Source organism: Tenrec ecaudatus, chromosome 1, assembly GCF_050624435.1.
Source record: "Tenrec ecaudatus isolate mTenEca1 chromosome 1, mTenEca1.hap1, whole genome shotgun sequence".
In the NCBI taxonomy this organism is placed as follows: domain Eukaryota; kingdom Metazoa; phylum Chordata; class Mammalia; order Afrosoricida; family Tenrecidae; genus Tenrec; species Tenrec ecaudatus.
The window spans coordinates 56,861,582-58,015,014 of NC_134530.1; the positions used below are offsets into that span (position 1 = coordinate 56,861,582).

The 1,153,433-nt window shown below is 48.0% G+C and overlaps 5 protein-coding genes, 2 non-coding genes and 1 pseudogene across 15 annotated transcripts; 7 read left to right on the plus strand and 1 right to left on the minus strand.

Moving 5' to 3' along the window:
* Positions 1–30,343: 30,343 nt before the first annotated feature.
* Positions 30,344–33,076, plus strand: LOC142422887 (toll-like receptor 12). The gene has a single exon (XM_075528134.1). It carries the CDS (start codon positions 30,344–30,346, stop codon positions 33,074–33,076), a length of 2,733 nt encoding a protein of 910 aa, XP_075384249.1.
* Positions 33,077–38,193: 5,117 nt separating this feature from the next.
* ZSCAN20 (zinc finger and SCAN domain containing 20) lies at positions 38,194–60,949 on the plus strand. 6 transcript variants are annotated; one of them, XM_075553709.1, is made up of 9 exons: positions 38,194–38,322; positions 40,281–40,408; positions 44,120–44,650; positions 49,338–49,521; positions 49,947–50,023; positions 50,274–50,349; positions 54,040–54,729; positions 55,619–56,047; positions 56,792–60,949. In XM_075553709.1, the coding sequence occupies exons 3-9, from the start codon at positions 44,231–44,233 to the stop codon at positions 58,039–58,041; spliced, it is 3,126 nt and encodes a 1,041-aa protein (XP_075409824.1). In that variant the 5' UTR covers positions 38,194–38,322; positions 40,281–40,408; positions 44,120–44,230; the 3' UTR covers positions 58,042–60,949. The 6 variants fall into 6 exon arrangements, with proteins under 6 accessions (XP_075409824.1, XP_075409825.1, XP_075409823.1 ...); XM_075553708.1 differs by having other exon boundaries at positions 38,290–38,326; XM_075553714.1 differs by having other exon boundaries at positions 38,290–38,326; positions 55,622–56,047.
* A 14,890-nt stretch (positions 60,950–75,839) lies between these two features.
* Positions 75,840–857,045, minus strand: CSMD2 (CUB and Sushi multiple domains 2). 4 transcript variants are annotated; one of them, XM_075553737.1, is made up of 71 exons: positions 856,687–857,045; positions 788,516–788,732; positions 716,145–716,257; positions 599,294–599,488; positions 577,858–578,065; positions 490,938–491,050; positions 461,952–462,029; positions 456,881–456,968; positions 456,132–456,256; positions 445,904–446,025; positions 418,714–418,817; positions 417,356–417,468; positions 404,711–404,893; positions 356,044–356,370; positions 349,624–349,818; positions 334,006–334,144; positions 332,853–333,040; positions 332,023–332,211; positions 331,736–331,852; positions 321,544–321,759; positions 319,802–319,990; positions 312,948–313,117; positions 299,116–299,272; positions 295,880–296,071; positions 287,413–287,539; positions 257,917–258,119; positions 250,398–250,589; positions 247,400–247,538; positions 241,864–242,051; positions 231,337–231,531; positions 229,960–230,076; positions 225,008–225,121; positions 217,211–217,306; positions 215,836–216,039; positions 215,242–215,366; positions 213,090–213,186; positions 211,943–212,047; positions 205,746–205,864; positions 205,136–205,205; positions 202,065–202,181; positions 194,709–194,918; positions 188,641–188,829; positions 180,431–180,608; positions 179,037–179,182; positions 161,309–161,389; positions 160,513–160,626; positions 155,397–155,585; positions 152,737–152,883; positions 151,082–151,270; positions 146,790–146,975; positions 145,925–146,119; positions 138,405–138,578; positions 137,435–137,608; positions 125,625–125,798; positions 123,776–123,964; positions 120,086–120,259; positions 116,710–116,892; positions 109,712–109,888; positions 108,198–108,377; positions 107,666–107,839; positions 104,643–104,816; positions 103,814–103,887; positions 102,143–102,254; positions 101,397–101,576; positions 86,985–87,047; positions 85,210–85,371; positions 83,682–83,794; positions 81,697–81,784; positions 79,646–79,784; positions 79,305–79,497; positions 75,840–78,162 (listed from the first exon to the last, which is right to left on the minus strand). In XM_075553737.1, the coding sequence occupies exons 1-70, from the start codon at positions 856,874–856,876 to the stop codon at positions 79,338–79,340; spliced, it is 10,824 nt and encodes a 3,607-aa protein (XP_075409852.1). In that variant the 5' UTR covers positions 856,877–857,045; the 3' UTR covers positions 75,840–78,162; positions 79,305–79,337. The 4 variants fall into 4 exon arrangements, 3 of the variants coding, with proteins under 3 accessions (XP_075409852.1, XP_075409846.1, XP_075409854.1); XM_075553731.1 differs by having other exon boundaries at positions 86,985–87,050; XM_075553739.1 differs by lacking the exons at positions 404,711–404,893; positions 417,356–417,468; positions 418,714–418,817; ... (1 more) ...; positions 456,132–456,256; positions 456,881–456,968 and having other exon boundaries at positions 86,985–87,050.
* LOC142437869 (small nucleolar RNA SNORA48) lies at positions 108,651–108,792 on the plus strand. Its single transcript, XR_012782376.1, has one exon. It is a non-coding gene; the product is annotated as a small nucleolar RNA SNORA48 (small nucleolar RNA).
* LOC142437859 (small nucleolar RNA SNORA48) lies at positions 143,017–143,160 on the plus strand. The gene has a single exon (XR_012782366.1). It is a non-coding gene; the product is annotated as a small nucleolar RNA SNORA48 (small nucleolar RNA).
* Positions 427,375–427,478, plus strand: LOC142437669 (small nucleolar RNA SNORA31; annotated as a pseudogene).
* On the plus strand, positions 517,328–517,900 carry HMGB4 (high mobility group box 4). Its single transcript, XM_075539041.1, has one exon. The coding sequence runs from the start codon at positions 517,328–517,330 to the stop codon at positions 517,898–517,900; it is 573 nt and encodes a 190-aa protein (XP_075395156.1).
* A 19,727-nt stretch (positions 857,046–876,772) lies between the features above and the next one.
* C1H1orf94 (chromosome 1 C1orf94 homolog) lies at positions 876,773–927,854 on the plus strand. Its single transcript, XM_075539052.1, has 7 exons — positions 876,773–877,101; positions 903,354–904,045; positions 907,169–907,429; positions 908,377–908,546; positions 918,639–918,716; positions 922,282–922,478; positions 927,779–927,854. Exons 1-7 carry the CDS (start codon positions 876,773–876,775, stop codon positions 927,852–927,854), a joined length of 1,803 nt encoding a protein of 600 aa, XP_075395167.1.
* Positions 927,855–1,153,433: the final 225,579 nt, after the last annotated feature.

Sequence of the window (1,153,433 nt, forward strand, 5' to 3'; positions counted from 1 at the left end):
AGTATTGTGGGCTCTGTAGTTGTGTGTCCCCTACTTGCATTTAAACATGTGAGTTTTCCTTCAAGACCTTTTCTGGATTTTTCTCAGTTTTTGCAGTTCCTGAGGTGCGCTGATGTACATGGGACTTGCTGATGAGGCTCTTTCATCTGATTTGTTGTCAGATGTCTCCTTTTCATCATCTGCCTGGCTGTCTTTGGCTGGCTCACCACCAGATATTTCTGAGGCCTGCACGACGGTTGTTGGCTCTTCCTGCCTGGCATCTGCTCTGTGTCTCCACCTCCTCCCTGTCCTCAAACGTGAGAGACTCACCGCCACTGCCTTCCCTCGCCCTTCGGCCAGCACGCGCATTTTCCCCAGGACATGCTCCTGCTATTTGCTTTTCGCTTCTTCCTCCTTTTCTCCCTGCTCTCGAGCAAGACATGGGCGTTGCTCTTCTGCCAACATTCGTCGTCTGGGTGTGCTTTTAGTGGTGGGCTCTGATGCATGAGTGATATTTTTGTGGTTCAGAGCTTCACATTTGTTAACGGTTTTAGAAACCATCCTTTTTCTTTAGGATGGTAGTTATTGCATATTTGGTCTATTGAACAGGCATTACTTCATAAGACAGAAGCAATGTGTTTGATGAAGGCGATGGGTTAGCCTGTTAACGGGAGCGTCTATAATGCTGTCTGTTGGATGTCAGGTGCTTCTTGGTAACAAGACTTGAGGCATATTTGTCAAATTCTGATTTCTCAGAAGAGGCTTCCTTGTACTTTCAAAGGGCTTACCACACACATCTCTAGGTGCATTTCCACTTGAGCCTTGGGGCAGATGCCCACACTGGCCTCAGGGGTGCACTTCCATGCTGGCCTTGGGCGCACTTGCCCATTTTAGCCTTGGGGGAGACTTCCACATTCACTTTAGGAGAAGCTTCCACCTGGCCTCTGGGGAGGCTTTCATGATCATCTTGGGGGACACTTTCACGCCAGCTGCAGGGAATGCATCCACACCGGTGGCTAGGCTAGGGGCGTTTCTACTTTCCCTTTGGGAAGGATTTCTGGTCTCTTTCGAAGAAGCATGCTTACTGTGTATTGTGGAGACGGAACAAACTAAAAAATAACTGAAACTCACTGCCACCGGGTCAGTGCTGACTCAGAGCTACCCCCCGTGGGTTTCTGAGACTGTAAGTCAGGGGTGCTCAGACGGTTTCAGCATGGGAGCTACTTATAAAATGATCAAGTCAAAATGATCCACCAACTAAGAAATGCAAGGCATATATTTATTTATTTATTACATTTATTCATAAATGCATTGAGAATTCTGTGTACAATGTATGTTTATGTACCTTGCGTAACCGCATGAGTCCATATTGCCAGCACAACACAACACAATTAACTATGTCTATTTTTTTGTCATGACCTGAGTTGACTCTGATGACCTGCACTGAATGGAATGAGCCAGGGACGACGCACAGTCCGGACAGTAGCTGCTGACAGCCAGCCTCAAGCACAAATGGCCATCAGTCCTGGTGGAACGGCCCTTGGACTTACTGATCTTTCCGTGGGAAAAGGCTGACTCCCATAAATAAGGAGAGCCGGATAATGCAGTCGAGGAGGGAGCGCATGCTCTCGCCTTTGGGTGCTTGCCCTCTGCAAGTTAGTTCCAGAACTGTTCATGCGCTCTGGACTTCAGCTGAATGTCGGCTTGTAGAGTCAAAATCTCCCATTCCACATGAAAGTGATGTTTTTGTTTTCTTACTTGGCCCAGCTCCCCCACTCATTTTAATATCCTTTCTTACATTTAAGAGGGAAAAAAAACAATGCCTAAAAATTGGTGATAACTTAGCTTGTCAGTTTTGCTGCACTTAGTGCAGTTGTTTGCGCATGCGTTTGACACTTAAGATTGCATCTGATTGGCTGCGCTGTGTATCAGTTAAGTGACGGGATTGGTGATAGGCTTACGTCTATTTTTTAATGCCATGCGATCTACCCACACTAGTAGATCGCGATCGACTGTATTGAGCACCCCTGCTGTAACTGTTCACAAGAGTAGAATAGAAAGCCCAGTCTTTCTTCCTTGGAGTTGCTGCTGGTTTTGAACTGCTGACCATGTGGGTCACAGCCCAAGTCGAAACCGCTACACCACCAGGGCTTCTTGTGGAGACAGAATTGGCGTCTTTAATTCATTATTGCTTTGGCTATGCCTGGCTATCTTCAGATGTTGGAGTAAACTGATATTGGTGCCTGGAATGTCTTTTCCCAGGATGGGTGAAGAAGTGGTGCTTATGCTTGTAGCTAACGGTGCTAGTGTTGGGTCGAGGAGACTTAAGACTATAGTATTTGGAAGGTACCAGAGAAGCACACACATTTTCTCGTCCTTTGGTGGCTGTTCCAATTAAGCAGATGAATACATCTTAGCATCGTTGGTCGTCAAAGATGAGTTTCTCTTCTTATCTGGTTGTCTCGTAAGAGGATTTGGAAGACTGGTAGGGGTAGGATACATGTATCTGTTGAAACTAACACTTAGTTATAGTTTTGCACTTGAAATAGAATGTTGCTTGGCAGCTCTGCTTTTCCAAATTGAAGGCGATAGAACCTTCCCATGACCATATTTTTGGACGTAAGGCAACACGTCCTACCCCAAGACGAAAGTGGGCAACACATCCTTCCTCCAATCGAATGCTTGGTTCGTTACAGGTTTATATCTCTCCCTGTGTTCCTCGGGCTTTTGTTTCCTTTGAGCTTCTGCGGATGCTCTTCGCATGTCCTCTTTCTCACTTTGTTCTCCTCCCAGCAGCTTCTCATATTGCAACGCTGACTTTCGTTTTCCTAGTAGCTGTATTTCCTTATCGGTATCTTTTATTAGTGTCTGCTGTGTTCTCCTTTCCTGCATTCTTTCTCCAGCTATTGCTGTTATGTTGCATTTAAGAGCAGCGCCATCAATCACTGTGATCATAGTGCCAACCTGGCCGATGAACACATGTGGCATTTATTCATTGAAGGGCAGAGAGATAAATGACTCGGCGAGCCTCTCCCGTCTGGTCTCTTGCTCTCTGATGGTTGGACTGGTGTACGGCTGCCTTAGCTAGTTCTCTGCCTCAGCTGGCAAGACTCACTTCCTGTGAGACATCCCTGAGGAGAAGCCACATGGACCTACCCTGATGCAGCCCTGGGGGCTGGAGAAGCCGTGTGGAGACCCCTGCCAGCGCTGCGATGCTGACACCGCCACTGGATTCAAAGACTTTCGACCCACTGACCTGTGATCCTCCTGCATCTGGCATCATTGCATGTGTTTTGTGAGTTTGAAGAGGACTTTGTAGATTGATGTCAGACACATGGGATAATGTCGGACTTAGGGGCTGGACTGGGTTGGGATGCTTTCTCAATGTACACTTACCCTTTATATAAAACTCATATAAAATATGAGTGTCTATGGATTTTGTTTCTCTAGTCTACCTAGACTAACACATTATGGTACTGGGAGTGGGGTACTGGAGAAACAAATCATAAAGATGGAGAGTGGATGGTTGTTTGACTTCTGCCTCATGGCAGTGTTTCTTCTTTGGCTAGCCAGAAGTCAGATACGTCCAGGCAGTTTACTGGGTTGTTTTCTGGGAAGTTAAAGTTCTGATTATTATGTTTGGTTGCAGTCTTTGGTTTATTCCTGTGTGAAATGGCAAAAATGAATGTTGTTAATGTATATTTTGAGCTCGGGTAGAAATTACCATTTGAATTTCTCAGAAACTATGCTGCTTAAGGAAAATGGATGACAGAAGGTCAAAATGCCTGACAGAAAGTCTGGATCTGGTTTAATGCTCTGAGAGACCTAATCCATATTTTTTGTAATAATTAAATAGTTTAGATAAGGATTTAGACAAGCTAAATAAGGAGTGAACTTGACTCTTTTAAGAACTGAATTTAGTATCTGAATCTACTTTGTTTATACTGATTTATTCTGCTTATTTTTGAATTAATGATTGATAGAAATGTGTATTGGGAAGTATGAAAATAGAGAGCTTGTAAGCCCACTTGCCTCAAGCCATTACTTGGATCTTTAGATAGGTTTAGGATACACCTGGAAGGAAGGCTTCAAAGAGATTAGCCCCACCCAGAGCTTTGGAGGACTCAGGACATTAGAAGGTGAAGACACACCTAGGGGCTGTTGACAGATTGAAGAAAAAAGAGGAACTCTTTGGATTTGAAATTTGAACTCTAGGGGTCTTTGTCAGAAGCTGGAAAAAAATCTGGAATCATGAAGAAAACTCTTCTCTAGGACTGAACATTAAACAGAGCCTGTGGGCAGGCTTAAATGCTTGCTAGGTGACCACCTGGATCTACTTGTTGAATGGAAGTGGGAGAAATGCAGCAATAAAGAGACGGGTTGAGTCTGGCCACTGACACCTGTGGACGTGGTTTACAGGAAAAAGAGGAAATGATGAGAGCAGGGCGACTGATCTAAAGTTCATGACGTAGCATGAGGGGGCTAGGCTTGTTGAGTGTTGGTGATAAGCCCATGATCTAAAGCACTGTTTCTCAACCTGTGGGTCGTAACCTCTTGGGGGTTGAATGACCCTTTCACAGGGGTCGCCTAATTCATAACAGTAGCAGAATTACAGTAATGAAGTAGCAACAAAAATAATTTTATGGTTGGGGGTCACCACAACATAAGGAACTGTATTCAAGGGTCTCTGCATTAGGAAGGTTGAGAACCACTGGAAGGCAAGGCAACCAAGGGGCACCCTGTGGAGGCTGAGTGAGGCAGCCCACATTGAGTTGACCAGAACTCAACCAGATGAAGAGAAGTTATTTGAGCCTGTGAACTGGTGCATATTGCTGCAGACTTTATGGATGGCCTTTCCTGATTTGACTTTGCTTATCGATGGAGACTCACAGGTTCCAACTGGAATAAAGATTCTTCACATCAAAGAATATGACTGTTTCTTCATAGCACTGGGTTGATGTAAGTGGGCAGTATAGAAATTGGATACCCAAAATTAGGGGGAAAAAGGCAAGAAGTGGTTGGCTTACAAACTTTCATAGGTGGGGGAATATAGTCTTAGAATTATAGGATTAAGGTGTAGGATATTTTTGTTTTGTTCACTTATAAAATATTATGTTTAAATGAGGGTGGCACATTTTTTTAATTGCATGCATTTTACTTTTAATCCTATTAGGTACAGATATGATTTTATTACTGTTTGTTTGAAAATTATAAATGGCTAAAAAATTGTGTACAGGTGCCAACTTGGCAAGGGGTGGATTGTGATAGTCAAGGTTTATTGTGCCAACTTAGCCAATGAACACATGTGGAATTTATTGAAGGGCAGAGAGATAAATGACTCGGTGAGCCTCGCCTGTCTGTTCTCTTGCTCTCTGTTGGTTGGGCCAATATGTGATTGCCTTAGCTAATTCTCTGCCTCAGCTGGCAAGACTCACTTCCTGTGAGACATCCCTGAGGAGAAGCCACATGGACCTACCTTGATGTAGCCCTGGGTGCGGGAGAAGCTGTGTGGAGACTCCTACCAGTGCTGAGATGCTTACATTGCCACTGGATTCAAAGACTTTCTACCCACTGGCCTGTGATTGTCCTGCATTTGGTGTCATTGCATGTGTTTTGTGAGTTTGAGGAGCACTTTGTAGATTGGTGTCAGACATATGGGATAATGTCGGACTTAGGGGCTTGGACTGGACTGGGTTGGGATGCTTCTTAATGTACACTTACCCTTTATATAAAAGTCTCTTATATAAAATATGAGTGTCTATGAATTTTGTTTCTCTAGTCTACTCAACTAACACATCACCATTCGCTCTCGCAGCCCTCGCAGCATTGAGCTCAGCCGGCCACCTGCACAGTTCACCGTCTTCTGTGCTGAGGCTGCTTCCGTGGGTGGTGGCTAGACCACAGGATGAAATAAGAGTTGTTTGGAAAAAACTTGTACATGTATGAATTGGAGCCCCAGTAGCAATATTCTTTACTTACCCTCCTCTATTAAGTAAGTTACCTTTAAACAGAAACACATAAAACAAGGTGGATCAGCTGATGAAAATGTTGCAAGGAAGTCCTTGCAGGAACCTAATGTACATTTTTTCCCAATGGTTCTGAACAATGGTTCAGTATTCACTACTTCAGTGTTCACTGAATTTTATAGAACATCATTACCAGGAATAACAAGAGTCAATTGTAGGCTGATGGAAAGTCATAATGCCATCGACTACAAGAATGGAAAGCACAAAATATGCATTCTGTCATGGGAGATACATTATTATCCCCACTTTACTGACAAGAAGCTGAGGCTTCGAGGGGACAAAGGCCACACAGTTATGCCCTTTTATATCTGCTCTTACAACAGAAAATTTCTCAGATCACTTCTGTTTTCCTGCTATAGTTAAAACTTACTAATAAAAGTGTGTAGACTATCCAGAGTACCTCGTGTCTTGTATAGACTCTATTTTGGAAGCTGACCTCAGGAGCCTGTGAAGGGCTCATTTGTTCTCAGCATAGAGGGAAAGTGTGCACGGGGCTATGACATTTAGAGGTCTGGGGTCGAGTCCAAGCTCTGCCCTCAAGTTTGGCTCAACCTTAGCAATTTGTTTAATCTCTCTGGGTCTCAATCAACTGCACATCGAAGAACTTAGTACCTACGCTCATTTCTATTAAGAAGGTCTTTTTAGTAGTGAGGTACTTTCTAGCTTGAAGATGCTTAGATTGGGCTACACAATTCTCCATGGCACTTTCCATCGCTCATCTGTCCATTGTTGTACTGCAGTGGCTCACGTGTTGCTATTATGCTAGAAGCTATACCGCGGGCATTGCAAATCCCAGTAGGGTCATCCGTGGTGGACAGGTTTCAGTGGAGCTTTCAGATGAAAATAAACTGAAAACCAAACTCACTGCCATCGAGTTGATGTTCACTCACAGTGACCCCATAAGACAGGATAGAATTGCCCATGTGAGTTTCTGAGAATATAATGGTAGAGAAGCCTCACCTTTCCCCGAAGAGTTACTGGTGGTTTCGAACGGCTGACCTTGTGGTTAGCAGCCCAATGCATAACCTCTAGATAGTCGAGGAATAATAAAGAAAACCTTACGAATAGCAGCAGAACTTCATCGGACACAGTGTAAGAAGATGAATCCCTCAGGTTAGAAGGCACTCAAAGTACAACCAGGGAAGAGCTGCCTCCTCAGAGTAGAGTAGACCTCAGGCATGTGTGGTAAAGTAAGAAGACTTTCGACAAGACGCACAGTGGCTGCAACAATGGACTCACACACAACACTTGTGAAGATGGTCACGGACCAGGCAGTGCTTTGTTCTGTTGTACGTCGGAGCACTACGACCAGGAACTGACTGGAAGGCATCTATAACAACCACAGCAGCAACCATGGCAACTTTCAGTCCCTCTTCAGAAACCTTACTCTTTATTTAAAAGCTACCTCGCAAGAAATGATAAACTGTCCATCTTTGTCCCTCCATCCTTCCCTGCATCCACTCCTTGTGCCATGGCCTCTCTGCCAGGTTCTGCTCTGGGCCTCTAAGGTACAGAGATGTGCCAGATACACCCTTTAATCTAGGGGTTTACAGTCTATCGGAGGAGACAAGTAGGGATACAGATAAATATAAGAACTTCAATAATTGTCCTAATTATAAGCCTGGCAGTAGGAGTTAGAATGAAGGTATACAGAGACATTGCCCCAGACTTGGAGGAAGCAGATTGCTGAGGTGCCAATCAGAGAGGAGGAGAGGATCAGGCAGAGGCGGGCAGATGATAGGCAGACGGGGGGTTGATGGGGAGACATACAGGAAGAGGTGGCCAGCCAGGGTAGCTGGATCTGAGGCTGGAGGAGGTGCAAGTTCAGGATTTGGATTGGGATCATTTGCATAGGCCTGTAGGCAGATGAGTGAAGCTATGACAACATATGACATTACGATTTTCATTTTGTGTCATCCCTGGGCATTAGGTTAAAACAAAGAGGGCCCTAATTCTCAGCCAGCCTAACTTCACAGGGTGGCCACCCGTACCCACATTCCTCAGGGAGGGTCCTACAGGGGAGTGACCAAAGGTGGGAGCAACAGTGTGCATGTGTGCTCTGAATAGGAACAAATGCGCAGCACCAATTCCATTTTATGGCCTTGTCTGAGCCTGGAACACGCAGAGAGGCCACCAGGTCATCCCCAGTGCAGCAGGGACATAAATCAAGCCCTACTTCCTGAAGCCCCCGACCAGGGAAGGCCGGCTGGCCTGGCTCTGAACTGGGATCAATTACAGGTCATTCCTCTGCCCGCTGGACCTAACTTCCACAGGATCCTGCAGGCCTGGCCCCCGGAGACCCCGCAGAGAAGCAGCTCTGAGCTTGTGTGTGTGACAAGATGCAGACAGTTCTAGCTTGGAAAGAACACTAGAGAAAGAGCCACTCGCCTAAGGGAAGAGTGTTATTACCCTTCGTCATCATGGCAGTGGAACAAAAATATCTACCTTCGTTGAATTCAGCGGGAAAGGTACCAGACCAAGAGACGTCCCTGCATTTTAACCTCGCCATCACCCCTCAGGGAAAACGATGACGACCGGTTGACAGAGGAGGACATTTAGGCCCATGATGTTGAGTGACAGACCCAAGGCCACTTCGAAAGAGAAGAGACCCCCAAATCTCAGGTCGGCCAGCCTTCAGAGGCTCAAATTGGCAAAGAGACAAGGGGCTTTTATGGTTTTTACAAAACTTTATTGTCCTGCAAATAAATAGTATCAAAACATGTCCTCCAGGTTATGTCCTATGAGGTCGTCACTGTCAAATACAATATTTTTCTTTCACTTGCTTCTACTCATGTCTTCATCACCAGGTCATTGTTTTCCCTCCCGGAAATGCCGCATGCAACAAGGATTGAAGAATTATGAGGAATTCTTAAACGCCACAGAGTAAAGGACTTGACTATCCGGCCACAGCTACACATACAATGTTGAGTTCCACTGGCAGTTGTAGTCCTAGTGGGGTTTCCACGGCCATTCTTCTTGATATTTAGTTGACAGCCTTTATAGATCATCAAACTTAGATGCATCTTGGGGTGCCACGGTCCGACCGTGGGCCCCGTGCCTCTGCCACCGCCACCTGGCTGAGGCTGGATGTTGCGCCCTCCTCGATCCTCCACCACGGGGCAAAGCGAGACAGCTGATTTTCAGAAGTAGATCGCCAGACTTTTCATCCTCCTCTTAGTCTGGAAGTTCTGCTGAAACCTGTCTATCACGCGTGACCTTGTTGGCATTTGAAATACCGGTGACCTAGTTTCCAGCATCCCCTCAACATGATACCACGGTATGACAAGCTGTCGGGCAGGGGGTGGAAAGTCCACAGACATGATCAATAAGTGGCACCGTCTTCACCATCATCATCATCACCACCACCACCATCTGCATCTTGCCTCTTAACTCTGTTCATCACACTTCCCCCCAAGAAGGTGGAAGGGTGTGTGAAAGATCTTTATGCCAGAGAGAGAGGGGCACTAAGAGGGCTTTTTTGATCAGCCTGGAAGTGAAGGGATGGGAGAGTGACTGAAAACTAGACGGGGGCTAGATGATGCAGGCTTGCCTTAGAAAACACAGAAAGGCTTGATTCCAAAACCAGTAGGAGAATTCTAAGCAGGTCGAGGAGTGCTATGGTTGATTTTGTTCCTCGGATGTTTTAAGCAGCCTTACCATGAGGTTGGCAGTTTGTAACTTCCAGCCGCTCTCTGGGAGAGAGATGGTGCGTCCTCTCCCTCCTGAGTTACAGTCTTGAGAATTCACGGGGGCAGTTCTACCCTGTTCTAGACGGTTGCTGTCAGTCGGCAGCAACTTGGTGACAGTGAGGGTTTTGGGTTGTTTTTAAAAAATTTCTCCTGATAATCCCTTGGTTAAAGTGCTTGACTGGTGACCACAAGGTCAGTGGATCAAACCCACCAGCCACTCTGCAAGAGAAAGAGATGGCAGTGTGCTTCTGTAAGGATTCACAGTCTTGGAAACCTTTGTCCGACAGGGTAGCTGTAAGTTGGAATTGGTGGCACTGTGTTTGTTTTGTTTGCTTTTTTAACCTCAGTCCAAAGGAAAAAGACAGTGTTAAAAATACTTTTATTGAATGGATTTTCCCAAGGTGACTACTGTAACCAGACTGGCTTAGAAGAGTCAAGGAAGCACTCTTGTTAGCTGTGCAGTAGTTCCATGTTGGGCTGTTAAACTGCAAAGTCAGCAGTTTGAAACCACCAGACACTCTTCAGGAGAATCAAGGGCTTTCTGCGTCTGTGTAAAGCGTTCTAGCCCTGGAAACTCACAGCGGGCAGTTCAACCCTGCCCTGTAGGTTACTGTGAGTCAGAATCGACTCAGGTAGTGAGTTTTTGGTTTGCTTATTTTAGAGAAAACTGAAGGCAGAGACTGAACCAGAGAAACAATCCTGGATTCAAGATGGCGGTGGGACCTGAGCAGACAGGACACACGGATTATCACTGATGCTGTCTGCCTGCACTTCACACACCTGTTTTCCTACTTGCTGACCTCATCTTTGGGTGCGTGTGTAAATCATGTTTATGTAGTTGTTGGTGTGCATGCACACGTGTGTTTATAAATACATGTTTATGTAGTTGCTAGGTGCCCCGTGTCCATGTGAACGCAGAGCTACCCTACAGATAACAGAATGAAACCCTGCTTGGTCCCCCGCCATGCTCACGATTTTGTGTTTGAGCCCGTTGTTGCAGCCATGGTGTTATTCTGTATTATTGTGCATTTTTTCTTTTCCAATGACCCACCTGAGGGGCTCGTCTTCTTGCACCATGTCGGACCATGTTCCGCTGCTGGCCAGCATGCTCTCAGTGGCTCACCCCTAGAAGCAGGCTTCCCCTCCTCCTCCAGCCCTGCTGCAGCCTGTTCACCGTGGGTGCTCAGGTGCCATCTGAAATGCCTGTGGCAGAGCTTCCAGCAGCATACCAACGTGCATGCCATCACCAGGTGACTGCTGGGGTAAATACATAGGGAACAAAATTTTGCCGCTTCAACAATCTTCACATGGAAAGTCAGTGACATTAAACATGCTCATCAGGTCATCTAACTGTCATTAAACATTCTAATTTTTTCCTTCACCATTTATAGATGCCAAGTGTCTCCTAAGTACTGGGTCTTCTCACTGGGTCTCTCCCCAGTCCAAACTCCGCCTGCTCCCACCCACCTGTCCATCTCTAGTAATAATCACTAATAAACTTTGATCTCTGTGCACTTGACTGCCCATCTTCACTGGTCCTTACCTTCAGTCTCTAGTACTTTGGCTGGCATGTGGTCTATCGCAGCCCCACAGGCACCCTCCCTGTACATTGTGAATGTTCAGTCTCCGGTCCTTTGGAAAGTGGCTCATCATTTCTTAGTTCAAAAGCCAAGAGAGAGAATCTGATTGATGAACCCAAGCTGACCTGAATAAAAGATCTTGAGTGAGGGAGGCATGCATAGCCGGATAAAGTCAGGATTCTGTTAACATTTTAAAAGGAGAATGGGTAGTGACTGACAAGGCAATCAACAGTCAACATTATAAAAAATATTATTTTAGAAGCAACAAAGCCCACATGGAAGAAGCACACCAGCCTGTGCGATCATGAGATGTCGAAGGGATCAGGTATCAGGCATCAAAGAACAAAAAAATCATTTCATTGTGTGCTCACCTTCCCAATACAATTGCCAAAGACAAAATGGGTATATAAGAAAATGTGGTGAAGAAAGCTGATGGTGCCCAGATATCAAAAGATACAGTGTCTGGGGTCTTAAAGGCTTGAAGGTAAACAAGTGGCCATCTAGCAACAAAGCCCACATGGAAGAAGCACACCAGTCTGTGTGATCACGAGGTGTCGAAGGGATCAGGGATCAGAATCAAAGAACAAAAAAATCAAATCATTGTGAATGAGGGGAAGTACAGATTGGGGACCCAAAACCCCTCTGTAGGCAACTGGACATCCCCTTACAGAAGGGTCGCTGGGAGGAGACGAGCCAGTCAGGGTGCAGTGTAACAATGATGAAACATACAACTTTCCTCTAGTTCTTGAATGCTTTTCCCAACCCCTCCGCCCCCCACCCAACTATCATGATCCCAATTCTACAAATGTAGCTAGAGCAGAGGATGTACACTGGTACAGATAGGAACTGGAAACACAGGGCATCCAGGACAGACGATCCCTTCAGGACCAGTGGTGAGAGTGGCAATACCAGGAGGGTGGAGGGAGGGTGGGGTGGAAAGGGGGAACAAGGATCTACATGTGACCTCCTCCCTGGGGGACGGACAACAGAAAAGTGGGTGAATAGAGATATTGGATGGTGTAAGGCATGACAAAATAATAATAATTTATTAATTATCAAGGGTTCATGAGGGAAGGGGGAGCGGGAAGGGAGGGGCAAAATGAGGAGCTGGTACCAAGGGCTCAAGTCGAAAGCAAATGTTTTGAGAATGATGATGGCAACAAATGTACAAACATGCTTGACACAATGGATATATGTATGGATTGTATGAGCCCCCAATAAAATGATAAAAACACAAAACAAAACAAACCACCCGCCCCCCCAAAGAAGAAAAAGTAAAATATAAATAAAAAATTAAAGTAATTATTTTGAGAAATAATTTTTAAATGCAGGGTACTGTAAGGGAGGGCCTACAATTGATTGGGGGTGGGTGGACACTAGGTGCTAAAAGGTCTGCAGATTGCTGCTCGTGACCAGTGAATATTAGAAAACTGGCTAGATGGCTATGAAGGAAAAGTCCCAAGATACAATCGCTTCAGTGGGATCTGAGTTTATTCTCTCACACGGACAGACCAAAGATGAACAGCCCAGGCCTCACAGGGCTGGCTCTGCCTCAAGTGTCACCTGGGATGATGTTATTTTTAAAAACAGTTTCATTGGCATATAATCAGCACATCATACAATCCAATATTTCAATCATATTGAGACGAGCTATACAATCATTACCACCATCCATTTCATAACACTTTCCCCCTCTCTCGTACTCAGTGTTATTAGCTCCCCATTTCCCGCAACCTCCCTGCCGTAGCACCAAGAAACCATTAACACAGTTCCTGTCGCTATCGATTCACCTATCCTGGGTTTCATGTACAGAAAAACATACTACAGCAACAGCAACTATAATCAAACTGAAAATAAAGGAAAACAAGGAAAACCCTCTGATGAAAAGAAAGGAGAAAATCTTAGAAAGTAGAACAGATTTTAAATGGGTCAGAGGAGTGACCAAATGCTAATGTGTTGGGATTTAACCTAACCACGTGTGCGGTGATCCACTGTCCAGTGCACTCCGCGGCGTAGCAAGGCTACCCACAGCCCTGGTTTATGGTTGGAGGGCTTCAGCCATGCACATTTCACTCTTTAACCACAAAACGAAACGTTTAAATGGGCCTAAGGGAGGTCAAATGATAAGATATTGCTTGTCAACCTAGCCTTATCTGCATCATCGGCTTCTCGGGGCTCTCTGTCTGAGAACAAGGCTGTTCACACCCTCGACTTCGGTCAGAGGGGAGTCGCCGAGACTTTAACGACCACTGGACTCTGCAAATGGATGTTGGGTTTCCACTGCCACCCACATCCTTCTGCGAATCAGGTGTTCCCAATTGAATCTGATACATTCCCTCCCTCATCTTTTGATGATGATATTTACAGTCCTTAGATCACACAGGCTGGAATGCTTTTTCCATGTGGACGTCCATGTTAACGCCTCACTTAGATGGCTGCTGGTTTGAAGGCAAGCCTTTAAGACCACAGACACTATTTTTTCTGATAGCTGGGCACCATCTGCTTTCTTCACTACACTTTGTTATAGCACCCATACCTTTAGTGATCTCTTCATGAAGACGAGCATAAAGCAGGGCCGTGTCATAAGAACTCATTGCTCTTAGATTGGGACTTGCACCAAGTGCAGATGCTGCTAGTTTCAATGTGAGACGGCTATCCCCTGCACATCTCCAGGATTATAGCTCCCTGTCTCCTGGATTTAGGAGGTTCTCATTGCAGGGACCCTGGGCCCAAGGGACATACTCCACCCCTGGCTTGCAGTTCTTGGTAGTACTGAGTTGCCTCAATCTCTGATTGCTTTAATGTCTACAAGAGAGCGACTCACACAATCCTGGGGTTTGTGTAGTGCCTCACAGACATCACAGAGGTTAGGATTTACAACAAATAATACGATGACATCAAATCACACAATGGAGGGTAATTACTTAATACTGAGAATCGTGGCCTAAAGACGTTGACACGTATTTTGAGGAGATACACTCAATCCATGACAGATACTGAGGGGCAAAGCAACCTTTGATGGCTCCTGCTGATGGGTGGGGTAGTACTGAGTTAGTCAAATGCGGGCCCAAATGCTAAGGAAACCTTTTTTTGGACTAAAGGCTGAAAGGGCCTGTAGATATCCAGCTTATCCTTTACCACAAAGAGAAGGAGGAGCCATGTTCTCCTGTCCTGCCATCATCCAGGATGCCCAGGGAGCTGCTGACCTGAGGGGCCACGGGAAGGACCCAGGCACCAGCTCGAGCAGAGAAATGGTAGCTGTGTGTGGCAGGCCCAGCAATCGAGCAGAACAGTGGCATTGCTCAGGCTGCCGGGCAGCATGGCACCAGGAATCTGCAGAGGGCAGTTTTGCCTGCCAGGAGTGGCTGTGTCACGTCAGGCTCAGAGTGATGGGTAAGCGCCGCAGAGGAGGTGGGAGATCCTGGAAACAAAGCAGCGGGGCTGCCGTGGGAATGGATCGTCCTTGAGCATCAGGCCCTCAACGCAAACTCACTGCCACTGAGTTGATGTTGACTCATAGCGACCCTCTAGGACAGGGTCCAACTGCCCCAGTGACTCTCCGAGACTGTAACTCGTTATGGGAGCAGAAAGCCTCATCTTTCTCCCGAGGAGTGGCTGGGGGCTTTGAACTGCTGATCTTGCAGGGAGCAGCCCAACGCATAACCACTACACTACCAGGGCTCCTGAAGCATGCCCTGTGGACCAATAAAATCTAGTGGGGATACTTTACATGGGGCAAGAAGCCATTTGATTGCTCAAAATCCCTTGAACAAATGCACTCAGATCATTCCAATTACTTCTCCCCTCTCCCCTCCACCTGAATTTCAGGGTTATCTTTTCCATCACCCCAAATAAGAAATATCTACTACCTGCAGAGTGACTTCCCCTCCTGCCCCCAACCCCCACCTTGTCTCCCCTCCCCACCTCCGTGACCACCAAGGCATGCTGCTCTCTGTATATTTATAATCTATCCCTGTCTCTTTAAAAAACATCATTTTATTGGGCGCTCATAATATTCCTGTCTTTGTATAAGACAGAGCATACAATGTCTGTCCTTTCGTGATTGACTGGTTTTACTCGGCACGATATCCTCCAGGATCATCCACTTTGCAAGCTGCTTTGCGAACTCCTCATTCTTGATGGCTGCACCGGATGATGCTGTGTGTGTGTGCGCGTGGACCATATTTTGTTTACCTGTCCATCTGCCGACATTTGGGTTGTTTAATCTTTTTGCTATTGTGAACAGTGCTACCACGAATACATGTGTGCATATACCTGGTTTACATCTCTTCTATTAGATCTGCAGGCTACAGGGAAGTTTTGAGTCCTGCCTTGTGAAAAAAATAAAAAACAAACAAACACAAAAACTGTGTGAACACAGCCCTTGAACAGAGCGGGGAAGAGGTACCCGGGAATCAAGGTTCTTGGAGTCCAGGGAAGAAAAGCTAGTTCAGCCTGGAGAAACAGTAAGAGAAAAGGCACGGGAAGTTAGGGTGGGGTGGAAACAAGGGATGCACTTGAGAGTCTGATGGCAAATGGGGCTCCGGGCTCAGAATATGACCATGCGCCCCAGGCAGTGCTACTGACTGCTGGAAGGGGTCAGAGCCTGACCTGAGATGCACCCTCTTTGGGAAGTTTTACATTGAAGTCACTAGACAAGTAGTCTGGGACATTTATGGACTAATGTCCAGGTCAGTAGATGGCTTTCTAGTGCACAGGGTACTTACACCGTTTCCTGATGTGCCAGTTCTCTGTTGCTGCACAACGCGCCAGCTCCAAACAGCATTCGTTTTGCTCACAGGTCTGCCATGAGGGCAGGACTTGGCAGGACTCTGCTCCACTTGGCACCGGCTGGGGCAGCTGGAAGCATCTGAAGGCTCATTCACTCACATGTCTGGCAGTCGATGCCACCTGTTGGCTGAGACATTAACGGAGTTTGTGGTGAGGAGCACCTCCAGGTGCTCTCTCTCCTTGTGTCCTGCCCTTTTGGTCACAGTGTGATGGCTGCGTTGCCACGGTGCCCATCCCCAGCAGGAGAGCCAGGCGGAAGATTTTCTCATTTAGCCTTGGAAGTCACACTGAGTCACTTCTGCCACATTCTACTCCTTAGTTCCGAGTCACTGAGACTTGTCTATATTCAAAGGGTGAGGGATTAGACGTCATCTTTTGTTAGGAGGAGTGTCAAACACAAGTGGCCATGTTTTAAAACCATAGCATGCTGGAAAGCAGGTCTTGTTAGCGCCACGGTTCATCAAAACTGGTGGGTGACTGGCCAAGGTGACACAGATACGCAAAGACAGAGCCAGCATACCAGCATACCAACATGCACAGGTGCATGCACACACACGTGTCTCCCACACGCAATACCATTTGAAGTTTCCATTTGGACATACAAAAAGTCACGTCAAACTCAACACTTTAAGAGTCCAACTCCTAAGTTTTCCTCCTAACGTGTCTTCTCCCATAGGCTTGGGATCGCCCTATACTTCTTTTCCCCACATCAAATCCATGAGCCAGTGGTAGCACCCACAGAGCACATCCAGAATCTACCGGGGACGCTCTTCTTAGCTACCTCTGTGGCCCAATATTATCTGGCACCTGAATTATTGCCGCAACTCCTCACCTGTCTCCTCACCTGCTCACCACTCCACAGGGCCCTGGTGGCACAGTGGGCTGGTTGTATTTAGACTGCAAATCTCAAGGTCAGCGGTTGGAATCTACTGGCTGGTCCAAGGAGAAAGATGAGGCTGTCTGCTTCCATGAAGCTCTGTAGCCTCAAAAAACCCCAAAGCACAGCTCCACACTGTCTTACCGGGTGACCCGGAGTGGTAGGCTGGGTTTGAGTTTGGATCCTCAGTCATTCTGCTCTCATCACCACAGACCCACGAGTCCTTTCAATATACAAATCAGACCGTGTCGCTCCCTGTTCAAAACCCTCTCATGAGGCCCATGTCACTGAGAGTAAAGCCAAAGTCCTCATGAGTCCGCAAGGCTGTCCCTGAGCTGCCTGTTGCCCCACAGACCTCTCTGACCTCACCTCCTACTTGTTTACTGGCATGTTCCATGTCAAGCACCCTGATCTCCCGGCTTGTCTTCCAGCAGGCCAGGCACACCCCCACCTCACGGCCTTTGCACTCACTGCTCCCTCGGCTCTGAGAGATGTCCCCCACAACTGTCTTACTTTCTTCAGGCTCCTGCTCAGAAGTCACCTGATCAGAGAACCCTTCCTTGGCCCCACTGTTTAATATTGTAACTGCCACCCCACCCCGCAACCCCTTCATGGATTTATTCAATTTTTTAAACCATAGAAGCCATATTATCTTACACACTATATATTTATTTGTTAAAATGATCTGCTTTCTTCCGTTAGAAGTCAGCTCCACCAGCTGCCCGTTAGTTGGTCACACTGTGGTGTCGTGAGTGTTGCTACGATGTTGGAAGTTGTGCTGTTGGTCTGTCAGACACCAGTAGCTTCTCCACGGTGGTCAAGCTTCAGGAGAGCTTCCAGACCAAGACAGACGAGTGAGGAAGACCTGGCAATCTACTTCCCCAAAGTACTCCCAAAATCCCATGGGTGGACACAATAGACGTTGTCTGATAGAGGGCGAGAGGTGAGCCCCCTTGGTTGAAAGGTGCAATACCACGGCTGCGACAATGGGCTCGTAATTGCCAGTGATCATGAAGCTGGTTCGAGATCAGGCAACGCTTCATTGAGTTGCACTTGGGGTTGCCATGAGTTAGAGCCAACTCCACAGCAACTGACAACCCCACAAGTTCAGGGATTTTAGGTTGTGTCCACTGCTAATTCTTTACGACCTAGCACTGTGCTGGGATGTAACAGGCAATCCTTTGGTGAATACATGAAAACAGCCATTGTGCTTCTGTCAACTTCTCCCTGTTTCTGGAAAACACATTTTTTTCCTCCTTATATTTTAAAAGCTTATATTTTTTACACTTCTAAAAGCTACAGTTTGTGGGTTTTGTTGCTCTGGCAAGATAATTTTTATGACTTTAACATGCTTCTCTTTAATCCCAAGAAATAATTTGATCTTAAATTCTGTTTGTATATTATTATTATTATCATCAAATTATGGTATTTTTTCCCCAAAATAATTTTATTAGGACAGAATCTAGACATCATAACATTCAATAGTTGAGTAATTTCAAGACTGTAGGGTTGTACAATTACTACCACAATCAGCTTCAAAACATTTTCTTTCTTCTGGTTCTCCTTCATATCAGTTTCCCATCACTCCCCCACCTCCCCCGCTGTGCCCCTAGGAACCTTTCATTTAGTTTTTGCTTCTGTAGATTCGCCCATTCTGGATTGCATATACCCCAAAGTATAGAAAAATGCAAACCAGAGAATCAAGAAGGCTACCAACAATAACAAAACACAACAGAGATGAACCCCAGTCTGAAAAAAATCCCAGAAAAATATTAAAAACAGATTAAACTCCAAATATGTCAAAAGTGAGATCAAATGATAAGGTTTTAACCATTTAAGTCAGATTTTTTTCATTTTAATTGACTGTAACCGTTCACTCTCTGTCTGATAACCAGTCATTCCCATCCCTCAATTCTGGTCAGAGGAAAATCACTGGTGACTTATTACACGTGTAGATCCGGCAAAGAAAGGTATTTTGGGTTTCCACTGCCATCACATCCTCCTGCAAACCAGAAGTTCACAGTTTAAGCTCTAATAACATTCGCTCCTTCAGATTTGTATTCTGTTACGGTATTTACAATCCTTGGATTGTGCACGTTGGTGTGTTTCTTCCATGTGGGTTTAGTTGACATCTTACTTAGCTGATTGCTTATTTGAAAACAAGCCTTTAAGATCCCAGATGCTATTCTTTCTGATAGCCAGGCACCAGCTAGTTTCTTCACCACATTTGGCAGTAGCACCTGTATCTTCCATGTTTCCTTCATGAGGGTGCATATTGAGCAGGGCCATGTAGTAAGAACTAATTGTTTTTAGATTGGAGCTAGGATTAAGTGTGGGCTCCAAATCCATTCCTATATCTATGGTTTCTGTATGCTTCTGGTTCACCATTGAGACATCTTTGTTATTTTATGGTACAGAATCTTACTGATCATCTTTCTGGAGCATAAGGCCCTTTGGAGTAGGTTGTGGGCCTGGGTCTGCAGAGGCTCTACAGAAACTTGGACCAATGTGCCCTATCAGGAGCATCGTACCAGTCATACTCTCCCCCTGGGCTTGTAAAAGTATTGTTAATCCCCCCTTACAGAAGGGTCACGGGGAGGAGACGAGCTAGTTTGGGTGCAGGGTAGCAATGATGAAACATACAACTTTCTTCTAGTTCTTAAATGCTTCCTTCCCCCACTATCAAGATCCCAATTCTACTTTACAAATCTGGCTAGATCAGAGGATGGACACTGGTACAGATAGGAACTGGAAACACAGGGAATCCAGGACAGATGATCCCTTCAGGAACAGTGGTGAGAGTGGGGATACAGGGAGGGTGGAGGGAAGGTGGGGTAGAGAGGGGGAACCAATTACAGGGATCTAAATTTAACCTCCTCCCTGGGGGATGGACAACAGTAAAGGGGGTGAAGGGAGGCGCTGGACAGTGTAAGATATGACAAAATAACAATAATTTATAAATTATCAAGGGTTCATGGGGTGGGAGTGCAGGAAGGGAGGGGAGAAATGAGGAGCTGATATCAGGGGCTCAAGTTGAAAGCAAATGTTTTGAGAATGATGAGGGCAATGAATATACAAATGTGCTTGACACAATGGATGTATGTATGGATTGTGATTTATTCATTTTTCTACCCACAGAAATTCACTTGTCTTCTCCAGGACATGTATGCAACCCTGCCCCTCTCTGGACTTGATTTTCCCAGCAGTATCGCTTATCACTCTGGTCAGAGTGCCTGCTGGTTTGGGGTGGGGGGCTCATCACATTTTTGCATAGCACCAGTAAATGGTCCTCTCCCTTCTCTTCTCAACTGCCAGCTTGTTCTACCGCGGTGGCTTATGTGTTGCTGTGATGCTGGAAGCGATGCCACTGCTCTTTCAAATAGCAGCTGGGTCACCCTTGGTGAGCAGGTGTCAGTGGAGTTTCGAGATTAAGACCAGGCTAGGAAGAAAGAATATGCAGTCCACTTCTGAAGGGTTGATCATCAAAAACCTTAGGAATAGCCAGGAAAGACTGTCAGACATGGTGACAGAAGATGCACCTCTCAGGTTGTAAGGCCCTCAAAACTTAACTGGAATGAAATGCCATCTCAAAATAGAGGGAATCACCCTCAATGATGTGGATGGAGCAAATCTTTTAAGACCTTTATTCGATGATGGGGTATGACTCAAAATGGGATGAAATAGATGGAACCATCCATAGTCAGAACATGGCATGTGTGAAGTATGAATATGGGAAGACTGGAAATAATCGGAAATGAAATGGAATGTATGAAGAGTATATCCTAGCATTAGTGAGCTGCCAGGGATTGGCATAGGCCGTTTTGAATCAGACAATCATATAATTTACTGTGCCAAGAGCGACAAACCCAAGAGGGCTAGCAATGCATTTATAATCAGAAAGAATATGTCAAGATGTATCTTGAAGCACAATGTTTTTCTAGGATAGCACAAGAAAGACCAATTAATATGATTTTCACTCAAATTTTGCACATACACTAAATCTAGTGATGATGAAATTGAGGAATTCTACCAAGTCCTTCAGTCTGAAATTTATCAAACATTTAATCACGATGCATTCATAATTACTGGTGAGTAGAACATGAAATTTGGGAACTAAGAGGCAGGATTAGTAGTTGGAAAATATGGAGATCACATGACAGAATTTTGCAAGACCAATGAATTCTTCATTGAAAATACCTTTTATTTCAACAACAGTAATGGTTAATATGCATGTCTATCTTGCCAAATAAAATGCACAGGAATCAAATTGACTACATATATGGGAAGAGACCCTGGAGAAGTTCATTGTCGTTAGTCAAAACAAGGCCGGGGATGACTGTGGAAGAGACTCATCAGTTACTCATTTTCAAGTTAAAGTTGAAGCTGATGAAAGTTGAAAGTCCACAAGAGCCAAAGTAAAACCTTGAATAAATCCCACCTGAATTTAGAGAACAGATTGGATACACGGAACATTAATGACCAAAGACCAAAGTGTTGGATGGCATCAAGAAAATCACACATGAAGAAAGCAAAAGGTCATTAAAAAGACACGAAAGAAGTGAAAAACCAAAATGGATGTCAGAAGAAACTCTGAAACTTGCTCTTCAACGTAAAAACAAAGCAAAACAAAACCCATAACCATCGAGTCAGTTCCAACTCAAAGTGACTCTATGTAGTGTTTCTGAAGTGGTAAATACATATCTCTATATAAAATATATATTATATATTCTTACTTTATTTTAAGATCATTTTATTGGGGGCTCTTACAACTCTTGTTACAATCCATACATCAATTGTATCCGACATATTAGTACATATATTCCATCATTCTTCTCTATACATTTACTTTCCATTGAGCCCATGAAATCAGCTCCTCTTTTTTTCCCTGCCTGCCCCCCCAACCCTCATGGCCCCTTGGTAGATTGTTAATTATTTTCAAATCTCACACCAACCGCTGTCTATCCTTCCCTCTGGTTTCTGTTGTTCTTCCCCCTGGATGGGTGTGTGGTATGTGCCATTCATTGCCACCAGTGCTCTTCTCCTTCCCTACCTCTTTCCCCCTTCCCCCTACCCTTTTGGTATCTTTACTCCCACTCCTGTTCCTGGGTTCCATGTGCTGTGAGTTTTATCTCTTGCCTATACCTATGTACATGCTCCCGTCCAGTCCAGGGTGGATGCGGCACTGGGGTCATGATAGTGGGGGGTGAGGAGGCCTCCAGGGATCAGAGGTATATTGTGTGATCCATCGGTGCTCTACTGCACCCTGAGTGGGATGTTCCATTGTACACAGATGGGGTTTGGGTCTCTGCTCCAACCCCCCTCCATTCTCACCAATGCAGTTTTGTTTGTTTGTTTACTGCTTATTATGAATATTCTGATGCAAGTTGCCTGGTCTGGATGATACTTCATGATCGCATGGGCTGTTGTTTTCATGTGGTCTTGTTGGTTCACTGTTGCATGGCTGCTTGTTTAACTTCAAGTCTTTAAGACCCCAGACACTATATCTTTTAATAGTCGGGCACCATCCTCTGTCTTCAACACATCAGCTTATGCACCCATTTTGTCTCCAGCGATCATGTAGGGGCCGGGGGTAAGCATCACTGAATGCCAATTTGTTAGAACAAGGTATTTTTGTTTTGAGGGAAGGTATGAGCCAAGGCCCATCTGCAGCCTCAGTGTATTGCCTTATAATATATGTACACAAGCCAATACCACTGTTGTTATTGATTAATGTATTTACATAAGTGCACACCTCTGTTAATATCCCTATCTACGCCTTTGCTTCCTAGAGCTTGCCTCTGTTTCCTTTTGCCTCCTCCTGCCCCACCATCACTTTCCCTCTTCTTCCACCTCTTAGTGCTTCTTCTCTACTAGCTTGGTGTTGCTCTAATACTCACAGGATCTCTACCCTCTCCTAGATGTTGGTTTTGATTCCCTAGTTATTCCCTTGTCCATGACACCATCTGGTCACCACACCCTTCTCCCCACCTCCTTCTTCCCCCTATACCTTCCGGGGTCATTGACCCCATTGAGGCTATAAGTATTTATGAGAGCAGAAAGTCTCATCTTTCTCCCATAGAGAAGCAGGTGGGTTTGAACAGCCAATCTTGTAGTTATCAGTCTAATACTTACCTGATAGTACCACCACAACTCTTCTACAGAACTAAGGTGAATGGAAGAAATGACAAAGTAATGATGGAGAAATGATGAAGCTCAGAAAGACAAAGGATTATAATGAAAGTGCAAAGACCTAGAGTTAGAACGCCAAAAGAGAACACATTCAATACTGCGTAAGCTGAAAAAAATTGAAGGAAAAGTTCAAGCTTAGCATCACAATATGGATCGATTCAATGAGCAAAATACATGTCAGAAGGAACAAAAGAAGGTGAAGTGAATCCATACTTGCTGTATGAAAAAGACCATGGAGCCCTGGTGATGACATGGGTTATGTATTGGGCTGCAAACCACAAGGTCAGCAGTTTGAAACCACCAGCTGCTCCATGAGAGAAAGATGAGACTCTCTACTCTTGTAAAGAGTTAGTCTTGGAAACCTATATGGACAATTCTACCCTGTCCTATAGGGTCTGTATACATCAGAAGTGATTCTATGGCAGTTAGTACCAAAGAGAGGGGAGCCCAGATGACATAGTGGGTATGTGTTGGGGTGTTAACTGCAAGGCCAGCAGTTTGAAATGACCAGTGGCTCCACAGGAGAAATGAAGAGTTCTACTCTAGTAAAGAGCTATAGTCTTGGAAACCTGCAAGGGCAGTTCTACCCTGTCTTATAGAGTCACTGCAAGTTGGAATCAACTCAATGTTAGTGAGTTTGGGTGTTTATTTGTTTGTTTGTTTTGGGTACACTTCCCTTGCCACCACCCCCCAAATGGTTGACATGTAATCATTTCAAGAGGTAGCATATGATCAGGAATGAATCATGGAAGAATTCCAAACTGTATTCTAGGCTTTGATGAAAACAAGGCCCTAGGAATTGCAAAAACCCATTGACGTACTTCAGCAAACTGATGCAGTACTGGAAACCCTCACTAATCTATGCCATTTTGGAAAATAGTTACCTGTCCAATGAACTGGAAAAGATCATTGCAAAGAAAGGTAACCCAACAGAATGTGGATTATCAAGCTATATTATTAATATCACATGCATGTAAAATTTGCTGAAAATAATTTTTAAATGGTGGCAGTAGTTGTCCATTGACGGAGTTGTTAAAAATTCAAGTCAGATTCAAAAGAGGGTGTGGAATGATAAATATTCCTGACATCAGCTAGATCTTGGCTGAAAGCAGAGAGTATCATAAAGATGTTTACTTGTGTTTTATTTATTAGGCAAAGGCATTCAAATGTGTGGATTACAACGAACTCTTTGGATAATATTGAAAAGAATGGGAATTCTTAAACACTTCATTTTGCTCACCGAGAACCTGTACATAGACCGAGAGGCAGTTGTTTGAGCAGAACAAGGTCATAGTGCTTGGTTTAAAGTGGGGAAAGGGATTCATTCTTTCATCACATTTATTCCATGTGTATGTGAACCAATCAATCATCTGAGAAGTTGGACTATGTGAAGAAGATGTGGGATCAGGACTGGAGGAAGGCTCAAAGGCACATGAGATGCGAATGACACAACTGTGCTTGCTGAAAGCCGAAAGGACTAGAGGTACTTGCAAATGAAGATCAAAGACCACAGCCTTCAGCGTGGATTACAATTCATTGTAAAGAAATCCCAAATCCCCACAACTAGACCAACAGCCAGCACCGAGATAAGTGGATAAAGGATTGATGTTACCAAAGATTTCATTTTACTTGGATTCATAGTCAGTGCTCATGGGAACATCATGGGAACAGCAGTCAGGAAATCAGAGAACCCTGGGAAAACCTGTACAAGATCTCTTAAATCATTAAAGAGCAGAGATGTCACATTGAGGACTAAGGTGCATCTGCCCCAAGATGTGGTGTTTTAAATCGCCTCATATGCATGTGAAAATTGAACAACGGATAAGGAAGAATGGAGAAGAACCAGCGCATTTCAATTACGGTGCTACCTCGAAAAACATGGAAGGTGCCTCAGAGTGCCTTAAGAACCAACCAATCTGTCTTGGAGGAGCCAGAACCAATCTGTCTTCCAAGGAGCCAGAATGTGCCTTAGAAGTAAGGGTGGTGAGATTTCATTTTATCAGGAAGACCATCTGTCCCGTCCTGCGGGACATCAACAACGTGGATACCTGAAAGAGGGACTGGGAATGAAGATGGGCAAGGGCGCGAGAAATGGAGGCAAGACAGGAATCTGATCAAGCCTTATTTATTGAGTTGAGAGCAGAGGTTTAAATAGCCAGCGAAGGGCGGGCACCATTATGTCACATGTAAAATAAGGTACAGCTGAGGTAGCCAATAGTCGTGCATCTCCAAATAAGGAAGAAATGGCGGGCAACTGATCAAACCGGTAAGTATGCTAATGAAGCATACCTGGCGCCTGGGGGGAGATGCCACCAGTCATGTATTGACCAATGAACATAGCAGCTGCTAGTGAAAGAGCACCAATCCTAGCAAGGGTCAAGGCAGCCGCCCTCTGGCGGGTGAAACAAAGGCAGTAAAACTACCAGGCACAGTTTGTATGGCAGGAAACTGAGAGTAAATTCATAAAGGTCGTACATGGCTTAAATCCAGGGTAGGGGGACACACAGTTCCCTACAACCATCTCCAGAGAGGACCCTGGGCTGGGTAAACTGGCAGGTCAGCAGGACGGGATTGACATGGCGGTTACAAGACTCTTCTCAGACATGACCACAACTGAGTGGGGGACAGAGAGGGAGAGTATTCGATGTCATCATAGATCAGCACACTAAATGTAGGCTTCATTCTAAATAGGACAGATTTAAATAGGATAATAACGCAATCTGGGCTTACCTGGACAGACTCATTCTGAATTCTCTATGGAGTGTGGACTGCTGGGATCTGCATGCAGGTGGATGGACAAGTCAGGAGGCCATTACAGCCATGGGGACAAGAGATGACGGGGACCCGCACTCAAAGTTGAATGTTGGCGGTGCAGAGAAGTGGGACAATTAGGGGGGGTTGATTCTGATTTAGAGTCCATGGGAGCAGCTGCTGGGAGGAGGTGTGAGGGAAAGGGATGAGAAATCGAGACTTACTTCTGTGTTTGTAGATGGAGGTACTGGGTGTTGAAATGAAGCCAACTTGAAGGCAAGCAGAGAATGATTGATTTAACTCTGCAGATGACAAGTGGGCTTGAAACTTGAGAGTGACCGTCTACGGTACAGCTACTGCTCTCTCTCTGTCGGAAGGAAAAAAGGGGGTTGGACATCAAACGTACTTGGAAACAATCTAATGAACCAGCTGACTGTCTGAACACCAGTGTCTCCAACCCTGAGATGAGAAGAACTAGACGGGGTCCTGCTACCTTTATCATCTTTTCTGGAAGGAATCACGTTAGAGGGTCCCAGATAGAACAGAGAAGAACGTAGAACAAAACTCATAGTCATAAAAGAGACAAGATTTATGGGTTGTATGGAGAGTGGCAGAACCCAAGACGATGGCTCTTAGTCTTCCTGTGGAGCTGGGACAGGGTTTCCTCCCATGATTCAATTTTCAGCCAACTGATAGACAGGTGTGTAAGGGGAATGATAAACTAGTGAGGCTCACACCTAATTCCCATCAACCACCATGTGAGATCCAAAGGGTAGCATTAGCCCAGCAGCCACATCCAAACGTTTCAGAAAAGGAGGCACGGAAACAGGAAACACAGGAGGACGTGGGAAAGGTGATGTAACATGAGGAGAAAGTAAGAATTGAGATGGGACAAAATGTGTGCAAATTGTTGGAGGCAAAACTGATGATCTGCTCTGTAAGCCTTCACTCAATGCACAAAAAAGCTAATACCTAAATCAAGAGCAGGGCGGAGGCTAGCCCGGAACATGGGCACTAGAGGGCATTGGCGGGAGAAGAGGAGGCCTATCCACGAGGGCCTGGGACGAGGCCTGCACAGTCAGGGGAGCTGCGCGTGCTGCTCCATTCGGAAGGGAGATTATGTCCATGCTTCCTGATCTTGTCACTTCCCTAAATAACCCCAAATTGTGAATATTGACTGAGTTCTGTGTGGCCATGGCCCCCCAAAAGGGTTAGTGGTGGTGGTGCTGCTGGAGCCTGGTCTGCTGGCAGGGGAGACAGGGTCGTTTAGGCCATTCCTCTTTTCATGAGTGTGTCTCCCCCACCCACCAAGAACCTCCAGAGTGCCGGGACCCTGCCTCTTTAACCTCGGAGCCCCAGTTCCCAGCTCAGACTAGCTGTGGCCTGGCAGCAGGAATAGCAAGGACACGTCACAGCCCTGGGTTCATTGTCTAGGAGACTCCCTGAAGGATGTAATCTGCAGGCCTAAAGCTACCAGGAGAAGTTGGCTCGTAAGAGCTCACCAAGCCTCCATGGGAAGGGAGTCCTGGTGCCCTTTGCTGCTCCCTAGAACGAGAGGATGTTTTGCTTTTCTCCCTCAAACTGTGGAGAAATCTCATCGCCTCCCAGCACAGTTTCCCAACAAGCTGACAACACAGACCGGGCACCATATGGAGAGGACTTTCTGTGAAGGCCCCGAGAAAGGGAGATGCTGGCTTCTCGTTGCCTCTGAGCTCTTGCCAGGGATCCCCAGGGAAAGACCACTAACAACAGTGGGGGTGGGGAGGGGAAGGGGACCTCGAGCAGGCGTGGGAGGTGCGGTGAAGGGGGGGCAAGAATGACTAGCACAGGGAGGGATGGTGCTTCTGCACCCTCCAAATCTGACCTTTGGTCTTAGTTCAGTCTGGTGTTCCCCTGGGGGGTGGGGTGGGGTGACTAGTTGCCATCAGCGGTGAGGACATAGAAGAAGGCGTGGCTGTCCACGAGAGAGCAGGGAGTTGAAGCAGGAGTGAGAGAGGCACTATTGGCAGGCAGGTCTCTGATCTCTTCATCCTTTGGCTTCTCGACTGTTGGCCTTCGGTTGGGTTGTAGCTCAGGGTGACTCAGAACTGTGCTCCATAGGGCTTCCAAGGGTTACGTTTTGGGAAGTTGATTCCTGCATCCAAGGAACCTCTGAATGGAATGGAACTTCCGACCTTTTGCTAGCAGCCAAGCTCATCAATTGTTTGCATCACCCAGGGACTCTGGGGACACGGGACCTACCCTTCCTTTTTCCCAACAAGTTCAGGTTGGGATTGTCTGAGTTGATTTCTGTTTTTTGTTTGCTTGTTTTTAGCATAAAAGACTAAGGCAAGAGAGTAGTCCAGGCCACACTCGGCTTCCTTAGCCTCCTTTGCTTTTCCAGACAGGCCAAGGCTGCTGCCTCCCCAAGGGCGAAAAGGGGATTCTCTTAAAGTACCGTCTGGATATTCCCGGTTGTGTTCCCGTTTGTTCTGTGCATCATTTGAACACTCTCTTCATCCTTTGGCCTTGTTTAGACTCCTCTGTCTGCCCTTTTGATGTTTGGAATAACAGGGAACCGGGATAGCCTTTACTCAAAGTCTATCTGGAAATTACACCCGAAAACACCCAAGCGGCAATGGCAATACCACCAAGGAACTCCCAGTCTGCCTCAGACACTGCCCTGGAAGCCCAAGGGCTGGAAGAGCTAAGACTTTGGCTCCCTTAACGGAGGAAGAAAGTAACCACCTCGGGAAACCTGGGACGAGTACCTCCTCTGGTCGCAGTTCTTCATCGGGGAAATGTGCGGGCACACACACACACACACACACACACACACACACACACACACACACGCTGGGTTGTTTGGATTGAGTTTAAAAAAATGATTCAGCTCTTGGCACTTTTGTGGATTTTCTCCACAAATGTTAGACATTTTTATTCTTAAAAGGAACTCTGAATAGCGAAATGGAGGTGGACTCTCATCAACGAGACTGTTCTGGACCTAAGTTGCTTGGAAAGTGGAACCCGCTGTCATAGCGATCCCAGTGCGCAGGGTAGAACCGACTCTGAGTTTCCGAGACTGCAACTCTGTCTGGGCATAGAAAGCCCCATCTTTCTCCCTGCAAGGCGCTGCTGGCCTCGAACTGCTGACCTGCAGTTAGCAGCCCAATGTGTAACCACTATGCCACCAGGGTCCCTACATCGCCGGCTGCTGCCATCAAGTCGACTCTGCCTCCTAATGACCCCACGTGCGTGACTCGATGGTGCGGGTTTGTTTGGCTTTTCCTTTTTAAAATGTGGAACATGGTCGAGCAGACTAAGAAGCGGACCCCCAGAGGGAAAGGAAAGAGGAAGACATGGGGCTACACATGCCTTGTTCCTCTTTCCAGCTGCCCAGGGCCGTCAGTCCCACTTCCTCCCTGGTACAGCACGAAGGAGTGTGATTCCATGGAGGTCCCAGCACCTTGAAGGAAACAGTTCCCCTGCCATGGTGTCCTAGGCCCCGAGTAGGACTTCCGTGAGTTTCACACCAGGTTGCGAGGAGTTACCATCTTTCAGGTGGCCAGCACACAAGGCCTCTTTTTACACACACCCCTTTTTTGGGGGGGAGTTGGGGCAAGAGTTCACTCTTCATTGACAGTCATGGCTAGTTTTCAGAGAGAAGGTGAAAACAACAGGGACTTGCTTTCTTGACCTTTTTTGAGCTGTTGTGCAGGCTCCTGCCCTGGCATTGACCAATCCGATGGCCTTTCCCTTGACTCTGGATCATAAGGAGTGACATTAAAAAGCAGGCCAGCTCCAGAGTCCCGTGTTTTTGTTCCGTCGTACACGGGGGTCTCTGTGAGTCTGGATTCACTCGGCGGCACTTAGAAATCATGGGAGACAACCTCACTCTGTCACCCGAGTCTCCTGGACAGCAGTCCTGGGCAGCACATACTAGTATCCTTATTTTGCAGATGAGGAGACTGACGTTCGGAGAGGTGAAGGGCTTTGCTCTGGAAAAAGGGTCTGGGTGCCCCAAGCTGCTTGGTGTGGTCACCTGCCCCCTCCAGGCTGCAAGAGCTACATTTTGGTCACCCTCAGACAAGATCCTGGGCCTCAGGGTCCAAGTCGTCCACTCAGAAATGCGGCTTGCTTCCTCACTACCGAGAAGTGAAACTAGTGTCCATCTTCACTAACAGGGCTCGCCTTCCTCTCCCTGACCCAGGGTCCTTGGCTGTAAGTGTGCCCTAGCCTGGTACCACCCCTCCCTTCTTCCGTTCTTTAGCAGTTCTAAAGCTTGGGGGACAGTGCTGTCACCTGACTCTGCTACCCAGATTTTCTCGGCATAGTTGGAGTTGTCCTTGTCACCACTGTGAGTATCCTGTGTGTGTACTTGTGTGTGTGTGTGTGTGTAAGGGGTGGGTGGGGTCTGGGTTGCTCTCCAACAGAGAGTGGGCCTCTGATTCTGCCTCTGTGTGGACCAGGCTTGGAACGGAGATGGGCAAACACTTGCTGCGGCTGCTGTTGCTGCCTGGCCTGCTCCTGTCCCTTCCTCTGACCGCAGCCTGGACTACCACTCTCCACTGCCAGGTGGTCGAAGGCGCCCGGCTGCCTCTGGTGTCCCGGTTCTTCTTGCCCTGCGTGCTGGACTCCAGCCTGTCCTTTCTTGCCACATGCCGTTCAGTGACCAACCTGACCCGGACCTTGGAGGCTGTGCCACGGAACGTGGAGGGGCTCAGTCTTGCTGGTCCCATCTCAGTCCTGCCCCGAGATGCCTTCTCCGACTTGCCTGGGCTCAAGGGCCTGTGCCTGACACTGCAGCACACCCAGCTCCTGCCAGGAGCCCTCCGGGGCTTGGAACAGCTGCAGAGACTCGCTTTCCTTGGCCACCCCAGGTATGCTCTTTCCCTGCCCCCTGATGCCTTTAACCACTTGAGCTCCCTCCAGCACCTTGCCTTCTCGGGCCTTTGCCTGCACGGGAACTTGGGTGTCCGGCTACCTCCCAGTGTACAGCGACTGTCTGTGACGTCCAGCTGCCTGCAGAATGTGGACATGCTGACTGACATCTTCCCAGACCTGGTGCTGAACTCTTCCTCGGGAGAGGGCTGGACCTTGGATACCCTGGACCTGTCATTCAACGTCAAGCTGAACATGTCCAGCCCTGGGGCCCTCCGGGGCCTCCAACTGAGAGCTCTGCGTCTCGATAGAACACAGCTGAAGGCGGCTGCTGTGATGGACCTGGGGCTCCAACGGCTGGACGTCCTATCTGCAGCGCAAACAGGCATGGCTGAGCTGCCTGGCGAGGTAATTGCCCACTTCGGGCTGCAAGAGCTGCATTTCCAAGGTAACGTGATAGGGCGCATAGCTCCCAAGGCTCTGGCTTCCAGCCACAGCCTGGAGAGCTTGGATCTTCAGAGCGGTGGTCTGACTGACCTGCCACCAGCCTTTCTGGATGCCATGCCCAGACTTCAGAGGCTGAACCTGGCAGCCAACCACCTGCAGATTGACATGTTGTGCCGGAACGGGACAGGGGTCGAGTCAGGACTGCGGGTCCTGGACCTGTCTGACAATGGGCTATGGACTGTGCCCCCAGACGCCTTCTCCTGCGTGCCCCACTTGAGCACATTGCTGCTTAAGGAAAACAGGCTGGCTCACCTGGATGGCCATGTGTTCCGGGGCCTGAGCAGACTGGAGACTTTGGACCTGACAGAGAGCCTACAGGCAGCCCCAGGCCAGGGCGGGCAGGCTTCTCTGTCCGAACTAACCAGCCCGGGACTGCTCGACACCACGATGGTGCCGACTTCAATCTGGGACTTCCAGAGCCTAACGAGTCTGTCCAAACTGATACTGTTGCTCCCCTCTGGACGCCCCGGTACTTTGTCTCTGCCGATAGGGCTGGTGAGCTTGGAGCTTCACACAGTGTCAGGCACGAAGCCCTGGAAGCTGGTCCCCCCCATCTTTCCAGCTTTGCAAAGGCTGACCCTAGAACACTGGGGGCTGCAACTGGCAGTCCAAAATGTCTCCAAGATCTTCCCTGCCCTTCGCCAACTGTCCCTGCTCGGCGACAGCCTGGAGACCCTCTGCTCGCAGGACACCTTCAGCTTCTTCCTCTGGCAGCACCCTGGGCTCCAGCAGCTGACGGTGAGGAGGAACGTGCGCAGGCCCCGTCCCTGCTGCATCACGGGCCTGCCAAGCCTGCAGGAACTGATTCTACAGAATCTGCAGTCCTGGCCCCGGCTGCGCCCTGTGCGCCTGGAGGAGCTGGTCGGGGAGCTGCCGATGCTCGAGACGCTGCAGTTGAGCCACACAGGGCTGGAGACGCTGTCGGCGGCTGGCTTCCAGGGCCTGCGCCGACTCCAGGTCTTAGTGCTGGACTGGGATAATGGGCTGGTGCTGGACGGCAGCCTCCAGGAGCACAGTCCCCAGATGCCCCGGTACATGTATTTCTTGAGTGTGACCTTGGCCTGCCAGTGTGCCAATGCCTGGGTGGAACCCTGGATGCAGCACTCCCCCAGAACGTACGTGTACATGTACGAGGAATGGTGCCCATCAGAACCTGGACGCCACCCCAAGGGTCGCCTTTTCCCCTTTCTCCAGAGCCACTGCCCCGAGAGCTTGGGCCTAGAGCTCTTTTTGGGCACCTCGGCCCTGCTGCTTCTACTGATGTTCCTGCCCTTCCTCCAAGAGGCCAGGAACTGGGCCCTCTATCTCCGGGCCTTGTGCCGGGCTGGGCTGAGGGGCCAGAGGACCGAGGGCCAGAGGTTCTTTTATGATGTGTTTGTGTCCCACTGCAGGCGAGATCAGGGCTGGGTGATGCGGGAGCTGGTGCCCCTGCTGGAGGGTTTCTCTCCGGGTGGCTGGGGTCTGCGAGTCTGCCTCCCCGAACGGGATTTTGAGCCAGGCAAGGATGTGGCAGACAATATGGCAGACAGCATGATGGGCAGCCGGGTCACCCTGTGTGTGCTGAGTCGACAGGCCCTGTGCACACCTCGCTGCTGCACCGAGCTTCGCCTGGCCACCTCCCGCCTGCTCGCTGCCGCCTCCCCGCCGGCGCTGCTGCTGATCTTCTTGGAGCCCATTTCCCGCCACCAGCTCCCCGGCTACCACAGACTGGCCTGGCTGCTCCGCCCAGAAGACTACCGCCTGTGGTGCCAGGAGGAAGAAGGGAAGGATAACTTCTGGGCTTGGCTGGGCAGCAGGCTGGGGCAGGGGGCTGGAGGGAGGAGGTAGCTAAAGGGATGACAGCCTGCTGGGGAGCCAGTGGGCATCTGCGGGGGTGGGGTGCGGTGCAGCACGTGCAGGGAGGGAGCGTTGGCTTTGGGAAGGCCAAGTGAAAAGATTTCAGGGAGGGCAGGTAGCTGTGCGCATGGAACGCGCTCAAGCGCTCCAGATGGTCAGTCAATGGACCAAGCCCAGAGAATGCTTGCCTCCATTGGCTGTGGTGGTTCCTCCCCCCCACCTGTTTCTTCTTCTTTTTAAATACTTTTACTGGGGGCTCTTACATCTCTGATCACAATCCATGCATTCATTCATTGTGCCAAGCGCATTTGTACCTATGTTGCCATCATCGCCAAAACATTTTCTTTCTACTTGAGCCCTTGGGATCAGCTCCTCCTTTTCCCCACTTCCCCCAACCTTCCCTCTCTCATGAACTTTTGATAAGTTATAGCTTATTATTTTCATATCGTACATCATTCTCTGTCACCCTTCACCCGCTTTTCTGTTCTTCCTCCCCCTGGGAGGGGGTTATATGCTGATCCTTGTGGTCAATTCCCCCTTTTCCACCCCACCTTCCCCTTATCCTCCTGGTATCTCTATTCTCATTGTTGGCCCCCAGGGATTTATATCTATCCTGAATTCCCTGTGTTGCGGGCTCTTATCTGCCCAGTGTGCGTGTTCTTGTCTAGTCAGATTTGTAAGGTAGAATTGGGGTCATGATAGTTTGGGCGGGGGGAGTGGTACAGAGAGAGAAGCATTAAAGAACTAGAGGAAAGTAGTATGTTTCATCGGTGCTATACTGCACCCTGACTGGCTCGTCTCTTCCCTGTGACCCTTCTGTGAGGGGTGGCTGTGGGTTTCGAATGGGAATCCACACGAGGCGGAAGACTTCAGGTTCGGGGATCACCAGCGTGGAAGCCCAAGGAAACAATCGTGGAAACTCATGGAAAGAGTTGACAGGAAGGAACATGTCTGAGTCGCTCTGAAATGTGTCATGGGGTCCGGGCAAGTTTAACCAGGTCTTCGAGGAGGGTGTGTGTCGAGGGACTCCTTTGTCATCTGGGTTATAAAGGGGTTAATAAGCGAGAGCCCAAAGAACTAAGCAGCTGAGACTGTGCAGACAGTCTGGTCCCTCAATAGAAATACGTTTGCAGCTATCCTCTCCGCTGATCTTTACAGCATCACTGAAAGGGGAAGCCCCCCCCCCCCACCCTCTTGGCACTTAGCACCTCTCCCTTACTGAACTACCAGGAGATAGACGCCATGCTTAATTACCTCCAGGGCTTTGCATGTGCTGCCTCCGCTGGAGCGCGTTTCCCTTGGGGAACGCTCATGTGTGCTTGAAACTGGGGTTCCATCACCATTGTCTCCCGATGTCTTCCCTGACCCCCCAGGCTGGATAGGCTGCTGCCTATGAGCTCCACAAGACTTCCTGCATTTCCTTTCCCCAAAGTCCTGATCCCACCATCCTGTCCCTCTCCTAGGCTTGGGAGCCCTGGGAGCAAGGGGTCCAAAGTAAGGACACACACAACAATCCAGTGGGATCTGGGAAGGAAACGTGCTAGTGTTTTCAATCTCACATTACTCCAGAGCTAGTCTGCTTTTTAGCCAGGTGGCTTTGGCATGTTGCTTACCCTCTCCCTACCTCAATTTCTTCATCTGTATGAGTCTGTTAGGCAGACTAGCACAGGGATGGGAATGTCTGTTAACGCATGCCCAGAGAGCCAAGCACGGGAACAAGGAGCAGGCGCACTGCACATGGTCAGAGGCTCAGGTTTCCCGCCGGTAGGCATGGGTGGGTGCTAAACCTGGATTGACCCACCTGGGCCAGGTGAATACAATTCAGCCAATGGGGTCGATCAGGAGTCGTCCACTAACGCCTTCCCCTGGAATCCTTGAAAAGGCAGGAGCCGAGAGAGCGGGGGAACTTTGCGTGACGCTGAGCAGCCTCCGCCAGGCTGTATGGTTTGGAGGAGTCCTATGGGTGTCGTGTAAAACCTACAACTTCTTCTAACTCTCATAAAACTCACTTGGATCACGAACCAGGCTTCGGCGTGAATTCTTTCTCGTGCGGAGCCAAGGACCGAGGTACAACTCTATCTCTAGAGAGAGCTAACAAGTCTTAGACCTCCCTTCAGAGAGTCTGTGAGAACGAAATGAGTTACTGTGTACCAAGAAGTGAGACTATGGCCTAAGGCACGATACATGTTTAATAAAAGCTAGCGATTGTCATGCATATTTGCAATCTATAAGTCAATAAATACACGTCTATTGGGGGTGTGTGCACAATCATGTTTTCCTCATTGGGTTCCCAGAGCAGAAGTTCCCAAGCCCTGGAAGCTGGGCCGGGTTTGATTCATCTCTGCCGCCCTGCTCAGAAAAGTGTGCACGGAACGGCTGCACATCAAATCCTGGCAGATGCTGAACTAGGAAACTTTGAAGTCTGCTTCAAGCTCTGTCACCCACTTCTACAAAAACACTGGGCAGGGAGCCTGGCCTGTTGGGGACTTGGTTTTGTCTTCTGTAAAATGCAAGGGCAAAGATCAAGGGAAAGCATGGAAGGATGCTCTCCCGGATTTAGGGTGATGGGCGCCCTCTTGTGTCCTAACGGCGTCCTTGGCTCTAAGTGCACCGTGGCCCCGTTCCTCTTCAGGGGAAGAAGCTCCTGGCTCTGCTCTCCCAAGTCACTGCCCTCTGGGCCTGCTCTCCAGTTTCCAGGCACTGGACACGGCCACACTGCGCTCTATCCCTGGGCTTGCTCTGGGACCTCGGCCACCTGCACTGTGGGGCTGATAGAGACCTTTGGAGTCACACACCCAAGGGTTCAAACTCCAGCCCCGGCACCGAGTGGCTATTTCCTGTTGTAAACTATTATTAACCCCAAGGACTCTGAAACTTCAGAATGAAGAAGTGCTCACATGTTGCTATTACATTTATGAAGCAAATTCACACAAGCTATTGGTGTAAATAAATTAGAATGTACTCTGCAGAGGGCCAAGATTTTGAATTCGGTCTTTAGGACCAATGTCCAGAATTCACCTAATTTCAACATCGGTCAATAGGTATCAGATACTTACCATATACTTTACCAAACACGCACTAGTTGCCACCAGTCGATTCAGACCCAAGAGTCTGAGTCTCAATGACCACGTGTGGTCTGACTGAGTCTGAATGACCACGTGTGTGTCAGAGGAGAAACATTCTCCACTGGGATTTCAGTGGCTGTGATCATTCAGAAGAAGATTGCCAGGGGCTTTCTTCCAAGGTGTTTTTGGGTGGATTAGAAGCACCGACCTTTGGGTGAGTAGCTGAGCACTTAACTGTTTACACCACTCCGGACCTTCCAAATAGTACTAACTAATGATCATTCAATTCTTTCTATGTGCAAGACAAACCCAAGCTCTTTACATGTGTGCAGCGCCGTTCTCAGGCAGATGTCATGCTGCTGCTGCTTATCTTGGACGTGGGGACAGAGGGGCAAAGAGGTTCAGTAACTTGCCCAAGGTGACTATGAGTCGGGATCCACTTGATGGCAGTGAGTTTGGTTTGGGGGTCACCACTGTTAAGTGTGTCGAGTTGGCTCCAACCCAGAGGGACCCCATGCACAACAGAAGGAGACACCTCTCTGGTCCTGTGCCATCCTCACAATTGATCTTATATCTCAGCCCATGGTCATCGCCTTCCTCCTCTCTGCTGCCCCTCCATGTGACCAAGCATCTATTAGACCAGGGACTAGTTTCTCCTGATAACGTGGCCAAAGGATGTAAGATGAAGTCTTGCCACCGTTGTCTGTAAAGAGCATCCCGGCTGCACATCTTACAAGACAGATCAGTTTGTTCTGTTGGCAGTTCCATGGTCCTAACTAGTGAGTGGCAAAGGCGATATCTTGCACTGGAAAGTAAAGTTTCAGATCTAAGCAGTATGACTCCAAAGTTTATGCTGCACCTGCATCCTCATTTAATCTCTACAACATTCTACAGTGTAGGTAGGCTCTATTACATGACTTACATTTCACAAATGGGAAAAGTCAAGGACAAGAGAGACACGGTAATTTTTTTCAAGGTCACATACCTAGGAAGGCGTTGGGTTAAGATTCAGATCCATGTCTTGACTACAAAGCGCACATTCCCAGGCCCGTCTTAGCTTGCTCAGACCCTCACGAATTGATTTATCATGGTATGACCCAAGTGCATTTATATTAAGACTGTTCTGTAATGATGACTAGCATTCTTTCAACACCAAGTCCCAAACGTGTACTAACAAATTTACATAATAATAACTAGCACTCCTGGTCCATTATTAGGACTCAGGCACCAGGGTGATTGCTTGAGGCATATCATTTCATTTAAGCCTCCCACGAACCTGGTAACAGAGGTGCTGTTATTAGCCATTTACAAGTGAACAAAGGGAGGTTCAGAATTCCCCCCAAGCCATGTAATTTACAGGTGAGCGTGAAATTGAAATTGAACGACTGTCCAACTCTCATCTGGTCACTAGTCTAGTCACCTCTAGCGATCGACAGTCTTTTCTAAAATTGTATTTCGTTGCTGTTGTGAAGACGACACCCAGCAAAACATACGCCAGAGTTTCTGCATGCACAATGCAGTGACACTGAGGACAGTCTTCAGGTTGTGCCCACCATCCTCGCTCTTTCCGAGTCGTTCCTCCCCAGGGGGCCTACGCGCACACACTTGCTAAGTTTCCTAGGAATCTTTGAGCTGCTGTCCCTTGGACCCCATGTAGACTCTCAAAGGGCACAGGAGAACCCTTTAGGAAGACTTCAGGAGAATTTCCATATGAAAAGTATGGAGCGCTTCACGAATTTGAATGGCATCCTGGCGCAGGGACCACGCTCATCTCTATGTCATTCCATCTTCGTGTAGGCGCCCCTTCTAGTTTGATTACTGCTTCGGCTCAGACAGCACCCAGGACTGCGGCTTCCACTGCGCCCCTTCCATTGGCCCAGCTCCCACTGCTGGAAAGGGCCCGGATCTCAACAGAGCCCGCCCCCAGGCGGCAATCGATTTCGATTTGTTCCGATGTCAGGGGGCCCGTGAGAAAATGCCTCGTCTATTGGCTGATGGCATCGGAAAGGCCGCGCGGGGAGGGGTCTCAGGGACCGGCACGCGCGCGCTGCCTTCTGGGACTCGTAGTCTCGCGCCCTCGCTGCCCGGGGTGGCGCCCGTCGGACTCCGCGTCCCAGCATTCCCCGCGCGAGCCCTGGAGCACTTCCGCCCTGTTGTGAAGTGGGTGTCTCGGTGGGTGAGTCCGGGTGGCGGGGCGGGGGCACCTGGGACTCGGGGTCTGGGCTGGGAGAGTTCGGAGACGGTGGTGGCCCAGGGGTCGGGGGAGGGGGGAGGGGAGGGAGAAAGGCGCCTTCGTGCGTGTGTGTGTGTGTGTGTGTGTGTGTGTGTGTGTGTGTGTGGTGGGGGGCCGGTCCGAGGATGAAGCGGCCGCAGATGGGCAGGGTCACAGAGGGGTCAAGGATGAGGACGGAGATCGAGGGTCCTGGGAATGAGGAGGGTCCACCGGCGAGGGGACCGGGGGCATTTTGGAGGTGGGAGAATGAGAGCGGGGTCTGGGCACCCAGAGGGAGGGAGAGAGGGCCCTGGGAAAAAGTGAAGCCCAGAGGGCCTGAGCTTGAAGCCTGACCTGAAAGAACATTTCCACCTCTGCCGACCCACCTAGAGCCCAACTGCCGAATCTGGGAGCCGCTCACACTTCTGACATGGTTGTTACCTCTGGATCCCAGCGGGTGGGAATGCCCATTGTGCCCCTTTCCTTGTACCTGGTGGAAGGGCATGGCCTCATCATCCACCTCCCGGCTTGCTTCCTCACAGCCCTCCACATCTGCAGCAAAAACTGAGCGAGCGAGCTTCTGTGGATTCTCTGTTGCAAAGTAGGACAGGGTCCTGTAGGATTTCCAGGCTTGCAATCCCCAGGCCTTTCCTAGGAGGCCCCTCAGGGAAGTTCAGGCTCCGAGCCCTTTGGTTAGTAGTCAAGATTAGCCGTCAAGAGCTTAAGGGCACCAGACCTCAGGGCCGCCGCCTCTTCCCATTACCCAAACCAAATCCACTGCCGTTGAGTTGATTCCAACTCAGAGTCACCCTGGAGTCGGTGCTTAAGGACAGGGTAGGACTGCCCCTGTGCGTTTCTGAGACTACATCTTGGTAGAGAATGAGGGAAGGTAGTGTTCTAAGCACAGAGAACCCAATGGTCTTCCCAGGAAATGGTGCGAAAGCTCACAGGCCTAGAGCAGAGCAGGGTACATAAGAGGTAGTAGGTAAGATGAGGATGCAAAGGGCCTCGGGCGGGGGGGGGGGTCTACTTTCTCTCTCCCTCGTATATTTTAGATCTGCTTTTCATTAGTGGCCCCTTTTATTCTTCCCCTCCCCCTAACCTGCACACACATTGCAGCTGGTATGACCTAGTTAACCCTCAAATCTGATCATGCCTTCTGCTGCTTCTCAGGGGTGCTTGATTGGCTCCCATCCCAACAGAACTGAGTTCCAAATCTTAGCTTGACACCCACAACCCCTCAAACACCTTTCTAACCCTCTTGGCATCCTCATCTTCAACGATTACCTCCTGTGTACCCTGTTCTAGGACGATGAAGGTTTTCTCCATTTCCTGGGTAGATCCTTCGATTCTCTCTGATTAGAATACTCGCTGTTCTGATTCTCTACCAAGAGAACCACTCTGCCCATAAGCACCAACTCCAGCGTTTCTTTGTTTAATTTCCTTAGGTAGAGCAAGGCCCTCCTCCTTGCCCTGGATCCCTCTCTCGCTGTATTTGCCATGTTGGGTCATGATTTTCTGTGACCCATTTCTTTCACTAGACGGTGAACATCTCCAGGGCATTGGAGCCATTTCAATTTCCCCAGTGCCCAGCTCCGAGCAGGCATCAGAAAATGTTGGATGAGTGTGGGCACAAGGAGTGTCCAGGGCGAGCTTGACTGTGCCAGGTTTGAGGAGTGCTACTGGAATGCATTCCCAGGGACCTGAGCTTCAGTCTTCTGCCTGAGGCTGGTTCATTGCTTTGGGGAGATTAAGCCAAGGGTGGCAAATTCATGGCATGGGTGCTGCTACTTCTGTGTCTATCAGTGATGCCTAATTGATCACATCAGTATGAAGGGACTCGGCGTCCTCACCAGTATGATTGAAGCCACTTTGATTGATTCAAATTGGCCTGTAAGTAAAACCTTTTTAACTTAAGTCCCAGCTACTTGAACTCAGCCTGGATCAGCAGCCAAATGGACCTGACAGCCCCTGGGAGCTCCCAATTTCATTCTCGTTGGCATCGGCCCTGGGTGGATCTTCTCTTCCGAACCCGCTGTTCCTGAGGTGAGCTGGTCTTGCCAACATCTATCCATCACGACCTCAGGAGCCAGGGTGCTATTCAGCCCTCCCCCTGCCTGTGATGGGGTCCTGACTTTTTGACAGAAGTCACAACCTATCCCTCATGGTTTGGGAGAAGCTGGACCACCTGGCCTCTTCCTGGATATGAATTGACATCACTCAGCTCACCGTGGACAAAGAGGCAGCTTGTCTGAATGAAGCTCACTAGCATCCTTTATTCAGCCCTCATGGGGTTCCAAACAATTTCGAGTTGGTTTCCAGCCTTTAGAATTCCACGGTTGCATCTTCTGGAAAACTTGGAAGGCCTGGAAACACTGGGTTCATGTTTCTGAACAAAAGGTTAAGTGGACGCTTTCTGGTCTTGGTCTGGAATTGGATATTTGTGAGTTTTAGGCCAGTGAAATGCAACACAGCACGGATGATGCTTGCTTGTTCCCAGTGAGATGATGAGCGCAGAGCTCCTCACACCAGGCTGGGCCCTTCCTGGGTACTCAGTTAGCCAGTGCTCTGGGGACGTGCTGATCCTGTGGCAGCCTGGTAGTCCTGGTCGTTTCAGGACTGAGGATTGCTCTTGTCCTTTTTTGTCTGTTCCCTGTGAGCTGCTGCCCTTCTTCCTACCATAGGATGTGGTTTGTATCTAAGAAAAGAGTGAAAAAACTGGTGATGGGGGTGGCCCCTGAGGCTTTGATTTCTACTTGAAACTAACCTTAGGATTGCGAATCTTCCCACCAGATCTTTATCGGAGACCTTGGACCTGGTGAGACAGCAATTGCCTGTTAGTTGTAACACCCTCTTTGTGTAGGAGCACATACTTTTTTGTAGATGATGCTCTCTCACTACTGAACCTTCCATGAAGTTTGGACTCTGTCCTGTCACCACTGGGTCTCTAGCCAGTCCTCCCTCAGTAAAGCACAGTGTGGAGTGGGCGCTCTCCAAGTGCCTGGTGAATGAGTTCTCATGTGAGAGCGTGACACACAAGCTTGGATTATCACATGAGTCACGCAGCTGCTAAAGAAGGGGATCTCATGTGAAGTGAATTCCTTAGCTTCCTATAAATGACTGTCCTGCGTAGCCCAGTAGGCTTTTGTTGCACGACATTTGCCATTTTAACAAAAGTCATCAGGACTGTAAATGTCCCTGCTATTTATCAGACACTGAGTTGGCAGTGGGCATACAAAAATGAGTGAACTAGAGTCTGGGACTTCGTAATACATCTAGTGTGGTTTTCAGATGCTGGGATTGGTAACCACAAAAAACAAAATGAAGCAAAACAAAACAAAAAAACCGAACTCACTGCCGTGGAGTCAATGCTGACTCCTAGTAACTATGGGGTGGGATGGAATTGCCCCTGTGAGGTCATGAGACCAACTCCCTTTGAGAGACTGGGGATTTGAACTGCTGACCTTGGTCATCGCTACCCCATGTGTAACCGCTGTGCCCCTGTGCTCGCGTGGGGTCATACCTGTAGTAGAGGCGTGAACTGCCTGCTACAGGAACACAGAATGGAGAGACAACTGTTGGGAAGCAGGAGCTGGGCCGCGCATGACAAGAGCGTGTCAAGAAACTTCATGGGGGAGCAACTTTTGCAATGACAGCCGAAGGATGAGCGGGAAGACTCTCCCATCGTCTGGGGGCTTCAGCACAAGGCCATCATCTTCACTTCCATTTCTCCACCAGCTTTTGGAAGTCCCTTCCCATATGGACATCTATCGGCCATGGCTTTCAGGTCTCATCAGTCCTGCTTGTTCTCCGGCAGCCTGGCGTCAGAACGCCACCCTCTCGCTATTCACAGTCAGCTGGGTCAGGCAGCTGGTAGCTCCCTTTGGACCTTTTTCATTCATCTTGACTTGTTGGAAATGACACACAGAGAACCAGGGTAAGATAACCCAGCACAGGGTGCTCAGGATCTCCACTCAGCAAGCATGTACTGAGAGCCTCCTGTGACTGGTGCCCTCTGCCTCTAGCAGGACCCACCCAACCGGCCAGCCAAACCCACTGCCATCCAGTCAGTGCGGACCTTGAGGGACCCGACAAGTCAGGGTAGAACTGCCCCTGTGGGATTCTGAGACCAACTCTTCATGAGGGTAGAGAGCCTCTTTTTTCTCCCACAGAGCAACTGGTGGTTTTGAACTGCTAACTTGAGGGTTAGTAGTTCAATGCATTATTCACTACACCACCCAAAGTGGGGGCGTAAGCTATATTCTTTGCCCTCCATGAGGTTATAATCGTGCAAGTGTCAGAACTAAGGTGGAAATAAAGAGGAGAAAGGAGTTCCTTCAGGCGTGAGCAGGAGGGTCATTCCTTTTTAACGCTGTTGTTAGCGGAAATGGGTTTGTTGTAATCTTTGGTTCATGACAGCCAATCCCAATTTCACTGTTGAGTGATTCCCATGCGTGCGAAGCTACCGTGCTAGGTTCTTCAGGAAGGTGGTGATCTAGTGGATATGGTGAGTGTGATAAGATCTGATCACGATTACGGTGGAGGAAACAGGTGCTATGGAAGTTTATAGGCGCCCCAGGGGTGTTGTGTGTGACATATTTGGCTGCTAACCGCAGGTCAGCACGGCTTGAAACCCCAGCTGTTCCCTGGGAGAAAGCGGAGGTTCTCTACTCCAAGACAGGGTTGCCGTCTTGGAACCCCACGCGGGCTGTTCTCCTCTCTCCTTTAGGACTGCTATGGGTTGGAACAGAATCAGTGGCAGCGAGTTTGAGATGGAAGCTTATGACTGAAGACTGAAGCTTATTTTAGGAATCAGGGAGGGCCTCTTGGGAAATGTCTAAATTAGGCTCAGACCTGACTAAGGGAAGAAATGGGGGTCCCTTTCTGGGGGAGATCGTAGCCTGTGGGTCGGTTCAGAGGGCTGTGCACCCTGACGAGTGGGAGCAAGGTAGAGAGTGGGGACTAGAGCCTGGGAAAGATTTTCTGTCCATACTGAGGGCAATGAGAGGCTACTGGAAGTGTTTTGCAGGGAAATGACGGACGTGGTCAGCTTGTGAGCCAGTTTGAACGGTATGTGAAGAAGGAGCCAGGGGCTGGGAGAGAGCAGATAAATGAGTTTGCAGGTTGATCACGCGATGCTTCCCTGGCCTGAGGAGGTGAATGTTTAGAAAAGGTACAAGTTCGTAGGAGAAAATGATGGTGTCAGCTTTTGACCCATTGGATTTCAGGTGTCCGCGGGCCTGTCAGGTGGAAGTGCCCTGTCGCTGGTTGGGCTTGGGGAGTCTGGAGGCATGGAACCAGGCCCTGGCCGGTGTTCTGGGAGTCGTCAGCATAAAGATGGCGGGAAAGCCAAATAGAGGATGGCCCCGGGCACGAAGTGTGAGAGACAGATTTCTGCAAGGAGAGCACGCTGAGAGGGTACGTTAACGTGCGGGAAGAAAGTCCCCCTGGAGAGGATGACATTTGAAACTCAGCTGAGAGAAAGTTCAACTCCAGATGTGTACACAAGGGAGGAAGGCGACCCCAGGCCCAGTCCTGGAGGCTTTGAATGCTAGGCTAAGGCATGAGGCATGTCCAAAGATGGTTTAATTCTGTGCTGTGTGTCTTCAGGGTGTGCAGGCCGCTGGCTTTGGTGGCACATTGTGACTTCACTTGTTACCCCTCTGACGCCATGCACAGAGGTGGGAGGTACGGGAGAGTGGAGTCGGGACTCCTGGCCTCTCTTCCTCACAGTGGTCTTTGTCCTTCTGCCTCCAGATCCCTGGGGACGAACGCCTCTCTCAGGACCCGCCTTGGAAGGTACACGCTACATGCAGGAGGAAGTCAGAAGAGGACAGTCCAGCAGAAGTGAGGCGCCCAGACCACACCATGGCTGTGGCCCTGGAATTCCAGGCCCAGGACTCTCCCCTGCCAGAACCCGAGGGACTCCTGATTGTGAAACTGGAGGAAGACTCCTGGGGATCAGAACCCAAGTCCCAGGAGGAAGACCTCCAGCAGCCTGTCCCTGTCTCGGAAGCATCCCGCCAGCGCTTCAGGCAGTTCCAGTACAGGGATGCAGCTGGACCCCATGAGGCCTTCAGCCAGCTCTGGGAGCTCTGCTGTCGCTGGCTGAGGCCAGAGATCCGCCTCAAGGAGCAGATCCTGGAGCTGCTGGTGCTGGAGCAGTTCCTGACGATCTTACCCAGGGAGGTCCAGAGCTGGGTGCAGGCCCGCCACCCCGAGAGTGGCGAGGAGGCGGTGGCCTTGGTGGAGGATTGGCATCGAGAGGCCCACGCCGCACAGCAGCAGGTGAGGCCACAGTCTGTGCCCCGAGGAGCAGGTTGGGCCGGGCAGCAGAGCTAGGCTAATGTGAGTGTGATAATAATTGCCAAAATCACAATGAAATAATGAAAGAAATAGCTGCTGACCTTTACTGAGCATTTAGTATGTAGCAATCACTGCTCAGAGTTGTTAAGTCCCATCGAGCCTGTTCTGACTCAAGTGACCCTATGGGCAATAGACAAAATATTTTGTGGTCCCGTGCCATCCATTCTCACAGTCACGCTTCTGTTTGATAGCCCTTTGCGGCTGACCCCTACTTTACCAAGCATGATGTCTTTCCCCAGAGACTGGTCCCTCCGGATAGGATGTGCACAGAAGGTGGGATGAAGTCTCGTTGTCCCCCCTTCTAAGGAGCATTCTGGCTGTGCCTGTTCCCGCACACTGCAGTTTGTTTTTCCGGTGGTCCGTGGTAGATCCAGTGTTCTTCTCCAGCACCCTAATTCAAATGCATCAGTTCTTCTGTGCTCTTCGTTATTCACTGCCTAGCTCTCATGTGCAATGAGGCGATTGAAAATGCCAGGGCTTGGTCCAGGTGCACCTTAGTCCTCAGTGTGACATCTCTGCTCTCTACCACTTGTACAGCAGATCTAGCCGATGCAAAGTGCCATCCTTTGATTTCTTGACTGCCGCTTCTGTGGACTTTGTTTTTGGATCTAAGTTAAAGGAAATACTAGACTTTTTCCATCTTTTCTCTGATTATTATTACTATTGTTCAGTTTGGAGGATTTTCCTTTCCTTTCCACTACGTTGTAATCCATACTAAGTCTTTGACCTTTATCAGTAAGTCCTTCCACGTCCTCTAGCTTCCAGCAAGCAAGGTTCTTTTAAGTCTTTGGCATAGTAACTTATTTAATCGCCTCAACAATTCAATGAGCTAGATACCGGTACCTTAATTTTACTGATGCCGAAAGCTGAGGCCGAGAGAAGATGAGTCATTTGCCACGGAGCGTCACATAGTGAGAGGATTTGAACCCACGCAGCCTGACTCTCAGCCAGCACTTACAACCAGGACTCTCAAACAGCATCTAGTGTGTTGTCCATGTAACAGTGTGTTTACAAATGAGATATCTTTGGATTCTGACAGCGGTTAATGTAGATAGACGGAAACCATGTCATTGGCCCCATTTTGCAGATGAAACCAAAGCCTCCCCTCACTCAGACTGAGCCAGAGCTTACCCCCCGATGCTTACCTTCGAAGGCCATCATAGATTTTAAAATCCCTCTGAGTTGGGTGGCGCATCGGAGGTAGGAGCTGATGTTTATTGAACGAGCACTCACTGTGTCAGACAGGGGCCTTGGTGGTTCATTGGGTTAAGCACTGAGCTGCTAAGTCGAAAGGTCGGTAGTTTGAACACATGAGTTGCTCCGAGGGAGAAAGATGAGACCGTTTGCTTCTGTTGAGACTTGCAACCTCAGAAACCGTATGGAGCCGTTCGCCTCTGACTTACAGACAGGGCCACCGTGCATCGGGTCGACTCCATGGCAGTCGGTTTAGTTTGGTTCTTCCCACCAAGGAGTCTCAGGGTGGTGCCTAGGGCTAAGTCCTGGGGTACTCGTCACTACGTTGGCCATCGGACGCTACCCAGAAGCACCTCAGAAGAAAGTCTTGGTGACTTGTTTTAGAACGGTCACGGGCCCGAAATCCCTGGTGGGTATAGTTCTCTTCTGACACATAGGGTCACCAAGAATTGGGATCAAGCTGACAGCAATTGCATTTGTGTTCATGATGCTGAGAGGTCAGTAGCTGATCCAGCAATGGAGCTGAGATCCGGCAAATCAAAGTGCCGTGGATTGGACAGTCATGGTTTACCAGTTTGCCAGAGACCTTTGAAGACGCATTATTTGATTCTGGGGTGAACACACTTCGAATCCTCTTTGGTGTATGCAGAACAGGGCCTGTGTTTGGCTGCCAGCTTCCCGGAGCCCTCATCTCAGCATACTCCCGCTGCCCTCCTCTGGTCAGCTAGCTGCATTCCACTGGGGGAAGCGGTCGGCTCCGGAAGGCATCCTTTGTCAAGGGTAGGGTTTCTGTCTGGGTCGAAGAAATTGACATAGATTTGAGTTTGGAGGAAAATGGTCCGCAGCTTTTCCTTTGGGATCCTTTACAAATTGATGGAGGATCCAGAATGCCTACCACGAGGAGCCTTCACAATGTTGGGGGGAAATTTCTGTTATCTTTTCATCCTGTTTCTCCCTGCCTGTCTACTTACAGGAGTAAGTGTGAGCGAGGTGTACCAGTTTTCATTAGGCCATTCTACCTCCCTTATCCTTTCTTTAAGAAGCAGCTCTTTGTCCTACGTGGCAGTGACGGACCAAACGGAAGGCATGTGGCTTCAGAGCTTAACAGGTGAAGAATTGGAGACCCAGAGATGAGAATTGCCTTAAATCAAGGTCTTAAATGATTCTTCATCTGAAAAAGGAGGGGGTTGGACTAGACCAAAGGTTCTCAAATCATTGCCCTGGTGAGCAGACTCAAGGTTGAACTGCTTCTAAAATTGAGGCAAATAGGTCATGGAGTCTTTATATGTTTCTCCTCTGATTCTCATTTTCAGTTTTTCTGCATGCTCCCAAGTACTCACAGAGGTTTAAACGAATGGATAGGTAGCCAAGGAGCTCGGGTAGAGGGGCATATATGTTGTATGTAGCTCATTATTTCATACGTGCGACACACAACTTATATTTTTTTCTAAGTAAAACTCTAGGTCTTACTAGTGGAGTGGAGTATCTTAATTGTGTCCCCCAGAACGACCACCTAGAAAAGCTCAGGAGGTAGCAGACTAAAGGGGCGGTGTGCCATTTTCCTTAAAGGGGTGCCAGCTTGTGTAACCTGCGGTGTCGTCTAGCAGAAGCTCTCTCCCTGTCAGCTGTACAGGCCTTTGTGGTGGATTCTGGATTCGTCCCTGCCCCTGCTGCTGTTAGGTACTGTCGAGTGAGTGCCAACTCTTAGGGACCCTAGGTTCTACAGAAGAAGGACACATTAGCTGGTCCTGCGCCGTCCTCACAATTGTTCTTACGTGTGAGCCTCCTGTGGCAGCCACTGCCAAGCCAACGATCTTTCTCGTTGCTGCCCCTCTGCTTTAGCAAGTGTGACGCCCAGAGACTGGTCTCTCCTGACATGTCCTGAGTACGTGAGATGACGTCTTGCCACCCTTACCTCTAAGACATTCTGACTGTACCTCTTGCAGGAGCCCTGGTGCCATAGTGGTTAGGGGTTGGGCTGCTAACTGCATGATCAGCAGTTCGAAACCATTTAGCTGCACCAAGGGAGAAAGACAAGGCTTTCCGTTCTCCGTAAGAGTTATCGTCTCCGTTCTGCCCCGCCCTGTAGGGTTGCGATGAGTCAGAATCAACTCAAAGGCAGTGAGTTTGGGTTGTGGTTTTGGGTAATAATCTTGCTATCAGCCAAGGCAATGGGCTTCCTTGAGGCACAGTGATCACCGAGGATATGGGTACTGTAGCAAGTGTGGTGAAGAAGTCAGCTGGGACCCAGCTATCAGAGAGAGTCGATGCTGGGGTCTTACAGTTTTGCTTTAAAACGAGCAGTCATATAAGTGAGGGTTCAGCTAAATCTACATGGAAGGAGGACACCCGCGTATGCGATCCATGAATTGTAAATAATAAAATCCAAACCTGTAGGAGGAAATGCAATTAAAACTTAAATTCTAAACACTTGGTTGTCAGAGGCTACGGATGACATCGAAAGCCCCAAACCCATTGCCGGTGGATGACCACAGTTGTGCTCAGGTCAAAATGTGACACCTTCTCATTCGGTCTCCCTCGATCCAGTGGATAATTGTTCGAATTTTGAATATTTTTTGCTTTGCTTTTTTTATTGAGATTTTTCGCTGTTTCATCCTGTCATTGTTGTTGGGGTCTTTGTTTGTGTTTTGTGTTGATTTCGTAAGTTTTTCTGAATATGAAACCCCGGATAGGTAAACCTCTAGATAACAAAAGCTGGATTAATAGGTTCCAAAGGGACACGGCAGGGAAGTTGGCAGGCGATGGGGCACTCATGACGAGTACGAGGACGAAGCCGTGTCCTGGAAGTGATGGTGGTGATGGTCGCACAACTCTTATGAACGTGTGGGAACTATTGGAATGTATGATATGTGACTTGTATGTCGTTGAAACTGTTAAAAATTAATCAACGGATTGATTTTTATAAATTTAATGAAGATAATTCCTACTAGGCCATTCCATTTTTCGTATTCTCCTGAGTTAGAGTGCTACATTTATTTAACCTTCTGAGTTTAGGATTCAATGCGTCTTTTAAAAAACACATACATGATTTTAAAATTCCAGGCTTAATTCTTTGTCTTATTTTTCATCATATTTACTTGAAATTCGTCTTTACCTTTCAGCAGGGATATTTAGGGTTGACAAAAGCAGACTGCCTCATCTTCCTTCTGCAGAGCTGCTGGTGGGTTCTAACTGCTGACCTCTTGGTTAGTAGCCAACCCCTTAATGACTGCATCACCAATGCAGCTTTACTGGGTGAAGGCAGTCGGATGGCTTTATGGCCATCGTTTTCGTCATCTTCGGGTCTTCAAAGTGCCTGTTAGCGTTGGGACCAAGACTACCCTCAGGATAGCACTCATACCCTACCCAGGTGGGTCTTCCATACTGATGACTGGGACTTTTTGGCTGTCTGTAGGAACTGGAATCATATGCAGAGACCAGGTCCTTAACGGCAGTGCAGGAAACACAGAGCTTCCAGCTGCAGCCGGCAGATCACTGGCCTGACGGACAGACTCAAGAGCAGTGGGTGAAGAATCCAGACTCTGACCTTCCGAAGCATCTCAACGCCAAGACGGTGCCACAGTCCTTGAAAGAGAGCGGTGAGTACCCAGAACCAGAGCAACGCCAGGATGAGGGCCCTCTGTTGAGGGCTGGGTACTCAGGGAGGAAGCATGCACACATTTCAAAGCAAGGTGTAGGGTGCAGATCCCTTTCCAATAGACGGGCGGAGAAGCCAGGCAAGTAAATCAGCCAGGAGAAGAGGAGGAACTGCCAGGGGCCCCACTGTCCTGTAGTCATGGTTCAGGTACAGGCTGGCGCCCTGCAGGGTGGGGATTATGGGAGTTCAAGGCCGGCCTCTCTCTCACATGACTCCGCTGAGGCAGCGTAGGAGAACTCTGCCCTGGCCACAGGGGGCGTAGCCTCAGGTAGATCCGAGCATGACTTCCAGAGAGCTGCACCTGGCGGGGTGGCGGGGCTCCCTGGAAGCCAGAGTTTGCGTCTCAGAGAATTGTTTCCTCCTCAGCTGTTCTCACCCTCCCAGGCCCTGCTCTCCTGAAGATGGGGCCCGTTGGCGATTGGGAGGTGACCCCCGAGTCCCAGGTAAGCTGCTGCTTGTTCTTCCGTGTCTGCCAGCACTCAGCTCCTGTGCTCCCCTCTCTCCCACGGCCTCCCCTCAGCAAAGGGTGCAGGCTGGGAGGCTGCCCCTCCCACGCCCAGTTCTGCTCCCTGGCCTCGGTGCTCTCTGCTGGGCTCTCTCTCCAGGAGCTGGGGGCAGGGGGCAGGCTATTAAAGAGTCAATGGTATTTGAGTCGCTGCGGCTGTCATCGGTGTTCTCTTGTGCATCTCACAGAAAGCAGTGGGTCTGAGGAAGGAGGAGTTCCTCCAGGAGCCCCCGCGAAGAGACTGTGGGACCGGCGTGTCCTCGGGTAAGAGAGCCACTCCCCACCCAGAGAGGGCCTCCTCACTTCCTCATGGCCCTGGGGGCCAATCCCTGCTAAGAGGCTCGTGCCCTCACTTGCCATTGGCATCCCTCTTTTGGCCATGAAGCAAGACAGCTTTATTGGGAAGCTGATCCTGAGGCTGGCAGAGCAGAGAGACAAAAAGAACCTGGCTCTGAGCTATTTTATGTTGTGAGCGCCTGCAGGCGGGGCACTGGATTGATCCAGGGGGCTCGCAAAAGCAGACACCTGCACTTTATCTGGGATTGTGGGCCACAGGACAGCAGGTTTTGTTTTTTGTTTTTCCTTTTAAACAACATTTTATTGGGCCTCATACAACTCTTCTCACAATCCATATAACCATCCATGTGTCCAGTACATTTGCACATTTGTTGCCGTCATCATTCTCAAAACATTTTCTTTCTACTTGAGCCCTTGGTATCAGCTCCTCATTTTCCCCCCTCTCTTCCCGTCCCCCTCCCTCATGAACACTTGATAATTTATAAATTATTATTATTTTGTCATGTCTTACACTGTCCAACGTCTCCGTTCACCCACTTTTCTGTTGTCCATCCCCCAGGGAGGGGGTTATATGTAGATCTTTGTGATTGGTTCCTCCTTCTACCCCACTTTCCTCTTACCCTCTCAGTATTGCCACTCATTATTGGTCCTGAGGGGTTCATCTGCCCTGGATTCCCTGTGTTTCCAGTTCCTATCTGTACCAGTGTGCATCCTCTGGTCTAGCCACATTTGTAAGGTAGAATTGGGATCATGATAATGGGGGAGGAAGCACTAAAGAACTAGAGGTAAGTTGTATGTTTCATCGTTGCTATACTGCACCCTGACTGGCTCGTCTCCTCCCTTTCTGTAAGGGGATGTCCAGTTGCCTACAGATGGGCTTTGGGTCTCCACTGTGCACTCCCCCTCATTCACAATTATTTGATTTTTTTGTTCTTTGATGCCTGATACCTGATCCCTTCAACACCTCGTGATCACACAGGCTGGTGTGCTTCTTTCATGTGGGCTTTGTTGCTAGATGGCCGCTTGTTTATCTTCAAGCCTTAAAACCCCAGTTGCTATAGCTTTTGATAGCCGGGCACCATCAGCTTTCTTTACCACATTTGCTTGTGCACCCACTTTGTCTTCAGCGATCGTGTCGGGAAGGTGAGCATCATGGGTGCCAGTTTAATGGAACAAAGTATTCTTGCATTGAGGGAGTACTTGAGTGGAGGCCCAATGTCCATCTGGTACCTTAGTACTAAATCTGTAAATATATGCACATAGATTTGTTTCCTCATCATCATAAATAAATATATTTACATGCCTGTATTTAGACCTCTATAAATGCCCTTTGCCTCCTAGTTCTTTCCGCTATTTCCTTTTACTTTCCTCTTGTCCCACTGTCATGCTCAGTCTTTATTTGGGTTTCAGTAATTCCTCTCGGTCACCTTGCCCTTGATCAAGCTCAACCAGGCCTCCTACACTTTCCTCACCACCAATTTTGGATCACTTGCCCCTTTGTCCCTGGGTTTGTTAACACCCACTTCCTTTCCACTTGCCTCCCCCACTCCCATGTCTCCCTGAACTGTCAGTCCTGTTGTTTTCTCCTCCAGATTGTTTATCCCAGCCTATCTTATCTTGATAGACCTGCAGAGATAATAATATGCACATAAAACAAAACAGAGCAACAAAAGAAAACAAAACAACAAAAAAAATCCAATGACAAAAAGCCTGTAAACAGTTCAAGGTTTGTTTGTTGACCTTTAGGGGTGTTTTCCCATGAAATCTGATGGGGTGCCATGCCCTGACCCCAAAGTCTATTTTCGGTACTCCCGCGGGACTTTCTTGCTCTGCTCCGCTTGCTGTTCTGTTGCGCACCCTTCGTGTTTCGCCTTAGTGTGGTGGGAGTCTGATCGGGTGCAATTCCCGCACTGTCTCCAGTGTTGTCCCCCGTAGGGCTATGGGTCAGTGAAGGATGTCATGTCTGGTGGTGGGGCGGGCCAGGTGGTCCTCTCTATGCATTGGATGTTCTGAGCAGGGCTTGGTGGGCCAGGTGTGCTCCACTCTCTCTTCCTCCCACTTCATTTGCTTCTATGTGTTCTGATCAGACATGTCCCTCTCCCTGACCTGTAGCGTCAGTGCTGTCCTCTGAAGTGAATTCTTCTGGGGGGGGGGTGGGAGACTGACCATGTAGTTGGGATTGGGGCCAGCCTTTCAGACCTCTCTATTTGTTCCGTTTCATGCCGGTATGTTGCATTCATTTCTTGGAGCACCAGGTTAAAGTCTGGTCCCTCATTCCCTGTGGAGATACAAACAATACCCTCACCTTGGGTGGGTTAGTGTCCTGTTCTCCCGCTACTCATGTCTTATTTCTTCCTCCCCCCCCCCCCCTTTAGTTGGCTACCATATAAATCCCTGGCTTTTGTCTAGCCCCTGCCATATTACCTGGACCTCACCCTGGGAATATTTGTATACAGTAGCTTTTTCCCTGTGCCCCTGTTGCTTTTTTGCTGTTGTTCAGCTTACCTCAGCGGACTCATGTTTAGGACAATTGTACATTTCCAGAGGGCCACTAAGTAAGGTTTTTTTTCTTTTTTTTTTTTTTTTTTTCTGAAAAGGGGCTGGTCAGCCGAATAAGTTTGGGAACCTATGTGCCCCGTCTGGAATGAGAAGATGAGTTTCCTTATTTTTAAAGCCAGTCAGCTATGTTTCAAGGACTGCAGTCGCCAAAGCTCCCCGCAGTCAATAATCGACGGGAAGCAGGTGGAAGGCGGATTGAGAGCTCAAAGAGGGCTGAGAGCATGTCGTCCAACGTTTCCCCACGTTTCCCCCTCCGAGCACGATTTCCCCAGCTGCAGTGTGAGAAAAGGGGTTCCGATGTCCAGTCAGTGGCCAGCAAGCGTCAAGGACCTTACCTTGATCATGAGGGCATCTGTCTTAGTCCCTTGTTTTCTCCCGTCCACGTGCCGCCCCTCACGTTGACCCCAGGCACCACAGAGAAAGAGCTCCTGATTTGTCTTCCCATGTAGGGGCGCCTATAAGAAAGGCGACTGTGCTGGCCCCAGGACTTGGAGTACTTCTTGGGGGTTTAGCCTATCTGTCTCCTGGACTTGACTCCCTAGGGTCAGCCCCTGAGGGATGACTCCTCCGGGACAGCAGCCTGGGGCTGTGACCCTGGACCATGGTGAATGCAGTGAAGGCGTGAATGCTAGCAGCCACCCTGTCGTTCCCCTTCTATTCAGGCACGTTTCATCCCCGGCTGCACAGCCCAACTCTGGATCTTGACTGCCGTTCCATAGACTCGACAGAGCCACGAGTCTGTAGCAGCGGTCACCGAGCTAGTTCAGACTTATGGCAACCCTACAGGATAGAGTAGAACTGCCCCATGGTTCCCAGCACCGCAACACGTTACAGGGCGGCTAGCTTTCTCTTTCTCCCACAGAGGAGCTGCTGGGCTTGAACTCCTGGTGGGTTAGCAGCTCAGTGTAACCCATGGAACCCGGGAGCTTGAGTCGAGAGAATGCTAAAAGGAGTGACTGTCACTGTCACAGACAATTGAAGGAATAACATGGGCATTTCTCCTCTGCCTTTTGAAGGGAGAGGATCAAGCCTCAGGGACAAACACCGCTCGCGAAACGATTCTCCGCAATCACGTCTCTTCTTCCTTTTTTCTTATAGGTGTTCTCAGTTCAAAACCAAATCGCATCTACCAGCGAGAGCAAGCACCAGAATTTTGGGGGACAAGCCTGATAAACTCTGGGCGGAGGAACACGGCAGGCGATTATAGCGTGGGTCGTGAGCAAGCGAGACCAGCTCAGGCTCTGGCCTGGAGGGCCTCAAGGCCCTGGGATGAGCAGTACCAGTGTGCTGTGGAGGACATGAAGGTATCAGGTGTGCACTGGGGCTATGAGGAGACCAAGACTTTCCTGGCAATCTTGAGTGAATCTCCTTTCTCTGAAAAGCTCCGGACTTGTCACCAGAACCGACAGGTGTATCGAGCCATTGCAGAGAGACTAAGGGCGCGGGGCTTCCTGCGGACACTGGAGCAGTGTCGCTACAGGGTGAAAAACCTCCTGCGGAACTACCGGAAAGCCAAGAGCAGCCGCCCGCCGGGGACCTGCCCCTTCTATGAGGAGCTGGAGGCCCTGGTGAGGGCTCGATCAGCCATTAGAGCCACCGAGCGCCCAGGAGGGGCTGTGGCTCTCCCTAGGCTGGGGGATAGTGATGCGGAGGTGGATGAGCAGGAGGAAGGGGGCTGGGAGCCCGAGGAAACAGCCGAAGACTGTAATGGTGATGACCTGGCCATTGATGAATCCGTGCCGGGGCCCAGGATCCCGGGGGGCCCGGCCCTGTGCCAGAGTCGTATTGGTAAGAACATGTGAACAGGGGGGTTTAATCGGATCCGGAGCCCAACTCTCCTGCCAGCCTAACGTTTACTCTCTGGGGTCAGGGCGTAGACTGCAAGCCTGGAATGATGCCACTAGAGGAAGGTGTCCAGTACTTTAGGTCCTCCTCAAATTCTCTTTTCTGCTAGGATAGCTCTGCTCGTACACATGACCCCAGTGAATCTAGCCTTTCCCAAAGTATGTCACCGACGGTGTGGAGATGATCTTGTCTCATCAAAGGCCCATCACCATTGAGTTGATTTCAACTTCCAGCCACTCTGTAGGACAGAGCAGAACTGTGCCACAGGGTCTCCAAGGCTGTCCACTCTGCAGAAGCAAATGAGCCCATTGCTCTCCCTGGGAGTGCCAAGTGAGCATGAACTGTTGGCCTTCTGGTTAACAAGTGCATGCTTAACCGCTGCTCCAGTAGGGTCCCTTTATTGTTCTATGAGTGGCCCTTTAATTTTTCTACTCATGTATTTTTCTTAATACATACTAGAAAAAGAAAAACTACCACATTAACCCATGGATTCACAGAGAGTAAATTTAGGTCTGTAGTTTATTCAGGATCCCAGAACAGTTTCATGGACATGTGAGATGGTGTTTGTATAAGGACAAGACTGAAATTTTTCATTGAATGATTTCCATATTCCCCACGCGCCCTTCTTGTCTTTATACACACACCTCTTTTACATAATACAACCACAATGCTCTCGTTAGATGCTGCAGAGCGGTTCCGACTCACAGCGTTTCTGTGCACGGTTTCTGAATTGCCTGTGTTCTGGACATCGGGTAGGGCAGATGACCCAGTCAGGATGACCTAGGCAAATCCCATTTAAGTCTCACAGCTTTGAACTTTTCACTCCTGACAGCAGGTGTGCACTGGGGCTACGAGGAGACCAAGGCTTTCCTGGCAATTCTCAGCGAGTCTCCGTTCTCTGAAAAGCTTCGCACCTGTCACCAGAACAGCCAGGTGTACCGGGCTATTGCAGAGCGGCTGTGCGCACTGGGCTTCCTGAGGACGCTGGAGCAGTGTCGCTACAGATTCAAAAACCTCCTTCGAAGCTACCGGAAGGCCAAGAGCAGCCACCCGCCAGGGACGTGCCCCTTCTATGAGGAGCTGGATTCGTTGATGAGGGCTCGGACTTCAGTTAGAGCTATCGGGACCTTGAGGGGGGCTGCAGGGTTCCTCAGGTCGGGGCCAAACAGTACCAAGGCTGATGACCAAGGGGCCTGGGACGAGATGGGAGATGAGGATGCCATCAACCCCCTAACCCCATGTCCTCAAACCCTAGACACTGGTAAGCCGCAGTAACTGTCATGCAGTCAATGTGAGGGGTCAGGCTCAGGACCTCTCCTCACCAAACTAGGGAGAGAAAGGGACTGAATAAGAAATCAGTTTGTGCTTTGCTCTGATTATCCAGTCTCTGGTCTACAGTGAGAGAGTAGCCAGTCTGGATTTTATTGAGATGTAGATAGGTAGTTACAGTTTGCTTGTGACACACAACTGTTGATTCGAGGAAGGTATTTATTATTGAATAATAATGAGATACAGGAATTAGTCAGGGAGACTGACTCAGTGCACAGGCCGTGTGGCTCCCTAGTGGGTTCACCATGTCCCAGCCTACAGTCCTCATGTCTCCGGCTTTGTAGGTTACGTGTGCATGCATGTACCCAAACACCGTCAGTTTAGTGCTGGCCATTTCATAAGGACAGGATACAAGTTCAGAGTAAATCCATAAGATATTAGATTGTGACTGTTAGTTGCTGTCTTGTCAATCCTGACGAAGGGTACCCTCACTTGTGCAGGGTAGAACTGCGCTCTAAGATGTTCAGGGCGGGACCTTTTAGGAGCAGATTGCAGGGCCTGTCTTCTAAGGAGCCTTTGGGTACATTTAAAAGGCCAACCTTTCGGCTAGAGATGGAATGCTTAACTGTTTGTGCCACTCAGATTCTTCAAGATATAAAATGCAGATATATCAAACAAAGAAATACCAAGGAATGGGAAAAGGGACACAAAAAAACGTTTCTGTTCCTTCTTTCAGGTTTTGAATTAAGGCATGAGGATGAAGACCAGATTTCAGAGCAAGACATCTTTGAAGATTTGCCTGGAGCATTATCAAAATGTACTGCAGAGGATGCCTACCAAAAGTGTGATTGGGAAGAAGAGAGTGGCAATGAAAACGCAGGTGAAAGACAATGGGGAAGTTCCCTGCAGGAACAGTGGGAGAAATCTTCTTCTGAAGAGGACTTAGAAAAACTTATCGACCATCAAGGTCTCTACTTGACAGAGAAACCCTACAAGTGTGACACATGTGTGAGAAGCTTCAGCCGGAGCGCCCACTTCCTTGCCCACCAGCGGATCCACACAGGTGAGAAACCGTACCAATGCCTTGAATGTGGGAAAAGCTTTAGCGACCGCTCCAACCTCAGTACCCACCAGCGGATCCACACTGGAGAGAAACCTTACAAATGTCCTCAATGTGGGAAAAGCTTTAGCGACCACTCCAATCTCATCACTCACCAGCGGATCCACACTGGAGAAAAGCCCTACAAATGCAGGGAATGTTGGAAAAGCTTCAACCAGAGCTCGAACCTGCTGAAACACCAGAGAATCCACTTTGGAGGAAATCCTGACCACTGTGGTGAGCCCGGGGACAGCTTTGGCCAGAGGTCACCCTTTAGTGCTCACTGGAGGGACTCTAGAGAGACATCTCCCGAACAGTCTCCAAGTGGACACAGTGTCAGTAAGACACTAAGTTCCCCCAACTCGGGGGAAAAGCTGTATCAGTGCTCCGATTGTGGAAGAAGCTTCTCGAAGAGCTCTGCCCTCATTAGTCACCAAAGAATACACACGGGAGAGAAACCATATGAATGTGCCGAATGTGGGAAAAGCTTCAGCAAGAGCTCTACCCTGGCCAACCACCAGCGCACTCACACTGGGGAGAAGCCATACAAGTGTGGAGACTGTGGGAAATGCTTCAGCGAGCGCTCCAAGCTGATCACGCACCAGAGGGTTCACACGGGAGAGAAGCCCTACGAGTGCCGCGAGTGTGGGAAGTTCTTCCGCGACCGTTCTAATCTCATTACGCACCAGAGGATTCACACGGGAGAGAAGCCTTACAAGTGTAGAGAGTGTGGGAAATGCTTTAACCAGAGCTCCAGTCTTATCATTCATCAGAGAATCCACACGGGGGAGAAACCCTACAAGTGCACCGAGTGTGGCAAAGATTTCAACAACAGCTCTCACTTCAGTGCCCATCGGAGAACCCATGTGGGAGGGAAAGCATCATAGGCATCAACCCCCCCCACCCCCCAACACAGGAGAGAGAAATGGATACTTAAACAACTCCCGAGATCTTAAGATAGAAGCTAGAAAGAAACATTCCCAATTTTTGAGTTTGGTGTATATCCAGGAAAGTTACTTTGGAATAACACAAGTAATTTGGATATGAATTAGAGATACTAAGGATTGATCTTTGAATGCAATTTGCTTTTCTCCTATGAAACACTTACACACAAACCTCAGGTAGTCCTTACATTTGCTTTTGTGCCCCTGGGTGGCTCAAAGGACTTTAACTTAACTATTAACTTAAAGATTTGTGGTTTGGATCTACCCTGTGGCACTGGGGAATAAGGACCTGGTGATCTGATTCCATAATGATTACAGCCGAGCAAACCTCTCCTCTGAAACACACGGGGTTGCCAGGGCTTGGGTTTTGAAAGTTTTATCAGTGTTTGAGCCAAACTGGTAAGAGACCCTCCAGAGGTACCTCTGGTCTTGAGCAGAGCTCCCGGACATTGGTGTGCCTTTACACGGCCGAGTGTACACACACCCAATCCGGCAGTAGTGGTTTTCGTTCAGGGCCACTTCCATTTGGGGCTTCTGCTCATGGGGGAACTTTGAGACTGGTGAAGTGGGCCCAGTTGAGTAAAGGGCACACACCACAGTGGCATCACTGTGTGCTTGTACGATAGCACACGAGTCAGGACTTAAGCCTTTGCTGTTTGTCTAGCTCTGTGTTGAGCAGGACATACACCGGCTCATTCAATTCTCACAACCACCCAGGAGATGGGTACCCATTCTTCTTCCTAGAGGAGAAAACTGAGGCACCAAGAAGTTAAATAACTTCCCATTCCCATCGGAAAGTGCCAGAGGCAGGATTCAACTACAGCTGTCTGTCTCGAGAGCCTTTACTGCTACACTGAATTATTCCCTCTCACATTCAGACAGGTATCTCAGGTGCCAGGATCTCAAAGCACTTTATAAACTACATTTCCTGTTAGAATTCCTTTCTGTAGTCTCCTTTTAACAAATGTAGAACTGAGACTTTAAAGATTAAAGGACTTAGGACATCTGCACTTGGCAAAATGTTTTCAAGCGACGCTGAGCAATATCAAACCCTTGATGTGAATTTCTATCTTTGCAATAATACAGGTAGGACATTGGAAGTGCTGGGTGTGCGGAACGTGTGTAGCCATCGTGATGTGTTTTTCCCACCAAGATGCTACTGAGCTACGGTGGCCGTTGCTCTTTTCTCCCTTGGTGGAAGGGGTGCAGACCTACTTGTTGCTCTTGGCTTGGTTGTAGGCGAAACCTTACAGGAACCTGGGCCTCCTTGCCAGTGCTCACTCCTACCTGTAATTTTTTCTCCTGACCCTTTTGTGGGATGGTGGAAACTTTGTTCCTGATCTTTGTGCCAAAACTGAAGTAGAAGGGAGAGTGAAAGGATTCGAGCTGTTCTAACTTCTCAGATCTTTGACAGTTTTGTCCCAAGTCATCTTGCCCCAGGTCTACACAGAGCTTTTTCAGTTTGGCCCTTAAGACCAGGGTCCTACACAAACCAAATAGGGAAGACTAGTAATAGTATAGCTTTCTACTTTGCAGCAGTTTGGTCAACCAGAAAAAAAGGCTTTAAAAAATTTTTTTTTTGGTTGGGGGCTTGTACAACTCTTATCACAATCCATGCGTTCATCCAGGGTGTCCAGCACATTTGTACATTGTTGCCATCATCATTCTCAAAACACGTTCTTTCTACTTGAGCCCTTGCTATCAGCTCCTCATTTTTCCCCTCCCTCCCCCTGCCCCCCTCACAAACCCTTGATAATTTATAAATTTTAATTTTGTCATGTCTTACACTGTCCGACGTCTCCTTTCACTCGTCTGTTGTCTGACACCCAGGGAGGGGTTTATACGTAGAGCCTTGTGATCAGTTTCCCCTTTCTGCCCCACCTTCCCTCCACCCTCCCAGTATCGCCACTCTCACCACTGGTCCTGAGGGGTTCAACTGTCCTGGATGCCCTGTGTTTCCAGTACCTATCTGTTTTTATATCCTTACTTTACATCCTCAGGTCCAGCTGAATTTGTAAGGTAGAATTGGGATCATGATAGTGGGTGGAGAGGCAGCATTAAAGAACTAGAGGAAAGCTGTGTGTTTCATCTTTGCTACACTGTACCCTGACTGGCTCATCTCCTCCCTGGGACCCTTCTGTAAGGGGATGTACAGTTGTCTACAGTCCTCATTCTGTACTCCCTCTCATTCACAGTGATATGATTTTTTGTTCTTTGATGCCTGATACCTGATCCCTTCAACACCTTGTAATCACAGACGCTGGTGTGCTTCTTCCATGCGGACTTTGTTGCTTCTGAGCTAGATGGCTGCTTGTTTATCTTCAAGCCTTTAAGACCCCCGATGCTATCTTTTGGTAGCTGGGCACCATGAGCTTTCTTCACCATTTTAAAAAATGATGATTAAGGACTTGTGTTTCCATAGGATTTCAAGGGAAATTTTCTCTCTCTCGCATCCACCTGTGACACTGGGATGCCAGTGATCTTCAGGGACTTGAGCAGTACCTATGAGATAAAAAGTATGATTTCACTTCAAGGAATAGAACTTCATATGAATCAGATGTGAAGAAAGCAGTGGAGAGATTTGCCACTCCAGTAGACCAAGATCGCTCCCAATCCTCCCTTCGTTTGCTTTAGAACTTTCCTTCCCAAGAACCAGCTCCCTTGGGATCACTATCTGAACGTGCACCAACGCCGTCAGTTACTTCCAGTTTACCTTCCCTGGCTCATTACCTGAGACGGTGAAGTCATGGAGTCATCCCTGGATAAATTCTAGCAAATGTCAGGAGCTGCAACACTAAAATGACACCAAAGGTACCATGTGGGGGGGAGTTGTAGGCACAGTGGGCGGGGTGAAGCATCATCAAGGTGTAAAACGGGGAGTGAGGAGTGAGGCGTGATGGGGGAGCTCAGATCAGAAGACTGTTGGGGGAAGATCTGGTAGGACCTCATCTGCTACAAGTGGAAGGTGGACCCATGGCTCGGCAGTGTGCGCTGTCAGAGTCTCCCTCCAAAAGCTTCAAGGACTTGGGCAGGATGCAGCTAGGATGGCCTGTGGGAGGCTCTTGCATGATCCCAGTTGAGCAGTGAGGGTCCTATCTAGAGCTGGGACTCCTTGCGGGAGAAAGGTGCATTAAAGGGCTTCAGAGACGATGCGGATAGCACAGCAAAGCTAGAATGGCTTGGGTAACTAGACTCTGGACTGCTGAACATTTGGTCTACTGTCCAAATGGATTGAAAAAGCACTCTCATCCCTGGCAATGAAAACACTTGTTCCATCATCCAGGATAAGCTGTAGGTCCCTTGGGCCATTCCAGCACACACATACCTTGTGGAGGGCAAGGTGGCTCCTTTTGGGGAACACTGGGAGAGCATATGCCGTCTTTGAGAATTGGGTCCACACACAGGAGGTGCGGCTGTGGCAGGAAGGCACACGATCAGTGTAGTCTGGGACACTTTGACAGGCCTAAGAGACAGTGGCCGGCTGGACTGAGGGGTAGCCGGGAGGCTAGGACCAGGGTTATCTGAGTGTGCCTGGTAGCTAAAGTGACTGTCAAAGACGATGCAGTTAAGATTGGGCCTAGGATAAAGCCCAGGATGTAGAGGGGAAGCCCTTAAGAGCACGGAGAGCAATCCCTCCCTCACAGCCCTGTTACGTTTGGACACCGCCTCCATGGCAGACATTTTCAGTATGGGAGTCAAGTTCTCTGGAGGTGCTGATCTTCCTCTCACGTGGAAGTGCACTCGGGGCTCATGTTTCCAGTGAGCCGATGCTTTTCTCTATCGTTCCTCTCCCATAGCTCTTAGAGACTCAGCCATGGAAGTGAGGGCAGCAGGGTGCAGGGGAGAGGACCTGTAGGCCCAGGTGTTCACATTGGCTCTTCCTTTGGAAGAATTACACTTGGGTGTCTTTGTGGGGGTGGGGGTGGGGTTAGGGCTGACATCCTCCAGCTGGGGCATTGCTGCTTGAATAAACTGACCTGATTTGACACGTTCTGAGGTTAAGCCGAGTCAGTGCTTGGGAAGTAGACCCACGGTGAGGAACAGACAAGGGTTCTGAGTGTGCGTGGGCCCAAAGCAGAGCCTGGTTATGGGAAATGGAAGCGGTGACTACTGCCCTGTACAGAGGCGAGTGCACCTACCCTACACGATTGCTGTACCCTCCCCCCCCCCAACAATGGCATTGACTTTGACGTGGCAAGGTGCCAGAGGTCCCTGAGTGTACAAAGGTTCCCGATGAGTCCACTCAAAGGTGCCTCTGAATAAAGGCCTGAACCTGTGGAGTGCAATTCTGTTCTGATGTATGGAATCTGATGCATGGACATGGGGGCTGGGGCCAACTTTCTGGGGACAGGCAAAGACACCTAGAGGCTCCACGGAGGTTGGATGGGAGACGTGGGAGTCAAGCAGGTTAATGATGTTTTTTCCCCCTAGCCCTTGGCCCCAGGAACTGAAGTCATGGTCAGGGCTATCTCAGCCTTATTCTCAGAACTCCCTGCCTTCATCAAGGACAGTAACTGGGTCCTCCCATGCGGAAAATGGGAGCAACCACAATCCCTTGGAACCCCTTCCCCCTCACCTCAGCCTGGGTCACCCACTGGGAGACCGCTTTCTGCCTTTATGGTGCAGAAGAGAGTATTTAGTCACTTTGGGGACAGGGAGTAACAACTTTCCATGTCAGGTGCACAGTCTGAAGCAATGCCGTTAGGAGTGGGTGTGGTGTTGTGTTAGGAGCGGGTGTGGTGGGTGTTGTGTCAGGCAGATTCACGTTAACTACTGCCCTGGGTCTTTGCGCCCTGGGTTCTAGCCTAGGCGTTTCTTCATTCATTTGGGATGGTCCTGGCCATTTGCGTGTTTCACCATTGTGCACATGCTGATGACTTTCAAATCTCCCTCCTACACTGCTCTCCTCTGAGTTTCAGGCCTACATGTCCAGCTGCCTGTTGGCCAGGCCCACTTGGATGTCCCCGGGCACCTCAAACTTCCCTCCCCACATTCCTTCATCCACCTTCAACCAGAGCCCCTCTTCATCCAGTCGTTGAGCACATGCACTTGCACTGTCCTCAGTGACTCCCCAACAACTCCCTTTGCACATTCCAGTCAGGCCCCTCATTCCGACTTACTGCAGACTCATGCCTATAACACCCTCCCATCTAAGGGAATCTCCCCATTGAACTGGCCTTATGCAGCTGCTTGGGAAATTGTTTTTTAAATGGAATCAGTAACTGACCTCAGAATTAATCGTGTGGAAGGTTCCCTTACCTCAATTTTGAAGACCTCCTGATCCCATATTCCCTTCAGGCTTCCCTTGACCCCTTACGGTAACTGCAAACGCCAGTCTTACGCCCCTGCCACAGCCTGCTTCCCTAGATTAGTGCTACTGCAGTGGAAGGCCGTGCAAGGCTTGGCAAGGGAGGTGGCATTCACACAGCCTGGAACTTCATCTCTTCACACCCGCTGCCAGATGGTTTCAGAAAGTTCACGGGAAAAGGCAATCGAAAGATAACGGACTTTTTCCGTGAGCTTTTTGAAGCCCCCTTAAGTGATCATTAGTGTGTCTAGCAGCATTCTCCCCTCACTCTGATTTTAGGCAAACCTGGGATTACCGCCAGCACAGATTTTAGGCAGCTAAAGGCATGCTCCTGTATCTCGCTGGTGTTTCCCCCCTGCTGGTGCAGCAGCGTCGATGACTGCTCCTCCTCCTGGCCCTCTGTTATATCTGCCAGGAACTCACAGAGGCCCCGAGGGAGCCTGCGCCCTAGGAACCCCAGCCCAGGATGCTGAGGAAGAGCTCTTGTCCTCAGTGGATCAGTCCCCTCATTTCTCCCAAGGCTGAGAGCTGCTTTGTTCTAAGAGCCACTTGATTAAGTCAAGAGCATCCGAATAGGAAGGGGAAGAGTCCTATTAAATAATTTTGTCTAAACTCACTACAAATAAGAGATTCACACAGCTAATGATTCTCTGATCAAGGAGCTGTTAGGGGCTTTCTTTATGTGCAATGATGATTCCGGCCTTGCCTGTCATATAATAAATACATTTATTTTCACATCTCGAGGAGTGGAAAATCTGCTGTAATCGTGCCACTCACAGAGTGCAGGCTAAAGGAGGTAAGATGAGCAACCGGGCCTGTTCTGAGGCTGCCCCTGGGCCAGCAGCACTACAGATCCCCTGAGCCCAAGGAGGACAGGGGCTGCAGGCAGGTGCTGACCAAGCTGTTGCCACTAAAATCTCCCAAGGTCGCTGGAGCTCAGGAGACCTTTTGGTGCCAAGTGCACACATGGAGGGAAAGGAGCCTTGCTCCCCCCTTCGCGGAGAACACAGCCCGACGTCAATTCTTCGGGAAACGCACAGACCACAGGGTAGCGCCTGCATCTTCAGCAGCAGTGGAGACCAGTCGGAAGCCGTTTCAGGGTGGGCCCTGGAGGTGGCGGTGAGGACCTTCTTCAAAGACGCCGCGCTGCAAACTTCACCCCCAGGGCCAGTGCAGGAGAGGCTGCCTGCCTGCACAGCACCTGATAAGGAAAGAACTCCTTCAGGATCATACATGAGGTTCCCAACCCAAGCCCACTCCTGAAGACTGCCAGAAAGACACGGAGGAAGTGGGCATGGTGGGAGGGTCGGGATCAGAAGCAAGGGCAGGAGCTCCAGAGAAGCCTCAGTCTGGTGCATCCTGGGAGGAAATAGGAAACTCTATTAGGTTCAGAGACCTTTCTCAAACAACCAAATTCTTATGGAAAGTAAACACTTGTGATTGATTTTGGTTCCTTCTTAATGTGAAATTAAAATGATTTGAATTTTGGCCGCCAGAAGGCTTAGCAATTCAAGGTTCAATCTGAAAAACGGAACGGGCCTTTATGATTTCCTATTGGAGCGCCATATCCTGGCTTCATTTCATTTGGCTTTGTTTTTACTTCCCTATTCTTTATTATTATTGGTGGTGAGAGTTGGTAAGTGTTGAAAGGTTGGATGTTCAAATCCAACAGCTGCTCCTTGGGTGAACCTGTAGTAAAGATTTACAACCTTGGAAATGATCCACAGGGTCCCTATGAGTCGAATCACTGTCAGTGAGTGGATTAAACAATCCTTTATTACCTCCCCTCCCCCCATGGTATTCTGTGCGTCTCTTAAAGCTAGTCAGATCCGAGATGAGATGAAGTGGACTGACGCCAAATCATATAAATGTATATGTTAATTATATTTAAATTGCATCTAATGACACATCAATTATATTTATCTATTTTATTTATATGCCAAATATATATTTGAAATAGAAAGATATATATAAATATGGATATATATCTATATATATAACACATATCAATGATCTAGGCAATTGTTTGTTTTATATAAACTATTACAGAAAAAGGAACTTATTTGGGATTCTTCTGGTAACTTCCTGGTTATATCGAAAGCATCCAGGAGGGGGGCAGGGGAAGTCAAGGGTGCACAGTGAGGACCAGGAGGAGGCGTGGGGGCCTCAGATCTCCAGCCCTTTGACAGGACTGACCTTTGCCTCTTCCTACTCTTTCTGACTTCAAATGCTCAGAAGCAAACCCTAGCACTCTACACCCAATAGATCACACAGCCATTGAACCCCACGGAGCACACTGTGAAACAGGTGGAGTGTTTGTGGGTTGGGCTCGACTGGACAGCAACTGCTAATGTTTTCCAGACATCGGTGGATGGATAAAACCTCGGGAGTCGTGGCCTTTCCCCCACAACAAATGTTTCCTTGTCCTGTTGGCTTTCTGTACACACTACTTCCATGTGCCCTATATATATGCAGTTAGGAAATCTACCTGAGAAATCTGGGACCCAGGTAACCTGGAAAAGAAATCCATTCCCAGATGGCTGAAGCTGCTTGATTCTCCTGATTTGCTTCACTACGGACACCCTTCTTACTTGGGGAGGAGAGCTGGGGGTGGGGGTGGGGGGGTGGGAGGGAGGAAGTGGAAGGGGTATTTATAGGAAATTGCTACCCTCCTTCTGGTGGCATTCAGGAGACTATGTGGCTCAACGTTGAAGTTCCCTAATACATGTTCAATCTGTTATTGTTGGATGGGCTATGGGCACCTCTTTGCCATTTAAATCCTATTATTCTTGAATTCTGATCACGAGTCAGTAGACAGAGACCTTTCAGGGTTTGTCATGGCTCTGATCAGAATCCAGGGGAAACCGGTATCTTCCTGTAGGTATCAGAATATCAAGTCTTTGGAGTCCACAGTGGTTGGAATAGCTACTATTCTGCCCATCTTGAGGGCACTGATGAGCTCTGGCAGGAAGCGAGTCATCGTCTCCTTGGAGGAGTAAGCTCTGGGTCTTGTTTGCATGTCTTCATGAAACATTGTTTCTGGCAGACAAAGTGAGTACTGAGCAGACCCACAGGGTTTGCTCCAGAGAGCACCTGGGCCACAGACTACATTCCTGCTCTTGCTGTGAACGATGGTTTGGTCCCAGGTATAGCAGGGCACAGGACTCAGAACTGTGGAGTGGCCCCCCTCTCTTTTCTGAAAGCATACAATCCAGACGGGCAGGAAGTTGACCAAGGCCAGTAATGACGAAGGGCAAACCCCTACCTGTGGCAGATGCTCTTGTGGGCTCGGGCTGGATTCCCCGGGCGAATAGGTTGCTCGGTGCTCCGTGGCCAGAGGTTCTGGGCTGACCCTGGAATCTCACTGGCACGCCTTTCCCTAATAGGCGGTGGGAATTATCTGGTGGCGGGATCAGGCCATCTTTGGGGTTGAGGTTTGAAGAGGAGGAGTTAGGGACCCGACAGGGACAGGGCTCAAGCAGCTTGTGGCAGGCGCAGGGGCAACTAAAGGGCGCAGCGAAGAGAGGACAGGGCGGTGGGTGCGTGGGGAGGGCTGAGAAACAGAGAAGGACAGAGACGGATTCCCGGGACAAGCGGCGGCGGAGGCAGACAGGGTAGGAAGGCAGAAAGGGCAAGTGGTAGGACGAGGGGTTCGTAGTTCCGGACACCTTGTGAGTGAGGAAGGCAGATGACCAAGGGAGATGGGCGGTAAGGCAGGCCGGCCCGAAGAGGCGCGAGCAGGACCGGGAGCAGGTAGAGGGGGAGGAAGAGCAGGATCAATAGGAGGCAGCTTCTTCATGGCGCTCGTCTGAGAAATGGAGAGCGGGCCTCCTAGGCTGAACATTCTGTAACCTTTCCCTGTTCCCGTCTCCTGTGACCCGGACTCCATAGGAACCATAGCAACCCCCCACGTGCGCTCTCCAGCACTCACGTGCCTACGGAGCACGCACAATGTGACGAATCCAAATTAATAGGTCCCAGAACACACACACTGGATTTTGTAGGTTTAGGTGAGCATGAGAAAACGAATGTAAAATCTCCTAATATTTTTATGTTGTTTATCTGTTGAAACGGTGATATTTGGGGATATCTCAGGTTAAATAAAACATCCTAAAAAGTAACTTCACATTTAAAAAATTATTATGTGGCACCTAGAAAAGTTTTAATGGCATATTTGGCATCATTGAAGAGATTATTATATTATTATTAAATTTTAAATCTGTGGCTTGCCTTACATTTCGATTAGAAAGCACTGGTCTAGGACATTTGAGTTAGAAAAAATCCACGAAAGCCTCATTTTACAGATGAGGATGCTCCTGGTCAGTAGGATCCAAGGCTGTTGGTATCTATGGTACACGGCTTCCTCTATAACTGACCACACTCAGGCCTGTACATGAACCCTCTTGGCTTCGTGTGGGAAGCTTAAAAGGTCTTCCTGCTGCCCCTATGAGTTCCTTTTTCTAAAGTGCAGGGCCTTACATGGCCCCAGTAAGTGGCATGGTGGTTGGGCATCTGACTGCTTAACGCAAGGGTGATGGTTTGAGCCCAGTAGGCGCTGTGGGAGACAAGCACTAGCGACCGTTCCTGGAATGAATCACAGCCTAGAATGTGTCACATGGGGTGCTAGGGAGCAGTACTGACAGCACCCTCTGCCGCCGCCCACACGGCCTCTCACTTTTCAGGAAAGGGCATTGAACAATGAGTTATTTGTACCAGATGCAAGCAATAGCAAGCCCGACCCGCTCAGCTGACCCCAATTCAGCAGAGAGCTAAGGCTGGGCACTGGGAACTGGCTCTGCAACAGGAAGAGGGCAGAAGAGGCAAGTGAGAAGCACAGTCTTCGTCTGCGTGCCAGAGCACGGTTGTCAAAACCCTTTTGGGGTTCATCTCGTTGGAAGATGCTCTGCCCGGTTTCCAGATGAGGAAACTGAGGCACAGAAAGGGAATTTGTCCAGAAGCACATGCTTCAATGAGCAGAGAACTAGACGTTTCAATTCCGCTTCCTGACTGCCGGTTCTGTGGTTTCCTGCCCAATGACCAACATCCAGCGGCTAGGATGGTATTCGGTGCTCTCAAGCTGGTTCTGACTCACAGTGACCCTATGCAGAGCAGAAAGAAGCATTGCCTGGTCCCACCCCATTCTTACAATGGTTGTTATGTTTGAATCTGCTCTTGGAGTCACCGTGCCAATCCAGCTTGTCCAGGGCCTTCCTCTCTGTCACTGCCCTTCAGCTTTACCGCACATGATGTCCTTTTCTAGGGACTGTTCTCTCCTGACCACATGCCCCAAGTCCAGGAGACGTCATCCCATCGTCCTTGTGTCTGAGAAGCATCTGGCTGTACTTCTTCCAAGAAAGAAGAAGTGGGCTGGCGTACAGGGAAGGGAATGATCACCAGTGCGCCCTGGGAGCCCTGGTGTCACCGTGGATACGCGTTGGACGGCTAAGCTCTACATCCGCGGTTTACTAGTTTACTGTTTTCCTTTGAAATAAATATTCAAAAACATTTAACCTACCAATGCTTCAATTAATGTAATTTTATTGGTATCTTTTTATTTTGAAATTTAACAGTAGCTGCTGCATTTCCCATCCTAGGCTTATACTCGAGTCAATAAGTTTTCTCAGTTTTTTTGTGGTAAAATTAGGCTCCTCGGCTTATATTTGGGTTGGCTGATACTCGAGTATATAGGTAGGCGTCATTTTTTGCATCTTCTTCATCTCTTGTGTCCACATCTAATCAATCCCCAAGCCATGTGGAATAAACTCCAAGACAGATCTTGAATCCACCAATTCCACCCACCCCCCACGCCCGGCAAGCTCATTTATATTGCCTTCAGCCTCGCTACTATCATCCCCACCTGGTTGCTATAGTTACTATCCCCACTTTGACCCCTAGCCAGCTCCAATCCCCCCACCCCCCACTAAAATTGGTGATTTTCTCCCTATGTAAACCAGGCTGTGTCGCTTGGTTTCCTATTAGACGCACATGGTTTTGTCCTCACACCTGTCACACTCTGTTCCCCTGCTTCGTCATCCTTGATCACTTGGCTCTCTCTCTTTTAAGCCACCCCGCCAAAGGTCAAGCCCTTTCCAACCTTTGCACATGCAGTCCCTACTGCTGGGCATGCTGTTCCATGCGTTTATCACGGGACCAACTCCCATTCATCTGCAGTCCGCAATGTAAATGTCACACACAGACAATCTCTAAGCCCCACTGAAGCCTGACTCGCCCCGTCCTGCCCCACTGGCTTTGCTCACGGAGTTCATCACGGTCTGCTGTGACGTGCATGCTCGTTAGGGCGTCTCTGGTGGACAGTGCTGATGGGCTCCCCTCCTCCTAAAACTCATGGTCGTCAAGTCAACCTAGAGTCGTGACAAACCCACGTGTCACAGAGCAGAACGGCTCCATATGTTTTTCCTTTTCTCCTCGACTGTAAATATAACCCAAGCCACCACCAAGCCCACAGCCACAGAGTCAATCCCCTTGCACAGTGACGCTACCTAGGGTTTCCCAGACTGCAGCTCTTCGCAGAAGCAGCCTCGTCTCTCTCCCAAGCAGTGGCTACTGGGTTTGAACCACCAATCTTGCAGTTAACAGCCCAATGCCTAATTCACACTGCCACTAGGACTTCTTAATGTAAACGCAGACTTTCTTCTTATAATTCCACTTTTGATTGTGATTTGGGTGAAAGTTTATGGAGCTAATTGGCTTTCCAAACAATAGGTTTTTTTGACTGTAAGCTTTACAGAAGCAGCTGGTCAGGCCTATTAACCCGTTTGGTTACTAGACAGGTGCAAACCCAAGGATCCATTCCTCTACTTTAAGTTCTGTTTAGGTAACTGTTCTCCCCATGAGGCTTACATGCCTCAAAACTGCCTTTGAACAAGGCCGATGTTGTTCAAAGTTACTCCATTCTCTTTAGTCCATTCTACATCTTCAAACACACGGAGCTAAGAAAAGCTATATTCCTACGCAACATGGATTGATCCAGGAATGGGGGACCCAATTTGTGGCAGTGAAGTATGAGAAAAGTAGGTTAGAGATGGGGCTAGAGGATTGGTTTCCTCACATCTAAAAGAAGAGCCAAGTGGACAGCCTGCCCCCACCATTTCCCTGAGAAGAATTCACTTCAGAGGACAGCACTGAAGCTACAGCTCAGGGAGAGGGACGTGTCTGATAAGAGCACAGGGGAGCAAATAAAGCGGGAGGGAAAAAGAGTGAAGCACATCCTGGCCCACCAAGCAGCCAAAGCACAGAGCAGCCAAAGCACAGAGAGGACCATTTGGCCGGCCCCACCACAAGACACGACATTCCTCACTGACTCATAGCACTGCGGGAACAACACTGGAGACACAGTGTGGGAATTGTGCCTGATCTGACCACACCACACTGAGGTGAAACACTAAGGGCGTACAACAGAACAGCGAGGGGAGCAGAGCAAGGAAGGCCCCAGGGGACACCAAAAATAGACTTTGGGGCCAGGGCTTGGTGGCCCATCAGACTCGACTGGAAAACACCTTGAACTATTTATAGACTTTTCTTTTTTTGTTGTTGTTGGCTCTTTTTTTAGTGTTGGAGTTAATGTTTTATTTTCTATTGTTGCTTTGTTTCTCTCTGTCTTGTGTTTGCACATATTATTATCTCTGCATGTCTATCTACATAAGATAGGCGGGACAAACAAGCCGGAGATGAAAACAGCGTTATGACAGTTCGGTTGGGGGGGGGCCATGGGAGAGGGGGAATCAGAGGAAAGGATGTGGGTGTTAACAAACCCAGGGACAAGGGAACAACAAGTGACTGAAAATCGATGGTAAGGGGGGTGTAGGTCTGGCAGGGCTTGATCAAAGGCAATGTAACTGAGAGGAATTACTGAAACCCAACTGAAGGCTGAGCATGACAGTGAGACAAGCAGAAAGTAAAAGGAAATAGAGGAAAGAGCTAGGAGGCAAAACACATTTATAGAGGTCTAAATACATGCATATACATATGTAAATATATTTATATATGAGGATGGAGAAATAGATCTATGTGCATATATTTATAGGTTTAGTATTAAGGTAGCAGGTGGACATTGGACCTCCACTCAAGCACTTCCTCAATGCAAGAATACTTTGTTCTATTAACCTGGCATTCCATTATGCTCACCTTCCTGACACGATGGCTGAAGACAAAGTGGGTGCATAAGCAAATGTGGTGAAGAAAGTTGATGGTGCCCAGCTATCAAAAGATACAGTGTCTAGGGTCTTCAAGGCTTGAAGATAAACAAGCAGTCATATAGCTGAGAAGCAACAAAGCCCACATGGAAGAAGCACATCAACCTGTGTGATCACGAGGTGTTGATGGGATCAGGTATCAGGCATCAAAGTCCCAGAACAAGAAATCGTGTCAATGTGAATGGGTGGAAACCCAAAGCCATCTGTAGACAACTGGACATCCCCTTTCAGAAGGGCCGTGGGGAGGAGATGGGTCAGTCAACATTCAGTATAGCACTGATGAAACGTACAGCTTTCCTCTGGTTCTTTAATGCTTCCGCCTCCCCACTATCATGACCCTAATTCTACCTTAAAAATCTGGCTATACCACAGCATGTACATGGGTACAGAGAAGAGCTGGAAACACAGGGAATACAGGACAGATAAACTCCACCAGACCAATATTGAGAGTAGCCATACCAGGAGGGTAAGGGGAAGGTGGGTGGAGAAAAGGGGAACAGATCACAATGATCTACTATAACCCCTTCCCAGGGGGATGAATAACAGATAAGTGGGTAAAAGGAGACATTGGTCAGTGCAAGACATAAAAAATAATAATTCATAAATTATCAAGGGTTTGGGAGGGACAGAGGAGGGAAGATAGGGGGAAAATGAGCTGATACCAAGGACTCAAGTAGAAAGAAAATGTTTTGAAAATGATGATGGAAACAAGTGTACAAATGTGCTTGATACTATGTATGTCTGTATTGTGATGAGCTGTATGAGCCCCCAATAAAATGATTTCTTATACAAAAATGATGGTAGCATATGTATACATATACAACTGATGTATGGATTGTTATAAGATTCCCCCAATAAAATGATCTTAAAAAAAAGAAGAGCCAAAATAGTCCTTTTGAACATCTCTAAGAAATGAAGCCTAGGTATGAAGGTAGCCATCCTTTTCATGGCCGTGAGAGAAGCCTCGAGCTACCGCCATGCACACAGAGCACAACCAAAGGGAGCCCCCAGGAAGTGGAACTGGACATGCTGGCTGCGTCCATCTCGAAGCCTACTCTTGGTGCCCTGTCAATAAATGAATGGATCCATTTTTCTTGGTAAGTAGATTTGAGTCCATGTTTCTTTTTGCTTGTCAATGGGAAATAATATACGATAATTTATTGATATAAAATTCATTTATTACATGTCTGAAGTTCAGTTGCTTTAAAAAAAGTTGTCCATATATCATCACAATCAGTCCTGGTCCTGCCTCCCACCTCCCATATTCCTTATTAGTTCCCCAGTTCCCCTCAGCCTACCCCCCCACATCCCTATCAACAACTGCATCAGGTATTGTCTCTATGCATGCGCTCCTTCCGTGCTCCATAAACTGGGACACCTAACAGACACAATCAAAACCAAAAATAAATAACATAAAGATCAAAATAAGAATAGAGTAAGAAAGAAAGGACCACCTGCAATATTTTCAACAGCCAGAGAGGCCATTTCTATCGCAGAACAAGGGAGAAATATTTAAGCCGAGAGCAAATTCAGGTTGGGTCAAGAGCGAGGTCAGGTGTCCGGCTTATCGTTTTCTACCATTGTTCTACTCACCGTCACCAGTAACATCTGCCTCCAGCAGAGCGGTCCTCGTCCTTGACTGTGACCAGAGGGGACCTGCCCGACTTGTCCAGCTTTTACATCTTGCTTTGTTTCTCATCCGTCTCGCCTCCCTCCTTCTTTGCTTATTTTAGGACAAAATTAAATAAACTTCCTAGATGTCATAATACCTGTCCCCGGGCCCTTTGTCACGTTCCGGGATATGTTTTCCCTTGGGTGAGAGTTTTTGGTTTGGTTTCGTTCCTTGCTGTCGGGTCTCATTTCACTTCTTGTTGCTTGTCCATTGGCTGGCGTTGTTCTTTAATATTTGAAACTGTTGATCCAATTCATGTTGGAGTGTTTAAACAAGCAGACATCTTCTCTTACCTTTTCAGGAAACGTTTTTATTAGCAAAAAAGTTCTGCTCCTCATTTCATTCTTGTAGAAGCCTTGTGTTTGGTTCCTTTTGTTGGCGGGTCGATGATGAGATGCAGGACACAGGATTTCCTAGTCCATCAATAGTAGGTGGTAGTGGGATGAGGGCGCAGTGGTTTGGGTTGATTATTTGATTTTTAGTTCCAGGGCACCCTTTTCTGTAGGTATACACCAGTCTTAGGGCGACAGCCTAGCTTGTCTCGCAGGCACTGCAGTTTGGGAGAGCCCCTTCGTCATGCCCTTAAGCTGAGGAAACCTGTCGTGGCACGATGCTTTAAGTCTTTTCTCACTCGTAGGAGCATCAAGACATTGTCTGCTATTTCGTGGACAGAGATTATACACTTTGGTACATTCTGAATTTAGATTTAATATTTGTCACTTGGCTCCTCCAATCCAACAGGAGCTTGTTGTTTTTTTTTTTCAAAGATTTTAGAAAATAATTTTATTGGGGGCTCATACAACTCTTATCACAATCCATACATACATCAATTGTATAAAGCACATTTGTACATTCGTTACCTCATCATTCTCAAAATATTTGCTCTCCACATAAGGCCCAGGCATCAGCTCCTCATTTTTTCCCTCCCTCCCCGCTCTCAACTCCCTCATGAACCCTTGATAATTTATAAATTATTATTGTGTCTTATCTTACACTGTCCAACGTCTCCCTTCACCCACTTTTCTGTTGTCCATCCCCCAGGGAGGAGGTTATATGTAGATCCCTGGAATCGGTTCCTCCTTTCCAACCCACCCTTCCTCCACCCTCCCAGTATCGCCACTCTCACCACTGGTCCTGAAGGGATTATCTTCCCTGGATTCCCTGTGTTTGCAGTTCCTATCTGTACCAGATGGTCTAGCCAGATTTGTAAGGTAGAATTGGGATCATGATAGTGGGTGGGGAGGAAGCATTTAGGAATTAGAGGAAAGGTGTATGTTTCATCGTTGCTACACTGCACTCTGGCTCATCTCCTCCCTGTGACCCTTCCATAAGGGGATGTCCATTTACCTACAGATGGACTTTGGGTCCCCACTCAGCACTCCCCTTCATTCACAGTGATATTATTTTTTGTTCTTTGATGCCTGATAACTGATCCCTTCGGGACCTTGAGATCACACAGGCTGGTGTTCTTCTTTCATGTGGGCTTTGTTGCTTCTGAGCTAGATGGCCGCTTGCTTACCTTCACGTCCTTAATACCCCAAATGCTATATCTTTTGATAGCCGGGCACCATCAGCTTTCTTCACCACATTAGCTTATGCACCCGCTTTGTCTTCAGCGATCGTGTCGGGAAGGTGGAGCTCATGTTTTATAATACTCTAACTCCCGAACTAAAAGTTCAGTCAAACCTGATGGGAGGGCTGGTTTCACTGGATCAGGAAATAAAGTCAGAAGTTATGTCTTAGACAAGGTGCCTTCCATGACACTGGGCCAGTGTGGCTGCCCCATTGTATGGGGTTGACCAGGACACAGCAGGAGCTTCAGCGCAGTGCAAAAGTGGAGGGTAGTGGGGTTCAGAAGAGTGAAGCGTGTCTGTACCAGTTTTCAACTTAAGAGGAGAAAGGATGAGAGTTCTTACCCATCTTCTTTTTCCCTCCTTACTTCGTGTTTCGTGGCTGCCTGTCCTAGTGGAGCCTCCTTACGTCAGCCTTTTCTACCATGGAAACTCTGTGGACTGGTTCACCTGTCCTTTGGACTCGATCCTTAGAATCTGACCTAAAAAATGCTGAACTCACTGTCACTGCGTCTCGACTCCTACCCACCCTACAGGACACGGGAGGAGTGCCTGGGTGGGGGTGGGGGGTTGAGGCCGTAACTCTTTACAGGAGTCGAAAGCCACATCTTTCTCCCGGGAGCTTTCTCCTGGTGGTTTTGAACGGTTGCCCTGTGGTTAGCAGCCTGATGGGTAGCCAGTGTCCAACGCCCAGTCCTCTGAAGAAGGGCCGCTCCCCTGTCCTGATGGCAGGCTTCTGCCCTGAGCTGACCTGCTCTCTACTGCCATGGGGCTCCATGCGTCCGTCCCACTCGGGTCAGGGTCAGGCCAAGGCAGCTTATGATGACGGGGATTGTTGCACTTCCACTCCTGGCCTTTCACTACAAAATGTATCTCCCTCCCTCCCCTCCCCGCCCCCCCGACACCCCACACCTTAGCCATGAAAGAGTCCATAAAAATGTAAGAAAACCAATGCAAAAATTTATATTTTATTTGAATTCAAAAAATTTAAAATTGCTTTCAAATTCTGGAAAGTACCATAATGCAGGCCCCCAGTCAGGGAGGAAGCCTCATATACAGAGACAGATAAATTAAATGTATATATTGCAGACAAGCCAAGAAGGTGCGTAGATACATATTTACAGCACTGGATGTTTTCTGAAAACCATATTTATACATTTTGTTACATTTACAAAAAAGGCTTCCACTACCGTTTACCTACAATAATGAAAAAAAATGTACACCTCTTTTTTCTCTCTTTTTGGTACTGTACAAACTTTGTATAATAAAATATATCTCTGTACAAAAATTTTTTTGTTTTTGTTTTACTTTTTAGGTTTTTATCATGGGATGGCGGTGGCTAGTATGGTGTGAATGGCGGCTGAGGGGCCTCTGGAGAGTGAGAGAAAAGGCCAGAGGTGGCAGGGGGTGATGCACAGCTGGGTGCTGGGTGCCCCACCAGCAGGTGCTCCTTGGGCACCTCGTGGGATTCACAGGGAGACACGGGGAGTGGGCTGGAGGAGGAATCCACTGGTGGGTCTGGAAGGAGGCTCACAAGGGAGAAGGGAGCAACCAAGGAGCTTGCTGCTTTGTGTCCAGGGAAAGACAGTGATGAGAGTGTGAGTGTGTGTGGCCGGACTGGAGCCTTCCCGTCCAGCCCACAGACAGTGGGACACAGAGGGCGAGTGGACAAGGGTAGGCTCCGGTCATTGCCAGTTCCCATTGAACCTCTTCATTTCAGTCCCTCTCAATCTTTCATTGGTTCAAAACCCAGAATCTGTCTAAGAGTCTGGTGTCCCTGCTAGGCCACCCCAAGCATTTCTGTTTTCTAACTCAGTATGTGACAGGGACATCTGAAGCTGCAGGCCACACCAGGACAGGGTGCTTAAGCCCACAGGGACCTTCCTGGGGACAGAGCAAGAGATGCTCTGGCGGCACTAAGTGTCATCTTTAACTCCTAAGCTCCCCGACTGCACTTGACTAGAATAAATCAAACCCATTTGCAGGGAGTTAGAAAGAATGTTGACTGTCCTTCCTACTTTATTTTTTTAAACTCAGGAGCTACCAGGTCCTTTGCCTGTTGTGGTCATGGGATGCTGGGCGCCGAGGGCCAGGGCCAGTTCCAGAAGACCTGGGGCACTGGGCCCTTGCATTGAGGCTGCCCTGGAAGAGGCCTCACCTCAGGTAAGACACACAGGTTCCCTGCCGGCCTACGAGAGCTCCACTAACTCCTCCCTTGTCTCTGGGGCTGTCTAGACCTGGCTTCTGGCAGCTGGTGTAGTTGACTTTGGGATCAGGTGGACCTGGGTTTTGATCCTGAATCTACATTTACGGCATGGTTTCAGTCTCACTTTCTTATCTGTAAAATGAAAATTGCAATTCCTACCTTGGAGGCTGTTCTAAGGTTAAAAATAAATACACCTAAGTGGTCAGGCAGAGAGAAGACACTCCGTACGTGTGGTCACCGCGGGCTGGAGACTGGCTGGGGCAGACTCTCTCCTGTCCCGCGCCTACCAGCTGCCTCCGGGTTTGGCATCCTTGTCTGGATCACAGACTCACTTCCTCTTCTCACTGCCAATCCTCAGCCAGGCTTGACCTTGAACTCATGGCCAGATTCTGGCCCCCCACCCCCACCCCGCCTACTCATCCTTCCCAGGGCCCAGAATGCAGAATACATTTTTATTTAACTCACTGGGTTTAGAACACCAGAAAAATTATGTTGGAAAAATAAAGACATCGATTTCTTAACTCTTAAGATTTGTGTCTGCCCTTGGGGTCCTCCTTGCTGACATTTGGCAGATGAGACTGTCCACCTGCAGACAGCTGGCTTCTGCATTCTGATAACTGTGGGATGCAGGGCCCTGGAACCTTCACTGCATCCTCGCAGTGGGGACAAGGTGTTGGCTCAGCGCCGAGAGCGTAGCTCCCTCTTCACCCTCCTCTGCAGGGCAGGGGCATCTTGTACACAAATTTCTCTTTTTAATGCTTCTCTGGCTTCTTCTCAAGGAGTCAAATGAAGACGTGTGTGTAAGTGTGTGTGTGTGCACAGGCCTACACACACGCACACAAGTTGAGTTGCTATTGTTAAGTCTGTGAACGTTTGTCTGTCTGCAGCCCCTCTTCCTTTACTGCCCCAGCCAGGGCCCGGTAGGGCCCTGTCCAAGGTGACCGGTACAGATGGTGCCAGGGCCAGACAGAGCCCAGTCCAGGAGGAGCAGGTAGAGGTGGAGACACAGACGAAGATGGGCACTGGGCTCAGGGGAGCTCACCTCCTGCCCCCTGGAGAACTGGGAACAAGCAGATGACGGCAGAGTTTGTAAACTGGGAGAAGCCATGGGCAGGAGAGGAGGGCAGAAGAGGGCAAGGCCAGGCAAAGAAGGAACAAAGGGGTAAAGAATGAAAGAAAGTTAGTGTTTTGACCCTTTTCTGTTGCTTTTTAAATCTTCCCATACTGGGGGCTGTCGGACCACTTGTGAGCCTCCCTGTGTGTTTGTGTCTTGCTCTCGGTCCACATGGGGATGAGCTCCTGCTACTCTCCCAGCTCTCTATCGATCATGCTTCATGGGATCGTTGGCTGAGCCCGGTGAGTCAGAGGGCGGTACCTGGACCCTAACCCAAACCAAACTTGTTGCTGTCAGGTCAGTACAGGCTCATAGCAACCCCCTGTGGGTTCTGAGACTGTATTGTTTTGGGAGTAGAAAGCCACTCAGAGCTGCCGGTGGTTTCGAACTGCCAACCATGAGTGTCGCAGCCCAATGCTTAGCCACTATGCTGCCAGGGCTCTTGTTCTTAGTGACTGTGTGCTCTGGTGCAAGGGGATTCGTATTTGATGCACAGCGCTTTCTCCTGTGCAATGAGAATAATGGACAGTGGTGGTTCGGTGGTAGGATTTTCACCGTCTGCTGAGGACCCCTGGGTTCGAGCCACTACCCATCTGTCGGTGGAGGCCTGGTGGGTGCTATGACATTGGACAGGATCGGCAGTTTCCAGACGGAGACAGTGTAGGAAGAAAGGCCTGGATATCTACTTTGGAAAACCAGCCAATGTCAACCCTGTGGATCTCCATGGTCCTGTCGCAAAGGGGGCCTGGCGGTGGTGTGGGACCAGGCAGCATTTGGCTGGGTGGTGTGTGGGGTGCCTGGGGGCGGGGCCCAGCTGGACAGCAGCTGATAAAAACCCAGAGCAGTGAGGCTAGTAGTCAGGGATGCTGCATTCATTTGGCCTGTCAGGCCCATCAGGGGCTCAGAACAGGGTCTGGCACAGAACGAGATGTCAGCGACTTTTCCTGTCGCCCCCACAGGTCTGGCCCAGGGCGTGGCACACAGCTGTGCTGCCCGCTCTGCTCTGGCTTGGGTGAGGGCGTGTGTCCTGGTGGGTGTCCCCGGGCCGTCACGGGGCGTTTGTGTGGGTGGGGTCTGCCGTGCCCCCCCCTCTGGCTGGGGCCTCCCCTCCCCGCATCTCACCGGCTGGCAGCGGCGGGCAGCCAGGCCTGGTGGCTATACGGCTGTGCACACGGTGCTGACGGTGAACTCCGCCTCGCTGGCCATGATGTCTGTGGGCTGGATGCTGCGGTCGTACATCGGGTTCTCGAACGTGGCCCGGACACCGGTGTTTTCGTGGCCTGCGTAGCCGTTGAACGGCACTTTGGGTCTTCTCCTGGGAGAAGTGACAGCGGGGCTGAGGCGGTCACAGAGCACGGGGTGGGCAGGCCGCCTTCCTTTCCAGAGACTGGGCGCTGCGCTGGCACCTGTCGGTGACGCCCCCCCCCCCCCGCCCTCCCCGCCAAGGTGCCCTCCTGGCGCACCTGTGCTTGTAGAGATAGAGCACAAAGCCCGCGATGATGAGCGCGATGAAAGGCACCAGGATCGCTGCGGCCACCGAGCTGCTGTTGGAGGCAAAGTGACGGCCGATGGACTCGGGGTCGGACTCCAGCAGCCTCAGGTCTGCAACACGCCAGAGGAACAGCTCCAGTCAGAGGGCACCGTCTGAGGCGGCAGGACCTCCAACACGCCCCGCAGAACCTGACTGTGGCCCCAGCCTGGCACGGAACTGCCCCACAGAGTTGGGGGGCAGAGGGGTGCTCCCCAGGGACCCCCCTCAGGCCTGCCCCTGTGTGCAGGCCATGTGCTGGCTGGCCTGTATGGGAAGGCCTCTGCTCACTCCTGGGGAAGGACTCTGGAGAGGAACTGAAATCATGTCTCAGGGTAAACTCTTAAAATGGAGGAGCCCTTTAGAAGTTTCCAGACGTCTTTGGGCCAGAGAAGCATTTTAGTAGAAGAAACCTTTTTAAGGGAGTCAAAATATAAAACCGGTAAGAGTGGAACTGGTTTGGTTGGAGGGTGAGTGGGGAACGGGGAGCTGGAAGCTTCCACCTCTCAGTCTGCCCTCTCCCTGCCTGTCTCCTTCACCCTGAATCTGTGCGCTCAGAACACAATTATACCGGGCTTTCCATGTCAAAGGAGCCCTGGCGGCATAGGGGGTGATGCATTAAGATACCAACCACAAGGTCAGCAGTTCAAAGCCACCAGCTGTTCCACAGGAGAAAGACAAGGCTTTCCAATCTCAGAAATCTATAGGGCAATTCCACCTTGTCCCATTGGATCGCTATGAGTCAGAACTGTCTCAATAGCAGTGAGTTTGCTCATTTTGGTTTCTCTGCTAAAGAGTCCTGAGTGGAATGGGGTTCTACTGTGACACACATGGGTCACCTTGATAGCAACTGGTGGCGGCCCCGGCCAAGAGCCTGACCTAATTGAGGGGGCTGAGGCGCAGAGAGAAGGACGGGCTGGCCTTAGGAGTTAACGAGCCAGGAGAGGAGAGAGAACAAGACCCCTGACTTTCTGAGGTCTTTCCAGTTGGTTAGGCTGTGGGGCTGAAGGGAACGGTCTTCACATATTTAGGGGGCTACCATGTGGAAGGAAAAGAGAAAGACTTCCAACAAGATGGACGGACATGGCGGAGGCAACAATGGCCTCAGACAGCAGATTGGGAGGATGGTGCGGTTCTGGGCAGTGCTGGTTCTGTTGTTCAAGGGGCGCTGTGGGTCAGAATCGACCTAATGGCAACGGACATCGGCAAGGACAGCCGCACTTGTGTGGAAGAGAGAACAGCCTTAGGCCGTGCAGCTCAGAGGGCAGAGCGAGAGCAAATAGCGGGGAGCAGGGCAGGGAGGAGTGGGACTGACAAGGAGGCAGAGTTCTGCTCCCTGTAGGAAAAGGTTTACTGAGGGCCACAGCGAGGAAAATGCAATGGGATGCCTTGACTGAGGGGCTCCAGGACTGCCTCCCGTCTCCTCTTGCATTGCTTCTGAGAAACCAGGCCACCCTCCTGCCCTCAGAGTCACTAAGGCTTTAAGCCAAGAGCAGTCTCCATGGTGAGGATGCTTGGTGTTGGTAACCCACAGGATGCCGGGCAAGATGCCAAGGCAGCAGATGGGCGGGAAGCCTTTATGAGGCTCGGTTCCCATCTGTACAATGGGGCAGCAGTGCTAACCTTTGAGGAGCTTGCTGAGGAGGAAATGGCACCGCAGGTTAAGGTGGCCCTGAGAGCCCCAACCATGAGTTCGTAAGGATGTCTTTCCTCTGGGGATGCCTGAGGGTGACCTGAGGTCAGGTAGTGTGGCAGAGGGCAGATTCTGGAACCTAAGGGTTTTTTAATTGGGGTCTCTACGTGTTTGCTTTTGGAGAAAGATTCTATAGCTTCTATCAGAATTTCAAAGGCATTCCTGGTCCCCCGAAGGGAAGAATCCCTGTCTTAGCTGGTTGAACCCCACTAACCCTCTCCCCTCAACCCCAACATACATAGTTTCTCCCCACACCCATGAGCTCACGCTTCCAAGGGACAAGTGCTAGTTACCAAGTCTTTGAAAGCCGAACTGCCCAAAGCCTTGGCCCTTGACCGAGCCTTGGTAGACGAAGGTGCCTCCGGAGGACTCCGAGGAGACCTGTGATGGTAGGAGCAGAGGTAATAAGATCAGGGCAGTACTCAGGAACACACACACACACACACACACACACACACGCATGCCGCCAGATGGGGGTTGCCACCAACCATCCACCCAGAGTATGACACACAGACAACACTTTCCACACCAAGGCAGGAACAGATGGATGTGCTGGGAGTGGGACTGAGGTACCAGCTCCTTGTGTTAATTAGTAAGAAATGCTCTTTTTTCTACTCGTCAAGTCTCTTGGTTTGCCTGTGCCCAGTTTCTCATTTGTAAGCCAGAAATAATATGCCAAAGGGGTACTCTGAGGATGCAGTGGGTTAATATAAATAAAGCACTTGGAACATGTTAGAGGCCCCAGATCCTTGGCAAGGAGCCCTGGTGGCATTGGGCTGCTGGCCGAAAGTTAGTGGTTCAAATCTACCGGCTGCTCCTCCGGAGAAGAGCGAGGCTGCCTGTTCCCATGGAGATTTCCAGACTGGGAAATTATACATGGGGTCACTATGAGCAGGAATGGGTTTGCTGGCCATGGTGGATTAGTACTTTCTAGGCATTATTAGGGTGGGGAAAGACAGGCTTTCAGGACAACGTGGAACAGATATCATGGTTCAAGTGCGCTTTGGAGAGTTCATCCAGGTCTAATAGCTATTGTCTCCCTGGGTGGTGGCGTAACTAATGCACACATGACAGACACGAGTGCACAAATATCTCGCCTGGGGGCTCCTTGCCTGAGGAGATTTGAGCTGCTGGGGCACTTTCCAATCCAGGGCGCTCGATTCTCAGGGTGGAGCCCCCTGGCTATGGAGCTGACTCCCCACCTACCCTCCTCCAGCATGCGCTGGGTGACTGCCCCACAGCAGTGGCCAGGTGGTGGGCTGTTGCCTCAGGCAGTGCTCCAGTGGCTCCCGGCCCTCCACTCCACTCCTGGTCCCTTTGAGGTCCTCCCCCCAGCCTTGACCCTTGTCCTCTTCTTTCTGGCAGCTAGCGTGGGGGAGGGGTGCGGGGGGGTGTCTGTTGTTCCTGCAGAACTTTTGGACTCTCACTATGACAGCGAGTTCTTGGACAGCCCAGGGGAGCCAGAAGACGTCCTTGAACTCGCAGATAAGCCCTTGGGGAAGGCATGTGCTTTTTTATGTAATGCTAAGTCACTAAAATCACCAGCCTCATGCCAGTCCTCCACCAGCTCTTCCTGTCCACGAGGATGCAACCTGGCTGCTCTCTACTCCTCCTGACCCACCAGGACTTCCCCTTTGGCCCCACCCATTCCTCTCCTGGTCCCAACGGTCCAAATCAGGGCTGCTGAGAGAAGGTGCTCGGTGGAATCCTGCATTCTCAGAGGGCACCAGGCTTCATGCTACTGCCTGTGAATAGAAGGTATGGGCGAAGGAGCATCCTTGGGGACCAGCTCGAGAAGGACCTAGGATGTAGCGAGTCTTTTCTGCAAGAGAAAGCAAGGAGGCTAATCTCTTTGGCCAATATCTCTGTCTCAAACTGGGCTAACTGGTCCACAATCCGAATCCTCAAATGTGGCGAGCTGTTCGGGGTAGTCACTCGGAGTTTGCCACTTTCCACTGTTCCCCCCCAGCTTAACCTTCAACTTATTTGCATGCACTTTTCTATCCTTGGCCCTCAACCCTTTGCTTTCTGCTCTCATTGCAGAACTTGCTCCTCTGGGCTCTGAGTCTCCTATGTTTCCCTGTCCACTCTGTTAAGATGAGAACTCCCTTGCTCCTAGTCCTGGCCCATAGAAAACTGCCTCCCAAGTTTCCCCCTTCATCCTGGGGGTTTCCATGCCTGTATCCCGATCTCTTCCATGGCAGTGATCTCAGGCTCAGGGAGGGGGTGGGGCATGATGAGTTCAAGGACAGACGGAGTAAGAGCTCATTGGACTTACATGCCCATCTAAAGACCAGTGGTCATCTTTGAACTTATTTACAAAGATCTCCACCGGCCCTGTGATCTGGTAGACCTGGAGCAGGAGATGGAAATCTTCTTTCTTGTAAATTCCTAAAAATAAAAAGACAGTTTGGCTATAACTTGGAAAATCTGGGAAATTCAAAGCCTGTTTTGAATTTGAGTGTGTGTGTGAAGGTAATTCCATGTGTGTGGGATGCAAAAGGGTTTCCCCCAGGTTGTATCTTGCATTGTATGCTAGGCTTAGGATGCTGCTTGCTAGAGCATGGTGGGTAGTCAGCTGCTCAGAGGTTATCTCCTTGAGGGTATCAGCCATCTAGAGCAATCAGACCCTATTGTCTGTCCCTCCATGAGTGGGGCCCACTCCCTGCTGACAAGGATAGTGGATTGCTTCCCTGAAGGAGAGCCCAGAGTCAAGGTCAAGCCAGCTCAAGGAGGATCAAGGTTAAGCTGCCATCTTGAATCTAGGATCCGCCCATCTTGTCACATGTGTACCCTTAGTCCCTCCCCTTTCTATTGTGTGTACACCCCTAGCTCATCCCCTTCCTGGCGCGCATGTGCCCATTGGACAGCCCCTTCTTGTTACATATGTGTTTACCTGTAATCAGGGTTCCTTGCATGCCCCCTAAGTATATATAAGCTGTGATTGGAAATATACTCTCTCTCCTCCTCTCTCTTGTGTCACCTCCATGTGAGCCACCAAAAGGGGTTGAGGTAAGCATGCTACCATTAAATGTCTCTGACTCCTATAGTTTACCTTCTCCTATCTTCTATGACTTTACTATAATCTTTACATATTATCACTGTATAAGTGTGCCTTCGGCCCCTTCGGTTGTTAGAGGCTGGTTTCCTCTGACACGTGTGCAGCTGTGTGTGACTGGATGTTGACATAATCCTGCGCTGCGCTCCTGTAAGCAGGCGAGGACAGAGGTGAGTTTGGGTAGGCTGAAAGTGAGTCTGTGTGGGAATGTGCATAAGTGATCATAAGCAACTGGATTCGGGTGATTGTGAACCTTGTGCTGTGGGAAAAGAACAATATGGTGTCGTCTGTTTCACTGCGCACTGCACCCGAGGGTGCAGTATCATTCTGTGAGGGCAGGCCTACGGGGAGTATAGGAGAGTGTTTCTGGCTATGTGCGAAAATAGTGAGTTTGGTTTTGGTTTGGTGGAGAAGCTGAACTGAGAACCACAAAGTCCGTGGCTCAAATGCCCCAGCCAGTTTGTGGGAGAAAGATGCAGCTGCCTGTGCCCTTAAAGAGGGACAGTTTCAGAAACTCCGTACGGGGTTGACAGCAGCTGGAACGGACTTGATCGTAGTGGGTTGGGGGTTGGGCCTTTGTTTATGAGTTCTGTATACATTCACATGATTAGCCCTTTATCACGAAGTCACAACAGACTGCTCCCCTCCCTCCCACCAGATGAGTCTGAGCCTTGCATGACAGGCCACGACAGGTGACCACTCAGCCTTACCAGCCTCTCTGCTTTCACCAACCCGGCTTGCTCCTTACCAGCCAGGTGCAGCTCCACGCCGCTGTGATCTATCATAGTGGCATTGACTTTGCTGTTGGCAACCTGGAAGCCAGTCACTCTGAGCATGGCTGGCTGCTTCTTCCCTTGGTACTCATAGGCTCCTTTCCACAGAGAGTTCTTGGCAAAGACATCTCCAGGAACTAGAGGAATTGGGAACAGATGGGAGACCAGGAAAGGGATTTTAGAAGGGTGAAACCCGCTGTCCCACCCCCACTCCCTCACTGACATGGTTTCTTTCACCCCCAGGTCTAACGTGGGGAGTGTGGTAGAGCTCTCTGGCTATCCTGTGGTCCTCTGGTGTTTCAGAGCGGATGGGTGGAGGGAAAGAGAGCAAGAGTAGATATGAGCAAAGCAGGAAGTTAATAAGCAAGGGAGGGAGGGAGTTAGCAAGAGAAGAGAGAAGGTACAGGTAGAAGGGGGATAAAGAGGGAAGGGAATATAGAGAAATAAAAGATGGAAAAAGGGAAGAAGGAAGCCTAGAGAAAGCTCACATGTCAACACAGTGTGTGGCTAGGAACACGGGTCCACAGTGTCAGCAGTTCTGGAGTCTAATCTTGGCTCCATCACAACACTTGTCTGACCTCGGGAAGGGTCTCAGCTTCCTCACTGTACAGGCCACACCTGCGGTTCTGTGAATGTGGGCAGTCAGACCAACCTCAGCAGGGCGACTGTAGGGGGCAAATGATCTCCTGTTGCAAACCATGTGTCCCAGGTGTTGGGGCACACTGAAGCACCCAGAGAGTGGCAGCTATGACATCGCTATTTGTCTTTATCATAATTGTCTAAGCAAGTATTATGATTTCTGTTTTACTGAAAAAATGCATCAAAGTTCAAGAGGTGAGACTGGTGTTGCCCAAGGACACAGCTAACCAATGACCACAATGAAAACTGAGTTTGTGACTCCAAATGTAGTCCGTCCTTCCGTCCTTCCTTCCTTCCTTCCTTCCTTCCTTCCTTCCTTCCTTCCTTCCTTCCTTCCTTCCTTCCTCCCTCCCTCCCTCCCTTCCTTCCTGTCTAGCATACATGCTGATGTGGCAGAGAAAAAGACATGATTCAAGAGGACAAGGTAGTCTGTGCTGAGAGCATACTTCTCAGGTCACGCCTGCAATTTTGTGTCCAGAGCTGGCCCTCACACGTGGAAAGGCACACGCAAATGCAACACAAAACAAAGTCAGTTGCCGTGGCATTGATGATAACTTGTAAGGACTCCCCTGTGTGCCAGAACAGAACTGTGCTCCACAGAGTTTTTAAGGGCTTGTTTTGGGGGTGTAAATGGCCAGGCCTTTCTCCCGAGGCACCTCTACTTGGACTTCAACCCCCAAAACTTTTGGAAAGCACCCAGCGTTCACCATTTGCACCACTCAGAAACCCAAATACCTGTCTTAAAAATGAAAGCATTTATCCACGGCTCCCTGGGCAGGATTGGTGTTTATGTGTTTGATTCAAGACATAGAGTTTTATGTGTTTGACTCAAGACATAGAGCTCCCGGTGAGGCTGGGCTCTGTAGGACTAATAACTCTGGCATGTGCAGTTCTAGCTTTGAAAGGGCCTCGCTTTCTCTTCTGGATGAGTTTCCTGCTTCTGCCAGGTTCACCTCCTTCTGAAGCCAGACTGGGGTTAGGTGTGGGTGAGGACATCGATCAGGGTCTAAGGTAGCTTCCATGCCCTTTCATTGATACTCAGGTTTCCGAGTAACTGGATGAAGGAAGCCACATGCGTTTCCTGAGCCAAAGGGATCTCTACTGTACATACCTGACGCTTGGCTGAGCGGTGGCTCCCGGGCTGTGTTGATGGGCCGCCCACTGGGCCGGACCTCTGCTGGGGAAAGAGAACAGGAAAAAACAGGTTCAGCCCGGCATCAGACGGTTGGAAAACAACGTCCATGTCTCTGACATCACATCAGTGGGTTCCTTGAGGCCTTTCTTATTGTTCTCTCTCCAACCAGGAGTCTCACTTCCTTTTGCACCAAGGACCCACTGACAGTCGGGTGATGTGCATGGCCACCTTTTCAGAATAAGACAATTCAAAGGACTGTAGCGTAAATCAACTATATTAACTATAGGTAGTGAACTACGAAGGGACATCAAAACATGGATGGCAGAATGGAATTAAAAGATAAAAGTAAAAAAATATAAGCTTTATTTTTCAACACCAGCTTCATGATCAAGACACATTTGTATGTGATGATACCAACCATTTAGTCCATCTTTAAAAAAAACTGAGGGTCCTGAGAATGTAAACATGCCAATCTTTTTTTTTTAACATTATGAATCGAAGAAAAATGGGTGCCCTTTAAAGATTTTTTTTTTAAGACTAAGGAACAAAAAGTCAGAAAGAGCCAAATCAGGTGGACGCCTAATGATTTCCCACGGAATAACACAAGTGTCCTTGTTTGATAAGAGGAACGAGCAGGAACGTAGCCATGGTGGAGAAGGACTCTCTGGCAAAGTTTTCCCAGCCACTTTTCTGCTAAAGCTTTTGCTGCTTTCTCAAAACACTCTCCCAGTAAGCAGTTGCTACTGTTCTTTAGCCTTCCAGAAAGTCAGCAAACCAATAGGCACAAGCATCCCAAAGAACTATTGAGGTGACCGTTGCTCTCGACTGGGCAGTTTTTGCTTTGCCGGACCGCTTCCACTTCTTGGTAGCCATTGGTTTTGATTGAGCTTTGTCCTGCTGGCTAAGTCATGTTTCATCTCCAATGACAACTATTTCAGGAAATCCTTCAGTTTGATAGTGATTAATGCATATATGAAAAAGGAAGAGAGACTCATGACTGAAACGCACTCACAGAACCTCCAGCAACCAGAAACAGTCAACAGAGCAACATCTCCAATAGCAAAATAAAAGAAATAATAAAAATCAGGGCAAGGGCAGAGTTAAGCAAGTGGGAAGACAAGAGCACAATGCAAAAAGTCAGTGCACCCCCAGAAGAATTTACTTTAGAGGATGGCACTGAAGCTGCAGCTCGCGGAGAGGGGAATGTCTGCTCAGAGCACACGGGAGCAAATGAAGGGGGAGGAAGATAGTGGAGCACATCCTGGCCCACCAGTCCTGGAGGACGATATCCCTGCTCTGAAAAGCCAATGCACAGGGTGGGCCATATGGCTGATCCTACTATGAGACACACCGTCCCTCGCTGGCCCAGGGCCCTATGGGAGGCAACACCAGAGACTCAGTATCGGGATTGGCCCAGAGTGACCCCACAACACTGAGGCAAAACACTAAAGGCATGAGCAGAGCAACGGGGTGATCAGAGCAGGGAGCTCCCGAGGGAGGACAAAGGACAGACTCTAGAGCCAGAGTGTGGCAACCCATTGGACCTGACTGGAGGACATATCTAGAGTTCAAAAATCAGACCTTGATCTATTTACAGGTTTTTCTTTAAAAAATTTTTCTTTTAATTAATTATTATTTTATGGGTCATTGGTTTTCTTTTTTGTTATCATCACTTTTTTCTAATTCATTACCTGTCTTGCTATGCCTTGTTTTTTGGTGCATATGATCTCTACAGATCTATCTAGGTAAGATAGGCTGGATGATCAGTCTGGAGGAGAAAACAACAGGACCAATGGTTCCGAGGGGACATAGGAGAGGTGGGAGGCAGGGGTAAGGAGGTGGTATTGAGCAACCCAGGGACAGGGGAGCAACAAGTGATCCAAAATTAGTGGCAAGGAGGGTGTGAGAGGCCTGGCAGGGATTCAGCAATGGCAATGTAACTAGAGAAATTACTGAAACCCAAATGAAGGCTGAGTATGATAGTGGGACAAGAGGAAAGTAAAATGAAATAGAGGAAAGAACTAGGTGACAAAGGATTTATAGAGGTCTAAATACAGGCATGTGTATATGTAAATATATTTATATAGGATGGTGGGGAAATAGATCTACGTGCATATATTTATAGGTTTAGTATTAAGGCAGCAGATTGACATTGGACCTCCACTCAAGTACTTACTCAATGTAAGAACACACTGTCCTATTAAATTGGCATTCCATGATGCACACCTACCCGACACGATCACTGAAGACAAATGTGTGCATAAGCAAATGTGGTGAAGAAAGCTGATGGTGCCTGACTATCAAATGATATAGCATCTGGGGTCTTAAAGGATTGCAGATAAACAAGCGGCCATCTAGCTGAGAAGCAACAAAGCCCATATAGAAGAAGCACACCAGCCCGTGTGACCACCAGGTGTCAAAGGGATCAGGTATCAAGCATCAAAGAACAAAAAATCATATCATTGTAAATGAGGGTGAGTGCAGAGTGGATACTCAAAGCCCATCGGTAGGCAACTGGACACCCCCTTATTGAAGGGTTGTGAGGAGGAGATGAGTCAGTCAGGGTGCAGGGTAGCAATGATGAAACACACAACTTTCCTCTAATTCTTAAATGCTTCCCCTTCCCCCACTATCATGATCCCAACTCTACCTTACAAATCTGGCTAGACCAGAGGATGTACACTGGTACAGATAGCAACTGGAAACACAGGGAATTCAGGACAGATGACTCCTTCAGGACCAGTGGAGGGTGGAGGGAATGTGGGATGGAAAAGGGGAACTGATTACAAGAATCTACATATAACCTCCTCCCTGGGGGATGGACAACAGAGAAGTGGGCGAGGAGAGATGTTAGACAGTGAAAGATGACAAAATAATAATTTATGAATTACGAAGGGCTCACGAGGGACGGGGAGTTGGGAGGGAGAGGGAAATGAGGAGCTGATACCAAGGGCTCAAGCAGAAAGCAAATGTTTTGAGAATGATGATGGCAACAAATGTACAAATGTGCTGGACACAATGGATGTATGTATGGATTGTGATAAGAATTGTATGAGTCCCAATAAAATGATTTAATAAAAAGTCAATGCAACACAAAGCTCGTTCTTTGAAAGGATCAATGGCATCGACAGACCACTGTCAGACCTAACTGAGGGGAGGAAGGAGCACACAGCAGGGAAATCACAATGGACCCCCCAGATCAAAAGGATAATCACAAAGTACTACCAAAGCCTGTATTCTAACAAGTTCAACAATGTGGAAGACATGGAAAAATACTTGGAAAGAGCAATCCCTCCCTAGATTATCCCAGACAGAGGCCAAGAACCTCAACAGACTCGTAGCAGCAGAAGAAATAGATATGATTATCAAGAAACCACCAATGAAAAAGACCAGACGGCTCCACAGGAGAATTCTACCAATCATTCAGGGAGGAGCTGATACCGATCCTTCACAAATTATTCCAGAGCAAAGCAAAAGATGGCAACCTCCCAAAGTCCTTCTATGAAGCCAGTATAACTTTGATACTCAAACAGGGCAAGGGTCCCACCGGAAGAGAGAACTACAGACCGATATCGTTAATGAACACAGATGCAAAAATCCTTAACAAAATATTGGCCACTAGAATATGTAAGCATATAAAACATCATCCATCATGGGATTCATTCCAGGGATGCAGGATGGTTTAACATCCAAAAGTCCATCATGATGTCCCCTCACCGGAGCATACCACGACAGAGGACAATACTGGGGACACAGAGCTGGGGAGTGAGTCCTGTCTGACACCTCCCAAAGGGGGGGAACCTAGAAGGGAACATAACAGATCAGCAAAGGGAGCAAAGTAAAGCCACAAAGACCCCGAGGAGCCCCCAAAATAGACTTCAGGCTAGGAAGGTTAGTTCCCAGAACCCGCCAGGACCAGTGGTGAGGTAGTCATGAAGGTCAGCGGACAGACCTGGAATGATGTATTCATTTTCATATTTTTCTCTTTTTATTCAGTCTTTTGTTTGGTCTCTGTAACGGTTGTTTTTCCAACTTATATATGATATGCATGGGAAGCAAGTCTCAGAAAGGAATGGGACCTACAGTTCTGGAGCGACTTGGGGGGAGGAGGAGACAGGGGAAGCGAGTGATGAGCAAACACACCATAGAGAGGGGGACAACTAGGGAATTAAAATTAACAATGACTAGGCTGCAGCGATCCTGGGGGTGCTGGAGCAACAGCAATTTAGCTGAGAGGAATTACTATGAGGCAGAAGGGCGAGGGTGATGGTGGGGCAGGAGGAAGGTTAAAAGAAACAGGAAAGATTTAGGAAGCAAAGCTATGGACAGAGGTATAAACATAAGTGTGTACATATGTAAATATATTAATTCATAAAAATAGGTATTGGCCTCTGTCCATATATTTATATGGCAAGACATTGAGGAAGTGGGCAGACTTTGAGCCTGTGCTCAAGTCCTCCCTCAATGCAAGAACACTTTGTTCTCACAACCTGGCATTCTGTGATGTTCACCCTCCTAGGATGATTGCTGAAGACAAAATGGGTGCACAACCAAGTGTGGTGAAGAAAGCTGATGGTGCCCGGCTATCAAAAGACATAGTGCCTAGGGTCTAAAGGCTTGAAGGTAAACAAGCAGCCATCTAGCAGAGAAGCAACAAACCCACATGGATGAAGCACACCAGCCTGTGTGATCATGAGGTTTCGAAGGGATCAGGTAACAGGTATCAGAAGACCCAAAGCAAGCAAACAAACAAATATATTGTTGAGAATGAAGAGGGTCAGAGCAGAGACCCCAAGCCCATCTGTAGACAATGGGACATCCCTCACAGAAGGGTCACAGGGAAGGGATGAATCAATTAGGGCACAGTATATTACCGATGAAACACAATATTCCTCTGGTTCTTTGAGGCTTCCTCTCCTCCCACTATCCTGACCCCAGTCCTGCCTTTCAGTTCAGACTAGACTGGAGCATGCACACTAGTACAGAGAAGAGCTCATGACACATGGAATCTAAGTCAGATAAACCCTTCAGGAACAGAAATGGGAGTAGTAATACCAGGAGGGTAGGGGGAAGGTGGGAGGAGGAGGGGAAGAAGGGGGAAACCGATCGCAATGATTGATGCATGATCTCCTCCGCCTCCAAGGGGGATGAACAACAGAAACTGTGGGTGAAGGGAGAAAGTGGTTGATGTAAGATATGAAAAGAATAATAGTTTATGATTTACCAAGGGGGCATGAAGGTGGGAGGGGAGAGGGAGGGAAATAAGAGGAGCTGATATCAAGGACTCGAATAGAAAGTAAATGTTTAGAAAATGATGATGGCAACATATGTACAAATATGCTTGATACAGTTGATGTATGGATTGTTATAAGAGCTGAAAGAACCCCAATAAAATGATCTTTTTTTAAAAAAGAAGTACTTCAGGATTTCGATTCCACGTGTTTAACATTTCCCCCGAATGCTCTGCTCGTGTCTGCAGCTGATCTGGGCACAGCAAGGTGGCACCCATCAAACAGAGTTCGTGTAACTCTCAGTCAGAACTGCGCAACTTGAACCAATCGAGATGTCTGGTGTTGGCTACTGCTGATGCTGCTCTTCATCTGTCCTCTTTATTCACTTTAAAAGCTTTATTGACATGTATTTCACATACCACACACAATCATATTAAATAGAGTCGCACAAGCAGCACCACCAGCAGTCCTAGAACCTTTTCTTCCTCTTGTGCTCACTGCTATTAGCTCCCTACTTGCCTGTGACCTCATATACAGGAACACACACACACACACACACACACACACACACACACACACACACACCCAACAGCAACAATAACAAAATAGACCAGAGAAAAATCTCAACTGAAAAGAGGAAATATTAAAAACTAGACCAAGTTAAAAATAGGTCAAAAGGGAGATCAAGTGATAAGATAGTACATTTTAACCGACTTCTCCATAATTGAATTTACAATGCTCTCTGCTTGATTGCAAGACTAAGACTATTCATATCCCTGCACTATGGTCAGAGGGGATTCACCAGAGGCCTAATGCATGTACTGACCCTGCACGTGCAGCTCCACTATTATCCAACAAACAAAACTCTCAAAACTAAACTCACTGACTCCTAGCACCTCTGTAGGACAGGGTAGAATTGCACCTGCGATTTGTGACTAGACACTGCTTACATTAACAATGGGGGTTGGTGACAGGGCACAATTTTCAATAACATTCTCACAAAAGCAGAACCATACCTACCAGATCAATACATGCCATAGGAAAGCATGGAGGGCATAAAATATGGTGGTTGTGGGACACCATTCAATGGGCACCTTAAAGCAAGGGCTCGGAACCAAAGTCAATGGCTGCCAATTCCATACTGTGGTGGCAGCCATCTGTTTTAGCCTTAAGCCCAACGGTTGGAGGTGAGTTTGAGATAAAGCTGGTTCACAGTGGCGTTTCCACATCAAGTCCTTTTTAGTGTAGTCTATGAAGGATGTTGTGCGCCTTGAAAGGACAGAGTCTCAAGTCCCAGTAGTGTATGGCACAGGGCCTGGGTGACCAAGGGCTGGATAGAAACTAGGTCAAAACTTTCCAACTAGCAATATAGCACAGGCTTATTCTCCCCTTGGGTTCTATGTAAGTATAGTTAAGCATTTTCCCCTAAATAGGTTGCTCCTCCCCATTTACACTACAACAGAGACGTAAACACCTACTAGATGCACATGCTCCCTTCCCCCATCCTAACTTGACTTTCCAGTAAGGTTCGCTTATCACTTTTGTAAGAGTCTGTTGATTTGGATGTCAGATGGTGGCAACTGAATGGTCTTCTCCTTTCCCCCCAATCTTGAAAGACTGATGCCAGCGAAAGTGAGGGCTCCTCTGCCAAAGCAGTTTTTACGATGTCCATACAACTAACTCAACTCAATGCCATCAAGTCGATGCCAACTTATAGCGATCCTCCGGGCAAGGTAAAATTGGCCCCACAAGTTTCCAAGACCGTAATTCTTTGAGGGAGTAGAAAGTCCTGTCTTCTTCTTTAAAAAAAATAATTTTATTGGGGACTCACACAACTCGTATCACAATCCATCCATCCATCCATCCATCCATCCATCCATCCATCCATCCATCCATCCGTCTGTCCGTCCGTCCGTCCACCCGTCCGTCCATCCATCCATCCATTGTATCAAGCACATTTGTACACTTGCTGCCATCATCATTCTCAAAACATTTTCTTTCAACTTGAGCCCTTTGGTATCAGCTCCTCATTTTTTTCCTTCCCTCGCTTCCCTCCCTCCCTCACGAACCCTTGATAATTTACAATTTTTTTTCATGTCTTACACTGACCGATGTCTTCTTTCACCCACTTTTCTGTTGTCCGTCTCACAGGGAGGGGGTTATATATAGATCATTGTGATCAGTCCCCCCCCCTCCCCTTCCCCTCCAGGTATTGCTACTCTCATTATTGGTTCTGAGGGGTTATCTGTCCTGGATTCCCTGTTTCCAGCTCTTATCTGTACCAGTGTACATGCTCTGGTCTAGTCAGATTTGTAAGGTAGAATTTGAATCATGAAGTGGGCAGGGGGGAAGGAAGCATTAAAGAACTAGAGGAAAGTTGTATGTTTCATTGGTGCTATACTGCACCCTGACTGGCTCTTCTCCTCCCCGTGACCCTTCTGTAAGGGGTTGTCCACTTGCCTACAGAAAAAAAAGGAAAGACAGTCCTTTCTCACTGGTGGTTTTGAATTGCTGACCTTGTGGTTAGAAGCTAAAAACATAACTACTACACCACCAGAACTCCTAGTAATATATACATATCAATATAATATATATTTTGTAATATACACAGTGAGGGGTGATATATGGCTCATGGACACTAGGCAGACTTTCTAACTCATTGCTTGAGAGACAGGGTTAAAGTTTACACGACCGGAGTCCAGAAGCCTGCCATGGTGTACATCCTTATAGTAGTGGACTCAAAGATTATTTATCCTTCTGGGATTGACTAACTTCATTCAGTGTAATGGTTTCCAGGTCCATCGATGTCGTGATGTGTTTTTTTGGTTGTGTCACTATTTTTTAGGGATGCATAATATTCCCTTGTGTGAATGCCAGTTTCGTTACCCATTCTACTGGTTTGGTATTTGGGTGTTTCCAGTCTCTTGCTATTGTGACCTGTGCTGCAAGACACATGTGAGAACATACATTTGTTTGCATACTGTCTCTTTCCTCTTCAGGGTACAGACCCACTAGTGGTACTGCTGGATTGTAAGGGATTTCCATTCCCAGTTGTTTTGGGTCGTGTCATGTTACTTTCCATAATGGTTGTATGCGTTCACGGACCCACAGCATTGTATAAAAGTGTTCTGTACTTTTGAATTGAGCTGTCATTGTGGGTGTAAGGTAATATCATAATTCTAATTTGCATCTACAGATGGCTATTGAGCATAAGCATTTTTTTCATGTGTTCGTTAGCCATTTGAGTGTCATTTTTGGTGAACTGTTTGTTCATGTCTTTTGCCCATGTTTTAGTTGGGTCATATATTTTCTTATTGAGGTATTGTAGAGTTCTATAGATTTTGGTAGTTAGATCCTTGCTCATTGTGTCATTGCTAAACACCCTCCCACCCCCACCCCACAATCTGTGGGCTCTCGTTTTGCTCTTTTGATGTGCATAAACGTTTTAATTTTGGAAGCTCCTAGTCATCTGTTTTGTTTCCCACTGTGTGTGCTTCTTTTATTATACTTGGTAGTCTACATATTTCCTGCAATAGGGTCCTTACGTTTGTCCCAGTTTTCTCATTGAAGATCTCTAAAACTTTGGGGCTTACACTGAGGTCTTTAATCCATCTTGAGTTCATTTTTGAGCACGGGGAGTGATATGGGTTCTGTTTCATTCTTCTGCATGTAGAGATCCAACATTTTCCAACACCATTTGATGACAAGGCTGTCTTTATTCCACTTGATAGTTTTTGGTCCTTCATCAAAGATCAGTTGTCTATGGCCTGATGCATTTACTTGTAGGTTTTCTGTCTGTTCTACTGGTCTATGTATCCATCAGTGTATCACTACAAGGTTGTTTTGATTACAGTGGCTATGTAGTATGTGGTGTAGCAGGAGGCAAGGGCTCTGGTCTGGATCTTCTTTTTAAGAAGATTTTTACTTATCCTTTATCTCTTCTCTCTCCATATACAATTGGTGTTTAGTTTTTCCATTTCTTTAAAGATTGAAGTTGGGATTTGTAACAAGATTCCGTTGTTCCTATAGAACGCTTCAGGTGGTACTGACATTTTCACAACAGTAAGTCTGCCTATCCATGAACATAGGATATTCTATTTATGTAAGTTAAAAAAAATTTCTTGTAATAGTGTTCTGTAGTTTCTTTGTACAGGTCTTCTGTTTCTCTGGTTAGGTTTATTTCTAAATATTTTGTCTTTTGTGTGGTTATTGTAAGTAGTGTTGTTTTCTTAATATCTTTTTCAGAACTCTCTTTGCTGGTGTACAGGAACCCAATTGATTTCTTCTTGTTAATCTTTTATCCCATTACTTTGCTGAATCCCTCGACTGTTTCCAAGGGTCTTTCTGTGTTCTTTTTGGGTCTCACCATCCCCCCTAAACAGCACTGATTTTATTTTTTTAAAAAGAGACCCTAATGAGATTAAGAGAATGTATTTCTGAAAGACCTACTCTGTGACCATCTTCATAGAAATAAACAAATGTGTGTATGAATTAGAACTCTAGTTGCGATAATTTTTTACATCTATATTTTATTACTAACAGATTTTTTTCCTTCTGAAAAATTTTTGACTTGTCTCTATAGTTCTAAGCTTTCATAATGATGTGATCTTGATAATTTCACTTTTAATTTCTTGTTCTGGGAAATTATTTAGTGACATTTTCAATATGAAAATTTTACCTTTAATTTCTGGAACGTTTTCCTATACCATTTATTTGATATGTTCTTCCCTTAGTTGATTGTGGAGTCTCTTATCTTTTCATCTGTCTATTTTTTAAAGTGAGGTTCTTCTTTGAATCCCTGCTGGACCAGTCAGTTAAGCACTAGGCTGCTAACTTCAAAGGCAGTGGTTTGAACCCACCCAGCTGCTCTGCAGGAGGACAACGAGGCTCTCTGCTTCCATGAAGACTTCTAGCTTCAGAAACCCTATGCAAAAGGCAGACGCTGTCTTACAGGGTTACTCTGAGTTGGAATTTAATCAATAGCCGTGGGTTTGGTTTGGGTTTTTCCTGAAAGGAAGATATTTTTAATCCATTTTTTTTCCCTGTGAGATCCGCGAGGGTTCTGGCAAAGGAGGCATTTCTGTTTCAGTCTTCGACTTTTATTTGTTTATTTGAAAATAATTTGTATGTCACAAATAATCCAAGTCATTTTCGTTTCAATTTTCCCTCTTGTTATGTCGCATCTGATCAGTATTTGGGTCTGAAGGATAAGGAATCTGGAGAGACGTGGCCCTTCTCTCTCTCTCTCTCTCTAAATATTTATTTATATATATTTATTTCCCCCTTTTGTGTGGAATATAATATACATAAAGAAACACACATTCTGCGCATTGCGTAGCCTATCGCATCCGATCAGTGACAATATCCCGTTAAAACACCCACCCTGCATTCGTTGTGCTTCTTTTTAAGCCCCACCCTCCTTACTTTTCCCCTCCCTCTTTCCCCACCATGATCCTGGCCTCATCTGAGTTCTTGTCCTTTGGGGTGAAAACCTTTTTTTCTTTATAATAATAGAGGGAATATTTGTGAAACCAACTTATTTTGCTGAGAATAATGTTCTCTATTTTGTCCATGTCTTGAGGTGTCTGACAGACTGGTCACTGTTTTTGAAGGATGCATAATATTATGTTGTGAGACGGTATCACTTGGTTTATCCGTTCCTCTACAGATGGGGTGTTTGATTGTTTCCATCTCTTTGCTCTTATAGGGATTTTTGTAGTAAACTTGGGTGTACATACATCTGTTTGTATTTTGTTCTTTATTGCTTTGGGGTATATACCAAGTAGAGAGATTGCAAGATCGTAAGGTATTTGTAGTTGTTTAGGGATGTGCCATATTGACTTCCCACCCACCATGTATGCATGCTCCAATCTCTCCACATCCTCTCCAGCATTGGCTATTTTCTGTTTCTTTGACTTTTGCTGAGTGTTGGTATGAAGTGGTATCTCATTGTTGCTTTATTTTGTATTTCTTTTATAATTAATGAATGTGAATATTTCTTCATATTATTGTTGGCTTGCTTGATTTCATCTTTAATAAGTTGTCTATTATGTCTTGTACCCACTTTTTGGATTGGGTTATTTGTATTTTTCTTATTAAGGTGTTGTAGTTTTCTGTAGAATTTTGATATTAGCTCTTTCTATAGATTATTGAAATCTTTGCTAAATATTTTTCTCCAATCTGTGGGTCCTATTTTTATTCTTTTAATAAAGTTTTGATGTACAAAATTTATATTTTGTACATTTTAGAAGGTCTTAGTATTGTATTTTTAGAAGGTCTTAGTATTCTATTGTGTCTTCTGTAGTGTGGATATTTTTCATTATATTTGGTATTTATGCCTTGTATTAAGGCCCTTTAAATTTGTTTCTATTTCTTTTACTGATGGTCTTTGGTTTTAGGGCTTATATCTGGGTCTTTAGTCTAGCTTAAATTATTTTTGTACATGGTATGAGGTATGCGTTCTGTTTCAGTCTTTTGCATGTGGAGATCCAATTTTTATAGCACATTTATTGAAAAGTATACCTCTGATATATTTAATGTGTGTTAGTTATGTTTTTTTAATCCAAGACCTGTTATCTGTAGGGTTTTGGTTGTATTTCTTGGTTCTCAGTTCTAATCCATAGGTCTACATGTCTATCATTATACCAATACCAAGCTGCTCTGACTTCTGTGGCTATATAATAGGTTTTTAAATTTGGGAGTGAAAAGCTTCCTGCCTTGTTTTTGGATAGTTTTTGCTTATTTTGGGCTTCTTTCCTTTCCATATAAAGTCACTGATTAGTTTATCCACTTATTTGAGGAATTGTGCTGAGATAGGAATTGCATTGACGTTGGTAATATTGACATTTTCACTATATTTACTCTTCCTATACAGGAGCAGGAAACAGTCTTTCATTTGTGTCTTGGTTTCTTAAAGAAATATTTTGTAACTGTCTTTGTATAAGTCTTTTGTTTCTCTGGTAAGATTTATTCCTAGATATTTTATCTTCTGGGTAATTATAAATGGTATTGTTATTTTCATTTCCTTTTTGGTGTCTTAATATGTAAGAATTAAACTGATTTCTATATGTTGATCTTATAGTTTGCTATGTTGCCAAAATTTTCAATTAGTTCCAGCAATTTTCAAATGGAACCTTTGAGATTTTTCTCTAAATAGGATTCTATCATCTGCAAACAAAGAGCGTTTTGTTGATCCTGGTGCATGTGGATGCCTTTAATATCATTTGATGTCTTATATTTTAATCATCATTCAACCAAAAAGTTGAAAATGACATTCCTTGATTATGTATATAAATCTTTAAAATTTTGTTATGGTTTAAATATATGTCTGGAGTGGAAGGAAGTGGCAGCTTAGTTGGCCAGGTAGAGATCCACTTGTATTATTATTGTTGATCTTTTTCTTTAAATTAAATCACATTTTAAACCTTAAAAAATGTACTTAAAAAAAGAGACTTCATATCGCTCCAATAGGTGGACAACAAATATTACTTTCTGAAAAGAAAAGAAATTTATAGCAATTTGTAACAAATAAAGCATGTTATAAACTTCTAGTTCTCATAAAGTCTCTAAACCTGAAGCCGCTCTCTCTTTGTGGAAAGGCAGTATCGCAATGTGGCTAAAGGCGTGGATCCTAAGGTCAGACTGTAAGCGTTTCCATTTGAACGCTGTCCCTCACCGCTCTGTGAGCTTAGGCATCACATTTAACATCCCTGGGCTCCAGTTCCCCAAATATTACATGAAGGTACAAGTAGTCCCTGCCTCATAGGACTGTTGTGAGCATGAGAGTAACTGTATGAAGTTCTTACAATAATGCCTGGCACACAGTGGAAGTTCTTACAATAATGCAGGCACACAGTGAGATGAACCCTTGTAACAAAGGGATCGATGCCATTGTAGCACCAAAGGATCCCTTATCTTTTCTGCACTTGGGCATCATCTTTTCCAGGAAGCCTTCCTTGACTTTCCCGTTTCCTCCCTTAGGCTGAGTCCATGTTCTCCTTCCTCATTCCACGGCCTCTGTGTTTCTCAAGGTACTGCTGTACCTGCTGCCTTGTCTGTCTGTCTGTCTGCTCTGTCAGCAGGGTGGGAGCTCCTTCAGGGCAGGCTTTGTGTCTTTCCCTCCAGCCCCCTCCAAGCTCAGCACAGGTTGGCAGAGTGACAATGCTCAATCAATAGGGAATGAGTGAAGGAAAAGGGCTGGGAGGAGGCCTGGAATACCTTGGTGATTCCCAAATGAGGTGTGGGTGTTGCTGCTTTATCAAGGTTATACTATTTGTGAGATTTTTATCCCCTGCCAGATGAGTACGCATAAGCTTAGATGGTCTGTAACCTCAAGCAGAACAGGGTGTGTGTGTGTGAAACTTGGGATGTCTTCAGTAGGTGCCTCTCTTTAGATTGCTCTGTGCTTGGTCTCTTAGAAGCCCAGCATTTCAGGAAACCAGAACCAGGACCCAGGTCCTGGACACCCTTACCTTAATGGGTTGCTGAAGAGTAGGCCCCAAAAGGATAAGTCCCCGTGCTAATCCCTCACTCAGCTCTCACTGCCATCGGGTCTATTCAGATTGAGAATGACTGTATAGGGCAGAACTGTTTCTTTGGGTTTCCAAGGCGGGAACTCTATAGGAATAGAAAGTCTTGCCTTTCTCCCGAGAAGCAGCTGGAGGTTCTGAATTGCTAACCTTCAGTTAGCAGCCCACTGTATAACTGTTACACCCATGAATTTACCATAGGCAAAGGATCCTTGCAGATAGAATTAAGTTAAAAATGAGACCATTCTGGATTATCTAAGTGGGCTCTCAAGGGCTCTCAACCTAATCACAAGTCCCCGTATCAAAGACACAGAGAGAAGGGACAAACAGAGGAGAAGGCATGCGACATTGGAGGCAGAGATAGGGACGACGTGGCTACAAGCCAATGGGAACACTGAACCCGTAGCTGGATGAGGCAACAAACAGGACTTCCCACCCAGTCTTTGGAAGGCATAGAGGCCTGCTGAACCTTGAGAGACTAAACGTCAGTTGCTCCAATGCTTCACATCTGTATAAATCTATTATGGTAGCTGTAGGAAATGAAAATGCTTCTCTTTTGCCTTTGTTAACCTCCAGCTCAGCTGTCCACATGGCCTCCCACCGTGGGGAAGCCCGAGGGGCTCACTCACCGAGGCAGATGGGTGGCTTGCCTGTCCAGCTGCCATCAGCTTTGCAGGTACGATGCTCAGAGCCACCCTTCAGGGAGAAGCCCTCCTGGCAGGAGTAGATGAGCGTGTAGCCCATGGAGGGCAAGTCCAGGGCTCCAACATTGGCATGGGTTGGCGTCTCTGGCTGCTTGCAGTGGTGGGCTAGATGAGAAGAAAGAGATCCTTGGATCTTGGGAGATCAGAGTCCTCAGTAAGCCTTCTCGGTCATTCCTTTGTTCACTCATGATCAATCCCATTCCTATGCCGCGTGGGCCCCTTTTGTGCCCAGCAGTCCCCTCTCAATTCCCATCCCTGACACCCCCAGCTTTGGTGCCAATCTGAATAGCCGAGATGGAGATAATGGTTTGGTCAGCCAACCCTGGAGGAACCCAAACCTGTAGCCCCTTTCTCCAGGAAAGAAAGAACCACTTTGGTTAAAACCAGAGGCCTGGCCTTGTAGTTGTTATTTTTTGGCCGCTCCTGGAAAGTGTACTCTGCCTAATGCAGGGATTGCCTTCAAGGATCACGAAGGCTGCGCGTGGAAAGGAAATTCAAGGTTCCTCCGTGAGGCTCCCAGGAGTGAGAACTACAGAGACTCACACTGGTGTGCATGAGAAGGTGTAAGCTCCCTAGTGTGGCCAGTATTTAAGCACGTGGTGGGTAACCAGCTGGCAGAGAGAAGGTGCGGCTGAGGGTTTTCCTGGGATGCAGGTGGAGTCTGAACTCACGGATGCAGTCGGGTGGGGTTCCACTCCAAGTCAGGTTGGGGAGGCATGTCCTGGTGGTGGAGCCTTGAAGCAGGTAGCCTTTCTGACAACGGAAGAGCACTGTGCTCCCCACCTGCAGCAAGAACAGGAGGTCTCGTGACCACCCTCCATCCGGCGATGTGCCACAGCCCAGCCGCTGGACTACGGCACTGTCACCTGGCTCGAAGTCTACCCGTGGCCTCTGCCTGTAACAGCCTTCTCGGCATGGTTCCGTCTTAGTTATCTTTCCTCTTAGCTGACATCTTGCCTCTCCCACCAAGCATCATTCCTGTACCAGCTTGCTGCTCTTACAGAGCACACCACAGTCTGCAGCGATGGGCAGCACACCTGAGCCAGAGCCTGGAGACCTTGGCCCTGAGTTCTGGTTTCTCTACTTATTCCTGGAAACTCTCCCCAACTGTCTTTCTGTAACGATCCCTGCCTCCTTTACAATGGGCTGTTGTGACGCGTAAATGGGATGGCAGATTTGAAAGCCGTTTTTAAGATGTGAAGAACCGCACAGAATACAACTGTGAGTGGTGGGTGCCTCTGTCTGTGTGCAAACTCCTTCCAGCCTGGCTGTGGTTGCTGTTGGATGCTGTGGAGTCAGTCCAACTCCAGTGACCTGTGACCTTAGAGAAAACAGGACAAAACGCTGCCCAGTCCTGTATCATCTTCACGGAGAAGATGGCCAGAAGAGGAGACTTGTCTTAATTACAGAGAAGTCGCCCTTGTGTTTGTAAATGTCTGCTGGACTGAGTGCTCAACCTCCCTCAACTTCTGCCTCTGCGCAGGGACTCCCCCCCGCCCTTGCTTTCCACTAGCCCCTCAGTTGACTTTACACGTTTGCAGCCACTTGCTCTAACTCTCCCCTCAAGTCCACTTGGCATCATGCTGCCCCATCGATGTCCTAAACTGTAACTTGGTACTTGGACTCTATTCCTCTCTTGCTCAGAGAAGTACCCCGGAGTTCCTATTTTCAACTGGATCAATGGGGAACTCAAAATTTCCGCTCCCTCTTCTTCCATGCCAACCTGCAGGATCCACAAGCTGCTCCACTTGAAAACCACAGGCCACCCTGATTCCTTCCTTTCTCTCAACGTCCCCAATCCAGTCCACCCATCGCTCCTCTTGGTTCTTCATAGAAAACATATCTCCACGGCCACCTTCTCTCCAGCTCCATTGTCCATGCCCAAACCCAACCTCATCTTCGACCCAAGCCAATGCAACAGGGTCTCATCGACTGCTTCTACCCTTGCCCCTACAATTCAGTCCTTCCTTTGTTCAGAGTGCCCCTCCTCCCAACGCCCATCTTGAGCTGTGTCTGCAGGATGTGTGACCGGGGCCTCGCTGGTATCTCCGGCATGAACTCTGGGTCTGTGGGTAGTACGTGGGCACCCTGGAGAGAGCAGATCCGCCTGTCTCACTGACTCCTCTATCTCCACAAACATCCTACCCCAGCGACCTGGGATGGTGGGAGGAGTTTGTGGAATTGCATGAGCTATGTCTTTCCACACCTGCTGCTCCTCAACGGTGCTCTGTGGAACCTGCTCCCAAGGGACACAGCCCTCCCCCAGCCCCGCCCCTCCATTCCAGCCAGTGCTGTTCTGGCTGAAAGAGGCGGGAGAGGCCGATCACGGCCGACCTCATTACCTGGTAGCCCTGGGAATTGTTCTGGATCCCATACTGCGGCACGCCGGGGTCTGCGCACATGGTCAGCGTCGGGTCTGGATGTGCCAAGACAAGCAACAGAGCACAGGGTCAGTGGACATTTCACCGCCCCAACCCCTCTGAGAAACATTCAGGGAAGAAACCTGGGCTGTCGCCAGACATTTAATCTCTGCAAGCGAATCATTCTCCAGGCTCATTACACCCTTTCTCAAATAACCCCAAACCCACTGCCATCGAGTCGATTCCCACCGAGAGCAAAGCAAAACAGCAAAACCAACCCACTGCCATTGGGCGGACCCCAGCTCCTGGTGACCCCGTGTCTGCAGGGTAGAAATGCGCTCCAAAGGAAGTGGATCAGCCAGCCTCTCTTCTAGTACACCGTGGGTGGGCTCAGACCACTCACCTCTCAGTCAGCAGGCAAGTACTTAACCGTGGTCACCCCATAGCCAGTCAACCAGCTCACCCGTGGGCACCCAGTAGATGCCAACTCAGAGAGAGCCTTGAAGGCAGAGGGGAGGTGCTTCGCCCCCTGTCTGACACTGTCCTGCTCCTGGGAGCAGATGGTCTCATCGTTCTCCTCTTGGCCTGGCTGGCAGGTTTGAACTACCAACCTTGCGGTGAGTAGCCCAGTGCTTAACCCACTGAGCATATGTAGCACATTAACACTGGTTATTTTCTATCCTCCTCTAAGCCTCTGAGGAGCACTTTTTACAGATGAGACCACAGAAGATGGGAAGGGAAGTAGTTCTTTCAGCTCAAACGAAGGTTGCCTGCTGGTCAGGAACCTCTCTCTCCCCAGGCCCCCTCTCACCGATGCAGCTGGGCTGGGTGCCGCTCCAGGTTCCATCTGACTGGCAGAACCTCCGTGGAGATCCCACCAGCACCAGAGGGGGCTGGCAGGAGTAGGAGACGGACGACCTATAGGAGAAGCCCCGGTCCTCTCTCCTGCCTCGGGGTGGGACACCCGGGTCTCCACAGAACACAGCTGGGAAGAGGAAGGGAGAAAGCAGGTTTGAGATGCTGCCCTCTGAGCCCCACCTGTGCCCCATCCAGCCTTTGTCCCACTCTCCTCCAAGCTCTGAAGCAGGGGGTGCAGGGTCCCGAGAGCGTGTATACCTGCCCCACACATTGCTCTGTTTCTGCGCCTCCCCCCAGTGCTCCACAACCATCCTCCCAACCACAGGCTACTGGGGCACAGGAACCGTGATCCCACGATCCCAAACCCAAAGTTTTGTTCCTTTCCATTTTCATGCGTTCCCTGCTAGGCTGTGCTCAGTGGCACACAGTTTGTGCATGGTTGCCAACCCCACAGCGGTGTGCTTGTGCATTCTGCTCTGTTCACTTAATATCAATATTTTACACCTTTATGACACCGTTCTACTTGAGGGCTGTGTGATTTTGCAGTGAGAGGTTGCACCATAGGTTCTTACCCCAGCCAGTACGTGAGTCATTTTCTTCCTTTCTTAAAAAAAATCATTTTATTGGGGGCTCATACAACTCTTATCACAATCCATACTTACATCCACTGTGTCAAGCACATTTGTGCATTTGTTGCCCTCATCATTTTCAAAACATTTGCTTTCTACTTGAGCCCTTAATATCAACTCCTCATTTTTGCCCTCCCTCCCCACCAGCCCCTTTCCCTTTCATTTGAATGATTTTCTTACCCTGTTCTTACCCTGGCATTGCTGTGGGTGGGGTTGGGGTGGGTGTCTTGGCTAACGAAGGCAAAATCTTCCTCCAAACAGTTTGTCAAACACAAGGAACACTGATTATGCTGTGATGTGCATGTGTGTGTGCGTGTGTGCATCTGTGCACATGTGTACTTGTGTGTATACATAGAGACTGCGGCTTATCTGCAAAATCATACAGAGGCTGGGGTTGTGTTCTATACCCCAGAACACAGCAGGCTCATCCCAAGATTGACGCCTCTGGTGGCTGAAGGCTGACTTGGTTAGAAGCTAGCTTATCTGGGAGACAGCAACTCACAGAACGAGAAATACAAATGGATGACAAGGAAGAGAGGGTCAGCTTTTACTTGCTAAAATGTGAAATAGGCTGCCAATTACGATAACGAGCTTTTTATTCCTGTTTTTAAAAAGAGTTGCAGGATTCTCATCAATTGCTGGCGGGGCTGTAAGTTGGGGCGCTCTTCCTAGGAGACAGTCTGGCAATACTAGTCAAGAAGCACGGAGTGCCTGCTCTGTGGCCCAGCACGCTCACCTCGAAGACTTCGTCACAGTAGTAAAGAAACGCCATTTTTGGGGATATTTGATGCAGAACGTCTAATAGGATTAAGTTGGAGACAATATAAATTCCTCCTCAAGAGGAGATTATATAAATCATGGCACCGACAACAATGGAATTCTTTGTCGCCAGTAAACGTGATATACAGATCAGCTGATACTGATACAGGAAGGCATATCATTGGCTGGAAATACAAGTGCCGAAACAGCACCTGCAGCAGAATCGGATAGGATTTATGGAAAAATCATTATGTAAAAGTGCATAATGGTTGATGTGGAAACCTTATTAAAGCTTGACCCTCATTATCATCGAGAAGGGAGAATTTTTGGTAATTTTAGAGAGAAGCATGGATTTTTTTCCTGGTTGACGGTAACTCAACATAACTAAGCAATTCAATAATTTCTCAAGAGGGAAAACAAGATTTCTGGGTCTAGACTAGACACCGAGACTTGCTGTCTTTCCCTGGTGGAGCGTGGGGATGCGGGCCAAACATGTCCTTGCTGCTGCTGATCCTGGATCCTCTGTTTCTGCTGGCCTGGGCCTCTGTTTCTGCTGACCCTGGACCCTCTGTTTCTGCTGACCCTTGACCCTCTGTTTCTGGTGCCCTGGGCCTCTGCAGAACCTCTCCCCAAATGGAAGCCATGTTTCAGCAGTTACATAGAATGGCACGACTATGCAGGCAGCTTTTTGCAGAATTACATCATTATAAACGTGAAAACAACTCAAACCCAAACAGCCCCACTGCTTGCCTAATGTAGGGGCACAGGTGAAATCTTGCAGAGTCCACTATGAGTCAGACCAAGAACAAACGACCAGAGCCTGCCACTCTGGGACCTCAGTGGGAACAAGCCCTGGAATTGGCTCGAGGCTCTTCTGGGCACAGCTGGGACCAGACACTCACAGGGCCCTCAGAAGTCCTTTCTTTGAAGACACGTGCGTTCCCAGTGCTGGGCACTGCGAGACCTCTGGGTAATGTCTCCTTCAGTTAAGCATCCTCCCTTATCTCCGACTCTGTATCCTGCCACTTGAGGCTGCAGACAGTCTGTGGGTATCCAGGGCTCGGCTGGGATATTCTTAATTCCTTTAGCCTCCCTCCCTCCTTTACTAGGCTCTTTTCTGGGAGCTTATTACTGTGCTTTGGGTGAATGTTTTCAGAGAGTTGGTTTTCCAGTGGACCGTTCATGTACGTGTTGCCCGGTGACACCGATGGCAGTCCCCGCAATAGAAATCTGAGTGTTTCTCCTTCCCTTCATCCTTCTCGCCTCTCTCTTCTTGCCGTTGGAGCTGGATCGGCGGGCGGACACTGCCCACTGGATCTCCTACGGTCGATTGTTCTAGTAAGTGTACCCCTTCCTGGTGTTACTGAGCACTTTCCAGGCTTGTCTTCTCATTTAGCTGAAAGCTGAACCTGGAAGAGTGACCAGGGGTCATGTTCTCAGTGGGGTGGGATGGTGGTGGTGTTGGTGTGGGGGGCTGCTGTCAAACTCCCTCTCTGGTTTGGGGGAGGGGACTTCGACAGGGGAGTTCTGAGAAGGGCAGTGAGGGAGGTCAGATGATCTGTACGAAGCATCCTTGTTAGCAACTTACGGAAACACTGAGGCAGCTCCCCGGTCCAGGACCCGTTTCCCTCGCAGGTGAGCACCGTGGGGAGGGAGAGCTGGTAGCCCTCCAGGCAGGTGTACGTCACGCTGGAGCCCCACGTGAAGTCGGACCCCACCACCTTCCCGTTGGGGATGAGCTGGGGCGGCTTGCACGTGATAGCTGTGGGGGAGACCAGAGGAGGCTGAGTCCTGGAGGCATCCTGGGGGCACCGGGTCTTAGTCTTTGGAATGGACATCACTGGCTTCCCCGAATTTGCTGGGAGCCTGAGCTAGGCCAGAAGAACCAGAAAGAGCTCTCTCTTTATACCTTACATCATTCTCCCCACTGTGGGGAGCCAGCCCTCTCCCTTTGCATAGCCCACCCTTCAATGCGCAAGGCCCAGGCCTCACCTTGAAGAAGGTTAGGGCCCCGTCCTCAAAGTACACACCCTGGATAGGATCTGAGGGGTTCACTCATAATTCCCTACTTTTTAGGTATTCAAGGCTCAGTTCACCTGCATACTTGGCCTCCCTCTCACCTCGGCAGACTGGCTTGGTCCCGTTCCACGTCCGGTCCTTGGTGCAGCTCAGCACAGACACCCTATGGGATTCCATCATGTGACCAGGGACACACTGGTATGTCACTGTTTTGTTGTACCTGAAGTCATTGCCCAGTCGGAGGCCGTTGGCTGGAATCCCAGGGTCACCACAATTTATGACTAGGATTAGAGAGAGATGGCATTGTTCAGTCCCAGACCAGATGCCCTGACTCCTCCGTAGTCCGGTGCCAGCCCTCTCGCTCCCTCTACAAGTTCAAGGGGGAAAACTCTCTGATCAGGGCTGTGCTGCTTCTTTCCAGGCTCTGCTCATTCTCTGTGGCCAGGTCTCAAGCATCACCATTAGCGACCCAGTCTGTGAAGACCACGCTTAATCAAAATCCAGCCTGCTACGAGGAAGTACCAAGAAAGTTCAGCTGCTAAACGAGGATGGGTTACCCCTGGCTACGGGCAGAGACACCTGATTGGTGGTGGTGCTCTTATATCAGTCAGGGGCAGAGCAGACTGGAAGCCCTTTGTTCATCCTAGCTTGATGCCTAGATCGTGGCCAGAGCTGTTTCATGCCTAGGGCACATTAAAAAACAAACAACAACAACAACAAAAAAACACGAGGATGGGGACCAAAGACGAGGGGGGTTTCCCAGGTGGAAGAGCTAAAGATGTGCTAATGGGCCCCAGTGGGCAATTTGGCTTCCCAAGAGGTACATCTTACATCTGTTCCACCCAGGACGTTTCTGTAGGCCAAGCAGCCTAAGCAGGCTCCACAATGTACAGCATGCAAAGGGATGCCCGTGGCATCACATGAGGGTGAGGCTTGGCAAACTCTGCCTTCGGAACAAAAGTGACCTTTAAATGGGATTTTAGATGGACCTTGCTGTCACAGATTGGGGTTTTGAAAAGGAGGTGTCAGATCCCTTCACTTTATCACTTCTCCCCATTTGGACCCTGCAGTGCCTCACTTTCCAGGGAAAAGGGCCAGAGGCTGCCCTGGAAACTGTGAGACTACACCAAGCATGGGGGCCAGGCCGAGATGGGAATGGGCTTAAGGGAAGAATGAATCTACCAAGATGGTGGCTCGTGGCCGTTGTGAGCGCTGGGCAGCTGCCCGAAACAAGAACAGCAAAGCCTAAGGGACTATAGAGCCTACGAAATAGCTCACATGGACCTCTCTCTCTCTCTCTCTCTTGTGTGTGTGTGTGTGTGTGTGTGTGTGTGTGTGTGTGTGAGCTTCAGTCATCTCATCTATACAGTGGGACTCATAGCAGCTACTTCATGAGGCTGTGGTGAGAATCTAAAGAGACAATGCAGACGAAAGAAGGCCCGTAGCTCAGTGCTGCCACACAGCCTGTGCCCACTTACGGTTGCCCTTCAAGGTCCAATCCCACCACGCAGCCAGTGTTCCCAGGCTCCCACGGGCAACCTTCTTATTCTACACGAAGGAGCTGATTGTCTGGGTCACACTTTGGCCATGTAGTCCAGAGGGCCCAGGCTCTCACCTATGCATTCAGGGTCGCTGCCTGTCCAGGTGCCGTTGACTGAGCAGTGTCGGCTGAGCAGGCCGGTGGCGTAGTAGCCTTCCCGACACTCATAGACGATGGAGCTGGAGAAAACCAGGCTGTCACTGAACACGACTCGGGCATTGCTCGGAGTCCCCGGGTTCCCACAAGAGATCACTAGGAAGCCAAAGAAGACAGTGTTCATCAGAACCATGGCGCTGTCACCCGGGGGTCTGAGAGTGGTCTGGAGCGGAGACAACATGCTACGGAAGGACACTACGGGTCGAAACACTGCTCATGGTACTTTCGTGCCTGATCACTTCTCCCTGGGATGGAAAGGAGAGACTAGTATGATTTTTTTTTAAGTTCCTAAAAAATCATGACTATATTTTTAACAGTCACGTGAATATTTTTAAAATGGCAATTCCTTAAGATCACCAAATACGCAGTGTTTAAAATCTCCAGTTGCTTTATTTCCATCCCCTGCCCATGCCCCACTGATTTGTTTGAGTCAGAACCCTAATTAGGCCCACCCATGTTTGACCTGAACATCTAAGTCTTGAATCAAGAAAGCATCTTTCCTTCTCTCCTAATTTATTTGCTGCAGAGACCCGTGGGGTTTCCCACTTTCTGGATTTTGCTAACAGCGGGGGTTTGTCCCGTGGGGTTTCCCACTTTCTGGATTTTGCTAACAGCGGGGGTTTGTCTCGTGGGGTTTCCCACTTTCTGGATTTTGCTAACAGCACCCAAGAGGTCTTGTTTCACATGTTCCTCGTCCCCCATAGTTCCTTAGTGGGGTTGCTATTGTGGCCACGGTAGATTAGAGATGCTTTCCTGTCTGTGTTAGTGCAGCGGTTCTCAACCTTTCTCGTGCGTGACCCTCAAATACAGTTCCTCATGTGGTGGTGACCCCCAACCATAACATTGTTTTTGTTTCTACTTCATCACTGTCATGTTGCTACTGTTATGAATTGCCATGTAAATATCAGATATGTGGGATGTATTTTCACTGTTACAAATGGAACATAATTAGAGCATAGTGATTAAAGCATTCACCAAAGCATTTACGCAGTAATAACAATTTATGAAGCGTCGTTTTACCTCCACTACTGCTGCTTTCAACACAGTAGCTGCTTTTAACAGAGTAGCTGCTTTCAACCCAGCAGCTGCTTTCTACACAGTAGCTGCTCTCTACACGTGTGACTGGTCCACATAAGTACATTATGGTGCCAACCCCGCCACATACACCTGTATCTGTACGGGGTGTGTGTGATGGGGTTGGCACACTGCTGTCACCACTCTGGGTCCTCGTATGTGACCGTATCTGTATGTGGGCGGACCTGCCTGAAGATGGATAGAGGAGCGGTGTCTTGGTTCCTAAGACCATCGGAAATATGTGTTTTCTGATGGTCTTAGGCGACCCCTGTGTAAAGGTTGTTCGAGCCCCAAAGGGGTCGCAATCCACAGGTTGAGGACTGCTGAGTTATTGCATGATGCCAGAAGGCACATCCGGTCTGGCTGTTCCTTTATTCGCAGCATTGAGACAGACTGATGGGTTCAGATCGGCCTGGTTAATCCAGTATTACACAGCCACCCACTTTGACTAGACGCATTACTTAATTAGGGGGTTGCAAAATGGTGATTATTGAATATTATCAGGCCTTCTGGGTTAGCTGGAGCTCTTTAGTAAGGAAGTTTCCCTCATTAACTAGCTACTTAGAGTTCATATAGGAAGTCAGTGTAATGCTGGCTTCTTTTTAAAAAATCTTAAATGTCAGAATAATGAGTTGATTCCCTCGCATGCTCCATTTAAGCTTATGAAGAATCGTTAGGAACTCATGGATTTAAACATATCGACTGTGCTCCCCTTCACTGCCTGTATTACTCAGATTAATGCTTACATTGTTTTATCAAGAGGCTCTTGAAAGGTTGGCTCTTGAGTTCTACGTGCCTTTGGTTGCCTCTTTACTTTTAGGGTGACAAGATAGTCCATGTTCACCTTGTACATATCCTACCTCGGATCTGGAACCTGCTGTTTCTTCCAAGAATTCGAGCTCTTTTAATGGAGAAGGGATTTCGAGACCACAGCCCTGGGGCTACTGAACTGGTCATTGAGGCTAACCTTTTTCAGTAGGCAGAGACAGAAAAATGACTTTTAAAATTGGCAAAACACTATGAATTTATATCGATAATACCAATCCAAATTGAGGATTAAGGATTTTAGCGTAATTTCTTTTTATAATCCCTCTCTTTAAACATTTAATCTCTGTAATCATGATGAAAATCTTGATTCTTAATGAGATTTAATTACTTTTGCTTGCATTATCCATGGATATCATATTATATGTATGCTCACGTGCGTTATGTATTCCTATGCGTACTTATGTGTATGTCGAGGTTAGGTGGGGCAAAGGTTTGTGGTTTTCAATTGGCAGCTAACCCAAAGGCTGGCGGTTCAGACCTACCCAGCAGCTTGGTGGAAACAAGGCCTCGTAAGTGTCTTCTGAGAAGATCCAGCCAGGAAAACCCTTCAGGGCAGCTCTGCCATCGAAAGGAGCGACAACACGAACACGCATAGTGTCCACGCACAGTAGCTTCAGCAGAGCAACCCCACTACTGTTACTAACAACACGATTGGTGAAAACAGCTTATAGTTTTTTTGCAATCCTCTTTGTCTTTAGCATATATACTAGAGTCAAATTACTGAGTTTAAACGTCACTTAAAATAATTCTCTGGCCCGGCTATCAAAAGAGATAGTGTCTGGGGTCTTAAAGGCTTGAAGGTGAACAAGCGGCCATCTCGCTCAGAAGCAAATAAGCCCACATGGAAGAAGCACACCGGCCAGTGCGATCACGAGGTGCCCAAGGGACCAGATATAAGGCATCATGCAAAAAAAAAAGATATAAGTGTGTGTATGTATGTGTATGTATGTGTATATGTATATGTATATATATATATTATATTAAATGAAGGGGGAAGTGCAGAATGGAGACCCAAGGCCCAAGTGTCGGCCAATGGAGATCCCTTCATAGAGGGGTTTAGGAGAGGAGATGGGTTAATTAGGGTGTGAGGTAGTATCGATGAAGAACACAGCTTTCCCCCAGATCCTGGATGCTTCCTCCCCCCAACTACCATGATCCGAATTCTACCTTGCAGGGCTGGATAGGACAGAGGCTGTACACTGGTACATATGAGGGTTGGAGGTACAGGGAATCCAGGGTGGATGATACCTTCAGGACCAAGGGTGTGAGGGACGATGCTGGGAGAGTGGAGGGTGAGTGGGTTGGAAAGGGGGAACTGATTACAAGGATCCACATGTGACCTCTTCCCTGGGAGAGGGACAGCAGAGAAGGGGGGAAGGGAGACCCCGGATAGGGCAAGATATGACAAAATAACGAGGTATAAATTACCAAGGGCATATGAGGGAGGGGGGAAAGGGGAGGGAGGGGGGGGGAAGAGGACCTGATGCAAGGGGCTTAAGTGGAGAGCAAATGCCTTGAGAATGATTGGGGCAGGGAATGTATGGATGTGCTTTATACAATTGATGTATGTATATGTATGGATTGTGGTAAGAGTTGTTTGAGTCCCTAATAAAATGTAAAAGAAGAAAAGAGAAAAAAATGATTAGGGCAAAGACTGTACAGATGTGCTTTATACAATTGATGTATGTATATGCATGAACTGTGAAAAGAATTGTATCAGCCCCAATAAATTGTTAAAATTAAAAAAAAAATTCTCTGGTTTGGTAAACGGTCAACTTGATACATGGTTACGGTTTTTTCCATTTTGATTTTTAGTCTGGAGATTGCCTGCTTTTCATCTCTGATTTTCTCATTTTGTAACTATGTGTGGCATTAACCTGGTTCCAAGTCAAATCTGCAACATGATTCCTACATGTTCAGCACAGCATATAGTCCCTGTCATGCATCCGTCCGTCCATCCGTCCATCCATCCATCCAACAAACTGTATCCCTACCCTTGAGGAGCTTGTCTCTTCTAAGAGACTTACATAAGTAGATCAATTAAAGTAATTAAAATGTGAGAACTTGAAGTATTATACTTGAAGGAAAACAATACACCGAGAAGAGACCAGTTTATTGGGCTGGAGGCGAGAAGTGAACTCTGAGCAGAGCCTTGGAGGCCGGTAGGACCTTGCCAAGTTAGGACCTGGGTGGATACTCATTTTCTCTCTCCCTCCGTCCCCTCCATCCAATTGTCATAGTATGCATTTTAAAATATACTGAAAATCTCCCTTGCTGATAATTCTACCACCACAAGTTTTCTTCCTCTATTTAAACCATGTTTCAGAAACCAATTTGGCAAATATTGTTCCCAGGAAAGGCCAGACTTTGGGCCAATGAGTCAGAGGACACTGCTCCATCCATGTCATTTCCCGGGCAGGTGTCTCTGCTCCATGGGACGACCCAGAGGCAGAGGCACACAGTTGTAAGTAATGGCAGGGAGGGCAGGGAAGGCTTGGGTGCAATGGGAAGGAATGGTCACCGCATAGTTTCTACTAACCTTGGCAGGTCCCATCTCCAGCTGGGAGGGATCATTCAGTAAGATACAATGAATACGAATACTCCAGGCCTTGAGAGTCCCCTCCTGAGGGCAGAGTTACTCCTAATGCTGCCACTCTCTTTTACTCCCTCCTTTCCCACTCAGTCCATCCCTCACTGTCCTCCACTCAGTTTACTAATTCGTTGACCTGCTCCTGGGACCCAGCTCTCGATTTCCCACTACCCACCTGTCAAACTCTCTTTTCCCTGAAAGGATTTTAGATGTCAGGGAGTTTTTCTTCTAATATAACCTTCCACACAACTGGAGGGAAACGTTACTCCAGGTTGGAGGGAAGCCAAGGTTCTAGGGTGGGTTGGTAGTTATATAATTTCATGTCAACTTGATAAATAAATGTAGGGGTGGAGTCCAGCTTGTCAAGTAGCCCGATGGTGCCTCCTTGCAGGCATGGCCTTCTCATACAGAGGGTCCTGGGAACCTCACCTCTCTCTTTCTCTGATTCCCCTCCTGTTGATGAGCCACTTTGAGCCACGCTGATGATAGCCAGAGCCCTAGAGGTGCGCCCACCGCTGTTGGATCTATAAGACTTTGCACCCACCGGCCTGGGATCCTCCTGCATTCTGAATCATTGCGTGTGGCTGTGCGAGTCCGAAGAGGGCTTTATGGACTAGTATCGGATTTATGGAGTAGTATCGGATGTATGGACTTGATCTGGACTGGGCTGGGATGTTGGCTTGCTAAATAATTACTTCTTGATATAAAGCTTTCTCTTATTCATGTGAGTGTCCCTGGATTTGTTTCTCTAGTCAACCCAGCCTAACACAGGTGGGATTGGGGGTGTTGGTGAGGAGAATGGCATGTGGTGGCACAAACCTGCTTTTTTTTTTTTTTTAAGATCCTCTTCCATGACAATGAATAATTGGATCCTGAAGGTAGAGTTTCGATAGTTGGGTTAATTGTCAAAGGTGTGCAATCAATGCTAACTACGCATGATGATGTGTTTAGACAGGGGTACCTCTTCAGGGCTTGCCACTGGCGTTATTTTGGGTAGAAGCTTGTGCCACTCTCCTGATTTCAAACAACCTGCTCCCTTCTAACCACAGCTGGCCTTTTTTTTTTTTTTTGCACGGGGTTTTAAATTGTCCTAAAAATGTAGGTAGCACTACGTTTACAAATTCAGTTCAATGAAACCATGACTATATCGATCATATGGTGTAACCATCACCAACACCCACTGCCGCACCCCCTATTCCCATAAACAGAAACTCAGTGCTCACTGAACAGAAACCTCTCCTTCTGGTGTGTGTGTGGGGGGGGGGGAGGGGGTCCTCTGGTGCTCTTTGATCCCAGTGGGACCTATCATTTATCCATCCTACCACTTTGTCACTGACTCTCATTCCAGTTATAAGCCTGTTTCTGCTTCAGATCTCACCATCTATTATACTCACTGCTTTGCCTGTACCTCTCCTCACTTGGCATTTTCTACTGACCTCTCACTCACTGCCGTTGCATCAATGCTGACTCATGGCAACCCCATAGGATGGGGCAGAGGGGCCCCTGTGAGTTTCTGAGACTGACTGCTTAGAGGCCCCATTTTCTGGTGGTTTTGAACTGCTGATCTTACAAATCACAGTCCAACTCATAACCACTATGCCACGAGGGTTCCCAGTTGATATCTTTGGTGCTTGAACCAAAGAGACAGAGGATGTCACTAAGGGTTACGACTGCTCACCTCCCATGAGTCCTCAGTGCTGCCTGGAAAGTCCGCATGGCCCTAGTAGGTCCACGCTCCCGCCTCACTGGATGACTCTTTCATGTCTTCTTTCCCTCCAACAGCTCCTCATTGGCCCTACTGTCAGCGGTGAAACTTGCTCCCTAGCTAGGAGGTTGGTACAGGCTGGTTTAGAGGAAGACATGTAGAACTGGGTAGCAGCTCTAAAACGCTGGACTTTGGGGAGAGGGTTTTGAAAAAACTCACTTTTGTGTGTGTGTGTGAAATATTAAGTGTCTTCAGAAAACATCATTATGGGTCTATATTTTATATCTTAAAGTGTTTTCCAGAAATTGGATTTCCCTTTCTTTTGGTACTTTGCATGTACCTTTAAAACACCGTATCCCCCCCCACCCCATTTTAAACTGTAAGCTCCAAGAGGGCAAGAGATACATGTCCCTGGTCACCACGGTAGACCTAATACATGCCATAGACTTTGGCATATAGTTAGCTCCTGAATAAAACAATAGGAGGCACGAATAAATCAATGGACTACATTGCATCCTTTCCTGATTGTTTTCTCATTTCGTTGAGGGTGGGGGTTACGAATGAAAACACGCATGAGCTATCTGTTTGCATCCACTAGACACCAGCCCAAGGGCTCAGAGGGGGCACAGATGGTATCTGTGAGTGTGAGGGTAGGTAGGCACTGGGGAAGAGCACCTGGGGACAGGCAAGGGGAAAAGCAGAAGGCGTCACATACATTACCTCCACACTCAGGCTGGGCGCCGCTCCATGACCCATTGGCTTGACACGTCCGCTCTGATGACCCCCGGAGTGTGTGGCCAGCTTCACAGCTGAAGCGCATCAGACTGCCTGGAGCAAAGCTATCCCCCAAACGGATGCCATGGCTGGGGATCCCAGGGTCACCGCACACACCCAGGCTGGTGCCTGTGGGCCAGAAGCAATTATACTCTGTTACTTTTAGCATAGAGGACAAGGGGGTGGAGGACAGGGAGAGAGGAAGAGGCTGGCTTGTTGTTGAGGGGAAGCCATGAGTACAGAAAACTCTGAGCTTGGCCTAGGTTAGCTGGACAGGCTCTTGCCTCATTCCTCAGTTGTCAGAGAGTACAAAGGGCCTAGGTCAAGGATGAGTCCCTGGGAACCGCATGGCAAAGAGAAATGGAAGGCAGAAGGAAGGTCCTGAAGGGAAAATCATGCCCTCATCTTGAGCCTGGGCCCATTGGGAATTTCAGTAGCCAAAGGACTGCCTCTCTTTTACCTGTCCCTACCCAACTGGCCATCCACATCTGCTGACTCCACTGTACCCTCTCCATCCCCAGTGCCACTGTCTTAGCTTAGAGGTGCAATGGCTCTTCTTAAACTCTCCCTCTAATCCACCTGTACCTTGCCCTCAAAATTTAACCATGAACAACCAACAACTACCAGTTATTATTTCTTTCCTGCTGGAACATATCCCTGGGCTTCCTACAGCACGAAGTCCCCGCTCCTTCGCAGAGCTTCCTCTTCTCTGCAGTCCATCTTGGATTATTGTGATCTTTGAAACTTAGTTAACTCCTTACCCTCAAATTGCCGATGCACATATGCTCTAGATCAAGCATCGCGGACCCTCACACTTCACTCTTGCTTTCTTCCTGGCTCTTGCTCCATGCTAGCAGTTATCTGCCTTCTGACACTGCACACCCCCCGCCCAGACAGTGCAAAGGAGCAGGAAGCAAAGGAGGGCAGAGAACGGGAGCAAAGTCCAGGATCTAGTGCTTACAGAGTCCAACACTTTTTGAAACACAAAGACGCATAGGTGGGCATCAAACTCGGCCATGCAAACGTGAAGGAGAAAGGGGAAGATTCGGACTACATGGCTGCTGCATGCGAAGACAAGACTTCCAGCCACTGTGCAGTCTATCTCCTCATGGATCTACATGTGTGACCATCAACGTGGCAACATCTAAGTGACCACGTTTAGTTTGCTGGGGTCAGTGAATGCCCAACTCATGCATTCGTCACCACTTGCCATTGATGAGTCTTCCACCCTCTAACTTCGAATCTGTTCCTTTTCTAGTTTAGACTCTGAGGATACCCCGTAAGTACTGCTCCCCATTCTTCTCTACCATCAAAGCTAGGGGATCGTCCAACCTTGACATATATGAAGAGAGGACTGGTCTCGTTGGATGTACTGTGTGCAACAGTCAGCATTGTGCTCTGTTGAAGGACACCCTGATGGTGAGTAGCCCCACTCCCACACTGACCCGCAGACCTCCGCGGAGCCAGCACTACCGTAAAGTCAGCACACAGGTGGAGCTCTCTAATTCTGGGGCTTGTTCTGGCCCAATGACACAAGGCTCCCCATAAAGTAATCTGGGCAGAGGAAACAGATGGCAACTACAGATAAACCTCTTTACTGAAGAGTTGTATCAGCAAGCTAGCGATACCAGAGAGGTGAACTTCTTGAAATGTCAGAAATCTCTGCGCATTCTTGATGGCCCAGAGGCTTAGGATTCAAGGACTCACTGATTGTACAGGGCCGGGTTCAGACACCTGACCACAGTACCCTTGAATGTGTATTTTCTTTTTTTTTTTCCTTTGCCCTAATCATTTTCTTTTTTTACATTTTATTAGGGGCTCATACAACTCTTATCACAATCCATACATATACATACATCAATTGTATAAAGCACATCCATACATTCCCTGCCCCAATCATTCTCAAAGCATTTGCTCTCCACTTAAGCCCCTTGCATCAGGTCCTCTTTTTTTCCCCCTCCCTCCCCACTCCCTCCTCCCTCATGTGCCCTTGGTAATTTATACATCGTTATTTTGTCATATCTTGCCCTATCCGGAGTCTCCCTTCCCCCCCTTCTCTGCCGTCCCTCTCCCAGGGAGGAGGTCACATGTGGATCCTTGTAATCAGTTCCCCCTTTCCAAGAATGTGTATTTTCTAGGACTTGCAAAAGAGTAAGTTTCAGGAAGGGAGGCAGCATGTCAATTTTATTCACTAGTGTATACCTGGAATGACTTCCGAATCTCCAATTCCTTTAAGTACTCATTTTCGTATCTAAGGCATTTAGGGTCATTTAATCCTTGACCCAAGCACATATAGAATCTCTTCTCACCCTGATCTCATAGGTCTCCAGAGAAAAGACGTTACTGGTTGAGACAGAAGAGACCTTGCAGGAACTCTCTACACTTGCTCTGTGGATAACTCAGGAGTGTGTATGCCCCCTGCTCGTGCAAGATATTTCCACTAAAAGGCCAAACAGAAAAATGCCAGGAGTCCTGCTAGCCAGGACACACACACACACACACACACACACACACACACACACACACTATAGATAAATTCCTGATTTGAATACGATGAACATGTAGGGTCATTTCCGACACTTGTTATTTTGATAATACTGGTCAGGATCCTCATAGGGATTAGTAGTAAACACAAACAAAGAAACAAATGGTAAATCTGGGGATGGCTTCAAGGCTGCGGGGAAGAAGACGTCCACTGGGCAACAAGATCAGCTGCGTGGGTGGGAGCAGGTGGGAGGCGATAAGCAAAGGAAACGTAGGGGTTTGGGAGGAAAGAAAGACCTGTATGGCAGGGGACTCTGGGGTGGGGGGAGCTACTCGTGATGAGAACAAGGATGAAGACAATGTTCTAGAACGGACTGTGTTGATGACTGAACAAGTCTTCCTGATGGGCCTGGCCCATTGAATTGCATGATACGCGAATGATATGCCAACAAAACTGTTGGGGGAGAAAGAAAGGCACAAGTTCAGGTCTGGTTGTTACAGCAGGAAGACCGAATTTCATAAACGCAGGGAATCAAGGGTCTGGACCGGACTCCAGACGTATGTTGACTTCACAGAATTGTGTCACTCCTAGCTTTACAAACTTTTGACTATGCTCTTGCCCAGTGGTGACCAAAGGAGTAAGTGGGGCTCAGACTGTGATGGGCTGGAGTCTTGGAACCTCTTAAAAAAACCTGGGATCTCTGCCTATGAGTCAAAGGCCTGACTCCCTCCCACCCTTCAATTCCACAGCGTGGAGGTTCGTCCACCTCCCACCCTCACAAGCTACCAGAGTACTGCTTCCCGCCCCTCTCCCCCTGTCCCTCTCCATGCATTGTACCTGAACAGTGGGGGAGGGAACCAGTCCAGTGTCCGTCGAGCCCACACATGCGGGTCGCATTTCCCACCAGTGTTCGTTTGCCATTGCAACTGTAACGCACAACAGCCCCCACGGTGTAGCTGTCTCCAGACATCTGTGCGTGGGGCGGGGAGCCTGGATGGCCACAGGACACCACTGTGGGAAAAAGCAAAACATGCCCACAAGTCCATACAGGGGTGGAGCGCCCCAAACCCTCCGAGTCCCATGGGAAGAGGAAAAAGACTCCCAAATTGATTCCTGGACCCTCAGGCACGCTAGCTGGGTTTCAGTATGGCGCAGAATCATAGTCCTGGGTAATCCATTTTCTTGATCCTTGAACACTGGAATCAGCTTGCCTTCCTCTGGAAGCAGCAACTGATCTTCATGGACAGGGACACCCTGGGGATATGTAAATTCACTGCCATGCAACTCATAGTGACCCTAGAGGACAGGTGGTTTCTGAGGGTGTGACCCTTTACAGGTGTAGAAAGGCCCCACTTTCTTTCACGGGGATATGCAAATCCTCTACACATTTCCAGTCTTCACCACAGGCACCGGGGCTCCATTCTCTAAAGCAATGTGATGTTGATCATGACACATCAGTGAAAATGGCTTAACTGAGTGTCACCTGGGGCCCAGGGCACCGCAACCATTGTCAAGTCCCTGACAGTCTGATGCTTTTGAAGTATTTCCAGCAAATCTGAGCAGAATTTTCCACATTGTTTACTATTAACGAATGACTAAGGGGTGGGGTTCTAATGTTAGAATATGCCTTTTTTTAGAATCTTGTTGAAGTTCATATAGGTAACATGAAGCTCGTTTGCATGTGAACTGTCTTGGCAAAGTCTGCTCCAGCAGGAAGAGTATGCTGCCTCTTGGTTTATGCATCTCTGGGACAGGTGTAGTGCGGTGCTCTCTGTAACTGCTTTGGTTCAGTACCTCAGTCAATATTCAATGAGAAAAAGAAGAGGCCATTGACTTTTTGGACTATGGATTCTCTGCAACTGTTGAGCATTAGTGATTTTGTTTGCTGAGATAATGGTCTGCTTTTAGACACCAGCCTCTTCCTGAGGCAGTGCCGCCTCCCCGGTTCTCACAGATGAAGGTAAGTCAAATACATGATCAAAATCTAAACATAATAAAACCCAAGACATAAATCATCACAAGGGAGAATCAGCAGAAATAACAATAGCAGAATTAGACTCAGAAAGACATTATACTGGGATGATCAGATACGGAATACATAGAAAATACATTTAGTATGTAAAGACCTGGAAGGAACAGATTGACAGAGAAATAAAATACAATAAAGATAATTAAGCAGATGTGAACAACAAACATAACTCAAATATAAAATAAAATAATTGAAAATATTGGTTAAACATCAGTTTAGATATAGCCCAAACAACCAGTGAACACAATAAGATGGACTTGAGGAAATTTATTAGATATGAAACATATGCAGGTGCAGGGTGAATGATATGAGAAGGCTGAAGCTGGAATTTCAGAAACAGTGAAGGGAGAGAATGTGGGAGAGGGGATGTTTACAGAGATAACAGCTGAGGTTTTTCCCAGAGGTCAGTAAAGAATCCAGAAAGGCTAACAAAATTCAAGATGGATAAGCAAAAAACAAAAAAACTCAATCTAAAGACAGTATCATGAAAATTCAGAATCCTGGTGAGGAAGGGATCATTTGAAGGTTATACTAGATGAAAGGTACAACACTGATAATGAACGCATACTTCTCATTAATAATTGAAGCCAGGGTATAGTGCCAGGAGAAAATAGTGTCGATGGAGACTTTTTTATTCAGCTAGATTTTCATCTAAGAACTAAGGTAAATGCAAAATACCAAGGACAGAGAAAAACTATTTTCAAAGGAGCGTAAGACTGACAGCTGACTTCTCAATAGCAATAAAAGCAGCCAGAGGATAGAAGAGTGACTTCTTAACTGGGCTGGAAGGAAAGAAACACCAACGTAGATTTCCAACTCACCCCAAAAAAATCCTTAAAAAGGCATTTTCAGATAAACAAATATCTGAGCACATTTCCATCAGTAGATCTTCACTAAATAAACTTCTGAAACACGTCCTTTAAGAAATGTGATCCTATTAGGAGGGTTGAGGATATAAGAATGAAAGAGAGCAAAGAAGGAGGAAAATATGTTGATAAAAAGGGTTACATTAAAGATGCCAGAAATCCAAGAAACAATCATATAAAATCTAAGAAGAAAATAGACAGAGTTGAAAGTGTTCTACACTTCTTCTGGTACCTAGGAGGAAGTGAAGGATGATGGTTAGCTATAGACTGTAATCAGTTAAGTGCTCCTTTTAGGATCTCTGATGTAACCAACCCAAAAGGGGGAGAACAGGTATGTCCTTTACTAACTAGACTAGGAGAAACAAATAGAATTATAATTAACCCAAATGAAGATAAGAAAGGGGAAAATGTAACTAAGGATAGATAGCAGAAACAGAAAACACAATATAAGATGAGTAAATTTCAACCCCAATATGTCAAGAATTTGACACGTCCAAGCTGTGTCTGAAGGGAAAAGATTTATCAATCAAATATTTTACAGATAATTAAAATTAAATTGGTGTAAATTTGAACTGGGTAATTTGTCAATCAAGAATTTTATTTCCAGCAAAACTACCCTTAAACAAATTAAGGAAATCAAAAGAGATGAACAAAACCGAGAGAACGTATTGCTTGCAGAAATACTAAAGAGAATCCTTTAGGCTGAAATGAAAGGACGCAAATGCACATGAATAAATAAGAAGTATTAGTAAAGGTAATTGCACAGGCAAATATAAAAGTCAGTATACATGTAGCTTTTGTTCATAACTCTTGTTTTTCCCTCCTGTTTTAAAAGACAATAGTTAGAAATCTGTGCTGATGGTATGAACTTATTTGTATAGTCAAATGCTCCTTGGCAGTGAGCTCCTTGGACACATTAACAGGAGGGGCCAGTCTCTGGAGAAGGACGTCATGCTTGTTCACGCAGAGAGTGACTGAAAAGGAGGCAGACCCTCAGCAAGACAGACCACACAGTGGCCGCAGCACTGGGCTCACCATCAGGAGTGACTGCGAATGTGCCGTGGGAGGGGCAGGATCTCGTTCTGCTGTACACAGTGTAGCAGTGAGTCAGAACCACCTGGCTGACCCCAACAACACGGTGTTGCCTGACAACAGAGCAGCGAAGTCACAACTCCGTAACAGGAGAACATTTGGAAAATTCACCAGCATATGGAAATTAAATCTGCCCTAAATAACCAGTGGATAAAATGAAGACATCACAAGGGGAATTAGAAAATATCGTGAGGTGAATGAAAATGAAAACACAACCTACATGTTCCGAGGAAACTTAGTGCTGCAAATGTAAACGTCAAAACAGAAGCCCTAAAATCCACCCCCTAATCGTACACATTAAGGAATTGGAAAGGGAGAGCAAAATAAAGCCATGGAAGCACAAGAGAGGAAGCAATAAAGATCAGAGAGGGGTAAATAAATGAAACAGAGACTAGAAAAACAACAGGAAAGAAATCGATGATATCAAACTCCGTTCTCTGAAAAGATCACAGAACCAATGAAGGTGAAAAAAAGAGAGAGAGAGAAGATTCAAAGGACTAAAACCAGGAGTGAAAATGAGGACAAATAAAAAATACTTACAGAGACACTGGGGGCGGGGCCGGTCCCATGTGCCATCGCCCTGGCAGCTGAGCACGGGGGTGCCCAGAAGGTAGAAGCCGTGGTTGCACTGGTAAGCCACCGTGGTGCCAAAGCTGAACCTGTGTGGGCCGCTGGCACGGACTTGGCGAGTGCTGTTCTCCTGGTGCCCGGGATCTGTACAGTTGATGACTGCAAGGGAAGAGTCGGTGAGAGGCAGGAACCCGGCCAACTTTCTCACGCTTCGAAATGATCCTTCGGAAGCCCAAAGTGGCACGCAACACCTGCAGACTAACACCACACTAAGCACAGCGGCCCTTGCCTCGTAGATGAGAGGGTCCTCAGGGTCCTACCATTTCTCCTCTCCCTCCCTCCTTCTCCTGGACTTGTTGTCCTCTTCTTCCCCGGGGTACCTTGTGTGGGCCTCTACTGCAGATGTTACCAGCCTGGATTACGATCTATCAGAATACCCGAGTTCCTTGAGGGCAGGTCTCGGGAGCCCCAACGCCTGGCTCAACCCACAGCAAAACTCCTTAATTGCAAAACGGATTCATTTGAGTTGATTCGACTAGGGGTTGGGCTCTTTGGGACGCAGTTCTAATTACTTTTCTCAATATTTTATGAAGAGATTGGCACCCTAGGGGAGAAAATTGACTTTTAAAATTTAAACTTGATGCTCTAATATTAAAGTACCCCAAACAAAAACCAAGTCCACTGCCATCAAATTAGAATCAGCCCGTATATGGTTTACAAGACTGTACATCTCTATGAGGACAGACAGTCTGATATTTCTCATCTTTCAACCACCAGCATAATGGTCAACAGCGCAAGTATTGACCCCTTGCACCACCCAGGACAGGAATATTATTCTAGGGCTAGAATTGTTATGAGTCAGGATTGAGTCCATGGCAGAGTTGGGTTTGGTTTTCACTGTGGCTGGAAGGAGTCCTAGTGGCACAGTGATTAAAGCGCTTGGCTGCTAACAAAAGATCAGTAGCTTGACCCTACAGGCTTCTCTGTGGGTCAAAGATGTGGCAGTTTGCTTCCATAAAGAACTTGAGAACTCTCTGCGGTGCTTCTACTCTGTCCTCCATGATGGCTGTGGGTTGGCAGTGGATTTTGTTGCGGTCGATTGTGATTAATTTTCAACATCATTAGGAAACCTTGGTCCTGACTATCTCACAACACTGTGATGAAGGTCCACCGTCTCTGGGGCTCTAGGCCTTCAGAGTTATGAACGCTTGAATGATCTCTAACCAGGACTGGGCACACTGGCGTCCAGTCCAGACCTAACACTCTGAATGTCCTTTACTCTGCCAGACCATTACCGCCGAGGGGGAGGCAGCCCGTTCATACTTGAGAGCTACAAAGAAGCATTAACAACATTGGCAACTCGTTCCTCAATTGTTCCCAGGAGGCCTGGCGAGGCTCTTCCTAGGCTGTCTCTGGAGTCTCTGGTTTCCCTTCCATGTCTCTCTGCCTCCCCTCCCCCCACCCTTTTATTGTTCATTCTAATTCTTTGGCTTATTTTTTTCCATTAAGCACAGGGCTCTATATGGTAATGATGAGTTACTTACTCTATGAAATGCAGACAAAGCTCTTTTCTGCTTCTACTTTGAAAGATGAAACTAAGCATTCCATTCCTCTTTGTAATAATGATGGAATTTTTTTGCAAGGCTATCTGGCTATGGGGTTGAAGAAGTTCCCCCTTAATGACCTTGTCTGCCCCGAGTCTTCTCTATCTGAGTCACAAGGATGCCAACGAATTCATTGGCTTTGGCTCTTTGGTTATAGAATGACAAATAGCGGAGAGGCTAGGGGTGGAGTGGGAGAGGAGGAAGGAATGACTCACTTCTGCAGGTGGGCAGCATGTCGTTCCACTGACCGCTGGCCAGGCATTGGGACCTAGTGGCCCCCTCAGCCGTGTACCCAGGGTTGCAAACAAACTTGACCACATCATTGAGGTTAAACTGATTGCCTTGAGTGAGGCCATTGACAGGGTTACCTGGGTGTCCACACGTGATTGCTGTAACCAAAACAGAAAACAGGTAAGCCCTTCCATGATTCCACCCATCAAAATGGCCAACCCCTTCTCATCTGGCATTTCTCATGCACATCAGGGAAGTTCAACTCCAAGTCTAATTTCAGTTTCGTCTGACGCAATAACTTTTTTTTCTAGGTATTAACAAGAGGGTCTCATCTGGAAGCTCTGCTGAAACTTGTTCACTTGGGTGACCCTGCTGGCATTTGAAAAGCCAGTGACACAGCTCCCAGAATTACAGCAACACACCAACCACTACAGAACAACAGACAGAATAGGAACCGATTATGAAGATGGAGCAGGGTGTTCACTTCTGAGGAATTAGCCACTGGAAACCCATGGACAGAATCAAAATATTGTCACATACTGAAACCTCCTGAAAATACAGAGAACATTGTTGGAGATAGTGCCCAAAGATGAGACCCCCAGGTGAGAGAGCACTTAAAATATAACTGAGAAGGAGCCGCCTGCTCAAAATAGAGCACCACAATAATGAGGAGAGAGTGGCATGACTTTGGGACCTTCGATTGCTGATGGGGCACAACTCACAATGAGAAGAAATGGCTGTAAACATCAATGAATAATTGCAACCTTGAATGTATGAAGAATGAATCTAGGAAAATGAGAAGTTGTGAACATGGAATGCATAAAAATTGACATTCTAGGAGTTAGTGATCAGAAATGGATTACTGGCCATTTGGAATCAGAAAATCTTATGGTTTACTATACTGGGAATGAAAGAATCAAGAGGAATGGCATTCCATTCACTATTAAAAAGGACATTTCAAGGTCTATCTTGAAGTGCCATGCTATCGGTGACAGGATTATATCTGCATTAAAAGAATCCAATCAATATAATTATGATTCAAATTTATGCACCAACCATCAAAGCTAGTGATGAAGAAGTGGAAGAATTCTACCAAAGTGTACGGTCTGAAATAGGTCAAACATACAATCAAGATACATGGGACAAAGAGGGAAAGAAAACAGTAATTGGAAAACATGACCTTGGTGATAGAAACGAAGCCTGAGACCACACGACAACATTTTCAAGACCAACGACGTCTTCACCACAAATACTTAAAAAAAAACCAAAATACGAGAACTTTACACATGAACATCTCCAGATGGAACATACAGAAATCAAATGCACTACGTCTTTAGGAAACAGTTCAAGGGCTGGTTATGGAACAGACCATCAGTATGTAAGTTCAGGTTGAAGCTGACAAAAATTAAAACAAGCCCACTGAACCAAAATATGCTCTTGGTCTATCCCACCCGAATTTCAAGGATATCTGAAGAGTGGGTTTGATGCATTGAACTCTAATGACAGTAGAACTGGTGAGTTGCGGACGACGTCAAGAACATCATACACGAAGGTATCCAAAGGTCATTAAATATATAGGAAAGACATAAAAGATCAGCATGCATATCAGAAGAGATCCTGAAGCTTGCTCTATTCATAGAGTAACCAAGGCACACCGAAGAAGTGATGAAGTTAAAGAGCTGACCAGAAATTTCCAAAGGGCAGCTTAAGAAGACAAAGTAAAATATTATAATGAAATTTGCGAAGATTTAGAGTTGGAAAACCAAAAAGCAAGAACATGCTCAGCATATCTTAAACAGAGAACTTAGGAAAATAATTCATGCCTCAAGTTGCAACACTGAAAGATTCTATGGTCAAAATATTGAGTGATGCAGGAAGCATTAAAAGGTGATGGAGACAATGCACAGAGCTACGATACCAAAAAGAACTAGTGAACATTCAACCATTTCAGGAGGATGAGCCAAAAGCAATGCTAAAATGGTTGAACAAGAAGTAATGGTATTGAAGGAAGAAGTTCAGCTGCACAGAAGTATTAGCCCAAAACAAGACTCCAGGAATTGATATGTTATTGTTCAATACCAACTGAAATGTTTCAACAAGCAGGTGGAGCTCTGGAAGCACTTACTTGTCTATGTCATAAAATTTGGAAAACAGCTACTTGGTCAGCTGCCTGGAAGAGATCCATAGTTGTTCCCATTCTAAAGAAGAGTGACCCAGTAGAATACTTAAATTATAGAACAATATCATTTGATAGGACGTGCAAGTAAGATTTTGCCAAAGATACTAAAACAATGGTTGTGGCAATCCATTGACAAGGAGCTACCCGGGGTTCAGGCTGGATTCAGAAGAGGATGTGGAACAAGGGATGCCATTGCTGATGTCAGATGGCTCTTGGCTGAAATCAGAAGATAACAGGACAATGTTCACTAACTAGTGTTTTATTGACGATGCGAAGGCATTCGATTGTGTGGATCATGACAAACTATAGATAACCTTTGAGAAGAATGGGAACCCTGGAATGTTGCGTTGTGCTCAGGGGTAACCTATACCTGAAAAACCAAAGGCAATTATGTGAACAGAACAAGGGATACCACATGGTTTAAAATCAGGAAAGGTGTGCATCAGGGTTATATCCTCCCCCACCGCCATAATTTTTCAATCTTCAGGCTGAGCAAATAATCAGATACACTGGATTATATGAAGAAGAACAAAGCATCAGGATTGGAGGAAGGTTTATTAACAACCTGTGATATGCAGATGACACTACCTTGCTTGCTGAAAGTGAGGAGGACTTGAAGCACTTGCTGACGGAGATCAAGGATTGTGGCCTTCAGTATAGCTTACGACTCAATGTCAAGAAAACCAAGATTCTCATAATTAAACCAGCAGGTAACATCATAGTAAGTGGAGAAGGGACAGGCGTTGTGAAGGATTTCATCTCGCTTGGATCCACAGTCAATGCTCATGAATGCAGCAGTCAAGAGCTCAGACAATGCATTGCACTGGGTACATTTGCAGCACAAGGTCTCTGTAAAGTGTTGAAAAGCCAGGGTTTTACTTTGAGACTCAGGTGCTCCTGATGCAAGCCAGGATATTTTTTCACTCATCTCACGTGCACGTGACAATGTTGGACACTGACTAAGAAAGACCCAAGAAGAACTGAACATTTTAATTATGGTTCTGGTGAATAATACTGTCGTACCACAGGCTGCCAAAAGAACAAACAAGTCTATTTTGGAAGAAGTACAGTCAGAATACTCCTTAGAGGAAAGGAGGGTGAGACTTCGTCTCCTGTACTTTGGACGTCTCATGTACCTAGGATATATGCTGGGCAAAGTAGAGGGACAGGGAAGAGTGGAATACTTTGGACAATATGTATTGACGTCGTGGCTGCACTGATGAGCTCAAGCTTAAGAACAATTGTGAGGATGGGGCGGGGTTGTGTTCTGTTGTATATAGGGTTGCTATGAGTCTGAACCACGGGACCTAACAACAACAACAACAACATAATGAAGACCTTGCATCCACCAAGCAATTCAAGAGATAGAGTTCGCTGGCTTCCCAAGGGTCTTGGTAGGCCTGGGTTATATAGTTCTCTCAGGTTTGGGTGGACAGTCCTGACTTATTTCCTCGGTGCTGATTCCCTTGGCCTCCCACCTCTGTTCATAATTGTTAGGTTTACTGATGACCACCGTCATGTGACCTAGACCAGCTTCCAGTCTTGAGAGAGCCGCCGTCAATACAAACGAGGCTTTGTTGGCTGCAGAGAATTGCACCACTTGACTAGAGCAGCAGCCCAGGAACAGTACAGGAAACCAGACCGACTTCTAGCCCTTGCGTCCATCCTTGCGAAGGGAGCTTCTTTAGTGTAAGGCTTGGCCTCTCTCTGCCCAGGAAAATGTGGAGTGCCCGAGTCGAACAGTTTGGGAAGAATAAGCTGGTGTGCCTGGCTCAGCAATGTCTTCTGCCTTTGGCACTTAGCTGTCCTCAGAGAGCACATGTTCTCTACAGTGCCACTAGAGGCAGGCTCTCCCCAATGGCGCAGGCTTACCTGACACAGCACCTTGCTACTTTATTGGGTGGGGGAATTTGTCCCCCTTTCTGGGGTTCATTTAATGGGTTCAGTGTTTCTCCCATTTCAAGCTACATTTTCCAACATGGCTTTTATCATATCTAGCGATCTGTTGAGAATAGAGGTAGAAATGATAGCAGAGGCATCTTCAGAAAACAAGGTAAAACTGTAAAATAACTGTGGGACGGCAAAGGAAGATGAATGGGCACATGTAGAAGAGTCAGAAAGTTTTGAGTCTGGTTAAAACTGGGAGGCCTGAATTTGTATGTGATGGAACCCTGGTAGTATAGTGGGCTATGTGGTGCTGCTAACCTCCAGGTCAGCAGTTTGAAACCACCAGCTGCAGAAAGATGAAGCTATCTACTCCCATAGAGAGTAACAAGGGCCATTATATTGAGTTCTAGAAGGTTACTATGAGTCAGAATTAACTTGATAGCAGTAAGCCAGGTAACACAGTGCCTAGAACAGAGCAAATAGTTATGTAAAGATTTATCCCTTTCACTATCATTTCCCTCCAAAAATGATTCTCCAAAACCTGTGCTTCCAAAGAGAATGGGACAGACAATTATCTGACGGGTAGCATCATCCCCACCCCTCACCACCACCACCATCACCACCACCACCACCACCACAGCAACAACACAACCAACAAACTACTTAACATCTATACCAGACACTGGTTTAAACATCTAGATGTATTAAGCTGGTTAATAGTCACAGTAGCCTTTGCGTTATCTGGTTTTTATAGATTATGAAACGAAGACCTAGAAAGTTGGAACTAAGCTTGTCAAAAGTCATAAATACAATATGCAGCTCACAAAGCTAGGATGTGAACCTAGGCAATTGAGGTTCAAGACCTGCGTACTTAACGACTTTGGCATATAGCCTTTCAGTAGAGATCAGATACAGAACTGCATGTCTTCAAGGTGAGGCAGACGTTGCCACTTAGTGTGGACCCCTACTCCTGACTCAGTAAAACCCACCCCTTTCACCTTGATGACCAGTTTCTAGAGACTTTTGAAATATTTTATTTGGGCACTCTTGGAAGAGCAGCTGAAAATAGCTGGGTCTGGCTTCACACAAATCTAACACTTAAGTTATTAAGATGAATTTTCATGAATTACTAATTTTAAAAATTAAGATAAATACATAGTAGCAATTTTTTGTTCCATTTTAACAATCATGCATTGCTTATTGAGTAAGTTTGATTGCTTTATGGCCCTGTCTCACATAGTAGAAGCCAAAATAAGAAGAAAAATTAAAAACAACAACCTGTACTTTTATAAGTTGACTTCTGGGAACTTTTAAAAGTGAATAATTTTTCAAATTACTCCCGGGCAGTTGAGGATAATGGGAGTCACTCACACTGAAAATGCAAGCTGAATAAAAAGAACAATGGAACTAGAGAGAACCCATATGTGCAGAATAACTGAAAAATAGAGAAAGCTACATAATTCAACTACTCTTTAAGTAGAAAACGAAACATTAAATTCAGACAGAACTATCTCTTAGGTGCCGGTTGTAAGTCTTCTTGCAAAGCAAGAATAGGGTAAACAGTCTTTATGAAGGAGGCGAGGAACACGCGAAGGACTGTAGCGTATGCAAAACAATTCTCAGTAAGAGGCAGTCCACTCTGAATGTAAATATACTGAAAAGGAATTCTGCTGTGTTCATGAACTAACTACTGAAAATGAACTTAAGAAGTTTGTATGATTCTCCTCCATATCCTCTGGAGGAAAAATTTTAAAGGAAGAAAGAAACAGGGAGGAAGGGATGAGATGCCAGTTTGTGATTGAGAAGTAAAGGGAAAAGAAAGCAAAGAAAGGTGGGGGGCTGGTGACAAACTACAGGGACCTGCAAGACAAAAGAGAAACAAGCAGGAAAAACCCAGAGAACTGGAGGATGAATAACTTTTTCCTGTTACACGCACACAGGCCTTCTATTAATACAAAAGAATACAAAGAAAAAACACTGACTTCGGTACATGAACTGAAAATGGTGCTCTTCTAAATAAGACTAAATATATAAAATGAACAGAGCATATCTGCCTAAATTGATAGAAAGCTTCAAAAGGAAGAAAACAGAAAAATAATAAAGACATCTCAGCTGGTGGAAACCCCACCAAACCAAACAAAATACAGGAATCAGAAGAAAATGATAATGATGCTTTAAGTGGAATTAGATATTCTCTAGTACGCATTAAGTAAGAACACCTTAAAATTAGAAACCGAAAAACAGAAATAGATAATTGATTAAATATGAGAAAAGAATCTAAAAAAAGACAACTATTTCTGAAATAAATATTCAATTACAAGTGGCCCAAGGGAAAACAAGGGTAACTTAATAAAGGGTATTATAGAAAGTCAGCAATTAGGAGAATTAAATTTAGATAAAGGAACAAAAATGATTAGAGGGAAAGAGACTGAAAAAGAAAGTAGGCAAAGGAAATCGAACATACTCTTATAATTGGTGTAGATGAAGAAGAAAAACAAAATAATGGAACAGAACCCGTATTTAAAATTATAATTCAAGAAAATGTTCCAGCAATAAAAGAAGAGCTGAGTATACATCTTCAAAGGCACTCAGCATCCCTGGCAACATTGACTTGACATGGTCAACTCTGAAGCATTATTCTAGTAAAATTATTAGGTTTAAGGAAAATGAAACAAAAAAAACCCCACAAAAAACAAACATCAAAGTCTCCAGGAAAAAAAAGACAATATGACCAAATAACTAATAAGGATAATAGATTTTAACTAATATTAGAATGCTTAAGATTAACACGAGTAGCATGCCAAATAAAAGGAAAATAGAGAAGCATTTTTAATAAAGAAAAAATCGAGACCAATGGTTTTATATTTAGCTTGATCACTTAGGTTTTAATATATGGGGAAATAGTTTTTTAAACATGCAAGAATTGTGGAATATTGTGCAAGTGAGGTTTCCTGATGAATCTACTAGAGTTGAGATTTACCTAAGTAAGAGATAACTGGGAAAACATCAGTATTGGTTGAGCTTTTAATATATTTAATAGTATATCTGGGAGTAAAATACAGTGTGTGACAAAATAATATATACAAGGTCTAAAAGTTTTATGAAAGAGCATAAAAGTTTATGTTCTGATCAAATAGAAAGTATGTAAAAAAAATGAGGAAGACAAAGGAAAATAGAATAAACATATTATTATTATATAGTTAATAGGTAGAAGTCATTAAAATTGATCAACCATTAAAAAAAGGTTACAAACAGTCTATTGGCATGCAAATATCATTAGTGCACAGGTACATAGAAATTCTCTTAGTACTCAAGTACAAAAAGATACAATTTTTCTAATTGCCAAATGAACTGGGAAAAAACCCACAATTATTACACAAAACATGACAAATTTGAAATGAAACCTATTGGTTAAATGAAGGTATGTGAATGGGCTAAATCCACCCATTATTAGAAAACATTTCAAATTGGCTTATAAAATAAGACCCAACTCTATGCTGTAAAGAGGCCTGGCTTACCATGATTTAGAAATGAATAGATGGGCAAATGTATACTAGGTAAACAGAAAAGGGAAAGAGCAATCCTGATGTCAGAAAAAGCAGAATTGAAACAAACAGAAATGCTAAGGATTTTTTTTAAAGGCTACAAATCACAATTTGTGAACCCAAATTACCTCCATGTAGTCCAAACTAAAGAAGATGAGAGAAAATTTTTGCACACATTTCTCACAATAAAACAGGTTAACTAAACAAAAATTAAAAATAGAAAAGCTATAAACACAACAAGGTAGAAGTTTTGTGTAACCAAACCAAAACAAAATTATAATTTTACTGTTATTGATTTTGTCTCAAAGATGCCATATAGGACAAAGCAGCAAAGTTAAAAATCTTTACAGGAACATAAAGCTTTATCTTTCTTCCAAGGTGATTTCAAACTGCTATTTTTATGATTTGCAGCCTAAAGCTAACCTAATGTAAATAATAATATTTATATATACCATGGTGTTTATGTAAACTACCAGGGATATCCATCAAGATATGTGTGTATGCATACGTGTATGTATATATGTGTGTATCTATATGTGCATATATATATGTGTGTGTGTATGTATGTGTGTGTGTGTATGTATGTGTACATATAGGGTGTGTGGACACCCTAGGTCCCTTTCTTCTCAACTGCACATACAACATTCCTAAGAATTTATAATGTTAGGACACAGAGAAAGTAGCAGTAGAATCTATAACATGGAGCTATATGCAATTCAATAAAATAAGAACTGAAAGATCATAAAAAATTAAAGGCCCTATTACCTGAACATTTATTTAAAGAAGATTCTATTTAAAAAATTCCTGCGGAGCAGTGGACTGTTAGCCACCAGCCTTCACTTTGTAGAGATTTGTGGCAACACTCTCTCTACAAGCCACTGTGAGTTGGAATAGACTTGATGGTGAGCACAATATGACCAAGACAAATGAAGACATTGGGAGGAGCACAGAGTTAAAGGCAGCAAAGGAAAATACCATCACCCACATTCTCCTGCGATCGCAGTAATAATAACAACGGGTGAGTGGCTACACAGGTAGACATGCACACTGGATAGATATAGGAAAGGGAACAGTGTGTGCGTGTGTGTAGTTTTTTTTCAGATGTCTTTGAATTGGTTAGTGTATAGTGACCGTATATACAACAGAACTAAACACTGCCTGGTCCTGCGCCATCCTCACGATGGTTACGTTTGAACCCATTGTTGCAGCTACTGTGTCAATCTAGCTTGTTGAGAGACTTCTCCTTTTTGCTGCCACTCTGCTTTACCAAGCAGGACAGGACTCTCCTGACAACATGTCCAGAGAATGTGACACAAGTTTTGCTATCATTTCTAAGGTGCATCTGTCTTCTTCCAAAATAGACTTGTTTGTTTTTCTGGCAGTTCATGGTGCTTTTTAATATTCTTTACTAGAGTGATAATTCAAATGTATAAATTCTTTGGTCTTCCTTATTTAATGTCCAACTTCCACAGGCATATCAGTCAATAGAAAATACCACAGCTTGGGTCAAGTGCACCTTAGTCCTTGTGTTAGTCCAGGTTAACTAGAAAAACAAATCTGGGGACACTCATGTATGTGTAAGAAAGAGTTTTATATCAAGAAGTGATTGTGTATCAAGAAAACACCCAGCCCAGTCCAACTCAAGTCTTAAGTCCAATACTAGTCCATCAGTCCCTCTTCAGACTCATGAAGCCACATGCAAGGATGCAGAACACGGGAAGATCACAGGCCGGTGGGTGCAAAGCTTTGTGGATCCAATGACAGTGGATGTACCTCCAGGGCTATGACAGGACCTACCATGGTCCACCAGCAAGAAGGTGAAGGCAGAGAGAGATAGGGGGAGGTTCCCAGAGCCCTTCTTATGGAAAGCCACACCCACAAGGAGCCACCATCAGGCTGTGACCTGATTGACAGACTAGACTCCACTCCTACACTTTTATACATCAAGTTGACATGGAATTATGTACCTACCACCATCCTCAAAGTAACATCCTTACTTTTCAACACTTTATCGAGGCCTTGTGCAGCAGTCTTACTCAGTGTAGTCCATTGTTTGATGTCTTGACTGCTGTGTCCATGGCCACTGTTGGGGATCTAAGCAAGACAAAATCCTTGACAACTTCAACCTCTCTCCACTTATCATGATGTCGCCTAATGGTATTGCTGTGAAGACTTTTGTTTCCTTGACATTGAGTTGTCATCCACACTGAAGGCTGCAATCCTTAATCTTCATCAGAAAGTGCTTCAAGTCCTCATTTTCAGTCAGCAAGGCTGTGCCATCCAAATGCTGAAGATTGTTAATAAGCCTTATTCCTTTGATGATACTCTATTCTTCCTCGGGCAGTCAACTTCTGTGATTATTTGCTCAGTGTGTTAGACCGGGTTGACTAGAGAAACAAATCCAGGGACACTCATATGTGTGTAAGAGAGAGCTTTATATCAAAGAGAAATTGTATATTGAGAAAACATCCCAGTCAAGTATAGATCAAGTCCATAATTACGATACTAGCCCATATGTCTGATACTAGTCCATAAATTCCTCTTTAGATTCACACAACACATGTGATGATGCTGGATGCAGGAAGATCACAGGCCGGTGGGTAGAAAGTATTGTGGATCCAGTGTCAGGAAGCATCTCCATTCTGGCACAGGTATCTCCATGGCTCTTCCAGTTCTCTACGTGCCTCAACAGCAGGAAAGGGAAGGCAGAGAGAGAGTGGGTCTGACTTCCAGTGAGTTATTTATCTCCGTACCTCCAAATGAGTTCATCAAGCTGAAACCTGATTGACAAGCTAAACTCCACCCCATTCGCTCTTAATACCCTTCAGTTGAAAGGAGATTATGTCACCGCCACACATGGGTCTCTCGACCCATGGACCAGTTCTGTATGAGCACAACCAAGTGTTCTGGAATTCTCACTCTTCTCCAGGCTTTTCACAGTTTGTTATCTATCTGCTTAGAGAAGGGTGTATCTAAATAGGCACTGCAAACATGTTCATGTACAGAGAGCCTGCAGGAATCAAAGTTATAAAAACGTCTTGACCATAACCAATCACCTTGGCAGAATGAGTCAATGAGCTTGGGAGATCAGGACCATCATTTCGGGGGATATTTAGGTCAATTGGCACAGGACAATGGTCTACGTTTTGCTTTGGTGAGTAGCTACTTGGGTCTTAAAAGCTTCTGTGTAAGCGGTCGGTCATCCAAGATCCCTGTCTGGACCAAAGAAGAACGAAGAACACCAAACACGCACGGTAACAGTCAGTCCAGAGGTCGAAGGGACCATGCTAACAACAGCCCCCACTACCTTGAGACCAGAAGGACGAGATGGGGCCTGGCCGCCCCAGCAACCTCTCGGATCAGACCACATAGAAGGCCTTGGACAGAGAAGGAGAAAAAAAACAGAAGGAATTTCAAAATCATAAAAAATGATGAGACTACTGGTCTGATGGAGACTATTGATACCTCCAGACCCATGGCCCTTAAATACCCTTCAGGCCTGAAACTGAACCCACCCCTACGGATCACCTTTCAGGCAAACTGTCGATAGGACCTAAAAGGGCAAAAATACCCATTGACCGAAAGAGACCCAAAGAGCAACATTAGCCCAGAAACGCAGCTCAGAGGCAGGAATGGGGAGAAGAATGACAAATGGAAATGGGGAGTCCCAGGAGGAAGTGGGAAGGAAGGCTGTTACAACGAGGGGATCGCAACAAAATGTCAGGACACAAAAATGCATAGATTAATGAATGGAAAATTAAGTTTCTCTGTCAACTTCCATCCATACCACAATAAAACAAGCATACCAAAAAACTTCCAAGAAAGGGAAAAATGTATAACTAGGGGAATCTCTAAAAAATATTAAAACATTACGTATTAGACCTGTTTCATAGGAAATTTCGGTCACAAACGCACTAATAAAAGTCATTTGAAATGAAAGAATGGGAAGAAACACTGAATTTTGAGCTCAGAAGCTAGAAAAAGAAGAAAACATCCCACCACAAGGAAGAAAACAATCAAGATGAAGGTAGTAGTTGATTGGGGAGAGGAATGAAAAGCGATAGCTATAAAGACCACATCTTTGAAAAACAGACCAGATAGACAAAACCTTATCAAGGACAGAGGGGGACTATAGGTGCCGAATCTAAGCTCCATGACTAGGGAGAGTGGACAACATACTTACGCACACAGAAAGGGGTCTTGCCCGACCAGTGATGATCCTGCTGGCAGATGCGCACAGACATGCCGATCAGGCGGAAGCCGGCGTTGCACTGATACACCACGCTGCCCCGGTAGTTGTAATTCTCCCCGTTGATGTGCCCGTTCACGATAGGCTCAGGGGTTCCACAGTGTCCAGCTTTGGTGCAGGAGGGAGGGAGATAGACACAAAGAGAAGCACGCGAAACATGAGGTGGAGTTGGGCCAGGGTGGAGGGACACAGGGATGGTGGACGGCAGGGCCCCAGTAGAAATCACCCGAGATGCTGAGGAGTTGCAATGGGGCTTCCACACTAAGATGGACTAGGAAGAAAGGCGAGATGATTGACTTCCCAAGATCAGCCTGGGTCACAAGAGCCTGATCACAAGGGCCGTGCAGGATCGGGGTTTTAGCTCCATTGTGCTTGCGACTACCATGGGTTGGAGCTAACTTGATAGCAGCAAAGAACAACAACACAGCCCCCCCCCACCTCCATCTTCCCCTAAGAGTAACCGCTCAGGAGTGACTTCACAGCCCCCCCCCCCCATCTTCCCCTAAGAGTAACCATTCAGAAGTGACTTCAGGTATTCCAGAGATGACAGAAATTGTGTATGGCAATTCCAAATCCCACTGGTGGATCCAACTGACAATATGTGTCCTGGGCCAGCCCTCTCCAGGCTTGAGCTTTTGTGTCAGTACACGCAGGAGAGAACTGACCACTTAGGTCTCCGATTCAGGGATCATGGCACTTTTTCATCAACCAACATTTATCGAGCATTTACTGCATGGTGTGGGTTGGGTGGGTGGTGGTGGTGGGGCACTTCTATCTGCATCAGGAAGTCAAAGCTTAGGTAAACTGATACTGTTCAAAGACTGGGTCTTAAGATTTGGGGGAAAAAGTTCTATTCGGTTCCGAGAAGGAAAATAGGCACTACAAGCCTGGGGAGGGTACTTACCAAGGCAGCGGACTTCAGAGCCGCTCCAGAGTCCATTGGCCATGCACTCTCGCACCCTGGAGCCCACCAGCGTGTAGGCGGAATTGCAGGAGAAGATGGCCGTTGCTCCATAGTCGGACAAGGTTCCGATGCGGTGCCCACTGGGGGGGATGGGGAGCTCTCCGCAGGAGATGACTAAAAAGATCACAAGGTGTTAGTGCGCTAGTCCTGAGAGGATGGACGCATGTGCTGCCTGATTAGGCAGAATAGTGACAAAAATAAGATCTGGTAAGTTTTATTTCACTGCAACCCACTAACTGGAGAAGGGATGGTGACACTGGCCGCGTGATGTTCCACGGGGGCAGGGATGCTCAGGTGTTTCCAGACACACCAAAGAGGCTCTTTAAATGCCAACTTCCATTTGAGACTCATGACTAACAATCTCTAGAGATATGACCCAGGAATGTTTATTTTTAAAAAAACTCTTCAGGGGATCCATTGTGTACCCTGGCTAGAAATCATTTTCAAGTGCTCAGAGCAGACACTCGTAATCAGTTTCAATTTTGTTGTTCTGTCCTGCTGAGCCCTGCAGCAAGCTCACATTCCTTCTCAACACCACAGCAGACAGACAGCCAGTAGCTGGCATATTCGATAAGGCCTAATTGCCAGAGTTGTATTAAAATATGACATGCTTCATTGAATGGTGCTGTTACACACTCATGACTTCTTTTACTCTGCTGTATAAATGATTATATGCTGCTATTTATGGTTGCATGTGCAATTGGTTATACGCCACTGGAGCCTTACACCAGAATGCATTACTAGTGGGATATAGATGTGGACAAGACCAGTCTTTCTCCAACTCAGCCTCAAATTTCCCATCTATCATTGCCAAGCTATTGCCTTCTACCCAATTCAAAGAATTTCCTTCCTCTATGCAATCAGCGATTTTGGCCTTCTGTATGGCTTGCAACTCAATGTAAAGAAGACCCAAATCCTCACCCTGTACCAATAGGGCACATCATGATAAATGGTGAAAATAGTGAAGTTGTTAATAGTTTCATCCTGCTTGGATCAAGGCCTATGGAAGCAGCAGTCGAGATATTAAATGACAGCTGGCCTTGGGTAAATCTATCTGCTGCACGAGACCTCTTCCCAGTGCTGAAAAGTAAGGCCTCAGCCAAGCCATGATATTTCCAATTGCTTTAGATGCATGTGAAAGTTGGACATCGAGTAAGAAAGACTGAAGAGAAATAGATGCACGGACAGTCAAAAGAACAAACAGATCGCTCTTGGAAGAAGCACAGCCAGAATTCTCCTTAGAGGCAAGGATGGGCAGACTTCTCACATGCTTTGGACATGTTATCAGGAGAGACCCATCCCTGAAGAAGGACATCACGCTTGGTAAGGTGAAGGCCTAAAGGGGAGAAGGCCCTGGAGGAGAGATCTGGACCCTGTGGCTTCAGCAAGGGGCTCAAACATAAGAAAAGCAGCCAAGTGGTGACAAATATACTGAGCGCCTACGAACAGCATCAGAACATTGTCAGACACTGTCCTGGAAGATGAGACCCTCAGGTGGGAAGGCTCTCAAAACATGCCTGAGGAAGAGCTGCCTTCTCAGAGTAGAAGTTGACCACAATGACCTGGAGGCAGTAAAGCTTTTAGGACCTTTATTTGCTGATAAGGCATGACTCAAAATGAGAAGAAACAGCTGAAAACATCTATTAATAAGGAATGTATGAAGTGTGAATATAGGACAATTGGAAGTGGTCAAAATGAAATGGAACACAGAAAGATCGACTTCCTAGGGATTCGTGAGCTGAAAAGGACAGGTACGGACCATTTTTAATCAATCATATGGTTTAGTATGTTGGGAAGGACAAACTCAAGAGGAAAGGTGTCCCATTCATTTTTAAAAAGAACATTTCAAGATCTATTTTGAAGTACAATGCGGTCTGTGAGAGGATCATATCTGTATGCATACAAAGGAATCCAGTTAATACAACTATTATTCAAATTTAGGCACCAATCATTAAAGTTAGTGATGAAGAAACTGAACAGTTCCACCAACTTAGTCCATCAGGAATTGATCAAATATCCAATGAAGATGCATTAATAATTATTGATGATTGGAATACAAAAGTGGAAACAAAGAGGAAGGAACAGTAGTTGGAAAATATGGCTTTGGTGGTAAAAACAAAGCTGGATAAAATTTTGCAAAGATCAATAACTTCTTCATTGTAAATGCCATTTTCAACAACTGTATATGTGGATTTTGCCAGACAGAGTACACAGATATCAAACTGAGTATACCTGTGGGAAGCGAAGGTGTGTAGACACTCACTATCAGCAGCCCAAAGAGCCAATGGCTGACTATGGAACTGACCAGCAATTGCTCATATGTAAGTTCAAGTTGCAGAAAATGAAAACAAGTCCATGATAGCCAAAATCCAACTTTGACTATATGCATCCCACCTGAATTTCTAGAAGATCTCAAAAATATATGTAATGGATTGAACACCAATGACAGGAGACCTGACGAGCTGTGGGATGACATCAATAGAACATCATCCATGAAGAAATCAAAAGGTCTTCAAAAAGGCAGGAAAGAAAGAAAAGACCAAAGTGGATATCAGAAGAAACTCTGAAACTTGCTTTTGAACATATAATAGCTAAAGCAAATAATAAAATAATAAAGAATAGAGCTGAACATAACATTTCAAATGGCAACTGGAGAAGACAAAGCATTCCGTTCTCTAACATGGAGTGAGAAAACCAAAAAACAAAACAAAACAGACTGCCAAGCTAACAGTAAATATTCAAGCCTTGAGTTGAAATATTAAAAGATTCTATGGATAAAATGATGCAAGAAGTATCAAAGGAAGATGGAAAGAATACACATCATGACTGTTAGAAAAAGAACTGGCTGACGGACAACTATTCCAAGAGGGAACATATGATCAAGAACTGATGGAACTAAAGGAAGCGTCCAAACTGCACTGAAGGCTTTTGCCAAAAGCAAGGCTCCAGGAACTGACAGGACACCAACGGAACTGCTTCAGCAAGCTGGTGAGGCACTGGAAGCACTTAGGCATGTATGCCAAGACATTTGGCCAACCCACGGCAAGAGATCCACTTTTGACCTGTTCCAAAGACAGACAACCCACAAGAATGTGGAAATTATAAAACCATATCATAAGTATTACATGCAAGTAGAGTTTTCCTGAATATAGATACTTAAAAACAAACAAACAGTTGCAGCAGTACTTTGGCAGGTTGCTGCCAGAAACTCAGGATGGGTCCAGAAGAGGGCATGGAATGAGGGAACTCAGTGCTGCTGTCCCGTGGATTTTGGCTTACAGATCCAGAAATATGCTTGCTGTGTTTTATTGATTATGCAAAGGCATTCAACTATGTGAATCAAGGTAACATTGATAAGAATGGGAATTTGACAACACTTTATTGTGCTCATGCAGAACCTGGACACGGATCAAAAAGCAGTTGTTTCAACAGAAAAGGGAATACCGTGGCTTATGTCTCTGTTACTGTTGGGTTGATTGCCTATATAAGCAGGCAGAAGAGAAAGCTGTGGGACCGATGGTTCTGCAGGGACTCGTGGGGAGGAAGAGGTGGTGGAAGGGAGCATTGAGCAAACAATGCCATAGACAGGGAAACAACGAGAGAATTAAAATCAACAATGAGGAGGACATAGAGATCCTGGGGTTATAGGAGCAACAGCAATTTAGCTGAGAGGAATTACAGAGAGGCAGAAGAAAGGTGAAGGTGATGGTGGGACAGGAAGAAGGTAAAAGGAAACAGGAAAGATCTAGGAAGCAAAGCTATGGATAGAGGTATAAACATAGGTGTGTATATAATTCATAAAATAGAGATATTGACCTATGTCCATATACTTATATGGAATTATGTTGCGGTAGTAGACGGACTTTGGGCCCCTGCTCAAGCCCTCCCTCAACACAAGAACACTTTGTTCTAGCAACATTCTGTGAGGCTCACCCTCCTGGGATGATAGCTGAAGACAAAATGGGTGCATAAGCAAAAGTGGTGAAGAAAGCTGATGATGCTGAGATACTAAAAGATATAGTGTCTGGGGTCTTAAAGGCTTGAAGGTAAACAAGTGGTCATCTAGCAGAGAAGCAACAGGTCCACAAGGAAGAAGCACACCAGACATCAGAAGACCCAAAACAAACTAAAAAACACATTGTTGGGAACAAGGGGCCCCAAACCCATCTGCAGACAATGGAACTTCGCTCATGGAAGGGCCACAGGAAGGGATGAGTATACCTCTGATGAATCACACAATCTTCTTCTGGATCCTTGAGGCTTCCTCACCCCCACCATCACGACCCAGTCCTGTCTTTCACTGTGGGCTAGACCAGAGCATGTACACTGGTGCAGATAAGAAATTATGACACATGGAATCCAGGCTAGATAAACCCCTCAGGAACAGAAATGGGAGTAGCGATATCAGGAGGGCAGGAGGAAGGTAGGAAGAAGGGGAGGAAGGGAACCAATCGCAATGATCGACACATAACCACCTGGCCCCCGGGGAAGGAACAAAAGAAACCATGGGGGAAGGGAGACAGCAGTTGGTGCAAGATATGAAAATAATAATATCCCCTGGCTATGGGCAAAGAGACACCTGATTGGTGTTGGTGCTCTTATATCAGTCAGGGGCAGAGCAGACTGGCAGCCCTTTGTTCATCCTAGCTTGATGCCTAGATCGTGGCCAGAGCTGTTTCATGCCTAGGGCACATTAAAAAAAAGAAAAAAAAGAAAATAATAATAATTTATAATTTATCAAGGGGTCACGAGGGTGGGGGTTTGAGGGAGGGAAAAAAGAGGAGCTGATACCAAGGACATAAATAGAAAGAAAATGTTTAGAAAATAATGTGGTAGCATATGTACAAATATGCTTGATACAATAGATGTATGGAATGTTATAAGAGCTGTAAGTAATGGCTTAGAAATGAATGAAGGCAACATATGTACAAATATGTCTGATGCAATCAATGTATGGATTCTAACATGAGTTGTAAGAGTCTCCAATAAAACGATCTTTTAATAAAAATAAAATAGAGTTATAAGATTCCCAATAAAATGATCTTTAAAAAAAGGTTTGTCAACCCCCGCACTAGGTCATCAAATTATCTCAATTATGCTAACTTCTCCACATATGCTAAAGATATTTTCAGTGATCACTTAAATAATTATAATAAATACTACATGGAATTAAACAAACAAACAAAAATATCCAATAAAATCAGAAAAGGTGTATCTCAGGATTCTATCCTTCTCCATACTTATTCAATCTGTTTATGAGCAAATAATTCAAGAACCTGGACTTCTATGAAGAATGAGGCAACACAATTGCAAGAAGGCTCATCTCATGGATTGCAACTTAATGTAAAGAAAATAAAAATCCTAACAACTTTACCAAAAGATAAGATCATGATAAATGCAGGAAAAATTGAAGATGCCAAGGGTTTCATCTTGCTTGGATCCATTATCAATGTTCTTAGAAATAACAGTCAAGAGCTCAAATGATGCATTGCACTGGGTAAATAAGCTTCATAAGACCTCTTTCTAGTGTTGAAGAGGATGTCACGTTGAGAACTAAGGTGTGCCTGACTCAAACTATGGAATTTTCAATTGCCTCTGTGCATGTGAAGTTTGGACAATTAAGAAGGAAGATCAAAGAAGAATTGATACAAAGCCCACATGGAAGAAGCACACCAGCCGATGAGATCACGAGGTGTCAAAGGGATCAGGTATAAGGCATCATCAGAACAAAAAATCTTACCATAGTGAATGAGGAGGGTAGTGCGGAGTGGAGACCCAAAGCCCATTTGTAGGCCACTGGACATCCCCTTACAGAAGGGTTCGGGGAGGAGACGAGCCAGTCAGGGTGCGAAGTAGCAATGATGAAAAATACAACTTTCCTCGAGTTCCTAAATGCTTCCTCCCCACTCCCCCACCACCATCATGGTCCCAATTCTACCTTAGAAATCTGGCTAGACCAGAGGATGTACACTGATACAGATAGGAATGGGAAACACAGGGAATCCAGGGAGGATGATCCCTTCAGGATCAGGGGTGTGAGTGGCGATACTGGAAGGGTAGAGGGAGGGTGGGTTGGAAAGAGGGAACCTATTACAAGCATTTACATGTGACCTCCTCCCTGGGGGACAGACAACAGAATAGTGGGTGAAGGGAGACATCAGACAGGGCAAGATATGACAAAATAATAATTTATAAATTATCAAAGATCCATGAAGGAGTGGGGAGTGGGTAGGGAGGGAAAAAATGAGGAGCTGATGCCAGAGGCTTAAGGGGAGAGCAAATGTTTTGAGAATGATGAGGGCAATGAATGTGCAAATGTGCTTTACACAATGGATGTATGTATGGATTGTGATAAGAGTTGTATGAGCCCCTAATAAAATGATTAAAAAACACTAAAAAAACCCCAGAAGAATTGATAGACTTGGATTATGGTGCTGGTTAAGACTACTGAAAGTATCATGGACTGCCAGAAGAATAAGCCTGTTTTGGAAGAAGTACAGCCAGAATGCTCCTTAGAAAGAGGATAGTGAGACTTCGTGTCACATATCTGTCATGATATCAGGAGAGGCCAGTCCCCGGAGGGGCAGTGAAAAGATGGACGGACACAGTGGCTGCTACAATGGGCTTAAGCAACAATTTTGAGGATGGTGGTGGGCCAGGCAATGTTTCATTCTTTCGTGCATCAAGTCGATATGAGTCAGAACTGACTGGCCGCACCTACCAACAGCAGCCTGCCACCCCTACTGATTAATATTATTATGAGGATTGGAGTGGAACGGATGGTACTGGGCACATGATAGGAGCCCCATGAATGTTAACTAAACGAATTACTATATGCTTTCCTCGAGAAGGCAGCTTTTCATAAGACAAGCAAGATGCCATGGGGTCCTTCTTTAAGGAGCAGACGTGTTCAGCTCTGGGGTGGTTACATAATGTCATGTCAAGTTGAAGATCTAAGGAAGTGGAGGGGTGGTATTCAACCTGTCAGTCAGGTCACAGCCGGATGGTGCCTCCTTGCAGGTGTGGTCTTTTCATAAGGGGGACCTTGGGAACCACCCTTGTCTCTCTGCCTTGACCTTCCTGCTTGCTGGCCTGCTTGCTGCCGGAGCCCTCTGATTTTGCACATATCGGCCTGTGAGTTCCCTGCATTCTGCAACATTGCGCGTGGCTGTGGTGAGTCTGAAGAGGGACGTTGGGATTACTATCGGACTTACGGACTTGAGTTGGACTGGCTGAGCTGTTTTCTTGATAAGGCTCTTTCTTACACTGATACGAGTGTTACTGAATTTGTTTCTCTAGTCAACCTGCCCGAACACAAACTCCTAATTCTAAGCATCCAAAAGGGATACACTGCATCCAGGTGGCAGACTTCTCCCTGGTTCACTTCACCCCACGTGTGAGACAGTCCCAGGGGCGGAGGCTCTGTGTCTAACTTGGCCAGCCTCCCCTCCTGGGCTTACTTTGACAAGTGGGGAGAGAGTCCCCCAGGCTCCATTTGCCGTCAGCCTGGCAGCGGATGACTCTTTGGCCAGTGTAGTAGTAGCCAGGGTCGCAGATGAGCATGAGCTGGGCTTGGAAGCGGTACTGGGTCTCAACGATGAGCCGCCATCGGCCATGTTCCACACTGATGCTACTGATGTCAGGGCAAGTCACAGCTGGGGAAACAGGGCAGGAGGGAGCATGCATGAATTAATAATGCAAGAACCTGAGACATGGCACAAGCCCAGAGCTGGGGACTGGGAGACCCCAATGCAGCCGTGAGGATGTCAACACCCTTCAGTGCCCAGGTCGACTGAACGACGTGGGCGAGGTGGGAGGCTGGCACACGGGGTGAGCCCGCAGCACAGACTGATTGTTGGGTTGCTGTGAGACTGAAGGGTCTGTCTGGCTATATCTTCCTCTTTTGAGAGAGAAGACAGAAATTCAATTAAATGCAAAATCACCAGTTTTAAAATGTTGTGGCGCAATTAATCATTTTCTTTAAAAGCAAAGAATAGGTACCCCCAAACCCCATATCTTTGGAATGGATACGATCCATTGGCTTATGAGATTTCTTGGTCTTAAAAGTCGTGTGATTAAGGGACACTGATGCAAATGTTCTGAATTATAGGTTTCTTACTCTAAAAGAGGACAGACCGGGACATTCCTAAATTCTATGACGGTTTATGGAAGCGTCTCAGGGCATAGCAGTCAGGGGACACCACTCACGCACCTTCTCGCCTTGAAACCTGAAGCCTCTATGCGTACGTTTTCCTCATTATGGAATCTGTACAGGCATCTCATTAGCTTCTCCCCAGCCCCATCCCCCACCACCCAAGGTCTCACCGACACACTGCGGGGGGATGTTGTTGTTGCTCCACAGGCCTGTCTCCAGACACTCCGCTGTCACCTCAGCTCCTGCCTGAAGGTGGAAGCCTTCGCCACAGCTGTACATGGCCTTGGTCCCCACAGTGTACTCCTTCCCAAACACCATTCCATTCTTAGGAGCCTCGGGAACTCCACAGGAAAGAGCTAGCAAAAGGGAAAACATATGAGGATTTCTGGTTCAAGATGGTGGTCTGAGAACTTTTTCTTTTTCTTTCCTCACCTCCAAGGCCTCAATAAAACAAGTAAAAGTGGAAAGCCTCGTAATCAGTTCCCCCTTTCCAACCCACTAACCCACAAGGATCCACATGTGACCTCCTCCCTGGGAGAGGGACGGCAGAGAAGGGGGGGAAGGGAGACCCCGGATAGGGCAAGATATGACAAAATAACGATGTATAAATAACCAAGGGCACATGAGGGAGGGGGGAGAGGGAAGGGAGGGGAAAAAAAGAGGACCTGATGCAAAGGGCTTAAGTGGAGAGCAAATGGTTTGAGAATGATTGGGGCGAGGAATGTATGGATGTGCTTTATACAATTGATGTATGTATATGTATGGATTGTGATAAGAATTGTATGAGCCCCTAATAAAATATAAAAAAGTAAATAAAATAAAAGAAGAAAAACAAACAAAAAACGAAAAAGAAAAGGGGGAAAGCCTCATAATAAAAATGAAAATGATGAGGGATCTCTCAGTAGATCTCTCGGAGATTCAAAAGTGTTTTTGGAAAATAAGAAGCAGATAGAAGCGTGTTGATAGATCCAACGAAGCCAAGGTATTTCAGCCCCAAAGACCTGGGTGGGTGAGATCATAGAGGGAGACCAGTTACCCACTATCTCTTCTCAAAACACAGGTGTAGAGGCAGTAGGCATCTTCTCTCCAAACAAAAGACAGAGGGCCATTCTTTCCCATTTAAGGGAGGGGAAACCCTGGAGAGAATTATAGCTGGGAAACTTTTAACATTCTAGGACTTAGGGGCTCACAATCTAAAGGCTATCTCTTACTTGCTTAATTCAGCCACATACTCAACTCAACTTCTTCTTCATGGGAGAAACGTAGTAGGAAAACATCTTAGAAAACAACAACAAAATTAATACTTAGAAAGGATGCTTGTCTCCAGGAGCTATTATGGATGAAGAGAGATTACTTGGAGACAAAATATCAACTTCTTATGTCCCTCATTTACCCTCTTGACCTGCAAATGAGCTAGATCTCAGACCACTCCTAAGAGCCACCATAAGCCTGGGCAGAGAAAAGACCTATCAACATTGGCTCACAATGATGCCTGGTGCCACCACCAGGTCAAGATTCAAGAAAAGGCCCAGAGTTAGGGCTCTATTGCAATGTGACCGGTTGCTGGCGAAAATATAAATGAGCACAGAGTTTTAGGAGGATCATTTGGCTACCTCACCAAGCAGCATAAAGGTTGCATACGTTATTGTGGTAGTTACATAATCTCATGTCAACTTGAGGGTATTAAGAGTGAAGAGGCAGAGTCTAGCCTGTCAATCAGGCCACAGTCTGATGATGCCTCTTTGTGGGCATGGCTCACTCATGAGGATTCTGGGAACTTCCTCTCTTTCTCTGCCTTGGTCTTCCTGTTGACAAACCACAAGGAGATTTGCTGAGATCTTCAAGAGCACTCTCTCTCTGCTTCACCTTCCTGTTGGAGAGCCACACTTGGAGAGCTGGAGGGGCCATGTAGAGACTTGAGACAGCACTGAGCTGCTTCCACTGCCATTGGATCCACAAGACTTTGCACCCACCAGCCTGCGCTCTTCCTGCATTCTGCATCATTGCAGGTGCCCTTATGAGCCTAGAGAAGGATTTTTGGACTAGAGTTGAACTTATGGACTAAAATGGAACTTTTGGATTGGTCTGGGACATTTTCTTAATGTACAATTGCTCTCTGATATAAAGCTCTTCCTTACACATATGTGACTATCTCTGGATTTGTTTCTCTAGTAAACCCGGCCTAACACGGCTATTCAAACAAAGCAGACTTGGAGGAGGTACAACCAGAGTGCTTCTTAGAAGCAAGGGAGTGAGGCTTCATCTTGATCACTTTGGACATATGGTCAAGGGGAACCAGGTGCTGGAGGACATCCTTGGTAGAGCGGCTCCACGTGAAGGAAGGAGGCCCTGATTGAGATCGAGCGACGCCGTGGCTGCCACAATGGCTCAACAGCAATGCTTTGGGGTACGGCAGCGTTTTGTTCTGTTTTGTTTAAGGTTGTTATTTTTTGTCAACAGAGAGAATATGTTTCAACGGTCTCATTTGGGAACATATTTTAAGGAAGCCAATATGCATATTTATCAAGATGAAATTATAAGGCTTTATAATTAATTAGCATCATTGTCTATGGTAGCAATAAACGAAGAGGTCAATATTTGAATGAGTGTCATCTCCTTCATGATTTGCAAACACTGAAACTGATGATGAGGCACTATGCTTAACTACATGAGAGAGCTGAAAAAGCATGAACCAAACATCAAAGACTGAAGGGAATGTTAACAGTGGGGATGCCAGGGGATGGATTACAGGTCATTTTCATTTGTTTTATTTTACACGATTAGAGCCGTTTCAGATTTCTGGTCTGAATGTGCCTTTAACCAGCTGTCACCAAGTTGGGTCTGATTCATGAAGACGCTCCAGGTGGATTCAGACCTACACCTCCCAGTTTGTGTGTTGATCTTACAGCCTGCTATGTTGCCAAATTGCTTAATTAGTTCCAGCATTTAAAAAATAAATAGAGTGTTTGGGGTTTCTATACAGAAAATCACATCATCTGCAAATAGAGTTTGCTTCTTTCTCGGCCAATTTGGATGCCTTTAATACCTTTCAGATGCCGAGTAGCTCTGGGCAAGACTTCCAGGACTGTATGCAATACGAGTTGTTTCCGTTCTTTATATGTTCTGCTCTCTTTTTGATTGGAGGTTTTTTCTGTTTTGTCACTGTTTTTTTTTTAAATTTATTTTTTATTGTTAGCTTCTTGCTGCTGTTTTTCTGTACAGGAAATCCAGGATAGGTAAATCCGTAGACACAGTCACTGGGTTAGTAATTACCTTGGGCCATGGCAGGGAAAGTTGGTGTGAGAAAATGTTGTGAAATTGACTGTGGTGATTGCACAATTCTTCTTCATATGATTGGACCATTAAGTTACCTGATATGTGATTATAGGCCAATAAAACTATATATAAATGGTAGTAATGAAGGGCCACCTGATCTAGTTCCCATTCGAGGGGGAATAATTTCAATTTCGTTCCCTTGAGTGAAATGCTGGGTTATGATTTAGCAGATGTGGCCTTTATTACGTGGATAAATTTCCTTTCTAGTCCTACTTTATTGAGTGTTTTTATCAAGAACTGATGTCGAATTTTATTGAGTTCCTTTTCTGCAAAGATTGATATAATCATATGATAAAATATGATCAATGCAACCATATTACTTTTGTTTGATCTATTTAATTGCACCATTCAGGGACTCGAAACGCCTATTGCTTTAAAGGAAATACCCATCAGTTCCAGAAGGTAAAGTGGGCAAACCGCCTGGCATAGAGCAGAAGCTTGGTCACTGCTGACTGTCACTATGGTGCCTGCGGTCTCAGGTCAGCCCCAAACACTCACTGTCCTCAAGTGGACGCAGACTCATAGTGACCCCTGTGGGTTGTAGAGGCTGCCACTGGTAGAAAGACCAACTCATCACTACTACACCACCAGGGCCCCTCAGCTCTGGCTCCTTTGGCTCACCTCCTGGCACCTGGTACTCATCTAGCCCAGACTGCTTTGCATGGATTGTGATCTCTCAGCAGTCTGTGCTTGGGCACACACTCTTGCTACTAGACTATTTTCCTTGCCAGTCTCTGGCACAAGGTTCCCACATTACATGAGTCAAAGCCCATGCCATCTCTCTCTGGGAGCCTTTCCTGGCTACCCAGAAGGAGCCAAGTCCGTGTGGAGCACTGAGCTCCCATACTCTGTTCACAGCATACTCCAGTGACAGGACTTCTTAGTCTGCTGTTATGTGTTTATCTGCCTACATAGATCTCTCTCACACACTGCTCTGCGATCATGCTTGATGTGTGTGTACAAACCCAGGGCTTGAGATATTATGTATCCTCACCAAAGGTTGCTGAGAGAATGAGCCAAGAATCAACTAGAGAACCCACTTTTGGAAGTGACTGCTGCCGGGACAAGCTCAAGTTGTAAGCAGGAGCCATAGGCTCCCAGCCACCTCTGCCCACGTGCCACTCACCTTGACAGAGAGGAATGGCCTCGCTCCACAGGTAGTAGCCCTGGGGGTGTCGGGTACAAATGGCCATGCTGTGTCCCACCAACCGGTAGCCGGCATTGCAGCCGAAGTGGATGGAGCCTCCAGGTTGGGTGCTGGTCTGACCGAGGATGAAGCCGTGGAGCGGAGCCCTGGGCAGGCTGCAGTAAGGGGCTGAACAAAAAGACGAGGCTCAGGAACCACATTCACATTAGAAGACAGACTTGGGCTCTCACTCACACCCCACCTTCTCACTCTCCCTAGAAAATCAGTCAATGCCCATTGGAAAGGTGTAAGTGGGGGTGTAAAAAAGCAGCCCATCAGGTTAGTAAAGACCAAGGAAAAGAAAAGAAAAAAATAGCTACAGCAAGTCTGGGGTCCCCTTTGTGGTTTGAAGGCAGAGTAGTTGTCCAGCTAATAAGTTCAGGCGCTCAAATCCATGCAGCTCCCAACAGATGAGAGACACAGATACCTTAGGGACCATCAATGCCAAAGTTTCTTCTTTCTTGTGAGGAAACTGAGGCCCAAAGAGTTTCAGAGATCTGCCAAATCATCATACCCCTTGTTAGGGGCAGAGCTGGCTACTGCACTTGGGGCACTTGGTCTTGATGTGACCCTGCCTTCTGTGTGCACAGGAGGAAAGGAGTTTGGACCAATTCTGAGCTGGTGACGATTCCATCATTCCCAGCTCACCTGGTTTGCTCTTCCCTGGAAGTTTGTGCCAAGGTTCTTTAGGATCTTCAAGTAGGTGACCCAAGAGAAGAGATGAACTGGAGCAAGCATTTGGACCTGTCTTCCAACCACTGTTCTTTTATAATCTGTCCAACACGAGTTTGGCAGGTCAAAGGCAGCCAGGGAAAAGAATCCTGAGCAGGATTGCTAGTGGTACACTTCAGTCTCTCCCCAGGCTCCTGAACAATTGGTTTCTGCCTTCAAGCTTGTTTTCAGTTCACCGGGCCCACCTCCTCCGAAGGGCACACCAAGCCACATTTCAAGGGCACACCAAGCCATGTTTCAATTCTCTATCTAACTACAGACAGCAATTCCCAGGACGAGTGTTCACATAAATTTGGTGGTCTCCATCTCATTTCATTCACCAGTGATAGTTTTCTGCTTTTTATATAGATGGCTGTCCCAGCCAGCTGTCGGGCTGACCTGGCCTTTGGTCTGACCTTGCCCTTGAGCTATGACTTGCAGAGCAGAAGGGACGCTCACGGACTTACAACAGAGTCCCCATCCTTTGCTGCCTAGGTAACCTTTTTCAGCTGGAGATCCATGTCTTAGGGTTTGTCAGTTTTAAAGAACATTTGTGAACATGTCAGCAGAGTTAAGGCTAGCTTCATGTTTAGGCATTAGCAAACCATATCTATAAACTTATCTAAAACACACATATCAGAAGTATGAGAAGCAGGAGCGAGGGCGGAGGTTAAAGGGGAAAGAGAATAAGAAAGGGGGAGGGAGGAAGATGCTAAAGTCCATTGGTACCACTTTGGGAGAGAGATGGAGAGTAGGAGGAAGGATGCCCAGCCCCCATGGAGGACCGCTGCCGTTCAAGCAGGAGCTGGTCCAGGGCACGCGTGGAGAGCTGCACAATGACCAGGGGCAGCAGCTCTTCCCACGAATCCTTGCCCTTTACTCACCCGAATACCGAATCTTAAAGCCCTTCCGATTGTAGGCGTGGTCCGATGACCAGCGCAGGTACACAGTGTTGCTGGAGCTGGTGACCACCAGGGGTGCTGAGTAATTCCCACTGAGGGCTTTCAGCAGAGGACTTTGCCCTGATGGACCTGGGGCGAGAGGGACACAGGATCTCAGACCGTCATAGCTGTCAACGATGTTAAGATTAAACCAGCAGTTGTCAACCCCAACTCATTGCAAAGTCAAGAACTGTAGGTTTTCAACGGCTGCAATGAGGCAGTGAATTGTCAAGATTTTCTTAGGAGAGCTCTCCGGGTAAACTCCGACCGACAACCTTTCATTAATGGCTGACTACGTCAACTGTACTGACATCTCTCTCTAGCGTCACCTTAGTCCTTATGGATGGATGCTCCCTGCGACGAGCTGATGGAGGAGGAAAACACCTGAGCACGGCTCATAGGAGGGTTGTTTTGTGGATGCAAGTCATAAAAGACCTCCTGTTGCACTGTAGTCTCACCTTGGCCGGAAGGGAGTGGGGGCTGAAACCCTCCCAAGAGGCAAAGCTTTGGACAGTGCATTTGGTCATTCTGTTTGAATGGAGGGAAAATATGGACTGGTGTGGAACACTCTCCCAGGCCCCAACAGCAATGGGAAATAGATGAAAGATTGGTCAGAGGCGGCCTGGGAAAGAAGAGACTGAAAGCCCAGGGCAAGAAGATCTGATGAAGAGTCATCTAAGTGAGCAGCAGGCTGAAATTCTTGGTACTGCACGTGCATGCCCGCCCTCCCACCGGAGAGCTTCCACTGCAGGCGAGGCTTTAAACAGCCACGTAGACACTCTGCTTCAGCAGGCTAGGTGTCAGCCAACCTCAGCCACTGGCCACCCCAAAGCCTTCACAGGGGCAGGCGAAGGCTCTGCGTGCGCGTGTGCCAGGTCTCAGTGGTGGCTGATGCTTGCCATGCACACTGCGAGTGCTCCGCCTTCCAGCGAGTTTGGGATAACGGTTCCCAGCCCTGTCCTTTCAGTCTTTCGTCAGAGCAGACCTTCCCCTTGAGGCCTGTCCTGGCCGTTCTATTGCACCCTGCTGCCCCCCACTCCGCCCATGGCTGATTCTCTTTATGCTGTTCTACTGCACTCTGGTAGTATCTCTCACCATCTTACATACGATCATCTCAGCACTTACTTACCCTTATTGTTTAGCATCTGCCTCACGTTGCCATAATGCAAGCATTCCATATTCCATGAAATCAAGACTGTAATATTGATTGATGTGTTCTAACCAGTTCAAGGATCTGGGCATCTGGGACACAAACCAACCCTTTGTGATCCAGTAGATTCTGACTCATGGCGGCGCCATGTATTACAGAGAGCAGAACTGCTCCACAGGGTCTTAGTGACAGAAATCTTTATGGAAGTAGATTGACCTGCTGCGTGGGCTTGGATTGTCAACCTTTAGGCCAGTGGATGAGTGTACACCATTGGTGCCCTCCAGGGACCTTCTGACAGGCACTCAGTAAAAGTTCACGGAATGAATGAGTGAAGCCCAGCCTTGCTACTTCTCAGTTATGAAGCCTTGTGAGATAGTTAGTTTATTGTGCCAACCTGGCTGATAAACACATGTGGGGTTAATTGAAAGGCAAAGAGATAAACGGTTTGACGAGCCTCATCTTTCTAGTTCTCTGGTCTCTTGCTTTGTGATGGTCACACCAGGGTGTAGCTGCCTTAGCCAGTCCCTTGCTTCAGCTGGCAAGGCTCACTTCCTGCAAGACATCGGAGGAGAAGTCACATGGACCTACCCTGATGCAGCCCTGGGTGCTGGAGCAGCCGTGTGGAGACCTCTGCCAGTGCTGAGATGCTTACACGCTCACTGATTCGGCTTTCCTCCTGCAGTCGGCGTCATAGTGTGTGTTTTGTGAGATGGAGGAGGACTTTGAGGATTGGTGTCAGACATATGGGCTAATGTTGGACTTGTGGGCTTGAGCAGCACTGGGTTGGGATGTTTTCTTGATGTGAACTTACTCTTTTTATAAAACTCTCTCTTATACATATGGGTTTCTGTAGATTTGTTTCTATAATGGACCCAGACTAGCACACCTTGGTAAGTGAGTTCCTTACCAACCTGGAGCCAAGGTGCCACTGCATAGACATCCCTCAGTGTATTGTGTTTTGCATTACAACGACTCACATAGTTTGTGTCTCATATGAACTAGAGGTTTGTGGCAGCCACGCAATAAGCAAGGCTCTTGGTACCATTCCGCGTTTCATGTCTCTGTGTCACATCATTTAAAGCTTTTATAGAATTGCACACTTAATGGATTCATAGCCTAACATCACTTCTATACGCACTGGGACCTGGAGCAAAGTGTGCCATGTGCTCTGTTGTGAAGGTCTGGGATGGAACCCACATACCCACCAGGCAGGCCTGTGGAGGGGACACCGTGTTGAAGGGTGCCTGCCAGCAAAGTGCCTGCTCTTTGGCAATGTGCTCAGGGCATGTCCGTCCCAGTGCACTTCCCGGAGGGCTGCTGGTGATGACTGTGCCGGATCACTTCTGACCAGGGAGAGCCTCTGGAACCCCGCCCCCGAAGAGGATTGGGACCTAGTCAAGGTGGGGAGGTGTGTTTCCCCTCTCTGCCCCAGGGGAACCCTGCAGGTGCTCACCATCAAAGATCTCAAACTCATCGTATTCCTTCTCGCTGAGGAAGTACTCCACCGTGAGGGAGATGTTATACTCGGGCTCCACTCTCACCAGCCAAGAGCAGGTCTGGAACTGTGGGTAGCTTCCAGGGTAGCTCTGACTCAGGATCACGCCCGTGGAGTCTGTCAGGAGCTCATTCGTCGGGCAGTGAACTTGGAGAAAGAAAAAGAGATATCAGGGACATGAGTTGGACATGGAAGTGAAACGATACATTTGCTCTTGCCTGGTTCAGAAGACAACTATTGAAAAATCCCCAATGTTTGAAGCAAGACCCCCACACCCATCATGATACCCTTCCATGCAATGAGGAGATTCTGGTTTTATGCCTCCATGACTATAAGGCCAGAACCCGGGCCAGGCCCGCTGGAACCGCAGTCCAGCTTAGACTGGGGCTTTGGTACTCCATGGTGGGCATGTGGGTATATACCGGAAACCTTAAAGTAGCTCCAAATCCAACTGCATTAATCTCTACAATGGGTTTAGTTTGCACTAAGGTAGTTCAACCATGGAGGATGTTAAGCACAGGAAATTAACTAACACAAACTCTATGGTGGTGCAAGACCACCTGAGACCCTAACAAAGAACTGCTGCAACTAATGTTGTTGTAGGTGCTGTCGAGTTGGGTCCAACTCATAGCAACCCGACGTACAAAAGAACGAAACACCGGCTCGTCTTCGCCACCCGCACGATCGTCCTTACGTTTGAGCCCATTGTTGCAGCTGCTGTGTGTCAATGGTCTCATGGAAGGCCTTCCTCTTTCTCACTGTCCCTCCACTTTACCAACACGGATCAAGAGGCAGAAAAGAACAAGGGAGTCCCGCATGGTTTGAAACCAGGAAAGGTGTGCGGCAGGACTGGAGCTTCTCACCATACTTACTCCAGCTGTGTGCTAAGCAAGCCATCCGAGAAGCTAGATTATAGGAAAAAGAATGTGGCATCAGGATTGGAGGAAGGCTTATTAACAAACAGAAATATGCAGATGACACAACGTTGTTTGCTGACAGTGAGGAGGACTTGAAGCACTTGCTGATGAAGATCCAGGATTACAGCCTTCAGTGTGGATTGTAACTCAATGTCCTTACAGCTGGACCGATAGGCAACCTCATGATACTGGGAACAGGATGGAAGCTGTTAAGGATCTTGTGTAGAATGGGTCAACAATCAGTGCTCATGGAAGCAGCAGTTGAGGGACCCAGGGACGCACTGCATTGAGTAATCTTGCTGCACACGGCCTCTTTAGAGCATTGAAAAGAAGGATGTTCCTTTGAGGACTGAGGTGCGCCTGAAACAAACCATGGTATTTTCACACACCTCATATTCAAGTGAAAGTTGGACATTGAATAAGGAAGGCCGTATTAGAACTGATGCATTTGAATTTTGGGTGCTAGCGAAGAATATTCGAAGCACCATGGACTGCTTAAAGGACAAAGACATCTGTCTTGGAAGACCTATGGGCAGAACTCTCCTTAGAGGCAAGGATGGCGAGACTTTGTCCCACGTCCTTTGGACATGTTGTGCGACTGATACCTGGAGAAGGGCGCTAGGCTGCGTAAAGCGGTTGGGCAGTGACACCGAGTGGCTGCAACAGTGGCCTCAGACGCAGGAATAATTGTGAGGATGGCGCAGGCCCATACAGTGTTCCTCTGTGCCCATGGTCACTCTGGGTCAGACCAGACTCGATGGCGCCTAACAAAGCAGCAAGACCATGTGACCAAGCCTGACGTCCTTCTCCAGGAGCTGGTCTCTCTTTAGAATCTGCCCAAAGTACATGATGCAGGTGGGTGAAGGGAGATGTCAGACAGTGCAAGATATGACAAAATAATAATTTATAAATTATAAAGGGTTCTTGAGGGATGAGGTAGTGAGGAGGGGGGAAATGAGGAGCTGATGCCAAGGTCTGCAGTTTCAATATGGATTATGACTCAGCGGAAAGAAGACAAAATCCTCGCAATTGGACCAATAGATAACATCATGCTAAATGAAAGGAGATTTAAGTTGTCAAGGCTTTAATTTTGCTTAGTTTTGCAATCAAGGCTTATGGGAGCAGGAGTCATGAAATCGAAGGATGTATTGCATTGGGCAAATCCTTGCACAAGACCTATTTAAAGTGCTGCAGAGTAAGGACGTCCCTTTGAGGCCTAGGGTATACCTGGCCTTGTATACATGTGGAAGTTGAATAATGAGTAAGGAAGCCTGAAGAATAATCGGTGCATTTAATTATGGTGTGGTGAAGAACACGGAATAAATTGTGAATGGTCAGAAGAAACAAATCTGTTTTGGAAGAAGTTCAGCCAGAATGCTCTTTAGGAGAAAGGATAGCAAGATTTTGACTTATGTTATCAGTAGAGACCAGTCCCTAGAAAAGAAAATGATGTTGATAAATTAGAAGGTCACTGAAAAAGATCATTTAACAAAATGGACTGACACATGGTTTCAACAAGGGGCTCAAACATAACAATTAAGAGGACGGTCCAGGACTGGGCAGTGTTCCCTTCTGTTGTACCTAGGGTTGCCATGAGTAGAAACTGACTCGCTGTTTCTACAAGCAACAACAACAACAAGTTAAAGAAGCTGATTACAAAAGACCACATATTGTATGGTTTCCTTTTAGGCAATGATCAGAATAGGCAAATCTATAAAACTAAAATTACTCATTGTGTAGGAGTGGGAGGATAAAAAGGTTGGCAGAAAGGAAGACCTACTGCTAATTTCTTCCTGGGGTGATGGAAATTGGCTCCGAGGTTGATGGTGATGGAGGTGGCCCAATTCTGTGGTTACAACAAAACGCACCGAATGGCACACTTACACGGGTGAATTGCATGGAATGGGAATTCCATCACCACGAAACGATTATTGAAGGAAAAGAACATCACACCGGAGAAGCCAGAAGAACAATGAGGCTGAGAAAGTAAAGCTCAGACGATGGGATCCAAAGCAGAGGCAGGAAGGTGGAGGTGAGACACCAAGGCTCAGGGAATCGAGGGTTCTGGAGCAGCAGGAGGCGAATGCGTGCTTACTCTGGGTATGGTGGTTTGGTGTATGGGCTTTTCCAGTGAAGCCAGCAGATACAGAATTTCTCCATCTAGAGGTGCTCACGGTCCCTTTCTTTCTAATGAATAGTCCTTATTTTGGATTCTCCATTGTTTTCCAAAAGGCAAGGGAGACCCACCAGTTCCACTTAAAGACAAAGGAGAGATCACCAGTTCCACAGTCCACTGACTCTTGTGGTCCCATGTGTGTTAGAGCAGACTTTGATCCATATGGTTTTCTGAGGCTGTTTTTTTTTTTGTTAAACAGATATAGTCCACTTTGGGGTGGACTGGAACCTCCCACCTTTTGGTGAGCAGCCAAGTGTGCGACCTGGGACACCTCCCATGGACCCCTGTCTCGGCATGCTGTTGATGCTGCCTACCATCCAGTTGATTCCACCGCACGGCCACCACATGTCAGAGAATACAACTGTTCTGGGCATTTTCTTGCCTGCAGTGTTTATATTGTGTTTGAACAATATCCTATTAAGCCCTCTCTTTTTCCCTTTCCCCTCCCATTCTGTCCATCTCCCTGATCCCACCCCTGCCCCTGGCCTCCTCATAGTCAGCAAAGTCTTATTGATTGGTGTGTAAACCACATTTGGTCTTCTTTGTTTTTCCTTACAACAAGGGTGATATTAAATATTTATCTTTGTAAGACTGAGTTTTTTGCTAAGCGTAATGTTCTCTAGTTTTGTCCCTGCCTTTCAGTACTTAAGAGCACAATCACTGTTTTTTATGGATGCATAAAATTCCATACCAGAGCTTGTTTATCCCTTCTTCTAGCTAGGGTTGGGGTGCTTGGTAGTCTCCGTTTTTAGTGTTGTGGAAATTGCTGCAGTAGACATAGGTGTATATATGTCTGCTCTTGGTATGTTCTTAATTCCTTTAGGTATGTGCTCAGCAGAGAGACTGCGGATCATAAGGTACTTAGATTTGCGTTTGTCTAAGGAAATGCCATCCTGATTTCCACCGCGTGTGCACAGTGCTATAGTCCCACCAGCACTGTCACAACACCCCTCCCTCTACATCCCCCCAGCACTTGTTATTTTCTGCTCTATTGAAGCTTGCCAAAAGTGTCAGTGTGATGTGATGTCTTGTTGGTTTAATTTGTATTCCTCTTATCGCGAACAATCTTGAACATTCCTCCTAGAGTTGTTGGCTGCCTGCATGTCGCCGTTGGTAGATGGTCTACTCATGTCTTGTGCCCATTTGGTGGATTGGATTACTTGTGTTTTTCTTGTTAAGATGTTGTCATTTCCTGTAGGTTCTGGAGGTTAGTCCGTATCTGATGTATTATTATGAGTATCCTCCACCCCCAGCCTGTGGTTTCCCTGTTGACTCTTAGTGATGTCTTTTGAGGGGCATAGTGCTATCCTTTCAGCAGATTCTCTCCTGCACGCCTCATGGAAGCAGGTCGCCAGGCCTATCTCCTGTGGGTCACCATGACAGTGAGCTTGTTACTTTTGGTTTGGGTGGCATAGTTAAAAAAAAAAGTGTTTTACATTACTAGCGCATGGCCTTCTCATCGTAATCCCAGGACATACGTACTGTGATGGTTCTTAGTTGAGGCACCGGCAATGAAGACAGGTGTCTCATGAGTGGAGAACGCTGCTCTTGATCTTCGTTAGGCCAACGTGGTGACCTACATCCCCCTTTGCAAAGGCAGTACCCAGGGATGGAGGGCCTCGAGTCTGCCCAGTCCTCCCCCGGAGTTGAAGCATGTCTGTGCTCCAGCAGGGACGGCTGGTGTGTGAGCCCATTCATCCCTGAGGCCGCGCGCCTCTCTCTGAGTGTCAGGATGACAGTCGCAGGGAATTCCCAGGTTAGGAAAAGGGAGGCCATGAATTAAAAGTGGCCACTGTGACCAATTCACGGCACCAGACCTAAGAACAGTTCTCTCATTCCTTCATCAAGCACTTCACACGGGAGCTGGCACTTGATGGGGTGGGGACTAATCTAAGAACCGGCTATATTAAGAGGGGGACAAACAAGGGCTCCAAGGGTGAAACCCCCCAGGTCTAGCAAGAGCACAACCCAGAGCAATTACCTTCACAGAGCGGAGGTGGCCCTTCAAACTGCAGGTAAGTTCCAAGCTTGCAAGTCAGGATTTCACTCCCGACCAAGGTGAAACCCGGGAGGCAGCGATAGCGCACGATGTCACCTGTCAAGAAGAGAGCAGCTCTAGTGCTGGAGGCCCCGCCCAGCCAGGTAAGCATAAGCCTGTCACACCTAAAACCCCACGTGAAATGGTTCACTACAGATCATGCAAGTACAAGTAGGTGGGTGTTTGCCTTGTTTACTGGGTAACCTGCTTCTGAGCTTGGGATTTTCTGAAGAAGACCGAAGGGACTGACGGGACACAAGCACATTCCCGGGCAAGATTATGAGTGGCAAGTAGTATTGTCTTGCGAAGTGCAATAAGTAGCTGAACCCCAATCAAATTCCTGAAACAATTGCTGTTCCCCTTCCACAGCTAGCCTGGGTCTGCACCCAAGTATATTTTCCACACTGTTTGCGTAGACTTATTTCTCAGAACATATTGACTTGGGTCCCAAAAGAAAGCCACTTTTCTAGATATTGCCCAAAGGAAGAGTATATTTTGGGTGCAGACTTAGTTGACAGACTATCAGCTGTCTTGCCTTGGGCTAGTTACTTCTCTCGGCGGCTGGGAGAGAGAGGTGAGCCCACTGGTTCATCTCCACCTCTGCCCATCCCTTCCCGTGAGCCCTGAGTTTCCAGGGCTGGCTGGTCTGGGGGTGCTCCCTATGTTGAGGTTCTTGGATTACCATGAGTCGGAATCCGCTTGATGGCAACTGTCTCCCCACCTCCGCGCACCCCCATACCTATGTTGAATTCTTCATTCTCTGTGACAACTTCCGCGTTAGGCAGGATCGTTGGAGGAGGACACTTGGTGAGTGGATAAGCTGCAAGGGTCCAGAAACAAATTAGTGTAAGGGCATCGTTTGTCTAAGAAGGGCACTTCTCATGTTATGTCTTCATGTTCTTGTCCCTCATTCACTCACACGACAAATATCCATGGGTGTGAAGTGTACTTTCTTCTTGTTATTTTATTTTTATTATCAATGAATGCACATTGCATTCAATCTGAGGGGGGGGGGTGAAGCCAAGTATCGCTCTGCTGCTGTGCCGTCACCTCTCTCTTGTCATCCATGTGCAATGCAGGAAGCCCAGGTTGAAACCCACCATAAAGGAAGGAGAGTCTCCGAAGCAGACAGTGACAGTCATTCGCATGCCAGGGAGGGAAAGGTGCATTTGCAGTGCACCCACCGTGAGCCAGGCACTTCCACACCTGTCACCTACCTCCCAGTCCCACCACCTCCCTTCGAGCTGCCCTGCTTCTCTTTAGAAGGAAGCCAGTGTTCCCACAGGAAGGGAGTGCTACAGCCAGGATCTGAATCCAGGTCTGGCTGCTCCCAACCACACGTTGTTTCCCCTGCACAGATGCCAACTCGTGGGTGGGCTTTATGTGATAGCCCCCGCCGGGCAGCTTGTTTGCCTTCGGGCCTTGGCCAACCACATCCCGCTTCAGCGGTTTTCGGACCTGGAATCTATTCCTCTGGACAGAGGCCGGATGGCACTTGGATGTGGGCTGGTGGTGCCAGCAGAGGTCAGTGTGGGCTCAGCACTTGGCCTTCATTCGTCACCTGGCACAGAGGTGAGCGGCACAAAGGTGAGCTGGTGCCACAGTGGCTGCTGCTGTCATGCTTACTATTTCCCAAAGTAGCCTAACCTCCACCATGCGGATCCTCGTCATCTACTGTTGTACTGTAAGAACTTTCCTACTTCATTAAATATGAATGACAGGCTTCCATTATATGGCTTTGTAGAAATTCATCTTATAGGTTGTTGCTAAGCACTTGACTTTTAAAAGCAAATTAAAGCAAAACGGATGACTAGCCTTACTGAAGTAAGAGGTCTTCCAAAAGTTCATGGGAAAGTTCCATTGTCCTTTTATTCCATTGCTCTGTGAACTTTGAAGGCCCCTCCCTCATACGCGTATCCTAGGACCTTCTCTCGCTTTCTCCCCCTTTGGTTTGTTTTCTGTTAGACTAGAAATTATTAAAGGTTATGACCTTTTAACAGCACAGGCATCTCTTGCTGAACACCAGTGATTCATTCTCAGAAACCTGATGTTCTGTATAAAGATGCTCACTGGAGCCTATTTCCCATTTCTTTAAATGAAAAAAAAAAAGAGAGAGAATGCATTGAACGTCAACCCCCAACAGTCAAAGTCAGGGCCACCAGAACAATTCCGAGTCCTAGAACCCTACCTAGCCTAGTCTCGGAGGCTCTAAGTCCTTCTTCATTCATCCCCAAAGCCCCGAAGTAAGAAAAGCACTATGCATGGTCCTTCTTAAATATATAGGGTCACTGTATACTGCTGCCAATACATACATGTGCTGCACACGCACACACATGTACATACGAGCATCGTGACTATGTTGCTGTTGTTGGGTAACGGTCATTACTTTCAACTCAAGCAACCTTGTGTACAAGGGGCTGACACGCGGCCCCAGCCTGTGCGGTCCCCCACTTCTCTCCCTCTCAGCTCCTGGCTGCAGCCACTGTCGGCCCATCTTTTTGGGGCGTCTTTCTCTTTTGTGCTGACTCTTGACCAAGCACGGTGCCCTTCTCCAGGGGAACGGCCCCTTCTGGGACATGTCCCGGTACCGGAGGTGAAGTCCACCCCGTCTGTCACTTTGTTGTGCCTCAGTGGCTTGGGTGTGCGTCTTCAAATGCCGTCAGGGTCATCTCTGGTGGACAGGCTTCAGGGGCCCCTCAAACAGACTAGGAGGAAAGGCCTGGTGATACACGTCAGATTAGGTAGCCAGGGAAAACCCTTGGATCACAACGGAACGTTATCTGAAACAGGGCTGAAGATGCGTCTCTCTGGTTGGAAGGCACCTGACACACACAGTAGCAGCAGCGAGGCACGTGGGCGGATCATGGTGGATCATGAAGACAGCCCACGAGCAGGCAGTGTTTAATTGAGCAGTACATGGGGTTGCCCCGAGAGGACACTCAACCACAAGCATAAACCAGTGCTGTGTGTGCGCAGGTGCACGCGCACTTCACATGTGAACACTGCGCACACTAGGTTATCACGCAGACTTTTCCAGCCAAGATATTGTCCACACCAGGCAACCACAAGCATGAGCGCCAGGATGGAAATCTGCTTGGCACAGGCACGAGGCGGTGGGGGGTGGGGGTGGGGGGACGGCACGGCGTGGTGCTAGTGGGCAGCTTCGGAGATGTACAAGCCCATTGTGGGCATTGCCGTTGGCTCACATGGTCATGTGGGATTCTGGCAGCACCGGTAATTGGAGGTAGAACGCAGCATGAGACTCTTTTCTACATGTAGTTTTTATTTACAAAGCTGTACAATGTCCTGGGGGATTTAGCTTTTAAAACGTTTCTACAGAAGTGTTAGCTGAAAAATGTTGCGCTGAGAAATGAAGTGTGGCTATAAAGTCCAAGAGGTCCTCTTGGTGCCAACAGCCAGGTTTAACCGTGCCTTCACACACGCCACGGCGCTCACGCCTGAACTTGATAAACATAAAACAAGCCTGTTGTGGACGAGTTGACTCACAGGGACCCTGCAGGACAGAACCGTTTCTCCCCAGGGGCTTTCCACGGCTGTAAAGCTTTCTGGGAGCAGAGTGGCTGCTGATGGGCACTTTAACGACCGAGCCACTGTTTTGCTGTCCAGGAAAATGGTCCCGATCCATACAGAGAGACTGGCAGTGTCTCAGCAGGTGTGACCAGTCTTTTGTGCTCCAACTCGCTAAGTGGTGAGCTATGAAGGGGTCGAAGCGTCAGCTGCTGAGGATCCAGACTAAACAAAACAGGCTCAGTCCTTACACTTGGGGTATGAGAGGCAAGCCCCTTTAAACATTGAACAGTTTTGTTGACATCTAATTTACATAGCATGCCATTCAGTGGTTTGGGCATATTAAAAAGAGTTGTCCAATCATCACGGCAATCGATTTTAGATCAGTTTCTTCTTTCTTGTGCTCATTGTTATTAGCTCCCATCCCCCCCCCGCCCCCCGCCCAACTTCCCCCTAAGAAACTCTTCATCCATTTACTCTATCTATAGATTCACCTAGCCTGGATTTCCTACAAAGAAAAGCATACAAAAACAAACAAAACCGAACAACTTAACAAAGTAAAACAGAAAAACTTGACAGAAAATATTAAAAGCACAAAATTAAAATGGGTGAAAAAAGAGAACAAATGACAAGGTGTTAAATTTTTACCCAACTATCTGCACGAATCCACTTCCGAATGTGCTCTGTCTGATAGTACGGCTATCACACCCCCGGTCAAGGGTCAGAGGGATTCCCTGGGGGCTGCGTCCACACGGGGACCCTGCAAATGGAGCTTGGGCTCCCACGTCACCCATCACCTTCTGCAAACTGGGCGCTCCGAATTCAAGGTCTAAGATGGTTTTGGTTTTGGATGTTGTTGTTATCATCCTTGGACCACACAGGCTGGCATGCTTCTTCTGTGTGCACTGAGGTGACGCTTGTTTTAGGACGTCTTTAAGAGCCTAGACTCCATCCTTTCTGACAGCTGGGCACCGTCTGACTTAGTCACCGCACTTTCCCACAGCACTGACATCTGCACTGGTCTCTTCCTGAAAGCAAGCGTCAAGTAGGGCCATGTCACCAGGACTGCGTAGTTGGTCTTAGCTTAGTTGTCAGGAAGTGTGAGCGCAAAATCCATTCGGATACCTATGGTTTTTATCTATGTTTCCCTGGTTCACTTTCGAGATACTATCCTTTCGATGGTCATTCCTTGTAATGTCTGTCAACTCGATAAGCAAGTAAGATGGATTTATTTGTTTGCTTTTGATTGAGATCTGATAATCCATTAGCTTAAACAGGAGCCTAGTGGTGCATCAGGTGAAGCACGTGGTTGTTAGAGAAAAGGTTGGCAGTTGGAACCCACCGAGGGTTCTTTGTGAGAAAGGCGAGGCCTTCCTGTCCCATGATGATCTACCGTCTTGGGTGGTTAGCATTTGGATCGACTCGGCAGCAGGTTTTTGTAGGCTAAACATTTCTCATATGTCAATAGATTACTTGCATTTCTTTTTTTTTAAACTCAACTCTTATAAAAAACAGAATACTTGTCCTTTTGTGTCCTTCGGTTCTGGTTGCATAGTGGTTACTCACTGGGCTGCTAACCGCAAGGTCAGGAGTTCAAAACCACCAGCTGCTCCGCAGGAGAAAGAGGAGGCTTTCAATTTCTGTAAAGAGTTCCAGGCTTGGAAACTCACAGGAGCAGTTCTACCCTGTCCGGTAGGGTCACTGTGAATCGGCAGTGAGTTTTGTGTCCTTCAACATTTTTTTTTTTAAAACAAATTTGAAGATCACTTTGCTTGGTTTTTCTTGGTGGTGTGTGTGTAGGGTGAGTTATGAAGCTACTTTATCTTTGTAATTTACTTTTGGACATTTTGTTGTGATTTTGGTAGAGTTTGCAGTGCAGACCTGTTGCTATTAGATAACTTATGGTTTTGTTTGGTGACTGCTTGGAGCCACCACAATGTAACAACACACCTCCCGTTCCTCGCTGGGCTCCCGGTCTCTCTCTGTCCTGCTTCTGTCCTGCCTCTTCCCCACTTTGGAGCTTCATTTTGGGGCCAGTGCTGCCCTACTGACCTCATCTCACTCTTCGTTCTGAGGAGTACATTCTAACTTGAGTTATTGGTCACTTTATAGACCTGCCTATTACTTGGCTGAAAGTTGATCCCCAAGAGTGGGTTCAGTTCCAGGCACAAAGGATGTGTAAGGGCTACAGCCTTGAGACGCCCTCCCCCCCACCCAGTCTCTATCAGACTGACTTTTTTAAATGGATTTTGTTCTACAATTTCACCCCCAACTCTGTCCAGGGCTATCTTCTTCTTCGTCTTTTAAAAACTCATTTTATTGGGGGCTCTTACAGCTCTTATCACAATTCATGCATGCATTCATTGTGTCAAGCACATTTGTACATATGTTGCCATCATCATTTTGAAAACAGTTTCTTGATACCAGCTTGAGCCCTTGATATCAGCTCATTTTCCCCTTCCCCACCTTCTCTCCCAAATCCTTGATAATTTATAAAATATTTTTTTGCATGTCTTACACTGACCATTGTCTTCCTCCACCCACCTTTCTGTTGTCTGTCCCCCTGGGAGGGGGTTATGTGTAGATCATTGTGATCGGTTGCCACTTTCTCCCCCCACCTTCCCCTTACCTTTCGGATACGGCTACTCTCATTATTGGTCCCAAGGTGTTTATTTATCCTGGATTCCCTGTGTTTCCAGCTTTAATCTGTAACAGTATACATGCTCTGGTCTAGCCAGATTTATAAAGTAGAATTGAGGTCATGATATGGGGGGAAAGAAGCATTAAAGAATGTAGAGGAAAGTTGTATGTTTCATCGGTGCTATACTGCAGCCTGACTGGCTTGTTTCTTCGTTGTGACCCTTCTGTAAGGGGATGTCCAATTATCTACAGATCAGCTTTGAGTCTCTACTCTGCGCCCCCGCCCCCCAATTACATTGATAGATTTTTTTGTTCTGGGTCTTTGATGCCTGATACTCGATCCCATCTACCTACACCTCATGATCACATAGGCTGGTGAACTTCTTCCATGTGGGTTTTGTTGCTTCTTAGTAGATGGCTGCTTGTTTATTTTTAAGCCTTTAGGAACCTTAATGCTATATCTTTTGATAGCCGGGCACCATCAACTTTCTTTACCACATTTACTTAGGCACCCATTTTGTCTTCAGCGATCATGTAGTGAGTACTTGAGTAGAGGCCCAATGTCTGTGTGTTACCTTAATACTTAAGACATAAATATATTTATCGATCTATTTCCTTATTTTTTATATATAAATATATTTACATTTGTACATGCCCATATTAAGACGTCCATAAACAGGACTTTCTATGGTGATCCTGATCAGCGTGGTTAATTGTGGTAGCTTGGCACCATCTAGTTCTTTTGGTTTCAGGGTAGTGGAGGCATGTGTTTCCTGTGAACCACTGTCTGGTTATGACTAAGTTTTCCTAACTTTGCCTCCTGTGTGGTCTACTATATCCATGGAAATACTTGCAGCACATACAAGTATAGATGGAGTAATATCTTCTGCCACAACAATATATATTTCTGGTTCTGCTCCATTTTCCTTCCCATATGTGTTCAGCTTCCCTGTCTGCCTCTGCCTCTCCTTGCAGACTCTGTTATTACTGCGATAGCAGGGCTGTGCCTCCTGTCCGTCACTCTTGGGCAACCCCGGGTTCTTTCTTTGCTTTGGTCATGCTGTGCTGGCCTCCCCTTATTGCATATCGCATTTCTCTTCGCCCAAGTCAACCTGCGTCTACTCTCTAGGCAGAGCCTTGTGGGTGTAGTGATTCTGTGCTGCGCTGCTAACCTCAAGGTCAGTAATTGGAAACCACCAGCCGATCTGAGGGAAAAAGAGGAGGATTTCTACTCCCATAGTGAATTACAGTCTTGGAAATCCACAGGGGCCATGTGACTCTTTCTTATATGGCCACCACAAGGTTGCTATGAGCCATCATTGACTCAATGGCCGTGAGAGATAGACACTCCAGTTATCAGTTTTCCTATCCCGCTCATGCCTGGTAACTATCAAAGAATGCTTCTTTCTGTGTGTACAGATGTTCTTAATAGTGGTCTCGGACAATATTTTTCTGTTCGTGACTGCCTCAGTTCCACTTGGCATAATGTCCTCCAGGTTGTTTTGTGGATTCTCCAAGAGGGAGGTGTTTGAGGTGCTTTATGGACCCCCCGTGATTCTTTACCGCACATAGCACAGTATTTCATGGTGTGTGTGGATAATAGTTTATTTGCCTCTTGCCCATGGGGGTACTTACACTCTTCTATCTTTTTGTTATTGTGGATAATGTGTTGGTGAACATGAGTGTGCATATATACCTTATTTCTTTAGGAGATAGACCTAGCAGTGGGGTTAACTGGATCCTCTGGCTTTTCTGTTTCCGACTTTTAAAGAAAGGGGCATGCTGGTTTCCACAGTGGTTATACTATTTTACAGTCCCACTGGCAGAGTGTTTTCAAATATTCCAGACTGACCTTTTCCTGTTATATATATTTTCATAGTTTATGGCACATCGTTATTTGTAGAAACATTCCATTTTTTATGTAGTCACACTAGTGATGCTTTCGTTTTAGTGTTATATATAAACCGTCTCAGCCTCACTGTAACCTTTACAACTCCCAAGAAATACTTAATTATTCTTTAACATTCCCCTAAAAAGAAATATACTAAATTTACCCGAATATAATTTACACTACCTAAATATAGATCAAGCATTTTATATCTTGTGGTTATTATTTTGATTAGGATGATTTACCATTGCACTGTTTACTACAGTTATTTCTTTAAACATTCCAAAATTCTGCTCAATAAGATTTGGGATAGTGAAAAGCAACAAAACGAAGTTCCCCAAAGCCCAGAGCCTAGGCACAGTCATGGCTAAGATTTCGGTGTAGGCTCTATTGTCTGCCAGCACACACCTGTACTACATTGATGGTATCACCTGGTATCTGACAGGCTTCCTCTGAAGAATTTCTTTGCATTTTGTCCCAAACACCATAGCTCCCTTTGGGGATGAGGCACAGCTGGTGTGGCAGTGAGCTACCATGTCAACTGGACACTCCTGGCTCAGAGTGGAGTTCAGCGGTTAATCGAGTGGCAGCAGCCTTGCATACAAAAGATGGAAGCAGTGTCTGGTGCTGGTACCACCCCCCAGTGAGTGACATTAGTCAATCACAAGATAACAAATATCGCATAAGGCCATTAAAATAAAAGTCAACAAGGTTTTACACCAAAACCCATACTTTGATGGTTGTGGCCCGGGGAAGGAAAGGAGAGGAGGCACTGGCTAAAGGGTAGAGAAGTGTGAACTTGGGGGAGTAAGAAGGCAATGTAAAGTAAGAGGGTCATTTTTGCTTAGTGCTATCAAGTTGGTTCCGACCCATAGAAACTCTGTGCACAACAGAATGGAACGCTGAGATTTTTCAACAAAACAAAGAGCTGCAAGGTTGGAAAGACTCACAAGTCTATGCCTAGAAATCCAGAAGCTACCTGGCTGACCAGCTGGAAGAGATCCAAATATGTGCCCATTCCAAAGAAAGTTGATCCAATAGAATGTGGGAATTATCAAATGCCATCAGTAATACTACAGAGAAGTCAAACTTTGCAGAAGACAATTCAAGGACTATGGTACATTGATAGGGAACTACCAGAAAGTCAAGTTGATATCAGATGGATCTTGGCTGAAAGTAGAAAATACCAGAAAGATGTTTATCTGTGCTTCATTGACTATTCGAAGATATTTGCTTATGCAAATCATAACAAATCATGGATCACCCTGCAAAGCGTAGGAATACCAGAATGTCTAAGTGTGTTTACGTGCATCCTACACACAACCCAAGAACATTTGAACACACGAGGGGATGCCACAGGAGTTTATAATACAAGAAAGGCATGCGTCGAGGTTGTATCTTTTTGCCATCCTTTTTCAGGCAATCTGAATGTTGTGCAAATAATATGAGAAGGTGGACAAAGGGATTTCAAAATATAAGGACTAAGTGGTGCCAGGATTAGAGAAAAACCTTTAGATATTTCAAGGACACAACCTTGCTACTGCTACTACACTTGATCTTAGACAAAGGGCCGAGGAGTGATGACACAACCTTGCTACTGGAAGTAAAGAGGTCTTGACACACTGCTGAAGGTCAAAGATGATGCCTTCCGTGTGGATTACGAGAACCCCAGGCCGCCGAGCAGGCACGAGCAACATCACAATACATGCAGACACGTTGCCCGGTCAAGGATTTCATTCCGGTGGGTTCACAATCAATGCCGGTGGGAGCTGAAAGCATGGAATCCAACCACAGATTGAACAGGGGCGAATCTGCTGCACACGACCTCTTTCAAAGGTGAAAAAATGTCATTTTGAGGACTATGTGCCTGACCCAATCCATGGCATTTTCAATCCCCGTTCTGCATGTGAAGAAAGTTGGATAATGAATAAAGAAGGCCACCAAACAATCGATGTGCTTGACTTAGGATGTCGGCAAAGATAAAGACAGACCATCTTGGGACCGCCAGCAGAACAAACAGATCTGTCTTGGATGGAGCGCACTCAGAATGCTCTTTGGAAGTGAGGATCGTGAGACTTCCTTTCCCGTGCTCTGAATATGTTGTCAGGAGGGACTGGTCTCTGGAGAAGGACATCACCCTTGTTAAAGGGTTAATCAAAGAGAGGAAGGCATTTCAATGAGATGAACTGGCTGCGGCAATGGGCTCAGACCGAGCAACGATGTGCAGGATCGGGTAGGGCTTCATTCTGATGGCTATAGGGCGGCTATGAATCCGAGCCGACTCCATAGCACCTGAACATCGTTCAGGAGAAGACAGTGTGGCTCACCTGCTTAGTTCAGCTTCCCAGAGGACTCAGGGTTCTCTGATTGGAGTTGAGTGGGCAAGTCCAGCTGATAATCACACCTTACACTGCTTTCCCTTGCTTTGTTCCTTGTAGCTCTCTTTCAAGAACATCGAGGAGAGCAGCCACCAGGATATTAGGGCATTATTGGTTGCTTTGGATTTGACCCCCAGATCATGGTAACCACATGCCTTATAGCATGTTAAAACAATTTACTAATAATAGCACATGGAAAACAACTTAAATGCCCGCCAGTGGAACAAATGGATAAATACACTGTAGTCCATACTATGGACTACATACAGCCTTAAAGAATAATAGTGAACTTGACAACCACCTTCGAACATGGGAGAAGCTGGAGGACCTGATGCCGAGTGATATGGTTGTTGGTAGGTGTCACAGAGTCTGGTCCCTATAGCGACCCCATGTACAATAGAAGAAAACACTGTCTGATCCTGCACCGCCCCACCAATGGATGAAACTAGTCCATCACAAAAGAACAAATATTACACAAGACCAAAAATATAGAAAGTCAAAGCGTTTTTACACTGGGAAAAAAACTTTGATAGGAGGGGAAGGAGAGGCTGTCACTGGCTCGAGGGAGACAAGTGTTGACTTGGGTGAAGAGGCAATGTACACCAAGAGCGCTGCTGTTGCTAGGTGCTCCCAAGTTGGTTCTGACCCATAGCGACCCTGTGCACAACAGAAAGAAACATTCCTGGTCCCATGCCATCCTCGCTATTGTTCCTGTGCCTGAGTCCACTGTGTCCATCCATCTTCTTGAGGGCCTTCCTCTTTTCTGATGCCCATTCACTTCTACTTTACCAAGCATAAAGTCCCTCTCCAGGGACTGGTCTCTCCTGACAGCATGTCCAAAGGATGTGAGACAAAGTCTTGCCATCCCTGCCTCTAAGGAGCACGCTGGCTGTACTCCTTCCACGAATGGCTTGTTTGTCTTTTGGGAAGTCCATGGTACTTTCGATATTCTTTGCCAGAACTATTATTCAAACACATTGATTACAGGAAGAGGGAGGTTGGCAAAAAAAAAAGGCTATGAGATTGCCCATGACTTCAAGAAGGTAGAGGACAAGGGACGGAAGGGCTTTCAAAATTCAGGAAGCTGTTCCGTGTGTCGCAGCCATTCTCTTTCTGTACCTAATATTTTTCTATGTCTCGGTCCACAAGGACAATAGAAAATAGCCAACCGCTGCACTTGAATTTATATATTTTTTCTTCTGCTTGGAGGGCAGTCCAGACAGACACAGAATCCCTTCGGTTCCCAAGAAAAACACCTGAGGACTCCTGCAGACCTGTGGTCTGAGCGACCGTGGGTGGGGCCATGGGGAGGGGTGTCAGGAGGCACAAAGAGCTGCCCTGTATCCATGGGAGGGAAGGCGACCAGTATGAACTATTGAGGCACCCCAAAGGTTTTGGCTGCCATGAATCATATTGTATTAAGGTCTTTTGATATGTAGTCTCAAGCTGTCCAAGATCAAGTGCCAGTTTGCTTCCCAGTAGGATTATAAATTAAAAACACTGACATGCTATATGACAGCATGTCTCAACATAAAATAATTCACTTTCAAGGCTGTTTGTGTTTCCCACCCTCCTCTTTTCTTTGCTTGTCATTTCGGTTTGTGCTCACCCACTGATGAAGCATTGTCCACGCTTCTTCTCTTTCTAAACTGTCCTGCACCTCCCTGCTTCCATTCTGGCAAAGAAGCTGTAGTTAGATTTCTATTTAGACTACTCTAAATATCGTATTTGCTCGTTTTAATAGAGAATTGGGCTTCATTAGATGTGAATTTACCATAAGAGTGAGATGATTTTATTTTGTGGCTCTATCTCTTCTATGCTTTCTGTATCTGTGTTCCTCACTTTTTTCCTACCTCATATGCACGCACATGTGAATTTGGTCTTGCTTGCTATTTTTCCACTCACGATTTGAAAGTATTGCGTTCTTGTTTTAATTCATGAAGGGCTCACATGTACGCAGCACCTTCAGATCTCTCATTACTAAAGTCAGAGTAGAATAATAGCTATTAACTCCATCCCCTGGAAATACGAGCCCCTGCCCCATTTCTTATACTTCTTTCATTCACTTGGCTATTTTCAAGTATAAAATTATTAGTTTAATATTTTAGGAATTAATGTTGCATTTGCAATCTACTTTGAACCTATATTCTCAATTACTATGTAGGCAAATCTCTGCTGATCTAGTGTAATGGTTAGGTTTTGTGTCAACTTTAAACATCTGGGAAGGTAACCTACCAATCAGGTCATAGTCTAAGAGTATTTCCTTGGGTGTGAGACCCATTTGAGAGAAGCTAGAGAGCAATTTATTTGGCCCTTGGCCTTCTTGCTTGACTGGGTCTTGTGTTTATGTCTGGAGCTGTCAACGTCAGCACCCTGCTGTATTCCTGCCAATCTTGGAGTCAAGCAGCCCTGTACCCAACAGCCTGTGGTCTCCCAGCTTCCTGCTTTGAGTAGAACCTGACCCTTCAACTTGAGTTGGACTGGGCTGGGCCACTTTCTTGATATAAAAGATATGTCTGTTTGTGATATGCACGGGAGTGTCGCTGGTTCTGTTTTTCTGTAAAACTCAGCCTAATACAGCTGGTATCAAGACTTCCTTCTCTTATCTGTTATAGCACTCTTCTATGTTGACTTGATGGTGCAGCTCCCATTGGGTGGAATTCCTCCTTGATTCAAACTATGACTGTGGGCTGTTCTAAATGCGAAGCCCTTAAACACGTGTGAACGGCTGTTTCTTGCCTACACATGTGAAGCCATCAGCCTCTTCACCCCTGAAATAGCTATGGAAAAACTTCACTTACTTTTGGAACTTAGTACCCCAAATACATTAGTCTGAGCACGGGTTGATTTGGACTCTTGTAGATAACCTTCTATGCTTGACTTCTAGTAGATTCCTCCTTCACTTCATCCTTTTAAAGAGCCCTGGTGGTACAGTGTTTAAAGTGCTTGGCTGATGACCAAAAGACTACCAGTTTGAACCCCAGGTCTCTCTGTGGGAGGAAGACGTGGCAGTCTGCTTCCACGAGGAAGACAGAACCTTGGGGGGGGCAGTTGTACTCTGCCTGATAGGACATTATAAGTCAAACTAGACTTAACTACAGTGAATCATATATAGCCTTATGATTTAAAATACTTTTCAGACTGTTTGGCTTTCCCCTGGAATAGGGTCAGCCAGCTCTTCCACTCCGTGTTGTTTGTTTTCAGTTGCCATCAAGCCAGCTCTGATCATAAAACCTTATGAAGAACAGAAACGAAACAAGGCCTGGCCCGGCACCAAGTCCATGACTACTGGTAGGCCTGAGCTCACTGCCGTGGCGACTGTGCGAATCCATCCCACCGAGGGCTTCTCTTGCTTTTACTGACCTTCTTTGCGAACCATGATGTCTTTTCTAGAAATCGGTCCTTTCTTATAGTGTCCAAAGCAAGCTAGTGTCAAAAGAGAATCTAAGGAGCATTCCCGTCATGTTCCTAAGACTGTCCCACCTTCTTTCCGCTGGCAGTCCCTGGGATCGCCTGTCCTCGCACCCCACCACCACGCAAACGCATCGATTCGTCTCTGCCTTCCTTTTTTGTTGTCCGGTTTTCACTTCATATGAGGCAACTACAAGGATCATGGCATTTTCTCTATACACATGGCTTATTTTACATACTCCGGCTTTAGAGGGCGGTTATGCTCTCTGTTCCAGTCATGTAGTTCTCCTCTCCTAAGTGCTTCATGGACTCCTGGTCCCTGTGTCATCTTCAACCATCTTCTCTGTTATCCTTTTCCAGTCTGCGGCTTGGCTTCTTCCCACTGAGCTCGTCAGCGGTGTCCTCCAGGTCTCCACTGCTCCTCATTCACATGCAGATTTCTAGCTTTACATGGCCTTTCTTTCCCACCATTTCCCCCTGACCTGGCTCTCCTTGTAAGTGCATCTAATTTGAAAGGACCACAATGTAGAGAAAAGTTGGGAGGGGAGCTCGAAGACCTTTGTCTTTCAAGGGCTCATTTCCGAGTAAGTTGTCACGGGGCTGCCTCCTAAGCCCGGGATGTTGCATCACCCACTCCTCTCAGATCAGCCCGTTCTCCCACACGAAACACCACGTGACCCTGAAAATCAGAAACTGAACACTGACACTAGGGGGCTTCAAATGTTCATGAAAAACACAAGGAATGAAAGGATAATGGGATGTCCTCAGGAACTCTTCGACCCCTCATACCTTGCAATGGTCACATTTTGTTTAAGTCGCATCACTTGGCACCACAAAGTCCTCCCTAAGATGCGGCTCAGAGTCACACAGTGCACTTCGTTGTCACGGCTCCTTCAACTCCTCTGGTCTGGGCCAGGTCCTCAGGCGTCTTCCCTTGACCTTCATACCTTCCATCCTTTTGAAGGTTACAGGCCAGCTATTTCTCTCTTTTTATCCTTTTATTGGGGGCTCCTACAGGTCTTATCACAACCCATACATACATCAGGCCAGCTATTGCATAGTGCACATGGCTAAAGCACTCAGCTGGCAATTGAAAGTCGATTCCACTCAGGTCCCTTGAAAGAAAGGCCTAGAGATAACACTTCAAAAAAAAAATCAGCCTGAACTCTGTGGAACACAGCTGCATTCTGACATTCAGGGGGTGGTCAGCAGGACCAGGAGTCAGAATCGACTTGGTGGCGACTGGTGGTATTATTTCACAGCATGTCCGCAGTACAGCAGGTCTCTCGTTATACAGTGAGACCTTGGAGAGCGGGACTGTAAGGGGACAACCTGGCTTTTCCAGCTCTCACAAGTTTCCTGCCTTTGACGTGGTGCGGTCGTATCATTTTTCCCATAGCTCGTCATTAGCGGAAGGTGTTTGGGTTTTCCTTCTCTGGCAGGGCTCTGCCTTACATAGGTGTATGGCCTTTCTGGCCCTGGGTTTGTAGCTCACCACAATGGTTGCAATCTTGCAAATGGGTTGGTCAGTTTACTATGCAAATAAGGTACATAAAACTCTTGTGGGGCAGTGGTTGATGACTGGGGAAATTAGGTAACTGTGGCCTATGCACAGGGAATTGGTCAGTTCGTGGTATTGGTGGGAGGAAGCAGGTTTATAAAAGGGCTCATTCCACAGAGGTCTAGAGGAGCCTGGAGCAGATCAGGCCCTTTGGGCCTGGGGTTCTTGAGCTGAGAACTTTTCAGACACAGAGACAAAGATAGAGGTGCTATTGAAGCTGTGTGAAGCAGGGCATATCTGACCTCTGGCTTCCCTATTGCTGTAAGGCAGGTGCCAGACATGCCTCCACCTTCCATCTTCCTTTGCTGATTCTAACATCAATCATTCCTCCCACAACACTCTACTTTTCTGTTGAGTTTGCTAATTCCTTGCAATGACCACTCAGAACTCACACCGACGAGACTCACAGTTATAGAGGTTGATTAAGAAAGTCAACAGGTTACCACGAGTCAGGAGCCGCAAGCAGAAGGATGCAGTCATCGGCAGTGCATCTCCTCAGCCAGCAGCCAAGTCGTCTTGTCATCAGCCTCTCAGCCACCTGGTTCCTTAGCCTCTCCCTCCTTGGACCAAGAAGCTGGCCCACCGCTCTGCCTTGTAGTATTGGTGCTGCTCCTGTGCTCTGTCTCATGGCCTCTTTGCCTCTGCCTCTGCCCCTGGCCTGGCTCCTGTGCTCTGTCTCAAGGCCTCTTTGCCTCTGCCCTGGCCTGGCTCCTGTGCTCTGTCCCACGGTCTTCAGAGGACGGCCTCTGGTGCCTTTGGTGAAAGCTTCTACCACTTTAGACCGAGATCTCAAACGGGCTCCACGGGTGGCCCTCCTTCCAATGATCCGGGCATTCTCTGCGCTCCTGCCTTTGGGATGGCTCTTGTTCACCGAGGAATTGGCTCTGATGCAGGTGTGCTTTTTGTCTTTCGGCAGACCACACCCCAAGGATGCACAGGGAGGTGGCCTGGTTCTTCCCCTTTACTACGGTGGGACGGAATCCCACCTTCATCCCGCTCATTAGCATAGTGGAGAATTCCTCCACAATGGGATTATAGCCAAAGGCATAGAAGCCAGAATTTAAGATAAGTCACATACGGGATTATGACTGGAAGGGCCATCCTAACTGACGACAACTCAGGTGGCGAAAGAGACAGAAAGCGAAAAGCGTGACTTCCACAATAGCTACATGGATCAGGAGCTTGACCACCGAAGACGGTGAGACACAGTGCCAACCACCGCACATGCCAGCGGCAGTGTCCGCACAGTGGGAACCAGGCAACCATGGATGCGCTCACCCACAGTGAGTGACAGCTAGCTGAGTGCCTTTGGGCGGAAACTTCTTGGCACAGTGAGGAATCTCTGGGTACTTCTTGGAGGCACTAAAGAGACGTTGCCTTGCCTGAGCACGGCAGAGGCCAAGAGAAGTCCCAGTGGCTCGCAGAGCAAAAGAAGGACCACCCGCCCGTGGACATGGACGAGAAGACGCTGAGGGCTCTGCTAGTTGGAAGCTGTCCGGATAGAAGAGGTAGCTCCTGATTGTAGCATGTGACTTCTCCTTTCTCCCCAAGAGAAAGGGGCTTGATTTATATCCCTGGGAAGTCTGGAATGAAAAACTGAGCATACTGGGCTCTGCCTCTTGCTCTTTGGGAAAAGATGCTTTGCAGGAACCGGGGTCTGGCCATTCTTCCAGGCCTGGGGCCAGCTTCGTAAGGGCGGACTCTGATCTTGAGTGGGCGGTCATCCTCTGATTCAAGCAGAGTGAGTGCGGCTTAGCAGACCTACTTAGTCACCTACCCAAGGCATAGCCTCTGATGTAGTTTCCCAACAGGAATAAAATCATTGTGTTGTTTCTCTTGTGTCTGATTCCTAGGCCTTGCCTTCAATTGCTTCTGAGCTTAGGGGAGGAAAACTGGTGAAAATGGAGTTTATTGGTACCCTCAGACCCCAACATCCAGCCTCATGGCCTGCACACTCATTGTCATGTATGCTGTTGTTGCTAGGCGTCATTGAGTCAGTTCCTACCCAAAGTCGTGTGCATGCTCCTAAGGAAACAGAAGCACAGTCCTGAGGGCGGAGATGTGGCCACACATGACACTGGAGCAACTGTAGCTAGGCTTCCAAAGGCCACCTGCAGGCGAGAGCCACGCTGAGTCAGCACTGTTGTCATTAGTTGCTGCTGAGCGGGCTCCACGCGTGGTGACTTTATGAGTAGCAGAGCAGAGCACTGCCCAGCCCTGTGCTGCCCTCAAGATCCCTGGCATGCACGAACCCTTTGTGGTGCCAATCAGCTCGTGGAGGGTTCCCCTTGCTCCCGTTGATCCTCTACTTTACCCAAGTGGGCGACCTTTTCTCGCGATTGGTCTTTTCTCATGACAGACGCAGAGTAATCACAAGAAAGTCTTGCCATCTCTTCTTACTATGACCATCCCAGCTGGGTCTGTTAGCCAAGAGGCTTAACCCCTGGGCTCGGGCACGCAGAGAACTGCCTACGAATGTTCTGATTGAGTGTCCGCCATAACAAACACGAGGAAATGATACCCAGATTCTTAGGTTCTTAGAAAACAGGCTGTTGATCTGCCAAACCTAACTTGGACAACTCTGCTCTGCCTCCTACTCGTAATTCCCAAGCCCTCGCTCGTACACAACACACCAGTCTTCCTTGTAAGGTCAGTAGTTGGGCCGGGAGTCCCTTGGAGTGGGGGCACCCTAGAAGGTGCTAAGAGTCAAGCTGGGCCAAGGTAAGTATTAGCCACTCCACCTGTGAACGGATTTGAACAAGCAGGATGACTCTGCTCACCCAGGTGCCTGTGAGCTTGGACTTGGCATCACATAGTCAGCTGGTGTGGCTTTCTTCCTTGGTCAGACAGAAGTAGAAACACTTAGCCGTAGGGAGCCCTGCGCTGGGAGCTTTCACATACCCTCAGGCATTTCACTCTCATGTATCTGAGGCGACTGAATCCCACAGAGGTGTGACAGCTAGTTCAAAGTCACATCCCAATGAATGACAGGGCCACCAGTCTAGCCCAGACCTGACTTGAGAGCCTGGTCCTGCCCACCAAACCAAGCTTCCATACTGACCAGAGAAGGCTACGGCGAAGATCGCCCCCATGGCTGCGGCATGGTGGAACTTGAGCAGGACCTGGTTGGATGAGCTGTATACTGTTTTCCTGACCAGGTTCCGGGTGAAGACTCCAAGCTGTGGAGCTGTCTGCTCTGGCCCGTCCCTGCACGTGGGAAAGAAGATCCTGCTAAGTTCCAAGTCATCCTGGATGTCTGTTCCCCGCAGTGACGCTGTCCACCTGGTGTAGGTACCCTTTGGCACACCCAACACTGCCTTCCTGAATCCTAAACACCACCTTCTAACCTCTCCCCATCGTCTCTGTAAGAGCTGACAGAGTACGTGAAGCTTGCACCGATTCTCCGTTCGCCTGATTCCTCACCTTCCCAGCCTTGTCTTCATGTTATTCAGTCCTGGGAATCTAGGGAAGAAAATCCCACAATCTCCTGCTCATTCCTAAAGTGGCAGTACCATCCCCCCAAAAGGAATTTCAAAACTTTATTTCTGTCCAACGATCCAGTGGCTTGGGAAAAATGGCATAGAAAAATGTACTTATCAATTAATAATGTGTTATATTCCCATTTTTAAAATGAACTCAATCTTTTTTGGTAACTCAGAGCTGAGCTGTCCAATTTAGTAACCAATAGTCACTGGGAGCTGTTTACATTTAAATTAATTCAAATTCAGAAACATTTAAAACAAGCTTCTGTCACTCCAGTCCTATTCAAGTGTTTGAAAGCCACCTGTGGCTGGTGGCCACCACACTGGACATCACAGGTAGGAAACCTTTTCATCGTTGTAGAAAGTACTGTTGGGCAGCGCTGGCATACAGCTTCATATCCCATGAGATGACCAATGGCTTATTACCGAGCTCTACCCGGAATGGGTAGCTAAGCCAGATTAAACACAGAGTTTTAGTTTAAAACCAAACCCACTGATGTCGAGGTGATACTTATTCAGAGCAACTCTTTAGGACATAGCAGAACTGGGCTCCCAAGGCTGTAAAGCTTCCAGGGAGCAGACAGCCTCCTCTCTGTTCCAAGGAGTGGCTGGTAGATTTGACCTTGGGGTTACCAGCCCAATGTATGTCCGACTATGTCACCAGAGTTCCTGAATTTTAATTTAGACTCTGGAAATGCCAACTTGGTCTTCATATCTGGCCCTCCTCCTGTTCACCTGCGGCTAGCATTTTAGTCAGCTCCCAGCAGGACCCAGACCCCAGGCGCAGGCCACTAGACTCTCGTTTTAAGGAGTGACATGGCTCATCCACCAGATCTTTTCGACATCCAGGAGGCGGACAGTCATTTTAGAGGCACGGAGCTCTTGGTTTATTGAGCAAATTGATGGATAATGCAGTTCAGAACCCAACTAATGCTCCTTTCGGATTGGCTCTTGATCTGGCACCTGGTCCTACCAGATGGTGATGAAGTCCCCGGAAGGCTCTGTCTGTAGAAGGCTGAGGTTGAGGTGGATGCCATGACCGATGGACACGGTGATCAGCCAGACACAGTCCTGGGAGCTGGTGTATGGACTGGGGAACCCCGGGGAGTACACGGTGCCATTGGAAGAGGTGATGTCCCCGCCACAGGGGACTGCCAGAGAAAGAACAGAAAAACACAGATGAATGCTGGAGGTCACCCGAGGATTCAGATGACTTCTCAGTGAAGTCCCCTAGCCCAGCACAAGGAATGCAGCTCATGGAGCTGGGCGAGATGAGGGAATGGAGAGCAGGTTGAGAATGGCTTGTCTGGCTCTGTCCATCAGTCCCAACGTCCCATCTGGCTCTTTGGTGTTCAATGCTGTTATTTCTATGGGTCTGCCTCAACTCCCAACCTCTCCCTCTTTCCTTCTAATGGAAGAGACCAGCAATAACAAGGGGACACTGGTGCCTTCCCCCCACTTCCCTAAGAAGGCAGTGGGGACTAAGGCAGGGAAAGATCTGCGGTACTTTGAGAACTAAGCAATTCTTTATAAAATATGCTTTTTAAAAGTTAATCATTTTATTGGGGGGCTCTTACAAATCTTATAATAAGCAATCATTCAATTGTATTAAGCACACTTGTACGTAAGTGGCCTGCCACATTTCCAAAACATTTCCTTTCTACTTGAGCCCTTGGTATCAGCTCCTGTTTTTTCCCGTCCCTCCCACCCTTGTGAATCCTTGATCAGTTAGTTATATATTGTTATTATTATTTCGTATCTTATATGGTCCATTGTCTCCCATCACCCACATTTCTGTTATTTATCCCCTTTGTTGGGGGAGGACTATATATCCAAGCTTGTGATGGATTCCCCCTTTCTTCTCCTTCCCTCTCCCTGACCATCCCTCTACCCTCATGATATTGCCACTCCCACTACTGTTCCTGAGGGGTTTCTCTGTCCTGAATTCCATGTATCGAGTGCTCTTATCTGTACCAATGCGTGTTCTCCATTCTACCAGATTTGTAAGGTAGAACTGGGTCACGGTAGTCGGGGGAGGAAGCATTCAGGAACTAGAGGAATGATGTGTCTCATCGGTGCTCTACTGCATCCTGGTTGAAATCCTTCCTTGTAACCCTTTGGGCATGCAGGGGGTGGGGTGATGTCCACTTGTTTACAGATAGGCTTTGGGTCTCCACTCTAACCTCGCCTCTTTCACATAAATATGATTATTTGTTTTGGATCTTCTGATTCTGATCTCATCGATACCTCATGATCACATAGGCTAGTGTGCTTCTTCCATGTGAACTTATTTGCATCCCTGCTAGATGGCTGCTTGTTTAACTTCAAGCCTTTTAGACCCCAGACACTATATCTTTTGATAGTTGGACACCATCCACTTTCTTCACCACATTTGCTTATGCATCTATTTTGTCTGTGGTGATCATGTCGCCAAGGTGAGTATCAAAGAGTGCCAGGTTATTAGAGTAAAATGTTCTCCTGTTAAGGGAGGCCTTGAGTAGAGGCCCAAAGTCTGTCTGATATCTTCATAATTAACATATAAATATATGTGTATTGGCCTCTATCCCTTTCATTATAAATTAATATATTTACATATCTACACATCTATAGCAGTACCTCTATAAATAGCTTTTGACTCCTACTTCTTTCCTCTATTTCCTCACCTTTCTCCTGTCCCACAATCAGGCTAACCCTCTATTCAGCTCTCAGTAATTTCTCTCATATACACTGCACTTGATTAAACCCTACCTGGCATATACACTCTCCTCGCCATCAATTTTAGATCTCTTGTTGTTCCCTTATGCCTGAGTTTGTTGGATCTGTACTCCCCTTCCGGCCCCTTCCTCTCCCATGTCCCCCCGCCCACCCCAGGACCACCAGTCCTATTGTTTTCTCCTTGGGATTGTTTGTTCTGCCTATCTTAAATAGATAGACATAGGGCAGAAGAAAACAAAACAAACAAACAAAAACCCAATAGATGGTTCTAGGTTGTTCTGCTCACCCTTAAGAGTGTTTTCCAGTCGGGCCTGAAATATGCTTCTTAAAAAGAGCAGTGCTTTAGATCTTGACTTAGAGTTGTTGGGTGGCTATTGTTAGTGGTCAGAGGGTTGGCTCTGAGTCAGGGCGACCTGACATGAAAGAGGATGAAATGTTGTTTGGCTCTGTGCCACCTTCCAGAGCTATAGCAGACAATGTTCTACTGTGCTCTGAGTGGCCTTCACTGGCTAATATTTGGAAGTAGATTCCTAGGCCTTCCCTCCTGGTCTGTCTGCACGCTTTCTGAAGCCTGTCGGCCACAGTGACTTCGCTTGCCTTTGAAGCAGCAGCTTCCAGCGTCGCAGCAACAGCCAAGCCCCCACAGTATGACACACTGATAGATGGGAGGTGATGTGGCTGTGACAGAGTCATTGAACTGTGAGCAAAGTGACATCTGTCGCTTGTGGTTGAGACATTAGGACCTGGCATGTTTCCGCCGGCAATGTACTGGATTATCAACACGCTTTTTCTAACCATGGCCTCTGTTACTCCCACCAAACGGCCGCCATGTTCATCATGGATCTGGGTAAGAAGATGGGGAAGAGGTTGATTAGATTATGATTCAGCTATGCGTGATTGTTAACAGTGCATTGTGACTGCTATTCTTCTGGGTATAAAATGATCTCATGTCTTCTCATGCAGGCCTACATACTTAGACCACGCGGCAGTTTTTCTAACAGAACGAGGGAATCCTGCCTGGCTTAAAGTCAGGAAAGGTGTGTGTCGGGGTTGCTTCCTTTCATCATATTTGTTCAATCTGTGTGCTGAGCAAATACACCAAGAAACTGCACACCTGGAGAAGAATGTGGCATCTGGGAGGAGGGAGCTTCATTGGTAACCTGCGAGGAAGGCTCGTGCGCAGTGGTGACATGCAGGTGCCGTCACTGCTTGCTGAGCGTGAAGAAGACTGAGAGCCCTTGCTGATGAAGATCACAGATGACAGCTGTCGGCATGGGTTCCACCTCTTCACACAGAACACAGAGATCCTTGCAATCACAGTAAGAAGCCTGGAAATCAGCAGCATCATGAAAAATGGAGGAGACATTGTGAAGGATCCCATTTTCTGGTCTCCCTAGCCAACATCAATGGAAGCAGCAACCAAGACATCTTGTACCGAGCCAACCTGCTGCACGAGACCTCTTTAAAGTGTTAAAAAGTGAAGATGTCACCGTGCGGACTACGGTGACCCTGACCTAAGCCATGGTATTTGTGCAAGTTGGACCATGAATACGTAAGAATGAAGAACAATTGATGCTTTTAATTACGACGCTGGCAAAGAACTATTGACTATGCCACGGGCTGCCACAAGACAACACAAATCTGCGTTTGAAGCAGTCTAGCCAGAATGCTTGCTAGAAGCGAAGATGGATGGCTTGGTCTCGTGTAATCTGAACATGTCATGTCAGGAGGGACAAATCCCAGTCATGCTTAGTAAGGCAGAAGGCTCACCACAAAGAGGAAGAGCCTCCATGAGAAAGAACGGCACAGCAATTGCAACAACTGAATCAAACACAGCAAGGTTGTCCCAGGACCATGTAGTGTTTCGTTCTGTTGTATAATGGGGCCGCTGTGAGTTGGAGCCAACTTGATGGTATGTATCTAATAACAACCTGACATCATCTCCAGAAGAATTAAAATGAGAAAAAGGTACAAAGAGGTTTCGTGTGCAAGATACCCTTTCCTACAGCATAGCTTATGAGAGAAGAGACAGTTGTTGAAGAGAAAAGTGGGATCCAGGTGGAGGTTTTGCAAGAGACTCTTCAGTATGCTTTCAATTCCGACTGGCGAAATTCAAAAGCCAAAGAGGAGGTTGGGGAAGATTAAAAAGCAAGGAGGGATTTGAAAGACAGGCAAGAAGAAGGAGATTCGCGCCCGCACAGCTCGGGGAGAGGACATGTGTGGGTAGGACCAGTGATGCGATTCAGGGATTCGAACAGGTTCAACAGACCGTTTTCCTCCCCTTGCACTTGTTACTGCAGGAAACAATCCTACAACACCAAGAGAAAGAGTGACAAACACCAGAGGGCGACATGCTGTCCTTCGCTTCAGCTTTGCGTTATGCCCCAATTCACCTGAGATATTAGGAGGGAATGATGCCATTCCTAAAAGTGTTCAAAGAGTAGAAATATTGTTTGAACAATTGCTGTCGGTTCAGGTGAAGCAGAAAGGGGCTTTTCAAAGATGCACATAGTAGGTTCAGAGGAAAGAGCCACCTGTTTCTAACCTCTAAAGCAGCGGGATCCCACTCACACAGTGGGAAGATGGTTAAAGGTAAATCACACAGCCGGCGACTCTCGCATCTAAGCAGAGAATGTTGCAGGCGAGGATGCTGATCCAGAAGCGGTAAGAAAATATCTCAAATAACAGTTGTATTTTGTTGTCAGGTATTCTTTGATATTTTTTCATTAATATTTAAAAACTCTTGTAACATAATCTAGTTTTTTGTACTTCCTTTAGTTTTATTTATGTATTGTTGTTGTTTTTAATCATTTTATTGGGAGCTCATACAATTCTTATCACAATCCATGCATACATCAATTGTAGAAGGCACATTTGTACATTCATCACCCTCATGACTCTCAAAATATTTGCTCTCTACATAAGCCTGGATTCCCTGTGTTTCCAGTTCCTATCTGTACCAGTGTACATCCTCTGGTTTAGCCAGATTTGTAAGATATAATTGGGATCATGATAGTGGGGGCAAGAAGAAGCATTTAGGAACTAGAGTAAAGTTGTATATTTCATCATTGCTACACTGCACCTTGACTGGCTCAGGTCTCCACTCCACACTTCCCCTCATTCACAATTATGTGATTTTTTTTGTTTTGATGATGCCTGATACCTGATCCCTGGGTTTGTTAACACCACTTCCTTTCCCAAGGAGAACAGAGCAACAAAGTTCCCAGGGAATACCAAACATAGAGTTTGGGGCCAGGGCTTGGCGCCCCATCAGACTCGACTGGAAAATACTCCTAAAGGTCAACAAACAGTCCTTGAACTAACCACAAGCTTTTCTTTTTTGTTGTTGTGTTTTTTATTTGTTTTGTTTTGCCATTGGCTTTTTGTTGTTCTTGTTGTTTTCTTTTCTTTTCTTGCTTGGTTTTGCTCTGTTTTGTTTTGTGCATGTTATTATCTCCGCAGGTCTGTCTAAATAAGGTAGGCTGAATGAACAATCTGGAGGAGAAAACAATGGGACCGGTAGTTCCACGGGGGCATAGTATTTTTTAATTTAAGTATTAACTGTAGGAAATGATAAACTACCTTTTGGTATATTCCTTTTTATACTTAAAGTGGTCATTAGGGCAGCGAACTAAGGCCGTGAGGACGATGTTCCTGAGTAGAGCAGCCAGTCCACAGAGAGAACAACATGGCTGGCCCCACTATGAGACATGATGCCCCTCAGTGGCTAAGGGCGATACAGGGGACAGCACCGGAGACACAGTGTGGGAATTGCACCTGACCTGATCCCACCACACTGAGGCAAAGCACTGGGGGAGTGCAGCGGAACAGCAAGGGAATGGAGTGGCAAGGTCCCCAGGGAATGCTGAAAGTGGACTTTGGGGCCAGGGCGTGGTGCCCCAACAGACTGGACTGGAAAACGCTCCTAAGGGCCAGCAAACGATCCTTGAACGAACTACAAGCCTTTCTTTTGTGAAGTGTTTTGTTTTGTTCTTTGTCAGTGGTTTGTTTTTGTTGTTGTCTGGTTGTATATTGTTGCTTTTTTTCCTCTGTCTTGTTTTCGTGCATGTTAGTGTCTCCACAGGTCTGTCTGAATAGGACAGGCTGGATGAACTATCTGGAGGAAAAACAATGGGACAGACAGTTCCGGGGGAACAGACAGGGCAGCGAACTGGTTGCTACATTATTTGAGTCCCACCACTGGGGAGGATCCAGAATGGAAGGTCAGACAAGAAGAGGGAGGATGTCCTTTCCCTTAGGACTGGAGAGAGGAAGAGGAAGCTGACAGGACAGGAAGCGGGAGGAGTTAGAGTGAGATTTCAGAAGAGCAGAAGAGTCATTCTGAAAGCCTGTGTGGCTAAGGCTCTGTCGTTCCACTTTCCAACTTTGTCTGTTCGCCCAGCCTCCGCAGGAGCGCTCCCTGATGTCACCTCCTGCCTCTCCCGCCTCTGGTATTCCAGGGAGCTTTGGCCGCCTGTGCTGACTTCAAAACTCTCATGTCTCCGCATGCAAAGCTCTGTTCTCACTAGACCCAGACAATGGTATTCAGGACAGCAAGCCAGGGTCACAGAGCAAATTGCGATTATAAAGCAGGAAGTGGCTGGCAGGAATGATGCGAAGGCAGTGATGTCTCCCAGAAGGCCTGCCCTCTGGTTGCAGTTCACTGATGTCCCTGCACTGCCCATCACCGTGCTGGGCACAGAGCAAGTGCTTTCTCCAGGTGTAATATTTGGTGGCGTTAGGTATCAATATGGATACAAATCTGCTCCACACAAGTCCCAAGACCTGGAGCTGCAGTTCTCTGCCTCTGGGTCTGGCTTAGGAGTCTTGAAGATGTGCCACTGTCCTCCTTGGCAGGACCTGAGACTCCAGTCGTGGCGGGCTCAGATCACGTGTCCCTGGGCCTGTCAGTCATCCTCTCTTACTGTTGTTCCGCAGGAGGAGGAGTCTGTGACCGGCCAGGTCTCTCCTTTACTCCATGGACACACACTTGACATGGCCATCCTTCAGGCTGCCCGGGGGACGGGGGGGAGGCGGGGGGGGGCCCAAGTCTGGACTGCCCTGGGAGAGGATCCTTGGCCCATGTTTCCCTGGATGCACTGAAGGGGGTGGCAGGACGCTGCCTGCTCTTGTGGCTGCCCCAGGGGTGTTGACCGGGAAAGTGTTAGGGATTACCTCCCCCTCCCATGGATTCCTGGTTTGGGGACCATGGCAATAGGTGCACCCTCTCATGCTCTTTTCTGAGAGTTGCTTTTGACATGGCCGTCTACTTGTGGGTGCCTAGTGGCAGGTCCTTGTCATTGTCACCCTTTCGTACATGGCCTGTTGGAGGGAGGACTCAGCATCACTTTCTTAAGCGACACAGCCATGCCTTTTGGTGGCCCTAGGGGAGCCCCTGAGGCCACTGTGGGTGATTTGAACCTTTTGGAAGAGACCAGCAAACAACATGCCACACAGCTTGGCTAACCAACAGCTTCAGAGAAATCAACTCGCTATGGATGGGGACAGTACTGGGAACCTGAAAGCCTAATCTGGCGTTAAGATTTCTAGAAATGAAGGTTTTATAAGCCAACCCCTGGAAAGCTCCACTTTGTAAACAAGGTTTATTTTTCCCAAGGATCTTTGATGCTTAGAGTTCACTGTCTGGGAGCTAGTGACTGCGCTGGGTGCTTTATGCAAGCCACCGATTAGATCCGTCCAGCGTGGTCAGTAGAGACAAGGAGTCCGTTTTACTGCCGCAGACACTGCAGCTCAAAGAGGTGAAGTCTCTCTGCCAGGGTCACATAGCCAGGGTGTGGTGGCTCAGAGACGGAGCCCAGGGCGATCAGATCCCAGGACCTGGGCATTTCCTTCCTCTTTCCAATCACATACCAGCTTCCTTTCCGTGGACAATCCCCAAAGGAAAGAAAAGCACAAAGCAAGGGGACTGAGGCGGGCATCCCGGAGGAATGCGCTTCCATCCTGTTCTGATGAAGGACAAAGACCCAGGAACGTGCCACTTCTAGTTATCGGAGGTGAGCAACTCACCTCTCTCCAGGCATGTCAGGCGGAGGCCATGCGGGGGAGAGTGGAGAGGGAAGCACCATGTTTTTCTGGAAAGAGCCTTCATTCTCTCCTTCCTTTGGAAAGGCGCCATGATGAACACGTTCACCCCAAAGTTTCCCTTCCAACTGGGAACAGCTAGTCCATCAGGCTAGATCTTCCCAAGCACTTGATATGTCTTCCTCTTGGCTGTGGCTCTCTAGGGATGGGGCCAACTCTCACCTAAATCCTTCCTAACCCTCCTCTAGGACATTCCCCAGGACAGTCGCCCCTGACTAGCCTGAGTCCTGTTTATGAAAGAATGGGATGCATAAGCTCGACCAGAACTTCCAGCATGGCCAACCCCATGGAGCTGAAAAGTGGACTGCTTTGGATCAGTCTCCCTGACCTCCGGGAAGGATCACCAGGGATGAGGGAGGGACATACCTTCACACTTGGGCAGGGGGTGGTCCCAGTTCCGGTTAGTGCCATGTTGACATGTGAGGACAGGATGGCCAACCAGTTGATATCCTGGGAGACACTCGAAGGTCACTGATTGTCCAACGTTGTAGCCAGCCCCCCTCACAATGCCATTGGCAAAGGGCTCTGGGTCTGGGCATTCTTGAAGCTCATAGGCTGGAAGCAAGGAGGGGAGAAGGTCACTTTATTCTCTCTGGACATTTTTTCTACAACCAAAATATAGGCGCAGCAGAAAGCTCTTACAGTGGTGAAACAGCAAGAGTGGGACTCAGATTTTTGTTATTGACTAACTGTTGGTTCTGGATAAACTGTTGGTTCTGGATTAATGTCTCTATGTCTCTATTTTCTTATATATGAAATGACTATTCTGGGGATTATCTATCTATCTATCTATCTATCTATCTATCTATCTATCTATCTATCATCTATCTATTTTTGTATAGTTCTGGGACAAGGCAGGAGCTTAATAACTGATATCTATTATTATATATGCAGGAGCCCTTGGGTGGCACCAATGATTAAGTGCTTGGCTACTAGCCAGAAGGTTGGCTGTTTGAGCTGACACAGATGTGCCTTGGAAGACAGGCTTATTTAACTCATTCTGAAAGGCTAAATCTCTGAAAGTCCCACGGAGCAGCTCCACTGTGCACATGTGGGCATCCCATGGATTGGAATTGATCTCATTCTGAAAGGTTAAATCCCCGAAAGTCCCACGGAGCAGCTCCACTGTGCACATGTGGGCATTCCATGGACTGGAATTGATGGGGCCCAGCAACATTACTCTGTCCCAGTCCAGAGGTGGTACAATCTGCTTCCGTTATGATTCTATTAAGGTTATAGCCAAGAAACCCTATGGAGCAATCCTATTCTGTAACACAGGAGGTCGCTATGAGCTAGAACCAACTTAACAGTGATGGCGGGTTTATTGATCTCTCCGTGGGCAAAGGAGGTTCGAAGAACCCATTATTACATCAAACCACTCTGCTGAGCATGGGGCCAGGCTCCCACTGAGGGTCTTTCCTGTGGCTTATCTCATTTGACCACCTCCACCATGACTCCCGTCACAAGCAGAAAGAGGTGGCGTGAGGATTTAGTCTTTCTGAGTCTTAGAAAATAGGACCTAGCAAGAAGGAAGCAGCTTCAATGGAAGCAAGCCAAACCTGTGGGAAGGAGACTTTTTCAGGGAGATTAAAAATACCAAGGTCACTGCCATGGAGTCAATGCTGACTTATTGTGACCTCCGTGGGTTTCTGAGCCTGTAACTGTTGACGGGAATAGTATCCCCAAGTCTCTCTCCCTCAGAGCTACTGGTGGTGTGGAACTGCTGGCCAGGTGGACTGCAGCCCAACACGGAACCACTGTGCTGCCAGGGCTCCGGAGACAAGTGAGGCTGCAATGAATGGGAGACTGTCATGCAAGTCAAGGTCCTCAAATTGAGAGGAAAGCTGCTTCCGTGGGGATGAGTGATTCACAAGAGGACGCTTTGAGCATGTTGATTAATTGGGCCCACAGGTCAAAGATGAGCCTTCTTGGCTATCACTGGGGACACCGTAGGCAGGAAATTAGCTGTGGGAACTGAAGGAATTTTCCTACAGTGGGAATTCTCAGTGGGAATAGTAGCGTTCAAGCAAGTCCTCCATGGCAGTGGATGGTTTGTGGCTGTCTTATGCATATTTCTACTCCGCATTGTACAGAGCCACTGCAGGGGGAGCACTGGGTCAGAAACGGAAATCATCAATGTAAATTGGGCCATCAAAAGGCTAGAAGCCATCGTGGGAGTGGGGGGACGTGTCAGCTCACTAAGAGATGGCAGTCGCAAGGGCCTGGGAGATTTCAGAGAGGAATGTTTTAGTAGAAGCAGGTAACACAGGGCAAGTGGGGTGGGACGGGCCTTCATGCGAACGAGGAGCCCTGGGAGGACCGTGTGGATCCGTAGACGGAGGCACTGCAGAGAGAGTGTCTGTGTGTGGAAAGGCAGGCGCAGCCTTAATGAGAGCAGCTGGGTCTCCCAGGAATTGTCTCGAGGGGAAGGAGCTGGGCTTTTCAAAAAGAAAGCCACTCCGGCAAGAGTACCCAGTTCTTTTCATCATGAGGGAAATCTCGGGACCCGTTCCACTGGAAGAAGCTTCAAAGGTAGACGCTGGGCTGATGGGGCAGAGAGAAATCCTCAGAGAAGGATTCTTTAACTTGCCCAAAGAAGGACACCTTGGTCGTAGTGGAAACTGATGATGCCTAATCGTTTAGAGCAGTTCAAGTGCATAGTCCTTTTGTTAAGTCCGTTGTGCATGAACACGGTCCTCTTAAGAAGGTCTGGTGAAATCAGCCATGTCCATCAGACTGCAAGGCCTTGGCAGGGGCAGCTAAAGCTGTCATTAAAGATCCTGTGAGGGGATTTGCTGGAAGGAGGGAAAAAGAAAACCACCCTAAGCAGTTCCCATGTTCTATCGGAGGACGCTTGGGAAAAGAGTCCGGAGTTGGGTCTCTTCCAAAGAAAGCCGAGTAAACACAAGGAGCTTGAGCCTGTCCGGCAGGAAGCACCCCGGTGGGAACAGGCGGCTCTTTTACAAAGCCAGGCCTCTCCCCAAAGACCAAGTCGGAGGTAAGCAGCCGGAGCTCCTTTCCTTAGGGACCTTTCTGGAGGCCCAGGGAAGATGTCGCTGGAAAGGACGAGCCTTTTGGTCAGGTAGGATCGTCTGGCCTCCCACACACGGGGAGCCCTCAGTGGAAGCATGGGGCCTCCAACGCGGTGAATATTTGGAACCAGAGGCTGGGAAGAGGAGGACGGAAGCCAAGGTCGGGGCTGGGGAGGAGCAGCCGACTTGACACCATGGGGCCCTCCCCCAAAGTCATGAGAACTGGTGGTGGGTGTATGGCAGTCCCCTAAAACATAGGTTCACCTGGAACCTGTGCGTGTGACGTTATTTGTGGGGGTGGGGGGTGGGGAATCCTCCCCTCCCCATTCTAGCCTGCCCACCACACACACACACACACACACACACACACACACACACACACACACACGGAAAATCCCGAGAAGCAGCACTGGGCTACTGGCTCGTGCAAAGGAAGCCTCAATGTCAGGCACAGACCCCTCCCGTTCACCAAGAATGTTGGTCTGCTGCTTCTCAGAGGGCTCTCTGGGCCCCTGGTGCAGAGGAAGCCTCCGGAGTAAGATATCCCCAAACTGAAGAGAGGGTCTGAGGTCCAGTCAGGGTTCCCTGGGGGGTAGCGAGTGCTCTTCCACAGGACACGAGATGACGGAGCATCCGAGTCGCCACAGAAAGACACCTTCAGAGAGCCGAGTGGGCTTCGGCCACGCAGGGTCTTCCCTGGAGCGCGGCCTTGCTGGGAAGAGCTGTGACCACCGCCGGGGTTGAAGGGAGGTGTATTCCACGCAGTGGACGGTGGGCAGCTGCTTCTGTCAGGATGGCGAGGAAAAGCTTCCAGCAGACTACTTGGGTCTACCAGGCAGCACCCTGATGGGGAGGAGGTGTGTCTGCCCCAGAGCTACCCACTCACCAAACGATAGGCCCCGAGGCCCCTGGGAGAGACTCACTCCTTTCACAGGCCCTACACTTCCAGTCGGGGTGTGGGTCTCGCAGGTCAGCCCACGCACACACCGAGCCTCTCCAACTAGGCAAGGTGTGTCTGGGGACAGGTACAACCACGCCTTGGAAGCTTTATTAAGTGAGGGCCCAACTCCTCCTACGGAGGCTTCCCCTGGGTGGCAACCACTCGCCCTGCAGACTCCCCTAAGATGCCCGGGCCCTCTGCGAAGGCGCGGTCCCCGGTGCAACAGGTCCGACTGCACCCAGTCAATCTGGAGTTCCTTTAATGCCAAGTCGTCCCTCCTCCCCCGAAAGAAACTCTCAGCCATGTTCTTCCCAGAATAAAAAAGAAGAACATCATGCATAGAGCGGCACTCTTTGGACGGGAAACACAATAAAATATTTATGGAACATGACATACTTTTCACAGGTACATGTAACCCATGTATGTCAGCGCAGGGACAAAGGCCCGAGTGATCACGCCAAATAAGCGGGTGATGGGTTGGGCCGCCAACCATGAGGTCAGCAGTTGGAAACCAGCAGCCACTCCCCAGGAGAAGAGGAGGTTTTCTGCTCCGGTGCAGAGCTACAGCCTCGCCCATCCCCAGGAGCTCTCCTCTCTCCTCCAGCGTCACCGGGAGTTGGCATCCACTGAGGGCAGTGAGTTGGGTCTGAGCATCCTGGGTTCAAGGGTTGTAGACAAGGAGAGCTTTACCCTTACCTGTAACGCTTTTGATTCCTTTATTTTTTAACAAGGGGCACCTAGTTGTGAATTGTTTCTGTCATTAAAAATTAAACATTAAGAAGAAAATGGTAACTATCATTTTCAGTGTCCAACTTTGGGTAGGGACATCCTAAGATAGCTCTACCAGTGTCTGCATAGGAAACGGCAAATGCTGTCTGTCTTCATTATTTGTGGGCTTCATATTTGCAAAGTTTGCCTACCCACTAAAATCACCTTGAAACCCCCAAATCAATTCTTGTGGTCCTCTGGAGCCAAGTGCGCGCCGAGTGGCGGAGCACTGGAATTGTGCGTTGAAGTTGGACAGGGCAACTCTTTGTGCCCTCCACAGCTGTCATGTGGTAATGGTGGATTCATGTCACAGCTTGTACATGCTCGCATTTTTCGGAAGCGTGTGTAGTCTTCCTAAGCGCGAGAAGGCCGTGATGTGCATTGCACCCAAAAGATGCCCCCTAGCTAAGTTCCTGCAAGCATGAGTTACAGTACTGCTGCCGCCATCAGTTGAAGGCTATTGAATCGACTTACATTTCATAAGATGGGTTTAATCAGAAACACACATAAAACAAGCTTCTGTAATGGTCGGCTGACAGGATTATTGTGACCAGAGGCTCCTGCGAACCTAACCCTTCATTCCCTTAAGAGCAGCGGGATTCGTGAGCTAAAACAACAACAAAACCCCAAACTGGCTGCCCCCCAGTCCAGGCTGACTCATAGTGACCCCGCAGGACAGGGTAGTGCTGTGCCTGTGGGTTTCCGAGATGGTAACTCCTGACAGGAATAGAGAGACCCCTCTTTCTTCCCCGCGTTGGCTGGTGGTTTTGAACTGCTAACCTCGTGGTGAGTAGTCCACTTTATAGAACGGGACTGCTGCAAGTAACAAAAATCAACTATGCATGCCAGCTGGCGTGTGGTCAATAGCGCTGAGTGGGGTGGGCTAGCATGGGGGTGGGGTGGAATTGTGGGAAAAGGCCAGTGCTGTGTAATGTGCTCTCACATCTGTAACATGTAATGCTGTTCTTACACTATGTAATCCTATATTGTGAAATATTTATATGCTGGTGCTGTGGGGGGGGGGCGGCTATAACTATGGGGGATGCTCCTATTATGCTGGGAAGAGGTTGGAGCAGATAGCCACGCTGGGGAAGCATCAGAGAGAGAAGCCGGGCCTGTCCAGGATGGTCGTGAGCGGCTGCACAGGTTGTGTAAAATCCCTCCAACCACAGGACAGCCTGGATCAGGAAGTGCACCAGACGGAGTAGGGGCTAACACAGATTTCTCCTCTGGGCGGTTGGGTCTCATGCAGGAAACCCCCCAGGACCAGTCCATGAGCTGGCCGCAGTGGGCCCAGCGCGCACGGTTACTGGGATCCTCCAGCCTAGGAAATGCCGTCGGTGTCATTGGGCCTGACACCAGAGGGAGGACCTAGAGGGAGTCATTAAGCCTCTAAGGCCTGAAAGGAGGTGCTGACCAGACATTCAGGGGGTGCCCGAGGGGGAACAGATAAGCCACTTGCACAGGAAAGGCTGTTCGTCGACAGGCATGTGCAGAGGGTGAGGCCTGCCTCCCTGGAAAAGGTGGTGGGAGAACGTATGCTTGTCATGCTGGGTAATGGAGGGATCGGCTCACAAAAGGGAAGCCTCACCAAACAGATCTGTCCCCTGACCCCTCTGGAGGGCTCCCTTGCTCTCTCCTGGAAGGTTGGGGAGGTGGGTGGCTATGAGTAAGAAAGAGATGTTTCTCCTTACCCTGGTATTCCAGCTTGAATCCTGGCCGGTTCTGGGAGTGGTCGCTGTGGAAATACACGGTGGTCTCGTGGGAAGTGGAGAGCAGGGAGCTGGGAAGCTCGCTTCCACTGAATCTCCCCATCATGCGGCTGGTCTCGTAGGGCCCGTTCCGGATTTCTATGAAGTCATGATTAGGCTCGGTGGAGAAGTTCACGAACTGGATGTGGGCTCCTAGGGTTGAGACAAGAGCAATGGAGTCTCTAGAGCAACACAGTCCTGCCTGGAATGTCCCGCCAGGAGAGAGCGTCCAGCAAGCGCCCCTGATGCTGAGTGCCCACCTGCCCTTCCCACTCGCCTCCCTCCCGCTGCCTCAGGGCTCCCAGGACACACAGTGTCTTCAGGCAGGAAGGACCAGGTTGAAACCCACATTACTCATTCAACAGGAAAGGTGTCAGTCCTTTCAGAGCTCCATCCCAAACGCATTTATCTTATTGAAAACAAAGTTCAGGGCCAACACGGATTTACTCTGAGATTCCTATTTCTCCTATCAGTATAAAGACAGCTTGGCTAAAATAAACATCTTTAAAAACGACACCACCTGCCATCCATCACAAAACATGACCTTTAGTAGAAGAATTTTCCCGAACACTTGAAACCATACCGAAATGGCAGCCTTAGAAAAATACCTGGCCTCTTCTGTGCCACTTCGAGGCAAAGTGAATTCCTTGGAATATTGGTTTGCTGACAGTTTTCAGCAAAATTAGACGCCTGTTAAAATGATATCGAGGAGCATCTATCACCTGAGCAGAGGAACGTGTTCATAACGTATTGTCAATGGTGCAAATCAGCATGCAAAGGGGGCATTATGATATCACTGTTATATTAAAAACTGGGAGGATGCTCTGATATGCTGCAGGGTCACTGTGTGGCAGAATCGACTTGGGCCAGTGGGTTTCCTTTTCTTAATAAGAGAGTATCCACCGAGCACGTGTCCTGCGCCAGGGCTGTGTCAGGCACCGCACAGGACGAACTAGCCCACTGGTTCTCAACCTTCCTCAGGATGAGGCTCCTCATGTGGTGGTGACCCCCAACCATAAAATCACTTCATTGCTACTTCACCACTGTAATTTTACTACTGTTATGAATCTTCATGTAAATATCTGATATGCAGGATGTATTTCCATTGTTACAAATTGAACATGCTTAAAGCATAGTGATTAATCACAAAAACAATATGTAGTCCTATATTGTGAAATATTTATTTCTAATGACAAATAAATGAAATTTTGTCTTGAAGCATCGTGTAGTATGGGTAACAGTCTTCACACCGGGTACTTATATGTGGGCGTATCTGCATGTGGACGGACCCGCCTCAAGATGGACAGAAAAGTGGTGTCTCAGTTCCTAAGATCATCAAAAATATGTGTTTTCCAATGGACTTAGGCAATGGTTCTCAACCTGTGGGTCATAACCCCTTTGGGGGTCGAATGACCCTTTCACAGGGGTCACCCAATTCATCACAGTAGCAAAAGGACAGTGATGAAGTAGCAATGAAAATCATTTTATGGCTGGGCGGGGGGTCACCACCACATGAGGAACTATAATAAAGGGTTGTGGCCTGAGGAAGGTTGAGAACCCCTGGACTTAGGTGACCCCAGTGAAAGGGTCATTCGAACCTCAAATGGGTCACGACCCACAGGTTGAGAACCGCGGAACCAGATTAAGCGTTCCTTGTCTTCAAGAGGGTCACACAGTCTAGCACTGGAGATCTGAGCGGTGAGGGGTGATTTCTGCTGGGCGGGATTCTACGTGGATTTTAATTTTAAATCGACACATCCCTACCTCCTATGTGTTTAGGATGAACACATATGTAACCTCTGTTCATCTGTTCTTAGGTCTCCTGCTAGCGCGCCATGGCCCGTTCCCTGTTCTTCTCGAGTGCTGCCCCCGCCCCCCAATTCAAATGCTTTGGTTCTCCTTCGGTCTTCCCTAGTGAACATCCAACTCTCCCATGCATATGAGACAACTGAAAGCACATGGCCTGGGGCAGGCCCACCTTACTTCTCAAAACAACATCCTTGCTGTTCAACGCTTTAAAGAGGGCTGTGCAGCGGGTTTATCTCATGCAACCCGTCTTTTGCATCTGTGTGTTTCGAAGAACCGAAGAGAATAAAGATGTGGTGGAATGTTGAAGACCCTTCACGTCCCACCCTGTCCCAGCGTCTCCTTCCGTCCTGGCAGCGGTTGCTATCACGAATTTGGAAGATCCCCTGAGGTGTGACCTTCATATGGTTATGCGTTTAGATTCTCAAATAAATATTTTTGCCTGTTTGTTTCAATTTTTTGTTTTGTTTGTATCATTTCAAATAGTTGCAGTACGGTATATACCATTTTGCAAACTTCTCTTATACTCAAGGTGGTATTTTCTTGTGGTTGTACAAGGATATAGTTCATCCATTTTAACTGAACAGTAATTCCATCTTATGACCCATCCAACGACGATTTGTCCATTCCCCTACGAATGCACACGAAGACTGTTTCCGCATGACAGATAGGTTTTCAGGGAACACCCCTGCACATGTCATTCAGAGCAGAGATTGCCATCGCTCCAGCTATGCTTCTTTGCCATAACAGCGAGCATGGGGTGCCTGGACAGCAAAGAAGCCAGACAAGTCCATGGCCATCAGTTCAACTCCGACTCACCGCCGCCCTATAGGCAGATTAGAAATGCTCCTTAAGACTAAATATTGACAAGAGTAGACAGCCTCATCTTTCTCTCGCAATCTAAGGGACGCTTTTAAGAGTAAAGAATTTCTGAATTGAGCTAAGAGTAAAGAACGGTGCTGTGGTCACCCTGTCAACATGTCCGTGCAGTGACTCTTTATAAAAACACATCCATGACTGCATCGATCTGATCCCACCACACCAAGGCGAAACACTAAGGGCGTGCAACAGAACGGCAAGGGGAGCAGAGCAACGAAGTCCCCGGGGAATACCAAAAATAGACTTTGGGGCTAGGGCTTGGCACCCTATCAGACTCGACCGGAAAACACTCCCAAAGGTCAACAAACAGTCCTTGAATTATTTACAGGCTTTTTTTGGGTTGTTGTTTTGTTGTCTTTTGTTGCTTTGTTTTGCTCTACCTTGTTTTTGTGTATATTAATATCTCTGCAGGTCTATCTGGATAAGAGAGGCAGGATAAACAATCTGGAGGAGAAAACGAGGGGACTGATCGTTCTTGGGTGGGGTATGGGAGTGGGGGAGGTGGGAAAGGGAAGTGGGTGTTAACAACTCCAGGGACAAGGAAACAAGTGATCCAAAATCAATGGCAAGGAGGGTGTAGGAGGCTTGGTAGGACTTGATCAAGGGCAATGTAACTGAGAGGAATTACTGAAACCCAAATGAAGGCTGAACATGATAGTGGGACAAGAGGAAGGTAAAAGGAAATAGAGGAAAGAACTAGGAGGCAAAGGACATTTATAGAGATTTAAATACAGGCATGTGCATGTGTAAATATATAGATGATGATGGAAAAATAGATCAATGTGCATATATTTATAGGTTTAGTATTAAGGTAGCAGATGGGCATTGGGCCTCTACTCAAGTACTCCCTCAATGCAAGAACACTTTGTTCTATGAAACTGGCATTCCATGATGCTCACCTTCCCAAGAAGATTGCTGAAGACAAAGTGGATGCATAAGCAAATGTGGTGAAGAAAGCTGATGGTGCCCAGCTATCAAAGGATATAGTGTCTGGGGTCTTAAAGGCTTGAAGGTAAACAAGCGGCCATCTATCTGAGAAGCAACAAAACCCACATGGAAGAAGCACACTATCCTGTGTGATCATGAGGTGTCAAAAGGATCAGGTATCAGGCATCAAAGAACAAAAAATCATATCATTGTGAATAAGGGGGAGTGTGGGGTGGAGCCCCAAAGCCTATCTGTAGGCAACTGGATACCCCTTTATGGAAGGGTTGCAGGAAGGAGACAAGCCAGTCAGGGTGCAGTATAGCACCGATGAAACATACAACTTTCCTCTCGCTCTTTAATGCTTTCTTCCCCCCACTATCATGATCCAAATTCTACCTTACAAATCTTGCTAGACCAGAGGATGTACACAGGTACAGATAAGAGCTGGAAACACAGGGAGTCCAGGACAGATAAACCCCTCAGGACCAAGAATGAGAGTAGCAATACCAGGAGAGGAAGAGAAAGGTGGGGGTAGAAAGGGGGAACTGATCACAAAGATCTACATATAACCCCCTCCCTGGGGGATGGACAACAGAAAGGTGGGTGAGGGGAGACATCCGACAGTGTAAGACATGAAAAAAATAATAACAATTTATAAATTATTAAGGGTTCATGAGGGAGGGGGGAACGGGGAGGGAGGGGAAAAATGAGGAGCTGATACCAAGGGCTCAAGTAGAAAGAAAATGATTTGAGAATGATGATGGCAACAAATGTACAAATGTGCTTGACACAATGGATGGATGGATGGATTGTGATAAGAGCTGTACAAGCCCCCAATAAAATGATTAAAAAACAAACAAACAAACAAACACATTCATGGCCAAAGCATCTGCCAGTTCGTAGTAACTCTACAGGACAGAGGAGAATTGCCCCACAGGGTTTCTGAAGAGGCACTGGAGAGCAAGCGTTAGGCTGCAAACCACGGGTGGGCCGTTGAAACCCACCAGCTGCTGTGCAGAAGGCCGGGCTGGCTGGCGGCTCCAGTCGGGATCTCCAAGGCCACTGAAATCCTATACGGGGTCACGCGGACTTGGAATATTTTTTGGAGGGTGGAGGGGGATTGAAACCTTTACGGAAGCAGACTGCCGCATCTTTCTCCCACAGAGCAATTGATGGGTTTGAATGACAAATCTCTGGGGTATCAGGGGATCCCTTAACCACTGGGCTTCTTAGTGTCTCCTTAGGCATACTGAGAGTAGATGCCATATTAGGAACCTTGTTGGAATCGAACGCTCTCCTGGAATCCTGGCCTCCTGATGCCGGGCCCAGTGGGATGCGTGGTTCCTGGGGGTTGGAGACACACTCAGGGCGTAGAGCTCTGACAGCTGAGTGCCAGGCTTTATGAAGGCCAGTGCCCTCATTTACCCTCCTGGGTTTTTTCCCCGTTCCCCCTCTCGACCAGCCTAGCTGCTTCTGCTCCAGCTCGCCAGCAGAACCGAGGGACTCCGAGCTCCCCTGTCCTCGGTGCCTCAAATGCAGACTTTGCCAAAGCTGCCAGCGTGGTCACCACTTTGCACGCTCATCATTTGCTCCCGCGGCTTCCAGAGGCAGGGAGTACAAATAAGACTCCATGCTTTGGCGGGGCCATCTTCTTTCCTCTCCTCAGGCCAGATGGAGAGAAGGTGGGTTATAACCACTTCTCCAGGAAGCCCCTTCTCTAATCAAAGGACCCACTCCAGGCTCAATTATAAGGCACAAAAGGACCATTGCCACCCCCCACCCCCACCACCACGTCCCAGGCTCTTACAGGGGAGCTAGCTCCCTGACCGGGTCAAGAGCAATTCCTCTTGGAATACTTCTTTTCTAGGAGTAAGATGACTTACGTGCACAGCCCATTGGCTTGATGTCAACACCAGTCCTGGATTACAGCCAAGAAGATATTTAGGATGGAATTACAGTCCCCATGCATAATCCATGAATCACCAGTGATTAAATTTTGTGCCCAGATCAATGTCTTTCCTCCCGCTTCTCCATCGCCCCTTCCCGTGCCTGGCAGACTCAATCACCACCCAATAAAACCTCTCCCCATATCTAAGCCAGCTAGCATGTGCTTATGAAGAACCCAAACTCGATTTCATATTGACCTTGGCTCAATTTGATTAGGATGATAAATCGGATATTGGAGTTAAAAGCACACTTGAAGGCCAGTCTCTGTAAAAAGACATTCTTTTTTTCTTCCTTTTTAATCATTGCCTACTAATTCCTCCCTCCATATTCTTGGATTTTAACTCAGTACTCAAACAAGAATCATGGTAATCCTAAAACAACCCCCTACCCACTTCCACTTTAGTTTTTTCCTAATGAAGTGATATTTATGTTTTCAATCCTCTTCACATATCAAACAATGTGGGGGGAGGTCAGATGCTCAGACATCCTCCCTGAAGGCAGTCGCTGCCAGACTGCTGTGTCACCCCACCACAGGGGTGGGCCTGCTCCCTGCTGCTGGGGACAGTGGATTACTTCTCCCTGAGGCCTGCCACCACTAGCTTGGTTCCTGTGGGTGGAGTTCACACCCTCCGATAATGGTCTCTATCAGTTGAGCCAGGGATCAAGTCAAAAGGGCTCTGTGACATCCAAAGTTAGGGTGCCATCCTAAATCTAGGATCCGCCCATCTTGCCACATGTGTACCCCAATTCCTCCTCTTCCTATTGCGTGGATACCCCTAGATCACGCCCTCCCATTACTGTATTACCTATAGCACAGCCCCTTCCTGTGACGTAGGTCCTCACCTGCAATTAGGGGGCTTGCATGTCCACAGAGAATATAAAAGCCTGGGCTAACATTAAAGACGCTCTCTCCCTCCACGTGAACCATCTAGCAGGGCAGAGGTGAGAATGCTACCATGAATCGTGTCTGACTCCATTTATTTCAATACTTCTCTTCTATCTCTCATGCTCTCTGTAACTTTACTATGATCTTACTTATTATCGCTGTACAATTGCACCTACCGGACCCGTAATGATGTGTCAGGGCTGGTTTCCCCTGGCAATACAATGTAACGGCCCAATCACATTAAGAACAGTTGCACAATCATCACCACAATCAATTTCAGAACATCTTCTTTCTCCTTCTCCTGTTGTCCGCTCCCCCACTCCTCCTCCAGCTCCCCTGCCATGCCCCTAGGTAACTGTCCTTGGAGATCTACCTATCCTGGATTGCATATACAGAACATCCTACAAAACAAGGACAAGGTGCAACAAAAACAACAACCATGGCAAAACAAAATAGAGGCAAACCCTCAATCAGAGAGAAAGTGGAAAATAATATTTAAAGCAGAAACAGACCAAAGAATAGCCTTCCCAGCAGACTGAGAGCGCTATAAAGCTGAGGACGGCCGAGGTAGCCAGGTCAGAAGGTAACATCTTATCATGTGCTTTCCCCTTTTGACCCCTTTTGAAGTTATTTCAGCTTTTCCATATTTTCTACTACTCTTAATTGATTTTCACACTTGCCTAAGAGTTAGACGGGCAGCATGGTGAGCCTCCTTTTGCAGATGAGGAGGTGGAGAGGCAGACCGCTCAACGGTCCTTGCTGAGGTTATGCTGACAGATTGTGGCAGCTGGTTTAATTCCAACCCCGGCATCTGGGTGAGAACCCCCAAGTCCCAAGGGTTTGGGGAGACTTACCAAAGCCCACGGGCAGTGCTATTTTCCAGGAGCAGTCCATGTTGCTGGGGTAGTTGCCGGGGAAACCTGGGCTCAGGATGACGCCCTCCATCTCTTCCACTCCTCCCCCACACTGCGCTGTGGCGATGCAGAGACACAGCGTCAGGACATCATCAGTGAGCAGACAGGGCCATGCCGACTTTGTGACGAGCAGCAGGTTGTGTGTGTGCGTGTGTGTGAGAACATAGAGTCGTACTTCATTTGAACGCTTTTGTTGCATGCACATTCTTTGATTACCTTCTTCCAGTTAGGCAAGCATTCTTTCCACACTCCTCACTGCCCCTACACGCTCATCTAACTTTCCTGAGCTGCTGCTGTGAACTTGATCTCGCGTGGACGACTCTTTGGAAGAGCACAGAGCTCACGCCAGGCCTATACTAATCATCGAAACCATTTTTTCGGTTCAACTAAGAACTTTAGGGTAGAGGTCCCCCCACTCCCCCACTTATTTGGCCTACTGCCTTCTTTTCAGAAAGAAAAAAAATAATCGACAGAACTTCCCAGGCAGCTGCAACTTTTATCCTGTAGCCCATGATCCAGGATAACGTGGAGGTCGGCATCTGCTTGTGCAGCCCCCCTCGTGGCTCCGGTGTCCCTCAGAGGGCAGTATCGCTCACTCTGGGAAACGGTGTTAGGGCATAGCTGGGGCTTCAGGGTTGAAGTTTAAAGGTCATCTCAGGACTCCAGAAGGCCTGGGTTCCACTGAGAATTTGTAATGCTGTTCAAAACGTCTTCTTTTGACCATGATGTTGCTGACTGATCAAAGTGCTCAGTAATGGCAGCGGGGCACTATCCAATTCTTTTGGCTGCATGGCGAAGGAGGCAGTGGTTTGTACAGGTAATCAGGCATGCGATCAGTTTCTTCCTCCAATTCCTATCTCTGCTGCTTCCTCTGTAGCAACAGTTTTAGCCTTTTCTGGGTCACAACCCGCTTCAAGAATCCAAAGGGATGCATGGCTTTCCCTCCCTAGAAAACTGCGCACGCAGACACAAGTGAGCAGCAAATTTCAGGATGCGAAGCACATGCTTGGACATCCGGGGCCCATGAACTCTAGCTGTGGACTCGTGACCGGGAGGGTGCCCCCGTCAGTGCTCAACCAGCTTGTCCAAGTGGAATAAAAAGCTACAGAGGGGAGGACTCGTGGGCACTGAAGGCTTCCTCTGGTCCAGAGCCTGTGTGACATATATTCTGTGGGATGGGTGGTCATTGCTGTGTACCCCTCAGAACTCTGACATGGCTCATGTGTGGCTTCTTGGACCTCAGGACCTCAGGACAATGTGATCTGAGGCTGGGTAACCCCAGGGGCTGAGGACCTCAGACCCCAAGGGAAGTGACTTCAGAGACACTGAGTATATAGAGACCAGTTCTCCTGCCGCCTGGCCAGAAGACTTCTTTCCCTCACACCCTTCAAGGAAAGGGTGTGAGCGGCAAGGAGCTGGTGAGTCAGGAAAGGCCAGGAAAGGGACCACAGGCAGTGGCCCGGCAAGCCCCTCCGGGGAGAGGGCCACCCAGGCAAGCTAGCCTGTGCCTAAGGGGAACAGGGAGGGGACAAGGCTCAGCACCCAGCTGCGTGGGTCACAATCTCAAAGCCTCCACTTCCTGTGTGAACTTGGGCAAATTCCAAACCCCTCCAAGGCTTAGTTTTCCCATCCACCAGCGCACCTACCTCCTGGCCGTCTTGTGCTGTGCTCAGAGAGCTGTGTAAGAAAGGAATGCGCTTCCCTAAGAGCAGGGTCTGCGTACATGGGAAGCCAGCAATGGCCCACTGTGGCTGCTGTGAGGTGAGTGGCTTCCTTGGAGAGGCCTTCGTGATACATATTCGGGGGAAGTGCCTGGGCGACCGGGCCATCCCTGACCTGCGTGGCTGTGGGCACACCCTGCCCCAGGTGAACTCACAGGTGGGGAATGCCATCTCACCACGTGATGCTCCCGTCTCATTTCCACTTCAAAGGTCAACACCAGGATGCACTTCACAACGAGGCACCAGGCCCACTCGGGTTTCCCTTTGTGAGGCTGCCCCTTTCTTTTTAATCCTTAGACTCACTGCTTTCCTGTTTGCAAAACGGAGACTGACACTGACACGCCCCGCCCGAAGAGATGTTGTGAAGAAACAATTAGCACAGCACATCCCACATAGTCATCTTCTGCCATCAAGCTGATTCCAACACTCAGCAACAGAGTCGAATGCCTTTCTCCCATGGGAGGGTCTGAACTGCTGCCCTCTCAGTCAGCAGCCCGGCGCTCTGTGCACTGCACCACGGTTCCTTTCCTGCATGGGGGAGCTCATTACCTGCTTGTTTCTCCCTCTCTCACCTGAGGGAGAAGAGCCTGTCTTCCTTATAGCACCACTGCAGAGCACAAGGTAAGAAGCCAAGCCACGCTACGTCCCTGTATCACCTGTGTTGTGGCTGTGGTTGTGGTTGTGGTTGGCTGCCTGGCTCCGGGCAGCCCCCTGTACAAAGAACAAAAGCCCCACGATGGGGTGGAGCTCATGGCGGTGATGCAGTTTCCTGGGCTGACGTTCAGATACAGATGGCCAGGTCGTTCTTCCTAGTGCACCTGGTGTCTTAGCCTGGCAGCTGCACGGAACCGTGTTCACCCTAGCAACATGCTAGCCCCCACCCACAGACAGGTGTGACTGGACAGGTCTATTGGCTGGGAGGCGAGCCTGGTTGCCCCATGAAAGCCAAGCATTCTATCCCCTTTTTCCCTTGTAGCGGCTAACCTCTCTGTAGCAGTGGATCATGGAGGAGGGAGTCCAAAGTGGGTCTGAGTGTCATTGGGGTTCGGGCTGATGATCAGACTCTGAATGGGCATCAATAGCATCCACCTATGGGCAGCCTCCCGCCTTTGCTCACGTGCTGGGCGGAGGCTTCTAAACAAGTCAGCCTTGAGCGAGCATTAAAGACGATGAAAACATCCATCTGAAACGACTGATCTTGAACAGCCCTGGAAACCCAGACTCTCTTCCGATTGTACCCCCCCCCCCCTCATCAATAGACTCCATTGCCCCGGGGCAGCGCTCGCTCACCGATGCAGAGTGGCGGAGGGTAGTTCCATCGCCGCACGGTCCCAGGCATGCAGGAGATGTGGGCGTGGCCCTGCGGGGGATCAGGACTGGTGATGGGCGAGCTGCCACACATGTGCAGCTCAGAACAGGGCGCTGCTCCTGGGCCCACACCCAGGACAAACATACACAGAGAGAAAAAGTCCCAAGCCAGGCTGTCTGGCTGTGGGATGGGGTGTCAGGCAGAGGGAGTGAGATTGGGGCGGGGGGAAGGAGGGTTATTAACAGCCATTACTACAGAGTTCTCATTACTGCGGCCTTCCTTGTGAGACTCCTTTAATTACTAAATTCCCTTGTGGCCTTCAAAGGAAAATTAAAATTTCCAAAAGTCTAATCAACCCCAACTTTGCAGGAACACGTTGGAATCTGGCTTGCGCCAAATTGCTCAAGTCAGCAAAGTTTGTCTGCTTTCCTGAACAGCTTCAGGAGGGGAAACAGCCCCCCTGGGAGCTCCCGGGGTGGAGACGCTACTCCTCTTCTTGGGTGAGTGCGCTCAGCTCATGCAGAGCCGGCTGGGCCACCAATCCCATCGCAGGGGACACCGCTCCCTGACCTGGGGTGCTAAGGGCAGTACCTGGAGGGCATATCCCGGCTCGCACTGGAAGGAGACCACATCATTCACCAAGTAGCGTTCGCCAGACTTCACCCCGTTACTGGGCACCGCAGGTTCGGGGCAGCTGCTGAGCCCTACAGCTAGACAAGACAGACAGACAGATAGAGGGGGCTGGTCAAGCCCAGCAGGCCAGTGCTAGCCCAGCAGATGAGGGGCTGTGCTGGGAGGGAGACGGGAGCCTCCCGGCTGGGCTTCGCTCCCCTCATTTTCTCTCCTCTCTGACTTCTGGCTGGGGCTTCCCAGTCACCTCCCGCACTGAGAGGGAATCAGAATGAGTATGTGTGACAGGGGCTCAACAGACCAGTTTCTTGGGGACCTTGCCACTCTGCCCAGCTGTGAGGGTGGGGCACAACTTTACCACAAAGGCCATTTCCAAGCCCTTGGCGCAGTGGATGGACTTTGGAGCAGAGACAGAAGTTAAGGGTCTTCCCAGTTCTGCTCTAAGGCCCACGGCCTCTCTTCTGGCTCCTCCCACATCTTCTCTCTCCAACTTCAAACTTCCCTCCATTTCCCTGGCTCTAAGAAGACAACCAAGCGGCCATCTAGCCCAGAAGCAACAAAGCCCACATGGAAGCAACACACCAACATTTGTGATCATAAAGGGCTGAGGGGACCAGGTTTCAAACAACAAAGGCAGGGGGGAAAAATCACATCACCGTGAATGAGGGGGGATGCGTGATGGGGACCCAATGCCCATCTGTAGACAGCTGACATCCCTTGCAGAGGGGTAGTGGGGAGGAGATGAGTCACTCAGGGTTCGGTGTAGCAACAATGAAACTCAAAACCTTCCTCTAGTTCTTGAACGCTTCCTCCCGCCCAAATTTTCATGATCCCAATTCTGCCTTGCGGACCTGGTTAGACCAGAGGATGCACAGCGGTGCAGTAGGGATCTGGAAACACAGGGAATCTAGGACGGATGAACCCCTCAGGACCAGCAGTGAGAGTGGCGACACCGGGAGGGAAGGGGGTGTAGAAAGGGGGAACCGATCTTGGGGATCTATGTGTAACCTCCTCTCTGGGGGATGGGCAACGGGAAGGTGGGCGAGGGGAGACACCGGGCAGTGTAAGATAAGATAAAATAATACTTTATAAACTATGAAGGGTTAATGGGGGAGGGGGGACCGGGGAGGGAGGGGGATGGGGGAAAAAAAGGAAAACGAGCTGATTCCAGGAACCCAAGTGGAAGGTGAATTTTGAGAATGATGAGGGCAACGGATGTATAATGATTTATTTAAAAAAAAAAAAAAGAAGACAATTCCCACAGGCTAAGAAACTGGGAGAGAAGGAAATGTTGAAGGAAGGAGAGAAGTGATCAGATGCGGCTTCTCAGTGATGCTCGGGGCCCGAAATTGTCCCCTTCCCAGGACAGCCTGCGCTGAGATGAGTTTGCAGTAGATAAGACTGGCCACTGTTCTTCCTCCTGCTGTGCTTCAAGGCCAGGCAGCCCCTGTCTGGCAGCAGTCCCTGGTGACCCCTCACGCCTCGTCTCCTATGGTCATTGTGGGCTGGACCTTGCTCGCCACGGGACCCTGTTTTCAACCTCGCTTGGATTCCGACTCTAAGCCACTGTTGCTTCTGGCTGTCCAGCACGCACAGGACACTGGCGCTTCTTAAAGGAGGGATTGTAAGCCTTTGCTCTTGATCTTGGGGTAGACCTGCCCAAGGGCTTGAAGCGGCTCCCATCACCATCATTCTTATCCCGACACCCTGGTGCTGCCATGATTTACGGTGGCCTTTCAAGATCCCCTCCAAGCGCTTTGAAGTACCTTGCTTTCATCTCTGGGCTTTTCAGAGTGGACTTGCCTCCATTTAACCTTAGTATAGACCTTATTATATCGATTGCATGGGGCTATGATAGGGTCTCTGTCCGTACCCTCTGTCCCTCCACCCCACGTGGCTGGAGTCCCACTCCCTGAGTCCTTCCCTGTGTATCACTAGACCCCTGGGAAGCAGGGCTTAGCATCCCATTTAACAGGTGGGGATCTAGGATGAGACCATGCCCAGAGACTGTCCAGCTGCAGGTGTGATTCATGCCTGGCTGGAGACCAAGCTCTGAGGCCCCAGTAAGCTCATGCCCCTCGACTGACGGCTGAAATCCTCTTTCTCCCTCACCGCCGGCTCAGTGTCCCTCCCTGCTGACTCCCGGCAGCACACAGACTGTGGCCTCTCCTCATGGGTCAGCTTCATCCTTCTCGGAGCATCAGAAGCCCATCTGCAGGGGCTGATGCTTCAGGTACACTCACTAAATCTCTGTGGACACGGAGCGCACAGCTTTCGGGATCTGGGCTAGAAGAACGGTGATGAGGCGGAGTTATGAAAGAGTTGCCTGCCCAATGGTCAGTGTAAAACATGAAAAAATAACAACGAGTTATAAATTATCAAGGGTTTGGGGCAGGGAGGGGAAAATGAGGAGCTGATCCCAAGGGCTCAAGTAGAAAGAACATGTTTTGAAAATGCTGATGGCAACAAATGTGCTTGACACCATAGATGGACGGATGGATGGTGATAAGAGCTGTATGAGCCCCCTATAATGTTGATTAAAAAAACAAACAAAGACAGAGCTGTCTGCCAAACCCCAAAGTAGGCTTCTTCCACCAGGTGTCAGAGAGGATGCATGGATTAACAGACACGATGCCTGGGCCTATCCTGGGTACCTGCATGGCCTAGAGTGTAGACGAGTGTGGCTTTAGACCTCTTGGGGGCTTTGTGGGGTGGGGTTTTCCCAAGGCTCCCGTGAGAAATGAATGAGTATCAACGACATGCAAGGAGCCAGGATTGGGACGGACTGGTCACCCTAATTCTCCAACCCTCAGCTCCCATTTCTTGCCCAGCAGCCGGTGGATTATCACTTCGCACTCAGAATAGAGATTTGGATAACCGGATAGGCTGTGCTTTTCTTTTGAGGGAAAATTTACATATAATGAAATACACACAGCTGTAAGTATACATTTACCAGGCTTTGACGAAGCAAGTGCTTGTTACAATGCGAATGCCCACAAAAAAAATGAAGAATGCTTCCTTGTTCCAGAAAGTTCTCTCCTGCCTTTCCCAGTGATCGACTGTCTGGCATGTGCTTTTGAAGAAAATGTGATGCTTGTCAATGAAGGCTTTGGGGGTCCTAAACCTGAAATTCTCAGCAGCTGCGTCAAAAGACCCCAACCAAGGGCGAGGCTGAAGCTAACCGCCAAAGTGAACCTGCAGGTCTTCATCGTGGTGCCCTGTTGGCTGCTGGTCCCCGTCCTGTCTGCAAGCAGGCTCTGAGCCACTCAGTTCAGTGAGGCGACCCCAGCGAGGTGACTCAAGACCCACTGAGGGGTGAAGAAAGAGTACGAGGAGGACAGGTGGTGACGGACAGACAGTGGGAAAGAGAGAGGCAGAGAAGAGAGGGAGAGTGGGGCAAGCGCAGAGGAGAGAGTCTGGAAGAGAAATGGCCGGGGGAGAGAGGTGAAGACTGAGAGTGGGAGAAAAGAGCTAGACAGAAAAGCCCAGGCTACATCTCCGTCCTCTGCACAGCCTGAGTCGTAGGTAAGCGATGCTTATAACAAGGGGGTGGTGGTGGTGGTGATTATTATTATTTTTATCATATGCAATGTATTACTTTGGGAAGCATGGTGTTCCATTCCCATTTCAATTAAATAAACATTCCAAATGAGTCACAGCAGTAGAGGACTTTTCAGTCCCCTTCAAAACCAGGCGCTTGGACAATAACAAGTCATTCTCTATTGTCTGTGCCCTCTTTGTGGATTATCTGTACAAGAACATGGCCACCGAGTTCTTGGCTCCCTGGAATGCCTGCTTCCAAATATGAACATGAGCTCTATCTTCCTCTAGCACAATAAGCTTGAGCCTGATAAACTTCCCCGGGGCACGGGGAGCTTTGTTGTGGCTTTAGGCTCTGTGGAGTTGATCCCGCGTGCTCAGTCCTGTGCCCTTCGCACAATGGCTGTTCTGTTGGGGCACAAGGTTTGCAGTCACTAGGTTTACCCATCAGCCACTGAGAAAGCAGCCAGTTTCTTTGGACAAGGAACGCTGGGAGGGGTGGGGGGCTGGGGGCAGTGTTGGGACTGAGGAGATGAGTAGAATGGTGAAGGGATTCAGGAAGAAAGTGCCCTCCTTAGAAGAAGAAAGAAAGAGCAGAGAAAACCCTACTGAACAGTTGAGGGTTTACATTTGAATACTTGATATGGAAATACAATGAGAGGGGTGGGTGATAGAGGTCATTCCAGGAGAAACTTTGCCACCCACGTGAGAGCAGCCCCCACTCTGTGGGCAGGTGGATTGCAGAGGTTCTTGGCTGGTCTTCTACCTCACAGCGCCCTTTGCTTCAAGCCGTCTCTGGACTTGCCTGCCAGGACACCCTTCAGTCGACGTGTTCCCTGAGATCCAGCTAATCCTCCTCCACCCATCCGGGAAAGCTGGTTTGCAAGCCCAGACAGGCGTCTGCGTAACCTTCCGTGCTGACCCTGACCCTACCGGGCTTCGAGCATCAATCAAAGCTTCTACATGCTCAGGACCACGATGCCAAAGAGGGTCATGCCAACCATTTAAGCACCGCCGGTGAGTTGACTCTGACTCGTGGCAGCCGCATGAGTGTCAGAGTGGACCTGCGCTCCGTAGGGGTTTCCCGGGATGATTTTTGGGAAGTAGAAAGTCAGGCCTTTCTTCTGAGGCACCCCTGGGTGAGCTTGAACCTCCATCCATTTGGTTAACAGCCGAGTGCAAAAGCCACGGACCCTACTCAGAGCCTCCTATGCTTTTTACTCATCATTCCAGCCCTAAGTCAGAATTGCCTCTGAACATCTTACCACAGTCAGCTCTGCTCTCTGTACTGCCTCAGCACATCACGCTGCAACACAATCACTGCTGCCGGGACCCGTCTTCCCTCACAAGCTAGTCAGTCTTTCTTGAGCTAGACTTCTCAGACCTGGCATAAGCATGGTCTCTGAAAGGCAGCTTGTCATGACATCCAAGAAGCCATGGTGGTGTAGTGGGTTACACATGGGCTGCTAACCACAAGGTCAGCAGTTTGAAACCAACAGCTGCTCCATGGGAGGAAGACATGACTTTCTGTTCCTGTAAAGACTGACAGTTTCAGAAACCTCGGGGCTCATTCTACCCCGTCCCATGAGTTGTTATGAGGGTTAGAATTGATTTGATGGCAGTGAGTTCTGAGTTTGCATGACTTCTGCCTCGCTGACCCTTCCCTCCTCTGAACCATTGCTGTATCATTTAGAGCAGTGGTTCTCAACCTTCCTCATGCCGCCACCCTTTCATGTAGTTCCTCATGTTGTGTTGACACCCAATCATAAAATGATTTTCGTTGCTACGCCATCACTGTCATTTTGCTACTTTTATGAATCGGGCAGCCCCTGTGAAAGGGTTGGCTGATCCCCAAAGGGGTCTCGACCCACAGGTTGAGAACCGCTGGTCTAGAGCCATCTATGACAGTGCCCATAATGCTGGTTTAACAATTGAGGCACTTTTCTATCTATATGGCTGTCGCTACGCACTGGATGCAGAGAGGAAGTAACTCTCTTGATCATACTCAGACCTAAAAAAGCCTACCAGAGACCTAGCACATAGGAGTTTCTCAAGAACCAGTCTCTCCAAGGAGAAGAAAGAGAGCAGCAGCCCCAGGATGTCCTTTGTAGAACCTCTTGTCCCCCAGCCACCTCTTCCTTTGTTGACCCCAGAGGACACACACGGTAAGGTTTCAGGACACTGGAGATCAGAATCTTAAGGCTTTGAGCCTGTTAGGAGGATTTGGGGCCAACATGGAGCGAACCTTCCATGCAGAGGTGAAGCCTCCAGGGCCGCTGCAATACAGAGGGAACTGAGGGTTTTAGGGCTGGATGGGGGGAGCAGCTCCATTTTCCGATGTTAGGGACCGGGTCCCTGCCCATTCCTGGCGTACCCACATAGCAAACTAGCACATGGGTTCTGGGGCAGGAGAGCCCTAGAGGGAACCCCTTTAAGCTGTGCCATTTTGAGGGGGGGACAGAAGTTCTCTGAGCTTCAGTGTCCTCCCCAGGCCTGGAGTAAGGCTTCGGTGGGATGGAGACGACCAAGCCCTAGTATCCTCCCTCCTCACAGGGGTGCCTGGTAGCTGCTACATGCCGCCCTGGACCCCACCAACCGCCGAGACCCCGAGAGCTTACTCTTATACTCCAGGTGGAAGCCAGCGGCGGACACGCTGATGTCGGAGTAGAAGTGCAGGTAGAGCTGGTTAGAGGTGCTGTTCAGAAGGGCGGGCACGGTCGTCCCTAGGACAAGGAAAGCAGTGGTCGTTTGGGCTCTGTCTCCCCTGCTTTTGCTACCAGCTGGCATTTTGTTCTCATGGCCAGACCCCCAGGTGACCCCAATTTTCCAACTCACTGAGTGACAAATTAGTACCCCTCAGAGGGCTGGGTCTGCCTCGAGAGGGAGGTGAGGGTCTAATCCCATCCTCCAGGCTGAGCAGCGGCAGAGCCAGATGCCGGCAGGAGAGCAAGCTCCTGGAATGCCCTGTCTACTCAGGAGAGGGTCTGCATTATGGTGGGCAGCGTATGCCGTGTCCTGGGCCACATGGAGAACTGGGACCCAAACAGATTCAGACAGTGGTCTCGGCCAATGGGCAAAACCACCACCCGAATGTGAAATGCTGCACCTTCTTGGGAAAGTAGCCGGTAGCTGTTAAAAACGTTAAGCTTAGAGTTACCAGAGTCCCAGCAATGTTCCTCTTAGGTAGTCATCCAGGATAACTGCCAACATGACTCCACACCACCCTTGTTCATGAGGACTCATACCACTAGTGGTTGTAACAGGTCAAACAGCCCCTTCTACCCATCATCCAATTCAGCCAATGATAAAACAAAATGTGGTGTATCCCCACAATGGAATATTATTCGGCCATCAAAAAGAAATCAGATACGTGCTTCGACATGAGGAAGCCTTGAAAACGTCAGGCCAAGTCAAAGAAGATGGACACACAGGCCACATGTTCTCTGATTCCATTTGTGTAAAAAGCCCAGAACAAGGGAATCCATGGAGATGGACAGGAGATTGGAAGCTAACTGGCGGGAAAGTAGAATGGGGAATGATTGCTAACAGGCACCTGGCTTTTTTTGTCGGAGGGTGATGACAATATTCTAGTATTATGTAGTAGGGATGGGGGATACAACTCTGAGTATGCTACAGAAAGACACCAGCTTGCATACTCAACACAAAGGATGTGTTGGTGGTAGGCGAATGATATCTCCATCATGACAACTTCCTGACAATCCCCCACTGCCCCCCCCCAAAGAGGGCCCTGGGACCCCGCCTTACCCGAGAAACTGCCCAGCATGGTGACGGTGTTGTCGGCGCCATCAAACACCTCCAGGGAGTCCCAGTTCTGCTCTGTGACGAAGCTGATGACTTGAATCTGTGAAGGCAGACGGAACACACTGCTCATTGGGCAGCTTGAGTCCATCCCTCCCCGCCCATCTGTACGTCCCTTGCTCTAATTGATTCAATGACGGAGCGCCTACTCTGGGCCAGCAGTGAGACAGAGGTCCTTCCCCGAAAATCTCTCATGAAGGAGAGAAATAAGAAATGGGCTTACAAGTGGAGGCAACACCCCCTACCAAACCCTGCTGGTGAATGGATCCCAGCTCATGCAGGGCTGCGATCTTCTCAGAAGCACACTGCCATAGCTTCTCCCCAGAGGGGGGCTGCTGGGCTCAAATCCCCAACCTTTTGGTTTGCATCAAAGGCCTTCACCACTGCACCACCAGGAATCCTGTGACTTTGCAAGGGGAATAAGAGATGCTAGGAAGAGGGGCTACTTCAGTCCAACTGGCCTTCTCCTCATCTCTCCAGTATCCCATGGTCTTTACTCTCCTGCCTCGATCACATCCGACATTCTACAGTCACGCATCAGCAACGCTCTGCTGGCCGGAGCCGAGTCCCTGCCTGCTGGCTCTCTGTTGGTCTTGACTTTCATGCCACAGTACTAATTCTGGGACCTCCCCCCACGTGGCCCATACCACTGCCCCCTTTATGCCCCAGTCTGCTTTCAGGGCTCAGGTGTGCTAACCTAGGCAACCAACCCAAGCGGTGCACCTCTGGGGTCTTCCTCACTGGTTTGCTTCTCGGTCTTACTTGCGAACTCTACTGTGAATAGTGTCCCCCTACCTCCCACTCTCCAAATTTGAACTCCACGCAGAGCCTCAGAATTTGACCTTATTTAAAAAGAAGATCTTTGACGGCACAATTTGTTAAACTGGGGTCCTACTGGATTTGGGTGGGCCCTCAACCCAGTGACTACTTGTCACTCCCCTTACAGAGGGGTCAGGAGAAGGAGACAAGCCAGTCCAGGTGCAGGATAGCACTGACGAAACATACAACTTTCTTCTAGTTCTTTAATGTTTCCTCCCTGCCACTATCATGATCCTAGTTCTACCTAACAAATCTGGCTAGACCAGAGCATGTACACAGGTACAGATAAGAGCTGGGAACACAGGGAATCCAGGACAGATGAACCCCTCAGGACCAATAATGAGAGTAGCTATACCTGGAGGGTAGGGGGGAGGTGGGGGGAGACAGGGAGACTGATCACAATGATGGACATATAACCGCCCCTCCCCCCAGGGGATGAACAACAGAAAAGTGGGTGAAGGGAGACGGGGTGATGTGGGATATGAAAATAATAACAATTTATGAATTATCAAGGATTCATGGGAGAGGGAGGGTGGAGAATGGAGGGGTAAAAACGAGGAGCTGACACCAAGCACTCAACTAGAAAGAAAATGTTTTGAGAATGATGATGCGGCCTATGTACCTCTGACACAGTGGATGGATGGATTATGATAAGAGCTGTCAGAGCCCCCAATAAAATGATTTAAAAAAATCTTTTAAATTTTAAAATGAAAATATTTTAAATAAAAGCTATATGGGGGAAAAAAAGGAGCCAATGGGAAGATGAACAGGGAGAAGGGCACATGACGATGGAGGCAGAGACTGGAGGAAGGGATGCTGGGAATTGCTGGCAGCCTCAGAAGCTGGAAGGGGAGAAAGGGTCCGAGAGACTGTGGCCTTGCTGACACCATGGTTGTGGCCCTCTGGCCCGCAGCCTGGCGAGAGCCTCGATTCCGCTGTTGGAAGCCGCTCAGTTTGTGGTAATTTGTTGTGGCCGTTGTGGGAAACCGATACAAACTGTGAGCCCATTTGAAAACCATTTCAGGTGAATCCTTCCCAATCCTTGCATTCCGGCTCCCAGTCCCAGTACACCTTTTCCTATTCGCTGCCAGCCTTGCCCCTTTTCTCAGGCCACCGGCAGCCCACCAGCTGTAACATGTCTCTGGGCGTGGACCCCATCTTCACACTTGAGTCGAGCCTCCTGAGTCCTAGGGCTGTAGAACCATACCTCCCTTCCCTGACTGCCCCTATCCCTGGCTTGACAAGGGCCAGCCCGTGTGGTTGGCCATCTTGCTCCTACCTGGATGCCGGCACCTTCCGGGACCACGATCTTCCACACACAATTGAGGCTGTTCAAGTAGGGCTCCGGGAAGCCGGGAGACAGGATGGTGCCCCTGCGCTCTGTCAGGTTGCCTCCGCATGGCACTGGGGTGGACAGGCAGCTCAGTCAGAGGCTCCTCCCAGTTGCCTCCCAGGTATCCCCAAGCACCTCTCCATGTGACCCCTCCCTCAGGGGCTCCCAGCCTCCATTACTGTCTCCTGCTTGTGTTGGCTTAGCCCTGAGGTCCCTAAGCTGGCCTTCACCTTTTGTTTATAGTCTCTTCTCTTACTTCTCCTGCAAACAATACTCCTTCTAGGACCCAGACCCCCAGGTCTTCATATCAGACCCTTCCTGCAGCCTCAAGCCCCTCTTCTCTTTCCTTCTGCCAGGCCTTCTACACTTAACCCACTGGATTAGCAACTTGGCCCTAGAGAGTGGCTCCTCCTACCCAGTTACGCTGGTGGGATGGTGCCGCTGTGTAACTTGGAACATCTGTGGGTCTTGCTATCACCATTCCCTAGGAGCAAATGACTGCTGCTTCCCCATCTCTGTCCCGGTAGTCCGGGCACTCACCCACACACATTGGGGCTGAGACATTCCACTGGGCCAAGGCCCCGGGAACGGGGAGGCACTGGATTTCTGGGGATCCTTGCAGGACATAGCCGGAGCTGCATTCAAAGCGGACCACGGCGCCCACGGAGAAGTCACTGCCCAGCCTCTTGCCATAGCGGGGTTCTGGCACGGAGCTGCACTGCGTGGCACTGGTCCGAGGCACCGCTGCAGGGGACAAAGGCGCTGAGGGACGGGCCTCTTCCCCCTAGGAATTGGCTGAGGATGTACACCCAGTGGGACTGGAGCTGAGACAGTCTGGAGATGCTCTGAGCTTATCCATCCTCTTAGGGCAGGGGTAGTGAGGCTGGCTAGACTATGCCCCTTTCACTGGGAATTGCTCGACACGCAATGCTGCTCCCACAGGTTTGGAAACCATGGGGGATTGTGGGAGTATGCTCCACCCTGACCAGAGAGGCCTGATTGTGCTCTCTAAGGATGCAGGTTTCCACATGCCCTGCATGGCCGGTGCCTTTTCCTCTGTCTTGGGTCTCCAGAGCCCTGCTCGCCACAATCTGAAACTTCTCTCTCTGCTCACACAACACCAGACTACCTTCCTTCACCTGCTCCTCCGTGACATATCCTCTGGGGTGGGGCGGGGCCCGCACAAGCAAGGCCAGCTTATCCTGGGAAGAATTGGGTGAACAGGCCATGGGCCGAAACTGGGCCTCAGAAAGGTGGACAGTGTCCTGGAAAAGGAGAGCTTCCAACCTCGGGGAGGCCAGGAGGCTCCGAGCGCTGGCCTTTCAAGGCCAGTAAGAAAGGGGACACATATACATGGAGTCCCTGCCTAGTGCCAGCTACTTAGTGAGTCTCTTTGAATCCAAGAAATGGTCCGTTGAGTTAAGCACTACTATTATCCCCATTTTTAAACATGAACAAACTGGGACTCTGAGAAACGGAGTAGCTGGCCCCCAGCAGGAAAGGGCGGAAGTGTATTCAAATCCCTGCCCACCTCGTCTCAAATTCTGTGTTTCCTTCATGCTTCTGCTGTGCCCTGAAGACGGAACCAAGCTCCCTGGGAGAGAGTCTACACAAGGTGCCCGGCTGGTCTCCCCGGTGTCAGTGGAGTATCACAGACTGAGCAAGGAGATTGGTGCCCCAGGTCGGATTTTTGCCCTCCTTCAACATAGATTTTGGCCCAAGAAATGTCTGTTGAATCAATCAACATGCAACCTTCACTTGAATTCCAGGGAACTGTTTCCCAGTCCAGTAATTGGCCTTCACACACTCTGAGATTGAGGCTTAGGACAGGCAGTCTACGTCCACTTTCTGTCGGCCAATAAATCCTTGGGTATGGGAACTGCCTTTTCTTCTCCCAGGCCCCTGCCCTACCTACCTTGGTAGACAAAGTGAAAACCTCTGGCTGGTGACTGGCCTTTGGCACTGAACTTAATGAGAACTTGATTGGAGGTGGCCAAAGGCAGAGATTCTCCTGCCGAGATAAGAGGCAAGAAGGAGAGGAGAGAGTTAGTCCAGCAGAAAACAAACACAGAAATCCTTGCCAGGAAGGATGGCTGCCGATGCCCTTCCGCAGCCCAGGCCGTCCTGAAACACAAGCTCCCATTTTTATCACACCTTAAAGTGCCCAGTGGGCTTTCACGGTCAATCTTATCTTGACCTATACTCAATATGAGGCTGGCAGGACAGAGTCCACATCCACTTAATAGATCAAGAAAGAAAGGTTCCCCATAGATTAAATGACTGCCCGGAAGGCTTTGAAAGAGGTGTTGACCTACGGGGATGGGGAGAACGGCTGTTATCAAACGGTTTACTTGGAACACCGATATTGACCAGAAGAAGCAAGTGTACCGGTTTCTGGGAAGGAGGGGAGGTGATTATCTGGGAGTAACTGGCAGTATCCAGCTCCCCAGCGGCATGATCGCAAACCAGAGTGATGGTACCACTGGTCGCTCATTTTAGGACATGCCTGAGAGTGAAAGGGCCTGCTGTTAATTAGGACGCTAGGATAAACCAAGTGTATGTGGGGATTGTCCCCAGCAAACCAGATGGTATCGTCACCAATTAACACTGAAATTAGGGAAAACTTGCATGGGCACCGAAAGCTAAGTGAGGTTGCTGGTCTTTATAGTAGAAGATAAAGGTATAATTTCTGCTTGATAAGATACAGATGGAACAAGAGTCAAGACAGCACCAACTGGACCTGCAGCTGTGAAGTGCAGCTGGCTTGCAATTACTGCCCCATAGGGGCCCTGGAGGACATGGGATGGTGGGCACTGGCATGGGGTGATGAGGAGCCAGCCTTCTCCTGCAGTTAAGGCCCATCTGGCTCCTGCAGTGCTTCTAGAAAGCTGGTGTGGTGCTATCGGTCCTGAGGAGTGGGAAGCTTTGTGCACAGCACACTTGGATTGAGATCTAGCCCAGAAGGCTGAACTTGACAAAGAATCACTGCCCCAGCTAACTTCCGGCAGTCAAAGCAAATGGAAATGCAACTCACAAAGCCTCTCTCCATTATCATCTCCACCTGGAGCTCATTTTCTAAGTCCCAGTGGATAAGAGCAGAACAAGAGTTGGGCTGCTAACCACAAGGTCAGCCGTTCGAAACCATCAGTGGCTCCGCAGGACAAAGATGAGGCATTCTACTCCTGTAAAAAGGTTACCCATCTTGGGGACTGCAGGGACAGTTTCTCCCTGTCTTACAGGGTCGCTATGAGTCGGCATCGACTCCATCGCAGTGAGTTTGTCACCCGACCTGACATAACTGAAGAAGGACCTCAGAACACACTTACAGAAGCCAGGTCAATGTCCCGTCCAAGACACACATAGGCTGTAACACCCCATTGAAAGCAGACAGTAGAATCACACATGCATGTGAAATCTGGGTAATATAAAACAAATACCGAAGTTGAGCCGACGCATTCAAAGGTGGTGTTGGCAGAGAATAGTCAATATACCGTGGACTGCCAGAAGAACAAAGATTTGTAACTAGAATACTCTGAAAAGTGAAGATGGCAGGACTTTGGCTTACACACGTTGAAAGTGTCAGCAAGGAAGACCAATCAGTACTTAAGGATAAGTCATTCTTGACAGGATCAGCACAAGGAGAGGAACCCTCCGTGAGATGAACCGATACAGTAGCCAAATGAGTGGACTCCAGCACACCGCAGACAGAGCTTCTTTCTGTGATACATTAGGTTGTCTTCCTGGGTTGGAGACAACTCAATGGCAACTAGCAACAAGATCACTAAGATTCCAAAGTTTAAGGAAAGAGGTGACTCTGGGAAGTCAGAGCAAAGATTTTATTTCATTTTTTTGAAACCCCAACAAAGGGCAGACAAAAACCCCAGGAGATTTCAATTGTGTTTCGCATAAGTTTACTTGCAGCCCTGCATCTCTCAGACCAGAGGAGGAAGACACACATGGGGAAGGAAATGAGATCTACAGCCGCAGCAAAGTGCTGAGAAGTATGAGTGCATAACGGCAGAGTGGAGATGATTCTGAGCAAATTGAACAGCAGAGATTAAATTCAGGGAGGTTCCCCACCACCTCAGGATCCACAGGAAAAAGAAATTAAAATAATGAAAGACACAACAAGAGGTATGGAAGAGAAACCCTCTCACCACCACTCCCAAAGAACAGCAAACGGCATCCAATATATGCATATCGGGAATTCCAGAAAGCAGAAACAGGAAAAAAAAATCAAGGGAGGAAAAACAATTTAAGAAAGAAGATAATCTCCCTAAGCTTAAGAAAGATGTAGGGAGCCGACTGAGGTAGCCAGATGTAAGGAATGAAAAGAGATCTCCGTTAAAATACACACTAGTGAACATTTTAATGTCAAGAATAAAGAAAAAAATGAAAGTCTAGGTTATTTACAAGGACAAAGAATCAGAGTGGACTCCAACTTGTCTGAAATAGTAAATGATGGAACAGAAGGGAACAAGTGTTCCAGACTTTTGAAAGAAAGGGTTTGTGACCCATAATTTGATTTGCAATCAATTTGTCATTTATATGATATGTCAAAAGACAGGCATTCTCATATATGCAAGGTGACAGAAAGTACTGCAGTCATAAATCCTGCTGACAAAAATGAACTGAAATAGAGAAATGAAGAATTGGCAGGGATACATGTGATTTGGAAAGTATAGTTAAAACCAAATAGCTCTGTGAACAAAGTGGCAAAACTAAATGGGAATTTAAAATTTGTTCTCAGGATAGAGCTTCATATTGCTACAAAAAGTAATACTAGTACTAATATATAATGATACAAAAGCCTGACTATATCAACAAATGCTCCTTAGCTTTGAGGATGTCATGACTCTAGCTGCCTTGGACATGTCACTAGGAAACACCAGTCACTAACGAAGGACATTAATTTTGGCAAAGGGTCACTCAGCACAAAGAGAGAAATTCCCAATGAGATGGTTGGATAGCCTCAAATTCCTAATGAACATGGAGATGGTCTAAGAGTGGGCAATATGTCATTCTCCCAGAGGAGGCCATGCAACAATGTACTGCTACTAGAGTCACAGTTCCTACAGGCATGAGTCTATTCTAAACAAGATGTGTTTAAACATATCCCTGTAAACAGAGGGTGTCTGCAGACAGATTCTTTCCAAATCCACGTGTCTCAGTCCTATTGCGGGCCTTCTAAAAAAGGTCCAATCAAAAAGGTGGCTTTTGAAGGTATCTGCGGGGCCACTAGACACAAGTCAGAGAGGTCAGCTCAGGATCCCATGGCAACTGTTGGGGGATTCCAAAGGGACAAGCTCGATAGCTACTTCTCAAAAGACACAGGGCACCCGAAGGCTTATCAGGAATCAGATTTTAGGAAATTGCCTACTCATCGAGCGTAGCAAGAACTGTCTTATAATAATTTTGTTGGGAAAATTTGGGTCTCTGCTATTGCCCCTTCAGGCTTCTTATTATTCTCTAAACCTCAAGAGCCATTGAAAAGGAACATGATCTGAGTCCCTCAGAGATGATAAAACTACCATTTTGACTCAGATGTTTTCAGGGAAAGAGCACAAAAGAGTACCGGAGTGTTTGAGGAAGTATTAGAGTACTGGAGTATTTGAGGAAGGATTAGGGAAGGAAGTATCGCCTTCAGACATGGACAGACCCAAGTTGAGGGACAACAGCTTCACGTTCTGCTATTTTTGTTTACATGTTTCTGACTTTGTAACAATAAGTTGGACTTAGCTCCTCTGTGTGTGTGCGTACGTCAGATATCTGTATTTCTGTAACTGTGTGTGTACTTAGCCGTGCATCTGTCTGTATCTAGGAAAAGAGTCTATAAAAGGGTTCCATCCCAAGGGTTGGTGGTATGGAAACATTATCTGGTTGAGAATCACTGGCATATAGGATTTGAGTAATAAAATTGAATAAGACAGCTCTAAGAGTTGTTAGGACACACACTAGTCCTAACAACTACTCTTGCAAGCAAATTTTTTTACAACATAATTTTATGTATGAGAAAACTGAAGCGCAGAGAGTTAAGCAGCACTCCCCAATGCCACTTGGCTAGCAGGTGGGAGAGCCAAAATGAGCATCCAGATAGTGCCGCTCCAAGGCCTGGCTATATCCCCTCTTACTATGTGGCCTCTCAAGCAACATGGAACATACGTTCTTCTTAAATAGTTAGGGAATTACATAAACAAATGTATTTGGTGACTGAGAGGACTTCACTTAATCCCCAAGGTAGACGTGGTGCATGCCACGTTCCCTAACCACTGGCAATGGAAATAATCAAAAAAATTTTAATTACAACAGCAATAAAATCCACCATTTGCCAAAGGAGCAGGGTGTGGGGTGTTGGGGAGGGGGTGGGTGTTGGGTAAGGAAAGGACATTTTTAAATGACTCCTGGGCAAAAGAAGGAAACATTGCTAGCATGGACTACTTAGGAAGTAAGGATGATGAAAACAGTATATATATATATATATATATATATATATATATATATATATATATATATATATATATATATATATATATATATATATATATATAAAATGATTTCTGAAGTCCACATTATGCTGAATGCTGCCTATATCACTGAACCCATGCTCTTTTACTATACAGGGAATAATGGACATCCCCACACGACTCAAGGAGTTAGAATAAGAACAAAACAAACTAAATGAAAGCAGACGAGAAATTATAAAGATAAAACCAGGGGCTAATTAATAAGAAGACTACCGTGAGTGCCACAGATTAAGATGAGTAGAGTGTGGTAAAGGCAAGAGATACAGCCACTAAAATAAAGGAGATTAAACACTATCATTAGCACAGCGTACGATAAAGCTGAAGTGCTGAATAATAAAATATTTAAAAGTATTTTTTTGCTAAAATATAAGATACCAACATTGGTATTAAGGAAATATGCCAGAAGAGGTCAATAACAATAGGAGAAAATAAGAGAACCAAAACAGGGAAGATGCAGTCACGAGACACTGATTTGCCGGTGATCCTGCCGGGAGGACCCCGGGGGAACCCGTGAGCAGACTTCAAAAATGGACAGACGAAAACAGCAGTCTCTTAGTATTTGGCACGAGCAAAGGCCAGTTCGAAAACATAGTGCGGGGAAAAGAAGTCTCATTTACAGTAGCAATAGAAACACACAAAAAAATCACCATGAATTATTTAGGAATAAATTTAACAGAAAATAAATATGAGTACTGCTTAAAAAAGGTTGACCTCGAGGAGATGAGCTGACCCAGTGGCTGTGCCAATGTGTTCAAGCATAACAACTGCTTGACAAGCAGTGTCTCTTTCTGTTGTAGAGAGGGTCGGGACTGGCTTGATGACACTTAGCAACAACTGCCTACAGGACGCAGGGGACACTGTGAGAAGGCTTACACAAGACTAATAAACGGAGAGAAGACAGACCATGCTTCTGAATGTCAGGAAGAGGTCATATAAAGAGGTGCATGCTCTCCAAATTAATCTGTCAGTTTAATGGAGTGTCAATCAAAATTCCAGTGCAAACTTGTTTTTTTTAACTTGATAATGCAATTCCAAGTTTTGTTTTGGTGGTAAAAGTAAGCAAGAGTGCTCACTAAAAAAATTCAAACCCAAGAATTACAATGTAGAAAAAGATATAATATTTCAATAATTAAGGCTTTTTTATATTACTATGAAGATTAATGGATAGAAAGTCTCTAAGCAGATCCTTAATTTATGCAGTGTTGGCATTTGGAATCAGTGGCAAGCTCCGCTGATAACTGATTAGCTCTGCTTGAAAGAGTAGACATCCACTCCCCCTTTATTGATATTATCTCATTTTCTGACATTTTGCATCGAGGACCACAGTAAAAAACGATCTGACCATGTTAAGCACTAGCATTGTATGACTGGCAGGAAGGAACAGCCAGGTGTGAGGTGAGCATGACACTGCTGGGATGATTATGTGCCAATGTGGATGGGCCGCCGATGCTCAGTATTTTGGCAATTATATCAAACCAAACCAGACTCTCTGCCATTGAGTCGATGTTGACTCATAGCAACCACCTGTGAGTTTCTGAGACTAACTGGTTAGCAGAGCAAAAAGTCTGGTCTTTCTCATGTAGAGCTGGAACTGGTTTTGAATTGCCGACCGTGCGGATTGCAGTGCAGTGCATAAGCACTATGCTATGGAGCGCCTAGTTTGACAGTTATGTAATGATGTAATTTGGAAGGTATTTAATGACATTTTGTGATCTGATGTGATCATCCTCCATTTTCCCATAACGCTGATTATGCTCTCAAGGCCCGTTCTTTGGAACCTATCGATATCAATAAGGGAGGAGTGAGTGCAGTGATATTTTGTAAATCAAATGATAAACAAAAATAAGTTCCAAAGTTACTCCAGCCAAGCGATGCTGCTAAAAAGAAGTGAAAGAGAACACAGATGAATATTTATTTGATCAACATAAATGCAAAGGAAAAGCCTATTAAAATATTGATAGATCTGACTTCATAAAAAATTTAACACTTCTGACACAAAGCCTCACATTTTGATGTTAACCCCCTGGGTTGGGCATTAAAACACTCCCTGAAGAAAACTGAACGGAAATGACAACCGGTTTTCCCCAACATTTTATAGCATATAAAATGGATAAGATGCTTTTATAGCATATAATATATACCGGTTTAAATAAAATAACTGGTAGTAGAAAAATCAACATAAACTCACAGATTCTTAAACCAAAAAACGCATGGCCCAGAAAGTGCCATTACCCAAAGATTAACCTAATTAGTAGCACAAAGGGAAAATTAGAAAACGAGATGTATTTTGTTACTTTCAGACTGAGGAAGTTTTTTTTTGTTTTTTTTTTAAGCACCTAGTTTTGTGAGAAGTCGTTCTGGTGGCAGAGAGGGCTATGCCTTGGGCTGCTGACAGTTCAAAACCGCCAGCTAGCTCCTCGGGAGGAAGGTGTAGCTTTCTGCTCGAGCGAGGATGTCCAGTCTCTGAAACCCACAGGGGCAGGTCTACTCCATGCTTTTGGGTCTCTAGGAGTCATAATTGGCAGTGGGTGAGTGTTCTGAGAATAAAACATGACCTATTACCCAGGGTTGGTGAACAAGGCGGCAAGATCTTTCTAGAAGGAAATCTGGCAATCTGTGTAAAAGGCTTTAAAATACACTTGGAAATTTTACTTCTGGAAATGTATTCTAAGGTAGCAGCCAGAGGTGTATATGAGGACACACGGGTACTACATCATATTACTATTCAGAAGAGTTTAAAAGGAAAAACAAGGTAAATGTTCAATATAAGGGAATTAATTAGGGCTATTTAAAATAGCTTTATAACAGACTATGATTTGGCATTTAAAAAATCCTATTAGAGGAGAAAAAGCAATGGCTGAGAAATGCTGGCAGTGGCTATTTCAATAAGAGATGCATATTGTTTTGTTCAAGAAGGTCTGGGCAAGATTAACTAGGTATAAGAGTGGCAGGTGGCACCAGAAATCTTATGGCTGTGATTGGTTTTTATTTTAATTCTCTATGTGATTCTTTTTTGCATAGAGGAAACCATTCCCTAGGGGATCCTGCCTGGAGACACCATTGTCTCCAGGCAGGCAAACGGACAGGCGTCACATGATTTTGCGGTGGTGTGGACCCCGTTGGGGGATAGTTTCAGAAGCCATTCTCCGTTCCCCCAGGCCCACCCTCAGCCCTCCCAGCCCAGGTACCTGTGTGGGAGCCCGAGAGGGAGCTGAGCAGCCTGGAGTGCTGGCTGGCACCGTCGTGCACCTCCACCACGTCGTTGAGGGCGGTGTGGAAGAAGGCGAACTGGCCAAAGACCACTGTGGACGAGACGAGGGGTGGAGAGAGCTCGGGGATCACACAGATCCGCAGGGTGTGTGTGCTGGGGGGCCCAGGCCGCTCGTGCCCCCCACCCAAAGCCAACCCCACCCCCAAACCCAATCCTGTGATTTGGAGTAGAACTTCATTCCATACATTTTTCTTTTCCGCTTTTCAGAGCCTTGTCTGTGATCCTGCATAGCCCACTGTTGGAGACCATCAGCAGCTCCACGGGAGACACCCACAGGGGTTGGCTCTGCGTCTAGCGGGAGCTCCACCAGCTGCAGTTTCACCCAGCGTCCCCAGGTGGTGCAGCTTGCTATTCCACGGCTATCCTGCGCTTCCACCCAGGTTTGTTCTGCTCGGATGCTCTGCTGAGAAGTGTCCTTCCACCCCAGATACACTGAATCAGAATCTACATTTTAATACGATCTTTAACTGCAGGTGCCTGGTGGAGTAGAGGGTTAATGGCATGTTGCTAATTGCCAGATTGGCGGTTCAAACCCACCTCCCACTCCTGGGAGAACGATGATGCTGTTTCTAGAAAGACTTCCAACCTCTGGGGTAGTTCTACCCAGGTGTATTGGGTTTCTATGAGATAGAGTGAAGCAGTTTGAAACCACCAGCTGTACCAAGAGAGTAAGGCACACGGCTTTCTACTCCATAACGAGTTACAGCCTCAGGAACTATGGGGCAGCCCTACCAGGGCGCCAGGAGTCAGCACTGACTTGATGGCAGTGAGTTTGATTTTTTGGTTTTTATACTTAAGAATCATCGGAGGGTCTGTAAGAATCACTCAAAACAAACCCAGACCATCAAGCTGGTTCAGCTTCATAGCGACCCAGTTGGGTTTCCAAGGCTATCCATCTTCAGTTGGCCTCATCCGCCTTTCATGGACAGGCTGGAGGGTTTGAGCCTTTTGGTTAGCAGTCAGTCCAATCCTTACCCCAAATTGTCATCAAAGGTCTTGTTAAAATGTAGATGCTAGCTCAGTATATCTGGGTAGGAAGTGCATTTCTCAGTAGAGTGCCGAACCTGAACCAGGTGAGCGCTTGGGACCTACCTAGTGATTCCATAGGAGAGGCGCCTGATGATCTGTTTCCATTAAGATTCCAGCCCAGAAAACCCCCTGGAGGGAGCCCTTGTGCTCCGAAGCATGCGGGTCGTCATGGTTGGAATCCACTCCACAGTAAAGAGTTTGGTTTCAGTGTTTTGGAATGTTAGGGAAGCAGACTGCCAGGACGTCCCCCCCTTGGAGCTGCTGGTGGAACTACCAATCACACCCACTTGTGGAGAGCGGTTGGTTCAGGCCACCCAAACCAGGAGGAAGAACACCTGGGAGGAAGTTGTTGGTTTGGGTATAAACTACTTGTTTTCTAAGAGCTGATGGCTTTGTGGTGTAGACTGCTGACTTTCCATTGGCCACCCTCCTAGGGGCAGAGATGTGGGGAGCTGGGAGGGGCCAGGCTGTCACTCTCTCACATGAGGTGGAGGTGGCACCAACTTAGCCCGATTCGTCCCCTGGAGAGCAGCCCCAGCAGCTCCTCAAAGACATTGGTGTGCTATCAAGTACACCCCTATTTCTCTTTGTCCTTTCGGGACCCAGAACTGCCCGACTTTTCCTTCAAATATTGAGCCCACTAGAGCAGCCCCTGAACACAAGACCCCTCACAGTTAGCGGGATGAGGTGCAGCTGTCTGGGAACAAACATCTCCACCTCTTTCCCTCTGCCCATCTGGAGGGAAGCACCCACTGTGTATAAGTACCCCACCTGCTGTGCCTCACCTCCTGCCACCACTACCCCTGATGAGACCCATATTTTATGAAACTGAGGCTCAACGAGATTGAGATTCAAAGAGCTCCCCAGAGCCACCCAGTTAGCTCCAGGAAGTGAGAGTGAAAGGGCAGCAGGCTTCACTCGGTTCCAGTCCCTACTGGATAAGGCTGACGGATCCTGGCATTTGAGGGCTACTCAGGCCACCAGCTATGAAACCTAGGGGATTTCCCTAGTACGATAGGTGGGTCCACCAATGACACCTTTTTTGACCCTGCCTGGTCCCAGCTCAGGAGCCCTGGTGGCGGGGCGGCTCGTCATGGGCTGCTAACCCGTGAGTCAGTATTTGAATGCAACAGTTGCTCCATAGGAGAGAGATGAGGTTTTCGGCCCCAGAAGAATCTACAGCGTCAGCAAGTCCACGGGGACAGTTCTATTCGGTCCTACAGGGATGATAGAAGTTGGAACCAACTTGATGGCAATGGGTTTACATTTTGGGGACCTAGTTTGGATTTGGGGGACACTAGTTCATTCTGCCTGCACTGGTCTCCCCTTTAGACTGGTGCACCTGAAGACCGGGAGAAGAGTAGACCTTTCTTTACAATGGCTTGAATCCCTGAGCATGTAGGAAGTAGGGTGTGTGTGTGTGTGTGTGTGTGTGTGTGTGTGTGTGTGTGTGTGTGTGTGTGTGTGTGTGTGGTGTCGGTGTGTTTCAGAGCAGGGACAGAGAGGGACTCAGGCCCTGGGCTCGGTCGCAGTGATGGGAGTCAGGAAGGAGTAACAGAGTCTCAGCTCTCTACTCATGGCAGGCAAGCAGGAGGGGGAGGAGCAAACGGGCACTGCCTCAGGGCTCGTGGCAGGTGCTCTCCACATCCTCCTCTGCAGTGCAAGGCAGACAGCCAGGGCTCCTGCTGTCACACAGTGGACATTCTAGTCAGGAGGGCACTGTCGCTTTGTCCATTTGATTCAGGCTCCTGGTAACCACACTGCCCCACAGGGCTTCCAGATTGTGACCTTTCAGAACCAGGATCCCAAGGCCTCTCTTCCTAGGGGAGCCCTGGTGGCGCAGTGGAGGACACCTGCGATGATAATGGCAAGCTCAGCAGTTCGCACAGCGACTCTGCAGGAGCTGGACAAGGATGTAAAGAGATACAGCCTGGGGCACCTAAAGGAGCCATTAGAGTCTGCCCCGTAAGGTTCCTATGAGTTGGAATCAGCTTTTTTTTTTTTAATCTAACGCAGGGTTTTAACCTAACGCAGGGCTGCTAACCACAGTGTCAGTGGTTCAAATCCACTAGCCACATCATGGGACAAAGCCAAGGCTTTCTGCTTCTGTAAAGATTTACAGCGTCTTCTTCAGAAATCCCATTGAGTTGCTGTGAGTTGGAATCATTCATGGCACTCCCTCCCTCCCTTTCTGCCATCGAGTGAAGGCTGACTCGTAGCGACCTCCTGTGGGTTTCCGAGACTGTCACTGTTTACGGGGTAGGAAGCCCAGTCTTTCACCTCCAGAGCTGGTGGTGGTTTTGAACTGCTGACCATGCAGATCACAGCTCAGAGCAAGACCATTATCCCACCAGGGCTCCACTCGTGGTAGTTTTTGGTTAATCTACCACTCCAATCACTACAGGGCACTTGCCCTTCATGCCCTGAATGACCCGGATCTAGGAACTGACTGAAAGGAAAACAATCAGAGATGGACACAAGGAATTAACCTTTTGAATTGGTCTTCTGGGGTGTCACTGGGTGGGCCTGCACCTCCAACGTTTAAGCTTGGAGTCAACCACTTAACTGTCTGCCCAGCCAGGGACTTCTGCTAGGAAGAGGGAGTCAGAGAACATTTGAACAAATAGATAGGAGAGTGCAAAGTTCTAGGAGGCATTAAACCTAGGGGATGAAGCGGTAGGGCATGGCAGGCCCTCTTAGGTAGGGGATCACATCTATGTTATTTCTAGCGAATCTGCAACCAGTAGGCCACTCCAGCCCTTCTCTACATGGTTAAGATATTTGATACCCTTTGCCCCACTCAACGTTCAATCTCAATTCACTGCCACTGAGAAAGTGCCTACTCATAGCGACCCTGCAGGACAGGGTAGAGCTGCTCCCTGTGGGTTTCTGAGACTGTCACTTTAGAGGAGTAGAGAGCCCCATCTTTCTCCCACAGAGCAGCTGGTGGTTTCAAACTGCCGACCCTGAAGATCACAGCCCATTACATAACCACAAGCTTGGTAAAGTGGAGGGGCATCGAAAAAGAGGAAGGCCCTCAGAGAGGTGGATGGACACAGTGGCTGCAGCGTTGGGCTCAGGCCTGGGGCCCTCGTGAGGACGGCGCAGGGCTGTGGGGTATTTCCTTCTCTGTGCTATGGCTGGAACCGACTGGCTGGCACCTAACAACACCCATGGCCCCACCCAATAGAAACCCAGTTCAGAAAGGGCCATTATTCGACCTCCAAGGGAGAGAGCCATGTAGGAAAGACAGAGCCATCACCTGGTAGCCCTTCAGAAATTTCCAGAATGCCCCCAGGCTTGGAATGATTCTGTTGCCACCCCAGAGACTAGCCTGGTTTCTTTCTGTCTGAATCTCTTGCAACCTGGAGATTGCAGATCACTGGCCTGCCCCTTCCTTTGTGCTTGCCCATGTTTCCCCAGAGAAGCCGGGTCAGGTGTAGCACCTGCAGGGATATGGCTCTGAATCTGGGGACTGTACCCCCACCTTCATTTCAAGCCCTGGATCCACCTCATCCCTTTCCTCCTTTCTGGCCACCGGCTTCTGGGGACCCGTGGACCTGTCTCTGCAGCACTTCCATTCGCACTCGGCTGTGCTACGTAGTTCCCTGGAACGCCTGATCCGCCCTCTGCTTCGGCTCATTCCTCATCAACCCCTTTGCCTTAGCTGCAGGTGGCCTCGCTCCCGTCTCAGGCGAGCACTCACACATCCAGCGGGAGACAATGTTCTGTCGATTCCCAGGATGGGAGAGGTCTGAGGAAGTGCCCCTTTTGGAGTGAGGAAGGGGAGTTAGTAAATATATCAACAAACAAACATATAGAAGAAAACAACGACCATACCATAGTCCTTGGGCACGGTGACAAAATATAGGCAGGTCTGTCCGCTAGTATAATTCTGGGGGTAATTGGGGGACAAGACCACTCCATCCGAGCTTACATATTGTCCCCCACAGGGGGCTGAAAGAGGAAACAGAGGGTTAGGTGACCTCCTGGCTGTCCACCCGCCATTCTGCTCTGCACCTGAGCTTCTGGTCCTGGTGTGGCTGCAATCAGGGAGCCACTAACACGGAGGAGGGGAGTTCCATGGACACAGCTCTGCTCTGTCCATGGTCCTGCACCCCTGATCTGGGAGGTGGCCTGAAACTACTCTGTCATCGAGGCTCCTCTTGGGCACCTATCAGTCCTTCTTGCCCTCGACTCATGCTGGCAGTGGTCCCTGGAGGCACAGCCTTAGCGACCACATTAGGAACGCCTCACGAGTGGGGTCTAGATAGGGCATGCTGGTGCAGGACAGACGTTTATGTTTGGGTGGCCAGTGTCTTCATGAGTCGGGAACTGAGACTTCCTAAACCAGCCCCTCTGGAAGGGGCCAGCCCACGTAACCCAGCCATCCTCTTTCTCAGCTCATGGTGCCCACGGTTTACAAGAGATAGAGCTCTGAGCCAGCCCCTCATCTAGGCATTGGGTTCCTGTGGAAGTTACATAATCTGTTGTCAACTTGAGACTTAAGAGCGAGGGGGTGGGGCTTAGCCTGCCAATCAGGTCACAGCTTGAAGACCTCATTTGGAGCCGCTAAGGCGATAAATAGCTCGCTGGAGGCTGGACACTCACTTCCTGCGGGACATTCCTGTTGACAAGACACATGGATCGAGAGCACTGGAGCTGGAAGAGCCACATGGAGGCCCATGCCAGCGCCAAGTCGCTTACACCGCTACTGGATCCACAAGACCACCTACCCACTGGCCTGTGATCTTCCTGCATTCGGCATCATTGCATGTGTTTCGTGCCTCTGAAGAGGACTTTATAGATTGGTATCGGGCATATGGGCTAATATAGGACTTATGGACTTGATCTGGACTGGGCTGGGATGTTTTCTCAATATTCAATTGCTCTTATGTATAAACCTTTCTTATACACATATGATTTTCCCTGGATTTCTTTCTCTAGTCTACCTTGACTGACACACAGTTACCTTGGAGATGTGTGCTTTGAGGTGAGGGTGGGGACAGTCCGTGGTCTGGGACAGATAACCCATTGGTCTGGGACAGATAACCCATTGGTAGGGACTGGTGCCCCCAGTCTCACCCAAAGCGTCCTTAAGCTTACCAGGTCCTGCGCTTGCAGGCCCCCTCCCCCCCGGGGGACCCTGTCTTGCTTCCCCCTTCCCGCTCAGACATGCCCACTTCCACAGCCTCCCTCCCCATCCCCGTCCAGCACCTGTGCAGACTGGCCGGGGATTGTTCCACACCGGCTTCCCATCGGACCCCAGGATGCAGCTCAGGGTGGAGGCGCCCTCAACTTCGTAGCCCCCGTGGCAGTAGTAGGTGATGGAGGAGCCCAGCTTCAGGTCAGACCCCACTCGTGTGCCGTTCTTGATGGAGCCGGGATCGAAGCACGACTCCCGGGGATTTTCTGGAAGGGAGAGCACACACGGGCAGGTGAGTGGTCCATTTCCGGGGAAGGCCCTGCCCTCAGCCACGGAGCCCATGGGGTCAGCACTGTTGGCTGGACGTCACTTTGCAGAGTGAGCGTTGCCATTGTCTCGCACATTCTTTGTTCTTTTTCATTACAAACCCTATTACTACCTGCTCTCCGTAATAGGTGAAGTGCACCAGACAGTGGTGGCATTCAGCTGCTTCACGCTGGTTCGGAAGAACTGATTCTAATTTTTCGCTTAGTTCGGCGAGCTATTGTTAACATGAAACTTGTCCTCAGAGTTCTCCTCCACCCACAGGTGTAACAATAAGATGGATTTACGCTTGCAACAGTTACTAATTTCATAAAGCTCATTGTTCTTTTGATGAAATACGACATTTTTGTTCCTTTCATTTGCTAGTTCAGTAAAGCAACGTACTCTATCAAGAGAAAAAGTGCCAAGTGACCAGAGGGTGACATGCTGTCACTCTTTCAGCTTTGTGTTATGCCCCAAACTCCCATGAGATTAGGAGCGAATGATGCACTTCCTAAAAGTGTCCAAAGGGCTAAAAATATCCTTAGCACCATTTCTGTCAGTTCAGCAGAAGGAAAAACGCGTTTTTCAAAGATGAACATAGTATGTTTAGAGGCGAAAAGTCACCTGTTTCCAACCTATGGAACACAGCGAGTATTGTCTAATGGGTCTACCCCTAAAGCAACGGGCTCCCACTCCCACCATGGAAAGATGGTTAAGGTAAGTCACACCGCCGATGACGCTTGGATCAAAGCCAAGCACATGACAAGTCAATCAAAAAGCAGTATGGAGACATCTTAAATAACAGTCGTATTGGGTTTTTGTCAGGTATTATTTAAGATTTTTCATTAACATTTTAAACTCTTCTAACACAATCTAGCTTTGTGTCCCTTTCTTATTGTTCCCATTTAAGCATTAATGGTATGAAATAATAAACTGCCTTTGGGTGTGATCATTTTTTTTTATATTGAAAACAGTCATCAGGGCAGCTAACCAGTTCTTAAATGATTTGAATCCCACTACCTACTGAAGCCCAAGGAAAGGTGATCATTGCCTCTCTCTCTCTTTCTCTCTCTCTCGTGTCCTTGAGGCAAACACGTCAATAGTTAGGTGTCCGCGGCTCTCATGGCTTATATTTTAATGGGGTAGGCATCTCCCCACATTCTTGCCTTGACCCACAGAGGAGGGTTTTCTGCTAAACCTCTGGGCTTGCTCCTCCCCAAGCAAGGCACCCTCTGCTCTGATTGGTGGGAGCTGACTGCCCAAAGGTCGTACGATAAAGACCAGGAACCCTGGTGTCGTAATGGGTTATGCATCGGGATGCTAAGCGCAAGGCCAGCAGTTTGAAGCCACCAGCCACTCCTTGGGAGGAAAATGAGGCTTTCTGCTTTGGTAAAGCATTTCGGTTTCAGAAACCCAACAGGGGCAGTTCAACTCTGCCCTGTAAGGTTGCTATGCGTCGGGATCAACTGGATGGCAGTGGGTTGAGTTGATGCCACAAGTCAAAGGAGCCTTGGTGGTGCCATGGTTAAGCCCGAGTCTGTGAACTAAAAATCGGAGGTTCAAATGCCCAGCTACTCCACAGTAGAACGATATGGCAGTCTACTCCCGTGGGCAGTTGTACTCTGTTTTATAGGGTTACTATATTTTGGATTCAACTTGATGGCAATGGATACACGGATACAGGGGTGTCTGATCCACCCTTTTGCCTGTCTTTGACCTCACACTGGGCCTAGCCAGCTTCCTTGGTGCTCTGTGTCCAGGTGTTAGGATGGGCAGAAAGCTACATTTGAGATGGCTGTTTCGCTTCTGCCTGTGACCAGACAGCTGACTGGGACAGTCCACCTGCATCTGCTCCAGAGGCCCAGCATCTCCGTACCTTGCAGGCACGTCCGAGTGTGTGGGAGAAGCCGGGGTCTCCAATATCGTTTCCTAGAGTTCTTGCCGTTTAGTAAAAACAGTTGCGTTCTTCTATTTGGTTATTGATCCTCATATGCGAGGGCAAGCCGCACAAGGACTAAGGAGGACCGTAGAATTGGCTCTTTTATTTTGGAAGAATATGGAATAGCTCACAGACTGCCAGGAGAAGAGCAACTCTGTCTTGGAAGGATTACAGCTAGAATGCTCCTTTGAGGAAAGGATGGCGAGACATCTTTGGACCTATTGTCAGGAGGAACCAGTTCCTGGAGGCATGCCGTCCTTGGTAAAGCAGAGGGTGAGGGGAAAAGAGGAAGGCCCTCAATGGCATGGATTGACACCGTGGCTGCAGCCATGGGCAGAACCGTAAGAGTGATGGAGGATGGTGCAGATCCAGGCAGCATCCGCTGCTGGACACGAGGTTTCTGAGTGAGACCCGACTTGACAGCAGCTCCTACCAACAATTCTCAATCAGGTACACAGTGAGCCAGAGAGATGGCAGCTTGAGCCCCTGCAGAGAAGACTGTCCTTGACATGGTCCCCGGTGACTGGGAATACCAAATGGAGCCCAGACTCACTGGAAAAGAGACGTCACAGCATCGCTCATACTTGGATGGGAATCTTGAACTACTCAGCTCTTGTGTTGCGTGTTGACATTCACCTCCATCCACTGTGCCTTTGCTCAGTCTTTTTTGTGCTAAGGTGACTTCAGGTCATCAGGGCTGGGCAGGGCCAGGACACAGCCAGGGCCAGCCAGGGCCAGGGAAATGCAGCTGAACAGCAGTTTCAGTTGAGTCTTGGAGGCTGCGCTGTGGGGAGGGAGCAGCAGAGAGGACCAGAGATGGGGATGCAGGCGAGGGGCTGGTAGCCCTTGCGGGTGGGCTCTGAATGCTGGGCCCAGCTGAGACAGAAAGAGCAGAAGTGGCTGAGACTGGGCCTCAGGGAACTGTCCTTGTCACCTGGGCCATGTGGTCAGGAGAGAGGAGTCCCTGGAAAAGGACATCATGCTTGTAAAGGAGAGGGGCCCTGGGAAAGAGGGAGAACTTCGGCAAGTGTGAAGATGACCCAGGCCTGGGCGGCGTTTAGTTCTCTTGTGCTGGACATAGCTCTGCTATGAGTCAGAGTGGGCTCAGTGGCGTCTAACCAGAACAAAGGAGGTGGAGCCGTGGCGGCATAACAGGTTACAAGTTAGGCTGCTAACTGCAAGGTCGGCAGTTCGAAATGACCAGCAGCTCCAGGGGAGAAAGATGAGGCTTTGCACTCCCATAAAGAGTTACAGCCTTGGAACCCCGCAGGGGCAGTTCTACTCTGTCCTGTTGGGCTGCTAGGAGTCGGAATTCGTTCCATGGCAGTGAGTCATGCTTACGGGTGTTGCTCAAAGCTAGTTGACGGCAGCTTCGGTTGCCTGATGGGGTGAGGTGCTGAGAGTCTACATGCTCCTGCCAAGCCTACCTGTTCTGCCTTTCAGCCCTTCCATCTCAGCAGATAGGCTGGCCTGCCTTTTTCTTTAAGTCTCTGTCCATAGCTAAGGGTAGAGTAGTTCTGGGTATAAAACAAAACCCAAAAATAAAACCCCTAAGCTCACTGCCCTAGAGTCGATGCCAAATCAGCCATCCTACAGGGCAGGGTAGAACTGTCCCCATGAGTTTCTGAAACTGAATGGTTACAGCAGTGGTTCTCCACCTTCCTCACATCGCGACCCTTTCATACAAGTCCTTGTGTGGTGGTGACCCCCCAACCATAAGATTATTTTTGTTGCTACTTCATCACTGTCATTTTGCTACTGTGATGAATTGGGTGACCCCTGTGAAAAGGTTGTTTGACTCCCAAAGGGGTTGCGGCCCCCAGGTTGAGAACCGCTGGTTTACAGGCATGGAAAGCCCTGTCTTTCTCCCTCAGAGAGACTGGTGTTTTCAAACTGCAGACTTTGCAGCTCTGAGCCCAGTGTGTAACCACTATGCCACCAGGCTTCCTCTGAAGCAACAACCTCAAATCCATTGCCATGAATTCGATTCTGACTCATAGAGACCCTAGAGGACAGAGTAGAACTGCCCCCCCAGGGTTTCCAGGACGAGATCTTTGTGAGAGCACACAGACTCTTCTGCAGGGCAGCCCATGAGCTCAAACTGCTGACAAACGACCATGCCCCTGGCACACAGCCCCTGAGCACTTCCCTTGTGAGCCTTGTGATGAGTCACGGTGATGCCATGTCAGGTCCCTCCTCCACTGAGCCTAGTGGGTAGGGTCAGAACAGTACTGGCTTTCAGGCTCTCCACAGAGGAGCCCCAGAGAGACAGGGGTCTGCCACATGCTTTACAGCTCACCTGTTGAGATAGTTAAGGTTTATTGTGCCAATCTGGCCGATAAACACAGGTGAGGTTAATGGAAGGGCAGAGGGGTAATTGGCTCTGTGAGCCTCGCCTTTCCAGTTCTCGGGTCTCTTGCTTTTTGATGGTTGGACCACGGTGCAGCTGCCTTAGCCAGTTCCCTGCTTCAGCTGGCAAGGCTCACTTCCTGCAAGACATCCCCAAGGAGAAGCCACATGGACCTACCCTGATGCAGTCCTGCGTGCTGGAGCAGCCGAGTGGAGACCCCTGCCAGCACTGAGATGCTTACACATTCATTGATATGGCTTTCCTCCTGCAGTCGGCATCACTGCATGTGTTTTGTGATATGGAGGAAGACTTTGTAGATTGGTGTTGGACATATGGGCTAATGTTGGACTTGTAGACTTGGTCAGCACTGGGTTGGGATGTTTTCTTGCTGTACACTTAGCCTTTATATAAAACTCTCTCATACGTTTGAGTTTCTGTGGATTTGTTTCTCTAATGTACCCAGACTAACAAACCTGTCTTTCAAAAAATTTCCCAGTGGGCCAAATCTTATTTGAAGTTGAAGGAAATCAAGCCAATTGGAACCAATGTCACATTGCCTGTGAGAAGCAGATTTAGCAGAGACATCCACCATCCACTCCCTCCTTCATCTTTAAATGAAGGAACCCTGGCTTCTTCCAGAGCATCGAGGTACCAGCTCAGATCTACGTGGCTCCATCTCCCAAGCACCTAGGCCTGGCCCGGGAGATGAGAACATAATCCGGTCAGGTCTGCTGGAAACATTCTGGTGGAGTCCCCTCTCCCGCAGAACCTGAGCTGCAATCATGATGTCCTGCTCCCGACCCTCACCTGTGCAGCTTCCTCCCCTGTCATCTGCTTGCCTGCTCTGCTCCTGCTTCACAGATTGGCCTCTGGGCCTGCACCGGGGCCCCCTCCTGCACAGCCCCCTCTCTCATTTCTGCCAGGACTTTACTCAACATCTCCTGCTCAGTGACACCTTCAATGATCAGCTGTTTAAAATGTCAATTGTAGTAATTACATAATAGAGGGGTGGAGTCTAGCCTGTCCATTAGGTTGCAGCTTGATGGCCTCATTTGGAGGCGCCATAGAGATAAAGAGCTCACTGGAGGCCCAATACATACAGACTCTCTGCTTCATCTTCCTGCAGACAGGACACATGGAGCTATGCTAGAGCCCTGGAGCTGGAGGAGCCACGTGGAGATGCCTGCCAGCGTTGAGATGTTTCCATTGTCACTGGATCCACAAGACTTTCCACCCACTGGCCTGTGATCTTCCTGCATTTGGTGTCATTGCATGTGTTTCGTGAGTCTGAAGAGGACTTTATAGATTGGTATCAGATATATGGGCTAATGTCAGTCTATGGACTTGGTGTGAATCAGGCTAGGATGTTTTCTCAATATACAGTTGCTCTTTTATATAAAACTTTTTCTTATACCCATATGAGTGTCTCTGAATTTGTTTCTCTAGTCAACTGAACTGATCCACACCTTTCTCCTCAACTTTCTTTTTCTCCACTGGGGTCAATGCTATCTCATGTGTTACAATTGACCATTTTGGTCTGCTCTAAAATCATGGTCTACAAACACACCCTCCACTGGTCATTGGCCTCGCTGATGGGACAAAAGGAACCCGAGTCCCAAGTGGAACAGGGTTTTTCACACATGGGGAGAAAGGTTAGGATCTGCAACACATCTTTTAGGGGAATACAAAAGATCACAGGGTAATTGGCTAAGTGCATGCCTTTCCAGGTAGGTTCCGGATGCCTGGATGACAGAGACCATCATCCACTCTTCATATCACGCTAGCATCTGACACGGATTGGCACCAAAGCCGGGCCTACTTGGCACACAATAGAGGCTTAATAAACAGCTGCTGAGTTAATTGGCTGGCTGAACACACTCAGGCTTGAAAACGCAACAGCTACATCAGCGACTGCAGTGACAGAATTCATTCTCTATTTACTCTTACTTGCGCGCCCGAGTAAGAAAAGCGGGATGGTCCCCAGCACGGCAGCATTAATAAGAATGACAAGGACAATGACAGCTCTTACATGGGATACCGCTTTATAATTTCCCAAGCACTTTCCAATCTGCCATGTCATTTGTGTCTCATCCAAGCCTCTGGGATCAGGCTGGGCCAGGTACACTCCTGTTCAGGTTATGGATGAGGATGTGGTGAGCAGATAGGCTAAATGTGTTTTCCCAGCCACCTAGCCATTAAGAGAGAGAATTAAGACCAGAAGCGGGTCTTTTGGCTGCCAAACCAGAGCTCAGGTGTGAATGATCAAATGAAATGGCTACAACATGGTGACAATAATCAATATGAGCCAAGCCTTTCTAAATGGGAAGCATAAAAGAATGGGCTTCTCGTTAGTCCTAAGGGATGGGGCCCCTTTCCAAACATGGTTAGTCAGAACAACCCAAAAACCCAATTGCAAGCCACAACCACAGACTTCTGATGGGCAAGGAGCTAGTTGTAAAGGTTGGATTAGAGCGATCCACTGAAATATGTGCAAGCCTTCCAAAGGATGGTATAAGTCGCTGTACACAGCTAGCAAATGATGCCCAAGATCTCTTGTTGCAAATGAGGGGGTTCGGGTTACAGATTATTGTATGCGGCACGATCTTGTTCCTGTACAACAAGAGTCAGAGAAAGACGGCTGGCCGGTCACATCCCGCTGTGTCTGCTGCTGTCAACCGAGTAGAGCTCCAGCAGTGGGGTGAGCATTGTGCCAGAGACTGGCTGGCTGGCTAAGCCCGAGATCTCTACTACAGAGCTCCCTACCAGGAGTTCCTTGTAGTGCAAGCACTTGACTCTCAGCTGCCTGGTCTTCCTGGTACATAGTTGCTATTTCCTTTACTGAGGCCGATGCCCACATTTTTCTTCCTTGGCATTTGGAGGCGAGTTTGAACCACCAACCTGTCAGTTAGTAGTCAACTCCCGACTGATCGTATAGCCCAGCTGTTGGTGAGGTGGTTCTGAAGTCATGTGGCCCCACGTGCCTACAGGGTACAATGGATCCTTAAGGTCTTCTTGACTCTCTAATCCTGATGGCAGCAGATTCCCACCAGACTTTTCCTCCTGTGGCACCCACTCACCAAACCCACCATCATGGAAACAATGTTGACTCAGTGATCCCAGGTGCTCCAAGGCTGTACATCTTTACAGGAGCACGTAGCCTCATCTTTCTCTTGCAGAGCAGCTGGTGGGTTTGAACTAGTGCTCACCTGACAGCACCACGACCAGGGCTCTTATGATTCCATTAACTCAAACAACCAAGCACCTCACTGCCATCAAGTTGATTCTGGCCCATATCAACCTGATAGGACACGGTAGAACGGACTGTCTCTGCATTTCAGAGACTCCTTACAGCAGTAGAAAACCTCCTTTTTCTCTTGAAGAGTGGCTGGTACTTCCACATGGCTGACCTGATGGTCAGCAGCACAATACTTAACCACTACACTGCCAGAGCTCCTTGACAGTCCCTTAACAACAACAACAACAACAACAACAACAACAACAACAACAACAACAACAATGAAACCCAAACTCCCTGCCGTCGACGTGGACCCATGAGAGGGGTGTCAACGGCCAACCTTGAGGTTGACTCTCAAAACCATTCACTGCCATTAGGTGAATGCTGACTCACAGTGGTCCCCTGGGGGTTCCTGAGACTGTAACTGTTTACGGGAGCAGAAAGCTGTTTATGGGGTTGTTTGTAATAAGAAAAATGAGATGACGCCACAGCAGCAGGGATAAGCGGTGTGATGGGGGTCTTCGGCAGAAGTGAAGTCGTGCCTTCTGTTAGAATTCCACAATGTGTGGCCGTGTTTGCTTGGATACTGGCAAGGTGAAGAAAGTTTGGGTCCAGGGCAGTTAAGCATGACAGGGGCCTGGAGGAAGAGAGGGTGGCAATATGTCCACCCCCCAGACGGGCTCCTTGAGCAAATAAATGCCCTCTGCCTTGTCCACCGACTCCCCGACTAATAGCAGGCAATCGGTAGTTAGTAGTATTGCAATGCGTTGATGGATAGAAAGCACTCAGAGAGTGCTGGGACGGAGCAGGCACTGAGCAAGCACTGGGTATTTTATGATCAGTATTATGTGTGGTCTCATGTGAGGGAGCCCAGGGTTGCCAGGAATATTTAATTAAAGGATGCTGGAAAGGTTGTGGAGGTCCTACATTGTGCACAAGCCGGAGGGATTTTAATTTTACCTGGCGATGCGGTCTCACTTGTATACATAGGTTGATGGGGCCTGGGTGGACTTGGGTTAAAGTCTCAATAATAGAGACGAGCAGCTCATGAGCATCTGCAAAAGGGATAGTGCACACGGGATAGGACAGTAATGCATGCACGATCTTTCGGTCTTAACGACCCATCCACAACATGACTGTCATGAGCGTCGCTGGGGAGATGGAGGTGTGGGCGCCAAGACCGAATAACTTGCCAAGCTCACAAATCAAGTATGAAATGGGCACCAGCATGGGGTCATGGGGAAGATGAATAAATGGGTCAAAACAGGGGCTGGCAGAGTGGAAGCGAGTGGAGTGCGGGAGCCTGGAACCCCTGACGATCATAGTCCTGGTTGAACGTTACGGAAGGCTTGGCATGTGCCAGGCACCGAGCCAAGAACTTTACTGCAGGGACTGACCCATTGATCTTCACCTGCTTATATGAGCTCGCTCCCTGCCATGGCGTCCACACCGACTCACAGGGACACTAGAGGACAGGGCACAAATGCCCCTGTGGGCTTCCGAGACGAAAACTCTTGACTGGACTAGAAAGTCCTGTTTTTCTTCTTCGGAACCGCTGGTGACCCCAAACTGCCAACCTTACGGTTAGCAGCCGAACTCAAAACCACTACCCCACTGGGGTTCCGAGCTTGATGACAGGACAGAGAGTTGCTTTCTCATCTTCTCAATGAAGACATGGAGGTTACGCAGCTTTCCCAAGTCCACACAACGGCCTCTTGGTGAGCACGGACTTGGCCATGTCAGAAGGACCATCCCCGCGGGACAGAGGTCTGTTTCATACAGGAAGTGTCTCGGGGCATGGCAAGCCAGTTCCTTTGTACACCCACTGCCCGTGGGTGCTCCCACCCAGCAGCAGGAGAGATGCGTCATCGTGATAGAGATGAACAGAGGGACTCTATGGCCTTCTTAAAAACAAAACAAAAGGCAGCATCTGTTCTTGATTGCTACACTATTCCGTCTGCTTTACTTGGTTCAAGAGGGCCCTGGGTGAGAGTGCATGGAAGGACACAAAGCTCCAGAGTATGGCTGCGGGGTCAGGGGCCAGCAGGGTGGGGTCCTTGGGGCTGAAATTCAGGATTTTGAGTCTATGTGCTGAACGCACTGTCCACAGGGGCGCTGAAGCCAGCCAGCATGGTGGGAGGCTTTGGGGAAGATGGAGTCCGGCATGAGACCCCACAGTGAGTGCGGGAGAGAGACAAGGAAGGTGTTAGCTGATAGGGGGTGGGGAGGTGCCCCGATGGCACGATGGTTAAGCCCCCAACTTAGAACCACAAAGTTTCGGTCCAAACCTACCTGGAGACTCCGTAGGAAAAAGAAACAAAAGAAGGCAAAACCTGACAGTCTGCTTCTGTGACATTTACAGGCTAGAAAACCAACCCTAAGGGGCCAGTTCTCCTCTATCATGTGGGATTGTAGGAGTCAAAATCCACTCAACAGCCTTTAAAACCATCGATGGAGAGTGAGCTTAGGAGAGTGATGTGGAGTCGAAAGAATGAGCCTCCGAGGAGAGAGGAAGAAGAGGAGGAGGAACAAGGAAAAGGATTCAGAAAATGAACATGGATCCTCTTAACTGTCCGAGATGGGGCATAGGCCGGGGACAGGTGCACCTTCTGGAGGGTCCCAGGGCAGGGAGGGCCTCTGGGGCACTGGAGCGGCCTCCCCCGAGGTCCTGCCTATCCATCTCTCCTCTGTGCACTGCTTGGCCTTCTGCTCCCTCTGCCAAGTGTAGGCGACCCTGCCCTCAGTCAGGTCTCACAGCCGGCCCTTACCTGTGTAGTCAATGACGAAGCCAGCGTTGCTCACGGAGGCGTCGCTGCGGAAGGCGAGGAAGAGGCTGTTGCCGCTGCTCTCGATGCGGCCTGGGAGCTGGGAGCCATAGAAGCTTCCTATGAGGGGGCTGAGGGAGTCCCGTCCATCGTAGACATGGAGGAAGTCATAGCCAGGCTCCAGGTTAAAGCTGGGAACAAACACACCCCACCCACCCAACCAAGGTCAAAGAAAGGCTCCTGATGGGGCCTTGGCCACCACCGCAGGGTGAGGCCTCCCAAAGATCACAAGTCCTCCACCCCCAAAAACTAGCTGGTGGGGAGAAAGAATGAAGCCCCTGTGAGCACCCCCATCTGATGACAAAATGGGTCCGGAAGGCTCAGGGAGGGAGACGGCCGAGTCCAGAGTGAGTTTCCAGAAGCTGGGGTAGAAAGCTTGTGACTCCTTTTATGGAAGGGACAGGGCGTTGTCCACTCTAGTTAGCCAAGGCAGGTCCAGATCCTAGGACTCTTAACTGCTTCTATTGTTCTTCTCATTGTGCGGGACGAGCCAGAGCCATCAACCAAGCCATTGCCAGGCGGGAAACGTCTTTGACCATGGGGACCCCCACGTCTTCCTCCTCCCCAAGCCCGTTTCCCAGCAACCCCCAGGATCTGCTACTGGCCATCTCCGGGGACCCAGTCTCAGAGCTGGGTCTCTTTCCTAGTTCGCCTGACCCAGGCATGGAAAAAACCCTCAAACATTCAAATGGTCTTGGTTTAACAAATCGACAGCAGAGATTTTAAGTAGAATGTATCTCATTAGAGTGGCTAGAATACAAACGATGAGAGTTACCAAGGACTGGAGCCACTGAATTCTCGTACACTGTTGGTGGGAGTGGGAATTGGTATAAACATTTTGGAAAATTGTTTGGAAATAGCTGCTAAGTCTGAACATATGCTGGCCCCATAACACAAGGATTCTACTCTAACGCATAGATCCACCAAAGGCAACGGATTCCATCCAAGTGTGTGAAAAGGAAAACATCAGAATCCAAGTGAATCCGTTTGCAAAGACTAGATTTTGGATGCAACTCATTTGTACCCTAGTCATGGGCTGAGGTATTTATTCCATCTGGTTGGATTGAGAAAGGAGGCCAAGAAACATGGTGGGGTGACAGGATACAACACCTGGAAGACAAAGTGAGTAGGGCTGGTGGAGACAGGATGGGGGTAGAAGGCCTGGGAGTCAGGGCCAGATATACACTGGCTTCCTCCTTTCAGAAGCGCACCCTCTCACACTGGTACTAGCTGTGAGGTCACTCCTAGCCTTGTTCGAAGTTAGGGTCTTCTTGTACCATAATTCAACACACCACCTGCTCCTTCCGAGTCACCACGGAAGGTCAAGTTAATCTGGGCCACAGATTATGACACCTAACCACGTAAAGCCTCCTCCTTTCTTCTCTCGGTCATCAAGTTTTACCCAAGCCCCCACATGTGCCACGCACTAATCCAGCTACCCAGGATAGAGCGATGCAGCAGACAGGAGCCCCGCCTTCAAGAAGTTGTTTTAAAATCAAAGTATAATCTACACACCCACTATGAAATGATCCAAGCTCTTAAGTCTACCACTCCACCAGTTTGGCATCTGCATTTCAAGATCTTGATAAGACAGCTCAGAACTTTCCCAGGGGCTCCTTCCTAGCGGCTCTTCTCTAGCCTCCAAAGCCTTCTATGGTCTGTTTTCCATCATCATGTGTTAGATTTGCTGATTCTAAATTGCCATATATGTAGTAGCAGACATGGCACAATTTAAAAAAGTGTCTGCAGCATAATGTTTTTGAGATTTGTCCACTGAAAGATTCCATAGGCAGCAGATGGAATGATGCAAGACACTTCAAACGGAGATGGACAGAATACACAGTCACTGTACCAGAAAGAACTAGCTGACACCCACCATGTCAGGAGGTAGACCATGAGCAAGAACCAATGGTGCTGAAGGAAGACGTTCAAGCTGCAATGAAAGCATTAGCCAAAAGCAAGGCTCCAGGAATTCATGGCATAACCTCTGCAGTGTTTCAATAGGCTGATGAAGCACCAGAAAAACATGCTTACTCAATGTCCCACTTTCACACATATATGAGGCGATTGAAAATACCCTGGTTTGGTTCAATCTCACCTTACTCCTCACAGTAACAGCCCTGCTTTTCAACATTTTAAATAAGTCTTGTTCAGCAGCTTAAAACAAAACAAAACATTCCGGGAAATTTAGAAGACAACTACCTTGCCAATTGAGTGGAAGAGATTCATATTTGTACCCATTCCAAAGAAAGGCGACCCACAGAATGTGGAGAATTATCAAACAATACCATTGATATCACTTGTAAGTAAACCTTTGCTGAAGAGCTCCTCACAATGGTTGCAACCGTCCATTGATAAGGAGCGACCAGGGGTTCAGGCCTGATTCAGGAGAGGATGTGGAATAAAGGATCTCACTGCTGCTGTCAAGTGGGTCTTGGCTCAAAGCAGAGAACACAAGAAAGATGTTTCACTGATTATGACGAGACATGTGACTCTGGATGGTCTCGAGAGGAATGGGGATTCCAGAAGACTTCGTCATACTCCTGTAGAACCTGCATGTGGATCAAGAGGCAGTTTTGTTTAAAATCAGGAAAGGTGTGCATTCGGGTTGTATCATCTCATCATACTTTTCAATCTGCATGTTGAGCAAATCACCAGAGAAGCTGGATTATCTGATGCACTTGGTCTTAGGATTGGAGGAAGGCTTATCGATAACTTGCAATATGCAGATGACACACCTTTGCTTGCTGAAAGCGAGGAGGATTTGAAGCCGGATGAAGATCAAAGGCTACAACTTTTGTTATGGATCACAACTGAAGGCAAAGGAAATAAAAATCCTCACAACTGGAACAAAAGGTAACACCATGATAAGCAGAGGACGGATTGAAGTTCTCAAGGAGTTCGTCTCGATGGATCCATAATCAATGCTCATGGAAGTAGCAACCAGGAGATCAAAAGAGGCATTGCCTTGGGTACAGCTGCAGCAAAAGACCTCTTTAAAGTGTTGAAAAGCACAGATGTTCCTTTGAGGCCTAAAGTGTGCCTGCCAAGCTACAGTATTACCCATTTCCTCATACATCTGCGAGAGCTGGACATCGCATATGGAAGACTGAAGAAGAATCGATGCGTTTGAATGGTGGCGCTGGAGAAGAATCCTGAAGGTCCCATGGACTGCCAGAAGAGCAAACAGATGTGTCTTGGAAAAAGCGTGGCCAGAGTGCTCCTTCGAGACCAGGATGGTGAGGCCTCGTTTCAGGGATTATGGACAAGTCAGGAGAGACCAGTCCCTGGGAAAGTGGAGGGACAGCAACACGGAGGAAGGCCCTCCACGAGATGAATGAACACGGTGGCCGCAACAATGGACTCAGACCGAAGAACACGCTTGAGAATGGTGCAGGACCGGGCAGTGCTTCATTCAGTTGTGCATTGTTTGCCACGAGTCAGAACTGACTCAACCGCAACAACAACAATATAGTTCATTCCTTTTTAAAAACTGTGCAGGACTGTTGTCGGATGCTGGACTGGGAAATAAGGTGGTTATTTTAGCTTCTCAAGTTATTTTAGATGATAAGATCATGCTGTCAGCTTAAGAACAGATTAGCATAGAAGGCAAGTTAGGGGCAAAGAAACCAGTTAGGAGGCTGTGACATTAATTTAGATGGGAAAGGATAAGGGCTGGAACTCAAATGAGTAGCTGGGCCGATGGAGACGAGGGGGGCATCTGAGGGTGCCAGGGCAATAGAAGTCCCATGCTTTGGTGACTAGTTAGCTGAGGCAGGACCAGTGGGAGATGGCGCCCCTCTCCAATATTCACATAAGAGCTTGTCTTGGGGGATGGGGGGCAGGGAGTAACATGTGTCCTTTTGCACATGTTGTATTTGGGGTTCCTGTAGGCAGCAGGAGGAGACGCCCAATTGCTGGACATGGGGTCCTGCAGCTCAGAAGAAAGAGTGGGTGGGAGGCAGGGTGGAATCCTTGCTTACAGGAGGAAGTGGAAATCATAGGCTAGGATGTTTGTCCCAGAAGGATGTGTGGATGTGAAGAGGAGAGGTCAGTGATTGCGTCTGGCTCAGGAAGAGCAGCGAGGAACGGCAGATATGCCGTCCCAAAAGAAGGTGGAGAAGCAGGGGAGAGAACCCTGAACAAATCAACCAACCAACAATCAAGGAAAAACAGAGTACGAGGGTGGAGCAAGTGGCAGATGAGGATAATGCACGGGAAAGCTCCTGTTGTCTGGCAGTGCTTAACTGAGGAGCTTCCTGTGGAACGGTGGAGGCAGATCCACTTTCCAATGATCTGAGAGTGAACCAGAGGTGAGGAAGTAGAGAAAAGCAGGAACAATTCTTTTGAAGGGCTGTCCTACCAAAGGAATAAAAGAGAGATGTCCGTAGATAGAAGGTGGTGTATAAGAGAGGACTCTGAGGCTTCTTCCGTGCTGGGGAGCACAATGGAAGCAGGACTTCAGACCAAATTTATTCAGTCACGACCAATGAAGCAGAACCATAACTTTACACTGGACTGGAATTTACAGAATATAGGTGCCTGAAAAAAATATATAGGTGCCTGGGAGGGTCACCGAAGAGCCCTGGCTGCATAGTGGTCTCACTTCGAGGGAGAAAGATGGGCTTTCTACTCCCATAAAGAGGTACAGTCTCTGAACCCCCCAGGGGCTGTTCCTACCCTGTCCTATGAGTTGGAATCAACCTGATGGTTCTGAGGTTTTTGTTTTTCTTGTTCAGTCTGGGATGATAACCAGACAGAGTTTCAGCCTGATTTCCGGAATGGAAACTCGGAAGGGGCAGAGTAAGCCTTTCAACTGCCAGGACCATGGAGAGTGACACGCATTCAAAGCAGCACCATGGGCTGCCGCCTTTGAGCAGGACATTGCTATTTCAGACTCTGCTGATGAAGAAATTCTGTTGATAGGCAAGGTGCATGTCATTCCGTTTTCTAAGAGGAAGGTTAAGTTTCTAGCAGGATGTCAATCTATAATATTCCTAGTTATTGCTCCAGGTACCCATATCTTGCAACTTCTGGTCTGTCCAGGTTTTGCTCTTTCCACCATGACTGGATTGGGAAGAACCAGTTGTGAGTCCTGTGTAGGAGAAGCCAGCAGAAAGTGGAGAAGAGACTGAGCCAGAGGAGGAAGAAGCAGAAGGAGCCAGCAGGAAGAAGGAGGCTGCCTTTTGAATATTAATATCACCAGATGTAAAAAAAAACACTTCATGAATTATTATAGAGGATGCAATAAAACCATATATGGGAAGTCACCAAGCATACTGCTTAGCACATTTATTGAGCACAAAGGCTCAATAAATATTACCTTCGCTGTCAGAGTTTTTACTTCCTGCTGTATTGGGAACTCTGCTCACAGGAGACGCTCCCATACATACTTACCTACAGACCCACGTCCTGAACCCCCTATCCGGACTGAACCCTATCACCTCCCCCCTTGGGGCTGGGGGAGGAAGGTACATACATGTTAAATACCAGGGCGATGACGTAATCTGGGGACACAGTCACTTTCCAGTCACACTCCTTGCCCGGCGGGTAGGGCTCTGGGTAATTTGGTGACAGAATGACTCCAGATGGTCCCATCAGGTCTCCTCCACAGGGAGCTGAGGAGAGAGGAAGATGGGAGTAAGATTGTCCCCTTCAGACCGTTCACATTGTAATCAGTATTGGCTGATAAGACATGATGGGAAGGGTCTTGAGTTTGAAAGACCTAAGTTACAACTTGGCTCTGTGACCTCAGGGAATATACTTAATCTTTCTACCTCTCAGGATCCTAGCCTCTACAGTGGGAAGGAGATAGCAGTGGCTTCTTTACAGGCAGTTGTAATGGGAGCTATTTGTGCCAGCATTTGGCATAGGGTACGTAGTAAGGGCATGAGTGTGCTCAGCTGTGTTCTAGACCTCCGCCTCCTTCAGCTTCCAGGAGAGCTTGGGATGTGGGAGGTACTGAGAAAGGACTCTTGTGCTCTCGATCATGCCCAGCCACCAGATGCTGCCGGCCTCCTACACTGGCCGCACTCTTGGCACCTGTCTGGGGCTGTGGCACCTCCCCATTTTCCAAAAGGTTTCACCCAAGACTTTGTTTGTCTCTCAAGTGTTTGGCGTGCTCACAGATTCCCAGTTGGTCCACAGCACTCTCCCTCTATTGAGAGGGCAGGCCTTTTAAGCAGGGGGCTGTGCTGAAATGACACAGTAAGCTATCTGCCCTGATTCCAGCACTTCCTGGCCAACTCCTCCAGATCCTGAGCCAGGTTCTCCCCTAAACAACTGGGGCTGCGGCTCTAAGGCATAAAGGGATTGCTAGAGCAGAATCCTGGAAGGTGGTGGGGCCATTAGCAGGTAGACGTGACTGAGACAGACACAGGTATAAGCCATGGGTTCCCCGGGAGATTGGCAGTGGAGTTGACAAATGGTGTACCCGTGGCAATGCTTTTGGTTTTAAGATCAGACATGTAATTTATATACATTATCGCATTCATGTATTTATGTCTCATAACAACCCAAACATGAAGATAGAGGAGGCCAGTGAGGCTCAGAGTGTTGACCCCGAGACTCAACACCCGTGATTTGCCCGTCCCTCATTGCCTCAGAACGGCTGAGAGAAAAGAGCCATTTAGCCATCAGAGTTCTTGCTGTGGGCCAGCCTTATCCGGGGTGTCCACTTGCATAACCTCATTTAACTTATTTGAAGCTCTTTGAAATTAATCCACGTCCTCATCTTGCAGGGGCCCTGGTGGCCTAGTGGTTATGCATTGAGTTGCTAGCAGCTAGGTTGGCAGTTCAGACCGACCAGCCACTCCATGGGAAAAAGACGAGGCTCTCTGCTCGAGTAATGGTTTCCAGCCTGGGAGCGCCCCAGGGGAAGTTCTGCTCTGTCCTACAGGCTGCTAAGAGTCAGAGCTGACTGGATGACAGAGAGCCGCTTCTTTTGCTTTGCCACATCCTCATTTTACAGTGGAGGAAAGCGGTGCTTAGAGAATGAGAGTGTTTTCCCCAAATCAGAGCTGGGTCGTGGTGGACCCAGATCCAGACCCTCAGACCCACCTACCCACAGCAGTCTGAATGCAGTCATTCATTTCCTGCCTCCCTCCAGAAACAGCCCTAGGACCCCTGTCCTGCCCAGGCCCCCCCCCCCCCCCCGTGCAGGCTCGTGGGGGCTGCCCAGCACCGGTCAGGCCTCTGAGGTCTGACATTGACATGAGACCCTACACCCTGCTCCTCAGTGGTGAGTAGGAGACACATTGTGTGTAGGGTAAGGTGAGGGCATGGGCGGCAGGCAGTGGAGACCATTCTGGCTCATGGAGACCCTGTGTGCTTCAGAGTGGAGCTGTGACATCTCACATAGAACAGGAGCGACATGCACGCATGGTCTGGCCGGAGAGAAAGATGTGCATGAAAGGCTTCCTCCCCCGCTTTCTTCCTTGTTCCCTCTGCCTCCTCCCAGGTATATGGGGCGCATTATCACTGAGTTCCTCCTGATAAAGCTGTATTACCTTGGAAGAGCCTCTGAGCTGCCGCTTCTCCGTCTGTCAAATGGGAATACATTGAGACTAAGGGCAGGTCTAGAGAACCAAGCTCAAGTGGCTGATAATGACCTTGCCCAAAGGAAGAGCCTCTAGGGCAGCGGTTCTCGACCTGTGGGTCGTGACCGCCTTTGGGGGTTGAACGACCCTTTCACAGGGGTCTCCTGATTCATAACAGCAGCAAAATGACAGTTATGAAGTAGTAACAAAAATCATGTTATGGTTGGGGGTCACCACCACATGAGGAACTGTATGAAAGGGGCGAGGCATTGAGAACCACTGCTCTAGGGCTTCAGGAGACAGCAAAGTCATTGCAGAATCTGTCACCCATCCCTGGAGCTCCGGGGAGTTCATACGCTCAGCTGCTAACTGAAGGGTTGGAGGTTGGAGTCCACCCAGAGACAGAAGAAAGGTGGGGTGAACTACCATGTTTTCCCCACAACTAATGCCCACGTGCCTGCAGTGAACAAAGGGCTCAGTGTAGGGAATGGGATGATCAGGGAGGTCTTGCATGTGGAAGGAAAAAGCCATTTAACCCACATGCTCAAAATATGCATAAAATAGGAATATTCTAAATTGCCAGCCCCTGAAGACTGGCTGGAGTGGGCATAGTTATACTCTGACGCACAGGAGATGGCCACTGGGTGCAGTGGGCTCCTACTGCTTCAGGTGACCCACTCTCTTCTTTCCTCCTAGGCAGGCTGCCCTGGGAGAAGAGGGAACAGGCCGGGTTGTCTTAGAAATGGCCAGGAGTGTTTGCGTGTGTGTGTGTGTGTGTGTGTGTGTGTGTGTGTGTGAACAAGGATCAGCTCTGGGGCATCTGCCACTGGCAGTTATTCCCGGCCCTGCCTAAGAAGTAGCTGCACCCTCGCAGGCGGGGCCTAGAGCCGGGCGCAGCAGGATCCCGAGGGAAGAGCCTGTCCTGTAGCTGCTCTGTACCGGAGCACGTTGGCGGGCTGGGCTGCCAGAAGAATCGATTCTCTATCTTCACACAGCTGATCTCCGCGCTCCCCTGCAGCGCATAGCCGGGGTCACACTGGAACACCGTGGAGTCCCCGGCTTCCCAACTGTCGCCGCTCCGGCTCCCATTCTGCGGGACCCCGGGGTCATTGCAGGACGTTGCCGTGGACACTAGAGAAAAGAAACAGATGAGAAAGTGAGACTGCCCAGGTGTGTTGACATGAGAACGCAAGCCGGTTAGGCAGACACAGCTTGATGCTTCTGTAGGACGTGGCGAGCTCCATCAGAAGGGGGTGGGGGATGACGGGCTGATTACGTAGAGACTCTGTGTGTATCGGTCAGGAGAGTTTGCAGAGTGCTGAGTGTGAGTTGTGGGACGGCAGGGAGTTGCTAAAGTTGCGGGGAGACCAGGCTCTCTTGCACACCAACCAACCAAGAGCCCATTGCATGGAAACCCCACTCCAAGATAAGCCAGTGTTTGTAGCAAGTGGCAAAAGTAGGGTCCAAGACCAAGAGCAATGATGGAGAAGTACTTAAAATTCAAAAACCCAGGAGTGTGGGATATGCTGTTACAGTCAGACCTCACCTCGGGTGAGTATTTCAAAAGGCTGGAAGATGGAAGGAAGGAAGGAAGGAGGAAGGAAGGAAGGAAGGAAGGAAGGAAGGAAGGAAGGAAGGAAGGAAGGAAGGGAGGGAATGGATACAGAGACGCAGCCAGTGGAACCCCAGAGAAGGGGTTGAGGTAGCCATCCCTCCTACAGCAGCCTCCACAGCCTAGAGCTGACAGTGGGGCTTGGCTGCTAACCACAAGGTCAGCATTTCGAAACGACGAACGGCTCTGGGGGAAAGATACGGCTTTCTATTCCAGGAAAGAGTTACAGCCTCGGAACCACAGCGGTAGTTCCAGCCACAATCGGACTGGACTCGACCCAATGACAGCGGGGAGGCGGGATGCAGTAGGTCTGGAGGCCACGGTGTAAGTCATGCTCATTTGCTCAGAGGGTGGGTTTTGGATTTATTGTGGGGCAGAATATGTAATTCACATTAGTCCTTTGGTGATAACGTGAAGACCTCAAGTGATTTTGTGCTGGTTCCCCTCCAGACCCCGGGACTATGTGCTCACGCCCCTGTGCTGCTGGGAGGCATCAGGCCCAGGAAATGGCACACACATACCACGGTGTATAAGATCAAGGACTGGGTGGGCGAGGCTGTAATTATAGTAGCTAATGCCTTAATAGCCGATAACACCTTTACACGGTCGATTAGAACCTGTAGCCCACCACTGAATCTGGCTCGCTGCTTGTTTTTGTAAATAAAGTTTTATTGAAATGTAGCCAGTCTCACTCATTCACCTCTTCTCTAAGACAGCATTCACACTGTGACGGAAAAGCTGAGTCATCACATGTACAGCCCCTAAACCTTGAAGCATGTACAATCTTTTGTGTTTACAGAAAAAAAAACTCGCCAAATTGTTATTAATGGCATTCTATCTTAAGCTCCCTTCTTTCAGTAGCAGATTTTTAAAAACATATTCTTGGCTTTTACCCAGTTTTGATCATTAACACAAGAACTACCTGCCACCACTAGTTGCTAATCATATTTGTAAAATATTCGTCCAATGTACCAAGCTCGGTCCCCCTTCAGGGACTTTGAACCCACAATGGCATGACTGTAGGTCTCTCTAGATGAGCCCCAGGTTGTCCACCAGTTCTCAGTTCCCAGATCACTTGCTCAGCCAAGCTCGGGCTCATCCCTGATCCATCGTCTATCATGTTATCCTGTGCTGGTCTCTTCACACAGCGCCATCTGGGATGACTTTGCTAATGTGTCTGCATCTTGATGCTACATCCCTTGTACACCTTCATGGGATTCAGGACCTTGGCTGCCTAGCCTCTCAGGGCCTGCAGCAATACCCAGCATGCATCACTGCTCAATACGTATTTCTGGAATGAATGAATGAATGAATAGAGAAATCATCACTATCGGACATTGGCTGAACTGATTCATAAAGTCAAATAGGGAACAATCTACTTTTCTCCTAATGAACAACACCCACTGCAGCCACCCGCTTAGTTGTTTATCTTAAACCTTACAAGGTGCTCGACACACAGAAATGATTCCTTCGAAGAAAAATAGCTCACGGTTCTGGCCGAAAGCGTATTTATAGGGCTGGTCACCGAAGTGCGATGATGAAGAGGTTGAATTTGGGAATCAGACACAGGGGTTTGATTCAGGCTGAGCTACTTATTAACTGGACGGCCTTCCCAAGAAGCCTCTGTGGGTCTTTGAGCCCGCATCTGTAGCACAGATTAATCGCGGGACTCAGACCTTACGGTTTGTGTGACTATTTCTAAGAGGGATGTAGCAGCGAGCTTAGCATGGCACTCGCTCAATAGATGGGGGTGATTGTACTTCTCTCCCTTCCCCTCCCCTTCCCGGCACTCATGTTCTCTCCTTACCGCTCCTGAATTTGAGCTGCTTGGCAAAGCCCCTGAAGACAGATGGGCCCACGTGGTACAGACAGGATGTTAGATGTTTCACAGTCATGTTTACTTAATAAGCCAAGCCTGTACTAATCGTCCCTGGCATTTCCAGCAATCCCCCGTCAAACACACACTATAGAGTTCACACAGGGTGAGCACTCTGGCCTCCCTAGAGCAGTTCTGGTATTTGCTAACTGACGGCAGCAACAGGGAACGTGACCTTTCCCAAATCTCCGTGATGCCCAGAACACTGGGTTGGCCCATCACGGCCTTCAGGAGCCTGGACTTGGAAGTCTGACCTGCCCCTGTTCTGCAGACCTGAGACCTGCTCAGGGCCATCTGCCCCAAGAGACACAAGGGTTAGAGAAAACCATCCGCTCAGCTGTTCCTTCCTACGGCGCCCATTTGCACAGGGAGGTGAGTGACCGTGTAGGCATGCGCTCGCCGTGGGCACGCTCAGGCAGTAAGGTGAGGCTTGGACCTCGCCACAGGACGACAAAGGAGGTGACTAGCCCCAGGTAAAGGCAGACCGTCTGGGAGTGGAGGTTTGTATATTCTGAATGGGGGGATGAGCAGGGAGGACATAGCCTCTGAGAAGACTCTCGAAGGATGAATGGCTTCCGTGAGAGGAGCAGGGCACTGGAAACCCATCGAGTAGAGGCAAACAGTGCGATAGTGGCCGGATGCCCGGCCCACATGTGGTGCTAGGGTACAGCCAAGGTGGGTCTGAAGATGCCAATCTGCAGGCCTTATGTCAGTCCAACTGTGAATGGGTTCCACCACCCTCTCCCCTTTCTTTTTTTAAAAATCCATGCCCACTTTCTTGGGCACATTCACAGAAAAATACACGTCTAGCTTTAATAATTGAAACCATTCCTTCCCCCTGAGAGAGACACTGTGCTTCCCTCCTTATTGCTGAGAGAGTCTTCCTCTGCTCACCCCAGAGACGCCCAAAGTTTGTTCCCTGAAACGCGGGTCTCTGGAGATGGCCTTGGAAAGCAGGCAGCCATGGCCCAGTGTATTTGCTGATGGTGGCACAGGAGACAGCCTCTGAGTCCCTGTGTGTTACACGTCAGGAGGCCGGGGAGTCCCACCTTGCTAGCTCTGCCTCAACCCCTGCCCATCAGGACCTGACTGCGCAGACTGCTGCTTCCTTGCAGTACCTGCGCCCACCGAGCCAATTCTGACTCATCGCCGCCCCGATAGGTTTTTGAGATGGTCAGTCTTGGCAGGGCCTGGCAGCCTCTCCTCACCACGGACTGGAGCTGCCAATCTTACAGTTAGTAGCCAGACGCCTAACCCTCAGCACCACCAAGTCTTCTTTTCCTACAGTGAACATTTCGGTTAGTATTCCACAGAACTCCTAAACAAACAGACTTTGGGAAATGCTCATTTAACTCCAGTCCCGTCGGTGCCCTGGTGGGACCCTAAGCTCTCTGGGAGTTCAATGACATTCCATGACTCTCTCCATGAGCGAATACCAAAAAACCCAAACCAGACTCATGGCTGATGAGTCAGTGCCAGCCCACGGCGACTCCACGTGTTACAGCAGAACCGCTCCTTTGGGATATTTTTGGGCATAAGTAGATCACCAGGCCTTTCTTCCACAGCACCGCTGGGCGGGTTTAAACGACGGCCAAGTTTGGGTTTAGAAGCTGAAGGCAAACCATTTGTACCACCCCTGGATCCCATGAAGGAGTCCGACGCCTGGGTCTTAAGTAAGAAGAGGCCCAATGAGCTTTGCCAAGTGACAGTCCCTGCTGATGAGAAGCCTGCATGGATCATAAACAGGACAGAGAGCCACCATCAAGAACACAGGTTTGGAGCGGTGGCCTCACGAGGGTTGGTTGTCACTCAGTGTGTCACCTGTTAGCATCAATCACTCCTCACCTCCACGGACGTGGTCCTCTGCCAGACCACACAGAACCCTTCGTAGTGTCTGTTAGCAGTACAACCCTAGCAGAGCAAGTGACAAATAGTTCTAACTGGCCTCCATGTATCAGATTAGTACCAACACATCGTTTCATACACTCTTGCGCATCAGGTGACAACATTGTCAGTTACATTATCAGTGACTGGGTGGGGACCGCTTTTCCTTTTAGGGGAGAAAGACGGGGCTTTCTGCTCCCATAAAGAGTTAAGAGTCTTGGAAACTCACAGGGGCAATTCCTACTCTGTCCTGTAGGATCATTGTGAGTCGGCATTGACTCACTCGATGGCAGTTTGGGGATGATTTTTCCCTTTTATGACAGCATTCTTCAGAAAGTCATTTCAACATTGCCAGTCAAACACCTGGAAATCTGACCAACACAGCAGCAAGGAGCATGTGATAGTTACATAATCTGGTCTCAAGTTGCGAAGGGGTGGAGCCTAGTCTGTCAATCAATTCTCAGCTTGATGACCTCATTTGGAGGCGCCATGGAGATAAATAGCTCACTGGAGGCCAGATACACACAGACTCTCTGCTTTCTCTTCCTGCTGACAAGACACACAGAGCTACGCGAGAGCCCTGGAGCTGGAGGAGCCATATGGAGACCCTTGCCAGCGTTGAGATGCTTCCACTGCCACTGGATCCACAAGACTTTCCACCCACTTGCCTGTGATCTTCCTTTATTCGGCATCATTGCACATGTTTTGAGTCTGAAGAGGGATTTATAGATTGGTATCAGACATAATGGCTAATATTGGATTTAGGGACTTGATCTAGACTGGGCTGGGATGTTTTCTCAACATACATTGACTCTGATATAAAGTTCTCTCTTATACACATAGAGTGTTACTGGATTTGTTTCTCTGGTCCACCCGCACTAACACAGAGCACCACAGTGTGTGCAGACAAAACCACATGACCAGGAGTGGCACTGTCCTGGGCTCATCAGCATTTTAGCCTTGCAGGGGCATCGAGGCAGGTAAGATGGGCTTCCACAAGATGGGTTTGTTGTTAGAACTGACTACACAGATTAAAAAATAAAGAAGCAAGGGATATTTTTGGATTCATGGTACAAAAAGGTTACAGGCAGTCAATTTTGGTCACACCCCACCCCCTTCGCTCTGACAGTATTACTGTCCTGGAGACATTGATCCATCACCCCTGACCCCACCCCCACACTCTTCTCCAAAGAACAGACACACATAGAGGTGCCGGAGAAGGACTTGCCACCTCGTTACAGGTGGGACCCAACTAGGACAGCATGTGTTCACCGAACAGGCTCGGCCGACTCTTACGGCTGTCGTTAAGTTGAATACCTCCTTTAAAAAATGGTTTGATGATCAGGATCTTTATAAACTTGGCAGTAGACCCAGTCAATACAAAACAGAACATCTTTGAAGGAGCCTCTGATATGGACAACAAGGGCACATTCTGTGTTGCAACTCAATGGTCAAGATAAGACCCACGCAACGGTAAACTGGAAAGGATGGTCGCTAGCGTGAACATGCTGTAAGTCGGGGACGAGCATTCTAGCCTCCTGGTGACAGAGAAAGCTGTCAACCCCTCGCCTTGCTGTACCCCCCAGTGAAAGTGGGGAGGCAAAGCCAGGGCACAGGTGCCCACCGCCTTGCTCTGGAATGCCCCTGGCAGCCTCCCCGATGGCAGAGTCAGGAGATGGGGATGAAGACAGCTGCTGTGTAATAAACATGAGCATAAACCGAGCCACTTGTTCAGAGTGATGAGAGGTAGGAGAGGCGACTCGTCCCGGGGAGGGGGCAGGGCCAGTTATCTGGGACTTGGCTGCTCCAGCCCTGGCCCTGCTTGGTCTCTCTTAGTCATGCTCCTCCATATTTGGCTCCTGCGGTACGTATTTCATGGATTTTGGATGACTGTGTTTGGCTTCCTGTCCTCCCTGAGACCTGTACAATGTCACAGCACATCATGTCACATCAGCTGTGAGTCCCTGGTGCCTGGGCTTCCCCTATATGCCTCCATGCTCCTATTTCAGCCACACGAACCACCGGCCATTCTGGAACCCAGTTTCCTGCTTCCACACACCATGTGGCAAATTTCCCCTTTCCCTCTCATCCCGTTAACTGGGGTCCAGGAAGACTCTCAAGCCTGGTTCAGTGGCAGCTTTTCCAGTGGTGGTGGTGACATGATCTGGTGTCCATTTGGAACTTTAGAGGATTAAGAGTGAAGGGGTGGAGTCTATTCTGTCAGTTGGGTCATAGCCAAGGAGGCCTCTGTGTGGGCATGGTCTTCTTCTGAGAATCCTTGGAAATGTCGTTTTTCCTCCTTGGAGGCGGAAGACTTCTCTCTCTCTTCTCACTCCCCAACAGACACTCTACTGAAAAGACAGATGTCACCACACTGATAGACCCCGTGCCCTGGGAACTGGAGGAGCCACATGGAGACCCCTGCCAACGAACTGAGATGCTTCTACCATCAGTGGATCCCAAACACTTTGCACTCACGGACCTGTGATCGTCCTGCATCCGGCATCACTGCATGTACTTTGTGAGTCTGAAGAGGACATTATAGATTGGCATTGAACACATCAGCTGATATTGGACTTGTGGACTTGATCTGGACTGGGCTGGGATGTTTTCTTAATGTTTAATTAGCCTTTATATGAAACTCTCTCTTCTACACCTTTGAGTTTTTATGGATTCGTTTCTCTAGTCTACATGGACCAACACACCAGTCAAAGCTGACTGCTCCCTCCTTGACTTACTTCCTTTTCTTGAGTATCTTCTGCTCAGCCTTCCAGTCTGCCCTTGGGTGCCATCTTTTGCTGGCACACTTTCCTTGCTGCTCCACTTGGCCCACTATACGCTTCCTCTCTAGCCTCTCTCCCTCCATTCAACTTGTACGTGGATCTGTGTTCCTGTGCCTCCCTCCCTCCCTGATAGATAGCCTAATGGGTCCTTCCCACATACCAGGCACATAGCAGATGCTCAATAAACAGCTCACCATGATTGGAGAAACTGAAGAATGGGAGGGTGCAGAGGGAGAAAGAAGGGAGAGTGGCATCAGGGGGGACAGTGGATGGTCAAGAGGTTAGTCAGAGGCAAGTACAGACCTGAGAACTGGACAGCAAAGCCCTGCTTGCTGGTGAAGAAGTCGGTGTTGAACTGCAGGACCACTGAGCTGAAGGTGCTGTGCAGGTCTTTGGGCAGGGCGGGCCCGCTCAGCTCCTTCAGCAGAACGCCGCTCTCCACCGGCCCGTCCCAGATGCGCAGCACGTCGTGGACCTCCTCCGTGTCGAAGACCAGGAAGTGGAGCCTGAGCGAGACAAGAGGGTGGCTGGTCACTCTGGGGACTCCCACCTGGGAGGCTTTGAATCCCTGGAAAGACTTATAGGAGGGAGAGGGCAGTCTCAGGTGGCAGCTCCATGATCCCACCTGAGAGCTCCTCTCCTTGGGGCCACCAGCTGGGAGGACCAGGGTGGCTTTTGTACATTTGGTGCATTATGATGAGTCCTATGCTGCCCCTGCCAGACCCCAAACCTCCCCTCCGCCCAACACGGACCCCAGACCCCACTCCTGAGTGCACAGCCAGCTAGTTTATAGATTGGTGATGGTGGAGTGGAGAAGGCAGGGGCCTGAGTTGGACAAAGGATGTAGGTTACAAAACAGGCACTAGAGGGGGAACTGTGGGGTCTCTGAGAAGCTGGCTAAGCATTATTGGGGAGCCGGGACCAGTTCAGAGAATCTCTGCACACCCCACCCACTTCCCCCTGAGTGAGAACCCCACCAGAGACCACTCTCAGCATCAGAGTTCAGGAGTAAGTCCGCTTCCCCCCCCCCCCCAGGACAATAAGGCCTTGCTGCCTCTGCTGCTCTCCCCCTTCCTTGCTTCCTCCCCTCCCACTCTCTTTTAAACTCCTTTTTAAATTTTTAGACTTAGAGAGAAGCTGTAAAGATGCCATTGAGAATTCCTGCAGGGCCCTCCCCGTCTCCCTGATTGCCAACATCTTACATTTCCATGGCACATTTGTCACGGCTAACAGACCAACATCGATCCATTTCTGTGAACTCAACTCCAGACTGCGTTTGAATTTCACCAGTTTTTCCACTGGCATCGCTTTCTGCTAGAGGACTTGACTCATTTATCATGATCTATTTTTTAAAATGTCTTTTGGAATTATGAAACCAAGATGTGCACAGGGCAGAATGGAAGACGTCTCTCTCACACAACTCATTTGTTCCCCAGCGTTCTTCACTCAAGAGTAGGCTATCCCTGAGAACCCTCTCCCTCCCCAGGCACAGACATAGACATCCCCACCCCCGAATGAGGACACACAAAAAAACAAACCCCACACCAAGAAACAAACCCCACACCAAGAAACAAACCCCACTGCCACGGAGTCAATTCTCACTCTCAGAGACTCTACAGGACAGAGCAGAACTGCCCCGTAGGGTTTCTGAGGCTGTAAATCTTTACAGGAGCAGATAACCTTATCTTTCTCCATCAGAGAGACTGGTGGGTTTCAACTGCTGACTCTGCAGTTAGCAGCCCAGTGTGTAAACCACCACGCCACCAGGGCTCTATGGGCTGGAACTGATTTGATGAGCAGGACTATACTGTGCATAGCTTTGCATGTTTTTTCTTTACCTCATTCGTGCTATAGGCAGCCTGGCGGGAGAGTGGGTTATGCACTGGGGTGCTAACTTCAAAGTTATCAGTTTGAAACCACCAGCTGCTCCACAAGGGAAATACGAGGCTCTCTATTCTCCTTGGAAAGCCACAGGGCACAGTTCTACCCTGTCCTATAGCATCCTTAGGAGTGGAAATTAACTTGATGGCAGTGAGTTTGGTTCTTTGGGAATGCATGTTACAGACATAGCCATCTGTAAACCAACGATCAAGAGGACGGGACAGGGCCGGGCAACATCTGTGTTCTGTTAGGCATAAAGGTGCCATGAGTTGAGGGGGACTCAATGGCAATCAACAACATCGTCAAAAAGATGGCAGAAAAATCACTTTTAAAACTTTAAACTCCATTTCCTCACAAACTTTCTGAGGGCCTGATGGATTTCACTTTCTCCTGGGGCATAGACAATATTCTATTTCACATCAGACTATGATGTGTACACCTATCACTGTGTAGTTTTGCACAATTTCCTTAGTATTCATTTGATTTTAATAGTATTTTGAAGGAGTAGGGAAGAAGAATAGCCATATATATTTTAAAATTTGCCCTCTCAAATGATTGAAGTAATTCATATTCTCACTAAATAGTATTGCTATGACAATTCTCTTAAAATCCACCTCAACAACATGACAATTTGCACTATTGAAAAATATGTTCAGTATTGAAATACTTGTCCATCTGCTGGATTGTAGGTTTTCAAACTTATTTGGCCTTTCCAGGAAAAAAAAATTTCAGTGCCCCCTCCCCACTGACCATTATAGCCTATAGTCCTGGATAAAGTGTAGGTATCTGTTTTTGCAGCACCCCACCCCCTGGGGGCACTCTGGCGCACTCCAGAGGGGCAGGATTGCCCACTTTGGAAAACACTGCTAGGCCTGAATGGAATCTCCCTGGAGTCTTGAAGTCAGATAATGTAGTAAGATTGGGTATTTGTGCATGCATTTATTGGTGATTTGTGTCTCTTCCTCCTCTACTTACCTGGGGTTCTTTATCCTCATGGTAGTTATACCTTAGAGTTTCCATTTATCTCATGTGTTTTGATTCTTCTCTCATATATTTGTTGCTAATATTTTCTCCTCGTGTCCGGTGCCTCATCTTCCTTTAAATTTCATTTACAGTGTTTGGTAAAAAAGTGATTCATTTTCATGTAATCAAAAATGCCAATCTTTTCCTGGGTGTTAGGTCTCCCTTGGGAAAGCCCTCTTCCTCCTAAAACTGATTAAGAAATGAACCATTCTCCTTGTACAGGTGTGTGTGCGTGTGTGTCTTCTAAAACACACCGCGTCACCTAGGAAGTACTCGTGCCAATAACGTTGACTGTCAGCCGAGGGGACTGCTTAGATTTGATGTCCAGTTGGTGAGACATTTAGAGGAGAGGCATCAGGAGGACTCCACCAGAGGAAGCCATCATTTGGGACAGCCTACAAAATGCACATCTCATTTCCTTAGCGTCTGTGTGGTGCTCTGAAGGATCTATTCACAATGACTTGTTTTTACACTCTTCCATCAAATGGCCATGGGTTGCACTTAAGAGACTTGTTTCTATGACTAGGGTACAATTGAAGTGATGGAATTGGAATTTCTGAGATTAGGTTATGGCAAGACTGCAGAGTGCATTTTGGATCTCTCTGTCTCTCAGGTTGTGATGGGGGGGAGGGGAGGGGTAGAGCCAGAGTTTCAAGGAACACATATGAAAAGCTAAGGTGTGCCTGCACTGAAGCACTGTGCTTTCCATCCCCTTACATGCACGTGAAAGTTGGATAATGCATAAGGAAGAGCGAAGGAGGATAGATGCAACTGAATTGTGCTGCCAAGGAATATTAGAAGCGTCATGAACTTCGAGAAGAACAAACAATCAGTCTTGAAAGATGCACTGTGAGAAGGCTCCTTCGAAGTGAGGATGGCAAGGTTGTGCCGCATGAAGCGTTGGACTTGTTATCAGGAGAGACCAAGCTCTGGAGAAGGATTATGGTTCTTGGTAGCGTGAAAAGACAGAGAAAAAGAGGAAGTTCCCCAACAGGAAGAACTGACACAGTGGTCGCAGCGAGGGGCTCAATCATAGCAACAATTGGAGGATAGCACAGGGCCAGGCCACATTGCCCTCTCCTGAAACCAACTTGACGGTCCTAAGCACAAGAGCCACCTGGAAAGCCCCATGTGGCTAGGAACAATCGAGGCTGCCTGAGAAGCGCGGTCTGCCTGCCAACAACTACCGAAGTGCAGGTGGAAGGTTAGCTTCTGCCCCAGTCAAGTCACCGGATGACCACAGCCCGGGCTGACACGGTGGCTGCGAAGTCATCAGCTCCTGAGTCAGACCACCCAGACGAACCCTTCGCAGACTCCTGACCTGCTGCAGCTGTGAGATACTAAGCACGCGTTCCCGTCTGAGGAACATCCTGGGTGGTTATGGAAGTCCATCTGCAGGTCTCATTGTGGAACGAGTCTCTGGGGACTGTCCACAGACCATAGTCTAGGAACGTGAGCAGCCTTAGTTAGGGGACAAAGGGCACCGTGGAGCTGCTGTAACGCCTTCGGTCTCCCTTGTAACCTGTGTAGAATTTCTTCTGGGTCTTCAATATCTTCTGCTTTGTTTGGGATCGGGGTTTGGTTTTTCTCTGCTGTATTCAGTGACTGTTGCTGGGTCCTTTCCCGCCTTTGTGTTCATTTTGCAGGTTTTTTCTGTACAGTGAAGTCAGGGTGGATGGATTTAGGGAGACAGGAACAGGGGTAATAATTACCTGGGGACACAGAAGGAGGGTTGGGGGCGTGGGGAGTGAGCAGCGATGGGGACATGAAAGGAGAAATTGTCCTGGAGTGACCATGGTCATGACTGAATAACCTTCTCGATATGATCGAACGATTGAGTTGTGTGCTATGTTAACTCTATCTCAACAAAACGTTAAAAAGCAAACGTGCTGTTTCAATTCATCAAGTTTGAGGGCCATTTGTTACACCACAGGATATAACAAATACAGTCAACGTTTCAGAAGAAAAAGCTTCAGCTTATAGGCGACTAAAGAAACCGCCACCAGAGTCTAAGGGGATCCAAGCAAATGCAGTGCATGAAACCCAGTTTGCAACAAGAGAAACCTTTTGAATACGGGCTGGAAAAGAGGTTATGCTCGGGATTATTTCTCAGTTGCATTGCGATCATCCTGTTGTGGTTCTGTAACAGAATCTGCATGCTTTTCGGAAATGCAAGCCGAGATATTATGGTGAGGTGATACGATCTCTGTAACTAGCTTTCAAATGGTCCAGTGGAAGGGGATCTAGCTTGTTTTTCCAAATGGGGATCCAATTGTGCAAACACCTGTGCGGAGGAGCCTCGTTCCTACTTCGTCTGCTAGACACCTGCTGGCCTTCTCCTTAGCATGTCTGTACAGGTTGTGCTTATTTTCCACCGCCTGCCTGTCTGTTTCTGGTACTGCAGTGGCTTGCCTGTTGCTGTGATCCTGGAAACTATGCCACAGGTATTTTAAAAGCCAGCAGAGCCACTCATGGTGGACAGGTTTCGCTTGGACGTCCAGGCTAGGAAGAAGGGCTGGTGACTGCCTCTGAAAAGAGAACAGTGACAGCCACAAGAGGGTGCTATCGGGTGTAGCGCACAAGGCCAAGCCCGCTAGATTGGAAGGCGCTGCAAACACTCTGGTTCAACAGGGGGCTTGAGAAATCCAAAGCGAGATGGAGAAGATGGCGCAAGACTGGGCAATATTTCCTTCTCCTGTGCACGGACTTGGCCATGACTTACAGTTGGAAATGGTCAGTGGCAACTGACGACCACAACATAGTTATTTTGTTTGTTTGCTATCCGTCTCCCCAAGGAGCATATCATTTTCCAGAGGGCGGGGCTACATCTTGCTCACTAGTGTGGCCCCAGGGCCGGGATGCGCTGGCTCATTAGGCTGTGCTCTCTCATGCCTGTGGAAAGAAGACACCCCAGTCACTGGGCAATGCAGGCTCTTCTCCGAGCAGCTTGGAAATGTCACCTTGGTCGTAACCCCTCTCCTCGCTGTTCGTGGCTCTTGCCCTCCTTGGTCCTTTCTGCTCTCCACTCTGCATCAGGAGCAGCTCTGACCTGCACTGGGTAACCCACAGTCACACATTTTCAGATTATCATGGGGCACCTTCCCTTTCACATCTTCCCCCGGCCTTTCTTCGGTCATTTCCAAAATGTACTCTTCTAGACGATCTCGATTATTATCCAGTTCAAAACAAACACACAAATCAAAACACCCCAACATGATCTTGATCCACACTGCACGTCTCTTGATTAATTCCATTACACGTGGGTTACTTTTTTGAATTGCGGTTGTTTGCTGTGGTGCTGGAAGCTGTGACACTGAGGTTTCAAGTACCAGCAGAGCCATCCCTGGAAGATAGGTTTCCGTGGGACTTCCAGAGTAAGGCAGAGTCAGAAGGGACTGGCAATCTACTTCTACAATTTAGCAACCGAAACCCCATGGACCTCAAAGAACATTGTCCGACTCACTAGCTTTGGAGATGTCATTAAAAAAACCCAAACTCACTGCTGACATGGAGTCACAGTGACCCTACAGGACAGAGTAGAACTGCCCCTGTGGGTTTCGGAGACTCTTAGCGCTTTCCAGGAGTAGAAAAACGCCTGTCTTTACCCCCACCCCTACCCTATATGTCATGAGAAGGGATCATCTTTCCCAAAGTGGGTGATACCACCCCTGGGGGATACTGGAACTGCCCAGGGGGCTGTAAAAGCAGAGACCTGTGTCAGATGGATCTTGGCTCACAGCATAGACTGTGTGGACCATAATAAGCTCTGGGTCACCTTGAGAAGAATGGGGATTCCCGGACACTTCATGGTGCTCATGTGGACCTTGTATGTGGGTCAAGAGGCAGGTGTGGGAACAGAACAAGGGGATTCTGTGTGTCTTAAAATCAAGAAAGGGAAAACACGGGATACTACATGGTTTGAAATCAGCAAAGTTGTGCATCAGGTTTGTATCCTATCACCATATTTATTCAACCTGTACCCTGAGTAAATCACCAGAGTAGCTGCATTGTAGAAAGAAGGACATAGCGTAACGATGGGAAGAGGACTTATTAACACCTGTGGCATGCAGATGACACAAGCTTGCTTGCTGAAAGTGAGGAGGACTTGGTGCATTTGCTGATGAAGATCAAGGATCTTTAGTATGGATTGAGACTCAATATAAGGAAGACCCAAATCCTCACAAGTGGACCAATCAAAAACGTTCTGATAAATGGAAGAAATGGTTGAAGTTGCCAAGGATTTTGTCTTACTTGGATTCACAATCAACACTCGTGGAAGCAGTAATCAGGAGCTCAAAAGAGAATTGCATTAGGTAAATCTGCTGCACAAGACCTCTTTAGAGTGTGGAAATGTAAGGGTGTTACTTTGAGAACTATGGTGAACCAAGCCACAATAGTTTCCATTGCCACATCTGCACATGAAAGTTGGACACTGAATAAGGAAGAGTGAAGAAGAATCGATGCATTTGAATTGTGGTGCTGGAGAAGGACACAAAAGTCCCATGGACTGCTCACAGGTCAAACCAATCTCTCTTGGAAGAAGTGTGGCCAGAGTGTTCCTTAGAGGCCAGGATGGAGAAATTTAGTCTCATGTATTTTGGACGTGTTGTCAGGAGAGAACAGAGCCTGGAGAAGGACATCATGTTTGGTAAAGTGGAGGGGTGGTGACAAAGAGAGAGGCCTTCAACGAGATGGATCCACACAGTGGCTGCGACACTGGCCTTGGGCATGGGACTTGTGAGGACGGTGCAGGACCGTGCTAGAGGTTGACATCCCATTTGGTGAAACACAGCACCAAAGAGGACCCTTGGTGAGATGACTTGGCATAAAAGTCACAGTAGTAGACTCAAGCATCCTGTGACAGTGAGGATGGAGCAGGGCCGAAGGCTTTGTTCCGTGGTCTGTAAGGTCAGCATGAGTCAGTCAAGTCAGTTTGATGGGAGATTTCTATCTCTAGTCATTAATTTGGGGAGGATTGACATATTTACATTACTTATTTTGTCAACCGGGAATGCTGTAGACATCTCAATTTATTTTGGTCTAATTTGTGTGCTTGATGATGTTTTTTTGGTTTTCTTCATTGCGCACTTCTGGTGCTCTATACGTTATGACTGTGAATGACACTCAAGGGTCGTTTATTTCTGGCTATTATTGTTGGGTATGGACATTTATATTATATTCAGTCATCATTTAGTTCTAGGAAAATCCAATGGAAGCAATTCAATTTCTATTTCCCGGACATACGTGGAGATTGCTCGGGGTCAGAAGCTGGTGTGATTTTTCTCAGAGGCTGTATCCTAAATTCCCCTGGGAGGTCTTCCCTCCCAGGACCTGGGATGAAGTGAAGACAGATGGACCTCTTCCTCTTCAGGGCATTCAACAGGGAACAGGTTGGCAAGTTGGAGGCCCATATTTGTTTGCCAAGAAGGAGAAGGAGCTCTCCAGGAGGCAGAGCTAATAAGCACCCTTTCTGTTGTACTGAGCCAGGCCACCCTTCCCTATCTGTTTCTGTAGGCACTGTGAAACAAGACAGCTGGCGTTGGAAGCCAACCAAGTGGGGAGTAAGCTATGTGGCACTACTTTCTATAGGAGCGCTTGGGAGAGAGGTTCATGCGAGCCAGGCGTGTCAGGGAAGAAAGGAGGACATGTGACTTGAGGTTTGGGGAGCATGAAAGGGAGATATGACTGAGAGGCAGAGAGGAACTAAAAGTGTCTTTGAGAAGAAGGCAACTCCCACACCTGAGCTCAGCTGGTGTTAGGATGTCACAGGGAACAAAGCTGATTGCCAGAGGGAACATTACTCACTCAACTCACTCGCTGCCATCCAGTTAATTCTGATTTAAGGTGATCCGATAGGGCAGGGTTGAACTGCCCCTATGGATTTCAGAGAATGTAACTCTTTACATGAATAGAAAGTCCTGTGTCTCTCCTGAAGGCAGCTGGTGGTTTTGAACTGCTGACCTCATGGTTAGCAGCCCAACATGTAACCACCACACCAACAGGACTTCCTAAAGGGAAGATTAGGGCCTCACAATTAGGTGGGGGAAGTGTGGGCTTTATCTTCTTAAGTAGAAACCCAAGCTGGAGGAAGTCATTTCTTGGGATAAACAATCCCATGTCATTGAATGAATGATCGAGTGAATGAACCGATGCATACACGAATGAAATCCCAGGAGAACTAGTCTTACAGGAAGTTGAAAAAGAGAGAATGGGGAGTAAGTTGAAATGAAAGATATGTGGTTATATAGCAAGCAGTGAGTAAAAGGTACTTTCATATTTTCTCAGTTGATGCTCATTAGCATTTTGGTAGATGGTATCTTGGTAGATAGCATCATTCATTCCTACCTTTTAAAATCGAGACCCCTGGGGTTCTGGGAGGTTAAGTAACTTACCCAAGGTCAAGGGATGGCTAACAAGTGGGCTGGAGTTATCATGATGTAATTACAGTCCAGGTTAGATTTCAGAGCTGCTCATACCTCCAGGAGGGTCAGGCTGAGGCCAGGAGTGCTCATGTGCTGGAGAGGACCCGTCAGTAATCAACTGTTTACATATTATCCATCCCCAAACCCAAAGGCCTATTTGCAAGGTCGTGTATTAAAAACGTCCGTTGACTACAGCCAGCTCAGTTGATGTGATAACAAGACATAGTCAAAGGTTTGGCATTGATGAGGTCAAAAGACATGGCAGGAGGAGAGGGGATGGTGCTGACATACTTTAGATGCAGAAATAATACAACTTGACAAAATTACAGTGACGTTCCCAACCTCTTCCTGCATTCATTAATAACAAAGCAAAACACAACACAACACTGCCTATGTAGTCTTCACACATAGGCGGTGTTGAAACAAGTGACTGGAGGAAGTGGTTTGGAACTGTTAGCCTAGAGGGTTATGAGTTGGGATGGTAAATACAAGGTCAGCAGTTTGAAACCACCAGTCGTTCTTTGGGAGTAAGATGAGGCTCTCTACTCCTGCATAGTTACAGTCTCAGAACCCCCAGGAGCAGTTCTACCCTGTCCTAGAGGGTTGCCACGAGTCAGAATCAACTCACTGACAGTGAGTTCTTAGTGAGTATATAGTCTTGAGTGTAGAACACAACTCAATGTACAGAAAACCCCAAACCCTCACAACTGGACCAACAGACAACACGATGATAATTGGAAAAAATGCTAGAAGTTGTCAAGGATTTCATTCTGTTTGGGCTCAGAGCCAATGCACATGGAAGCAATAATCAAGAAAGCACGTGGTGTGTTGTATTGGCCAACTCTGCTGCCCAAGACCTCGTTAAAATGTTCAAGAGTAAGAATGGCGCAGCGAGGACTAATGTGCGCCTGACCCAGGCCAGGGGCTCTTCAATCCCCTTCATGCATGTGAAAGATGGACAATGAATAAGGAAGATGGAAGAAGAATTAATGCATATGAACTGGGGTGCTGTTGAAAGTACTAGGCTGGCAGATGAACAGGAAAACCTGCCTTGAAGAAAGTCTATCCAGAATGTTCCTTAGAAGTGAGGATGGTGAGGTTGTGTCTCATACTTCGGCTATGTTGTCATAGAAATCAGTTCCCGCAAAAGGACATGCTTCTTGGTAAAGTGGAGGGCCATAGAAAAAGACAAAGGCAGTCAAGGAGCCGGCCTGACACGGTGGCTGCAACAATGGACTCACGCATAACAGCCACTGTTCCCTATGAGGTTGATCCACATGTGTTGGGTGAAAATGATAGACAAGCCATTTTCGGGGCACCTGCATGTTGCGACCACTGTACATGTAACAAGGAGTCCTGGTGGTGTAGTGGTTATATGTAGGGTTGCTGTCCGCAAGGTCAGCAGTTTGAAACCACCAGCGGCTCCTCCAGAAAAAGATGAGGATTTCCAATTCTGTAAAGAGAGTTTCAGTCTCAGAAACTCGTGGGGGCGGTTCTTCCCTGTCCTCTAAGCTTTCTGTGAGTTGAAATCAACTCGATGGCGGTCAGTTTGTAGGAGCATAGGTAAAATAGAAAACCAAGCCTGTTGTCATTGAGTCGATTCTGACTCCTGGTGACTCCGTGTGCATGAGAGCAGAAGCGTGCTCCCTGGGGTTTCTCGTGGCTGCCCTTTCAGAAGTCGATTGCCAGGCCTTTCTTCCAAGGTGTCTCCCAGAGAACTCAACCCACCAACCTTTTGGATAGCAGTTGACCTCTACATGTACAAATTCATTACAAGACGATTGTTGTGGCAAGTGCAATGAAGGAAGGAAACAGGACGGTGCTAATGCAGAGTCACCACTTAGGACAGAGCGCCATGGGAGACATTCAACCAAGGAAGGGGCATTCAAGCAAGGTGAGAGACCGAAAGGGGGGCAGCCATGAGAGGAGTAGGCAGGTAAGGGATGGGAGGGAGCTTCCCATGGAGAAGGGGAAGTTGGTATCCTAATCTATAGGCTAAAGGGAGCCCTTGAAGAGTCTGAAGCTGAGGACTGATTGGGCTCTTGTTTGTATTTCAAGACCACAATTGGGTTCTTGGGCGAGAATGGATTCGTAAAAGCAAGAATGGATGCAGGTTTAGACAAACCAGTGGAGTAATGGGCTACCTGAACATCACTGAGACCAGAAGAGCTAGCAAATACCAGCTACCTTTACCATCTGCTTGGATGGGGATCACATTGGTGGTCTTGAAAGAGTGGGAGGGAAATGTGGACCAAAACTCATAAATCATAGAAGAGACCAGGCTTGTTGGTTGGATAGAGACAGGTGTAGCCCTCAAGAACACGTCTCTGCGTGACCCTTCAGATCTAGAAATGAATTCACTCCCATGCCTCCATTTTTAGCCAAACAGTAGACAGGTCTATATGGTGAACGACACCAGGGAGACGTCATTTTTTAGAATGATGTATCCATTGAGATCAAAAGGACCAAGTTCCGAGGGGTTAGGAATGAAGGAGGCATGAAAATAAAAAGTACAGGGAGGAAGTGGAATGAGTGATGTCATATTGTGAGGACTGAAATCAATGACATGAACCCAAACCCGTGGAAAACCGATGTGCTCCCCAAACCTTCACCCAATTCCCAATAAGAAATTAGAAAAATCCTGCAGAAGGCTAGTGGTGCTTTATTGTGAGTCCCTGTTGCTAGATGTTAAAGCGTTGGCTCGCCCAACGAACTGCCTTTGTTAAGACCGTGATTGAATCCTTCTCTCTTTGTGTAGAAGTCAAAATCCATCGACGCTAGTTCACATTGACGCTAGTTCACATTGACGCTAGTTCACATCGACGCTAGTTCGAGGTTCTGATCATTCTAGACCAAAGCGGGCATCTGGGTTTGCTTGAGCAGCTCCTCTGCAGATGGGGTTGGTTTTCTTTCTTAATGCTGAGCATTTTGAAGACCTGCCTGCACGGAGGGAGCCCTGCTGGCGAGTGCTCACAGAGCTTGGGTGCTAACTGGAAGGGGGATGGGCTGAAGAGACCAACTGCCCCTAGAGAGAAAGGTGGGGCTGTCAGTCCCAATAATGGTGGCAGCCATGGAACCCCATGGGGCCAGGTCAGCTCCGTCCTGTAGAGTCACTCTGAGCCAGTCAGCTCCGGGGAAGGGGGTTTCCTTAGGTTTAGGGGGTGGGGTGGGGGAGGTACTGAATGAAGGGCCAGCTGTCCCTTCCTATTAATGCACAGCTTGTCCGGGGGCTTGTTGGTTTATGTGGGCTGCAGTCACGGTACAGGCAGACTCCAGCAAAGGGGGGGTAATGCTTGTTGCATGTCAAGCTCTCCCCCGAGAGCTTTGGGAACGTGGCAGGCACTATCTTTGCCCTGGGGGAGTGTGTTGCTTATTGAGGCAGATGCACCCAACACAGTAATGTATGTAATGAGTGCTAAGAGAGTGGGACAAGGTGTTAGCAAAATAATTGGAGGAGAAAGAACTAAACATTCATAGAAAAATTTCTCCCATGCCAAGTACTTTAGGTATATTGTCTAATATGCTCATAAAGCGCCTGCAATCTAGAGGCTGTTTGCAGCGTTTTGCTAATGAGAGAACTGCATTGCCAAGGAGCTAACATGGCAACTCGCCTGGAGGTCCGACAGCTGGGAAGGGGCAGAGCCAACACTCAAGTCGTGTGTGTGTCTGGTACCCAAGAACCTTCTTTCACACTGTCTTCTTCTGGGGCCCCTGGGTGGTAAATAGTGACTGTGTTTGTTCTGGAGGACTGTAAATGTGCCTGTTGGTGTGGGCTGTTGGTGAATGTACTCAGCTGGCGACACTTCCCAGGAAATAACGTGAGATCTACTCTGGAAAAGAAGGCAACAAAGAACCCCACGGAGGGAGCGCAGTTCCACGCGGACGCACATGGGGTGGCCACGGGTTGAGGTACACTTGAAGCATCTGGTTTGGTTTCTTCCTAGTTGACAGAGTGGCAGGAAGTGCCAGGGAGGAGGTGTCTGACGCAGATTGGAAGACAGAAAACACATCCTCGGGGAAGCCCATCGCCAGAGAGGGAGCAGCATGTGCAGAGACATGGAAAGGTGAACGGGTCTTCCCAAACCCAGTCTGGAGTCCACCTTTTCCGCCACGGCCAAGGTACCAAGAAGTGAACCACACATCTGACGCTACCGAATAAAGCCACGTGTCTAGGGGCACATTAAGTCCCTCAAGAGTGGCCCCTGTCTCCTTCTGTTCTCCGCACCCGTCACCACTTCTTTCTTACTCTCTGCTGCCCCACCTTTTGCTGGCAGGTCCCTCCCTCTGCCCACATCCTAACCCCTGAACCTGGCTCCCTGGTACTGGTTGATAGCCTACATTTGGGGGGCGGAGCTTTTCCACAGGCTTCTTTTCACCAGGCTGCTCCCCAAGTCTGGTGAGGTGCTCTTTCTCCAGCAGCAGAGGCATCCATTGATACACAGCACCTGTCTAACGGATAGGTCCTCCACCTAGGGACCTCTGATACCAGGCCAGACCCATACTAAGCCCTCGGTGAAAATTTTTGGGTTGGACGGTTAAATGAATGGTTGATGGCTCACCAACTTTCAGGAGCTGCCCCACAGTACATCCAGACGTACCCACCATTCTTGCTAAGTGGGTACCTCTTAGGCACTCAGCCAACTTAGGTACTAAAGAAGCTACTCTCTATCTTAAGGTTCTCATGTCTCTTTCACTGCTGTCTGTGGCACCCTGTCCCTACCAGAGAGACAGGACCTAGGCTCACAAGCCTTTGACCAGAGCTGGCTGCCTAGTCTAGACCATGTCGAAGTCCAGCCCCATTGGTTCTTTGAGCATGTTCTGAAATGTACACATGGACTCAATCAATCAGTATCTGCAAGCTCTGGTGGACCAGGCAAGAACAAAGCCTGCTTTGACCATGGGGACCTCTGGATTGTGGGGCTATCTGTACTCAAGTTCAAGATCTCCACATACCTGTTGCCAACGTGTTTCCATTCATATTCACCTCCCACCACAGTCCCCCAATATTAGGTCCTGAGGAGAGGGTGGTCTCACCCCTTATTTCTTCCCATCAGCCCACTGCTGGGATCTCAATGTGCTTTGCTTTCTAGACAGCACAGTTCATGGCCCTCAGCCTCAGTGCCTGGAGGGGATCTCCCACAAGAGTCTAAGAGAGCATCACATGCTCATGTGGGAGCCGGGGTTTTCTTACTCATGTGCTGTCCACGTGGCAGCACACCTTGGGGTGGTACCAGCCTGTCTGCGGGGTCTAGATTCTCAACTTTCTCAGTCTCAGGAGACCCTGGAGCCCAGGGAATGCAGTGGTTGTGTGTTTGGCTGTGATCCACAAGGTTAGCAGTTCAAAACCACTAGCTGCTCTGTCGGAAAAGAGGAGGCTTTCCTCCACCGCCAGCAGTTACAGTCTCAGCAACCCAGGAGCTGTTCTACTCGGTCCTGTAAGGGGCCCCATAAAGTCAGCATTGACTCACTGGCAGTGCGTTTGGTTTGGTTTCTTGGAAGGAGGCCCTAGAGGCAGCACTGGTGGCACTATGGGCACCGGGCTGTGAACAGTAAGGAGAAGGATGAGGCTGTCTGCTCCTGTACAGACTTACAGCCTCGGAACCCCCTCCAGGAGCTTGCTCTCAGTTGGCATCACGGAGGGAAGGAAAGGCTGGAAGCAACGGGCATTTGGGAAACCCTGCCCCCCTCACCATTTATATTTGCATGTGCTGCACACGGGAGCGTGGAAAACTGTGTGCAGAGCAGAAGAGGGAAAAAAATCAACCCCAAACCCACGGAGTCTTGATACGCCAATTTCCCTTGCCTTGTGCCCAGGGCCCTGGCATTGGAGGAGCGTTTCCAGTGCCTCCAGCAGCCCTCGCTGCTGAGAGAACACAGAGGCTCCTCCAGGAGCCCGGCCACCACAGGGGAGCCGGCCTGTGAAGGAACAGCTGCACAGGGGACAGAAATCACGCCTGCCCTCAGATGAGAAGGCAGCCTAAATTATCCTCCGTGACACTGCGAATGACAACAAGGAAATGATACTTGTTTTATCAAGTGCCCCCCTCTGAGCCGCCCGGGCTGCAAACCAACAATTAAACCATGATCATAATGGCAGACAATAATAATTAAAGCATCACGCTGTCCAAAGAGCAAAACCGAGGCAACAGCACTGAGCCCGGAGCAAGCGCTGCTGTCTGGAGTGAAACCGAGGAGCTTCTTGCTTGGGAGCAGCTGACACTCTGTAGATCAAAGGACTCTGGGGATTTTCAAAATTGTAAGACTGCGGGGCAAGCTGCACAACGGGTGAGGGTGCTCCCCGGTGTTCTGGGAGGTCAGTGGAGGGAGGGGTGTCCAGCAAGTGCGCTCCACTCTGGCTAGCATGGATGACCTTGGGTCAGTCACCTACCTCTCCTTCATCACCCCATGCTAACCGAAGGCTGTGCTACTCCCTCTCAGTAATAGAATCGGCTCCAGATCCCGTGAGGGCAGATGTATGTTCATCAAGGTGGTCAAAAGCAGAGTCAGAAGATTGTTTGCACTGGCTGGTTTTTTGGAAGTAGATCACCAGCCCCTTCTTCCCATTCTGCACAATAGTCTGGAAGCTCTATGGAAACAGATGCAGCATCAAAGTAGCGTGCACACTCCCAGGGGCAGACAGGGGGTGGCTGTGCGGGAGATGCACTGGCTGGGAATCAAACCAGGCTCTCCTGCACGGAAGGTGAGAACTCTTCCCCGGAAAAACCCCTGCCCACTACAGAGTCTGCATCCCAAAATGCAAAGAAATGCTGACCGCGGGGCCAAAGACCTAGGAGCAAATACTAGTTGAAACAGAGCAGTTGCCCATGTTGTTTAATCTTGCAGGGCCTCGGTTGACTCGTCTGCAGAAGCAGCATCCTCTGACTCCATCACTACAAGGATTATCGTAAACGAACCCACATATAAAGCACCTACTGATGAGCCAGACACATAGTAGGGAGTCAACAAATGGTCAGAGAACTTTAAAAAAATCCATTTCATTCTATCTCCCCCATGCCATACAAGAGAGCGGCTAAAGCTTCTTGCACTTATTTGTTTCCCGCGGCTATGGCCGCATGTCTTCCCCCCAGGGCTTTGGCACATTGAGAGTCGCCGTGACGCCCAGAATTATTGTGGACTATGCATTTTATCATCTGCCGTACAACATTATGCTAAGGTGACTCATAGCCTGGCGAAATAGGCACACGGCAGCCGAAAACAGTATACCCTGGCTTGTTGTGCATTCTTTTCAAAAATCGGGACTTTTTAAAACCGCCGCGGGATTTGGGAAAAGTTGTTAAAATCGGGACTGTCCCCCCCAAAGTGGGACGTCTGGTCACCTTACATTATGCTCAACTGCAAAACACACTGCCATTAAGCGGATTCCTACTGACTATGAAGTCAGTGACCTTGTAGAACAGGGTGGCGCTGCCCCCGTGAGTTTCCTAGACTGCAACTTTTTACAGGAGAATTGCGCTGTCATTCTCCCAAGGAGCAGCTGGTAGGATGGACAGCGGACTTTGCGGGCAGCAGCCCAACGTGTGACCACCGTGCCACCAAGGTGCCTTTGTACTATGGTCAAACCCAAACCAACAGACATGCCTATGACAATGATAAGCAATCATGGCTGGGAATTCAGATCACGATGGGGGGGCAGGGGGGGCAGGTATGTCTTGGAGCAGGTGGCTGCATCCTCTGTTGGTGGGCAAACTGGGTGGAATAACCTCCCATCAGGAAAAGAACACTTCACAATGCTTCTCTGGGACCCAAGGCAGAGAATACGCCCGGTGCTTTGTTCCTAATTGGACACCTTTGACCTCATTTCTCTCCAGCCCTTGGTGACCTAGGCTGTGTGCTATAGACGACGGAGGCTTTAGACACTGTCGTTTCAAGGTCACAGCGTCCTTCATAGGCCACACCGGAAGGATTCCATGTGGAAACCCCACTAAGCAAACTAAGCTTTATCTCAAACTCATCTGTGGCAGATGAAGGGACTGACACTCCTTTGGATTTAAGGCTAAAACACCTAGTGTGAGAAGCAGGTGACTGTTATCCATGGTCATGGAATTGGTGGCCATTGCGCTTTGGTGTAGGTCTCTCGCTTTGAGGATGCCCAACGAATGGTGGCCCTGGACAACCGTATACAAGGCTCTCCGTGCTTTCTTATAACATGCATTCATCTGGTAGGCATGGTTGTGCCTTTGTGAATGTGTGTTATGGAAAGTTTTGCCCTATCACCAAACCCCATTGTTTGTGGAACTAGTGACCAGTCATTTAAGTGTTTAATCTGTACAAGTAAATAATTCATACGTTGTGGCCTGCAAAGCTGGCTCATATGTGTATACTTTTCTTTTGTTGACAGTGTTTTAGATTAATGTCACTGACCACAGAGTCACCTTATGCCCCAGGGGGATGAGCTATACTGTTCTCCATCACAACACGATGAGGATGTCTCTAAAGTGAGCCAGAGACATGTGCAAGCCAGAGCTCTATGAATGCATTTGGGGTTAGCACTTCATTCTAGCCCCAATCTAAGAACAATTTGCTGTACGATGTGACCCTTACAAGAGACTTGGCCTGGAGGAGAGGTCAGTGAAGGCGTGGGTACTACAGCAGTGTCGTGTAGAAAGCAGATGGTGCCCGGCTAGTCGAGGCTGCTCTTAAAACAAGCAGCCATCTAGCATTAACTAAGTCCACATAGGATAAAAAAGAAGCACACTAGCCTTCGTGAGCCAGGGATTGCAAATAACGAAATGAAAGCGGAAGCCCCCAATCCATCTGCAGTGCCCACACATGGATGAAGCCTCCGGTGAATCCCCTCCGACTACAGTCCAGGGATGAGGGTAGCCATGCTGTCAGACCGAGAACTTGCAAAGTCAATTATGGTAGACGTAGTTCAGTCAAAAATGGTCACACCTTATCATTTGATCTCCCTTTGGACCCATTTTAAAGTTGTTTCAGTTTTTAATATTTTCTGCTTTCTTTTCCATTGAGGGATTTGCTCTGTTTTGTCATTGTTGTTGGTGCTTTTGTTTGTTTCCTGTTGGTGTTTTATCTGGTTTTCTGTACGTGAAATCCAGGATAGACAGATCTAAAGACGCAGTAACTGGATTAGTAATCCCCTAGAGGGATGGCAGGGGAGGCTGGCGGGAAATGGGGGAGCTAGCAATGAGTATGAGAAGAAAATGTTCTGAAATTGATTGTGGTGATGACTGCACAACTTAATAGTATTCAATGATTAAATTGTATGAGATGTGAGTTATATATAAATGAAATGAAAAAATCCCCATGGCTTTTCTGGAATTTTAAAAATTTTATCTATTTTTTTTTCAGTAAAACCATGGCCTCAGAATTTTATGTATGTATGTTCTTTTGGTACTCCCTCGTCACACCATGTGTGCGTGCGTGTGATTGTGTGTGTGTGTGTGTGTGTGTGTGTGTACGGTGCAGGCCCAGGCACTGTTTTTCTGTGATACATGGGGTCACTAGGGGTTGGAGCAGATTTGAATGCACCTAGCAACAACTTCCTTTGTGTTTTTAATATTTTGATGTTCTTTTGTTCTATTCTGAGAACCTGTGTTTTGTAATGTGACCTTTACCTCTTGGACCCCAGCTCTAGGCTCCTCACAGCTGCTTCCCTGCCCACAGGTGGCCCAGCAGTGCTGATCCACAGGTAGCAGATGTGCACCTTCATCCCAGCCCTCTCTTTGAGATTACCCACCCCTCCCAAGAATGCACACATGGTGCATGCGCACACGCGCGCACACACACACACACACCCCTCTGCTTGCTTCTTTTGTGGATTTTTTGATCAGCATCTGATTCTTACCCTTTGCTTACCAACTTGACCTTGGTTCTTGTTCATCCTTCAACCCGGTCTTGAACTGTCACTTTCCTTTGCCCTGGGCCCTTCTACTCCCTGCTGATGCCGGCACTTAGCCTACTTCAGGGCTATCTCTTCTCAGTGCCCCTTCCATGTCTTCTACCACAGTGATGGCCAGACACAAGTGGGTTTATTCCCATCCTCAGAAGGGATGTTCTTGCTCTTTGTGGCAGAAACGGAGCTATCTGCTCACCAGCGTTGGTTTCCGATGCTGTCTAGTCACAAACCAGAGGAGCTGGAAACTGTTAAGGTCACGGGGACAAGGAAGGAAGACTTAGCTCCTAAATTTCTTGTTCTCATCTTTGCAATTTTCTTTGTGCCCTCCACAGCGGTCCAGATGTGGAGGGTATAGTACGTAGACATCTCGCTACCCCTGCCCACATGTGGACACCCAGGACCCTGGTTTTGAATTGCTGACATTGCAGATCTCAGGTGAACACATCACCACTATGTCGTCGGGGATCCTAGCAACTGGCATGGCTTCCCTCAGTTATCGGATCACTGGCAGTAGCAGTCCCAAGATAAACCTTGTCTTCAGTGGTCACCAAGCCTACTGTGCTTTCCCCTAAACATTGCTAGGGTCACTATGAGTCAGGAATCAACCCAATAGCAGTGAAGTCTTTTAAAAATTATTTTTTCCCTGAAACATCTCAGCAAGCTAAAAATTGTATGTCTGTATTAGTTTCTTGTGGATGACCTCACCAATCACCCCAAGACTGATAGTTTCAGACAACAGAGATTTATTCTCTCCCAGCGCTCGAGGTCAGAAGTGTGAAATCAGTATCAGAGGGCCAAGGCATCAGGGTCCTGCACCCTCCAGAGGCTGCAGGGCAGTTCTTAGTGTCTCCCAGCTTCTAGGCAGCATCCCTTGGCTTGGGGCCACATCACCCCAGTGTCTGCCTCTGGCCTCACCCGGCCTTCTCCTCTGTGTGTGAAGACTCTTCCTCTCTCGCCCTCTGCATGGGAGGCCACGTCAAGACCCCAGGAGCCTCTCTCCATCTCCTTAACTTCATCATCTCTGGGAAGATCCTTTTCCCAAGGAAAGTGACATTTGCAGGTTACAGGGATTAGACGCTGTTAGCATGGGGGCGTTCTGCAGCCCACTGTTACAATGTCTTTGCAGATTCGTCAGGAAGCTTGGGCACGGCAATTTTCTGTGGCTTTTGTGCCTGTCTGCAAATCATCTCCAGTTACTTTTGTAAGTGAATTCACCCTGAACGACGAAGAGGGTGATGGGCACAGATCCCTAAGACCAAGAAGACACGGAGTCACAGCTAACAAACGTAGCTATGACTATACACACACAACCCCCTGCACTGTCTACGAAACCATTAATCTACAAGTGGAGACACAAGCGAGGGGCAAGATGAACAGGTCTGAGTAGGATTACATGCAAGAAAGAAAGAAATCAGCATTCTTAGGGCTTCCCCATGCCCCTGACGTGGGCCTTCAGTGCTATGGGAACCAAACCCCACCGTGGCGTCTGGTCCATGCTGACTGTGTGTGCTTTGCCAGTTGATTCTTGGAGCGGGGACCTTTTTCATCAAGTTGTATTTGATGCCTCTCAATTCACAGAGGAAGTTTTAGAAGCGGCCGGTCCACTCTTCCAGCTGCGTGCCCCCTCCTTCTCAGGAGAGCCGTCTGATCCTCTGCGCTTTATTATCCCGCCGGCTCATGGCTCGTCCCCATCCAGGCTGTGACGCTTGCTGATTCCTTTTTATCAAGAGGAGAGACCTGACCAAAGGAATGGCCAGAGAGGACCACCCCTCTTGGGACATCGGGCTGCACTTCCATCTGCTGGGCAACTCACAGCCCATCACTCTGTGTTGGAATTGATCCCAGAGCAGTGGCTTTTGGGGTTTTCATCCTTCCAGCAATGCCCAGGCTGTTCTCTGAGTTGTCTAAGCCTTACATCTGACAAAGGAAGGCACCCTGCCGTGTCGGGGTTGACCTGCTCAGCTCCTCCAGAGGGTCGACTCTTGCAGTACAATGCCACGGACCTTTTCTATGTACTGTCACCACTCAAACGGAATCTCCTGGAGGCTGCGAAACCTGGGGCCGGGATTCCACCAGGAGCTTGGACAGAAGCTTCACGCTGGTGCCTGCTGCGTCCTCTGGGCCAGCTGCCCTGCTTGCTGCGGAAAGGAAGGGATGCTCACCACAGTGGGGGAGCTGCTGCCCTATGGATGGGCTAACCCTGCTGTGGGGGAATCTGGGCTTCGCGCACAGTTGGCTGCTCTGTCTCGCCCAGCCTCCTCCTGGGAAGACAAGCTCTAGCGGGCAGGGATTCGGATTCATCCCCGCCGTGCCCCTCTCTGCCCGCCCTGTGATCCCGCCGCTCTGTGACCCACAGCCAAGGAGGAAGTGTGCAGCCTTGCCCTCAGGATTCATCATGGAGCTGCGTCCCTGCAGTTACGACATCAACACACTCCAGCTGTTAGCCAAATACGACTTTTGTGGCTAAATGGTGTTCGGAGCAGCCAGCCGTGTCCCACTCAGAAGAGGACCTTCTCCATCCTCCACGGATCCTGGGCCTCTTTAAGGAAAAGTGTACTTTGGAAGGCCTGTCTTTTCCTCCTTCTCCTTCCCCTTCCAAGTAACCCGGGCAGCCCAATCGCCACCAAATCTGCCCATGAAAAAGCAACCCCGTTCTCCTGAGCTGCAGGCAGTGACCACTGCCTCTCCCTGTTCCAGAGTGTTCTCTGCCTCTGCTGCCCATGTGGCCATCATCACCTCGCTCTGGCCAATGAGCCCCTGGCATTCACATCTGCCTCTCCTTCACAGGCCTGGAAGACCCCAACTTTGCCTGTCTGGTGAACTCCTGATCCTCCACCTGCCACCGCACAGGTTTTTCCAGTGTGTTCATACACATGTCAACAGTGGCCCTTATCACATGATATCAGAGCCGACTAATTGATTCGAGAGGAGCTCGAAACCACCAGCAGCTCCTCGGGAGAAAGACAGGGCCTTCTACTTCCGTACAATAGTTATAGTCTCAGAAACCCGCAGGGGGTCGCTAGGAGTCACTATCAACGAACTGGCACTGAGAATAGGCTAGCAGACTCTAAGTGACTGGGGAACCCCTTTCCAACCCCTGCTTCCCATGTGTCTCCTACCTATCTCGATCTCATTAGGTCATGAGAGCAAAGTACAATTGATCTTCCTCTTTCCCTCAGCAGGGTAGGCAAGTATAACTAAGGTGATCCAGGAGGATGTCTCTGGGGAGGATGGATCTTCCCTATAAACACATATTGCCTCACTGGGAGAAAGCTCCATGCTGTTTCCTCTTCCTTCTTCTCTTAGCCTGGAATGCAGGCACAGTGCCTGGAGCAGCAGCAGCCTCTTCTGTACCATGAGGAGAAAATGCCAAGGATGACAGAGCAAGGAAAGAAGTGACTGGCCTCTTGAGAAGTTGACCAGGTCTGGATAGTACCTCAGACTTCTTGTTCTGGGAGCAAGACAACCTACGATCCTTTGAAGCCAGTGTGAGCCACTTCGTGGTGCTTCTATTGCAACAGATGTGGAGCTCTGGTGGCATAATGGCTATGCGTTGGGCTGCTAACCACAAGGTCTGCAGTTCGAAACCAGCAGGTCACCTCCATGGAGACATACTGGGCTTTCTACTCCAGGAAAGAGTTACAATCCTGAAACTCACAGGGGGTGGTTCTATCCTGTCCTAAAGGGTTGCTATGAGTTGCACCAACTTGATGGCAGTGAAATGATTATAATAGATATAATTTATATCTATAAGACCTTCAAGGGCAAGAGCTAAATCTTATTTATCTTTATATCCTCAGGGCCTGGCAGAATGCCTGGCACTGAATAAAGAAAGATCCAAGTTTTTGAATGGAACTAAATTGCATTACTGTCTTCAAAATATTCCAGTGGTTCCTCTTTATATTGAGAAATTCATTCCAAACTCTCATCTTGGCATTCAGGGTTCTCCCAAGATGCTCCCCCCCATTGACCCACACAGCATCATCTCCCCACTGTGTAGTCTGCAGCCACGTCAAACGAGGGGTCCTCTTTTCTGGAGAGATTCAAAGCGACCCCGGAGGACAGAGTACAGCGACCCAACTTTATGGGGCTGGAAAGCCTCATTTTTCTCCCTTGGAGCGCCTGGTGATTTTGAACTGCCGATGTTGCAATCAGTAGTCCAATGTATAACCCACTATGCCACCAGAGCTTCTTTGTAGAAAGAGAGAGAGAAAGACCCTCTCTTCCCGATGCTCACGTCTTTGCTTCCCCCGCCTATGTTGAAGATTCACTTTATCTTTGTCGCCTCCTCTTACTGGAACTGGCTTACACTTACATCATCCACCATATCTTGGAGATGCCTGATTAGCTGACCATTTCCACACTAGAACTCGAGTCCCTGGAAAGCAAATTGGCCTCAGTCTGATGTTAAGTCTCCCACTCTACAGCCCTTACCTGGTCTTGGACACTGAGAAGGCCCGTGATACGCCTTTCATTTGGGGAAAGGCGGCAGCCTGAGAGAATAAGCTCAAAGCCCACACCACTGGGCTAATGGGGAGACCTCCGGCACTCCCCCTGTCTCATCCATCCAATGGGGAGGGGGAAATGCCCAAGGATCTGGACGCTGTAGAGAGTTGATAAACGATAGGTAGAGAGAGAGGCAGGGTCCCAGGCTTTGGTCACTGACCGCTGTAGTCACTCATGGTTTCTCTTGGGTCCTTGAGGTCCTTCTGAGAAGTGACTATCCTTGTCCAGCTTGTTGAAGGGAAGGCCAGAAGGTGGGTCCCTCTTGTCACCATCAATGCGTGGTTGTGGCTGGGCAGGTGGGGAGAGGCACCTGCAAGTCTTCTGTCTTGTTGGCGACCCTGTATTCTCCTCCACTAGCCAACCAAGGAGAGTTGCCTGGTCCCTGCTCCCCCCACAGCAGAGCGCCCCACCTGGGACACTTAAGAGTGACCCACAATCTCTTATACTTAGGGGATGCCCCACTGCAAAAATTGTAAACAAAACAAAACAAACGACAAAACTACCCATAACTTCTGCCCAGTTCCTGGTGGAGGGGCATCTCATCATGTGGGGATTATGGGCCAGACACTATTCGAAGTGCTTCATACAGGTTAACAAGCCTTGCAGATGGAGAAACCGAGGCACAGATGACAATAGGGGTGGGTGGCCTGATACCAGAGGAGTCCAGCTCTTAGCTGTGATTGGGCACTAAGTAATCAAATTCCTGGACAACCATAGAATGAGCTCTTCCAAAGGGATCCAGCTGAATAATCAGACCAAACGGCCCATCGCACACAATGCATGGGATGCAGGGAGAGACAGGAGACACTGTAAAGCACAGCTCAGGTCCTTTCTGGGGAGATGGAGGATGATAACATGTTGGTAGAAAACAAAAGTGATTGGTCGGGCGCCATCTCCAAGGGAACATGCCGTGCCTTGGTAATAAACACAAACACAGAGTCGCCCCCCCACCCCTGCCGCCTGCAGAGATAGTAGGTCACAGGATAAAGATGCTGAAAATGGAATGAAGGAAAAGAGCGAGCTCCCTGATGAAACAGAAACAGGGTGGAGAATTCCCAAATCTTTAGAAGGAAAACAAAGATAATTTGAACAAATCAACTACCAATAGGAAGCGTTTACAATAAAAGAAGGAACCACAGAGGTATAATGCATTTTACCAGAAAGAGGGCATAGCCTATCTGATGCACTGGAAACACAGGGCCCCGAGCCCATCTCCTGGTCAGCATGTGTCCGTATTGTCCACTGACCGCCAGTCAGTTCTGACTCCTAGCGCCCCTCTATAGGGTTTCTCAGACAGGATTTTCAGTGACCCTATACAACATCGGTTCTCAACCTGTGGGTCGCGACCTCTTTGGGGGGTCCAATGACCCTCTCACAGGTGTCGCCTAAGACCATCGGAAAACACACATTTCTGGTGGTCTTAGGAACCCAGACATTGGCTTTTTACGTATACTGTTGCAAAATGTAGCAATGTGGTTTACTGTTGTTGTATTAAGACTGTTACCCATGCTACACCATGCTTCAAGACAAAATTCCATTTATTTGTTATTAGAAGTAAATATTTCACAATATAGAATTACATATTGCTTTTGTGATTCATCACTATGATTTAGTTAAGCTCAATTTTAACAATGAATATACATCCTGCATATCAGATATTTACATGACAATTCATAGTAGTAGCAAAATGACAGTGATGAAGGAGCAATGAAAATAATGTGATGGTTGGAGTCACCACCACATGAGGAACTAGATGAAAGGGTCGCAGCATGAGGAAGGTTGAGAAGCACTGACGTGGAGAGTTTCTCAGACTGGATTTGTGAGAGGGTGTGCCTCTCGGGCAGAGTGGCTGAGGGGGTCAGTCCCTGACTTTGTGCTTACCCCCCAGCACCAGGACTCTAGACACACAGTCGAGAAAGTCAAAAAGGAACATGCAAAAAACTAAAAGAAAAAGATTCTGCCTCCACTCCGCCCGCCAAAAAAAAAAAAATCATTTAATAAGTCTCCAAAAAAGAAAAGAAAAGAAAATATTAACTTTCTTGGGTTGAAAAGAGCTTGAAACAACAGCGATGTCTATTAGGAATGGAACAAGTGGAATATATGAATCAAATTCCCCAGAGGAAACAGAAAGGAAACCCCGCAGCCAGGACAGAGATGTCCTTTGGCTTCAAGGACTGCCGCAGGGTGGGGAGTCAGGACTTCCATGGACTGCCAGTGGAGAGGCATCAAAATGTTCCTTCTAAGCATGTGTCTCAAGGAATGATTGGGAAGACCGCTCCAAGATTCATGTTCAGTGGAGTGAAAAAATGGAAAATATTCACTTTATCAATAAAGGTATCATGAAGTAAATTTTGTTAGTGCATATCACCGAATTTCCAGCAGGCTTCAACCAGGATGAGGTAGATCTATATGTACTGACTTAATAAGATGGTGATAAACAGTGAAGTGGTGAGACCCCCAGCAAGTGACCGAGCCACGCACAGTGATGATCTTTGTTGAAGAAACTATGGGCAGTGCGTTTGCTTTCTGCAGGCGCGGGCCTGTAAAGCAGCTCAAAGGATATGGAGAACCATCACAATAAATCACGGGGACTTTTGATTTCAAATGTATACATTTCTACACCATTTAGATTTTTAATGAAAAAAAAAATCAGAACAAAACAAGAGTATCTAAATAGGGTTGAGTACACAGCATGGACTGACAACATGATCTTCAGAATGAGTGCAGGTGGAACAAGTGGGGTGGGATCAGCTGGCAGCCTCACCGTTCGTGGCTTAGTGGTGAACCACTGGGTGCTGACCACCAAGTGCTCTGCGGGAGAAAGGTGAGGCTCTCTGCTCCTTTGAGGAGTTCGTGTGGTGACTCACAGGCGCAATTCTACCCCATCCTATAGGGCAGCTATGAATTGGCATCAGCTCGCTGGCAGTGAGCTTATTTATTTATTTTTGAGTAGCTTCCTAAGGAGGTGCAGTGGCATAGTGGTTACCCGCTGGGCTGTGAACCCAAAGGCCAGGAGTTCAAAACCACCAGCTGCTCCATGGCAGAAAGTCAAGGCTTTCGACTCCCCGTAAAGAGTTACGGTCTCAGTCCCCCAATCCCCACAGGGGCAAGTCCACTCTGTTCGATCGGTAGGGATGCGTCAGAATCACCTCGGTGGCACGGAGTCTGTGTCCATTTTGCTTAGTGGCTTCTTGGATGAGAAGTGCTGCTTCTGTAAAGACTTGTGTTTGTCAAGGGCTGCGAGGAGGGTCCAGCTCATAAGAACCCAGTGTGAGGGAATAGAAGGTTACCCAGTCCTGTGCCACTTCTCAGTAGGTATATTTGAGCCCGTTGTGGCAGCCACCAGGCCGACCCATGTCGCTGAGAGCCTTTCTCTTTTGTGCTGCCCCCCACGTTCCCAAGAGCTGTGCCACAGGGTGGCGCAGGGTGTCGTCTGGATGGGAGCGGGATGCCAGGTCTTTCTCCTGGGGAGTCACTGGGTGGGTTTGAACCTCCAACCTTTGGGCTAGAAGCCGAGTACTTAACCACTAGGCCTTTAGAGCCATTCTATTCTGTATGAATCTGTTTGCCATGAGTCAGGGATCAACCTGATGGCAGCTAACAACATTATGTACAAGGTTTATCCTGTGTGTGCCCATACTTACATATAAGCTGTATGTAAATATATTTACATAGAAATATATATTACTATTATGATATAGAACATCCTAGAATGATATTCCCAGTTTCCAAGCTAAGCCTGTGAATAAGGACTCAAATACAAAAAGGACTTTGTGTTCATCTCCTTTCAGGCGAATGATGAAGTCCCTAAAATCCCTGCTGGTTATTCAAGTGGGGTGTGCGATGGGGGGCAGGAAAAGGACAAGAGGAGAGGGGAGGGGAAGGGAGTAGAAATGGAAATGAGTTGCTCTCAGTGGCTACTACGTGCCTCTGGCTGGGATGAAGACCTGGGAGGGGACTGGAGCCTCCCCTAGCATTTCACCTTTGATGTTTCCATGGTTCCAAGAAGTATTCTAGGATTTCAGGCTGACAACACCCATCTTCTCCTAGCTACTTCCCATCTTAGGGCGCGCGTGCACACACACACACACACACACACACACACACACACACACACTTACTCACTCTGGCTGAATCCTTCCCAACTCACCATCCTGTGACTTACGTCTTGCCATGTTACTGTCAATTCCCATTGCCATAGAATCAATTGGAACTCAGAGACACCTTCCTTATAGGCAAAGAAGAAGAACTATTCATATGGCCTCCAAGGCTGTAGTCTGGACCAAGGCAGATTACCACATTCCCCCTCCCCCTCCCCACCCCCGACACACATGAAGTGACTGGTGGGTTTGAACTTGAACCACTGTGCCTCTGGGCTTCCTTCTAGGTTGCGGTAGGAAGGGCATTTCCTTGATTTGACTGGATCATCTCTTCCCGAGGCTGGGACGTGATCCTTGTGCCTCCCCGGAGCCCCTCCATGCTCATGAGTGACGGCAGTCCCTGCTCTGACTACAAAGCCCTTGGCCTGTGTCTAGTGGCCTCCCTCAGTCAGCTGCTGCACATTCTGCTCAGGTCTCCTCCAGCCCCAGTCCTAGTCCCAGTTCCCAGAGCCGAGCCATTGGTTTCAAAGGCATGCTGATGCCGCTGTGGCTGGAGAAGACCCCGCCCCAGCACGCAGGTCTAAGGATCAGTGTGTCCCATGCACTCTCAGTTGGCTCAGTACACAGAGAGAAACATAAAAAGGAAAATGGCACAAACATGGAGCATGCATGGCATACAGATCTACACAGCGTGGATGGGGCTGTTTGTTACTCTGACCCTCTGGCTTTTCTGCAAACGTTTCTTACTGTAGCATGCACTCGGCATGAAGAAAGAGGGAAGGATGACAGAGGCCTGCTGGTGTGACCTCCTAAATGTCTCCTCGTCAGATGCCTACTTTTCTCCACTGCTGAGTTTGGAATTTATCACCCCCAAGCCAGACTCTAGAAACAGCTTCACTACTGGGCTCCCAGACCTTCTCGACCCCAGAATCTGCCCAAACTCGGCTCCTTTACCCACGACCTCCACACTCTGGTTACGGCCCACGTCACCAGCTGCATTGCCCATGCCTTCCCCACCTACCGATCCACAGAGATGTTCTAGTCACAGACAACCCTCCTTAGCTCCCTGAGCCTGAGCACACGACCTCACTTCCTGTGGAAGAAGGCCCACCCTCTCCCCCCATGGCTGCCTAGCAACCTCCTCTCTGTGGCTTAGGATTCCTCTCTGTTGTTACCCTTTCCAGAACAAGGCCCCTCATCCGCTCCTGGCCTGCCTTCTCACGCCCCTTGCTCTTGTGCTCTGTGCAAAGGTCTAGCATCCATGTGCGTCTCCCTTCACATGAACATCGACTGACATTCACAGCTTTGCTTGACCAGGAGGTAGCTCTACACGGGAGAGTGACTCAATGATGCTCCAGGGTAGGGAAACAAGAAAGCCTTCTTCTGACTTGTCGATGTGTCTACTTGAGTAAAATAGTCAATTATGGTCTTGATTACTCATTGTTCCTCCCATGCTTACTGTGGTACTCTGGCTCCATTCATCAGGTACCAGAATTGTACTTCAGAGAAATTACCGCAGCAACCACAATGAAACATTTACCACATCCCAAGTACCACGTGGAACAGCATCTTCTTCAAGAGCACTGTAACTTTCCTGCAGAGCCAGTATCAGAACCTATCATTTACTAAAGAAGAAGGTAAGTTTCAGGGAGGTTAAGGAACTTGCCCAAAGTCCCGCAAATAGAAAATGACAGAGCTGTAGTTCAAACTGGGGTCAAAGCCTGTGTCCTCAGCTACCTTGCTCTATGTGGGTCATCTTTGTCGATGGGTTTCATGAACTTGGACCCAGCCCCATGAGGCAGAGCCTGTCCTCACCAAGTTTCTAGAAGACCCAGTACAGACCTAGGCCATAGAAACCACTGTTGACCATACAAAGGCCTCCAGGTGAGATGGGCAGGTCCTGGCTCCAGGTGGGTGGCCAGGGGGACAGTGTTGGTGATGGCTCCCCTGAACAACTGGCCTTGGTTCCTTTGCCAGCCCTGACACTTACCCAATGGTGCAGCCGGCATCAGCCTCGATGGTCCAGATGCAGTTGAGGTTGTGCTCGTAGGGCGCTGGATACCCAGGTGACAGCACCTGTCCCGATGCCTCTCCTTTCACTGTCCCTCCACATTCAGCTGAAAGAAAGCCCAGAAGAGTGAGCTTCTTGGGGTGGACTGAGATGTCATCCTGCGGGCCCCTGAGTTCTTCTCGTTTATCCCAGGTAATTGAACACAGCCAATAAAAAGGTCTATAGTGTCTAAAGAACACCTGCAGGTCAGCAACAAATAGTCCGTCTTTTTTTTAAGGGTAAGGGAATTGAACAGCTATTTCTCCAAGGAGAGTATGAAAACACCCAATCATACATACACAGGATGATCGGTATCTTAGTCACTAGGGAAATGCAATGAAAATCAAAGCCATAATCTGAAACAAGTTCACGCCTACTAGGATAGGTATTGTATTAATACACACACAAAGGAAAATGTCAATGAAACACTCACACACTGTTGATGGAAATGTGTAATAGTACAGCTTCTGTGGCAGTTCTTCAAAATGTGCATCATAAAGTTGAGTTACCACGTGACCCAGCAACTTGGTTGTGAGGAACGTACACAAAAAGCTGTACAATGCGCATGGCGGCATAATTCGTAATAAATAAAAAGTTGAACTAACCCCAAAGTCCATTCACTCTTGAACAGAAAAACCGAAGGTATATTCACACAGTGGAATGTTACTCAGTTGTAAAAAGGGGTGAGAGTATGGATATATGTGACGACATGTGGACGCTTGACAGCATGTCATGCGAAAGGAGCCAGGCACAAAGGGACACATATTTTATGATCCCACCTATGTGAGACGTCCATAGTCAGCAAATGTCCAGAGACAGAAAAGAGCGAGTAGTAGCTGGCAGGGCCAAGGAGCGGGAGGAAGAGGGGTAGAGGGTAGACTGCTAATGGGTATGGGGTTCTTTTCTGTGGGGGACAGAACAGTGAAAACAGATGGCAGAACTGACGAATATCCAAAGAAGCCATTGAACTGCATACTTCAGACTTGGATGGCATGTGGCCTTTATCTCACTCAGCTGTTTTTAAAAGTCTCCGTGTCCTCTGTGTATCAAGTGCTCCGAGTGAGGCGTCTTCATGGCACAGAGGAAGTCGCCCATTTTCCTTGTCAATGGGCAGGGAGGGCCAGGGAGGACCTTGGTGATGTGGATTGAGTTGGGTCCCCCAGATTTCGGGTCTCCTTGGCATGGCCACGATTCTCTCATGGTTTGGAAGTTATGTGATCATGTAGTCAGTCACCCACGTGGTAAAGGCTTGAGATGGATTCGAGTGGGGAGCATCTTGAGTCGTGTTATTTAAGTGCCAGCGTACTGAAGCAACCACTTTCACGTTTCATCTTATGAGAGAGAAAAGGAAAGAGAAGCGAGCAGAGAGAGGGACCCACCTAACAACCGCCAAGCACGAAAAGCTGGGGGGACAGGGCATGCATTGGAACGAGGGTCCACGGGCTGAGAACCTCCTAGACCCAGGGGAAATGGATGTCAAGGGATGCCGGGCCCCTAAATGTTGAGGGAGACAAAGATCTATCCCCCGAGTCATCAGAGAGAGAACCATCCCTTAGAGATGGTGTCCTGAAGTTAGATTTCTAGACTGCTGGATGGTGAGAGAACGCATTTGTGTTTGTTAAAACCACGCAGTTGTATACCTTTGTTGTAGCAGCACTGCAAGACTAAGACACCTGGTTCTAAGTGAATCATGAAGGAAGAGCAAGCACCTACCAGTTTGGTTAGGCGGCGGGAGTATGACATCACCACAGACCTTCTTCTCCTTCCTCCTCCACATCTGAGTCAACCCACTCGCGAATTTCTGACCCCCCCTCCCACCTCGCACTGCTTAGAGCAGCGGTTCTCAACCTTCCTAAAGCCTCCACCCTTTAATACAGTTCCTCGTGTCGTGGTGAACCCCCCAACCATAAAATTCTTTTCTTTTCTATAAAATTATTTCGTTGCTACTTTATAACTATAATTTTGCTACTGCTATGAATCGGGTGACCCCTGTGAAAGGGTTGTGGGAACCCCAAAGGGGACGAGACCCACAGGTTGAGAACTGCTGGCTTAGAGTCTTCTCTCAGTCCCTCATCATTTCTGAACTGACACAGGTGAGTCTTGTCCACCCTCAGCAATGCCATCAACGGGCCATCTCCAAGATGCATGTTAGACCATATCACTGCTCTCTGGAAACCATCATTCTTGGAACGAATATCAAATCCTGCAGTACAGCCCATCAAGCTCCACAGGGGCTCTCTTTGGTACCTGTGCTCCCCACCCCCTTCACTGCCTCCCTTGTTCCAGCCAAGTCTCATGAACTTTGTGAACTCAGGCAGATGGACCTCTTTGTGCCTCTACTCGAACAACAACAAAAAATCACTCTATGAAAGTTTTTGTGGACCCCTTCACCCCAGGTAGAATCGCTCATGCTGTCCTTGCCATCTTCATGATAACGAGAAGAGCTTTTTAAAATTCACAGTGTCCATAACGTCATTAAATCCTGTCTGTCTCCTCCATAAAACTATCAGCTCCTTGGCAGCAGGGACCTAGTCTTACTCACATTCGAACGTCAAAGACTTCGTATCATATATGGCACCTCATAGATGATTAATAAGTGCTTATTGAACAAATGGATGGATGGGTGATCAAATGAATGAAGCTATTGCCTTCTAGACACATTACAAGGAGAGGCTACCTGAATGAAGAGGAGGAGATTTGCTACAGAGCTATCAAGGAATAATTGATGAAGCAAGATCCTAGAATAAGTAGGAGACGGTGAGATCCAGATCATAGATGGAAGATTGACTTTTCCCTGTTGCTATAAAGACCCATCAAGCCTGTCAAGGCAGCATAACTGAGTATGGAGAGGTGGAGAATTTCTACAGAGCTATTAAGGAATAATTGATTATGAAAATTCTAGAATAAGTAGGAGAATGTGAGATCAAGATCACAGAAGACTGACTTTTACCCGTATCATGGGCTCCATGTCTTCCACCCCAGAAGGGCAGAGGGGGGCGGGTCCTCTGCCACAGGCTGCTCAGGAGACCAGCTATTTTTCCCCAAAGGCTTACTGGCTGTGTGTGCACTCCTCCATGGTGCCTTTGAGAAGGAGGGCACCAATCTGATGGAAAGATCCCAGGCAGGATGGGCTGATTCCCGTGAGCAGGGTGTGAGTGAGAGGGAGAACCATAAGCCTTGGCTGGGAAGTCTGTCTGGCAGAGGAGGCAGTAGCTGGAAACCTGGCATGCCGTTCCTAGGCTGTGGCTGGTGCTTCCTCTCAAATGCCAGATCGAGAAACACCTCCAACGTCCCAGCAGGTCTTGAGGTAGTAGTACTGGGGCCACTTCCTCATGGACACGGCTGTTTCTTGGCCACGGGATCCCTGGATCTGAGGAATGGCAGGTGGACAGGGAGGGGGCAAAGGGCAGGGCTTTGGGGTCACCAGCAGCAGGACCCTTCTTCCCATGCCAGAGGGCTGCTTTCTTTGTCTGCAGAGTTCACTCGGCCATCTGGTCACTGAAGAAAGCACCTGAGTATTTTAAGTCATCATGGCTATTTCCGATAGACCCTAATGAAGCCCATCATATGTAAAATGTAAAATATGCCGTGTGTAAAAATCCCCAACACACAGCTTCATGCCCCGAACAGCAGCGGAGCATGAGCGAGTCTCATTGGGCAGACCTCGAAGACTCGAAGGATAGACCCTCACTCTGCTTGAGTGCAGACCAGGAACCACCAAGTCAGCGTTCTAACTTGCCCGCTTTGGTGAGAGAAAGATGAGGCTGTCTGCTTCCAGAAAGACTTAAAACCTTGCAAACCCCAAAGGGTAATCTACTCTGTCTTCTTAGGGGCGCTGTGAGCTGGGTTCCAACCCATAGCAGTGAGTTTGGTTTTCTCAGTCTGCAAAACGGATCCTCTCCAGTTCAGTCCACGTGGGTATGTTTGATGATCAAGCAACTTTACAGTCTTTTCTGCAAAGCAAACCACTCCTTTGTTGTGTTCGTCATCACATAGCCTGCATATTTTGCTAGCTTTTTGCATTATACTCTTGTCTGTCTGAGTATGTGTTACCCCTACTAGCTCAGTATCTGCTCTTCTCTGCGTCCATGGAGCCCAGCCCGTGAATCAAAGGACACAGGAGGAGTGATGGTAGAGGAAAGGGTAGGGGCACGCTGGTAGATTGCCTTGAGCTCAAGCACAAAGAAGAAGGAGGAGCCTAAAGGGCACCATTCTGGTCTGCCTACTTCCAGGATTAAAATCCTTGTCTGTCAACCTTTGCTGTGTAACAGTCTTGAGGATCCTGTTGAAATGTCTTTGTCTTGGGCGTCAGAACCAGTTTCAGTCATTAGCATTTCCCGCCATGCTGGTCTGTATCCTGGCACGTGCTGAATTAGAATTTTCCCCTTTCATACCACTCTCTACTCTCTTGGTGAATTCTGACTCATTTTTCCCGGTCGCAGCTGAAAGGTCATCTTTGGAAATTGTTCTCTGCATTCCCCAACACTTTGTGCAAAACCCTTTTGTGGTGATTCTCTAACACTGCAATTTTTTGTTCAGATGTGAATTCCCCTTGCTAGAGTAAGGGTGAGTTTCACCAAGAGCAGGGAATCTGTTTTATCCTTTTTGTTTTTATTTTTTTAATGTCTCTACATGTAACACCCACCACCCATCACATCTGCCAGTCTGTCTGATTGTGGTAGTTACATGCTGCAGTTATGCTAGAAAATACGCCAGCAGGGTCGCACATGGTTTCAGCGGAGCTTCCAGAATAAGACAGAGTAGGAAGAAGGACCGGTGAAAATAGCAACTTCTGAAAATATTGGCCAGTAAAAGACTTAGCATCTACACATCGTCAGATACCAAAGGCCCAATGGATGGAGGCAGAAGATTGTCAGAGATCGTGTCAGAGGACCGGCTGTGCTCCTTTGGTCTGAAGGCACTTGAGACGTGACTGAGGGGGAGCTGCTTCCTCAAAGTAGAGTCAACGATGTGACATAGCTGGACTAGTGCCTATGGCAGGAAAGTTTTCAGGCTCTTCATTTGCCGATGGAGGCACAACTCAAAATGAGAAGAAACAGGTGTAACATCTATCAATAGAACTTGGAATGTACAAAGTATGAATCTAGGAAAATTGGAAGTTGTCAGAAATGAGATGGAACACATAAAGATCGATATCCTAGACTTGCATGAGCTGAAATGGACTGGTGTTGGCCATTTAAAATCAGAAAACCAGATGGTTTACCATGGCAGTAATGACCCAATCAAGAGGAATGGCGTGGTATTCATTGCTAAAAAGGACACTGCGAGATCTATCTTGAAGTGCAATGCTATCTGTGATAGAATTATCTCTATCCACTTTCAAGGAAATCCAATCAATACAACTGTTACTCAAATTTATGTACCAACTGTCAAAGCTAGTAATGAAGAAACTGAAGAGTTCTACCAATGTCTTCAGTCAGACATGCATTGACCATGAAATTAAGATTCATTGACAATTACTGGCAGTTTGGGGGGAAAAAAGGAAACAAAGAGGAAGGAAGAATAGTAGGAAAATATGGTCTTGGTGATAGAAAAAGGCAGAGGCCAAATGAAAGACTTTTGTAAGACTTGTTCATAGAAAATACCTTTTTTTTCCTGACAAGACATACATATGGAATAAACAGGAATCTATATCTGTGGAATTGACTATATCTGTCAGAGAGATGACGGAGAAGCTCAGTATCAACAGCTGAAGCCAGACCAGGGGCTTATTGTGGCACAGATCATCCATTGTTCATATAAAGATCAAGTTAAAGATGAAGAAAATTACCACAAGTCCACGTAAGACAAAATATGATCTTGAGTCTATTCTGCCTGAATTTCGAGAACATCTTAAGAACAGATTTGAAGCCCTGAACACTAGTGACTAAAGACCTGATAAGCTGTGTGAACATAACAAGTAATTGCTGCAGAGCCTCAAACCAGGAAAGGTGTGTGTCAGGGCTGTATCCTCTCAACATGCTTATTTAATGTTAACGATGAGCAGATAACTAGAGAAGCTAGATTATATGAAGAAGAATGCTGTATCAAGATTGGAAGAAGGCTTATAACAACCTTCGATATGCAAATGACACCACCTTGCTCCCTAGAAGTGAGGAGGACTTGAAGCACTTGCTGATGAAGATGAAGGATTGCAGCCTTCAGTGTGGGTTATAAGTCAATGTAAAGGAATCCAAAGACCCTAAAACTGGACCAGTAGGTAACATCACGATCAATGGAGAAAAGATGGAAATTGTCAAGGTTTTCGTCTTGCTTGGATCCACAATTATTGCTAATGGAAGCAGCCATCAAGAGATCCAAAGACGCATGTCATTAGGCCAATCTGCTGCCCTAGTCCTCTTTAGAGTAAGAGAACTCTATGCCAAGAAATTTGGAAGACAGACACCTGACCAACAAACTGGAAAAGATCCATAGTTGTGTCCATTCCAAAGAAGGAGGAAATTTTCAAACAATGCATTAATATCACATGCAAGTCATGGTTTGCTGGAGGTCGTTAAAAAATAGTTGCAGCAGTACATTAACAGGGAACTACCAGAAAGTCAAGGCGAATTCAGAAGCTGGTGTAGAACAAGGTGTTATTGCCAGTGTCCAATGGGTCTTGGCTGAAAGAAGAGAACACCTGAAAGCTGTTTACTTGTGTTTCATTGACTCTACCACGGCATTGGACTGTGTGGATAATAACAATTATGGATATCACTGCAAAATGGGAATTGTCAAAAACTACATTGTGCTCGTGTAACCTGTACACCGACCAAGAGGCGGTTGTTTGTACAGCATAAGGGGAGACTACATGGTTTCACATCAGGAAAGTTATGTGTCAAGTTTGTATTCTTTTACCTATATGTGTTACATCTGTACACCGAGCAAAATATCTGAACTACAGCCTTCACTATGATTCCGTTTCAATAGAAATAAAACAAGCAATCCTCACCACTGCACCAATAAGCATCACGTGACAGTCAAAATGTTGACATTGCCCAGGAGTTTATTTCACTTTACTTAGATCCACAATCCAGGCCCCTGGACGCAGCAGTCAAGAAATCACATCACATATTGCACCGGACACAGCTGCTTCGGAAGACCACTCAAAAGTATTTAAAAGCAAGAAGGTCCCTGGAGGACGAAGCCATGGCGCTTTCAATCACCTCCTGTGCACGTGAGAGCCGGACAACGGGTGAGGAGGACCGAGAACTGATGCATGTGAACGATCGTGTAGGGAAAGAAGGACTGCATTATGGATTGCCGACAGAGCAACAGCAAGTCTGTTTGGGCAGAAGGGCAGCCAGCGTGCTCCTTAGAAGCGAGGATGGTGAGATTGGTGTCACGTTGGGCAATATCTCAGGCGGCATCAATCTCGGTGGACGGGATGCCTGGTGACGCGGGGAATCAGGGTAAAGGAAGAAGACCCGCAAGAAGATAGCCTGGCACAGTGACTGCGCCAACGGGCTCAAACACAGAGACGGCTGTGAGGACGGCCCTGGGCAGGGCAGGGCTTCATTAGGAGGTGCCTTGTGCCATTATTAATCGGAATGGACTCAATGCCACCTACCGACAATGAAACAAACCCCAAAACACATTCACACCCAAAGTGAAATATGCACGGGTGCGTGACAGGCACATAGATATTTTTCCAACACATATTTCCATCTTAAACAATTAGCTGGTGCCGAGCAGACAGACACACTGAGGTGCTGGTGCTCGAAGAAGCAGGTGGGGAGAGGGCAAGCCCCACTGCTCAGGCTGGACCGGTGGGGCACAGCGGTGTGGTGGGAATCCTGGTCTACAAGGAGTGTAAAGCATGGAGCGAGGCTGAGGTGGGGAGATGAAGAGTTCAGACGATCTTAATGACATGCTTCTCCGGCTTCATACTTCCTCCTAAGGCTAGCCCTCTCTTCCTCACAACCTCTATTAACACTGGATGGGCCTTAGGCTTCAGAAGATGCTAGGTAATTATCTTACTCTTCTTCCACCTTCCCCGAAGAAAGGAAGCATTTTAGCTATAAGGAAAGTGAGACCCAGAGCGGGTTGAAGACTTGGTTAAGTCCTGGTGGTGAGGCACTTCTGGAATGCAGGCAAATGCTGGCCTCTCGCTCACAAGCCCTCCAACCTTTTCTCCACCCCAGTGCTCCAGTTCTGAGGCTGTGCTTCGGCTCCGGTTCACTTGCTAAATGTGTGACAATGGCAACGGCTCTGGCTGTGTGATGTCATGATGTCGTACAATGATGCAATGCAGGAGGTGAGGACACAGACAAGGGGGGGCGGGGCGGGCAGGGAGGGGATGGTTCCTGCAGGTCTCAAAGCCTGGGACAGAACATGATGAGGAAATCTGTAGCCAGACAACGCAGAGCTCGGGGCAGGGGAGCTTGATGAACAATGGGCTTCCTACCGACACAGATGGGGAGAGGCCGGTCCCATGTCCTCCGCTCGCCACTCAGACACCGCAGCTCCTCACTACCCCGCAGGGTGTATCCAGGGTCACAGCTGAAGGACACAGAGCTCCCTGCAAAATGACCTCCATCATGGACCTTGTAGCCAAACTGAGGAGTTCCTGGGTCTTCACATTTGATGAGTTCAAAACCTGGTGGAGAAAAGAAGTAGTCGGTGTGATAGGTTTTTGTGTGTCAATGTGGCACCTGGAAGAAGATGTGGGTGGGGTTTAGCCTGTCAAACAAGCTTCAGCTTGATGACTGAGATAAATGGTCCTTCTCGCCCTCTTTGCCTACACCTTCCTGCTGGCCAGCCACTCTGAGACCTGCCGAGCTCCAGAGATGTGGTCACCATCGTGGGATCCATAGGACTTTGTCCCCATGGGCCTGTGATAGTCTTGCATTCTGCATCATTGCTTGTGACTGCATGAGTCTGAAGAGGGACTTAAGGACTGGTATCAAACTTGTGGACTTGAATTGGACTGGGCTGGGAGGTTTTCCTGATATATAAAGCTTCTTGATTATGTTAGTCTGGGCAGACTAGAGAAACAAATTCATAAACATGCATATGTATAAAAGAGTTTTATATAAAGGGTAATCGTACATTAAGAAAAAATCCCAACCCAGTATAGTCCAAGGTCCTAAGTCCGATATTAGCCAATATGTCTGATACCAATCTATAAAGTCCTCTTCAGACTCAGGAAACACATGCAATGAAGTCAAATGCAGGACAATCACAAGCCAGTGGGTAGAAAGTCTTTGGATCCAGTGGTGTTGTAAGCCTCTCAGCACTGGCAGGGGTCTCTATGTGGCTTCTCCAGCTTCCGAGGTCTGGTTGCATCAGGGTAGGTCCATGTGGCATCTCCAGCTCAGGGCTCTAGTGTAGTTCCATGTGTCTTGTCAGCTGCAATGTCTCCCAGGGAATGGTAGAGAGAGAGGTGTCTCCCGCCTCCAAGGAGGAAAATCAGAATTTCCCAGAATCCTCAGGAGAAGGCCATGCCCACACAGAGGCCTCATTGGCTATGATCTGATTGACAAGCTAGACTCCACCCCTACATGCTTAATCCTTAACTTGATAATGAGATAACTACCACATTGATATGAAGCTCTCTTACACCATATGAGAATGCCAGTGGATTTGTTTCTCGAGTCAGCGAACACAGTGAGCAAAGCACACCTGTCAGACAGAAACTGTGTCTCCTGTCTTCCCTGGAGCCCACACGTGCTCAACAGGAAGACACCTGGCTGGATCTTCTGGTTCTGACCCGGTCACGACTTGGGAATCCCTCCACATCCCAGTACTCAGGGAGGAGATCTTAAGGCGCTTTCATTTGCCTGGTGCTATATGCAAATGATTCCAGTTCCTCTTTCCAGGGCAGCTTCAACTGTTGGCAGCCACAGGGCTAGGTTGGGACTTCTACTCCCTGTGCTTGATTCGTAAGCAGGAGCGCCCCCTTCCCCCACCATTTGGCTCATCGAGACATCAAGACAAACACGAGTTATCGCTTCCGTTATCCGCAGGAGTCTCATACGTAGTTTGTAATTACTTGCATTTCACAACTGTGAATATTGCCCAGGGAAGGTTAAATAAATTGTTCCGAAGTCACACAATTGTCTCATGATAGCTGCGGGGTGCCATTCGGCTCTGCTTAATCCTGTTCCACTGCACCGTCTGCAGCTAACAGAAGATCCCTGACTAAGCCGGACAGCTGAGAGCCCCGGCAGGGGGAGCCTGATACACTTTATTGAGACCAGCTTTATTGAGATATAAACACACACCATGCAATTCCCTCATCTAAAGTGTGCCACTCAGTGTGTATGCGTGTGTGTGTGTGTTTAAAGTATTCACAGAGTTTTGTAGTCCCCACTGTGATCAGTTTTAGAACCTTTTCCTCAGCCCCAATGGAGGTCCCACACCTATTAGGGGTTACTCCACATTTCCTCCCTCACATTCCCTACTCTCCCAGCCCTGGAAGAGCAGGCTACATTTCTCTGGACCGCCTATGTAGAACAGTTCGTGGAAGTGGAAACAGATAATATGTGGTCCTTTGTGACCGGCTTCTTGTCTTTAGCAATAATGATTTCAAAATCCATCTTAGTTGAAGCGCGTAATTGGCCCTTCACTTTTTAATTGCCAAGTGATATTCCGCTGTGCCTGTCCATCGGTTGATGAATACTCATTGGATTTTAAAGAGCTTTCTAGAAGAGCACATTCCTTCCTATCTTGCGGTGGTTCCTCAGTGGAATTCCCATCGTCCCTGCCGGGGGACCTGTTTGATTCTGACCATTGCACCTCAACAGCAGCCACCACCCCTCTGTCCGTGGTGGATTGCGTGTTGCTGTGATGTTGAACGGTTTCAGTGGACCCTCTAGAGTAGGAAGCAAGGCCTGAGATCTACTTGTCATGGGTTGTTCCCCCTGCCTGAGAGCCAACTTGATGGCATCGACCAACAACCAGTCAGGAGAGGCTCTTCGGGGGCTGGAGCCCACCAGGCGCCCCACGCATAAGAGTCATGGTGATCTGGTTCTCTAGAGAGAACAGCCCTGGGAACCTCACGGGACAGCTCTACTCTATCCGATAGGCCCCGGTGAATTGGGTTGGAATTGACTCCGTGACAATAGGTAACCAAGGCCATAATTCCACATCGGTGTTTACGTTCTGAGAATTTGGTGGGAGCTCGCGATTATTGTGTGCGTGCATGAGTCAGGAAGCCCGTGCTGAAGGAGCACTGGTGGCGCGATGGGTTAAGTGTCTGTCTGCCAAGGTGGACGGCTCGCCTTTCTCCAGTGGCTCCAAGGGGGAGATGCATGATGACTTATTCCTGTGAGGACTACAATCAAGAAAACCTGAGGGGACAGTTCAGCTTTGTCACACGGGGTCACTACGAGTTGGACTCAACCGATAGCATCCAGCAGCAAAGTTTGGCTGCTTTAAGTTAAACGAAACAGTGAGTATAAGCGAACAAACGGCTGATGTGGCCCTCCCTTTGGCTAACCACGTGTTCAGACCCTGAATGGCAGCTCACCCAGACTCTAGACACAGAGTCTAGGGGAAAACAGCCAGCTAAGCCAACACCGGCTAGAGAACATCACACCCACTCGTGCGATGGACAGCGTCGCAGAGCCCGGCCTCCCTCTACTCATGGGCTAGGGAAGGTCCGACTTCACTGTGCACTCAGATGCAAGAAAGACTTACTGGAAAAATGCAGTTCGAAGCCCCTGCTGGTGTTCTCCGCATCGGTGATGAAGTCAAGCCACAGGCTGCTGGATGTGCTGTTCAGGGTCCTTCCCATCATCTCAGAGTGGCTGAATGCGCCCAGCAAACGGGCGGAGTTGTTGTTGCCATCGTAGACCTGGCAACAGGAGAGACAAGCAACCCAGTGGTGTCAACACAGCCTTCTTTCAAACAAGTTCTTACCCCACAGCCGGCCTGCTCAACCTTGAGCACCACTAAGAACTCCCAGGGAGGCAGTGAGACATGACATGCGAGGAAGACGGCAGAGTAGAGTTAGCAAAGGAGCAAGTCGCCAGCTCTTTTTCTGTCCACTGGGTGCTGGTGGTGCACCCATCCTGTGTCAGCGCGAACCCAGTCTCTAGGAATTGGTTGCTGGCTTAACCTGCCCAGCGGAGGGCTGGTCTTGCTTCTTCCACTCCCATATGGCCCTGGCTTACCCGTCAGCAGTCTGGGGAGGCCAACGCGGGGCTGGCTGAGTCCCTAAGCCATCTGCTTCTACAGGCAGGCAGGCTCCAAACAGCAGGCATCTTGACATTGCTAAGCCATCGATACTGTCCTTCCAGGGGATGATGCAGCTACCCTCCCGCCAGGCACCACCTTAGTGCACTGGAGCAGCGGCTTCAGGCACACCCACTCTGCGGGACGTGGCCCATGAGATCCCGGCAGGACGGAGAGAGACTAGTTCCACATGGTCCCTTTCCCTCCCCCAAACTCCTTCCCCCTTTCATCCTAAAATGAGGACTCCAGTTAGAGCCTGCTGGGCATGCCAGGGGTGGAATTGTGCAGGCATCTGGCTTTGTGGAATCCCATCTGTCCCTTGAACTTGCGTGTCTCCGCAAAGACAGCAATCATCAGGATAATGAACTGGCTCCCTAAGTTGCAGGGATGCGGCCCCTTTCCAGATAATTGTACAAACAACAACAGAAGTTGTGATGGAGGGAAAGACCCCCTGGTGCTTTGGTAAATATCAAAGATGGGATCTCTGGGTGGGTGATGAATATTTGTACATGGCACACAATGTGGTGGCAGCTGCCAGCAAAGTGGAACAATATTTCCATCCGACTATTTATGAAGCAACGCTTTCTAAAAGGAGCCATTCTTCAGGCTAACGGTGCTATATATTACAGAGAGTTGTTCAGGCTCCTGGGAGCCTCAAGTTGGTTTCTAGCTCTTATCCACAATTGTTTCATATTGTTGATAGACTGGGGCTTGCGGGGCAGTTCTGGGGTCCAACAAATATTGTGATGGCACCACTTTAGGGTTCAGTGCACCACTGCATCGAAATTGTTGTAAATATATTTTACCCGTTAAATCCTACATTGGAATGAATGAACCAAGGCATTAATCATCTGTGGCTGCTAGTATTGCAATTAAGAGGACAAGCAGCTATCATGTGCTTCTTGGTAGAAGACACACCGCCCGCTCCCCTACCCCCTAACAGCAAACAGCCAAATCGTGAATCAGATCAAGTCTCTAGAAACAACTTCCACTGTCCAGAGCACAGAGGATCATCGAGAATGATACTTGGAGTGTGTAATCATCAGAATTGAGCATGTGGGCAAACCCACTGGGCAAATGGCCTGGCTTCTTCTGCAAATCCATTACCAGGGACGAGAAGAGATGGAGGAGAACCACAGCTAAGAGAAAATTAGTCCAGCGTGTGGACTGTATTTGGATCCCGACACAAACAAGCTCTACATTTAAAGAACATTATGGCATTTATGAGATAATTGGAAATTGGAACACCAACTTAATAAAGGATGGTCTTAAAAATTATTGTTAATTAATAAAGAGTTTAATGGGAACAGGATTTTTCTTTAATTTCAAAGCATAGCTCATTTTGATTCACTAAGAACACAACTGCCTCATTACAATAAAATCTTTATTGGAGAAAACTTACCAAACCCAGAAAGCAAACAGAAATGAAACCCCTGCAGCAGGAATGAGAGTTTAGTGATTGTCTCCCTAGCCTTTGTTCTGGGGTGTGCTTTCTTTCATCTCATATTTCCTTACCAACTAAAATATGAAAACAGGAGCCAACTACAGATATTGTATGACAACCTGCTTGTTTACTTATTGCAATGTGTATGTTTTTTTCCAGGGTGCATGTAAATAGCTTCAGGGATTACCATCATGCTATTAAACCAATGCCAATCAGTGCCACACAGTGACTGGCACCTCATAGGCGCTCAATAAATGCGTCATAAGTACATGAGCCAATGTTTTCTCCTTCATCTGTCTGCATCTATTTGGGTACATGTTATAAGAATCCTCCTTTTCTCCCTATTTGGTTAACTTTTTGTTGAAACGCTCTTTGTAAATATTCTGGCCATCTGTCACTGACTTTCAATCCATCTCTGCCATACATTGTTGTTCAGTTCGGACTCCGAATGGCCCGGGGTTCAACAGAGCACGCTGCTGCTCACTCCTGAGCCGTTCTCACAACTGTGGACTCGTGTGTGCTTATGGCTGTCGACATGGAGCCACTTCCTCTCCTTGAGGGTCTTCCTTGTTTTTGCCGACCCTCTACTTTGCCAACCATGATGTCTTGCTCCAGAGACTGGTCCCTCCTGGGAACAAGTCCAAAGTCTTGCCATTGTCACTTTCAAGGCATAGTTAGCTGTCCTTATTCCAAAATACATTGTTTCCCCCCTTCTGGCCGTCATAAGCATAATGTAATATACTTTTCAATACCATGAGCCAAGTACTTCACCTTTCCTCAGACCCTCCTTATTCACATGCATAGGAGGCGACTGGAAATGCCATGGTGGAGAGGCATTTTATAACACTTCAAAGAAGTGTTTTTACACCAGATTTGACCCCTGGAATTTATTGTTTGATTCGCCCTTTGGCTGTTACATGGATAATTCGGTGTATCTGGTTTGCTTTGCCAACTGTCTAGTCCATTCCATTAAGCTGTTTGTTTATTCCTGAGCCCAAACCACATAGTTTTAGTTTCTGTAACTTTATGATCTCTCTAAATATTTGGGAGGGCAAACCTTCCCTCATTAGTCTTCATTTGTTATTGTGCTAAAACGATACATAACAAAAATAGAGAGGAATTTAGCAATTTCTACAAGAACAATTCAGTGACATTGATTTTGTACAAGTCATGCAACCATTCTTTCTACCTGCTTTCATATATTAGACTTTTAATGATTCTATTATTCTCTCACAATCATTTAGATAAATTTGAGAAGGATTTATCCAAATAATAATTTTTAAAAATCTTTGCGCAACGTCGATTGGGTAACAGTAAATCCATAGACGGAGAAACAAACCTACAAAAGCACACATCCATGTCAGAGCAAGCCTTCATCCACGTCAGAGCAAGCCTTCATCCATGTCAGAGCAAGCCTTCCTTTGCAGATACAAGGATACGTTCCGAAAGCACCATTCCTGGGATTCCGGCTTGCTCATGCACGGGGGTTATTCCAGATCATATGGGTTTACGTGGGCCTCTGTGGTCAGGGGGTGGCTGGCTGCAGACAAGCTCTCAGGAACATGCCTGTCTGCATCTCGTTAAGAAGATTTTTAAAAATGGCAAACTTTTTGTGCCATGGGAAACATGATTCTGAAACATATGATTCTGGGGTGAGTGATAAAATCAAAAATTGAAAACAGAACTCAAAGTGGATAGCTCCCCAACTGCAGCTTTGCAATGACTTTACAGGAATTCTGCTGCTCATAAAACAATTTTTTTAAAAAAGATGGATCCCTATTTTCAGAATGGTCAGGAAGACCTCAAAGATGAGCCAACAGAGGGAAGACCATCAACATGGATGAGTGGAATCAGCCCCTCGAGTTACCATGGCCAGGCCAGCAACGGGAGCTGGGCCCTCACGTGGTTTGGCCTTTCCACTGTAAGCAGCTAGTTTGGCCTCGGCAAGCTTTCGGCTCCATGGATGCTGAACACCTTGCTGGAAGATCGGCTAGCTCAAACAGCAGCTCATTCCATCAGTCTTTTACGCAAAGTCAACCCTATGCTGGTGGGTTCTGGAAGGAAGCATAAAGAGCCTTGGATTTACGAGTATGACACCGGGAGCAGCTCCAATCGGAACTGTGCCTTCTGAGGGGCTCTGCTGGACCAGTGAAAGTCACAGCTGAGAGGTCAACTTTTTGAGTGGACTCTCAAGGGGGTAATCTTCATAGACTTTCGTGAAGGAAACAGGGTGATCCTGGGGGCTTACTATGAAGAGGTTTAAAGAAAGCTGAAAACGACATCAGGGAAGGAAAAAACCGAGGGAGATCCTGCTAAGGAATTTGCTCCCCCATCGGGACAGTATATCTCCTTATTCTTCAAGGGGAGCAGGGACTCTCCTGCAAGAATTTCACTACTGCACCCACCTCAGAGCGTTCAGAATCCCCCTTCCTCCCAGATTCAAAGAACAGTTAAAAGGAACATCATCTGAGTCCTAGGGTGTCAAAGCTGTCACTTTGAGGGGGTGTGAATCAGAGAGTGCAGGATTCTTTGGGGAAGGGCTAGAGGGATGGAAACATCACCGTCAGAAGTGTGCAAACCCAGATGGAGGACATGTCAAGAAACAATCGTTTCCCATTTGGGTATTTTTGTTTAATAAAGGTTTCTATGACTCCCTAGCAATACATATTTTAAAATTTTATTTAACCTTACATGGTATCTGGGTTCATTTCATCAAGCAATCTCTGTGCATCTCATTAAAATTCTGTATTTATTTCAGAGTATTTTTATACTTTTGATTCCTTTTGGGAATGAGACTTTTGTGTGCATTGATATCTTGGTGGGGTATTGCTTATCTTGAAGAAAACTGCACTGATGGTCCACTTAATCATTGTATAGCAGTTAAAACCAGGCCCAGACACATATTGATCTCATGTCTGTTAGAATAGAATTTTCCACCATAGAGTTTTCAATAGCTGATGTTTTTTTAAAGCAGTTCACCAGGCCTTTGCTCTGGGTGGATTCCAACCATTTGGTTAACCCTTTGAACCACGCAGAGACTATTCACAGGAGACAGGGATGTGTTCCTGAGGAATCCAGGAGAAGCTATGCACATCCACTACGTCAAATAAGACAGCCAGACAAGATGGCTAGTTTCAAAATGATTATGTAAATGGATACATTTTAGACAGCACACAAACAGCGTGGTATGGACAATCTTGACTTGCGTCCCTCCATGTCCTAGGATTTCCCTTTAGGGCATCCATCTAGAAGAGAGATGGATGTTGCTTGAAGGGAAGGCCCCTCTTCACCTTTGTTAGTCATTGCCTGGTTCCTATCTTACTAGCAACGGATGAAGGCATCCAGGCAGTGCCATAAGGAAGCTCTCGGCTACTTAAAGGTTGGAGGGTCAAATCCACCCAGTGGCTCTCTAGGAGAAAGTCCTGGAACGAGAAAACCAGATAGGTCCGTTCTGCTCGGTCACAGGGGCAGCAGTGAGTTGGCATCGGCTCGACAGCTAGCAGCAGCAGCAGCAGCAGGGTACAAGAGAGTTCATAGCCTGTCAACATCTGCCATTCTCAGGACACTGGTCTGCTCATCTCAAGGTCAACAGTTCAATACCAGCAGGTGCTTTGTGGAGAAAAGTGGGGGCTTTCTACTCCCATAAAGAGTTACACTTTTTGAGCCCTAGGTATCAGCTCCTCTTTTTTCCCCCTCCCTCCCCTGCCTTCCCACTCTCAAGGAACCCTGATAAATTATAAATTATTATTATTTTCATATCTTATATAACCCACTGTCTCCCTGTTGTTCATTCCCCTGGTTGGGTGGGGACGCGTGGTTATATACCAATTGCATTCAGTTCCCCATTTCTTCCCCTTCTCTTCCCACCGTCCCCCTACCCTTGTGGTATCACTACTCCCATGACTGTTCCTGAGGGTTTTATCTGTCCTGGATTCCGTGTGTTGAGTGTGTACATGCTCTGGTCTAGCAGGATCTGTAAGATAGAACTGGGGTCACGATAGTCGTGGGAGGAAGCATTAACGAACTATGCTGCACCCTGGCTGGCTCCTTCTTTCCTTGTGACCCTTTGGACTCAAACAAAAAGAAAGTATTTTGAAAACGATGATGGGGACATATGTACAAACGTGCTTGATGCAATTGCTGTATGGATTGTTAGAGCTGTAAGAGTCCCAAGTAAAACTACTCATTAAACTTTTTAAACAAAGGAGTTACACATTCTGAAACTCACAGAGGTAGTTCTACCCTGCCCTGTAGGATTGCTATGAGTCCACATCGACTCAATGGCAGTGACTTTGCTTTGTTTGTTTCCGTATAAATCTTCCAGGACAAAGGTGCACCTGAACCAAAGCATGGTGCCTTCAATGGCCTCATATGCACGTGGGAAAGCTGGCTGTGACCAAAGGAAAATCAGTGCATTTGAGTTACAGTGCTGGTGAGAAGTACGGAAAGTACCCAGGGCTGTCTAAAGAACAATCAAATTGGTCTTGGAAGAGGTACAGCCAGAACGCTCCTTAGAGGCAAGGGTGGTCCAGTCGCTGGAGAAGGACATCATGCTTGGTAAAGTAGTTGGGCAGCAAAAGTGAGGAAGGCCCTTGACCAGATGGTGGACACAGTGGCTGCATGGACGGGCTCAAGCATCAGGACAACTGTGAGGATGGCCCAGGGCCCGCGGAACCGACCAACGGCATGTGGCAACATCGTCTTCTCATTTTATGCATGCCATTGGGCATCTTGTTTTAATTCACCTTTTCTTGATTAACTCTCAGGTGGAGCATCTTTCTGTAGGTTTACCCACAATTCTGCTTCCCTTTTCCATGCTTTGCTTTTTCTTGTTCCTTCTCCTTCATGAACTTGAAGCCTCACTCCCATTATCCCTTTGTACCCTCTGGGAATTGATTTCAGGATCCAGGATGCATATGAAAGTTTGGGTGTGTTCAAGTCTCATATAGAAATGGTATCGGACTTGCTTTGACCCTATACACACTCTTCTTAGTCTTGAAGTCATCGCTAGATCACTGGTGGCATAGTGGGTTACGGACTGGACTGCTCACCACAAAGTCTGCTATCTGAAACGGCCAGCCACTCCGCAGGAGAACGCTGGGGCGTCCTCCTCCTGAACAGAGTTGCTGGCGCAGAAATGCACAGGGGCTGTCCGTCCTATACGCTCCTCTGTGGCCGCTGTACGTTGGAATTGCCTGGATGGCAGTGAGTTTGTGTCGAGAATACAACGCGAACACGACGCAAACCGCTCTGGATATACCTTCTGAGACTGCGGGATGGTTCTGACGATTTGATTGCTTATTTTCCCTCGTGATCTGAAGTGTTCTGAGTATTTTTGATTGTGGTTGTTTGGATCTGAGAATGTGCAGGCTACAGATTGGAGTGCTGTCTGTACATTCATTTTAGTTTTATATCTTTTAAAACAAACGTTTCTAATTTTCTGCAGCCAAGGCCCTGCATATTTTTTGTTAGTTATTCCTAGGTGTCCGATAGCTTTTGTTTTTAATATGAATGAGTTTTCCCTCCTCCAATTACATGTTTTAAGTGGTATAGAAATGCCAGACGCCTTGCTTATTGATCCTAATGGGTCTGACAGTTGACTAGGTGATTCTTAAATACTTTTTTGATAAAAGTACATGATTTTACTTAAGAGACCATTTTCGATATTTCTTTTCCATTTTCATGCTTTCTTCCACCCCCATCCCTTTCGATGGAATGGTAATGGCTCGGATCTTCAGTACAATGTTGAAAACTATTTGTGATAACAGGGCAAGCTCGTCTTGTTCTTGGCTTTACTGGGACCCCTTACGACGGTTTGCTGGTTAGCGTACAATGTTTGATGCAGGCCTTCGGTAGTAACCTCTCTCTAGTCAGAATAGGAAAGTTAGCTTCTGTTATGGTTATTCGAGTTATTTTTAAAAATCAATAATGGATATTGAGTTCCCTCGGTGATGTTGGTAGGAAGAGGTGTATTTCTGTTTATAAGATTTCAGGTTGAGCCATGTGAAATTGCCGACACTCCACCAGTGTGGGACTATAGAAGAGGGAATTTCATCTGGTCTGGGTAATAGCCAACACAAGGAGCTTTTCTAACGTGCGCTCCTCGTATTTCTGGAACAAATTCCATCGGTGGTTTTTGTTTTCACACACAACTGGATTCCGTCCGATACTTTACTTAGAAACTTTAGATCTATTGTGGTGAGATTGACTTAGAGAGTTCCTGTTCTTAGACTCCCCCCTTATTCATTTTGATTTCAATATTTCCACTTGCCTCATTTAGAAAGTTAACTAGGCTATGGATCCTATTTTTCTCTTTTTTGTAGTGGTTGAATTATTATAAGGATTAATCGCATCTATAAGCCTTGTTAGAGTTTAATTACAAAACATAGTCTGGATCTGGGGCCTTTGGCAAGATTATGAGATCATTTAATTTATGAATGGGCATTATTCTAGTCAGGGTTTCTAGCTCTTTGTAATTTTAAAAAGATTGTTTTCCATAATAATTCCTATTTCAAGTAATTGATCCAAAGGAAATTAATGGCCCACTTGAACTCCAGCGTCATGACCCTGAGACCAGAAGAACTAGATGGTGCTCAGCTACTATCATCTACCACTCTGATCTGGACCACAGAAGGTCCTAGATACAATGGAAGGAAAATGCAGAGAAAAATTCAAAAGCATAAAAAGTCTGGTCTGATAGAGACTGGTGGAACCCCTAAGACCGGCCCTAGACACCTTTCTTACCTGGAACTGAACCCACCCCCTGGGATCACCTTCAAGCCCAGCAGGTCCAAGAAGTGACCCATAATCCACCTTGCGAGAGACCCGAAGGGCAGCATTTGCCCCAAATCAAAGTTCAGCATACAGGCAGGGGCAGGCGAGAAGACGGAATGGGGGTGATGACCATGAGGAGGGAGTCAGCTGTTGAAGGGAAAACCGATGTTCTCTGCACACTTTTACCCAAATGACCATAAAAAGTTAAAGAAGCAAGTTTCTGATTCTTGTCTCACAGCTGCTAGCAGATGTTTTATTTTTATCCCAGCTCTCGCGTATGACTCGCTCTCCTCTTTGTAATATCACCCATGCATGACTCCTCTTTTTTTTTATCCATCCTGCCAGATTAATCTAGCCAATCGGTTCTTTTTCAAAGAACCAGCTCTTGGCTTCACTGACAGCAGCTCCTGCTGTATGTGTGTGTGTGTGTGTGTGTGTACGGTATGTATGTGATGGATGTATGTGTGTACGGTATGTATGTGATGGATGGATGTGTGTTTGTATGTATGTGATGGATGTGTGTGTGTTTGTATGTATGTGATGGATGATGTGTGTTTGTATGTATGTGGTGGATGGATGTGTGTTTGTATGTATGTGATGGATGTGTGTTTGTATGTATGTATGTGCGTATGCACTTGGAGACACTTCTGCATCGTTTCTTAAAATTGTGGGAGAGAGAACAAAACATTCGACATTTCCACATTTTTGCGTACAATTCAGTGACATTAATGATGTCCATCCTATTGTGTAACCATCATCACTATCCATCTCCAGCCAGGAGCCCGGGCCTGTAGCAGGTCATGCGTCATGAGTCCGGCCACTACACACAAGGGCAGCGGTTGAATTAAGGATGAAGCTTTCTCCTCCTGAAAGGCATTCCAGTCTCAGGGACCCATGGGGGCAGTTCTAGCCTGTCCTAGAGGGCCACTCTGGGCTGGAATGAGCTCAATGGCCGTGGGAGAGAGACAGACAGAGACACAGAGAGAACTATCACCAATGTTTCCATTTCCCTTAACAGAAGTTCAAGGTACGCTCAGCCAGGATTCCTCATTACCTCCTTCTTCCTCTGCCTGCCTGCTTTTATCCTTAAAAGTATCTTCATCCCACCTACTTTGGATCTACTCTGCTGTATTAGTCAAGCTACCTGACTTCTTATTTATTTTTAACCTGGGTGATCTGCCAGAGATTAACCAAGGTATATTAAAATTTTCCATGGTGACTGCAATGTTATTAAATTAAAAATGATTTCCCATAGCCTTTGTTTAATTTATTCAAGCTATGTTGTTTAGCATGTAAAGTTTTACTGTGGAGTGATTCCACATTTTAATATAAAAGAACCATCTTTTCCCTTTCTCCTTCTGAGACGTGGGAGAAAGCCTCAAATTCACCATATAATAAACTGATTTCACTTTCCCGTGGTTTACCATCTTCCCTTCATCGCCTCCATTCCATTTTTTAATTGGGTGATCATGTTTTTCATCGCTATTCAATCTCTCTTCATCTCAGATTGCTCTGTTTTCATTATTGCCTACTTTTTGTACCATAAATATAATATTCTCTCAGATCCTGTAAAGAATACAAATTAGGAGCCTTAAGGATTATTTTTCTTTGTTGCTTACAGGAGGATAATTAGCTACGATCCCTCTGACAGGTCCCCTTCTTTTGGGCTGCGCAATGTCTTCCCATATCCGGCTACTTTTCTTATTGGCACACACTTACTGTGGGGGAGTCAAAACACCCAGGGGTCTGTCAGGGATCTGGGAGAGCAGATCCAGAAGATGCCACAGCAGGAGAGCCTGGCCTTGGTGCTAAATTGTGTGTGTGTGTGTGTGTGATCATACAATCTCTTCTCCAATGAGCATCACGTCTCCTGTTAGGCACAAGCCAGAGCAGGGCCCTGCTTGATGTGACTGGCCAACAAAAATCACATGAGAGGCAGAATGCCACGTTACCAATCATGGTTCCAGAAGGGCTAGTAGGATAACAGTCCAGGTGTGTCCTCGACCATCCTTGCTGCTGCTCAGCGTGAGTGGTTGGGTGGTACCGGGATACAAGTTGCTGAGGGAGTGGGTGACTAAAGAAATTTGCAGTTGCCAAGTGTAAGGCACAACCACGGGGTCACATATGCCTGGAAACAGGCAAGTTTCGTGGATCGTAAATCCAGGACTGTGCACAAGGTTGACGCGTTTGAACGGTGGCGTTGTGGAGAATACTGAAGATACCAGGAGCCTCCAGAAGAATGACGTGCTCGGTTTGAGAAGAGTACACTCAGCACGTTCCCCTGAAGTAGGACTGGCCAGACTGAGATGAGCTTCCTGGAGACACATCATCAAGGAAGCAACAACACTAGAAAAGGCCGCCATGTCTGATCAAGTTCAGAGTCCGTGAACATGAGGAAAACCCTGAGGGACATGGTTTGACATAGAGTCTCAGCCACGGTCTTACACCTGCCAATGACCACGAGGACAGCACAGGTTTCCATCAGTTAGATAGAGAACGGGTTGGACCCAGTTCTAAGACGATGAACAACAACATAGGTTTGGACGGTTAATCAGATGCAAGACATACTGTATCTTGGGGGATGAGTAAGGAGCAGAGGAAGTGGCTGGCCTCCCAGGTCAGGAGTTCAGAGGGACATTTAGCTTCTTTGGGCGAGCAGGCACGTCCTGAGGTCAGGAATGTGCCAGCGTTCTGGCAGGTGGGTCCATTACACTGGGCCAGGAGAAAATGGATTTGGAGGTGACGGATGCTTCAGATTTCCTTTGCACATATTCCTGTCAGGGGAGACAAGCGTGTCTGGTTCAAAAAACAGAGCTGCTGCAGCAGACTGTAACTGTGCAGAAGCCTTGACCCCCGTTTAGCAAACTCTAGCTATGGGGTTCTTTAAGTTCTGAAACTGGTCTGGTACCTGTTTGCATCTTGGAGCACTGTGTCCTTTGGAGAAGAACTAAGAAAAGGAAGGGGATACGTGGCCCACCCTGATCTCCCCCTGGGCTGTCCTCTCACTCGGACCTGGTTCTATAGAATGGGCCCATGAATCGCCTTTCAGCCAGGTCGGGAGTCACAGCCCAACTTTCTAAGGACCATACTAAAGAGGAGATGCTTTGGGCATAGACGGTGGAGGATGCTTTGGGCATAGAAGTAGGAGGATGCTTTGGGCATAGACGGTGGAGGATGCTTTGGGCATAGAAGGTGGAGGATGCTTTGGGCATAGAAGGCTGAGCCCAACATAAGAAAGCTTGAGCCCTCTCCTGTTGGGTTACAGGGCTGGTTGTGCAGGTGGTGGCTACAGAGACCAAGCCTGAAGTCTTCCTAAGCTGATATCAAAGAGTTCAAGAAGAAAGAAAATATTTTCATATGGATTGTGGTAGCGATTGTACAATACTGCCGGATGCGGTGGAATTATGGGATGTTGTGATATCTGTGAGAACTCCCAATAAAATGATAAATCAAAAAAATTAAAAATAAACGGCTTACCCACCAACAACAAAAGAAACAAAGGAATTCAGCATGCTCTCCCAGAAGCCCTGCAGGATTACCTGGAGGTCTGCATCCACCCTGAACCCTTCCTGACCTCTGACTTGGGGTTTGCACACCAGGCCCCTCCCTGCTTGGGAAAGTCTACTGCCTAGTCATAGTCGAGGATTCAGCACCTGGACAGCGTCGTGAGGCACGCACACCTGTTGTCTACCTCTGCTTTCACTTTAAGCACGCTACGAAGGACGCTGGGGGATTGGCCGCCCTCTGTGTGATGCCCAGCGGTCTGGGAGCTATTTCTACTGGCTGGTCCTGTCCTATCAGTCACATTCCCAGGACTGCTGCTCCTATCCCCTTCGAAGCCGGAAAAGGATAAACGCTCAGATGCCCTTCTCTGCAGGGCGAACAGCAGCCTCCATCCCAGAAGGGCTCCGCATGGCCCAGCTTGTTGCTTCCCCTCCGCACCACTGCGGAGTAAGTCCCTCCGGGCTGGTTGTGCCCTCGCGGCAGAGCTTCTCCAGGAATAAACCGATACTTAGAAAATGCAAAAGAGGCTTCTTGGCCTGGGATGGAAATGGTCCTACTCTGTATGCGATCTTCTTTATGATCCATTTTAATAAGGCTGCTTTTTAATAAAGTCTCCAAAGCCAAGTCTTTGATTATTATTGGAGAAACCCGGTTAGCCACACCGAGAGAACAAATTAAAAAAATGTAAGACTCATAACTGCTCAGTGTCTTCATAACTCCTCCATTGTCATCTGAAAATCCAGGTCATAGTAGATCTTGGACCTCTTTTCTTTAAAGCTCCTGTCAAATGCAAGCCATCATCTCTGCACACTGAGTCTGCTGCAATCGTTTACTCTTCTTTCTAAACATGTGCTCCAGCCACGCACAAGCACACACAGATTAAACACACAGAGACACATATGTGATAAACAGACCCCCAAACCCAAATAAATACACCGACACAGGTCTACATGCACGTGAAAATACACTCAGAAATGTGTCCGTATAGAAAAATACAAACTTAAAAACACCAAACTTAGAGTCACGGAGTCGATTTTGACTCGTAGCGACTCTAGAACGGAGGCGAGTGGCCTCTGTGGGTTTTCAAGACTAACTCTTTACAGGAGTAGAGAGAGAGCCTCCTCCTTCTCCTGCAGAGCAGCTGGTGGTTTCGGGCTGCTGACCGTATGGCTAGTAACCCAACATGCCAGCAGGGCTCCATGCATAGCTGCATATATGTGTAGGTACATGTGTGCGCACACACACACACATTTTATTAGCGCTTCCTTATCCATGTTGACAGTCAAGGTTTACTACGGGAAACCTGATCTGATGGCCACCCCAACTGAATTTAGAGTTCTGTCTTACAATGTGGTCCATGCAGACTCGACGACACACACACAGTTGAATGCAGGCGCCCCTTGAGGAAACATAAACCCTACTGGTAGACACTCACAGATCCCTCTCTTCCAGGTCTCAGACGAGTGAGGACAGAGGCCTGTCCCGAGATAGCCCATGCAGCATTAACTGGTGCGGGTTGACCATGTGGCTTCACACTGTAACACGCATGCCCTGTGAAATCGATCAACGTTACCTTGAGGACGTCTCCTCCGGCGAGTTCAAACGCCGTGGCTTTCAGCTGAATGCCCTTCCCCGGCTGGGTCTGGATGGAGTAGATGCATTCGTGGTTGTTACTGTAGTTCACAGGGAAGTTGGGGGACAGCAAAGTACCCTGAGTGCCCGTGACTGAGCTCCCGCACTCGGCTGGAAAGAGAATCACAATGATCCCGGATTAACCCTTGGGCACCACATGTGGGAACCAGAACTCCCAGCTCGGACGGGCCTTACAGACAAGGCAACTCATTAGCCCGTCTACCTGCCAGAATGTCTGTGGAGCTGCTCGTCTGGCTGCCTGTCTTTAAGACCGTTGCTCAAGTTGCTTCCAAAAAAAAAAAAATACATCCACCCACCTGCGTTTCTACCTGGTTTTGAATCCATCTCTCTCTGGTTGCCTGTCTATCTTACAGAAACAGAAAGGAATCTGCCAGCGCCCCCTCCCCAACCCCCACCTCCATCCCGCCCCTTACTTTCACAAAGCAGCCGTTTCCCACACCTGTTCGTATGGTATCATAGCAACTGACATGACTGGGGAGGATGCGAGAGGAGGAGGGGGCAGCCGAGTACAGAGAGCTGAAGTCTTTTCAGTATCAGAGGAGAGAAATGAAACGGAGGGCAGTATCGAACAATAACCACGAGTATCTTCTGAGCCTTTACAGGCAAAACATTCCCCAAGGATCTCTTCAGTCATGTGTCACAATAGGCAGCCCACAAGCCAGGTCTAACGATCATCTGTTTTCAGGATGAACATCATGAGGCTCAGCATTTAGATCAAGTCTCGCGATTCACCGAGAGGCAGGGCTGAGATCTCAAGCTTTGAGGTCCTGGCATGCGGAGCCAAGGATTCTTGCTAATGGCCATGGACTCGGCCCCTGACTCACAGTGACTTTCTGCACAACTGGGTTAGACAGGATAGTCCGTAAGGTTCTCATTGGCCGCTGTTCAGAAGTAGTTCCTGAGCCTGTCTTCCTAGTCCGAGTCTGCAGCAGTCTCAGAGTGACACGCGAGCCCCCACTGGTGAATGGTTTGTGGCTCCACATGACGTGCAGGGGCTGGGGATCTCGCCCAGGTCTCCCACATGGAAGCCAAGAACCTCCTTGTGCCCTCTCCAGCTCCCCCTGCCCCCCAGGGTTGGGAGAATGGTTTCGCATAGAGGTCGTGAAGCCTTGTTTTATTCAGTAGGCAATGAACTCATTCTCGTACCCCCCAGATCTTTCTTCTCCTGTAGAATTAGGCCTCCTTTTCCCATTGCTCCCAATAGAATGTCTACAGACCTTTATTGATAGCACTGACCATATTTGACTTATTTGTTAACATTTTAGCTCCTTCACTGTTCTGTGGGTCCTTTGGGATCTGGTCATGTCTCTGGATTCCCAGCACCCTCTCAGTTCCTGGCATGAGCAGGTGTCTGCAGATGAGTGGGGACGCAGCTCGGTGATAGAAAACGAGCCTGCAGCTGGAGCTCCAGGACCGGGAACCCTTGTGAAGCCTCTCCTTGCGTTCTAAAAGCACCCCGGGCTCCTCAGCTTCCCTGCGCCTGCCACGTTGCATCTTCCTTGCTTGGTGATTGCTTGTATCCCCTACACAAGCTGTGAGATATTTGAGGGCTGGGGACATGCTTTATTCATCGGTGACTCTCCAAGGCATAGGCCAGATTGTCTGTCAAATAAATATTTGCCAAGTGAATGAATGAACCAATATGGAGTGCACTGACCTCAGAAGATGCACAATCCTAAAAATAATTAGGTTCTGAGAGGATTTAAATACCAGGCCAGATGGCAAGTCCATTATTTGTTCTGGGCATATGGGGAGTCTGGAGCATATCTTGAATCTTTGAGGTAGATGGTAGGAACTCAGCTTTCTCCAAACCCTTCCTCTGTGTCCTCATTCTGCTTGGAAGGACAATGGCGTCATCCCAAGGACATGGCTTTGACCACACCTTCAACCCTAATGACCCTCCATCCAGAGAGTATTTGAAGACAGTGGTCATGTCCCACCACTGAATCTCTTTTATTTTAGGATGTGCCTGAGTTCTTTCCTGATCAGGATCAGCTTCTGTTGTCTAAGCTACTGTTTGTCTTGGGGAAGCACTATCTAGTCCTGTGGTACTTTAAACTCAGCCTGCTTGCAAAGAGACCAAATATTCATGATGAATGTGCTCGACTGGGTTTGGAAACTAAAGAGACAGTGGTGTACAGGCACCCAAGGACAGTCTCCATTGATGATTTAGGGTAGGTAGGTGTCTTGGTATATAAATTTGGGGTGGAGGGCGCTAAGCGGGTTTTTGTGTGGGAGTGAGGTATGGGTAAGAGTGGGGCACAGTTAAGACACTTATTCCTCAGCTCCATCTCCTGGGAAACCCATGAAGGGTCTCTCCATCACCCCTGGGAGAAACATGCAGGGCAGCAAAATGAACATGGGGTTTGAAGCCACAAAGATTCTTCATCTGCCACTACCTGGACAAATAGCACCCTCCTAAGACAACAGATATTAAATGAATGAGACATATGTGTTAAGTAAGTGGTCCACTGATTGAACCTTAGCAAGTATTATTTATTCCTATTCTCTCTCCCCACCTGGAACCCTGACTGCCCCTGCTCTTAGCCTGGCAGGACGCTCATACGGTCCTGGGGAGGCATGGGCGAGCTGCCCAAGGTTCACAGCACCACCATCTCCCCCAACGCTTCTTATCTCCTGACTGGCTTCTGACCAGGTTGGCTTCGCTTAAACATGGGCTTTGGCATATCGGGGGCCCTTCATGGCCCTGGATTCCTGAATGGTAGCTATAGGCTCCTTCTCTCTCCTGGGTGGCAGGCTGATCACCTGTCTTCCCTGTGTGGCCAACACATTTACGAGGAGGGAAGCAGGGTGGGCCCTTCAGCTGTGGTCAGTCAGTTGTGGCCTGAGCATCCTGGAGTGGACAGGAGGCTAGAAGGACATGGTGTTTGTTTCTGAGTTTCCAAAGTCACCGGGCAGGAAGCAGATGATACCCAAAATCCAAACACAAGTAGATGGAAACACATCAATGTTCCCGAGAAATCAGCGGGCAGAGGCAGGACAGTGTGCCAGTGACTTAGGCATTGGTGACTTATGCTGCTCCTGTCCCGGAAGGTCTCACAAAGGTCAGGAGCTGTAGCTTATCCATCGGTCTGGGGTTCCCGGGCAGAAGGGTCAGTCTTCTCCATCACACAGAAGATCTCAAGGACAGGGTCATGTCCCCTGCTGCAGACTGAGATCTTCTGGGGCCAGGGCCTATCTTTTCCCCATCAAACCCAGTGGTCCCCGTGGCCCGAGGCTGTGTCACCCCCCTGCTCCCCATCACACCGTGAATTAGAGCTCGGAACTGTTCATCTCCTTGTCGGTTGGGAATTCCCCTGGTAACGCTGTGTGGGCTAATTCATTCCATTTACACCTACAGCACATGAGGCAACTGGGAGCATCCCCTGGGTGGGCATTCCCGCGGTACCTCTAGCAGCGCCTCTGCGGCAGAGCTGGCGGTAATTAGAGGTGATTGTAATTGCCAGGCATTATTAATAACGTGAAACAGAAGACAAATGTAATAATGAAAATATTGTGAGGTGTCATGAACAAACAGTAATTGGAATAAGTTAAAGAATGAGCTGATGAAATATGATCAACGAAGCAAGAGCTGAAGGAACGTGCATGTCTGTGGTCCAGGCGCATTCCAGTCCAGAAACATCGCCCCCAGACCCACGTCTCTGAGGACATTTTCCCAAAGGAGAGCTGCTGGCAGTGGATGTCTCAAGAGAGCCATGGCAAACCCTTAACCTTGGGCCAAAGGACCTTTCATGCAGCCACTGGTTAAAAAAAAAAGCATTAACAAAGAATGGACCAGAATCATGAGTAACACTCTGTAAAGATCATAAAATAACCTAACTCCAGGCTGAGGTCCTCAGCACAGTCAATCCAAGGAAAGGGTTGATGGGACACATAGCGTGTGGGAGCCCGTGGGGACTCTGTCTGAGGGACTAAAGAGGGCGAAGCCTTTCAAGTGCCGACCCAAGTGAGTTCTTTCTTCATGTCGTTCAAGCAGCTCACTTTTGGCTCTAATTTAGGAACTGAATCTTCAAGGAAGAGTTGTGTGTGCAAATGTGCGCGAGGGAGCGTATGTGAAGTGAATCTGTGTGTGTGTGTGAGTATTCGTGGATGTTTATGTGAATGTGTGCAAGTGTGGGTAGAAGATTGGTGTGTGTGTGTGTGAGAGAGAGAGGTAGTGTATGTGTGACTGTGGGTCTATGTGAGTGAATATATGAATGTGAGTGAGTGTGCCTGTGAGTATACATGTGAATGTGTACGGGTGTGAGTGTAGGAACTTGACATGTGTATGTGAACGTGAGAAAGAGCATACTTGTGGGTGTGCATCACACATGCACCAGGTCAGGTGGGGGTGGGGGGTACTTCGGGGACTGCCATACAGGAGAACGGAAACACTGTGTTGTTAGGTGTCATCGGGTCGGTTCGGACCCACAGTAGCCCTATGCACAGCAGAACAGAACACTGCACGGTCCTGCTCCATCCTCACAAACAACTGTTCCTGCGTCTGAGCCCAGGGTGGCAGCCAGTGTCGCTCCATGCCCTCGAGGGCCTACCTCATCCTCACTGTCCCCCGCTGTACCAAGCATGAGGGCCTTCTCCAGGGACTGGTCTCTCCTGACGGCCCGAAGTAGGTAAGATGAAGTCTCGCCATCCTTGTCTCTCCGAAGCACTCTGGCTTTACTTCTTCCCAGACAGATTGGTGTGTCCTCTTAGCAGTCCCTGGCACTTCCCATATTCTTCCCACAAGTTAAATGCATGGATTTTTCTAGGGTTTTCTTTATTCAGTGTCCAACTTTCACATGCATGTGAGGCAAGGGGAAATATCATGGCTTGGGATGCACGCTGGGATTATTTGATTAGTTATTAGCAGAATTCTATATCTCTTTGACTTAATTTTTCCACAACTGTGAGATTATAAAATACTATGGACAAAATCCTCAAGCCTTATGTCAATTAGATCAACCGGCGTGGGATGTTCACAAAGGCGGGAGCTGGGCTGAGTGCGGGGGCTGCTATAGGAGCTGGTCGTTAACGGTGGCATTGGAGATGCATCACACCAGCTGTCGGCACTGTCCCCCAGCCCCTGAGGAGCCCAGGGCTCCATGGAGTTGTCCCAGGCCCTGCTGACCAGTGGGGTCCTCTGAGTCGCCAGTCTCTGTGAGCCCGTGTAGTGCTGCTCCTGTTTGCTATACCAGGGGTTTGTGTCATGTTGACCTCGAAGTGCACGTGTGAGGCTCACAGCGAACCTGGAAACAGCTCCACTAAGGCATCTTGTGTTTGCTCAAGCTCTCTGCTAAGCATAGTGAGCAAGTAGAGGCTTTCGCCCTACAGACAAGGGACAGTCAGTAATCTTCCCTGGGGAAACAGCCTACTCACGCTGCAGGCCTAGAGCTCTGGATGGCCTTCCTTAGGCTCTGGCAAGGATGCATGAGGACTTGGGCTCCAATCTGACACCAGACCTCCCTAGTCTCGTCCTCTAGGGGGTCCTCAGACACGCTGGGCACTCTTCCAGAAGAAGACGAGCTCTTCAGGACCCGTCTCTCTCCTCCAAGAAAGCCCAGTGGCGGTCGTCTGAAATTCCTTCAGATCATCAGAGACCTCCCTAGACCTTTCTATACAGGTGAGAAGCTCCATTCCAGCACTCTCCAAGTCCAACATCCTTTCCTCTGTAACCTTGACCTTCACCTTCACCAGGCATATTACATATCTAAGTGTACATAGCTCTACCCTCCAGGGCTTTGAGCCTAGTCGTTCCAGTTCAACCCACTGCTGCATGCCACCTCAGACAAATGGAGTCAACATCTGCAGTTTAACAAAATCCTCACATGAGAATCACCTGGGAATCTTGTTCAACTATAGGTTCTACCAGACTGTGAGTTGAAGAACTGGTCTGCTACATCCACTTCTATATCCATAGCACCCAAAGCAGGCCCTGGGACATAAAAGGCACTCTAGACTTGAACTCAACTACATTCCCACATTTCCCAAGCTGGGGATTTCTAGGTTTTCTCCAACGGGTAGTACTCATATAAACCAGCAGACTGGGACTCTCCATGTGCAAAGATCATATTTCTTTCTTATAGGCCTGCCCAGTTTTCATCCATTTATCTCTGCCAAAGGAACTCATAACCTTGTCATGACCCATGGGACATAAGGTGCCCGCCTGAATTTTTTGCCTCAGGAGTTTAGCGGGAATCTCCTATCCCACTTTTAGTGGATGCTGCCATTTGCTGAGGGCCTGTATAACTGCACCAATCTGGAGAAATGGTCCTGTTAACACCAACCCCATGCCCAGAGACCCCTTGGGGGTATCAGAATTGTATTGAAATTCTAAACCCCAAATTAGATTTAATTCCAAATGCTTTTCATTACTGAAAACACATGGTTTTACCAACCAGATCAAATTGAAAGCAGAAAATAATTTGGTCCTGAAATGGCTAAATCTATGTGTTTTGAGTGGGGAAATGAGATTACTGAAGTCAACTTCACCTGAATGCCTACCTTTCAAAAAGACCCACCCTGTAAGGTCTGTGGAGTCTATGGGAAAATGCCACAAGGCTGGGAATGCCATCCTGGTTTTATGGAAAGGAGGCTGCAGCAGAAGGAGGTTAAGTGACCTGCCTGAGGCTGCCCACAGGTGAGCGTGTGGCAGTGAGTCCCCCAGTCCAGGCCCGTGGGCCCCTCGGCCTGGGCGCTCTCCACGTCACCACAGAGACGGACTAAAGCTGTGCCCACCCCATTAGTGAAGCAAAATGAAAGCACGTGACCACCTACCAACACACCTTGGCAGAGGCGAGCTCCACAGGCGCCGTCTGCCCCCCAGGCACGTGATGCGGGCGGTGCCCTCCAGCCGGTACCCGGGGAAGCAGGAGAAGGTCAAGGTGTCACCCACGCCAAACTGCAAGCCCTTCCGAATGCTGTAGGCTGGGACCTCCGGCTCCTCACAGGGCTCCAAGTCGTACTCTGGACAGACAGCCAAAGAGGGAGGGTCAACGCGGTATGCGGGAGACCCGAGAGAGGCACAAAGACACACAGAGGCATGGAGAGAGAGAGAGAGTCTGAGGGGAACAGAAGAAGAGGGGTCAGGAGCCTTTGAACCCATAAGTAGTGGGTTGGGGCCACTGTGCGTCCAGATGCACATTTCACATGATGTGAACCTTTCCTTCTCAGTATTGTCAACTCCATTTGAACCCCAAGCTGAAGAGCACTTTGGACTCTGCTGAACCCCATAAGTCTGGCCATTGCTGTCCAACAAGGTCATAGCTGACCGAGTCCAGGACAACTTTCCTTGAGAAAGAAAAATCCAAGTGTGTCACTCAAGCTGTTCTCCATCATGCAGTCACTTGGGAGGACGGGGGGCAGCTGAATGGAGTGGCATTTATGGTCCACTCACAAACTGGTGAACTCAGTGAATGTGGAGGTGACCACCTCTTTACTTTGAAGGGCCCCTTTGTCGTATGGAGACAGTGCCCAAGGGCACCATGTGGGATGGACAAGGAGACTCTCTCCCTCTACCAAGGGATGTGGTACACTGGCTGGATAGATCCCATCAGCCAAGCCAGACTGGCAGTCAGCGCAGGCAAGTGGCAGGGGCTTCTGCTGCTGAAGGTCCAGAAGAGGGCCCAGTTCCTAAAGGCCAGGTGCCTCTTGCCCATCCCAAGAAGAATCCATAGGATATCTACAGTGAGCTGAGATGGCGGGAACTTTGGTACCATAGGACACAAGTGGCCAGGAACCTTGGTGAAACTCCCTGAAAGCACACAAGAAAGTGTCCTTGCCAGAACTCTTAAACTCAGAGATTAATATCTACTACCAGGCAATCACTCTACTGTAGATGGATTGACCAAGGCGGCTGAACAGGTGGAGCGGAAGCGTAGGGAGCAGTGAGTCTAAGACGGAGGTAGAATAAGTTGGCGAGAGACAGCAAGAATTACCAACGCGAAGATGTGATCGATGTTACAGAACTCTCTGAAGGCACGTAGAAATGATTGAAATGCCGTGTCTTTGGCTATGTATACTTTTATTATATATAATTATATTAATATATATTTACGTATTATAAACATATATTTATAAATTAAGTGATAATTTATAAATTAATATATAATTCATATGAAAAAGACTCCCAGTGAGGCCAGAACACCCCAGGTATACTAATTTCATACTCTTTTCTTCTTGTTCTACTTGCAGGGCTGTGAAACGAGGGAAGTGGAAGCAATGGAAGAATTTGGACGACTAGGGCATGGGGTCTCTTTAGGGAGTTGTTTCTCATTCCACCAGCTAGGTCGGCCATTCAGCGTAAATCCTCAACAAAGCTGGGGGCTCCTTCTCTGCCCATTGGCGGGAAGTTCCTCCTCCTGCCGAATGCAAACATCTTGGGCTTCGCCACAGAGGCCACTGCCCCCAGAGCCCGTAGAGCAGATCGCTGACGAGCTGGTGGGAAGGCCGATGTAGGCAGCAGGGGGAAAGGCAGATTACCTGCGACCTCTTCCCCACAGGGATGCTCACCGTCTTACCTGAGAAGGTGATGTTGAAGCCTTCATAAGACATGGAGAAATCGGAAACGAAGCGGACCTGGGCGGTGAAGTTGCCGTAGAGCCCAGCGCTGATGGGAGCCGGCAGCCGAGAGCCCGTCAGCTGTTTCAGGGGCTGGGCGAAGCTGCCGTTCTCCGTGATGAGGAGGTAGTCGTGGCCACTTTCCAGGTGGAAGGTGTGGAAAGTAAAGAACACACCTGCCAAGAGACCAGGAGGACCACCGTCATGCGCTGGTACGTAGGCTGGCCACCCCCAGGGATGAACCGGAGCACGCCCACCCACACGTGCAGTTGAGGGGGAAAGGACGCGGCACGGTTATGTGGGTGGCCGTGTTTGAAAGGGCCCTTTAGGGTTAGTTCTGTGAGAACGCATCCAAGAGCTTGGTGAGTTCAAGCAAAGTGTGTGTGTGTGTGTGTGTGTGTGTGTGTGTTGAGTTCTGGAAATGTGCCAGGCCCTGGGTTACATGCAAGGAGTGAGACAAGACGCTAGACAAATCGCTACAATACAGAGTGACACAGCTATCAGGGGCTGTCCCCTACGTTATTTTAGTTAACATTGTTAGAAAAGCATCCCCCTTACGAAATGCGGTCAGCTTAAGGTACTTTACTTAATGCAGTCTCTATGGAGTTTTTATAAATTGCTCACAGAAAAACAGGTTGGATTCAGCTATCCCCTAGAGGGGCCAAAGAGCTCTGAGAACCTTCTCTTGTTTAACGGACTGTTAGGAATCCAAAGAGGAGCCTGGTGGTGGAGTGGTGGCATGTTGGGCTGCTAACCACAAGACTGGCAGTTTGAAACCACCCGCCGCTCCAAGGGAGAAAGGTGAGGCTTTCCACTTCCATACAGAGGCACGGTCTCGGAAACCCACCGGGGCAGGTCGACTCTGTCCTATGGGGTCACTCTGAGTGAAGTATCAAACTCCATGGCAGTGAGTTTTTGGAGGCTCCTTATATGGGACACAGAGTACAAGGGAAACTGTCACGAACGCACGACTTATGGCAGGTAAATACATCACAGTTGCAGGTGGGACTACAGAATCAAGAATGGGAGCATGACGGGGACACATATGCTAGGCTGGACTGAAGAACTTACATGGTTGGCTCAGGGTTCTCTGACACATGGCCATGCGACCCTTGTGCTCCACTGTCCATTAAAGCTACATGCAAACTTAATGCTGAGACCTTGAACTCCAATACATTCCCAATCCCATACCAATCATGGGGATGGCACAAGGCTCAACAGTGTTTCATTCTATTGAGCCCAAGTTGATGGCATCTAACACAGAGGGAGCTCTGGAAATCATCATTACACAGGTGATATTAGAAGCTGCAAGCAAGGAGAAGAGGGTCCAGCTGGACAAGGAAGAGTGAGAATCAATGTCTGGAGAGGAAAGACCTCCCGGAAGAGATGGGAGAGGCAGAGCTTCAGAGGAACAATCAGAGTAAGAAGGACAGAGTTCCACCACCGAGGAAGGGCCCAGAGAATGATATAAACAGGCCAACACTGAGGAACATTTTGAACCCTAGATATTTGTGCATCACCGTCTGACGTGTTTTACTGCTCCAATAGTGAAGCCCCATCAACTGGAAGAGATGATATGAGACCCCTTTATTCTCATCAATAGGTCTGCACCAGGGGTGTGACGATTGCTGTTGCTAGGCGTCATCCCATAGCGACCACCCCATCTCATCGCCGGGCTGACTTGCTTTAGTTCTATGGCATGAAAGGCAGAGTTGTATCACTGGCTGTTACGACTATAGCATTTGCAGTTTCCAAAAACTCAATACAAACAACGACAAAAACTCACTGCCATGGAGTTGGTTCCGATCCATAGAGGGCCTACCCATAACGACCTTATGCTCAGCAGAAGGAAACACGGCCCTGTGCGATGCCAGCCTCGCAGTTGTTCTCACACTCGAGCCCGTTGTTGCAGCCACAGTGTCAATCCATCTTCTCAAGGACCTTCCTCTCCTTCTCTGCCCTTCAACTCCACCAAGCATGATGTCATTCTCCAGGGACAGGTCTCTTCTAGAACATGCCCCCAAAGTATTCAAGATGAAGTCTCGCCATCCTCGTCTCTAAGAAGCACCCTGGCTGCACTGCTTCCCAGACAGATCGGTTTGTCCTTTTAGCAGTCCACATTCTCCATTATTCTCATTACCCTCCAGCACCGCAATTCACACGCATCGATTCTTGTGCAGTCTTCCTTATTCAGTGTCAAACTTTCACATGTGTATGAGACAATGACAAATACCATGAGTGGCTATTACCATCTGCATTTTACACGTGAGGAAATGGAGGCACAAGGAGAGGAAGTCACTTGCCAAAGGACTCGTCCAAGTGACAGAGTAGGTGGCAGACTGGGATCGTGAACTGACTGCAGAGGCAAAGAACCCTCACGGCGCTGTGGACGAATTGCAAGGTTGGTTGTTCAAACCCATTGGCTGCTCTATGGGAGGAAAGTGCGGCTATCTGTTCCTGCAAAGATTTCGTCTCAGAAACATTACGGAGCAGCTCGATCTGTCCCATAGGACCACTAGCAATCGGAGCCAACTCTATGGCAGTGAGGCTTTGTTGTTTGTATTGATTTTTTTGGAGACTGCAAATGCTGTGCTCCTAAGAGCTAGCTCTACAAACAGCCTGGTGATGAGACACGCCAGGTGCTGAGGACAGTTAGGGAGGGGCAGGATCTTAATACCCCAAGTGAATTGTGTAGAGTGTGGCTTCCCTTCCACAGGGGAGTGAGCCAATGAGATTATGGGCTATGACTGGTGCCGGTGGCAGGTACTGATTAGGCCAGGAGTGCTGGGAACACCTGCTGCTCCAAGGGTCTCCACGGACCTGCAGTCAAGGGAGCCCCTGGGAGCTGGTAGAAATGCAGACACTCAGCCTCCAGTGCATACTGAATCAGAACTGCATGTTAACAAGACCCCCAAATGATTTGTAGGCACAGGGAAGTTTGCAAACCACTCCTCTGGATAATTACTGACACACTTTTGATGAATGGTGGTTGGAACCAACCAAGCCCTTCGTGTTAAAACCATTGGAAGGTTGGATCCAGGCCCTTCCAGATGAAAATATCCATCTATCTATCTATCTATCTATCTATCTATCTATCTATCTATCTATCTATCTATCTATCTATCTATCATATATCTATCTTCTATTTATCTATTTTTAAACCACCCAACTTTCAGCATCAACTAAATGCCAAGCCTTATGCTGGGTGCAAGGGGCGGCAGATGCATCCACAGCGAGAATTCGGAGTGGGTAACTCTACTCGGAGGGCTGGACATGTGTCACAGAAGCCAGAATCCTAGAAACGAGTGGTGTGGGAGTGTGTTCAGGGAGCCACAGTGGGGTACGTGCATGTCTTGCCCAAGCACTGGGTGGAGTAAGGTCTTTCCTCCTGGCTGGATGCCATTTGGGCGAAGAGCAGGCCAGGCCCCAGCAAAAGGCGGAAATAGAGTTGAGTAATTGCTAGTGTTCCGCATGCTCCTCTTCTGGCATGCAAATGCAGCCCCCACAGAGGAGCAAACCCTGGGCTGGGTTTGTAAACCCTGGGCTGGATGAGTAAACAGTTGAGATGAAACTCCTGGGCTTTCCCAGCTGTGCTGGTTGCTCGGGGCTCTTCTGGCCAATGTGAGAAAATGAAGACATTTCCACAGCTCTAGAGACATCCCGTGTTCTGATTGGAAGAAAGATTTGGAGTGACAGGTGAACACATTGGAGGGAAGCACGCAGACTCCTGACAAGGGCATCGACATCAGCCCAGGGCAGAAAGAGTGGGTGATGGACAAGGCCTGGGCTTTTGCAGCCAGATCTATAAGACGAAGAGTCTCCACTAAAGTTGCCTCCTCCCTTCCCCGGTCCCCCACCCAAACACCAATAATAACAGTGAATGGGTAAATCGGCTGCAAAAGACCTCTCCCCAGTTTTCAAAAGCAAAGCTGCCACATGGATGACTCAATGTGCCTGATGTGTGCCAGATCATTTTTATTTGCCTCCCACGCATGTCAAAGCCGGACAACGAACACAAGAATGCGGAGTGAATGCAATCCATGATGGTCTCAGGGAAGAATACGGAATCTTCCAAGGACTTCCATCAGAATGAACAGCACATCCATTGTAGAAGAAATACAACCAGAATGCTCCCTAGAGGCAAGGCCGGGGATCTTGTCTTGCTTACTTTGGGCACATCATCAAGAAAGGCCAGGTGTTCGAGAAGGACATCATGATTGGTAGCGGGCAACCCTCAGTGAAAGGGGCTGACGCATCACCCACAACAAGGGACTCCAACGGACAAGCGGTCAGGAAGATGGCCAGGACTGGACAGTACGTTGTTCTGTCACGCTCCTATGTAAGGTCACTATGAATTGGGGCCACTCCATGGCAAGCAACAGTGACTACCTACTTCACAAGTGAGGCAGTGCATGCAAAACACACAGCACAGAGCCCGGAACCTTCCCATGCATGAAGCTCACACGGACCCTACAAGACAGAGGGGAAGACCGCCGTGGAGTTTCTGAGACCATACAGTTTTTACAGGAGCAGACTGCCTCCTCTTTCTCCTACGGTGTGGTGGAGCGGGGGGCTAGTGGGTCTGAACTACTGACTTTGTGGCTAGGAGCCTGTTGGCTATCCCATAGTGTCACTCGGGCACCCAGTAGGTTTATAAAGGTTGGTGCCCTTGTTGCTTAGTGCATTGTACAGTCTTGAGGGCTGAAAGGTGCCTCAGCACCCTTGAAAGACAATGTCTCCAGACTCCTCGCGGCAAGTTGAAAAATTCTGGATTGTGCAATATTTCTGAATTTCATCAAGTTTTGAGTTTCCCCAGCTGAGCTTCTGCCTGTTCCGAGGCAATCAGAGTCCACCTCCCAGGAGCTATGCCACCCCAAGATGCCCTGGGGGGCCAAATTGAGGAATGCCTTCTGAAGACAAGTCTGCACGCCATGGGATTCTGTCCTGAACACGGGCTGCTTCCCAAGTCCCATATGTGCCGGGAACGGGCCACAGCTGGGGACACTGCAGGACACCAGACAGACTTGTCTCTGCAAGAAAGATGTGACTCTATGGTGGGAGCGAAATGGGTCGAGTCTGGGGCTGGGAAGACACGGGATTCTTTGCGGGGACATGGAGAGCCGGCCTTGACCTGGGGAAGGGGACAGGGATGGTGAGCTGAGCAGGCCCAGCAGAGGTGATGAATTCAGGGGGTTCTGAAGGACACGAGGGCGACTGAGCAGGGGAGAGGGGCTGCGGGGAGAGAGGAAGTGTTTCAGGAGACAGGCCCGGTATGCTGAGCCAAGGTACAGAGATGAAGTGAAGCCCATGGCATTCTAGAAAAACAAAGGAGCTCTGGGTTTAGAAGGCTCAGAATGAGGTCGAGAAGAGCTATCACAGACTATGGGGCTGTGCGGCTGTTTTAGAGCTTGGGGCTCAATGGTAAGGGCTGTGTGAAGTCATTAAACGGTTCTAAGAAAGGCTGGTCGTACATTCACGCCTCGCCTTGTCTTATACTTGCTGTCTGTAGTGCTGGCTGGCTAATTCCTGTTCAGTGGTAAGGTCTGGGCTCAAGCCTCCAGTCCAGGTCACCTCCCTAGCCCCTGATCTTTCTTCCCTGGCTTCCTTCCCTCCATCCCAGCACTGGCCAGGAGAGACGGAGAGGTCTGTTTAGGCGGCGTGTCTCCATCATGGGTGGCACACACAGGCAAGCACTCAGCTGCTAACAGAAAGATTGGCGGTGCGAATCCACCCAGAGACGCCTCAGCGAAAGGCCGGGTGACCAAAATACCACAGCCACTACAAAGGACAGCTCCACTCAGAAACACCAAATTGCCACGGACTGAAACGAACTTGACGACAGCTGTGTTTTCTCTAACTTTTCATTGTGAATTGAGAGGTCTATAGAGCAGATCATCAGCGCTCCATTGGATAGGCCCTGCACATTTTGTTCCATTTCATTCACTGCAACGCCTTCGATGGGACGTCATTTACTCCACTTCCTCCCTGGGCTTCCTGTTCCAAGTCCTCCATCACCAGTCCCTATCCAGCCAGGCATTTCTACCACCGGATACCAGCAAAGCTTCCTGAGGGCAGGAAGTGGCTTCCCCAGCTGTTTTCCTGGTGCCCGGAGATGTGTAAAAGGTGCTCCGGCCATGCTGTTAGGTAAGCATTGGGCTGCTAACCTCAGGACTGGTGGTTTAAATCCAACAGCGGCTCCTTGGGAGAAAGGTGAGCTTTCCTGCTCCCTGAAGATTTACAGGGCTCCTAGGCTGGCTATGAGCCCTGGTGGTGGAGTGGTGACACCCTAGGCCGCTAACCGCAATGTCAACAGTTCAAAACAACCAGAAAGACCGGGCTTTCTACTGCCATAAAGAGCTGCAGGCTGGGAAACCCACAGAGGCAGTTCTACTCTGACCTACAGGGTCACGGGGAGTCATCATCGACTCCAGGCCAGTGCAGGGTGTGAGCTGGAACCGCCTTGAAGGCAGAGAGTTTGGTTTTATGGTTTTTAGAGCAGATAAGCATTTGTGAAGTATCCATGGGAGTGTATTGATTTCTAGGCAAAAGCACATGTAGAACATATAGAGAAACCTAATGGAAAATCATGTACACATACACATACATGCTACATACATGAACATGATTTGCCATGGGGCTGACTCTGACTCATGGTGACTCCAGGCATGTGGAGTACAACTGGGCTCTACACGGCTTTGTTTTTCTTTTAAAAAATCATTTTATTAGGGGCTCACACAACTCTCATCACAATTCATCCATCCATCCATTCATCCATCCATCCATCCATCCATCCATCCATCCATCCATCCATCCATCCATCCATTCATCCATCCATCCATTGTGTCCAGCACATTTGTACATTTGTTGCCATCACCATTCTCAAACATTTTCTTTCTACTTGAGCCCTTGGTATCAGCTCATGTTTCTCCCTCTCCCTCCTCCCCCTTCCCTCCCTCACAAACCCTCAATAATTTATAAATTATTATTATTTTGTCATGTCTTACACTGTCCGATGTCTCCCTTCACCCACTTTTCTGTTGTCTGTCCCCCAGGGAGGGGGTTATATGTAGATCACTGTGATGGGTTTCCCCTTTCTCCCCCACCTCCCCCTTACCCTCCTGATATTGTGACTCTCATTGTTGGTCCTGAGGAGTTTAGCTGTCCTGAATTCCCTGTGTTTCCTGCTCTTATCTGTACCAGTGTACATCCTCTGTTCTAACCGGATTTATTAGGTAGAATTGGGGTCATAATAGTGTGTGTGTGTGTTTATTTGTGTGTGGAAGCATTAAAGAACTAGAGGAAAGTTGTATGTTTTATCATTGCTACAATGCACTCTTCGTGGCTTGTCTCCTCCCCAAAACCCTTCTGTAAGGAGATTTCCAGTTGCCTACAGATGGGCTTTGGGGCTCCACTGCACTCCCCATCATTCACAATGATATGACTTTTTGTTCTTTGATGCCTGATACCTGAGCCCATAGACACCTTGTGATCACACAGGCTAGTGTGTTTCTTCCAGGTGGGCTTTGTTGCTTCTGAGCTAGATGGCTGCTTGTTTATCTTCAACTTTTAAGACCCCAAGCACTATATCTTTTGATAGCCGGGCACCATTAGCTTTCTTCATCACATTTGCTTATGCACCCACTTTGTCTTCAACGATCATGTTGGGAAGGTGAGCATCATAGGAGGCCAGTTAAATAGAACAAAGTGCTCTTGCATTGAGGGAGTACTTGAGTAGAGGCCTAATGTTCACCTGCTACTTTAATACTAAACCTATAAATATATGCTCATAGATCTATTTCCTCCTTGTCACATATAAATATATTTACATATGTACATGCGTCTACAGGACTTCCAATGGCTTTTTCCACCCACCTCTTTGGAAATGATGGCCAGGTCTTTCTTCTGTGTCTACTCGGGAAGGATTCATACCACTAACCTGTTGTTAATCTCATAGCGACCCTCTGTAGGCTTCCAAAACTGGAAGAGAAAACCCAGTCTTCTCTTGAGGAGCTGCTGGTGGTTTCAAACTGCTGACCATTCAGATCCCAGCCCAACACATAGCCACTACACCACCAGGACTCCTACAAGACTATGTAAGTACATTCCTTTATAAAGTTCTTCCCACCCCTACTTCTCGATTCCCTGTAACCGCTTCTGTGGCCCCTTTAAATATTTGTACCATATAGTGACGCAAGCCTTCCTGATTGAGGGACAGTTGAATAGTTCCTAATTTTTTTTCAATAAAATAAACCGTACTTCAGGAGGCATCCTTGTAGCTAAATCTTGATGTCTAATTGGTTTTCCTCAGATAAGTCCTAAGAAGAGGAGCTGCCATGTTCTGAAACAGACAGTTTTGAAATTCCTGGCTCTGATTATCTGATGACCCTGTGGAAAGAGTGAACCGTGCCACACAATGCCAGCCATGTTTCACTTGACCTTCGCTGACCTTCGCTGACCTGGGAAGAAAGAACAATGGCATTTCACCATGGGCGGAATTCTCCTTTCCTTTATTATGAGGAGTTTCCATTTGTATTGTCTCTACTGTGACATGCTCCTGTGGAGCCTGGGTCATTTCACACGCTGTGCGATCAGGCATCTTTGTCTTACTGGATTTGAAGAGCCCCGGATATATCAGGATAGTAAACCTTAGTCAATTACACATGCTGCAAATATGTGTGCGTTTGTTCTCTGACTGGGTATTTCGATAGGCTTTGGGGGAGGGGACCATAAATCCACTCCATGCTTTAATAAATCAGCTCTAGTGCTGTTTGTTGTTTGGATTCTGCTTTGGATATTCCTCCTGACAGGCTCTTCCGATCCTCGTGAGGTCCACCGGTCCTGCTTGTCTGGAGCTGGCATTTATGTGGTTAAGTGGACGAGGGATGGATGCGATTGGTTCTCCACTCTTTCCAGATGGTTAAGCCGGCTGCTTTAGCACCATTTATTAAATGATCCATCCTCTCGTCAACAGATCAGAAATGACACTTTAATCGTATACTAAATTACAGATTCACAGGCACGGGTGTGTGCGCGTGCACACACACACACACACAGCATACAAGCACAAGAGTCTAATTTTGGCCCTTTACGCACCTCCTCCCAGTTTGTATGCTCACTCCTGCTTGTACCACACCTAAAATTATTGGACAACATTTCAATATCTGGAAGGGCTACTTTTTCTGAATGCATTTAAAAAATTTTTTCTTGGCTCTTCTCCAAGCTAATTCTATGAGATCCGAGGTTCTTCACTAAGGCATGTGTCCAAAGGACCAGTGACGCCTTCTAAAAGCACACGAGCTAGGTCTTCACCGGGAACACACACAAGCAGGCGCTCTGGGCTAGGCTCTAGGCATGAGTATATTTTCCCACGTGCTGTGCGGGTGGAATGGGGTGGGAGGGGGCCTGAGCTAGGAGCCAAGAAGGAATCCGTGTCTGTGGGTTATTTTTTCACACGCAGCTGCAGTGCCTGTCCCGTAGGTGGCATTCAATAAATATGTGTTACATGAAAGACCATATTCATTAGTGCTTATTTATAACCCAAACCTTTATCTTGAACGTGGACTCCTAGAAACCACTTGTCTGTGGTGAGCGGCGACAATGGCTGAGCCTAGTGAGGGGTAGGGCCACCCGCGATGTAAGGAGCAGCGGCCTCACACCACAGGGCTCCTTGTAGGGGAGAAGGGGTGACGGTGTTCAGTACATGAGGGGGCTTCAGAAAGGGTGTGGGAAAACTCCATTATCTTTCTATTCAAATTTTCCAGGACACGTTGAGGCCTCTTGTACTTTGAATAGGTTGTCAGGAGAGACCAGCCCCCAGAGAAGGGCATCGTGTTTGGAAGACCTTCGAAGCAATGGACAGACACAGGGACTGCAACCACAGACTCAAACGTGGCCACGGTTGAAAGGAGGGTGCTGGGTTGGGCAGTGTCCATGTGCTTCCTATGAGCCGGAACCGGCTCGAGGGCACCGGGGACTCTCCAAGATTCATCAGTTCTGGGGTTCAAAGGCATGGAAGCTATTGGGAATTTTCCCATGGGTGGAAGAATTTCGATTGGGCTCAGAGATCACATTGCAGCGGCTTTGACATGAGCAACATGGGGCCCTGACCGGGTCACATCCTCAAACTGGTGTGGGGCCCAGACACTCACTCACCCTTGCCGTGCGACGTCTCAATGACCCAGGTGCAGTTCAGGTTGTTGGGGTAGAAGTCAGGGAAGCCAGGTGATAAGATGGTTCCACTGGAGCCTTGAATGAAGCCCCCACAGAGCGCTGGGGAGGAGTGAAGAGAGCAGTGAGGGCCAGGGCACCCCACCCCTCCTCTACAGATCCCTGCCTCCCCTCCTCCCCTCCTCCCTTCTTGCGAGTGGAGGAGGTAGGCGAGCTAGTGCCCCTTCCCGCTCCTGGCCTTTCTCCTCAGCGCCCTTGCTGGCCCGCCTCACCTTCACAGCTGGGCAGGGCCCGGCTCCACTGGAAGTTGGGTTCACACTCCAGGGGCTCCCCATCGCTTAGCGTGTAGCCCGAGTCGCAACTGAAGGTCACCAGAGCGCCGACGTAGAAGTCATTCCCGTGGCGCTGCCCGTTGACGGGGATCCCCGGATCCAGGCAGTGGTCTGACTGCAGCGTGATGGCTGGAGAGGAGAGCCCCAGTGGAACAGAGGGACCCGGCTGACTCACCAAGGCCACGGAGGCATGTGTCCCTGAGTGACCTAAAGGCTGGAGCTGCCGAACGCTACCCACTCATCAAGGGTGTTTCTGGGCTTAGCTGAGAGGGTGCTTAGAGACCTCTCTGCCAGGTGCTCCAGTGGAGGGATTTGAACGTGCAAGGAAATGGCCTTCGGTGCTTGTCTGCCAAGCATTACAGGGACTCCGCCTCTTCAAGTCTTAACACTGAGGGTGAAGTTGGGGCGTTATGATGGGACACTGGGCAAGTGAGCAGGGAGATGCCATTTCATTTCAACTCCATGCTCCATCCGACACTCTCTCCCCCAGGGTCCACATGGTGGCAGGCAACCAGGTGTCCACAGAAGAGCCCACCCAGTGTGCACCAGAGCACAGGCCCACGGGCCACCAGCCACCATTGTTCCCCAGAGGCTGACAGTGACTGTGACACTCCCTCCCCTGAGCTCAGAGGGGTCCCAGGACAAAAGTGCACCCCCAGAAGCGTGGCTGTACAGGGAATAGCAGGGGATGGCGCCGAGTTGGGGACATCCTGGAGGAGTCACCCTGGGCCAGCCCCGCTGCCTGCCTCTTTGGACCCTCTGAGGCTCACTCTCATAGCGGAGCTGGAAGCCGACGTCGGAGTGACTCTTGTCGGTCGAGAAGAGGAGGTAGAGGTAGTTGCTGGTGCTGATGAGGAACTGAGGGACCTGGGTCCCATGGTAAACCCCGATCAGGGGCGCCGAGTAGCTCCGCCCATCTCGCACCTCCAGGGTGTCATAGTTGACCTCGGTTTTAAATCTGCCAAAAGATGCAAGAGAAGACTCCTTGAGGCAATCAGCGCTGACGACTTTGCAGAGACCCAGTGGACCCGCCTGCCCCAGGGCTTCGGAAGAGCACCTTCATTGTGGTGGGCTGGGGGATGTTTGTTACTCGGCATGGATCGATGAACTAGCAAGGCAGCAGGGCCTTTTCTGCTTTAGCTAGTCCCCTTCTCTTTCTGCCCTCGAGCACCCTGCCTCGTCCATCCTTGGATGCAGAGGCACAGTGACTACTAACGAGCCTCCTGGTGTTGGAATGTTCTAGCCCAGGGCCAAATCTCTTGTCTATGTTTTTTTGTTCGGAATGACCTCTGAGCCAAGAATGGTGCCCCCTGCCACCCTCCCCCACTTTTAAAGGTTTAGGGGGAAAAATGAATTTTTAGCAGAGATTCTAAAGTGGTCAACACAATAGCATTTACTATGTGGTAAATACTAGTATTTATATTTGCACACATGATACCAGCTGTTACTGTAAGCCATGAATGCTCTGTCCTGACGCAGTGTATGCACATGTCTGGGGTCTGCAGTCACCATCCAGTGAGCAAAACCAGGGGAGGGGTGCAAGAAGTGGGCATCTGAGCAGGGTTTGGACAAGGGGTCAGAGAAGCTGCCATCCCAATGAAGCATTTCATGGTTACACTTCTTACATGGTAAAGCCATGTTTCTAACATGGAAAGGCACTCATGCTGCCTCCTTGGCTCTGACACACCGCAGGCTGCCAAGCCCACTCCTCATGACTCCAAAGCCCACTACCAACACAGAACCAACCCCCACCTGGCAAAGCCAGTGAGCTCCCTCCCTACCCGGGGCGGTCCGCAAGAGTGTGCTCTGAGCTTGCTGACACGTCAGTGCTGTCTCTGGCCCACAGCCCACATTGATTCCCTCCCGTGCCGTGACACTGCTTAGAAACCAGCGCCTGGCTCCTGAGGCCATAGTTGGAAGTACCTGTCGAAGGTGATTTTGATGGGGTAGCCTGGCTGGGCTTCGATCACCCAGGCACAGCTCAGAGCATCCTTGTAGAAGCCGGGCCAGCCGGGAGAGAGGACGGTGCCACTGGGAGAGGTCAGGTGACCGCCACAGGGAGCTGGGGGGGGAGGGGGGGAGAGAAGCAACTTTCTTGGAGGTTGTCAAATCAACACACACACACACAGAGCCTCTTGATAAAACGTGCCAGTCAGCAAAAACTGGTTTTATGGAGTGTGACATGAACTGTAATGTGTCCATTTTGTCAACTGGGGCCTCGGGGCAGCTGCCCAGTTTCATCACCTGGCGTATTCTTGTGGGCCAGAGAAGAGACATGAAAAAGCCTTCATCGTTTGAGAAGGCCTGCAGCCACAGCTCACACGTGGGTCCCTTTGGCTTCTTCTTTGCTCCTGACTCAATTGTCAGGCTGCCAGCAGAGGCATAAACCCGGCCCATCCAGGCACCGAAATCACCCACGGAGTGGTCAGAACCATGACGCTCAGCCTCTCTGCGCCACGAAGATGGGGTGACACATGGGTGAGTCAGAGCCCTTTGTGTTTGTCCTTCGGTGATCGCCTCACTTCTCCCAGTCTCATGACCCCGAGGCTCCTCCTTGCCTGTGTCAGGCCCTCATGTCTATTTATGGTCACACTGCATGCATCGGTCTGCTCCCATAAGGAGCTTCGGTCTCGGCAGCCCCGTGGAGAGTCGCATTCATTGGAATGACGGGAGGGCAGCGGGTTTTCTGGTTGAGTGTGTCTATCCGCAGTTTGCCGACCCATTTACCTGGGATGGGTATTTGGGCTGTTTTCTACCTGCATGGTCGGTGAATGGCACCCCACTGAACACCCGAGTACATGTGTCTGTCTGTGCTGCGGCTCTGACGTCTCTTGGGAGTGGACTTAGGAGTGGAATCCCATATGCTCCATGTTGCATCTTTTGACGGGCCACCAGAGGTTCTACCTATCACTTTGTATTTTGACCAGCAACAGATGCGGGACGAAGCGTATTTCTGTCTCACACACCTGGGTATCCCCAGCCTGAGCCATAGTATGTGGCACTTGGGTGTCTCTCTAATTCCTGACGTGAATGAGTGAAGGGATGAATGAATGTGCGTCATGGCAGGTAACGCCACTGGATGGCATAGGCGTACCTCAGGGCTGGCTCTGATCTTGCAAAACCTGTCCCGTCAGACCCCGGGCATCTCTTTGCCCCTCTCTAGCTTTCACATTCTTACCGATGTCCTTCCTGTTACTCCCACCTCTTCCTGCAGCCAAATCTCCCTTGTGGAGATCCACACTGTTCCAGCACTCCTCCTTCACTGTGTCACCCATTTAGACATTACGCAGAGCCACACGGCTGCCTTGGCTCATCAGATGAGGGCACGCCCACCCACCTTGGAACTTCAGGAGCCAGTGTCCCGCCTGCAGTTGCCTTTTCCTGCTCTGAGACTGTGGAAGGAAGGGTCAGAGGGAAGTCCCACCAGCCTGGCCTCCCAGTGGTGTTATAGACTGGAGCACTTGAAGTTCATGCTCCGCACGTGGCTCCAGTAGCCTGCTTGATATATAAACCCCGCCTTTAAGCGAGTCAGAGTTTGGGTGATGCGTGATAATAGACTCACCTAGCCCCTGGGGAGCCCTGGCGGCACTTTCAGGTACGCTGTGGACTGCAACTCACTCATTTACTGAGACACAGAGGAGGCTACCTGCTTCCGGAATGATCTGCCCCCGAAACACTGTGTAGGGTACTATGAGCCAGAATTGACCCAATGGTAGTTTTTAAAAATGAAATCATTTTATTGGGGGCTCACACAGCTCTACCCCAATCCATACATCCATCCATGTGTCAAGCACATTTGTACATATGTTGCCACCATCATTTTCAAACATTTTCTTTCTACTTGAACCCTTGATATCAGCTCCTCATTTTTTCTTTCCCTTCCTCCCCCACCCTCCCTCCCTCATGAACCCTTGATAATTTATACATTATTGTCATTTTTTCATGTTCTACACTGACCGATCTTCACCCACTTTTCTGTTGTCGTCCCCCTGGGAGGGGGTTATATGTAGATCCTTGTGATTGGTTCTCCCTTTCTCCCCTACCTTCCCTTTTAACCAAACCCGTGAGGCAATGTTGGCTCAGTGCCTTCCATGCAGGAGAGCTGGGCTCAGGTCCAGGCCTCTGCGCCTCATGATGACGCACCATGTGTGTGTCAGGGGAGAGTTGTGTGTTACTACGATGCGGAGCAGGTTTCAGCAGAGCTTCAAGACCCAGGATTCCCAAGAAAGGCCATGCGATCTACTTCTGAACATCAGCCAGTAAAACGCTGTGGACCACCACAGTCTGATCCCTGATCAGTCACAGGGATCATGCAGCCTGGACCCCATTTAGTTCTGTTGTGCATGGGTTGGCCATGCATGAGACAGAGGCAGTTCTCCAGAACCACACACACTCTTATGAAGTTCCTTGTGATTTCGCTTTTACTGAGGAGAAATCTAGGGCCCTGTTGATGAAGAGATTAGGTGAAAACACAGAATCAGCAAAACTTAGAACTGAGACTCCCCAGAGACCTCTGCACGCACACAGTAGGAGTGCTGACAGTCATGAGCCCAGGTGGACTGAGAGCTGACTATGTGCTAGGGTTCCACGTGGACGGTCCTGGGGACACTTGCAACAATCAGAAGCAGATGTTATTAATATCCTCATTTTACAGGTGGAGTTTATTACCCCATTTCCAGTAATGGAGGCTTGGAGAAACCAGGTAATTACACTGCACTCACATCACACACGGAGAGAGTAAATTGCATATGGTTATTGTCACTTTCTGGGTAACCCCAGTTTTTAAAACCTATCACTGAAACCAGGGAAAGAGGGTTACTCTAAAGTCTCTAATGGACATGCAAGCCCTTGGAGGGGCAAGGAGCATCCAGCCCACTGCTGTTCCCCCAGGAACCAATTTCAGCAGTGGCTGGGGCATCTTTCTCAGCTTCAATTCAGCCCTGGTGGCCCAGCCTCTCTGCTGGGCTGTGAGCTCCCCATTTAATTCCCAGGAAGACAAAGGTGATATCGCCACTAGCCTGTTTAGGTGGCTCTCTATTCAAGCTATACATCAACAAAATGATCTGTAACATGTCGGGTGCCAGCTGGGGGGGGGGTGCTGGGAATATAATTACTTTAGTGATTGTTAATTGTTTTCTTTTTCTGCTTTCCTGCGACTATGTTGGCTATTTAGTTTTTTCCTCTTGTTTCTGTGGTTACCAAATAGCCTCTCTATTCACCCAGTCCTCAACATTCTCTACTGTTCATTTTCATACTCAAGGGGTTCATTGCTTGGCAAGGAGCCCTGGCGGCATATGGGGTTAAGGGCATGGCTGCAAACAGAAAAGTCTGTGGTTTGAGCCCCCCAGATATTGTTATGCTGGCAAGCAGACCTGGGGGCTGCTCCTTGGGAGGAGGTCTGCTCTCACAGGGGGCTGTGTGCCCTGAATGGGAGCTCACTTGGTGACACCGGGCAGTTACCTGGCAGAGATTACAAGAGAAATCCCTAAATGCAATATTGCTTGGACATTTGGAAAGATGCTCAGCCTCATTCTTAGTAAGAGAAAGGTATATGAAAACACGATTTCTCATCTATCAAATCGGTACCAACCCAAGTTTGATGACACACAAGGCTACAGGGAAGCAAGCATTCTCGTGCTAAGGTAGCAGAAATGCAACAGGGCACCTCCCTATGGAGATGGGATTCGACAGTATCTAGTAAAACTCACTCTGACCCAGCAATTCTACTTCTGAGATCCTATCCCGATGATACACTGGCAAAATGAGCAAGAAACACACACACACACACACACACACACTCATACACATGTAATTTGTTCATAGGTGTCATGAGTAGGTTTTGTCCCCTAGTGGCCACATGATCAACAGACTGAAATACTGCCCGACCACACACTACCCTCTCAGTCATTGCTGTGTTCACGTCCATTGTTGTAGCCACTGGGTCAGTCCGCTTGCTGAGGGTCTGGCTCTTTTTCATTGACCTGTGACTACATCAAGAATAGCTCCCAGCATCACGACTACATGCAAGCCATCACAGTATGACAAGATGATAGATAGTGTGTACATAGACATACACACACACACACACACACACACACACACACACCTCTACTTCTCACAACCTCTCTTTTATTTTTTATCCTACATGGGTCTTCTAACCTATCTTACTGGTTATGCAGTAGTTTACACTTACAACCTCAGTGAAGAGCCGAGTGTGTGGCTTTTCCGCATATTCACAATGTGCCGCTGGCAGTAAGCAGTGAGGAGGGAGCAGTGGTTAGGGCCATGTGTCAATTAGGCTGCATCACGATTCTCATAGTGCACCGGCAGTGGTGTGGTTATGTCATCTGGCAGTTACATAATTTTGTGATATGATGTGACCAACCTTCCTTTTGCATGGCAGTCTGGTCTTTGAGATGCAATCACATCAGTATTTCTACACAGGGCAGGATTCTTTGCAAAGTCAAAAGAACGGAAACAGCTTAAATGTTCAGCTAAAGCAGACTGAACAAACTAGGGTGATCTACAACATGGAGTCTTTATGCAGCCAAAAGTTGAACCAATAAAAGCCAAACCATGATAAATGGAGAAGACATCGACACTGTCAAGAATTTCATTTTATGTGGGTTCACAATCGATCCCCATGGTGCAGCCATCAAGAAGTCAGATAACGTATTGCCTGGAGCAAATCTGTCGCGAAGACCTCTGGAAGTGTTCAAAAGCAGAGAGGTCACTTTGACCCCGACATGGTGCCTTCCAGTGCCTCGTGTGCATGGGCGAGCTGCACAGGAAATAGAAGGCCGGGGCACCGAGAAGTCTGAATCATGGTGAAGAACACTAAATGCACAGTGACTTGGGTCAGGCACACTTTCGTCCTCAGAGTGACCACTTTCCTTTTCAACAATTTCCTGTCAGAAGAACTAACAAATCGGTTTTCGAAGAAGTACAGTCCGAGTGCTCTTTACAAGCAAGGAGGGTGAGACTTTGTCTCGCCTACTTTGGACATGTTACCAGGAGGCACCTGTCCCTGGAGATCATTGTGTGTGCTAAAGGAGCGGCTCAGTGAACGAGAGGGATTGACATAGTGGCTGCACCAATGGGCTCAAGCATAGCAATGACCGAGAGGATGGCGTAGGATGGGGCAACATTTCAGTCTGTTGTACACAGGGTTGCTATGAGTTGCAACCTAGTCAGTGATACCCGAAAACAATGATTGTGAGGATGGCCAGAACTGGGCAGAGTTACATTCTGTTGCACACAGGGTCGCTATGTGTTGGACCCACCCGACGGGACCTAAAGGCAACAACAAAGAAGAATGAGGAATAGCTAGATATATAGTGTTTTGAAGTGATCTCTAAAATACATGATTAAGTGAAAAGAATCCAGCAGAGACTAGCAGACATAGCCTGATTTCACTTATCTAGGAAGGGGATGGGATACATACACCAGCCTGTCCCGAGTCACTGAAGACAACTCAGAAGCATAAGCAAATGTGGTGAAGAATGCTGATGGTGCCCGGCTATCAAAAGATACAGAGTCTGGGGTCTTAACGGCTTGAAGATAAACAAGCGGCCATCTAACTGAGAAACAACAAAGCCCACATGGAAGAAGCACACCAGCCTGTGAGATCATGAGATGTCAAAGCGATCAGGCATCTAAGACCAAAAAATCATAGTGGTGTGAATGATGGGCAAGGCAGAGTGGGGACCCAGGGCCTATCTGTGGGCAACTGGACATCCCCTTGCAAGAGGGTTGCAGGGAGAAGAAGAGCCAGTCGAGGCGAAGTGTAGCAAAGATGAAACATACAACTTTACTCTAGTTCTTGAATGCTTCCTCCCCTCTACTATCGTAATCCCAATTCTACCTTACCAATCGGCTGGACTGGGGGATGTACACTGGTACAGATAGGAACTGGAAACACAGGGAATCCAGGACAGATGAACCCCTCAGGACCAGTGGTGAGAGTGGTGATACCGGGAGGGTGAAGGGAAGGTGAGGGAGAAAGGGGGGAACCGATTACAAGGATCTACATATAACCTCCTCCCTGGGGGATGGACAGTGGAGAAGTGGGTGAAAGGAGACATCAGATGATGTAAGATATGACAAAGTAATAATAATTTTTAAATTATCAAAGGTTCATGTGGGAGGGAGAACGGGGAGGGAGGGGAATAATGAGGAGCTGATACCAGGGGTTCAAGTAGAAAGCAAATGTTTTGAGAATGATGATGGCAACAAATGTATAAAAGTGCTTGACACAATGGATGTATGTGTGGATTGTGATGAGAGTTGTATAAGCCCCCAATAAAATGATTTAATTAAAAAAAAGAAAATGCAAAGCAATGAAAGAGTCAACTCAAATCCAAATGTTTACATATGGGTAGAGTGGAGAGAAACTAGACTTCTCAGAATAGACCTTCTTTGACAGATTTCACTTTGGAACTTTGTGAACACCTGATATACTTAGAAAAAAAGATGAAATCTGATGAGCAAGGCAAGTAAAAGTGAATTGAAATAAGTGAGCATCTTGATGTATCCACTGGTGACAAAATCACATGCAAAGCCACTTGTCAAAGCGACTTTAAAGCATAGGAATTTAATAGCCCACCTTGAATAGGGACATAAAGACAAAAACAGGTAAAAAAGAAGAAAAGAAATGAAACCAAAGCCTCATTTTTGGTAAAACATTGTTAATGGGAGTAATCTCTGGGACCTGAGAGTCACCTGGACTGCCTTGGTTTTCTGAGTCTTGCAGGACAAAATGCGGTCCCACTACCTTTCTCTTGTACCTTTTAGTGGAAGATGTTTGGGGGTGCTTTCTGACAGCCTCCCCCTTGCACAGGTTACAGCTTTCACAGACTTTCCTGCATTAGGTCTTCTGAGAGTCATGGCTGGGCATCTTCAGGGCCCACAAAAGTGAACTTACGTTGGTGACATTGGGCACTGGGACTTTCAGCCTGACTGACGTGAGGCATAGATATGGCATAGAGAAAATTAAGTTTCAAAAAAAGTGATCTTCAGGTGGAAATAATATGAACCCAGGGTGTATTTGAAGGAGCCTTAGTGGCGCTGTTAGGTAAGTATTGAACTGTTAACCACAAGGCCAGTGGTTCAAATCCACCAGCCCACTCCTTGAGAGAAAGATGAGGCTGCGTATTTCCTGAGAGATTCACAAGCCCGGGAACCTTCAAGAGGTTCACTGTGGGTTGGAACTGGCTCCATGGCTTGGGGTTGGGTTTGGTGAATGGCATTTTATCTTTAGAGAAACCATTCTAGCTCTGTTCAGTGAAAAGGCTTAGAAACAGGGGCCACTTTGGTCAGAGTAAGCACTTCCAGCACCCAGATCTAAACAATCGTTTCTGCTAATAGGAACCAGAGCTTCTTGGGGGAAATAGCTGATTCTAGGTCAGGGCCAAAAAAATGTACTAGATGAGGGTGGGCCTTGAGTCCAATTAGATCGCAAGGAAGCTGTCAAGATGACGGGGCGCAGGAGCAAACTTCAACAGCATCCTACAGGCCAACGAGGCAGTTTGAGGCCCATCAGAATAATAACTGCAATAAATTGAAATGCGCAGAATACCTTCAAGTCCACTGGGCTGTAGTGACATTTTAAAACGTTCAGCTTTGAAAGACAGGAGGTCACCAACTCTTCAGTAAGAAAAACCTGGTAATAAGGGGAAATAAATGACGTTTTCCCCTTGCCTTGTATGAACTGTGCCGAAAGGCAGTGGGTGACAGTAAGTTTTCTTCATAGAGGCATTCCAGCTTATGACTGAAGGCAAAGGAAAACAATGTGACCGCTTCTGTGATTTGGGGCCATAATCATCAATGGCTCCCAGCATGCTCCAAATAGAGACAACATAAAGCAAACACCATGACACACGAAAACATGGAAAGTATCACGGGCTGCCAAAAGAACAAACCAAATCTGTCTTGGAAAAGCACAGCCAGAAGGCTCCTTCGAAGCAAGAATGGCGAGGCTTCCCCGTATGTACTTTGGGCACGCTGTCAGGAGACACCAGTCTCTGGAGAGGCCATCAGACTGGCTAAAGCAGAGGGGCCGTGAAACGGAGAAAGGCCCTTGATGAGATGGACCCGCACAGCGACTGCCACGTGGGCTCTCACAGAAGAACAATTATGAGGATGACACAGGATGACACAGGATGACACAGGATGACAAAGGATGACACAGGATGGGATAGGTTTTCCTCGGTTGTACATCAGGTGGCGCTGTGAGTCAGAACCGAGTCCACTGCACCGAATAACAACTGACAGACATCATGAGCTTCATCTTTTAACGTGTGTGTATGTGTGTGAGTTGTACATGTCCACATAGTCACAGTGCATGTCCACAGAGCAGATCACCAGTTTCATGTTCAACAGTTCATGTGTATTTTGTTTCAACTCATCCAACGGGATTCCCTCAACGCAGCCATCGTCGATTCCACTTCTTCCCCTGTTTCCGTTCCTAGTTCTCCTTCTCTAAGAACTCTTGAACTTTATCCTTGGGTCAAAACTGCCCATTTCATTGTTAGTTGTGATGTAATACATGTGTCATATCATTCCACAGTTTAATCACGTCAATCACAACTGTACAATTGCTACAACAATCAGCTTCCAGTCATTCGCTTTCTGGAAGGACTCCTTAACATCGTCTCCCTTTTATCCTGCCGCCGCCATTGAACCCCACGCCCCTGGAAACCCTGAGTCTACTTGCTGTCCCTATAGGTTCAACAATCCTGGGTTTCATATACCGGAAAATGGGAAAACATATAACACAACTTCAAGAGGGTGTCCGTGAATGACATAACAGCTCTGAGATACACCCCAACATGAACATACAAAAAATCAAGCAAACAGTACAAACCAAACACAAAGACAATTTTGGAAACCAGGTCTGGTCCTGCCCGCATCATAGGGGATCTACGGCCAAAGTTCTTTAGCTGCTCAAGTCAGATTTGTGCCTTTGATATTCTGCACTTAGCTCATCCAAGAACTATGTTTTGTAACCACTTTCCTCATGCTGGGCTATCAGATAAAACCGTCTCTGGGGTCTTAAAGGCTTGTCTCCAAACAAGCAGCCATCTAAGTGAGATGTCAGCTGGGTCCACCTGGAAGAAGCACACCAACATCAGTGACCGAAGGACTGTAGACCCGGCAGTCGGAGGAGAATTAGAATCGGAGCCTGAATGAGGAGAATCCAGTGTGCAGAGGCGATGGATGACAGTGTGAGCCCAAGATGCATTTGTGGGCCTACCTAGGAAACAAGCCTCGGGTGAACTCCCTCTACCCACAAAAGCTGCCCTTTTGATGCTAAATGGCTGATTGTTCTAATGCAGAGGTGAGTCCAGGTCCCACCTGCAAGGTTACCATGGCCACTCTCTCTCAGACCAACAAGCCCCATCTCTTCTAAGATTTCATCATGTGTTTAGGCTGATGGCGGCATTGAGCCCACCAATGAAGTATTCCTGCCAGAAATGGAACGGAATCTGACTCTCTCCCGAGCTTCCAACCACATGAAGGAAACACTGTACAAGATAACGAGGTCTGTGTTAAACGGCCTCTCAGGGAAGCAAGTAGCAGAATTCCGACTTCAAGAGGCTCCTCAGCGCAGACGGCCCAGCAGCTCTGACTAAACAATCACAAGGGGCAGGCGTAGGAGCTGTTGCCTAAAGCAGACTTGAGAGCTTGATCAGCCACTTGCCATGCATGGCACTAACTAGGCTGGAGTTGAAAAAAGACCACAAATAAGAATAATAAAAGCTTAAGAAAATCATGAAAATTCTATTTCATTAAGTAATTATTCCTAATTTTTTAGATAATAAAAGCCTGGTTATATTTTAAAGAGCTCTTTTATCTGTTATAAATACAGACTAAAATGTGTATAGATGAAATAATCCATCTGCTACTTGTTTCAAAATAATCGCAGAGCAAGTGGGGATGGATAGGTAAGGATGATGCTGAGGCAACACAGCCAGTCATTTATAATTCATCAAACTGGATGACAGGTGTATCAGAGCTCATTAGATTTTTCTTTGTTTTTGTATAGGTTTAACATTTTCCATTAAAAAAAGGTTGGAGAGAACAAAAATTATGAAAGAAAGAAAAAAGCAGAGCTCCCTCCATGAATAGAGGAAGAAATTTGGCAAGAAGACCAGAGAAGAACCCTGAGCCAATCCAGTGCCTGGGACATAGAGCAGGTGGTCCATAAATATTCTATTAAAGGAATGACCTATTCATTGGAAGTTGGAGTTACTCGGCTTCTCACAAGGAGCTCGCGTTCTCTGCGAGGGTCTAGCTACCTCTTTTGACTTGTGGTGTTCAAATTATGCCAAGACTGGTGATGGTGATACCCAACTCACTGCCATCGAGTCGATTCTGACTCAGAGAAATCCTAGACGACAGAGACAACTGCCCTTGGGGGTTTGTGAGACTGGAAACCCTTTAAAGGAATGGAAAGCCTCATCTTTCTCCCTTGGAGCAGCTGGTGAGTCTGAATTGCTCAGGATTACAGTCCCACTGCAGCCCACTAAGTCACCAAGGCTCCTTAGGAAAAATAACACGAAGACCTAATTAAAACCCATTGAGCTCAACTGTGTGCCAGGCATTGAATTTCACCTGTACGCTCTCTTTGCCTGCACATCAATCTGTGTAGCAACCTATCAAGTGGGTCCTGGTATTCTCCTGATCTTATAGTTGACGAATCAGGTCTGGAGAAGGAAGTTAGGTTATTGGATTTAAATCTGAGATGTCTGGGCCCCGTATCTAACCACTGCAGGTGGGTGTGAAAGTGCCTCTTCTGATTATTGCTTCCTCAGTGGGCTTGGGCTGCCGTCAAAGGGTTTCAGACTACTAGCTGTCCTGCGCAAGTGACCATAGACGTGAAAACTCTTTCTCTAACTTCGAATCCTGTGGGGTGGGCTCCTATCTACTTCATCCCTGCCTCCCTGCTGTGTACCTCCATCACTCCCCTCCTCACCTCCTCCCCCTCCCACCCGCTCCCTGCCCACCTGTCTTCCATCACCTGGTAGGAGGAAAAGAGGAGAGTCCTCATCTGGTGGCTAGAAGAGGTGGCTCTGGAGTCAGATTACTTAGATTTGGATCCCAACTCCGCCACTCACTGAGCTGTGTCACCTAGAGTTTGGTAGCCACAGTACCTACCTGCTAGGGTTGTCATGGGGATGGATCCAGGCCAACGCATGCCTAAATCAAACACATCACCTGTACTTAGCACATAATGAGCGCTCAGTTTTTACTAGCTGAGTAATCTCGGGCAAGTCAAGCCAATTCTCTGGTTCTCAGTTTTCTCAATTTATAGAACACAATATCATTTCACAGGAGTGACATGAAAATTAGATGAGATGTCAGGAAGTCAATAACCAACTTTAACTATCTTCCTTGGAAGTCTGAGGACCGGCTTCCTTTCTTTTCCTAGGACTGCCCTCGCCCTCGACTATAACAGTAAAGCATTTGCTTTATGGACAGACGGAAGGGTGGGGGAGGGAAAGGGATGTCCTCACTCCAAATTGTTCAGCTAGTTTCTTCTGTGGGGTGAGGTTTGGCAGTGAATCTTTCCCCTTTGAACCCAATCACACGTGTGTCTTGGGATTTATTTCCACCTACCCTGCCTTCCTTTAAAACTTAAATATATAAAAATGCACACACTCACTGGAGAACTCAACTCCCATCCACTGTGTGCGCTGCCTGTGAGCCGCCTGCGGCCTAAGAGCCCGGCCTGCTGGTCTTCGTCTCTTCATAGGGAGTTTAATTACCTTCACTGTCGTAACTGGTACGTTTGTCTTCCTGCTGTCCTTTTGCTTTACGCTGTCAGTTTCTGATGTCTCCATGAGGCGTCCCGCCGCCTTTGTCGTTTGTAATAGGCAATATGCTTTCTTTGTTTTAATTTTCTACTGGGACGCAGAAAGTGGATGCGCGGCTTCTCATTCTATCTGTGGACGCTCTTAAGTCCTTCTTCGGCCTGTTTGCAATTCTAACCTCGCGAGTGATGTTACTCAGGAAGCGTGCCGTCAACAGTGCAGCCAGGGCCTGCGTGCGCATCCCGGCTCCAGCACTTGCACGTGGGGAGAACCTTGACCGAGTGACTTGCCCTCTCCGAGCTCCAGTTGGGCTGGCTCCTATCATGAATTCCTTGGCCGAGTGCAAGGCTACAATGAGGGAGCACTTATAAAATGCTATCTTGCTGCGCTATGCTCTTCTATAAAGGAGACGATCAAGAGGTGAATGTTGGGGAGACAAGACCTGGCACCCCTAAGAAGCTGCCTGCACTACCTGGAAACCTTTCTCAGGAAGTTTCTGGTTTTAACTTGTGGATCCTCTAGGTCCTCTGTACTCCAGACTGGTCGTTGTTGGCTGCTGTTGAGTGGATCAGACTGTTGGGATCCATAAGGTTTTCATTGGCTGCTTCTTCAGAAGTAGATCTCCAGGTCTTTCTGCCTCCTCCAAAAAAACCCAAACTCACTTCCATCAGGTGACGCTGACTATCGGACGGAGCCAAGCTGCCCCCGTGGGGTTCTGAGGCTTGCTCAGTTGGAATTGACTCGTTGGTGATGAGTTGAGTGAGCCTCAAGTAATGAAAATTATTTCTGAAAAGGCAAACTTAAATCGAACTGGTATCAATTAAACGTCTTTCTTCCCTGCCTGTCGTCATCCGGAAGCTCTGTTGGACCCTGTTCGGCATCACAGTGACATGCACACGGCTCACCATAGATGGTGGCTGGGCATGAGGCACACTGGCTGGGAATGGCACCTGGGGCCCCGGCACCTTCCCAGAAGGTGAGAATTCTCCCACTGCTCCGCCACCTTGAGATTCGGGGTTGGCAGACATAGCCTCTGGGCTGGCTCAGGCCCGTTCATTGGTGTGTGGTCTTTTATGGTGCGATGGCTTAGCTGAGTAGAGACCTTACAGTGGCAGCACTGGAAATACCTGTCCTTTTAGAAGAAAGGACGGTGACCCCAGCTCTACAGCCCCCACATCATCACCCGTCTTCCTAGATTTAGGAGTTGCAGCCCTTTCCTCCGTGTCTCCTGACAACCTCCCATGCTAAGTGGCTCTGAGCATATATGAAAGAGTGTTCTTGACAAGACCATTAGCATCTGCATTTAATTGCCCACAAGGTGGGGACACTTCATCGAAAACAAAACTAGAAAACACGGAGAAGACAAAGATGCTGATGACTAAGCGTGCAGCTTTAAGGTTTGGACATGAGGGTGCGGGGGAGGGTTGGGCAGAGAGGGGCAGGCTTCCCAGGGCCCCTGGGTGCTACAAACAGGCTTGGCTGCTAATCCAAAGCTTGGAGGTTTGAGTCCGCCCAGAAGTACCTCAAAAGAAAGGCTTGGCCATCTTCTTGCAGACAGTCATGGGGAACTCCGTGGTGTACAGCCTGCTGTGACCCCGTGGGGGATGGGGGTGGGACCCCTCCGAGTCAGAACTGACTCCACTGGAACTGCTCCCTCCTCCCCACTCTGCCTTCAGTGGCACCTGGCTCTCATTTCCCCTGGGAGGTGCTGCTCCCTGAGAACCAGGAGGGCAGCAAATGCCTGTCAGTCTGTGGACACACCGTGTGCCAAGCCAGAGTCTCAAACAAGCTGCCCCTTATTTCCGGTAGTCCACTGCCCCCAGACCTACTGTGCTTCCCCTTCTAGGGGCAGAGTGAACACCACAATTTTAATTTCCAACTAGGACATTTCATTTCATTCCATTTCGCCCATATGAGGAACTCGTGACAGCTGCTCTCAGATCCACGGTGAGAGATGGGCTCCTCTCCCGCTCACTCTCACACGGCCACGGGGTGGGGGGTGGGGGTTTCCCTGCGACTGATGACCTAGGCAGGTGCTGATCCTGGAGGGCAGGAAGTGGAGATACAATGATCCCGGATGGCAGGGTCGTCTCCAACAGGACTGAGCCTCTGTAGATCTAGTTCAGGTGAAATCATGCTCGCAGCCAGTCCTCAAGGAGCATGACTCCCAGGCTCAGCCCTGTGAAGAAAGCACCGACCTGTAACCTGAATTCTCCAGACGGGGAAGCTGAGGCCCGGAGAGGTCAAGTCCCTGGCCCAGGGTGACTCAGCTGGTGAATCACACGGTAGGGATAGCTGTGGTCAGGCCCTGCCCCACTGTGCTTCGTTTGGGGGAGGCTCTAACCTAGCTCCTGCGGCAGCAAGGGCCTTGAGCCTAGTAACAGTTGGGAGGATGGCATAGAACCGGGAAGAGCGCATCCTTCTGTTGTACGCAGGGTCGCTGTGAGTCGGAATGACTCGATGGCACCCACAATGCCTCGCTCATTCATTCATCCATGATCCATCACCTGGTGTTTACCAAACAGTGTCACCGGTGCCAACGCATGTGCTAGATTTGGGGATCCGAGAGCCCAGACAACTCCCTGACGTCAGCGAGAGCACAGCCAACGTTCGCAGGGACTTCAGGCTGGGACTGCCCTTTCCACACACATCTCAATATTATTAGTCATGCCCTCATTTTCCTGCCCCGAGAGGGACAGAGCGACCTTCCAGGTAAGAGCACTCTGATTCCAGGTGAGAGCACTCTGATCCAAAATCCCATGTGGCCCCTTTGCTGCTGAGGGCTGTCTCCAGGGCCCACACGTCTTCTTTCCCATCTCCCTACCAGCCCTGGGGCCACGCTCTCTCCAAGGCGTGCCTGCTGCCTTCCTCATCGGTTCCCCCATCCTTCCCACCTGCTGGGGTTGGGAGAGGGGAGTTGGGAGGGTCTTGTAGGTGTCATGACATGAGATGAGGAGAAGGTGTTGTTGGGTCCCCAGAGAAGAGAAGCCCAGCCTCTGCACTGAACGTGACCCCAGGACAGAGTCTCTGCCCAGTGGGCTCGAGGGGTGTCAACCGGAGGCCCATCACTCACAAGTACTGATGGAGCAGCTCGATGCCCAGCATTATTTGGGTCCAAGGTCATGACAGCATCCCTGCCCTCAGGAAGCTTAAATGTGGCTTAAAAACGCCTGCCGTTTGCTTTGACCCATGGCTGCTGGGGGAACCTGCGCCGGAACCATGCTGTGTGGCCAGGCTGACTGTGGCTGTGACATCATGTGCCTCCTGCCTGCGTGAAGCTGCGTTGATTCTGCTCTGCCCTCCCCCTCCCGGAGACTGATGTGAGGCTATCAGGCAGCATTTAACAGGGGCACGAGGGGGAGGGGGGGCTCTGCTGGAGACTTCTCAGGGCATGGAGGTGGAAAATTAGCATGTGGGAAAGGGAAGAGTGACAGGCAGCCCCAAAGACCAGAGAATGCTGTCACTGCTGCTGGGCTGCTGGGGCGCTCTTGGGCAGGAGCTGGAAGCAAGCCTCTGGAGGCGATGCTCCGGAAGGGTTCTCAGCATGGAATAAGAGGTGCTCTTGATGCCTGACATTCCAGAACAAGGGCTTCTCCAGGTTTACTCTCCGGTTACAACCCAAATCCTCTGCAGAGGGGTCCTGCCAAGGCAGGAGGGTGTTGGCCCCCCTGGATGTGGGTTGCAGAAGAATGATCCAGACAGAGCGCCCAGTCCCGCGGCCTCCTACCTTCACATCGCAGCACGGCACTGTTCCACACCACACTGCCCTCCTTCAAGATGCAGGTGATGGTCTCTGAGCCCTGGGTCCCCAGGAAGCCTTCGTCGCAGAGGAAAGAGATGGAGCTGCCCAGCTGAAGGCTGTCGCCAAACCGTTTGCCATTCACCGGAACGCCGGGATCTGGACACTCGTTGTGCCGGAATGCTGTAGGGGGATAGCAACAGGTCAAGGGCAGGATTAGACAGAGCGGGTGTGGGGACCCTCGAAGCAAACATATTTCAGTGTGCTGGCCACAGCTCCACCTCCACTTCCCCAAGAAGCTGCCATTCTGGAGGGAAAGCTAGAGACTTGATGACTGGGACCCTGGGGTCATGGCAAATAGGTCATATTGGGCAGAAAGACCCAACGCCTCTGCCAACGAGCTGGTTTCACTCTCGGCATGCCCCACACCCACGTGTGTCAAGAGCAGAACTGTACTCCACGGGTTTTCAGGATGAGAAGCCTTGTCCCCCAAGCATCTCTGTGAGACTCAAGCCTCCATCTTTTCTCTGGCATCCGAGTCCGCTGACTGTCTGTGCTCCCCAAGGGCTCCCAGGCAGCAGGTGGGTGCTTGCTAAACTGCATCTTTTGCTTTCCTGAGCACCTCCTGCCATGCCAGTCTAATGAGCATCTATAGACCATGCAGTGAGCTAAGCGACTCTCTTGTTAACTTATTTCCACCACACTCATGACCCTACGAAATAGATATTAGTACTCCGCTTTACAAATGAGGAAATTGAGGCCTGATGTGACTAAGAAGCAGATTGGTCTAACCAATGTCAAATCCATCCCACGCTTCCCTGACTTCAGACAGTGAAGGGGCCACTTCTGTTGCAGGAGAGCTGGACTCCAAATCCCATGAGACAATAGATGCTAAGAATCATACAGCAGGGACCCTGGAATTAACCCAGTCTGAAGCCACCACTTTCCTTTCCTTATCTCTTGTCAGGGCTGCCCCTCACTCTGTTTGGGCAATGGATGGGTCAAGACGCAGAGGGTTTAAATAGCTTTGCCTCCTATTAGCTACATGGGTCTGGGCAGCTTCTGCAACCTTGCCCAGCCTGAGTTTCCTGGAGATCAGGCAAGTGTTGTATCATTTGAGCTGGGAATAAAATAGAGATGGGTAGGACTAGGAGAGTGGTGAGCATCGGGCGTGCCCTAAGTAGCCATTGGGTAAGGGCTTCTGTCTTCTTCCCTTCCCCACATGCAAAGATACTCCATACTGCTGTGAGAGTGGGCTGTGCGTCAACCTGGCTGCACCGGGATTCGCAGTGGTTTTGCAGTTGAAGCCTCGTAACCCCCCACCATATGGTCTAGCACAATGTGCTGCACCCCATGCAGTTATACGATTAGGATGGAGTAGAACCTCCTTCCTCCTATCAGAGTCCAAAAACAATGGAAAGAGGTTTCCTCATGGGTGTGGCTCACTCACTATATAAACAGTCATGGTGGAACGCTTGCTTGCTTTTTGGTGGCCTGGACCCCGTATCTGGCTCATGGACCTTTGGTCCTTTGGACTTGAAGCCCGGCCTTGCCATATTGCCTGGTGATCCTGAGAGTCATCCGAGGCATGCCATCTGAACCGCTGAACTTAGGTTCATTTGCCCTTCCTGTCACAAGCCTATTGGAGCCCTGGTGGTCTAGTGGTTATGAGTTGGACTGTGATCTGCAAGGTTGGCAGCTCAAAACCACCAGCTGCTCCTCAAGAGAAAGACAGGGCTTTCTACTCCTGAAAACAGTTACGGTCTCACGAACGCAAAAAGGACGGCTCTACCCAGTTCTATTGGAACACTATGAGTTGGCATTGACTCTATGCAGTGAGTTTGGCTTTTTGTTGTTTTTGTTTTGTCGCAAGCCTGACCAGTTGATCTTGGATTCATCTGCCTCTGCAGTCTGTGGTGTTCTTCCTGATTCTGGGTTCACCAGCCCACATCCACGTGTGTGTGTGTGTGTGTGTGTGTGTGTGTGTGTGTGTGTCTGGTTTGCCTAGCCTAATATGCCCACTGAGCACATGCCTAGCCTTCCTGATGATAATCTCCTTTTAAAATCTTAAAAAATCATTTTATTGGAGAAATCTTAGAGCTCTCATAACAATCCATCCATCAATTGTATAGGTCATTTTTACATATGTTGCCATCATCATTTTCTAAACATTTTCTTTCTGAGTCCTTGGGATTAGATCCTCTTTTTTTTCTCTCCCTCCCCCACCTTCCCACCCTTGTGAAACCCTTGATAACTTATAAGTTATTATTATTTTCATATCTTACACTGACCACTGTCTCCCTTTGCCCATGTTTCTATTGTTCGTCCCCTTTGGGGAGGGTGTTATACTTCGATCATTGTGATAAGTTCCCCCTTTCTCTCCCCACCTTACTCCTACCCTCTTGGTATCACTACTCCTGTTCTGATTTCTGTTCCCGAGGGGTTGATCTGTCCTGGATTCCATGTATCAAGAGCTCTTGTCTGTACACAACATACATTGTAAATCCGGTCTAGCCAGATTTGTAAGGCAGAGTTAGGGTCATGATATTGAGGGTGAGGAAGCCTCAAGGAACAGAGGAACAGTGTGTTCCCCTGGATTCACAGTATACTGTACTGCACCCTGACCTACTCGTCCCTTCCCTGTGACCCTTCTGTGAGGGGATGTCCAGTTGTCTACAGATGGGTTTTGGGTCTCCACTCTGACCTCCCTCATTGCCACCAATGATTGTTTGTTTCTAATCTTCTGGTGCCTGTTACCTGTTCCCATTGACACCTCATGATTACACATGCTGGCGTGCTTCTGCCATGTGGGCTTGTTAAAAATTTTTAAGTGTGAATGGAGTGAAGCAGATTAATATTCGACAAGTCATACACAGTTTTGTTTCATCTCGTTCATTGCAATCCCTCAATGTAACATGATCTATCCCATTTCCTTTGCATGCTTACTGTCCCCATTCCTCCTTTATTGCTCAACCTTCTGAACTTTATCTTTGGGTAAAGGCTGCCCTTGTGATCTTAAATGGCTGATTACTCTAAGGTGTCCATACCTCCCTGTTGTGGTCCCTCTCATAGACCTGTCTATTGCCAAATGGGTGAGTTCAGTTCCAGACCTGTAAGGCAATTAAGGGACACAGTCTTGGGTGTTCCATCAGTGTCTGCTAGACCAATAAATGGCTCTAATCTTTATAGAAGGAGTTTGATTACCAGTCCATTTCTCTCTGCATTGTTGGGTGGGTGGGATCAGACCTTCAACCTTTTAGTCAGCAGCTGAATACCAACTGTGTGTACCACCCATTCCAGGACCAGGGTGGTCTTGGGTGTGCGCCTGCTGTTTTCAAGTTGGTGGCTCTCAAGTTGGGGCCAGGTCCCCTGGCTGCATAAGCTCATGCCACATCAAAGAACACAATTTACAAGTCTTTGAAATCCCCCAGTGATGGAAACACTTGCACAGTCAGAAACAGCAGTAGCCCTGGAGGGTGCTGCTGGCAAGAAGCCTGCTAACCTGGTGATCCTGCCTACTGAACACAAGCTAGGGGAGCCTCTGGGATGAAGATGATTGGGAGCAAAACTGCAGAGCAGTGACTGAATCCCCGGCACCCCTCACCCAGGAGAGCAGCGTCTAGACTGCCCAGACCTCTGTCTCTCAGCCTCTTTTCAACAGGAATTGTGGCTCCGAGGTTACCTTGACATTTAGAAATAAGGGATGGCAAGAAAAAGCCAAGCGTTTGTCTGTCCCCAAAGTTCATCAGACATTCACCCACGTATGTGCACGTGCACCCAAACACAGATGCGCAATAGGGTTATGGAGTGATTTTAAACGCCTGACAGCAAACGCTCTTAAATATTGCTCATTTCTACCTAGATACCAGTTCAAGCTTTGGTGTTCTGGTCTATAAACAGGGATGCTTTAGTTTGTGGAGCTTTGAGGTAACTGGTGCAAACTATAAAGTGCTCAGCACCGAGTATGGCTCACAGCAGGTGCTCAGTCAATGGCAGCTATTGTCGCCATTCAGTGTCCCTGGGCCATACCAACAGTCGACACACTCGGCTACTGAGTGGGAGAGCAGAGGGCCAAACCTACCCAGAGGCACCTTCAAAGACAGGCTGATAGGCCAGTCATTGGGAAACCCAAGGGGCACAGATCGAGGTGGACACACACAAGGTCACCTTAAGTTGCAGTCACCATGATGGCAACTGGTTTGCTACCTTTATCATCCAAATATTCCAAGAAGTGTCTCTTTAAAGCTGGACCCCATCCTAGGACTGCTGGACTCTTCTCTCTAAGGGGCTGGGGCCCCAGGACCCACAGTTTTAACAGACCCCTGCAGTACTTCTCATGCAGACGATGGGACAGTGGCCCATGGACATGTGTTGGGGCACTAGAGTCACTCACTTGCATCGAGTTTCTTGGGACTGATAGTGACCCCAGAGATTAGAACTACTCCTGTGAGCTTCCAAGGCTGTCAATCTTCTGGGAACAGACAGCCTCGTCTTTCTCCCCTTGAGTGGCTGGTGGAGTTCAACTGCTGACCAATGCGTAACCCATTATAGCACCAGGGCTCAGGGAACTACCGTTGTCTCCCCCATAAGACACTGGTCTCCTCTGACACGTCCACATGGTGATCATCTAGGCGCTGCTTGAAGCCACCCAGGGCCTAGGCTCTCAGCTCCCAGGCTGCTTTCTCCATAGCTACAGGGCACCCACTCGCCATCTTTGATGACACAGCGGTTAAGCACTCAGCTACGAACTGAAAGGTGGGCAGTTCACACCCACCAGCCACTCGGTGGGAGAAAGAGGTGATAGTTTGCTTCCCAAAAGATTTAAGTCTGGGGAACCCTTTCAAGAAGTACTACTGTGCCCTTGAAGGTCACTGTGGGGAAGAATGGCCTAGAAAGCAGTGGGTTTGAAATTGTGGTTGTTTACGCCGACCTAAAACTCTGGTGGCTTATAAAGAGCATCATTAATCATGCCTGCACCTCTAAAACACCCTAGCATAAGGCTAATCTTTATAACCCCCCATCTATTGATTCGATGGAAGATGTACAGCCAGAATGCTCCGCAGAGGCAAGCTCGCCAAGACTTTGTTTCACCCACTCTGGACGTGTCGTCTGGGAGACCAGTCCTCGGCGGAGGACGTCGTGCTTGGTAAAGTAGTGGGGCAGTGAAAAAGGGGACGACCCGTGAGAAGATGGAGTGACACAGCGCTGCATCAGTGGTGAGAGTGGCAGAGGCCCGGGCAGTGTTTGCTCTGCTGGACACAGAGTCGCCGTCATCGGAACAGACTCGGTGGCACCTAATAACACCACCATGGATCCAATCGTTGAGCCGTGAACGCATAGAAAACACCTTATATCTGCTTAAGCGATTACGCTCATTCACCAAATTCGCAAGAGTCACCTCTGAGCGGTAGGCGTTTGAGGGGTTAATTTGTTCTTTAACCTGGTGCGTGTGTGTGTGTGCGTGTGTGTATTTTCATATTGGACTCGAGGAGTCAACATTTTCAGCAGAGCTTCTGGATGAAGACAAGACTAACAAGAAAGGCTTGGGAAGTTACTGCCCCCAAAACAGCCGCTGGGAACTCTGTGGAGCACAACTGTCCGATCCACAGTGACCCACGGGGACGGCAGAGGACCGAGCAGTGTCTCACTCGACTGTGCACGCATCACAGTTAGTGGTGCTGGTTCAAGAGCAGTTGGCATCCGCAGCAATATCGCACTAGCAGCCCACCTTCATCCTCACCGGCCAAGTTCACGGGGTCTGTGGCTTATTATGGTCTCATAACCACTTCTTACCTCCCTGCTGTTTGCATTCTCTGAGCCTCTTTATGAATCCTACCTCCATTTCACCCCATCACATACCACACACACACACACACACACACACACACACACACACGACAATCACAGTGGGGCTTGAGGCCGCTTCTAGAAAAGGGGATACAGGTTGAAACTGGAGGTGCAATGAGCAGACTGTGGCCAGGAGGGGCTTGGAGAAAATACTCTGAGAGTTGACCCACAGACAAACACTGCTTCTGATTTGCCTGCAGAGCATGGGAACCCAGAAGCCCACCGTGTGTAGGTGGTCAGGGATTTGGGGGAGCACAACAGCGAGGGGCTCGGAAGCTACAGAGATGTCCGAGACCTTCTTTCCTTTGGCCCCTCCCTGGTTCTGGCAGGCTCGTCTACGAGAAGTGTGCGAGGGAAGGCCGAGGGGCAGGCTCCCAGTACAGTACCTGTCACACCTGTGGAAGACAAGCGCTTCCCAAATAAAGAAAAGGGAACCTGGCCCAATAGCTTTCATGAGCCTGAGCCCTGAGCACCTGGACTGCCCCCGCCCCTCTCCCGACCCAACAACCATCCTGGAGCCCCATATGTGGCGGATCAGCTGGGGACAGAGGGAGGACTCACTGGTGAAGGTGATATTGAAGCCCCGCTTCCCTGTGGAGTGGTCAGTCTGGAACTCGAGACGGGCCACGTGGCCGCTGCTGGTGATGGAGGAGGGGAGCTGGTTTCCTGAGAAGGTGCCTAGCACTGGGGCCTCGGCAGTGGCCCCGTCCTTGATGACCAGGAAATCAAACTGTGGCTCCACGTCGATGTCATTGAAGGCCAGGTGGATGCGGCTCTCGGATCGGGCCAGGATGAGCCAGACACAGTGTAGGTGGTTGCCGTAATCCTCTGGGTAATTGGGGGACAGGACGATCCCAGAGGGGCTCGTGAAGTTGAAGAAGCAAGAGACTGCAAGAGAAGAGCAGCGGAGGTCAGCTGGTGTCCCCACACTCTGTCGGGGTCACTGATGGCCAGCAGGGGAGCAGTTCTTTTAGTCTCGAGAGCACGGGTGTAACAAGGTTGGGATGGACTAGCTGGGCTCTGAGCTTTCGGCAGGAAACATGCTGGCGCCATGCTGGGCTTAGCATCGGGGACAGTCCCTGTGGCAAAAGGCAGGCACGATGGACCTTGTCTTCCCTTGGTCCCCTTGGCCTCGTGCAGTGCCTACATGCTCTGTGGCCCTGTGCTGGGACAAGCCATCAATTGAGCGTGAGTGTAGAGCCACAGCCTATAGCCCCTCCCAGCATGGTTTGCAACAGCAGAAAAGGGCATTGCTCAATTCAGAGGACAGTCTCGGGAGTTTCCATCTCTGTATGCAGAGTATTATGCACATACCGCTACCACCACCACCACCGCTGCCACCTCCACCATCACCATTGCCACCGCCACCAAGCTACAACCACCACCACCGCATCATTGCCATCGTCACCACTGCCACCAGCAACACCAACACTGCTACCGCTGCACTACCACCGGCATCACCCTGCTACAGCATGACCACAGCCCTCACCACCACCGCCACGATCGTCAGCACCTCCGCCAGTGACCCCACCAACACTCTTACACACAGTCATTGGGTCCGTTTTGACTCATAGCTCTCCCACAAGGCAGAGTAGAGCTGCTCCTTTGGATTTTCCAAACTGTACAACTCTATAGGACTGGCAGACAACCTAACCATGGTAGTATTATTTCAATCCACTTCTTTCCTGGTGGGGAAACAATATGCATGCCAGAGGAGTTTGGACAACTCCAAGCTAGAAAGCTATGCTAAGGGGACTCTAGTCCAGCCCCACCACCTTTCCATGACCAAAGTTTCAAAGCTTTGCAAGATCTCATCTTGTCCCACTTCCTGTCCCCTCTCCTGCCCTTCACCCTAAGGATTGCCGCCTCAGAAATCCCCTTCGTTTGCATTCTTTTGCATTATTTGCATAATTAAAGAAAGGACCCACAATAGAGGCCAGATGTGAAAAGTGATCTAAATTAACATCTACAGAAAAAACAAACAACAAACACTAAACTGGAATTAAAAAGGAAAATAATACAAAGGAAAAACAATGGAACAAATATGACAAAGGGTCAATATCAGTGTTGAATTAAAAGCTTTAATAATTCTATAAGACTACCACCAAGACCTGCATGGTTAAATGAGCAAAGAGGGATTCACCAGGGGGCTGATCTAGGGGATAATGAATTACTATGAGGACACAGTCCACTTCACTAGAGAAAAGTGAAGAAAAAACCCTGTAAAACTCAATACCCATGAGACACCCTCCCTTGAACTGGTATGTTCATTCGTGGCTGCCCACAGGGTAAAGCTGATATAACTCTTTGGGAGAGAGAATGCAAATTACCAACAGTCATGAGACCATTCAAATGCTCTAACTCATTAATCTCTAGAAATTAATTCAAAAGAAAAAAGGCCATATGGTGGTGATGTTTATAGTGATGTAATTTTATTGCCGAAAAAAATTGTGAACAACTCATATGTCTGCCTGATAATGTGGAGTAAATTATAGTATTTACTGTAATGTAGTTTAAAAGTAATCATTAAAGTGATAAATATGACCCTGCAGAAAGAGTAATATTAAAAATCATTTAAAGTAAAAATAGTAGATCATAAAATTATATGTACACTTTTGATTATAGCTATTAAATGTTTATTTATTTATATATGGATAAAAACTGGACATGAGCCAAGAAACAAAAGTTGTGTTAAGGGGTAGCGGGTTTTATTGCAAGATGATAAAAGGTAGTTAATTTTTTGGCATGCAAAACTAATATAGGTTCATTGTTAAAAAAATGGAATGAATGTGTAAAGTGAAAACTGCTATGGGCAAACACTTAAATCCCTTTATAAAATCTATGTTGGTGATTGGTGTTAATAATGCTGATACTTAAGGAAGACTTCATCCCTCATCGGTGGTGGCCTGCATTGTGCTCTGATGCTGGAAGCCATGCCACTGTTATTGCAAGTACCAGCAGGGTCACCAATGGCTAACAAGGTTTAGCAGAGCTTCCAGACTAATGCAGACTAGGTACAGGGATCTGATGACCCACTTCTTAAAGTGAACATGCCCAGGGAAGACCTAATGAACTCCAGCGGAACACTGTGAGATAAGTGCTGATGCTGAGCCCACCCAGTTGGAAGACGCTCATGGAAGGACTGGCTCCTCCAAGCAGAAGCCTGGATGGATGGAATCAAGCTTCCAGGACCTTCATTTCCTGGTGTGGCATGACTCAAAATGAGAAGTAACATTTGTCAGTGCCCATTCATAATTAGAACGTGCAAAGTGTGAGCTAGACATTGGAAGTAGTCAAAAATAGAACGGACCACAAGAAGGGAAAACGGTTTGGAAACTGATCGCGGTAGCAGTTGTGCCACACTTCTTGACAGTATTGAACTATTGTCTGGTATAATGCCCAGATTATGCCCTAAGAAAGTGGTTGGAAAAATAAATAAAATTAAAAGTCCAATAAACAAAATGGAAGGCATACAGATTGATATCCTAAGCACTATTGATCTGAAATGGAAAGTGCTGGCTATTTTTCATCTGACAAGCATATGCTCCACTGTCCCTAGAATGCCAAATTGAAGAGGAATGGCATCACGGTCACTGTCAAAAGCAGGATTTCAAGCTTGATCTGGAAGCACAAAACGGCCAGTGACACGATAATAGCTGAGTGCCTACCAGGCACCCTGTTAGTACAACTGTTATTCAAAGATTCATGCCACGAACTAATGCCAAAGAAGTTGAAGATATTTACCAAATTCCGCCATCTGAAGTTGATCAAATGCTCAATCAAGATGCATTAAATAATTACTAGGACTTTGAGTGAGAAAGTTGGAACAAAAAAAAGGGAAGATCTGTAGTTGGAAACTAGGATCTTGGCAAAATAAACGAGGATGGAGATCACATAATAGAACTTTTCAATAATAACTTATTCATTGCAAATGTCTCTTTCCAATAACATAAAAAGCCACTAACTATATGATGGGGCTTCAGAAATGCTGTGGGGAAAATTGAATTAAAATCTGTTCCATGAGCTTTTAGGGCTGGCTCATACATGTGATCTCACTGTCCGGACCACCCAGGAACCAGACCCACTACATCACTGGAAGAGCCAATGGACATACTCTGCAGAGCAAGGCAAGGACCGACTGGAACAGCCCATCAGAGGTCCATATGCAAACTTAAGTTGAAGCTAAAGAAAATTAAAGTACATTCCTGCAAACCAGGCTGTACGATCTTGAATATATCCCGCCTAAATCTAGAGGCCATCTCAAGAATAGATTTGACATATTGAAAACTAATCACGGAAGATCCGATATATTGGGGCATAACAAGAAGGCAATCATATATGAAGAGACCAAGTGGTCATTAAAAGGACAGAAGGAAAGAAAATCATAAAATGAATGTCAGAAGAGACGCTACAACTTGCTCTTGAATGTAAAGTAACTCAAACTAATGGAAGGATGTTGAAGTAACATTGCTGAACAGATAGGGAATCCAGGACAGATGAGCCCCTCAGGACCAGTGGTGAGAGTGGCAATACCAGGAGGGTGGAGGGAAGGTGGGGTTCAAAGGGGGAACCAATCACAAGGATCTACATATAACCCCCTCCCTGGGGGATGGACAACAGAAAAGTGGGTGAAGGGGATGTCAGACAGTGTAAGATATGACAAAATAATAATAATTTATAAATTATCGAGGGTTCATGAAGGAGGGGGTGGGGAGGGAGGGGAAAATGAGGAGCTGATACCAAGGGTTCAAGTAGCAAGCAGATATTTCGAGAATGAGGATGGCACCAAATGTACAAATGTGCTTGACAAAGGATTGCGATAAGAGTTGTATAAGCCCCCAATAAAATGACTTTAAAAATAGCTGAACAGAAGATTTCATAGTGTGGCATGAGTTAATCAAGCGAAATGCACAGACCTGCAGCGATTAAATAAAATGGGAAGAACATGCCCAGCATAGTTCGTGCTGAAAGACCTGAAGAAAAGTAGCATCCTCCTGTTGTACTGGTTGCATGGGCAAAATATGAAGTGATGCAGAGAGCATCACAGAAGATGGTAGGAGCTACTGTATCAAAAAGAACTGGTTGATGCTCAGTCATTTCGGGAGGCAGCATATGATCAAGAGCTGATGGTGCTGAAGAAAGAAGTCCAACCTGCAATGAAGTCATTCGTGTAAAAGAAAGGTCCAAGAACTGAAGTAACAGTGGAGATATTTGAGCAAGTGGATACAATGCTGGAAGCGATAACTCATTTATGCCAAAAGTTTTGGAAGACACTTGATCAATTGATTGTAAGTAATCCATATTTTTACTTATTCCAAAGAAATGTGATCCAATGGGATGTGGACATTACTGAACAATATCATTAATACCCATCACTTGTCTGTTAGGCTGTCATATTAGGGTGTCCTTCATGGTACCTTGATGCAGGAATATATGTCACAGATATTTCACATACCAGCAGGGTCACCCTAGGTCAACAGGTTTCAGCAGAGCTTCCGGACTAAGAACAGACAAAGAAGGAATGGACTGTCCACTTCTGAGTGATTAGCCATTGGGAGATTTATGAACAGCAGTGGAACATTGAGAGATATGTGCTGAAAGATGAAAGCATGTGAAATATGATTCAGGTAGAGCTACCTGCTCAAAGTAGGGCTGACTATAATGATATGGATAGAGTAATGCTTTGGGGGACCTTCATTTTTTGATGGGCATGACTCAAAATGAGAAAAAACAGTTGCAAATATCTATAAGTATAACAGATTTTGGAATGTACAAAGTATAAATCTAGGAAAACTGGAAGTCATCAAAAATGAAATGGAATGCATAAAGATAAATATACTAGGCAGTAGTGACCTGAAACTGACCAGTTTGGCCATTTTGAATCAGACAGCCATATGGTTTATTCTCCCAAGAATGACAAATTCCAGAGGAATGGGGTCACATTCATTAGCGAACAGAATATTTCAAGATCTTGAAGTATAACGCTGTCTGTGATAGGATAGTGTGCTCGTCTGGGCACATTAGAGAAACAAATCCACAGAAACTCATGCATAAGAGGGAGTTTTATATAAAGGGCAAGTGCACATCAAGAAAACATCCCAACCCAGTGCTGCCCAAGCACACAAGCCCAACATTAGCCCATATAGCTGACACCAATCCACAAAGTCCTCCTCCATCTCACAAAACACACACAATGATGCTGACCTCAGGAGGAAATTCGAGTCAGTGAACGTGTAAACATCCCACACTGGCAGGGGTCTCCACATGGCTGCTCCAGCACCCAGGGCTGCATCTGGGTAGGTCCATGCTGCTTCTCCTTGGGGATGTCTTACAGGAAGTGCCAGCTGAAGCAGGGAACTGGCTAAAGCAGCTGTACCCTGGTCCGACCATCAGAAAGCAAGAGACCCGAGAACTAGAAAAGCAAGGCCCACCAAGCCATTTATCTCTCTGCCCTCCAATTAACCCCACGTGTGTTTATTGGCCAGGTTGGCACAATAAATTTTAACCAACTCAGATAGCTAGCTATACACATTTTAAAAAAGCTAGTTAAAACAACAATTATTCCAATGTATGCATCAGCCACTGAAGTTAGTGATGAAGAAATTAAGAGAACTTAAGACTGAACTTAAGACTGAACTTCTTCAGTCTTAAATTGATCAAATATGCAATCAAAATGCATTAATAATCATCAGTGAATGGAATGTGAAAGCTGGAAACAAAGAGGAGGTAACAGTAAGAAAAATATGGCTTTGGTGATAGAACTAAGCTGTAGATCACATGATAGAATTTTACAAGACCAACAACTCCCTTACTGCAAATACCATTTTTCAACAACATACATATTGATGATGCATGTGAATTTCACCAAATGGAATACATAAGCATAAAACCGACTACATGTATGGTATAAGACAATAGAAACACGCATTATGAGCAGTTAAAAAGAGGCCAGGGGGCTGACTGTGGAACAGACCCTCAATTGCTCATGTGTAATTTCAGACTGAAGCTTAAGAAAATTAAAACAAGTTGGTGAGAATCAAAATATGACCTTGAATATATTCTACCTGGGTTTAGAGAACATTTTATGAACAGATTTGACTACTTCAACCATACGGACAGAAGGTCTTTCAAATTGTGGGTGACATCAAGATTACCACGAAGAAAACAAAAAGTCATTAGAAAGACGGGAAAGAAATAAAAGGTCAAATTGGATGTCAGAAGAAACTGAGACTTGTTCTTGAACTTGGAGTAGCTAAAGCAAATGCAAGAAATGCTGGAGTAAAAGAGCTAAACAGACGTTTTCCAAGGGCAACTAGGGAAGACAAAGACAAGTATGCTAATAAAGTATGCAAAGACCTGAAGTTAGAAAACTACAAAGGATGAATACTGTCAGCACACAGGAAACTGAAAGAATGGGACAAAAAATTCAATCCTTGAGTTGAAATACTGAAAAATTCTCCTGCAAAAATATTGAACCATGCAGGAAACATCAGAGAGAGAGAGAGAGAGAGAGAGAGAGAGAGAGAGAGAGAGAGAGAGAGAGAGATGGAAGGAATGCACAGATTCACTGTAACCAAAAAGAAGTGGTCAACATTCGACCATTTAAAGAGGAAGCATATCATCAAGGACCAATGGCCCTGAAGCAAGAAGTCCAAGCTGCACTGACAGCATTAACCAAAACCAAGTCTCCAGCAGTCGGCAGAATACCAACAGCAATGTTTAAACAAGCTGATGAAACAATGGAAACACTCATCTATGCCAAGAAATTTGAAAGAGAACTCACAGGCCGACTCCGAAGGGATTTGTATTTGTACCCATTTCACAGAACAGTGACCCAAGAGAAGGCAGAAATTATTTAACAATATCTTTAATGTCACACACAAGTGAAATTTTGCTGAAGATCATTAAGCCGTGGGTGTAGCACTGAATATACAAGGAGTTGCCAGAAATTCAAGCTGGATTCAGAAGAGGATACGAGAAAAAGAATAGTTTTGCTGATATTGATAGATCTTGGTTGAAAGCAGAGAATTACCAGAAAAAAATGTACTTTTTGTGTTTTATTGACTATGAAAAGGCATTCAACTGTGTGGATCATAACAAATTAAGCCTAGCATTGAAAAGAATGGGAATCCCAGAACATTTGACGGTGTCCATGTGAAACCTGTACGTGGTCCAAACGCTATTCATTCCAATAGAACAAGGTACTTTGTTGTGTTTCAAAATTAACCCATGGGGCAGTTCTACCATGTCCTGTAGAGTTGCTATGAGTTGGAAACGACTTGATGGAAATGAGTTGTTTTTCAGTTTTTAACAACATTATCAATATCAAACAGAAATAAAACTTTGCTGAAGATAATGCAAAAATGGTAACAGCAGTACACTGGAAAGGAACGATAAAAAATCCACATATTCAGAAGAGAAATGGACTGAGAGATATCACAGCTGATGTTAGATGAATCTTGGCTGAAAGCAGAGAATTCCAGAAAGATGCTTGGTTGTGTTCTATTGACCGTGCAAAGGCATTTGGCTGCGTGGATGATAACAAATTAAGGAGAGCCTTGAGAAGAATGTGAATTCCAGAAGACTTAATTGCGTTCATGCAGAACATCTATGTAGTCCTCGAAGCAGAAGAAGAGCTTAAAATCAGGAAACATCTGTGTCAGGGCTGCATCCCTTCACCACACCCAGTCATTCTGCACTCTGAGCTAATAATCTGATACCTAGACTCTGTGACGAGAGTGTGGCATTAAGATCGGAGGAAGACTCATTAACAGCCTGCAATATACAGATAGCAAATCTTGAAGCACCTACTGATGAAGATCAAAGAATATGGGTTACACCTTCACATAAAGAAAACACTATCCCTCACCACTGGGTCATAAGCAAGAACATGATGAACAAAACAAAACAAACAGCTTGAAACTATCAAAGATTTCATTTCCTGTGTCAGTCACAGAACACCTTACATTGGCCAATATTCTACAGATGACCTCTTAAAGGAGTTAAAGACAAAATTGTCACTTTGAGGACAAAGTGTGCCTGATCCAAGTTGGAGGGTTTTTTTGTGACTCAAATTAATTTATTACTAAAATATTTGTGATCATAATTTGATTTTTTTAATCCAAGTCGGTTTTAATTGTAATTTTCAATTATCTACAATACACGTGAAAGCTGGGCAGTAGATAAGAAAGACTGAAGAAGCATTGACACATTTGATTTGTTGGTGAGGAATACTGAATATACACCATGGACTTCCAGAACAACAACAACAACAACAACAACAACAACAACAACAACAACAACAAATCTGTCTTGAAAGAAGAACAGCTAGCATGCTCCTTTCAAGCAAATGTGGTGAAACATCAGCTCACGCACTGGGGCATGCTGTGAAGAGGAGCCAGTCCCTGACGAAGGACTTTATGTTTAGTAAAGGAAAGGGTCATTGAGAAACAGGAAGACGCTCACCTAGATGGATCGACACTGTGGCTACAATAGGCGTAAACATAGGAGGAGTGGTGTGGGTAGCAAAGGATTGGGCAGTGTTTCTTTCTGTTGCACATAAGGGTTGCTATGAGTCTGAATTTGATTGACATCGCCCACAAGAACAATATAACACCCTCCGGCTGTTGGCCCCGTTTAAGGATGACCGCACCTTCCCACATGGATTAAGACTCAGTCAGATCCCGCCCACTATAGTCAGGGATGTGAGCAGTTTTTCTATCAAATAGGGAGCATTGCAAAGTCTGTATGGCAGAGGCAGTTAGGTTAAAATGTAACATTTGCTCCTTCCATCCCCGCCCCCCCCCCACTGCCTTGTAAAAAGTCATTTTATTGGGGGCTTTTACAGTTCTTATAACACTCTATACATCAACTATATCGAGCATCTTTGTACATATGTTGCCATCAGCATTTTCTAAACATTTACTTTCTATTCGAGCCCTTCCTATCAGCTCCTCTCCCCCCATTTCCCCTTTTGACTCATTTTAAGGTTTTTAATATTTTCTGCCTTCTTTTTGATGATGGTTTTCTTCTGTTTTGCTTTTTCACCGTTGTGGCTTCATTCTGTTTCCTGCTTTTGTTTTGAATGATTTTCTGTTCATGATAAATGGAGAAAAGGTTGAGGCTGTCAAGGATTTTGTCTTGCTTGGATCCATGCTCTATGCTCCTAGAAGTAGAAGTCAAGAGATCAAAAGACGTATCGCATGAGGGAAATCTGCGGCACAGGAAGTCTTTAGAGTGTTGAAGAGCAAGGATGTGACTTTGAAGACTAAGGCGCACCTGACCAAGGCCATGGTGGTCTCCATTGCTTCATAAGCATGTGAGAGTTGTTCATTGAATAAGGAAGAGTGAAACATTAGAATATCGAAAGTACCATGGACTTCTAAAAGGACAAACAAATCTGTCTTGGAAGAAATAAGACCAGTGTGTTCCTTAGAGGTAAGGATGGTAGGTAGATTTATTGTGCCAACCTGGCCAATAGGAACATGTGGGATTAATCAGGTCACAGTGTGATTGGAGGGCGATGAGATAAATGGCTCGGCATGGCCTGCCCGCCTCTCTTTCTTGCTCTCTGGTGATGGGACCAGCATGTGGCTGCTTTAGCTAGTTCTCTGCCTCAATTTGTGAACTACACTACCTGTGGGACAGCCAACCCCTGGATCATGCCATGTCACTGGAGCTTGAGGCTCCTTCGAGAACTGCTTTGCCATGCTGCTGGTATGTATATTGCTTGAGATTGAGGCTGGTGAATCCTGTCGTCTTGCATTGTTTGAGTTCGATGTCCCATCTGGACCTGCTTTGCTAAGCTTCTGAGCTGCTGCCTAATGGTGACCAGCCCTGCTGTTTGCTGCCTGTGGGTGGGCTTTGCATGCATTGCCAGAGGGAAGACTCAGCTGTCTGCTTCCTTGACCTTGGACCCAGAAGCCTTGTGAGTTGAATGACTTCCAGTATATTAACTGTTCCACGGAAGTGAGTTGAACTGAGACCTTTGTACTGCTGTGTGGACTAATTATCTATTATATTACTTCATGCTATAACCCCCCCATATATATATATATATATATATATATATATATATATATATATATATATATATATATATATCCTGGTTTTGTTTCTCTAGAGAACCCTGCTTAACACAGATGGCGAGACTTTATCTTACAAATATTTTGCACATGTTGTCAGGAGAGACCAGTCCTTGGAGAAGGACATCGTGTTTGGTAGACTGGAAGGGCAGTGAGAAGGAGGAAGGCCTTTGTTGAGCTGGGTTGACACAGCGGCTGCGTCGGTGGGCTCAGGCATAGGAAAGATTGTGAAGATGGCACAGGAATGTTGGCCATAGGGTCACTACTGGTCGGAGCTGACTGATCGGCACTTAACACAGCGACAAGAACAACAACATGATTTTATGTATACAAAATCTAAAATAGGCAAATCTATAGAGGTAGTAACTGGCAGGGGAATGGCAGAGGAGTTTGGGAAATGGAGAGGCACAATAATGTATGAGAAAAAAGAAACTTTGTAAATTGATGGTGGTGATGATTGCACACCTTTTCCTAATATGATTGAACTTCTGAATTGTATAATATGTGAAAAAATTATGTACTAAGTACTGCTTGGAAGGAAAAAAGGTTTTAAGAAAAAGAAAGACAAGGGCACTGAGATTCACAGACGTTATGTAACTTACCAGGGTCACACTAATAGTCATTGGTGGAACCAAACTTAAATCTAAGAAATAAGACTCCAGGGACCAAGCCTGTAGCTACTTTCCAACACTATGTTCCCAGTGGGAGAGCAATACCCATCTTTGACAGGATGGCATCCTCACTGAAGTAGGAGTGCCTGAGCTGGACTTGGAGACTCATACGATGACACCCCACCGCCAGCTTTGTGGGAGTCCAGTGAGAATGTGATACAAACAACGAGGAACCATAATTCAATGTCAACTACCTAGAAAGTAGACAAAGGCAAATCATTGCACGCGTCTACAAGTAGAACAACATGCTAAGACAGACTGAAGACAAAGGTAAACCTTACAATCCCAGAGGAACAATGACGGGGCAGTGGGGGCATCATGAATATGCAAGTAAGTAATCTGTTGGAGAGAAGAATTTTATTCACATCACCTAAGTCCCCACAGAGTCATCCCTCATGGATGCCATCAAGTGGGAGCTCATGTGCCCATCATCTTTCCCAGTGTGGCCGTATGTCCTGCTCTGGGGGCCCATTTTAGGATTTGAACTGCTCCATGCAGCAGTTCTAATGAACACCCTCTAAAATGACCTAGCCACCTATTTTGCTGCTGTGTCTCCCCCCACTTCCCCCCACTGCTCTCTCTCCATGAGTCTGTTTCATTCACTTTTGAATTCTTCAAGACTCCCATGATGTCCGGCACATTGCTGGTGTTCAAGCAATTTTTGTTGAATAAACTGATTCCACTCAGATATCCTGAACACATGTGCTTCACACCCCTGTCCAGGGTCAACCTCCAACCAACAGAGTTAAGCAAAGTCTGTAAAAATAAGTGGATACCGTGTGAGCGCTAGACACAAGGGGAAAATACCATGTCATAGTTTTCAACGCATTTATCTTAGAAAAGTACAGATGCTCCTGTAAGTAATTTAAAACCAAAGGGGGTATTTTCTAGCTAAGTTATTATACAGCAAAAACAAAAGAAAAAGAAAATCGCTTTCAAATATACAAGTCCTCAGAAAACCTACTATTCACATAACATTTCTAAAACTCCACTTGAAGGACGTCTTATTCAACCAAGATGAATCAAAAATGAAGACCTCAAGCTTGGAAAAGTTGTGGCTAATAAATATATATATTTAAAAGACTGGCAGCAAGCGTAAAAAGCAATGTAGCAATAAATCTAAATAATTGCTATCAGCATAGTTATAAAATTGGAATACAAGCATAATAAATATTCTTTAGGAGAGGGAATGTAAGCTCTCATCCCCATCCATACTCAAGGGTAAACATTTGAAGGTTATTCTGGTACAAAGAGTAAAGTTGGAGCAAGGAGATACTGCCAATGCCCGCATTTTGTGAGAATTTCTGGTTTATAGTATTTGTGGTTAATTAGGGAAACATAAGTTAGAGGATGTTTTTATAGATGTTAAGTGTAATTACTAATAGGATATAAAATAGCTTATCTTCACAATTACCAAAGGGGAAAAGGCAAAGTAGTTAATTTAGACAAAAATTTAATTCAAAGGCAACAGCAAGAGAGACAGCAAGGGTAAGATGCCAAAAGAAAGATGTCATTTATGACAATAAATTGATACAGGTTAATCCAGGGAGCAATGCTACCCCAAAGGCTGGTTGGTTCACACCCACCCAGCAGCTTCTTGGGAGAAAAGTCGGGTGATCTGCTTCCACGAAGATTAGCGCCAAGAAAATCCTTTGGGGGAGCTCTACTGTGTGACATGGGGTCATTATCAGGTGGAATAGACTGAATGACTCAACGCAATAGTCAAACATAGCCCTCGTTTTGGACAAGACTCCCAGCTAAAACCGAGTGACTCGGGGTAGTTGGGATTAAAAGAGTGGATACAGATAGAGCAGCTTCACAGTAGGAGCGGGTTAGAATTTATCAACAGCCACATCCCAAAGATCCTAATTTAATGGGTGGAGGGCCAGGGCATCAGAGGTTTTAAAAGTTCCCCAGGCGATCCTAACATGCAGCCTGGGTTTGAGAAGCACTGGGGAAGACAAATGTGGGCAACAACAAGAAATGGAAGTTTAATATTAATATCAGTCTCTAGGACAATACAGTTATACCAGATTCTTAGATACTTCTTTTCTCAGGCCAAGAATCTTTTGGAGAGCTGCTAAGAAAGATTTGAGAGGAAGAGCTGAGGGTGATAGGCTGACAGTTCTAGAACCAGAACGTGGCCCTACAAACTGTCTTCTATCCCTGGAGACAATTCATTCCTGCTGCCACACAGGAAGGAAGCAGCAATCTGCCATGTCCTTCAAAGCTCTATTCTTTTTCTCTTTGGGAAATCACATATGCTACCGTGCATTGTTGCTATCAGAGAACAAAAATAGTCTGTTTCTAAGTGCCCCAGAGGAGGAGCATCTTCATCATCAACATCAACATCAACAACAACTTGTGACTGGATCTCATTACTCAACAATCCAGATGTACAGCAGGAAACCTGGTGACTTTCCCTCTTAGAAATAATTACCAGGTCATGCTAATGAATTTGACCTTGGATTACCTTTAGGTTCCAGAGCTCTTATTTGGCTTAGACTTTTGAAAAATAATCAAGGTGGGAAACCCACGGACAAGCAGCTGAGTAATTACTAGGTATGGAAACCAATTCTCATTCACTGCCATCAAGTTGATTCCAACCCGTCGTGACCCGATAGGACAGAGTAGATCTGCCAAACCCATGAGTTTCCAAGAGTGGAACTATTTATGGGAGTAGAAGGTCATTTCTCCTGTGGAGTGGCTGCTGGTTTCAAACTGCTGACCTTGCAGTTAGCAGCCCAACACATAGAAATTATGCCACCAGGGCTCCTAATACCAGATTACTATATAATATTGTTGAATATTATCACTAATGGAAAAGAGACTTGAAGAAACAACAACAAACACAACCTTTTGGTCAACACTCATACTTGCAGTTGTCACTGCCGGCCGTACAACTGCTAAAATGCTCACTGAATTTCACGTGGGGCCTGACAAAAGCAAAGGTGTCCTCACTGATGCTGACGGAGTCCTAAAATAAAATCGAAAGTGGTGATTCGGGGAAAGAAAAAGAAAAATAGGAGAGTAGGCACCTTCCAATATCAAGACACGACAATTATGAAGCATTATGCCCCAAAGCACTGAATCAAACAGAGAAACAGTTTTCAAAATCACATCAGCACCTGGAGTTAAAGAGGTAAATAAAGATATGGGAGCTGAACAGTATTATAAACGCGTGCGTTACAAATCTCTTAGCCTTCAAATAAGCGATGCCACCTTGCTGCTGTGTGGCCATCGGAGAGTGCACAAATGGACCTTGTGTCAGGCTGCCCAAGGCTGTCCACAAATTCCTCCCAAAGCAAAAACTCTTGAGCCACATGCACGTGTACAGTGAGAATGCTGGAAATCAATAACAAAAGAATGAAGAAAATCCCTAACCACCTGAAAATTCAGAGCATCCTTCCTAAATAAACCTGAGCTCCAAGAAGCCAACGCTGCCAACAGAGAATACTTACAATGATGGTGATGATACTAGGTGAGAGCAAGACTAGGAGAAAATTGTAAAAGAATTTAAAAAAGAAATACATGCGAAGAACAATTGTACTCCAGGCACTGAGAAAGAGACCAAGAGAAGACAGTACAAGCAGAAACAAATGGTTTAGAAAGTCCAATGACTGGTTTTCAAAAGACCAATAAAAGAGAACATTCTAGTAGGTCTACTCAAGCAATAAAAAGGGTGAAAACAAAAAAAAATTAATAAAAAACAAACAAAAAGGGTGAAAACACACATATGTAACTGGTTGTCAGTGCATCGATTCTGAGCCGCAGCGAGCCTACACGACAGAGATCTGCCCCGTAGGGTTTTCTAGGCTGTGATCTTTATGAACGCAGACTGCCACAGCTTTCTCCCGGGGAGAGGTTAGTGGACTGAACTGCTGACCTTTCAGTCAGTAGTTGAGCACTTAACCACTGTACCACCAGGGTTCATTTGAACACGGGACACTAATATGGAAAGGAGGTAAGCCAATCATAGAAACAGAATTTAAACAAAGTGATACACTTGAAAATCTTGGTAGCATAGAGAATGCCCAAGGAAATTCTGAATTCCCAGCCGTAGCATGAAGGTAAAACCTAGACGAAACTGAAAAATTCTTACGAACGAGGTGATTTCATAGGCAGAACATTGAGAATTTCAATAGCTCTCTCATAGTCAAATTGCTGAATCGGTATATAAATACTCCAATCAAGACAATATTTATACGATACGCAGAACCACATGCACGTACTTATACCCCACCACATCTACAGAACGGTGTTAAAAAATTGTTATGTGTAGAGTGCTAGCAATTTTAATTCAGCGCCCAAACTCTGAGACCAGACATGATCTATAGAATGGAAAGAACAAAACTTCACTGATGGGCAGGAAATAAAAGTTTAAAATGGATTGTTGAACCATGTTCCTGGATGAAAAGAGTCCATATCAGATATGACAAAATAACAATCTATAAATTATCAAGGGCTCATGAGGGAGGGGAGAGCGGGGAGGGAGGGGGAAAATAAGAGGACCTGATGCAAAGGGCTTAAGTGGAGAGCAAATGCTTTGAAAATGATTGGGGCAGGGAATGTATGGATGTGCTTTATACAATTGATGTATGTGTATGTACGGATTGTGATAAGAGTTGTATGAGCCCCTAATAAAATGCAAAAAAAAGCTCATATCGTTCAGATGATAATTATCCTCAAACAGTGTATAGATTTTATTCAATTCCCAGGAAAATCCACAACCATACACATTGCCCCCCCCCCCCCCCGAAACTTAAAACAATTGTTAAGCCTCATCTGTTAGAAAGAGATGTAAGCAGACAGACTCGCCCTGCAGAGATGAGTCTTAGTAGCTTATGAAATGCTAGCTGGTGCAGCAACAGGCCCATATGTTTCAAATCATTCAACGCTCTGAGGTGTGTCCTACTGTCAGTTCCACTGTACAGATACAATGGGATTTCAGTCATCTGTCTTTGGTCACATCGGCTGTAAGTGATGAAGCTGACACATGAAGTCAGGCTGATTCCAGTGCGCAAGCTCTCCACAATGACATCCCCCAGCCGCCATAATCTAGTCTGTGATATGGTGTGCATTACTGCAGAGCCCCGTGGGCATCGTTGTTACACAGTAGGCTGCAGTTTGATACCAAACGTTCCCCTGCAGGAGAAAGACAGGGCTTCCCATTCCAATAGAGAGTTAGAGTCCCAGAAACTCACAGGGACTGTTCTACCCTGTCCTCTAGGGCCCTATGTGTCAGAGTCCGGTCCACTTCACGGGAGTGAGTTTGTTGTTGTTTTGTTGTTGTTAGGTTCTGTCGGGGTGGTGCCAACTCATTGCCGCCCTATGTACAGAAGAATGAAACAACCCGGCTCTGGTGACATCTCAGCATCGTTCATTTCTTTGAGCCCAAGGTCGCTGCTGCTGTTTCAATCTATCTTGTTGGGGGTCTCATTTTCACGGCCCCTCAACTTCACCAAGAAGGATGTACTTTTCCAGAGGCTGGTCTCTCCTGCTAACACAGCCAAAGTCTGGGAGACAAAGTCCCACCATCCTAGCCTCTCAGGAGCATTCTGGCTATACCCCCACGGCAGATCTGTGGGTTCTTTTCTAAGTCTATGATCCTTACAATATTCTTTGTCAGCACGATAATTCAAATGCATCGATTCTTCTTTGATCTTCCCTATTTCACGCCCAGCTTTCACGGGCTCATGAGGCAAATGAAAAGACCATGGGTCAGGTGCACCACAGTCCTCAACAAACTGAAACTATTGCAGTTGTCAGGATTTCACTTTACTTGGATCTAAAAGCAATGCCCACAGAAGCAGCAGTCAAGATATCAAACAAGGTATTGCTTTGGGAAAATCTGCCGCCAAAGACCTCTTTTAAGTGTTAAAAAGCAAAGATAACCCTTTGAGAACTCATGTATATCTTGTCCATGTCATGGTCTTTTCAATTGTATGGGAATGTTGGGTAATAAATATGGAAGATAAGAGAATTGAAACCTTTGAATAATAATGTTGACAAAGCATATTGGAAGAGCACAAAATTTGTCTTAGAAGAAGTACAGCCAGATGCTGCCTAGAAAGAGGACCATGAGAATTCATCTCAGTTACTTTGGCAAGTTATCAGGAGGGACCCATCCCTGGGGAAGCACGTCATGCTAGGGAAACTAGAAGGTTAGCGAAAAAGAGGAAGACCTTGAACTACACAGATTGATAAAATGGCTATAAAAATGAATGAAATATAACAATGATTATGAAGAAGGTGCACGACTAGGAGGTGTTTTGTTCTGTTACACATGTCATGAGTTGGAATCTACTTCATGACATCTAACAATAGCAAGTCTAATATAATATACACATAGATACCTATTAGAGTATATAGAATTATTGCAGATATTATAATGTTGCAAAAATAAAATCTAGCTTCAAAATATTGATCAATGAAACCAAATAAAAAGTCCAGAAATAGAGGGATGCAAGGATTTAGGAAGGGGCCTTTCAAATAAGCAAGGAGAAGGTTGCTAAATCAATAAATTATGCTAAAGCAATTGGATAAAAGTTGTGGAAAAATTAGATCTACACCATAGTTGTATTATAAGACCATATAAGTAATACATTTTAGAGGCAGTGAATTAGCTAATGTGGCTCTTCGGGCCAGAGTCTCTAACTCCCACCAAACGACACTTCCTTAAGAAGGTGGGGGAAGATACTGAGAGGATTCTCCTGTGAGTAATTGAGACTAGGATTCCCCTGGATTGTCAGCCTGATGGCTGTAAAAAAGAGCCCTCTAAGAAGCAAGAAGAGGGATCTGATTACTAGCAATAGCCAGGAGAAGTGTGTTCTCTGGACCCAAGATCCCTGCACATGGAACCTCCTGGATCCAGATGACACCTGTATCATCACAAGAGCAGCAGTAGTACCAGGAGCCAGAGCATAAAATAGAGCGGTGGACTTCCCCACCCATAGAGCACGTCAGCTGGGTGCTTTGGGACAGGAAGCCGGCTTGCAGAGTGAGGTGCCTCTGGGCTGAGGCTTACTGGAGTGGGGGGCCTCTGCGCCCTTAATTCAGGGAGTTTGCTGACTCAGGGAGCTTGAGCTGAACGTCTTTGGGTTGAGGCTGGCAGCAGAGTGGCACATCCCTTTGGGCATTTATTAGCAGACCTGAAACTGTGCAACCTGTCCAGGTAAACAACTACCCTACGTATTTCTCACTGGCATCAACATTCTTAATAAATCCTATTCATCATGGATTTTGTCTGCGAGTTTCTGTGTAGAAATTGACATCAAAACTCAGAGCGATCAAGTAGAGAAGTAAAATAGAGAACGCTGAAATTAAGATAACTCATACATGTATAATATCAATGGTGGGAAAGGACGTTTTTTAGCATCACACCGATATTAGAAATCTAAAAGAAAATCCAAACCAAATCATGTTAACTACATCAATGGAAGACATATGGATTTCAAAAATCACCATAAATAAACACTACATAATAAAGACTAACCAGAGGAAACATTTAGCAAGTTACAACAGTTAAATATTGTATCATGATTCTCATATGAAATATTATGATTCAATTTTTTAAAAAGGTATACACCCAAAACTGAAATATTGGCCAAGGAAAGTAAGATGCAATTAAGAAGAGAATAAATAAAGCCGGCCAATAAAGATGTGGAAACTGCAAAACCTTATGGGAAAACAAAGATTTAAAACAAGACGAGACCTTCCTGAATTAATTGGGTGAGCATCGAGTTGGCCAGGAGAAAGCAAGGCCCAAACAAAGAGCATGGGATTCTGCAAGTGCATGGAGAGAGGCTGGCAGGGCGCACGGAGCGAAAGCAACTAAAACCAAATACCCAGCTCACTGCCATCCAGTGGACGCCTCTCATAATGACCATGTAGGACAGGGTCCTACTGCCCTGAGGGTGTAGTTGGAGGAAGGAGGAAAAACGGGAAAGCTCTGTCATAAACCACCATCCATCCATCCATCCATCCATCCATCCATCCATCCATCCATCCATCCATCAGTTTGTGCTACAGTGGTGTCCTGTGTGTGGTACTTAAAATAGCTTTATGCTTTCTAGGGTGGAAGGGTTGATCGGTTTCAGCAGAGCTTCCAAGCAGACAGACCAGAGAGAAAGGGCTCATGATCTGCTTCTGATATAATCAGCCACTGACAAATGTATGGGCCATAATAGAATATTGGCTGACAGTGCTGGATGGGAAGCTCCTTCCTTTAGAAAACCCAAAACCAAACTCACTGCCATTGGGTCTGTTCTGACTTAGCCACCCTAGAGGACAGGGTAGAACTGCGCCTGTGAGTTTCTGAGACTGTAACTCTTTATGGGAGTAGGAAGCCTCATCTTTCTCCTGAAGAGTGGCAGGCGGTTTTGAACTGCTGACTTTGTGGATCAAAGCCCAATGCATAACCACTACGCCACCAGGGCTTCCCTTGGGTTAAAAGACACTGGAAATTCCTAGGGATGACAACAGTGGACTGGCCTGACCATACCGAAAAGATGGTGAAGATGGTGTAGGATTGGTCAACATTCTGTTCTCTTGTCTATGGGGTCCTCGTGAGTCGGAGCCCGGTCAATGGCAACAGAATCATAGGAGACAAAGGCAGGGCATTGAAGAAGGCAGGGCGTGTTATCCCTGAGTGCTCGGTCGGCAAGCTCTAAGATGAGCCACTGAGTTCCGCCTGTAGAGAGCTGCTGGGGACGTTGGTGAGCGCAGTTCCACGGGCGTGGAGGGCGCAGAATCAGAATGCAGTGGAGTGAGGCTTGACCAGGGGTGCAGGGGGGCGCAGTGACCATTGACAGCTGTGAGAGAAGCTTGAATGTGAACGACAGTAATGGCGAACTTGGAAAGCGACGTACGTGTGAAGAAGGATTTCCTTTTTCTTAAGATAAAAGAGATCTGAGAACACTGAAAGGTTTGTGGGAAGAATCTCAGTGCAGGAGAGGCAGAAGGAGCAGAAATTACCCAAGGCATAAGGTTCCAAAGAAGGTGGGTGGTCAGAGGAGAGGCTAGAGCAAAATTATTCAAATGAATGTTTTTTTTCTCTCAATCCACTGGTCATGAAATGCATGCGGTAGGTTTTGAGCTGATGTAAACATAATAATAAAAATTAAAGGAAGTCGGAGCTCTCTCTCTCACACACACACACACACACACACACACCATTCACTGCAGCAACAGTCTGTCTCAGGGGTGGCAACTGTCAAAAGGTGGATGCAACCCAACTGTCTGTCAACAGATGCGTGGATAGTGAACGCGATGGGGTGCACTCCTGATGGAGCACTATTCCGCCACAAAGAGCCATGAAGTTCTGATGCGTTTTCAACATGGGTGAGCTTTGAAAACACACAGCTGCGTGTAATCTGTTAGACAGAGAAGGATACATGCGGCATGACTCCACGTATACAACATGACTACAGCAGGCAAAGGCGTGGAGACAAAGGTAGACTAGAGATTATCAGAGGCTGGATGAAAGGGTTAATTGATCCCAGGGGCTTGGTTAAGGGGAGGATGGGAAGGTATTGCCTAAGGGTTTGTTTGGAGTGATGAGAACTTTGAGACATAATCATGATTGTCTTAAATATGATGAACGTAATTCATGTTACTGAAGTGTACACTTAAAATGGGTTTTGCTAAATTGCACACACACACACACACACGTATCTAACCAAGGTAAATTTTTTAAAAAGAAGAAGAACTGAAGCTGTCTGAATGCATCACAGGTTGTAAAGGTAAGTGGTGTTTTTGAAACATGTTACAATGGTGTGTGTATGCATACGCACCGAGTTACAATTTAAAACGCATTTCTTACTAGGAGGTTAAAAGTATTTGAAAGCTCCTGATCTTAAGCATAAATGGAGATGCATTAAAAGGTTTAAGGTTTTTTTCTTTCTATATCGGGATGGGGCCGGTTCTGTAGTTGAGTGCCTGCAGTATCAGGACATTTCGGGCATGGCCTGGTAGCTGGGAGGCAAGGGCATTGCCTGAGAGCAAGGTGAAGAGCCAGGCTGTTCCTAGGACTGGAGGGAGTGGAGAATGCTTACAATGAGGAGGGAACAGGCTGGCTTGGGAAGCGCAGATGGATTTCATAGGAGCATTACCAGCTTGATTGAGATTGGTGGCCATGAATTTACAGCGGCACCAGGATGCCCGCTTGGGCGATTTTCTCTAGCAAAGCTCACTCAAGCAGAAGCAGCCCAATCAGATTGTTCTTGTGTGTCTCCAGGCCAGTAAACTGAGGCAGCGCTGCTGATTAATGTGATTGCTGAGCTGGAAGCAAAGTCTTTACAAGGCCACCCCGACCTTGGGTTTCTTTAACCTCTTTCTGTTCAGAAAGTCCAATCTATGCTAATTTTCATCTCAGTTATTTTAGCATTATCTCTGCCTCTGGAGCTTGGTGAAAGCTATCATCTCACTTGTTTGGGCCCAGGGAGATTACACAAGACACTGAAGGGCACCCCCTCTCCCCTCACCCCCCCCTCCGGTGAAACTGGTTAGGCAGTGCTCAGCCTTATCATCATAAAAGATTCCATTAACAGTAGACCTTACTCTCTCTGCGAATACTGAGTGTGTCTTCTACAAACTCACACAGTCCAAAAAGAGTGCCAAGGCTCAGTGGGTGGTGCTGGCTCCTGTTTCCCCGAGCACACAGTCACCCTGTTGCTATGGGTGAACTCTGACTCCCGGCAACCCAGGGGTCTCTGAGCAAGAGTGCAGGATTGTCTGTTTCGCAGAATGGGCACTTCCGGGTGGACCCAAACTGCCCACCTTTTGCTTAGCAGTGGAACACAGTAACTGCACCACCCAGGGACTCCAGACACATGGTAACCCCCACACCAAACCCACCACTATCAGGCGGTTCCTCACCCCTCTATAGGTTTCTGAGACAGCACATCCCCCTTGCAGTGACTGGTGGTTTTGAACTGCTGACCTTGTGGTTCAAATGATACATTCGCCTAAATTTGTATTTGATGCAATTTGACTCAAAAGCCACGGCTCAAGTTTTTGTGTTTCTTTTTTCCTGACCAATCCCACCACCCCTCTCTGGGAGGCGGGGTTTGGGCACCGGCATATCAGTTGGATGAGCAAGGCAAGGAGCAGAGCGGACACCCCCTCATTCCTGCCACACTTTCATTCTTGGTGTTCCATGGCATCTCAAGACAGCCATTCTAGCTCTTGCTCAGACTGCCTCTGCACACTCTTATAGAAGCTTTCCTCTTCCACCGAATTTTCACAGGTTCCACCTTAAAGGATTTTATTTCACGGCCCTCGTCTCAGATTATACATTCCACGTAAGACATCCAACTCCACACACAAATCTTAAGTGTATCCCTCCAGGGCAGACCTCCCTTCTGAGCTCTGCACATACGTGACCAACGGTCTCTACAGCATCTCCGCTAGCATGAGTATTGATTGAGCACCTGCGTGTGCTAGGGCGGGCAGAAACCATGACAGAGAAGAAAATCCTTAGCACACGTGAAGCTAATATTCTAATAGGATTATTGAGAAAATATAAGTGGGCCATGGGAAAGAGAAAGAGAGGCCCCAATGGCCCATTCTCAGCAGTGGCATGTTGGTGAAGAGGCAGCTAACCTTCAGGATCTCACTCCACGCAGTAGGGGCTGTCACTGTGCTGAGGTGGGACCGGGCCGGGCACGCGTGAGGGGCAGAAAGTGGGTGTGGCAGACACACGAGGAGCAATAAAGCAAGGAACAGGAGTTGGACAGGACGGCAAGGACCAGCTCGCAGAGGGTCTTCCAGAACACAAGACTAACTTCGGATTTCATCACTGCCCCAAACTGAGCTCCTGGCTTTTTCCTCCACGCTTAGTTCTCCCAGAGATAGACCCAAGCATCCCCAAACGACTCAGCCCTGCCTTCATCCAGTGATGGGTTTCCCCTCTGCCCTCTTCTCAGGCTTCACCCTCTTCTCTTTTTTTTAATGCCAGGGACTCCCAAAGGAACACTCGCCCAGCCCCTCCTGTCATGCTGCACATTTGGAAGGAAGCTGTCTGACGCACATCTCTCCTGGAGATCCCACTGGTGCCTTGAATGACCATCCACAATCGAGCTCTTTATCTTTTCCCTGAGCCTCCTTCACTCCGTAACTTCACGACTTGACCACAACCAGTTGCTTGCACACAATATATCCGTTCCGTTTTGCTCACTCCCGTACCCAACAGTAACGAGGCTTTGTTGATTCCATCTCTGCCGCATCTCTTGCCCTTATCCCATCCTCATCAGGCCCCTGTAAAGTTAAGGCCCTTCCCTAGAGGGCTACAATATCCCACCCAGTCTCCTGGCTTCAGATCTCCTGCCTCTGCAATCCATTCTTCATATTGCCACCAGAGTGAATTCTGTCAGTCGTGCATGCTCTTATATCCGTGCTTGGAACTCCATAAACTTCTCCAAGCGACACAAAAGACCCTCGATGACCCAAGTCCCCTCAACACTCTTTTATCTTCACTTTCCATCTCCCACTGCACCGCACTTTCCAGTCTATCAATTAACTCGCAGACCTACATACATGCCAGGTCTGTTCTTTTACTGAGACTTTTCTTTCTTTCTAGAAGGCTCTCTCCTCTGTCCACCTGGAAAACTCCATTGGGAATTGTTTATGCAGAGCGGTCTGGGTCCCCTCCCACCCTTCACCTTTCAGTGCTGTAGTCCCGGAGTCCATAAATCAGACTCACACTGCTGGGGCCTCAGCCACCTTCGCGTGACTGCTCCATCCCCACCAGCTTGAGGCTTTTAGAAGGAATCTTGTTGCTAATAGAGAGAGAGGCAGGGCCAATCACCCAGAGCTACATAGGTCTGCTCAGGGATCACTCTGAGCATCCAGTTCACTCAGCGGAGGTCCGATCCCTCAATTGGCTTAAAGTCAATATTGGCTCATGGTTAGGGTCACCACTCAACATAGTTCCCAAACTGGGATAGTTGAGCATGAAGGCGGCACTAATCATAATGGCACTAGGACGACTCATGGAAACCAAATTGACCCAAACAAAAAGGGGGGGGGATGATTGCCATACTCATGGCCCTCCTCCCACGAAAGTGTCCTGAGCCCTAGTGGAATTGCTTCTGCTTAAAGGTTCTCATTCACATCCCAGTTCCTTTGGGGCCTGGATTCCGAAAGCAAAGTCCACTGGTGGGTATAATTGCTCTGTTCTGATGTCCAATGGCTTGTCCCTGTTCTCTGTACGCGCTCGGTGTTGGATAGATTCTTGGTATGAATCACCTGACTGCTTCTCACCTTAATGTCACTTCCTGTCCATTTGGGAATTACCTGCTACCTGGGATTACTCTGGAGCCGTGCTTGCTCTTTCTTTTCTAGAGGAGTCAATGTCAACACAAGGCAATTCCGTCTCTCTCGTTGAGTCATAGGAGAGCTGTGTTCCACGAGTTTTCAGTGGCTGACTTTTCAGAAGTAGACCTCCAGGTCATTCTTCCAAGGCACCTCTGGGTGCACTGAAACCAACCTCTAGTGGTTGGAGCACTACCCAGGGATCCCTGATCCTTACCTGACTCCAGAATAATGCCATTGAGATGCTCAGGAAATGTACTTGAGGCCAAGTTCAGAACTAGGGTCTCACCTACTCCTCAGCTGTTGCCTAAGGATATGTCACGAGCTCACAGAACAAGTTCTGACACTGTAAGCAACACAACATAAAATGTCCTATTCTGTGATCCTAGAAAGAAGCTGAGTCTGTGCTTAGGGCTCAGCTTTTACCTGGAAATTGATAATACATTATTTGGGAAATATATGGAGCCAAACCTAGCCACCCCAAAGCTGACGCAGGGAAAAGCAAAACCTTCCGAACAGTTTGCCGATGCATGTCATCTTTCACTTACTAACTCTGCATCCTTGATGGGGTGAGGGGGGGTGGGGGCTGCTTTGCTTCCTTGAAACTATTTATCTAGGTATAAAAATTGGGTTGATAACTTCTAAATCATAGCTGTCTTATGAAGATTTAATGTGATACAGCTTGCAAAGGCATTTGGGGGCAGCACAGTACATGGGTGCATGGGCGGAATTAACTCAAGTTCGATTGACTTTGAAGCAAGAGGCCCATCCCAGTTCTGCCGCTGATGCTGCGTCTGCACTCATGTGGCTGCTCAGTGTGCGCCTTAATCACAACCAGTCTACGGAGGCACCCAGATAGGGGTCTCCCATCTCTCCCCAGAACACCCTGCTCCCTTAACCAAGCAGCACTCTAGACCAGTAAGTTTGATTTCTGGGTCCTCAGCCTCTCTTCCCCTTCAAGTACAAATATGCTACTCCTAATCCAAGTGATTGCTATAATCCCTCCTTTGCAGGAGGGCATCATCACACAGGTGGCTAACAAGTTGATTTGGTGTGTTCCTCTGCAAGTAGATCATGAAAGGAGACAGAGCATTAGCGCAAAATGAATGCCAACACCGAATAGCGCTGGGCCTGAGTGTTGGATATTCTGTTAGTCTGGAGACTCATTGTGGGGTCCTGGAAAGCTGTGCCTGTCAGGAGAATAGTGGGTGCTCTGACCACTCAATCTTTCTTTTGAGTGGCAGGAGCTCCTGAAAAGTGCTTCTCTTTCCTATGAGAGCACATGGTTGCTCATGCCCAGCACTCAAGATCCCAGAATGAGTCTTCCAGATTCCTGTCATGGGCACAGGGGCAGACCCCAGTCAGTCTGTGATCGACAGGAGATATCATCAGTTCCTCTTAGTAACCTGGTCAGACAGACACAGGTATTAACTGGAGATAAAGCATCTTGGCAGAATGTTACCCCAAGAAGCCAGCCATCTCAGATTTTTCAGATCACAGAAATGAGAAAAAAACAGTTGGGAGGATCTGTAAAACCAGACGTTCTTTCTTTGAACAATTTAAATAAAAGTGAAAACAACTTTTAGCTGGATTGACCACAAAGGATGAGGCAGGATGCAAAGAATCCAGATAAAAAATAAAAGAGGGTCCATTGTAACTGCCCGATAGACCTACGGAGAATGGTGACAGAAAGTGATGAAGAATGGTACCACCACAAACTGAGTCCCCAAGATGAATTCTGAGGACACAGCCTACGCACACTGATCAATATGAAATAAAAAGTCTCAATTGACCCATGACATACGATGAAATTGAATCAGTGACCAAAAGCCCCTAATGAAAGTTCTGATGCCTTTCACATGCTAGGAAAGAATGGGCACCAATAGTGCTGAAATGTCCCAGACTACAGAGACCGGAAGAAGACTCGCTTATGCATCCCATAAAGCAGACGCAGCCCTAGGACCCAAATCAGACAGGTGCTGACCAAGAAAAGAAAGCACAGCCAATATCTGTTACGGATATAAATGCGAAACACCCACCAACACACCAATGAACAGAAACGAGCTGCATATTAAAGTGTCATGTGTCACGGCCAAGTAGGATTCAGTCCAGGAACACAGGGATGGTCCACATTAGGAAAGCAATCAATAGTCTACCCTATCCATAGGAGCCATGAAACGCTCCACACAAGTACCTCTAGGAATGTGGAAAAATATACTTGATAAAATCCCAAACCTGTTCTTGATGAAAACCTTAAAGAAGATTGGACGAGAAGGGGAATTCCTTGATATGATTCAGGACATATACGAAAACCCAGCCACCTATACTGTACTTAATGGAGAAAGACAGAACCTTCCCCTTGAAATCTGGAACCAAACAAGGGGGCCCACCCTTAACACCACTGTGCAATATTGTATCGGAAGTCTTAGGCAGAGAAATAAGACAAGAAAAAAGTATTGCCACATAGGGAAAGAAAAAGTAAAGTTATCTGCATTTGCAGATTACACCATGCTCTATATAGAAATTTCAACAACAACCCCCCCCCAAAAAAAAACAAACAAGAAACCTTCTAGAGTTAACAGAGAAACTTAACAAAGTCGAAGGCTACAGGTCATCAAGGAAAAATCAGTTGGGCCAGATACTCTCCTCAGAAACAGTAATGGGAGTAGTGATTCCCTGAGGGTGCGGGGAGGGAGGGAGGGGGTGCAGGGGAACTGATAGTGGTGATGGGTGCATACCCCTCCCCCCCTTGAGGAGGACGAATAGCAGAAATGTGGGTGAAGGGATACAGCGGTCAGTGTAAGATATGAAAAAATAGTAATGGTATATAATTCAGTAAGGGTTCATGAAGGTGGTAGGGTAGGGTAGGGTAGGGTAGGGAGGGAAAACAAAGGGCTCAAGTAGAAAGATAAAGTTTGGAAACATAGCCACAAGTTTGTTTGATATAATTGACTTCTGGATTGTTATAATATCTGTAAGAGCTGCATGAGCCCCTGCTATAATGATATAAAAATATCTGTAAGGGCCCCCAATAAAAATATTTCATATTAAAATAAGAAGAAAAATCACTTGTGTTTCTGTACACCAGTAACAAATCTGAAATGGAACTTAGAGCAACAACTCCATTTATAGTCAGATCGAAGAGAATAAAACATGCAAAAATGCACACAACCATGGTAGCGACACAGCACAAACTATGAACCACTGCTGAAGGAGGTTCAAGAAAGTTTAAGTAAGTGGAGAGATGTTCCATGTCCACAGATTGGAAGGCTTAATACCATGAAGATGTTGAAACCACCCCGAGAAATCTATAGGTTCAATGCAGTCCTGATCAAAAGTCCAACAGTCTTCTTTACAGAAACAGAAAAAAGCAACCCTGAATAATATAAAATGGCAAATAGCTAAAGCCACATAGGAAGAAAAGAAGTGCACACTCCTGATTTTAAAACCCACTATACAGCCACAGTAACCACAATAGCCTGTTACTGATACAACAACAGAAACACAGGGCAAACGAATAGAACCGAGAATCCAGGAATATAGACACATCCAGGAATAAAGACACATCTATGGTCAACTGATTTTTGACAAGGGGGTTACGTCCATTCCATGGGGAGAGAAGAGTCTCTTCAAGACGAGCCAGTCAGGGTGCAGTGCAGCACCAATGAAACATACAACTTTCCTCTAGTACTTTAGTACATCCTCCCCTCCGGCCCCACTATCATGACCCCTGTTGTACCTTACAAATCTGGCTAGATCAGATCATGCACACAGGTACAGATAAGAGCTAGAAACACAGGGAATCCAGGACAGATAAACCGCTCAGGACCAATACTGAGAAGACCAATATTGAGAGGGTAAAGGGAAGGTGAGGGTGGGGGAAAAGGGGGGAACCGATATCTGTAAGATCCCCCACTATAAAGATTTAATATTAAAAAAAGAAGAAAAATCACTTTTGTTTCTATACACCAGTAATAAATCTGAAATGGAACTTCGAGAAACAACTCCATTTACAGTAAGATCGAAGAGAATAAAGTACCTGGAAATGCATACAACCACGGTAGTTACACAACACAAATTATATGATCTACATATAACCCCTCCCATGGGGCCAGACAACAGAAAAGTGGGTGAACGGAGACATCGGTCAGTTTAAAGACATGAAAAAATAATAATAATTCATAGATTATCAAGGGTTCATGAGAGAGGGAGGGTGGGGAAGGGAGGGAAACAATGAGGAGCTGATACCAAGGGCTGAAGTAGAAAGAAAATGTTTTGAAAACGATGATGGCAACAAATGTACAAATGTGTTTGGCAAAATGGATGGATGGATTGTGATAAGAGCTGTATGAGCCCCCAATGCAGTGATTTTAAAAAATCACCCCCCCTCAAAAGAAGAGTCTCTTCAATAAATGACCCTGGAAAAACTGGATTTCCACATGCAGAAACATGAAGCAGGAAACATGCCTCAAACCAGACCGATAAGCGAACTTCAGATGGATTAGGGGCATAAATGTACAAACTCATAAAGTCCTTGGAAGAACAAGGAGGATCAACACTGTCAGGACCACTGTTTAACAGGATTACAAATATAATAAGACAACAGACGGCAAAAGACAGACTATATAGATGAGGCCTCATGAAAATTAAAAGCTCTGTTCATCAAAAGACTTCACCAGAAAAATGAAAACACAAATGGTCACCTGGGAAATTATCTTCAGAAACCACACAGCCGACAAGAACCTAACGACCCAATATATAAAACGTAACCACCAAAAGACCAATAATCCGATCATAAAACGGATAAAGGACTCGAACAGCCATTTCACCAAAGAGGACAATCGAACGGCTACTGAACACATGAAAGGATGCTCAGTGTCATTGTGGTCAGCAGTGAAGGTGACAAGGAGATACCATGTCACCGCTCTAGGGAGCCCTGGTGGTGGAGTTTGTGAGCCATTGGTCAGCAATCTGACCCCACCCTCGCTCTGAGGGAGAAAGTGGAGGCTTTGTGCCAATCTCAGAAACCCGGGAGGGTAGTTTGACAGCCCATTAGGGCTGCTTTGAGTCGACATGGACGCATTTGCCCTGGGTTCGGGGATGATGGAGATGACAAAAAGAAATCTAACAGAAAATACCAAATCCTAGAGAGGATGTGGGGAAACTGGAACCCCTACCCAGTGCTGGTAGGATTGCAAAAAGGAACAGTCCTTGTGGAAACCAGTCCCCCAAACACTAAAATTACAACTTACCCTATACCTGGCGATTCCAGGTGTAGACTCAAGAGACTCGAACACAGAGACTCCGTGACTTGTACAGCAGTGTTCGCTGCAGCATTAGTCACCACGGCGAACGTGGCACACACTTACAGTGGGGTTTACTCAGCCACCACACGAGTGGTGTGGCGTGTGTCAGGGATGAAGGCAGAAGATAACACGCCGAATTAAGTCAGTCAATCGCGACCGGGAAAATACAAACGGACCTCATTTGTATAAGACGGTAAGAGAATGAACAAGTATAGAGATCAAAGTTTATTAGCGGTTGCCATGGACGAGAAGGGATAGGGGTGGGATGAACGGTGATTAAAGAGCACCCTGAGCGGCTTGCTGTGCCTCATAATGGACTTGAAGGCACCGAGTCAAAACAAATGAAGGGTAATTATGTAACAGCCGTGAAGAAGTTGTACACCTGTAAAGAGTTGAATTGGCAAAAGTGTGCAATAGATGTGTTTACAAAGCTGACCCCCAACAGGAGTAACACATTATATACAACTCGTTATATAAACCCGTGAGCTTGAGTACCTTCGTTTGGAAGTTTAGGGTCATGGTTTCACGGAGCTTCCCAGTTCAGAGGACTACTAGCGTGTCTAGTGCTTCTGTGAGACGTCCTAGTTCATTGCATAGTTAGTTAACAGCTTTGCAAGTAGCCGTCCAAGGCACAGAATTTGTTTTCTATTCACCTGAACACCAGATACAGAAGGAGAGGCAGAAACAGAGAGAGGATATGGAATGTGTGGGAAACGGTCAGTGCCCGGCTACCAATGTGAACCATTTTGAGGAAATGTTCTATAGAAGGATTCTAATCAAACAGGGGGAAACGCAGGAAAGAATTCCACATTTTCATGGAGTGCAGACTCCGGGTGACATTTTCCTGAGATAATCCGAACGCTTAAGCTGAAAATACCCGCCCTGAAATCATAAAAATAATAGTTTAGCTTAACTAGTGAAAATTTCCGTCTTGAGCTCTTTTTGACACTAGCTATATGGGATCAAATTGCTAACAGCAACTTGAGAGATTAGATAAGCACCTCGGGGCAGTGAGTGTATATTGAGGCAGGACTCAGCCAAGGCGCCTAAGCATGGTCGCACCATCAACATCTCTGAAGAGGAAATGTGGAATGTAGTCTGTTCTGCTGTGTATTTTCGCAACAAGAACAACCAAAACAAACCAAGCAAGGAATTCAAGGCGTTATCAGTCACTCCAAAGGTCCTGGGTGTACAAGATCAGATGCCTGGGCCTTGGGAGTCCTCAGAGACTGTCCTTGCCCCAAGGTCACCGCATTCTGCCAGAGAGCTCCACCATCTCTTCCAGGGCTGTCTCAGCAGCGCATCTTCCCCAGGAGTCCAGACGCAGCCCTCAGTTTGGGACACTCCAAACCCAGTCATGGCTTCGACCACCTCCACCCCCCACAGAAGACTGGAACAGAACACTAGGTGGTCATTCCCCATGGTCATAACAATATCTGTTTAGATTTCCCTCTGAGGGACCTCCTGCTCCAGATGAGTCCACAGCTCACAGAACCATCTTCAAGGCAGTAGGGGAGCTTTGAGCGAGCCTCCCGGCTGGCACATGATGAGCATTAAGCAGGTAGCTCAAGGGCAGCAGCTTGGTTCTTGAGCCCAATCCAGAGTGCCCCAGAAGACTCCCTTTATACCCAGGGACTGAAAGGAAGGGCCTATAGGCCCAGGAGAGGAAACTCAAATATCTCCTAGAAGCCAAGCCCTTTGAAAAGGCAAGAGAACCTCCCTGAGAACTCCAGGCCTGAGGACACCCGGACACGCAGGGCTGACCGCCAAGGACTTGCCGACGCGACTTTTGTCAAGGCATTCAAAGGTGAGGCAGGGGCACTGGTAGAACTTCAAGCCCACCTTCCTGAGCCAGCCCCTGTGGCTGCACAGACCCTGGCTGGGGGAACTCTGTGTGTGCCTCAGAGGCATTCCATTGGGCATCCCGGAGCACGTGGAGAAGGCATGAGGCATGGTGTGCGGACAGGCCATGAGAACACACTTGGTATGCGGCGACCTGGAACGCTTTAGAGAAGACAGAACCAATTGACTCTCAACCTAGAAGTGCAAGCTGCCATGACTGGGAGAGGTATCCTGCTCACGGCCCCAACAGAGGATCCGTTCCCTATGAGATTGGAGGGCTGTGAACCCCTCCAAGGAGCTCTCTCTAGATCTGCAGAGACTGTATGCTTAGTGACAGGCCCTGCTGGTGGTGCCCACATGCTCTAGAGGTGTTGAAGGAAAGAAGGTAGGACCAGCCAAGAAAACTCAGCCACAAGAAATATGCCACCCAGACAAGTAGATACTAAGAGGACTTTTTTTGTTCTGATTTGGAGCCTGTCACTAGATGTTTGGGGCAAGTTCAACATGTCCTTTAAGCAGAAACTTGACTCTGTAGTCACTGCCAAATTGGTAGGAAGAAAGGTAAAAAAGCAAAACAGTAGTTGGGGGCAGCTGCTCTTCTTCCCCGTCCCCTGCATTCTAGGCATCTCGAGACCTGAGAAGAGTAAGGTCTTGGGACATCTCACCAAAGCTCTCAGGCTGTTGTCCGATCTTCAGACAACCAGAAAATATACCAGCCACTCGAATCTGAAAGTCTTGCTGGCAACCTACCCACGGTCAAAGGTCCGGAATGATCCCTGAGCAGCTGGTTTGTCATTTTCTTAGACCTGGGTGCCCAATTCCTAACGCCTGCGGTAGTGCTCCTGGGAAGGGAGACCTGATACCAGAACCCCAGACCGTTCGTGCCCCTTGCGGGAACTAGCACCTCCTCCGTTCTTGCCTAGCCCTCCCCCCTGCAACTCCAGATCCCATAGAAGATCACACTGGAGTGAGCTCGTCATCTGGAACCACCGCGCCGCTGCTGTCTGGGCAAACTTCACAGCAGAGGGCCGTGCCGTGCTTGCCTTCGGACCACTCCCTAGAACTACGCAGTGCCCTTGCTCAGGTAAATCCCTACGATTTGGCCCATTTTTTTAATTTAATTTTTTTATAGTTTCCATTCTACCTATTTAGCGGTGGCCACAATATGCCTAAGACCAGGACTGTTAGCTCTAGGAATGTGGTGTTTGGACTGGGCCCACAACTAAGCTGTATTTTCAGTTTGGTTTAGCTCCGGAGAGATTTCTACTTGAATTGAGCTAGATTTTTCATGTGCTACGATCCTTCAAGATATCTTCTGAGAATCTGACGGTTAGAATGAATTTTTATTTCCCTGTATACTGGGGGTGTCTTTTAAGTACATCAATTACAGGCAGACCTCAGGTTAACAAATAAGCTCTGTTCCTAAATCTGCCTGAGTCAAATCTGTACACAAGCCGGAACATTTAGGCACAATTTGTATCTAATATCACTTAATCAAATATTTGTCTTAATATATAGTGTACCTTTCGATTCATAACAGCATTAAAGAGACGCTTCCAGACCACACAAACATCTTTAACATTACAATACAGTAGCAATAATGTTTTGCTGCAGATCACAAAGCAGCACCTATTAGGAAACATTGTATTCATCTGGAATTTTTAATATAACTGACTTGGGGCAAAGTCGGTATGAATAAGTCCGTCAGCTATTCCTAACCCCCAACTGCCTGTCAAAAAGAATTGTCTTTCCCATGGAGAGCAACTTTCATGTGAGAATCATCCCTGGTGCATATGCCTCCTCCACATTTTTCTACTTTCAAATGAAGTGAAAGGCCATCCCAGCACCAAGCTAGAATGGTAGAGTACTGACTGGATCATGGACATCATCCCAGTCCTTATTGAGACGTCAACATGGAGGTCAATATTTCATGGGGCACAGGCAGTCCCCACCAGCCCAACAACCCAGGCATGAAAGCCCCAGCCGGCGCAGGCTCATAGCAACACCGTAGGAGCCCAGCATACTAACCACAAGCGTCCCAGCCCCACGCTGCCAAGGGCTGCCATCTGGTCAGAGACAGGACCCTTCAGGAGTAACATACAACTCTTCACAAGCAACTGGTGCACAGTAGGAGCTCAGTAAATGATGGGGTGCCCTTTCAGATGCTGTACGTTGTTGAGTCAGCTCTGACTCGTAGTGCTCTTATATATGATAACTTTACACACACACGCACGCACGCACACACACACACACACACACACACACACATTTCAAGCCCACTATTCTTGAGATGATTCTGACCCATAGTGACCTTAGAGGACACAGTAGAGGTGTTGCCTCAGAGGGTTTCCAAAGGAGCAGATCTTTACAGAAGTAGACTGCCTGCTTTTCCTCCCTTGCGGTGGCCTGTAGGATCAACTAGCCCTGTGCTTAACCTGCTGCACCAATGTGAACACCAGAGGGAATTCAAAAAGTCTGTGGAAAATGGAATCAAAAGAGAATGAAAAATGTCCATGAGCTTTTGGAAACGCTTTCTCGCACATATATAGAATAATTCAGCCAGCCATGCTGTCTTCCTGATGATGTTGGAGCCCATTGGCGTGGTGACTGTGTAACCCGAGGCTTATTTCCACGGGCCCTCTACCTTACCAACCATGACGTCCAGCCTCTCTCTGGTCTGTTACTTTGTTGCGACACCAGGATTTCCGATACCAGGAGGCTCATCATGGTGGATGAGGGGCTTCCAGACTAAGACCAGGAGGAAGACCTGACTACATACTCCTGAAAATTGGCTCCTGAAAGCCCACTGGACCAGAACCGAACACTGAACCATGCTGAATTGGAAGACGTGTCCTCTCAGGAGGTGTCTGTATTGCCATGTTCCACCAGGACCGAGCAGAACTGGTCCATGGGGAGTCCACAGCTGAAATCTTTATGGACACAGATGACTGACTCTTTTCTCCCACGGAACAAGTGGTGGGTTCAAACAGCAGACCTTTTGGTTAGCAGCTGAGTATTTTAGGCACTCACCAATCAGGACGAGCATTGAACTCATCTGGGGAGGCTTTAGAACTACTTTCCTTGGACCCCATCCCAGACTCATTGAGCCAGATATCATGGGGATAAGGCCAAAATTCTGGATTTTCCAAAGACCTGTGAGTGATTCTAATGATCAGCTGTATTTAAGTACACTTCAGACTGGCTAAGGCCGCTGAATTTGAACTACAGTGTTGTCAATTTTTTAATATACTATAGGCTGCCAGAAGGAGGAACAAGTCTGTCCTGGAAGAGCGGAGGCCCGACTGTGGGTGTCAAACTTCATCAGATGTGGTTTGGACGCTTTGTCAGGTGAGACCAGTCACTGGAGGAGGACAGTAAAGCCAAAGAAAGGAATGGCCGCCATGAGATGGGTTGGCGTAGCGGCTGCCACACCCACTCACACGATTGTGAGGTTCACGCGGGGCTGGGCAATGCTTCGTTCTGTTGCATACAGGGCCATCATGGGTGGGAAGGACGAGTGAGGAACGGACGCATTTGAGCTATCCTGCGGGCAAAGGAAGGTAAGAGTCCTCTGGACTGCCCAAAGCCATACGGATCCGCCTTGGAAGAAACGCAGCTGCAAGGCTCCTAGGAAGCGACAAGGGCGAGGGAGACTCCGTCTCCTGGACTTTGGACCTGCTATCAGGAGAGACCAGCCCCTGGAAAAGGACATCATGCTTGGTGAAAGCGGAAAGGTAGGAGAAAGAGGACGACTGCCGATGAGATGGAGTGATTCAGCGGCTGCAACAATGGCCTCAAACGTAAGCACATCCGTGCGCAGGGCCAAGAAGCAGGCGGTGTTTGATCCTGTGGAACAAAGGGTCACGGGGAGTCGGAGCTGCCTCGGTGGCACCTAACACCGAGTGGGAACTGATGGGACAGCAGCGGATGACAAAGGCCGCTGAAGGCACTTGCTCTGAGAACTGACCGCCTATGTCTGATGTGAACCTGCCCAGGACACACGAGAACGTATTCTTGGGGCTCAGGTCTTATAAGTGGAAGCTGAGACCAACCTAGCTTTGTTCAACAGCCCAGTGGAACGTCCCTCCTCCTAAACCAAGAGGTGTGGTGCAATGTGGTTTCACAGAGTAGAAACCTCAGGGGCTTTTGGGGAGCCGTGCACACCCTTCTGCTCGTTGCGTTACGCCTCTCCACCCTGTGTGCCCACATCCAGGGACAGACCCTCTCTCTGGCTCCCGGTTTCCTCTCTCGTCCCTGCTGGGTGTAACGCCCTCTGAAACGGCAGCTTCTGTGCAGGACATGAACACTCTTACGTATAGACCTTATTCTAGACCGTATTCTTCTGGGTGAGAATCTGCGTCAGCTCAGAGGCCTCTTCCCTGCCAGGGCAGCTGCCTAATTACAACTAAGCTAACAAGTCATATATGTGTCCCGCATTGGCCAGAAGGACAAATATTGGTGCTACTTCTTCCCTGGCCATTCTGGGAGGAAATCTAGTGCCTTCCATGGGAGCCGATTCTTCCCCTGGGGTCAGCCCTGCCAGCCCTGGCCTCATGGGGTCCCCCAAGCTCCCCAGTTCTGACTGCAGTGCAGATGTGGCTGTGCAGCAGCAGACAGACACTTCCCCACCCCGGTCAGCAACGCAGACTTCCCGACCAAGGAAATGACCCCTTGGGCACACCGAGGACCTTTTCCAGAGCTGGCCACCTGGCCCTGTATAGCAGCAGCTAAATGAGGCCACGGGCTTCAGTGTCCGGGCTGTGAGGCAGAGTAAAGGAGCAGAGGCGTCCTCGAAGTACTCAGGCTGCTTTTCAGTCTCCAGTGATTGGTCGGAAAGCCCAATCCATACCAAAGCAACGCCCAGGAAGGACAGTGGATTCCCTGCCCCTCCCCTCCTGGGCCAACCTGCAGTTCCACGAGCGATTTAAGGAAGCTTAGACGAGTGAGGAGGGCCGGTGGCCCAGTGACATGAGGTCAGCTGTTTGAAACCACCAGCTGCTCTGTGGACCAAAGAGGAGGTTTTCTGCTCCTGTAAAGAGTTGCAGTCTCAGAACCCCAAGGGGGCAGTTCGACCCTGTCCTGGCAGTCAGACGTGGCAGGAGGCAGAAGGAGCTCACGCTGCCCTGTTCACTGTCCTGGGCCCTTGGGCGTCAGGTGTTCCCAGGAGTATTATCTCTTCCCCCGAGCTTTGCATTGTGGAGCCGGAGAACATTGAAAGGACCATGGACCGTTAAAAGGACAAACGGATCTGTCTTGGAAGAAGCACAGCCAGAGAGCTCCTCAGAGCCACGGGTGGCTAGATTTTGCCTCACTTACTTCGGATCTGTTGTCAGGAGAGACCAGTCCCTGGAGAAGGACGTCATGCTTGGTAAAGTGGAGGAGCAGCCACGATGGGCTCAGGCACAGGAACAGCTGTCCAGTCCTGTGTCATCGCGCAGGACTGGCCGGGGCTTCGTGCTGCTGTGCACAGGGTCACTGTGGGTTGGAGCTGACTCAATGGCACCAACGACAACAATAACCCCGCGTCTTGGGCTGATCACCACGAAGCCAGAAGTTCAACACCACCAGCCACTTCACAGGAGAAAGACAGGGCTTCCTACACCCATCTTCCAAGACTCGCAGTCTTGGAAACTCACAGGGGGCGTTCTCTCGGGTCACTATGAGTTGGCATCGCCTCGACGACGACGACAGGGAGTCTGAGTGAGTGGGACAGAGCCTGACGCTTTCCAGACCTCCATTCGAGCGCCTCGCAGTTGAAAAAGACCGTCTCCGAGGCTCTCGGTATGAGGGTTCGATTTTCTGGGCCCAAAGAAAGGGTGCTTGAAATGGCCTCTGGCCCTGGGAAGTCTGGGAATACGTGTTTACAGAGAATCACAGGTTCTGGCCACGGAGAGAAGAGCCAGCCATGGCCGATCCTTCACCTGCACACAGGGCACCTGGGCAGGGGTGTCTTCAAAAGCCTCCATCTAGCTAAAAATAGAGGCGGCCAGAGAAATAGGTGACCTAGCAGACGAAAACCTCAAAGGTGCTATCGTCAGAAAAATGAACAGAGAGGGACAAAAAGAAAGACATGCCATGCTTCTAGACGGGGAGGCTAAGGGTTAGGGGGCGGGAAAGACCCATTTACCTCAAGTTAATTTATGGTTTCACAGGCTTACTCAAGCACACCCCCCAGTAGGCATTTAAATATATAAATGCACACACACATATGTGTGTGTATATATATGTATGTATTCTGACAAAACAATTCTAAAATTAATCGTGAACAACAAACAGATGAGAATAACAACGAATGTTCTCTAAGGGAAATTAATTAAAGGAGGAAGGAGTTGTTTTCCAGCTCTGTCAGATATTAGAGCATAACACAAAACAACAATTAAAATTTTTCAATACTGGGGCAACTTTAGAAATAAAGCAGCAAGAACAAAGTGGTGACTTAAGAAACAGAACTCACCACCTCTGAGGATTCGCCATGCGCTGAAACAATTCACACCCCCCCCCCCCAAATCAAGCGGGACGTGAACCACTTAATAAACTGTATTGGAAAACTGCAGCCTGGTTTGGGCAACATTGTACATTCATCCAAATAAACTCCAGATGGATTAACGAATTACATTAACAACAACAACAAACATCAAATTACTGACAAATAACCAAAAATAGAATGAGCTGCTTCCCAGACCCGTGGCAGCATGACAACTTTGTCAGCTAGGAAAAGAAATCACAAGTATTGAGAAATTTATTTATATAGAAATGCAAAACAGTGTTCCGGTGCAGATAGCCAGATAATACAAGAGAAGCGAGGGATGGAGGAAACAAGCATACCGGATACCACCAAGGGCTTCTCTCCACAAGACGGGAAGTGCTGCTTCGAACTGAAAAGGGAAATGCAAACACCCTAGTATCCACACAGACCCCTGTGTGGCACAAAGACCTGCACTCAACTACGAGACCGAAAAGGTGGTGGTTTGTAGCGATCCAGTGGTGCTGGGAAGGCATGATCTACAGACTGATTCGCATGGCCACTGAGTCGATGCTGACTCACAGCAACGCTGTAGGACAGGGTAGAACGGTCCCTGGGAGCTTCTGAGACTGGACATCTGATGGGAGTAGAAAGCCTCAACGTCCCCCCCTGGAGTGGTGTTGGTTTCAAACAAATGACCTTGCGGTTAGCCGCTCAATGCATAGCCCACCAGGCCATCAGGCCTCCATCTACAAGATCATGTCCTCCCCAAAGTTCCGTGCAACAGTCCCACTCTGTCACTACTGCAAGTAGTCATCGACTCAAGGGCAACAGGTTTGGGTTTTGATTTGAAGACAAACCTACAGGTTGGTGGGTCGAACCCCGCCAGCATCAGCACCATGAAAGAAAGTCCTGGGGCCCCACTTTACTAAAGATTTTGGCTGAGAAAACCCCAGGGAGCTCAGTTCTTCCCTGTAACACATGGGCTCACCAGGAGTCACATGTCAATAGAGAGTCACTGGGCAAGGGCTGCAATGAACATGTGCTCCCCATTGATGTTACGCAGGGCTGGGTCCGGCCAGGCTGCAGAAGGGATCGGACTGAGGGTCCATTCCATGTCCTGGCCTGGAAATTCTGACACCCCTCTGTCACCTCTCATATGGCTTGCCTACACTAGGGACATGCCTCTGGCCAGTGGGCACCTGGGAATCTGCTCCCATGAACCTATTTGGCAGCAACTCACTGTTTAGAAACCACCACACAGCCAAGTGCCCAAATGGTGGTGTGCCCGTGTGCATGAATGTCCCTCCTGACCAACCCTTGGCGACAGATGCCCATGTCTTTTGGCTCCTCTGCCTTTCAGGCCTTCCTGCTCCCATGGACAGTCCACTTAGTGGGGCAGAATCCACGGCTGCCACTTCGATGTCTCTCTTTCCGGTCTGGCTCCAGCCTGGTTCTTCTCTCTTGTGGACTTCCCTATTCTCACAGAGAAGACGTCAGGTCTGCAGTCAGTGAGGACAGGAGCTGCTGTTCCTTTGCTCAGCACCTACAGTGGTGGCGGCCTCATTGTAGGTGCTTCAGAAATAGATGCTGAATAAAAGAATGACTCACGATCCTACACGTACTGGTATCCTTGATGGTTTTGAAGCTTTCAATCTCAAGGCACCACTGTCACTTAGGTCATCATGTCTACAGCCACATGAGAAAGGGTTTCCGGATTTCAAGGACTAGGTCAGATTCATGGCCAGATTCAAAGCACTTAGCATAATATCTGTGGGCTCAGCACTTCCTCAGTGATAGAATTCTTGCCTTCCATGCAGGAGACCTGGACTCAATGCATAGCCAATGCACCTCATGCAAAGCCACCACCTTGCTTCCAGTGGGGCTTGCATATTGCTACGATGTGAAGCAACGGGTCTCAGCAAACTTCAGAAAAACAGCACGAATTAAGGAATACTGTGAGCCCGCATACACTCAATGGGTGCCAACAGTCAGATCTGTGGCTGGTGATAGGGATGGCGCAAGACCAGGCAGCCATGTGCCAGGGACCAGTCCATCAGCAGCGAAAGCCCCGCCACCATCTGAACATCTAGGGCTTTGCCGTGGTCAGTGGGGTGTACTTCAGGGATGGAGACCAAGTGTACCTGTTAAATAAGCAATTTGAAAAGACCCCACAAATGCTGGGGGAGGTTTCATGGCCCTAATAAAAGCTCTCCGTGAGATGGAAAAACATGAAAGCAAAGGAACAGAAAGAGAGCCGTGCCCGGTCTCCGGATGGGAAGACTGCGCATGCTGTGCATACTACTCTTAATCTTAGGGCTTTGGCCGTTGGCCTTCTGAGCCACACTGCAGTGTGGGGAGCCACGTGATAGGTAGCACGCAACAAGAGTTATGAAGCTGTTCAGAGCGTGCCCCAACAATCTCATAAGAAGGGAAAAAAACCCATATACGTGAGGATGTTCATTATGGTGTGACATCGTCTATTCACAAGACAGAACATCCTGCAGACAGATGACAAGCGCCACCGCTATACAAGACATGCAGCAACAGGTTAGGGCCAACAACATCATGCGGACTTTAAAAACTGTGCAGCGTGGTCTCTTCCTTTTGATTAAGCGCCCGTGTAATCGTGCGCACACGAGTAAGAGTCCATGTGTTGTTGTAGATGAATGTGCTGAGCCAGTTTTTGACGCACAGGACCCACATGACAGAGTACAAATGTAAAGACCGGGGTCTTTGCAGGAGGAGCTGGTCGCCAGGTGCTGGCCTGACCTGTCAGCATGTGTTTTAGGAGCTGGGTGCTTAACTGCTGCACCACCAGGGCTCCTTAGGAATCAATGTAGGAAGATCAAATGCGGAAATGATTTTGGTTTTAAGGGAGTAAGGTTAAGCATATTTCGGTTGTTCAAAAGGCCTGTGTGGAGTATTGGCCCTGAATTCTGGATACTTCTTGGGAAATTATAGCGCCTTGTGTAGGTCAAGACACCACGAGACCACCTTTGACCCTTAGCAGGACGTCCTTCTCAGGGTCCTTCGGTTTAGACTTTGATGTCCAACCAGAAATACTCACAACCCATAATACATCTCACTTTCTACACTGCTGCTGTTGTTGCTAGGTGCCGACGAGTCGGTAGTGGCCCGTGTGCAACACGAGGAAACAGTGCTCAGCCAGGCGCCATCCTCACAGTTGTTCTGGTTGCGCCCATCATTGTAGCCACTGGGTCGATCCATCTTGTTGGATGTCTTCCTCTTTGCTTTGCTGCTCCTCGACTGTACCAAGCATGATGTCCTTCTCTAGACTCTGGCCTCTCCTAACAACGTGTCCAAAGTACTTGAGACAAAGTCTCACCATCAATCCCTCTAAGGAACATTCTGGCTGTACTTCTTCCAAGATATATCTGTTTGTTTTACATAGTAGGTTCCCCAAATAAGGGAAAGATGGATGGATAAATGGATGAATGAAAGAAATGAGAAGAAATTCAAGATTAGGAAAAGATTCTAACACGAGTGGAGTTCCAGGGCGGGTCATGGATCTACCCGCCGCAGTTCTGTTTAATTCCTCTCAAACTTTGTGACTCTGGGCATAACTCAGCCAATGGTTTGCTTCTTTACTCTGGCCTAATTGCTTCATTCTAAGAATTCATTTTCTCTGTTGCTGCAGATGTGCTCTTAAATTCTAGAAATCTTGTGCAGGAGAGAGTGCACAACTTGGGGCAGGAACTTGGTTTGATGCTCTGTCAGTTAATAACTCAAGTTACAGCCATTCATTTAATACAGAATAACTTTCAAATGATCAGAAACTAGGGATAACATTTTGAAGAATGAGAACTCCAGAACACTGAATTGTGCTCATGAAGAACCTGTACCTAGACTAAGAGGCAGTCATTGACATTTCCTTACGGACGGGTGTAATGGAGGAGACAAGCCGGTCAGGGTGCGGTGTAGCAATGATGAACCATACAACTTTCCTCTAGTTCCTAAATGCTTCCTCCCCCACCCCCACTATCATGATCCCAATTCTACCTTCAAAAACTGGCTAGACCAGAGGATGTACACTGGTACAGATAGGAACTGGAAACACAGGGACTCCAGGAAGGATGATCCCTTCAGGACCAATGGTGAGAGTGGCGATACCGGGAGGGTGGAAGGAGCGTGGGGTGGAAAGGGGTAAGCGATTACAAGGATCTACATGTGACCTCCTCCCTGGGGAATGGACAACAGAAAAGTGGGTGAAGGGAGACGTTGGACAGTGCAAGATATGACAAAATAACAATTTATAAATTATCAAGGGTTCTTGAGGTAGTGGGGAGTGGGGAAGGAGGGGGGGAAACGAGGAGCTGAAGCCAGGGGCTTAAGTGGAGAGCAAATGTTTTGAGAATGATGAGGGCACTGAATGTACCATGTGCTTTACACAATTGATATATGTATGGATTGTGATAAGAGTTGTATGAGCCCCTAATAAAATGATAAAAACAAAGAGATAGTCATTGGAATAAAAGAAGGGGTCACCATGGGGTATAAATTATGAAAGGTGTGTGTCAGGGTTGCACACTTACGTCATACTTTTTCAGCTCTGTATACAGATCATCGAGGGACTAGATGACATGAAGGAAATGCATAAGGGTTAGAAGAAGATATATTAATAATCCGTGATATGCAGCTGACACAACCTTGCTTGTGTAAAGCTAAGTGGATTTGAGGCACTTTCTGATGAAGATGAAAGATTTAGTATGGATTAGATTTCCACATAAAGAAAACAATAATTCTAGCAATTCATTTACTTGGATCCACAATCAATGCCCATTGTCAGGAGTACCGTAGAAATCAAAGAACTCATATTGGCAAATTGGCTACCAGATACCTCTTTAAAGGGTTAAAGAGCAAAGACGTCACTTTAAGAGCTGAAATGCACTTGATCCATGCCAAGGTAATTTTTCAATTGCTTCACATGCATGTCAACAAATCAGGAGGAATGGGAAGTAATAGATGTATCCGCATATCGTTGAATAACAAACAAATTTGTCTTGGAAAGAGTACAGCCTGAGTGCTCTTTAGAAGTGAGACTGGATGGGGAGAACTGGCTTCATGTACTTTGGACCTGGTATCAGGATGGACCAGTCCCTGGAGAAGGACCTGCTTAGTAAAGCTGAGGGTCAGTGAAAAGACAGAGGTGCTCAGGGGGTTGGGTTGACACCGTGGCCGCCACAATGGGCTCGAACATAACAGTTGTGAGGATGTGCGGGGCTGGCAGTGCTTTGTTCTGTCATACAGAGATCACTGAGAGGTGGGGCACTCATCAGCTGCCTAATAAATAACAGCTGGCTGGTCTAGGGAAGAAGCCCGGGCAGTGCAGTAGCTCAGTGCTTCGCTGCTAAACAGAAGGTCAGCAGATGGATCCCATTGGCTGCCCGTGGGAGAGGGATGTGACAGTCTGCTGTGGTGAACATTAAAGGTACTGGAAGCCCCACTGAGCACTTTGACTGTGCTATTGGGCCATGATGAGTCTGAATTAACTTGGTGGCATAGAGTGTTTTAAATTTTTTTTGAAGGTTATCCCAAACCAGCGCTTCTCAATCTGAGATGACCTTGTCCCCAGGGGTTTGGCAGTGTCTGGAGATAGTGACTCTTCTCCTGTTGCTACTGGCATCCAGTGAGCAGAGGCCTGGCACGCTGCTAAACATCCCACCACACACAAGACCGTCTTGTACAACAAAGAATTCTCTGGTCTCAAATATCAGTCGTGCCAAGGTGGAAACGTACAGGTAGACTGCTCCTTGGAAACAAGGACAGTGAGACTTTGTCTTACAGACTTGGGATGGAGAAGGGACTTGGGAAAGTGGTAAAATGCTTGGTAAAGTGGAAGGGCAGGAAGAATTTCAACAAGATGGATTGCCACCGTGAGTGAAACACCGGGCACAGACATGAGAGCAATTGTGAAGATGGAGCAGGACCAGGCGGTGTTGTCTTCTGTTGTACAGAGGGCTGCCCTGAGTCGGAGCCAACTCGATGGCACCTAACAAGAGCAAGGGTGGTGAATTGGATCTGGCATAATGGCACTTGGGAGAAACCCGCTTCCTGGTGGCCCTATGATGAAACCCACTCCTCTGTTTAGAAGTGTGTGTGCGTGTGTGTGCGTGTGTGTGTGTTATGTGTATGCCACAGTAGCGTGTGTCTGAGCATAGAATGGGGCGGAGAGACAAGAAGATCCTAGCACAGGGCCATTTTCCTTAGCGTCCCTGTAAGACCTTCCTTTCACTTTCCAATTCTTCAAGGAGCAGCGAGCTCAAGCCCTTGACCCTCTGAGAGATATTCTCTGGGCACCCCTTCTCCCTCCCAGGATCTCCAAGAGTCTGAGGATTTGAAACATACATTGTAGAGATCCCAGTAGGTCCTGCCTTCCCGTTTCACACATAGCGGCATTAGGAGCCAGGCAATTAGGGTTCACACTTTCCTGCCGTGCCTTACAAAATGGTGAAGGAGAGAGCCTATTTGTGCAGTCTTGCAATCTTTCTGGTGAAGGTTGTTTTGAAACTTCTTTTGAAAGTGGCTGCTAATGGACTGATAATTGCTTTCCTGGCTTCCTCGTGAAGTGTGAAGCATTCTGCTCGCCTGTCAACAAAGCATCAAGTATTGTGCAAACCTTCATCAGCGCTATTTGTATCTCCCTTCCCAGTGTATCTCTTGGGAAGGGAAACTGGGCAGGGTTGCCAGAGAAAGGTTCCCTAATCCTTTGGAAGGAAGTGAGTACAATAGGCAGAAGTCCTGGAAAGGTGAACAAGCCATGCAATCTGGCCTAACACTCCTCCCCAGGACAGCCCGGGGAGTCGTGGTCACAGAGAGAATCCAATGCATGGCGTCTGGAAGCCAGTCCCTAAGGCTGTTGAATGGATGGGGTGGAGTGAGACTTATAACTAATTGGAGCAGTGGTCCCTGGTGATGTGGACTGACCAAGGACTAGGAAAGACCAGGAGGAAAGAGACTGGTCCCACCTTCCCTTTGCCAATGCTTTCCATGGCGAGAAACACCCCTTCGTGAAAACCTAAATGGAATGAGATCGTCTGCTGAGCACTGACCCCTGGGAGGGAGCTCAAAAGCCAGTGAGAGGAAACCGAAGGCCCTGCTGGCTACCGGAGACGTTGTGTGACAGGGAGGAGAGCGAGCATTTGCGCAGCCTGCTGATCAGGAGGCTGCTTAGAATAAAACATGTCAGAAAAGAAGAATACTCGGCGGTGAGCGTCTCTAGATAATTGTCAAAAGCAGACTGGGTTATCAAAAGGATTTCCCCAAGTCCCTTTTACATCCTAAGAAGCAAAGAACATTCTTGTCTGCTAAATCTTGTATGAATATTGATTGTGACTAATGTGTGGTGTGGGTGGACCCAAATGGTAACAACGAGGGGCTCAAACGTAGTAACGAGTGCGAGGAAGACCCCAGACTGGGAAACGTGCCGTTCTGTTGTACCTAAGGTCACCATGACTTGGGGGTAACCTGGCGGCATCCAGCAACAACAACAACAACCACATCGCCTAGCAAAAGGATACTTGGGCTGCCTTTTGCGAGAGGGGCTTTTGAATGTACCTTTGCAACCACTTTATAAGGCAAAGAGACCGACTTCCCTGTTTCATGTCTTTACAGATGTTTACAGATGTTGAACCCTTTCCGCTGATCACACATCATGATCGATGAGACTTGATGGAGAGTCAGGAGCAGAACATCCTAAATCAAAGTAGGTCCTGCTCCAGAATGACCGGCGTCAGGAGGTGGACTCCAAGCATTTGTGGTGGACAACGTGGGCATGATTCCTGCTATGGAACCGCCAGGTATGTGAAGGGCTCATTCACTCAGCTGCCAGTCTGAGAGGTTGGGGGTTTGAGTCCACCCAGACGAGCCTGGGAAGAACGGCTTGGCAATCAGCTGCACACAACACAGCGGAGCACAGTTCTGTTTGGGCACACAAGGGCCGCCGCGACTCGAAGCTGACTCCACAGCAGTTCACTTTTGTTTTTAAATTTTGTTTGTTTGTTCATGTCATAGTTACTTTTTCTTTCCTTTCTGAATATGGGGCTAGAAGTTACCAAAGTTCTGAGGCCAGCATGGAGGGATGTCTTACAGGGAAGATCAAGAAGATGAAGCCCAGAGACAGGAAAGAGTCAAATGTAGGCTCCAGAATTCAAATCCAAAGTTCTTTCAGGCCAAGAAGCCCTCTCCTAGCATCATCTCTCCCTATTCCTACAGGTTAGAGGACGAGGTCCCTGAAGACAAATCCAGGACTTCAGGAAGCATCAGTTTAGGGACAGACACACAGTAGAGCACTGACAGATGGTGACTTTCACGACATGCACCTCAACACTGAGGTGGTGCAAAGGGCCCCTCTCCCTTGGTCCCCTTCCCTTGAAACCAGCATTCCTGAGACCCCAGGCACATCTGAGTGGCCGCAGTGCCTTGACAATGTCATCCCTCGACAGCCCATAATCGCCAGGAAGAAGAAATGCCATGAAGATCCCCCAGAGGACCTGTCTCTCAGTCCTCATCCTCAAACCCAGGCTTCCTTGTTTGAAAACGCAGAGCGCATGGAGCCACACTTGCCGGGCCGCTCTGCTCCCTCTCCCACCCGGCGGCTTGCTGTGGGCGCCCAGCTCTCTGGGGCCCCAGAGCAGCCCTCACAAGTCTTCCACCTGAGTGAAGATCCTCAAATGATTTTCTAAACCACTCCTTAAAGTCAAGGTGTCAGGGAAAGTCTTAGAGCGTTCAAATCATACCCCCTGCCGCTAACATTTCCCAAGCATGGCTACCCCTCTCTCCTGGTTGGTGGGGGCTGGAGATTGTCCCTGGATGGAATGGTTCAATGGTAAAGAAGTCTTGCTTTTCATGTGGGAGACCCAGGTTCGATTCCCGACCAGTGCATCTCATACCCAGCCACCATCTGTCTGTGAGTGTATTGTAAGCTGGTTTTAGGAGAGCTTCTGGACTCAGCCAGACTAGAAAGAGAAGTCTAACTATCTACTCCCAAATTATCATTGAAAACTCCATGGGCCACAACAACCTGGCCATGCTGCTCATGATGGCAGCTAATAAGACACAAAGTGACTGACTCTGTTTCCCACATCGTTCCTCCCAGTTCTCTGCCTGGCGCTGCGCCGGGTTCTCCCGTCTTATCCTGGAAGGATGTAGTTCAGAAAGGAAGCTCCATCCTCCGTCTGTGTCTTTACATTCTGAAGCCCTGCCTCCACCCTGGCCAAACCCTGCCTAGCCAGACTCCTATGCCCCACTCCTGCCTGAACTTGGTCTCTGCAACTCTCAGCCCCCTTGTAGCTGAAAGTCCCGAGGGGCCCCTGTGACTGTTCCCGTCTCTCTAGGTCCCCAAGTGCCCAGTGGATTCCAAAGCTGACACCAGGGCCCCAGATTCTAACCACATCGGTGAGTGGCGACTGTCGGAACGCATGTCATTTTATTCTCTTCAGAAAGGGCGATTTGCTAAACGTGTATTTGATCTTTAAACCTCTGTGAGGATTTTTACATTAATGAACTCAAGTCATCAAAAATGCTTAGTCAGACCAAACAAAGTCATTTCTTATGGTTTGAAAAATATTATCACTGTGGTATGACCCAACTCCCCAACTCACACGCCAACTCTTAGATATTGATGGTCCATGATTGGATTGTCTGGATACTCACTTCCCCAGTCTTGAGAGGCCACAGTCCTCTTATGTGTGGAACTCAGAGGCCCACAGAAGCCCTTCGATGCGGGTGGAGGATCAAGGCTGAGACCGGCCCGGAGAAAAGCGGAGCCCGCGAGGTGAAGAAGTGGGGCGGTGAGTGCTGGGAGTGGAAGACGTGACACCTCCGAGAAGACGGAGCCTGTGATTCCCCAACAGTGACCGTGCCTGGTCTTCCCTTAGCTAGACACAATTCCCTCACCCTTGCCGATCCGCCGTGACCCAAGACTTCAGATATGATTTGTACAAGAAAGTATGGCCAAGGCATTCGAGAGGTTATGAGTTATCTCCCTATAACAGAGTGCTCAACTCTAACCCTTTCCCCCAGAGAGTCACACTGCAAAGATGACTTGATTCCCTCATTGCTCTCAAAGCCCCACCCAACAGGAAGGGATGTTAGAAATTTCATTACATTCTGTCAAGGCCATGACTTCCCACAGCACTCCGATGCTGATACAGACTCTACAACCTTATGCCCGTGTGGTCTTTTCCACCTGGCTCGCAGGATGCTATCCCCAGCAATGTCAGAGAGGAGGAGGCAATCCCCGTGTCTCAGCTTAGTCGGCCAAATGCCCCAGTGGCCTCCACCTTGCTCTCAGGGATCACGAAAGGAGGGTAAGATGACATCGAAGAAGGTCCATGAATGCCTCGACCAATCACTCTCAGCGCTGCAGTGTGTGTTATAACCAGAACTGCCCCCACGGAATAAAAGAAACCAACCAAAATGAAGCTGTAAGGTCTCAGGGGTGGGGTGGTCCCCAGACTTGCTGGGAAGTGGGGTCCCCTGACTCTCTGTGGGGCCCTCAGGGCGGCCGTCTCCTCGCTCACTTACACACGCAGCCTGGCTTCTTAGCAGACCACTGGTTATTCTTTTGGCACGTGATTGCCTTCTGCCCCACTAGCTCAAAGGCAGGCTGGCACTCAAACTTGAGTGTGTCACCATGGTGGAACCGAGCGCCTTCTCTCCGACCATAGGCAGGGACACCAGGGTCACCGCAACTGCCCTGCTCGATCTCTGAAAGACAAGAAAACAGAGACAAAAGGTGACTGGGTATCGCTCTGGGAGCAGGGGGTTGACCCTACCTGTTCTGCTGCACCTCTGCCCTGAATCCACGCCAGGGTGGCCGAGGAGGAGTGTTCAATTCCACTATTGGAGATTCACCACAAGAAGCCCTGCCATCTCCCGCTTAAACGCAATAGGATGGATGGGCCTCCCAGGTATCGAGTATCCGGTCTTCTGTGTTCACACAAGTAATCTAGATGCTTGGCTATTTTCACTCGGGGAAGGTGATTACCTGTCACAGCAGGTAACACGTCCAATGTTTGGAGACTTCTTTGCTGAACTTGACTCTGCCTCTAGGTTACAATCACCACTGGCTCAATCTTAAAATGCAGACAGCTTATTCCTGAGCGGCAAGGCAGGCGACGCAGAGAGGGCAGCTGATCTTTGCTGCCTGCCTTTCCCACAACCCGAGATTAAGCGAGAATCAGACTCACCGCCTTCTGATAAGGAAGTACTGCCATGAAGATATTTTATAATTCGGTTTGAGCTGAGAGCAGGTGAAACACAACAAATGACCCCTAAGTGTGCTTTTCAAATTCATTTAGTTCAACAGTTGCAAGTCAGACATGGAGTGGGTTCCGAGGGAGCTATGGGGGCCTGGGTTTTGTGAGCCTTGCCCGTCACCGTCTCATAGATGTCAACGAGGATCCCCCAGGAGAGGAGCCTGCTTGGCCAAGTCTCTGGAGGCTCCTTTGGGTCAGCCAGCAAGTGATGGCCCCCATTAGGCCTGTCCTGAGTGCTATGATAGAGGAAGAGAGGATGATGGAAGGAAGGAGACAGAGAGGACGATGGGAAGAGAAGGCAGGGGAGGAGGGGAGGAGGAGGAGGAGGAGGAGGAGGAGGAGGAGGAGGAGGAGGAGGAGGAGCTATGTTCCCAAGGAGGGGTGTCTTGCAGGAAAGATGGGGCTAAAAAGCAAAGTGGCAGATGGTGGGCGAGGGCTCTGAGAGTCCTGTGACTAGGGTGATATCTTCCCAGGATTCTTGGTCCAAAAGAGATGCTGCTTTTCATGGGATGCTGGGAGCCAGGTCACGGAAATTGTGACGCTAGCAGGGGTGATTCTGCATAGGCAGAAGCTCCGTTCTGCTGGGCTTCCAGGCGATCTAAGCTGCTGTTTGTCCCCCGGGCGCTGCCTCGTATGGGCTCTTGTTTGTGGCGTTCATGTTACCAGGACCTCTAGCTCTGTTTTACGACCTAGTGGGTAAGGCATTCCATGCCTGGGATTGTGTGTGGGTGTCATGTAGATCAAGCCTCTTGGGTCCTGCAGTGCAGGGAGGCCGGGGAGGAGGAGGACTGTGTGACCAAATCAACAGGCTCCAGGCCTGAGGAATCCCAAGTGCAGGTCAGTTCTCCAGCTTCTTATCTCATAGACCTCCTTGTCCTCAGAAAGCACATCTGAACCCTCCGCAAAGGCAGCTTCCCTCCTGCTCCGGGACGAGTGGGGAGGGATAGACCAAGCCCACACATTTCCAGGACCGCCCAGTCTTGGGAAGAGGTCTCTTTGCTCCAGGCCCCAGTTTCAGGACACCCGAAGGTGACCTGGGATGCAGCTGCAGGACCCTCCTGCCTCCAGGGTGCCCCCAAGCAGGTTCTCTCTAGGTGTGGGGATTGCTAACTCAGGGGAGTCAGGCATTTCGAGCTGTGCTTCCAGTCACCCATAATCTGAAGCCAGAGCTGGAGCCTGTTGCCGAGGATCCTTCCCACAGGGCCCGGCTTTAAGGGTTGTTAGTGAGGGCGCAGGGAGTCCTTGGGCGGTGCCGCCAGCCGTGTGCTTGGCTCCTAGCTGAAAAACTGAAGGTCCGAGGCCACGCAGAAGTGCCTTGCAAGAAAGTCCTGGCGAGCTGCTTCTGAAAACTGAGCCACTGACAGCTCAGACAGACACACAGGGGCCACGGGAGCAGGCGGCAACCTGGCAAACTGTGTGTTGTCAGGAAGCTGCTCATTGTGCAAGTTCGGCCTTGCACACGTGCCCACACCCACTCAAGTGCTCCTTCCTTCAGGGACACAACTAAGACTTGTGCAGTGAGTCCCTGGGCCAGAGCTGGGTGGGGTCTCTGTTCTCAAGGAATGAGAGGTTCTCAAGGCCGGCTTACTGACAAGGAAGCGGGAATATACGGCACAGGGTACCAACTCAAATGGGAAGCACCAACTCAAATGTCAGGCATGGCAGGGTGGGTGGGTCAGGAGAGTAAGGGTCTCCCCTCGAGTATACAACGGGCCACCAAAAAACCCCAAATTCAGCCACCAAGAAACATCAGAGGTTAGTGCAATATTTATTTTCGAAAAGAAAAATGAATGTCCCAAAAGAAAATGTCTACAATGAAGCACATGCCAAGATTTTAAATGAAGTCTGCGGTGGCAGGCTTTGGCATGACCACCTGGGTGTAAGTGGATCACCAGGCGTTTTTTCTGAGGTGTCTCTGGGTGGACTTGAATCTTCGCCCCTTGGGTTAGCATCAGATTGCATTTTCAACTCCAGGGGTGGAAAAGAAAGGCTCAATTGTTAGCCAAGGGACAGAAGGAAGTAAGCATAGCCCGAGGGCAATAGAGAGGCCAAGGGCAGCATGGGGAATGGGAGTGGGGGGAGGTCCAGAGTGGGAGTATTGAAGGACGGAGGTCCCTGAGCAAGACCTGTGCAGGTGACATCCCAGAGGTGCTGAACAACCAGATCTGCGGTGGCCATAGAATAATGGGCTAAAAAGAACTGAGATGACCAGGGCACTAGGAGGCAAGATGATAGTGAGACATGACTTAGCGATGACGATACTAATGGGTGAGGGAGGGTAGGGTGTGACAGAGCTTGAGCTGACAGGGACTCAAAAGAGATGAAGTGCACCCGGAGGCAGTAAGGCACAATCCCTCAGCTGTGAACCTAAGGAGGGATGGCGAAATGAGCTACCAGCCCTCGATGGGACCACCTCAGTGGTGACCTCAAAGGGAAAGTCGGACTTTGGGGAGCATTTGTGTTCAAGGCATAGGAGGTTTGCTGACCAAAGAACCACGGGTTATGGAGAGGAAGAGGGGTGAGAGGTAGGAGGGGCTTGTCCCTTGGACATCCCTTTTCCTGGTCTGGGTCTTTGGGGCCTTCTCCCCAAGCCCAGGGTAGCCCTCTTCCCCACCAGCTGCGAGCAAAGGGACTAAGCCCCCAATCCTTCTGCAGAGAATTCCTTGTGCTCTATTATCCAGCCTCAAAGATGCTTGAACTTGGGCCTCTTGGTCATGTGCTGACCAAATCCCGGCCCAGGATTGCAAAGAGACAAAGAAAATTTTGTCTTGGAGCAAGTCATGCATGTAATATCCTATTATTGAGGTTAATATAGTTCTATTTTATAAGTTTTCTTTCTCTCTTTTTCCCCTGTGCAAAGGAAGCGAGGGAACACAAGCTTCAAAGACGTCTCCAGTCCCATCATGACTGAAGGCTGCCAGGCTCACGCGCTCCATGACTGAAGGCTGCCAGGCTCACCGCATGGTCTTCTCCCAGGCTTTTCCATTTCTGTTAAGAAATTCGAACCCTCTCTTATGACGATGTCTTTACCAAAAGAGCCACATCACGTGACTCCATAAGTTCGCTGACTGACTGATGCACTCCACGTGGAGGGAGGCCTGCTGCCTCCGGGACAGGACAGGTGGGACTTCCTTCCTTTGTCCACACCTGTCTTTGCCCCTCCAGCCTGAGCTGCAACTCACTCTCCGCTCCCAGCTCGGAAGCCAAGCGTCCACAGTACAGACCTCCCCTCCTCCAAGACACTTTTCCCTGAGGACGCATCTTCGATCCCTCCCTCCCCCTTCCTTGCTCTCCTCACACCCTCGTCTTTCCCTTCACAGCACGGGCAGTCTTCTGCAGATGCTCATCTAGTCATTTCCAGAGATGATTTACTGATTGCTCTCCCGGACACTGGGCAGTGAGCAGTGGGAAGAACGGGCCAACACTCTCTCATCCATGGCGCTCACAGCCGGCTTGGGGGCAGGAAGAGGCTGACCTACCAACTCAGCCCCTTCCCTCCTAGCTGGCTGCCAGGTCTCCTCCTGGTTTCTTTCCTCCCCACCCATGAGGGTGCGTCTTAGGAGGGCAGAGATTATGTATGATTGACTGTGGTGCAGCCAAGAGACACGGGCTGTAACAAGGGCTCCGGCCCGGGACCGTCTGTGAGGATGGTGCAGGCCCACGCAGTGCTTCATTCCGGGGTGCACAGGGTCACGATGGGTCTGAGTGGATACAAGGGAGCCTGACAACAACAAACACCCCCAGAGCTTAGCACTGAGCCTGGAACGGAAGGGACGCTCTCTTTGTCCGACGCACAAGCCCAGCTCCTACCTGTCGCATGGAAACTGTGGACCGCCAATGACCTCTGCACAAAAACAAGGGGAAGGTCAAGGATGAGGGCAGCGGAAGTGGACAGACCTGACCATGCAACCCGTGGGAAATGAGAGGAAAGAGCGCCTGTCTTGGGCTGGGAGAGGGGGGAAAGCTTCCTGGAGGCTGTGGCAGGCCCGAGCCCGAAACCTGGAAATCAGTCTGGGTTCTGCCCTTTGCCTTCCTGCCCAGTTCTCACTCCCCGCCACATGTTGGCTAATTCTCCTTTGCCCACTCTGCTCTTCCTCCCTTCCTGCCCTGCCTTAGCTCAGCTCCTGCCCCAAATGTCTCACCTGGCGGATTGCAACAGCTTCCTGGTGGCCCTGCTGTCTCTGCCCTCCATTCCCTGCTCTGCAACGCTGCCTTACTTCGCCATCCTGCAAATCTACTCATGATGCGCTCCTCTTTGTTGATTCCCTGATGCCTTCCCATAATTCACTGTTTAACGCAATTCACCTTAACTCTTTGGCCTGCTGGGGCCCACCCCAATCTCCACCCTCATCTTTGAGCCTCCCTTCCTTGAGCTTTACCTGCTACAAAACTGGGTGACCGTTAGTGAACCAGCATTGTGCAACCATGTAGACCAAGAGAATGGCTTCGCCACTCCAGGCCCAAGGGAATTCCAGGTACCATCCCAGACCTGTTGGGAAGCATATTAAGGGATTCCATCCCAGCGCCTAGTCAGTACCCAGGGAACTTTCACGCCACATGCCAACACCCTGGCCTTGCCTAAATCTCACACTCGCTGCACTTCCTGCCGCGGGGTGATGGCAAGGAGACTAGAGGGCAGGAAACAGCACCCCTGGGCATCAGTGCCTCTCTCTGCACATGGCTTCTGTGAAAGGGATGGATGGCGTTCTTCATCCCCCACTCCTTCCTGCAGAGCACTTCGTGTCAGGGACAGAAGGAGGCTGGGAACAAAGGTGAGTGCGGACAAGTGGAGCATGGAGGTTGCCGTCACGCTGTCTGCATTAGCAAGCTCTGCAACTTAGCATTTGCAAGAGCCTATGTCTTTCGAGGGCAAATCGCATCTACAAGTTATTTCTGGCCCCGCTTTCATGCCGCAGCACCCTCCGTCGCAGGCACCCTCACACCCGGGAGCCAGAGCAGACGTGCGTGGAGAGTAGCTCCCGCGGTGGGTTTCTGAGCAGAGGCAGATGCTGCCTGCCTTCAGCTGAACTCTGGGTCTCGGTGCCCAGGAAAGTGTTCATGGCGCCATTGAAGCGTCATGAGTACCTTAGAGGCGCTGCTCTTGTCCTGACTCTGGTTGGAACGCTTGAGCCTCCCAGCTGAGGAGAACCAAACAAGCAGAACGAGAGGCGTTCTGAGAAGACAGACAGGAGGAGGCTAAAAATGGCCAGAGGCCATGCTAGGTAGACCATCGGGGGAAAGTAGTGTCCACAGTAAATAAGGATACTGGCCTGCTGCCTGGGGTCTGCTTTCAAAGTTCTCTCCATTACCCACAGCCCCGCCCTGCCCAGCCCCGCCCCGTCACTGCAGGAGTCTCACTAAGGCCTCTTACTAGAGTTTAGCTCCGGACCAAGGGGCTATGGGCACTGCCTACAGAGGCTGTCTTGCCCATCTTCTCCTTACTTGGTTTCTCTGAAACGTCTCCACACATTTATTTCTATGGAAGGTCTCCCCTCCGTTCTACCCACCCAGAAGCTTTCTGAGCTCGTCTACGGTCTCCCGCTCAGGGATATCGGGAAACCCTCCTTTTCATTCTCCAAGCAAAAGGCAGTTTCCAGGCCCAGTTCTGCCAGGAAGCCTGTCTTGATGTGCCCAAGGAAGATTGGCTGTCCCTTCTTGACATTTCCCCACTTTCCAGCACTGACTACTGCGGTGAAGACAGACAGTGAATGAGGGGAGGCAGCTGTTTCCTCCCGGGCCTTGCAGCTTCAATGTCCTGGCCGGTGTGTGCAACATGTACCATTTTGGCAAGTAAAGAGATGGCCGGATTTCTGAAATGAGCCTGTTGGACCATGGGACATCCTTTCTGCCTAATCTCTCCCTTCCTACTCCTCCATGTCTTCAGAGTCAGGCTCTTTGCCCTTTCCTCTCTTGGGCCAGCCTTTCCAGCTGAGGCTTTAGGTGGCCAGAATCCAGGCAAAGACTCAGGAAGCAGGGGGACGCCCAAATTTGATGCTAAAACTTGTTAGCAAGTTGTGTGTAATTTTATAATGTTTCTGGTAAATGCTAATTGCCTGCTCCTTAAATATTTCTTGTTCTACTGAGAAGCAAAGCAATTGCAACTCTGAATGTATTTCCCGCAGCTGGCCACCCCAGGGAGAGGGGCTGAGTTCTCAGGCTCTGCGTGCTCACATATTAAGAGAGTCTAAGCTCCCTTCCCCACGTTCCGCTGGGTTGGGCTGGAATTCTGCCAAGCAGGAGAACGGGAAGAAAGTCTTAGCAATAAGTCCCTCAACTTGCAGCCTCTTGCCCCTCATAGGAATCATACTTTTGGTGGTGGTGGTGGTGGTGATAATGGAAGAAGAGGTGGTAATTGAGGTAGTGGTGATGGAGGTGGTGGTGGTGGTGGTGGAGGTGGTGGTGGTGGAGGTGGTGGTGGTGGTGATGGTGGTGATGGTCGTGGTGGTGGTGGTGGTGGTGGAGGTGGTGGTGGTGGTGATGGTGGTGATGGTCGTGGTGGTGGTGGTGGTGGTGGAGGTGGTGGTGGTGGTGATGGTGGTGATGGTCGTGGTGGTGGTGGTGGTGGTGGAGGTGGTGGTGGTAGTGGAGGTGGTGGTGGTGGTAGTGGAGGTGGTGGTGGAGGTGATGGTGGTGGTGGTGGAGGTGGTGGTGGTGGAGGTGGTAGTAGTGGTGGTGGTGGTGGAGGTGGTGGTGGTGGTGGTGGTGGTGGAGGTGGTAGTAGTGGTGGTGGTGGTGGTGGTGGTGGTGGAGGTGGTGGTGGTGGAGGTGGTGGTGGTGGTGGTGGTGGTGGTGGTGGAGGTGGTAGTAGTGGTGGTGGTGGTGGTGGTGGAGGTGGTGGTGGTGGAGGTGGTGGTGGTGGTGTTGGAGGTGGTGGTGATGGTGGTGGAGGTGGTAGTAGTGGTGGTGGTGGTGATGGTGGAGGTGGTGGTGGTGGTGTTGGAGGTGGTGGTGATGGTGGTGGAGGTGGTAGTAGTGGTGGTGGTGGTGGTGGTGGAGGTGGTGGTGGTGGTGTTGGAGGTGGTGGTGATGGTGGTGGAGGTGGTAGTAGTGGTGGTGGTGGTGATGGTGGAGGTGGTGGTGGTGGTGGAGATGGTGGTGGTGGTGATAGTGGTGGAGGTGGTGGTGGTGGAGGTGGTGGTGGTGGAGGTGGTGGTGGTGGTGGTGGAGGTGGTGGTGGTGGTGGTGGAGGTGGTAGTAGTGGTGGTGGTGGTGGTGGTGGTGGTGGAGGTGGTGGTGGTGGAGGTGGTGGTGGTGGTGGTGGAGGTGGTAGTAGTGGTGGTGGTGGTGGAGGTGGTGGTGGTGGGGTGGTGGTGGTGGTGGTGTGGTGGTGGTGTGGTGGTGGGTGGTAGTGGTGGTGGTGGTGATGGTGGGTGGTGGTGGTGGTGGTGATGGTGGTGGTGGTGGTGTGGTGGAGGTGGTGGTGGTGGTGTGGTGGTGGTGGTGGTGGAGGTGGTGGTGGTGGAGGTGGTGGTGGTGGAGGTGGTGGTGGAGGTGGAGGTGGTGTGGGTGGTGGTGGTGGTGGTGGAGGTGGTAGTGGTGGTGGTGGTGGTGGTGGTGGAGGTGGTGGTGGTGATGGTGGTAGTGGAGGTGGTGGTGGTGGTAGAGGTGGTGGTGGTGATGGTGGAGGTAGTGTTGGTGATGGTGGTGGTGGTGGTGGAGGTGGTGGAGGTGTTGGTGGTGGTGTTGGTGGTGGAGGTGGTGGTGATGGTGGTGGTGGTGGTGGTGGAGGTGGTGGTGGTGATGGTGGTGATGCGGTCAGGTCTGTTGGGGGTGGAGTAGAAGTGCTATACCGGAGAGGCCTCTGCCCTTGAATGTCTGGTGTCCTCCTATGGAACCCCTGAGCCCAGCAACACTTTCATCCTGAGCCAAGCCCTCCATCCTTAAAGGGCTTCCCAGGAGGTCTGCGAGGGGCCAGAGGTAACTCGGGAGCTTTGCGCAGTGGCTTCAGGACTAGGGATGCCGAAAAACAGGGCAACTTTTAAATGAACCATTATCAACCGTCAGGTCCTGTGCCGTGTGCTCCACTACACTGATCCCCTGTGCGTAATAAAAACCCGGAGAGTGTTAGTGATACAGTTGAGTCTCTTCGTTATCATGATACCAATGAAGGCGCAACAAGGTGAGGTTCATATTGATGAGCTGAGGCTCAGAGACGAGGGAAAAATGGCTGCGGACCACACAGGCAGGCAATGGCACAGTCCAGTCAAAACATGGGCTGGTGGGGCGTCAGACAGTATGTGGGGTCTTTGGGGGCAGTGCTTCCCAAAGGAGCTGATACCGCCCCCCTGGGAATGATCCTGAGGGGCTGCAAAAGCAGATGCCTGCACTTTATCTGGTGCCGTAGTGGTGGGGTTACTATGCATTGGGATGCCACCCACAAGGTCGGCAGTTTGACACCATCAGCCTGTCCTCAGGAGAAAGGCGAGGTTTTCCACTCCCTTAAAGTGGTACATTCTCAGCAATCCACAGGGGCAGTCCCGACAGGACGCTATGAGTCAGAATCTACTTGATGACAGTGAGTGTGCGTACATCTTACCCTGGATCTGGGGTGAGAGTACAAATGGTTTAAATTGCTGGAGGGGGTGACTGTGTTGGGTGGTTTTTCTTCTGAAAACGAGGCACCAGGTAGGGTCAATGAGTTTGGGAATCTATGCTCCTGAGGACCAGGAGGTGGTAAAAGGGGTGACGAGGAATTGAGCAGGGGCCAAGGAAGGGTGTCTACTTGTGCCTGTGTCAGAAGTCCTCAGGACCATGTGCTGCAAGCTTCTCTGAGCCCTTCTTCTGTGCTGGGCACTCGGCTGGAGGACGGTGAGATTAAGAACATGCAGCCTCTTCCTGGGATGGACTCCTAGGGCCCAGAGCTGGGTTGGGAATGCTATCCTGGAGAGCCGTGGGATTACTTATGCTGTTTCCTGAGGGCCAGCACAGGGTGGCATTGCAGCTTCTTCTTTAAAGAAGAGGGAATTGGGGACCAGGTCCGGGTCCTAAAACCATCATGCTTGCATTTGATTGGAGGAATGCTTTGGCTTCTACAAAGTTTCTATAAGGAGGTGAAATCTTATAAGTTTGGTGGGTGGGTAAGGAGGTACCGAAATAGTAAGGAAAACACAGGACATGGAGACAGAAAAGAGAAGGCCTGGTCAGGTGGCATTACCTGATTGACTCTAGATGGAACAGAAGCCACCATATGGTGTGAGCAATGAATGACAGGGAACAGAGTTCTGCAAGCTAATGTTTAGCTTCAGTCTCCCTACCTCCCCTACTCCCACCCCCATCCCTGAAAGAAGGCTTCTAAGGCCTGAAAGAGAAGGAGTGGAGGGGGGTCAGAGTGCTCCTGACTGGGCAGCCCCTACTGTGCCTGGGTGGTCCCTGTGGGCAGCCCAGTGCTCCAGGTGGCATGGAATGTCAGGACCAGGAAGCTTCCCCCACAGCGGAAGCTCTCAGCAGACATTAGACAAGGGCAAGTCCTCTTCCCGGAGGACAGTCCTTCAAATGTTTGGACACAGCTCTCAAGTCTCCCCCGAGTCTGTCTTTCTCCTGGGCAATCATTGAATGTGGGGGGGGGGGTTAACCTTTCTCTTGGGGCTGAACCCATGTCCTTCTATCTGTGTCTCCACATCTAAGCTCCATTCTCTGATGCCTAACTCCAGAGTAGCTGCTAGTGCCTAAACTCTTGAGCAGTAAGACAGGACATTAGATTAATTTCCATTTACCTTCTGTTAATTTCATCAACAGCTCTGCTACTCAGAATCGTTCCCTGTATTCCTTCTGTTGGTCAACTAGCATTTTCTCTTTTACGATCATGATATTTATGTCTTATCCCCAAACCAATCCACTCCAAACGCATTGCCAATGGAATGATCTTTGGTGATCTTTGGTGATCGGTGGAGAGCATTCACCATCTGCACTGCCCGCGGAATCGTGTCTGGGTACTACCAGCTGTCATTGAGGCGTCTCTGTTTCATAAAGACCCTTTAAAACTCCCTACCATTGAGTTGATGCTGACCCATAGCAACCCAACAGGACAGGGCACCTGCCCCTGTGAGCTGCCAGGACTGTGACTCTGTATGGGAGTAGAGAGTCTCATGTTTCTTCCACAGAGCAGCTGGTGGTTTCACACGGCTGATCTTGACATTAGCAGCTCAGGGCGTAACCACTCCGCCACCAGGGCTCCTTATTTAGACTCTAATAAAACTGCCCCACGGGGTTTCCAATACCATCACTCTTTGCAGAATTAGGCTGCCTTATGTTCCTCCCGCAGAGTGGCTGGCAGGTTCGAACCCCCTCACGCTCAGTGGTCAGCATGATGCTTAAGCCACTCCCACCAGGGTTCCTCTGGCAACAACCTAAGCATCTGAAAGACCTCGCTCCTTTTCCTGATGAAACCTTTCGCGATCTTGTCCCGCAGCTCCCCTGGCTCTGTCTGCAGTCACCATCTTGCTTTCGTCCTGTACCTGCATCCTCCCTCCTTTGCCCCCTCCTGGGAGTGCAGGCCCCTTGAGATGAGGGTGCAGAGCTCATGCACCCACTCCCCGAGGGCTGGTACAGAGGCCTGGCCTCAGCAGGAGCTCAGCAAATATTTGGGGGGTGGGGAGAAATGAGCAGGCACCTCCTTCTATTTTAGTGGCCATCAGTGTTAGCACTCATTAGCCAAGAGGAAGTGTGCAAGAAGATGGGTGGGTAAGGTGACGGAGAGGGGGGGCCGGGAGGGGGGCCCAGAGGTGGTTGTGTTCTGAATGCCTGTTCCCACAAAGAGCTGAAGGCCACTCTCATCTGCATCCTCCTCTGGCTACCCACCATGGTGTGTGCCTTGCTGTCATCCACACTGGGCTATGGCTACAGTCCAGGAAAGAGGGTCGGTGGGAAACGATTGCCCCCCACCAGCTAACAGGTGTTACTATTTATTTATTCCCCACCCCCTAACCTCCTAACAAGTTTTAAAAATAAGGACGGTTCAGAATTTTTAAAGGGCTTTTTAATGGTCTAAGGACCCTCCCCCCCCTTGCAGGAGCCCTGGTGGCATGGAGGTTCCTTGTCGGGCTAACTGCAAATAGCAGGCTGAACCCTCCAGAAGAACTTGGGGAGAACGATGAGGCTGTCTGCTCCCGTAGAGAGGAAAAGTCTCAGAAACCCACCCGCAGGGATACTGTGCTCTGTTCTACAGGGTGACTGCCTCAGAGTCTATCTGGTGATGGTAAGTCTTGCTTAAGAAGAGTCTCTGTGGGGCCACAGCATGCTGGGCTGCGAACCAGAGGCTGAAGTCTGAGTCCACCTGCAGGTGCCTCAGAAGAAAGGCGTGGTGATCTAATTCCAAAAGACAGCTGGTGGAAACCTTAGGGGCCCTTGCTCTGCCCTGGCCTTGTGGGGCTGCTTGTCAGACTGGGCTCCGCGCTGTGCTGGTATGAAAGGGAGATCTGGAGCAGGCATGACTAGGGGCTGGAGCTGATGTCTGTGTTGGTGCCGCGAGTCCAGCCTTGTAAGTGAATGGCTCAAAAGGAGCCCTGGTGGTGGAGGAGGCTCCTGGAGGGGCTGCTAACTGCAAGGTCAGCAGTTCGAAAGCGCCAGCCACTCTGCAGGAGAAAGATGAGGCTGCCTGCTCGCGTGAAGCGTTACCGTCTCGGAAACTCACAGGGGCAGTTTCACCCTGTCCTATCGGGTCGCCAGGGGTCAGCATTGACTCAATGGCAGTGAGTTTTGTGTTGTTTAATGTAATCCTCAAAGCAACCGGGGGACCCATTGAAACAAGAAGGAAGATGGGCCTCACAGAAGCCCAGGAATTTGCCCAAGGAGGGGGAAGCCAGTACATAAGGGCACGGCCAGGATTTGAACCCAAAGCTTCCGACTCCAAACCCAGAGCCCCTGTCCCTGCCTCCCCAGGCAAGACGTTGTCCTTCTCACCAAGGGCAGTTACCTTCGTAAGAAGCCTTGAACCCCAAGGAGCTGCCACTGCTGTCCGTCTGGAAGAGAAGCCACATTTGATGGTTGGTGCTGACAATCAGATCTGGGACCGACGTACCTGTCAGACTGTCAGGGCAGAGAGATTTAGAGGGGTGCACCCCGCCAAGTCACCCACAAAGACTGCCCACGCAGCTACACCTAGAGGAAAGCCAAGGTCTCTGGAGGGCAGGGGGCTCCTGGCCCCCCTGTGTTTCTGGAACAAGCAGCATGTGCGCCACTCGCTCGGAGGCTCGGTTCCTCGCCTGAGCCTCCCCACCTTACAAACCCCTGGCTTCCGGAGAGAGATGTGCACCCTCATTTGCTCAGGGCATACGATGTTACTGCTGCGTGCCACGCTGTGACTGGCTCACAGCGACCTCAGAGGACAGAGCAGAGCTGCTCTGCGGGGTTTCAAGGCTGCTGCTGTCTTCCTGGGAGCAGAACATCATCAAGGGCGTTCCTACCGCAGAGCGGCTGGGGCGCTCAAAGCACCCAACTTTCTGTGAGCAGCCGGGGATTTGAACCCTTTCACTCCCACCAGGCCTCCTCAGGGGCAGGGATGGCAGGATGCGAATGTTATCTTGGGAGTGCCTACACGCCCCAAGACTCCCCATCTCCTCCATGACCTGTACAGCAGGGCAGACCTGGGCGGAAGCGCACCCTCTAGTGGGATGCGTGGGTATTGCTTAAAGAGGACATGGCCCTTCCTTCCAGGTGAGAAGCCAAGCTGCCTGTGCAGACACCTGCTCTACCCACAGGGACAGTTCTACTCTGTCCGATAGGGTCACTCCGAGTCAAATTTGACGCGACGGCAGTGAGTCCGAAGAGTTATCTGAGGACTAGATTGTGTCACACTAACATCTCTGCCTCCAGCTCGGAAAATGTGCCCAGCGTCTGTGAGACGTCAAGTCTTGCAGGGCGCTTACCAAACACGTCCACTGTGTGTGTGGAGTCAGGCTGTGCGGGGACCATGCTGCCCTGAGGGAAGGCTGTGGCTGGCGGGAGTGGAAACTGCACAGAAGCAGACGGCAGCTCCAGCTCCCTCGGGAATGCTCCCCTTGCCTGAGTCTGTTCCCCAACAGTCTATTCCCCCAGTGTCTGCTCAGGTTTTGCATTTCTGGGGAGAAGTGGGCCCGGCTCTCTACTTCCCTTGGTTAGGGCAGGAAGAGAGGCGGAGGGATTGGCCCAGAAGTCCACTGTGCTGCGAACCTACCTTTGCACCAGGGAAATCTGGGGGGGCCAGGCAAGCCCACTCCCACCGCCCGCAGCCTAGGGGTGAGCGCCATCCCACCCCCCATGCCACCCCCCGACTGCAGGCACCACTTCACTTACATGTAGAGAACGGTTTTCTGGTCCCCATCCTGCCCACCATCCCCGACCGTCAGGGTGTCATAGCCCCTCTCCAAGTCGAACTCCTCAAAAGCAAGCTTGATCACCTGGGGAGGGAGCACAGGGTTAGGGCCCAGGCGGGGGCTGTGAGGAGAGGCTCTCCTCGAGGTGTCAGAAGAACAGAGGATGACACCCAAAGCCTGGAGGCTGCTCAGAACGTTCCAGGCTCTGGGTCCCAAAGGCTGGGATCCCCGGGGACAGCACCCTCCGAGACAGGCCGGTCCTCCCATGCCACCGCCGTGAGTTTGGGGATTTCCTTGCAGGCCCGGCCACATTAGGGGGCCTCTCGTTTTCCAAAGACGCTGGTGGCACATCTGGCCACTTCTGAGCGCTGCCATGGCAACGACGGGCACATCTGTCTGACTGCAAGACGATTAGACTCTTTCTTCACGCTCGAATGCCCGGAAGTCCCTGTGGGCTGGGTGGCAGCTTTTCAGGCCACATGTGGAATGTCAGCTCTCTGGGCCCAAGGGACCTGCAGAAGTTCCTCTTGCCTCTCTTCTGACTTGCCTCCTCAGTCCTCCTTGTTTGTTTATTTGGCGAACAGATGAAAGTTCCAGAGAGGAGATGTCAACGAGATTCCTCCTTGTAACTTATTTCAGTCCTGCTTTCCACTCACCGTATGCCAGGCTAAGAGGTGGGCCTTCATCCGCAGCCAAGATATGCTTCCTAGCCCCAGTGGGCAGGGGGCCAGCCACGTGAGCAGGTGACCCTGACCACAGCCAGAGCTTCGAGGCGATCCTTACTCGTGGCAGAGTAGACCGTATTGCAGGGTAGAACTGTATTGCAGGACATTGCTTATATTGAAATACATGTATTTCAGGGTAGAACTGTGCTTCACAGCGTTTTCAAGGTTATGAACTTTTGGAGGTAGGCTGCCAGGGTTGTGTTCTGGGGTGCCTCTTGAGAGGTTCAAATTGCCCATCTTTTAGTTCCTAATTGAATGCTTAACCTTTTGTGCTACCAGGAGGGAAACCCATCAGAGAGGGAACCTACGAATGGGGACTGAGTGAGTACAGAGGAGATGTCTAACAAGCCAAGGTTCAATGAGTGGGGGGAGGCCAGTCCGAAGTGTGGAGATGGAGGGCATTCTGGCAGGCTCAGGAGACTCCGTCAGGCCAAGGAAAGGCGCTGGGAGAGGGAGGGAGACTTTCCTGGAAGGAATCAGCAGACCAAGGTTTGTGCGGCGGCCAGGAGGACATGTCCCAGAATCACACGTTGTAGAAGGTCTGTCAGGGGCAGCTGTACAAACGGTGGTGGAGTGCACCTGATAGCTGCCTTCACCAGGGAGACCATTGTGATTGGGCATTCAGGGCAAGGAGATGACTCAGGAAGATGCAGATCTTGAGGTGTCCAAAGGGTTTTGTGACCTCCCCGTGGAGGAGCTGGGGTGCATCTTGAGGGAGGAGCAGTAGGGGGGTGAGGTGAAGATGGCAGGTGGGTGCGGCTGCTGGCATGCACAGTGAGATGGCTGGAGTGAGACCACACTTAGCGAGCATAGTTACAAGGGCTTGTGGCGTTTAGAGGGTCCTTTCCCAAGAAGCAGCAATAGGGTGAGGTGAGGACCCCGATCTAGTGGTACTGAGGGGTTTGTGATGGGACAGATGGGGGTGAGCAGTGGCCTCACTCATGGTATCATATCCATCCTCTACCAAAAGGTTTTGTTTTGGGGGGGGCATCGTTAGTACTGCCACAGTGTGCAACTGGCCAACATCGCCATTCTCACAAGCTCACTTGCAGATGGTCAGCCTTATGATTTGCTGTTCAAGAAAGGGCCAGGTTTATTAAAATGCAGTGGTAATAAATAACAAAAGAGGGATTCCGTTTACATCAGAACCCAAATACACCCGGGTCAGCTCATCGGAACCTGACTTGGATTCTGTCTGGTCTGGTGTAGGAGGTCCATGGCGGGGAGGTGATACCATGAGTTACCAAGTCTGGTAATGCCACCGGGGGTGCTGGAGAAGGAGAGACCTCAGATGACTGTAGGTTTCTGACGTGGCAATCAGGTAACCGTGCAGTGGGGCCATTCATGAAGAAAGGACGCATATGGGCACCCACTCCCATTGCCTACTCTGGGTCTCTTTCTGACCGTTTCAATCTGATTACAACCTGGTCAGGCTGTTCATTCCCCAGGTGGAAGTTGTATCTGCTCCTTTGTTATCTTTTTCAACAGTAAGGACTATTGCGTTTCTGTCGATAGGCTCTCCTAGATGTGGCTGACACTTTCTGAAGATTCTTTCTGTCCACACCGCCCAGCCTGGCACCAGGTGAGCCTCACCCAAGGTGCTCCAGAGTCCCCGGAAGAAAAGTCTGCTGCCGTCATTCATAGACCTGCACGCACTGCTGCAGGGTTCTCTGCAGCCAACTTGGAAGTCACTGAGAGCAGTCGTTAAATAAAAACCTTGTGAGCACATCCTTGGGTTATAGGCAGGTGATTGCTGGTGGCTGGGAGAAAGAGGAAATGAAGGCCAGGCTGAGGCTGAAAGATGAACTTGAGCCCAGCAAGCAGATACCAAGGGGGTAGCACAGGGGTAGCAATTAGGCCGAGGGAAGAGCAGGTAGCAGGCAGAAAGCATCCATGGCATGACTTGTCTAGAGACTTCTTGGCACAAATGGCTAAGTGGTCGACGACTAACCAAAGTGTCTGCAGTTTGGACCCACCAAGAGGTGGCTCAGAAGAAAGACCTGGGGAGCTGTTTCTGAAAGGTCACAGCTCTGGAAACCTGGGGCGGGGGGGACGGGGCGGTCACAGGTCGGCTCTGAAACACATGATGCTGCTGGAGTTGGAATTCATCCAAAGGAAGCAACTGCTTTTGGTGTTTGCTTCAGTGAGAGAAAAGTGAAAGGTGGAAAATTGAGAGAAGTGGACAAAGCCAGGTTATGAAGGATTTGAGGCTTTGTCCTGAAGGCAAAAGGGAAATACAGAAAGAAATTTAAGCAAAGGAATGACATCACGTTTGTGATCTCGAAGGTACACCACTGAGAGTGGGTTGAAAACCAAGTGCTCAATGACAGGACTCTACTGATATTCCAAGGGTTCTTCGTGGTGCAGTGATTACACAATTGCCTGCCAATTGAAAGGTTAGAGGTTTGAATCCATGCAACACTCTGTAGGAAAAAGGACCAGCAGTCTCCTCTGTAAACAATGCACTCTAGACAACACCACAGGAGAGTTCTACTTGTCACATGGGGTCACCATGAGTCAGACTCGATGGCACGCACCACCAACAAGCACAAATGGAGAGGAAGGAAGGTGACTGGGATGGATTAGAACCAGGAGATGCAGCACACTGTCAATAGTGAGTAGGGAGTCTTCTGGTAAAGACAGAGACCTAGGCAGATATGCTACACTTCTCCAACAAAGAAGTGGGGAAAAAAATCAATATATAGGGAAAACCTGGAGCCCTGAGTCTCTGAGGAAATAAAAATAAGTGAACCAACAGTGAAAATTAAAGGGTAGAAACCACACAGAGAGATCAAGAGGAACGGTGAGTTCTCATCTGTCCAACCATGAGCAAAGAAACCATTCCCACAGTGCAGAACAATCTCTGAAGCACATGACTAAGAGAGAGGTAGGCCACACCCTTGTTCCCACAACTGGAGGGTGAATGAAGGGATGGATACTCAGGGCCCAATCTAGTCCCAGAGGACCGTTGCACCGCTCCTGTCACATCCCTGAGAGAGAGGCAGAACTGACAAGACTGCCACACAGCATGGGAGGGAGGCTAATCAAAGGGAAGCGGAGTCACACCACATTCCCCAAAGTACCCTGGGGGTCAGAGGGCACACAGGCCCAGACATTCTCATGCAGGTTCAGGTAGAAGGTGTGCCCTACTACTCTGCCTACATACAGTTCCTTGGACAGCGCTAACTCTCAGCAATGGCCTAGGGCAAAAGGAGCTCTTCAACAGTAGGGTTGGCTAGGGAATTTTTGGGGTGTGTGTCTACCCATTCCCATCTTCTTGCTTTTGTCTTGATAAACAACTCCTACTTCACAGGTCAGAACAATGCTCCTGGCAATGACAATAGTCAGCCTCCAGACAGGGGTCTACTTGGCCCTAAACGGGACAGTACCGGAGACACAATGTGGGATGTGTGACTCAGCTGCACCCACCACACTAAGGCAAAACACTGGGGGCGTGCAATGGAGGGGTGGGGGAAGCAGAGCAAGGAGGACACGAGGGAGTATAAAGGATGGACTTTGGGGCCAGGACATGGCACCCCATCAGATTCATTTGGAAAACACTCCTAAAGGTAAAAAAAACAGACCCTAAACTACTAACAAGCTTTATTTCCCCCCTTTATTCTGTCTTTGTGTTTTATATATATATATATTTTTTTCCCTCTTCTTTTAAATTTTGTATGTCAGTGGCTTTTTTTTTGGTAGCTTGTCGGTGTTGCTGCCATCATCGCCATATTCTTATGTGGCACTTTGGTGCTGTCAAAGTCATCCCCAATTTTATGTACATATTGATATATCTGCAGGTCCACCTAGATAAGATAGGCTACACAAACAATATTAGAAGAAAATAATGGGACCAACGGTCCCAGAGGGACATGAAAGTGTGGGAGGTAGGGGAAGGGAGGAGGTGTTGGCCAACCCAGGGACAAGGGAACAATGAGTGGTTCAAAGCCAGTGGAGGGAGGGGATGGGAGGACTGGTAGGGAGTGACCAAGGGCAAAGTAACTGAGAAGAATTACTGAAACCAGAATGAAGGCTGAACATGGTAGTAGGAGAGGAGGAAAGCATAAGGAAATAGAGGAAAGGAGTAGGAGGCAAATGGCATACAGAGAAGCCTAAATACAGACATGTACATATGTAAATATATTTATGATTATGGGGGAAATAGGCCTATGTGCATATATTTATAGGTTCAGTAGTAGGGTAGCAGGTGGACATTGGGCCTCCTTGTGCACATTCCCTCAACGCAAGAGCACCTTGCTCAGCTAAATGGTCATTTCATGATACCCACCCTCCCAACATGATAGCTGAAGACAGACATGTGCATAAGCAAACGTGGTGAAGAAAGCTGATGGTGCCCAGCTATCAAAAGATACAGCGTCTGGGGTCTTAAAGGCTTGAAGGCAAACAAGCGGCCATCTAGCTCGAAGCAACAACGCCCACAGAGGAGAAGCACACAAGCCTATGTGAACACGAGATGTTGAAAGGATCAGGTAGCAGACACCAAAGAACAAAATCCACCATTGTGTGATTCACCTTCCCCACATAAACGCTGAAGACGAATGTGTGCATAAGTAAGCGTGGTGAAGAAGGCTGATGGTGCCCGGCTATGGCGAGATATAGCATCTGGGTCTTAAAGGCTTGAAAGTAAACAAACGGCCATCTGGCCCAGAAGCAACAAAGCCCACATGGAAGCAGCACACCAACATGTGTGATCATGAAGGGCTGAGAGGACCAGGTTTCAAGCAACCAAGGTGGGGAAAAAATCATATCATCGTGAATGAGGGGAGTGCATGATGGGAACCCAATTCCCATCTGTAGACAACTGGACATCCCTTGCAGAGGGGTAGTGGGGAGGAGATGGGCCACTCAGGGTTCAGTGTAGCAACAATGAAACTCAAAACCTTCCTCTAGTTCTTAAATCTTCCTCCCCACCAACGGTGAGAGTGGCGATACTGGGAGAGAAGAGAGGGTAGAAAGGGGGAACCGATTATGGGGATCTATATATAACCTCCTCTCTGGGGTATGGGAAATGGAAAAGCAGGTGAAGGGAGACACCTGGTAGTGTAAGATAAGATAAAATAATAATTTATAAATTATTAAGGGTTCATGAGGGAGGGGGATCAGGGAGGGAGGGAAGGGGAGGAAAAAGCGGAAAATGAGGAGCTGATTCCAGCAACCCAGGCAGAAGGCAAATTTTGGGAATGATGAGGGCAACGAATGTATAGGTGTGCTTTACCCAATTGATATATGTATGGATTGTGATCAGTTATCAGGCACCAAAGAACAAAAAATTATATCATTGGCTGCACACCTCCATGATACGATCGCAGAGGACAAACGGGTGCATAAGCAAATGTGACGAAGAAAGCTGATGGTGCCTGGCTATCAAAAGAGATAGTGTCTGGGGTTGTAAAGGCTTGAAGGTGAACAAGCGGCCATCTAGCTCAGAAGCAACAAAGCCCACATGGAAGACGCACACTAGCCTGTGTGATCACGAGGTGTCAAAGGAATCAGTTATCAGGCATCATCAAAAAAAAAATCTTACCATAATGAAAGAAGGGGGAAGTGCACAGTGGAGACTCAAAGTCCATTTATCGGCCACTGGAGATCCCCTCACAGAGGGGTTTAGGGGAGGAGATGAGTCAGTCAGGGTGCGACGTAGCACCGATGAAGAACACAGCTTTCCTCCAGTTCCTAAATGCTTCCTCCCCCCTCCCCCCACTACCATGATCCGAATTCTACCTGCAAGTCTGGATAGAGCAGAGGTTGTACACTGGTGCATATGGGAGCTGGAGGCACAGGGAATCCAGGGTGGATGATACCTTCAGGACCAAGGGTGTGAGGGGCGATGCTGGGAGAGTAGAGGGTGAGTGGGTTGGAAAGGGGGAACTGATTACAAGGATCTACATGTGACCTCCTCCCTGGGGGACGGACAACAGAAAAGGGGGTGAAGGGAGACGCCAGACAGGGCAAGATATGACAAAATAATAATTTATAAATTATCAAGGGTTCATAAGGGAGGGGGCAGCGGGGAGGGAGGGGAAAAAGGAGGACCTGATGCCAAGGGCTTAAGAGGAGAGCAAATGCTTGGAGAATGATTGGGGCAGGGAATGTACAGATGTGCTTTACACAATTGATATATGTATATGTATGGATTGTGATAACAGTTGTATGAGCCCCTAATAAAATGTTAAAAAAAAGAGTTGTATGAGCCCCAATAAAATGATTTAAAAAAAAGAAAACCAAAGAAATAAAATGAATATGTATTACACACCAAAACAAATGGAAAGGGATCTAGATGAAAAAGCAGTGGCTAGTTCTGGTGTTGGTGCTCTCCTCCTTTCCCCTTCTCCCTTTGCTCCTGTGGCTCAGATAAAGCACAGAAAGACGTGGGACAACCGGGGCGAAGTGATTCGCACTCCACACAACTGTCTGTTGACCAGAAATGTCACTAACTCTCACCTGTACACATTTGAGGGTGCACTCCTACTGTGAACACCTTGGACAGATCTTGACAGGTACAGGCTTGGAACTGAGAAGGGGAAAGCAGTTGTTGGTAATAGATTGTGTGTGTGTGTGTGTGTGTGTGTGTTGTTTACTTGGTCTTGATATTCAGGTGTCATGTGTTTTTGTTTTATTCTCTATTGCTCCACTTAATGAATCCACTGTCTCCACATGGACCAGCTGTCCCTGCACCTTCAACAATTACAGTTAATGGGCAAGGACCTCCACACATTCCATTACTACCTGATCAAAAATTGAAGAAAAAAATAAAACTACCCCCCCACAATGTCTTAGAGACAACAAACTATTGCACTTTGAAAAGCAAGATGGAATAGCCCAAACAAGTAACCAGTGTACAGAGCCCAGGGCCCCTCCTGAGGAAGAGAGGACATTGGAATGACCAGAAAGGAATCCAGAAGAATGATTCTCAGAGACTTTCAATGGATGCAGAAAAACATCGAGAAAGTTATGGAAAAACACCTAAAGAACTCAGTGAAACTTTACAAGAGCCACCTGACAAACCAAACAAATTATAACTAGAAAAATAACAAATAGAAATTAAGAAAATGAATGTTAGGATATTAGGATTTGATAACATTTTGAAAGAGTAAAGCTGTAGAAACGAAGGAATGAAAGGCCAAATTAGTGAGCTTGAAGACAAGTATTGCAATACCAACCTATGAAAAGAACAATCAATAAATAGAGCAAAACATCCAAGAAAGTCTAAGAACTATGTGTGATACAGCAGAAACCATACAAACAAGAAAGCAATGGAGTGACATATAAAACAATAGAAAACAAACTAGCTAAGAATCTTATATCCACCAAAGTTTTCTCTCACATAAGAGAGACAAATAAGGCCATTTCCAGATAATGAGGGATTATGTGGACAGGATCATGTAATAAAAGGAATATGCAGAAACAAGACCAAGATTACAAAACTAAGGGGAATTCTTTGGATAGAGAATTAACAACAGCAGACATCAACCCAAGATCAACACACAAGACACCATCACCCAGAAATCAACTCGATTAAAGCATTGTCAACATAAAAGTAACTTAGGCTGAAAATAGGGAGCCAGAGGTATTTTGCAATGAAGACAATAACCAAGTAATTGCAGGAATAGTGTAGACACAAAACATCATACAGAGAGGACATCAATTAGTTCTCAAGAGAAAATGGACTTTTAAACTTGGCAAGAAAATCATAAAAAACAAAGCAACCTCAAAGAAATGAAAAAATCTTGTCAACATAAAAAAGTGGAAAATCACAAAGATCTAGTTAAAAATAATAGTAACAGCAAAGGATAAAAAGGTTAAGAACAAACAGTGAACTCAGTATGAAGAACGAAATCAACAATACCACTAAAACAAAACAAAATATGCACACACAGAGCAAGATGACAGCAATACTGCGCACACTGATAGACCTTGGACAATTTACCAGGGCACAAAAAAACCCTTGGCTTTCTGTCTGTCTTGGTGGTGGGTCCAGATTGAATGAGGAAATACATAAATAGGGGGAAATGGCAGTAATAAATTCATGCATATCAATATGCCACTGAATATAAATGGATTAAACACACCAGTCAAGACACAGGGAGTAGGAGAATAGATAAGAAAATGGGATTCATTAGTATAATACTTATAATAAGCATACCTTAAAAGGAAAAAATAGACTCAAGAATCAAAGGTTGGGGAAAATACATCAAGTTAATGGCAATCACAAAAAGCAGGCATGACAATATTAATCTCAGGTTAAACAAGACTTCAAGACAAAATCCATCAGGAGAGACAAAGAAAGGCATCATATTATGTGTAAAGGGGTAATTGAACAAGATGACACAAATATAATAAATGTCTATGCGCCCAATGAAAGACTCTCAAAGCATATTAATCAAACTCGTATAGTTGAAGCAAGAAATTGATGATACTATACTAATAGTACGAGCCTTCAATACACCCAAGGAGTCTGCATGGCATAATGGTTGTGCACTGCACTGCTAACTGCGAGGTGAGCAGTTCGAAACCATCAGCAGCATTGTGGGAGAAAGATGAGGTGTTCTGCTCCCAAACAGAGTTATAGTCTGGGAAATACCCAGGGGCTCTCCTGCTCTGCTCTATAGGGCTGCCAGGAGTCATAACGGACTGGCTGGTAGTGAGACTGAGGCAATCAACCATTCTCAATGAAGGGCAGACATGGACAAAAAGAGTAAAGACAAAAGAAATAAACAACACAATCTATCAACTTAGCCTCTTAGACACAGGCAGAATACTACACCCAGCAACTGTGCAATATACTTATTTTCTAATGCACATAGTATATTCTTCAGAATGAATCGCATGTTAGGCCACTAAGCAAACCTGAACAAATTTTAAAGCATCAAGATATTAAAGACTATTTCCTCAGATCACAATACTATGAAATTATAACTCAACAATAGGAAGGTCAAGGGGGAATCAAAAACATGGAAGTTGAACAACATGGAAGTTGTTTGAAAACTACTAGGCAAATAAGAAATAAGGAAGGAACATTTTAAATTCCTTGAAACAGATGAAGATGAAAATACAACACATCTCAACCTTTGGGATACAGAAAAATGCAGTACTCAGCGGGTAATTTATAGCTATAAACACATACACGGAAAAAGAAGAACCAATTTAACACCTTAACCCAACATCCTCAACAATGACAACAAGGCCAGAGAACAAGGGCAGCAAAATAAACCTCCAGCAAACAGAAAAGAAAAGGAAAAAGAATAGAGTAGTAATAAATGAATCAGAGAACAGAACAACAGGAAAGTCAACAAGACAAAGAATCGGTTCTTTTGAAAAATCAACAAGACAAAGAATCGGTTCTTTTGAAAGAATTAACACAATTGAGAGCCTACTGGCCAACTCAGCGAAGTAAAAAATGCAGAATCATGAATAACAGAAAGGGGCAGCATCACAAAAGAACAAAGTGAAATAAAAAGAATAACACAATCCTAGGAAAGACTGTACTCCAAACAGTCTTTGTACATTCAACTCCAAATTTGAAAACCTAGAAGAAATAGATAAATTCCTCAAATACACTACCTACCGCAATTAAAACAGACTGATAGCAAACCTCAACAGAACCACAATTAAAGAAGAAACAGACAAGCAGGTCATTAAAAAACTCCTTCCACCACCTCTCCCCTACCCAAAAAATAAAAAGTCTAGAATCAGAGGACTTTATGGGGAATTCTACCAAGAATTCAGAGATGAGCTGTCCTTCTAATTAAACAATTCCAGACTATAGAAAAGAGTAGAAAACTTGTGAATGCATTTCATCAAGTATAACTCTGATACCAAAATAGACCAACAGATTATGCAAAAATTCTCACCAAAATCTTAGCCAGTAGAATTCAGCATATATATATCAATATCAATATCATAATGTCCAAACACATTATGATCAAGTGGGACGCATATCGGTATAAAATAAATCAAGGAAAAGAACTGGATGATCAGATCAATTGATGGAGAAAATGCATTTGACAAAATCCATCACCCATTCCTGATAACAGCACTCAATAACACTGGAATAGACCGGAATTTCCTCAGCATACTAAAGGCCTCATGAGCAAAACCAGTGACCATCCCTTTACTCAGTGAGAAGAAACTGAAAGCATCCCCCTGAAAAGGGAACAAAACGAGGATGCCCTTTTATCACTGCTCTTATTCCATCCTGTGCTGGAGTCCTTAGCTAGAACCATGAGATAACCAAAAGAAACCAAAGGCATCCGATTTGGTGAAGAAAAAGTAAAGTTCTCTCTACTTGCAGATGCTACATAGAAAACACCAAAGACTTAAAAAGAATATTGATGGAAATAATTGAAAGATTCAGTAATGTGGCAGGGAACAAGATCAAAATACAAAAAAATGAATTATATTAATATACTAAGGAAGAGAGCCCTGAAAAGGAAACCAAGAAAACAAGACCATTTCTATTCATCACAGAAGATGAGATACACCTAACCAGAGAAATAAAAAACTTGCACTAAGAAAACTACAAAGCACTGCTACAAGAAGCCAAAAGAGATGTACATAAATGGAAGAATGTCCCATGTTCATGGATAGAAAGATCGAACACTGTGAAAGCATCAGGAGTACCCAAAGTTACCTGTAAATATAATTCAAGTTCAATCCTAATTAAACAGCACCATTCTTTAAAGAAATGGAAAACCAGTCACCAACTACACGGAAAGAAAAGAGGCACAGGATAAGCAACGCGCTATTTAAGAAGAACAAAATAGGATGCCTCTCACTTCACGACCTAAAAATCCACCACACACCAAGCTAGTCAAAACTGCCCAATACTAGTACAATGGTAGACATAAAGCAACGGGACAGAATAAAGAACCGAGAAAGATATCCGTTCACCTACATGCGGCTGCTTTTTGACAAAGGGTTGAAGGACATTAATTGAATGGAGCTGAGATTAGCCTTTCAACAAGTGGTACTGGTAAAACCGGATTTCCATTTGAGGAATAATGAAACGGGGCCCATCATTTCCTACATATACACAAATAAATTCATGATGAATTAGACTCAATGCAAGCCCCAGCACTATAAAGATCGTCAATGAAAAAAAAATAAAGACAAACTTACCAGCCTTAATCCACAGCATAAATACACTGCCAGGCATAACTAAATACGTACATACAGGAGACTGCTATCTCCTAAAAGTGAGACATGTGTGTGCATCAGAAGACTTCATTAATAGAGTGAGAAGATAACCCACAGACTGTAGGGGAAAATCTGGCGATGCTATGCTCGACACGGCATGAATCTCTAAATCTTAGAGATGTTTGATCACATAATTTGATAATCTCTTAGGAGAATTCTTCACCACAACTGATAACTACCGTGAGTCAGGGTCTGTTCTAGGTACTTGACATGCACCAGCTCATGTAAGACTCCCAACAACATTTCACTCCGTGATTACCTCCATGCTAGATAGGAGAAAGTCGAGGCTCAGAGGGGTTAAGGAACTTGCCTAAGATCACAGTGAAGTAGTTAGATCTGGGATTCACCCCAGCCAGGCTGGAGTCAGAAGCAACATTCTTCGCCCCTATGCTCTCCCAGCTCATCATGTTCCAGCGAGGCATCAGGTTGGTGAGAAAAGGACCATGACTTATCATCTCAAACCTTCCAAGCTCTTGACCTGGATCCCACCAGGTTCTCAGCCAATGTGAATTAGACTGAGGTAGAACCAGGCTCAGCCTGGATGCAATCCTCCCCACCACCAGTGCCTTCCTGGGGCAGGAGACACCAGCTCACTCCACCACCTGGTTCATTTACAGTTTGACTTGCATAGAGTCTTCCCTCCATATCACCTTTTTCTTCTTGTCAAGTGTGTTTCCTTATTCCCTAGGATCAAGGAGATGCTTCCTGCCTAGCACCTTCCTCTCACTTCATTCCAGGGCTCAGTTGGTGTGCTAAGAGTTTCATTGATCTGCTCTTGCACTACACCATGACTCCCGGTGTCAAGGTTCACTGCCTCTCTTCCTCTACAGCCGCTCTGCAGGTCAGCACATGCCTGGGCTCAGATGTTTATGGGAGAACATTTTCCATATCCTACCTGCCAAAGGACCTAGACTGTCCCCAGAACTTACTTTCCAGACTCATTAGGAAGATCTTGGATACCTCATGGCAGTTATCATCTAACACAGAGGTGGTCAAACCATTTTTAAAGGGCTGGAAGGTAAATATTTTAGGATTTTTTGGCAACTATTCAAAAAGGAGCTATGAAGGTGTAGAGGATTCTGAGTCTGGCTGCTAATGGCCAGGTTAGCAGTTCAAAACCACCAGCCTGATCTTTTCCCCTATTTGTGACCAGTACCACTGAATCAGTTCCAGGTCATGACAACCTTGTATATGTCCGAGCAGAACTATATTCCATAGGAATTTTCAGTGATTGACTTTTCAGATATAGATAGGCAGGCTTTTCTTCGGAAGTACCTAGCTCATTTACTGTCTGCACCACCAAGGACTCCACTTTCAGGGTTCGGTTGACATCAAGTCAATTCTGACTCATGATGATCCCATATCCTTCCAAGCAGTTTTTTGCCCAGAGAACTTTCAGTGGTTGATTTTTCATGAATAGATTACCAGGCATTTCTTCTTAGGTACCTGGGTAGACTTGAACCTGCAACCTTTCATGCTAGCCACTGGTCCCAACCAGGGTCTCCCTTCTGTGTATAGTTCACAGTATTTCCTTGACCGGGTTCATCCCTTCCGCTCTCCTGCCAGGTCCAGTCTGAGCCTGAGCCTCTCTCTACCTTCTTGTGTTCCTTCAGCTCTCACAGTCTGATGCATGGACTTGCCATTCAGAGTCCACTAGTCAGCCATGTGAGCTCACGCGTGGGCAGCAGCTAGCCCGGTACTGGGCACATAGCAGGTGTGCAGTCATTCTGTCTGTGGTGCTGGTTCGTATCTTCACTCATCTAGGGGCTTAAATGGGTGTCTGCATGGTGCACAAATGCCTCTTTGATCATGCTTATTTCATGTGCTACCATCCCTCCTGTCTCAGATAGGTGCTTTGTGAGCGCAGGTGATCTGCATGTCAGTTAATGAGTCATTATGAGCTCCTGGCTCTAAACAGGCGCCCAAGCAGAGGAGGGGGGAAAAAGGCAAGCATCAGTGCATGGGTACTGGGGCCTGTAAGGCCAAGTACGGTGCAGTCAACTCGGGGAACGAGCTCCCACTTCAGGGTCAGATGCTGTCACATGTGGTTTACATCAGTGGCTGCCATCACCAGCGATGCGAGTCATTTATGGCGCTGGTTCTTCCCTTCAAAGCAATGTTTGTCCATTACAGACTGTAATTATGTGCTCTACAAATGAAGAGCGTTGAGCTGCTAACCATAAGGTCAGCGGTTCAAACCCACCAGCCACTCTGTGGGAGAGAGCAGAGGCGACATGCTCTGATAGACAGTCTCATAAATCTTATATAGGGTCACGCTGAGCCGGAATCAACTCGGTGACAGTGGGTACAGTGGGAGCGAGTACTTCATAGGGGTGGAGCATGAGCTAGTGTCTCCTGCCCCAGGAAGGAGTTGGTGGTGGGGAGGATTTCATCCAGGTTGAGCCTGGTTCTGCCTCAGTCTGCTTTACACTGGCTGAGGACCTTTTGGGATCCAGGTAAAGAGCTGCCTTTTTCTCACCAACCTGACGCCTCGCTGGAACATGGTGAGATGGGAGAGCATAGGGGCGAAGTGCATGGTGGTCTCTGAAGCCAGCCTGGCTGGGGTGAATCCCAGATCTAACCACTTCACTGTGTGATCTTAGGCAAGTTCCTTAACCTCTCTGAGCCTCGACTTTCTCCTTTCTAGCACAGAGTGTAATGCTGTTGGGAGTCTTACATGAGCTGGTGCATGTCCAGTGCCTAGAACAGACCCTGGCACGTGGTAGGTCTCAGGAGTTGTGGTGCAGGATTCTCACAAGAGCTGATTATCAAATTATGTGATCAGATGTCTCAAAGAATCTTCTGGACCAGGAGGCAACAAACTGCAGCCAACGGGTCAAATCCAGCCCACTGCTTGTTTTTGTAGACAAGTTTGGCAGGAACCCCACCATGCCCATTCATTTACCTGCACGCTGTCTGAGGCTGCTCTTGAACTCCCACTGGAGAGTTGAGTACTTGCTTCCAGCCAAACCCAAGCTCACTGCCATTGAGTGGATTCTGACTGCCCCTGTGGGCTTCTGGGACTGTGGGTCTCAAGGGGAATAAAGAACACGCCATCGGCACTTCACTGGGCAGATTCTGGGAGTGAAGAAGGTTTGGAGTGGAGGCGTGTAAATGATCAGAAGGGCCTTTTGGGGAAGCGTGAAGGATGAGTTGCAGGCTGAGGGGCCTGCCCGGAGCCAGGACAATGAGGGAGAACACCAGAAGGCCACAAAGATGCCGGGGCAACCGCCAGATCACGCCTGGACGCTGCTTCTGGAGACCTGATGGGGATTTTGCTTATTCCATTTTATTATGCTTGTGTGGCGTTTTCGGCATTTCACAGTCACTGGCAAGCTAACTGCTATAGGTGCCAAGGGAAGACTTTCACCACCAAAGGTGAGTTTTCCAACTTCTTTCTGACCCGCAGGATAAAATTCCGCCATGGGCTTCTGTGCCCAGTCCTTGCCTCTGACAGGCTAAGTAGAGGCCCCCAAGCAAGGCTCTGCTCCATTCCCACCCTCTTCTTCCTCAGAGTCCTATTGTGAGCACCCCAGGGCCAGCCTTGGCCCGCACAGCCTGGATGTGATTCTGCAGAGCCCGGATGGTGATTCCTGCCTGGGTCTTGCTGGAGGGCTCAAGGCAGGAGTGGAAAAATCAGCTCCTGGAGTTGGGAGGATGAAGAACTGAACCCTCAGGAGTTCCAGGCGAGAAGCTTCCAGCTTTGAGGAGGGCTTTTGAGGAAATCGAGAAATAAGCATAAAAGTTGAAGCTGAGATATTTCAGAGGTCCTGGAAGTCTGGAGGGGATCCCCGGTGGGGTCGTGGGTTATACAGGGGACTGCAGGCCACAAGATCGCAGTTCGGAACCATCGGCCACTCTCTTCGGGAGAAAGAGGAAACTTTCTATTCCTGTGGACATTTACCGCCTGGGAAACCCACAGGAGCAGTGCTGCTCTGTCCTCCAGGGTCCCTAGGGGTTGGAATCCACTGGATCGCATTGAGTTTTCCGGATTTTTTTTAAGACTCTGAAGTACTGGGGACACTGTAGGGCAGGCCGTGGACTGCTGACCTCAGAGATCTTGTATAGGTTATTGTGAATCACACTTGACTCAATAGCAGTGAGTATTTAATTTTTTTAATTACTTTTTAAAAATCTCTGGTCATGGTAGGCGAGATACATATGACTGTCGCCTTCAGAGACCTTATAGAGACAGATGACACTTGAGGAAAAAGTCAATGTGATACCTACTGGGACACATGCTGCCTTTGTCTTCAGATATAGAACAAGGTGACCAGGCGGTAACAGTTCTAGGGGTGATTCAAGAAATGGTATGCAGGAGATACAAATCTAAAAGGAAGCAGGGGCCCCGGGGATGTAGTGGGTTACGAGTTGACAGCCAACTTCAAGGCCAGTCGTTTGCAACCACCAACTACTCTTCGGGAGAAAGGAGGCTTTCTACGCTACTGAGTTCCAGTCTCGGAATCCCACAAGGACGGTTCTGTCCTGGTCGCCATGAGTGGGAATCAACTCAGTGTCAGCGAGTTTGGTTTGGTTGGCTTTAAGAAGGGATAGAATCAGGTGTTTGACTTAGAGAAGGCTGGCTACCAAGGGACGACAGCCCCCTGGAGCTGCCCATCCTTGGGTGGTGCTGGACTACTAGTCTAAGGAGGGGTGGTCCATGCCCAGCTCTAGAATAAAGGCCTGGGATCTGCCTCCACTTTGTAAGTGCCACCAAGTCCGTTCAGACTCCGAGTGACTGACTCATCATGAGACATTGCTGGGTTTGGCCCCATCCTTACAATCGTGACATTTAAGCCTTTGGTTCAGCCCCTGTGTCAGTCCATTTCACTGATGGGTGTTGATTGTGGCGCTAAGTAGAATTAAATCCTTGACAGCTTCAATATTTTATTCCTTAATCATAAGGCTGGATAAAATATTGAAGTTGTCAAGGAGCCCCGGTGGCACAGTGGTTATGTGTTGTGCTGCTAACTGCAAGGTCAGTGGTTCAAAACCAGTAGCCGCTCCTTGGAGAAAGATGGGGCTTTCTACTCCTGCTAAGAGTTACAGTCTTGGGAACGCACAGGCAGAGTTCTACCTTGTCCCATAGGGTCGCTTTGAGTCAGGATTGACTTGATGGCAGTGAGTTTGGCCTTCGGTCATGCTGTTGCTTCTTGTTGCAGTGTGAGGATTGTGTTGTCTGTCCATGGGGGGTGAAATCCATGCTAAAGGCTGTCATCTTTAATTTACATCCATATGTGCCTCAAGCCCTCTTGGCTTTCCACCAGCAAGATGGTGTCATCTGTGATTTGAAGGTGTTGTGAATGAATCTTCCTCCAATCCCGACGCCACGTTCTTCTTCAAATAGTCTCAGATTGTCAGTAGAGCATACAGACGGAATCCATCCAGGATTTGCCCCTGTTGTCCCCTCTCCTCATTTGGAACCACACAGTAGCCTTTGACTCTGCCTGAACGGATGCCTCTGGGTGTATGGACCAGTGTCCCGGGAGCACATTGAAGTCTTCTGGAATTCCCATTCTGTGCAATGCCACGCAGACTTGGATCCACGCGTCAGAGGAGAGCTCAGGAATCGCCGCAGAGCCGGGCTGCTCAGCAACACAGTGGGTTGCCAGGAGCTGCACTTGACTTTGTCAGCTGGTTTGTTGTGTTGCTGCTGCTTCAGCTTGGTTTGGAGCTGCTCAGTCCGGAGGAGGGCGGCTGGGGCTCCATGGGGAAGCTTCTCTGCTGGCCAGCTCCTCGCACAGAGGCCGGGACAGAGAGGCCGGTTGTAAATGTTTGCTGAATGAATAAATGAATGAACAAATGGACTGACTAAATGCACTCGTGACATTTGCACTAGCCGGCGGACACCTGCTGGGAGACTTATTTCTCAATTCTTCAGGCTGACATGGGCAAGAGTGACATTGATGATCCCCCAGGAGCGAATAATCAAAATGCTGTTATCTTTGGGCCTGAAGTTCATAAAATGAGCTTTCCCTCTCCTCCCTCTCCCCTCCCTCCACCTTCCCCCCTGCCGTCCGCATGAATATCCTCTCTCTCTTTTCCCCACATTTCCTTCCTCTCTAGCAAAGGTGAATTAATTCTCCAGATCAAATCCAGCGAGGCTCGTGTGCACACAGGGTGGGGTGTTCTGAATTTGCAGAAGAAAGGCAGATGTGTGCAGGCAGGGGGCTGGGGCACAGGCTGGGCTTGGATGGGAGCCCCCAAATCTCTGCAGTCACCTCTGTGAGGGAGAGGGCCAGGGGCAGCCCTGCAGCTCCAGCCTGTGCCCGGAGCCCCAGGGGAGCTGTATCCCCCTTGACAGCTCCTGACACAGAGAAGGATGTACTCCGTCAGGAACACAGGCAAACGTTTGCAGAGCCCTCTGGGGCCCAGCTCCGTGCTCACGGCAGAACACCATCCCTGCTTTCAGGGCACCGGTGATCGATGGAGGAAAGAGAGTCCCCACACGGTACAGGGTGATCCACAATCTCCAGCCAATGGCTCTGAGGAAGAGCTGTAGGAGCAGAGAAAGGGGCAATACCCAGTGCCACTTGGAAGGCCTCTGGGAGGAGGGGGCATCTGGACTGGTCTGGGCATGTGGGTGTGCACAGAGGTCTCGAAGGACCAGGAGTCTCTATGAAGCTTAAAGGGCCAAGAGCTCAGTGTGGCGGGGGCTAGATGGTCTGAGGGGAGTTGTGAGGGGCGGTCCTTTTTATGTGTCATTGGGAAGTTCAGTTCTATAACCCTGGCTAGCCAGAACCAGCAAGGGTCGGCTTCAAAATGACAAGTTCCAAGCAGCCATCTCAGACCTACTGAACTAACCATCTAGAGAAAGTGCCTGGAAGTCTATGCTGTCAAAGTCTCCCTAAGTGATCTAGGGACTGATCATGTTTGGGGGGATCAGCCAATCCAAAAGCCCAGGTGGGGCTCACTCCCCGGGAGACATTGCAGTTGACAAGACACATGGAGCTATGCTAGAGCTCTGAGCTGGAGGAGCCACATGGAGACACCTGCTGGTGTTGAGATGCTTCCACTGCCACTGGATCCAAAAGACTTCCCACCCAGTGGCCTGTTATCTTCCTGCATTCAGCATCATTGCATGTGTTTTGTGAGTCTAAAGAGGACTTTGTAGATTGGAATCGGACATATAGGTTAATATCGGACTTATGGACTTGATCTGGGCTGGGCTGGGCTGTTTTCTTAATGTACAAGTACTCTTTATATAAAGTTCTTTCTTGTACACATATGCGTGTCTATGAATTTGTTTCTCTAGTCTACCCAGAGAGTAGAGACCTTTCAGTCCTAGAGACCTTTCAGTCCCCACCCAACAAGACCATTTTGAGCACAGTTACCATCAACAGGGACGTCTCCACAGCAGTAGTTCGTTCCCTCCCTTCCTCCCTCCCTCCCAGAGGTCACACCTGCTATGTTTCTTCCAGGGAATACCTCTGTCATCTGCTCGGTTAGAAGGACACTCCCCTTCAACCTTGAACCTTCTTGTACTCTTCTCATTTTCCAAGACTCACTGTCTATTTCTAGGTGTACAAACCCACCCATATATTGAGGAGGTAATGAATACCCAAACTTCTCCCTTGGACCCTGGTTTATGCAGAGTTTCCAATTAGTGTGTTTAATCCACTGGGTACCTCACAGTCACCTCCAATGTAGACCATGTCCCTCTTGACCCTTTCAAAGCAGGTCCCCCACCTTGGACCTTTTTGAAATCTCCCATTTGTCCATGCCAGACAGCAGTGAATCCTGTCTTTCATTGAGTGCCCACTACCTGCCAGGTGCTGTGTTGGGTACTGACTGGGGATGTGACATTGATGAGATTCCTCAACCAGCCACCAGCACCAAGTCCCAGTCTATCCTCTCAGCCTCTCAGAGCTGCCCCCTTCCACATATTTCCGAAGCCTAGGGGTATGACTGACGTTTTGTGCTCCGGGTACCAGCTACTGTCGCCTGAATACTTCTGCTCTGTGCAGTGTCCCCTTCCAACCACTCAAACATACCGGAAAGTTTCTAGTTTCTCTGGTTTAGAACACAGAGTGACCTTCATCTTTCTCAGGATTGCCAATCCTATCATCTCCCATCTACTCAGAGACTCGGTTGTATTGGGCAGATGGGTACAGCTATTTAGGCATATGGGTGTCAGAACCAGAAAGACTGGCTTTAAATCCCAGCTTTGCCCCTTACTGGCTCAATATAATGACTTAATTGCCTCACCTTGAACTTACTCAGGATTCAGTTTCTTCATCTATCAAATGGGTCTATTAAAATCCAATGTAGTATGGTATTAAGACAAATAAAATATGCAGAGGACTGATTTCTGTGCTTGGCTTACACTGCAAGATATTGCTCTATCATCCATCTGCCACTTGGTCACACTGTGGTGGCTTCTGGGCTGCTATAGTGCTGGACATGATGCCGCCAGTATTTCACCTGCCAGCAAAGTGACCTCTGGTGAACAGCTTTCAGTGGTGCTTGCAGACTGAGCTTAGGAAGAAGCGCCTGGGGTCTACTTCCCAAAGCTAGCCAGTGAGAGTCCCGTGGGTCACAACAGAACACACACTGACCGGCTCTTTGCACCGGCTATTCCATCACGTGGGGTCAGTGGCTAGAGGAGGAGCTCATGTGTGGTAAATGAGAAGGCCAGCAAGGATGAGGGCCGGGCACCGGGCACCAGGAAGGACTCAGACACACTGGGGATTATGAGGATGACGGAGGACCAAGCAATGTTCCATTCTGGCTGGGTATAACAAAAAGCTTCCCATGAGTTGGAAGCTGACTCGTAGCAGCTGTCTATCTCTGTATCAATCTCTATATCCATGATGTAGCTATTGTGATCATCAACTAGTTAATCCTTCTACTCTTAAACATGTCTGGTTCAGGATCAAACCAAACAAGATCCGGGTCCTGTTCACCTTTGCATTCTCATCTTGATGGAGGCGTGCTGAGTTACTTTCAGTCCAAGGAGCTGCTACAGACCTTTGTACAGGTGTTCACTTTGAGATTTCTAATGACCCTGCTCATCTCTGATGACCCTGTCTAAATGTCACTTCCCCGGAGAAACTTCCCTGACCTTTCAGTGAGTGGCTCCTTCCTTGGTTTCCCCCCAGTGCTCTGGACATGTCTCCCTGAGCAGGTATCTGTGCTCTTGTTTGGTTTATATTGCTGTTATCTGTTTGTTTACATGCCTGCCTTCTAGTCATGAGCAAAATTCTCAAGGATCATGCCTCCAGGCAAGGAATGATAATCTCCTAGCGCCAAGGCTGTGCTTTTTGCTAAAGGAGTGCGTTGAAGGTAACTGAATAGATATCCTTGGACACGGCTGCAGCTCACTTGTGGGTTGGTTCATAACCCGTCAGGAACACAGCATCGGGTTTGTCCTGCCACCTGTCAGAAGGCAGGTTCCATTCCTCACTTTCAGTTTTTGAGTTCCCATACTTACTGCCCTGAATGCTCTTGGCTCTCTTCCTGTTTGGAGTGAGGACGGAGCCCTCTTGAGCCTTTCTGTCCCCTCGGCACTACTTAAAGTCCATCACGAACCCATGAAGATGTGCGACCATGGGTCACCCACAGCCTGATTCAGAAGGTGTGCTCTTTAGAGGTCTTGACTTCAAAACCCCAAACTGGTGCCATTCTAAGGGCACATTGGCGAGTGGCATAGATGGGGTCACTGACCTCCATGTGCCAGCAAAGGGGGACAATCAAATACTTTCTCAGAAACGTCTTGAGCCTCACCTAGACTTCCCTTTATAGCTCACCTTCAGGTTCCAAAAGGAAGAGAACTAAGCATCTGTAATCATGCCCAGGAAAGAAACTTTGAGTTAACAACTGAATGATAGGAAGCCCTTCTCCATCCTCAAGCTCTGTGGCTAAAGTATCTGCTCTCATTGACTAGATTCATCATCAGATGGTTTGATTAAAATGTCACTCTTTCTTTGCAAAATGCTTTTCCGAGGAAATCTATTTCCTATATATCTGGCACTGTGGTGCCCTAGGTACTGTAAACAAACAATTTCAAAATGCTAGATTTAAAAAATATTCTACGAGTTAGAAAAACACAGTAAGGAACACTCAGAGTCCCAAGCACTCTGACTGTGGTGCTTGGTGGTCGAAAGCCTTTACTCGGAGGATTCAGTGTGAAGAGCTCTCGGTGGGTGTTACCTATAGGCACCAGGCAGAAGGAAATGCCCATCCTCTCTGGAAGAACTCGCTTCCTCCCAGGCCTCAGAGAATTCCTACAAAGCTTATGATTTTAAGCATACAGCCAAAAGCACAACACAAAGAAGCCCTGGGAGCAAAGAACAAAAAGCAACAGACAAACGAATCAAACCATCAAAGATTTCAGTCTTTGCAGAAATAATATAAAATGGTATATTATTTAGTATATTTAAAGAAGTCAAGAAGAATCTAAACATACACAGGCAGTGGAAACTGTAATACATGACCAAGAACATTTGAAAAAGAACCAACTAGGACGTCATAAAATGAATATTTATCTCCATATGTCGATGGAAATAAAAATAAGCTTCACTGAGTTAATTTAACAGAGATTTGATGCATTGAACAGAGGAGTCGTGACTATGAGAGAGAGAGAAGTATGAGTGACATTAAGAGATGTGGACTTTAGAATGAGGAAGATTAACATGTCTTTGTCAGGCTTCCAGACCTAGAAATGAGGGGAAATCTCCTCCAGTTGAAAAGGTAATGGCTAAACGTTACCTTGAATTGATAGAAGGCACAATTTATACATCCAGAAAGCTCAGGGGATCTTAAGTAGGCCAAATATAGACATACCTACACCTGGGCGCAAGTCACTGAGACCGCAGAACACCAAAGACAAGGGAAAGAACATGAAAGCACCCAGGAGGTGATCACACAAGGAAACGGAAGCAAGCTGGCAGCAACAGCAGAAAGTGGGGACTGGCACAACAATATCTCCATATGCAGAGAGAAAATTGCTATCAATCAAGAATTGAACATCCGGAGAAGAATCAAGGACAGTGGTCCTTCGAGAACAAGGGTGACTAAAGACACTTTAACACAAACAAACACCCAAAGAAGTTGGCCATCAACCCAAAATGCATTTCTAAGGAATAAAGAACTGTGGTCTCAGAAAGAAGGGGTTAGATGCAAGAAGGAGTGGTGAATAAAGACATGGCCAATGACTGAGTAAATCTAAATGGACGTTCATTTTATGAAGCCTGATGCCTTTGAGGAAAGCAATGTTAAAGGAAATATCATTTTGTGTGAGTTGGACAGGGAAATTACTGTAATAGTATTCTAAATACCCTGACTTTTCAGGAGAAACATAAAATTATTATTTAATGCTAGATATCACTAAGTATGCATATTTACATTTCTAGGGTATTTTAGAAAACAGAGAATAGAAATGACATGTATATTTTCAATGGTCAAAATATTCCAGTTAAGAGATGGATTGTCAGACTAAAATTTTAAAAAATCTAGCCACATACAGAATTTATATCAATCATTACAAAGCAGAAAGTTTGAAGGCATCAAAATGAAAAAAAACAAACAAAGAAGATGTATTAGAAAAAGACCAGAAGAAAGCTGAGATAGTAGATGCAGGATAAAAAAAAAGCTTTAAAGTTAAAACAACAACAACAGCACTAGAGATAGATAGTCATTGCATATGAATCTAAAGAGAGATTCAACTCTCGGCTCATATTGTTCTAGTAGGACCATCACAAAATACATAAAACAAAAATGGGCAGTAAGGGGTAATTGACGCACACACCATCATAGTGGAACATTTCTTATTCCTCTTTCTTCAGAGGATTTAAACCAAGAATATAGATTTTAAAAATCCATGAAAATATAAAAGGTAGAAACACAATCAACAAGCTTTATTTAGTTGATATACTGGAACATAACTGGAAAAGACGCCTTTTTTTTTTTTTATCTTCCAAGCACACACAGGATAAGTATGCAAAACGACAGTGCCTGCTCCATGAAACACATCTCAACAAATTCAGATGATTCAAAACCAGGTCAGGATCATGGACCACAAACTTGTGAGTCCTTTGAGAAAAGTCCTTTGTTTGGAAATTAGGAAATGCTTTAAAAATAATTACTAATGGAAAGATGAAAGTAAATGAGAAAATACTGGTAACTAAATTGTGGCAGAAATGCTACATACAAAAACCTATGAGAATGCAGGCAACTGAGTCCTTCGAAGGACATTTACAGCCATAAGTACGTAAGTCAAAACAAACCCATTGCCATTAAGTAGATTCTGACTCATAGCAACCGGGGCAGAGAGCCTCATCTTTCTCTCATGGGTTTGAACTGCCAACCACGGGGTCAGCAATCCAGTGCTTACTGAAGAGCAACATTAGGGCTCCGGGTGCTTAAAAAAGACAGAATAACAATTAACCCAAACCAAATTTATTTGCTGCCAACTAGATGATTCAGATTCATGGGACCCTGGGGCATGGAGGATTATTCTTTGGGCTACTAATCACAAGGTCGGAAGTTGGAAGCCACCAGCTGCCCTGTGCGAGAAAGATGGCGCTTTATAATCTTGTAAAGATTTACAGTCTCATAAACCCTCAGGAGGGGGTTTTAACCTACGTATCAAAATAAAGATGCTAGGAAATGACTAGCAGACTATATCTGCATACTAGATGGAAAGACATACAGAAATTGATGAAACAGAAAAATACTAGAGGCAATTTTATGTGAAACATCTTGCAATGTTGATATAAAGAATAAGTCAAAAAGAGAATAGAAATATAGCAACAGCAGGGATTAAAATATAAGAAGTGGTAGTATGGACAAAAAAGTTGAACACTAAGTTAAATAGATGCACAAAACTGAAAAAGATAGCCTAAACAATTCTTTAGCCGTTAAAAGTATTAAATTTATAGTTTTAAAATCTCCCAACAAAGGAAACATCAGATCCAGATAGTTTTACCAGGAAGTTCCACCAATCTTTCAAGACATACTCCCTTAAACTCACTGCCTCTGAGTCGATTCTAACTCATAATGACTCTAGAGCACAGAGTAGAATTGCCCCGTGAGTTGTGAAGACTAAATCTTTATGGGAGTAGAAAGCCTCATCTTTCCCCAGAAGAACAGCTGGTGGTTTCGAACTTCTGACCTTGCAGTTAGCAGCCCAATGCAAAACTCAGATACCACCAGGGCTCCTCTCCTCACCCACCCCACCCCCAAGGTGTAAGTTGCCCCAATTTTCTACTAATAGGAAAGAAACACTCTTTAGATTATCTATGTGCCTAGCAGTATCTTGACACAATTTGGCCTGGGGGTTATGAACATACAAAACTGTAGACCAATTTCATTAGTAAAATAAATGTAAATTACTAAACAAAATATTAGCAAAGCATGCATCTCACTGCTATCAAGTCAATGCTGACACATAACAACCCCTGTGGGTTTCTCAGACTGTCACTGTTTACAAGAGTAGAAAACCTAGTTTTTATCCCAAGGAGCTGCTGGTGGCCTTGAACTGCTAATCATAAACATCCCAGCCCAAGGCTTAACCATCACACCACCAGGGCTCCGTAGCATATATAGGCATGCATAAACAAATAGCAAATGACCAAGTTGAGTTTATCCCAGGAATGCAAGGCTGTTTTAACATCTTTAAAAACCCATCAGTGTAATTCACCGAGTTAATAGAAAAAAAAGGAGAAAAAGTATAGGCTGCATGAAGAGATGTAGAAGGTAATAAAATTAAATATCCATTTATGATCATAGCTCTTAGGAAACTGGTTTTATAAAAGGACTTTCTCAACCTAAAAAGGAGTATGTGCAAACTAAAAAAGAAACACAATCCGTAGTATTATACTTAATGATGAAACAATAAGAAGTCTCTTGAACATCAAACACAATGAGTTAGAATTGCAATCAATACCTGTGTCACCAATAAGATCCATTCCTGAGTGTCTTCAATCAAATTTGTAGGTTAAGTCGGGTCATGTGCATAAGCTTCTTGTTCAGCCTTAATTTAGTGCAAGAAAAAGCTTGAAGCTTTTTCAATAACTTAAAAGTGGTCGATGCAGCCAGTGAAGATGAAGAATTTGTTATGTGTAAGGGGTTAGGTCAATCATTTCGATGTGGGCAAATATACATCACTTTAAAGGGCAAGTAGGAGTTATCTTTGAGTCTTACAAATTCATAGCCAGGAAAATGCTTGCAGACAGAAGGTTGTAGCCAGAACACTGAGGCGAGATGCAAGGACAGGTCTGAGAACTGGAGAGGAGGGAATAAAACCAACGCTTTTGGCACTGGATGACCGCTTATGTAGAAAATCCCAAAGAATCTGCAGAGAATTATTACAAAGTGCTGTTCCATACACAGAGAAAAGTATTAAAAATCAGTTGCATTTGAAATAACAGAAGCAGTAGAAAGTGCGACTTAAAAAAGATACGATTCTTAATAGCACCCTGTTGGTGTTGAGTTGATGGATTCCAACCCACGGCAACATAGCAGATGAGAGATCTAGGAGGAGTGACATTGAAAAATGTACCCGATCTTTCATGTTTAAAGACACGAAAACAGCCCTAACTCTCTGCAGAGATATACCACATCCATGGACTGGACGGCTCAAGAGCATGCAGTTATTGATTCTTCTATAACAGATGTCATTCTAGATAAAATTACAATGACAACTCTAGCCGATGATCTTGTGAGTCTGGACGAGAGCGATCGAAAGGGCATGCCCCAGAATGAAACAGAAGCATCTGCACAGTCCGCGCGGGAAATGAGCATCAGGTACCTAGGGCCATGCAGGCTCAACCCAGTGACGCGGAGGAGGAGCAAGCGCAACGCGATTACATTTTACATGAAGGCAGAGCTCTAAAGAACACGGTGTTCAGAGTTAGACCCTGAAGTGCCAACGATGAAAAAGTACAAGGAAATAGCGAACCCCAAATGGAAACAGATGCGTACCTCTGAGGGGACAGGGACTGAAATGGGATTGGGGAGAGAAGCCCATCCCGAAAGGAACTTGGTGATGGTTATTTTTGAAGTTGGGAGGGGAGAGAGCGACACGGGGTGGGGGGTGGGGGGGTTGCAGTATTGATCTTCTTCCTGTTGTCGGCTTCATCCATATGCTTTTCATTTGCTTCATTCTTTAATTTCGGGAAATCCATGCCTTCAGAAGGATCGGCAGCAACACTACCATAAGGAAGCCCTGGGCTTCGGGTCCTGGTGGACGGCCCCCAGGCCACCCTCCCTCCCCCGGGGCCTTACCTTGGCGGGGTTGAGCGCGGTGATGACCCACACGCAGTGTGCACTGTTGTCGTACTGAATGGGGAAGTTGGGGGAGGTGATGATGCCCGAGGGGCCTCGAAGGTGGGCGTCACACATGCGGGCTGCGGAAAGGAGATGGAAGAGAAGCCTTTAATCCACACTTGGTCCAGCTGCCCTCCCCACGCCCCTCCCAGAGCCCTAAAGTGCCTGTCTGTCCAGTCCCACCCCGGGCGAAACCTTCTGATCCAAGGGAAGTCAGTGACCCTGGAACAATGGGGCAGGGCCGGCCACTGTGCTCTGTCCAATTGTGCTGTTGGCAATGGTGAACTTCCACAGGCAGCCTCAGCAACCTGGCTTCAATCGCGTCCCTGCCCCCACTGTGGCCAGCAGCTCATTTCCACCCATGTTGACCGGACGTTGGGTGCGCAGAAGCAGCCCCGGGCAGCCACGCACCAGCTCAGGACTAGCTCCCTAGCACCATTCATCTCACTTACACTTCAGTTTTCCAATAACAGCTAAGCCCTGCTGACCCCAAATCCGTTTAGCAAGGCCTCTCAACCCTCTTCTGGCCCCGTGAGCCCCTGATTCCACCCTGAGCAACCTCTCAGTAGACGGTGGGATGTCCTTGCTAGGACCACCCCATGAGGTCTTGGGAAATCTGTGTCTAGAACTGAGCCCACTGTGGACCCCCTGAGTGATTCCAAGTGCTCCTCAACCCTTCCCCACTCTCAGCTCATGCGTGGAACCGCTTTTGACGGGAAGCAGGAAGACTCAAGGTGAATTAGAAGAAGTGCTCTACTCAAGGAGGTATAAAGTGTTATCAATCATAGCTTAATCTAATTAAGCGCTTTAAAATAGCTTCTAACCTAATTAGATTAAGTAGTGATTGATAACAGTTAAGGTACGGCGTCGTAGATCGTACCTAGGTGTTTGCTTTCTCCACAGACATGTTCTTGAGTTCTCGCACCTCATCCCTCACTGCTGGCGCGCGGCTCGTTTAATAAATAGTTCCGAGAGCCCGCCCTGTCGCTGCTCACATGGCAATTTATCCTAATTGTAGGCAAAGTGCTCAACAGGAAGGAAATAGCAAGCAAACCCGAGAAGCCTAAGTACATAAAATGCAAGTGGTGTCAAACTTGGTTTCCTCTGACGGGAAAAATGTCCCGGAGCTCCCCTCCGAGGGTGGACAGGGCCGTGATCAACCTTGCCCAGGAAGGGTCTGGGAAGCAGGCTCCCGAGCTCCCAGAGATAATTCATCTCTTCTCATCTCAGCAGTTATCGAGAGCTTATTGGAGGCCAGACCGAGTGTGGGAAGAAGACAGTCTCTGGGGTGCCATTCCTCCTCCGTGAGGGCCGTGGGCAGGTGGAGAAAATCGGAGGGAAGCTTACACGAAGGCAGAGCAATCGCAGTCGGCGCCGTTTGCGAGAGGCCGCTGGGGCAGATTGCACGTTCTTCTCTGGATTCTCCTGGACTTGCCTTCATGAGAAAGGTTCTGCTGACCGCTCAGCCTGGCGCCCAGAGAATCTGCTTCTCCTTTGGCCTGACCCTAAGTCTCAGTTGAGTCAAGAGAAGCACGCGTGGGCCCTCTCTCGTGTCCACTCCCCTCGTGTGCATCTGATCGCTCTTTTGTTCTGAGTTGAGAAACACCTAGATTCGGAGATGGCACCTGCAATACCTGGGTCTGGAGTGCACTCGAAGGGTGAAAAGGGCATACATGGGCTTTGGGGTTTACCAGCTGACCCTTTGGGTTTGAGCCCAATATCTGTCGTCTAAGCCTGGGTGCATTCTGCTGCTGCTCTTCCTCGGTGGCTGGGGCTGACCATGCCCCCTCATCGGCTCCTGGTGAGCTTGGCATTCTGTCAGACAGTGGAAGTGAACCCCCAGCCCGGTGGGTACTTCGGGCACAGTCAACCAACATGCAGCAAAGGGAAACCCGACCTCCGGGCCAAGCATTGCACGAGTCTCAGGATTCCACTTCTGTCCCTCTTCTCTGTTTCTGAGATCTCTTCCCATGGGCCTGCCTTTGGTTTTTCGCCCTGACCGTACCTGAGACTGTCAGTCGGCGTTGCCACACAAGATTGGAACAGGCTAATGCCAACCAAGGTCATGGCCCCTCCCACTCTTGGGAAGGGGGCCTGTGGCTCCCGAACTCTGGCCCAGTAGAGTTCCCTTACAAACCCTCCTTCAAGACCACCTTGCACCTCTTTTGTAAGGTCAGCTATGCTGCCCAGAGGCTTCCGATTTAGACTTCATTTATCCTGTGCTCATTTCCAAGAATCAGTCTTTGCAGTCTGTTGAAACATGTGGAAGGTAATTAGGGAAAACAGGTCAGGAAGGCATTTGCCATTTTAAGGGTCGACTGAGATTTAATTAAAATGCTGTCATCGGCAGGTAGGCAGCATGGAGCACTTCTGTTGGGTGAGACTGCAGCGCCAGCTCTGTTTTCCCTCCACTCCCTGGTCAACATCCGGGGGCCTGTAAACAGACAGACTTCCCCAAGCAGCCAAATCTTGGGGTCTCACCAGCAGATGGAGAGCTCCTCACTGCCACCCACACAGACTGGCCAAATGGTCAGCGCTCAGACGCGTCTGGATAATGAACAAACACATCTCTACATTGCCGGAGCTGCCTTTGCCCATCGGCTGCTCTTTTTCTGTAGCTTTAGGGGAATACATCTTGAAGATTGTCTATGACTGAGTTCCACAGCCACCTCCACGCTTCATCTGAGCATCATGATCTCATATAACGGGGGACCAGGTCCCAGGAGCCCTGTGGGAAATCTCCCCGGACCTACAGACAGTGCTGGGCCCCAAACAACAACTTGGCACCAAAGAAGGGACCTGGTTCAGATACAGGTTCTCCTTGTCCCTCTCTTCTCACTAATCGTAGTCCACGGGTCCTTCATGCTGCCTCCCCTGGCTTCTCCTGCCCCTGGCCTCCCTCTCTGCCCGATCCAGTCTGCTGGAACTACCTCTCCACCATCAATTCTAAGGCAAATAGCCCTATAATGCCCCTGCCCCACCACCTGCTATTGGGTCTCTGCAGCATCTTTCTGGACTACCTGTTCCAACTTCTGTTTAATTTAAGCCCACCTTCCCGCTGCTCCCCACAGCATCCTGGGTAGCACTCTCTAGTGGAATTCTCTCCCCTCCTGTGTGTCTTCCCACAGACCGTGGCTGCGCTTTGGGAAGGGTACTTCTCTGATCTTGAAGAGACCTCCACTCCATTGATAGCAAGTAACGTTTCTCTCTGCCTAGCAACCCTCTCCTGTCTTCCCTCCTGTCCTTCTCCTGCCATTCGCCTTATGATCCCTTTCTGGCCGATCGGCCCCCACCCTGGTCCCTCCAATCTATGCCCCTTTCCCTTTGACTCAGAGCCTGGGAAATATCAATTGTGAATGAACCTCTCTATGTACATTCTCCACATCTGCCCCCATAGCGTTGAATTTTTCTGGAGACGGTCACATGAGTAGGAAGAATGAGGTCACTATGAATTCAGGATGACCCACCTGTTGCCCACTCACCTTCCTATTTCACTCTATTAAGTTCACGGACTCAGTTTGCTCAGAGACTTTGTCATGGCTGCTGGACACCCCTCTGGCCCTTCATCCTGTGCTTCTTCCCCCTCTGCTCTCAGTGCATGACCTTGTCTCGCTCTCCATGGGAGAAACAGAAGCCATTTGGCTGACATATACACTCTCTCATCTCCCAGCTCTGTAACCCCAGCTGCTTATTCCCACCTTCTTTCTGTTTGCTTCCGTTGCAACGAGGCCAGCCCCTCCTCATGAGATCTGGTACCCCTCAAGCTGCCACTCCAAGCTGAGCCATATCCACAGACACACCAGAGACCGCTATCCTAGGAACTCGGGGAACCGATCTCTGAGAGCATCCAGTTCTTCGCACCATCACCCCAGCTCCTCAGTGAAGTGACCTCAGTCTCGATGCACCTGCAGTTCTCCAGGGTCGACCACTCCTGTCCGCTGACTGCAAAGCCCTGTCACTCCTCTTTCCCTACTCAGGACAGACCACTCACCAATGCCTGCAGCTCCACTCGGAAGAAGGAAGTGCCTGCCTGTGACCACGCCCACGTCCCTTCTTCCTCTGGTATCGGGGCTACTAGAACCGCCATCTGGCCACATTCATGGCTCTGACCAGCATGGAATCTTCAGGCCAAGGCAGTCCTTGCATTAGTCTCTGTTCAGTCCCCTCACCAAACCCGGGAAGAGGCCACACCAACCATTCGGCCCTCGGGGAGCCACTTAACCTCAGCATTTTCTGTCCAGTCAGACTGCACACGACCTCTCTGGGGTACCTGACCTTCCTGAACCTTCTCAGTGAGACTCGCACTCAGTGCCTTCCAGATTCCACGTGGTCTTCTTTCCAATCTTCTCTCCATCCTCCTCAGCTTCCTGCTCAGCTGAAAACCCCTTAAAAGCAGTTGCTTAAGTCTGAGCCAAAGGCATACGGGCTTTCTGTTGCACACCGCCTGCAACTTCTCTGTGACTTAATGCTCATATCAAAGTAAAAAGCTACTCCAAAATGGGGAGGGAGAAGTTCTTCTCGCCACAGAGCCAACTAATTTATAGTCTGCAGGGACTGTCCAGGTTCAATTTTAAAACCGTAGTAGGATTGAGCCTTAGAAGTCATGGTTTGAATCCCGGCTTAAGTGATTAGCTTTGTCAAGTAGCTGACCACTCTAAGCTTCAACTAAACATGCAATATGGTTATTGCTGCTGTCCTCATAAAGGAAGAATGAAAAATGGCGAGTACAGTGTGATATACAATATAAATAGCTTAGTAAATGGGAGCTTTATCATTAGCACACAGGTAAGGGGCTCAGGGGCCTTCTCGGGGCTGGAGAAATGCACAATGTATTCTCGTGTAGCTATGTGGCACCTAGGACGAACAGAGGCGAGGAGGGGAGGGAGAAGAGGAAAAGAGAATCCTGGATAACACCGTGTGGTAGTTACATAGTCTGGTGTCAACCTGAGCCTATTAAGAGTGAAGGGGAGGAGTTTAGGTCAGACCCACACTTTCTGCTTTGTTTTCCTACCGATAAGACACATGGAGCTATGCTGATGGAACCAGAGCCCCATAACTGGAGGAGCCACACGGAGACCACACCAGCACTGAGATGCTTCAACCGCCACTGAGATGGACCCACAAGACCTTCCACCCACTGGCCTGTGATCTTCCTGCATTCGACATCATTGCATGTGCTGCGTGAGTCTGAAGAGTAATTTATAGACTAATATGGGACATATGGGCTAATATCAGACTTATGGACTTGATCTGGGCTGGGATATTTTCTTAATATTCAATTACTCTTTATATAAAGCTCTTTCATATATATATATATGAATTTGTTTCTCTAGGCAACCCACACTGTGTTTCAGACATAGGCCCAGGAAGTTTGACTTAGTAAAAGCCACCATCAAGTCCATTCTTACGCATGTGTGTCAGAGTTGACCTGCACGCTATGAATTTTCAACAGTAATGATCTCTTAGAAATAGATAACCAGGCCTTTCTTCTGAGGCACTTCCGAGTGGCTTCAAACCACCAGCCTTTGGATGAATAGCGGAGCACTTCATAATGTGAGCCACCAGGGACCTTGAGGAGGGTCCACCACCTGCAACTGTCCTATAATCATGATCACACTTAATGTCACCTGGCCTGTGTATCCTTTCTCACACTACACCCCAATTTTACAGATGAGGAAGAAGGCCCCAAACCTGTCCACAATGTGCCCTGTGCCCTGTGGTTCGCTAATAGTAAATTTGGAATTTGAACATGGGTTCCCAAGTCTAGTGATCTATCCACGGAAAAGACTTATATTCTAGACAGGAGAGAGAGAGAGAGAGAGAGAGAGAGAGAGAGAGATCTATACATTTGCATATAAAAGTATATATAGTATATGCATGACACATACATATATAAAAGCTCAGGAGATAGTGGCTGAACCACAAAGGGAAAATAGTTTGTGTTTTGCTGTTAATTTTCTTTTAGTCAATTACTCTCTGCAGTTCAGCTGGCGATGGGTCACGGTTCCTGTCCTCACTCAACACCAACTTTCGGTTGTTGTTAAAAACAACAACAGCCTCAAAAAAAACTAGGTGTCTGGCTGTCCCTTTGGTCCCTTCTCCAGGCCAGTGGTTTGCCAGCGGCATTCCAAGGAACCCGGAGGTGCCTCAGGTGGCTGAGGGCTGCTGCGTGCGGGGAGGAGCGGGGCAACTTCACGTTCCTGGCCTTGGCTTCAGTCACAAACCCAAACTCCACCCTCACTGCCAAAGAGCGAATCCTGATTCAAAGATTCCGACTGCTCTATGAGACAGACTAGAACTGGCCCCCTTTTGGTTTCTCTGACTTTAAATCGGGAGCAGACAGCCAAGCTCCCCTTAACTCTGCTTTATTTGTCAGATTGTTAAAACACACACACACACACACACACCTTCTCTTTCAATATTGAACTTGGTATGTGAAATAATCCCACTATGCCCTAGACTGTCTGGCCTTGCCTTTCCCTGTGAGCTGAAAAGAATTAGCAGAGCCATGGTCCTCAATCTATTTGGGTTGATAAAATGTCCAAGGAGTCAAAATTAGAAGCTTATTTTTTTCAGGTGGGAGGGAAAGAAAAGAAAGGCCCATGCATATCTAATTTCAAATTCCAAAATGAGGGCGCAGCCTATATTGTTCACTCATTTCAATCATGAATTCATTCAGTTGGTCCTCAAACATTTGTTGAGCGCCTATTATTTGCCCGGCCCCGTGTTTTAGTAGAATTAATTGTGTGGAAAATGAATATTTAAAATCAAATCATATTTTAAATGCATTAGATGAAATATCATACCACAGTGTACGATAGCAAGCCTTTTCATAGCTCCTGTTCACCTGTTTCTTAATAGATCAAGTTTGGAATTAAAGCTTTTTATCTTTCTCTTCCCCACCCCCTCCTTTATAGCAGGACTCACACACGTTCCTAAAAAACATAACTCTAAAGACAAAAGGAATTGAAACAGAAACCTTCGAAGCTGCCAAAACAAAAGGGCCCTGGAGGCCGAAATGTACACCAGCAATTGGTTTTCAGGGAAGCCTAGGGCAGCTCAGAAGCCCCCGAAGGCTCAGCGCCCTCTCTTTCTCCCCCGCAATGGCTTCTGGGAGAGCAGAACAGAGGCCACAGAGGCAGGCAGGCTAACCTGTGCCGAGCACCCACTGTCCACTAGAGATAGTGCCTGCCACCTGCTATCACTCGACTTGTCTGAATTTCACCATCTCTTGGCGGGGGAGTTTTGTTTTCTCCGTTTCACAGATGAGGGAGGGCCATGTGGCTTAAAAGACATGAAGGCCACCACCGAGGGCCACCAAGATAACAGGTGGCAGACTTGTCACTTAGATTAGAGTCTCTGTGACTCCCAAACTGCCGTTGGATGATGATTGTACCAGACAGCGAGGGAACGGGTTCCTAAAAGAGCCTGCAGGACTAGAGGTGACTAGTTTGCTTCGGGGCTCGGGCGGGCAACACTCCAGCGGTGCTCAGTAATTCCAGTGAGGCGCGAGCTCAGAAGCCTTGCAGACACTGGCCTCACCTTGGAACCAGGACTGTAAAGGCCATTGCCACTTCTAGCCCTTGCAGTAATGCCCTGAAGAAGGTTATATGATCACCTCCTTTTCACAGGGGGGAAAGAAATTCAGAGGACTGAGGATTCTAATCTTCAAACATCCAGGTACAAATGATGGTGCTTAGATTTAAACCCAGTTCTGCCTGGCTCTGCTTTCCATGGCTAACCCCCCTCACCCCCACCCCCACCCTCACCCCCCACCGCTTCATGGTGGCAGATGATGTAGTGGTTATGCACTGGGCTGATGAACCACAAGGTTGGCAGTTTGAAGCCACTAGCTGCTCCAAGAGAGAAAGATGGGCTTTCTACTCAAATAAGGAGTTACAGTCCCTGAAGCCAGCAGAGGCATGTCTACCCTGTCCTATAGGGTCTCCATGAGTCGGCGTCGACTCAGTGCGGTGAGTTTGGTTTTTCATGGTTTGGGTTTGATAGTGGCAAGGAGTTCACATATCGGCTGCTACCTCAAACTAACGAGAGGCGTGAGCTCACCCAGAGGGGCCTCAGAAGAAAGCCGCGGCGACCTTAATTCCGGAAAATCAGTCACTGAAAACCTTAGGATGCCCAGTGACACCCATGAGGTTGCCAGGAGGCAGAATCCAACTGAGAGCAACTGGTTCTGTGTTCAAGAAGGCAGAGGATTGAATGGGCTAACGGGGATGGCAAAGCTGGGCTTGGTGCTTAGAGCCACAGTCAGCTGAGGATCGAGAGCCCGTGACTCAAAATCCGGAGCGGGGGTTTGAACGCGACACTGCATGTGTCTGGGGGAAAAGATGAACTTTAGGACACAGCTATAGACTTCTTCCCAGCCATGAGCACATCCATGGACACAGCCACCCCCACCGAGGGCAGCCTTTCCTCCTGTGAGACAGTCTTGGAGAGAGGTCCCGTCTCACTGCGACTGGACCACGTGGTTATGCCGCCTCCTTCAATAGAATTCTGAGGTCAGAGGCTGGCCAGGCAGCTTTTCTTGGTCCTTGGACTTGGTAATTCCCTGCCTCTCCAAAGAGCTGGTGTTTGGGAGCGGCCCGGTAATCAGCCATCCAACCGCTCTTTCTTGGGCACCTACCATGTGGCCGGCCCAGTTCGAGGCAGTCACCAAAACACACTCGGTCATACTGCCCTATGGAACTCAGATTCTTGCATGCAGATGTTTGCTTTTGTGTCGAGTACTTCCAAATCATGAAGTGTTTCCACACCCACAACCTGACCTTCATATTAAGCACAAAACAGGGAGGGTGGTGTGCTTATCTACCTCTCTAGGAAAGGAAACAGGCCGAGGGAAAAAGCAGTAATTTGTCCAGTTGTTCATGGCTCGTGGAGCAATGCTGAGCATTGATTCCAAAATTCTTCTTTTGTTTGACTGTTTTTTTAAGTGGTAGCTATGCAAATCTTTGAAATAATACAGCTAAAGTCAGTGGAAAAACACAAAGCGCATTTTTAAAGGTCATAGTGCCACCTTAGAGTCTAGTGAGGATTCATATAGGTAAAGCTTATTGGACAGATATTTTCATGACTCCTCTCCAGGTCACTTATCAATATGTGAAAAAAAGGAGGTGGGTCTCACCTCAAACTGGGTTCTTTTCTCAGTGGGCCAATGCTTTAGGTTCCTTTTCCTGGACCTGTCTTATGCTACCCGGATTTCATTTCAGTGACCAGGCCTGGGGAGAGGCAAGCATTGCCCTTCCTAGACCAGAAAGACCCAGAATGTAGCCCTGTGGTGGTCCATGGGGCTTCTCTCCCAAAGGGTCACTCCAAAGGGCCACCGTTGGCTTTGTTGAAAAACTCCAGCATTTTTGCTTCCCCTTGAACTCAGAAACTCTGGCTCCTGCACCTGTTTGCCTATTTGTAAGCCGTGAAAGAGGAGTGCACAGGAAATCAAAGGCTGTTTAACAGCCTGCTGGTCAAGGACTCTTTTAGTCCTTGACCTGGAGGAAAAGGTCAAAGGTTTCTCTGCCCTGTCCCAGTGAAGGAAAACACTTGGGGATGGATGTTTGAAGATATTTGGGGAAGGGGAGGCTAAGCCTACACAGCCTTGGTCCGTGTGATCCTGAGAATGTGTGTTGTAGGGCCATGAGAATACCATGCTCAGGTGTGGGATGGAGGAATCCCACAGAAACCTACTTGAGCCATGGTCCATGTCATCATTGAGCAGCGTGAGTAAAGCATTCTTCCAGCAGAAGTGACAAGTTGGCTGATGGCAGTCTCTGAGTCAAAAAACAAGGGCATCGAGGTAGCTACTTTGGAATGTGTGTGTTACGATAGAGTGATTCAGGGTGAGGGCAAACTCCCTTCCTCTCCAGGTAGTCTTGGATACCTTTGTGCAATGAGCTAGGGGCCTGCCTCTCTTGTTAAGATGGAGAGGTCCGAGCAGGGACCATGTCTGCCTTCCCCACTTCTGTGTCTCCTGGTTGTAGGAGGCTTTGAGGGGAAGTGCTAAACAAACATGTCAGTGAGTCATGAAATGCAGGGACCCGAGGCCCACGGTCATTCACCAAGGAACAGGGGGTAAGCTGGGTCCAGTCTGGACGAGAGGCTAGGCATCATGGTGCAGGGTTCTGTCCACCATGCTCAGCCCCACTTGGTCAACCTCCCTTCCCTGGGCCACCCTCACCTCGGCAGACCGGCCTATGGTCACTCCAGGCTGCAAACATGTCGCTCACTTTCATACAGGTGATTCGCTTGGACCCTTGCAGGTCATAGCCCTCGTTGCAGGTGAACTGGACGCTGGACCCTAACCTGGGAGATAAGACAGGGGGGTGAGCATAACCCCTGGGCTTTGCCAACGCCCCAGTGCTGAGTCCCTTCTGGCGCCATGAAGAAGTACCCCCTTGGCCTTCATTTCTTCTGCCCCTTAAGCTCTGCCCCACTGTTGGAGCACGTACATTCTCCATCCGACACATCTGCTCTTCGTCTTCCTGTTTTGGACAACTCAGTGCTTTTAGGATTGAGTTAAAAGGTGACTTTGTGAGCCAAACAGCAATCCTCTGAGATGGGCAGCAATTAGGGCAGCTCAGAGTGGGTGGATGATGCCCATAAACTTTAATGAACATGGAGGATTGTGGGAAGATGGCTTGAAAGGCAGAAACTGCGACACGTACCACCTCAGGGCCCCAGGGTCCCCTAGATTACCAGAGATGTGGGCTTCCTGCTTTTGTCGAATCGAGAGGGCTGCCCTGTGTAGCCTGCGTCTGCCAGGCAACACGGGCAGTATACAGACCCTCTCCTGAAGGCAGAGGCACTGTCCCCAAAGGCCATGGTTTACATTCTCGATGCCCCTTTCAGGAAGGCCAGGCTCTGCCTTCTCCCAGCCGGGCCACCCCCACCCTGCATGCAATCAGAAGGTTTCCAAAGAGAACTTACCTGAAATCCGAGCCTAGTCTTTTGCCCCTTTCGGGTATGCCAGGGTCTGGACACATATTATGCCCTTGAGACACACCAACCTGAGTTACTACAAGGCAAAAAAACAGCACATACAGAGATGGAGAGTCACAGGTCGGCACCAGCTAGGGCCGTGTCACAGGGCGGGAGTGGACAGGAGACAGAAGCAGGGCCTGCTCCACGGGGGCTGCGGGGGCGGTTGGGCTGGGGTTTCCTGAGTGTGCAACGTGGGGCCGCTTTTGACAATGTTCTTGGCAAGCCAAGTCCAAGTGAAATTCACGGAGAGCACCTGGACTCCGAGGCAGGCACCCCATACCCGCAAACTCCCCGGTGCCCTCGCCCCCCACCAGCCGCCTTGCCCAACCTCCCAGTGGCCTCCCCACCCTACGCTTCAGATCTGGAGATGGTGACTCGAGATGAGATGAGCCCCACCCCCAACCTTCAGCCCCGAATGGAGAAATGACTCAAAGAAAGTTAAACAAAAGGTGACGTGTGATCAGAAACGGTAAAGAATGCAAGAGGACGCTGCAGTCTGAGGTTCAAGGCCGGAGAGTTCGCACACACATGGACATTGCTGAGAAACCTCTGCCCCGGAGCAGTTTCTCAACCCGAGTCCACAGCAACCGGGGCACTGCCCGCCTGATGCTACTGGCCCAAGGAGGTGGTGGTGCCTTGGGCAGGTGGAGCAAACCTCGGGACACTTGCCAACACCGGGGTCCCGTTTACCAAACCCTTAAGCACAGTCGGCTTTCGCTGAAGGAGAAGCTGTGTCAGGGAGCGGCAGAGGCAGATTCTTTTCTCTGGTCCACAGGCCCCAAGGGGAGGCCTCCCACCCACGGCTGTTCATTGTTCGCGGGAGGCTCATCCGATGGGGCCAAAGCCCACACACACCTTTGAATTTTTGGCTTTTGGGGGTGAGCAGAGGCCGGGAATGAGAAGACGTCTTGGTAAGAAAAGTCCTGCCAGTCTCAGGATCCCAACGGCAAGCTCTGGGCAAAGGAAGAAAGCTGATCCCGAGCAATGTCCCCCACTCCCCGAGTCTGTCCCTTTTGCACCCAATTCAATGTCCTGAGATACAAGCAAACACTCCACCACCCACTCCTAAGTGTGCAGCAATTAGCAACTGAGCGCCTATAGTGCACAAGGCCCTGAGACCACACATGTCAAAGGCAACGAGAGATGGCCACTGTCCTCAAGTTGCTCCTCCCAGGTGACCGTGATGGGGGAGAGGTGTGTCAAATGAATGATGCAACCACAGGGCTGTCCAGACGAAGAGCAGGTCTTGAATACCTGGGAAGAGGACATTGAATGTGGCCCTTGGAAAACACTAGGATTCCGATACATGGGAATCAGAAAGAGGCGATTTATGCAGGGAAGCAGTTTGGGGGGGGGGATGCGCTGGGAAATATGGTCACAGAACTTGGGGTTGTTGTGCTCTCTGGTAGAAGAGGAGGGAGGGGGGTGCATGATAGGCAAAAGGGGGAGGTGAGGTGTCAGAGGTGAGACACCTCAGGGGTTCAAGTCTGACCCTGAAGAAGCTCAGGACACTTGGAGGACACTCAGAAGACACTGGGGAGCTCTGAGCAGGAGAGAGATGTGGTAAGAACTAGAGGGCTAAGAAGAGACAAGTTGGGAAGGTTTGTGATGGTCCAGGCAAAGGCTACGAGTCTGGTAGCGGGGACAGACATCGTCAGCATGGTAAAGAGAATCCAGGGTTCATGGAAGACTTGGGCAATGAGCAGAGGGAAGAGGGATTTCTTGGGCCTGAGGGCTAGGAGGATGCAGGAAAATGGGAAGTTCCATTTGAGACTCGCTGAGTGTGAAGCTCACTGCTGGGCATAAACCGTGTTCAATCTCCCTGTAGCCCAGGGCAGCGCTGACCAAGGGACTCTTAGGGATTTGGGTGGACCACATGTTCCAGCCGGATGCCAGGTGTCCTCTTGGTTGTCTAGCCATGAGCTGGAGGCCTCCTCTTGGACAGCCCCCCTTTCTCTAACCTTCCAATCTGCCAGGTTACAGCCACTCATACCACTGGACACTTGTCCCCTACCCCCATGCCATTCTTCGCCAAACCTCTACCATGAAGGATAGTACACCTAGTTAACAAAGCCCCTGTTCCCATCAGTCCAAAGCCCGTCCCACCCAGGAAATAAGGTGGAAGTGCTATCCCAAAGCAGAGCAAGCTCACATCCTGCCTCCTTGGAGCCTTTGTGGTTTCCAAAGAATGTGAAGGGAGTTCTCCCAGGGAGGACCTGGGTCCTCAGGGACATGGAGAGCCGGGTAGGAGGAGAGAGGAGGCTCCCCTCTAAGGAGGTAAGGACAACAGCCCTGGGCTGTGGGTTGGTGGCTGCAAAGCCAGTGCCGCTTACATTTCCGTGGCGATCCACCTCCCTGCCGGCTTCAAAGCTAAGCTCGCCCCCTCTTTAGGCCCCGCTGATTCAAACCTGTGCAGTACCACACCCATCCCAACAAGTCAGGCGACCACCCCACGGGAACCAGACAGCCTCTGGGGGCACACTGAGAATCCAGAGCAAGCCCTTGGCCCGAACAAAAGGTTCGGTATTACCACCACCCAGTAAGCAGATAGAGCAAACGGCTGACGAATGAGGCTAGGCTGGGCTGGAATGGAGAGACCATGGCAAAGCCCACCCACTGAGCACAGGCCAACCCTCAGAGCAGTCCCAGCTGCCTGCCTGTCATCAGCCAGACCACATCGAGGCTCCACCAGCATGCAAGGATTATCAACTCTGGCGGTGACGCAGCTCACACCCTGAGTGCCCTGTTCCCTGTGGACGTCTGAGCAGGTGACGAATGACATCACTCCCCCACCCCTACCCCCCATGCATGCCCTGTGGGCCATCAAAGGCTCCCTAGGAAGCGAGCAAATGTAAACCTCATTGAATAATTTATTGTATAAATTACAGCTGCAAGAGGTTTTCCCCTTCCCTCCCTGCATGCCAGCCTTCACCTTCTAACTCAAAGCCAGCTGCTTGTGTGTACAGCATTCAGATGGCATTGGCTGGAGAGGGAGGAGAAGGGAGAGGGCGAGCCTTACCCCAGTCCCATCAGAGCCCCTGTGGAGAAGGAGGGGCCCACACCTGCTCAGAAAGGCAGTGACTTCAACCCAAAGGCACAGGCACGCAAAGCTTGAGACACCTGTCCACAGGACACTTGGCCAGAATGCTAAAGGCGAGACACCTGCAGACACGCGGCCCACCTGCCTCTGAGCCTCTGGAAGAGCACACACATTCCTTCCCGGGGAATGTTCCACACAGAAGCCCAGCGCCTCGTTGGTAGAGAAAGGTTGTTTTCCCAGAGGGTTCTCATATCATGTCCTTAGGATCGGGTCTCTTCATCTTTCTGGGGGGAGGGGGTGTGTTTGGACATCTCTGAGTTGCTCATGAAAACCCTGGTCCCCCATCTCCAGAAAAATGCACCCACACTTCACAAATCACAGGCCAACAATGTCCACAGGAGAGCCCACAGCTCCCCTACAAAGAAGGGAGGGTGGGGTATCATGTACAGGTGTAGGAGCAATGGGGATCAATTGCTGAGGACACAATTGGGATAAATCCCAGCCTCCCACCTAAGGGCTGTCTCCTCAACATCGGCTGTGGCGTCAGGGCAGCTCCGAACCAAAGGCATGTCTGTCGGGTTCCTCTGGTCTCTGTGATCACAGACAGAAGGGAACGCGGAAACCCAGGGTGCCGACCACGCCAGCCTTCCTTCAGATCCCTGACCTCACGCTCAGTTCTGGCCTCCTGCTCCGTTGCTCAGGCAGCCCAGAAGCAGGGCCTCCTGGTTGCCCTTCAGCCATCCGGGCCCCTCAGGAGGGCATGAGACCCCCCATTGGTCCCAGCTACTCCCCACTGCCAGTGGGTGCTCCATCTCTAATGTGAGCCATGAGAGACCAGCCGGAAGTCCTCACATCCAGTCTCGGTCGGGGCTCTGGAGACCGAACGACCTCCTTGCCAACCCAAGTCCCTTCATACACATCTGCCAGAGCTCTGGGACCATGGGTGGCTGCCCCCCACCTCTGCTCCCTGGGGTTCTGTCATTTCAGGGGGAGAGCAGACGAGAGGAGAGGTAGGGGGAAAGGAGCAAGTTGGTAACAGCGAGAGGAAGGAGGAGGCGGAAGCAGCAAGGGCATTGAGGGTGAAGAAGAAGGAAGGGGAGAAGAGAGCATGAAATGAGTGGGGGAGAAAAGGGGGAGGGGAGAGAGAGAGAGAGAGGAAGAGAAGGGCAAGGGGAGGCCAGTCATTTGGGGGACCAAAGAAACTTCCCTACACATTCCCTCCTAAATGGAAGCAAAGGTTGTCTTCATGAAAACCGCCTTGGCTTCCGGATACAGCCCCCTGTCTGGGAGACCCAGAACCTCCCCAAGCCCCTGCCTGCACTCAGAGGCCCCTCAGCACAGGCTACCCCAGGTACTCCTAGGGTGACATCCCCATTCTCCCTGCACACTAAGCCCCTTCCAGTCTTCCAAACTCTGGCGGCAGAATGTGTTCCCACAGAGGCAAGTGTCCCCCTGCCCAGGCTGGGAGCACCCAGCCCCGTCCCATCACTGTTAGGCTTCTCCGCCTTGCCCGGACAGGGTCAGGGAGTCTGGGGGAAATGGCTAGGCCCCAGAGGGGTGATACCCTCCCTGCACTTCCCAGTCAGGCCTTGGGGGCTGCAGCCCCCCCCCCACCGCCCAGATCACAAGCCCTCACCCCCATCACAGCCCCAGGGTACTGTCTCCTGGAGGAGGTGCCGACTGTCTGAGCAGGTGAAAGTGATTCAAAAGGAAAAATAAAGAGAGAAATGCCGAGTGATGACGCCCTGGACTGAGGGAGAGGAGGAGCGAGGGAGATGGGAGGAGGCGGCGGGGATGGACAGGTCCCAGGGCAGCGCACAGCGCTGGCCAGCATGTCCACGCGCAGAGCCCAGGGTGGAGGGCAGCAGGCGGAAGGGCAATCGTCACAGCGATGTCTGGCCTCCCCGTGGCCACAGCACCAGCGGGGCTGGCCTGGAGCGAAAGGCCCAGCAGGCAGACAGGCGGGCAGACACTTACACACAGATGTCTTCTGGTTGTTATCTTTGCTGGGCATCAGCTTCACGCCTCGGGATTTCAACTCGATTTGCTTCTTGACTAGAGAGGAGGTAAGAGAGAAAGGAAGTTTTAACGTCTGGTGTGTGAGCAGGGGTTGGGGAGCCCAAGAGGACCCCCTCTCTTGGTTTGGGGCACTCCATGGAGCTCCCCTGGGCAGGGACACGCCAAGGGTGGCGTCCACATACTTCCAGCAGGGTGTCAGACCTGGACGACTGTCAGGCTGGCCCACTGGGGGGTAGGCTGACCTCCCATTTGGTTTCTTTGAGAGGATCTGGGACACATCCTAGCCCCTCAAGTGGTCTCTCATGTCTGTGACTTCACCAAAAATACTGAATTCCATGTTTCCCTCAGCAAACATCTCTTGAGTATCAGCTCTGATCCCTGCAGGTCCCCCTGGAAACTAGCTGCTTATGAGTTGGTTCAGATTCAACCTGGTAGCAATTAGATGCGTGTCGGGGTATAATTGGGCCCGTATGCTGTCCACGGGCTGTGTTTCTCAGAAGTAGATCAGCCCACCTTTCTTCTGAGGCACCTCTGGGTGCATTCCAACCTCTACCCCTCCGTTAATCACGGAAGCCCCGGTGGCTCAGCCAACTCAACTGCATTCAATCAATGCCATCGAGTCGATGCTGACTCAGAACGACCCCTGTGTTTCTGAGACTGTAACACTTTACAGGAATAGAAAGTGTCATCTTTCTTTTTTGGATAGCTGGGGGTTTCGAACTGCTGGCTTTGAGGTTAGCAGCCCAATGTGCAGCCCAGTTCAATTCCTAAAATAGTCTTGGCCAGCAGTAGTAGATTGGATTTGGCCTCTGCTTTCACCCCTCCTTGTATCTTTGCAGCCCCTTCCATTAAAGGGATGGGGTGTATTGCCTCATGCCTTGGCTTTGACTTTGACCACAGTGCCTGCTGGACCATTGGTAGTCTGGAGGGCTCCACAGGTCCCAAGGTGTGACACGCAGCTGCAGGTGAGGCCTGCTTTCTTGCATCTCTGCTCTCATTTTTAAGAAGGCATGGCTCTTCTCAGAAGAATCAGACATAATATTGCAGAGCCAGTTGGCCTCCCTGAGCCCACCCTACATCCACACCTTAAACAGACCTGTGCACAGGTCATGCCAACTGATCTTCAACAAACGGGCACATGGCCAAGTCCGGGGTGGTTTTCCTATAACACCCGTGTGGCAGTCGTTCAATGACAGGCCTGGGCTCATCCGAACTCTGGCCTCCGCTAGTGCATGACGTCTGGCATAATGATTGAACTCTCCACATCTGAGCTGCCTTCCAGGAGCTCCCAGATGGTCAGCACACCATGCTCAGCTTGTCCCGCGCCTTCCCTGGTGGCTGCTAGGCGCTCTCCCAGTGAGGACGTTCTTTTCAACCCCCCACTCAACGCTGAGCATCACCGCTGCCTGGCGACGCCTACTGTCTCACCTGCCGAGCACAGGCGATCGCTGCTACAGGAGCACAGCCCAGGTCCCACCAGAGCTCCCAGCGTGCACCAGCCGTGGGTGCCGCCATGCTGTGTCAGAAGCCCGAGGCCGTGCTCCTTTCCTGTGACGGCAGCTCACAGTCTGGCGGGGGAAATGCGACTCACACTCCGAAAATAGAGCCGTGCCGACTAACCGGGGACAAAGAAGGATCTGAAGTGCAGGAGGGAGGGAGGGAGGAGGGAGGGAGGAGGGAGGAGGGAGGGAGGAGGGAGGAGGGAGGGAGGGAGGGAGGGAGGAGGGAGGGAGGAAGGAGGGAGGGAGGAGGAGGGAGGGAGGGAGGGAGGGAGGGTTGGCCTTTATTGGCACGCACTTTACTCTGCACTGCTGTGAGTTCTTTAATCAGTAAATATACACCGACGAAGTAGCTATTATTGGCCTCTTGTGCAGATGGGAAAAGGGAGTCCCAGAGAATCACTTGCCCCGAGTCATATAGCTAATTGCGATAAAGCCAGCAGCCGGGAGTGCGCACCGCTACGTACCAAGCTCTTTCCAGGCCCCCATCACGCCGAGCCACCTCTCTCTAGAATCCAGACGTCTAGCCAGCTGCCTCCTGTGTATCACATTTGGGTGTGTCAATAGATACCTTAAAATGAACAAGTCTGAGAGCTGCCTAAAGCAGCCTCCCAGTCACTGCTTAAGCTGTTTACTGGTTCACACATGATCTGATAGCATGTATTGGCGGTCTGGTTTATTGTCTGTCTTTCCAGGGGCGCAGGGGCCTCGGCTGTCCTGTTCATGGCGGTAGCCCCAGCACCCAGGAAGTACCTCACAGGTGGGCACTGTGGTTGCTTGTTGCCAGGGAGCCGGTGCCGACTCCTCGGGGCCTCAGGTAGAAGGGAACGAAAGGCTGCCTGCTCCTGTACGGGCTCGGGATGTACGGTATGTCGGAATTCATCGTCTTCGCCGTGGGGTCCAAGTGTCTCCTTGAGGTCTGTCCGGTTGCATTGTGAGTACTGCCCACCCGAGGGGCGCACCTTCCAACATTAGGCCGCACAACATTTTCCTGCTATCCCTGAGGTTTTCAAGTTGATCTTCAGGCTTTTCTCCCTAGCCGCTCAGTCTGGACGCTCTACTAAAACCTGGCCACCCCTGGTGACGCTGACAGAGGGTGGGGGGAGATACGAGCTTCTAGCTCCATAGAAAGCCCCAAACTGCCACAGTACGTCAGGGCACAGTGTACAGACAGGGCACTGCCCATTAAGTATTTGCCTAATGAAGGAACTGTGGAGACCAATTCAAGCTTAATCAAGATAGTAAAGCCAGGCTGTGTAATCCTATATGTGGAGGGGAGGTGGGTCTTTCACGTCTGTATATGTGTTCAGGAATCACTTGCATGGATGTGCAGAGGCTGAGCCTGTGACCAGCAAGGGACCCCGAGTCCTTGGAGGCTGGCGCTTGGTCTAGGTGGAGTGTCTTTTGGGTTGACGCTCCCTAGTGCATCAGACCTCTACCAAACAGTACAGGAAGAGCATTGGAACCAGAATTGCATCATTCCAGAGGTCATTTCTCTGTACCTGAGTCCCCCAAACTAGCTGCTGGTGAGCCAGTTCCAGCCCATGGTGGCCACATGAGTGACAAAGTATGACTGTTCCATAGGGTCTCCAGTAGCTGGTTTGGGGGAAGTAGATTATTAGGGCTTTCTTCCTCTAGATCAGCAGTTCGCAACCTGTGGGTCACGACCCCGTGGGGTGGGGTGTCAAACAACCTTTTCACAGTGATCACCCGATTCATAACAGTATCAAAATTACAGTGATGAAGTAGCAATGAAAATACTTTTATGGTTGGGGGTCACCACAACACGAGGAACTGTATGAAAGGGTCGCGGCATTAGGAAGGTTGAAAATCACTGCTCTAGATGGACTTTTTGGTTAGCAGCCAAGTATGCTTACTGCTTGAGCCACCCAGGGGCACCTCCATGCTGTCTAACTACCCCCTTGGCTCCCCAAGGTATCTTTTGGCCTCCAAGGGCTTCATCTTACCTCTGGTTATGTGCCTGGGCACACCCGTCTGACCCCAGCTCCCCCGTAACATCTTCCAGCTAACCCCCTTCCTGCTGACTCGCCCCTGTTTAGGCTGATCCCCAGCGGTAGTAACAGTCACAAGTTCAACGTCCTCTGTGTCAGGCCCAAGGCTGAGTGCCTTACAAGTTCTCTGCTAAAATCAGCATCCTTGACTCCTCGCTTCCACCCATGCAGGATCCAGCACCAAGTCCTTCCAAATATATCCCCAATCTAGTTACTGCTCACAACCTGCAGGCCTGTCCCCCTGGCCCAAGCCTCTGTCACCTCTCTCCCCTTGTCTCCTGGGTCTCTGTCTCCATATTCTCAACCCAGGAGCCAGAAGGACCCCGTTACAAGGGAAGTCAGCCCATACTACGTCTGGGATCAAAACTCTGCAGCAAGAACCCGTGTCTCCTGGAGTAAAAGCAGGACGTGTTCTACCAGGAACCCCGCCTTCTGCCCTCCCACAGTGTCTGTGGGCCTTTATCACTCATGGTGGGCACAGAGATCTCCCTAGAGCTCTTCCAGTGTCTGCGGCTGCTTCCTGCACCAGGCTCATCCTATCGTTCTCCTGTTTCCTTCCAGTGGGGATGCAAATCCCACTGCGACTGGAGGCCTTCTCTGACCACATCATGGAACACAGAATCTCCAGCCCCAGCCCTCTTGCCGGCTTTCTGACACACGAGAGCACTTACCGTGTGACTGCCTATTGTGGCTCCAGGTTGAAATGTGAGCGCCAGGAAGGCCAGGATTGTTGCATGCTTTGTTTCCTGCTGCACCTTCGGTCCTTGCAGACCCAAAGGGCTTTGGGTGGCTGGTTTGGGGGAAGTAGACTGACTGGTCTTTCTTCAAGATGCCTCTGGGTGGACTCAAATCTCCACTTTGCTAGCTAGCACCCCCGGGATCGCCTATCTTACCTACTTGGTGCTCAAAAACCCAGCTCAATGTCATTGGGTCCTTTCTGACTGGCGGTGACCCTATAGGTCAGGACAGAACTGCCCCTGTGGGTTTCCAAGATCACAACTTGTCATGGGAGTAGGATGACTTGTTTTCCTCTTGCAGAGCTGCTGGCTCCCATGAATGGAGAGTGGATGAATGCATGGATAGATGACTGAATGAATAGGTGGATGAATGAGTGAATGGATAGATGGACGAATGAATAGATGGGTTGGTGGACTTTGTGGTTAGCAGTCCGGTGCATAACATAACCAATATGCAACCAGGATTTGGGGTGGGGGGGGCTAACATTTATTTACATGACTTGCTGTAGGTTGTGCACATAAAGCAGCTGTGGCCTCAGCTGAACCCCAAGTTTCTTGTGAACAGCCCCAAAGCAATCATAAGGTCACCATCCCCAGGATCACCACCCCCAGGATCACCACCCCCAGCGTGTTCCCTGTAACCCCAAGTCAGGCCCTGGAAACACTTACTCTGTACAGGAGATAACATGCCATTCCCAAGCCTAAACACACAGCAGCTCAAGGGAGAGGTCCTCCAATTCCTCTCCACCTACATGAACAAGCTCCCCAAAGGTCTGTCCCCTGTCTAAGCTGCATGCCTGATAAAATCCAGCTACATCACAGAGCCACAGCTTCCCAACATGCATCCAAGCCCCTTTTATAAATGTGCATTACTCTCCGTGTGTATCCAGCAGGAAAATTTCCAATGAACACTAACGTGGACCTATTAGCAAACAGAGGGCGTTCGTAGGGAAACATACATTATTCAAGCCTGGCTAATACGGTGTGGCAGGGGGAAAGAATCCCTTCACTTCAAATGTCCCCAGGAGAATAGGCATGGGCCCCTCTCCGGGACAGCTCGCTCTGAGTAAGCATGGCTCTGGGTGTCCACGACAATGGGGCAGCCCATTGGACAGGGGTCGGGGAAGGCGAAGGCAAAATGTGCTTGTTTCTGGTCCTGCCATCCACATGAGAAAGAGATGGAAGGGAGGCGCCAGTCCGCCCGAAGTCATCCTCAGGGCACATGCTGCTTGGGCTTTCCTGGAGCCACTGCTAAGATGTCCAACTCTGTCGCTGCAGAAGGCTGCATAAAGGAAGTCGTCCGGCCCCTCTCCGTCCCCCTTAGTGCCCCAGAACTTCTTCCAACTTCTGTGTCCGTCTTCTCTCTTCCTTCCTCCCCCAGGAATGTGGTGGTCCCATGCCCAGGGGTCACCAAGCCTCTGGTGAGATTGGATGATGCCATCATGTCTCCCAAGCGGTCACTGACTTCGGTTCTTCCTCTTCTACAGCCCTCTCTTGACCGGAGCAGAAGGCACTAGCCGTTCCGTGTCAGGATTGTCATCTTCCTGGGCCCAATTCCCTGTCAATGCTCCTCATGCAAAGCCCCGGCCTGTCTGTCAGTGGTTGCTATGAGCCTGAGCAGGCTTCAGCAGGACTTCCAGACTAAGATCTACTTTCAAAAAAATCAGTCAATAAAACCCTATAGATCACAGAACTGGGCAGCAGTTTGGTCCATTACGTATAGGGTTGCAGCGAGTTGGGAGACCACCTGACAGCAGCGACCACTGACTACTCACCAGAGGACGGAGTTGGTTAAGGTAATAAGACTTGTCATCATCAATTAACAAGGAGGTCTCCAAAGGGAGCCAAAGGCAGATGCAAAAAACAAACAAACATAGATCCAGGAATGGATTTGGGCTTGCACTAAACCCTAGCTCTAATTTAAGAACAAGCGGTTCTTATATCATGGTCCTGCTTGATTCATGCCCTCAAGAAGGAAACACAGAAGAGATAGGTACTATATCAAAGTGCGGCGAAGGCATTAGATAGTTCCCAGCTAGCAGATGAATTAGTGTCTGGGATCTTAAAAGCTTGTTTCCAAACAAGCAACCATCTAAGTGAGATGCCAACTAAGTCCAAATGGAAGAAGCACACCATCATCAGTGACCAAAGAATTATGAATCATATAATCCAATGCTGCGGGAGCACATAGAATCGGAGCCTAAATGGTAAGATTCTGGTTTGCAGAAGGCTATGGATGCCAGTGGGAGCCTGAGGTACATTTGTGAGATCGACGTAGGAAATAAGCCTCCGATGACTTCCCCCTGTCCATAACAGAGGGATGGGAAGAAACTGGTGACAAAACAGAGTGCATTGGAGAGATGACTAGAGGAGATCAAAATGATAAATTGACTTGAACAGTTAAAACCTTGTTAGTTGATTCCCCACTCTGGTGCACGTTAGGCCTGACCTTATTTTCAAGATTTTCTGGTTTTGTTTTTTTCCCTATGATGTTTGTTTTTTATCTACGATGTATTTTGTCATTGGGGGTAACTCCTTTGAATTTCGGTTATGCTTTTCGGGGTTATTTTTGGTGTATGAAACCTATGATGGATGAACCTATAGAGACAGCAAGCAGAATAAGGGTTCCTGGGGGGTACAGTGGGGGAGGGGGTAATGGGGAGCTGGTGTCAAGTGGTTCAGTAAGGAAGAGAATGTTCTGAAACTGATTGTGGTGGCAATTATACAGTACTGCTTGATGTGATTCAAGGACGCAATGATATATCTATATTCGATCCCAATAAGATGGTTAAAAAAACACATAAGAACAGAATGAGAAAAAATCGTGAAGCTAGGTGTAGGGGGTCCCTAGTTTACATGCAAATGCTTTGAGCATTCTTGCCTTGAGTTGGGTCTGAGAAGCTGCAGTGTCTACGCCCATGTTGCCCATGAGCATCATCCTGGGTAGACTTGTCTTTGTTCTGATCACATTAGCCTGGGAAATGCAGATGCCAGAGAAAGCTCCTCACACCAACAACACAATTCTAATGGGGTGGAGATGTACAAATAGTCTCACTTGGCCTGGGCTCTGGGGAGGTGGACCCTACAGTTGGTGACATCACTGGGGTGCTGATCAGAGGAACCAGAGAGTAGCCCTGCCCTGAGTGAGGGGTGAGCTCTAGACAACCTCCACATCACCAGGCACCTTCACATCAAGAAACAACTTCCATGTGCTGGTAGGTTTGAGCAGGGAACTAGTCACACCCTGAATTCTATGTCGTTAATGTGTCTTTTGAAGACTCTATAAACAGGCACGTGGTGTGTGATCATGGAATATGGGAGCAGCACCATGTGGAAAGCGGCCATGAAATGAGCCCCCTGAAGGACTAGCTCAGTGGTCAGGTAGGCAGAGGTGCAAAGGGCCAGAGAACAAGAGCAGGTCTTCCTTTATCTCCACAGGTCCATTTATCTTGAGCGATCCAGCCGGAAACAAAGGGCAAACCAACGCCGGAGGGGAGAGGGAAGAGGCGAAGAAACTAGAGAATTCCTAGAACATACTCATTCCTGTTGTTTGTGCATTCATTGATTTATGTCGCATCCCCTTGCGTGTCACAGCATGATGAAGGTGGTCTCTCAGATTAAGTGGACCCTGGACTGACTCTATGGTTCTGGCGGCACTCAAAAGCCCATACCCCCGATGCACAGGCCGCACCTGCGGGTCTACAACAGTTGTACCCACAGGTACACAGTTGTGGACACGGGTCCATAGGGCTTCTCTTACAGAAAAGAGAGTGCGCGTGCAAGTCCGTGCATTTGCTGTGTGTGTGGGCGGGGGTGGGGGTGGGGGCGGGGAACGTCAGGAGGCCCAAGAGCAGAGGCCTGGCTTGAACTGGTTGATGGAAATCTTACTAGGTACATTCATCTCCTGCAAATGATAATGACTACAGGAGACTGCCAGGCTGCTCCGCTCATCCTTTATATTCTGGTTAATTACAAGACATTTCCCCGCTGTTGTAAAGGTTAGTGGGACACATGGTACACATTTAGCGGGGAGAATCCAGCAATACAAATGCCTCTCTAGTCTGCAGCGTGAGTTATTGGGCTGAACTAGTGGGAGACAAGGACCTGTTAGGGGAGGAAGTGCGGAAGGCAGCCCTCCCTTGGACCAAGGGATCTGGGAATCAAGGAGTAGATGAAGTCTGCAGCCTCTCCCTGTCCTTGGGTTCAGGCTTCCCTACGGGCCCTGACCACTCGCCTAGCCCTACTGCTCGGGCCATCTTGCTGTCTGAGCCCCCTCTTCCTCTCCCCCCAACTAGCACTCCTTCATCAAGTCCTGTTTGTACAACGTAAAAAGCTTCTCCAGTGTCGTAAGCCACTTGTTCCCCAAGCCCAGATTATTTTTGCTTGAATTACTGGCCACTGATTCCGGGCCTCAAATCTATCTCTAATAATGTTTTTGCCGAGGGTGATCCTCTGCAGACGGAAATGCATCCTCCTTGTTTTCCCTGCAGACAAAAGAGTGGAGTGTTCACTCCGCCCCCCTCGACCCCCTCTCTGCCTCGGCCGTGTTGCTGAGGGCCTGCCTGGCTGCTTCCTTGAAGACTTGCTTCCATGAGCCACAGACGTTGGCCAGACGAGGCCAGCGTCTGCAGCACCGATGATGCCCTGCCTCCTTCAGGTTTGTGCCAAAGACAGAGGGTTTGATGCAGATGCTGCAGCCAGATGCTTCAAAATGCCAACCTTCTGGAAGGTTTTCTTTTCCTAGTGCCGCTGTAACCGAAGTGCCCCAAGTGGGTGCCTTTGGAGCACAGGCATCTGTTTTCTCACAGGCCGGGAGGCTGGGCGTGTGGATCCGGGGACGGTTCTTGGGGAAGGCGCTCTCTGTTGACTCTTGGGGAAGAATCTAGTCCATTGGCATGTTTTGGTTCCTTGGTGATCTCCCCTAGTGGTCCTCTCTCGTCTCTGTCTTTGCTTCTTTCACTATCTCTGAACAGCAGTGCTTTGAATCACTCAGGTGACTAGGTTCAGCTTGGGTGAAAGGTGAGGTAATATATCATAAGAGGGAGGTCATAAAAATTATGGAGGCAAAAGAAAACATTGACAGGAGCCAACAGGGCTACAGAGGGAATTCCCTTACATGAACAATTCTGTAAGAATAGTAAGAACAGCCATCTATGAGTGGATACCTAGATAGACATTGGAGCCGAACAGATGTGGGAAAGACAACTGAATTATGCCCAGTGAAAAAAATATACACACACACATATGACAGAGGATCTTTCTACGTATGTCTTTATGCTTGCTGCAAATATATTCATGAATAGAGTGTGCAGTGGGCATAATTACAAAACCTCCTGAACCATCACCAAACACCTTGATGGAGTCTGTTGCTGGGCCTGCTTTGCTACCATCTGCTTTGGTGAGTAGCAACTGGGGCCTTAGAAGCTTGAGAATGACAGCTCTTGGTTTCTTCCCATTTGGAACAAAGGAGAGTGAGGACAATCTAAGATGCAGGAACACGGTGTGTCCAGTGAACTGATGGACCACAGGAACCTCAGCCAACATGATCCTGAAGCCAGAAGAACTAGAGAGTGCCCAGCTAACACTACCCACTCTTCTGAAAGGGGTCCAATTAATGTGAAAGGGATCATATTAGAAGGTCCCGTACTGATCAGGAGAAAAACGTGGAACCAAAGTTACAATAGCAAAGAATATCAGGCTCATACTTGGATAGAGGCTAGTAGAACCCCTGAGACTCAGGACCTTAGTCACCCTTCAAGCCTGGAACTGAACTCACCCCATGCCTTAGTTTTCAGGCAAACAAAAGAAAGGTCTGTATTGTGAACAAAATTAACCATAGGAATAATAATCAAGTTTACAGAATTCTTCAAAAGTTGGATGTAAATGGTGTTAGAATTTGGCCTGAGATGGTGGCTCAACTGTCCTCTACAGTGAAGAACCAGGAAGCCAAGGGAAACAGACACATGTGATAAGTCTGGAGCCCGGAGCATCACATGGAAGGATAAAGCACTATATCAAACAGCAGTTGAATGGAGACACTGAACAAAAACAGGAACAGAGGTGAGCTGGGGAGCAGAGGAGCTCTCTTCTTGCAGCTGGCTGGCCATCTAGCCGGCAGCAATCCTGGTAAAGAGCACAGAAAGGCAACTGTGGGCAATTCCCAATAGGAGGCAGAGAAATGATAGACACAGCTGGGGCAAAGCAAAGTGAGCGAGAGATGAACTAGATCTAAGGAGGGACTCTGCAGGAAGGAGGGCGAGGACTCCAGGGATCCGGGAGTCCAGACAGCAGGGAAGGCGTAAAGAACAGGATGAATAACGAAGGGTGGTCCCTGACCATAAAGTTGGGTGATACACACCAAGTAATAGATCCATAAAGTGTCAGCAAGAGCTCTCCCACTCCACCAGGCACTGAGAAGCCCCTCCTCTGGTCACCGGTTACCTGCCCCAGTCTTCCACTAAGCTCCTCCCTCGCCATTGTGTTCACCCAGTGAGTGTTAGTGAGCATCATCAGCCCACTGGTTGCCTGCCATATCTATCCTGCTTACGTGAAGAGTACCATCCTATCACTGAACTGATGATAAGTGGACTGTACTTCCCCGGTGGCCTTCAACTGCCTCTCCTGCCAAGTGATTGCCCAGCCAATCTGCAACAGGTGGGGAGACTTCTTTACCACCAGACCAGCAATCAACATGGCACGCCCACTCCACCCACTCTGAGCTAACAAAACACAGTAGATAATCCAAATAAAATAAACAAACATCAACCATGAATACATAAGTAACCTTTATGCCCAGAGTCATGAATACATAAGTAACCTTTATGCCCAGAGACAACAGAAGATAATAAATCATATGAAACAAAACAAGCCCAAACAAACAAACTCCCAAAACAAAACAGGATAAGATGGCTCAAATCCTGAAACAAACAAAGGGAAAGAAAATCTTCCTGAGGAAGAAATAATAATAAACGTATTTAAAAAGCAACTCTGAAGACTTCTATTCAGAATCCTCATAAAGATCAAGGAAGACACAGGAAAAAGACCTAAAAGAGTTCAAGAAAACAATACAATAACAAAATTAGAAAGTACAAAAATGACAACTACAAGTTCAGAAGATTAATGACAAAATATCCGAAATAGATAACTCAATCAAAGGACAAAAATTATACGTGAATCAATAAAAGGAGTCCATGAAACTCCCTTGCTATCAATCTGAGGAACAATCAGAACAAAATTAATGAAGAGAAGTGAAGAAAGCCTAAAAGCCAGGCTAGGGCACCATCCCAGGGAATGATTGACACATACTATGAATTCTAGAAGAGGGAGGAGGGGCAGTGAAGAGAGGTGTTTTGCTTGTTTTTTGAGGGGAAGACATTCATTGAAAACTTCCCAAATATCATGAAAAAGAAGAAGGTTACCACCTAAATTCAATGAACCTCATACAGAATTGAAAACTCTCCCCTGCTGAAAATCACAGACATATAATAATTAAGCTTTCCATAACCCAAGGCAAAGAACATATTCGGGAAGCAACTTTTGAAAATAAAATATGTTTTACAAAGAGGTACCAATAAGACCGAATGCTGGTTTCTCATGAGAGAGCAATAAGCAAGAGGGCAATGGGATCACATACATAAAATCCTAAAGGAAAGAACTGCCAGCCAAGAATAAGACATGACTAGCAAAATTAACTTTAAAAAAAGGTGATGAAAGTAAGACATTCTCAGGTGAGAAGAAAGTAAGGGAAGCTGTACAAAGCAGACCGACCTTACAAGAAATACTAAGTGGGGTCCTTTGGCGAGCGAACTAATGACATCAGTCAATAACCTAAGATAACGATACCCGCCCCCTCCCCCCCCATCACCTGCATACCAGCCCTGGTCCAGACTTCACAAAAGCAAATCACAGAGAACTAAGAGAGTTGAGCTGCACACAAAGCTGCACTTTCAAACAAAAAATGGGGAGGGGTGAATGATGTAATTATAGAACTTCCATATACAGGAAGCCAACACATGATGAGATAGTTAAAGTGTATTATGCCAACCTGGCCGATAAATGCATGTGGGGTTAATTGAAGGGCAGAGAGATAAATGGCTGGTGAGCCTCTCTTCGAGTTCTTGGGTCTCTTGCTTTCTGATGGTCGGACCAGGATGAAGCTGCCTTAGCTAGTTCCCTGCTTCAGCTGGCAAGGCTCACTTCCTACAAGACATCCCTGAGGAGAAGTCACATGGACCCACCCTGGTGCAGCCCTGGGCACTGGAGCAGCCGTGTGGAGACCCCTGTCAGCACTGAGATGATTACACACATGTTCACTGATTCGGCTTTCCTCCTGCAGTCAGCATCATTGCATCTGTTTTGTGAGATGGAGGAGGACTTTGTGGATTGGTGCCAGACTTATGAGCTAATGTTGGACTTGTGGGCTTGGGCAGCACTGGGTTGGGATGTTTTCTTGATGTGTGTTTACTCTTTATGTAAAACTCTCTCTTATACACTTGAGTTTCTGTGGATTTGTTTCTCTAATGTACCCAGACTAACACACATGAGTTCAACATAAGACTATTTTAATTTTAGGAAGGTTAAGGTAAACTTCAGGGTAACCACAAAGAAAAGTAATAAATCTACTCACAAAAATAAAGAAGAATAACATTTAAAAACATAGTAAATACAAAAACAATAACAATGATTGACAGGGAAATTAAAAACATATAAAGAAAGAACTCAACACAGAAAATGAAAAGGAACAAAGAAACCATTAATACTATAAACACACAACAAATAACAAAATGACAGCAATGATTCCATACCTATTGTTAATCACTCTAATGTAGACACACTAAATGCACCAGTCAAGAGAGAGACTGTCAGAATAGATGGGGAAAAAGCAGGGCCCATCAGTGTGCTGCCTACAAGAGACACACCTTAGACACAAAGACACAAACAAGCTTAAAATCAAAGATGGAAAATATATCAAGTAAACAGTACCTAACAGAGATCAAGAGTAGCAATAATAAGTTTGGATACAATGGGCTCTCATCCGAGATTCAAAGAAGGGAATTATACAATAATTAAAAGTGCCAATCCACTATGAAGACATAATAATAATTATTATTATAATACATATATACACACCCAAAGACAAAGACCCAAAATACACAGAACAAACTCTAACTGAATTTGAAAGTGAAATAGATAGTTCTAGAGCAACAGCAGGAGATTTCCACTCCCCACCTTGGACAATGGACTGGACAACTAGATACTCAACAACAATATAAAAATCTAAATAGCACAAGCAACCTACTTGGCCTCCTAGACCTACAGAGAACACGCTATGCAACAACAGGATTCTTCTACAAGTACATAGATCAGTCTCTAGAATAGCCCATGTTATAACCATGTTCTAGGACATAAGACAAATCTCCATAAATAGTTTAGAAAATCACCATGTGCACAATACAAAGCATCTCCTTTGACTTTAACATCACAAACTAGAAATTAATAACAAAAAGATGAAGGGGAAAAAGTTAACTACCTGGACACTGAGGACACTGAATAACACATTACTTAAAAACCACTGGATCACAGAAGAAGTTAAAATGAAAGAATCGACAATACTGGCAGACAGTGGTAGCCCCAAACCCATCTGCAGAATACCTAGTCAGACTGAGCTGCTGATAGATCCGTTCTAGTCAAAGGCAAGAGTCCCGAACAGTCTTCCTGTCAGGCAGGGATCCTTGTGATCTTGACTATGCAAGACTGAACTTGGTATCTGACCAGTTGATCTCCGGTAGACGCAACCTGAATTTGTTCTGGGTGCAAGTATCTCTTAGATGTTCCGTGACAGAAATGTCTTCCCCGGCTTCTTGAATGTTGATAGGGGTCTTCTTCCGCTCACGCATTATTTGTACTTTATCTTTATACCAATGTGATCTTATCCTTAGTGCCTTAGTGTGATTTGTTGTTCATTGTCTTCTGTTGGGTTTTCCAGCTGTGAATCACAGGGGGAGTGGATGTACAATGACAATACCTGATACATGGTGCTGTAGGGGATGCAGCGGTGGGCAATCGGGAGGGAAAGGGCATTTGGGGGTTAAATCATGAACGCAGAAGCAGGAGAACTGGTCGGGACGCACAACTCCCTTTAAAGGCGATCCAACCATAGGGGGGTGGGCTGTCCTCTATGATAGATGTGTTGATTGCGCAATTCATGATTGAATGATTGAACTATTCAATTGTATGATATGTACATATGTACCAATAAAACTTTAAAAAAATACTGGAGGGTGATTTCTTTCAGTAGGTCAATAAAATGGGCATATCACTAGCCAAATTGATGAAGAGAAAACTAGGGGGAGAGAAGATATAAATAATCAAAATAAGGAATGAATTGAACAACGTTACATCAGAACTGAGATAGAAAAGTATAACAAAATATGAAAAATTATACTTAAAAATTTTTGAAAACCTGGAAAAAATGGGTATATTTCTGGAAACATCCTATTTACCTAAATTAACATAAATAGAAGCATGAAGCCTAAACAGATCCATAACAGAAGAAATTAAAGATTCCATTTTTAAAAAAATCTCCCAGCTGAAAGAAATATAGCCTGACACTCATTGCTTCACAAAGTTTTATCATACATTCAGAGAAGTGTCGACATTAACTGTGTCATACTACCCCAGAATGCAGAAAAGGAAGGAGCAGAGAAGAAAAGAAAAAGGTAGCGTACTGTCTAATTCAGTCCATGAAGCCCATCACCTTGTACCAAAGTCAGCTAAAGATACCACAAGAAACAAAGGCAGGCAGGCAATTAGAGGCCAATAGCTCTCATAATAATACGCAAAAATTCTCAAGAAAATTCTAGCCAGTATAGAATACAACAGCATATCAGGAAGGTAGTCATGATCCTATGGGATTCATACCAAGGACACAAGGGTGCTTCGACATTAGAAAATCAGTGTAATTCATCATCTAAATAAAACAAAGGAAAATAATCACACGGGAAATGCAATTAACGTAGGAAAATCATTTGATACAATCCAGTAATCTTTCCTGTCAAGAACTCTCAGCAAACCAGGAATGGAAGAGAGATCCCTGGGCACACGTAGGACATAGTCACAGCCCCCAGCTGCCCTGGTGGTGCAGTGAGCAAGTGCTTGACTGCTAATCGAATGCTTGGCCTGTCCAACCCACTAGCTACTCCATGGAGTCTGCTCCTGGCACGATGCTTCCTGTATGGGGAAGCTCCACTCTTTCCTACGGGGCTGCTAGGACAGGAACCGGCTTGGCAGCAGTGAGTTTGAGGTTTTCTGGTGTATCAAACCAAGAGCCAACACGCTTCCCAACCGAGAGAGATTGCTGAAGGCAGCGACAAGACGAGGATGCCCACTGTCACCACTGTAGTTCAGCATCGCATTGGAAGGCCTAACCAAAGCAATAGAGCAAAGGACGGGGGAGGGATGTCATGCAATTGGTAAGGAAGAAGACATAGCCCCACGTACGTCTCTGCACTACGCCTACACCCAGATGGCATGATGCCAGACACAGACCGTCTCAGCCATTTCACAAGGAAGTTACGGTAACAAAAGGAGGGTTCAGCAGATGTGGCAGAGTCACACCAGGGTCTAAAAATAGGTTGGGTTTTTCCACCGCTGGTAAAGAGAACTCCAAAAAAGGAGATCAAGGAAACCATACCTTTTATAACAGTACAACAGACAGCATGCACGGGAACGAATCTAAGCAGGGAGGTAAAGGACATAAACAAGGAGAAGTACACACTACTACCACAGCAAGAAGCCAAAAGGGACCTACAGAGCGGAAAATATTCCAGGCTCATGACTTGGAACATTATGCACCTGTCAACACTGCCTAAAGTAATCTATAGACATAATGCACTCTTGATTCAAAAGAATAACGGTGAGTTCACAACAAAACGATATACTATGAATGAATCTGCAGGACATATGCTGAAGGAGGTCAGTCAGTCACATAAGGGCAGCTACTATGTTGTTGTAAGCACTCTCCGTTATAAACCGCTGGGGGATTCAGCCAGTTCATAGTGGTTCGGCAAAACTGAGGCCTCATTTTTTTGTTGAGTTCGGAGAACCGGTTGTTAAAATGGTGCCTGTAATCAGGATACTCTCTACGGTGTGTGGCAATCACAAATGTACACCCCTTCCTCTTTTTTAATGTTTATCTGTGCCATAGCAGGTGTAAGCACTCAATGTCCATACCATCCATGGATAAAGCATGTCTTCCCACTTGAGCCCCTGAAATCAGCTCCCCATTTCTTGCCCCTCTTTTCTCCCCCCACTCTCCCCTAACCTCCTGGTGTCTCCACTCCCATTGTTGGCCCCGAGGGGTTTGTGTCTCCTTTGTGTCACGCCCCGGATTTCCACCAGATCGTTGAGTGAATGATGCAATTCCTGCGAGTGTTCAAAGAGCTCACAATATTTCAGAACAATTGCTGTAAGTTCAGCAGAAGCTAAAGGGGTTTTCCAAAACAAACAACGAAAACCCGTGTCAGTTGACCCCTCCCACACACCTGGGCCTGACATGGTTGTCAGCATCTCCTGTGCTGTTGTTTTGTCTTTTTCTTCATACTGGGGTTTAGCTCTGGTGTATTTTGTCATTGGGGGTAGCTCACTTGAATTTTCGTTACGTGTTTTTCTGTTTTACGGGATGTGAGACCCAGGACGGATGGACCTACAGTGACAGCACATACAGGAAGGGTTCCTGTGGGGACAGTGGGGGTGGGGGTGGGGGGAGCTGACATCAAGGTCAAGAGGAAGAGAACGTTCTGAACGTGATTGTGATAGCAATTATATAATATTATTTGATGTGATTGAACTATGAAATGATATACTATCTGTACTACCTCCCAATAAAAAGGTTTGGTAAAAATTTTAAAAAATGACAAAAGGGAGTTTTTCAAAGATGAACACAGTATGTTCAGGGAAGTGGAGTCAGCTCTTGCTAACCTGTCAGCCACAATGACTATTTCCAAATTGTCTCATCGCTAGAGGCATGGGCTCCCACGCCGACAGAGAAAGGAGGCTGAGGATAAACCACCCAGCCGACGACACTTGGCTCAAAGTGAAAAATATTGTAAGTGAGGATGCCAGTCAAGAAGCATTATGGAAATACCTTAAATTTCTATCATTTTTATCAGGTATTGTTTAAGATTTTTCATTAATACTCCTTTAAAACTCGTATAACATCATCTAGTTTTGGGTACCTCTTTTATTGTTGTGATTTAGGTATTGACTGTATGACATAAGGAACTATCTTTCGGTCTGTTGGGGCACTAGCGCAGTGAGCGAGTTGTTGAATTATTTGAATCCCAGCACTGCTTCTGACCCATAGCAACCCTATGCGTAATGAGGGAGACCTGCCCCGTCCCACACCAGCCTCACCCTCGTGCCCATGCCTGATCCCATTCTATCGTGATAAAGAAACCCCAGTGTCATCAGTCGATGCTGACTCATGGAGACCCTAGAGGACAGGGCAGAACTTCCCTTGTGATTTTCCAAGACTGCAACTGTTCACAGGAGAAGAAAGGCCTGACTTTCTCCCAAGCAGTAGCCGGTGATTTTGAACTGCTGACCTTGCAGGAGCTCGGGATCTTCTTATTCTATCTTAATGCGATTCCACTTTTATAGAGTGAAGAATACATTGATACTCAGAATGCAGTGTTGGTGATGGTTACCAGAGATGGGAGGGCAATGGAAAGAGGGGGATCTGCTAGGCGATAGGCACATAGCAATTCTGGTGAAAGGAAACACACAATGTGACTAAGGTAAATGACAACACTGAGAATAAAGGACAGCTATGGTAAATGCTTAGGAGCCCTGGTGGTGTAGTGGCTACGTTTTGGGTTGCGATTCACAAGGTTAGCAGTTTGAAACTGCCAACAGCTCCTCAGGATAAAGATGGGGCTTTCTACATCCCAAGCAGTTAAACAGTAATATGTGGGTTCTTAACCGTTTGTAAACAGCCTATAAGACATAACTGATGGTCTCTTCCAATGTGGAGCAAAGGAGATGGAAGGAAACAAGAGATTCAAGGAAGAAATTAGTCCAAAGGATCAAGGACCCACAGGACCCACAGTCACTTCCAGTCTGAGACCAGAACAAAGTGGTGCCCCTTCCTGATTACACTGATCAAGAGCACGACAGCAAGTCCTGGTCAGAATGGGGGACAGGTGGGACAAAAATTCTCATTAATAAAAAAGAAAGGGCAGAGATACTGATCTGATCGAGACTGGAGGAAGCCCTGGTCTATCTCCATCAGGAAAGCCTTTCACATGGACCTGAAGCCACTCCCGGACGTCACCTCTCAGCCACGTAATAGAGGGACCTGTGAAACAGGCAATCCACCCCTGCGGAACGTACTCTTTAGGGCAATCAACTACACGAAACCTAAAGGACGACCTTTGACCCGAAGCAGAAGTGAGAGGACAAGGAAAGGCAGGGCAGCAGGATGGAAGGCAAGGTCGAGACGGAAGCGTGCCAATACATGTGGGGGTGGCAACCCCGGTCCTGAAGCAATTGGTATGGGGATTGCTGAATGCCAAACCAGTTCACCGTGTCCAGTTTTACCTAAAGCACAACAGAACTTTTTTTTTTTAAGTTGGTGATGGACCATGCTCAGAGTTTTTTCCCCAATGTGGTGTGAAAAAGAATCCCTGACCCCACTCAGGTGGCCAAGAAGTACTTAGTTGGATACTGCTTGTGCGGCCACGGGGAGCCTTCGACAAGTACCTTGGCATTGCATTTGGGAAGGAAAGGGGGCGGGCGCATGTTTCCTTCCTAGAACAGCGCTTTGTCATTATGAGGGGATTGCCCAGTGGTCTTCACTTAATGATTTCAGAAGATCATCTGGAGGACACGGCTGGAGAAAAAGATCTAAGGGAATCACTGTAGCTCCCAGCTCACGGGTCCATTGCTTTTGCAATACTGTCGTCTCTACCTGGAAGTTCCTTCCCCCTTTCTGCTCGGTGACCTTTTTACTGGTTCAGGCCTCTCTGTGGTTGTCTCTCTGTTTCTTGGGCAGAAGCCCCTGTTCTCTCAAGACTTCATTTACGACTCTGCCAAAGTACTTGTCAGACTGCAACATCATGTCCTGTTTACCTAGCCGTTTGCCCCGGAGCTCTCCCAGGGCATGGATGATGTCTGCTGCCACCGTCTCTGAGGACTCAGGTGCCCCGAAGACGACCCAAGCCACGATCTTTTCAATCATCTCCAGTGAGTTCTCTGCAAGGTGGATGGTGAAAGAGCAGAAGTGGCACATTCAAGGGGTGGTGGTGGTGACGAATATTGAAGAATGACCAAGTCAGTCTGGGAGGGAGTACAAACAGGATGCTCCCTAGAAGTTAGGGTGGCGGGTCTTTGCCTTGTTGACTTGACTTAGTGGGAAAGATCAAAGGCCAGGAAAGCATAGCCCGTGATGGGTGAAAGAACCTCGTAGCGTGTTTGGTAAAGTAGGAGGTCAGAGGAAGCACAAGGTACCCTCTGTGAGATGGTTTCAGACACTAGGCTGCACAACGGGCTCAAACATAGCAGCAAGCACCGAGACGGCACAGGCCTGGCCAAGGATTGGTTTTTATTATATATAAGACTCTCATGAGTCACACTTGACCAAGAAGAACTTAGTATCTCGGTCTGCATCCACAATGGACAAAAGGCCAAGCTCATAATGGTGCCCAATACCTGTGTGATGGCTGAACAAAGGAATGACAATTGCTGGCAAAATCTATGCTTTCAGTTCATATCTGGGCACAAGGTATGGGTTACCCTAGAAAACGTGTAGGTGAGGTGGAGGTTCATGCACTGACAATGGGCTCCCTCTTGGTTAACTCAAAACCTTGGTTTGTGGCACTTGGCCCAGACGTTTGGAAGGAGACCCCTGGGGGCCTGGTAGCTGAGAGCGAGGCTGGAAAGAGCTCGGGGAGCTCAGCAGGCCCACAGGAAGAGGACGGAGGAGTCAGACCTTGGGATGCCAGAGGCACCTCCTCGCCCAGTCTGAGGCTGCAGATAAGTCACAGCAAGAAGGCAGCACGTTCTAGTGGAAAACAGAAGCTTCCGCTTGTTACTATAAAAAGCCGCAAGCATCCTGGGAAATGCAAATTGTTTTCAAATGGAAAAGTTTATTCTGCAGACAATTGGGGCTCGGCACAGGACATCTAGAAGGCAGGGGGGACAATGCACTTCATTGTGGAAGACAAGCAGTCCTGGATTGGGGCAAGACCCCTTCTCAACTGTGCCTTTAAGAAGGTGCAGGTGCATTGGAGTAGGGACATTGGGGTTCTTGGTTAGTCTTACTGAACAGGAAGGCTGGGTTTGGAAACCATCAGGCTAGCAGTTTGAACCCACCCGTCTCTCAGAGGAAGAAAGACGAGGCTGCGGGCTCCCATAAAGAGTTACAGCTTCAGAGATCCAAGGGGTAGTTCCATGCTGCCCCTGGGTGCCTATGAGTCAGATTGACTCAATGGCTTCAGTGCAAGAAAGATGCTATGGGGGTGCGATCAGGTAAGCGCTGGACTACTAACCACAGGGTCAGTGGTTCAAATCCACTAGCCACTCTGAGGGAGAAAAATGTGACTATCTGATGCCATAACATTTGTTGTTGTTGTTAGGACGCATAGTGGACCTATGAACAAAAGGATGAGACCCCGCCCAGTCCAGAGTCATCCTCACGTTGTTGGCAGTCGCTGTGTCAACCCACCTAGTTGAGGGCCTGCCTCTGTTTCGCTGCCCCTCCACTTTGACAGGCCCCCGAAACCCCAGACCCGTCTCCATGAGTGGGATGACCTGCATGGCGGCAGGTGGGAAGCTCGTACAAGAACAGGCTTGGACTCTTGTAACAGCTGCGAGTGGCGGTCATTGTGATGAAAACTGGTTACAAGGAGAAGTTTGGTTCAGTGGTTTCCAAGTGAGGGAAAAGGGACATCGCATTAAAGGGCAAGCAGGAGTGGTCTGGGAACCAGAGGTTGGCCACCCAGGGATGGCCTGTACCTTCTGTCTCTGAGTGTTCAAGTATGAAGAGGATCAGAGTGTAGGGGGAAGCCGTACAGATGGAGGGGAGGAGACAGGCACCGGAGAGGGATTTCTTGACCAGAAAGGCGGCAAGAGGACTAGGGTCTGACATCAGGGATCATGAGGTCAGGGTGGGAGGGAAAGCGCTTGCACCCCAGGAGCAGCCGGAGCGCCAACTCATTTTCTCTCCCTGCACGGAGGTCTCCCTGTTCAACAGAGTCCAGACTAGAAGGTGCAGAAAGGGGGGAGACGATTCCATTTATTTTGTACCTCTCTTATGGCACAGAGTCTACTGATGAATTTTCATCAGTCTTTATAGGGTTAATAAAGAGACCTGGGGATGCTGCGAGTTGGGCACTGGGCTGCTAACCTCAAGGTCAGTGGTTCAAATCCACAGGCTGCTACTTCGGCAGTGGAAGATGCAGCTGACTGTTTGGCCCCTCTAAGGATTTCTAGTCTCAGGAGCCCTATAAGTGGATGTTTGCATCAAAATGGACTCAATGGAAACGGGTTTGGGTTTTTGGTTTGGATGAGGTTGGGGTTCTGGCCTCATTGCCTGACCTTTCTTCCAAAGTGCCTCTCGGTGGGTTTGAACTGCTGGTCTTTCGGTTCGGGAGGAAGCCCTTGATCATCTGCGCCACTGAGTGCCCCAGACCCTGCTCTAACTGACTTTTCAGACCCAGCAGTTTCCTGCTTTCTTGCCCTTGTTCCATGGAGTGCTTCTCTGCGGTGCGCAGGCGGCGGCTTTGGGAGGCCCACATTAAAGCAAATTCCCTCCCTTTTTGGTTTTCCGGAAGCCCCTTGAGCGAAATTAATTGCTCATTTATCTCTAGCCCCAGAACTCTTCATCAGGCCTCAATTATCGCTCTCATCGCGCGGTGCGGCGTTAGATTGATGTGCGTTCCTTTCTTCACACTGCTCTCCTTGAAATCAGAGAGCGGCCTCATGGCGTTCATCTTTTTATGCTGTCACGTGGTGCCTGGGACAGAAAACGCCGGTGAAGTTCACGCGCACGCCTGCCTTCCCACGGTCGGTCCTCTAGATGCCAGGCCAGGCTGGAACCCGGGTCCCTGGCCACTGACTCCTCTCTGATCAGCCTGGACAACAAATGTAATTGTAATGGGCTACCTTGTAATTAAAAAAATTTTTTTTAAACCATATATTTATATTTCTTTGCTTCTCCAGGGATGTGGGTGGAGGGTGGCAGAGTGCGGCCATCAACGCAATTCAGAGTTGGGGCTTGTTAATACCCTCATCACGGAACTCCTGATGTCCTCAGGAACACCTGATCCCTGGTGCCCAGAGCCATGTTTCCAGCACCTCTCCCTGGCAGCACTGTGCCCCCGGACTGCTAGAAAGGCAGGGGCCAGGGGAAAAGCAAGGTGGCTTTCAGGGGCACAGACCAGGCTACAGGAGGGCTTCCAGAAACCACACCGCTGGCTTCCTAGTGGCCGGCTTCCAGTTGGGTTGGGCCCTGGGAAACACAACTGGAGATTGGGGTGGGGGTGGGCGAGAGAGAAGGCCGAGTGTGAGCTCAGCACCGAATCCTCCTCGCTGTGCTGTGCACTGGCATTGGGCAGACGCTGCCATGGTGGCAGCTCACATGACACCCCCTCCCCATTCCCTCAAATGTAGCAGTGGGGGAGGCCTCTCTACCAGTCTGTCTCCGACTTGCAATTTCTTGTGGTTCCTTAAGTGGTGGAGATGGTTAACATGCTCGGCTGCTAACCGCAATGTCGCAAGTTGGGAGTCCACTCAGAAGTGCCTTGGAAGAAAGGTCTGGCGATCTTCTTCTGAAAAAGCAGTCATTGAAAACCCTGTGGAGCACAGGTCCACCCTGACGCACCTGGAGTCGCCCTAATGTAGACTCACCCTTGACAGCCGTCTTTCCCTCTCTGTAATGGGCCCTTCCTCCTCTTCAGCTAATGCTAGGCAGTAGGCCTCCTGTCTCCTGCTGGCCACGGTGGACACCTATCCCTATGCTCTTTGGGGATGTGTTTATAAGCAGGAACACTTGGGCTGATCTTGGTGGTTCCAAAGCTTTTCTTCCTTGAGAGCATTGGCTCTCCAGGTGATCTGTATCCCCCAGGGGACATTTGGAAGTGTCCACAGACACTTTTGAGAGTCACAACTCTGTGTGTGTGTTTGTTGGGTCGGGGTGCCACTGGCATCTTGGAGGTAGGAGGATCCAGGACGCTGTTAGATATCCTACAGTGCAGTGGACAGGCCCACCCCTCCACCCCCCAACAGACAAGTATCCATCCCAGAATGTGACAATATTCAGTACTGCCAAGGCTGAGAAACCTTCCTTCATAGCCACCCATGTGTCTCTACATAATCGTTGGCCACCCAGCAGGTTAAATCCAAACAACAACTGATGAGACCCGAGTGAGTGTGTGATGTCTCGGAGCCTCTCTCTCCTCGTCTGTAAAATGCAGCTAAGACAAGTGCCCACCACACACAAGTGCTGCTAGAATCAAGTGAAATAATGTCAGGTACCTGGAGCTCCAAAACTCACTGCTATGGCGTGGAGGCTGACTCATGGTGACCTGTAGGCCAGGGGAGAATCGCCCCTGTGAGTTTCTGAGACACTAACTAGTAAGGGGAGTAGAAAGCCCCATCTTCTTCCCTGGGAGCGACTGGTTGTTTTGAACTGCCGACCTTGCCGATTGCATCCCATTGAGTAACCACTGTGGCACCAGGGCTCCCCTTTGAGGTTGGCCCTAAACCACCTCATGTGCAAGAATCCACTCTGGGCGGTGATAAGGTTGAGAGTGGGTACAGTAGGCTCTGCTTCCCAGAAAACCACGACTTGCATAAGGCTTTTCCCACTGCGGTTGGCCGTCCCCTGTTACACGCTTATGTAATCAGCTCAGAGGATGTGGCGAACATTCGAAATTGCAAAAGAAAATTCTCGGGGCACACAGCACTTAGTAAGGTCGTCACTGGGGGACACTTTCCTTTTAGTTCTTTAGTGTATCTGGGGCAGCGATGTAAATTGTGCTTTCTACTGTGAAGTGACCGACACACCTCCTGCCTGTCTGTAGAGGCCTGCATGTTGCTAAGGCGCTGAAAGGGTTCAGTGGGGGTTCCAGGTTAAGATGAACTCGACAGAAAGGTCTGTCAGTCTGTTTCTGAGCAGGAGCCAGTGAAAACCCTGTAGGTCACCACAGAGCATTGTCAGATCCACAAATGATCGTGGGGATGCTGCAGGCCCAGGTGGCATTTCATTCGACGACACAGGTGTTCTCTGTAAGGCAGGTACTGACTAGACAACAGATAAGAACTACACGGACGGGGTGAGATTTAGAAAGCAAAGTGTAAGCTGCAGGCCATCGAAATGACAGGTCCACAGAAGAGCTTTCATGTGACAGCAGCTTTGTTACAATTGTCACAAATTGAAAGCAACCAAAATACCATTCACTAGGTGACCGAGGAAACAAACCATGGTACATCCACCCCGTGGAGAATTACTAAATGCTGGAAACAATTATTCCAGTGTAAGAATGGGCCACACAAACATGTTCTGTACAACTCTGAGACCAGCTGAACTAGATGGTGCCCGACTCCCACTACCAACTGCTCTGAAAGGGATCCCATTAGAACGTCCTAGATAGTCCGGGAGGAAAACATGGAACAGAATTCAAATTAAGTTTTTTTTAAATATTCAAAATACAGTCTTATTGGTCATAGTCAGTAGTAGAACTCCTGAGGTTACAGCCTTTAGTCACCCCTCAGGTCTGGAATTGAGCTCATCCCTGTGGCAATAGACGGGTCTATGAGAGGAACAAGAACACTAAAGACGTATGTAAACCTTAGAATCATCAGCCATATGAGCGAAAGAGCTGCATGTTCCTCCCTGAGGACCGAACTCAGGAGGATTAGGAAAAGGAGGAGTGGGAACAGGAAGAGTGGGAAATCAGTGGGATGAGTGCTGTGTCGTTGTGGAGATGGCAATCCATGGCATGAAGCAACATGTGCATGGGCTGTTGAATGGAAAACTGCTCTCTTCGTAAACCTTCACCCCATCCATAATAAAAAAGCTTCTTTTAAAAAAGAGAAGAAACAGGCTTCCTGGTCTTGCAAAGATGTAAATGCAAATTTATGTGCATGCGACTACTTAAAAAAAAGAAGGCAGTCTGGAAAGCTATGTGCTATGTGCCTTCAACTATGTGACCATCTGGAAAAGGAAAGGCTGTGGAGACAGCAAAAAGGTCAGTGGCTCCCAGGGACTGGAGGAAAGGCAGGAAGGCGAGCCCAGGGCCCTGCAAGGGCAGTGACAGTATCTGCCATAATACCATCATGGTGGATCCCGGCTGGTCTGTATTTGTCAAAACCCACAGGACATAAAGCCCACAGAGGGAAGCCTGAGGTACACTCTGGACTTCAGTCCATCACACTGTACCAGCAAGGGCTCCCCAATTGGAACAAATGGAAGATGCCCACAGGAGGGAGAAAGGATGCATGAGAACTCTTTCCAAACAATTTTGTTGGAGATGAAAAGGTGCTCTAAAAAATAAAGCACACCGAGAAGAAAGCTAGGGGTTGAGTTAAAAAGAGGAGAGGAAAGACCCTGGAGGGAGCTGTGAGGAGAGGCCCTGTGTGGTCATTACATCATCCGGTGTCAACTTGAGACTATTAAGAGTGAAGGGGTGGAGTATAGCCTGCCAATCAGATCACAGCTTGATGACCGCATTCGGAGGTGCTACAGAGATAAATAGCTCACTGGAGGCCAGCCCCACACTCTCTGCTTTGTCTTCCTGACGATAAGCCACATGGAGCTCCGCTGATGGAGCCAGAGCCCTGGAGCTGGAGGAGCTACATGGAGACCCATTCTAGTGCTGAGATGCTTCCGCCACCATGGGATCCACTAGACTTTCTACCCACTGGCCTGTGATATTCCTGCATTTTGCATCATTGCATGTGGTGTGTGGTCTGCAGAGGAATTTAAAGACTGGAATCTGACGTATTAGCTAATATTGGACTTGTGAACTTGATCTGGACTGGGATGTTTTCTTAACATACAATTACTTTTTCTATACAGCTCTTTCTTATACACATATGAGTGTCTCTAGATTTGTTTCTCAAGTCTACCCAGACTAACACATCCTGTGATTCGAGTTTCTCCATGTATAGGCTGTAGGACTCAGGCAGCTTCCACACCCTCTCAACCACAGCTCCCACCACCTGGATTACTGATGGACTGACAACACCTCTGTCACCAACTGCACTGCTGGGAGTATCAGACGGAGCAGGGCATGCACCGTGCCCAGCACAGAGCCTGGCACACAGGAGGTGGGTGGCGGAAAGATGGCTCATTTGCTTTCTTGCTCTGCATTGCCCGGCCTCAAAGGTTAACCTGCTGCCGTGAGAAACGGGCCTTGAACTGCCTGAAATCTTAGGAACGCCAGGCACTAACTTCAGCAAGTAGAACACCCACCTCTGCTTTTCTATACGGGAAAACACAGCACACACACTCAGGCAGGGGCCCCGTTGACAGGAAGGCCCAAGCTCAGCGGCTAGAAAAATTGTCTCCCAGGAAGCTCTCGGTAGAGTCTATTCAGGGCCAACCAAGTTGGCTTCTTGTTTATTTTCTGAATGTTCCAAACATGCTCTGTTACCCAAAACCAAGCAGATGTGGCCATTCATGAAAGGCTCCAATCAAAGAGGTGATGATTCCACCTCTGGAGCTGCTTTGGTCCCGGTCCCCAGCCAGCAACCTTGCGGGAGGACACTGCCCCTTGGGTGGACAGAGCACTGTGCTGACTCGGCTGGGCCAGCAGGCCCTTAGCCTTGGCCCCTGGGGGCCTGGAGCGGAGGGGCAAGCTCTCCTGTGGAAACTCCGACTGCTCTCCTCTTTCAGTCCCATGCTCCCCCTTCAGCACACCATCGAGCAGGGTTTGGCTTCACTTTCCACACTCATTTCAGGCCCGCAGGTCCCTGGATGCTGCACTGGGTTGAGACCCGCGCTGAAGCACCTCAGGAGACAGGCCTGGCAATCTGCTTCCACGAAGCTTACAGAACAAGCAGACAGAAGCAGAGCAAAGGGAATCCGTACAGCAGTAACACACAGGTCAGACCACAGTAACACACAGGCCATGGGTCAGACCTATTCCAAGGCAACAGGCTATGCTCTGAGTTTGGCTTTATCTTACCCAGGGCCCCGGGCAGCGCCTTCTGTAAGGGAAAGTGGGCAAGACACACACAGGCTTGAGTTGGTTACAGCCCACTTTCATTGCTGAGAGATGAAGGCGACAGGCTCAATGAGCAGGTATGCGGCCAACCCTAAATGTTTCTCTCTCTGCATGTTGTAGACTTTGCACAAAGCCCGAATTGAGAAAGCACGGCGTCATCTGCTCCCGGACATCCACTGGGGCTGAGGACTTCGACCACGGGGGGAAGCTCCCCATCCAGGGCAGTGGTTGTCGGCGGCCATCCACTTGACCCTGACTTACGATGCCCCCCTGCACCAAGGAACAAGATGCCGCTGGGTGCAGCACCAGCCCCGTGGTCAATGGCAGATGGGACACTTGCGATCAGAGGGTTTGCTTTCTGAACCTGGCTTTGTTTGTAAACACCGCTGGAACCTGTTCAGCATCAAAGCGGCACGCAGACGTCCAGGGGCCACGGGGTGATGGCTGCACAGGAGGTACACCGGCAGGATTTAAACCCAGGTTTCCCATATGGAAGTCAAGAACTGTACAACTGAACACCTGATGCTGCCCCTCTCCTGGATGACCCACCCTTTTGATTGGCAGCTCTTGAAGCTAGGAAATTCTCCATTATTGGGGCAGAAATCTGCTCGCCTGCCGTTTCTGCCCTCCTTTCTCTTGTCGTTAAATGTCTCTTTACAGATTTGGCCATCTTAGGTGCCAAACTCATTACCATGGAGTCAGAGTGACCCCATAGGACAGAGTACCTCATAGGGCTTCCAAACTGGTCATCTGATAGGCAGAGCAGCCTATCAGAAAGGCTGGTGGGTTCGAACCACACACCTGCTTAGCAGCTGAACCCTTTAACCATGCCTCCCAGGGTCATTTGGCCATTGCTGCTAACAAGTTGATGGTCTAGAGGCAGTGAAAACCTGTCAAGCTCGGGGCTGGCTAGCAAAGTAAGAACATGGGCTCTGGACTCTCCCGGTGCAAGTTCACATGATTCGGGGCTATTGGCTGACTGTCTCTGGACCTCAGCTTGCTCACCGTGAAGAGGGGTTGGTGATTGTATCTGGTGTCTCTGGGTGGCACCGGTGATTTAGGTCTTGGCTGCTAACTGAAAGGCTGGTTCTTCTCAGTCACCCAGAGATGTCTGGGAAGATAGGACTGGTGATTTACCCCTCTGACCCACGTGGGGTGGCCGTGAGTTGTAGCTGACTGGATGGGCTGTTTGGTTTGGGGCAGTCTTTACCCCGAGGGGCAATGGTGAGGAGTAAGGGAGATGGTGTCAGAGGCCTCCAGCAGCCAAGATGCAGTGTCCTGATGAGCCGGCCACACCATCAGACAAACATCACAGGCCACTAGGTAGATCCAGACCTAGAGGTCTGCAAATAGGAACTGAACTGCAGAGGCAAGGGCTCCCCAAAGCCATGGGGAGGACAGATGGAGCCCATCCAAAGGTCACTGCCCCACCCACCTAGTGTGACAGTGGGCCCCAGGCCTTGCTCACCTTGGTACTGGGCACTGAAGCCCCGCTGCCGATGGTTGCCGTCCGAGGTGAAGTGCAGCCTAAGCCAGTTCTTGCTGCTGATGACCGGGGCCGGGAGGCTGGCTCCAGTGAACCTGCGGGGACAGGAAGCAGGACCAAGTCAGCGCCACAGCTGGGTAGACTGGGGCCCAGGCATGCCAGCCATGTCAGCTGGGGTGGGCGGGGGCAGTGGGGGACTCCACCCAGCATAAGTAGCCTGAGCAGTTTGAGGAGCTCACCCCACTCTCAGGTTTCCCTGAGGTGCTGAGGGGAGGGACAGGTCCTTCCAGCCTAGAGCAGAATTCTAGATGCCCCCCCACCCCCACCGCCACCACCAGCAGCCCAGCCCCCCAGCAGATGTCCAGCCCAGCCCTCCCAGGAGAGGTAGTGCAGTCTCTAGCAAGCCTCTCACGCCCCCCCCGAAGAAGTCAGGAGAAGGGACCAAGGCAGATATGGCAGGCCTCAAGTGGTCCCTCACGGGTGTAGGACCCCATTCTTGGGCCACTCATCTGGCTGTCCCTGCCCTCCTCTGGCTCTTCGTCCTGCCCCTGCAGCTCCCAGCACCCCCACCCCCCACCCCGCTGTCCACACAGCAGTTCCTCCTCCTCTGCAGTCCATCCTGCCCCTCCTTGTGTGGGCTCCAGCCTGTCCAGGACTTCCATCACCCCTCTGCTCAGTGGGTGGGCAGCCCTGGCAGCATTGGCCTCTGCTGCTCCAGCGCTCTGTCCATCATCCTATTCTCTCACCACCTGTCCAAGCAGACTCTTCTTCCTACCCTGGCCTGCCACCCAAACCCACCATCATGGCGCGGCCCCTGCCTCTTGACTGACTGCCATCCTCGCCAGCTTTCAGGCCAGCCAGGCTGCTGGGGACACCAGCACTTTCAATGACTCCTCACCCAGGGCCTACACAGACTGGCTTCCAATCTTTGCTGCTTGGAAACACACTCAGTCTTGGCCCTTACTACCTCACTGGATGTCCCACCCGCCACACCCAGAAGACTCCTCCCACTTTCTCTTCTCTGGACCACCCACGGAAAATAGCCAGTGCCTGTCCTCTCCATCTCCCTCCCTCCAGATAAAACCACCTGCAAACACCTCTCATGACTTCCTGTTTGCAACCAGATGAAGTTCACATTCAAGGCCGCTCCTCATTCATTCCTTTCTGCGCCCCTCCCACCCCCACGTTGCTCTCTTCAGCAGCCATGCCTGCTCGTTTTTTCCTGAGTCTGTCCTTCCTTACCTGTTCCTCCCCCGCCCCCCCTCCCCCCACCCCCAACTCCATCTACATCCACCTGGAGACAGCAGGGAGATCCCTCCAGGTCAGAGCCTCAGAAAAACTACTCCTCCCTCCTTGGCTTTGAAGACACGGGATCTGGTTGCAGACCCAGCTTTGACACCCAGCTTTGACACTTGCGACAGTGTGACCCTGGGCCACTTCCTTAACCTTTCTGGAATGAGAGGACTGGCAGCCCGAAGAGCTGCTGGTGGGGAGAAAGGAGAGGCCTTCTGGCCTAGTAGTTGACACCTATTAGTCATTTCCCTCTCCCCTCCTGGGAGATTGCATGCAGGGCTCCAGGTGACAGCCCCCTGAGCGCCATGGAGTGTCGGAGAGGGTCAGGCTCTGGGGCAGCTCTCAGTGGCCTTGCCTATACACCGGGGAGAGTAGACAGTCCTGCTCCAACACGTTGTCAGAATAACTCGAAAAGACCTTCGCACACCCTGCTCATCCAGGAGTCACATGAGCCAGACGGTGGAAGCAGCCGTAACGTCCACCAACAGATGAATGGACGAACCAAACACGGTGCAGACACTGGCCCCCAACTCAGCGCCCGCCAGGCATGCCGCTGCAAGGATAAAGCTTGACACATCAGGCCCAGAGACAGAGGCCGATGGCAACAGGAGGAGCACGGCAAGATTGCACTTAAATGGAAGACACCCACACAGAAGGCAAGTGCTGGTGGGCGTGGGTATTCCACAGAGCACCCTGGGTTTCCGCTCGTGGTGGCTGGCTCGCCCACGATAGAAGGGCGGGATGGTTGTACAACACGAAGAACATCGTTGCTGCCACTGAATAATCTACACAGGTGACAAGTGTTGACCTGGAGGCATTGTCTTATTTACACACACACACACACACACACACACACACACACACACACACACACACACAAATGTCAGTTTGCCATCAAGTCAATTCTGGCTCACAGCCACCCGAAAGGGCAGAGAACTCTTTCCTGGGTTTTCCGAGACTTTAAATCATTATGAGATCAGAAAGCCCCATCTTTCTCCAGAGGAACTGCTGGTGGGTTTGAACTGCTGGATTCAAACTACTGACCTACTCCATGGTTAATAGCCCAACATGCAATTATTTTTTTTAAAAAAATTAAGAGAGGGCAGAGTTTATTAGTGGTTATGGGGCCAGGAGGAGGATACAAGAGGTTGTTTTTCTTCCTGCCTTGTTGTTTCTTAGAGTTTTGGTCTGTTGTGTCCACAATAGCCATGCGATGGTCCTGCGCCATCTCAGCATTATTGCGATGTTTGTGCCCGTTAGGGCGGCCACTGTGTCGATCTTTATCTTTGGAGATCTTTAACTTTTTCTTCTTTTATTAAATCCGTTTTGGGGGGCTCTTACAGCTCTTATAACAATCCATCCATCCATTGTATCAAGCACATTTGTATGTAGGTTGCCACATCATTTTTTGTGGGACACAAAAACATTTCTCCCAGGTCGTCTCCCCCAAATGTATGTTAGACTTAGGACACTGCTTGCAGCTAATGGTAAATCATTGTCAAGTCACCTCCCTGAAGGCAGTCAGCTGCCAGACTACTGTCTGGTCCCAGCACAGGTAGGCCCCCACTCCCTGCTGTTAAGGACAATGGGCTACTTCTCCCTAAAGGCTTACAGTCATTGGTTTGGTTCCTGTAGGTTTACACCCTATTGGTAATGGTTTCTATAGTGAGCCAGAGTACAGGTCAAAACTGCTCATGACATCCAGTTAGGCTGCCATCCTGAATCTAGGATCCACCCTTCTTGTCACATGTGTACCCCAATCTCTCCCCTTCCTATTGCATGTATATCCCTAAATTTCCCCCTCTCGTTTCTGTATAACCTATAGAGCAACCCCTTCCTGTGACATATGTCTTTACCTGTAATTAGTGGGCTTGCACACCCCACCCCCCAGAATATATAAACCGTAGTTAGCAATGAAGATTCCCCTTGGCCTCTCTTTGGATCTTCCCTTCTGGGAGAGCCCCAGTCCTCGCTCTCCTGCTCCCTTTCCCTTGTCCCTCCCTCCCCCTCTCTCCTGTCCTCCAGTCTCCCATCTCCACATGGACCACCAATCTGGTCTGAGGTGAGCATGCTACCATGAAATGTGTCTGACTCCATTATTTCAACCTCTTCTATCTCTTATGCTCTCTATGACTTTATTATAATCTTTATATATCTCAATCTTACAATTGCACCTATTGAACCCATGAGTAGTTGTGGGGGGCTGGCCCTTCCCCCCACAATTTTCAAAATTTTCCTTTCTACTTGAACGCTTGGTAGCAGCTCCTTTTTCCCTCCACTTCCCCCCACCCTGCCACCCTCGTGAATCTTTGAGAAATTATCAATTATTGTTATTTTCATATCTTACACCATCCACTGTCTCCCATCACCTACATTTCTGTTGTTTGTCCCCCTTGGCATGTGTGTGTGTGGGGGGTTGTGCTCAGTTCCCCCTTCTCTGCCCACCTTCTCCCTACCCAACATGTAATTCATTACACACACACACAAATCTGGAAAGTGTTATTTTATTCACTCCAGCATCTAACACAACACTTGGTATAAAACAGGTGTTCCACGGTCCCACTGGGTAGTACAGGTGGCTTGTGCACTCGTGGGTAATTGGGGACATTGACTAAAGGGGCTCTACAAACACGAAGGCAGGCTGGGGAAATCTCTTGGGACAGTGCAGTGCTGTGGAGCTGCTGACAGCCAGCTTGTTACCACTCCAGGCATGCATGAGCGTGGGGTGGGGATGGTTCCCCCCAAACAAGAAAGGACAGGCAGTAGGGGACAACCCAGACCTCTCCTGCTCCTTCCCGTCCTCCAGCTGCCCATCCCCCAGGTGCTGCTCCTGGCTAGCAGGGCAAGGAGGTTTAGGAGGTAGCTACCCCACAGCTGGAGTCTCTCTAGGCAGGGGGCAAGACTGAGGGTGGGGTGAGGATCTGGAAGGGCAGATGGAAGCGAGCCTTCACAGGAGGTCTTCCTCAGGATGTGCTGAGGGAAAGACCTGACCAAGGCGCCTCCCACCTGCAAGAAGTTCTTCCTATCATGGAAATGCTGACTCCAGGCTTACAGTCCGTATTGCTATGGGCAGAGCTATTAAAGAAACCAATTACTGCATTTCACCAAATCCCATTTAAAATAGTTTATTACTGTCTGAGTCATTTAAGATTTCTAAGGAGCCCCAAACAGCATTGTGGGTGTCCCCTTGCCTCTCCCAGGCCAAATTCAATTCTACCTGGATGACAAAGCGCGGGGCTATTTACATAAGGCAAGTAGAAATTGGGAGAATTTGCCTGAATAATTCAGAACCAAAGGCTCTTACTGCAAGATGGAAGGCACGGAGTAGAACTAAAGTCACTCCCCGAGGCCACCTCTCAGCCAAATAATCGACTGGCCTATAAAATAAACAGCCATGCCTCCAGGAATGAGCTCCTCAGAACAATCAACTCCATGAGACCACACGGGCAGCATTTACCCCCAACCAGGGTCGAGAAGACAGGAAAGGACTGGCAGATGCCACTGTGGGAAAAGGGAGAGCGGGGTTTGCAGTCCAGGTCAGGGAGCAATTTGGGGCATGAATTATTGATTGAGAAACGAACTTGTTATGTCAACATTCATCAAAAACACAATAACCTGTTCAAAAATAATAAATGAAATGATGTGCAAAACAAAGAAAAATGGAAGACAGAGGGGGTGAGGGCCAGACATTCCTGGTCTCCATGATCCACACATGGAGGTCACTGTGTAACTGAAAGTCAGAGGATCAACCCAGCCTGTTGGGTCTGAGCAGGGTCGATGGCTTTGACCCCTCGGCCCCCAGCTCTCCTTCTCTTACCTCTTTGTCCCCTCCAGGTACGCTACTCAGTTCGAGTTCCTAAGGCCCAGCCTCTCCGGATTAGTCTTGTTCATACATCTTTCATCTTTTCTTAAAAAACAAAACAAATTGTGGCTAAAACGCACACACACACTCACACACGCATGGGGTGGGGGGATTTAAAAAGCTCACAGCAAACCAGAAAATATGGTGGAATTTTCCCACAAACTTGGCGAAGCTCACTTACGTGTGTGCGTGTTTATGTGAGTGCGTGTTTTGTGTTGCGGTAAGTGTGTCCCAACGCCTAGCGACCCTGTGCACAGCAGAAGGAAACACTGCCTGGCCCTGTGCCCTCCTCACAGATTGTAGCCACTGTGTCAATCCATCTTGCCAAGGGTCTGTCTCTTTGCCGCTCCTCTACTTGACCAAGCACGAAGTCCTTCTCCAGGGACTGGTCTCTCCCGATAACATGTCCAACGGACATGAGACGAAGCGTTACCATTCTTGCTTCCAAGGAGCATTCTGGCTGTACTGTTTCCCAAGCAGGTGTGTGTGCTTCTGGCAGTCCATGCGATAGCTAATATTCTTCACCACCACTCAAAATCAAGGTATCCATTCTCTGCTCTTCCACAAAGGATAAGTCAAACGTACTGGTACTAGGATTCCAGGTCATGCATGCCCGGCTGTATTCCAAAGAAAACATGCTCACATATGTTTCTGCACTCTATAGATGGCTGATCATACGTTCTCTCAGTGAGGCACAACCAATAGGCATCCGGAGGACCCATTCCAGACAGGTCAACTCAGAAGGTTATGGTGGCTGTTCATTGAGGATTCAAAGGGATCATCTCGATAGATTTTCTCTCAAGGACACAGGACAGTCATATGAGCTAATCATAAAAAAAAAGTTTTAAGAAATTAGAAACCTGCCTTGGTGAGAAAACCAGGAACATTGCAGCGAGGAAATTTTCATCTCGTCCAGCAATGCATCTGCTCCTTCGTCCATGGGAACTTGGTTGGGAGATTTTAGCCCATCTCGTTTACAGCCCCGTTCTTGCCCCTTCAGACTTCTTCATGTTCCCCACACGCAAGCAGCATTGAAAAGGGAACACAATTTGAGTTCCCCGAGGATGCCCACATTACTATTTTGACATGATATAAACCTAAGAGTGCTGGAATCGTCAGGAAAGATGGAAATACTGCCTCCTAGGTGGAGGTTATGACAAGAAACAATAACTCACAATTTTATATTTTTGTTTAGTACAGGTTTCCATGATTCTGTAGCAATACTTCTGGTCTCAGGAGTGTGTGTGTGTATGTATAACTTGTCATTTCAAATGGTGTTCTCTTTTTTAAATTCAAGAAGCATTTAGTTGGCAAACGGCGGACAGTGTAATAGGTGTTACAAATGAAAGAGATGAGCAGAGAAATAATGCCGGCCTTTCTCTGTCCACGTCTGAGGTCTCTCTCTGGTTGCCTCTGCTGTTAGATGCCAGCGAGTTGGTTTAATTCACGGCAACCCATGTATCATAGAATGCCATTCTGTGTCCTGTCCACCATCTAAACCAAACCCCAAACTCACTGCCATCGAGTCGATGCTGACTCACAGTGACCCTATAAGACCAGGTAGAACTTCCCCTGTGAATTTCTAAGACTGTGACACTTGGCAGGAGTAGAAAGCTTGGCCTGTCTCCTGAGGGGCAGCTGGTGGTTTTGAACAGCGACCTTATGGTTTGCAGCCCAATGCAAAACCACTGCACTACCAGGTCCCCTTGCCCTCCATGTAGGAGACAGTGTTGCCATTCGTCTAACCCCCCCCCTTGAAGTATTCATAACTCTTAGGTTTACATCATAGGCATATATTGTCCTGGGGGTACAGTGGTTAAATCACCCAGATAATACCCGGATGTTTGGCTGTGTTTAAACGTACCAGATGTTCCCTGGGAGAAAGACATGAGAGCTTGTTTCCATCAGACCACAGCGTTGGAAATCCCATGGGCACTTCTGTTCTACTGGGGTACAGCTATGAGTCATAGTCAACTTGGTGGCAGTTCAAGAGATCTAGTCTGTATGTGTATATAGTTATGTATGCATATATATCATTGAACATCTTTCGCTTGTATAATTCAGTGTCATCAATGACATTAATCATGCTGTGCAGCCATGATACGTATCTGTCACCAAACTTCTTATTACCATACACAGAAACTCAGTGCTCCCTAAATAGGGACTCTCAGTCCCCGGTGCATCCCCACCTCTCGGTAACCACTGTAAACTCTGGCCTCTCCTATATCTGTGAGTGAGGTCCGCCATATCTGTACTTTGTGACGGACTGACTTCACTCAGCATGCAGATCCCAGGTCCATCCTTTATTACCATCAGCTCACCTGCTTCCAATCATGTTCGCAGTGACCTTAATTATACTCACCATGTTTTACAACCATCACCATGATTTTAATGCCAAATGGTTTCATCAACCCTCAGGGCCCCTTAAAGCAATACCTTTCCTTATCACCCTCCCAGGAGGCTTGGTGGGGTGGTGGCTGAGCAAAGCATGACACTGAGCAGCGCTGCGTGGTTCTGCTTAGATGACCAGGGCACAGGGAGACTCGGGAGCTCTGGGGGCCCAGGGACGAAGCTGCTAACTAAAGGCTTGCCATTCCAGAGCCACTCGCTGGCTTCCAAGGATAAAGGCCAGGTGACTGGCTTCCAAAGAGATCAAAGCTAAGAAAACCCTGGGGTCCTATGACTCCCAAATGGACTCCACTCAACTCAACAACATAGAAAACAAACCTACAGTGAGAGAAAGGGGGTCAGTGGCTGCAGCGCGGGAGGTAAGTGGTAGGCTTGGGGACTACTGGGAGGAGATAGAAAGGGACCTTTCAGGGTGATAGAAATGCCATTTAATTTGAGTGGGATGTGGAGTATAAACATTTATCAAAGTTTGAAAGAACTATGCCTTGGAGCTGGGTACATTAAATTACAGAAAATGATGCTGGAATAAATCCAAACCATTTATCCTCCATTGGACTCCCATTCACGAGGACCCGATTTGAGTCTGTCTAGAACTGCACTTGCTCCATAGGGTTCTTGATGGCTGCTTTTCCTGGGCCAGGGGGGCACCAGGTCTTTCTTCTGAGGTGCCTCTGGGTCAACTTGAATTTCCGATTTTTCATTTGGTGAGCAGCCCAGAGCACCAGCTCCCCAGGGACTTTGGTCCCTTAGTTTTCAGTTGCCGTCCTGCTGAAGGGAGCCCCGAGGGGTGAGTAGGGTAGACACCAGGCTGCTCGACCTAGTGGCGAACTCAGGTGCTGTGGAGTGGACCTGAGTGCGTCTATGGGACGGTCGCTGCGCTGACCTTCAGAAGCAGGTCTGCAGGCCTTTCTTCTGAGGTGTCTTGGGGTCAGTGTGAACTGCCAGCCTGCCAGTTAGAGGTCTGCACCCCCAGGGACTCCCAACATGATCATGGTTAATAAAACCCAACCCAACCCAACCCTCGGGGGTACCTGTCATCAAGGCGAAAGAACTATTCCGGCCTAAAAGCTTTCAAGGAGTGAATGTTCTTCTCCTTCCTCCCTCTCCTCCTCTCTAAGCTCCAGCCATACTTGATGCCCGCCCCCTCCAGGCCTCCACCAGGCTCACCCCCTCACTTCCTCCAAGGCTGGTATCCAATGGCACTTTCTCTGCTCACAGGAATGGCCTTCTTGGTCTAACCTCTGCCAACCTTCTCTCTCTCTCTCTCTCTCGCTCTTGCTCTCGCTCTCTCTCTCTCTCCACGCACACACATCCAGGCAAGAGAATTCACTGCTCTTTGATGCCTCTTCCCATGACACCACCCGGTTGCACAGACAGGTTAAGAGGCTCGCTTAAGGTCACACAGCTATGACTTGGCAGAGGCAGGAGTGGCGCCAAGGCCGCCCCCCTCAGAGCCTCTGCACTCAGCAATAGGGAGCACTAGCCTAGAACTGAAGTGATACACCCTTGCACACGCAGGATGTGCAGGAAGGGAGGCAGCAGGGGAACAAGCGGAGCCAGTCCTGGGGTCCATCCTGTGTGCTCCCCCCCACCAGGACCTGCCTGCATTCTGTTCCCTCTTAGAATCGTAATTAAAGGAGAACAGCTCAAAGAGAGCTTTTCCCCTCAAACCTTTCTGTCCACATTAACTCCGCTACGGGGCGCCTGGGGAATTCCGAGTTCGCCCAGAAAATTGTAGTTGCAGTACAACATAAAATGTATTTAAGCAATTACGCTCAATTTTTTTCTTTTTGGTAAATTGACTTCCGTTAAATGGGGCTTCATTAATGGAACATGGCTTGGGTTTTTTTTTGTTGTTGTTTTTTTTAATCACTCCGGTTAATGCATGTACTTGATTGTGGAAAAAGTGGTTTTGAGTTCCCCTGCAGAAAGCTGGAAGCCCTTCTCCTGCTAATAGGGGCGCTTGGAGCGGGCCACATTCTTAAGGTGGAATGTCTGGATGAGCAAGCTTCACACAACTTAGTAAGGCAACAGGATGTCAGGGTGCTGAGCCCGAGCGGCAACCCCACAAGATGATGACAAGTGACAGTTTGCAAGGAATTACTAATTGCAAGCTGAGGGAAAGGAGGGTTAGACTCTCTTGACTTAAACTCCAGCTTCGTCCCTGAAAATGAATATCCTCGTGAGGAAATTCAACCAAGCAGTCATCCACCCATTCACCAAGCATGTCATTGTGTACAAGGTCGTCTGCTTGCTGGTGGGAGCCGCTTCCACTGTGCTTCTGTACATGGGGGGAATCGCTGCGGCCAGTCAGCTGGGAGATTCGAGGGCAATGCCCCTTCCCCTGTGCAAGCCCCAATCCCCCCCCCCCCAATCACAGTACCAACACAATCACAGTACCACTGGCCCTGAGTCAATCCCAACTCATAGTGATCCAGCATAGGGTTTCAGAGACTGTCAATCTGTACAGGAGCAGACAGCCTTATCTTTCTCCTATGGAGAGTCTGGTGGGTTTGAACTGCTTACCTTGTGGGTAGCAAATGCAATGCCTAACCCACAGTGCCACAGGGGTCCTTCCTACGGGGTGTTACCTCTTGTCTAATCCATGGCCATGGCCTGGATCTGACCCAGCATTGACATGGCTCTGGGTCCCGGTGCCCAGCACAAACCAAGGTTCCATCCCCCAGGCTGACCCAGGCCAGTGTGGGATATAGGAGGTATTCGCCACCCTGTCTCCCACCCCAAAGGCCTCTTGCATTCCCCCTTCATCTGTACCCCTTCCTGGTAATCCTTCTGTCAACAAATTAGTCAAGGGCGGGCATAGAGTATCATGAACTTTGCTGGAGACCAACCCTTGCCCTCTGACCCACAATGCCCTTTCACCCCTGAAGCAAACCTACATGGATTCAGCCCTGAAGCACAGGCTCATCACGATGTTTCCCATTGGAGCTAGTGGAGGCATTCCTTGAGGCGTCCTGTTACATTAAGATAAAGTCCTTTCCCAAGAAGCCCCACCGGTATGTATTTTCCAGCCACTGGGCAAACGCCTGGGATCAACGCAAGTCTATTTTGGACCTGGGATGCTGGAGCCTCCCCGGTATCCAGACTGCTCTTTGAAAAGAAGTCTGACCCCTGCAGGCTCTGGTTCCCAGCAGCACCTCTCTGTGCCAGGGCCAGATGTGTGGGGAGCTTTGAGAGATCCCAGTCAGCCCAGAAAGAGTCAGTTCCCACCTACCTACGATGGGTTTAGGGTCGGCTACTCTGCTCTGAACAAAGCAAAGCGTTCTCCTAGGTACTCCTGCTCTTCAGTGCCCTGCCTCCTGTCACCCCACCACCCTCAAAGGCCCTCAGCCCAACGTCACCCTCAACCCTCGCTCTACTGGGCCCACACGCCTCAGGGTGGACAAGTCTTCTCCACGTTGTGACCTCATCATCTCTCATCTGGACCTAAAACACCCAAGTTCTAATTTCCCGGCTGCTCTGACCCATCTTCTGCAGCCTGTGGGGTGAGTTGATCAAATCCTTGCCTTGCTGACCCAGGGTGAAGGCCAGGCTTCATAGTGCAGGATGTAAAGTCTTCCCGCTCTATTTTCCCTTGAGCCTCAGCTACACAGAGAGGCCTGTATGTCTGGGAACATGCAAGATATGGTTATGTCTCCCTTTCCCTGCACTGTTCCCACTAACCTCTCCCATTGGCCCATCACCTCCTCTGAGACACTGTCACTCACCCCACATTGCAGACTGAATGTCACCCTCCCCTATCCTCTCCCTCTCCATGCCCCATGAGAGCGGTGACTCCCTCAGGGCCACGAGTGCCCCTACTTTGTACCAGGCACACCAAACTGTAATCACCTTTTGACTTGACCTCTTCTAGACATGCTCTCCGTGACAGCAAGCAGGGCTCCTCTTTGGTCTGGTGGCCCCGGCAACACAGCACAGTGCCTGGGACACAGAACGGATTCATCCCTGGAAGAGGGTTGGCTCTGGCTCACTACCTATTTCCGTAAATAAAGTTCTATTGGGGGATAGGCATGCTATCATATTGTCTGTGGCCGTGAGATAAGGACAGTGAAGGCTTTGTGTTAACTTGGCTGTATTCTCCGCGGTTTGGCAGTTAAGACCTAGGACTCTCCCGTGGTGAGAACTCCTGGAAGGGGTGGCTTGCTGTCAATGTAAGTAGATGCTGTGGAAAGGCTTGTTTGCTCTTTGCTGGGTCTGCCTCCTGCATCTGGCTCACCTATCTCCAGTTCTTCGAACTTGAGCCAACAGCCTGCCTCCCAGTCCTGAGCGCCATCTGATCTGCTGGCCTGGGATTCACACAGCTCTACCTGCCGATGATCTTGAGTTCATCAGCCTCTGCAGCTACCCGCGTCACAAGACGCCCCCAGCCTGACGTCTCATCCATGGACTTGGAACTTGCCCAGTTGTACAACTGCGTGAGCCACTTCCGGGATAGACATCTCTCTGTATGTGTACACGTACACGTTTTTCTCAAGAGAACCAGCAGAGTCCTAGGTTATGACATGCAAGTAAAAAATATTCAGGATAGGGCTTGACAAAAAGTTTAATGATGCCGATCATCCAAAGCTCTTAGCTGGTAGAGTTGGCTGCTGAACAGAAAAATTAAGGTTGGAGGGGGGATGAAACCACGGGGGAAGGGAGACAGCGATCAGTGTAAGATATGAAAATAAGAATAATTTATAATTTAGCAAGGGATCACGAGGGTGGGAGGGGGAGAAAGGTTAAAAAGAGGAGCTGTTAGCAAGAGCTCAAATAGAATGTAAATGTTTAGAAAATAACGATGGCAACACATGTACAAATTTGCTTGATAAAATTGATGTATGGATTGTTATAAGAACTGTAAGAGCTCCAATAAAATTATATATATTATATATAATATGTATATAAATATATATATATATATCTTGCAGTTAAAAGCCCCCAGAATTATCGAGTATCCACTCTGAGATAGTTAAATTTTACTGTGTCAATCTGGCCAATAAACACATGTGGGATTAATTGAAGGGCATAGAAATAAATGGCTCTGTGAGCCTCACCTTTCTAGTTCTCGGGTCTCTTGCTTTGTGATGGTCGGATCAGGGTGCAGTTGCCTTAGCCAGTTCCCTGCTTAAGCTGGCAAGGCTCACTTCCTGCAAGACATCCCTGAGGAGAAGCCACATGGACCTACCCTGATGCAGCCCTGGGTGCTGGAGCAGCTGTGTGGAGACCCCTGCCAGTCCTGAGATGCTTACATGTTCTGATTTGGCTTTCCTCCTACAATCGACGTCAATGTGTGTATTTTGTGAGATTGAGGAGGACTTTGTGGATTGGTGTCGGACATATGGGCTAATGTTGGACTTGTGGGCTGTGGCAGCACTGGGTTGGGATGTATTCTTATTATGCACTTACCCTTCATATAAAACTTTCTCTTACACATATGTGTTTCTGTGGATTTGTTTCTCTAATGGACCCAGACTAAGACACGCTCTCATATGACTATAATATCTTTTAGCAAATGCTTATAAACATAATACTGGCGGCCTTTTCTCCTCCTCTGATACAACCTGGAGATGCTGTGCTTTGCGTTGAACTTGACTGACCGGGAGGGAGGGGCCACACCTGCCACATGAAGGAGGATCATATGACAAGTTGAAAGAACATTGGAAGAGTCAACTACCTTGTACCTTGAAATAAATCATTTGGAATACTGAGCAAAAAAAAAAAATTAAGGTCAAAGCAAACCCACAGCAGGGGTACTCCAGGCCACCCTGGCCCGGGACGACCCTCTGCTTTGCAGAGATGAACTCCCTCCGTGGACTTTTGTGACTCGATGGCGGTGAGTTTGCTTTGGGTTTGCCTCTTCCAGAAGCAGCTCGGCCGGTCTTTCTCCTGCGGCTCTAACTGCCGCCTCGCAGTGGGCTGCTGAGCACTCACGAAGAATAAAAGGATGCTTCAGCATTTCATTGTCATATAAAGCACTAAAAGGTACATCTGTGTGCCAATTTTTTAATGGACCAATGGGTCCATTCTCTGCATTTCTATCTTAAGGACGCTCTGCGGCTCTCTACCTCTAATTTGGGTTCAGTTCATCCTGGCCCATGAGGTGCTAGGCACCAGGAATGCAGCACTGAGCCAGGCCGGTCCAGTCCCTGGCTCCAGGGAACTTATGCAATGGGTGCTGTTGTCTCACGAACACCTAATATTTAGGAAGCAATTCCTGTTTCGAGACTTTCTTTCATGGAGCCATTCCAAAGCATTCAATTTAGTTTCCATAGACACAACTACATTTCCTTTCACACTCATATTTCATCAGTTTATGTGATGTTTAATTTAAATCACATAATTACAATAACAAGAATGACTGGCACAGAAGAGAGTTGGCAACAAACCCGACCGGTTCTCAGAGAATGCAAAACCCAGCTGGTGGGGGCAGAAGGGCATGGTGGCGAGGGTGGGCAGGGGAAGGGGGATGGTGGCAGCAGGAGTTCAGGGAGCTGTGAGCATCGGGCTGGAAGATCCAGAGGCCGGGGTGGGATGGGGCAGCTGATCCAGGGAGTAGTTCTGGTGGAGAAGGGTTAAGAGCACTGTCTTTATGCATGCTTAGTGAGCGAACGAACCGATGAACAAGTGAGTGGGTGAGTGAGTGGGTGAGTGAGTGGGTGAGTGAGTGAATGGATGGCAGTCCTTTGCTTCCATCGGTGGGCATCTTTTCTGAGGACATCCCTTGCTGCTGTCAGCTCATCTTACAAGTTTGGACTTCAGAGGTCTTCTAGGTCAAATGCCCACACCATCTAGAAACCCCACAGCAGTGCTTAGTGTCGAAACACTCAAGCTCTCCCAACTTCCCCCTGTGCCCACCTTGCTCCACTCTTCCAGCTCCATCCTTCAGGTCTCAGCCTAAGCCATTGGTTCTGCAGAGTTGTCCACTTGCTGCTCAGTCTAGTTTGTACTCCCCCACAACCCTGCCCCACCTGTGGCCCCCTGACTCCCTCAGTCCAGGCTAACAAGGGCCGTGCCTGTCTGTGACCACTGACTCTGCCCCCGGGGGAGAAGCACCGGTTCAATGGACTCCGCAGCCAACTGCACCAGAGGGACCCTCCTGTGCTGAGCATTCCCCGCAGGCCCAGCCCCATGCCCCATGCTTTCCACGTAGAGTCGCGGAAGCACTAGGCAAGAGTGTGGGTCAGAATCCTCACACCCCACTGACCAGGGTGGGGCTCTAGCAGCACCTGTCCCTCCCTGAGACTCAGTTTCCCCATCTGGGGCAGAGGACACCAACAGCAGAGCCATACAACCACCTCTTAGGTTGCTATGGGGACAATGTGAGACCCTCTAGGCCCGCGGTTCTCAACCTGTGGGTGGTGACCCCTTTGGGGGTCGAATGACCCTTTCACAGGGGTCACCTGATTCATAACAGTAGCAAAATGACAGTGATGGGGTAGCAACAAAAATGAATTTACGCTTGGGGGGTCGCCACCACCCGTGGAGCTGTATGAAAGGGTCTCGGCATTCAGAAGGCGGAGAAGCACCAATAGAGGCACTTTGTAAGGAAGGCCAGGCGAAGGACTTCTGAACAATCAGCCTTGAAAGCACTAGGGAGCCCAGACTGCTACTTTACAGGGTCATCAGGGGACAGGGTTGACCCCAGGGCAACTGGCACTGGGGAAGTCACTACAGACCAGTCTCCCTTCGTCCCTCAGTACACAGCTCCTAAAAGAGGCAGCCCCGTGTGTCACGTGATTGGACAAGGGTGGCCACCTGACCCAAGGATCCCGTAGATCCGCTGGCGGGACTGCTGGCGGGAAGTCACTTGGTGGGGAGAAGAGCTGAGGAAAATAATGTCCCGGGAGAACTTCTTCCATCTGCCTCCCCCCATGTTCCCTCTTGCTACTTTTACATCTGTCCTCCTCTGGCCGGGACAGAGTGCACCCACAGTCTCTGCCTGGTCCAGCTGCCGACCCTTGAGATGGGAGTATCCAACCCCAGCCTGAGTCCCTGTGGCAGGTTATAGGGGAGAGGCAGGTGACACCCTGAAACCTGGCAGCCCCCATGCCCCGAGCCATTCCATCCTAACCACAGGGCTTGGTCAGGAACAAGGGCACAAGTCTTTAGGGCCTGGTGACCCCAACCCGTTACCACTGAGTCCATTCCAGCTCATAGTGATCCGTAGAGGGTCTTCTGAGAGTGTATCTCTTGGGGGGAGGAGCTGGCAGCCTCACTTTTCTCTTATGGAGCAGCTGGGGGGTTCGAATTGCCAACCTGGAGACTATCAGCCCAAGTGTCCCTTACACAGCATCACCAGACCTTGTTTGGGCGACCCTAGCACTCATGTACCCTGGGACCCTTCCTGGCTTAGGTCTCTGCCACCCATCTAGCTCTCTTCTGTGCTGTCCTCCAGCAGGACTAAGGGAGGCAGACAGAGCTGCATTCGAATCCTGAATCCCATGGTCAGAACCTTTCTCTGCACACCCAGCTTCCCAGCCCCACCAGGACAAACTGCCACCTAGGCTACCTACGAGGTGGGATTCCGCCCTTGTGTATAGGAAGTCTAGGACCACACCTGACACATTGCAAGTGCCTCACCAATGGGAGATCGCTTCTTCCCTTGCTTACGACCGGGAAGTGACTGGACGGAACTTCGATAGTGTCTTCCAGATCACAGACCAGGCACGGACCAAACAATCGCAGGGCAGTCCGGTGTAGGTCTTCTGGGGGAAAGGAGGACTCCTGCATCTGTGCTGGTGACAGGAGAGGCCAGGGTAAAAGGTCAGGTGCTCGGTGGTCCTCAGAGTAGACCTGGGCCACTTGGCCATCACCTGCCCTTCTCTCCTTTGGATATGCTGCGCCTGGCCTACTGTGCGCTCAGCCTTGCCCGTCATCAGCTTGCCGCTGGCAGTCAGGACTCAGAGAAGGGCCTGTCCCCTTCCCGGAAGGCAGCAATGTATGCCTTGCTGGGCCTCTGGGGACTCCATTTGGACCACACTCTCAGCCCGAGGAAATGTTTGCAGATGGCTTATTGAAGAGCCTCCTTCGCTGTGTTGGCCTGCCACTTGCTTGCCATTCTGGTTTGAGCATCGTCCGTGCCCCGCCTCCCCCTCACCTCGCCCTAGCCCTAGTGCTGCCTGAGCGTTCAGCAGCTCTGAAACCCCGCTGCATGAGAAAGCTCCCTCCCTGTGCTGGAGACTGGCTGGGCCAAGCATCCCGGATGCTAAGGTGACTGGTAGAATTCCTGCCTTCCAAGTGGGAGACCCAGGTTCCATTCCTGCCCATGCACTTCATGTCCTACCACCACCTGTCTGCCGGTCAAGGCTTGTGAGCGGCTATGATGCAAAACAGGTTTCGCTGGAGCTTTCTGACCAAAGTGGACTAGGAAGAAAGGCCTGGTTATCTGCTTTTTGGGACAAATCCGCCAATGCAAACCCCATGGTGCCGCGCCCTGTCCTGTTGTGGGGTCACAATGAGATGAGCAGCTCCCAATGGCAGCAGCAGCAGCCGTCTGCGAGACAGAGGCAGATGGAGCTGGGCCTTGACCCAGCCACTGGCCCGGTGACCTTGGTAGAGGTCACCTGGCCTCTCTGAGCCTTGTCCCACAGTGTGCTTCCCAGGGCAGTGGTGAGGACAAAATGTCACAGTCCTATAGTATTGGACAGAAGTAGGAGTGGTAGCTCCTGGCCACACCGTGGCTTCCATACAGCCAAGGAAATCCAGGATCAAGGGACAAACATGTCCCCAGAAAGAAACCATGGGGAGTAGGGATCAGTGCCCTTGGAAGGAGTCTGCCTCAGTCTCCACATGGGGTTCAAAGGAGACCAACGGCTGCAGCCTGAGAGTTCTTAAGAACCAGTTGCTGTCTAGCTAACTGCCCGTGCGAGAGGCAGACTGGGGCCTGTAGGTTTTCAACAGCTGTGGTCTTTCAGGAATAGCGGCTCTCATGACCCCCTTTTAAGGCCGGGGGGACTCGCACCTCCAGCATCTTGGTTAGCAGCAGCACATGTCACCTGTTGGCACTCATTCTCAACTTAGGAAGTTGAAGCGAGAGATGGCATAGAAAAGGTCTCAGCACAGAGCTGGGCACATAGCAGGTGCTCAACAAGCCTTGGCTCTTCATATTGGGGTCCACTCTGGACCAGTGCTGAGCATACAGCGACTCCACAGAGAGGGGAGCAACACAGAGGGAGAGCGTGGAAAGGGGTCCCTGGTAAATGGGGAAGAGAAGCATTCCTCTTTCCTAATGTCACTTACCCCAATCTCATTCTAGATCAGTGCCTTCATACGTGTGAGACTGGGGCAGACACTCAGCTCAAACCAGTCTGGAATACGGACTAAATGTAGCCAACCTTGGGGAAGAGCAAGGCTGTAGCTGGCTTCCCAGGGACAACAAGAATGCGGAAAGCACATGTGTCCAGGATGTCCCTCTCTCTGTGATCCGCTGTGTCTTCTCTCTGCCGGTTTCATTGGCATTGACTCTGATTGTAAATGGTGGCCACTGCTTTTCCCTGCCCTTGCTAAGTCACATCCACCCATCGCTGGCCATCAACTGCTCTGGCCACAAAGTAACTGTTTACCTAGCTCTGCTTTTATGAGCACGGGAGTGAGTGAATAAACTCAAAGGACATCGGAGTGAATTCATGGGTAAGCAAATGAGTGAATTAGTGACTTAATGAGTCCGCAAGTGAGTGAGGTGTGTCAGGTTGAGTAGATAACATTCCCTCCCCACCAATTGATCTCATAAGCTCTGAAGCCGAACGTTTCCACCCCTGAGAGTGGTGAAGAATAGACTGACAGACCACCAGCAGGCAGAGAAAGATAGTCACATGCGTTCCCTGCTGCTGCTATGACAAATGGTCACAAGCTTGGTGGACTAAACAACACGCATGTATGGCCTGGCACTTCTGCAGGTCGGAAGTCTTGAATGGGGATTGCTAGACCGGAAGCCAGGTGTCGGCAAGGTCGCCCTCCCCGGAAGCTCTAGACGAGATGCCTGGCCTTTTCCAGCTCCTAGTTGCTGCCTTCATTCCGTGACTTGTGGCCCTTTGCTTCACCTCCATGGCCAGTAGTGTGGCTCCTTTCAGATCTCTGACTCTGAGCGCTGGCCCTGCTGTCATAGCTCTTTCTGTGATGCTGACTCCTGTGCCATGCTGCCCTCATAGAAGGACCCTGGTGATGACACCAGGCCCAAGCAGACAAGCCAGAGCAATCGCCCACCTCCAACCCCTCAACTTAAAAGCCTCCACAAAGTCCCTTTGCCACTCGCAGGCTTTGGGGATGGACATGTGGGTGGCTGGAGGTGGGGTTGCCTTGCTCAGAGAGGAAGTGGGACCGTTGATTCTGAAGCCAGCAGTCAAGTTGGGTGCACTGACCCAACATGCCAGGTCCAGGCAGTCTCGGGGCTGTTTGAGGGCTGTCCTAAGTCCATTTGGACATCAGTCACAGACCTTTTCCCCTTTTGTTGGCTCAGTTGTTTTCATTATCACTGCCCATTCTTACCAGTGCCTTAATACATCCCGTCTTTGAACACCTGTGAGCTCACTTTCAGCAAAGGACATGCTGCCCCATGGTGTGTAGTACAGATTAGGAGCGACAAAAGACGGACAACACAAAGCACAACCAGACCAGTCACCGTTAGTCCACTCTAACTCAAATCCGTCCACGCTCAGGGGCTACCTGAACTTGATGCTGCCGTGGTTCTTCTTGTGCTATGAGGACTTTTAAAGGCGTCTCAGACTCCCCCAAGCCCCCTTCATCCCTCCAACTCAACTCCTGGCCATGGAGTTGGCACGGACCCAGAGTGACGCGGTAGAATGGAGCCCCGCGGGGTTTCCAAGGTTGAAATCTTTATGGAAGCAGACTGCCACTCTTTTCTCCCACAGCGCAGCTGGGGAGTGCCAACTGTCCACCATGTGGCTGCTCCACCAGAAAGCCCTCAGGTGATCGCAGGTGCCTCGGTTTGAGCATCACGGTGACCGAAGAGCCAAGCACCGGCTGTGTTCCGCCCTGACGTGCAAAGTCTGGCCCGAGAGTCTCGGCGCTGGGTGAAGGCTCTAAGACAAACTGTCTCTCAGCCCTGGTGCCCATCAGTCTCACCTGGGGAGGCTGTACAATAGAGCTGCAACGCAGCGCACCACGTTCACCTGTGCACTCGGCCGACTCCCCTAAAGCTAGCGCCTTACCTAACCACGGCCCTCTGGCCCCAGTAGGAAATACACATTGAGGCAGCGCTCTGCCAACGACAGGCCTGGATTTAGATCCCACCACTTGTTCCCGAATCTGACTAGGGAAAAGTATGGGCAGAGTGCTCCTTAGAGGCAAGGATGGCAAGACTGTGTCCTACAGCCTTTGGGCATGTCGTCAGGAGAGACCAGTCCCTGGAGAAGGGCATGCTTGGTAAAGTGGAGGCAGTGGAAAAGGAAGGCTCCCGTGAGAGGATGGACACCGCGCTGCAACACCAGGCGCCAGCGTAGGGAACCACTGCGAGGGTGGAACAGCACCGGGCGCCGTTTCCTTCTGGTGTGCAAAGGAGAACGGGTTGGAACCGACTCGACAGAAAACAACAACAACAACCTGCTCCCATGAATGCCCTGTCTCTATCCTGGATCCAGTCAGCTTGCCGTTCTCCCTGTTGCTGTTCGGTGTGGGGTGGATGTCCACCCATGGCGACCCCTGTGTGAGAGTAGAACTGCCCCATTGAGCTTCTGAAGCAGAATTCTTTCAGGGGGCAGGTCTCCAGGGCTTCTCTCCCGTGAGGCTGCTTGTGGGCTTGAACCACTGGCCTTTTGGTGGCAGCCCAAGCACTTCCCCCCCGCACTCCAGGGAGCCTTCCTGCCTCCTTCCTCCCCTCCCATCTGTGCATTGGTGAGGCTCTCTGGTTGGCTGTTTTAAGGGTTTAATACTTCTGGTGAGTATTGGTCAACCATTCTGTAGCCTGTCCTTTCATTTGGACTTGCCTAAAGTTTTCTCACAATTGAAGTGGGCTGGTGGATTTGGGCGAAGCACAGTCTTAAGATACCCTCCTGAGCACATCATCCAAAGGGCTATGTGATAGCAACAAGATGGGTTATGATGGTGTCCACCTGTCACCGGCCTGCAAAGTGGCACCTGCCCCTGACAGGACTCAGCACGTTAGAGATGAGGCGCCCCTCCCAGCCCACGTGGCAGAGGAAGGGAAGTTCCAGGTAGATTTATTCCTTTATTTCAGTTAATCCTCACAAATCTGTGATTAGCTCATGGCCTGTTAGAGATGAGCTTCCACCAGGCTGGGCCTGTCCAACGTTACCCACCTGGTAGACAGCAGAGCTCGGATTTGAACTCAAGCCTGTGGGTTTGAGCCAAGCCACCGGCAAACAATAAAAGAGGTGCATGCAATCTCAGAGGTGGGGGGTTCTTAACAGTACTTTTCAAATCAACCTCCTCCCGGGTCATGGCCCATTAGTGGGACAGGTCAGCTTGAAAGTTGGGTTTTTTTTTTTAAGAGAATAAAATGCATGTCACACGTGTAGGAAGAGTTAAATATTGTTTCATAAAACATCTTGGCTTCAGTCGCCTCCCTTTGCTTAGTTTTTTATAGTTTTACAATGGGGATAAAAAGTCCTACCCCCTGCCCACATCAAAGGGCTGTTATGATGATTAGCTGAGCATACCGGTATATATAGTTTATCTGTAATATAACATAAAGCATACATAGTCATATGCATATTACAAAAACCAAACTCAGTGCCATCGAGTTGTGCCAACTCAGCTACCCAAGAAGACAGGGTAGAACTGCCCCTGTGAGTTTCTGAGACTGTTGACGGGAGTAGAAAGCCGTCTTTCTCCCGAGGATACGCTGGTGATTTTGAACTACTAACCTTGTGGATTGCAACCCAACGGGGGATATATATATATATATATATTCACGCGTGCACACACACTTGAGAGAGCTTCAAAAATTTATGGAAAATGGAGTTAAACGATAATGTGAATTTCCACAAACCTTTGGAAATCTCCGTGTGTGTGTATAGGCAGAAGCCAGACCGACAAGTATATTGAAAATTCTATAAAGATTAGTTATCATCATGAGTATTTATTATTATGGTTCTGAACTATATGTGGGCGTGCCGACTCATGTCATCAAGTTTATTTCTTTCTTTAGACAGCAAGTAAAAAGTCCTGATCTGATCACTCTAGATCCAGGTAACAAACTTACAACCCCTATATTGAATCCGGCCGACTGCTTGTTTTTGTAAATAAAGTTTGCCTGGAAGACAAGCAGGCTCATTCATTTACATATTGCACATGGTGATCTTGACTGACAACAGTAGAGTTGTGACAAAAATTAGGGCTCACAAAGCCTAACTATTTGCTAATGGACACTGCTGGCCAGCGGCTGGCCCCTCATCCATGTGAACTTACACTGCAAAGCAGGCACATTATGTGGTATGTGCCTGCTGGGCACCCAGGTCTCCAGCCTGGTTACCGGCCTTCTCCTTCGAGCTGATGCCCACACTTGCTTTATACTGCCACCTCCATGGCTGCCCAAGATGGGAAGCTAGAAACCTGGTGCATCCAGCAGGTCCCAGCAGGAAACAGATGGCCCGCTCAAATGAGAATGATTCAAGGAGTGTTTAATAAAGAGACTACTTACAAGGGTGAGAAGGAAACAAAGAAACCACTGTGATCAAGTCCATTATGAGTCATAGTGACCCTCTGGATAGAGCAGACCTGCCCCTGCATATTTCAGAGGCAATGACTTTTTAGGGAAGTTGAAAGCCTCATCTTGCTGCCTTGGAGCAGCAGGTGGGTTGGAACTGCTAACCTTGTGGTTGGTAGCCCAAAGTGAAACCCACTGAGCTCCCAGGGTTCCCAAGGTGAGGGCAGGATGTGGGAACGTCACAAGAGGCAGAGCTATTGCCACCGTACGCAGGAGGGACCAGGGAGAGGGAGCGGTTAGGGAACCTGGAAGGAGAGACCTTTAGAGAGAGCACCTGTGAGTGGAGCAGAGACCTCCAGTCGGGGGACAGAGAGATCAAAGTGACCCCACAGAGAAGGAACCAGAAGAACACATGCTTGTTGCTCACCCTCTTCCTCCCTGAATCTCCTGTTGGGGAGTCAACTTGAAATGGAAGCCAAAGAGCAGAGGACCCACTGATGTGGTGCCTGGGGGAAGTCCTGTGGGGCAGAGAGGGGGCGGAGAAGGCTGGAAAAGGGATCCAGAGGAGAAACCTCAGGTGGCCTCCTAGAACACATAACAAATCTCAAAAACTCACTGTCATCGAGCTGATACCGACTCCTAACGACCATATAGATCGGGGTAGAACCACCTCTGGGGAGGGGGGGTTTCCAAGACTGGAACTTTTATGGGAGTAGAAAGCCCTGTTTTTCACCTGAGGAGCAGCGGCTAGAGGTTTAGAACTGCTGACTTTGTGGCTGGCAGCGCAAGAAGTAACCACTATGCCACTAGGGCATACTTAATACTGCTTTTGAAAGCCAGATTTCTTTATTTGCCCTGAATCCCTAAGGAAACAGTTTGTACCTGCTAACTGAAAGGTTGTCGCTTCCAGTCCCCCCAGAGGTGCCTTGGAAGAAAGGCCTGGCGTCCTACTCCTGCAAAAAAGCCCACAGAGCACAGCTCCACTCTGACACACACAGGGTCACACACCACGTGTCAGAAGTGACCGCATGGCAACGGTCCGCCTGTCCTTTACAACTGACCGTGGGTTGCAGTCAACTTGGCAATGGTTGTGTTTTATCATAATCATTTTGGTTTTTTAACCAAGGAGTTAGGGGGAAAGGGCCTCCTGTGTCAACTTCCTGAGAATAGCCAACGAGAAGCCTTTAGATCCTAAGAGAACTGTGTCCGCCTCCCTGGCCCCATCCGGTCTCAGGAGGAGGACATCCTGCTGGGTGGGATGGAGGGCCATCTAGGGGGTGGGGCGCACCACGGGAAGATCACAACAGCTGGAGTAAAGGGCTGGTGACTGGAAGGAGAGGAGAGAAAGAAGCGATGGGTCACTCTGACCTCAGAGCTGTCATGAGTAGAAGTCCCCTCACAGACAGCTAACACCACCATCAGATGTGGTGTTCCCCCCTCTGCCATCCCTCGTGGCCAGGAGTCTGGCCAGGGCATCAAAAGATTCATCTAGAGTTTACTTTTTACCCCGGCCTCTTCCTGCATCAGTTAGCTTCCAGAGGGTCACTGTGGAGTCCATCTCCTGAGATTGGATCAGTGTGGGAGGGTTGGAGACTGTGGGCATGTGAGCCGAGACACACCAGCTACTGGGTTTCTTGGGAGCCTGGACAGAATCCCATCAACCTACCTGTGTGGACTTTGGACAAACTAGACCTCATATCCCATCCCATGTACGGCAGGTGCTGTGTGCCCCTTCTTCTCTGTACCCCGGCTATAGTGTAAAAGCAGGTGGAAGACCTGGAGTTGGGGAAGCTGCCTAGACTGAGGCATGTCCCCTGATCATTCAGTTCCCACTGGCCAAGCCCCAGGTCTTAGTCACTTGCCCAGACAAGTTCCCTCAACGGGTACCGGATAGCTCCTGTAGTTATTGGTTGTCATCGAATCGACTGAATGCACAGTGCACCCATGTGTGACCACCACCACTTGGCCTGGCACCCGCTCACAGTCCCTGGCATGTCTGAGCATCATTGTGACCACTGTGCCTGTGAAGATGTTGTGACTTTTTACCTCACAGGGGTGGGGGCTGATCTTGCAGTACTCCATGGGGACCGCCTTCTATAAGGACAGGATCCACGGGTCTTCATGAGTTAATTTGCTGTGATCCATGGGTCTTCATGAGTTAATTTGCTTTAGTAGGTCACGAGCTCGCTCTTCCCAGTGTATTGTTGGTGGTGTTCGGTGACACCGAGTCCGTTCCAAGCCTTGGCGCCCCTCTGTGTGCATAGCAGCAGGAAACGTGGCCTGGTCCTGCGCCATCTCCTCCATTGTTGACATGCTTGGGCCCTTGTTGCAGCTTTGTGTCTGTCCATTTCCACGAGGGCCTTCCTCTCTTTCACTGCTCCTCTGCCTACTAAGAATGATGGCCTTTCCCAATTGATTCCCAATTGAGACTCCTCCCCCCCTCCCCACCCCCTTTCTAAGGTACATTCTGGCTGTACGGGCTTAAAAGCAGAGTCGCTTATGCTTCTGGTCATCCACTGAACCCAACGCAGTGACAGAGCTGCGGCTTGTCAGCTGGAAGTCACAGGCTCAGCTGCAGGAAAGGGAAGGCGAAGGGAGTCCAACCACCTGGCAGAACGGCGCCAAGAATTCAGGGCCAAAGACTCACCGAGTCTCATCTTTTCTTGACAGACGATGGGAGTTGAGGTTAATCTTGGAAGGAACTTGGTAAAAAATCAGGAGGTGAAACAGCCTTGGGCAAGTTTCCTGGTCAGACCCAGATGCTGGGCTGCCCATCTGGCCCCAAGGAAACCTCAGGCCCCAAAGAAACCATTCTGTGTAGAAAAGATGAAGCCAGAGACATCCATCAGAATCCTGACTCCCATCTGCAAGGGGCCGGGGGCCCCTCAAGAAGTTACTATTTGAGGGTCTCGCATTGATGACACTCTGTGTTCTAGTCCTGTAAATCCGGAGCTATCCTTCACCGTCTAGTTGAACTTGACCCTGCATTGTATAAGCAAGTCCCTAGCACAAGGTCCAAAGTTTCGTCCTCTCACCTTTCCCATCCAGTGGGCAGGCCCTGAGACCCTTGGCAACTGCTTTTGCCAGAAGCCAGCTGGGTGGAATGGAGCTGCTAGTCTCTAAGTGAGAACCCCAGCAACAGGGGCCCCTGAGGTGGGAGCTAGGAGGCCTCCTGAAGAGCGGGGAGCCCTAGCCCCTTGTGGGTATAAGTATAATTAGAAAAATCTTGGTTCTCTCCCTCATCTCCCCACCCCCAATTTCTTCGCAGAAATGAAGAGTTCAGACTCATAGCCCAAGTGCTCAGGTTTTAAATTAGACAACTCTGTCCTGACAGGAACCAAGTCACAGCTGTCATACCTGATTATTTTTAGAGTTACTACTAAACCCTTTGTATGTTACGAGCTGCCACTGTTCAAGGCAAACAGAAGGGCTTCACTTTTTATCCTGACAGCTCGGGAGCCATCCACCCAGCCACTGCCACGAGTTCATTAGTTCCAGCCTGTCTTGGGAAGGGTCGGTGACGTCCTGACAACCTCACCATGGGGGAAGGCGGACCCCACGGCTCACAAGTACACCTGAGGGACTCAAAGCCCTCGCTGACTGGGTGGGTACTGCGTGTTTCGTGTGCTTGGTTGCTAAGCCCCCAAGGTTGGGCGTTCAAGGCCACTCCGAGGCACCTTGGGAAAAAGACTCGGCCATCTAGTTCCCTGCTAAGACCAGCTGTGGACGCCCCCACCCACCTGGAAGCCTCATTCTACTCGACTCTAACTCACAGGGGTTGCCATGAGTTGGGGGTTAACTTGGCAGCAATTGGTCTGCTGCAGTTGAGCAAAACCCACTGCTTCCAGGAAGCCAAAAAGCCATCTTTTCAGGGGAAGGAGCATTTCCAGAGCCTCTTTCACGAGCTGCAAAACAAGACCCTCCCTTGTCTAACACGTAGGAGTGCTTGGGTGCAAACACCCATGGGCACTGGCTGGGATTGGCCAGGCTCTGGGTGATGTCACAGTCCACTCTTTGACCCAACAATACCACCACCACTGAAAAGGCCCACCTCCAACCGCAGCTCTCGCAGAGCAAAATATTCACCACAAGCAAAGGGCCTTCTAGATTGCCCCTGGAGCGTGGGGACAGAAGTGTTCTGCTGTCCAAGTTCCCTGAATCCAGGGGGCAAGAAAATGATCGATGACCATGGGAAAAGAAGTCCAGCTACGGCCTAAGGTGAATGTCTCATCGTACATCCACTTTTTGCTGAATTACAGGAACAAGTTCAAGGAGCAGCAGCCAAACGCCTACCTTGGCTTTAAAGAGTTCTCTAGGAAGTGTTCCGAAAAATGGAGGTCCATTTCAAAGCATGAGAAAGCCAAATATGAAGCTCTGGCCAAGCTGGACAAAGCCCGGTACCAGGAAGAGATGATGAACTACGTGGGCAAGAGGAGGAAGCGGAGAAAGCGTGACCCCCAGGCACCCAGGCGGCCCCCGTCATCCTTCATCCTCTTCTGCCAGGAGCACTACGCGCAGCTGAAGAGGGAGAACCCCAGCTGGTCAGTGGTGCAGGTGGCCAAGGCCACAGGGAAGATGTGGTCCACCACGACAGACGTGGAAAAGAAGCCCTACGAGCAGAGGGCGGCGGTCCTGAGAGCCAAGTACCAGGAGGAGCTAGCGGTCTACCGCCGGCAGCGTAGCCTCGCCAGGAAGAAGGGCCTCCAGTCGACCAACAACCGGCGCAGGGGCAAGGCCACGTCCCGCAGAAGCTAAAGATCCGATTTGAAAAAGGAAAATAAAATGCCATTCACCAATATTGCTTATCTCTTATGAATGTTTGTGAAGGGCCCTGGGCTCCCGTGGCAGCTGGAGAGCAGCCAGCGCTGCTGGTGTGGGGGGAAGGAAGCGGCCTGGTGAGAGGAGAGACTGGGGTGGAGGTGCTGACCCTGGGGACGGGCAGGCTTTGAGAAAAGGGACAGCAGTGTGGAGGAGTGGGTGGCTGCTTGGGCAGGGAGCGGGAGTTGGCATCTTCAGATTCTAAGTGGTTATCCAGGTTGGAGGGTCCTACATGAGGGCCGGAGGGGTGGGGGTGCGGGTGGCAGTAGTGGGTAGACTGTCAGGACCAGAAGAGTCCTGAAGGGCTGAGTGCTCAGACTATGAAGACATACTGAAGCAGGAACTCGTTCCAGAGGGGGCACCAAGCTGGCAGACATTCATTGCGGAGTTGGAAGACAGGACGCTCATAGGGGTCGAGGGCCAGGTCTCTAGTAAAATGCAGATACCAAGAGTGAGTCCAGACAGGGCTCTGTTGGGGTTCCTTCTGTTGGTTAGGATAAATCTGATGAGTGTCATTGGGCCTGACGCATGCCTAATCCTCTTAAGACCACCCAGGGTGGTGAGAATCTACTTCTGTCACGACTTAATTACACCAGTGTACTTACTTACACCGACTCCCTTTTGTGGCCAGGCTGATGGAAGGCTGGCAACCCCACTGCCACAGTGTCTGGGACCAAGGTCAGGCCAATCCAAGCAAACCTCTGTCCTTTTTCCATCACGGAGAGATGGAGACTGAGGCCCCAGTGCACGTCCCCTAAGCTGCTAAGCATCTGAGGAGTCCTGGGCATGGTGCTATGGCTTACACACTGGACTGCTAACTGTAAGGTTCGAACTGTCCACCTGGCAGTTAGCAGCCCAATGTAGATGAGACGCTAGTAACAACCCATTTGCTCCTAAGATCTGAGAGCCAAGAACCAGGAAGAGCTAGAGGGCCACCGTAGGCAGCACAGCCACGCCAGGAAGAAAGCCCTCTTGATGACCATGAACCTGTACAGGGCCAAGGCCATGTCCCGCAGAAGCTAAGAATCCAATTTGACCCCTATTAGCATTCTGTCTTCCAACTCCCCAATGTCTGCCAGTTTGTTTCCACCTCTGGGATGGTTTCCTGCTTCTGGAGCTCTGAGCTCCAGACCTTCTGACCCCGAAGCCCAGTACTGCCAACACTCCTCAACAGAGAGCTGGACCTAGTGCCAGGCTTTAGTACGAAGCAGGGCCACTATGATTCAGAAGTGACTGGTGGCCCTGGGTTTCGGATTCGCAAGAGGTATTGAAGTAGTTTATTGTGCCAACCTGGCCTATAAACACATGTGGGGTTAATTGAAGGGTGGAGGGATGAATGACTTGGTGAGTCTACCCTTTCTAGTTCTCAAGTCTCTTGCTTTGTGATGGTTGGACTGGGGTGCAATTGCCTTAGCCAGTTCCCTGCTTCAGCTGGCAAGGCTCACTTCCTGCAAGAGATTGCCAAAGAGAAGCCACATGGACCTACCCTGATGCAGCCCTGGGTGCTGGAGCAGCTGTGGCCGTGCTGAGATGCTTACATGTTCACTGATTTGGCGTCATAGTGTGTGTTTTGTGAGATGGAGGAGGGTTTTGTGGATTGGTGTCAGACATATGGGTTCATGTTGGACTTGTGGGCTTGGGCAGTACTGGTTTGGGATGTTTTCTTGATGCGCACTTAACCTTTATACAAAACTCTCTCTTCTACATGGGTTTCTGTGGATTTGTTTCTCTAAAGTACCCAGACTAACACAGGTATCCTTCCATGACTCTGGCTTTTTCATCAAAGAGGAGCTAAGACATTTCATTTTTTTTCACTAAGATGGTTAGAGTTAGGTTTTCGGCCACTTGCAAATGAGTCATAACTGATAAGAAATTTGACACAAATGGGAATGTGCTGTGTCTGCGGTAACTGGATATTTGTTCCAGGCAATATCCTGTGTCTCCTACCAATCAATACAGATTGAAATGGAGCATCTGGAAATGGCTTTTTTGACAAGGCTCCATCAGGAATCCTGCATCTGAATGTAGCATTGCCTCTGCCTCCAGGTACCCTTCCATCCATCCATCCAGCCAGCCAGCCAGCCAGCCATCCAGCCATCCACGCCACAGCCTTCCCACCTGCCATCTCTAATCGCATGCAGGGGTGGAGGGCTGCCTACTTGGAACCTACATATTAAAGTCAAAATGCATTTTACAAGTCTTTTTAGAACTGGGTGAGCCATTCATGAAGGAGCTTCAAAAAATGTTGGTAGGAAAATGGGATTGAGAAAGAATAGGATTTTCTTTCTCTCCCACAGATGTGCTGAATGTCCCTGTGGAGTGGGGCGATTTACCTGCGCAGGGTCTAGAACCAGGTAGGTCTGGGTTTGACCCTCAGCACTGGCAGACTGAGTGCTTTCAGGGACATCGTGTTTACAAACTGAGCTACGAGGGGAAAGGTCAGCAGTTGGAAACCACCAGATGCTCCTCAGGAGAAAGACGAGGCTGTCTAATCCTGTAAAGGATTTCAGTCTTGGAACCTCAAGGGGCAGTTCTACCCTGACCCATAGGGTCACTATGAGTCAGAAAGAACTCGATGGCATTGAGTTTTGGTTAAAGTTTATGGGTGAGACCCAGTACACCTCTTTCACACAGCCTTGCGGGCTATTAGGAGGCCTGATGACCTACTTCTGAAAATCAGAGAATTACAAGGTCTGGTCTGACACCGATTGTGGGGATGGCATAGAACCAGGCCACACTTCATTCTGACGAGCGTGATGGGGTCCCTGCAGCCAGCAGTAACCACCAAGGACAACTACTAACGAATCAGTTCGGCTTATAAAAACAGAAGTCAGGTGCCTTGAGGCGCAGATGATGAGCCAGGTGAGTTTTTAGCCAACGATCAGATATTTCACGTAGAATGCTGAGGATCCTTCTGAGGTGCCCGAGCGTGGCAAACCTGGGACACTGGGCCATGAGAGATTGGTCAGTTGGAGGATGCCCAGTTCTCACCTTACCCCTGCCCCTCAGCTGAACCAGGTCCTATTTGATCTTAGAAATGCAAGGCTAGTGCAGGATATCCTTTCTGCACCGTGCTGGGCCAGGGAGGGGCCTGGTGGCCGAGGTGCGCAGTTTGGAACCACCCCGGGAGAAATATGAGGCTTTCTACCCCTGTAGAGATTTACAGCCTAGGAAGCCCACGAGGGCAGTCCTGCTCGGTCCTAGAGGCTCGCTATGAGTCGGAATCAACATTAGCATTGATGTAGCCCCCATAGTCAAAGAGACACTTGGAACGATACAAACCCTGGCTGAGTTATAGCAAAACACCAAACCAAACTCACTGCCACTCAAAGTGGCCCTTTCGAACAGGCTAGAACGGGGCAGAATTGGGGTAGAGATAGAAAGCCCGGTCTTCCTCTCTGGGGCGTGGTTAATGGTTGCAAACTGCTGTCCGTGAGGGTTATAGCCTAAGGAGTAGCCGCTCGCCCCCCTCCTTTCACCACCCCCCCCAGGGCTCCATTCTGACCTCCAGCAACCCTAGACCCCAGAACAAAACACTACCTGGTTCTGCGTCAGCCTCACAATCGTCTGTTCCCCAATCCCCACCCCAGTGTCTCCCACTTGGAATGGGAATACCTATCTGATATGAATCCAGTCGCTAGGAATCAGCATCAACTCAGTGGGTGGGAGTTTGTTTGGGTTTTATACCTGTCCTAGCAGGTAACTTGCAGCCTAGGTGTCACAGGTACACAGATGAAATGAAACTTTGCCTCAGGATGGATCATCCATATGGATGGATCATATCATACTGATAGTTGGCATTGGAGTGTATTAAGACAGGGGAAGGGTGTGGTAGATTCGACAGGTGGGAAGGGCATGGCTTTTAAAATCTTTTTTTGGGTGGGGGTGGAGGTGTGTCATAGGGTACACTGGTATAGATCCCATTGTGTTTCCCTGAAACATAGGTCCAAGCCACTGGTATCTACGAACTTGACCTTGTGTGAAAAATAGAATCTTAGAAGATGTGGTCAGTTGTCAGTTAAACGAGTTCTCTACAGACCAGGGTGGGCCCCAACCCCAGAGAGCGGTGTCCTACTAAGAAGGTGACCAGACACGGGCGGAAGGACAATGTACAACAATGGGGGCAAATATTAGAAAGCCAAGGATTGACGACAGTTGCCAGGAGCTCAGGAGAAGCTGTCTGTCAGAAGGAATCAACAAAGCTAACACGAGATTTGACCCTCTGAGCCTCCAGACCCAGGAGCCCTGGTGGTGTAGTGGGCACGAGTTGGGCTATAACTCTACGGTTAGCAGTTCTAAACCACCCACCCCATTCATGGGAGAAGGATGAGGCTTTCTACTCCCATAAAGACTTACACCCTCAGAACCCCCCGGGGGCAATTCTACTCTGTCCTAGAGGGTTGCTATGAGTCGGAATCAACTTGACGGCAGTGCATGTTTTGATGAGCAAGTTTGGAGTATTTGGTCCCAGCAGCTCTAGGGAACGCATCCAGGACTGAGCTTGGGCTGAGTCCCCAGCACCACAGGGCACTGTCATCACAATGACACTGAAGGACACACAAAGGGCTGGGCAGGGCCAAGACCCACCCCCAAACGAGCCAATGCTGGAGTCTTCGTGGAGGAAGCAGCCTTACCCTACTTGGCAGCCTGGTACTCATGTTGGCACAATGCCCACCCCCTGGTCCCCACAGCTGTCGTGCCAACTTGGCTCTGCTTCCCCTCCGGCCCTACCTCCACCCTCTCCGGAGACGCCCTCATTTTCTGCTTCATTGAGAAAACAGAGAGAGCATCCAACTAAGTGCTCTTGGCTTTCTTCTCTTTTCAAAACCCAACCCACACCCATCCTTTCCTTCTGGTCTTGGGTCTCATAGAGCGGGGGCGCAGCGCCCTCCTCGTCTCGCCACCCCCTCCCCTCTTCCTGCCTCCCTTAAACCCCTGTCCCCTTAAACTCCTGTCCCTCACTGGGACAACATTGCCCCTCCGGCTCCACCCTCATGCATGTTAACTTGGTGCCAACTGCAGTGATGGCCACCTGCACATCCAGCCCGAGCACCAGGCTTCTCGCGGCAGTAAGGATGCTGTCTACCTAGCGAGTGGTTTTCATGAGTAAAGGAGGGGAGGGGTGCAAACGTGGGTGGCCAGTCCTTGGCACACTTAGGTACTTGTAGGAAACAGACTCAGGGTGGCCCTCTGTGATTCCTGTCCTAGGGCGTTCACACCTTGATAGAACGCTCACCCCATGGAGTTCATTCCACCTCAGAGACCCTATAGGACAGAGTCAAACTGCCCTGGGGGGTTTCTGAGTCCCTAACTCTTTGCAGGAGTAGAAAGCTTCGAACTGCTGACCTTGTGCTTAGCAGCCCAGTATGCAACCTACTGTGCTACCAGCAGTCCTACCCTGACCTAAGCCCGTCCCATTAAAAGTGAGGAGGGCCTATGATTTGCTTCTAAGGAACAGAATATAGCCAAGATGATGAATGGTGTTAGGTTCTAAAACCCCTTCTTGCTACCAGCTTTGTTCCAGAAACGACCCTTGCTTGTTGAAATAAACAGCTATGTTTGGGGCGATGAGCAAAAGCCAGCAAAACGCATTGGCATTCTAAGACCTAGAACCCACTAACTGCTGCCAACCATGTTGGGAGCAGGGAAGTGAATCCTTGCCCGGCCACCTTCCAGGTGGGTGCACAGCCCAGCCTGCCACACCTTGACTGCGGCCCCTGAGATCCCAGGCAGTAGACTCAACTAAGCTGAGCCTGAATTCCTGGCCCACAGAGACCCTGAGCTAAAAACTATTGAAGCCATAAGGTTTGCTGTAAGCCACTAGTCTGCTGGTCTCCCTGCGGTGGCTTGGGAGTTACCGTGATGCTGAAGTTCATGCCACTGGCATTTCAAACACCGGCGGGGGTTGAGGCGACGAGGTTCCAGTGAAGCTTCCCGACTAAGACAGACTAGGAAGAAAACCCCAAGTTCAAAAATTAGCTCAGGAACGTCGTATGGATCGCAGCAGAATACTGTCCAACATGAGTGCTGGAAGGATGGATGGTACCGCAAACACGCAGTCGTCTCAACAGGGATCTTGAGCATCGCAACTCTCGAGTGGTTTAGTTTTGTTGAGCCTGTTGTACTTGGGGTTGTGTCTCTAGTGCACGAGGCTGCCATGAGCCCGAGCGGATGCCACAGCTAACAAAGACAAAAGTGGGGGTGGGGGGGGGGCAGGGATTTGTTACAGGACAATAGAGAAGCAACAGGTAATGATCTCCTTGCTCAGCAAATGCCCGTTTCCTGGCAGTGCAGAAGAGCCGGTGTGCAGGCTCATTTCTTCCTGCAGACTTCCTACCCGACCCATCTCACTGCCTTCCGCCTGCCTTCTTTGCAGCTGGAGCCATGGGCTTGTGGTTGGCAAGGGCTCCTCTGTGCCACGCTGCTTTCCTGCAGAAGGGCCTCCGCACAGCCACCCCCTCCAGCCCTCGTGCCCTCCCCTCCTGGTTTCCTGTGTGATGAATTACATGGATGTGGGTGGCCAAGTCAGAGTTTTGACAACAGTTTGCAGCCTCCCCTGCTGAAAATGAACTTCATTAACATTCCTTTATGAAAAAGACAACAGGAGGGTGTGAATCTGCCTGCTTCTAATGACTGTAAGGTAATGGCAGGGAAGGAGGAAGAGCGGTGGAGGAGCAGAAGGCGGGGCGGGGGGGGGGGACTGGAACCAGGAGTATGAGGAAGAGGAAAATCAGATACAGTATTTGGTGTGGTGCCAGCATATTGGGTCCCCTGGGCAGGGCTCAGGGCCCTCTCACTGGAGCGAGGGCACCAGTGTCTTTGGCCTGGATGATTGAATCGCTCCACTCTCATCTTTTACTCCTGCAGCCTTCCCTGTGCCCATTTAGCCATCCATCCATCCATCCATCCATCCATCCATCCATCTATCCATCCATCCATCCATCCATCCATCCATCCATCCACCTATCCTTTCAATGATGCGTGCTTACGCAACTATGAAACAGCAACATACCAACTGTCCCAGAAAACCACCTGGCTATTTCTTCAGAGGCGCTGCTGAACGGATCAAGCCGTCAACCCATGCGTAGCTGTTGGACACTTAACTGCTTGTGCCATCCTGGGGATGTGTGCTAAGGATATAGCCTGGACAGTCACCTCCTACATTCCAGTGATGGGGAGTCAGACAGTAAGCAGGTCAACAAATAAAAACACCCAGGCATTTCCCAATGGCGTCGAATGTGCTGGAGAAAATAAACCGGGGGAATGAGCTGCACTAAGGAGCCCTGGTGCTGTAGCGCTTACCCACTGGGCTAACCAGAAGGCCAGCACTTCGAAACCACCAGCTGCTCCATGGGGGAAAGAAGAGGCTTTCTATGGCTCTTGTAAAGAGTTACAGTCTTAGAGACCCACCGGGGCCATCTTAGCCAGTCTGATGGGGTCGCTGTGAATTGGAATCAGCTGTGTGGCAGTGAGTTGGGTTTCTTTAGGGGGGAATAAGATGCACAATGACAAGTGAGGTACCAGGCCCATCCCATGAGATGGTCAGAGAAGGTCTGAGCAGATGGCATTTGGGACGAAATGTGAATGACAAGGAGGAATGAGTAGCTGCTCAGCAGGTGCAAAGGCCCTGTGGTAGGACTGAGCTTGGGCTATGAGATGTGGTGAGCAAGTGGAACGAGGCGGAACATGGAGGTCTATCTGTAGGCTTTGGGAAGCTGAGACAAATCACAGGGTAGCGGGGAACCCTCGAAGGTTGACTGTAGTGGGGAGCCACTAGCCTCTAACCTTGGTGTCTAGTTACTGGAAATTCTGGAGTCTTCTGATACCATCAAGTGTCAGCAAGGCAATGCCACCTCCTTCAAGGTCAACAAGAGAAAGCATCAAGACTAGAAAACAGTACACACAGGACCTTTTCATCAGCACCTCTCCTTGGTCTTCCTTGGCATGGCTGTAAGCTAATGTGGATGTAGAAACAACCCTCCTCCACCCCCCGCAGGTTGATTTTCCCAAATACTGAAAGACCAGGATGGGAGGAGTGGGGGCTGGAGGAGGGGTCAGGAGGAGCGGGGGCTGGAGGAGGGGGCAGGAGGAGCGGGGGCTGGAGGAGGGGGCAGGAGGAGCGGGGGCTGGAGGAGGGGGCTGGAGGAGGGGGGGCTGGTAGCAGGCTGTTGGAGAGAATACTCTTTCCTAGGTCAGTTTCCACCAGGAGCAACAACGTGTACAGGCGCGCAGACCAAGGAACCAACCAGCCCACTGCCTTGACATTGATACTGAACTCACAGCACCCCTACAGGACAGAGCACTACTACCCCATGGGCTTTTCAAGGCTGTGTGTGACCTTTATGGAAGCCAGCTGCTACCTCTCTCCCCCGCGGAGCTTCTGGCAGGTTCAAACCATCTACCTTTGGGTTAGCAGGTGAGCGTTTAACCACAGCGCCACCGGAGCTCCAGGGTTCTCCAGTTGGCCTGTGCGCAGAGCCCCTGGCAGCCTTATTAACATCGAGATGGCTGGGTTCTGCCCCCACCGTTGTACATTTCAGAACTCCCCAGAGAGGAACCTAAACTTTGCCCTTCTCTTAAGTCCCGAGGTGACGCCACTGCTGAACGAGGGAGGAGAGTGGCAGAGGAAGTGTTTTCCTTGTTATCCCAGCTCGATCTCTCTCTCTCTCCTCTCTCTCTCCCTCTCCCTCTCCCTCTCCCTCTCCCTCCCTCTGCATGCAGAGTATATGCCGCTAACCCTCAGGTCAGCAGTTCTAGGGAGAAAGACAGCTTTCTACTCCCGTAAAGAGTTACAGTCTGGGAAACTCCCAGGGCAGTTCTACCCTGTCCTATGAGTCAGTATCGACTCGATGGCAGTGAGTTTAGTTTTGGTTTGGGGAAGGTTGACATGCGGATCCCGCGATGTCTTCCCCCAGGTGTCAATTGACTCTGAACTTGAGATGGGAAGGAACATATTTATTTATTGGGTTTCCTTCAAATCTCAACGGGGAAATTGAGCTCAGTTATGAAAGTATCGTTTCTCACAGCTGTGTTGGGATTGTGGAGTCAATTTGGGACTGCACTAAAACATCAATTATCTGGGATTAAAAAGAGCCATTGTCTGGGCCTTCAAGACGGGTGGGTCAGGTCCCCTAGAATAGGGTCTGCCAGAGTCACTTGCAGGTTTATTAAAATGCATACCCTCAGGGCGAGATCACAAAGCCCATGGTGCCCTGTCTTGTCACAGCCCCACAAGCCACAGCTCCCCTAGAGGTGTGCCATTGAATTGCGGGGCGGGGTGTCTGTGACACCATGGTGGAGGGAATCTGGTGGGTGAGAAGTTCTCTCCCTATAAATGGAGGCATCCGCCGACTTGGTCTCTTAAGAAAGCTTTAAAGGTGGCAATAACAACGCCCAAAAAGGCAGATTGAAGGAAGAGAAACAGCTTAGCCAAAGCCCCAAAGAGGGCGTGTGATCCTGGGGCTGGTCCGTCTTGGGCTGGATGGCCAATGACACACTGCATTCTCCTGTGGCCCTCCTTGTCACAGCTGCCCCTCCCCCATGCTCCCTTCTCTAGTTCTCTCTCTGCACTGGCAGGCCATGTTTTTAAGACTCCTCCCCTTCAAGATGGTTGCCCTTCACCTACTCGGGTCAGACATGCCCGTCATAAGCAGGCAGTGCCCACCTTGCCAGCGGGGTTGGTCCACACACACCCTGTGGGAGGTGGCTGCAGACACCAGAGCCCCGCCTCCTGGTATTCACACCTGTGCCATCCTCTCCCTTGGGTGTGAACGGGATTGACTTCCACTCGGGCAAAGGTGATGGGCGTCACTTGGGATATCCTGCTATGAAAGCCTGTGGCGCCTCGCTGCCTCTTCTCTCCTGCTTGCTCAAAGCAAACTGGCATGTTGAAGGCTTCCCTGTGGACAGAGCCACATGGCAAGGGGCTAGCAGTGGTCTCTGGCCAATAGCCAGCGGCACTACAGCCCTAGGTTCAACAGCCTCCACAGACGGATTCCTGCCAACTACGATGTGAGCGAGTTCGAAAGTAGGGCCTTTGCACGGATCGCTGGCCTGGTCGATGCCCTGAAAGGAGCCATGTGAGACACTCTGTGTCAGAGATGCCAGCTATGCTGTGCACCCAGGACCCAACACACAGACCAGCTGAGGTCATAAATGCTACTTTAAGCCCCCGAGCTTGGGGTGATTGGTTACACAACATCAGATACCCAATACATGGGCCCTAAGCAGTGTTGAACGGCACAGGTGGTTACTAACTGAGAGGGTAGGAGTTCAAATCGCACCTAGCGGTGACTTGGAATCCGTTTCCGAAAGGCCACAGCCGTGGCAATCCTAGCCAGTCTACTCTGTACACAGGCAGGTAGCCAGGAATCAGAACTGATTGGATGGATGGTAACAAGCAACAGAGGTGCTGCCTGCTATGCAGTCTCTGCCCCAGAAGCACTGGACTCTCCCCTCCTTGAGGCCTCTGCACATCCCACTTGGGAGGTCTGTCCTCTGAGAGCCTCTAATCCAGCCCTCTGTGTCCCCACCCACCGCCATCTCCCTGTGACTTTCCTTGCCACTACAACCTGCCTCTCAGCTGCTGCAGGGACCTCACTTTATTAATTCCCAACAAAACCCACGGACGTCAAGTCCATTCTGACTCATGGCCACCCTACATATAGGGTTTCGGAGGTTGTGAATCTGCGTGGATTTGCCTCATCTTTCTCCAGCAGAGTGGCCAGTGGGGTCAAACCATCGAACATTCTGTCCAACCTTGATGCTTACCCAAGAACGCCAACAGGGCTCCTTGTGATGTCCCTGAAGTCCAATGCAGAGCTTGATGTGGGGTCAAATAATACTAGCCAACTTTTACTGCGTGTTTGTTACACACCTGTTGGGACAAATTCGCTGCCTATAACAATGTGCACATCAGCATCTTATTTAAAGATCAGTGGCAGGGAGGTGCAGATGACTACTAACTATTGGTGGCGGCAACCCACCCAGAGGGGCTTTGAAAGACAAGTCCAGCCATTTGCTTCTGAAAGGTCATAGCTGGACTCCTAACCGATCTTATTTCATACAGCCACCTGATGAAGCCAGCTGTCAACTCCCCCTATTTTTCAGACGTAGGAACCTGGTGGTGCCAGGGGCTTAGGCATCAACTGGAATGGTTGACAGTTCAAAACACTCCCCCTGCCCGCCCCCCTGAGCTGCCCCATGGGAGAAAGACAGCAATCTGCTCTTGTGAAGACGCACAGCCTTAGAGACCCTCTAGGGCAGCTCCCTGCTGCCCTACAGGGTTTCTACATGTCCGAGTCTACTCAACATTAGGAGTTGACTGTACAGTGGCAATACCAGGTTAGGGACCATGAACGAGGGGAAGCATGGCCGGTCTTGCTGCCTGATCGTGGTTGAGGGCCAGCTCCTCTTTGCAAAGGTGGTGGAGCTGGCCCCCAAAGTGCCCCCCTGGATGCCCAGATACCCTCTGCCCAACTAGTGAAGCAGTGGGTATTTTCAGGGAACTACCTGGGTCCATTCCTTGGCACCTCCATGGAAGGACTTGGCTGGCACCCAGAGAATTGAGCAGGCAGTGGTAACCACGCCTCCGGCTCTGTGCTCACAGCTGTGCCTGTGGCCCGCAGGCAGACTAAGGCTTCTCCCCTCACACCCTATCATTACCAGCCACAACCATTCAGCGATACCCGTGCTGAGTGAACAGATGTGGCTCTGGATTTTAAATGCATTATCTGCAATTAGCACCGACGGGCATGGAAGCACTGTATCCCTGGGGCTGCCCCTTGCTGATACAGCTGTGAGCACATTTTCGCTGAGGACTCTGGCGAGGCCCCTCTGGCTCATGCAGCTCTGGCAAGTGGGTGAGGGAACTTCCATTGGCAGGGTGGGAGTCTTGATGCCAGGGGGTGGGACACAGGCTGCTGAAGCCCGATGCTCACTCCACTGCTGCTCAGCCATGCTTCCAATCTTCCCCGCTGCAGCCATTCTGCAGAGTTATCGATATCCCTTGACCAGTGGTCCTCAGGGAGACCCCAAATGCAAAGCAGGGCAGAGGTCCCCAAAATCACAAGTGGCAGAGGTCTGGTGTGTGGCATGAAGGCCAATGGAAGAAAAATGCTGCAGTACCCTGGGCAAACAAGTGGGCGTCCTCGTGGATCTTGGGAGGGAGGGTGAGAGCTGTCTCAAGGGGAAGAACGCTGGTTTTCTCTTTCCCTGCCACAAATAAAGCAGTAATAGCTAGTCCTAAGTGAGCACGTCCTTCTCCTGAGGCCCTTCCAGGCATCATGACCTTGCATTCTGGAAGGCAGCATCCCTGATCCTTGACCACAACCAAAGACCATCAGGGCTCTGCCAGTTATTGAACAAAGTTCGGTTTATCGGGTCACGGCAATGAGGGAGAATGCATGCCCCAGAGCCCTAAAGAGAACATCCTGTAAGACTTGTGCTTGCATCGGGTGGTCCGGGGAAGAGTTCCAGGGAAAGGAGGTTTGCTGGGGATTGGACGCTGCCAGGAAGTGGGTGTAATTGTAGGATGGTTGTTCCTGCCGAGTTCACTCTGCTCCATGGTGGCACCATGTACAACACAACTGAATGCCAATTACTACTCCTGTACCCTCTTTACAGGTGCTGCTGCTGCCGAGTCTACTGCTGCAGCCAGTGGGCATGCTCAGTGCCTTCCAACCTGTGTGGAGTTGCGGTGGCATCGGGTCCATTTTAACTCGGAGCGCTCCCAAAGGACAGAGTAGACTGCCCTGTGGGGTTTTTTAGGCTGCAATTTGCAGAGGGATCGACTGCCACATCTTCTCTCTTCCTGTAAGAGTTATCGTCTCAGAAATCCACAGGGCAGGTTTACCCTGTCCTATAGGGTGGAATCCACCCAAGGGCAATGAGTCGTTTGGTTTCTCTCTCCTGCAGAGGCCCATGGATTTGAACCACTGGTCTTCTGGTTAGCAGTTGAGTGCTTAACCACTGAGCCAGTAGGATGCCCTTCCTTCCATTGGGCGCAATTCATTTTCCAACACGATGACAGACAATGTTCTAGTGTGGTGCTTAGGAGTTTCAATGGTTAATTTTTAGAAGTAGATCTTCAGGGAAGTAAATCTCCTCTCAAACCTCTCCATCCTGGGCATCCCTATTGGTAGTTAAAATACCAGTGGCAAGCTTCTAGTCCCCCACAGCCACACACAAGCCGCCACGGTGAATCAGACTGGTGGTGGTGGAAGTGTATGACTACATTCTTCATGCAGCTCGTGCAAAGGGGGGAGGAGTGAAGTCAGGATGAAGTGGTACTCGACAAAGAGTCAACAGTCACTGATATTAGCCAAGGAGCAGAGGGAAAGTGGATGCTTGGTCACTGTGTGTCTTGGATAATGGTCTGAGTTCAGGCATGATAATGATCTTGGTTTGTCTTCATCCATCACGTCACAAAGCAGCCTTGTCTGGTGGTGATGTTCTGTGGAAATTTTTTTATGTTCAACAGGAAAACACCATAGCCCAGCTGTGAATATCAGGCTCCCATAAAGATTGCAGCCCAGGAACCCCATGAAGAAGTTATACTGTGTCCCATAGAATAGCTATGCATCATCATTGACCCCCAAAGCAGATTCAGCAGCAGTGTAATGGGAGGAATCCCTGGGCGGTGCAAGCAGTTAAGATGAATTGCTGCTAACTGATGCTGGCGCTCCAGTGGCTTAGGGGGTACGTGCTGGGCTACCCAACCACAAGGTCGGCAGTTCTTAAACGATCAGCTGCTCCTTGCAGGCAGGGCTTTCTACACCTGTAAAGAGCTACAGCCTGGGAAACTCACAAGGTCACGATGAGTCAGAATTGGCCCCAGGGTATTGAGTGTGCTTTGTTTTGGTTAACTACAAGGTTGGCACTTGGAGTTCACCTGGAGGAGCATTGGGGAAAAGGCCTGGCAATGTACTTCAAAAAAAAAATCCGTCATTGAAAACTCTGGGGGCCCATTCTTCTCTGACACCCGGACGGCCGCCATGAGCTGGAACTGAATGGATGGAAAGGGTACTAACAGGTCCCTTCAGAGGAGGGCTGGCCCGAGGGGCCAATCAGAAAGAATACAGAATTCAGAGTCATCGCTATTGGCCCTAGAAATCACCCTCTGCTACTCACTATCACTGTGCTGCGGGCAATTTATTCAGCATTAGAGATGCAGTTTCTTCTTCTGTATAATGGGGTCCCAAGGACAGTTTCCCAGGTTTCCTGTGAACATAAACTAAGAAGGCTTTGCATAAAGCAAGCATGCAGCACCTAGAAACAATACCGCTTTGAGCATTTACCAGGAATGCTGTTCCAAGACCCTCGCTTGTACTCAGCCCTCCATTGCGATCCAGATTTGCAGGTGAGAGGATAAATGGCACAGAGGTTGAGCAGCCTGTCAGAGGTCACATAGCTTTCTGCAGCAGAACCGGCATCCAAGCTCCAGCATTCTGGTTCCAGCATCCTCACGAGATGGCCCTTCCTGGAAAAGGTTCATCTCTGCTCCTTCCCTCCCCATTGCCCCCACCCCCTTGCTGCTCTAAGCCCTGAGCTTCCAGAAGCTACTCGTCTTGTGACGGTGATTTAGTGCCCTGGAGCTCCCTGGGCCCAGGCTTTCTCTTTGTGGATGGGTCTGAGCCACTTGCTTGGCCCCAGCTCAGAGAGCAGCATTTCCTATGAGAAGGTCAAAGCTTTCTTGGCCCGACAGAGACTATAGATTCAGGTCCCACTGATCGATAGATCAAATAAAACTGAGGGGGGCCTTGGTGATAGCTCAGTGCCCTGCAGTAAGTACTGAAGTTGGGGGTGGGAGGTGGAAACGCGAAGCTGTGGGGACAAGCCAATGGGGGCGGTGCTACAGCACAGGTCCCCTTTAGCAGGAGGCACCAGGCTGCCCGAGAGGAAGTGGACAGGGCTTGGCTAGGCATGGCACAAGGCAGCTCCAAGCGGCTGCACTGCCTCTCCCTAACCTGTTGAGCGGATTCAGCCGTGAATCACAGTGTGGGAGGTGAGGAGGCCAGGCCTCCTGGGCCTGTGGCTCAGCCCCAGGGACCGTCGTGCTGCTGGTTCCTCTGCAGGCCGGGTACCACTGTCACTTCGGGGAGATGACTCTCTGGAAGTCACATCAGTATTCTCTCTGCCGCTTGAGGCAACCCAAGCCCCTCATCTCCAACTTTCTCCGAGGCTCAGCTGTTCTTCATTAGATCTCTAAATCCCAGGGCATTAGGACACTGAGCAAGGGGGACAGTTAGCTGCTGAGGGGATTCAACATAATCAGAATAATCCCCGGTATTTACAGCACTTCCTCTTGCAGACTGCGAACCCCAGATAGACAACATGGCACGGCTGATGTTGACACACACAGAAATGACTCCTAAGTTCCCTCCACCCAGTGACAGGGCCTTCATCTGAATGCTCTGCCTCGGCTCAAGAAGGTGGAACCAACGAGGCATTCTGTCCATTTCCGTAGGAGGGAGTCCAGAGAGAGGTTAAACCAATGGACAAGATCTGCCTCAGGCTCTGCCCTTCCCCTCCGGCCACCATGGTGAGAGGGGCTCCCGCATGCTGTCTGCTGGGAGGCCTGCCCCCTCCCTGCTGTGGCTGACTCAGGGAGAAGTAGACCCCACTGGATGAGGACCCAAGCCAATCAGTGTGTGTTGAGGGGCGGGGGGGATCAGGGACTAGACCTAGAAGGTCAGGCAGACTCAGTGGCCAGGTGAGACTCTGGGTGCTGAGTGTTTGGGTGGTGCAAAGGATTACGTGCTTGGCTGCTAGTGGAAAGGTTAGTGGTTCAAAGCCACAGAAGCGCCTTAGAGATCGACTTAAAAAGGAAAAATGGAAAGCCTCTGCCCCACAGTACTACTCAGACACACCACACGTGGGGCCTCCAGAAGTCTTAATGGCTCGCTGGTGTTGATGAAGCAGAGAAGAGGAGGAGGAGACTGGGGGAGGTGGTGGTGGCGGGTGGCTCTCTACCCGGTATGGTGCAGCCAGGCGTTCAACCAAAAGCCCGGTCCACTGCCATCAAGTCAGTGCTGATCCCCAGCAAGCCCCCTGTGGGTGCCTGAGACTGCAACTTGTTTCCGGGAGTAGAAAAACCAATCTTTCTGCCAGGGAACTGTTGGTGTTTTTGAACTGCCGACCGTGTGCATCACAGCCCGACGTTCAGCCTTTATACCGCCAGGGTTCCTCATCACGAAATCTTCTGAATTCCTTAGCAGCCAGGAGCCCATGCGCCGCACGGCTGCTAGTATCTGAAGGCGGGGCCCTGGAAGCACGTGAACCCCGCCCTGCCTTTCCCTGACACCAAGGCCTGCCCTTCAGCTGCAGAGGATGACAAGGCCAGGGCCCCATGAACTCCGGGCCCACCAAACAGGAGCAGCCACATGGACCCCCCCCCCCCCCAGCGGGCAGGGAAGACTGGTTCCAGAGAACCCACTGACCTTTATCAGAAGCCAACTCGGGCCTCCCCTGAGCTGTCCAGGAGTGGGGCACGGCCGTCCCTGACCTCCCTGGCTGAAGGGGGAGGCCTGAGCAAGTGTCTTCAAAAGAAGCCTTTGCTGGGATACACCACAGCCATCTGCTCCCCACATTGATCTGACAGCAGCAGGGGGGCTGCAGCAGCAGGCACAGAGGCCCTGGGAGCACAAGCCCATGAACAGCCCTCCCTCATTGATCCGTTTACCTGCCTGGTGGCCTGCCAGTCTTTACAGCGTGTCATGTCTGAGAGACACCCGGGGAAGGTCAGAGGCGCAAGGGCACCTGAGGAGGGGCCCCAGGATCGCCTGCGATTTTCACTGGAGGGAAAAGCAAGCCCCAAGGGCACGTCGGAGAGGTGATCTTTCCAGTTTCGATGCAGGGAGACCAGGTAGCTCTCTTGTTTATGAGGTAGCCAGGGGCTGGCCAAGCGGGGCCCTTATTGCCTCTGTGGGCCTCCCAGGGGGACGCAAGCAGTGAGAACATTCATCCACACGAGGGCTGTAGGTCCTGAATCATAAGCTCTTGGACTAAAAGAACAAGTGCATCTACCCCCTGAGGTAGCAATGTATTGACTGGCATCTAGAGTCCTGGCCCCAGCTCTAGGCAACACAAATGCCCACAGTCACCGCTTTCCTGCAACCCGAGGCCCCAGAAGGAGGGTGGGAGATAGAGGCTTCTGGGATATCACCTGGTGGCTCAGCTACCACCAGGTCCCAAGTTCACTTGCTCTAGTGGTACAGGGTTGCCTGCAGGCATCCATCTCAGCTTTCCAGTGGACTCTGCAAATGTTCTGCTGCCCACCCCTCCCCAGGCCCCTGCCACCTTTGTAGTTATCCACATTCCCCCACCCAGGGGGGCCCATCTGCCTGACAGCTCTGTTTGGGTCTCTGGTCTCCACACTTACTCCCTCATGGCTGGAAGCCTGGCAGGTCTCTTTCTGTGTGTCTTGTCCTCTTCTTCCGAGGGTCAGGATTAAGCCCCCCTGACCCACTTCTACCAGCCTACAAATTGCCCAATCTAAAGTTTACACAAGTGCCCGAGTCACGTGCTTACCCCATGCCCTGTGAATTTTCCTTCTCAAAAATTGCATCTTAGACGAGCATATAAGTCACCTTGGATCAGTGCCATGGGTGATCTATCTCCAACCTCTGCTGTAACCTGTGTCACCATCATTATAAGCATTGGCTTTAGAATAGCTAGAGCTGGCTCTGAATAGCCATTGCACTAACTGGTAGTGTGAATTTGCTAAGTTACCTAAACCCCTTCTCCGGTTTCCTGTTTCTTCATGGGTAGCATGGGGATATTAATTGGATTCCGCATGACTGTTGTAGAATAAAGGAAATAGTGCATCTAGAGGACCTGGCTCATCACTAATATGTAGCTTTGGTTGAGAGCGTACATGAAGCTCTGTGTTATGTACTTTTGAGCAACCATTCCCTTATTTAATCCTCACAATAATCTTGTGGGATCCTCTTATCTCCGACGTTTAAATGACAAATCCAGGGCTAGAAAGGTGAGGGAACTTACCCAAGGTCACCAGCTGGTCAGCAGTTGAGCCAGCACCGATGGTGACCTCGTGGAAACCAACGATTATGATTGGTCTCACTTTATGTCATAGCACAGGGCCCAGGACACAGTGACCCCGAACTCACTGCCATAGAATCGATTCTGCTTCGCAGCAATGCGGCAGGACAGAGTAGAGCTGCTCCGCATGTTTCTGAGACTGTAACTTTTTATGAGAGGAGAAAGCCTCATCTTTCTCCCTCAGAGTGGCTGCTGGTTTTGAACTGTTAATCTCACCATTAGCAGACTAATGTGTACCCTACTAAACCACAGGTACTCAAAATAATATGTGTGGGATGAATGCACGGTTCCTAAGTCAGTCAATCTTTGCATAGCTGGGGTGAGAGCTCAGTTCTAACCAACTCATTGTCCCTCCTCCTTGATGGCGTTCATATTTGCATTATTTCTGCCAACCCTTGTGCTATTTCCCCTACCACGGCAACTCTCAATGCATTCAAACCTCGAATCCACACGGATAGATCATTTCCATGTATCAGAAAGTGCTCACACATTCAGCACTTTGGACAGAGCCCGGCTGTGCTTTCATGTCTGTTTGTTTTGGGTGCTTTTGCGCTGATGCTGTGTAGTCAGCACCAGATTTGCATTTTAAAAATATTTACATTAAATGTGTGACCCGCAGATGAGAAAATTCCACACTCCTCACTTCTAACTCAGTGATTCGGGCGCTCTCCTCTCTTTTACAGTCTCCGCAATGAGGAAAGCTCGCCATCATGGTTTTGAGTCCTACAGAAACATTACTGAAGCAGGATTTATTTCAAAAGCATCCCTCTCAAACCGTGACCGCGTTGTTTAGAAGGGAAGCGAAGCTCATTCTGGTGGAATTCTTATTCTCAAATAAAGTCCAAATGTTGCAGAAGAGCCTCTTAATGCCTACAGGTGAGCAACTTCTTCAATCTGATTCAAATCAACAGACGATTTATAAACCATTTCCAGCATCTCTAGTCCTGTACTTGAAACTGCAGATGAGACAACAAAGATGCAATCTTTCCCCCACTCACAGGGAGACGAGGAGACAGCGAATTACTGGATGGGTACTCTAGCTCCTCATACGGAGGCAGCCATGTATTAATGATGTTTGGGACATGCTAGACACCGTGCTGAGCTCTGAAAGGCAAACAAAGCATTCTTCCTGCCCTCAAGGATGTCTGCCTCCGAGCAGAGATAGGTGTAGGCATCACGCACACAAGTCAGCGTGTTACGTGTGATGATAGAAAGGGGTACCAGAGCTTGCCAACTGGAACTTGCTCCAGGGTTGGGTGGAATTCTATCACCCTTTGTCTATTCCACACACTCCTCTTCATGCTGCAAGGACCCAATAAGCTGTTCTCTCTTCTATGGACCCTTCCCCTGACTTCAAGATGGAGTTAGTCTTCCTTCCTGGGCTCCCATTCCACCTTGAGGAAAGGGAATGTGAGGGTGACGGGCAGGAACTAAGTGACAGGTATGTCAGCTCTGGGGGAGCAGCAGCAGGAGAGCATGCAGGAGGGTGCAGGCGGACAGTGGGACTGGTTCTTGAACAACTCCGCAAGTGTCCTTCCAGGTAGAGAATGACACAGGAGGACAAAGGCATGGCTGTGTGAATGGTCATGGTGTGCTCCTGGAAGAATCAGCACCTTGGGGTGGCTGAAGCGAGATGCTGGGAGCTGGTAGCCATGCAGGGGAAGTGGGAGAAGATGAGTGGGAGAAGAGTGGATCAGAAAGTAAAGTTCTCTACCAGAACAATGATGCTTCTGAAGGAGACCAGGCGTACTGGTCAGATGGAGACTCGGGGGAGTGGGGTTCTCAGATCTGGAGCTGTGTTCATCCCCAGGATAGAATAATCAGCCATTTCCGGGCAAAGGGGCAGCATTTCCCCCACAGACAAGGTGCGCAGAGGGTTAGGAAAGGAGGGGGAGGAGAGGAAGCAGGAAACACGGAGGAAGTGGGGTAAGTGAGGGTACACAGAGAGTATTGGCACACAATGCTTACGAACTGTTGAAAGTAAAACCTCTGATCTGGTTGGTAAACCTTCACTGAATTCATAATGAAAACCTTTTTTAATAACAAAATTAAAGTATAAGCTTCATCCATCATGCGGTGGGGAACTATTAAAATATTGTTATTATTTTTGCTGTTTTCTTCTTAATCAAGAAAGTCATATATGCTACTTATAAAATGTTTAGAACATAGAGAAACAGATCACACATTCTCATCACCTTCAGAGGTAAAGGTACTATATGGATATTTTTCCGGTCCTTTCTTTTTATGCTTATGTGTGCCCATGGCTGCTTTATGTCTTCATTTTTCACTTAGGGGCACGCATTGGTCGCGCCTCCATGTCTTTGGGTATGTTAACTGCTATATGTTTTATCAGCCACGTGCCCCATGGTTTATTTAACCCTTACATTTGGGCGTCGGGTTTTTTTTTTTTTCCCCACTATTGTGAAGAACACCGCAGTGAACATCTTGGCACATACATGTCAATCGGCACCACCTTCTCGTTTATCTCCTTGGGATGGAGTCCTAAAAACGGCCTGTGTTACATTTTAATCGCTCCTGTCAAACTCCTTTCCCAAAAGGCTGTGCCCATTTGCAGTCCCACCCACAGTGCACAAGGCTCAAAGAAGCTAAATGGCTCAGCTAAGATGAAAGCGCCCGGGAACCCACCTGGGCGCTGATAGCCACAAGCTTGTGGCGGAGCTTTGGTGAGTAGATGAGGCATTGGATGGACAGAGTTCATTGAGTTTGGGGGACTGGAGGGGAAAAAAAAAAACCCGGAGAAGACAGGCAGCCTAATCAGACAGCCTCAAAGGCCTAGCTATTCAATGACCACTTATTTCATAGGCTTCCACGACGACCGATGTCACAATGCCTGCCTCCCCAGAGCGTGCGGTCAAAAGAGGAATGGGGAGGGTGTACCGTCTCTTCGTGGGACACGGATGTGGCAGTCTGCCTCTCAGTTGATTTCAACTCACAGTAACCCTATCGGATGACATAGACCTGCCGCCAAAGGGTTTCCAAGACTCGAACCTCGATGGAAGCAGACTGCCGCATCTTTCTCCACTGAGGTGGGTGGTGGGCTCAAACCACTGGCCTTTGGGTTGACAGCCGAGCGCTTTAGCCGCTGAGGCTAATCCCCCAAATGCAAACCCAATGCTCTCCAGCAGACTGTGAGCAAGGCTAATGGGGACTGAATGAAATACGAATACGGGGGCTGATGGTGGGAGATGGTTAGATCTTGGGTCCCTTTACTATAGTCTCCAGTAGTCTTCTCAAAAGTGGCCTCTGGTCAGTTTCCTCACTGAATCCTAGAGCAGGTATTAAAAATATAGGCATCTATGTCCTATTTTGAACTGAGAAGCTCTGGTGGTGCTCCGGGTTAGGCGTTGGGCTGCTAACCGCAGGCCCACGGATCAAACCTGCTGGCTGCTCCGTGGGAGGAAGGTGAGGCTGCTGCAAAGATTTATCGGGTCGGGGGCCCTAAGGAGCAGCTGTACCCTGTCCTTTCAGCTCTCTGAATTAAAATCAACTTAGTGGCAGTGGATTTGGTTTGCTTTATTTACAATCTGGGTGGCCACGTGGCAAAATGCTCAACCACTAACCCCCAAAATTGGTGTTTTGAGACCACCCAAAAGCACCATGGAAGCTGGGCTTCAAAGTCTACTTCTGAAAGGTCCCAGCCTGGGAAACCCTTTGGAGTAGTTCTGTTCTGCACAAGTGGAGCCGCCGTCGATAAGTGGACAGGGGTCCATGGGTCACCTAGGGAGACTAGTGTTGGGGCGCACTTCAGGCCAGGCGAGAGCTGAACGGCCAGATGTGATTGTCCCTGGCTCTCCTCACTCACAAAGCCTGGGCTCAGTGGACACCAGAATGCCCTGACCTATGTCCGACAGACCAGCTTCTACTGGTCTCCAACTACGTCCACACACTCTAATTCCCTCAGCACGCCCTTGGGTCTCCTCCCCCACCCCTTTCCCTCTCTCCCCTGTCCCTGGATGCCAGATCTCTCCTTGCACCCAGTTTTATGTTGATGGCTCTGAAATATCTCCTTACAACTCACACGCATCCCCAAATCTCAATCCCAGCAGCCACCTGGCTGAGTGGGCACCTGGCACCTCACGTGCCATCACCCCTCCTCCTTGTCCCTATCTGGTGCTCCAGCCTTCTACCAGCTACTCAAACCGAGAGCGAGAAGCTTTCTTTGCTGTGCCTCCTCCTCGCCTCCCCACCCCCACCCTCCAGTCTCCTGGATCAGTAACCAAGTTATGCTGTTTTTATGTCCTGGGAGTTCCTTAAATCCACCCTGCACTCTGTCTACCCTGATGCCATCTCAGTGCAGGCCCTGTCATCACTCCCTAGGCTCTGCTACAAGGAGCGCTTCGGTCTGCCTGCGGTCTCAGCCCTCCCGTCTGTTCCCCAACAGCAGCCAGAGTGGTCTTGCAGCAAAGCGAAGCGGAATGTGTCACTTCCCTCCACTATCTAGACTGTCCTTAGAATTCAATCTGATCTGGTGTCCACCGACCATTTCCATTTCCTCCACCCGCCAGCCACTTGCTCAGACATTACAAAGCAAGCCAACAAACATACCAGACAATCCTAACGCATAATGATTTGATAGAACAGCTTAGACCTGCTCTTGGCGGTCCCTGAGACTTTAAATCTTGACAAGAGCAGATAGCCCATCTTTCTGGGAGGGGAGGCTGATGGATTCAAACCACGGGCACTTGCGGTGATCAGCTCCGTGGGTAACGGGCTGCACAGCCCCCGGGGACTCAAAGAGTTGCTGCCCTCCGCGCCCAAGCCCGTGGCTGCTGGTGCTTTGCATCAGTCTGGTCATCTTGGTTTCCACTTCCCGTTTTCAACTTGGCAGTTGCCCTCTGAGGCCGAGACAGACGGGAGAAATCTCGGCTCCCACAGGTCCAGGAACTCGCCCAAGTTCGTGGTATGCCCGATTCTTCAAGCCAGAGTGCCTGACTTCCTAGCCTACCGGGAAGCCCATCAAGATGGCATAGAGCTCAGCCCAGCTCCAGTGGTCTGCACGGAAAACATTGGCCTGCCTGAACGGAACCCCTTTAAGATACACTATCCTCCCCGACCGAAGCGCTTAGCCTGGCTTATGGAGGAGCCAATGTTATCTACCGCAAGATGATTAGGACAACAATGAACTTAAATCCCTGCCACTGCTGGAGAAGATCTGCCTCTGAATTCAATTTGGTTCAATTCAATCCAATTTAATTCAGTGCCGTTATCAAGTGCCCACTGCACCCCGCCGAGGCTGGCTGTGCAAGGACCGAGAGGAAGGCAGACGCCCCCTGGGGAAAGCATGACGAACCCAGGCAGGGCACCTAGTGAGGCACCAGGAATTGGGGTCAGGGGACCAGGGCCCAAGGCAGCAGCCTGTGGCCAGCTCTGGGACAGGAGGAGGAAGAGAACCTGCCACGTTCATGTGCTGATGGTCAGCTTTGTAATTTTACCAATTACACCTGAGAAGTCTATGCTCGTGTTTCTTACAGAGCATGTACGTAGGATACGATTCTCAACGCAATTAAGAATTACATTAGTTGGTGTAATTGTGCTTCTCTGGTATAATCCATGTGAAAAAAATGGTAATTGATGGGGAGGGCGGTGGGGGGAGAGCATAGTTCTCTGTGACAGAGAACCCGGGTTTATGTCCTGGCTCTACTTCTTCCTAGCCGAGTCACATTGGACAGATTATTCAACTCTCTGAACCTCAGTTTCTTCATCGGTAAAGGGGGAATGACCTAACCTGCCTCATTCCCGTTGGCATTGACCTGATTCTGACTCACAGTGTGGCCCTGGGTGTGTGCAGTAGAACTGCACCCCACAGGGTTTTCAATGGTTGGTTTTTGGAAGTAGATTGCCAGGCCTTTCTCCCGCGGTTTGTCTGGGTGGGTTTGATCCTCCAACCTTTATAGCCAGGCGCTACCCAGGTACACCAACATCTATCCCAGAGGGTTGTTGAACAGGCTGAAGGGAGATTTTTCTTATAAAGTGCTTGGTCCATAGCTAAGTGTCCAGAAAGAGTGCATAGTATACTCACTAATGTAATCTTATTCTGGACTGCTTAGACAGAAACAGATCATAATTAGAACTCCAATGCCTAGCATGGTCGCTGGCACTTAATAAATGTCTCTGGAGCAGAGGATTGTCTGAGTGGAATGCACAATTTAAGAGTGCGAGCCTGCTGGAGGGCCCTGAATGCTAAGAGTTTGGACTAAGCTGCGTGGATGAGGGAGAGCCACCAGAAGGCTTTCAGTGGGGGATTGGGCTCAGCCAGATATGGGCATTTAAAAAACTGTATTGGGCCAGGGTTGAGGGTGGGTGGGCAGGAGAAATCCCTGAGACTGAGGGGAGGATGCTTCGGAGCACGGGGTCTGAGAATACCCAAGCATGTGCTTTAGGGAAAGAGACACACCAGAAAGCTGTTTAGGAAATAGAACAGGCAGAACTTAGCAACCAAGAACTGGGAGCAGACAGAAGCAGCCCTGCTCTGTGCCGTGTCTGCGAAGGAGAGAATCTAGTTAATGAGTCAGGGCACAAACTGATGGCCATTCTGGAAGGCTCCATGGGCGATGGTGCTCTCCCTACTTTCCTGCCCCAGAACAGGCAGAGAGAGGGTTCTGAGCTTCAGGATGCTTATGAGTGGCCTGTCCACACAGCTAGGCCTGGTGCACAGGCCCATGGGAAATCCTTTCCGTGCTTACAGCCAGGACCAGTGGCTATCAGCCAGCCGTTAGAGAGGGTTCTCCTGTTGGCAGTCAGACCTCAGTTAAGGGACAGAAGTCATTCCTAATTGCAGTATGTTTTTCAGGGGACATCCACCATGGTTAGAAATGGACCTCTGAAAATGGTCCCAATAAAGAGATGCCCACTCCCATTTGTCACGACGGAGTCCTGGTGGTGTAGTGGGCTACACATCGGGCTGTTAACTACAAGGTCAGCAGTTTGAAACCACCAGCAGCTTCCTGTGAGAAAGATGGGGCTTTCTACTCCCATAAAAATCTACAGTTTCACAAACCCACAGGGGCAGCTCTCCCTGGTCCTATTGGGTTGCTAAGTTTCGGAATTCCCTCGATGGCAGTGGATTTGTTTGAATTTTGACTCCCACCTGTGCGTGGCTCCTTGGTGCCACATAACACGAAGGATTCATTCTTATTCACCCTTGGGTCAGCTGCAAGAAGAATTAGCCTCACGGATGACAGAGAGAGGACACTGAGTCTCAGGGAGTTTTTAATCATTTCCACGGGTCGGTTTGCTTCTTGGTGCCGGACTGGCCCAGGTTGTCAGTGTGGGACCAGGGTTAAAACCCAACCCTCTCACTCCTAAACCCAGTCTCCTTCCTCGCTGGTATTGCCTCATAATCTTTGGTTTTTAAATGGCCCATTTCTTCAGACACTCCCATGCTGCCAGTGGCAGTGTAAAATGATCGAATGCTTTCAGAAAGCAATTTGGCAATAAGAATCAAGAGTCTTAAAGAATATTCATTCTGGGAATCTCTCCTAAAGAAATCATCATAAATTCAGGGGAAAGGCGGGGGAGCTCCACACGCAAAAATGTTCTTTGCGGCAAAATATTTATGGCCGTGAGCACCCCGAGATGATCCATATGTCCACACAAAGAGGGACGACGGGCAAGTGACGTGTGATGGAGCTGCTCGGCGGGCTGTTCTGAGGCAGAGGGTGCCTCGCAAGGGCCCCACTCTCAAGTGCAAGTGCTCTGGTGCAAGTCTGCAGTAGCTTTCTCCAGTGGTGGCCCTGTGGAGCTGCTTGGAGTCACCGGATGGAACCCCGAAAGAGGCAGATGGGGGCACTCTCAGACCATCAATCAATCTTCACCACTCATCCAAATAACTGCTCCCGACATCCTGATGCAAGAAGAGCAATGCAGTCTTTCACCTGGACAACAGATGGCTACTCAATTCAAACGTGCAAATGCGCACATCTTTGGGAATTCTGCTCTATGGATCGGTAATGCACACCCTTTGGTACACCCAATGACAGCTTTTAACTCTTAGGAAGAAATTCAGGAGAAGCCAAATTGGTCACATTTTTCTTTAGTACCATTGTGCAGGCACTGGCCAGGCAAGCAGGAGCCCTAGTGCTGTCATGGTTACCCGCTGGGCTGTTGTCTGCATGGTCTGCAGTTTGAAACCACCTGTAGCTCAGCGGGAGAAACACTGGGCTTTCCACTCCCATAAAGAGTCACGGTCTTGGAAACCCACAGAGGGTCGCTGTGAGTCACCACTGGCTTGATGGCAGTCAGTGAGTTAGCCATGTAAGGCCACACACACACACACACACACACACACACACACACACACACAAGCGCACACACACCACCGCCACCACCAAAAACATATTGAAAAGGAAGAAACACAATAACATTACTCACAGTTCATATGATTGTCTAATGTAGAAGACCTGGGACAATCAACTTTGAAACCGTTAGAGTTGATGAGAGAGTTCAGTGAAATGGCTGGGTACAAAAGAATTGTGCAAAAATCAATAGTTTTCTTATTCATCAGCAATAAACCATTAGAATATGCTATAGCAAAATGATCCTATGCACAGCAATAATAAAATGTCCAGGAAATAAACCTAACAGAAAATTTACTAGGCTTCCACGAAAATCAGAAAGTCCAATTAAAGAACATAAAGACCTGAATAAATGGTCCTGAATTGCATGATCCAAAAATGTGGAGGGTAAACAGGTTGGCTTTCTCCAAATTTTCTCCAAAGCTAGCAAATCACCAATCAAAACCACAGTAAAATGTCATTGGGGAGAAATTTGTAAAATGTATTCTGGAATTCACCTGGAAAAGAGAACACACAAGAATTCAAATTTTAAAAAATGTTTCAAAAACCAATAATGAGGGAGGACACTTTTGCTCCCAATAGGAAATAAAAAGTACTCCAAAGCTATGGTGATTGAAACCATGCGGAATTCTACAAAAGCCGGCTAATGTATCAATGAAATGGAAGAGGAAGTCCAGCCACAGAGCCATGAATCGATGCGAACTGAGTTTAGGGTAAAAGGGCCATTTCAGCCCAGGAAGCACGGGTTTGGGAGCAATCGTGATGCAGACAGATTAAGGAGATGGCTGGGAGAGAGAAGCCTCTGAGAGCTCTGGAAGAAATCGAGTTTATCTTTATAATCTCCAAGTAGGGAGGTTTCCTCCACAAGACTCAAAACCCAGAAGTCACAAAAGAGACACAAGAAAGGGCTTGGAGCTCCTAAGAATTGCAAAGTGCAACCGACAAATGGGGAAGGATATGAGTAAGCAACCTAGAAAGTAAGCTCAAAATGACCCTAAGTACATAAATACATTATCCACGATATTACTATTTGGACCAATGAAAGCCAAAACAAAAGTGGGATGCTACTTCTTCACCCACTGAGAGGGATGGCGAATGCTTTCACTCGGGAAGGGCACAGGTTGATGGATACCCTACACTGGCACCTCTGGGGTTTTTTTGCAGTACACATTGGCAGGATCTAGCAAAATTTTAAAACAGCATACAAGTAGTCCCAGAAATTCCAATTTAAGAAATCTATGCTATGAATGTTCTAGTGCAGGCATCAACATATTTGCTCAAAGGTTAACTGTATGCACTGTGAATCAAACAGTATCAGGCACCTGTTAAAATAAATAACAGAGTTGATACATGGGCAGCACAGGAAGATTAAGAGAATGAAAATAAGCTGTAGAATAAGGTTTATTTGTGCACAGGCTAGGTCTACAAAACCATCGAACCAGAAAACCGAATGCACTGACCGTGCGTGGATGCCTGCTCCTAGCCACTGGTGGATTCAAACTGTTGACCTTGGAGCTAGCAACCCATAACCCACTACACCGCCAGGGACCCGTACTGCATGCCAGTTTGTGAATAATGATTTCTTCCGAGGGGAGAATTGGAGCTGGTGTTTGCAAGCAGAAGACTTCAGTGTGTTAGTCTGCACCCTTTGGTATAGTTTGAATTTTTCATAACGAGCATGGATGGCTTTTTAAGTAACCAAGAAAAGTATATGTACATATTCTGAACACAGTTAAAAACAACAACAAAAACCCTGAAAGGAAACGCATCACAATGTTCATGCATTAAGATAAGGCTTTGTTGTTGTCTTTTTACCCCCTAGTTTTTCTCTATTTTCTAAATTGTCTATAAGGAACATGCCTTATGTTTATAATGAAAATACAAGCAAACAGTGTCTTTCTTTTTAAAGTTCAGCTTCCTTTTAGCCGAAACACAATTCAGAAAAAGACTTGACCTTTCCCTGCTTTCTGCGGAGGCTGAAGGGAGGATGTTGGAAGCAGCACACGGGGGCTGGGCATCCCTGAGCCCCAGGAGCTGATTGTGGAGTGTGAGCGAGAGATGAATGATCCACAAGAGCAAACTGCTCTGATGAGAGCAGTCATATTGCTCCTATTCATATCAACGTTCAAGGTGATTAGTCGGATACATGAGCCCTGGCAGTGTAGTGGGTTACACGTTGGGCGGTGGCGAGCCATAAGGTCAGCAGTTTGAAAGCACCAGCCACTCTGCTGGGGAGAGAGGACGCTTTCTACTCCTGTAAAGAGTTACAGTCTCGGGAACCCACAGGGCCGTCTGCCCTGTCCCGGAGGGTCACTACGAGTCCGCATTGGCTGGACGGCAGTGAGTTGAGGCTTTTTCATTCTGAGTAGGATGCTCTGAGCAGAACAGCAGAGCTACCACCGAGTTGGGCCTGACTCACGGTGACCCTGTACGCAAGGGCAATCCAACTCCATTCCCTCGACTGGGGGGGCATCGGGCCTCACGACCCACTTGGTTTGGGGGGCTGGTTTTGGGAAGCAGCTTGTCGGGCCTTCCTCCGGAAACCCGCTCAGCATGAACCACTTGATTCCAATTCTCCCCTCCTGCTGCCAGTCGGCCTTTCCCCCAGATAGACTGACTCAGAACCTCCGGTTTAACAAGCTCCCCGGGGGATTCTTATGTACACAGAGGACGGGAGACACGAAGGGATGAGGAGGTGCCACCCAAGGGAGCTGTACCCCCACGCTAAGAAGAGTAAGTGGGTCAGGAAATGCGTTTGAACCCTGAGCTGAATCCTACAGCTTGGCTTGGTGGCTCCAGAAAGCGAGGAAGTCAGAGTGGGGACGTGTTTAAATAAAGCCCCAGGTGGGCGTCCCTGCTCAATTATGCATGAGCGCTTGGTGGCTCTGCCTCAGTGCCTACAGCTGGGGGAAGAAGGACAGCTTCACTCGATGCACTGCCAGGAGGAAGCGGCCAAGAACTTGCCCCAAATGTTTGCACAGTGACGGCAGCAGCCTCGACTCTCCTGCATCTCCATGAATAGCTGGGGTGTGTGCGCACCCTAAACTCACGGAACGGTTCCGTTCAGCGACTAAGGATCTGGCTTAATGCCCAGATCTCAATCTCCAAATCTCAGTGGCTAACAGCCCAGCTGTAGGACGCTTAGCCTTTCCTCAGAAGCCTTAGGATCCTTCCGGGTGCTCGCTGAAGTTGGCCTCTTTCTGCTGGACACTCAGGAGAGCCAAAGACCCCTGGTATCTGGTCTGCAACTCAGCCTGACCTTGGAGGTTTGCAGGGGCTGGAGTGCGGCTTCAGGGTCACCCCAACCAAACCCCAAGCCCACTGCTTTCAAGTCAATGTCAACTCCCAGGGACCCTGTGGGACAGAGTGCAGCCACCACTTGGGGTTTCTGAGGCTGTGCATCTGTACGAGAGCACAAAGACTCAGCTATCTACCTCAGACCAGCTGGTGGGTTCAAACTGCTGACCTTGTGGTTAGCTGCCCAACTCACCACCTACTTCGCCACCAGGACGCCTTTAAAGGGCCACCACAATGGGAGGACCAGTAGCTGTCCAGTCCGTCCTGACTCATGGTGACGGGGTGTGCAGCTCCGCGGGGCCTGTGGGAGGCACATGGCCTCTCTTATTTCTGAGAAGCCTGGGTGGGTCCCAACTGGGAACTCTGGGTGGGTTCCAACGGCCGAGCTTCCTGGCGACAGTCAAGTACATATGTACGGAGGCATTTTTGCCCCACAGGGACTGCTCAGAGTGATGGGACTGTCTGGGTAGTGGGTCCCTGCTGTCCTGTGTGGTTCCCTGAAGCCTCTCTTCCTAGGGCGAGTCCCTCCCGGCCGATGTGTCCAGGAACGGAGTCTCACCCAGGCCCTGAGAACCACAGTCCTTGGGCACATGTAGGCTTATGATAGCTGTTGCTGGCGCCCCACCTAATGCCCTTGACCTTTCAGAGAGGGCTGGCTCGCTATATCTCCATGGGTAGGTAATTCCAAGACCTAAGGCCTGTAGACTGGGTGCCCCTGTGGGATTACATCCCAGGCTTGCACTGTGATGGTTGATATGGTAACACGACCTTTGTTGGCTGCCTGCCCTGCCCTGCCCTCTGTCATTTGCTCCTTCCTACTGGCAACCCATGTGAGCCAGTGTAGAACCAGGATCGTAAGACTTCCAATGGCCTGCATTTTCAGATGCAGACTGCCAGGCCCTTATTCAGAGGCTCCTCAGGGCAAATCTGAAGGGACAGCCTCAGGGTTGGCAGCTGCTTGTGTTGGCCCTTTGTACCACTCAATGACTTTACTGGTGTTCCCTGCACCCATGACGTGCATTTGAATTCTTGCCCGACAGCTTTTGGGGAAACCTCAAACTTGGAAAATCCCTGGGGGGTCGTGAGCCTGTTTGGAAGTGTTCCCGCATCAGGCACACGATGAACAAAGAACCCCTCGAGCTTTGTGGGGCCTCCAGGTCTGCGCTCCTCTTGGACTCTCCTCAGGTTCTCAAATCTTCTTCTCCCGGGAAGTTCTAGGCTCTTCGGTGGGGAAGAGGTGCACCCCAGCCTCAATAATGTGAGGCCTCCACTTCCTAGTCAGCAGAATGGACGAGAGTTCCAGAAAGAATTAGAATACTCGCTACTTTCTAGACTGTTACCTGTATGCCAGACACTGCTCACTAACGTGAATTTCACAAGAACCCTGTAGGACACAGCGGCCCTACAGGACAGGGCAGTACTATCCCTGTGGGGTTCAGAGACTATCTCTTGATGGGAGTAGACAGCCTTGTCTTTTTCCCTCTCAAGCATCCAATTCTTCGTTCTGATAGTTCTATTTAACAATGAAAGAAATGGTGGCTCACTCCGTTTCACTAACTTGTCCAAACCCTGGAGCTGGAATCGAGTCCACAAGGGGAACGGCCTCTCACAAAGACCAGGATCGGAGGACGGGGCAGGAACCCTGGTGGTGTGTGTACATGGGTACGGGTGGAGCATCATATCAACCCTACAGGACAAGGTGGAACTGCCCCTTGGGCTTCTGAGACTCTCACTCTTTATGAGAGTAGAATGTCCCCTCTTTCTCCCGTGGAGTGGCTGGTGGTTTCAAACCTCAGACATCACAGTTATCAGCCTAAAGCATAGCCTACCACACCACAAGGGCTCCCCGATGGGATCGCTGTGAGTCAGAACTGACTCGAAGGCCGTGAGCTTGAGTCTGGGGTGGCACAAGCAAACTGCTAAGTGCTCAAATGCTACCGGAAAGAGCAGGGGTTTTGAACCCAACCCAGAGGCCTGGCACACCTTGACTGATACCCCCATGAGTGCTTTTGACACCCCCAGCAGTGTCACCCCCACTCCCCAGAACTCCTGAAGGCTGGAAGCCATGCACCCCCACTCCACAAACCACGCTGGGTTTCTCTTGTTAAGTCACAGGATGAAACACTTTACATATTAATCAGGTTAGGAATCTGAGAGCACATATCAAGGGATTGAAATATGTAGATTTTGATGATGAATTCACGCTCATCAGAAAACCAATGAATCATCCTAACTTCATTATCAGGAATTATTTGATGGGGGAATTGGCAGGGGGTGGGGAGGGAGGGGGGACAGAGGGAGAGGCTTTCTTGGTTCTCAGCCCAGGCTGCATTCTCTTCCACCAACACATTTCAGCAGGAAGAAGGTGTTTGCATGCTGTGGACGCTGCACATGGACCAGCCCAGAGGCCCCAGTGAGCCCAGGCACTGACCAGTGAAACCAGTCCCTACAGTCACTGCAAGCCATCTCTCTGTGAGAGCCATTCCTTCTACAGCTGGCTTAAGATGGCTCCGGGCAAAGTCACTCCGGTGACACTAACCATGTCATCTGCCTGCAACTCAATTTCCTCATCTGGGAAAAAGAGAGAGAGTAATTGAACAGCTGGGCTTCTGGCACCAGGCAGAGAAGCTGGAGACCCCAAGGTCCAGGCTACTGTGTAGTAGGTGGGGTCCCCGAATGGTGCAAACGGTTTGGCTGCTAAGTGAAAGGGCCGTGGCTTGAGCCCACCCAACAGTGCCTCAGAAGAAAGGCCTGGCGGTCTGCTTCTGAAGATGCAGTCACTGGAAACCCTTCAGCACAGCCGCCACTCTCGTCTGACACCCTGCAGCAACTGCCTTGTGGGTGTGTGCCAGAGGCTCTTGCAGTGCTGGTCTCCAGCTGAGAAAGAGGTATGAGCCCTGCCCTCAGAGAGCACCCACGTGAGGCATCTGTGGGTGCATGGGAAGACGGACAGCAGAGAAACCGAGCCACTGGAAAACTCGACAGAGAAGAGCAAGGCTGAGGAAAGAGGGCTAGACAGTGGCATTGGAAAGAGGTGGTCATCAGGGAAGGTCTTCTTGGGAAGGTGACCTAAGAGATGAGGGTGTAAGTTGTGTGGATATTGGCATTGCAGGTGTAGGAACACAACTAGATGGTGTGGCACAGTGACTCTCAGGCTCTCTGTATCTTAGAATTGCCCTGAACCTGAACAATTAAAAGGACCCACCCCCGGGGTGGGTGGGGAGAAAGGGGGGTTCTTTCATCCTCTCCCTGCAGGGACCTCCCTGGGCTTCCTTGGGGGCAAAGAATGGCTTGATTCCAAGGGCGTGCTCTCCCTGGGCAGGTGGTTTCCACCCACGCATAGCGCTCATCAAAAGCCTTCCAGAGATTATGAAGAAGAGACGCCTCCCCCCACTTTGTAGATGAGCAAACTGAGGTTCAGAGATGCCAACTTCCCTGAAAATGGTCTCAACCAAGAGCCTTGGTTCCAAGCCACGTGTTCCACGGCCACCTCTCAGTCCTGAATGCCCACGCCTACCCTGGGAAGTAGGGATCATTCCCCAGCAGAGCAGAACTGCGACATAGAAACACATCCCCAGGCCTTTCTTTCCAGCATCTCTGGGTGGCTTTGAACCACTGACCTCTCAGTTTACAGCTGAACACTCAACTGTAGGCGGGAGGCGCAGGCTGATCCCAAACCCATCCTGGAGCTCATGTGAGCAGGAGCTGATGTGATGGTAAAGGACCACCACCAGCACCCTGGATTTGGAGCGGAGGCTCAGAGAGGGTACGCAACTTCCCCAAGGTTGCCGCAACAGCACGCACGACGGTGGGGCCAGCCCATGTCATCTGTCTGGTCTCCTGAAAGAACTCTTTGCCAGTCATCCTAACCAAACATCCCACTCCCCAAATACCCATCGGGGGCTGTATTTCTTGCGAAAGGCAGAGTGTGGAATCGTTACCAGACTCTGAAGAGATAAAGCATTGCAAATTGAATGAGAAAATCTATTTTCCCATCCTGATGAAGACATAATTGACACTGCGAGAGTGAATTGTTTTAAGGGAGAAACACAGCCTCCTGGTCTCTCTCTTCTCGGTTTGCTTTTGTTTTGCTTCTTCTGAATGTGGACTCGAGCTTTAGAAAAACAGGAACAGCTGACGATCACAGATAAAAATGTCCCTTCGACTAATTGGATTGTTAATAAAAACCAAACCACTGCCTTTGAGCAGACGGTGACTCATCTCCACCCCCAGGACAGGCTGCCCGGCTGCCCCCCAGGCTTCCCAAGGCTGCCAGTCTCTGTGGACGCAGACTGCCACCCCTTGCCCCCTCAGAGCAGGGAACTCCCTCCCGTGAGTTCCAGCTGCTGATCCTTTGGCGTTAGCAGCGGAGTGCTTTAGTCGCTGCACCACTAGGGCTCCTTGCTCTTTCATCAGGAATCCTAATTAATTCCCCCGATTAGAGAACGTGGACCCCAGTGCTATCCCAGGCCTGGTGCTGATGGGCCTGATACGGAATAATGAATCTTTCCAGTTGGCCTGAGAGTCGCCAGAGACTTGTCAACTTCCCTGTGAAGGTAATTACTTGCTAAGGCAGCAGGGGCAAGTGGAGCAGAGAAGGGACTTGGGGAAGGAGGGTAATTACAAGCAGAGTGGGGAGAGGGGAGAGAATTGGGGGGGGGCGAACTTTGGGAGGTGCCTTACTGAGCCAGGATTGGGAGGAAACTGGCAAGGTGAAGAGAGTGGTGGGAGGAGCGCCAAGGACTGCGCTGCCCGCCCCACCCCCCCAAGCCATCCCTGGCTCCCTGGCTCCGGGAGTCTGGGGGGACACTTGCCCTCATATAGAAAACATGACCTGATGGAGCCTGGCAGGTGCTGGCCCTTGTGAGCCCTAGACAGGCAACAAACCAGGCTCAGGAGCAGATGCCCGGAGGAGTTACCCTACCTGAGCAGCTGCCCACCCACATCTGCCCTAGCAGAGGAGCTCCGCCCCCTGCCCACCCCCCCAGCCTGGCACTCCCAGTCCCCCACGCCTCCCAGTGGCCACTCCCTAACCCAGCCAGTAGCAGTCTGCCTGGAGAGCAGCACCGCATGAGCAGCCTTCCTGTTTGCCCCTCCTCTTGGCCGGCAGGGGCAGCTGGGCTGTCAGTGCCCACAGCGCTTTGCAGAGTGAAGGCGGCCCTCCGTGAATAGGGTTATCTGAATAACGCAGGCCAGGGCCCAGCAATGAGAAGGACGTGGCTGAGCGACACCGGCCATTTGTCTGCAGTGACAGGGCTCTCCTGCCTGCCACTTGCCCAGAGAGCTCATGGGGGGTGGGAGTAGGAGGGTGAGGGGGGTGCTTCTAGGGAGCTGACAGCAAATGGCACAAAGGCCTCAGAGCCTGCAGCCCGAGAAGTCTGCTCAGAGCACTCAGCTAGCCCCAAGGACAAAGGGAGCCCAGAGCACAGGCAGGGGGTGGCCTGGGAAAGAAAAGTCCAGTCTCAGTCTCCAAGATCCAGAGGGACAGAAAGAGCAGAGGGCCCTGGTTTTAAGCTTCGAATCCCTAGCACCGTGACCTTGGATGTGTGACCTGAGACCTGATTGCTTATACATGCTGAAAGAAGCACAGGGAAAAGTCGGTGTTGCCACCTGGCCTGTAGTTGTTGCACCACAAATGGTATTTGTCTTTTCTTCTCCCCCTGCTCCCCCCACCCCTTCACTGCAGAAGGAGAGAAAGCCCCTTTAGGGGGCAGATCTCGGTGGAGGGGAATTGGTGAAGTTAGGAAGTTGATGTGTACCCCAGCTCCATCTTCCCAGCAGATGGGGATCATGAGGAGAGCTACCACTTGCCCTGTGAAACTGGGCCACTGAAGTAGAGGAAGCTGGGCAGCCTGCTCAGAGGGAAGAGTCAAAGCCATGTTGCCCTCTTGATTTTTTCCATCTACCCTTCAGGGAACTGTCCAAGGGCCCTGGAATCTTAGAGCTGTCTGGTCACAGGGACTTGACAAGCCCCTGCCGTGTCCCCAAGCTGCATCCCTGTCTCATCAGCTACAAAGACCAAGTCCTGTAGGACCTTGCAGCCTTTGGGGTGAGCTGTGGGCAGAGCCCATGCTGGGGGGCACGTGGGGGGGCAGGAGGGGCCGGCAGATGGTGGGGACAGGCCTTCCAGGCTTCTGCCACACAAGGTCACAGCAAGGGCACAGTGCAAGGTTTAAAAGCTGGACCTATTCATCTGTTTCCCTGCCAAATATTTTCCGTAATTCTGTGGAAGGCCCTGGGAGGATAAGTAAGGTAACTGAGGTCACACGATTAATTGGCAGCAGAGGGGTATTTAAGCCTAACACTGACTCCTGAAGCCATGTGCTTTCCCATACTCTACACTCCGAGGCTCAGGGGTGAGCTGGGGAGTCCCAGGATACTGGAGGGGAGATTCTGAAACACAGCCCCTCTCTCAGGGCTAGCATTGCTAAGGGGAGAGCAGGCCAAATCCTCACTACCCTCCCACCCCAGAGCCGCAGACACATGAGTTAAAGCGCTATGGGTTGGAGAAATCAGCCTCCAAGTAAAAGATGGAGCCTGCTGGGGACTGGGCTGCCAGCAGTCGGTACCCTATGTTTGAGGGGGCAGCCCAGGTGCACCGGCCACAAGCAGCACTTCCTGTACCCTTCCTAGGACTAGAAAAACAGATTCAGTAGAAAAAGTGGGGGGAGGCCGAAGCTTCAGGCAGAAGTCATATGACCCCTGGCCCCAGTGTGGGAAGCAGCCAGAAAGTTGTAAAGGCCCTTATGTCAAGGAGCCCTGGTGCCCCCTGGGCTGGGAATGGCACTGCTGACCACATGGCCAGTGGTGCCCCTTGGGAGAAAGATAAGGTTGTCTGCTCCTGGAAAGGTTTACCATCTCTGCCGTCCTATAGGTCTACTCTGTCCTATAGGGTCTTTGTGAGTCAAAAATCTACTCTTTGTGAGTGGGTGGGTTGTTTTGTTGTGTTTTAAGAGGACTACTTGGCAGATTTCTTAGCCCCTTTGGAGTCTTGGCTTTTCCATCTAAAAGAATGGGATGAAGATACACGTTCACACGTGTTGTGTTGATGGAACCAGACAATGCACACGAAGGCCTGAGCCCGATGGTGGCACATGGTAGCTCTTAGGAGATAGCATGCCTCGGAGCATATGAAAGGCAGGAGGGAGGACCCGCTGGGTGGATCATCAGAGGCTAGGAGACACCAGGTGGACTAGACTTGAATAACAAAAGACACCCTAAGTAGTTAGCCTGCGATCTGTAGTGAGAGGAGAATTGGAAGAGGCCATGGGAGAGGAGAGTCTTCGGTGAAGGAGAAGCCAAGTCTCATTGCCTCAGTTTCTTCATCCGAAAGATGGGTGTGGCAATTCCTCACGTGCAGATGGCCAGAAGCGTCAATGATATGAGCCTGTGAGGATATTCAGCACAGCACCCAACTGGCTGATAGAGACAATCAACAATGATCGATCTGCTTATTGATCTGGACATCTGTCTTGGTGCCCAATGGGCATCAGCTCTGAAAACAGGCCAGGTGAGGCAGGTGCAGTGTGTTTTTCTTCCTGGTGGTGGTGGTGGTGGTGGTGGTGGTGGAGGATGGGGCTGAGACTCTGGGATCTCCAAGGCTAGAGTCATTCGCTAAATTTTCAGCCATTATTTGTACTTGTCTGTGCCTGGGCTCTGACAGAGCACTGGGGCTCAGAGATGATGGGGCTAGTCTGGTGCTGCCTCAGTGTCCGTATTGGGAGAAAGATGCTAACCAAGTCCATTGGTCTGTGCCAGGGCCACAGGAGCCTGGGTGGAAGACAAGTGAGATGGAGCAGAGATGCTACCAGGGCTGAAGGTCTCAGAGAAGAAGACATCCTTTGGGCAGGCCCACCCTGGGCAAAGAGTCTCTGGGAAGTGCCGACTGTTAATGCACTCAGTTGCTAACCAAATGGTTGGAGGTTCGGGTCCACTCAGAGGAGCCTCAGACAAAAGGCTTGGTGATATACTTCTTACAAACCAGCCTTTGAAAACCAGAGGGAGCCCATGCTTACGCTGGAACACAGGGGGGATAAGTCACGCTGGATCAGGGTCAACGGGGCATTGGCTGGCGGTACAGTTGATAGACAAACCATGTACTTGAGTGGTAGACTTCCACAGCTCCTGGATGTGTTGAGCTCCCAGTTCAGCACCCCAACCCAGAGCTGTCGCAGAAGCTGGCACACACACAGTCGGCAGGCACAAGCTAATTATTGAAACAAGTCGGCAGAAGCCACGAGGACTTAGGGCGCTGCACTGTGTGCAGCAGACATGCCTGCCTACCCTTGTGCATGAGCTGTAACCAGCCACGCAAATGACATATACCTGGCGAACGCCCATGCCAGGGAATTCAATAACAAATTCATCCTTAAGAAGACAGGTCTTTTCAAAATGGGCAGAACCCACCTCCCTCCATATCGCTGTTCGTCAAAGGGGTCTGCTTAAGCCCAGCGTGACCCTCGAGCTTCATTTTGCTTTGGAATACCAGGAGAATGGTGAACAATACCAAATCGGGGCCGCACTCTAAGAAGTTTGGGGTTGAGCGGTCTGCAGTGGGCCCGAGAATCTGCATTCTAAGAAATCTTTCAGGTGAGTCGGACGCAGGGAGGGGGTGGCAGGTGCATCGTCATCTGAGACACGTGGGTGACATTTTAGAGGGTATTTTTTGAAGCTGGGATATAATTGATATGAACCATATCTGACCACTTATTCGCCCCTTAGACAGAGAGGCACAAATCAGGCACCCTTTTACTTCCAGGGGAGCCATTGATGAGGCTCTTTGATATTTCTTTCCCCAAAGAGAACACAGCACCGGGAGGCCAGGAGTTCTCAGTCCGGGCTGCGTCCGTCCTGTGGTCCCACTGAGAACTTGAAAAAATACTGACCCCTGGGTCCCACCTCTGGGCATTCTGACTCCAGCTGCATGTCTACTTGTCATCCCACTGACTACTAGCACCCCTCTCTCCAGTCTTTCTTGGGCCTGCGTTTGAGGTCAACAGTCCCTTCTCCCTCTGAGTCTCCCCTTGGTTGTATCTCCGATGACCAGAGGGGGCGCTGGCGTTGAAAAATGAAGCTGCCACGTGCAGGGAGGGCCTTAAGGAGGAGCCCTTTGTCTCTGCGTTCACTCGCTGGCAGTGAAAAGCCCGGTCCTCACCCTCTGATGGACTCTTCTCCTGTCTCCCTGGGGCTTGTAAGCAGGTAGCCATGAACACCCCACAAACTCCGGGAGGGACAGGTTGTTGGTGATCTACCCCAACCCCGGGCAGTGTGAGCCGTTGCCTGCCAGTCTTTAAGGGCCCCTCCTCCCTCTTCTCCCCAATCACCCACTTGCCAGGCTCCTGCGCCCCTGCTCAGACGCTCAGAGGAAACACAGGCAGCGCTGAAAGTGATGTGCTGTAATCATTGACACCAAGTGCCAGACAGGTATTTATTTGCTTAACAAACTGGCTAATTTTAACCTCTGCCTCCTAGACGAAAACTCTTTTGAAGGGGGGAAAAAAGTGATATTTAACACATTTCTATTTCTGTGCTACAGTCTTTCTCTGAGGTTGCAAGCGTCAGCCTAATTGATTTCTTAGTCAAAAGGAGGAAGGGGGGTGGGGTGGGGAAGAAGAGACAAAAAGGCAAATCACAACAACTAAGAAACCTTACCTCACTGACATTACAATCAAACCTCTCCAGATCTAGCCACCGCTGAGCTGGAGTTACTTATTTTTTTTTTTAAGACTGGCCAAGTGACTTGCATAATTTAAGCTCCTTCCTAGCACTGATCAGGCTGCTCTGGCCCCGGCCAAGCTGCTTGTTGATTAATTATTAATCAGGCTGAGTTTAGGATGAGGAATCAGCGAGAGTCAGCGCTAATTTGCAAATGTCCCCAAGGAAGGTTATTACCTAAAATACTTGGTGGAGAGGATCCACCTTAACCTTTACAATTAGCCACACATTGGTTGCTGATGGACAGACAGAAGGACAGAAGCGGGTCTCTTCTGCAAATCCACCCTGGGCACCCACTATGTGCCAAGCATGGCACAGGGCAAAGCTTTCCGTGGGGTTTCACCGGCGGCGACAATCTCAGGTAGAGAGAGGTGCCATGATGTAAATAGATCAGGTACTGTAAATAGATCAGGGGTTGCTTTCGATGGCCCGTGGTTCTGCCAAGTCGGCACTGACACATGGTGACCAAGTCGGCACTGACTCACGGTGACCTTGGGCAACATGGCACTAAACAGTGCCTGGTCCTGTGCCATCCTCACGATTGTGCGTAGGTCTGAGCCCAGTGTGGCAGTCAACTGTGTCCATCCCCCTCTAGGAGGGGTTCACCTTGTTTTCACTGACCCTCCACTTCACTGGACAGGAGGGGCTCTTTCTAGAGCTGGAGCGTTCCTGATGAGGAGTCCGCAGTAAGAAAGATGAAGTCTCACCACCCTTGCTTCTAAGGTGCATTCCGATTACATGGGAAAAGGAAAGTCTTTCTAAGAAGGGCAATGGAAATAGAAATATAGAAATATGCATCTCAGGAGGAAGAGAGAGTGGAGCACATCCTAGCCTACCAAGCCTTGAGGACGATATTCCCGCTCAGAGCAGCCAATCCACAGAGAAGACCACATGGTCGGCCCCACTATGAGACACTACATCCCTCACTGACCCATAGCCCTACAGGGAACAACACTGGAGACACAGTGTGGGAATTCCACCCGATCTGATCCCACCACACAAAGGCAAAACACTAAGGGCATACAACAGAACAGCAAGGGGAACAGAACAATGAAGTCCCCAGGGAATACCAAAAATAGACTTTGGGGCCAGGGCTTGGCCCCACATGACTCGACTGGAAAATGCTCCTAAAGGCCAACAAATAGTCCTTGAACTAACTACAAACTTTTATTTTTGGTTGTGTTTTGTTTTTGTCATTGGTTTTTTGTTGTTGTTTTGTTTTGTTGCTTGGTTTTGCTCTGTCTTGTTTTTGTGCATGTTATTATCTCCACAGGTCAGTCTAAATATGATAGGCTGGATGAACAATCTGGAGGAGAAAACAACAGGACCGACAGTTCCAGAGGGACATGGGAGAGGGGAAGGTCAGGGAGAGGAGGTGGTGTCCACACACCCAGCGACAAGGAAACAGTCAGTCATCCAAATCGGTGGTGAGGAGGGTGTAGGAGGCCTGGTAGGGTGTGACCAAGGGTAATGTAACCTAGAGGAATTACTGTAGCCCAAATGAAGGTTGATCATGATAGTGGGACAAGAGGAAAATGAAAGGAAATAAAGGAAAGAGCTAGGAGGCAAAGGGCATTTATAGAGGTCTAAATAAAGGCATGTACATATGTAAATATATTTATATATGAGGATGGGGAAATAGATTTATGTGCAGATATTTATAAGTTTAGCATTAAGGTAGCCGATAGAGATTTGGCCTCCACTCAAGTACTCCCTCAATGCAAGAATACTTTGTTCTATTAAACTGGCATTCTATGATGCTTACCTTCCCGACACAATCGCTGAAAACAAATGGGTGCATAAGCAAATGTGGTGAAGAGAGCTGATGGTGCCCGGCTATTAAAAGATATAGTGTCTGGGCCTTAAAGGCTTGAAGGTAAACAAGTGGCCATCTAGCTCAGAAGCAACAAAGCCCACATGGAAGAAGCACACCAGCCTGTATGATCACAAGGTGTCAAAGGGATCAGTTATCAGGCATCAAAGAACAAAAAATCATATTGTGAATGAGGGGGAGTGTGGAGTGGGGACCCAAAGTTCATCTGTAGGCAACTGGACATTCCCTTAAAGAAGGGTTGCAGGGAGGAGACAAGCCAATCCAGGTATAGCGTAGCAACGATGAAACATACAATTTTCCTCTAGTTCCTAAATCCTTCCTCCCCACCCACTATCATGATCCCAATTCTATGTACAAATCTGGGTAGACCAGAGGATGTACACTGGTACAGATAGGAACTTGAAACAGGGAATCCAGGATGATGATTCCTTCAGGATCAGTGGGGAGAGTGGCAATCCAGGAGGGTGGGGTAAAAAAGGGGTACTGATTATAGCAATCTACATATAACCTCCTCCATGGGGGATGGACAACAGAAAAGTGGGCGAAGGGAGACGTCGGACAGTGTAAGATATGACAAAATAATAAATTATCAAGGGTTCATGATGGAGGGGGTTGTGGGGAGGGAGGGGGAAATGAGGAACTGATGCGAAGGGTTTAAGTGGAGAGCAAATGTTTTGAGAATGATGAGGATAGCAATTGTACAAATGTGCTTTATGCAAGTGATGTATGTATGGATTGTGATAAGATTTCTATGAGCCCCCCAATAAAATGATTTTATAAAAAAGAAATATGCATTTCAAATAAGCCAGGTGTTTTTAACTTTGAAGGCACAAGATTGGAAGACTTTGAGGCTAGAGGATTCTATGCCCTGGGACAGCTAACATGGGTCCTAGGGAGACATGCTTAACCTGTGTGCAGGGTGGAATGACGGTGAGTGCAGTGGGCACAGTGCGTGGGGCCTGAGTGGGAGGAAGATATGTCAAAGGGCTAGGTAGTAGCCATGGAAAGTATTAGTCTAAGTGTGAAGGGAAGTTACTGGTGGATCTCACGGAGGGGGGTGGGCATGAGCAGACACTCTAGTTGCTGTGTGGAAAGTGGGTTGTAGAAAGGCAGAGGTAGAATGAAGGAGTCCAGGCCATTGAGTAGCCCTGAGATGCACTGGTTTACAATGGGCAGAGGCCACTTCCTCTGGGGAGTAGACAGATGTGGGAAGTAGTGGAGAACGCTGGGTAGATGGGCTGTAAGGATGGTTTTGGACATGGTCGTGTATAGGTTTCCAGTAGACATCAAGGAGCCCTGGGTAGCCCAGGGGCTAGGCTTGAGCTGCTAACAAGGAGAGGAGTTCAAAACCACCAGCTCCCTCCAAGAAAGAAAGATGAGGTTTTCCTACTTCCTTAAAGAGTTATAGCCTCAGAAATCCACAGGGGCAGTTCTACCCTGTCCTATAGGGTCATTATAAGTCAGAATCAACTAGATAGCAGTGATTTTTTGTTACGCATCCTCCCAAACGTGCTGCAAAGACCAAAGATTGAATCGCTACCTTGGCTGGAAATGATTGCAATCTAGAGGCACATTGATGGAACTGAGAGTCAGGCTGTGATTGGCTGAGATGACTTGGGATAGAGGGTCAACAGAGAAGAGGAGGGTCCTGTCATTAAAGTGTAAAAGTTGAACAGAGGCTGAACAATGTCATGGACACTGAAGGACACTGCAAAGGAATGAACAAAGAAGGTAGCCCTGGGTATCATGTTGGCCGAGAGAAGAAACAGTTCAAAGATGACCAGCGCCACATACTGCCAAGAGGTCAAGTCAGGTGACAAACAACACCGGCAACAAGAAGGTCTTGGGCATCTTAACAGGTTGTCCTAGTGGCAAGGCAGGGAATCAAGGAAAAGAGGACCCGTCTCAGCAAAGATTGTGTCTTGGTCAAAAGAATGAACAACTCAGTTTTAGAAGAAACAAAGCCAGCAAGTTCTTTAGAAGAGAAGATGGCGAGACGTTGACTCGCCAACTTTGGACTTGACATTAGAAAAGGCTAAGAGCTACAGAAAGACATCGTGTTTGGAAGAAGAAGGCCAATGGGATCCTGCACAAGATGGACAAACACAACAACAGTGACCTCAAGCCCACCAACTACTGCGAGGATAGTGCAGAGCCAGCCAACAGGTTGTTCTGTTCCACAGGAGGTTGTCAGGGCTTCAAACCTACTCAGAACCCACTAATCACCACCACCACCACCACCACACCTCAGCACTAGGTGGTAATCAAGAAATTAGAGGGGGATTGAATTGGAGCTGGAAGGGTTTGGGAGTTGCTATTGGTTTTGTTTTGACTTATATAGTCGCTATTAAAACATATTCCTATGCTCTTGAAAATAGTCAGTAGAAAGAGGAAAGTCAAGGCATGAGAGAGAGGCATGAGTTTCATCAGGAGGTCTTTAGAGGAGAAGAGGTTTGGACACAAGAGGAAGTGATGGTCTTTGGTGAGGGCATGGGCTTGTGTCCACTGAAACCTGGTTGCTGAGATGCTAACTACCAAGCATTTCATCTGCTCATCCACATTTCTGAACTCCCTTGCAATGAGATGGGACCACGTAGCAAATTCTGGACAATAGACTGTCAGGTGGAAAGGACAGAGTCAGGGCAATGAAAAGCCCAAGCTGGATTCAACAGCCCCTGACCTTGCATGGCAATCAAAGAGGCCACATATTCTAGATTATGCAACTATTAGAGGGGAGGACTTCTTTGAGCCTGGAGGTCTATCTGACTGACTATGGCTCGGCGCCACTACTAGGAAAGACATGTAGCATGAACAAGAAGCAGACCTTTGGTTGTATTACACCACCGAGTTTCAGGGTTAATGAAGTTCAATGTCCAAGGTTGGGCGAGATGAAGCTGGCGCAGTAGGCAAGGGTTAGATGATGAAGGGCTCTGAGTGCCTATCAAGGATTTGGATTTTATTCTGTAGGACAATGGAAGATGATGGAAAGCTTCTGCCTGGGGCTTAGCCTGCCAGATCTGCCTTTTAATTAAACCATTCTGGTAGCAGGAGGGAGAATGAATTGGAGAGACACAAGATACCAGGAGATCAGTAAGGAGGTTATTACAACCCACAAAGAGGAAAAGATGAAGCTCTGAAGTAGGGGCCTGATAGCAAGGATGGAAAGACATGTTCTAGAAGGTGCACTGGGACAAGCTAGCAATTAATTCAATGTGACCAGTGAATGGGAGAGAGATTCAACAGGGATAATTCCTAAATATTTGGAGTGAATAGTCAGAAAACTGAGGAAAGAAACTGCAGTCAGGGCTCCCTTTACGCAACCCTGCTTGCTACGCCCATTGTATCCAGCTAATCTGGGAAAACCTCAGTTTCTCGTCCGGGTCCATCTAGACCCCAGCTGCTCCATCTCATCTTTCTCTCTCATCTCCATTAGCCTGGGTTAGCTCGGCAGTGCTAGCCCCTTCTCTGTATCTTCAGTCTGATTTGTTTGCATGAGGCTCGTGACTTGCAGGGGACAGGCCTCTCTTGAAGCTAGCAAACAAAGCATAAAATCACACAGGGCATGGTCCACGAGGGGCCTTAGTGCCGAACTTCAGAACCCCAGGGGACATGCCTACCTCATGGAGAACAGATGTTGGCTTTCTGGACTCAGAAAGATCCACTTGGACCGTTATCTACCACCGCCATCTATTGGCTTCACTACATGACCATGATCATGCATCCTGAGGCTTATTCAGCACCAGGCCCCCAGGGGATTGCTCTACGTCTGGCCAACCCGACTCATTGGTCCCAGATATGGCCAGGCTCTCAGGAATCAGGGCCAAAGATCAAATTATTTACTGCAAGGGGATTCCACCCCTTGCAGAAATTAACTCTGTTAATCCCAGGGGTCAATTAGGAATGTAGTTGGAACATGTACATTAGAGACGTTGGTAGGGCATTACGGTGCATTGCTGTGAATGGCTATATTGCTCAATGCTCAGGGTACAGGGAGCCAGCTGGGGGAGCCGTAAGCCAATGGGCACTGTCCGAAGCCATGAGAGCAGAGAAGATGGCCTGGAGAGAATATACAGCAAGACAGCAGCAGAGCCTTGAGGACAGCACGGATTCAGAGGAAAGGATTGGACAGGCCTCTGAAGAGTGGGAGAGACCAGCACCCTGGATGTAAAAAGAAAGGGATTGTTCCCAAAGGAGAAAATACCAACAATGTAAACAATGTAACCTGCTGAGAATCCTGAAAGACGAGACTGGCAAAATACCTTCTGGGCTTGGCAATTGGAAGTGGTGGTGTTGGGAAAGGGGGAGGGCTCTCTGCTGATGCTCTTGGTGTGACTGGTTTCAGGGAAAGGCTGGGAAATGGGCGATGAGTGAGTCCGAGGTCATCTGTAGAGGCCACTCTTCCAACAGGTTTGGATGAGAAATCTCCAGAGATGCTAGAGTACCACCCCCTCCGTGAAACCTCCCCTTTCTGTTTAAACCAGCCCGGGCTCCTCCCTTCCCAGATGCCTGGAGTCCCTGCGTTCAGCTGCAATCATTTTGCCATCTCATCAAATGCCAGTGTTCTGGGTGAAACCTGCTTCCTCAGGGAGTCTGTGGGCATCACGCACCGGTCAGTGGATAACAAGAGGCTGGCACTGAAAGGGCGGGCTCAGGATTAGAACCAACGATTGAGGTTAGAACTGGGAAACCAGAGAGCTCTGTAGAGCAAGGATGGAGCACACCCTGTGAGAAAGGAAGGGTGGGCGATGTCCAGAGCGAGTAGAACAAAGATCCACACCCAAGCATGGAGACCGAGTCTGGGAGAAGGCCCTGGAGCACAGTGAATGGGCCGACGCCATCCTAAAGACCGTCTTGTCCAGGTGAGGTGCCCCTACAAGGGCCCCTTCCATCTGTCCTGGAAGCCTCAGGCAGGTGGCAGCTCCGTGAGAGAGGTCGAGGACAGCAGCTTGTGGTCTGGTGTCTTTGAGGGGCCGGCACGGGTCCCTGCACAGATGAGGCACTCAGTTCAGCCCTGTGCATAAAGTCAGACCCCTGGGGCAGCCCAGCTGCCCTGCCACAGTTTTCCACACACAGAACTTTGCCAAATCGCGAGCTTGCACAGTCACTGGCTCCCTTCCTACGCCTCCCAGCTGTGGCTTTTGTTTTCTTCCTGAGAGCATGATTTTTCCCATGGAAGTAAGGAAGTGTCCAGGATAACTTCTGCTGGGAGTGTGGGAGCCTTGGCCCTGGCCTCTCCAGTTGTGTCTGTGCCAGCCACACGCAGGACACTCACCCTTTCCTACTGCTCGGCTGTGGAGCTTGCTATGTTCTTTCCAACACTGAGGGCTACGGGAGATGCGATTTTAAAGGGCTGGTTATTTATGGCCTGGCTCCTGATGGCTACAACAGATGCAATTTCATGAGCTCCATCAGACGAACAAGGTCTCTTGGTGTGGCTGAAAGTGGTGGGATGCGGCAGGGAAGAAGGTGGGAGCAAAGACAACGCAAACCCAAAATGAAGACTTGCCTTGGCTAGAACGGGACCGATTCTCATACCAACCCAGGATGCTCCTGAACCATGTAACTTCTCAGCTATTCCTGTGAACCTCTGCCAGCTTGAGACCCCGGGCTCTGCCTTGCTCCTGCCATTCAAGCCAGCAGAAGCCCCAGCGGGGACTAAGCTTAGGTCACATCTGAAGATGAAGTTCAAGGGCAACAAGGGTGCTATGATGATGATAAGCTTTTACCCATGCAATTCCCTGCATCTGCAATGGGATCGCCAAGTTCTTCTCATGGGGAACCCTTCCTAATGGTCAGGGCGCAGTTAAAATGCCCTCCTTAGGCAGCTGTGTCTTAACCGGATTCCCACTGCTGCTATTCTCCATCCGGTTCATTCTCTTCAGAGCTGTCTTCACAGTTGTGTTTTACGTTTGCTGTGTGGTCATCTCATTAATGTCAGTCTGACCGAGTAGGCTGTGATGTTTCAGAAAGGTAGCAATCTTGCTTGTCTGCTTTGACATTTCCAGTGTTAGGCCCAATGTTGGACAACAGGAGGGCCCAAGTAATTTCTTTGAATGGATGGATTACGATGGGAAGATGTGAGTAATAAAGATGGAGATGTCGTGGTCCAAGTCGATACTCACTCTCATGAAGGGATCACTGAAAATATGGGAACTATAGTAAAATGTAGCGAGGAAATTAGATGGTGCCCTGCTCTCAGGAAGATTAGCGTCTGGGGTCTTAAAATCTTGTCTTCAAACATGCAGCCATCCAAGTGAGGCATCACTAAATTCACAGGGAAGAAGCATGTCAACCTGTGTGATCCAAGGATTATAAATTATAAAATCCAAACCTGGAGGAGGGAATGATATCCGAGCTTAAGTTGTGAACACCCAGTTTGCGGAAGACTATGGTTGACAGTGGAAGCCCAAGATCTATTTGCAGGGTCCTCATATGGATTAAGCCTCTTTTAAATCCCTTCTGACTGTAGCTCAAAGACATGTTGTCAGGCAGCGAGCATTATACAGTTGATTATGGTAGATGTAGTTAGGTTAAAATGTAACACCTTGAATGCAACATGCCCGTGGAGTAGGGAACCAGTGGAGAGGTCTGGGGGGCTGGCCCCAGTACCAAATACTAAGTGGATGCCTGCCCCTCCCACCAGAAGAATTTAAGTCAAAGGATGGCACTGAATCTGCAGCTCCAGGAGAGGGAAGTATCTGATCAGAGCACATAGGAACAGATGAAGGGGGAGTAGGAGAGAGTGGAGCATATTACTACCCACCAGGCCTTGAGGACAAAGACCCCAATTAGAGCAGCCAGTCCAGAGAGGACCACATGGCCAGCCCCACTATGAGACATAGCGCCCCTCACTGACCCATGGTCCTGGGGTGGACAACCCCAGAGACACAGTGTGGGAATTCCACCTGACCTGATCCCGCCACACCGAGGCAAAGCACTGGGGGAGTGCAGTGGAGCAGCAAGGGAATGGAGCAGCGAGGTCCACAGGGAATGCTGAAGGTGGGCTTTGGGGCCAGGGAGTGGTGCCCCACACCTAAAGTCCAGCAAACGATCCTTGAACTAAGTACAAGCTTTTCTTTCTTGTTGTGTTTTATTTTGTTCTTTGTCAGTGGTTTGTTCTTGTTGTTGTTTTATTATATATTGTTGCTTGGTTTTGCTGTGTCTTGTTTTTGTGCATGTTATTATCTCTGCAGGTCTGTCCAAATAAGATTGGCTGGATGAACAATCTGGAGGCGAAAACAACGGGACCTACAGTTCCAGGGGGACATGGGATAGCGGGAGGTGGGGGGAAAGGACGTGGTGTTAACAAACTCAGGGACAAGGAAACAACAAGTGATCCAAATTGGTGGTGAGGTAGGTGTGGGAAGCCTGGTAGGGCGTGATCAAGGGTAATGTAACAAAGAGGAATTGCGAAACCCAGGTGGGGACGAAGCATGATAGTGGGACAGGAGGAAAGTCAAGGGAAATAGAGGAAAGAGCTAGGAGGCAAAGGGCATTTATAGAGGTCTAGATAAAGACATGCACATATGCAAATATATTTATATATGAGGATGGGGAAATAGATCTATGTGCCTATATTTATAGGATATTTATAGGTTTAGTATTAAGGTAGCAGAAGGACATTGGGCCTCCACTCAAATACTCCCTCAACGCAAGAGTACTTTCTTCTATTAAATTGGCATTCTATGATGCTCACCCTCCCGACACAACCGCTGAAGACAAAACGGGTGAATAAGCAAATGTGGTAAAGAAAGCCGATGGTGCCCGGCTACCAAAAGATATAGCCTCTGGGGTCTTAAAGGCTTGAAGGTAAACAAGTGGCCATTCAGCTCAGAAGCAACAAAGCCCACATGGAAGAACACACCAGCCTGTGTGATCACGAGCTGCCGAAGGGATCAGTTATCAGGCATCAAAGAAAAAAACATCATATCATTGGGTGCACACCTCCATGATAAGACCGCTGAGGACAAATGGGTGCATAAGCAAATGTGGCAAAGAAAGCTGATGGTGCCCGGCTATCAAAAGGTATAGTGTCTGGGGTCTTAAAGGTTTGAAGATAAACAAGCGGCCACCTGGCTCAAAGCAACAAAGTCCACATGGAAGAAGCACACCAGCCTGTGTGATCACGAGGTGTAGAAGTGATCAGGTATCAGGCATCAAAGAACAAAAAAATCTTATCATAGTGAATGAAGGGGGCAGTGCAAAGTGGAGACCCAAGCCCATTTGTCGGCCACTGGAGATCCCCTTGAAGAGGGGTTTAGGGGAGGAAATGAATCAGTCAAGGTGCGATGTAGCACTGATGAAAAATATAACTTTCCTCTAGTTCCTAAACGCTTCCTCCCCCCACCCCCATTGTCATGATAAAAATTCTACCTTGTAAGTCTGGATAGACCAGAGGATGTACACTGGTACAGATAGGAACTGGAAACACAGGGAGTCCAGGGCAGATGATCCCTTCAGGACCAGTGGTGTGAGTGGCGATACTGGGAGAGTGGAGGGAGAGTGGGTTGGAAAGAGGGAACCGATTATAAGGATCTACATATGACCTCATCCCTGGGAGACAGACAACAGAAAAGTGGGTGAAGGGAGACGTCAGACAGGGCAAGATTTGACAAAATAATAATTTATAAATTATCAAGGACTCACGAAGGAGGAGGGAATGGGGAGGGAGGGGAAAAATGAGGACCTGATGCCAAGGGCTTAGGTGGAGAGCAAATGTTTTGAGAATAATAAGGGCAATGAATATACAGATGTGCTTTACACACTTGATGTATGTATGGATTGTGATAAGAGTTGTATGAGCCCCTAATAAAATGATTTTTTAAAAATGTAACACCTTATCATTTGATCTCTTTTTTTGACCCATTTAAAAATTGTTCCAGTTTTTAATATTTTCTACTCTTTTAATGAGATTTTTCTTTGTTTTGTCATTGTTGTTGTTTTGCTTTTCCTTATTTTTTCTTTGTATGTTCTCTGTATATGAAATCCAGAACCGGTAAACCTATAGACAGTAGCTGGATTAATAACTACCTAGGCGGATGACGGGGGTCATGGAGATGGGAAGCTCACAATGACAAGAAAGAAGAAACTGACCTACAATTGAAATGATTGTTGCAAGGCTTGATCTATTGTATGATTTGTAAATTACCTGCCAATGAAAGTATGGGAAAAAATCCTTCCAATACTGAATTTAAAAAGAAGTCCTTGGATACTGAGATCAACCCATGATGACTCCATGTGCTACCAAGGAGACTTACCGTATATACTCAAATATAAGCCGACCCGAGTATAAGTCGAGGTACCTAATTATTACCTGGGAAACCAGAAAAACTGATTGACTCCAGTATAAGCCTAGGGTGGGGGATGCAGGATGTGAATTAACACAGAGGCCAGAGGGGAGAGACGGAGAGCAGCCACAGACACATCCTTACCAGTTCAGCTGCTGGCTTAAGTGAATCACTATGGGTGCTTCCGCGAATTGGAGCCGTCCACATCATAGGACGGCTCTGATTGGTTAGATGGGAGTAAACAAACATTCAAAGCCCTGCATGTCAGCGGGGCTTTGAATGAACAGCGGAGGAACGGCAATCACCCGCGAGATGGTACAACTCGCTGGGGTACCACTCACCCGTGTATAAGCCAAACCCCAGTTTTTCAGCACATTTTTGTGCTGAAAATGGCTTATACACAAGTATATATGGAATTTCATATCTGTTATCTTATCTGTGATGGTTCCACAAGTAGATTGTCAGGTCTCCAGCCTTCAGTGCCTGTGAACTCACCTGCCTGGGAAATGGCTTCCACTACTAAGTGTTTTTTTAAATCATTGTTATTGCAACTGTATTTAAATGGTGTACATTGAACACACTAACTGCTCCCATCACGTCGACCCTGGCTCACGGTGACACCCTGGTGCACAGACCTGGGTTGCACGGCGTTTCATGACTGTGACCCTTCAGAACAGAACACCAGCGTTTTCTTTCAAGTTGCCTCTGGATAAATTCAAAATGCCAACCTTTAGTTAGTAGTCATGCAAATTGGCCATTTGATGTGTACACAGTTCATGCGCTTTTAGCTTTTTAAAAATGAAACTGGAAAAAAGTAGACACAACAAAAGCAAAGCAGCACCTATTCACACTGACATCTTTCATGGTAGGTAGTGAGTGAGTCGTGCTGAAACAAAGTCATTTATGTCAGCATGAAGGGGCAGAAGCTGTAGTTTCACATCAGAGTCTGTATTTGAGTTTTAAAAATTAATGTAGGCAAATATTATTCACATTCTTTTGGGCGGGGGTAGTGAACCTACTAAGTTTGTTTATTAGTTCAAGGTAGCCTTGTTTATAATCTCCACTCTGGGCAGTGTCAGATCTGTAAAACTGTTTCCTTGAACTGAAAATAAAGTTAATATTCCAGTATTCTTAAAAAAAAAAAGATGGAGGTGTCAAAGGCAACCGTGATGATGATGAAGGAGACACTGAAGAGGGTGCTGATGCTGGTGCTGATGCTGAGGATGACTTCTCTGTGTCCTGCTAGAGTGTTTACTTGAACTTCAAACTCTCCGGGGTGGACGAGCCGTTTCATCTACTCCCTCCTGGCAGTCTCATCTCCGGGATCATGTGAAAGCAGCCTAGGGCCACGGAGTCCCTGGACCCAGCCTCTCCTCCTCCCTGCCAGGGCTTTCATTCTCCGGCTGCCCTCACTGTGAACAGCGCCAGCCTCCCTGCACCCCGACTCTGCTCCCTCCCATGTATTCCTCTGGCCAGTGGCTTGATCCAGGTGTGCCTGATGCCAGCCCCTGGACTTGCCAGTGACAGAAGCCAGCACGGTCCCTCTTTACCTAAAGCCAGCTGGGGAGTGGACTTCTATTTCTTGAGCCAAAAGAATCCGGACTATTGAATCTCTCCATTCAGTCCCTGTGGGGAAGTCTTCATACCTTTTAGAAACGGACATCACACATGATACTGTAAGCATTTGATTTTATTCTGCCTCCCGGCCCTGCTGAGGAGCCCCAGGGGCCAGCCTGGTGTGTGGCTTTTGCATAAACATCTGTTGAGTGAATAAGTAATTCCTTAGGAGGGGGGGTGGACAGTGTCTTTGTCTAACTCTCATGTAGGAAGGTGCCTCGTTGATGGAAGGCATTCAGTAAATGATTCTCAAAAATAAATGGGCTGGGGTGGGGTGGGGGAGAGTTTGAGAGAACACAAATGAGCTAACCCAATGGTTTGATCAAGTATATGTGAATGAATAAATGAGTAGTTATTATTAACAAATCCCCATTGGCACACTATTCTCGGTCTAATTATATTTGAATCTAATGGCTCCTGAATGAAATATCTAGTTAGAAGTCACGGAGATCAAATGGCTCTATTTGGCTCTAGTTCCATGTGTAAAACGCCTAATAATTAAGACAAGATCTTTCTAAAGGAGAAAGGGGAGGGGAGCAACATTGTGTAACTGGGTATCTGTCAAGGGGGTGGACGCTTTTGTCTCCCCGTGGCTGACAAACACAAAAGCAAGCAAACAAATGAAGGGGAATGAACAGAAGCCGCCACAAGGCCTTACGTGGCCTGATGAGGTGCGGTGCCCTGAGGACAATGACCATGGGGACTCAATAGGTTTGTCTGGATCCAGAGGGCTCGAGTGAGTTCACTTTCCAGGGAAGTTCTCTTCCCAAGCGGAATCTCTGGGTTGCCCAGACAAAAGGTCAAGCGCTGCATTGCTAACTGAAAGGCTGACCCTTCCAGTCCAGAGGCACCTTGGGGAAAAAAGGCTCCCATCGGCTAATAGCCATTAAAGGCTCCATCAAATGCAGTCCTACTTCACAACACATGGAGTCAACACCATCGCGACAGGTTTGGGCTCTGGTTTTCTCTTTGGGGAAATAGCTCGAGTCCCCCCAGCATCTCTGCATGGGGAGGTGGGGCCCGGGGAAGGCAGGCAGGGAGCCCAGTTTGTCTTGCCCTCATCTGCAGCCTCAGAGGTGGTGGGCAGGGCTGGGGTGATATCCCAGGGATGAGACTCCTCCTGGAAGAACTCCTGGGGCCCTGTCCTCTCAGAGATCAGGTGAGCCTCTTGGTCATGTGGAGAGGCAGCAGTCCTAGGTAATGTGGCCCTGGCTCCTCGTGTCAATGCACCCCGCCCTTCAAGGTCTGTCTCAAAGACAGCTGCCTCCTCAGCACTTAGCCTGCAGGCGTAAGACAAGGTCCTTCTCAGAACCCTGGGCTGTGCTGGCCCTGTTCCTACTTGAAACACCGGATTGGAGGCCAGTTGGTCACATCCAGGTTCAGGGGACTTGGTTGGGGAGGGGGACACAGAGGACGGGCAGGTATAGCTCACAGGTTACACTGCAACAAGAAGGACATGCAGTGATGGGAGGCCAATAGGGGAGTCATGGACAGAGGGGACAGCCAGGAAGTGGGGCGTCTCCACAGAAACCCTCCTTATAGATACAGAGCCAGGTAGGACCTTTCAGCGGCCCCTCCCACAAGCCAGTCCTGCAGTCAACATTCCATCGACACCCCTCCCCCTAAAACAGTTTTTCTCAACCTTCCTCATGCCATGACCCTTTCGTATAGTTCCTCGTGTGGTGGTGACCCCCCACCCCCAAACATAAAATTATTGTCATTGCTACTTCATCACTGTCATTTTGCTACTGTTATGAATTGGGCAACCCCTGTGAAAGGGTCGTTTGATCCCCAAAGGGGTCGAGGCCCACAGGTTGAGAACCACTGTCCTAGAACAAGAGCAGCCCCACCTTCCCTCCCTCCTACTGAAAGAAGCCACCAGGAGAAGAGGCAGGAGGGAATGAGAGGAAAGCCCAGCGGGACCTGCCAGCTTCCTCCACCAGAGACAGCAGGGGCACCAGGAGCGGGGAGAGATTCTGGGCTAGTTGCCTCTTAGTGGCCTTCAGTCCCCTCTTGTTTATCCTGGGCTGCCCATCGCATCCGGCTCAGAGAAGACTTTCAACAGACTCACTGATGTGGCGTCCGTCTCCTCCTCCTCTAGTCTGGGCCAGTCGGGCAGCCAGATGGTGTCTTTCTGCCTGATGAGATGCCCCTAGACTGGCAGTCTTGGGAGATGGACTCACCATCTAGGGACCCCCAAGAATGTGGCCCACAAGGCTTTTGGGAGCTCACTAGAGTCATGCTCTAGCAAGAGGCTTGTTGCTGGAGAAGCCTCATCTTTGCCTCAGGGGGCTCCCCTCACTCAGCATGACACCTCCATCCATTACATCTGGGGCTCCGGATCCCTGCACAAGAGGGCTTCCTGAGCCCCAGCCCTCTGGCCAGGCCCTGAGGGCACTAGGGAAGGCGTGGGATTCCACATGGGCCCGCCCACCTGACTGGGTCTGAGCAGTGCAGAAAACCCTCTTTGTCCCATCCAAGACTGGTCAGTGAGAGAAAACCGGGGCCCATTTGAGGTTAGTAGTAGAGAGAAAGTGTGAATATGGATCTTGAGAAGGGGAGGGGGACAGTTGGCATGGCAGTGTGTGTATGTATGTGTGTGTGTGTTTATGCGTATGTATATTGTGAACCAGTTGTGGGCAACTCATTGGTCTGTGTATGTGTGTGAGAGAGAGAAAGATTTGGCAATGTATGTGTGTGTGTGGTGAAGTTATGGTACATTGATATACGGATTTAGGTATGACTCATTGGCGTGTGTATGTATGAGAGAAAGATTTGGCAATGTGTGTGTGTGTGTGTGTGCGTGTGTGTGTATGTTGAAGTCGTGGTGCATTGATACATGGATTTAGGTAGGACTCATTGGTGTGTGTATGTATGTATGTGTGAGAGAAAGATTTGGCAATGTGTGTGTGTGTGTGCGTGCATGGGAGAGAGTGAGAAAGGTGAACGAGTGCTGTGTGCATACATGGACCTGCGTGTGCAGTAAGCTAGTGCTGTGTAGAGAGGTGGGTGTGTGTGCGGAAGAGGAAGGGTGACAGGGAAGTAAACCCTCCATGAGACGGGCTGGCATACTCGTCACGGCAATGGCTCACACACATGGACGGTCATGAGGACAGCATGGGAGCAGGCAGCATTCTCTTCTGGTCTCCATCAGGTCGCCGAGAGTCAGAGCCAACCTGACAGGCAGGCACAATGACTCTGTGTGTGTGTGTGTGTGTGTGTGTGTGTCTGGCTTGACAGTGCATGTATGTTGGTGACCTGGTGGGGTGTGTGGGGGGTGGGTAGTCTGGGAACCATATCATAGCTGGGTGGATTAGCATCCTCAGTCGGTTCAAACCCAGCTTTTGCCCGTGGTCAATCACTAAAAAAGCAATTACCTTTAAGGAGAGTCAGTCTAAAAGACTGGGAAGTCTCTCGACTCGTGGGAGTTCCAGGGTTCAGAGATCACCATAGCAACAACCTTCTGGGTCAAACCGAGTATTGTCCGATTCCCGAAGGCCCCAGTCACGGACCAGTGAAACAGGAAAATTGAGGACCCCGATAGCTAAATGCATCTATGGAACCAAATTCTAAAGTTAGGGGACACTCTGCTAGCTACCTTAGCCCCCCGCACTCACTCCCTCTCATTATGCCAACTGATTAAATCCTGCTATAGTTTGGGTTTTAAATGGTCTTCTGTTTTCGAAAATAAGGTCCTAAGGAATTGACAGGTTGGTTATTTAATATTCTGACTTGACACGATTAAAAAAAAAAAGACAAACGCTTTGTTTCCCTCAGCCATTTGCTCTGTTATTTTCCCACCCAGCCTGCGGGCAGGCCCAGTGTGGACACGCAGTACCTACGGCACCCATGGGAGTGGGGCCTCTGGAGGAGAGGTGCTGGCCTGGGTGTTATTTAGGTCTCTTTCTCTCTCAAAGGAGCCGTCTTCTCAGGAGGTGAGGACCTGCCTACTTGTTCAAATCCATCTTCTGTAACTGGATCTGTCGTCCTTCTGTGCCTTGGCGCGAAACTCGGGAGATCGCCCTAAAACCTGGAGGTGGGCTAATAAAGGCCGTGTAGTCACAAACCAGCCACATCCCATTTTCACAGGGATCCAGGGATCCGTCAAGGCGGGGGCCATGGAGAGTGCTGACTCTCTGCACCCAGACGCCCTGAGCCCGGCGCTTGTTTATCCGTAATTGCTATGCAAGTATCAATTAGAACAACAAATGCATCCTGCCTGCCAGCAGTGACACCAGCCCTGTAAATAATTATAATTTAATCTTATAGCAAAGAGTTCTGAGCGGCTCCCTGAACGATTTCCTCGGCTTAATTCCTTCCCTACTGAGGGACTTAAGGGGAAAATGAATACTCTTTCAGGTCGGGTTCTGTCCAGACGCTAGGGCAAGGCGCGGGCGCCCAGCTGGGGGAGGGCAAGGTAGTGGGAGACCAGTTGACCCACGGATAAACGAGTGTGTCCAAGAGGCTGTGGGACGGGAAGGAAGCCAGGGAGTTGGCCAGGGTATCCATCATGGCATTTGTTTAGAGCTGGGAAAACATGCACAGCCCCTGAGAAGGGACTTGGTGAAGTGAAACCAATTGAAATGAACCGCATCAATTCTGACGTACCACGGCCCCTGGTGTGCCAGAACAGCTATGTGCCATATGGTTTGCAATGGATGGAGTGAGTGTGTGTGTGTGTGTGTGTGTGTGTGTGTTGGGGAGGGTGCGGGGGGGGGAGTGAGACTCATCTGGGTGGACTTGAACTTCCAACTGCAGAGTTAGCACCTGAGCATATTAACCAACTTGTACCATCCAGGAACTCCTGGTGAAAAGAACAATGCCACCTTGCTACAAATGCATGGTACACGGCCACGACAAACCATGCTGGGCATGGGGTGGGGGTGAATAACCTGGGGGTGAGACCCAGCTCTGCTGCTCGTGGCACTCAGGCAAGCCACGTGACCTCAAGCAAGAACTGTAACCTGTCTGGGCTTCATCTGTAAAACAGACAAAATGAGAGCAAGCAACCAAATCCATCGCCACGGAGCCAATTCTGACACATAGGAACCGAGTAGCATGGCTCTCCTGCCACCGTCTTTGTGGAAGCAGCAGGCCGCCTCATCTGTGGCCCCACTCGCATTCCGGCCAGCAGCCAAGCGCCTTGCCCACTGTGCCACCAGGGCTCCCTGGGGAAAACAACAGTACCTACTTTATAGAGCTATTATGAAGAGGAAATGAAATTATAGTTGTAACGAGCTTAGAACTGGCCTGGCACATGTTAGTAGTAAATGCTCAATAAGTGATCCTATTTATCACCTCTATTATATTTTGTAGGCTTCCATAATGATATCAGAAAATCTTTCATGGTGGGTGCGTAATGATGAATTTGAGATTGAGCACTAAAAGGGGAAAAACACACCCCGAAACCCATGGAAACAGCCAAAAGATGGATGGTTGCCAGATGTCCGAAGGGCTGGCATTGGGGGAAGTTGGGACGGAATAAACAAGTAGAACCTGGGAGTTTTAAGGGACAGAGATTTCTCTGTATGACACTTTAATGACAGAGAAACAACCTTATGCATTTGTCAAAACCAAACAGGGAAAGGGAAGCCTAATGGAAACCATGGGCTTTGATGGAGAATCAAATCAATATCAATATCCATTCATCAATGGCAACTAGGGTACCCCTCTGACACAAGTCACGAATAAGAGCGGGACTAGTGTGTGTGTGTGGGGGGGTGTGGTGCGGTGCAGGGCAGGGTGGACAGGGAGACTCTCTGTATTTCCTGCCTCATTTCTCTGTAAACCCAAAACTGCTCTCTAAAGCAAGTCTATTAGAAAATAATTACAGATATATTAAGATCCTAATTTTGTCATATTAAAATATGTAAAAATAGCCAGCTAGCTTGATCTAAGCAAAGCAAAAAAAGCCAGAGGAGTGTATCCACATTTTAATAATCTTTCCCCCAACCTCTCTATACCCTTGTACATTCCCCATGTTTTCTATAACAAATACAGCGATTGCTCTGACCAGGAGGAAACAGAACCACACGCACATAGCACAGGTGTTTTACAGAGGCAAGGGGGTCATCAGGCTCAGACTGGAAGGTGGTGGGGTTCTGGTCCATCTTGATCTTCCACCCATCTTCCAGCCTCAAAAGCCCAGCCATTGCTCCTAGATTATCAACCTCCAAGGAGCCATCGAAGGAGAGGAGCTGGCCAGTGTTCCTCTCAACAATTACTGTCCAAGGCAGTAAATGATCAGGTCAAGTTCACGTGACATGCCTACGACACCTTGCTGTTCAGACACCTGGTCACTGCACCCAGAAACTTGAGTTTCTCTGATCATAAGAGCCTGTAATTGGGATAAAGTTCATTCCCCATATTGGTCCCCTTGAGTGGTCCCATTGGTTTCTACCATGAGCTTGTCCAAGTGTCTCATCCAATAAGCTCAATGAACCCTGGCTTCGTGGATGAGGTCTTTCTGGCATGCTCTACTGTGAGGCTGGATGCTCTGCCACGAGTAGTTCCAATTCTAAGAAGGGCGCTGCTGGTGGGCAGGTGTCAGTGGAGCTTCCAGACTAAGTCATACTAGGGGAGAAGGTCTGGGATCTGCTTCTGGAAATCAGGTAATGAAAATGCCACACATCCTAGAGTGGAAAGCACTGAAAATGCACACAGACGCGAGCGGACAATGATCGCGAGGATGATGCAGGATGGGGCGAAAGGTTGTTCTGCCAGAGCTGACTCAACAGTGACTAACAAACGACCACCATATGACCCAATGCAAAAAGCCATTCAATAAATGTACCCTATGCCCCTCCCATTGGTGTTCTTCCTCTCCCCACCTCGCCCAGTGCCCGCCCTTTTGGACTCTTGCAGCCGCCGGCCTGACCTCAGTGACACTGCTGCCTTTGCCTCCCCTGCAGCCAGCAGAGGCTACCAGGCAGATGTCCCATCCTCCTCTCAGCACACCTGGAAACATGCCCTCCTATTGGCTACTGGCGTGCTGATGGAGGTCACCATGGCTCCCTCATCCCAGCAACGCAACCCAACAGAGCACAAGGGGACATTCTAAAAGCCACACCACCACTGGCCAGGCTTGTCCCTAGAGCAGAAAACGGCCATGTCCTTTAGCCAGTCTCACCTAGGACATGCCTAGTGGTTGCATGTCTGGCGAACAGCAGGCAGCACAGGTAAGGTTCCAATCACCCATCTCCTCCTGAGGGCTCAGTAATGAGAGTCTCCACAGCAGGTGGACAACACTGTAGAAAAGCCCCCCCCCTTCTTAGCAAAGTCACCATGATAGGGAGGAGGTCCAATCTTCCCGTCACAATCCAAAACAGACTGCCTCTCCAGTGATTCAGGACCCTGGGAACCGGGGGATCAATCTCGTGATCGGTTCCATTCCCCGTGTTGAAGGCGATGACTATGTGTTCCAGAGATGGGACTATATTTCAGATCATTTCACGGAAGCCTGAGACCATTGCACATCCCGAGATCAGAACCTTTTTAGTCTTAACGCAAGTTACTCAACCACAGCCCATCATGAAATTCTTCAGCAAGGCCGTGCTTCAAATCAAAATACCTGTGAAAATGTACCTGGCTCTAACAGCCCGCAGCGCTCTCTCAGTAGGTTCAGATGAGAACACTCCAGCCTCGGGTGTGAGGCAGAGCCGCAGAGGCCCTTTGGCTGTGAGCTCAGGCAGTATGGAGACAGGGAGGATCCCTCTCAAGTCCTTGGAGACCAGGAGAGAGAGCCGGGAAGGGGTGAAGTGTGGCACTTACCAGAGGGAGGAGCCTTCAGTCCCTGTGACTTCCAGAAAATCATAACCGTCCTCCAGCTGAAAGTCATTAAAGACCAGGGCGATGGTGTCTCCCAGCTCCGCCAGGATGGTCCATGTGCAGTCGGCGTTGTTGTGGTACTCCGAGGGGAAGTGGGGGCTGGAGATGATGCCACTCTGGCCCCGCAGGGTCCCGCCACAGGCATCGTCCGCTGGGGAAACAGGGGAAAGACGCTCAGGTGAATAGTCCTGCTGCCAGGCCTGGGCACACACTCTGGCCTTCACCCATGGGAACTAGACTAGAGAGGATCCTGGAACAGACCCTCTGGGGCCAGATCTTGGTCTGAAGATAACACAGTCTAACAAGAACATTTTTTCTTCTCGGTGTCTTGGTTTTTAGGCCTGTTTCTGGGAGTATTGGAGATCCTAATTCAGAAAATTGCATTGGCTAGATCCCATCAGCCCTAGTTTCTTATATATGGGATCCATTATATCTTCAGCCATGAGATTATGCTATTTACAATTCTATTGTGCTAGTTTTAAATTTGTGAAGAGTTAAGACCCACATATTACAGGATAAGATTTAAAAAAAGACATATTTGGAAAAGAATGCTATATTAAGGCACTTCCAGGGGAAGCGTATATGAACCCATGGTGGCTAGTTGGTTACACACTGAGCTGCCAAACACAAGGCCAGTGGTTCAAACCCACCAGTCATTCTAGAGCCTCTAAAATATTTATAGGTTTGGAAACCCAAAGGGGCAGCTCTTCTCTGTCCAACAGGATTACCAAGAGGCTCAATTAAATGGCTTTTCTTTTGGGTCTGGGAGGCTGTGCAATATAGTACACACAGAGACTACAAGTCGGATCTGCAAAGCCAGAACACAGCCCGAGAAGAGTGGAACATGGAAAAGGAAACTGAAAGGCAGGAGGACACAGAGAGTGTCGAATATATAAGACTTCATAGCAATTTTTGTAAATATTTTGAAGATCTAAATTTTTCTTCTTCAAATTATGCAGTAAGCATTTTAAAACCAACTTTACAATATAGACATCAATGGATAATTCATGTTTAAAGGAGAGGTTGATGCCAAGTTTCTTATAAGACAAATTCTAACTTTTAGGAGTTTCTGTGTACAGGTGGAGAAGTTGTATCTACAGCAGTGAAGCTGCATTATGACAATGACTGGAACAGTCTAATTTTAATACAGGAGTTTGAACTCTGACCCGTTTTGAGCTTCAGAACATTTGCATCTCGACTGATTATGCCACACTCACTAGTAGTCAGTTGATTACAACTCATAGTAACACTCTAGGCCAGAGTGAAATTTCTGTGGGTCCTGAGGCTGTCCGTCTTGATGGGAGTGTGGTTGATGAGCTCAGATAGCTGGCTTGGTGGTTAGTAGTCAAACACGTAACCCATGACACCATGAGGGCTCCTGGTGTATTGTACAGAAGCTCTTACTTCTGCCCCCCCCCCTTTGAAAATAACAAAATGGAACTGCCTGTTATCCAATTCCTAAGAAAAGTGAAGTGATATTTGGGAAAATTCCAAGTTCATGTACTTTGCACTGTTCAAGATTAGATCTTTGGATCCAAGGACACCATATCACTTGACCTAAATATTTAGTGCAACACAGACTACTTGAATTAAAGCCAGCATCCGCTTCCTCGAGCTCAGACTAGCTAGCACTGTGTTAAAATATCCTGAATGTTTTATGGGCAAGCAGAATGAAGAGCATTGTATGACATGTGCTGGATCTCAAAAGCCAGAGCTGATAGGAGGAAACTGGTACCATGTTTTGAATCAGCAGGTCAAGTAAACCCACAGAGAAGTCTAACATGTGAGCCACTAACGTGTGTGTCAGACAGTGTCACCATGTTGAACACCTACCGAATCCCTGGGTGTTGCACTTAGGCAACACAGTTGGTGCCAACCAAAGGGTGGAGTTTCAAGTCCACCCAGAGGGCCTCGGAAGAAAGTCCTGATGAACTATATCCAAGAAAAACCAGCCCCTGAAAGCTCTATGGAGCACAGCTCCACTCTGGCATGCATCGGGTTGCAGGAGTGAGAGTTAGCTCAACCGCAAAAGTGGTTTTTGTTAGATTGTTCCATTGACTTACCACGTGCCAAGCCCTGTTGGGAGAACTTGAGATAATACTGTGAACAGATGAGGAAAAGCGGCGAAGGGGAGGTTAAGTGACCGGAGCTAGGTCAGGAAGCTAACGAGTGGCAGAGCTGGGGTTAGAGCTCTGCCCCAGATGGAAGGAGAACTCAGCTGGCACCTTTATTGCCACTGTCACGACGACAGTGAACGGGCACTTCCTGCCCACAAGATCTTTCTAAACCTCAGACGTGCTTAAGCACCAAGCCAATGCAATTCCCTGGGCAAAACCCACAGGGCATTCCCAGAGCCGACCACTGCACTCCTTCCTCCTGCCCACTGTCCTACACCTGAGAAACTCTAATGCTATATGTCGTGGGCCCACCCGTCTTGGGTGCACACTGCACCCTCTGCCAAGGGTGCCCTTTATCCATCGGCACCCATCTCATGTGTCAAGACTCAACTCCAAAGCCATTGTCTTAGTCAGGTTGGATTCCCCCTAGTTCTCTCCCCTACATTCTGGCAGCAGTCTGTCTGTCCCTCTTCACTCCTGGTCCTTAGTGGCACGTTGGAGCATGCTGCACACACGCCTGTCTTCCTGCTCCAGGCTCTGAGTTCCACAGCACAGGAAAGCCCAAGGGCAGGGACCATGGTTTTCATGTCCCACAGCCCAGCCTCGAACAGACTTGCTGCTACACACAGCCTAAGCCCCAGTTGACATTTGACATTGAGGGGGAAAGAGGAAAGAGGAAAGAAAGAAAAGAAAAGAAAAGAAAGAAAGAAAGAAAGAAAGAAAGAAAGAAAGAAAGAAAGAAGAAAGAAAGAAAGAAAGAAAGAAAGAAAGAAAGAAATGCTCTTGCATGAACCAGTTAGAAGCACTAGCTTTGAAATTCTCAAATGGTGGACCTCAGTGGGAAGCCTCTCCTGCTACTGACGAACTGGGTGACCTAGGGGAAGCTATCTGAGCTTTCTAAGCTCACCCTTCGGAAGTCTCTGGTCAAGGGAGTCCTGATTGTAAGAGGGTTACTCGCTGGGCTGCCAAGTGAAAGGCTGACAGCAGAACACCCACCCCGCTGGCTCTTCGGGGTAAGAGTTGGCAGTCTGTTTCCTTAAAGATGCCAGCCGTGAAGACCCATGGGGGCGACTCTACTGTGTCACAGGAGGTCACTTGCTACCAGGCAGAGTCAACGTGGTGGCACCGGCAACAATGATCATGACAATTGTAACAATAATTATAGTAAATGAGAGCTGTAAACCACACTTCAGTAGTCTGCCCATTTCATTTCCTCCTGCGTACAACCCCCCAAGAAGCATCACCCCATTTTACAGGAGAGAAAACCGGGCAGGAGAGATTCAGGCAGCCACCTGCCTAAGGGAACATAGCTCACGGTGAGGAGAAGACCTGGCATTCCAAGCCCAACAGCCTGGTTCTAGGTTCTATGCTTGGACCCAGTACACGCTTCTGCCTCCCAGGAGTACAATTTGCATCGCGCTGCGTGGGTCGGTCAGTTTGGGAAGGCTGTGCAGAGGAGGCGCCATCAAGGCTGGGCTGTGCAGGATGGGTGGGAGTTCGCTAGCTCGAGAAGAGAGGAAGGGCACAGAGAGCGGTCCGCCCGTCGCAAGCAAAGAGGAGTGCGAGTGAATGGCGTGTGTGGGACAAATGGCGCGCTGTAACGGAAGCAACCAGAATGGGCACAGAGGAAACGGGGACGGAGACCCCCAGAGGAGAGAAGAAAGCAGCCAACAAGATTTGGAAACAGCAGCGTATTGGAAAGACGATGGGTTCTAGCATCAAAAAGGCCTAGATTTGAATTCAGGTCTTACAACTTCCCATCCGCCTGGCTGGGACGAAGTTACTTCTCTAAGCCCGTTTCCGTCCCTGTAAACTGATGCGTTGGGATAACTCAGCCATTTAATTCCTGCGGTGGCTCCTAGCAGCAACGAAGCCCAGTGAAGGCGAAGTTCTCCTTTCTCTTCCATTTCATCTTGTTTATTTTCCTTTGTGACCCTTTCTGGTCATTCCTCTTGGTTTGTTTTCCTCTCCCACCCTGCCTGTTTCCCTCCCTGTCCCTCTCCACTCCCCCCACCTAGGCCTGCCACCGCCTTCAAAGTCTGCTTTGTTTGCCCGTGAAACCCATCTTTCCTTATTTCCTCTCTCTAATAAGGTGTCATGAAGTATAGAGCTCCACGAGATGGAGCAACTTTGCTGAGCACAAAATCTTCCAAACCTGTCCGTGCCGAGAGGTGTTAGATAGTTTCATTATTGCTTTTTAGAGATGCATAATATTTCATTGTGTGTCGGTACCCGAATTCATCTATCCATTCATCCACAGACAGACAGGCTTTTGGCTGCTCCCGTCTCTGCGATCAGAGGAAGCACGACAGTAAACATGGGTGCGCGCATGTCCCTCCACTGCCTCCCGCAGATGAAAGGTCGTGAAGGAATGTGACTAAAACTGGCATCCGGCAAAGATCACTCTGGCGGAGGCACAAAGGAGGTCGGAGTCAAGGGAAGCAGGAAGGATGCTCTGGGTACAATCTGCAGTCACCAAGTCCAGGTGAGCCAGACCAGGACCAAGCTAAGGCTGTGGGGAGTGAGGGGTGGGGGGCTTGTGAGATATTTAGGACATAAAATCTATAGGGTTGACACTTGGGAGGGATAATTCCATGTTGGGGGGCATAGGCCTTTGGTTGGATGAAAAGTTTCATTTATTGAGATAGGTAACCCACGAGAGGTGCTCCTGGTGAATGGAGGGCAACCAGGAGCTGTGTTTGTGGGTTACCAGAGCTGGGTGTGTCTGTGGAACATCCAAGTGGAGAGATCATGTTGGCAGCTGGATTTCCAGGAGCGATCCGAGCTGGAGCTAATGCTGAACTTACTTAAGAGCCCTGAATTCTTCTTGCTAATGTCATCCTGCAGAGTCAACGTCTATTTCAAGAGAAGGACGAAGCTACTTCTGAATGCCAACCTCTATGGGCATCTCTGCAGGCACAGAGATGGAAGGGCTTCCTTCACCCAGGTAGGTACTCATGAGGGTTTCCGTCCCACACCCACCGAATGCCAAGTGCTAGGCTGGCATCAAGGCCATGAAATGGAAGCTTGATTCCTCTCTGCCTTCAAGCGCTCCTCAGAGAGGTCGGGGGGGCGGACCAGCAACCACAACCTGGGGAGGTGGTCCGGGATGCAGAGACAGTGCACAGGCAGTTAGGGAACGCTTCGGCGAGGTGCCATCCGCCACTGACACGAACTGAGTACTTGCTTTGTGCCAGGAATGGCTCTAGTGCAGGAGGCTCAGCTGTGACTCAAGCAAAACTGTCTGCCCTCACGGAGCCGTCATGGAGCTGTCATGGAGCCGTCACAGAGCCGTCATGGAGCCGTCATGGAGCTGTCATGGAGCCATCATGGAGCCATCATGGAGCCGTCATGGAGCCATCATGGAGCTGTCATGGAGCCGTCATGCTCTTTGAGAGAGGACAGACGAGTCGAGGTTAACTCGTGAATGCTCTGGTATGTCAGCTGGCCCTACTATGGTGGCTTATGTGTTGCTGGGAGCAATGCCACAGGGACTTCTAATACCAGCAGGGTCAGCCGTGGTGAACCGGATTCTGCAGAGCATCCAGATTGAGAAAGGCTATGAAGAGAGACTTGGAGGTCTGCTTCTGAAAATTAGCCAATAAAACCCCTACGGATCCCAACGGAATATTGTCCTACACAGTGCTGGAAGACAGCGTGAGCCCCCTTGGGAGAAGGCATTCAAACGACACAGGGGCTGCCACCATTGTCCTGAACAGAGCAGTGACCAGGAAGGCAGAGCAGGGCCAGGCAACGTGCTGTCGTGGATGCAGTCACCATGAACCGGCAAGGACCACTCCACAACTCACAAGCCGGCCCGCGTCGTGGTGGGTGGTGTGGAAGGGCAGTGCGGCCCCTGTGCGGTGGGTGTTGAAATGTCAGAAAGGGTGGTAGGGAAGGCCTCACTGTGGAGAGCTGAGCAAGGACCTGGGGAGGTGAGGAGGGAACTACACACATACCTGGAAAAAGTGCATTCTGGGGCGATGGAAGAAGTGCATTCTGGGGCGGTGGAAGAAGTGCATTCTGGGGCGGTGGAAGAAGTGCATTCTGGGGCGGTGGAAGAAGTGCATTCTGGGGTGATGGAAGAAGTGCATTCTGGGGCGGTGGAAGAAGTGCATTCTGGGGTGATGGAAGAAGTGCATTCTGGGGCGGTGGAGTGGCTAACGCAGAGGAGAGGTACAAGGGCCTGTGGTGAGTGAGAAATGGAGAAATGTTGATGGGCCTGGCACTCTCCCTGGGGTGGGTGGGGGTGTGAAGCAAGCTCCCTGGATGGCACAGGTGGCGTGCACTCCATTACCGATCTAAGAGTTGATGGTTCAAACCCAGCAGTGACTGTTGGAGAGAAAAGTCAGGTGATCACCTTCCGTAAAGATTGCAGCTTAGAGAACTCAACGGCGCCATTCTACTCTATGCCACATGAGGTCGCCCTGAGTGTGAACCAACTGAATATTTGTTGTTTGGAGAAAAGAGGGGTAAGGAGCCAATGGTGGGGGCTGAGTCAAGGAGGGGTATGCGGTGAACTAAGGGGTGAGCTGACAGGACCCCATGTGGAAGGACATCTTACTTGGCATAGTAGAGCATCAGTGAAAGGGAGGCAGAGCGTCAACGAGATGGACAGACACAGGGCTGCAACAATGGACTCAAACATAACAGTTGTCAGGACTGCTGTGTGTAAGGTCTCTCTCTACGCGATACAACAGGCACGCAGCACCAACCACCACTACCACCGCCACCATCAGAGCTCCCTGTTTTCATCACAGAGTGGGGGGGTGGGTAAGGGTAGCTTTGGGGGCCTTGTAGACAGGACTGCCATAGCCCTGGAGAGAGATGGGCCAGGGGAGGTGGAGTCCAAGTCTTGCTGGGCATTGAAAGCTGGGCCGACAGCAGCCTGCAAGGAGGACAGACTTCCTGGTGGACCGTGTCCTGGGCGGTTTCCCTGGCAGAGAAAAGCAAGAGCAACATGGCTGTCTTTGGGGAGGGGGGTATCTGTTTGGGGGCTTGAAAGTCGCTCAGGATTGTCTTTAGTGTCAAGGGGAAGACCTACAATGCCATAGTTCATGGTCGGGAGTCAGGAGTGGCCCGTGGAAGCCTTGAACGCCAGAAAGAAGCTGAAATTCTAACCCCTTTCCCCCTCTCCTCTCCACCCCCACCCCTGCCACCCGGGTGGGGAGCAGGGTGGGGGAGGGAATGTGTGGGGATTTGCTGTGCTTGGCTGTTCATTGTTCGTATCAAGTTGCACGGTAGTTCCACCCTGGGTGTCGGCCTAGCAGGAGGTGATGAAGTGTGGCATGTGATGTGAGGCTGGTCTGCATTCTGCTATAAATAATGGCATAAATAATGGTCTGCATTCTGGTATAAATAATGGCAGCGTCAACGTTGCCAGGGAGATGAGGTACAGGAGCCAGTCAGCAAGCCGGAGATCTGTCACTCTCAGTTTCCAGCAAGCCCTGGGATTTCTGGTCCCCCCGAGTCCTGCCAGTGGCCCGGGGTGTACCCCATGGCCTCAGTGGCTCGGTTTCAACTGCACTGGACCTAGGGGAAGCGTGGTGAAAGAAGAAGCACTTAGCCTAACCCTTGACAAGGAGCAGAAACACCGAGCAGGGCTCAGGCAGGGGAAAGAGCGGTCAGGGTAGAGATCTGGATGACGTGATGGGCATGAGGAGGGGCCGGCTGGCCCCAGAAAGCACGAGAGAAGTTAAAGCACTCCAAACGATGCCATCCAGGCAAATCCGACTCACAGCGACCACACAGGGCTGAGGAGAACTGCCCTGTGGGTTTCCGAGACTGTGAATATTTACAGGAGCAGCCAGCCTTCTGGCTCCTGTGTAAAGAGGTGTTGGCTTCAAACAGCTGACCCTGCAGTTAGCCGTCCACTGCGTAAGCCACTAAGCCAGCAGTTCTCAGCCTTCCTCAGGTCGCGCCCCTTTCATGCAGTTCCTCATGCTGTGGTGACCCCCCAACCATGAACTTATTTTAGTTGTTACTTCATCACTGTCATTTTGCTACCGTGATGAATCGGGTGACCCCTGTGAAAGGGTCGTTCTAGCCCCAAAGGTTGAACCCACAGGTTGAGCACTGCTGCACGAGGCCGTCAGGGCTCTGATGGCACGAGTTAAGGAAGTCAAAATGCAAAGAGAAAGTGGTGATTAGCCATGAAAGGCCTAACGGTCTTGCTAAGAGGCCTGGGCTTTAGTTCTAATGGTGAGAGAGAGAGAGAGAGAGAGAGAGAGAGAGAGAGAGAGAGAGAGAGAGAGAGAGAGAGAGAGAGAAGGCATGTGCTGGGGCACGTCAGGGGCAATGTTCTCTTTGAGAAGGTTGTTTAGAGCGTAGAGTGAACACCCAGATGTACTCTAGAACCATGCCTCCGGACAAGGACCAGAGGGCAGGTGGAGACGCGAGACGGGGAGGTCGGCGAAAGATGGCTACAATAGCCTACAAGGAAGCCAGGCACCCTGGTGATGGCCAGGGTAAATGTGGGACTGCTGACCAGTGGCCACTGCACAGGAGAACGATGAAGGCTGCTGCCAAGCTCAGACCCCCCGGGGCAGGTCTCCCCTGCTCTTCAGGGTGGCTGTAGGTGGCATCCACACGCTGGCAGTGATGGCTGACCCTGAAGCCAGGCAGCAGCGTTGGAAGGAAGAGCATGGAGGGGTGCAGAGCGGGGTGAGGGGAGACCAGAGGACGGCGGCGTCGTCTCATGGAGCATGGGCAGGGAAGGAGAGCTGGGAGAGCAGGACCAACAGAGAAGGGGCAGGACCAGCTGGAACCAGACAAAGGACTCTAAAGGAAGAACAATGCCCCCCATGCTGAGGGGGGTCCCCAATGCTCAGGATTGTACTCTGTCCCTCCAAATATGTGTCAGCGTCCTAACCCCTCCCCCTGTGGGTGTAATAATCTCTTTGGGCAATGGGGCTCTCTGTTATGTTAATGAGCCCATTATCAGTGCAGGGACTGTCCAAAGCCTAATCACTCCGAGTTCCAAAACGAGGAGATTAGACACAGGAGTAAGCACAAATGGACGAAGATAAATGCCAAGTGAAGGTCACCAGGGAGCCCAGGAATGCTGCCGCGAAGACAGAAGCTGGAAGAAGCAAAGAGCAAGAGAGACGGGTTCGCGGGGAAAGACACTGTGCTTGGGAAAACAAACGGGGCCGTGAGAAGGAGCCGGGCTCCAGCCACGATGGAGTGGCCTAGAGGCTGCATCCAGGGCCTCGAACATAAGAACCACCGGGCGGTGTGTCCTTCATCTATACCTGGAATCACAATGCGCCGGAAGCCCCTGGATGACACCTAACAACCATGACAACCACAACGAAAGACCGCGGGCCCCTGAGAAGGCAGCAGGCCACGGGCCAGTTGCTCCAGACAGAAGGCTGCAGGAGGAGATCAGGAGTCAGCAGGATGCAGAAGGGAGCTGGTTTCCAGGAGGGGAGAAAGTCCACGGATAGAAACAGAGGAGCCAGGGAGAAGGCTGAGGATGAGCGCTGGGAACAGGGGCCTCCGGTGGACCGGGGAGCCCGAGAGCAGCTGCCCGGCATGGGAGGGCGTGGCTTTGGAAGCACTGAGGCTCTGTTGACCACATAAGGGAAGCAGACTCTGAGCGGATAAGATGGAGAGCAGGCACCAGCCACTCTGTAGAGAAGGCTCTACCAGGCCCTTGGTCTACACTGGCTGGTTTAATCTGCCTTGACCAGGTAAGTGGACAACGGTCCACTGTGGAACGCTAGGGGAAAAGCAGGTCTTGGAGAAATGTGAAGGGAGTTGGCCTTCTGCCAAATTCCTGTCTCAGGAACCCGGCTGGATGCATACCCTAAACTTTCATCCCATTCCACCTGACCAGCCTTGCCCTGGGGTCTTCCTCCCTCACCCTCATCCCCCGGCCAATCACCACAACCTGCCAGTCCTCCCCGGGGCCCTTCTTCACACAGTGATATCAGAAGCACACACTAGGTTAGGCCACTCCCCTGTGTGACCACTTCCACTCAGAAGAAACGAAGCTCTCATGCTTGCCAGGGACCTCACCGGGCCTCACCCACATCGCTCTCTCCCTCCCCACTCCCCGGAACTACTCTGGCCACTTGGGGCCCTTCCACGCATCAAGTGTCTTCTGCTTGAAGACCTTGGAAAATGCTGCTTCCTCTTTCTAGAACCTTCTTCTCTACCTCCTTAGCCTTCAGGCCCCAGTCTAGGCTTTGTTGCAGTGGTTCTCAACCTGCCTGGTGCAGCGACCCTTTCATACAGTTCCTCAGGTTGTGGTGACACCCCTCCCCCGCCCCCGCAACCATAAAAAATTATTTTCGTTGCTACTTCATCACTGTCAGTTTGCTTCTGTGATGAATCAGGTGACCCTTATGAAAGGGTCGCTTGACCTCCAAGGGCATTGCAACCCACAGGTTGAGAACCGCTGCTTTGTTGCTTCAGGGGCTTTCCCAGAAACAGAATGTGCCTTGCTATCCATCGTGCATTTTACTCTCCCTGTTTGATACTTAGCACCATCTTCATTCATCAAAGATGTCATTACTGACTCAATGTTTAGACAGGAAACTCCACGAGGGCCCCATCTACTCTGTCCCCAGCCTCTCTGGCACATTCCCGAGTTCACCTCAGGCACTCATTCAACATCTGCTGAACAAGTAATCAAACCAGGAGGCTGAGTGCAGAGCAGTACAGTAGCTTTTCCAAGGTCACATAGTCAATGTCAGGGTCAGTGTTCCAGTTGTGTCTCTTCGACACCGGGATTCTGGTCTCCTCTTCTATCACCTCACATCTCCCTGCTGGCTGGGGCGCTGAGCAGGCTCTCCAGCTTGAATCAGTGAGTTCAGGGTAGGTGGGTCCTTCGGGAGGGCTGAAGTGCCTTCTGGCCAGAGCTGCAGGGAGGTGGGATGTGGTCTCCTCTGAGGATGGCCCTCAGGCCACCGTAGCCTCTTCCTTGCCTCCTCTGGCCACCCTGCTCTTCCACTATCCTGTTTTGATCGAAGATGCAGTAAAAACTGTTTGGAGATTTTTTTCACACTTTAAATAAGGCATCATATTTCACGGTTACAACTTTGAAGTCATAAGATATAACCTTCAGCTGACACTGCAGTCCTAAAATATGGATTTACACTCACACCTTCTCCGGCAATGTGCATTTGAAGGCATGTACATTCCAAGGTGCAGGTGTGTTATGCTGATAGTTGGCTTACCAACTTTATGACTTTATTTATGATCGACTTTAAGCACTACTGAAATTCCTTCAATTAACTATAATTTTAAAGAACTGCCTCTCAGGCCCCTGTTAACAGCCTATGCCAGACCCTGCCTCCTCACAGACCAAACCCAGTGCACAATTGTGGGTGCTTGGTACCTTTAGGGTGCTCAGCATTGGGTCCCCAACACCATCCCATCTCCCGAGAAATGAAATTCCCAATTGACCTTAGAAGAGAGGCCGGCATCTTACATATCAAGGGCAAGACAAGAGTTAGGACGTGAGTTCCCAAATTATGCGATGCCCACCTTTTCCAGAACCATGGGATTCATCTCTGCACTGGGACCTCAATTTAACCTGCTCAAGCTTGCCATGCCTTTCCTGAGGGGATTGCTCTCTGCCCCTTCATCCTTGGCTTTGGAAGGCATGCGTGTGGGGTGGGGGTCAGGGGGCATGGCGCTAGGGGGGGGGGCAATTGGTTAAGATGCTTGACTGGTAACTTTTTAAGGAGCTTGAAGGCTTGATTTCACCCAGGAGGACCTTGAAACAAAGACCCGATAACCTCCTTCCAAAATATCTGCCCCTGAAAACAGTTCTACTCTGACTAGAGCTGGAACCCATTTGGGCTGGAATGGACTCGGCGACAATGGCTTTATTTCTGTATTTGAGCCTTCGGCTTTTTCAAGATGCTTACTTCCCAAAACACAAACTGGCCCGAGAACCTTGCCACTGCCCCTGTCCTGAGATTCCTTCCATAGGTTCTGCTATCCAAGGTAACGCTCCAAGGAGATGCATGCAGACAGGTGGTAGTCAATTCGATAGTTACTCGGTGTTGCACTTGGACTAGGCATCAGGCCTTGTACCGAAAGCTTAGCTGGCCAGCAGCTGGAGGAAGAAAGCGATCTTCTTATACAGATGAGGAAACAGAGGCTGGACAAGTCTCTAAAACTTGCACGTGTTTTAATGTCTGACCCAGGACCACAGCTAACCCCATTTTCCTGCCTCCCTCACCTCAGTGGCTGTCATGCAGCTCCTAACCGGGGGCAGACACAGCTCCAGGAAGCACCAGGCCCCTGAGAAGGGACTCCTGGACGTGAAGAGCCCCTCCCCCCCGCCCCTTGTTCCCAGTATCCTCAGTCTGAAGGGCCTGCAGCAGAGACTTGGTGCTGCTTCCAAAGGGTGGACCCAGCTACCCCGAGGAGCTCGGTCTTGGGTTTAGCTCTCTTTGGCAGGGACTAAAAGTGGTTCCTGGAAGCCCTCCCCCCCAACTGCCCTAAACAAGCATCTCTGCACAAAATGACCTCAGGCGCTTCCCAGGCTGGCCTCCCTCCTAAAGAGCTCAAGCACACAAGTGAAAGAGAAAGGCTGAGGGGAGCCCCAGAGTCTGGCAGCCCCTGTTTGAAGAACCCCTTCCTGAGTGTGTATGGGGGGACGGAGGTGGGGTGGGGTATGTGGGGAGCAGGGCTGTACTTCCAAGGGCCCAGCTCACAGATCCTTGGCCTCCAGGTTGCAGGCCCTCCATAAGTCACAGGGGCTCACCAGTCTCCCTGTCAGGATCCGGGGACCACAGCCCCCGCCTGGGGTCCATGCTGCTATGTAAGGTCATGGCTGGGAGGCAGCGGGGTCTAGAACTGAATCCTGGCTCCGACCCCTTCTAGCTGTGTCCTCACAGCACCGTAAGTAAGTACCGCAGCCTCTCAGGGCTTCACTTATGGAAAGAGAGAATCCTAGGGCCAATGTGGAGGTTTTGAGACAGGACAGGGTCTAGCAGCAGGCTGCTGCTGTGCTTCGCTGCTCTTGAGCCGGTCCCCGGCTCCCAACAACCCCATTCGCAATTGAACTCCATGCTGCCTGGCCCTGCACCATCCCTGCGGCCAGTGAGCGGCGAGACAGCCGTGTTATCGGGGATTTTCACTGACTAGTTTTCAGATCTTCCTAGTTTTTCTTAGCTGAAACCCATTCAGTTTCATGACAGCATATAAGCCTCCCCCGACAGGTTCACTGGCAGGGAATGGAACCTGGGTCTCCTACATGGCAGGCTAGAAGTCTACCACTGAATCTCTGATGACTCGGGCACGTAGTTCAAATTGCTTTAAGAAGCCATCCAGCGGAGTCCAGCAGAACTGTGCTTCGCAGGGTTTCCCAGGGCTGGCTTTGAGATTGCCCTTCCTTAGCCTACCCACTGTGATCTGTCAACTGACTGGGCACCCCTGGAGGACAGAGGAGAGATGCCCCCTAGGGTTCCCGAAGCTGTAAATCTTCTGGAGAGCAGATGGTCACATCTTCTTTTAGGGGAGCATCGAGGGAGATTGCATCACTGGGCTTGCAGTTAGGAACCCACACGTAACACAAGGCACCATCAGCCTTCTTTAGGGCACCGCTTACCCTCCCCCCACTTGAGCTTCCCCATCTCGGTCAGTGACAGCCCGACCCACCCAGCACTCCAGAGGGAGCCTAGCTCATTCCATCAGCACCACCCCCTTCTCTATTGGCAAGGCCCTCAAACCACAGCTCTTCCCGACCCCTGTCCTTCCCAGCTCTGCCATGAAGCCTCCTCTCCAGCCTCGATGCCTGGAATGGCCTCCCGAATGGACTGTCTGCCGGGTCCCCTGTCCAGCGACAGTCTTCTTGTCCTTCTAGCATCTGGAGTCATCTTTCTAGACCCCTAGGTCTGATGACACCGCTTCTGCTCATAACTCACCTATGGCTCCCTCCTGAACTTAGAGGTCACATCTCCCTCTCCCCTGCCCTCTGCTCCTGCCCCTCACTCACCTGGGCCTGCTTCCTAACCCTTGTTCCTGCTTCAAGACCTTGCCAGGAATGCCCTTCCTGGGTCCTCCTCTACCAGATTCCTCTTGTCACTCAGAGCTACATTCAAATGCGTCTCCTGACGCCCCAGTCAGGGGCAGCCTTCCTAGTCACTGCCCTTGTCCCTAGATGTCCTCAAGTCCACTGATAGCAACCCGCTGTCCAACAGAATGCAGTACTACCTGCGCCTGTGCCAGCCTCATGACCGCTCTTATGTCTGAGCCCATTGTTGCAGCGACTGTGTGGACCCGTCTTGTCAGGGGCCGTTCTCCTTTCCACTGCCCCTCTACTTTACCAGGCAGGATGTTTTTTCTAGGGCTGGTTTCTCCTGACCATGTACCCAAAGTATGTGAGACCAAGTCTCACCATCCTGGCCTCTACAGAGCACTCTGGCTGTACTTCTTCCAGGACAGAATTGTCTGTATTTTGGGGCGTCCGTGCCACTGTCAGGGTTCTTTGTTAGCACCATACCTCATTTACATAGATTCTTCTTCGGCCTTCCTTATTCAATGCCCAACTGTCACATGCCTAAGAGGAGACTGAAAATCCCATGGCTCGGGACAGGGGCACCTTCGTCCTCAAAGTTACAACTTTGATTTTCAAGATTTTAAAGTGCTCTTGTGCAAAAGATGGACCTAACACAATGTAGCATTTGATCTCTTGATGGCTGCTTCCAGGAGCATTGATTATGGATTTAAGCAAGATGAAAGAAATCCTTGACAACATCCATCTCTTCTCTATTCACCAGGGTGTGATCTATCGGTCCAGCTGTCAGGAGTTTGTTTTCTTTACACTACATTGGAAGCCATCCTGCAGGCTGCCGTCCTTGAGCTGCGCCACCAAGTGCTTAGTCCTCCTCCCTTTCAGCAACGCCAAGTTACTCAGAAAAACCAAAAACCAAACCAAAACAAAACCCAGTCAATCAGACAGACAGACAAACAAACAAAAACTCACTGCCAGCAAGTCGACTCAACTCGCGGTGATCCTATAGGGCAGAGTAGAACTGCCTCTGTGGGTTTCTGTACTGTCAGTTTTGCGCAAGTGGAAAGTCTCATGTAGCTCCCTAGGGTCCTCTGGATGACAGCTAGCTGCCCAACGTGTAGCCCACGGGCTCCCCAGACTACTCCTGAGGCTCCACCATACTGTACCTATGCCAGCTAGAAATGCCATCTGCTTGGGCTGTGTCGATTCTGCTTCCCACGGTTAGACAATCAGCTTCCGGGGTCAGGGGGTTGGATCTGACCTGATGAGCCCCGGGAGGCTCTGTTCCTAGAACAAGCTCCGCTCCATAATGGGGCGCCATAAATAATCACTGGATCGGACTGGCTGGCAGGCGCACAGTGGGCACACAGGAGAAAATTGCTGGGTCGGCAGCCAACGCTGCAAGGCTGCTAGGTTTATCTTCAGTTAGAAATCCAGAGAGGTTCTGCAACACGTTGGCAGTCACACAGCGATGAGCCGGCACATCGGATTGGACTTCAGGTTCTTTTTCTCTGTCCACTACCACTGCTTTGGTTTCACAGACTGTAGTTGCCAGATCAGGTGACCTGCAAACTGGCTCTTGTGGGCCAAGCTTCTGCAGACCACATGCCCATTCCCACTGGCTCGGTGGGCGCCTGCAGTGTTTGGCCCGAACCTCAGAGGCTGGGTGTCCTTTCTCAGGCCGGGTTTCACACTCCGTCCTTCCCCATGAGGGCTCCTTTCATCCAGGGCCAATGCGCCTCTCAAGTCAGAGGCCAGTGATTGCGGTCCACATGGTCTTGTTATTTTCATCCAAGAGGTTTTCACACAGCTCAGCCCCCTTGGGACACCTCTGCCTTTGAACCGGAGCCCTGAGTGACACATCCAAGAGAAGGTGTGGGGCCTGCCCCTCCTTTCCGCCAGCCGGACCACAGCTTGAGAGGCCAGGCTTCTTGAGAGGCCAGGCTTCCAGGTCAGCTGACTTGACCCCCAGACCTCAGCTAATCCCTGCCTCCTCATCAGCGCAGCCTGACTCCACCTTCCAGTGCTGGCCTTTCCTGGACAATGCAGAAAGAAGCACGCAGCTCTAGCCTAGGTTGGAGAGCTCTGTGCCACTCTGTGGTGCTGCCCAGCTGGGGAAAACCCGGGCCAGGAATTTCCCTGCAGGGTGTGTAAGCTTGCAGGATCCCAGTCCTTAATTAGAACCTTCCAGCTGCCGGCTCGTTCAGCAAATATCTACGGACCACTGCCCAGTGGATGAGGACTATCCACTCCCAGATGCCACCCCAGAGACCATTACACAGAGGAGGGGAGGCCAAAAGGCTTTTCATCTTTCCTGAGGACGAACCATTCCCTCTGGCGTGCCCACCAGTCCTGGCATGGAGCAGGTGCCTGGTCGGCACCCTCTATTCCTGGTCAGCCAGGCCTGCAAAGCGAGGGCAGTTAGGAAAATCACGCTCCCAGTCACTGACAGTCTTGAGGAAGCTTCTAGGAAACCCTGAAACTCATGGCAGATTAGAACAGGGAAGCGGCTCTGAATCCCAGGGCACGGGGATTGAGGGACACCGGGCTCAGGGCTGGGAAACATTTCGGTTCTCTTCCAGCCTTTGATCTGGACCACCTTGCAGCCCCCTCTGGTGGCGGGGGTCCCTGGGCCAGAAGCCTTTCTGCAAGCAAGCTTGGACAGCCAGAGCTGCAGCCCTGCTGTGTTCTGGGAAGGAGCATTCTCTGGCATGGCTAATTAGGAGGCGATTCAGAAAAGACTCAGAGAGGCAGGCTTTCAGGAAGGTTGGCCTGGGGCTCTTTCCCGAAGCGCTTTTGTTTCCCACCCTCAGGAATCAGGAGAAAGACCCACTGGTGGGCTTCCAGGCCACGGGCCATCGTGTGACTTGGCTGCAAACGGAAATACACCCAGTCATGCCACAGAAAAAGGACCTGGTAACCCACTTCCCCAAACCGTCAGCCATGAAAACCCCAGAGCACACGGCTCTGTCTGACACACGCGGAGTCAGCCAGAGTCAGAAGGTACCTGACTCTAAAGCAACTAGTTTGAGTGTTTCACAAACTGGGCTCCAACAGCTAAGAGTAGATGAAGGGGGCTAGGAGGAGGGGGCGGGGTGACTGGAGGGAGGTCGTCCATGGATGACACTGCAGAAAGCCAAACAGGGACCATAGAAAGGACAGGAGTGCAGAGCGGGGAACCAGGGCATAGGAAGGTTTTCCAGGACCTGGTGACCTAAGGCATGGGAGGACAGGGCAAGAGGGGTATGGGAGAGCCACTGATGTGCCTGGGCCGCTCTGGAGGATGGTGACTGACTGTCCTCCACATCAGCACTGCGATGACAGAAACACCGCCAACCAAATGGCTTCAACCAGCAGATGGATTCTTTCACCGCCGGGAGCTAGGACTCGTAATTCGCTAGGGGAGGCTTTCTCATGTCATTGGTTCTGGGGGAGGTCCTTGTCTCCTGCCCACCTCTTTGGGCCCCATGTTCCTTGGAGAGCTCCACATGCCTTGGCATCACTCTGCCGCTGGGTCTGGGAGGTGGGCAGCAGCAAGCCCTTGGGTCTTGCGGATACTCTTGCTCCCAGGACTCTTCTTTCTGGTCAGCACTGAGGTCCTGCACTCTCTGCTTGCTCGGCTCCCTGTGTATCTCTTATAATATATAAGACGAAGCAGGCCCCACACAGGGGACTCCCCTTACATCAGACCAGGGCTTCCACCATTGTCAGGGTGCTGCACCTTACTGTTGGCCCCCTGACAACTGATTGGTCCTCAGGTCAAATCATGGGAACTCATGGCATCACCGCCCATTCACACCACTGCCTAACTGCCAAGTGCCTGAGAATCCTGGCCCAGACGGGTTGACAGATATTTGGGGAAGTGGGGGGCAGGGCACAATTGGATTCACTCCAGTCGCTGGGGAAAACAGAGGTCTGGGTTTAAATCTGTTCCATTCTCACAATATCCAGGGGATTGGTGGTGGTCTTGTTCATGCCTGTTGAGTTGGACCTCAACTCATGGTGCCTCATGTACAACGGGCTCAGATCAGTGGATCGACAGGGTGTCCTTGGCTGGATTTCCGGAAGTAGATCATCAAGTCGTTCCTCCTCGTTGGCCTAGCTGCATGGTCCCACCCAGTCATTTAGTGGGCGTTACAAAGGTTATGGGTAGAACACTCATGGATTCATTCTACGCATAAGGCTTTCTGCTAAGTGTTTTGCTGTTAGGTATCACTGCTCCTCTGCTTCACCAAGCATGGCGTCCTCCAAAGAAGGGATGGGCTGTCCACTTTGGAGGATTTACCCACGGGACAGCTTATGGAGAGCTAATCGATTAGCATGCATCAATTTGGGCCTCATTTCCACGATGTACGAGTTGTTCTGCTCCTATTTCCATTTACAGATGAGAATGTGAGGTGCAGAGAAGTTGAGTAACTGGTCCAAAGTCACTCAGCCCAAAGGGGTGCATTTGAGTCCAGGTGACAGGTGTCTAGATCCCATGTGCTGAAGGCTGCAGCTGTAGGAATAGGAATAGTAATAGTGACAGGAAAAGTAAAGTGATAATAAATCTGGTTGGCTTGGTCATTCCTAATGCCAGTCACCTGAAGAGAGGACATCCTGAGTTAGAAATGAAGGGTCTTAGGAAGGTAGGAAGGGAGACATCAGTTCTCTTGGGTGTCACCACATGACTAAGGCGGGAATTGCTGGGTGGGGCATGATAAAGAAATGTGGAGACACTTGTTGGTTGGCTGTGGCTTGCTGTTAAAGAGGAAATCAGAGAAGGAGGGATGCTATGATCAATTAATGATGTCTGCCAGGGGAGTAGGTGGAAGAGTAAGAGAAGGAGTGCCCATCTCTCCCATCCCCAGTGCAGACAGTGAAAAGAGAGATGTGCACATGTGGGCAGATGCGGGAGGAAGGAGCTGCTTACCCCAGCAGCTTGCATTTCGATAGTAATTGCAGCAATGTTCCTTCAAAGAGGAAGGTAAAACCTAAAATCAGTTGCTCGCTTCTTGTTCTAGCCATTTTTCAACTCCTCAAACTGATCTTTCAGGACCTATGTCTGGTGTACTGGGCCCCATGGAACTTAGAGCTAAGCGTTTCAGGAAGAACGGAAGGGTCAGTTGTGAGAAAGGCTGTTGAGAGGTCAAGGGATGTAAGGGCCAGAACAACTCCCATCTCATTTGGCAACAGGATGCAATCTACTGGGGCGAAGGTCCGTCTGAGGGGAGTGCTTGCGCATCAGAGAGAGGAGGCAGGACAGGGATGCGCTTTTGAGACACTAGACTTGGCAGTTCAAGCCCGCTGGCCCCTCGGTGGGAGAAAGATGAGGCTGTCTGCTCCTGCACGGATTCCCAGCCTCAGAACTCTCAAGGAGCCATCCTCCTCTGTCCTGAAGGAATGCTGACGGGAATCCTCACGACAGCAGTGGGGGTGGGGGATGGGCTTGGGCAGTGTCGTGGGAACATTCTACACTGTGATATTCTCTCTTTGAAAAGGTGGTTAGAGAGCTGTCTACTCTACATGCATGAGAATCTCAATTATGTACATATTTATAATACATGCATTGGTGCAGCATGATTTGGAAAAAGACAGAAAGGAAAATGCATGAAAACAGTCATTAACATGGGCATTTCTTCTTTAATTTTGCTATGTTTTCTATGCTTTTAAAAGAAGATGGTGTATTCGTTTTTATCATCAGCGAGGGGCCATTAGATACTATATTTTAGCCATAAGCTTGGATATTATGAATGATGGATCCCTGGGCGGGTTGAGTCCATCAGAGGTGACCTGGAAGAAAGGCCTGGTGATCTACTTTTGAAAGAGCAGCCAGTGAAACCCCGATGGAGCAGAGACCCCTCTGACACGCATGCCTTGGTGATGTCAGTGTGCCCTCAAAGCAACTGGATTTTATTGTTAACAGACAAGCACAGTGTCACCAACTCTTTTCCAACTCATAGTGACACTGTCTAGGGTTTCAGAGGCAATGACGCTTGACTGAGGCACACAACCTCATCTTTCTCCCTCGGAGCAGCTGGTGGGCTTGAACCATTGACCTCACTGTTAGCCTGATAACACCACCATCAGGCAATAGGCTGGAAGTGAGACAACCAGCTGTCCCAGTGTAGCCCACGAGGCTGAGGTGTTTCCCGGGATGTGGGAGCCTCAAAAGGAAGACTGAGAAGGTCCCAGACAAACTGGATGAGTTAGTTATCCCAGTGTGAAGCAGAGGAGACGTAGCGTGGAAGGAAGACGGTGTATCTTGGGGTGCAGGTATTGGGTATCGAGGCCTTGTGTCTCTTTGGAGGCTCCAGAAAGAGACTGTTGGGTGTGGAGACATGGGGTTTTCGGGGAAGAAGAAATCAGTTGGGGCGAGATCCGAGCATAAGAGGAGCGGTGATCTGTGACGGGCAGGAGGTGAGGTGGCAGGAGGCGATGCGGCAAGTTTCTTGATGCAGGTGGAGAAGGGGGTGTGCATCTGAGGGAGTGCACCCATGAGGGCAGAAAGTCTGTTGACACCAAGAAGCCCCTAAAAGACCTGAGATCCTAAGACTCCCACCGTGGGCAGGGCTCCATCCTGCAAAAAGATGTGGTACAGTCCCGTGAATGGGTCCTCATTGGGAAAAGGTTACCAGTTCCCATGAGGTCACACTGGGGCGGGGCGGCTCCACATCCACGCTGAAAGGCATCTTTATAAAAGGGGCCAGGAGATCCAGGGAGGCAGCCTGAGGGAGGACAGCCATTGGGAAGGTCAAGGCAGTGTCTGGTGTGCAGTTGTCACAGCCAAGGGACACCAGCCCTGGTGGCCACCCCCAGGAGTCAGGAGAAAGGCCAGGAACAGGATCGGGGGCACCCCCAGGAGCCAGGAGAGGGATACCCCCAGGAGCCAGGAGAGAGGCCAGGAGCAGGGTCAACCCAGCCGACACCCTGAGGTGGGACTGCAGCTCATACCGTCACTCTGGGACAGAGTAAAATGCCCTGTAACGTTTCCACACCTATATAATCTTTCAAGAAGCAACCTGCCTCCTCTCCCTCCCACAGAGCAGCTGGGAAGGTTTCCACTTGCTGACCTGGAGGTGACACAATGGAGGGCTTAGCCATGGCAGTACTAGGGTGCCTTCTGAACTTCTCTCAAACCAAAAGCCACACTCATCGCCATCAAGTCGGTGCTGATGCCCAGGGACCTTGTAGGGTGTAAGCTGTCACATCCCCAGAGAGGGCTGCACCCGGCACTTGGGAACCACATTTTAGCATGCCCTCCCTGCTTCTGCCCACTCCCACAACCCCCTCTCCAGCCACCTACCTCTGCAGGAGGGCAGGGGAAAGTCCCACGTGGCACTGTTCTCGAAGCCGGCGTGGCATGTGAGCACGGCATGGCCCTCCAGGAAGAAGCCGGGGTTGCAGCTGTAGCGGACCTTGTCGCCCAGGTTGAAGGTGGAGCCCTGCTGGATGCCGTTGGGGAGCCTCCCTGGGTTCCCACACGTGTGGCTGGGCAGAACTGTGGAGGAAGTGGGAGCAGAGAGAGGGGAGCCTGTGAGCCGGGATCAAGCTGACACCCTGTTTCCTGGCAGCCCCTCCTGAGCAAGCCTGGCCGTTGGGTCTCACGTCTGTAAATCTGAGCTGGCCACTGCCACCTGGTCACCTCTCAGGCCTGCCAGTTCTTCAAGGTGGAGGTGTTCGCTTTCAAGAGGTGACAGGCGGAGGCGGAGGCACAGGCGACATTGCAAACGGGCACCCGGATTACCAGTTCTCTCTAATGGAGCCCAAAATGTGAATTTTTCCTGCCCTGTCCACTTGTTAGGAGATTCAAGGGAGCCGCTATAATCTCTTGAACCCAGTGGCCCTGGTCAGCAAGCCTCAGGGCAGGTCCACAGGCTGGGCATGGCATAGAGAGGGGGCTTATTACATCTCAGATCTTGTCTTTCAAGTGGGGTGTGCAGGGCAGACAGAGGGTCCGTGGGCCCAGCAGGCTCCGGGCAGCAGTAGGGGCTGTTTGAGCCTGGAATGGGCGGCATCTGGGAAGACCAGAGGCCGAGATCTGATCAGCCTGACCTCTTTAAAGGGGGACATTAGGAGTGGAGGAACATCATGTACAGGGTACAATCCTAGCCAAGACAATCAGAGCCGCGATGAGCCAGCGCACACTCCTTATCTAGAGGAAATGGTCTTTGGTAGGACGAGAGAGCATCCTGACCTGCCAATTACAGGGTGGGAGGGGACAGCTCCTTAGTGCCTGTGAGCCGCCTGTTCTACTGCACCCAGCTCCCCCTGCCCTCTGCCTCTCCCCCCAGAATGGCAAGTGCCTGTCCTCTGCAGACCAGGCCTCCCCACTTCCTGGACATCCTCAGTTGGTGAAGAAGAAGGGTCCCTGCCACACTCAGATTTCTGTCCTAGCGCCTGCCCACTCACTCATCCAGTGGGGTGGGGAGTGGGGGGAGTGCAGCCTCTGAGCAGCATCCCTGCCTGAGTGCTTACTACCTGTGGGGCCTCTGGCAAGTCTCTCCACTCCACCTCTCCGCGGCTCTTTCCACATTGTAAGGAGGGCCAAAGCGGCACCCTCCTCACAGGGCCGCCATAAGAATTACCGGAGTGAAGGTATGGAAGGGCGCCCTGGCAGTGTGGCGAGTTACAAATTGAACTGCTAACCACAGAGCCATTGGTTCGAATCTACTACCTGATCTATGGGAGAAAGATGAAGCTTTCGGCTCTTATAGAGATTTATACTCTTAAACGCCCCCAAGGGCAGTTCTAACCTGTCCTAGTATCATCAGGATGAGTTGGAATGGACTCAAGGACAGTGGGATTGCTTTGTTTTGAATGAAGTAGAAAGCACTGATAACAACCTGGCGTATAGAAAGTGTGACACTCTCGGGGGAAGGGCTCCATTCACTGGAAGGCTAGGTGTTATGCTGGGATATGCTAATGGAAAGGTTGGTGGTTCAACCCCACCCACCTAATGTAGGAAAGCAACCTGGCGATCCTCTTCCATAAAGATTTCCCACTCCTGTTGCCTTGGTTTTGACGCATGGAGACCCTACAGGATAGAGAAGAACTTCCCCATGGGGTTTCTGAGACTGCGAATCTTTATGGGGAGCTCTTGTGGCATATTAGGTTGTGTGTTGGCTTGCTAACCACAAGGTCAGCAGTTCAAAACCACTTGCCACTCACAGAGAGATAGATAAGGCTTTCTACTCTCATAAAGATTTATAACTTCAGAAACCCACAAGGGTCACTATGAGTTGGAATCTACTTGCTTGGCAGGTAGCCTCATCTCTGTCCTGGGAAGCAGTTCATGGGTTCAAACCACTGACCTTGTGGTTATTGGCCCAATGGCCAACCACTGGGATACATAGAGAGTACAGCCTAGAAAACTCGATGGGGTAGTTCCACTCTGTCTCATGGAGTCACCATGATTGGTAATTGCCAGGGCTTCTAACCCCGTCTGAGAAGTTAGGCGTGGCTTCCTGGAGGAGGTAACATTCATGCTGAACACTAAGGGATGAGTATGTATTAGCAAAGGCAAAAAGAGTGTCCACAGAAGGAGCAGCATGTGCAAAGGCACTGAGGCCAGAGAAAGGCTAAGAGCCCAGGGATCCTAGATTGAAGATGGGGAGACGCAGACAGGCAGGTCTGGGCTCTAGAGGGTGCCCCAGGCCCTTGCAGCAGCCATTTCTGTCCCATGTCTGCTTTCCAGGACCACCTCCCGCAGCTGGCATGATTCTAGGACCCTGACCGAGGTTTCCCTGCCCTTCCTGCCCACTCCTTCCCTTCAAGGGGACAACTCAGCACTAAGGGCAAGGGCTGGCTTTGGAACCAGCCTGGTCTGTGTCTGAAATCAGGCATGGTCCTTGGTCACTGCCTTGTTCTGGTTGACCTGGAGCCATGTGACTGCTCTGCGCCCTTGGTTCCTTATCTGGGGAAGGCATGGGAATAAATACATCCAGTGAAGGGTGCGGCTGGCAGCGGCCTGCTCTGGGTCACAGGTCGCCCTGGGGTGCTTGGAGTCGAAGGCCGGGCCTGGCACTTGCAGGCAGACGTTGGCCTGTTCACTCCTAGGTTGTCTGAGGAATGATTTATTCGCGTATTAATTCCTTCCTGGGCCTACTCTTCTGGGTACTGGAAATACAGTGGGGACCAAGAGTCTATCTTAAGAACCAAGGAGCGCTTCCCTGCCCCTTCTTTACTCCTGACAAGTGAGCCCCCCCAGAAGAATTACCCCCCTGATCCCTTTGCACCTGCCCAGCAGGCGCCTCCCACTGTCCCCTGAAGTTGGGTGGCAGTGATTTTGCCTGTGTTTGTGAGGGTTGGGGTGGGAGGAGGGGGTGGGCCAGGTAAACATTTGGGGAAGAAAGCAAGTGAAGGGGAGGGGAGGGAGTCCACCAGGGGGAAGGGGCGGAGAACTGGTGTAGAACTAACCTTTCACTTTCCGCAAAGCGACGCCAAGACCCAATTTAATTAAATTACTAATGTCAAATTTTTAATGAACCTGCTTTGGGCTTTCTTCCCTTTGAATTAATGACTGGAACGACACGATCAACAAAAGTCACTCTCAAATGCTCCCTGTTCTTAATGTAGGGAGCTGCTTCTCAGTGGACCACCCGGCCCTACCAGGCCACCTGGAGCACCTGGGTGGGATTACAGCGACTCATTTCCAAGATGCCTCCCTCTCTTTGTGCCTCAAAGTGGTGTTGTGGACAGAACAAGGGCAAGCTTCCAGCTTCCAGAGGCCTTGGTTCAAATCCCCCCTGGTCGCTTCCCTCTGCAGGATCTTGAACCAGAAGCTTTACCTCCCTGGGTAGCAATTCCTTCATCGGATTCAAAGAGGACTTTTTATTCCCTCTCTCTACCATGTGGGGCCTCTGTAGGAATCCTGGCAGCACAGTGGGTTAGGCGTTGGGGGTGCTAGCTGCAAGGTCAGCAGTTCGAAAGCACCAGCCACTGAGTGAGAACTGACTCCCTGGAAGTGTGCTTTTGTGTGTTTGGGTTACGGGACTGCTGGGTAGTGTAAACACTTAACATGCTTGGCCGCTAACCAAAATGCTGGAGGTTCAAGTCTACCCTTGGGAGAAAAGCCCAGGGATCTGTTTTCCCAAAATCAGCCCCTGAAATCCCATGACACATATGAGGTCCCATGGGTTTAGATTCGACTCATTGGTCAGAGTGTGTGTGTGTGTTTGGTTTGGTAATACTCATTGTTGAGTGTCTTGTAGGTTTTAGGTCCTGGGCTAAACGTTTATTTTGCTTAATCTTCAAAACATTCTTATGAAAGACATGCAAAAAAAGGGGGTGGGCCACAACCACTATCATCAGCTTGATTCCCATGCACTATGACCCCACTCAGGGGGCCCGGAAGGTTTTCTTGACTTTCATCTTTATGGAAGCTGTTTGCCAACCCTTTCTTCTGTGGCACATTGGGTGTGCTTACACTGATAAACTTTGGGTTGAAAAATTCCACCACCACCCCTCAAAAACAGACAAGCAAAAACCAAACAAACCCACGGCCACTGAGTTGATTCTGAATGGTAGGAAATCAATACAGGGTTTCGGAGCCTTGATAGGGTTTACAGGAGCAGACAGCCTCAACTCTCCTTTGCAGTAGCTCCTGGGTTTGGACCTCTGACCTTGAAGTTCGCAGTCCAATGCTTCTTGCACCTCCAGGTCAGCAGTTGAGTACAAACCGCTTGTGACATTTGTGGGGTACCTAGCATCCCCCATTTTGCAGCTGAAATACTGAGGCATAGAGGATTTAAGTAACTTTCTCAAGATCACCCAGCTAGAGAACACAGACCTAGGCAGTGACTCCTTTGCAGGCTCTCAGTTGATCTGCGAGACTGCTTCTACTTCTGGCCGAGGCCGAGGGCCCAGATCATTGGTGCGTTCCCTTGGCCACAGGAGGCTAGGTGGAGCCTCAATTGTCTAGGTTTAGTAGGATTGGGGGTTTTCTTTCTTCTGCTTTTTAATATGTTCCCTCCAGTTGGATTTGCCAATCCTGTACTTTTTAACAATGTCAAAGGCAGCATTTAAAGTGTCGTCTTTTGTGTTGCATCTGATGCACAATGTACTGGGCAGGAGGAGGAGATGGGAGATAAGCCACAGAGCTAAACCTTTCAAGGCAAATGCCTCCTTTGATTCTTCCTCTCTGCCGGTGGATTCTGTGGCACCGATAGGATACTGTGCCTGCTTTCCTGTCTATAAAGCTTCCCTTTGATTGCTTACAGAATGAAGGGTGGGATATTTACATCCAATGTGGCCCGGAACAATATTATTAAAGCTTTGCCTGACATTGAACAATTCCATTGTAGATTAGCTGTGGGGAATTTTGTCCCTTCTACAAGGCTCAGCTCTTGCCAATCAACATGATATTCTCAGTGATTGTATGACAATGACTCTCGTCTGTGGTTGGAAAGCGGCAAATGCTACATCCTGTCTGCCCTTATGTTTAATCTGAGACCAGTGCCTGTGGGAGGAGGATCAGCTGACAGTGCTCCCAGGACAAGCACCTCCCAGAAGGTTTGGTTTCTTATCTTCCATCAGTACCTTGCTTCATGTCCTTGGACATATGCCCCTTGCAAGATAGGGTGGCTGGGAAGAGGGGCTCAGAGGCAGGGCTCGGGTTCCCCACATCCTCTGGCACCCAAAGAGCAGATGATATTGTGTGTGTGATACTACTGTGTGTGTATGGGGGTGGGGATGTTTGTGTTGGGCGGGCATGGCAGTGGTCAGGGTGGTGCAGTGGTTAAAGCACTTGGTTGCTAACTCAAAGGTTGGCTGTTCAAACCCACTGGACACTCCATAGGAGAAAAATGTGGTAGTGTTCATCAGTAAAAATTTACCCCCATGGGAATCCTAGGGGACAGTTGTATTCTGTCCTATAGAGTCCCCATGAGTCAGAGTCAACTCGACATCAGTGGGTGTGGGGGTTGGTCTGTTCTGAGTGGGAGTCCTTGGTGGAGCAAGGGGTTAAGCTCTGGACTGCCAGGTGAAAGGTTGCCAGGCTCAAACCCTCTGAACGCATCCTCAAAAAATAAGAAAGGTCTGATGGTCTGCTTCCCAAAGGGCACAACCTTAAAAACCCTATAGCCCAGCGCACTTAGGGATGCCATGGCTCAGAGTCAACTTGGCATCAACCAGCAACAACAAGAGCAACAGCAGTAGCTGACTCTTGTGTGCCCACTCCGTTATAGGCACTTCTTCTGTACAGCTCCGTACTGCGAGCTGTCTGGCCCTTTCGGGCAGTGTTTATTACACAACTACTGCACACCATCCCCAATATAAATGCTCGGCTTCTCTCCCCCTCCCCCTCCTAGGGTCCTCAACTAATGCTATTCTAAGTCTCAAGTTCCTGTAGCACATCTTGCTCTTTTCCCAAATTCCGTATCTGTCACCATCCTTCAGGGCCACACGTCAACGTCCCCTCCTTTATGAGATGTTCCTTGATATCTTTGGTATCTGACAAAAATCACAGAACCCTGCAGAAGCCACCTTGGTGGACAACAAATTCCGGCATAATGTGGTTGGTGACTGGCTGTCAAAATCCTAGACTACATGGCCCGCTACCTCCGCAAGCTCACACTGGGCACCGCATTAACCTTGTAATCTTACAATCCCACGCTGTGGCTATTGACTGGATTTGGGGTCCTCGCGGGATTGAGTCAGGGCTTCCCTTTCACTGCAATTTCTGCACTTGCCATACAGCATTGGAATTAATTTATTCATTAAGCTCGAACACCTGGATTCAACTCCAAAGCTGAGCCTGCGTGCAATCCTGAGATCCATACACAAGGGGTCTTGCAAAAGTGCATGGGAAATTCATGCTTATGAAAAAAATCAATGCATGAGCTTGCCATATCCCCCCAAGCCCCACCCAAATAAACTCATACTACTTTGTTATAAGATGTCAGAGCAGATCAAGTTTGAGGCACTAAATAGGCTAAGGTATCCATTTGAAATGAGCCCCTATCAGAGCAATATAAATTCTGCTACGTGGAGTAAGAACCAACATCAAATTTATAATGATGCTTCAATGGATGACTGGCGAAATTGTTGATGCTGATGAAAAGTTTATGGGAACCAGGTCCCAATGAAATCCACAGTTTGCAATTAGAAAACTCATTTTGAGATAAGACTAGGTGATGTTGAAGCTAAAACCAGGAGACCATCTACATCAATTTGTGATGGGGAAAAAAGGAATCTAATTGAAGCAGACCTATGATTAACAACAGAAACAAAACAAACAAACAAAAAACCAACAACAACCAAACACTCGCAACATCTCAATTGGTTCAGCTCACATAATTGCGACTTAAAAAGTAAAGCTGTGCAAGCTATGGGCTCAATGGATGCCCAAACTACTGCGCCCAGGTGAGCTGCAGACAAGAGCAGAGCTTTCAATGGAAATTTTCAACAATGGGATCTATCTAGATCCTGAAGCATTTCTTGGAAGAACTGCAAAAGGAGATGAGACATGGCTTTGTCAGCATGCTTCGAACGACAATGCTAAAGCAAAGCGATGGCTACAAAGAGCAGCCCTGTTAAAGCTAAAGTAGCAAAGATCAAGATCAAGAGCACAGGTCACGGCAACAGGTGTTTGGAGATGCTCATGGCATTTATTTTGATTGCTGACTCTCTGAAAGAATAAAGAACAATAACATCATCCTATTATGTTTTCAGAAAGTTAGCCAAAGCTAATTTTGGCTCCTTCTGATGGATTTTTTGTTTCTTGGTCTTAAAAAATATCTTTAAAGGTACCCCATTTCTTCAGCTAATAGTGCAAGAGAGACTGAATTGACAGCCAAATTCCCAGGGCCCTCAGTGTTTTAGGGATGGACTCAATGGCTGCTATCATCCCTGACAAAGTGTCTTGATCTTGATGGAGTCGATGTTGAGAAATAAAATATAATCATTTGTTTTTTTATCTTGTCATTCCATTTTCCCATACACTTTTGAAACCATCTCTCAAAGCAGCTTCACCAGTTTCAGGGAAAAATGAAATGAAAATATGACAGAGTTTTCCCATACACCTCTGGAAGCTCTTCCTGCATATGTGTTTGTGTGTCCATGCACTTGCATATATATCTATATGTATATATATACATACAGAGAGACATATGTACACCAGTATGCATGGTAAAACCTGACAAAGCCATAAGTTGTGTAAGAGAAGGAAAACTCAAATATTTTCCATTGAAACAAGTGATGAAAAAGTGCCCCCTATTCAAGGTCAAAAAGCTGTCAAGACTCAAACACCAAAGGCGACCCCCCTGCAGTCCAGTTCTCACAGGTTTCACTATACGCATTTAGAGTAAAACAGATTTATCCTGTGTAATAAGACACACATATGCATAAGTGCACATATCAACTCATATACATACATGCATTTGCAAATACATGTGTATCTCTATGTACTCAAACCAAACTACCATTGAGTGTATTCTGATCCATAGTACTCCTACAGGACAGGGTAGAACTGCCTCTGTGGGTCTCCAAGACGGGGGTAGAAAACCTCCTCTTTCTCGCATGGTTTTGAACAGCTGACCTGGCAGCCCCCAATGCCAAAGCCCAGTAGACCCTCGGGGCACCTATCTATGTGGACACACACACGTGTATATCTATTGTTGTTATTAGATGTTTTTGAGTCAGCACTGACCCGTAAGTATCTTAAATACAAAAGAAGGAACATCGCCAGGTCCCAAGCCATCCTCACAATCCTATCCTCTCACTGCTATGGAAAATACTACACGTACGGACATATTTCCAGGAACAGCACCGTGGCTAAGCAATGGGTTGCTAACCGAGAGGCTGGTGATTAGAACCAACCATGCTCCCTCTGGGAGCAAGATGTGGCCATCTAGTGCTGTGAAGTTTAAAGCCAGGGAAACCCTATGGGGCAATTCTACTCTGTCCTATCATGCTACCAAGAGTTAGCATGAACTCCATGGCAGTGGATTAGGTTTTTGTGATGGGTACATTTGTGTGTGTATTTCATCAACTACATCCCAACCGGGCACTCATCAAAGGCAATGCTGGCTCTATGAAAAAGACATGTGCCCTGCCTTTTGAGGAGTCCAGAGATAAAACTCAAGGGAGCTTCAAAAAGTCCATGGAAAAGTGAAATAGAAAGATAATGGAGTTATCTTTCTTTATCCAACGAACTTTTTGAAGCCTCGTTGTATATACAGTCATGTGCCACACAATGTCTGTCTGAGCAACATCTGAATGCATATACTGTGGTCCCAACCCCCTTGAAGCCTATCATAATAAAACTCAAGGCATACACTACAATGGTCTGTAATAACGCATGGGCGCTACTGTGTGACATGCATCAAAGCATTATCATTGCTATTGCTGCATCATAAAATTCAATACATTTTGGCATGGTGGAAGGGTGGCTTTAGATTTTTGATGCATAGAAAGTTATGCTCTGCACTAAGACATGCATTTGGCAGATGTTGAGTAGGAGCCATACCTAACTGTTCCAACTTACGTACAAATTTATCTTGAAGACAGGCATAGAAAGAGAAGTCGCTCACAACCCACCGACTACCTGTCTATAGCAGTTTTCACAATGCCCCAATAACATGATGTCCTGTTTCATGAGTTGCATCATGCAGTTTAGTGTCGTATGGCTGTATTTATTTATTAGGGGGCTTCAACACACACACATTCAGAGAGAGAGAGAGAGAGAGAGAGAGAGAGAGAGAGAGAGAGAGAGAGAGAGAGAGAGAGAGAATAAGAAGGAGACATCAACTAGTGCCTACGTCAGCAAACTTATTCTGGGAAGGCCCAGAGAATAAATATTTTTGGCCTGGAAGGCCATAAGATCTCCGTTGTGAGAACTCAACTTTCCACGGCCATGGAACAGCAGTCATCACAAGCCATCTGCACATAGATGGGAGGGGCTACATATCCCAATAAAACGTTGCGTCTAAAATCAGGCAGCCAGCCCACAAGCACAGCTTGCTGACTTGAATCTAGTTCTGTATTGATCTCAGGTGTATGATTTATATCTCAAGACCCTCCAATCTACTGACAGTCGAGAAACAGAACTGAGAAAAGGTGGTGACAGGGCACTGAAACAAACAGAGGCTTCAGACCCTGAGAGGTCAAGGTTACCGCCTGGGAAAGGCCAGAGCATTGAGGTTCAAAGGCTCTTTCCTCTGTGCCCTGTCTCTGGCACATTCCAGTGTGTCTCCACAGAAACCGCAGGAAAGGCACTGTGGCCTGCCTGAGGCCCTGAAATGAGGAGCCTTGGACTGGCCTGAAGCCCCCTCTTCCCCCATGATGCACCCAAGCTCAATCCCACCTGTTCCCTTCTCTGCTCTCCCTGCCCCCACCACACTCTGGTGCAGTGGCTATCAATCAGGTCTAGACAGGAGGGAGGAGGCCTGGAAAGCCAGTGCTCCCTGTGGGGAAACAGCAAAACACTGTCAACGCTAACCTCAAAATCCCAACCCATCACTGCTGCCTAGTCAGTTCTGACTCGCAGTAACTCTATATAGGGTTTCTGATGCTGTTGATTCTTACGGGAATAGACAGCCTTGCCTTTCTCTTAAGGAGCAGCTTGTGGGTTTGAACCACCAACCTTGAGGTTAGTGGTCCAACATTTACCCAATCCAACACTCACCCAAAGTACATGCTTGTCACCAGGACCTAACATGTAATTTGGGACAAAACCTAGAAATTGTGTTCCATACAACACTGGCTTCAGAATGAATTTCCAAAAAGAAACAGTCAGAGGGGTTAGGTAATTTTGAGAAATGATGCAGAATCCTCTCCAGAGGAAGAAACAAGTTGAGCTAGAGCAGGGTCGGCACACTGCACACTGAGAGTCCTGGGCAGCTCTTTCCACACAAACATACGGCTCTGATGTAAACTCGAAACGGAAAATAAAACTTTCATCATTTCATTTTCGGGGAATGGTGATTTCATTTGTTTGTAAAACTACACTTACGGTTCTCGAACCATTCTCCAATTATTGCGGGGGGCAGGGATGGCTCGACCCCCGAGCTAGAGGTTCTGGAGAAGGGGCATCTGTGGAAGGTCACTTAATCCAGGATTTCCAAACACGTGGCCACAACACTTCCTTTTATTCTTAGCAACACCCATTACCACCTGGACCATCCTGCCTAGCACGCATGGGGATTGCTGGACCCGACCAGGGCAGCAAACCAGAGGATGACCCTCAACAAGCTGGACTGACACACTGGCTGCAGCAGTGGGCTCGGACACAGCAGTGGCTGCGAGCATGGGGGAGGGCAGGCCGGTGCTTTGCTCTGTGGCAGGCAGCGTCTCAATGAGTGGAAACCAACTCGGCTAGACGTCACCTAACACCACCAACCACCACCTCAGCACACAGGGCCACTGTTTTCATTTAGAACTTGAGTGTTTTGCTTTCCTGACTCATCACCATACTAAAACAAACGATATTCATGTGGGTTGACATTTATGTAGTCCTCTCCAGAATAGCATGAGTTACAGTTGGGTTTGTTTTTTTTAAAACAAAAACATTTACAAATATGATTCCCTCTTTGGCATGTCCAAGGCAGGATTATCTGGGAGACTAGGAGGTTGCAAAGGGTCCAAATGCATGGTTAGAGAGTGTTGGGACACTGAAAGGTTGGAATTTCGAGTCTACCCAGCAGTGCCTCAGAAGAAAGGCCTGGCCATCTAATTCTGAGAAATTAGCCCTTGACAGCCCTGAATGGCACGTTTCTCTTCTGACACACCTGGGGAAGCCTGGCCTTGGAAGTGACTTGGCAGCAACTGGTTTGGGGGGACAGCCTGCCATTTCCCGGGCTTCGCTCACCAGTGAGTGACCGGTAGAATCAACACTGACCACAGAAGTAAACTTGTCATTTCCAGTTGAGCTCAGCGGGTCACAGAAGGGCAATGGGGAAGGTTCTTCCTTCCTTTTCACCTGACAATTTGGGCTGCAAACTAAGTGAGCATTCTCTTTGGCTGGGTCAGAATGACCCTCAGGCCCACAGGCGGGGGTGGCTTGGGGCCAATGACTCCTAGAGGTTTGGGGCCTGGGCTAGAGAGGTTTGGTCCACGCCCTGCCCAGCTGCAGGCCAGGATGCCTCACCTTCCCCTGAAGTCCTGAACCACTCCTAACAAAAGAGTTTGAAGAGGCGGCAGCTCTGATGCCAGCCCAGCAGGTGAGTCCTGCCAGTAGGCTAGGAATCTTCAGCTTGGGATAGTGTCCCCTCCCAGGGAGGCCATCCTATCCCTTGTGGGTCTACTTTTTCCTTTTCTCTCTCAGGTGGGAGCCCTATCCAGGCCCTCTCCAGGCTCTGCAGCCCCGTGCCAAGCATGGGTCTTTATCCCCTAGGTCCTGACTACCAGCTCCCCAGGGGATGCCCAGGGCGGTGCCCCAGTTGCCAACTCCAATCTTCAGACAGTGGAGCTGCAGAGCCCAGATCGCCTCTGCCTGGGACCTGTCCAGGGTCCTGAAGCCCAGACTACCGCACAGGGGGAAGCCCCATCCCTTCCTAACTTGCTCTCCCTGGAAGGACCTGGACATCCAGAGACTTCCCCTGGCCTCTCTCTTCCTAAGAAGAGGGTGAGGGGCCCAGAGAAGGGGAAAAGTGCAGCTCCCAGCCGCCTTCTCCACCGTTTCCTATGCTGTCTGTCAAGGACGGTGACGCAGGGAGGGCAGAAGACGAGGATTAAATCTATGAAGATGCATGGGTCTGGGAAGGAACTGCCGAGCATCCACCCTGCTGCTGAGCTCACCAGCAGCACTATCCAGCACGGGCCACTGCTAGGGGCTCACCTTACACTTCATCCTCACTCTCTCTGACCTCCTGACAGCACTCTGAGGTGGGCCCTCCAGGGATCCCATAGGACAGGGCAGAACTGTCCCCTTGAGTCTCCATGACTGTAACTCTTTACAGGAGTACAAGCCTGGCTTTGTCGACAGAGTGGCTGGTGGTTTGGAACTAATGGCCTTGTTGTTCTCAGCCCAACACATACCCACAATGCCACAGCCCCCTTGTAAGACGGGAAAGCCGAGGTACAGAGGTGAGTGCTCACATCCACATGGCTAGGAACTGGGCGAGCCGGGCAGGCCCCGTCGGCTTGACCTTGGCCCCTTCCTTCCCCCTCACCAGGGTACAGTGAGAAGTGGAGGAGAGAGCTGGTGAGGTACAAGACTCTCCTCCTTCTTGATGTGAAGTATGCTTCAAGATTCTCTTTCCCACGGGTTCCCTCCACCAAGGCCCATGACAGCACCTGTGGACTAGTTTGTACCCCAAGAAAGGAGACTGGGGGAGAAGAAATGGCCCCACCTCTTCTTGTCCATCAGTGCACTTCTGTTCTTCTCAGAGCCCGGCTCCTCCAAATGCTCCCTGGGGCTGCTGGGCAGCGGGCGGTGGTGATGACCCGTTTCAACCCACAGGGTCACGGAGTGGGAGGAAGAGGCGGCTCTACCTGGAGAAATCCTTTATTTCTAAGACCCTTAATCTCTTACACACAAACCCTGGCTTACTGGTGTCCCTATTCTCTCTCTCTCTCTCTCTCTCTCTCTCTCTCTCTCTCTCTCTCTCTCTCTCTCTCTCTCTCTCTCTCTCTCTCTCTCTCACACACACACACACACACAGTCTCACCCCCATCAGCATGCCCACACAAACTCAGAGTGCATCTTTACAGTACACAGCCCTTGCGTTCACGTGTACAGCACATTAGCCTCCCACACAGACACATAAAAACCCATGTTCGTGCATAAAATTAATGATCTGTCGATTGCAGAGGGCTAGTGGGGCTTGGGATGGGATGTCCCTAGGGTGAGAGCTGCAGGATTCAGGGTGATGAAAAGGGTCTCCAGTGACCGTGGTGGCTGTGTGCCTGTAAGTATGCTACAGAGCACCCTTTGAGGCCAGGGCACAGAGCCCCACTTTGACTTGGTAAGCAGCAGTGGGGGAGGGGTGCTTACAGCAGCTTTGGACTCAGTCCATGCTGTCTGCTGGGCGGTGAGGGGCTCTCAGAGCCAGGAAGGCACAGAGAGACATGGTTTGGGAAACGTCTCTGGTGTCCCAGACTTGCACTTGAATTCCTGCCTCCCTCTAGTCATGGGTGGTTGTTAGGTGCTCCTGTGTCAGCTGCAACTCCTGGCAACCCTGTGGGCCACAGAACAGAATGTCACCTGGCTCTGTACCACCTCCTCAATCATCGGGGGTCCTGCGTCCATCGAGCCTATCATATATGTTCATGTGCCTGCTAGCCGAGGAGGCTCACCTACCAGCCCTCTGTCAGACTACATTCTGCTGTGATCTGCTGGGCTTTCCCTGGCCCATCATCACAAAGAGATAGCCAGGCCTTTCTTGCTAGTCTGTTTAATTCTGGACACTCCAGCCCGGAAGCTACACTGAAACCCACAAACCCCCACAATGAGATACGCTGACCAAGGCAGGTAGAAAAGCTGGGGTCTGGCAGTTGGGACACTGTTGGCAGCAGGGCATTTGGAGCCAAGGTGGTACAAGCAGTCTGCTATCAGATGCCTACTGAAAGGCTGGCAGCTGTGTGGAAGGACAGCCTGGGGAGCGGCCCAGTAACCCATGCCACCCCCCAAGGGCAGTGTCCCTCTGTAAGATACTGGCCACCAGGAGTCGGAATTGACTCAATGGCAGCATGCAGTGTTGCAGAGCATGGACTCTGGTTCAAATCCCAACTTATGACTTCATGAGTTAGTGCATCTCCCCACACCCCAGTGTCTTTGCTTATAAAATGGGGTAATCCCAGTGCCCACCACAGTGAGGTCCAAGTGCTTCCCTCAGGCCTGACACCTCGTTAGGCCCTGTACCATTCTGCTGGGCACAGGGTGGTGGCTTTGAGCCAGAACTGAGTGGACACACCTAACAACGACAACAGCCAGGGGTAATGTGCGGTGGCGGCCCCTATCAAGGAATGTAGAGCCCCTGCGGGTCTCGGCCGTGCTGTGGGCAGGACCTTCTTTCCCAGAAGGCAAGATCTCCCCTGAGGCCAGGTCTGGCTCCCTCTGCTTGGCTGCACGTGGAGGGCCTGCCAGTCCCTACCTGTCGCAGAGCAGCCAGGCTAACAAGGGCCGTGCCTGTCTGTGACCGCTGACTCTGCCCCCGGGGGAGAAGCACCGGTTCAATGGACTCCGCAGCCAACAACACCAGAGGGACCCTCCTGTGCTGGGCACTCCCCGCAGGCCCAGCCCCATGCCCCATGCTTTCCACGTAGAGAGAGTAGCGGAAGCACTAGGTAAGAGTGTGGGTCAGAATCCTCACACCCCACTGACCAGGGTGGGGCTCTAGCAGCACCTGCCCCTCCCTGAGACTCGGTTTCCCCATCTGGGGCAGAGGACACCAACAGCAGAGCCATACAACCACCTCTTAGGTTGCTATGGGGACAACGTGAGATCCTGTAGGCCAGAACTTCTCAACCAGTGGGTTGCGCCCCCTTTGGGGGCTGAACGACCCTTTCACAGGGACCGCCTGATTCATGGCAGTAGCAAAATAACAGTGATAAAGTAGCAACGAAAATAATTTTATGGTTGTGGGGGTCACCACCACATGAGGACCTGTATTCAAGGGTCGAAGCATGAGGAAGGTTGAGAACCACTGATCTAGGCAAAGCTCTAGGCATGAAAACAAAACACAAAACAAACTCATTGCTGACTCACGGCGACTTCCCGTGGGTTTACAGAAGTAGAAAGTCCAGTGTTTCTCCCACGGAGCTGCTGGTGGTTTCGAACTGCCGGCCATGAACATCATAGCTCAATGCATAACCAGTACACCCCAGGGCTCCTGAAGCATGACTCAAAAGAAATGCCAGTATTACCGCAGCCAAGGCGTTCCTGAATCTGTGAAATGGGTATGATGTTAATCCTGGTTGTCTACTTGAGGAAATTAAGGTATAAACAGGAACTAATTACCTGAGGCCACAAAGCCAGGACTCCAGCCATTGTACCTGACCACCCTTCACAGCAGATTGATAAAGGGTTTTTATTGTTCCCTTCCATTGATCAGTCCACCATACTGGTGAGGTCATTCCACTTTGTCCTCTAGAGTCATTGTGGCAGTTACGTCATCTCCTGTCAACTTGAGTGGAGGGGTGGAGCCTAGCCTGTCAATCAAGTCATAACCAAGGACACCTCTGTGTGGGCATGGCCTTCTCCTAAGGATTCTGGGAAGTCCCTGTACTCCTCCCTGGAGACGGGACGCAGTCTATCTCTGCTTCACATTGCTGTTGACAAGTCACATGGAGCCATGCTGATGGTAACCAGAGACCTGGAGCTGGAAGAGCCACGTGGAGACCCATGCCAGTGCTAAGATGCATCCACCACCACTGGATCCACAAGACTTTCCACCCACTGGCCTGTGATCTTCCTGCATTTGGTATCATTGCATGCCTGCAAGAGTCTAAAGAGGAATTTATGGACTAGTATCGACATATGGGCAAATATGGGATTTATGGACTTGATCCAGACTGGGCTGGGATGTTTTCTCAATATACAATTGCTCTCTTTTAAACATATATGAGTGTCAATGAATTTGCTTCTCTACTCCACCTGGACTAACAGTCGCTATGAGTCCGACTTGACTCTATGGCAGTGAAGTTGTTTGTTTGTTTTTAATATGATACCGGAAGCACAGCCACATGTATTTAAAATACTAATAGGCTCACCCAGGTTGAATAGGTTTCCATGGAGCTGCCGAGGAGCTAAGGAAGATGAGGAAGAAAAGCCTGGCTATCTACTGCCCACTTCACAAGTAATCACAACACATGACCCGAGGCTCCGGACTGGGGAGGGGAGGAGTGAGAGGGGGCACTGTGCAGGGGCAAGCATGCCCTGTGAGGTAAGGGTGCTCCGGTGGAGGCCTATCAGGTGACGCTGGCTTGCATCAGGCCATGGTCACACACAGCACGGGGTACAGGAGGTGGCAAAGGTGGCTGCTCCCACCCCGCAGCCCGCTCCTGCTCCTGCCTCACTGGGCACCCCCAATTCCAAGTGGGACGTGCTAGCAGAAGTGCACTGTCCACACTGCACCCTCCTCCCTCAGCCTCATTTCCAATTCCAGAATTACTTATCATCAAGGAGCTGTGCCGGAGATGGAATGTGAATTAGGAGCCCAGCTTGATTTTGCTGTCTCTCCTTTTCCCTGGGAGGTGCTGCCTGAGTGGGGCGGGGAGGGAGCATGCCAGGCCTCGTTGGGACTTGTTGCCAAGCAAGTGTGGTGTCAGCTTCCACGCGGGAGGCTGAGTGCGGAGCATCCCGGGCCTTTGCAGAAGATGCTCATTCCAGGAACTCATGGCGTGGTGCCCCTCCAAGTGGGCCTATAAAGTAGGACACCGGAGAGCCGGTGCTGTTGCCCCTTCCTAATTGGCCTCTTCATTTACCCTGGACCGCAAGTACCAAGGCACCCAGAGAGGGGGACAGGCAGCGCGCGCATTCTCTTTCCTCCGCTGATTGGCAGGGGGTCTGGCGCCCGGCTCTTGGGCTCAGTCTGCTCATCCGAAGCTTGGAATAACAGCAGTTCCCACAGTGCAGGGCGAGGGTGAGGTCTAACTAAATGAGACATGTGAAGGGTGTGGCAGCTGATGCTGGCACCGCCATCATCATCATCACCATCACCCTCATCTCGAAGGAGCTCCGAATAGGTCAACGCTATTAGGTAGAATGAATCACTGGGGTTCCCTCTGCTTTTTATCACCCCCACCCCATTCAAACGCTCCATCTTGGGCTCCCAAACCAGTCACAGCTGGAGGACGGTGTCCTCCCCGTGTGCTGGACGAGAAGGAGGACAGAGTTGCCCTTGGGCTGCTGCCCTGGGTGAGCCGCCCATTCCGGTGACACAGTGGCTTAAATGTAGCAGAGCTGAAGTGTGTCAGGCTGCACCCAAACGCCAGCTTAACGTCTTTCCGGATAAATGATCTTGACATTGGCGATCCCCCCTGCCCCGGCCAGTTTATTCCATGTAGGAAACAATACACCTCCACTTTCCTGTGAGGGTGGGGCCTGTTTCTCAGTCCCAAACCACCAGACAACTGTAGAATCTTCACTTCTCCCTGCCCTTCAGCCAGCCCATCACCCAGCCCCGCTGACCCTGTCTGAATGCACGTCCTTCTGTCCAGCTCCAAGGCTACCTCTGACCCTGGCGCCCGGCATCCCTCACCTAGTGACTGTATGGGTTCCTGCCTGGATGCTTCCGTCTGACTCCTGCCCCATCCTCCAGAACACCAGGGAGAACGTTTAAAACGCAAGTTGGAGCACACCTCTTCCCTGCTTGACACCTCCCCCCCCACTGCTTCTCACCCCCTTCAAGGAAAATTCCCCATGCCTTACCCAGATCTACCAAGGTTACATGGCTGAGCTCTGCTCTCACCTGGCCAGGCTCCGGTTACACTGGCCTTTCTATGCCTCAAACTTGCCAAATCAGCTACTACCTCAGGGCCTTTGCCCCAGCTGCATCCCCCGTTCCCTCTGGCCTGAGGCAGAGGTGGTTCCACGGTCCACTTCTGGCCTTCCACGCTGAAGACGCGGGCTCGGCTCCTAGCCAATGCACCTCACATGTAGCTACCTCCCATCTGTCCATGGAGGCTTGTGTGTTCTGGTGATGCTTTCTACAGGTCTCAGCAGAGCTTCTGGACTGAGGCAGGCTAGGGAGGAAGCCCACGGTGTTCTATGGCTGAAAACTCCATGGATCATGGGAATGGCTCCACCCGAGGCAGCGTTCTGTTCTGGGCCATGAGCTGGGCCCCACCACAGCTGGTTACAACCACACGCTGGCCCCGTGTTTCGCCGAAGGCGCCTGCTGAAATACCACCTCCACAGAGAGGCCTCCCCTGGACGACACCCTCGCTGCGACGCAGCTCTCTGCATAGCGTTTGCACACTTCGGCTTCTCCATCGATGTGTCTCTACCACTAGCACGTCAGCCCCATCAGAGCAGGGACGCTGGCTAGCCCACTCGCTGGGGTAGAGCCAGAAGCTGGCGCAGGATGCTGCTCAGTAAGTGTTTGCCGAGTGAGATGACAAATGAGCAATTAGCCATAATGTATACAAAGCACTTCGCATGGGGTCTGGCAAAAAGTCACACTGATGGCAGGTACGATGATCATTGTTGTCGTCATGAGGCCTCTGGACCTCCTGCCTCATGGATCTGCAAGACCGACGGGGCTAGCTTTAAGATGGGGGGTGAGGTCCCTCCGTGTCCATAGCTTTGTATCATGAGAGGGCCTACAGTGCAGGGAAGGAAGAACTCGGTGAGCAGATTGGGGCCTTCCCCAAGTCGGTGTGTCCTGGGGTAGTGCCCGTGAACTCTGTACTCTCCTGGGTGGGCAGAGGTGCCAAGATGGCTGGTAGAGAAGGCCCAGGCAGGGCAGGCAGGAGGGGCGGCCCAGTGGGAGGAGAGAGGGGCGCACTGGAATGGACCTTCTCAGAGCCATGGTAAGTGAAGATGGGGCAATCCCCCTGGAAGGACACGGGCCAGGATGGTGTTCCTGCTAGTGGGTCCAGTCCCTTCTCCTGCCCTGTGCAGGCTGCTGACCTGTTAACTCGGCTACAGCGTGGGCAAGTGTTGGTGTTGCTGTATCCGCTTGCAGATGCCAACCGGAAAAAAAAAATCAAACCGCTTTTTAAGTGATGCTTCATGCAGGGTCTCCATGGCAACGCTTCGTGAAACAGCGATGGGGACTTTGGCGGGCTCCCCTCTCCCCTCCTGCTCTCCCTCCCAACCACAGGGATCCGCACCCCTACAACGTGAGCTCTCCTGAAGCACTCCGACTTCCCTGCCTTTGGAGCCCCAGGCCTGGCCTTGCCCCTTCTTGGCTGTGTGACTGTGGGCTTGCTGCTTACCCTCTCTGTGTCAGTTTTCTCATTTGTAACATAAGGACGTGAGGAATGATCTCACCGGGGTTATTTTGCGAATTAGAGTCAGAGTACGTAAAGACCTTTAGTGGTTAGTGGTGGGCAGGTGTGGTGAAATGAAATATCTTCTTTTCAATTGCTTTTATCTACACCCCTGTTTATTGCATCAAATCCACAACAGCCAAAAACACGAACACAATTATAGAGGACTAGATAAGCAACCCTTGGCACACCCACACCATGAAATGCCACGCACCCACAACCAACCATAGCAACTCTCTTCCACACCACAAAGTATGGACAAGCCTAGAGAGCACCAGGCACGGCAAACTTGGCCAATCTTCCAAAGATAATTATTCCATACCACCATGCAAAGACAAAGAAATGTGGTGTCTACACCAATCGGCAAGGTTCTGAGGACTACATGGAGGCCAGGGGTGGGCCAGAACAGGGAGAGGGGAGGTATGAGAGAAAGGCCCCAAGTATGAACAAACAAACAGTGAAAACAAACAATCTGGTCTCTACTTGTCAGGAGCAAAATGGAAAGAAAGGGAACAGCGACTCGGAGAAGAGACTAGTCTACAGGAGTGCTAGCAAGTCACAGCCTCATCTCCTGGCAAACTAGACACCGGATGGGGCACAGCCAGCTCCAATGACCGTTCTCATCAGAACCGCAGTAGACCGGTTCTGGTAGAATGTGAGGGACACGTGGAACCGATTCAGAGGAATTTCCTCGTATGGCTCTTCTATCCACATCTCTGTAACTATCACCAATGAAGGGGCGGGCTTATGCAGCCAAGGTGTGTGAAACACTAAGAGAGGGGATGGGTTGGTGTTAGCTGCCATTTGCCTGACGATAAGGATGCGTTATCTTGGGAGCAGGCCCAGAGAGGACCATCTGAGGACCATCAAGGAAGAAGAGCCACCAGCGGAGCAAGGTCGAGATCCTGTCTGAAGGAGCAGAGGCTGAGGCCAGTGGCCAGGCAAGGACGGGACAGAGGAACCGCGCGCCGCCGAGACCCTGAGATTGTGAAGCAGAGGAACAGGCTTAGCAGAAGCCAAGGGACTATGTGTGTGCCTGTGAGTCTAAGGACTGGAGCTGGATGGAGACTTGGCCACTAGCTAGGAGAGGTGTCATTGTGGAGCAATGACTATAGCCTTACTGTTCTCGGGGTCTGTCTTGTGGTCACTTGTTAGCTTCCCTCGTGAACCGCCTTAATCCTGAGTATTGCCTGTGTGGCCATTGTTCTGTGTGGCCTTTGGAATGGTTTCTCAAACTCCACGGAGAAGCAGAGTGGCCTGGGGAGACTGGTCAGGGTCAGAATGGGGCAGGGAAGCCTGGAGGGTGGAGGTGGGTCTGGTCCCTGCCTGGTGGCCACAGGCTTTGGGCTTGTTAGGGGTTGGATTCGCCGTCTACTTGTGTAACCAGAGGAGGTCCGATGCGGCCATGTGTTATTTACTTAGCAGGATTCAAAAACAGTCCCCAAGGGTCTCAGCCCCCAGTGTCCACACTGTGGACAGTCCCCTTTCCTAGGATGGGGGCAAAACCAAACCCCAAAGGAATTGCCACCGCATCATTTCCAACTCCCAACAGCCCTAGGCGGGCATTCTGAGACTGACTAGAAGACCATCTCTTCTCCTCTCTCCCTTGCAGAGGCTGGTGGGATAAACCACAGGGTCCCTCGGAAGAGGTTCCTGGATAAGACGGCGCCTACTCCCATGATCAGGCTCAGTTAAAGGATAGAGGTGAAAGGAAATTGCAGGTACAATGAAGGTGCCTCAGCAGTTGACTAGGGAGCCCTGGTGGCACAGTGGTTATGAGTTGGGCTGCTAACTTCATAGTCAGCAGTTCAAAACCACCAGCTGCTCCTTGGGAGGAAAAAGAAACCTTCTAACCCCGTAGAGAGCTAGGGTCTCAGAACCAACAGGGGCAGATCTCTTATGCCCTCTAGGGACATCATGAGCCAGAATTGACATGCTGGCAGCGAGCTGTTTTTTGCTTGTTTGCTTTGGTTTGGTTTTGGGGGTTTGAAGCAGTTGGCTCTAAGTTAACCAAAAGGGAGACTGTGCTGAGGGGACCTGATGAAATCGAGGAGCTTTCAAGTGGATTGGGTAGCTCAGAGCCTTGAGGCATCACTGACCCTCGGGATTGCTGGGATGAAGTCAGCTGCCAGGGGTCCACAGCTGTAAGGAAATGAATTGTGCCAACAATCACATGAGGTGAGAGAGGGCCTCGAGCCCCGGATAAACCCCAGTCCTGGTCAACACCTTTGTACAGCCTGTAAGCCCCTGAGCAGAGGGCCCGTGTAAGGCATGCCCAGACTCTTGAGCTTTAAGTCAGTAAGTGGTTAAGCCTTTGTTGGGAAGCATTGTGAAGCAGATCAGCTAGGGTTTCCCTCTTGCTGCTTTACTCCCTGGGTGGTAAATGCTTAATGCGATCGGCTGCGAACTGAAAGGCTGCAGGTTTGAGTCTACCCAGAGGTGCCCTGGAAGAAAGAACTGACAACCTACTTCAAAAAAACAAAACAAAAAACAAACCCATCCCTGGAACAGGCTATGAACATGCTCTGACACTCCTGAAATCATCATGACTTGGAGTGATTGGACTTTGCTATGACACCTCCCTGTCAGGCACCAGAGGAGCCCTGGTGCTGTAGTGGGTGATGCATTGGTTTTCTAGCCACAAAGGTCAGCAGTTTGAAACCACCAGCCACTCTTCAAGAGGAAGAGGATGCTTTCTACTCCCATAGAGAGTGACAGTCTTGGAAATCCATGTCTCGTTAGGTCGCCATGATTTCAAATGGACTCCATGGCGGTGAGTTTGGGTTTGGGTCAGCTATTAACCCAAAGGTGGGTGGTTTGCACCCAGTAAGAGGTACCTGAGAAGGATGACCAGTGGCCTGCTTTTGACAGGTGACAATCATGAAAACCCTGTGAGGCGTAGGTCTGCTTGGCCACCCCTGAGTCGCCAGGAGTCAGAATCAACTGGACAGCAAGTGTTTTTGCTGTGTGTGTGTTTTTGGTAGTGCACTGGCCCTGGCCCCTGCCCACATAGCTCCCACAGGCCCTCCCAGGCTCTGCTCCAACCACCCACTTATCTCTGGCTCCCATGGCCCTCTAATGCCCATGCCCAATTTCCAGGCTGACCTGGGCAGCTGGGATGGGAGCCGAGAGTCACCTCGGTGTCACACGAAATGGTGTCCAGAAATAGTGTCCTGTTGTTCTGGATGAGGAACAAACAAAAGGACCTGCTCTGACTGCTACGGCTGCCTCTCTGTGTTTATACTCAGCGGGGTTGGGAAATGCCAATGACAAGGTGTGTGGGGACGCGTGGGCCACCGCTGGCTAAATTGCCAATGTGAGCGAGTACAAGCCAGGAGATCCGGGAAGGCAGGAGGCTGCATGTGCCGCAGCCTTGCTGATTGTCCAACACCAAGAGACCAAGACTTGCTCAAGGACAAGCAAAGCATTGTCACAGGGTCCCATCCAATTGACAACAGAGCCCAAGCTCCTCACTGTAGACTCTGAGGTGGCCCTCAGGACTTGGATCCCTGCTTCCAGCTTTATCCCCAAGTCATACCTCTATGTGATCCCCTCCGCCTCCCCCATAACCAGGACTGTCTGCTTTGCATAACACAAGCCCTGCTGTGCCATAAGACCCCTCCCCCCCACCCCAACCCCGCCCAGTCAGAGCAAGTCAGAATGGTTGGCTGCTAAATTCATCTCCACAAAGGAATTGGGATTTGGACTATACATGCGTTGTCTCTGGTTCTGGAGGCAGGAATCACTGGGTCCCTGTGAGAGAGCCCAGCTTGCTCTGAAGAGCCTACCTGTGTCTCTCAACCTGTGGCAGCTCCCGGTGGTCCCCGGCTGCCTTTTCCCATGGAGTCTTTCTGTCTCTCTGCGTTTCTCCTGTTATACGATGTGCCAGTCGTGTCTGATGAGGGCCGCCCTGCTCCCTTGGGACCTCCAGGAACCCTCACTGACAACATCTTCAAAGTCCGTATTCCAGACAAGGACACGTGCCCACATACTGGTCTCTCCCAAATCGCATGGAGGAGGACATAATCCCCCCATCACCACCCCACACACTAGACTCCTATCCTACCACACCGGCTTTTGAGAAGGTCCTCAAGGAGCCAAGCTCCCGTCCACCTTGCGGTCTTTGAAAGACTGCAAAGCTCCCCCTGTCGGCCTCCTGCAGCCTCTGCTCAGGGGGCGGCTCCTACAAGAAGCCACCCCAGACTGCCCCATCCGAAGGAATCCAGCTCCCTGCTCTCTTCCTCCAGCCTCACAGAGGCCCGTCAGAAAGGCCTCCACACTGGAAGGCCACCTCCAGAGGAGCGGGCTGGTTTCTCTGCATTTTTTTGTGTGTGGCCTCTTTAAAACAGAAACCAAGGAAAAAGAAGAGTTGATACCAAGGGTCTCCAACATAAAGAAAATGTCTAGAAAATGAAGATGGCAACATATGCACCAATGTGCTTGATACAAATGAAGGATGAATTGTTCTAAGACCTGTAAGAGCCCACAATAAAATGACTAAAACATTAAAATTAAATAAAACAGAAGCCAAGCGGCTGTGTGGCAGAGCAGAACAGTGCTCACAGGGCTTTCAGCAGCTGCGTGCTCAGAAGTCGTGTGCTAGGCCTTTCTTTGGCATCGCTCCTGGTAGACTCACCCCTTTCGGCTCTTCGTGCCCTGGACCCCATGACTGATCCAGACCTACAAGCCTGTTTGTAAAGCAAGCCTTGCCCCTGCAGCAGCTTGGTATTTCCCCCCTCCAGCCCCCTGTACCCCTGCCCCCTTTGAATGGATGATGGACATCTTATCTTCTACCCTGGCTTTAAGTTCCTTCCTAGATCCTGGTCCCCACTGGACAGAAACTCTTGGGGGCTCACCAGGTCTTACCCCCTGCCCCACCATCATAGAGGCCCTGCCTCGGCCCACGGCTTCACTTCCTGGGGCTCCCCTGCTCCCTGAGCCCCTCTCTCCCAGCTTGTGTCCCCTGCCACACCTCAGCGTGGAATCAGCACAGGACGAATTCCCCATGTGGGAATCCTCGCCCTCCTCCTCTGGGTGGGAAACTGCCTTTCCCTTGTCAGGGGTCAGTGGAATCTCCCACCGGCTCTCCCTCCGTGAGTCAACACCCCAAGTCCACGGCGCCGGCTTCTCACACAGGCATGACCAGACGGCTGGCTTGGTGTGTGGAGGCTCTGGAAGCAGCTTCTTCCTGATTATCCTTAATTGAGTGGATGGCTCCCTAGCACAGCCTGTACCAGGCCTGGGGGACACGGGCCTGGAGCAGACAGAGGCCCTCCTCTGAGGGGTCTCATGGGTGACACAGCAGGGTCAGCCAATGAGCACAGTGCAGCCAGTCGGTGCCAGGGGGCGGGCAGCAGGCCTCCACTCTGAGGGCCTGATGTGTCTCCCCCACCCGGCTCCCCCCTTTCTGAGCCCGCTCTCAGGCCCTCCTCTGCCAGCCAAGGGAGCTCCCTGGAGGAGGGCTGTTGTGCTGCTGTTCTTTCTTACTGGCCGCACAAGCCTATCTTTGGAAGGTGCCCACAGATGGGGCACATCGGGTTTGAAGGCAACTCTGGAATTAAAGCGTTCTTGGATGACAGTGCTCATGGAGGTGGATCTGGGGCAGACCCCTCCCCCTGCATCTTCCTGGTCTCAGGGTTGTCCCCACTCCACCCTGGCCCCTCCGAGTTTCTGGCTGGATTCCCTCCCTGCTCTCGTGGTCCTCGTTCATGCCAGAGCTGGAATAAATGCAGTGGCACAGGGCCTCCTCCCCGGCTCTGCCAATTGATTAGCTGGGGTCCTAGGTTCAAGGACAGCACCTCTAGTACCACTTCCTGGCTTAAAGACCCACTCCCTGAGGGGGTTCCTCTGCTTCTCACCCCAGCTATGAACGAAGGGAGTCTGGGGCCTTGTGGTGGATGTGCTGGGTACTGGTTTCCCTCCCTTACATCAGGGCCCATTTGGCTCCAGAGACTACCCCTCCCCCCAGGCCCACCACCAATGCCCCATCAAGTGTAGACAGCTAGAGCCATGTTTACGGGGAATGGTGCTGCTCGGCTTGCAGTGTGTCTGGCTCCATTTAGAAGGCCCCAACATCCACTCACCGCGAACCTGACCCTGCCTCATGACCCTACCCGTCTCAGACAGACTCCAACGGTCCACCACGGGCTTTTCAAGGAGTGATATTCTTTTTCAGCAGTGGATTGCCAGACCTTTCTTCCAAAGTGTCGCTAGGTGGACTTGAACCTCCAACCTTGAGGAAATGAGCAGCCTGGAGGGAGCTAGGCAAGTGTGCTAACCATTTTTCACTACCCTTGGGCCCCCCATGTGCGCCAATGTCTCTGAGATGGCCGGGCCGGGAGAGGCTCACAAGATGTGGTGTGGTTCTCGAGCCGGTTTTGGAGTCCGAGAAACCTGGACTTCGCATTAGTTGCGTGACTTTGGGCAACACACTGCGTTTCTCTGGTCCTAAAGGGCCTCATGCATGAATGGGCACCATGCATCCAGGGGGCTGGTGGAAGACGGAATGCAATGCGATTTCCTCCCGTCCCGTGTGCACGAGAGTGGATGTGCGCTCCGGCGGCCTTGCACTGCCTGCATTCTCAGAGGTGGATCGCCAGGCTTTTTTTTCTGAGGTGCCTGGGCGTGGACTCAACCCTCCAACCTGACACACTAGCCATTTGGATGTGGGGGGGTTGCAGCAAGTTATGCATCCTCTCGATGCTCCCATTTGTATGGCTGTGAAATGGGGTCCCCCTCATAGTGTCTGCCCCATGGGGTTACTGTGAAGAATCACGTGGAATATACCAGAGGGGCCTTCGCAAAGCTTGTGAGAAAATTCCACTATCTTTTCCTTCCATGTTTCCACGAATGTTCTGAAGCTCCTCATAGTAAACCGGCTCTGGCTCATAGTAAGCACCTGACAAATATTCGCAATTATCTTTTAGGCGCCGCAGTCCTAATTCCTTCTATAAATTGCCCGGGCGGGACACGTTGGGCTCTCAGGAGAAGGCTGCGAGACGGACTTGCAGCCCCATGGGAGCAGGGCAAAGGCAGAGGCTCTAGAATCCCCTAGAGGCTGGTGTCCTGGGTTCCCGGGGAACCGCCTGTCCTCCCCTCCCCTAGCCCCCAGCAACATAAACGCCTGCTTTTCTTTCCCTGATTTCTGAGCAGGCACCTGCTGGTGGGTATCCTGACAATTCAGACGCATGGCGACTCCGTAGGTGTCAGAGGAGAACTGGGCTCCACGGGGTTTCCGCCAGCCTCTTCTTCTAAGGCGCCTCTGGCTGCACAGGCTTCCGGGCCCCAGGTGGTGAGGGCAGAGAGGAGCACTGCGAGCCCCAGTGTCCACACCAGGCCCATGTGGGTTTACAGCCTTGCTCTGCCCCTAACCAAGGAGTCCTGGGGCTCTGGTTTAGGCATTAGGCTGCTCACCACAAGGTCAGCAGTTCAAACCCATCAGCGTCTCCGTGGGAGAAAGATGAGGCCGTGTACTGCTGTAAGGAGCTCAAGTCTCGGGCTTTGAATTGACGTTGCCTTGATGGCGGCGCATGGAGCCTTCACTCGCTGGACCGCCGGGGGGTGAAGTCACCAGACCAATTGTGCTGTTTCCTCATTTATGCAGCAGCCATCGTCCACAGAGGACCCATGGCGAATGTGCACGAGAGGTACTGAGCGCTACACGTTCACTCGCCTCCACACCTCAGCGCTTCAGAGGCACAGGGCTGCCTGGTCCAGACACCAGCACCACCATGTCCCTCTGGGCCCTTCAACTCGGCAAGCTGCCTCCCCCAAAGCCTGCAGGAGTCTGAGTCCAGTTCATCCAGGGTGGAGGAAGGCATCACCTCACTCATCTGTGCCCCTTGACCACGGAGCCGAAGAGGCTCTGCTTCCCACAAAAGGGCCTCCTGGCACAAGGTCTGATCCTCTGTCTGGTGTGCCTGTCCTCTGTCTGGTGTACCTTCTGGCTTTGAAACAAGAGCTCGGGGAGCATAGTAGGTTCCATGTTGGGCTGCTACGTGCACAGTCAGCAGTTTGAAACCATCAGTCACTTGACAAGACATGTTGACACAGCGACTGCAACAAGGGACTCCCAGATTAGGCATGATGGTGAGGCCGGCACGGGACCGGCAGTGCTCTCTCCTGACGTACAGAGGGTCACGGTGAGTCGGAACCAACTCGATAGCACCGAACAACAACCACCTAGTTTCAAAGCCAAACCAGAAGACCAGACTCACTGCCATTGAGTCCATTTTGACTCCGTGTGACCCTATAGGACAGGGTAGAACTGCCCCTGTAGGATTTTGAGAGTAATTCTTTATGGGCCTTCCTCTTTTTTGCCGCCCTTCTACTTGACTGAGCATGATCTTCTGTGTCCGAAGACAAACACACTTGGGGCTGAGTGCATAAACATCCAAGCTGCAGGAGTGAGTTCAGGTGCTCAGGGAAGGGTCCTCGTGGGTGTGGGTCAGTAATCCTTCTCAAGGTCAGGGCCTTGTCAAAGGATGGGGAGGGGCGGGGTGGTGGTAGAGTATACACTGGCAGCTGTGCGGTTCCATGAAGTCAAGACTTCTATTTCTGGTCAATGCACCTCATGTAGTAGCAGAGCCCCCATACTAGCGTGAGCTAGGAAGAGAGGCAGAGCGGTCTACTTGCAGTAATTAGTCAATGAAAACCCCTGGATCATAACTGCCCAATCGCACCCAATCACAGAGTGGGCACAGGACCAGGTGGCATGGGGTTGGGCCGCCATGCGTCAGAGCTGACAGCCCGGGAGCTAGCAACAGCAGCCCAGCGAAGGATGTCCACAGCATAAAGTGCTTGAGAGCCGTGGCTCCCGCCTGCGGGCATTCTCACCTACTGTCTCAGCCACTCTGGACACCCAGGCACACCTACCCATTCACCCGTGCGTCCAGTCTACCGCTGGCAGGGCTGCCTACCTTGTGTGAAATGATGAACTATTTAGTGCCCAGAGGGATGAGGGGTCCCTTCTGAGAGCAGAGCTGGGGGTGAACATGCAAGCCATATGCTGGGGCACCTGGCCGGGGTGGCACGGCCTCGCCATGACCTGCGGGGTGACATCATAAATGTCAGGCCAGATCACCCCTGCCCTCGGGGAGTTCACAGTCTTCTGTGGGCAATAGGGGCAGAGGAGGGAGAAGTCAAAGGTCAGTAGGACACAGAGCGGTCAGTCTAATAAGAATGATAAACGGCAGGATCGTTCTTTTTAAAGAACTCTCCAACCGATTTCCCAAGGAGTCACCGGGGAGTGCGAAGGGTTGACGCTTTGGGCTACTGACTGTAAGGCTGGAGGCTCCAGTGCGCATGCAGCTCTGCTCCTCCGCTTCAGCAGAGCCAGCCACAGACCACGCTGAAGAGCAAGGCCGCGCCGACCCACCCCAGGACGCCCCTGGCAACTCTGCATTGTGCTCAGGGTGAAAGTTGGCAGAGCAAGTTTAGTTTCCATTCAAGAATTCCGACGCAGTCTGCCCTGTGACAGGATGGTTTCTGTAACGCAACCGCCTCTTCCAACACCCTCTCTGCCCTTCTTCCTGCCCAGGGGCAAATGCTCCCTGAGCTCTCTTTCCGCTCTCAGGGGTCCAGAGTTCCCTGGGGGTGTCGTGCTAAGACTCACTTTCTTCCCACTCTCAGGGACCCTACAGGGCAAAGGAAAACTATTCCATAGGGTTTCTGAGGCTAAGAAATCATTTTAGGAATAGACAGCCTCATCTTTCTGTTTCAGAGATGCTTATTGGTTTGAACCGACAACCTTGTAGTTACCAGTCCAATGTTTAATCCACTGTGCTACCAGGGCTCCTTTTGTTTACCTTAAGTCGAGCAGGGATGGGGAACATCTGTTCCACAGGGCATATGACCCCAAACCAAACTCATTGCCATTGAGCCGACTCTGACTGAGAGTGACGCCGTAGAACAGTGAGTCTCCAAGACTGCACGTATTTATGGGAATAGAAAGCCTCGTCGTTGTTCCGCGGAGCACCTGGTGGTTTTGAACCTGTGGTTAGCAGCCCAATGCATAACCACTATGGCACCAGGGCTCCTGAGCGGGCAATCTGAGAGCAGGGAAATGATCAGTATTAGCTAGTATCCCATGCCTCACCAAAGAGAAGCCGTTCCAGCCAGCACCTAGGGGTGAGTTAATTAAATATTTGACCAGAATGGCCTGGTAAGGATGCTATGAATGTCCAAAATGGCCATTGGCAGAAAAAAGGCTCCCTACCCATGCCTTATAAACTTATCTGATATTTACTATTAGGTTGGCTTCAATTTAGGGCAATCTTATAAAGAAGCCTTGAGGGTGCCATTGGGTTAGCTAACCATAAGGTCAGGGATTCAAACCCCCCATCTGCTCTGTGGTAGAAAGCTAAGGTTGTCTCTTTCCAGTTAAGATTGATAGCCTAAGAACCCTATAGAGCAGTAGTTCTCAACCTGTGGGTCGCGACCCCTTGGGGAGTCGAATTACCCTTTCATAGGGTCGCCTGATTCATCACAGTAGCAAGACGACAGTGATGAAATAGCAACGAAAATAATTTGATGGTTGGGGAGGGGCGGTCACCACAACACGAGGAACTGTATGAAAGGGTCACGGCCTGAGGAAGGTGGAGAACCATTGTGATAGAGGATGACTATGAGTTACAATCGACTTGATCGCGGGGTTTATTTTGGTGGGGTTTGCATACGAGGAGACTGCAAACGCTCCTAGAAAAACCCCACCTGCCTGTTTCTCCACGCCCTGTTGGGAGTTCCCTCGTAAGACACACAAAACGTTGCTCAGTCCACGCTCCGCTGGCCTTGGTGTGTTTGAGGTCCTTGTTGCCCCCAAGCTCCCTCTTCTAGCTGCCTCTAGACCTTCCCACGCCCCTTTCGAGAGGCCCCACCTCCAGGTAGGAAGGAGGTGTCCACAAGTGCCTAGAGATCTACTGTGCAGTCAGTGATGGGAGCCACTGCTGGAAGTTGGTGTGACAGCCAGCAGTGTGTCCTAGGGCAGGGGTTCTCCACCTTTCTCAGGCCGTGACCCTTTCAGACAGGTCCTCATGTGGTGCTGACCCCCCCAACCATAAAATCATTTTCATTGCTACTTCATCACTGTCATTTTGCTAATGTGATAAATTGAGCGACTCCTGTGAAAGGGTCTTTTGACCCCAAAAAGGGTCTCGACCCACAGGTTGAGAACCGCTCCTGTAGACGCTTCTGGGGATGGCTCTTCTTGTCCCAGGAGGCAAGAGAGATTGCAGGCATGGCTTCCCAAGACAAAATGATGCGAACTGCGAATTTTATCAGACAGAAGGCCTCCCAGGCTCCTTGAACTTCCCAGGCCCCTGGTCCCCAGAGTCTGGCCTCTGCTCCCCCCACCACACCCCACCCAGCCTCAACTTCAGAATCCACAAGTTCCCTGCAGGGAAGCCTTCCAGGCCCAGCTTGGTCCCACCTGCACATCCCCAGCAGCGATGGGGACGTTTTCTGCCCTTTGATGAATATCCTTATAGGTCCAGTCTACGCTGAGCAGCACAGTTCCTAACTGCTAATTACAGCGGCTGACGCTGGAACCCCACATGTGGGGAGGCCGGCATGCAGTCGGGAATGGGGGGGCACAGGCTTTGTCCTTTGAGGAAGCAAACCATTCTCGCTGCCTACGAGCTATCTCCCCTCCTAAGGGGGTTCGATCTCAGGCTTGCTCAGTGACTCCTACGAAGCAATAACCTTTTTAATTTTACTGGGAAAAATCAGTTCCCCCAAGAGAGCCAACCATTGGGGGAAGTAGTGAAAGTGCACAGTAGGTGAGGGAGTTTGGGGAAGTAATGGCTTCCGGCTAGAAAACAGAAGCTGTGGGTGAATTCAGGAGTGGATGTTGGATTGGATGGTGGTTCTGATTTGCCAGTGTTTGGAAACAAGAAAAAGATGATTTATAAAATCATTTCAGCAAGTGCTTTAGCCAGGGCAGAAATTGCTCATTGAGTGGGAATGAATACTCGGATGGCAGCTGAAAAGGCAGGGGAGAGGCCTGTGAGTCTATGGTCAGGAAGCCCTCCCCGCTCGCTCCCTGTGGAAATGTGTTTGGGAAACAGATCCACACAGCGCCAGGTGGTAGAGGCCGGCGCGTGGCCGCCGGGCTGACCTTTCAGCACAGCGTTTCCCCTTGCTTCGAGGGAGGAGTTAATAGGGCGTGGCATTATTGTGCATCAGGAGCCCTTTGGGGGTTTAGAAGCTTTACATAAAAACTCCCCTGGAAGGGGCGGCCAGTGGAGGGGAGGAGGCAGCCTGCAGTGGGGAGGACTCTTGTTTAGTGGAGGATTGATTTTAATATTTTATAAATGGCTTTGGCCTCATTATTTATGGGATCATTAAAGGTCTAAAGAGATGGCGGAAACAGGCTGTTTTCAAGAACCTACTTAACTGATTTTTTAATTGGGGAAACACACTACAGAGGTAGCTAAGAATTAGAGAATGTCAAGTTGTCAGGAGACCGCCTACTTGAACTTCAAAGGTCGACACACTCAGGCCCACACACGCATGCCAATGCCAAGTGGCCCGACCGTCAAGCACGCAGCTGCTGACCGCAAGGTTTGGGGTTTGAGCTTGCCCAACTGCTCTCCAGGAAGTGGACCTGCTGGTCTGTAGCCCCGAAGGACACAGCCCAGGAAATCCTGGGTGCAGCTCGACTCCGCCACGTGGGTTCTGTGGGAGTCGAAATTGACTTGGCACTGCCCAAGGACAGCAGCACAGAGACCTCACCCTGGTACACACCCCAGTGAGACTGGGCGCATGTGTGCACTTGTGAACCCACGTGCGGACATGTACTCCAGTGGGAGTGACATGGAATCTTGTGTAGGGCCTCTGGCTGTACTTAACTGCGAAAGCGACCTCCCCAACACACACACACACACACACACACACACACACACACCTACATCACATAAATATTGACTTTTCTTGCCCCAGAAACTCCACCTTCTCCTTCCTCTCCTCCACAGGTGGAATCCTGGCCTAAGGTCCTTCAGAGTCGCTAAGCAGGTGCCCCAGAGGTACAGTGAGGAAAACGAGGCCCTGGGTTCTCAGAGTGGGGTGTCTCAGTGCAACAGGTCAATGGGGCAGTGGGTCTTGAAGACGACCTCAGCCACCTCTGTGCTTCACCCGGGGGCACGTTCGCTGGCAGACCTCTGGTCTGCAGAGCAGGACTTCCACGGTGCAGGACACACCTGGAGACAGAGGTGGAGGTGCTGGTTTGGAGGGCACCCTCTGAAGTCACGGGGACTCCCGGACCCTTTCCCCAGGTCTGAGCCCAGAGAGGAGGGGACCTTAATGGGCGAGCAGTGTGAGGTGACACAGCCTGGCCACAGCCCACGTCGACTTTTCCAAAGCCTGATGACGCTTTCCAGCTCAGCGTTTAACCTCTTCTGCCCTAGGCCGACACCGGAAAGCGGAGCAGGCAGAGTGAGCAAGTGACGCTGCCCTGTCTCTCCCTTCCACAGCCAGCACATGACAGAGCGGGCGAGGAAGAGGAGGGAGCAGAAGCGTTGGGTTCAAGGCCCAATCAGGCAACTGGTCAGCAACGTCACCTGATGGCTGGGAGCGTTGGCATCCTCATTTCCACTGCTCCAACATAATGGTGAGTCCCTTTGGATGTGTGGTGACTCAGTTGCCACACACTCAACTCTACCTCCGGGCAACCTCACTGTATCGGCTGGGGACTGTGCTCCAGTGTTTGCACGACTGTGACCCTTGGGAAGGAGATTCCCAGGCTGTCTTCCAGTGCAGGAGCCCTGCGAGTGTAGCGGTTACGCATTGGGCTGTGAATAGAAAGGTCAGCTATTTGAAACCACCAGCTGCTCCTAGGAGGCAGGCCGGGCTTTCTACCCCTGAGTTACAGTCTCAGAAACACACAGGGCCAGTTCTATAGGGTTGCTGCCCTATAGGGTTGCTAAGAGTCAGCACTGACTCGATGGCAGTGAGCTTGGGATTTTTGCTATCAAAAAGTGTGCATGTACATAAATATATATATATATCAATCCCAATTAAACGTGACACTATAGAGCGTTTCCAAAAACTTTACAAGAGCAGGTAGCCTCATCTTTCTCCCAAGGAGCAGCTGGTGGGTTCGAACTACTAATTCCAGTTAGGAGCCCAATGCTTACCCAACAGAGCCATAAGGGCCCCTAACCATCTGAGTCACCCAGGGACCCTGGTTTGTTGAGGGGTGGGAGTTACCTCCCTTCCATGCGGTGAGGGCATTTCTGACTTCTTGGTCCCCTTCCCTTGCTTGTTCCTTCTCCAGAGCGGAAAACCCAAGAACCAAACTCGCTGTTGAGTTGACTCCAACTCATTGTGACCCTCTAAGACAGAGGAGAACTGCCTTTGTGGGTTTCTGAGGCTGCAACCTCTATGGGAGCCGACAACTTCATCTTTCTCCCAAGGCCCACTGGTGCTTTCTAACCGCTGGCCTGGGGCTTATCAGCCCAACGAGAGCCCACTGGGCTGCCAGGGCTCCTTTCCAGAGGAGAGTGACAGTGGAACCGATTGTGGAGACCCCGACACATACTGGCCATGTTTTACCAGAAGCAGGGCCACCGCGTTGAACAATAACAGGGCCTGCCTCTTGCAATTTGCTCCAACTGAACCTGCCTCCTAGAAGCACACCAATCTCTCCTTCTGTTCCAGTTGTCCCACGTATGGACAGGTAGGTAAATCCGGACAGCCTTCCCCACGGCCTTGGCTGCCATCTCCCTGGGGAGATGAAAGAAGGCCCATCTTGCTCTCTGATCCAGCCGATCAAGGCCCTACACTCTAAGGAGCATGTCTAGAAATCAATAAAGCTGGCTCTTTGATGCCCCTTTGGCTACTTATCTTTACATCTCTTCTCTCTTCGACTTGGAACTGAAGAAAGGGGGGCAGTGTTTCTCCCGACCGTCCATTATTTGCCTGCACAGGTTTTCAGAAACTCCAGGTGGCAGATGGACCTTCAGGTGAACCCTGGCGAGTGCCTGTCTTCTGGTGTCAAGTCCCCTTGAGTATGAGCAGGTCCTGGAACTTGTTTCTAAGCAACACAACAGGGCAAAGGTGATGGGGTCTGATTCCCAGACCTAAGTTATGTATGATGGGACCTACCAGGTGGGACATACCAGAGGTTCTCCAAAGAGGCTTGGTGAAATGAGTGGCCATTTTGGGAAGGCCCTGGGACATGGACCTGATGATAACCTCCAGACTGTGGACGTCACCTCCACTGAACATTCAGGGACTTTGGTTGCCAGGGAAGAACTGCTACCAGCAACCTGAATGGGTTTGGAAACGGTTCTTCTTCAGGTGAGCCTCCGGATGAGAATGCAGCCCAGTTAGCACTTGCCTGCGGCCTTTCAAGCCCTTGAGCAGAGAGTCCTCACGGTAGCCATCCATACCCAGAGCCACAGAAATGATGAGATAACGGACGCCCGTGGTGTTCAGACACATGGGAGTCAGGGAGATCACAGGACCGAGAATGTGATGAGGGCAGGGCACAGCAGAGGCTCAGGCCCAGGGAATGCTCGCATTAGAGGTGACGGTTCCTGACTGAGACGTGCTTTCTGAGTAAGCTACACTCCTGAGTCCAAGGACTTGGTGAAAGACCATAGATGAAATAGCTCGCATTAGTTCCTGTTGAAAGCATAATACTTTGAATATACTGGACTAAATAAAATGTCTTATTAAATTTAATCCACCTGTTTCCTTTGACTCTTTGCCTGTGGCTACTAAAAACAAATAAATAAAATAAAATGAAGTTACAGGTGTAGCTTTCCTGCCTGGCCTACTTTATGTTTCTCCTGGATAGAACTGACCAATAAAATGACAGATTCATAGACAGGCAAAGAAAAAATAGGGTTTTGAATCATTTACTGAGCACTGGCTAGTGCCAAGCTCGGTGCTGGTGAACATTAGCTCCTCTGGACTTGACCTTTGTCTCATGGCCACTGCTTCTCACTGCCATCTAGTGAACTCTGAGTCCCAGTGGCTCTATAGGACAGAGTAGAACTGTCTCTGCAGGTTTCCAGGACAGTCCCTCTTCACAGGAGCCTCATCTCTGTCCCACGGCGCGGCTGACTTTGTGGTTAGTAGCCATTACACCAGGGCTCTGTCCGTGGAGTTGCCATTGGTTATGAGTTCCAGTTTACAAAGAGGAAAGTTGAAGTTCTGGGAAACTAAATGACATTCCCACAATCACACTGAGAATGCTTGAAAAAGCAGAAATTCAGTCTGGTCCACACACCCGTGCTCATAAGGACTGTGCTCTGTGGCCTCATTATATGACTGGATGGATAGATGGATGAATGGTAGGTGGATATATGGATGGGTGAGTAGATGGATGGAAGGATGGATGGATGAATGGATGGATGGATGGATGGATGGATGGATGGATGGATGGATGGATGAATGTGTGGCTGGATAAATAAGTGACTGGATAGATGGGTGCGTGGGTGGATAAGTAGATGGACAGGTGAATGGATGAATGACTTTGTCAATGCATGTATGAATGTATATATGCATGTATGTGAGGATAAATGATTGAGTACGTTTCAGGTAGTTGTAGGAAGTGGAACAATTTCAGCTTATGACCGGGACCTCTAGGCTAGATTGGACTGGGATGGTGGTGCAGATAACACCCTCAGACTCCACTCCTTGGGGACATTCCATGTCTCACCTCCCCTGGAAGAGGCTGCTGCACAGCTCCCATGAGGACTCCTGATCTGAAGTCATGGATCTCCCCACCTTTCTTGATCTCCCCAGACCTCTGTCTCTGGGAAGTGAATCCAGCTTTCTAGAATTTCAAGGTGGGTGGGTGAACCTGGCCATAAGCAGGGAGCCTATGCCCACATCAGAGTATACAGGGGTGAGCTGTTCCACAGAGGTGGCTCTGATTCACCCCTTTCACTCCTCCAGGCAGGGAAGGGCAGGTGCACACGTTGGGGAGCAGCCTTTACAGTCAGCAGGCTTTCCCAGAGGGAGGAAGCTCCCTCTGCATCACGTGCTCAGCACGCAGGGATTGAGCTTACGTGGGTAGAGGGCTAGGCCTCTTGAAGGGGACCCATTTGTGCCCACTCGGCTTCCATCAGTCTCCCTGAGGCTCGGTGTGGGGAAGCAACTCGGCTGGCCACTTAGCTGGTGAGTGGCGAATTCTGGATTCTAATTGAGAGTGGTTTCACTCCAGTACACATGCTCAGTGTCCCACAGCACGTGCTGCCTGCCTCGAGAACCAGCCATCTGCACCACGGATTAATTCTCTAAGCCTCAGTTTCCTCATCAGTAAAATCAGGGGGCGAACGTGGGCTGCTGGGAGGATTAATGAAGATAACGTGGGTAAGGGCTTAGCACAGTGCCTGGCACAGCACAAACACTCCGTCAATGAGCGCAGTGATCGTTATCAGAATCGGTATCGTTATGGTGGCTCTGTGGCGGCTGCGGGCACCATGTGCAAGCAGCTGACAGTTCAGAGGAGCTCCTTCAAGGCTCTGGCACAGCCAAGGACACCTGGGAGAACCTGACTCTAGATTAGCACGCAGGAGATGAACACCAGCCTCTGTCCTCCCTGGACGCCCTGCCAGGCCACTATGCTCACGGCGACCTCCAGCGTGCCTGGGTCCTGCACAAGTGGCCTGCCTGCATGGTGAGCCAGTTAGGACACCTCGCTCAGGGAGCCGGGCCCTCCAGCCTCACGGACCCAGTGCTGCTCATAGACAGAGCGGCGGCTGCAGTCTCTGGACGCCACCAGCCAGGCCTGGGCCTTTTTCCTGGTCTCAACCACTCTGGCTTCTGGGCTGACACCACTTTGGTGCAGATCCCAGAGACACACTTCAGGGGATAGGGATAAACAGGCAGTTTTCCCCACAGAGAGAGCCCAGTGACCAGGAGCCTGGGGACCTGGGGGAGCCCACTGGGATCCCTGCAAGTACTGAGCAGCTTCCCTGTCACCTCTCTTGAGGGGCGTGAGTGACAGTGTCCCCACAGCCTCCAGCCTCCGGTATGACCTCACCCTCAGTGTGGCTCCTTAAGGGCCCTTGGAACCGCCACGCTCCTGAGAAATCCTGCTCTGAGAGGATGTCCTCACAGGCATGTGCCCAAGGGCTTGTTTCTGCAGAAACTGGGTGGACTTGGCAGGAGAGAAGAAGCCCAGCAGGTCAAACAATAGCTTGGGAGCCTTTCAGGCCCAAAGGCGAGTACTTATCTTTATATCCCTGACCGTCCCTAGGGCAGCTGGCCCCATAGGAGCCCATGGGACTCAGGAAGTAACAGCCTTGCTAAAGTCGCTGACAGCCACCCTCCTGGTTTGTCAGCCCATCAGGGGAAAGTCACCTTGGTCAGGAGGAAGTGGCTGGGGGAGCGGGCAGTGAGTGGCTTAGAAAGGGAGCCCTGGCGGACTCCCGGCGGGCACAGGAGGCAGTGAGTGCTGATGGCTTTTGAGAATGGAGATTGGGGGCCTAGCCTCCCGTCACCCCTGGATAAGCCAGGTCCCAGGGATAGGTCTTACAGGACAGCCGTGATTGATGCACAGTGCTGGGAGTGGTCAGAACAGGACTCTATTTGGGGCTGATGCTTATGTCATCAATTCGTTGATACACTACCATACGGCGATGATAAGCTAAATAATGCCCCTTTGAGCTCCTACCCTCCCACCCCACACACCAATCTCAGAGGGTGGATAAAAGACTGTCAATGTGATGGGGATCTGGAGATGGAGAGGCTGCCCTGGATTGTGCAGTCACAAGCGTGCTTACAAGAAGGAAGCAGGAGAGGAGGCCTGGTAGCGCCGTGGCTAAGTGCCAGACTGATAACAGAAAGGTGGCAGGTTCAAACACACCAGCAGCTCCACGGAAGAAAGACTTGGCGATCAGTGCCCGCCTAAGAGCGTCTATAGGGGCAATTCTTTATGTCTGCACTGTGACGCGGGTCACGGTGAGTTGAAAGTTGCCCTGGTGGCACTTGACAAGAAGGGGAAAGCATGATGGGATGCAGCAGCAGCAGAAGTGGCAAGGGAAGCAGCCATCGGAGCGACCCAATGACAGGGCCACCCATAACGGAATGCAGGTGGCCTCTCAAAGCTGAAAAGGGCCAGGAGTCACTCACCCTCCCATCCTGGAGCCTGCAGGAAGAATGACACCAAACCTCCGTGGCGGACAAAGCCTGGGCTCACAGCCACCGGACCTCTAAGAGAATCAACGTGCGTGGCAGTTGTTCCCCAACAATCATTGTCCATTATCCATCCCTCCGTCCTGGGCAGCTGGTTGAATCAGACAAGGGGCCTGCCCTCTGCACCTGCAAGGCTGCTGTGGGGCAGTGGAAGTGGCAGCTGGTGTGATGGGCACAGAGAAACAGCCAAGTTCTCTGCCCCAGTCCTCCTGGCCTGCATTAGGGGTTGGTGGGGGGTCCTCTGAGGAAAGGCTGTAGGATCTGACCCAGGGAGGCCCTGAGCCCCATGGTGGCTGCACAGGCACTCAGGATCCAGGGATGACAGGTCACCTGTAGGCAGGTGGGGAGAGGAGGGGCACTTGGTCCTTGGCAGGAGCCATCTAGACAAGCTGAGAGCAGCCAGGAGGTCAGAGGCAGGAGTCGCCTTGGCTCCCGCCGCCCCCGCCTCCCCGGGGCCCAGCCCTGTGAGGAGCCCTAAAGCTGGCAGAGCTGAGCATTGAGCTGTAAACCCCCATCATTCATTTGCCTACCTTAAGGGCAGCTTGTAAGTCTTTCTTTGTGTGTGTTTTCATCACGAAGTAATCTTTACAACCAGGGAGAATGTCCAATAACATTTCTCTCCCTCGGCAAACATCCCCCGTATATCAAAGGCTCAAATGCACAACGTGGAGGTGTGGAGGGACAGGTGTTGGCGATATCTTTGCAGCAGGTGCCAGGAGCCAACTCTGGTCACGTGGGTCCGCACCAATCAGCTGGGACCCCAGACATGGACAGCCAAGCCCGCAGACAAGTCCAGGCCCCATAAGCTCTTTCCCTTTCCACTAAGCCCTCTCCAAGTCGGGCACTGGCCTGGGCAGTTAGGGGCACTGGCACGAGCAAGCCAGGCTGTCCCCAGAAGGCTCCCTTTACTGTGTGCTGGTATAAATGCTGTGCATGTTTTCCTTCGTTCAAACACCTCATGGTGTCTGACCATCCCGTTTACAGAGGAGAAATCGCGAGCAGGGACATGTACCTGCAGGTCAGCCGCAGAGCGGCTTTGCTTGAGTGTTTTCTCCGGGCCCTCAGCAGGCCAAGGTCAGGGGCAGATGGCTGCTCTTTCCCGGGCAGGCTCAGCAGGGAGAAACCCCCAGGGAAGCGCCGGTGGGTGTAGGAGCGTGAAGTCTAGGGCCAGAGGGACCACGGAGGCCTTCTCAGAACCCGGAGGGAACAGGGAGCGGGGAGGGGCAGAATATGAAGAAGGAGGGGGAGAGACACATTTACGGAGGCTTTAAGAGGTGGATGTTGTTGTTGATTCCATTTCTGAGATGGGCCGTGTAAATATATACAATATGCTTGTTTAGAAACTGAACACAAACCAAAAAGATCCTTACTCCCCCATTCCACAGATGGAGATGCCGAGTCCAGAGAGCCGAAGGGGCTTCTTCAAGAAGGGATCTTCTAGGGCGCGAGCCCCCTGACCCTCCCAACTCACCACACCTCCACACCTGGTAGGTTTGACCTCTGTCGGTACTCCTGATATGAGGCGGGAGGCCCGAAGTCCGTGGAGCAAGCAGTCACAGTGAGCCGGACATTTCGCCAGGCCCTCTGTGTGCCGTATCCCAGGGCCCCTGGAGGGAGGAGAGGCTGATGGGACTCAGCTCAGCTGACTCCGAATCCAGGTGCTTCCTGTAGCACTCAACACAAAGGGGACTGGCAGGAGCAGGGGTCACTGGACCCCTCTCTCTCCAAGGCCCCTCTCCAGCCCTCCAGGGCCTGGCTGCCAAATGCAGGAGGTTCAGGCCCGGCCTCCTCTGCAAGGGAGAGTGGACCCAAGAACACCTTCATGGCCACTGGGACCCACTGCTCTCTGTCTGCACCCAGGACCGCTGGCAGTTTTGGAGACGCGGGTCCCAGCATCACCGGGGCATCAGCAAGTGTGGCCTTGGTGCGTTCGCCTGTGTGCGCCCTCTCCGTCCTCCTCACTGGAGCATAACAGGCCTTGTCGTGCTGGCTGCTCGCCGTCCCTTATGCCGAGGACGGTGCCAGACGCACAGTGATCACACAATCTGTGCTTTCTGCCCAGATGGGTGGTGGAGCCCTTGGGCTCTTAGGGAGCTTGCCGGCTCACCAGACGGTCTGAGATGTGAGTCCACCCGGAGGGACTGCAGAAGGGAGGCCTACATCTGAAAACTCCGCCCTTAAAATCCCAGTGGGGCATAGTTCTCCTTGGACACCCAGAGCATCATCGTGAGTGGGACTTAACTTGGTGCCAACCCTCTCACACCACACGTATGTATGTCTCATGTGCAAGAGTACACACACACACACACACACACACACACACACACACACACACACACACACCAGACATTTCACAGGCCCCGTGGGCCCATGCAGTGCCTGACCCTCTAGAATTCTGCCCCGCTAGGACCCAGGGACAATGACACAGGTGCCATTTGAAGGGCACCCCTGTAAGTCCCATCCCTAGAGGGCCAAAGCCACCAGGAAGCCAGGCTGGCCCTCTGGGTTTCCCCCCACCCTCATGCTCCACCTTGGCCCCGGGGAGCTCTCTCTGTGCTCGGTCTGGCCCTGCCTTGGGAACTCTGAGGTACACCTGAGCTCTGCTTCCTTCCCCCGAGGAGAGGGTCAGCGGGCGAGCAGCGAGTCCCGCTCCCCATGCCGCCCCCTCTAAGCATGGCTAATGAGCCCGCTTGGCCTCCTGCGCTCACCCTGACAGCTCTTCAAATGTCACTCAAGATCCCTCCTGATACCCCGATGCAGAGGGCACCGCATTTTAAATGAAATAAGGTCTCTTCACACATTCCATTGCTCTACTCTCTCAAAGGCAACTTGCTGACAATTCTGGGGCCCTTTGATGCCCAGCCAAGGGGCCCTGGAGGCTGACTCACCTCACGGAGCAGAGTGCACAGCTGCTGAGTGAAGAGGAAGCCTGGGTATGAACGGCCTGGGGCTTTGGTCAGTGGTGGGAGGCCCAGGGTCAAAGCTGACCTGCCAAGACCAACTGGTGCCTGGCAGCGGGCGTGACTGAGAAGAGGTGAATATGGATCTAAAGGGAGGCTAGAGGGAGAGGCGGGTTGGAGAATGGGGCTCAGGACGCAGGGGACCCCCGTCTAAAGTGTGACCTCAGCCCCGCACTCCAGTTCCTGACCTCGTTTTCACTTTGGCTCCAACAGTGAGCCTGTGGTGCCCACCCCAGCACCCTCCATCACCGACCCCTTCCTTGATGGGTTTACACCGTGGCTCTGCGGTCATGGACACTGGGGAACTTTGAACCTCTCTGACTGATTCCCTCGTTGGTCAGATGTAGAGTTCCCCGCATGCTTCTTGGCTTACAGAAGTGACCGTCGTGCCTTGGCTTGGCGCTCCCCTTTACTATCTCCCAAGTATCTGTTCAGAGCTTTCCCAGGGAAGTAACGGATGATGGGGTGGGTGAGAGGGGACTCACTACCTCGCCAACACCGAGTCAATTCTGAGTACCAGAGATAACGTCGGTCAGAGTAGGGCTGCCCCTGTGGGATTCCAAGAGTGTCACTCTTTCTGGGAGTAGATAGCTGCATCTTTCTCCTGACGAGCATCTGGTGGTCTCAAACTGCTGACCTTGCAGTTAGCAGTCCAACTTGCAACCCACAGAAAGAAATTAGATCATGGACTATGCTATTCTTTAAGGGAGAAGACATGGGGGTAGGAAGAGAGGCAGGGAGCTAGGGAAAGAGAGTTAGGAAGTTAGGAAAAGGATGGAAGGAAGGGAAAGAGGGAGTAAAGGAGGAAGTGAAGAAACGCCTCTCCCAAGAGGAAGAGGTAATGGAAGACATGCCCAGCAGCATCTGTGATTAAAGGCCCCCAGACCAGGAAAACGGAATGGCGTCCAGTGAGCCCAGCTGCGGGTCATAACCCCGATCGAAGGGGGGACGTGCAGAACAGACTTTCAAATTGTCATGGAATCCAGGCCTTCTAACGTCATCAAGGCTGCATGAACCCCTGAATCTGTTGCCCTGAGATAACTTTTAAACATTACCCGCCCCCTGCCCACAAAACACCTGAAGTCATATTTAAACCAAACAATAGGTCAACTTATTTAGGAAAGCTTGTCTTTAGCATTGTGTTCTTTTAAGATCTCCCTACAGGAGATTAAAGTGACACCAGGAATTCAATGCATTAGAAGGCTCAGTGGCTGGGGCTCGGAGGGCAGAGGGGGGCATGCCGGGAATGAAGGCTGAGAGCGGAGCATGCAAGCAGCTCGTGGGACTGTTAACCCACCTCTGACTTCCAGTGTTCACTCTAAGCCCTAGCCTTTGTGGGCTTGGCCTTGAGCCTACCGACCCATCCTGGGTGTGGGGGAGGCATTCCAGCGAAGTAGGGGTGGTTTGGGGAGCTCTAGCCATCAGCTGAAGACCTGACAGCTGTCCCAGCCTTAGGATGTGGCTAGTGAGAGCGTGCCAGGAGGCCAGCCCTGCAGGCTGGGGTTTGGAGAAGACCTTTAGCCCCAAAGAGGAGCCAGAAGATGAATCATGGAGTCAAGATACAAAGACAGATGGAGTTGGAAGGCTGTGTTGAAAAATGGGGAGGCCTGGCCCCCTCCTTCCTCCTTAGACCCTAGACAGCCACAGAGCATTAGGCTTGGGTCTGCATAGCAAATCTGGGAGGCCCCGAGCCAGGCTACACTGGACCTGGTTGGGGCTGAGGGACTGCAGGCCCAGGCAGCTAGGTTGGGATGGGAGAGCCTTTCCCCACAGACCAGGGCTTGTGTTTGAGAGTCCCAACCAAGATGGCCTCCGTATCACCTTCCTAAACTTTACACCTTTTTTCTTTTAGCCTTCTATGGTGACTTGGGTGACGGCTTCCAGAGCAGGTCATTGGTTTGACATTCAACAGTGCATCCACTTCTTGTTGAACTCACTGCCATCTGCTCAGGGGACCATCCCTTATCCCACCAACTCATTGCTTCCCGTTTCCATGTCCTCCTTCTTTTCTGACCCTCTGAATTCTGTCCTGGGACAAGGCTGTCCTTCTGATCGCAGATGCTGGATGATTCCAAGGGGTGTGTATCTCCCTAGTGTTATCGATCCTTTTATAGATCGGCGTGTTCACTTGTTAGTTGGTTTCTGAAGACATAACAGACATTATTAACCAGTTGCCATCAGTGGCGCCTGACTCATGGCCAGTCTGCATGTGTCCAATGTCACTGCCACCAAGGCCGTTCTGATTCAGAGAGACCCGACAGAGGCTTTCTGAGGCTGCCAGTGTTGACAGGAGCAGACAGCCTCATGTGTCTCGGGAGGAGAGGCAGGTGTGTTGGAACCGCCAACCTGGCAGCTAGCCATCTAATGCCTAAACCACAGCACCTGGCCCAAGCTCCTTAAGTGGCTGAGGGCTCAGAAGTGGATCCCCAAGTCTTTCTTTTGAGGCACCTGTGGGACTCATCCCCCAACCTTTCACTTCGCAGCCACTCAGGGGCTCCCCACTCCCTTCTCTCTCTCCTTCCCGGCTGCGCCGTCAGCATCCTTAGTGTTACTAATAACACACGCTAGCATTTATTAATTTATTTTCACGTTACCATTTAGTGCACGCTTATGCTTATCGTATGCCAGGTTCTGGGCTAAGCGCTTTGCAAGAGTATCTCATTAATCCCGTGAAGAACCCCATATTACAGAAGAGGAATGGAAAGCACAGAGCATCCCATCACTGCTCAGCATCACAGAGTAAGCACTGGGGCTGGGATTCACAGCAGCCCTCGCCAGCTTTCCCCCGCCCCCCCACCCCCGTCTTCATGGCTCCAGGACCATACCCCTATCTAGAAGCTTCCAGACTGCATACCATGGCTATTGCTCCGTGCGTCTTTCTGCGTGCGCCCCAGTCTCCGGCTGGTTTGCTCTGTCCCTCTGGGTTCTTCGGAGGTTCCCCTCAATAGTTGGGCTCTCTGCCCCCTACAGGGGAAAGCCTGCAGTTGGCTGTGCTTAGCAGGAACCTGGCCTCTCCCAGCTGCCTGTCCCCTCTGTCTTGTTGGCTCCCAGGCAGGTCAGACGAGGGGGGCTGTGAGCGCAGAGCTCCTGCAGGCTTTTTCCCTCACAGGTTTCTTTGGCATTTTTTTGAATTAATGGGACAAAGATAAAGGAGGCATTTCAGTTACCATCCATTGCCCCACCATTGCTGTCTAGCTAGGCCAAGGACCTGCTGAGAAACAGTCCTGCCCGCCCCCTCCACCCCCCCCACCCCTCCCGCTGTTACTCAGGCTTCCGTATCCAAGGGAACAGCAGCATCAGCTCTTGTAGGCCTGCTGGCCAGCAGAGACCAGGAAGCCTGATGTTGCTGAGCGAGAAGGCTGCTGGAGGCAGGGCCCCTTCCTGGCTCCAAGTGGAGCTGCCAGCCAGCACCCAAGGGCGCTGGGAAAACACAGAGGGAGGGCGAGGGCAGGAATCCTGGTGTGGGCTTGGGTGTGCACAGTTGGTGGTGCGAAGAGTGGGGTGTTCGACCACTAGCTGAAAGGCTGATGATAAAAGCCATTCGGAGGCGCCTTCCAGACAGGCCCGGTGTTCTGCGTCTGCAAGGTCCCCTGTACATGTTCTCGGTGAGACCCGTGAAGTCACTAGAAGTCCGAATCAAAAGCAAGAACAGTGCACTTTTGTGAGTCCGGGCACCTGGCCATGGGTGTGTCCAGGTGTCTTACACTGGGGTGCAGGGTCTCAGAGTAGGGGCTCTAGAATCCACCTGCCTGGACCCAAAGCCCAACTCTGTCATTGACTCTTTCTGTGACCCCGAGCAAGTTTCTTAAGTTCCCTGAGCTCCCGCTGAGGGCATTACTTGATACCTATGCTTTAGAACCGTTCGTTGCTATTGCTGTTTGCGGTCGGTCCCGTTTGTGGAGCCTTGGTGGTAAAGTGGTTGTACTTGGGGCTACGATCCGCATGGTCGAGGGTTCGAAATCAGCAATTATTCCCATCAAGAGTCACAGTGTCGGAAACTCCCAGGGGGATGCTGTGAGGCAGTGTTGACTCAAGGCAGTGAGCATAGTTTTCAGAGTTTGAGTAGGTTTCTGGGCCTGCATGGATGTGGGTTCTGTTTCTGGTTCTTGGATTTACAAGATTTTGGGGGGCAATTTGGTGGAAGGAGCCAGTGACCTGGCACCAGGGGAGAGTCTTCTTTGTGGGTCCTTTCCTGGCCAAGGGAGCAGGCGGCAGTGGCCAGACTCCTTGACACCAGTCTGAGTGCCGGGACCCTTGGCAAGAACATGGTTGGTTCTGGAGTGAAAGCACAGGGAGCTGATGGCGAAATGAGACACCGATGCAGACTGTCAATGTGCACAGTCCTTGGGAGACATCTCAGAGGACATGTCCCTCTAACAAAAGCTGGACCCTGAGGCTGAGGGCTACTGGGTGGCATGCGAGCATGTGTGGGGGGAGGAGGCCGTCAATGGTGGCAGGGGCACCCTATTTTGCCCTCACAGGGTTTACTAACATGGCCATGGAGCAGTGACACAGCTCAGGCAGGGACCCAGGTTTCTGATTCTCCAGAGAGACACAGATGGTTTGCTCTCCCATATCCTGAGTCCTAAGCAAAATAGAAGAGTGCATACCAGGGCTGGGTACCCAGTGGGCCCTTGGTACACAGTAGGCACACGTTGTGCCAGTAGAGGCAGCTTCTTCTTTGCATTTGTCCATGACCTCCCTCAAAGGGCCCCACGCCACCCTCCCTCGGGCCCTGCCCCCTTCCAGGGGTGAAACCACTTTTCACCTTGAAGTCCATCAGGAGCCTGGAGGCCATCTGGACTCTCCCTCTTTCCAAGAGTACCCATCCTGGGACTAATGTCAAGGAACCTGGCCACCGTGGCCCCCTCCCTTGGCCAAGTAAGGGTTCACAAGGAAGCTCTCCTCCAGGGCCAGTTCACTAGCTCTTTCTACCATGTATGTAAATCCTCATACTGAGAGCGTTGATGTGCAGCCTTAGCCACTGCTCCATCCATCTCAGGCTTCCCAGCACCTAGGACCGTATGCCAGGCTCTGGGCTAGGCCCGAAGGAGACCGTGGGGATCCCTGCTCTCTAGACACTTACCATCTAAGAAGGGAGATAACACCCGTCAGAGACTCTCACACACACGGGTACATGGAAGGATGGCAGGCATGGTGCTCATGGAGGGGTGGGCAGTGGGAGGGAAGGTGAATGAGAAGACTGGGCTCTAGTCTTCTGCACGTCACTATCAGAGTGGAGTTCCAAGATGGCATGGGGGGCTTCCAGATGGAGGGGGAAGCAGAGCCCCACTGAAGAGCTGAGCAAAAGTGGTGGCTGGAACACTTGAGGAAGGAAAAGTCATCACTGAGGGGCTCAGATTGGGGACCAGGTGTGTCTGGGACTCAGGACACTACAGGGGCTGGGATGCTACGTTGGTGGGTGGGGCCCAGGGATAGTGTGAGTGAGCAGGTGGGAGCATGCCTCGCCTCCCCAGGCATCTGCAGTCCCCACTCCAGTTGTTTGTCATCTGTACTCCCAGCTGTTTGCCTTTCAACACTCCGGCTGTGTGTGGGCACCCCCCGGGAGCGTGCCATCACCACCCCAGCTGTTCACTGTCACCTCCCTCAGATCTCTGCTGTCACCACCCCAGCTGTCACTGTCACCTCCCCAGTTGTTTGCAGCTTCTACCCTCAGCTTTTCAGAGCACCTGTCCAACTATTTGCAGGCATAGCCTGTTTAATGGGCAATTTCCACCCTGCTCTGGGCATCAGGTAAGGCTTGCTCAAGATGGGTCCTAACAATAGCAGTCACTGCTCCTGGCTAGTGATGGCATGCCTTATTGGATGGTGGGCAGCCTCCCATCGGACCCTCACAGTGGCCCGTCGATTTGGTTGTCAAATATTGATGGAGTGCCTCCTATCCATCAGCCACTGAGCCAAGCGCTGGGTGTCCAGTGAAAACTAGAACTAGACACGTCCCTGCCCTCATGCAGCCTTCAGTCTCATGAAGGAGACCAGGGCTAATACAGTCACGGCGCTAATATGTATGCGCATAGCCAGAGACAGTGCCGGGAAGGAGAGCAGCGCCGTGGGGACCGGCTGCAGAGACGTCTGGGCTGAATGGGAAATCCGGGGGCACACTGGGGGCATCACACCAGAGCTGAGACCTAAAGAAGGCATGTGTGGATCGGGGCGGGGACGGTGGCAGTGAGGGTGCAGGATGAGACGAGCCACCAAGCAGAGGGTACAGATGCTCTGAGGAGCGGCCAGGTGGCAGGATCAGAAACCATGTAGGCAGAGCGTGAGGACGGGCCATGGAGACCAATTGGAAAGATCTGGTTAGACTGCCCATTGGTCCGTAGATTTCTGTAAGCATGAACCACCGGTGGGGTGGGGGTGGGGGCGTGCAGAGTAAAAACCATGACTCCATTGAAGAGGCTGTTCTAAGCATGCAGGGGAGAGATGCTGTGCTTTGGACAAGGATTGAATGGGAAGTGGAGTAATGCGACAGTTATCAGGGGGGCAAATCAGACAGGACTTGGTGAGGAGACAGGGAGGTGGTCAAGATGTCCAGGCTACAGATATGAACTACTAGGTGAAATGTTCCACCCCCCAAGATGAAGGCACTAGAAGGGGGCCGGGGAAGAGGGAGGGTGGGTGGAACTGCCTGGTGCTGAGAAAGAGACGGGAGCAATAGGACTGCAGAGGGGTCTGGTACCTATGCCTTGACCTCTGGAAGGAGACTCTTGGGTGTCAGTCCCGGCTCTACCATCTTCTAGTTGTTTTCTATTGAGGAAGTCATTTAGCGCTCTTCTCCGTGCCTCAGTTTCCTCCTTAGCAAGATGGAGGGGAGGAGAGGGACTATCCAGAAGTTGACTCAGCTATGAGAACTTTCAACTACAACGATACCTATTGCTGATGGTGCCTAAACCCAGACTCTAGCTCCACACAGCACATTCCGTATTTGTTGATAGCAGAATGAATGATGAGCCGTGCAGAACTGGCTGGTATCCCTGGCCAGGAGAACACATGTAGGAAGGCCAGGGGCAGAATGACCCACTCAAGGCTCGGGACCTAATGTAGCTCTGGCGGACTGAATGGCGCTTAGAAACAAAACACCCCCTAGCAGAAAGTCTTTTCCTGACTCCCTGTGACCACACCGGGTAGAGTCGAGCTCTCCCCTGCATGCGTGAATCAGGAAGTCTGAAGGCGAATTGGCATTTGAACAGATATGGAAGATACGGAAAGTACCATGGGCTGCAAAAAGGACAACCAAATGTGTCTTGGAAGACGTACAGCCAGCATGCTCCCTAGAGGCCAGGACAGAGAGACTTTCTCTGACGTACTTGGCCATGCTCTCGGGAGAAGCAGTGCTCAGACAAGGACCTCCTGCTTGGGCAAGTAGAGGCTCGTGAGAACGCGGACGATCTGCGAGGAGAGGGGCCCAGGCAGCGGCTACAACAATGGGTTCAGGCAGTTGAACAGTTGTGAGACTGGCACAGCCCCGGGCAGAGTTTCCGTCTGTTGGGCATTGGGTAAGGTACCCGATTTTCACATTGGTAAAGCGGGACACCATTGATAAAACTCACATCCTGGCGAAACAGCCACATGGCAGCCGAAAACCATATACCCTAGCTTGTCGTGCATTCTTTCCAAAAATCGGGTCTTTTCTAAAACGCCACGGGACATGGGACAATTTGTTAAGAATCGGGACTGTCCCGCCAAAAGCGGGACGTCTGGTCACCTTAGCATAGGGTTGCTATGGGTCAGAACAGACTCACCAGCACCTAATATCAACCACAACGGGACTGTTCCCTAGGGTTTCCAAGACTTTCTGTCTGCATGGGAGCAGAAAGCCTCATCTTTCTTCCACAGAGCAGCTAATGGATTTGACTATGACCTCACTGTGCCACTGTGGCCCCCGGGGCACATTGAGGGACTGGCAAAAACTCAGGCTGGACAGCAAGGTAGGGCCCAGGTCACAAAGGTATTTTTAGTTCTGCTGTGGCATTGGGACAGGATCCCGTGAGTCCCAGGAGGCCAGAGGAAGAATTGGCAGAGCCTGGAAGCCATCGGAAGGGGGACTGTAAGAGGCGCACACTGGAGGCAGGGGCCCAGTGAGGCTTCTGTAGCAATCCAGGTAAGGGTTGTCATGGGGGCTGGCGTGGGTGTTTTTTGTATCATATTAATATTTCTGAATGCCTAGGGGGTGTCAAGACATTATAGAGGACCTCATTCTCCAGATGTAGCTAAACCAGTTGAACTGGTCACCTGCCTGTCACCCTCCTCGGGACCTCTCCCTGCTTGAAGACACTTGTTCCCAGGGGCAGGATCTGGCCAGGTCAGGGAGAGATGGAAAGGACTTCAGAAGTAAAGGAAGGGACTAGGAGGCAAAGGGCATTTATAGAGGTCTCAATACAGGCATGTACATATGTAAAAATATTTACATATGAGGATGGGGAAATAGATCTAGGTGCATATATTTACAGGCTGAGTTCAGGTGGCAGATGGACATTTGTCCTCCACTCAAGTACCCCCTCAATGCAAGAACTCTTTGTTCTATCAAACTGAGAAGCGACAAAGCCCACATGGGAGAAGCACACCAGCCTGTGTGATCACGAGGTGTCGATGGGATCAGGTAACAGGCATCAAAGAACAAAAAGTCATATAATTGTGAATGAGGGGGAGTGTGGAATGGAATGGAGACCCAAAGCCCATCTGTAGACAACTGGACATCTCCTTACAGAAGGATCGCAGGGAGGAGATGAGCCAATCGGGGTGCAGTATAGCAACTATGAGATATACAACTTTCCTCGGGTTCTTTAATGTTCTCCCCCCCGTCCTCCCCACACTATCATGATCCAAATTTTACCTTACAAATCCAGTGTACAGTGCATGTACACTGGTACAGATAAGAACTGGAAACACAGGTAATCCAGGACAGATAAACCCCTCAGGACCAATAATGAGAGTAGAAACACCAGGAGGGGAAGGGGAAGGTGGGGTAGAAAGGGGGAACCAAGGATGAAGGAGACTTTAGACAGTGTAAGACATGACAAAATAATAATAATTTATCAAAGGTTCATGAGGGAGAGGCAGCGGGGAGGGAGGGGAAAAATGAGGAGCTGATACCAAGGACTCAAGTAGAAAGCAAATGTTTTGCAAATGATGATGGCAACAAATGTACAAATGTGTTTGACACAATGTATGTATGGATTGTGATAAGAGTTGTAGGAGCCCCCAATAAAATGATTAAAAAAAAAAAAGAATTGCCTTCAGCTCCTTGGTGACAGGTAACGGGACAATGATGTGGACTCCTCCCAGGAGTCTGTCCACAGCTGCCTCCCCTTAGATGCAGGCCTGGCTCCGCCTGAGTGCCCTCAAGCTAACCCACCCCTCCCTGCAGCGAAGGACTGTCTCCATGGTCAAGGCCACAGTGAGAGAAGTATGATGTTGTGAGTCACAGGAGTGCTGAGTCACAGAGGTGTTGGTTGAGTCACAGGTGTGCTGAGTCACAGCTGTATTTCCCCCCACTAGGCTGAGCGGACACGGGTGGTCACCCAGCCCCCTACCCCAGGGGTCAGGCCCTACAGAGTGCCCTTAGAAAGGGAAGTGGTGTCACCAGAAAGCTGCTCTCTGTTCTGTGGTTGGCAGCCCTCTCCGTGCTGCTGGTGGCAGGTGGTGATCCTTAGCGCCTCCCAACCCGGGGTGGGAAGGAAAACGCGGATCGCTGGGGCACCCCAAAGCAGAACCTTGTGAGGCAAGGTTCGCAAGCCCCAGGGTGATTCTGATGGAGACCAGGGCAGAGCTTCTCCAGCAGCACAGGGACCACCTCTAAATCTTACCTGGGTGGAATCTGAGTCACCCAGCCTGGGGTAGAGGGGATGGCGCAAGACTGCATTTCTAGCCATCACCCGGGTGATGCCCCACCCCACCTGGGAGGGCCCCACGACTCTGCCTTGATAGCCAGCTGGGCTCACGTTTTGGAAGAGTCCTGAGACTGGTGCTGGGCCGGGCTGGGGTTCTCACATTATGCACCGAATCGCCACAGGTAGGAGCCGGATGGCATCTAACAACAACAGTGGACACTACCAAGTGCTGCCAGGCCTGCTGGTCCCAGGACGACTGGTTGAGCAGCCTGGGGCCAGAGTCACACCCTCAGTTTTCCCGGGATGCTTCCTTCTTTCCAAAGAAACGCACGCCATTCAAGAAAAACCTTGCACCGAGAAACCCTGACATGGAAAACAGATGGCATATTTAATATAAAAGTCTCAGACACATACAAATGTGTAATGTCTGCTTATTACGAACCCTATCAATGGGAACCTTGCACACAGCCCTGACATGGAAAACAGATGACACATTCAATGTGAAAGTATTGGGGGCATACAAATGCGTAATGTTTGCTGCGTATGAAGCCTGTCGATGGCAACAAAGCAGTGCCGATGAAGACAGGACTCTGGGGGATGGGGGAAGTTAAACGGGGTTCAGCACCTAAGTGCTCAGCTGCTGACAAAGGTAGGTGGTTGGGATCCACCAGTATCTCTGAAAAGACCTAGAAGTTGGCGCCCATCAAGGTCACAGCCTTGGGAACCCTATGTGTGGGCCCTTCTGCTGCATCCTACGGGGACATGAGGAGGCTGGACCAACTAGATGCTGTCAGTTTGGTTTGTTGGCTTAGGGTTTGCCTTTAGGAGGCTGTAGGATGAAGCGTTCAAGTATGAGTCGGAAGGGTACAGGTTCAGTCCCGCCCAGAGGCACCTTGGGGGACAGACCTGGAGATTTGTTTTTGAAGATCAAAGCCTTAGAAACCCTGTCGGGCATTTTTACTGTGTCCTATAGGGCCACACGGTGTCAGAGTCGCCCCGACGGCACACACCGACGCAGAGTGCCAGCACTATCTTATACGGGTCTCGGTGTCCCCAACGACAAAGGGACATAGCAGGAGTCGTGCTGGCACAGTGGGTACGATTGGGCTAAGTGTCAGGTCAGCACTTTGAAACCACCACCGTTCCTCAGGAACAAAGATGAGGCTGTCTACTCCCATAAAGAGCGAGTCTTGGATTAGACCAGAACATGCGTACTGCCCCCCGTAAGAGCCCGCAACACAGGGAACCCAGGATAGATAACCCCCCACCCAGGGCCAAGAAGGGGAGTAGAGATACCAGAGGTATAAAGAAAGAAAGGGGGTACCAACCACAAGGATCAACATATAACCCCCTCCCAGGGAGACGAACAACAGAAAAGTGGGTGAAGGGTGACAGAGGATGATGTAAGCTATGAAAATAATAATCTATAATTTATCAAGAGCTCATGAGTGAGGGAGGGCGGAGGAGGGAGCGGGAAATGAGGAGCTAATACCAAGGGCTCAAGTAGAAAGAAAATGCTTTGAGAATGATGATGGCAACACATGTACAAGTGTGCTTGACACCATGGAAGGATGTATGGATGGTGATAAGAGATGTAAGAGCCCCCAAGAAAAGTATTTAATACAATTTGTTTTAAAAGAGTGATTCTCAGAACCCCGCCGGAACCATTCTGCCCTGACCTATCAGGGCGCTAGGAGTCAGCATCGACTCAAAGGCAGTGAGTTTGGTTTTGGAAAGGCATTAGCTCCCAAGCCACCGTGTCCAGGTTTCACCCGACCGGCTGAGGTAGGGAAGAGGCCGTCCAGGAGGAACCAGTTCTGTGGGTGGAGTCCCACTGCCTCACTCTCTCCGCAGGACACAGACTCGGCCTCCCTTCCTGATCTACTGCCCAGTCTTGTGTGCAGTAGCCGGGGCCAGACCTTCTCGGGGAAGGGAGCAATCACTAGTGCACATCTAAGCCGCAGTGCCAGGCAAGTCACTTGGAAGTCTGGCAGCTGGGGAGGACAGGGGGACAGTGGTGAGAGGGGCCTTCAGAGCTCAGAGGAGAGGGGGAAGGCGTCCATCTGCTGGGAAGCTCTGAGGTTGGCCGGAGGGAGCAGGGGTGGAGAAGGGCATGCCGGTGGAGCTGAAGGATGTGACTGTGAATTCAGACTGTGACACTCACGCACTGTGTGACTAGGTGAGGTGATTACCTCTCTGGACTTTAGATCAAAAGAGCCACGAGTCAAGTGCGGAGTCATGGGACTGCCAGCACAACAGAAGGGGACCATCCCCAGCCCTGCACCATCCCTGTGCTCAGGTGCGGATCGGACTTGTGCTCCATAGAGGTTCTAGTGGTTGACATTCAGGAGGAGATTACCAGGTCTTTCTTCCTAGTGTGCTGGTCTGGGAGCTCTGCTGAGCCCTGTTCAGCATTTTAGCAACAGGCAGACCTCCACTGAGACAGGCGGGGGTGGGGGGCAGGGGGTGCTGTACAAGAAGTGACTTGGCCGGGAATCAAACCCATGTCTATGGCAGGGAAGGAGCGATCTCCAGCATCGAAGCGTCCCATCTTTGGTGGGAATAAGTGGAATAACATAGGCGACGGTCCTTTCTGCCAGGCAGATCTAGCTCCGTTTGCCAGACTGGAGGTCACGGCCTTCACGGCACTGCCCAGCCTGTTCCTGCTGAGACAAACCTGGGGTTATTTTCAAGCATCCAGTCCACACAGAAGGATGCCCGGCGCCTCTCTGACCCCCACCTTGAGAGGAACCCAGAGGTTTCACCCACTCAATCAGAGCTCCTGACAGAGACCTTCTGCACTGCTGCGTCCCTGAGCCACCGCTTGCCCTTCACTCAGCACCCTGGGCAGTGACGCTGCATGAAGGGGGCAGTGATCACAACCGAGGAGCTCCTTAAAGCCACACGGTGTCTCCTTTCCCTTGGCACTCTCTGAGTTTGTTGGCGCAGTGCTGGCACCAGCCAGCATTTATAGATGGACCACAGCCCCTCCCTTCTCTCTGGTGTCCACTAACCCTTCTAGATGGGGGCCCCTCATGACGCCCCAGTTTCCTGGAACCCCTTTCAGCCAAGTCCCTCCTCCCATCCTCTCCTCCGCCTGGGTGGCACAAATGCTTGCTGCTCAAGGACTGACTTAAAGATGGGCGGCTGGCACCAGCGGCAGCACCGCAGAAGAGAAGTCTGAGGCTGCATCTCCAAAGACTGCAGCCGAGACACCGTCCCATGGGCCGCTCTGCTCCCCAACACACGAGGTCGCTGTGAGGCAGAAGGAACTCCACAGCAGTCGATTGAGTTTGGGGGGAATCTTCTGGTCTCCCAATCCATGTCCTTCCTCACCCCCCACAGCCTTCTTAAGCATTCCCTCTGCCGGAAGTCTTCCCTCCCAGAGAAGACGGCGGGGCTGGGAGGACATATAGCCCAGTCTGAAAAGGGGTATATCGGCGGCATACCGATTTAACAGTTGAGCAAACTGAGGCTTGGGGTAGTGGCATCTTGTGCTTGGTCATAAAGCAGGTGAGCAGGCCAGGCTTCCCACCCCGGTCGGCCTGCTCCCAGTGTCCTTCCCAGGCTGGCAGCCTTCCTGCTTCCCCGCTGGGCCATGACTCAGCCAGCTCCTTAGCCCTGGCTCCTGTCAGAAGGCCTGGCCTTCCTGAGCACTTTTTTTTTTTGCTAATAGCCTCCAGACCTTCCAAGTGCGCTCTTTGGCTTCCACCCCCAGACAGCGCTCGATACTTACCCCCCTCTCCAAATGGGGCTCCTGGAGCTTAAGGCAGGGCACTGGCCTCGGAGAGCATGCCTCTATCAGCCCTGACTCAAGGCTCTTCTTGCCCAGGCTCTGAGACCAACTCAGAGGAGGGACGGTAGGCCCAGGAACATGCCACACATTGTCACAGGATGTCGCAGGGCGGTGTGCAGGCTCGTCCCTGGTGAGCAGGCTGCATCATTGGGGCAGGAAGGCTTCCTGGAGGAGGTGGATGGATCTGGCTCCCAAGTGGGAGAAAATAGGAAAGCCCTGCTCTATTGCTCATCACACACAGAACACCTGCAGGTGGGCTCCGGGGTTATCTGGCCACACACAGGCTGAGCTGAGCGGGGATGGGCACTCAACCAGCTGCCCAGAGGCACGGAATTGGTCAGGGAGTCAATGAGCTCGAAGGTCTCCTTGTCGGCGTGGGAGAATCTAGCATGTGGACTCTAGAGACAGCCAGACCTGGGTTCAAGTTCTGGTTCTTCCACTTCCTGTTTCCACAGTCTTGGTTACGGACCTGCCAGATGCTCAATCTCCTTATCTGTAATCATAATCCCTACTTTGTAGATGTGCTGAGAATGAAAAGGTATAACGTTTATTGATCACACAGTACTTTGTTAGCAGCCCTAGAATCTCGGGGACCTTTTACAGGGTCACTATATGTCCCAATCATACCAGAAGTGAGCATGGGTTTTTGGGGGGTGATCTGGGGGGGAGCGTGGAGTCATTCCTGACTCATGGTACCCCCAGTCACAGTGGAACAACAGGCTGCCTGCCCAGTTCTGCACATCCTATGGTCAGTTATGGTGACTTGTTTTCACTGGCTGATTTCATCATAGCCCAGCTTGGTCTGGAAGCTCTGCTGAAACGTGTTCCCCACTCCAGCCACACACTAGCCTCCCTGGCAGACGGTGGTGGCTGCCCATGCCACTGTTCCAAATGCTCTACCGCCCAAACCAGACTCACTGTCATCGAGTCGATGCTGACTCACAGCGATCCTAAAGGACAGGGCAAACTGCCCCTGCGAGTGTCCAAGACCAGTTTTTTATGGGAGTAGAAAGTCCTGGTGGTTTCTAACTGCTGTCCTTCCGGTCTGCAGGTCAGCTTAGAACCACGACTCCACCAGGCCTCCTCCTGAAAGGCCATACATACGCCAAACAATGGAAGCCCCACAGTCAGTAGCCACACCTAATAAGTGCTCCCAGCTTCACCCCATTTTGTAGACAAAGCAGTATAGGCACAAGGAAGGAAGTGACTTGCTCAAAGCCCCTCTGTGTCTAAGTGGCAGAACTGAGACTTGAACCCAGGAAGTCAAGCTTCTGAGCCCACAACCGAAACCACTAGACTGTCCAGGCACATTTGCAGGGTGCTGAACACAAAACCAGATGGAGACTAAAATGACTTAAACTCCCTACCATCGAAGCCAACTCAGAGCGCCCTGGAGGACAGGGCAGCACTGCTCCTGTGGGTTTCTGAAGCAGCTCTCGTTACAGGGCAGAAAGCCACATCTATCTCCTGCCAAGCAGCTGGTGGTTCCAAACCGCTGACCTTGCAGGTAGCAGCCCAATGTGTATACCACTGCACCACCAGGGCTCCTCGGACAGAGACTACGTATGTGTTTAGACACTTCCCAGGCACCTCGTCCTTCTCCACCATGAGCTCTCTGTGGAGGGCTACAAGGCTAGACGTCCAGACTCTTCCAGAGAATGAAGACCAGGACATTCAACCAGAGCCTGCAGGCCCTTCCCTCTCAGCATGTCCCCCAATAAGCTCATCTCTTCCATTCCCTTTCTTCTGTGGCCCCCAAAGGAATCTATGCCCCCTCCCCACTTTGCACAAGTAAGAAACCTGGCCCCACTGAAGACCCTCCCCACCACCATATACCATCCCCACTGTCTGAACTGGCACTGCATCTTGGCCTGGCCCCACTCATCCTCCATGCCATGCACTTGTGCCAGGAAAACCCAAGAGCTGTAAACCGAGACTGGCCATGCCTCTAGGAAAGACCCAGAGCACAAGCACACATACGAGTCTTTTTGCTCTGGCTCTGCTGAAGGCGCCTCTCCCATCCTCTCCGCTGTTTGGTTCGTCTCGGTCTCCCCACTTAGTAAACGGCCTTCTATTGAAGGAATGGAGGAAGAAGTGAAGTCCGCTATGGCCATTCCCAACACACTGAGAAGTGAAGCAGGGCTATAGGACCTAAGAGCTATGGCACACAGGTCAGCACCACGACAATGGGCCCTGAGGGGTTCTGAGAAACAAGACTGAGCATGGGTGTGGTAGTTACACAATGTCATGTCACCTTGATAAATAAGAATGAAGGGGTGGAGACTAGCCTGTCAATCTGATCACAGCCACCTTCCGGATGTGGCCTTCACATGAGGATTCTGGGACTTCTTTTCTTCCTGCCTAAGGCAGGACATCCTCTCTTTGTTTCACATTCCTGTTGACAAGCCACCTGGAGCCACGCTGATGGCAGCCAGATGGCTGAGATGCTTCCACCGCCACTGGATCCACAAGACTTTTCACCCACTGGCCTGTGATCTTTCTGCATTCGGCATCATTGCATGTGCTGCGTGTGTCTGAAGAGGAATTCATGGGCTAATATCGAACTTATGGACTTGATCTGGACTGGGCTGGAATGCTTTCTTAATCTACAATTACTCTTTGATATAAAGCTCTTTCCTATACATATCTGAGTGTCTCTAGATTTGTATCTCTAGTCTACCCAAATTAACACAGTGATGCTCTCTCTTTAAATGCCCTCTGCAGAGCTGAAGCCTGCCTCCCCTCATCCTTCAGGTCTCTGCCATCACCTTCTTTGAAGGATGCCCCTGCTCTCACCATAGCATACCCTGCACTCTTTCTTCACCTTGGTTTAACATTCTCCTTTTTATTCACTGATCGACTGGTATTATCACACTAGACAACAGCTCCCAGGAGAACAGGGCCTTATTACAATAAGCAAATACTTGATGGAGAAATTGTTGGAAGCAATGAAAAGATGAGGTAACATGAAAGGATACAAGACTAACAGACAAGAGTCCATCAGATTCCTGTGTACTAATGAGGAGAGTTCTGAAATGAAATCCGTAAAACAATGCGATTTACGGCACACACACAAAACGAAATACTTAGGAATAAATCCAAACAGAGATAGAAAAGACTTGAACAAAGAAAACCACAGAACACAAGGAAACAAGAGACCAACGTAAGTGGAAGGACAGCCATGCTCATAGACAGGCAGCTTAAATATTATGAACATGTCAATACCACACACAGCAACCCACAAGAACAACACAATTCCAATCCAGATCCAACTTTGTTCTTTAAAGAAATCGAAGCAGTAATTATTAGCTCCATGTGGACAGGGAAGAGGCCCAGGATAACCAAGAACTTCTTAAGGAGAACAAAGTAGGAGGCCCCTCCCTTTAATACTTCAAATCTATTTAAAAGCCACAGTAGTTAAACCAACCTGGTATTGGAATCATGATAGATACATAAACCAATGGAACAGAATAGGAAACCCAGAAATAAATTCAACTACCTACAAACAACCGATCTTCAACAAAAGGGCCAAGAAATATCAAATGAGATAAACATAGCCTTTCAAAAAATACATGGTGCTGGCATAATCAGATAGCTATCTGCAGAAGAATGAAACAGAACCCATACCTTGCCCCATGGGCAAAAGGGAAGTCAAGGTGGACCTAAGACCCACATGTAAACACAGGGACAACAAAAGTCACCTGTGAGAAAATGGGAACAACATGGTACATGGCAAAATAGATGACTGAGACCTACTGAAAAGAAGACAGCTATTTGCATCAAAAAAACTTCATCAAAAGAGTAAAGAGAGAACACGTGGGTGGAGAAATTTTTTGACAATGACACATGGACAAGGGACTAATCTCTGAAACTGCAAACTTTCAATGAGAAAAAGATGACGAATCCAGTTAAACAGTGGACAAAGGACATGAGCAGTTCGCCGAAGAGGGGGAGCCGAATGGCCCAAAAGCATATGAAGAAATGCTCACATCTGGGAAATGTAAATCAAAGCCACGATGAGATAGCACCTTACACCAAGAGTGACAGCCAAGCTACAAACAAACAGAATAACAAAGGCTGCAGGTCCCTGCAGAGAGACAGACTGAGCCCTCACCCACTGCCGGTAGGGAAGCTGCCGCACGTCACCACTGTGGAAAGTGATAGGGAATCGAAATTCCACGTGTCTGGCAATCCTGCTGCTGAGCACAGATCCCCGAGAAGCAAATAAGACTCACACGTAATACGAACGAGATCTGCACGCCCGTGCTCACTGCAGCACTGGGCACAATAGCAAGTAGGGAGAAACACCTCAACCCCCATCCGTGGGAGAATATAAGTGCAATACTAAATACACATCCCTGAAACCAGTGACGGAGCCATGGGGTGCCTCACGGCACGGATGACCTGAAGAACATTATGCTGAGTAAAATCAGCCAATCACAAAAAGGCAAATATCATGTGAGACCACTGTTAGAGGGAGACAAAATGGTAAACACTTTCATCCCCAAGGGAACCGACATTGGAGTTTGCCAAGGCGTGTGTGTGTGTGTGTGTGTGTGTGTGTGTGTGTGTGTGTGTGTGTAAACAATGGGCTAGACTCTTGACAGGTGTTCACTTGGGTGACATGGAAGTCCACACAATAAGTCAGGGAGTAGGCGAGGAGGTAAATTATTGGGAGGTTTGATGAGTACTTTAAACTGTTGACTACAAAGCTGAGGATCTGAAATGCAAACCCTCATTGAATTTACAAGTTTTAACAAAGAAGACATCCTTCAATAAGACCCACTGACACAGTGGCTTAACAATGAGCCCAAGCCCAGGAACAAGTGTGAAACTGGCACAGGGTCAGGGAGTGCTTTGTTTCGCTAGACAGAGCGTCACTGTGATGCTTGACAACCAACTTGACATGCCTAACAACAACGAGAACAAACTATAGACTTGTGTATTTGCATATAGGGGCTTCAAATAGGGCATGGGAAATCACGCTACTTATTAATTCCATTTTCCATAAACTTTTTGAAGCCCCTTCCTGTGTGTGGTATGCATGTGTGTGTGTGTGTGTGTGTGTGTGTGTGTGTGTGTGTGTGTGTGTGTTTTCAGGATACAAATCCTTTGGTCATATACACATGTGAACACATACACGTGTCACACAATAGAGCACATCTTATACTAGTATACTGTAGGATTCCATGTATGTGAATCTCTAGGAAAGGCAACTGTCTGAAGTGACCAGAAGCCGGTCAGTTGTCTGGTAGCTGGGTGACCCTGGAGGAGAATGGGTGATAAGGTCCACACCTCAGAACTTTGGGGGTAATGGGAATGTTTAATATCTTGATTGTGGCAGTCGTTAAGTGGATGCATAAGCTTGTCAAAACTCATCAAAATGTATACTTAAAATTGGTGTGTTTTATTATATGTTAATTATAGCTCATTAAAAGTGATTAAAAAATACACTTAGAATAGGCATCAAAAAGAATTATCCAAAATAAGATGTGTAGTAATCAGAGGACCTAAGATCCTACACGGGCTGTGAACTCACTCCTGGAAATGGAGTCAGACCTAATTACATAGTTATTTAATTTAAATTAATGTGGATTCACTCCATTTAAGGCAATGAGAATCCTGCAGGAAACACACATTTCTCTCTCCACATGGGGAGCCGGCTGAGAGCAAGCCTATCTCCCCACACCCTTTGTGGATCCTGCCTCTTCTCTCTGCCAGCATGGTGAAGCGCTAGGAAGAGTGTTGGTCTTCCCAAGTTGAGGACACATGTGGAAAATCAAGGGCTGTCCTACCAGACACCCCTTGATCAGAGTCCCACCTCTATCAAGTCACACGATGCCCACAGACCTTAATTCCCTAAAGCCAGCACATTTAGAAGTTGCCAGATAATATGCAGCACATCCAGGCAAATAGCACTTTCGGATAAACAACAGATGCCTTTGAGTCTCAGTCAGCCCTGAGTGGGGCATGCTGCTCCTGTCAGTAGTTACTCTGCAGTGGATGCCAACTCTTGGCAATGCCATGTGTGCAGAGTAGAACTGCTTTGTGGGGTTCCCACGGCTGGAAGTTTTAGGGACCCTCATTATCAGGATTGTCTTTCAAGGCCCTTCTGGACGAATTCAAACCCACCCCCCTTTAGGCTAGTTCCATGCTTCACTTTTTCACCATCGAAGGCGCCCAGGTGGCACTGGGTAAGGGCTAGACCGCTGGGACGAGCCCCAATGGCACTGTGGGAGATATGTGAGGCTGTCTGCTCCCACAGAGACTCACAGACTCAGTGTCCCCAGGGTCAGGATGGACTCAATGGCAGTGGCTTTGTTGTTTGGGGGTGTCAGCAAACACTGATCAGAAGTGACCCTGGACAAATCATTTAAGATGTCTCCTCTGACTCAGTTTCCTCATCTCAAAAATGGGCCACAAAAGAAAGTTCAGAAGCAAGCTACAGCCTGAGAGACAAAAAAGCAATGTCTAAAAAGAAATTTATAAAGCAATATCTAACTCACATTAAGACACCCAGCAAGTTAATTACAAAGATAAATTCTCCAACCCAACATAAAAAAGTGGGGGGAGGAGTTACTGGGCAAAAAATATACAAATGGAAGACAACTTTATGAAAAGAGGCTCAGCCTCATGAATAATCAGGAAAATGCAAATCAAGGTAAGTGAAGTAACATTAAATGACCATCAGATTGATGGAAACAAAAAAGACTGATACACTGAGCAAAGACTGATCAACAGGCTAATGGGCGGTGCAGGAGTTGTTGATGGGTCTGTACGTTATCAGGCCATTTGGGGGAGGACGCCTTGACATTGTTGACCATGAGAGCTCACATACTTTTGAGCCCCGCAAGGTTCTTCTAGCTTTCCAGCTCTCAGAAACTTTCACCTGGCTGTTCGCACCAAGCTGTCTGGACAATGGCATGGGTGGGCACCCCGTCTGTGACCGAGGTAACTAAGCAAGTTGACTGCCCAGAGACCCACTGGTCCATTAGTGGGATCCATCCTGGCACATACGTCTACAGAGAGAAGGGATGTTAACACAGAGCTCTCGGGGTTCAGAGGACAAAGCCGGTGTTCGAACAGAGCACACTGGCCTCCCATTCGCGCAGGGAGACCCGCAGCCAGGTCTGCACGTGGTGTCTGTGTGCGTACAGGCACGGCTCGTTCTCTTTTGCTTCCCAAGTGTTGCTCTACTTTATTATCTTTTTATTTTTAACAAATTGGAGGTGTGTGGTAACCCTGCGGTGGACAAGTCTGCGGGTGTCATTTTCCCAGCAGTAGGAGCTCGCTGTGTGTCCCTGTGCCACGTGTTGGTGAGCCTTACCCTGTTCCCAATGTCCTCACCATGCTAGTCCACACTCAAGCATCTCCCAGGCTGGCACTTGCTTCTTCACGTTGTTGGGTGGCCCATTTCCACATGAAGACAATGAGTCGGAGGGCAGTATCTTGATTTTCCCAGGGTCGCTTCTCCCCAGAAGCGTGTCCTGACTCCCAATAGATCGTATACGTCAAACAGGAAAGACTCAACAGTCTTTCGACAGCAAGGCCACGTGTCTTCTGACAGCTTAGCTTTTACGTGCACTGGAAACCAAAAGGGTGCGTGGAGCTTGCTTCATTGCGACTCTCTCTTTATCGCAGTCGTCTGGAACTGTGCCGTAGGATCTTTGAGGTCTGCCTGTAATATCTGCCTTTACTAGCTGTCTGTCTGTCTCTTCTCTAACTGTCTCTCTAGATGATGTGGCAAAGTGGAGAAGAAGACCAAGAAGCGTACACAGGGACATCTTAAAAACTGTGAGCCCTGGACCCCTCTGAAAGGTGAAAGGTAGGGAGGGGTCTAGAGAAGGGGCCAGCAGGGCTCAACGGTGGAAACTTCTGTGCCGTATGAAAACGGGATCGCAAATTATAAGTGCTGGCTTTTAGCGTTTAGAAACTGGGCTTACAAATTGTTGTTGTTGCTCCATGCCATCGAGGCAGTTCCGACCCATAGCGACCCCATGCACAACAGCTGGACACGTGGCCCGGTCCCACACCATCCTCACAGCCGGTCCTATGCCTGAGCCCATTGTGCGGCCTCTGTTGCAGCCACTGTGTCAGTCCAGGGTGATAAGATCGCATTGGCTCCCGCACCTTGCCTTGCTCCATCTCAAGTTTCCCTATAAGATCACAGTCTTCTTCCCCGCCCCCTCTTGCCCAGGGAGGACCCATCTCCCGTGTGTCCTCTGTCCATTCTGTTTCTCCTGGACCATTCTCTCTGAGTAAGCCCACCCTGCGCCTCTCTCCCTGACAGGACACCCTCACGCCTTCCCCTCCTAAAAACCCTTCTTTTCTTTCCTTTGAAAATATTGCATTTTACCTGAACACTGTAATCCTAAAAAGCAGCAGGGACGGAAGAAGAAACCCCCTCACCCTTTTGTGTGCTGGGAAACAGTTCACTCCTAATAAACAGCCTTCCTCCTGTGGCTCAGGGACATAGTCCAGACCCAGACCATCCGAACGCCCATCCGAACGCCATCATAAATCATGAGCTGACCTGAGGGCTCCCCTGACCAGCCAGAGCAAAATGCATAAGAACCAAGCTGGTGAAACTCCTGTCTCCCACAAGTCTTTGACCTGTGGTTCACATGGGCCAACACCCCTCCCTGCCTTCTTTACGGAGCCCTCCCAGGGCCTAGGCTAGTCTCCATGGAGCACACTCTCTGAAGTAAGATCCACCCACGCCACCCTTTAATCCCACCACCCTCCACCTGCCTCCTTCTAGCCGTGCCTACTCCTGAGACCTTGCCAACCTATGGTCAGAACGTTCTCCCCATTACAACAGCCGCCCTCCCTGATTGAAATAGTCTCTTTTGCCTCTCATAATAAGTCTTTGGAATAAAGCTTCTCCCAATCTAAGTCTGGGCTTCCTTTTTTCATTCATCGGCTTCTAGTTCCGCCAGCCACTGTCTCGCTTAGCTCCTGCCGTTACTGAAAGACCATTCATCCCCTTACTATGGCTCTCGAGATTCATACGCTCGTGTTATTGTTTTTGTTCCGCCTTCACCACCTACGGAAGTTCTTCTCTAGCCGTTCACCTCCCGGTTGCCCGGTCAGCTACCATTTCAACATCTTCACATTCCTGGTCCCTCTTGGCAATATTTAACACTGCCCAACACTACCTGTTCTTCAAGACACAACTCAAAGGCTACTCTTCCCTGACATACGCCCCTCTCACATGAACTAAAAAAAACAACCCCCCCCACTGATATAGAGTGGATCCCGATGCTTCTTTCTCTCAAACTCACAGCCACGGAGCTGATCCTGACTCACAGCTGCTCCACAGGGCAGCCCAGGACCGCCCCTGGCGTGTCCCCAGGCTGTGAAGTCATTATGAAAGCCTCTGGTCTCTTTTTCCTCCTGAGGAGCAGGTGGTAGTTCTGAACTGCTAGTCTCATGGTTAGCAGCCCAATGTGTAGCCACTACACCACCAGGACTCCACTTCCTGCACAGCTCACCCCCCCCCACCCCGGGTATTGATTAAGTGTGTCGCAGGAGGTTATTCTGTAAAGCAGGCATTTGCTGATGAACGAAGGGGGCCCTCCAGCTCCAGGAAGGGTGAGCTAGTGAAGGAAACAGTTGGAGGCCAACACATCTACCAGGAAACCCTCAAACTACCCCGGGGGGAGGGGGGTCAATCATAAAACTACAACAAAGGCAGGGAGAATGCAGGGTTTATGAAAGTTAGAAGTGGGGCCTCTTGGGGAGGTAGAAAAATAAACACAGTGATTGAATGATCCCAGTGGGTGTGTCTTGGGTTATGGGAGTGGAGGGGGGGCCAGGAGGACAGAGGGAGGAAGACAGAGGGGTCGGCGGGGGCCCTCTGAGCTTGCTCCCCTCAAGAGCCTCTCTCTCCCTCCAGAGACAAGCCCGGTGCTCGCTGCCTCCACTGAGCTCACTGTCACACTGTCACACGCGTGTGCGCCCTCAGGGGTGGGTTTCACAGTTGGCCTTTCCACGGGTCCTTGTGACTCCGGGGTTTAAGGTTTGTCTTCTCTCCTCTCATCTGGGAGCTCCAAAGAGGTCACGATGGCATCTGCTTTTGCTTTGCGTTTTTTGTCCCCTCCAGAGCCCCATCCTGTGCCCGACACATAGTGGGTATTTTGTAAACATTCATCCAAAGGAAGGTGACAGCCTTGGCTAGTGCCATCGGCCGGCTCCCACCAGCAGGACCTTCTTTCTCACAGCACTGCACCATGCCTGCTCCGGTGCCACCTTCACGGTCTTGAATGCCCCTCAGGCCATTGGTGGTCCTGTTGTGGTGGAAGGTCCTTTGTCCTAAGTTCATACCTCTCCCCCCATTCTGGAACCCCCGCCCTGAAGACTGATGGGTTTTGGGAATCAGACTGCCTGGTCCATCTACCAAGCAATTGATTTTTCAATGCTAAGAAATTATCTCCTATGCCCCCATCAGTCCTGGACACACCAGGCCCCTCTAGGTAGATGTACTTTGATGGTTTTCCTCAAGAGAAATAATTCTGAGACAGTGTAGGTGTTCACGGTGACTCCAGGTTGACTTTAGACACGCTTCTACTTGGCCTACTCTGTGATCTTGGTGTCTCACACCATCATCAGGCTCTTGCTGCATGTCACTGAGGGGTCTCCTGCAGGCAAGGTGAAAGTTCTACCTTGGCACCCCCACTGGGGTGCTCAGGAATTACAAGTCCACATCAGCTGTCTCACAAATACCCACTTCTAGTGTATTCTTGAGCAGTGATTTTGCACACCCAATTCCCAGCGCTCGCAGGGCCATAAGAATATATTGTTTCTCTGTTTTCTTTTTCACCAGGGAAGGCAATGGGCTCATTGTAAACAAGAAAACAACACGTCAAAATCCCCAAAGCCCCATCTGCTGTGCAGTTTGGTTTTTCTGTCCCCGCACACCCGACAGGTGACTCCCAACCGTGTGCGAGTGTGCATGCCTCAGGGCTGGCACCTGCCTCAGGAAGGTCTGCTGGATAGGAAACACAATTGGCTAATATTGACGACTAGCCAATGGGATGAAAAGATGCACGATGTATATAAAACCAGCTATAAATTAATGCCAAATCATTAAGAATTCCTACAAATTACTGAGAAAGAAAGGGAAATAAAATAAAAAACTCAAGAAAATTATAGGCAAAGGGGTGTGGAGAGAAGATTCACAGGAAAGCGAGTGTCCATGGTTACTAACCACAGGAAGATGTCCCACCTCACTGGTAATCTAGGCAGTCAGCAATCACTGTTCAAGTTGGCTGTGCTGATACCTCTCTCACAGCTCCAGGGTCAGGGCACACACTGTCTGCAAAACTAAGCCCCCAAATCAAGACAAACTAAACTCAGTGCCACTGAGTCAATTCTGACTCACAGGGACCCTCTAGGACAGGATAGAACTTCCCCTGTGCGTTTCTGAGGCTGCATATCTTTATGTGAACATAAAGCCTCATGTTTCTACTGCAGAGTGGCTGGTGGATTTGGACCACCAACCTAATGCATAACTCACTACACCACCAGGGCTCCTTGGATTAAGCATAGAAGAGTGGGCATGTGATGAAGGACAGCGAGAAGCCAAATTGTGTCAAGCTTTCAGTTCCTCTTCTGGCTTCTGGCTTTTCCACAAAAACCTCTCTGCCCACAGATCCTGGCACAGGTGTGGAGGTTCTGCATGTATCAGCTGTCAGGGCACCACATGCGGGCAACGAACAGAATGTCTTGGCAGCAGGTCTTACACATCCTGGGGCTACTGCGATCTGGGCAGACAAGAGGGCTGAGCCTCACTAGAAGGGAAACCAGGAGCCTGCAAAGACCGGAAGGAAAGGGTTGCTCATACAAGGAGTTGTCCCAGGCAGGTGACGGGAGTCCCCAAGGTGAGTATGCCTTTCTTGCAAGATCAAAATTTGCAATATCCCGGAGTCCATTCTCCAAGGTAACAGAAAGCTGGAGCTTTCAGCATCAGGAAGAAGAGGGAGAGAGAAGGGATGAAGGGTGGAAAGAAATGAGGAGGGAAAGAAGGAAGGAATGGAGAGAAGGAGCGCAAGGAAGAATGGAAAGAAAACTGAGGGAGCGGAGAGGGGAGACGAGTGGAGGGGAGGAAGGGAGATGAGAAAGGACAGGTGATGGGAGAAGGGGAGAGCAAAACAGAAGGAAGGGTCGGAGGAAGGAAGACAGGGAGGGAGGGGGGATAAGTAATAGCCAAGATTTCTTGACATGTGGCTAGAACAATGAGCCCCACACATCCCAACTGTGAGTCTCCTAGGACTTAGGAGCAGCAGTTCGTTCCGTGGCAAGCATCAGGCTCGCGATCAGTCGACACAGGTTTGAGGGCACTCGGCTGCAACAACACTTAGGGTAGTGGTTATCCCCCTTCCTCATGCAGATCCTCATGTGGTGGTGACCCCCAACAATGATGTTATTTCTGTTGCTACTTTATCGCTAGTGTTATGAATCGGGTAACCCCTGTGAAAGGGTCTTCGACCCACAAAGGGGACACAACCCACAGGTTGAGAACCACTGACAGAGCATCCAGCACAGCACCACTGGTTACAACAACGGGCTCTGACACACCCCCTCCCCCTGGTTGTGGAGATGACGCGGGCCTGTGGAACGCCTCCTTCCGTTACACACACACACCAGGTGCTTAGCGTGAGTGCCAACTCCATGGCAAGTAACCACAGCAGCAGCGTTGTACTTGAGGGTGGCACCATTCGCACCTGCAGAAGCTCAGGTTCTGAGCACCGGGGTCACTTTCCCAAGGTCATGCAGTCGGTCATCCTCAGTGCCAGCGCATCAGCCGACACCATAACTTGGGAGCCGGGCCGTGTGCAGGGCTCAGCCCAGGAGCCAAGGGCGGACTGAAAGCCTCAGCTTGCTCGTCCTGCTCTCAGGCCGGGCCATGGGGCCCTTGGAAGTGAGCAGGCTGGCCCCAAAAGCGATCCCTTGGCCTGCTGGCAAGACAGGCAACCTTGAGTGGGTTTGGGCCCCGCTGAATGACAGGATGAGAGAGGCCAGGTCCTGACCTGCTGCCCAGAAATGCATCCCAGCCCAGATAAGGTCCCTGCGGGGTGCTGCATGTCCGCAGTACAGCATTATCATTCGCCTCTTTCTGTGTCTGGGCTGATTAATCTAATTTGCACATGTGAACGAGAAGCTGCTCTGATCCATTTAATATGTTGGGACCGCATCCCAGCTCATTTGCATGGTGGCTCTGGCCAACAGGGGTAGCTCCTGTCCCCTGCCTTCCTCCCCTCCCTCTGCCCCGCCCTCCCACCAGGCAAATTCTTGCTGAGCAGGCAAATGGTGATCCGTGCTGTTGCTTTTAAGTCTTAAAACCCATTAGGAGTGTATTAGCAGACATGCTGAGAGCTCATTTGAGTAATAAAAATCTTGTGTGTGTGTGTGTGTGTGTGTGTGTGTGCAGTGAATAAAACAGAAGCAGGAAGGAAGGAAGAGGAGCGCCATGTAGGGCAGAGCTATGAGGCAGCTTCCCGGTCTCAGCAAGGATGGCAGGCGGGGTCTGTGGCATTACAGGTGGTGCTCCTGGCGATAGGACTGAGGCTCCAGAGGAGGCTTCTTTTCTGGAAGCTCCCATCCACTCAATAGAGTGGAGGAAGGGATTCTGCCTCCAAGGTACAGTCTGGGAACCCTGAGAATGCCCCCCTTTGCCCCCCACCCACCGCCCCACCTGTACAGCTGCCATAGCCTTGCCTGGCTCAAGCACCAGGCTGCTTGGCGTGTGTCAGCTGAAGTGTGCAGCTCTGCTGACTCCCAGCTCAGCCAGGCCTCTGATCCAGCTCCCTGCTTTGCGCTGTGGCTGCCTCGGGTAGCCCAGCAGAGAGAGCTCAGCAGTGTGTCTGCCACACGCAGGACCAGCTCTGTAATCAGTGCCCTGAGCAACATGAAAGCGCAGGTTCCTTGCTCACACGTTATGCAGCCTGCGCACGGCCCAGAGCGGTTCTGCACAGATAAGGGGCGCACCGGGAGCCCTCTCCTTCTCTTGGATCCCAGAAGCAAAGAGCTGAACCTGGAATGGGCGCCCTGTGCCTGTGAAGCCGGCCCTGCACACAGCTCACATACGCAATGGTGTGTCCTTTGCAAGCGAAGGTCCCCTAAGCGTGGACCTGCGGCATCAGTAAGTCCGATGTTCCGGGTTGCATAAACAGCCTAGGCTCCTGGAACCCGCCTTCAAGGGGGATGTTGAGGAAGAGAGATGGAATATCCTCCCCAGGCATGTTCTGACTTCCCGACACCCCTGCCTCTGCTTCAAGCTGCCTCCAGATGTTCCAGCTCCCCCTAATGACCCATTAAGGCCCCATAAGCCAAGCCTTATCTAAGTCCTTTAGTGTGAATCCAAGAGAAAATCTGCAAAGAAATCCTCTTACTGCTAATCCCTCTGAGAACAGGGGCCAGATCTCCAAGAACAAGGTGCTGGGGAGGCAGTACCACTGGTGATGGCTAGCAGTGGGAGGGGCTTTCCCAGGATGAGCAGGGGAGCCAGGGGGAGAAGGGCTCTCAAGGCAGATGTGTGTGCTCTGGTCTCCTGGGAAGAGACCCTTGACCTGGGGAAAACCCTTGACCTCGCTGAGACTTTCCCCCACGTGTTTAAGATGTACATGTGGACAGGGTGTGGGCTCCTGGGCAAATTTGCATGTCCAAAGATAGGCATTAATAACCCTCAAAAAAACAAAACAAAATAAATAAAAACCAAACAACAACCCAAACCAGATTCCCCCAAGTCAATTCTGACTCATGTGTCCCGTAGATTTTTAATGGGGAGGATTTCAGAAACAGATCATCAGGCGCCTCTGAGGGGCTTTGAACCTCCAGTCTTTCAGTTAGGAGTCAGCCATGGAAAACCCTATGGGACACGACTGTGGATAACGTCTCCCGAGCGGCACTGTGACACTCTTCACGGGGGCGGCGGGGAGCACACTGGTCCTTCAGGGAGACTGTCAGTGAGAGAACTGTAGCTACTTTCACACCGTGGCTTTGGGGCTGCCAGGAAGCCAGGATGGCACCAGAGGCCTGGTTATCAGGATGTCGAATCAAAGCGTTTGCCCTCGTCATTCTTGGCATCCACTGACACACCAATGGCAAGGAAACGGTCCGAGGGAGGAACAACTCTACCTTCCGGGAAACAAGGAAATGGTCCCCAGCACAAACCAGGAAGGAGTTCAATGTGGCGGGGAGGGAAGCCTAGGTACCCATGCTCAGCCCTTCAGCACAATTTTAAGTGTTATTGACTTAAAATCCACGTTTCGTACAAATCAATAGTTCAAACACACGAGAAAGAGTCGCGCAATGCTGACCACAATTTCAGGGGTCTCTGGATGTTCTCATTCCTATTTTCTGCAGCGGGGGAGGGACCGCTGGCTGTACCTTAGACAGCTAGCTTTTTAAAAAAAATCATTTTATTGAGGGCTCGTACAATTCTTACACAATCTATAAAGACATCCATTGGGTCAAGAACATATGCACATTTGATGGCCAGCTTTTAAGACTCAAAGAACAAGAACAACAAAAAAGATCTGCCAGGAGCACATCCAGAGAATAGCTAGTCTTCTGCCAGCTTCCGAGACAGGAAGGAAAACAAGCCTGCCAGAGACCCATTCCATTCCCAGTTTGCTCAGCAGCTGGCGATTGGAAGATACTCTGTGACAGCGTTAAAAAAAAAAAAAGACCCAAAGACACATAGGAAGGACAGGTCGGATGAGAGGGCTCTTGAATCACCAAATCGGATTGGAAATGTGAACTTGCGCCAGTTTCTGGGGAATTCCGAGTTCTGCACACCATCCTACAGCAAATATTTGGTCAGTTCAAAATCAGGGGTGATTAGGGAGCAACTGGTAGTAGACATGCAAGTAGAAATCACAAAATAAATGAAATAAAAATAAAGACATGATGCATCACAAAAGTGATGGACAATATATACCTCAGGAAAAATTTTCAAAGGAAACAAAAATAAACTCAGAAAAAAATGGTTTTCCAGTCTCCAAAAAAAGATCATGGTTGGGGGCTGGGAGCGGATAGAGGTATTCCAAAGGTGAGCAAGAGCTGAGCAGGCGGAGCAGGGAAGAGAGCGGAAGATCCCCCTGAAGGCGTTTTGTTCTTTCTTACTTTCTTCTTCTTCTTTTATTTTATTTTAAGAAAAAGACTAAATTACATATGTCCAAAAACCCAAACCAGGAACCTGGCATGCAGATTTGAGGAAATTAAATAAACAAATGGTTATGATCAAATACAGAAGCTCACAGATCTTGAATATTGACAAAGAGATCTAATATGCCCATAGAGAAAAAATTGTGCAAAAATATAATCAATGGAAACTTCCTCCCATTCAAGCTGAATCTGATAAAGGAAAGGCACAGGAAGTCTCACAAAGTTCTCTGTACAGCACTCATCTTTGAGACACATCCTGATGGAAGCGACCCAAACCCAAGGAGAATGAATGAGTCCTGTGGGGTGTCCAGGCAGAACGCACAATCTGAACACGAGAGACCTAAGTCTGGGTGGCCTTAAACCAAGGCCATTTGATTTCTGATGGGAAGAACAGCTTAGAAATAGATCGTCAATGAAGTTGTCATTTAAGTATTTAGATAACAGGCAGCCAGGCTTGCCCATGTAGGAATCCAGGGAATACAATTACCCTGACCCCTTCTTGTAAAAAGTATTTGACAGTAGACGTCAGCAAACCAATCAATCATTCAAACCACAGAACTCTGCGATGTAAAATATGCGCCAAGAATATTAATGGTGAGGCTCAAAGCCTCTATATAGGGAGGTAAAAGAACACAGCTGTGAAGATGATCCTACCGGACAAAATATAAATGTTGTAGAGCTTGCCTGGGTTAAAAAATAAAAATCTATCATTTTTTTTCTGAGCCAGAAAAAGGGTGGGGGTGGCGGGTTGAGGAAAAATTGAGAAGCCGTATATGTGCATTAAACTGCTCATCTCTCAAGGCTCATAAATATTTTAAGGTTAATTAATATTGTGGACAAATAAAAGGAACAATCATAACTGTAGCGTCTTAGTGTATTCTTTACTCTTTGTCCTTAGCTCTAGAGGTATATTTTAGGAACTGATGTCTATATATCTGAAGTCTAATAATTCCCTCCATTTCTCTTCAATTTTCCCCCCATCTTTTATATTCCAGTGCATTTTTTTTTTTTTTTTTGGAAAGTGAAAATCACATGGTGAGCATGCAGCAGTCCCATTTTTTCCTAAAATTCTTTCTGGATCTGTCATTAGCTTATCATCTCCCTAGGTAGCCAGATGTCTAGGTTGAGGCTCTCAAAATGTTACCAATGCTTTATTTTGAGGACTGCTGTTTGATGTGATTATAAACATCTTGAATATTTTCCCGTATTGCTAGAATGTTTACAACAGACCTGAATCATGAAAAAATGAATAAAAGTATTATTCCTTTTGCAATGCTGAGGAGGTGCCTCCGTGCCAAGAGGCTCTCGCCTATGGTAGTGGCAGGCAGGTGACCTGGGTTCAGCAGGCGGCTCTCCCTCTCTCCCCATGAACCGTCTGTGTGTGCCTCAGTTGCCTTCCCTGTAAAAGGGGGCAGTAGTAGTTCGCAGTGCCTGCCTCGGAGAACTGCTGTGAGGATTCAGTGAAATCCTGATCACGGGCTGCTGGACAATATTAAGAGCTTAATAAATGCTATGTTCCGAGTGGCCGCAGAGGCCCACCGCATGCTAATTAGGAGCGATTTGTGTGCTCCCTTGGATTCTTCACATACATTTTGAATTTCCCCATGTTCCTGGGGGAACCGTTGCTGATAGCTGCCTTTAAGTCTTCAACTGTTATTCGGCAGAGCTGTTATTCAACAAATAATTAACGAAGGACCTAATCGCAGGCGTGCGGATGGCGAGGCCACTCTGAATTGTGAGAAGGAGAGCCACAGGGAAAATGCCCGTGCTGGATCTGTTAACGGCCAGGAGGAAGCTGGAGACTGAAAAAGCACATCTTACAGGCGGTTCGGACACAGTGTGTGGCGCAGGATGGCAGTGGATAAAGCGCCACATGTGTCTAACGCTGGGCCTTGGTCAGCAGTGGACACGTGAGGAAGCTGGGGACAGATGTGGCTGGGGCCAGTGGGAAGGGAAGTGGGGAGCGGTCGGGGCGGCTCAGCCCTCACCAGCCCATAGAACCTGTCTCGCACGAACCTCCCCTCTGGGTCCTGGCCCCTGAGCAAGAGAAGGAAGGAGACCACAGCCAGTTGCCATAGAGTTAATTTCGACTCTGTGACTCCAGGTGGGTCAAAGTAGCACTGTGCCCCATGGGGGCTATCATGGGTGACTTGTCAGCCACAGATCACCAGACCTTTCTTCTGAGATGCCTCCAAGTGGCTTCAGATGGGCAGCTTTGGGGTTAGTCTCAGAGTACTGAACCACCCACACTACCCAGAGACAACTCCAAAGGTCGAAGAGTTGGAAAGCAGGAGGACAGGCGCTCCCTGGAGGCCTCTTCATGTCCACAGCCCGGCCCCCTTTGCCCACTTCCCCCCTCCCACCTGCTCCCCAGGTACTCAGGAACTACAGAATTATCCTAATCACCTAGCCTAGATTTGTGGGAATTACATCTCCCCTGCCCCTTGAGGTCTTTACAGAAGAATTGGATTTAATCTCTGAGAACAAGTGCTCTTGCTTCTTAGTGGAAAACAGAAGCTTTTGATTGCCAGGAGATAAGATCCCTCTGTGGTAACAGAGTTCTGTGCCTTTCTGTCATTGCTTTCTACCAGGTGACTCATAAATAGTCCCCATTACACAAACACAGCCTGCATCCATCACGCCCAGACTGCACACACTTAGGGGTGATCCCTGATGGGTGATAATAATACACACCATTTATTGATTGGGTGCCAGGTGCCAGGCACTGGGCTAAGCATCCCTATACATTATCTTCATGGGAGGATGTGGTCTCACCTCTCCCTCTTCTTTTGTCTGGCAGAGGGTAGGCTCATAAGCCTCTCCAACAAGTTTGCTCCCTCTCTGTAGGCACCTGTGAGCCCAGAGGCAGCCCCAACCTGTGAGGGACTTTCCTGCATCCTCCAGGCACGGGGACAGAGCTACACTCCGCCACTTCCTCGCCTTGTCCTCTGCTATCCTGAGAGTATATTCCGGACTCGTCTTCCCTTGGCTCCAAGTGGTAGAAGCCAAGGTTCAGGTTGAGCCTTGGGTGGAAGAGCTTGGGATAGACCCTGCACGTGAACTAAGAGTGAACGGCTATGGTTTTATTTTCCCAGCATGTCTAAGGAAAACTGCTCTGCCTCCATCTCATATAGACTGTGTAGACTGCCAATCACCTCACAATGCCACCCCTGCCTTCTAGTCTCACGCACTCACCAATGAGGCTCCGGATCCCTCTTGGCACTGTGGTCTTGGGAAGCTGTTAATAGCCCAAACATGGCCAATGGCCATTTTCCCGTGCCTTTGGATACATCGATGTTGGGAGAAACAGAACTTCTCTCTTTGTTTAGGACCAGAAAGCCTTCAGCTCCGAGGGGCCTACGCGTTACCAGTAAAAAGAGTCTGAGAAGAAGCAGGGCGTAACTGGAAGAGGAACAAAGTCCCGGTGACACCAACTCCAGCGATTCCTGAAGTCATTCACTCTTTGCACTTCCCTGAAAGCTAAGCCAATACCTTCCTTTTCCTGCTCAGCTTTCTGTGAGTTGGCTTTCTCTCATGTACCACTACAAGGATCGTGGAAGTAGGTTAGTTAAAGACATTTCCTTTGGAATCCTGCCAGCTCAATAGAGCATGAAGCCACAGCTCTATCTAGTAATCAAGGGTTTCTTCGCCAGTTTCATTCTTTGGGAATATACTGTGTTTTCTTGATTCAAGCATGCCATCAGTAATGACATGCACCATCAATTTAATTAGAGGTGTGGGGGGTGGGGAGGAGAGAGTGAGTGAGAGAGGGAGAGACACAGCATGGATTATATTTGTAGATTACAAGATTCACCTTGATCAGAGATGGGTAAAACCACTGGCTCCACCACCCATCTATCAGCTGTACTGTGTTGTGTCTTGCCTGTTATTATAATGCGAGAAGCAAAGCTATCAGTAGAAGTACCACAAGGGTTATGAGCAGTATGCAGGTTTGGGCAGGGCTTCCCGACTGAAACAGACTAGGAAGAAAGGTCCCAGTCATCTACCCCTGAACATGAACCAATGGGCTAAACAGAATGTTATCTAAGATAGTGCTGGGAGATGAGCCTCTGGGTTGGACATCACTCAAATACAGCGTGGATACAACAGTGAACTTGAGCACAGCAACCATCGTGAGGATGGCGCAGGACCAGACAGCATCTCATTCTGCTGTGCACAGTGTCCCTGTTAGTGGGTGCCAACTCAACTGAAATGAAGAAAAACAAGGAACTATTGCACGAAGTAAGGAAGGCAGGAAGCACCTGGAGCTTCCCTGTGGGACATCCGAGGAAGGGACCATCTAAAGTAAAAATTAGGTTAGGTGCCATTGGGTCAGTTCTGACCCATAGTGTCTGAAGTAGTGCCAAGGCATTGCTATGGTTTGACTCCAAATCATTCCCATCTCTATTTCCATTCCGTTCCATTCGTTCCAGCCATTTCCCAATTTGAGGGCTTGATGTTGTCCTGAGAGAGGGTCTTCTGTCTAACTCTGGGCTCACCAATTCTCAGCTTCCTCACTTCCGACCAGACAGTATTTCGGCCACAATGCTTCCTGGGTTAGGTTGGGCTGCACAACCCACGCCCTGCAACTCTTGGTCATCTACCAATTACCCCTGAACACAGGGCGCACGGGAAATGTGCGGCAGAACACAATCTCCTCCCACTTCCTATCAATGGCTCTTCCTCGTGACATGGCAAACCCATGAACTGACTGAGTCCCCAATGAAATAAGAACCTGTCAGTAGGGAAACTACTTAGATTGGAGTTGGAGAAATCTTTCCAGAGAAATGGGGAGATCTATCTAGATAAGAGCACATTCAGTCAGGGGACCCTCTTTGCTTTGGCCAAAATGTAGAAAGAGGGTGACACATGGACCACCTGGGCTGCGACCGGTCAGGAGCTCATGTTGGGCATTTAGTGGGGTCACCTCCACACTTGAATTAGAAACGGTAGTGAGGGCATTGGAGAGACGACTATAGAACATTGAAGGGATAAACCCGACTTAAACAGGTAAAGCCTTGTCAGCTGATCCCCCCTCTGATGCTCGCTGACCTGGTCTGGTTTTCCATATTTTCTGTATTTTTGTTTTGTTTGTTCACATTGGGGTTTATCTCAGAGGTGTTATGTCATTGGGGGTCACCCTCTTGAAGCTGTGTTATAGGGTTTTTTTGGACTATGAAACCTAGGATTGGTGAACCTACAGGGAGAGTAAGTAGAACCAGGGTTTGGGGTGGGGGGAGGACAGTGGTGGGGGTGTGGGGTTTAAGGGAGTCAATGTCAAGGCGTCCAGGAAGGAACAGAATGTTTTGAAATTGATTGTGGTAGCAATTATACAAACTGCTTGACATAACTGAACTTTGGAATGCTATATGTATGAACTCCCAATTAATAATAAACTTAAATAAATAATAAAAGCTCAAAGAAAGAAAGACAGAAATAGTAGTTAGGACAAAGGAGAGGACTTGGTCAGAAAGGGGGACTTTAATTCTCCAAAAATCTCATTTTCCAGGGAGCTGCCCACGTCTCCTGTCTATGGCTGAGTCTTACCGGCTCTCCCTCGGCCCGGTTCTGGTGTGGACCTGATTTAGGCAGGTGAGGTGCGGGTCAGGTCAGCAGCTGGAACCACTAGACACTAAGAGAAAGAAGGATGGATGTGCCTGTTCCTGTAAAGACGTACAGCTTCCAAAACCCCATACGGGGTCACCGTGCGTTGGAACCCACTTGATGGTAGTTGGTTTGGAAGACAGGAAGGTCATGAGAGGTGAATTCCGCATTAAGCATATGACCTTAAGCCCAATGTTGGAAGACATGACAAGCCACTAAACTAGATCCTCCCTTACCTGACCAGCTTGGCCTAGTGTATATGACTGGGTCCCTGCTTCAGGTTCCCTAATTCGTGCTATAACCTCATAGGACCAAAACTCTAAGTCTACCTGGGACCTTGATTCTGTGCTGAGCTCAGGCCATTGCTCTCCCAGAGATGTCTCGCCAGAGCTTTGGAGAGGCCTATGCAGAGCAGTCCCAGTACAAGCACCAAACTGAACAGCATTATGATGCTCTTCTCTCTGCCTGCAGTACCTTGTGTGATATCTGAGATCAGAGATGATCATCTATGCCCATCCAGACATCACTAACAGATCTCCACACTCTTCACAGTGAATCTAGATGTGACTTCAGCCTGGGCTCCAGGCAGCCACAGCCAACTGATTGACAGTGGCATATAAGCTGAAACCCCCCTGCCCCCCTGCCACATCTGCGTAGCAGCACATATGTGGTGTCAACATCTGCACGATGCCGAAAGCTATGCCACTGGTATTTCTAAATATCAGCAGGGCCATTCATGGTGGACAAGTTTCAGTAGAGCTTCTAGACTATAGCGTCTCATACTTATCTGGCCTACTACCACCCTTTTCAGGAAAGAAAAGAAAAGAATATACATGCATATAGATTCCTCAGGGTCCCCTTGGTGATGAAAAACGTTGGTGCTGTAGCCTATCATCCCAGATAAAGTGTAGCTCTCTGCTTTGCAGCCTCCCTGGGTCCTTGCAGTGGCCTCAAGGGGAGCACCACCCACTTTGGGAAACACTGGTCTAGAACAGAATTCTCAACCTTCCTCATGCCGTGACCCTTTAATACAGTTCCTCATGTGGTGGTGACCCCCCCCCCCCCAACCATAAAATTATTTTTGTTGCTACTTCATCACTGTCACTTTGCTACTGTAATGAATGTGTGACCCCTATGAAAGGGTTGTTCGACCCCCACAGGGATCATGTGTGACCGGCGGGTTGGGAGCCACTGGTCTGGATTAAGGCAGATGAGGAAGAAGAGTTAGCCATCTACTATAAAACATTAGCCGCTGCAAACCTTATGGACTGCAAAGAGAAGGAGAAGGAGTCCCCGGCATTGGACTTGAGCATGCAGGGTGGTAACCAGCAGGCTAGGCAGCACTCCGCTCTGTTGTCCATGAGATCCCTGTGTGGGTCAGGGCTGGCTCAAGGGGAACAAACAACCCCAGGGTCAAAGCCCAGCACTGTTTCCAAGGGGCAGGCTGGAAGACTGGCTTGTCTCTGCTTGCAGCCCTTTCGCTCTGTTTTTCAGAGCTCTGATGCCACTGAGAAGCGCTTCCAGTTGCCTTCACCTCCTAGGCCTGTTGTGCATGAACTGCGACCATGACGACCATGACGTGGGTGGCTTGAAACAATAGGAATTTATTGTCTTCAAGTTCTGGAAGGTGGAATTCCTGAACCAAGACGTGGGAAGGCCCATGCTTCTCTGAAGGCTCTAAGGAGAGGGGTGCTCTTTGCGTCTTCTAGCATCTGGTGTTGCTGGCAACCTTGGTGGGGGTGGGGGGTGGTTGGAGTGGGGGTAGGGTGATTGGGGGGGGTTGGCGGGGAGGTGGCACGCCTGGTTTTAGATGTACCTCTCCCATCTTTGTCTCGATCCTCACATGGCCACCTTCCCTCTGCATCTGTGTCTCTTCTTTCATAAGGACACCAGTCATATAGGATTAGGACTTAGCCCTACTCCAACATGCCCTCACATTAACTTGATAACCTCTTTGAAGACCCTGCTCCCAATCAAGGTCACAGTCACAGGTTCTGGGTGGGGGTCGGATTGCAACATGATTTTAGGGAGCATAATTCAATCCTTAACACTTGGGGAGGCCTCAACGCAGCGTCTTAGGAATGTCCCATTCATGCAGGGGGCTCACACTCAGGGCCAGTTGGAGAGAGGCAGGCAGAGCCTGAGCCAGGGAACAGGAGGTTACTGGGAAAGAGGATTTCTGCTGAGAGGCTCCTACAGCTGCTGGGACCCAGACAGGCCCTCCAGACAGGACACTTCTGACCCCTATTGATGTACCATCTTTTAGCCATCAAATTGGTGAGCCATTGTTTAAAAATGTCACTAGCCAGTGTTGAGGAGGGTATGAGGAAATTGAAATGCATTGCTGGTAAGAGCATAAATCTTCCTGGGAAACAATTTGAAACTACCTATCAAACATCTTTAGAATGGCCATGCCCTTATGGATTTATTGTTAAGTAAATAATCAGATGCACCCAATGATTTATGTTGAGGGATTTTTCATTGCAGCATTATCTAGCAGAGTGGAGGAGTGGAAACAATCTCAATTTTAAATATAGGGAATTAGTTCAATAATGATAGTCATTATAGTTCCAATCTTGGGCTCACACAAACACACACACACACACACACACATCTGGAAGGATAAATACCAACATGTTAATTGTAGTTCTACATAGCTGGTCAGATTATAGTTAATTGCAATATTCTTTCTCGTGCTTTTGTGCATTCCCACAATTTTCTGCCATGAGCATGTGCAGCTTTTAGCATGTGTAAAAGCGAGATGTGTGGTCTGGAGAAACGAGGAGCCCGTCCAAGTTTGGCTGTCAAGCTGCAGTTTGGGTATAAATTGTTGGACTCTTAGAAAACTCCTGGAGCTCTCACTTAAGCCAGCAAATGATGATGCTTTATAAGGCACGCAGAACCAAATCGGGACTCTGAAATTCGCTGGCAGTTCTCTGCACTCATCAGCCAGTGGTGATGGCTGCAAGTGGGCACAGGTGAGCCACGGCTGTTCTCAGCACTTGACGTTTTACCCCCACCCCCCATCTTCCCATGCCTTCCCTCATTTAACCTTCCCAAGTCCCATGTGAGGAAGGAGCAGGCAGGTATCCGGATGAACCCCATCTTTCCATAGGAGCCCTGGTGGGGCTGTGGGGTGCAGGGCTCTGCAGGAGGAAGACGAGGCTGCCTGCTCCTGTAAAGACTTAGAAGAGCACAGAAACTGCGCAGGGGCATTAGGAGTTGGAATCACTCAATGGCAGCGAGTGGGGCTTCTTTGGGCTTTCCAGAGGAAGGGTCCCAGGTAGGGTCCCCTAAAGCCCTGGGTGCTGAAAGCAGTGAAGGCTCTCAGCCAGTGACCAACAGGCTGGAGGTTTGAGTGCCTCAGAAGAAAGGGCTGGTCATCTGCTTTTCAAAAATCAGCTCCAGCAAATGGGACGGAGCACAGCTCTACTCTGACACACACGGGGCCACCGTGAGTCAATTAATTTGATGGCAACTCATTGACTAGTTTGGGGCTTTCATTTTTCAAGTTGTTTATAGTGAATTAGTTGGGGGGGGTCACAGATCCGGTCATCTTTTTTCCATTCCACATCTTACAAAACTTAACAACCCCCCCCCAATGGCTTGGCCTGTTTCCCTCTCCCACATTTTTATCGCTATCTCCTTCTTATAGGAGATTATCTTTCCTCCAGGTTACCACCTGTCTGCCCTCTATGCCAGGACATTTGGAAGACAGCTACTTGGTCCTCTGACTGGAATCCATCCATAGTGTTACTCATTCCAGAGAAAGGGGAGCCAACAGTTCAGATTATAGAATGTCATTGATATCACACACAAGCAAAATTTTGCTGAAGATCATTCAACAATGGTTACAGCGATACGCTGACAGGAAGCTGCCCGAAGTTCAGGGCAGATTCAGAAGAGATCCTGGAACAAGGAATATCATTGCTGATGTCAGATGGAGCTTGGCTGAAAGTAGAGAACACCAGAAAATGTTCACTTGTGCTTCAGTGACTGTGATAACGCACATAACTGTGTAGATCATGAAAACTACATGGATAGCCCTGAGAAGAATGGGAATCCCAGAACATTGCATTGCATTCATGTGGGACCACTACAGGCATGAAGAAGCAGTTGTGCAAACAGAACAAGGGTATGCTGAATAGTTTCAAATCAACCAAGGTGTGTGTCAGAGTTGCATCCTCTCGCCCTATTGATTCAATCTGTATGGTACACAAATAACCAGAGAAACTGGATTATATGGAGAAGAATGTTGCATCAGAATCAGAGGAAGGCCCATGAAGAACTGGCAATATGAAGATGATACAATCTTTTTAAAAAATTATTTTATTAGGGGCTCATACAACTCTTATCACAATCCATACATCCATCAATCATGTAAAGCACATTTGTACATTCATTGCCCTCATCATTCTCAAGGCATTTGCTCTCTATTTAAGCCTCTGGCATCAGCTCCTTATTTTTCCCCTTCCTCCCCACACCCCTCCCTCATGAACATTGTCAATTTATAAATTATTCTTTTGTCATATCTTGTACTGTCTGATGTCTCCCTTCACCCACTTTTCTGTTGTCCGTTCCCCAGGGATCCTTGTAATCGGATCCCTATTTCCAACCACTCTCCCTCTACCCTCCCAGTATTGCCACTCACACCCCTGGTCCTGAAGGGATCATCCGCCCTGGATTCCCAGTGCTTCCACACACAGATGATACAATCTTGCCCGGTGAAAGTGAGGAGGACTTGAAGCACTTACTGATGAAAATCAAAGATTATAGCTTTCGGTATGGATTACAACTCAGTGGAAAGAAAACCCAAATATAAGTGGATTCCTGCCCCTCCCCCGTAAAGAATTTGTTCCAAAGGACGACATTGACTCTGCAGCTCCGGGAGATGAACATATCTGATCCGAGCACACGGGAGCAGATGAAGGGGCAGGAGGAGAGAGTGGAGCACAGCCTGGCCCACCAGGCCATGATGATGATGTTCCTGAGTAGAGCAGCCAGTCCACAGAGAGAACAACATGGCTGGCCCCACTATGAGAAATGATGCCAATCAGTGACTAAGGGCGATACAGGGGACTGCACCGGAGACACAGTGTGGGAATTGCACATGACCTGATCCCACCACACCGAGGCAAATCACTGGGGGAGTGCAGTGGAACAGCAAGGGAATGGAGTGGCAAGGTCCTCAGGGAATGCTGAAAGTGGACTTTGGTGCCAGGGCATGGTGCCCCAACAGACTGGACTGGAAAACGCTCCTAAGGGCCAGCAAACGATCCCTGAACTAACTACAAGCTTTTGTCTTGTGAACTGTTTTGTTCTGTTCTTTGTCAGTGGTTTGTTTTTGTTGTTTTGTTGCCTGGTTGTATACTGTTGCTTTGTTTCCCTCTGTCTTGTTTTCGTGCATGTTAGTGTCTCCACAGGTCTGTCTGAATAGGACAGGCTGGATGAACTATCTGGATGAAAAACAACGGGACCGACAGTTCCGGGGGCACTTGGGGTGGAGGGGTAGGGGGATAAGGAAGTGGTGTTAACAAACACAGGGACAAGGGAAAAACATGGGACCCCAAATGGTAGAGAGGGGGAGTGGCAGGCCGGGTGGGAAATGATCAAAGGTAAGGTTGCTTAGAGAAGAGGTATACTCTTGCCCAGGTGGCGACGAAGCATGGTATTAGGGCAGGAGGAAAGTCAAGGGAGATGGAGGAAAGAGCTAGGAGTCAAAGGGCATTTATGGAGGTCTAGACAAAGACATGTACATGCAAATATATATGGGAGGATGGGGAAATAGATCTATGTGTCTATATTTATAGGTTAGGTATTAAGGTGGCGGAAGGACCTTGGGCCTCTACTCAAACACTCCCTCAATGCATGAATACCTTCTTTTATTAAATTGGAACTCTATGATGCTCACTCTCCCGACACAACGGCTGGAGCCAAAGTGGGTGAACAAGTAAATGTGGTGAAGAAAGCTGATGGTGCCCGGCTATCAAAAGAGATAGTTACTGGGGTCTTAAAGGCTTGAAGATAAACAAGCGGCCATCTAGCTCAGAAGCAACAAAATCCACATGGAAGAACACACCAGCCAGTGCGATCACAAGGTGCCAAGGGACCAGGTATAAGGCATCATGCAAAAAAAAAAGATATAAGTGTGTGTATGTATGTGTATATGTGTGTATATGTATATGTATATATATACACCATATTAAATGAAGGGGGAAGTGCAGAGTGGAGACCCAAGGCCCAAGTGTCGGCCAATGGAGATCCCCTCATAGAGGGGTTTAGGAGAGGAGATGGGTTAATTAGGGTGCGAGGTAGTACCAATGAAGAACACAGCTTTCCCCCAGATCCTGGATGCTTCCTCCCCCCAACTACTATGATCCAAATTCTACCTTGCAGGGCTGGATAGGGCAGAGGCTGTACACTGGTACATATGAGGGCTGGAGGTACAGGGAATCCAGGGTGGATGATACCTTAAGGACCAAGGATGTGAGGGACGATGCTGGGAGAGTGGAGGGTGAGTGGGTTGGAAAGGGGGAACTGATTACAAGGATCCACATGTGACCTCTTCCCTGGGAGAGGGACAGCAGAGAAGGGGGGGAAGGGAGACTCCGGATAGGGCAAGATATGACAAAATAACGATGTATAAATTACCAAGGGCACATGAGGGAGGGGGAAAAGGGGAGTGAGGGGTAAAAAAAAGAGGACCTGATGCAAGGGGCTTAAGTGGAGAGCAAATGCTTTGAGAATGATTGGGGCAGGGAATGTATGGATGTGCTTTATACAATTGATGTATGTATATGTATGGATTGTAATAAGAGTTGTATGAGTCCCTAATAAAATGTAAAAAAAGTAAAGAGGAGAAAAAAATGATTAGGGCAAAGAATGTACAGATGTGCTTTATACAATTGATGTATATATGTATGAACTGTGATAAGAATTGTATGAGCCCCAATAAATTGTTAAAAAAAAAAAGGGAAAAAAAAAAAGAAAACCCAAATATTCCCAACTAGACGGATGGGTCTCATCATGATAAATAGAGAGCAACAGGAAAGACTGAAGTTGTCAAGGCCTTTGTATTGCTTGGCTCCACAATCACTGCTGAGAGGAGCCGCCATCGAGAGATGGCACAATGCTCTGAACTGGGTGAAGCTGCCGCCCAAGGCCTCTTGAAGGTGCCGAAAAGCAGGACGTTACTCTGCGCACTAAGGTGCACCTGGCCACAGCCACGGTAGTCTCCGTTGTCTCATATGCATGTGAGAGTTGGATAGTGAATAAGGAAGACTGAAGCGAATGAAATTCAAATGACGTATGGTGCTGGCAAAGAATATTGAAAGTACCATGAACTGGGAAAAAAACCCCACAAATATGTCTTAGAAGAAGTATGGCCAGAATGCTCTTTAGAGGCACTTTGGACATGTTGTCAGGAGAGACTAGTCCCTGGAGAAGGTCATCATGCTTGGGAGCCGAGGAAAGGGGCTCAATTTTCAATCTGACTGTGAGGATGGCACAGGACCAGGCAGGATGTCACCACCTGTACTCAGGCTGTTATGAGCAGGAACCAACTTGAGGGCAACTAGTTCCGATGAGTCGGAATTGACCTGATGGCAGTGAGTTTGGTTTTTCTGTTTCAATTCATGCATTTGTTTAGTGTCTGCTCCCCAACTGGACTCTAAGTTCCACAAGGACAGAGTCTGTGCGACTCACAATGGTACGTACCCCTAGGGCCCGTGTCAGCCCACAGTGGGTGTACAAGACGAAGGGACATTGGAAGCCTCGTTGGTACTAAGGATAAGTGGGTGTGAGCTCCCTCCACCTTTCCACTTGCCCTGCCAGGACAAACACACCACACTGCACTTCACCCCCCTCTTAACAATCCTTAACCCAGAGTCTTCAGAGCCAATCCCTCTCCATCAGGATTTTGTCCAACATTCTCTCCTCTCTCCAACAAGGTAAAAACAGAACCTCACTGGAGCGCACATGTCCCTTTGCCATGATAATGTATCAGCAGCGTGGTCCAGACAAGCGGTTCTCAACCTGTGGGTCTCGACCCCTTTGGGGGTCGAATGACCCTTTCACAGGGGTCTCCTGATGCACAACAGTAGCAAAATGACAGTGATGAAGTTGCAATGAAAGTAATTTTGTGGTTGGGGGTCACCACCCCATGAGGCACTGTATGAAAGGGTCGCAGGAAGGTTGCGAAGCATGCTCTAGGTACCCTTCCATGTTCCTCACTTCTAGTTCCTGCCTCAGCCCCCTGGCTCAGGGCAGGGAGGGGGAAGGCTCAGGGCTCACTCTGCTCACCCATAGGCCGAGTGTGCCCACATCTGAATTACGTGGAAATCTAGCACTCCGCATCCTGCCCTGGAGACGCATAACCACTGCAGGCAAGCCCTTCTCCCAGTGATTCTTAAACCCTTGGAGTCTGAGCTCCATATTCACTGCTCTCTCAAGACCTAGTCAGCCTTGCCCTCTGCCCTCCCTCGGAGTCTCCCAGGGCTCCATGTACTGCTCACTGCACTCCTCCCGTCCCTCCCCGGGTGATGGTGTAGCCTTCCCTTATGAAAGGAATCGTGTCTACTAAAGCATGTCTTATAATCCTGACCTCCATATTATAACTGAACAGCTACGTGCTTGATTGCTAACAGAAAGTTCAGAGTTCCAACTCGTCCAGGGGACCCACCGCAGTCCCATCAAGACTGGCCTAGACAACCCCTCTGGAGGCAGTTCTACTGGACCATCTGAGGTTGATCGAGTCCATTCAGCCTGATGGCACCCAAGGACAAACAATACTTGTGGATATAATCGAACTTGAGGCCATTAGCTCACACAAGCCTGGTCTCCTTGATGGACTTGAGGGTTTGGTCTTACTTTAAATGTTTTCTTGTGAGTTAGAGGAAGGTTACAGGGTAGATTATGAGTTTTACATTCAATAATCTATGCGTACTTTTTTGAAAATTATCCATTTCAACCCCCCACTGTACCATAGCTTATCCCACTTTGGCTCTGTGATCCCTGATCCCATTCCCCCTTCTGTGCTAACTCTCGATCCTTGGAGAAATGCAGCCCCTTTGAACAGTTGTTTATTCTAACGCAGGGCAGAGCTCAGCTCCTAACCTAAAAGGAAAAGGGCCATAGTCCTGGGACCACAGTCCCACGGGTCTCTATCTGACCAGCACACCTGTCTCCTTTATGGTTGTCAGTCCTGGTGCAGTTTTCTCCCACTGTACTCAGGACCGTCTAATGTGATCCTCTTCAGGCCGTTGGTAGTGGTGGCTAGACACCATCCAGTACTTCTGATCTCAGCGTGATGGAGACAGATGTTTGAGTGGTCCATTGGTCCACTGGACTCATTGTTTCCAGGTATCTTTTGGTTTCCATCAGCCATACTTCCTCCAGATAGAGAGAGATCGATCATGTTAGCACATTAGTGGTTGCTCGGGAACTTTTAAGATCACAGTAGCTACTGAACAAAGTAGGATACAGAAACTGGTTTTGTGAAATAGGTTATGCCACTCGACTTTGGCATACCTCAAAAGCAGGGTCCTGAGCCCCTCGAGACCCAGCAATTCGTCCTCTGAAGGAAGGTGCTTGGTGATGCCTAAGCAGCTTTCATAACTTTGCCCCTATACGCTCCATCACATTCATAGATACATTTCAAACAGAGGCAGACACACACACACACACACAATATCCTCTGTCAAACCTTTGTACACACTCATGGGGGTAGTCCACCCCCTCATACACACACACACCTGTTCAGCCTGCATGTCAGTGCCGGCATTGATCCGTAGATGATAGTTATCGCAGGATTGTGTATATAACAGCATTTACCTCTGTTGCCTTTGGGTAAGGATTGTTGTTTGTTTCATTCACTGCTGGAAGCTCTGAAATTCAAAAAGTGCCTGGAACATAGTAGGCACTCCACAAACATTTGTTCCCTGAATGAAAGACTGTCCTTCAACAACACAATAGCCGCCAGCGCTCAGGGACCAGAGGACTCGGTTGCCATTCTCCAAACGTGCCTGTATGTCGCACCACACAGGACCCACCAGGGCTTTCCTGGTCTCTCCACCTGCGGAGTGTCCCAAGGTCTCACTGCATTTCCCACCCCTTAGCTGCCAGGAAGGAGCCCACGGCCAAGGGCAGCATGCAGAACAGGGTGTCCAGCTAAGCCAGCTGAGCGCTCCTCAACACCCCAGGGCTCCACGAAAGGAGCCCAGTGCAGCTCAGCTTTCCGGGAACCTGTGGCCCGAGTTGCTTTGAAAACCGGCTTCGCAGATTCCCTTTCAAGTATTATCACTCGCTGCCGTGCCCGCTCTGGAGTTTTCAATCCACAGTTCCCCGGGCAATAGGTGCCCACCAGGCAGAATGAGCTGCAGCTCCCTGTGCTGCGGGTGATCCTGTGTCTGTGCTGCCACCCGCTCCACGGCGGCCCCCACAGCACACCCCACCTGCCCTGCCCGCTCTGCTTAGGAGGGCCACGTCTCTGCTCTGGCTTCTCTCAGGGCTGCTCCAGAGACCTGCACGCCAACCTCCACTGAGCCAACACTGCCTGAGCTCCTGCTGGGCACCCACACCCCACCACATAGACCAGGTGAGCCTGCAGCGACCAGCGCTCCTTTGCCAAGACCAACATTCACCTGGCCCATACCTCCAGCTCCCGGCTCCCAGCTGATCTGCCTTTCCTGAGCCTCACAAAGAAGCTGAGCCAAAAAGAGCCACTTGCAAGAACCTGGACTTAACATGATTGTTTCCCAGATACATGCCCTGGGGGAAAGGGTGATGGGCTTTCTCTGAAGACCACAGGCCAGTGTGGGTTTGGGGAGGACAGAGGATCTCTCTTTGCGATCTCTACTCCTCCTTGAGGTCATTGTGGCGTGATGCCCTGTCCATCTACCTGTCCTCCTGGTTGTCCTCATGGTCCCACTCTGGGCTTCTTGGATGCTCAGGTCAAACCACGGAGTCACCCTGACTTTTCTCTCATGCACTACACCGAACCTGCTAGCCAGTCCTGTGAACTTCACCTTCAAAGTCAACCTAGAACATGGTCATTTCTCACCCTTCCCACTGCCACTACTTGCTCTGGACCATGATCCCATTACCTGCGTCTCTGCAGTACGCTCCTGGTCTGTCTCCATGCCCACTGCCCTTCATGCTTCCAGAAACTTCTCAACCAGCAATGCTTGAAAAGTTAGTAAAATCCGGCCTTCCTATGCTCAGAACCCTCCAATGGCCCCCAGCCCAATCAGAATATAAGCCCAAGTCCTTTCCATCATCTAAAGGCCATGCATGACCTGGTCCCTTCTCTCCCTGACTTTAGCATCTGCTCCACTCCCCCTTTGTTCACCACCGCGGCTGCACTGGTGTCTGTTCAGTCCTTCAAGTGTGTCCAACATCCATCAGGGGAATGGGGCAAGAAGAATCTGCCCCAGTAGATGGTAGCGTGGAATCCAAAATCCAGCTAGTGAGCTCGTCACCTTGGACCTAAGTAAGTGGCCATCGTGCCCCATTACCTGGACACTGTAGGCATTATCATGGCTCACAGCAGTTGTTCCATGTGGCGTCTGTTTCCCCAATGACATCAGGTTTGCCCCAAGCCCACACTAAGTCTTTCTCTTTTGCATTTTCCAAGGCCCTGTTCAGAGTAGCTATTCAAGCATGTGGATGGATGGATGGATGGATGGATGGATGGATGGATGGATGGATGACTGGTTAGCTGGATTAAAAAGAAGGGTATGTTTTCATAACCTTTACAATATTTGCGACATTTTCTCCCGTGTGTGCGTGGCTGGTCAGTTAGAAAACCAAAAAAAAAAAACACTTGGTGTCCAAAGGAGCTTCCATCAGAACACACCCATCAGGGTGCTGTGCTTCCTCTAAAGAAGGCCCCCGCTATTCTCCAAGGCAGCTGGGTGCACAACCCAGGAAACAACTCCCCATGGCTTGGGAAGGAGGGAGCCCTTTACCCATAGCCTTGTAGATAGGTTTGCCAGGGAAGAAAGGGGCTCTGACTGCACTCCACCCTCCATCTGAGCTAGATAAGGAAGTTGCGGAGAGGAATCTCATGTGGTCCCAAGTCAAGGAGGGGCTTTGGAGGAGCAAGCAAGCTCATCCCCACCGGACATGGCTGAGTCGGTACTGCTGTTCTCTCAGTGTGCTATGGCAACAACTCATTGTCCAGATCAGGAAACTGGCCCTCGGATGACTGAGCGGGCTCAGATAACTCAACAGTGAGAAGAAGCTGGGAGCTACGTGGTTGTCAAAGAGAAGTTGTCCCACCCTCTCTGCAGTTGCCCGCTCTCCTTCTGCCTCTAGGGGGTGGGCAGGGGGGGAGGAAATCTAACTTTAGATGAAAGGTGGGCAAGGGACACTGTGAGCACTGGGCCTGGGGAAAGGAGCCCTGGTGGCGTAGTGTGTTATATGTTGGGCTATTAACTGCAAGGTCAGAGGTTCAAAGCCACCAGCTCCTTCATAGGAGAAAGGTGAAGCATTCTGCTCTCCTAAAGATTGAAACCCACAGGGTCAGTTCTACCTGTCACTCACTGTAAGTTGAAACCGACTTGATGGCACTGAAGTTAGTTCGGTGCCTAGAGAAAGGTCATTAATATCCAGGTGAAACTGCTTTACCTGAGGTCCTGAGCAACTTCGTGGTTCATGCAGGGCTGCAGCAGTTCCTGAAGATGCTGGGACTGGGCTGGCTGATGGAGAATGGCCACCTGTCGGCATCCCTGCAGTCACAGTATTAACAGACTTCGTGGGCTGGCCTAGGCCAACCCTGCAGATTAGAAGACACTCTGGAATCAAAGTGAATGGACCTCCTGCATTGGTGAGTTCCAGATTTGAAGTTGTAAGTTACAGAATTAGCAGTTCTTGGATTTTGGAAAGCATCTAGAACAGGGGTCCTCAAACTTTTTAAACAGGAGGCCAGTTCACTGTCCCTCAAACCGTTGGAGAGCCAGACTATAGTTTATAAAAAACTATGAACAAATTCCTATGCACATTGGATGAGGTGGCTGCTAAGCAGGACAGTCAGCTGCGGCAAAATCACCCAGTGGGCCGGATAAATATCCTCAGTGGGCTGCATGTGGCCCGCGGGCCACAGTGTGGGGACCCCTAATCTAGAGCAACTTTCTATCCAGTTCAGTTGATCTTCTACATCCTCAACAGGAAAGGGCTGTGGGTGCTGGCGGTAGGGTTAAGGCATGCGGCAGGTGACCTAGGGGATCAAGCTCAAGTGTCCAACCACCTGCAGGGCAGATCTCTGAAGTTTCTACTATGTCATTTGTCATGCTTTAAAAATATATTCTCATTTAACTCACATAGATATATTATACAATATACCATGTACTACATGTTGTTGTTAGGTGCCACCAAGCCAGGTCTGGCCCATAGCAACCCTGTGCACACTGACCGAAACACTGCCCGGCCCTGCGTCCTCCTCACAGCTGCTCTTATGTGCGAGACCACAGTTTCAGCAGCCACTGTGTCAGTCCAGCTGGGGAGGGGATTCCTCTTTTTTTACCCCTCTACTTACGAAACATGAGCTACATGTACTATGTACAGACACACCAGCTGTTCCTCGGGAGAAAGACGAGGTTTTCTAGTCCCACAAAGAGTTAGAGTCTCAGAAACCCACAGGGGCTGTGCTACCCTGCCCTACAGGGCTGCCATGCGCCTCAAATGTCTTGATGGCAGTGAGTTGGGGCTTCTCTATACTATATACATATATAGCTGTATATGCACATATGTGTGTCAGTGGAAGTCAGAAATGATTTGATGGCAGTGGCTTTACACACACACACACATACACACGGGGGCTCCAAAAGTTCATGGACAAAATATATTGTATATACTCGTGTATAAACCGAGTTTTTCAGTACAAAAAATGTGCTGAAAAGCTGGGGATCAGCTTATACACGGGTCAGGTATAGCATCTTGCTGCACCCTCCCCCCACCGACGTACTGGAACGAGCGCCTGTTATCTCGCGGGTGATTGTCGTTCCTCCGCTGTTCATTCAGAGCCCCGCTGACACTGCAGGGCTTTGAATGTTTGTTTACTCACATCTAACCAATCAGAGCCGTCCTATGACGTGTATCTTTGAATAAGCCTTTTAAAGACCGTGTGTGAAGGATGTGGCATGAATGGATGTCATCTGGTCAAGCCCGACTAACAAAAGGAGGACATTTCATGAAGCCTGACATAGAGGTAATAGCAAAGTAGGTTCGAGATGTATGGGAAGACATTCCAGAAGACATGGTGTGACGTGCCTTCCAGAAATGTAGTATTAGTAATGCTGTGGATGGCAGTGAAGACTGCGCTTTGTATGAAAATGACAGCAGTGATGGTGATGACGGCGATCTCAGTGAGGACAGCGTCTATGATGACCTCACACCAGCTGAAGCTCTGCATTGGGATACGGATGATAATGAGGAATCCAGTTTTGAAGGATTTAAACTCTACATTTTCGCTGGGTTGCTGATTGAGCTCAGGGAATAGTACTCTTAAGGTATCATTGTTGATACCTTCTTGTTTTTGTTGAACTTATTTTCCACTTACTGTGCTGGTTTACTAATATTAAATGACTTTTGTCCTTTTATTTATGTTTCTTATTTAAAATAAATATTTAAATACATTACCCCACTGATGTCCCAATTTTTAGTAATTTTATTTTCATTTGTTTTGATTATGGAAACTCACTAATAGCTTCTGCATTTTCCACCCTAGGCTTATACTTAAGTAAATCAGTTTTTCTGGTTTCCCAGGTAATAATTAGGTACCTCGGCTTATACTTGGGTCGACTTATATTCGAGTATATACGGTAGTTAAAAGTTAATGGTAATATCTCTTTTATGAATGACAAATTTCCCCCACTAGCTTTCTGAAGGCCCTGACATATAACTGCCTGAATACTGCCAACCCCAGTAACACTGGGGGAGGATTTGCTTCCACTACACTGGCTCCCTCCTCAGCAGGCGGGACAGGGATGCTGATTCCCCAAGGTGCTGAGGAACCCAAGGGCCAGCTTAGCTAGGCAGCATCCTTCCTTCTTGACCACAGCTAGCCTGCAGGTTCCGGCAAAATCCATGGCACCATTGATCTGTCCAACACTGGACATGATTTCACTGATTCTGCACTACCCTCCCAAAATTCCATAGCTAAAAACTAGGGTGACATTTCTGATCCCAGCGCACCGTCATTGAATGAGCAGAGTCCTTTTCTTTCTCCATGTAAAATAATGCACAATTTGTCCAGAAGTGTGTGCGTCACTTGCCTCCCGACCGAGGAACATTTGCCACAGCATAGCAAGATACCACCAAGGGAATCTTAATTTTTTTTAATTAAAAGATCATTTTATTGGGGGGAATCTTACAACTCTTGTTACAATCCATACATCCACTGAATTAGGCATGTTTGTACATATTTTGCCCTCATTCTCTTCTAGACATTTACTTTCTATTAAGCCCTTGGTATCGGCTCCTCTTTTCCCCTCCCTTCCCCCACTCATAACCCCTTGATAGATTATAAATTATTATTATTTTTATATCCAACACCAACTGCTGCCTTCCTTACCCTATGATTTCTGTTGTTTACCCCCTGGACAGGGGTGTATGGTTATGTATCAATCATTGCGTTTGGTTCCTGAGGTAGGTAGTTTATTGTGCCAACCTGGCCAATAAACACGTGTGGGGCTAATTGATGGGCGGAGGGATAAATGACTCAGTGAGCCTCGCCTTTCTAGTTCTTGGGTCTCTTGATTTCTGATGGTTGGATCAGGGTACAGCTGCCTTACCCAGTTCCCTGTTTCAACTGGCAAGGCTCACTTCCTGCAAGACATCCCCAAGGAGAAGCCACGTGGACTTACATTGATGCAGCCCTGGGTGCTGGAGCAGCTGTGTGGAGACCCCTGCCAGCACTGAGATGCTTACACATTCACTGACTCAGCTTTCCTCCTGCAGTCGGTGCCATAGTGTGTGTTTTGTGAGATGGAGGAGGACTTTGTGGACTGGTGTTGGACATATGAGTTAATGTTGGACTTGTGGGCTTGGGCAGCACTGGTTGGGAGTTTTCTTGATGTACACTTAACCTTTATGTAAAACTCTTATTCATGAGTTTCTGTTGATTTGTTTCTCTGATGTACCCAGACTAACACAGTTCCCCTTTTCTCCCATCCTCAACACTGCCCCCCAACCTCATTTCTCCCTATCCTTCTGGTATTGCTATTGCCATGTCTGTTCCTGGATGGGATTTTAATTTTGGTAAAGCCTAACACACCCATACACACGCCAGTTTGGGAAATGTGCCGCCAGAACTCTTAGCAGAGCTTGAACAATCAGAACTTCACATGATCCCCTCTAGCGATTGGGCGCTCCTTACCTCCCAAGACACCCTGCCCTATCTTAGAGGAATTAAAGTACAGTTAAAGGGATGTACACTTTCTTCCCGGTCCTCCATGGAAACTGGCCCCCTCGAACATCTACCCACTGAAGGGTGCTCTGTGTTCTCTGGAGAAAGCCTGTCTTTCCTCTGGCTTCCGTGAGATGAACCTTCAGGACAAGGCACGTCCACTACGGTCACTCAACTGCTCCTGGGGCAATCATTACTTCTCTCGTTCACTTCTCCCACATCTCGGATCTGCGCTTTTCACTCCAATTCTTCATTATGTGCACTTCTTCTCTCCCAATGTGCCCACCCCCTGAGATCTGGAGTACACGTTTCTATTAATAGAGCCACATGATACTGGGGTTTGCCTTGACTTCACAGCTAAACGAGGTAGTCTTCCCAGAAGCCCGGACTTTGAGGCTGGACAGTTGGTTTTAGTTTTGCTCTTTGGTTTTAGATTTCCTCCTGTTAGTTAATTATCACACACACACATCACTAGCACTGACTCCAAAACTCACCCACAATGGCACTGTCCTCCTGACTGACTGTTTACCTCCATCCAGTTCCTGTCTTTACAAGAGCTACTTTACATCGTCGTAATAAATACAGGGAAACAACTTCCCATCCTGCTTCCCCCCCCACACCCCGCAAAAATATCGTACACATCTTTCTGTATTACTAAATAGCGCTATTATAATTTTAAATGGCTGCGTAAATCCATTAGGGAGAACTACTATAATTTTCCCATCCATTCCCCTATTGTTGGACACTTTTACAGTTTCCATTTTTTCATCATTATAAATAATGCTGACATCAACACTTTCATGCATATAACTTTCTTCCTCTGTTGAATTATTTCCGTAGGATTATATTCCCAGGAGAGGAATTACTGGGTCAAATGACACGAGCATTTTATGACTCTTGATACCCGTTGTCAAATTGGATTCCCGAGGGACTAATTTACGCCGTCACCACCAGCCATGTGAGTGGGCCTGCTTCCTAGCACCCCCTCCGAGCGCTCCCTGTCTTCCTCGGGTTCTTAGGACTGATTTAACCGGGAGACCAGCTGTTGCCTTGTTTGAATTTACAGCACTTCCATATAACTAGCGAGGACAAACCATTTTCCTGTGGGTTCACTTGCTACCGATTCCTGGAGTGTGAACTCCTGCTTCCCTGTCTTATCACGTAGTAGGCACTCATTATAGATGCCAGACGTCCTGTCCACAAGTCCGTTCTGACTCGTGGTGACCCCCAGTGGTACAGAGTGGAACTGCTCCACAGGGTTTCCTGGGCTCTGGTGGCCCTAACGGTTAAGTACTTAGCTGACGGCTTGAACCCAGCCAGCAGGACCGGCTTCTGTAAAGACTTTCTCTCAGGAGTTAAAACAAAACAAACGCACCAGCATCGAGTCAATGCTGACTCATAGCGACCCCTGTAGGTTTCCAAGACGGTCACTGTTTACCGGAGTAGAAAGCCTCAGAGCTGCTGGTGGTTTCGAACTGCCCACCATTCAGGGATCACAGCCCAACGTGCAACCACACCACCATCAGGGCTCCTTCCCACTAAGAGTCACATAGAGAAAATCTGACGGGGAGGCTCCCCTGTGGCACAGGGCCACTGTGGGTGATGAGGGGCTGGAGGCCGCCTGAGAAGAAGAGCCATCTTTACGGAAGCAGCCCGCCAGCAATCTCCTCTGGGCTGTGGGTGCGTGGGCTTGGATTCGTGACCAGGCGGGAACTGTGCTTCACCGGGAAGCAGGGCCAGCGGCTCATTAGGGAACCCGCGGGTGAACCTCTTGCCGATGTGTTTGGTGTCTGGTGAACTGCTGTTCAGCAGTGAGGTGCTTTTTTTTTAGATGTTGTTTGACTGCACATTTGAATAGAGTCAGATTAGTGTCTGCTTTCCCTTTGTCCGATTCGACAGTGAGTCCCAGCCGTCTGGAATTAGTTTATTCACTTGTGTAGGTTTGAAGTCAAAGGGACTGGGCTCACTCCTCTTGCTATCTTCCCAGTGGTGTGACCTCAGGGAAGCTCCCCTCTTGCCCCTCCCCTGCCCCCCGCCCCCCTGCTCCCTGTGCTACTAATAGTGACCACCTCATAAGGCTGTTGTTGCGATTAGGTGTCGACACAGCTAAGGCACCGAGAAGAGTCCCTGGCACCTGGCAGGAGCTCAGGAAACAGCTTTCATCACCATCCCTACAATCCTCACGCCCTCCGACTTGTTTGCTTTTCCTCCCCGTTCCAAAGGCTCTGCAAATTTTCCAAGCGTGATCTCTAGTGTGTCCCCCTATCGCATCTAACGAGAAGACCCGGCACTTGATCATTCATCTATTCATGGGAATCTCGGGGTGAGCTTGTTCAATCAGTTAGAGTCACACCGTGAATGTCTGTGGAATAGGCAAGAATGTCATAAATATTTTTGCAAAAGTGATGGCGGAAGGCACTTGTGCTCTTCCCCTCACAGGGAATGCAGAGATGGGTGGGGGCCTAGGATTGGTCTCCCTCATCCTGGTACTGCCTTGGAACTGGGAAAGTCCAGGCAGCCCCACACCCCAACCGGTCCTCTCACTTCTGCTCTGCCCTTGCCCTGCCTAAAGCACACAGCTCACCGAGTCCCTGCCCTGCCCAACGGCCTCCAGGGACGGTACCCTCTGAGGGTGAAGTCCTGTCTCATTCGGGTGGCCCTGCATCGCGGCCCCGCATCTCCACCGGCCCTGGCCCTCCTGGTAGCGCAGCTCCTCCACGGCCCTTCTCACCTGCTCCTCGTCCGGGCCCAGCATTGCTTCCAGCAGCTCTCCTCTCTGTGCTCTGTCTTGCTCCCGGCCTTCGATTGTACTCAGTCGTGTGTTCAACAAATCGGGAGGAGACACGCGCCATGTGAGTCCCAAGTGTCTAAGGTGAGTAAGCACTTGGCCACTGATTGGAAGGTTGAAGGTTCAGATCCACCCGCAATACCTGGCAGTCTGCTGCCACAAGATCACCATTACTGAACACCGGAATGAGCACGGCTCTCCTCTGGCGGGTCACTGCGAGTCAGAGTCAGCCTGTCAGTAACTGGTTCACCCGTGAAGGGCCCTGTTTGTGAGGCTGAGAATTCTGCAGAGAATAGCATCAGCAGTGCAAAAAGGACAAAGTCCGGGAAGTTTGTGTTTTGGTAGGAGAGGCAGACAATAAACAAATGCACACATCAGGTATGATGGGAATTGATGAGGGGGCAATGTCATCAGTGGGCTTGCCGATAAGGGGATGTCAGAGCAGGGTCCAGGAAGGAGCAGAGGAGAGAGCTTTGGGCCCAGCGGGGGAGGGCAGTGTGGGTCCCGGGAACAGAATGTACAAGGCCCTGAGGTCTGGTGTACTTGGTTTGCAGCTCCACATCACAGACTTGTTCTGCTGCTTTCATGCATTACCCAGCCCAGCCTGCTGGGCTCCTAAAAGCTGGCTGAATACAGGCCTCGGGGCGGAGCAGAGGCAAGGAGGGCTACAGAGTGAGAAAAGAAGCCATTGTCCATCAGACGGGCCAGCACTGGACACTGCAGCCTTCTGGATGTCTGGTCCACTTGACTCTCTTTCTGTGGAGTTGGGAAGGGAGATTCGGTCCTGAAGAATTGTGTGGGAGGCGAAGCTGTTAACCACCATGTCAGCAGTTCAAAACCACCAGCCGCTCTGCAGAAGAAAGATGAGGCTTTCTGCTCCTCCTGTGGAGAGTTTGTTTCAGAAACCCACACGGGCACTTCTGCCTTGTCAATCGGGCTGTCGTGAGTCAGACTGGACCGAGGGCAGGGAGTTTACTTTGAGAGGCAGCACACTGCGGCAAGAGTGGGAGCCTTGGAAACAGACTGGTTTCCGACCTGTGGGTGACCCTTGTCTGCTGTATCACCTCGGACTAGGGTGCTAACCTCTGTGGGTCGCAATTCCTCATCTGTGAAAAGCAGATCCTAAGGCCTTGCTTCAAGAATGTCAGTGGTGGAAGTCTTGTCTGCCAACGTGTTCAGGTTCCAGTCCCAGCTCTTGCACCTCAAACACAGCCACTGTCCATCTGTGATCAGCCGGGCACATGCATCTTGCTAAGCTGATTTCGGTGGAGCTTCCACATGGAGATGGACTAGGAAGAAAGGCCAGGCGATCTACTTTCTGACCCACCGTGGCCCAATCCACAACCATACTGGGAAAGATGCGGGACTGGGCAGCACATGGGGTCGCCATGAGTCAAGGGCAGATAAGCAATGACAACAAGGTCATGACCACGCAGCAGTGATGTGCTGGGGTCCGCTGACTCCACTGAGGGCTGAGCTTTTGTTTCCCACCCTCCTGCCTGCCAGGGTCCAAGAATGGAGAAAAGCTTCCTGTGTTTTCCTGGGACGGAAAGAGGGAAGGATGGAGATGGCACCTAACCTCCATCAGGTCCCGAGTCAGAATCTCCCGTCGAATGAGCCTCAAGTGCTCTCCTCCCCCGCTGATGAAGCGCAAGGTCAATGGGCTCAGCCCTCCATTAGCCACACGAATGAAGCAAGGGCTGGGGAGAACTGCCCCCGACAATGGCTAATCACCCCTAAATTATGGGTTAATGAAAAGAGGGAGGTTGGGATACTCCGTGTGCTCTTTCCATACGGAACCATCCTCTTCCCATCAATGCCTGATGCAGGGGTTGGAAGCTAAGGAAGGGGTGGCAGAAAGGCATGCCTGCCTGGTCCCTGGGAACCAGGACTGAGCCATGAGAGGAGGCTCTGATGGGGTCACCTGACCCAGGTCCCTCCCCAGAGGAAGAGGACCTGGCCCACTACAGTCAAGCCGAGGCAGTGGCTGAAGGCTGGCTTGCTCACCTAACCCAATGGGAGCAGTCTCATTTAGGGTCTGAAGTAGGGTCTGATGTATTGCATGGTAGTCTCCTGGCGGTGGGTTGGGTGCTGGGCTGCTAACTGCAAGGTCTGAAGTTCAAACTCACCCACCCGGCACTCCTTGGGAGAAAGAAGAAGCTGCCTGCTCCGGGACAGACTCACTGAAATGTACAGACGGTGGCAGAGTTTGATGACAGTGGTTTCTTACTTTTCTTTTGTTTTTAACTACTGTGGATGTAAGGTCCTTTGGGAATAGGCATTTCTTTGTTGTGTTAATGAGTCCGGGTCAGTGTAGGGTGTACATTAAGCCAAGGGACCAAGCACAATGAAGAAATACCGATGCCCCTTAGGAATCACTAAAGGAACACAAGAGAACTGGGAAAGACAAGCGGGCAGAGGGGGCTTCCCTTAGAGTTGGCGCCTGGATTCACATGTCAGCCTTCCTGACTGCAGTCTCTGATGACTGAAGCCTCTGACAGTTGAAAGCCCTTCGCTTGAGCTCCTTTTGTGAGAGTAGCAATCAGACACGAAGACAGGGTCCTTCCTATCCAGTGGTGTTCCTGGGAGCTTCGGAAATCTCCAGAAGTGGCCACTTTGGGAGGTGGGGTGGGGGTCAGCTGGCAGTGTCCCTGAGGGAGCCACCTATAGGTCCATGGGCTGCCTGCTTTGGGTACAGCTCGAGGAGGGAGGGTCAAGGCTGGCACCCCAGCTGCCTCCCACCCACCCCCCACTCCCCACCAAAGGGGCACTTATTAGCGGAAGACCTGCGCTAATAGGTGTTAAATAGAGTTCAGTGCAGAAAATTGCGAAGTGATGAGAGTTAGAGAGGAGAGAATAAATTAAGAGGTGGTCCTGTGGGCAGAGAGCCTCCACCTGAATGCTGAGGAGGCCTCGCTGTCAGAGAGCTGGGAGGTTGCACAAACCGAAGGCGTGAGGAGCTGACCCAGAGCAACAGAGCACCCATTTCAGGGTTCGAGGGAGCACTGCCTTCATGGCGCTCTCTCTCTGAGCTCAGGTTGTTTTTGCAATGGAGAAAGAACCCCGATGGGGCAGTGGTTACGCACCGGGCTGAGAGCTGCCGGCGGTTGGCAACCCACAGTTGTTTCGAGGGAGAAAGATGGGGCTCTCTCCTCCCACAACAGTGACTGTCTTGAAAACCCCAAAGGGGCAGTTTACCTCATCCTATAGGGTCACTATAAGCTAAAGTTGATTAGATGGCCATGAGTTTGGGGGGTGAGTTGTCAGCTTACACAGGGTGGCATGTCACCACTTAGCTGGCAGCATTCTTCCCTTTTCTTAGGATTACATAAAATCAAACTGCTGCTTCTGGGACAGGGTGTAGATGGTTGGCATCTTCACTAAAAAGAAAGAGGCAAAAAACAAAACAAGCTTGCTAATGTCAAGGTGATTCCAACTCATAATGACCCTAAGGGACAGAGTAAAATTGCCCCTTTGGGTTTCTAAGGCGGTAGATCTTTACTGGAGAAGAAGCCTTTTCTTTGTCCTACAGAGCAGCTGATGGCTTAGAACTGCTGACCCTGAGGTTAGCAGCCCAATGCATAAGCCACTATGCCACCAGAGCTCCCAGAGGGCATCCTGAGCACATCACTTTCCTTGTTTGGATCTTTTACATTGGGTCAGATGAACACGTGTCCCCTCATTCACTTAGTCCATCCATATTTACTGAGCATTTATTATGTGTCAGGCCCCTGGATTAAAGCACAACTGTGAATTGTAAACTTAATGGTTCATGACGTCTATTTTGTGAGTGCATATTCCACGACATTAGGAACATGGGATGGTCATTATTTTCCTTCTTCCCCGCAAGAATCCCACAGATTAGGGAGCTAGGAGTAGGAATCGATTCACTCAGTAGCAGGGGGTTTGATCATTCACAGGAGGTGAGGTTAGGGAAGTCAGGCTACTACCTGGTTGTCTAGGGTCTTGGTTCCTTCTCCAGCACTGAGCCTATGGCCCCTTGGTGCCCTAGGGCTTGTTCTGATGGTCAGGGAGCATACAGGGGCATGGAGATGGCAGGCAGGGAACCAGGACCTGCAGGGGGAATTCAAATGATGGGAGAAGACGTGTGGGGAGCTCAAGGAGGATACAATGGGGGCTGCACCCCACGGGTGGCCTCCCTGGTGTCGTTCAAGCAGACACTGGAAGAATACATAACTATAGTATGAGGAAAGGTGGCAAAGGTGGGGAGGGCAGGAGACAATTTGGGCTGAGGCCCTGAGAAGTCCAGCCTGGCTGACACCCAGGATGGAGGGGTTGGGTGGGGCCTGTGTTCAGCCTTTACATGGCCAGGTAAGGAGTTTGGACTCCGTCCTGGAAGCGATTAGAACAATTTAAGTGAGGCTACATGTGCATCAGATCCTTATTCACAAAGCCACTCATGTTTCTCGGAATCTTTTGTTGGGTAATCAACTACTTTTTGTCTCCTAAGAGATTAAAATCAGGTCTGCCGTGTACAGGTATTCATGGCGGGCACTTAAAAAGGGGGCTCCCAGGTAGAGTGACACAGAAAACAGGTGGCCCACCTAAAAGCTGCTCCTGTTTCCATTCACTAGACCATATGCCTAGTTTGAATCACCAGGTGCTTCCCGAGAGAAAGATGAGGCTTCCTACTCCCATAAAGAGCCACAGTCTTGGAAACCCACATGGGGTAGCGCCACCCTGTCCTATCAGGATGCCAGGAGTCAGAATCGACTCGACGGCAGTGGAAGTGAGGAGCCATATGCATATAGGGCCGTGTCCCCTCGGAGGGTCAAGGTGAGAAAAGACAAGCACAGTCATGATGGCAGTGACCCTACTATGTGCAGGCCCTGAACGGAGGGGTCATGGTGACAGAACCGCAAAGTTGGTGATCATTCTTGTCACTGGAGAGTCATAATGTTTGTCCAAGGTTTTGGCAAGGCAATGTATTTTGTTTGTGTTACTACAAAACACATCATTCCCTATATTCATAGCTCCTTTTTACTTAGGACCTGCTGTCTTGGTGCTTTCAATACCTTTCCACTAATCCTCATAAACACCTTTAAAGATAGAGGGAAGGACCCCCTTCCACATAGGGGGACAAAGATAGGTCACACAGGGGTACATGGCCTTGGCCTCCACAGATCCAGCCAGGCCCAAGGGTAATCTTCTCCAAGACAGCTGCTTATAAGTTCCCCAGCTCATGGTGACCCCAATGCACACTGCACAATAAAAGGGACCACTGCCCGGTCCAGTGCTGTCCTCACAATCAGTTAAGAATAAGTTCCAAACAAGCAACCATCTATGTGAGATGTCACCTAAGTCCACATAGAAGCAGCCAACATTGGTGACAAAACTATTGTAAATCATATAACCCAAAACTGAAGGAGGGAATACTTTCAGAGCCTAAACTGTGAGATTCTGGTTTGCGGAAGGCTATGGGTGACAGCGGGAGCCCGAGGTACATTTGTGAGCTCTACATAGGAAATAAGCCTCCAGCGATTTCCCTCTGTCCATAATAGAGAGATGGGAAGAAACTGATCATCAAACAGAGTGCATTGGAAAGATGGCTATAGGAGATGAAAATGATAAGCCTGACTTGAACAGTTATAACCTTGTCAGTCGATCCCCTTCTGGTGCACATTGGGCCTGATCTGGATTTCAACATTTTCTGTTTGTTCATATTGAATTTTGTTATAGGTTCTTCATAATATGAAACCCAGGATTGATGGAGCAAGGAGAATAAGGGTTTCTGGGGGTACTCATTTGGGGGGGTGGTATAAAAGGGAGCTGCTTTCAAGGAGATCAGGAAGTAAGAGAATGTTTTGAAACGGACTGTGGTTGAAATTGTGCCATACTGCTTGCCACGATTGACCTATGAAGCGATACCATATCTGCATTAGCTCCCAACAAAGTGGTTTGGGGAACAAACAACAACAAAAGAATCAGACCCTCGGTATTGATAGGGTTTTCCCTAGCCGGATTTCAGAAATAAAAACATCAGACCTTTCGTCCTAGAAGCTGTGCTGACACCAGTCCAGCATCACGGCACGCCCACTCATGGACACAAAGTCTGGCGGGCTGCAGAGGAGGTGCACTGGCCGGCGAACAAGCCCGGGCTCTTGCCCAGAAGCTGAGGACCACTAGCGCCCCGTTCCCCATGTTGTAGAAGAAGTCTCAGCTCTTCAATACCGGCTCTGTGGTTAGTATTGGGCCACTAACCCAAAGGGCAGCAGTTCAAGCTCACTAGCCAGGGAGGAGCAGGAGGAGGCTGTGTATTCCCCTAACAATTTAGACTCTGGGATCCGATGTAGGGTCTTTCTGGCTGGAAGACAGTGAGTTTGGTTGTGTGGTAGATGATGGTGGTGTAGTTGTTTTGGACAGCGGATCCTAAGCCAGGCATTTCCCTTGTATTAATTCTTTTAAGCCCCATTACAACTCATTGAAGTGGGCATTACAGCTTCCATTTCACTGAAAAACTATCCCAAGGAAGTTGGAAGGTTTTCCCGCCCGCCCTTGCGGCTAGCACGCAAGAAAGCCCTCGTTTGAGCCCAGATCTTTCTGACTCACTGCTCCCCACCTCTTTAAATCTCAGAGCTCCTTTAAGGTATGAGCCATTTCTTCCTAATCCTTGTACTCTCCTTCAACGTCTCTCACGGGACCTGGCACCGAGTAAACAGTCAACATTTGCAGGATGGAAGAACAGATGGAGCAAAGGGGGGACAGACAGGGAGAGAGGAAGTAAGTGATGCACACCTCACGTAGGTCATCCGGCTGCCCAAAAACTCACCTTCTACTCCCCTCTCTGTTTCTTCTGATCCCCTGACCCGAGAAAGGTTGGGAGCTCGGGTGGGATGCCATGTCACCCTCGAGCCACATTAATGTTCTCCCCCCAAGGGGGTGTGCCATCGCTGTGCATGATGAGCTGTTTGCGGACTCGTTGAGGATGTGATAGGGCATTCATCCTAATTCCCTACTTTTTGAGAAGTGTAGCCCAATTTGTCCCAAATGTCACATCTCTGGGTATTAATTTGCTGCTCCACCATGCTGATTAAAGCGAATGTTCGCCAACTCCCGTGGCACAGCCATCGGAAATGGAGAGATCTCACTCAGGAAGCACGCACAGCCCCTCCTGGGCATGGGAAACGGACGCTCAGCGCCCCCCACCCCAGAAGGTGCCGTGGCCGGCTGGCGGTTCTGGCCTGAAGTGGTCTGAGTGGTGCAAATTGCATATTCAGTGTACAGATTATCAAATAGCTTCCATTAGCCCAATTTTGAGATGTCTGCATAATGTCCCAGAATTGGGGAACTCTTTCAGAATGAGGAAATTGTCTGAGAGGCTGAGGCTGGGAGAGGAGCCCAGTGGGTCTAATTGCAGGACGGCGTAAAAGCGGGAAGGGCCCCTTTCTCCAACCCCTCTCTGCACCCTGTGGGGCAGAATCACCTCTCCCCCAGCCGCGCAGGCTGCTTTATCCAGAAGCTGGCCCCTAACCTGCTCTTTCTGGTAGAGCAGCAAGAGGGAGCCTCCATTTCCGCCTGTCTGTCCCTCACAGAAAAGGAGTCTTGCTGGTGGTATCAGGTGAGCTAACTGCAAGGTCAATGGTTCAAACCCACCAACCAATCCTCAGGAGAAAGATGAGACTACTGGCTCAGGTACGGATTGACGAGCTCGGGAACCCCAGTCAGGGTGGCTCTGTTTGGGGATTCACGCAGGAGCAATGAGTTGGTTGGTTGGTTGGTTGGTTGTTTGGTCGGTCGGTCGGTTCGTCTCTCTCAGATGTGTCTGTCTGAGCCTGCGTCACTGGGCTGTGATCCTTAGGCCAAAAGATGAGGTGCTGCCTCTTCCATGATAACAAAAGCCCACAGAGGCGCTTCTTCAGAAGTGACGCTGAACCGCACCTTCCTTCGTCCTCCCTTGTTCATTTCCCCTTCGGGAGGCGAATGGGTGTGGTGGAGGGTACAGACTGTGACTGTGAAATGAGGCTCGAAGGGAAAATCCAAGATGTGTGTGCCAGGTTTATGCACACAGTAGGCCCGCCAGTAAGAGTAGCTCAGCGGCGCAAAGAAGGAGCCTTTCTTGCTAGGAGAGTCCTTTCCGTTTGCCATTCAGGAGGACCAGGCTCTGTCATCGTCAGTCAGCTGGTGCCAATATATCAGAAATTCCACACGTGGGTGGCTGAAGGACAGAGCCTCATCTGCACACCGTTTCTGGGGCCGGAAGCCTGGCGTGCTGCCAACTGCCAGCTCTGCCAGTTGAGACCATCCGCTACTCGGCAGGAGGGAAGAGGAAGTGTCCTACCCTGGAAAGCGTGACAGTCTTGGAAACCCACACAGGGACGGTTCTACCTTGTCCTGTAGGATCCTTATGAGTTGGAATCAACTCGATGGCAGTTGAGTTTGGGTTGTTTGTTTTTTTGTTTGGCCCTAGGGGAGGTCTGTCTGTCTGTCTGTCTGTCTGTCTGTCTGTCTCTCTCTCCATCTTTCTCTCCCCCACCACCTCCCACATCCCCTCTGGGGGTGGTGGGGGACCCTCGTCTCTGTACTCTAGAGAACATTCCTCATAACCAGAGACCCCCATTCCCAAGTAGTCCAGCACACATGACAGGGCCTCCAAAACGCCATGTTTCATAATCTTCAATGTACACCTTTCCACTAGCTTGCTGACGTCCCCTCATGTTTGGGGGCACACAATTCCGTTCCTAGCAGCATTCATCAACAAGTTTCAGGGCATCTGAATCCCACGCACGTACATGGACAATCACATAGGGTTGTGTATGTGAAGCGGGACAGCTTTCATCGACTTCCCAGCTCACCTCGTGGCTTCTTACGAAGCCCCTTCACTTCCGGTGGGAGAGAGGAAAAGTGCACTGTCATCAAGCACATTCTAACTCACAGTGACCCTGTGGGCAGAGTAGAACTTCTCCTGTCTCAGCTTCTCAGGCTGTAAGCCTTCACAGGAGGAGAAAGCCTGTTCTTCCCCCTAAGGAGCACCTTGTGGGGTTAAACCCCTGAGGTTGCAGCCCAATGCATACCCCACCCACCCCAACCCCCCGGGAATCCTAGGAAGAGAAGAGGCTCAGGAAAGGAGCAAGTGTGTGGCCTGGGTTTCATTGGCTCCAATCTCCCTGGTGGTGACAGCTAGAGAGCACCTCCCTGTCTGATGGGCCCGGGGACAGGGTGAACGCTCTGCTCCTAGCCCAAAGAAGTCACTGTCTTGTTGTAAGAACAGACACACAGTGAACACTTGAGTTGGGGAGTTTATGCCAACTCTTGAGACAAAGGCTGAGACGGGGCTGGAATATTGACTGAATCTTGACCTATGGAGCTGATAGAACTTTTCTTCCAGCTCCTGAAATAATCCGGGTTCAGTAAAGCCAGGATGAGGGTGACTCAATTAGCTGACATTTCTAGAGCACTGACCATTTGCCAGGTCCTGTACGAAGGCTATCATAGGACTCATGTGTTCGTTTACCTTCACAACTGCTAGTAAGTATGATTCTTAACCTGATTGTGCACGTCTCAGGGCCGAGGCTCAGGGAAAGGAAGCTACTTGCCCAAGGCCACGCAGAAAGTGTGTGGCCAAGAATGAATTGTATTCCAGATGTTGGAACGCAGCACCTGAGATTTTAATCACGGTGCTATGTCTTGGACTCTTCCCTTGGGGTTTCCAGAGAGTTTGCAAGTATAAGAGTCCCTCACTGGAGGCACCCCCAGGGATCTCCAGACCTACAATGAAAGCAGCTCTTGGAGGTCACCTTTCAGCCAAACAATGAACCAAGTCCTAAAGTAAACAATGTCACCCATGCATAAGCTGTCCCTTTAACAATTGACCAGAGAGTCTGCATTTACCCAAAAGCAGAGTCGAGAGGGCAAGGCGGGGACTGGAAGCCACACTGATGCAAACAGGACCAGGAAGGATGGAATGGAAACAGTGGGAATGTTGACACATTATGGAAACAAGAACCGCTGTTGGGAAACAATTTCTATCAAAATGGTTAAGCAGGAGCTTCATTCACATTACAATCTTCGGCCTAGGAGACAATAATATATCTTTCCAAACAAAGAAAGGCCTCTCACCCTGGCTTCCACGTGGAGGCAAGGATTGGAATAGAATCGTCCTCATGTTTACCAAGCTTTCTGTGTTTGCAGAGAGAGCCACCAAGACAGCAGTTAGACTGAGTGCCGCAGAGACATGCTGCTCTCACATCTAGACGGGTCAGGCTAAGAGACCGGGACCCAGCGCTCCGAAAAGCTTTCTGTCACGGAAGTGTCGCGGTGACTGCTCAAGATTAATGCTGCGAAACTGCAAAGGTGCCACCAGGATTAGGCATCAGAAACCTGCAGGGACACTGGCCTAATTAACAATTCTAATCTGCGTATACTGTTGTTCATATTCGCATTGATCTGGAATCCACAAAAACACCCCCACAGAATCTCCGGGAGGTCTCTGTGGTGAGGGGGTGGGAAGTCTAGAGGCTGTGGTAGCAGAATGAATGTCTCCACAGCAGCAAGTCTAGAAGGCCCAGAAAGAGACACTTCAGGGGCAATTTGGGGATGTAACACACAAGCTTACATACTTTCAGGGCAAGACAGACTGGCACACACACACGCGCGCACACACAGCCTTAGAGCTAGAAGCAGAAAGAGAGTCACAGGAACAAAGATAAACAACTAGATTCTCGAGGGATTTAATAGGAAGATTTAACACGAAAACTTGCAGCACCTGAGATGAAACTTTCAATGATGATTTACCTGATCTTGGCCCGGAGAAGGGCACTAGCTAAACCTAACGCCAAAGGCAGGCCAAGCCAAATTCACCGCCATTCGAGTCCATGCTGACTCACAGTGCCCCCTGTGGGTTTCTGAGACTTTCTCCGAAGGCGTTTTGAACTGCTAACCATGCAGATTGCAGCCCAAATTGTAACCACCAACTATGCTCCTGGGGCTAAGAGGGAATAAAGAACAATTTAACATTTTAAATTTCCAACCTAAAAGATAAAACCCCATCATGTTCATCATGTTAGTATCCAGAAACCACGTACAGGAATGTTCTGAATCATACTAACATCCCAGAGGGAAAATGGGCAAGGAGACAGGTCATTTTCAAAGGGAAGACAAACGGCTAATACGTGAGGACAGGTGCTCAGTCTGACTGGCAACGAAAGAGATGCCAATCAGAACAGCAATTGATATTTCACTTTTCACCCATTTTAATCAAGAAAATTAATTTCCAACTCACTACCATGCAATGCAGGGAATGTGTGTGTGTGTGGGGGGGGGGCAACGGGACACTGTGGACAACAAGTGGAAATGTACCTGACTGTAACCTTTCTAAGGACACCTTGGAACTCCGTACCAGCACATCAAGGTCACACATTCTTTGACTCAGCAATTGCACTTCCAAGAATTTATTCTAAGGAGATAATTGGATGAGCGTATGAATTATATGCACAAGAATTGTCTTCATCTGAATGTCCTCAGAAGGTGATTGGCTGAATATCTGTGGTGTGTTCAGGCCCCGGTTATTTAACGGATCAGCTCCTGGGGACATCGAGGTGGAGAAGATCTTGGTTCAAACCACCATGGCTCCTTCAATGACAGCCACTAGAAAAGACGGAGCAGGGCTGCCTTCCTCGTCGGTCAGATTGAAAAATGCACGCGTAGTCCCAAGTGCACAGGGTCCACTGTTTGTGTGCCTGTGTGCATATGTGTCGGCACATGTCTAAAGGAACACTAACTGAATGAGCAAACGGACAGCTAAGCAGGCGCCCCGGCTGGGCAGAAGAGGCTGGGGACAGATCGGTGAGCGAGAAGGAGGCGAGCAGGGTGAGAGCTGCTGGGTGGCAGCTTCAGGCTGGGTGCTAAGAATGGGGTTGTCAGATGAAACCGTTCAAAATAAAGGCTCCCAATTCAATTCAAGTTGCAAATAAATAATGTTATGGCTTGAATTGTGAACACTGAAAAAAACATGCACCTGTGGATCTCTTCCCATTGGGGACTCAGCTTCCCTTGTCATGGGAGTGAGACTAAGAGCTGGAAGTGTCACTTCTGGACTATGAAAGAAGAGAGTCCGCACAGGTGGAAACATACACAACATGAAGACCACGGAGGCCAGCGAGGCCTTGAGCAAGGAATGGTCAGAGAGGGACACTGAGGCATGGACAGAGCAAGAGCCAGCATTCGGGTTCTTGCAGCAACTTGAACGGTGAGAAAGTGAACTTTTGTTTGTGAAAACCATTCGCTTGTGGTATTTCTATGATACCAACACCAGGAAACTCTGATAAAGTCATCATTTGTTGGGGTGAGTGTATCCTAAATATTGCATAGGCCCTGCTTACCTGGAATTAAAATTAACCGTGTGTCTTGTACATTCACTGGAAATCCTAGATGAAAAAGTCTGGGAAATATTTCTTATTATCTCCTCCAGATGACTCAGAGCAGTTTAGAGGGCTGCTGACACCCAGCAAATTAGAAAACATTGAAGAAAAGGAAAAACCTCTAGAAACATACTCATACTAACATGCCAAAGGGACTTAAGTATAAACGTTGAACCGCTCTAAAAGAAGAAACCGAGAGGGGACTAGAACTATGCACTCATATCGATATGTTAAGAATTAAGGTTGCAGATGGACATTGGGCCTCAACTCAAGCACAATCTTAACACAAGAACACTTTGTTCTAATAATCCAGTATTCTGTGATGCTCACCTTCCTGATACAATCACTGAAGACAAAATGAGTGAATAAGCAAATGTGGTGAAGAAAGCTGATGGTGCCCAGCTATCAAAATCTATGGCGTCTGGGGTCTTAAAGTCTTGTAGACAAACACGCATCCATCTAGCTGTGAAGCAACAAAGCTCCCATGGAAGAAGCACACCAGCCTGTGTGATCATGTGGTGTCGATGGGATCAGGTATCAAATATCTAAGATCCAGAATAAAACCATACTTAAGGTGAATTGAGGGGTGGGGTATGGAGTGGAGACCCAAAGCCCATCTGTAGACAATTGGACATCCCCTCACAGAAGGGTCATAGGGAAGAGATGAGCCAGTCGGGGTGCAGTATAGCACCGACGAAACACACAACTTTCCTCTAGCTCGTTGGTGCTTCCTATCCCGCACTATCATGACCTCAATTCCGCCTTACAAGTCGGATTAGACCAGAGCATGCACAGTGCTACAGACAAGAGCCCACAACACAGGGAATCCAGGATAGGTAAACTCCTCATGGTCAACAAGGAAGCAGAGATGCCAGGTGGATTAGGGGAGGGTGGGGAAAGCAGGGGGGAATCAATCACAGGACAGATTTAGAACCCTCTCCCAGCGGGGGAAACCAATAACGGAAAAGTGGCTGAGGGGCTCTGAAGGATGATGCAAGATATGGAAAAATTAATCTATAACTTATCAAGGATTTGTGAGGGAGGGCAGACAGGAGAGGGAGGGGAAAGAAATGGGGAGCTGATATCAGGGGCTCAAATGGGAAGAGAATGCTGTGAAAATGATGGTTGCAGCATATGTGCAAATGTGCTTGACACACTGGAGGAATGTATGGACTGTGATAAGAGATGTAAGAGTCCCTAATAAAAATATTTTTTTAAAAAAGGAAGAAGAAGAAACTGGTCATGTCATAAATAAGTCTTAACAAAAAAAGGATAAGACCAGATGTTTTTACTAATGAATTCTACAAAATATTCACAGAAGAGTTAAACCAATTCTACTCACACTATTCCACAGTATAGAAAAAGATGGAATCTTTCCCAAATCACTTTATGAAGTGAACATAACCCTAACACACAAACTAGGTAAAGCAATCGCTAAAAAAAGATAAGACCAATATTCCTCGTAATATAGACGTAAAATTCCTCAACAAAATCATAGCCAATAGAATCTAATCATATATCAGAGAGACTTATAATACATTTGCAGAACAATGAAACAGGGCCTGTATCAGCCTCCATATACATAAATGAACTCAACATGGGTCAAAGACCTAAATGTAAAACCTAGAACTATACAGAGCATCAATGAAAAAATAGGGACCAATTTACCAGCCCAAACCCACTATCACAGAGTCGAGTTCAGCTCATAAGGACTCTGTTTAAAGTTTCTGAAGGCTGTAAATCTTTATGGAAGCAAATTGTCTCTTCTTTCTCCCGGTTGCTGATGAGTTTGATCAACCACCCTCGACAGCACCACCAGGACTCTCTACAGACAAACTGAGGGGCCCTTATATTTGGTACTGACACACGACCAAACATAACTGATCACACAAACGGCAGAAGACAAATTAAACGATGGGAATCACGTAATAATTAGACAATATGTAGCTAAAGAGTAAAAAGGCCACCCAGATTGGGGAAAAACACCTTTTGATATATTGGATGAAAGTCTAATCTCTGAAATACACAGAAAGCCTAATATCTCAGCAAGACAGCGATCCAATTAAAAGCCAGACAACGGACATGAGCGGGCACTTCACCAAGGAAGACATTCTGCTGGCCAAGGAAGACATTCTGCTGGCAAACCAAAACAACAGCGAGATAGCATCTCACACCAACATCAATAGCAAATTACAAAAGAAAGAAAGAAAACAGTAAACGCTGACAGCGACTCAGAAGGACTGAAACCCCCAAGCAGTGCCAGTCGGTGCAATGACTGTGGAAAACGGCATGGCGTTTCCTCAGACAGTGTGGAGAGAAGTACCCTGAGCCTCGGCAGTCTTTCTACTTGAGATTTATCCCAGAGCGCTAAGAGCTGCAATACGAACAGACATCTGCACACCCCCGGTCCTCACAGCGCTTTCCCAACAGCTAGAGAATGGAACCCCCCCGAGTGTCCATCAGAGAGGGAATAAGCTCACTGCGGTACATGGGCCCAATGGAGTGGAAATGCAGTGTTCAAGGATACGAAGGAAAGTGTGAAGCACCTCATAACACGGCGAACCTGGAGGGCAGGAGGCTGAGTTGGTGATCACTGTTGTGAAAAGCCAAAGACAAGGTTACACACACACACACACACACACACACACAAAATTGAATGGAAGTCCAAACGCCAAGGTCCATCCAAGCAGTATTCATAATAGGCCAAAAAAGAACCAACTCAAGTGTCCATCAACCCAGAAACAGATAAACAAATCGCAGTATATCCATACAATGGAATATTATTATTCAGCTGTAATGAGAAATAATGTTCTGATACACGCTCAAACATGGACAAACCCTGAAAATATTATGCAAACGATCTAAAACCCAAATACAAACTCACTGCCGATAAGTGGATACCGATGCACAGGGACACTAGATCACAGCAGACCTGCCCCTTCAGGTTGCTGAGGCTGTAACTATTTAGGGGAGACAAAGGACTGGTGACATTGAACACTAACTTTGTGTTTCACAGCCCGATAGGTAGCCCACTACATCACTGAGTCTCCTTGAACTCATGAAGTAGAGCAGGCAGATGCTTCGACAGCAAGGACTTGTGTGGTGCCGGCAGGGAACACACTCAATGGCAACTGAAAGACCGGAGGTCAGCAACCTTTTAGAGCACAACTCTATTCTGACGTCCAAGTGCTCGCCAGGAGCCGGACAACAGCCACTGAACTGGCTTTCCCGAGACCGAAGCTTATTCGGGATGACCAGGAGCAAGAGGGACACGGAGAGATGGGGTCATTGCTTTGGGAGCACTTGGCTGACACTCAAAGAGATAAAACATTTTGGGAAATGGATAGAGGTGATGATTGTGCAACAACGTGAGTGCAACGGGGAAAAGATGCTGAAATGGCAAATGTGTTGTGATACGGATACTTTCCCCAGCATAGCAACCACCCCCACAGCAAAATGTATAAAGCAAAACATAAAAACCCTTCCTGGGCATCAGGTAGCTCTATGCTGAACACCACAGTCCCCGGAGTCTGACTCTCCATCTGCCAGATGGAGATAACAGCGCCTACCACGGGGGTGTTGTGGGGATTAAGTGAGCAAATGTATGTCAAGTGCCTGGCACATAGTCAGTGCTTAATACAAGTTGATCCCTGCCCTCCTGTCCACCTGCCGCCGCTCACGCTCCTGCCCCCGGGGATTACAACTCAAGCATCTCCTGCCATCTCCGGGTTTGACGACGGGTCTTTCTGATCTTCTGGCGGCAGCTGTGAGCTGACACCCTTCACCTGACAGCACCTTTCTCCCAAATCCCTACTAGCAGTTCAGTTCCTTATCTGCACTGTTCACACTCTGGAGGAGGCTGCAGGAGGATCAAAGTTGCTTTGATAGCAAACATTCAAGAGCTTCAGGAAGCCGGGTCCTGATGCCATTGTGGAGTGAGATAGGGACCTCTAGACTAGAGGATGTCAGGGAGCCGTCCTGACTGGATTCAGCCAGGGCTGGCAGGGAGGCTTTCTCCTCTGGAGCCTGTCTGTCTGTCTGTCTGTCTGCTTGTTGACCAGTGCACGTGCCGAAGGTGAACTCCTGAACTCCGTAGTGAAAGTAACGAGTTGGCCTCTGTCTCTAAGAGCCAGCTCTTCAGAGTTCTTGGCATGGCTAGATCCCATCCCACTTCGGTGAGGCTCTGAACACTTAAAAATATGCCAAGGTCACAGAGTTAGGAATGTGCAGGCCCCCAAAGCCAGTGTTGTTCAGTAAGTAAATCCCTAAATATAGGATTCTCCAGCCTCATGATGCACAGTCCTGTGACTGAGAGGGCCGCAAATGTTCAGATTGCTTGGGTATATTCATAGCAGGAGCTGTCCTCCATGGGCTACTCCCACCTTACCAACCCTGGTCCTTCCACTCCGGGCACTCCAAAAATGGATGTAACTCACTTTTCCAGATGCACAAATTATCCCCTAATCAAGTCCCAGGCCAAATCAAGAAGGCCTGGTGACAGCCTGGGTTCACCCACGTCTGTCTCCCTTGTTAGCACAGACATCTGTGACCCATTTTGCTGTGCAGTCCAAAGACAGCCAGCCACATATATACCGCAACATTTATAGAAACCTGCATGGACTCACTCAGCTACAAAGCTACCTGTCTACAGTGGTCCAGGTTTGTCTTCGTGAACAAAACCCAGGCCTGCCAACGATGCAGAGGGCTTGGCAGGGCGAACTATACAAAGTCAGATCATGCTGGGCTTGTCTTTCTGGGCACCCATGACTTACAGACCTAACACCATTGTATGGCTGGGTCTGTCAGGTCTTCCTTCTGCCCATGTAAAAAATGCTGAAAATTATTCTGTTGAGTCTGCCTCACTTGTGGGAACCAGGTAAGAAACAGGGCTCATCAGCCTTCAGTGAATTTTGAAGCCAAAAAGTTGACAGTCTGAACCCACCCACAAGCACCTTAGAAGATAGACTTACAAAAGGCCACGCACGGCCTTGAGCACCCTATGGGACAGTCTTACTCAGTACGCGGGGGCAGCTAAGAGACAGGACGCAACTCAACAGTAGCTGAGATCAACGTGCTTCTGAGGCAGACTCCCAAGTGCATCTCCCAGCTGCTGTCGGCCAATGCCACTCGACAGAAACGTCTGCCATGATAGTAAAGTTCTGTGTCTCCACCCTCTGACATGGCAGCCTTGAGTTACATGTGGTGTGAGAAGCTCTGGTGGCAATAATGAGTTACCTGCTGGGCTGCAAACCACAAGGTCAGCAGTTTGAAACCATCATCTGTGTCTTGGGATGAAGGCGAGGCTTTCCACTCCTGTAAAAAGTCTTGGAAACCCACTGGGGCAGTTCTACCTGGTTGTGTAGGGTCACAATGAGCCCAAATGGACCTGAGGGCAGTGTAAGTGATTTGTGCAGGTGACATACATGACCCTTAGTCCATGTGACTGAGGAGCTCAGTTCTGAATTTTGCTTAATTTTAATTCATTCAAATATGAATAGTCACCTGTGGTGAACGGCTGTTGTATTTGGATGGTACTTATTTTTTGTCACTTAGGGGCTGGCAAACCTTTTCAGTAAAGGGTCTTATAAGCAAACAGGTTTTGCAGGTCATATGACCTCCACAGTTCATGAGGCAGACAATTGGGTATGAAGGTATTTCTTTTTTTTAACAATTTATTGGGGCTCATACAACTCTTATCACAGTTCATACATATACATACATCAATTGTATAAAGCACATCCATACATTCCCTGCCCCAATCATTCTCAAAGCATTTGCTCTCCACTTAAGCCCCTTGCATCAGGTCCTCTTTTTTTTTTCCCCTCTCCCTCCCCTCTCCCCCCTCCCTCATGTGCCCTTGGTAATTTATACATCGTTATTTTGTCATATCTTGCCCTATCAGGAGTCTCCCTTCCCCCCCTTCTCTGCTGTCCCTCTCCCAGGGAAGAGGTCACATGTGGATCCTTATAATCAGTTCCCCCTTTCCAACCCACTCACCCTCCACTCTCCCAGCATCGTCCCTCACACCCTTGGTCCTGAAGGTATCATCCACCCTGGATTCCCTGTGCCTCCAGCCCTCATATGTACCAGTGTACAGCCTCTGCCCTATCCAGCCCTGCAAGGTAGAATTTGGATCATGGTAGTTGCGGGGAGGAAGCATCCAGGATCTGGGGAAAAGCCGTGTTCCTCATCGGTACCACCTCGCACCCTAATTAACCCACCTCCTCTCCTAAACCCCTCTATGAGGGGATCTCCATTGGCCGACACTTGGGCCTTGGGTCTCCACTCTGCACTTCCCCCTTCATTTAATATGGTATATATATATATATATATATATATATATACATATATATACATATATATATACACACACACATATACACCTACATACACACGCATATATATACATACACACACATATATCTCTTTTTTTTGCATGATGCCTTGGGTATGAAGGTATTTCAATGACACTTTATTTACAGAACAAGGGCTTGGCTGGATTTCGCCAGAGGTACTGTTTGCTAAACCCTCCTGGGGTGGAAGTCGGGGGTGGGCTAAACCCTCATGGACAGAATTTTGTCTATAACTTGAGGTGTTTCACCAACCACTTAATGCTCAAAAGTATACTCCTGCCCATTAATAGCAGGTTACAAACACCACTTTAAAAGGATTCTACAAATGTACCTTCCCTCTTCCTGAATAGAGAAGTACTGGACATTTTTTTCCCCACAGGTGCAACAAAGGAGCCAGGGATCAAGGCAATATTTCTTTCCCTAAGCTCATGAAAGGTTGAGTCTCAAACAGAGATCTGTAGGCTTGCTGACTGAGGACCCTGAGTCTCTGCGGGAAGCCCCTTACTGACTCAGCCCACCCTCCCTCCACCTAAGGCCCACAGATCATGCAAGGAGCTCAAGACCAGAGAGACTTTAACAAGCTCTGCAAGGTGACTGCAATTCAACCAGAGAATTCAGCTGGGTCCCAGACCAGGGTAGAGATGTAGGCAGGATGGCCAAAGTCCCAGACTTGCCATTAGGAGGAGCTGATCATTCGGTCAACCTGCAGAGGCCTTCAAGAAAGGTAGCTCTTTGTCCCGAGCTCCCCTTAAAGGCAGCGGGTCATGCCAGAAGGCCTCCGTTCAAGGATGGGAAGTTTCCTCTGGAGCCTTCCGGGACCCTCCCTTGGGGATGACTAGGCTCACCTCAGGCGCCCTCATGTGGTCATGCTGACGCACTGAGCTGCCTTTCCGCATCTCTTGGCCACCCGCAGGGGCTTTTGCCCTGGAAGTAGGACCTGCTGGCCTTTCAGGAGGTCGGGCTGAACAAGAAAAAGGTTGTTTCTATTTCTGGTTTCCTCTGGCTTCATTCAGGAAATCATCATTTCCTCTTTAAATTCCTGAACGAAAGCTAGAGAAAGCAAGCTTTCTAGTTACTGGCATGCTTTGCAAGGGTGTTATGTCATTACTGTTATTAATTATCATTAACAATCTTAAATATGCCTATTAATGATCTCAACACACACGCACAAAGCAATGCAGGTCTTAGCCAAGAGCAGCATAATTACCTATTAATGATATGTAAATTTCCCAGGGAAATGACAGAGATCTAGAAGTACCACCTTCTGAACTAACATGGTAAAGTTAATAATAATAATAGCGTGTAATCTGAAGATATTAAATGTTCATTTGAATGCTAACATCATATTTAAGCAGGCTGAGAGAAGTGGAAATTATTTGCAGAGTTCAAACCAAGAAACCCTAATCCATGTTATTAAACAAAAAATGGATCCTTCTTCTTTGAGTGACATAAAACTGACTCTTTGCAGGTGCTGTGTTGAGCTGAAACATGTTTTTGGACTCTTACTTTGTGTCTTTTACTTAGGGCTGATATCTCTTATTTGGCCCCAAACAAGCTGAGGTACCTTATACAATTAAACCCGATAGGACAAAGAATTTGAAAAAATAAAAACACAACAAAACCCAGTTAAAAGGCCTGAAAAGTAGATATTAGCAGGCCCTCGGGATAAACCAACACCACTGAGCTCTGAATTCAATTCTCAGTTGCCTGGAGCCAGAGAGCGCGAGATTCAGGCAACTGAGTTCCCGGTAGGAGAGGCACAAGCTCAGAGGATGGCCCAGTGCTGAGAGAGGCTAATCCTGTATTCCAGCTCGGCCAGAGATCACCTACCTTCATAGTTGGCATGGAAGCCCTGGGCACTGACTGCATAGTCGCTGAGGAGGCGCAGAGAGAGGGTGGTGGCCGCGCTCACGATGGTGGCTGGCAGCTGAAAGCCGGTGAGCCTGAAAGAGAAAGAAGTGGGTTTCAGGAGTTGCATCCCCTTGGGAAGCTTCTTACCGGTTACATACGCACTTTTGAGCGGTTGTTGGGTAAACAATCCGGTATTTGTGGAGTCCAGGCTGGATGCTGCCCTGGGAGCAAGGAGGGATCTGTTTGAGACCTCTCTGAGGCACATGGAGCGTGTTCAAAGACAAGGTGATCTGCAGGCATGGGTGATGGAGACCAGCAGCAGAAATCCCTCATGGCTTGGCCAGACCCACCCCTGGAGGGATGCCTCCCATCTATCCTCAGTCTCCTCTCCTGGTTTCTTCTCCGGCCGCATCGCTTTCTGGCTGAAATCTTTAGAGGCTCTGGGTAGAAGTCTCTCAGATTTATGTCTCATAATTGCCAATCAACAATATTTATTCATGTACTGAGGAAAATACATCCAACGCTAAACAGAAGGTTGTTTTCCTACCACAAACTTTATTCTTCCAAAGGAATGTTTACAGCGTTTAGAGAAATGAGACGTGCTCGTTATTTTAAAAAGAGGAAGAAAGCCAACACAATACAATCTAGAAAGGAAGAACCCCTCCTGAGGGTCGGCACACAAAGGGAAGGATAGACCAACAGAGGGGTCACGGTCAAGGAGGAGAATCTTCTACAAATGGGATCATGCAACACGTGCTTTGAACATGAAAACGTTTAAATTTATTTATCTATTTCCTGGAGGTGAAGTGGAGCTAAAGAAATGGGGTAGGGATAGGAGGTCACACAGAAAGAATTGATGAGGCTGGGAGAGCTATGTCTTGAACACAAGAGAGTCATTTTTCAAAGCCTCTCCCGGCATTAAAAAAAGATGAAATAATGAAGCTTTCGCTGAACTCTTGAGGGATGCGTTTTCAGAAAGAATGTATTACTGCTGAGCCCCCACGCATGGGAGTCCCCGCGGGAGAACTCCCACAGAGAGAACTCGGGCACACAGAGAGAGTAAGGTACTCAGTCTGCTGTCCACCTTTGTCCTTTATCCCCTATCTGTGGCTCAGTCCAACTCCCAGCCCAGTGGGACCAGGGTGGGGAGGGATTTAAGGTTTCCTTTTGCCCCTGTATGCAGATGCCTTGGTGTATCTGTGGCGTTCCTGAAAATCCCTAGGATGTCCAGTGGAGAACATGGGCATTGCACGCAGGCAAGTTCAATCAGATATCTGTGAAAGCCCACTTTGGAAGGCCCTCGGCTACAGGAAGCTCTTGGCCTTGCCATCGTCTAAGATTAACGAGCTTGGGATAACTCAAGGGATGAACTCCAGAAAACAAGAAGGGATAGTAATCAAATGGCAAAGTGAGTGGTCAAATCACTCTCAACATCATCTTCTTGGGAGATCAAGACACCCGACAGACACTCATCACGTTACCCCATGCGATTACTCTCTCATACACACACTGGTCACCCGGGTCAAAGATGTCTGTGAAATCATGAAACCATGCACAGCTGACGGAAATAAATAATTGCTTCACCATCTAAGGTTAGGAAAGGCCTTTCCAGGTATGACAAGCTTAGAAGGCTAAGTTGACTTCTACCTAGCCATCATTCAGGTATGGTGGGCTACCTGGTCGGCTGCGAACCGCAAGGTCAGCCATTTGAAATCACCAGATATTCCATGGGCGAAAGATGAGGCTTCCTATTCCCCTACTGATTTACAGTCTCCATAACCCACAGGGGCTGTTTTACTCTGTCCAATGGGCCCGGTGCCATGAGTTGGACTCCTGGGCAGTGAGATGAATTCAGCTAAGCCATTGGTTTTTCTGGGGAGCTGTCCATTGCCTAGAATGCTGATAGGTACTCCACCTATGCACTAGTGACACAGGTGACCGAGTGGTCAGTTGTCACATACATGTAATTAAGCCGATAAAAGGTAAACTGGATGTCCAGCATTTTATAACATCACATAGAACGGATTTCCTTTTAGAGAAAGTGTTGGCACCACAGAAATATAAAGAAAGCTGAGCAACAGATAGAGAAGACAGACAGAGCCCAGAGGGCATATCTTTGAGATGCTCAGTCCAGCCAGGACTGAAACTAGACCTATCTCTGCAATGCCCAGTTGTAGGAGTCAACACTTGTCCTTTCTTTGTCAGTTCTTTCTTTGCTTAAGCTAGTCTTATTTTTAAAAGCCCTCATGGCACACTGGATTAGGTGTTGGGCCACAAACCAAAGGTTGGTGGTTCAAACCCCCCAGCCATTCTGCTGGAGAAAGACTTTAAAGATTTACTGTCTCAGAAAACCTAAGGACCAGTTCTCCTCTGTCCCATGGGGTCCTATGACTCAGAATCAACTTGATGACAGTGGGTTTAGGATGATCTGGATTTCTGTCTCTTGAAATTGACCTTGCAATGGCTACAATATGAAACCCCGTAGGGCGTAAAGGAAACTGTAGACAGATTTGACTGTATGTAAATTCAGCGCATATACATGCCAAAATAGACTGTGAAAAGGAAGAAATTGCTAACTGGGAAGCGTATGTGAACGTACATGACAGGGTTTAATAGTCATAGTCTACAAAGAACAGGTAGACACCAGTAAGGAAAAAAGATAATTAGCTTAAAGGGAAGAGGACCAAGGATGTGGCCAGAGGATTCGGGTAAGAAATATGAATTGTTTTCCAAAGCTGTCAAGGGCCAAGCGATGCAGATCTACCCACGCACTACTGTTGAGTGTGTCAATGGTTATGTTTTGAAAGACAATTTGGCAATCACTCTGAAGCAGGGAAAACGCTCTCCCCCAAAGTTCCATGTGCCCCTTTCCTAGTGCAGGATTGTGGCTGGAAAGCAGTTGCCATCGTTGCGGTTGTCATTGGGTACCGCCCAGTTGGTTCTGACTCAAAGAGCCCCTGTGGACAACAGCAAAGCATGGTCCAGTCCTGCTTTTCAAAATCGTTGTTTGAACCCAAGGTTACGGCCACGGGTTCAATCCAGCTCCCCATGGTCTTCCTCCTTACAGTGACTGGTATCTCCTGATAACTTGTCCAAAGTATGTGAGATTAAGAGTCACGCCATGCTGAGACTTCTGAGGAGCATCCTGGTTGTATGTCTTCCAAGACAGATTTGTTTGTCCTTCTGGCAATCCGCGGTGCTTTCAATATCCGTCTCCAGCCCCACAATTCAAATGCAGAGATTCTGCTTCAGTCTCCTTTATTCAAAATCCAGCTTTCACATTTATAGGAGGCAATTGAACAAGGCCATGGTTTGGGGTCAAGTGCACCTTAGTCTTCAAAGTGACACCCTCGCCCTTCTTTAATGCTCGAATGAGGTCTTACGCAGCAGATGCCCGAATGCAATATGTCCTTTGAGCTCCTGACTGCTGCTTCCATTAGCCTGGATGGTGGATCTAAGTAGATACAGTTCTTCATGACTTCAGTCTTTCTCCATCATGATGTTGCATACTGGCTTTCGGTTCTCGAGACGGAATGGCAATCTATCCTGGAGGATGCAGCTTTGATCTTCAATAGTCAGTGCTTAAAGCTCTCTTCACTTTCAGCAAAGTGGTCATCTAATCATGAACTACATACCTCAGAGACCCTTGAATTTAGGTCAAACTTCTAACTAATTCTGGCTAACGAACCAAGGAAACAGTTACAGTAGAACCCCAGACCTCGATGAGAATCCTTTCTAGAAAGAGAGCCAAGATGGGATCCCGTTGAGTTCCAAATCAACTTTTCCCATAAGAAATAACTGAACATGGATTAATTTGTTCTTGACTCCCAAGGTTTTTACCCTAATGCTGCCTTTTTATACAAATCAGTACACAGAAATTTCAAAGTAAATAAGTGCAGAGTTCAATAATATGATTTAAGTAAAAAATGCAACATTTTAAAAGTTTTTTAACAACTACAGTACGAAGTACAGTTTGAAGCCCATACCTTCAGACTGATGAAGATCTGGATCTGTGGACAGGAATGTGGAGAGGGGGGATAGAGAGTCATTGTTTGGAAGGGAATCCCCTTCCATAAATCAACTGGTAGCTGCTTTTCAGGAGTTCCCCCACCCTGCTTCTTTGCTTTTTGCACTACCACCTGGCTGGCTTTCTCAAAAAAAACAAAACAAAAAAAAGTCTAATGTGGTCTGCTGTTGGTATTTCCTTAAAGGTTTTCTAAAAGGGATTGCTAAATTATCATCAACAATATAGATAACATGGTTAACCAGTTCCTTATCATGATGATTCTATTCACACAAAAACCTCTTTCCTAGGACCCATATTTTTTTATCTAAAAATAGTACAAAAAGCCACAAAAACTGAGAAAATTATAGCAAAATGCTTGGAACACAGCTGCAAACGATTTAAACAACTTGTACTAACAACGCTGAGTGACCAAAACACGAACTGCTTTTGTTTACAAAAATCACATGCCTCGGGTTGGATTCCGGTGTTTTGTTCAAGCTCCGATGCAAAATTTTCTCAACCTTTTGCATCGAAATCCGATTATGTCGGGTACTGATGTGGTCGAGGACCAGGGTTCCACCGTAAGTGCAAATATACGTGTCACTTCTGGGCTCGCGTTCAAAGGACCTCCTCTCCGCACTCCAACCTGCTCTTGTCCCACTTGGCTGGGTGGAATCTAGAAGACTCCCAGTGTTCTTAGGAACCCATATGCTTCATGTGCCAGTGCCTACAAGAGGGAAGTATACTAGGTCTCTGAATGGTCACCTGGAGAAGAGTTGCCTAGCCCATAGAAACCCACAGTAGACGGCTACACGACTGAAAAACAAACTTACGTGGCAGTGAACCACTATTGTTTTTGAGGTTTGTGATATAGATCCAAATAAGTAACATCACGAAAAATGAGCAAATGATTGAAGGAATCAAAGATTTTCTCTTGCTTGGATTCACAATCAATACTCATAGAACCAGCAGTCAAGAAATCAAAGGACACATTGCATTGGGTAAATCTGCTGCACAAGACCTCTTAAAGGTATTGAAAAGCACGGGTGTTATTTTGAGGACTAAAGAGTGGCTGACCCAAACCATGGTATTTTCAATGACCTGGTGTACATGGGAAAGTTGGACACGGACTAAGGAAGGCTGAAGAAGAATGGGTGCATTTGAATGATGTGCTGGAGAGGAACACTGCACCATGAAGTAGCATGGACTTCCCATGTCTTAGAAGTAGCCAGAATGATCCTGAGAAGCAAGGATGGTGAGACTCTGCACACCTTGTCAGGAGAGACCAGTCCCTGGAGAAAGACATCCTGCCTGGTAAAGCACAGAGGGATCAAAGACGGACTGACACAGCGGCTACAGCAATGGGCTCAAACATCAAAACCATTATCAGGATGGTGCAGGACTTGGCAGTATTTCATTCTGTCGTACAGAGGATATATATATATTCTAAAAGAAAGCTTCTTGGAAATTCTGAATGAAAAGATAATGAAAATTTCCATGAACTTTGAAAGGGTACACACACACACACACACAGAGATACATTCACACATTCACATACACAGAGAAGGGTAAGTCAAGCAGTATTGTTAGCAGGAGTCTGGTTCATACATGCACAGATTTATTCCAAACAAAACATGTTTCAACATGTCTCTGCCATCAGTAGATTGCTTCATGCAAGTGTCTCAGTAATACATTTGTTTTAATCTCTTTAGCATACCTTCCCCAAACAAAACAGAACCGTGGGTCTGAGGAGCTCGGCTGGACCATTTAAAATCAATTCAGAAAAACCAGCTCAGAATGTTACAGTGACTATGTTTTATAAGGGTGGGGGTGGGGGGCAGATCCCAAAGAAGCAATCTTAATAGATTTTACTGAAAGACCCAAGACAACCACAAGGACTTATTTGGAAGAAGTTTTCAGAAAACTGAAACTGAGAAAGCAGAAGGGAAGATTGCATCAATGAATCCCCCCCCCCCTCGCCCGCACATCCCTCTCCTCATCTGCAAGGGTAGCAAAGAATATCCGATAGGAATTTCATTGGAAAACCTTGCCCATCGACCCTACTGCCTGATCTTGCCCCTTGAAACTTCTTTTTGTTCCCCACACTCAAAGAACATTTCCAAAAAAACATGATTAGGATCCTTCAAGGATTTCACCCAAACTGCTGTTTTGACAGGGTGGGAATCTCAAGTGTGAGATTCTCTGAGGAAGTTGAGAGAGATGGAAACACCACCCACAGCCCTGTGTAGACCGGATGGAAGCTATTTTGAAAAACAATAGCTTCATTGATCTTTTGGTTGAATCAAAGTTTATCTTCTTTAGTAGCAATGCCTTTAGACTTAGCCTCATATAGTTACATGAGCCTCACATAGATAGTTATACATATTCTACATAATGGATATCACTAGAATATGATTATATTCAATCCATACTAAAAAAATATGTTCTCTTTGATCCAGAAACTTCCGCTTTTAGACTATGTACATCTTCACTTGTAATATTGCTTGCAATATTATTTCCAAAAAATGGAAATAATATAAATGTCCATCAATAGAAGATTAGATAAATGATAATACCTGTGCATGCAATATGACCATTTTTTCATCTTAAGGATAAGGATATGAGCTGGTGTGAAAAATAGACCAAACAGTGCTGAGAAATGGAAACAAATATGAGTAATATGAAGCCATGTTGTCAACACACACACACACACACACGTTTAGTGCTGTGTTGTATTCACCGGCACTGTGGCGAGTGCTTTCCCTGCATCATACCGTTTACCCCTCCCTATAGCCCTAGCAAATGGAGCCCTGGAGGCTCTTTCAGGTAGGTGTGGTACTGCTAACTGGAAGGTATCTGGGGGCCAGGGCTGCCATCTGAAGGAACTGCAAGCAGGGCTGGGTTTCATGCAAATCAGGTGAAAACGGCCTCATGCCTCACTCCATCCCTCACATACCCACCACTAGACTGTTAACCACAGGTCAGCAGTTCAAAACCACCAGGTGCTCTGTAGGAGAAAGCTGAGGCTTTCTACTCTCATACAGAGGTACATCCTAGGAAACTCATAAGGGCAGTTCATTCCTGCCTTAGCTGGCCTCAGCTGCTTCCTGGCTCATCAAGACATCAGGAAGCAGTCCCAGCAGCCTCCAGTTCTCCCTACCCCCAGTCTCAGCTCTTCTTAAGGGCTCAAATCCAGTTCTTGGAACCAATGATATTCCAACCCCTCAACCACTTCTTTCTCTGAAGTTAACACCCTCTCTCTTCTCCTGATTATAAAACAAAACCTCACACATGAGTAAAGAAGGCCACAGACACCCGTCTGAGCTCTCAGGGGGCGGCCATTGCAGGGCCAGTGACTGGCCATAATGACCTGCTCCCAAGACTGTCCAAAGCAGCACACTCTAAACCGGTGTCTGTGTTCAGGCAGGATTTGGGCCTCAGATGCCTAATCTCCTTTTTTAAATTATAAATCCTATGAATATATGATTGAGTATTACACTCTCTGGAAGCCTTCCTCATGCATCCCATGACTTGAAACATTTTTAGATGTCTCATTAATGTGTCTATAGTGATTGTATATGGAAGTGTATATTTTTCCTTCAGTGACAAGAGAATGAAATGCTGCCCTGTCCTCTGCCCTACTCACAATTGTGGTCATGTTTGAGCCCATTGTTGAAATGGTGCTATCTTGAATTTATTTGGATTATATAATTCATTCAGTCGCTTTGAGCTGATATCGACTTGATGGCAGTGAGTGTGAGTATTAAATTTTATTAAATAATCTTTTTATCATGAGGGAGACCTGATGGTATAGGGGGTTATATATTGGGCACAAGGTCAGCAGGTCAAAATCACCAACTGCTCCTTGGTAGAAAGATGAAGTTTCTTACTCACTAAAGAGTTACAGTCTCTGAAACCCACAGGGTCAGTTCTACCCTGTCCCATAGAATTGCCCAGTCAGAATTGACTTGCTGGCAATGAGTCTGGAGTTTTTCTTAAATTAACATTAATATAATATGAATGTCAACATTAGAATTAATGTTTTCACTTTTTAAAATGTGACTACCAAAACATTTAAAATTACATATATGAGAAATACTTTTAAAAGAGAAAATATAAGTAAAACGATATATGGAAGCTATCCTATATCAATAATTAAATTGAAGACACATAGCATAACACCCCAATTAAAAGGTAGTCACTGGCTGACTTAATATAAATGCATGTCCCAAACATATACTACCTACTGGAGATTCCATTCAGATATAATGATATAGGTAAGTTGAATGTGAAAGGAAGGTGAAAGACACACCAGGCAAATATCAATCACAAGAAAGCAAAAATGGTTACAGCAATCTTGATAAAGTAAACGTGAGAGAAAAGAAAATCATCAGGAACAAGAGGGACATTACATAGTGATAAATGGATCACTTCACCAAGAACACACAGCAATCCCAAATGTTAATGCGCCAAACAACAGAGCTGCAAACTGTGAGGCAAAACTAATGGAACTGGAAGGAGAAGCGAGAAGCAGATACACCTATAATTATAGCTGGAGTCAACATCCTTCTCTCAACAAGGGAGAGCACAAGTAGGCAGAAAATCAGCAAGGATATTGAAGAACTAGACAACACAATCAAACAACAGGAACCAATCGACATTCTTCCCCAAACAGCGCAGAATGCACATTCTTTTCAGTGCCCGTGGAACAAATGTCAAGATGGATCATACCCTGAGCTGAAAGCACAGAGAGTGTGTTTTCAAATCACAATGGAACTGAGTTAGTCATTAACAGAAACAGCTGCAATGTGAAACCAAACAAAATTTTCTAAATAACCCAAATATAATGATACCTTTAGCTGAATGGAAACGAAAATAAAAAAATTTTAAATGTGGAACAACTGGAAACACAGGGAATCCAGGACAGATGATCCATTCAGGACCAGCGGTGAGAGTGGCGATACTGGGAGAGTCCAGGGAGGGAGGGGTGGAAAGGGGGAACCAATTACAGGGATCTACATATAACCTCCTCCCTGGGGGGTCAAACAACAGAAAAGTGGATGAAGGGAGATGTCGGACAGTGTACTATATGACAAAATAATAATTTATAAATTATCAAGGGTTCGTGAGGGAGGGGGGAGCAGGGAAGGAGGGGGAAAATGAGTTGCTGATGCCAGGGGCTTAAGTGGAGCACAAATGTTTTGAGAATGATGAGGGTAATGAATGTACAAATGTGCTTTATACAATTGATGTATGTATGGATTGTTATAAGAGTTGTATGAGCCCCCAATAAAATTATTTTTAAAAAAGAAAAAATGTGGAACACAGTTAAAGCAGCGCTGAAAGGAAAAGTTATTGCTCTGTGGGCCAACATTAGAAAAGAGGGGAAAGACCCAAATTATTCTTTCAAAGATAAAAAGACTCAAATGACTAATTTAACATCCCACTTAAGTAACTGGAAAGATATAAGAAAAATAAAACCAAAGCAGGTCGAAGGAAGGAAATTATAAATATAAGAACAGAAATTAATAAAATTGAAAACCAAATAAAGCAATGAAACACAAAGTTGGTTCTTTGCAGAAATTAATAAAATTGGCAAACCTCTAACAAAACTAACAGAAGAAAACAACAATACACATGGGAATGTCAAGTATGGAATAGGCAATATCACTATAGATCCTTCTGACATCAAAAGAAAAATTAGAGGAAAGACTACAAACAAATCTATATATGTGATCTGGACAAATTAATTTATATAAATCAATTCCCTAAAAGCATAAAATATCATAGCCTTCTCAATATGAAATCAATAATTTGAATATATATGTGTACATATATCCAACTGGAAGAGATTGTATTAGTGCCTATACCAAATAAAGATGACCCAAGAAAATGTGGAACAAACTGTTGAGAAATATCGAATACATTCGTAAGTAAAATTTTGCTGCATATAACTCAAAATTGGTGCAGCCGTACATTAACAGGGAGTCGCCAGAAATTCAAGCTGTTTCAGAAGAGGAGGTGACATGAGGGATGTCCCAGCTGCTGTCAGATGGGTCTAGGCTCCAAGCACAGAACACCAGAAAGATGTTCACTGGTACGTCCTTGACTGTGGAAAGGCACCCGACTGTGGATCATAACAAACTAGGGATAACATGGAGAAGAAGGGGAATTCCAGAACATTCAAATATGCTCAGACGGAAACTGCATATGGGTCAAGAGACAGTCATTTGAACAAAACAAAGGAATATTGTATTATTAAAATCAGGAAAGGTGTATGTCGGGTGGTATCTTTTCATCATGTTTACTAATCTATATGCTGAGCAAATAATCCAGGAAGATGGATTATATAAAGAAGAATGTGGCATCAGGATTGGAGGAAGACGTATTAATAATCTTCGCTATGCAAGTGATACAATCTCTCTCGCTGAAAGGGAAGAGAATTTTAAACCCTTGGTGCTGAAAATCAAAGACTATAGTCTTCGATATGGATTACACCTTAACACAAAGAAAACAAAATTCTTCAAAACTATGCCAGTGAATAATATAATAAATGGGGAAAAGATTGAAATTGTCAAGGATTTCATTTCACTTGGATCCACCAACAGTGCTCATGGAAGCAGTAGTCTCAAACCAAGTGACATATTGCACTGGGGAAATCAGCTACCCAGACTCTTTAAAGTGTCAAAGAGTAAAGACTTTGAAGACTACAGGGCCCTGGACCCAGGCTGTGCTGTTTTCCATCAATCCATAGGCCTGTGAAAACTGAGCAATGAATAAGGAGTGAGGACACTGCCGAAGAATTGATGTATTTGAAGGATGGTGTTGGCTAAAGTATGGACAGTGCCGTGGACTGCCAGAAGAACAAATACACCTGTCTCGGAAGAAGGACCATCGGGATGCTCCTGAGAAGTGAGGATGGGGAGACTTTGCCTCACATTCTTTGAACACATATTGGAGGAAGCGGTCGCTGGAAAAGACTTCCTTGCTTGGTGAAGGAGAGGATCAGAGAAAAAGAAGACAACGCTCAATGAGAGGACTCAACACAAGGGCCACGGCAATGGGCTCAAACAAAACAACACCCCTGAGGGCGGCTCGTGAGGGTTGCTATGGGTCAGAACGGACTCGATAGCACCCAATATCAACAGCAACATATACCCAGTAAGGAGATTTCATTTGTGATTTTAAAATTCTGAACAATAACCAGGTCATATGATTTCATTGTATGAGCCTGTGTTCCCCTGGCACCTAAACCAGACAGACATTACAAAAATAAAAATAAAACTGTAGCCTCCATTAATACCGATGTAATAAACTTGAACAACCACAAAAACACAACCTCACCCCCCACTGAATCAATGCTGACTCATAGTGATGCCCTGTGGGTTTCTGAGAATGTAACTGTTTACAATCTCTCTCTCTCTCTCAGCTGCTGGTGGTTTTGAACCGCAAACCATGTGGTTTGCAGCCCAACGCATAACCACTATACTATTGGTGCTTCCTTTGCTATCAAAACTTATGAACAAGTCAAGTGTCTTCTATGAATGCAATGCTGGTTCAATAGTTGAAAATCAAGCACTTCACCGACCATATTAAACTCACTATCTTTGAGTTGATTCCAATTCATAGTGATTCAAGAGCACAAAGTAGAACTCCCCGCCCCCACCCGCCCCGAGGGTTATTTACCCCACTACACCACCAGGGTTAACAGATTTAAAAAAGAAAACACATGATTATATCACTTAATGCATTAAAAAAATCCCTGAACAAAATTTAACACCCGTTCATGATAAAAACACTTAAAAAGTTAACCTGAAAAAGCACCTACAGATAACCCTACCCAAATGAAAATAAAGAAATAAACCCACTGCCACTGAATCAATTCTTGCTCAGACTAACCCTGCATAAGGTTTCCCAGGCTGTAAATTTTATGAGAACAGAAAAGCTCATCTTTCTCCCTCAGAGCTACTGGTGAATTTGAACCACCAACCTTGCAGTGAGCCGTCCAATGCTTGCCAAACAACCTCCAGCCAACATCATATCATATTTAATGGTGAAAGAGTGACTGTTTGTTCTCCCAAAACACTAAGAATAAGAAAAGGATCCAACAGTCTGATTAGAAAATCAGCAATAGACAGGAAGACAATTTCACCAAAGAGCACATAAAAAGATGTTCCACATCACTAACAATTAGCCGAACACAAGTGAAAACTGTGATGCGATAGCACTGCACACCTTTTGTTGTTACTGTCGGACACACTCGAGCCGGGTCCATTCCAACAAACAGACCCTCTGTGAACACAGCTGTCCCTACAGGTTTTCTCAGCTGCAATCTATGGACACAGACGGTCAGGTCTTCCTCCCACGGAGCCTCTGGGCGGGTTCAAACCACCAATCTTTTGGTTAGCAGCCAAATGCTTAATTTGGCTCTTTCTATGCCCTTTCGAGCAACTAAAATAAAAACAATGGCAACAGCAAATACTGGCAAGGTAGTCGAGAAACGGGATCTCTCCTATATTGCTGGTACAAATGTAAAATGTCGCAGGAGCGTTGGGGGACAAAGTGACAATAAAAAGGACAAAAACACATGCACTGATACAACTCAGCCATCCCTCTTCTTCTCATGAGCTGCCCCAGAAAATTAAAATGTGCGTCCAGAGAAAAACAAACACTTGTCATTCCATTTGTAATCGCTACAAACTAGAGAGAACCAGATGCCGTATTAATAGTGGTCCCTCCATACCATAGAGAATATTACTCATTACTCAGAAACAGAACACCGGCACATGCAACAAGTTGGATGGATCTCAAAGGGCATGAAGAGGAGCTGAAATAAGGCACTCTCAAAAGGTCACATACTGCATGATTCCATTTATGTAACATCCTTGAAATGACAAAAATTATAGAGCTGGAAAATGGATTACTGGTTCCAGAAGTTAGGGATATTGAGGGAAGGAGGAGGGGAGTGTGACTATTAACAGAGGTCTTTGTGGTGATGTATCTCGATTGTGCTGATGGTTACATGAGACTACATGTGGGATAAAATGACATAGACATATATGCACACATCGTGTCCGCATGGCTTTCATAGTGCACTATCGTCATGCAAGATGTAACCATTGGGGGAACCAGATGAAGGGTCCAGAAGACCTCCCTGTGCTGTCTTTGTAACCTCTACAACTAATTCACAATAAAGTTTTCTCTTTTTTAAAAAAATCATTTTTTTTGCACCAGCCTGTGCGATCATGAGGTGTCGAAGGGATCAGGTATCAGACATCATCAGAACAAAAAATCATATCATGGTGAATAAGGGGGAGTGTGGGGTGGAGACCCAAAGCCCATGTGTAGGCCACTGGACATCCACTTACAGAAGGGTGTCGGGGAGGAGATGAGCCAAGCCAGTCAGGGTGCAATGTAGCAACAATGAAACATGCAACTTTCCTCTAGTTCCTGAATGCTTCATCCCCACCCACACTATCATGATCCCGATTCTACCTTACAAATCTGACTAGACCAGAGAATGTACACTGGTACAGATAAGAACAGGAAACAGGGAGTCCAGAGCAAATGATCCCTTCAGGACCAGTGGTGTGAGTGGTGATACCTGGAGGGTGGAGGGAGGGTGGGGTGGAAAGGGGGAACCGATTACAAGGATCTACATATAACCTCCTCCCTGGGGGACAGAAGACAGAAAAGAGGGTGAAGGGAGACGTCAGCCAGGGCAAGATATAAAAAATAATAATAATTTATAAATTATCAAGGGTTCATGAGGGAGGGGCAGCGGGAAGGGAGGGGAAAAATGCGGAGTTGATGCCAGGGTCTTAAGTGGTGAGCAAATATTTTGAGAATGATGAAGGCAATGAATGTACAAATGTGCTTTACACAATTGATGTATGTATGGATTGTGATAAAAGTTGTACGAGCCCCTAATAAACTGATTTTGTTTAAAAAGAGGACGTAGGGTAGAGGCAAGTCTGATGTTACAGCAATTGGCCTTGGGCTGGTATGGAGTTGGCCTCTCTTTCTCCCTGGTACAGCCAGACGTCAGAGTTGGCCACCACGCCTTTGTTCAATACCTAATAAAATACATAATATCTCAAAAAATCATTTTACTGGGGGCTCATACCACTCTTATCACAATCCATGCATACATGCATTACATCAAGCACATTTGTACATGTGTTTCCCTCATCATTCTTAAAACATTTGCTCTCTACTTGAGCCCTTGGTATCTGCTCCTCATTTTTCCCCTCTTTCCCTGTTCCCCCCTCCCTCATGAACCCTTGATGATTTATAAATTATTATTATTGTGTCATATCTTACATTGTCCAATGTCTCACTTCACCCACTTTTCTGTTGTCCATTCCACAGAAAGGAGGTTATAAGCAGATCCTTGTAATTGGTTCCCCCTTTCTACCCCACCCTCCCTCCACTCTCCTGATATCACCACTAATAAAGTGTTCTTTTAATTACACATTTATCTCGCAGAATACGTCTACTGACCAGCACCTTAGTCCTCCATTAGATCTGGCCTAAGCTCAGTCTACCTGGACTCAGCTAGAGCACCTACCTCATCTTGATTGGATTCTTCCTGTGTCTCCTCCTGATTATTCCTGCCCCACTACCACTTCCTTTACTGCTGCTCTGCCTGGGTCCTTGCTGGAAATAGACTTGCTGTCGATGCAGAACCCCGTGTCTTGGGCCCTAGCTGCCTGTTGCTTGGCTTCCTGCTGCCCCACCGATGCACCAGATCTCCGGTCTTGCAGCCTCAGACCATCATGGATGCTGATGCCAGACTCTTTTCCCCTTTGTGCACTGAGGATTTAAATATCAAATTGTATTTTGAAACTCATTGTGATAGCAATTGTACAATACTGCTTACTGCGGCTGAAGTATGGAGTGATATGTGTGTTAGCTCCCAATAAAATGGTTTTGAAAACAATAGAATATCAAATTGTCTCCACTGGAACCAGGGCTGCGTCTAGATCTGATTCCCAGGGCCCGTCCTAGTCGGTGCTGGCTGCCTCCTCACCTAAAGGGCCCAATTCACAGAGGGTGGGGCTGGCTCTTTACCATGCCGTCCAGCATTATGCCTTTGGGCCTCTCCCCAGACAATCGGTCTAAAGAGAGCTTCTCAGACAGCATGCACTTCACAGAGCAATCTCAGACCTCACCAGGGCCTCTCCTGGGAAGCTGGCTCCGAGCATGGCATTCTTCCCACCATGTGGAAATTGTGGAGTTTATTACCCAACTTCATTCCAGAATATTTCTGAGCTGCCATTAAGGATTCCAAGACCTTAATTTCTCGGTACTCTATTGACACAAGCTGTGAATAGCTAATGTACACTGTCAACAAACAATTACAGTTTTATCACTTGCAATATATGGAATTGCCGCTTACTAGGCATTTTCTCTAATCAGATCTTTACCACGGCGCTGCTGTTTCCCAGGCTTGGTAAATAACCTCCAAGGAGTGTTCCCCAAAAGGCATTGATGTTAAGGCATTGGATTAGGAACCATCTGGCTCTTGAATGGCCACTCCCCCTGCCCCACATCCTGCTCGCTCAGTACTTACATCTTAACATCAGATTTCCACAGTTGATGACCTCCAGCCAAGAGGTCTCACCAAGAGCTGCCTGCGAGAAAGAGAATCACCTCGGATGTCCTATTTTTTTCATTTGCAAAGGCAAGCTACCTTATAGAAAAGATTGAAGTGTTCTTCAAGATGTGATCCACATGATCAGCAGTTCAAAACCCCCAGCAGCTCCACGTGCGAAAGACCTGGAGCTACTCCCAGAAACAGTTACAGTCTCAGAAAGCCACGGGGAGTTGTTTTGGGTTAGCATGGACGCGGTGGCAGTGAGCTTGGTTTATACTTCAAAAAGAGAGTTAGATGTTACGGCCGTTCGGTGCCATCTAGTCGGTTCCGACCCTTCGCAACCCTATGCACAACCGAGTGGATCACTGCATGGTCCTGCAGCACACTGGTTCCCACGCCTAAGCCCACTGGTGCAGCCACCGTGTCAGTGCGTCTCGTTGAGGACCTTCCTCTTTTCCGCTGCTTGCCCGCTTTACCAAGTCTGATGTCCTTCTCCAGGGACCCCTTCTCTCCTGACAGCTTCAAAGCATGTAGCACGGAGTTTTGCCATCCCTGCCTCTAAGGAGCACCCGGAACTTACTTCTTCCGAGGCAGACCTGTTTGTCCTTTTACCAGTCCCTACCACGTCTCGTACTCTTCTCCAGCACCACAGTTCAAAGGCATCAGTTCTTCTTGGGTTGTCCTTTTGTCCAACCTTCACATGCATCCGAGGCGATGGAAAATGCCACAGCTTGGGCCGGGTGCACCGCTGTCTTTGCTCTTCAATACTCGAAAGAGGTCTTCTTCATGCGTCGTTGTCTGTTCATGGCCTGGAATCTCTGCTGAAACATGCTCGCTTTGGGTGACCCTGCTGGCATTTGAAATGCCAATGACACAGCTTCCAGCATCACAGAAACACACAAGCCCAGACAGTATGACAAACTCACAGACAAGTGGTATCCCCACTTCAGAGAAAGAAGCCACTGAAAATCCTATGTATAGCTTAGAAGCATTTCTTCATCCTGACAGCCTAAATAGAGGAAGCAGAACCTTGTTGGAGACATTACCAGCAGATGGGTCCCTATGGCCTGAGGACACTCGAAACGTGACCGAAGAGGAGGTGTCTTCTTGAAGGGGAGTCAACCATGGTGAAGTGAGTGAGGGAAAGCCTGGGGGAGTGGAGCCTTCAGGATCTTCATTTTCCAGTGGGGCAGGACTCAAGGCAAAGAGAAACATCTGCAAAATCTTCTAATGATTGGAACTTGGCATGTGTGAAGTATCAACTTAGGAAAATTGGAAGTGGTCAAAAATGAAATGGAACACAAGAAGATCTACATCGTAGGCATTATTGAGCTGACATGGGTGATATTAGCCGTTTTGAATCACAAAACCATATGATTTATGATGCTGGGAATAACACAATCAAGAGGAATGGGGTGGTATTCATTGTCAGAAAGAATCTTGCTAACTCCACCATGAAGTACAATGCTATCTGTGACCGATCCACCTTCCAGGAAATCTAATCAATAGGACTATTATTCAACTTTATGCACCAACCACAAAAGCTAGAGATGAAGAAATTGAAGAAATCTACCAACAACGTCAGTCAGAAATTGGTCAAACATGCAATCAAGATGCATTGACAGTTATGGGGTGATTGGAATGAAAAAGTTTGAAACAGGGGAACATAGAAAAGATGGTGGTACATAGAAAACAGAAAAATTGAGGATACAAATGAAGGTGTATACCCCATGATCGAATTTGTCAAATCCAACAAGTTCTCCGTAGCAGATACCCTTTTTCAACAACACAAAAGACTATCTGCATGTAATCCTGCAGATGGACTACACAGATATCAAAGTGACCACACCTGCGGGAAGACAAGATAGAGAAGCTCAGTATTAGCAGCTAAACCAGACCAGGGGCTGACTGTGAAACAGACCATCAATTGCTCATATGTCAGTTCAGGACAAAGCTGAAGAAAATTGAAGCAAGTCCACATGAGACAAAATATGACCTTAAGTCTATTTTGAGATCATCTCAAGAACAGATTTGACGCATTGAACATGAATGACAAAAGACCTGATGAGCTGTGGGAAGACTTCAAGAATGTCCTTCACAAAGAAAGCACAAGGCCATTACAAAGACATGAAACAAAGATCAAAGTGGATGTCAGAAGCCACTCTGAAACTTGCAATTAATCATAGAGTAGCTGAAGGAAGTGGAAGAAAGGACAAAATCAAGGAGTGAGATGGAAATTTTCAAAGGAGAGCTTGAGAACACAAAGGCAAATACTGTAATGAAATGTGCGAGGACGCGCATCAGAAAACCAAAAGGGAATACCATGCTCAATATATCTGAAACCAAAAGAACTGAAGAAACATTCAAGCCTCAAACTGCAATTTTGAAAGATTGTACAAGCAAAATACTGAAAGATGCAGGAAGCACCAAGAGAAAATGGTAAGAAAACACAGAGTCACTGCACCAGAAAGAACTAGTGGACAGTCCACCACGTCAGGAGGTAGCATATGAGCAAGGACCAATGATGCTAAAGAAAGAAAGTCAAGCGTCACTGAATGCAGTAGCCAAAAACAAGGTCCCATCAATTGAAAGCTTCAGAAGCACTGGAAGCACTCGCTTGTCTACGCCAGACAATTTGGAAGAGAGCTACCTGGCCAACTGATCAGAGGAGATCCATATTGTGACCATTAGAAAAAAAGGTTACCAACCAGAATGCTCAAATTATGGAATGATATCATTGATGTCACACAAGTAAAATTTTACTTAGGATCACCCAACAACGAACAGTGCAACAACACATTGACAGATTCAAAAGAAGACACAGAACAAGGGATATCATTGCTGATGTCAGAAGGATTTTGGCTCAAAGCAGAGAATACCAGAAAGATGTCTACTTGTGTTTCGTTGACTATTCAAAGACATTAGACTGTGTGGACCATTATAAACTGTGAATAACCCTGAGACGAATGAGAATTCCAGAACATTCTATTTTGCTCATTCAGAACTTGTCCATGGATCTCGGGGCAGTTGTGTGAACAGAACAAGGGAGTATCTCATGGTTTAAAATTGGGAAAGGTGTGTGACAAGGTTGTATCCGCTCACCATATTTGTTCAATCTATATGCTGAGCAAATCATCAGAGAAGCTGTTTTATATAAGGAAGAATGCAACATCAAGATTGGAGGAAAGCTTATTAACAACCTGCAGTGTGCAGATGACACAGCCTCGCTCACTGAAAGTGAGGAGGACTTGAAGCACTTGCTGATGAAGATCAAGGATTGTAACCTTCAGTATGGATTGCAACTCAATGTAAAGAAGAATAATGTTCTCACAACTGGACCAATAGATATGGAGATAGGGACCAATGATAACTGGAGAAAAGACTGACGTTGTCAAGGATCTTGTCATACTTGTAACCACAATCAATGGTCACGGAAGCAGCTGTCAAGAGATCAAATGACGTATCACATGAGGGGAATCTGCTGCACAGAACTCTTTAGAGTATCGAGGAGCAGAGATGTTACTTTGAGGACTAAGATGCACCTGACCCAAGCCATGGTATTCTCCACTGCATCATACACACGTGAAAGTTAGACATTGAAAAAGGAAGACTGTAGAAGAATCTATGTATATGAATGGTAGTGCTGGAGAAGAATATTGATAGTACCTGCTAAATGGACAAAACAGATCTGTCTTGAAAGAGGTAAAGACTTCATCTTACACCTTTTGGACATATTGTGAGGAGAGACCAGTCCCTGGAGAATGGACAAAACAGATCTGTCTTGAAAGAGGTAAAGACTTCATCTTACATCTTTTGGACATATTGTGAGGAGAGACCAGTCCCTGGAGAAGGACATCATACTTGGCCAAGTGAAACAGTGACAATAAGGAGGAAGGCTGTGGAGATGGACTGACACGGTGGCTGCATCAATGGGCTAAGGCATAGGAACAATTGTGAGGATGGTGCAGGGTGCTATGGGTTGAAACAGACTTAATGGCACCCAACAACAACACAGAGGTCTTGTGCAGCAAGGTTACCTAATGCAACACGTCCTTTGATCTCCTGACTATTGCTACAATGACCATTGATTGTAGAGCCCAGCAAGACAGACACAATCCGTGACAACTTCAATCCTTTCTCCATTTATCATGATGCTGTCCAGTTGTGAGGATTTGGGTCTTCTTTACATTGAATTACAATCAATACTGAAGGCTGCAATCCTTTATCTCCATCAGCAAGTACCTCAAGTCCTCCTGACTTTCAGCAAGCAAGGTTGTGCCATCTGTACACCACAGGTACTTTGAAAGACTTCCTCCAGTCCTCAGGTCACATTCTTCTTCATATAAGCTCCTTTCTCTGATGGCTGAGATAAACCGTTAAACCATTAGATCAACTGGGAAAACGGATGGCATGACAGGCAAGAGGTTCCTCTTGTGTGGCTTATCCTCCCTGCTGATGCTAAAATGGGCAGAGGTTAATTTCTGGAAACAGGTAGTGTCACCTGGGAAATTACAATCACAGATAAAAATACTACTTAGCTTTAACTTTGTTAAGACTCGCCGCTAGATTCTCGTGCCTCTTGCCCCTCAAGTCTCCCTCAGCCTGGGGTGGACCACGGAAGTTTTGCCTCTACCAGTCACGGGATTGATGAGAAAACTATAATGAAACTCTGTTCTCAATGAACTCTGATCTGGAACCTCAAAATCCATGAGTCTAACGTGTATAAACATTCATTCCTGCTGGACGCAAGCGTAGAGACTAGGAAGGCGGTCAAAGACTAGGGATTCCTTACAATGTCTCCAAGGTGAGGATGTCTCTCCAGGAAATTGCTTCAGATTGTGTCCTAGGCTCGTGGTGAGACTCCATGCACAATGGAGCAAGACGCTGCCCAGCTCGGCTCCAGCCCTATGATTAGTTGAGACCACAATGTGTGTTAGCCAGAAGGTGTTTGTGAGCTGACTTCACAAGTGCAGGGCCAGGCTTGTCTTCTCATCTGCTTTCTCCTGGAAGCTCTTCTAAAATCCGTTCAGCATCAGAAAAGCGCACACACCTTCACGGACAGATAGCTGCATAGGAGGCACACTGGCCAGGAATCAAACCAGCGATTCCCACATGAGAGTTGAGAATTCTACCACTGAGCCACCAGGTCCTCACAACCACATTCTTCTGGAAAGAAAGAATGCTGGGTTATCCTTCAAAGTACAGTCTGGAAGATGTCAGTGGGCATTCATTGGTCAGGCAGAATTGGGAAAATCTGGATTCAACATAGTTAAGCTGAGATTTTTATTTATTGATTTTAATCATTTTATTGGGGCTCCTACACCTTGCCTAACAACCTATCCATCCAATGTGTCAAGCACATTGGTACATATGTTGCCATCATCCTTTTCAACACATTATCTTTCTATTTGAGCCCTTGGTTTCAGCTCCTTATTTCTCCCCTGCCTTCCCTACCCTCCCACCCTCATGAACCCCTGATAAATTATAAATTATTTTCATATCTTTCACCATCTGCTGTGTCCCACGTTTTTGTTGTTTGTCACCCTGGGGCGGGGGTGTACATCCATCATTGTGATCAGTTCCTCTTTTCTCCCCGCCACCTTTCCCCTACGCTCATGGTATCCCTACTTCCATCATTGTTCCTGAGGGGGTTATCTGTCTTGGATTCCACATGTCAAGAACTCTTACCTGTATCAGTGTAAATACTCTAGTCTAGCTGGAATTGTAAAGAGAATTGGGGTCATGATGGGGGGGGAGGAAGCATTAAAGAACTAGAGGAATGTTGAATGTTTGATCAGTGATATACTGTACCCTTGTGTGGCAGTTACATTCTCTCCTGTCAAGTTGAGCAAAGGGGTGGAGTCTAGCCTATCAATCAGGTCTTAGATTGATGACCTCATTTGGAGGTTCCACAGAGCTAAATAGCCAACAGGAGGCTAGACCCAGTCTCTTGGCTTTCCCTTTCCTGCTGTTGAGACACTCAAGGAACTGGAGGAGATATGTGGAGACCCACGCCAGCACCGAGATGCTTCCACTGCCACTGGATCTACAAGACCTTCCACTCATTGGCCCGTGATCTTTCTGCATTTGGCATCATTGAATGTACTAAACATATGGGCTAAGATTGGACTTATCGACTTGATCTGGACTGGGCTGGGAAGTTTTCTCAATATACAATTGCTCTTTTACATCAAGCTTTTTCTTATACACATATACATGTCTAGGAATTTATTTCTCTAGTCAATCTGGATCAACACAACTGACTAGCTCTTCCTTTCCTAGTAGCCCTTCTGTGAGGGGATGTCCAATTGTCTACCGAAGAGTTTTGGGTCTCCACTCCACCCACTTTCATTTGCTTTGATATGAATTTTTGTTTTGGGTCTTCTGATGTCTGATACCTGATCGTGTCAACACCTCGTGATCACCCAGGCTGGTGTGCCTCTTCCATGTGGACTTTGTTGCTTCTTAGCTAGATGGCCACTTGTTTAACTTCAAACCTTTAAGACCTCAGATGCTATATCTTTTAATAGCAGGCACCATCAACTTTCTTCACCACAGTTGCTTATGCACACATTTTGTCTTCAGCATTCTTGTTGGGAAGGTGAACATCACAGAATGTCAGGTTAGTAGATCAAAGTGTTCTTGCATTGAAGGAGTACTTGAATAGAGGCCCAGTGTCCATCTTAATACGTATAATATATGCACATAGATCTATGTCCCTATTTTTATATATAAATATATTTACACCTCTATAAATGTCCTTTGTAACAATCAACCAAAGTGTTTCTGCAGTGTCTAATAAGTTAATATTCAATGTAAATAGCCAAGGCAGGAAGAGATTATATAATGGCTTCCAAGCTCATTTGATAGGACACTGTTTTATTCATAAAGCACTGGCTATCTCGAGGTTCTACGTTAACACACTGAGAAATGGCAGGTCCAGAGAAGTGGCTTCACTAGCCATGACGGAGGCCATGGACATTCCCAGCCTCGTGGTTGTGGTTAGGTTCATCGAGAATCAGCGTCAACGCATAGTGATCCTGTGTACGACAGAATGAAACACAACCTGGTCCTGTACCAGCATCACAACTGTCATGTCTGAGTCCACTGTTGCAGCCACGGTGTCACTTCATCTCTTTGAAAAGCTTCCTCTTTTTCATTTTTCCCTCCACCAAGCATGATACTGCTCTCCAGAGACTGGTCTCTCCTGATGGCATGCCCCAAGCCCCAGCCGTGGGAGTCCAACAGCATTAAAAGACGAGGCTAAGAGTGATGCCATGCCCTAAGATCTGGAGATGCCTGTTACAACCCCCATTTCTAAGGGTGATTCATGTATGTCTCTCTCCTTCAAGAGCTCAACTAATATAGAATTATCCACAAATAAATAGTAATATAGAAAATTGGGCCTTTATTGAATGGTTCTCATTTAAAGCTTTTAGCACATCAAACAGTGATATATAAAAAAAAGCACGCCAATTGACCTTGGGAATAAAAGAGTAAATGTAAGCAACATTCGTCACCCTGACAGACTTGGCAAATAGAGTTTTGATGTGCCAGCAGCCCCACTCCAGACAGCAGCCACTAGTTAGATACATAAACCATTAAGCTGAAAACAGAACTGTCATCACAGGCATCATCTAGTAATTTGCAGGTAATTGATGGACATTAGTCATAATCACACAACATACACACACACACACACACTCTTGCAGGCACATGTTCCCTCTGGTTATTGCCATTTGCATATTATCAAGAGCTTCTAAAAATGGGACACTTTCTGGGAAAAGTGGTTTTACTGTGCCTTTATGCGTTAATGCAGACACTTGCTGCAAAACCAACGTCAAGTCCAAGGACCTCCTCTCCAATGTTCAGGCTGGCGCCGAAAGCACTCCCTGGCTGCCGGGGGATACAGTTGTAGGAAGTCAGGGCCCACATCCTGAGTGTGGTTGAGTGAGAGCCATGAGGCTCTAGGAGGCGTCTAGACTTCAGAAGCAAGGTCTGAAATCGTGGGGTCCACCTGCTGAGGTCTATAAATAGAGATGCAGCATTGTGCTTTGAGAATGCAAATCCTGCCAGCACTCCCACTCTACCAACATCCAAGTGATTTCCCAAGAGCACTGCGGCTTCTGGAGTAGCGGCAGGAAGTGCTACAGGGGTGTCTGTGTATGTATCCCCACCGTGTTCAAACCATGGTCCACAGGACACTATCCAGTGAGCTGTCCGTGTATATTCCTGCGGGAGCAAACGGACAAATGATTCAGGGGAAACGCTGCATATAAAGTCGTGCTAGCACCCCCAAACTGTGCACACTGGGGCCCTAGGGTGCCACCGTGAATTTACAGGGACAACGCCGAAGATTGGAAAGTTTGAAGACGACACCATGATACTCAACATCTTTGGGCCACACAAACCGTGCTCTCAAGGTCAGTCACAGTTTCAGTGCCCAGCAGTCGCCTCTGGATGATCATATCTTTGGAAAGCTGAAGATTTGGGGTTGGTGTGATATAAAGCAGGGCCACGGGAACGTCACTGCTCTAGTTTATTGTGCCAGCCTAGCCGATAAACACAAGTAGGATTAACTGAGGGGCAGAGGGATAAATGGCTTGGTGAGCCTCACCTCGGTTGTTCTGTGCCTCAGTTTAAAGGGGTACACTACCTGTGGGATGCCTAGTCTGTGGACTGTGTCACTGTAAGTTGAGATTCCTTTAAGTCCACACGATTGCAATGTTCGTCTCTGGAGCTGGGGACTGACAGTTGATGACATTTGGGACCTGCCTTGCTGTTTGCTGCCTGGGTATATATAGCCCAGCTCTCTCTACAGAAGGGGACTGGCAACTGGTAGCTCTCAAGCCTTGAAGGACTGCTAGTGTCTCACTGCTTTATAATTTAACTGTTAATTTCTTGTGTTATCTATCTGTATAAAATTTAACGGTTTATTTCTTGAATTATGTATCTATCTTTATAAATATATTTATATATAATTACTAGCAATCTGGTTTGTCTCTCTAGAGAACCCTGTCCAATACAGTCACCATGGAACAGAATTTGAGGGCATGATCCTCGTGTCATCCCAAGGCCTAAGACACTGCAGAGCCTACCAAACACACACATCCCACCCTGAAGTAAGTACAGGTATTTCAGGAAAATTCAAAAACAAAATGATCCCATGTAACTTCATTATTGTTTCAAGTGACTACAACACTGTTAGGATGGACGTATAAAAACCCGCTCAGTTGGTTTTTCTGTTTCGTTTTGCTTGTTTTAACCTAACGACTTAGTAAACAGAGTCCTGAGTATGTATTTTACCCTAGAGGCATGGTAAAAACAAAAATGACTTGAGAGACTAAAAACCCCAAACCAAACCACCTGCCATGGTGTCAATTCTGACTACAACCAAAATCTTGTGGCTGGAATCCCAGCTCACAGAGACCCTAAAGGCCGGAGTCACCAGGTCCCAGAGGGGTGCAAAGGGCCCCAGGGTTACCAAAGCCGACTGGTGGATTTGAGCTACCGGCCTTTCAGTTAGCCGCCCATTGCTTAATCACTGCACCACAAGGGCTCCTTCAGATTTGACTAAATGTTCTTCATCGAAGACCTGTTGGGAAGCTTAGCATCGATGGGACTCTCGTGGTGTCAGGATGCTGCCATGAGGCCGACAGTACAGAGCCACCAGCCACTCTGCAGAAGAAGACAGGCTTTAAAAAGCTTCGGTCTTGGAAATTGTGTGAGTCTGAGTAGACTAGCAACACACAAGTGGATAAGAAAGAGATTTATATACAAGAACAACTGAACATGGAGAAAACATCCCAGCTCAGTCCAGATCAAATCCATAAGTCCAATATTACCCCATATGTCTGATACCAATCTATAAAGTCCTCTTCAGACTCACAAAACACATGCAATGACACCGAATGCAGAAGATCACAGGCCAGTGGGCAGAAAGTACCAGATTTCCCAGAATTCTCAGAAGGCCATGCCCACAGAGGTCTCATTGGCTATCTTCAGATTGACAGCCTAAACTCCACCCCTACACTCTTAATCCTTAAACTGACACCAGATTAGGTGACCACCATAGAAATCCACCGAGGCAGTTCCCTGTGAGTCACAGTCAACTCAATGGCAGTGAGTTTTTAAAGTAGTATTGGTAATATTAAAGGCTCAGAGACAGCTTGCAACAAGAGAAATAGCACATGTAGTTGAAGCCAGAGCCTCACTATCGCTGTCCCTATAGGGTCAGTACGAGTCAGAGTCACCTCCATGGTGGTGACTATGGACGTTTCCTTGGGGTTCAGTTCACCCATGAACAGGAATCTTCATGACATCAGCCGGTGATTTCTCAACAGAGGTTGCCAATAATTTCCTCTATGCTCTCACTGATTTAGAAGCGAATCCAGGGGTCAACTTGTTCCCATTGGTAATATTTCAAGCAGGATTCTTCAACTTTCGCACAGATCACAATCATTTAAATATATAATGAAGTTCAAGTATCCCTCGTCAGTCGTTCACCTCACAAAGATGTCTTGCACGCCCTACGGCACCATGTGCTGTGCTTGACGGTGAGGACAGAGATGCATAAAATACGGGCTCTGCCTTCACCCAGCTCCCCAGCAAGAGGAAACGTGCACTGGGATTGGTCTGAATCCAGCCCCTTCTCCTCACCTCTATCACAGCATCCTGGTCCAAGCCAGCTCCACCTTGTGCGTTGACTGCCCTTACTGAAATAAGCCTACCTCATCCCTCTACTTTCAACTCTTAACCTCAGAAGGCCAGAGATCATATGAATCAGATGATGTCACTTTGGATGGCTAGCCAATCAAAAGGTCTGGGGAGGTTGCAAAAAGATAGGAGGCCACTTCAAGTCAAGGGTGCAATGCCAACAGAGCTCGTTGCTCACCTCAGCTTCCCGTGGAACGTATGGAAATTTTCTCCACCCAACTACAGGAGAACAAACAGATACCCCCAGCTGTTCTTCCTCCCTGTGTTTGCCATCACTGCTCAAGTACCAGTCTCCCCAAGAGAGGGGAGTTTGGTGTGTGTGTGTGTGTGTGTGTGTGTGTGTGTGTGTGTGTGTGTGTGTGTGTGTGGCGGCTGCTGGGCCTTGCAGAGATGCAAACTTTATTCACTTGCACCAAACTAAAACCAAACTCACTGCCACCAAGTTGATGCCAACGCCTCGTGACTCTAAAAGACAGAGTGTGCAGGGCAGAGTAGCACTGCTCCTGCCAGTTTCTGAAACTATCACTCTGGACAGAAGTCGAAAGTCCTTTCTCCCTCACAACACTTCTGAAAGCTTCCAGTAGGAGGAAGGGAACAATTTGTGGGGTTGGGGTAGGGCTGGGGCTGGAGCCACTATTCTAGAAGCCGACCACCTCTGTAGCTACCTACCCTTTTAACCCCTGCCGTTGAGTGGATTGTGGCTCAGAGTGACCTGTAGGACAGAGTAGAACAGCCCCATAGGCTTTCCACAGCTATGGGTCTTTCTAGGGGCAGAATGTCTATCGTGTTGCCCTGGAGTAATGGATAGATTTGAACAACTGACTTTCAACCAGTAGCCCAATGCTTCATCCATGGTGCTACCAGGAACCTTTCTTCATTATCTGAAGCCAACCCCACTGTCGCGGAGTACATTCTGATCCATAATGACCATATATAGAATTCCCAGGGCTGGAAATCTTTATGGGGCAGGGCAGCCTCAACTTTCTCTCACAGAGCAGCTCGTGGGTTTGAACCACCACCCTTGCAGTGAGTTAGCAGTCCAAGGTTACTCAAAGTACTCCTAGGGATTCTCCATTGTATCTATTTCTGCTCCAACCCCCCACCTGGGAATGTGAGCTATCATCCAGCCCAGCAAGGTTATCCTGGCAGCTTGGAGGCACCACTTGGGGGGCGGCGCAAGGGAACAGGAAACAGGCCCATCCCAGCACTTTGGGCCAGCCGATGATGAGGCTTTCTTTCTGGAAGGCCTTCCTTTCTCTGGTCCTCATGTAGCAGACAGCCACACGCCCTATAATTGACCAAATACCTGGGAGTGGTGTGTCCTCCCCTCGGAGAGTCTCCAACACCTCATCTTGACAGCTGCTGAGGCCACCTGGGAAGGCAGCAGATGGAGCCTCAGAGGGCTCTCGGAAGGCTCAGGATGTGGACAATGTCTTCAAGTGTGTCTAGAGAGAACGGGGCGGCCCGACCTAGAGGTTGCACGTGTCCCTGCTGGTCACCAGAGCTAGGCTGAGCATCGAGCCTGTCTGAAAGCCTGAGGGCCCAGAGGAAAGACATCACTGCCAGGCTTTGGCCGGCAGGACCCGGGTCCAAGGTCATCACAGTGATCTTCCTTATTATCAGCTGTTGCACATCCAAGACCCGAAGACACTGGGCATGAGTGGAAGGAGATCGGGTCCCTTCCTTGTGAACTGGATGGAAATGCTTCTTGGACTCTGTGGGAAGGAAGGGCCAGTCCTCAGGACCCCCAGGGCACAAGGCTCACTGTTCTAACCCCATGACTGTGTTACAGATTGAATTGTGTCCCCCCAAAATACGAGGTCCCTCAGAAAGTCTGTGGGAAAATGGAATTAAAAGGTCATGGCAAATGGCCACGGGCTGTGTGCGGATGCAAATCCACCAGGGAATAGGATTTTCCTTGTTCCGTTAGGAGGGCAGAGCAGCGCTGCACACGTCTGAAACCTGTCGGTGATTGAGGTATGAAATGAGCAGACAGAGCATGGAGCGAAGCAGGCAGACCCTCGGAAAAGACAGACACTCTGGGGATAGCACCAGAGCCGCATCTGAGCGCTTACGAGCACCAGCTACTAGAGCTGAAATAGGCAAGGAAAGGCCCCAGCCCACCCCACCCACCTCTCCCCACTCAGCCACACGACGGACCATGAGCAAAGAAAGCCCTGTCTTTAAAATCACCTGTCGGTGGTGTTTCTGTCACAGCCACACAAAGAAACAAAGGCAGCAGGGAGTTCATGCAAAATGGAAACTCTTGACCCATAGCCTCCGGGAGGAACTGGGGATCCCCTCTGAGCAAGAAGAGTGCAGGGGACCCCGAGGCCTTGCGGGGATGTAGGGTAAGGATGAGCGGAACCCGAAGCTCTGTCATGTGAAGCACAGGTTGAGTCATGGAGGTGGTGGTGGTGGTGGTGGTGGTGGTGATGGTGGTGGTGGTGGTGGAGATGGTGGAGGTGGTGGTGGTGGTGGTAATGGTGGTGGTGGTGGTGGTGGTGGTGGTGGTGGTGGTGATGGTGGTGGTGATGGTGGAGGTGGTGGTGGTGGTGGTGGTGGTGGTGATGGTGGAGGTGGTGGTGGTGGTGGTAATGGTGGTGGTGGTGGTGGTGGTGGTGGTGATGGTGGTGGTGGTGGTGGAGGTGGTGGTGGTGGTGGTGGTGATGGTGGTGGTGATGGTGGAGGTGGTGGTGGTGGTGGTGGTGGTGGTGATGGTGGAGGTGGTGGTGGTGGTGGTGGTGGTGGTGGAGTTGGTGGTGGAGGTGGTGGCGGTGGTGGCGGTGATGGTGGTGGAGATGGTGGAGGTGGTGGTGGTGATGGTGGTGGTGGTGGAGGTGATGGTGGAGGTGGTGGTGGTGGTGGAGGTGGTGGTGGTGGTGGTGGTGGTGGTTTTGGAGGTGGTGGTGGTGATGGTGGTGGTGGTGGAGGTGGTGGTGGTGGTGGAGGTGGTGGTGGTGGTGATGGTGGTGGTGATGGTGGAGGTGGTGGTGGTGATAGTGGTGGTGGAGTTGGTGGTGGTGGTGGTGATGGTGGTGGTGATGGTGGAGGTGGTGGTGGTGGTGGTGGTGGTGATGGTGGTGGTGATGGTGGAGGTGGTGGTGGTGGTGGTGGTGGTGATGGTGGAGGTGGTGGTGGTGGTGGTGGTGGTGGAGTTGGTGGTGGAGGTGGTGGCGGTGGTGGCGGTGATGGTGGTGGAGATGGTGGAGGTGGTGGTGGTGATGGTGGTGGTGGTGGAGGTGGTGGTGGAGGTGGTGGTGGTGGTGGAGGTGGTGGTGGTGGTGGTGGTGGAGGTGGTGGTGGTGGTGGTGGTGGTGGTGGTGGTGGTTTTGGAGGTGGTGGTGGTGATGGTGGTGGTGGTGGAGGTGGTGGTGGTGGAGGTGGTGGTGGTGGTGATGGTGGTGGTGATGGTGGAGGTGGTGGTGGTGATGGTGGTGGTGGAGTTGGTGGTGGAGGTGGTGGCGGTGGTGGCGGTAATGGTGGTGGAGATGGTGGAGGTGGTGGTGGTGGTGGTGGAGGTGGTGATGGTAGTGGCAGTGGTGGTGGTGCTGATGGTGGTGCTGATGGTGGTGATGGTGGTGGTGGTGGTGGTGATGGTGGTGGTGGTGGTTGGTGGTGGAGGTGGCGGTGGCGGCGATTAGCAGGGGCTTCTCTGAGTCATCCCCTTCCAGCAACAAGGAGGCTTTACTGAAGTGCAGCAGCACACACAGCAGGAGATGAAGGGGCCAGATGGTCACCTGAGACATTGTGCAAGTAATTCCAACAGTAGTACTCAGCCTTGGCTCTGCTTGCAGGGCTGTTCAGGACCGCCGTGTTTCACAACCACAGCGTACCTTGCACGTCACAGCAGACAGCTCTCCTCAGGAACGGTGGGGTCTTATCCCTGAGTCCTGCCTCTCTGTCTGGGCCCTAGGGATTGTCGGGTGAATTCTGGAACTGGGTCTGATCCCCTGGTCTGATGTCTTTGGTGCCACCTTCACACCCTTCTCTCAGTACCCTACTTCTGTGACTGGCTTGTTGATCATCTCTCTTTCTCTGCGGGGAGGTAAGCTCTATTAAGAGCAAGAACTTTGTCCATATCGGTTGCTCTTTCGCCTTCGGTGCCTAGCACAGCACTTGGCACACATTAGATTCCTACTGAATTGGGTGAAATTGAATGAATGAATGAATGAATGAGGAACGGGTCTTGCCAGAGCAGCTAGAAGGCTGAGGTCAATGGCAGCAGAGACTTTAGAGAGTACTCCAGAAAGGCTTGGGCAGGACAGTAATTTGGCAATCACAAGCACACAGAGCGGTCTTTGCCAGGAAGTATCAGTCGGTGGTTGGATTGAAAATTGGCTTGCAGTGAGCTAAGCCACGCACGGTGACATTGACCTTAGACAGCGCTCTCTGGAGAAGTGGCTTTGAAAGGAAGAGAGGCAATGGCGAGCTGCTTTTAAGCAAAGGCCTTATTTGCTCCCTAATCAGAGCACACTCACAGCTACATTTTCTCTCCTGTCCATCCCTCCCCGTGGCTTCTCGGGGGGCACCCGTCATTAATCATCTCTCATTACTTTATTTTTTAATAGAATAAGCAAGTCCATGGGCGTTTGTTTCCGTCTGATTTTCAATCTCTTGGCAGCATAACAATTGATACCTTAAGTGACCTCATTAATCAGCGGGGACAATTAGGACCATGGACGTGGAGGACAAATTTGCGGTGTAGCTCATCCAGGAACGATGGAAAGGTCACCACTCTCTCTGAACCAACTCGGGACACATGCATGGGTGGCTGGCTCATTAGCCCACCTTCGCGCGTCCCTCCAGGCTGAGCAAGGACACGAGATCTCCAAGGGACGTTAACAGTTAGTGGTGCGTGGAGGTTCAGTGGGGGTTAATTTTTATTGCGAGGGTCCAACACCCCTATAACTCTCTCTTGCCTCCCTATCCCCCCACCCTTGTGTAAAGAGGCCTACGTTGCTCTCTAGATTTCTGAACAGGCAAATGAAAATACAACTTTGGTCGCTGAACTTCTTAAAATGCAGTCCGAAAGGGAGCAATTCCAAAACCTGCCTTTCAATCTGGTGGAGCGTGTTGTCATCAGCCCCACCGAGAAAGGTGGGCCAGGCATGTCACATGAAGACCACCTCTCCACGGGGCCAACGGCTCTACCGTGCTACCTAGAAAGGGGGGCCTGTGACAGAGCTCGGCCCGCAGGCCTGCCCTCCCACTGAGCTGTGATTGTAACTATTTTGCTTTTCAATGTTTTAAGAATCTACTTATTTTTTCAATAGCTTAAGGCACCCTCGAGACACAGTATGCTATGCATTGTGCCACGAACCTTGAAGCTAGGGGTTCAAAAGGACCAGGTGTTTGCTCCGTGGGAGTACAAGAGGAGTTCTGCTTCTGCCAAGAGGTCCCATCTCAGAAAGCACAGGCGCAGTTCCACTCTGTCCTACAGGGTTGTGGTGAGCCCGAACTGACTCGATGCCAATGAATTTGGCTTTTTTATAGACCTGCAGAACTGGCTGCAGAGCTGGATCCGACAGTTCCCCTGGACCCTTCACCTGGCTTCCTCCTCATGTAACCATGGTTCTAGAAAACGAAGGAAACGCGAAGACATTAAGATCGGTATTTCCTTATGAATTACAGGCCTTATTTTTATGTCCCCAATGTTCCCACAAATACCCATTTTTTTGTTTGTTTTTTTTCCTGTTTCAAGAGCCAATCCAACATATATTGCATCTAAATCCCTCATTTTTAGGATCTTGTTTAAGGACATAGGAGCCCTGGTGGTGTAGCGGTTACATGTTGGATTGCTAACTGCAAGATCAGCAGTTCGAAACCACCAGCAGCTCTGCAGGAGAAAGACGAGACTTTCTAGTCCTGTAGAGTTAGTCTTGGAAATGCACAGGGACAGCTCTACCCAGTCCTACAGGGTCGCTGTGGGTCGACGTCGACATGAGGGCAGTGAGGTTGGCTTGGGTTTGGGTGTACAAGGACATAGATGGCCAAGCTATGAGTGGTATAAAGGAAGCAGGGAGACCTTGGCTGGCTGCACTCAAGTTTCCTGGAGGGGCCTTGCCTCAACAGCAGATAAAAGTAAAATTCTCTCCTTGGGCCCTAGACCTCAGCTACAAAGTTGCTTCCAAACAGCCCACTGTCCCAATCATCTTGGAGCTCACGGTAGACATTACTAGGGCCACATGATGCCAAGAAAGTCCATGGGACATTGGGGTACCTTCCCAGGATGAGTTAGCTTCCAGAGGGGGAGGGTTGAAAGGTGTATAATTGTGTGGGTGGCCCTGCTGGCCTACCCCTGCCTCAGTGTCCTGATAGCCCCATCCAGTAAGTCTTGCCAATAGCAAATGAAGATGATGGCAATGAATTTGTCAGAAAGCAGAAAATAGCTCCCCATTCTTGCCCAGTGCCTGAGTCGTCCCTAAGGGTGACCGGGCATGAAATGGTCACCCTGTGAATTGGCCCTAAATACTTTTCATAGTAATCATCTTCCAGAAACAATAGGATAGAGAGTGATATAATGATCAGCTGTGTACCCACCACTCATTAAATCAGGGCAGCACAGCAGGGCCAGTCAGAACCTCTAAGGAGCTCTCCCTCCGCCTGGCATTGTGATGAGTCCTTTCATAATTTGGCTGCTTACCCTTGCCTCGTCAGCCATTGCCAGTCCCACTGAAACAATAACAGTAATTATTTTGTTTTAATTCTTTAAAAATAAAACAAACAAACAAAGTAGAAAGCCACCCCACACTGCAGACCATGGCAGCACCACGTCTTGTCTCTGTGGCCCCTGTATATTGTCCCCTGTGTCAGGAGCCTGGTGGTGGTAGGTACAGCCCTTCTTACAGTCTCGGAAGCCCTCAGGGGCGGCGCTCTTCTGTCCTGTAGGGTCTCCATGAGTCAGAATGGTCTCGAAAGCGGTGTGTTTGGTGATTTTTGGAGTTCCCTCTGTCTGTACTATTTCTCCATCCCACTGGTCCTCTGCTTCCTGGCACTCCAATTTCTTCTGTAAGGTTTTATTTGACCCCAGAATCAAAGAAGATGGACTACAGACGTAATTGGCCCCCTGAAGCTGGAAGAACTGGATGGTACCCGGCGACCATTATCTGATGTTTGTTTCAAGGCATCTTGAACCAAAACCAAAACCAGAAGGCAACTTTAGAGCCAACAACAGTGCAGCTCGATTAGTAAGGAAGGCCTGCTGTGAGCATGGTGCTCTCGTACAAGCCGAGATGAGATTGCATCTATGAAGCTAAATTGACCACAGCAGAGCTACAGTATCGATGACAAGCCAAAGGGAGCCATGAATCCAAGGTGAAGGTGCTAAAGCTGAGCAGAAATAGCAAGATTGCTCAGACAAACGAGGAACAGTTAGAAACTGTTAAACGGCTGTACGTCTTGGGTCTGTATGGTTTGACCAAAAAGGAACTAACTATAAAAACAAAAAAGACGTAATTCAATGTCCCTTTCTTACAACGCCATTCCTGATCCCCCCCGGTACACTCTCCTCTAAACTCTCTTTGCTCTGGACACATCACACCCAACTGCACTGCTCTATTCCCTTGCCAAAGTTGGGGTCCATACTTGGTTCCCCCCTGGATCCTGAGTATCAAGTACGAGGTCTGGAATGGTAGGCCTACCACTCAGTAGAATTCAGGAAAACATCTCTAAAACCAGAGTGCTGGGGGTTGAATCCTGAATCTGCTTCTTACAGTATAGCTGGTCATCTTGGGCAAGCGACTGGACATCTCCATGGCGCATTTTCCTCTTTGTTAAATGGAGGATTAGCAATCATATCCGTCTCATGGGGTGGTTGAGACACCTCAATGGGTTAATACAAAGCACAGAAACTAAGCACAGAAAAGTGCTGAAAAAGTGCTGGCCACAGAGTAAACGCCCAACAAACAAACAAACAAACAAATTCTCTACCACGGAGTCGATTCTGACTCCGAATCACCCCTGATGGGCAGAGTAGAAGTGCCTCTTTAGATTCCCAAGGTTGTAATCTTTTTTTTTTTGGCAGAAGAATTCACATTTATTGGTTCAAATACAGTACCTAACATTTGCTAAACATGCATTTCACACTAATTGGTCCAATTTCCACAGGTAGTCAATTCACAGGACAAGGTCCATCCCTGGACATCTGACAGGATTGGAGGTAGCAGAGGGCCTGGGTATCCTGCAGAGCCCACCAACTATCTTTGGGTCATGCTGAGCTGATGGAGCCAGGCTGGCAGGCAGCCCCCAAGGTTGTAATCTTTACGGAGCAGAAAGCCTCGTCGTTCTCTAGGAAGCAGCTGCTGGCTTCATGTCGCTGACTTTGTGGTCAGCAGCCACAGACACACCCCACTGTGGCACCGGGCTCTTTTACATGGTCAGAGCTGTTATTGTAGAGATTTCTTTCAGAGTGTTTGACACCTAGTAACCATAAGCCCCAGAGTCCTAGGTTGGTGCAAACAGTTAACCCATTCAACTGCTAACCGAAAAGTTGGAGGTTCAAGTCTATCCAGAGGCATCTCAGAAGAAAGGCCTGACTATGTACGGCCTTAAAGTCAGCATTAAAACCACAGGCTTGCAGGTGAACAAGCGGCCATCGAGCCCAGAAGCAACAAAGCCCACCTGGAAGAAGCACACCAGCCTGTGCGATCATGAGGTGTCAAAGGGATCAGGTATCAGGCATCAAAGAACAAAAATCATAACACTGTGAATGGTGGGGAGTGGAGACTCAAGGCCCATCTGGACACCCCTTTACTGAAGGGTTGTGGGGAGGAGATGAGCCAGTCAGGGTGCAGGGTACCAATGATGAAGCATACAACTTTCCTCTAGTTCTTAAATGCTTCCTCCCCCCACTATCATGATCCCAATTCTAGGTTACAAATCTGGCTAGACCGGAGGATGTACACTGGTACAGAGAGAAACTGGAAACGCAGGGAATCCAGGACAGATGACCCCTTCAGGACCAGTGGTGAGAGTGGCAATACCTGGAGGGTGGAGGGAGGTGGGGTGAAAAGGGGGAACTGATTACAAGAATCTACATATAACCTCCTCCCTGGGGGATGAACACCAGAAAAGTGGGTGAAGGGAGAGATTGGTCTGTGTAAGATATGATAAAGTAATAATAATTTATGAATTGTGAAGGTTCATGAGGGAGGAGGAGTGGGGAGGAAGGGGAAAAATGAGGAGCTGATATCAAGGGCTCAAGTAGAAAGCAAAGGTTTTGAGAATGATGACGGCAACAAATGTACTAATGTGCTTGACACAACGGAGGTATGTAAGGATTGTGCTAAGAATTGTATGATTTAAAAAAATAATCAAAACTCCCATTTGAATATAAAAATAAATAAATAAAACCACCTAGCCTAGAACTCAGTGCTCTTCAGAGAGGTCTGGATCACATGTGTCAGTTTTGTGGGGTTTTGTTGTTGTTGTTGTTTTGCTTTTAATCTAGTCACCAAGGGAAGGCATTGGTGGTGGTTCTATGTTAGAATTTTCATGCCTTCGATTTCTCCGCAATGCACTTCCTGCACAGCCACCACCCATCTGTCAGCGGAGGCTCGGGTGTTGCTATGAGGCTGTGCCGGTTTCAATGAGGTGTCCAAACGAAGACAGATCAGGAAGAGAGGTCAGGTGCTCTGTCTCCCTATGATCACAATGGCCTGGTCCCCAGCAGCTCTGGGTGGTGGCACAGGACAGGGTAGTGGTTTGTTCCATGGTGCATGGGCTCACCAGGAGACTCCATGACACGTTCCGGCACCAGGGTCATTTTTCCATAAGAGCAGCACCTGGGTTAAGGCTTTAGGTGCAAGTGGGTTTATCTGAGAGGTGGTCCCAGGAAGCCTACAAAAGGTGCAGGGAAGGGGAGGTGGCCAGCAAGGGAGTTCTAGGTAAGATTAGCAGTTCAAACCCACCAGCCAGCCCACAGGAGAAAGAGGCACCAGTCTGCTTCTGTGACAATGACAGCCTTGGAGACCCTCTGGGCTGCTGTACCGTGTCTTATAGCCTGGCCCTGAGTCAGAATCCAGCAGGTTTGGACTGTACACACGTAAGGTGCCACTGGGAGTCAATGGGGGGACACTGGACATAGGTTGGAGCATATCTCTCAGAGTTATCCTATTGGGGAGAAAGGGGGCTGAGGTGTCCCCCCAACTTCCTTCCCTCATTGGTCACTAGCTGCTTCTGAGGACATGACCTCCCCCAAAGGAGTTATAGGCAGGGCACCCATAAGGTCTCCTCTGTATTCCCACTGGATGCTTGAGTGGCTGGCCTGGCATGGAGAATAGGACACAAATGCCCCATAAGACATCAGGCTGTGCCCTGGTTGTGTGGCTTTCTGCTCTCCCAGGACCCCTCTACTGCCCCAGCCTTGAGCTGGCCCCCTGTTCCACTAGCCTCAGATCCCAACTTCCCAAAAGCAAGCACTGCAGAGATGTGACCACATTGAAAACTGATTCCAGTAAAGCAGCCACACGGATGGGGTTCAGGTGCCGTCCAGTGGATTCCCACTCATAGTGCCCCGCTCTGTGCCCCAGAATGCAGCCCCACCCCGCCCCCTCCTCACAATCATGCTCACGTTGGAGCCCATTGTCACGGCCACCGGCTGCCTCCTTCTTGCCCAGGGTCTTCCTCTTTCTCGCTGCCCCTCCACTTTTCCACAAGCACGATGGAGCCATGCCATTCTCCGCTCCAGGCTGATGGCTGGCAGCAAACCTCCCTTCTCCCGACTCCTAGACCTCTAAACCAATCATTCTTCTTCACCGGTCCAATCCTGACTCCACCCCCCGCCACTTTTATTTCTGTGACTATCGTAGCATAAAGCTCCTGGCAAGAGCCATGCCTGGCACAAGGGCAGGACACCAGGGTAACACGTAGTGCCCATACCAATGATCTGACACCTAGACCCCACTCCACCCAGAGGGCCACTTAAGGGACTGGACCAGAGAGAGGTGGGAGAAACACCCCTGCACCCCCCACCCCCCACTGTCTACTTCCTCCCTTCTCTACCTCCTCTGCCTCTTAGCTGCCTGCTACTCATTCCCCCTGCCCTGGCCTGCCCTGGCCTGGCCTGCCCTGGCCTGGCCTGCTTGTCCACGTCCTGATAAGTAGACTGGAGATGAAGCTGTGGGCTCTGTTCTGCTCGCCCGGATGCCGCTTGCCTTAGATTTCCCTGCGAGGACTGCAGAGATCGTAAAATCAACAATTCACCTGGTCTCGATGCCTTATTTACTTACTCGGCCATAAATAATCAGGGCTATTTGCATATTACTACTTGGCTTTTTATAGCGCAACACATCTGAGTGCTGGCAAGCATGCCCGCTGGGGGCCGGGGCACGCAGGTGTGCCACGGGCACTGGGCTGCCTATGATGCCGCCCAGGGATGCCATTCTAGGCCCAGAGGGTGCCAGTGCCTCCCCACTTTAACCCGGAGTAGCTGGAGAGGGAACAGCAGTGGGACGGGAGTGGGGGAGGAGGTGAGGGCAGGTAGAGCCACCTAGTCAGGACAGAAGTGGGCAAGCTGTAGCGGGGGCAGGTGACAAAGTCAAGATGTCTGATTTCAGTGTGGTCCTGGTGCTGGGAGAGTCCAAGAAACCCCATCCCCCTGTAAGGTCGTCACCATCATCCAGGAATTGGTCAGCACAGGGAGCCCACAGACCTCGAGGCTCTGTGTGCCCCGCTCCCCCCCAGTCCTCACCTGGCCATGGGGCTTGGCGACAGCAGCTACGTGGGGATCTCTGTGTGAGGATTCAGTGAGTTCATACCGGAGAGGCATTTAGCAGGATGTCTGGTGTAGAGCAAGGCTGGATATGACTGTGACAATGGTATAAAAACAAACCCTCCCCGTTCCTGTAGCTAGCCGGCAAAATTTATGATGAAAAATAAGCCAGGCCTACTCTAAGGAAGGAGGAGAAATTGCCTGTCAGGTCACAGGCTTCAAGCGTGCGGCCCCAGAATGGAAATATGGAAGGCCCCTCACAGGCAAAACCACGCCGAAGCCTGACTCAAGCGACCCGTGTCCCTGAGCAGCACCGCTCCCTCAAGCTCTCTTAGTAGTGAGCTTGATGGAAGCTGATCAATGGGCCTTTCTTTAGCAGTGGGTTCGAACCCCCAAACTGCATGCACTGTACCCCCCCCCACCCCCCGCAAAGGACCTTCTCTGCCATGGGAAAGAGACTCTGTACCTGAGAGGCAAGAGATCAGAGTCACAGCGTGCTTTCCTGCCTGTGCATGCTGCCGAGGTGGGGGGTAGGGGGAAGGGGGGCTACCATGCTTGGTAGAGAGGGGGGTCTATGAACAAGAAGTGGACCCTCCTCAAGACGGGTGGACACAGTGGCTGCAACAATTCGCTCAAGCACAACAAATGTGAGGCGGGTGCGGGTAGAGTGTTTCATTCTGCTACCTGGAACTGACTCAAAGGCATTTAAAGACAACACGTATTTACCGGCTAAGGTTTAGCAGCTGTATAGACAGATCCGAACTTGTCCCCCTCCTGAGTGAGTTCCGGTCTGAATGTTGCCTCTTAGACACTGTCAGGAAATGGACAGGGTCCGCGAACGCCAGCCCTTTGTCTACCTCCATCTTCTATGCAAGGTCACATGCCCCAGCCACCTCCCCAACCGTAGGCTGGTGTCCTGGCACCATCCCCCTTCTTCCCCTCCTGACCCGCGGGGGCGGAACTCACCTGGGGAGAGCCTGTATGAAGAAAGGCCCTTGGTTTCACGAACTGCTCTCGCTGTCTTCAAAGTCCCCAGAGTTGTCGTGAAGGCACGGGACATTCGCCTGTGTGCCGCCACCGCACAGAACATGCAGCTGCTCCTACGCCCTGGGGGCTACGTCAACTCTCAGCTGGCAGAGGTCTGTTCCCTCTCGCCTGAGGCCCTCTCCGTGATGTCCCCACTCGCTTGCCCATGCAGAACTAAGAAACAGAGCTCCCAGAACCCGCCTCTAATGCCAGGAGCCCCAGGGACACGGGAGGACCCTGATCCAGGAGCTACGTGGCCAGTCACGTATGAAGACCGTTCCCTCCTGTCACAGAGTAAATGGAGTGCCCCTAACACGTACAGACCTTTCACAAGACCCACTCCTTGTCTGCCAGTTTGTCGCACTGTGGCAGCTTGTATGTTCTTGTGATCCTGGAAGCTGTGTCACTGGTATTTCAAATACCAGCAGGGTCACCCAAACGAAGGACAGACAATGAAGGACTAGACTCCCCTCCTCAGAGGAATCGGTTGCTGGAAACCCCATGGATAGCGTCGAAGCATAGTCAGTTACTGAAAACCTAACGAACAGAAGCACAACCTGGTCAGATACTGTGCTAGGACACGAGCTCCTCGGGTCGGAAGCCCCGCCCTCCAAACATGCCCGAGGAAGAGCTGCCTTCCCAAAGCAGAGTCAGCCAGAGTGACTCAGGGGAGTACAGCCTTTGGGAGCAAATCTGTGAGGATTTTCAGTTGCTCTTGGGCACGGCTCAAAATGAGATGAAATAGCTTCACACATCAATTGATAACCATAACTTGGAATATACGAGGTGTGAATCTGGGAAAACCGGAGGTCAACCAAAAAATGAAATGAAACACATAAAGGTGGATATTCTAGGTGTTCGTGAACTGAAACGGAACTCATGTGCTTTACTAAGCCAAGAGGGACACCATCAAGAGGAGTGGTGAAGCATTCATCATCACAGAGGACATGTCTACAAGCGTGCGTCACAAAATGGATGGATGGATGGAGGGTGATAAGAGCTGTATGAGCCCCCAATAAAGTTATTTTAAAAAAATAAAAAGAAAGAATGTTTCAAGATCTCTCTGGAGATACCATGCTGTCTGTGATAGGATAATGTCTACTCTCATACAAGACAAGACAATCCAAGCAATGTAACACCAAGCAATGTAGCACCAACCAGCAGCTATTGATGCAGAAATTGAGGAAGTATAGCAAAGTCTTCATTCTGGAATTGATCAAACATGTAATCAAGATGCATGGAGAATTGCTGGCACTTGGAATGCAAAGATTGGAAACAAAGAGGTAGGAATGACTGTTGGAAAACATGGCCTTTTTGATAGAAACAAAGATGGAGATCACATGATAGTATTTTGCAAGACCAGTAACGTGTTCATAGCAAATACCTTTTCTCAACAACACAAAGGGCAACTACAAGGACGTCTCCAGATGAAATGCACAGAAATCAAATGGACTGCGACTGTGGAAATAGACAATGGAAACGCTCAATAGCCCAGCTAAAATCAGGCAGGGGGCAAACTGGGGAACAGACCATCAATTGCTCATTCGTAAGTTCAGGGTAAAACTGAAGAAAATTAAAACAGGTTCCTCAGAGCCAAAATATGACCTTGACTTTATCCCACCCAAATTTCAAGAACAGCTCAAGAACAGATTTGACACATTGAACACTAGTGACAGATGACCCCAAGAGCATCATATATGAAGAACACAACGGTCGTTAAAAAAGACGGGAGGGAAAGAAAAGACTGAAGTGGATGTTGGAAGAGATTTTGAAACTTGCTCTTGCCATAAAGTAGCTAAGGCAAATGGAAGAAATGGTGAAGTTGGAGAGCTGCACAGGAAATTTCAAAAAGCACCTCTAGAAGACAAAGTAAAAGAGTAGAATGAATATTTTATAATTTCTAATTAAGTTGCAAAAATCTAGAGTTAGAAAACCAAAAAGGAAGAACATGCGCTGCATATTTGAAACAGAAAGAGCGCAAGAAGAAGATTGAAGGCAGGCTTCAGTGGGATATTTAAAGATCCGATATTCAAAATATTGAATATTGCAGGAAACATCAAAAGCAGATAAAAACAAAGCTCCAGGAATTGATGGAATCTCAATTGAAGTGTTTCGACAAGCCGATGAGGTACTGGAAACACTCACTCATCTACGCCAGGACATTTGGAAGAAAGACAGCTACGTGGCCAACCTACTGGAACAGATTCGCATTTGTGCCCATTCAAAAGAAAGGTGATCCAATGGAATGCATGAAGTATCACACATTAGCATTGATATCTTAGGTAAGTAAAATTTTACTGAAGATCATCCAACAACAACGGTTACAGCAGTACATTGACAGGGAGCTGCCAGAAGTTCCAGGTGGATTCAAAAGAGGCTGTGAATCAGCCTCTTGGATGAAAGTAGAGAATACCAGTAATATGGTTGCTTGTGTTTTATTGACTACTCAGAGGTAATTGGCTATGTGGATCATAACAAACTATGGCTAGTCTTGAGAAGAACGGTAATCCAAGAACACTTCATTGTGCTCATGGGAAACCTATACATGGCTCAAGAGGCAGCTGTGGGAGCAGAACAAGGGAATACATCATAGGTTAAAATCAGGAAAGGTGTACATCATGATTGTGTCCTCTCATTGTACTTATTCTCTCTGTACGCTGAACAAATCATCAGGGGAGCTGGGTTCTATGAAGAGGAGTGACGCATCGGGATTTGGGAGAAAGCTTGTCAACAATCCGCTGTATGCCGATGGAGGAGTTTTCTCTGCTGAAAATGAGGAAGACTTGATGCACCTGCTGACAAGACCAAGGATTGCAGGCTTTGATGTGGATTACAACTCAATACCAAGAAGACCAAAACCCACACAACGGGACCAACAGGTAACAACATATGGGGAGAAAAGATTGAAGGGGTCAAGGATTTCAACTTGTTTGCATCCACAATTAATGCTCATGGGAGCAGCAGTCAAGCGATCAACGGACATGTCATGTTGGGTAAATCTGCAGCCCAAGACCAAGTCTTTGTAGTGTCAGAAAGCAAGGATGTTACTTTGAGGACTAAGGTGAGCCCGAACCCACGTCGTGGTATTTTCCCATGGCCTCATTTGCATGTGAAAGTTGGACCCTGCATAAGAAAGACCGATGACAAATGGATGCATTTGAGCTATGATGTCGACTAAGAGCATTGAAAGTATCATAGATTGCCAAAAGAACAAACATCTGTCTTGGAGGAAGTACAAGCAGAATACTCCTGAAAGACAAGGATGGTAAGACGTCATCCCATGTACTCTGGACATGTTATCAGGAGAAACCAGTCCCTGGAGAAGGATATCATGCTTGGTAACATGGAAGGGCGGCGAAAAAGAGGGAGACCCTTGCTGAGCTAGATGGATACGGTGGCTACAGCCATGGGCTCAAACATAAGAACAAGTGTGCGGAGGGCGCAGGACAAGTGATACTTGGTCCTGTTGTACATTGGGTTACTGTGAGTCAGAACTGACTCGATGGCATGTAACACTAACCACAATCACAAAGGCAAGGCAATGGAAACCACCAGTATACCCACTGGTGGATGAGTGGATGAATGAACTTGGTACACATAGACAGTGGAATTCTCCAACTCACTCTCACTGTCATGGAGTCGCTGCTGACTCAGAGCCACTGCACAGGACGGCAGAGAACTGCCTCTGCTGTTTCCAGAGACGGTGAGTCTTTATGGGCATAGAAACTCCAACTTTCTCCGGCGGAGTGGCTAGTGGTTTCGAAGTGCTAATCTTGGGGTTAGCAGTTCAGCGCGTCACCACTACACCTCTGGGATTCCGAATGGAGTGCTATGCATCGTTAAAGAGTAATGAGACAGAAACATGTCGTGACAAGGATGGATTGGGAGGACATCATGCAGAGTGCAGCTCGTCAGACATTAAAAGGCAGCCATTGCAGGAGGTCACAATTATAAAAATAGTCAGCCTAAAGTTTCAGACCAAAATAAATAGTCTTTGGTGATTACCAAGATTGGGAGGGGGAGGAAGGGAAAAGGAAGTAGCCGGCGAGACAATGAACAGGTATTTCCTTGGGTGAGAGGGAAGTTAATATTGTGCAAGGAGATGGGCAAACATTTAAAAAGAATGGGGCGAGAATAGGCAAGTCACTGGGAGGTTTGATAAATTGCTTATGTTGTCGAGTGATGCTTAAGTTGCAAAAATGATGACCTGAGAGATAACCTCCGCCAATTCAAAATAAATGTGTTTCAAGAGTTTTTAAAAGCAAATATGTGCTGAAACCCTAACCCTTGGACTGAAATCTAATGGAATCTAGTGTAATCCCTTTCCACAGTACAATCTAAGGTAAGGCAATCAGTCAGCTGAGGCGGTGCCGGTATGAAGCGGGTATTAGGCCAATCGCTTCCCGGTTCTTTGTACAAAGAACAGCAGTCCCACAGCAAGCACAGCCGGAAAAGAACTGGGAACCAAGGAAAACCTAGGGCTACCACTGAGGCCAAGACTTGGGTTTGGACATTTAGCCTCCAGAAATGTGAGAAAATGCATTCTGCCCCCTAAAGCCACCCGGCAGCACTGGGGATCACAACACCCTGCATCCCACCTGGTCAATGCTCCGCCACTCTCCTGCCTCCAGGACAACCCAGTTATTCCACGGCCAGCCTTCCCCCTGCCCTCCCAGCCGGCTGCTCATCCTCCAGGCCAGCCAGGACTGAGCGATGGCTTCCTGAGGCCTTGTGGCCTCGCTGCAAAGGTTCACCCCCACAAAACACGCCTTGACTAGCAACTCCTCCCAGTCATTGCTTCTATGGTACCCCCTTCCTGGAATGTCCTCCATTGCCCTGTCTTCCCAGCCAAGTCTGATCGATTCTTCGAAGCCCAGTGAGGGTTCTTCCAGGAAGCTTTTGCCTGTGCCAATCACTCAGCGGACATCGCCTGCCCTGCCTCCCTTCCCCACTCGGGAGACCGGCGTGGCAGGCAGAGTTCCTGCTTATCCCTGAGTACCCTGATGGAACAGCCCTGTCCTGCAAGACTGGAGCTGGGGACTCGGGATTGAGGGAAGCCATGGCTGGATTCCACCACTGGGTTAAATCCATTGCTGTGGGAAAAAAGCAAATCCGAAGATGAGCTATCCCATGTAATCTAATTGTGGTATAGTCAAAGGAGACGCGTGGGTGTGCGTGTGCGTGTGCGTGTACGCAGGTTCTCAGTGGTTGTCTCCGGGCTGCAGCATTACAACTGAGTTTAAAAAATCCTTCTCAAATAGTAGTCTGCATTTTCCAAGCTATCTATACTTATAACAGATTTATATAGTCTGAAATATGTATATATACATACATACATCCCACTCCCGGGCATCCTGGAATCCCCTCCCGTCTGGACCCACTGGGCGAAGCTCTCAGGCAACAAATGCAGGATTTGTGTGAGTCGTGGGCGTCCCTGTTTCTATTTTCCTCCTCTCTCTTCCACTCTGTGTTTTGGCAGAATCTAATTTTAAACTCTCCAGATGCCATATTTTTGATCTTTTCGATGGATTCTTTGTTGAAATGGAGTCACGGAAATGCCATCTCTCTCTTTAGTGGAAAAGCATTCTTTTTGAAGACCTCTGAAGGCTCAGAAGCAGGGGCTGTCCAGTCCCGGAGTGAACTGACCTCACCCTCAGGTCCTCCAGCACTCCCCTGTCCCTGCTGTGCAGTGCACAAAGGGACCACCCCCTTGCATTCCCACAGGCCAGGACGGTCGGTCGTTTTCTGCCTTGACTGGGGAGAGAGCAATCTGCAGAGATCTACTACCTGTAGGTGCAGGTGGAGTCTTGGGACAGAGGGAAACGTGTATTCCCTAAACCCTGCAGAAGTGGTTCATAACCAGGGGCAGTTTCCTAGAGGAATGGGGCAGGGTGCCGGTACAGGCATCTAGTGGGTAGAGGCTGAACCCCCCACACCTCAAAAAAAACCCATTCAGTGACATCATGTCCATCCTGATTCACAATGACCCCATAGGAGAGTGTAGAACTGCCCGCCATGGGTTTCCAAGACCATAACTCTTTATAGGAGTAGAAAGACTCATCTTTGTCCTGAGAAGTGGCTAGTGGCTTTGAACTGATGACATCATGGTCACCAGCCCATGTGACCCACTATGCCACCAAGTCTCCTATGGTCAAGGGTGCTGCTAAATATCCTACAAGGCAAGGAAAGAAGACTCTCCAGCCCCAAATGCCAGCAGTGTTGAAGTGGGAAAACCCTGCCCACAGTGTGCCAGGCTCCATGCCAGGCCCGTGCATATGTATCATCTCATTTTGACAGTACTTGTCTGTCATCCTGGGGTGGTTTGTGTGTCGCTGGGATGCCAGAAGCTATGTCACTGGTATTTCCAATGCCAGCATGTTCCCTCAAAGGGTTGTAGCGGAGCTTCCGGACGAAGAACAGACGGCGAAGAAGCAATCGGCGGCCCACTTTGGAGGAAGCAGCCGCAGAAAACGTCATGTATAGGCATGGAAGCCTCAGGTTGACAGCTGACCCATTGTGGAATTATCCAGATGTCCATCCAGCTGCCTCCTTTCAGGGGACAGAGCCCCAGCCTCTCCTCTGCATCAAGGGTCACTACTCCCTGCCTCGTGTCCTCTCGACCTCGAGAGGGGACACTCGAGAGATCCAGCTGCCTGGATTCAAATCCCAGCACCACCAAGTAAGGAATCAATCACTTCATGCCTCAGTTTCCTCCTCAGCAACGTGAGGACAACTATGTAAGTCTTGAGCTTATCCATGGAGGCCTGGTGCCATAGCAGCTAAGCACTGGGCTGTGACGCGCAAGGCCGGCCGTCGGAATCCAGCAGCAGCTCCACAGGTGAGAGACAGGGTTTCCTCCTCCCACAAAGAGTTCCTGCCCCATTGGGGTCATTATGAGGCCACATTGACTCGATGGCATTGAGTGTGGAGTCTGTGCTTGCTTGTCTGCTTTTGATCTCAATGCTTAGAGCTGTGCCTTGTACAGTATCCAGTAAAGAGCAGTATTCATATTATTGATGAGGGAGACGACTTCCTGGACAGCATCACTCACTGCAGCACCAGCAGCAACACACATACACTCACACACAGGCTTCCGTACACACACACACACACACACACACACACACACTCACACACAGGCTCCGTACACACACACACACACTCACACACAGGCTTCCGTACACACACACACTCACACACAGGCTGCCGTACACACACACACACACACACACAGGCTTCTGTACACACACACACACTCACACACAGGCTTCCATACACACACATACACACCACACACTCACACACAGGCTTCCGTACACACACACACACACACACACACACACAGGCTTCTGTACACACACACACACTCACACACAGGCTTCTGTACACACACACACTCACACACAGGCTTCCGTACACACACACACACACACACACTCACACACAGGCTTCCATATACACACACACACTCACGCACAGGCTTCCGTACACACACACACACACACACACTCACACACAGGCTCCGTGTACACACACACACACACACTCACACACAGACTTCCGTACACACACACACTCACACAAACACACAGACTTCCGTACACACACACACACTCACACAAACACACTTTCCTTCTGACTCCCACAAGGCCTCTTTGCAGACTTACCATGCACAAGAAATGAAGGTTTTATTCTTACTTTCCATAGGAGGACGGTATTGACTCTGTGAGGTGAGACGAAGTCACTCGTTTCAAGCTCTTACCTGCGCACCTGTGCACAGGACTCCCACGGCGAGGTCCAGTGTTGGGACACAACCCCTCTAGTAGGGAGTCATGTAGGAAAGAAGTGACTCTTGGAATCCTTAATTTTCTGACCTTGATGAATATTAAATCAGTGAGAGGACACTACCATGGCCTTTGACCTCTCCAGGACGCAGGTGCTGACCAGAGCTGGGAACAAGGCTGAGCAAGAACCCAACAGGCCCTCTGAGGCTCTGCAGTGGCATTCTGAGGCTGCAACATTTGGACTGAGTCTAAAAATAAGACCTTATGCTTTCAGCTATTTTTATTACCAAGTAATGAGTGTCACTGGCATCCGTTGGGGGTGTCCAGGACACACATGCCTCATGACAAAAGAGAGGCTTGTACCTTCTGGCACTGTCACTTTAATGGGGATGCTTAAAATGGCCAACCAGGAAGTCCCACGGTGGCCACGTTTCAGGACATATATTCAAGCTGGCAGTGCTGAAGACCAGGGAAGGTGGAAGACAGAAAAGGGAGTAGGGAGGGCAGGCGCCCCAGGGAAGGTCCATGGGCACGAGAGCCGAGAGCCTGTCTCTGAGGGAAGGACACCCTGGCAAAGAAGGAAGGATGGCCAAGGGCGGCCTCCAGATCCCTTCTCCTAGACTCTGCTATGTCCTGCCCTGCCCATTGGTATCCAGGGTGCCTCCCGCCTCCACCCCAACCTTTGCTTTCTACTGGGCCCTAACACCCTGAGTCTGACAACACAGCCGACAGTCCCCAGAGAAGCAAAGTGATGAAACTGATTCAAAACTCAACGCCCAGACCCTTACCTGCAAGAGACAGAGGCAGAAAAAGCAATCCAATACCGCAGAGCAGGCTCTAACTCACAGGAAGTAGCATTGCTCCATAAGGTTTTCAAAGCTGTGACCTCCTGGACGCAGATCACCAGACCTTTCTTCTGTGGTACCTCTGGGTGGGTTGGAACAACCAACATTTTGTCTTCCCTAAGGCTTCCCCGTGCCTCCCTCTAGTTGTTCTTTCTACTGAGAGTGGCTTCTAGTTTCCCTGGAAGAAAGTTTCCTCTGCTCTCCAGTGCCCAGCACTGCTATGGGCCCACCCTTCTTTCTCTAGTTCTGTCTGTCTGCTCGCAGCCATGGGGCAGACGCTCCTGGCTGGGCACAGATCCCAGGACATCAAGCAGACGCAAGCTGGGATCAAGCACCCATGGGACTGGGGAGTAAACCATCCAGATACCATCTTCCAAAAGATTCACCTCTCTTCTTTGGGTTTGGATGTTCCCAGGAACCAAGGGCGCCAGGTACCCGTCCCTCTAATGGGCCAGCTCCAGAGTATAAGGAGCACTGCCTTTGGAATCACAGACCAGGCTGAGAGGCCCTCTTTGATGGTCACTGGGGGCTGGAGTTTGGAGCAAGGCCTGGAATCACTTAAACTGTTTTCTTAACTACGCCATGGCAGTACCAATCCCTGCCTTCCGGCACTGCTGTGAGGATCCCCTGAGCTAGTTCATGAGTTTACTGCAGCACTGTGACTGAACACAGTGACTACTCAAGGAAGTGGAACACCCAACCCAAATCGCTACCATTGAGTCAATTCCCACTCCTGGCAGACCTATCACACAGAACAGGACTGCTCACTATGGTTTCTGAGACTCAGTCTTTGGGGGAGCAGATAAGTTCAATTTTCCCCCTTAGAGAAATTGGAGAATTGAGCCAGTTTCTACTCCTGATTACCCCATGAGTATCAGTAAGTCAATCACCAGGAGCTTTTCCCAAGGTGCCTCAGGCGGTCTTGAATCCCACACCAAGCACATTAATGTGTGCATCACCCAGGACACACATATGTGCACACAGACATAGGCCTAAAAGTGTTCCATATGCATGAAGAGGCATCAAAAAGTTCTTGGAAAACGTCCACTATCTTTCAATTTCATTGTTTGAAGAGCCCCTCTCCCCCATGATATGCATATAGACATATGTATCACACATACATGTTTGTTACTTTTTATTACTTTGAACTCTTGTCCAAAGCCTGCTTTTGCTGCATCCTTATTGGAATCGACTCGGTGGCAGGGGGCTGAGCTATGAGTTACCCACTCCCTTCCTTACTCCTGCCTGCGCTCCCACCTTCAGTACTGACCGCTCCTTGGCACCCCGAACCACTACGTCAGCAGAGGGAATGAAACAAATCAGGGAGTGCAGTGTGGGGAGAGCGTGAACCCAGGTTTGGTGGTAGCTAACAGGGCAGTATTATTAGGGTATGCACAGAACCTGAAAAGTCAAGGTCTGGGGGATGTCAAGGTCCCAGGGAACAGGACGTCTGCTCATGGCTGCAGGGAGAGTAGCCTAGTGAGGCCAGGTGGAGTCCTGCCTTGGCCCAGGAGGCAGGGGCCGGCAGGGCACGGATCAGCCAGGTGGTACTGCAGCACAGCAGACACCGCTGTGTCCAGCCACCTGGGTCTGGGGTCCAGGACACACGCTAACCCCACTCAGGCTGGGGGAGGACAGGCTGGCAGTGTGCAGAATAGCACCATTTGCAACCATGCCGAAATAGGAACACCTCATGGATTCCTGGAAATGAGAAAGAAACAAAAGTCTCTCGGTGGGGGCACGGGGAGTGATCAATGCCATGGGCGGTCCCACTATGCCCGAAGAGATGCCTGGAGAAACTCACACCTCCTCCTCCATCCAACAGCGAAGGCCAATGGGGAAGAGTGAGCACGCCCACCTGCGCCGGGCTGGAAGTGGCAGCCAAAGCAGGCTGGTGCTCGGAAACGACTCCAGAAACGAGCCTGCTCCCTCAGGCATGGCTCCTGCCCATGACTCACAGCTGGAATAGTGATTAGAGGCGGGGGGAAAGATGGAGAAGGCTGTGTTGACTCAAGCTCAGTGCTTGATCAGAATGGAACACACATCATTAGCTATGAAAGTGGGATTGGGACAACAGCATTATTTGCGAATGATAAACAGTCATAGGCACAGATATAAACATGTACAGGAGAGATGTAAATCTGAACAATGAATGCCAAGTTCTACCGCTACTAAAACACAGTTCTGAAGTTCGGGGGTGGGGGGTGGGGGATACGTTATGTGCAGGCAAGTCTGCAGCCTGTTGGGCTTGGTCTTTTCTAGCTTGAACAGCCATCGGGCATTGTCCTCACCATCCCCTATAGCATATGACCGAGGACGGAACTCAAGTGCTCTGAGCGGGTCCAAGAGTTCACGAGAAAAACGTGTACCCTGCTCAGCTGGCCACGCAGGACGATGATGGTTTCACACACTGGCAAGAAGATCTTAGATTCCTACGGTCGCTGTAACAAAGTAACACAAAGAAAGGGGTGGACCGTTGGAACGGATGTACATCTATTTCCTCCCAGTTCTAACGCCTGGAAATCCAAGTCAGGGGATCCACCACATTGGTTCCTTCTGAGGGCTCTACGGGAGGAACTGCCCCCGTCCTTTCCCCGGGCTTCTGGTAGTTCTTGGCAATCCTTGGCATTCCTTGACTTGGAAATAGACCTTCACACGGTCTCTTCTCCCTGATGTCTGTTCTCCACTTTAGTAAGACACCACTAAGAAAGGATTATGACCCGCTCTACCCCCACTGAGACCACATGTTAACCTAAAGTATAACACCTTCAAAGAAAGACTGGACTTTCAACCAAGCTCCCGTTGGGTGTTCTGGGTTAGTACTTCAATGGATCTTCTGGAGGGATAGGACTCAATCCCTAACGGTTTCATCCAGCTTTCAGGAATGTGACAGCTCTTTGGAGTGACCTCTTCTACCCTGTGGCACTGTGGGTTAGGTTACTAATCACAAGACCAATGCTCAAACCCACCAGCTGCTCTGGGGGAGAAAGATGAGGTTTTCTGCTCCCATCGAGATTGACAGTCTTGGGAAACTATACAGGGCAGCTCTACGTGGGACTAAGGTGCGCCTGACTCAAACCATGGCCTCAATGGCCTCCTGTGACGTGAGAGTTGGGCCGTGAATCAGGAAGACTGGTGCATTTGAATGATGGTACCGGCCAGGAATATTGAAAGCATCGTGGGCTGTCAAAAGAAGAAGCACACCTGTATTGGAAGAAGTACTGGCAGAATGCTCCTTAGAGGCACGAGATTTCGTCTTATATACTTTGGGCCTGTGGAGAAGGACATCATGCTCGGTAAAGGACAGGGGCAGTGACAAAGAGGAAGCCCTTTGACAAGATGGATGGACACAGTGGCTGCATCAATGGGCTCACACATAAGAACAATGGCGGGGATGGTGCAGGACCGGGCAGGGTTTCTGTCATGTTGCCCCTAGAGGGAGGCCAAGAGTTGGAGCGCACTTGAGGACACCCAACAACAACTACAATTCTGAATCGACTTGATGGCAGTGGATTTGGGGTTGTACTGTCCTAGTGCAAAAACTTACAAAAGGTCCTAAATACATGTGGCATTCATTCATTTATCTGTTCACTGGAAAAAGACGGGTTGGTACCCCCTATGTACCACGCAGGGCCCCAGTGCTTTGTTTGGAGGCTGTGGGCTCAAGGGATCTCAGAGCCTTGCTCATGGTGGGGGTCTCAACAAGGCAAGAGAGCTCAAAAGGAAGGGACAGAGAGACACAGCAAGGACCCCTATGTCGGGTGCTTGAGTCACCTGCTGCAGCTCATGCCAGTATCTCAACAGCTCTCTCGTCTCGCAGATGAGAGAAAAGAAATCCAATGGTCACAGGGCTAGCAAATGGGAGCCACAGGACGGAGGCCCAGGATGGCCTGACTTCAAAACTCCTGAGTTCCCTGCAATCCCAGCGAGACGAGGAGAGGCTCTCTTCCTCTCCCGACCCTCCAGGAGGCCCCAGCAATTTGCCAAGGCCATTATAAGGCACTCCCAAATGATGGGCTTTAATTATTTCATGAAAGAAAGAAAAAAATAACGGAACTCCTCCCATCTCGGGCTGCGTGATTGCATTTGGAGAAAGCAGCAAGGAGGGGCATTTTTCTACGAAGCACACTTGCCCTGGAGGTGGTTTAGACAAAAGTGTGATTTAGACATTTTATTTTCCATTTGACCAGTGAACAAACATTCCTGCAATTTAAACCTTTTCAAAATCACTCTGACAGCCGAGTGAGTCTCTTGGAGTTGACTCTCTGTCTGTTTCTGATCACCGACAGACACTGAAAAGCCCCAACTCCTCCTCCCTTGCCCCCCCTTCATAATTACTCCAGGCAATCAGCACCAACTGATCAATCAAACAAAGAAAATTGCAGGTTTGAAGCTTTAATTAAATCTATCCGGCACTATCTAATTAAAGAAAATCTTTACTCTTCTCCATACTCCAAAATAGAAGGAGCCCACTCCTTTTGGGTTCTACAAATAATTTGCCACACTGGGGCCTTCGCCCTGCTTAGGCTGGAGGAAGAGCAGAGCAGAGAACAGACACAGGGATCCAGTTCTTTCCCCTTTGTCCCCTTTCAGGTAAATTCCAATGTGGGGGCCAGATGGGGCGTCCCACCCAGTGATGCCTTTTAGGATGCATCACTCCTCATGTAAGCTGCCAGCCCTTGGGGGCCTTTCCCCGCCCACCCCTGGACCAGCAGACTCTGTGGCTGGGGCACAGACTCCAAGTGAGGGTAAACCACTAAAGGTTAAGCTACCCCAGGAGCATCGTCCGTATTGATTAGGCCCTCTGGACCCTGTGTTTGGGCTCTTTGTATTCACCCCACTGGGCAGAGGGTGGTGCACATGCCTGTTTTCAGGACACATGGGAAATGCTGGCTATACAGTTTCCTGTGCTACAGCCCTTAAATGAGCGCACACTCTGTGCCCTGTTCCCATCCTCAGGATAAAGGAGGGAGCCAGAAGCCCATCCTCGTGGACTTACGATCGAGGCTGCAGAGCCAGGCCACCAGCATGCAAAGGACGCATGAAATATGGCACATGCAATGGTGATACATGCTATCGAAGTCGGCAATGCGGGTACGGATGGTCAGAGGCAGGTGAAAACTAAGACAAGAAGGGAGCTTTTGAAGAAGCCAAAGGAGGGGAAGGAACGAGCTCGAAGGATGCCTAGGACGGCACAAGTCCAGGCAGGTAGTACAGGACTTGCAAAGACCCTGCGCAGGAGGAGGCCTGGGACTTTGGAGGGACTGTGAGAAGGCCCAGGTGGAGTTCTGCCAGATGGACTACAGACAGCAGACCACATAGGGACTTGGTGAGCATGCGCAGGTCTCGGCCATTTGCTCTGAGAAGGGTTCCCGTGGAAGAATTTTGAGCAGAAAGAATGTCAGGATCTCACTCGTGTTTCAAAGGTTCCTTTGTGAAAGTAGAGGAGCTTTGAGTAGGTGAAGTATATGGGATATTTTAGGGTGGTGGGGGGGAGAATTTCTTTTTTATATAATTCTGGAAGGTGGACAAATCACACTGTGCATGTATCCAAACCGACAGAAGTTTGCATCACTAAGGATAAATCTTAATTTTGCAAGTTTCATAACCTTATTAAAGAAATCTTAAAATCTCAGAAATGGATGCAGACTATGAAAAATTAATATAAGTATATTTTGGATGTAGGAAATAACCTCGCAGAAGAAAGTGAGGGGAATTGCTGACCTGAGACGCATCAGAAGCAAGTGGAATCAGTAAGAGTAAGTAAAGGAACTGCAGGTAACTACTGGACTCCAGTTGATAAAGTCATCTTCCATGTCAGTATGGGTCGACAATTTCTTAACAATTATGTGTGTACATTGAGATCAAACAATTAAGTAAGTGGATGACTGACAGTGGAAGTGAGCTTTCTTCTCAATGTTGGATGATGAAGTTGACAAGCAAGAGGAAGCAACTGGAATTGCCCATGTGGTATCAGATTAGCATTGAAGATGTCGGTATGAAGCCGGTTTTAATTTTAAAAAGCTAAAAATAAATATATAGATATGGAGATGGAGATATGCAGATGGAGATGGAGATGGAGATAGAGATAGAGATGTATCTACAGGAGCCCTGTAGATACCAGTCCTGCTGCTGAGGTAGGTTAAGTATTGGACTGCTAACCCCAATTTTGGCAGTTCAAACCCACCACCAGCTGCTGTGTGGAAGAACGGAGGCTGTCTGCTCCTGCAAAGATTTCCAGCCTCAGAAATCCTGCATAGCATTGCTGGGAAATGCAATCAAGGCCACGGCAATGGCTTTCATGTTGGGTGTTGACACAGATGTTAAAGCACTAAGCTGCTAACCAAAGAGCGGCTGGTCTGAAGTCCCAGCTGCGCCCGGGAGAAGGATGTGCAGTCTGCTCCTGTAAAGTTTACAGCTTGGAAACCAGGTGGGGCCATCCTTCTTTGTGAGTAGGGTCTCTGTGAGCAAGGGTCTCTGTGAGTCAGAATCAGCTGGACAGGACTACGTCATTGTGTGCTTTTGCTTGGGTTCCTGTACAGAGGAATGGGATCTATATCATTGTGTGCCAGCTGAGGGCACACACGCATGATAGCACGCCAAGACAAACTAGCCTACATGTTACCCCGATCTAGGTTTCTAATATCACTGCCAAACAAAGGAATCAGGCTTGTCGCGGGAATGGCTGATTCTAAGACTGGAGTATGGAATATGGACGACGAGGAGGCTGGAACATCTTACAGTGACAAGACTTGCAGCCCAAAAGGCTTTCGTCGATGGAGGGACCACAGAAGCCGACTGGTAGAGTGCTCAGTGGCCAAAGCTGGCACAATCTGAGCAACAAAATAAAGAAAAAAAGCATTGAACCACAACTCAAGAGTATTAAATAAATAGCCATGAATTCATACTGCTACAAAGACACTGATTAAATGAGCGCATGAACGAGGGAGACGAACAGGCTTCTCCTATGGAAAAAGCCCATGCGATACATGTAGACGCTTGGCCCTCAAGGAGGGGAGGCCCGAGTCCTCATTCCCTTTGGGTGAGCCGCACACGGGGACTTCCTTTCAACGAGGCAGGGCGGGGTGGGATAGGAACCTTACAGGGGCAAAACGCAAGACATAAGGAGTACTTCAGCCAGGTGAGTATTGTCCGCATCCACAGTGCGAAGTCAATGGGGTGTCAGTGGCACATGCCCTCTGTGTTATTCCACCGCAAACCCAAACCCACAAAAGCATGAGGTAAGTCTCAACTGAGGGGCATTCCACAAAATATATGACCGACACTCCTCCAAACTGCCGGGGTCTCAAAAACAAGAAAGGTCCGAGATGAACATCGTCAAGAGAAGTCCAAAGAGACATGATGACTACATGCAATGTGACGCCTGGGAGGCGAACCTGGAACAGAAAAGGAACAGAAGGTAGATGCTAAGGGCGTCTAAAGAATGCACTGGCTTGAGTTACGGCTAAGAGTCCTCGTGGCGTGACGGGTTACTTACAGGGCTGCTTACCATAAAGGAGACCAGGCATTCCACGGGAGAACGACGAGGTGCTCTGTAACAATTCAGTCTCAGAAACCCACGAGGGCAGTTCTACTCTGTCCTGGGGGGTCACTAAGAGTCAGGGTCAACCCCGTTGTGGTGAGGACGTCTTTTAGTTGGAGTCAATGGTGACATTCATCATGACAAATACGCCATCAGGATGGTCATGGTGGGGAAAGCTACCTGTTTGGATCATGGGATCTCTGGGCTTTGGGGAAACTAACATGGACTGAGGACGTACCCGTTGTCTAGCGTAGTCTAAGAATTGCATTCCTTGTAGGGTAGTTGAGCCTCTACAGCTTCCCTACAAGATAGTGCTTACCACTATTGTCATTGAGTTGCCCCCCAAAAACTAGCAACCCCGCACACCCAGCCCTCTGTCGGCCCCATGATTGACTGAAGCTGCGCTACGTGGTCCATACGGTTGTTTTTGGCTAATCTCGGTAGTCCCAGACTTTTCTTCTGAATCCACCCTTACTGAGCCTGAAAGCTCTGCTGAAACTGACTCAGCATCATGGTAACGTGCAAGCCTTTACTAACAGGGTAGTGGCACACTGGCTGTGAACGGCCAGGAACAGCACCCAGGTTCAACTATCAGCCACCAATGCTCCACTGCGCAAGGTAGGTATTACTATACATATTGTGGAAACTAAAGCTCAGAGAGAAGTGACTTTCTCAAAATCATGCAGAACATGGACTGGAAAGCAGGCGAGCTGAGTGTAAAGCCCCCATCCTGGCCAATACACCATCTTGTGTGTCCAGCAAAGGCTGCAGGAGGTGGAACAGGGGTTACGGAATACAAGAACCATACCTTGTAGCAAAAGGGAGGGGTGCAAGATAATTGCTTTAAAAAAACCATGCCTTATGAGTTGATGGCCTAATGTTTAAGCTCAAAAGGCTGATCCCTCCAGGACTTCCATCCTCTCAAAAACAAATAAAATCCAGAGCAGGTTCTGAAACGCTAATGGGACTCTGCTGTTTAGAGTTCTCACCTACCTCTAGGTTCTAAAGTAAATTCCTAAGTGGCAAGCCTCACAGTTTGCACTCGTTTGTGCTGGCTGCTATGATAGATTAAATCCTGTATTCTCCAAGGCCTAATACAATAAAAGTTTATTTCTCACTTATGTAAAATCTGATCCAATCGGCAGCAGTCCCGGGGAGGGGCTGGGTTCTGCTCAGGGCACTCAAGCTTCTTATAGCCTGTGTCTCTGGGGTAAGAAAGAGAAAGAGGACCCCCGCGGAAGTTTTCTGGGCCACATCTGGAAATAATGAACACCACATCTGCCCATATATTATTGGCCCTGAGTCATATGACCCCCACCTAAATGCAAGGGAAGCTGGGAAATATGTCTGACTGGGCAACTACTTAGTATCTGTGAAAATGGCACGGCATCAGAACTTCTCTGACTTACGGCAGAGAGAGGAGATTCAGCCCAAAGCTGAGTTCCATGAGGTGGAAGTCTGACTTTCCTTCACTCTCCAACCTTTTTTTTAAAAACCAATTCTAATAATACCAGATGTCACTCCCTAGCACACTCTACTTCTCTGGTGGGTTTGGTTATCCTTTGTAATAGCAGCACACAACTCATCGACCATATTCATCATTTGGAGCTTTTTTTTTTTCAGGGAATTCAAAATCAAGATCAACTTGAAGGAAACAGGGTAACCGAAACAATTCAGGATACAATTCTTTGATGAGGACAACTTCTTCCCAATCATGTCCACAGGAAAATCTATTTACCGGCCCTGCTGGCCCAGCCTCTGCCATGCTTGGGCAAATGGTATAGCACGTTAGCTCACCAACAAGTGTTCAAAGGCACTGCACTCAAAGACCACACTACCAGGAAGCCTTGGGACCAAAGGCAATCAACTCTCTTGCTCCTCGGGCCGGCACGCTCACTGTAGTCACCTTGATCCAAGGCCTGGGAACCCCCAGCCATCTCATGCTGCTCTCCTGGTTCTGCGGCTGCTGGATGTTGCTACGGTTGCCTCTGCTTCTGACCATCTCCTGCTGTCTCCAGTGCCACAGATCTCTCTGGCTCCTGGGTCTAGGAGGTTCTCAGCATGGAAACCCTGGGCCCAAGAGGTAGTTACATTTTGCTACTAGCTCTTCTAGATGGTAATAAGAGCCCCCAAAGTCTACTGGGATTGTACAACTGGCTAACCTCTTAAAAGGATTCAATGTATCTTATTTGCATGTCTCCCTCCTGCCAGAGGCTTATGCACCTTATTCGAACTAGCAAAACTGTTCCATGTCCTTAGCAGGCCACAAAAAGCTTATTTCCACAGGCCCATCCAATCATTTCATGGGAGCTACACAGCCATATACACAGTAATATACAGTCATATACACAGTAATATAAATAATTCACTGCACCATATGATGGGCATTTATATATTAAGGAAGAGGTGGGAGAATGATGGTGGAGAGTTATCTTTCTATTCAACATCATGAATATGCCACTGGAAAATAAACCCTCTTGGTAAAGATAAATGCTGGGATTGTTGGGTGAGCCGGAGGCACCAGAATAGGGCAGAAGCAATCAAAGATTGGTGTATTTTATAGACTTCTAAAAGTTGTCTCTGGCAAGACTCAATCACAGTTTCAGAATTGGGAGAAACACTGTATTCCTCTGGACTAAGATCCTTATTTTATAAGAAAGATATCTTAGACCGGGTTCCATGGAAAAGCAAAACCTATAATACTTGTGTGTGTATGTAATTTATATCAAGAAAATGGCTTACATGGAACGCAAAAGCAAGTGTGTTCAAGTCTAGGGAAGTTCCAAGTCCATAGGTCAGATGTTAAGCTGTAGGTTTCCCCTGACCACATTCTTGTGGGGCTGACAAACCCCAGACTGGCAGAAAGAGCACAGGCTAGTGGGTGCGGAATCAAATAAATCCAAGGTTGATAGATCAGATGACAGGCCTCTGGTAACTCCCGGGATAGATAGGCAATAGGGCAGGCTCAAGTCCAACAGATATCAATGAATCAAATGCAAGATCCGACAAAAAGCCAGGCAAACGTGTTCAGTGTCCTTATATTGGAAGGAAGCCACACCCCCGGGTAAATGTGCTTGTAAGCACATCAGGGCTGTGAGCTGGGTTAGGGAGCTGCCTGCCACCCTAATTTCATCCCATTACAGAGGCTTACTATATATATACGTCTATAAGCCGAGTTTTTCAGAACATTTTTAATGCAGTTTTTGTGGTAAAATTAGGTGTCTCGGTTGATGGTCAAGTAGGCTTATACTCAAGTATATACGATTTATTGATTATATTATCTTAGGCTTGGTTTGATTATATTGTGTTAGATCAAGACATAGAGATTACTAGGCATCAACTTCCAAACCACTGAGAATCCTAGCCCAGCCAAGTTGACACAGCAGGAAAATGTAGTAAGCCCATCGAAGAAATAGGTTTTAACAAAGATCACAAGCAAATCAGCGGATGGATTTGGGTTTACTATAATTCCAAGGCAACAAGAACTAGGTATTTTGGAGACCTTTAGTTGGGCATCAATTCTGCCAACAGAGAAACAGAGTCAAGTCTGAAGTACCTACATATGCTTAACTCTATCTACATATGCTTAACTCTATCTTATCAAGATCCCTGGCACAGTGAAGCCTGTTGTCCAGAAAGTTCAAGGTGGCAACATACTTCAGGGAATAGGAGTTGAGAACAAACATGGGGACTCTGTCCTGCCTCTGCGGCAGCCCTTTGGGCTGTCACGTTCAAGGAGAGGGCAGCTGAGAAGCTGGGGGCAGTCCGCTCCATTCTAGGGTGATACCAAACCTTTGGCCACCGCCTCACTGCACTGAGGACAGACCAATGTGGGGACGGGCGACAGGAGCACAGCCTTTTGGCCCAAGCCTCAAGTTCCACGGGGCCTTACATTTTGGCTGCTATGAAATAACAAATTTGGCAATGATCAAGTTGAGACTTTGCCACAAAGACGGATTTTGACCTTGAAGCCTCAGGCCTAACAGGCAATGGAGAGATTGCGCAGGACCTCCGACACTGCTGTCCACCTGGCTTTGTAAATCACCTGCTGCCAGCCCCTCCTCCACCAGGCCCCTCCCAAGCTCACCCTTTGGCATTAAGTGACAGAGCACATGGTTACCCTGTGGGTCACTGCAGGGGGGCTTCCCACGTGAGAAGGTCTCTTATTTCCCCGACTCATCGCCAACCCATCCCCATGCTAAACATGGGGGACAAGCAGAGCTACAGGGCTGCGGCACTCAGCTGCAGAGTGGCTTTGATCTCTCTCTGAACGCCAATTTCTTTAGCTCTAAGATCATGAGTAATAGCTCCTTCTCGAAGATTGTAAAGATTAACGGAGATCAACAACACAAAGCATTCGGCACAAACAGGCCAGCGTTTATTCCACCCTCTGGTTCTCCTCCAAGTCCATCCAACTCATCACGGGTCATAATCATTCATGAGGATAAACAGAAAAACTTTTCCCAAAGTCTTACATTGTCCCTTGGCCCAGTATTGCTCCTAGAGGTTCTCGGTCCACCCATAGGGTGAGCGATATCACTGGGGACTTCAGCAGGTTCCTTCTTCCCCCTACTTACCTGCTGACGGACCATGACCCAGGCCAACTACAGTAACCTTTGAAAGACAGGGCAACTCCATCCAGCAAGACCCAGCAGGTTTGACCTCTACAGTCCACGTTAGCTGACTCCTTCCTAATCGTAGATAACTTCCCTGATTAAATACATAGACCCTTCCAGCAAGTTTGTCTCCGGGTGGCACATTTGCCAGCATTTAGGGTGAATCAAACATATTTACTTTTCAGATGTTTGGGGTTTGATAAAATCCATAATGCCTTTGGCCTCCAGCCCTTTTCCTATTAATTATTAAACCCTTGTGTGTTTCGAGGGTAATTGAATCCATGTTTCTAATTAGTTTACACTTAATTCATCAGAGCAATTTTTAAAGGGCTGATGGATGTCCCAATAAGCCTCATGAGCAGTTTAATGAATCTTTATTTAAAAAGAAATTGGACCCACACCAAATTGTTAACAGCGGTGATCTCCAGGGAACTGGGCTGGGATGAGGGCCTGGGAAGGAGGAACTTGTATTTTTTCACTCTGGACATTGCTACACTGGTTGACTCTTTTTTCAAAAAACAGCCAGTACTTATTACTCTGACAATTTTAAAGAAACTGTTTTTTAACAGGAAATGGAATTAATGCAATGGAACTCAAAGCACTAAGAAGGCATCTTAATAGAAAACCAAAACAAAACTAAAAGCTTAATTTCTTCCCCTGCAAGACCTATGGTCCACCCCCCCCCCCTCAGCCACTTACCAGCTAAGAGACCAAAGATGCTTACGTGATCTCTGTCATGAGAATGAGCACTACCCCCTTCTATGGGTTGAACTGTGTCCACCCCCCCCCCAGAAAAAAAAAGAATATGTTGAAGTCCTAACATCAGGTACCTCTAAATAAGATGTTGCTAAGAAATAGAGACTTTGAAGATGTTATCAGTTGACCTAAGGTCCTACTGGAGGTTGTAGTCTTCTCATAGAAGAAGAAAGGCGACACAAAGACCGATGCAGCAACAGCAGCGATAGCAAGATGATTCTTAGAACTCAAGGAACATCTAAGGCTGCCGGAAGGTGAAAGATACAGGAAAAAACACCTGTACCTGGCTAGTACATTGTAAGACAATATATGTCCGTCTTTACAAGCAGCTACTTGGTGGTATTATATGGCAGCCCCGGGAAACAAACCCACCACCGGTCTGTGAGAGCTTCATTGCGGTGTGTTTCCAGACTGTCCAAAGCTAGGCTACTAGTATCTCAAACACCAGCAGGGTCCCCGCTGGGGAACAGGTTTCGGTGGCGTTTTCATACTCACACAGACTAGGAAGAAAGGCCTGGTGATCTACTCCGGAGAATTAGCCAGCGAAATCCCTGAGAGTCAGAGAAAACGTTGTTGGATGCGGTGCTGGAATGCTTGGTAAAAAGGGGGAGCATGAAAAGAAGTAGGCCCCTGAAAGAGATGACCGACACAGTGGGTCCACACCTGGCAGCATCGTGACGTTGGCGTTACACCAGGCAGCGTTCTGTTGTGCTGTACGTGGGGCTGCTATGAGCTGGAATTGACTTGATAACACCTAACATCAACAACAGAGTGCCGGAAGGTGAGCACCCCAATTAGGTCAGCCATTCTTTTTGGTCCGGTGACTGTGTATTCCTTCCATCTTCTTTTGACGATGCTTCCTACGCCATTCAGTCGTTTGACCACAAAATCCTTCAATATTTCAATTCAGGGCTTGGATTTCTCCCTGCAGCTTTTTCAGCTAGAATTACGCTGAGCATGCTCTTTTCATCTTCCAGCTCCAGGTCTTTGCACTTTTCATGATAACGTTTGACTTTGTCTTCTTGAGCTGCCCTTTCAGTTTAATTTTTCCCTTTATTTGAGCTATTCTACTTTCAGGAGCAAGTTTCAAAATCTCTTCTAAGGCACGCTTTCGTCTTTCCTTCCTGCCTTTTTAGTGACCTTGTGCTTTTTTTTTTTTTTTCAAGTTTGATGCTCTTGATGTCATTCCACCCCTCTGGCTGGCCCTCAGTCATTAATGTTCCCTATATCAAATCTATTCTTAAGGCGGTCTCAATACTCAAGGAGGAATATTTAAAGTCCTATGTGAGCTCTCGTGGACTTATTTTGATTTTCTTTCATCTCAACTTGTCCCTAGACATGTCCTGACTCATGGTATTGAACTTCTCCATCATCTCTTTCCACAAAGGTGGTTGACTCGGTTCCTAATCTTCTATCTCCAAGCCTATATTTTCGGAGTACTAATCCTGCTCCTTTGTTTCCAACTTTTGCATTCCAATCACCAGTTTTTATCAATACATTTGATTACCTGCTTGATCAGCTCCAGACTGCAGAAGTCAATATAAAAAAAAATCTGTAATTGCTCCATCTTTGGCAGGAGCGTTGAGAGTGTGCTTTTGAAGACTAGTCACATTGACTCGTGTTCCTCATAGACGTTTCAACACCATCCTCTCACTGACAGTGTTTCAATTCAAGACGGATCATGAAATATCCTTTTGGCAATTAGTTTGAGGACATTACTCACAGACTGGCCAAATGCCAGTCCATTTCAGCTCACTCATGCCAGGGATAGACATCTTTATAAGATGCACTTCCTTTTAGAGGACTTCCAATTACCTAGCATCATAGTTTATACATTCCATGTTCTGATTAGTAATGGACGTGCCGTTGTTTCTTCTCATTTTGAGTCCTGCCCCGTCAGCAAATATAGGTCCTGAAGGCTTTACTTCCCCATGTCATTAATGTCAACTCTGCTTGGAGGTGGCAGCTCTCCTCCAGTCATGTTCCGAGTGCCTTCCAGCTTCCACCGCTTGTCTTCTGGTACTGTATCCAACCAACAACGTTACACTGCTCTTCCTAAGGTTTACACTAGGCAACTTCTAGGCTCACAGATCAGCATTTACCAAGACACTTCCCAGGGCAAGGTCAAAGTCTCAGACGCAGCACTGAGCTTCATGGAAGAGTGTGAGTTCTTTGAAGGCAGAGGCGATGTATTGAACCCTGTATCCCAACATCTGACATTTTGGTGGGAATTCACTAAAACGTTGAGCAAATGGCAACGGATTCATGAATGAGTCCCTCGCGGTGGCTGGCACATAATAGCTGCTCAGGAGCATCATTTCTGGAGTGCTGGGTGGTGCGCAGTGAAGTGTGTGGCTGATCATCCCAAGCTACAGCTTAGCGGAGTCCTGACACACAGGTCTGAAATGGGGCGCACCTGACAGTTGACTCTAGACAATCAAAATGAGAAACCTGACTTGAGCAGTTATAACACCCTGTCAGGTGACTCCCCCCTCTGATGCCCATTGGGCTGGATCTGGTCTGCGACATTTTCTGTAGGCTTTTGTTTGTTTGTATGGGGGTTTCTCTCAGATATGCTATGTCACTGGGAGGAGGGTCACTCTCTTGAATGTTTATCATATGTTTTTCAGGACATGAAACCCAGGATTGATGAATCTATAGGGACAGCAAGTAGAATAAGGGTTTCTGGGGGTCACAGGGGGTGAAGGTGGGGTGAGGGGAGCTGATGTCAAGCAGTCCAAGAAGAAGACAATGGTTTGAAACCGGGTGTGGTAGCAATGGCGCCATACTGCTTGATGTGCTTGACCTATGGGGTGATATGAGAGCTGTATTAGCTACCCATCAAAAGACTGGGGGGGATAGCGATAGGGAGAGAAAGTAACATCTAGAATTCTGCCTCTGGCAGGTCACCACCCTGAAACCCCTCGGGAGAGCACTTCTACTCTGCAGCACATGGGGCCCTCAGGAGCAGAAATCGATTCAACAGCACAACTGGTAGCGGGGTGAACATCATTTCTTCTCTTTTCTCTCCCACTCTGCGCACCCTTACCCTCTCCCTCTTCCTCTCCTCCAATTCTACAGGAGGCGCTGCCCTGTCATCCACAAGGCTCCTTTCAGCAGCCCCCTCTGGGCACAGGGTACGTTCTCACGGCCCTCCGCAGAGTGCACCCTCCAAAACAACCCGACTGATTTTGTGAAAGACATTTGAAAGAATGCAGCAGGCAGGTCCTCCGAAGCCCTCTGCTGTGATACATATTCATAAGAAGGCAGTAAATCTGGCAAATTTGTGGACTTTTACTACTTCCAAACAGGTGTCTAACGCCAGTTGAGTGAAATCTGCAGCCAGCGCCAAATGACTGAAACTACATCCCACCTTAGGCTGATGGCAGCATGTGAATTGCCAGTAACTGAGGGAACGAGAAGCAGAGCTTCCCATAACTTGAGCCTGAATGTCTAAATTAAGGGGTGCTTAGCTGTGCTTAACTGGAGCAGTCATCACCAGCTCCCGATAAACCCACCAGGATGCAGGAATGCAGTTTATTAGCAGCGCCTCTATAGATTATGCGTGCTCGTGCTCCATTAGAAAACTTCATTCCACATTACACGGTGATGCAGTCGGATGCTTGCCAGCGCAGAGAGGCCATCTAATTGTGCAAAAGCAGAGACGTGGGGGTTGTTTCAGTAATTCGTAATTCATCTGGGCAGGGCTGACACTGCATTATCTGAAGGCGCATTGTTCTTTTCGTGCTAATTTCCCAACTCCTACAGGCTCTCTGGCCTTCAGGACCAGCTCCGACTCCCGTTTCCCACCCTGATCCATTATGAGACGAATCTGATCAGCTTCTATTGTAAATTTAATTTCAAGCAGCCAGACACTGCCTTCTGGCACCCTGGGACGCGGCTGCTTGTGAATGGCTCTAGATGAAATGTGAGATGCTTTCAAGGAGATGGCTATGAACTCCAGGAGGAGAAATGGAGTCTGGGAGACGAATGGCATCTGCATATAGAACAAGCTGCGCGCACGACGCTGATCGGCATCTCTTCACGCACGATGCCGGGGCAGCAGCCACACCAAGCAACACACACACAGACGGGATGCCCCGTTTGGCAGAGGAGGGAACTGAGCCTCAGATGAGCTGACTTCTTGCCCAAGGTCACTGGCATGCCTAATGCTAACGGCCTTTAACTCCTCATCTCTTGATCTGAGCATTTCTCAACCTTGGCACTATTGACATTTGGAGCCAGACGAGCCTTTGTTGTCGGGGACCGACTTGTGCACGGCAGATTGTCTGGCAGTCTCCCTGGCCTATATCCACAAGTCGTCAACAGCCTCCCTCCCTGCCCGAGCCGTGACAACCAAAAATCAGGTTTTAGGAAATGGCAGCAGGGAGCACTGAGGTGACAGCAGGCCGAGGGAAGCCTGCCACCAGCATTAAGGTTGTCTATCCCCATGGGTGTGAGGCATGGAGTGAGGACTCTCATGGGATCGATAATGCCACCAACAACCTCAGCCTAGAACTTTTTCCAAGGCTGTCATTTCTCCACACCTGCAGCTGCAATGCCCTGATCTAAAAAGTCTGGTAGTTGGCCCTGGAAGAAGTGTCAGGGGAGGTAGAAAACATACTCTAGAAGGGTCTGAGCTACGTGGTCCTAAGAACAGAAGCACAGGGAAGACAGCGGGCAAGGTCACGGACCACTCACTGAGAGTTGTGCTCAGATGGTCACACGCAACACGTCTGTAACATGAGGCCATGTCACCTCCGTTTTATAGACGAGGCTCACAGAAATCAAACCTCGTGTGAGTCCACAACAGGAGCACAGGTAGAACCTGACTATGTCGAAATAATCTAGGTCTGTCCTCCAAATATCCTCCTGTCTCCTAGGAAAATACTGTCAGAAAAAGAGATCCTCCCTGTTCCACCAGACAAACAGAGAAAACCATCAGTGCAGCCTGGGCGTGAGAACAATTCTGCTCGAGACCGGAGCTCATGGTCTGCCTTTGGTTCTGATTCCAAGTCACATGTGTTGGAATCATTCCCCCGACCTGTTCTTGTTCTTAATGCTCATCCCATAGCCCCTGTAGCTCTGCCATCAACTCTGAGGGCCACTTTCTCCCCATAAACCCAAACAAGCCCATCACCATTGAGTCCATTCCAGCTCATAGAAACCATGTGGGATGGAACACAGCTTCCCAAGGGGTTTCCAAAGTCGCGAGTATTCTTGTAAACAGACGGCCGCCTCTTTCCCTTTGGAGCTGCTACTGGATTCAGACAGCTGGCCTTGTGGTTAGCAGTCACTGCTTAACTACCGCACCATAAGCCTCTTATATCCCTTGCCTGTTTTCTAAGAGGCTTGTCTTTTTGTTGTTGGGTGTTGGGGTTGTCTACACATTTTAGAGTAGACCCTTGTCATATATAATGATGCCAAAAATTTCCCCCCAGCTTATAGGTTTTCTTTTTATTCTTTTGGTCAAGTCTTGTGACTCTACCCATCAGCATTAAATTTTTTTAGGGAGTACATGTGTTTAGTTGATCTTCTACTGTGTGCATTTTTGTTGTGTTTGGCACTCTATTTAACCCATAGGTTAGAGTACCCGGGTTTGTCGCTATTTTTTTCTTCCATGGACTTTATATTTTCAGTTTAGAAACTTAGGTCTTGGGCCTATTTTGAGTTTGTTTTGTACATGGTGTGAGGCATGACTCCATTTCATTCTTCTGTAAATAGATTTTCAGTTTTTCCAGCACCTTTTGTTAGAAAGACTATCTCTTCACCTTAGCAGGATAGATTCATTTCTGGGTAATCAGTCCTGTTACACTGGTCAATGTGTCTACCATTGTAACTGTACCTGTAATGTAAGAGCTTAGACCTTTGTTAGATGTGCCGTGTAGTAGATTAAGGTCAGGAAGGGTGAGAACAACTTCTTCAACAATGCTTTAGCTATCTGGTACCTCTTTCCTCTCCATACAAAGTGGGAGAAGAGTTTGTGTATTTTGATAAAGACTGCTGTTGGAATTTGAATTAAGATTGCATCATATCTGTAAATCATTATAGGTCCTATGGACATTTTCACAATGATCAGTCTTTCTATCCATGAGCATATATATTGTTTCAATGATGTAATCTCTTTTGGTTTCTTGTAGTAATGTTTTGTAGTTTTCCTTGTATCTTTCTTTTCCATCCATACTTTGATTTAATTCTAGGTATTTTATCCTTCTAGGGGCTATTATAAATTGTATTATCTGCCTGGCTTCCTGTTTGGGGTTTTCTTTGTTAGTGTAGATAAATCCAAAAGAGTTTTGTATGTGGATCTTGTATGCTGCTACCTCACTAAAGTCTTCGATTCGTTTCAGTAACTTTCTTGTGGTGTATCCAAGATTCTTGCTTTATTGTCCTAGGACATTTGCTCTATTGCACAAGAACCACCATTACAAGATTAAATAAGAGTGGCCACATAAGTTTTAGGATCCAAAATGTGCTTCCCCTTAAGATTGAAACAAGGCACAGATGCCCACTCTTAGAACTCTTATTCCGTGTTGAACTGATGGCTCTATCTAGTGCAACCTCGAAAAGAAGAAAACTATACAAGGCGTCAACATTGACAGGAAGAGGTAATATTGGGTTTATTCACAGGTGACATGATCCTGTATGCAGGAAACTTAAGAGACTCATCCTTTCACCCCTCAAAAGCAAAACAGAAACACATAAAAATAATGAACTAATTCATCGGGGCAAGAGGATACGATATTAATATGCAAAAACTCATTATGTGCCTACACCTCAGCAATGGACAACCTAAAAACAAAATAAAAAATAATAATTCTAGTCAAATAACACTGAAAAATAAAAACTTTTATCAGAGAAATTTCAAGCTCACCAGGGCATGCAAACACAAGTAGACCCTCTAAAGTCCCATGAAAATGAGCACCTTTAAAAAGAGGGGCTATGATGTCAGTTTGGAAAACTTGGGGGTGGGTTGGGAGACATCTACATGTCACAAACACCAAGGAGTTTGAGATATGCTTGCCAGTAAAACAAAATTAAGAACAAAAGCTAGCTCGGGAAGATGTTGGCAAAGAAATGTAGGTTAAAATGTTTTCTGAAAAAGTAGCTTTACCCTGGCGGCACAGTGATTAAGAGTCTGGGTGTTAACTGAAAGGTCAGTAATTCAGACCCCACTTGCTGTGCAGGAGAAAGATGAAACGCCGGCTGTCCTGAAGATCTACAGCCTTGGAAACCACAGGGACCACTCCACCCAGTTCTATGGGGTCACCATGAGTTGGAATCGATTCATTGGCATTGAATTTTTCTTAAATTTCAGAAAAAGTGAAGAAACCAAACTTGAAGAAAAAGGAAGTAATGATAAGGGCAATTAAAATTGGACCCCAACATATTATAGAAGAGCAACTATCACAAAAATGTGCATGGACTAAACTATAAAGAATGAAGATTCTCAGGGTTTTAAAAAAATCATTATATACTATAGTAAGAACTCTAACTATAAAAGTGACATGGAAATTTTAAAATAGAGTAATTGGTAAGGATGCACCCAATAAATAAAACAAAGGGTGCAATATGATTATAACAAAGAATGATTTAAGGCAAAAAGAACATTTAGGTAAAAAACAATTGCTATATTGAGCCGACACAAAAAAAATCATTCTGAAGATCTAATGCTTAAAAATATTTACATACTGGAGTATGGCATTAAAATATGCCAAATAAAAACTTAGAAACAGAAGGAGAAACTAACTTTAGTGGAAATGTGATGTTAGCATATTGCTAATCCTTAACAACTGTCAATTAAGCAATAAGTAAGAAATTAGGGTAGTTGGATAATATTAATAAGTACAAGTGGCTTTAATCACACAGTGATAGACCATTTTCATACACATACAAATAGTCTTCTAGGAAAGGGGAGGGGGAGCAATACAGAAATAATCCAAAATAGAAATCATAATCTGATTATAATGCAATAAAACTAGAAAACAAGTTTTGAATTATGAATAAGTACTACTTGAAAAGATGAGGGCAAAACCCTGGAGTCAAAGAAGGAAAAAAAAATTGCAATTAGAGACTTTATAAAATAACAACTATCCATCAAAATTTATGGGACATGTTCAATGCTGTACTTAGGGGAAATGCTTCTTGATGTTTCCATTATCAAACAAGAAATAATGAAGCTAATGCAATTCACAAAGTCAGCAAAAGAGCAACATCATCCTAAGGTAAGTGGGAGAAGAGAAGGAATAAAGATAGAAGCAGAAATCAATACGTTAAATAACAGAGTAAAAGCAAAATTGATAACCTTAAGAGTTGGCACTTAAAAAAAAAAGACCAATAAAACAGACAAACTCCTCGCAAGACTAATGACTTTTCACTTGAGTGAAAAGAAGGGAATATCAAATGCACAGTATTAGCTCTGAGAAAGGAGATAAAATCTCAGTTACTGAGAAGAGAGAAACGTTGCATGGTAAACTATGCAGAATTCTTGGCTAATAAGCATACAATAACAATCCCAATAAAAATGAATGATTTTCTAGACCTTTGTACATTAGAGAAACTGATTCATGAATAATTGAAATATGTTTCAAATCTGCATAGACTAATAACATGCAAAAACATTGAAAGCATTTGCAAATACCCGAGGATCCCCACTGAACACCCATTGCCATTCCAACACAAAGGAATGCCATTCCAACACCTTCAAGGAGACTTCTTCCAATTTGGACTATTCTGTACAGCCATTCTCCTTTCTAGTGTTTCCCAAATGTGAGCTCCTTTAGTCCCAGGCGTTCTAAGAAGCAGAAAGCTTCTTCCAGCCTTCAGTGTCACATCCTCTAACCCTTGGTTGATTGGGTGTTGAAAGACTTAGAGTTGGCCAGGCCAATGGGGTACTTGGTTAAGGTGTGTTCCTCTGGAGGCAAACTCTACAACTCGGGACTCCCCAGGAGACCAAAACACAAGTTCTTCTCTGTGTCCTGGAAGACCCTTTTGCTATCTCTTGGATTATCTCTGCATTGCTTGCTCCTAAGCAGGGCCCGCCCATTGGTGGTCAACCAAGATTTCTGGCATTTGGCTTTTCTGGTGCTGAGATAAAGATGAGAACGTCTTCGCTTCTTAAAGCTACCATAACAAAGTACCACAGCGTGGATGAACAGAGTTTCCTGTCTTACAATATATGTCCAACTTGGCGTTGGATCTGGGGTGGAATACCTTGTCAGCAGATCCTAGTGATCCTTGACTCATTGGTGTTCTTGGGCCTGTGGACAGATCTTTACAGGTCTCTTTCCCCTGTGTGGGTCTCCATAGTGAACCATAATTTTCACATACACAACAGACAGCATTGCTGGAGCTCAATAAGAGCTCTCTAACAACCTTCTTCAGTCTCATGGGTTTAAGCACTGCCTGCTCCCAGTCTTCTCCTGATCCTATATCTCTAGCCCCCATGGCTTTGTACTCTAAACTCACATCTTCTAGTAAATATTCAACAGCTCCACCTGGATAGCTAAATGTTGGCTTTAGTTGGCATAAAGTCAGTTCCAACTCAAGGCAACCTCATGCGTGCATAGTGGAAATGTCCCATGGGGTTTTCAAGGCTGTATCCTTTTAGAAGCATATTGTTAGGTCTGCCTTCCAAGGTGTCTCTGGGTGGATCCTTTTGGATACAAGTTAAGCCATTAGTCATTCTGATCACCCGGGGACCCTTGGATATCTAATACCAAAATCCCACAGCCACCAAGTAAATACCAACACATTGCAATCCCATACAAGGTTTCTGACCCTGTAAATTCTTGGGGACGCAGCCAGCCTCATCTTTCTCTCACAGAGCAGTGGGTGAGTTAGAATGGCCAACCTCATGATTGCCAGTCCAATGGCTCACCCACAAGGCCACCAGGGCTTCTTGGATATTCAATTAGGCACCTCAATTTTATAGAGCTATGCTGAAGCCTTCATCTCTCCCAATACATGCTCTTCCAGCCATCGTTTCTGTCTCAGGAAACAGCTACTTCTTCCTATGGCTTGTTGGGACCAAAGATACCAATATCATCGTACATCCCATATGCAATTGACAGTACCCCCACCCGGTCAGCTCTGAGTTTGGGTGTTGCCCAGAGGTGACATCTCCCACCACCTCCCTGACTCCCATTAGAGGCCAAGCTTCTTTCATCTTTTTCCCTGCGCTGGATCCTAACAGGATCCAACAGGTCAGCTGCCGTCCTCACCTCTGTCACCACTTTCTCTCACAGCCAAAGGTCAGTTGGAACAGGTTCCTCCTTGGCTCTGAACCCTCCAGGTGCAAACCCCCCTATTTCACACGGAGCAAAAGCTGATGTCCTTACATGATCTCTACGGTGCTTCCGGACCAACTGCTTCCTGGCCCCTCGAGAGTGTCACCCTGTGCCACAGATCTCAGCTCTAACATCTCCTCCTTAGAAAGAGGCAATCCTGTAAACATTAGGACCTACATTTCATGCTTTTACCTGGCTGTTTGTTCTGCATCTGACATATTATGCACATGATACAATTCCATGTCAGTAACTTCCATGAGGGTCAGCGACAGGTTCCTTGCTGGATCCAATGGACTCTTGGTGAATATAATAATAAAGGGCGAAGGAAGAGTTGGTGGAATGAAGGAAGATGACTGCTGTCCACTCATCAAAGTCTTACTGAGCACATATTGTGTACCCTGCTGGATAAGCCTAGTCCTGTCATATAGTCCTCTGGAGCTCTTGGTGGGGCCCCAGCTGGCCTCCCAGGCTAACCTCTTTATGGCTTGGAGGGGAGAGAAAAGGACTACAGGCTGGCCTGTGAAAGCTATCCCTGGCCCTGCTCCTGGGCAGAGGCCCAGTGCTCAGACAGTCTTAAACAAAGCCTTGAGGTTAAGCACCAAGCGGGAACCATTCATTAGTGAACCACATCATTACAGAAGTGCAATTAGCACTTCTGACTCCCCAGGGTTTGGCTGGTAAGCCTTAACCCTTTGGTTTCCTGGGGAGGGGAAGCCTGGCTGGCAGGACAGAGGCAAGGCCTTTGATGGGAGCAGCAGGTCTGGTCAATGCAGGGTGGAGCTCTGTGGCTGTGCTTCTTGAACTGTCTGCGCTCTCTGTAGCAGGGGAGTAGCCTGCCCCCGCTGCACATAAACCCCACCACTTGGAGGCAGCTCCTCCAGCAGGAACAAAATCTGACCATTTCAGTTGGGCTTGAGGTGGCAACAACTCTCCCAGATCTTCCGTTCTACAAGCACAGCAGAGGCCACGCAATTCTAAGGCAAATTCCAACAAAGAAAGGACAGTTCTCAAATACAAGACAGAAGACATATTCACTGTTCATCAGTTTCCCATAGCATCCACATGCCTGCTGGGCCCATAGGGAGAAAGTAAATGTTCCTGAGTCTACACATATACAAGACAATACAAGATGTCTACAAAATGTATATATAAATACAATAGGTATACACACACAACACACATACACACTTACACATGTAAAACCAGTGTCAACTAAATGACTCTGATTTCCCTCTAACCTTCATATCTGTTTCACGGAGTCTTCCCAAATGTCCTATTCACTGATTCCACCCACTAGATACTTTTAAGCAGGACAAAGGACATTTTCAGGAAATCAGAAGGGTTTCAGGGGTCTCGTGTTGATAGTCAGAATGCTTATAACCAAGCACGTCCTCCCCTCCAAGAGCTGGGCTCAAGGGCTCAGCTGTTTCCTCTGATGAGGCTGGGCAGGATGCTACCTTGTTCGCAGGTTCTCCGGCTGTGGCAGGCCATCAAACACCGACAGGACATCAAAGTCCTCTTCCAGGGCGAAGGACTGGAACACAAGCTGGATCCTGTGCTGGGCCTCCGCGGTGATGATCCACGTGCAGTTGGCGTAATTGGGATAGCCATACGGGAACCCAGGGCTCTCCACAGTCCCGTTGGGACCTTGCAGTTGGAAGGTGCAGTTCTGGCCTGGATAAGAGGGAGGAAATGTAGTTCAGTGAAGCCAGCATTCCCAGAAGCTTCTAGAGCAGCAGTTCTCAAGCTGTGGGTCGCGACCCCTTTGGGGATTGAACGACCCTTTCACAGGGGTCTCCTGATTCATAACAGAAGCAAAATGACAGTGCTAAAGTAGCAACCAAAATAAGTTTATGATTGGGGGATCACCACCACATGAGGAACTGTATGAAAGGGTCGCAGCGTGAGGAAGGTTGAGGACCACTGGAATCTAGGGGAACCAGAGTCATTTGTTAGCCAATCATTAACCCACTTCTCCAAGTGCTTCCAAATCGGCCAGACCTGTTTCTCAAAAAAGAGGGAAGATGGGTGGCTAATATAACTGGAAGTCTGCTGCGGGTCAAATACCTTCCAGGTGATAAAAATAGGCATTTTTTTTCAATTCAAGGATCAGGACAATTATGTGAGATAAGGAACTAGGGTTCAAGAGAGTTTGAAAGGCGGACTCAACTCAGAACCTCTCCATAACAAAGCTGAACTCCAGGCAAGTCGTCACAGCCTTCTCCAGCTCGGCAGCCTCTGGCCTGGCCTGTCCAGCCCTGCTCTCAGCAGACGTCCTCTCCTCCCACTTGCCATCGAAAAAAGCGGCTTAACGATGGACATTCTCTTGTCCTCTCAACTCCTCATTACCTCCTACAGAGGAACTGCCTTTCCTAGATGGAAACCATGGCCCAGGGCCTGTGGGTTGAATGGTGTCCCCCCAAAGTTAGGTTGAAGTCTGACACCCCAGGACCTACAATGTGGCCTTGTTTCAAAGCAGGCCTTTGAAGGCATTGCTAGTTAATATGAGGCCACAGGGGTAGAAAAAGCAAAATCAATTCATTGCCATCTATTCCATTCTCCTATGAGACAGAGCTTCTGAGACTGAAAATCTTTACAGAAGCCACTGCCACCTCTTTCTCTGGCAGAGTCCCTCATGGACCCACACCAGTTAGCAGTTTAATGCCACCAGGGTTCCTTCCTACCCACGAAGACTGGTCTTAGAGAAAGAAGAAGGCCCAGAGCAGAGATGGCTGTATGAAGGCAGACACTGGAGTAGAGGCTCTCTACATGCCCAGCAAGGGTTTCTGGGAAGCACTAGAAACCAGGAAGAGGCAGGGAAACCTTTGCCCCTAACAACCTTCAGAGAAAGTGTGGTCCGTCCAATGCCTTGGTTTTCAATGTCTGTCCTCCAGACAGAGAGACCATCAATCGACGGTGTTTCAAGCGACCAGTTAGTACTTTGCTGTGGCAGCCACAGGAAAAGAACGTGTGCATCACAGGCCCTGTCTTTCCTACTTGCCAAGCTCCTTCGGCTAGTCCTGGCTTATTCCTCTCTCCAAGGGAAACTTCCCAGTGACTTTTCAATGCATTCAATACTCCATAGCTAAGAGAGAGAAAAAAAAATGCCTCACTTCTTCACTTTGCTTCGTCCATCTACAGCCTTCTCTCTCTCCTCCCCTTCATGCCAAATTTCTAGAAAACAAAATCTGTCTCTACTTGCTGTCTCCATTTCCTGTCTCTCAACCCCTCTTGTTCTGCCTTCAGGCTCTATCCTTCCACCCAAACACACCAGCCAAGGTCGAGAATGGTCTGCCGTCTGCCTTTGACTGGCTTCTCTGGAGCATCTAACTCAGCTGGAAACACTTCCACTTCCTCCTGGAAACACTTTCACTTCCTCCTGGAAACACTCCCCCAGGGCTGAAGCACCAGGAGTGCACGCCACCTGGGGCCTGGTGAAAGCCAAGGCTCTGATTGACCACATCCGGGTGGGGCAGGTGGGGCTGTGGTTCCTTCCAGGTGATGTGAGCCTGATGATCAGGCCATCCGTGGAGGAGCAAGGCTCTGTGTCTCCCTCCCTCTGTCCTCCTTGGCTGCTCTTTCTTGGTCTTTTCAGGCTCGATATTGAGGTGGGGCTTCTCATCTAGTCTAGATGATCTCCCCATTTGTGCCCTGATGACCAGGCCCTGGCTTTATATTCCAGACCAGACCACCCCTCTGAGCTCCAGACCTGTGCTTCCAATAGACCTTGAGCTTGCTGCGTTGCCCCAGTCCATCTGGGCTCGCCCTTTGTGCTCCTCCCTCAGTGACTGGAACAGTGCCTCCTCTTTCGCTAAACGGTACCCCATCTTAGAAGCCACCACCAACATCCTCTCCCTCAACCCCTTCAAGGTAATCTATCACCCCCGTTTGTTTCTGTCTCCGAGCCCCAGCCCCTACCAATCTCTGAACTTGCCCCACATTCCTTCTGGGTAGCGCTGGCCAACTCACCCTTCACACTGATGCTAGGAAGAGATTTTTTTTCTCAAAACAGAAATCTGATCACATTATTTCACCTGCTCCCACTCCCATCCGCCCCCAACCTTCAACAGCTCCTCATCACTCTTCAATCAGGAAAAAGTACTTAATGCCCGGCCCTTAGTGACTTCCCCACCTCACGCCCTCCCAGCCACACCCTGCTCTTCTCGGTCACTTATATTTTCCTTTCTCCTTCCACAGCCACAGGACCTTGGCATATTCTGTTCTCTGCCTAGAACATTCTCCCCTACCACACTCATCTTTTAGATCTCAAGCAAGAGTCTCTCCTTGGTGAAGTTAAGCCCCCTATTATATGTTCCCATGACACCATAACCCAGTGGTTCTCAACCTTCCTAATGCCTCAACCCGTTCATATAGTTCCTCATGTTGTGGTGATCCCCCACCCAACCATAAAATAATTTCCTTGCTATTTTATAACTGTCATTTTGCTACTGTTAGAAATCGGGCGAGTCCTGTGAAAGGGTCGTTCGATCCCCAAAGGGGTCATGACCCACAGGTTGAGAACCACTGCCATAACCCTTCCTTGTCAGTAGTTAGCATAGAGGGGCTTGTCTATGTCCATCGATCTCACCATGCTACAGACTCCACAAGAGCAGAGACCATCTTTGAATCTCTGCCTTGAATTCAGTACCAGATACACGGTAGGTTCTTAGTAACTCAGTATGGTCTTGGGATTTATTCGGTGTTTGGCTGGACATTCTTGTAACTGCTTTGCCCATGTTAGCTTGTTTAATCTTCAGAATAGCCCTGATAAGGTAGAGAATGCTATTACCATCTTCATTTTTATAGATGAAAAACTAAGGCAAAGAGAAATTAAGGAACCAAGCCAAAGTCATACCATTACCCAGGGGAAGAACTCAAACATCAGCCATCTAACTTCAAATCAACTTCCACTCTCTTAGCCAGTCTGCTGATAAAATGATTCAACAATACATTTTTAAAGCCCTTTTAACTGACAAAAGAACAGTTAATCTCCAACAATATTAAGAAATCACTCCACACAACGTATTCCATTAAAAAAAAAGGAGGAGGGGGGGAAGTTAAGGTTCTCTGAATAAATGTTAAAAGGACATTTAATAAAATTAGACATGTAACCCTGAATAGAATAAACATTTGGACCAGGAGAGTGACTATTTCCGTACCTGATAAAGCAGCCATTTTAGAACAAGAGCCAACGTTCTACTTATGGTGAAACACCTGATTAAGATCAGTAACAAGATAGAGATACCAATATCACCGCTGGGGCTTAACGCTTCATGGGAGAGTGGAGGCAGGCACAAGAAAGAGAAATGCGAAAAGAGGAAGCAGAAACGTGGTTTGCAGATGATATATCCCTTACTGAGAAAACCCAGGAGAACCCATTATAAAGCTGTTCGAACTAATAAGAAATTTCCGTGAAATAGCCAGATGCCAAAAACAAATCTAAAAATCAGTAGCATTCCTATGCACCAGCAACTAATTAAAATGTAAAGAAAAAGGTGTCGTTTATAATAACTATATCCTACATAGAACGCATGGAAGCAAACTCCATAAGCAATGTGCAGTCGTCGTGTAAACGCAATATGTTCAGAAGGACTAAACACTGCAATAGTTATAAAACCATAGCCCTCTCTGGGATGAAGAGGCAAACTATTGTAAGGATGTATCTTCTCCCCTTAACTGATGCATTGTAGGGCAATTCTAAGCAAAAGTCCAATAGCCTCTGAAATGTAGTAGATGACACCAAATTAGTCAGTGCATTTTGACCCAATTGCAGTCAGGGTTACAAAGGAGGACTCTCATAAAGATCCAGACCCTCACCAAACACCTATGACTAGTAGAACATGAAACGGTCCTTGTACTCAAAGAGAACGTACTCCTGCACACGATCCTCACTGTTGCCGTTAGCTGCTGTGGAGCCGGCCTCCCACTCACGGACACCGTGTTTTACAGACTAAAACTGCTGCCCAGAGTTTTCTTGACCTAAATCTGTACACAAAGTTAGTTCCCAGGCTCCTTTCCTCTAAGGAACTCCCAGGTCTGATTGGGAACCACTGGCATTGCCAGGCTTCCTTCGATGGGCATAAAATGGGAAATATACAAAAGGTTACATTAAGAAATGGAAAAAAATTGGTGCAGGGTCGATGAATTAATTGTAAGGAAAAGAATTGGCTTATCCCCTCAACTCCCACCACATGCTATAATAAATTCCTGCTAAAAGGGGGGCATTTGCGATACAAAAAATGAAGCAATTGGATAATTAGAAGAAAATATAGGCAGTTTTCTGACTTTGATTTCTAAACATAAGCTCTCGGGGCAATGTCATTGCTGTCCAGTCAGTTCTGATGAACAGTCACACTGTGCGCACCAGAACGAGCCACTGCCCGGCCCTGCGCCATCCTCACCATTGGTCCCACATTGGAGCCCATTGCCAGGGCCTTCTTTTTCACTGCCCCTCGACTTTCCCAAGCAAGGTAACCTCCTCCAGGAATTGGTCTCGACTGATAAGATGTGGTGTAGTGGTTGCATGTTGGGCTGCTAACCAGAGGTCAGAAGTTTGAATCCACACCTAGAGTTTCAAAACCCCATGCGGGTAGCTCTACCCTGTCCTAGAGGGTCACTATGAGTCAGAGTTGACTTGATGGCAGTGAGTTTTCTACAGAAGATACTAGAAGATTAAGAGTTTTATGTGTATATACATATGACAATATCAAAGACAACAAATGGAAAGACAGGTAGTATCCTTATTATAGGAAGAACTGCAACTAATCAATAAGAGAAATACACTAGGATTGAAAATCTGGAAAGAGAGTAAACAACAAAGAGTTCATAAAGAAGACATAAGGGACCCCCAAACTGAAAAAGATTCTAAATGAATTCCTGTTGACAACTTTTAAAATTGGTCCAGACATACATTTCTGAATGAGGACCCTCTCTGACACAGGCGCGACATATCCTTGACTCATGCCCCTAAAGCCCACCTAGAGACGTCTCCGAACCATGTCCTTCTTCATTTATCCAACCATTCATCCTTGCCTCCAGGCTAGACCCTGGGCTAGCCCACCAGCAAACTCAAACTCAATGCTCACTGCAGAAGCGTCTATTTCAACTTATGGTGATTCTATAGGACAAGGTAGAAGTGTACCTTTGGGTTTCTGAGACTTTGAAATCTTTACTGGAATGGACAGCCTCATTTTTCTCCCTCAGAGTGTCTGGTGGATTTGAAACACTGACCTTGTGGCTAGGCAACTCAGTGTGCAGTGTACTCTGCCACCAGGTCTCCACTCACAAGCAAGACATAAGTAAATAATTCATGTGGCAAGGATTATGCTAAAGGAGTGCATTCTGAAGTACAGATAAGGAAACAAGCAACCATCCCGGGTGCCACATCTTAAGGGTTCCCTTATTCCTATCTCACACAACCAAATCCCAACATCCCACTCGGAGCATCCCAGGCTGCTGCTTCAGCCCAGACCTGCTTGGGGTCAGGACTTAAGGTAGCTGTGCTAGTTACATAATCTGGTGTCAATCTGGGACTTGAGAGGATTAAGAGTGAAGGGGTGGAGTCTAGTCTGTCAATCGGGTCATAGCCAATGAGGCCTCTGTGTGGGCATGGTCTTCTGAGAATTCTGGGAAATCTGGTTTTTCCTTCTTGGGGTCAGGAGAGACGCTGCTCACTCCCTTGGAGATGCTCTACTGACAAGACACGTGGCAGTACACTGGTAGACCCCGTGCCCTGGGCACTGGAGAAACATAAATGGAGACCCCTGTCAGCACTGAGATGCTTACAACGCCACTGGATCCAAAGACTGTCCACCCACTGGCCTGCGCTTGTCCTGCATTTGGCGTCATTGCAAGTGTTTCATGAAGCTGAAGAGGACTTTATAGATTGGTATTGGACAAATGGGCTAATATCAGACTTATGAGCTTAGACTGGATTGGGTTGGGATGCTATCTTCATGTAAAATTACCCTTTATGTAAAACTGTCTTATACACATATGAGTTTCTATGGATCTGCTTCTCTAGTCTACCCAGACTAACACAGGAGTGATAACCGAAAACCTAAAACCCTTTTACATCAGCGGTTCACAACCTGTGGCTTATGACACCTTTGGGGGGTCAAACTACCCTTTCACAGGAGTTGTCTGATTCATAACAGTAGCAAAATTGCAGTTATGAAGTAGCAAAGAAAATCATTTTATGGTTGGGGTCATAATAACATGAGGAACTGTGTTAAAGGGCCGCGGCATTAGGCAGGTTGAGAAGCACTGCTTTACATGGATGGAGATAAGACAGCATGGCAGAGTGGGCCACAGAGGTTAGCTCACATAATCGGAGGAGAACAGAGGGATGTTCCACACACGAAGAGGTGACCCAAGGCTCTGAACACTGCAGAGGCGAAGATGAGGGTATTGGATGAGGTCACACGGTTTGATGTCTAAAGGGTCCCTCTGGAAGTAAGAACAATGAGAATGGAGCTCCATCCTATTCCCTGCTGCATCCCCAGGGCCTGGAACTCAATACAACTTTGCTGAACAGATTGATGGTTTTCAGCAAATGCAGGAGGGCAGGTGGTGAGGTGGACAGAAGCCAGATTATAATAAGGAAAGGCAAAGTTGGCTTTGTGACAGTGGAGGTCACTGTAACTTAAACATTTGTGCTGCTTGTCAAAAAGTTGGAAAAGACAGGCAAGAATATATATATATATATGTATAAAATCAATTTATTGGGGGCTCATACATTCCTCATCATAATCCATATATACATCCATTGTGTCAAGCATATTTGTACATTTGTTGCCATCATCATTCTCAAAACATTTGCTCTCTACTTGAGCCCTTGGTATCTGCTCCTCATTTCCCCCTCCCTCCCTGCTCCTCCCTCCCTCCCTCTTGGACCCATGATCATTTATAAATTATTATTATTTTGTCATGTCTTACACTGTCTGACATCTCCCTTCACCCACTTTTCTGTTGTCTATCCTCCAGGAAAGGGGCTATATGTAGACCTTGTAATCGGTTCCCTTTCTACCCCACCTGCCTCTACTGTCCCAGTATCACCACTCTCACCACTGTTCCTGAAGGGATCATCCATCTGGATTCCCTGTGTTTCCAGTTCCAATCTGTACCTCTGGTCTAGCCAGAATGTAAGGTAGAACTGAGATAATGATAGTGGCAGGGAGGAAGCATTTAAGAACTAGAGGAAAGTTGTATGTTTCATAGTTGCTACACTGCACCCTGACTGGTCTCCTCCCTGTGATCCTTCTGTAAGGTGATATCCAGTTGTCAACACGTGGGCTTTGGGTCCCCACTCTACACTGTCCCTCATTCTCAATGATATGTTTTTTTTGTTATTTGATACTTTTTACCTGATCCCTTCAACACCTCATGATCACACAGGCTGGTGTGCTTCTTCCATGTGGGTTTTGTTGCTTCTGATCATGGCCACTTGTTAACCTTCAAGCCTTTACGACCCCAGATGGCATATCTTTTGATAGCCGGGCACCATCAGCTTTCTTCACCACTTTTGCTTATGCACCTGCTTTGTATTCAGCAATCGTGTCGGGAAGGTGAGCATCATGGAATGCCAGTTTGATAGAACAAAGTGTTCTTGCATTGAGGGAGTACTTGAATGGAGGTCCAATGTCCATCTGTGACCTCAATATTAAACCTATAAATATATGAAGAATATATTTTAAGGAGTTCATTATCATCTCATTTCCCAGAAGAAATTGCTGTGAATAGTGGGCCTGCGTTTTCTAGATTTTTCCATGTATATTTTGAATTTCCGAGGTAAACTGTGTAAGTTTATATACTGTTATGTGTTCTTTTCTCAGTAAATTCTTCCACTTTAATTACAAATGACAGAGTGTCCCTGTCATACTCATAGGTGTACATGTATATAACACAAATGCATATGAAGAATTATTTATCTTCAGCCATTTATCCCACTCAGAGTTAACAGCCAGGCATAGGTCTCTCCCTATCTTCCTTCCCCCTTACGTGGATACCTAAAGCACACGACAAGTTTCCATTTTGTTTTTAAAAATAGGAGCATGCATTAGCTCGTTTCTCTGCAACTTGCTTTCTCATTTAACAATACCTTGAGGATTACTTCCAGGTCAGTAGATACAGCTCTAACTTATTATTTTTTATATAAGCATGCCATATTCTGCGGCGTAGATGCGTCTCACTCAGTTCAACCACTCCCCCGTTGACCGAGGCTCAAGTCATTCCCTGCCTTTCTTTTGGAACAATTCAGTAAACATTGTAGCACACACGTTTCCCCAAGATAGTGAATCTGTTCCTAAACAGCATTTTAAATGGATACACAGCATTCTGATAGGCAGTCATACCAGAATGTATTCAACCATTCTCCTATTGTCAGACATCTCAATTGTTTCTGGATTTTTCTGTTATACATAAGGCCTGGGCTTTGAGTGAAATCTGGTGGCAGGCAGCTGGTCGGTGCCATGGAAAACACCTTGCCATGGCCAGAGTCCCAGAACGAATGTTCGCTTATGCGGTAACTGTGTCCAGCTTGGGTTTCTGGGGGTGAATTGTTCATATTAGGCTGGCCGACCTCTGTGGCAGGCACTGTCGGGACGGTTAGAAGGGGCTGAAAGCCTAACTGGATTGGAAGTCTCCTGGAAACCTAGTGTGTGTCGGTGAGCTTAGGAAATTGTAACCCAGAGCAACCACTGCAGATTGAAATGCTGATCGAATGGGAGCCCTTGCCAGAAGGACTGAGTAGGCTTTCGTGCCTGAGAAATGCTGATGGCTGCCAATAAAAAGGTTGCCTATTCTTTCTTTGCTTGTGGGCGGCCTGGCATAAAGTTACATCGAGGCCCGGAAAGAGTTCCAGTCTCAGAAACCCGCAGGGGCAGTTCTACTCTGTTCTGCAGGATCAGAAGTGACTCGGGGGCCAGGAGTTTGGTTTTGATTTTGAGTTCTCTACTTCTAGCGGCCCCCATGTTGCCCTGTAGCTAGAAAGGATGCTATTAACTGCCATCCGGACGGCCACTAGGGGCTGATTTCTCAGTGCACAGGATGGTGTGTCTTCTTTCCTTCAGGTCTTTGGTCTCTGGCCATGACCCCTGTCAGTCTCAGGAATCATCCGTGAGAGCTAGACCCTTCACAGTTTTTGTTCATTTGTTTGCTTGGGGTGGATTTTCCAAGGGCAGATTTCCAAAAGCGTAACTGTCTCTGCAGGATCACCACGGCACCCTTTACCTACTCTGGAGTCACGTCTGACCAGGTCTGTTCTAAGACATCTTTTGCCAACATTGAGCATTACCTCATTAAGAAGTTTTTGCAAACAAAGAACATGATTTTATTTAGCATCTCTTTAGGACTCAGAGTCATCATTTATTTTTAACTCTTCCTGATACTTTTCATTTCCTCTCTTGTGAATTAGCTGATAAAATCTGTGCCCCATTTTTCACCGTGGTGATTATTTTCTTACTGTGGTAAAAATATATGACATAGTTTCCACATGTACAATTTAGTGACATTGATGGCATTTTAATTTTTTTCTTATCCATTTTTTACCTTGGGGCTATGAATCCTCATGTATCACATATGTTCCACCCACTTTTTGCAGTTGTTTTCATTTTATTTTAGGCACTATGTTTGGCATATCGATTCTCCCAAATTTTAGGCACTTAACTATTCAATTAGTCCTTACTGCTTCTTTTCTTATCAATTTGTACTTTTCACAGCATTAGAATTTCAACCCTTTCTCATATTCATTGTAAATATCATTTTCTACCTGGTTGTGTGCTTTTTTGGCTTTGTTTTGTTCAGATATTTCATTTAGATTAAAATGTCCAATTTTATAGGCAGTCATTTATCTTTTCCTTGATAATATTTTTCCTTTATTTATGTTTAGAAAGACCTCTTTTTACAAAAATTGGTCGGCTTCTCAGTTCACTCACATAAAAGTCAAAGCCCAAGCCATGCCCTCAAAGGCCCTACATGAGCAAGCACTGGCTGCCTCCTGGCTTTTTCCTCATCCTGTCTCCTAGCCCCTGGGATCCAGCCATGCCACGTCCTCGCTGATCCACAAGCCTACCACACGTCTGCCTCTGGGTCCATATATTGGCTCATCCTCGGGCCCCCAAACTTCTTCCCCAATAACAGTGCAACCCACCCTCTCACTTTCTTCAAGTCTCAAACCAAATATCACCTACTCCAAGAAGCCCTTCTTGACCACTCTAAATAAAACAGAGCTCTTCTCCTACAAACCAGGCACTCTAATTCTTGTTTTATTTTTATCCGTAGCATTTAGCACCCTCTGGCATACGTTTTCTTGTTTCTCTCTCCCCTTATCAGAACAACAAAAACCTTAACAACAACAAAAACCATATTGTCATAGAGTCGATTCTGACTCATGGAGACCCATGTGTTACAGACTAGAACTGCTCCATGGGGTTTTCTTGACTGTAACCTTGATGGGAGCAGCTTCCTTTCCCCTGAGTCAGTGCATGGGCTCGAACTGCCAGTCCCAAGGCAGCACTCCATGAGAACAAGGGCATTAAAATTCATCTTCTGCTCTATCTCCAGCATCCAATATATGCCTGGTACATAGTAAATGCCCAAAGAATAGTTACTGGTTGGTTTAGAGGGATGGAGGGATGGATGGATGGATGCATGGATGCATGGATGGATGGATGCATGGATGCATGGATGGATGGGTGGATGGTTGGATGGGTGGATGGATGATACCCAAGACTTCCCATTGGCAATGTGAAGTCTTCTTCCTTTGCTTGCTCCTCATTCACTATGAATACTGTTGCCCTTATCAAGGGCACTATCATAATGTCTCTGCCCTTACATTCTATGAACCTTTCGTCATGTTTATCTCCAGCATCTAGCTCACTGCTTCCCATGGAATACAGTTACTACCTGCTATTTGAATGGATGGATGATGAAATAATTGTGTCTTTTTATACCATTCAGACTTAATACCCATCAACTTCATTTGTCTGCTATTTCTCATTTATTTGGGGAGGGGTTTAGTGAAAGGTTAAGTGGCCTGGATTATGAAGGCAAAAAAAACTTGGGTTCAAATTTCCAGTCCTATCAGCAATTTATTGAAGCTCTTTAAACTTTAGTTATAGCATCTTTAAAATGAGCAGCCACTGCTAGGCTGGTTATACAGATGGACGGGGTACTGTCTGCTGAAGCCTCGCCTCAGTGCCTGGCACCATGTGAGTGATCAGCACAATACCAGCTCATCTTTCAGTAAGATTTGTACTTTTCTTCACACAGGTCCCAGTCACATCTTGTTAAGGCTAGTCCCTGGCATTTTATGCACTTTTTATTGCGCTAGTGAATGGTATTTTTCCCATTATTATTTTTTCCCTACTGGTTATTACAGATACAGAGAAATCCTATTGATTTTTATATATTCATCTTACATCCAACTGGGTTCCTGAATGCTCATGAATGCTAAAGATTCTGAGCTTTATTCCCTCAGGTGTTTTAGGTACACAATCATGTTGTCTACAAATAATGATAATTTTTGAAGCGATAAGTGATTCGAGAGGTTTGGCAGGAAAATTCAATTCAATTCTGTAAATATTTACTGACTGATAAGGTCAATTTTAGACAAATTTTAGTGGAAATGACAGGGGGACAGTCAGACAAAGATGACCAGAAGGCAATTAGAGCTGTAGACTGGTATTTGGGAAGCAGCCTGGGCTGGAGATATTAATTTGCTGACGTCATGCAATTAATTACACCACCCCAAGAGGGAACTCAGAGGAGCATGCAGATGTTGGAGAAATCACCATGCCTGAGGATGGCGCTTCACTGGCCTCTGGGGACCTTGGCCAGTTCTGTCAGGGCACCTTCTCTGGGCAGATGGCAAGAGCAAAGGTCAAACAGACTTTTGTCCCTCACAGCCAGCACCCTTAATCTGCTTGCAGGAGGCCTCTGCCAGAAGGGTGCTAGTAACAAGCTTCATCCTATCTCCTCTCCCCAGCACACCTGCAAACACCCCAGAGCCTTTTAGGCTTTTACAGTGCTTGGGTAAGGAGCTCGGGTGGTACAGTGGGCTATTCTTTGAGCTACTAGCCACAAGGTCAGTGTATCAAACCCACCCGTCACTCTGCCAAAGAAAGATGAGGTTGTCTGAGCCCATAAAGATTTTTAAAAGTCTCAGAAACCCAAGTGGACAGTTCTACTCTGTCCTCCAAGGTTATGGTGAATCAGAATCTACTCGATGGCTGTGAGTTTGGCTTTGGGTTTTCGGTTCTTGGCTTGGGGTACTCTTCCCTTGCCTCCTCTACTTATTGATGTTGCTCTTGGTTGCCCTTAAGTCAACCCCAACTCTGGTGACCCCATGTATCCAGAGTACAACTGTTCCCTGGGGCTGGGGAGACTGAAGCCATTGGAAGCTGATCGCCAAGCTGTTTTCCGAGGGGTGTCTGAATGGGTTTGGATCACTGACCATTCCACTAGTAGTAGTCCAATGCTTAGCCCAAGGCACTGCCTTCCCTACCTAGCAAACTTTACTCACTATTTTAGATTCTACTCCTACAGCACCTCCTCTGAGGAGACTTCCCTGATTTCCCAGGCAGTTTCTCTCTCACTGCAACAGCATCCATCTACCTCGCCCACCCCTAGCGCTTTTCCCGTTTATGTGATTCCCTAAAAAGCCAAGTTGGCCAGACACTCTTGATGAAAAATCCTTCAAGGGTTTCCCCCAGGTCCTCTGGATAAAGCACTAAAATCCTGAATGCGGTGCTCCAGACCCCGTTCACGTATTGCCATGTTCCCCCTTAAGCAGCACCCCAGCCGAGCCAGGCACCGCTCCTGAAAACCCTCTCTGTCATCGAGTCGATACCACCAACTCAGGGCAGTCCGTCGATACCAACTCCCTTGTGAGTTTCCAAGACGGTAACTCTGTAAGGAAGTAGAAAACCCAGTGTTCCTCTCAAGCAGAGGCTGGTGTTTTGAAATGCTGACCTTGAGGTTAGCAGCCCAACAGGTCACCGCTCCACCACTGGAGCTCCCTGGGTCTCTTTAACGGCCTGTTCTCTTCTGCTCTTAAAGAGCAGAAGCATCCTTCCTCCACCTCTGAGCCTGGCTACCCCCTACTCATGTTTTAAGGCCCAGCTTAAAGTACCCTTCTCCCAGGAAACGTCAGTGACCATGGCACTAAGTTGTACTACCTGCAGCTCAACACACGCACAAGCACATACTCTGTTGCCTATTCCTACAGAGCCCTGCCCTCCCAGCAGCCACCACAGCCCTGCAGCATCTCCACAGCATTCCCCGGGATTGGTGGTGTCTGTATTCCTCATCCCTCATGTGGATTTCCCAAGGGTGGAGACCCTGTTCTGCCCTATTCACTCCATTCCCCAGCACCCAACACATCGCAGGGCACACAGCAGGGGTCTAGAAGTCACTGGTGTATCAGTTGCACCTTGCATGTTGAATTTCCCAGAAAGCCAGACCCAGCGCTCCTTCCGAGTCCACTCCTCATCATCCTCATGCTGTGGCTACACCTAGTCTGTTTCCATGCACACTACCTACCGGATGGCAGAATTCTCTCCATTGTTTCTAAGGAGACCATCCGTCGCTATCATTGCAGTCCCAGCAATGTCCATGCATGTGGGAAAGTCTAGCCCAGGGCCTCTCAACCTCAGTGCCACTGACATTTCAGGCGGGATACTCCTTTGTTGGGGGTTATTCCTAACACTGTGCAATGGCTGACAGTCTCCCTAGATTCTCTCTACCCACTAGACTCTAGTGACTAGACGTTGGCTCTCCCCCACCCCCAACCCCACCAAACCAAGTTGCAACTTCCCAAATGTGTCCTGGCCTTGTCAGATGTCTGCTGGGGAGCAGAATGGCTACCCAGTTGGGATCTAATTCGTAGTCGTCTTGAAGTTCTTGATGAAAGCTAAATATATTCTCTCCAGAAAACAAAATGCATGAGGATATAAAACCAAACCCATGGCTCTCAAGCGGATGCTGACTTACAACAACTCTGGAGGTCAGAGTAAAGTGCCCCGCAGGACTCCCCAGGCTGTGCATGCTGACAGAAGTAGGCTGCTGTGTCTGCTCCTGCGAGGGGTGGGTGGGTTCCAATGGTGACCTTTCACCTTTCACCACTGCACCAACCAAATCATGGGCTCGTTTCAGGGATTCATGAGCTAAGGAGATCCTTCGTGGATCTCTAGACACAAAATTCCTAACCTTTGCTGTGTCACACCCCGGGCTTCAGACAACATGGCGAAGCTTACAGATGATTCTCCAAGAATGTCTTTACATACATAGAACAAAATGCATCAAATTGCAAAGGGAAACAAGGATGCTGAAATACAGTTATCAAAAGCTGCTGTAAATCTGCCCTCTAGCAATGCACGCCAAACTCCTGGGTGAGTCGACTATCCACAAGATCCAGCAGTGGCCCAACACACACTTTAGCATGACCCATGCATACCATTTCGAAATGGTCGCACCAACTACAATGCTCTATAAAAATCTCTGTGACCTTCTCAGCAGAAGACCACCGTGCTTCGTTTGCTATATTCTCAATGGACAGACCTGGCAAGTTTCACTAGAAGATTAGTGTGAAGGCAGATGCCGGGCTCTCCATCCAAGTCAGGCACCCCCTGAATTCTCTCAAGAAACCACCGAAGGTCCAAGCCAAGTTGAATCTTTCACTCAGCAGATCCGAGGAGGGATGTGTAGTGTCCTGATAAGACCCAGGCGATGCATGTGGCTGGCGGCTACTGAGGGCATGGGGAGCCACGGAGGGGACACTGTAGCATAGGATACACTGTGGGCTGTGCCCTTGAGGACTTCAGAGTAAATTACCACGTACATCTAGATATGGCCAAGCTCATGAATTGTGCCTTGGATTGGGAGTGCCTGGGTGATGCGCGTGATTAACCCACTCAGTCGGTAGCCAAAAGGTTGGAAGTTCAAGTCGACCTGGAGGTTCCTTGAAGAAAAGTCCTGGTAAAATATATTGTTTAAAAAATTCATTGATTCAAAGGCAACTGGTCTAGTGGTGGTGCCCCCTTGACGATTGGTTCCGTGGTTCTGGAAGCTCGCAGTGTTGGGATTCAACGGGGCAGGAAGGAGTACAGGCAAGCAAATGCAGGAAGCTGGGTGGCTTCGGGCCGCTCAGAGAAGGCCTTGCTAGCATCCTCTCCATCGTCCTTCACAGTCTTAAAATAGCTACACACACACAACCAATGTGCAGGTGAAGAAACGGAAGTGCCTCAGGTCGTAGAACATACTGAGATCCCTCAGATGTCTGTGGAGGAGCAAACCTTCAAGCCTAGACTAGTCCCAGACTCCAGCTGTCTGCCTCCACCACCGCTCCCTCTGCCGGGCAGCAGGGACCCCACACACCACCTAGGGGCTTGCTCTCAGCGCTCTGCTCCTGGCTCCACTCTGCATGCAGTGGCATGGGTTAAAGCCCACAATTAATTAAAAGGAGCTTAGCACAGCTGCCTAGCCTCAGGGCCATGGAAACAAAACAAGGCCTCCTTCCCCCTCCCAAGCGGGGACACAGCAGCACACAGGCACAGAACAATGCTCTGAAGGGGTGCGGCCACAAGCCTGTGCCCACAACACATGCAGCCACTCAGTGGGAATAATCCCTCACACCTCAGCCTCCTGATTCTAACCCCAGGGTCTCCGATTCTCCTGGACATGTGTAACACAGAGTCACCACCATGGACCAAATGCGGTTTTCCCTGCCTGGTGACACAGATGCAGTTCATGTTTCATCATCTCGAGCCAACAGCCAGGGGGTCTTTATGATGGGGGATCCTGGGCCGGCACAGGCATCTCGGCATTGCTGGTGGCCGAGATGCTCACCCGGGGACCTGGACCACACACAGGTGTGTCTGCCCATCAGCGCCTCTGCCAGGCTGCTCCTGCTCCCAGGGGCATCTTCCAGAGAGGGCAGGAAGGCGTTCCTGAGTTGTCCCCAGCCAGAAGATGCCTGTGCTGCAGCTTGCGTTCAGGGACAGCGGCTCTGCACGGCGCCTGAACAGGGCTCGGCAAATGTGAGATTCACTCGCTTACTGAAATATAGGTGTGTGTGTATACACATATATTTAAGTGAGTGCATATGCTTAAATACACACATCTGTATATATGTATGTGTGTGTATATATATCACATATGTGTGTATGTGTATTTGAGAACCCACTGTATCACAGGCATTATCCCTGCCCTTGGTGCCAACCATTATCTTGGGTGCTTGCAGTGCGAACTCCCCTTACCCTCATTGTCCTATTGTTGCTGCTGCTGTGGCCGGGCGCTGTCCAGTGGAGTTCATGCATAGCAAGCTCAGGACAGCGTGGCACTGCCCCATGGGTTGTCTAGGACGCAGTCTTCATGAAAGCAGATCGCCAGGCCGTTCTCCCATGTCAACCTGTCGGTTTCATTGTTTAGCCACTAGGGACGCTCACAGCTGCATGTGAGCCTCACCGCTGCTTTTGTGGGTTCTATTTTACAGATGATGAAACTGTGGCCCAGAAAGGTTTAGGAAACTGCTCAAAGTCAGAGAACTGTAAATGGTGAACATAAAATTCAGCCCCAGGTAATCTGATGCTAACTTCTGTCTTGTCTCTATCTTGGGTGGATGCATGGATGGATGGTGGGTGGTCAGATGCTTAATTCATCAAGTTTGACAAGCCATGCCTGCTTCTAGAACACTCACATAAGTCATAAGACTCTACTTTGGGGGACGGGGGGTTCTTTTCTCGAGTGTCAATCACCTGGGCTTGAACTCCACGGGGTCGACCCTGCTGTGGTGCAGGCAAGAATGGCATCAGAAAGGAGCCCTTATGAGGCCTGTGCCCATTGCATGTCCCGAGAGCAAGAAGAAAAGTTAACTCTGGGAGGAGGAGTGAACTGTCCATGGTCCTTAATCAGTACACCCCACCCACACATAGGGGCACCTGCACCTGTCCAACCTCTCCCAGGATTTCTGGGCCAGGTGAGAAACAGAAAAGAGCTAAGTGAAGAACCAGAGAGGGAAAGAAGGAAAGAGGCTGATCGGGTGGGGGTGGGGGTGGGTGCAGAGAGTGTTAGCCCTTCAGCCAGTGTTCTGAGGACCAAGACCCCCTCTTCTAGCATTGGGATACATGGGAGGAGAGGCCACGTTAGCAGCGCTTTGCCATAAGGAAATTTGGACAAAAGATAGTGAAATGGGCTCTCCAGTATGTACTCCTGAGATATTCCTGGTCCAAACGCCTCACTAGCCAATGAGGAGGAGGACAGGTAGGAGGTAAGCTTCCCCACAGCACACGACACGACATCACACAGCTGGAGCCATGCTGTCACCAGCTGCCAGGTGCGGTCTTCTCCTCTGTTGGCCGTCGACCTTCTCGTTCCCCAGTGGCTTTAGCACGAGCATCTGCCGAGAATCCAAAGGGGTCTCTCATGGGAACATTCCAAGTCGCCACAGAACACGCGTAGTACAGACCTTTCTGTCACCTTTTCATGCCCCAATTATTTCCTCTTTGGAAGTTTAGTTGGTGACATGCGTTTCCATTAATGGAAGGTATGTTGACTCAAGAAGCAATTCTGAGATTTTGTTATAAAACATGAATTTTCACACATATTACGTGGGGTACATATGTCCCCCTGGATTCAGGGGTAGGAAAGGCTTGGTGGAACCAATGTCCCTTGGGACTCTAGTTGTCGTTGTCAGGTGCCATTGTTAGTGCGTTCCCGCTCATGGCGGCCCTGACCCTGTGTACAACAGCATGAGACCCTGCCCGGTCCTGCACCCGCTTCACAAGTCTTAGATTCAAGCCCCTCGCTGAAGCGATGGCGTCGATCTAGCTCTTCGAGGGTCTTATTCTTTTTCACTGCCCCTCCACTCTACTCAGCATGGCGTGATGTTCCAGGGACTGGTCTCTCCTGACAACATGTCCAAACTATGCGATATAAAGTCTCATCATCCTTGCCTCCAAGGAGCACTCTGGCTGTACTTCTTCTAAGATGGATCTGCTTTTCCTGGTGACAGCCAACAGTACTTCCATTCTTCTTAGCCAGACTATAATGCAAATGCATCCATTCTTCTTTGGTCTTCTTTATCCAATGTCCAACTTTCACATGCACATGAGGTCATGAAAATACCGTAGTTTGGCTCAGGCACATCTTGGTCCTCAACTTTTCAATGCTCTGAAGAGGTCGTGTGCAGCAGATTTATCCTCGGCAGCATTTCATTCGACCTCTGTACTGCTGCTTCCATGAGTGTTGGTCGTGAAGCCAAGCCAGATGAAATCCCCGACAACGTCTGCCCTTTCTCCATTTCTCACAATGTTGCCAATTGGTGTAGTTGTGTGGATTTTTTGTTTTATGTTGTCATCCATGAAGCTGTTTTCTTTACATTGTAATCCAGACTGAAGGCTACAAGCCTTCATCTTCCTCAGCAAGTTCTTCCCTTTCAGCAGCAAGGTTGTGCCGGCTGCAATATGGAAGGTTGTTGATAAGTCTTCCTCCAGTCCTGGTGCCTCGTTCTTGTTCGTCTGGTCTAGCTCCTCTGGACTGTAAGGTAGGATGCTATGAGCCATAATTGGTGGTCTGAAAGCTGTGGGAAAACTGCGTGGGGCTCATGTGTCCCTTTGGACTCAAGAAGTGGGATGGATGGGATACATATGTCACTCCAGGCTCACACCATCTTCTAGACCCTTTAGAGACACACACAATTCAGGATCCCTGAAAATGTATTATTTGCGTGAGTATGGACTCACTGCAACAAAGGCAACTCCCCCCTACTCCCCAAAAAGACACAAGAACCTGGAAAATTACTTATAGGGCTACCTCCCTATTTAGAAGGGGGAACAGGGGTGGTTTCCAAAATCACATATCAAGGATGCGTTACTGTATACATATACACAGGTTGCAATACACTGTAAAGCTTTACTTTGTTTGCTCCTGACACATGCATGTCCTGTCAGAAGGAAAGCAGCCCCCCAGCCCCCGGTTAACCCCGAAGGAAGAAGAAGGTGAGCGCTAGCTGTCCCACAGGTGATGAAAGAGTTCAATGACGGCATCGAAGGTCATCAGCAATTTCACTTTGCTCTTTCTCGCTGTCAGCAGATGTGTTGCTCTCCCTAGATGGGAAAGAAAAGGGCTTTGTGTTTTGATGCCCCTGACGGCAAAGTGGAATTTTAGATGAGCTGTGTTGGTGATCTAAAAATTGCTTCTATCAAAGGGGAGAGCACCTGCAGGTCCCCTCTGCTCATGCCAATGATCCATGGAGTCAGATCAGCCCAGACAAGGAGCCCTTCCCAAGCCAGCAAAGATTCAGTCAGTCACTCAAGTCTCACTGAGACCTACCACGCACCAGGCCCAGGACTGACCTGGTACCCACCCTCAGGAAGCTTCCTTTCTCTTGTGCACCACACTGATCTCTTGTGATGGGCTGGCTGAACGTGTCACTGAATAGATATGTTTAAGTCTTAAGTCCAGTGAATGTGACCATATTTGGAAAGAAGATCCTTGCAGATGTTATTAAGTGAAAACCAGGTCCTTACAGTGGACACCGGTGCAACATGAGCAAATGCAAGAAGAGCACCACTAGGCGATGTTGGAGGCAGAGACTGGAGGGATGGGTCCACAAGCCAAGGATGCTCAGCAACCCTAGCAGCTAAGAGCAAGGCATGGAGCAGAGTCTTTTCTGGAGCTTTCAGAAAGAGCTCGGCCCTACCGACCTCTGGAGTTCGTATCACTGTGAATGAGGAGGAGTGCGGAGTGGAGACCCAAAGCCCATCTGTAGGTCACTGGACATCCCCTTATGGAAGGGTCACGGGGAAGAGATGAGCAAGTCAGGGTGCGGTGTAGCAAAGATGAAGCATACAACTTTCCTCTAGTTCCTAAATGCTTCCTCCCCCCCACCCACTATCATGATCCCAATTCTACCTTACAAATATGGCTAGACCAGAAGATGTACACTGGTACAGATAGGAACTGGAAACACAGGGAATCCAGGACAGATGAACCCTTCAGGACCACTGGTGAGAGTGGCGATACTGGGAGGATAGGGTTGAAAGGGGGAACCGATTACAAGGATCTACATGTAACCTCCTCCCTGGGGGACAGACAACAGAAGAGTGGGTCAAGGGAGATGTCAGACAGTGTAAGATATGACAAAATAATAATAATTTATAAATTATCAAGGGTTCATGAGGGAGGGGGCAGGAGGGAGGGAGGGGTAAAAATGAGAAGCTGATGTCAGGGGCTTAAGTGGAGAGCAAATGTTTTGAGAATGATGAGGGCAATGAATATTCAAATGTGCTTTACACCATTGATGTATGTATGGATTGTGATAAGAGTTGTATGAGCCCCCAATAAAATTATTTTTAAAAAGAAGAAGGAGCATAAATTTCAATTGTTTTAAGTCACCTAATGGGCAGTCTTTTGTTAACACTGCCTTGAGAAACAAATACACCTCCTTCCTGTCCCTCCAGCCTAGCCTATCATGGTAGCTCCCTCTCCTCCCCCAGGACCTTTGCATTTACTCTTTCTTCTTCTTGCAAATATTGTTCCCCAAGATGAACTGAGCTTGACCTTGATCACCTCTACAAAATCACAGCACCCCCCCACTTCCATCTCCGGTACTTCCAAGTCTCCTTGACGGCTCCACACCTTTCTCTTTTCCATAACACGCACCGCTCTCAGCAACTTATATCATTTACTTAGACACAGTGCTTATTGCTAGCTGTCTATTTCCTCAGCGAGAAGGTTAGCTCCACAAAGGCAAGGTCTTTGGCTTGTTTGCTGATGCATCCAAGTTCCTTGAACTCGACCCACAGTTGGATCAAAGAACAAATTATAGCCCAGGAAGTTCCTGAGGCGCATGTGCACATAACTCCCTGAAGCCCCATGGGGGCTCTGGCTGAGAGCAGTTTGGGGTGGACGTGTTCCACAATTCCAGCCCAGGGCAGAACTAGAGATCGGCAGGGGTGTCTTGACTGCCATGTGTCCACCTTTCCCCCTCCAAGTCCTGGATATTGAGAGCAGGGAGCACTATCTGTCTCTTCTCCTCTTCCTTTAGTTCCCAGCTCAGGGCAACAAGAACAGCACAAGTCAGCAGGAGGCGGAAGACGTTCCAGCCCCCTTTACGGAATACTGACTGGGCGGCCCACACAAAGCTAAGCTCCTCATTCCCAGAACCTCGTTCAAGTCTCACAACATCCCAAAGAGCATGATTCTTGACCCTGCTTAAGGAATGGGGTTTAGGTTAGATGACTCACCAAGTTCACGCTCCGAGGATAACAAACGATCACGCTGAGATTCAGGCACAAGTTGGCCTGACTCCCAGGTGGTAACCTACGTGTTCTACCACTACAACCTCTGGGTTGGGGTAGAAGAGGTGAAAGGCAGGAGGGGAGGGGAGGTCTAGAGGCAGAGAGGACAGTTAACAGGGGGAAGGCAAAGAAGCTGAGGGGCGGAGAGGGAGGGAGGAAAGGAAGGGGAGAAACAGAGGGATGTGCCAGATGTTGCCTGGCTCGATGCAGCGAGGCAGCATGGCAATCTAAAGGAGCCCGCCTGCGACAGAACGGTTCCTCTCAGTCGACCATGATTCCACGAGCCCCAGCCCCATCCCCAGGGGAAAGGCAGAGCTGGCACGTCATAGATGGCCTGGATGAGACTTTAATTAATTCTCTCAAATTATCTCTGTTTTAATAAAATTTCATTTATGCGTTCTCTCTCCCCCTCCTTCTTTCCCCTGCCCTCCCTCCCACCCGCCTCTCCCTCTTCCCCTCCTCTCTTCTCTTTAAGCTTGAATGAACTCAAGGAAAAAATATATATCTGAGTGGGCGGATAGATCATCTAAAAATTGTGTCAGGGAGTAGTGGAGAAATGAACTTCCTCTTAAAATCTCTCTAAAAGGGAAGACATCAGCTTCATCCGTGCCCCTCACCCATCCAGGTGCAAAGTGAGATGAACAGCTAAGCACGACACCACCTGCCCCAGGCACCCCAGACTTCCACCCAGCAGCCACTTCTATGACCTCGTCCCCCAGACTGGCCGTAGTCGATCTTCCTTCCAGGACAGATCTACCAGACTCATCTCCCAGCCACACCAGCTACAGACCCACCCAATCACTGCTCTGGCAGCCTCCTCCCTCCCAAGGGAGACCACCACAGCATCTCAGGCCCTGGGGTCACTCAGAGGGACTCCCCAGAGGGGTGCTCTGCAGAGTAGAATGGGTGAGGGTCCGGGACCCAGCCACTGTTTCCCCTCCTCCCGCAGGCACCCCAAGAGAGTGGGCGGGGATTCTCAAGGTCAACTTCTAGGCGGCTTGGCACAACATCTCTCCTGATGATCTTGAGGACATGCCCTTGGCCAGCCAGAGCTGGTCAGTCCACGGTGGGCTGCGAGGGACAGGCTTTGCTTTGTTTATCATTGGGACAATGTCCAGGTTGAATTGGGTGCTTAAAAGTGCTGAATTAAACGGGTCTGACCGATGAGGGCACCTGGAAAGAGGGCCGCTTAAAAGTGACCTCTAGCCTTTGGCTGGCCCCAGTGTTGAGGACCTCTGGCAAGAATTACACCGGCTCGGGGCAGAGGAGTGGAGAGCAATCGATCCAAGTCACGGGCACTTATACGAGCCTCCGACATGGCTGGCACAGTCCTGTCCTGACATGCTTATGACAGAGGGCAGCTTACAGGCAGTGTATAACCGAGGAGGGCAGGGACCTGACAGAAAGCAGAACACAAGGGCCATGGGCATGGAAGAGGCCATGACACTGGGCTTCACCCCTGCCTGCTGTAAGCTACAGTTCCGACCACCCACCTCTTGGCTGGTGTAGGCTGAGAAATCTGCACTTCCCTGCCTGCCCCCTTCCCCCCATCCCCGGGGTTCCTCAGACCCTCCTGGTGACACACCCCAACAGAATTCACAGAGTCTCAAAGTCCCTGAGGAGTCCTGGAGGCCCAATGAGTAAGCACTGTGCTGCCGACCCCTGTCAGCTGTTCAAGTCTCTCCAAGCGTTCTACAGGAGAAAGACGTGGCAGGCTGCTTCTGTCAAGGTCACGGACTTAGAAACCCTCCGGGTGGTCCTGCTCTGTCATATAGGGTCACCAGCAGCCAACGGCAATGGGCTTGCTTTCTGTGAGCCCATCTTCCAGCATTCCCCGAGAGGGCGTGTGGGTCCAGTGTGCGCACGCTGAGAGGAACAAGCATTGCCACACCAAGAAGAGCTGCAAAGGTGGGGGCCTGGGGTCCCCGACAGGTCCCCAATGCAATGTCCTCTCCCAACATATTTGTCCCCAAAAGGGCTCAGAGCACATGTTCCCTGACTGCGTGGACATTTTGTAGGATGCGCCAGAGGGGACAAAGGCAATGCACGTAGGTTCCAGCACTATGTGCTCCACAGTCACCTGTTGGGAGATGACATGGTGTAGGAAGGCCATGGTGGTTCCCTGGTGGCATTCTCGCCCTCCAAGTTCAATTCCCGACCAATGCCCCTCACCAGCAGCACCATCTCTCAGCGGAGGCCGCTAGGTGTGAGGTGGCCTTCGTGGTGAACAGGCTGCAGCAGAGCTTCCTGACTAAGACAGACTTGAAAGACAGACCTGGTGACCACTTCCAAAAACCAGCCAGTGGAAAAGCCCTCTGGCTCACACTGGTCTCAGCTCCACCCCTTCATGCGGGTGGCCCAGGGCCGGGCGTGGTTTCGTTCTATGAACTCAATAGCAGCTGAGAACAGTGATGCCTTTCTCAGAAGTAAGGTCCAGGGACTCTGCTGGATGACAATGGGGAAGGGTGCCTGGAGGAGGTGCCATTCAGCGGGACTTGAAAATCCAGGAAATATGTATATACAGAGAGCAAAGAGAGGAGTACAGTAGGATACGCCTCTGTGGCTCATTTTTCTTCCTAATAAGAGAGCAAAAATGAACATGGCCACTCACCCATGAGTTCAAGGAGGCCTTCCCACCCACCCTTCCTGGCTTCATGTTCCTTCAGATGGCTCCTCCTATCACCATCCAAGATAATTTAGTATCGATCTGTTCGTTGTCTGTTCTCCCCACCTGAAGGCAAGCTCCCCAAAGGTGAGAAATGGTGGTGCTTCTTCCTTGGCTATTCCTGAGCTTAGAAGACTATGTGGCCTATCAATAGCTCGATGAATGCATGGATGAGTTTGCCCTGAGTTAGGAAGTACTCACGGCCTTGGAGTTAATTCCGACTCTCAATGAAGGATGCGAGAAGGCAGAGCAGAACTGGTTTGATAGACGGCAGATCTTTATGGGAGCAGACAGCCTTATGGTTCCTGCCGAGCGACTGGTGGGTTCGAGTCACCAAGCTTAGGACTAGCAGTTGAGTGTTTAACCTAATGCCCTACCAGGGTCCCAAGGTAGAATGTAGGGAGAAAACAGAGAGGGGGTCTTCTGTATCCCACCCATGATCAGGAGTCAAGGTCTTCTTCAGAAAACTCCTGGACTCCAGGCAGTTGGGAGGGGTGCAGGTGTCTAAAAATTCCCTTAGAGAAAGTGTGGTCTGATGCCCTAGGCAGCCTCACCTTTGAATCTCAGTTGGACTGAGTCAGACACGCCCTCCTGCATGCCTTGGTCGCATGCTGTCTGCCAGACACTGCTTTCGATACCCACCTCAGTTAATACTCGCAGAAGGGCTGGGAGCATTCACAATGAACAGACAAACAGGCCAGGGCACGGAGGCTAAGTTAGTTGCCCAAACTCATGCAACCAGGAAGGAGTAGATTGAAGACATGGGTCCAGAGCCCCTGGGCTGAATGACTATGTATGTGTGTGTGTATGTGTGTATGCAACCTCTTATACATTTCACCCCAGGCCACTTGGTTTCTGTTCTCGGTTTTACAGCTGGAAAACCAGCTTCTCCAAGCTAAATCATTTTCATTTTCCAAAAGTGGGATTTAAACCCAAGGCAGTCTCAAAAGGCAGAAGAGGAAATGTTATTCATGGAGTCACGCCTTCCCTCACAGATATATCAGGAAAGACAGGCCTGGGTTATAGATCGATCAAGGACGCAAAAATAAGCAGTCATTTCCTCTGTGAGCCACCCTGCAGGCTCCAGGGTAGGCCCGGAAGGAAGCGAGGCTCAGGAGGGCAGGGCAGGGCTTCAAGCTGGTCCTCGAGAGATTTTGCACCTGTAGGTAGAAGACTGGGGGAGCTCCTGGGGGACTATTTATAATCTAGGTGCTGCCTCTACCCCAGCTCATACCCCCGTTGCACACTCACTGCCCTCTCCCATCTGCCCTCTCCCTGACTGGCTCAGAACCCCAAGTTTGACAGCCTGGGGAAAAACCAGAGGGGACCCTGTGCTCCCTGTCTGGATCGATGCAAGTCTGGCTTCCCAGCTTATCATCCTGAGGTCCCAGAGAAAAACCAAACGGTAACTGTCAGGGACACGACAGATCTGTCAAAAGCAGACACAAGCAGCCACGTAAATTGTGAAACGGAAGTCACAGTTCTATTTGTTCTGCGACAGTGAACATCTCACATTTTCCCCTTTTGTCAAAATGGAAAATAAAAACAAAGGCAGATCTGGGGCAGGGTGGTGGGATGGGGCACGGCCAGTGCTCCCTGTCCTGTGTGAACCCACCACCACCAGGTCCCAGTCTCCAGCCAGAGCCCCTGTCCTGCCCACTGCCTCACCTGCCTCTGCCAAGATTCCTTAAACACTCGGCCAACCCCAATAGATGGTGGTGGTGGTGGGGTGTATCCTCAGGAGTGCTTGTACCACAGTCCCTGCCCTTGAAGAAAGTACAGTCTAGTGGGCACAAGAAAATGCTATATACAGCAAATGAAATTAGATGGCAGGGCCAGGCCAGATGGAACAAAGCAAGGGGACAACTCTTGCTTTGGGGACAACAATTTATCGCTCAAGGGGAGTGGTGAATCCCACCCCGTTGGGACCAGGGGTGAGCATCTTAGGAGAGGACATGTTTGTATTGGGCCTTGGAAGGGGCCTAAAACTGTGTCTGGAGTCAAAGGGAGGGAGCTCCAGGCATAAAGAGATCCCGTGGAGACAGGGTCCATCCAGACTCACGGCAAGTCCTCATGCTAAGGGAACAGAACTGCCCCACCGGGTTTTTCTGGAGGCCATCGTGATGGAGGGAGAAGGGTTGAACTCTTGTCAGTTGGTACCCCCTTTGAAGCACAGTCGGCCTGATTTCGGTTTGATCAGTTCCTGGATTTTGTGTTGCTTTTTGTTTGTTCATATTGGGGCTTATCTCAGCTGTGTTATGTCGCTGAGGGTCGCCCTCTTGTTTTGCAGAACATAGACCCCAGAATTGATAAACCTATAGAGACAGCATGTAGAATAAGGGTTTCCGGGTGGAGTGAGGTGCTTACAACAGTGGGAGAGGTGTGTAAAAGGGAGCTGATGTCAGGGAGTTCAGGAAGAAAAAGAAGGCTTTGAAACTGACTGTGGTAGTGATTGTACAATTGTACAATACTCTGGATGCTATTGATCAATTGGGTGATATTATATGTATATTAACTCCCAATAAAAAGAGGCTTTTCATTCCATAAAGCGTTTCATCTCAGAAATGCACAGGAACAGTTCTGCCCTGTCCTATAGGGTCACTAGAACCCAAAGGCAGTGAGTTTGAGAATCACCCTGGAGAATCACCAGGTCTTTCTTCCACAGCACCGCCTTCATGTTAGTCGTGGAGCACAGACTCAGGAGAAGGGACATGGAAATGCAGAGGGGATAGAGCAGAGCAAAGACAGGGATGCAGGCTCGAGAGATACTTTGGAAGTCCCGGCTCCATTCTGTGAGACACTTGGGCTGGGGAGATGGATCCCTGCTGGGGAAGCTTGTGGATACCAGCAAGCATCAGGACCGCAGTTTCCGAGAGCAGAGGTGGCTCTCTGCGTGCTCCTGGGCAAACACATGCAGCCTGTGCATGGAGGGCATGTGGACACCTCCCATCTGCCCCAACGGTGAGCATGCATGTGTGTGCACGCCTGTGTGCACGCAGATTGCTAGCACAGCTAACAAAAGCCCTGCAGCACCACTGCCGCTCACCAAAATAGCATCGAGCAATTTAGGTCAGGAAGTAAGGTCTCTGTTATTATTACTAGTTACTGGCGAAGTTATTTAATAAGAATGTCACATCCAATTGAGACTATGGCGCGGACTGTCAGCAGGAGGAATGTAATTACACTAACTAGAGGGGCCCCAGGCACTGCCGTTTGCACACCTCCACCCAGCGCACAGATAGACTATCTCCCCGCCCGCTGCTGCCTGCCGGGCACCTCCGTAGGTGGGGACACTGGACCAGACCCCAGGACCTAGGCTGGCCTCCTGCAGGCTCGAGTGCTCCAAGAGCCATCTCCAGGCTCCATGGTGGACTGAGTCTCGGGTCCCAGCCCCTTCTCCCACCCCATGTACATTCTGGTCTCACTGCAGAGACAGGACAGGCCGAGGGTCCCTGCTCCCCTGCACAGCCCTCTGCCTCTTCTTCCTCCATTCCAGCCAGCCCAGATGCCCTGCCTTTCTACCCCCACCTCCCACCTGGGATTAAGGTCCAGTCCCCATGCCCCTCCAGAGTAACTGACTTGGAAACAGGCCCTGCCCTCCTTCCCTCCCCTGTTCCTTGACTGCAGTTGGCGGCACCACCTCCGACATCCACTGCTTGTGTTCAAACCATCGCCACAGGGTCTGTCTATCAGAGAACCCAACCCCTGACCCGCCGTCGAGCAGATTCCGACTCAGGGGAATTCCTTGTAGACTGCGCTCCTTCAGGTTTTTGCTCAGTGGCTGATTGTTCGCAAACAGGAAGCCAGGGCTTTCTCCCAAAGCGCCCGTGGGTGTACTTGAACCTCCAACCTTTTGATTAGCAGTCAAGTGCGGTAACTTTTTGCACTCCCCAAGGACCCCCCAAGCCACTCTGTAATGTGTGCTCCACTCCCAAGAGGATACAGTCAAGCTGTTCTTTTGCAAAGGCTCCCCTATCGGGTCCGATCTGCCCACTGCTTATGTGTCTCCAGTTGTTGGCTGCATGGATCCTGCACTGGGGCCTGCAGAAGCGGAGCACAGACTCCTGGGGTCTGCAGTCAAGGTTACCTGAGAGCTGGGCTGCCACAGCATTCCCAGTTGTGTTGGTCTAACATGCAGTCGCTGCCCTAGCTCTGCGCCCCTGCTTGAATTCAAAGCTTGTGTCCTTGGCGCCCCTGCAAGCCCACTCCCATGCCATGGGGGTTGGAATACCTGGAGAGGGGAGGGAGGGAGGGAGGGGAGGAGGGAGGGAACTGGGAGGTCATATTCTACCGCAGTCCAGGGGAAGGGCAGGGGGCAAGTTGATGGCAGGGAGGGTGCATCACATTGAGGGAAGCAGGCTGCTCTCTTGGTTAGGTAGAAGGAAAGCCCCCCTTTCTCAGTGGGGAGGGGCAGTGAATAAAGGAGTCTGGGAGAGATTAAGAAAGGGCTGTGGGGAGGGAGAAGGGACACGGAGACAAGGACATGCCAAGACAGACAGGTAGAAAGACAAAGGCAAAGAAAAGCAGGGATGGGAGTGGGGGGGGAAATCAACAGTGAGAAAGACAGGCAGCTAGTTAAAGACAGGACGACAGATGCTGAGGACACTGCAAGAATGGGAACAGGAGAGAGAGAGAGGACAGAAAAAGGAAACAGAGAGACAAAGGAGAGCAAGTGAGCTCATAGAAAGAAAACAACTCAGGGGCAGACACAGGCCAGGGCAAGAGGAAGCACTCAGAGAGGCAGAGCAGAAGCGGGCATCCCCGCCAAAGGCTCTGGCCTCCAGACACAGGGCACACTGGGCCCTCGAGGTAGCTGGGTGGAAACAGAGACCAGAGCGATGGAGGGGCTGAGCTCTGAAGGAAAGAGGAGGGACCAGGCAGTCTTCAGAGAGGAGACCAGAGTCCACAGAGGGTCCTGGGGCCTTACCGCCTCTTTTGTTCTACTTAGTTCCCATGTCAGGAGAAACATGCTGGGGGAAGAAAACTAATACCAGAGTGGGGTCAGGAGAGGCGAACTGGATCCCAGAGCTCCGCTAGTTCTTGAAAGGTTAGTGGTTGGAATTCACCAGTGGCACTGAGGAAGAAAGGCCTGCAGATCTGCTTCCACAAATATGACACCCAAGAAAGACCGATAGAGCACTTTGACCCCAGAGTGCATGGGATGACCAGGTGACTGAAAGGACCCGGTGGCGATGGATTCGGATTCAGGGGATTATTGTTCCTCTGGGTTAGAAATTGGCCACATTCTCACTCCCTCTCTCTACCTCCTGGGCCTTTGGATGTCCCTCCACCCAGACCCGGTAGCAGTGGCCTAGAGCTGCCCCTCGCCTGGGCTGTGGTTCCCAACCCATTCCTTTTGGGAAGTGGCATCACCCTTAGCCATCTGGGCACACCTGCCTGTGGCTCCCCATTTCCCTCTGCTCACCATCAGGGCCATGTCTCCTCCTCCCACGCTCTCGCTGGGCAGTCTGCCTGTCCAAGGACTCCCCTGCCCTGTGCTCAATGCTGACAGCTCAGATGCACTTGCTCCACAAGAAGCAGAGCCCAGACTAGACTGCCGGTCCCTGCCTGTCCAGGGGGCCACACCGGGAAGCCCTGCGGCCTCTCCTCAGAGCCCCCCTTCTAGAGGGGCCAGGGTGGCCAACCAGAGGCAGTAAACCTCGCAGCAGGGGTCCTCAAACTTTTTAAACAGGGGGCCGGTTCACTGTCCCTTAGACCTGTTGGAGGACCGGACTATAGCAAAAAAAAGACTATGAACACATTCCTATGCACACTGCACATATCTCATTTTGAAGTAAAAAAAAACAAATGGGACACAAACACCCAGCGGGCCAGATAAATGTTCTCAGCTGGCCGCATGTGGCCCACGGCTGTACTTTGAGGACGCCTGCCTCACAGCCTTGGTTCCAGTGGCAACTTGCTGTTGAAATATGGGGAAAGGAGGAACCGATTACGAGGATCTACGTATAACCCCTCCCTCAGGGACGGACAACAGAAAAGTGTGTAAAGGTAGATGTCAGACAGTGTAAGACATGACAAAATAATAATAATTCATAAATTATCAAGGGTTCATGAGGAAAGGAGGTTAGGGGGAGGGGAAAATAGGGGGCTGATACCAAGGGCTCAAGTAGAAAGCAAATGTTTTAAGAATGATGAGGGAAACAGATGTAAAATTGTGCTTGACACAATGGATATATTATGGATTGTGATAAGAGCTGTATGAGCCCCCAATAAAATTATTTTTTTAAAGAGAAATAAATGAAATGCATACAGATCCTTAAAAAGAGGAGAGAGAAAAAACAAACAAAAAAAGGAGAGAGAAAAGAAAGTGAAATATGGGGAAGTCACATCTCCACAGCCTGCCCCCAAAGGCCTGTCCCAGAGCCATGATGCCAGGATGCTCAGGTACACAGGAGAACCCCTCCCTCTTTCCTCGGTGCTGGCTCTGAGCCATCAGGTGTCAAGAGGCAGCAGCGGCTCCTGGGATGGACAAGTCGTGACAGGTCAAGGAGGCCTCAAAGTCAAGAGGAAGCACAGGCCCCTCCTTCTGGGCACAGGAGCAGGCCCAGGCTGCCCTGAAGGACCCATGCCGTCAGGATCTGGGCAGCTGGGGGCCTGACCGGCATGATTGCCAAGCACAGACTCCTATCCTGGGTCATCAGAAAGCTACCTAGAGACAGAAGAAGCCAGCCCTGGGGTGGAAGATGTGAGGTGAATGACTGCAGTCCACACAGAGCCTGGAGTGTGGGCTAGGAGGAGTCGGCCCTTGAATTCAGTCTGTTCAGAAAGCTGGGAATGGGATGACGGGTAGTTCCATCTCTGGGATGAGCGAGGAGCAGGAACCAGGCAGAGCTAGATGCCCAACTTCCGGCACATAGAATTCGCAGGCACACTCGGCTCCATATGCATCCCAAGCCTGTATGTATATACCTCTCTCTTAAACACACACACACACAGTTTTACCAGGCACACACAGCCTTTGATATCACCCCACACAAGCCCACTGGTGACTCCACCATCCAGGAGGGAGAGTTCAGTGGCCTCTCCCTCCCCTAGGGCCCTGCCTTCTAGAAGCATTTATACAGAAGCTCTAAGTGTAGAGTTGAGCGCATTCCAGGTGGAAATGTGTGCGTGCGTGTGTGCGCGCGCACAGGGACCTACAAACACAGGTTAGAATGCATGTAAGGATGAAGGGGTTGAGAAAGAAGCTGTGGTCCTGAGGGAGTGAGGAAGTGAGGGCCCAACCAGCACAGTCGCAATGTGAGAGTGAAGTTCATGAGGCCACTTGGCCAGGCCGTGGTTCTCAGTGGTGCAGGAGGTACTATGCACTCATCCCCACTTCGTGCGTGATCTGCTGAGAGCAGCCAATGGGGTTGAAAGGGAGGCGGGGTGTGGCCACCATCCAATCGAGATGGATGTTCCGGCCAAGCTTGCAGTCTCTTGATTCTGCATCCAGTCTGCCATCAACTGATCTCCACTTCTTGGAACAGGAGTCCACAGCCAACCACCTGACTTGCAAGTGAGGGTCTGTCCGTCCCTGAAACTGCATGAGTCAGGAGAAGCCTCCAGTCTGATGCCTAACCCTGAGCTTTGGGACTTATCAGTCTACACAACCACGTGAGCGATTTCATTGAAATCGATCTCTCGCAACATTTACTTGTATCTATACATTCTCCTGGCTTTGTTTCTCTAGTGATCCCAGCCTAAGGTACCCCTTCCAGTGCCACAGCCTCAGGCAGATTCCAGGGCACCCTCAGGCTGGCCTGCTTCCTGTGCCTGGCACACCCCAAGAGCCCAGCCCTGCCATGCTGGCTGTGTGTGCTTAGGTGCCCTGCCCTGCTTACCCTCTCTGAACCTCAGTTTATCCCTCATCTGGAAATCTGGAAGGAGGGGTGGATTAATAATACAAACCCTGACAGGCATGCTGTGAATACTAAATGAGATTAGTATTTTATATATATATATATAATACTAATCTATATATACTAATACTATATATATATATATTACATGTCAAATGCCAGGAACCCGATAAGCCTTCATGATCACTTGTTATCTCTCCCCTTACCTATCCCATTCCTGTGCCTCTCATCCAAACTACTAATTAGAATGTATTCAAAGCTAGGTGTCCCGCTTGCTCTCATCCCTCAAAGCAAAAACAAGGCACCTTGCTGCCCCGGAGTCGATTCAGACTCATAACAACCCTGTAGGACAGGGTAGGTCTGCCCCTGTGGGTTTCTGAGACTTTCACTCCTTATGGAAGTAGAAAGCCTCTTCTTTCTCCTGAGGAGCAGCTGGTGGTATTGAACTGTTGACCCTGTGGTTAGCAGCCCAATGTGTAACCACGACATGCCATCAGGCCCTCAGTCCCAGTGGTGGAAAGCTCTCCATCTTCTTTCTCGTGCAGTTTATATTCCAGTGGGAGAGGCAGACAATAGCCAAGTAAACAATAGGCACACAGGATTAGTAGGATAACTAAATTTGTGGCCTAGGAGACTGCCTCCAATTCCAGAGGTCCAACTCTGAGCAGGCCACATTGAAGCAAAGACCTGAGGATTTGGTAAGAGGGAGTCATGTAAAGATCTAGGAAGAGAGCATTCCAGGCAGGGAAAACCAGAGGCCTAAACACCTAGAGATAGGAGCAATCTGGCTATCACGTTAATCACAAGGTCAACAAGCCCAGGGAGTGGAGGGTGTGGGGTGGCAGTTGTCACCCACTTTACTCCATTGCCTTCTTCTTCCCAGTGAAACTCAAGTACTTGCTGCCATCTAGAAGGACTGCCCCTGGGGATTTCTGAGGCTGTAACTCTTGATGGGAGTAGAAAGCCTTGTCTTCCTCCAGCGGAATGGCTGGTGGTTTCAAACTGCCGACGCTGCAGTCAGCAGCCCACCCCGTCACCACTATGCCACCAGGACTCCAGGGGTTCAAATACTGCCTTCTTTGTAACTGCCCCCCGCCCTCTCCCAGCTCCACCAGGCCGTTACTGCTCCCTCCTCTCTGCTCATGCATTCCGTCACCCACAGTGAGCACCCACAAAGTGTCAGGCACTGCGCTAGCTCCTGGGGCAGAAGAATGGATAAGACGTGGTCCCTGCCCAATGCGGTCTTTCATTCACACCTCTCTTCCTCTTTACAGGCTCACTCATCTCCATAGATCGATGTCCACTAGACTGTCTATTCTTCCAAAGCCAGAAGGTGGCCAGTTAATGGTGCTGTCCTAGCAGCCAGCAAAGGACCCTGAGCATGGGGCTGGCGGTCTTAGTAATGGGAGAGGGGGGCCTTTCAGAGTCATCATGGCTCCTTCCATTCAGCCAGCCCAGACTGGCTGACACAAACACCGTCTGCGGGGCCAGGGGCTGGGATGAACTCCCCCCTGTATCTGGTCCTTCTTCCCAGGGCTGAGTCCTGCAGGCCAGTGGAAGAAGGAGTGGGAGCAGGCAAGCCCAGCATCTCCAGCAGCCAGACCAGCAGTAGGGGTCAGGGAGGGGGCGTTAATTTGTTTGTGATGCTGCCTCATGCTTGCAACCCCCATCCTGCTCCCAGTGCCCCCATCGCTTTAAGCATCTGTTTGCCTGGAGTCAGCCTACACACTCTGCCCCCCAAACGCCAACTCCCTTCTTTACCTCGAACCAGCACAGTCATAGTCTACAGAAGGGGAAATATCAAATGGGAGTTTCTCTTCTCTCTTCTAGGCCCAAGGGATGAAGAGCCTGCAAAGATCCCTCTGGGCTAATTCAGAAATTGGAAAACTTCACCTTTTCATTTTCAATTAAGTAATTACTACATTGCCGTAGTAGCATTTGATGCCCTGTTTTAGATTGGAAAGGGGGGGTGGGAGCCCATGCATTAAAGCCTTTCACTGTTAACTTCTGTGTCATCTAGAAATGAGAAAGACCATTCTCCACGTGTGACACCGCACCCCCAACGTCAGACACTGAGCATTTGATCACATAAAAATAAACAAGTTGTGTAGGCAAAAAGAAAAAGAAAACAGTTGCAGAGTCTAAAGAGAAGCTTCAGTCTAAGAAAACGATTCACCATTCAACAACGATGGCAGCATGAATGCCATGCATATGCAAAGAGTTCTTACAAATCAGTAAGAAAAAATGTGAATTGTGTGATAAAAAATGAGCAAACTACATAAACAGATGAGTTTGCACCAAGAGAAAGAGATGACTAACATATACAGATACCCAATTTCACTTAGAGTTAAAGACATGCAACGATTAACAAGTTTTTAAACATTATTTGGAAAGGGACTCTTGGACCAGCAGCAGCATCACTTGGGAAGGTACCGTATATACTCAAGTATAAGCCGAGTTTTTCAGCACATTTTTTATGCGGAAAAAGCCCCCCAGTTTTTGGTAGTAAAATTAGGTGCTTTGTCTAATTTTATATATGGTAATAGCTTGTTGATTCCAACTTATTCCAACCCAGTTCAACTGAACTAAACACCACTCAGTCCTGGGCCATCCTCATAGCTGTTCTTAAGTTTGAGCCCAGCATTGCCGCCCTGAGTCAATCCATCGTGTTGAGGACCTTCCGAGGCCCCTCTACTTTACCAAGCATCGTGTCCTTCTCCAGGAACCGGCCGCTCCTAACAGTATGTCTAAAGTGCGTGAAGACTGAGTCTCGCCATCCTTGCCTCCAAGGAGCATTCTGACTGTACTTCTTCTAAGACCGATCTTTCCATAGTCTTCTCCAGCACCAAAATGTACGTGCGTCGATTCTTCTTGGCCCTCCTTATTCAATGTGCAACTTTTAAATGCGTTTGAAGCCATTGAAAACACCATGGCTTGGCTCGGTGCGCCTTAGTCCTCAAAGGGACCTCCTTACTTTTCAGCACTTCAAAGACATTTTGTGAAGCAGGTTTACCCAATGTGATTTGTCCTTTGATCTCGTGAATGCCACTTCCACAGGGAGTGGTGTGGGACGTGAACAGAAATGCAGATTCTCAGACCTACTCCATCCTGCATCCTCCCCCAAATGTCCTCACTCAGATATGCTTGGCGTGGGGCCCAAGTTATCTTAACAAGTCCTCCTGGTGATTTCGACGCACACTCCGATTTGAGACACATGGGTGGAGAGACACCCAGGCATTGCTAATACTATTGGCAGTATACAAAGCAAACGAGGTGGCACGTGCGTCAAATGCATACATTCACCTGGGAGGCGGTACATTCTTTCCCGCGTTGAGTTCAACCCTGGCGTGTTACAGCCCTCTGTTAGTGTGCTGTAGTATTAGCAGGGTTATCCCCGAACTAGCGAGAGCCTAAGTAATAAAGAACGCATTGACTAAGTAAGAAAAAATGTGTTGACTTTATGTCATACTACGCAGATGCCCTGGTGGCGCTCTCAGGTCGCAGTGAGACTGGTCATTGCAAGGTCAGCAGCTCAAACCCAGCCACTGCTCTAGTGGGGGAAGTTGAAGCTATCTGCTCCAGGGAAGATTTGCAGGCTCAGAACCCCTAGTTGGCGTGAGGATGAGTTGGAATCGACTCGACGGCAGTGGGTTTGGGTTTTTAGATGCAGCCATTAAGCAAAATGGAATGAGTGTGCAGATCGATAAAGCGATCTTGACCTTTAGATGACAGAAGGGCGTTACAGAATGCTAGAGAGGATGTGTAAGCACCTTGGAAGGATGGCTTGGTGCTCTATCCAGCTACCAGATGCGGAAGTCCTGCAAAGCACAGTTCTACTCTACACACCGCGGCTCGCCGTGAGTAAGAGTCCACAGGACGGCAAGAGGGAAACCGAGTACTCCCATTTGTGGGAGCTCTCATCCCACCCCGCTCTTGCTCTCTGCTTTTAAAGCTGCTGGACCTGGGCCCAAGGGATGCTGAACAGAGATCACACTGAACAAATGGAGTCGGGGCTCCGCACCAGGGAAGTCTTTTAGAAATTCCGCCTGGGGCCTGTATTACTTGTACAGGCACCAAGAAGCAGCTCCAACTAATTCGCTGAAGGGGGAGAGAAGGAGCGAGCAAGAGAGGGAAGGAAAATGAGGTCATTTGGGTAACTGCACCCGGAGACTACCCGGGCCCCGACTGGGAACCTCCCCGACCTGGGCCCTACTTCTTCTGTCACACAGGTTGCTGAGGATAAGAGGAAACAGAAACTCGTCCCCCTGGCTCTGGTATCTTGTAAGACAAATCACTTGTTTAACTAGGGAGAAGCCTCCCCACCCAGGGGAAGGGCCCCTAGAGGCCACTCCATCTTTCTTCCTGCTGGCCATGCCACCCAAGTGAGTGTGCCCTGGGCTTTCCGGGAGTGTGTCTCATTTCTCTCCCGGCGAGTAGGAGCAGATGGTGTCCACTGCACAGTGCGTGTACATGTGAACCCCAGTGTGGGCATATCCCATATTTGCATGTCACAATCAATGAAGACTGTGTTTGCACTTAGAGAAGACACAGTCTGTTGTCAGGGGCCCATCCAAACATCGCCTGTGGGGGTGTGTCAGGCCCAACTTACCAAGCGTTTGCATGAAGGATACCACAGAGATTGAAGAAAGAAGGGCGTAAAGGCGTTCAGGCTCCTAGCCCCAGGCAGCCCCTCTAAAAAGGTGACATATTTTATTCCTCATGTCAGCCTTTATCACCACTTTTGGCCAGTCAGCTCCCATGCAGGTTTAATGGAGCAATACATTAAGAAAACACAGATCCATCTATTATCCCATCACCCTGCCACCCACTCACCCGAGCCCTTTCCTTTATCCATTCATCTGGCCGAGCACCTGTAAGTCTACTGGAGCCATCAAGGTTCTGCAGAGAAATGGGCCCCATGAGACATGTAGGGTTTGGTGTGGTTACAATGCCTGGGGGATCAGGCAAGTCCAACAGCTGCTGAGCAATCCTGCAGGCTGGAAACTCAAACCAAGAAAACCCAGGCCCAGTGCCACCGAGTTGATTGCAACTCAGAGAAGGGCAGAGCAGAACTGCTCCACAGGGCTTCCAGGTTGCAAATCTTCTCCGAAGTGGAAGGCCTCACCAGTTGCCTGCTGAGGAGCCTGTGGGTGGAACTGCCAACTGTCAGATGAGCAGTCCAAGGCTCAACCCATGAAACCAGAAGGGCTCCTGGCTGGAAACTAAGGCAGGAGTTGATGCGATAGTCTTAAGGAAGAAGCAGTTCTCCAGGAAACCTCAGTTTTCACTCCTAAAGCTTTTGGCCGCTTAGATGAGGCCCATCCATATTGGCAACGGCAAATCTCCTTTATTAGAAGACAACTGAGGTGGCGCTCCTCAGAGGGGGTAAAAAACCTGCAGCACCGGGTCATCCCAGGTCTTACGGTGGTCAAGCATTAACCACAGCCAACCCTGCTGAGCTTCTGAAAATTAATACATTAAGAAGAAAGGCAACTGAGAGCAGATGTCAATGACATCTCCAGAATACCTTACAGCATCACCAGGGAGCTCTAAGTTACCCTAGGGATAAGCAACATCAAGGGACTAGAACTTACCCACGCTGGCACAGAGTCTCACGTCTACCCACCCGGAATCTCCTCAGTGCTCCTTCCACCCAGCATTTCATTCATCTATCCTGTTTCATCCGCATAATCCATCAAGCCAATTTCCCGAGCTATCCAGTCATCTTTCCATGTAGTCACCTTTCCCCTGCATCTATCCAATGTATCCCACCCATCCTTCAACTTTCCCAGTCCATCAATCCACCCCACCCATGCTTTCATCCAGCGTCCATGCACCAGCCCATCCACACATGCACCATCCAGCCACCCACCATCCCTTCCTCTATCCACCCCAAATCCTTTTCATCCCTATTGATTTATCCATCCCACGCTCTCATCCATCCTTCTATCACCTACTATCCATCCATCCACTCATTCGCTCATCTTCTCATCAATTGCACTTCTTCATCCCACCCTGTAGTTTATATCTCTGGAGGTGAGCAGAGTGAGATAAGCAGGTCTAAGAACTCTACCAAAGGGGGTGGTGGTGGGGATATGAATTGAAACCCTATTACTTTCCCCAGGCCAGCTAAGTCCTTCTTCACCCTGGAAGTATCTGAGTACTCTCAGCAGCAAGTCCCATCTCTTCTCTCGGCTCATGCCCAGATGTTCCCACTTGTCCACCATCAGCTGTAACTTCTAGGAACCAAAAGGAGCAAAGGCCACCAGTCACAAGATATGTCTGCAACCTCTAGGAGTCATCCTGGGCCCAGATACCCATATGTTCCTTTCCCTCCACCACCAACTGTGAACTCTAGCTTTGAGTAAAGGCCCAGCCATAATGCTTGTACTTCTAACCAGTCAACCCCCTGGCTAGGTCTGGTTCAATCTGACCTAAAGTCAAGTAGAGCCCAGTGCTGCTCAACAAGGCTTCACCTAAAGATGGTGACTATCAGTTGGAAGAGCAAGCATCTACTACAAGCATTACTTAGTAAATGATCACGTAGTAAGCATCTACCACGTGGCAGAGAGACCACACGCTCAGTGCTTGTATCTGACATCTAATTTCATCTTCATTGCAATTTGAGTTAGACAAGGAGGCTCAGAGAGGTTAAGTAACGTGTCTAAAATCACACAGTGGGAGAAAGGCAAATCCAGATTTGACTCCAAAGCTTCAACTCGCCCCACTGTCACAAAGGGCCCCTCAGAGGGCAATTTTCCAGATAACTCAAGAAGGTCAAATGCCGAATGATTTGAAAGAAACAGCCCCATCTCCCTCCCTGCTTTTCTCACGAAGAAACAATGGTCATGTGAATCTCAAGTTATTCTGCTTAACTGGGTGCCTTCTTCTGTTTCTCATGAAGGAGAATGGCTTTCTATGTCTTACTTCATTAAGAGCAGCGTCCCTTGGATGATCCTGCTGCAGGCCCCTCCACACGCTGGTTCCCCAGGATGAAACCAGGGTCTGGGGCAAAAACTGCACAATTTCCCCAGGGAGAGGCACTGGAGCGGCCACGGCTCACTCTGCTCCCAAGTCCATCAGTAAGGTGGGCCATCTCCCGTCCATGGAAATACACAGACTCTAATCTTGGCTGCATCTCTTACTGCTAGTGGACTGTGGCCAATTTACCTCGTCTCTCATCCGCAGTTTTTCCAACCTGGAAACTGGTGATGCTAACGGTACTCCTGGCTATAGAGCTGTCATGAGGCTTTCATTCATTTGCATTTAGGATGTTTCTATTTTTCCCTTCTATGATAAATAATGTCATAAATCAAGGAGCCCTGGTGTCAGAGTGGACTGCTAACTGCAAGGTCAGCGGTTTGAAGCCACCTGCCACTCTGCAGAAGAAGGAAGAGGCTATCTATTCCTGTCAAGAGTTACCATCTCAAAAACCCAGCGGGTAGCTCTACTCCATCCTAGAGGCTCCCTGTCAGTCGGGATCAACTCAATGGTGGTGAATTTGGTTTTGAGTTTTTACAATAAATAAAAATTTTGTATCTTATACATAAATGATCGAGTGCACCTCTGGTCATTTCTCTAGGCGAAATTCTTTGAAGTGAAATACTGAGTCCAAAGAGCTGACTATTTTTAAAGCAGTTGATAAGGTATTGCGCCAAGTTGCCTTCCAGAAAGTTTGTAACAATTTACATTCCCACAGGCAGTTTATGAAAGTGCCCATCACACTTGCCAACATAAAGTGGGTCTTCCTGGATAAAGTTTGTATTATTTTCTATGTACACTGCCATATATAATTTCTACTGGAATGCCTCGGTCTTATTAAGCATATTGAGTTTTATGCAATTTCCCTTTTTCCTTTCCCTCACTCCCCACCCCCAGCCCCCACCCCCCACCTTTCCTCACTACCCAGCAGCCAACACAAGCTCCTAGATAACCCACATTAGCAATCCGGTTTGCATCTTTCCCTGTGTGCATTCGTGCTCATAAGGCCGCGTACAAACGCAAACTTACATACCCCATGTACACATTTACATACATAGTAGGGGGCTGGCGTTGTTTATCTTTCTAAAATTGGATCATATTATACACACCGCTTGGCATCTTGCTTTTCTCACTCAATAATAATGACGTTTCAATTAAATGAAGTCATGTCTACCGAGTACTTAGCACAGCGACTGGCGTGCTGAGTATGTGTTATTTATTGTTGTTGTCGCCGCCGTTGTTGTTGGTATAAATTCAAAAGAGAACGGCATTCCTCCTCGAGTTGTGAGGTCTCACGGGGAAGGTGCCTGCCTCCCCCAGCTCTTTAAGGAGGGCACAGGATAAAGCAAGGTCACCACGGAAACGCAGGTCACCCCCACCTCCTCTGAGTCACTTTCCACATAACTGAGGATGTATCATTTGCTGGGGAAGGAGCCCTGGGGATAAGTGGGTTAAACACTGGACAGCTAACCACAAGGTCAATGGTTCAAATCCACCCGAGCTTCTGAGCTGCTCAGAAGACTCGGAAGATAAAGCTGTCTGCTTCTGTAAGGATTTTCAGTCTTGAGGAACAATCAGAAGCAGTTCGACTCTGTCCTCTAGGGTCACTGTGAGATGGAATCCACTCAACGTGGGGCATCCTTGGCCCAGGAGCTCTGTGAGGAGTCCCCGGATGCTGATGCTGCGAACACTCAGCCCTACCCCTGCTAAGTGAAAAACCGAGGCCTGGGGTCCTCTCTGAGGCATCTTAGGAGAAAGGCCAGGCCAACGGCTTCAGAAAGATCCCCCACTGCAAACCTGATGGCCACAGCTCTCCTCTGACACCCAGAGTGCCACTGTGAGTCAGCTGACTCAGAGGGGATGGGCTGTGGTCCAGAGATATAGTGGCACATAATGTCAGGCACAGCCTCTGCCCTCCTGAGGCTTCGCTTACAGCATGGTGGGAGAGATCAGTAATAATCAATGAATGACACCACTCAAAGAATAATTACCAAGTGCGTTAAGTGATCAAGGAAATGGACCAGGAGCCCAGGTGGATTAACAGTGGTGAGGGAGCTGGAAGAGTGAGCACACTACAGTCAGAGAGACCCCAAGTGCTAAGGCCCAGAAGCAGGAGGGAGCATGGCCTTGGCGAGATTGAAGTTGGAGTGCCGCATCTCTGAGGAAAGGCAGAGTAGGGCACCCACCCGCCGCCATTGAGTCAATTCCAACCAATAGCAACCCTATCAGGAGGCGTCGGACGGCTCCCTTGGGTTTCTAAGGCTGCATCTCTTTACAGGCGTGGAAAGCATCATCTCTCTCCCGTGGGGTGGCTGATGGGTGTAAACCACAGACCCATGGTTTAATGCCTACCCCACTGCTCCCCGCAGGGCTCCTCCTCACAGGCTAGGGCCCCATACATGTCTGCAGGCACACGTGTGGCCTTGTCAGGAACTTCAAGAGCAAGTCTTCTACGAATGCTGCTGAGTTCTGGGATGTAGCAGGCCCAGGGCCAGGCCAGGGAGGTGCTTCATGGAGCTCACAGGCTGCACTGCATGAAGTGCACTCTGGGAGTTAGTGGTCACTGCTCTCATTTTAAGGATGGAAAGACTGAAGCTGCAAAACATCAAGTCCCTTGCCTCCACCAGGACCTAGCTGGATTAGGATTTCAGCCAAGGTCTCTCTGACACTCAAATTTGTGCTGTTGACCAAACACCAGCACAGTCGGCCAAGGTCCTAGAGGCGCTGCCGGGTAATCGATGGACTACTAATCTCAAGGTCATTGGTTCAAACTTCCAGCAGCTCCAAAGAATGATGAGGCTGTCGGTAGCTGTACGGATGTACAGCCGAGGGAACCCTGAACACAGGGTCGCTATGATGCAGAACCCAATCGATGGCAGTGGGTTTGGTCCTAAGTGTGGATCCCCCCACCCTGCACCTGTCCGCTTGTCTCGTGTGTTGCTATGGTGGGGCAAGCTCCGCCAGCAGAGTTTCATTTTCCAGCAGGATCTCCCATGGTGAACAGCTTTCAGTTGAGCTTCCAGACTTACACAGATTAGGAAGAAAGGGCCAGGGGGCCTATTTCCAAAAATGAGTCAGTGATAGCCCCATAGATGGCAGCAGAAGACGGTCGGATCCTGTACCCAGAAGACAAGTTCCCTGAGTGGATGGCACCAGGATCCTGCCTGGTGCAATTCTGGAAGGCAAATCCCTTGGGAAGGGCCCCTAATCCACCTTGGCTCGGACAATGGATTCAAGCTTGCCAACAGTCATGAAGATGGCACAGGGACATCAGGTCATAAGTCTGAGTCGACATGATGTCCAACAACAGTGCTAAAATAATAGTCCCCTTCAATGGTGTATGACATGTTTTCCCTGCAGGGCTGGGAAAGCAGCTCAGTCAGTCAGGCTCAGAATCTTTGCTCTCAGACACTTCACAATGCGTCGCCGGACCTCCTCCCCCTCTTCCAATACCCAACTCTCTCACCACACTCATTCCCTGCCACCCCAACACAATGCACACAAGATATACCCCAACCACACTGCCTTCATCTGGTCAAGAAAATACCAAGTTTTCCACTCCCTGGAATACCACTTTCCTTTCCAGAAAATTGCCTGCTGCACCTCGAAGTCTCCCTTCAAATGTCATCTCATTCAACAATCACACACACACACACACACACACACACACACGGTATTGTGCCATCTCTGAGTTCCCACAGGTCTTGGTCCTGTCTTCTACTCATTCATTCATCATCCAATAGGAGTCCATTGAGCCCCTATGTGCGGTGCATATAGCAGAGAACAAAACAAGGCAAGTTCCTTGATCTCACGAACTTATTTGGGGTGGGAGGCAGTCAGCAGGGAAACTTCCTAGACAACGTGCCGGGCAGGTACAAGGGGCTAGGAAGAAGCCCAGCCCGGAGGTAAGTGCATGGAGAAACCTAACAGGAGTCGCTGAAAGAGGGCATCCCTGTGAACAAGGCGCGCTGCGGGGAGGCCGTTTTGAACAAGAATCGATGGGCGCAGTGATGAGAGCCGTCTGCTCTCGGGTGATGGAAGGTCACCAGGAATCTGAGCCTTTGTGGGACAGGGAGCCCAAGGTCCTCCCTTGAGAGGCCCTGGGAGTGTCTGAGGAACAGCCGCTGACTCCGGCAGATTAAGTCCAAGAGGAAGCCAGGGGTAAGACCATGGACGTGACCTTGATTTATTTCCGAACGAGGTGGAAGCCATTGGAGGGCTGCGTTGGCGAATGTGTTTCACAGATGTCGGGTGGGAGGCAAACGGCGGGATCAAAGAAGCAAGAATGGAAGCAGGGGAAACACTGAGGGGCTGCCCGCTCCCCCAGTCCCGGCCACACACGGGGCTGGCTCAAGCTCTCAGGGTGGGTGGCGGCGAGGGCGGGGCAAGGCAGCTGGCTGCCTGGTGCTTTTGAAGCAGAGCTGACAGCATTTGCTGAAGGTGGACATGTGGGGGGAGGACCCGCGAGAGCAAGGAGGGCCGTGGGCTTTCAGAGCTCCACGCTGGGCGTGAGCACTTCACAGAGGAAGGGGCACCTGCCCGTCCTCCCTGAAACAGACCAGGCTGTGAATGGTCACCCAGTGTGCGAATCATGCAGAGTCCCAAGCGGCATCTCTGCGTCTTTCTCTCCTGTCATGGCCTTCCGGGAAAAGAAAGGGGGCTCCTGTCTCCAACCCCCTTCCCCATGCCACTCCACCCCCGCCCCTGCCACACATACACACTGAGTCTCTAAAGATTTTCTTATCCTTCTGCATCTGACATCTGTGAGCTAATGGTGTGCACACCCCATGGAGAGGGATCCGGGGCCCCTCAGTCTCATCTGGGGCAGACACCCAGGCCCTCCCTCCCCATACAAGCCCAGTAAAACGCAGCCTTTCCAAGGCCCAGGTAAGCTCGCCAGTAGCTCTTCTCCAGGCAGGCTGGCATGATTGTGCCTTTGATGCTAATGAAGAAACCAGGGCCAGAAGTGGCAGGGATATTTGCAGGACAGAAGGAGTAGGGCCCCTCTCCATTTTCTGATATAAAAAAATCACGTCAAAAAAAAAAAAAAAGGAAAGGAAAAACCCAATAGCCACCAAGGCAACTCTGTATGTGCAGACAGAACTGCTCTGTGGGGTTTTCAATGACCGTGACCTTTCCAAGATGATCAGCATGCCTTTGCTCTCAGTTGCCTCTGGGCCCACACCACCGGGCTCTCCTTAGGAATGTGGACTTGGGAGCTTGCAGCCCTAGGTTCTCAACTCAGATCCCCGTGTGACCTCTAGTCATGCCTTGAGGTTACCGGGCTTCAGTTTCTCCATCTGCCAAATTGGGAGCATAATGCCGTCGATCGTACAGAGCTGTTGGTCAAACTTATAGAAGGTGGTGTCTATAGATAAATAGCTTGGCACGGGGGCACCGAGTAGGAACTCCATGCATGAAGACCATATTATCCCTGCTATTGACCTAGCACTGGTGCTGTGATTTGAACCCGGGCTGGATTCTGTCTAGGGACCCTGTGCTGTGGCAGTCCGGACACACCAACACCATCTAGAGACGCTCTCGTAGGCGCTCAGCTACGGTGGAGAGAGTCTATCTCCATCCCCTAATGGCTGTGTGATCTTTGGATGAGCCAGTTCGCTCTCCCACACCTCAGTCTCTCTGCCTGTAAAATGGGAATCACTGTAGTACCTACTTCAGGAAGAACAGTTGAATATGAGCATGCATGTCGAGCACACTGCATAATATGGTGAGGGGCCCAAGGCACGCAGAATCAGAATAGGACAGGCATCCCACAGGTTCCACCATCCCAAGGCCACCCCCACAGGAGCAGCCTCCCGGTCACTCATGTCTGAGCCAGCCATCCCTGCGTCCCTGCTGACTGAGGGTGAGCCCATGACTGGCACAGTACAGCTGTGCTCCACAGGTGTTCAACAGTTGCTGTGTCAGAAGTCAATCTGCCTTTCTTCTACACTCAAACCGCCAACCTCTGGTTAGTGGCCAAGTGCTTAACTGTGCATGCCACTCAGGGCTCCTTACCACAAGATCAGGTAACAAAGCCACTGTTTGTGTTTCTCCATCTTTTCCCAGACTAACCCACCTGGACCTGGAGGTCATCTTGGTTTGAACATGACTGACTTCAGGAAATCATGCTTGATGCCATCCGCTGTCCCCTGCCCCCTGGTCTTAGACCCTATCCCTACATCCCGTCCCTGGCTTCCTCCTCTTCTTCAGTGCGCCTCAAACCCCTGTCCCTGCTCCATGCCAAACTCCAGGGTGATACTAATCACTAACAACCAAACCAAGCCCATGGCTGTGGAATCTATTCCAATTCACAGCTACCTTGTAGGACAGCATCGAACTGCCTCATAGGGGGTCCGAACCATTGGTCCTTTGGTTAGCGGCCCAGTGCTTAGCTACTGTGCCACCAGAATTCTTAGAGACTGACCACACTGCATTTAAATGAGGTGGTCTCCCCCTTCATACCCCAGGGGTGATATATTAGAAATAATGAATACTAGGGGGGAAGGGACACATATCTGTCAGCAACTCCATATCCCAGAGACCAGCCTAGTGCCTGGAACAATGTGGAAGCTCCAGACAACTTGGGGAGTCGGGGCGTGGAGGCATGTCAGGATGGAAGCGCTGAAGAAAGGAGGGGTGGGAGGAGGGAGAGAGGGGAGGAATGGCTTGGCAGGCTGCTGCCGCCTGCTAGTAACTTGCTCTGTCACCCCCAGCCTGCTCCGCTGGGCTCCGATCTATTATTCCATTCCATTTGGGCCCTTCATCTGCAAAGCAAATGGATGGAACCAGGGCCTGATCTGACATCAGTTCCCATCAAGGAGTTAACCAAGGAGACGCAGGGCTGACTCCAGCCCTGCTGCCTGTTAAACACTGCTTCCATCACCTCACGACTCCGCTGGATGAAGCCCATTCCCCATTTCCTTGTCCAGGGGAGGATCCAGGAGGGGAAATGAGCAATTTATTTTCTTAGCTAAGTGTGTCCTGGAGATCAGTGGGGCCAGCCATCAGCACCTCAGTCAGCAACTCCTCCCAGCCTGGAGAAGGGCTTGGAGCAACCTCTAAGGCTTCTGGCTTGCCTTGTGGGGCCCAACATGGGTGGGGCTCTCCTGTGCCTCCCAGCTCCTGCCTTTTCCCCAAAGTGGCTCTGAGTGGGTTCGAACTGACAACCTTTAGATTAGTAACCAAGCGCAAACTGTTTCTGCCACCCGGGGACCCAGTCGGTGGTTTCTATAGAAACCAATTGCTACTGTGTCTATTCTGAGGATGCATGGTCTCCTGTGTGAGTCAGAGAAAGGCCAAGTGATGCAAGACCTTCAAGGGTGTACCCTAGGCAGCAGATCACCAGCACTTTCTTCCTAGTCTTCAGATTAGCAGTGGGACACACACTGTGCCTCCAGGGATCAGATATTCCCACAAAGGGGAGGGCACAGGGCCCGTGGGCAGCTCTCTGTGTTTGTCCAGGCTCTCCCTGCTCCATCACTCTCTCTCCATTGCAGGGGGAGAGGAAGGGCTTGAGGAAATGGCGAGATTGGAGAAAATAGCAAATTCAGCTCAGCCTCAGGCTGCTTCTGCCTCCATAAATGTGCCCAGCAGAGTCGCGCATGTGATGAAAGCCTGGGGCTGTCCCTTTGTGCAAGTGACCGGGAGGGTAAGGTTTTTAAGTCAAGAGGGGTGTATTTCCCAGCCAATTTAGCCGCATATCCAAAGCCACGCTCTCCAATCAACTTTATTGGTAAAACCTTTTTATCTTTCCATTTGACTCCTTTTGTGTTTTTCACTCAGTTGGTTCCACATTTGAGAGGGACAAAGATGTGGTGGTTAGGGTGCAGAGGAGGAACCGCACGAGAAGGGTGGGTGGAGAGCAAGAATTGAACAAGATCCATATTCCCTCCCTGGGGTCCCCAGACCCTACGAGTCTCAAAGGCAGCAAAGGGAGTTTGTGAGCCATGTGTAATATTTTAGAGAGGGTAACAGAAACGGCATTTATCCATGATCAAAATGCGCAGGCTGAAGACAAGCCAAGTGTCTGCTGTGGGCTGGAATGATTCCCAATCAGTGAGGTCACGCCTCCCTCTACCCATTCCGATTGGTGGGAGCGCACCCTGGCCCTCCAGGGACCCCAGTCGCTTGACAATTAAGAGATGCCCACTTGCTCCACCCCTCTGCTTAACTGCATGAGAACCAGTGCCCCCTTGGCAAGGCTGCCCACTGCCTTTGAATGGGGAAATTGGGGCAATGAATAGGGAGAGTTTAAGAATGAGATCCCAAGAAGGTACTTTTTCCCAGAGCCAAGGAAGGAAGGCGACCCAAGTTGGGAAAGAGCACGTGGCACTGCCTTGACTCAGGCAGCGGATGAAGGATAAAGAAAGGAGTGGGAAGAAGAGCCACAGTTTGGTGACGGGGCAGGAACAGACAGAAGTGGGGATGTGTGTCTTCGGCATGCTGCCTCCTCCTCACTCCTGGCTGGTCTGCGGGGGGGGGGGGTGTGGGGGGTGGGGGGTGGGGGGGTGGGGAGAGAGTCCCGCAAGGCAGATCCACTCTAAGCTGGACTCCCATGACCCTTGTTCCAGAGCCTCACCATCTCCCTGGAACCATTCCTGCTCGGGGAGCACACAAGCAGTTCCCTATGCCTTTAGGAACACAGATGGGAAAGGAACTCATGTCCATCTGAATAAACATAGCCTGGTGGCAATCGTAAGGTTGGGCTGCTAACCACCAGGTGTAGCTCAACCCCCCCCCCACCCCATTGATCCTCAGGAGCATGATAGACTTTGTCCTCCCTAGAGAGGTGTGGTTCCAGAACCCGCAAGGGCAGTTCTACCCTGTCATATAAGGTCACAGTGAGTTCAGAATCGACTCGAGGTCAGGAGTTTGGTTTTAGGCTTGGGTGGAGATAGTGCCTGGAAGGCCGGGGTTCTTGGGAGGAACTCAGAGAATGGGAATGTGCCCCTAATATCATGACAGGGTTGGGTTGTATTGAGGGAGAGAGAGAGACTCTGCTTCCGGGGCAGTCACAGTGGGCAGAGGGGCCATCCTTTCCCCCATGGAAGGACTGCTGGGAAGGTAGTTGGCCTCGTCCTCTACAGCCTGTTCAGTCACCTCATGTGCATTGGAAAGCTGGACGGTAAAAAAGGCAAATAGAGAGCAAAGTGGTGCATTAGCATTGTGATGCTGGGGAACATTGACTTTGTAAAAGACTGGCAGAAGATGGAACAAATCCATCTTGTAGGAAGTATGGCCAGAAGGCTTCCTAGAGGTGAGGCTGGTGAGACTTGGGCACACTTATTTCGGGCACACTGTTCAGAAAGACCAATTGATACAAAAGGATGCCATACTTGGTCAAGCGGAGGATGGGTGACAATGGGAGAACCCCTCCTCCGTGAGATGGGTTGACATGGAGGCTCAGACATACGAGCAACTGTGAGGATGGCCCAGGACCAGACAATGTTGGTTCTGTTCAACAAGGTCACCGTGGCTCAACTAGCAACAGGGTCACTGAACTAACTGATCTACAAGGCCTGTCCTTCAGATACGCCTGTCCTGCCTGGGGGTGGGGAGAATGAGTCCAAGGTCATTCTCGCTCCTGAAGCTGGTCAGGAACAGGGGCTCTGAGAGTGCCCTTCTGGCCCCATCACAACCCTAATTCTGCATATGTCCCTGAGGGCACAGCATCCTAGATTTTGATCCACATGGTAAATTGGGAAGTACCACTGAGCCTCAAGCACAAGCCATGTTTTCTAACATGATGCACCAAAAAAAGCTGTGATTGTAGGCATTAGACACACGATCAAGCCACCCACCCACTGCCTTCAAGGTGGTTTTAACTCAGAATCACCTTATATATTGTTAGTCCAGGATGACTGGAGAAACAAATTCAGAGACACTCATATGTGTATAAGAAATAGCTTCATATAAAAAGTAATTGTACATTAAGAAGACCTCCCAAATCAGTACAAATCAAGCTCGCAAGTCTGATATTAGCCCATATGCCCGATACCAATCTATAAAGTCCTCTTCAGACTCACAAAACACATACATGATGCTGAATGCAAGAAGATCACAGGCAGTGGTTAGAAAGTCTTGTGGATCCAGTGGTGTTGTAAGCATCTCTGCACTGACACGGTTTCCACGTGGCTCCTCCAGCTCAGGGCACTAGCGTAGCTCCATGTGTCTTGTCAGCTGCAATGTCTCCCAGGGAGTGATCATATATCTCACCTCCAGCGAGTTATTTATCTCCTTGGTGCCTCCAAATGAGGTCATCAAGTTGCAACCTGATTGAAAGGCTAGACTCCACCCCTTCACTCATAAGTCTCAAATTGACAACAGATTATGTAACTAGCACATAAAAGGTTTCCCAGACTTGGTAAATCTCTATGGGAATAGATCATCAACTTTCTCCCAAGGAGCTGCCAATGGATTTGAACCACTAACCATGTGTTGAGCAGCTCAGTGTTTAACAGATAGCCCTACCAGGGCTCTGGTGGTACATGAGCAGCAACTGATAAAAGAATCAGAACATGTGTCTACTGCTCTCTGCCCTCCTCCTTAGCTACTGTTGAGTCAATTCCAACCACAGCAACCCCAAGTGACGAGTAAGTTCCCTAGGCTGTAAATCTACAGAAGGATCCCTGCTGGGTAGAGGGTGAGCCCATACCTCAGGGAGTCACTCCACTGGAGAGAGATGTGGGAGTATGTTTCCATAAAGTTCTACAGCCTAAGAAACCCTGTGAAGCAGTTCCACTCTGCCCTTTCCAGTTTCTCAGAGTTGTCGTCAACTCAGCGGCAGTGAGTTGGGTTTGGGTAAGAGGTTTAGGGAAGCAGAAGGCCATCTCCCTCTCACAGAGCCACTGGGCCAGAACCTTCAAGCTTTTGGTGACCAGTCAAGTGCTTCACCATTGCACCATGAGGCTCATTCGTTGTTCTTACACCCCATCAATTGGAACGCCAGAAAGGACGGGTGTCCGTGGCCTATCAGTTTACACACCTGCTCAGGTTCATTCTGATCCCAAGAGCTTCAGCTTCTTTGTCACTTCTTCAGTGGACACCAACTATTGAACTTCCCTTCCTTTCCCTCCCGGAGATAGGATAGCCACTTCCCTGATCTGACTCATGCATGATGACCATCGATTGGAGGTAAGCGAGGAAGGATGGGGAGAGAGCAGCTGGATAGCAAATGCAGTGGCGAGAGTGTGTTGTGACACAAACTTCCAGGAGAAATGGGATTAGGTCTGGGTCAAGGTAGCACTGGGGAGGCTTCAGAGAAAATGGGAATGGGGGAGAGCTGGCTTGAGAATTATCTGAGAGAACCCACACAATTTGGTTAGCAGTTGATGAAAGGGGTGTGGGTGAGTATCGAATTCCAGTTGATTCCCAAGGGTCTGGCTCAGACAGGGCATGGTTGGGGAGTCAATGTGTGGAAGTGGGTGGGACACAAAAGCCCGGGGAAGTAATTATTGCTAGAGGAAATAAACCCAAGTCATCCAGATGACAAGAGAAATGACAAGCTCTGTTTGTGCCATGCTGAGGGCCACCCAGGTGAGTAAGTGAGTCTGGAGTTCAGGAGCAAGGTCTTGGTCGAAGACCTAAATTGGAGGATTATCAGCATTTGGACAGGTGAGTGTAAACCACCAGAGTGAGTGAAATGTAAAATAAAAAGCCAGAGGGCTAAGGCCAACGCCCTGGAAATGCCCACGCAGAAGAAAATGCCAAGGAGGGGAGAATGATGAGCAGTGTCAGATGCTGCAGAAGGGAAGGCAAGTGGGAAGGACAGATGGGAGGTCAAGAGGCAGGCAGTGGCCAGGCTGTGAAAGGCCTGGAAGCCAAGAGAGACGCTGGGTGGTGGTAAATAGGAAGTCGTGTGGTGCCCTGGCTGGAGCACTTCCCCTGGAGTGGGGAGAGTGGAGGGTGGAAGCCAGATGACAGGCGCTGAGAAATGAATTGGCAGACACTCTCTCAGAAAGCATGGCTGGGATGAAAAGGAGGGAGGCGGGGTGACAGCCAAAAGGGGGTGCAGAGTCAAGGCAGGTCTATTGTTGGGTGTATTTTTAAGATGAAGATGGAGCATGTTTTATGGGCTAAAGAGAAGGCAGCAGAGGGAATGGAGGCATTTGTGAGATGGAGAGCAGACTTGCCAAGTGTGGCAGTGAGAGTCCTGGCAAAGTTGGGGCACAGTGTCCCCAGCATGTCCCTACACAAAGACCACAGCAAAGCAGAGCAGCTATTTCCTTACATGTCAATTCCTTTTTTTCCTGCAGAGTAAGAGACAAGGTTGTTCAGGACAGCGAGTGGCTTAGGTTGTACCAGAGATGAGAATGGTCCCAAGATAGAACCTACAATCCAGAGTGGCTCCCAGCCAGGGGCAGAATACTCCAGGGGCTGAGCTGAATGACAGGGGCCAGCAATGAGTTGAATCCAGACAAAGAGAGTAGCAAGGTTAGGTCGGATGGACGTGTGGGCTCAAAAGCTGAGACATGCCGGCGTCAGGTAGGTCACGGTGTGCACCTACCGACCCGACCCTCTCGTCATCTTTCCTCTTACCCTTTTCTCTCTAATCTGCTCACTCTCGCTCAGGTGTCCATGGCTAGCGTCTTCCTTAACATGTAGTGTTTTTAAGGGCTTTCAATACAAAGAGAACAGCAGTCATCAAATGATCCTGAAATACAGGCTGGTACCTGGGCAGCTGCCTTATTGCTCTATATAGAAAATCCCTCCCACCCTGTGGCCCAAGGCTCTGCCCTCTCCTTCGTGTTGGCACACTGGCCAGCATTTGGTGCCACAACACAAAAGGAAAGCTCACTCTGCCTTTGGCGGTCCGGAAAGCAGCCTCCAGGGGGTTCCGCTGGGTCCCACTCAATGAGCAGTCACTCATTTCCTCGCCAAGTATTTACTGAGCATCTACCATGTTCCGGGCACTGCTCCTGAGGCCGGGAACACAATGGTGAGCAGACCAGACAGAAGCCCTCCCCCCACCCCACCCCCCGCATATCAGGATGGCCTGGCTTCATCAGGACCAAAGGGTGGGAGAGCTGTGAGCCAGCCACTTTACAAGGATGGCACGAGGTCAGGGTTTTCACCCAATCTTATTCATAGTGCAGTGGGGACCCAGAATGAGCTCGGGCCAAAATCCACCCCCAGGATGGCCTTACTCCAGTTTGGGCACAGAGAATGCATAGTCTGGGGCTTCCCAGACCCTCACTGGCACAGAACTCATGGGAGATTTCCTTAAGATGCAGGTCTGGTTTGAGGGGCCAGGTGGCCTCGAGGAGACTGCATATCTAACATGTATCCAGGCGAGGCCTTGGACCACTGACTGGAAACCAAGGACCTGCTGCTGGTGCTGCTAAGCGTCTTCAGTTTGGCCCGATGACTGATGACCCCCAGTGTACAGGGTTGAGGGAATTGCTCCCCTGGGGTTTTCAAGCTGTGAACTTTCCGAAGCCAATCGCCAGGCTGGGATCTGGGTGGGTACCAACCATCACCCTTATGCTCGGTGGTCCGGGGATTGCTAACCTCATTTGGTTTAGAAATCCCCTTTCTTTCCCCAGTGGATCAATTTAAGAGTCCCATGCCAATTTTGGAAACCCAAGAAACACATGGCTGAATGAACGATGAATGCCATCCCTGGGCCTCCCAGAGTCATTTCTTGCCAGCTTGCTTCTTGCCTTAGCATTCCTACTTGTGTCACTAGACTCTGGCCTTGGTTTCCCTGCTGAGCTCCCAGGCTTCTGACTGGGACAGCTGACTCTTCTAGCCCTTCCACTGGACTAAAGCCCTCTGCCCTGCCCGGCCAGTTCCCTCCTCTCGGGGCTGGCTCCTGCCCAGCCTGAAGGAACAAGAGCGGGATCAGGGCTCCTGGGTGACAAGCACCTTCTGGAACTTCCCCCCAAAGCCCACTCCTACCCAGCGAGGTTGTCGGCTGGCTGAGCCTCTGTCCTGAAATGCCAGCTGTCTCCCACCAACCAGCCGGCGGAAAGCTGTGTTGCAGCGATGGATGTCTACTCTCTAGCAAGTATTAAATCCAGTACAATAGGAAGTATTGCTGCAGTGGAGGAAGCTGAGGATCCGGATTTCTTATCTAATGAATCCTGGGGCGGTGGGAGGACTTGGTGATTCAGAAGCTCTGAGTTGGTTGTGGTGCCTCCCCTCACCAGCAGGCCTTTGGTCTGGAGAGGTAAGCAGTTCTGGGGGTTAGGGTGCCCAGTCTCCTCCTCGGGCTGCCTCATCTGATTAGTACAATCCTAGATGGCCACAGACTCCAGGGACAGGTCCTGGCTTCTGTCCCAGCTCAGGGGCAGACAGTAAAGGGGGATGGGTAGCAAAGGGGCTGTACTGTGACTGGCAGCCTCCCCCTGCCACCCCACCCACCCGTGCAGGCTAGCAAAGGGAAGCAGAAATCTCCTCTGAAACCACCCAAGATCCAAATGTATCCCCAGTGACTTCTCAGGCATGGTCAGACGCACGGCATCAGTGGGCAAGCAGAGTGGGAGAGTGGCTGAAGGCTGATCCCACGGGAGACTTGACATGCAGGAGGGGGTCCTCCAAGGAGAGCGGGAGGAGAGGGGGAGCCAAGAAGGAAAAGGGAAGAAGCCGAGTGTGGGAGCAGAGCGGGAAAGTAAGGAGGCAGAGTGGGGACCTTGTCGGAAGACAAACAAAACCTGTATGAGGCAGAAGGAGGTGCTAGATTGAGATCTGCTCTTGAGATGAAGGCTCCCTGGCGATGCCATGGGTTAAGCACTGGGCTGCTACTCCAGAGGTTGAGCTTACCAGCTGTACCTCAGGAGAGGAGAGGAGAGGAGAGGAGAGGAGAGAAGAGAGGAGAGGAAAGGAGGCAGGCAGTCTGCTCGCATAAAGACACACAGTCTCATAACGCCCATGGGGCACTTTCACACTGCCCTACAGGGTGGCTAAGGGTTGGAACTTTCTCCACCATAGTGGGTTTGGCATGGGTTGGGTTTCCCACAGGATTTTTCTCTCTCACTGACATGGAGTCAATGCCAACTCACAGTGACCTTACAGGTCAGGGTAAACCTGTTCCTGGGGGTTTCTGAGATGGTATCTCTTTATGGGAGGAGCAAAACCTCATCTTCCTTCAGCGGGGCCACTGGGGTGTGTGTGGGCATTGAATGACTGACCTTGCAGCTAGTAGACCAACTTGTAACACACTGGGCCCCCACCAGGGCTCATCCATGGGATGGAGGGTTGAAAGGGCTTCCTGAGTCATACCGCCGCAGATAGATGCGCTATTTTTATTTTCTTCTTTGGTAAAAGTTTGGGGTATTCCCACTGCGGCAGGACTGTACTCACAGAGAGCTGTGTGCTCACCCGCACCCACCACGGACGGGGTGTGTTTCATGCACTGTTGCCCCACTGCTGCATCACGGTGAGCCCTCCCTGAGCAGACGGGGAGCAGAGTACAGGAACGATGCCCTGTAGCCCACTCTGGCTCACGGGGCGGCCCTTGTGACACAGAGTACAATGCAGCTGCATGGGGTCTTCTTGCCTGTCGTCTTTAAGGAAGCAGACCACCAGGCCTTTGTCTCACGGTGCCATAGGGCGGGTTTGAACCACCAAACTTCTGGGTGGTCTCTGGGTGCAAACCATTTGTGCTTCCTGCACCCTCCTCTGGCACGAGGAAGGCCCGCACCAAAGAGCTTCTGAAAGACTTCTCGAAGTGTCTTCTCTGTATAGTCCGTCATTTGATCCTAACTAGATTCTTCGGGACGGGAGACTTCCTGCAGGATTTGGGAGCCTGGGGTGAAGAGGAAGGTTCTGGGGCTCCTCAAAGTACTCAATGCAGAGAGGCAGCCCCACAAAGGGTTAGACCCACCTGGTTCTGGGAGCCCGCTTCCTCCTCAGCTCATCACCCCCACAATATGCATCCCACAAGCCATGCGGATCTTTCTGCCCCAGTAGGGATGCCATACACAACATAGATGAATGACAGATTGGGAGAGATGACGTCTCCCAGTCAGCTGCCAGTAACCTGCAGCCTAGAAATCCAACAAAGGGCACTGTGTGGAAGGTCAAAGGAACGGTCGCAAACGATGCCAATAATGTTAAAACTCTGATGGGAAATCCAATTAGAAAATGGGCACATGACACGAGAAGATCATTCATAACCAGAGAAGATCCACAGCTACTAATCATGTAAGAGACGTTCAGACTCCCTGGTAAACTGAGGAATAGAGCAGTGGAACAGCGAGAGGGCAGTGTAAACACACAAGAATGGCGGCAATTAGAAAGTCGGGTCACAGTAAGTACTGGTGAGGACATGGGAAGGCACGTTCCTGCAGGGTTTGGGTAGAAATGGGTGCCCTAGCACGGACATTCTGGAAAGCAGCAAGGCGGAACATGGAAACAGCTTAATAGCGCAGGGATCCCTGTCGTCCGTGGATACGGCCTAGAGTTCTTTTCACAGGAAGGTACGTATAAGGGTGTTCTTCAGGACCGTGGTGTGTGGTCAGGAGGAGATGCAGAGAGGCCAGGGTCTGCCCTCAGGAAAATGGCCACATGGTGAACGCCACTCACCCTTCAATGGAGTTCAGTTAGAAACTCCGAACAGTCACCAGCAGCATGATTGTTTTAAGGACCTTAAAAGACCACATTGAGTTCGTAAAGAAGAAACCAGATACAATGTATGCTTCTATACCACTTATGTAAATTAAAATAGATACACACACCAACACTGCATATTTCATAAGGATCCATGCATGCTTGAAGACATATATCAACTACATGAGCGTGCTGGGTACCTGTGGGGGAAAGGGCAACAGTGCCCTCAATAAATGGGGATGAAAGGAGGCAAACATTAAAACAGGAGAGGCGCTTTGCATGCGCGGGCCATCATAAAGCCTTACAAACTGATGGCAGGATTCACTCGTGTGAAGCACCTGACCTTGGGAAGGAAGGAAGGAAGGAAGGAAGGAAGGAGAAAGAAGCAACGTCTAGCTGTGCACACCACGTGGCTCAGATAAACCATCCCTGCAACGTTCTCCTGTTTCCAGGTTTCTTGGAACAAAACATAGTTCTCGAATGCAAGGAATTGTCATCTTGTATTGTTATAAAGGTCCCTCAGTTAAGCAAACTCCCTGCCATTGAGTTGGTACCAACTCATAGGGTCCCTATAAGACAGGATAAAATTGTCCTTGTTGGTTTCCAAGACTGTAGCTCTTGATGCGAATAGAAAGACCTGGTTTTCTCTCATGGAGCAGTTGGTGTTTTCGAACCACTGACCTTATGGTGAAACAACCCAACGTATAACCACTACTCATCAGCGCTCCTGCAGGGTAGCTATGAGTCGACATCAACTAGACGGCAGTCAATAAAACGTTTCGCGCAGATGATAAATACATCAAGCAGCCACGTGAGAGGATGGCAATTGGCGTCCACCCAGAGGTGCCTCGGAAGAAAGGCTTGGTGATCTACTTCCCAAATGGCAGCCATTGAAAACCCTCTGAAGGCACAGCTCTATTCTGACACGCACAGGGGCCCCATGAAACAGAACGGACTTGCCAGTCCTGGTGGTCATTACAGAGACTCCCAAAAGAGTGTGTCCCCTGCAAGGATGCATGTGAGCAGGTGGAGCACCAGCAGTCACCTCTCCCAGATGGGACTCAGGGCGCCGCCTCGGAAGGGGGGGGAGGGGGGTTGAGAGGGAAGGTGGCTATGGCCAGGATGTCTAGTGGGAGAGGATGGGATTTCAGGATTTCTTGCTTCCTCCGTTTCCTGCTCTCAGGAGCAAGCTCACAGGTCACGGGTGGATTGAGCTGCAAGTTCAAGGAATCAATTTGCGTTTACCCTGGACCTTCCATCACTGGAAAGTCCAAGCAGAGGCTGAGACAAGTCACCTTTGCAGTCCTGCTTTAAAATGAAGAGATTTTAAAAATGGGTTGAAAAAGGTGGAATTTTCCATGAACATTTTGAAGCACCTCCTCCCTGTAGTTCAGACTCTTTGTTTCTGCTACTGATTAAAAAGCTGGCAGCTCAGGTTGCAGTGAAGTGGACTTACTTGTTATGGTTCTTCTATGGAACCCCTACCCAGTGAGTGGGTGGGAACATGCAAATCAGGTGCAGAGGATTCTACAGTGGGGATTGGTCGGTTTTGCCATTCTGCTGTGCATAAAGTGAACCTTTTCAGAAGCAGGATGAGAGAGAATCTCACCATCTCCAAGAATGAACAGCCGCGAGCGAGAGCAGAGTACTTCTGAGATCCTTTCACCAAGAAGTGGAGGCATGAGACAGTGGTGGGTTTCCCAGCGCATGGAGCAAGGAGAGCCTAGTGCCCTGGAGTTGGCTTGCAGAGTGGAGGACCCTTTGGGCATTTATCAGTGCTGAAGGAGCTTTGTGACACTTGCCTGAGCAGGACAGAGGCCAAGGGGCCATGTGTGAGAGAGGCAGAGGACCAGAGAGAGATGTGCCTGCTAGTCTGGCTGAGCAGAGGCACGGCTGCGGACAAAAGCATTGTATCTTTCATGTTTTCTGACCTCGATTTGCTGTGAGCAGTTAACTTTCCTAATGAGCCCCCATAATTGCGTCTTGTCTGTGAATTGTGTGTGGTCACTACAGCGAATTATGAAAGCCAGCAGAAAATGAAGGTGTCTCGGTGGCAACTGATGACACGTCGGGCTGCTAACTGCAAGGTCGGCGGTTCGAAACCATGAACTGCTCTAATGGAGAAAAACAGGGCTTTCTTACTTCTACAAAAGTTACTCTCAAAAAGAAAGAAAGATTCTACTGCAGGGCTGTTATGCGTGGGCATCGGCGAGAGGGCAGTGAGCTTGGGTTGGGGGTTTGGCGGCAGAGTGGGTGACATTTTGGGCTCCTAACCCAAAGCAGCTCGAAGCCCCCAGCACTGCTGGGAGAACAATGAGGTTTCCCGCTCTGTACAAGATTAGCAGCCTCAGGAACCCAAGGGGGCAGCTCGGCTCTCTGCGATAAGGTTGCTAAAAGTCGGGATGGAGCCCATGGTGTGAAATGCTGGGTCTGAAAAGGGAAGTTGGGTGCCACACCAGCAATATTTGTCAGAAGAGGATACATAAGATTGGGAGGTGGAGGCATGTCTGGCTTCTGTCTCATAGAAACCGTCCTCGGATGGGTGTAGAATTGAGACTCTCCTTCCTCTCCGTGTAGCCAGAGCCGTTTCCACCCTGGCATTACTTAGACGAAGTGGGTATCATTGTCCCCTCCCCTCCAAAAAAAGAAAGCAAACACTGGATCACATTGAGTCGATTTCTACTTATGGAAACGGCATGTATGTCAGAGTGGAACATTCCCAGTGATGGATTTTTCAGAAATCAAATAATAAGCCTTTCTTCTGAGTCAACGCGGGGTGAACTCATACTACCACTGTCAGTTAGCAGCCAAGTACTTAACCCTTTGTGTCACCCAGCGACTCCACTCCCATTTTACAGAGGGGGAAATGGAGGCCCAGGAAGATGAAATGATAGACTCCCAGCCAGGGGCAGGGGCAAGGCAGAAAGATACTTGTCCTGGCTCTCAAGCCTCACAACCAGGTTCTGCCATGAGCCTGCCCTTCTAGGGCAGAACCCACGCCAAGGGCTAGGAGGGCAGAACCACGCAGGACCCTGGGCAAAGGGAATGCCATCATTTGAAGTCAATGCGTCCATGTTCCTCAAACCAAACCCACGGCCCCCAAGTCAGTTCAGACATACGGTGATCCTACAGGGCAGGGTAGAATTGCCCCTTAGGGCTTCTGAAGTGGTAGGATCCTTATTATGAAAGCAGATCGGATCGTCTCATCTTTTCCCCACAGAGTGGCCAGTGGGTGCAGACCACCAAGCTTTCTGTTTGTAGCCCAGGGCTTACGGTGCTGTGGCTTGAGGGAGGGCTGTGTGCACACGTTAGGAACTGGTTAACCTGGCCTGAAAAGAAAGCATGACACCATCACCTCCTTCTCATTGTCAAGAAAGTGCCAGACACCGAAACGAAACACCTAGACCAGCAGTTCTCAGCCTGTGGGTCGAGACCCCTTTGGGGGTCGAACGAACGACCCTTTCACCGGGTCGCCCAATTCATAACAGTAGCAAAATGACAGTGATGAAGTAGCAACGAAAATAATTTTATGGTAAGGGGTCACCGCCACCTGAGGAACTGTATTAAAGGGCCGCGGCATGAGGAAGGTGGAGAACCACTGACCTAGACTCTGAGCCCACCTGTGTCTTTCATGTCACCTCTGACACAAGGACAAGGGTCAGCCTGTGCTCAGGAAAACTCAGCACGGGGCCAGGGAAAGCCAGGAGTCTGACCGCAACCTGCAGACCACCGTCCCGAGGCCTGAGTCGACTCTCCCATGCTTACTGCTCTCGGAGGGACCCATCAATCACTGCACAAAATGTCCCCGCAACCTCTGCCAGTGCACTTGTACCTTGAAAAGCTCACATTCCCAAGTCTCTGCTTTCTCCCTTTAATGTGAGAACAGTCACACTCGCTTACTTTCGATCAATAAATAGATGTAGCTTCTTAATATGGGACTTAGTCCGGTTTCTATTTGAAAACCTAGAAGATGGACACATAATTTTTTGAGGTTTCTGGATAATAATTGCACTTAATTGAGTATAAATTAGACGCTGGCAGAGAGGAAAGCTATTTGTGCCGCAATATGATCTCTTATTTTCTGCCCTGGACCACACAGGAGAGCTTCGAATAAATTTCTAAGACTTAACTTGGTGCTCTCAGTAATTTAACTATCCATACATTATTTTTAGCATCACGAAAATTCCTTGTAATGATGGCTTTCAAAGATAGGACTGGCGTCCCCTTAGAGACTGATTCAATTTAAATTTTTCCAGCAATCCAGCGGGGAAGGGATAGGGAGGTAGGAAACAAAAGGAGGGGACTCAGTTAGAAGCCCCCCTGAAATGTCCCAATGTTTGCTTTCTGTGGATCCCACCGGACCACTGGCTCTAGGATGGAGACAGCACTCCTTCTCTGTGCTGGCCTTGACCTGAGCTGCTTTGGTGTTCCTGGCAGGTGTCTGACATATTTGTCTGGCAGGGCCCTGATGGTGGCCACACAGGAACACCCCAACTTCTCCTCCAGCATTTTAAGATCCATGCGCTGAAATAAGGGCGGATGGGGACTTCCTATATTCTGGAACTTTCTCAGTTCAGGCAAGTAAGGAAGTTATCAGAGCGCAAGGTGTTCAGGAGAAGAGGATGCGATGATCAAATAAAGTGGGTGGAGTCGTTTCCGGCACTTCTCTTCATTTCCTGTGCCCTCACGGTATTCATTGGTTTGGCTGCATAGCTGTACCATGTCTGCCAGCACCCATCCCAACTCACCCATCACAAACCACCCCCATACATCCCGATACAACCCGACCTCCATCCCTACCTCACTTTGTCTCCAGTCTACCAAATACATATGGTCTCAATCAACTCTGGCCCAACCTCACCCATTCAATCAACGCAAGCTTTGAGAGTCAATCCTAATCCATTCCAACCCATACTCACTCTGTCTCAGCCAATCTCGTTCCATCCCCAGAATACCCCAGAGTCCCATGCTTTCAACCCCATCCTAAGCCACACCCATCCTACTCCATTCGATCCTATATCATCTCACTATCCCTCTCAATCCCTTCTGAGCCCACTCTCTGGTCCATTCTCATTTGTGATTGTACATTGGAGCATGATTATTCTCCATGTTACCTGAAGCTACCTGAGACGCCCAAAGGCTCCAACCTCTCACTAAGCTAAGTGTATACTTGGATGGGTGGGGGGACACAGTCTCATCTTTAAAGGAAGGGTGTGAAGAACAGTCCAGGGTGTTAGGCTCCCAAGAGTCCAAGGAGACAATAAATGAGCTTCTTTTGCCCCCTTGACTGACAAGAGGCAGGAAAGAGTTCTAAGAACCAAACATCTTTTTAGGTTGAGAAATACCCACATTTCCCAGCCCATCCAGCCTTTGGTTTCTGAGAACTGGAGAGAGTCAATTCCCATTTAAAGTCAGTGATTTATGAGACAAGGTCTTATGTGAGGCTGAGGATAATCCTCCATTTTCCAATTGAACAGCTAATCACAAGGTCAGAAGTTCAAACCCACCAGCTGCTCTACAGGAGGCCAATGAGGTTATCTCTTCTCAAAGATTTACAGCCTCATAAACCCTATGTAGGTCTCAGGGTCAGCTCCTTGGCAGTGGGTAGGTTTTATCCCACCCAAGAAGAGAAACCCAGGCAGGGTAGTGTCAGTGGCACTCCCCAACATCTAGAGGGAGCTAGAGGGTACTCCTCTGTCCCCTTCTTCAAAGCAGAGCACTGAAATGGATGTTGAGTTGGATGAGTTGGACAGCTTTTAAGGATTGCCAGGGAAGAGAGACTGTATCTTGGAGAGGCAGAGAGTTTAGATGATTTCTCTAAGAGGGTGGTGCCGAAAGCAAGTAGCAGTAGTAGTAGTAGTAGTAGTAGTAGTAGTAGTAGTAGTAGTAGTAGTAGTAGTAGTAGTAATAGTGATTGATGCAAATTGCAATCCAGCCAATTCAACAAGACCATGTCTTCTCTTCTAGCCCAGCACAAACAGCTCTTACAGCCCTTACAGCCATGGGGGGAAGCGAACCCCTCCGGCTTCCTCCGGTAGCTTTGGGAACATGACTGGCCATGCTCCTATACACAATCACAAATGGGAATTTTGGAAAAGCATCTAGCACATATTCAGTGTTGACAATGAGCCCCACAGTGATAAGGGCCCTCCATGAGGTAAGAGGATGGGCCCTCTGCCTTCTTTTCCAATTTGTTCTATGACCTTGGTCAGATTGCTTGATTTCCGAACTTGAAACTTGACGGTCATGTCCAGAAAGCATTTAGCCATCCCTCTGTAAGGAGAGCTGGTACTGTAATGCAGCCAGATCTGGTTCCCACTTGGGGATGCTTCTTCAGCCCTTTCCACTCCTCCCAGCCCCCGACTGCCTGCGGAATATTCAAGAAAGCAGTGAAGGAAAGGGCATCTTGAACTCCAGATAACTGGGCTCCAATTCTCTCAACAGGTGCTTACTGGATGTCTATTTGGGCAAAAGTATCCCGGTGGCATTGAGCCCCAAGGTCAGCAGTTAAAACTCACCAGCCACTCCTATGAAGAAAGATGAGGCTCTCTAGTCACGGAGAGAGTTGACGTCTTGGAAAATCACAGGGGCAGTTTGAGTCTGTCCTTATATGGTCACTATGAGTCAGAATCAACTCGATGGCAGTGAGTTTGAGGTTTTGAGTCTAAGTATGGTTTGAGTCTGACTATGTGCTACAAGTTGGGCTACAATGCCGCCAGAGTTCACGGTCCTTTACAGAAAGATGTGATGTAAATCCTAACCTCTATGCCTGTAATTATAATTCCATTGGAAAACCAATTGTCTTACTCTTGCTAATGAGGCGGGATCAGTGTAGGGTGTGTTTTGAGTCAATCTCTGAGAAGATGTGGAGGGAGCAGACTAGGGTTGCAGAGTTGAGGGGAGGGAGCAGACAGAGGGCCACACAACCATCCCAAGGAGCCAGGAACAGCAGCTAAGGGGCCTTCCCCAGGAACCAACAGACACTGAGGGCCTTCGCCCAGAGCCAGCACCTGTACTTAGACGTTCACTCTCCTAAACAGTGAGAAAGTCAAGTACATTTGGGGTATCTCTATTGTAGAAACCTTGGACATTCAAGACAGCACCTCGTTAAATGAGAAATACCAATGAAGTCATCCTGAGCTTTACAAGAGGGTAGCAGGTGGCGTTGTGAGATGCCACAGTGGAGCTCAGTCGAGATGGACCCTCGGAGCTAAAGGAACAAAAGGCCAGTGGAACTGGTGGAAATGAAGGGATGAGGACAGCCTGAGAGATGGAAGACAGGTCTCAAGTCCAGGCCTCAAGTTCCAAATCCTGCAGCCCATTGGGAAGAACCAGGTGGAGGGAGGAAGGTGGTCTAGGATGTGACACCAATGGCCCTCTGGGAAATAGCATATCAGCATGATTTTGTAGGCAGTAGTGTAAGGGATTTGTAGTCAGGCAGACATGGGTTCAAACCCTGACTTGGCCATTCACTTGTTTTGTGGATAAGTCGCATGCTCTGTGTGAACCTATTTCTTGGACTTTACGGTAGGAGTAATAATATCGACAACTCGAATGGGCTGTGGTGAAGATTGAGTTAATGTTTGTGCGTTCCTGGAGCAGGGCCAGGCACAAGGTGAATGCTCAGGAAACATTAGCTATTCCTGCTACTCCCTTGGGTGCGCAAACAGCTTTCTGGCCATGGTAGGCGAGTGAGGACATGGTGAGAGTGCGTGCGTGCGTGCGTGTGTGTGTGTGCGTGCACGCACTCGGTCCCCAGGGCGCCTGCTTAGCTCCAGCTTCCATTGAATGGGCATATTTGCAGCAGTAGGGCTTGTACTGGGCCTATTACATGCCTGGTTTCTAATCTTTCCCACAATTCAGGAATTATCTGTCCCTGCGCCTTGGAGAGGTCTGAGATCAGCAAGGTCTCCAGATAAGGAAGATCTGAGGTGGCTGAGCAATGAGCTCTCCTCGACCCTGCTGGCGACCCAATGACAATGAAACCGGCAGGCCAGGCGCATGGGATCCAGGGGGTGCTGCTGAAGCTACCAGGTGGATCGCTGGGCAAACCCAAACTTCTCAGGGTTCCAGACCCCACACTTTGGTTTCCAGGGCCCTAATTGAACAAAGCTACATACTTAACACACAAAATACGGTCAGCTTTAAAATAAAAAAGAAGCTACAAACCCACAGCCCAATTGCAAATGGAAATTCAAATCAAACACAGGCAACAGTTAAATGCCCTCTCCGTGGGGTCGGGAAATGCCACAGGCGCACTCTTGCACTGGTTCTAGAACCTAGGGCTGGTTCTCCCAGATCCGATCCGTAGCATTTAGTTCTGAGAACAAAGTAACTGGAGAGCCAGTAGCTGTGTGATCCTATTACCTTTGCATATCTGGCTCCTTGGGGCCCTGCAACTCCTGATCTCCCCTTGTCAGTCCCCAGAAAACCCTCTGTGGGGAAAAATGATCCTCTATTGTGATAACCATTTCAGATGCATGAGTTCTACAGCAGGCCCTGAGCTGGGTGCGAGGACTTGTCCCTGCCTTCAGGAAGCTCACAGTTTAAGCTGGGACGCTGACAAATACACACCCTTCATACCATTACCATGTACAGTACGCTAAAATGCTGGGTGCCTTCAGCGCACTGATCTGTAAGCGCTTGGATAATGAGCTGAGAAGGGGGACTTTAAAAAAAAAAGAATCTGTATTGTGCTGAAGCAACAACATGGTTGGCAGGAGAAAAAAATCAGGATTTTGTTGACATTCCTTATATGTATTTTATGATTTAATGGTGCTCTAATGTGGAATTATTTACTAAGGAGATGGCTGGCATCACAGCCTCTTCAGCGCTCAGAGTTCCATAATCCACACAGAGAAGAGTAGACTCGATCTGGGGACTGTCCAACGGGGCCTAGTCAAGACAGAACCTGGTGACCACCTAAGAAAGGCAGCAACCCCGCGCCAGGTGTGCCTGAGCTGGCGGGAACTGGGTTTGGGTATCCATAGGGCATACTGGGGACTCAGGAGAGGAGCTAAGGAGTTTGCTTTGGAAGAGAAACACCCAAGTGAAGATGTCCAAGAGTCAACTAGACACATCGACAGGCTAGTCCCATCACTTCCGAGGGCTAGGAAGCCCGTCGACCTCAAACAGGCCAAATGTATGGCAGGAGAGAGATATTAGGGAGTTACGGTCTTCTAGTGGAAGGAGTGGACATGCGTGAGCTCACCTGGGGAGTGGTGTAGGGGGAGAGGGGAACGTACCAGAAATAGAACTCTGTGATCCCATATTGAAAGGAGGGGAAGAAAGCTACCTACTATTAGGAAAAGAAGCACTCAAGACTTAGGGCAGAAATCAATAAAGCTGATACCTGCCCTAGAAACCCAGGGCTGGGAATGTACAAAGTGCCCCAAGCCACAGTGAGCAAAGGAAGAGAAGGGCAGTACAATGGATTTGACCATTTGGGTGATCAATGGTGGTCTTTTCTAGAAAGTTTCGGGGGAGACCTGAGGTCAGCAGCTGAATTACAGGGAATGAGTGGCAGCAGGGCAGTGGATTGAAGACGTCCCTTTGGAGGGAAGCTGATTGTAAAAGAGCAAGAAGATGGGAGATCAAGTTGAAAATGGCAACTCGAAAGGTTAGATGGGAAGCTTAGTGGAGGAGTTTGAGACAGTGGCGATGGCAGGGCTGCACAACTTGAAGAATGTTGTCTGTGCCATTGACCTGTCAATGCCAACGTTGCTATGGCAAAGGGAGAGAGATGACATGGGATAGGATAGTGGCGAAAAGAGATCAGTGGGGCAAAAAGCATCCGCTGACTTGGTTTCTGCTTACAGGCCTAGGGAGACAATGGAATACAGGAGTGATGTGTTGCCTGACAGAAGGGAAGGGCAGGAACCTGCTTCTAAAGGGGTGGTGTGAAGTAGAAGATTTGGGGGAGCACAGAGGTAAATTAAAAAGGCTCCCCTTTTCAGATCTTTATATTCATTTCATCCAGTCATCACTGGGCCAAAAGGGCTGCTCAGTCTGGAACATCTTTGAAAGTCAACAAGATGAAGAAGGTACAAAATGAATGTGCTTCCCCCCTTCTAATGTGCCAGATCCAGGCAATCATCTGTCACCAAGTCCACTCCCAAATCTCTTGAGGCCTGCAAGGCCAAGTGGCACATTGCGAAATGCGGGAAACTTTTAAAAGAAACGCATTAGAAGCCAGAGTCCGCCTGCCAGAGAGCAACTCCAGCAAGCACTGCCACCACCCCACCCCGCCTAGCCCCGCCCCCCACTTCTCTAAGGACCTAAGCGCTGGCAGCAAATGGATCTCTACAGGGCAGAGTTCCAGCACAGCCAAGCAGTTTGCAAGCTCCGGTTCTGGTGAATTGGCCTTTTCCTTTCCCCTGGAGGCCTGAACTCTGGGGGGTGGGGGGCGGGTCAGGGAGAAATCTATCCAAGAAAAAAAAAGAGTTTAGTCAGACCCAGGAAGTTCAGGGTTGGTTAAACCAGAGCAGGCGGGGGTAGGGAGGGGGAGGGTTGGGGGTGGGTGGGTTGACTTACCAGGCCAAACCTCAGAGAGGCCTAAAGGCCCGTAGAGAAGGCCCCCCCGCTACTGCCCCTATGTCAAGTCTGGGTGACCAGCAGCATTGATTGGTGTATACAGCTTCCAGTTGGGTGTAGGTTTGAGCGAGGCCGTGCTCCCAGGCGCGTGCACCACGGGCGCCCCTCTCTGGGTGTCGGCGGCTATGACTCTTAGCAGAACCAGAGAAAGTCTACTCAAGTCCAGGGGGAGGCTGGGCCGGCTCAGGGCGCCCTCCCTCCAGAGAGCGCAGGCATAGTGCGACTGGGGGGGCGGGAGACACTGTGGGTGGTGCCTTCACCAGGTGCTGGGGTCCAGAGTGAGCCTGGCAGGCGCCATTCATCAACTCTGCCAGGGGACGGGACCACTCTCCAAGAAGGGGTCTCTGGGTGTTGGGGTGACTGAGGCAAAGCCCTCAGAGGTTCCATTGGTGGTTAAAACAGACAAAACAAAACTGGCGCGCCGCCTGCGGGGCCCAAGGGTGGAAGCTTTGGCAGCAGGTGTTTTTGGGCTTCTCCCCCAGTGGGGTTGAGCCTGCGGACTAACAGAAAAGGCTCTGCCGTCCCCCACCCCCCACCCCCAGGCGCCACCCTTTTGAGCCAGTCCCCACCGGGGCGCGAGGAACTTTCTAGGCTGTAGCCGAAGCTGAGCCTCGGAGGCATGCGTGGAGTAAAGTGGGAGAGAGACAGCCGAGGCGAGTAGCCCCCACGGGGAACCAGGCTCCCTCCCAGGGCCGCCGGCTTTCCGCTGTCAGCGAGCTGCAGCCAGACGCCCCGAAGTTCGGGGCCTCATCGCACCCGCCGGGCCTGCCCCCTTCTCGCCTCGGTCGCCCCGAGCGGGTCCTGCCGCCCGCGCCGCCAATGCCGCAGCCCGGGCGCTGGGCTGCTGCAGGGCGCGGGAAAGGGCACTTTGGCGCGGAGTGGAAACCGAGGGGGACGTGGCGGCGCGGTGCCGGGCGGCGACACTCCCTCCCCCGCCCCGGGCGCAACCCCCGCCCTCGCCTCGCTGTCAGTCAACACCCTCCAGCCGGCACCAGAGCCCTTCTGCAAAACGTGCGCGGGACCCCAGCCCTGGGCTCTTGCCCACCTGCCGCCCCCCCCCAAAAAAAAACCCGGCGCGACGACGAGGAGGAGGACAATTGGGGAGGGGGTGGCGGCCGCAGACTGCGGGCGGCTCCGGGGGGGGGTTCCATTCGAGAGAAAATGGGCGGGGGCGGGGAGGACCCGCAGCCGCGGACATGGGGAAGGGGCGCGCCCTGTCTCAGCCCCCAGACGGGTGTGCCAGCCAGAGACTGGGGGATGGAGGGAGGGGGGGCTCCGGGAAAGTTTATCGGGGAAAAGCCTGGCACCTTGGGGGCTGGCTGGCTGAAGCAACTGAAGCCACGGTCGGGCTGCCCCGCCACCCCGGGAGGGGATGCGTGTCTCCCCGGCCCCCACGCCGCCCGGAGCCGGCCAAGTTGTGGCAGGGGGCTGGGGGCAGCGGTGAGGATGGAGGTGGGGACGCGGCGGAAGGTGGGATGGCGGGTTGGTGGTAGAGAAGGAAAGCGGAAAGCGAGGGTGGGCGATTGGGCGAGTGCGGGTTAAGGTGGGGCGGCGGCGGAGGAGGGGGAGCACGGAGCCCTGGTCGAGTATGGGTGGGCTCGCGGGCTCGGGGCTCGGGGCTCGGGGCTCGGGTGGGGCGCGCGGCGGCCGCGGCTTCTCGGCGCAGCCGGACTTACCCGCGGCGGCCGAGGCGCCGAACAGCCCCCAGCCGAGCAGCAGCAGCAGCGGCGGCGGCGTTGGTGGCGGCGGCCGGCGGCCCCAGCGGCGCCCGGCGCCCGGCACGAGCGCCGAAAGCCCGGCTTCGCCGCGAGCCCTCCCCGCGGGGCGGCCGCAGCGCCCCTGCTCCCATCCCCGCGAGCGCGGCATGGCGCGGCCGGCAGCGCCGAGGGAGAGGCTCCGCTCGCCGCCGAGGAGAAAGGAGGTCAGGAGAGCTCGGGAGCGTTTTTTCTGCTCGGAAAAAAATCCCGGTACGCGGGAGCCCTGAGCTTCTGCGGCTGGAATGAACCAAGTGTCCGCCCGGCCGGGGAGAGGCGCGCTGCGCTCTCGGAAATGACTCGCTCCAATCCCGCTTCGCGGGGTTCGCGCCGGGGGGCGGGGGGGAATTATCCCCGGATTAATCACTCCGGAGCCGCTTCTCCGCCGCTCGAAAGGCTGGGGGTGGAGGCGCAGCGGAGGGAAAATATTGGGTGGGGGGGGAGCTCTTCAGCACCACCTCCACCTCCAAATAAACCACAAATTACATCTAACGGGTTGTTTATTCCTGTTTGTTTTACAATTGACCAGTTTCTTTTAAGTTCAATCCTCTCATTTCCATTTATAAGATCGCCCATTAATATATCTCCCAGACACACACACACACCCACGCACGCACACACACAGATACAGAAACACACTCTGACACACCACACAGACAAGCACACACGCCGCTTCCACATTTGGAAATGGGAATACTGTCTGGGCGAAGGTAATCAAAAAAGGACGCGGCTCTCAAGTCGCCGCTCTTGGCTTTGAACTTGCCATCTGGGACTGGGGGAGTGCAACGCTGTAGGAGCCTCATTAGCGAGCGCTTTCTACCCCAGGAGATGGGCTTGTATGCGCAGACCGAGGAAGGCTTCAGAATGGGGGTGGGGGTGGGGGTTGCCAGTTGACTCAGTGTGGACCTACCCCACACCTCACCTGGAACCTCTGGATGGAAAGAGGGCATGTCTGCGGGCGGCGGGGGGCCAAGAGGTGGAAAGACCGTGTAAGAGTTACTTGTACAAGGTATCCTTAAAATTAACCGGGGCGGGCCTCTCCTGGCCAGGCCCTAAACCAGGCGAGTTTCCCCCCCCCCGCCCCCGTGGACAGAGTCGCCCATCACCGGTCGCCGCTGCCTTCAGGCCCCAAGGACTCGGCCTCTGTCCCAACCCCATCCCCCACTCCAACTCGACCGTCGTCTTGGTCTGGTCTCTCCTGAGCTCCTCCGTCAGTCACGATGGCTCCTTCGCCTTCTACGCCAAACTCTCCGAGAGAGCCAAGCAGCGACGCTGGGGGGCTGGGGAAGATAGGGTTTAGGGGAAGAAGCGGAGTGGGGTGGGCACAAGGCCTGGGGAGGCGGCCCTGGCTGGCGGGCCCTAGGGAGAGTCACTTGCCACGGGCACCCCCACCCCTTTTCCAGAGGCACCCTGGAGAGGCCGCACTTGGGGTTTAGGAAGCCGCGCCGCTTGGCTAAACCCGAGCTCTGGCATTTGCGTGGCGGGCGGTGGAAGAAGCCTGGGAATTTCGGAGAAGGAGGTGGAGAGGGGCGATGGGCCGGCTGGCGGGGACAGGGTCTAGGGGATATGTGTGTGTCTTTGCTCCCCAACAAAACTTGCTCCCCTAGAGTCTTGCACTCATAGCCTATTGGATGTCCCCCGCCCCCCAGCCCCAAGTTGTTCCGGTTTCCCGGCATGAGCTCATCCCGCAGCTGGGGAGCTCGCCAGTGCCCCAAGAAGGCGAGCCTCCTGAGAATCGCTGGCCCCATCCCCCCGCCCCCCAACGCACTTGCTTTCCCGCCCCTCCCAGGACGCGGGCTCGCAGGGTGCCAAGAACCAACCCAGGCAGCCAGGGCTCCTCAGTGAAAGGCCCGCTTTATGCCCCGGGGCAGTGGGGAGGGGGCTTTTCCCTCCTCATTGTCCAGACTCAGACTCTGAAGGCGAAGACTCAGCCAGCCACGACTGGCGCTGGCCTTCCCACCGGCCCTGCAGAGGAGAGGGGACTGGCAGTGTGCTGAGTACGTGGCCCGCCCTCTGGGGGGGTTGTGGGGCCTGGCCCTCCCGTGGGTGGGCTCCTGGCCCTGAGCTTTGGGCTGGCCCCTCTCCTGGGGGCGGGGCTTCCTGGGGAGAAAGGCACAGGCCCAGCCTGCTGGGCAGCCCACAGCTGAGCAGAACCGGGCCTGAGCTGCAGCAGGACTTTTTAATTTTTTTTGGGGGGGGGGCGCTCCAAACTCATGGGGTTTCTCCACTTCCTCTTTCTTCCGGAACTTTGTTCTGTGGCTGCCACCAGCAGATGCAGCTTCCCCCTAAACTCTGGCAAAAAAAACCATTTGTCATCCTTCTTGCTAGGGGCTGTGAAGGACAGGGGCTCCCTTTTTATCCCTGTAAATGCCCCAGTTACTCACATCCTCTACCCCAGGTCCCTTCCTCTGATCTATTTGGGTCCACATGCATTTACAGATTGCCCCCTAAGCTCTGTGCAGAGGCTGTGCACAGGCATGTGTGGTGTGTGGTCCCAGCAGGGAAGGAAGAAGGCCAGAGTTGGGAACACACACAAAGCTCACACAAGTCAGCCAGCATCAGCACCACCACAGAGACAGACCAAGAAAGGAAGCTCCCCTTGGACTGGGCATAAAGGGGGTGAGGGCTGGGAAGCGAACTTAATGAGGAGAGTAGGATCTTGGCTGAACCCTGAAGCCTAAATAAAAACTTAGACGGGATGGAGATTCATTTACTCAACAAATATGTAGTGACCATCACTACATGCCAGCCCCTGCCTAAATGGGGAAAGAGGGGCAGGAATTACCAAAAAAAAAAAAAAAAAGCTTCTAAGTGGATTCTAACTATGCAGAGCTGAACTGCTCCACAGCGCTCTGTTGGCTATCATCTTTCAGTTCAATAGATCTTCCTTCTACAGTGCTGCTGGGTGGGCTTCAGCTGCCAGTCTTTAGGCTCCCAGCTAAGCTCAAACCACCCGAGCCACCCAGGCTGCATCCTAAACAAATAGATGTGAAACTACGAAGTAAACGCACTGTGAAATGAAATGATATGCGATTGAATAAGGGGGCCCGCTTTGAAAGAACAATCAGGGAAGGCTTCTCTAGGGCGGTGGCCCTAAAAGTAGGATCAGAAAGTAAGTAAGGCTGCAACATAAAGAAAGAGTCAGAGACTGAGGACCAAGATCCTAAAGGATGGGAGTCAAAAGAAGAAGAATGGGATTGGATAAAAGGGAGCAAGGAGGGGCAGGAGAGAAGGAAGGGGAGGTAGGCGTGGTTAGATCACCTAGGATCTCCTAGGGAGCATTAGGGAGCTTGGATTTTACTCTTAAGGGCAGTAGAGAATAGGAGGGGAGTTTTCGGGTCCAGAGAAGAAGGAACGCAAATGCAGGACAGTGTACATTTAAAGGAATACCTCTTAAGACCATGCAGAGCACAGCTGTTTGCACAGGAACTACTCTGGGAAGGTGGGCAGGTCTGAATACCAGAGCTCTGCGTTCATTTCTTGGGAATGGGATGCAAGTGACATGAGCTAGGATGTCCTCTGTTTTCCTGATAGGGAACAGATAGAAAGGAAAAGGGCAAGAGAAAGGAGATCGCTTGAGAGACTACTGCCCTGTTCCAAGCTAGGGGAGATGAGGATGAAGACAGAGAAGGTGATGCTGGAAATGTTTGCAGAATAAGGTAGAGACCTCGAAGAAAGAGATGACAGCTGCCTTCTCCCTGCTTGCCTAGAGGAATATGACTATCAGCTTAGCCCCAGAGCTGGCACTCTGCCTGTCCCTTCTAGTCGCTGGATGAGCAACAGGCAGTCATGGATCCTGGTGTTACAACATCACATTGCAAAAGAGCCCAATGCAGTATAGTGACTCACCAAGATAAGCTTAATATCCAGATAAGATCAGAGTTCATTCTAGAAAGAAAACAAGGCCTCAGTGCTCCAAGAGAACTTGGCCTGATTCAAGCTGGGCCTGTAGACTTGATGTCCTGAAATGTTCACTCTGGCCCGAAAAGAAAAGAAAAGAGCCTTCTGACGCCAAGAGGAAGGGAGAGTGCAAATGGAATGTGCTGGCCATCTGAGGCTGAAATGAACAGCAGCTGAGGGAGGCAGAGGGCCAAGTCAGACAGCAGAGGAGGGCCAGAGAGCAGGGCTCCAAGGAAAAGCTTGGGGATGGGGTGAGGGGGTTCAATCATGAGTGTGATTAGACGGAAGCGAGTGTTTCCCAAGGGTGAGGCCGTCACTGTCGAGATGACAGTGATCCGCCTCCGCAGGAAAGGTGACAGAGGAGGGGTCCGTGGTGGAGAAGGCTAGAACCAAGTGTCAAGGTTATTTGCTTCTTCCAAACCAGGAGGGAGAAGTGAGAATGGGCGCCACAGCCTTGGCGGCACTTCTAGGGATCCAAATGCTGGGGCCACCAAATTCTGATATTTCTCGCAGGAAATTTTCCATTTGAGAAATAAGGAAATTGTCAGTGAGAAATCAGTGTTTTCCTTTGCTTGTCAGAGACTCTAATTCACGGGGGAGGGGCGGTACCAGACCATCCACTCTAGGGGAAATGTCTCCAATCAGCTGTGCCGTCACGTCTTCAGTCTGCTCAGGCATCACCTTCCCCAGAGAACCTTCTCCCACAACCAGCAGCAACAGCTGGGCTAGGTGGACCTTTCCCTAAAAACATCTAGGGAGAATCCAGGCTCCTCCTTCCGTAGTATAGAGCAGTGGTTCTCAGCACGTTCGGGATGATTTGGGAGACATTTAGGAATGTCTCCACCATTTTTGGTCAGTCTGTTAGACTACGGTCACTTATATGTTGCTATCATGCAGGATGTCATGTCCCTGGGAGTCTGGATTGAGCAGTCGTTAAGCATTCAGAGGCTAACTGAATGCTTATTGGTTATCTGAACCCACTGGCAGCACTGTGGGGGAAAGATGTGGCTGTCTGTTTCCATCATGTCACTCTGAGCCTAGCTGATTGAAGGAACTGCATGGAGAGAGAATGGCCTGGTTCAGCCCCTCCCCCGTGGGCTATGGCAGTGCCAATTGGTACTGTGGTGTCACTTGTATTTCAAAAGCCAACAGGGTCACTCATGATGGATGGGTGTCAGCAGAATTTCCAGACTAAGAAAGACTAGGAGGAAGAGAGGCCTGGTGATCTCCATATGCAAATTAGTCGGTGAAAACTGTAAGGATCACAACAGATCATTGTCCAACTTGCTTGCTTTGGACATGGCAATGGAACTGAGTCTCGGATGGATGCATCCTGTTGAGTAAGGTAGAGGGTCATCGAAGGGGATAGGGGCAACAGGCTGCTGACAAGCATGCCAGCAGTATTGAAGATGACAAAGGACTGGACAAACTTTCATTTGTTGGATGGATAAGGCCATCATATATCAACTTGGCAACACTTTTGGTTGTGCCAGCCAGAGGGTGCTGTTGGCACCTAGGGGGTAAAGGGCTGACTATCTTAAATGCACAGGACCACTCCTTATAGCAAAGAGTTCTTCCAACCCCAACAACAACACTAAGGTTGAGATACCCATCATTGGAAGTGGCTGACTAGCCAGGAGTCCACTTCCCAGCTGTTTTGCAGTTAGGTGGTCATGAGATGGTGCTGCGGCCCAATGAGTGTGAGCGGAACTGATGTGTGTCCCTTTGAGGCTTCAGCCCATAAAACCTTCTCGCCTTTAGCCCTCTCTATGCTGGCTGTATGCAGAGCATTCCACTCAAAAGACAAAACCCAAGCTCACTGCCATGGAGTCAATACTGACTCATAGGGACCCCCGTGGGTTTCTGAGACTTAACTGTATACGGGAGTAGAAAGCCCAGCCTTTCTTCTGAGAAGCTGCTGGAGGTTTCAAACTGCCAACCACTCAGACTGCAGCCCAAGGCAGAACCACTACACCACCAGAGCATTCCACAGGACAGAAGAAACCCAGGGTCTCCAGATGGCCCTGTGGAAGAAGGTCACCCACCAAGCACTACTATGAGCATAGGAGGGAGGGTTGATCTTGATCAGTACTGTACCCCTGAAATGCTGCCAATTCTCAAGCAGCTTACAGTGGTACCCTGATAGGTCTTCTCATTTCTTCTAGTACATCCTGTACAGTTGTCCGCTTACCCCTTCCTCGCTCATTTGTTTGTTCATGCCACAAGCAGGTATCTGTGCTAGGTGCTAAGGAAGCAATGAAAAAAAAATTAAGTGGCCCCAGTGGTCCTTGCCCCCCAGGTGGTTAATAGTTTATGGAGAACAAAGCTAAACAGCAAAACCTGGTTATAGGGCTCTGGGACAGATGCAGGGTGTGATGGAGAGAAGCGCAAGGGCGCCAACCTGGGGAGAAAGGTGGGGAGGGGAGAAGTGGCACTTTCCAGGAAATAGGCATGGTGTGGTTCAGGATGGGGCAGAGCTTGGCCTAACCCAAGCCATCTGGGTCCCCCAGAGGAAGGGAAAGGGGAAGGGCGCCTGGCATCTCTTCTGTCCATCTCCCTGCACCTTGGATTCATTGCCTGCCAGCAACACCTTGGATTCATTACCTGTTTGGTTTTGAATTAATCTGAGGCCTTTGCCTGGTCAGAAAACTTCATCTATTGTCACACTTGAATTGTGGTGCACGCAAAGGAAATGGAAAGTACCACAGACTGCCAAAAGGACAAACAAATCTGTCTGGGAAGAAGTACAGTTGGAGTGCTCTTTAGAAACAGGGATGGCGTGGAAGCTTGGTGTCACATACTTTAGACATGTGGTCAGGAGAGCCCAGTCCCTGGAGAAGAACAACAGGCTTGGTAAAGTAGAGAGATGAGAAAGAGGAAGGCTCTCAATGAGGTGGTTTGGCACAGTGGCTGCAAGAGTGGGCTCAAACAGGACTGGTGGTGTTTCGCTCTGTGTGCATAGGGTCGCTATGGGTCGCTGTAGCACCTAACAACATTGTCAAATGTTTCCCTATCCTCACATTCAGTTACATATGGGGTCACAACCCACAGTTTAGACACTTTACCTTAGTGGACTGGGAACTTCTTTTTTTTTAAATCATTTTATTAGGGACTCATACAAATCATCACAATCCATACATAAATCAATTGTGCAAAGCACATTTGTACATTCATTGTCCTCATCATTCTCAAAACATTTGCTCTCCACTTAAGCCCCTGGCATCAGCTCCTCATTTTCCCCCTCCCTTCTCACTACCCTCTCCCTCATGAACCCTTGATAATTTATAAATTATTATTTTGTCATATCTTGTACTGTCCGACATCTCCCTTCACCCATTTTTCTGATGTCTGTCCCCCAGGGAGGAAGTTATATATAGATCCTTGTAATTGGTTCCCCCTTTCCACTCCACCCTCCCAGTATCGCCACTCTCACCACTGATCCTGAAGAGATCATCCGCCCTGGATTCCCTGTGTTTCCCGTTCCTATCTGTACCAGTGTACATCCTTTGGTCTAGCCAGATTTGTAAGGTAGAATTGGGATCATGATAGTGGGTGAGGAGGAAGCATTTAGGAACTAGAGGAAAGTTGTATGTTTCATCATTGCTACACTGCACCCTGACAGGCTCATCTCCTCCTTGTGACTCTTCCGTAAGGGAATGTCCAGTTGCCTACAGAAGGGCTTTGGGTCTCTACCCCGCACTACCCCTCATTCACAATGATATGATTATTTTGTTCTGATGATGCCTGATACCTGGTCCCTTCGACACCTTGTGATCGCACAGGCTGGTGTGCTTCATCCAGGTGGACTTTCTTGCTTCTGAGCTAGATGGCCACTTGTTTACCTTCAAGCCTTTAATCTTTGATAGCCGAGCACCATCAGCTTTCTTCACCACATTTGCTTATGCACCCATTTGTCTTCAGCAATTGCATCAGGGAGGTGAGCATACAATGATATGATTTTTTGTTATTTGATGCCTGATAACTGATCCCTTTGGCACCTTGTGAGCATGCAGGTTGCTGTGCTTCTTCCATGTGGGTTTTGTTGTTTCTGAACTAGATGGCCACCTGTTTACCTTCAAGTCTTTAAGACCCTAGATGTTATATCTTTTGATAGCTGGGCACCATTAGCTTTCTTCACCACATTTGCTTATGCACCTGCTTTGTCTTCATCAATTGTGTCAGGAAGGTGAGCATCATGGCATGCCAGTTTAATAGAACCAAGTATTCTTGCATTGAGGGAGTACTTGAGTGGAGGCCCAATATACATCTGCTACCTCAATACTAAACTTATAAATATATGCACATAGATATATTTTCCCATCATCATATATAAATATATTTACATATGTACATGCCTGTATTTAGACCTCTATAAATGCCCCTTACCTCTTAGCTCTTTCCTCTACTTCCTTGAACTTTCCTCTTGAGAGGACTGGGAACTTCTAAAGAAGAGACAGGAAGCTCTCTTGTCCTGGACTCCCCACTAGCTGCGCCTTGTCTGGCATTCTTTCCTCTCAGTGCCTCCAAGATCTTTCTGCCTCCCCCTCCAGCCATCCTACTCAGAACTGAACTTGCCAGCTACCAGCCCTCGACCATGCTGCCTCCTCCTAGGTGAGTTTTGAATCTCAGGAGATGGTGTCGGCACTCACCTGGTTCTGGAGTCAGAAACTGGGGAGGTCACCCTGGACTTCTGAACCTAGGCAGCCGCCCAGTCCTTTCATTTCTACATCCTGAACACCCTCCGATTCTAACCAAGGCCTTGTCTCTCTCTGCAAGGTGCATAGCAGTGGTCACATGACCAGTGCTGCCTCTGCTCTTGCCCCTATTCAAGGCTGCTTCATCCCTGCCGCTGCTTACCTCTCTAAAACAGCTACTTGACTTTACAGCTCCCCTCCATTCCCAGGACTTCCTAAGCTCCCTTGAGACACCCCCCCCCACATCAGAGACTCCATTATCTGATCCAGCTTGACCCCTCTAGTTTCCTGTACCCATCTCAGCCCCTACTCCCCAGCCATTCTGAGATCCAGCATTCCAGAAATAAGCTGTTCTTGCTCTTCTCTCCCTTTCTTCCATGCTCCCTTCCTACCTCCTACCTCTGTCCCTCCCTCCCCTCTGGGTTCTTGTGCAAGCTTTGCCCTCAGCCTGGACCACTCTCCTGTTTTGGTCATTCTCCGGTTTGTCCTTCAAAACTCACTCCAGGTTATTACAAGCCACCTTCACCAGTGCTTGCAGCATGGGGCGGGGGTGGAGGACATTGTGTTGCTATTAACTGGGTGGGTGGGTGCCTGGGTAAGTGTTAGAGTGGCTGGCTGGATGGATGGTATTGATGGATGGCTGGGTGATGGATGGATGCTTGGGCAGGTGCTCTGTAATGTTTGTGGAATGGACCCAAAGGTATCTATCCTCGGCTTCATTATCCAAGTTCCTTAAAGAAATGCCTTCTCTGAGTTATGATTTAATGTTACTCTCTCGGTCTTCAGAGAACCCTGATGTGAGAAACTGACCAACTTAACGGCATTTCTGTCTTTTATGAAAACAGAATTAAATCTATTGCCCACTCTGTCACTCAGTGTCCTTTATACAAGGACTCATGATAAATTCATGCTTGGGGTTATTTCCAGGAAACATTTTGTCTCTGCAGATGAAGATGTGTGTTTTCTGCTGTCAGAAAGGGAAAACCCTGCCATCTGATGTATTTGCATTTTGGCTGTAGCTGATAAATAGGGATACCCAGCTCTATTACCATTTACCTCCACGTGAGCTGGCCACTCCGGGTGCCTGGACACACCGCGGCGCACTGGGGGCAGCCACAGCTGCCTGCACTGGTCTGTGCCACCATCTGGATTTTCCCATCTGAAAGCAGCCTCATGCTCTTTCAGCTCTGAAGCAGGTGCACCTTGGTGACCCATGTGCCAGTATGGAAGTTAAGGAGAAAGGCCAGAACACCATCCTTCTAGTTGCCAGGGGTGTTGTTCCAGGTGTACTACAGACACAAATTCACAGACACTCATATGTGTATGAGAAAGAGATTTATATACAAGAGCAATTAAATATTGAGAAAACATCCCAGCCCAGTCCAGATCAAGTCCATAAGTCCGATATTAGCCCGTATGTTTGAAACCAATCTATAAAGTCATCTTCAGACTCGCGAGACACATACAATGATGCTGAATTCAGGAAGATCACAGGCCAGTGGGTGGAAAGTCTTGTGGATCCAGTGGCAGTGGAAGCATCTCAGCGCTGGCAGGGGTCTCCACCATGGCTCCCTCAGCTCCAGGGCTCTAGCATAGCTCCATGTGTCTTCTCAGTAGGATTGTCTCTCAGGGTGTGTATGTGTGTCCCACCCCCAGCGACCTTCCTCTGAGCTATTTGACTCATTAGGAGCTACTGATCTGGAACCAGTGCCTCTTTGATTCTTATGAGGGCCTACAAAAAGAGTTTGGGCCCTGGACTTTTTATTATTACCTCCAAAAGACCATGAAGAAATCCACAACATGGAACCCAGTAAATATTTAATTACATGCAAAATGTAACATTATGTCAACTTCATTAACTGCTGAATTTAGTCGTCATAAAAATTTCATTACATTTGATAACAATTTGTAGGTTGGATTTTTCTCACTGCACAAGATTTTCCAAACAGGCACTAAGCTTGGTGAGAAATCATATCTGGTCGTAAATTAAGTGAATTACTGATGACCAAAATTTTTCAAATGCAAAATGTGAAAAAAAATCCTTTCAATTTTCTTTTATTGCTCAAAAGTTATGTTTATGATGATAGGTGGATGTGCTTAAAATACAGGAGAGGAGCGAAGGATCGTAAGCAAGCTTAGGGACTGTGAAGAGCTTCCTGAGTTCTTCCGCTTGGCCAGGGTTGGATCAGATCTGGAAGCCAGGTGAGCACAGAAATTAACTGGAGAATCCATAGGTCGAGTTGCCTCTTCCTGGGAGTTTCCTGGAGCGAAATAAGAAAGCAAGAAGTCCAGATCTGTAAATCACAATAGCACACATGATTGAGTCTGTAGTGTGTGCTAAGCTCACTCTGCTAAGTATCTGCCATGTATTGTATCAGTTATGACTATGAGGTCAGGATGTTTAATACCTCCGGTTCATAGATAAGAAAACTCATGCATAGGCTAAACAGCCTCTCTGTAGGATTATCTGGTAAGAAAACCCGACTGTGAGTGTGTTGATTCCAACCCTCAGGGAGCATTTCCAAGGTGAAAAATAGTCGACAGACGAAATGATATCCACGCGCATCACTTGAAGCTCTAAGAAGGCAGGGGCCAAGCCATGCTCACTATCCTCCACAGTCCGTCTTCAGCACACAAAGCAGTGCACGACAGGTCATGACTAGGTGTTGAACAGAGTCTGGAATAAGCATTTAGGGGACCCCTGCTGGCTAGCAGTGTGATGAAATGAATTCCTCAGGTGGCCTTTTGTCTTGACTCTTTTGAGAAATAACTTGAGACGTGTTTCCCCTGAGCCTTGTGGCATGACCTTTGCCCTCATTTTCTACTCTAGAGGGAGGGTCCGTCACTTGTTTGGCATTTCCTGAGTCATCTGCCTGTCAAAGCTTGAGGTCATACTTTTTGTCTGATCCTGGGCGACCACCTGCCTTGTGAATGGTATGCTCCTTGGTCAACAAACTATGCAAATCCCGTGAGTTTGGAGCCCAGTAGTGCCTAATATGCAAATAATGTGTCTACTACTCAGGGAACCAGGGGTCAGTCCCTGACCCCACTGGCAATACTGTACTTTGACCCTGTCGAGGAATGTGTTGTATATGTAAACAGCCAGTCCTATAGAGGTGTTCAGAGATGCAAAAAGAGCAAGAAAAAACATAGTAAGAAAGAGAGAGAAAGCAGAGGCAAGGAGTCAAGGGACCTTCTAAAAGAGAAGTAATATAACTTAAAGACTATAACCTTAAAGACAGTGATGGGCCCAGAAGGCGCCCAGTGGCAGAGCTGAGAGGATCATGTCTTTGGAGGGTTGGGGGTGGGGAGTGGGGAAGGGGGTTGGGGGAGGGGAGGCCTGTATGACTAAGGGAAGCTGAGAGGGCTATCCTACATTGAAGAAGGGAGGCTTGACCTACGTGCTTCCTGATTCCAACCCCGAGTTGTAGCTCATTCCTTCATAAACCCATCTAACTGCAAGCATGGCCTCCTAGTTCTGTGTGGTCACGGCAAAGCATTTTGAAAACGTGAGTAGCAGTAGAGTGTGCACTGGGAGAGGCAGGTGATGTCAGATTGGAGAGGAGATTCTCTGATCTCCACCTCACAGGGTGCAGCCTTGTATCGATGGCGATTTGTATTATGCCCCCCTAAAGTCAGACAGGTGGCAGTGCTGTTATTCCTACACCTGGCCTCTTTATACAGCCAGGCAATGATGAAATGCTTACCCTCCGGACTGGACAGCCAGGCAATGATGAAATGCTTACTCTCCGCACTGGATTGTGCCTTGTGCAATGCTGACTCAGGGTCGGTGCTTGCAGTGAATGAATGCATGATGTCACCTCCTGAAAAAAGGGGTACATCCTAATCCCTGGCTCCTAAAAATGTGGCCTTATTTTTGAAAAGGGGTCTTGGTAGATGAGGTTAAGAATCTTGAGAGTAACTCATCCTGGATCATCTGGGTTGGCACTAAATCAAGTGTTCCTATAAGGTAGAGGAAGATTTGAGATCAAGGATGGAAACTTAAAATCAAAACTCACTGCCATTGAGTGGATACCAATGTATAGCAACTCTATTAGATAGCCTAGAACTCCCCCTGTGGGTTTCTGAGACTGTAAATCTTTACTCAAGTAGAAAGCCTCATCTTTCTTCTGTGGAGCAGCTGATGGCTTCAAACTGCTGATCTTGTGGTTTGTGGTACAACACATAAGCACCAGGGTGAAGGTATCCACAAATTAAGAATGCCAGGAGCTGCCAGAAGCTGGACCATGAGAGGAAGGGTTCTTCCCCAGAGCCTTTGGAAGGAGCATGGCTCTCTAGGATCTTGATTTGGGACTCTGGCCTCCAGAGCGGTGAGAAGATACATTTCTCTTGTGTTAAGTCCCTACTTCCATGGTAATTCATTATAGCAGCTGCAGGAAGCCCATACAGTGATCAAAAGGAACAGTATCTTAGATGATCATTTGAGTCCATTCTTCCAACACCAAGCAATTTTCCCAGTACAACCCAAAGTCCAACTGCAGTGCCCTCTCTCTCTACCCATAACACGAAGGCATGATTCAGACACACACATCTCAATGGAATCAACAAGCAACGTAGAGCACTTTAACGTGCTAGGTAGGTGTTGTTCCAGGACTTTCCACGTGTTGCGTAATCACTTAGTAGTAGACAATCTACAACAGTTCTATAAGACAGCTAGTCTTTATTTTCATCTCTATTTTCCAGATGATGAAATTGAGACCCATCACAAGGTGACTTACGTGTTAAGCACTGGCCGATGAAGATCAAGGACAAAGCAGTACCTTCAGCATAGATCACAACCCAATGTAAAGAAAACCACAAGTGGATCAAGAGGTAACTTCATGATAACTGGAGGATAGTTTGAATGTCTCAAGGATTCATCTGGCTTGGATCCACAACCAATACTCCTGGAAGAAGCAGACAAGAGATCAAAGGACACGCTGCATTGGGTAAATCTTCTATACAGCCCCTGTTAACGTGTTGAAGAACAAGGCTGTCATTTTGAGGACAAATGTAGACTTGACCCAAATCATGGTATTTTAATTTTTTCCTATGGAAGGAAAACTTGCCGTAGTATTTTTAATCACCTCGTATGCATGTGGAAGCTGGGCATTGAATAAGGAAGACCAAAGACAAATGGATGCATTTGAATTATGGTGCTGGTGGAGACCTGAAAGCACCAGGGGCTGTAAGAATACACAAATTTGTCTTGAGAGAAGTACAGCTGGAAGGCTCCTTAAAAGCAAAGACAGCAGGACGTCATCTCATCTAAGTTGAACATGTCGTCAGGAGAGACCAGCAGAAGGACAGCGAAAGAGGAAAGCCCTTGGCAGGATGGGCTCAGACATCAGGACAATCAGGAGGACGGTGCAGGATCAGGCAGTGTTGTGTTTTCTGTGTGTGGAGGATCGCCATGCGTCTGAATCCAGTCGAACGTCCCTGACCACACGGACACTTTGTCTAAGCTCACATTGTCCTGCCCTGCCAGCACGCGTGAACTCAGAAGTTGAATTCAGTCAGTCTGCTTGGAGAATCTGCTTGGGGAAGCTGGAAGTGTTCTCTGTATTGTACAATATGGGACAGCTTTTAGCCACACACTTGAAGTGGAGCCAGTGCAATGGAGGAATAGGATATATTGTTTTTTTGTTTGTTTGTTTGTTTTTTAAATGTTTTATTAGGGGCTCATACAACTCTTATCACAATCCATACATGCATCAATTGTGTAGAGCACATCTGTACATTCATTGCCCTCATCATTCTCAAAACATTTGCTCTCCACTTAAGCCCTTGGCATCAGGTCCTCATTTTTCCCCTCCCTCCTACTAGCCCCTCCCTCATGAGCCCTTGATAATTTATGAATTATTATTTTGTCATATCTTACCCTGTCCGACGTCTCCCTTCACCCCGTTTTCTGATGTCATGCTTTAACTGTATTTTGTTTAGTTATCTGATGCACATCACTCTAAGCACATCACTTAAGGTCTTTGCTTAAGGTTGCAGAAACTTCTAGAAACCAAGACTGCCCAGGAGGCAGAGGAATCGGTCAGGGAGCAGCAGTGCAGGATCGTCTCATCTACCAGAAGGAAATGTTGCACGACCACCCCGCGAGGCCAACTGAATCACTGCTGAAATAGGCGCCATCGTCTCATAAAGTCCCCCTCCCCCTCCCCTCAAGCTCGGCTATCATCAGCCATAGCCTGGGCTTGAACTCTGCTGGAGTAGTGGTTATGAGTTGGGTTGAGATCCACAAGGTCTGAAGTTCAACAACAGGCGCTCTTTAGGAGAAAGACCAACTTTCTAGCTCTGTAGTGTTACAATCTTGTCAAAGCACAGGGGCAGTCCTACCCTGTCCCAGGCATTGGGTTGTCACTCGTCAAGAATTTACTCCATGGCCCTGAGCTTTTGTTTCGAGCCTGAGCTCGTGGAAGTTGTTGCTGTTAAGTTGGGTGACATCCTGTCAGTTCCGACTCAGAGCGCCCCTTTCTATGTACAACAGAATCGCCACCCAGCCTCCGCGCCAGCCGCACATTGTTCTTATGTTGGAGTCCACGTTGCAGCCACTGTATCGGTCCATCGTAGCAAGGGTCTGCTTCTTTTTCACTGTACCGTGTATGATGCCTTCTCTAGAGACCATCCTCTCCGATAACCTGCACAAAGCACATGCCAGGAAGGCTGGCCATCCTCGCCTTGAAGGAGCACTCTGGCTGGACTTCTTTCAAGACCCATTTGTTTGTGCGTCTGGAAGTTCAGGGAACCTTGGTGCTGTGAACCATGTCAACCCTACCAGACTCTCCAAGGGAGAAGTATGCGGCTACATACCTCCATCAAGAGAGAGAGTCTTGGAAATCCATAGGGACCATTCTTCTCTCACCAACAGGGTCACTATGAGTTGGGATCAATTTGGTGGCAGGGAGTTTTGGTTTTCTGGCAGTCTATGGCACTTTCAACATCCTTCAAAGGCGTCCATTCCTCTTTCGGCTTCCCATTCATTGTTCCGCTTTCACATGCGGAAGAGGTGCCTGAAAAATGCCATGCTGTGGTGGGTGAGGTACACCTTTGTCCTCCAAGTGACATCTTGCTCTTCAACACTTCCATGAAATCATGTGCAGTGTGGTCCGTCATTCATTGGAGTCCCTGACTGCTGCTTCCTTGAGAACTGATTGTGGATCCAAGCAGATTAAATCCTTTCCTGGGCTTGAGTCTTTTCTCCGTGTGTCCTGATGATGTCTGAGGGCCCAAGCAATGAGGATCTGGGTTTTCTTTTCATTGAGTTGTGATCCATACTGAAGGCTGTAGTCTTTGACTTTCATCATTACTTCCTCAAGTCCTCTTTGCTTTCAGCAAGCAAGATAGTGTCATTTGCATATTTTCAATTGTTAATAATCCTCCCTCCAATCGTGGGCTGAGTTCTTTTTCATATAGTCCAGCTTCTTGTATTATTTGCCTAGCATACAGAAGGAACAACTGTAGTGAAAGTAAAGAAAGTTTGTGGTTGATGTGTGTTTATCAGCAATCTTGCAGGAGTTTCCTCAGGAATAGAAGCAAGAACAATGGCCATGACATACTAAGCTTTGGCTACTTAGGCAGCACTGACCAAGGCATTCTGTTTTCAGATAATCAGCATGAGTAGTGACTCCGGAGCATCCCTTCCAGGAAGACCCCACCTTCCCAACCTCCAACCTGGCTGCTGCTACAATTTCCTTGTCTTCCCTCATAAAAAGTGGAACCCAACGCCCTTCCCATCTTTTCTGTGAGACTCCTCTCACCGTCTCCATTTCTCGCTGTGAGAAATAAACCGCTTGCTTCTCACAGATTCATTCTGTGTCTTTCTTGGATCATTTAGAGCAGTGGATCTCATCTGTGGGTCGTGACCCCTTTGGGTGATGAACGACCCTTTCACAGGGGTCACCCAATTCATAACAGTAGCAAAATGACAGTAATGAAGTAGCAACGAAAATAATTTTATGGAAAACCCAAATAACAACACACACACACAAATAATTTTATGGTTCGGGGGTCACCACCACACGAGGAACTGCATGAAAGAGTCACGGCATTGGGAAGGTGGAGAACCAGTGCTTTAGAGTCTCAAACCCATGGCATCCAGTAACAAAGCTTCTACTGTCAGTTTTAAGACACATTTGCATATTTCTACCCCCACCCAGCTCCTTTTTGCCCAGACCCTGCTGCCCAGTCTCCTGCTTCGGCTGGGGGGAGGAAGAGCAGGCAGAGGGAGTGCACTGCAGGCGAACTTTCCAGAAACCTGTGGCCTGTCGGCTCAGTGTGGAAGGCGCTCTGCTCTAAGCACAGGTGTTAGCCAACCAAATGCCAAGCAGGACAAACATGGAGTGACATTTTCAGAACTATTAATATTTCATCAGAAATGATCACTTTTCCTTTAAATACACTATCGTAAAAGGTTTTCTACATTCTTAACTATAATTTTATTCAGTCTAGGTCTTCGGAATTTTCCCCAAAGGAACACATCTTCAAATTTATAATGAAAATCAAATGGGGAATGAAGCTCGGATATCAAAATTCAGAGTCAATATTCCCAGGAACTCAGCCCCTCTGTAAAGAGCACGGGCGTTGTATGGGCCACCTATGGTATGCCCGGCCCTTTACGTACCCACACCCCAGCCAAACCACTGCCCTCAAGTCATAGAGGCCATGTAGAGACCTATGGGTAGGGCAGGACTGCCCCAGGAGATTTCAAACTCTTCACACACAGCAGGTTTCCACGCCTCCTTCTCCCACATTTCCACTGGTGAATTCGAACCACTGCTTTTTCGGTCAGCAGCCCAGCACTTTAACCACTGTGCCACCAGGATGACTCCTACTTTACACACGATCTCCCTCACTTGTTCATTTCCATCACAGCCCTTTGTTGATCTGGTAAAAGCAAACAAACACACGACCAAACTAGCTGCCTTAATGTCGGTTCTGACTCGTGGTGACCTCACGCATTTCAAAGTGACATGCTTTTCCCATTTCAGAAACAGCCGGAGTTTCCTCAGGCACCTCACCGGGCGCACTTGACTCCTTTCTGGAGTAGTAGTTGTTGTCTGTTGCTATCTCGCTGCCATCGAGTCAGTGCTGACGCACAGCGACCCCCTGTGGGTTTTTGAGACTGTAACTGTTCACAGGAATAGAAAGCCGAAGCGACTGGCGGTTTCAAACTGTCAGCCACGCAGTTTGCCGCACAAGGCACGACCACTACACGTCACCGGGGCTGCATTTGCTATCATCACCCTGGGTTCACAGAGATGGCATGGGTTACAACTCCATCAGGCTTCTGTGGCTATAATCTTTATAATCTGCACGGCCCCAAGTCTTTCTTCCCTGGACCCACGGAGTGGGCCCGAGCCTTTTGAGTTGTAGGTTGTCCGTTAAGAGTGAACTGCTTGTGCCACCTGGCAGTCAGACTCTCCACCCGTTGTGCCACCCAGAGACCTCTACCCCACCGCCTCGAGACAGAGTTTGCAAGCCCAAATCCTCCTTATGGAAGCAGGTTGCTAGATAGTTTTCCACTAGTGGGTTCGAACCACAGTCTTTTCAGTGGGATCTGTAATGAATGCTTCTTTCTGACTTCACTGGCTTGTGGTCTGTCTCCTTGCCTGCAATATAAGCGCCACAAGCGCAGGGGCGGTGTTTTTGCTTATTCTCATGCCTCCACAGTGCCCAGGAAGGCACCCAGAAAGGGCTCAGTCAACAGCTGGAATCTGAATGGACGAGGACCAGGGATGTTAAACAAGTGTTTCAGGGGATCACGGCTGGGAAGTGGCTGTGCAGAATTCAGCCCAGTGAATTCGACCCTCCACGGGTTGCCAGACCCCTCAGCTCTCTCCTGCTTGCCTCTAGGAGGAAGCTTTGGAGGGGCAATCCTGGATGACTGAGCCCAGAGATGCTCTGCCTGAGTTTGCTCAGCTGCAAGTTCAAGGTCCTTTAAAAAGAGAAGGCTAACTGGGTGGCCCAGGTTGGAGTGTCCTTGCTTGAATCCCTGCTGATTCTCTGGTCTTGGGCATGCCCCTTTGTGACCGGGCCACCCTTCCTGTTCACGCCAGTGGTTCTCAACCTGTGGGTCTTACGACCCCTTTTGGGGTCAAACGACCCTTTTACAGGGGTCGCCCGATTCTTAACAGTAGCAAAATGACTGATGAAGTAGCAACGACAATAATTTTATGGTTGGAGGGGTGGGGGTTCACCACCACGTGAGGAACTGCATTAAGGGGTCCTGGCATTGGGAAGGTTGAGAACACCGAAGGCGGATGAATAACGATACTAACCACGTGAGCGCAGAAACTAGCGCTCCGCCCAGGGCAAGTCACAGCGCCTCTAGAAAACAACGACCAGTACCAGGGAAAGATGGCTGACCCAGGGGCAGGGCCCCTGAGGCCGTCACCAGACTCCCCGGGGGGAAGAGCGCCCAGGTGACCTCTGGGGCGAGACCCTCTCCTGGAGCCCATCCAGAGGCCACCACCTGGGGGTCTCGGACACCACAACCCGGTGGCCCCGCGCACAGAGGGAGCCGTTGCGTTTGAAACCCACAGAAAGAATTCCAGCGCAGGCGGGCAGCCCTGGGAGCCACTGGCAGGCGAACAAGCCTCAGTCACCTAGCCTGGCCTGTCCCACCAGGACAGCGCCTTTCAAAGCGTAGGGACCCTTCTCGGTGCCCATCCGCGGGACCCGGTGGGTGTGGGGGGCACGCAGGACACCGGGGGCTGCAGTAGGGGGCACAGCGTCCCGGATTTACCCCTAAACGTTCCCTTCTGGTGCGGCCACAGCGAAGCAGCTAGAAAGGGGGGTAGAAGGAGGTTAGTGGCAAGAGCAAGAGAGGGGTCTTCAGAGTGGGGGAGGGGGTGGTTTCAGGCGGACAGGACGGTTGGCTTTCAGAGAGCGCAGGGCTCCCTGGGAAGGTGGTGCTGCGACTCTTGGGGGCCGCCTGACCCAAAGGTGTCTATACAGAGCCAGTCTCCTAATGTGTCTCGGCTGACTTAGCGGGAGAGAATGGGCTGAACCCCAGGGGTCACAGGTGGCAGGGTGTGTCCCAAGGGGCTAGTGCCAGGCACTGTGGGGAGAGCCAACCCCTCCCAAGCCCCCCTCCCCCCCCCCAGCTGTTCCCAGATGTCATTCGGCTCGCCCAGGCGCCTGGTTCCTGAGCTCCGGGGGATTCCAAGGTTACTAAGCTACTGGTTTTTGTTGACTTTTAAATATTTTCTTCTAAGGGAGACAGGGAGAGGGGCAAAGGTCAGGTAAGGGCAAGTAATAGCAAGTCACAAGAAGCCGTCCCTGTCTGCTCTGCACCACTCACCCCCAAATCCAGGGCCTGTGAACCCAGTCACCTTTCCGGAACAACAGCCAGACCCAACTGACTCACCTCTGCCGGATCGCGGCCTCATCTTCCCTTCTTGTGAATGACGGCCGGTGGTGGGTGCTCCCCCTGTCTTGGAACCCTGGGTGCACATAGGGGCTGCAGGAGAGAGGGGAGCAGCATGGCCAGTGGGAATGGGCTCCCTTCATCCTTGGCCCTGGTGGCCAAGCGCCCCTCCGCCCTGGGCCCATTCCCCAGATACATCTGGATCCACCACGACACACCCCAAGACAGCTTAGACAAGACTTGCCATGAAATCTGGAAAAGGGTTCAGGGCCTTCCGGAGGCCTTGCAGCCTAGGACCTGGAGGGAGCAGCTCTCTGTCCCGGTGGCCGGGACTCCCAGGGACCATGAGCTCAGCATTCTGGAAGAGTAAGTGCCTCCTTGCTTGGTGGGTATTCAGGGGCGGAGGGAGGAGATGAGGTCTGGGTTGCTGGGGAAATGATCTGGTCAGTGTCGGTTACATCCTAAAGCTGTGTACTTTTCCTCCTGAATCCTGGTCCTTTGTCCAACCTTTAATGAAAAGCTGGCTCTGGGTGAAGGATCAGGGCAGGGCAGTGTTCCAGGCTGCCTCTTTTTACCATCCACCAAGGGGCTGTGTTTCCTCCTAAAGGTAGAGCTAGACCAGATTTGGCTCTGAGGTCCTTGAGATGCCATCTCTGCCAAGGCTGAAGGCTAGATGGCCTTCCTCAGAGCCACGCAGAAGATCCTTCCTTCCCGATACCCACAAAGGCTGGGCATTCTCACAGACAGGGCTGGTGCTTTTAAACCACATCTGGAATTCCCTAATACAGGGAGCAGCTGTCCCATTCAGCCTCCACAGAAGCCGCTGCAAAAGCTCACATCAAAATATTTACTGGGAAGGCATTGACATACTCAGAGGACATAATAGAAAATTAAAGTGCTGGAAGATGGCTGTAAATAGCCAGTTTCCAGGATGGGAAATCCTGTGTCTGGGAAATACGGAGCTAAGTGTTTCTCTACCAGGGCAAAGTTGGGCAGATACTGTCGGGGCGAAATGGAAATTCACAAGGAGAGGGAGGAGCCAAGAGGAAGCCGGGTCCTCATTAAGGAAAGAAAATAAATCCAGTGTGATTTGTAGTGCCACCGTTGAGCACTTCATCAATGTTTTGCATCTTCAAAGTGGGCTGCAAGCATTAATTAATCCTCCTGGAGTCTCTATGAGGCAGGTATTAGTGTCCCCATTTTACAGATGGATTAAGTGTTAATAATTAAGTGCTAATTACGACTAAGCGATAATTAAGTGTTGCCTATTCCAACGCTTGCTCTAGCTCAGCTCAGAGATGCTGTGGAATGGGGGGGGGGCTGCAGGCAATTATCAGGTGCCTCTGGGTTCAGGGATTTCTAAGCAAGACCTACAAGAAAGGGAAGTGTAATTGCAACACCATCTACACTGTCTGCTGCGTACACCTGCTTGCTGCAGAGGACGGTGAAGAGCACTTTGGCTGCGATTGCCCCTCCTGCCCTGCTCTCAGCATGACATGGCTCTGATGGCAATGGTCCTCCCGTGACACTGAGCCCCTCTCCCTTACCAAAGCCACCTCCTCAGGAACCAAGAGTCAGCCGTCACTTCCCATAGATGGCGCGCTCTCTGCCAGGTCACACAGCATTAGTAGGACTCAGACTCTGTTTCCAGTCTGTACTGGCGGAAGATTGAAGCAGTTCACCTTTGGCCAGTTGCTTAACTTCACTTGGCCTCGATTTTCTCACCCGCAAATTGACGATGATGTGCCCCTGCCTTGTCCACCTCAGTTGATAATAAGTATCAAATGTGAGGGGCGACAGGAAAACACAAGAGGTGTTTCACAAGGGCAGGATGCTCTTACCCTTTAACGTTTCAGATTTGGTAGTGGCTGTTGGCTTCTATCTGGGGCCTTCAACCGGTGTGCCATAGACCCTAAGATGTGTCAGGGCCATCCCAGAGTCAAGTGCCTGGTTGCTGAGCCCCAGTTCTGCTTTGATGTGCTTTGCTTGCTGGGGTCCAGAGTAAAAATACATTGACGAAAGGGTTCTTCTGCTGAGAAGGCAGTTAGGGAACCACAAGCTTAAATGAATAAATGATAATAATCATGTGTTTGTTTATCAACCAAGTAGAACATAATGAACTATTCTTGGAATAAAGGCAATGTGAAGGGGAAGTCAGAGAACTCCGGTTTCAGATGGCATTTCAGCAATGGGGGGCCCTTGGGGATTTGGGACGAGTCAAGTTCTCTGAGCTTGGGTTTTCTAATCTGTTAAATGGAGCTGATGAGTATTCATTTCTTAGGGCTTTGGGGAAGGTGGTGTTGGTGGTGGATGGGAGATGATTAAATGGGACATTTAAAAAAATTCCTAGTGGCAATTAGGCTTTATAAATCTCTAGTAGGACGATGATGTAATCGCCTTAAATCCACAATTACTATGAGAATGTTGCTGCTATTGCCAGGTGAAATCAAGTCCATTTCCACTCACAGCAACCCTAGGCAGAAATGCCACCCAGTTCTGCACACACCTCCCCATGCATCCTGCGGTGCTGGAACCCATTGCTGCTGTCCCCGTGCCAGTCCATCTCAGTGAGGTCCCTCCTCCTTACTTGTGAGCCTCGGTTTTTACCAAGTATGCTATCTCTTATCTGGTCTAAGGCCCATGTAACGAAATCTTGCCATCCTCAATACCAAGGAGCAAACTGGCGGCACTTCTTCTGAGACAGATTTGCTCATCCTTCTGGCCATCCCTGATGTGACCAATATCCTTTGGAAGTATCGCCAATGCATTGTCCAGCTTTCACATGCATTACGAAGCAGTTGACGATGATAGGACTTAGATCAGGCATGCTTAGTTCCCAAAGTGTTATTTTTACTCTGCAACACTTGAGAGAGGGCTTTCTTTGGCAGCAGATTTGCCCACTGCAATTATTCGATATCTTAACTGCGGGCTTCCTTGGGTACTGATTGTTAAACCAAGCAAAATGAAATCCTTAATAATTTCTGTATTTTTCCATTTATTGTGATGATGTTTTTAAAATCATTTTATTAGGGGCTCATACAACTCTTATCACAATCCATACATATATCAATTGTGTAAAGCACATTTGTACATTCATTGCCCTCATCATTCTCAAAACATTTACTCTCCACTTAAGCCCCTGGCATCAGGTCCTCATTTTTTCCACTCCCTCCTCAGTCCCCCATCTCTCATGAACCCTTGATAATTTATTATTTTGTCATATCTAGCCCTGTCCAAAATCTCCGTTCACCCACTTTTCTGCTGTCTGTCCCCAGGGAGGAGGTCACATGTAGATCCTTAAAATCGGTTCCCCCTTTCCAGCCCACCCTCCCTCCACCCTCCCAGTAGCGCCATTCACACCACTGGTCCTGAGGGGATCATCTGCCCTGGATTCCCTGTATTTCCAATTCCTATCTGCACTAGTGTCCATCCTCTGGTCTAGCCAGACTCACAAGGTAGAATTGAGATCATGATAGTGGGGGGGGGGGGGCGGGGGCGGGGAGGAAGCATTTAGGAACTAGAGGAAAGTTGTATGTTTCATTCTTGCTACATCGCACCCTGTCTGGCTTGTCTCCTCCCCAAGACCCTTCTGAAAGGGGATCTCCAGTGGCCTACAAATTACAAATGGTCTTTGGGTCTCACTTAGGCACATTTTTGTTTTCTTTATATATTGAAAGTCTTAGTTTTTGGTCTTCATCATTTAAAAAAATCATTTTACTGGGGGCTCATACAGCTCTTCACAATCCATACATCCATTGTGTCAAGCACATTTGTACATTTGTTGCCCTCATCATTTTCAAACATTTTCTTTCTACTTGAGCCCTTGATATCAGCTCCTCATTTTTTCTCCCTCACGCCCTCCCTCCCTCACAAATCCTTGATAATTTATAAATTATTATTTTTTTCATGTCTTACGCTGACTAATGTCTCCCTTCACCCACTTATCTGTTGTCCGTCCCCCAGGGCCGGTCGATCATTGTGATTGGTTTCCGCTTTCTTCCCCCACCTTCCTTCCTGGCATCGCTACTCTCATTATTGGTCCTGAGGGGCTTATCTGTCCTGGATTCCCTATGTTTCCAGCTCTTATGTGTACCCATGTACACGCTCTGCTCTAGCCATATTTGTGAGGCAGAATTGGGTTTGTAAGATCATGATAGTGTGTGTGTTGGGGGGTGGGGAAGTATTAAAGAACTAGAGGAAAGCTATATGTTTCATCGGTGCTATACTGCAGCCTGAATGGCTCGTCTCTTCTTTGTGACTCTTCTGTAGGGGGATGGCCAATGGTCTACAGATGGGATTTGGGTCTCCACTGTGCACTCCCCCTCATTCACATTGAAATTATTTTTTGTTCTGGGTCTGTGATGCCTGATACCCGATCCCACTGACACCTCAGGAGCTGGTGTGCTTCTTCCATGTGGGCTTTGTTGCTTCTCAGCTAGATGGCCACTTGTTTGTCTTCAAGCCTTTAAGACCCCAGATGCTATATCTTCTAATAGCCAGGCATCATCAGTTTTCTTCACCGCATTCGCTATGCACCCATTTTGTCTTCAGCAATCATGTTGGGAAGGTGAGCATCATGGAATGGCAGGTTATTAGAACAAAGTGTTCTTGGGTTGAGGGAGTACTTGAGTAGAGGCCCAATGTCCATCTGCTACTTTGATACTTAACATATTAATATATGTACATAGATCTATTTCCCTATTGTTATACATAAATAAATGTATTTACATATGTACATGCTTGTATTTAGACCTCTACAAATGCCTTTTGCCTCTTAGTCCTTTTCTCTGTTTCCTTTTACTTTCCTCTTGTCCCTCTATCATCTTTGGCCTTCATTCGGGTTTCAGTAATTCCTCTTGGTTACATTGCCCTTGATCAAGCCCTCCCAGGCCTCCCACACCCTCCTAAGATCTTCATAATTAAATGCTTCAAATCTTCTGCACTTTCAGCATGCATGTTTGCATTATCTGCATATCGCAGACTGTTAATGAGTTTTCCTCCAAGCCCGATTCCTTTTTCCTCTTCAGGTAGTCCAGCTTCTCCGACTATTTGCTTAGTTGACAGACTTAATAAATCTGGCGAAGGGACACGAACCTGACACATAGCTTTTCTGTGTTAAAACCAGGAAGCATTCCTTTGTATAAATGGTCTAAGTATAGGTTCCACCCCATCACAATGACTTGTTCTGGACTTCCCAATCTGCACAGTGTCATCCATAATTTGTTCGATATGCATGTTCAGACGCCTCTGCATAGTCAACAAGACAGAGGTGACACTTTTTGGTATTATCTGCTTGCAGCCAAAATCCATCTCACATCAGAAATGCTATGATATTCTTTCTCTGCATCCTCTTTTGAATCCACTTTGCAGTTTCTGGCAGTTCTGTGAATTTCTGTAATTGTTTTTTTTAATTAGCCTTTGAAAATGTTTACTTGTATGAAATATCAATTTTTTTTATAATTCATGCACCACACTGATCACCTCTCCTTGGAATTGTCATGGATATGAATCTCTTCCAGTCAGGTGACTCGGCATAGTGAGTGAACATCTAGTACTGCATCCATTTGTTGAAACATCTCACTTGGAATTCTGTACATTCCTGCCACCTTGTCTTACACCAATGCCTTCAATTCAGCATAGATTTCTTCCTTCAGTACCATGGATTAAAAAATTTTTTTTTATCATAGGCTACATCCTGAAATAGTTGAAATAAATTCTTTTGGTCCCATGGCTCTATGCATTATTTCAACCATCTTTAGTGCGTCCTCTGTCATTCACTCTTAGTGGACAGAATTCTTCAATAGTCCAACCTGAGGCTTGCATTTTCCTTCAGTGTGAGTAATGCCAAACACGGATCTTTCCTTGCGATTTTCTACCTCCACGTCTTCACACATGTCATTATAATGCGTGTCAAGCTGCCCTTTGGACATTTGTGTTTAGCTCTTCTACTTTATCATTTCTTCCTTTCACGAGAGCAATTCTCTGTTTAAGAGGACGTCTCAGAGTCTCTTCTGGCATTTCTTTCTGTCTTTCCTGTCTTGTCTTCTCAGTGACCTCTGCTTCCTTCATTGATCCCTTGGTCTTCAGTCATTACTGTTCATTGTGCTCAACCTACTCTTGCGATGGTCTCCAAATTCAGCTGCGATGTCTTTAAAGGTGTATGTCGGGTCTCCCAGACTTCTTTTCATTGTCTTCAGTTTCACCCTGAAGTTGCATATGAACAATTGACGGTCTGTTCTAACGTCAGTCCTTGCCCTTGTTCTAACTGAACATTCTCTTTTCCCACAGAGATAGTTTGTGTATTCCATCCAACGAGATCCATGTGTATAGTTGCTATTCATGTTGTTGAAAAGTTGTATTTGCAATTAACTCATCACTGGTCTAACAGAATTCTACCCTGTGGTCTAGGTGCAAGACCGTATTTTCCAACTCTGGAACATTCTTTGAGTCTGACTTCCACATTCTCCTCATCATTAATAATAAACACATTTTCATTGCATGATTGATCAATTTTGATTGAAGAAGTTGATAAAAACATTCATTCCTTGATAGATATTTACTATAACTTGAATATTAACTGGTCTTCCTTGTAGGTGCATGGCTATTACCTTATCACAGAAAGCATTGTATTTCAAGATAGATCTTGGAATGTTCTTTTTAACGATGAATATGATACTTTTTTCCCTCTTGAATTTGTCATTTGCAGTATAGTAGAGCATATTATTATCTCATTCAAAATGTCCACTACCAGTCTATTTCAGCTCCCTAATGCTTAGGATATCAATCTTTGTATGTTTCATTTAATTTTTGACAACTTCTAATTTTAATATCCATACTTTTTACATTCCGTGTTATTAATGGATGTGTGCAGTTATTTCTTCTGGTGTACAGTCACCATGTCATCCGAGGAAGGTTTGGAGTAAACTGTACTCCATCCGTATCATTAAGGCTGACTCCACTCCAAGGAGGCAGCTCTTCTTCAGGTATGTTTGGAAGGCCTTGTAACCTAAGGGGTTCACATTTCAGAACAATATCTACTTATAATGTTTTCAATAGCCTCCTCCCCCGCCCCCGAATTAGACTCTCACATTCTTCTTTCCAGTCGATCTTAGATCAGAAGGTCAACTTAAACCCGTGGTTGACAACTGTCGACCACGGGTGAACCTGCTGGTATTTAAGATGCCAGCAGCACAGCCTCCTGCCTCACGGCAACACACAGGCCACCACAGTGCAGCAAACTGGCAGACAAGTGGTAGAGTGCAAGGTATATTTTATTTTGGAATTCTCCCCCTGTCTAGTTTACATCATGCAAAATTTCAAAAACATAAAAACAAAAGAGAATAGGGAATGTTCATATATCTGTTACTGACTTTGAATGGTTTTCAAATTGGTGGCATTCATTCGATTGTCTTTCCCCTACTGGTGGTACTTGGCTGCTAACCAGAGGGGTGGCCTTCAATCCCTCTCCTTCGAGAAAATGACCCGGTGATCTGCTTCTGTGAAGATTGGATCTAGGTGGATGGACGATTGGATTTGTTCAAATGAGGTCCTTGTGAGTCTGAATCAATGTAACGGTACCCAACAGCAATAAAAACAAAAGTAAATCATTACAAAGTAGTTTCATTGTGCTATAATTAACACACCAGCCAGTTCAATAGCTCTGTGATAATAGGAAGAATTGTGCAGTCATAATCACTATCAACTTTGGAACACTCTCTTCCTTCTGTGCCCACTGGTGTTGCCTCTCCACTCCCCACCCATCCTTTCCATTACTCAGGGACTGTCTTCCTAAAGCCTCCCATAGTCACTTCTCTAAGCAGAAAAACAGGCCAAAATGAGAGCAACAGCAGAAAAGGACCCGTCAACAATGACCACATAAAACAGACAAAGACCTCAAACTAAGGAAAAGCAGAGGATTTTATAATTTTCGAATAATGTGAAAATGGGTCCAAAGGGAGATATAATGACAAAGTCTATATTCCAGTCTCAGTACAGCTGCTAAGAACCACTTGACAGTTCTCTCTGTCTGATCTTAGGCCAGCTCACATTCCTAATTAGCAGACAGTGGGGATTCCCTGGGGACTCAACCATGTAGGGGCCCGGCAAGTGGATCTTGGGCTGAAACTATTCTTCATAGCGTTCCACAAACCCAGAGGTGTTGAGACTCTAGGCACTGGTACCAGTCCCTCCTCTGGGTTTGAATCTCATTGTTTACAATCCTTGGATCCTACAGTCTGGTGTGCTTCTTCTGTGTGCACTTTGCTGAATCACCAATTAGATGGCGACTTGTTTTGAGACAATCCTTTAAGACCCCAAACACATTTTTTTTCTTCTGATAACCAGGAACTCTCTTTTAAATCCCCGCCCTCCCCCCCCTTTAACTGATGAGGTAAAATTAAGATTTGGACAGGTTCATTTGCCTCAACCTCCATGGATAGGAAGTGGTAGAGCTTTGGATTCAGACTCAGGTTCACTTTAGCCATTATCTTACAACATTGTCTATCTTTTCCTAGAAACCTATGTATTTTTTGGATAGTCAAAATTTTGGAAGATCCATTTTTGGATGATCCCACAAAAATAACCTTTGAAATCCAATGAGCTATCCGTGAGATTACTAGGACACCTTCAGACCCCGACAACACGTCTCCCATAATTTCCCACGACTTAATTTGTAGTGATGTTTCCTGGCAGTGGAGCCACTAGACAGCTCAGACACAGCTGGAGATATGCAGATGGCACAGCCTTGCTTGCTGAAAGCAAAGAGGAGTTGAGGCAACTATTGATGGGAAACAAAGACTAAGGTCTCCAGTGTGGCTTAAACCTCAAGGCAGTGAAAACAAAAATACTTATAACGGAACCAATGAGCAACACAATGGTAAATCAAGAAAACATGGAAGTTGTGAAGGACGTTTCTTATGCTTGATTTCACAATCCGAGCCCGTGGAAGTGGTAGTCAAGAAAGCAGAAGAAAGACCTCTTTCAAGTGTTAAACAGCCAAGATGTCACTCTGAAGACTAAGGTGTGCCTGACACAAGTCATGGTATTTTCAGTCACCTCAGATGGACAAGGAAGAAGATTACTGCAGAAGAACTGATGCTTTGAATTATGGTGTTGGTGACAGCCCTCAAAGTACCACGGGCTTCCAGGAGAACAGCCAAGTCTGTCTTGGAGGGAGTACAGCCAGAATTGTTCATGCAAGCAAGGGCGGAAAGACTTTATTTCGGGGCTCTTTGGTGTTAGGGCTGCTCACATTCCTAGTCTGCGGACAGTGAGGATTCACTGAGGACTCAACCACGTTGGGATCCTGCAAGTGGATCTTGGGCTGACACTATTTTCCATAGCATTCTACTAACTAGGTGTTGAGAATTTAGGCCCTAGTACCATTTCCTCCTCTGGGTTTGGTTCTTACTTTAGACGTATCATTAGGAGGGACCAGCTCCTCACAAAAAGACATCATGCATGGGAAAGTAGAGGATCAGGAAACCAACAAACACAAAAAGCAGATTCTGGCTTGCTATAGTGGGCTAACATACCAACAGTGGTGAGGATGGTAGTGCTCGTTTTTGTTTTACGTAAGGTTGCTTAATGTCAGTGTGACTCTTAGTGACACCGAGTGTCCTGAGCTCCCTATAAAGTTTGAAAGGGACTTAGAGGCCCTACTCTACAGCATGAACCCCTTCTCCAATATCTTGCCAACTGGTTCACTTAGACGGGGGCTTGATGACTTTACAAGACACCTCATTCTCTTGTTGTGAACCTTGGGTGTCAAAATAGGATTATGATTGTCTTCTTGTAGCTGATATCTGAATCTATCCATTGAATTCGTCTTCATTTGTCTGAATTCTGCCTCTTCTGCTTCCGTACCAAATTTGCCCTTTCTCGCCTCAGTAACTCTTTAGATAGTGAAGGCTCGAACAGGAGTCTCCCTCCTCTATTTGCTCCTTCCTCTAAGTTCACTGAGCTCCCCTCCCGTTCCATCTTGGTCACTTCCCTGCACACACTGCTGGTTCTTGTTGCAGTGAGGCTCCCAGAGCCCAGTTCAGTCATCCAGATACGAGTGGAGAGTAGAGTTGGGTTCTTCTGCCCTCATATGTTTTCTATTCCTGTTACGGATCTTTAAGACCACATTCACTTCTCTTCCCAGGCTTACATGAACTTGTGTAGACTTATTTTAAGTGCATTCATTCATTCAACATTTACTGAGCATCTATGGTTTGTTTATCTGGAACTCTGCTGGGAGAAAGGTGGAGAACCAGTAAATAAGTATGCCAATTTCAGAACACAAAAAGGACCAGTATTCTAGTTCCAGGAAACATATGATAAATACATCAAAATGAATAATTTTATTGGTTAATCTCATGTAAAGATGAAGGCTAATATGGAAACAAAGTAAAGCAATAGAGAGTGTGCCCTTTGATGGGGTGGCCAGGAACAGTCTCATTCGCAAGGGATGACCTGAGCTTGGACCTGAATGCTAACAGCAAGCTAGTCAGGTGAAGATGCGCAGAGCCCTCGAGGTGGCAGTGAACTTTGATGGAATGTAAGAGATGGGGCATGGCTTAAAGTGATATCAGAGGGAGGCAGGGGTAAGGCCAGCCAAGGCTTTGGCAATCACTGGTAGCGTGTTCAGATTTTATTCTGCATATTATGAGACTTCCATATTTGGAGGTTTTGAGAAAAGGAATGTAACACGATCAAATTAACTTTTATTTAAAGATCTAGGCAGCTGCTTTGTGGAAAAGAGATTTGCTAGAAGTGTGAGCGAGGAAGCTGGGAGACCTTTAGGAAAATCCTGCTGTAATCCACACGAGCGATGATGGTGGTAGTTGTCGGACCAGAATGATTGTCTTGGTGATGGAAAAAGGGAGGTTCCATATCTATTTTGAGACAAATCATCAGATATGCTGATGGAGGTTTGGGGTGTGCATGCAGATATTCAGGGGGATGGAAGTGTCTAGCTTGAACCCCTGGTAGGATGGTGGTGCCATTCACCAAGGTAGGAAAGAAAGGGTTGAGGGGGAGGAATCAATATTTCTTTTTATTGTCACGTAAGCCCTGAGAGCATGATAAATTTGCACTCTTAAATTTGCACTCAGGAAAGTCACTTCTTAGTGGAACACTTACTCCTTCCTCTCATTGCTAAGTCACCACCTCGCACCGGGCAGACAGAGGGCTTTGGGGAGCTCATGTCGTCATTTAGCAATGCATTCGAAAGAGGCTTAGAGTAGCCTTCTTGGCTCCAGACCCAGGGTTTGATCTCAGAGATCCAGAGACAGGTAAGACGGAAGCTCCGCCCTCCACAGTTCTAAGCAGTGAGATGCACACACACACACACACATTTGATAACATTCAACAGTTGTCTGTGGGCAACCACTGAGGGCCCGCTGCTGAAGTTCAGGCGAAGGTTATGACGAGGATGGACTTTGAACTGTCATCTGGGTCTCTAGTACCCGGAGAACGACAGATCATCCCAGACAAACACGATTAATGCTCTGAAGAAAAGGTGCCCGGTGCCAGGGGACCACTCTGAGGGGCACAGAACTTGGGGCTCAAGAAAGGCTTCCTTGAGGAGGCTGTGGGAGGAGGCCTAGGGTCAGCACTGTGAGTGGAGCTAAAGGTGGGGCCATAGTTCTCTGAGAGCAGATGATGTATTTAATTGTAACTACGAAGCTTCCTGTGGCTGATGACTTCTGAGCTTGGTCTTGAGGAGAAGGGAAGGACAGTCTAAGGAATTTGGAGCAAATTCAAAGGGCGTGAAGTTCTCTGAATGTGCAGTGCAGGCTATGGACAGGGTTGAATTATCCAGTTCTGCACGATTCCACTTGGGCCTACTTACTAATCTATCATGAGCAATTTCATCACATCAAAGATCCTGCTTCTAGGGGTAGTTGACATCTATCTTTCCCAACCCCATAGCACCCTCCTACAAAATCAAAGCCTCTTCTCAAAATTACAATCCCTGATAGGCCTAGAGTGTCCCCTGAGAAAGGTAAGCACAGGCTTAATTGTGCTTACTTCCCCAATCAAAGATGTGGTGAACCCCAAGTGAAATTTGTTCTGTGTAGTTGAGTAAGCACAAGTAAGCTCATGCTTATCTTGCTTCTGAGGTAATCTGCCCCTGGGTATAGGAGGGTGGATGACACCTGTAAGGTGACTTGGAGTGTGCCTGGGCGTGGCCAGCTTCCTGAGGCTACTTCCAAGGCCCTGGTCACCAGGAGTACTTCTCACCCCTGCCAACCAGGGCAGACAGACAGAATGGGTGACCAGCCAGCGGAAGTAGGAAAATAAGTCTACAGAAAGTAGAGTGACCCGTTCAGCATTAACAACAACAACAAAACTCTTCTGCTTGTCAACCTTCCAGAGAGGCTCTGTGGTGGGAAGGAAGAGGACTGCTGCCATGTGCACATCTCCGTTCTTCCATCTTCATCATTGGCCCCTGCCGGCCAGTCTCCTGTGCGCATGAACCAAGGAGACTTGGAACCCCAAAGTGCCGCCTCTTGGAAGCACTCTTCCAACACACTGATTCATTGTGCTTACTCTATTTAAACAAGTGGTTAAGAGTGCTATGCTTCTGGGAAAGTTGATCAGAATATGTCTGTCTATCTATCTATCTATCTATCTATCTATCTATCTATCTATCTATCTATCTATATCTATCTACCTATCTATCTATCCATCCACCCATCTCTATATATCCATTTACTCATCTATCTATCTGTCCATCCACTCATCTATCTATCATCTATCTATCTATCTATCTATCTATCTATCTATCTATCTATCATTTATCTATCTACCTACATAGCATTCTTTCTATGCATTCTGTCACTTTTCCCCACTGAAGGATCAAGCACTTCTTTGAGACTGAGGAAAGCTGATATGCACCCCTTTTCCTGAGCCACACACTATATCGACGGGCAGAATGACCCAACATTTAAGCAAATGCCTCCCTCCTCTGAGCTTCCTCAGTGCTAGGTTTCAGCCTCTTCCATGACCCCAATCCCATTGATATCCATGCATGCCCCATCGTTGTTTGTCAAGTGAAATAGTGCTGGAGACAGAGACTCCAGGCTACCCTGGCATTTTCTTTATCTGGGCTCCTCTCACATCCTGCTGGTGAGTGAGCCCTATCCCCCTGCCTCCTTCCCTCCCTGCTTTCTTCCCACTTCCACTTCCTCCCCATCTCTCTTGGTTTTCTCAGATCCCTTTCCCTCCAGACCACCATCTAACCTGGGCCAGCTTCCTCTTTCTAAAGCAGATGCACAGGTCCGCTCAGATGTCTCCTGCGGTGCCCACTGTCCTCTGACCATTGAGTCTGATCTTCAAGGCCCTCTGTAGTCAAGCCCACCTGCATATCCAGATGCACAGCTTGCTGCTCTCCTCACCCTTTCTCTAAAACAAGATGCGCTACCAAGAGGTGCACGTCACTTTGTCTTTTCTCAGGTTCTACCACTACCAGGAAGGCCCTTTCCCCAAATGCCTGTAAAATTCTTCGCATCTTTAAAGGCTACAAGTAAATGCACCACCCTCTCAATTGTTTACCCTTCACCCAGTCAGCACTTTCCTTCCTCCCTCTTCTTGCCTTGGGGTGTGGGGATGAGCCAAGCTCCTTCTTACGGATTTTAAGGTAATTCAGATACAGTAAAATAAGGAGGCAGGAAGACAAGAATCTTGTCAGATTCCCCAGTTCTCTAACCAAGTTACTCAAACATGTAGGGCCTCAATTCCTGCAAAATGCCTCATCTGCAAAATGGGCACCATACCAGTGACCATCCTACAGAATTATTAGGAAGGTTAATGAAATAAGGTCTGTATAGTTGAAACATGATCATTACGCACATCGCATATTTATTACACATAGTGTGTGCATTATAAAAAGAAGAAGGCTGTGGTGGAATGATCATGAATGGCCTGGGGAGACAAGACTCATGTTAGAAGGGAAGCTACTCGATGGAGGACCGAGTTTCTCATTGAACACCTTGGAAGGCAAGACAAAAAGAGAACAATTGACTTCCCAAACTCACCATATCTGAAAAAAAGAAAGCAGGTGAGATCATTGAGAAAGACAAGCACTTGCCTGGTTTTGAAGACTTTGCAGTCTCTATAGCTGGGTGACCGGATGGGTGAGTCAGTTTAGAACCCGTGTTCCTTTGCTCTGTGGCCAGAGGGCCGGGCACGCGTCCAGGTCAGACCCACTTGTAGCACTCTGTTGGGTCATCAGTCAGTCATATGTTGTGACCAAGTGTTGCTGAGTGACCCTGGGGAAGTCACCCGACCTCGCACAGTCTGTTTCCTGGGCAACATCCTTCTTCCCCACTTAACCTTGAGTGCCTTAAGGCCAAAGTCTGTGCCTCGCTCCTCTTTGTCCTGGCCCGGCTCCCTCGGGGTTCAGCCTGGTTCCTGCCATCCAGTGACCCTGTGGTGTGTATGCGCAAATGAGGAAATGAATTGATGGACGAACCATAAAAATATCCCAATGGAGTGAAGCCCCAAAGTGACTGTGCTCTAAGTGGGGGTTGGGATGGGGTGCCATGATCATCCCCAGAGCCATCGAGCGGTAGAGCCACAGAATGTCAATAAGCCAAGACATCAGTGTTTCATTTCCCCTCCTTCCTTCCACTGCAGAGAAGGAAATGAACCTTTTCTTGAGTTCTGCGTATATGCCAGGCTCTGCATTTTAATTTTCTTTTTATTTCATGGTCTTGTCTCCAAGTAATACAAATAGCTAAGTGATCAGCCACTAAGAGAAAGGTTAGCAGTTCAAATTCACCCAGAAGCACCACCGCGGAAGAAAGACCTGGCGATTTATTTCCAAAAGAGCACAGCCACTGAGAACGCTCGGTGCTCAGGTCTGCGCTGGCACCCACGAGGCCGTCTCAGTGGCAACTGGTTTAGTTTGGGTTTTGTATTTTAATTTTCCACTTTAGATCACTGTCTTCAAGGGAGATGTTCGAGATTTCTTCTCTTGTACAGATTAGGGTTCTGAGGCGTCGAAAAGTTAGGCGACCTGCCCAGAGTCACTCAGCAGAGAAGGGGCAGAGCAGGGCCAGGGACCAGGTGGCACATCAAGGTCTTAGCTCATTCCTGGACGCCAGGAGCCTTCAGTGTCTACTTACCACCAGGAGTCAGGGACGGTGAAGGGAAGATGAATCCTGATTAACGTCCCACTTCCCGTGTCCCCCTGTTTAATTTAATTTTATGGTTCCGGGAGCTCTGTCGCAGGTTGTGGGAGCCGCAGAGATGGGCCACCAGTGGTTTGCTTTAATCCCCTTTTTAATATCTTTGTTGCAACATTCTTTCCAATTCAGCTCCCAAGTCACATTAAAAAAATACCTCTTCCTTAGGGTAAGCCTTCCCTTATTAAACAGATTCAAATGAAAAGTTTTAAAGATAATTTGAACAATAAGAATCGCTCTGTAGCTCCCAGCCGAAGCTCCTTTATTGCTGTATTTATTCCCCAGCATTTCCTGTCTCATTCCCCAGCTCACTGAATCCCTCACCCCACCCCACCCCCACCCTCCAGTCCCTGGTCCTACTCACACCTGCTCCCGTTTTCCCAGCACCTCCTTTCCCCTCTAGTGGGCGGGCAAGTCATAGAGGGGCGGTCTCGGAGGTGACGCACTGGCACTGAGCCTATGGCAGACCGCAGACCCTGACTGGCAGCCAGGAAGTCTCCAGAGAGCATTAGATAGGATCTCCAAGTTCACCATCTGCATTAAAACTTGGCGGGGGTGGGTGGGCTGGTGGTGATGGTGGTAGTGTTCAAAGGGCGTTCAATTGCTTGTGCATCATTGTAGATCAAGGGCATTGGCATTCATTCAAGAATGTCCCGGACTCTGCCTTTGGAGGAAGCCCTCCGACGACTTACACGCTGTGCAAACAGAAGGCTGGTGACAATTGGGGGAACGACAATGGCAGCCCAGGCCGGGGGCCCAGCGGCGCGGAGATTTACCCAAAGACAGAGACCACTATTTATTGAGTTTCAAGGGTGTGCCGGGAGGAAGGCTTTCTGCTCCCAGGAAGAGGAGCCCTGGTGGCATGGTGGATGCTTATTGGGCTCGAACCACAAGGGCATCAGTTTGAAAGCACCAGTCACTCCATGGGAGAAAGGCGAGGCTTTGCCGTCTCGAAAACCCACAGAGGCAGTTCTCCCCTATCCGATGATTGAAATCAGCTGGGTGACAGGGGATTTGAGGGATTTTTGGTTTGGTTTTGTTTTCTGTTGAAGTGTATGCCAGAAACTTTTTTCTTTTTTTTTTTTTTAGGGGGCTCATACAATTCTTTTTTTTTTAATTTTAACAATTTATTGGGGCTCATACAATTCTTTTCACAGTTCATACATATACATACATCAATTGTATAAAGCACCTCTGTACAGTCTTTGCCCTAATCATTTTTTTCTCTTTTCTTCTTTTACATTTTATTAGGGACTCATACAACTCTTACCACAATCCATACATATACATACATCAATTGTATAAAGCACATCCATACATTCCCTGCCCCAATCATTCTCAAGGCATTTGCTCTCCACTTAAGCCCCTTGCATCAGGTCCTCTTTTTTTTCCCCTCCTCCCTCCCCCTTCCCCCCTCCCTCATATGCCCTTGGTCATTTATACATCGTTGTTTTGTCATATCTTGCCCTATCCGGAGTCTCCCTTCCCCCCTTCTCTGCTGTCCCTCTCCCAGGGAAGAGGTCACATGTGGATCCTTGTAATCAGTTCCCCCTTTCCAACCCACTCACCCTCCACTCTCCCAGCATCGCCCCTCACACCCTTGGTCCTGAAGGTATCATCCACCCTGGATTCCCCTGTACCTCCAACCCTCATATGCACCAGTGTACAGCCTCTGTCCTATCCAGCCCTGCAAGGTAGAATTCGGATCATGGTAGTTGGGGGGAGGAAGCATCCAGGATCCGGGGGAAAGCTGTGTTCTTCATCGATACTACCTCACACCCTAATTAACCCATCTCCTCTCCTAAACCCCTCTATGAGGGGATCTCCATTGGTTGACACTTGGGCCTTGGGTCTCCACTCTGCACTTCCCCCTTCATTTAATATGATATATATACATATATATACATACATATATACATATACACATATATACACATACATACACACACATATCTTTTTTTTTTTTTGCATGATGCCTTATACCTGGTCCCTTGGGCACCTCGTGATCGCACTGGCCGGTGTGCTTCTTCCATGTGGGCTTATTTGCTTCTGAGCTAGATGGCCGCTTGTTCACCTTCAAGCCTTTAAGACCCCAGACACTATCTCTTTTGATAGCCGGGCACCATCAGCTTTCTTCACCACATTTGCTTATGCACCCATTTGTCTTCAGCGATCCTATCATGGAGGTGTGCAGTCAATGATATGATTTTTTGTTCTTTGATGCCTGGTAACTGATCCCTTTGGGACCACTCGCTCACTCAGGCTGGTGTGTTCTTCCATGTGGACTTTGTTGCTTCTGAGCTAGATGGCCGCTTGTTTATCTTCAAGCCTTTAAGACCCCAGTCACTATCTCTTTTGATAGCCGGGCACCATCAGCTTTCTTCACCACATTTACTTGTTCACACACTTTGGCTCCAGCCGTTGTGTCGGGAGAGTGAGCATCATAGAGTTCCAATTTAATAAAAGAAGGTATTCATGCATTGAGGGAGTGTTTGAATAGAGGCCCAAGGTCCTTCCGCCACCTTAATACTTGACCTATAAATATAGACACATAGATCTATTTCCCCATCCTCCTATATATATTTGCATGTACATGTCTTTGTCTAGACCTCCATGAATGCCCTTTGACTCCTAGCTCTTTCCTCCATCTCCCTTGACTTTCCTCCTGCCCTACTACCATGCTTCATCGCCACCTGGGCTAGAGTATACCTCTTCTCTAAGCAACCTTACCCTTGATCATTTCCCAGCAGGCCTGCCACTCCCACTTCTCTACCATTTGGGGTCCCATGTTTTTCCCTTGTCCCTGGGTTTGTTAACACCACTTCCTTACCCCCCCCCTACCCCCCACCCCAAGTCCCCCCAAAACTGTCGGTCCCGTTGTTTTTCCTCCAGATAGTTCCTCCAGCCTGTCCTATTCAGACAGACCTGTGGAGTCACTAACATGCACGAAAACTAGACAGAGGAAAACAAAGCAACAGTATACAACCAGACAACAAAACAACAAAAACAAACCACTGACAAAGAACAGAATAAAACAGTTCACAAGAGAAAAGCTTGTAGTTAGTTCAGGGATCATTTGCTGGCCCTTAGGAGCGTTTTCCAGTCCAGTCTGTTGGGGCACCACGCCCTGGCCCCGAAGTCCACTTTCAGCATTCCCTGGGGACCTTGCCACTCCATTCCCTTGCTGTTCCGCTGCACTCCCCCAGTGATTTGCCTCGGTGTGGTGGGATCAGGTCAGGTGCAATTCCCACACTGTGTCTCCGGTGCTGTCCCCTGTATCGTCCTTAGTCACTGAGGGGCATCATGTCTCATAGTGGGGCCAGCCATGTTGTTCTCTCTGTGGACTGGCTGCTCTACTGCCAGAAACTTTTTTCTTAATCGTATCTATCCCGTGTCAACAACTGTACTGAGAAATTGGCGTAAACAAAAAGTCCAGGCGTGACACTCCATGAGTGGTGAGATTTCATAGCCGGATCCCCTTTAATGTTGGTAGATCTCACCATTCCCATTTTGCAGATGGAGAAGCTGAGGTGGTGGTGACTGCGTGGAGTGGACATCACCCGAAAGCCCAGATCCGGGATGGGAATGGGGTCAGTGTGCCTGTGAGGTCTGGCCGGCTCACCAGCCCACCGTGCACTTTCTAAGCCCGCGGTGCTAACATTTGCATAGCGCTCCTTACAATTTACCAAGTGCTTTCTGCACATCATCTCACTTAATCCTCTCCATAGCCTCGGGAGCAGGAGGGAGGCCAAGAGCTGAGAGCCCAACCGTTCCCAAGGCCCTCTCCCACCCGAATGCCTCCACCCCGCCAGGGAGGCCTCAGCACCCAGTATCCAGTGGGGGTGCAGGAGCATGGCCCTGGATGGCAATGGAATCTGCAGCTGTTTTCCACTGCCCCTTCCTCTCCCAAAGGGAAAGAGCTCCACCGTGCACCCAGACTGCCAGCCCCTAGTTCGTTTTCTTCCCGCTAGATCCCCAGGGCGGTGGGGGCGTGGATGTGCGGGTCGGACTATAGATGTGAGAGTGGATGGTTAAGGGGCCGGCCGGCCACTGAGCAAGATTCACCTGCTGGGCTCACCCACTTTGTCCTTTGTAATGTGATGTTGGGACAAAGACTTGACCTGTATGAATTGGCTGCTTCATTTATAGACTTGGGATCTTTGCATCTATCTGTGTCAGCTAGCTTTTGATATATTATAAACCATCCCAAAGTCTAGTGGCCAAAAAGCTACCTCTTTAAAAAAAAATCATTTTGTTGGGGGCTCTTACAGCTCTTACCACAATCCATCCATCCATCCATCGGCATATCATTCTCATATTATACGATCCAGTAGTTCATCCACACCAGGGAGAGTTGCTTGGACGCCGTCACCATCAGTTTAAGAACTTTCTCTTCATTCTTGTACTCATTAGCTCCCCATTTCCCTCCAACCTTGCCTGTCCAACCCCTAGTAACCAGCAATCCAGTTATGGCTTTTGTAGATTTATCTGTGCTGCATTTTACATAGAGAAAAACATTTAAAAAAAACCCTAACAACAATAACAAAGTAAAACAGGTGAAAATGTCACTTGAAAAGAAAATATTAAAAACTCGGACAAATTTAAATGGATCACACGGGAGATCAAATGATAGGGCGTAATTTTAAGCTAATTTTGACAGCTCAGAAGGCTCGGCTGGGCTCAGTGAGATGGTTCTTCTGGGCTGACCTGGGCTCACGCTCATCCACACATGTGCAGTCAGCTGGCTGTTGGCTGAGGGACGCATCCTGTGTCCTTCGTGTGATGTGTCGTCTTCCAGCAGGCTAGCTCGTGCCTGTCCTCAAGGCGACAGTCGCACTCCAAGAACGCAAGAGGCTGGACCCCAGTGGGCAAGCACTTGCTGTGAGAGGCTGTGGGCACACAGAAGTGTTATACAACAGGGGCCACCCAGTCAGCCTGTTACACTACTGACTACAGCTGCTTCAGGGATTCACGTGAGAGTTCTTAGCACAGTTACTTGTCCTTTATTATTATTTTACGTAATAAGAAGTGAGCCTTAGAGATACCAGGCAGCGTGCTCAAGAGCTGGTCACCAGTGAATGGTGAGGCCTCGCACCCAGTTTCTGCCTCACTGCTGGGCTATGTTGCTTCCCTGCACCCACACTGAGAAGTCAGAACCTCACCCAAAGCCCCGAGGTGTGGCTGTGGCTAGGCCAAAAGTCAAGGTCAGGTCTCTGGCTGCCTCGCAGCCCTTCCCTTCTGGTGCTTTTCAACCAGCCGTGTGGCCGGGCGGGGCCTCGGGCCTGCGTGCGTGTTCGTCGCCGGGATGAAGTGACACAGCCGGAGGAAAATGTTTGTTTGGTGTCCTCCTCCAGCACAGACAATTTTCTGCTTGCATCTTTCTGTTGTTTGGCTCCAATGAATAGCAGTTTTCCTCTTTGCTCTATGTTATCATGTACACAGAACTGCTGTCGGGGAGCTAACAGCACGCTTGCTTAGTCATTATTCTGGGAAGGGGTGCCAACTAGTCAATAGCCTCTGTTTTCATGAGACTCAATGCACGGCCGACGCATAGAGCAGGCACAGCGTCCATGTGCGGAGCCTCCACCCAGCGCCTATCATTTCTGGAGCTGGGCGAAGCAGAGCAGGGTGGCGGCGGTCGGGGCCACAGCTCCAATTCCGACTTGCTTTCTTTGTCAGGAACCTGGAGCTGAGTTACCCCCCCATCCTCACCCCCCTCCATCCGGAATGATTCACTGTGATAGAATCCGCGAGAGAGGTGATGATTTTTACCAACCCAGAGGAGAAAGCAAATAGCACGGGAGAGATGCCAGGGCCAGCACGACTTCTTGGGAAGGGAGGGAGAAAGGTAGACCCCTGGAAATGCAGGCGAGCAGCTGGTGGGGGGACGGCACTGAAGGTCTTTCTGTGGGCCCCCCAAGTAACCACCGAGTGTCAGTGAGAGCTCTTGTGGGGCCTGCCCGCCCCTGGAACTGCCTTGGGGAGCTTGGGGGTATTTGAAGCTGGTCCTGCAGGATGGTTAGCGTCATGTGACCAGCCCTGTCCCGTGGTGATTGCGGGACTGGAGGTGGGACCCGAGATGGGTCCTCAGAGAATGGAATTGAAGCCCCACAGGTTGCCGCTGGTGGGAGGCACTGGGCGGTCCTTGAACAGGCAAAGGCGAGGAGTAAGAGTGGGTGGGCAGCAGGGAGTGGGAGCAAGCTCCGATGTGGAGAAGGATGGAGGCCAGTGAGGAGCTGGCTGACGGCTTTCTTCATTGAGCGGCACGTTATATGCCGAGAACGGTCTGGGTCCCTCCGCTCTGCCAGGTCCATGTGTGAGGAGTAAGACTATCAAGAAGATACCAGAGAGTGCCACCTGCGAAAAAGAACCAGCATATGGGTGGCGCTGAGGGCCCCAGTAATGGGGTGGGAAGAGATGCCATTAAAAGGAGGCAGGAGAGGACAGTTTGAGGAACTGAGATGGGAGATGTGTGAAGAAGCCTGTCCTGGAAGACGGCAGGGGAGAGCATTCCAGGTGGAAGAGAGGGGGAAATGTAAAGGCCCTTGGACCAGAATGAAGTGCATATTCCCAGGGGAACAGGGGCGGAAAGAAAAGACCAGTGTGGTTTTGTTGGGCTGAACAAGGGAGAAATGAAGAGGGAACGGAAACCCTGGCCCTGTTAGTGGGGCAGTGCCCCGGGCTGGGGCTCTGGTCTCCTGACAGGGATCTGGAGGTGCCCCCCCTGTGATGAGAGACCAGGTGAGGGTTGAAGCAGGGGAATAGTGTGTGTTGAGTTCCAAGACTGACCTAGCTCTGTGGGCATGCGGTTTTCTAGAAGAAATAAGAACAAACCCTGTTTTCTTTGTGGGGCAAAGGGCGCAGGGCAAGGGAGCCTCTTGCTCCGGGAACATGTAACTGGGTGGTAGGTCTTGATTACCACGAGGCATTTGACAAAGGCTCTCCTGGAGAACTGGAGATGGTTGCGAGTCCCTCGATGGATGCATTCCTCCAGGGTGGAGCCAGGATTGCTGTCAGCCTGAGAGAAGGGTTTCGGCTTCTGTCCCCACGGCTCTGCCCTGGTCTCGCTCCTGTTCAACATTTCGCTCCATAAATCAGCGGAAGACCCAGTAGACGTGCTCATCAGACATGCAGCTGACGCGGGGCTGTCAGGGACAGCTAATGCCATGGATGATGGGATCAAGATTCGCCGGGATGATTCTCCACCGGCGGGAGTGATGGGAGGAGACCAGCAAGATCGGCGATTGCATTCAGTTTGCTGAGCAAAGCCAGCCTGAGAGCAGGAAGACCTTGTCCATCATGAGTCCCACAAAAAGGGGAACAGGGTAGGGCTGGGGAGAAGTGAACGAAGGCAGCTGGACCCATCTGCATCCTCCCTCTGACCCCGTGACTTTCCCCGTAGCAAGACCCTGAGTGTTTCTCAGGGTGACATCCTCTGTGGGTAGGGTCATACTGTCTGTTGTCTAGGACAAGGAGAGGATTCAGTGCAGGGTGTGTGTGAATGCTGGCATCCTGCCTGCCCGCTCTGTGATGACAAGTACCAGCCTAGCAGGAGTTTGCAGAGATTGGGCTTCGGGAGCCTCCGTGCCCTGCAGCAGCCTTCCAGGGGCTCACAGCCAGGGTCAAGGTGGGGGGCTCAGGGGCTGCTGGTGTGGGCCCTGCTGTCTCTGACTGCGTGGCATGCCTGTAGGGAAATGATCGGGTGAGTCTGGAAACCACATCCCACAGGAACCTGTGTGAAGCAAATATAAGGATGTGAGATTGTTTCTCACAGTGCGGTAGGGCATGGAGAAGACCTACTTGTCACGGCTTTGGAGTGCCAATGAGTGGAAGCTCTAGAAGTGACCCAAGCTCCTGCTTGTTCCTCTCTGCCAGCCTGACTCCCAGCTGGGAGAGGGCTAGGAGCATCCTCTCAGCTGGTAAAAAGCAACTGTCATTTGTGTGTGTGTGTGTGTGTGTGTGTGTGCGTGCGTGCGTGCGTGCGTGTGTGTGTGTGTAGGGACTTCAGGTCTGAGAATTTGCTTTGCCTGTCCCTTGGGACTTGTGCTTGAGAGGGTCTCATGCGAGTCTCCTGTGAGCGTGTGTGCAGGCAGACACAGAAAAGGGTTGAGCGGATAGTACATAGTGAACCTCGCTGTACCCATCACCCAGCGCGAGCAGTTACCAACCTACGGCTAAACGATGAAGACCCGCCCCTCTCTTCTCTCCCTTTACTGTGTTCAGTTTAAAGCAAGTCCCTGGAACAATCTGATCTGTATATACTTTAGGTTGTCTCTCTCAGGGATAAGGGCGCTTTCCAATTTTTTTTTATTAAACTTTAAGCACAATACCATTATCATAATTTTTATAAAAATTGACATAACTATAGGGAAATCTTTAATTCAGAAAAGCTGTTTGGTTGACAGCCCGCTTGGCAGCATGTTTTCTGAGGGAGGGTGGTGACAACTGGTCCTTCAGGTATTCAGTCCTTCCTGCGACTCGAGCCTCACCTGTTCCTTTGAGGAGGGGGGAGAGGTGCTAGAGGAAGAGGGGGTGGGGGCCTAGAATTTAGGACCATGGATTGGCAACCTCTTGATCCTGATAATTCCCAGGGGGCACATAAGTGAGAGTTGGGCCTATTTATAGACTGACGTCTAGACAGGGGAGAGACGCAAGCGGAAGGGACTAGGAGAGAGGGAAGGGGAGTGAGAGAGACGGACAGAAGGACGGAGAGGGTAGTAGGTGCCCTGCTTGCCGGCCACTGTGTCAGGCTCTCCACAGCTCATGCACTGGGTGGTTGCTATCAGTGCTGTGTCCATCTTACAGGGAGGCCCCTGAGGCTCCCCGGGTCTGGCAGGAAGGACATGGCGCTGCCAGGGCTTTGGGGGAGTCTGCTTTTACCAGACATGGCTTCTGGCTTCCCAGCACGCGTCCTGGTGTTCAGGAGCTGCAGCTGTATCAGTTCTTTCTTCTTTTTTAATTTATTAAATACTTTTATTGGGGGCTTTTACATCTCTTATCACAATCCATACATTCATCCATTGTGTCAAGCACATTTGTACATGTGTTGCCATCATCATTTTCTTTTTATTAAATAGTATTTTTTAATAAATCGTTTTATTGGGGCTCATACAACTCTTATCACAATCCATACATTCATCCATTGTGTCAAGCACATTTGCACATATGCTGGCATCATCATTTTCTTTTTTTTAGATAGTATTTTTAATAAATCGTTTTATTGGAGCTCATACAACTCTTATCACAATCCATACATACATCAATTGAGTTCTTTCAGTTCTTTGTATATCACCATGCTTCCATGTCTTCAGGACCTAGTCTGTCCCCAGGCTTCCCTAGTGGCCCGGCAGCTCAGTCCTTCCAATGGGTTCCGCTGGCCCTCATCACGATCCCAAGAGTTAACTCCCACCCCAGTGGCTCTAAGACTCATTCTGTGTCACTCTCATTGGTTGTCATATGCTGTCCTCTTAGTTCTGTGCATGGTCACACATGAACCTGTGTGCCTATGCAATTCTCCACCCAATGCATCACACAAATACATATGTGTCAGTGTATGTGCATATGTGTGCCTGTGTGCTGATGTGCAAAGAGCATTACCAGGTTGCAGGACGATTTCTGCTTAGAATGTTTTATATTCACTGTTTTTAAGCCTCATTTTGCCCCCTGAACAAATTGTCAGAGCACAGCAATGCACTGGGACTTCCTCCTCCCTGGCCTGGCATGGCCCTGGCTTCCTCCCCAAGTGCAAACAGCAAACCCCAGAGCTGAGATTTCCTCTAGGGCTTTTGAAATTTCCTTCTATCTCTTCTTACCCCCTTCACCTTTCATACTCACAGGAACAGAGTGTTTTTCAGTTTCCAGAATGTTCTGTGTATGCTGTCTCATCTGGCCCTCCCAGAAGCCCATTGAATAGGTAACGCAGGTGCTTCCAAGCTAGGTGGTTATGGTCATTCTGGGAGCACCATGGAAGAAGGAGCATTCTTGCCAAGACTTCTAGTAAGGCAGACTGGGGGTTCCAGGCCAGGCTAGAAAGATTGCTACCCGAAAACAATGGGATCCCGGTCCACAGGTACATCAGCCCCCATCACAGGTTTGTGTGTGTGTGTGTGTGTTTGGGGTCGGGGTGAGGGGAGGCAGGGGTCTACGGAGCATGTAGGTACCGGAGTGTTCCATTTAGAGAGGTCCTTCCAAATCAGTTGCTGGGACAATCCAACTGCCAGTGTCACTTAGAAAGCAAGCCCAGTCTAGAGGCTGTGACTGAGCCAGGCCAAGCAGGTGAACAGGAATCTTGGGGGGGGGGGCACTAGGTGGAATCCAGCCCCCCTCCCCCCGGGACCTGCCAGGTTGACACTTGTGTCACAGTTTCTGTGTGCCAGACACTGTCCTTCGTGGTCTGCACCTTCATGGCACCACAGGAAGAGGACACGTGCCATCCCTGCTGGGATCGTTAAGGTTGATTGTGCCAACCTGGCCAATGAACACATGTGGGATTAATTGAAGGGGAGAGAGAAAAATGGCTTGGTGAGCCTCGCCTGTCTGGTCTCTTTCTCTCTGAGGGCCAGACCAGTTGTGGCTGCCTTAGCTAGTTCTCTGCCTCCGCTGGCAAGGCTCACTGCCTGCGAGACCTCCCTGAGGAGCAGCCACATGGACTTGTCCTGATGCAGCCCTGGGGGCTGGAAGCCTCATGAAAGCCCTGCCAGCTCTGAGATGCTTACACGCTCACTGATTCGGCTTTCCTCCTGCAGTCGGTGTTATCCCGTGTGTTCTGTGAGTTTGAAGAAGACTTTGTAGATCAATGTTGGACATATGGGATCATGTCAGACTTAAGAGCTTAGACTGGATGGGTTGGGATGCTTAAAGTACAATTACCCTTTATATAAAACTCTCTCTTATAAAATGAGTGATTATGAATTTTGTTTCTCTAGTCTATCCAGACTAACACACGTAATAATGAGGCAAAGAGACCGAGGTGCCCAGACGCTGGGAGACCCGCCTAAGGCCACCCCGTGGGTGTGAGGGCTTGCGCTCAGGGCTTCCCCAGACCCAGTTCAAGCAAACACTGACCTCTGACCCCTTTTCTCAGATACAGTCTTTCACAGAGTGCCCTCTCAAGAGTCTCATTGCCAGCTCCTGAGCACGACTGGCCAGGCAGGATGGATTGCAACTAAGATCCAGTGAAGCAAGAGGTGGTATTGGGAGAGGATGCCAGATCCCAGTTCCTGGGGTCATGTACTTTGTATTATAGCCCCCTGGTGGCCTGCAGAAACCTCTCCGGTCTCCCCTACTCATTTCAAGCCTCTTCCCTCTTGGGAAAGCAATAGGTTTCTCTCACCTGGAAAGGTGCTTTCTTCCACCTCCTTTCCCTGGAACCTGTGTCCTGCTACAAAATCACCATTCGGTCAACTGACATTAGAAATGTCTGTCTTCCTGGTCTGTTTGTAGGGCACTGGATCTCAGCAGTGGCAAGGATGAGATCTCCCTGTTGGTGGAGCAGGAGTTCTTGAGCCTCACCAAAGAGAACCACTTCCTCGGGCCAGAGAGCTCCAGTGAGCTGGAGGCAGCTGGCCGCTCAGCCAAGGGGAGGAAAGAGCCACCTTTCTGCCTTCTCGGACCTTCTCTGGCTGCAGAGAGCACTGAGCTCCCAGGTGCCGCCATCGTCACCGGTGACAAGCTTCTGAAGCAGAAGGTGGCTGTGTCTGTGATTGGCAACAGGAAGAACTGCGACTCAGCCATGTCCACCGTCACGGGCATCCTGCGCTCTGCCAAGGTCAAGAGTGCCAAAGGGTCTGACGACGGGGGCCACAGCCTGGGCACCTCCAACTCAGAGATCAGCAAGCTCCTGGCCCAGTTCCCTCTAAAGTCCATGGACACCAAGACCCCCGACAACAAGATAGTGCTGGAGGAGACAAGGGCCATCAAGGACTTCCTGCAGAACAGCATGTTCAGCGGCACGGGCACCAAGGAGCCAGCATGGCTGGGACCCTTTCTGCTGCTGCCGCCCCCGCCTCCGTTTGTGCCCCTGGACAAGCTCCCCGAGCTCCCCACTCAGAAGAGGCAGCTTCCGGTGTTTGCCAAGATCTGCTCCAAGCCGGAAGAAGACATGGCCACGGCTACCGAGGGCTACCTCTTGCTGGGTGAGTACGCCTAGAGCAGGAGAACACAGGCCTGTCAGGAAGCCCGCTGGGAATCTAGCAGGAGTGTAAGACAACTTTTTGCAAATGAGGAAAAGGTGCCCCTTCTGGAGGACACGGACCATGTGCAGCCCCCATGCCCCTCCTCTGCTGGGTGCACACCAGGAGGCCCAGGCCAACAGATTCTGGGAAGAGTAGACATCCTTTGGGGATCTGTGGCTAGCCCACACCACCCCCTCCCCAAGCAGCCTTTCAGAGGGCTGGCTCTGGGATGTGAGCCCTTGTCCACTTAGAGAATGACCTACTCCCACGATTGAGAACCGTTCATCCTTTCCATTGCCCCAGCGCATCTCCTCCTTCCTAGGACTCCGCATTCTGTGGCTGTGTACCTGCTCTGATCTGGCGGCCGCATGTGCTTACAGTTCACAGTCAGTGGGAAGGCAGGTCACACCCAGGCTTACCCAAATGAAAGTCACCAGCCAGCTGTGAGCATGAGCTCTGGGGACACTGTCCGGCAATGGCAAGGTTCGCAGTTCCAACACACCAGCCGCTCCACATGGCAGAGCAAGATGAGGCTGTCTGCTCCCCTAAAGATTTGCACCCTGAGAAGCCTCTGACTCAGAGGGCTTTGGGTGAGGGTGAATGACTAACTCAGAGGTGGCTGCATTGGCGAGGGTCCAAATCTATCTCCCCAAGAAAAACAGGAACCAAGTTTACCTGAGAGAACATTCTGGGATGGTGTCGGAAAGCCAAGGGATTAGAGAAGCAGTTCTCAACTTGTGGGTCACACTTGACCCCTTTGGGGGTCGAACAACCCTTTCACAGGGGTCGCCCGATTCATAACAGTAGCAAAATGACAGTGATGAAGTAGCAATGAGAATAGTTTTATGATTGGAGGGGTCTCCACCACATGAGGAACTGTTTTAAAGGGTCACGGCGTGAGGGAGGTTGTGAACCACTGGGCTAGAGCTTTGAGCAGGGAACTAGATTCTGGGTTCTGAGCAAGCGATGAACTGTGGGTGTAAGAGGGCTGAGCTCTGCCCGGAGGGAGGGGACTTTCTTCTGTGTCTTTCTTCAAGAAGGTGCTTTCTTGTCCCTCTGCCTATTTGGGCTGCTGGGCTTGAGGCAGTCTTGTCCTCCCTCCTGTGTGTGTGTTGTGTGTGTGTGTACATGTGTGTCAAAGGCAACTCTGCAAGTGTGAGTGTATTTACTCGAGGAAACGTGGAGTCTGGGAACTCTCGGGGTGAGTGATACCTGTGTGCTTGCCTGCTTGTGCATGCACCTAGCCTGTGTGCAGTTGTGTGCATGTGTGTGCGCCAAAGTCAACTGCAGCACCGTGCGTGTGCAGACTTGGACAGCGGGTGCGGTGTGAGTGAGTAAGCAGGCAAGAGTGCTTGAAAGCACTGTCGGTGTGTAGGAGAGAATCTCTGCAGGTGTGTGGGTCTTTGGGGAGACGGTTATTATTAGTGAATATTGTTATTTCAGTGCATTGGCTGGGGGCTAAACGCGGCAACCAGAGAAACTCTTGGATGAGACTCTAGGGACACATCTTGCTAAAAATGGCATTTTCTCCTCAACTAGCTCAGGTGAGCGCAGCCCTTCGTTTGGTTGACATGGTGCCAGGCAAGGAGGTCCTACCCAGACTAGGCCCCAAGGCTGTTGGGCCAGGAGCTGCTGAGCTCCGCCAATAACCCCCTACCAAACCAGGAACACCGGGGCACAGGTCCCTGGTGTGCAGCCCTCTTCCTGGCAAAGCTCTGCGGAGGCTTCATGAACTTCCAGGCTGGGCAAGGAGTGAAAGGAGCTAGAATGTGGGCGGGCCAAGCAATGCCTTAAAAATAGCTATAGCTGCGCGCACACACACACACACACACACAAATACACATATATATCTCCATATAGATACACTTACATGGGATGTATATATTAAAGTGAAATTAAATGTGTGACTTTATGGGGATGCATTCTCATATGGATCTATACATACACACATATGAATATGTATATATGGCCATATATATATATAACCATATACACTAATACACTTAATTTTGTCTTAAGCCAGAGTCCCATTGCTTTACAAAAGAAAGAACTAGCTGTGGGGCGCCCGCAGCTGCGGAGGACCCCACGCTGGCCCAGATGGAGGCGTCAGGCTAGGGACGTGCTGGGTGTCTTTGGAGAGAGGCACCACCCGTGGGTCGGGCACCATCCTTGTCTGTCTCTTACTCTCCGGCCACGTCCAGTGTCCCGACATGTCTCTCCCATGCTGCCCTGCTTTTTCCCTAAGCATGGAGTTACCCCACTTGATGCGTCTCCCCCACCTACATGCCAGGCCTTGCTGAACCCCACTTCCTCCTGGGAGAGTCCTCTGGCCCCCTCAGACAGCAGCAGCCTTAGTCGGCCTCTCCTCGCACAGCATCCCCCCGTCGCCCCACAATCCCCATCTGTTGTGTCCCATAGCTATTTCTAGTCTGTCTCTCTCCCTCTTGTCGCGAACTCCTGCAGAGAAGAGTCTGACAGACTCACCTCAGCGACGCTGGTCCTCAGGTCAGGGACTGGCCCTGGAGAATTGCCCAGAAACAACGAGCTAGAGTAGAGCCCAGGGAAAAGGGTCCAGCAGCATGGCTCCGACCATGTGTGCCCCTTCCAGTAACTCACAGACCCCCTGAAGGCCAGGACTGTGTCCAAGTCATCCTTCTATGGCCAGCATCCGGCACAGGGCCTGTTACTATGGAAAGGATGGCCGGTTGGAAGGAAGGGAGGAAGGAAAATGGGGGTGAGGAAAGGGAATAGGAAATAAAGGAGAGAAGGAAGACAGGGAGGTAGGAAAGTGGTTTGGATGGAAGAAAATCATGATGGAGGGAGGGCTGTACGTGTGGCTGTGAAGGAGACTAGACAGATGGATGGATGAAAGGGGAAGGTCAGAGTAAGTGATGGTCAGGGCGGCCTTCAGGGAGGAGACAGAGCTTGCATTTGCCTGGGAGGATGGAGGGGAAACAGCTCCCCAGGGTGACCTGAGCCCGAGGTGTGTGCTGTGAAGGTCCCTCACTTAGTCCACTAATAGGCGCTCCCCACAGTCAGCACTTGACCTTCCCAGGACACTGACTCGGTTTCCTCCTGCTCTAGAACGGAACCCTGGCACCAAGGAGCCGACCAGGGCTCGTGAGAGCCTCGGCCTCAGTCAGTGGCCCGTGAGCCGGAAGGACAGCTGTGGCGAGAAGGGCTGCAGTGACCCAGCAGGGGCCATGTCTGTGGTGCTGGCCACCACGAAGGCTGCAAGGCCAGCGGAGAAGACCTTGCTCTATGAGCTCCTCGGGGCCACCAAGAACCCCAGCGGGCAGCTGAGGCTCCGCAGCAAAGTGGAGGTGGACGGACTGGAGCTGAAACGTAAGGCTGCCCTACGCAGGGGGTGTCAGCAGTGGGAGGGAGCCCGGGAACCCTTGGCCACCCCAAGGGTAACTCCGACAGCAAATGGAGTCAGCTCTCCACCCTACCAAGTGGGGAGTTGCTTTTCTCTCTGCGGTTCTTCTTGGGAATACGATGAGCAGGACGATTGACCCATGTTGAATACAGTCCTGCCCCAGAGCGCATCCTATCTGCCATGTGGCCAAGGAACGTCCGTGGCTTTAGATGACGGTGCACACATTAAGGTTATTCGGGGCCTTGCTTTCTTCCCCGTGTGCTTCTTTGACGGGCTGTCAAACCTCCTTTCTCCCGGAAAGATGCTGATACCGGGGAAACTGAGGACCCTGCGGCTCTGGCCACAGGCGCTTGGCTAGACTCCAGGATTCATATCCTGAAACGATTCAACAAAACTGCATTCTTTCAGATAAAATTGGCCTCATGCCAAGCTGAGTTATATAATACTTAAAAAGATCATTAAACAAATTATTCCCATATAAATACAACAACCTGTGCAAGGTTCGCAGCGGTGCCAAGTCTGTGTCCTTCGGGGGCCTGCTTTAATAATTTGATAAGAATGAATTCCAGGGGCCTAGCAACTGTTTGCAGGAAACTGGATTTTTCTCAAGCACTTGAAAACATTTGGTTTGGTAAGCAGAAGCAATAGCTACCTAGCAATATGGTTTATTGCATCCGCTTGCTAAGCTGCCGCCTTCATTAAAGGGTGATGGGGGGAAAAAGAAGCTCGAAGCCAGACCACGTTGGGAGGTTCACCCCTTCCAAACTGGCAAGATGGGAACGCATCCTCCTTGCCCGCGGTTGGAAATGCACCAGGACTTTCCAGAACTCTCGCAGAGCCTAAGGCACCTGAGCACATTAGTCCTGGGGAGGGGGGCTGCCACTGAAACCCCTCCCCTCTCCTTTGCCTGCAGTGCCCCGGTCTGTGCCAGCGGCAGAGAAGAACAAGTACGCAGGCAACGTTCTCACCCCACGCTTTGCCACCGCCTTGACCTCCGCCGCCCTGAACCAGCCACTCTGGCTGAACCTCAACTACCCTCCTCCACCGGTGTTCACCAACCACTCTGCCTTCCCACAGTATCAGGTGAGCGTGCAGGCCCTGGGCCTGGCTCCTCCTGGGGCCGCCCACCCAGGGTCTGACCACGGAGGAGGGGTGCTCGCGGGAAACCCAGTTCATTAAAAGTCGTCTGCTATCGCTTGATCTCCATCGCTCCGTTCCAGAGGTTTCACCGGCACTGCGGTCAGTACCTGTCCACGGCGGAGTGCTTTTCTTCACTGCGGCCACGGCAGACGAAGCATTGGGTGTGCGCACTCGCACGTGCGCGTGTGCACGCGAGAGCACAGGCACACACGTGTGCACTTTATGCATCTATATGTATCCATTTCTGTATCCAGCTCACTCTGGACTGTATCCCGGAGCTGCTTTTCAAATTTTGCCTGGCTCTGTGCTTCCCATGCAATTTCTCATGGGATTAATGGGTAGGATGATGGGATAATCTTCGTATCCCACCGACCTCCTGTAATTTCCTTGAAAGTTAGATGACCACGCCTCCTACGTGACTTGTGACTACCTCCGTTTAAAGGCTCTCTTTCAGCACAACTCTGAAAACAAACATCCCTTCTCACTCCCAAGGGTCTTAGTTTGGCTAAATTATATGGGCACCTTATTGTAACTACTTTTTAAACTCATTTTATTGGGGGCTTATACAACTCATCACAATCCATACATCCATCCATTGTGTGTCAAGCACATTTGTACATTTGTTGCCATCATCATTCTCAAAATATTTGCTTTCTACTTGAGCCCTTGGTATCAGCTCCTCATTTTACCCTCCTCCCCATTATCCCCTCCCTCATGAACCCTCGGAAATATATAAATTATTATTATTTTGTCCTATCTCACACTGTCCAACGTCTCCCTCCCCCCACGTTTCTGTTGTCCGTCCTCCAGGGAGGAGGTTAAATGTAGATCCTTGTAATCTGTTCCCCCTTTCTACCCCACCTTCCCTCCACCCTCCCTCATCATTCTCAAAACATTTGCTTTCTACTTGAGCCCTTGGTATCAGCTTCTAATTTTTTCCCTCCCTCCTTCCCTTCCTCCCTCCCTTCCTCATGAACCCTTGATAATTTATAAATTATTATAATTTTTCATGCCTTACACTGCCTGATGTTTCCCTTCACCCACTTTTCTGTTGTCCATCCCTCTGGAAGGGGTTTATAAGTAGATCATTGTAATCAGTTCCCCCTTTCTCCTCCCACCTTCCCCTTCCCCTCCTCGTATGGCTACTCTCAATATTGGTTCTGAGAAGTTTATCTGTCCTGTATTTCCTGTGTTTCCAGCTCTTATCTATACCTGTGTACATGCTCTGGTCTCGCCAGATTTGTAAGGTAGAACTGGGGTCATGATAGTGGGGGGAGGAAGCATTAAAGAACTAGAGGAATGTTGTGTGTTCCGTTGGTCCTATGCTGCACCCTGTCTGTCTCTTTCTTTCCTTGTGACCCTTCTGTGAGGGATTGTCCAGTTGTCTACAGATGGGCTTTGGGTTTCACTCTAGCCCCCATCATTCACATTGACAGGATTATTTGTTTTGGGTCTTCTGATGCCTGATACCTGATCCTACCAACACCTTATAATCACACAAGCTGGTGTGCTTCTTCCATGTGGGTTTTGTTGCTTCTCAGCTAGATGGCAGGTTTTTTGTCTTTAGGCCTTTAAGACCCCAGACGCTATATCTTTTGATAACCAGGAACCATCAGCTTTCTTCATATTTGCTTATACACCCACTTTGTCTTCAGCGATTGTGTCGGGAAGGTGAGCATCATAGAATGCCAGTTGAATAGAACAGAGTGTTCTTGCATTGAGGGAATACTTGAGTGGAGGCCCAATGTCCATCTGCTACCTTAATACTAAATCTATAAATATACGCACATAGATCTCTCTCCCCATCATCATATACAAATATATTTTTATATGTGCATGCCTGTATCTAGAGCTCTATAAATGCCCTTTGCCTTCTAGTTCTTTCCTGGATTTCATTTTACTTTCCTCTTGTCCCACTATCATGCTCAGTCTTCATTTGGCTTACAGTAATTCCTCTCGGTTAAATTGCCCTTGACCAAGCCCTACCAGGCCTCCTACACCCTCCTCACCACTGATTTTAGATCACTTGTTTTTCCCTTGTCCCTGGGTTTGTTGAAACCCACTTCCTTTCCCCTGCCTCCCCATCTCCATGTGCCCCTGGAACTGTCGGTCCTGTTGTCTTCTCCTCTGGATTGTTTATCTCGCTTATCTTATCTAGATAGACATGCAGAGACATTAATATGCACAAAAACAAGACAGAGCAAAACAAAACCAAAAAAAAGAAAACAAAATAACCACAAAATGGGTGTTTTTGGTTGTTGGTTTTTGTTGTAACTATTTTTCTATAAAATGTGATAACACACATTGCATTCATCATGCTGGGAAATACTCACCATCTTCCATTTTCAAATTTCCATTACCCTCCCAGAAGCTCAGTCCACCTAAGCAATTCTTTTCTCTTTCTTGATCCCCGTCATCCTTGGTAGCCCTCGATAAACTTTGGTCTTTCTATACATTTACCTCTTCTAGAGAGTTTCATATAAGTGGGATCATATGCTATCTCTCCTTTGTGACTGACTGATTTGTCTCAGTGGGTTCTCTAAGTTCATCCATGGCACAGCACGTATGAGAACTTCATTTCTCTCCATTAGCGGAGGAATATTCCACTCTACATAGGTCCCACGTTTTGTGAAGCTCTTCATCTATTGATGAACATTTAGATAGTTTCCACCTTTCACCCACTGTGAACAGTGCTACCGTGAACAACACACAGAGAGACCACCGATGAAAAAGTGGGCAAAGGACTTGAATAGACATTGTACCAAAGAAGAAATACAGCCAACAAACACATGGCAAGATGCTCATTAATCATTAGGGAAATAGAAAGCAAGCTCCAATAAGACACTGCAGGACCTGCCTTAAGGTCTGTGTGGCTGAAAACAAAGACCGGGCTTCAACAGGTGTTGGTAAAGGTGTGGAGAAATTGCTATCCTCGCTCATTGCTGGTAGAACTTGAAAATGCAACTGCGACTGTGGAAACCGCTGCCTGGTCCTGTACTGGTTATGCAACTGTGGCTATGCAAGTCATTGCTGCAGCCCCCGTGCGAATCCATCTCATCAGGAGTCTATCATATGCCAAATAATTCCCCTTGTAGGTGTATATCCAAAGGAACTGGCATCAGAGGCTCAAACGGATACATGAACGCCAATGTCAATTGCAGCGCAATATAAATATACGGATTCAAATACATACACGTCTTAGATCGGACGTCACATTGTACGGCCCTAGTATGGATGTGAAATGATGCAGCCCTAAGCCGCATTGGAACGACCTTAGCTTACCCCAGCTAAGGTGACTGGGCGTACATTCTTGGTGCTGGAATCATAGCTAAGAGGAGAGTGTGCCCAGACACAAAGGGACAAGGAGACATTTGTAATGGAGTTGGAAATTTTACTCAGGGAACTTATTTATGCAAGGAAAATGTACTTTCTTTATTTTGTCTATTTAACTTAATATCCCTTAAGAGCTGCTGCCCACCAGGTAGTAGGAGGGAGAAATCAAATAAATGTCCACTCTAGTTTAAACCTTTGTCCAATTCAATAACTTAAATAGTCCCTTCTGGTACTGCAAAGGAAAACGGCTTGGTCCCTAAGCTTTCTCAGTCTTCAGATCCCTTACCTCGATTCTCTCCAGATTGACATGTTGGTATATGGGGAAGAGACGGAACCCAAACAAACTGGGATATCCAGCTTCTTGGGGATCCCTGTCTCAAGCTAGTCAGGCAAAGCTGGAGAAAGGAACTAGAAGTCTATGCCAGCACTCAGTCTGTCCTGCCTCTGTGCCTCTTCTTCTTCCCCGACTCCTTGGGTCATGCTATCGTTAATTTCATGTGCCAGTCTGGAGAATCAGTTGTTCCTCATTGTTTGGCCAAACACTGGTCTACTTGCTTTCATGGAGTAGTTCCGCGTGATTAGATTAGTTAGCCTTGGACACAGGGGATTGCTTTCCACAATGCAATCAGCAGTCAGTTGAGGCCGTACCAGTGTAGAGTGAATGATCAAAAGAGAAGAACAGCTTCAGAGAGACACCCACGGGGAAGATAGATGGCACGGCAGGATAGTCTATAAAGCAAGAAACGCCAGGGAACCAAGGAATGTCGGGAGCTACCAACAAAGAGGCATTTGGCCCAGACCCTGATTTGAACCCTTAGTTTCCCGAACTGGAAGAAAGTAAGTCTCTATTAGTTAAATGTGATATCTGAGAAGCTGGATTACATGAAGAAGAGTGTGGCATCAGGATTGGAGGAAGGCTTCTTAACAGCTTGTGATACACAGAGGACCCAACCTTACTTGCTGCAAGTGAGGAAGACTTGCCGATGGAGATCAAGGATTGCAACTCAATGTAAAGAAGGCCCAAATCTTTACAACTGGACCAATAGGCAGCATCATAACACACGAGGAAAAGCTTGCAGTTGTCGAGTATTTTGTCTTGGTTGGTTCCACAATCAATGTTCATGAAAGCAGCAGTCTAGAGGTCAAAAGACACACTCCATTGGGAAGAATCTGCTGCACAAGACTTCTTGGGAATGTTGAAAGGCAAGAATGTGCACCTGACCCAAGCCATAGTATTTTCTGTTGCATCATATGCATGTGCAAGTTGGATGTAGACTAAAGAAGACCAAAGAAGAATCGATGCAGTTGTTTAAGAATATTGAAATAACCACAGACTGCTAACAGGACAAACAAATCTGTCTTGGGAAGAGGACAACCAGAATGCTCCTTAAATGAAAAAATGATGAGACTTTGTCTCATGTACTTGGAACATGTTGTCAGAAGAGACCATTCCCTGGAGAAGGACATCATGCTTGGTCAAGTCAAGGGGCAGTGAAGAAGAGGAAGGCCCTTAATGAGAGGGATTGACAAAGTGGCTGCAACCACGGGCTGAAGCAGAGGAACGATTGTGAAAATGGTGAAGGATTGTGCAGAACTTTGTTCGGTTGGTTGCAGAACATAAAGTTACTATGGGTCTGAACCAACTCAATGGCACTTACCAGCATCAATGTGACAGCATCTTTAGGTAACTACGACAGATCATTTCTCCCTTACAACTGATCGCGAATTGCTCAGTGGTCCTATATATAATCCATGTAAAGACTCTGTTGGTCCATCAGACTTAGTGCCTGAATCTTCAGCTGGAATTACATGGACTTTCTTAACATTGATCTTTCTCTCTCTCTTCGAGGTTTGCGATCAGGCCGGTTTGTTTTTTAAGCTTTTAGTTGTGAACTGGGTGAAGGTTTACAGAGAGAGCTCGATGTTCAACACACCACATATTCTGATTCACGGCAGTCCCCTAAGTGTGCCATCTCGGGACCCGCTTCCTTCCTGTGCCCTCGCCTTCCACTCTTCCCCCTCTCTGAGCCCTCTGAACTTTGTCCTTGGGTAAGTGCCGCACCTTTGGATCATAAACCGTTGGTCATTCTAATACCTAAAGGGTAAGGGCCATAGGCTCGGACGCCCAGCCAGCCTCCCTCTGACCGGGATGCCTGGCCTCACTTATGACCCCAAGTCTGTTTTCTTTGTTTGTCCCCCCTTGCTCCCCCGGGACAGAAAGTCTCCTGGGCCATCATCGAGGCTGTGGGCGTGCTGTGTATTCTTGTTACGTTCGCTGTGTATCTGTGCGCCTTCCACGGTGGGGGATCCTCTCCCAGCACTGTAGCAGGCACTTTCCTGGTGTGAGCTTAGGGTTTTGATGGGCTAAGTTTCCAAATACAATGGCCAAGACTTCTTCTGAGTTGGTCTCCATCTGGAAGCTTACTTGAAACTGTCCTCCCTCAGTGACCTTGCTGGTATTTAAAACACCAGTGTCAAGACTTCCCATATCACAGCTTCATCTCAGTCCCCACCAGAGGACAAACGGACAGGTGGTGGATCTGTACAAGTGGCTCTTAATGATTAGCGTAGTGGTGGCCATTTCTGTCTGACCCTGTTGTGGGGATTAGATGCCTCAATTGAGAAAGGACTCTTATCACCTCTCAACTGGGGTGCAGATGCCGGTGTTTATGCTCCTCTTGTCACCAGGCTCCTGGGCAGTGTTGCCCTTGACTCCACAGGTGGGATGCAGCCTATGCAAGGGACTGTAATGTGCGACAGCACAGCCGTTTCCTATTTGCAGTGCATTCTGCTTACATAGGTCTTTGAGAGAATGCTTGGTTTGTGGGCTTCCCATGTCCCTGCCTCCTTCCCCAGGATTCTTTTAACTGTGCAGTTTTGTGTCTGCTTATTCTCTGCTCATTCAGCCGCTCACTGATTTGATCATTATTTCTGTACTAGTGTATTGAACCAACTTTTAGAAAGTCTACTCAGATCCCACCCTACTCCAGCACGACCTAAGGTTAATGTAAGCGTTCAGGAGAAAGCCAAACCCACTGCCTCGGAGTTGATTGTGATTCATTCATAGTGACCCTACAGGCAGGGTAGAACTGCCCCGGTAGGTTTCTTGGACTATGAGTCATTGGGGATGAAGAATGCTTCGTGTACTGGTTTTAAAGGGCTGGTTCTAGGTTAGCAGCCCAATGCATAACCCACTCTGCCACCAGGGGTCCTTAACAGGTTCGATATCAAAGATCCCATTTCCAAACAAGGTCATATCCACCCATACTTTCACATGTCTTTGGGGGAGGACACAGTTCAGGCCATACACCACCCCCCCCACCCCGGAAAGAGAAACACTCATATGTTTATGTGGGATAAACCAAGTCGCTCTCCAATGCACTCCCAGAGCTCACCATGCAAAGCTAATTTGCAATGGTTTGCTTTAGAAAGAGGAAATAATATCTCTTTGTCATGTTAATTTCTCCTGGCTTGACTTCTTGGAGTGGCTTAGAATTGGACTTCGCATTTTCTGAGCATGAAGGTGCCCTCTTTTTACTATTCCCATCATAAGGCTGACTCCCAGGTCCCTAGGGCTGAGAAGACCGCTCAGCCCTGGGGCGCAGAGTAGGCACCGAATGAGCCTGTGGAAGTCTGCTGAGAAAGCAGTTGCTCCTCCCAGGGCCCAGTGAGAGACCCTCCACTTACTCTCTGCAGCTCCTCCTGGCCGTAGGCTACTGCCAAGCTCCGAGATAGCTGGTCAAGGGAGAGGGCGGGTTTTGGAATTGGTAGACCTGGGTTTAAAAGAACGCAACCTGGCTGCTTTCAAGCTGTGTGCCCTTTGCGGAAGTTGGCTTAGTTCTCTGAGGCTTGCTTTCCTCATGTCTAACACGTCCTTAGTTGCCCTGACTCAGCTAGGGCTCTTGGTCATCCCATATGCCCCATGCACAGTAGGACAAAGCATCACCCAGGCCTTTGCAATCATCGAGGCTGTGGGCGTGCTGTGTGTTCTTGTTACATTCGCTGTGTATCTGAACGCCTTCCACGGTGGTGGATCCTCTCCCAACACTGTAGCAGGCTCTTTCCTGGCATGAGCAGGGGGTTTTGATTGGCTAAGTTTCCAAATACAATGGCCAAGACTTCTGAGTTGGTCTCCATCTGGAAGCTTACTTGAAACTGTCTTCCCTCGGTGACCTTGCTGGTATTTAAAACACTAGTATCAAGACTTCCCGTATCACAGCTTCATCTCAGTCCCCACCAGAGGACAAACGGACAGGTGGTGGATCTGTACAAGTGGCTCTTAATGATTAGCGTAGCGGTGGCCATTTCGGTCTGACCCTGTTGTGGGGATTAGATGTCTCAATTGAGAAAGGACTCTATCACCTCTCAACTGGGGTACAGATGCCAGTGTTTATGCTCCTCCTGTCACCAGGCCCCTGGGCAGTGCTCCCCACGACTCCACAGATCTGGAGGCTGAGGACCCAGAGAAGGGGTAGCCACCTTCTGTGCTTAGGAATAAAGATGAGTCCCCAGCTCGGATTTACCCCAAGGGTAAATCTCTGCCGAGATGTGGAAGGCAAAGTACTGGGTTGCCTGGCATCGAGGAACTCTGTTCCCAGGGAGGGAAGGAAAGTGTGTGGGAAGAGGCCTCACTGCAAGCAAAGCATTGATGTTTATTTACTCTTGCTGATGATTTCACAGAGTTGCCGTTCTAATGGTAGAAATGCTCTTAGAATCATGCAGACAGGATTGCTCACACTGATGACTATGACGATGCCCTTCTTTGGGAAATGTGTCCCCAGAATGAGCTGGCAGGGGTGGGCGGGTAGCTTTTTTGTCTCCCACAGACTCGTGGGGAAGGCCCACAGTGGTCAGGGGGTGGTTGAGGGAGGCTGCCGTTCTTCGGGGAGGGGTCTGAAGGCGGAAAGCAGAGTGAGGTGCCCCTGGAGGGTAGGAAGGAGACCACCGGAGGCCTAGGGTGGAGGAGCTGAAGTTGGCTCTCTGCTGAGTAGCCTCGGAGCTTGACCACAGGGCTAGAACAGGCAAGGCAGCCCCATCTGCCTGGCTGCTCTGTCCAGGTTCAGGCTCAGGCTGCCGGCATTGGCAGTGACTGAGTGGTTGGCACTATATGTGTCAGGCCTGGGAGAAGGGGACGCGGGTGTCCTGGCTTCTGAGCAAGTGTTGGTAGAAGTCGAGGGTGGGTGGGCAGTCAAGTGCATGTGGGTGGAGGGTCTTATGCTCGGGATCGAGAAGCTGGTGAGTCTGAGACTGGAGACAACTGGGTAGGGTCCCTGTCAGTGATTCTAGAGTCTTCTATCTACCGGGGTCCCAGGAGCTCTGAAAGAGACTTTGGGAAGTGCAACTGGTTAACTGCATGACTACTAGCCCATAGGTTGGTGGTTTGAATCTACTCAGAGGTGCCTCACAGAAAAGGCCTGCCAATCTACTTGTGAAAGGACACGACCATTGAGAACCCCCTGGAGCACACAGTGCCACCCTGGCACACAGGAGGTCTTCCCAGTCGGAATCTCCGGGGCCCTTGTTTTATGTTTGACCCTGTTTGATGCCGGTCACTGTCCAAGCACAGGGTGGCGGCATAGGGGGGTCTCAGGACGTGGACTCCTCAGGGAAGGAACCGTGGGCTGAGGGCACCCTGGGCTGGGAGCACAATGTGGGGGTAGAGACAGAAGTCTAAAAGTTGCCTCAATGGGGTGTGTGTGTGTGTGTGTGTGTGCGCATGCGCTCACTCACACACCACGTGTGTGTGCACAAGAGGATTCTCAGGCCACCCGGGACAGAGCTGTGAGTAGAATCTGGCTGAGCTGCCAGATGGCCTCTTCAAGTGGGGGGCAGTGAGAGATGATGAACATGCCCGGCTTTATCAAGTCCTTACTTTAAAAAAAATGTAACTATTATAAGCTCATTTGATGTATTAACTCATCTGTTTTCACACCAACCCTCCCATAGGGCCCAGACACAGGTGTACGTATGCATGAGCACACAGCAGGAGAAACCCACACTAATACACCTGGGCACACAGAGACGTACAGCTGCATAGATGCAGATGTCAGTACACGCAGAGTTACATAAGTAAATGTAGGTGCAGGCACGCGCGCGCGCACACACGCACGTGGAGACTTTCCGGGTCAGTACACACAGAGTTACATAAGTAAATGTAGGTGCAGGCGCACACACACACACACACACACACACACACACACACACACACATACACGTGGAGACTTTCCTGGCCCTCTGGAGTCTTAGGGCAGGAATGGACTTGGGGAGAGGCATGAAGGTGACAACAGTGATCATTTGGCTGCCTGCCCAGGCTTTGCAGGCTTGAGCCCATGTCATTTTATAGATAAAGAAAAAGAGACCCAGAAAGGTGAAGTGACTTATCCACGCTGATACAGCCAGTAAGGGGTTGACCCGAGACTCAAGAAACATATCGGGCGCCTGAAGCTACTTAGCCTTAACCACTCACCCACACGGCTGCGAGTCCTGCTGAAGAGGAGCTTGCTGGGCGGCATACGTTGTGTTCGCTTGGGCTTGATTCTAGCCCGTCTTGAATGGCTGTGGGGCTGGGCAGCAGGGGGTGAACCAGATCGGCCATGCCTAATGAATGATCTGGGCATAGACATTGGAAACTGAGCTGGGGAGCAATGACCATGTGGCTGGCACCCTGTTGTCCCCGACACAGCCCCTCCCTTCTCTTCCCAGGGCCTGTACCCACAGAGAGCCATGAGGATGCCCTACCAGCAAACCCTGCACCCCCAACTGGGCTGCTACTCCCGACAGGTGAGTCGGTGACCTGCTCACCCCAGTGTTAGCACCATGAAGGCCTTTCCCAGCCCTGGACTCATCTAATCCCCGCCACAGGGTCCAGCAGAAACTGCTGCTGCTCTGTCAATCATCTTGGTCCAGTCGATTACTAGCCATACTTGCTGCTTGACCTTTAACACAGGAGTGTGAACACACACCTTCACGCATGGTCACGAGAGAATAACAGTCCACACAGACAGAGTCTGGCCTGCGTGCCAAGAGTTCCTGTAAGGCTTTGTCTGTATTGCCTAGCGTAGCCCTCTCAGTGCCCCCAGATCATCAGTCCCTGATACGGCTGTTAGGTTCTGTCACGTTGGCCCCGACTTCCAGAACTAAGCACGACCCAGGCCTGTGTCAATCTCACCATGGTTACGTTTGAGCCCTCTTGTTGCAGCTGCTGTGTCAGTCCTTCCCCGTGCCAGTCGTCCTCGTTTGCACTGACCCTCTGCTTTACCAAGCATGACGCCCTTTCCCAAAGACTAGTCTCTCCCGATTACATGTCGCCCAAATCAGAACCCAAATCAACTCTAACTGTCGTCCTGCATTTGCCTTGGTTACCTCCGATGGCCCTCCTCTCACCGATGAGAGGTGGGCAAGTGTCACCTGGCCCGTTGCACACCGGCAGGATCCAGGTATGACCTCAGGCGGCAGGGGCCTTGCTCCCCCTCGCCAGGCTGCACTCTCCTTCGTACTCAGGGCCCGGTGGTAAAATTCTCACCTTCCAGAGGGAGACCTGGGTTCCATTCCCAGCCAAGGTACCTGCTGCTCAGCCACCACCCAGCTGCCAGTGTGGCTATGCCGTTAACCAGGGTCCAGTAGCGCTTCCAGATGAAAAAGGACTAGGAGGACAGGCCTGGTTACCGACTTCTGAAAGGCAGCGAGTGAAAGCCCTCTGGATTCATCATGAGGCTGAGGCCAGGCCAAGCAGCGCTCAGTTCCATCGTGCCACCGTGGGGCTGTCAGGAGCCAGAGGCTGATGGGGCTGCAGCTCACAGCCACAGATACAGAAAAAGACAGCAGGAAAAAGAGCTGCAGAACCAGCAAGACAACCCCCTGGGCAAACAGATGCAAGGAAACATACCGCTGCACGCACATGATCTAGGTGCACACATGTACAGCAAGTGACCATTCAGAAACACTGGCTTTCTTGGGCAGCGATAAGGGAGCTTGGAATGCGGGGTAGAGGCCACGAAAGACCTACCTTCTACCTCCGTGGGCTGGCCGGCACTTGGATGGACACACATACCCTCACCTCCCCGAAAACCCTGCCTCATCCCTCTCCTCAGAGAGCCTCACCCTGCCTCCGCACCTTGACCTGAAAGGTTAGGATGATAAAATGACCATGTTGGCCCCAAGAGCAGGGAAGCGGCCCAGAAGGGTCAGTTGCCTTGTCCCCTGGGCCAGGACTGCCTTGCAGTGGCCTGAGATGCAGTAACCACGAGAAATCGCCTGGCTCAAGGAAGCTCGACCGGCGCCATGAGCAGTGATGCAGTGATGTGTCTGTCTGGCCCCAAAGAGAATGCGCTCGGACAGTAACTGTGCATGCGTGCACGCACAGTATAAGAATATAAACAGCTATATAAGGACACGGTAAAACAAAACAAACCAGCTTAGAAGCAATCACTGATAATGGTGCCTTAGGTATCCTTCCTGTGAAATCTATTTATAGAACCAGTTTTGTACAAACGGTGGCATTCTGGGCACGCTGTTCTGTGCTTTGCTTTTGTCAGTGACAAGTATATCTTGGAGATGGTTCCAGAACAGTCGACAAAGCTCTGGTTTATGCATTTTTTCAGTTACACGGAGTTAGGGCTGCACCTTGGAATAAAGCTTCTATAAACTTTGGGCCCCACATCCTGTCTCACATGTCCGTTTCCTCCCAAGTCCGCACCCTGCCCTCCAGTGCAAAGTCCCGGAGTAATTTCTGTGAGCACAGTCTGCCTGCCATGTTGGCCCACAGGGGTCTGTCCTGGGAGGACCTTCCTGGGTCTCCTTGTGAGTCCTTGGTGGGTTCAAATCTTAGCTCATTATCTTGGCGGTGGGATGACATTCTCAGCAGACCCTGTATCTCCATTAGGTGGAAGGCAGAGAGAACTCCGGGGCACACAGCCCAGAGGTGCTGCTCCCAGAGTCTGGGTTCACACCATATATATTCCAGCCATCACTTGGATGCTCAAAAAACTCAATAAGCGAGTCACTTGACCTCCCAGAACCTCGGTTGCCTCATATGCAGCAGGGGGTACCAGTGGTCCTGCATCCCAGGGTCGTGTGGGGTCTAAAGGAAAGAGTCCATTGAAAAGGCCTGACCCAGCCCAGGCGTCCCATAAACGCGAGCCTCGGTTATTTTTCACGAGACAAGAGGGTACCAGAGAGTTGCCAAGCAGCTTGACCCTCAGACTCTTGCTATTCAAGTGGGAATCCCCAAGCTTCTCCACACCTTCACTTCACGTTCACTTCTTCACTCAGCCCAGGAGGAGGATGCAACTCCTTCTGAGGAAGGGATGTCTGGTGCTTGGAGCTACCAGTGGTGGACTCCACTGCTCGTGGTGGAATGAGATCCCCATCAATTTAGGTGTTAAGCAAACTCTGAGTGATCTGTTCCTCCTCCTTCATTTCCTCCCTCCCTCCTTTTCCTCTGTTCCTATCTTGCATGCTTTCATCATTTGCATGCATTTATTGAACTGCTACTACGTGCCAGCGACCACTCAGGGACTGGGAAAGATCAGAAAATAAGACAGATGAGGTCACTACCTTAGGGGAGGGTGGTCGGAGCTACAATTCTTGGTGGGCATTTGAGCCAAGTCATCTCAGAAACCCCACAGAGATCTTGTACTCCTCTAGGATTGGAACTGAATTCCACTGCTGGAACCACCTTGTGTAATGCAGAAGCACCTAGAGTCACCTTGTGTAATGCAGAAGCCACTAGCTGTGTGTGGCTATTTAAATTTATATTAGAGCCCCATCCATTAAAATCTAATAAAACTAACAAACTCAGTTCCTCAGGCGCACTTGCCACATTTTGTGTGTCCTAGGCCCACGTGTGGCTAATGGCTGTTGCATTGAGCAGCACAGGTACAGTTGGTGTCCTACCAGGGATTCTCATTAGATAGCACCGTCTTGGACTTGGGGGTCTAGTGAGATCATGAGGCAGAAGCCTGTGCTCCTCACTTCCTGGAGATGAACAAGGAGAGCTGGGGGGCGGTGATGATGACAAGGGAAAACTAACAATATGTGTTTGCTATTTGTTTGAGGTGAGTTTCTCATGTCAACTCGTTCAATTCCCACACAACGTTGATAGTGTTTGCCCATTTTTTGGATGAGGAAACTGAGACGCACAACATTTAAGTAAACCGTTGGACTCAAATGCAGAGGTTGACTCCAGCGTTGTTCCCATGCAATCATGCTGTCTTCTCCGTACCCCACCGTGGCCGAGCACAGGGGCTGAGGGGTTGAGGTGGGGCTGAGGTCAGGCTGGGAACGGCTATGTTAAGAAGCAGGGAGCTCTACTGGAGCTAGCTCTCCCCACCCCTCTGACTTCCAGGTGGCACCGTACAACCCCCAGCACTTTGGACAGCAGATTTTCCGATCATCCTACACCCCCTTGCTGAGCTACATCCCCTTTATCCAGCCCAACTATCCATATCCTCAGAGGACTCCACCGAAGCTGTCCACCACCCCCCGAGACCCTTCTCCCATGGCAGGAGATGGACGACAGTACCTCTTTCCCCAGGCCTATGGGTAAGTCCTCAGCCGACTCTAGCAGCCTGGCCCGTACCCAGAAAGCTGCTGGACAGGGGACCGGAGTGTGGTGGGCTTCATGGGTGCTTTCTTGGTATGCATGCTTTGTGGCTTGGGGGAGTGGTGGTGCTGGTGGTGGGGGATGTCTTGTGCCTGTGAATCCTGGGAGGGACCTTGTACAGAGGCGAGTAGGATAAAGGGCCTTGGTGGACCCCCTTGGTATGTCCAGTCCAGGGTGGGCTTTCCAATTGGACCGCAGAAATGCAACCATTGTGGCACAGCCACACCGCCAGAGGTAGGGCAGTCGTGGAGCAGGCTGGTTTGCCTTTACCCATTTGCTTGGTGTCCAACAGGGCTTGGCCAGGTAATCTTCTTACCGCTGTCCTCCCATTGAGTGCACCAAGAGTCCCTGGCCAGGGTAATCTCCTGAACACCCCATTGACTTCATGACAGGCCCTGCTGAAGGGCCTTCAACGGCTTATCAGCGTTGCTCATGCTTTCCCACCGAAGATCCCCAAACAGCAGAGAAGAGGGGTTCAGAGTCTCCAGGGGCGTCTGAGACGCAGCCTCAAACCACCAGCAGGAGCACAAGTATACCAACATCTTCAGTAATGACTGTGTAATAGAACCACCAGCAGCCGTTCATCTCCACCCGCCACGTCTCCAACTCTTAACTCCAAGAGGAAGTGCTGTGCCCTCCCCTGCGATTGGAATCTCCCAGGCACACCATGGAGTGTGAACTGACTGGACGGAGGAGAACTGGGGTCTGTATGAGCAAGACGGGTTAGACAACAGAGAAGCACCAGTGCAAACCCACCACCTGCTCTGTAGGAGAAAGTCGAGGCTGCCTGCTCCCGGAAAGAAGCCCTATTCTGGCCTGTAGGGGTCGCTATGAGTTGCAGTCAGTCCGATGGCAGTGGGTGAGTGCTTGTAAGTGTTGCATTGCTAAAGGGCAAGCGTGGTGACTCAAATCCACCAGCCGTTCCTTGGGAGAAAGACAAGGCTGCAACTCCTGTAAGGAGCTACAACGTCAGGAACCCTGTATCAGGTCACATTGAGTCAGAAGCAACCCGAGAAGAGTGGACTTTGCTTTTTTTTTTGGTTTATTCATGAGCATTTATTCATATGGGGTTATTATGAGTCAGAGTTGACGCCTGGGTGTGGGGGCTTGGTTTGGGGTTTATGCATGCTTACCCCCTCCCTGAAGGCGAGAGAGTCAGTGAGACTGCAGAGACAAACTGCCTGCCACCCTGCAATCTTCGCCTGTGAGCGGGTGTCACTCGAGGAAAAGGGAGATGCAGATTAGGAGCAGAGGGCTGGACCCTGGCCTCCGTGGGTGACTGCAGGGAGGCCAAGGCGAGGAAGAAGAAGCGCAGCCTGTGACGTGCAGGAGCGGCTGCGGAGAGTGGAGATGGGTCGCACCCAGGAGGGAGAGCCATGGTCTGCCGGGTGGAGTGGTGGCCTGAGAGGCTGGGCAGACAAGGAAAGTGCAGTCAGTACCAGGGGACATGGATTGCAGGCTCATGTCTCCACAGAGAGCATCCATCAAAGACCCATCAACGGAGCCCCTTTCATACGGCTGACTCTTTGGTAGGCCTTGGAGACACTGGGGTGGAACAGGTCGTCTTTCATTCCTTCAAGGAGCCTACATTCCAGAGGCAAGCGAGACGATGAGGAAATAAACAAAGAACACCAGGCACTCTGGAGGGAAAGGAAGTGGGCTAAGAGAACTAAGAAATGGATTGTAAACCCAGATCAGAGGGAAACAAGTGAGAGACTGAGCCATGGACATGTACAGGCTGAAGGAACAGAAAGTGTGAAAGTCCCCGAGATGGAAGCACGACGCCGCGGCCCAGAGTGTGACGTTGAAATCTGAGAGGGAGCCAAGACTGGACTCAACTGGACCTGGGGTGCCTGGCAAGGAGTTGCCATTTTATTTGGGGTTCCTGGGAAGCTGTTAAGCCTTTAAACTGGGGAGGGCATCTTCAGGTTCTCGACATCCTAAAGGTCACTGCAGCCAACATGTGAAGAAGCAACAACGAGAACACGAGTGGATGTGATGCTGTGGATGGAGCAGGTTGTAGTTGTTGCTGTTGAGTTGCCTCTGCTTCCTGGGCGACCTTCTGTACAACAGGAAGCCACGTCGCACGGCCCTCCGCCAGCTTTATGATCTTTGATATGCTTGTATCCATGGTTACCGCCACTGTATTCTGAATACCGTCCAACCTCCCAGATCAGAAACATTCCGTGTAACTTACAGGGTTTTCTTTAGCCAATGGGTTGGAAGTCTATCACCAGGCCTTTTCCCCTCGTCTGTCTTAGCCCCGAAGGTTTGCTGACACCTGCCACTCCGGGTGGGTGCCCTGCCTGTGCTTGAAATACTAATGCGTAGCTTCCAGCATCAGAGCAGGCCTCAAGCCACCACAGTGTTAGAACCTGACAAACAGGATTTCTCCTTCGAAAAAGACTACCTTGGCCAAAGTGGAAAGGGTGAACTCTAGGGATAAGAGCTGGATTGAGGGGAGCAAGATAGGATGCTTTGCTTTATAGGTGCCCAAGCAAGAGCTAGTGGTTTGTTGAGGACGACACCAGTGACAAGATCCGAGATGATTTTAGGACATGGTGCTGGAGTGAGACTGGGAGCAGGACAAGAAAGGAGTGAGCGTAGTCCCTGGAGCAACTGGGTGGCTGGCGGTACCCCCACATACTAAGATGAGGGTGACTGGAGCCCGGAGCTGTGTCGCACAGGTTCTTAATTTTGTACAGGTGTGAAATGCGTGATAGCTAGAGGGATATCCAATTCTGTTGCTCCAGGGCGAGGCTGGGCTGATGATACACTGTGAGCTCTATTAGCATATAGATGATACGGAAAAGCATGGCGTGGCATGGGTTGAGATTGCCCAGGGAGTGAGTGTAAATAGAGAAGAGGTCCCAGGACTGAGGCCCGGGGTTTGCAACATCTCGAGGTTGAGTGTAGGTTATGGAGATGTCAGCGCAAGAGCTCAGGGGCATCTAGTGAGATGGGAGAACTCAGCAGAGGGGCCAGTCATCCAGGTGATGGCTGAGGGTGAAGGAAGAGGGGTGAAGGAGGTAAGAGTAACAGTGGGGCAGGGAAACCTGGGCACGGTAGGGGGAAGTGTAGGGAGCACTGAGCACAGTGGTGTGTTGGAGGGAGGCCCGGCGATGCAGAATGGCTGCTTCAGAAGGCGAGGATCCACGGCCCTCAATGTAAAGTTAGGCCTGGAAGACAAGGCTAGTCAGCTCTTCGCTGGGTTAGGAGAAAATGAAGTGTAATCAAGAGGCTAAACTGTGTCAAGTGGGAGAGGAAGGAGCAGGCGGCCTCTGTGGTCGCAGGGAAGGAAGAGCAGAGCTCTCTCTTTCCTCTGCCAAGCCGATTGGCAGCTATTTTGCAATACTGGCTAACCATGTGGTTTCTTTTCTGTGCGGTAGCAATGTTGAGAATTCAGAGAAGCATGGACAATTACCACACCGGGAGTGCCAGCGCAGCGTCTCACCTGGGAAATTGGGAGGTCTGGCTGCCATGCTTAGGGGGCAACTCAAATTTCTCCCCACCCCCACCCCATCCCTGTCCAAATAACTTTCCTTGACAATTTCAGTCCACATGGACTCCCCCTCTTCCTGGGCCTCTAAGGGTACACCTGCGCTGACCGTGTCCTTGATGGTGGCGTTGGTCGGAAGCTCTCAATGTGGAGGGCCTAGATATTTGGGGTGTGGCCATGAAATGTGAAGGGCATCCCGAGTAATTTATTAAAACCTGCAGCATGGGTCCTGGCCTTTGTTTTACAAACCAGAGTGGGATGCAGGGACTCCTATGAGAGCATCACTCTCGATCATGTGGATTCCAATGCGATGCTTGAAAGAAAGGCAAAGAGGCAGAGTTAGTTGATGTCCACCTCCTGTCTCTTGTCCACTAACTGAAAGATTGGAGGTCCGGGTCCTCCAAGGGCCCCGAGGAAGAAAGGCCTGGTGATCTGTTTCCACAGAAACCAGTCGTTGAAAGTCCCAGGAAGCTCTGTTCTACTCTGAAACACGTGGTGCGGCCAGGGGTCTAAGTCAGTTTAATGGCAACTCGTTTGCTTTCACCTGGTGCCAAGTCCTGGCCTGGGTCCCTGTGTAACTGCCCTGGGAATGGTCCAGCAGTGTTTTTACCCTCGTGCAACTTATTTTAATGAGAAGGGTGCAAACAAATCCTAGCTTGTCTGTGAAAGTTCATGGCAAGAGATAGATACTATTGACAGCTAAGGCACTGCAAATTTATGTAGAGGTTTGAATCCGTTGATGTTGGTTTGTCCCCACTCCACCCCTCTCCCCGCCCGTCCCCCACCTCCTCCTCTTCCTCCAGCACCGCCTCTTTTTTTTCCCGTTCATGGGAGGATGCTGTGAATGTGAATATCTTCGGTAATAGGCATCTGCCTAGCTGAAAAGTGATCGAGAATCCCTGGATTAGACTAAATCTAGGCATTTTCTCAGCTGCAATTTGTACCGAGCTGTGTTCCCATCATTCCAAGTACCCCAGCAGATGGTTGAAGAAATTGCAGTGGGAACTCGGAAGGGAAAGCCACCAAGCCCATCTGAAGAGGTCAGGGAAGGCTTCCCAGAAGAGCTGGCCTTTGAACTCTCTGTGGAGTGTGATTAGGAGGGTGTCAGGGAGAAAAAGCAGAATGGTGTGCACTTCCTTCTGCTCTTAGGAGCTGAGGCTCCATCTTTTTTGGCACCCCTTCCCTGAAGGTCTAGCAGAGACCCAGGTGTCTCAGTGAGGCCTTGCTTCTTGGACTAGCACTGACATGAAGTGTCCGAGTTAGCTCAGTGCTGATAAGGACAGAGGGGGTCCTAGGCTTCTCTAGAGTCCAAGGCCAATGCTGGTGCCTGACCCTAGTTCTCCTGTGTTGTGGAATCTCCATGGAATACACCTGGAACTCTATAGCAGATCCAGAGTGCAGACACTGAGTAAAGGTGCTCAGATCCAGGGGAACCCCCTTCTCTGTAGTCCTGATCATGGAAAGAGTGTAGCCCCCCAAAGCATGATCCACACAGATCCCCGAATGTTTCCCTACTGAAGTAAGTGGCCAAAGAAGCTCTTTATTATCTCCTGGTTCTATTGCTTTAATATTTTATCTTCCCAGAGCCAATGCTCTTTTATTATGCCGAAGCACTCTGCCTCCAAACCTGTCATGATCGTCATATTCTTTGACAATCTCAGAAATTCATATATAGTTTTATCTAATATCACTGACGGCATCAGGGGTTTCAGGAGAGCAAACCTACTCTCTCTCTTTCAGGTTCAGCTCGACGTCTGGTGGCCCACTAATGAACAGTCCCTATTTTTCCTCCTGTGGGAATGGCATAAAATTTTAGATTTCCTCTTCTCCCTCCTTAGCCCTAACTGAAGGGCTAGGGGCTCTGGAATTCTGGATTCTGCAACAGCTTGGTATGAAGTTTGGAAAGTCAAGGTTCCAAGCAGGTCACCGACAGAAAACAGCAAGACCAGACTCATCTATTGACCAACACACACACACACACACACACACACACACACACACACACACACACACACACCCTTCATCTGCATGCTCATTTGCTCCACCACATCCACGCCTGTATTTAGCTAACACGAGTGATTTTTGTTTCTGTTGTTGTTGGTAAAATAGAAGTAAGACATGTAATTTTAGAACGTTTGTATTTTATGATAAAAGTATGAGCTATTGAAATGTGGCTGGCATGTGTCTTTCATGTTCTGCATGGTTTCCACTGCCCGTTCTTCCCACTAGACTCAACATTTGCTCAGGGCAGGAGAAGGGACCAGGGACGAGCAGACTTCAAAGTCTGCTCTCTCCCTACGTCCTGAAGAGCTACTATCAGTTGCGACCGACTTGACAGCAGTAGGTTTTCTTCTGTGTCCCACACACTTGTGAGTATCCCAGCGTATGCGTGTCAGGAACAGACATAAAACCAGGACATACTCCTCTGTCTTGCCCCAGGCGTCTCTTGTGTACAAGGTGCAAAAATGACTGAAAAACAATTTTCAATAATTCTAAACTATATCCAGAGATACACAACAATGTCAATCTAGAGAGTCGTCCAAAGACTGCAGCACATGGACCTATCCTTCCTCTGGACTTAGCATGTTCAAGTGCTTTATCAATATCTTGGATAAGCGCATTCTGATCACATTTAAGAGGACAGGAGTCCTGTTCCAAAGACTAAGTTCTCAACAGTGGTTTGAATCGGTGATGGCAGATGTACTTTCACTCTTCGCTTGCACCCGTGGCAGGCATGACTAGTCAACTGCAGCAGTCCTTAGCTCTGGACCTGGACAAAGCTATGTAGTCATTCTCAGACGGTGCTCCAGGAAGCTCTCACTGCTCACAGTGGGCGTGTGCAACGAAGCCCATTTGCCAGTCGTTGGAAAATCTAGAAAGGGGAAATGACAAAGAGAGTAAATGTAAAGACATATGTTTGAGTCTTGCACAAATAAACCGTGTGTGTGTGCGGACCATTGTTGTTCATTTCAGCATGCTCTGTTACCAACCCCACTCATCACTTTGAAGCTCAACTGCACCTGGGCTGAGACCAATGAGAGTTATGCCGGTAGAACCGGAAGAGCCCTAACCCTGTCACCAATATCTCTGCATGGCCTTAATCTCAGTGCCCTCAAGTGCATTTCTCCTGCACATTGGCATCACTGAAAACCAGTGTATCTCCCAACTTCTCCCAGGGTTTATTATAACTTTGCGGTGACCCTATGGTTTAAGTCTGGCGCGTGTCCTTGGGCTCCATACCGCCTCTTGTCCCAAGGCCGGGTCCTACTGCCAGGATTTTTGTTTCTCATTGGCATCCTACAATAACAGCCCAATTTCTCCATTGGCTCTGAGAACCGCTGGTTACCTGGGATTTTTCACCAAGGCAAGGGCCCTTTTCCCTCTTACGGAGTTCCGCAAATCACTTCCAGGTGTTGACCCCGGTTGTTATTCTCCTCGGCGTGTGGGGCTGTGGGAGACTGACGTGGGTTCTTAGCCACTTTCCCCCTCTGACCTTGAGCAAAAGACACAACCACCCCGAATCTCAGTTCCACTAATGACAATATCAATACACGAGAGTTGAAAGACAACAGATGTGTGTATTTAATTTAGTGTAGTAGAGACATTTCTATCCCTTTTGAATCGTACTCACCAATCACAAGAACACAGATAAATAAACTTCATTCCCAATACAATTAGTAAAATTCTGCAAGCCCGCCCACTCTCTCCTAGGGCAGGAAGAGGATGTAGGAACGGGAAGTGTTCCAGCAGAACAGAGGAAGATGACATTGATGTGCCTGCTAAGGGAGGTATCAACCAAGACATTTCTCCTTGGAGAGCCCTGACGGTCGCAGGAATTGGACTTGCCAGGCACCTGGGAAGGTAGCACCGCAGGGTTAGCTGAAAGCAAGGGCCTTATTTTGTCTAACAAGTCTAGGGTCCAGGGACTAGTCTGTAAGAGTCAGCGACATCTTCTCTGGAGAAGCTTAAGAACACGATGTATAAGGATTGTGGAGAGGAGGGCCCAGATAGAGAATGGACATTAAAATGGGGGGTACACAAACGTCAGTTTTCAGGTCTTTGCCAAGATACAGGATTTGGGAGGATTGTCGAGCCATCCCGAAGACATGTGGAAGTATTAATGAAAATTATGATTATGTGCATGTACACAGAGCTCATCCCATCAATGTTTTAAGACTTGATTCTTAAGAATAGCCAGTCTCCAACAAAAAAGAAATAGAATAAAGCAAAGATCAAAAGGAATCAAGAAAAGAGAGACAGACCATCATTTTCCCAGCTAAGAGAAGAAGGTAGGTCAATAAGCCTGTCTTAGTTATCTAGTGCCACTATAACATACATACCACAAGTGGGTGGATTTAACAAACATTTACTTCCTCACAATTTAAGAAGCCTAAAATTCAAATTCAGGGTGCCAGCTCTACAGGAAGACTTGTCTCTTCAGCTTCAGATCCCTGGCTCCTTGGTGATCTTCAAGGCAGACCTCCTCCCCCTTTGTTTGCTTGCTTTGTTTAACCTCTTTTATATCTCAGAGGAGATCAACTTAAGACGCACCCTACACTAAAACTGTCCAATTTACATAACGAAGAAAACCCAGTACAGAATGAGACTATGACCCCCGCAGGGGGAAGGGTTTATAATACATGTTTTTGGGGAGACACAATTCAATCCATAACAATGTCATACATTGATTGTGTTTATGCCAGAGCATGAAAGTGCTTGTGCAAATTGAATAGTGATACAGATATCATTTTTTCAATGAAATGGCTGCAACATAACATCAGAGTAATCTCATGGAAAGAATTTTAAAATGGCAGGGATGGAATACAGGAGATAAAGGTTTTGTTTAAAAGTAGGGGGAGGATCAGGCCCTCCAAGACTCAATAGCTGACTAATAGAGGTTCTAGTAAGAACAGTGAAAACAGAGAAAAGGTAAGTATTAAAATAGACAAGCAATTTCCCCATATTGAATAGTCCCAACAACTGGCCAGCAACATTAATGAAGAAGACTTAGATCAAGTCTTCTTGCAGAATATCAGGGACAAAGGCAAGATTATAACAAATTCAGAAAAATACAGCTCACGCATGAAGAGTCACACATCAAAAGTGGCATCAGAATGCTCATCAGTAAAATTGACCGAAAATATTAAAAATTCAAGGATGGCCGAAAAAATCCACCAAGCCAATGGCAACTATGAAAAGACAAGAGTGGCAATGTTAATCTCTGATAAGATAGACCACAAGGGAAGTAACAATGAAAGACAAGAATGAACACTGCATACAATTAAGCAAATAATTCAACAGGAACATAAAACCTTAATACACATATGCACATCCGTTGTAAGGCCCTTGAAATACACTAGTCAAATTCGAACCGAGGTGAAAACAAATGAAAACGATCAACAACAGTAAGAGGCTTCCACATACCAGTCTCAAGGAAAGACGTCATCGGGACTCAATACAAAATGCAAACAATAGCAACAAAAAAAAAACACGATATAAAGAAACAGAAGAGCCAAACAACACAATCAACCCACTTGACCTTCTAGATATACACAGTAACACTGGAGCTAGCTTATGCTGAAACAATACTGGCAGAACGTGGAGTGGAAATTCAACCTAGAGCTTTGAATCAGACCTGCTGAAGGTAAAATGAAGATGTCCTTAGATAAGAAAAGTCTCAAAATGTTTTCTTCCTTGTACCTTTGTCAGAAAGGTAAAGGAGGCTGTGTGCCACTGAAACACCTGGGTAAATAAGAAGCCAGGGAAAGGGAGACAGCGGTACCCAATGTAGGAGGGAAGTTAATGATGGAAAGGGAAGATCTTAGCTTAAGAACCTTGAAAAAATAAGCAGAGAGTCATCACCACCAGTTCAGATTAGAGCAGGCAGTTCGTTGGAAACTTCCAGAAAAGATCTGTGCCTGGGGAGGTGGAGGGGGTGAGGGTGGGGCGCTGGGGAGGGAGATGTGGGAAATAAAGAAAATGATCGATTGTTCAGATACAATCATCCGTGTGGAACATTGTGTTGAAAGTTGTTTTATAGCAGCTAGCGAGGGTGGGAATATTTAGCTATAAATTCAAATGAAAAATGAAACCGATGTTATTAACTCAGCAGTGAACTTTATTTACATGATCATCAAAATAAAAAGCCCAAATAAGGATTTAATCAAACATTGTCATTTAATTGCAAAGGGAGGAGAGATAAGTAAAGGGATGTGGGAATTGAACTAAATTCTTCATTTATCATATTAGGAAATGAGTAGGTAATATCTAAGTTACACGAGTTAAGAGATAGAGAATTTACATAATTATATTCACCACCAGTCTATCCAGCTGTCTTGCTGTGGTGGCTTGCATGTTCCTATGAAGCGGGAAGCTATGCCATCAGGAATTTAAATAACAGGAGGCTCACCCGTGATGGGCAGTTTTCACTGGGGTCTCCAGACCATGGTAGCGGTCAGGGAAAACCTTGTGAGCGGCCCCAGGACTCTCGTGCTGTCTGATACGGTGCCAGAAGGTGATCTCCTGAGGTTAGAAGGTACTCAAGATACCCCTGAGGAAGAACAGCCTCCGAGTAGAGCTGACTTTAATTACATAGAAGGAGTAAGCTTCCAGTACCTTCATCTGCTGATGTGACACTGCTCAGAATGAGAAAAAATGTTTCAAGTATGAATGTAGGGGAATTGAAAGTGAGAAGAAACACTCGTGATATCCTGGGCATTAGTGACTTGACATGAACACGTGTTGACCTTCTGAACTGTACTATCACATGGTCTACTACAGCTGGCACGACAAATTAAAGAGGAATGGAATAGCATTCATTGTCATAGAGAGTTTTTTTTTAAATAGCAGTTTTCAGGGTGGGGAGATTTAGTGATAAAATCTATCCTGGATATTGTCTTATTGCTGACAGTGTTGAACACTCATGGCTGAAAGTCATGAAGGAAAATCAACTAAGATTATTGAGGTAGTTATTTCATTGTGCCAACCTTGTCGATAAACACACGTGGGGCTAATTGAAGAATGGAGGGATAAATGGCTCCATGAGCCTCACCTTTCTTGTTCTCGGGTCTCTTGCTTTGTGATGGTCAGACCGGGGTGCAGCTGCCTTAGCCAGTTCCCTGCTTTACCTGGCAAGGCTCACTTCCTGCAAGACATCCCTAAGGAGAAGCCGCATGGACCTACCCCGATGCAGCCCTGGGTGCTGGAGCAGCCGTGTGGAGACCCCTGCCAGCGTTGAGATGCTTACACACTTACTGATTCAGCTTTCCTCCTGCAGTCGGTCATTGCATGTGTTTTGTGAGATGGAGGAGGACTTTGTGGATTGGTATCAGATGTATGGGTTAATGTTGGACTTATGGGCTTGGGCAGCACTGGGTTGGGATGTGTTCTTGATGTGCACTTACCCTTTATATAAACTCTCTCTTATACATGAGTTTCTATGGATTTATTTCTTCAAAGTACCCAGGCTAACACACTTATTATTCAAGTTTATTCACTAACTCTTAATGACAAATATTAAGAAATTAAAGGTTTTTTCTCACCAGTTTCTGCAGTCTAAAGTTGACCAAACACACCATCAAGACACCTTGATAATTGCTTGTGATTGGAATGTGAAAGTTGGTAACCAAGAAGGTCGAGAAACTGGAACATATGGCCTTGGGGATAGAAATCGCATCAGAGATCCCTTGACAGAAGGTTGTGAGACCAACAACATATTCGTTCCAAAATACATCGCCCAATAGTATAAACAGGGATGCACGCTCCTTAGAAGTGAGGATGGCGAGAATTTGTCTCACATACTTTGGCCATGTTATTAGGAGAGATCTGTCCCTGGAAAAGATAGCATGTTTGGTAGAATGAAAAATCAGTGAAAAAAGAGTGCAGTTAAGGAGGTGGGTTGGCAGTGGCCGCAACAATGGACTCAGACATACCAACAATTGTGATATTGGTGCCGAACATGGCAGTGTTTCATTCTGTGGTATTTAGGCTTGCTGTGAATCGGAACCAACTTGATTGCATCCAACCATACCATGCACATTGAATGCTGGCAATTCTTGACTCTATATGCTCCTCCCATACTCTCTTGACATTTCTTGTGCTATTTGATATTTTTCTCCGAATACATGATTGAATGCATAGGTATTGAATCAACTGTATCTGTGGAACAAGATGAAGTTCAGTATGATCAGACAGAACTGTTGGACAGACCGTCAATGGTTCATCTTTAAGTTCAAGATGAAGCTGAAGAAAGTTAAAACTACAGGAGCCAAAAGAGGAAAAACCCCTCCCCACTGAATCTAGAGACTATCAAGCATGGAGCCAATGTATTGAACACTCAGGGCTGAAAGTCAGCTGAATCGTCGGCGATCAAGGACAATAATACATGAAGCAAAAAGTCATCAAGATGAAAGAGGAAAAATAAGACCAAAATGTATGTCCAAGGAGACTCTGAAACTGGTTCTTGAAGGTAGAGTGACTAAAGCTCATGGAAAGGAGTGAAGTGGAAGAGCTGAGCAGAATTCAAAGGGCAGTGTGAGGAGATGAAGTAAGGATTATGATGAAATATGCAAGGACCTGGCCTTAGAAAATCAAAAGGGAAAAATACAATTAAACTGAAAGAGTAAAGGAAAAAAATCAAGGCTTGAGATACAATATGGAAGGACTCTGAGCAAAATATTGAATTACATAGGAAGCAGTGAGCGAAGAAAAGAATAAGCAGCATCTCTGAAACGGAAAGGATTGCTGACCTTCCGCTGTTTCAGGAAGATCAGAGCAGATGGTACGGATAGGAGCCCAGCCTGCACTCATTGAAATGGCATTGAAGGAAAATAAGACTCTAGAAATTGATTCTAGAATATCAATAGAGTGGTTTCCACAAAAGGGTGGAATTCTGGAAGAGCTCACTCATCCTTCCCAAGAAAGAAAGAGGTTATCCTGATCAGCTAACTGGCAGAGATTGATATTTGTCCCTATTCCAAATAAGGGCAATGCAACAGGATATGGAAGTTATTGAACAATATCGTGACATCACACAAATATAATATTGTTGAAGATAATTTTAAAAGGATCGCAGCGGTACATCAACAGAGAACTGCCAGAAACCCAAGCCAGATTCAGAAGAGGACATGGAACAAGGAATATTATGGCTAATTTCAGTTGGATCTCGGCTAAAAGTAGAGAATAACATCAACAAAAGGTTTACATGTGTTTTCTTGACTATGCAATTGCATTCCACCTTGTAGATCATAAAAAATTACAGATAGCATGGAGAGTGAGAATTCAAAAACACTTAATGAGAATTCAAAAATACTTAATCGGTCACATGTGGAACCTGTGTGTAGACCAAAAAGCAATTGTTCGCCCCAAATTTTTGCATTAGGGGTTACTTTCTTTAATTCTGGTAATATGTTTTTCTGTATTGTTTTTAAAATTTGGTATCTGAAACCCATTATTAATGAACCTATAGAGATCACAATTGCACAAAAGTTCCTGGGGGAGGAGGACAGTAGGGAGAGGGGTAACAGGGAGCTGATCAAGGAGTTCAAGAAGGAAGATAATGTTTTGAAACTGTGCTAGCAATTGCACAATACTGCTTGATGTCATTGCACTATGGAATGATTTGATATCTCTACTACCTCCCAATAAAATGGTTTGGAAAATAAATAAAATCAAGAAAGTCATATCTTTTCTCCATTCTTAATCCATCTGTCTGCGGAGTACATAATCAGAGAAGCTGAGCTATGAGAAGAAGAACATAGCAACAGTGTTGGGGAAGGCTCATTAACACCTTGCTAGATGCAGAAGATGGAAACCGTGCTTGCTGAAAGTGAAGAGGACTTGGAAGTATGTACATCTAAGGACCAAGGAGCAGTATGGACTATTTTCAACATAAAATAAAGATACATGCAATTATGCCAATCAGCAACATGATAATAAACATGGAAAAAATTGAAGTTGTCAAGGATTTCCACAATCAAGGCTTATAGAAGAAGCAGGGAAGGAACCAAACAGTGTATTGGCTTGGGCACATCTGCTGCTTAAGACTTTAAAGTGTTAAGAAGCAAAGATGGACTAAGGTGTGACTGACCCAAGTCAGGGGATTCTTCAGTCCCTTCATATGTTTGTGAACACTGGACAATGCATAAGGAAGACTGAAGAAGAGTAAACACCTTTGAATTGTACCAGGGTGAAGAATATTGAAGAAACCAATGCACTTCCAGAAGAATGATAAGTTTTATCTCGAAAGAAGCACAACTAGAATGCTTCTTAGAAGACAGAATGACCAGACTTTTGTCTCACATACTTTGGACATGGCCCCAGGTGGGATCAGGAGAAGGGCATTCCTGGGAAAGGAGAGGGTCAGTGAAAATGAGTTAGACACTCAGTGAGATGGATTCACACAGTGGTTGCCAAAATGAGCTGAAAGATGACAGCCATCGGGAGGACAGCAAAGGACCAGGTAGCGTAACCCAACAGCACTAACCAAGAACAGCGGTGGAAGGAAACAGAACAAAAGGCCAAGAGAGCTGATGTGGTTGCCCATGGGGGGCGGGGGAGGGGAAAGCAGTAGTGTTGCTGAGGACGATAGTGGAAGATCTCTGCCTTATTTATAAGTTTTTATTTACTTGAGCTTTTAAAACCTGCATGCCTCTTACCACAATAAAAAATATTTATTTCAAAAAGAGAGATTTCACATAGGACATCATCCAGAGGCATGGCTCCAGTCACATGGCGGGTGTCAAAAATGAGGGCTGAGTTGGGTGACATTGCATTAGGAGCTAGAGCCCAGCACCCAAGCTCTCTCCTCACCGGAGGACGGAGAATCAGAGCCATAGATACTTCTGGGGATTTTTCCCTTTCACAAATCTCAGGAAGGAAATTTCGATAAAAGAAGAGCGGTTTCAACACCTAATGCATGTCCCACACATTGCCTGCCCTGACTCCACATAGGAAATCACAGGACACAGGGCCCTAGAAGGACCATAATAGCAGCTGTGGATGAATTTGCACACTGCAGGCTCTGCTCTGTGTGCCTGCCTCCACCTCACCCCACTCGTTCAGACTTATTCTCCGACAACTTACTGGGGATATAGCAGGAGACAGAGAGAAGCAATTTCTGCCTGCACACATGTGTCCTTTAGAGCTTATGAGGGTATTAAAGGGATATGCTGGACTCCGTGGCGAAGCACTCAGGCTGCAAACTGAAAGGTTGATGGTACAAACTCCCGAGCGGTCCGATGGATGACAAATGTAGCAGTCTGCTTTCGTTAAGATGTTCAGACTTGGAAACCCCATGGACCGTACTCTTCTGCTTTACAGGACAGTTGTGAGTGTCGATCCACTAGACGGCAATGGGTTCGGTGTTCAGTTGGTTGGTGCACTCTTAGGGTAGGAACCCCAACCCAGATCAGGTACATGAAGACCACTCTTCTAAAATTCCCGATCCCTCTGTCTAATTCCCACATGACATGCTTCTCTAAGTCACAACTCCCAGTCTCCTTCCTCAGGCCCCTGTCTCTCTGCAAACCTTACGAACAATGACATGAGTAGCTCAGGAACAAAAGTCTAGGATGAACACATCTCTCTGCAGATCTTACAACCAATGACATAGGAGTGGCTTAGACAATAAAGTTGGGGATTAAATGTTCATGGGTCCTAGAAACAATACTAAATAAAGGAATCGTAGCAGCTATTGATCATTGAACTGCATCCGAATTACGGTGCTGGTGAAGAATATTTAAAATACCATGGACGGCCAAAAGAACACACAGTCTCTTCTGGAAGAAACACAACCAGAACACTCCTTCGAGACAAAGGTGGTGAGACTTGATTCGACAGACTGGATATGTTGTCAGGAAAGGCGTGTCCTTGGAGAAGGACATCATATTTGGTAAAGTAGGGGGGCAGCAAAACAGAGGAAGATTGATTGGCACGGGACTTCCACAATGGACTGTAGCCAGAACAACTGTGAGGACGGCGCAGTACTGGGTGCTGTTTCCTTCCGTACTTGGAACTGACTCAATGGTAATTGAGGGTTTACAATGATTAGGCACAGTGCTATAGACCCCGCTTTTATTTTCTCTTATAATTCTCATAATCATCCCGTGAGATACAGACTTTTGTATAAGCAGAAACTAAGGCTCATCATGATCATCTTAAAGTCACATACAGGGTGACCCCAAACCACTGATCTTACCCACTTTTCCTCCTTTCCTGTTTCCGGTGATGCGGTCCAGAGTGAATGACTTTTCTGGAAACATGCATCGTATCCAAACAAAAAATTCACTTGTCAGTGAATTGAGTCGACCATGACTCATAGCGACCTTACAGGACAGAGTAAGGCTGCTCCTTAGGGTTTCCGGAACTAGAACTCATTATGGGAGCGCACAACCTCATCTTGCCCGTGTGGAGCGCACTGTTAGGGGTTCACACTGCCGACCTGGTGGTTAGCAACCGAATATGTAATCCACTCCACCACCAGGGCCCCTTATATGTCCTATGATTGGAGCTTATTAAGTTGTCACACTGGGTGGCTAAAATGAAGCCACTGTCAGAGCAGTGGGAGTCGGGGCTGGGTATTGAGAGGAAAGCAGTGGTCGCCACATCCAGGGAACTGAGGAGCTCATCAGAAGCCAGGAGATCTACCCTCTCCTCTAGGAGAGCATCCTCATTCTGTGTGCTGCGCTCCTCAAGATGGCAGGAACGGACATTAGTTTCAAATACGAAGTCCCGCTTCCCCTCTTTGTCCTTGGCAATGCACCAATTGCTTCTGATTCGTGGGACCCCATGTGTTGCGGGGTGCACCGCATGATAGGATTTTCTTGATTGCCATCCTTACAGAAGCGGATCACTAGGCTTCTCTCTGCGGCACCAACATTTTCCGGGTTGACATATGGCCACCCAGAAGATATGACTGGTCACATGGGATGTAGGCAGACATGCTACTTATTATGTGAGGAGGCAGAAGCTATAGTATGAGGAGTCAAATAAGATTCCAGAGGAGTGTGTGTGTCCAATGACCTTGGAAGGTAACAGACCAACCCTGGAGGACTCATCCCTTCACTTTGTTTACATGAACAAAAAGATCGTTTAAAAGCCACCATTGTTTTGGGTTTCTTTCACTCAGAATTCTAATTTGTTCTCAGAAATAAAGTAACAATAAACTTGTCCTAATACCACATATTCTTGAGATCCTGTGAACATCAACTATCTATCCATCCATCTATGCACCCATCCATCGATCCATCCATTTATTCAATTATGCAATAGCTATGTACTTAATGACTCCCAGGCACCAGGCACCAGGCATTGGGTTAAGTGCTGAATGACCTAGATGGACCATGCCCTCTGCCTTCATGAGAGCTAATTACACAAAGAATTTCCACAAATAAGGTCTGCCTTACCACACCCATGTTTCTTAGTTGGAACCCACAGGAGGAAGAGTGCATGCAATGGTGGCTCTGTGGGGACCATTTATTGGACTTTATAAGGAGAGAAACAGACCTGAGAAAATACCGAAGGCGTGTAAGGCCAGTCTATCTTCGTGTTCTAGGATTGCTTCTTTCTGTCCCTGTCAGAGGTCCCTGAGTGGCATAAATGGTTGGTTCTCAAGCCTGAACCCAAAGGTTGACAGTTTGAACCACCAAGAAAGGCCTGGTGATTGGCTTCCAGAAAAATCACAGCCAAGCAAGTCCAAGGGACCAGTCTCACCCCGCAGCACATAGGGGTGCCATGACCTGAAACCAACTCAATGGCCTTCGGTAGTTGGTGTGTGTGAGAGACAGACAGAACCGACAGGCTGCGGGGGCCCAAGTAAGAGACAGAGACCACATTTAGAGTTTGATATAAATAATTATGAACGGTGCATTAAAAAACTGCAAAGACCACAATATTCTGAGTGTCATCTAGCTAGCAACTGCAGGAAGCAGCTCCCCCCCCCAAAGGGAAGAGGTTGGGACTATTAGCATGGCACAACCTCTCAGCACCTGGATCTGGAAGGGGGAGGGTGGCTGTGCGGCTGGCCAGCTCAGAAGAAAGGGTCCTCTAGGGCTTACACCTAGATTTCTTAGGAAGATGCGCTGGCTAACTCGTGTGGGTGTAATAGAGGCACTATGAGACCACTGCTGGGGAAAAAAAATGCCATTGCCAAGGTCCATGTTGACAGAAATTGGAGCCAAGGAAGAAGGAACAAGACTGTTCTTCCTCTTCCAGCTTCTGGTTCCCCTCTGCTGCCGTCAGCTGTCACCGAGACCATTCCGGGTAGTGGCAACGCCAGGCATTCCTGCAGCAGAGCTGGCCCAACCATGTTTTCTGGGTGTACTACTAACCAAAGCCGATCTCCAGCCTTTTGCTTCTGCACCATGACTGGGTGAGTTCGAACTGCCACCCTTTAGGTTAGTGATCAAGCACAGCCCATTTGTACCACTGGGGACTCTAGCATCCTTTGCTGCAGAGCCTAACTGGGAGTCGGCAGACAACACTGACCTGCGGTTTGCAGTTTCTGGATCACTGGGAGTAGGTCTGAAACCAAGGAACAGAGGCCTAATAGAGAAAACACCTTGAGCGACCTTGAGATGGAAATATCTTTAGGTTGTTGAAATGTTCTGAAATTGTCAAAGATGGAAATGACCACCCTTAGAGTGATCTTCTGAGACCCTCGTCTCAACCTGTCCACTAATCGCCCGAGGCTTCCAGAAGAGTCTGTGGCATGCTTCCGGAGCGGGACTTCCTTGGACATGCCATTTTTGCCCCAAGTTTCCCCAAATCAGAAATTACCCATTGTCTTTCAGGAATCTCCCTAGCAAGCAAGGGGTGGGGTTGGGGGGGGCACGATGGCGGGATGATCAGGAGCTATCTATCAACAGACAAGTCTTCTTGCTGCATCATAAAGTCTCAAGGCTTAGCTTCAGCAGTTTATTAAATTACCAGAACGCCAAGAAAAATAGCTTTAATAACACATTTCTGCCTATCTATTATTTTTTTTATAACTCAGAGTGGAGAATTAAAAGGCTCCCTACCATTTAAAATAGCATTTTTCAAATTAAAATGAACATGTTAGAGGGACTTTTTTTTTTAACTCAAAAGAGAAGCCATCGATTCAGGATGTGATTACTCTAAACCTAAATTTTATGGCCAAATCTTTGTGTGGTGTAACGGAAGGAAGAGAAACGATTTCCACGGAAGCTTTGAAGATATATTAATTAGAGCAGGTGGATGGGCAGGTCACTTTGTCCTCCCATGTGGTTTCCTTTTACAAACACTAGTTTTAAGAATTATGGTTGTGACAAAGTGGAGGTCGAGAAGCTAGGGGACAAGCTGGCCACCCAGTCGTGGCCTTACAGGGGCCCGTGGAGTTTCACGCTCACAATTCAGACTCTGTTATTGAGTTATTGAGTCAATAACCTCCTCGTGGCTGCCTTGTCATTGGGAGGGGCCATTGAGAAGGCTGTGGCCCACAGCAACCCTGTGAGCAACAGAGCGAAGCACCGCCCGGTCCTGTGTTCCTTTTGAGACCATTATTGCAGGTGCTATGGCAATCCATCCAAATGCGGGCTCTTCTCTATTGTGCTGTCCCTCTACTTTACCAAGCAGGAGGTCCTTCTGTAGGAACTGGGCCCTTCCGATAACACACCCACAATATGTGAGACAGAGTTTCACCATCCTTGCTTCTAAGGAACAGTTTGGCAGGATTTCTTCCATGACAGATGGGTGCGCTCATCTGGAACTACATGGTGTCGTCAATATTCTTTGCCAACTCCTGGAGCTGACAGATTCATAGGCTGGGTTTGTACAGACCCAAACACAATGTATTCCTAGTAGGAAATGTCTTAGTTACTTAGTTACCTGCTATAGCACAAATAGGACAAATGAGTGTCTGTAAAGGGCAGATTTTTTTCCTCTGATAATCTTGGAGACTAGAAGACTATAGGGCCTCTTCTATGACAATTCTTTCTGTGAGTCTCTTCCTGATTTCTGGTGTCTTCTAGTGATCCTTTACTTGTAAACTCCAACAGTGTCTGTCTTTCCCTTTGTGTATATGCCTCTGTGTCTAATCATCTCGTCTTATAATTCAGAGGTTATCAGGTTTCAAACTCACCCAATTGGAGCATGATCTAAGGAAGCTTAGAAAAGAAAACCCAGTTTCTAAATAAGATGACACCCACGTGTATAGTGGTTGAGACACACACACACACAAACACACACACAAACATATGCATTGTGCTACAAACCAGATAAATGGTAAACAAATGGCGGGTCTTTCCCTAACTGTGTGAGAATGGAGTGGTGGAGAGGTGCAGGCAAGCAGACCATCAGAATATAAAATGTGTATCCAATGATAGAGAAGTGTAAGGCTGTGGAGGTGCAGGAGAAGGTTGTGTTCGTTATCTGTTGCTGTGTAACAAGTTGCCCCAAATCACAATGGCATAAAACAACAGAGCTTACGATCTCACTATTCCCATGAGTCAGGGACTTGGGATGGCTTGCCTGGTTCTCTACTTCAGGAACTCTCACAGGCTGCAAACAAACTGTCAGCCTGATTATGGCCTCATCTGAAAGCTCACGGGGCAGGATCCACACCAAACTCACTAGTGAACTTTCACAGAATTTATTTATGTACAGACTATGGGCTAGAAAGCTCCTTTGGTTCCTTTCATCTAGAGCTCCATAAAGCCTCTCACAGCAGGGTCACAAACAAGGGTCAAGGAAAGAAAGACGTCAAGGGGTTGCCACAGTCTTTGTGCAACCCCACCAGGGCTGTAGCATCCTGTCACTTTTTGCCATATTTTGTGTATTAGGTATAAATTACAGAGTCCAGCCAAACCAAACCATTGCCATCAAGTCCATCTGACTCTCTGAGACCAGACAGGACAGGATGGAAAACTTACAAAGACCAGAAGGCTTCAAAGGCTGTAATTTTCACTGAAGCAGACTGCCCCGTCTTTCTCCAGTGGGTCCAAACTGCCCGCCTTTCCGTTAGCAGTCTAGTGCTTAACCACTGCACCACCTGACATCCTAAAGGATGATCACAAGTGCACAGATACCAGAGGGTAGAGATGCTTGGGAGCCAGGTCGGAAGCTGCCTCACTACCAGGGCTTTTATGAAAGCCAGAGGCCTACTGGGCAGAGCGAAGCCAGTCGAGCGCAATCACCGCGTCTCTGGAATCAGGTTGTTGGATTCAAAGTTTGCTTCTACCACCTACAATCTTTCCTCATGCCCACTCTTCTCTGCAAAAGGAGATGTTTCCATCAATGTCTCTTCTGTACAAAGTAACGTGGATGGGATATCAGGTGAAGAGAGCATTTTAGACATCGGGAACTTTAAAGGCTGCAAAGAGTAAGAGTAGTGTTGGCTTCGTATGGCTGTTGTGAAAGCGGAGTAAAATAGACAATCTAATCTAGTCAGAGCGATGAAGAATATCAAAACAGATTAAGGGGATGAAAAGTGGGATAGTGAATTCTTATCTTCCCATTGGGGGAGGGGGGCACAATTTTAATTTTGAAATCATTTAAAATTTACCAGAAAGAGCTTGTATCGACTCTTCATTTAGGTTCCCCCTGGGTCTACATTTCACTGCATTTATTTTTGGAACCATTTGATAGTTCACTGACAAAATGTCCCCCTTTGCCCTTATACACGCCAACATGTATCCCCATGTTCTTTACACAGCCACAGTATGGTTGTCAACAATCAGAAATTCACGGTTAGTATTTTGTAATCTATAGACCTGGTTAAAATTTCAACAGCCGTAAGCCAATAGTGTGTATTTTGTTTTCTGGCCTAAGTTCCAAGCCCGACCATGCACTGCATAGCGTGGTCAGGCCTCTTTAAACTCCTTCAATCTGGACAGACATTCGGTTATTCTTGGTCTTTCATAACCTTGACAATTTTGCAGTGTACAAGCCTAGGTGCCGAGACCCGTGGGCCGTCCCTTTGGGCGTGTCTGACAGGCAGGGAGGCTGCAGGTGTCCGTTTGACATTTCCTCCTCCGAGGGGCCACCTGAGGGGGCTTAGGCCACTACTCGTGGCCTAACCCTGACAGTTTACTCCATTAAAAAGTCATTCGCTTTTAATGAATGAACAGTTTGTGGGGGAGATCCTTTGAGCCTTTTTGATTATCCTGATCCTCACCATTTTGTAATGTGAAAAAATAAAACTATAGCTAGAAGAGCCATATTACAAAAATGTATGTCACTACACCTTCCTGCCTGAGCCAGTTACAAACACAACGGCTGCGAATGGCGATTTCCCATCCATCCCGTCATTCCCCATCCATTTCCTAGCTGGCTTTCTACCTTGAGGTCCTTTTAGAGGCCGACACCAGGAAGGCCTCTCTGAGGAGGTGGCATTCAAGTTCACCTGAAGAAGCAGGCGGAATCAATGTGAAGTGTGTCTGGGGGCGAGTGCCAGGCCAAGGGGACCTCTAGTGCACAGAATCCCAACAGGATTGATATCACACGGTTGCTTGCAAAAGTAAGTGTAGCGCTGTAAGGAAAGCATGGTGCATACCTTTTGGAGAGAGTTCAGTGAAAGTGCGTCATTCTCATGGTTCAACAGTGCCATCTAAGCTGGGATCTAAAAGGGAAGGGGGCTGGGGTATCGAGGTTGGAGAGCAGAAGAGAGTAGGGGAGTATGAGCATGGCAGGAAGAACTCTAAAATGAGCCCGAGCACCCATGTCTTATTTATATTTCCTCCTTATTACATGCGGGAGCAATCTGTGAATACAAGACATCAAGCCCATGATTGTTGTTCAGCACTGTATTAGGTTGAGCGCTCCAGAGAAGCAAAGTCAGTGAGATGTATTTGTGTTTGTATCTACAAAGAGATTTCTATCAACAGATGGCTTACACATGTTGTAGAGGAGATACGCCAAGGGGGTAGAGGTGCGAAGGCTGGAGGATGCCGAGGTAAATGAATCCAAAGTTGGCCAAATGAATGCACCTTGCTAGTCCTGGGATCAGCAGGCAATGCAACAGGAAATTAAGGAACCAGACACAAGATCCAGCTCCAGTAGAAGGAGAAGGGCCAAAGAGGATTCTATTCTGTTCAGTCTCTTTCTTACACAAAACCCTGCAGCTGCATTGAGGTATCATTAGGCTGTGACCGGACGGATAGGTTGAGCTCCATCCCTACTTTTACCCATACTCCCTAACCATCCAAGGGACTGTCCAGTTGACTTTGACTCACAGTGATTCTATGTTTAACAGAACAAAATGCTGCCCCGCTCTGGTCATCCTCACAATCACCAGCATATCCGAGTTCATCATTTCAGACGTTGTGCTCTTCCCAAGGACCGCTCATGCCATCTTCGGCCTTCTACTTCATCAAATTCATCTTACATGTGGGAGAAGCCTGTGAATAGGAGATTGCTGTTGGTGGTGTCCTTCTCTAGTGAGTAACCCCCCTGGCGTTTTGCCCATAGCAAGTGCATTTGAAAATGTTCTGTTGCAATTCATAAGGTTTTCTTATTAGCTTATAAAACTAATTGGATAAGAATTTTCTTCCTTGTCTGTCTTAGTCTAGAGATCCAATCCCCCCCAAACCAGCTACTGCAAACCCTTTGAAGCACCTTTCTATGGGGACACACGAGGGGCTCCCTGGGAAGCCGAGCTAGTCCATGACAACTTGGAGAGGTAGTGTGGCTAGTGGACATTTTTGGTGGTTACAAGTGGAGAGATGGTACTGGCATGTAGACGGTGGAGGTTAGGATTGCTACTAAATATCCTTCAATTCAAAGGATAAACCAAAATACCAAACTCATTGCCATGGAATTGATTTTGACTCTAGCACTGCGATAGGACAGAGTAGAATACCGGAAGACGAATGTGTACGGAAGAAGTCTTTTAGGTCTTTTTTCTACAGAGTGACTGGTTGACCTGACAACCTTTTGGCTAGTAGCCAAGCGTACCGCCAGGGTTCCTTATTTACAGGTTGTTGTTGTTAGATGCCATCTGGCCAGTTTCGAAGCCCTGGTGACCCTATGTACGACAGCAAGACATACCACGCCATCCTCACATTTGGTCCTATGTTGGAGTCCATTGTTGCAGCCCTTGTGTGAGCCGATTTCACTGAGGGCTTTCTTCTCTTCCATTGTTCCTCTACTGAGGGAGTTGGTTTATTGTGCCAGCCAGGCTGATAAATACATGTGGGGTTAATGGAAGGGCAGAGGGATAAATGGCTCGGTGAGCCTCGCCTTTCTTGTTCTCAGGTCTCTTGCTTTGTGATCGTCACACCAGGGTGCAGCTGCCTTAGCCAGTTCCCTGCTTCAGCCCGCAAGGCTGACTTCCTGCAAGACATCTGCAAGGAGAAGCCACATGGACCTATCCTGATACAGCCCTGGGTGCTGAGATCTTTACATTCACTGACTCGGCTTTCCTCCTGCAGTCAGCATCATTGAGTCTGTTTTGTGAGATGGAAAAGGACTTTGTGGATTGGTGTCAGACATATGGGTTAATGGCCTTGTGGGCTTGGGCAGCACTGGGTTGGGATGTTTTCTTGATGTGCACTTAACCTTTATATAATATTCCTTCTTATACATGAGTGGCTGTGGATTTGTTTCTCTAAAGTATCCAGACTAACACATCTACTTTACCAAGCATGATGTCTTTCTCCAGGGAATGGTCTCTTCTGATCACATGACCAAATTATAAAAGAGGAAGTCTTACCATCCTTTCCTCTAAGGAGCTCATTGGCCATACTTTTTCCAAGATAGATTTGTCCTTTCAGTATTCTTCTCCAGAACCAGAGTTTAAATGTATCAGTTATTCTTTGATCTTCTTTATTCAATTCCTAACTTTGATGTGCATACGAGGCAAGAGAAAATACCATGGCTTGGGTCAGGGCCACCTTAGTCCTCAAAGTAACATCCTTGCTCTAAAGGGGTCTTGTGCAACAGATTTACCTAATGCAATGTGTCATTTGATTTCTTGACTTCTGCTTCCATGAGCGTGGACAGTGGATCCGAGCAAAATAAAATCCTTGACAGCTTTAATCTTTTCTCCATTTATTATCATGTTAACAGTTGTGAGGATTTTCATTTTCTTTACATTCTTTAAATTAAAAAAATAGTGCCCACCAATGACCAACAATTAGTGCCAAAGTTAAGAAACCATGTTGTAGACCATGGTGATGGATGAAACCTTCATTTTCCCCAGGAGAACACAACACTCTAAAACTTATTACTCCCAGTCTATTTCTCTCTCTTAGCTGAGCAGGGCTGGGTAAACCCAGTGAAATCCACCTTTACTGGGTCTTGTTAGGTTTACACTTAGTGAAGCTCCCTTTCATTGGTACTTCTCTTGCAAAACAATCATTTTTATTGATTAAACCTACTCACTTCTTGTACTTGATCCCCAGCCTTGGTATCAGATATACATACTAAGGTGTGCTGGCCAATGCTTAACAAACCACCCTCAAAAATACCCGTGTATATACCACGCATATGCAAATACACTTATTATAAACTTTGCTGATACAAGGCATGTAGAATGTACCTTAAGGAGCCCTGGTGGTAGAGCTGTTAAGCTCTTACCTGCTAACCGAAAGGTCGGTGAATCAAACCACCACTAATTAATATTAATTCCTTAGGAGAAAGATCTCACAGTCTACTTCCATATAGATTTACACCCTTGGAACCCTATGAGGGTAATTCTATTAATCCCTATAGGGTCACCATGAATTGGAATTCTCTCGACAGCAGGAGTTTGGTAGCACATCCTTTATAAAATATAAGGCCCACAATGTTATTTACTGTAAATTCTATGTAGCCGATTGATTCTCATAAAATTATTTCATCGATTTTTGCTGATCTCTTGCGTGTGTCTATGGCCAAACTAAGGAAACCATGGACAGTGCATGAAGATCTGCCCGTGGAGGCTGGTCTTTTCTTCTGCAGTAACAAGTAAGATGAATATGAAGCAGGGAGGACACACCAGGACTCCATTGGTTTGTCAACAATGTGCACCACTGCTTTGCTGAACCAGATAATTGTTTCTGAATACCGGAAATATATTTCCTTAATTTTTGTGCTTGTCATAATGTAACGTTTACAGATGCTACAGGCCTTTAAGTTTAATTTGCATTATTACTAACATTTCCTCCATCGCTTTCTTAAGTCTAGACAATCAACCAAACAATAAATTAAGCCTTGATTTGTTGGGTCTCCTGACTCTCATGACATAAATACTCCCATCCTGGCAGATTTCTGCTTCCCACTGTCTGTGGTAGCACACCTTTATGTAGTGTTTCCGCCAAACAGATATACGACAGGCACATAATCTCAAAAATACAGGTAGTTGCAAAATGTCATGGAGTAATTGGAAAGTGGAGGAGTCTGAATATCCGTTATCTTTGTTCTTAATACAATTTATTTAATGGTAGGTTTGGAGAATTTAATTTTTAATTATGGCTATGTTCTACAGCCAGCTTACAGAATTGCAGAAATTTTAACAATTGACTCTTTTTTGTGTGTGTGGTTCTATTTTATTATTTTTTACTTTAATTAGCTCATTTTATTGGGGGCTCTTACAGCTCTTAGAACAGTCCATACATCAATTATATCAAGCATGTTTGTGCCTATGTTGCTGTCATCATTTTCTAGACATTTGCTTTCTCTTTGCATCCTTGGTATCAGCTCCTCCTTTTTCCCTCCTTCCCCCCAACAGTGGACTCTTGGAAGCTGGTATGCACTAACTCGAGCTGCTTGAACCCAACGGGGGCTGTGTGCAAATAGTCAAACTTACTAGTTGGCACTTTTCACAGATTCACTCTCAAAGAGTCCTGTTTCTTCTATGTTCTGAGAGCTGTGTCCCAGCTGTACACACAGTACTGATCAGATGAGATCTGACCTTCCATTGGCCCAACATGCCTTATCATTCTAGTGGGAAGACAGTCCTTGACTTTAGAAACCTGGTGGGGACTAGTGACGCCTCCTTGCCTTGAGGGTTTTCCTTCCAAGCAGCAGAAGTGGTTAGCAACACAGGGGAGGAAATATGGGTTCAGAACTCCTTAGTTTACTAACACAAGCTAAACACACTTGCAGAAGAAATGTGCCGGACAGCCACAGACTCAAAACGCGTTCTCAAGCACACAGGGTCGGTATTGTTCTTTTAATAATCATCCCTCGGGGTCTAGTCTTTGAGGTTATTTATGCCTGTGTGGGGCCTGTTTTATATTCCTTAGGAAATTAGCTATGCCCATGCTCGCCCCTGTGGCCTCAAGAGCAAACACTGAGTCCTTAGAGTTACCTTGTCTGCTTCTTCCAATGGTTCGACAAACTCTTCATGCTTTCTTGAATCCCACAGGGTAGTAGATTTCTATTTTCACAAAGGAAACATAAACCAAAGATCACGAAGAGGTCTTAGAATCGCGAAACATTTCCTTCTGTTATATACATAAGGTTGCCATAAGTCAGCACCGACTCAACAGCAACTAACAACCACAAACCAATCACCCTTAACCAGTTCAACCACATCCTTATAAGTTGTCCACCACCAAAGCTTTTTACCAACAACATTCAATTGCTTCGTGCTTAACCTACAAAGGCTTCTCATCTAATGCAACACATTCTCCTTTAAGCAATTTTTGACATTAGGGATCTTATCTGCTTTTATGGAGGATACCGGTATTTATTCATGCTTTTAATGAACAGGTAATCAGTGCAGGCTCTGGACGGAGACTCACAAATTTATCAGCGAATGAGAAAGACAAACATTTAGCCTTTCTCATGGACTTTTCAGTCTGCTAGCAAAAAAAAATTACATTAAACAAACACACAATGTAGAATTAAAACGGTGGAAAGGGCTACTTAAGGAAAGCGTGGGGCACTGTGACAAAGGCCTATACTGTCTTTTGGGTCAGTGAAGGCAGTTAGGAAGGATTGACGTTTGAGTTGAAAGATGAGGCTGTGTCAGTCAGACAAGGTATAGGGGGGTGCTATAAGGACCTGGGCTCCAGGGACAGGCAGCCACTTGTTTCAAGATGCTAGGAAGTATAAAGCACATAGAGAGTGTCCTATTGTGGACAGCCTTGTACTTCCACGTCGATCTTGAAATGTTATTTTGGACAATGAATGGGGTGCCATGCCTGGTGAATTTGTCAATCCTAGCAGAGTAAGACACATATATGATAGTCTAACTCTGAATGGCTAACATCAGTCTATTTTAACTCACTAATGGCTAGCATATCTATCTTTATGAGCTCCATTTCAGTTTTGATGACCTGAAATCTTCCTAGATTCCTATTTTAGGCATTCCACATTCTGATTCTTATTGAATATTTGTAGTGTCTCTTCTCGTTTTGTGTCATGCTCCACCAAGAAATGAAAGTCCCCAAAGCTTTACTCCATTCATGTCGTTAAGGTTAACTCGACATTGATGAGGCAGTTTTTTCCCAGTTGTATTTGGAATGTCTTTGAACCTGAGGGGCTCATTTACAGCACTATCTGTGACAATTTCTGCAGCTATTTGTAAGGTTTTCAATGGTTCATCCCCAAGCAGTGGAAAACCTATTTATTCTTCCCAGAAATTCAGGTTGGAGTCAGGAGGATATCAGATATTCACAGGGATATCATATATTCAGAAGGATTCACAAGGATATCATTGCTGACATAAGATAGATATTACCTGAAAGAAAATACTAGAAAGATCTTAATGGTGTTTTATTGACTATGCAAAGACATTTGATTGTATGAATCTTAACAAAGTTTGGGTATCATTGTCAAGAATGGGAATTCTAGAACACGTCAGTGTGCGCATGCAGAGCCTGTACCTAGACCAAGAGGCAATTCTCCAAACGAACTCACAACCAAACTCACTGGCCTCGAGTTCCAACAGAGTGGAACTGCCCCCATGGGTTTCCAACGCTGTAAACCTTTGCAGGAGCAGAAAACTTCATCTTTCTCTTGAGGAGTGACTGGTAGTTTTTGAACTGGTGACCTTGGGGTTAGTAGCCCACAGAACAAGCCTACAGGAAACCTTATGAAGAGCTGCAGAAGTTGTCGCATCTAGTGCATGTTTTAAAATCAGGAAAGCTATGTGGCAGGGTCACATCCTTTCGCTTATTCCATTTGCACGTTGAGCCCTTCGCCTGTGACTCTGTGAAGGACAACAAGACTTTGGGATTGTGGGAAGGCTTATTAACAGATCCTGATCTGCACATGACACAACCTTGCTTGCTGAAAGGGAGGAAGACTCAAAACACTAGCTGAGAAGGACCAATGACTGAGTCTCCAGTATGGATTGCCACTCAATATAAAGAAAACAAACAATCTTCACAACTGCACCTATGGACAGAGTCATGATAAATGGGGGAAGGACCAGCGTTGTCAAAATTTTCACTTAACTTGCAATCATAATCACCGCTCATGGAAGTAGCGGTCGAAAAATCAAATGATGTATTACATTGGACCAATCTGGTGCAAAAGACCCTCTTTAAAGGGTTAAAAAGCAAAGGTGTCACTTTGAGGGTCCTGATCCCAGTCACGGTATTTTCAATGTCTCATATGCATAGGAGTCTTCAGGAAAACTGAAGAAGAGATGGATTGGAGTTATGTTGTTGATGAAGAATATTGAAAGTACCAAGAACTGCCAAAAGACCAAACAAATCTGTCTTTAAAAAATATAGCCAGAATGCTCCTTAGAAGCAAGGATCATGAAACTTTATCTAACATAGCTTGGACATATTATCAAGTGAGACCAGTCCCTGGAAAAAGACATGATGCTTGAAAAAGTGGAAGGTCGGGGAAAAAGTGTAAGACCACCAAAGAGATGGATTGACTCAGTGGTTGCAATATGGGACTCAAACAAAACAATCGAGAAGATGGCGGAAGACCGGGCAGTATTAAGTTATGTTGTGCATTGGCTTGCCGTGAGTTGGATGTAACTGGAGGGCACCTAATAACAACAAGCAAAAGAAGAACAAGGAGTGGTATCCACTGTAGAGATGGAAGAGATAGGTCATATGTGATCTAGGCAGAACTAGGACACATAGCCAATGAGACCTGGTAATAAATTTTATTCTAAGTGAAATACACCATTGAAGTCCCACTACAGAGGAGTGCTCCAAATGCTTTTAAAAAATCACTTTGACTTCTGGGGGAAAAGTGAGTTGTAGGAATTAGGGAACACGAGAAAGCAGGATGACATCTATGAGATCGTTACAGTTGTCTGTTGCTGTTGTCAAGCACAGTCAAGTCAGTTCTGATTCACAGCGACCCTGTGCACAACAGAACATTGTCCTGTCCTGGGCCATTCTCACAACTCTTCTTAAGTCTGAGCTCCTTGTTGCAGCCACTGTGTCAATCCATCTTGTGGAAAGCCTTCCTCTTGTTTCACTGCCCCTCTACTTTACCAAGCATGACGTCTCTCTCCAGGGAATGGTCTCTCCTGACACCATTTCCAAAGTACTTGAGGGGAGTCTTGCCTTCTTTGCCTCAAAGATGCGTCTGGCTGTACTTCTTCCATGACAGATCTTTTTGTTCATTTAGTGGTTCCTAGTACTTTCAAAATTCTTCTCCAGTACCATAATTAAAATGCATCTACACCACAGGCATCATTAGTGTTCCAACTTTCACATGTATTTGAGGCCATTGAAAATACCATCGTTTGAGTCAAGTGAATCTTAGTCCTTAAAGTAACATCTTTGCTTTTCAACACTTGAAAAGTGCAGTGATTTACCTAATGCAATATGACATTTGATTTCTTATCTGCTGCTTTCGTGAGCATTGATTATGGATCCAAGCAAGATGAAACACTTGACAACTTTAATATGTTTTCCATTTATCATAACGTACTGATTGGCCCAGATGTGAGGATTTTGGCCTTCTTCACATACTGAGACTCTCATCCTTGACCTTCATCAGCAAGCGCTTCAAGTCCTTTCACTTTCAGCAAGCAAGGTGATGCCATCTGCATATTTAAGTTTGCTAATAAGCCTTCCTCCAATCCTGATGCCTCATTCCTCTTCATATCATATCATTTCTCTGGTTATTTGTTCAAAATACCGCTATTAAATCTGTATTTCATAATGAGAGGATACAACCCTGATGACACACACTTTTCCTGATTTTAAACCGTGAGCAATATTCTCTTGCTGTACTCCCATAACTGCCTCTTGATCCATGTCCAAGTTCTGCATGAGCACAATGAAGTGTTCTGGAGTTCCCATTCTTCTCGAGGCTAGCCGTAGTTTACTATGATCCACACAACTGAATGCCTCTGCAGAGTGAATGAAACACTGGGAGTCTCTGGTTTCGGCCAAGCTCCATCCGATGTCAGCAGTTAGCCCTTGTGCCACGGCATCTTCTGAATCTGGCCTGAACTTCTGGACGCTCTTGATCAGTGCTCTGCTGCAACCATTGTTGGATGATCGCCAGCAAGATTTTACTTTCACGTGATAGCAATAATATTGTTCTTTAGTTTGTGTATTGTACTGGATCATTTTTTTCAAATTGTGTACAGTTATGAATTTCTTCCTTTCAGTTGGCCAGGAAGTTGTATCCATCTAGGAGGGGGGTAACAGTAGTGTGGAACTATGGTATACGATTAGTTTATGATTCTGTCAGTGGTAAAGATGGGGCTTGTTCAACAGCTAGCTGAATGGTTGGCGGTTGGAACCGACCCAGAGGTGCCTCAGAAGATGGAGTTGGATATCTCCTACTGAAAACCCCGTGGGTGATTGCCAGGGGCCAGAACTAACAGGAACCCCTAGGAAAAATTTCCTGACAAAGAGCAGAAGTGAAGAAAGATGGTCCAGAAAGAGCCCAAATTTTTGACAGGGAAGAAGTAGATCACTTGATGGGAAGATAAAAGTTTAGTCGGCAAGTGTCTACTAAGTAGCGGCCAAGTATCTGCTGGAAGCTCCACGGGAAGGCAAAGAGAGCAACATGATGGGTGGTTTGGGTGGATTCCTTGGACATCTCACCAGAAAGGAGCAATGATAGGAAGACGTAATGGTCTACTGGTGAACATGTTAGCTGCTTTGTCACCCTGGCTCTCTCATATCCCACCCTAACCTCACTGCCTGTGACCTTTCATTCAAGACTTTTGACCAAGTTCAAATCCACCAAGACAATGTTCCCTAAAGTGCTGGGCAGGTAGCACGGGTGGCATCCCAAATGATTGTGAGTGACATGGGAAATGGCTTTTCAGTGCTGTATGGCTGTGTCATCCCATCACATTGAATCACATAGTGAGAAAGTAATTTCCTTTTCAATTCTTCCTTAGGCCATCTGATTACATCAGGGAGAAAGGCTCAGTTTGGTGTTAGCATGTCTTTACACCTTTCTAACACTTGATAATCTCTCTTTCTCTCTTTTTTTTTATTAAGAAAGAGAGAACAAGGGCAGGGTTTCAGAGCATTTTTTAGCAAATCACAGTTTCTAGCTGGAATTTAAGAGCCTTGTTTTGTTTTCGCTGGGAAAAAAAACAAAATAAAATCCTTAAGATCGCTTCCTATTTATGGCAAGTAATATTGGCTTTTCATTTTCAGCAGTGATATAAATAAATTCATTTTAACATGAAGTTCTCAGCATACACAAAAGCTCTCAGTTTTAAAAAAACAGCTCTAAGAAACATGCTAATTAGACAGTAATGCACGTGGCGCATGGGTAAGACAAGTATCGTGGAGGTGGGACACGTTCTGGAAAACAGCATGATGCGCAAGTGGATGTTTGTTGTTCTTGAATTTAATCTTTCTTTTAAAAAATGTAATCTTTTAAAAAATTCTTAATTTCATTTATTTTTTTATTTTCAGTTGGGAGTTAACATATATCATCTCGTTCCACAGTCCAATCACACCAAGCAGTGCTGTACAATTGCTGCCACAATCAGTCTTCAAGCATTCTTTTCCTTCCTGGACTCCTTCACATCATCTCCCTTCTACTGCCCCCGCCCTCCACCTCTGCCCAGCCCTCCACCACCACCATTGTACCCTTCCCTGCCCCAGAAATCCTTCTTGGTGCAATCGTTCCTGATTTGCTTTGGTGAACCATCTCTCCCCCACTCTCAGCTCAGAGCATCCCAATAAAGTTCGCCTCATTCACGGGCTCCAAGGGGCAGCACCGGGAGCTTTGCTAAGCCAATGCATGGTCTTCATCGCCTAGGTCACAGGGGTTGGCTTGTGCATGGACAAAACCCCAAATACGCACTGCTGCATAGAGGAGATTCCCTCTACGGAGTTTCCAAGATGGCGAGTCTTTATGGAAGCAGATTTCTGCTCTTTCTTCTGTGTGGTAGTTCCTAGGCTCGAACTACTGACTTTCTGTTCATTGCCAACTGCTTAACTGACTGTGCCTGGCGGCTGGGCATGTGACACAAATCAATTCACGTAGGTTCAGAGCAGGATTTGAACCCAGAGAGTTTGGGCTTTGAGGGCCATAGATGAAATCAACGTACTCGCCTACTTACATTTACTGTGGCTTTTGACTGAGATATGATGGATGAGTAGTGGAATTAAGGTAATGGATGAAGGAAAAAGGGGCAGGTGATATGATAGGCGCCATGACCCAACCACAGAGAGCCTTGTAGGCCAGAGTAAGAGATTTTAACAACTACCTTTAAAATCATTGTTATTGTTGAAAATGCACACAGCCACGCCTACAGCACCTAAGGAATTTCTCCGTGGGCACCTCACTGATTGCACCCTGTAAGGTGTGCACCTCTTCTCAACCCTGCCGCCTTTCCAAACGAGTCTTCCTCATTAACACAAACCCATTGTCTCTCACTCCATCCTTACACGGATGGAAATGGTACATTATTGGTGCTTCAGTGGCGGAATTCTTGCCTTCTGTGTGGGAGACCTGGAGTCGATTCCAGGCCGTGTGTCTCATGTGCAGCCACCACCTGACTGCCAGTGGAGGCTTGTGTGTTGCTATGATGCTGAACAGGTCTCCTCAGGGTTACGAGACTAAGAGACTAGGAATAAAGGCCTGATGATCTACTCTGGAAAATCAGCCGATGAAAACCCTATGAATCCAACCAACCCAGTCCTGTCCTACTCAGGTCTCTGTGAGTCAGGGCTTACTCCACAGCAGCGAACACCAGGAGAACAATGGGCTATCCTTGAATGGTCTCAAGCAGAAAAGTAACAGTCCTGGATTTTCAATTGTGACCACTACAGTGGTGTATAAGTCACGTAGTAAAGGGTGTTGTGCCTGGATAATGCCCAGGGTTTGCCTGGTACAGAGATGACTCAGTAAAGGTGCGCCTTTCCCACTTACCCCTTGTTTGTTCCTGAGATTGCTTTGATCAGAAAGAACCTCTCAGAGAGACACCCAGGAAGGTGGAGTCTTAACTAAGACATGGCCTTGCCCAAGGGCACTGAAGTTTAGAGGAGCCTGTGAGTTGACCCTGGGGGGGGGAAGCAAAGGTTATGGCACCTGAGACTTTAAAACTGGGGAGTCACTGAACCTTTATGGTTAAAAAAAAAAGGAGAGAGAAAGAGTGAAAAGTTAATGAGATAAAAGGAAATGTTAAGAAAAGGCAAGAGAGCAACTGGTTAACTAATATTCACACAGGTTACTAGACTCAGCCGAGCACCCCTTTTTGGGTCATGCCAACCGCAGACAACATTCACAGCCTACAGGAAACAAGGCTTGCCTACTAGCCACCCCTGTTTGCACGTGGGAATGAATGCACAGCTACAAGAGGAAGATGAGAGTGTAATTTGGAGATAGAAGCAGTCAAAGGAATTCAACTGAGAAATAACATCCTGGCACAAACTTAAGACATAAAAATAAAATCAATTTCACAAGGCTCAGAAAGCCTGATTCTTCATGTAAAGTGTCCCCACGGAGTCCCAGTGAGTTCCGATGCCCTCAGTCTCCTCACCCCGCCCATCACCACACCTTCACTCCAGCCTCCACAGAACACTGCAATCCCTCTCCGATCTTTGTCTGGACTGGGCTGCAGGACTTCTCCTGCCCTGTCCCGTAGGTCCAGAAGCCTGTGCACCTCCACCTCACTGTGCAAAGCCACCGACCCGGTACCCTGTTTCTCTTTTTGGCCTCTCATCACCTAGAACTTGAACTGAATTTACCATCTGCCCTGACACCTGGCTCCTTCCAATGTCAGGGCAGTATGGCTCAGCAGCACAGTAGCTAAGCACAGGCTCTCAGTCTCTGGAGCCTGACAGACAAATCTGGGTGCAGTGAGTAGTGGTTAAGAGAGCAGACTGGCATCAGATTGCTTGGGCTTGGTTCTCAGTTTCCTTGCTCACCACCTGGGCTCTCTTGGGCAGGTTATTTAACCCCTGTGGGTCTTAGTTTGCTCCTCTGTAATATGAGAATAATAGTATTATCTGCCTCACTGAGTTTGGTAGCTTATTAAATCGATTCATAGGAGCAGGTTATGAGTATTTGAATCTCAGTAAATGCTATGGTGGCTTGGTGGGAGAATTCTCACCTTCCACCTGGGAGACTAAGTTCTGATTTCTTGCCAAGGCCCAGCCCGCCCACCTTTCAGCGGAGACTTGCATATTGCTGTGGTGCAGACAGGTTTCAGGGGGAGCTTCCAGACCATGGCAGACTAGAAAGAAATACCTGACATTCTACTGCATAAATCAGGATCCAGTAGTCAGACTCAGGACCAGTGAATGTGCTTTATCCAATTGTGCATGGAGTCATCATGAGTGGTGGGGCCAACTCAATGGAAAATAATAAAATATGTTGTTATTAGTTGCCATCAAGTTGATCCCAACTCATGGCAACCCCATGTGTCACAGAATAGAGCTGTTCCACTGGGCTTCTTCTTGGCTGTCACTGTAGCTGACGCAGATCACCAGCTCCTTTCTTCTGCCATACCACTGGGTGGATTTGAACCAAAAACCTCTCAGTCAGAAGTCAAGTGGCACGTAGGCACCTCACAACAGCATCGATACACAAACACAGATGCCCCATAAACATTCGATATTACTATTTTAATCCTTTCTTTCCAGTCTCACAGTTCTGCTGTAACAGAATGGCTTGGGGCTGGCTTTAGAAACAGACAGACGCTTATTATCTCACAATTCTGGAGGCTAAAAGTCCAAACCAGAGTTTCAGTTGTGTCACTGCCTTCCATGATGGCTGTCCTGGGTATTCCTTGGCTCCTTGGCCACCTTCACATGACATCTGTCTTCGTGTGTGTGTGTGTGTGTGTGTGTCTTTTGTGTGTGTCAGTCTGTTGGTATCTATGTTTAATCTGCTCTTTATATATCTGAAGTCATTCAGGGTATGATCCACCTTCCATCTTCAGATGACTGATTGATGAATTACATTAGATGCAAGGTCATTATATCGCATGATACTGACACATCTAGGATCACAACATATATTTTGTGGGGAACACATTTTCATCCATAAGATTTTCTTACCAGTTGCAGCTATGGAACACTGTGCTTGTGATTGAGTCTAGACCCGATTTCAAAATTACCCTGCAGGCGTTCATTCATTCCACTAAGAAAACAGGTGCAGTTAACAGACAAGCCTTGTTACCTCTGGGCTCAGAATGTTTTCTTTTTGTTTGGCCATGACACAGATAATGAGACTCCCCTGTCTTTAGTAGCTGCTGCCATTCAATCCCCTCTCTTCTTTAAACATTTAGCAGCAACTCAGCACAGTTGACTTCTTTTCTTTCGCCTCCTATGATGCTCAGACACTTCATAGCAATTTCATGACTTCCTTGAACACTTTTTTAAACCCGAGAGTTGAGTGGAAAGACTACAGGCTGTCTCTAGAGCGGAGCTAACCATAGTGCGTCCCTTCCCCATGCCACCCCCCCACCCTGCACCCGCCCGCCACGCATACAGCGGCTTGGAGGATTACAGAGCAGAACGTAGATGGCATTGATGAATGGCCTCTGCATCTATCACAGCTGGGGACGTGGGGCATTCCAGGTTCCTTAGTCTCCTCCACCTCCATCCAGCCGCCACCTCCCCTCCATTCGGCATTGTCATCTCTCCTGGCGATGCCTCTCTCTCCTCGTCTACGCACACGAAGGGCTGGACAATGAAAAAGGGAGAAGAGAGGAAGAATGGATGATTTTGAATCGTGATGTTGGTGAAGAATCTTGAATATACCATGGACTGCCTCAAGAACAAATCAATGTTGTGAGCAAATGGAACCGGCATGTTTCTGAGAAGCCAGGATGGTGGGACTTCAACTTGCTTCCTTTGGCAACATTGCTGGGAAAGAGCAGTTGCTAGAAGAGTGTATCGTGGTGAGACGACCAGCAAAAACGAAGGCGCTCCTCAGAGAGATGGGTTGGCATACCAGCCACACCAGCGGCTCCAAGATGCTGATGATTGTGAAGATGGCCCAGGACCGGGTAGCATTTTGTTACACAAGGGTTGCCAGGGGTTAGAGCAGACTCCACGGTAGCTAAGAGCAACCACAACTCCATCTTCCCCACCCCCTATCTGATTCAGGCCACCCTCTTCTTTATTGTGCAAAAGTCCCTAAACTTGTGTTTCTACCTCCCAAGAGGCATGCCTTCTGTAACCCATCCTACCCTCCACCCTCCGCAATCACAGTGACCTTTCCAAAACAGAAATCTCATTGTGACCTTCCTCTCCCCCGTAACACGGCCTCATTTCTCCCCACTGCTGCAAGGAGTTCTCAGACTTCAGCTACGAGAACATCAACCCCCACTTTAACACCGAAACAGTTTCTAGAAACCTCCCTGTACTTCAAGCCATGACAGAAGTTGCACTTTTAGTAACTGTCAGTTGGGGAAATGTATAATGCCCCAAAAAGAAAATACATGACTTTTAAATGAATATGAATTTTTAAAAGCATTGCAATATTTATTTACATTTAAAAATAGTAGCCTCTATGTCTGCTGTGCTCAGTATTTATTCCCACAACAGGCCAGGCAAGCACACCGGATTGGAGAATTCCTTGAAAATGACCTCATGGCTCTTCCTAGCTCTTCAGAGGAAAGTTTGTGTAGAAACTGGCCTCACCATTAAACTGAAAGCAGACCTCAAGCTCACCTAAGGGGTCTGTTATAGTCTACGTTCCCTAGAGGACTCAATCACTGAAACATATACACAGGTGGTCCCCAACTTACAATGGGGTTCTCTTCTGACAATTGAGTCTGTCTTAAGTGGGTTTATGTAAGTAAAATATCACTCTCGTGATCACTTCCCCACATAAACACTGAAGACAAATGTGTGTGCAAGTAAATGTGGTGAAGAAGGCTGATGGTGCCCAACTATCGAGAGATATAGCGCCTGGGGACTTAAAGGCTTGAAAGTAAACAGCAGTCATCTAGCCCAGAAGCAACAAAGCCCACATGGAAGCAGCACACCAACATGTGTGATCATGAAGGGCCGAGGGGACCAGGTTTCAAGCACCAAAGGGGTGGGGGTGGGGAGAGCATGATGGGGACCCAATGTCCATCTGTAGACAACTGGACATCCCTTTCAGAGGGGTCGTGGGGAGGAGATGAGTTGCTCAGAGTTCAGTGTAGCAATAATGAAACTCAAAGCCTTCCTCTAGTTCTTGAACGTTTCCTCCCACCAACTATCATGATCCCAATTCTACCTTGCGGACCTGGTTAGACCAGAGGATGCACAGCGGTACAGTTGGGATCTGGAAACACAGGGAATCTAGGACAGATGAACCCCTCAGGACCAACGGTGAGGGTGGAGATACTGGGAGGGAAGGGGTAGGGAGAAAAGGGGAACTGATCATGGGGATCAACATATAACCTCTTCTCTGGGGGGATGGGCAACAGAAAAGTGGGTGAGGGTGGATGCCAAGCATGAGGGATAGTGATAAAAGTTGTATGAGCCCCAATAAAATGATTTAAAGCTATTTTTAAAAATCACTTTCTTTTCCATTATTACCTTTTATTATCAATAGATTTATAAATCAGAAGTATGAATCCTGAATTACTATAAGAATGATAACATCAGCAAATTATGGGCTACAACACTGTACTAAGTAGCTATGACTAACAAGATATACAGAAAATAAACAAAACCCCAAACAGCCATGTGTGGTTAGCCATAACTCAAAACTGTATTAAGTTGGGGACTACTTATTTAAACCTATAAAAGTTTTCTTTAAGGAAATGGCTCACACAACCATTTGTGGGGTTTGGCAAGGCTCAAACCTGTGGATCTGGTGGCAGGTTAGAGACCTCTTCTGGTTCACGAAGCTAGGGGGGTTAGAGAATCCAGTTTTGGTTTCTCCAAGCAGCTGAGAATCCATGCCAGGTAGAAGACTGGAGACTGAGGCAGGTTATGTCCCAAGAACCTGAGGTGAAGTGAAAAGACAAGTGCAATGTCAAGAGAACACATCAGTGAGCTAAGCCAGAAAATCCACTTACATACCAGAAAGTTAGAGACCTCTGCTGGCTCACAGAGTAAGGGAGGCTGGAGAACATCCCTTTACGGGCCAGAAGCCTTAAAGGAAATTCCTCTTTCAACTGATTGACTGCTCACATCAAATCACCAAATAGAAAATCATTACATTTTGGAAAAACACCTAGTCCAGTTTTTGTCAAACCACTGATATTCATAACCTAGCCACGTTGGCACATACCACTAACAGTTTCAATGCCTCTGTGAACACCACTTACCCATATGTGAGGATATCCAAGCTTCAGCCATGGGGAATGTCCTCATTTCCTTGTATTACTGTGATAGAAATACCACAGGTGGGTGACTTTGAAGAAGAGCAGTGTATTTGTATACAGTTCAGGATAAATTCAGGGCACCAGCTATAGGGGAAGACTTTCTCTCTGTGGCTCTGGGGGAAGATCCTTATTTCAGAGTTCACAGCCCTGGAGTACCTCGGTTCCTTGGTGATCCACTCATGTCTGCCTTCCCAAGTTTGTGCTCTCTTGTCTCTGTGTTTATGTTGCTGCTTCTCTGTTAAGCTTTTTATTGTGATGGTTTACAGAGATCAGTTTTCCATTCAACAAATCATACACATTTTGTTGCATGCCATTGTTTGCAATCCTCACAATGTAACATTGCTTATCCCACTTCCTTCTCATCTTTCCTGCTTCCGTTTGGGGTTCTCTCCCAATCCTTCTGAACGTCGTCCTTGGGGATATGCTGCCCCTTTGCTTCCCCGTGGTTATTGGTTATTCCAATTAAGTCAGTCCCCTGTAGTGTTTTTTCCCCTTAGAGACTTATTATTTGCCTGAGAATTGAGCCACAAGGCGAGTTCAATTTGAGACCTGGAGGGTGCTGCAGGGCCACTGTCTCAGGGGTTCCACCAGTCTCTACTCAATCTATCCAAGGCCTTCTAATGTGATTCTTTTCAGAGAAGTTGGTAGTGGCTGGGCATCACCTAGTTCTTCTGCTCTCAGGTTCACAGAGACATGTAAACTAATTGTTTATATGTGTCTTTGATTTTTATCACTGCTCTTTCCTTTGGACACAGAGACATGAATGGGACCACCTTAGATGAACCCTCACAAGTTACTAAGACCCCAGAAACAATTCACCAAAGCTGACTGTAGAAAATTGTCTTTGTGGGCAAGGCTATGCCAAGTGCCCTTGGTGTCCCCTGAGCCGATGATCCTGAGCTCCCAGGCCCAGAAACTCATACCTTCATGATGCTGGCTTACGTCTAAGAAGTTTTCTTGTACTCTACTCTTCATGCTAAGTATGCAGAAGTGATTAGGTTTAGGATATACCCTAAACTGAGATGGTTTGATGAACATACAAAAGCCCAAATGGGGGACTATCCATAGGTATAGAGGTCAGAAGTTCAACACATACGTTGGGAGACACAATTCAACCCATAACGGGAGTCTTTTTATTTCTACAGAGCGTACCAGAACCTTCTATACCTTCTCAGGGGGTCTCTGCCTCCACATCTCTCTCTATTGAACACCTACTAGTCTTTGTATTTCCATTTAAAATATCATTTCCTCTGATGATTCCAATAGTTTGCTACTTTTACTTCTGTACAAGGCTCAATTAGCACTTACTTTAATGGACTCCAATTATAAGTCAATATCTCTTTTCCTCTGTGTATAAACTCCATATGTAAGGATGACTGGTTCTGATTCATCAGCCTTTTACACCAAATCCTCTTAGACAGTTGCTGCTAGTGTTTTTGTTGTTGGTAGGTGTATTTGGGTCAGTTCTGACTCATTGTGACCCTTTGTCCACCACCTAGTTCTGTGTCGTCTTCACAATTGTTCTTGCGTTTGAATCCATTGTTGCAGCCACTGTGTCAATCTATCTTGCCCAGGGCCTTCTCTTTTCCGTTGTTCATCCACTCCACCAAGCATGATTCCCTTCTCCATGGAATGCTCTCACCTGATATTATGTCCAAAGTACATGAGATGAAGTCTCACCATCTGGCCTCTTAAGGAGCATTCTGGCTGTACTTCTTCCAAGTCAGGTTTGTTCTTTTCAAAGTCCATGGTACTTTCAATACCCTTTGCCAATAGCATAGTTCAAGTGCCTCTATTTTTATTCAGTTTTCTTCATTCAATATCCAACTTTCATGTGAATATGAGGTAATTGAAAATCCTATGGCTGTGTCTGGCACACCTTAGTCCTCAGAGTAAATGCCTTGCTTTCCAAAACTTGAAAGAGGCTTTGTGCAGCAGATTTGCCCAATGCAGTGCATAATTTGATCTCTTGACAGCTGATTCCAGGCACATTGATTGTGGATTAAAGCAAGATGGAATCCATGACAAGTTCCAACTTTTCTCCATTTATCATGTTGTTACATTTTGACCTGGTCATGAGGATTTTAAAAAATTACATTGAGTAGTAATGTATAATGAAGGTTACAGCCCTTGATGTTTATCAACAAGTGCTACAAGTCTTCCTCACTTTCAGCAAGCAAGGTTGTGTTATCTACATATTTATGGTTGTTAAAGAGCCTTCTTTTAATCTTGATACCAAATTCTTCATATAATTGAGTCTCTCTGATGATTTGCTTGCTTGTATGTAGCACATGATTAATAATAGTTGGATTGCTAAACAGATGAAGTTCCTAAGGATATCTGATCTCATGCTAATAGGACAGGGCCAAAAACAATCTTCAAAGTAAAGTTTGTGTATTTTAAATTCGTCCTGAGGAAGCCAGAAGTGGTGGCCTCTTAATGCCAGCCTGGAGGGTGAGTGACAGGGGACAATCTCACTCAGAGAGATGCACAAAGCCTCTCTTTTTATAAAAGGTGGTGCTATAGTTTATTGTGCCAGCCTGGCCGATAAACACAAGTAGGATTAACAGAAGGGTAGGGGGATAAATGGCTCGGTGAGCCTCACCTTGGTTGTTCTGTGCCTAGTTTAAAGGGGTACACTACCTGTGGGATGCCTAGCCTGTGGACTGTGTCGCTGTAAGTTGAGGTCCCTTTAAGCCCACACGATTGGAATGTTCATCTCTGGAGCTGGGGACCGACAATTGATGACAGTTGGGGACCTGCCTTGCTATTTGCTGCATGGATATATATAGCCCAGCTCTCTCTACAGAAGGGGACTGGCAACTGGTGGCTCTCAAGCCTTAAAGGACTGCTAGTGTCTCACTGCTTTATAATTTAACTGTTAATTTCTATCTGTATATAATTTAATGGTTATTATCTGTTATTATCTATCTGTATATAATTTAATGGTTCATTTCTTGTATTATATATCTATCTTTATAAATATATTTATTTATAATTACTAGCAATCTGGTTTGTCTCTCTAGAGAACCCTGTCCAACACAGGTGGTTTTAACTTGGCCAAACTCTGGGTAGAAGGAACATGTGCTGAGAGCCTGTATCTCACTGTATACTCCTTTCAGAAGGAAGGATAACATCCTTGTGTATCAGAAACACAACACATCAGAGATAGGAATCATATATATATATATATATTTCCCTCTCATAGGCTGAGATGTGCATCTTCACTTTTTAAACAATACCTTAGAAATGTAATGTTGATGCAGACAGACCACCTGACCAAATATTTTCCTTTGGCAATTGGTGCTGTTGGGTCCCACCTAGGAACTCACTTAGCTCATAAAGATTTTCTTGTTAAACTTTGATAGATGTAGCTCTTGTACTTAGATGTATGACCCTTCCTGGGATAAATTTGGTGCAGAAGGATAAGCTATACTAAGAGATACCTTTCCCTTATGGATACAGAGTTGTCCTAACACCATTTGTTGGAAAGACTACCCTTTCTCCTGTAGAATTATATTCGCACCACTAGTGGGCAGAATAATGCTCCCCACTCATTTACAAGATGTCTACTTTCTAATCTAGCCTGTGGATAAATCAGGTGGAATAGACAAAGAGGGATTAAGATTACAGATGGAATTAATATAGGTATTCTGTTGACTTAAGATAGGGACACTATTGTGGAGTGCTTGGCCAGTACGATGAAATAATAATAAGGTCCTTAAAAGTGGAAAAAAGGGGGCAGAAGAGGTTATACTGATGGAAATACAAAGACTTGATCCGTCATTGCCGAATTTGAAGATGTTGGGAGTGGACCACAAATCAAGGATTGTGAGTAGTCTCCCGTCACTGGAAAAGGTAAAGAAACAGATTCTACCTTAGAGCCTCCAGAAAGAGTATAGCACCAACGGGGACACCTTGTTTTACTCTACTGGGCACTGGGTCAAATGTCTAACTTATAAAAATGGAAAAAATAAGTGTGTGTTGATTAAAGTAATTAAAGTAGTGATAATTTGTTGCAGCTGCAGTTGAAAACAAATATAGCAACTTTATTGAAAATAAACTGGTCCTATGTAAGGAAGACCAAAAGCCTCACAACTGGACCAATCGGTAGTAGTATCATGATACATGGAGAAAAGATTGAAGTTGTCTTGGATTTTGTCTTGCTTGGATCAGTGCTCATGGAAGTAGCTGTCAAAAGATAAAAAGGTGAGTTGCATTAGGTAAATCTGCTGCACAAGACTTCTTTGGAGGACTTAAAATCGAGGATGTCACTTTGAGAACTAAGATACTCCTAACCCGTCCCACAGTACTTTCAATGACCTCTTGTGAATGTGAAAGTTGGACATTGAATGAGGAAGACTAAAGAAGATTCAATGCATTTGAATCATGGTGCTGGAGAAGAACATTGAAAGTCTGGGGTCTTAAAGGCTTGAAGGTAAACAAGCGGCCATCTAGCTCAGAAGCAACAAAGCCCACATGGAAGAAGCACACCAGCCTGTGCAATCAAAAGGTGTCGAAGGGATCAGGTATAAGGCATCATCAGAAAAATAAATCTTACCATAGTGAATGAAGGGGGAAGTGCAGACTGGAGACCCAAAGCCCATTTGTCGGCCACTGGAGATCCCCTCACAGAGGGGTCTAGGGGAGGAGATGAGTCAGTCAGGGTGCGATGTAGCACTGATGAAGAATACAGCTTTCCTCCAATTCCTAAATGCTTCCTCCCCACCAAGTACCATGATCTGAATTCTACCTTGCAAGTCTGGATAGAGCAGAAGGTGTACACTGGTGCAAGTAGGAGCCGGAGGCACAGGGAATCCAGGGTGGATGATACCTTCAGGTCCAGGGGTGTGAGTGGTGATACTGGGAAGGTAGAGGGAGAGTGGGTTGCAAAGAGGGAACCGATTACAAGGATCTACATGTGACCTCCTCACTGGGGGACAGACAACAGAAAAGGGGGTGAGGGGAGGCGTCGGACAGAGCAAGATATGACAAAATGGTCATTTGTAAATTATTAAGGGCTCATGAGGGAGTGGGGAGGGGGGAGGGAGGGGGAAAAAAGAGGATCTGATGCAAAGGGCTTAAGTAGAGAGCAAATTCTTTGAAAATGATGAGGGCAAAGAATGTACAGATGTGCTTTACACATTGATGTATGTATAGATTGTGATAAGAGTTGTATGAGTCCCTAATAAAATGTTAGATAATAAAAAAGAAAGTACTACCAATGGACTGCCAAAGGACAAACAAATCTATCTTGGAAGAAGTACAACCAGAATGCTCCTGGGAGGCAAGGATGACAAGACTTTGTCTTACATACTTTGGCCATATTGTCTGGAGAGCTCAGACCCTGGACAAGATAAAGCAAGAGGAAGGTTCTCAAGGAGATGGATTGTCATAGTGGCAGTAACCATGAGCTCAAGCATAGGCACGATCGTGCGGATGGTGCAGGGCTGGATGATGCTTCACTCTGTTGTGAACAAGGTTGTTATTGGTTAGAATCGACTTAATGACACCTAACAGTGACTAATCCAGTGATGGTGTCCTGATAGGTTAAGTTTTGGGTTCCTGCTGGAAGATTGGAGGCTTGAACCCACCAACTACTCTGTAGGAGAAAGATGAGCTTAAGTCAGCTTCTAGAAAAATTAGTATGTTCTAAACAAAACAGATCCAGGAATGGGCTTGGGGCTCACACCAAATCTTAAATGCAACTTAAGAGCAATTAGTTCTTACATTGTGGTCCTGCTCAATACCCACTCTCAGGAAGGGAACGTAGCAATTACGGGTGCTCTAGCAAAATGTGGCAAAGAAATTAGATGGTGTCTGGCTATCAGATAAAATAGTGTCTGGGATCTTAAAGACTTGTCTCCAAACAAGCAGCCATCTAAGTGAGATGTCAGCTTAGTCCACATGGAAGAAGCACGCCATCGTCAGTCACTGAAGGATTGTAAATCATATCATCTGAAGTGGAAGAAGAGAGTAGTCTCAGCCTAAATTGGGAGAATTTAGTTTTGCATAAGGCTATTTTTTTTTTCGATTTGCATAAGGCTATTATGGATGACAGAGGGTGACCAAGATTCATTTGTGGAAACAACATGGGAAGTAAGCCTCCAGAGAACCCCCTCTGCCCACAACTGAGGAGTGGGAGGAGAGTGGTCACCTCTGCTGAACTTGATTACATCTGCAAAGGCTCTACTTGCCAATAAAGGCACATTCATAGGGACCAGGAGATAGGAATCTAATGTAACTTTTGGGGGTATGTAATGCAACCCACAATCAAAGGTAAAGTATTTAGTCTCTCACCACTCTGTATGCGGCTTGCCATAAGTTTGTTTGGTTAAAAAAGCAGATGTAATTTTTATCAAATTGAACAAGTACCCTTTTATTCTTAGTTGGCAGAGAGATTGTAACGTGAAAGTTTTAAATCCTTTTTTGCATTCATTGAAGTGATCATAGAATTTTTCTCTTTTATTCTGATAATATGTGATTTATATTGATTGACTTTTGAATGTTAAACCAATCTTGCATCCCCAGAATAAACCTCAATTAGTCATGATGTATCTTTTTGTATGTTGCCGGTTTAATTTGCTAATATTTTGTCAAGGATTTTTGTGTCTATGTTCATGAGAGATATTGGCCAGCAATTTTCCTTTTTTGTAATGTCAATGTCTAGTTTGTTATCCTGAAATGATTTGGGGAATACATCCTCTTCTGTATATTTTCTGAAAGATTTTGTATGAAATTGGCATAATTATTTTTCTCTATAAGTATTTTATAGAATTCAGCAACAAAGCCATCTAAGGCCATTTGTTTTCTTTGTGGGAAGCTTTTTCATAGAATTCAATTCATTAATAGGCACACGGTATTCAGATTCTTTGTTTCTTCTTAAGTGAATTGCAGTGGGTTCTGGCTTTCAAGGAATCTGTCCAAGGTGCTGAATTTGTAGGTGTAACTTTTCAGTAATAGGCCCTGCGTGTTCTGATCTGTAATGATGTTCTCTCTTCCCTTCCTGATATGGTAATTTGTATCTTCCCTTTTTATTCCTCAATCAGTTTTACTGTTGGTTTATCAATTAATTATTTTTTAAATAAACAGATTGATTGACATATACTTAGATGGTTTAACCCTATTAAAAAGGGCTGCACAATCATAACCACAAATAATCTTAGAATATTTCCTTCTGTCTTGTACTCATTAGTATTAGCTACCCATTTCTCTCAGTCTCCCCTACCATAACCCTAAGAAACCATTAATCCAGTCGTTGTCTCTGTAGATTTGCCTATTCTTGATTTCATGTAAAGAAAATCATTCAAAGACAAACAAATAAAAGCAACAAAATAAAACAGAAAAACCTCCCTTGAAGAGAAGGCAGGACATAATACAAACTAGAAACTCTTTTAAATGGGTCAAGCAGGAGCACAATGACAAGGTGTTAAATTTTAATCTGGGTTAGTCCACTTGCCAAGGCACCCTGCCTGCTCGCGAGGCGGTTGGCATCCCTGCTCAGTGGTCCACCTAGGGACCCTGCAAATGGATTTTGAGTTTTCACTCTATGGTCCATATTTTTTGTATATTTCTTACATAATTAATTTTTCCCTCTTTATTATTTCTTTTACATTTTTATTACACTTTAGGTCAAAGTTGGCAGGGCAAACTACACTCTCATCCAGTCGTGGGTACCTCAGTGTTCCACAGCATTGTTTGCATTTCCACAGTGTGTCAGCACTCTCCTCTTTTTTACCTTGGGCTCCTCGTTTCCTTTCACCCCAGTCTTCTACACCTTCCTGCCTTCTCACCTTTTCTTTTGGGGCAACTTTTGTCCTTTGATCTTATGACCTTTCTTGTTTTAGGAACATCTTCTCTCTGGGCTTTTTTTAAAAAAAAATCATTGTATTGGGGGTTCATACAACTCTTATCACAATCCATATGTACATCCATTGTGTCAAGCACATTTGTATATTTGTGCCATCATCATTCTCAAAATGTTTTCTTTCTATTTGAGCCCTTGATACCAGCTCCTCACTTTCCCCCCTCCCTCCCTATTTCCCCCTCCCTCATGAACCCTTGATAATTTATAAATTATTATTTTGTCATATCTTACACTGTCCGACATCTTCCTTCACCCACTTTCTGTTGTTCATCCCCCAAGGAGGAGGTTATATGTAGATCCTTGTAATGTGTTCCTCTTTCTACCCCACCTTCCCTCCACCCTCCTGGTATTGCCACTCTCAGCACTTGTCCTGAAGGGATCATCTGTCCTGGATTCCCTGTGTTTCCAGTTCCTATCTGTACCAGTGTACACCCTGTGGTATAGCCGGATTTGTAAGGTAGAATTAGGATCATGATAGTCAGGGAGGAGGAAGCATTTAGGAACTAGAGGAAAGTGGATTAGCAAACTTTGGCACATACACACAATGGAGTATTATGCAGCACTAAAAAGCACCGATGAGCACATGAAACACGTTATTTCATGGGAAGAGCTGGAAGGAATTATGTTAAGCGAGGTAAGCCAGACCCAAAGGGACAGGTACAACATGAGTCCCCTGAGGTAAGTACAATCAGCATGACAGAAATGGGGCATTAATCCACCCAAGGGGAGGGTATGGTTTATATCTCCACAGGGAAAGTGGGACCAGACTTCAACCCAGTGTCGCAAGGTGTGAATGCAATATCCCGGCGTGGAGGACGGAACCGGTGGAGAGGTCTGGGAGGCTGGCCCCAGCACCATAAATTAAGTGGATTCCTGCCCCTCCCTCGAAAAGAACTTGTTCCAAAGGACGACATTGACCCTGCAGCTATGGGAGATGGACATATTTGATCAGAGCACACGGGAGCAGATGAAGGGGCAGGAGGAGAGAGTGGAGCACAGCCTGGCCCACCAGGCCGTGATGATGATGTTCCTGAGTAGAGCAGCCAGTCCACAGAGAGAACAACATGGCTGGCCCTATTATGAGACATGATGCCCCTCAGTGACTAAGGGCGATACAGGGGACAGCACCGGAGACACAGTGTGGGAATTGCACCTGACCTGATCCCACCACACCGAGGAAAATCACTGGGGGAGTGCAGCGGAACAGCAAGGGAATGGAGTGGCAAGGTCCCCAGGGAATGCTGAAAGTGGACTTTGGGGCCAGGGCGTGGTGCCCCAACAGACTGGACTGGAAAACGCTCCTAAGGGCCAACAAAGATCCCTGAACTAACTACAAGCTTTTCTCTTGTGAACTGTTTTGTTCTGTTCTTTTTCAGTGGTTTGTTTTGGTTGTTTTGTTGTCTGGTTGTATACTGTTGCTTTGTGTTCCTCTGTCTAGTTTTCGTGCATGTTAGTGACTCCACAGGTCTGTCTGAATAGGACAGGCTGGATGAACTATCTGGATGAAAAACAACGGGACCGACAGTTCCGGGGGGACTTGGGGTGGGGGGTAAGGGGGGTAAGGAAGTGGTGTTAACAAACCCAGGGACAAGGGAAAAACATGGGACCCCAAAGGGTAGAGAAGGGGGAGTGGCAGGCCTGATGGGAAATGATCAAGGGTAAGGTTGCTTAGAGAAGAGGTATACTCTAGCCCAGGTGGCGATGAAGCATGGTAGTAGGGCAGGAGGAAGGTCAAGGGAGATGGAGGAAAGAGCTAGGAGTCAAAGGGCATTCATGGAGGTCTAGACAAAGACATGTACATGCAAATATATATAGGAGGTTGGGGAAATAGATCTTTGTGTCGATATTTATAGGTCAAGTATTAAGGTGGCGGAAGGACCTTGGGCCTCTACTCAAACACTCCCTCTATGCATGAATACCTACTTTTTTTAAATTGGAACTCTATGATGCTCACTCTCCCAACACAACGGCTGGAGCCAAAGTGGGTGAACAAGTAAATGTGGTGAAGAAAGCTGATGGTGCCCGGCTATCAAAAGAGATAGTGACTGGGGTCTTAAAGGCTTGAAGATAAACAAGCGGCCATCTAGCTCAGAAGCAACAAAGTCCACATGGAAGAACACACCAGCCTGTGTGATCGAGTGGTCCCAAAGGGATCAGTTACCAGGCATCAAAGAACAAAAAATCATATCATTGATTGCACACCTCCATGATAGGATCGCTGAAGACAAATGGGTGCACAAGCAAATGTGGTGAAGAAAGCTGATGGTGCCCGGCTATCAAAAGAGATAGTGTCTGGGGTCTTAAAGGCTTGAAGGTGAACAAGCGGCCATCTCGCTCAGAAACAAATAAGCCCACATGGAAGAAGCACACCGGCCAGTGCGATCACGAGGTGCCCAAGGGACCAGATATAAGGCATCATGCAAAAAAAAAAAGATATAAGTGTGTGTATGTATGTGTATATATGTGTATATGTATATATGTATGTGTATATATATTTTATATTAAATGAAGGGGGAAGTGCAGAGTGGAGACCCAAGGCCCAAGTGTCGGCCAATGGAGATCCCCTCATAGAGGGGTTTAGGAGAGGAGATGGGTTAATTAGGGTGTGAGGTAGTATCGATGAAGAACACAGCTTTCCCCCAGATCCTGGATGCTTCCTCCCCCCAACTACCATGATCCGAATTCTACCTTGCAGGGCTGGATAGGACAGAGGCTGTACACTGGTACATATGAGGGTTGGAGGTACAGGGAATCCAGGGTGGATGATACCTTCAGGACCAAGGGTGTGAGGGACGATGCTGGGAGAGTGGAGGGTGAGTGGGTTGGAAAGGGGGAACTGATTACAAGGATCCACATGTGACCTCTTCCCTGGGAGAGGGACAGCAGAGAAGGGGGGAAGGGAGACCCCGAATAGGGCAAGATATGACAAAATAACGAGGTATAAATTACCAAGGGCATATGAGGGAGGGGGGAAAGGGGAGGGAGGGGGGGGAAAAAAAGAGGACCTGATGCAAGGGGCTTAAGTGGAGAGCAAATGCCTTGAGAATGATTGGGGCAGGGAATGTATGGATGTGCTTTATACAATTGATGTATGTATATGTATGGATTGTGGTAAGAGTTGTTTGAGTCCCTAATAAAATGTAAAAGAAGAAAAGAGAAAAAAAATGATTAGGGCAAAGACTGTACAGATGTGCTTTATACAATTGATGTATGTATATGTATGAACTGTGAAAAGAATTGTATCAGCCCCAATAAATTGTTTAAAAAAAAATCATTGTATTGGGGGTTCATACAACTCTTATCACAATCCATATGTACATCCATTGTGTCAAGCACATTTGTATATTTGTGCCATCATCATTCTCAAAATGTTTTCTTTCTATTTGAGCCCTTGATACCAGCTCCTCACTTTCCCCCCTCCCTCCCTATTTCCCCCTCCCTCATGAACCCTTGATAATTTATAAATTATTATTTTGTCATATCTTACACTGTCCGACATCTTCCTTCACCCACTTTCTGTTGTTCATCCCCCAAGGAGGAGGTTATATGTAGATCCTTGTAATGTGTTCCTCTTTCTACCCCACCTTCCCTCCACCCTCCTGGTATTGCCACTCTCAGCACTTGTCCTGAAGGGATCATCTGTCCTGGATTCCCTGTGTTTCCAGTTCCTATCTGTACCAGTGTACACCCTGTGGTATAGCCGGATTTGTAAGGTAGAATTAGGATCATGATAGTCAGGGAGGAGGAAGCATTTAGGAACTAGAGGAAAGTTGTATATTTCATCAGTGCTTTACTGCACCCTGACTCGCTTATCTCTTCCTTGTGACCCTTCTATAAGGGGATGTCCAATTATCTACAGATGAGCTTTGGGTCTCTACTCTGCACTCCCCCTTATTCACAACCATATGATTGTTTGTCCTTTCCTTGGCCCTTCTTATGTACTTGATAAGTGTGCCTCTTGTTGGAAGCTGGCCTCCAAGAACGGCTTCAGTGGCAGGTCAGAGGGGATGTTAAGGCCATAGCCTCTTGGGTTTCTCCAGTCATTGTCAGACCAAGAAGTCTGATTTTTGAAATGTGAATTTAATTTTGTAAGCCTAAATTTTTTTCTCCTGTTTTATTCAGGGTCCTGTGCTAGGTACAGCTTATATCAACTAGACCCTTCTGAATTAGGGCAAGGGCAGAGCTCAACCTACCACCTTTGCTGCAGCCTGATGAGACCTGCATAGTGTCATAAACCTTTTAGTATAAGAGAGACCACGCAGGATCCAACTCTTTGTGGCCCTTTGTCTTCCCTTTGGGTAGATCTTGTGTCTAATTCCTCTGTCCCCTGTTGCATTGCCTGCCTATCCCAGGAGCCACCAGCTTACTCCTGATGGTGGATTCATTTAGCCGACTTTGAACCCCTGCATCCACTAGCAGGTACCCGAGGCTGCCTCTGCTTCACCATCTTTCTTCCTGTTCATCAGGTTCCATGTGTCAGAAGCCTGACTCGAACCAGGCTGGACTTACCTGTTTCTACACCTGTGTAAGCTGTAGAAGTCTCTTTCTATATACAACACACACAAGTGCTGTTATTCGTTTCTCTAGACAACCCAGCTGAGATCCCAGCCAGAGCAGTCGGTAGATACCTGTGGTGACATAGACTTTCTTCGTATGGCTTTTCTCTCCAATTATCTGCAATTCTTATGCAAATGATTGAGCAGAATCATGCTGATAGAGTGTGTGAAACGCTAAAGGGGATTGGTCATTTTTAGCTGTCACTTCCCTGGCTGTCAGACTGTCCCAGAAACTGGAAGAGAATTCCCAGGACTGTTGAAGAAGAAAAAAAACCCAATGGAGCACCTTTGAAATCCAGGTCTGACGTGGCAGAGGCAGCTGAGACCATGCCTTATAAACAAGCAGCCATCTAGCTCAGAAGCAACAAAGTCCACTTGGAAGAAGTGTGCAATCATGAGGTGTCAAAGGCATCAGGCATCATCAGAACAAAAAATCCTATCATTGTGAATGGAGGGGGAGTGCAGAGTGGAGACACAGAACCCATTTGTAGGTCATTGGACATCCCCTTACAGAAGGGTCTCGTGGAGGGGATGAGCCAATCAGGGTGCAGTGTAGCAACGATGAAACATACAACTTTCCTCTAGTTCCTAAATGCTTCCTCCTCCCCCAATATCATAATCCCAGTTCTACCTTACAAGTCTGGCCAAACCAGAGGATGTTCACTGGTACAGATAGGAACGGGAAACACAGGGAATCCAGGGGGGATGATCCCTTCAGGATCCGTGATATGAGTGATAATACTGGAAGGATAGAGAGAGGGTGGGTTGAAAAGGGGGAACCGATTACAAGGATCTACATGTGACCTCCTCCCTGAGGGATGGACAACAGAACGTGGGTGAAGGCAACATTGGACAGGTCAAGATATGACAAAATAATAAATTATCAAGGGTTTATGAGGGAGGGGGGAGCAAGGAAGGAGGGGAAAAATGAGGAGCTGATGCCAGGGGCTTAAGAGGAGAGCAAATGTTTTGAGAATGATGAGGGCAATGAATGTACAAATGTGCTTTACACAATTGATGTATGTGTGGATTGTGATAAGAATTGTATGAGCCCCTAATTAAATGATAAAAACCCCACTGTAATCAAATTGCTATATTTTAAATATATTTTAATTATCTGTTTTGAGATTGGGTTATCAATTTGATATATAGTTAGCTTCTCTTTTAGTTAAAATTCCATTTTAGAACTGGATACTACTTCAATGTGCAGGAAAGTTCAGTGGTTTACACAATTAGGCTCCCGTATGAATGGTTATTGAGATTGTTCCTAATATTGCTATGGTGTATGATGTTATACTGAATAACCTTTTGCTCATTGTGGAGGTTTATCTTTAGATTGTATTCCTAGAAATGAGAATGCTGACTCAAAGAATAAATGCATTTGCAGTTGAAAAGAAAAAGAAACTAGAGTGGAGGCAAAGAGACCATGAGACAGAGCAGAGAAGTACGTTGGTTTCCTGGCTCATGGAAACAGAGGCCAAGGGACCACATAAGACAGGACTAGAGACTTGGCTGCTGGTTGAGGAAAGGCATTGCTAGGGACACAAGATTATATCCTCAATGTTTTCTGCTCTTGGTTGTGGTAACCTGTCAACTTTCCTAGTCTACTAACTTTGATTTTAATATACTCCTACTTTTCTATCTTCTTAAGGTGGGAGATCAGATAATTAATTTTATTACTTTTCTCTTTTCAGATACAAGCATATAAAACTATAGGTTTTTCTCCAAGCACTCCCTTAGTTATATCCCATATACTTTGATATATTTTGTTTTTGTTTTTATTCAACTCAAAATATTTTCTAATTTCCCTTGTGATTCTCTCTTTGATATGGGTTATTTGGAAGTGTTTTGTTCAATTTCCAAATATCTAGGGATTTTTCCCAGATCTTTCTCTGTTGCCGATTTCTAGTTTAATTTGCCTGTATTCAGAAAGCATACTCTCCATGCCTTCAATTCTTTTAAATTTGTTAAGATTTATTTAAAGTTCAGCATGTGGTTTCTCTTGGGGAATGCTTTATGTGTTCATAAAAAGAATATGTTCTATAAGAGTCAGCTATGACCATTTAAAAAATAGCACTGCTCAAGGATTCTACATCCTTACTAATTTGGCCTATTCTATCGATTACTGAGGAAGGACGGTTGCAATCAACATAATTTTGGATTTGCCGATTTCTCTTTTCTTTCCCTGCCCCTGTTGTATCTATTTTGAAGCTGTTATTGTGTGAGCAGCCCTGGTGGGATATTAGATTATGAGTTGGGCTGCTGACAGTAAGGATGGTGGTTCAATCCCACCAACTGCACTGAGGAAGAAGGATGAGACTCCAGTAAAGACTTATTTCCATAAAGATTTAGTCCCAAGGGGGCAGTGCTCCTCTGTCCTATAAGGTCACTGTGAGTCAGCATTGACTGGCTAGAAGTGGATTTGGTTTGGTGGATTATCGTGCGCGTATATAATTATCTTCCTGATGTTGTTTTTGTCATTTGCTGTAAAATAGGCTCCAACTCGTGGTCATTTCATGCATAACAGAATTAATCTGTTCCCGGTCCTGTACTGTGGCAATCCATCTCTTTGACGGTTTCTCTTGTTTCAGTAATTCTCTACCAAAAACAATTTTCTTTCCAGCAATTGTTCTTTCTTAATGCTGTGTCCAAAGTCTCACCATTCTCATATTTAAGTAGCAGTCGCCTTGTATTTCTTCTTCTACTACTAAATTATTTGCTTTCCTGCATTGTTGTTGTTCAGTGCCAATGCATTGGTTCCAACTCATGCATTGGTTTGGTGCCATGTTACAACAGAACGAAACACCCCCTGGTCCTGCACCATCTTTGCAGTGGTTCTCACATGCAAACCCACTGTGCAGCCACTGTGTCAATCCATCGCCTCCAGGGCCTCCTCTTTTCACTGCCCCTCCACTTCGCCACACATGACGTCCTTCTACGGACACTGGTCTCTCCTGATGACATGGCTGAGGGATGTGAGATGAAATCTTACCATCCTTGCTTCTAAGGAGCATTCTGGCTGTACTTCTAAGACAGATTTGTTTGTTCTTTTGACAATCCATGATACTTTCAATATTCTTTGCTAACAACAAAGTTTAAATATATCCATTTTTTTCAGTTTTCCTTATTCAGTGTCCAACTTTCACATGCATAGGAGGCCATTTAAAATACCATGGCTGTGTCAGGTGCACATTAGTCCTCAAAGTAACATCCTTGCTTTTCAACCCTTGAAAGAGGTCTTGTGTAACATATTTACCTAATGCAATGTGTCCTCTTATCTCATGACTGCTGATTACCTGAGCATTGATTGTGGATACAAGCAAGACAAATTATTGAAAATTTGCATCTTTTCTCCGTTAATCATGATGTTACCCATGGTTCAGTTGTGGGAATTTTTATTTTCTTTACATTGAGTTGTAACCTATACTGAAGGCTACAATCCTTGATCTTATAAGCCCTTCCCACTTTTAGCAAGCAACATTGTGTCTTCTGCACATCACAGGTTGTTAATAAGCCTTCCTCCAATCGTGATGCCTAATTCTTCCTCTTATAATTCAGCTTCTCTGATGATTTGCTCAGAATACAGATTGAATGAATATTGTGAGAAGATACAACCCTGACACACAACTATTTCTAATTTTAAAACAAACAGTATTCCCTTCCCACAACCACCTTTTGATCCATTTACAGATCTTTCATGAACACAATGAAGTGTTGGGGAATTCCCATTCTTCTCTATTTTAATCATAGTTTGTTGTAATCTCTATAGTTGAATTCTTTGGCATAGTCAGGGAAACACAAGTGAACCTCTTTCTGGTGTGTGTGTGTGTGTGTGTGTGTGTGTGTTTTCTAGCTAAGGTCCATGTAGCTTCAACAATGATCCCTTGTTTCACATCCTCTTCTGAATTCAGCCTGAACCTCTGGCAGCTCCCTGTGAATGTACTGTTGTAACCACTGGTGAATGATCTTCAACAAAAGTTTACTTGCACCGATTTCTATGATACTGTTCTATAATTTGAGCCTTCTGTTGAGTCACCTTCCTTTGGAATGGGTACAGACAGGAATCTCTCCCAGTCAATTGGCCAAGTAGTTTCCAATTTTATTGCCATAGACCAGTTTTTAATGCTTTCCAGCTTGTCGAAACATTTCAATGGGCATTCCTTCAATTCCTGGATCCTTGTTTTTGGCTTATGCTTTTGACGCAGCTTGGGCTTCTCCATCAGTATTACTGGATCTTCCTCATACGAAGTCTCCTGAAATGGTGGAATGCCGAAGGAGTCGTTGTAGTGCATTGACCCTGTGTGTTCTTTCCATCTTCTTTTGATGTTTCTACATCATTCAATATTTTCCCCTATAGAATATTTCACTATTACAACCTGAAGCTTGAGTTTTTTTCTTGGTTTCTTTCAGTTTAAGGTATGTTGAATATGTTCTTCCTTTTTGGGTTTTTAACTCTAGGTTTTTGTGCATTTCGTTATAATACTTAACTTTGCCTTCTCAAGCTCTTTTGAAAATTTCCTTTTTAAATATTTTTCTTTTTTTTTGGAAATCATTTTCTGAGGGGCTCATACAGCTCTTATCACAATCCATCCATCCATCCATTGTGTGAAGCAAATTTGTACATTTGTTGCCCTCATTTTAAAAACATTTTCTTTCTACTTATGCCCTCATTTCCCTCCTCCCTCTCTCTCCCTTCCTCCCACATGAATCTTTGATAATTTATAATTTTTTTTCTTACACTGACTGATGTTTCCCTTCTGCCACTTTTCTGTTGTCCATCCCCCACCTTCCCCTTCTCCTCCTGGTATCCCTGCTTTCATTACTGTCCTGTATTCCCTGTGTTTCCAGGTCTGATCTGTATCCGTGGACATGCTCTGGTCTAGCCAGATTTGGAAAGTAGAATTGGGATCATGATAGTGAGGGTGAGGTGGGTGGGAGGAAACATTAAAGAACAAGAAGAAAGCTGTATGTTTCATTGGTGCTATGCTACACCCTGACTGGCCTGTCTATTCCTTGTGACCCTTCTGAAAGGGTATGTCCAATTGTCTACAGATGGACATTGGGTCTTTACTCCATGCTCCCCCATTCACATTGATATGATTTTTTGTTCTAGGTCTTTGATGCTTGACACCTGATCCCTTTGACACCTCATGATCACACAGGCTGGTGTGCTTCTTCCATGTAGACTTTGTTGCTTCTCAGCTAGATGGCCACTTATTTATCTTCAAGCCTTTAAGACCCCAGATGCTATATCTTTTGATAGCCTGACACCATCAGCTTTCTCCTCCACATTTGCTATGAACGCATTTTTACTTCAGCAATAGTGTTGGGAAGATGAGAATTATGGAATGCCAGGGTATTAGAACAAAGTGTTCTTGCATTGAGGGAGTACTTGAATAGAGGCCCAATATCTGTCTGCTACCTTGATACTTAACATATAAATATATGTACATACCATAAATCTGTTTCCCTTTTTATATAAATATATTTACATATGTACATGCCTGTATTAAGACCTCTATAAATGACCTTTGCCTCCTAGTTATTTTCTCGACTTCCTTTTCCTTTCCTCTTTTCTCATTAACACGTTCGGCCTTCATTAGGGTTTCAGTAATTCCTCTCAGTTACATTGCCCTTGATCAAGTCCTACCAGGCAACCTACATCCTCCTCAGCATCAATTTTAGATCACTTGTCATCCATCCCCCTTGTTTCTGGGCTTGTTAACACCCACTTCCTTTCCCCGCCTCCCCTCTCCCATGTTCCTCCAGAGCCATTGGCTTCGTTGTTTATCCCTCTTATCTTATCTAGATAAACATGCAGAGACAATAATAAGCACAAAAACAAGGCAGAGAAAATCAAAGCAACAAAAGAAAACAAACAATAATAACAACAACCAAAAGAAAAGCCTATAAATAGTTCCAGGTCTGTTTGTTGACCTTTAGACATGTTTTCCAGTCGAGTCTGATGGGGTGCTGTGCCCTAACCCCAGTCTATTCAGGGTATTCCCTGGGGACTTCTGTGCTTTGCTCCCCTTGCAGCTTTGTTGCATGCCTGTAGTGTTTCACCCTGGTGTGGTGGGGTCCGATCAGGCACAATTCCTGCACTGTGACTCCAGTGTTGTCCCTTGTAGCGTTATGGGTCAGTGGGGGCCATCTTGTCTTGTGGTGGGGCCTGCCCTATGGTCCTTTCTGTGCATTGGGGGCTCTGAGCAGAAATATTGTCCTTGGGGCTTGGTGGGACCGGATGCTTTCCACTCTCTCTCCTTCCCTCTTTGTTGGCGCCTGTGTGCTCTGATCAGACTTGTCCCTCTCCCTGAGCTATGGCTTCAGTGCTGTCCTCTGAAGTGAAATCTCCTGGGACGTGAGGGGGGTGTCCACATAGTTGGGATTGGGGCTGGCCCCTGCAGACCTCTCTGTTGTATTCATGCCTTGGCACACCAGGTTGAAGTCTGGTACCTCTCTCCCTCTCCTGTGGAGATATACACATGCTTTGAAATGTTCTATTCAGCCCTTTAACTTCATCCGTTCTTCCATTTTACTTACTACTCCATGATTAAGAGCAAGCATCACAGTCTCTTTTGACATCCACGTTTATCTTTTCTTTCTTTCCTGTCTTTTTAATGGCCTTTTGTTTTGTCATGAATGATGGTCTTGATGTCCTCCCACAGCTCATCAAGTCTTCAGTCACTATGGCTCAATGCATCATATCTCTTCTTGAAATTCAGGTTGGACAGACTCAGGTTGCATTTAAAAAAATCACTTTATTGGGGGCTCGTACAACTCTTATCACAATCCATACATCCATCCATTGTGTCAAGCATATTTGTACATTTTTTGCCATAATCATTCTTAAAATATTTTCTTTCTACTTGAGCCCTTGGTATCAGCTCCTCATTTTCCACCTCCCTCCCCACTCCCCTCCCTCACGAACCCTTGATAATTTGTCAATTATTATCATTTTGTCATGTCTTACACTTTCTGACGTCTCCCTTCACCCACTTTTCTGTTGTTTATTCACCAGGGAGGGGGCTTTATGTAGATTTTTTAATCAGTTCCCCCTTTCTACCCCATCTTCTCTCCACCCTCCCAGTATCACCACTCTCACTGCTGGTCCTGGATTCCCTGTGTTTCCAGTTCCTATATGTACCAGTGTACATCCTCTGGTCTAGCCGGATTTGTAAGGTAGAATTGGAATCATGACAGTGATTGGGAGGAAGCATTAAAGAACTAGAGGAAAGTTGTATGTTTCATCGTTGCTATACTATACCCTGACTGGCTCATCTCCTCCCCACGACCCTTCTGTAAGGGGCTGTTCAGTTGCCTACAAATGGGCTTTGGGTCACAAAGTCTAGTCCCTGGTCTGATTTTAACTGCTGATATTAAGCTTCTCTATCGTACCTTCCCGCAGGTGTAGTCAACTTTATTTTTATGTATTCCATCTGGGAAAATCCATGTGTATAGTTGCCTTTCATGTTGTTGTGCAAAAGGTATTTGCTATGAACAAGTCATTTGTTTTGCAAAATTCTATCATGCAATCTCATTTCTAGCACCAAGTCCATATTTTCCAAGTACTGTTCCTTCCTCTGTGCTTCTAATTATTGCATTCAAATCACCAATTACTATCAAACCATCTTGATTGCACATTTGATTGATTTCCAATGAAGTCATTGGTAGAATTCTTCAATTTTAACATCAATAACTATTGTGGTTGTTTCGTAATTTGAATAATATTTGTATTGAATGGATTTCCTTGAAGGTGGATGGATATAATCTGATCACAGACAGCATTGTATTGTGTGATGGATTTAACAAGCTCCTTTCTGAGAATGAATGCCATGCCATTCCTCTTGATTGTGTTATTCCCAGCCTAGTGAATCATAGGATTTTATGATTAAAATGACCAATATCAGTCCATTTCAGCTCACTAATGCCTACGATATTGATCTTCATGAGGTCCATTTCATTTTTGACCACTTCCGATGTTCTTAAGTTGATATTTCACACATTTCAAGTTCCAAGCAGCGGAAAAACTTTCCAGCTGTTTCTCTGTTCCTTGAGCTGAACCCTGTCAGCAAATGAAGACATGGTAGGTTGTGTTCCTCCAACCATCCCTGGCTCATGTCTCCATGGCCACCGCCTCCTCCAGAAATCAGCTCCTTTGCATTCATAGTTCAAGAGCCCTCGGGTCCGAGGGGCCCAGCTGCCAGCAGTACCTCCCATAAGGTTCTTCTTCTGTTTAGGCTTTTGTACTTAAAAATGCTCTGAAGCTATGCATACGGTTCTTAAGGGCTTCTTCCCCCCGACATGGGGAGCAGAGCCCTTCTTCATTGTCTGGCCTTAGTCTGGAAGCTCCACTGCAACCCTTTGAGGGAACCTGCTGGCACTGGAAATACCAGTGACATAGCCTCCAGCATCCCAGCGACACACAAGCCACCACAGTATGACATACTGGCAGACATGTGCTGTGATTCCATGAGTTTTGTTCAGCTAACTACCTCTTGGTCCACGCACAGGGGAGCACAGTGACATGTTCTGGAATCCCTGCTCTGTGCCATGGTAGTCCATCATTTCTTATGACGGACAGAGTTGAATGCCTTTGCACAATCAAGGAAACATAAATAAACACTGGCTGGTATTCTTTGCTTTCAGCCAAGATTTATCTGCTATTAGAAATTATTTCCCTTGTTCTAGGTCTTCTTCTGAATTTGGCAAGAATTTCTAGCAGTACTGTTGCAAATATTTTAAAATTATATTCAGCAAATCTCTACAAAATTTTGCTGAACTATCTTTCATCAAAATGAAATGACCAGCATTTTTAAAATGCTGTTTGTTAAAATGTTTCCATTGATAGTCCTCCAATTCCCGAGTCTTGTCTTTCCCGACTGCCTTTAATGCAGCTTGGAGTTCTTCTTTGATCACCCACTATTTTCTGAAATGGTTGAACATCGACCAAATCCTTTGGGTACAAGGACTGTGGGTTTTTTTCATTTGGTGTTTCCTGTGTCACATTTGGCTGAAAGGATGTTTCAATTTTGGAATTCAAAGCTTGAATTTTTTCTTCCCTTCTTTCAGCTTTAGAAATGATGAGTGAGTCTTTCTTTTTGGTGTTTTGATTCCAGGTCTTTTCATCTTTAATTATACAATAGTTTATTTTGTCTTCTTGAGCTTCCTTCTGAAATATTTTGTTCAGCTCCTTGACTTAACCATTTCATCTATTCCCTGGGAGGTCTGGTGGCATAGTGGTTAAGCACTGGGCTGCTAACCAATAGGTCAGCAGTTTGAAGACCACAGCCGCTCCTTGGGAGAAAGACAGGGCTTTCTATTCCTGTGAACACTTACAGTCTCAGAAACTCACAGGGACCAGTTCTAGCCTGTCATAGAGGGCTGCCGTGAGTTGGCATTGACATTCGCGGCAGTCAATTTTTGTTGTTTCTGCTTTTCTTTGAATACCACACAATACGTTTCAGAATCTCTTCTAATATCTATTTTGTTCTTTTATTTCTTTTAAATGACATTTTTTCCCTTCATGTATTATGTCCTTGATGTCATTCCACAGCCAGAGTTAAATCTTCTGTCAGTGTACAATGCGTGAAATCTGTTCTAATTATGCTCTTGAAATTCAGAGGTGGGAATAAAGCCAAGGTTATGTTTTGGCTCTTGTGGGCTGTGTTAATTGTTTTCAGCTTCAATTTGATTTGTATATGAGAAATTGGTGGTTTGTTCTGCATTCAACCCCTGACCTAGTTTAAACTGATGGTAAAAATCTTCTCCATCATTTCTTTTTACAAATGTCGTCAATTTGAATCTTGTATATTTCATCCAACAAAGCCTATGTGTACAGCAATCATCTATGTCATATAAAAAGGTACTTCCAATCAGTTGCTGGGCTTGCAGAATTCTATCCTTCTGACTTGGGAATTCTTTTCATCACTAAGGTCATATTTTCCACCTACTGATTTTTCTTCTTTGACTCCAATTTTCACATTCCAATTATTAGCAGCTCCAAATTCATCTTGGGATAAATAAATTGAATGATATCCTACTATTTCATGAGTCATTTACTAATCTCTTGCTTACATATTTGTATATAATCTTGTTTACATGTTTATATATATTGTCCTGTGATTTGCTGACTTTGTTAGGTTTAGGTGCCCAAGTTCTACTGACTTAATAAAAGCACTATGGATAAAAGCTCTACATACTTCCTGCTAGAATTGGTGTTGTTTTGGAGTGACCTGTTTATTAAATGCTTGGTACATACAAAATTTATGGGTATAATATTCTAGGCCCTATATTTCTATATGGGATGATTTTAAACTATGAATTCAGCTTTTTCAATATAGAAATGTTAATCATTTTATTTATTTCCTTTTGAGTTAGCCTTGGCAATTTTCTTCAGAAAGTTTTTCATTTAATCTGAGTTTTCAAACTTATTGTTAGAAATCATTCACAAAAGCTCGTATTTTAACCTTTATATACAGTGATATAGCTGTAAGGTGTCATTATACTGTTATATTTAATTTTCCTTCTTATTTTCTTTCTCTAAGGATCTTATTAGGGATTTGGACATCACTTTTTTCAAAACCATTTTATTGGGAACTAATACATGTACCATATTATTCTCCACTTCAACCAAATCAAGCAGCATTGTACAATTGGTACCATGATCAGCTTCAAAACATTTTCTTGCTTCTTGAACTCCTTGATATCAGCTCCCCTTCACCCAGCCCCCTCCACAGCTATCATGTTATTGTACTTGAAGTATCTACTTTAAACTTTGTTGATCTTCTCTATTGTATATATTTCTAATTTCAAGGAGTTATGCTCTTCTTATTATGTCTTTCACAGGGAGAAAATAATGACTGAGATTATTCTATTGTCTTCATTTTTCTCATTCATTAGGTTGTAATAAGCTTGAATCATTAATTTTCTATCTTCTTTCCTACTATAAGCATTTCAGTCTATAATTTTTCTATAATTGCCATTTTAGCTATACCTCACAGGTTTTTATTTACAGTATCTTAATTATTGTTTAGTTGTATGTATTAGTCCCTTCTTAACTATGCATGAATGTTGAGTATTTTTCCTCTGCACGAATCCGACCTTAGTATTATTTTTTCATGAATAATTCCAAGCCCCCTGCCATCAGAGTTGACGTCACTCAGCTGACCCTAAATAGGGCTTCTGAGAATGCAAATCTATATGGGAGCCAATAGCCTCAGGTTTCTCCCTCAGAACTGCTGGTGGATAGGTCACCAACTTTGTGGTTAGTAAACCAGCCCCCAGAGCACCTTTTTAATTTATTTGGATTTACCATATGTGACTATGCAACTTTATCCATTCTGAACAATCTCAAGTCATCATCTGCTCCATTTTAAGCCAGGATGCATGACTAGAGGGCAGGGAACAGTCCTTGAGACAGAATCACTATTCGATGGAGGACCCTCTACAAGGCATCATGCTTTGGGCAGCAGGGTAGCAGTCTCCGCCTCCAGTGGAGAAATCTCAGTCTTGGAGTGTGGGAAGCTGATAGAGGCAAACTCGAGGTTATGCGGACAGAGGGCAGGACCTGGTCACTTGTACGCTGAGTAATGGAAATGACAAAGAGGTGTGAGAATTTACAAGGGTGCTGAGAAAAAGAGTGACCCTAGGCCCCACATGGTCCTGTTTTGGTCCCTAAGAGGCTCAGCTGCCATCGCTGTGGGTCCTTGTAACTAAGAACACCTGAGCCTTAGTTTCCACATCTGTAGAATGGACCAACCTCTGCCTGACCAACTTCATAGAACAAAGGCAAGAAATAAAAGTAAATATTAAATAAGAAAACACCTTCACAGCCGCCGCACACAGAAATGGACTAGCCACAGGAATGCATGTCATTCGGGCTGCAGTCCATTTCTCACCGAAACAGAGGGACCTACATACTTTCCCAATATCCCTTTGAGAGAATATTCACCTCATCTCACAAACATATTCGTTAACTTTCTTCTGTATAATTACTCTGTGCATCAGATATTCATGGTTTGTGAACCTGTGAGTGAATGGGATTTTGGAATAGAGCCAATACTTATCGAATACTTTCAGTGTGTGCTCTACTTTGTACATGCATGATTTCATGTATGCCACCATCCCAGCAACCCAGAAAAATCAAATTAATTTACACATGTTAACAAAGAAGAAACTGAGGCCCAGAGACCAGAAGTGACTTGGAGTTAGAATTTGAACTCAGATTCATTTGATCAAAATTCCATTGATTCTTGCCCAAAGAATGTTCATTTTCATCCAAGTATGAATGATAAGAACCTGCATGAATGAGTCCTTTGGAAATGCTCTCAAGGGGATGGTGTCAATTTCCCCAGTAAGACCATCCCTGGGAGGATGTGATCCTCTCAATACAATATTTAATTGAGTTGGACCTTTAAAAAAGAAGGGGCTGTCTTTCGCATTGATCTTGGGAGACCGCCAAACAAAGAGAATGTGTAGCTTTGATCCAGTTCCTCAGAGCTCCTGGGTCAGGTTAAAGGTCAATATGCTGGACTGCTAACCTAAAGTTTGGAAATGAGGGTCAACCCACAGGTACCTTGGAATCAAAGCCTGGTGATCCACTTCTGAAAACCCTATGGAGAAGAGGTCTAGTCTGACACACATGGAGTTGCCATGAATTGGAGTTGACTCAACAGATACTGGTTTCAGGCAGGACAGTACATCACATACGAGATAGGGACTCACTAGCTAAGAAGTTAGAAAACTGTAGGAACCAGACAGGTGAGCAGTGACAGCGCTAGATGCACATGCAGATCTTCAGGGTGGCTATGTCCATCTGGGGACCAGACCCCATGTCCCAGGGAACGGGAGGCTGCCCTCACTCAGGTGCATCCCTCAGTTCTAACCAACTAGTCATGTGGGAAGGCAGGTAAACCTAGGTGCGGGTGCACTGCTGCCATTGAAAACCCTGTTTGACTTTTTCTTCTTCCTCATCCCCTTGATGGGTCAAAGTGACAGCTAAAGAGAGGACCTGTGGGCCACCACATGCAGAGATGGAGGGAGGAGGGCAAGGCCGCCTTCATGCCAGAGAGGCATGCTTGTTTTCACTGGAGGTATTGTCCTGACCCCACCTTTCTTTGTGGGTGCAGGCTCGGTAACTGCTCCTCTTAGACCATTTAATATGTTGAGCTCATTGACACGGAATTGGGAAGAGGATAGAGCTTATGCTGCGTGTGTTTCCTATCATTGTGTCTATAAGCACTGTATTTTGAGGACATGGTTCCCGAAGGAGAAAGAAAATTTATGGCTCCTTGAAACGTGATGGTACTGGCAAAAATACAGGAGATCGGCGACAGAAGCTGTGAATCTTGAGTCAAGGCTCTACTTGTGCTGGATGGTGCAAACATTGCACATTTTTATCAAGATGGGAAATAAACAACATTTTCACCAACATGTCTTGATGATTCTTCACCACAATCTTCTCTGTTTGCATCTGGACCACCCCCTCCCTCCCCAGCCACCTCCCTTTCTCACCTCCTCAGGTTCAAGCCCTAGGGCGGGAACTGCTAAGCTAGAGGGCAGACGCAAAGGAAAGTGGAATAACTTTAGAGTCAGACATATATGTGACTTGTTCATCTTAACCAGCCCCCAAAGGAGGAACGGGTTTCCTCTACTCCTCTGGGACTCGGCTTTCTGACTTGCTGTATCCCGTGGACCGTGAGCGACTGATGGCGTAACGGGTCACATGTTGGACTACTACGCACAAGGTCAGCAGGTCAAAAACCATGAGCTACTCCTGCAAAGATTTACAATCGCAGAAATGTTGGCACGTCTGCAGGCTTATTAGGTCCCTATGCATCAGAAACAACTTGATAGCAATGCGTTTTTTGAGTTCATGTCTGAGCAAAGGCTTGAAATGCATGAGCAGTGCCTTTCCCTGGCTCTTTCCCCTTGGAGAATGGGCATATCCTGCACTGGGGATGCGCCTTCCATCCGGGTCCCACCCTCAGATGTGGGGACAGAGCTGAGGTGAGCCACAGCTGTTGTGCAGCTGCCAACATGTACCTGGAACACTGCATAACTGTATGCTGTTTAAAGCCTGGGACTTTCGGGTTGTTTATTATACTTCAAAGCTGACTAATGCACCTGGGTTTGCTGCTTCTGCGCTGTGTGAGCTTCAGAAGGTTGTTTCATTTATTCAGCCTCCACATTCACTGATGCCTGCTCTATGATAGGCCTTGTTTAGGACATTGGTGATCAAAGAGGAATGAGCCACGCTCCTACCATTGGGGAATTGTCAGTGAAATGGGGCAATGCTGAGTTAAGAACGGAGAAAAACCAAACACCTAAATCCATTGCCATCGAGTCAATTCTGACTCACAGTGACCTTCAGGGCAGAGTAGAGCTGCCCTCTACGATTTTTCTTAAATCATTTTACTGGGGGCTTGTACAACGCTTTTCACAATCCATCCATTGTGTCCAGCACATTTGCACATTTGTTGCCATCATCGTTCTCAAAACATCTGCTCTACTTGGTATCAGTTCCTCATTTTTCCCCTCCCTCCCTGCTCCCTCCTCCCTCATGAACCCTTGATAATTTATAAATTATTATTATTTTGTCATATCTTACACTGCTCGACATCTCCATTCACCCACCTTTCTGCTGTCTGTCCCCCAGGGAGGAGGTTATATGTAGATCCTTGTAATTGGTTCCCCCTTTCCACCCAACCTTCATAATGCCCTCCCCATATCAACATTCTTGGTCCTGAGTTCTACCTTACAAATCACACTGGTACAGATAGGAACTGGAAACACAGGGAATCCAGGCCAGATAAGCCCTCTAGGATTTTTAAGGTGACAGATTTTTAGAGAAGCAGACACCACACCAGTCACCAGCAGAGAAGCTGGTGGGTTTGAATCAACTACCTTTGGCTTCCCATCCAAACAGGCAGTTAACCGCTGTGCCACCCGGGGGCCAGCAAGGAGCCGGGGCTCAGGGCCTGTACTGATGCGGGGAGATTGGAGAAGACTTGGGGGAGGCACTCATGCTGCGTCTTAAGGGACAGTGGAATCAGGAGAAAAGGAGGGGAAGGCGTTTGCTATCAAGGAAGCAGCCTGCACAGAGGATCAGATGTCATCTTCAAGCTGAAGGTCACTTTGGGTGGGGTTGGGACCACACAGCCTCTGAGGTCGAACAGCCTCCCTGACTCAATGCTATCCTACCCTAAGCCACGCTGAGAATGCTCAGCCTTAATGCCCAAGTGGACAGTCGCCACTGGTTTGTGCCTTGGGCTCTGTCTAGACACCCCAATGACTACCGGGAAGCCCTTTGCTTTGGGAACTGGCCTGGCAGGAAATGCAGCTCTTAGGACTGATTTATTCTGCTTGGAGCTGGCCCTCTGTCTGGGCCAGGACAGGGAGAGCCTCTGGACCTGGTGGTTGCTAAAGCATCCACCCCAGGACAAAGACTGACTGGTTCTAAGTGAATAATTTACTTCCGTTTCCACATTCATCAGACCAAATGAAGAGTTCCCTCATCTGAACAGAATGGATTGCCCGAGTTAATCCCAGAGTCTGTCTGGGAGACGTGAAGCATGGTAGAACAGTAATATGGAAGCTTGCTGCCGGGGAATAGATTGAGTCTGAACAGGAGCAAGATGGGAACGGGGTGAAATAACAAAACAGGGAAACAGGTTTGCTGATGCTGAATCCTGTACCAAATGCTCAGACAGATTTCATTACAGCCCCGGCCATCCCCACTTAGGCGTTGCTGTTAGTCTCTTTCTCCTGTCTCTTTTTGTCAGTTATCACTAAGAGTGAATGATTTCAGCTGTGTTATCCCAGACACATGTGTCTGAATCTTGCCTTTTTATGCTTGGCTAATAACAGATACATTTGATTCCCACTGATTAATTCACTCAAATGTCCTAAGGGTCGGCTATGCACCAAATACGCTCCTAGGCACTGGAGAGAAAGGAGTAAACCAAGTTTCTGCCCCCTGGAGCTTGCAGGTAACCCTTCTCCCTGTCCTGAGTCTGAGATTTCTCTGTAGTGAATTAGCTTCGTGCACATTCTTTCCTTTGATGCTGACAATAACTGCACAAGAGAGATGTCATTGACTCTGCATCAGAGAAAGAACATTGAAATTCTGGGTAGACAGGTAGACAGATAACCTCAAATCCCACTGCCAACGAGTCAATCCTGACCCACAGTGTCCCTGTAAAGGGTTTTTGACATTGTCAATCTTTACAGGAGCAGAAAGCCTCATCTCTCTCCCTGGGACTAGCTGGTAGGTTTGAACTAGCTACCTTACAGTTAGCAGACTCATGCCTAAGCCACAGGGCTACCATAGATTGATAATAGATAGATGAATAAAACCAGAAGAACAACCCCCAAATCCCCACCTATCAAGTTGCTTCTGAGTTATAAAAACCCTATAGGATAGATAGCTCTAGACAAGTTGCCTTTAACTCCTGACAACCTATGCATGACAGACTGAAATGTTGCCTGATCTTGCATCCTCCTCAAGATCATCAGCACGTTCAAGCTCATCATTGTGTCATACTGTGCTCAAACCCGCATTGTCCCCCATGCTGTCTCCTCTAATAACGAACCTCCCCTTATCATGTGTCCAGAGAAGGTGAGTCAGTTTTAACTGGATCATGTTCTGAAGGAGATGACCAGGTCTTTCTTCCTAAGTCCATTGAAATTGTCCTTCCACAGCTAACCCTGCTAGTACTTGAAATATGAGTGGCCTAGCCTCTGCCATCATAGCAACACACAAACCACCCCAACAAATTGACAGATGACCAGAACCCACTGCTGTAGGATAGGGTCAACTGCTCCAGAGAGTTCCGAAGGTCTTCATGGCAGCAGGCACCTTTCGCCTGGGGAGCAGCTTGGTGGGTTTGAACTACCAACCTCTTCCATATCACACGCATGTTCTAACCCTCAGGGCTCACCTCACAGTCAGGGGTGTGCAATTCAGAGTCCAGGAGGATGGAAAGAGGATGGGGGCCCTGTGGGCCCTGTCTTGTGCACCTTGATCTGTCTCCCTCCTGCTGCTCTGTGCTCTGAGGCACGATCTACATGGGGTCCAGCCCTCCTTCCCAGTGCGCTCTGCGAAGTCTTCTCTTTTTTTCCTAAAGCGGAAAATGTGCATGAGGAACTCAACCCAGGGGCTTGAGTAAGTGGGGAAAGGAGCAGAAGAGGGACATGCAGTGGGTTTTCACTTCCTATATTGTAGGGTAGGAGTTCTTGGGCATTTAATCCATAAGCATTTATTGAAAAGATACTTGGTGCCAGGTGTTTGGTAGACATTAAAGAACTCACAGTGGCCCAGACATGTGAATTTTCTGGCCCCGTGGAACTTAGATCTCCATGTGGGTGTAGTTGTGGGTGTTAGATATTAAATTGTCTCCCTTTAATATGTGTTGAAGTCCTAATGCTTTTACCTGTAAAGATGACCCTGTTTGGAGAGAGGGACTTTCTTTTGATATGTGAGTGAGGCCACTGAGGTGTAGAGTGTACCACTTCTGGGCTAAAAATGGTGCAGATGAGACACAGAGAAAACAGGAGAAGGCACAAGGCCTATGAATCCAAAAGCCCAGGAGCTCCGAGCGTTAGTGACTGCAAGAAGCCAACGTAGATCAGGAAGAGCCAGACTCAGGCCCTGAATTTGGACTTCTAGCCTCCTGATCTCTGAGAAAACACATTTTGTTCAATAAAGCCACCAACTTGTTATAGTTTTGGTTATGGAAGCACCAGGTCACTGAAATGGAGCGGCCACAACAGACAATTAAGCCATTAGCCAGTTCGTCCCCACTCAGGTAAAGTCCTCCTAAGTAAACACCCAAAAACAGGGTGGCATGGCAGTAACTCGAGGACGGGTTTGAGATGTTCTGGTCACAATGAGATGGGACCCTGGGGAGGGTGAGAACAAGGCCACCATGCAAAGAACCGGGAGGAAGACCACTCAGGGCAAGGGAAGGCCAAGCGCAAAGACCTGGAGATTAGGCAGGCTTCGCTGGACTCGGAGAACAGGAGAGAAGGAGGCCAGCGTGGGAGGAGCCTTGTGCACAGGCAAATGCTCGAGGAGGGAATGGAGAAGTGAGTGTAATTCTGAGTCTTGAATGCCATCAAAGCACCCAAGAGCAACGGGAAGCCACCAAGTATTATAAAAGGGGGCCAGAGAGCGGGGGGGCAGTGTTGATGGATCTAGGAGTCCCTGGGTGGGGCAAATAGTTAACCCTCCAGGTTGGGAGTTGCCAGTTCAAGCCCACCCAGACCTCTATGAAAGAAAGCCTGGCAATCTATTTCCTACAACCCAGCCATTGACAACTGCCCAGAACATGGTCCTGCTCTGACACGCAGGAGTTCGAAGTGACTAATAGCAACCGGTTCGTTTGAGGTATGTAACGTGAGCCACTGCTTTCTGCTTTCAAAAGGATCGCTCTAGTTGATTAATGGAAGATGGACTGTGGGGGATAGGAGGAGAAGCAAAATGGACGGTTAGGAAATTATTGGGAAGGCTGGCAATCAGGGGTGATCTACGGAAGTGGCAGTCCAGGTGAAGGCAAGAGATTTTGATGGGCGATGAAAATGAGACACATTTTGGAGGTGGAGCCGAGCAGACTAGGTGATGAATTGAAAGTGAGAAGAAAGGGAGAGGGTGGAGCCAAAGAAGATTCTTTGGGCTTAGGGCTAAACTCCTGAATAATTGGAGATGACAGTTTCATGATATGGAAAACCTGGAGAAGAACAGGCGTGGGGTCCATGGGGAATGGATATCAAGAGATGTCTATGGGACAATGCATGCAGAGACAGCTGGCTACAGGTGCCTGGGGCTCAGGGGAGAGTCTTTGGAACCAGACTTGGTGGCAGACTGGGAGCAATGACGGGGGCACTGGAAGTTGATAGGAGTATACTTTTCCGAGAGCCTGGGGGTTTGTGTAGGGAAAGGTGGGTTTGAGAAATAAGCTTTATATTTTCGCAGATGGTGTTTTCTCTGCTTGAAATAGGCTCTGTCTCCCCACACCTCAGGAAGATGTTTTCAAGAAGAAAACAGAGGAGGCGAGTGGAGAAGCAGGGTTCTGGAGCTCGCCCCGCCCTTCCTCCATCTCCTCCTGATCTCCGGGGTCTGCCAAAAGACAAGGCCACTAAGTGGAGAGAGGGACATTAGCTGCAGATGAATGCCACTGCTCCCCCAAACTCATCCCTCCACTACCGTTATCAGCGCCGTGTGCAGAGCTCACTGAGCTGCTGACACAGTGCCCTGGAGATGAATGCAGGCTTGTCACTGTCAGGTGGAGGGACCATTGGTTCAACCCAGGAACCGGCACGCCATGGCCCAGCGGCCAAATTCAGCCTGCACCCGGGATTGTGAGTCCAGTTTTCCTGGAACATAGCCATACCTAGTCTGTTTTCATACTGCCTGCTGCTGTGGTTACGCTGCAGTAGCGGCCCGAGTTGTTGGGACAGCGCCTGTGTGTCCCTCGGAGCTGAGACTGCTTATGCTGTGCTCTGTTAGAAAAGAGTTTGTCGCTTCCTCGTCCCACCAGTTCAATTCAGACTGGAGGGGCGCCTGCAGAACTTTGTGTTCACTGTTCTCCACTGTTGCTCTGGCATCTGGCTCTCTGGGCGAACATCTTGTCTGTCCTTCCACCAGGTCTCAGTGATCGGAACAACCCCAGGCGACACTGCAAAGCTGGCATTGCGGGAGCAGCTCCACGGTCCAATGATTCCGAAAGAGCTTGGGACTGCCACGATGGTCAAGGATCCAACACCGATTCACCGCCCAGTCATTTTAATAGTGCTTATTCACCCCTAAATGAGCCCCAGCACGTGCAGGGGCCTCAGCACTGAGCTGCCAACCAAGGGTCAGTGGTTCTAACAGCTCTTCAGAGGGAGGGAAACCAGTCTGCTCCTGTGAAGATGTACAGACTTGGAAATCCTCTCCCTCTGCTCTGTAATGTCACTATGAGTCAGAATTCACTCAATAACAATGTTCATTTGTTTGTTTGTTTGTTTGGGGGGAGGGCAGTAGTTCACTCCCAGAAGCAAGGGAATGGCAGTTTTCTGCGATGAGCACTGGGCCACAGTCTCCTCTTAGCATCTTCCTCTGGGCCTTTCTGCTCCTCCTAGCTACTGTCCGGTCTCTGATTGGCTGGTTCTGTGACGCCACATGGTCTTTTTGAGGAGAACTTTCTCACTGGACCATTGATAGGCCACTGACAATCCTGCCTCTTGGCTTAGGCATTCTCCTGTGAGCCAAGCAAGTAGGGGACTCATATAACATCAATAGGGTGATGTGTAGAATGAGCCCATTGTACTTGGAGAATGGCAATGCCAGTGTTCTGCAGAAGGACCTTCTCTGTATTTTTTAATATGGTGGTAATTATCATCTCAAAACATTTGCTAATCCGACAATGCACACACACCACTTCATTGACATTGATTACATTCACCATGCTGTGAAACCATCACCATCATATGTTTTATTGCTCCTATTTTGATGTGATGCAGCACGGCACGGCTAAGGGTGCCTGGTTGGCACAAACAGTTTATGCTCGACTGCTAACCTAAAGGGCGTTGTTTGAGCCCATGTGGCGGTGCTTCAGAGAAAAAGAGCGAAGATCTACTTGCGTTAAGAGTTTTGTTGTTAGGAGCCATTGAGTCGATTTTGGCTCAGAGCAATGCCATGTGAGAGAAGAGAACTTTCCCCACAGGTGATCTTTTCTGAGCTGGGTGAGTTATGGGCCACCAACCTTTTGGTTAGCTGTCAAGAGCTTAACCATTTTCATCAGCAGGTCTCTTTCTGTTAAAGAGATGCTGCTAGACAACAGTTCTGCTTTATAAGAGAGACGGATTCTATGAGTTGGAATTGAACTTGGTGGCAACTAACAACACCGATAGCATTGTTTCCTTCACTTGACTTGAAATCGTCCTTCTCAGTCCTTCCTGTATTCAGAGGTGGGTCAGCTGAGCCTGGCTCTACCTGCCTGGTTGCCCCCAACTGCTGTCACCAGCTAAATGTTCCATAAAGGCTGCATATCTCACCGGGACTTGAGGCTGTGAGGGTGGCAGAACACAAACATACCTAACGTTCCATTTGTTTGGGAGACTTTATCTGTTCCCTCTCATACTTCTCCATTGGACATTGCTGTCCACAGAATTGCCAACCAGGTCTCCTTCTCCATGAAGTTCATGGGCTAGTCAAAGAGATCTGTCCTTCTCACTCCCCAAAATCTTCAGGTGAAGCATGAAACATTCATTTCTTCAGCTCACTCAGACTTTCCAGATGTCTACTGTTGCGCAAAAGACACAGACTGCTGATGGATGGCTTTTTTCTTTTCTTTTTTTTTTTACTTTCCACCAACATGTTTGACATTGTGCAGATGTAGGCATTTAGAAAAGAAGATTGATTCATTTTATTAATGAAAAAAGTGATGAAATAACACTGGGGAAACTTTTGACAAATCACACTCAATCCCACTGTTCTAAAGACAACAGCCATTTCCACCTGACAGATTTCCTTCCTGGTCTGGCTCATAGTAGACACAGATAGAGATAATTGTACATTTGATGTTCCTCCCATTTGGTACTTGGCGTCTTTCATTTATTCATCACATGAATTCCCTTCTGTTTCAACATTACCTTCAAAGTGAGTGATTTTTAATGATTTTATCATTTTCCTGGCGGGGGGGGGGGCTACCACTATCTGTCAGTTTGTCCTACTTTGAGGGCTTGCCTATTGTTGGGATGCTGGAAGCGATGTAAATGGTATTTAACATACCATGAGGGTCACCCAAAGGGAACAGGTTTCAGCAGAGCTTCTAGATGAATAACAGATTATGAAGAAGGAACAGGTTGTCTGCTTATGACTAGCAGTGGACATTGTCAGACACTGAAAACCTCATGAATACTAGAAGGACATAGTCAAATAAACTGTCTGAAGCTGAGTGGCTCAGGTTGGATGGCCCTCAGAATATGACTGAAGGAGATCTTCCCCCTCAAAGTAGACTCGGTAATTATGACATGAATGGAGTAAGACCTTACTTTGCTGATGAGGCTTTTACTCAAATTAAGAAGACACCATTTTAAAGATCTATGAAAAGCCAGATTAGGAATGAATGAAATTTGGATCTGGAAAATTGCAAATTGTCAGAAAGTGAAATGAAATGCATAAAGATTGATATTCTCGGCATGAGTGGCTGAAACGAGCTGGTATTAGCCATTTTCAATCAGACACTCATGGTTTACTATGGCGAGAATGACAAATTCAAGAGGCATGGCATCCCATGCATTGTCAAAAAGGACATGGCAAGGTATATCTTGAAGTACAAGGCTGTCTGTGAAAGGATAATATCTATCCCGGTGCAAGGAAATCCAGTCAACATAACTATCATTCAAGTTTATGTATCAACCACTAAAGCTAGTGATGAAGAGTTTGAACAATTTTATCCATGTCTTCAGCCTGAAATCAATCACACATACAATCAAGGTGTATTGATAATTATTGGGGATTGGAATGCAAAGAAAGAGGAAGAAACGGTAGCTGGAAATATATGGCGTTGGTGGTAGAAATGAAGCTGAAAATGGCATGAAAGACTTTTGCAATTCCAATGACTTCATCCCAAATACCTTTTTCAATAAGATGAGATATGCCCGTACATGTGGACTTCACCAGATGGAATACTCAGAAATAAAATTGGATATATCTGTGGGAAGAGATATATTGAATGATTTCACTATCACCAGCCACAATGAAATTAGGAACTGGTTGTGGAACAGACCATTACTTGCTCATATACAAGTTCAGGCTGAAGCTAAAGAAAATTAAACCAAATCCAGGAAAGCCAAAATACAACCTAAGTATATCCCACCTGAATTCTGAGAACATCTCAAGAACAGACATGACGCATTGAACACGAATGACAGAAGACCGGATAAGCTGTGTAATGACATCAAGAACGTCATTCACAAAGAAAGCTAAAGGTAAAAAAAAAAAAGACAAGGAAGAAAGAAAAGACCAAAGTAGATGTCAGAAGAGACTCTGAAACATTCTCTTAATCACAGAGTAGATAAGGCAAATGACAGAAATGATGAAGTAAAAGAACTTAACAGAAAGTTTATAGGGACAGCTCAAGAAGACTAAGCAAAGTATTACAATGAAATGTGCAAAGACCTAGAGTTAGAAAACCAGAAAGGAAGAGCAAGCTCAGCATGTCTTAAGCTGAAATAACTCATGAAAATTTCAAACCTTGAATTACAGTATTGAAATATTCTATGGGCAAAATAGTTAATAATGCAAGAAATACCGGGGTCTGACCCAACTCAGGGATGCATTTAGCAGCCAACTAAAAAGTTGGGGAAAAGAGAGGAGGAAGAAAAAAAACAGAGGATGATGGGGAGCAGGGCACTGAGACACCCATGGGAAGGTATTGTTTATATCTCCACATGAAGGGAGAGAAGGCCCAGACCCCATCCCAGAGTGCCAAGCCTTGAGTGCAATACACCACCATGCAGGAGCGAACTAACAAAAAGGATGCTGGGGCTGGGGCTGGGCCCAAGCCAAGTTATGTTGACCCCTCCCCAGTAGAAGGCAATACAAAGGACAGCACTGAAGATATAGCCTGGGGAGAGAGGCGGGTTTGTCCAGGCCACACAGGAGCAAACTAAGAGGAAAAGAGAGAGAGAGAGAAAGAGAGAGAGAGAGAGAGAGAGAGAAACTCATCATGGCCCACCAAGCCCCTAGGACAACATCCCTGCTCCGAGCAGCCAATGTACAGAGAGGAAGGACCACAGGGCCGGCCCCACCAGGAGATACTACCTCATTGACCCATATAGCACTACAGGGACGGCACTGGAGACACTGTGTGGAAAGGGTGCCTGGTCTGCCCCAAGCACAGCAGGGTAGAACAGGAAGGGAGTACAACAGGGCAGCAAGAGGAGCAAAGTAAACAAGTCCCCGAGGAATCCTGAAAATAGACTGCCTTCTACAGAGACAGTGCTTGGCACCTCATCAGACTAGATCAGAAAACATACACAAGGGTCAGCAGAAAGACCTGGAACTATCGTGGTTTTGTTGGTTTTTTTTCCTTGTTTTGTTTGTTTGTTGTTGTTTTTTCTTTTGCCCTATGTTTATTTTTATAAGATAGCCAGGATGAGCCATCCTGAGGATAAATCAGCAGTTCCAGGGGAACATGGGAGAGGAAAGGTGGGAAGGGGCAGTGGAGAGCCAACAAACTCAGGGATAAGGGAACAACAAGGGATCTAAAATTGATGATGAGGAGGGCGTATGCTTGGTAGGATTTAATTAAGTGCATTGTATCTGAGAGGAATTACTGAGAGTTGAATGGAGGGTGAGCATGACAGTGGGCTAGGAGGAAGGTGAAAGGAAATAGAGGAAAAATAAGAGGAAACAGCTATTTATAGAGGTACAGCTATAGGCATGTATATCTTAATTTATAGTGAAACGGATAGAGGCCAATGTATATATATATTTATATGTGAAGTATTAAGATGGCAGATGGACATGGGCCGTGACTCAAGTACTCCCTCAACACAAGAATACTTTGTTCTAATAATCCAGGATTCTGTGATACTCACCTATCCAACAAAAATCATTGAAGACAAAGTGGGTGCATAAGCAAATGTGGTGAATGAAGCTGATGGTGCTTGGCTATCAAAAGATATAGTGTCTGGGGTCTTAAAGGCTTGAAGATAAACAAGCAGCCATCTAGCAGGGACGCAACAAAGCCCACATGAAAGAAGCACACCAGACTGTGTGATCATGAGGTATTGATGGGATCAGGTATCAGGTGTCAAAAGATCCCAAACAAACAATTATGTTGATGTGAGTGAGGGGGGTTGGAGTGGTGACCCAAAGCCCATCTGTAGATGATTGGATACCCATCCCGCCCCCCCATAGAAGGGTTACACGGAATGGATGATTCAATCAAGGTGAAGTTCCTGAATTCTTCCTCCCAGCACTACCATGACCCAGTTCTACCTTAAAATTCTGGCTAGACAGGGAAACACACATTGGTACAAATAAGAGCTCTTGATACTTGGAATTGAGGACAGATAAACCACTCAGGAACAGTGGGAGTAGCGATATCATGAGAATAGGGGAATGCTCAGGAGGAAGAAGGAGGAGAAAGGGGGAACCCACCACAAGGTTAGATAGATAGTTCCCTCAACCCCCAAAAGGGGAAAAGTAACAAATGTGGGTGATGGGAGACAATGGACTGTGTAAGATATGAAATAATAATAATAATATATTATTGATCAGGGATTCAAAAGAGGGGGGGCGGGAGGGAGGAAAAAAGAAACTTATTCCAAGGGCTCAAGTAGAAAATGTTTTGAAAATGATGATGGGAACAAGTGTGCACATATGCTTGATATAACTGATGTGTGGAACGTTGTAAGAACCTCCAATAAGGTGATTTTTTAAAAGAGAAGAAAATAGAAAGAATGTACCAAAAGAGATCGTTATCTGGGCCCATCCCAAAGAAAGGTAAAACAACAGAAGGTGAAAATTATAGAGCAGTATCATCAATATCAATGCAAATAAAGTTTTGCTGATGACCATCCAACAATTGTTGCTGCAGGAAACTGACAGGGAGCTGGCAGAAATTCAGTCCAGATTCAGGAGAGGACATGGAATATGAGATATCATTGTTGATGTCAGATGGATCTTGGCTCAAAGCAGAGAATACCAGCAAGATACTTATTTGCGTTTTATTGGCTATCCAAAGGCATTTGATGTGTGATTGAAGTAAACAGCACGAATGGCCATATGGGACCTCCTCTGGCTTCTCCATTGCCACAAGGCAGTGGTCAGAGATTCCTCCATGCGCCATCCTTCTTTATCTACTCTAACACCAAGCGTTCCTCCCACAGCACTGAACTTCTGTGTTGGGTTCAGCAATGCACTGCAATGGCCACACAGAACTCACACTTGTGGGGATTTATTAGGTAAGTTAATAGGTTACCACATGCCAGGATACAATCAGAGTAAGGTACAATCATGGGTCCACAGCAACGCCACTCTTCAGCCAGCAACCAAGTCTCTTTTTGATCTTTAGCCTCTCAACCACATGGTCCTTCTGACTCTGCCTCACAGTCCCTGTCTCGGTGCAGCTCTTCTTGATCTGTCCCATAGTCTCCGTGCCATAGTCTCTGGAGCCTCTGCCCCTTCAGAGGTCTGGAACATGCTCTTCCAAAGCTTTCCCTCTTTGCTAGTGCTTAAGAAATGGTTCATCTTTATAGCCAGGGGGTGGTAATAAAACAGAACAATTCCCTCTATTAGTATTACACATGCCCTATCTGCGGAGTCCCACCCTGTCATTTAATGGAAAGAAGAGCCATAAAGAAAGCTCATTCTGTCACATGGATCAGAACAAACTATGGACAGCCTTCAGGCACTTCACTGTGCTCATGAGGAAAGCGTGCCTGACTCCAGGGGAAACTGTTCGAGCAGAACAAGGGAATACTGCATGGCTTAAAATCAGGAAAAGTGTGTGTCAGGGTGGTACCTCGTCCCCATACTTATTCAAGCTTTATGTTGAAGAAATAATCAGATAGGCTGGACTATTCAAAGGAGAACATGGCATTAGGATTGGAGGAAAGCTTATTGACAACCTGCAATACGCAGAAGACACAACGGTACTTGCTGAAAGTGAGGAGGAACTGACACACTTGCTGATGAAAATTCAGGATTTCAGCCCTCAATATGGATAAAAACTACTGTAAAGAAAATCAAAATCCTTACAACTGGATAATAGTTAACATCATGATAAATGGAGAAAAGATTGAAGTCAAGAATTTCTTCTTGCTGGGCTCCACAATTAATGCTCAGGGAAGCAGCAGTCAAGAGATCAAATGACACATTGCACTGGACAAATCTGCTGCACGTGACTTCTTAAAAGTGTTGAAAAAAATGTTGAAAATCAAGGATGTTACGTTGAGGACTAAGGTGTAACCTGACCCAAGCGATTCTATTTCAACCATCTCATATGCATGTGGAAGTTGGACACTGACAAAGGAAGAGCAAAGAAGAATCGATGCCTTTGAATTATGATGCTGGAAAAATATATTGAAAGTACCATGGACTGCCCAAAGAACAGCAGATCTGTCTAGGAAGAAGTACAATCAGAATGCTTCTCAGAGACAAGGATGGTGAGCCTTCAACTCACGTACTTTGGACATGTTGTTGGAAGAGACCAGTCCCTGGAAAAGGACATCATGCTTGGTAAAATAGAAGGCCAATGAAGGAGAGGAAGCCTCTTGGGGAGAAGGAGTGGCACAATGGCAGCCGTAATGGACTCAAACATACAAATGACTGTGAAGCTGGCACAGGGCTCGGCAGTGGTTAGTTCTGCTCTACACAGGGCTGCTATGAGTTGGAACCAACTTAATAACAACAATGTATTTCACCCCTTTGGGTAATGATTATGAGCATGGTCATTGATATTAATACACCTGATGCAAATGTATGATCCCAGAGTTCTATGATCTTTAGCTAGTTAATAATCGAATCCCTTTGAGCCTCAGTTTCTTCATATATACAATGTAATAAGTAGTAATTACCAATAGGGGTATTATCAGAATTAAAATGAGTTATTTTATACTTATATCTGGAATGGTAGGCTGTCTACTTATGTTGTGGTAACAGACATGCCCATGTTGGGATCAATGGCAGGGTTTGAACCACCCATTTTTATGTTAATATTTGAATGCAAACAGCTCATACCATGCAGAGATTTCAGATCCTGCTTTCTCTGTCATGGAAGCATTGGACTGCTACCATAGGGTAGATGGCTCAAACCCACCAGCCACTTGAGGGAGAAAGATGAAGAAGCTCTCTGTCACCTTAAAGATTTACAAAACATCCAAACTCGATCTTGGGTGCCTATACATTGTAATCAATGCCATGGAAATTGGCTCTTCCGTGTTGTCCTGGAAAGGGAGAACTAGAAATATTTGACAAATAGCCCTAATTATTTTCATGACATATAATTAAATGAGTAATGCAAGCGACTTCAAATCATTCTTGAAAAAAAAAATTCCATTATCTTTTAATTCAATTTCCCCCTATGAACTTTCTGAAGCCCCTTTATACTGTGTCATATATATGGGGCAATGTTTCAGAGACACAAAGAACATTTGGTAAAAGGAAGAGAATCACTATTGTTCTTATTACTGATGTTTTTGTGGTTTTTCAACTTTTTTGTATTACATTACTCGCCTGTAGATTTTTCCCCTGCCTCAATTGAATTGTTTCTTAAGGCGCAACCTTCGAGAGCAGTGTTAAGGAATAAAATCTAACCTCTTTCTTGATGAAAACCTTCAAGGACATTAGAATCAGAAGGAAGCTCCTCAATATGATTTGTAACATATAACAAACACCAGCTGCCAGCATTATACAGAATGGAGAGAGATTGCACTTTCATCTTGAATTTGGAAATAAATCAAGGAGCCCACTCTTACCACTTCTATCCAGTATTGTAAGTGAATTCCTAGCCCGCGCAATAAGACAAGAAAAAGAAATAAAAATTCTCCAGATTGAAAAAGAGGCAATAAAAATGTATCTCTACTCATGGATAGCATGATCCCCTATATAGGGAATGTCACAACATCAGTATGAAACATCTAGCGCTGATCTAAGGATGTAACAAAACTGTTGGTGCAAGATCAACAAATGAAAATCAGCTGGGCTTCTACACAACACTCACGGAAGATCTAAAAGGGGCATTCAGAAAATGATTCCATTTGCAACAACATCCATGATCATTAAACACCTAGGAATACATTTAACCAGCAAATATGAAAGATGTATGCAATATGAAACGTGTATCACATGGCTGAAAGAGAGTCTAAAGGCTTAACCAAATGAAAATATGTTTCATGGTAAAATGTTAGTACTATCCGAAGCCATCTAGAGGCTCAATGCCATCACAACCAAATTTCCAATAATGGTCTTTACATAAATGGAAAAACCAATCCTCATCTCTTTGTGGAATAGCAAGAGGCCCCAAATAACTAAAACACGGTTAAAAGAGAAGACCAAGGAGTATCCACATTTCCTCATTTTAAAGTAATATGGCTACAGTAGCCTTTGTATTGGTAAGATAAAAGAAACATCAATCAATGGAATAGAATGGAAAGCCTAGAAATAAACCCATTTATAATTATGCTCAACTGATTTTTGGTACATGAGGAGAGAAGAGTCTCTTCAATAAATCATGTTAGAAAACCTTGAGTTTTACTGACAGAAAAATAAAATAGGATCTATATCTCACATCATATACAAAAATAAATTCAAAACAGAGTAAAGACCTAAATATGAAAGTTGAAACCACAAAAAAATTAGAAGAAAATACAGGGGCAATGTTGGCAAGTTTAGCTTTTAACAATGGATTATCTAATATAATAACAAAAGCACAAACAGTAAAAGACAAGATAAATAAACAGGACCTCATAAAACTTTTAAACATTCTTTTGTTTATCAAAAGACTTTACTCAAAAAGACAGGCCAATGAGTGGGAGAATATCTTGGGAAGCCATGTTTGATAAAAATTTAATAGCACATATATAAAAAACTTCAACCACAAAAAGACAAATAACCACATCATAAAACAAGCAAAGACTTAAGACGTTTCCCCAAAAAGGGTATTCAAATTGCCATCGAACACACAAAAAGATGCTCAATGTCATTGTCATTAATCATCAGTAGGAATTCTTAATTAATTAATGTTGCTGATTTTACCTCTGAGGACTCCTGGTGGTATAGTGGTTACACATTGGCTGCAACCTCAAGATCAGTCATTCAAAACCACCAGGGGTCCCACACGGCTTTCTACTCCCATAAAGTATTGCAGTCTTGAACACCCACAGGGGCAGCCCTACCCTGTCCTACAGCATCACTATGAATTGGAATAAGCTTAATGGCAGTGAGTTTGTTTTATTTTTTTGGTCTAGGACTACACTCCAATAGGATTAGGATACATGGTAAACAGTTCTGAGTTTTGTTTTTACTTCCCTGGGTTCTGATATCATGGCAAGGGCCTCACACAACTCAGACAAAATTCCTGATGAAAAAGGTTAGTAAGGAAGTTGGCAAGGTATAATGCTAATGAGAAATGCTCAAGGTTGAGTTGTTTATCAGGACAGGTCATAACGTTCTTTCAGGTCTGCCAATAGATGCCCCAAGGCATGCTACTCCACTCTAAGCCTCCATCAGAAGGCATTCAGTTGAATGAAGTTCCTTGGGTCAGCAAACTCAGCTCTCTGAATTAAGTGCAGAGAGAAACCCCACACCAGTAAGCCTCAGCGTGAAAGCACTCAGCTCTACTTCCATGGGTCAGCAAGTCCAATCCCCCCTCCCACCCTGCACACGCGTGCGAGTGCTCAGAGGCACCTCACTCAGCAAGCAAGCCCCTGTGCACAAAATCATTCAGCTTTACTTGCTTCATGGATTGGGAAGTCTGTCACTCTGTTCCATGCTCTGGCTCCTGGTTCTACTGTGGCTTCTCTAGTACTGTTACTGTCTTTTGGATCCAAGAAATTCACTGCATAGGGATCTTGTGTCCAGAGGATGCACTTCACTCCTGGCTCCTGCTGGTAGTGAGCTCCCTCCTCCTGATTCTTAGAGGACTCATTTTACAGTATGCAACACGATGGCATGCCAGGAAATCCTGTTCACAGGTGAATCCTCTTCACAGGTGAATCCTATCAGTATCTCCCCTACCTTCTTAGCAGACCCATGCAGGGAAAGGTTGGGTGGGAGTTGGAGACGTTGACTAGAAAAACCACCTTAAATAATTCACTGCCCCTGTAAACAGGGAGATGCAAATCAAAGCCACAATGAGCTATTACTTCACTCCCAGTCTAAAACCTAAGGTGAGAAAAGCTAAACAAGACAAAACCAAGAACATTTAAAAAATATCAGTGAAGAAGTGGGGAAATGGGAGACCTCTTCGATTGGTGGGCATGCAACGTGGTACAATCATTGTGAAAAAGAGATCAGTGTTTTTAAATTTTTAAAACTAGAACAACCACGTAACTCAGCAATTCTACACCTTGTTATCTGCACAAATGACTAGAAAGCATAGACTAATGCAAAACCACATATCACTGTTTGTTGCAGCCCTGGTCACGAGAGACGAAGGGTAGAATCAACCAAGGTGTTTATCGGTGGATGAATGGATAAGCAGGACAGGGCAAATAAGTACAACGAAACACTACTCACTCAGTAAGGGAACTAAGGGCCTGAGACGTGCTGTAACATGGATGGAACGTGAAGTCACATGCCAAGAGAAAAGAACCAATGACGCGCACAAAGATCGTAGGACCGTACTTTGGAAACGTTTTCAGTATTGCAGGAATAACTGAAATGTGAGACTGAGACCGGAAGTGAGCACATGCCGCTGGGCAAATGGTGCCAGCAGACATGCTTGATGCAGAATCACTACAAACCTTCCATTTAAATTCTAAAACCATATCTGTCGAGGGCAATAACGCGAAACACAATGAAATGAGGCCTGCTTGTCTTGTCACTATTAAAAAAAGGCAAATGTAGAGAGACCAAAGTATATTAGTGTTTCCTAAGGCTGGGAGAGAGGGATGAAAGGGGGAGTTATTGCTCATGGAGGGACGAGTTTTAGTTTATGGGGAAGGAAAAATCCTATTAATCAAAGGAAGTGTTGAAAAGTCAGTTAATGCAATAGCTGTCGATAAGTTGTCCATCTGTAAAAGGTTGAATTGGCAAATGAGATTCAACAATCGAGATGCCTTCTGAGGCTAGAAACAAACACCTCATGGGATTGGATTTCTTTGGGTGGAGGTTGGGGTCATGGGTTCATGGCTAATTCCAGGTACTTGGTTTAATAACATGTTTAGTGGGTCCATCCAGGCTTCTAGTTCATTGAGTAGTGTCCAGGGTCTTAAAAGATTAGAGTTGCCCTGTAGGATACAATAGTCGCTGTCTATGTACCTGTGGCAGCAAAGGAAGAAGAAAAGAATGTTTACTTCCACTAACAACTCCCCCTTCTGTCAGGAGACCTGGGGGTGCCTGGCTATGATACTAAGCACTTTAGATGGAGAATTCTATAGAAGAAACTCGATTCAAATGTAGAAGAGAATTTTACATTCTTATAGGACCCAGAATGTCTGGAGCCAGGGCAGGCAGTTGCTACTGCTGTGAGGTGCTATCAAGCCCGGTCCACCCTTTGATGAAGCTTGCACAAGACAAGGAAGCCCTGCATGAGTCTGCACCAGCCTCACAGTTGTTCCGATGCCTGAACTCCTTGTTGCAGCCACGGTGTCGATCCATCTCCTTGAGGGTCCTCTTTTTAGCTGTCTTTCTGCTTGACCGAGCACTGTGTCCCTCTCCGGGGACTGGTCTCTCCTGACAATATGTCCAGAGTATGCCAGATGGAGCCTTGCCATCTGTTACTCTAAGGAGCATTCTGGCTGTACTTCATCCGAGACAGATCGATGTGTCCTTTAGTAGCAGTCCATGCTGCTTTCAAAATTCTTCTCTAGCGTCGCAATTCAAATCAATGCATAATTTCTTCTTCAGTTTTCCTTATTCAGTGCCCAACTTTCACATGCAATTGAAAATACCATGGCTTGAGTCGGGCCCACCTTAGTCCTCAAAGTAACATCCCTGAGCACTGATGGTGGAGTCAAGCAAGACAAAATCCTTGTCACCTTCAATATTTCCCCCATTTATCCTGGTCTAGTTGTGAGGATTTGGGTCTTCTTTGTACTTCATTGTAATCGATATGAAAGGCTGCAATTTTTGAGCTTCATCAGAAAGTGCATCAAGTCCTCCTCACTTTCAGCAAGTAACACTGCATCTTATGCATATCTCAGGTTGTTGATAAGCCTTCCTCCAATTCTTCATATAATCCAGCTTCTCAGATTATTTGGTCAGCATGTAGATTGAATAATGTGGTGACAGGATACAACCCCGACACACACTTTTCCTGATTTTAAGCCCTCGTGCCATTTGTCAAACCTCTTGTTCCATGCACAAGCTCTGCATACGCACAATGAAGTGTTGTGGAATTTCCATTTCTCTCAAGGTTATCATGGATAAGGGTAGGTAGATGAACCTCCGAAACTCTTCCCTGAGATGACCCTTAAATGTTTAGACACAAATACTCACGAAAGTCTTCTTCAAAGAAAATGATAGTTTAGCTTCACTAGTAAAGAAAGCCTGTCTTGAGCAATTATGAGCATTGTGAACCTTTAAGACATATCGATATGGGATCAAAGTGACAACTTCAACTTGAAAGATTAAAAAGGAAACTTACAAAGCGGTGATTTCATGCCAATGGAAAAGGAACCATTCAGAAAAGGAGGGCAAGGATTATTGGACAACTGGAAGACTATCATCAATGTCACTGAACTGTGCCAGTGAAAATGTTGACTTGTCACACCAGTGTGCATATTACCAACAACTACAACAAAAAAAACAAAAAAAGCATAGATTTTTGACAAAAGATGTAGTCTGACTAATCTGCACTTGGAAGTCAGGCCAAAGAGGGTTCAAATTCTGACGGTAAAATTTACTCTGAGAGGAGCCAAGGGCACAGAATTATGAAATCAGTGTGGATTAAATCATTGCTTTTGATTTTGACATGTGTGGTGGGCTTGCTGTTATTGTGAGTGGCCCCAGAGTTGGCTGCAACTCCATTCATTACAGAGTCAAACTCCCCACAGGGATGTCTGAGCCTCATTTGTATAGAAGCAGTCCGTCAGGCCTTTGTTCGGTGGAGCCACTGCGTGGGAGCGAACCACCACCTTGAGGTTAGCAGCTGGTGGCAAGCCACTCACACCACCTTGACCCCTTCTAATTGATATATAAATATCAATTTTTTTTTCCTACTGAGTAGAGACAATCAAGCTTTTCTGCCTCTTAGCAGCATGCACCACCCTGTACAAGAGCAGCTTCATCCCTGTCTCGTGATGCAGGTGCAGATGAACTGCTCTCTGTGCCTGATGGTGTGTGACCTCTGCCTTACTGGATCCTCGTGGATTCATTTCACTCGAGGCTTGACGATCAGCTGGTGACGTCATCCACAAAATAGAGGCAGAGTGGAAATAGCTGTTTTTGTTGTGGCCAGGCGTGCCGCACACACTCGACACCACATGCATTATCAATCGCCTCACGTGCATGTTCAAGTCGGACATGGAATAAAGGCGATAGAAGAAGAATTGAGGAATTTGACTGTGGTGCTGGAGAAGATTGACAGTACCATGCCCTGCGAAAAGGACAAACTGATCTGTCTTGGAAGAAGTACGAACAGAGTGCTCCTTGGAGGCAAGGACAACAAGACCTCGTCTTGCATACTCTGGGCGTGTTGTCAGGAGAGCTCGGTACCTGGAGAAGGACAGCATGTTTGATAAAGCAGGAGGGCAGCGAAAAAGAGAAAGGCCCTCAAGAAGATGGATGGACACCACGGCTGCAGCCATCGACTCAGGCCGAGGACCAGCTGTGAGGGTGGAGTAGGCCCGGGCAGTGTTTCGTTCGGTTGTGCATAAGGACACTATGTGTCGGTACCAACTCAATGGGACCTAACGACAATCACACACAGGGGTCAACCTGAGAACCCAGGTTAGAATTGTGCAGATTGCCGTAAAACCAACCAACAAATCAACAAGCAACTCTCTGCTATCTTGAAGCTGATTCTTAACCTCGGTGACCCTACAGGACCGAGTCGAACTGCCCCCAAGGTTTCTGAGACTGTGAATCTTTATGGAGCAGTTTCTCCCTCTTTCCCCAGTGGGGTGGCTGGTGGCTTCGAACTGTTATCTTTGTGCTTAGTAGCTCAAATGCTTAACCCAACATGCCACCAGGGTTCCTTAGCTTGCCACAAGGTAACTTTATTTTAGATGTTAGGTGAGCTACTTAACGGTTGTGTGCTCCTAAAGATAAATAAGTGAATGCACAACTAAATGGTGATTTATTCCTCCGTGAAACAGACTCAGGGATTTTGGCCTGTGATTGGTGCAACATAAACTTGATTTCTCTTCTCTTGCACGGTCATACTAGAAAAAGGATGCTTTGGGATTGGCTTATTAAATATGTAGAGTGGTCATTCCCAACCTTCCTTGTGGATCCTTCTCGCCTGGGGCAGCGCAGACACTGATGTCCAAGTTCACCGCGTGGGCCTCTGGGCTGAAGAATGGGCTGACCACAGGGATTTTCAAAAGCTCCCTTTGTTGTTGCTGTTGTTGTTAGGTGCCATCGCATCAGTTCCAACTCATGGCAACCCAGAGTGCAAACGGAACAAAACACGTCACCGTCCTGTGCCAGCTTCACAGTTATTGGAATGTTTGAGGCCACTGTTACAGACACCGTGCCAGTCACACCTTCCCGAGGAGACGCGAATCTTCATCGTCAGCCAAGTTGGAGAAGTGTTGACAAGGTTTCCATACTGGACTGAATTCCCCACGGACTTATTAAACCACAGGTTGCTGGGATGCATCCCCGGAGTGCCTTGTTCAGTAGATGTGTCCTGTTACTTTTTGCTGCCACTGTGTTGATTCCAGCTCACGGCGACAACCCCCCTACCCCCCCCCCCCCAATGGACTGACTGAAACCGCGTCACAGCGGTCCAAGGCTCAGCCTGTTCAGAAGCAAATCACCAGCCTAGGTTTCCCAAGCAGCTCGCGGTGGGTTTGAACTACAAACCTTAGGGCTAGTTGCCAGGTGCTTAACCCTTTGGGCTCCAGAAGTGGGACAGGCCCTGCGAGTTTGCATGTCAACCCTTTTCCAGGTGAGGCCGGTCCAGAGGGGCTCTTTCCTGAGATGTGTCATGACGATGAGGACTCAGAAGAGACAGCCTGACCCACAGCTTTTTTCTAGGGCCCGGCGGCAGACAGAGAAGTGCGGCCCAGACTCAGTGAACCCATGCCTCCAGGCCTCCTGTGAGATGGAGACATCAGCCTCCTCCTTCCCGTACCCCCTTCAGCACGGTTATTTGTGGCCGTTCCTCTTCCTGCCTGCTCAGGATACAGCGCTGACCTTGAGACCGCACGGGCTGTCTGGGACTTCCAGGTTAGAAAGGAGGAAGCTGATGGTCTTGACCCAGGTGTCCAGAACAGTGTGAAGCCAGTTAGGCCACATGACGTAGCTGTCCAGAGAGCGCAGCAGAATAAGGGATGAGTCATAGTCACCTTGGGCCGCCCAAATATCCTCAGATAAAGTCAGCGGGTCTTAAGATACCTGAGCAATTTGAGGACAAAGCAGGAGATTTCTCCCTCTATTATCACCCAGATACGCATAGTTCTGAGGAGGTGGAATGTGGGGGTTGGTGGGGTGCAATTGAGAAAGGAGAAGATAGAAATATAACGTCTTTTGCATATTATCCAGATGACTGGAATGCACTTTTTCTGGCATGGTAAGGGAATAATTTATTTACTCTGAATTTCAGAAGGGAAATTGCTTGGTCCTGAAGATCTTGTGCTTTCCAAGGCAAAAGATTTAATAACAAAAAATAATAGTAATAGACTACAAATGCCAGCACTTAGTACTGACTGGATGCCAGGCTTGGTATTAAGCACCTTCTACATGTTCACTCATGGAGCCCTGGTGGCGTAGTAGGTACACAATGGGCTGCTAACCTCAAGTTGAACAGTTGGAACTCACCAGTCCCTTTTCGGTAGAAAGATGAATTTCTCTGCTCCCATAAAGATTTTCAGTTTCCGACGCCCACAGGGACAGTTCTCCTTTGTCCTATGGAGTCACTCCGAATTGGAATTGATGCAGTGGTAGTGAGTGAGTCGACAATTCTCACATGTACCCCCACAGCGAAAGAATATTATTATTCTCATTTTGTTGTTCTTGTTAGGTGTTGTCCAGCCGATTGTGACTTACAGGAGACCCACGTGACAGAATTGAATCGAGCTGTTGTATAGTGTTTCTAGGCGCTAATCTTCCTGGGAGCAGACTACCCAGTCTTTCTCCAGCTGGGTTTGAACTGACCTCCTTGTAGTTAGCATAGAAATGCTTAGCCATTTGTGCCCCCAGGGCTCTCCATTTCCACCTTAGAAATGAGTGAATGCCCATGGAAGTAGCCTTCGAGATAGCAAATGATGTACTGCAGTGGGCAAATCTGCTGTAAAAGACTTCTTTAATGTGCTAAAAGGCCAAGATGTCACTAAAGATGTGGACTAAACGGTCAAAGAAAAGGACTATGGTGTGCCTGGCCAAAGCCAACTGATGCATTTGAATTATGATGTTGATGACGAACAGTGACTCCTTGCGTTGTCCGAAGATTTCACAAATCTGTCGTGGTGGAAGTACAGCCACCATTCTCTTTAGAAGTGAGGCTGGCAAGACCTCAGCTCACCTACTGTGTATGTGTTATCACAGGGACCAGTGTCTGGAGAAGGACTTTATACTTGATAAAGTAGAGTTGAGTTGGTTCCATAGACAACCTTGAATGAGATGGAATGACACAGTAGTGGATTCAGCTATAACGACTGTGCAGACGGCCCATGACAGAGCGGTTTTATTCTGTTGCATGGAGGACCAAATGAGTTGATGGTACCTGATAACTACAACTTGAACTTTCCTATGAGTAACTGATCACCGGTCCTGCACTTGGCCACTGGCCTTGTTCTAACTGACGAGATTGAGCTTCTTCATTGTGTATTTCCACAGATGTAGCTTATTGATTCCTACATATGCCATCTGGCAACGTCCATGAATATGGTGTTTTGTTGTTGTTGTTGTTAGGTGCCCTGGAGTTGGCTCTGACTCAGGGACATAATGCACAACGTTAACACGGTCCGGTCCTGAGTCATCCTCCCGACTGAGCTCACTGTTGCAGCCATGTCGTTAATCAATCTCTGACTTTAGCAAGTGGAATGTCCTTTTCCAGGGACTGGTCAAAGGACATGAGATGACGTTTCACCATCCTAGGAGCATTTTGACAGACTTCCTCCGAGACATTTTCGGTTCTTCTGACAGCCTGTGCTAGTTTCAATATGCTTAACCTATACCATAAATCAAATGCATCCATCCTTCATTGGGTTTCCTTATTGACTGCCCAGTTTTCACACACATATGAGGCAATTAAAAATATCATGGCTTTGGTCAGATGCACTTTAGTCTTCAAAGTGACATCATTGTCCCTGAACGCTTTTAAGAGGTCTTGTGTGGCAGATTTGCCCAATAGAGTATATCATTTGCTCTTGACTGTTTATGCCTTCAGCATTGGTCCAAGTAAATTAAATCCCTGATGACTTCAATCTTTTCTTCATTTATAGTAACGATGCTTATTGGCCAATTGTGATAACACTGGGTTTCTTTCCATTGAGTTGTAAACCAAGCTGAAGATGCATTATTTGTACTTACATCCTCAGTGAGTGCTTCAAGTCTTCTTCACTTTCAGCAAGCAAGGCTGTGTCATTTGCCTATTGCGGTTTGTTAATGATCCTTCCCCGAATCCTGATGCTTATTTCTTCTGTTTGCTCAGCATTCACATGGACTAAGTATGACCACAGGAAACTATGTTGGCACACATCTTTCCTGATTTAAACCAAGCAGTATCTCCTTGTTCTGGTCAAACAACTGCTACCTCTTGGTCTATGTGCAGGTTCCACATGAGCACATTGACGTGTTATGAAGTCCCTGTTCCTTGCAATGTTACGCATAGTTTTTATGATTCATACACTCAAGTGATTTGTATAGTCAATCAGATTCAAGTTATCATCTTTCTGGTATTCTCTGCTTGTAGTCAAGACTCATTTGACATCAGCAATGATATTCTTCGATCCATGTCTTATTCTGAATCTGCCTTGAATTTCTGGCAACTTCCTGTGGACGTACTGTTCCAGTAAATCATTGTTGAATTGCCTTCAACAAAAATTTACTTGCATGTGCATGCAATAATAATGATGTTGCTTGATAATTTTCATATTCTGTTTTATCTCCTTTCTTTGAAATGGAGGCAAATATGGATTTCTTCCAGTTAGCTGACAAGAGAGTGGTCTTCCAAATTTCTTGTCATAGACTAGTGAGTGCTTCCAACGTTGTTATCAGTTTGCTGAAGTAGTTCAGTTGGTATTCAATCAATTTATGGAGGCTGGATTTTCCATCATGCCTTCAGTATAGCTTTTGTTCTTAATTATATGTTACTTCTTGATATGACTGAATATCAACCAATTTGTTTTGGTATAGTGTATTTGTTCCATTTTCTTTTGATACTTCCTGCACCATTCAATGTTTGCCCCATAGAATCCTCAAACATTGCACATCAAGGCTTGACTGGTTTCTTCAGTTCTTTCCACTTGATCCATGCCGAGCATGGTCTTATTTCCTGATTTTCTAATTGCAGATCTTTGTGCATTTCTTTATAATGCTATCCTTTGTCTTTTGGGTTGACTTTAAAAATCTTCTGCCTAGTTCTTTTGCCCCATCTTTTGTTCATTTGCTTTATTTATCCAATGTGTAAGAAGAAGTTTCAGAGCCTCTTCTGATATCCACTTTGGTATTTTTTTCTTATGCATTTTTTTAAAGACTGTGTTAGCCTGGGTGGACTAGAGAAACAAATCCAGAGACACTCAAATGTGTATAAGAAATAGTTTTATATGCAAGAGCAATTGAATATTGAGGAAATATCCCAGCCCAGTCCAGATCAAGTACATAAGTCTATATTGGCCATTATGTCCAATACCAATCTACAAATTCCTGTTCAAACTCACACAACACATGCAATGACACTGAATGCAGGAAGATCACAGGCCAGTGGGTGGAAATTATTATGGATCCATTGACAGTGGAAGCATCTCAGAGCTGGCAGGGTCTCCATGTGACTCCGTCAGCTCCAGGGCTCTAGTGTAGCTCAGTGTGTCTTTTCTGCAGGAATGTCTTGCAGGGAGTGAGTGTGTGTCTTGCTGCCAGTGAGCTATTTTTCCCCTTAGCACCTCCAAATGAGGTCATTAAGCTGCAACCTGATTAACAGGCTAAACTCCACTCCTTCACTCTTAAATCTCAGATGGGCAACAGATTATGTAACTCCCACAATGACCTTTTGTTTTCTTCATGTGTGATGCTCTTGATGTTTCCCACAGCTCAGCTACTCTTTGGTCATTAGAGTTCAATGTTTCAAATCTGTTCTTGAAATGGTCTTTAAATTTAGGTAGCATGTACTCAAAGTTTTATTTTGGTTCTGGTGGCCTATTCTAATTTTCTTCAGCTTCAGCCTAAACTTGCATATGAGCAAGTTCACAGTCAGTCCCTGGCCCTGTTTAGCTGATGATAGTAAGTTTTTCCATTGTCTCTTCATGGATACAGTCAGTTTGATACCTATGTAATTCATCTGGCAAACTCCATGTGTACAATCACTGTTTATGTTGTTGGAGGGGGGTATATATTGCAATGAAGATGCATTGCTTTTGTGAAATTCTATCATGTGAATTTTGGATTTTTCCTATCGCCAAGGCCTTATTTTTCACCTATTGCTCCTGCCTCTTTGTTCCTAACTTTCACATTCCAATCCCCAGTGACTCTCCATGCATCTTGATTTTATGTCTGCTTCATTGAACAAGTGGGTAGAATTCTTAAATTTCATCATTGTTTTAATGGTTGGTGGGTACACTTGAATAATAGTTCTATTAACTGATCTTTCTTTTTGGTGTATAGATATTATCCTATCAAGAGGGCATGTACTTCAAAATGGATCTTGAAATGCTCTTCTTGATGGTGAATGGGATGCCATTCTTCTTGACTTTGTTTTTCCCAGCATAGTTACTCATATTATTGTCCCATTCAAAATGGCCCATCCAAGTCCACTTTAGCTCAGGAGCACATTTCATTGCATGATTGGCGATTTCTACTTGTCCTGTATTCATACTTTGTAAGTCTATGCACTAGTTAGTATCAGGTGTTTGTTGCTTTTTCCGTCTTCCCATTTTGAGGCATGCTCCACCAGCAAATAAAGCCTCCCAAACCTTTGCTCCATATGCATCTTTCCGGTCGTCTGCGTGATGAGGAAGCAGCCTTTCCTAGTTGTACTTTGAGTAGCTTTACCCCGGAGGGCTTCAGCTTCTGGAACTATACCAGACAACGTTTTGCTGCGCGTCATAAGATTTTTAGGTGTTAGCTTTCCAGAAGTGGGCCCCTAATTCCTTCTTCTTCTTAGTATGTCCTTAATGTGGTAGATCACTGAAACCTGTTCACCATGGGTGACTCTGCTTGTATTTTAAATACCAGTGTACCCTCCAGCATCCCAGCAACATGCTCGCTGGAGCAGAATGACAAACTGACAGATGAGTCCATGTATGTAAGAATAAATAGTTGGTCTTACAAAAGTCTATCATGTGATTTCTGGTGTCATGTCTTTCACCAAGGTCATGTTTCCCAACTGATGATCTCTCTTCCATTTCCAATTCTCATATTCCAATCACCAGTAGTTACCAATGCATCTTGATTGCATGTTTGATGAATTTTGGACTGCAGAAATTGGTAAGAATCTTCAATTTCCTCACCTTTGGCATTCGTGGTTGATGTGCAAAACTTGAACTATAGTTGTGTTACTGGTTTTGTTATAGGTGGAGGAATATTATTCTACCACTGACGGCATTGTACTTTATAGTAGATCTTAAAATGTTTCATAGTTGTGGTAGTTACATTATCTGGTGTCAATTTGGGACTTGAGAGGATTAAGAGTGAAGGGGTGGAGTCTAGTCTATCAATCAGATAATAGCCAATGAGGCCTCTGAGTGGCATGGCTTTCTCCTGAGATTTCTGGGAAATCTGTTTTTTCCTCCTTGGAGGCAGAAGAGATTCTCAAGACACTCCCTGGGCGACCTTGCAGCTGGCAAGACACATGAAACTGTGCTAGTGCTCTGAGCTGGCGGAGCCACATGGACCTGCCCTGATGCAAACAGACCTCTGAAGCCAGAGAAGCCACATAGAGACCCCCACCACCGCTGAGATACTTACCACATCACTGGATCCAAAGACTTTCTACCCACTGGCCTATAATCACCCTGCATGCAGCATCATTGCATGTGAAGAGGACTTTATAGATTAGTATCAGACACATGGGCTGGTATTGGACTTTGGGGCTTGGACTGGACTGGGTTGAGATGCTTTCTTAATGTTCAATTACCCTTTATAGAAAACTCTGTCTTATACAAATGTGAGTTTCTGTGATTGTTTCTCTAGTTTACCCAGACTAACTCATTAGTGATAAATATGATGCCATTCCTCTTGAATTTGTCATTACTGACATGGTAGACTATATGATTGCATGGTTCAAATTAGCTGGTAAGTCAATTTCAAGTCATTAATACCTCAAATTTTATGTATTCCATTTCCGTGTTGATTATTCCCACTTGTCTAGACCTTGGAGCAGTTTCTTGAGTTGAATTGGGCTCACAGTTGGGGAAGCCTCAATAACAACTGGTCCTATGCAGATGATACCACCTTGCTTGATTGAAGCACTTACTGATGAAAATGGCAGACCACAGTTTCAGTATAGATTATACCTCCACATAAAGAAAACACAGATCCTCACGACAGAGTCATACGTAACATACCGGTAGACAGTAAAGACATTGAACTTGTGATAGCTGTCATATTACTTGGATACATGATCAATGCCCATGGAAATGGCAGTCAGGAAATCAGATGACTTATTGCCGTGGGCACTTATGCTGCATAAGGCCCTTTTTTAAAGATTTAGAAGGTAAACCAGTCACTTTGAAGGCTAATGATGAGGAAGTGGGGCTAATGATGATGCTTTGTGCTATTTCAATAGCCTTAGATGTACATAGAAATTGGACAGTGAATAGACCACATATGCAATAAGAATGGAGGCCTTTGAATTTACTGGCAAGGCATAGGAAGCATAGCATGGCCTGCCAGAAGGATGAGGAAACCTGTGTTGGAAGTAGAGCAAGCATACTCTCAGAAGAGAGGATAGTGAGATTTGGTGCCACCTACCTTGGACATGTTCTCAGGCGAGACCAGTCCCAGGATCAGGTCAGTGAAAAGTGCAAAGACCCTCCATATGGCGGGAGAGCTGTCCGTGTTTCCCTCTGTTGGCCAAAGGGTTCCTATGGACTGAAATGGACTCAACAGCACCTACCAACAACAACAGTGATAACAACCATATACCGAAACCCAAGGAAGTTAAGTGATGTTTTTAAAGGTCACGCAGGTAATAGGTGTCTGAACTCAGGAGTTTAGTTCCTAGGGGTCATCGTCTTAGTCTCAGGAGCTAAGGGATGAAGGATCCAAGCACCAACTCAAAATGTGCATCCCGAGTTACTTGCAAATGTACAGTTTGGTTCTGTGAGTTGAGAGCAGGTTCGTGGCTCTTTTCTAACCCAATAATAATCAAGTCAAGTGTGTGGCCTTGGCGTCACTGCCTGCTAGGATCAACTCTCTCCCTGGAAGAATCCTGTGCAAAATAACAATATCCTTGAAGCCAGAGAGTAGCTCTCCGGCATGAGCAGGCAATGAGCTTCATTGACTTACCGTTCTGTGCCCAGCCTCTCCAACCTTTGGATGATCCCATGATGTACAAAATACCACCTCCACTTCTTCTATTTCCCTGCTTACCTAGATATGCCTCTTCCATGTCTTATCAAAGAGGTACCCCATAACCATCTACAAAATAATCCAACAGGCATGCCATTCGAGCAAGGAAAACAGGCATTGATTTCAACCACTGTAGCACAAACTCATCCCCCCCTTCCTATTATCCGACTTAGTTTACTCTTCTTGCTTGTCATTATTTTTTACACTCGGAGAAAGGAGGTTGGGCCAGCCGTTGATCAAACTATGGTAGCACCCCATTCTGTCGTTCACTAACTGAAACTGTTGACAAACTCCACAGGATTGCAAGAAGCCTGGGTGGAACAATGGCTAAATGCTTGGCCAGTCACTGAAAAGTTGGTTGTTAAAACTCATTCAGTGGTCTTAGGGGGTGGGTACTGGGCATCTTGAAATCTGCCCGTTAAGATGACAGCCTAGAACGTCCTATGGGGGAACTCTACTTTGTCACATTGGGTCATGATGAGTTGAGATGGACTTGATGCCATCGAACAGCAGCAATAATTAGAGATTATGAATAATAACCATGGCAGCCGGCAAACCTAGATTCAAATCCCAGCTCTGCTCCCTGTGGACTTGCTGCAGATGATTTCCCAGTGAAATGGGCACAACGTTTCTGATCTTTTAGGGTGACTGGGAGGATTCATATGTCTACATACTTGAAAAGAGGCTACAACTGCATTCGCATTGAGCATGCATTTAATCAACAGCAATTATGATAGCTGCTACCGTAATGATCTTCTCTTTGCCTCAGTTTCCTTGGCGTGTATGTGTGTGAACAGCTTGATTTCTGAGGCCCCTTCTAACTCCAACATCCCCTGACTCATTGGTAACCTTCTTGTTTCAGGTTTTTTTAAAATAGATTTCCACGACTGAGTCATTTTTCTCCATCTCTTTCCTTCATCATCAGCCTCCATGAAAAATCCACTCTCCTTTTTGGCCTCAGACAGTTGCCCCAACATCTCTGTCCCAGGTGGTGTTTGAAGAGGGTGGGGGGAATGTAGAAGAACCCACGCCAGCCAACCCCCTCTGTGCACCACCTCGACTTTGAGTCAGATTCTGTTGGATTTATAAGGCACCAGAGGAGTAGGTAGTCGATATGAATAACCATTATGTTGGGGAGGGCTTTTTATTCTCCCTCTGACTGATGACAGCTAAATTACTGCTAAATATAGGCTCTGCATTTGCATGAATCTGCAGCTTGCCACAGCCAGGCTGGGGGTTTTATTGACAGCTGAGGCACTGGAGGCAGGCAGGCACCTGCTCTAATACACCTCTTCCAGAGGAAGCGTGGAATCGGGCAGAGCCAGACTTGCTGTTCAGGCACACCTCTCCCCCCTGAGATACGTTCTGCTTTCCAAGCTTCTAGTCCTGCTGGCTTGAGGGAAAGAACCCGGTCTTTGGATTTCAATCCTGCCTCTTCCATCGAGTTGTACGGTTGTGGAAAATTACTTAATCTCCTCCTCCAGCCTCAGGTTCCCCGTTGGTAAAATAGTACATACCAAATCCAGTTGCTACCAAGAAACACCATGGGTCAGAGGAGGGCTGCTCCACAGGGCTTCCAAGGGTCTGGTCTTCATGAAAGCAGACTGGCAGGCATATATCTTTCTCCCATGCAGCAGGCTGGTGGGTTTGGACTTCTGAGTGCTTAACCATAGGGCCACCAGGATGCCTTAATCATAACATGGAATGGCTAATCATTGTGCCCATAAGGAGAAGGCTGAAAGTGGTCTCTGCCAGGATGCTATGCTGCCATCCTACTGGTGTCAACATGTTTGCCTGTAGTCTGTAGATTGGTGCCTCAAGATCCCACGATGGCTGTTGCGGCGCCAAACACCATATCCCATCCCATCCCATCCCATCCCATCCCATCCCATCCTATCCCATCCCAATCAAATACCTGGAAGCAGAAGTGTCTTCCTCTCCTCCTACAAGTATTGATTTAATCAGTTACTTTGAACACGGCATGAGGCATTACAATCAAGTTAAGGAGAGGAGACAAGAAACAGCTAAGCCAGGACTTACAGTGGCATTTGGTTAAAGGCCCCAAACCTGAGCCTGCTCTGAGATGTGCCAGATGGGGCAGTGGGTCCAATATCCCCTGACCACCATGGTGGCCACAAGCCAGAACTTCCAGACATCCCAGGGCCTGAGATTCGACAGAGCAGTCCTGAGGTAACCCCAAGAAGGGTATGGGGGCATGGGGAGCTAGACTGTGGGAGTGTAGAAGCATCTCAGCTGGTAGAAGCAGTTTGAGAAAAAGATGACTTTCTGTGGCTGAGGCAAGTTCAGCTAATTGCGGTGTAGGATCAGGTCTGGAGGTGAAGGCAGCAATGTTGAGAATCTTGGAAGGAATGTCACCAAAATCACTGACACAGACTTGCTATGTGAGGAGGGCAAAGGGGCGGGGGTTCCCGGCAGAAGGAGGAAGCCAGAGAAAGGCTGCACCGGAGTCTTCACCAGCAATGAGTGCGTTTGCTGTGGCTGTGGAAATGCCAAACCACGGACCCAAATGCCCTGCTGGCATCCCCAGAGAAGCCTGGCCAGAGAGGGGCTCAGGGCAGGGCAGGTGACAGGGAGGCAGTGTTGCCCAATGTCCAGCTGCTGAGTGACCAATACCTGAATCTCAGCTTTAATATTACCGAATAGCCTTGAACAATTGCCCAAATGACCTGGATCTCTGTTTGCTTGTTTTCCACCTCACTGGTGCAAACTGTTAATGTGCTCAGCTTCCAATGGAATGGTTGGAGCTTAAAGGCCCCTCCAGGTGCCTTGAAGAGGCCTGGTTATCTACTGCTGAAAAATCAGTCAATGAAAATTCTCAGGAGCACAGTTCTACTCTGATTGATTTGGGGTCGCCAGGAGTCAAAGCGGACTCCACACCCACTGGGTTCAATGATGACCACAATGGTCAATGAGCATCGTATGTAAAGTGGCCAGCGGCTTCTGGCACACAGTAAGGGGGGGGTCAGGCTCTTTCTTTTTTTAATGAATTGGAAAGTGGACAGACACAGATGCCTCTGTCCTCTTGGCCCCCTGCCCATGAGAACAGGTACCACGGGCTTTCATGATGAAAGCCGGATGTGGGGCGAAACCTCACCGTAGGAGGGTCTCTTTGAACCCAGCCTTGATGGGAGATGAATCATTTCTAAGACAGACTCTCTAATTCCAGCTTTTCATGTAGCGTCTGAAGGCTTCCAAAGCCTCTCCTGGGGGAGATCCCAGCCCCTGTGTTTTCCAAGATTAACCCAAGAAGTTGCTTAGAGGCTCCACACACATTCCTCAGATGACCTGGATGGACCCTGGGTCTTGGACTCACGTTGCTTTTCAGAGGTTCCTGATAGAACGCAATGTATCACTGGAGCATCCCTGGTCTGTGGCCAGCCCCCGCTTCCTACAGAACTGAAGAGCAGGAGGCTTCATCCTGCAAACGGCAATGCCTTAGAAACAGTCCCGGTGACTCTTGGCAGAGCTGGAGCAGAGAAACATCTGTGGGAGATCGAGGTCTCAGTCTGCCTCTTCGCTGATCTTACTCTTTATTATGCTTGATGTTCTTATTCTCCCCACTCCCATTTAAACTCTCCCAAGGGCTGGTGGAGGGCTGTGGGTGCCCCACTTCCTCCCTGAGTCCTTAAATGTCCATCCTTGAAGGAATCTGATTTCATTTTCTGCCTAGACTCCCAGGAAAGACCTGGCCCTTGGTGTCACTCTCCCTTAACCTCTGGCTTCCGAAATTCCCTCTTGTCTTGGACCAGAGTGGCCTGGATTAGGTCTGTCTGTATCCTCTCAGAGTTCAGATTCTGTCACTATGGTTCACTTCCCTCAACACCAGTTCTGTCTGCAGTGTTTTTGCTTCCTATTAGCCGTCTGTCCTTGACCCTGGTTGTATCTTCCATCTTCCCATCATATCCCAGCAGCCAGCCAGACGCACTCAGAGTGAGGGCAAGGAAGCTGATAGATTGAAAGTGTGCATTCCAAGACACCATTTCTCACTCTCCCGTGGCTCTCAAGTGTCCATACGCATAAAATGTCCCGAAGGGAGGCTGGTTCCTGATGAGAATGTACAGTTTTCCTCATGTAGCCCATTACTCAACAAATGATCACAAGCCAGTGGATGGGGAAACCCTCAACATTTGTGATCCTTTTGGCTGGGCCTGAGTCCTCTGTGGTTTGGCAGTAACCCCCATGATGGGATCTAATACAACATAAGCAGTACCATATTGGGATCTAGAGTAATGCAATCAACTTTGTAAGTAGCTGACAGTTGTGGTGGAGTGAGTTCCCTGGATCAGGTCAAAGCCTAATGCAATTAGAACAAGACTCCTCAGGAGTACGACCTGCCCCTTTTAAGCAAATGTCATGAAAAAGCTTTACTTCTGCCTCATCGGGACCATGCTTGGATTTGTCAACTTCCTGCCATATTATCTGACAATCCCAGGAACCATCAGTGGACTGCTGACCTTGGATTAAACCTTGCATCCACCAGCCTGTGGTTGCCCTGCTTCCTGGTTCATCAGTCCCCGCAGGAGAAGCCCCCAGTTTATCATCTGACCCAGTGACTTGGACCAGACTGAACTTTTCCACTTCTATAGCCATGAGAGCCGTATCTAGATACAAATCTCTACCCATCCACATACACCTATAAGCCTCACTGGTTTTGCTCCTCTGTCACTGTCGCTAGGTGCCATCAAGTCAGCTATGACCGTCAGTGACCGGATGCACAACAGAATGAAACACTGCAGTCCTGCACCATGCTGGCGATGGTTCCTGTGTCTGAGCCCATTGCTGCAGCCGCCATGCCAATCTATCTCCTTAAGGACCTTCCTCTTTTCTTACCCCCCTTCCGCTTTACCAAACATGCTGTCCTTCTCCAGGGACTGGTCTCTCCTGACAAATTGCCCAATGAATGTAACCTGAAGGAGCACTCTGGCCTTACTTCTTCCAATTCAGATCGGTTTGTCCTTTTAGCAGTCTATGATAATTTCAGTGTTCTTCCCCAGCACCAAAATTCAAATGGATCTATTCCTCAAGGGTCTTCCTTATTCAGTGTCCAAGTTTTGCACGTATATGATGCAATGGAGAGTGCCATACTATGTGTCGGGCGCACCTTAGTCCTCAAAGAAACATCCTTGCTCTTCAATACTCTGAAGAGGTCTTGTGGAGCAGATTTACCTTATGCAATACCTCCTTTGACCTCTTGACTGCTGCTTCCATGAGCATTGATTGTGGATCCAATCAAGACAATATCTTTGGCAACTTCAACCTTTTCCCCATTTATTATGATGTTACTTATTGGTCCAGTTGTGAGGATTTGGGGCTTCTTTACAGTGAGTTGTAATCCACAGTGAAGGCTGCAGTCCTTGATCTACATCAGCAAGTACTTCAAGTCCCCCTCACTTTCAGCAAGCAACGTTGTATCCTATCTGTATATAGCAGCTTGATAGTGAGCCTTCCTCCACTCCTGATGCCACATTGTTCTTCCTTTAATCCAGCTCCTCTGATGATCTTCTCAGCACACAGTTTGAACAAGTATAAGAAGATACAACCCTGGCACACTTCTTTCCTGATTTTAAACCATGCGGTGTTCCCTTGTTCTGTTTGCATAAGTGACTCCTTTTCCCCCTTTCATTTCTGTGTTGTTCTGTTTTTCTTTTATGTAGAGCATTATCTTTATTTATTTATTTTTAAAATCATTTTGTTGGGGGCTTGTCTCTTGATCTATGTGCAAGTTCTGAATGAGCACAATGAAGCATTCCAGAATTCTCATTCTTCTTAAGGTCATCCATAGTTTATTATGATCCACACACTCAAATGCCTTTGCATAGTTAATGAAACACAAGTAAACATCTTTCTGGTATTGTATGCTTTGAGTCAAGTTTCATTTGATAACAGCAATGATATCCCTTGTTCCACCCTCAACTTCTGACAGTTCACTGTCAATGTACTGCTGCAACTATTGTTGGGTGATTTTAAGAAAAAAAATGTACTTGTGTGCAATATCAATGATATTGTTCTAAAGTTTGAGCATTATGTTGGGTCACCTTTCTTTGGAATGAGCACAAATATGGATCTCTTCCAGTTACTTGGCTAAATAGCTGTCTTCCAAATTTCCTGGAATAAATGAATGAGTGGTTCCAGGGCTTCTTCAACTTTCTGAAACATTCAGTCTGTATTCTATCCAATCGTTGAGCCTTGTTTTTAGCTAATGCATTCAGTGTAATTTGAACTCTTCCTTCAGCACCACTGGTTCTTGCTCATAAGCTGCCACTTCAAATGGTGGAATGTTGACTAGACCTTTTTGGTACAGTGACTGTATTCTATCCATTTTCTATTGATGCTTCCTGCATCATTCAATATTTTGAACCTATGGAATCTTTCAAAATAGTAACTTCCATCTTGAATTTTTCCTTGAATTCTTTCCATTTCAAATATGCTGAGCATGATCTTCCCTTTTGGTTTTCTGGGTCCTTGCACATTTCAATATAATATTTAGCATTGTCTTCTCGAGCTGTCCTTTGAAATTTTCTGTTCAACTCCTTGACCTCATCCTTTCTTCCATCTGCTTTAGCTACTCTACTATTAGTAGCCAATTTCAGAGCCTCTTCTGACATGCACTTTGATTCTTCCTTAACAACAACTCTTATGTCTCTCAGCATCTACCAGTGGCTGGCCTTCCTTCCTTTCTCGCTAGAGCAGAAAAGACCCTAGGCTCTGGCCTGGGCTGGCAGTGTGGCAGGCATTGTGTCACATTAGAGAACACGGTGTCTGGTGTCACATCACAGAGCACGGCTTCTGGATCCAGACTGTCTGGGGTTCAAAGCCTGGTCCTGCCACTTGTTGGTTGCAGGGGTTTGGGTGAATGACTTGACCTGTCTGTGCCATATCTTCCTCATTGATAGAACAGGGCTAAGAGAGCGCCTGGTTCACAAGGTTCCGAGATGCTTACATGAAGGTAGAGTTTACTTCCTGAGAGATGAGTCTGTCCTGATTGACCCACGCTCAATGAGGTCGGTTCATCTGAACTCAAGCCAAAGAGGACAGCCCTGGGCAGCCCCTACAGCCACCCCGGTCCAGATCACCATGTGTCACGTACATGGTCCTTGGCATACACAAAGAGGAGCACCGCAGAGCTTCTTGTCTTTGAAGGAACACTGTTGTTATGGATTAACTTGTATCCTCCCAAAATATGTGTTGGAATTTTAACCCCCTTATATGTAGTGTCACAAATCTTTAAACACTCAACTATGAACTTAAATCTGGCTTCTTTGAATCTAATCCCCCCAAAACACCTCAGAAGCAACACGTGATGACTCCCTTATGGATTCAAACAAACCAATCAGACTTTGAGATGCCTTCTGGAATGCCATTGGATTTTGAGATCTATTGTGTTGCCTGGAGTCAGAATCAGCTCAGTGACAGCTGGTTTGGTGTTTGGTTTACTCCTGTGAATGTGCTGCTGTTGTTGTTGCTAGGTGCTGTCAAGTTGCATCCCACTCATGGTGACCTACGGACAACAGAAGGACGCACTGTCCCTTCCTGAGTTGTCCTCATCATTGTTCTTCTGCATGAGCCCATGGTCACAGCTACTGGTCCATCTATCTTGTTGAGGACCTTCCTCTTTTGTGCTGTCCCTCTGGTTTTCCAAGCATAGTGTCCTTTTTCAGGGACTTGTCTCCCCTGGAAAAAATGTCCAAAGTATGTGAGATGAAAATCGCTCCATCCTTCCCTCTAAGGAGCATTCTGGCTGAATTTCTTCTGAGACAGATTTGTTTGCCCCTTTTCCCAGGGTATTTTTCAATATTCTTCACTTGCACCATAAATAGAGATGAGAAATTGAGTTTTCTTACTTATATTAATTAGTTCACGTCCAAGTGGGGTGGGTTCAAAATCTCATCACATCGTCATTATTAAAAGTTGCAGATTAGACACACATACACACACACGCATACCTACAGACATGCACACTCATGCAAGGGAGTTGAGAAACACATGAAGATATTCTATAAGCAAAAGAGTCAAGAACATTTTAGTATTTCCTGCAATGAAGGACTAGACATGGCCAAGACCCTGATTTTCATTTTTAGCCTCTAGACTGTGAGAAGGTAACTTTCTGTTCTTTTTAAAAAATTAATTAATCACATTACTGGAGCCTATTACAGGTCTTATAACAACCCATCCATCAATTGTATCAAACACATATGTACATTGTTGCCATCACCATTTTCAAAACGTTTTCTTTTTGCTTGAGCCCTTGGTTTCAGCTCCTCTTTTTTCCCTACCTCCTCCACCCTCCCATCCTCATGGACCCTTGATAAACGATGAATTATTATTATTTTTATATCTTACACGGTCCACTCTCTCCCTTCACCCACATTTCTGTTGCTCATCCCCCTGGGGGTGTTATATGTTGATGATTGCAGTCGGTCCCCATTTCTACCCCTTCTCCCCCCACCCCCCCCACCCTCATGGTAGCGCTACTTCCATTACTGTTCCTGAGGGGGTTATCTTTTCTGGATTCCGTGTGTGTTCAGTTCCTATCTGTACCTGTGTACATGCTCTGGTCTACCCAGGTTTGTAAGGTAGAACTGGGCTCATGATAGTGGGGGGAGGAAGCATTAAAGAACTAGAGGAATGTTGTGTGTTCTGTTGGTCCTATGCTGCACCCTGTCTGTCTCATTCTTTCCTTGTGACCCTTCTGTGAGGGATTGTCCAGCTGTCTACAGATGGGCTTTGGGTTTTCACTCTAACCCCCATCATTCACATTGATAGGATTATTTATTTTGGGTCTTCTGATGCCTGATACCTGATCCTGTCAACACCTCGTGATCACACAGGCTGGTGTGTTTCTTCCATGTGGGCTTTGTTGCTTCCCTGCTAGATGGCTGCTTGTTTAACTTCAATCCTTTATGACCCCAGATGCTACATCTTTTAATAGCTTGGCACCATCAGCTTTCTTCACCACATTTGCTTATGCACCCATTTTGAAATCAGCAATTGTGTTGGAAAGGTGAGCATCACAGAATGCCAGGTTATTAGAACAAACTGTTCTTGCATTGAGGAAGTACTTATATAGAGACCCACTATCCATCTGCTACCGGAATACTTAACATTTAAATATATGTACATAGACCAAATGTCTAGCATTATATATTAATATATTTACATATGTGCATGCCTATATTTATAACTCTATAAATATCTTTTGACTCCTAGTTCTTACCTCTATTTCTTTTTACCTTCCTCTTGTCCCACTCTCATATTCAACCTTCATTCCCCTCTCAGTGCTTTCTCTCGGCTACATTGCCCTTGATCAACCCCCATCAGGTATTCTATGCCCTCCTGGCCATCAACTTTAGATCTCTAATTGTTTGTTCCCTTAACTTTCTGTTCCTCAAAGCCACCCATTGGCGGTATTTGGGCTATGGGAGCAGTAGATAATGGGAATAACCGTGTCTCAGGATGTCTCTAAGTAGCCCATCTGAGGTGGCTGCTGCCCCTGGGCAGTGTAGCTGCATGGTTAGAATGAGAATGACTCTGATTTGGAAGACCTGGGTTCTCGCCCCAGCTCCACCACTTCTCATGCCTCTACTTGGCCTTGCGTCCTTCTCATTCAGGGAGGAGGGGAGCATATCTGCCTCTGAGCACAGTGCAAGGGTTAAATAAGATGAGGCATGTGGAGGATGATGTCCTAGCTCTAATGTACCTTGCTACTGCTGATATTAGCTAATGTTTATTGAAGTAGGTGCCATGCACTGCTTTAAGAGATATTAATTCATGTAATTTTCACAAAAATCCAATGACATAGGCACTATTTTTATCCTCCTTTGCTGGTGGAGGGAAAACAAAAAGAAAGAAGACATGGAGAAGCTCAGCAACCTGCTTGTGTCTGTAATTGGCAGCCGGGGCTCTGGCTCCAGTGTTCACTTCCTCATCACGTGGCAGTGGTGATGTCGCTGTGGGGACGCTTTCTGATTCCCGAGGCTGCCCGGAACCATCTTTTCCCAGAAAGCCTGGGCCAGGACTGGGTTGCCAGTTAGTCTGATGGAAGAGTGGGAGAAACAGTAGCCCCTGCTATACTTTTCATACAGAAACCTCTGTCCCTGTTCCTGGGTCTGCACCCCTGACCAACAGCTGTTGACCCCATCTCATAGGGAGTACCTGCTAGAAGCAGTCTGCCCCAGAGGCTTGACGTGGTTTAATTAGACCCTGGCCTAAGTTGGGCATGTATGTAAAGTAGGGGCGTGTATGTAAGGGTCAGATACCAGGGTCAGGGGAGAGCAGGGCCTTGCATCGTGCGGGGGGGTGGGGGGTGGGGGTGGGGAGGTGCTGGCATAGCCTCTGACCTATAGGACACACACAGATTTCCTTGTTCTAATCTATCAGCATTCACAACCAATCTCAGATCTTCTGGCCTCTCTAGAGATGAAGTCAATCTATCTTTCTAGTCTTCTGCTTTCTGGGAGTTTGGCCAACCAAGACCTATCTCCTGGAAGCTGCACTCTCCCTGAGCAGCTCAGCAAACTGCTGGCCCACCCTGCATGCATCTAAGCAAGACCTGGGGCAGGAGGCACGTCCTATCTTTTGCTATGACTGCCAGTCCTAGGAGACTGCCACTGTGCCCAACACATAGTAGGTGTCAAAGTTAGTATCATGGCCAGCACATAGTGGGGTCAAGGCCCTGCTTAGAACTTGCATAGTTGGTATCAAGGCTGCACTGTGCGTAGCCCACAGGAACGGTTCAATAAGCATGCTACTTCTATTGTGAGGTAGAGTTATCCTGCAGCAGATGCCAGCCAGGAGGTCAGATGGGCTGACCTGGCCTGAGACAGTAATCAACAGTAAGTGGTCCATCAAAATGAGGGACATGACATGGTGATGGGTATCTCTCATGGTCAGGCTGGCACCATTATCACATCGTCAAGAGACAATGTTCAAAGTTCTTCCCACCCTGCACTCTGTCATCCACACATCTAGTCTTCAAAGTCAGGAGGCCCTACTCAGGTCTCTGGTAGTTCAGGGTGGAATGTTCTGGACACCGGGAAACAGTGCTCTGAACCCAAGCACTCAAGACTACAGGAAGCAGTGCCCATGACTCTAGAAGGCCACCCCAGGGGAGCTGGGGGACAATGCCCATGGTCGCAGGGGTTGATATCGGATTCCCTGGGGGCAGACCCTCGTACTCTGGCAGCAGGGCTTGAAACACCAGGTGGAGCTGTCATTGCCTTAGGGGGCAATGGGCTGCTACTCAGGGCCCAGGACAGTTCTGGGTATTCCATGCATCTGGGACCAAAATAATGCAGACAGGTTTCCTGGGAAGGATTTCCAGCCTCTAGGCTGTGAGTCTGCAAGAAGAACATCAGGGGCCTGCACAGAGCAGAGCGGGCTGAACCCTATCCTTGCTGAGGGCGGCTCGATCACCCAGACTTTGGATAATGACTTTAAACAAGAGCCAGAGTCTGTGCTCTGGGCCCACTGGGTTGGGAGAAGGCCCAGACCTGGAGACCCTCACATTGCAGGAAATGAGTTCGTACAGAGCTGGTGAAACAGAGATCACTTTCACTGCATATCTTTGTGTGACAACACATTTTCTTCCAGTATGCCTTATGCATCTGTAAGGAGGGGTGGGGTTCAAAAAATTCATGGGAAAATGAAATGAACCATAATGGAATTTTTCCGTGAATGTTTTGAAACCCATTCATGTAGTCTCAACTGATTTTTTGGCTTGTTTTTGCTTCATTGATGGAACATTTTGTACCTTGCTTTTAAAAAAGTTAATATATCTTGTATGCAGCTATCAGCTGCCTCACCCTTTTTCACAGCTGCCTAATTTTCCACTGCACAGTCTCCTGTAATTTCTCCAACTACATCTCTATTGACTGGCATTTGAATTATTCCATGTCTCTTGCTATGACACCAGTTCTACAACAGTATGTGTCTGGCACATGTGTGTGTATATCAGAGAGATCAATTCCTGGAAGATGGATTACTGAACTAACCTTTGCAAGATGGGGTTATTTTCTGCTTAAAGTTGTGTGTGTGTGTGTGTGTGTGTGTGTGTGTGTGTGTGTAAACCATGCATTTTCAATAGTGGAAGGTATTTTTACAACATTTTTTCAAACAAGAAAACTTTATATTTTGATACAACTCATGGAACATATATGGCCCCAGGAGGCCTCGGGGTGGTGGGGTGAAGCATGTTTCTTCAAATTGATGCTGTTATAATACTCCCACTAGATGGCAGAACTTATTAAAAGTGGGGTAAAAGTTTCTCACTAAATCCTACAGGTGGAAAGTGTAGGCGGGCTCTATGTGTCTGGTAGGTCACTAAAGGGTTAAGATGTACAGTTTGAGCATTTCTTTACTGAGGATGAAGGGGAGTGCAAGGTTTCCTTATAGAGAAAGGAGGGGGCATGCAGAGAACACATAGTGGATGTGTTGGAAAGCTTATGAAAAGACCAGAGGTAACCCGAGGGCGCGGGCACTTCGTGGGGACGCCATTCTTAGGACTGTGGGGAAGCCGGCCTGGGGCTTCCTTCTCACAGTGAACGGCTCCCAGGATGTGCTTGTCAAGAAGATGCTCAGCCACTCTCGAGTCATGAGTGCTCATCTGTTATGGATTGGATTGTGTCCTCCCAAAAGATGCACTGAAGTCCTAACTCCCGTCCCTGCGAGTATGACCTTGTGCAGATGTTATCAGTGAAGTCAATGTGGTCAGATTGCAGGCGAATATGCCCTGATCCTGTTTGACTGTTGTCGGGTGCCAAAGAAGCAACAACAAACCAAATTCACAGCCATTGAGTCACTTCCGACTCATAGCAGCCGTATTGGCTAGGGTCGAATTCCCTCGTGGGTTCCCAAGCCTGGGGCTCTTCACGGGAGTCGAAAGCCCTGTCGTTCTCCTGTGGACTGACCGGGCTTGGAACTGCTGACCTTACAGTTAGCAGCCCGACAGGCGATCACTAGGCCCCCAGGGTTTGGTGTCTTATAAAAGGAGAAAACAGGTGCGGACCCCGAGCCTCCCACAGGGGGACGACACCCTGTGAAGATGCATTTCTAAGCAGCAAAGGACCACCAGGAACTCCCGGCAGTCACTGGGAGAGAAACTCGAACAGCTCTCTTTGTTTCCACAGAAGGAAGCATGACCACCTCTAGCTCCAGAATTGAGACGACCCATGTCTTTTCTTCAAAGCACCGGCTCGGGGGTGTTGGTTCCGTAGCCTTCAGAACCTTCGACTCCATTAGCTTCCATGGTGAAGAAGGTGGGGGCTGTGGTCACTCCACTTCGTGATCATTCAAATACTGTGTCTCAGAGGGTGCACAACGTGGAAGGCCATTTTGTCAGCGGCCCCTTGGGCCATTGCGTCAAGACCAATGCACTCTCGTTCAAGTGGCACGCACACTCTAGCACATTCACGCCTCCTCTTGTTCGCCAGGGACTGCTGGCTTTCTGAAGAAGGGTCGGTTCTGCTGGGCCTTGCGTCTGCCGACCACACTCTCTCTGAATGGGCTTGGAGAAGAGAACAGCCGGCCGGGTTCTTCAAAGTCGCATCACTTCAGCCAAGTGGTAGCTCACCGGTGGTTGATCTGGGGCTTCCAGTTTGAGTGGCAGCTCTGCAGCACCTGGTATTCAGGGCTGGGGGATAGGGAGACCTGGTAGGTGACCAAAGAGAGGTGTTGAGATCGTTGAAGGGCCAGCCAGGAGTAGACCAACACTCAGCTCAAGCATTGCTGAAGCAGGCGCCATCCATTGAGCCTCTGGGCCACTCTTCCCATTGTGATAGATGTTGCCAAACTTCCTATGAAAGAGGCAGCCCCAATTCATGTTCCCACCGACAAAGCACGAGAGTACTTAGCCGCCTGTATCTTGTTGGCACTGTTGGTAAGTATTGGGCTGTTAGGCACAGTGTCAGTGGTTCAAACCCACCAGTCACTCGGAGGGAGAAAGATGAGTCTGTTTGCATAAAGATGTACAGTTTTGGAAGCCTGATATAGGCTTGCTATGAATTGGAATGGACTTAACAGCAGTGGCTCTTTTTAAAAAGCTCTCACTAGAAGCCTGGTAGTGTAGTGGTTTAAGCACTCAATTGCTAAGTGCCAGACATGTCGTTTTTTCCCAGAAAACCATTTTAGTGGGAGTAAGTACATATATCATTCCATAGTTCTGTCACATCAAACAGTATTGTACAGTTACTACCAGAAACAGTTTCAAAACATTCTCTTCCTTCCTGAACTCCTTGACATCGGCCCCCTTTTCTCCATCCTGCCCCCCGACCCATGTCATTTCTTTCATCTTCTCACATTTATTTATTTGTATGTGTGTTTAAGATGGATTGTGCTTCTGTGAAACTATGCAACCTTGGAGAGCCTATGGCATAGTTTTATCCTGTCTCATGGATTCTTTGAGTTGAAATGAGTGATTATATATATATCACTCATATATCACTCATATATATCACATATATATAAGCTGAAATCCCTATGGAACACAGTTCTCTGACTCAAGTGGAGGGACCATGAGTCTGAATAAACGCAGCAGCAGCTGGGCTAGCTACACGACAACTGATCCGATTTCTGAAAGTTGTCAATCTGACAGAGACAAGACGACTTCTCGAGCGACTTGTGAAGTGGTCCACTTCTCTTTAAAGTGCATATATTAGCCATTTGTAGATGCTTCCTTGGAGTTGTCCGTGTTTTCTGTTTCGCTTTGCTGTGCTTGCCCCCGTTCCGAGTAAGCGAGTGCTTCAGCTGTCAGGTGAGTTGAAGAGGCCACCCCAAGCCCCCCTTCATCTGTGGTTGCTTGTGACTCTGTTTATAGTCATCTCTGGAAGTTCAGAAACTTTTCATTTTTCGACTACAATTAATTGTTTGCCTCTTTTCCTTTGAGAACTGATGTCTCGCTTTATCGCCATACGACCTTCTGCCATAGCTCTTTCTAGCACTTTGTAGGTTTTTTTTTTTTCATTTTTGTGTGTGTTTCAATCATTACTCCATCTGGGATTTCCTTTGGTTTGTGAGGTAGAGATGAGATCCAACTTCACTTTTGGTCCAGATGGTTACTTGATTGTCTCAGCACCACTTACTGGATAATTCCTTTTCCCCTAACTGATCTGAAGTGCCATATTCATCCTATACTAAGCTCCTTGATTCCATGGCCCTTTCATCTTCCTGATTTGTGCTAGTAAGAACGGGTTTTAAGCATTATAGATTTCTATTATGTTTTAATATCTGGGCAGGCATACCCCCCTCTTCATTCTGTTTTATTTCCACCAGGATTTTCATGGCTTGTGTCACATGTTGACATTCCCATGTAACCTTTAAGCCAGTTCATCTCTTCTGATCATTCCAGGAAATCCCATGATCATGTTCATATGTCAATGGCCAGCGTGTGTCATTCCCATGATGGCCAACTCATACTCATTTCCAGGTGTAGCACACACTGCACTGCCTGTGCCGGTCTCTGGGAAGTGCACCTGGCTTCACTGGAAGGTTAATTAGAAGGTTTGTGGTTTGACTGCCCAGGGGTGAAAAAAATTGGTGAAAGAAAGCCCTGCTTCCACAGAGGTCGCAGCCAGCAAAGCCCCGTGGAGCTGCTCTCTTTGGTGACACGTGGGGACACCAGGAGGCAGAGCCAACCTGACAGCATTGGGTTTGGGCTTTGGGCTTTTTCACTGTGCTCATCCTCCCACTTGCCGCCGATGTTCAGAAGCAAGGTCAGGCCGTCATGTGGATTTTGCCTCGTGAGCATCCCTCTTTCCCAAGGAAGGAACCGTTCTTGTAGGTCTGGGAGGCTCTTGCGATGGAGCAGCCTGGATCCAAGCTTGCCTCAGGGGAACCCAGCTCACTGGTCGAGAACCTCCCTTTCCCCAAAGCTGGTACTCTCAGGTGTTATAGGGGAATTGCTTAATGGAAAAACACATTTGGAAAATCCTGGGTTGAATTAAGTCAATTTATCAGGCACATCCCACTTATGGTGGCACTGCCGGCTCTGCATTGGACTGCTCCCTGCAAATCACTCTGAGAGGGAGATGAGGTGGTCTGCTTCTGCATTACAGCCTTGACACCCTACGTAGGGCTGCAATGTGTTAGCATCGACTCAATGGCCATGGGTTTGGGTTTGGCCACTTACTAAATGTTATGGGTTAAATTGTGTCCCCCTAAAGTTGGCGTTGAAATCATCATCTGCTAACCCCACACCAACAGTTCACACTCACCAGCTGCCCCCAAGGAGAAAGGTGGCACTCCGTTTCCATAATCGTTGTCTTGGTAAACATCCATCCCAGCAGTTCTGGCCAGTAATGTCACTGTGAGCGACAATGGACTTGAAGACAATGGGAAGCTCACCTGCGGATGTAGATTAGAACTTCCCTTGTTAGGTTAATGTGTATATTTCAGTTTAGGGTGTGTCCCAGATCGAATCACTTCTTTGAGATACAGAAAGCAGCCAACCCAAGTCAGTAGAAACGGGGGAAGATATAGGTCATATTCAAATCACTAGTGTCCTGAAATCAGGCTTGGAGCCTCTGGAACCTCGAGAAAATAAGGTTCTGTTCCTTGAAGCCATCCCCTACTTATCTTTCCCTTTCAGTGGCGCCAGCTAAGACAGGGTGTATAGTACAGTCACAAGGAGTACTAAAGCAAAGAAATCACACGCACGCCTGAGTCGTATGGAGTATGTCTAGGTGGGGCGAAGGTCAAAGTTCAAATATGGATTTACTTAGACTTGTGGGTTTCAGTGTTGAGGAGGAAAGACCAGGGAAGGTACTTTTGTGAGAAAGAATAGCTGGAGATGAATCTTACCATCTCAGGATCGAGGGATGTCTTGCTGAGGTGACGAAGTTTAAGCAGACTTGCTGGCCTCCTTACACGTACACTGGCAGTAAAAACCTCGAGGGCAGAGTGTTTCCCAAACATTTTGACTATGAAGTGCTCACTGGACTTCTTAGGGTCATTGCCATTGGAGGCTCTTTGACACATGCTGACATTTTGTTCCCACCCCGAGGTCTCTAAGAAGCCCTGGTAGTGTAAATGTTGGCAGTTCGAATCCACCCAGTGGTTCCACTGGAGATCCGGAGATCTGCTCCAGGAAAGATCATAAAGGAAAAACTCAATGGGACAATTCTGCCCCATCATATAGTGTTCCTACAGGTTGAAGTGGACTTGACAGAACCACCGCCACGAAGACCGCTAACCCAGATCTGTCTTCCAGTTCACTGACTCCAGGTCCTTCTGACTTCTAGTGACGCTGTGGGACAGGGTAGCACTGCTGCATCCGGTTTCGGGGGCTTTGAACTACCAGCCTTTCTGTGAGCAGCCGAGCACTTGACCCTGTGCCACCATGGATTTCAAGGGGTTGCTCTGCTTGAGTCTTATTTCCCACAGTTGCAAAATGGGAATCAAAGAGCTTGCTTCACAGGGTTATTGAGAAAGTCAAATGAAACGAGGTCTGGCTCAGAGGCGGGTGGATGTGAAATGACAGGTTCCCTCTCTCTCCCTTCCCCAATGCGTTCATCCAAAGAGGGTTGAGGATGACTGGTGCACAATACGAAGTCCTCAAATGGATTTATAATACACCCATTTGGCTACTCATCAGAGGTGCTGCAGAAGAAAGGCCTGTCAATCTGAAAAATCAGAAATGGAAAACCTTATGGAACACGGTTCTATTCTGCCTCCCCTGGGGTCTCCTGGAGTGAGAATGGACTCATCAGCAACTGGAATTCACAGTGAAGTGGGAGGGGCCTGAGGGCTTCTTCTGCACTCCACCCTGACTGGGGAGAACTTCAATTTCAATAAGCAACTGGGAAAGACAAAAACTCCACTCCCTTTTTTCAGGGTTTGCCCCTTCTGAGGTCTTGGTCCCTAGGGGAGTCATTTGTCATCTTTCTTCCCAGAAGGGATCTAGCCAGCAGCTCTTCCACTGTCTGGGTCCTCTCCATCCTGGATGGCTCCTGGGAGAAGCCTATCAAACCCTCACCGACTCACCAGGGAGATGCTTGCAGGCTCTGAGAGGTGGGGGAGTTTGCAGGCTCTGCTGGAGCCATTCCCACTCCTCCAACAGCTCCTTGGGGATGCCTCTCTTCAAAGAGGGCCGTTGCTTTTCCTCATCATCTCCTGAGTTTCCACTGGAAAACAAAGATGACCTCTCTGGCCCCTTCCCTTGTTAGACTTGCCTTGTTGAGATGCGCTTGTCAAGTTGATGTGGAGGGGCCGTGGATCTGAGATTGTTTAGGGGAAAAAGAAACAAGCGCACCAGGAAACAGCTTAAATGCCCCCATGCCTCTGGGGTACATTAGTCACCTTTCTGCTTTCTGGTTCTTCAAGGCATGCTGCCTTCTCCAAGCTCCATGCTTTCACATAGGCCTTTCTTGTGCCTCAGCCCCTGTCCCTGGGCCTCCCAGTCCCTGGGCCCCTCCATCCCAGGCCCATGTGCACCCCTGCCTCTCATCCTCATGCCCTTCCTTTCCCTCCTCCCTGTGCCCACCTTGTAATGACAAATTGATGGTAATTGCTTCAGTGTGCCTGTTCAATCCTTAGACTGTTGAGAGAGAACTTAATGTCCAAAGAAGTCCCTAAGGAACCACATGCTGCTTGAATTATGTAAAGGTGAGCCAAGAAGGGTGAATTTCATATGCAAAAATTCTTTGGGGCATTAAAGTTTCATGGAAAAAACCCTCAACCCTTGGGTTCCTATTTCTCATCAAAGCTTGTCTTCTTTCATTCAGCACGCATTTTATTGAAGTCTTATTATGTACAAGGCCATGGTCTAAGTGCTATAGGAGAAGATGAGATTAATTAAGCAGCCTCAGACCCTTTCTACAGGCTCCTCCAATCCCCACATACCTACACCTTGAAGCTGACAATTTATGAGGCAAAACTATCCCCAGACTGGCAGCAAGCATATCATCCATCCATCCATCCATCCCTCCGTCCATCCCTCCGTCCATCCCTCAGTTAGTATTGAATGTCTGCAGCAAGCTGGGTGCTATGACAGGCATCAAAGGCATTGTGCCAGGTGTGGACAAAGACCACTGTTTGGAGGCAAAAGTGATCAAAATGTTGAAGAATTGTCCTGTGTAGGACATGTTCACTAAGCTGAATCCTGAAGGGTAAGTGCAATTTGGCAGACTGCATGTGTAAAGGCATGAAAAACACAAGCATCTCACTTGATTCCCCCCTGTAATTTCTGTGCTTTTCTAGGGCAGAGTCTAAAGGTCAGTGCCAGCTCTCTCAGAAAGTTTAGTCCACAAGCTTCTCCCTTGTGAAGAGATTCCTTTCTCTCTGCTTCACAGTGCCCTTAACACGAAGCCAGTCTCACTCTTGGTTTCCACAAAAGCCACCCATAGGGCATCTGTGTGTGGGTACAGTGAGGCCCTCTGCCCTTTCTGGCGGCCCAATCCCCACCCTAACTTGCTTGTCAAAAGAGAGGCGTTAGACATCAACTCCAGATCTCACTCACTTCTCTCTACCCGTGTCTCAACAAGGAAAAGAGGGGAATAAGGAGATGGACATTTCCATCAGTGGCAATCGAAGCTTCAGGAGGGTGGAGAGCTTGTCTGCCTTGCTCACTGATGTACCCCCTATGCAGCTCAGAAGCATGCGTGACACACGAGAAGGTCTCAAAAATAGTTGGAATTCATTGAATGAATAGTGCCACATGTTCCAGCTAAAAACATTTAAACCAGAAAAAATAGGGGTGGTGGTGTCGTCATCATTATGGCAACAGCAGTGGCGATGATACCAAGTCAGAGGTGTGAGATCATGGCTACAGTTCCCTCCGAACTCCTTCTCATGGCTCAGAGACTCCCATCGTCACGCTGCTCCAGCCTTACTGACCTCTCTGTCAACCTCGTTGTTGCCCCAGCGTTTCCTGCAAAGTGTTCCATCTGCCCCAAATGTAATGCTCCAATGCTCTCAAGACTCCTTCTTGCCTCTTTAGGTCTCGACTCAAATATCACCTCCAGGACCAAAAACCTCCCTGGCTCATTCGCTCTCCACCTTCAGCTCTATTTTCTTCCTTATCTGGACTCTGGCCTGGCATTCCCTTAAACATGGTGTGTGTACTGTTTCTTCCCCTCCACGAGGGTTAGGACTTGGTCTTTTTGTTTGTTTACTACTGCTCACCATAAGGCTGGTGATTCAAAGCCACCAGGGGTTCTGAGGGAGAAAGACGAGGCTGTCTGCCACTATAAAGACTGTACAATCTCAGAAACGCTAAAGAGCAGTTCCACTCTGTCCTACAGGGTGGCTACGAATCGACATTGACTTAGTAGGTTTGGTTTACTTTGGGATTGTATTGCCAGTGTCTGGGATTTTGCCCTGCACATGGATATGTGCTGTTAATGATGGAATGGTGACGAGTGAGCATGAGTTCTAGCACAAGGCTCTGGGTGTGGGTAGAGGCTCCAAGGGAGAGTCCGAGGTCTTCACCTGAAGAGTCTTCTAAAACGAGGGTTACAGAGGGTGAGACCAAGTATAGATGAGGATCTTGTCAATTAGAGGAAACTCTGTGAGTGCGAGCCGCATCGATGTGCATTGGGGGACCATAAGCAAGGCTCATGGGAAAGTATATCAGGCCTCTGTGGGTGTGTGCAGAACCTGTGTGTAAATGAAAACAGCGATGTCCCTTCCTGCCAGTGCACACACACTTGTTCAGGGGGCATTGTGTGGTGAGCAAAGGGTAGGCTACATTCCAGCTCACATCCACCCCCACGGACAGCTGCCTTTGCGCAGTACCCACCTGTTCAATGCTATAGGACAATCTGAAGGTGTCTTCAGGATAAATATGAGGGCCCACCATGGCATTCCTGCATTTTCCAGCTTGGAAAACCCAAACCAAGCACTAAGCCAAATCTGAGGTTTGGAGAAGAGCCTTGGAAGTGAAGAACGGGCATCTGCCCTCAGCCCTACTGGAAAATTCACCTGGAAACCACACCATCTCTGCTACTTCAAGGGCAGCATGAGGGCCAACTTTATCAGCATCTCTGGGACTTTCTAAGAAATGCAGCATCTCAGGCTCTGCCCCAGGTGTTGTTATTAGGTGCCACCAAGTTGGTTCTGACCCATCGTGACCTATGAACAACAGAAACACTGCCCCATCCTGTGTCATCCCCACAATTCTTCCCATGCTTGTTTCCACGCGTGCAGCCACTGTGTCAATGCATCCCCTCGAGGGCCTTCCTCGAGAAAGACCCCCTCACTGCCCCTCTACTTTTCCAAGCATGACGTCCTTCTCCAGGGACTGGCTTCTCCCGACCATGCCCAAAGGGTGTAAGATGAAGTCTTGCCATCCTAGCCTCTAAGGAGCACTCTGACCTCACTTCTTCCAAGACAGAGGGGTTTGTTCTTTCAGCTGTCCATGGCACTTTCAATATTCTTCTCCAACACCACCATTCACAGGCATTGGTTCGTTTTTTTCCCCCCCAGTCTTTTTAATTCAGTGTCCAACAGTCACATGCATATGAGCCAATCGAGTATGCCATGGCTTGGGTCTGCCAGGTGATTTCTATATATAATAAGTTCGAGAAATACAACCCAGTGGCTGCAACAATGGGCTCAGACACAGAAACAGTTGTGAGGCTGGCGCAGGACCCTGCAAAGGGTCTCTAGGGGCCGCTACAGGTCAGAACTGGCCTGATGGCATGCAACGACGTAACGACTACCACCACTCCTGGATTCATGTGGTTCTATTGCTCGTCCACTCGGTGTGGGGCTCGGGCACCTCTGCTTTGTCTAGCTGGTCTGGTTACCAAATGTTGCCCCCGAGGCCAGCCAGTTTCGGATTTTTGAACGAGCACTTGACACAAAGTTGTGTTCCAGTGGCTGTGACAGACTGGATGCCTTTTACTAGGTTGTTGAGGGTAGTCTTCTTAATGTGGGAAATAATGGAATAATGACCCAGCACTTTTGTGAAGCTCAACTGACATGATGGATGTGAAAGTGCTTTGTCAATTGTGATGTTCTGTCCAAAGGCAGAGGATCTTCACTCTCACACGGTGTATAAGAAGGCACCTGGCAGAGATCACTTATCTCTAGAATGCTGCCACAGGTTAGAAGGAGAGGGAAACAAATGGCGTGAAGGCAATAGATTCCAATCTGTTCATCAGCAACACGGAGCTAAGTCCTCAATGAAACGGAGTGACACAATAGCCAGAACCATGAACTCAAACGCCAACAATCCAGATGGTAGTGCAGAATCAGTCGAATTCCTTTCCAGTATGCTTAAGATTGGCATGTGTTGGAACTGACTGGGCTGCAATGGACAGCCACAGATGTCAATCAGCAGACTGGGAGAGACATAAGACGCTAAGGAGTCACCCTAGTTTACAGGGTGAACTAGCTGACACTCTGAGTTTCAAATGGGGCTTTGATAGAAGGATTAACTCCAAACTCATCACTGCTGAGTCAATTTTGCCCCTATAGGACAGAGTAGAACTGCCCCTGTGGATTTCCAAGACTGTAGCTCTTTATAGGAGTAGAAAGTTAAGTCTTTCTCCCAGAGAGTGGCTGATGGATTTGAACTGATAACCCTGTATCAACTTGTAACCACTATGCCACCCAAGTTCCTGGGTTAACTCTAGCCTGGGAAAATTTTGAAGGAGAAAAGGTGTGGAAAAGTGAGTATGATGGTTAGATAGTTTTATGTCAATTTGAAGATATATAATTGTAGGGGTGCTATCCAACCTGTCAATCAGGGCACAACGTGATTGTGCCTCTTTGTGGGCGTGGCCTTCTCATAAAGAGGGTCCTGGGAACCTCCCCTTCTCTCTGCTTCTGACCTAGAGAGCTGCCTGAACCCTACCATGTTTCCACTGACTTTAATCCATGAGATTTCGCACCCACCGGCCCGTGATCTTCCTGCAGGCCACACCATTCCGAGTGCTTGACACTAAAGAGGGATTTATGGACTAGTATCGGACTTACAGACTTGAGTTGGACTGGGCTTGGATGCTTTCTTGATATTTAATTACTTCTTTATATACAGTTCTTTCTTCCACATATATGAATGTCACTGGGTTTGTCTTTCTAGTCAACCTGGCCTAACACAGCCAGGAAGGACATTCTTCAGGGAAGAAGACTTGTAGGGGTATAATGGCAGGGTTTGTGTTATTTGGGGATAGAGTAATGGACCCACCGTACTGGGCTTTCGTCAGGAAATTTCCAGATTTCCTGCTTATCATTTCCATACCCCCAGGCATTACCTGGCTGCTGCATTTTCATTTTGTGTCACGTGTTCTGTGCCATGTCGCAGTAGCACTAGGGCCACTGGACTGGTCATGACCTCAGACAGTCCTCTGGGCTGGGGACAAGTAGCTCCAGTTGCAGGGATGGCCTGTGCGTTCAGCCGAGGTCTTTGAGACGGCCGGTTGAGATCTACTGACCCCACTGCTGATCTCTGTCAAAAGGCTGGACACAGTAATTGGTAATGCATTCTCCAAGAAGGAAGAAGGGAATGAATGAATAGAAGGCTTTGAATTCAGGAAGCCCAGGCCATGCCACACGACTAGTTGAATTATTACCCTCAAGTGTATCAAAGAGGAAATGGATTTTCCAAAGAATTTTCAATAGCTCACTGTTCAGAAATAGCTCACTGGGTCTCTTTTTTCCAAGATATCTCTGGATGGACTAGGACTTCTGACTTTAGAGTTAACATCCGAGAATCTGTAGCTCAATATGCCATCACCTCACCATCAGGTCAATGCCAACACATAGCGACCCTAGGAAAGACATGCCCTAACTATCCTGTTCCTCCCACTTTCTGCCACTCTCAATTCCCCTTAGTCTGCTCTGTTATGTTTTGGGTCTTTCCCCCCCCCACGCCCCCCTAGCAACCTTTGGGGGCACAGTGGGCTGCAAATTGGGCAGTTAACTCCAAAGTCAGTATTCAGAAACCACCAGCCACTCTGAGGCAGAGAGATGAAGCCTTCTATTCTCATAAAGCGTCACAGTCTTAGAAACCAACAGGGTCAGTTCTACTCTGTCTTATAGCAGCAGTTCTCAACCTTTGAGTCACAACCCCTTTGGGGGTCACATGACCATTTCACAAGGTCACCCAATTTATAACAGTAGCAAAAGACAGTTATGAAGTATCAACAAAAGTAATTTTATGGTGGGGGGTCACCACATGAGGAACTGTATTAAAGGGCCGCAGCATTGGCAGGGTGAGAACCACTGTCTTATAGGGCCACTCTGAGTCGAAATTTAACTCAATGGAGGAGCAGTGAGCTTCCTTACCTTCTTTTAACATACAGCATCATTTCCTTATTCATTATTCATGATCTGTTTTGCTTGACTGAAATAGAAACTCCACTAGAGCATGGCTTTTTGTCTGTTTTAACCCACTGATATATGCCTAAAATGGATTTTTGGCATACAATATGTAGATGCGTAGTGATTATTTCTTGAGTCAAGTTGACGTTAAATGAGTCAAGTTCAAGTTAAACCTCTACTGACTGATAGATGCATTCGCTGTAAATGTTACCTACGTCACCCTCTTCATGTAAGATGAGAATTCTGTTACCAAATTACCAGTGCTCCCATCCTGAGATTCACATTCCCGTATTACTCCTTCCTCTTGAGTTCTGCTTGATTAAAAAAAACCTTATTAAAATTTTTAAATAAATTCTTTCTTGTGAGTTAATTGATGGTTTCCAGAACAGATCAGTTTTACATTCAACATAATAAAACAAAACTTGCTTCTAATGAAAATGAGAGAGTGCAGTAGTATCATACTTATGGTGCAGTCTAGTTATGTAACCACATCATCGCATGACCAGGCGCATGCCCCCTTTCTGTGCCTAAGCTCCTCCATCTACACACCGATAGCTCTCTCTCTCTAAGGACACTTCCAGCTCTAATTTGGTGACTCTGCCTCTCTGACTGTCGCCTTTCAGATGGGAGACTGTTTGCATGAGGTGGTGAAAAGAGTGTTATAAAGGAAACAGACAGATCCGGGGTGGGGTGGGGAGGAGTTCTGGCTCAGACACGTTGGAAGTACGGAGGCAATGGGTGAGACACTTGACTTCTCTCTTCCATGTATGACGTTTCTATCACGGTGCCTGGCTTGTCACAGGAACTAACCAAATGTTCGCTTCGCCTTTCCTCTCCCCATCTGCGCCCTGTTGTCACTAAGTTTCAGCTCACGTAGTCCCAGAGCTGTGGCCTGTAGGAACTTTGCAACCCGCGATTGTTGCCCGAATGGAAAGGGTTATTATGGCTACACGCGCACCTAATCTCGCCTCTCCCTACACAGAGATAAGAATAAAATCAAAGTTCTATTTTTACTGAAAACATCTCGTGAGTCTCAGACTTCACTGCTCACCAGAAATGTTGCACCTGATGAGACCAAATTCACATTGGGCTTATCAAAGTCTAATTAAAACTCCATCATTGTGTCTAATATGTTGCCTTATTATTTTGGCTTAATTAGGGTGGTGAGTGGGGGTTGGGAGAAGCACTTGCAGAAGGGCTGCAATGCAACATCTGGAGAGGAACGGGTCTTGGCCTGATGTCCTGGCCACAGAGCAAAGAGCATTGCATGTGATAGCCATCTGGCTAGCTCCCCCAATCCCCCACACCCCGCACACCCCCCACCCCTGCCCCTACCTCCCCTCCACACACAATTCAGGGCCCTGTGAAAGCCGGATTAGCTTTCTCCCTTCGTCCCCTTTCCCTAAGGATCAGGTACCAGTGAGACCCTTCAGAGAACATGGCAAAACCACTGCTGTGGGCCAGGCTCTGCATTGTGGACCCTCTTCCCTGGGAGGAAGGAAAGGGGGACATCTGGCAGTGAGAGTAAACTAATTCTCCATTTGGTCTTGGATTTGGTCGGCTGTGGTCCTGATGCTAATGTGCATGAGGACCCCAAACTCAGTCCTCTTTGAAATGCCATCAACCTTCTCTTCAGTTAAAAATAACCTGAAAATGGCCAATTCTGCCATAGCTCCCCCAAAGCAGGCAGGTTCAAACGGCCTCCAAGAACTCTCAGCAACACCAAAGCGGTCCAATGCTCCATTTGGCTTCACATTGAGGTAGGCTAATGGCTATAACAAGTCGACTGGTGAGTTCTGAAGGGTTGACTCTGGTGATCTCTGCCTCCTGGCATCATGTGGCTGTCATTGCTGTCAGCTGCCAGTGAGTCTCATGATGGTCCTAGCTAGGATGGGAGAGACATGGTCCACCCTGCCCTGTCACAGCATCTCCTTTTTCTGATCTTCCACCAGACCTTTCTTCTCAGTCCATGTTAGACTGGAACCCCTGCTCAGACGTGTTCAGAATCACAGCAACATGTAAACTCTACTGACTGATCGATGCACTAGCTGGACATGTCACCTAGGTCACCCTCTTCAAAGATGAGAAGTCTAGTACCAAAGACCAGTGCTCTTACCCAGTTATTCACGGTCTTGCATTATTCCCGAATCTTGAGTTCTGCTGGATTAAAAAAAAAACTTATTGATGATGATGATGATTATTTTTTCTGTTAGGGGCTCATACAACTCTTATCACAATCCATACATATACATTCATCGATTGTATGAAGCACATCCGTACATTCTTTGCCCTACTCGTTTTCAAAGCATTTGCTCTCCACTTAAGCCCTCTGACCTGATTATTATTTTTTTACAATACAATACAATTCTTTCCTGTGAATTAGTTGATGGTTTCCAGAAAAGATCATAGTTTTATATTCAACATAATAAAACAAAATTTGCTTTTAATGTAGAGAATGTGGCAAAAAAGAGCAAGGAGATTAAGTTACAAAAGACAGAGTAACGTCTTGCTCACGCACTCTCTCTGCTTCTTCTTGCTTGCTTGCTGGCTGTGACCCAGGGAGCTGCCGTGTCAGAAGCCGCCCTCTAGAGAGGCCAATGTGGCAAGAAACCTAGGGCTGTCTCCGACCAACAGCCACGAGGCACCAGTTCTGTCAACAATTACATGAGTGAATTTGGAAAGAGATCCTTCTCTAGTAGAACCTTGAGATGGATAAAGCTGTTTGTGTTTTTTTTTTAACAATACTTTGAAAGAACCTAAACCCTGAGCCAGAAGAACTAAGGTAGCCACAACCAAACTCCTAAACCACAGAAAGTGTGTGCTAATAGATGTTATCTTAAGCAACTACTGTTTTGTTACACAGAAATAAGGAAGGAATACAGACCCCATAGGCATTCTGGTTCACATGCAGTGGAAGCGATGAGTGCTTCCAGAGCTTGTGACCATTGTCACCAGGATTGCTACGGAGACTGGGCATGCTCACCTCCTGACTGCCAAGGTGGTCCTGCAGGTGGTCTCGATTTCAGCCATTTGTACAGAAACAAGAGTAGGGAGCTTTTAAGGGAGTGGGGCACATAATTTCTTCTCATATTTTAAATAGTTAGAACTTAGTTTAACCCCAAGAGAGTCTGGGAAATATAGTCTAGCTGTGTGCCCATGAAGAAGAAAATATTAATATTTTATGAGAAGCTATTAGCCTATCTACATCACATTTGTGTACAGCAGCATCAACACTGCAAATCAGTCTTATAACCAGAAACTCAAGGACACACTCACCCTTGGTCCCTATGTCTATTCTGTGCCTGATAGCCTTTCATTGGTAATGGTCTCAATTTTAGAATCCAGGACTTTTAGCGAAAGCTATAGAGATACAAAAAACAGGTAGATGACTGAAGATTCCCTGATGCTTTTCCAAGAAACGCTGCAAGATGTATTCTGGACGTGTAATGTCACCCTATCAGTGCTTGCTCCCTGCACACTTTGTCATGGTTTTTTTAATTGCTTGGGACACTTGCTGGAACCCAGTATTTTGTACTTTAAAGACTCTCCTGTCCCGAAGGCAGCTTTCTTCATCACTGTCTCATCACATCTACGAGGGTGGAAGTGGACTTGATGGCCACGGGCCACCTGACACATTTCCGGGCCCAGTGGGATGACTGCAGCTTTTGAGCTAGGGGGCTCCGGGGAAGCCCAGCCCGTTCCAGAGAAGATATACCTTCCTCGGCAAGGCAGAGTGCCCTTTGGGGACTATTTTAATCTCGCATTGCCTGACACATGGCCAGGCTGACCTGTTCCTTTCTGAAACCTCTCATTTCTAGCACCTTTAGAGGCCTTTTTCTTCTCTCCCTTTTTTAAATACGAGAAACGATGAAATAGAGAAGAAAGACCAGGAAGCCTGTGATCTCCTGTGGTTTCTTTTTAAGCCACACAGCTGAGTTTGAGGCGAGGACCTGTGCACAGTCTCTGTCTGTGGAAACTTCATTTTAGGACTGACTTCCTTGGACACTGTCAAATGGGGAGAGATTTCCCTTTCTCTCTGGTTACCTGGCACCTTGAGCAGGTTGAACATGTTCTGACTCTGTTCTCTGACCTTGGGCTTTGTTATGCTGACGTCTGAGCTACCATTCTCTTGGCTGACTGGCTTAGGGTACCTGGCTGTGTAAAGTGAATATTGTCTCCACAGGCCCTATTCCTGGGGTCAAAGTCCCCGACCTAAGACACTCATATTTTAGGGAAAGAGGCAAACACAGGGCTTAATATAGTCAGCATAATGCGGTGACTTCAGGGGAGACTGCATAGAAAGTGCCTTTACGGTAGAGAGAAGGCCCATCACCCGCATTCTCAGAAAAGGAAGGGGTGTTGGAGTGCCTTGCTAAGAAGGTAATATCCAGGCATGATGGCAAAAGATAAGGAGGACTTAGCCAGAAGAGCAAACGAATAGACTAAGTAGGGAATGGAAGCCAACTTGCGTCCAGTTGGAGAAAATCGCCATGATACGTGCTTGGAACTGCAGGGTAAAGTAGTATATTGGTGGACTCGATGTTGGAGTTAGCAGTAAGAAGGGGAGAAAAATAAGTGTTGACAACAATTTCAGGGATTTGGGTGCAAGAAAGGGGATGGGGTTGGTAGTCACTAGATAGTGGTGCAGGAAAGGCTATTATTGTTATTTCTTTAAGGTAGGGAAGTCCTAAGCAAGGTTAACTGCCTTTGGGAAGGGGGTGAGAGTGAAGGGGTGTTTCTACAATAGAGATGAGAGAGAGGATAAGTCAATAAGAACCTTGAAAAGTGGAAGGGAGGGAGATTCAGAAAACTGACTAAAATATTATCTTTGGACAGAAGAAAGGCCACATGACCTAAGAGAAGCGAGAAAGGATGGTTTTAGACTTCAGTTTATAGCTTTCATGAAAGAAATACCAAGGTAGCTCTCCTCTCAGATGGTTTCTATTTTCGCTATGAAGTAGGAGAGAATTCATCTGCTTGTAGCGACAATGAGGTAAGATTTAAGGATGGGTTAAAAATTCATGAGAAAGAACTGACATGGGAAATAGAGAGGGATTGCCAGGCAGCACTGAGGGTCCATTTGAAGTTGGAGACCATAAATTTAAAGTGGCACCAATGATTTATAGTGACACCAATCTGTGTGGATTTTCAGCAGCGCTTAGCAACCAGAGATGAGAAATAATTGTTTTCATCCCAAATTAGCATTTGCAAGAGCTTGTCCCACCACAAGATAAGACGTCCCTCACTGACCCATAGCACGTCAAAGGACAACACTGGAGGCACAATGTAGGAATCGTACCTGATCTGACCCCACCACACCCGCGGAAAAACCCCACCACACTCGTGGCTAAGGGCACACAACAGAGCGACAAGGGGAGCAAAGCACTGAAGGCCCCGGTGAATACCAAAAATAGCCTTTGGGACCAGGGCACAGCACCCCATCACACTCAAGCAGAAAACACTCCAAAGGTCAACGAACAGACCTGGAACTTTTTATAGGCTTTTCCCTTTGTTGTTCTTATTTGGTTTTTTCCTTTTTCTTTTGTTGTTTTGCTTTGCTCTGCCTTGTTTTTGTGCTTAATATTGTCTCTGCATGTCTATCTAGATAAGGTAGGCAGGATAAGCAATCCAGAGGAGAAAACAATGGGACCAACAATTGCGTGAGGGTGGGGGGGGGGAATGGAAGAGGGGAGGTGGGGAAAGGAAGTGGGTATTAACAAACCCAGGGAAAAGGAAGAATAAGTTATCTAAAATTGATGGTGAGGAGCATGTAAGATGACTGGTAGGATTTGATCAAGAGCAATGTAACCAAGAGGAATTACTGAAACCCGAAATGAGGCCAAACATGATAGTGGGACAAGAGGAAAGTTAAAGGAAATAGAGGAAAGAACTAGGAGGCAAAGGGCACTTATAAAGGTCTAAATACGGGCATGTGCATATATAAATATATTTATATATGGAGATAGGAAAATAGAACTATGTTCATATATATATGTATATATATATATATATATATATGTTAAGTATCAAGGCAGCAGAAGGACATGGGGGCTCAACTCAAGTACTCCCTCAATGCAAGAACACTTTGTTCTAACAACCTGGCATTCTAGAATGCTCACCTTCCCAACGTTATCGCTGAAGAAAATATGGGTACATAAGCAAATGTGGTGAAGAAAGCTGATGGTGCCTGGCTATCAAAATATATAGCATCTGGGGGTCTTAAATGCTTGAAGGTAAACAAGCGACCATCTAGCTGAGATGCAACGAAGTCCACGTGGAAGAAGCACACCAGCCTGTGTGATCATGAGGTATCCATGGGATCAGGTATCAGACATCAATGACCCAGAACACAAAATCATATCAATGTGAATGAGGGGAGCATGGAGTGGAGACCCAAAGTCCTGCTGTAGACAATTGGACATTCCCTTACAGAAGGGTCACAAAGAAGAGACTAGCCAGTCAGGGTGCAATGTAGCACCGATGAAACATACAACTTTCCTCTAGTTCTTTAATGCTTCCTCCCCCACCCTGCCCTTTCCCACCCCCTCTCCCCCACCATCATGGTCCCAATTCCACCTTACAAATCTGGGTAGACCAGAGCATGTACATGGGTACAGATAAGAGCTGGAAACACAGGGAATCCAGGACAGATAACCCCCTCAGGAACAATAATGAGAGAAGTGATACCAGGAGGATAGGGGAGAAAGCAGGAACTGGATCACAATGATCAACATAGTAAATGCACCCTCCCCCCCGCCCCTGGGAGGGTGCAAACAACAGAAACGTGGGTGAAGGGAGACAGCAAATGGTGTACGGCAGAAGAAAATAATAATTTATAATTCATCAAAGGGGTCCCGAGGGTGGAAGGATGAGAGGGAGGGTGTGACAAAGAGGAGCTGAGACCAAGGGCTCAAGTAGAAAGACAATGTTTTGAAAATGACGATGGTAACATATGTACAAACGTGCTTGATATAACTGATGTTTGGGTTGTTGTACGAGTCCATGATAAAATGATTTATTAAAAGAAGAAGAAGAAAAAGAGAGTAACAGCCTTTGCTTGGAACAGCAGAAAGGGGAGATAATCAACAGACAAGGAACAGGTGAACTCGCGTATTTTCCCATTGCCTAGGGTTTCAGTGAATGAAGCCAGCTCCACTCAATTGCCCAACCTCCACTTCCAGGAGCCATCCGCGGCTCTCCTACCGCTTCCCTCAGTCTCTGGATTCACCACAATGCCAATTATATCTCGTTCCTAAGATATCTCAAATCTGCCCATTTCTCTTCATCTGTACTGACATCAGCTGGATCCAAGATACCAGTGGTTCTTACTTGAGCCTTGGAAATCATCTCCCCATTGGGATCCTCTGCCCACTCAAATTTATTCTTCACATACAAGCAAGGGTGATCTTTTAGGAATATAAATAAGATCATATACAGTCACTCTTCTGCTTAAAATCCTTCAAAGATTTCCCACTGCCCTTAGAATCAAATCATCCCTCTTATTCAATGAAGGAAAAGGAATCGTGTAAAAAGCGAAGAGAGGGAGCAGAGTGGATGTGCGTACCACGTGGCCAGTGTAGGGTTAGAGAGGAAATATGAGGGTGAAGGGCATTTAATGGGCCTTGAGAAGTGATGGCAAAGGGATAGGGGTATTTGCTTGAGACTAAGAGTCACTGCAGTTGGAAAAGTTACAAGGATTTTACAATAGTTTGGGGAGGACTTGATTGCAGCTTTCTGTTAGAAATGGGAGGAAGATGGATTTAGGAGAGACTCTGAGGTGCACTGAAAACTCGAAACACCGTTGTACCCACTGCTCCGATGTTTTCTAATCAGGGCTCACTCGTATTCTGAGGTCCACTCCCACCCCCGCCAGGAGTCTTTCCACACACGCCCAGTGCACGTGTGTTGAACCGCCATGCTAGTTTGGCATTCTTATGGAGATGGTTGAAATGTGATCGTGGAGATGCATTCAGGGAAGAGAGCTGGTAGAAAGAAACACTGGTAGACCAGAGAGAAGAGGTAACTGATGACGTAAAGGTGCAGAGGAGGAAAGGGGTGAGCGCTCTGGAACGCAGGGGGAGGGGCTGGCCTGGAATTGGAGGAAACAGCCGCTCTTGCATGGGATTACACTGGGGCACCGAGTCCTGAGTCTCCTAATGGAGGGCGTGCTTAACTGAAAGGTCGGCGCATGGAGCCCACCCACAGGACCGTCAGAAACAAGAGCTGACTATCTAGTTCTGAAAAATCAGTCACTTTTCAGTGGCTGCTATTTCAGAATTAGACATAGTTTGGGGTGAGTAGAAATCGCCTCATCCTAGGCTGGCGATTTACACTAATGGTTACCAGAGCTTTACCTCGTTTGAAATTATCTTATGATAATTTCCTGTATTCCCACATGCAACTGTATTTTTTAATATCGATTGACTAAGAAAATCCAGAATGGCAAGGAGCTCGATGGATTCAGAAAAGCTTTTAAAGGAAATTTATTTTTGTTGTTCCACTGTCCCCTTAATGTAACACATATTGTGTGAAACATATATACAGCTAGATATGTATATTGTTTTCCTAATACAATACCTAGTGCAAAGAAACTCTGAAAATTGGTATGCTTCCTACCCAGTCTCCGGAGTTTCCAGACTGGTACTCCTAACCTAGTCTTGATTATCTTCTGATGGAAATTGATCATATCTGTGACTGTCGATCTTCCTCTAGACTGGGGGATCTTTAGGGAGAGAGCCCATGCCTTTTTAAAAACATCCCCAGCATCTCACGTGGGCCATCAGACAGAATAGCTCTTTAAATTCCAAGTGTATGATGAGAACAGAATTATTTACATGGTCATTTTATTATTAAAGTGAGGTATCAAGATATTGTTTCTATTTTTAAAAATCCCAATTTCTTCCCACTTAGTGATTAAAATAATTCAAATTCCACCAATTTCTTTAAGTTGCTTGTTTTGGATCCCCATCTACTTAAGCTGACAGAGCCTGCCCTGGCTTGGGTTCATTTTTCTGTTTCTAGACAGTCTTTAGCAATGCATCATCTTAGTCAAATCCTGGCTCACTCCACGGAGTAAAATGTTCTAAACGTGCAGGCACATCCTGTCCTTCATATGTTCCAGCTCCAAACTCAAATTTCTGCATTTGCCCATACTTATTTGACTAAATGTATCTGGTAGGATTAGCTTAAGACATTGCACACAACCTACTTTATATTTTGAGCATTAATGTACAAATCTGAAGGGAAGAATCCGCTGGCCTAACATGAATGAAATAAAGAGGCATTGTAGCCCTTGGCACTGGAATTGGATTCTTCCAATGGGAGAGGCCAAGGGTGACACCAAATCCCCATGATGGGATTGTTTAACTTCACGCTACTCTTGGAATAGTGGAGAGAACGCTGCTGTGTGAGCTCTGGGGGGCACTACTCACCAGGAGCGGATTGACAAATCAATTTGAAAGTTCAATCGGGGAAGTCAGCTGCCATTTCACAGGTGCTTCAATCTTACCATCAAGTACGTGTGGCTCTCTCAGCCAACAATTAAAGTGGTGAGATGGTCCCACGTGGCCAGGAGCCAATGAGACATTCACTTTCTCAAGTGCCCCCACTAGAGCATTCTGCAGTCCAATTACTGAGTCCTCATCCCGTGCAAAACACACTCCTACACTTTTCCACCCTTCATCGGCTCTCCTTTGCCTTCGCTTCTCTTTTTTAAAACCCTGAGACTTAGGATCCAATGCTAGGGGGATAATGATTTTGGAGTTGGGAAAGACTAACTGGTGGCCTTCCAGTAGATGGTACATGGAACACACGCACACACACATGCACACACACACGCACACACACACGCACACACACATCCCACTGCCCTTGAGTTAGTTTTTACTCATAGCGGCCCTCTAGGACAGAGTACAAATGCCCTTTAGAGTTATAAGCCTGTAAATCCTTATGGAAGCCTCCTAGTATATCTTTCTGCCTTGACTGGGAGGTTAGAATTAGTGATTTTTCTGTTAGCAGCCAGCGTATAACTACTGGGCCACTGGGGCTCTTGAGCTTGGGTCAGGACCCTGCTAATGTAGACTTCTCTGATTGGCAGTTATCTTTTTCTCCTCGGTTCTACCCCCCCCCCCCAATATCCCCTTCACCTCATGACTTCTTTGAAACATGGCCGTTGTTTGAAGATAACACTTCTCAGGCAGCCTTCTCAGGTGGAGACTGTGTTTTCACATTCATATTTCCAAGTGGCTCAGAAACTGGGATTTAACTGGCTGTTCTCCTCATTCTACTTAGTTGTTTGCAGTCATTTCCCCTTCTCCCCCACCCAAACCAGTGTTTCTTTATACACACCCAAGACTTCTACCCCCTTCATTCACTGTAGACGGAGTTGCTGGTTCATTTTCTTCTTCTGACCCAGCACTGTACCAATACTCTCAAATCCCCATAGATACTCATTTAATACTTCATTCTGTGGGGTTTTTTAAATATGTACATAACCTCCACCAATACTGTTGTTCACTCTGCCCTGGACTCTAAAATATCACTCCAAATGTTACCTCTATCTCCAAAATCATCATTCTAACTCCCATCCCTCTGACCGCAGCCTAGCTTTGCATTCACTTACTCCAGCGCCACCACATGAGAGCATGCTGCTATCAATCCCCCCCTCCGCACACCGCCAAGAGGCCCAGGGTGACACAAACAGTGAAGTGTTTGACTACCAATTAACAGATTGGGACTTTGAACCCGCCAAAGCCTGGCGACGTGCTCTGAAAGGTCACGGCCATGCATGTACTATGGGATTTGGCATCCACTCGATGGTAACCGGTACTTGCATGCTTCCCCACCCCCTTCCTTCATCCTCCCTTTGGCCTTAATTCATTTCGTTTACAACGGACATTTGTGATCCATTGCTGTAATCCCCCTCTCACAAACTGCTCGCCTATTTATCATAGTCTCCTGGAAAACACCTCCAAGTATAAGTGAACTCAACCATTCATCTTCTTCATGCCTGCATTGCAGTGGGTTAAAGGCATCTCACATCCACGTGGGCTAGATTCTACTGATTTCATTTTCAGTCTGTCCACTTTCTTCACGGGTATGACTTTTACCAAAAGCATGTTGATTCCACTTGAAAATTAACCCGTCTTTGGACTCTCCTCAGTGGCCTGCTGCCCAATCGTCCCCTGGACATCTTATGGCCCTCTTTTTAAGAGGATTATCGCGTGCTTCTGGGGCAACCCTCTTTGTCCCAAATCGCTTGGCTCCCTTCACAGTAACGTTTCTAGAAAGAAGTGTCCACATACTAGACTCTGTGCTTTCTCCCCTCCCCGCGATTCCTTTAGTCAACCCAGCCCGCATGGAGCTCCCGCTGCTCCCACGGAAACCAGTGCTGTCAACGCTTCCAACCGCTTCCTGGTTACTCAGTGCTCTGGACCCATCCTTGCCCTCACTCCGTGTTCTCACCCTCCCAACCTCACCGGCCACCTGATTGGTTACTCTCACCTCAAAATGCTCTCCACGCCATCAGGGCATCATGGCGAGTCCCTTTGCTCCCCCACTACTGTATGCTGGATGTCTTTGTCATCTTCTGGGCTCCTCGGGACCTGTCTTGGATCTGGGGACTTTTCTTCTCCATTCACTCTGCGCAAGTGGAACCATCTATTACTAGCGCTCTAATCGCTTTAAACCAGTTACATGCTGACTCCTCCCTGATTGACCTTTCCATAGCAAACTCACCTGACTTCCAGCTTTGCGTATCTCATGACATCCTTGACCTTTCCTTCCATAGGATGCTCACAGTTGCCCTGTCCTGGAGAAGAGGACCCCAGGGAAACGACTGCAAGGTGACCACCGGCAAAACAGCGGAGTGATAACGTGGAGAGGGTTTCGAGGAAGGAGTCCCAACCAGCTGTGTTCCATGAAGCCAAGAGAATAAGTAAGAACGAGATGAGCGCGAAATGTGTGCCCCCATCCTCAGACCATCCAAACCTCGCCCTGTCTTCCCACCTTTGAAAATAGCACCAGCCCCTGCCCAATTTCTCACACCAGAAACTCGGCGCCACCTTGGCTGCTTTCTCTCTTTCCGGCCCCTTCCCCATATCCAATCCACGATGGAGTTCACCTAAGCTCCATACCCTAAATACAGCTCACAGTGATAAGCGCTCCTCGATGCCGCTATCCACTGGTCGCTGCGGCCTGCGCTTCTTATCAGAGAATGGCAATAGCCTCTTCCTAGTGTCCCTGTTTTTGCTCTTGGCTTTTCCAATTTACTCCTCACAAGAGTAATTTTGTACTCAACTTTCAAAATAGTTCAAAATTAAAAGTACAAAAGCCTCACTGCATTTAAAGTTAAAAGAAAAAAAGATTTAAAAAAAAAACAACCCTTAAATTGGACCATGTTTCCCTGTTTAACATCCTCCAACGGCTTCCCATTACATTTACAATAAAATGAACCGCTTTTGTCCTGGTACATCTCTCACCTGGACCATACCTAGCTCTTAATACTGATCTCCTTCCATTCTCTTTCTCAGCACCTTCTTTCTTTTTTCTTTTTTATACAGACGGTCTTATTAGGAGTTACTACAGGTATTATCACTCTAGAGTTCAATCACATCAGCAATTGTTGTGCAGTCGCCGCCGCAGTTTCAAACATTGTCTTCCTTCCGGAACTCCTTTATATCAGCTCCCCTTCCCCCTTCTTCCCCCACAGCACCCCCAGGAACCTTTAGATTCACCTATCCTAGGTTTCATATACAGAAAAACAGAAAAATACATAACAGAGTCAAGAAGATGACCAGCAATAACAAAATACCACAGAGACAAACCCCAATTAAAAAAAAAGAAAATCATAAAATTCAATTAAGCACCAAGTGTATCAAAAGGGAGATCAAGTGACAAGATTTTAACCATTCAAGTCAGATTTATCATTTTAATCTACTATGGTCGTCCCTATAATACTCTGTCTGATCACCAGGTTAGTCCCACCCCTCAATTAGGGCTAGAGAGAAATCACCAAAGGTTTATTCCCTGAATAGATCCTGCAAATGTATTTTGGGTGCCCATTGTCCTCCATCGCCTTCTGCACACCAGAATTTCACGATTTAAGTTCTGATACTACCCCCTCCTCCAGATTTGGATTATATAATTTACAAACCTTGGTTCGCAGATGTTGGTGTGCTTCTTCCATGTGGGTTTAGTTGAATCTCACTTAGTTGGCTGCTTGTTTGAAAATTTGAAAATAAGCCTTTAAGACCCCTGGGTACCATTTGATTTCTGATAGCCAGGCACCATCTCATTTCTTCACCACACTTTGCTATAGCACCTATATTTTCTGTATTTTCTTCAGGAGTGTGAGTACTGAGTAGGGCCATGTTGTAAAATCTAATTGTGCTTAGATGAGGACTGGGGTTAAATGTCAGCTCCAAATTCATGCTTGAGTCTGTGTTGTTGTTGTCTTTATCTGCCTCTGGTTCATCTTAGAGAAATCCTTGTTATTTTATGATAGAGAATCTTGTTGATCATCTCCGTGGAGCATAAGGTCCTTCTGTGTCATTAATTAGCCCGTGGTCTAAATTTTTAAATACTATTGAGAAAGCGAGATTGAACAAGTGTAGGCAAACTACATATTGAAATACATGGATTATTGACTTGTACAGAATAAATCCTCACATGACCGGATGCTATTTGCACAAACAATGGGATCTGATAGTCAGCAAAACTTATAATAATAATCACTGACAATGTCAGACACATATTTGCCAGAATAATATTTATACAGCAAATAGGGCATTGAAGTAGTAATTAAGTGTTAGTCCACCGACTGAATGTTCAATACCTTGGCATAGCTGTCTTCTGCCTCTTCACACACCGAAGAGTTTCAGTCTCATGTCCTCAGGTTACAGGTATGTTTGAGGTGTAGCCTAGTTCACCTAGTGGGGTTTCCACACCACATCCTCCTGGTATGGCCCTGGAAGGGTGTTGTGTTCCCTGATGATCCAAGATTCAATGTCCCGGGGTTCTGTGGCATGTGGCCTGGGTCCCCAGGATGTGCACAGAAACGCAGACCAATGTACCCTGTTAGGAGCACAGTATCGAGCCAGCCCCCCACCTAGGTTCCCCAAAGTATTGCTAGCCATTTCTTTCCTCACTAGGAAAGTGGTCCTCCCACTTTTTCTACCAACAGCCACACCCTTGTCTTCTCCCAGACTTGTCTGCTCCTGTTTCCCCCTTGTGACTTGATTTTCCCTCAGTATCCCTCATCACTCTGGTAGGAATTGCTGCCAGTCCAGGGCCATCTTGTCATACCTTTGCATGGCAGCTGCTAAGCAGTCATCATCCCCTCCCCCTCTCTAGAAAACCGAATCCCAAGCTGACATGAAGGAGGGGCTGGTGCGAGGTCAGAGGCCCCAGTCACGCTCTCTGCTGACCTGCCTGGCCGACCCGACCAGCAGACTGGATGGCCTGACAGCCTGAGCCTACTCCCTTCCTGATAGGCATCCCCACAGCAGTGGAGGTCCTTTTGGGATGGACTAACTCTGCTCAGCTTAATCGTTTCCAGATTCCTCCACGTTGGGAGGTGTTTCATCAGTGTGTTTTAGGGATGAGTAGCATTGCACGGTGGGCATGTAACAAAGTTGTTCAAGCCACGCTTCTGCTGACTTCAGAACCTTCTAAAACAGGACAGCCATGTTGCTAGAGCTGCTCTGTTGCTCCCTGCGTCTTTGATGCCACCCTCCTTCCTGGGCATGGCTGGCGCCTCATTCTGAAAGTCTCATCTCATGTTTAAAAAGTTCTTGGGGCATTGAGCTTGCATTTATGGTGGGTAGAATGGTTTTCATGATTTGGGAAATGACCGTGAGAGTGGGTGCACAATTGAAAGCATGCAATCGATGCCACTACATGGTATGTGGTTGCATTGGCCATGCAGAAATTGTTGAGATGGTGTAGGTGTGTGCACATATTTTTTTCACTGCAATAAGATAATAGTGCTTATTTTAAAAGTAAAATGTATCTATATTTAAATGCACATATATTAACTATATAGTTTTGACAAATGGATGTATCTGTGTTGCTCACACCCCTACCGAGTTAATTCTCTTATATCCCTTCCCAGTCAATTCTCATTTCCCATCCCAGAGACACACCTTTTTCTGGCTATTTTTCCCCAACATTGGCATTTATCCATTTTAGAATTTCATATAGATGGGCTAACGTAGTATGGGAACTTTTGTGTCTGGCTTCTCTCATTCAGTGTGATGTCTGTCATATTTATCTACGTTGTATGTATTAGAAGCATGCCTTTTTATTGTTGATTGGTATTCTACTGTGTCCATATTTCACCATTTAACAACTCTGTTTTCATATTGGTGTATCTTTGAGCTGTTTCAAGTTTTTTAGGTTATTTTGAGTAAATTATCATGAACCACTTGAGTGGACATTTGTTTTCATTTCTTTGGGGGTGAATAGAAACAGAGTACCCCTACACAGGCCAAACACAGGGTGACTTGAGCTTACTTTCAAATTTGTAGGGAACAGTTTCACGTGTTTTTCACCAGCTCAACCCAGATTAGTAAAGGAACCCAGGCAAACCCCTCTGCGCTTCCCTTGCTTACTGCGTAGGCTGTCCCTGCCAGGGACTGCAAATTGGGAAAGAGGTTTGAGTCTATAGGCAGCTGCTGTGATCTTGGGAGATGCCAACCACCCCAAGAAGCAGAATCTTTCATGTGGTGAAAAGATACGAAATTGTTCACGACAGCTTAGTAAGTAAGCACAAGTACGCCCATGCATGCCTTGCTTCTTGGATAACCTGACATTGGCAAATATCCAGAACTAAAATTACTGTTACAGGGTAGGCCTATGCTTAACTTTATAAAAATCTGCCAAAACTTTTCTTGAAGTAGATGCTTCATGTTACATTTCTTTTAAAAAAATTAAATAACTTTATTGGGGGCTCATACAACCGTTATCACAATCCATATATCCATCCATTGTGTCAAGCACATTTGTACATTTGTTGTCCTCATCATTCTCAAAACATTTGCTCTCCACTTCAGCCCTTGGTAGCAGCTCCTCATTTTGCCCCCTCACTCTCCACTCCCCGCTCCCTCATGAACCTTTGATAATTTATAAATTATTATTATTTTGTCGTGTCTTACACTGCCCGACGTCTCCCTCCCTTCAACCACTTTTCTGTTGTCCATCCCCCAGAGAGGAGGTTATATGTAGATCCTTGTCATCGGTTCCCCCTTTCCATCCCACTCTTCCTCCACCCTCTGGTATCACCACTCTATCCACTAGTCCTGAAGGGATCATCTGTTCTGGATTCCCTGTGTTTCTGGTTTCTGTTTGTACCAGTGTACATGCTCTGGTCTAGCCAGATCTGTAAGGTAGAATTGGGATCATGATAGGGGGTGGGGGGAGGAAGCATTTAAGAACTAGAGGAAAGTTGTATGTTTCATTGTTGCTACACTGCACCCTCGCTGGTTCGTCTCCTCCTTACAATCCTTCTATAAGAGGATGTCCAGTTGCCTACAGATGGGCTTTGGGTCCCCACTCTGCGCTCACCCTCATTCACAATGATATGGTTTTTTGTTTTTTGATGCCTGATACCTAATTTGTTCAACACCTCGTGATCGCACAGGCGGGTGTGCTTCCTCCATGTGGGCTTTGTTGCTTCTCAGCTAGGTGCCCGCTGGTTTACCTGCAAGCCTTTAATGCCCCAGATGCTTTTTTCTTTTGATATCCCGGGAATCATGTTAGATTTCAAGTAGCAATAAGTGAGAGTCTGGTTTCTCCACATCTTGGCAAAATTTTGTTGTCAATTTTTAAATGTTTTTGCTATTCTAATGGATATTTAGTGGTAACCCATAGTGGTTTTAATTTGCATTTCCCTGACAACTAATGATGCTGAAAACACAGTTTCATTTGCTTTCTGGCTATTCATGTTTTCCATTAAATCTCTCTTCAAGTTATTATTATTGTTTACTGTGTATTTATTGGATTGTCCTTTGTAGCTCAGAGTTGTTGGCGTTCTTTCTACATTCTGATGAAAGCCCTCTGTGATGTGTGTGCTTGCGAGTGCTTGCTCCTAGGCTACGCGCTGACAATTCATTTTCATAAAGGTGCCTTTGGAGGAGAAGAACCTTACAATTCTGATGAATTCTGACTTGTCAATTTCATCCTGTCTGCTCATTGCTTTCTATGTCACACCTAAGAAATCCTTGATGGCTCCAAGGTCACAATATTCTCCTATGTCTGTTTTATCTTAAAGTTTTCACAGCTTTTCCATTGAGGTTTGAACTGCAAGGTCAGCAGTTAGAACCCAGGAGCCGCCCCTGGGCTGAAAGACAAGGTTATCTGTTCCCATAAGGATTTACAGTCTTAGGTGCTCTAGGGAGCCGATGGCCGCTGTCCTGTGAAGGTTGCTATCAATTCAAAAGCAGTGGGCTTAGTTTGTTTGTTTTCTAATTAAACATCGTGAATTACTTTTTTTGTGTACAGTATAGGACAGGGGTTGAAGCTTATCTTTTCTCTGTGTTTATTAAGTTGTTCCTGCTTAAATTGTGGACATTTGATCGCTTTTCATCTTTGTTACAAATTAATTGATCGTGTGGATCTATTTCTGTAGTTTCTATCCTGTTCAATCAATCTAATTGTCTCTTCTGAACCACTACGCATTTTTCAGTTTACCGTCCTATGGTGGTTTGTGCATTGCTATGGCACTCGAAGCTCTGCTGTTTTTATTTCAAATATTTGCAAGGTACTCTGTGGTGTAAAATTTCAGCGGAACTTCCAGACGATGCGAGATAAGGGAGAAAGACTTGACTGTTTCTATTTAAATATTAGCCATTGAAGACCTTTATGGATCATAATACAACATTATTTGGCTTACTCGCCCTGGGCATATCCTCAGGAGGGATCGATTGCTAGAGAACGACGTCTTTGTTGGAGGAGAGGACCAACGAAGCGTGGGAGACCTTGGTGAACTGAATTGACACAATAGCTGAAGAAATGAACATGCTGGTGATTGTGCGGGTGATGCAGGATTGACCAACATTTTGTTCCATTGCACTTAAAACTGCCATGAAGCAGATTCAACCCGATGTCAACTAACTCACCAACAATACAAATATTTAAAACTTTAGTTTTCCCTTCAGCTGCATTCCACAAATTTACGATATGTTGTACTTTTATCATTATTTACTGTGAGCTAGTTTTTACATTCTCATGATTTTATTGTGGCCTATAGGTGATCATGAAATGTGCTATTTAATTTTTAAACAACCGTGGCTTTTCTAGGTATCTTATTGTTACTCATTTATAATTTTGGTCAAAATACATATTTTGTAATATTTCAGTATAGTTTAAGCTTTAGGTAAACGTTTCATAGCCCAATATACTGTCTTGGTGAATGTTCAATGTGCCCAGCAAAGAATGTACTTTCTGTATTTTCTGGATCTATGGCTCAATAAATACTAATTAGGTCAAAGTGGTTGGCAGTATGATCTACTCATTTCTGTAGAGCCACTTCTAATTCATAGCAACCCTAAAGGACAGAGAGGAATTGTCCTAAAGGATTGCAAGGCTGTAAACCTTGATAGATGTAGACTATCAGATATTTCTGCTGCAGAATGACTGGAGAGTTTGAGTCATTGGCCTTTTGATGAGCACTTAACCGTTGTGTCACTAGAGGTCCCTTGGCAGTGTCATTTAAAGCTTTTAAAATCTCACATTTATGTGGATATCATGTTTTTTCTATTCTTTGCTAAGAGATGCTATGAGATTGGACTATTTCTCCCTTTTACTTCACCATTTTTTTCTCGTGTATTTTGAAACTCTATTAGATTAATACATCTTTATAATCATTATGCTACCCTAAAGTAATGACCATCTAATTTAATGAAATTTCCTTCCTTATGTCTAGTAAATAGCCTTGTCTTAAAGACTATTCGACCTGATATAAATATTGCTATTTCACCTTCTTAAAAATTGTGCTTACCTGGAAATCTGTTTACCCTAGGAAATTATTTTCCTTTAAAAATATTGTAACCTATTTATATCCTGTATTTGAAAAGTATATTCTGTAGACTGCATAGAATTAGACTATGATTTGTTATCCATTTTGAAAATATTGACCTTTTAATTGAAATGTTCAGTCCATATATACTTAACACAGTTATTGATAAGCTTGGGCTTAGGGATTCCATTTTGCTGATTTGTTTTTAATAGAAAAACTTTACTGAGATAATTGTAGATTAAAATGCAATTATAACAAACAATTCAGAAAGATCCCATGAACACTTTTGCCCAATTTCTCCCCATGGTAATATTTTTGTAATACAACCTATCAATCTTATTAACATTTCTTCAATTTCACTTGTACTAATTTGTGTATGTATATTTGCGTATTAAGCTCCATGCAGTTTATACTGATTAGTTCTAGCACCTGCTTGCTGAAAGTGAGGAAGTTAGGTCTAGCATTTGCTTGCAGCCAGTGAAGCACTTGCTGATGAAGATCAAGCATTGCAGCCTTCCTTAGGGATTACAACCCACTGTAAAGAACCCAAATCCTCACAACTGGAGCAATGGGTAACATCAGGATAAATGGAGAAAAGACTGAAGTTGCCAAAGATTTCGTCTTGCTTGGATCCACAATCAACTCACATGGAAGCAGCAGTCAAGAGATCAAAGCAAGCACTGGATTGGATAAATCTGCTGCCTGTGACTTCTTTCAAACGGTGAAAAGCAAGAATGTTACTTTGAGGACTAAAGTGTGCCTGACCCAAGCCATGGTATTTTTTAATTGGACATTAAATAAGGAAGACTGAAGAAGAAGAATTGATGCATTTGAATTCTTGAAATACTGGAGAAGAATATTGAAAGTACCATGAGCTGCCAAAAGAACAAGCAGATCTGTCTCGGAAGAAATACAATCAGAATACTCCTTAGCAGCAAGGACGGTGTGGCTTTGTCTCTCCTATTCTGAACATGTCGTGAGGAGAGATCAGTTTCTGGAGAGGGCCATCCAGCACGATAAGAAGAGGAAGGCTTCCGGCAGATGGGTTCCCCCGTGCCTGCAGCCATGGGCTCCAGAAGAAGACCCGTGGTGAGGATGGCGTGGGAGCAGCAGGGCTGCTGCCTTCGGCTGTGTGAGCTGGACCGGCTGCCTTGCCCTTACCAACAAAAATCAGACCCACCTGCCCTCAAGTCAAAGCAGCAGTTCCAACATGGTAAGAATCCTTTCTTCTAGATTTTCGTAACCACATCCACCTCCCTTCAACTCATGCCATCTCTCCACCACTACCTATAGCCATCACTCAACTGTAGCTTCATTTCTAAAATTGTGTTGCTTTAAGAATGTCATTAAAATTGAATCATACAGCATGTAGCCTTTGAGGATTGGCTTTGTTTGCTCAGCATCATTTCTCGGAGATTCGTCCAAGCCATTGCATCTATTAATAGTTTGTTCCTTTTGAATACTAGGCAGTATACCGGAGGAGGACTCTCGTGATGTGATGAAGGAGCCAAGTGCTGAGCTGCTAACTGAAAGACTCGTGGCTCTTCGCGCCTGGAGAAAAGGAGTGGCATTTGCTGCTGTGAGATCCCAGCCTTGGAAATCCACAGGGGCGTTTCTGCACTGTCCTGTAAGTTTACTGTGTGTAGTAATCTGCTCAATGGCAATGAGTTTTTTGGGGGGAAGTATGTCATGCTATGTTTGAAACAACCCCCAAAACTCCTGGCCACCAAGCCCATTCCTATTTACAGTGGCCTTACAGACAGACTAGAACTGTTCCTGGGGGTTCTGAGACTGTAACTCTTCACAGAAGTAGGAAGCCTCATTTTTCTCCTGTAGAGAAGATGGTGGTTTTGTACTGCTAAGGAGATTATTGTTTATGTCTCAACAGAATTGGAGGTGTGCATGCAGACCCCACCACTGTGCACCAGACCTTGAGGGCCACGTAACCACATGGAGAAATGCTTGCAAAGATTGGACTGCAGGGCCAGAGCCGAACTGGCCCCCTCCCCAGACATATGTGCTACAGGGAACAATGCTAAACCTACAGGTCGGGCAGAGGGGCTGGCAGGCCACGCCCACACAGAAGCAAGCCAAGAAGGACAAAGAGGAAGGCATGGTCTAGACCCCAGATCAGCACAACAAGCCTGGAGGATGACTGCCTGCGCGCAGCTGCTGAGGCACACACAGGATGGTAGCGGCACTAACAGCTCAAGACATGTTGTCTCCTCACTGGAGCACACCAAGACAGAGGACAATACTGGGGACACATGGCAGGGTGTTGACCCAGTCTGACACCCCCCCCCCCGCACACACACACACACACACTCACACAGTAGGGAGAACCAAGAAGGGAACAGCACGGAACAGGAACGGGAGCAATGGAAAGACACGAAGCCCCTGAAGAATCCCCAGGACACTTCAGGCTATGAGGGGCAGCTCCCGGAATTCTCGGACCAGCGGGGAGACGGTCATAAAGGTCAGCGGACAGACCTGCAATTATGTGTGTTTCTTTTGTCCATCTTTTGTTTTCTCTTTTGCTAGATCTCTGTTATTGTTGGGTTGCTGACTTATATAAGCATGGGAAGCAAGCTTGAGGAGAAAGCAAGGAGACCGAGGGTCTCAGTGGGACTGTGGGAGATGGGGGAGCTGGGGTGGGGGGAGTGCGAGAAGGAGGCGGGGGAAGGGAGCAGTGAGCAAACAACATCATAGACAGGGAAGAACTCAGGAATTAAAATCAACAACAACAAGAATGTGGAGATCCTGGGGGTGTTGGAGCAACAGCAATCTAGCTGAGAGGAATTACTAAGAGGTGGAACTAGGGTGAGCTTGATGGTGGGGCAGGAGGAAGGTGAAAGGAAACAGGAAAAATCTAGGAAAGCTATGGACAGAGGTATAAGCATAGATGTGTACATATGTAAATACATAATTCATAAAAATAGAAGTATTAGTCCATGTGCATATATTTATACGGCAATACACTGTGGTAGTGGCCTCTGCTCATGCCCTCCCTCAATGCAAGAACACTTTGTTCTACTACCTGGCATTCTGTGCTGCTCACCCTCACAGCACAATCACTTAAGACAAAATGGGTGCATAAACAAATGTGGTGAAGAAAGTGGATGGTGGCTAGCTATCCAAAGTTATAGCATCTGGGGTATTAAAGGCTTGAAGTTAAATAAGCAGCCATCTAGCAGAGAAGCAACAAGCTCGCATGGAAGAAGAACACCAGCCTGGGCGATCATGAGGTGTCGCTGGGACCAGATAGCAAGCATCAGAAGACCCCAAACAAACCATGTTGTTGAGAATGAGGGGTGTCAGAGCAGAGACCAGAGGCTCATCTGTAGAAAATGGGACATCCCCTCACAGAGGGGTCACAGGGAAGGGATGAGGCAATCAGGGTGCAGTGAAGCACCAGTGAAACACAATACTCTTCTGGTTCCTTGAGGCTTCCTCACCCCCACGATCATAACCCCATTACTGCCTTTCACTGTGGGCTAGACTGGAGCATGTGCACAGGTACAGATAAGAAATAAGAGCTTGCCACACCGGAAATCTAGGAACAGGAATGGGAGTAGTGATTCCAGGAGGGCAGAGGAAAGGTGGGGAGAGGAGGGGAGGAAGGGGAAACTGATAGCATGATAGACAAAAAACTGCACCCCTGCACACCCAGGGGGACAAACAACAGAAACCCTGAGGGAAGGAAGACAGCAGTTGGTGCAAGATATGAAAATAATAATAATATAATTTATAAAGAAGCCACGGTGGGGGCGGGGGAGGTGGGGAGGAAGGTGGGGGAAAAAAAGAGGAGCTGACACCAAAGGCTCAAGAGAAAGTAAATGTCTATAAAATAATGATGGCAAACATATGTACAAATTGCCTGATACAGTTGATGTAGGATTGTTACAAGAGAAATAAGAGCCCTCCATAAAATGTTTAGAAAAAAGAGTTCATGGAAAATGGGATTAAAAGAAAATGGAATTTTTTCACCAACTTTGTGAAGCATCCTCTTGTATATATCACAGTTTGTTTAACCATTCACCTCGTAAAGGACAGCGGTGGTGATCCCAGGTTTGGATTATTATAAAAAAGAACTTACTATGAACATTCATATTATTTTTGGTGAGTATTCATTTTCGTGTTTCTGGGATAAATGGCCGAGCATGCATTTGGTGGGATCTATGGTAATGACATGTTTGGTTCGCAAAGAAGCTGCCACACTGTTTTCCAGAGCAGTTGCACCATTTGGCATTCCCGCCTACAATGAGTGATTCAGTTTCGCTGCTTCCCTGGCCGCATTTGATGTTGTCAATACGTTTTCAATTTAGTCATTCTGATAAGTGTGTGGGATCTCGTTATGACTGGTGGCTAATGATGTTGAGTATCTTTCCATGTGTTCTTCAATCCTTATTTCCCCCATAATGACGTTCATGCATTCTACTGATTTTCTAATTAGGCTGCTTGGTTCTCTTCACTTTGGGTTTTGGAGAGTTTGTCCTTTGTCCATCGCTGCACATGCAGTTGGAATACATTTTCTCCAGATCTTGTTCATGCGGCCCTCTTCACGCGGCCACCCAGAGCAAAATGCTATTCCCTTGAGGAGGTGCCCTTTATCAAGTCATTCCTTATGCAGCTTGTGCGTTGGCATCAGATCTATGACCTCTGGGTCTATCTTTGAATATCAAAGATTTTATTACAGAATTTTTTCTAAAACATTTATAATTTTCCTCTTTGGCATTTAAGTTTCTGACCTATTTTGAGTTCATTTTTTGTGTAAGATGTTGAGACAAGGTCTGATGCCACCAAGAAAGACATAATTCACACAGACACTCGTTGGAATATGTTTTACTCCCATAAAGAAAAAAGTGCAATCAATTTTTTATTTGGACATTGGTCGCCAATACCCAGCAGGCTTCACTCCACAGCTAAACAGGACTGATGCTCTGCGCATATCCCTCTTCCATGATGCACACGAAGAACACCACTTTCGTCCCATAGGGAACAGAGGTAGCAATGGTGTTACAGGTGCCACATGGTGCACATGCTTAAATAGTAAGCAAGAAAAGAAGCTTTAGTGTGTACCTAAAGCAGGCAATGAATATTTTCTGATAAAAATTCTTGAACAAAGGAAAGATCAGTCCCCTGACTCCATTATCATGGGATATCTCTGGCCCAAAGACTGAATTCGGCAGTTCAGGCTAGGGTCACAAACCTGTGCTACAGACTGCCTTTCCAACACAACGTGTGAGGTTTTAATTAGGGTTCATGTCTTTCTTTCTATCTTTCCTTCTACTGATTCATTTTCTCTGTCTTCCTTTCTTCTATTCTTCTCTTCCCAATGAACGGCATACGACTTCAGTGCCACATGTTTAAAAAGCCACGTTTTCTGTATTGCACAGCTTTTACACTTTCGTCAAAAATTAGTTGAGCATATTCGGAAGAGTCTATTTATAGGTCCTTTTTCTTTTCCATTGATTTATGTGTTTATCTTTCTTCCAACACTGTGCTGTCACAATCGCTAAAGCTATATAGTAAATCTTAATATCAAGTGGAATAGTTTCTCCCCATTTATTCATTTTGGATAAATGATTTTAGCTCCCAGGACCTATCCCACTCCATATACATTTTAGAATAAGCTTGTTTATTCTACAAAAAAATCCTTTCAGGAATTCTGTAGATCAATTGGAGAAGAATGCCATCTTCATTATGTTGAATCTTACGGTCCATGTACAAAGCATCTCTCCCAATCTACTTAGATTTTCTTTAATTTCTTTCATCAGTGTTTTGCATTTCTAAGCATACAAATGCTGGATATGATTTTGTCTCTTTTAAAACTGTATAGTTAAGGATCTCATTTTATTTGGAGTATCTATAAAAGATGCTTTTTCTCCCTTAGCATTTAACATTTTATTTCATTATTTATTTTTGTTGGGATAAAATTCATGTAAAGTGAAATTCAGTGTTTTAACCATTTTAAATCACACAATTCAGTGACTCATGTTTAGTACATTCACAATGTTGTGTAACAATCTCTAGAACCTTTTCACCACCCCCAAAGAAAGATCATTATATTTTTAATTTTGTTACCTGCATGCTCATGGACATGCATTTCAGTATATTGAGATATAATTGTGTATATGTGTTTTGGCCTTGTATTCTACAGCTCTGCTGAATTCACTAATTACTTAGTTTATTTGGTAAATTCTTTGGGATATTCTACATAGATCATAATGCCATCTAAAAAGATTGCTTTATTTCTTCCTGTCCAATGTGTCTGCTTCCCTCTACACACCTGCCTTATTTCAATGGTGAGAACCTCTAATAATTTGTTCAACAAGAGTGGTAAGAGTAGATACCCTTGCCTTTTTCTACATCTTAGTTCAGCGCTTCTCAACCTGTGGGTTGTGACCACAGTAGCAAAATTACAGTTGTGAAGTAGCAATGAAAATAATTTTGTTTGGGGGAGGGGGAGCATCACCACAACATGAGGAACTGCATTAAAGGGTCATGGCATTAGGAAGGTTGAGAACCACTGTCTTAGAGGTTAAATATGAAATTACTTGTAGACTTTTTTGAGGATACTCTTAGTTAAATTGAAGCAATTTCTCTGATTTTTTTTATCATGCATGTATATTGAATGTTGTCAAATGCCTTGTCTGCATTAGTTTATAACATCAAATGATTCTTCCTCCTTAACTTGTTCATCTGTTACAGGGGTCCTCAAGCTTTTTAAACAGGGCCAGTTCACTGTCCCTCAGATCATTGGAGGGCCGGACTATAGTTTTTTTTTAAAAAAAATTATGAACAGATTCCTATGCACACTACACATATCTTATTTTGAAGTAAAAAGACAAAATGGGAACAAATACAATATTTAAAATGAACAACAAGTAAAGTTAAATCAAACTTACTGGTATTTCAATGGGAACTATGGGCCTGCTTTTTGCTAATGAGACGGTCAAAGTCCGGTTCCATGTTTGTCACAACTAGTCGTAACAAGTGATGCAAGTGTGCATCAGTTAGTCTAGATCTGAGTGGAGATTTCAGATGTTTCATTTGAAAAAGGTCTGTTCACAGACATAAGTGCTGCCAAAGATGGTTGCCATTTGAGTGCATGGTTCCTGAGATGAGGAGATGTCTCAGAGGGGAGAGATGCACAGAAAATTTGAAGGCTGCTTGACTTGAATGTGTCTTTCAGAGTCACAACTCTGCAGTTCAGCCAGTTCCATTTGGTAAATTGTATCCACATTTTCAATGTCAATAGAAAATGGGTTACAAGAAAGATGTGTGTCCTGTTCATGGAGATGAAGCTCTTTAAATCTAAATTGGAACTCCTTTTGCAACTTTTCCCCGTGAATCCACATCTGTTTTGTTTGGGAATGCAACCAATGGTTTTTCCGCTAACAGATTTTGAGTTATGGGGAGATGGCAGAAATTTTCCTCCTTCACTTGTTTGATGAGGAGCCCAATTTTACTTCAAATGCTCTCACATGTGATTGCATATCGCAGATGAGCTTCCCTTTTCCTCGAAGTTGCACATTGAAACTGTTGAGTAGCTCTGTTACATCTGTCAGAAAGTCAAGGTGCCATTTCCATTCTGCACCATTGAGCTCTGGTACTTCTTTGTGTTTTTAAAGCAGAAAAGCTGTAATCTGTGGAAGTAAGTCATAGAAATGTTTCAAAACTCTCCCTGGACTCAGCCAACAGACTTCTGTGTGGTACAGAACATCTTCATAGGCAACATTTAGCTCAGACAGAAATTCCGGAAATTGTCTGTGGTTTAGTGCATTAGCTCTAATGAAGTTAACACAAGATCCCACAGTTTTCATAACATGCCTATGTCAGTGATTTACTACACAGTTCTTGTTGGATGAGGCAATGTATGGCTATTGGATGAGAATGGTTATATTTGTCCATCTCTTGGTTAATACGAGCAATTACTCCTTTCTTAGACCCCACCATGCTAGGAGCAACATCACTTGTCACACTGGCTAGTTTCGCCCAGTCCAGCTCCAAACCATTCACAGTTTGGCAAACCTTTTCATAGACATCCTCTCCTGTAGTTGTTCCTTTGATGCGTTGCAGTTCAGCAACCTCTTCTGGGACTTCAAAATAGTAATTCGTCCCACAAATAAAAATTAGAAGTTGTGCAGAATCATGAACATCATTACTTTCGTCAAGTGCCGAGGAAAAAGAGGAAAGTTTTTTGGGGGAGTTTTGCAAATGCTGATGTAAATTGTCTCCCATTTCTTAAGTCCTTCGTGTAATTGTAGATCCTGAAAGACTCACTGTACTAAACAAATAAGCCTTCCCTGGACACATCTCTTTGGCAACAGAAAGAAGGCATTCGTTAACAAGTTCTCCCTCCACGAATGGTCTGCCAGTGCACGCTGTTAGCTTTGCAACTTGAAAACCTGCTCGCAGTGATGACATATTTAGCAGCTCCTGCTTCACAAAAGTATTTTGCTGAGTTGTCAATGTATTTTTCAGTTTTAATATTTTATCTTTTTCACCAAAGAATCATATTTATCTTTATGTTGAGTTTGATAGTGTCGACGCAAATTGTATTCTTTGAACACAGACACTACATTCTGGCATATCAAACACACAGATCTTTCCTGGTACTGCATGAAAAGGTAGTCATAAATCCACTGTTCTTTGAATATCCTACACTCCGAGTCAATCTTTCTCTTTCTTGATATCACTGTTTCCTAGGGATTCCAAGTTGCTATTAGTAAAATACCATTATATATATATATACAGCGTTACATAAACAATATACCAGCAATAACTTTGCCCACACAGAGACATATAGACTGCATTTCCCATCAATGCAGTCTGATCAGTGTCCATCAATGCTGCCTTGCCAGTCCACGTCATTTCAGCCTCACCAGTGCCCATATTGGTGGAACTCTGCTTTTACCTCAGGCTCCCATTGGTGCAGTGCAGGAACTGGCACGATTACAGAGCCGATTCCTCCACCACCTTTCCATTTCACACTACCCTGCGATCTGTGAACTCGCACAGGAATCTAATCGCATGGGTGAGAAGACACATGCAATCAGATTTCACTGCAGGAAAAAAGAAGGCACATATGCTTTTTTTTCTTCCAAATCTAATGCGAGTTCAGCCATACAAGCATATGGCTGAACTTGCACAGCTCAGGGATCACAACAGTGTGAACTGGGGCTTACACAGCACACAACATAGAACCTCACACTCAACTGAATAGCAATCAGAATATAAATGCACTTACTGTCAGTTAAATTGGGTTTCCTATTTCTCGGCTGTCTGTGGAGCTGGATTAAGTTCCCATGGGGCCCGAGGTAGATTACCAGTTTGCCCCCCGCCCCAATGATAACACTGAGCACTGACCACTTGCATTAACACTGAGCACTTGCACTGCCCACTTGCATTAACACTGAGCACTTACAATTGTCATTACCACTGAGCACAGACTTTTTGCATTACCTCTGAGCTCTGACCATTTGCATTAGCTCTGAGTGCTATTTGCACTAACACTGTGATGCAATCCCCCTAGAAACCACCCCCAACCAACTAACCAACTTAAAGAAAAAGACCTCCTAACTTCAGAAAAAAGACCCCCCTAAACCTCAAAAAAAGAGGCCCTACTAAGTGCAAAATAAATTTAAAAAAATAGACCTCCTAACTTAAAAAAAAATCCTAACTTGTTCTTACCTTGGTCTTCAGGCAGCAGTAGGCTCTGCACAGGCAAGCTCGTGACACCTGAGACTGAGAGGAGGAGGGGAGTCGGAGAGAGTGGCACACAGTCCACACATGTACATTGCGGGCCCAGGACAAGTCAGCTGCTAACCAGGACAGGCAGCGGCAGTAAAAACACCCGGCAGGCTGGATAAATGTCCTCGGCGGGCCACATGTGGCCTGCGGGCCGTAGTTTGAGGACCCCTGATCTGGTGGATTACACTGTTTGTGATTTAAAAAAATATTAAACCTGGCTGGTTTAACTGGTATAACGTTGCCAGAGTATGTGATTAGCATATAATTGATAAATCATTTCATATATTGTGGAATTCAGTTTTTCAAGTTTTTTATGAGATCATTTTACATCAAATTCATGTGAGATATCAGCCTTTTTTTTTCTTTATTTGCCTTGTCTTTGGATTTGGTACCACGGTGATACTGGTCCATAGCATGGCTTGGAAAGTGTTCTCGCCTTGTATCAAGTCTCTAATCCTAATAGGTTCTTATTGGAATTCTAGCACATTACCAAAAGTCCAGTGCCTCAAAATGGCACAACATAAATGGAGTTATCTTACAATTCTGGAGACAAGCAGTCCAAAGAGGGCTTCACTGGTCTAAAATCAAGATGCTGACAATGTTATGTTACTTAAGGTGTTTCTAGAGGGAGAGACCACTTCTAGTTCACCTTTACTTTTGAAGAATAGTGTTAATGGGTATAGAATTTTGAGTTGACAGGTTTCTCCCCTCCTCTAGCACTCTCATAATTTTATCCTATTGTTTTCTGCCCTCCATTATATTTTAAGAGAAGTTGGCTGTCATTTTTATCACTGATGGAATGTGTCCTTTTCTTCTGTTTGGCTGCTTCCAGGATTTTACACTTATTTTTTAATATTAGGAATTTGGCTGTGATGTGCCTAGGTGTGAATTTCTTTTTATTGCACGCCTTGGTATTTGTTGAGCTTTTTGAATATTTGCTTGAAGTTTCCACCAGTTTAAACATATTTGGGTCAATACATCACCAAAAAATATTGCTTGCTTAGTTTGGTTTCTTCTTCTTCTTCTTCTTCTTCTTCTTCTTCTTCTTCTTCTTCTTCTTCTTCATCATCATCTTCTTCTTTGACTATAATTATCTAATATTACATCACAGGCTTCTGCAATTATATTCATATTTTTATTAATCTTTCTGTTATTCAGAATATTTTCTATGCAACTATCTTTAAGCCACTGATTCATTCTTCTTACATCTCCAATCTTCTTTTAATGAAATATAGTGAGGTTTTGTTCTATTCTGTTTGCACAACAGAATCTTGACCGAAGAACAAGTTCCCCATGATCACAATGGAATATTCTAGAATTCCCATTCTTCTCAAGACTATACGGAACCTGTTATGGTTCACACTGTCAGGTGCATGATTTAAAATCAGGAAAGGTGTGTATCGGGGTTTTATTCTCTCACCACACTTGTTCAATATGTATGTTGAACAAATAATCAGAGAAGTTGGATTATATGAAGAAGAAAGTGGTGTCAGTTTTGGAGGAAGGCTTAATAACAAACCTGAGGTATGCAGACAAAACCTTGCTTGCTGAAAGTGAGAGGACTTGAAACACTTGCTGATGAACATCAAGGATTGCAGTCTTCAGTATGGGTTACAAGTGAATGCAAAGAAGATCCAAATTCTCACAACTGGTTCAATAGGTAACAGCATGATAAATGAAGAAAAGGTTGAAGTAGTCAAAGATTTTGTCTTGACTGAATCCAAAATCAATGCTCCTGGAAGCAGCAGACAACATATTAAACAATGCATTTCATGGAGTAAATCTCCTGCTCCCAACCTCGTTCACCTGTGGAAATGCAAGGAGGTGATTTTGAGGACAAAAATGTGCCTGACACAAGCCATGACACTTTCACTTGCCTCATATGAACATGAAAGTTGGGTGTTGAGTAAAGGAGCCCAAAGAAGAAGCAATGTATTCAAATCATGGTGCTGGTAAAGAATATCCGAAATACCATGGACTGGCCAAAGAACAAACATCTGTCTCAGAAAAAGTACAGCTAGAATGCTCCTTTGGGATGTGCTTTGGACATGTTAGCAGGAGAGACCAGTCTCTGGAAAGGAGATCGTGTATAGTAAAGTAGAGGGGCAACTAGAAAGAGGAAGGCCATTGACAAGATGGATCAACACAGTGGCTGCAGCAATGGGCTCAGCACTGACTTGATGGCACCTAACAATGACAAGTGAGCTTTAATTGAAGTTATTGTATTCTTCAGTTCTAGAATTTTCATTTTGTCATTTTTTATTTTTATGCTGAGGATCTTAATTATGTGTATATTTTCATCCAAAGGAAAAAAATCAATGCATTTAAGCTACGGTGTGGGTGAAGAAAATTGAAAGCGCCATAGGAACAAACTAGTCTGTCTTGGAAGAAGTAAGGCCAGAGGCAAGGATGGAGGGGAGGTCTTCATCTCACATGTTTTAGGCACGTTATCATGAGAGACCAGTCCCTGGAGAAGGATTTCCTGCAAGGTAAAGTAGAGGGGCAGTAAAAAGAAGAAGGCCTTTGACAAGATGGGTTGACACAGTGACTCCAACAATGGACTCGAACATAAGAACAATTGTGAGGAGGACACCGATCAGGTGACGTTTGGTTCTGTTGGGCATCGGGTCATTATGAGCCAGAACCAGCTCGAGGGCACCTCACAACAGTCACAACGTTTTTTCATCTCAGTCTTTGATTTTTATATTACTAAATCTCCTTTTGGTAATTGTCATAGCTGGTCATCTTGAATCGCTGAAATAGACTGCATATCATAACGGATATGAAACCACGCATTTTCTTCATATGACATGATTTTTGTTATAGAGTGAATGTTATAAATGATGTGTTGTCTTTGGATTTTATTACGTTCCTCTGAAGAGTGCTGATATTTGTTCTCATAGGAAATTGACCTAGCTGTTTGCAAATCCCAAGCTCTCTGCTTTCAGTAAGCAGCAACGGAAACATCCATTCTGCTTTCATCTTCGAACTGATGTTTCTCCATCAGCAAGGCTTTAGCTTCCTGATTTTGCAAGCTGTAAGCATACTGGAGGGAATGCCCCCAAGGACAAAGCCATGCACTCACAAATACTGCTTGTTACAATTCCTGCGTTTCAAAGAGGAATCTTTCTGTCATTTTGGCTATCGTTTTTCGTTATTCTCCAGTGTGCAAAATAGCTTTTTAAGCAGTTTTATCTAGATTTTAGTTGTTTTTAAAGAAAGGGTTAGTTACACAAAGCTAGTTATTTCTAGGTCTTATTTTAAATGTCATCTCCAAAAAGAGTCTGTTTCAAACCAACTCAAGTAATCTCTTCCAATGTGTTCTCTTTGTCAAGTCGTTTTTGTAGCGCCGATGATTGCTACAGTCGGTAGGGTGCACTCACTCGGTGACCCACGTGTAGCGCAACAGACTGCTGTCTAGGGTTTTCTAGGGTGTAATCTTTACGGGAGCAATTCACCAGGCCTTTCTTCCACGAAACTTCTTGATGGATTCGAACTGTCAACCTTTATGCTAGAAGCTACTTGCAAATTCATTCAACCACAACACATGCCCATACATGAGGGAGTTTCCAAAAGCTCAGAGAAAAGTTAAACTACGTTCTATTTAAAATTTCTACTAACTTTTTGAAGCCCAATCATATAAACAAGTTTATGTTTATATTTTAATTCTCTGTCACCCCAACTAAATTGTAAACTTAGCACTTAGTATATTATGCACTCGGCAAATATTAATTCGATGAGTGAACGATCCACCTCTTACTCATTTGCGTGCCCAGAAACTCGGGGAGTAGATGGTATTTTGCTGGAGTCTGGCTAGAGGATAGAGATGGGAGAGGCTGAAGGGAGCGGTCTCATGATATTTGTGTTTTCCTCTTTCCAGATGTCAGGTGTAAGCCTCACTGGTTAGAGGGCTTAAGTCAGCAGCAAATGGAGTTGTTTTGTTGAGGGATATTCTGGACTTGGGGGACAAGCAGAAGCACTTTGAGACCAGGTGACAGAGTGTGACAGAGCCGGAGAGAAGACTGTGATCGTGCTTTATAAATGTTGAGATCCAGCAGGTGTGAGCTTGGAGCAATGGTAATTTCAGCTTTAAACGGACCCCCTTTGCTTTGGCAGGCTGCATTGGAGGTTTATACCATGTGCAAACGAATGACAGCTCTGCTTGATAGACTTCAAATATATCTGCATTTTTCAAATCCCAACCTGTTTCTTTAGTGCAGCTTATCCTTGTATTGAGTCCTGGTCCCTGGAAACTTCAGTTCCATTTGACTGGGTTTGCAGTTTTAAATGTGTTCTATAAAAGTACCTCCACCTGGAAAGGCATATTCCTCTTCTAGATCCCATGGCCAGAAAATCTGAACTCCTGTAATCTCAGGGGTGCCCCAAAGAATTGTCTAAGGATCCTGTTTCCTTCTACTCTAGCACTGATTAGGATAATTTTATTAACAGTCTTCATCCAGAAGCTTGCATGCTCGTAGCTCCTTTTACTTTGGGGTCTCAGAATAACCTAGACTTTCAGGCTGGATGACTGCATGGCTGAATCCTTGTCCCATATTTTTATCCATCAACCCAGCTTCTTTGTTAGTGTGTGCTGATTTCTTTAATTTCCTTGGAGGCGTTACTCTTTTATCACTCAAAGTTATATTTTGGGTAGAGTTGACTCCTGCCAGCTAATCAATCTAGACTAATTGATACATGTCATAGCCTTAGGATGAGAATTGGCTCAAGTATAGCCAGGTAGCTTCACTGGTTCAACAAGAGTCAGAGTCAGGACTTGATGCACACCATGGAGAAAGAGAGCTCTCTTTCTGCTGGACAGAGATTCCAGAGGATGACGAGCTGGCGCAGGTCCAACCTTCTTGAGGCCATAACAGGAGAGTGTGCCAACGTTGACGCGTGGAAGAGAGCAGGGACGGGCCAAGGAAAGGAGAGAACTGGGTTCTAGTGGCAGGGTCCCAACTCCATGCTATACCAAACTTTTCAGTTTTATAATTTCCTTTGCAATGAAGTCATTTTGGATTTATATTTTCTTTAATTTTCAATAAAAGAGTCCTGCATGATATACTACCTTTATTGTCAGTAAGCACTTGGAGCAAAACTTCCCTGCTTGCTTTCTCCTCTCTCTTGTACTGGACTCCTACAACCTATTGTTCTCGACTCTAAGAATGGCATCTATAGTTTTTTACTGGCCTTGATTTTGTTGTCCAGATGGGAATCCCTGAACTTGGACCCACAACTAGTTCACAATACTGTTTCCTGGGTCACCAGCAGAATTTGACCCCAGACTCCACATTCCAGCTGGCACTCCCTGAAACCCCCTTTTGGAATCGATTTCAGTCAAATTATTAGGGATCAAAACTTTGCTGTAACTGTCCACAGAAAGAAGTGTAGGCCTGTCCACATTTATACGAATGTCTGTGGCCAAAATGATGCAATGACCCCAGGCAATTTTATCTTCTACCCATTATGTGTACTTATGCTTGAATATTGTCCAGGATCATTTTGGACTCAAAAACCTCAATCTTATTAATAAATTAAGTTTAATAGCTTTCATAGGGAATTGTAGGGACACGAAGAGGAGAGAAGACTCTAACTTCTAACAGAATACTGAGAATCTCTTTAGGAGACACTGTGATGGAGAACTCTATCTTGAAAACCCATGTATCAGGTCCATCCCAACTTGCAAGATTGGCTGAACATCCCCGCATCATATATGAGGATAATGTTTTTTTTAATCTCAAAGTCAGCATCTCGGGGTGTCTGCCCCTGTTATGGACACACTCGAATTCTGAAAAGTGTCAGTGAAAGCAGTTTCCAGAAAGGAAATAGCACAACATCCTCCTGGTTTATCCTTCAAACGGGAAGGGCACATAGATTATTAGCTCTTGTTTTATTGAGAAAAAGAGAAGTTATTGAGAACCATGGGGTCAGAAAGAGTATGACTCTGCCTGAAGGGTCTAACATAGTGGCTAAATTCACTATTTCAATATATAAAGCATTCAAGCCTCAGAGGTGAAGATGCTTGCCTATGTTACAGTCAGTTATTGGCAGGCTCAGGATGAAGACTTAGGATTTTTATCATCTGAACCAGTACTTTAAAAAAACCATATTATGCTGATACTCCTAGTGCCTCGTCACTTTTTAAGATTGTATACTTAGCAGTATATTTGTTTCAAGGTCCAAATTTAAGATCATATCACTTTCAGGGAAAGTTTAAATGGAGTCTTTGGTGTAAGGAAGTATATCGGCTACCATTGTAAGAAAATAAATGAATTACATTGTAGTGACTTTTAACAAAACGATTTGTTATTCCTCCCCTGATTGGTGACATGCTCTTTAGGGCTGGGTTATGCTGGCGAGACTCACTCAGGTACCTCCAGTCAATTATGGACGGGTTGGTCTAGGTGGGTCTCAGCTAGGATGGCTCATATTTTCCCCATGTGTTTCTCAATCCTGGGCAGATTAACCTGGGTTTCTTTCCACTGAGAGCCCTGGTAGCCTGGTGGTTATGTGTTGGGCTGCTAACTGCAAGGTCAGCCTGAGAACAATCGGCCACTCTGTATAGAGCTACAGTGCTGGAAACACATGGGGCAGTGCTACCTTACCCTCTAAGGGTCACTGTGAGTCAGCATCAACCCAATGACAATGAGTTTATTTGTTGATTTGGTATTCACATTGCACGTGTCCAAGAAAGAATGGAAGTGTGCAAGGTCTCTTGAAACCTAGGCTTAGAACTGGCACAACATCGCTCTCATCCTTTTTATTTTTTTAATTGGTGAAAGTAAGACACAGGACCAGCCTATTTATACAAAGTAAATGTTGTAAACATGGTAGTATAGTTGGGTGGAGGTGCAAAGTCATATTGCAAAAGTCATAGGAAAGGGATTTATGATGAGAAGGTGAAGTATGCATACTGGCTGCCCAGATACTCTTCAACAAAGAACAAGCGATCAACAAAAGAAGATATGGATTATAATCCTGGAACGCTAAACTTGAGAGGAAAAAATAGAGACGTACACCAAAAAGCAACAAAGAGAAGCTAAACAAAAATAGTCAACATGGAGACAGACAGAATGGTGGGTTGTCAGATGGTCCCACACAGCATGGCTATTTTGCACTTTTGCAAGCAGAGTTCCAGTTGGAACCCTACCCCCGCCATCAAGTTGATTCCGATGTCTGGACGTCTTCTAGATAGTTTCTGAAGAGGTAACTATGTAAAGGAGCAGATAGCCTTGTCATTCAACAACGGAGGAGCTTGTGGGTTTTAAAGACTGACTTTGTAGCTAGCAGTGTGTGGTAGTTACATAATCTGTTGTCAATTTGAGACTGAAGAGCGAAGGAGTGGGGTTTAGCTTGTCAATCAGGGCACAGCTTGATGACCTCATTTGGAGGTGCTAAGGAGATAAATAGCTCGCTGGAGGTAGAACACACACTCCCTCCCTGTGAGCCATGGCTTACAAGAGCTTGACAGAGTTACACTGATGCAGCCAGGTCTGGACCTGGAGGAGCCACGTGAAGACCTACCCAGCATTGAGATGCTTCTACCGCCACTGAACCCACAAGACTTTCCACCCACTGGTCTGTGATTTTCCTGCATTCAGCATCATTGCAAATGTTGTGTGAGTCTGCAAAGGAGTTTACAGAATGGTATGGGACGTATGGGTTAATATAGGATTTATGGATTTGACCAGGACTGGGCTGGGGATGCTTTCTCAATATTCAAGTACTCTTTATATAAAACTCTCTCGTACACTTATATGGCTATCTCTGGATTTGTTACTCTAGTCAACTTAGACTAACACACAGTTCAACACTTACCTGACAGTTCCACCAGAGCTCTTTGCAGTTGGGGCAGTAAGCTAATGATTGTCATCTAGTGCCACACTTACACACACTGGCGATTGATGACCAGAAAGATGAGGTCTTTCTGAGCTTTCAGATACAGGAATATTCAGAGGAAAATAATCCATTGGACTAAAAATAGGGAACCAAAGATATCTGCAAATGAAAACAATTAGTAAACAGAAGGGATAAATAGCATTGTTACAGAACTTCCGAGTGAAGAGAATGTCAAGATGATTTCAAGATAGGATAGATTTAAAGTTGGAATGAAAACAATAAATTCCAAAGTTATAGTTATTATATACCATTGAGTCTGTTCCCTGTATGTAGTGACGACAGAAGGAAGCACTGCCCGGTCCTTTGCCATCTTCACAACTGTTCTTCCGTTTGAGCCCATTATTGTAATTACTGTGTCAATGCAGCTTGCCACAGGTCTTCCTGTTTTCCTTGCCCCTCTGCTTTTCAAGTACGATATGCTACTCCAGGGACTAGCCTCTCCTGACAACAAATCCACAGTACTTGCCTCTCAGGAACATTCTGGCTGTATTTCTTCCAAGACAGATCTTTTGACAGTCCATGGTATTTTCATACGACCATCCCAAAATTAATAAAACTCACCAAAATAAACTAGGAAAATATTCAAGGTTTAATAAACACAAACAATGACAATGAAAGAAATCAAAATACCACAACCAAAATTACCGCAGAACTCGACATTATTATAATGAATAAAGACACTAGCAGCACCAGAAAAGACGGCAGCACTTCCAGAAAACGGACCATGACAAAGTAACACTTCCAGATAGCTGTGCTGAATGTAAGTGGATCAAATGCATCAGTCAAGAGACAGAGCATAGCAAAATGACTAAGAAAACAGGACCCATCGTCATGCTGCTTACAAAAAACACAACCAGACACAAAGACAAAATTAGACAAACTACCAAAAGATGGAATGAAGAAGCAACCAACCAACCTAATTGCAATCAAAAAGAAAATGGGAGTGGCAATATTATTCTCTGATAACATAGATTTCAAAGCAAAACCCATCATGAGAGACAAGGAAAGCTATTATATAGCAAATAAGGATAATAATTGAACAAGAAGATATAACTATAATGAACATAGACGGGTACAAAAAAGTACTCTCCATTACACTTAATACATTTGTCAAATCTGTGATTTTATTCTTACAAACATTTTTCAAACTCATCTGTTTGGATGGCTGACAGTACCTCCCTTGTTTTTTTCTTTGTCATCAAATTGTTGTCTTTTATGTTCCTCTTTATTGGTGGAAACAAAAAGAAGTTGCATAGAGTGAAGTCAGGTGAGTAAGGTATGTGAGGCAAGAAAGGCATGCTGTTTTTGCCCAGAACAGGTGCAGTAAGATGGCTGTGTGAGCAGGTGCATTGTCATGGTGGCGAAACCAGTCCCCTGTCTGCCACGAATCTGGTTTTTTTTCTTACACATGGTTACGCAATCTTTTCAGACTCTCTAAATACAACGTTTGATTAACAGTCTGACCTGGTGGAACGAACTCCAAATGAACTATCCTCCTCACATAAAAAAAACTAAAACAAAACAAATGAGCATCGTCTTGACCTTTGATTTCACTTGACGACCTTTTGGGGGATGAGGTGACGATGGTGTCTTCCACTGGCTAGATTGATGTGTGCTTACAGGGTCGTTAGAATAGCACCATGTCTCATCACCAGTAACGACCTTGAATAAAAGTCTGGGCGACTTTGTAGCTGTTCTTTCAAAGCACAGCATGTTTCCATTGGATGTTCTTCTTGGTCAATCAGAACCCAAGGCACAAGCTTTGCAGCGACCCTTCTCATTCCCAAACCTTCCCTTACCATTCGCTGAACCAAACTCAAAGATAGTCCACATAACTCCCCATCTCTTCACTGGTTCATTGTAGGTCTTTGAGCACAAGTGCACGGAATTTTGTCAACATTTTCATCCATTTGGGAAGTTGATGGACGCTCAGAACGAGGTTTGTCATCAATTGATATTTCACCTTCTTTGAAATGAAAAAAACACCCGTACACTTGCATTTTCCCCATAGCTCTATCTGTGTACGCTGTGTTCAACATCACAACAGTTTCTGTGGTATTTTTCCCAATCTGGAAACAAAATTTCATAGCTGCAAACTGGCCATCCCAAAATCCAAGTCTGAGAGAAACTGCTTTTATGAATAAAATTCATTATGACCAGAGAGAACCTTCCCAGGCGAAGCCAATGGGTGCATTAACTCAGAACAAGTTGCTCGATGTTTGCATAATGGGGGAAAATGCATACTACGAAAGCTCTGCCTCCTGAAGCCTTTTTCCAGATTTTTTTTGGGGGTACACCCTTGTATATGCACCCAATAAAAGACATTCAAATTACATAAATCAAACTTTAACAGAATTGAAAAGATAAATTGACAACTCGCTAACAATAGTGGGAGACTTTAATACATTACTTTTGATAAAGAACATGACAAACGGAAAGAAACTAAAAGAGGACCCAAAGGACCTAAACCGTGCAATAAACCAACGTGACCTCAGTGATACATACAGAACACAATTACGGAAAATATACATTATTTTCCAGTACATATAGTATGCTCTCCAGAATAGAGGGTGTGTTAGGCCGCAGAACAAGCTTCAACAAACTTAAAACCATTGACATAGAGCAAAACACTTTTTTCATATACATTGTTATAAAATTAGAAATCAATAAGACTATCAAATGGAAAAAAATATCCTGAAAACATAATAACACCCTGCTGAAAAGCCTTGTTGCTGTTCTGAGGTGCCTCCACGGTGGCTAGTGTCCTTATGTGCAACAAAACGGAGCACTCCCAGGTCCTGTGCCGTCCTGGCCAGTGTTCCTCTGCTTGAGTCCAGCGTTGCAGCCACTGTGTCCTTATATATTTTCAAGGGCCTTCCTATTATTCGCTGCCCTTTTAATTTGCTAAACATGCTGTCCTTCTTCAGGTAGTGGTCTCTCCTGAGAATATGTCCAAGGATACAAGATAAAGTCTTGTCATCCTTGCCTCTAAGGAGCACTACGGCCATACTTCTTTCAAGACAGGTTTGTTTGCCCTTTGAGCAGTCCATGGTCCTTCCAATATTCTTCCGTAGCACCACAATTCAAATGCACCTGTTATTCTTCTGTCTTCCTGATTCAATGTCCAGTTCTCACATGAATATGATGCAGAGAGAGAATATCATGGCTCGAGTCAGGTACACCCTAGTCCTCAACGCACCATCCTTTTCTTCAGCACTCTACAAAGGTCTGTGCCGCAGATTTACCTGATGCAACGTGGATCTCGTGGCCGCTGCTTTCACGAGCATGGATTGTGGACCCATGCAAGATAAAAAGCCTTGGCAATGCCAACTGTTCTCCATTATCATCACGTGACCGACGGGTTCACTTGTGAGGATGTGGGTCTTCTTTACATTGGGTGGTAATCCACACCGAGAGCGGAAATCCTTGAGCATCCTCAGTAAGTACTTCCGGTCCTCTCCTCACTGTCAGTGATTGGAATTGTGCTATTTGTATATCAAAGCTTGTTAATCAGCCTTCCTAAAATTTGAGTGCTGGATTCTTCTTCATATAATCCAGCTTCTCTGATGATATTTTCAGCATCCAGATTGAACAAGTATGGTAAGATGATCCAACCCTGATGCCCACCTTTCCTGATTTTAAGCTCTGCAGCATATCCTGTTCTGTTTGAACAACTGCTTCTTGATCCATGCACGGGTCCCATGTGGGCACAATTAAGTGTTCTGGATTTTTTTTCTTTACAATTTCACCCATAATTGTTTAAGTTCTACATAATCAAATACCTTTGCCTAGTTAACAAGACACAGGTAAGCACCACCATTTGTCTGTCACTTTGTCATAGTGTTGTGACTTGTATGTTGCTGTGATGATGAAAGTCATGATATTAGTATTTCAAATATGAGCAGGGTCATCCAGGGTGGCCGTGTTTCAGCAGACTAAGGAAGAGTACCAAAAACGGACCTGGATCTCTACTTCTAAAAATAATGGTTAGGGAAAACCTTACGAATCAAACATAAAAATTGTGGTCAATGATATGAATGTGAAGTTGAAGGTGTTTCAAGAGAATAAGAAGGGACAGTCTCCTCTGGGTGGCTGGAAAGTCCTCTCTGAAAGGTCATATTTAAACTGAGACCTGGAGGATGAAGAAGAGAGTCAATTCTAAAAGTGGAAAAATGGGGAAAACAGATCTCAGAAGAGGCAGCAGCAGGTGCAAAGGTTCTGAGGCAAGGGTGAGTTCAGTGTTTAAGGGCCTTAAAGAAACTCACTGGAATTGAAATAGGGTGATACAGTGGTTCAAGAGGAGACTTTGGAATTATTTGAGAAAAAAACTTAGAAGATCTTGAAGACCATGTTATGGATTTTGTAACAGACCATTATTAGAAAAGTGAGGCATTTATCATACTTTTAAAGTGAATTTAGACATAGCCACCTTCATTCTGTTAAGAGTCCATAAGTTAGGAAATGTTTTACAAAAATTATTCCTCCTTCCTGGTGAACAGGTTTTTAGGTTTGTCAGAAGTGAACCAGGCTTGAATATGCCAAATGATGATTTCCATCCTGCATCTGTGAGCGAAGAGGGACTCTGCTTGCACTGAGTTTTGTCCAATTGCAGGACTGCTGGACTTTGTCTTTTAGGGCCGATCCTTTCTTCTAATGAGTGAACCCAGGATACCCTCTTCCCAGTCACGGCCCACTGCAGTCTTCACTCTCCAGCCTCCCTCACTTACTAGTACGAATCCTCACTCGCCCAATAGTCTTTTGCTGTAGGTTTCAGCCCTTTGCTAGCCTCTCTGCTCCCTTTACTACTTAAATAGTCAAATGATTCTAGTCTTTGGGGATATTTTCTTGGGTATTGCTGGAAGCCATTAGTTGCCAATATTTCACCAAAAATCCCTTTTCTTCTCCTGAATTGTTACCAAGATCCTGCTATGTGGAAAGAACTTTCCCAAGCATGTCCTATTTAATTATAATAAACAAAAAACCAAGCCAGCTGTTGTAGAGTTGATCCTGACTTACGGTGAGCCAATGTGTGTCAGAGCAGAACTGGATTTTAAATTACTGATTTGTCATAAGCAGTTCCCCAAATGCCTTTAAGAAAACTTGAACCAAAAGAGCATTTATAGAGGTCTAGACAAAGACATGTACATGCAAATATATATATGAGGATGGGGAACTAGATCTATGTGTCTGTATTTATAGGTTTAGTATTAAGGTGGCAGAAGGACCTTGGGCCTCTACTCAAGCACTCCCTCAATGCATGAATACTTTCTTTTATTAAACTGGCACTCTATGATGCTCACCCTCCTGACACAACTGCTGAAGCCAAAGTGGGTGAGCAAGTAAATGTGAAGAAAGCTGATGATGCCCGGCTATCAAAAGAGGTAGTGTCTGGGGTCTTAAAGGCTTGAAGATAAACAAGCGGCCATCTAGCTCAGAAGCAACAAAGTCCACATGGAAGAAGTACACCAGCCTGTGCAATCACGAGGTGCTAAAGGGACCAGGTATAAGACATCATGAAAAAAAATATATGTGTGTGTGTATATATATGTTTGTGTAGGTATATATATATATATATATATTATATATATATATATATATATATATATACACACCATAGTGAATGAAGGGGGAAGTGCAGAGTGGAGACCCAAAGCCCATTTATTGGCCACTGGAGATCCCCTCACAGAGGGGTTTAGGAGAGGAGATGGGTCAGTCAGGGTGTGATATAGTACCGATGAAGAACACAGCTTTCCCCCAGATCCTGGATGCTTCCTCCCCCCAACTACCATGATCCGAATTCTACCTTGCAGGACTGGATAGGGCAGAGGTTGTACACTGGTGCATATGGGAGCTGGAGGCACAGGGAATCCAGGGTGGATGATACCTTCAGGACCAGGGGTGTGTGGGGCGAGACTGGGAGAGTAGAGGGTGAGTGGGTTGGAAAGGGGGAACCCATTACAAGGATCCACATGTAACCTCCTCCCTGGGAGATGGACAGCAGAGAAGGGTGGGGGAAGGGAGAGTCCGGATAAGCCAAGATATGACAAAACAATAATCTATAAATTATCAAGGGCTCATGAGGGATGGGGGAGCAGGGAGGGAGGAGGGAAAGAAAAAAAGAGGACCTGATGCGGAGGGCTTAAGTGGAGAGCAAATGCTTTGAAATTGATTAGGGCAAAGAATGTACGGATGTACTTTATGCAATTGATGTATGTATATGTATGGATTGTGATAAGAGTTGTATGAGCCCCTAATAAAATTAAAAAAAAAAAAAGAAAACTTGAACCATCAACCCTTCAATTAGCAGCCTGGTGAGTGAACTCCTTGTATGTCCCAAGTAGATCATGTTTCCTGAGCACATTCTACTGGCAGCTCTCATTGTTCCAGGCTTGAAATACCTTCACAGAAGACCGCATCTCAAAAAACGTACAAGAACACACACATGCAAGCATTTCTGTAAAGCTTTCCATGGACTGTGCTATGTAGTGATGGTACAATGCTACAAAATGCAGAGGGGCATTGGATTTTCCAAAGAAGGCCACAACAATATCACTTGTTTCATAGCGCTCTAGAACTTTCCTACTCCCCTGCTATGAGGTCAGGCTTAATTCCTCCCCTCTTGAGCCTGGATGCCCCTGTGGTTTCTTGTAATCAGGAGTGTAGCAGAAGGGGCCCTGCACGGTCTATGAGGATTGCTCACAAAGCAAGGGAGCTTCTTTTGAAACCTGCATTTTGAGGGCTGAGTTGCCACCTAAGAAGTCTAACTCTGAGCTTGCCCAACTGAAGAGGCCACTCCAGGAGAAAGTCCAGCCACTCTCTCAGTCAACAGCTGGCACTGACTGCTAGCCATGTGAGTGACCATTGTGGATGTCCAGTGGAGGGAAGACTCCAGATGGCAACAGCCCCTGCTGATATTGGATTATAATCATAAGGCCAATCAGTCACAAAATCCTAACCACAAGTCATGAGCAAAATTTTAAGTTAATATGCTCTGGGTCTATTTGTTATAAAGCAACAATCACTAGAAAAATAGGTAATGCTATTGCCTGTGCTATTTACCCAGGAGAAAATTGAGACACAAACAATGTAAAGCCCATGTTCAAGATCATAGAGTAAAGAAGTGATAAGGTCAGATTAGAACCTTGTATCTCTCATACCACAAGCTTTCTGCCCTCAACTTGCCGGCTAACACTGCCCATCACAACCTTGCTAGGAGTTAGGACAGGGTTCTTAGAGCATTCATAGATGGAACCCACTTTTGAAAGCTCCAGATCGAGGCTCGCATTGCATTCCACTGCAGGAACTGCCCCAGGCCTCCTGTGTGAATTCTCAGCCCTGGATGGCCCATGCACCATGTGTATCCCCTCCTGTAACTAGCAAGGACATTTTATTCTTCTTCAGAAAAAGCTAAAAACCAAACCTGTTGCTGTCAAGATGATTCTGCCTCATAGAGTCCCCTGTGTGTCATGGAGCTGCTTGGCTGATGTTCGTGTGGAAGCAGATAACGAGACCGTTCGTCTCTGATGCTGCTGAACGGGTTCCAACACCAACTTTTAGATCAATAGTTGATTGCGAATCACCTATCCCATCCAGAAAAGATTCAGAAAATGGACTCACCTGGTTTCTCAACGGATGTATGACCTTAGGGAAAAAGGTCATTTGACTTTCGGAGTCTCCGATTTCTCAGCTGGACAACAGTATGATGACAAAACCTGCTTCAGAGGCTGTTGTTGCTGCAAGGTGCCCTTGAGTTGCTTTTGACTCATAGGGACCGTATGGACCACGTGCGCACCATATGATGAATGCACACCATTTGACTCATAGGGACCATATGGACCACATGCGCACCATGCCCAGCCCTGTGCTCCGGCACCATTCTTACAACTGTTACTCGGTTTGAGCCCATTGGTGTAGCCACTGTGCCAATCCACCTCATCGTGGTCTTCCTCTTTTTCGCTGCATCTCCATTTTACCAAGCAGGATGTCTTTTTTTTTTCCAGAGAACGGTCTTTCCTGACATGTCCAAAGTACAGGAGATGAAACCTTGCCTCCAAGGAGCATTATGGCTATACTTCTTCCGAGACAGAGCTGTTTATTCTTTTGTCAGCCCATGGTACTTCTGATATTTTTTGCCAGCATCATCATTCAAAGGAATCAATTTCTCTTGTCTTCCTTATTTAATATCCATTTTACACATGCATATGAGATCATGGAAAACACCCTGGCCTGGCTCAGGTGCAACTTACTCCTCACGGTGACATCCTGCCCTTCAGCACTTCACAGAACTCCTGTGCAGCAATTTACTCAATGCAGGGTACCATTTGATTTCTAGACTACTCTTTCCATGAGCATTGATTATGGATCCAAACAGGATAAAATTATCGATAAGTTCAATTGTTTCTCTGTTTCTCATCATGTTTCTTTTGGTTCAGTTTGAGTATTTTGGTTTTCTTTACATAAAATTTTAATCCTTACTGAAGGCTGTGATCCTTGATCTTCAGCAGCAGGAGCTCCAAGTCTTCCTCACCTGCAGCAAGCCAGGTTGTGTCATTTGCATATCATAGGTTGTTAATAAGCTTTCCTCCAATCCTGATGCCATGTTGTCTTGCATCTAGTCCAGCTTATAGGATTATTTTCTCAACATACATATTGAATAAGTATAGTGAAAGAATATAACTTGGATGTACACTTTTCCTGTTTTTAAATCGTGCAGTCATTCCTTGTTCTGTTTCGGTGACTGCCTCTCGCTCCATGTCCAGGTTCCACATGAGTACAATTACTTGTTCTGGAATGCCCACCTTTTCAATGTTATCCTAGTTGGTTATGATCTACGCAATCGAATTCCTTTGCATCTGTGATATCAGAGGGATCGTTTTGATGACTGAAATAATGTATGTAGACCACTTATCAAAAATTTTGGCACTTAGTATATCCCCATTTAAATATCCCTTCTTAATTAATTATTCTTCTATTACAGACTAGAGACAGATACACATTGAGCCGAGTGAACAAAATAAGTCCTTTTCTTCAATTTCACTACTCCATGGAGTCCTTTAACAGTATTTAATTCACCCTATTGTTCTCACAGAAGCAATGATGAAAGGTAGAACAATACAGTCTTGGAATAATAACAAGGCACTCACAGGGCAGTAGCATTCCCTATATCATCATTTTTTCACCAGAAGAAAGAGTACCATTACAGAATGTTTTAGAATCTGAGTTTGGGTGCATATAACATAGCATATTTAACTTTTAGCTCTCAGTTTCTGCATATGAAAAATGGGACTTATATCAATGTGACCAGTCACTGAGATGATGACGGCCTGGTATCCGAGACACTGCGTGTTGAGAAAACAAGTCTAATGGACTCCCCTTCTTTGGGTCACTCTTAAATTGGGAAATTGAGATTCCTGCATTTCCCTCCTTCCTCTCACTATTATCAGATATCTGTAGGCTTGCAACCAGGACTTTCAGTGATTGAATTCCTTCAGATGTTGGGTCAGTCCTCCACTTCACTCTCCCTATGGGACTCAGAAGCCCCTCTTCTACCCTTAGGAGACCGGAAGATCAGGGTTCGGGGCTTCATAAAAAATCTGTGCTTTCAAAATATTTGGGAAGTCCAAGAGGGAAGCAAAGGCTGGTCGCAGTGTCAGGTCGTGGAAGTTAAACAGATTTGCAGGCTAAACAACCTGGCTGCCACAGTAATGGTTACTTTTCTGTTAATCCTTCCTCGGCAACTCACTGATCCTGAGTTTCTTCATCTAAAATAGGGACCATTGTTCTTATATTAAGCTTACTGTGACGTTTAAAGAGTAGATGGGTGTGATGGAGCCTTGGCAGATGTGTTGTTACTGCTGTTAGTCTGGTGCAGGAATCTAGTCGACTTATGGAAAGTTAAATCAACATTGGCAGGGGTCCCAAGAAAAAGTGGGAGCAGAGCTTTATTCTGATCTCTGGAAATCACTGCCAATGTCCTGGAGGGGAGCACATTTTTTGGCTATAGTCTCATATTACTTGCCTCTTGGGATGGCATCATCCTAGCCAACTTAGTAAAAACAAGTCTAGATAAACCTTCTAGTTCCCTGTCCATAGTCAATGATCATGGGATGAGAATATCAAGTAATTACAGTGCTTTAATGACAAAGAACTATTCTAAGTGATTTTTATTGATTTAATTTATTGCATGGAGCAACAGTGAGGGTGGCTGTTATTCAGTGTTGTCAAGTTTGTTTTGGCTCATAGCAACCCCACTCACAGCAGACCCAAATCATTGCTATGCTTGAGCCTGTTGTTATAGCTGTGGCGTTGATGCATCTCCTTAAACAGCTTCCTTTCTTCTCTCAGGCACTCGGCTTTACCCAGTGTGTTCTTTTTCTCCCGGGACTTGTCTCTCTTGATAACATGTCCAAGGTACGTGAGACAAAATTTCACTGTCTCATTTCTAAGGAACATTCTGGCTGAAGTTCTTCCAAGACAGGCTTTTAAAAAATTATTATTATGAAAATCCATGGTATATTCAATATTCTTCATCAACACCATAATTCAAATGCATGAATTCTTCTTTGGTACTTCTTATTCATTGTCCAGATTTCACATGCATATGAGGTGATTGAAAATACCATGGCTTAGGTCAAATCTCTTTTAATCCCCAGAATGGTATCCTTACTTCTTAACACATTAAAGAGATATTTTACAGCAGATCTAACCAATGTTATACATGGTTTGATTTCTTGACTGCTGTTTCTATGGACATTAATTGTAGGTTTAGGTAAAATGCAATCCTTGAGAATTTTGATGTTTTCTCCATTTTTCATAGCATTGCTTATTGATCCAGTTGTTAGGATTTTTTGGTGTGCGCCTGTGTGACTTGAGTGAATTATACAGAGAAAATTAGATTTGTATTCAACAATGTATACACATCTTGTTCCCTGACCTTTGAAATGTCCTCATGATAATATTACTCTTCCCACTTGCTCGCTTGATTCCTCATTTTCATTCATCTTCCATTCCTGCCCCTTCCTGTCTGCTGAGTTTGGTTTTGGGGCAAGTATTTCCCTTTGGTCTTGTATAGTTTATAGCTCAGGAGAGTATGTTCCTTGCTGATGTTATTATTTATGTGGTAGGTGTGGCAGTTAATTAATATCCTGTCAACTTGTGAAGGGGTGGAGTCTAGCCTGTCAATCAGGTCGCAGCTTGATGACTTTATTTGGAGGTGCTGGGAGATAAATACCTCGCTAAAGGTGGGAAACACGCATACTTTCTGCTAGACATCCTTGTTGACAAACCACATGGAGACACACCGATGAAACCAGAGCCCTGCAGCTGGAAGAGCCACATGAAGACCCACACCAGCACTGAGATACTTCCACCGCCACTGGATCCACAAGATTTTCCACCCACTGGCCTATGATCTTCCTGCATTTGGTGTCATTGCATGTGTTGCATGAGTCTGAAGAGGAATTTATAGACTGGTAGTGGACATATGGGCTAATATTGGACTTATGGACTTGATCTGGACTTGACTGGGATGTTTTCTTAATATACAATTGTTCTTTTCTATAAAGCTCTTTTCTATACACATATGAGTGTCTGAATTTGTTTCCCTAGTCAACTGGACCAACAGAGTAGGCTTGTCTATTGCTTGTCTGAAAGGTGATTCTCTGGGGTGGTTTTACTGCCAGGTTTGAAGACCGTCTGAAGGCAAGAGTCTCAGGTGTTCCACCAGTCTCTCGCAGATCAATCTGATCTTTGTATGGTTTTTCACTCTGTTGTACATTTGCCTTCCCCTCCGTGGAGGACTTTGCATTCTGATCCTGACTAGAATGGCCTGTAAAGGTAGCAGGCACCGTCTCCGTGTTGGGGTAGTGGAAGCTGCGCTTTCCGTGATCCTTTAGACCACAGGCTGTCAATCTGTGGGTCGAGACCCTTTCACGGGGTCGCCCAGTTCATAACAGTAGCAAAATTACAGTTATGAAGTAACAACAAAAATAATTTTATTGTTTGGGGGGTCAACATAACATGAGGACCTGTATTAAAGGGTTGTGGCGTTAGGAAGGTCGAGAACCACTGCTTTAAACTAATTGTTTCCTTGAGCCTTTGCTTTTTTAAATACCTAGTTCTTCTTGTCAGGGACAGACCAATAATTTCATCTTAGATGGTCACTCACAGACTTTTAAGGTCCTGCATACGACTCATCAAAGTAGGACACAGAACATAGTCCTGTGGAGTATGTTATGTCAATTGAACTAGGTGTCTCCTGAGACTGTAGTCCTGCACATCAAAGCCCAGGGGCTCACTCTCTCAAGGTTTTTGCTATGCCTAACTTTTTCATAGCTTCCCCACCCCTCGTATGATCTATTGTATACTAGGATAAACATTTGTGGAATTATGCTTTGTCAAATCTAGTTATACTCCTCGGGGCACCTCAGTTTCCCTTCCTACACCTGTTCAGCTCACATGTCTACGTGTATATCCATTCGTAGATAATGGTTCATTATTATTGTATTGGAGTTTGCTTGTAATAGTGCTTCCCTTGGTCTCCTTTACTTCCTGTGCATCTCCCAGGCTTTTCCTTTGCCTTGCTCACATCACCCCTTACTGTCTATTGCCTTTCTCTTATAAAAACCTCAAGCCAAACCTAGATCCATTGAGGGATTCTGACTCATAGCAGCCCTATAGGACAGAATAGTTGCTTGTTCCCCAGAGCTTCTGAGACTGCACATCTTTAAAGGTACAGGCAGTCTCATGTTTCTCCCAACGCCTTGCCCTTCCTCTAGCTTAATATGTGCCTACATTTTAGTCAGTGATTTTCCCTCCCTCCACCGACCCTCCCTTGTAACCAAGGATGGCGGTGTAAACCTTTTCCTGATTCTTTAGAATCAGGATCTTATATAATTTCTGTGCTTTGAGGATTGACATATTTTACTCAGCATAATATTGTTCAGGTTTCACCATGTTACGGTGTGTTTCACAGGTTCATTGTTATTCTGTAACTGCATAGTATTGTGTGTGTGTGTGTGTGTGTGTGTGTGTGTGGTGTATGTTACCACAGTGTGTTTATTCATTCACTAATGGGGACTTAGATTGGCTCCATCTCTTTGCTACTGTGCATAACGCCATGATTAACATGTCGATTGAATTGCTGTGCAGTTGTTTCTGACTCACAGTGAGGGGTCCTTGGTACAACAGACTGCAGCGCTGCCCGGTCCTGTGTCTCCCTCATCGTTGGTGTTATATATCTTACACTTGACCACTGAAGCTATCTGGCCAAAGACTCTTTCCGCCCCCCCTGTTGGGAATCTTTTATGACGTGTTCAATTTCTTCATTTGTGTGTTTCACTGCACGTTTCTACTGGTGTGTCCATCAGTTTGGGTTCCAAATTTGCTGAAGGACAGGACAATTCATCGTTGCATTCTGCTATCTTTTTAGCTTTGTCGGTTCCGTTGCCATGTCACCTATTTCATTTCTTATCCATGCTATTTGCAGCTTCTCTTTTTTCCCTTGGTTGGCTTTTCCAGAGGTTTTTCAATTTTATAAACTCTTTCAAAGAACCAGCTTCTAACCTGCTCTTTCCTATTGTTTTCCTGTTTCACTTCTCCAACGATGTGCATTACCTTCTTTCATTGGGTGACCGTGGGTTTCTTTGGTTGTTGCTATTCTTTTTCTAATTGTTGAAATTGTTGGGTTAAGCAGGGGTCCTCAAACTTTTTAAACAGGGGGCCAGTTCATTGTCCCTCCAACCCATTGGAGGGCCGTACTATAGTTTAAAAAAATCTATAAATGAATTCCTATGCACACTGCACATGCCTTATTTTGAAGTAAAAAACAAATGGGACAAAAACACCCGGCGGACCTGATAAATGTCCTCCGTGGGTCGCATGTGGCCCGCGGGCCATAGTTTGAGAACACCTGGGTTAAGGTGTTGATTTGGGTTCTTTTTTTCTGTTTGCTGTTTGTTTATTGCTAGAAACACTCCATACTATGTTATGAGTCAAAATTTATTCAACGACAGTTAGTTTGGGTTTGGTATTTTTTTTTTCTTATTTGAATCTAGAACTTGTTAAATTTTCATCTTTTAAATTCCTCGTATTACTAGGTAGTTCTACATCATGGTGTTAACCCTTTTCCATGTTTTTGTATGATTTCTCGCTTTATCACATTGTGATCTGAGAAGATACTTTGCATTTTTTTGTGCTTTTGCATGTATTGAGCCTCACTTTTAGTTCGAACATATGGTCTGCTATGGAGACTAATTCATATGCCCTGGAAAAGAAGGTGTATTGTGTTTTTGTTGGGTGAAGTGTTCTCTAGATTCTTTGAGGTCACGTTGGTTGATCCCTGGGTAGTTACATAATTTCATGTCAACTTGAAGACAGATAAAGTGTAGGGGTGCAGTCTAGCCTCTCAACCAGGTCACAGCCTGATGGTGACTCCTTGTGGACTTGACCTTCTTATGAGGAGGGGCCTAGGAACTTCCCCTCTCTTTATCTTCCTTCATCTTCTTGCTGGTGAGTTTGGTTGCTGCCAGGCCCTTGGATGCATCCACCACCATTGGATACATAACTTTGCATCATTGTATGTGGCTTCTTGGGTCTGGGGAGGGACTGGTGGACTGGTATTGGACTTATGGGCTTGACTAGGACTGAACTGGGATGTTTCTTTGTGTACAATTACTTCTTTATACAGAGCGCTTTCTTGCACATATGTGAATGCCACTGGATTTGTTTCTCTAGTCAACCCGAACTAACACAGTCCTGTTGGTTAGATCTTCAGTATCAGTGTTGTGTTTCTTTCTAGTAGTGTATTAGGCTCTCCTACTATTATTATGGAAATGTCTATTTCCCTTTTCAACTCTGTTAATGTTTGCTTTATGCATTTGGGGGTCTCTTAACTTGGTGTGTAGGTATTTATTTTGATTATGTTCTCTTGTTGAATTAATCAGAAATTAAGATAACCATTCCTATTCTTTTGGATGGATATGTGTTTTTCCAACATTTGATTTATTATTAATTTGGAATTAATGCATATATCATATAATCCCATAGTTAAATCATATCCAGCAGAATAGTATATTTGCTACCATACTCAGTTGCCAAATATCCCTTATCTACACAGATTCCTTGACATGGTCTCCTCTTCCTCACTCCCCTCCCCCCTACTGCACCCCCCCCCCTAAAATTCCTTATTCTACTTGCTATCACTATAGGTTCATCAATCCTGGGTTTTATAGACTAATAAATGAGAACACACATAAAACAACTTCAAGAGGGTGACCCTCAATGACCTAAGTTCTCTGAGAAATCCCCTAATATGTACAAACATCAAACAAAACCATACAAACCAAAAATACATATAATCTTGGAAGCCAGATCAGGTCCAGCCTGCATCATAGGGGTGAATCTGCTGACAAAGTTTTAACTAAGTCAGATTTATGCCTTTGATCTTCTACACTGAGCTCTGTAATGCACTCTGTTTAGTCACCACTTTCCTCCGATCCCACAACAGTGGACGGAGGGAGTTCACCAGAGGCTTATTTCCTATGTAGTTCCACAAATGGATCTCAACCTTTGCTTTTTATCCTTGCACCTCAGGTAGGGAGCAAATTGATGGGTCATATTTTCTTATCCATTCTGCCACTCTTTCTCCTGAGTAGTACTTTTAATCAATTTTCATTCCATGTAATTATCATAAGTATGAATTTACTGCTGTCATTTTGATGTGTATATGTGTGTGCTGCTGCTGATTTCTTTGTTCTGGATATTTTACTGTACTGACTACATTTTGTTTATGGATTTTCTCTTCATTTCCTTCATTGCTATCAGTTTGTGTTTACTGCATCTATGATTTTCTATTTTGGTTAGAAGGTTTATTAATTTTCTTTGTGATTACCTTTTATCATTGTCTTCACAAATTTAAAATGATCCATTTTATCTTGAAATTATCTGAATTTCTTCCCCATTTGGAAGCTCTGTAACTGCAACATTTATTTCCTCTTTTGCTTTGAAGTTGTCAGTGGTTACAGATTGAAGAGTCTGGCCCTTATTTTCAGTCCTGTAACTTTTTTTTTTTTGAAAACATTTTATCTGAGTTGGCTTCCAAGGGCTATTGTTACATGTCTGAATCTGAGGTGCTGTTTGATGTTGTTGGTTATCTGTCTGAAGGACTTCTTTCAGCATTTCTTGTAAGATTGATCTGTTTCATTTTGTTGTTTTCTTCAAATTTCCTTAATATCTGTTTTCTGGAAATGTCTTAATTTAATCATCATATTTGAGAGAAAATTTTGGTGGATATTCCAAGTTGGAAAGTGTTTTTCTTTCCAAATTTTACATATTTCACACCACTGTCTTATTGTTTGCATGTTTTGTTTTGTTTTTTTGTCAAGGAATCAATTTAGTCTTATTGGTTCCCCTATTTAGGGAACATTTTATAATGTTCCCTGCTACTCTCAGGATTCATCCTTTGTCTTTGGTTTTGGTTAATTAGATTATGGCATATCTTAGTGATTTTCTCCTGTGTTCTATGCTATTTGGAATTCGTTTAGCTTTTTAAATGTACATCTTCTTGTCTTTCATGATATTAGGAAAGGCTTTTTTTACAACAAATTTTTGCTGTGCTTTTTTGTCTCTTTTCTGAAATTTCAGTCACATTTAAATGATTCCTCTTGAATGGTGTCCACAGAATTCTTAATTTCTTCATTTTTAATGTTCTTTTATCAGATTGCTATCAGGAATCTGTCTTCTACTTCACTGGCTATGTCTTCCGTTGGTTTAAGTGTCTATTTTGCCCTTTCTTTGCATTACAGGTTTCTGAAATTTTAGTGTTAATTTTATGGATGTCTATGTGCTGCTTTTGCATAGTCATATTGTATAGTTATGATTTTCCATTTGTTGTGTCCTTGAATTGTTTTCCTGGTTTCTCTTAGGATTTTGTGTGTGTTTCCCTTGATCTCTTCAGGACTCTATGTATAAATCTTTTTACTTCTTATCTTGTAATTCTACCATTTCTTTCACAGGAAGTCTTCCTGGTATTTCTTTTTTCATTTGCTTGAGCCATCTTGTTCTGTCTCATTATTTTCTCCACAAGGAGCCGTGGCGGTGTTGTGTACTATGCACTGGGTTGCTAACTGCAAGATCAACACTTCAAAATCACTGGGAGATGACTGATAATGACAAAGATGATACTTTCTGCTCCGGGGGAGACTTATGGCCTTGGAAATCCAGTTCTCTTCAAGACATTGTAGAATTATTGTATGATTTATTGATTGCATGTCAGTTTTCTTTGCATTTATTTTTTTGTTAATTTTGTTTTTTGCTATATTTGGTTGGGAAAGGTGGACATTCAAATTTGGTTTGGCAGACATGAGTATCTCACCACCTGACTCCAGGTAATGGAGTAGTGAGTGGAGGGTGGAGGGAATATGGGGTAGAAAGGAGGAACTGATTACAAGAATCTACGTATAGTCTCCTCCCTAAGGGGTGGACAGCAGAGAAGAGGGTGGGGGAGAAGTCGGACAGTTTAACATATGACAAAATAATAATAATTTATGAATTATGAAGGGCTCATGAGGTAGGGATGAGTGGGCTAGGAGGGGGGAAATGAACAGCCGATATTAAGGGCTCAAGTAGAAGGCAAATGTTTTGAGAATGATGATGGCAACAACTGTACACATGCGCTTGACACAATGGACGTAAGTATGGACAGTAATAAGAATTGTACGAGCCCCCAATAAAAAAGATTTTTTTAAAAGAAAGAGATTTATATACAAGAGCAATTGAACATTGAGAAAACATCCCATCCCAGTCCAGAAGTCTGATATTAGCCCCTATGTCTGATACCAACCTATAAAGTCTTCTTCAGACTCAATGAAGCACATGCAATGACACTGAATGTAGAAGATCACAGGCCAGTGGGCAGAAAGTCCTTGAATCCGAACATCTCAGCACTGGCAGAGGTCTCTGCATCAGGGTGGTTCCATGTGTCTTGCCAGCTATGTGTCCCAGGGTATGAGCAGAGATTCTCCCACCTCCAAGGAGGAAATACTCAAACTCCCAGAATCCTTAGGGGAATGCTAGGCCTACACAGAAGCCTCATTGGCTATGACCTCATTGACAGGCTAGACTCCACCCCGAAACACCCATCCTCAAATGGACATTTATGTAACTACCACAGACCACCCCTTGTCAACTTGACACTTTCACAAAACTCCGAAACCATATGTAATTTTCAAACAAACAATAATGAAATCATACCTGTGCCTAGCAGGATAAAACCAAAATGCATACAATTTTACATGCACCACCCTCATTTAAACAAATCTGATAAGTAAACAAAAACGTCCTATGCCTAACAATTGCAGTTAAGTAATACCTACACCTTGCTCCTATAATCCTATGAATATATTCCCCCACCTATGAAAGTTTGTAAGCCAACCACTTCATGCCTTTAATCCCCCAATTTTGGGTATCTGATTTCTATACTGACCACGTACATCAACCCAGTGCTCTGAGGAGACAATCCTATTTTCAATGTGAAGAATCTTCATTCCAGTTGGAACCTTGTGAAATCTGCATCCATAGCAAAGTCAAATCAGGATAGGCCATCCATAAAGTCAAAAGCAATATGCACCAGTCCACTGGCTCAAAAAATCTCTTCATCTGGTCGGGTTCTGGTCAACTCAATGTAGGCTGCCTTTCTTAGCCTCACCAGGGCGTCCACTGGCCTTGCCTTAGACCATGACGCCATCACAAATTCTCAACAACCCTAGCCCCTTGTGCTAGGTCATGAACTTCAAAGCATTCAACCCACTCTTCTTCTCTTGTTCCTGTAAACCAGATCCACGGGTGTCTGGTCAAACTCAACCCATTTCTTTATTGCTGCATTTCTCCCACTTCTACTCAATAAGTGAATCCAGGTGGTCACCTGGTGAGCATTTCCGCCTGCTCACAGGCTTCCTTTAACATTCAGTCCTAGAGAGGAGTTTTTGTCATGGTTCCAGATTTTTTCCAGTTTCTCACAAAATCCACTGGAGTTCAAACTTCAAATCCAAAAAGTTCCTATTTTCCTTTATCTGTCAATCGTGCCCTTAGGCAGATCTCTTGGAAGGCAAATATCCTGAGTACTCCAAAGCACTGGGTGGGGCTTATCTTTTCAGAGCTTCTTTGTGTCCTAAACATATCTAAAGATCAAATTAATGGCTCGAGACAAGTGGGTTTAAAGCTCTCTATTTTCATACTTCCAAACAAACATTTCTATCAATCATTATACCAATAATAATAAACAGAGGAAATCAGTATAAATAAAATTAAAATAAGATACAACTCAATTCTTAAAACAGTCAAGTTCAACTCTTATTTAGCTCATCTAAATCCTTATATATTCTATTCTATTGATACAAAAATATGGGATTAGGCTTCTGAGAGCATCAAAACGGATCCATGCTTTCTGTCAGCCATTTTCCTTAAGCAGCATGGTTTCTGAGAAATTTGAGTGGCAATTTCTAACCCTGAGCTCAAAATATACACTCATAACAACGCTCATTTTTACCATTTCACACAGGAATAACCAAAGACTACAACTAAACAAAATGACCAAAGCTTTACCTTCCCATATTCTTTCTAGGAAGCTTCCCATATTCTTTATATCCCAGTAAACTGCATGGACATGTCTGACTTCTGGCTAGCCAAAGAAGAAACACTGCCATGAGGCAGAAGTCAAATAATCATCCACTCTCCACTTTTAAGATTTTTTTCTCAATTACCCCACTCCCAAGGTCCCATAATGCATTAATCTAGGTAGACTAGAGAAACAAATTCATAAGCACACATATGTATATAATTGAGAGTTTTATGTAAAGGGAAATTGTACATTAAGAAAACATTCCACCCCAGTCCAGTTCAAGGCCATAAGTCCAATATTAGCCCATATGTCCGATACCAATCTATAAAGTCCTCTTCAGACTCATGAAACACATGCAATGAAGTCAAATGCAGGATAATCACAAGTCAGTGGGTAGAAAGTCTTTGGATCCAGTTGCATTGTAAGCATCTCAATGCTGGCAGGGGCCTTTCTGTGGCCTCTCCAGCTTCAGAGGTCTGGTTGCAACCATGTGGCTTGTCCAGCTCGGGGCACTAGTGTAGTTCCATGTGCTTATCAGCTGCCATGTCTCCCAGGGAGTGGCAGAGAGAGAAGCGTCTCCCGCCTCCAAGGAGGAAGTACCAGATCTCCCAGAATTCTCAGGAGAAGGCCATGCCCACACAGAGATCTCATTGGCTATCTCCAGTTTGACAGCCTAGACTCCACCCCCAAACTCTTAATCCTTAATTGACACTGCCACACAACATGTGATCCATGGGATGTCCTTGCAAGCCATCAGTGTAGTAGAACAATGAGAGACCACAGAGACCGAAGGAGATGGCCCAGGCAGACTGACAGATGTGGGAGAGATATTGGAGGAGGTGACAGCGGCCACTAGGTGAATTAGACACTACTAATTACCAGGAGGATGGAAGAAGGAAGGAGGGGACACTTCTCTAATCATTAGTGTTTGTACTGATCTACTCCCAGGCAAGTGAAGCCAGTTACCTTGTTCCTATCCAGATTGGGGAGGCCGGGAAGTTGGATGGCATGTTCTCAGAGTTCAGTGTCTCCAGTTGCCTTGTCATAAGCCTGACTCTTCACATGGGTCCCTAACCCAAATGGCCAGGGACCACTTGTAGTGAGCTGTTTTATTCTTACTTTCTAGTCCTTTTCCTGCTTGTGGTCATCTGAATCTCTGGAGCTTTCTCCCTCAGCTGTCTCTTTATCTCTGTACAAATTCTGCATGAGCACAATGAAGTGTTCTGGAATTTCCATTCTTTTCAAAGTCATCCATAATTCGTTTACACACGCCTTGGCATAGTCAATAAAAGAAAAGTACCAATAGGTGTGAAAAATTGTTATTGTTTTTACGTTGACACAGTATCAGGCAAGAGTCTCCTCAGGACACAAACTTATCACTTTGTCTTCCTACAAGAGCAAAACCTCATGATAGAAGATCTGGCAGCGGTTGTTGGTGGTGGTTATAAAACATGATTGATGTAATTGATGTCGCTGGATTGTGCGTGTGAAAAAAAATGTTAAATTAGCAAATTTTGCACTATCAATATTTTTATAATCATAGAAAATGAGAGAGAAATCTTAGCTACTTTGCCTGATTTTCTCCTCTTCTCCTAGGAGACACCGAGATCCAAGCAGATGGCTTTTGGCATCCAGAGCACACACCTGCTCCATCCTTCTTTCCCTGCTTAATACCCCAGCTCCTCAGGTTTCCTCAGATGCTGAAGAGGACACTCTGCTGCTTCCATCACCAATCCAAAGCAGATCGAGTCCTTTTGCACTTTTTGGATTACTTCTTTCTTGCCAAAGTTTAGTTGAGACAGGTATAGAGCATGCACGCACACACGCACACACATATTATAAAGAAGATCTCTGACTTATGCTTGTCTCTCTTCTCTGCTAAGCTCTGAACTTCATAGTGCTTGGCTGGGGATGTTTGTGTAGTGAATGAATGAGTTGTTAATGAGACATTGATGCTGGCAGATTATTTAGCCCCATTTTTTCATCAGGATACTCCTGAGAGCAGACCTGTATAAGAGTTTCTGGAAAAACACTTTACATTACCTGCCTTGCCAGAGGATGTAGGCATGTATAAATCCCTCAGGACCTCCCGAGCAAAGGATGGCCCCTCCTGGACCGGCTTAGGTCAGGGTGGAGAAAAGCTAGAACAGAAGTCAAGTTTTCTATGTGTCTTTCCAGTGGTCTGAGACGAGCATTCCAATTCTCCGCTTAAAAAGGGAGACCAACATCCAACTTCTGTCTGCTCCAGCCCTCAGGGTAGAGATGCTGGAGGCTGCCAAGGAATCTGCCAGGTGTTTTATTTTTCACCTTGGTGTGTAGATGACATCTAGCCGCCTTTCAGGCCAGAGGGAGGATTCTGCTTAATTTAGGCTCCAGAGGAGCTTCGTCCCTGGCAACGGCAGCACCAGTTGTGAGAGGTCTCTCATTGTTCATGCAGGCCCACCTCCCGTTCTGCTTCAGGAGGCGCTGCTATTTATTGCACTCCACGATGCATGAGCTGTCTGTCACCTCTCCTGTGAAGTCTTCCCAGACCACTGCTCCCAACCCCCATCAGACCCCACCTCTATCTCATATTGTCACCCACACATCACCTAACCATGAAACGACGTGTTCATTACCATGACATCACAAGCACCCGCGGTTTGGGGGATTAAAACAAAAGGCATTTATGAACTCATGATTCAGTCGTGGTGGTGAGGGTGCTGGTGGTCGCAGTTAGGCTTAGTTCATGCAGCTTCAGACACCAGCCAGTTAGCTAGGCTCTATCACTGAGGGACATGGGACCATGGATCCTTGTAGCTCTCATTCACCAGCAGGCTGGCCCAAGCTTGTTCACACAGGAGCCATAGGATTCCAGAATGAGAGCCGAGGTGGTAGATCTCTTGAAGCCTGAGCTAGGAACTAGGGCAGCATCCCCTACACCCTTCTGTTGGCTTATGCAAGTCACAGCCCTGATTCTAGGGTTGGGGGGATAGACTCTGCTCTTGAAGGGAGGAGTTTGAATTCACATTGCAGAACCTTGTGCATATGAGGAAAGGACAAGAAATGTGACTCTTTTCCATCTCAGTCATTGCTGCCAAGTTCATCCTGACCCCAGCCACCCTTTGGAACAAACTAGAATTGCCCCTGTGGGTTTCTGAGATTGTAATTCTTTACCGGAATTTACCCTGTGGAGTAGCTGGTGGTTTAGAACAACTGACCTTGCGGTTGGCAGCGCAACACATAACCCACTATGCCACCAGTGCTCCCCAGACTCTCGGATCACCCAGGGACTCCACATCTACCACAAGTGGTTCTTCGTGCTATTTTATTATTTCAGAATGTACCTGATAAGGATCAGATCCGTGGTGAAAATCTGAGGTCTGAGGAATAAGAGCTCTAAATGACTATAAAGGAATAAGATTTCCAAATGACTATAACGTGGCTGGTGTTTAACATACCTTTTAGGCTTTGGAGTTTTCTGCCACTTACTCACTGTGTGACCTTGGGCAAGTCATTTCCTGCTTTTAAGCTTCCATTATCTCTGTCACATAGAGATGATAGCAACAACCTCACAGGGTTGTGGTAAGGATTAAATGATATATGGCTATATCAGTGCAGAATTCCTCAGGAACTAGTTATGACTGAAAATTAATGCTTAAGGGGTAATGGCTTTATTATTATTATTATTACAATTAAAGTCATTATTTTACCTGCTATAAACTAAAACAGTGAAACATTCCTTCCAAATTCCTATAGTTGAGAATTCCCTGGGGCAAGGACTGCATGTATCAAAAACAAAAATCCAACACATTCACTACAGCTTTGTTTTTAATACGGAGGGAAAAATTGAAAGCAGCACAAATATCCAACAATAGGAGGTTGGTTAAATGAATTTTATTATATCGATCTAAAGGATTGCAATGTAGCCATTAAAAATGATGTGGAGCTTTGTGCACTGACATTGAAAGCTGAACATGACGTTTTGTCAAACAGAAAGGAAGGCTACAGAGTAGTTCATGTAGCACAAAGCCATCTGTTTAAAATATATGTGTGTGTGGATATAGGTATAGAAAGAAACCTATAAAATATATCTATGTATAGACATGTGTATAGAAGTCTCTGTAAAACATATCTTGGTGCAAAGATATAAAATGTCCATATGTCTATCTTCGTGTAGTGATAGCATAGATTCCCACTCCCCCTCCCTTTATCCCAGCTTTTCTAATTACAATGAGTTACACTGCATAACTGAATTGGGAAGAGGCAATGGAGAATCACTCAGGGTCACCATGAAACCGGGCTTCAGAATCACTGCTCTTTGCCAGACCTTGAACTTGGCACTAAGAATGTTTGAACCCATTAACACCAGGCTCTGTGCTGGTGTCTGCAGTTGGATGGAACTGGGTCCTTCCAAGAGGGCCTCAGGAGCTATAGTGGCTCCCCCTGGATTTTCTTGAGGTCACTTGCTTTTTCTACTCCCTGCGCCTCACTCTACACAACAGTTTCTCCGGGCGTGCTATTGCAGAGAGGCCGGGAGGCTACCCTCAGGGGCTTCCCTAGCCCCATCCAAACAGGCTGGGCATTGTCCCTGAAGGGAACTATAGCCCTGCTGTCCAAGCTTGAGGTTCAGACCAGGAGTGTAACTAGGAAACAGACTATCTAGAATGCACAGCGAGTGAAAAACTTCTAGCTTCATGCCTGTCTTCATTGACTTTGCGTAGAGGGCGGCTGTGGGTCCAGAGTGGCAGCACCAGAGGAACAATGGCATGGCAGAGGCACTAAGATGGGAGGCAGGCACCATTCCCACCCTAGTTAGAGGGGCTGGGCCATTGAAAACTCAAGCATTCCTAACCCCCAATGCAGCCACTCATCAATCGCTCTGACCCTTCAGAGAAACAGTTTATTTAGAGCTCTACTGTCTCTCTTAGTGGTTGTTAAGTGCTACCATGGTTATTGCATCTATTCATAGGAAACCCCAGCTCCTGGTGACTTCGGGTATCATGGAGCAGACGACATATTGACCCTGTCCCGTGCCAGCCCCGGCATCTACTGCAGACCCGGGTGTTATGATCCACACTGTTTCCATTGATTGATATGTGGAACTCTGTAAATCGCCAGTTCTTTGTTCTAGTTCTTCTTGGTATGGAAGCTTGCTCCTTACAGCAACATGAAAGCTGCCCTTGACAGATGGGTTGTAGCTGGGTGTGACATGCATCGGTGGGGGAATGAACCCTAGTTTCATGCATGAAAGGAGTGAATTCCACCACTGGACCACTGCAAGTGCTACGCATTGCCATCAAGTAGGTTATGACTGGGATAGGGAAATACTGGAAGCTTGCTTACTAAACGTGAAGAGGGCTTGACGCACTTACTGATGAAAATCAAAGACCACGAGCTTCAGACTAGAACCCAACGGAAAGAGAAATCCTCAACACTGAATCAGCAAGCAACATCATGGGAAATGGAAAATTAGTGAAGTCATGAAGGATTTCATTTTACTTGGATCAACCATTAATGACCATAGAAGCAAACGTAAGAAATCAAGTATTTCATTGGGAAATGTACTGCATATGACTCTTTAAAGTGTTAAAAAAGCAGAGGTGTGACTCACTTTGAGGACTAAGGCACACCTGACCCAAGCCGTGGTATTTTCAATCACCTCATAATCACATGAAATCAATTCTGTGATATCTAATAATAGCAACAATAATTCAGAAAAGAAGCCTGGTGGATAGGGCATCTGCCCTTGTTATGCCCAAAACACAAGCATTTGTGGGTGGGTGTGGTGTTGAGTCACAATATTGTTAATTGTGAGGAAGTTTAGGGAAGAAGGCAAACTTTCTCCCACTCCCATTTGCCGGCAGTTAGGACTGCTGGCTGGGAATTGCCAGTCATTATTCTTTCTTTTTCCAGCTCCCATAATTGGGTTTAGAATACCTCTGTGAAACAAGTATGCTTCCAGAACTTGCGCAATGGTAGAGCCCTTTATAAATTAGGCTATAAATTGGACTATGTTTCCCCATCTGGTATCTAAATTTAGGAAATCTGCAACTTTGCATGAGACACTCAGCAAAGGCTGGATTCCGTAGTATTTAGGGGATTGAGAGGCAGTCTATATCACAATGGGGCAACTTTCAGGCTTTGAGATGACTGTCGACATGCCACTTCTGACTGCTGTTGATTAGCTCCGTGGCATTGACAACCTTCTTAGGCTCCCTGTGCCTCAGTATTTGCACTAGCAAAATGGCAAAAATAATAGCAACTACCTCATCAGGTGGTTCATTGAGTTTAGTAAAACAGTCCATGTAAAGTGTTCAGAGTACCATCTGAAAGTGATGAATGCAGTAAACTAATAACTATCATAAGTGAACTAATGTCCAGTGCTGTCGAATTGGTTCCAACTCATAGTGACTCAATAAAAGATTGCCTCGTCCTGCACCTTCCTCGTAATCATTGTTATTGTTGCAGCCACTATGTCTAATTGAGTATCCTCTTTTTTGTGGACTCTATTTCACTAAGCATTATATCCTTCTCCGCTACCACCACCCCTACCTGTGTGCTTCGTCTTTTCGACCGCAATGGTTTGTTTGGACTAATACCCCAGGTACGCAGAAGACTGAGGACTGTCAGAGTAGGTATGAAATGGAATAAAACCGATTTTGTTGTGAGAAGACTATCTTTAGAAATCTGCCCTCTTCTGTTTCTTCCTTCACTTCCATCGCAAGCTCCTTAGGCACCTTCTCAGCTGCCACCATTCAGCCAGTGGAAGGTCTATGGCTCACAACAGACCAACTTGACCCTGAGAGTGGGGAGGGAGCACAACCTGGCAACGTTCCACTCTATTGTGCATCAGGTCACCATGAGTCATGAGTTGTTGATAGCAACTAACAACTACAACCACGCCATTGGAGTTCATAAGACTCCAAGAGCTCAAAGGCTTAGTATAAGGTGTTTTGTAACAACACAAGTTCAATGTAGTATGTCCATGAACTTTCACTGTCACAGTTATCTACCTTGAATTCAGCTCTGGTTAAATCCAACTCCCTGACCAGCATCATGCCGGCACTCTTGCACCTGAATGTTACTGGAGGCAAACCCCAAACCATAGGACTTGCTCTCTCTTTTTCAGTTATGTCCACCAACTTCAGACAGGCCTTTTGTGCAACCTGAAGACTATCTTTCCCTGATCCATGTTCTTCCTCCTTCTCCCTTTCCCCTTATTCCTCATCCTCAGGTGTAGCCATAATTTTACTCCGGATTCCCTGAGAAAATAGAGACATGAAGGGGTTAGCTGTCACAGGCTATCTGGCTGACAGTGCAGTGTCTACCTTTCTGCTCACATGTACTGACTGCCCTCCCTGCAGGTCAACTGTCCATGCTTCTGTCTTAGGCCAGCCTCTTCTTGTGCATTGCCTCCCTTTCCTTCCATCTGAGGGTTCCACCAAGCCTGGTCATTACTCCTCTGTTCTTGGCTGTTAACTGAAAGGTTAGTGTGTTGATTCCACTCAGTTATGCCACTGAAAAAAGCTTGGCCATCTACTTCTGAAGAGTAAGTCATTGAAGACCCTATGAACACAGTCCTACTCTGCACATCTGTCACCATCAGTCAGAAAAAAAATTAATTCAATTCTCTGTTTCTGCAAGACAAGTCCCATAAGCATTCAAGAACTATTGAAACGAAACAAAATAAAATGGTCTTGATTGCACAGTTCCCACTGCACCTACTATGCCATTTCTCACTCCCCCTTTACAGCAAAACTCCAGGGAGAATTTTCATCCCTTATTGTTCTTCCCTCGAATCCACTCCTGTGAAGGTCACTAGTAACTTCACGTGACCTCCCCTGTCTTAGACTTGGTTCTTTATAGAAGCAAAACCAACCAACCATGCTGATTATATATATATACACATACACACACACACACACACATAGTTGTAGAAGTCGCAAGTCTACATCCAGACAGGTTTCAAGTCTCTGGGTCAGATGTTAGGTTGGAGGTTTCTCCTGACTGATGTAGCTGTGGGGCTTATGATCACAGGAAGACCATGGGCTGGTGGCTGCAAAGGAAAATATAGCTGAGGTCAACAGATCAGGCAGGATAGGCTCATAATATGGCAAACCACTGGCTCAAGTTGAAAGGGCTGGAATTCTATGAGCCAGATGCAAGGTCCAGTCCCAGCAAAAATCAAGCCGTTCCACAACATCCACTTATATAAGAATTGGGCAACACCCATGTGGAAACATCCTTTCGGTTGACTGCTTCAAGGCTGTGAACCTAAGTAAAATTGTTGCATTCCACTCTCATCTCGTTTCACAATTGACTGGCTGCGATTACATTTTGTTAGATGAGGCCATGTTATTAGTTGTTAACTGTCAAACTACTGAAGATTCTTGGCCAACCAAGTTGACAAAAAACTATCATTTCCCCCGAGGTCAGTTCTAAGTTCTCTACCTTCACTACCAGCAGAAGGTGCTGGCTTCCTGATACACCTTCTTCTCCTGGTTCACATTCACCTGTTGCCTTATTGGGCATTTCTAAACCTCCTCTGCTTGCTCTGCCTTGTCTCTCTTTCTCAGTCTCAACTGTTTCCTCTTTTCAGTATAACGAAGGTGATTTTATCTGGTCTTGTGACTTTAAATACTATCTCTCGGCTAACAACTTCAAATAAGTGCTTTCAACCCAGACCTTGTCCCTGAATGCACATTCACATATCTGATTACCTATTGAACATCTTCACTTGACTGGCCACCTCACACATGAGAGAGCTTAATGAGCGAGGTTTAGAAGTGGCCCAATATCACATTCACATTTCGTCCTCCGCCAGACTTCAGACACAGGTGACAACCAGCTGGAAAGGAGGCTAAGAGCTATGGTCTAGCCATGTGTCCAGAAGGCAGAGGAAATGGTTTGGGGTGAAAGAAGGTTAGTTTCTGACACAGTAGAGAAATTGGCAGTCAATGTTATTCTGCCGCGGGCCACATAATGACAAAATTTGTTTTAGGGGCAGTCTTAGCTAAGTTAAAATCATTATACTTCAGTTTTCTCTCTCTGGAAATAATTTTCCTCAGTCCACTTTTCTCCTGAACCTATTATCATCTCCATTCGGGTAAAAAGTTTAAAGCGTATTGACCCCTTGCTTGCTATGTGCTCATTTTTGCAGATTCTAGGGGCGAATCGTCGCAAAGTCCTTGCTGGTATCTGATATCTATTGCCTTAGCGGCGCAGCGGGAACTTCGATCCTATTATACTTTTTATTTATGACTTATTCCATTGTTTCAGGAAGAAGCAGCCGAAAATGCAAAATCCCCGAGGCAGCAAGGAGCCCAGGGTGGCTGGGAAGAACCGGGTGACTTAGAGGCAGAAAGCATCTATGCCCTGGATGGTCCCTGTGAAGGCTTGGGAGTCAGCGTGCCTGGCTCCGTGTTTCAGGTCCTCCACTGAGCGGTGTGTGAGCTTTGACAAATTGCATAATCCATTTTCATTTCTATAAATGAGGAACAACAGATCTTGTAAGTAAGGATGGAATGAAAGAAAACATCTGGAGTACTTAGAACTCTTTCCTATGTGTTTTGATTCTCACTCTCGTTTTAGACTTGTAGGCCATTCCTTTCCTGGGTCCTTGATTGAGGGACTTCTCCTCTCGTGCACGGTCTACCTTCCTAAAGGAGTGCTCAAGAGGCACAACCGCAGACCCTTGGGACCACCGTCAATTGCTCCTACAGGCAATGCAGTTCAATCTCAGTCCAAACAGCAGCTGTGTGCTCCGACTTTTCAGAAGGTTTGTGTTTTGAGAGCTTAACTTCTATCAGCCTTAGGTTCATCTGTCCACTCTGGTCCTGATTTTCCATACTTGCACTTAACTTGCATGGCTTGGGTCAGAAGTATATTGACCGTATTGGCTTTGCTGGAAATCTTCAGTTTGTCAGCCTTTCATATTCACCCAGGCTGCAATCGTCTGTAAATGTCGGCTGAGAGCCACAATGAGGTTTGAAACCTGTCGGAAGCAAGCCCTTGTGGATGAGAACAGAATTGCCAGCATCTCTCATTGTCATTCCTCCCACAAGCAGAGAGACGGACGGGCCTCCTGCTCTTCGGGGGCCTGCTCCCGGCAGCCAGAGGTCAGGCAGTGCACCAGGTGAGACTCTCTGGGAACAAACAATCTCGGTACAACCAAGGATATCGCCAGCATCCTAGCTGGTGGCCTTTCATTCCAAGCAACATGCAGCAAACGGCTTCTCCAACAGGACAAAAGAGTCCTGACAGCTTGTGGAGATCATTGTGGTGAAGATGTGAACTGAACATAGCAGGCTTGCTGCTGACATCCCGTCCCTTGGCAGTGTCTTCCTGCACACCAGAGGGAGCAGGGATTTACCCATCACTGAGCCTCTCTCAAGGTTACTTCAAATTGTGGATTCATTCATTCGCTTAATCAGTAAATCTAGAAAGACTTGGTAACTTTATTACATTTCAGACGGTAAGATTACCACGAGGGACCCCAGTATAAATAAGGTGGCTTTGTTCCTTGAGGAAACCATCATCTAAATACGTAGCATATTATCAAACGGGGTATAAATTCTGTAGTACAGGAGAGTGTGTAGTATTAAGAGGACATAGAAAGGGGAAAAACCAAGCCAGACCGTGGCATTGTGTTCCATAGTCTTCCATAGTGTTCCATGGCATCGTGTTCCATAGTGTTCCACAGGGTTCTTAAGGCTGCGGCCGCTCAGAGGTGGATGGCTGGTTCTTTCCTCTAAGGCTCTTCTGTGTGGAATTGAACCATCAACCTTTCAGTTAGGAGTGGGGCACATAACGAGTTGTGCCACCATAAAACTCCTTCTTCTTCTGAAATTCCACCAGCCAGGGGACATGGGGTAAGAAGCTTCACAGAAAGGGGATAGAGTCTTGAGTAGAAAGCGTGTATTGAATGGGCTTATCTTGGTTGCAAGCAGCAGACACTGACTGGATAAGTCAAATAGGAGTTCTTAGGAAGTCACTGATTGGTTCGAGAAATCCAAGTACAACGCCAGCCATACTCACTGCCATTGAAATTATTCCGGCTCTCAGCAACCCTTTGGGACAGGGTAGAACAGCCCCTTTGGTGTCTGAGATGGGAGTGGAAAACCTCATCTTGCTCCTGTAGAGTAGCTGGAGGTTTCGAGCTGCTAACCTTTCTGTTAGCAGCCCAACACAGTGCCCACTACGCCACCAGGGTTCCCCCCAGTAAGAAAGGGACAAATACGTATCCAGTATGGCTGAATCTCCTAGAAGCTTGGGAGACTTCAGAAGCAGGAGTCCATGGCCCTCCTCGCCAGGGAGCTTCCAGTAACATACTCAACTTCCATTCCCTGGATCTCCCTACCCAAAATTCCAGATTCTTAGAAGAACCTGATTTGCTGTAGACAATTGAACGTCCCCGCACAGAAGGGTCACATGCTAAAGATGAGCCAGTCAGGGTGCAATATAGTATCGATAAAACATACAACTTTCCTCTAGTTCTTTAATGCTTCCTTCCCCTCACTATCATGACCTCATTTCTACCTTACAATTCGGAGTAGACCAGAATATGCACACTGCTACAGTTAAGAGCCCGCTACATAGGGAATCCAGGATAGATAAACCCCTCAGGGCCAACAATGAGACTAGAGATATCAGGAGGATTAGGGGAAGGTGGGGGAAGAAAGGGGGATTCAATCACAAGGATCAATCTATAACCCCCTCCCAGGTGGGCGAACAGTGGAAAAGTAGGTGAGGGGTGACAGAGGGCAATGTAAATATGAAAATAATAATCTAGAACTTATCAAGGGTTCATGAGGGAGAGAGGAAGGGGGAAGAGATGGGGAGCTGGGGCTCAAGTGGGAAGAGGATGCTCTGGGAATGATGACGGCGGCATATGTGCAAACATGCTTGACACACGGGATGAATGCATGGATTGTCATAAGAGATGTAAGAGCCCCCAGTGAAAGTATTTAATAAAAATTTTTAAGTAAATCATTTTTTGGGGGGCTCATACAACTCTTATCACAATCCATATATACATCCATTGAGTCAAGCACATTTCTACATTTGTTGCCCTCACCATTCTCAAAACATTTGCTTTCCACTTGGGCCCTTGATATCAGCTTTTCATTTTTTCTCCTCCCTACCTTCCCCCTCCTCCCTCACAAACCCTTGATAATTTATAAATTATTATTATTTTGTCATATCTTACACTGCCCGATGTCTCCCTTCACCCACTTTACTGTTGTCCATCCCCCTGAGAGGAGGTTATATGTAGTTCCTTATAATTGTTTCCCCTTTTCAACCCCACCTTCCCTCCACCCTCCCAGTCTCGCCACTCTCATCATTGGTCCTGAGGGGTTCATCCTCCCTGGATTCCCTGTGTTTCCAGTTTCTATCTGCACTAGTGTACATCCTCTGGTCTAGCCATATTTGTAAGGTAGAATTGGGATCATGATAGTTGGGGGAGGAGGAAGCATTTAAGAACTACAGGAAAGTTGTGTGCTTCATCAATGCTACACTGCACCCTGAGTAACTCATCTCCCCACTATCTCTTTGCAAGGGATGTCCAGTTGTCTACAGATGGGCCTTGGGTCCCCACCAGCACACCACCTCCCATTCATGATGATATGATTTTTGATTCTTTGGTGTTTGATACCTGGTCCCTTCAACCCCTCATGATTGCACAGGCTGGTGTGTTTCTTCCATGTGGGCTTTGTTGCTTCTTGTTTACCTTCAAGCCTTTAAGCCAGATGGCCGCTTGTTTACCTTCAAGCCTTTAAGACCCCAGACGCTACATCTCTCGATAGCTGGGCACCATCAGCCTTCTTCACCACACTTGTTTATGCACACATTTGTCCTTAGTGTTTGTATGGGGAAGGTGAGCACACAATGGTGATTTTTGTTCTTTGGTGCCTGCTACCTGATCCCTTCAACACCTCATGATCACACATGCTGGTGTGCTTCTTCCATGTGGGCTTTGTTGCTTCTGAGCTAGATGGCTGCTTGTTTATCTTCAAAAAAGAGAATAGAATAGAGATATCAGAAATATTAGGGGGAGGTGGGCGGAGAATTGGGGAATCAATCACAAGAATCAATCTATAACCCCCTCCAAAGTGGACGAACAATGTAAAAATAGGTGAGGAGCGACAGAGGATGATGTAAGATATGAAAATAATAATCTATAACTTATCAAAGGTTTATGAGGGAGGGTGAGCAGGGAAGGGAGGGGGAAGAAGTGGGGAGCTGATATCAAGGGCTCCAGTGGAAAGAAAATGCTTAGAAAATGATGATGGCAGCGTATATGCAAATGTGCTCGACACACTGGATGAGTGTATGGATTGTGATAAGAGATATAAGAGCCCCCAATAAAAGTATTTAATACTTTTTTTTAAAGAACTTGATTTGCCCCGTTTGGGAGAGAATTTCAGTTCTGGTTAATCTAGCTGTGCCTAAAGACACAGTTCAGAAAACTCAGACTCAATCCTTGTACCTAGGGAGTTCCCAGGGCGGAGAGGGCATCACAGAGCAGGCGCACACTCCAAGAGGGGGCTTCTGAGAAGATGCAGGGCCTTCTAGGTGGGGAGAGTAGCAGGGGCAAATGCATTGAGTGGAGGCAAAGCTGTGCATAGTACAATTCTGGCAAAGCAGTAAGTCTGAGGTTACTTTCTTTGTGTAATCTCTGTAACATAAATAAACAGAATATCCATTAATCATGTCATGTTTTGTATGCATGAATGGAGCCTGTTACCTACAGTTGTTTCAGTTAAGGTCTGTTGGCTAACTTAAGGGAAAAGAACATTTATTAAAAGGTCATTTTTTAATGCTCACATTTGGAATTGGTATGACCTATGAGCTTGGATTGACTCAATGGCAGTAGGTTGGGTTTTGGGTCTGGACACACTCACTGAGAATGGTGTGTCTTCTTCTGAGCACCACTGCTCGAGGGAGTGGGGTTGAATAAGGTACAGTGTATGCAATACGATTTCTAGTGAGTTTTGGCTAATTGAAGTTTTGACATAACGCAGAAGACTAGCGATAAAGAGTGAATCATATGTCTCCTTATGTAGTTGACACTTGTTTCATTTTTGCAGCCCAGCGTTCTAACAGCTTCTCAATTTCTTCTTGAGAATGACTTCCTTCTAGCGCATCCTCCCACACAGTGCCCTGATATAGCCCAAAGGAAACCCATGATTAAAACCCATCTCTTCAGACTCAGACTCCGTGTACTTGAATCAAGCAGACTCCGTGTACTTGAGAAAGAACACATAAATGGAACATACTGTTTCTAATGAGATATTGAGGCCGGATGTCTGCTTACCCAATCTAGAAGCTGAAGGGTTCCTGGGGGTGGTGCCTATGGCCGACCTTTGTCTCCCTTCCCTGGTTCAGCTAAGGGCAGGCCAAACTTTCCATTAATAGCTGAGGGTTTAGCAAATCAGACTCTGCATCTCCATCTTAGCAAATCAGACTCTGCATGCCTACATGAGGGAACAGGGAAAGGCAGAGAATAATCTTCATTTAGCAAAGCACTTCTCAGTCTTTATTGATTATGTCAACGAATTTGACCAGAGAGTTTTGGAAGGTCCATCGCTCGTGGCAACGCTCTGGGTGTTCATGCCATCTGTCCATCGTCGATAAAACTATTCTATAGGTTATAGAAACAACCTACCAACTCTCCTTGGTGCGTGCATCAGCTCTGATTGGTCAGTGTGACAGGCTGGTTGGTTGACCCCAGTGCTGCACCAGTTGTGGGATATCTTGGGCATCGGCTGTAACAAATCATCGCATCTTATCACCACAGACTTCATCAAGCAAACACTTACAAGTTATGTGCTATGCTTGGCTTATACAGATCCTTACTTCATAGACGGGGAGATCGAAGCTCAGAGAGGTTGGCTTGCTTGCTTCCCCTCGATAATACAATGAGATGGTGGTAGGGTCGGGCTTTTGAACAAGGCCTGTTTGACTCCAGAGTTCACTCGCGTCTCTGCTTCGTTATCCAGCTTCATTCACCTAAGACGGCACTTCTGCAAAACAGTTTTCAAGCCTGTATGTATGGCTTTTCAAATCATGGCTTGAAGTTCTGTTTTGATCTTAATCTTCGCTTGAGAAAAATTAAGGTTAGCAAATTCAAGGAACACAGGTGCAGGTGGAGTTGGAGAGTACTAGAGACACTGGCCTCATTCGGAAATTCAAATAGAGGGTTGAGCCACGTCAATGGGTATCAACTCTGATTTGTAACCAGCAGAACCTTTTCTTCAAATTCAGTCTTCAGTATGCAAACTGATGAAAGCACCGTGGCCCTGGCTGAAGAGGGCCTCCGAGGACCACAGTTTGAAAACCTCTTCTCTAAAAGACAGTCGAAAGCCTGCCGGCTGATGAAGTGCAGAGCCCAGCATTTTCAGCAAGCCCTCAACTAGGCACGATCCAGACTCGATGTGACTGAGCACTTAGTCTTCAGGAGTCATGGCCTGCAGTTGTCTGTTTGTTTGTTTTTAAATGGAGGTCCCAGCTTGATTCTGGTCCTTCCTAGCATGTTGGCTACCACTTTTGTACTTTGTCATGCTGTCCGCCTCTCTACTGAAGTGTTGGCCTCCATTTCTCTCATGACCTCACAATACCATAGAGCTAGGTGCCTTGTCTGAAGTCCCAGCCTGTTTGGCAGGCGCTGATGCCTTGCTCACGCCTTTCCAAGACCCTGTCCTGCTCACCTCATCTACTGTTCCGACCAGATTGAGCACTTGTGGTAGGGTCTGAGGTCGAGACCCGCAGAAGCCAATCTGAGGGTGCATGTAAATGTGATGTGTTAAAAAGTCTGGAATCAGGGGAAGTCTGGAATCGGGGGAAGTCTGGAAAGGGGGAAGCTGAAGCAGTCATCTCAAACAAAGTCCAATGAGGGATAATGTTGGTTGAATTTCACACGGGAGTTCTGGAGACAGGATAAGCCACATCCCAGAGTTATTCGCATCAAGGACAGGGGAGCTGAAGTATTCATACCCATCTTGAGCTTCATATGCACGAGGTGAGTTACATAAAGACATGCAGATGCAGATGCTGCTGTGTGCATGTAAGGTGTTAGTAGCTAGGTGCACAAAGAAGGCTGAGAGATTCAAGAAGGGAGAGACAGGGCTCCTTAGTTCGCCTCTTTCACCGCTCCTCCTTCCCTTGCTATGTGAACCACACTCCCAGTGGATGGCTTCCTTGGGTGTGAAGGGAGCGGAGTCTACGCAGTCTCCATTCCCTCTTCCTTCCTTGCTCCCTGAACTTTGATTCAGAACAGCAATGTTCAAATTGCCCATGTGCCCAGCCATTAGATGGACCGTGGCCAATCTCTTATCCAAAAATGGTATTAGTAGTTCCTATTTTTCTAGGAATTTGGGGTGACTTCTAGACCCCCTTGGACCAATTGGATCTGCATAGGTATCTTCTGAGTGATTCTGGAAAGGCTTCTATATTCTGGGGACAAGGAGAAAAGTGGGGTGGGAACAGTGTCTTACTCCTCATCTTCTTGACTTGGGCATGGGTGCCAACTCAGCCTGCGTCTGTGAAGCCAACTGAAGAAGGGAAGTCCGAGGGACTCTGAGGGATGCCATGTCTGATATCATCCCACTGCCAAGCCTTTATCCAGAACTCTGTACCTCTAGAAAAACTTGCAGGAAGGCAAAGAAGCCAGGTGTTTATATCCTCCTATCAGCCAGCCATTGGCTACCACTGGTGAAAGTGTCATTTTCTAGGTTTCTCCGGGCTTAGGGGTTCCTGTGAATTGAAGGAAATCTCCAGAGAAAAACAAACTCTTATTTGTTTAAATAATTTTTTATCAATTTTTCTGTTACCTGTCGCTAAATATTTTCTAAGTAATACATTAGCCTGTAGAATCCCAACCCAAGATCCCCATGCCACTCTGAACACAGACAGAAGGATGGATGGCAATCTCTCTGGGAAGCCAGCTACAGAGCAAAGCCACCTGATTACTCCTGGCCCCATCTGGTCCTGAATCCTTCCTGTTCTTGAATCATAAAAATGAAAATCTCCTGTGATCAGTCACAGATGAGGAACACACAAGGTGGACAGGCAGGGTCAGGATATTACTTGATAAGATTTCCGTAAGAATAGAACACGAGCATTCTGTTTGGGGCCTGTTTGTTTTTAGGCCTCTAGTTGAAGAAAGAGTCAACATAAAAACTCTTGAGCTATACTCATACTGATTAAAAAGAAAAACTAAAAGGCAACTGCCATATATGAAGCATACCCTATTTATTTAGTGCTTAGTAATTCTTATCTCTCTCAATCGCACAACCACCCATGACATGGTTGCTCTTATATCCATGCGTAAGATGAGAGAGCTGGAGCTAGAGAGATGAGGTGACTCGCCTAAGGTCATTCCATTCGGAAGTGGCAGAGCCTGAACCCAAGTCACAGAGCTTGTGTCACTCCAGCATCGGGAACATCAGCAGGTGGGAAGCTACCTTCTACTCTAAAAAGCTCACGGAGGCGTGACAAGCCTCAGGGACAGAGTAGTCTCGGAGAGTGCAATCTTTTCCAGGAAGAACCTGCCCTATCAGGGAACACGTGGGCAGGCAGAGAGAAAAGGAGTAAAAAAATATTAGTCTGCAGTTCACCTGCGTGCGCTCCAGGTGCCCCAGAGACCTGGGAGCCCTCTCCACCATCTCGTGAAGCAACAGCCATTTCCTCATGCTGTACATCAGCATCGCCCGTCAGTCTCCGTTCTCAGAACAGCTGCTTCTCCACCAAACAATTGTCCCTGGCAAGCTGTTCACCTGAGCGTTCCCCCTGTGCCCCCCCACACCCACCCCGCCCCAACACTCCTGCAGCTTGCCCTGTGGGACGAGAGCCCTGGGAACCAGTGTGTCCTGCTCCCTCTATGTCTGACGGCGATGTTTCTGGATGCATCCTAATTAGACTGCTCCAAATGTCTCTTTGAATCATGTTGTAAATGCCGGTTAGGTCTCTCCTTTATCTGCTCATACACCTGCCCTTGAGTTTCTGAAAGGACTGTGGCTAGTGGCCATGACTGTCAATTTCTCTGGAGATTTCCCTTCGGTTCGTGGGAACCCCCAGGCCTGGAGAAGCCTGGGGAATTGCGCTTCCTCCAGTGGCCGCCAATGAGGATATAAACACCTGGCTTCTTTGTCTTCCTGTAAGACACGACAGCATGATTGACAGCTTAAAGCAGTCCCTTGCTATTCGAAGTCATTGGCTTCTAATAGAGAGGCTGGTGGTTCAAGTCTACTCAGTGACTCTAGGGAAGAAAGACTTGCTGATCTTTTTCCAAAAAGATGAGAGTCACACAACCCTGTGGAGCAATTCTGCCCCGGCACACGGAGGGTGGCCCATGACTTGCTGTCTTCCCAGGACACAGAATTCCACCTCCCACCTTAACCGGGACTGATCTCTCCCCACTTTACTTCATTCCCTCCCCTTTGTTATCTTGCTTCCCTTTCGAGTTTTCCCCAAGAACTGGCCCTCAGTAAACTGCCTGGCTCCAAATCCCGCTGGCTCTTTCTAGTGGCTCTGACCTCCAACACACGCTCACGGAAACCTCATCTTGAGAGGGCCAGTAACCTTTGAATGCCACTTAGGGACTCGCTCCTCAGGTCGACTGGAAATTTGCAGACAGACAATTCCCAAGCCTTATCCTCTTGACACACAACCATGGTCACAGGACCATTGTCACATGGCCAAAAGACTCTGCACCACCTCAGTCACGATCTCTTCCTGACTTCTCTCCCCTTCATCGCTCTCTGCTCCCTTTTCCTTTATCACGCCTCACAGCTCCCAAACTTCCAGGTCTTCCCACCCTATGGAAAACAGACTCCTACCCACTCTGGGAGCCTTCCCAGGGCACACCTTCTACCTCCCGCCTTTACTGAGAATGAGCTCCCCCAGAGGATGTGCTGCCTCTGCGACCTCAAGGTGAGGCTGCTCATTCTGCCAACGTCCACACTCTCAGGTCAGCAATCTCCTGGCTCCTCGTGACCACTTCTAAGCCTTTATGCCTCCACCCTCGTATGAAAACGCGTCTCCTTTGTTTCTCATGCCACCTGGCTGTATCATTCAAACCATCCGATTGCCTACCCTTTGACAAAAATATTAGTGCGAGGTCAAAGGATAAATGTAAGAACCGTGGTAATGGTAAAAAAAAAAAAAAAGGAAATTATCTAAGTTATCTAAACATCCATCCACAAGAAACTGACAGACCATGCGTACGCAGCACGGTGAGTCACCGCGCCCCTATTGGAACGCAGTGGTGGGCTTTTGCACGAACGTGGGAAGACAGCTATGATATGTCGTAATCAGCTAAGCAGAAAAACTGGTTGAAAGTGATCTAATGCGTTCTCATTTTGACACAGGAACAAAGAAAAATCTTCATTTGATGATAAATTAGCATGGGTTGAATATCCCCTGGTCAGTGATGTCCCTGCTCTTGATACTATGATCACGGCCAAGGGACTGATCAGAAGCCCCATGCCATTGTTATGTACCATTGTCTTTGTTCTTACTCTTAGTGTCCCCATGTACAACAGAATGAAACGCTGCCTCGTCCTCTGCCACCTGCACAACTGTTGTTATGTTGGGGCCCATGGTTGCAGCCATTGTTTCAAGTCCATTTCCTAGAGAGTCATCCCCTTTTACAATGACTTACTGAGGCAGTTAGTTTATTGTGCCAACCTGGCCGATAACCACATGTGGGGTTAATGGAAGGATGGAAGAATAAATGGCTTGGTAAGCCTCGTCTTTCAAGTTCTCCGGTCTCTTGCTTTCTGATGGTCAGACCAGGGTGCAGCTGCCTTAGCCAGTTCCCTGCTTCAGGTGGCAAGGCTCAAGGACTTTGTGGATTGGTGTTGGACATATGGGTTAATGTTGGACTTGTGGGCTTGGGCAGCACTTGGTTGGGATGTTTTCTTGATGTGCACTTACCCTTTATATAAAACTCTCTCTTATACATAAGATTCTGTGGATTTCTTTCTCTAAAGTACCTAGACTAACACATTATGGTACTTGGAAGTGGGGTACTAGAGAAACAAATCACAAGACGGAGAGTAGATGTTTGTTTGACCTCTCCCTCATGGGAGTTTTCCTTCTGTGTCTAGTCAGAGGTCAGATAAAGCCACACTGTTTACTCCGTTGTTTCTGGGGAAAATATGGGAACTATGAAAATAGAAAGTTTGTAAGCCCACTTGCTTTCAGCCATTAAAATTTTATCTTTAGATGGGTTTAGGCCATGCCTGTAAAGAAAGCTTTGAAAAGATTTGCCTCACCCAGTGCTTTGGAGTACTCAGGAGCCAATGGTCTTTGTCAGAAAAAATCTGGAAGCATGAAGAAAACTCCCCTCTAGGACTGAATGTTAAAGGGAGCCTGTGGACAGGCTGAGATGCTTGCAAGGTGACCACCTGGATCTTCTTGAGTGGAAGTGGGAGAAATGCAGCAATAAAGAGACGGGTTGAGTTTGGCCACTGACACCTGTGGACTTGGTTTAAAGGAAAACAAAAAGACAAGAGTGGGTTGACTGGTCTAAAGTTCATGACCTAGCATGAGGGGGCTAGGCTTGTTGAGTATTGGTGAGAGCCCATGGTCTAAAGGCAAGGTGACCAATGGACACCCTGTGGAGGCTGAATGAGGTAGACCTCATGGAGTTTAACAGAACCTGACCAGCTGGAGTCTGGTGCATATTGAACTGGTGCATATTGTTGCTGACTTTATGGATGGCCTGTCTGGATTTGACTTTGCTTATAGATGCAGACTTCACAAGGTTCCAAGTGGAATGAAGGTTCTTCATGTCGAACTGTTCTCTCCTGATCACCAGTCCCAAACCTGAGATAAGTCTCACCATCCTTGCTTCTCAGAAACACTCTGGCTGTGCAGTCAGCTGAGACAGAGCTCTTTGCTATTCTAGCATGTCACAGTACTTTCTGAATTCTTCACCAACACCATAAGGCAAATGCATATATTTTTTCTACGGTCTTCTTTATTCATGGTCCGCCTCTCACATATCCCCGTGGTGATTGAAAGCGCCGTACCTTAAGTCAGGTGCACCTTAGTCATCACAGTGATAGCCTTGCGCCTCAACAGTTAAAAAGATCGTATGCAGCAGATTTGACTAATGCGATGCCGTTTGAGGTCTTGCTTTTATGCGCATCGATTGTGGAACCAAGCAAATGAAATCCTGAGAGCGTTGTTTTTCCTCCATTTATCATGATATCGTCGGTTGGTCTAGTAGTGGAGATTTTGGGTTTTCTTTGCACTGAGTTTCAATCCATATTGAAGGCTGCAGTTCTTGATCTTCATCAGCAAAGGCTTCATACAGATACTACAACAACAAGAGCAAGAGGCATCTGAAACCTGGTTGATACACATGTTTGTTTTGTCCTCTTGATCAGAGTCTGAGGTTTAATGAGATCCAACATCTCTGAGAACACTGTTCATAAAGTCATTTTAAATATAGCCCTTGAGGATCAGTATCAGGCATCAAAGAATTAAAAATCATACCATTATAAATGAGGGTGAGTACAGAGTGGAAACTCAAAACCCATCTGTAGGCAACTGGACACCTCCTTACTGAAGGGTCATGGGAGGAGACGAGCCCGGTAGGTTGCAGGGTAGCAATGATGAAACACACAACTTTTCTCTACTTCTTAAATGCTTCCTCCCCCCAATATCATGATCCCAATTCTACCTTACAAATCTGGCTAGACCAGAGGATGTACATTTGGTACAGATAGGTACTGGAAACACACGGAATCCAGGACAGATGACCCATTTAGGACCAGTGGTGAGAGTAGTGATACCTGGAGGGTGGTGGGAAGGTGGGGTAGAAAGGGGTAACCAATTATAAGGATCTACGTATAACTTCCTCCCTGGGGTATTGAAAACAGAAAAGTGGGTGAAGGAAGATATTGGACAGTGTAAAGTATGACAAAATAATAATAATTTATAAATTATTAAGGGTTCATAAGGGAGGTGGGAGTGGGAAAAATGAGGAACTAATATTAAGGGCTCAAGTAGGAAGCAAATGTTTTGAGAATGATGATGGCAACAAATGTTCAAATGTGCTTGACACAATGGATGTATGTGTTGATTGTGATAAGGATGGTACGAGCCCCCAATAAAATGATTAAAATAAATAAATATAGCCCTCAAAGTTGCATCTATTATGAAGTCTTCAACTCACACTTCTATAAAGAAGATATGCAGGAATGAAGTCTGCCCTAAGGGCCAACAAGTTGTAATGAAATTCAGGTTTCATTGTCATCTCTTCCTTTATCAATCAATTCCCCAAGCCAGTAGTCACCAAATTAATATAGCATTCTTTCCGTTCTTGTCAGTAGGGGATGGGACAGAGATACACACAGGAGAGAACATGAAGGGGGAAGAACTTTGACTTTGCAACATTTTGTAATATTTGAATTTGCCTCTGGAGACACATATTATCATGATAACAAATTAAGATTAAAAATGAATTTAGAACACATTGTCTAATCCATCAGACCCACAGTACAATTAACTAAGGAGAAAGCTCTGATAAATGGAGTGACATAGAGTTTCGTGGTTAGGAACAGGACTTGGGAATACATTACCTGGATTCTAAGCCCACCTCTAATTACCTCTGTAATCCTCTGTAAGTCACTTCACCTCTCTGTAGACTGGTTGCACAGTCTCTGCCCCACACAACTCTCACTGTTGGTTGCCATTGAGTTGACTCCGACTTGTGGGAATCATCTGTGTGCTAACTAGAATGTTGGCTTCACATGGTTTTCAAGGCTGTGACCATTCAGAAGATGGCCAGGCTGGTCTTCTGCCATACCTCTGTGTGAGTTCCAACTGTCAGTTTTTGCCTAATATTCAAGTGCTTTGCTGCTTTGCCACTCAGAAGCCCCCAATACAGATGTAAGGGGCACCGTTCACGTCAACACAGTGATATGGGCAGGCCCCCTTTGGAACTGCGTAGAGCATTGGCAGAGAGAATGCCTGCCTCTCATGCTATTGATTTTATTTATCTATAACATGATGATAAAAATAGTACATACCTTAAAGGTTTATTACGAAGATTTAATAAAGGAAGATAAATTAAACAACTTTGCTACTAGGGTACTGGTTCCTACATGCATATGTCTGCCCCAAACTAAGCATGCTTCAAGGTGTCTCTGCAACCAGTAGGTGGTTAAAGACAAATTATCTCAGCAAATCACTTGTCTTAGATTCCTGTAGGTGCTTTAAAAAAGGGTTCAATTGAAACAGAGATCTCTGAGGCGATCTGCTAGGCTAGTTAATTTAAAGGCAGAGAGATGAGTTCTCAAGACTGTGATGGCTGCTTTGGGGTAATCCAATGGGGTAAGGTTGGCATATACTTCTTGTCTAAGGACACAGAACAGTTGACTCCAGGAACTTATTGTGCAATGATCTACAAAAATTGAAACTCGCATTGATGAGAAAAAGGCCAGGGAAGTTGTCCTGAAGAATTTTCCCCGCCATGGCCCTGCACCGGCTCCTTCTGTAAGAGGAGTCGGACCTGTCCTAGGAGAATGCTGCTGGGAAAGCTTGTCCCGTCCGTCCTACAACTCAGTCTTTCCCCTTTGGGTTTTTTTTTTGTTTGTTTCCAGCACTCAGAGAACATTTCAAAGAAACACAATTTGAGTTTCTAGGGGATGTCAAAACTGCCATTTTGATGTGGTGAAAATTGAAAAACGTAGAATTCTTTGGGGAAAAGTTGGAGCGATGGAAATATCGCATTCAGAAATGTATAGAACTAGATGAAGGATATATCAAGGAACAATAGCTTTGTATTTTAATTTTTGCTTAATAAAAAGGTTCTATGATTTTGTAGAACACGTGTGTCTTATCTTCATACGTAGAGTGCATAAAGATGTACCTAGCACTTAGTAGATACACAATAAATGTCAGATATTATTGCTATTAAGTAACCCTGGTAACACTCTCTGGTAAACACCCAACGGTCAACTTAAAGGTAGGTGGCTCAAACCCACCAGCTGCTTCAAGGGAGAAAGATGAGGCTGTCTGCTCCTGTAAAGATTCACGTTCTTGGAAACTACATGGGGTTGTTATGAGTTGTAATAGACTCCAGAGCAATGAGTTTGGATCATCATTGCCATCATATTCACCACAATTATCGACATCATCATTAGAGGAGGTCCTCGTCTTTAGGTTCCAACCCATCTAGGTCTGGAGCTCAATCCGAGCCAAGTTCTTAGGCTGCCCAGAGAACGGAACTCTAAGTTTGGTTAGGACTGAAGGCCTATGAGCTCACAAGATCTGCTAGAGAACTCTTCTCCAAGAGGTTATTGGGCTGGAGACCATGATGCCTAGAGGGAAGAGCCAGCGGGTCTGTGAATTACTACATGTGAATTATTACAAGGGGACTCCCCATGGTGCTGGTCTACCTTAGTCCAAACTAACTTCTGACCTTCCAGGATTCTGACTGTTGGCTTTGTCACCACATACAGCCTCTTGTAACTTCCACATTTTAAGGCTTTCCATTCTGAGAGTGAGTTGCCATTCTTAGCAATGTACACTTTAAAACTATTCGAAACTTGGATTAAAATGAAGCATTTCTGATGACAAAATGTGTAGACCTACAACAAACAAGTGGACATGGGGGGGGCGGCGCAGAGGCATCTATAAAGGCCACTCCACAGGTGGCTGTTTTCAGCTAATGCTGAGAAGCCTGGTCTTTGTTATCATCACCAACGTCAACCCTCAAAACATGCCACTCAGTGAAATATTGAGAAGCGGAGAGGAGCCACCGGTAGGAGAATCCGTGCAAAAAGTAGATGGCACCAGGGTCACACTCTAGTATAGTTCGTCACTTGGGAAATAAGGTCCACGAGGATGAAGATACTGGTCCCACAGCCCCGTGCAGAGGGGTGGGCGATAGGTTGTGGGAAGACCTAGACGTCCTTATCTAAGACTTATCTCTGGCACACTGGTATCTGGATCTAGTTTGTTGCAAAGCAGACCTAGGTGAAATAAATGTTTTAAAAATTAAAGTTTTAGGCAGATTTGAACGTTGTGCCAGCCACTGAAATTAGACGTAGGGGCATCTTGAATCTGGATTGAGGACAGTAAGCAGTGGTTTCAGATAAAGAAATCTATAGACCATACCTGCCCTTAGACTTTAGACAGCTTTCTCAGGGATCCCTGTATTGTCTGATTTTCACCTCCACATCCTTCACATCACCTCCCTACCTCCAATTCACTTGCTCGTTCATTCCCACACTTACCCATCTTTCTCTAGTGCCTGGGTGCTCACTGGCCACAGCTCTTCTGCCAGACTCCAGCTTTCAGACTCCTGTATCACTCACACCTCCCACATACCTTCTCAGTATCAGTGGCAACTAAACAGAAACGCCTCGGTCACTTTCTGGAGCTTTCCCAACATTATCCTTAATACTCTTGTACCTGGGAGCATCCAACACCCTTTGCAGGTGTTGTCCGTGAATTTTTTTAAGGCTAGAGAGATTGAGGTTTAGCTTACTTTGTACGTGAAATGGGGAGAATCAGTCCTTCCTTATTCAACTACATTGAGGTTTGGAAATAGTGTTAGTGACATGTGCACTGTAGAACAAGGGACCCAACAGATGTTGCCTGGTTAATACATCTCTGTTCAAACTGTGATATCCTAAAGGTCAGAGACAATGCATTTCTTACTTATAAACTCATAATATTTAGAAGCTGTTTTGCTCCCAGAGTCCCCTAAATATCTGGAGATGAAGATCGACATCTGTAGGACAAGACTCTTTGGCGATCGCTACCTTGTTGTTAACCAGGTGGTGTTTCCTTCTGTTGTCCATAGGGTTGCTATGAGTCAGAACAGACTCACTGGCACCCAACAACAACAGCAACAGCAGCCTTATTGAGATCTTGCACAGCTATATGACAACTCATAGTAGAATGATAACCACAACCATCATAATTATTTACTGAGCATCAACTGTAGGCCTGGGACTGCGCGATGCATTGAAAAAGCGTGGTGGTATTTGATCTAAGCTATGTTGAAGATGGCTCAAGTGCAAGACTGCAGCTCCAAAGCAAAACAAAACAAAATGCACTTCTCTCAAGTCATTGCCAACTCATAGCAAACCCCCTGTGGATTTCTGAGACGGCAGGTGTTTATGGGAGTAGAAATCCCATTCTTTCTCCCCTGGAGAAAGATATATGTATATCACATATATCTACATGTTCTTGCATATAGCTTCTTTCTTGTGTATAGAGATTCATCTACCTCCGATCTCTGGGTCTATTATTCTAGAGCTGGAAGTTTGAAATTTCCTTACCATTCTGAATTTCTTGGAAGCGTACTTGTCTGAGAATTCATTTAGAGTCTACAGAAACCTAGAATCCCCAAGTGCTTCTGATCCCCCTCTAGAATCTTTATCACTGATCAGAGTCACACCATTGAATCCTGAATTAGACAGTGCCTTTGAGAAATCTATAATAATACCAAGAACAATGACTGTTTCTGGAGCTCTTACTAATGACATCAGCTCATTTGCCATTGCAACAACCCGTAGTTAGTACTGCTATGATTCTCATTTTACTAACCCTTAACTTGTACTATTATGATTCCCATTTTACAGATGTGGAAATTGGAGGAGAAGTCACTTGATCAGAACTGTCCAAATAATAAATGGAAAAGCTGACTGGTCCCCCCAAACTCTACATCTCTGCACTTAATCAATGCTACCTGTATTGTAATCCTTGAATGTATTGCTTGTCTTAATATTGTGGCCTCCACAATGGCAGAAATGCTTCCAGGTTATTAAGTTTTCTCATGGAGGCAGTTGATTATATAGGAAAAAGTAGGGGGTTTCTTCTGGAAGAAATCACAGCTTGGAAGCTATAGGTTGATGGACTTGGGCAAGTTATGCATATCTCTGATCCACATTTCCATGCAAACTGGAGTGGTAGCAGAATTGAACTCACCAGAGCAGCGCCGAGGTGTGTCTAGGACCATTGAAGACAGAAACAGAACTGTAAAACAGGTTTTATCCTAGGACTAAGCACAATAAAAGAGCAGCAGGGCTATGACAGGTTAAAGGTTTGGGGCCCAAGATCCGAATGTCTATTGGTAGTTCTCTTGTCCAGAAGCTGGACTAGTGATGTGAGATAGTTTATTGTACCAACCTGGCCAATAAACACATGTGGGACTAATTGAAGGGCAGAGATAAATGGCTCTGCGAGCCTCACCTTTCTTGTCTCTCACTCTTTGACCATTGAACCAGTGTGCGGCTGCCTTGCTTGTTCTGTGCCTCAATTTGTAAGCTACACTACCTGTGGGACACCTAACCTGTGGACTGTGTCACTGTAATTTGAGGTCCCTTCAAGACTTTCCTCACCAGAGAATTGGAATGTACATCTCTGGAGTTGGGGACTGACTTCTGGGTGACCTGACTGGCGGTTGGTGACCTGCCTTGCTGTTTGCTACCTGTGCTGTGATAGCCTAGCTCACTCTCTCTAGAGAGGACTACCTGACAGCCCTCAAGACTTGAAGGACTGCCAGTGTCTCACAACTCTCTCTCATGGGAGTGAGTTGCACTGAGTCATTTATACTGCTTTATAAATTAACAGTTCATTTCTTGTGTTATATACCTATCTATCTTTATAAATATATATGTAAAATTATCATCAATCTGGTTTTCTCTCTCTAGAGAACCCTGTCTAACACATTATGGCATGCAACATTTGCATGTGCAAACATTTGGTTCTTCTCTTCTTCCTGGAAATTTCCCAGCTTTGATAGTAAGTTGACCATATGACTGCTACTGGTCAAGACTATGTGTGTAAATGTGTGTCATTCTTAGGATAAAGTAGTAGAAAGTGCCTGTAGGAATCAACTCAGGAGGCAATTATCAAGATATTGGAATTATAAGATACAAACACACAAGATATTCAAGTCATTGCCTGAAAAGGAGTTTCTCTGGAGAACCACTGAATCTTCTATACATAATTGCATAAAATTATTGTTGTGTTAAGCTACTTACATTTTAGAGTTATGTATTACAGCAGCATGCACCAGTCCATCCTGACTAATGTGTTATGTCCCTAAAACCGACATCTAGCCTGAAGAGTAAGGGAATGGAGGAAGGTTGGTCAAATGAGCTGGAGAAAGTTTGAAAACTAGAGAGATAGTATCTAAGATTTCAAAAGCGGGAACAGAGGAATCTTGAAATGGCTCTTTAGTAATGAATAAATGAATAATGATTAATAATAAACAACTCACTACCATCAGGCCAGTGACAACTCATAGCGACCCTACAGGACAAGGTCGAGCTATAGAATGGCCCCTGTGGGTTTCTAAGACGGGAGCTCTTCACAAGAGTCAGAACCCCTGTCTCTGTCCCACGGAGCCACTGGTGGTGTTGCGCTGCTGACCTGAAGGATCGCAGCCCGGCTCATAACCACCATGCCGCCAGAGCTCCCCTAAGGAATGGTGATCCAGAAGTTAACGCCAAAAGCCAGTGCCGGGTTTATGCGAAAATTAGACACCGATCATAGAGGAAGAGCGTTAGTCTTGTTTGTGCCACCCTCCACTCAAAGACCAAAGCAGGTTCAATGGGTGTAGTGTTGCCTTTCCCTCAGTGTTCCCAATACTAGTTCTCAATGGAGTATGTAATAATACTTGGCCACTCAAATCTCGTGATGGATGCTCCCTGGCACCTGTTGAAAGACGGGGCAGCCATAAGATGCCGTTGGACTATCAACATTTTATTGTCTTCAAGCCTCTGCTCAAAGTCTTTCTCTTCAGATGACTGGACAAGTTTTCCCACGTTCTCCTTTCGAGGTGTCGCCTTTGCCTTTACAATCTCCTCTTGTATAGCTTTTGTTCTAGCACCGACTTCTGCCTTCCTTAGTTGGGTGTGCCTGGCTCTGCTTCTCCGCTATGTGGTCTCTCCTGGGAGAAAGGCCCCAAGACTTGTTACATTGCAGTCTCCCTCAGAAGCTGCTCCCATTGTTGTGCTTCTTGAGTGGAACTGAAAAGAGAGGTTGTCCGGCTCTCATGTGGACACGTGAATCTTGCAAGAGCTGGTTCTGTTTGCCTCCTTAAGATACCTTTCTGTGAACATAAATTACTTGGATATGTTTTTTCTTAGCACAGATTATATAGCTATGCGATTATTTAATTAATACCTTTCTCCCCCACTCACATTTAATATTTATAGATCCTACCATGAGGTCTAGTCCATGGTAAGTACTCAGTAAAGATATTGAATGAATAAATGAATTCCTGATCTGTAAGTTCAAGGTGGAATATTTATGATTCTTGCCTTTCTTTTTTCCCTGGGCCTTTCTTTTCCAGGCTTGTTCTTTGCCAAGGCTTCAAAAGAGGTCGCCAAATTCTGACCCTCTTTGTCCCCAGTCTGCTGACCTCACTGACTTCTGAAGGGAGCTCTTCATTTGAATTTTCTTTGGCTTTTCAGGACAGGAGCAGAGAGAAATGGGCCCTTCATTTAGCTGATTGAACCAACAAAAGAGAAGTTTGAGACAGAAAATGAATATAGATCGAGTTGCCGCAATTAGAGGGGAAATCGATAGAACATCATCAACAGCATCAGCCCCGTGTAAGTCGGTGTCTCCAAGGATGGGCTGGCAGAGCAGTGTTCATTTTATTTTTGTTTTCCGAGCTTAATCCCCAGAAGTGAAGAGGGATCTGTGTGGTGAGTAAAGTAGGGGTAGCTGAGTGGAGAGCAGGGAGGGAGATGAGGAGAGCCTTAGCACAGCGAGGAGCACTGGGTCCCTTTTCACATCACAGGCTACGTCTGCAGTGCAGGATTTTGTGTAGATCAGGCTCACCCCTCACACAGCACCACATCTACATTCAAGGAGGGTTTGAATCTCAGGGCCGCCTGTACTAGCATTTGATTGTAGGCAGTTTATGGAGCTCCACGGAGCCATCTTTGATGCATCTGTAAAATTGGGATTGTGAGACCTGCTTCCAAGTGTCCTCTAGGGGAGTAAGTGGAAGACAGTATACAAGCTCCAGAGACTTCACTGCTGGCCCCAGGGCAGATGCTAATTTCTTTAATGCCCCTTTGTCTGCGTCTTGACCCAATCAAGTTTTTATTTCCTCACTTTTTCAGCTCTTCTTGTGTGAAGCTTCTCAGGCTTTCCTAGGCCAATTAAAGTACTTGAGATTTTAACACAAAATGTACAGGTTAAAATGATAGGCTTGCGCTGAGTTAGAAACTCTGCTTGAGCTTACTCTCTGATCTTGGCATATTATTCAACCTCTGTGCCTTAGTTTCTTCATCAGTAAGTTGAGGGCAATAAGAGTGCCAATCTTGTTAATACATGTGAATGAATTCCTACTTAGAGCTGCAGCAGGCATAGAGTAACCACTGAGTAAGGTTTGCTATTATTAATAAAAAGCCGTGGAAGCGTCCACCAACACACACAAGGACACACAAATAGGCATACACTCCCACGTACTCACCCCTGAGCTTTCTTCAGTGGATTTTGCAGGGCATTGTGCAGTACCTGAGCCCTCATCCACAGAATCAGATCTGTAGAGATATGCCCCCACCCCCCTGTCCCAATGCAGGAGGACGTTTCCAGACTCTGGCACTTGAAATCAATTCTCACCTTCTGCTCTGTCCACTTTAAAGTTCCAATAACCATAACTTAGGAGACAGATGCTAATTTAGGGCTTGAGAGGCCAACCACTTGAAGTCTGATCTCCAAGGTAGCCAGTGATCTCTGTCTGACCTGGGCCACGGTTGACACACAGAAGTTTGGCCCAAGAAGTAGGAAGACAGTAACTATGGGAAGCGCTGGTTATCGCAGGCTGCACTTTGGGGAGGGTTCTATGATACTGAGAAGATGATAAAATACAGGCATACCTTACTTTATTTTACTTCACAAACATTGCATGTGGCAACCCTAGGTTGAACAAGTCTATCAGTGCCACCCCCCCACCACCACCACCAATAGCACGTGCTCACTTCACGTGTCTTTGTTACACGTGGAAATTCTCACAAATTTTCAAATCTCTCAATAATGATACTGCGTACCTGGTAGCCTACACCTGCACAAAACCCACAACCCACTGCCACTGAGTCAACTCTGACCCACGGCGATCCTATAGGACAAAGTACGATTGTTCCCTAGAATTTCCTGGGCTGCAAATCTTTATTGGAGCAGAAAATATCATCTTTCTCCCAGGGAGCAGCTAATGTGCTTGAACTGTGATCCATGTGGGTAGTGACTCAATACTTAGCCTACTATGCCACCAGGTCTCTTTTGATAGACTACCATCTAGCCTAAACCTAACTCTGATGTACATAATTGAAGCCATATCCATCCTGTGACGCACTGTATGGGAGTGTTCGCTTTACTACAGTGGTCTGGGAATGCATTCACATACACATATATCTGGAGATGGAACAGTGGAACTGGAGTGTCTGGAAATAGGGGACAAAATCAGGCTGAGGAGAAACATGGAGGGGTCTTAGAAGACAGGAGACAAGACCTTAGTTGAAAACTCTGTGATGAGTAGAGAATTAGGGGACTGGGGAGAAACCTCAGGCTAGCTCAGCAGCCTATCAGCAGAGAAGGGGATAGACCCAGGGGGTAAGTGGGACCCACTTCAAGAACACACGGCAGGCATGCCACCCTATCTGATTTGGCAGGAGTACCAGGGATAAAGATGGGTGGAAGATTGAATTTTGTTCCTCAGAGAAGGGAATTTCCAGCCAAGATCTGACCCACAGGACCGAACTGTATTTTTCAGAATTCCTGGACATGTTGCTCAGGCCCTAGTGCTCCTACAAGGAGATGGTGTGTTAGACAGGGTTCTCTAGGGAAACAAAGCCAGACACTTATGCTTTTACATAGATGATAGATAGACAGAACACGAAGAACAGCTAATTAGTCCACAGAGCAATACAGAGGGCTCACTTCAACTCACTTCCATGAGACAGTTAATATACTGGCAGTCCTTCAACTCACGAGGGCTGCCGGGTGCAAGACCCTTCGGTTGTGCAATACAGGCAGTCCAGCCACAGGCAGCAAAAAGCTGGGTGGGTCACCAACAGTCAGCCAGACGACAGGGGCTGACAGTCCCCAACTCAAGTGATGTATACACCAGCAGTTTAGTGAAGCAGGTCTTGAACCTATAGCGACACAGTCCACGGGTTGGGTGTCGCACAGGTAATGTAGCTCACAGGTTGAGGCAGAGAACTCGCTAAGGCAGCCAATCATCAGAGAGCAATAGACAGACAGGCGAGGCTCACTGAGTCATTTATCTCTTTGCCCTTCAATTAAACGGAGACCTTATTTATCCCACATGTGTATTGGCAGGTTGACAAAATAAACCTACCTACCACAGATGTCATTAGGGAAGGAAGTGGCAGTTTGGGGTGAGAAAAACAGAATAGAAGCTGCCTCTCAGTGGCAGCCATGCAAGTGGCTGAAGAACAGGAAAAGCCTTCCTTGGCCCAGCAGAGCAGTCACCTTCTCCCCCGTGACAAGGAAGCAAACCAGCTTCCGGGCTGAACCTAGGGGGCTTTTCACCTGGATTTGTTAGGTTTAGGGGTGCAAAGGAGGGACAGACCATGGCCAGGCTGCCTGGGGTGGGTCTAGTCAACTGGGGATCCCCAGTGAGGTCATTTCTGCATTCTGCATGTGGCACAGTCAGTGTGCCGCACGAAGCACAGCTTCGAGCCTCTGGCGTGGAAAGAGTGGAGGCAAGCGGAAAGAGGCAGGGCTCTGAGTATTAGTTAGGCCTGGGTTTGGATTCCAGTTATTAACCGTGTGACTTTGGGCAAGACACTGAACTTGTCTAGACTTCCGGTTTTCGTGCATAAAATCGAGGAGAACAGATGTTATTGTGAAATGCCATCAAGTCCGTTTGATTCATAGCCACCCTGTGGAGAGCAGAGGGAAACATACAGAGTCTAAAAGGTGGCATGCACACAAAGGAAGGTTAACCAAACTTTCAAGAGAAATAACGTTTGGGTGCATGCTACAACCTGGAGAAACCTTAAAAATATTCTGCTGAGTGAAATACGTTAGTCACAAAGTGACACTGATTGTATGACACCATCTACATGAACATCTAGAATAGGCAGGTGCCTGGAGGCCAAAGTTCAGAAGTGGTTATCTGAGCAGAGAGGAGGGAGGGGAAAATGAGAACTCACTGCTTAAGATCCAGTGAACTTCCGCCAAGAGTAATGGAAAAATTGGAAAACGCATCACGGTAATGGCTTAATAACATGATAAACATAACTAATGTTGTGGAATTGAACATGCCAAGAATGTTGAAAAGGAAACTTATTTTTTCACATATATGAGTTTATTTATCACACTAAAAGTATTTTTAAATGATATCAACTCTAATAAAGCTCTCAGCGTGAGTCTAAATGAAATGCAGAGATATCTGCAGTGAGCTCACCAGAAACTAGATGCGATAAGAACCCATGAGGCATTTTATTCATCCCCCCATGGATCCATACATCCAACCGACCGACCAACCATTCAACAGATGGGTGTCGAATGCCTCCTCTCCGCTGATTATGAGCGGCTCTCCTGAGTCAAGGGCTTGCCCTGTACAACCGTCTTGCCACGGTTTGGAGAAGTGGATGAGGGGGCAAAAGTGGGAGACACAGGAAGGAGACCGAAAGTTGGTGTGATGCTTGAGTATAGTTTTGTCATTGAGATTTGTCTTCCAACCCAGTTCCCAGAGTGCCACACTGATGTCCACAGTAAGGGTGTGCACGATGGGGTCGGGGAGCAATGCTGACCGAGCCTTCTGTAACTACACATCCAGGCAGAAACCAGGAGCTGGGTCAGTAGCCTGATAGCAGGGCAGGGTGCCCAACCAAGGACAGGCTGTGGCTTTGGAACAGTGGCTTCTACCTTAAGGCCACATGGTCGTCTCCTAGTAAGGCAAATGCCTAGGACCGCTGTCAGGTGGTGTCCTATGAGTCTTGTCCTTGGGCAGGACTAAGGGATGAATCCCCTTCGGGGATAAGGGGATTGGTATCCAGGACCTGATCGTAGAGCTGACCTGTCTTCTTCGGAAGCCAATGGCGATTCTTAGCCGAGGGAGTTGGGAGGAGGAGAGAGGCATCTTCCCAGAATTCAGTGTTGCACAGCATGGCACGGTGAAGGCTCCTGTCTAGTGGCAGAGAAAGAACCTGGTGTCTGATGACTCAGTGGCAGGGATCTGGGTGCTGGTTGGAAACAACAGTGGGTGGAGATCACCGAGCCTGGCAGAGTACCGGAGGAACCCAACTGTACGCCCATATTAGGTGAGCTCTGGGATCTCACAGAAATAAATGTAGGAGGCCAAAAGTTACTCCCCAGGAAAAAAAAAAGTTACTCCCCAGACTCTCTGGGAAACATACATGAGACTCGAGTAATTGTTAATCATAAAAGCCCCTTTGTACCTAGAGGTGGGCCAAGCCTTCGATGCTCTCAGTGACACCACCAGCAAAAGCATCGCACAGACAGGTGGCGGTGTGTTTAAAGGGCTTGGTGCATTGTAGCTCCTCAGAGTGGACGTTGTGATAACAATGACCAGTATTATCCTTGCTGGTGTGATCATTATTGTTGCCCAGGTCTTGACACGTGTGTCTGCAGTAGCCCATCCCCACTGGCTAAGCAAAGAGCATGTTGAGAGGAAATGGGAGAAACCCAAGTCTGTTTTCCAAGTTTGCATCAATTTCAAGTGTTTCTGGTTCAATGCTCTGGAATGAGGAGGGATGAGCGGGTCTGATGACAGCTACCTGGGGCTTAGGCAGACAGGCTGAAGGCTGGCAGAAAGGTAGAAATGGAGGGCTGGGGTTGGGGTGGGGGAAGGTTGAGAAGTCACATGGACAACAGAGACCTGGCTAGGCCCAGTGCAAGCCTGGAAAACATTGAGACAAGGTCATACTGAGTTTCTTGCTAGGATGGGGTCATGGAAGTAGCTTGTACTGATGTCTACTATGTGCCAGGTGGCAGGACCCCTCACTGAAGAAGACATGGTAGTCTGCCCTTGGCATCTGTTCTTTATACAATTCAGCATTTATTTACTCTTTCTCTGCTAAGATACCCAGTTTCTCTCTGGGCAGCTTTCCCATTCCTTAGGCTAAGCTTAAGCTGATCAGGGAGCTCTGTATTCACCTGGCCACTATAATTGGATCAGATAAAAGCGTGAGGCTCAAGTAGAACCTAGTAGTACAACGAGTCTTCTCTAGGAAGTTCAGGACCGCTTCTACATGGCTGGACTTGAAATACAGAGCATGTGATTACTGGGACTGATGCAATCACCTTGTTACGAACCACTGAGCATGGAGTCAACTTAGAGGAAATAAAGAGTAGAGATGGATAGAGGCACCAGGGGTCCACTGTGAAACTGTAGGAGTGCGTGAACACATTGAGCCTTGATGAAGCTTTGGATCTCAACAATTACTTATACGTTCCTTTATGTAATTCATTTAAATTGGACTTTCTGTAGCATGCATACGAAAGAGCACTGACAGAAACAAGATCATTACCCTAAGGTGACTCACCTGCTAGCGGGAGGCAGACAGTAAGAAGACAGGTATATAGGCTCGCCCATCACAGCTCCCCCGTGGAGTTCGAGACACAGCGAGCTCCTAGGGTTGTGTGGGCATGGGGATCACTGGGTCCTGCAGAGGATGGGCTGGCACAAGGAAACTGGAGAAGGCAACTAGGGATAGAAGGGCACCTGTTCTCACTAGTCAATATTCTCGGGTCTTTCCAGCCTCAGTCAACTTCCTAGTACCTTCTACGGCTTTTTCTACTCCTTATCTTTAGGTAACATTTATCTAATATCCATCTCCAGCACTTGTCTGTCTGATTGTCATACTGTGGAAGCTATGTCATGGGCATTTCAAATGCCATCTGCGTCACTTCAGGTGGACAGAATTCAATGGGGCTTCCCCACTAAGACTAGGAAGAAAGCCCTGGAAATCTAGTTATGAAAATTAGACAATGAAAACCATATGGAGCCCAACAAAACATTTCCAAATGGCTTGCTTTGGCCCCATCATCAGGAGGGAATCTTTGCTGGAGGAGGACATTGTGTTTGGGCGAGTACAAGCACAGTGCAGGCAAGGGACACCCTTGAAGAAGCAGATTGGCTCAGTTGCAACAATGATGCACTCCAGAAAGCTGGTGACAATGAAGGTGGCACAGGACTTGGCAACATTTGGTTCTGCTGTATTTGGTTGTCTGGAGTCAGAGAGGACTACATAGTAGGTCTCTTTTTAGTTTCCAACCAACCAGCTGCCCACACAGGGTTAACTACAGTTTCCCCATCTATTCCAGAAGTGATGCCAAGCCAACATAGTATATGCTTGGGACCCTGGGGAGTTTCACACGCCTGTGCCTGGGGTCCAAGGTTAATGCACATCTTCATGTAGGGCGGCCAACTGTGTCTACCTTGAGATTGACAGGTGGCCCCTGGAGAGAGAATTAGGCAAGAGTGGAGAGGGAGGGGCAGGCAAGGATGTAAGACCTGAGGTAGAAGGTGGCCTCCATGGAGTCACAACCTCTGCTCAGATTCAGGTTGTCTTGGTGACAAGAGCAACCTGCTGGCTCCTTGGGGAGCAAGGAGCAAGCAGCTCTTCTTTTCATGTGCAGGAGGTTTTGCATACGAGGGGAGAAGTGGGAGGCAGGGTTACTGAGTATGCTGCTCACACCTTCATTCTTACTGCCAGTCTTCATGACTGCTTACCATCAGTCGTGTTCTAGTCCAAGAGAGACCTGGGACCCGTTCCTACCTTCGAACAACGGATAGCCTTGGACCATTCATGCCGCTCCAGTGTCTCTGTGTGGCCTGATGGGCTTCTCTCTGGCTAACAAGTCTCTGTTTCAAAGAATTGGGCAGCTCCATGTCTACTGCCCTTAGAGTTTGGGGCCCTGTACCAACATTAATAGCACTAATAATTCTACTGAATCCAATGATGTTTGCAACACTTTATCTTCTAAATACAAATTGATTCAGAGTTAGCTCAGCAAATGTGCACAATCCATGGAAAAACACAAACTCAGGACCGGTAACCCTGTCTCTAAATGATAAATTAACATTTGGAGAACAATTGCTTCTAATCATTTTGTTTCTAGATGGACACACACATGCACAGAGCCATTCATTCACGCTATGGACACACATTCACACGCACATAGGCCTTCATCCGTGCTATGGACACACTCACACACATATAGGCCTTCTTTCACGCTATGGACACACACACTCACACGCGTAGGCATTCATTCACGCTATTACTTGAGTGGCTTTGTAGTCAGCTCTTTTTTGTTTCTGTTTTTCACTAGGGTATATGTTGAAAACATTCCTCCATATCAGTAAATATTCTTCTCAGGCTTTCTTTCCATGATTCCATAGGCCGTCATATCTGAATCTTCCATCATTTGTTTAACCAGTCACCTATGGTTGGAGATGCAGATTGTTTTCTGTCTTTATTAGCATAAAATGTTTTATTAAATAAGCTTCCACATAACTAATTGTACAAGTATTTGCATTTATCATTAAGATAAACTCCTAGAAATAAAGTTGCTGAGTCTAGGATATATTTGCACATTTTAAGGCTTTTGATAGATATTGCCAAATTGCCCTCTGAAAAGGTTGTACCAATTTACAATCCCTCCAGTCATGTCTGAGAATGCCCAATTCCCCACACTCATTGTTGATTTAATTTGCATAACTGTTGTTTCCAGTGAGACTGAATATCTTCTCATATGTTTGTTGTCTATTTGTAATTTTTCTTCAATGAATTGCCTACTTATGTCAGCTGCCATTTCGTGGGGGTGCTTGGCTTTCCTTTCTGCCTTCTGAGAGCTCTCCCCACACATCAACCTCTGTTTACAATATATGCTTATTACATTCTCCCCAGTGTGTCATTTGCCTTTTAATTTTGCTTATGGTGTTTGGTTTTCTTGACCTCGCAAAGATTTCACTTTTAAGTAATCAAATTCATCAATCTTTTCCTTTATTGTTTTCTCTTTGAAATGCTTGAATGCTTGGTAAAACTTAGAACGGCCTAACCAGCCCCAAGTTTATATAAATGCTTCCTTAGACTGCTCTTCTAATGCTTTTAAAAGTAACTCTTTAACCACCCAAAATTTATTATTTTCTGACTCCAAAATTCATTTTACCATACACTGCACAGTAATATGTAATGGCTGACACTTTCAGTACCCTCTACCCACCCCTCACTCTCCCAATAATTAGCAAGTCCTCCCAGTGCCATTTAGTCTTTTCTTCCTTTCCTTGAGGCAAATCTGTGTGATTTTAAACAATGCCTAAGAGCTCCAGAGGTAGCTGGGAGGTCTCTGAATGGTGTAGTAGAGGAAAGATGCTTTTATCTTTGCCTCAGTTGGATGCCGGTTGCCTGCTGTTATTTATTTATCCAACAGTATTTGCTAAGTGCCTTCAGCAGGCATTCTGAGTGGTGCTGGGACTAGGGGGGGCATGAGCCAGCCTTATTGCTCAGCACTCTTCAGTGTGTATGCTGATCAGAGGTGCAGTGGATGTCCACCTCGAGAGTCCTGGTGGCTCCTGGACAATTCTTTCCTTGAGAATTATTCCCCTTTCCCCTTCCTTCCCTCTACCCTCCCTCTCTCCTTCCTTTCCTTTCTTCCAAGGGCACTGTCTTGCCCAGGGTTATGTGCCCTCATGGAGGAAGCCCATGGCTCGCTCTCTTTGCCCTAATTCTGGAGAACTCTGAAGAGCTGAGCTCCCGAGCTCCTTGTGGGACTGGGTGAAGCCTTGGTTTCCAATGACTGCCCCTCAGCACAACCTCATCCTCTGTCCAGTTCTGCTTCCCTCATTCATTCACTTCCAGGTGTTCCTGAAAGCGCCCCACCTCCATTTCCGCACAATGCAGATCTCCAGCTCAGAGTCTGTTGGTGCACCCCAGCTGAGCCAAGGTGTAAGGTCATGGCTTCTGCTAGGCTGAGAATGAGGAATGGATGGGGGGTGACCCAAGAGCTCACAGCGGCTGGCACTGACAAGACTCGAACCATGGTCTTGGTATCACTTCCTCACCTTCTGCTGCTGCTCTTGCTGTGAGCCATCCTGACACCTATTGCTGTTGGAGCCCACTGTTACAGACAGAATCAAGCCATCTGACTGAGAAATGCTTTGACTGACCCTCTGCTTTACCAAGTACACTGTGCTTCTCCAGGGACCGGTCTCTCCTGAGCAACTGGTTAAAGTACATGAAGATGAAGTGTCTCCATCCTTAGTTCTGTGGAGCATTCTGGCTCTACTTCTTCTAACAGAGATTTGTTTGTCCTCACAGTCCAGGGCATACTTGACATTCTTCATCAATTCAGAACTTTAGTTCTTCTTTAATCTTCTTTATCCGGCGTCCCATTTTTACGGGCATATGCAGCTATTGGAAAGACCATAGCTCGGGTGGGGCACGCTGTAGTCTTCAAAGTGTGATCTTTGCCTTTTAACACGTTGAAAGGGATTTGGGGCAGCAGGTTTGTCCAGTGCAGCATGTCCGTTTGTTTGCTGTGTGGCCTGCTGGTCCAGTTGTGAACATTCTTGTTTCCTGTATATAGAGTGTCTTCCACACTGAAGGCAATCGTCTCATCTTTACCAGTGATTCATGTCTTCTTCACTTTCCACAAGCAAGATTGTGTCACCTGCCCAGTCCAGGGTGTTAATCCTCCAATCCTAGTGTGACATTCTTCTTCATATTGCCCAGTTTCTCCAATTGTTTGTTCACCATACGACTTGGATAATGATCATGAAAGATACAACCCTTATACCTACTTTCCCTGACTTTAAACTGAACAACATTCCCTTGTTATATTTAAATTTCTGCCCCTTGGCCTTTGTACACTAATAGGATTCAGTTTCTATTCTCTGAACAAAAAGGAGATCTAATTGCATAGGGGTTACATGTTGAGTCGCTATCCACAAGGTCAGTAGTTTGAAGCCACTAGCTGATCCATGGAAGGAAGGCAGGTCTTTCTCAGATGGGGTTCTACCCCAGGAAGTGTGGGTTAAAGCAAGTCATTACATGGTGACATTTATTAGTGTTTTGTTTTTGAGTGGGTGTCCTAATTAGTACAGGTTTGTCTAGGAGAGGACTTTGGAAAGCATAAATCTGTTGCTAAAATCTAAAAGTCATTCTGTTATAAAATGTTCCTCTCCTGTTCGGAACCAATTATGTAATTCATGCAATGCAAGAGATGTACAGTATCTGGAATACATAGTCCATACACAGCTACCATCTCCAGTAAAGTTACAGCCTTGGAAACCCACCGGGTGGTGCTACTCTGTCCTATAGAGTTGCTATGAATTGGCATCAACTCGATGGTACTGAGTTAGTTTGGTGAGATTTGAACAAAATGGAACCCTAAGACTTTAGCTTTGAACATATCTAAGTTCTGCTCATAAAACATTGACATAAATGCTTTCAGTTCTTGACTGATGTTTATTCATGCGTGAATGTGAAGTATGCCTGTGAAATATGTATGTATGTCTATGTGAAGCATAAAGCTTGGCACTGATGGGTAGAGTCCTCTTCAGGTCAATCACAACAGATGAGGCAGTAGCACCATGCTTCCTCCTTAGCTGTCTTTATTGAATCAGACATTTTCCTGCTCATTTTTAGGAGCAGAAAACTCAACTCAACAACACCAGCGAATGCGATTTGTTATCGCTTATCACCATGGGTCCAGAGTTGGAGATTCTCAGGATTTAATCCATGGCCCATTGATGTCATCAAGGCCTTAGACTCTTTTTTATATCTTTGCTTTTCCATTTGAACTTCTTGGCTTTGTCTGAAGTCGGTTCCCAGCATAGTTGCAGCTATTTCAGGAATTATGTCTAGAATTGTTGACATGGAGAAAAAGACAACAGCCCTTAGTGTCTTCTTGGCAAAGTAAAGAAACTTCTTTTAAGGAGAGTGGTGGGTTAGTCGTAGAGTACTTGCTTTCCATATGGGAGACCTCGGTTCAATTCTTGGCCAACGTACCTCACATTCAGTCACCACCTGTTGATCATTGGAGTCTTGTTTGTTGAACAAGTTTCAGTGGGGTTTCCAGAATCACATGAACTAAAAGGGAAGGCACGGTGATCCCTTCTGAAATTCAACCAATGAACTGCAACTGATTATGGGACTGGCACAAGATCTGCCAGGGCTTCCTTCCATTGTGCGGGGGGCTCATCACGAGCCAGAAGCCAGCTCAACAACAGCGGACAGCTGCAGCAAGGACAAACCTCTCCCTGAACTCCCCTGCAGACTTTCCACGCACCTTCCCATTGCTACTCCGGTGCCATTAAGTCCATTGCAACACGCAGAGTCCTCCAGGCCACAGTGGAACTTCCCTGTGGGGTTTCCAAGCCTGGAAATCTTCACAGAAGTAGCTCCCACAGAGTGGCTGGTGGGTCTAAATCACCAAACGTCTGGTTGGCAGCTGACCACTTCACGGCTGCAATGCCAGGGCTCCTTCCCCATCACTTTCTGGTTAGAATTGATCCCCAGCCACTGGCAGTGGGAATGGGAATAAGCATGATTGGTAATTCACCAAGATGTAAGAGTTAGGTTGCATCCGCTCTCCCCTAGGCCGATAGGCAAGTCGACAAAAGTGTGGTCAACAAAATTGGAGCTCTGTTGAGGATGAGAGGGCAGAGGAGGAAATAGATATTGGACAACCACTGTCTGTCCGACTTGTCAGCCCACATGGGCAAAGAGAGAACAAGAACACTTTGCTTCTTACGGTGTGCCAGTTCAGGTGAGGTCGCCAAGGCAAGGCGGGACTGTGAGACGACACAGGGAGAGTGGGGATCTGATGCCCCCTTAGCCCCGTGTAGCAGGGGTGTGATTGAGGGGCTCTTCCTTGATGACCTGTCCCACCATCTAGGAACTAAGCTTAGGTCTGCTTGATGTCAAACCTTAAACTCATTCAACTCTGCTTTCGCTCTTGAAGCATCTCTAATAGTAGAATAGCAGGGAAATCACAGGAGGAAGACATTTGTGTCCGCTCCGGGAAAGATCAAGAGAGCTTTGCTCCACAGGTCTCTCTCCACGCTGCCCATGGACCTTCTAAGCTCTGGGCATCACATACGACCTTAATCCTTCAGACAGATCTTTTGCATCAGCTTTAGACTGTAAAGGTGAATGCAGATATTGCCTGGGGAGAAAAGACATCCAAACGAAGAAGAGGTCACTACAATCAAACACAGAGTTACTGTACAGGTTTAACCCCTGCTTTGCTGCCCAGGAAAATGGCATGTCTTATTGATGTTATGTCACGTCGAGTTGCCACCTCATGTGTGACTGGCTATTGTGGTACTGAGACCGGTACCATGTTTGAAGCCATTGTTGCAGACAACACTGTGTCGCTGTGTTTAACAATGCTTGGAGATGAGATTACTTACCCATGATTTGGTGATCTTTAAGCCATCATGCATGTTTGCTAGTGGCTGGAGGCCTGAAAACAGGCAAATGCCATTCATGTTTTTAAAACCTTGGAAAGGGGCCATTCTATAGCCATTCTCTCCATTTAAGAAAGTTTATCTAGTGCCCGTAGGTATTTGGCAGTGAGTCTTCAGACAAGAATACGAGGCTCCCTGTTGGGCTGCATGGGTACATTTAGAACAAGTCGTGTCAGACTGACCTTATTTTCTTCTTTGTCTGGGTCACCCAAGTATGAGAACAGGGACAACTAGTTGAGACATGGGGCCAGTCCCTGTATGACCTAGCTCTTCCCAGTTGGAAGAAAGGAAAAGTCTCAACGTCCTCACAGTCAATTACTCAAGGTTGGCAGTACAGTAGAAGCAGTTGGGTGGTTTTTGCTCACCCATCTTATTCCCTGATAGGTTATTCCAGAACTGCTCCCAGAGGCTCTGATCAAGGTAACAGGGCTTCTTTCTGAGCCCAGCAGTCATAGTCATTTGTTACCTCATTCAACTGTTTGGTTATTCATTCATACATCTCACTGACAAATACAACTGTTGACTCTCTGACAACATTGGTGCTTAACACTGAGGATAGTGGCGGTGGCTGCCATTGAGCCTATGGCAGAGAAAAGGCTCCAGCGAGTTTTCCAGGCTGCGATCATTTGGAAGCATCCTTCCAGGCCCACGAGACCTGGGGTATGTTTGAATTACCCACATTTAGGCTCGTAGCTGAGTGCTTCACTGTTTGTGCCACCCCGGTAGCCAAACTATTGAGAAACTAAACTCACTGCCACTGCCTCGATTCCAATTCATAGGGACCCTATAGGACAGGTTAGAACTGCTCCTTTGGGTTTCCAAGACTCCTAACTCTTTGTGGGAGTAGAAAGCCTGATTGAGAATGTAGTAGAGCAGGGGGGGGGGCGGGGCGGGGGAGGGCAGGGTGGGAACAGACACAGTCCTTGCCTACTTGTTAAAACAGGTTTTGATTCAGTAAGTCGGGGACCAGCCTAAGCCTCGGCAGAACTCAGAAACCTCTAGGGGATGTTCCTGCTGCTGTTGCTTCTCTTTGAGCCACACTCTGAACAGCATGAGATGAAGACACCTCATGGGACCAGGATGTTCATTCTTTTTCCTAAGAAGGCAAAATTTCAGCCTCTTGGCAACAGTTTAGAGCCAGATGCCTGCTCTCAAGCTTCCCCCTACTGTATGGTCAGAACTTCCGTCCATCACTGACCTCAGTGGTGAAATGGCTTTATCCCCGTTGACTTAGTGCTGTTTCCTGAAGGGTCTTCTGTTCATGAGGAGACTCTCTGAATTCCAAGGACATTGAAGGAAAAGATGAGCTGGAAATAACCAGTCCCACTAATTCCCCTCTCTCCCTGCTGAAGCTGTCCACCATCATCACCACCATCATCCATCATCTTCATCAGAACAAACACAAGCCGGGCAGTGTTTTAGCACGCAACTTAAAGCTCACAAACAAGTATACTGGTGTTGACTCAACTGTGACCCCCAATGACCGAGACGAGAATGACACTCCCGAGGGCCCTTAGTGGCTGTGATCTTGTGGAAGTTGAGTGCCAAGCCTCTCTTCCCCAGCTCTGCTGAGTGGATTCAAACCACCAACCTTTCAGAAGGTAGCTGAGAGCACACTGTTTGTGCCACCCGGATCCCCACCCCCGCCCCATGGGATAGGCCTTGAATTAGTACTCTCCTATGGTTGGTTGAGGAACCAGGCACAATGAGGTTACATGACTTGCCAGGTTTATAGAGCTAGTATAAAATCCATGTTCCCTGGCACTAGAGCCCCTGTTTTTAACCACTCTCCTCTGTGATATAGCAGAAACATTGATGGCTTTGCAATACCCCATTGTGAATGCCAGTGGACAAAGTCAAAGTCAAATGGGAGTGAACCTCTGATCCCTCTGGCAGTTCTCAGCTGGGGTACTGCTCGGGAGGAGGAAAAGGCAGAGAAGATAGAGGACAGGCGGAGAAAAGGAGAGTTTGGATGCGTCGACTGGATGGCTTTGAAATCTCGGTGAGATTAGATCTGCCTGTTAAATTGCCTGTAACTTACGGCTGGATTTGGGGAGCCAAGAGGAGGGAGAGGTGTGGAGGCGGAATGTGACTGATCTTGCATAAAGAACAGGCACCAAAGGAGACAGTTCTCCTGGCTCTTGCTGCAGAGGTTAGAAACTGATAGTGTCTAGGCATGCAGGACTATGGGCACCCATACCCAGTGGCCTTGAGTCCCAGTCTGGTGTTCCCTGCTTGGCTCAGTGTGGGACCTACTCTCTAGGGGCACCCTATCTGCTGGCTGACAGAAGAGGGCACCCCAGTGAAGCCTGCTGCACCTTCAATTCACTCTGCACACCCCCTTATCCCTCTCAAACCTTTCCTCCATATGTGATGATGCCCTGCAGGAGACGGGGAGTGGCAAGAGATGGAACCCCGTGAATGATACAATGCATTCCTTCCTTTATATGTATGAAAGTGCCTGCTTGTTTACACTATTATTGTCCTCCCAAAATTTCATAAGCTTAGACTGACTTTTAAATTCAGCCTCATGTTTCCTAAACCAACTCTGATCCACTGGAATAATGGACAATTACATGGAAACACACTTCACTCTAAATACAATGTCCCTAGCTGAAGCCTCAGAAAGATCAGACTGAAAAAGATTGCTTATCTCATTCAAGTCTCTCATGCAGACGCCTGGTGAGAGGTGAGCACAGCTGGGGAAGGGGTTTGGGGCTACTTTGCAAGACCTGGAGTGAGTCCACACACAACCTCCAAGGCTCCTTGGAAATTAGGGTCACCGCTACATCAGGGAAGAGATCGTTTCAGGCACAAAGGAACCACCGTTATGCCCTCTTCTAATTTCCCATGTAATCCAAAGTTTGGGGTTTCACGTTTCTAGAGCTCTCTTGTCTGCATTTGCAAGATGGAAGAAACACGTGACCTCAGGAAGATAAGCAAAGAGCCTCACTGAGGAGACCCAGGCCACTCTAAGCTGCATGAACTTGACCCACCAAGGTTCTCTCTCTAAGTTCTATTGTGCTAATCATGTTCAAATAAGAGCTGGTTTGAGCCAGATACGCTGTGACAAACACTTGTCTTCAGTGAATTATTGAATACCTGGGATGGTAGGAATCCAGGAGAGGGTTGGAGAAGTGGTCAGGGATCGGACAGTGCGGGGACTTGGGATGGTGGTGTGTGTACTCGGGCAGTCACAGTGAAGAGCTATCTGGGGGCACTTCATCAAACTAAGGAAGCATATGACCCAGTGACTTCCCCGGGAAATTCCATCCAAGTCCATAAGGGCATATGTTCAAGAAGACAGTGTGAGGACAGGAGGAGTCGGTGTCCTCGCTGGTGGATGAATGAGAAGGTCTGCAAGCCAAGAAGCCCAACGTTTGCACAGCAATGAAAACAAAAGTTAATCTGGTGCTGGGCGTGCGTGGGAGAAGGGATGTGACAAGGTCTTTAGCGCAACATCATGCATATAGATCAGGCCAATCCCTTTTATTTGCAATCTCTGTGTGTAACCAGGGATACAGACAAATTCACAAATGCTCATCAAACTTGTGTTGCTGTATTGTGGAAGAGAGAGAGAGAGAGAGAGAGAGAGAGAGAGAGAGAGAGAGAGAGAGAGAGAGAGAGAGAGAGAGAGAGAGAGAGAGAGAAGGAGGACACCCATAGGTAAACTAAAGCAGGTGGACTCCTGTGTGGGCCATGACATTCATGCATTCATGTCCTATAGACCGAGGATTATGATGAACTCAACCTTTCACACCAGAGGCCTCCAAACAGAACAAAAGCCCCACATTAATGACAAAAGGGAGCCCTCATTTCACCCTGTGGTTATTGTTGTTGGGTGACTCTGACCCAGAGAGACCCTACACGTGGCAAAGAGAAATGCTACATAGACCTGTGCCATCCCCACAATCATTCCCACGCCTGAGCCTATTGTTGCAGCCACTGTGTCACTCTATCTCATCGATGGCTGCCCTTCTGCTTTACCAAACATGGCAGCCTTCTCCAGACACTGATCTCTTCTGACAATATGCCTAAAGTATGTAAGATGAAATCTTGCCACCGTTACCTCTAGGGAGTACTCTGGCCCTACTTCTTCCAGACTTCTCCAGCACCACAATTCAATGCATCGAGTCTTTCTTATTGACTGTCCAACTTTCCCGTGCACGTGAGGCCATGGAAAATGCTATGGCAAGGGTCAGGCTCGCCTTAGTCGGCAAGGAAACATCCTTGCGGCACCTTGTAGATGATAGAAAGCCACCAGTTGCCATCCAGTTGACTTCCACTCAGGGAGCCCCTGTGGGTGCCGCCCTAACTGCTGCACTGGCTTGTCCACGGCTGATTTCTTCAATGTCGATCTGCACATGCTTTTGCAAAGGCACTTCTAAATGAGCTTGAGCCTTTCCTCATTTGCTTAGCTGCCAGGCACATAGCCATTCACACCATGCCGTCCGTGATAAATGGAGGCCACGTGCAAGGTGGTCCACACCCACCAGGCCTTCCTCAGTAGAAAGATGAGGCCGAGCTCAGGCGAACTCACCAGGGCTAGCAGAGCAATCCCCTCGGGTAGAGCCAGCCGGTGCCCTCAGACAGGCTCCTGGAACCGGAAACAGGGTGAGTGTAGCAGACAGGGTAGAGGCAGTCCTCTTCCGGAGCCGCTTCTAGCAGCTCAGGAGCTCCACTCTTAAGCAGTTGGGCATTTTGCAAGCCATCGGCTAGCATGAAATTAGTCGTGGTGAGAGTATTTACACCACAAGAATTGGCACATGTTTCTCATCAGAGTCCTTCTTCCCTCCAGAGGGCTATTTAATCATCGCACTGTAGGTGGGAGGAAGGAAGGAGAAAGAGGCCGATGCCAGGTTGGCACCCTGCCCCTGGGAATTTGCTTCGACCTACAAGCCAGGCATGTTCACGGGGAGCGGTGCAGGCCTGGGCGAGTGAGCGCTCAGTATCTCTGAGGGCTCCGCAGTGATCGTGCATGGGGACAAGACTTTGTCTTCCAGCTGAAGCTGGAGGTCCTCATTTGGGCAGGTAAACACCGGAGAGTTTAGCTGAGTAATTTTCCTAGACCAATTTTTGTTTTTTAATTTGAAAAAGGAGAGCAGGAGAGGCAGCACCAAGGATGTGGCCCTGGTTGTGACTTTTATTTGGGCGTGTGACAAACAGTTAATAATGTTCAAACTCTTGTAGAATAAATAGACCCATGACTTGGGCTTTGCTATTTCTGTCGCAGGTTGCCTGTAGTTGGGACAATTTTTTGTCATGTTTCTGACACTTAAAAATGGTCTCCTTCTGGGAATATGGGCACAGGGGAAAGAAACACGGACTCCTCTCTCCACCCCACCTTGGTGTATAATGACAGTTGGTGGCATTTCACAAATGTTTGCCGTATGCCGGGCTCCCTGCTGCACACTTTTATGTGTGTGGCCTTTCTAACCTCTCCCCCATGAGGCAGTAATCATCCTCTTTATTATTCCTACTTTACAGAAAACAAAACTGACGAGGCTCAGAGAGCTAAGTAGCTTGTCAGGGTCACACAGCAAGGAGAAGGCAGCATTCCCATGAGCGTGGGTCAGTCTCTCCATTATGTTCAATGAGGATTTGCTGTCCTTGCCCCAGATGCCCGAATGCTGGGAACAGAGTTGGAATTTTGTCAAAGAATCCCCTACGTCTTCTACAACCTCCTCTTCTCAGCACTGAAAGTTCCCTTTCTTGAGTTGATCAATGCATTCCCAGATGTTGTTCCCAAGGGCAGTGCTCCATGAATCCTAAAGGAAGTCTACCTGCAAGCACACGTCGGATTGCATCCAATCCAGGCTGCCGAGCATTTTCTCTTCTCTCTTGTGGTTTAGGTGCAAGGTGACAGAGTGGGTGTGGCTGTGTTCTAGAGTCAAACTTTAATCTGTGGGTCATAGTTGCCATCTTGGAAATCAGAGAGGGCTCCACACGGGGGGCAGGTGCTGCTCCGGAAGGCATTCTCTTGGGTTGCTGTCTGCGGCAGGTAAGTGCTGACTGTCTGTGGTAGAAGTCCCTAGGTAGTCAGGCGTCCTGCTGAGGGCCGAAGCCTCAGAGACAGGTAAGAGGAATTTCCCTTTGCATTTTTTGTCCTTTGCCTGATTGGTATTCTGCTTCAAGCTCATCTAATATTTATCATCCTCTGTGTGGCAGAACCTTCTGTTCATTACCCTGAGTCATCCTAAACCCATCCTCCAGGGTCAGAGACCCATAACACTGGCTTTTGGAAGCCAGATTTTCACACCCCATCAGGTGTCTCGAAACAGACTAACATAGCCTTGGACATCCAAGACCCTCTACCATGGACCTTACCAGCTCCTAGCAAGCTCTGTGGGCCTTTCCGCTCGTGTCTCCTCTTCCCTGCTGGGTACCTGAGGTCACTGCAGTGCCTGGCCCGCTCCTTAAACTTTACCCTGGAAAACATTGGCTTTGTTCTGTTTTTCAGTAGTCCCTCTATTACCATGCCCCAAACAAACACAGAAGCCAACGAAAGCAATCACCGCCATGTCTATTTTGAACATGGGCTTGAACTGCCATCTTCTAGGGCTACATTTGACTCCCATACGATGGCTCAGCTCCATCCAGCCCACTAACCTCCATTAAGACCTCACAATTGTGTCACGTGAAGGTTTTCTGGCAAATTGTCAATCAGCGCTGAAAGGCAAGTCAAATGGCTACCCAGAGCCACACAGCCAGGGCAGCGGAGCTGAACTCAGAGGCAGCTCCTCCAGGTCCAGAGCTCTGGGCGTCCTTTGGGCTATGGGACAGAGCAGTGAGGGCTGGCCCCAGGGCCAAGTGGCTGATCTCCTAGGAAATTGGCGTTTGCTGCCTACCCAGAGCCTGGTAGCCACTGGAAGCAGAGCTCAGAGGAAAGGCGTCTCTGCAGCAGACAAACCTCAAAGTTGATCTTTCAGGCGGTATCCAACAAGGTTCTTGAAACCTGTAACATCAAGGAGGAAAATCAATCATCTTTTTAAGTTTTCCCCTTAGTGATTGAACCAGCCCCTTTCTCTCTCAAGCCTCCCACAAGCAGCCGTGCACATCCACCTCTATTTCCTCTTCTCTTTAAAGTTCGGGCTTTCCTGGGTCTGATCTGAAGCCCAGATACATTGCTTTATGCAAGCGGACCAGGTATCAGTCACATGCTCCCCTCACTTCGCTGTCTATGAAGTCGGAAGCCCTGATCCGTGGTCAGTTGCCAGGAGGGAGAGGAAGAACACACATTTGCCAAGAGCCTGCGAAGCATGGCCTTCCCACGACCATTCTCTCTGGAGTCCGCGCCGCGGGGGCACATTGTCCCTCTGGCTCAGACGAGCACAATAACACTCAGGGCAGAAGGGTAACTTGTCCACTACTAGACATGTGGTTTGCAGACGATAAAGGATGGAAACTGAAACTATTCTACGTGCTTCCCACCAGACCTGGAATGAGACCCCACCTGACGGGCAGGAAGCCCTGGGTGGTGTCCGTGGTGAACATTCTCAGCTGCTTACCCAAAGGTTCGCAGGTTAGGTGCCGCCAGAGGCACCTCTGAGGAAAGGTCTGCCATCTGCTTCTGAATGTCAGTCACAGGAAACCCCGTGGCACACAGTGTTACACTGCATGCATCAAAGTTGACTCCATGGCCATCCAATTTAGTGTTTGGTTTGTAAGTGAATGGTAATGCTAGGATTGATCTTGACCTTGACTGAAGAAGTCTAGGTAACAAAAGTCACAGGGTGCCTTTCATTCATTCACTCATTCATTCAAGATGCACTGCATGTCTCTTCTCCCGGGTGTTGTGTTACACACCAGAGCAGAAATAGGAACAAGTCAGGCAGGATCCCTTCCTGTGTGGCTGTCTTAGTTGCCCAGTGCTGCTACAGCAGAAAGAACACATTGGGTGACTTCCGCAAACAGAAATGTATTTTCTCACAGTTTGGGAGACTGAAAGTTTGAATTCAGGAAGGAAATCAGCATTACGGAAGGCTTTCCATCTCTGCCAGCTCTGGAAAAAAGGTCCCTGTCCCTTCTGATCTTCTACTTCCAGGTGATCTTCATGTGGCGTGGCATCTCATTCCTAAACACTTTGCTGGCTATCTGGCTTATTTAATCTATCCTACACCTCAAAAGCCAGGAGCCCTGGTGGCATGGTGGTTACAAGTTGGGCTGGGACCAACATGGGCAGCAGTTCAAAACCAGAAGCAGCTCCTCCAGAGAAATACTGGGCTTTCTATTCCCATAAATAATTACAGTCTCAGAAACCCACAGGCATGTCACTGTGAGTTATCATTGACTTGATGGCACTGCAGCTTATTTTTCTTTCAATATCTTAGAAGAGAAAGACTCAAGACACACACCCTACTCTGATTCTGTTATTAGCAGCAAAGGCAACTCATTCCCAAATGGGTTTATTACAACTCACAGCGACTCTGTAGAACTATGTAGAGTTCTGGCCCCTCTGGGTTTCTGAGACTATCAATCTTTACTGGAGCAGAAAGCCTCATAGTTTTCCCTTGGATTGGTTTGTAGTTTTGAACTGCTGGCCAACACATAATCCACTCTGCCATTAGGGCTCCCTACAGGCCTCCAAGTTAGGATTGATATTACATATGTGGGGGGAGGGGGGCAGTGTGGAAAACAATTTAATCTGTTTTAATGATTTGACCATTACAATCTGGTCGGGAAATTGACTATAAAGATATCACGACAAAGTGTGATACAAAGTGCGATATGGTAAGTACAGGCTGCTCTGGAGTAACAAAGGGAGAACTGACCATCCGAGACGGTCATCTTGCTAGAGGAGGGGTAGGAGTTAACCTAGCAGAGTGGAGCGATGTTGCTGGGTGGGGTGTTTGTGAGAGGGAGGCCTTGGATTAGGAATGCCCAGCTGTGCACAACACCATCCCTAGGCACCAAACCCTGTACACCTGCTACATAAAAATTGTGAGGTCCATACAATGATTCATAATAAAAAATGGACCCTGCTTTGTAACGACAGCAGAGCTCCACTATATGTCAGATATTTCACTGTGTCTGAAGTGTTTCTTTAATGCTGTTATGCAGAGAAAGGCAAGATAAATCGCCAATAGGCAAGGTAAACACAAACTTACTTGTTGTGGTTTTTTTTTTTTTGCTAAATCATAGCAAACAGTTTTACATTTTTTTCAATGTCAACAATCCTGCTTCTAGGGATGGCCAACAGCTATGGCTGCCTCAATCTCACAGACCTTCTACAGCATCAACGGCTCATTGCAATGTACAGTCTCTACCGGATGACACCACAAAGATGTGGTAAACTCATGTGAAATTGTACATAATAGATTAATAAGAAAGCACAAGTAAGCCTGTGCTTGCCATGTGTGATAGTGTGTTTTTTCTGTCAACTTAACTGGGTGAAGAATATTACAAGTACCATGGACTGCCAAAAGAAAAATAGATCTGTCTTTGAAGAAGTACCACCAGAAGCTCCTTAAAGGCAAAGATGGTGAGACTTCATCTCCCATCCTTTGTATGTGTTTTCAGGAGAGACCAGTCCCTGGAGAAGGGCATCATGCTTGGTAAAGTAGCAGGGCAGCATAAAGAAGACCTTCAACAAGATTAATTACATCTCAACAGTGGCTCATTGATGGACTCAAACCCAAGCACAATCGTGAGGATGCCATGGGACTGGGCAATGCTTTCTTCTGGTATGCATAAGAACACTGTGTTAGACTAGGTTGACTAGAGAAACAAATCCAGTAATACTCATATATGTATAAGAAAGAGCTAGATATCAAGAAAGTGTCCCAGCCTAGGCTACATTAAGGCCATAAGTCTGATGGTAGTCCATAAGTCCCTCTTCAGACTCGCGCAGTCACATGCAGTGATGCGGAATGGAGGAAGATCACAGGCTGGTGGTGCGGTCATGTGGACCGAGGTCAGGGGAAGCATGGCAGGGTTCTGGCTGCACTAAGGGTCAGTGCAGAAGGGGAGAGAGAGGGGGACATTCCCAGGGCCCTCTTTATGAGAAGGCCACACCCCAAGGCCACATCGCCAATCAAGTCAGGCTGTGACTTGATTGATATATTTGACTCGACCCGACCCCTAGCCAGGAGTGTCTAGATGACATAAATCAGTCAACTATCACAGTCACAGTGAGTCAGAACCTCAGAAGGGACTTGACAGCACTTAACAACACAACAGGTGGGCTAGGATTTTCAATGGTTTGGCAATTAAGTTTGAGTAATCCCCTGGGATGTGACATAAAGCATTGCAATCAACTACATAATGGACTCTGTTATGTGTAGCCATTCAGTGTATGAATATCCAGGTGTGGTGCAAAACCCTTCCTCACATCACAGTCCTGACACAATCAAAAGGAGGTTTCATCAGGGCTCTGTGTGATCTGCTTCCAATATAAGCGGACACTGTGGAAAGCTTGGTTTGCTGTTTGCTGGGGCAGAGTCCTACATGCGGCTCATCTATTTCCAGTTCTTTGGAATGAGCGAATACCCTGCCACGTTGCCTGCCAGTGAAGTCTCCATCAGCCTATTATCTGACCTGCTGACCTTGGGCTTCGGATTCATTCACCTTTGCAGCCAAAGCCCTGACTTGATGGCTTTGGGTTCATTTGTGTCTGAGGTCACCAGCCTGTCACCTTGCTGCCCATCTTGGATTCATCCTACAGCTCATTCAGGGGAAGCCTTCAGCCCAACATCTGCCCCAGGGGCTTGGAAAATGCCAAGACTCAGACTTTCCCACTTCCACAACTGCACGGTCCAGTTTTTAAAATATAAATCTTTTCTTCCATGTAAAAAATATGTGTAATTCATTTTGCTTCCTCAGAGAACCCACCCTAAGACAACATGCTTACTTGGTAACCCACCTCCTTAGAAAGGTACACAATATTCCAAGACAAACAATTGGCTAACTAATATTAGATACAAGCTTACAAGCTTTACCCAAAAGTTCTGATTTAAAGACACATTTGTAAATGGAACTCATTATTGATCTAGGGTCGGCCTGTAACAGCAAATACTTCAGTGTTTACACCCTGAGCCAGAGACTATTCTGGGAACTTTGCTACCTCCTCTCACTCTCACAAGGCCCCCATGAGAGCGCGTGCACAACAAGGAGGGCGTCCATAAGTGCCACGGGGCTGAGAAACAGCCACGGTAAGAGAAGACTGCAGAGGAATGCAGACAGGAGATAGAGAACTTTGGGTAGGCATGCCAAATAAAATAGAGAGCATCTAGTTTCAATTCCACACGTACAACCAATTTCTTTTTCGTACAGTTATGTCCCAAATGGAACATACTTACACACACAAAAATTGCATTAGCTAATTGTGTGAAATTTAACCTCACTTGGTATCCTGTGTTTTTTATTTACTAAATCTGGAAACCCTCCTTTAAGGTTAAAGGGTCTGATTCTAACTTGAGAACAGTGCAGACTGTTGGAGGATTCCCAGGAGAGTGGCGTGGCCAGTTCTGGGCTCTGACTCCTTTATGGAGACAAGTCCAGGGGCAGGGAGGCACTTTAGAGGGCACACTTCTAAATCCACTGCCAGCACCTGTCATTCAGGTGTCACATATCCAGCAGTCCCAACCTAAGTGGCCCAGGTGCTTATCTAGTAGGTATCGCGCACATACACCATGCCAGGGGCTTCCCTGGGAAACAAAACACATGGAAAAACCCCTGTCTTCCCTTACTGGGCCTGGCACCTGAACAGACAGTGGTACAGTTGGGAAGTAGGATGCTGGAGAGCCCAAGTAACAGACTTCTAAATCAGATCTCAGGTTCTTGGCAGTGATGGAGATTAGGGAAGCTTTGAGGTGGTAAGGCTTGAGCTGAGTGTTGAAGGGACTTTTTGTCTTTTTTGTTTCGTTCTGTTGAGGGACTTGGGTCTCTCCGTTTCAGCAGCCAAACTAGACCCTAATAACTACACCTTTGGACCAGGCCTGTTGCTGGGTCCCCTGCTCAGCAAGCGTGTGCAAGGGAAGTTTGTTGTGTCTTTTACCTTACATTAAAGAACTCCATTGCTGTGTGGCTTTTGACATCTTTCCATCAATCACATCACTGTCACCGTGTAACAGCTGCAACCCCAGGGAATGAGGAAAGGGCATCCAAGTAGTAGAAAAGCCATGTGCATTGGGGCAATATAGGTATCCCCCTGATCCATTCGGGGAACTATGAAGCTGTCTAGAGGGGGAGGGATAGGTGGGAGGAAGAAGTGGTACAACCTGGAAGATGCTAGGTCACATTAAGCAAACAAATAAGACTGTCACTAAATACTTGAGAGTCTGAAGGATTGCTAAGGATGGGATGAACGTGACCAGATAGGATAGTCTAAAGATCACTCTAGTTGCATCTTGGAGGGGAGTTTGAAAGCTATTTATTCCTGGTGAGAGAAAGAAATGGGCCTACGAGAGAGCCAGTCACAAGGTAGATGGAACAGACTCTCCTCCAAAAAGATTTTGGGGCCTATCCCTTTTGTCTTTGGGGCAAAAAAAAATTCAGAGGTCCTGGGAGGAGTGACTGGGCATAGTTCTGAACTTTGAAAGATCTCTTCCCATCAAGCACATAGCAAAGTCTTAAAACACCCAGGAGAGCTTTGCTACAGCCCTGGATAGGCTTGTCTTGAAACAGTGTTACATTAGAAAGTACCCCCAGATATATTAACTTTGCGGAGTAAATATTTATTTTCAAGCCAACAGAAGTGCGGGTAAGCTGGGGTGCTTCTGTTTCAGACTGCAGTCTGAAAGATGACAGGAAAGCTCCATTCCAAGTGTCTCACTTTGGAGCCTGGACTA

Coding starts and splice junctions, on each gene's coding strand:
- LOC142422887 (XM_075528134.1), top strand. CDS start 30,344: ATGGGCAAACACTTGCTGCGGCTGCTGTTGCTGCCTGGCCTGCTCCTG.
- ZSCAN20 (XM_075553709.1), top strand. CDS start 44,231: ATGGCTGTGGCCCTGGAATTCCAGGCCCAGGACTCTCCCCTGCCAGAA. Junction 50,350..54,039: donor TGGGACCGGCGTGTCCTCGG/GTAAGAGAGCCA, acceptor TTTTTCTTATAG/GTGTTCTCAGTTCAAAACCA. Junction 56,048..56,791: donor TCCTCAAACCCTAGACACTG/GTAAGCCGCAGT, acceptor TCCTTCTTTCAG/GTTTTGAATTAAGGCATGAG.
- HMGB4 (XM_075539041.1), top strand. CDS start 517,328: ATGACCATGGGAAAAGAAGTCCAGCTACGGCCTAAGGTGAATGTCTCA.
- CSMD2 (XM_075553731.1), bottom strand. CDS start 856,876: ATGCCGCGCTCGCGGGGATGGGAGCAGGGGCGCTGCGGCCGCCCCGCG. Junction 599,489..716,144: donor CTTCCATGCCAACTATGAAG/GTAGGTGATCTC, acceptor CTTCCTCCACAG/TTCTGCCCAGCCACACGTGT. Junction 299,273..312,947: donor CCGGAGGAGACGTCCTCAAG/GTAACGTTGATC, acceptor TCCTGTTGCCAG/GTCTACGATGGCAACAACAA.
- C1H1orf94 (XM_075539052.1), top strand. CDS start 876,773: ATGACGGCCGGTGGTGGGTGCTCCCCCTGTCTTGGAACCCTGGGTGCA. Junction 907,430..908,376: donor GGACGGACTGGAGCTGAAAC/GTAAGGCTGCCC, acceptor CTTTGCCTGCAG/TGCCCCGGTCTGTGCCAGCG. Junction 918,717..922,281: donor TGGGCTGCTACTCCCGACAG/GTGAGTCGGTGA, acceptor TCTGACTTCCAG/GTGGCACCGTACAACCCCCA.